Source organism: Trichosurus vulpecula, chromosome 4, assembly GCF_011100635.1.
Source record: "Trichosurus vulpecula isolate mTriVul1 chromosome 4, mTriVul1.pri, whole genome shotgun sequence".
In the NCBI taxonomy this organism is placed as follows: Eukaryota; Metazoa; Chordata; class Mammalia; order Diprotodontia; family Phalangeridae; genus Trichosurus; species Trichosurus vulpecula.
Window position 1 is genome coordinate 216,808,375 of NC_050576.1, and position 949,755 is coordinate 217,758,129.

At 38.8% G+C, this 949,755-nt stretch overlaps 4 protein-coding genes, 1 non-coding gene and 2 pseudogenes across 7 annotated transcripts; 4 read left to right on the top strand and 3 right to left on the bottom strand.

Moving 5' to 3' along the window:
- Positions 1-19,521: 19,521 nt before the first annotated feature.
- Positions 19,522-35,874, bottom strand: CHMP6 (charged multivesicular body protein 6). The gene is made up of 8 exons (XM_036757181.1): positions 35,692-35,874; positions 31,805-31,914; positions 31,361-31,448; positions 29,820-29,906; positions 28,787-28,852; positions 28,436-28,516; positions 23,820-23,874; positions 19,522-22,947 (listed from the first exon to the last, which is right to left on the bottom strand). Exons 1-8 carry the CDS (start codon positions 35,752-35,754, stop codon positions 22,892-22,894), a joined length of 606 nt encoding a protein of 201 aa, XP_036613076.1. The 5' UTR covers positions 35,755-35,874; the 3' UTR covers positions 19,522-22,891.
- Positions 35,875-101,690: 65,816 nt separating this feature from the next.
- Positions 101,691-649,446, bottom strand: RPTOR (regulatory associated protein of MTOR complex 1). 2 transcript variants are annotated; one of them, XM_036753901.1, is made up of 35 exons: positions 648,478-649,446; positions 568,728-568,830; positions 544,339-544,421; positions 459,853-460,011; positions 437,350-437,496; positions 411,807-411,982; positions 371,184-371,243; positions 338,900-339,000; positions 338,263-338,407; positions 312,838-312,913; positions 299,060-299,161; positions 293,125-293,208; positions 291,006-291,116; positions 266,491-266,565; positions 265,130-265,195; positions 263,679-263,870; positions 247,954-248,094; positions 241,503-241,620; positions 240,202-240,342; positions 239,567-239,725; positions 224,962-225,080; positions 198,010-198,113; positions 197,132-197,315; positions 193,007-193,117; positions 166,073-166,178; positions 155,303-155,417; positions 154,516-154,640; positions 147,867-147,971; positions 135,530-135,577; positions 116,599-116,705; positions 113,824-113,951; positions 108,110-108,196; positions 106,777-106,893; positions 105,699-105,828; positions 101,691-104,507 (listed from the first exon to the last, which is right to left on the bottom strand). In XM_036753901.1, the coding sequence occupies exons 1-35, from the start codon at positions 648,637-648,639 to the stop codon at positions 104,439-104,441; spliced, it is 4,056 nt and encodes a 1,351-aa protein (XP_036609796.1). In that variant the 5' UTR covers positions 648,640-649,446; the 3' UTR covers positions 101,691-104,438. The 2 variants fall into 2 exon arrangements, with proteins under 2 accessions (XP_036609796.1, XP_036609797.1); XM_036753902.1 differs by lacking the exon at positions 135,530-135,577.
- On the top strand, positions 253,204-254,355 carry LOC118845852 (proteasome subunit beta type-4-like). Its single transcript, XM_036753903.1, has one exon. The coding sequence runs from the start codon at positions 253,224-253,226 to the stop codon at positions 254,016-254,018; it is 795 nt and encodes a 264-aa protein (XP_036609798.1). The 5' UTR covers positions 253,204-253,223; the 3' UTR covers positions 254,019-254,355.
- On the bottom strand, positions 254,585-254,949 carry LOC118845853 (annotated as a pseudogene).
- Positions 332,267-332,373, top strand: LOC118849252. Its single transcript, XR_005010305.1, has one exon. It is a non-coding gene; the product is annotated as a U6 spliceosomal RNA (small nuclear RNA).
- A 155,980-nt stretch (positions 649,447-805,426) lies between the features above and the next one.
- LOC118849198 lies at positions 805,427-806,286 on the top strand (annotated as a pseudogene).
- A 41,284-nt stretch (positions 806,287-847,570) lies between these two features.
- On the top strand, positions 847,571-856,248 carry NPTX1 (neuronal pentraxin 1). 2 transcript variants are annotated; one of them, XM_036756081.1, is made up of 5 exons: positions 847,571-848,188; positions 848,606-848,813; positions 851,040-851,284; positions 853,782-853,961; positions 855,708-856,248. In XM_036756081.1, exons 1-5 carry the CDS (start codon positions 847,748-847,750, stop codon positions 855,927-855,929), a joined length of 1,296 nt encoding a protein of 431 aa, XP_036611976.1. In that variant the 5' UTR covers positions 847,571-847,747; the 3' UTR covers positions 855,930-856,248. The 2 variants fall into 2 exon arrangements, with proteins under 2 accessions (XP_036611976.1, XP_036611977.1); XM_036756082.1 differs by having other exon boundaries at positions 848,609-848,813.
- The last annotated feature ends 93,507 nt before the right edge of the window (positions 856,249-949,755 follow it).

Consider the following 949,755-nt stretch of genomic DNA (forward strand, 5'->3'; position numbering starts at 1 on the left):
AGCAAAACGAATAGCACCCAGAACTGGGCCTGGAAAACTGTAACATTTTAACTGGATGCTTAGAAGGTGTCAGTCTTATCTGAATTTCACCTAGGCCAGGGCTAATTTTTGTGGGAAGCAAACTATCATGGACAGGAAGGAAAGGAGGGAGTTATTGGAAGCATGGAAGTGAGTCCTGCTAAGGAGGAAGTGTCTCACTTCAGAGAGGAAGTAGGAGTGTTCCATGTCCTCTCTCTAATTAAGGAAGCATGCTGCTGCCATGCTGAGGCTTAGGAAAGAGTGTCCTTGGTCTTGTGCTGTTTACAGCTTTACCAGGAAAGACCCGAAAGCCAGAAGGTCACAAAAACTCAATTTGCCTCTTCATAACCTCCACATATTTCTCGAAGTTCTGATCATCCTTTTCTTTAAAAAAAGATGTTTACTAACCAAGCCTTTAACAATAAGTCAAACTTACAGTTCAGAGCATAGCTTTCCTTCCCCTTTTTGGAAAAGCAGAACATTTACCTTTCTCTAATCCATCAATGACTTTTCTGCTCTCCATAATATTTTTTAAATATATTTTCATTTATTTCTTTAAATATTTCCCAATTCATGTAAATTTTTAGCAATCTTTTTCTAAATTTTGAGTTCCAAATTCTCTGTCTCTCCTACCCCTACCATTCCTTGAGAAAGCAAGCAATTTGATATCTATTAAACTTGTGAAATCATGTAAAACACCATATTAGCCATTTTGCAAAAGAAAATACAGACAAAAAACCCCCAAGAACAACAAAGAATAATGAAAAGTACGCTTCAATCTGTATTCATAGTTCATCAGCTCTCTCTCTGGAAGTGGATAGCATTTTTTTCATCATCTCCATAATCTTTTAAATTGCACTGGTTCAATATTTGAAGATGTAGTCTGTCTGGATCTGGTGGCTTGAATTCCTCAAGGGCAGCTACATGTAACTCCTTCTTGGGAATCAATTCCCTATGAACAATTTTTGTACTTTTCTTTTTATTCCAAAGATAATTCTTCTTGGCAGAGAAAAAGTATTAGGCTGCCCTGCCTTCCCTCTAGCATCAGTTATTATTAGTTACCATCAAATGAGTGAATCTATCCTTTCTTTGCTCTTCCTTTTCCCCCCATTTGTGCTACAAAGAAGCCCTTTTATTTTTTTTGAGGGGGGAAAGCAGGGGCAATTAGGGTTAAGTGACTTGCCCAAGGTCACACAGCTAGTAAGTGTGTCAAATGTCTGAGGTCACATTTGAACTCAGGTCCTCCTGACTCCAGGGCCCAGTGCTCTACTCACTGTGCCACCTAGCTGCCCCCAAAGAAGCCCCTTTTGGCTTTCCTCACCAGTCTCAGCTCATTCTGAACTTCAGCACTTCTTTTTTTTTAAATTAATTTATTTTTAGTTTTCAACATTCATTTCCTCACAATATTTTGAGTTCCAAATTTTCTCCCCATCTCTCCCCTCCCCCCTTCCCCCAATAATTCTTATTACCCCTTTCCCCAGTCTGCCCTCCCTTCTATTGCACCCTTGCCTCATCCCCTTCTCCTTTACTTTCTTGTAGGGCAAGATAGATTTCTATACCCCATTGTCTGAATATCTTATTTCCCAGTTGCATGTAAAAACAATTTTTAACATTTGTTTTTAAAACTTTGATGAACTTCAGCACTTCTAAGGCCATTCTTACAGGATCATGCCATGACATTTTATTCATCCCCCTTGCTTGCCTTTGCTTCTATCATGGCTATGTGCATTTTAAAAGTGTGAGTTGGCTCCTAGTTGGTCTCCTTGTTTGCATTCGCTCCACCTCTCCACTTGGACCTCCTCACAGCTTCCAAACTGCTATTCTAAAAGAACAGATCTGACCGTGTCACTATGCTGCCCAAGAAGCTTCACCAGTGCTGGGCATGGTGGCACGTGTCTGTAACTTCTCCTTCCTGGGAGGCTGAGGCTGGGGGAATCTTTTGAATTTAGTAATTCTGAGCTGTAGTGAGCTTAGCTGATCTAAGTTTGGTATTGGCCTGGTGAGCCTCCTGGGAACCAAGGGGCTACTGGGTGGCCTAAGCGTGAATGAACTGGTTCAGGATGGAAAATGGCCAAGTCAGTGCTCCCAAGCAAATTGTAATGGCACCAGGCCCTGAGTGGCCCCTGTACTTTCAGCTAGAGGAAGAGGAGAAGGAGGAGGAGGAGGAAGAAGAGGAGGAAGAGGAGGAAAAGGAAGAGGAAGAGGAGAAAGAGGAGGAGAAGGAAGAGGAGGAGGAAGAGAAACATTATTGGCTTCTTTTTGCCTCTAGGATAAAATATAAAATCTTGTTTAAGAATTCATAGGCGTTTACCTAGAGGCAGCTAGGAGGCATAGTGGGTAGAGCACTAAATCTGGACACAGGAAGGCCTGAGTTTAAATGTGGCCTTAGGCATTTACTACTTGTGTAACCCTGGGCAAGTCACTTAATCTTTGTCTGCCTCAGTTTCCTTAACTGTAAAATGAGGTTAATAATAGCACTTAACTTTGCAAGGTTGTTGTGAAGATGTAATGAGATAATAATTGTAAAGTGCTTAGCAGGTTCCTGGACCACAGTAGGTGCTTGTTTCCTTCCTTTCTGTTTAGTGTCTAAAGCCTTTTGCAACCTGGCTCTAGCCTATCTTTCCAGGATAATTACATATTACTCCCCCTTATACTATGCTCCAGCCAGATGGGTCTCTTCAGTGCCCCACCTATCACACTCTGACTTGTGCCTTTGTCCATTTGCACAGGCTGTCCAGGATATGTCCAGGATAGTCTTTGTTCTCATCTGTGCCTTTTGCCAGATCCAATGGCCTTTTCTCAACACTCATCCTTCTTGACCTCTCTGCTGAATTTGATGCTGTTGACAGCCCTCCTCCTGGATATTGTCTCTTCTCCATTTTTTTGTGACACTGCTGTCTCTTACTTGGTTTCTCTCATACTTGTAGGACTATTTCTTTAAAATCTGTGTAACTGTGAGTGTACCCCAATACTCTATCCTTGCCCTTCTCTGCTTTCTCTTGGTGAATTCGTCAGCTCCCATGGATTTAATTATCTATGCTGATGAATCTCATATAATGCTAGACATCTCAAATTCAACATGTCTAAAAGCGAACTCCTTATCCCAAACCTACTCTTCTCATTCCCCTATTTCTGTCATCATTCTTTTAGTCGCCCGGGTTCGTAGGGGCAGTGTCATCCTCAGCTTCTCATTATCACTCTGCACTCCCCGCCACCATATCCAATATCTTTTCATTTCTAACTACACAACTTTACATAGTCACAGTGGTAACAATAGCCTTGCTTTACTCCTAATCTTATTGGAAAGGCCCTTATTGTTTCTCCATTAGAGATAATATTAGCTCTTAGTTTTAGATATATACAGTTTGGCATATTGAAAAGATTCATTTATTCCTATGCTGTTTAATGTTTTTAATATAAAAGGGTATAATATTTTGTCAATAATTTTTTCTATACCTATCAACAGAATCATGTGATTTGATTATTTTTTATTAATATGATCCATTAAATTTCTGTAATTTGTTCTTTGACCCACCAATTCTTTAGAATTAAATCATTTAGTCTCCATTTAATATTGAATGCTTTCTTCCAATTCTTTTTGCTGGTCATAATTTATGTTGCATTGTGGTCAGTAAAAGGTGTATTTTATATTTCTGCTTTTCTACATTTGTAAATGAAACTTTTATAATCATGATCAATTTTTTCAAAAGTGCCATTCATGGCTGAGAAATATATATGTGTCTACACACAGACACACACATACACACACACACACACACATTTTCCTTTCTATTCTCATTCTACAATCTTCAGAGATCTATTATATTTAACTTTTCTAAATTTCATTCAGGTCTTAACTTCTTGTATATCTCTTTTTGTTAGATTAGTCTAGTGTGAAAAGGAACATCTTGATCCCAATTATTAGAGTGTTGCTGTCAATTTCTTCCTATAATTCACTTAACCATTCCTTTAAGTATTTAGAAGCTATGTCATTCGGTAAACATTTAGAAGGCTACTCATTGGTGGATATCCTTATTCTGTCCTAACTGCACATGAGTGGGTGCCAGTCTAAGAGCTTTTTTCTCAAGGCTACCACAGAGTCAATCAGGCAATAAGCATTTATTGAGCACCCACTATGTGCCAGGAGCTCACAGTCAGAGGAGACACAACATGAAAACAATTATGTGTAAACAAGCTTCAGCTGTTGTTGTTCAGGTGTGGTTTTTTTTCAGTTGTGTCTGATCCTTTGTGAACCCATTTGGAGTTTTCCTGGCAGTGGTTTTACTGGAGTGATTTGCCATTTCCTCCTCCAGCCCACTTGACCCATGACAAAACTGAGGCAAACGCAGTTAAGTGACTTGGCCAGGGTCACATTGCAAGTAAGTGTCTGAGGCCACATTTGAACTCAGGTCCTCCTGATTCCACAACTGGGGCTCTGTGCCACTTAGCTGCCCCTCAGGTGAATCTTGCTAGGTGTGTTAGATCATCCCTAATAGAGCATATGAGCTCCTTGGGAGCAGGAACTGTCTTCTATTTTTCTCTTTGTATTTACAGTGCTTACTTTATATGTAGTAAGTGCTTAATAAATGCTTTTCCATTGTTCTACATTCTAAATATTGATAATATGATTTAATTGTATACTTCTTCCTGTTGCCTTGTCTACCCCTGCTTTTTTGAAATCATCTGAAAGATGATAATTTCCTCATTTTAACTTGGTGTAAATATTTCTATTTCAAGTATTTCTTGTAAATGGCATATTGTTGGATTGTGCTTTCTAATCCATTTTGCTACACTTCATTTTATAGGTGAGTTAGCATTAGGAGGAATATAATTTAAGAATATCTAGAAGGACCAAATTATGTCAATTAATGCAACATATTATTTATCCACAGGATAAAGAAATTAGAAATAGCAAAATGAAAATTTTAATTTTGAAGTAAATTTGAATTTTTTTGAATCAGTTGATGCACTTGGGCCTTCTAGTGTTTATCCTATTCACAAATAGCTCATAATTATTAACTATGTGTTTTCCACCATTGTATCTTCTTGTACTTTTTTCCTCTTTCTCTCTACTCTCCCCAGTTTGTAAAGGAAGGTAGAGAAAAGAAGGCATCTGATCAACACTAGTATTTTATAATTAAGGTTGTCATCTTTTTACTCCACTGCCCTTCTTCTCTTCATCAAGACTAGATGGACCCTAATCTCATGCTACTTTCTCTCTCTCTCTTTTTTTTTTGACTCTCCCTTTTGAACTACCCTTTCAAGATGTCATTTGTTTTGGTTGTGACTATTCCATCCCTTGATGTGCCTTCCCTCCTTAAACCCCTTCTCCCATTTCTGTCCTTATAATGATTTCTACACCAAATTCTGTCTATGTTCAATCTTTCTTTGTGCAATTCAGGTAAAAGTGAAAATCATGAGATGCCCTCTTCTTCTAGTGTATACACCAATTATGCAAAATAGCATGCTCTTCTGCCTTTTTCCTCATTTCTTTCCTGATACATTCTGTTTTCCCTTCCTTTTCGTTTTTCTCTTAAAAGCAACAAAACTAACAGAACAAAAAAACCACACCCAGGCCCTGTGTTCCTTGAAGTATGGTATCCAAGGTTTTTGTTTGGTCTTAGTTCTCTGAGAGTCAAATGATTCTTTTTTTGTTTAGTTTTTGGAGTTAAATGGTTCTTAAGCTGAACCTGTTTTCCAAGTCAGTTGTTTTCGATAATAGATACTTTACATTTTCTTGGTTTTTTTTCAATCTTTTGATGTCGTTCTAATATTTTTCCTTGTCTCCAGAAGTCATTGAATTTCAATTGTACTATCCTATTTTTCAGAGGGTCTGAATAAGAATGTCTATTTTCAGTCTTATTTATTCTCCTTTCAATTTTTTCCTCTCAGAGTTCTAATTTCAATTCTGATTTCATTTCATTTTTTATTTCCCGTAACCCTTGTGTCCAAGCCACTCATTTCTCTGTGGCTCTGCCCACACTTGTCATAGTTACCCTTTCTTCTGGCATTACTCGTTTGGCTTCTCTTAATCCACAGTATTTCTTCATTGTGTCTTCCTGACGTTTGACACCAATGTTTTCTGATATTATTCCCGCTGAGCAGACTGAAATTTTAAAGGGGATTTTTATTTTGTTTAATATTATTATCTGTCTTTTGCTTGTACTTAAGTCCTCTTTTTGGTACTGTCTGTGCTAGGCTTCTTGCATCCTTGAGGTCAGAGTTGTCTAATGGAAGGTCACCTGGATGAGTTTCAGAAATTGCCACGAAGGGGTCGTAGGGGGAAGGAATGGCACTTTCATAGGCTATGCCAGTTTCCCTTTGAGAGACAAGGAGGACATTCTTGGGATTTGGTTTGTACCTGAGACAAAGACTTGAGCTATTGGCATGGCTCTATTGTTGCCTGGTGCATAAAACGCTCAGCCCATGGAGAATTGAGACAGTAGACATTTAGTGAAATTTCCAATGTCATGTAGACTATCTTGGCCACACTGTGGTGAATGAAGAGGTGGAAAGAAGTGTTGTGTTCAGTTGTTTTAATCATGTCTGACTCTTCATGGCCCCATCTGCGATTTTCTTGGAGTAGTTTGCCATTTCCTTCTCCAGCACACTTGACAGATGAGGAAACTGAGGCAAATAGGGTTAAGTGACTTGCCCAGGGTCACACAGCTAGTAAGTGTCTGAGTCATGATTTGAACTCAGGAAGATGAGTCTTCCTGACTTCAGCCCCAGCACGCTATCTGCTGCACCATCTGGCTGCCCACTGTATATGCATGCTTATATACAAATATAGAGATACACAAAATAGATACAAGATAACTTCGGGGGGAAGGAACCAGTACCTTTGGGGAATCAAGAGAGGCAGCATGTAGAAAGTACAGCCACAATTGAGCTTTGAAGAAACCTGGGGGATTTTAAGAGTTGAAGGTGAGGAGAGAGTATGCTTCATGCCTGGGGAAGAGCCAATGAAAAGATATAGATACGAGATGTGGAGCATCACGTATGAGAAACAATATGAAATCCAGTTTGGCTGGACCATAGTGGGTGTGAAGGAGAGTAATGTGCAATCGAGCTGGAAAGGTTGGATCAAGCCAGGCTGAAGAGGATTTTAAATGTCAAACATAGGTTTTTATATTGGAATTTGTTGAGTAGGGGAGCCATATGGTCAGATCTATGCTTTAGGAAAAAAAAAAACACTTTAGCAGCTGTGTGTCAGATGAGACATTACAGTCAGTGCCTGGCATATAGTAGGTGCTATATAAATGCTTATTCCCTTCCTTTTGCTGTGTGAAAGATGGATTTGGAAGAGGAAGACTCAAGGCAGGGAGACCAATTAAGAGGCTATTGCAATATCCTCAGAGAGAGATGATGGGAGCCTGGCCCATGGTGCTGACCACACATGGAAAGAAAAGGACAAATGTAAGAGATGTTAAGGAGGTAGAAATAACAAGATTTAGTAACTGATTTGGTATGTAGGGTAAAGGAGAATGAGTTGAGGATGACACCAAGACTGGAAACCTGGCAGCCTTGACAAATCAAAAAATTAAGAAGGGTGATATTGAAGCCACCCTGAATTCATAGTAGAAATCCAACATGGTCATAGTGTTGTACACTCTGTTAAATATGTTGTAGCCTCTTTGCTAATCTTTTATTAATTTTTTGCATCAATCCTCATTAGAGATATCAGTCCCTGGTTTTATTTTCTGCTTTATCTCTCTCTGATTTAGGAATCAGGATGATATTGACCTCTGAAGTTTTCTAGGGTCCCTTCTTTCCTTCTATTTTTTCCCCAGCAATTTTATAATATTGAAATCCCCTGTGTGTCTGGATGCTCTTTCTCTGAGTCCTTTGCTGAGTCATCATCTATATGCTGAGTGTATCCCAAGATTCTCTCCTGGGATTTCTTCTCTTCTTTCTCAATGCTCTTTTTCTCACTCGGTGATCTCATTAGCCCTTCTAGATTTATTTATCAGTCTCATGCAGTTCACTCCCGGTAGTAGGAGCAATGTCTATCCTCAAGCAGTCTAGGTTTGTTTCACTATAAAAAGAAATCAAACCGTCCTTAAGACATGTCCAAGGGACTAAGCCATGAACCACTGGTGTACAAGGAGTGTACAAGGATAATAATTTCCTCATTTTAACTTGGTGTGAATCTTTCCATTTCAAGTATTTCTTGTAAATGGCACATCGTTGGATTGTGCTTTCTAATCCATTTTACCGTACTCCTCCCTTTTATGGGTGAGTTAGCACTAGATGGACTGGAATTTAAGAATATCTAGAAGGACCAAACTGTCAATTAATGCAACATATTTTTTATCCATAGGACAAAGAAATTAGAAATAGCAGGATGAAAATTTTTATTTTGAAGTAATTTAGATTTTTTTTGAATCAATTGATGCACTTGGGCCTTCTAGTGTTCATCCTATTCACAAATAGCTCATGATTATTAATTATGTGTTTTCCACCATTTATCTTCTTATGCTTTTTGTCTCTTTCTCTCTACTCTCCCCAGTTTGTAAAGGAAGGTAGAGAAAAGAAGGCATCTGATCAACACTAGTATTTTATAATTAAGATTGCCGTTTTTTGTTCTGCTGCACTTCTTCTCTTCACCAAGACTAGGGAGACCCTAATCTCTAGTTCTTATACTATATTCTCTTTTTTTGACTCTCCCTTTTGAACTACCCTTCAAAGATGACATTTATTTTGTTTGTGACTATTCCATCCCTTGATGTGCCCTCCCTCTTTAAACCCCCTTCTCCTATTTCTGTCTTTATAACTTATTTCTACACCAAACTGTGTGTATGTTCAAACCTCTTTGTGCAATTCAGTGGCCAAGACTTACACATTCCACTTCCATAATATCTCTTCTAGCTTTTCCCTTAACTCTGCTCACATAGCCATCTCCCTAGTTCAGGCCCTCATTACCTCCTGTGAACTATTGCAACTAGTCTCTTTGCTAGGGAAAATGGGTCTCTGTGGTACTGGTCAGTTCTTTCCTAGGCCAGTCCTCTTCCTTAAATGTTGCTATAGTTGCTAATGCTTCTAACCTGAGATATAATCATAGACTATTATTATTTAATAATACTAAATCTAATAAATACAAAGCTTAAACATAGATTATTTAAATGGTTATGGGATGAGGAGAGAGAAGAAATGAGGAAGGTTGGAAAAAGCTGGTACCTTTAAAGTGATTATATCTTTTATTTTGATAAGTTAATTTATTTACTTTTAGTTTTCAACATTCACTTACATAAGTTTTAAATTCTCTCCCCCTCCCTCCTCTCCTCCCTGAGACGGCATGCTGTCTGATATAGGCTCTACATATACATTCCTATTAAACATATTTTTACATTAGTCATGTTGTATAGAAGAATTAGATTGAATGGAAATAACCATGAGAAAGAAAACATAAAACAAAGCAAAACAAAAAAAGAAAATAGTATGCTTCAATCTACATTCAGACTCCATAGTTCTTTCTCTGGATGTGGATGGCATTTTCCATCATGAGTCTTTTGGAGTTGTCTTAGGTCCTTGCATTGCTGCAAAGAGCCAAGTCTGTCAAAGTCAGTCATTGCACACTATGGCTGTTACTGTGTACAACGTTCTGGTTCTGCTCACTTCACTCGGCATCAATTAAATTGTTAGCCATTATATTTAAGCTGTTCTCATGCTTTTGTCGTTCAGTCCTATCCAACTCTCTGTGACCCCATTTGGGGTTTTCTTGGCAAAGATACTGGAATAGTTTGCCATTTCCTTCAAACAGAGGCTAAGAGGTTTGCCCAGGGTCACACACTAGTGCGTGTCTGAGTCCAGATTTGAGCTCAGGTCTTCCTGACACCAGGCCCAGCACTCTGGCACTAGCTGCCTCTAGCACTTTATTTAGTACTTAATTACACGTGGAAAAAAGAGAGGTGGTAACATTTCCTTTCAAAAGATGAGAGACATCTTGCCTACCTAAGTCAAGGAGGGGGCTTGGAGCAATTAGAGCAAAGTGAGAAACTGTGTTGAAAAGCCCAAGCCTGGAGATAAATTCTGGCTTCAGAGACTCCTAGAAATAAAATCAGGAGCTAGTGAGAACGTTAGGCTGTGAAAGAGAAGTGACAACACCATCGTTATAATTTTCACTTTCCACGACCTTCGCTGTGAGCATTTGGGATGCTAAACTTTGAAAACCAAGCCGAGGCCTTGAAGGAGAGCGAGCTGCCAGGGAAGATCTGCTCACAAGAAAGGAGAGGCATCGAGTTGTACGAGCAGGTTCAGTGAGTCCACGGGCTTATGATTGACAGCTTAGCCCACCCAGAACCACCTCGGCTTCCCAGGGCAACCTGCTGCCTTCACTCATAATTCTTCACCTCAAAGGTCTCTTCTATCTTCAACACAACAACCATGGCACTGCTGAGGGTCACATACCTAGTAAGTGTCAAGTGTCTGAAGCCAGATTTGAAGTCAGGTCCTCCCGACCTGAGGAAGGGCTGCGTCGCCTAGGTGCCCCTATCTTTGTACCATTGCCTCATCCCTGGGATGCACTCCCTCCTTTCCTCTGGCCCTTAGAATGCTTCACTGCATTCAACGGTCATCTCTAGTGTTATTTCTTACATACATCTGCCTTGATCGTCTAACCATTAATGCCTTTTCCCAACCTTCGATTTTCTTGGTGCATATTTTGTATTTATTTATCGTTGTCTCCTTTGCTAGAATGTAAGTCCCTGAAGGACATTTATGTCTTCATATCAACAGTGCCCGGCACATTTTTGCTGTTCAGTCATTTTCAGTCTTGGCTGACTGTTTGTGACCCCATTTGGGGTTTTCTTGGCAGAGATATACTGGAGTGGTTTGCCATTTCTTTCTCCAGCTCATTTGACAAATGAGGAAACTGAGGCAGAGTTAAGTGACTCGCTCAGGGTCATACAGCTAGTAAGTATCTGAATTCATGAAGATGAGTCTTCCTAACTCCAGGCCAGGGACACTGTGCACTATGGCGCCACCTAGTGGCCCGTCTGGCACATGATAACTGTTTAAAAAAGGTTTGTCGATGAACTGAAGACTTAATCAAAGAGTAGCAGCATGGGGGTAGTTGATAGAGAGTCAGCTTCAGAGTCAGGATTGATTCAAATCGTGCCCCTGGCTCAGAAATGGCTGTGTGATTCTGGGCTGGAAACTTAACCTCTCAGGGCTGCCAGCCACACTCTAAGGTTGTAAGCCGTATGTGTTCATATATGCACATGTTATCTTCTGCCTCCTCCCTCAGAATGTAATCTCCTTGAGGTCAGGGACTGTCTCATTTTTGCCTTTATATCCCCAGCGCTTAGCAAAGTGCCTGCTACATATTACACACCTAATGCTGTTTTTCCTTTGTTTTGGAAGAGGACCAATGACATCACAGGGTGATGTCTTGACTCGTGCATGAATTGGATGTAATTGAGGCAGGGTTACACAAAGTCATCAGTCTCACTCTCTCTTCCGCAGTCATCAAAGCCTAGTGGCAGAACAAAAGTCAGAATGACTAGCAATGCAATGGCCCAGGATGTAGTGGATGACCTTGGCATCTTCACATCTGACCAAGCTCTAAGCGCTCCACAGCACCTGCCTTCATGGCCATTGGAACAAACCGTTCTCACCCGCCTAGTCTACCTGAGTGAAGCCTTCACATGCTTTGGGTAGACACCCCACTAATTCACTAATGGTTTTGTGACCTATAGGTTACCCTCAACCTGGTTTAGCCCATCAGCTTAGACTGGGGTGTGGTTGTTGAGCATGCTATAGCTTCTTGGAGCCACAGGAGAGAGTTGAGTGCCAGGTGGACACCAAAGGTGGAAAGCAGCCATTAGGCACTTACTAAATATCGTTGAGGATATAGAAGGAAATAAACATAGTAAAATAGTGTTTGACAAACCAGAAAACAGCAACTACTTAGGAGGAAACTCACTATTTGACAAAAACTATTGGCAAATCTGGAGAGATGTCAGGCAGAAATTAGGTTTAGTTTAATATCTCATATCATATACCACAATTAATTCTAATTGGATTTTGGACTTAAATATAAAAGGTCACGTTACAAATTGGAACATCATGAAAAGAGATTTTTTTTATAATTATGAAGAAAGAGAAAATTCTTTACCAAAGAAGGGGTAGAGAGGATCACAAGAGATGAAATGGACAATTTTCATGACATAAAATTAAAAAGCTTCTGCACAAACAAAATCAATGCAGGTAAAATTAGAAAGACACAGTTTACTAGGAAAAAAATCTTTGAATCAAGTTTCTTCAACTAAGGTCTGATATCCAGGATATTTAAATGATCAAATGTATAAGAGCAAGAGCCATTCCCTATTACATAAATGGTTAAAAGATATGAACATGGAGTTCTCAAAAGGAGAATTACAAATTATCAACAACCATATTAAACTGATGAACTCTTGAGTGCAGATTGAAACATGTTTTTTCTGCTGTATTTTTCTTGCTTTTTTTTCAAAATGGCTAATATGCAAATAGGTTTTATATGACATCTCATGCATAATGGGTCTCATATTGCTTACTTTCTCAATTAATGAGGGAAGGTCTGAGGGGAAGGAAAGAATTTGGAACTGAAAACATTTAAAAAAATTTTTAATTATAAAAAATCTCAAAACCATATGATAAAATGTTCCAAATCACTAATAATAATAATAAAATGCAAATTAAAACATCTCTAAGATTTCATTTCACATCCACCAAATTAACAAAGATGATGAGACAGGAGAATGACAATTGTTGAAGGGGTTGTGAAAGACTAGTGCACTGCTGATGGAACTTTGAAATAGTCCAGCCATTCTGGAGAGCAAGTTATAATAATATTCATAAAGTGACTTAACTATGCACACCCTTGACCCAGGGATACCACCATGCACCATGAGGTTTATATTTCTAAGAGATCAAAGACAAAGGGGAAGGATCAATATATACAAAAATGGCTGCAGCAGCACTTTTTGTCGTAGCAAATAATTTAATCCCCTCAATTACACATTCCCTCTTCCAAATTACCTTACAAGTTAACTACTTTGAATTTATTTGTATTTGTTCTCCATTTGTTTGATGAATACTTATTTATATCTATATATATATTTGATGAATACTTATTTATATCTATATGTACATTTATATTTATGTCTCCCTCATTAGGATATAAACTCTTTTTGAGAAGGCATTGTTTCATTTGTTGCATCCCATTTGTATGTACCTGGTGTCTAACACAGTGTTGGTCACATGGTTAAGAGCTTAACAAATATTTGTTGTTTGGTTGAAGGTGTCAATCAATTGGAGAATGGCTGGAGAAATTAGGATATAAATGTAATGGAGCATTACTGTGCCATAAGAAATAACAAAAAGGAAGGATGGATTCCCACATCTTATGGGAAGATTTGCATGAACTGATACAGAGTCAATAAGCAGAACCAGGAGAACAATGTATACAGTTACTACCTGTGTGACTGTATATTGTGAAGAAAAACAACTTTGAAAGATTTAAGAACTCTGATCAATGAAGTAACCAACCACTGTTCCAGGGGAGCAGTGATGAAACCTATCACCCACCTCTGGATAGAGAGGTAATGGATACAAGAAGGAGCATGAGAGAGAGTTTTCAGATATGGCCAATGTGGGGATCACTTTTGCTTGACTATGCTTATTTATCACAAGGGAGAATTTTTTTCCAATGGGGGTCTGTGTCGAGATTTGGGGCAGGGAGGGATGCATTGGGTTGCTGGAGCATGCTAAAACACACAGAAGAGAATAGAAGCAGCTCTGGTGAAAGATAGCCATAAAACATACTAATTGAATGTATTACATGCTTTAAAAAGGAAGTTGTTTATAATATATATTCACAATTTCATACATGACCCCCCTTTTTTTCTTTTGCTCTTTGCATACAGGAATGTACATGTTAGCTAGTGTGTGTCAAGTACAGTGTGACTCTGTGTGCATGTACACACACATATTTTTAAAAATATACATATATGTATTTTTAAATAAAGCAAACAATGCTCGATTGCTCGATCTACATTGGTAGAGAAGTTTCCCCAATAGAAGTTGATTATGCTAGTGAACACACACATCCAGACCATTCTTCCTAACCACCACAAAAAAAAATTATATTAAAAATATTACTGTTACAGGGAGAAGTCTTGGGTTATTTCGGTCAGTAAGTATTTATTAAGTACCTCTCATGGGCAGGTAATTGGCTAGATTTGAGGATAAAAATGAAAGCGTTCCTGCCCTTAAGGACCTCACATTCTATCAGAGGAGATCATGTGTACACAGATAAGCATATGCAGAATGCATAAAAAATAAATACATGGACATTTAGTTGGTGGTCAAGAGACAAAAGCATCTAGGAAAGATCTCATATATCAGAGCTGGCACTTGAGCTGAGTTTTAAAAGAAACTAGAGATTTTAAGAGACAGAGGGGAAGAAGGAGTGCATTCCAGATATTCAGAGCAGCCTGAGCAAAGAAAGAGAGAAGGAAAGTAGAATGTTACCTGTGAGAAGGTCAGTTTGGCTGGCGCATAGAGAGTGTAAGAGAGTTATGTATAATAACCACAACAAGGTAGGCTGGAGTTCATTTCAATGACATGAGGAATATCCTTTGAGATATTTTTAAATTAATTGGCAGTTGAACTTGATGCTACGTGGTAGAAATATCTACTTGTAGTAAGGACCACATCTGAAGTGCCGAAATAGCATTTGGAGCTAGTTTGATTCCCCCTTAATCATCCATAAAGACTGTGAGAGCGCAGGGCACCTTCAGGCAGCCCATGAGCTCCAGTGATGTTGGATCCAACTGGGTGCTGTTTTTAGCAGGTTTAAATTTACCCTCTTCTCTGATGAACAGACATCACAACCAGCAGGCAGATGTGCTGTCACAGAAACAGAAATTTGGACACCGGGTGAGTTAGCTATCTCAATAGTATCTCCTACAAGCCAAAAATTTCCCAACATCCAGTTGACCTGTAGCAGACACAGGGGCACCAAGGTGGCACAGTAGATAGAGTGCCAGGCCTGGAGTCAGGAAGACTCCCCTTCATGACTTCCAATCAGGCCTCATACACTTCCTAGCTGTGTGACCCTGGGCAAGTCACTTATCCCCATTTACCTCAGTTTCCACATCTGTAAAATGAGCTGGAGAAGGAAATGGCAAATCACTCCAGTATCTTTGCCAAGAAAATCCCAAATGGGGTCACTAAGAGTCAGTCACAACTGAAAATGACTGAGCTGAGCAGGCACAGGACGACTATGCCCAGGTTCAACTACCTGTGCTTCAAGCTAAAACAACCTCCACAGCCAAAGGAGGATCAGTCTCTGATGGGCAAGCACAGTGGAATAAGAACTGAATTTGGAGTTGTTGGATCAAGCTTGAAATCCTATCTCTACCACTTATTGCATACATATGCAAACTTTGGAAGGTGGGAAGGGAATAAGCATTTATACAGCTCTGAGCCAGGCACTGTGCTAAGTGCTTGCACAAGTATTATCTCATTTGATCTCACAACAGTCCTTCAGGTAGTGTTGCTATTGTCCTCATTTTAGAGTTGAGGAAACTGAGGCAGACAAGTTAAATGACTCGCCCAGGATCACACAGCTAGTGTCTGAGGCCACATTTGAACTCAGGTCTTGCTGACTCCTGTCCTAACACTGAGCCCCCAGATGCCTTGAACAAATCACTTTGGTTCTCTGGCCCTTCCTTCAATTCAACTGGCATTTATTAAGTATTATTTTAAGTACCTGTTACATTAAGTGCCTATTTATTAATACACCTGCTAGGCACTGAGAATACAAAGGGGGAAAAATAATTGCTACTCTTGAGGAACTTACAATTCTACTAGAGAGAAATAAACACAAAGTAAAATTGGTGGTAGGGGAGTAGTACGTAGTACTAACATTGGGAGGGATTGGGTTGCTGTTGTTTGTCCTCCATTCTCAAAGAGGACCATGACATCAGGAATGTGATGCCATGACTTGCAAGTGAATTGGATTTCAGTGAGACAGAGCTGTGCAAAGTCATCAGTCTCACTTTCTCCTCCGGAGCCATCTGGGTCCAGTGGCCAGATAATTGATCAGGATGACTGGAGATGGCCCTGGATGCAGTGAGAGACCTTGGCCTTTTTAAGCTAAGGTCTCTAACAGGTCTCAGTTTGACTGAGGCAACGCCTATTCAGTGATTAAGGCTAAGTAAGAAATGAGGCAAAGAATGGCCTCTTTTACCTACTCAAAGAGAGAGAGAGAGAGGGAGAGAGAGAGAGATGAAGCTGGGAGGGGAAGATCCTCAGAGTTTCTGGCCAAAACAAACAATTGCTATTTACATTTACTCTGAGAGATCAGGACCTAAACAATGATCCCGTGGATTTGGGCTAGGACCTATTGTTGGCCAATCAATGAGAGCCAGAGTGATTGGGTTTAAAGCACGGTCCTTAAGAAAGAAATCTAGCCCATAAACCCCAAAATATCTCCTGATGTCTCAGGGATCAAAATTTACATTCCTTTGGTCAGAGCACCTGCAGGTAAGGCTATGATATCCTATGTGGACAGAGGGAGAGGTAAGAGGAGAGGAAGAATGAAGGAAGGGAGGAAGGAAAGAAATTGGAAGGAAGGAGGTACTAAGACAGCTCCAAAAGACTCATGGTGGAAAAGACTATCCACATCCAGAGAGTTGCAAAGTCTGAATGCAGATTGAAGTATACTATTTGCTCCCTCTTTTTTTAATTTTATTTTTATTTTTGGTTTTGTTTCATCCTTCTCATGATTCACTTCATTGGTTATAATTCTTCTGTACAACTTGGTTATTGGGAAAATAAGTTTAATGTGAAGGTATATGTAGAACCTATATCAGATCACATGCCGTCTTGGAGGGGAAGAGGGAAGAGTTGGGGGGGAGAAAATTTGGAACTCAAAAACTTGTGGAACTGAGTGTTATAAACTAAAAATAAAATTAACAATATATATCTAAAAAAAGAAAGAAAGAAATTGGAAGGAAGGAAATTGGAAGGAGCTGCATCGCCCAACTAGAACTGGACAGTTGGGTCCCAAGCAGGGCAGCTCAGGCCACTCACAGGTTGTTTTTTGTCCTTAGTTCTCAGTGATGACCATGACATCAGGAAGGTGATGCCATGACTTGCAAGTGAATTGTATTTAAATGAGGGAGGGCTGTGCAAAGTCACCGGCCCAGCTTCACTTTCTCCTCTGGAGCCATCTGGGTCCAGTGGCAAGATACAGATCAGGACAACTGGAGCTGCACTTGGGAGGGATCAGGAAAGATCTCATGTAAGAGGTAGAAGGGAAGATGAGTCTTAAATGGAGCTAGAGTGTTCAAGAGGAAGGAAGAATGAAGAAGGTGAGGAAGGAGAGAATCTTACACATAGTAGGTGCTGAATAAACATTTGTTGAAGTTCCAAATTGTTAAATTTAGGCTTGATGGAGGGGAGAAATTCCCAACTATTCCTAAGTAGAATGGATTGCCTTGGGAGATAGTGGATGCCTCTTTACTACAGATTTTCTTGTTCAGGGTTGGATTAATTAGCTTCCAAGGTCCCTTTTAATTCTGAAATTCTGGGATTCTCTATGCTACATGATCTCTACTAGCATGGCTGATTCTGAGAGGCCTGGACCTAGTTTCTATAGAGAACCCAAAGGGGCTGGCTTATGGCAACCTCTGTCAACCCCCTTCTCGCAGTAATAGTAGCCTGTCCTCATCCTAGAGGTACAATGTCAGGGTGAGACACTGACCAAAAGGGGTCAATTCTCCCAATGGGCTGGAGACTCTGACCAAAGACCGTCCCTAAAATACTCTGGCTCCACAATATCCCCCCACCTCCCACAGAGCAGGATAATGGGGTTAGAGTTTTCCAGTTTACCTCTTATTTCTAAAATGGCTCTACAGGCAAAACAAAACCAAAACCCACCAATGTAAATATTTGAAGATAGTAATATCTTGTCCCTAAATCCCTTCTCTAGGCTGAGCATCCCCCGTTTCTTCAGCCAGTCTTTGTATGCCATGGCTTTCCTTCTCTAAGAACGTTGTCAATCTAATTCCTAAAATGTGGTTTCTGGGACTGGTCATATGAGCCCAGGTATAGTCTGACCAGGACAGAAGAGCTGTCTTGAACTCCTCTGATACTTAGAATTTCTACCACACAATTTAGCACTTAATGTTGCCTTGTATCCTTCTCATAGTTTGACTTGAAAAAACCGAGACTTGCGAATTGGGCACAGTACCTAACAGGTGTACCACAGAGCATTGCTTTGCATACAAAAGGTACTGAAATGCCTGCTGAACAGCATCTCCCTTTTCTACAGCATGTTAAGGATTATGCAATGCCTCCTCCCCGACAACCCCGGGAAATGGGTAGTATACTTATCCCAGAATCTCAGCGAAGGAAGGGACACCAGAGGCCATTGGGTCTGACTCTAGTGAGGATCCCTCTATGATGCGCCTGCCAAGCAGCCATGCACCCTCTTTGCTCAAAGACCTCCCATGATGGGGAAATCATTGCTCCCCAAGGCAGCCCATTTCAGTTTTGGATAGTTCTAATTGTTAGGAAACTTTTTTCCTTTACATCAAGCCTCAGTTTCTTGGTAATTTTCACATATTGTGCTTGATTCTATCCTCTGGAACATTACTTATAAGTGAAATGCCTCTATAAATTTACAGATCATCTTTCCAGGTGAAGTAACCAAGGCTCAGAAAAGTTAATTAATCAGCCCATGGTCACACCAAGAAATGGCCAAGCATGGATTCAAACCCAGGACTCTTGACTCTTGAGTCCAGACCTCAACTTGACTAGCAATGGAAGCTTTATCACTTTTGCCTTTTATTCCTCCCATCTGCATTGACCTAAAGCTAATAGGAGGCCATTACAGAACTAGGAACAAGGTCATTGAGTGACCTTGAACAGGCTCCCCTTTCAATAGGTTCAGGATTCTTGTTCCAATTCATTGCCCTTCAAGTTTAAAACAATGGCTTCAGAGATAAGTGGTTCCTGAAAGTGTTCGGCTTTTCTATCATGTATATGCTACATATACGATCTACACACAAAAATATAAGGTTTGAATTTTTTTTAGTAGCACCGAGTTTACACCATTTCATCCAGTGACTCCTGGTGGCTGTGGACCTTAGAACAAAAGCTAGTTACCGTGACTTCACTAGCCCAGTGCTCAAACCCACCAAACCAAATGACTGAGATGATGCCGGTATGTACATGTACGTATGTATATGCCCTCCTACCATCTGGATCAGTTCGATCATCAGTCTGTGAACTTACACATAGAGCTTTTGTCACTTTGGACCAGCTTCCGCAACGCCCTCACATACAGTTAAGGCGAATGCAGTTTTTAATCACTAGGCAGGATTACTGTTCTCCATAAACCTGCAGCTTTCAAAACATGCTTCACCCCAGATGCCACTGAGAAGATAATGCGCTTCTCCATCAAATAAAGCAGATTTTTTCATGACAGTCTTAATAGCAAGAACTTGGTGATGAAACCATTAAAAATACTTTATTGTTACAACATATCATGAAGATCACAACACATTCAGCTTTTTCTCTCAAGGATACACACAGTACAATCTGTTTGGTACAGAGGTTAGAACAGGAAACCGTGGGCAAGCCCTTGAAAACTGGCTGCTGTAAATCTCAGGCAAATGGGATGTGTTAGTGTTTCAGTGACAGCAGGCAGGGAGTGATGGATGGCTCTGTTAACCACTTCCTTATACCATTCCCCTTCTCAACAGGAGGAGATGATTCCTAATGACCTAATCTCCAAGCCTGACGTCAAAAGGATCGACTTCTCTATTGCAGAGATGCAGGCAGTTTTCAATGGCTCGGGGACTGGCTGTTATCTAGTATGTGGATTATTCAGACTCCTGGCTTGTCATCTTTTAGTTCCTTTCCCTCCCCCCCCCCAAAGTCTTTCTGAAGCAACATTGTGCAGTGGAGTGCAGGACCTGGGTTCAAATCCTGACCCTGAAACTTACTAGTTGTGGAACCACAGAACTCACTTAAACCTCTGGAATTCAGTTTCCTCTTTTGTGAAACAAGGGGGGTTGGTTGGATGAGATGACATCTAGTGTCCCTCCAGCTCTAGTTCTAGTATCCTATGATCCCTGTTTGCTCAGATGACAGGACAGAGAGAGAAAAGAGAATTCCTATCTGTTCTGTTCCATTCTATGTGCACCCATTAAAAGTTCTGTTAGGAGTCTGGTTACGATCACATACGGATCTTACGATCCAGGGATACTCTTCCCAACAACTCTGGCTAATTGAATTAATAACCGAGGCATGGATCAACCCGATCAGAGCTGGAGAGACAGCCAAGGTCATTTTACAGGTGAGGAAACTGGGGCCTTAGGGGGTGAGGTGATAATCCCCAAGAATTCATTTTCCTGGACCAAAACATAGCCCCATTCCACCACCATAAGGATACTTACTATAGGAAAAAACAGTTTAAGGACACAAATAATCTGGAGAGAATCTAGAGGACAGCCAGGTTGTTGAAGGACTTTAATCCACAACATATATGGATTAGTTAGAGTGATCAGGCATGTTTAGCCTGAAGAGGAAAAGCCTTAGGGTTTGGGAGGAGGTAACACGATAGATGCCTTGAGGACTATCATGTGCAACAGCTATTAGACTTGTCCTTGGCCCCAGAGGGTAGAACCAGAAGCAAGGGTTGCAAGGAGACCAATTTAGGCTCCACATCAGGAAAGACCGTTTAACAATTCGAGCTAACCATAAATACATTAAGTTGCCTTGGACGGTAGTGAGTTACCCTTCACTGAAGGTCTCCAAGCAGAGGCTGGTTGGCTGGCTACTTAACTGGGTATGTTGAAACAGGCATTCTTTTTCAGGTAAGGGATGAATTAGACGATCACTGTGATTCTCTGCCTTTCTGTTCTATAAAATCCAACCAGTCATCTGATCCCTCAGCTCAAAGAAAACCATCGCTTTCTCAAGGACTTTATTACAATTCTGTGGTACAGCGGTCACAACTGCTCTCTGCAGTCAGAGATCCTAGGTTCAAATCTTGTCTGACGCTAAGTTCCATGACCTTGGGCACACCACTTAAAGTCCTTAGACCTCAGTTTCCCCACCTGCAAAATGAAGGGGTTGGACTAGCTAGCCTCTGAGGTCCTTTCCAGCTCTAGATCTATGGTTTTGTCCCTAAGCAGGAGGTGGGGAGGTGGCAGTAGTCAGTTTGAAGTTAGAGGCGGCCTGATGCTTCCTGCAAAGATTAACTTTGTAGATTACAGAGCGAGCCTCCCCCTACTGGCTACTTAAACATCACGAGACATCCTTGGTTTAAAATCAAGCATCCGGGGGATGATATGAGCTGTCTCCCTTATTTCAACAAGGGACAGAGGCTGGTGTCTCAAGGATCACTGGTTCTGGGGATCACAGAACAATGTACTCATGGAGAAAAACACTCAAATTCATGATTGTACCAAGGCGATTGTAGCCAAAATAAGAATAATATTTTTATTAGAATCCACCTCCAAATCTCTGCTGCCAGGCCCCACCTATCTTATCCACATGGCAGCCTAAAAGGAAACTTCAGGCCACAAGGCACATTCCGCCCCAATTCTACAGAGGCAAAAGTCCAACCTCATCCTACCCTTATCAGAACTGACTGTAGAGACTAAACTGGAACAATGCTAGATATTTTTTCCTCTATTTTTTTTTGGAGGGAGGAGAGACTGTAGGGGAAATCTGCTGAGAACCACTGTTAGAAAGTTCCTCCACTAGAATCTCTGCTCCTGCTTACTTTAAATGGAGAATAAAGTCAAATGTCAGCTCCACTGCCTAATATAAAAACAGAAACGGAGTAAATGGTATGAAGGAATTCCCATCCCACTTCCGAAGCCAACGAGTGCTATGGTAGAGAGAATGCAGCAGCCAAATTTAAAGAAATGAAAGTTTCAGGTGAATCTTAGGGCTTGAAAATGATCAGCACAGATACAACATCCTGGGTGTTCACAGGTAAGAACTTCCCTGCTAGAACAGTCCTTTCTACCACACTTTTGAACCTTTCAGGAACATTACTGGAAATCCTATCGAAAGACCAGTGATCATTTCCCCAAGGCAGTCCCAGTTTTAACGACATAATGAAAATGATGGGAGGAATGAAGCTCAAGTCTATGTTCTCCTTCCTGAAGCTTTACCTTTTGGTTCAGTGTGGATAAGATGACCCACGTTTGAACATGCTGTTGTCCTATCCCAGCAGGTAGGGAAGGGATGGAGTGACAAAGAAAAGCAGCACAGAAAGGCTCTGTTTAGAGGGACTTCCTCTGTCCTTCCTTCCTCTGGTCCCACACAGAATCCAACAGGAACCTAGATCAAATGGCCTCTCCTCTCGGTGGTGGGACTACTAAAGGAAGAGTCCTCTGCTCCTTCCCAATGTAGCCAAACCCCCAGAAACGGTCTACAGACAAGGGAGTCCTTCAAGAGCATCACAGGGTCTGGGGTAGGTAGTGTAAATACAGCACCAAGAGTGTTGTGATTGGGGCTTGACCATTATGGAAATCACAACCTTTAGCAACAGCATTTGGCTTGAAAAGTTTGCAAGTCACCATTTAATCCAGAGATGAGAGAAAGACAGCACTACTAAAGTGCATTCAGACTTTAAAGTACCAGGAAAAAAATGCTCTAGAAAAAAAATCTTGATACAAGAGCAATAAATGTGGTGCTGATCAGTCAGCATTCCCCTGTCCACTTGGCTTTGCTCTGCCCTGTCCAGTACAGGAGAGTTCCAGGGCATGCCCATTCCTGGGACTGAGAACACAAACCCTGCAGGGGTCACAGTTCCTTACGAAGCCCCCCTAAGGCCCCGGTGGGGGAGGAAAGAAGGTTAAGATGCTGCCACCAGTTCTGGCTGTTTTGGCCTCGTCTTGATGGCTTCTTTCTCTGTGGAGAAAAAAATACCTGTTACTTTTACACAAAACACCCAAAACAAGGTTTGATAGGGGAGGCAAGTCTCTGGGTTCCTGAGAGACATTTCACTCTGAGAGACCTTGTTTGCTTCCACATCTTGAATATGAAAAAGCTGCTAGCTAGATGGAATGCTATTTATAAAAGGGGAAAAAAAATCTAAGACAAACTGATTTGGGTAAGAACAAAGTTGGCCACAGATGTTGTACTAAAAGTAACTCTAGTAGAGGACAGGAACTACTTAGAGGATGACAATAAAAAAAAAACAGAGCAAAACAGGGAAATTATGAAAGCAAAGAAGGGGCAGATTGCCAACAGACATTCTTCTGACAGTTAAGATGAACTTATGGGAAGACAGCAGTCACGGCTCCCCAGGGAAGAGCACAACTAAAACAGAAGGCAACGAGCAGAGCGCTACTCTACTAAGAATGTATCAAGTACCGCGGTGACTCATGGCAGGGAGAGCCCAAATGCCCAGATAGACTTTTTTGTATATTATTTTTACAGTATTCCTAATTTCTAGGATATAATTCTTTGAAAATAATGTCCAGGGCACTGTCAAGAGAATGAACAATATTAACTCAGTGCTTGTGAAATCCTATGCAGTCTTTTAAAAGAAATATTTCTTTGGAAAGCATTTTTCCTCTTGGAATCCCTAGGCCAACACCGAGCTCACCATTCTCATTCCCCAGGTGGGGACTGGCTTCCTCACTCCCAGTCTGTACCAAATGAGAAAGGACTAGGCTTATGTGCACTTTGGTTATCCCTTAAATTTAGCAAAAATTCTCAACTCTCTTGTAAACTTTAAAATGCTAAAATATTAATTAAAAAGGGAAAAAAGAACATACCTGGAATCTTCTCTGATGGGGGTTCTGAAGGAACTTCTGGAAACTCTACTTGTTCCTACAAAGACAAAAAACAGAAAAGGTTGTGAGGTAAAACTCTAAGTCTTAAGGTTGGTAGCTGGCTCAACGAGCAGCCCCTATAGGCTCTCCCTGGTCTAGTTAAGTCTAGCTTAACTTTGTCTTTTCACCTTCTCCTTCAGGTTAAACAAGATCCTTTTGTTCCAAGGGTCTTCCTTAACTATCAGCTTTATGTGAGACCAAAGCTCCTAACCATGAATTTCTGGGTCCTTGTGGTCTTCAGAATACAACTAGCAGGACATCAGCGTTTAACTTTGCTCTTGAATCCCTTCGGCTACAGAGAGCTGGGCCTGGAGTCAGGAAGAGCTGAGATCAAATGCTTACTTAACCACTGCCTGCCTCAGTTTCCTCATCTGTAAAATGGGGATAATAGCAGCACCTACCTGAACGAGATAATAAAGCTCTTAGCCCCTTAAAACCTGGCACGCTGTAAGTGCTATGTAAACGTCAGCTATTCTTATTACTGTTACTTGGCAGTGCCTAGGGAAGCCTGTGGACCGCTTCTCGTAATAATGTTGTTGAATGCACAAAATAAAATACATAAAATTACTAAGGAAACCAATTATATTGAAGCACAGCTATCAAAGTGTTTTTAAAAACAAGTATCTAGGTGCATCAAGAGAGCTTGTGATGGAGTCAGATTCAGAACGGCCAGTTTTGATAGCTCCCGGTTCTGAGGGGGGGTCTGCTGCGGCTCTGTGCCCCATCCCCCATGTCACAGCAAGTCGAGTCAAAATCACCCCTTGTGAGCACCGAGGCTCTGAGGAGAGGAAAAGGCAGTGGATGGAAATTTCATCAAAAGAATCCTAGAAAGGCAGCACGGTGTGATGGAAAGATCTCTGGACTAGAAGTCAGGAGACCTGGCTTCTCAATCTTGATTTGACCAGTAACTAGCTGTGACCCAGCAGAATTCATTTACATCTGTTTTGTCATTTGTAAAATGAGATCTAACTAGATCCTAGCATTGTGGGAAGAACAGCAGACTTGGAAATCAGAAGCTCTGGGGTCAAAACTCTGGCTTTGACATATACCAGCCGTGTGATCAAGAGCCAGTCCCTTAGTCTCTCTTTGTGTGTGTGCCTCAGTTTCCTCATCTGCAAAATGTGGATAACACTTACACAATGCATTTTACAGAAAATGTTAACTATTATTAATGTAAACTATTATCTTAAGTTCCCTTCTAATTCTAACCATTTTGGTTCTAGCCTATGGTATCTTTTAGCAGCCATACAGAAGCTATTTATCCAAAGCTCGCTCCTCCTTAACTAAACATTCTAATATTTCCCCCTTTACTCCAAGCTCTGATAAAGAAGTGGCCCTTCTCCTTATTCAGGCCAGCTCCTCTATGGACACACTTGATCTCATTCCCTCCTCTCTTCTCCAGCAAATTGCCCCTAGTTTCACCTCCCTTCTCTCCCTCTCAAACCATCAATCTGTCTTTAGGTAGAGATCTCCGCCTCAATCTCTAATTCTTTTGTCAATGCCTACAAACATGCCTAAGCCTCTAAGACACCTTTAACCCTCTCCCTCCCCTGTAAACAACAGACCAGATGATCCCACTATTTATCTATATTTGAATATTCTTTACCTTTTTTCCCCTTTATGACTGAACTCCTTGAGAAAGCTGTCTACACTCCTGGCCTCTACGCCTCCTAATTCTCTTCTGAACCTCTGCAATCTAGCTTCTGTCCTCACTATTCAACAGCAATCTCTTAATCAAATGGCCCTTTCTCCACCATGATCCTTCTTGATTTCTCAGCAGCCTCCGATGCTGTTGACCGCTCTTGCCTCCTGAATATTCTAGACTCTTTGGGGTTGTATGACATGCTCTTTTGGCTCTCCTTCCCATCTGACTGCTGCTTTTGGGGCTCCTTTGCCTGAAAGGGATCATCATCCAGTTCATTTCCACTACTGTGGATATACCCAAAAACTCTATCCTGGTCTCTCTTCTCTGCTTCTTCTACTTTCTTATCCCACAAAAGGTGTGCTGATAAATTTTTAAAATCTGCCCTCCAGAAATGCAGGACACAATTTTATGTTTAATCTGTATTTGTAATATTTTTTTCCACTTTTTAAGTCTAGGCAATCAACAAAACAATAAATCAAGCCCTGATCTACAGGGCTTGCTGATTTGAGAGACGAATGCTCACAGTGAAAATTTAACAATTGGTCTTCACAAGGCAATTCCATCGGGCTCTAGCATCCTCTGGTTCTTTTTATACCCAGACCTACTCTCTCTCCTATCAACTGCCTAATAAACATTTTTAAAAAATTAAATATTTTTTATTAACAATTGTCAATGAATATGAACATTTCCATATGCAAAAGAGGAGTGCATATGAAACTACATATGGCTTGTTGCTTTTAAAGTATACGTCAACTTTAATATAATGCTTTTTGACCTTACTTTTGGTCGTTACTGGGTATTTTATTGACCTTTTTGTATCACTATCACCTTCTTCCTCCCACCCCCTATCACAAGGCTCTCCTTTGTAACAAGAAAGCTGAGTCAAGCAAAACAAATCTGTGTTGTACTGGTCATGTCTGAAAATGCACTTTCTCATTCTGTACCTACAGTCTATCATGTCTCCACTGAGTTGTGGGAAACATACTTTTGGAGTCAAGATTGGTCCTACTGGATATTTCAAACTGAATATCCCATAAACATCACAAATTCAGTATGTTTAAAACAGAACTCTACCTTCTGTACCAAATTCACCCTCCTCTTCCTAACATCCCTATTACTACTATACCCCCCGCCACCATTCTTACAGTCACACAAGTTCTCAACTTCTCAATGTCCCTCACTCCATATAAGCCTTATTAATTGCCAAATCCAGTCACTGATCCACAGTCTTTCTCTCTAAACTCCCACAGCCACTACTCTAGCACAAGCTCTCATCACCTCTCCACTGGATGACCACAGTAGTCTCCCAAATCATCTTCCCAGCTTCAGTCTCTCCCTACTCCAATCAGCCTCCAAAATGATTTCCTTTAGGGGGTAGCTAGGTGGTGCAGTGAGTAGAGCACCAGCCCTGGAGTCAGGAGGACCTGAGTTCAAATCCGGCCTCAGACACTTGACACATGTACTAGCTGTGTGACCTTGGGCAAGTCACTTAACCCCCAGTCGCCCTGCCAAAAAGCAAAAAAAAAAAAAAAAAAAACAAACAAACAAAATGATTTCCTTTAGTGTAAGTCAGACCACATCACCCTTCTACTCAAACTCCAGTGATTCCTCTATTACATCTAGGATCACATCTTTTCACAACCGGGCATTTCACACACACAGCCTGGCTCCTCCCTACACTCAGGCTATACCTACTGTTCTGTACATGACACTCCACCTCCAGTCTTCTGACTCTGCACTGGCTGTCCTCATGCCTGGAATGCTGGCCACTCATATCTTTGTCTCTTGGAATCCCTGATTTCCTTCAAAACTCAGTTTTGCACCATCTTTTCTATGAGGTCTTTTCCTGATTCCCCTAGCTGCTAGTGCCTTCTTCATGATTACCTAGTATTTGGTTTGTATATGTCTTGCATATATCTATATGTACATGATATTCTCCCCCCACCTTCAACCCCACCCCCAATAGAATATAAGCTCCTTTATGGCAAAAATTGCTTTGCTTTTGTTTCTGTATCCCCAGGGCTTAGCACAATACCTAGAATATAGCAGGCACTCAGTGAATTCCTATCAATTGATTAAACATAATTGTGGGTGTTCTTGCCTTCCCAGCTAGTCTTCCTTCTTCTAGCAGCTCACACTCATCACTTTCCCCTTTCTACTATCCCAAAAAGCTTCTCGGATGAGCCCCTATGATCCTGGGGCTTTTCACTGGTATGACAGGTGGGTGGGCTCTACTGAACCAGCCTTGTGACTCAGTCTGTGGTGGGCATGTAAATGGGAGGCAGCAGGCACTAACTCACATGGGTAAGCTAGAGTCTGGTGAACTGGGACAGCTGCCCAGAAAGATTAGGAATCCCTGATTTAGGGGACTAACTACAGACCCTGAAGAGTAAACAGAGAGCTCTGGAAGTGAGAACATGTAGGAAACGCCTGGGCTGATTCCTTATAAAGGTCTCTTGTGGATGGAGGTGTTTGTTCATGCATGCATGCATTCGTTCAATGACCATTGACAGAACCATGGAATAGAAAAAAAAAAGTCAAACAACCTCATACCACTGCCAGTTGAGGGTAGAGGAGAAGAGGGACAGAGAAGGATAAGGAAAATAATCTTCTATTTCCAGGGAAAATGATGTTCAAATTCACAACTATTCAAGTGGACCATTTGTGTAAAAACAAATTTCTATTCCAGCCTGTCTTTCGGGATATTCCCAGACTCTTTACCTCACTGCCCCAGTGTGTCTTCAGGAGATGCAAACTCTTTTTAGCATTTACACTGATTTAACTGGCAAGGATAATTAGCTGGGGGAAAAGATCTCAACTCATAATCCATGTATCTACCATCTGGATTAGCAGGGGTTTGGGATTTTACAATCTTTTTCTTTAAATAAGAGAAATCAGCGAACTCAAACATTACCTGAGTGATCGCTTCCAGTTCCTCTAAGATGGCATCTTCATCTTCTTGAGTAAAACTTCCAGCCAAGAGATCATCGATTTGCTGCAAAGAGAAAAACCACAATAACTAACACACCTTCTGCCATTGTGCCCCTGCTCCTTACAGATGAAGCCTGGAGCAAGGTAAAAAAAAGGTGAGAAAAGTCAGGTATAAAATTGTCTCTTGCCAGCCCAAGACTTCACTCATCAAGGAAGTACATCAATGAAATCAGTATGGAAGTGCTATATCCTTGAAGACGGTCGATTTACATCACACAGTAAGCAATTGCTATTTGGAAGAGATCAAGCCACAAACACGCATACAGAATCATACCTTCTGGTACTCCACAGCATCCCGGGTTTCATCCATTATCCTTTCCACTTCTTCTATCGACATGACCTAATAGCATAACATGAAATGGTTACACCTTGCAGGGATCTCAGCATTCACCTAGCCTAATCCCCTAAAAGGATGAAACTGGGGCCTAGCAAGATGAAGTCACTGCCCAAAATCACTGTTAGTTGTGGCACAGCCAGGACTAGAAAACAAGTAACCCAGTGTTCCTGCCACTATCCACCATGCTGGTACCACTTTGGTACCTAGTTAAAAACAACCATGAACTGTATTGGTGAGATAAGAAATGCAGATCAGGCCAGGCCTGATTCTCAGGTCTAAAAGGAAGCTGAGCTACAAAGTAAGGAAATTACACTTGGGCCTCCCAGGGTTACTGCTTTCACATAAAATGTTACTGGCTCCTTTAGAAGATTTTATGTACATCACAATGTATATAAATCCAATAGAAGTCTTGCATGTTCATTCAGAAAAAAAGATCTTAGGGCAGATATTTCTAATCTCCCATCTCCATCTCCCTATGCCACAAGGAGGCATGTTTTTAGATGGTCAAAAGGGGAGCAGTGGGATTTATCAAATCCCTCCCACCCCTAATCCTCTCCCTGGAATCAACTCAACCATTGCTTTCTTCAAGACCTAGCTTAAAACTCACTTCTATACCAAGTCTTCCCCAATTAATTTTAAAATTAGTTACATTTTATCCTGCATCTTATGGATTTAGTTTGCATTGCTTTACACTTGTTGGTAGGTTGCTTGGTAACTGTTGTTAAGTCACTTTACAGAGGTAGGGTTTTTTTTTCTCCTTAAGAAAACTATAGCTCAGTGGAATAGATCACACTTTCTACTTCTTTTGTATTTTTCTACAGCAACCAGTGCAAGGCTCTATCCCCTGCAGATGTGCAATAATGTTTCCCAGAACTACTCTTTGTTTTATAAGCCTCTATTTTCCTCATCCTCTGCTGCTCCATTTAGTTCTTCTTCCATCCCAGCAACACCCTTCCTGGCTTTGACCTACCTGATGCATTTTATTCAGACACTCATTTCCAAACTTCAGGCCCTCAATCACTTTCATTTCAATCTGGGTAAACTCAATATTCTGAACCTGGAGGAAAAAAAAAATAACCAAATTCCACCTTGTTCAGGAGACATTCTGAAGCCAAACTACTCTTCCCCTCATTCCCAAAGGAAGCACATGCAGACTTAGTGAGCAGACATTCAGAAAGATCAGCGAGGAAATACACAGCGAATTCTATGTTCTGAATTCAGTTCTTCCATCATCCCAGATTTTTCCAGGTTTCTTACTTCCACACAATCAAGCAGTCCTTGTCCACTCCAAGGGCTAAGAACAGTGTGCATGACCCCTCATGTGTTTCTCCTACCTTCAGAAATAAGACTTTTAAGCAATTCACTTATCCCTAGGCTTCATTAGAATGCAAATAGAGGAAAACAGACGAGGCAAAGCTCAAGGAGTCTATGGTGCTTCTCATGAAAGTGCTGGTGAAAATTTAGAGGATTATACGTGGATTTCAACAATCCCTACTCCCATGGGCAGTGATAACAGAAAGATTACAGGAAAAATAATTGAGACTGGCACTGGCTCATGATTTCATTAATACAGGGAACTCCCAGATGAGAAAACTCCTTCTGCCAACGGACATCTTTTCTTCAACTTACACTCTTAGAAATTTGCCTAGAGCAATGCCGTCAAACTCAAATAGAAAAGGGGGCCACTAATCCACCCATAAGGATTCCTGTGGCCTTCATACTGACTTAGTTCTAAGATTTAATGTCATTATGTTTTATTGTATTTCTATTCAATTTGTTATCAATCACATTTTAATCTGGTTTGGGCAGCCCTGAGGTGTGCTGTGGGCAGCATACATTTGACACCCTGGCCTAGAGTACAAAGAGGTTAGGTGACTTGCCCAAAGTCACACAGCCAGAATTAGAGGCAGGACTTGAATCCAGCCCTTCCTGGCTCCCAGGTAAATTCTCTGTTGAATGGCTGCCTATAGTAACAGTAAAAAAATTCTGTTGCAAAGCCCACATTTTAGAAATGCTCCAGTAATGTACAGCTTCTCTTTTCAAGGCAGTTTCCTAACTTCCTTCGATATTCTTGAAGTAAAAGTCAGAGTCCTTCTTTCTCTAGTAGGAAGGTGGTGCGGAGTTCAAATCCAGGACCTCCTACTCAGTAGGAAACTGCTTTTCCATACAAATTACCTGTATACTTCCATGACTCTCTTTTCTCCATGATAAGATTCTAACCTTGCTCAAGATCCCCTCCAATCTTTTCTAACTCTCCCTTAGCTTAGTTACAGATTCTAGAAAAGGGAATATCTATTTCAACTTTTCTCAAAACAACTGTATCTGTAGTGGACTCAAAGTCCCAGTATAGGCCCTTCGGTTGCAAATGCTTCATTAATAAGCCAGGTTAAAACATGTCCTGGCAAAGGATTATATTTGTTACAAAAGCACTTTTGTCTAATGGTATCAAAACAACCTATGGTTCTATGGCATTTCCACCACTCTGGGCTATGGGGACTTCTATATACATACCATAGTTTCCAGATTCGTGATTTGGTTTTCTGTTTTATCCAAGAGCTGTTCCTGGTAGCGCTTCTTCTTAAGCAGTAACTTTGCTCTTCTGCAGAGGGAAACCCAATAGGGGACACAGTGACACAGATGGAAGCAACAAAAGAATCATAACATAATCACTTTGGGTTGGAATCTCAATGCCTGTCAATTACTAAAGCAACCAGGTCCCCTTGAGCACAAACCTGATAAAAGGGACAACGTCTGCAGCCCTAAACAGAACATAGTCCTTAGGGAGCCCTTGTGTGGAGGAGGGAGCATATGCAGACTTAGTGAGCAGACATTCAGAAAGATCAGGGAAGAAATACACAGAGAATTCTACGTTCTGAATTCAGTTCTTCCATCCCAGATTTTTCCAGGTCTGACTTTGGCCAGAAGCAAGTGGTTCTCTCTAGTCCTCTCACTTACTCCTTCTTTCCATCACGAAGAAGTTGTCTGGCAAATTCTCTTTCCCTCTCCAGTTGCTGGGTGATCCTCTTCTGATACTGCTTCAATTTATCCCGTTGTTGTTTCAATTGCTATTAGAAACAAGAGAAAATTGCATCTCATTAAAACTTGTGATCGATGCAGGGAAGCCTATTTCTCATTATCAAGCCAAAATGCCTCTAACAATATGACCAACCTCCAGGTGACCATTTTTATCAAGGTACATGGTACGTATAGACCAAATTATGTGGATGTGATTGCTATCCTCAGGGAATCTATACTCTAGGAGAGACAAGGGCAATACTGACCCATGTACACTGAGACACACACTCCATAAATGTACAATGACCAATGTTAAAGTTTTCGCCATTTGGACAAGCAATTATATAAGTGGCTCTAGTCTAATCTATAATCCATGCAAAGATGGTAAATGGGTAAATTTTCAAAGTGGCACATGGGCCAGTCACTACTACCACCTCTCTTTCCCTGGACACTGCCCTACTGCTCCAGGTAACACATGCTTATGTCCCACCCACATACTCAAAAGAATTGATCTAGCCACGGTCTGTTCTCTCTATCTTGAGAAAAGGCATACCAGCTTAGCATATCACTTCTGAAAGACTGCTAACTCCTGGTGTATTTAAATTATGGTTCAAATATTAGGAGATTGTAAGTATTACCAAACTTCTTCCTCTGTGAAAATAAGTTCTTAAACTAATTTTTGAGCAGGGGTTACCATACCATACCACATGCTGGATGTAGTTTCCTTGGGTCATATTTCAAAGAAATATTAGATGATGATAATCTATTCTTTTAGTCTGTGATTACACATGGTCCTGGGAACTTGCGGGGAGCGGAAGAAGTGTTTAATACAATGCCTTGACACTTACTTAGAAGGTGCTTAATAAAGGGGCAGCTAGGCGGCACAGTGGATACAATGCCAGGCCTGGAGTCAGGAAGACTCCTGTTCATGAATTCAAATCTGGCCTCAGACCCTTTTAGCTGTGTGACTCTGGACAAGTCACTTAACCCTGATTGGTTCAGTTCCTCCTCTGTAAAATGAGCTGAAGAAGGAAATGGAAAACCACTCCAATATCTTTGCCAAGAAAATCCCAAAAGGGGTCACAGAAGAGTTGGACGCAATGACAAACGCTTGTTGCCTTCTTTCCTTTTTACAGAAAGATGGCAAGTTTGTGCTCCTCTACAAAACACACTAGAAGTAATTCTCTGACAAATGAAAAAGCGCAATTCAGGGAAGAATTCTTGGTGGTATTATTAAGAAAGTGGGAAAAAGAATGACTTTTAGGGGGATCAAGCTTCTAGTAGTGCTTTCCCCAATTACCAGAAGGAGTTGTCTTCAAAAGGGCAAAGTATAAAAGGCTTAGGGCAAACTGATAGCATCTGAGAAACAACTTTGTGTTATTTAAGATATAAATCTTAAGTCCCATACTTAAGTCCCAACTCCACTCCCCAATCCCCTCAAAAAAATCTCCACACTCCTAAAAACCAAAGGTGAAAACAATGAAGAACTAAATTCCAACTCTCCCCATCATCTGCTTTGGTTGGATTATTTTAAAGCCTTAAGCACCTCTGGAAGAAGTTATCTTTTCTATCCAGTTTCTCCTTTAAGAGGCACATGAATCAATTAAGATCAAACATTTTCTGAGTGCCCTAGTATGTGCTCAGTCATAAATTCAGAAGGATCTGGAAAAGCCTGCCAACCCACCTTTCTAATTAATCCTTTCTGTTTTTAGAATACCTAGTCCCTAACAGATTTAAAAACAGAAGAGCACTCCTTGTATTTGAGCTTTAATACCCATTCATTCAATAGTCAATTCCCAGTCAGGATCAAAATTTACATTCCTTTGGGCAAAGCACTGGCAGGTAAGGATATGATACCCTATGTGGACAGAGGGAGGAAGAGAGGGAGGGAGGGAGGGAGGGAGGGAGGGAGGGAGGGAGGGAGGAAGGAAGGAAGGAAGGAAGGAGCTGTGTAGCTCAATTGGCCAGTTCCACTTGGGTCCCCCGTGGGACAGCTCCTGCTACTACTCATAGAAGCTGTTTGTCCTTAGTACTCTCAAGAGGACCAACATCAGGGAGGTTAAGCCATGACTTGCAAATGAATTGGATTTAAGTGAGGGAGGGCAGTGAAAAGTCGTGGGTCTCACTTTCTCCTCCAGACCCTTATCTTGGGGTTTATGGTCTAGATTTTTTTTTCTTAAGGACCATGTCTTACACACAAATCACTCTGGCTCCCATAGATTAGTCAATAATAAATAGGTCCCAGCCCAAGCCCCACTTGGTCACTGCTTGGGGCCCAAGAAGATCAGAGTGAATGTAAATAGTAATTGGTCCTGTTTTGGCCAGAAATTCTGAGGGTCTTCCCCCTCCCAGACTGATTTTTTTTTTTGAGCAGGTAAAAGAGGCCTTCCTCTGATTCATTTCTTACTTAGGCTTAATCACCGCATGGGCACTGCCTTAGTCAAACCGAGATCTGTTAACTACCTTAGGCCAAGGTCTCCCATGGCTCCCAGGGCCACATCCAGTCATCCTGATCTTTATCTTGACACTGGACCCAGATGGCTCTGGAGAAGAAAATGTGGCTGGTGACTTTGCACAGCCCTCCCTCACTTAAATCCAATTCACTGGTATGTGATGGCATCACCTCCCTGATGTCATGGTCCTCTTTGAGAAGGAAGGACAGACAACAACCAAGTCTGGAACTGAGCCTGTTGAGACACCATGTATGTTCATCGAATTCAGTATACATTTATTAAGCACCTCACACGTGCCAGGAATCATGGTGCACACTGCACATGGGCATAGTTTGGCCAGGGAAATATTCCATTTTCCAGATAATTCTATACACAACTTTGGAGATCTTAAACTGCTATATAAATGTTACCAGTTATTATGTCTGCGATTTACATATTTTATTCAAAGACCCAGAAAACAGCCACTTTGGAAGAAGTGTGTGTGTGTGTGTGTGTGTGTGTGTGTATAATTATAGCAGTGACAGGAGATCCGACTAAAGTTTCAAAATCAAATTTTTTTAAGGTGTTGGTACGGGGCAGGTCTTGCAATAACAAGAGGCTTTCGGGGCTTCGAAGAAAATGAAACTAAGAGGAATAACTTTCTTCCTCTGTGAAACAGGGATGATAACAGCACCTCCACAGCATTGTAGTGGGGATCAAAACTGTATATGATGTTCTGCAAACCTGAATGCGGTAGGTAAAAGTAAGAGGCTGTTGATGTTGCTGGTTATTATTATTAATTTCCTCCTGCCCGGACAGGAATTAACCCTCCAATACAAATCTGGAAATCTGAAAACGAAAGTGATGAGTCCGGGGAGCAGAGGGGCAGTAACTTCAAGACCCAGAATGGCATCGAGACCCCCCCCCCCAAAAAAAAACAACCTCAAAGAAATAGAAGGGAAACACTAGAATGGCAGGGGTGGGGGAGGGGTTAGGAGGAAGATGCAGGACGGGGTGGGGCAGAAAGGTCAAGGCGGAGAGACCAGGACCTTCCTGACATCCGACCTCGGGCATCCCCGGACAGGATGGAGACTTTACCCCCCGAGACCCTCACCCCCAGGCCCCAGCGCCTGGGATACGAGCCCCGCTAAGACTCAGACCCAGGGAATCCTCCAGCCCAAACCCCTCCTTTGACAGAAGAGGAAACTGAGGCCAAGAGGGGGAGAGTGACTTGCCCGAGGTCACCTGGCACGCGAGGGGCGGGGCCGGGCCTCGCGACCCCAGGCTCAGGTGTCTGCTCCGCAGCTGCCGGAGCTCGGGCCCGGGACCCCCTCCCACCCCGGTCCCCGGCCCCCCGGCCCGTGTCCTGCCCCGCCGCCGCCAGGGCCCCCTCACCAGGATGGCCTTGTCCTGCTCCGTGATCCGGCTTTGCTTCTTGCGGCCGAACAGGTTGCCCATGGCGGCCGCGGAGCCCCGGCCCTGCCCGGCCCGGCTCCGCTTCCTCAAGTCCCCACGGAACCCCGAGCCCCGGCGGCCGCGGGCCGCCCAGCCGCGCTACGGTGGCCGAGGAAGACCAGGCGCCGCCGGATCGCGAAGGCCCCACGTGGCCCTGCTCAGCCAGTGCGACCGGGTCCGGAGGGAGGCTGAGGGCGGGAGTGGGGGCGGGGGGCGGGAATTAGAGCTGACCCTCCGGCCTCGGGGCCTTCTTACGATCCCGGGGTCAGCGGAGGTTAATCCAGGGGGATTGTGGGAGAGGAGCATTAGACTGGAGCTTTAGAAAGTACTTCTTAGAGATTGGCCGCGCCCCGTGAACCTTGGCGGGGCAGCGCTGGGTATGTGATTTCAGAGTCCGCGATTTAACGGACTGGGAGCCAATCAACCAATACAGGTTTATTAAGCACCACGAGCCAGGCACGGTGCTGGGCTGCCGGGGGTACGAAGACAGTACCTGCCCTCAGGGCGTTTACCTTTCATAATAGTGAAGAGGACGAGGAGGATCGCTATCGTACCGCTCCTTAAAGGTTTGCCGAGGGCCCTGCACACCGGGTTATCGAAAGTCGGAATGACACATGGAAGGGAGCTCAGCAGTGGGGGGAGGAGGGTGTGTGTGCGTATTACATATATGTGTATATAGAGATGCACACACATAAAATACACGTGTGTCTATGTATGTGTGTGTATGTATATTTGTGTGTGTCATGTATTGATGAAAAAGAGGGGCCCTGCCCTCAAGGAGCTCACAATCTAATACGGGAAGACTACGCATTAAAGGGGGCTCAAAAATGGAGCGGGGCTGTGTGTGCGCGCGTGTGTCCATGTGTGCGAACACAATTTCTCTGTTACGTGTTGCCCTCCTCTCCACTTTTGAGCTCCTTTTTATGCGTCGTCTTCCCGTATTAGATTATAAGCTCCTTGAGGACAGGGACTGTTTCTTTTTCATATTTCTCTCCCCAGGGCTTACAACAGTGCCTAGCAATAATAAATGTTTAATAAATATGAATTGTCTGTTTTTCATGTGGAATTAGCTTGAGTCCAACCAATAGCTCAAAATAGTGAGCATTTATCTCAAAAAAGAGGCAACAAATATTAAAGTGCCTACTATGTATAAGGGACCCTTGTAGATACTGGAACTGCAAAGAAAAAAAAATGGCCCAGTTCCTGCCTTCAAGGAGGTTATAGAATGATTCAAATGAGGACGCTGAAAGCACATTCAAAACCTTCTGTGAGGAGTGTAAAGTGAAGTACAATTTTCTAACTTTATCTTTCTTTTTAAAAAAAATACAACTAATATGGAAATATGTTTCGCATGATTTCACACCTATAATTGACATATTGCCTGCCTTCTCAGTGAGCGTGGGAGGGAGGGGGAGAATTTGGAACTCAAAATTTTAAAAAAGAATGTTAAAAGATAATAAAATGTAAAAAAAAAAATTTTAAATAAAAAAACCTGTGAAACAAATATTTCTCCAGTCTGAAGTCCTTCCCAGGCTTTTTCCCTACCTTTTTTAGGAAAGTATATAAAAGGTTAAGGGCAACTAGGCGTCACAGTGGATAGAGTTCTGGGCCTGGAGTCAAGAAGTCTCATCTTCATTCCACAGAGACAATATATTTATCCTAGGCAAAGACTGGTCTTGGTGCTTTGTCTTCTAGATGCTTGTTTGCATGTGACTGATAGAAAAAAAAAATTGGAATTAATAACTGAAGAACCCTGAACCTTGGGGGTTTTGTGATTATTGGACATTGCCTACTTATAGCTTAGCCAGCAAAGATGTAGATTTGGTAACATAGATAAGCTAGAATGAGGTTTCTCGTTGTAAGGACATTGCTGAGAAAGGGGAAGAGTTGGCTTCAGAGAAGACCTCAGAGTTATGTGGAAGAGAGGAGATACCTCTCTGGACTGTTAGCAGCTAACAAAGAAATGGAAATCCCCCAGAACCCAGCCAAGGAAACAGAACCATAGAAACTTCTATAATCCTTTGTTAAAGATCTCTCTCTGCCTTTTCTGAAAGAGCCCACAGTGAAGAAGATTGACCCATAGAGGACTGGCCTGCCTTGTGGAAAAGCCAACACAGATGCCACATGGTTAGACAGATGATATACAGGAGGCACTGGAGGCTTCAGCCTCTAACAGGTTCACTCTTGATCTGGTCAGACAGGAAAGACAGCTTCAAAGGGGTTAATAATAAGCTTTATTCTAGTCTAGTTTTCTCTAACATGGTGTTGCTGATAACAGAAGCACCACAAATTCTCACAGCATTCCCTAATCATCCTTCATGCAGGGACCGGCAAGCAGAGGGGCAACTACCCCTATGTCTCGATGGGGTCAATTGAGCCGGGCACAACTTGTGCATCCAACCCTAAAGGTTTCCCCTAAATCCCTTCAAGCCTCCACGGGGGCTGGTTGAGGCAAACACAGATTCCCCGCTCCCAAGGCCTGATGGGGGCCGATCAAGGCACACAGCATTCCAGCTTGTGCATTAAACCACAAAGGTTCCCCAACTCAGTGACCAATGGCCACCTGTTTTATAGGGCATCAGACAAAGAAGGCATATTGCCAGCAATAGCCTCACAAGTTTACATCATCTCATCCCTATATCTCACTGCGCACTCGCAGTGGATGTTTACAGCTTCAGCACACATATTTATGTTATTTATCCTTATATAATGCTGCATAAGCCTGGTGGAGATGTTTTGAGCCTGGGAACTCATATCTAATACCTGGGAAACAGATTTTTATGGCCACGGATCCTGGGAAACTGAGGTTGTTATGGCTATAGATCCTGGGAAACTGAACTCTAAGAAGTAATAACAAAAATCTACTTTACCCACACTAAAATTCACCTTACTGACACACATCAGGGAACTTTATAAAGTCAATCCTCAAATAAGAAAAAGACCCAAAGTTTAAGATGCCCTTGCCAAATGTTTTTCCCACAAGGCATATGCTTCCCTAACCAATAGTCACTGTGTGCATTGGTGAGGGAGCATGCACCAGGCTTATGGGTAGAATATTATACAATTGTTGGTCTTGTTCTGTAGTTTTACTAAATGTTTTGTTTAAAATTTAAAAAAAAAAGTCTCATCTTCTTAGTTAAAATCTGTCCTCAGACACTAACTAGCTGTGTGACTCAGTTCCTCATCTATAAAATGAGCAGGAGAAGGAAATGGCGAGCGCTTCCAGTACCTTTGTTAAGAAAACCCCAAATGGGGTCTCGACTGAAAAACCACTGAACAGCAAAAAGGCCAGTGGTTTTCAAACTTTTTGATCTCAGAACCCCTTGTAACTCTTAAAAATTATTGAGGAGCCCAAAGAACTTTTGCTTGTGTAGGTTATATGAATAGTTATTTACCATATTAGAAAACAAAACTAACACATTTTAATTATTTAAAAATTTTATTTTAATTATTTTTAAATAACAATAATAAACCTTTTACATGTTTATAAAACATTTATTATTTTATTTTAATTATTTTGTTATTTTTAATTATGTTGTCATTAATTTTTAAAATATTTTATTTTAATTATTTCTTTTAAATAATTTAATTTTAATTATTTTATTTTTATTTTATTATTTTTAAAAATTATTTTAAAATAACAATAAACCTTCTACATGTTTCAAAACAAAACAACAAACATTTACTGAATTGACTGAACAGCAACATAAAGGGAAGAACAAAAACCAAGGTTCTAATGGTGGTAAACAAACATAAAAAGATTAATACTTTTGTCTAGTTAAAGTCATTCACTTCCCTTTATTAAAGTTTTGACACACCTAATGGCTCTACTATTTGGAAGAGATCAGGTTGTTGTTTTGATTACTTCAGGAGAGCCCTAGAGGGAAGAGATCTGGGAGAGATGTGTGGTTTGTGGGCAACAATTCTTGGTTAGGCTTAGGAAAGATTGAGTGAGTATTGTGTTAGAACCTAATTACAGTTATCCCCCTTCCACATCTCAACTTTGCCCATCTCAGTTTTGCTATATCTCAGGTTGGCATAAGAAATTAAATGGGAATTTTGGGGGAGTTTTGTGGAAGCCATAGACAACACACAAAGGCCAGCAGATGACACAGAACAAGTTTAGAAACTCAGAAATGCATAAAATATATGTATAGTATTGTATAATATCACTATATTTTGTCTTTTAATAATTCAGACTTCTCGGGTAGGAAGGGAGAGCCAAAAAATTTTTACAGGGGTTTTCCAGATTGAGGGAGCACCATCCCTAACCTGTGATGTGGAGGGGATAATTGTAGTGGGAATAGAATATTAACTCCAAATTGAGTTTCCTTTGTTCAAGATTCCCATAGACAATCAAGTCAAGTCAAGTGCCAGGCACAGAGCTAAGTGCTAAGAAACTCAGATATACTAAGTAATGGATAGTAGAAACAGCTAATAGTCTAATGTGGGAGATAATATGCAAACAACTAGATGCTAGATATATACAGGATAAATTGAAGCTATTGCAAGGTGACCTGTGTTAGAAGCATACCCAAGGGCATGAGGCAACTCTGCCAGTTTGCATATCTCTCTCTCTTGAGTAGATGAAGGTTAGAATTTAGATTAATGTTAAATTCATAAAAAATTGTTTCTGGCAAACCTGTGCCTCAAATGGGAAAGTACAGTGTTACAATTTTTTTTCAATAAGATAGTATGTACAAGGATAAATATTGGGTGAAAGGGCAAGAGGAAAAGTTCAGACAAAGTAGTCCAGGAAAATTTGAGGGAGGAGAGAATACTTTCAGCTAGGTGAGGAAGGGAAGACTTCGAGGGAGGAAGTGGTACCTAAACTAAGATTCTGAAAGGAAGCACCAGATAAATGTTAAAGTGAGGAAACAGGTTGTCTAGTTCAATTTAAAGCAATTTAACAAACATTCGCTTAATTTCTACTATATACAAGACAACTGATGTCCTAGATGCTGGCACAGAGATTTTCAAGCCTGTATCATCTAAAGATGTATTTATGTATGTTAATCTGGAGGTTTATGGACTAATTTGTGAATGAATCCAAATGTTTAAAGGTTATTTTGCTTTAAGAAGGGAAAATACTTTTGAAAAATGTTCTGTAAAATCTTTTTGTATAATTTTAGAAGGCCTGCTGAATTTCCACCTGTAAGCCAATTGGTTGCAGTTCAAACCTATTGTGAGTTCTTGGAGTTTCTGGGTGAGAACCTTATTAGAATTTATTAGCTGGTGGCCATTGGGGTACTGCACCACAAATCAATGGCCATGTGTTGGGGTGACAGCTTGGCTTATATAGGATATGTAGGGGTACAAGGTGGTTCACTTAACAACCTCAATTTCTTAATTAAGTACAATTCTTAATCGAACAACATCCAGATTATAAGAGAAATTATTCCCTAACAGCACAGGTAATGCGATGTTAACCAATTTGTATATAATAACAAACTTAGAAATAAGTACACCACAAGCAATTATCATGTATTTAAACTTGAAACAGATTCCAATTAATTACTGATCTAGTGATCATAACTGAGTTGGGTAAGCAAATCAAATCTGATTCCTAACCACTAGTGGTAACATTTTAATTTCTAAGGCCCAATACTCTCTGCATTGAAAAAGAAAAGGTTACTGTTTATAAAACCACATTTTAACAAAATAGTTGATTTATAACAAGAACAATTTCAACTGAACTTCCAGACAAAACTTGGAGGTAATAAATTCTTAGGTTACAGCGATTGTCCAACTTCTTAACCTAATGCAACTCTAACAAGATAATTTTATATTATAGAAATGTAACGATGCCCTAAAATTATTATGTATGTAAAATTTGAACCACTCATTTCAGGCTAGGTAGATACATTTCTAAACCAAATATGATAGTTTAAAATTACCAACTTTTCATCACATCCTTTAAAAGCATCCAATTCACATATGTCAAACTCAAATTAAAATACGGTATAATTTTAGAAATACAGAAACAATAAATTTCAGATGACATCAATTGCATTTCCAGATACAATAAGAATTGTTGGTCTTATTACTTCTGATATTGATGAGGGCACAGTCTCTGGGAACCCCTTGAACTCTCCTTGAATCTTCCCACTCGACCTGGCCTTGGCCTGAGGCTATAACCATTAAGCCCAAATGCCTACCTTGCCCAGTCCTCTATTGTCCAGCTGTTTCCCAACCTTAATCCTGTTTCCCATCCTTAATCCTGATCAAAATATCTATACCCTAGCTCTGTTACCCCAGCCCTTTATGGTCTGTCATTTCCGTATAGCCTTCAGCTATTTCCCCCACCCTGGAGTCTGACCTCATCCCACTCCCTTCAAGCTCCTCCTTAGACTCCTCCCTAGACCCCTCCTCTGGTCAACCCAGACCACCCCTCAATCCCTCCCACAACCTTTGTGTATATAATCTCCATCTTGCCTCCATGAAGGGGGTCAGATCCAATCTAGCTCAGATTGGTCTGGCCCTCTTTCCTTACAGGCATCGCAAGGGGTGGGATGTCTTGGGGCAGGCCTATTTGGCTAACTCTTAATAAACTTTATCTTTTCCCTTGGCTGAGAAAGCTTGAGTCGAATTCTTTCGGCAGGACCCGGTGTGTCGGCACTTTGGGGTGTCGAGCACCTCTCACCCCTAACCCTCATCAATATTATATATTAATACATCAATATATAAATACGTGTATCACATATATTAATACATTAACATCTTAAATACACTTTATTTAGCTGTATATTCTTCAGCACCACTACCTCTGGCCCAGGTATTAGGAACTTTTGCCTGGCCATGAATGAACTTATGAGAGAAAGAGAAACTTAATTTTTTTTTTTGCACCCACTTTTTCCAAGCTTCATCTTATACAAAAATGCCTAAAGGATTTTTTTTTTCGGGCTCCCAGGGAAGATAAGGTCCTTAAGAGCAGGAAAAAAATCCCTTTTAGTTTTCTAAGGGCCCCTTCCTAGGTGGGGCCTGGCAGCCCCTTGAGGGCAAGGAGCCTACCCTTCCAAGCACTAACTAACCAGCCCTATTTCTTTACAAGTTTCCTTTTAGCTTCAGCTCTGATAACCTTTCAATGTGGAGGGTGGGGGAAGGGTGTGTCCAGGAGCACATGGCAGCTAAGAGGAGTGCATGGACTCCTGGCTAGATAGGTAGTCTCAAGCTGCTATTCTATAGCCCCCCTAAATTCCTTTTTTACAAGTTTCTACCTCTCTCTTTCACAAAATTTACTTTTTAAACTTTACCACAAGGACGGGCTACAAAAGTACCCAGGGCACAGGACTGACTGTCAGTCTGTGAATTTCTGTCCCTCTCCTCCTTTTGCCCGTTGGCAAAAGGGTGATTGGAGGGTTGGAGGGTGATTTAAGTTTTTCCCTACAGTTCTCCTGCATTCTCTTCTAATCTGATCTGGGAGGAGAGGAGTTTGATTTAACTGCTCTAACTTTTACTGCAGCCCTAGTGAAAAGATCTCAATGATTGTAATTCAAGTAAACTTCACCCCCTTGCTCACTCCCAAAAACCTCTTTTGTACTTGAATCTAAGGGAATCAGGGACTAAGACAAATGTGAGAGTCCCACTGAAGACTTTAATGCAGGTTTTAGCCAGAAGGCATTCATTGGGAGGAGGTGTTTTTTTAGCAAGAGTGAGCTCCTGGAATGGATTTACAATTTCAGGAGTTCTTTCTTCCCAAATTCAATTAACCAATTTCCAAACTTTTTAACAATTTAAAACCCAGAATCTGCCAAATTATAACCCATTCCCGCCGCAGTTCCACGCTGGCCAAACGGGAGCCACAAGGAAAGGGGTCTGTTTCCCTAGTGGCAGCCTGATATCTCTGGCTGCCTATGTTTCAGATTTTTTTTTTAAACGACGTTTCACAATTTTGACATAGACACGTGAACAGAGACAAACTCAAAACGTAACAAAATTCACGGTGTGGATCGAATTGAAGGCTAAGCAGGTCCCCTCAGAGGAAAGATTTCCTCCTCAAAGATACGACCCCCAACCTCTCTCACACCTCAATACAAAACAGAGAACCATTAGCATGAGTTAATTGGAGGCTAAACAGGTCCCCTCAGAGGAAAGAAGATAAACCAGGTTTCCTCTTCAAGGAAAACACCCCCAATCTTCCCACACCCCAAACAGACCCGGTAGCATGGGTTAACTGAGGCTAAGCAGATCCCCTCAGAGGAAAGAAAATAAACAAGGTTCCCTCTTCAAGGAAAACACCCCAATCTTCCCATACCCCAACACAAAACAGATAACCAATAGCATGAGTTAATTGGGGCTAAGCAGGTCCCCTCAGAGGAAAGAAAATAAACCAAGTTTCCTCTTCAAGGAAAACACCCCAATCTTCACACACCCAACACAAAACAGATAACCAATGGCATGAGTTAACTGGGGCTAAGCAGGTCCTCTCAGAGGAAAGAAAATAAACCAGGTTCCCTCTTCAAGGAAAACACCCCAATCTTCCCACACCCCAATAGGAAGGGTGGTGTCCCAGCCCCCCTAGCTCTGTACCACAGCCTCGTCAGGGTTTATTATGATAACAGAGACCCAAATGGCTAGCCCCAAACCAGAAACCAAACCAGAAAAACCTTACCTCTAGAGGTCTGAAAACCAGAATTCTCCGTAGGCCAAAAAGGGACAGGTCAGCAAAGAGCCCATTCTCCGAGACCATCACTCCACATCAGAGTCCTAGGAAAAGAAATCCCCAGTAGCCGGCCCTCTGAAGTGAGAGAAGGTGGATCGGGGGCAGAGACTCCCTGTTGAGGTCCGGAATTCTGTGTGTGTCTCCAGGGCGGTAACACGAAATACCACCTCATCTCGCTGGGGCCTCCAAAATGTTGTACCAGAAGCGAGCGAGACACACCACAGAGTATAAGTTTTGAGTGGAGAATTTATTAGCCGGCGGCCATTGGGATACTGCACCACAAATCAATGGCCATGTGTTGGGGTGACAGCTTGGCTTATATAGGCTATGTGGGGGTACAGGGTGGGGGGAACAGGAACAAAGGTCCTGGCTGATCAAAAGATTCAGTCAGGTTTTTGTACTAGTGGGATAATCTCATTTACATTCCTTGGTGGAGTAACGGAGCCCCAGGGATATCTGCTAGAAAGGGTCTGCCAGGTTATCCTTCAGTGGGATGGTCCTATCTATTGACATTCCTTGGCGGAGTCATGGAGTCCCAGGGGGTTTGCTAAATGCCAAAGATATCTGAGTCCATTCTTTCTGGGGGTGCTTGTCAGTAGCTAGGGGTTACTCAGGGGTTCCTAATTTTCCTTGTATTACAACACCTTTTAAAGTGCCCCAACTCACTTAACTCTCCGTTACCCTTTACTCCCAAATCCCTTGTCCCCTTGATCTATTGCCAACAACCCCCACTTTAGATGACCCCTACCATTCTCTTATTCACATCCTGCTGAATTCAGCCCAAAGAAATCACAAAAACGAAGCCACGCCGATTGGGTCCGTTATGCATTTTTACTGGGCCCTCTCTGCAGCTAAGCAGTCCTTCTACCCCTCCCTAAAATGCTCCTTGATTTCTGCCCCAGATCTTCTCAAGCCTTCTGTTGCATTGCTCTCCCCTACCCTTTCAGCTGGAGATCATGCCTGATACTTTATTGAGAAAGCGAGGTCTGTTCACTGTAAGCTGACTCCTTTCCTTTCCTCCTCACCTCACATCACTCAAGATCTTTTGCATTATCACCTGCTCTGTTAACTCTGGTCTCACATAAAGAGATGGCCCTTCCCCTTTCCAAGGCCAACCCCACCCCCCAAACACCCTTGATCCCACCTCCTCTCAACTTCTCCGGCCTGTTGCCCCCGCTAGAACTTCTCTTTAGTTCGTGAGCTGAGACTGTGGACCTCTGCAGACGCGGTGGACTAGGCAGCCTCACTGCCACTCCTTTCCTCTGGAGAATGCAAGGGCCAAATCATTGACCCTTGCGTCGGAAAGAGAAGGAACTCCTTCCTTTCTTCCAGGTCTATAAGTCACTGACTAGGCTGGGACTAGGACTCTCAGCAACTTCACCTTCAAGAGCAGGACCTCCTGTCTTCAGGGAGGGGAGTGAGGGCTGAGTGCAAACCCTGCACTCCAGTGATAGAAAACTTCTCTTCTCCCCCCACCCCACCCTGGCCATAAGTGACTAAGGAGGGACAGAAGAGGGACTCTTGGCAATCATACTTTCTTAGGGAGGACTTCCTGCTGTCCATAGTTCGCCAGCCACTGCTTTAGTAAGTGAACATTCTGTCCAGTGCTGGGTTTCATAAACAAATCCATCCATGCCTGCCAACTCTGGTCTATATCCTCCCATAAGTTCAAACAGAGGATCCACCCAACATGTTAGGGGGCCTTCTTTATATTCTCTTTACATCATGAGTATACCAGAGGAACATGACTTTCCATAGGCTGCCCCTCATTTTCACTAAATGAACTTACCATCTTTTTTGTTCATTTTAAATTTGTTCTTATATTGAACTTGATAGACACCAACAAAAATGAACATTTTCATATGCAAAAAAGAACTGAAGAGGACTGTATATTAAACTGTGAATCTCAATTACATGCAACTTTTAGAAAATGAAGAGCATGTAATAAATTCAGGATATTAATTATAAAAGTCATGCTTATCTGTGTTCCTCGCTTCCCTTCTGTGCCTTTAAAAAAATTCTCCCTTGTAAGAAATAGACATAAATAAGCAAAATAAATATACACATGTGTTTGGTCATGTGTTTGTCATACTTAACTCCCTCTGTGACCCTTGAAGACATTCGGGTTCTGAGAGGACATTTGTTTCTTCTTCCCCATTAGAATACAAATGCCATATTCTCTTCTGGGTTTACCTCTTGGGCATCTCCTGACTGATAATATTTCTTCATGATGTTTGGTATCTTCTTCTGTTTACTCATATCTCCAATCTCTGTTTCTGATTTGGAACTTTATGCTAGGACAAGTCTCCACCCTCTTCCACATTCCTAGACATAACCTTATTTCTTTTCCCAATTATCTGAGCTCTTGCCACTGACTTCCACTTCACTTGATATTTCTAGGCTCACAGGCCCTCCCTGGGAGGGGGACTAGGAGAGAAAATCTCTCGCCTTACCGTCCTTTAGTCGTCCACATTATCAGAGTTGCTGGACCATTAGGATACAGTGCTTCCAACCAGTAGCAGTTTGTAAACTAAAAATAAATAAATTAATCAAAGAAAAATATGTATAATATGAATGTACATCTAGAATGTATATCAGATTGCATGCTGTCTTGAATAGGGGGGAGAGGAGGGTGGCAGAGAAAATTTAAAAATCAAAAGCTTGTGGAACTGAATGTTGTAAACTAAAAATAAATTAACCAACCAGTAGCAGAGATACACACTCTACATTTACATAGATACAAAGGTAAGGTTATACTTCAAGATGCTCTGGTAGTATGACACCATATTGACACCAAAGCATATTGTTTTGTTTTTGTAGTGCCAATGTCTAACACGTTGTCTTGTATGTGGTAGACATTTGACAAATGTTTGTTAAATTGCCTTAAATTGAACTAGACAATTATCTATCTCTGACTTTAAAATTCTACTGCTTCCTTACATTTACATAGACAACTCCATAGACTTGGAATGAACTCCTAAATTAGCCTGCTTTTCAGAATCTTTGTTCAGTTACCATCTCCTCCCATGAAGTCTTCCCTTATCCTCCACCTAGGTGAAAGTATTATTTCCTTCCTCAAATTTTCCTAGACTACTTTGTCTGAATTTTTTGCCTTGCCATCATACCTTATAGCTATCCTTGCACATACTATCTTGTTGAAGAAAAAATGATAACACTGTACTCTCCATTTCAGGCACAGGTCTGCCAGAAACAATTTTTATGAATTTAACATTGATCTAAATTCTAGTATTGATCTGTTTGATCTATTGATCTTTGGACATCTGCAAGAGATGGCCAAACTGGTAGAGTTGCCTTGTACCCCTCGACACGTCTCTTTTGCTTATGAAGCATAAGAGATACCATTTCTTGTTGTTCAGTCGTTTCTTACTCTTTGTGACCCCATTTGGCATTATTTTGGCAAAGATAATAGTTGTTTGCCATTTTCTTCTCCAGATGAGGAATGGAGACAAACAGGGTTCAGTGACTGGTCCAGGGTCACAAAGCTAATAAATATCTGAAGCCTGATTTGAACTCAGGAAGATGAATCTTCCCAACTCCAGGCCAGCACTCTATCCACTGCACCACCTAACTGCCCCCAAGAGATATGGTCACCTAATGGAAAAAAGGAGATTCAAAGAATGAGGCCTATGGTTGGAGAATGAAAGTGAGGAAAGGAGGAGTCCTTGAGGACCCAGCTGAGCAAATTGCCTAACAGGGGAAATGCATGGGGATGCTGGGCAGAGAGAAAGGACTTCCAGGTTGTATAGCAGCACGATTTGAGAGTAGCCTTTGACACTCTACTATATACTCTATGTTTGAGCCCACTCTTCCCATGGATGGTATATATGGTGTATATTTCTAGAAAAGGGTGCCCAGGTTTATGGGAAATGTTTTGAAACTATTGTTCTTGTTATGACATATTAGTAAATGCTTTGCTAATAGCTTCTTGTGTCTGCTGGCTGAAGCAAACCACTGTGGGCTGGCTCACCAGCTACTGTAGTTAGAAGTAGTCACCCACACGGTTATCTCTAGAACCCAAGGCAGCAGCCTAGGAGTGTGAGGGAAAGTGGGGGAGTTGCCTGGAGGGGTGTTGTTAGGTAGTAGGACTCTACTACAACTTTTCAAGCTGCCATCTTAACTCCATTCTTTTTTTGATCATACATCTCTTTGATAACATTCTTTATGCCCTTTCTCCTGTGTAATTTCCTGTTTGCAATGGATTGCAGCCAGTTGCCCATGTTCACCATTGCCCTTTGCATGCTCCTGAACTTCATTTCTTCAGAGGCTTATAGCCATATAATATCACCAATAGAATATTGATTTTCAAAAGATGGGCCTTTTTCCTGGGGAAGAGTTGAGAAATTGTGGTGGGGTACTAGGTCTGTATCCCAAAGAGATTTTTTAAAAAATGAGTAAAGGACCTATATGTACAAAAATATTTATAGCAGCTCTTTTGTGGTTGCAAAGAACTGGAAATTTAGGGGATGCCCATCAATTGGAGAATGGCTGAATAAGTTGTGTTATATGATAGTAAAGGAAATGATGAGCAGGCTGATTTTGGAAAAACCTGGAGGCACATGAACTGATACACAGTGAAGTGAGCAGACCCAGGACAACATTATACACAGTAACAGCAATATTATATGATGATCAACCATAAATGACTTAGGTACTTTCAGTGATACAGTGATCCAAGACAATTGCAAAGGACTCGTGATGAAAAATGCTGTACGTCTCCAGAGAAAAAAAACAATGGAGTTTGAATGCAGATCAAAGCATCCTGTTTTTCACTTTATTTTTTCATGTTTTTTCCCTTCTTGTATGTTTCTTCTTTACATGACTGATATGGAAATATTGTACATGATTGCATGTATATAACCCATATTGCTTACTGTCTTAGGGGAGGGGGGGAAGTAAGGGAGGGAGAAAATTTGCAACTCAAAATTTTAAAAAATTGAATGTTAAAAATTGCCTTTACATGCAATTGGGAAAAGTATTATTTAAAAAAGAGAAATTGTGGGTGGGGGCTGTAATTAGTCCAACTATCCTAGAAAGGAACTTAGAACTGTACCTGCGAAGTCACTAAACTGGGTATACTCTTTGACTCAGCAGTACCACCTCTAAACATATTTATAAAGCTGAAAACAACTAAGTGCCCACCAACTGGAGAATGGCTAACATATTGTGGTCTATAAATATAATGGAATATTAGTATGCCATTAGAAATGATGAACATGAATTCAGAGAAACTTGAGAAGATTTGTATGAACTGGTTCACAGTGAAATAAAGCAGAACCAGGACAACAGTTTATGTGGTGACTGAAGTTGTATAAAAAGAAGAAAATTTTGCATGTCTCCAGAATTTTGATCAATGCAGAGGCTAATCATGACTTGCTGAAGCATGCCTTCTGCTCTGTTTAGTGGAGAAATGATAAGCTAAAGAGGTGTAAATAAGGCACACATTTTCGGATGTGGCCCATGTATCAGTTTCTTTTGTCTATTAGTCAATCAGCTAACATGTATAACAACTCCTCTGGGCCCAACAATGTACTAGGCACTAGGGATATAGATACAATAAATGGATTATTCCATTATCCTTGCAAGGAGTTCTCCTGGGAAGACTTCTCTTTGAGAGAGGAGATAGTGGATTTGTGAGCAGTATGAGAGATGGAAAAAAGAAAAGAACACATATAGAAGGAAAAAACACACAGAAGAAGATGAAAGAAGTTCAGAAGGGGATACAAACAACAATTTTGCTAGCACTGTGTTAAATTTATTAAATACTATTAAAAAGCAAATTGATACATAACAGAATTGACAGTTTAATATGTATTTAATTCTGATTTTGGCTCTTTATGTATTGGAATGTTTGTTGATAAGTTCATAGTATTTTTTTTAAAAAAAGAGAAGAGCTGAGAAAATATATCTCCCTCACTTCTTTCCAGAAGTGGAGACAATGGGTACAGAATATTGTGTGTACCACCTTTTGTGTACCATTGATGTGTTAGCTGGTTTTACTGAACTGCTTAGTTTCCCTTCTAAAATTTTTGTTACAAGGGATGACTTCCTGAGTAGGGGAAGAGTATATTTAGAAATGAAAAAATGAAAGTGATAAAAAAAGCAAAAGATGCCAATAAAAATATAGGTTTTTTTTTTAAATAAAAAAATGGACTTTTATTTCAGGGAGAAGCTTGGGGGCCACTGAAATGATTTTATGGTTTCTCAAAAGTAATCCAAACTTCCCCTTTTCCTCCTGTTCAGTTCTAGGCCCAGATCATTATCCATTTGTGGTGTCTCTTCCAGATATATGTGTGTATGTGTATATCTTATGCTTATGTATATGTATATATATGCATGTACATACGCATATATACACATACATATATAAAATAATAATAATAACTATATAATTATAACAGTACTTACTGTGTGGTTACAAGATTATCTCATTTGGTCCTTACAACAACCCTGGGAGGTAGGTGCTATTATTATCATCCCCATTTTACAGATACGGAAACTGAGGCAAACAGAGGTTTAGTGACTTGCTTAGGTCACACAGTTAGTAACCATACATTTGAACTCAGATCTTCCTGACTTCAGACCTAGTACTTTATTCACTGCACCACCTAGTTTTCGTATATATATGTATGTATGTATGTATATGTATATATGTGTGTGTATGTATATATATATGTTTGTATATGTACATACATATCAGGCTATATGTATATGTATATAAACAGCCTTGTGTATTAATGCTATAGTTATCCATCTAATTTAATATCATAGGATGGACCAACAATTCTCAAAGTATAGTCCAAGGACCCCTAGAGGTCCTTGAGACCCTTTTGGGGGTCTGCAAGGTCAAAATTATTTTCATGATAATATTAAAATGTTATTTGCCTAATAAAATAATCCTCCTTTTCCCAACTACATATCTGTGTAAGGTTGGGTTTTCTTCATTTATTTTAACTAAAATAGCACATAGCAGATTTAATGCAGAAACAGATAAAAGAATCCAGCTGTCTTCTATTAAACTAGACATTAGAGATCTGCAAAATATGCAAGACAATGCCACCCTTTTTTTAACTAATTATTTTGTTTTATAAACATGTAAAAGGTTTTATTGTTATTTTAAATGAATTAATAAATATTTTTAAATGTGTTAATTTCATTTTCTGATACGGTAAATTATTTTGGTGTAATCCAGATAAGCAAAAGCTTTTCAGGGTTTTCAATGATTTTTAGCAGTGTGAAGGGGTCCTGAGACCAAAAAGTTTGAGAACTATTGGTCTAGACAATAGGTATTCTTCATCCACTTGTGTGAATAATTAGGGCAATCTCTATACTGTTCCAGGGCTTGGTGGGGTCATCATAATGTTATTTACAAACAGAAACACCTCTGATGACTTACGCCTTCCCGTTTCATGCCTCACTTGATATTAACAATCAAAGAGTCATCCAACAAGATTGTCTCTATTATGTCTTTCAAGGAATCTTGCATGGTTTTGATGGATGCAGAGTAGGCATGAGGAACAAGGACCTTTATGGGGACATTCTGCTCTATCAAATAAAATATTTTTTTTTAATAATTGTTGTTCAGTCATTTCTATCATGTTTGACTCTTTTTGACCCCATTTGGGGTTTTCTTGGCAAAGGTACTAGAGTGGTTTGCCATTTCCTTCTCCTTCAGCTCATTTTACAGATGAGGAAAACAAGGCAAACAGGGTTAAGTGACTTGCCCAAGGTCACACAGCTAGTAAGTGTCTGAGGTCATATTTTAACTCAGGAAGATAAGACTTCTTGACTACAGACCTAGTGTTTTATCCATGGTTCCACTTAGCTGCCTTTGGAAAGAGCCTTATGCTCCTATAAGTCTGCTGACATCATTTTCATATGAGTTGCCAGTGACCTTTTCTAAACTCAGACCTCACCTTCCTTGATCTCTGTATGGCATCTGACAGCACTAATTATTCATTTCTTCTTGACACTTTCTCCTCCCTAGGTTTCTGTGACCTTATTCTGTTCTGCTCTTCCTTCTATATCTCTGACCACACCTTCTCTATCTGCTTTGCTAGAACCTCTTCCTTTTCATTTCCCTATATTGTGTGTAACCTCCAAGACAGATATTTGGCTTTCTGTTCTTCTGGCTATATTTTTTCCCTAGAAGAATTTATCCACTCTCACAGCTTCAAATGTTGCTTGTTTGCTACTAGATGGCTGCATTCCTGACATTTGGCAGGAAGAAAAATATTCTGAGGATGATAGTCATCGAAGTCCAGAGGTTAGCAAGTGTCTGAGGTTAACACAGAATAAGTACAACAAGCATGTATTAAGTGCCTACTATGTACCAGGAGATAGTGAGTCAGTTTGGTCAGGAATGATAATAGTTGCTTACACATACACAACTTTGAGATTTTCATGACATTCTTGTATCACTCTCATTTCTCCTCCCAATTTTTCCTCTACTTCTCTTACTTGTTTTCAAAATCTTTTTTGAGCTCTTCCATGGCCTGAGACCAATTCATATTTTTCTTGGAGGCTTTGGATGTAGGAGCTTTGACTTTGCTGTCTTCCTCTGGTTGTATGTTTTGATCTTCCTTGTCACCAAAGTAAGATTCTATAATCTGATTTTTTCCTGCTGTTTACTCATTTTCCCAGCCAATTACTTGACTTTTTAGCTCTTTGTTAAGGTAGGGCTCTGCTTCCAGAGTAGAGAGTATACTGTCCCAAGCCTCAGGAGTTTTGTGCAGCTGTTTTCAGAGATATTTCTAGGGATTTTTAAATTTTCAGTTCTTCCAAGGTTGTATAATCAAAGGAGAGGTGTTTACTCCTCTCCTTGTCTGTGCTCTGGTCTATGAGTGACCACAAACACTCTTTTCCACCTTAGAAGTAGGAGGAGTATTCCCTCTCTACCACCACTACAAGCTCCACCACCCCGGTGCTCCTCCTTACCCCAGGACTGCCAGCCAGGACTATGACCCAGATCCAAGCACAGACAAAGCAAGAGAATCTTGCCTCAGCACCACCAAAGAGATCCCTGCAATCCACTTCTGATCAGCCACTGGATCCCCCCACTGTCTATGGGTAGAGAGCTCCAGAAACAGCCACTGCCACTGCTGCTGCCACTGCCACCCTGGGGCTGGGGCCAGGGCAGGACCTTGCTCCTCTCTCACCCTGTCTGTGCTGGCATGGCCCATGCTCTTTTCTCAGAATGGTGCAACAGACCTTTCCTGTTGACCGTCCAGGTTGTTTTAGGCTGGAAATTTGTTTCACTCTGTCATTTTGTGGGTTCTGCTGCTCTAGAATTTGTTTAGAGTCATTTTTTACAGTTATTTGGAGGGGTTTGGGGAAGAGCTCAAGCAAGTCCCTGCTTTTGCTCCATCATCTTGGCTCCACCCCACCCCCAAGCTTTGAGATTTTTGAAGTGCTTTATATATGTCATTTCATTTGATTCTCAAAATAACCCTGTGATATAGGTCCTGTTATTACCCTATTTTACAGATAAGGAAACTGAATCTGAGGGAGGTTAGTGACTTGCCCAAGGTCACATAGCTAGCTAGTAGAGTCTCTGAGGCAAGATATGAATCAGGGCTTCCTGACTAAAAGTTGAATGTTCATCTACCGTGCCACCTAGCTAACCCAGGAAGACTTGGGTTCAAGTCCTGTCTGATGCATGTTAGCTTTGTGACCCTGGGCAAGTCACTTAACCTCTCAGTAAGGTGCCAACCAGCACTGGTACAGGAAGTTTCTTTATCCAGGAGTTCCCTATACCAATGAAATCATAGGTCCAGTCTTTATCAGTACTTTGTGCCTCTCTCTCTCTCCTTCTTCTTTACCTAGTCCTTTCCTTTCCCTTTGTGCTAGTTTCTGCCCTGTTTCCTTCCCATCTTTCATCTACTCCTTGCTTCTGTTCAGCCCCTAGAGTCATTCTGGGGTGTCCTGTGGTATCAAGCTTGGTAACAACTTGGAATGGAAGGGACTAGGAGAAAAACATGGGAGAAAGTAAGAGTCCAATTCATGGTTCCCAAACCACCATTTAGCATTTTGATTGGACTTTGCTTTTCCTTCAATTTAAGTGGAAAAAAAGGGAGATAAAGAATGGGAAAGAAACTTTTTATATCTACTTTGCGCTTCAAACCCCCCAAAACACAGCCTTTGACACTCACTAACCTGGGCAAGTCACTTCACCTCTGTTTGTCTGTTTCTTCAGCTGTAAAATTAGGATCGTAATACGCTATATCTCTCCTGGCTTGTTTTGAAGATGAAATGAGATAGTATTTGTAAAGCACTCAGATAGTGCCTGGTACATAGTAGGTTCTATAAAATTATTGTTATTATTATTGGCAACGAAAACCTTTCAGGGAATGCTAAAAGTGGCTCTGACGAACAGGGTTCTGCTCAGCATGGGTCAGAGAAAGAGAGGAGCCCTGGTCAAATGTGATAAGAGGCGGCAGCAAGAAGTGGACCAATGCTGTTTGACCAGTTCCATTGATGTGAACTCACTGTCAAAGGAGATACATTCCAATTTTGGACAATTCTAATTTTAAAGAAGCTCTTCCTTACAATCGATGCAATTTGATTCTTTAGTCATCGTTCTGATGTTGGGGACCAAAATGGATAAGTTTCTTTGTTCCAGGTAAATTGCTGGTATTTATGCTTTGGGCTGTTTAATCTTGACCAAGCAATTTGCCCTTTCTGGGCCTCGGTTTCATCGTCTATAAAAGACAGGGTTGGAAGAGATGGCTCCCACGGTCCTTTCTGGCTCTCGTTCTACAAAATACAGCGATAGATTCAAACAGAGAAGTAATTAAGGTGAATTGAGCAGGGCCTTGTAGCAGGCTGCTGACAATGGAGGAAGCATTTTCTCGCTATGGGAATTCTCTGGCTCACCCTCCCTGTATGGTACAGCACAACAACCTCATGTCTCACATCAGAACCTAGGCCATCCCTTAACCTCAATTCCAGTGTTCCGTTGCCGTGCTTCTTTTCTCCCAGGGCTCACTTTCTTCTACCAACACACCTTCTGCTTGTCACTTCTGTCCCCACCTCCCTCCAGGGAGGGTGTTGAGGGGCCAGAGGTCAAGGGTTATGGACCATGCAGTAGGGTAAGAGTTAGACTCTCTGAGGGATGAGCCACTTCCTATCTCAATGAGACTTTATTCGACTGGGATAGACTGTCTTCCCATGGCATGCTGCCAAGCCTGGGTTTGGCATACCTTTCTCCAGCCTTTCTCAGGGGATGCCCTAGGTTGGGCAGCCCATGTGATGGTACACCCTGAATGAAATGAGATCTTCGACCTTTCCTCACTCCAGGTGAGTTTTCCCCAGCATGGACCACTGTGCTTCCTTCCCAATTGGCTTCCCCAACAGTGGAATCCGGGGGTATCTGGAACCATCTTGGGATTTATTTATTCAGCAGGGTCTTTCCAAAGTCCCTTACCAGGTCTGCTTTACACTCTTTAACTGAATATGCCCTAAGTGTCAGAATTCCCAGTTGTGACTTCATTCAAGAAATATTTATTAAACACCTACTATGTGCAGTGCACTGGGCCAGGACCTGGGAAGATAAGCTGAGACACATAAAGCACTTTGTGAACCATAAAGCATTCTTATTGCTGCTGCTGTTATTTTTTTTATCAATATTATTATCATGACTGTTATTTTTAGAATTATATTTGTACAGGCGTTTGAGGCTTGATCTTAGAACCAAATTACCCCTATCCCTATGAGAAAATGCCTTCTTAGTTCCAAACCATTAACTGAACAGATGGGGGATTCAGGATGCCGTGTATTTTTCCTTGTTTTGCTTCTATTGGCCACTAGGTGGTGGTATAGGACTGAATCTGCCATCTCTAACGACCTGTAGGACTCAGAGCAGCCATTTTACACCTGTTCCCATCTCTCAGAACAAAACCCTTTAGTGCTTTGAGCTCCGTCACCTCTGTGTCTGGTTCGACGATCTAAGCAAGAATGCCATAGAATATTTTCAGAGCAAACTGGAACTGTAATCCTAAAAAGGCCCCTAACTTCACAGGGTTCTGAGGAAATTAACGTACAAACCTTAAAGCCTGACGTAAAAATGACATAGGCTTAGGTGGTGGTTGGTGAAGGGTCCCATGGTCAGCTAGAGGAATTACGAGGTGGTGGTGATGGGTATTGTAAGAGCTTGCCCCTATGGAGGATGTCTATTGGCAACTATTGAGAGGACAGAGGGCATGAGCTGAGCATGGCAAAGAACCTTTGTTGGGGACTGTCCCTCAATGCCTTCCGGATTATGCATAAAGTGACTGTTGTGAGAAGGATGGTTAGTTTTAGGTGAAATCAGTCCTTTGTAGTGGCCCATAATGAGTCTATGACTAAGACACCTAGCTGCCCCCATGGTGCCTCTGTATTGCAGTACTGCAAGCACCTGGCCCAGTAGGTGAGGTCAGTTTTGAACTCAGGTCTTCCTGACTCCAGGTCCAGTGTTCTTTCTATCCATTGCACACACTCTTCCACCTCCAGCTGCCTCTGTGGCTAGGCAGATGACAGATGCACAGCGAAGTGAGCAGATGGCTGTCTGGGAGGGGAGAAAAGGAGGGAGAAAGGGGAAAATCTCAGTAATATAAAAATAAACATATCGATATTAATCTATTTTAAAAGAGGGAGGGGATTTCCTGGACCGCTTGATGCTGGAACCTAGCCTTCTAGTGAGAGGAGATGCCCTGGACATCACCAGACTTCAAGTTGCCTTAGTAGCAACCTCCTTTTTCAGAGTTCTAGAATCCAGTTTTCTATTGAAAGGATACTTCCTGGGCAGTGCCAGTCCTGGAAAAGAAAAAAGAATGACACTTTGGCCTCCAAAACTGGACGAAAAGCAGGAGAATCTAAGCTATAGACGAGGGAGAGCAAAAGACTTTCCATCTTTGCTATTGTGACTTGTTTGGACAGTTTAGCTCTAGTGGAAAAGGGGGTTGCCTCTGTAGTACCTCCAAGTTAGTTTCCTTCTAGGGGATTCCAGTACCTTTGGGATAGTACCTGAAGGTTAGGTGCAAATATGGATTGCTAGGGTAAAAGAGGGACTGACCAGAATGTTAAGAATCACATTGATTGTTAAGAATTGTTTTAAGTCTTTTGCCATTCATGGCTTTGGGGCAGGGTAAAGGGGCAGTAAATGCACAAAAAGGGATCCTGCTCTGGCTTATTATTCCCATACTCCTAAGAAAGAACTTCAGGGTTAGGTATGATGTATGTCTAGGTTTTCCCCCAGTGGATTAACAAAGTATCTTCTAGAAAAATTGCTCAATGTATGAATAGGAAATATCATGTATAGGGCAGCTATTCATTTCCTCCACCACAAAAGAAATGCTCAATACACAAAAGACTCATAAGTGAGTAATTATATATACTTAAAACATAAACTATAACCTATCATCTTTGTGATTCTATACTGGGAGGCAAAGATTTCCATGAGACTTGAGGACTACTGAACAGACAATTAGGTCCATATCTTCTGATCAGTCCTATGTATGCAAAATGGGCAGCTAGGTGGTGCAGTGGGTAGAGTGGTGCTGGGTCTGGAGTCAGGAAGACTCATCTGTCTGAGTTCAAATCTGGCCTCAGACACTTACTAGCTGTGTGACCCTGGGCAAGTCTCTTAACCCTGTTTACGTCATCTGTAAAATGATCTAGAGAAGGAAATGGCAAACCATTCCAGTATCTTTGCCAAGAAAATCCCAAATGGGGTCACAAAGAATCAGGACACAGCTGAAAAATGACTCAACAACAACAACAAAATGCATAGACAGCTGATGTTCCTGTGGTGATCTATTTAGAGAAAGGAATAGTTTCAGAGAACACCCCTACTGGGCAAGCATCACGAGAGTCAATGACTTGAGACTTCTCAATCTCGTGAGGTAGCCATCAAGGCTGGAAATGTTCATTACTTAGGATCACTTTCTGGTAACCCATTCTCAGGAAAAGATACACAAAGCAGAGGAGACAGCCAAGGACTTGAGGTCCAGTCTCAGATTCACCTAGACTGGGCATATTTTAATCTCTCCTCATGGTCTACAGAGTAGCCATTCTTCCTGGTCATTCACCAGTCCTCTTTGATACAAATCCCTTGTTGTGAGGGTTGGAGACCAAAGGACTAATGAGGGGCCATCGGGTCTCACCTATCCTTTAGCAAAGGACAAGAACACATCTTTCTCCATAGTGCCAAACTCCATGGGAAGTAATCCAATCCAAATCCCTACTCCACTTCTATGTGTTGGTTTTTTGGTTTTTCTTTGTTTGTTTTTGTGGGGTGGAATAAAGCCTGTCTCGTATCCAAAATGGACGTTGTTACTTTGAGTACTCGCATGGGAAGTGGGGACCCTTTTACTCACTTAAGTGGGGACCTAGAAATGAGCTATGTTTGAGCTATATTCTGAGATCTAGTGGCAACTCTGAGTAGGGATATAATAATTAATATTTATATAGTACCTTGAGGTTTACAAAATACTTTACAAACATAATCTCATTTGGCCCTCACAATAACCCTCTATGGGAGGCACCATTATTACCCCATTTTGCCGATGAGGAAACTAGGTCAGACAGAAGTTAAGTGACATACCCAGGGTTACACAGCTAGCTACTATCTGATAAGGGATTTGAACTCAGGTCTTCTGAATCCAGATTCAGTGACCTATACTCTGTGCTGCTTCTGTAACTTAGAAGATGGTCTTCAAGAAACACAGAATGAAAAAAAGAAAAGAAAGAGAAACAGAGAGTCCTGGAAGGGACTGAGGTTCTTAACTTTTTTTTTAGTCATAGTCTTTAGTCTTTAACAATCCAGCAAAGCCTATGGCCCCTTCTCAGAAGAATGTTTTTAAATGCATAAGTAAAATACAGAGAATTACGAAGGAAAGCTGTTACGTTGAAATAGTTATTGAAATATTTTTTAAAGTTTTCAGACACCAGATTAACCTGATCTAGTCAATTTAGAGATAAGGAAACAAGCCCAGAAAAGGGCCTGTGACTTCACACAGATACCACATGAAACCTTTCCTGATGCCCTGGCTTCTAGTGCCTTTCCCTTTAAAAATTACCCACATACTTTATTTGTATATATTTTCCTTATACAATTATATATGCACATGTTGTTTTTCCTGATAGAATATAAGCTCTTTGAGGGCAGGGACCATTTCATTTTGTTTTGTTTTTGTATCCCCAGTACCTGGAGGTTCAATAAATCTTATAATTCAATTTAGTAATTTAAATTATTGTTTAAATTTTTAAATGATTGAGGTAGCAAGTGGCAAGACTAGAACTCAAACCCAGTTCTCCTGCTATAAGACAAGGGCATTGGGCTGGTTCCCCTCTCAGGTTCCTTCTAAGAGCCCATGTTGCTACAAAACCCTGGTAACAGTTCTAGCCTCTTCCCTTTCTTGAAAGGGAACCACGCTCGTACATCCCACTAGAGGGCACTGCAGCGCTAGTCAGGTAACCTGGTTGTTTGTGTGATGAGATACCACTGCAGATTCGGTTGTCGCAGTTGAGTAAAAAGGTTGAGCCACACACTCTTCTTCTCCTCTCACTCTCACTATTTGAAGGCTTTCCTGAAGCCCCGGGTCAGATTTGTCCCCTCCTTCCAAACATCACTGACTTGCATCCCCAGGGGCACAGGGCTGCGAATACGGCTCCCACTGCCCTCCCTCCCTGCCATGTCAGGCAGACATATATACACTATGTACAGAGAAGGGACTATCTGACACCTAATACCTATGTGACCAAGTCACTGCTCTTTCTAGGCCTGCAAAAAGAGAGGGCTGTACCCTAAATCTAGGATTTTGTGCCTGTTTTCTTCCCATGATAACTTATCTCTCCCTATTTTCCTGCTGAGCTGAGCTAAGCTACTAAATCTCACCGCTGTGAGACAATAATAATAAACTGGCATTCACGTGACGTTCATTTTAGCCTCACAACACCCCCATGGGAAAGATATTGCAGTTATGCTTATGCCCATTTTACAGATGAGAAAACATGCCCACAGAGGAATGTGACTCACCTGAGGGCACACAGCCAGTAACGCTCACGGTGCTATTTGAATCCAGTTTGGTCTTACGGTCAAGGCCAGCACTCTAATCACTAAGTCACTGCCTCTTCCACAAAAGGAAGTTGGGAAAATCACCTCCCTTATCCGGACCCCTTTCCTGTCTGGGTAATTATCTTTAAGGCCCCTTTGAGTTCTATGCACCTAGGACTAGACAATCTTTAAAACTCCAATTCGAAATTCTGTATCTCCATTCTTTGCATCGGCTCTTCTGAAGGGGCCTTTGTTTGGTTTTGCCCGAGGACCAGGGGAGTCAGAAGGCTGAAATGATATAACTAATGTAAAGCAGTCTGGAAGCCTGAAAGCTCTCTATAAATGCCACACTATTAGCAGTATCACAATTATATAATGCATTTACTAAAGTATGACATAAATGCCAGTTGCTGACGTTATTAGCCTCTGTCACCAAGCCTCTGATGACTTTAGTCCCTGAGCCTTCTATAACACATCTGCTGAGCTCAAGCAATGTTTACAGAAAAATACTGGGTAAATGCTGGTAAATGTTTAACAACCAGGCTCCTAGAGGGGGAAAACATTAATATGTGTACACTTTTACGTGTAATCTGCATTATTAACACTTTCTTAAGTCGAGGCGATCAAGAAAACAATGAATCAAGGCCTGATTGCTGATTTCTGAGGTGTAAATGTACTCCCTGAAAATCTAACAATGGGCCCTCCTAGGTTAAAGCTGACTCCAGCACATCCCCTGCCAGAGACCTCCATGGAACGGGGGCAGGGCAACTCTTCAGCTCTTGGCCTGTGATTTAGCATGGCCAGTCATTAAGTTTCATTCACAGTAGGGTCAATAAGATCAATCTTTTCTTCCCACTGGCAGCTGTACCACAGAAAGGTTATTTGAGAATGGTGGGGGAGGAGGGGTAGAAAGGGCTGAATCTCTTATAAGTTACCCGAGTTATAGCATTTAGCTAACATTTAATGGTTTGCAAACCTTAAAGTACCATACAGATGATAGATTGCCATTGTTATATGGAAACCAGGGGAAGGAATCAGGCTGGAGGAGGAGCTGCTGCTGAGGGAGAACAGAATCGGAGAGTCCTAAACTGGAACTGTTTCTGTCTAGCACCTTTGTCTTTCCAGAGCAGCCTCAGTGGGCCAAGGGTAAAGGATGAGGTGAACCAGGGCAAATGATTTTCCAGTTCTCATTCAGATTTCTGTAATTCTGTGGCATGGATGCTGCTTCTCTCCAAAGTCTGCCCTGCCTCTCTTCTCAACCTTACCCTGACACGCTTCACCGTCATTGACCGAAAGGACACACAGATTCCACCCTAGCTCTAAAAATCTACAATTCTGTCATACAGTATTAGAAAGTTACTAGATATTAACAAATCTTTATTGATCAGTTTTTAAAAAGACTAAATTACAGACTGTTATCAATGGAGAGAGTTTTCAGTATTTCCTCATATTGATGGAATAACAGGTCCAGAAGCAAAACACGCGCACACACGCACACACATGCGCACACACACACACACACACACACAGAGTATGTTGTAGAGGAAATCACAATGAATTTTGAGTCAGGGGACCTGGGTTGAAATCCTAACTCTGGCTTACTGTTTCTTCACAGATTTGGACTAGATTATTTCTCTCAGCCCCAATAAATCCCATGATCCAACCCACCCTCTCCATTTGCACATTCCCCCAGAACAACTTAATCTTTTCGAGATCAGGAACTATTTTGTTTTGTCTTTATATCCCTAGTGGCCAAGAGCACAGTGCCTGGCACATAGTTTCCACTTAATAAATGTTTGTTGATATGGATGTCTGCTGATTTGCTTTCCTTTCTTGAAGCTTAACTTTGAAAAAAATCTCGATTGCCTTTTTTTCCAGTATTAATAAGGTCCAGGGTTTTTTTTTTCCCATATCTTTGATGTCTTCCCCTTCTTCGGATACCTATAGATCCTTCAATACTCTCCACTCATCCTGATCCATATCTTGCCAGTGGGCCCAGATGGTTCCAGAGGAGAAAGTGAGGCTAGTGATGTTGCACAGCCCTCCCTCACTTAAATCCAGCTCACCTGCAAGCAATGGCCTCACCTTCCTGATGTCATGATCTCCTTCCAGAATGAAGGATGAACAACAATCATGTTGCCTTCCAAACAAATCTCTCTGTACTTTTCCAATCCAGCTGCTTTTCTTGTCTTTGTTTGCTTTAGTGTTATTTCTACCTCCCCATAAGCATGTCTAGGATTGTGATGCTACAGTACAAGTGTGGCAGTTGTGCTGTCCTTGGTGGAGAAAAGTTTCTTAAGATGATTTTTACAAATCTTTTGCTCTGTTGTCCTATTTTTGTCCTTAGATGCTCTTGAGATGCTTTTACTTAGTTGGGTATCTTGCCAAGCCTTCTTTAAACTGGCTTTTTAACCTTCTACCATTTGTTTCTGTTTTATGAGATGATATTGCTCATAATTGTCCACCAACCTTTTTACAAAATTTTACAAAATTCATATTCTAACTCCATCTTGCCTTTGGCAGCCATCTCTCTATGTGGCAACTAAATTAGCTGTCTCGGCTTTTTTGGTGATCTTGTAGGAACTAATTTATGCTGGTTATGCTTCTTTATAAAATTATTTTTATTAATATTAATGTCATCTTTCTGGTCCATTTCTTACTTTTGAGAACAATTTCTTATTCAAATACTAGAGAATGAAGTTGTTTCAATTGTAGGTGGTATCTTTTTTCATTACTACTTTTTTCTTGCTTTTTACTAATTCTGATCTTAGTTTCGATGTGTCAGGGGTCTACTTGCATGCAGATAGCTGATTTGTGGATGACTCCTGCATCAGTAAGAAGTCTTTTTCTCTGTATTAAAATATGATCTATTTCTTTTGTGTGGTGTTATTTAATAGTTGTAAGGAAGGCCTCCTGCTCATTGGTGGTAGACTCATAGGAGGACATGGCCAAGAGTACCTACCACAGGATGGGCAGACATGGATGAATTGTAACCTGCATCATCGAAGATGATAATAATAGATCCATTTGAGTATTTGAGTAGCGGGTTCCAGTTAATTACCATTTTATAGTTATATTTTGGATACCTTTTTCGGAGAGTTCAAAGCCTTTTCATAATTGCATCTCCATAGCAGAAAAGTCTGGTTTTGTTCCTTCTCATTTTCCTCCCCATCCTGTTCCTGGCTCCAAGAGTTTCAAACCACACTAACCACACTGTCTCATCCTGGAACTTCCCTCAGCACCTGGGACCTCCCTTCTCTGGAACATTCAACCCCCTCTGCAGTCTTCTCAACATGGAACATCTTGTCTATAATACCCTCCCTGGCTCTCATTGGTGAGTGCCTTCTTTGGAGGTGAACCTCCATTTTGTGGAGGTGCCTAGACTGACCTTCATTCTACTCCTGGCTTTTGGACTCCAAAACCACACGTCCATATCTGTACCTCCACCTATCCCCTCCCTCTTCCAATTCCCTTTTGTGTGTTGTTTTCCCCTTGAGGGCAGGACTTTCTTTTTTTTTTAATAAAATAGATTTATTTATTTTTAGTTTTCAACATTCACTTCCATAAGATTTTGAGTTTTGAATTTTCTTCCCTACTCCCTTCCCCCTCCTCCCCAAGATGGCATGCAGTCTGATATAGGCTCTACTTATGCATTCATATTAAACGTATTTTCACATTAGTCATGATGTAAAGAAGAATTAGAACTAATGGGAAAAACCATGAGAAAGAAGAAACAAAACAAAACAATAAAAGAAAAGGAGAGCAAATAGTATGCTTCCATCTGCATTCAGACTCCAAAGTTCTTTCTCTGGATGTGGATAGCATTTTCCATTGTTAGTCCTCTGGAGTTGTCTTAGATCCTTGCATTGCTGAGAGGAGCTAAGTCTATCAAGGTCAGTCATTGAACAATGTGGCTGTTACTGTGTACAATGTTCTCCTGGTTCTGCTCATTTCACTCAGCATAGGACTGTCTTTCTTTTTGCTTGTATTTGTATTCCCAGGATCTAGCACAATGCCTGGCACATAGTACTCACTTAAAAACTGCTTATTTCCTTCCCTTCTTCCTTCTCTCTTTTTTACAGGGAGGGAAAAAGGAAACCTAAAAAGACTTAAGTGACTTGTTTTCTAGATGACAAATTGTATTAGCAAGGCAATAATCACAATATGGATGATAATTGTCAATATGCCTATGTAGGTCTGTATCACAAAATATGAGAGACCCCTCTGTATAGAAGGTAGAAGTAAACTGTTTATTCGGACACCAGAGAACCAGGTCCCAAAACCAGTAAGTCCAACCCATCCAAGCAGCAAGCAAATTCAGGAACCAGTAAGTCCACTTTATAATAACAGCAAAGACTCTAAAACATGACATCATAGCAGGGAGCCAAGCCCCCTGCTAGGGCCTTGCCACTAACAAACACTCACAGCACAGCCAGCACATGTCTGCTCTCTCCCTCAGCTCTAACCGCTCTGAGAATTTCCTGCTCCACCCTTCCAGTTCCTCTTATTCAGCAAACTCCTCCCACCACATGTGACTTAGGCTTCCTGTAATGTAAGCCAGTCACATGGGCCTATTAATGAGTGGGAAGGATCTTCAAATTTAAGTTACCATTACACACATTGAGTTAGTAGCTCAGCTAGGACTAGAAATAAGAACTGGAAACATCAGCCTAAAGCTACTCACAAGGTCAATGGGTCTTGTGGAAATTTCTCAGCCTGGATTCCACAAGAGCCCAGGGAGAATGTCACCCATCAAGAAGTCTGAAATACTGGGAGTTGAAAAGCAAGTATACAGGAAAAGTATAAAGGAAAAGAAATATATTAGTGCATCAAGGAAGACTGGTCGTGAAGGTACCGACTTCAGCTTGTTAGCATACAGGTTGGGGTTTAATAGTTTTTTAGGCTAGCTTAGAATACATGATCATCACCACTCCACATCAGAAAAGATGGGGGAAATATGCTAGCCTCAGGGCCATGGGAGTAACTAAAGGTAGAGTTTGTTTCTATGGAAAAGACATTTTTCCTCTGTTTTATTCCCCCTGTTATGCTATGTTTTTCTTTAAGTTTGTTTTATCAGAATTCCCTGTATTGGCAGGAATCTCCAAGATGGTGGAAGCTCCTTTGAAAGTAGAATCATCCTTATTCATCCTGTTGTTATCAATAAGAAGGGGATTAAAGTACTAACTCCACAATTCTGTTCCTTTGGTCTCAGGTGTTACTTTATCTAGGGAGAAGACATTTCCCCCAAACTCACAGTATTTATATTGTGAGTCTCAAACACTAGGGAGAAGAGACCCTATAACCTGGACTCCAAGGTGGATTCTAGGCTTGATTCTAGATCCAAATGTAAAGAAATTAGCCTAATGTAGTGGAATGAGCACTAGCCTAGGAATCAGGAAACCTGGATTCTAGTTCTTTTCTACCAACTCACTCTGTGACCTTGGGCAAGTCAATTCACCACTTTCTGGGCTTCATTTTCCTCATCTGTAAAATGAAGGAGTTGGCCAGACAAACTACATGATCTCTGAGGTCCCTTCCCACTCCAACATTCTATAGTTCTATAATTCTGTGTCTGCCATGATGAGTTCTCTCTGTGAGTACCCCAATGATTACACCATTCGGAAAACATTGCCCTGAATCACATAATGACACTGTCCTGCATGACCTGTTCTAGGACTAGGGGGCTGCCTCTCTCGTGCCTGGAGAGCTCTTCAGGGCTCAGGAGGAAGAACCCGACACACCACATGGGCAGAATTTCCATCAACTGGCTGGCATTGGATTCTATTGTACTTGAAAGAACCTAGAGCAGGGCAGGGATCAACAGTCAGTCAATAAGCATTTATAAAGCATTTACTATATGCCACGCACTGGACTAAACACTGAGGTAATGTGTTACTAAGTGTCACTGAATAGCAACTCTTAGAGGTCTTTTTCTACTCTTCCCACCTCTTATATACCACATGCACACATGCACAATGCACACATGCACACATGCGCATGCACACACACACACACAATATTCATTTTCTCATTTTCTCTTCCTTTCCCTTCTCCTTTCTATCATTTTTCTCTCCTCCCCCATCTTTTCACTTCTCTCTTACCATTAGGATCACTTACAAACTCATCTGTTTGGCACTGAAAGCCTTACTGTTCCAGCCTTATTAGACATTATTCACCTTCATGCACTCTTTGGTCTGGCAAAACTGACCTTCTTTCTGACCTATCCTATCTGTGCACAGCACAGTCTGTTTGCTGAAATCAGAGCCATTTGATGAGAAAATGACAGTACAAGTGAGGAAAAAACCTGGGAATTTCTAATCATGGTAAGATAGCCCTGGGCTAACCCTATTACTGTACCCCAGAGTGTGATTTCTTTCACTCTGGCTGGACCACCTTTTACTACAAAGGAACTTTCTAGGTTACCAGAGAAGTTCTAATAGCAAATTGATGAGTCACTGGAGCCTGGCTCCCGAGGGCATGGTCTAATGGAACTAATTCGGAGACTCTCTTTGCAGAACAATTTTATAGACTTGGGGAACTTTTTGAAGGCTTATTTCTGCAGAGTCAACTAAATCCCCCTCTTAGAATCCAGTTTCCTTTGAAGAATCATGCTAAACATACCACTTCTTATTCCTTTTGGGGGTGGGGGAGATATTAAGAAATAATATTAGGATGGAATTTTCATCTGAAGCCCTTAGTCTAATCCGAATGAGGAGCCTTATCAGCAATGATCAATCCAGCTGGATTTTTTATTCAGCATCCCTAAGTGAGCTATGCCTGAAAACCTCCAGTGATGGGGAACTTAACTACCTTCTGGAGAATCTCATTCCAATTTTAGACAGCTCCAGTTGTTCAGAAGCTTTTTTTTCTTACGTTGAGCTGAAATCTGCCTCCCAGTAACTTGGTATCATAGATTTAGAGTTAGAAAGGATCTCAGATGCCATCTAGTTCAAGCACCTAATTTTAAGATGAAGAAATAAAAGGCCAGAGAGATTAAGAGAACATTGAGGCAAAGTGTTCAGCTGAGGGGGCAGGGTGACAAGGGAGGCTTGAAGAAAGATGAAAAGGTTTAGGAATAGTCCCTGCAATGAGTGAGAATGGATTGAGTAGGGAGGATTACCTTGCTGTAGTGGGGGCTCAAATGAGGATTCATGATACAAATTTGTAATGGAGCCAGGCACAGTTTTGAGACTTGCTCCCACTCCATTCAGTAGGACATGAATAGGAATGGAGGTGGTAGGTGCTGGTGGTGGTGCTGGTGCTGGTGGAAAGAGCACAGTCTAGGAAGCAGGGGATCTAAGTTCTAGTCCTTTTCTGCTAACTCATTCTATGACTTTGGGCAAGACATTTCACCTCTCTTTGAACCTCATTTCCACATGATCTCTGAGGTTCCTTCCAGCTCCAACATTCCATAGCTCTGTGGTTCTGTGTTTATCATAACAAGTTCTGCCTAGGGGTCCCCTGGTGGCAGCTGTTGAGACTGTGGATTCTAGCAGGGCCGGGATTTGAACCTTGTTCCTCTGACTCCAAAGCCAAATATACTTTCCACTCCACTCCACTCCACTCCACTGCTTCCCACCTGTTGTTCTAAGTTAGGTCTTCTGGGGACCATCAGAAAAAGAACTTGAAAGCAGTTTTCATGTCTTCCCCTAAATCTCCTCCTCTTGAAATTAAACATCATTGGGTCTTTCAATGAATCCTCATATTACATAGTTTCTTACCCTCTCAAAATCTTAACTACCCTCATTTGGAATGTTCCAGCATATTAATATCTTTCCATAATGTGCCCACACAGAGCACCATACTGGATACCACAATCTGGAGCTGTGTCCAGGGCAGAGTGCATCAGGGTTACCCCCTTCCCTGTTCTGGATACTCTTGGTTGCAGCTTCAAACCTCAAAAGCTTTTTTTGGCTTTCAGTCACCTTGGTGACTCACTGAGCTTGTTCACTGCTGCTGATGCCTTCTTGCTTCCCCATTCCATTTGGGGATGGGCAAAGTTAGGGTGACGCATATCCACTGCTAAGATGGAAACCCCTAAGGTTGGATTTTCACTTTGGTTCTTTGCTTTTCACCCTCAATGCCTTGTTATCCAATCCCAATCTCTCCATCTGTCAAGAGTCCTCTTGGGAAATGGGGCAATGAAGCTGCCATGCTCTGTATGTGTTCAAAATGAGACTGCAGTCTCTTTAGGGGAGGGCAGGAGAGATTCTAACTTAATTCAGTTTTGCCTCCTGCCTGTTTAAAACTCAGCCTGGGAACCTGACACCCTATCAAGCCCACATGGCCTTTCCCACACTCTTCTTGCACTAATGGATGCTGTCAGTGGCCTCTGAGCTCACTACTTCTTTGCTTCCCTGCCAAGAGTACCCCCCCCATCAGGAAACAGGGATTGATTTTGTAGGCTCCTGGCAGCCAAGAGCAAATAACAGTGGAAACTAGAATTTGTCAGCATCCTGGTTACCTGGAAAACCTTCTTCCCCAACGGAGAGATTTGCCTGGAACAGCTGGCACCGCTATGAAGCTGCAGAGGATGTGTAGGGAGGGGATAGAAGAGAAGAGGTAGAAGTCAGAGGATCATAGATTTAAAGCTGTAAGTAAATTAAAATTTTACCTACCCTCTGATTTTATAGGTGAAGTGACTGAGGCTCAAGAGAGGGGAAGTGACTCGCCTAAGGTCAGATAGATAGTAAGGTCACAGTGGATAGAACACCCAGCCTGAACTCAGGAAGATCCATGTTCAAATCCAGCCTCAGACACTTACTAGCTGTGTGACCTTGGGCAAGTCACTTAACCTCTGTCTGTTTCAGTTTACTCATCTATAAAATGTTATTGTGAGGATCAAATGAGATCATATTTGTAAAGCCCTTAGCAAAGTGGAGGTGTGGTACGTGCTATATAAATGTTAGCTATAATTATCTTCTGATTCCAAATCCAGCAGCTTTCCACCATGTCACACCAGCACATTGGACCAAAGCAAGAAGAATACCAGAGATTAGGAAGGTGACAACATGATGTAATGGAGAATGTACTAGTTTAGGAATCAGAAGACTTTGATTTCAGTGTCTGCTCTGGTATGAATGAATGAATGAATGAAAATGTATTCATTACATGATTACTATTTGCAAAGCACCTTTCTAAGCACTGGGGATACAAATAAAAAAGAAATACAGCCTCTGTTTTCAAGGAGCTCACAGTCTAATAGGGGAGAGACAGCGCATCTAGAAGATGTCAACCAGCAAGTCAGATGGAAAGGTGCTAGTTGCTGTGTGACCCTAAGCAAGTCTCTTAATCTTTCTGAATCTGTTTCTTCATCTATAAAATGAGTGGAATGATTGTCGCATTACCAGCTGCCTCACAAGGTTGTTGTGAGAAAAGCACTTTATATATAAATGCTTAAAATGATAGAGAAATACAAGCTCTTTTTTCATGGAGAGCAGAATCCTAAGGAGATAACTTGGATTAATCCAGCAGGCCAGGCCTGCCTCAGGATTGCCTGGTATCTCCGATTTTGGGTTGAACAAAATGAGATACTCCTAAGAACATCTGACAGTTAACAGAAGACTGACTTAGCTCTAGCAGTGGAAGGATATCCAGAGCAGAAAAGAGATATTCCAGGATGCTGCCATTGAGTCAAATGAGTTCAGCTTTCCAATCCCTGGATTGGCCATGTTCTGTCTGCCAGAATCCTTCTAAGAGAAGTCCATTCTAGTTTTGGAGAGTTCAAATTCTGAGTTACTACTTTTACCCTGGCTCTTGTATCTCCAGTGCCTAGCACGATGCCTGAGACGTAATAATCGCTTACTAAGCTTTTGTCAAACGGAGCTGTTGAATTTATATTTCAACATGGTTCAGTATTGAGAAGATGGGGCAGGAGGGAAACAGTACCAACTTCTCTGCTCCTATTGTTCAGTGTACATGGAGTAGGCTTGAGAACAGCACCATGGAGAGGGCTCTCAGAGAAAGCAAGCCAGTGGACTGCAGGGTAGGACTTTGCCAAGGCTTTTTGGAAGTGGAAATAGACTCTAAGATGAGAGCAGAGTCCTAATGGGATTGACTGTTCCAGAGGCTTCCTTCTCTCCTCTTCACTTTTTTTCATTAAAGTAGATATTCTTTCAGTTTGTTCAGCAGCCAAAGCGTTGGTTTGGTGCCAGGTTCTAGCTTTATGAATTGGAGCCATTACCTTTCTCCCTGGAGGAAAGAGAGCCCAGGGGAGTCCAAATGTTCTCAGAACTCTCTTCCCAATATCCTGCTATGATAGACTGGGTTAATGAATGTGATAGAATGTTATTGGCCCATAAACAGTTATAAAATTTGGGAATTCAGAGAAATAAGGGAAGAGTAGGGAGAGACTTCTGGGAGCCAAGATGGTGGAGTAAGCAACAAATTGCTATAACTCTCCCATATTCACCTCCAAACAACCATAAAAGAGTGCCCCAAAACAAATCCTGGAACAGCAGAACCAGCAAAAAGATGGGAAGATTGGCAAGAAAAGTCTGTCTCACTCAGGTAAAAGGGGAGTGCAGTCCAGGACAGAAAGTGTCCCAGCAAGCCAGCAGCAAGCCCCGCTCCAAGCAAACCAGTGGGAGATATTGAGCTCTAGTGTAGTGGAGCAGGCAAACACCAATGCCATGACCCCTACCCCTCCACATGCCTCACCATAATCAGGGGAACTAGCAGAGTCCAGTTCTGAGAACCACCAAGTGCTTCAGTGTAGCTCCAGGCAAACAGGCACCTTCCAGAGACCAGACCATTACATGCTTCAGTGTAGCCCTGGGGAAATGCAGAAACACCCCACTTGCCTCAGAATACATCAGACAATACCACTAGCACCCCACCTCAGCACCAGTAAGCTGCCAGAACCCTATGGCCTCCAGCAGACCTGGCCCCCACACCCCACACCCTCAGCACAGCACAGACACAAGGGTCCACCGTGGGCCTCAGGGCAACATCAGTGCAGCACCAGGTAAACAGTCAAGACCTGCAGTCCCTGGCACAAGAAGCCTCAGACAGTGCCTCTTCCACCCCAGGAGGAGAACTCAAATTTAAAAGAAAGGAAAAAGGTGCCCCAAAAAGATGAACAAAAAGCAACAAAAAAAGAACCTGACCAAAAAAAGTTATTATGGCGACAGAGAAGACCAAGACACAAACTCAGAAGAGGACAACAATATCAAAACATCTATGGGCAAAACTCAAAAGGAAAATGGAAGTGGTCTCAAGCCCAGAAAGAACTCATGGAAGAGCTCAGAATGGAGCTTAAAAATCATATAAGGGGGGGGAGAAGAAAAACTGGGAAAAGAAATGAAAGTGATGCAAGAAAATTATGAAAAAAAGAGTCAACAGCTTGGAAAAATAAAACAACTGTTTAAAAAGTAGAACTGACTAAATGGAAAAGGAAATACAAAAATCCACTGAAGAAAAATCCCTAAAAATGCAATTAGCCAAATGGAAAAGGAAGTAGAAAAGGTAATGAGGGAAAACAACTCCTTAAAAGTTAGAATTGGGCAAGTGGAAGCCAAGGACTCTATGACACACCAAGAATTAATCAAACAAATTCAAAAGAATGGAAAAAATAGAAGAAAATGTAAAATACCTCATTGAAAAACAAGTGACCTAGAAAATAGATCCAGGAGAGACATCAGAATCACTGGACTATCTGAAAGCCATAATCAAAAGAAGGAACTGGACAGCATCTTTCAAGAAATTATCAAGGAAAACTGCCTTGATAGCCTGGAATCAGAGGGCAAAATAGGTATTGAAAGAATCCACCCATCTCCTCAGAAAGAGATACCAAAATAAAAACTCCAAAGAACATTATAGCTAAATTACAGAACTATCAGGTCAAGGAAAAAATACTGCAAGTGGCCAGAAAGAAACATTTCAAATATTGGGGAGTCACAATCAGGATTACATAAGACTTAGCAGCTGAAACATTAAAAGATTGGAGGTCATGAAATATGATATTCTGGAAAGCAAAGTATCTAGGACTACAACTAAGAATCATTTACTTGGTGAAATTAAGTATAATACATTAAGGCAAAAAATGGTCATTGAATGAAATAGAAGGATTTCAAGCTTTCATAAGAAGAAGACCAGAACTGAACAAAAAATGCGATCTCCAATATCCAGACCCAAGAGAAGCTTAAAAAGGGAAAAAGGGAAAAGAAAATCAATGGAACGGAACTGTTTATATCCCTACATGAGAAGAGGATACTTGTAATTCTCAAAAATTGTACCACTAATGGTACAGCTAGAAGGAATATACATAGACAGAGGGTATGGGTATAAGGTGAATTTGAGGGAATGAAATAAAAAATAAGTAAGGGATAAGAGAGGAGTACACTGGGTGCAGAAGGAAGGGAGAGGTATAGAGGGGTAAAGTCGTAGGAGAAAATGGAGGGTGGGCGATAAGCATCGCTTGAACCTTATTCCTATCAATGTCAGTATCAAAGAAGGAATAATATGCACAATCAGTTGAATATAGAAATCTGTCTTACCAGACAGGAAAGTAGGAAGGGAGGAGATTAAGGAAAGGCAGGGCTGGTGCTGGTGTGTGTGGGGAACTGACAGAAGAGAGGGAAGACTGGGGGAGGTGGTAGACAGAAGCAAAACACTGTTGAGGAGGGAACTGGTAAAAGGGAGAGAAAGGACAAACAAGAGAAAAAATAGGATGGAGAGAAATACACAGTTAGTAATGATAACTGTGAATATGAATGGGACGAAATCTCCCATTAAAAAGAAATGGATATTTTTCTATGCAACATGACTAATGTGAAAATGTGTTTAATAGGAATGTATGTGTAGAGCCCATATCAGATTGCATGCCATGTTGGGGAAGGAGGAAAGAGGGAGGGGGAGAAAATTTAAAACTTATGGAAGTGAATGTTGAAAACTAAAAATAAATAAATTAATAAATTGGGGGGAAAAAGAAATAGATAGCAGACTGGATCCAAAAATCAGAATCCTACAATATGTTGTTTACAAGAAACACACCTAAAACAGAGAGACACACACAGAGTAAAGGTAAGGGGCTGGAACAGAATCTATTATGCTTCAGCTGAAGTAAAAAAAAAAAAAGCAGGGGTAGTAATCCTGATCTCAGACAAAACAAAAGCAAAAATAGACTTAATTAAAAGAAATAAGGAAGGAAACTATATCTTGCTAAAAGGTACGATAGACAATGAAGTTATATCAATCCTAAACATGTATGCACCAAGTGGTATAGTATGCAAATTCTGAAAGAAGACCAAACAAGAGATAGAGAGCATTATGAAATATAAAATAGATAATTCTGATTATATTAAGTTAAAAAGCTTTTGTAGGAACAAAACCAATGCAACAAGATTAGAAGGAAAGGAGAAAACTGAGAAACAATTTTTACAGCAAGTATCTCTGATAAAGACCACATTTCTCAAATATATAGACTGAGTCAAATTTATAAGAATGCAAGCCATTCCTCAATTGATAAATGGTCAAAGGATATGAACAGGCAATTTTCAAATGAAGAAATCAAAGCTATCTATAGGCGTATGAAGAAGTGCTCTAAATTACTTTTGGTTAGAGAAATGTGAATTAAAACAACTCTGAGGTACCACCTCACACCTATCAGATTGGCTAATATGACAAGAAAGGAAAATTATAAATATTGGATGTGGGAAAATTGGAACACTAATGCACTGTTGGTGCAGTTGTGAACTGATTTAAGTATTCTTGAAAGCAATTTGGAACTGTGCCCAAAGGGCAACCAAACTGTGCATACCCTCTGATCCAGTAATACCATTACTAGGTCTATAGCCCAAAGATATCATAAAAAAGGGAAAAGGACCTCCATGTACAAAAACATTTATAGCAGCCCTTTTCATGGTAGCAAAATACTGGAAATTGAGGGGGTGACCATCAATTGGGGAATGGCTGAACAAGTTGTGGTATATGAATGTAATGGAATGCTATCGTGATATAAGAAATGAGGAGCAGGCAGATTTCAGAAAAGCCTGGAAAAACAAGTATGAACTGATGCAAAGTGAAATGAGCAGAACCAGTACACAGTATCAGGAACATTGGGTGATGCTCAGGGCAGCTAGGTGGTGCACTGTAGAGAGCACTGGCCCTGGAGTCAGGAGACCTGAGTTCAAATGTGGCCTTAGACACTAACTGTGTGACCTGGGCTAGTCATTTAACCCCAATAGTGATGATCAAATATGAATGACTCAGCTTTTCTCAGCAACACAATGATCTCAGACAAGTACAAAGGACTCATGAAGGAAAATGCTATCCATATTTAGATAAAGAACTGGTAGACTCCAAATGCAGGTCGAAGCATACATTTTTTACTTATTTTATTCTTTTGTGTGTGTTCTTTTCCTTTTGATCTGCTTCTTCTTTCACAACTGTGACTAATATGGAAACATGTTTTACATGATTGCACATGCATAACCTATATCAAATTGCCTACCATTTTAGGAAGAGGGGAGGGGAGGGAGAGAGGGAGAAAAATTTGGAACTCAAAATCTTGTAAAAACGAATGCTAAAAATTGTCTTGCATGTAATTGGGGGAAAATGCTATTAAAAGTCCAAAAAAGGTCGGGGGAGACTACAGACTGATATAAAGCAAGCAGAACCAGGAGAATAATGTAAACTATGACTACAATAATATAAACAAAATAACAAAATGAAGCTAGATTCTGTCAAAGTTAGGCATCACGCTAAGTTCTAAGGTTATATTACAAAAGCAAAGAGAGTATCTGCCTTCAATGAGTTTACATTTCTAACAGAAGACAACAGCAATAGAGGAGTGGTGGCCAGAAGGGAACATTTTGGTTTGGAAAGTTACTGGGATCAGCAGGGCCAGAAGGGAGAAGATTAGCATGGCTTTTCCAGTAGCAATGGCAATATTATGGTTCCAGACTTAAGAAGTGGCAAGTGGGAAAAGGGCTGCTGCTCAGAGGGCATGGACAAGGCAACAAGAGGGGCTGGGGAGGAGACGAGATCACTGGGACTAAAGTGAAGCATGGCCAGAGCCACTCAAATGTCCACCTAATACAAACTTCCTCAAAAAAAAGTTGGAAATTGATTCATTTCTTAGACTTCAGCAATTCAACATCATACTAAGTTTTGGCCCATTCATGTTTTGTGTGTGGCAGCTGGGGTTTAAGTGACTTGCCCAGGGTCATGCAGCAAATAAATGTCAGGGGTTTAAGACCAGATTTGAACTCAGGTCCTCCTGACTCCAGGGCAGGTATTCTATATGCTGTGCCACCTAGCTGCCCCTTTCTTTATTAATGTATTCTATGTTCCCAACTAAGCTCAGGGCTGAATGTGAACTGAGTGTCCTGCATACTTCCCCTTCCCCTCTCCCAGACCCTGCCAACTCAGCTCTCCATATCCAGGCTCCCCTAGTCCTGACTGCTGTCATCTTTACAACCTTAGGATGCAGGCTCTTAATATGTAAATATCTCAGGAGCAGGAACTGTCTCTGTTTTTATATCTTCAGTTGTATGCCAGTGTCTGATTCCTAGATAGGCACTTAATATATTACTAAATTGAAGTGAATTTATCTCATGGGGAAGGGGTGAATATCCCCTTCAGGCTCTTTGCACTGCTCCCCCAGCCCCCTCAACCTTTGAAGTCCAATTACATTTTTGGGTTTAAAATTTTTTATTTATTTGCAATTGACAAAAATCTATTTTTTTCTATCTCTCACATCTCCCACCCCACATTGAAAAGAAAGAAAAACAGAATTACTGTAACAAATACGCATATTCAAGCGAAACATGACTTCACTGGATTGGTCAAGCCCGACTGTATTTGTTAAAACTGAATTGCTTTTCCAAATCCTTGGAAATCTAACACCTGCCTCCCCTTCTCTCCCTCCCTATAGCACACATGGATCTATAGAACAAAAAAGATTTTTTTAGCTTGCTGTCACTTCTTAATTAACTCAGCAGGTGAATTGCACTATAAAAAATTCTGTTGGTTCAATAGAACCAACTAAGACTGATTCTTTGAAACCCAGCCACATTCCCATTTGCTTTATGTGAGAGGAAGTTTGCCAGCTTTCTTTCAGATGGGGTTCCCTCCTCCAGTCCCCATATTTAAATGTGTAGCATTCCTCTTGGCTATTCTTCCCTCTCTCCCAACTTACATTCACAGGTTGGGTCCCTAGGGAGATGACTACCACAGAAAATATGCTACTTTGGGGGTTCACTCTCCTAAAACTACAGCTCATGAGCCCCCACTGGTGTATTTACATTGACTCCAGTCCATTGGAGGTCACAATTAGCTCAAAGTACAAGCATTTACTGGATGGCAAATTGAGAACAATTGCAACAAAACATCTTCCTCTTTCTCCTATTCTTGGGGCATGTTCTCCTACCAATAGAATGTTAGTGGGAAGAGTGGACACACAAAAAATTCACAAGTGAAGAGGCACAGTATGACCAAGACTTGCATGATGGCAATTTACACTCCCTATAGCTGTAAAGCTATAGGACCCCTGATATCCTCACATTGTTCCTGTCAACCTTGCTCTCAGTCTCTGCCAAATTCTCTTCCACAAGTTGCTCCTGGAGGCTGCTCTCACTAGATGTCTAGTGTATGCTGCTCCAATGAATGTTGATTCATTAATTGGCTGAAATCACCACCTCCAGCTAGCATCCTGGTCTAAAGTACTACTATGCTCTTTTAGAAAGAACTGAAGCCCTCAGGCTGGCAAGGGTTTCAGCTCTGGGAACCAAGCAGGAACACTCCAGACCCTACTAGACTCTTGACTCCTCTTGGTGATGGAATTGAACTCTTGAGCAGGGAGCTCCTTTGCTGTTAATCTCTGCCTCTACCATTTGCCCACCAGTGAGTTTCACAACTTCCATAGTCTGTGAATAGGCCACTCCTGGTCTGAATAGGGCAAAGTTTAAAAGAGACTCCCCACCCCCCACAGCTGTACTAGTATCTCCCACCCCAAATCCAGTCACCCCTCTCTCTCTCACACCTCTACAAAATTGTTGTTCAGTCATTTCAGACTCTTTGTGACCCCATTTGGGGTTTTCTTGGCAGGGATACTGGAGTAGTTTGCCATTGCCTTCTCCACTTCATTTTACACATGAGGAAACTGAGGCAAACAGGAAATTGAGGCAAAGTGACTGGCCTAGCTACTAGGTGTCTGAGGCCAGATTAATTAATCTTCCTGACTCTAGGGCCAGCACACTACCCACTGCACCACCTAGCTTCCCTCTACAAAATTATACAGATCTAATCCTCCCTTTGGGGGAGAAGAATAGAGCCGAACAACCTCTGTCCGATAGTCTGGACATATTCCCATAGTGCCAATCCATAGAGAGAAGTGGTCTCGCCCCATGATTTTTTCAACAACCATTTATTAAGCTCCTACTTATATGTGCAAGGCACTTTTCTGGGCACTAAAAGCTAACGTAATAATAGCTAACATTTATATAGCCCTTTAAGCTTTGCAAAGTGTATTACATATATTCTCTTATTTGATCTTCCTGAGAACCATGGGAGGTAGATTCTATTAATATGTCCATTTTACAAATGAGGAAATAAAGTCTAGAGATGCACAGTCCCTGCTCTCAAGCAGTTTACATTCAATTATGTTACTAGAGCTGTGGAGCAGGATTCCATTAGGCACCCCTGTTCTCTCTCTTCTCCTCATAGATACACAGCAAAGAGTTGAGTGTACCCTGTAAATCCTCTGGGGCAGTCTAAAACTTGACATCCCTTAGACTGGATCAGAAACCCTTAAGGGGGAGGGAAGGCATTAGAGGATTTGCTGGTAGACTCAGCCAAGGTATTATTCTCTGTTTTTCCAACCAGGATCAGGCAGCTTAACTTAGTTTATTGAAATGCTGCCAGCAGAGGAGAGAAGGAAGGGGAAGGTCTGTTACTGCTGGTGCTTGTCTGAGAAACAGTGGAGGGTGAGTCATTGTCTTGGTTCCTCTAAAATGTCACCATAGCCCTCATTAGAGAGTAAAAAGTTTGCTTCTCCTAGCTGCCAAGGAAAGTGATGAGAGCCCTAGAGCCAATGGAGAGACTACAACATATACCCGATTGCCTGTACAGAGAAGCTGATCCTTTTTCATCCTTAGCTCACCCAAGTGTGAGCTTCCAGATTAGGGAGTGATTTTCCTCTAATCCCATCTAGCCATCCTGGGAGACCCAAATGTTGGCCTCAGAGAACTGACTTGGGGTTGAATGGAAGCTGCAGTTCCTCTCCAGGAAAGTGGCATCCAAGCACCTCACCTCACGGTTCTCTGCTGTCCCTCAATGTCGTATGATGGCTCTGGGCACCCTTTCACAAAGTCCCATCAACACGGGACCCTTCTGCTAGGACCAGCCCTTTTACCCAACTCCAGTTGTCACCTATGGAAGGTCTATCCTTTGCATCATCACAACAAGCCACTCCCCTACACACACACACACACACACACACACACACACACACACACACACACACACACAAACACAGTCACACAACTAAATTTGCCTCCTCTGCAAGAATTCCTAAATATGATTCTGCCGCAGTCTCATTTTCTTTGTAAAATGAGTGGATTTGCCGAGAATTGTCTCTAATATCCCTTCCAGCTTTGACATGCTATGAAAAGCAGCATGGCATGGAGAACAAAAAGCTGGACTTGGAGTCAGGAAACTATGGATCCATATTTAACCCTGATCGAGCACTTGGCCATCCTGAAAGCTCTCTATTAAATATCAGTTATTTGATCCTTTAAACCAGAGGGAAAGTCTTACAGCCAGGCCATGAAGCCACTGCCAGGGTGGGCTGACTTGTATCTAGCAAGATGGGTAAATGACCGTAATGCCAGGCCATGCGCAGACTGTGAATGGGGCTTGGGTCACATCAGCACGCCCGCCTTTCTGAGTTGTTTAGTCCTGGGATGGCACAGATGGAAGTCAGAGGGATCACCTCATCTATCTCCCTCGTTCTGCAAAGAAGGAAAGAGACACCCACAAATTTGAAGAAATCATCCCAAGGTCACATGGCACAGCGGGAGAACCATGATTAGAACCCAGCTAGGCCACAAGCTAAGGCCACGCCGAGGACGTGGAGACGTGTGACATCTTCTTTATGGAGATGTGCTTGGTGTGGTGAGTGGGGCTGGTCCTACGGTCACGGCCACAGATTATGGGATGGGAAGATATACGATAGTCTAGAGGTAGAGGGTGCTTCCTCACCAACATAGGGCCCCCCCAAAAGGACCTCATCTTTGGTCAGCACCCACTGAAAACTAGAACTTGTAATATATTAGTTAAAAGCAAATTCCATTTTATCAAACCATTTAGCAAATAAAGTGACTTCACCCACTGGTGGGATCGAGCCCACATGCCAAAGAGGTGTGTGACTAGGAAACACGCATGGAGAACACACAAAGCACACATATGATGGCACACATGTAGCAGAGACGCGCAGCCAGGGTGATTCATGCCACACATGCTACAGAACCACCACTATCCCATGAAGAGGATGAGGTCATTGTAATGAGGCTGGCACCGCCATGGAGCAGGGCCCAAGGCCAGAACCTGGAGAGGGGCTGCCTGGGGGGGAGGGGCAGGACCCATGGCAGTAGATACTGCAGGGCCTGCAGTAGGGGCAGGCCACGAGGCCAGAACCTGAGTAGGGGTCCCTTCGGGGGAAGGGGCCACCTCAACAAGACCCTTGGCTGGGACCTGAGCAGGGATCAACGAGGGGAGAGGGACCATGGGAGGAGATGCAGGGTGGGAGACGTGGATGGTGAAGGAGGCAGAAGAAGGGGATTGGGCTAGAGGAAAAGGGAAGTGTTGTACCAGAAGTGAGCAAGACACACCACAGAGTATAAGTTTTAAGTGGAGAATTTATTAGCTGGTGGCCATTGGGGTACTGCACCACAAATCAATGACCCTGTGTTGGGGTGACAGCTTGGCTTATATAGGATATGTGGGGGTACAGGGCAGGAGAACAGGAACGAAGGTTCGTCCTGGCTGATCAAAAGATTTAGTCAGGTTATCGTACTAGTGGGATAATCTCATTTACATTCCTTGGTGGAGTCACGGAGCCCCAGCATCTGCTAGAAAGGGTCTGCCAGGTTATCCTTCAGTGGGATGGTCCTATCTATTGACATTCCTTGGTGGAGTCATGGAGTCCCAGGGGGTTTGCTAAATACCAAAGATATCTGAGTCCATTCTTTCTGGGGGTGCTTGTCAGTAGTCTAGGGGTTTCTCAGGGGTTCCTAATTTTCCCTGTATTACAGAAGGGAAACCAAGGGAAGTGGGGGTGGCCAAGGAAGGGGGAGCACTGGAAACAAGGGGGCTCATGGAAAGTTGGGGAGTAGGAGGAAGGGCTAGGGCCAAAGCTTTGGAGGCCATAAGAAGGGGGTCATCCAAAATGTCCTATTGACCCCCATTGCCCCTTTGTGGGGGGCTCTAGCTATGAGCATCTTACAATCTCTTCTGAGAGAGCTCCACGAAGGCCATTATGTAGGAATTTTTTATCCATTTTCCTTCTCGGCGGCAGTACAACTCAAACTGTAAGAGAGTATTATATTGTAAAGTCCCAAAATTGGGCCACGCTTCGTGGCCCTCTAGGTGATACTGAGGTGTTGCAAAAGAACACCAGCTTTTTCTTTTTAAGTTCTTTAGAGAAACTAAAGTTTTCCCAATTTTGTAAAAGACAACCCAAAGGTGAATTTTTGGAGATTGAAAAGGATTGACCCATTATAGTTGTAGGGGCTGGAAGTCTCTCCCTCTGCAAGGAGGATTTGGGGGTAAGCCTGAAAAAGGAACAAAACAAAACAGAAAAAAAAACAAACAAACACCAAAAGGTACCTGGGGTTTTCCCATTCCCTAGCGCTGAGAGAATTGAGCAATTGGGCATGCGCTTCCAGATAGGGTGTCTGTCCTGTCCCCTATGCTTCGGAAGCTGTGCCCAGGTCCATGGCCTTGAATGTAACCACTGTACCGAGAATCTGAGAGCATCAGGCTGAATACAACACAGCCTCCCAGCTGTCTGACCTAATGGGACCTGGGAAGTCAGGCCTGAAAAGCACCTCCAAAGTGGTTGGAGGGTGAGAAACGGATGGGGTGAGGGGGAGTCTTACATACCTTCCAATCTTGACTGGAGAAGGAACTTGAGATTAGCAGTATTCCCAGTGTCAGGGAACCATATGATGAGGTTAAGGAACCATAGGCTTTTAAGGGTGCTTCAGACTCCAAAATACGGACACACTAAGTCCTGCCAAATGAATTCAACTCAAGCCTTCTTGGCCAAAGAGAAACAAAGTTTATTAAAGATTCACCCTAATGGGTAGTCTTAAGAACTCTCACCATTTGTGATGCTTGTTTTCACAAGTGGGCCAGATTCAATCTACTGAATCTGAGCGCCTTCATGTAGGCAAGATGGAGCTTATATACAGAAAGACTGTGGAGTCCAGGGGGACAGGAGAGGGGGTTTAGGGAGGACCGGGGTGACTCAGACTCCAGGGTGGGAAATAGCTGAAGGCTACCTGGAGATGACAGACAATAAGAGAGCTGGGGTAACAGAGCTAGGGTATAGATAGTTTGGTATCTTCAAGGGTGGAAAACAGCCAGAAGGCAATCTGGAGGTAACCAGACAGTGGAAAGCTAGGCTAAGCTATTTGGGCATGAAAAGCCAGATCAAGTGGGAAGATTCAGGGTGGGGTTCAAGAGGGTTCTCACAATCTAAACCCCATCAATTGTGTTGCTCTCTGCTATCCAGTTTCTAGAAGACTTCTACCCAGGTCTTCAGGACTGTCTTTCTGCCTCCAGATATTAAAGCCGAGGGGCCAGAGCTCTAAACCATCACAAGTGGTCAACCAAGCTAGACAAAGTGGCCCCTCAGCTTCTTCTTTTTGCCTGCTTGGTCTGGTGCTGATCCAAAGGTTGCAGCTTCGTCATCAGGCTTATTTTTACCTTTCTGGTTTTCTTCACCTTATTCCCTTGCTTTTCCTGACTCCAGGCTTTCCTTGGATGTGCTTCCCATCCAGAAACTCCCTTCTTGTCTCCACTTTCTAGATTCCCTGGATTCCTTCAAGTCCCAGCTAAAACACTACCTTCTACAGGAAGTCTCTCCTAATCCCTTTTAATTCCAGTGCCTTCCCTCAATTTGTCTTCTTGTATCTTGTTTGTACATAACTGTTTGCATGTTTTTTCCTCCTTTAGACTATGAGTTCCTTAAGACCACGGCCTGTTTTTGCCTTTTATTGTGGATCCACAGCAGTTAGCACAGCGCTTGGCACATAGGAGGTGGGAAAGGCTACGTAAACGCTTGTTAATAATAATAATAGCCAGCATTTATATAGTGCTCGTTATGTACTAGACACTATCCTACACACCTTACAAATATTCTCTCATTTGATACTCACAACAACCCTGGGAGGTAGGTGCTGTTATTATTCCATTTTAAAGCTAAGGAAACCAGAGGCTAAGCGACTTGCCCAAGATCACAGAGCCAGTAAACATCTGAGGCCACATTTGAAGTCAGGTCCGATGGACTCTAGGGCTCTATCCATTATACAGCCTAGCTGCTTGTTAACTTGACAACTATTTGATTTAGGATTAGAAAATTCCTTGTAATACCCAGATGGATATCTTGTGTCTCCAAAAGACATTTTTGGACCTTGCCAAAAAAGATTCATAGAAGCTCCATAGAGTCTGCATTTGGGAAGATCACTTTGCTCCCCAAATCTGAAAATGGCACACAAATTTGATTGAGAAAGAACAAAAACTGGGCAGCTAGGTGGCACAGTGAGTAGAGCACCTGCCCTGAAGTCAGGAGGACCTGAGTTCAAATTCGGCCTCAGACACTTGACACATTCATTCAGTAGCTGTGTGACCTTGGGCAAGTCACTTAACTCCAATTGCCCTGCCTTTCCCCCTCCAAAAATTAAAAAAAAAAGAAAGAACAAAAACCAAGCAAAGAAGGCAAAGCCATTTCTCTTCTATCCTCCAGGTCCGCATTCTTGCCTTTATTGTGAAGGTTCTTTGGCTTTCTTCTGCCATGCCCCAGGAGCATACCTTCCCCCAATTTGCCTTCCTTCTCTAGCTCTGCTAGGGTTAGTTGGAGGGATGGAGCAGGGATGGGCTCCTCCTGCTGCTCTGGCTTGCTCCCTCCCTCCCTTACTGCCCTGTTCTTTTGCATAGCTACCAGGTGGCATCTGGGGTGACTGAGGCAGAACCCTTACTTGCTTTAGGCTTCAGCTCCCCTGCACAGAAGCCTGCTTAGCTTCTGACCCCGCTCCCCCTATCTCAGAGCTCTCATGTTGGGACTAGGTTCCTTCATTCAGTCTATTTCTTTACCCAGGGAGCAGGAACACTGACAATTTCCCTTTCCAGTCACCACCTTATTTGTGCAGAAGCTGACAGAGCACCCCCATTTCTCCCTAATTACCTTTCTTAAATTCCTAAGAATCTCTCTGAGGCAACTGAATAAGATTATTCAAATCCCCCTAAGCTATTACCAGCCTTACCTAAAATGCGTAGGTAAGAGATAGTTATGCATTTTCCTGGTACTCACCTAGATTCGCTCCAGGGGCTTAACTTGTTGGGGGTTAGAAGGAACAGTCCCCATAGATTCAACTCTGCTACATAGCAATTTATGAATGAATGAATAAATAAGGTACCCCTGAAAGCGAATGAACGACCCTCCTCTGAAAGTAACACAGGTGGGTCTGTGCCTGGATACTGTTCCTGCTTTCATTGTTGTTCAGTTGTATCCGACTTCATGATCCCATTTGGGGTTTTCTTGACAAAGATAATGGAGTGGGTTGCCATTTCCTTCTCCAGCTCCTTTTACAGGTGAGGAAACTGAGGTAAACAGGGTTAAGTGACTGGCTCAGTGTCTGACGCCAGATCTGAACCCAGGAAAAGGAGTCTTCCTGATTCCCTGCTCAGCACTCTATCCACAAAAGAAATAAAAACACAATAAACACAGATACTGTTAATATGTGGTATTCTAAGTCAATGTGCACCCACAAGTATCTGTATAATGGTTTAGTGGCCCCATTTACATTTGACCTTGACGATCATTTAATATCATTTTTGTAACTTTAATAAGTGCCAGAGCCTGAATTGATTAACCAGAGGAAGAGATTGAACTGATTAACCAGCTTAAAACAAACAACCTCTTTGTTCTCTGAGTAAGCTCAGAGGATGCCTCTTCCTATGTCAACAAGGCCAGATCTGGCTGACTTAAGAGCATTCTTTCTTCCTCTGTCTAAGGCTATTAAGGATGAGACCCTTAACCCAAGAAAACTATCTTGAATAATGTGACTTTTTCTTATCTTAATATTTTATGGGCATATACTCTGTTTTGGAATGTTAGTGGCAAATTAAACAGAGAGATCCTGGGTTGTAATTCCAATTGACACTCTGTCAACTATCTTGACTTATTGCATTTACAACCTATTCCATTAAGGAAAATCCTTGGCTTGTATCATGGTTAAACATACATGGGGATTCTAAAAGTGCAGTAATGCTGGCATGCTGAGTTGGGACTGAAAATGTATTTAAACCTTCTCGTTTCTTTGTTCAGGCAGTCAGACTTTGTCTGGCTCCATACATGTAGGTATCTGCTAACTTTAAGGGAATAAATGAATAAGAAATATAAAATTTCTATCGCCAATCTTGTTTGCCTTCTTCAACCAAACTTTAAGGCCAACAACCTTGATACCACTGCTCTAGAAGATCTCCCACCACTTACATGGACTTAGGGCCAGGATGGGGCAACCCTGACCTCAGGGATACACAGAGTAGCTCTAACAGGCAACCATGGAGGAGGAACTGAGTGCAGGTAAAAGAAAAAGCAAAAACAGCAAACAAAAGACAACAAGATGGAATGCCAGCTATGCACCTCCAAAAGGGGAATCTGGGGAAGGGGATGCTATACAAGATAGGTCCTTCCCTCAAGGTGCTTACATTCTAATCAGGTAAGAGAACACACAGAGGGGAGAGGTAGCCAGGGAAAGGTGTTTTGGTCCGGGAAGTCACAGGCTTGACAAGCTATTGATTGACAAGTCCTTTCCTGGAAAGGCAGTGTTGATCTGCACTCTGGCTCTCACTGATTGGTCAATGATGGCTCCCAGCCCAAGCCTCACTCGCTCATTGTTTGGACTTTGATGACTCAGAGTGATTGAAATAGCAATTGTTTCTGTTGTGGCCAGAAAGTCTTCTTCCTCTCCCAGATTGATTCTTTTGTGAAGGCAAAGTAGGCTGTCTTTTGCTCATTTCTTACCTAGCCTTTAAATACTGAATGGGCATTGTGTTGGACAAACTGAGACCTGGGAAAGACTTTAGATTAAAAAGACCACAACCTTGCACTGCACTGGGGCCATCGCCAGTCATCTTGCCTTACCTCTTGTCACTGGACTCCAGTGACTCTGGAGGAGAGAGTGAGGCCTATGACTTTGCACAGCTCCAACTTACATATCTAATTCACTTGCAAGTCAAGACATCACTGTCATTGGTCCTCTTTGGGAATGAAGTATTGACCAGTATTGATTTGCTCATGGTTTCCAGGGCTAGAGAAGGAAAGGAGGGAGTGGAGGCTGGGAAGGGAAATGGACATGAGCAGTAGTTTGGCATGACTATGGTCAAGAAGAAATAGCACCTGGGTCAGGCTGTGAGATTTGGTGAAAACCAACCAACCAATAGCCTAGTGCCCCAGGCAGAGGTGCAGGCTGGAGTAAAAGAGGATGGCATGAAGATTGCCTGGGAGCAATGGCATGTTATGAGGAAAACAGTCTGGCAAACTCAAAAGTGCAATCCACCTTTTGGGGCTCCTCCAAAAGGCTTGGACCTGGAGCAAGGGGAGATGAATGGCAGGTGGCTTCCTTCCCAGCATTCCATCTGCTGACCTTGACCTACTTTTTGGGGAAGAGATGTCAAGCCTAGCAAGCAGAATATAAGGGAGCAAGCACTATCAGGAGTTGTGAAATTCGGGTCATGGATGGCAGAGGTTTAGAGCAACTATGAAGGGTCCCAGGTGAGGATGGTGAGAATGTTTAAAGCATGAACTATGTCCTTGGCAAATGGTAAATCCTTTGCTGCTGACTCAGTTTGGGATGGAGAAAGAGATGGACCTTCCTTCCCTCTCCCCTTTTCCTTCTCTCTAGGTTGGGTCAATTGGCTGGTGGCTCATTTCCTCCCTTTCCTCCCTCTTGCTTCCCTCTGGGCCCTCTTTGCTTCCCATATCTGATTAGTTTCTTCAACTTGCAAATACGATGAAGCTGTTGATTAATAGAAATCCAAAGCCATGTGTTGTGTGCCTTAATGAATACTTACAGATATAGGGCTGGAGGAAGAGATAGAGAACGTTTCTTATGCTAGAGAAGCAAAATGTTTGGTTCAGACTGAAACTAGTGGGCTTGGAATGAATTTAGAACAATTGAGTAAAGTAAGAGGTTGGTACAGAATATGTTGCTTGGCACATAGTAGGAGCTTAATAAGTAGACTGATTGATTGAAATGAGCCTGGCAATGGATTCAGAGATAAAATTGTGAGCTGTTAAGAAGAGCAGGTTGCAAAGGAAGCAACATGTGGATAATTTTCCTTTTCTTTTCCATTTTCTTGGCAGCTATTTGCCATTTGGGCCTTGAAAAATCAAGCCCCTGAGGGGGAGGGAGTACTTGGAAAGGAAAAGCTACACCCCTGAAGAAGATCGAGTTTCTAAGGAAGCACTGCCAACACGAAGGGAGGGGAGTGAGTTGTACCATAGCTCAAGAGGGCTGCTGCTGCAGGAGATGATTGGCAGCTCAGTCTGCCTAGCTTCCCCAGTACCACCTGATGCTTACAAAAGTGCTGTAAGAGGAGCTGGGTGGCAAAATAGGTAGAGGGCTGCGATTGGAGTCAGGAAGACCTGAGTTCAAATTTGGCCTCCAACACTTATGGCTGCGTGATCCTGGGCAAATCATTTAGCCCGTTTGCCTCAGTTTCCTGATCTGTAAAATGGGAATGATAACAGCACCCCCCTCCCAGGGCTGTGTGAGGATCCAAGGAGATGATCGTAAAGTGTTTAGCTCAGTGCCTGGCGCATACTAAGTGCCACATAAATGTTGGCTCTCATGGGGATGAGTTATCGATAGATGTTCTCCACCCAATGCGTTCTGCTTATAGGCAGGTTCTGGAACAGGAAGGACACTGCTAAGCCCTGCCTGCAGACATGCATTCGAACACCAAAGCCTTAATTGAGAACTGGGGTCATAACTAGTACCTGGGGTTTTGCCACAGGACACAGAAACGTAGAGGAGACTCTATGCACTTATACTGCTTTGGCTGGAGAAAACACCTCAAGTCAGGATGTGGTTAGCAAGACTAATTAGTTAAAAGCAGAAGCTACCAAATGTTCCACTTTCTCTCCAGTATGAACTCCTCCTTGGCTCAATCTGCCCTGCTTCTGGCTCCTCTCTACCTGGCCCCTTGGTGACCAACCAACACTACTACTATGCTGGGGTGCGGGGAGGTTTGGGGTCCTCGGGGTCTGAGGTCACTCCCAACCCCCTCCTCACATTCCTCTACAATGGAATTTATCTTAAAAAGTTGAAAATCAGAAGAGAATGAAAGGAGGTACTTTTCACAACCATGACTCTTTGGCTACGGGAAAAATTCTTAGCCGAACCAGAGATAGGAGAAATCATTTTAAAAATATACAATTTTGATGACATAAAATAAAAAAAAAACCTTTGGCATTCTCCCCCTGAATCCATGCCGTTAGGCTAATTAAGGGAACTGTTAGATTGGGAGAAGAAAATCTTTGCATCAACCACCTCTGTCCAATATCAATGTCCAATATATATTGGGAACTTAGATAAATATATGGCTCAAGATTTATTCCTAAATAAATGGTGAAAGGATATTAAGTTTTCAAAAAAAATTGTAACCTATCAACAACCATATGAAAAATTGGTCCAAATCACTAATACCAGGAGAAAGGCAGATTAAAATAAATCTGAGGTGAAAAACCTCACATCCAACAAACTGCTAATGATGACAGAATGCTCAATGTTGGAGGGGTTGTGGGCAGACTGGCACACTCATACACTGTTGGTGGAACTATGAATAGATCCAATTATCTTGGAAAACAATTTGGAATTATGCACCTAAAGTCACATTCCTATCTAGTCATATCTTTTAACTCCACTAATGGGCGTATAGCCAAATGATGTAAAGACAGAAAGACAGGTCCCATATATACCAAAAATATTCACTGCAGCACTTTTTTGTGTGTTAGCAAAAAACTGGGTAAAGCTCTGTCAGGCTCATGCAACATGCCTCCATTCTCTGCTCACTTAATCTCCCTCTGACTAGAACAGGTAGGTTAGGCCCAAGTATCCAGACAATAACTGGCACCCAGACACACAGCCTGAGATTTTGAGTTGAAACTCAGTAGAGGAATGTCTGGCGCCTTCTCCTGTCTTGCTAGTTCTAGCCTGTGGTTGTTAATTCTTCACTTTTATGGGCACCCCATTTGCATTCAAGATTCGGGGACAAAAAGGAATTGATTCTAATGGGAAAAATATTACCCCTTTCAACTTCAGCATGCACCACCCAAAGCTGCATAAAATGCAAGAGTTCCTTCTTATTTAAAACAAAGAATAATTTAGTACAGTTGTTTTGGCTGATTAGACAATGTAATACCACAGTAGCACCTTCAGGGTTACCATGACAACAACTGTTCTTTCCTTCTTTTGCCAAGCTCTAGCAATCCACCGTGTCCATAAATCTTAAGCAGGCACAGTTGGCTATTGAACATTCTTCTCCAGGCCTCTTGGTGCTGCTGGATTTCATAGAATTCAATTATTGACAGACAAAACACACATCCTACTGACAAGATTCTCTTTGGCCCCCTGGCATATTCCTGGCAATCTAAAAGTCCGCTGAATGGTGACAGATTTACAGGCCAAGGGGTGGCAGTCTGCCATACCTCCAGTCACCCCTTAGAAATGAGAAATCATTTGACACTAACTGTCTGCATTGTCCCCACCCAAGCAAAGCCTGCAGATTTGACAGCAGGCAAGTTGGAGAAAGTTTGGCTTCTTACCTTTCATTTGATTCTCTTCTCCTCTCCTCCCCTTCAACGTAGAGAAAGAACAAATTGTTTCTCACCCCTAGTGTCCAAAGAACAAATCCCTAGGCTTTGATTTCAGAACTTTCTTGTCTGGAAGTGTGTGGATTCCAACCTGGAAGGGACTGCTTCCACACGAGAATCCTGTAAGTGTGGTGGGCTCCATTTGGGTTACATGGTGTGCTTCTCAGGGACCACATCCAAATATATTAAATAAGTTGTATCTTGACTCACGCTACCTACCCAATCTTACTTCCTGCTCCCCAGTCTGAACCCGGCAGGACTCTTTTCTGTTCCCAGAATACCAACATACTCATTCAAAATATCACCATTTTCTTCTTGCTGTCCTACTTCCCCAGAATGCTTTCTCCTTACTTCTCCACCTCTCTAAATCCTACCAAATCTCTTCATTCATTCTACATTTTTTTTTGTTGTACATTTGTCTACATAAGTTTTCAAAGACAAAGGCTAAAGAAAGTGTCAAAAATATATTTCAGAAAAGTGATTGTAAATCACGTGCAACATACACTCGTTATTTACTGAATGCTAAATAAAAGCTGTGTGTGACGTTTATACGGCACCATGGGTTTTTCCTTTGTTTGCTTGCTTGTTTTTAATGCTTTTTTTTTTTAACATAGCTGTAGCCAGTGTGCATTTTGTTCCAGTGGTTTTGTTTGCTTTACTCTGCATCATCTCACATCAGTCTTCCCACATTTTTTGAACTGTTCACATTTGTAGTTTCTTGCAGCTTGACCATTCCTTTACATTCATGCATCATAATTTATTCAACCTGTTTGTAACCATGAAGCACATAGCAATAGCTTCCTCAGTTGTCTCCTTCTGTCTATTGCCACTCATCCTTCACACAGCCGTCAAAGAGATATTTTGTGCAGATCTGATTCTGTCACTCCTCTGCCTAAGAAACGTCAATGATGGCCCATTGCTTAGAGGATAAAATGTGGCTTTTCGGTTCACAACCTGCCTGTAGCCTCTTTGTATTACTCCACTCACACATACAGTGCTCCAGTCAAACCAGCCTGGTTACTATTTCCTATATATAGCGTTCCATGTTCCACCTCCATGCTTTTGCAAAGACTGTCTTTCATTCCGGCGGTGCTCTGCAGTTAGCCTTTCCACATCATGGTACCCCTGTGATCTGGAAAATCCATGTAAAATGTTTTGGTCTTCCCTTCACAACAGAGAAGTCTGAATTATTATGGTATCAAAAGATGAAGTATGTTGACATTATACAATACTCTACATATATTTTATGCATTTTTAATGTCTAAACTTCTTCTGTGGCTTCTGCAAAAGTCCCCCCAAATTCCCATTTAATTTCTTATACTGACCAGTGATATATGAAAGCCTTGATGGGGAAAGTCACGAAGTGGAAGGGATAACTGTAGTTCTTCACCCCGCCTTCTCAAGAGTCCCATCTCCCTTGAAGGCTCAGTTCATTTCCTTCAAGGTCCTTTTCTGATTCCCTCCTTTGTTGGTGTCCAGTGTATGTCTGGGTATGTATTCCATGTTTATTTGGGGAGGGGGAGGTGATCGAGGGACCCTTGATCAACTGAGTCTCCTGGGAAACAGATAATGATGTGTTAAGGTTTCACATTAAATGCTTACAATTATAGCTTGTAAAGAATGTGAAACCTTGAGGGGCTTACATCCTGAGTGGCCTATTCCCAGATTTTAAAGGGTAGGAAACTGGAAATAACTCATTCACAGTTTGTAAAGGAAATAGGAAGGTAAAGAAGTGCTTTGGCTTCCTTGTTCCTTTAGAAGGAATGAAGAAGCTCTGGACAGAACTTTAGGGCAGCTAGTTAGTCATCAGCTCTCCTCCTCCATTGACAAGGTGGAGCAGCAGAGACCCGGCAAAGAGTAGGCTTAGAGAGTCAGGTAGAGCCTAGGAATCCTCTGGATCTACTCTGCCATCCATTTCAGTAAACATCTTTGCTTCCAGCTAATTGTGTCCTCTAGCTGCCTTCTGAAGGTCAATGGTGGAGACTTGTGAGCTTTAGCTTTAAATGTACAGACCCACGTTGCACCTGGGGTAGCTGTGTCCCTTCCCCCAAACCGGTGAGTGTAAATCGAAGGGGTATTCCAGAAGGAGAACAGGTGTGACATACTTAGAAACATGTTCCACTGCTAGAGTGTAAGCTCTTTGAGGGCCAGGACTGGCTCATTTTTGTATTTGTATCTCCATTACCCAGCACAGTACCTAGCACATAGTAGGTACTTAATAAATGCATGCTGATTTCTTGGTTGATAATTTGTTTCCAATTTTTTGCTCATGATGCTGCATACACACACAAAGTCATTTCTCCCTCTATTGAGATCATTCTTATGGCATAAATCTATGGGGTCACAAGATATGACTATTTTAAACTCTTTTATTACCTGATTTCATAATATTTCACCAAGAGATTGAACCTATTCACAGCCCCAATGGTACGTCAATTTTCCTATCACCACACCAGCACTGGGCTTTATCATATTCTACTATCTTTGTCAATTTGATTTGAGAAGCCTCCTGTGAAGCTTTCCTGGACATTTCAGTCCACTCTCTGGACTTCTCCTGGATTTACTTTTTCTATATCTCATTTTTATACACATATGGGACTAGTGAGACTGTCTTGTAATGTTATTTAGCGGATTCATGCCTTGTTTCTCCAACTAGTTCCTAAACTTCTGCAGATTAGATAACATGTCTAAAATTTTTTGGTGTCCTCCTCAGGGCCCTGAGAAGGGCTATGCATATAGTAGGTGCCGAGTAAATAACTATTGAAATTTGCATTGGCTATGACAAAATCCGAGATCCAATAAGTCAAACGAGGTAATGTATGTCAAGTCCTTTGAAAATCTTAAAATACTGTGTAAATGGGAGCTATTATTTTTTTTTACCATGTCTGAAAATATGTCTTATTTTGCACCTCTAGTATCTCAACTCTCAGCCAAGAAGCGGGACTCATGATTCATCATTGTTCTGAAGTCTTTCTAAGTTGTTTTCCTTTGCATTACTGTAGTTATCGTCTACATTGCTCTCTTGGTTCATCTCACTCCACTCTGCATCAGTGTGAACAAGTCCAGCCAAGGTCCTCTGAATTCTTCCTTTTCATCATTTCACATGGTACATTAACATCCCATTATACTCATAGGAAGAGCAGTGAAACAAAGCAGATAGAGAGCATGTCTTGAAACTATGAAGATTTTGTGTTCAAGTACCGCTTCTGACACGTACTGGCCTACTTAGGTCTCTAGGTGACTTCCTAAGACTTGAAGTTGTAGAGAAGATAACAACTTGTATTAGTAGAGGGGGTTTCCACCCTTGGGAGTTCCCTATGTCGATGAAATCACAGACCCAGTCCCTTTTCCTAAATTTGGTCTTCATTCTTCTCCATCCTGCACTCCTGTGATTCACTTGGTCTTTCCCTACAATGCCCCAGAAACTTCTTTACCCTGGACTTCACACACTGGAAGTACCCTCTGCCCCTTGACCTCTCCCTCTGATTGGCTGGTTCCTTCCAGAACCTCCATTTTAAGGGGGAGGTCCAGGCCAGCCACATCTTCATTTCTCTCCCAGCTGCACTCCTGACTCTCCTCTTGAACTTTGTGGGCCAACAGGCAGTTAATTTTTTTGGCTACAGCATTTCACAAAGCCAACCATTTAGGAATGGAAGAATTGTAATTTGCATCAACAGAAGGAGTACCCACAGGGATGAAACCACATATCTTTTAAAGTACTGAAGATATTTACCTAAGTATATGTTTTAGGCAATTAATAAACTACCATTAACTTGGTTGATACATTTAATGGATCTGGGCCTTTTATTCTTTATGTCTGTTATCATTGATCTGAATCCATCCTATGAGAAAATTCACCGCAAGTGATAAGGAGCCTTGTAGCTAGAGAAGAGGGCTGGTTATGACAGATTAGGATTGACAAATGGCCAGGACACTAAAGGTCTGAGAATCACAATTTGCAGTACATTCTTACAGCCCTAAGAAGTGAGATGGGAAGTTTAGATGGAGATTCTTCTCCACTCACATGGTCAGTGCTCTAGCTCAGGCCCTCATCACCTGGATTGCTGCAATAGCTTAATTGTTCAACTCTCTGCATGATTTCTTAAAGTATTTAGCAAAGAATCCTTCTGCTGTTTTTTTTAAAATGTCAGTGAGTACAAGGATGCTCCCGAGCATAATCCAAAAATTTCCTAAGAATGTAACACCATTATTTGTTATACTTGGGTTTATAAAGGTGTTTTGTTAGTTTCTAAAACTGTGTTTATATATTTGCAGAACTGATACTTCTTTCTAGAATGTTCTGTTTGAAATGAAATGAAAAGGTAGTCCCTTCTGTCAGTTTTTGCCAGTATATGGGATAATAGATATAGAGAGCGCCACACAGTGTAGGATGTTTTGTTGTGTAATTGGCAAAGCTTGCTTCAATTCTAGTGGTTCTATCTCTTTAACACTAAATACTTTTATAATTTATGTTAATGCAAAGTTATAAAACACAATGATTTCTAGTTTCAAAGGTTTAACTCGTTGGGGTCCAGTCGAGAACTCAATATGATTTTTTTTTGGTGTTTATTTTTTGATGCTTTAAGTAAATCTAGCCCCTTTGTGAAATGTGACTGTTATTTATACACATTTCTCTTTGCCCAGATTGAGAAAGAGTGGTAATCTTTTTTTGGGGGGTGGGTGGGTTTTGTATTTTAATGAATATTCTAACTTTCAGAAATGCCATTATTATATATCTGTGGTTTTCTGGGAAAATTGATCTTGAAGGAGCTCTTTTACAAGTCTTCCCCCCACCCCAAATTAAAGGGAATAGATTGGAGTAAACAAAAAAAAATGTATTCTTCATCCAGTTGCCAAAATGATTGTCTCAAGACACAGATCTGACTGTATCACTCTAGTTCTCAATGGCAGGCAAAGTGCTGTGAGAAATTTAGCTGAATTTATACTTGGGTAAATATCTTTAGTACTTCAAAAGATATGTAATTTCACTCCTGTGGGGTACTCTACCCATTGAGGCAAATCACAACTCTTTATTCCTAAATGGTTGGTTTTGTGAATTGCTGTAACCAAAAAAAAAAAAAATTACCTCAGATGGCAGCCTTATATTCCTTGGCCAGGCCTTTTGTTAGAGGCAAGTTTAACTCTAGTTCAAGTACTGTTGGGACAAAATGAGACATGTACGAGTCAATGAATGCTTTTCTCTAGGCTAGAGTGGTGCCAGAGAAGGCTTCATGGAAGAAGTTTTGTATTTGCTTGGTATACATTTTGTACTCATTTATATCTGGTAATAAATGCTGCCTCCTTTGATTGAATGTAAATTTCTTTGTTTTATAAACCCAGCATCAAAGGGCCTAGTGTATAACAGGTATTTAATAAATTGATTGATTGAGATAGCAACCAAATTAGGCCTTGAAGAAATGGAAGGACTTCAAAAAAAGATGGAGATAATCTGCTTAATTTTGGAACTCCCAGTCAGTAGCTAAGCTGTGAGTTAGTCTAAGTGCCAATTCATATAACCCACTCTAGGTAGTTGGCCCCAGACCAGACCATCCTTCACTTACTATCCAGCCATCCATGCCAGTCATCTGTCCAGCTGCTGCAAGCATATTATCTTCTTTCCAGCTCTTGGGAGTGACAATGAAATCAGTACTATATCATTGCTTCTAGAGAAGGTGTGTCAATGGACTATGACTCACTTACCACCCCTTCCACTCAGACCAAAACATCCTTCCCTCCTTAACCACTTCCCTTCATAATGAGCTCCAGATCACCATTCCTTGACGGGGTCTAGCCATGTCATTCATTTCAGTCCCAGCTCAGCTCACTTTCCAGGCTGCTCTATTTCCCCACCCACTGACTTGTTTCCATGCTGGCACCCTTCTCTACTGCCCCACTTCCTCATTCCTCCTGATTTCCAGCTTATCTTTATGTTTTCATCTTCCCCCACTAGAATGCAACCTCCTTGAAAGAAGGGATCGTATTTAAAAACTTTTTTTGTATTTGTATCTCCAGTATTTAGCACAATGCGTGGCATGTGGAAAGTGCTTAATAAATGCTCTATCTTTATCTATCTTTCTATCTATCTACCTATCTTTCTATCTATCTCTTTCTGTCTCTGTTTTTCTCTATCTTCCCTTAACAGAAGGTAAACTCCTTGAGGGCTCTCTTGATTTTATATTTCTATTTCCAGCATAGTTCCAGGCACATAATAAATGTTTTTCATTTATTCCTTCCTAGTGGAGAGAGAAGTCCATTCAAAGTACTGAGGAAGGAGTGGGCAAAGGCACGAGCTGAGAGTATTGTGGGAATGTTTGGCTGATGCAGTTTCCCCATGTGGAGAATCTGGGAGATGGCTTCAAGGGCAGTTGTGATGACAGGTAAGGGTAGTATCTTGGAGAACCTATGGAACATGCATGGTCATTCTGTAATTGGTTCCAGTTGGCTAACCATGGAGGTTTGGGAGATTTTTTGTTTATTCGTTTGTACGGAACTATCATTGTCTTCAAAAAAGCCTAAATCAACTTTGGCTATCTCTTTGCTTTATTCGTGTCTGAGGGAACTCAGTGGGCTTTTTTTTTTCACATATACAGCTCTCAGTGACAGACTATGTGGTAAAGGGAAGGGCCTTAGGACTTCTCTCCTCGGAGACTATATGACCCTTGAGAAATGGGCCTGGGTCCTCGGCCTTTTTGTTCTTTGTTCTAGGTGAAGGAAGCGGAGCTTTGTGACCCACTGAGTTTGGAAGGTCACCATGAGTGAACTGTGGCATCCTAAAATTGCAGATCCTGGTGTTGTAGCTAGCAGCTGGCCTAACACCGATGCCCTGAGGGGCAAGGACCAATCTTTAGGATTGACTTTTTGGACCCATGCCATTAAAAGCTAAAACAAAGATTTATCTGGCATTGATGCCACCTTTGGATGGGACCAGTGCTATATAGGCACTGAGCTAAACTTTGAGCCTATACTCTCAGAGACTGAGGTTATATAGGGAAGAGTACACACTGGAGGTATAGGGGAAAATGTTTATACATTTGTTCTTGCTGTATCTTAGAAGTAAACATCCCTTTGTGAAAGCTGCCTTTTTATGTGGTTAAATGTAACTAGCACCGGTGCCAGTGACTTGCACTGGGGAATACAGCTGCTAGGGGCTCAAGCCTCTGATAATAGAGACATTCAAATCCCTCAGGCTACCCTAATTCTCTGAGTGGGAGATATAGCAGGCCTGGACTACTTAGAGTGGGACCAGAGCAGACACAATATATTTCCTCTTGAGGCTAGTACTTGGTCCTTTCAAGCTTCTGGTGGCAGGTGCTCCATGGTTTATGCAGACTCATAGTATCTTGTGGTTGGCAGGGACCTCAGAGGTCAGGCAGTCCAATCTGTACCTGAAGCAGCAATCCCTTCCACAATGTTCCTGAAAAATGGCCACCAGACTTTACTCAAATACCTTCAGTGTTGGGAAACTCACTGCTTCCTGAGAACGCCATGTCATACTATTGAATGAATTGGCCTTTTAGATGATGTGAATTGTTAGGAAGTTTTTCTTTTGCTCCTTCATTTTTCACATATTGCTCCTAATCTGTCCTGCAGGGAAGAGCAAATGAAACCAATAGCCATTTTCCTCCAACGTCCCTTTTGCCAACTCGATGAGTGTGAGACGGAACCTCAAATTTGTTTTAATTTGCATCTCTTATTAGTAGTGATTTGAAACATTTTCTATTATGGCTGTTGATAGCTTGGATTTCTTCCTTTGACCATTTATCCATTGGGGAATATATATTCTTATTATATATGTCAATGCCTCATTTTTTTGGGATATCAGAGTAACTTGCTACAAAGATCCCCCACCCCCCAAAATGAACTGTTTCCATGGTTTGTTACTGTTGAAGCTGTTCTGCCTTTTAGTGATTAATGCTTCCAATTCTAAATGTTCACAGACTGTTAAAAAAACTAATATGCTAGTGAGTTTCCAGAAATCAAAGTCAAACTCATAGGCTTGTGATTTAAAGATCCAGCCTTCATCGATTTTCTTCTGAAAATTGGGGAAACGTTTGCTTATCTCGAGTCTCGTGATACCTCTTCTGCCCCTTCTGGTTTTTTAAAGATCACTGACTGTGGTTCAGCAATCACATTTACTTAGAAGAATTTACTCACACAAATTCACAATTCTTCCAGTTGTCTTGGGATGTAATTCATCCCAGCCTCACTTTAACTCATTGAAGGCAGTTAAGTACTCTATTACTAATGCTTTACTTAGCTTTGGCTTGAACTTCAACCATTTTTGTTTTCTCTTCAGCAGTAAAATGACTACCACAGCACTTGGCACAGTGCCTGGCACATTGTAGGAGCTTAATAAACGCTTGCTTATTGAAAGTTATGCTGATTCAGTGACCCATTGTTTCCAGACCTGCTTGTCTGTGTTAGGGAGAGGTGTCACCAGTCCCCTATTTATCATTTAGTCAAGTCACCTCCTTACCTGGAAATTATCACATACACCTACCTCGGGGAGGAACTGAGATGCAAGGCTCCAATTTCTTTTTCTGACGTTGACCTATCTGAATTGTCTTTATCTCATTTTGAAAGTTATCAATAAAACCTGGCCCAATCAGCCAGTCAACGTGTTGCTGTTGCTACCTTGACATACTTATAAACTCCTTTTAATTTTCTGTCCTGAGTTTTGCCTCATTAATCAGGGAGAAAGCCCAAACAAAGCATATTGACTGATTCTCCTTAATAAGGAAAGCAAAAACGAAATAAAAGTTGGATGGTCCTATCAATTTCTTTGACATTCTTCTGGCTCCGAAAGCAGCTTTAAAAGCCTCTCCCCATCTTTTAAAAAGTGGTCCCGTTGGCAGTCACCATCATCTTTGCTTACTCTGAGCTTTGGCATTCTTGACTATATCCTTACAAGAAAGATCATGCTACTCTTATATATATATATATATTTATATGTATGTATGTATATCCTTACCTGCTTCTTGCTCCCACTGTCTAAACATATGTTGTTAATGAATTTCAGTCTGTAGCTATGTTCTTTTGGCAGCCACATGATCTTTTTTCTTTTTCCTCATTAGAACTGTTTTGGGCTGACTTTGTGTCATGGATTCCAAGAGGTAAGCATCCCTTCCCGGGGTTGTGAACACATCTACTTCAGCAACTTGTTCCTCTTATCAGTTGGAATCATAGGTCCAGAATAGCAGTTCCCTTGTTCCCACATTTTGAAGGGTGGGATATTCCCTCTTCATCAAGGCAAGTAAAACCCTTGATAGCTGGTTTGCTTTTGGCAGAGACAGCAAGAGAGCACCCAAAGATGTCTGAAGAGTGGAAGGTCCTCATGCCTCTGGGGCAGATTTGTGATGTTTTCCTAACTCTCTCTCTATTGTTTCTGGAGGTCCTCACGGCCTATAATCCTCCCATGCAACAAAATTGCTTTCCTTTCTCCCTTCATTGATTCTCACCCATTTGTTCCTCCTCTGGTACCTGGATTTCTTCACAAGTTGGTCTTTCTATTATACAGTGCTACTGATTCTTCTACTTCTCTTTTTTTCTTTTACTTCTTTTGTTTTTAATTCGGCATATTCTTTAAAAGACATATTCTATTAATGAGTCCCATCTCACTAAGTCTCAATGATCTTTATGAGGTAGAATTTGATATGTATCAAATCATGGATAACCAACCAATCCACAAACATTTATCATAAGCCAATGGACCAGGAGCTGGAGATACAAGGACAAAAAATGGAAAGGTCCCTACGTTCCAGGAGCTTACACTGAATGGAGGGAGACAAGTATATACAGAAAAATGAAAACCAAATACGATGCAGATTTGGCAGAAGGGTTTTAGTGGGTGGGTGATCCAGAAAGGCTTCACATAGAAGGTGGTGTTTGAGGCGAGTCTTGAAGTAAAGAAAGATTCTTTCCTGGAGTTAGGAAAACAAAAGCTAAGATAGTTCTCCCCTTTAAGGATTGTTAAAGGAGGATGTACTTATACTCATAGGGAGGTAGGAGCCAGGAAGGGGTATTTTGGATTGGAAAGTTACTGGGGGAGTGTGAATAGAGACATAAGAGAGTAGATTGACATGCCCTTTCCACGTGTAAAATAAAAAATCCTTTACTTCAAGAGTTGGCTCAAATAAGAGACTGCATTCTAGACACTGGGACAGTCAGTAAGTAAGCTTGGAAATGAGATAGTGTTTTATGTGGGGAACATGATGTTCAATTTGGCTGGATTATAGAGAGCCAGAAGAGAAATAATGTACAATGAGGTTGGAAGGGTAGGTTGGGGACATGTTGTACAAGGATGTAAAAGCAAAAGAGTAGTTTATAGTTAATAGTAGGAGCAATCGGTTACCACTGGAGTTTACTGAGTAGGGGTATGACATTGTCTACAATGGATTGGAGTGGGGAGATGCCTGAGGTAGGGAGATCAATTAGAAAACTATTGCAGTTGTCTAGGCAAGAGGCAATATGGGACTGTTCCAGTGGTGAGGAGATGGATGTGAGAAATATGGTGGAATAAATACAAGAATGAATGAATGGCAAAAGATTAGATGCTTACTATATGCCAAGCACTGGGGTTACAAAAATAAAAGGTAGAGGAAGTCTTTGCCCTCAAGAATTATTAAAGGGAGAGTTACACTTATAGGGGAGGGTAGCCAGGAAAGGGTATTTTGGAGTGGAAAATTACTGGGGGAGGGTAAGTGGTAATCGAAGACAGTATATTGACATGCCTTTTCCAATAGCAGAGCAGTGGAGGTGTTGATCTGATCTGTTTACAGTTCTAGAACTGAAAACTCTTCGGGAGAGGAGGGAAGATGGGTAGTAAAGTGAAGACGCCTGGAGAGCTGGTTTCTACAGTGCGCTGCCAAAGGTGCATCATTCAGACCTGGAGGCCTACAGGGCAGGAGGCTCACAAGTAAAAGGTTTTAGTTCTTTAGGACATAGAGGAGACAAAAAGGAGAGGAGCTAGAAATCACCAAATTTAGCAACTGGACTTGTCCTATGAAGGAGAAATCAAACGTCTCCTCCATGACCTTAGTTAATGGAAGTATCTCTTAAATTCACCCAGAATTCAGTCCTCAGAGGGAGTGGTCAAAGACAGATTGAGTAATCTTAGGCAAATTATCCTCCAAGGATGTGACAAACTATTAAGTGACTATTATCCTGTTTGATGAAGTCAAATATTAACTGAGATTTATCCTGAGCACTGAAACTGTTCTCCCTGGGGAATCTGGTCTACTGTCCTGAATATTATAACTAATTTTGAAATGGTTGTGTTACGAAATTTTTAGAGTCATGGGATGAGCGTACCTGTCTACAGCTCCTTTTCTAAGCAGAAGTATTTAGGTTAGGCTAATCTGAATGAACAAAAATTGTTTCTGGCAGACTTGTGCATAAAACAAAGAATGCAGAATTTTCTTCCACATTGCTTCCACACAAGCAGCTGTGTCTACCAACCTAGACCTAACCCGGTGTCAATAATATAGAAAGAAGAGTTTTTAATGATGACAATGGAGTGAACATCTTTTGGAACTTGAATTTTCCTAACAGACAGCATGGGCTTATTAAAAAAGGTCACTTTTATCGCTTGGGTCTGCTATCAAACATAAGGGACTTCTCTTTGGCAATCTATCATAGCATGAGTTAGTTGAATCAGGTCTTCCTTCTCAAGGTTTCTAATCATCCAAGGAAGACGCTGAATGAGTTTAAATAAAAACTACAGCATCATGGACTGAGGGAGAATGTTACAGCTAGAATGACTTTATGTGTTTAATGAGGGGAGCCCGTGGGTACAGCTCTTCATTTGGCCATCTGTCCTTCCAGTCTTTGGTGTATCTGTAGGATGTCCACCCTCACAATGGTCTCCCACTCCCACCCCTAATCTTGCCTTGTCTCCACTGTTCTCAAACAGAGTTGTCTTTGGACAAGTCACTTCATCTTTGTGACCCTCAGATTCCTAGTCTTGCAAAATGGGCATCATCATAATTGCATGGCCGCTCTTATGGGACAATGTCCAAATAATTTGTACGTCCTAAATTTCCATGGAGAGGTGACTTGGTGTTGGTGTTGTGCTGCTAAGCAATTCTATCTCTCCCTTCCAGGAGAAAACTGACGACCGGCTATTTCGGCATTTATTTTTTATTAACAGTTTATTCTTTGTCATTGCTCTTACTTTCACATTACAAGTCCATGTTTTTTTTTAAAGTCTTTTTTAATTTTAATTTTTGTAAAATAAATAGATAAATGAACCTTTAGGTAGGACGCTCTCTAGAGCCTTGGTTAACTTCATGATTGAATTTTCGCATCAAACCTCTGAAAATACAGCCCACGTGCACACGCATACACACACGCACACACACGCATACACACACAGATACACACATGCACGCACACACTAGATGAAAGCTAACCGTAAAAGTTACTTAGTCACTCCTGGCTGTGCCAACTTGGAAAAGAGTTGGAGACTGCAGGCAGGAGGAAGAGAAAAACCATTTTTCTCCTTCTGGTACCATCTGCATTTTGCCGGGTAATGGTTTTGTCTCAGAACAAAGAGAAATGCATATTAGGTTAAAAATCTCTTGAGTTTCAACTTTGTTAGTCAGTTATTTGCAGATTAGAAGCTGTATTAACACCTAATGGTAGATCCCCCTCAGGACTTTCTCTGAACCCCCCAGTTAGGTCGAGGGTGGTTGGTTCAATGCTAAATTTGGACACAATGAATGAAGACAAGCATATTAGTCTGATAGACACATCATTCACACAAATTACCAAGAGTCTACCAGCTACTGTTAATGCAATCACCTACATTTATATAAAGTTCCACAATGGTTTGCTATTTGTCCTTCTCCAGCCATGGAGGTGAGTGGGGAGCCCTATAGCCCTCTAGATACCATAACGATTTTACTCAAGCTGATCTATTCATTCCTGCAGAAGGCCGAGGCAGTTAGTCAGGAGGATGAACTGGATTCTGGGTGGGGAGGCGGTCTCCCTCACCATGAATTTCAGCATCAGCATCTTACAACGACTTTTCTTTTAATAGGTACATATTTATTACAGAGTGGCTAGAAGGGGCAATTCATTTGGCCTGTACCTCCTCTGGAGAGCCCTCCCAGCCAACTCACCAAGGGGCAACCCAAGACAAGGACTCTCCCTGGCATTTTACCCTGACAATAGAGTCATAACTCCATCAGACAGAATCCTGCAGCTGAGGTTGAACTGCCTTCCATAATAAAGAGAACAAAAATATTTCATCACTTTTTTTTTTACCACTATTATTGGCCTCATTATTGGCAGAATTAATTAGGCCACTATGTTAGCCTATGAATAATCGTGATACCCAAAGAAAAATGGAAAAAAAAAACGTTTTTCAAAATATCATCATTGTGGTTAAGTTTGGCAAATGCCATTTTTGTTCTCAAACACTGCTTAAGATTACATTCTTCTGGCACCTAACAGGGTAAAAAATTATCTTTATACCTCCCGTATCTCTTTCTCTCAGGCTGTTCACATGAAACACGTGCACACACACACACACACACACACACAGACATACGCCCCTACACACCCATACCCTAAAGCAATCACCGGGGAAGTCTCTTTTGCATTACAGACTGCAAGATGCATATCTTAGTTATACCAGGATATGGGAGGAAAGGACCAGGAATGAGGGAATGTGTTGTCCTGGAAAAATGACCCATCATTAACCCACTGTGACTCAAGAGTACAGTTGCTTGTCTATTCTTGTACACATAAGCATGCACATGTGGGCACACAAGCTGATAGGCATGCTCCTGGGTATATAATTACCGAGCCTGCCAGTAATCTGAATATTAGTACTTCTGCAAGAAATGAAACCCGGTGGTTTAAGGCAGCAGCTATAACAACCAAGGGGTTCTGTCATCTGTCCAGAGCCAGCAAAGCACCTTGTGCTGATGGGATTTGTTTGTGTGAGGAAGGAGAACAACTTAAAAAGCAGAGTCAGAGTAGGGCTGCCAGGAAGAAGGTGAAGGTGCACAATCTTGTCCCTCATCATGCCCACACAGGCACTCCTACCAGCCAGGGAGAGCCGCTCAATCACACATCATCCCCATTTCCTTACATTAAGGTTGCCTTGCTTGGGGTTCCCATTCATATGCACAGTTCAAGTAGGATGTTTCCACGTGGTCTTTTTCTTGGTCTTTCCTACCTCCCACCCTCAAACATTCTCAGTAAGCTGAGCACATTCCTGACTCTGTGTAGGAAGGGAGAGAAATGGGGAGAAGCTGCATGGATGGCTCATTGTCTCCTGGCTTCATCACAACTGCCCAGTGTCCGGGGCTCGTTCCACGGATGGCCAGATCAGGCATTGCTGTCTGCAGAGACAGATGTGGGGCATGCTTGCTCTTCCCTGCACGTGAGCCCCTGGCCAGTCTGGACTTCGGTCTTTCAGCTATTTGCTAGCTAATATTCTGGCAAAATAAAAATACACAAAACTAATGGGATCTTCCCCCCCCCCCCTAAAAAACCCAAACACAACAACAAAAAACCTCAACCAAAATGGCAACAAAAACAAAACAGGTGTGGTTTGTTCAAGTCCTTTGAGCCGGGAAGTTGTGTTCTTAGCAGAGAAGCAACCATCAAAACAAAAAGAACAAAAATCCCCTTCCTTTCCTGTACTTTCTAGACATTATAGCAAAAACAAAAGAAAGCAGGCAACTGTCTCTCCTCAAATCATCAGTAGCTAAGTCAGAAGAAAAAAATGTTCAAGTTACAGGTTGCAGCAGCAGCCAACACTAAACATTCAAGTCGATCATTTCACTATGTACACGACAGGAGAGATACAGCCCTGCCTGGGAAGGACTCCCCATCCCTGGGGAGGCTGCAGGTTCCTGTTATCTGATGCGCTTCTCCACGGAGTACACCGAGATGTAGTAGTCATTGCTTCCAACCGCCAAATGAGGCTGCCCAAGAGAAAGCAAACGAGAGAGGAATAAACAGCTTGCTCAGCCCACGCTCTCACCCATGCATAGAGACGCAGAGGACAAAAGAGGGTTATGGGCAGCAATATGCAAATCACTTATGAAGTCCTCTGGTTATCCTGATCCTAAATGGATCTAAGAAGGTGCAAACTGCCATGGTACGCACAGTCTGTCTCTCACCTAAGGGTCTTCATTAATCCTACTGTACACATTGCTATTCCAGGCAGGCCCAGAAATGATGGTGCTATTAGCTGACAGCTTGTAGCTGGGACAATGCATTACCTGTCTTCCATTATGGGGGATTTGCATATTACCCATAGTGCCTAGCATTTTTCTTTCTAGGCTAATCCTATGGGGACAAATTCTGTGTATTTCATCCAATACATTTCAGCAGAAATCTTGGGTCTAGAATCCTCTAGAGCAGGGGTTGTTAACTTGGGTCTGTAACATTTTTAAAAATATTATGATAACAGTATTTTAATACAATTAATTTTCATGGTGATACTTATGCATTTTATTTTTGCATTTAATAACATTATTCTGAGAAGGGGTCCATAAGCTTCAGCAGACTGCCCAAGGAGTACAAAAATGGTTAAAAACCTCTGAGTTTGAGTTTCAGACTGGAAGAAGGTTAATTTAAAAAAAGATACAATAAATGACTACATGAATGGATTATTATTAGTGGTAAGGCTGGACATCATTAACTCTACTGATTTTGTTGGGGTGCTTTCGTAAGGAGAAAGTGGGAGCAGGAAGATAGTCTAACATCATTCATTGTTTGCTGAGGCGTATTGGGTTCATTTCACGAGAAGGCCAAATGAAGCTGATTTTCCTGCTTTTGAGCTTATGTTCAAGGTTAATGTATCCACAATAGTGTCTGTCCTGAAGAGCTCCACGAGCTGTCTTTTATTCAGCAATATAGTCAGCTTCCTGGGATTCTCAGGAGGTAAATGGGGGCAGGAGAATATAGGCACAGATCATTTATTCACGGGGTTTACTGGCCCCAGAACTCAGGTGGGCGAGGCTGGGGTTACTCCAGGAGCACAGCTGAGTGGATGCTGCTGCTTGGTACAGGGAGACAGGGGCTGGTTCTGCTTGGGGGTCAGCACACGTCCAGTTTAACAAAGCAAAGCATTTACTCAAGCACAGAAATCCTGATGTGAGGATACAGACCCAGTGCGGGTGGAAGGCCAGGCAGCTGATGGCTCCGACTCTCTGTCCCATAAACCCGTCATAGTATTTAATGTTGTTGATCAGCTCTCCATTCCCATTGTAGATAGCAGTGAACTGGTTCATGGAGCCACTGAGGGGCAGGAAGGAGAGAGCATGTGTGAGTCAAGACTGTTTATTTTTTTGCACACGTGTGTGTGTATGTGGCTGGGGTGGGGTAGGGGGGTGAAACACGGGCAAGAGGGATCTAAACCAAATTCTTTTCCTCCGTGCCTTGCCTCAGCCACTCCTAGAAATGGGCAGAAGGAGTGAACAGCAATGCAGACAAATAGATCTTCTCTTCAATTCAGTTAGAGACTGCTGGAAAAGATATACTGCTGGGCCTGGATTAAAACTGTCTTCCCTTAGAATAACACTGTTCCTCAGTACAGAAGGCCGGGAGATAGATTTTTCTTGTGTCCTTCATGATATGGATGCTGGGGCTCAGCAATCTCTCTTGAGAGACGGACCTTTGTGCCTCTCTAAAATCTTGGGAACTTTTGAATAAGATCCCCATATGTAAAGGTGGTCAGATCCAATTTCAGCGGATGCGAGACAAAGCCAGACAGAGGGGAAACTGGGGCTAGGCACTAACTGATGGCTCAGAAACTACTGCCCCCTACTCTCCCATCCTAAGCTAGGATAGAGGAATTTGGTTGTTGTCTTTGTCATCTATCATTTCTTTCTTCTCACCTTTGAGTTCCTCAGCTCCGAGGATGCTGGAATTCCTAGCGCTTTCATAGGGCAAGAGGGAAGTAGAAACTTTAGCTTCTTTGTTCATGACGTTATAAACATTTCCTCCCTAGTGCAACTGCTATTTACACTGAGGCAATGAAGGTGGAGCCCATGATACCTAGAAGCTCCGCATCTTCTTTATGGATGATAGAGTGGAACGCAAGGACTCCACTTTCTCTTCCTCTTGGGGACTTAACAGTGTGGGAGTGTGTGATGGGTGGGGGTGGGGGGGAGGATGACATTTTTTCTCTCTCTCTTGCACTGAAGGAAGATTGTTGGGGAGGGAAGACAGAAGACTGGCACCTACCATGCAAACAAATTTGCCTGTGGGTGAATGTCGAGGGCCGTCAGTCCTTTCACTATTTGGAGGGCATTCACAGACTCAGGCATTCGGGGGTCAAAGAAACGTACATCTCCATTGACACTGCCAAGAGGGAACATTTTCAAGCATTATAATTTGGACCAGTCTGATGGAAGGAATCTTCTTGACAATGGAGCAGATTGTGGGTACCTTCCTGGGCCAGGACACTTCACCAAGTACTGACAGCCAGGACTGTAGGGATTCAGGTGCAATCTTAAACCTGGAATAAGACCCTTTATTCTGGCACATGAAAAAAGACTCTGATTCTCTATTTACATAAATATTGCATAAGGCCAAAATATCCTGGACTCTGAACGATAGTCAATTAAATAACATGGAAAGTCTGGCATTCTTTTAAATGCCACTCATTTGGGAAGCCAGGGTTGTGGGAGCTGCTCATTTTCTTTCCTTCTTGTGTAAGAGAAAGAGGTGTGGGGTAGCTAGGGATCGGCAACTGTCACTGTCCATTCTAGAAGGTATGAATCCTCTTTGGTTCTGGAAAAAATGCCAAATAAGGAGAGCGTGGATTATTTCTTTTCTATTTTGTCAGGAAGATTAGATTCTGTGGGATTGGGAGCAATGACACGATGACAGCACACATCTGACAGCCATGGTGTTAAGCCCCCTTTCCATTAGAGGAGAGTTTTAATACCCACCTGCCTTCCACAAGTAAGAAAAGAACAGCTCTGTGAAGAAGGTGTGGTAGCTTTGTGATAGTAAATTACATTCTGCTGTCCCTTTAATGGGCAAATAAATATTCACTACTCTCAGCACAGTATTTACCAAGCAACAGACATGGATTTATGAGCAGAAAATTGCTAGATGGTGAAGTAATCCTGCACGACAATATGCCCAGCAGACACATACTGCTCCATCTTCCTCCTTAGAGTCTGTCTGCCTGATGTGTGGAAGGGGAGAAAGGCGATTTTTGAGAAAGGGGGACAAATGCTCTGTGGAAGGCATTTCACCTGCTCCCTTGGTATGTTTCCCTGCTTTGTTCCCTTTTCTGATAGCAATGAAGCTTAGCCAAGGAAATGCCTGGAGAATTCGACAAGCAAGGCCAGCCAGGCTGGAAGACACAGGCGTATTTTCTCACTAACCTCCTGCCCTCGGCAGTGACCCTTTGGCCAGTCCCAGGCAGAAGTTAATGACTGCCCTGAAATGCCAAAATGAAGTGCTATCATTTCCTGGCTACTTAAATACCAGACACATATTTTTGATGGAGAGGAAAATAATGTTTTTACAGCAAAATACCTCATAAATATTCCATCCTCATTACCTGACGCTCATGATGTGGCCCTCGGGATGTTTCTGGAGGTGTGCTTTCACCACCCAGGCAGTATGCTCACGGTAGGTCATAACTCGGCTAGAGAAAAAGGAGAAGGTGAACTCTTGACATTCAATTAGTGACTGGAAAACCTGGGCACAGCTTAGAAGGTTCTGTCTACCCTCGTGGTTCTTGGTCTTGATGGGTACAATGAGGGGGCTATCATGGAAAAACCAACCGAACATTCCTTCTTACCACAAGTTTGGGAGTTGGCTGGTAAAATGTTATAGGAGAAAAACAGGTCTGTACTTTCCCTTGCTCCCCAAGGTGCAGGAACTAAAATGACATGAAAGTTTGGGCAGTTACCTGTACCTTCATTCTGTTTTGAGGGTAATGGCGTAATTAATCAGAAAGGAAAGAAATAAGCATTTATTAAACACCTACTATGTATCAGTCTCTGTGCCAAACACCGTGCAAATATCTCATTTGATCCTTGCAACAACTCTGGGTGCTATTATTACCCCCATTTTACTGTGAGGAAACTGAGGTAGGCAGGGGTTAAGTGATTCGCACAGGGTCACATGGGTAGGCCTGGGTGGTCTTTGGGGTAATCAATAACTTTTGAAATGTCCAGGGGAGAAAGAGAGACCAGCAATATCCTAATACTACCTTGTAATTTTGCCTTAAGGGAATTTGGTGGGTCTGCCACGGGGACAAGGTCCCAACTCTGTTTTCAAGTCCTTTCCTCTTGCAAAAATTGTAGGTCAAGGGAGAAGGGGTAAAAGCCCAAATCCCATTTTCTCCTTCAGTGTTTTCTTCAAATTATCTGCTCCATTTGAGTCTGTTGCTGAGAGGCCTTATACTTCTATAGCATCTTTCTCCTAAAAACCTTCAAATGCTTCCAACAGACACATGCATACATGCACGCACGCAGATGTGCTCGCGCACACACACACACGCACGCACGCAGATGTGCTCACACACACACACACACACACACACACACACACACACACGCACACGCACAAAATCTCAATATCTAAATTATTCTCACAAAATGCCAGCAGAACAATGAAAAGCAGGAACGAAATTCTGTGCTTTATACGTCTTGAAACTGAGATATATAAGTGATGTGTCAAAGGTCATTAATGAGACAGGACTAGAACCTAGGTCTTCTGACTTGGAACTTTGACCACTAAGTCTGTTTGCTTCTAGCCAGGTGGTGGAAATGTCACAACTTTACCCGCCTTTTCTAATCAGGCGAAGGTGGCTGCTGTGTCTGTCCACTGTATGGGCTCTCCTGTTAAGGGCACCAAAGGAAGGCAGTGTTTTTCTTGTGTTGGGAATCTTACAAATGGACCTAGAGTGACCTAATGAGATTCCTGTTTCTTTTTAAACTTTTTTTTAGTCTTATCCAAGACTAAATGGTTCCCAGTGGGAAAGTATAAAAGAGCACATTTCTCAGTAGACTACTGAGTCAATGCTTGATTGTTTTTCAAAGTAATTCTGGTCCAGCTTTATGCTGGATGCTCACTCAGTCAAGCAAGTTTGGTCCTGTTCCCAATAAATATGGCTTCTACCTCACTGACAGTGTGACCCTGGGAAAGTCATTTAACCCCTTTGGGCCTGAGTTTCCTAAGCTATGAGATGAAAGAATAGGTCTAGCTGGTCTCTAGCATTCCTACCAATCCGTCTCTATGATTTTCTGATTACACGTCATTAAGCATTGCAAGGGACGAAAGAAGCATGAGATAGTTTCTGTTCTTAAGGAACTTTTACTCTTAGGAGAGAGTTAAGGAGACAAGACCTACATATGAAAAATATGTAAATACTAGTCCAATTCACTACACGATGATGGGTCTGAGTGTTACAGCGCTGTAGAACAAGAGAGGAAGGAGAGACCATCGGATTCCTGGGTGGGGCTTGAGCTGAGCCTCGTATGTGGTGAGGCAGAGATGAAGGTGAAAGCATGTGACATGGCATGGACAAAGGCTCAGAAGTGACAACAAACACATTTTTGAAAAAGAGACTGGTTTGAATATAACGTTCATGATGGATAGTCAGTCACAGGACGGAGGTTGGGAAGGACCTGGAAGATCAGACTCAGGTGTTTATTTGTGGGCAAAGGGAGGGAATCACTGAAACTTTGGGGCAGGGAGGCAACACATGCTCAAAAGATGAAGTGGAACATACTTTTTCTCCTTCTCCCTGAGAACGCAGTCATGATCATTTACTCTACAGTGCAACAGGGCATTGCTGGGCTCCATTCAGTCAGCTTGGGATGTTAGCCGGCTGAGAAGCCAATTCATTAAACCTTTGTTAAACTTTTACTAGACACTATAAAAAGACAAAAAGGAAGCAGTTCTTGCCCTCAGGGAGCTTACATTCTTGGGGTGGTGGAAGACACAATATTTACATAAATAAGTAGAGGTTAAAGAAAACTGATTGGGGGGAGAGGGAGAGAAGGAGAAAAGGGGAGAGAGCAGAGACAGAGAGAGAGAAAAACAAGAGACACTGAGAGAGAGAGAGAGAGAGACAGACAGACAGAGATAAAGAGAGAAAACGAGAACCAGCGAGCTCACTGGGAAGATTCAGAAAGGCTTTGCCTAAGAGGTGGCACCTAAGCTGAGCCTTGAAGAAACTGCCCAAAGAAGTGGGAAATTAGTAGGAATTAGAGATTTTAGACATGAGTGATGAATGCTTGTGTGAAGGTGGTGAAAAGGCCAGAGAAGTGCTAGGTTTTGGAAATAGCTGGCAAGCTAGTTTGGCTAGAACATAAAGTTTGTGAAGGTGAATAACTTATTAATCTGGAAAAGTAAGTGTGAAAGGCTTTACCTGCCAGGCTGAGGCATTTGTATTTTTTCCTAGAGGCAAGTCAGGGTTCACTGAAGGTTTTTTTTTTTTAAATCAGAGAAGTGAAATGGTCAGACCTGTCCATGCTCTAGAAGCTGAGACTGGTGATTTTATGTTATACCTATACATTGAAATACCAGGCAATAATAAAAATTCTGATTACTTGAAGGTAAAGGTTAAAAATAATTAAGTGCCATCTTTGGTTAGTCATTCAATCAGTCAATAAGCATTTAAGTGCCCACTAGGTGCCAGGCACTGTGCTAAGTGCTGGGGATACAAAGAAAGGCAAAGAACAGTTCCTGCCCTCAAGGAGCTCAGAGTCTATAGGGAAAACAACATGCAAAGAAAGGGAAGGCACTAGAAATCTTACCTGTAGATGGTAAGATTTAAGCTGAGACTTAAAGCCAGGAAGCAAAGATGAGGAGAGAGAGGACTGCAGGCACTGAGGACAGCCAGAAGAAATGCCTGAGCTTGGAGATGAGAATGCCTTGTCTGAGGAGCAAGGAGGCCAGTGTCACTGGACCGAACAGTATGGTTGGGGTGGGGGGTATTGTAAGGCACAATAAGAAGACTGGAAAGATAGGGAGAGACTAAGGTATGAAGGTTTTGAACACCCGAGGATTTTATATTTGACAAGGGAGATGACAGGGAGCCATGAAGCTTACTGAGTACTGGGATGACAAAGTCAGATCTGCACTTTAGGAATATCACTTTGGTGGCTGGATGGAGAATGGACTGGAGTGGACAGACTTGTGGCAGGGAGACCATCCAGAAGGCTACTGCAGTAATCTAGGCAAGAACTGATGAGGGCCTGTACTAGGGTGGTGGCAGTATCAGAGAACAGAACATATTTGAAAGATGTTGCAAAGGTGAAATCAACAGCCCTTGGCAACAGACTGGAGATGGGGGTGAGTGACAGTGAGGAGTTAAGAATGACACCCAGGTTTCAAACCTGGAGAACTCAGGGGATGGTGATGCCCTTGACAGTAATAGGGAAGTGTGGAAGAGGAGAGGATTTGGGAAGAAGGACAACGAATCCATCCTTGGACATGTTGAGCTTAGAATTAGACATCCAGGTTGAGATGTCTGAAAGGCAGTTGGAAATGTGAGCCTGGAGGTCTGGATAAGTGGATTTCAGAATCCTCAGCATAGAGATGATAACAGAATCCATGGAAACTGATAGGATCACCAGGTGAAGTAGTTGTACTGGGAGAAGAGAAGAGAGTCCAGAACAGAGCTCTGCCATGTGGGTTTGACCTGGGTGAAGATCCAGCAGAAGCAACTCAGGAAAGAGTATTGTCCTAGATGCCTAGAGAAGCCAGTATATTCCAGGAGAAGAGGGTAACTGATAGTGGCAAAGGGCAGGTCAAGAAGGATGAATAAGGAGAAAAAGTCACTGCATTTAGCAATTAAGAGATCATTGGTCATTCTGGAAAGCACAATTTCAGGTGAATGATGAAGTCGGAAGGCTGTGGAGAGTTAAGAAGAGGAAGTGGAAGCACCTATTGTAGACTGCCTTCTCAAGGAGCTTAGCCACAAAAGGCAGAAGAGATATGAGATGACAGTGGAGATGGAAGAATCAAGAGAGGGTTTTTTTTTTAAGATGGAGGGGAGACATGGCCGGGTTTGTGGGGAGTATGTAAGTAGCCACTAGACAGGGAGAGACTGAAGATAAGTGAGTGGAAATGAGAGAGGGAGCAATCTACTAGGATGGAATGGAATCCCTTGTGCAGGTGGAGGGCCACTTTGTGTGAGACGGGGTGAAGGAAGAAATGGCGGCAGAAGATAACTCTGTATGTGAGAGAGGGGTGGGAGTTTTTTCAGGAAATATGAGGCAAGATTCTTAGCTGAGAGGGTGAGGAGAGGGGGAGCCACAGGAGGTTTGAGGAGGGATGAGAAGGTCTGGAAGAGACATTGTGGAAAGTGGGATATTGAGTTGATAAGGGAGGTAGAATAGGATTGCCTAGCATCTGTGAGGGCCCAGTTGAAGTTGTGTAACATAAATTTGTAGTGGACTCAGTCAGAATGGTCATGTGATTTTCTGCACCTTTGTTCAGCAGCACATGTATAGGAGTGAAGGCAGCAGACGGTGGGAGTGATCCAAGGCTGAGGCTTGGCATGCAGTAGGTGTTTAATAAATGTTTGCTACACTGAATTACTGAATAGCATCACATAGTTTAGCAATTAAGTGTTACCAACTTGATCATAAGGTTCCCACAGGGCATGCATGAAATCTGCTTTATGTTTCTTCTACAGTGGTTTCCTCATTTCACTACATCTTCTCTACCACAGATCGCAGGGATCTTTTCCTCCTCATTTTCCCTTCCTAACTCGTATCATGCTTCTTTGTGTAATAACATGTTGGGTACATGCCCCTATGAGAAGGTAAGCTCCCAGAAGGAAGAATTCTTTTCTTGGTATCTGTGTATTCTTACAATTGAGCACATGATAGGCTCTTAGGTGAATTTGAATGGAAGCTCTCATAGCTTCTACAAGATTTTTCAGTCCAGCATTTATGGCCGGATACTCTAGAGAGTTGTACTGCAAGGGTTATGTTCTATTTTCAGACCTTTGCCAAGAAGTACATGAAATCTCTTTCAGTGAGATGAGGGAAACAGCGGCAGACTGAGCACCTGAAATTCTGACCAGTAACCTCTCGGGCAGGGAATCTACCTGGTCGGTTTTTTGAACACTGTCCTGTCTTTCTAAACGCCTCATATTTAGCATCTGTAAGAGCTGTGAATACCTGAGGAAAGCAGGCCCTAGAAATACAAAGAAACATGCCCCAGAACTGACCGCGAATTTCCATGGTAGCAGTTGGAGTGAGCCTAGCAGAAAAACCACTAACAGTTGAGGGCAGGAGAGTGAGTTACCATTCACTGAGTGCCATTCTCCTATCATAGACCCGAATGGAGCCATCGCCAAGGCCGGCCACGATGAGTGAACGGTGCGAGTCACAGGACAGGCTTGTCACACAGCTGTCTGCACCCGTGGGGATATCCTAAGGTACAAACAGAGAGATCACAATGTAGACAACTGCGGAGCATCTAAGTGTAATCCTCTCATAAGGAGTATTCCCAGGGGCTTCTTGAGAATGCTGAAGGACCTATCCGACTGATCCCCTATAGGTCTTTCCAAAAATAACCTGGCATTGTATTTATTGATTGAAACCCATCCCCTCCCTTGTTGTGTGACATTCGGGGATATTATGTCCTTCCAGAGAAGTAGTGAGAAAGTCTTGAGGAACCTAGTAACAGAAGAGAAAAGTAAGAAAACTCTAAGAGCACAGAGACATGCATCCCCACAGTATGAATGATAGGTCAATTGTACCTCAGCTCCACCAGCCTGGAAAGGAAAAGCTATAAACATGCATCTCCCAGGAGACCACGTAGCTCACAGACACAATCTAGTAATGACTGTCTTTCAGGTCCAATTAAACTTTCTAACAACATATTCCCCCCTTTCTAAAAAGAAAGACAAAGCACATTTGGCAGGGAAGAGGCCTCGTTATCTCCTCCTAAAACTTCTAATTAGTTAAGGAAAATCTCCAGGAGGAATTTTCCTTCCTATAAAGCATCTCTCCCCCTCCCTTCCTGATGGTCATAAATGTGGCTGGAAGGGCAGGAGTGGTAATAAATGCTTGACAGGAAAGAGCAGAAGACAAAAAAAAAATGGGCCACAGGAGAGAAAAAATGCTTTCAGGAATATGAAAAGATTTTGCAACTAATAGACATATAGAAAAAGAACTCCAACATATATAAAAAGCAAGAGATTATCACTTTAACCAGGAGCTCCCATTAAAGAATACTATTTTTCTACGCATCAAACCAGAGTACAAATCTGTAATTAGCATCTGTATATCTCTATGAAAGAAAATACTACCAGGGGATAGGAAGGGAAACTCAAATAGATAAAACCACTGCTTAGCGAAGGGAAGCTTTTCTGTATCTCTCGATCTGCTCTATGCCTTAGCAGAGGCCTTTCAAACAAAGATGAAGAAACAAAACCTCCAGGGAAGCCAAGTTCTCTCTGTGGCTGAGGGCGACTTCCTCAGTGTAGGAATTGTATTTTACTAACAAAAAAAAAATCTGTCATTTCAGGGGAACATTTTCCTAACAGGAATAACAACTTCTCCAGAAAAAGATGCCAATTAGAGCTGTGCAGTTCCACTGGCAGTGACTTAATAACAAGAGGGAGTGTAAAACAACAGATGACAAGTTCCAAAATAGAAGGTCAAAGGTGTCCGGGGGATGAGAATGCAGAGTGTAAAGGTGGTGCTATCGGGCCAGGGCCCTAGGTGGTAATTCTGCAGGCTGCAGTTCCCCACCAGGTGCACACGTGGCCACCAATGAGAATATTGCCTGCCACAGAAAGGAAATAACGGTGAGAAAGAAAAATAGTTTTAATTTAACAGCTCCAAAAGGAAGGGCAGCTTCTAACAACTGGGAAATAATCAGGCCCTCCTCACATCACATTAGCTCACTTCACACCTCCTTTCTATTTTGATTATGGGAGCACATGCGCTCTACCCGTCCCTCTCTGACAATGGCAGGGGATCCAAGTTGGTCAAGGATGTAAGTTGAGAGTGGCTGGAAAACAACTATTTTCCCCTAGAGAAAAGTCTCACCCTTAGAAAAATTCTCATCTCATGGAGTTCCGGGGAAAAAGGAAACCCCTGCACCCTGAAACCATCTCAAACACTAATCTAAGAGCAGCATCTGCCTCTCCTCCCTCTGCTGCTTCTGACCAGACCTGCGTTAGCTCTCTTTCCTCCCTTCTTGGCCCTCTGTCAACTTTCCAGAGTGTCTTGAGCAAAACTAATTTGCTTCTCTCTCTCTCTTTATTAAAACTGAAAATAAAAAATGTTTTCAGAAGCACACAGTCGAATAATTAATCATTCTAATTTAAAATATTTTCACCCTACTGATTTCTGATGTTCCCTAATTTACACAGATAAAATAATATTTGGAAATAATTAGTATTAGCATAGGCTTAATTATGCTGCAATGCAGGGTCAAAGTGTCATAATTAATGTTCATCCAGGGGTAATTAATTTCTAAAAGCTTTGAAGTCTAGTCCTCATTTGTCCCCAATAGTGAAGGTTTTCTTCCTGCAGAACTTGCCTCCTCCCCTGAAATAATTTAAGTTTTACCACAACTCCCTTTTGATGATGAAACATTGCTTGGAAGGGTAGAATCTATTTCTCTACAATCACAAATAGAAGAGGGACCTTAAGAGAGATTTGAAGGCAGAATTGAACTTTCAGGAAAAAAAAAAAAAGAAGAAAATTAAGATGATAATGGTCCATATTACCTGTGAAGTAGTATGAAGAAGGCTGGATTTGGAAATACAGGATCTGAGTTCGAATCCGGATTCTATGACTTATTACTTATATGACCTTAGGCCTCACTTTTCCTCAACTATAAATGGGGGAGTGGGACAAAGTGACTTTGAAGGTTCCTTCCAGATCTGAATCTATGATCCTACCACTGATTACCTAACACTCTGGATCTGAAACCTCTTAGGAGAATAGCTGATGCGTCTCTTCGGCATCACTGGAATTGGGAGAAATGCCAGGGTTCTACAACAATGGTCAAAGGAGGAGGCTAACATGTTCCACCAGCCAAGACAAGCACAGAATTCTTTACCTGCACTTTCATCTCTCTATCTGTGTCCCAGATTCGGATAATCCGTACATCTCCTGAGGTCATGAGGAGGCCAGTCTCTTGCTCCCAGTCCACTACCATACCTGCTCCTAAACAGAAACAAAGAGTAAGTATGCATTAATGGAGAATTCATTCAGCACTTATTTGGAGGATCATAGGTGAAAGCAAGCCTTGGGAATGCAATCAGGGCATTTAGTGAAACATTTCCAAAACCCTCATGAAACTGACTAAAACAAAATTTGTTTTCTGAGGTCAGGATCTAGATCCCAAAGAAGGGCAAACATACTCTTTTGAGTATTTATAAAATTTATAAAAGGTTAACCTTGAGTCCTGTTTGGGCTCCTATAACGCACATATCAACAAGTCAACATACTTATTAAGTGTTTACTATGTGTTAGGCACTGTGTACTAGAAACTGTTTGGGGTGAATAGCCTAAGAAAGAAAAAAATGGAATGACTTTGCTAGACTTTCAGGGTCAAGGATGTGCTAGAAGAAATGGACTAGTTTAAGAGATAGGAGATAGCAACCTCATATTTGATGCTCTGATGGACCTGAGATCTCAAGGATATGGGGCCTTCCTCCAATGGTGTGGATCATGTTCCATCCATGCCTTCTCAGCATGTGACCCTTAGGTCCATTTTCTTCCTAAGTCCTCCACTGTGGGTTTACCCAACATGTTGGGGCTCTTGCTCTAGATCTCTTGACATCTGTAGCTACTACTGTAGTACACCATGTGTGCCAGCAGTTATCCTTCTCTTGGGGCTCATGACTGACCTGCTTTCTTTTCTGGTCATACGTTTTTTCTTGGATAATCATCTTTATACTGCTTCTTTTACATAGTTTGTTGGTAATGTTGCCACCTACTGTCAATCATGCCAGACTAAACAAAACAACACACAGGTTCTCCATTCTCATAGATTGCCTGGTTTGGAAACTCAAGAAGATTTACCAAACACTCATCAAATGGACGGTTGTGTGTGAATGAACATTTAAATACTGTCCATTTCTTCTGAAGTATCTGATCTCATAGTAGGGAACACTCCCTACCTCTTCTCCCTTCCCACTCCCCTACCCCTACTCCCTGTAATTATAAGAGAGCTTGTTGAAGCAGTGATTGGACCTATTTTAGCTCTCCAGAAAAAAAAAAAACAACCTCTAGAATGGAATTTTAACCTTTGTGGGTAATCAAATGAAGGACAAACAAGGATTTATTAAGTGTTTATTAAGTGTCTGTTATGTGTCAGACACTGTGTTGGGTGCTGGACATACACACACATACACATTTTTGAGATGGTCTATGTCCTCAAGGAGCTTATATTCTACTAGAGGAATACAATATGACCATACAGTAAATGTAGCCGGTTTGCCTGGAGAATAGAGTATGTTAGGTGGAGTAATGTGTAATCAGCTTGAAAGCCTGATGGCTAGCAAGCCAGCTTTCAATGGACCTTGAAAGAATTTTAAATGCCACAGCTAGGAGACTATATTTTAACCTAATGGCTTCTTGAGCAAAGTGGTAGCATGGTCAGATCTGGGCTTCTGTACCATACCATCACTTTGGCAACAGTGTAGAAGATGGACTGGAGAAGTGATAGACCAGAAGCAGGGACACCTATTAGGAGGCATTTGCAATCATCCAGGAAGGAAATAATGAGGACCTAGACTAGAGTGGTTGCAGTATGAGTAGAGGGATGTTGAAGTGGCAGAAATAATAAGATGGAGCAACTGAGTGAATATGTCACAGAAACCATTGTGAGCATCTTTGAAGTGGGGTAGAATGTACCAGGCTGACATGTCATTTGCTTTTAGAAGGGCCTGAAATGATTCTACTGTTTGGTAGACGGGCAAACTGGTACATGAAACAGCCAAACTTCTGTATTCCTCCATATGTAAATATCCCTAAATTAGCCCCAAAAGATATTCACTTTGGGACATACTGCCTACCCAGGCCACCAAGACTTGTCCAATACATAACCATCTCCATACAAACATAATTAATAAAACCATTCTCTATATGTTTCATTTTAAAGGGCTTGTTTACACTAGCTGAGAGTTTCCCTAGAAGATGCTTAAATGGTTTACTTTGAAGGCAGAATCAATTATCAATTATTTTTCACTTCTGGTGTTGGGAGGCAGGCTGACCTCATATTTGATGCTTTCCTGGATAGAGTTCTACTCACAAGTTCCTTCATGCATGAAAATAATTCTTGGCCTGAGAAACTGGAGATAAATTTCAAAACATGGTTGGCTGGCAGGTTCTAGTACCTTGGAGGAAGAATATATACTTTTTTAAAAAATGCTTTCCATTTCTAACGCATTGCTGCCTGTCCTTGTACAGCTGAGATGGAGAACATGAAGTCTTCTCAGTACATGGGATACCACTAGATAGTTATTTGTGAAGAATAACTCCTTTACTCTCTACTTTGTGTAGAGCCTGAGGAAATTACCCTGGGGAATGAATGATATGAATTAAGCCTTCTGATGATGCTGATAAAATGAGTGGAACAGGCAATCCCAGGGAATGAAACACATGAAAATTGCTGGACATTCCTATTAATTAGAATACTATTTCCTTTTTCTTATTTTCAAAGACTGGGTCTCCCTATCTTGCCCTGGTTAGAAGTACAGGGGGTACTCATAGGCCAATCCCACTATTGGCATGGGACCTTTGACCTGATCCATTTCTGATCTGGGCCGATTCACTCTTCCTTAAGTAGTAAGACCACTCCTGGTGGTCCTCTGCTCTCAGACGGGAAGAGAAGGTAATAAAAATTTGTATTACCACCTACCACATGCTCAGTGCTTTACAAATATTGTCTCATTCGATCCTAACAACCCTGGGAGGTAGGTGCTGTTTTTATCCCCATTTTGCAGTTGAGGAAACCGAAGTAAACAGAGGTTGGGTGATTTGCCCAGGATCACACAGCTAGTAAGTATCTGAGGCTGGATTTGAACTCAGGTCTTCCTAACTCTAGGCCCAGCACTCTTTACACTGTACCACCTAGCTGTCTCTATTAATGCCCAATTTAGTGTGGACATCTGATTGAGTTAGGCCACTGCAGCTCACTCAATAGATTCGTTAGCCTATGCTTCCCTGGTAATCACAGGCATGCATCACTAGTCCTGGCAGGAGATGGAGTTTTCATTCAACTAATGTTTATAGAGGGCTTACTACGGGCTAGGCACTGATCTGACTGACAAAAAGGTAATGCAATCTTGGGCAGCATTAATAGAAGCCTAGCATTGACACCAATGTAGTAAAAGTCCCACTCTATAGCTATCCACCGATGTAATGGTCTGCCCTGGTAGAGCGCATTCTCAAGAACCAGAGTGGTTCTGTTTGAGGACAGACGACCTGGACCAGTCAGGGAGATGAGGAAAGGAGGCATGAGGGTGGAGAGGGGGAGTTTGGGCTAGCTGACCTCTAACGTTGCTTTTAACAGTTAGGATCCTATAATTCTAATTCACACGGTTTCACCAAGCTTTCGTGTGGGTGAATTCTTGGGTATAGGTTTAAGGTGCAGAATCAATGTCTGGTTTGCAATGTTCCCTACTAGGTTCTTAAATAACTAATGTTTTACTGGTTTTGAATAGAACCAAAGAAATGTAAGTAGTCAAGAAGTACTACCAAAAGAATCGAGACTGTACTCTTTGGGTAATCCACAGACATCAAGAAAGTACTAATGTAATTTGATATGTAATTAATCTATCGTGTCTCATGCTGACATATTCACATGAACAGGAGGCAAACTGTTAAGTAGAAATTTGGACTCAAAGTTGAGAGGTCAGGAATAGGAAGTGGACCATGACATTCCTTTCAAGCCTTTTTTGTCCAAAACTCATAAAGGGCGCAGACCCATTAAAAGCTAAAATGATACTTACAGAATTAGTAAAAATATAGATTAATGGGGCTTAGCTAGCATTTCCAGCGACAGTTGAGATCTCTTCATACTCCTGAATAGAAAACAATTCCTGAGCAGGGTGCTTCCTAGTGGGTATCCTGGTCCCACCAATACCTTTTTTTATGTGTTTTTTTCCCTTATAGGCAGGAATGCCTTCTACCCCATCTCTGCCCATTGAAATCCTTCAAGATTCAACTCAAATTCTAGTTCTTTCTTTAAACCTTCCTAAGTTGCCCGAGCCAAAATTGATTCTTACATTTCCCAAATAATTCTAGCACTTATTTATTTATTTATTATTTCATCTTATACCCTCTACTTTGTGTTCATGTCTTATTTCCTCTACTAGACTGTAAACTCGTTGGGGACAGGAACTGTCTTTTATTCATCTTTGGATTTGTTGGCTAGTGGAGAAGAGTAGGACTATCGTCATCCTCAGTGTAGATACTATGCTTTTATTAATTCAGCCTAAAACTGCATTAGCTTTTTTGAATAGCCAAGTCATATATGCCTTGTATTGAGCTGGAAGACGACTAAGATCTCTAAGTTGTTTTTCTCCGTATTAATTGCTAGGTTATATAGGATTTTACACTTATATGAATTATATTTCGTCTTGTTAGCCCATCATTCCAGTGATTGAGGCATTTTTTGATCCTGAATCTATTACCATTTCAACTTTGTGTCACCTTCAAATTAACTAAGCATGCATCAGTCATCCAAGTCATTGAATAACATAGTGAGTGAGATATCTGAGGACAGAACCCCAAGGCACACCTCTGCAGATATTCACCTCTATTGATACTGATCCGCTAGTGACAATGATAAGACTGATAGTTAGCATTCATCTAGTGCAAAGCCACTCTGAAGTCCCACCTCACTCTCAGTTTGGCACAGTTGACACAAAAGGAAAATGACAAATGTTGGAAGGGATTGTAGGAAAACAGGCACATTAGTTTACCATTGGCAGAGCAGTGAATCTGTATGACATTCTTGAAAGCAATTTTTAATTTTGCCCCCCAAAGCTACTACAAATTGTGCATACCCTTTGACCCAGCAATGCTACTACTAGGTCTGTACCCCAAAGAGAACAAAGAAAGAGGGAAAGGGTCCATATGCACAACATTCTTTATAGCAGCTCTTTTTGTAGTGATGAAGAATTGTAGACTATGAGGGATATTCATCAATTGGTGAGTGGCTGAACCAATTATGGTATATGAATGCAATAAAATACTATTGTGTCATATGAAATAATGAAAAGGTCAGTTTTGGTGAAACCTGGGAAGACTTATATAAATTGATTCAGCCTGAAATGAAAGGAACCAGGAGAACAATTTATAAAACAACAACATCATTGTAAAAACAAAAAACTTTGAAAGATAATATGGTGAACCCTGCGAAATGGGGGACTATGAGGCTATGTAAGGAGTGAACTCATCCAGGTTGGAAACGGAGCAGGTGGGATTGGGCCCTTAAGCGGATGCTACACTTCCAGCCTGGGTGAACAGGGGAATACAATTTCCAAAAACAATGAATAAAAAAATGAGTCTTCTTGACTCTAATTTCAGAATTCTCTCCATCAAAAGATCTACTCTGACCTTACCTATTATTCTATGATATGTTTTATTTCTATTCCCAGTGGTATAGTGGAATGAGAACTGGCAATGGAATCTGAGGTCCTAGGTTTGAATTCTACCTCTGATATTCAGGATCAGTGGAACTTTGGGCAAGTTGTCATTTGACTTTTTGGGACCTCAGTTCCATTCATCTGTAAAATGAAGGGGTTGGATAGGGTGCCTTATGAAGTCCTTTCCAGTTCTGCATCTTGCTATGATTTTTTCTCACTTTGTCTATTGATAGACCCACAGAATACTGGAGATGGGGAGATCATCTAATTTAAATGCCTCATTTATAGGGATGAGGAAACTTCTTCCTAAAGGTTATGTCTCTCAGGTGCTTTCATTTATTCTTCCTCTCCAGACTCCCCCCATGCTTGAAGCAAGCTTCTCCTCTCAGTCATTTTGATCTTCACTAGCCTTTCCAAGTAATTCTTGAAAACTTTCTTAGTAGAGATGGCAGCATCAACAAATCAAGTTTCTAGGGTAAGAACATTGTAAAAAAAACAAATAAAAATGCCCAGAGATATACCACCATGGTTTACTTAAAAAATCCTGTGCTTTATCTCTTAGCTGCTGCTCTAATTTATATTGGGAACTCCTAGGACCAGGAATATGTCTTCCTTCTCTCTTATAGATCCTGGTGTGTACACAGTTGTCAGTCAATCAATAACAGTCATGACAATAGAAGTGAAGATGTGTATAGGGAAAATAAAGTATTAGATTGAACCCAAGTACTTCATTCCCAAGCCTCAAGATTTTATTACCCAACAAGAGGTAAGGTAAGAGACAGGAAAAAAGCACTTTGGCTAGCTGGAAAGCCTAGCGTATACCTATCTATCTCCTTACCTGTCTTAAAGAATGCAAAAGATCTGTTTTCAAGATCCTGAATTTAATTCAAGTAGAGAAAAAAGTATCTTTTCAAATATACAACACCTCTCTAGTTCCACAAATTAAACAAGATGGTAGACTTTTAGGGAAAAAAGTGGGGTGTGGAAGAAGGCATCTGCAAAAAATAAACAGGGAAAATTCAAGAACATACAGATGTGTCATTACAGCATGCATAGAAAGGCATGGGAGTATTTTTTCTTAGACTTCAACCTAGATCCGTCTCTTTCATCTGTGTGTATACTAGACTGGTGGGCAATGGGCATGCAGACATAAAGTGACACCTAGCAGGACCTACTTGGAAAAATGGTTTTACTGCTTCTTGGATACAAACAGAAAGTACACTTTGATAGTGCACATCAAGAGAATCAATACTGCAATCACTCCTGTCACACATAAAATAGGAAGCAGGAAGCAGGAAGCGTGGCAAATTCACTTATGTTTTGTTGGGAATGTCCAAGCAGTCGTGTTGACTAAGTGCTGAAGCTGGCCTAGGGTTCCTACTAATCTCCCCTCTCTGAACACCAGTGATGGCACGGCTTAGAGACTAATTGATCGTTTCATTCTGGTGCAGGAAACGCTGGGCTTCACAGCTTAGTTGACAGCTTATATATTTATCTGTGAGTCAAACTGATTGTTATTTTGGATTGCCTGGAACCTTAAAGTCTGCTGCAGAACAGGAAGTAAGCAGACTGACAGTGGTGTTGATGATAAGTGTTTACATTTGTCAACTTGTTTATGGCCCATATGACAAGATAAACCCGGCATTCCTGAGATGGATACTGTCATTACATCACTGATTAAGTTAGGTGGACAAAGCTCTGTGTGGCAGTTTGAAAGGTCCCAGTTTTCTAGTTAGATTCCTCTATTTGTGGACAATGATTTTCTCCGGTTTGATATGCTGTAATCATCACAAACACACAAAAAACCAGTTGGGGCCTTCGTATTTCTCTCTGCTGGAAGGTTTAAGGAGGACACACTTTCTAATTAGGGCTACTGGTACCAAGGGAAGAACCACAGAGCACACGTCCTTTTCCTGGCTGTGAGGAGGGGCATAAACACTGAACGAGGATAAAATCACAGGTAAAGAAAGGTTAACCCTAAGAAAGCAGCCTAGGAGGAACTGCAGCCCCAGAGGGAGCTCAGGCTGTGTATAAGGGCAAGCCCATCATTTTTTGTAATCCCTAGGTCTGGTAACTGTAAGTATGGTCTTCTGATCCCCAGTGAGATGGAAGACAAGAGAACAATGCACAATCTGGTACTCTGTGACTCAGGGACCCCGACCACCTTTCTGTCATCCAGCTTAGATGAATACTTTGCCAATGACATAAATAATACCCGCCAATTTCTGTACTGTTGCCCCAAAAAGGGCAGTAAGGAAATTGCCAATATGTGAATTCAAAGGGGGCAGGTTCCCCAGTTCTTATGTTGTTTAGACCACTCCTGAAATATTATAGCTAGCCAGTGTGGTGGACAGAGTCAGGAAGACTTGGGTTCAATATCTGCTCCTGACATTTCATAGCTGTGTGACCATGAAAAAAATCACTTAACCTCTCAGGATCAGTTTCCTCATGGATAAAATGAAACAATGCATATAAAGTGTTTTGCAAACCTGTAAGTGATATATGTCAGCTATTATTCTTATTATTAATAATGCCAGCCTTTATACTTTAGGAGTGACACTGAAAAACTAGAGTTTCCAGAGAAAGGGTTAGGGAAACATCAGATGAGGAAGAGTAAATTCAAAACAAAACAAAAGTCAAAGTGTCAAAATGCTTTCCTCATAATAACCCTGAGTTAGGTAGTGTAAATATAATTATTTCCATTTTATGGGGAGGAAACAGATGCTATATGCCATTAAGTGATCTGCCATGATATTATTAAGTGAGAAGGATATCAACTTAGGTATTCTGATTTCCATTTACTGTGCCATGTTCCTGCTTAGATGAAAAAAAAAAGCAACCAAATTATGTGAATACAAAGGGGGACCTTTGTCTCTGGATTGTCTAGAGTTTCCAGAAACATAGCTGAATCAGAGCAGGGCAAATTCAAAGGGTATGGAGTAAACCAGGCCACTGAATTCTCTGTGGAGCTCCACAGAGGAGAACCAATACCAATGAAGAGAAGTTATAAGGAAGCCAGTTTTTAGTTCATCAAATCAAAAGAAGAATGATCTAATAATGAAAGCAGTGCAACAATGGAACTGGCTGCTCTGTGAGATAGTGAGAGCCCATCTTCCAAAAGTGTTCCCTCAAAGGCCAAATGACTACTTGTCAGGAATGTTGTAGAAGGGATAGGTTGGATTAGATGACTTTTAAGGTTCCTTCCAATTTCAAAATCCTACAGTTATGATTATGTAAAAAAAACCCAAATATTTCCAAAGTAAATTATTTATTTAGCTAGAAGGTCCTTCTTTGATTGATGTCATTATAAACACAATTTTTTTTTTACACTTTATAGCTTTGAATATTCACAAATCAGACAGAGAGGCAAAGGGGAGTCAAGCTGTGGCTAATATTTCATCAAGATTTATAAAAGAAAAGCTACTTACAAGCCTGCTCATCTAAGCAAAGACTATTATGGGAAACTCCTCCAATCAAAAAAAAATCATGATTTCAGAATGAAGTGTATAGTTATTAATGGACAGTCACTCCTCTCAGCAGTGGATGAAACTACTATCAACTCCCCATTCTGGGGTAATATCAATTGTTATCTCAGGATTGTTTGATATGGCATCAAGACTTTAGGCTTCCATAACATTCAACACATGCGTGATGCATGTGGCTAATATTTCATCAAGATTTATAAAAGAAAAGCTACTTACAAGCCTGCTCATCTAAGCAAAGACTATTATGGGAAACTCCTCCAATCAAAAAAAAATCATGATTTCAGAATGAAGTGTATAGTTATTAATGGACAGTCACTCCTCTCAGCAGTGGATGAAACTACTATCAACTCCCCATTCTGGGGTAATATCAATTGTTATCTCAGGATTGTTTGATATGGCATCAAGACTTTAGGCTTCCATAACATTCAACACATGCGTGATGCACTTCCCTTCCTCTGTGTCATTATCACTAAGGGCACTCTGTTCTCTATGGCTATTTTCTGAGCTGTGGATGTGCTGTCATCATTGTTTCTTGCAGGATAGGGGTATGTAGGGAGTAATTTCACCCACATCCCTCTGTTCTTGGTAACGAACAGACAATTCTAATATTCTAGATCCTTTCTACTTGGCCCACCAGAGGAGCTATGCATGTTTTATGCAAGGTCCTTAGAAGAGGACATGTAAAGGTACATATGGACTCAGCCTCTTCTACAAAGTAACAGTCTGTAGAAACCTTTGGTTGGAATGAGAATAGACTTTCCAAGATAAGGAAAAGCTGTGTGTGTGTGTGTGTGTGTGTGTGTGTGTGTGTGTAAACAAAATGCTCCAAATTATTACTAATAAAAGTAATGCAAAATAAAACAACTCTGAGGTTCCACTGGGGAATGGCTAAATAATGATGGTATATGAATGTAGTAGCATATTGCTGCCCTATAAGAAATGATGACAAGGATGGATTAAAAGAAACCTGGGAAGACTTGTATTAACTGATGTAGACTGAAGTGAGAAAAGCAAGAACAAGTAATATAATGAGCACAGCACTATAAAGGAAAACAAGCAACAAAGACATAAGCACTATGATTTGCTTCCCACTTCCTCACAGAGCTCTGATAGACTAGACATACAAAATGTGAAATACACATTATTAGACATAACCCAGGTCTGGCTTTATTTAACTTGACTAAACTTATTTGCTTCAAGGGAGGACTCTCCCCCCACACCCCAGAGGTAGATATGGAGAAGAGTAGTAGTGTTATCCCCTCCTCCTTCCCCCTGAAAGAAGAAAGCCTGAGTTAAACCTTTAAACAAGTACTGAGAAGATGATGCAGACCGATGCAAACAGAACCAGGAGAATACTTTGCAACACTGCAAAAAATGAACACTTTTGAGAGACTTAAGAACTCTGATCAGCACAATGACCAGCTATGATTCCAGAAGGCTACTGATGAAGAATGCTCACTACCTCCTGACAGAGAAGTGACGGTCTAAATATGTAGAATGAGACATACATTTCTGGCCATGGGCAATGTGAGCATTTGTTTTGCTTAACTGTGTGTTTGTTGTGGTTTTTTAAAGTGGGGGTGGGGAGACAAAATAAATGTCTTGTTATTGAAAAAATCAATTTTAATAAAAGTAGAAAAAGATACAGAAGAGGAAATAGACAATAAGGGCAAAGTGCTAAAACTACTGTTAAATTTAATATATTCTATATAAAATCAAGGAAGAGGAAAAAAAGTCTTGGCTAAAATTAAGACTATAACTTGTGAACCACATGGAGCATATTCTGTGGGATTCCCTAAGAAAATGAAACTGTGGATCATTTCCTTTGTCAGTTTCAAATGAATACTTGGCACCAAAATTCTCTCTTGAAACAATATGCATGTACATATATGTAGGCATGCTTGTGCATACATGCACACACACACAGACATCCACACACCATCACTAAACAAAAAGCTACAACCAATAAACAAATGCTTACTTTAAAATTTTTTTCTCTTTCTTAGCATATGGCCATCTTGCATCTGACATTGAGTTCTATCCTGATGACTTCAGGATGTTCGCTGGGTCTTATAACATAGAAATAAAATGCAACCTAGAGCTGAACAGAAGCAGCATCATTCATTTAAACCAAGCCTTTCTCTCTCTGGCCCCCCTTTAATGAACACTGCAGTACATCTCAGCTTTAATGACTGAAATGTGGTATATTAAGGAATTAATTGACTTGTCGGGAATATGTACAAGAAAATTGAAGGAGAGTGAGTAAATAAATGGAAGACTAACAATGACTATGATTTTAATAAAACACAGGTCTGCAAAGAAAATGATGTTGTTCAAGAGCTAAAAGAATTCTTACTATTCTACTTCCAAAAAGAGTTAAACTTCACTGTTTCCCTATCCTTAAGTGAATTACTGTTGGCCAGAGTGGGGAAAACTGTTTAGGTTTTCTTCCTTTGTTTTATCTTTCTTTTTCCTCAGGGAGAGTGTGCTGAGGGTGTGAGGAATCCCCTTTTATCTTCATCTCAGTCCTCAGTTCCACTTCAGCAAACAAGTTCTTTTGCTGTGGGTCCACCTCCAGCAAAGAAACCACCTGCTGACACAAGCTCCTCTGAGGGGTCCCTCTTGAATTTCTCTTCTCCTTTCACTCAGATCCCTTATGAAATTATGAATTCCATCTTCTCCTCTCCCTCGATTGATCTGTTTTCAGATGAACCACGCTTATTTTAATAAAAGACTGACTTGTATCTGACAGGCAAAACTTCCTGCTCTCGCACTTCTGGTGAAGATGGCTTTGTGACTGGGTCCAAAGAAGCACAACTTTCACACATGTGTTTTAGTGAAAACTATGAAGAATATGAAACCGAACAATGATCAAGAAATCCAGGTGTGGTGGGGCAGTGGGGCATGCCCTGATGCCTGCTACTACCGTGTGTGTGTGTGTGTGTGGGGGGGGGGGGAGGTGTGAGAAGAACAGGAGTGTGAGGTGGGTAGATTACTTAGATTCAGGAATTAACAACAACATTTACATAGCACTTACTACATGCTAGGCACTGTGCCAAGGGCTATATCTGGTGTCCACACTAAGTCTGGCACCAGTATGGTGAGCCCTCAGGAGAGGTGAGCCACCAGACTGTCTGAGAAGGAGAGAACCAGCTTAGGATGGAAATGGAGAAAGTTAAAGCTTCCATCAAAATGAGCAGAGGGGTTAGGTCACCGTACTTCTAGTCTGGTAAAGATAGGGAGACCCAGTCTCAAAAAACAAATAAGCAAACAAATAAAACAAAACCCCCTCAAAACCTAAAGGGAAGTAACAATAAGTGCTTTCATTCAGTCTAGGGCTGAACAGTAAAAGATAGCCAGCCTGCAGGCAAAAGGACCGGTCCTATCAGAAAAGCCATGCAAAAAAGCTAGAGCCCTGTAAATATAGAGAGATATAGCATTTATTAAGCACTTAATATATGCCAGGACTGTATAGACCAGAGATGCTCCAGAAGCACCTGAAGGTTGTAGGGCTCTGTACCTGGGTTCTGGGAAGAAGGGAAGAGAGAAAGCTTAGAAATCTGCAACTATTTGATCATTGTCACCATAGACAGATAGCCAGAAGCCGCCATTATTAAGGCTAGGATGCCCAGAGACACCGGTACTCTGTCTAATAATGTTCTAGAAGACCTTATATACCATAGTACTATGAAACCTGTCTGATCCAGGGATGATTTGAAGTCTAGCAATGTTGTAACCTACGCATAAAAGGAGAATGGAAGTCTATAGCAAGAGCCCATGTAACTAAGAAAAGGAACAATCAGGGCTGACTAACCTGTCCAAGAGCATGGGACAGAGTAGACCCTGGCCCTGGAACAAAGTCCCAAATCAGCAACTGAGACTTGAGATATGAATAAGCAGAAGAAGACACAAAAAATTAAGAAGAAATATTATGGATTCAGAGATACCCAAGAGAAAAAGTCAGAAGAATAGAGTTAACTACACAACTATTATAAGCAGAGTCACAGAGAAAAAAAAAATGCCTTGGACATAATGACTACAAAAGACATAGAAAAAAAAAAGAAATTAAAAATAGAATTAGGGGCAAAATAATAGCTCTGTATGAAGTAACTGGAAGGAGAATAAATAGCTTAGAATAGAAGGTGGTAAACCTTACTCAAATATCACTGAAAATTAAAATGAGCCAAGCGGAAACCAATAACTACATGAAACAATGAGAAATACGTAAAGTATCTACTATGAGAAGCAACTGACATGGAATGTGTCAAGGAGAGAATTTAAGAATCATTTCATCAGAGTTCCTGAAAACTTCAATAAACAATAACAAGAAAAAGCCTGGATACCCCTTTTCAAAAAATCGACTGATTAGAAGCTATTAACAGAGAGAAAACAGAAAGAATCCACTAGTCATCTCTTGAAAGAAACCTCAAAATGAGAACTCCTAGGAACATCAGTCAAGATCTAGAGCTTCCAGGCCAAAGAAAAGATACTACATGGGACCACAATGAAAGAGTTTAAATAACAAAGGATCACACAAAACTTGACAGCTACTACCATTTAGAAGAGGAAATCTTGAACTATAATAAAGACTCATAACCAGGAATGAATTACCCTGTAAAACTGAGTACAATTCCAAAGGTAGAAAAAATGGACCTTTAAAGGTACAGAGAGCTTTAAAGTGTTCCTGAAGAAGACACTAGAGCTGAGTAGAAACTCTGAAATGCAAACACAGAAGTCAAGAGAAGCCTTAAGAGAAAAAACATTTGAGAAACTGGCAAGGGCTAAAACAATGAAGAAGCATTTACATCCTAATAGGATCCCTTATGACCCCTAAAGCCTTCAAAGATTACTGAGGGAATCATTTGCATAAGACCAAGAGAGGGACTGGAGATGGTCTCCTTCTGTTTTGATGGTCTTAGGAGGGGAAAAGGAATATTCTAGGGCATGGCACACAGTAAACTATAAATGCTTGTATCCTTCCAGCCTTCCCAGAAAAAAACAAAACAAAACAAGGAAAAAGGGAGCAGAACTTATGATTTCTCATAAGCGGGGTAAGAGAAGCGTACAACCAGACTCCCCTGTCTCTCTTTTCCTCTCTCCCTCCCTCCAAATTTGGTATAGAAATACTGTAAACTCAACAGAAAGTTTAAGATTTCCTGGTTGCAGTATTTTTCCTTGAAACAAAAGCTCTGCATCTTGGCTATGGACATTCCTGGGAGTTTTCATTTTGGGATTTTTTTTAAGAGGTGACCAGAGTATTCTTTCTCTATTTTCACTTTGTTCCTTAGTTCTAACAGATGAAGTTTTCATTTATGATTTCTTGAAAAATGGTATCCAGGCTTTTTGTTGTTGTTGTTTGTGGAAGTTTATAGCAACTCCAATGAAATGATTCTTAAATTCTCTCTCCTTGGTTTTTTTCATATCAGCTATTTCTTATAGTAGATATTTTGCATTTCTTTCATTTTCAAATCTTTTGATTTTCTTCTAACATCTCTCATTGTCTCATGGAGTCATTACTGATTTTTATTTGGTTCATTCTAATTTTCAGGGTTACTTGGGCAAAGTTTACCATCTTTTTTTTTTAATGTAAATAGTATTTATTTTCTTCCAATTACATGTAAAGGCAATTTTCAACATTCTTTTTTTATCCAAAGTCTTCTCCCTCCCTCCCTTCCCCACTCCCTAAGATGGCAAGCAATTTGATATATTACCACCTTCTATTCTAAGCTTTTTATTTATTTACCTTCCAAGTATTTAATCCAGAACTAATATTTTGCCTGTAATTCTATTTTTCTTTTACTCTTTGCTTTTACTTATTTTAGGTAATCTTGTGGTCCTTGTGAACAAGATATTTTTTTCTCTTTGTAACTGCTGTGGAGTTAGTCTCAGTTGCTGATTTGTGACTTTGAACCAGGGCTAGGTTCTATTCCCTCCCATACTACCAGACAGAGTGATCAGGCTCTGTTTGGTTCTTGTCACTGACTTCCACTTCCCTTGGTGTTTCATAAGAGTGGCAGTCTTCAGTGTCCCTGGTTAGAGATCTGTAGTTGGCTGTTACTATAGTCTTCTATCTCCCTCGGAGTTTGCTGGACCACACTTTTGGGTGTTCTTTTTACCCCTCTTCACATTTCCCAGATCATAGTGGCCCTCTGTTCCCCTGCAGTTTTCCCTAGTCAGAGTGCCATTTCTGACCCCAAGACTTCCCCATTTGTGGTGTTGGTCTTTGGTGTCCTCTGAGGCATTGCTGGTTGGGGCACTAGATAGGCTCCAATCACCTTCATGGACTTTCCTGGATCAGGGTGCTAGATGGTCTTCTATCCCTACTTTGGGTTTCCTGGTTAGGGTGCTGCCATGGGTTGCTGGTTTGTTTATCTGGGCTCATGCTGGCTTCTCTTTCAGTATTTGTAGCATCTGGCTATCTGTTTTTGTGAAGACTTGGGCTATAAAGCCTTTATAAAAAAGGGCTTACTGGTGTTTCTCTTTAATTTCTTGGTAATTGTTTCACCTGATAGTTTTTTTTTTTTCCCTAAACCACCGCTAAAGAGAAAAAGTGGGAGAGCTGGCCCTTGCCTTTGATGTTTCAATATCATCATCTTAACCCCTCCTGGCTTTTCCTCAAAGTTCATTCTGATCCTTCAGTTATTAGTGGCCTTCCCTTAGAAATTACTGTGTAGCTACTTGGTATATATTTGTATTTACTTTTCTTGTATATTTTGATGACCTTGAATAGAATCATAGGATCATAAATTTAGAGTTCGAAGGGATTTTGGAGGCCATTCAGTCTAATCTCTAATTTTACAGATGAAAAAAATGAAATGATTTGCCCAAGCTAGGTTTCAAAGTTAGGTCCTCTGATTTCAAATTCAGCTCTATTCGCCCTAAGCCTTGCTGCCTCCCACTTCTTGTGGAATGTGTTTGAGGACAGGTGTGAGTCTCCCTTTTGTCTTTGTAGTCACATTTAGGCACGTTTTTTTTTTTTTTTTGGCCTGGTTTGTGCTTTTATTGGTGAAGAGAACTCCCAGTGAGGAAACTCAATCAAATTATATCAGCAATGGCTCTGCAATTTAATCAACTTAGAGAATTGCTTAGGATATGGAGAGATTTGGTTAAGTGACTTGCCCAGGGTCCCACAGCCAGGATAAATCAGAAGCAGGACTTGAGCCCATGTTTTCCTGACAACTGGAACCAACTCTTTAGCTTCTATATCATGCTGCCCCTTAAAACAGATGGCACTAAATAAATGATTGTTGAATGAATTGAATGAATGATATATAAAAACAAAGGCCCAAAATACATTTTTTTTAAGAAGAAAAAAAAAGATTCTCTGGGGAGAAGTCTCTCAACTTCTTCTGATAGAGGAAACTGCCTGATGCCTGAGCACAAAGGCACATGGTTATCTGGGTACATGGGGTAGAGTTCTGGCCTGTTTGGCTCTAACAGCATTGATGATGGCAGTAGAGTTGTCTGTGTTTCCTTAACTTGCTCTGATTTCCTGCTTACTGATGGGGGAATTCCCTTGATTGGGTCCTGCTAATTTTAGACTTTATATTGTCAGTGAATTTCTAAAGGAATAGAAAGTGAGGAGATAATGGTCCACCAGTAAGTTCCCATCAGCTCCCTAATGATCAGAAGGGAGTACAAAGGTTTCAAATTAAAGGATCTGACTCATAGCTTCCCTCTGCACTCTATACTCTAACATAATCAGCTCTTTTCTGGTAATCACAGTATCTGCATTTTAGTTCTCAGTTAATGAATATTAATAATTAATCAAAGACCCAAGATTTATGTTAATGTTCACACATGCAAAAGTTTAGACAATCTTTTTAATGCACACTGCCACAATAATAGAGGAAGAACCCTTAACTTCCTTTAGGTCATGGGGCAGAACTTGGAGGCACAGTTAAAGAGGGGAGATATGTGCTGTGCTTCTAGATTTCAGCTTTTTAAGGAAGTACTGGGTGATTCTGACAAACCAGTGTTTGATTTAGAACTGGGTGTTAACGGGTTAGTACAGATTAACACTGAGTTTCCCTTGAACTCTTTTAGGGCAAATCGTTTTGACCTACAGAAGTCACCATAATTCCATGCTTACCCCCTCTGGCTTCCTATTACCAAGAATTCAATCAGTTATTGAGCTGAAAAGGTCATCTAGTCAAGTCTCTAGATTTCACACAGAGGTATGGTTCAGTACCTGAACCAAGGCATATAAAACAATGTTTTATTAAATGCTTCCTGGGAGAAAGGTACTGTGCTAGGTACTAGGAAAACAAAGGCAAAAATGAAATGATATTTCCTTCATTGAGGAGGGAATAAACATCTTACAGATTTCCAGGGAAGATGAGCTCATAATTTCCCTGAAGAGCTTATTTCAGTGCTTAATTACCCTTTCTGATTAAAAAAACATTTTTTCCTTTTGTCTAATTTAATTCTTTCTATGACAATGTAAGTAAGCCCTTTTCTTAGGAATTTTGTCTCTGCACATGGAGATTCAGTGGTCAATATGTTTCTTAGAATTTTTCCTATAGTTCAAAGAATTTAGATTTTTTCACTTTAAGCAAAATAATCAAAAATCTTTTAGCCTTGCTTTATTTCATGTATTCTGTACTTTTCCAGACATAAATGTTTCAGAAAAGGTGATTCAGTACTATCTTTGCTGGCTCCTGGCTTTCAAGTCTATGATTCTCACAGTCTATCCTTAATAATTCTGACAGCACAACCCAAGCCCAGAGTTTCCTTGATAGTCTTGCTTTAGGAGTTACACAGCTAGGAATGTCATTTAAGCCATTAGTTCAAAGACAGCAATGAATAACTAAAAGCTAGGCTATGACCAAACAGTTTACTTGAGGGATGATCACACATCGAAGCTCTAAAAATTAAAGGTGAAAGAATGTATTCATTCTCTTTTTGGTAAGCCTCAATCTTGTAAAACTTTCTGTCTAAATGACAAAAGAACTCCTAAGTTTCAAGTAGAAATACAGTAGAATGACAATTAAATATGTAAAATTAACGAAACATGTTTCAGAATTCTCTAACCAGCTATGGTTGTCATTCAGATGTTCTGGTAACCTAGAATATTACTTAAAAATTCCATGTTTATACGTGGAGTTTTCTGATGGAAACAGATATTTCAAATGGCTTAGTTAGTGCTTAAGTCTGGAAGAAACCCCTCAACCATACAGAGCCCACTCGAAAGAACAGGTGGGAAAAACCACTTTCTAGATTTGTTCCAATGGCTATGTTCTTCCTAATAAGTCACATCTAAATCCAATTAGAATATTCCATTCATCTGTAAATAATTTTACAAGAATATACTCATAATGAATCAATTCAAAATTACTGGATTTGGATACAGGTTTTTTTTTATGTGTCCATTCAAATATTAGGGGAAAAGTGGCTTGGGGGGGGGGATGAAAATAACACCTTTTATATAGAGAAAATGTCCAGTGTTTGGAGATCAAGCAGAAAAAAATGTGTGTCACACACACAGAGCAGTGATGATAAGACTGGAACTTTAATGCCACTGGCATGTGCTTCTGAAAGAGTCCAAAGAAAGCACACTATTAGATGAAACATTCAAATCTCATTTAAGAAGGTGGGGTTTTCTTCTCAGTCCCTTATAATTATCCAGTTTCTTCACTCAGACATGTCCTATCTCTACTGGTCAACTTTATCCTAGTATTCAAGAAGTCTGTCCAGCTTATACACAGGTAATAAAGAATAAAGCAAAAGAAGCAAATCTAAATCCCTTAACCATATCTCCCTGTAGCAAAAGAACCTAGAAGATGTGAAAAGAACAGTAACAAAAAAATTAACTTTAAAAATCAACAAAACGAAAGCAAGGACAGGCTCCCAGTCTCCCCCATTAACCTGGATGGTTGTAGGTAAGAGGAAAGAAGGCACTCACCTCCCTGCTTACTTCGGTCAAGATAGATTGAAACCCTTCGGGCCAGACCTGTGAGGAAATAGGGATTACGGGATTGGTGCTAAGGGTAAGTTGGTCAGGCAAAGCAAAATAAATTAAAACAAAACAAAGCAAGATTAGAAGGGAAACTCAAAAGAGAAAGAAAAGTGGAATGAGTGCAGAAGAGAATGTTCAAGTTCACAACATGCTTCTACCCAAAGGGAAGGGAATGATTTAGTTGTGGCAGCCTGCCTAGGAAATCATTCTACGTGACAAACATGAAGACGATTAACACTCTCTGGCTAATAACATTGATTTGATTATCAAGTATTTTTTCCCTGTGGAATGTGTAATGTCTAACTGCAACATAAATGGCCAATCTAATTAACTTCTATAAATGTAGCATCAACTCGGCCACAGTTGAGGGTGGGCCAAAGGCCAGCAAGGAGCTGAAGGGACTGAGCAAGTTCTTTGGTTGAAAGACAAGAGGAGTAATGAGTATGTCCAGGGATAATCAAATTTACAGATGCTCAGTTTTGGGGACCTAAATCTATGGTGAGGAATCAGCAGTGGAGCGGATTAAGTCCAAACCATCAAAAAAAAATCCAAAACCAAAACCAAATACCCAACCAAACAAACAGTTCCTCCTAGAAAGCAGGAGAAATGTCAGGGTGGTAGAATTCGACTCTAAGTGCAGTACCTCTGTTGAGGCACATAAGACTTGGCTTGGTGAGGAAATGAAGCGGCTCCTTCTGTCAAAATAAATAGCTCTCTGCTGGTCAATTTCTGTGAAATGAGATCTTTCTCTTTTAAGAGTTGGAACAATAACAGATAGTGACCTAAGGGAATTCAAGTCAGGATACTGCTTCCCAAAATGACTCTTCATTGTGGTTTCATCAACCAATTCCACTCCACAATCTGGGTATCTGAAGAGGGAAGTTCTTGAGTAAAAACCTGCTTTGATTCTCCAGTCACTTCTTGATTTTTGTAAGTAATTCAAGAGTACACGGGAAAGTATGAACAAGACTGTGTCCTCAATGTGCGCATGTGGTTGAACTGCTTCTGTGATGATGTAGAGACTCTGTATATTTTTTCCCTGATATCAAAGACCACTGGAAAAGAGTGCCACTCTCATCTCATAATATTAGATCTATGACATAGATCAATGCATCGAATCACCTTCTGAACTAGGCTACTTAGCCACTAACTCAGAGCATGATCAGAATGCTAGAGAACCTTTAGATCACTGAAGACTCTGCCCAGGGCAAAGAGCTTTACTCCAAGACATTTATGAAGAAGCAAGAACAAGAAATGAAAAATGGTATTGTGAAATCCTATCTCCTCCCTTTTCAGTTGGTCACTGTATATTAATTCTCTACCTTGGAAGCATATAAGACTTTCATCTGAGGATTCTTCAGATTTGCACATGGCTGCCTTTCTAATACCTCTGGAAATTTTTCTTATATTATTTCCTAGAATATGGAGACATGGACTTCTAAAGTATTTTCTGAGGAACCAATAATTCTTTTTTTTTTAAAATTTATTTAATATTTTTAGTTTTCGGCATTGATTTTCACAAGAGTTTGAATTACAAATTTTCTCCCCATTTCTACCCTCCCCCCCACTCAAAGATGGCATATATTCTGATTGCCCCATTTCCTAATCAGCCCTCCCTTCTGTCACCCCACTTCCCTTCCATCCCCTTTTCCCTTACTTTCTTGTAGGGCAAGATAGATTTCTATGCCCCATAGCCTGTATATCTTGTTTCCTATTTACATGCAAAAACTTTTTTTTTTGGCACATCTGCTTTTAAAACTTTGAATTCCAAATTGTCTCCCCTCTTCCCTCCCCACCCACTCTCCCTAAAAAGGCAAGCAATTCAACATAGGCCACATGGGTATCATTATGCAAAACTCTTCCACAATACTCATGTTGTGAAAGACTAACTATGTTTTGCTCCTTCCTATCCTATTCCCCTTTATCCAATTTTCTCCCTTGACCCTGTCCCTTTTCAAAAGTGTTTGTTTTTGATTACCTCCTCCCCCATCTGCCCTCCCTTCTATCATCCCCCCTTTTTATCTCCTTCTTTCCTGTGGGGTAAGATACCCAATTGAGTGTGTATGTTATTTCCTCCTCAGGTGAAATCCAATGAGAGAAAGACTCACTCATTCCCCCTCACCTTCCTACAGAACTACTTTTTCTTGTCACTTTTATGCGAGATAATTTACCCCACTCTATCTCTCCCTTCCTTCCTCTCTCCATATATTCCTCTCTCATCCCTTAATTTGATTTTTTTGATGTCATACCTTCATATTCAACTTACCCAGTGCCCTCTGTCTATATATATTTTCCCTTCAGCTACCCTAATAATACTCATGAATTATACACATAATCATCTTTCCATGTAGGAATGTAAACATAACAGTTCAACTTTAGTAAGTCCATTATGAATTCTCTTTCTTGTTTACCTTTTCATGCTTCTTTTGATTCTTATGTTTGAAAGTCAAATTTTTTATTCAGCTCTGGTCTTTTCACTGAGAAAGCTTGAAAGTCCTCTATTTTACTGAAAGTCCATATTTTGCCTTGGAGCATGATACTCAGTTTTGCTGGGTAGGTGATTCTTGGTTTTAATCCTAGCTCCATTGACATCCAGAATATAACATTCCAAGCCCTTCGATCCCTTAAGGTAGAAGCTGCTAGATCTTATGTTATCCTGATTGTGTTTCCACAATATTCAAATTGTTTCTTTCTGGCTGCTTGCAGTATTTTCTCCTTCATCTGGGAGCTCCGGAATTTGGCAACAATATTCCTAGGAGTTTCCTTTTGGGGATCTTTTTCAGGAGCTGATCTGTGGATTCTTTCAATTTCTATTTTACCCTCTGGCTCTAGAATATCAGGGCAATTCTCCTTGATAATTTCTTGAAAGATGATATCTAGGCTCTTTTTTTGATTATGGCTTTCAGGTAGTCCAATAACTTTTAAATTATCTCTTCTGGATCTATTTTCCAGGTCAATGGCTTTTCCAATGAGATACTTCACATTGTCTTCCATTTTTTTTTATCCCTTTGGTTCTGTTTTATAATATCTTGATTTCTCATAAAGTCACTAGCTTCTACTTGCTCCAATCTCATTTTTAAGGTAGTATTTTCTTCAGTGGTCTTTTGGACCTCCTTTTCCATTTGGGTAATTCTGCTTTTCAAGGCATTCTTCTCCTCATTGGCTTTTTGGAGCTCTTTCAACATTTGGGTTAGTCTATTTTTAAGGTGTTTTTTCTTCAGTATTTTTGGGGTCTCCTTTAGCAAGTCATTGACTTGTTTTTCATGGTTTTCTCGCATCACTCTCATTTCTCTTCCCAATTTTTCCTCTACTGCTCTAATTTGCTTTTCCAAATCCTTTTTGAGCTCTTTCATGGCCTGAGACCAGTTCATGTTTTTCTTGGAGGCTTTTGATGTAGGCTCTTTGACTTTGTTGACTTCTTCTGGTTTCTTTTTGGTCTTCTCTGTCACCAAAGAAAGATTCCAAAGTCTGAGTCTGAATCTGAGACTGTTTTCGCTGCCTGTTCATGTTCCCAGCCAACTACTTGACCCTTGAGTTTTTTGTCGGGGTATGACTGCTTGTAGAGTACTCTGTCCCAAGCATGAGGGGCTGCACTGCTGTTTTCAGAACTGTTTCTACACAGCAAGCTCTGCCACACCAGTGCTCCTCTTCCCCCAAGAACCGCCAACCCGGACTGGACTCAGATCTTAAGCAGGCTCTGCACTCCCACTCTGATCTGCCACTTAACTCTTCCCACCAGGTGGGCCTGGGGCCAGAAGCAACCGCAGCTGTAGCTCCTCAGAGCTGTACCACCTCCACTGACCCCGGGGGCAGTGGCCGAACTGCAAACTGTTTTCACTCTGTCCCCGCAGTTTTTCCCAGTAACCTTATCTGTTGTCTTTGGTGTTTGTGGGTTGAGAAGTCTGGTAACTGCCACAGCTCACTGATTCAGGGCCCTATAGCCTGTTCTGCCTGGCTCTCAGTCTGGTTGGTCCTGCCTCTGCCCACGCTGGGCTCTGCTCTGCTCCCAGCTCCGTGCGACAGACCTTACCCAGCGACCATCCAGGCTGTCCTGGGCTGGAGCCCTGCTTCCCTCTGCTATTTTGTGGGTTCCACAGTTCTAGAATTTGTTCAGAGCCATTTTTCATAGGTGTTTGGAGGGTCCTGGGGTAGGGCTTTAGGCAGGTCACTGCTTTCCAGCCACCATATTGGCTCTGGAACCAATAATTCTTACCAAGCTTGTTTCTCTTGCTTTGTTGTTTTGATTTGTAGAGATCTGTAGTCTTCCAGGTTTGCCATTCTGGCTTGGTTTTATTGCTGGTTCTTCTAATTTTATGCTTTTTTTTTTTTTACCACCTCAGAGCCCTTCTACTCATCAGAGACTCTACTGCTTCACTAAGATTTTTCCACCACCAGTAGGTAGAGTACTACTTTGTCAATCCTCATAATTCTGAATTCTTCTATCAGGAATGTTATTTCCAGTGGTTTTTCCTTTATATCTCTTATTATGACTCTAAATGTGTAGGTTCTTGCTCTTATAGTTTTGTTCTTTCTTTCTGGAGATTTGTCCTGGATTTCTTTTATTCATTACATTGGTGACTCTTTATTTTACTCAATCCTTCATATTTGCTGTTTGTTTTCCTGTGAGAGCTCTTTTCCTTTCTCTTTCTTCTTTTATGTAAGGCACAGAGTGTTATCTTAGGGTGGTGTGTGTAGGGGAGTTGGGCTCATGCCACCATCTTGCTGAAGAAAGGCTCTTCTGTTATCTCTCCTTATTAGTTAATCAACAAGTATCTATTAGGTACCTACCATGTGTTAGGCACAGACATTGTTGATAGGCACTGAAGATACAAATATAATAAATAAAACTCTCCATTAGCCAGGGACTTACAGTTTAATGCAGGAGAAAACAAGAACAAAAAAGGATGCTCAAAATAAATATGAAGAGCATAAATACAAAATAATTAACTACAAAATGTGGAAAGGTTTAATGCAGAAGGTGGTGTTTGAGCTGTGTCTGGAAGAAATACAAATGATGAGGTGCAGGGGAAGACAGATGCAGGACATAGCTAGCAGTATGAAGGCATGGAGATAAAAGAGGGTTGTTCTAGTCCCTCTGTTCAGCTTTAAAACCTCCTTTACAACATGTGCCCAATCTGTATTCCCAGCTTCATGAATTTTCATTCATGGCTCAGCCTATATTAAAGAGGAAGGTCTCTGCAGTTTACTCAGACATCAGAGTTCAGGAAAGGGAGTAATATGCAATGAGACTGGAAATAAAAGTTGGGGACATGTGGTGAAGGACATCAAAAGCTACATAGAAGACAGTGCATTTTCTCCTAGAACCTACTGGAACTGACTGAGTAGGGGAATCACAATCAGATATTTACTCAAGGAAAATCACCTTGGCAGTTATGTGGAATATGAACTAGAATGGGGAGAGATTTAAGGCAAGGAGAGCAATTAGGAGATTGAGTTAATACTCTTAAGTGAGAGGTGATGAGGACTTGAACTGGCAGGTGGTAGAACAGTATCAACTAATAGGATAGAGAAAAGGGGTCAAATGTGAGGGATGTTGTAGATGTAGAAACTGTAAGATTTGGCAAATGACTGGATATACAGGGTGAGGGAGAGTGAGGAGTAGAGGCTAACATCAAGATTACAAACCTGAGAGACCAAGTGCTTATCTTATGATAGCTTAAGGGGATGAAAGGTTCTATTGAAAGTTATTTTTAAAGGATGGGCTAGAATTGTGAAAGACCGAAGATTAGAGAGGGGATGACTGAGGTGATAGATAATTGGCTGGAGAAGATGGCAGGGGATGGGTTTGAGGACACGTGTAGATGTGTCTTGGCAAGGGTAAGGAGAATTTTATAGTTAGAACTTAGGGGATATAAAGAGAGTAGGAAATGAAGCCTAGGGGTTTTGAGATGAAGAGAAAGGGGAAAGAGGGAGCTTGTGTTGAATGGCATCAATATTTTCAGTAAAGTTACGAGGTGCGGTCCTTTGCTGAAGGACAGAAGGAAAGGTCTGGAAAAGCTTTGGTGAGGAGTGAGCTAGGGAATCAGTTTGGGAGGAACTGCCTCACTGCCATGGGGGCCTAGTTGAATCTGGGTAATATGAATTAATAATGTAGCCAGTCACCATGGTTATGTGAGTAGGAGGGGAGGAGAAAGACGGTGGGAGTACTCCAAGGCCAAAGTTTGGCAAGGCATGAGTGGTGACAGGCAATGGGGCAAGGGATTTGAGCATAGAAGACCATATAGAGTTGGCTTGGTAAACTACAGGGTCAAAGTTGGAGGGAAGAGAAAATGATGATAGAGTAAGGATTGGAAGTCCTGAGGAAGGTGAAGAAGAGCTTTAGAAGAGGTTAGACATAGGGGATGGAATGCTAGGAGGTTACAGTCAGATAGAGGAATATCAGTTTTTGATTATGGAGGGGAACACTTGCTGGTAGTGGTGAGATCCTGGGTGCATGAGGACATGGTATGTGTGTCTGTAGAATCCTTTTTTGCTTCCACCACTTAATCTCTTTCAAGGATTACAACCCAGTGATCTTGTAATGATCAAATCAGAGGTGAAAACCTGGAACTTCATGGGTGGGCAAAGGAAGGATTCAGATGTAGGAGGGAAAGAAATGTATGACAAATGGAGCAGAAATTGAGAATAAAACAATGTTAATACCATTGTCCATTAAAACCTAAGGACAGAGGAAGCATCACTAAAACAGGACTATGTTTACTTTCATTAATTGGAAGGGATCCTACAGAACAAAGGTGACAGGGTGCTGGATTTGGGTCAGGGGTTCTGGGTTTGAATTCTAGCTTGTATGACTGTGGCTATGTCACTTAATATGCCTGGACTTCTGTTTCCTCTTATTTACATCTGCAAAAAGAAGAGTTCCTTCCAGATTCAAATCTAAGATTTAATATTATATTATCATCACTATTAGTCAATTTAGAGATTTAATAGTTTCTTATTATTCTGCAAAAGAAAATGGAGCCAGAGACGCAAAGTGAATTTTGTCCGAAGATATACTGCTAGTCAGTGGCAGAGGCGGAGAGAGGACTCACATCTCCTTAAGTTTAGATAAGCCTTCTTTCCACTGCTCCTTCTAAAATGAATATGCTTTCTAGAGAATATGCTTTCTAGCTTTCTAAAGAAGGTTTTTTCAAATGGTTTCTTCAGAAAAGTTATTCCCTGAACTTTACTAAAGTCCCTCAAGGGTCTGCCCTTCCTTGGAAAATACCATTCTGATGTGCTCCTTTAAAGTGAAGAGATTATCATACCCTCCACCCCCAACAAAAGAGGGGTGTGTGAAAAGTACCCAAGATCAGAAATGGCTCTTCTAAGCACTCTTGCCCCAGCATATTATCCCACTTTCTGACATTCCTAGATGACCTTATTCATTTCACCAATGACTCTGCCACACCCAGCTCTGCTTCTTTGTTCACATAATATGGCATGTATTCAGAATGAGGAGGGAGAGAGTTTGTACTAAAGGGAGATGGGTGGTAAGAAATCAAAATCCTTAGTAGTTATAACCTGCTCTAAATTCTTGGGCTCTTCAAGAAGTAAGATATTAATGGGGAGCTATTGTTACTTGATGCTGGTGACTTAGGTGAATTTCATAAAATAAAATAAATTTCATAAATTAATTTCATAAAATAAAATTTCATAATTTTATAATTTCATAAAATAAAAATAAAATTAGAGAAAGTATCAGACTTGTGGAGGAAGTCATTGCTTTTTAAGAGTACCTCTCAAAACTCAACATGTCTAAGACAAAACATTACCTTTTCCCTAAACCTTTCCCTCTACTGAGCTTTGCTACTGTAAAGTCCTTTTCCCAGGTTTATAACTTCACTGTTATTTTCATTCTCTCTCAACCAATTAGGTACCAATTTCTGCCTTCTTAACTTCCCCAACATCTCTCAATTCTGACCTCCTTCTTTTTACTAATAAAGTCACCACTTAGTTCAGGCCTGCACTATTTCAAGGGCCTCATAATTGGTCTCCTAGCCTCAAGTCTCTCTGCACTCCAATCCATTCTTCACACAGCTGTCAAAATGATTTTCCTGAACTGCGACTCTAACTATGTCACTCCTCTAGACAATAAATAGGTCCCAGTTCAGGACCGTGGGGTCCATTATAAATTTATGTTATATAAACTCAACTGAGTCTTCACTGCAGTATTGCAATTCATTTACTCCTCTATTCTTCAAAATAGTTCCTTCCAAAACTTTTTCTTCTTTGCTCAAAGCCCCCATTCACCTTTCACCCCCCTCAAGAATCCTCTTGGCTGAAGTCCTGAACTCATTACTTCCCAAGAAAATCGAGGTCATAGTCCACAAACTCTCTCATGCTGTCCTCATGACACCACAAACCCTTAATACCACTCCCTCAAATCCCCTTTTACCCCAGTTATTAATGAAGAACTGGACTTTTTTTCTTGCCAATTCCTCTATATGTACCCTTGATCTTATACCTTACCAACTGTCCAGCAAAATTACTCACTTGCATGCATGCTCTCTTACTAGTCTTTAGTATTTCTTTATTAATTATTTCTTTCACTGCTGCTTCCCAACATGCCCAATTCTATCCTGTCATTAAAAAATCCCCACTAGAGCCAATCATCCCTGGTAGCTAGCCATGCACCTCTCTCCTCCCTCTTTCAGCCAAAAGCCTTGAAAATAGCTATCTATACTGGGTTTCTCCATTTCCCCTCTTCTTACTTTCTTCTAAAACTTCTGCAATTTGGCTCTCCCTCCTGAACTCCCTCCCCAAGTCTTCATACTTCTTGACCTGTCTTACTATATTTGACACTGTTGACCAGCCTCTCCTGGATATTTTCTCATCTCTGGGTTTTCATCTTACTTCTCTGAGAACTTTTCAGTCTCTTTTGCTGGTTTACCATCCATATCACATCCTTGATTGGGGGGAGGGGAGGGAAGGTGTTCTCTAAGACTTTATCTGATCCCTCTCCTCTCTATATTCTACTTGGTGAGCTCATCAGTCCCATGGCTTCAATGATCACATCTATGCAGATGACTCCTAGATCTAGCTCTACTCTCTTTTCTGAGCACCATTCTTGCATCACAAACTGTTGGATATCTTGAACTGAATGTCCCAAAGGCATCTCAAACAGAAAACATCTTCAAATAGAACTCATTATCATAGAATTTTAAAGTTAAAGTCAAAAGCCAGCTAGTCCAACATGAAAGGAATGCCTACCACAACACAGCCGATAACTATCATCTAGCTTTGGCTTGGAGACATCTAAGGAGGGGAAACTCATCGTCTCTCAAGGCAAAGTATTTCACTTTTGGTTACTTCTAATTGGTGGGAAGTTTTTCCCAAACATTAAGGTTAAATCTGCAACTTCCACCCAGAGGTCCTAGTTCTGCCCTCTGGAATAAAACAGTCTGATTCTTCTTCTCCATGACAAGTGTTCAAATACTTGAAGACAGTGATGACATCCACATGGGTCTCCTCCAGACTAAACATGCCAAGGTCCTACAAATGATCTTCATGACATAGACTTAAGGCCCTTCACATCCTGTTGCCCTTCCTCTCTTGAGCTTATCAATGTCCTTCTTAATTCTCATAACTGACCACAGTACTCAAGATGGTTTGATGAGGATAGAGTGCAGTGGGACCATTACTTTCCTAATCCTGGAAAATATACTCCTCTTAATGAAACTCAATTTAGCATTAGCTGTTGCGGCTACTGTATCACGCTGATGACTTATACTGATCTTGCAGTCCAACAAAACCCTCAGATCTTTCCCCCATCTTATGCTTGACTTTGTTTTTTGTGTCCAAGGTTAAGATTTTTACATTTATCTCTACTGAATTTTACTTTGTTAGCTACAGATCCATGCTCTACCCTAAAGCTTTAAAGACACTTCACTACTGATTCTGCCATCCAGTGTGTTGGATTTTGTTTCTTTCAGGAATAATCTATTCTTCCTTACAAACTGGAGTGCAGGTAGGTGCTCTTTGAGCACTTTCACCTTCTCCAGGAAGGAGCTCTGTCCTACCCTTGGAGCACAGAGAAGGGTCATTTGGCTATGGCACAAATACCTAATGGGGTAAAGGGTTGTTAGCTGTGAGATAAAAAGTCTGAAAAGGACTTCTTCACAGCATCTTAAAGGCTAACTAGCCTGAATAGTTAGAAATTAGGTAGGCCAATCAAAGTTTTCTGCTCTGTTACCTCTACTGGTTCCAAGTTCCTCAACAAGTATATTTGACCATTACCACCTCCAGCATGCTCTTAAAATCTCTTTGCAAAGAATATTGGTTGGGAGTGGCTCTAGCGGAATTAGATATCAAGACAAAGTGAAGTTTTTCTGATTTGCAATGAGGCCCACTTTGGAAAAGCTCCCCTTTGATTCAGAAGGCTCGTGGCATCTGGCTCTTCCCATCAGATATAAGAACAAGTTAGATTGGTACCTTTTAATGGCAAGATTTCACAAAAATAAAGAGAGAAGAATCTATTAAAAAAGACAAGAACAGTATGAACAAATGGAAGCATTCCTTTAATTAAAAGCAAGAATAACCCCTGAAAGAGGAAAGCCATCAAAGGAAACATGTTAAAGGTAAGACTAAATATCAAATCTGGTTGTGGAAACTATAAATGAATAGAGAGAATAAGAGGGAAGAGGGAAAGGATTTTTTTCGGATGTTTAAAAAAAAATTAGGATTAGCCTAGGGATCATCTTAAAAAGGAGATAACTCTCATACTCCAATTACTTCATCTAGTGGATGAAAGCCTATTAATAGATATCAACAGATAATAGCCTAAGCCTTACATTCAGAAACAAATGCTGCTAACACACACATGGGTCCTTGAACAAAGAAAGCAAAGAAAATACCACTTATGTCCTAAAGCAAGAGTTGCAATTGTTCTTATATCCTAGACTTTGTCATAGCCTCTTCTAAATGAATTGACAGCATTTTATTTCCTTATCTAAGCTGGTTTTAGGTGAAAAACAGACTAGAATTGTGCTGTTCCTCCATATCTTTAAACCTGCAGGAAACAGCAGACTAGAAACGACTAATTTATGCCCTAATTTGGACACAGGCAATGAGTTGACATGCAGCATGCAATGCTGTGCAAAACACAAACAGGTGATCCAGAGTGATGGGGAAAGTAGTCAGCTGTAATCAGACTGACTAAATTTAGAGAACAGGAATACTGTTCCCCACTAGTTCAAGGCAGGCAAGTAGTCAGCTACACTTATTCTTTGGGTCTTATGGTGCAAATATGAATGTACCTAGGATAATCATTTTGCATTTTGGTAGCACCAATATGGACTTTTATTTTTGTTCTAAAAATTGGAAAACATAGCTGTAAAGACATATAAAATGGCTTGTTTATGACTCCTCTACTCAAATAGAGATGGCTTTGGGTTCTTTTTAAAAAAAATTTTTTTTTTTGTTTTTTGGCAGTGCAGTTGGGGTTAAGTGACTTGCCCAAGGTCACACAGCTAGTACATGTGTCAAGTGTCTGAGGCCAGATTTGAACTCAGGTCCTCCTGACTCCAGGGCTGGTGCTCTCGCCACCTAGCTGCCCCAAGGGTTCTTAAAGTCTAGTCTAGTGAAGCATAAGTTCTTACCAAAGGTAAGGTCTTACCAAGCTGGAAAGGCTTTGGGTATAAGTCAAATAGACTATTGTCTGAAGTCCAGTCTAGCTAAGTTTGGAGAGGTCATTATCAGAGAGTTGGCTAGTAGGTGATGAATATTTTTAGCCAGAGAAACTCATGGAATTATCTAATAAAGAACGGAGAGACTGTCATTTGCATCACTGGAAAGAGTAACCACAGTGCTGAAATAACTGCTTTTCGGAGGTACTGAAGAATGTTCATGACAAGTTAGGAATCTGTGAGTGATCCAAGACAGCACAGATGAAAACCTGGAAAAGCTTGATTCTTCTCTCCTGGTGCTAATCATCAGGAAACATTTCCTCCTAGAAAACACCCATCTCAGTTTTAAGCCACACCAAAGACAATGACATTACTTTCCAGGCATCAATGAAACAGGTGAGTGAGCACATCAATGCTGGAGGACTGAGATACTGACAGAAACCACACCAAAACACTCTTAAGTTATGTTTATCACATTCTATAGTGATTTTGACAGAGAAACAGGTTAGTTTTGTGTTACCAGGAAATCCCAAAGTGAACCAGACACTACTGACAGGGATATTGCTGGAGGAGGAATGGATCACTTCATCCAGCTCTGGAAAGGCATTCTTGGGTGATATGCTTCAGACTCTAGAAAAAATTCCATGCAGACCTACCTCTTGTTGTTGGTAACATGTCTGAGAGCCCCTGCCAGGCAGTCACCATCTCAGGGTTCTTTTCCACATCTGCAAAATTCTTCCACACTCTGATGGCACCGTCATCTGAAAAAGAAAAGAGAAGGATGTCAAAGGCACTGTCTCCCTCAGGCCCTATTTGGGAGTTTTGGGGGAGAGATAGGAAGTCAAATGACCTGTGTCACTGAAAAAGAATGAATGTCACCCTATTTGGTAGACTGACCGATGAAGAAATGGACCTAGCCTTCTTGATTTGTCCCTTTTTTCCTTTTCTTTATACTCCTCTCTCTGCAACCCAGCAAAAAAAAATCATCCTGCAAGGATAATGTAAGAGTGCATTATTATTTTCCTTTTCATGGGCAAACACACCTAGTTAACTACAGAACAGGTCCTTGAACCAATTCTAGCTTGTCTAGTACCTGAGACTACTCCTTCTTTCTTATTAGTATTTAAGCACTAGTTCTAAAATCCTTCAACCTGTAAGAAGAACTATGATAAAGCCCAGACTCTGAACAGTACACTCTTCATTTTGCCTATTCTGCTCCTCTCGAGGTTAACTTTTTATATGTTAAGAAAAAAATCAATCATTTCTAAGGAAAAAAAGTCTTCATGCCCTTTCGCATCCCCTTCCCACATTGTTTAATTATGCTCAACACACAAATAGTAGTTTCAATGATGGAAACAAGTGAAACCAGCTGGACCGTCATGATTAAAAAACTGAGTTGAGAACACTATTGTCAGTTCTCAGAGTCTACTGAGTAGAGGAAACTAATCCTTCAGGATTTCCTTTGTTAAGTGAAGACACACCTTTCCCATGGCCTCACTTTCATAGAAGCCCATCAGAGCAGTTATGATGAATGTCTGCCATAGCCAAAGTCTGATGGCTAGCCTTTATGGCTTAAAGCCAAATAGAACATCGAAAGAAAAAAACCTCGTGTGTGTGTTTCTTTCAGCCTCTTGCCTGTTCACTGGCTCAATTTCCTTGTTTGTATTTGCATTATTCAGAACTCATTCATTTCCTCACAAAACGCTTGGTGATTTGGGTACCTTGAACTGTCCAAGGCCTCTGCCCATTGTAGCTGATAATCTCACCTCACACTTTGGAAAAAATGAGATCATGCAGCAGGCACCTTTAGTAAACGTTTGTTCAACTAAATGAAATATTCTTGTTCCAATCTTAACCTGATCTTCTTCATATCCATTTTCCTTCACCTTGGTTTTGACTTCTCAATGACTTCTCTTTCGACTTGAATTCCTCTCCTCAGCTAAGCACACTTAGTTTATCCTGTTTTTCCCCCACCCTCACCATTAGTCTGTCCTCCTCTTATAAGTACTCTCTTGATTTTTAAAGGGATGCTGCAGTCCCACCTACACTAAAATACACTTTTGCTGACATGACTGTCTCTTCTCTATAGCACTCTCGGTCAATCAATTCAACTATACATTATCCTCTATATTCAAGACCCTTGACCTCTTATCCTATTACGGATCATGCTTTGCTGAGCCCCAACCCTGGGTTACTCCATTCTCTACTGCCTTTGCTCATATACTTCATGTGCTGTCGAATGAAGCTGGAGAAAAATCACAAAACATGTCTCCCTCACCCTCAAGAACAATAAATTAAATACCTTCACTTTATCTGAACACCCCTGCTAATTACTGTCTGTCCCACCCCAATTTTTGCTAAAAGCCTTGAAAAAGTTATCTATTCTCAGTGCTTTTACTACCTCTTCTCTCTTCTAAACCTTTGTCAGCTGAAGTTCCAACCTTATCATTCAACTGAAACTGCTTTGTCCAAAGTCAATTCTTATTTGCCAAATCTAATGGCCTTTTCTTAACCTCCATCCTTTCTTGACCTCTGAAACCTCTGACACTGTGAATCAAGCTCTTCCCTGCCATCCTTTCTTGTCTTCATGATACTGCTCTCTCCTGGTTCTCCTCTTACCCATCTGACTTCTTTTTAGTCTCCTTTGCTAAATCTTCATCCAAGTCACGGTGGCTAACTATAGGCACGTGTCAAGGCTCTATCCCTGGGTATTCTTCTCTCTACATATTATCTTATTCTCAACAGCATCTCTATGCTGATGATTCTTACATCTATTTATCTCATTATTCTTCTCTCCTGACCTCCCTTCTTGCATCTCTACTTACCTTCTGGACATCTTAAACAGATGTTGCATAAAATGTAAACTCAACACGTCCAAAACAGAAATCATTATCTTTTCTCTTAAGTTACCTCCTAACTTCTTCTTTTTTTTTTTGCAAGGGAGAAGGCAGGGCGATTGGGGTTAAGTGACTTGCCCAAGGTCACACAGCTAGTAAGTGTCTCAAGTGTCTGACGCTGGATTTGAACTCAGGTCCTCCTGAATCCAGGGCCAGTGCTCTACTCACCGCGCCACCTAGCTGCCCCCTAACTTCTATATTACTGTCAATGCTACTACCATCCTTTAAGGCATCCAGGCTCACAACTGGGTGACATCTTGAACTTTTCACTTTCACTTATTCAACATATCTAATCTGTTGCCAAGTTCTGTCGTTTCTACCTTCCCAACATTTCTCATATACGTCCCCCTTTCTCCTGCTGCTTGGAGTCTCTCCCCACCCCAGTCTAGTCTTACACTCAGCTGCCAGTAATCTTAAAGCACAGGTTTTATCTTGCTATTCTTCACCCTTCACTCCTTCCCTACCCCCTTCCTGCTCTACTCCAGTGACTTCGTATTACCTCCAACATCAATTATAAAATACTTTGTTTGGCTTTTAAAGCTTATCCCAAGCTGGCCCCTTCCTACAATTCTAGACTTCTTACACTTTCACTTCTACTTTCACTTACACTTCACGTACTCTACAATCCAGGGACACTGGCTTTCTTGCTACTTCATTCATAGGACCCTCCATTTCTTGACTCTGTGCCTCTCCATTGGCTGTCCCATGCCTCGAGTACTCTTTCATCATCGTTGCCTCCTGGCTTCCTTCAAGACTCAGATCAAATCACACTTTCTTCAATCTCCTCCAATGTTAGTGCTTTCCCTCTGAGATAACTCCAATTTGCCCTGTATATTTCATGTATGTTCCTAGTCATTTGCATGCTGTCTCTCCCCTTAGAAATATGAGCTCCTTTGTGGGGACAGGACTATTTCTGCCTTTCTTTGTAGCCCTATTACTTACCACTGTGCCTGGCACAAAGTAGGCATTTAATAAATGCTTGTTGACTTGACTAATTATCTTTTCCAATCACCATTTCATATTTTTCCTCTGTCTACTCTCACTTCCACTTCCTATATTAGTAATGGGAAAACTCCAAAACGTAATCTCAAGCTGATTTCATCTAGTCCGTGAGGTGAAATTGTTCTGGTCATGCTTGCTGTAGTCCAGAGAAAAAAATTCTTATATGGTAGTAGACTGTTGTGGTTAAAGATTTCGTGGTAGAGCCTTAAAAGGTTCTTGAGAATATGATAAACTGAAGAGCAATGAATATTTAAATATTCAATCTATTCTGAAGCACACAGTCCAAATTAGCAAAAAAGCAGTTTACTTCCACCCCATTTTGTTCTCATTCCCACAATCTCTCAATAGCTTTCTTTTCCTCTAAAACAGCTAAAGTTTTGAAAAAATATCTGAAACTCGACATGACCAAAATGGAACTCATCATCTTTGCACCCAAAGTCTCCTCCCCTGCAAACTTCCTTCTTTTTATGGAGGGCATCACTATCTTTTACTCATCCAGGTTTGGAACCTTAAAGTCATCCTTGGCTGTCCCCTCTTCTTCACACTTCATATCCAATTGTAATTCTACAATGTTTTTCACTTCCTTCTCCTCTTCACTTACACTGTCACTGGCGCCCCCCCCCCCCCGCCCCGCCCCGCCCCGCCTTGCATGGACTGCTGTACATAGTTCCTTAGTTGCTCTTTCTGCTTCTAGTCCCTACCCTATTTAACTTATCCATGTATGAGCCAAAATAATTTTTATAGACAAGTCAGATCATATTACTCTTAAAAACAAGAAGAACAACAAAACTTTTAATGACTCTCTTGCCCCTAGTCTAAAATAGAAACTCTTCAATCTAGCATTCAAGGCATCCCACAATATGGCCTCAGTTTACTTTTCCTGATGTATTTGACATTACTCCCCTTCACATGCTCTGTGTATTTCCATAAGCTCTCTTCTGTATGTAGAATGAACTCCTTCCTCAGGTCCAGCTGTCAGAATACTTATTTCTTAGTGGACTCTTCTGTGATCCCTTTGGATTAGTAGTGCTTTCTCATTTTTCAATCTGTCTCTTCATGTAATGTTATATCTTCCCAGGAGAATTAAGGTTCCTTGAGGGCCAGGACTTCTTGGTTTGGTCTTTGTCTTTCTTTGTGCTAGTGCCTAGCGAGACTGGTCTACCTTTAAGAAACATTTCTGGAACAGAATCCCATCTCGTCATCTTCCCAAATCGGCTCCTCCTCTTGTCTTAGCGATTTCTGTTAATAGTTACCACTATTCTTCTAAAAATGTATGCTCCAAACTGTAGTTAAAAGTTCTTTGATTCCTCCCTCTTTTTTAGACCTCCTCCTCGCTTTAATACCTTCCTCCAGAACTATGGCAGAGGTCTATTAATTGGTCTTTCTGCTTTCTAATCTAACCTTAATCAAACTCTACCAGGTTAACTTTCCAAATATACATGATGATCATGAGACTCCATTGCTCAAAAAGCATCAATGGCTTCCTACTGCCTACTAGACAAAGTAGAAACTCTGGCCAGAGATTCATGGCTCCATAAGTGAGTTTCAGTCTACCTTCCTATCTATTTCACAGCATACAGCTTCACCTACTCTATGTGAAAGTGGGATTTGACAGATTCCATGAATATGTCCCATACCTTCTCACCTCCAGTCCACTGTTTCTTATGCCAGGAATTCCCTCTTTCCATCTCTGTTAAATTCCTACCCATTCTTCAAGACTGAGTTTAAATGTCATCTTTCTCATGAAGTTTTCCTGATAATTCCAGTTAGAAATGATTTTTCTTCCTTTTGGGAACTCTTATAATACTCCTGGCTCTTAAATTGTTTCTCTCATGAATATCTGGTAAGTGCTTTGCAAAGCGGGAGGTGCTATATGAAGGTTAGCTGTTATTATTCTCATCAGGTTATGCTTGGTATTACTGTTAGTTATATATAGCTTAATTTTACCAGCAGACTAAATTTCCTGAGGGCAGGGACAATATCTTCTGTATCTTTCTCAGTTATTAGAATAGTTCTGCTCAAAGAATGTGTGCTGAGTGGTTCAGTTTTTAACTTGTGAGTGAATCAAGTATCTTAGGTTTCTCTAAGAAAAATAAAAATATATTGCCTTTTGTTTCTGACCCTTTTTTAAACCTCTTTGGTCAGTGAGCCTCGATGGAAAAAAAAAAGTCTTCTGCCTGTGTCCTAGAGTATGTCATCCACTCCAACCTGCTTTTCATTCATTTTCTCAAACTCCTTCCTTGATTCCTTTCCAATCCCTCAATTAAGGTTCTTCATGTGACATTTTACATCAATAATCTGCACAAAGGTCAATAAAAACGTCCCCATGATTTGATCATTGGTTATTTTCTCCAGGACTTCTTTATAACTTCTGACATTATTGTTTCACACTTTTCTTATCTGACTTCACATAATTATTGTCTTAGGCTTTTTCTCTCTAGTTTCTTGTATTTCTTCATTTTTATTTCCATGGACAGTAAACATCTCCCCAGATTTCACCTCATTTTTTTTTTGCTTGCATCACTCTTATGTTTTAGCTCCTACCCCCATCATATTCTCCTCTTACAGTCTCTGATACCGGAATCATCCCTACAAACACTCATTCTCCTAGTCTAGCCAGTAGCTTAATAGTGTAGCATAGAAATGGCATACATCTCTCTTAATGCCTACTGACATTTCGTTGTGTTGAATCTGCGCACAGACTTCTTGGTCTTTTCCTCTGTAAGCAGTTCCCACTCCAGGCTAGTTTAGAGGAGTACTCAATAATAACAATTCAAATGAAGTTGCACTTTCTATTTCTGGGCGATGACAAGAACTGGTATTGATGGTTTAGCAGAAACAGACTGTTGGGGAAAATCTTCTTGTTGTTCAGTCTTTTCAGTTGTGTTCGACTCTTCGTGACCCCATTTGGGGTTTTCTTGGCAAAGATACCAGGGTGGCTTGCCATTTTCTTCTCTAGCTCATTTTATAAATGAGGAGCTAAGGCAAACAAAGTTAAGTGACTTGTCCAGAGTCACACGGCTAGTAAGTGTCTGAGGCTAGACTCCATGTCTGGTACTCTATCCACCTGTGCATCTACCTGCCCTGGGGAAAGTCTTACAATATGTCAAACCCAGGGTAATTAAAACATATAGGCTAAGTTTCTGCCTTTAAATGATATTTGATGTTGAAGTAATTTCTCTCTTTTAGCATTTTATGATGATAATCTCCAATCGATATTTATTTTTCATTATGAAAAGAAGAAATACAATCAGGACAAAAGATTTCCTGAAATAGCAAGCCTGGCTACCACTACAACTCAGGAGTCTCAGGGTCCCAAGCCTCCAAGTGCACCTGCTAATGCCCCTGAAGTAATACTTTCCTATCCCCTGCTCCCATTTCTTTGACCAAGTGGAATGCGGCTTACCTGTGGCTGTCAGTAGCAATGAACAGTCCTGGCCATTCAGATACTCCATGGCAGTGACTCTTGTGTAGCGAGGATTTCCATTGTGGAAATAGTCCAACTTCTCCCCTTTTTCCCAGTCCCAAAAACTTAAGGAGTATAAAGATAAAATAAAAAAAAAGTGAGAACTGCATTTGTTTTATTAGCATTACAAAGAAATCTCTATTAAATCAGTACCTTCTCAATTACAAAGGTTTATACCTATTACAAATTAAACTTGTTTTTCTCCTTCGGGCATTTGAATGTTTTTTTTTTTTTTTAATTAATGACTTTCTCTAACATCTCTTGCTTTTGCAGAGGAAGTAATAAGATTAAATCCCCATTACAAGTCTTTCTATTACAAATCTAGTCTTGATGAGACTATTATATGTACAGTAAAACCAGGAAACCACTTTATCTTTATATACAGTATAAAAGTAACACATCTCAAAAACATAACATCTGATTCACTGTCCATTAATCCATAGTTATTACTTTGAGGCTTCACCCCTCTGTAATTCAACAGTAGTCAAGAACAACAGAGAAGATGTTTTCAACCTTCAAGAGATTGAAAAAGGAGTGAAGGATAGCTTGTCAATTTTTGAGGACCGCCCCCCCCCCCGTTTGAATAAAACAGGAGAGTCCCACATTCAGAGATGTAGATTAAGTATGCAAAATATCAGCATCCCTCAAATGTAAAGTTAAACCATGTGGAAGTTAATATTTAGTTAATACTTAATGAACTCAGGAGAGTAGTTATCATGACCCTTACCAAATGCTGTCTTTATCAGCCACAGCTATGCAAGGAGTGAAGGGGTGGAATTTGACCACTGAGGGAACACCAGGGTTCCTATTAAGGAAGATCTGATCATCTAGTCTTGTAATACCTACAAAAAGAAATGGAAAAGAGAATACCTGGTGACTAATCTGAATTTTTATGCTTATACCAAGAGATTGAATATAGTGCCTCGTACTAAACACTGGGGAGAATACAAAAGGATTTATGCTCTTACATGAATGAAAACTAAGCACATCTGAATTTCTATAGTGATAATAGTCTATGCCAGTATGATTGTAGATAATAGTGCCCTTATCTTTGACCTGTTGCAAAGCTTATTAGACTATAGATTTTATGAGGGTAGGAATCGTGTCTTCTATTTCTTCATATAGGAAACATCCTCTGGAAAAACACCTCTACATGCACCCTTGATACCGTTCCAGCCCATCTTCTCTGGCACATTACATGCACTATCATTCCCATCCTCTAGTTTATCTTCAATTTCTCCTTGACTTATGGCTGTTTTCCTGATGCCTACAAACATGTCAATGTTTTCCCCAACCACAAAAAACAAAAACTTCACTTAATCCAAACCTCCAGTTAGCTATTGCCCTCTATTTTTCCTCCCATTCTTGTCTAAACTCTTTGAGAAAGCCACCTATACTTAGCGCTTCCACATCCTTTCTTCTCACCAATGACCTCTATTGCCAAATCCAATGGTCTCTGCTCTTGGCACCTCCCCGGCTCTGACACTGTCAGTTATCCTCAGCTCTGTGATGTTTCTTCCTCTCCATGATGTTGCTCTCTTCTGGTTTGCCATCTACCTGTCTGGACACCTCGGAGTCTCCTTTAATGGGATGTTCTCTCACCTCATCTCACCCTGGTTTCCTTCTAGGCAAATGAAATAGCAACTTCTGGTCCTGCCTCCCCTCCTTCCTGCATGCCTGTCCTCTGAGATTATTTTCCATTTACATTGTATATATCTTTTGCATGTTGGCTCCCTTAGAGTCACATTACAATGTAGCTCCTTGGGGGCAGGAAGTGTTTTGTTTTGTTTTTTTTGCCATTCTTTGTATCCTTTAGCTCAGTGTCTGGCATATAGTAAGCAATTAATAAATGTCTATTACTTAAAAAATGTCTGGAGAGGGGATTAAAAGTGTATAACAAAGAAAAAAATCTAGAACCTAAGCAGGAGGGACTTAGGCTGCCTCTTGGATAAATGGAGAATGGCTGAACAAAACGTGGTATAAGAATGTAATGGAACATTATTGTGCCATGAGAAATAATAAAATGATGACTTCCAAGAATCCTATATAGTGTGAAGTGATGCAGAATGAAGCAAGCCAAACCAGGAAAACAATTCTACAAGGGTAGCAATGTCTTTAAGAAAAACAACTTTGCAAGACTAAGAACTCTGATCACTGCAATGATCAGCTACGTCTTGATAGGACCTATGAGGAAATATGTTACCACCTTCTTAAAAGAGAGGTGATGGAGACAAGAGACAAAAAATTTTGGGTTTGGCTACTGTGTGGATTTGTTTTGGTTGACTATGCTGAGTTGTTGCAAGGTTCCCCCCTGCCTCTTTCTGTGAATTTTTAATTAGAAGAGAGAGGAAGTTAGCAATAGTTACAGAGAAGAAGAGGGAGAGGGGGAGGAGGAGGAGGGACGCTGTAACACTGAAAAACATACACAAGAAAACAATGAAGTTCAGAAAGAAGAACGCATAAGGACAGTTTTGAAAGTAAAATGTAGAATGTGTGTGTGTGTCTGTGTGTGTAAATTTGTTAAAAAGCAAGTAATATGCATGATTTTATAAAGAATCCTCTTTTGTTTGCTATTTGTTCTTGCTCTTAAAAAATTTTTTTTTGATGTCTCAGATCATGATAAAAAAAAGTCCTGAAACATTAGAAAGAATTTCTTGAAGTTACTTTTTTAGCTATAAAGCACATAGACCTCATTACCTCAAAAAATGGCATAGGCTAACAATTTAGATGTGTTCGAAAAAGGGTTGAATATCTTCTGGGAATACAAAGCCAAAGTAGTATTAACAATGAAATGGACAACCATACTCTACTGTGCACTAAGAAATACACACACACACACACACACACACACACACACACACACACACACCCCTTTTCTATATGCTGGTATCCTCACAGTATTTATAAGTGCCCTTTCTTGAAAGTACTTGAAAAAAATCTGGCTGTTGTTCATCCTTCGTACTCAAAGAGGACCAATGACATCATCATGTTGGGGCCAAGGTACACAGTATTTATAAGTACCCATTCTTGAAAGTACTTGAGAAAAGCTGGCTAGATAAAGGGTTAATGTGTTAAATGGTTTTGTAATCATTATATTGTTTTCCTTTAGGCACCTCCCTTCTTCAAAATAGGACATATCATCAATTTATGAACATCCATCCTAGTTTCATTTCATCCTTATGACAAGGGGTTTAAATTGATCAAATGAAGGATGACCAGGTTGTAGCGTTTCAATTACATTAGCTAAACAGCACAGCTTTTGTGTGTTCTTCATTTTTACCTTAACTTTTTGGTGGTAGAACTCTAGGTACAATTTTGATCCAAAGAAGCTAAGGGGAAGGTGATATTTCAGATTCTCAAATTATTAAGAAATCATATGTACATTATGGATGTTAGTACAAGAGATCCAGTGCCATTGAGGATGCAGCTGATGGATGGACCAGGTGGAATAAAGGGAGCATGGAATGGAAAATAGAAAATGGAGAGAATCAACTGCCCGGATATAGGACTCTCAATGAAGGAGACTACTCCATTTGCTGATGACAGAGTTTACTTACTTGGTTAATCTGGTTCAAAGTGTTAAACTTTGTTGGTTTTCAAATAAAGGTAATCCTGAACCCAAACCCTGACTATGATAAATAATTGAAAGAGGGCAAGATTTAAAATTAGTGTTCAGTCATTCTCAGTTTTAAGCATACATGTGTTATTCTGACATCTTGCAATCTCTCATTTGCTTATTTTTATAGCAGTTCAACAGTCCTCCTGACAAACACATCTCAACCCGTTTTACTAAGTCTGAGAAAGTGAATCTAAATCTGGTCTACACAAAGATGGCCTATTCTGTTTGCAAAATACCAGCTTTGCTTTCCTGAACACCCAGATCTGATTTTACTATTTCATTCTGACCTAAAATGCTACAGTAGAAACTCTCTTTTAATGTCATGGGCCCAGATAGCCTCTGGCTATTAATTGTCTGGGGCAGACTCGGCAGTAGATTGTCTTGAGCAATAGGTTAACCAACTCATTTGAGAAATCCAAACTGAAAGGCTGAGGTCTCAAAGAACTTCCATTCTCTAAGGAAAACAATTTCTGGATAGGACAGTTCTACTTGACCCGGGAGGATATGGAAAGGCTTTCTGGAGGAGGTGGTACCCGAGTTGAGACTTGAAGAGAAAGATTTTAGTAGGTGAGGATGGAGAGTATATTCAAAGCAGGAGGGGAGGGGCTTGCAAGTAAAAGACAGCAGAGTAAGATTGGCTAGTATCTAATTTGGCCGGAATGTAGAGTGTATGAAGATGAATGAAGTAAAATAAGGCTAGAAAGGAAAGTTGGAGGAAGAGGAGACATGGATAGGGTAAAGGGAAAGGGGAGAAAAAGAATCTAGATAATGCCCACTATGTGCCAGGTACTGTGCCAAGGACTTCGTACAAGTATTATCTCATTTGATCCTCACAATAACCTTGCAAGGTAGATGCTATTATTGTACCCATTTAATAATTAAAGAAATTGAAGTAAACTGAGGTTAAGTGACTTGCCCAGAGTCACACAGCCAGTAAGTATCTGAGGTCTTTCTGACTCTAGGCATAGCCTTCTGCACCACCAGCTGTTTCTAAGATGATAAATTTCCAAACGTTTGTGAGTGTTATCTATTTTGCTGACTGCTACCTCATAAAGACATGAAAAGTTATAAAGGACCAAGATTAGATTTCAATAGTGCACTGAATATACCTGTTAATGAAACATGAGCCAGAGACATAATAAAAGGGAAAAAACCCATAAGTGTAAATGAGGCTATACATAAAAGTGTTTCAGAAATATCACTGGGCTCGAGAAGTAAACAATCATTTGTTATGCTCAGTGGAGCAAGGGTGTATACTAGAACCATTTAGATGCCTGGTGAATATTATGAGATCACATAATTCAGCTTAGCTAAATAACCTGGTTTGGACAGATGAATAATTGGAATGGTATTTGACAAAGGCCCCTTTCTGGCAGTACCCTTTAGCTCAGCTGAGAGGGACAAGAGTTTATCTTATCGAGCCCTTCTTACGGCTTTAAAAAAGTAACACATATTATTCATCAGAATCTTATGGGACAGGGAGAAAGGCCAAAGTGGTAAATCGATAGAATCTGTTAAGAGTTTCTAAATTATTGATTTTATGCTAGATCCTTTGGCAGCACTAGACCCATCGTCTACAACCAGCATAGTTCCTGAAAGCCCTGGCTGCTGACTTGCAAATCCAAGGCCCTTAGAGTTCCTGCACTCACTTAAAATGGTGTAGTTGCATCATTTCCCAAAAGGGGAAAGCCCACTCTTAATTTGCTAGCTCACACTGAAAAAAAAGCTACTTTTCTTTTGGTGTTTACTCTGATGAAATTGGGCTCTTTCATCACTAGATTTTACTGAATGGCATACAGTACACGTACTTTATTTCTCTGCAAAGAGCATTTCTGTACTTGTCATGGCTATGGCTACCAAATCTGCAAATACACTATGGTCTAAGCTCTTCAGGAACAACATAAGTATGATATAAGTCATTTGTTCTTTCCTCCATATTTATTTCTGATACTTATTTGATGAAATGCTGTATTTGGAGTCACAAAGGACTTAGATCCAAATTCTTCCACAAACAACGTTCTACCTGGGTGACCTTGAACAAGTCACTGGCTCTATGTGCTGCAATTTAATTGTCTGGAATATGGAGAAATGACATCTATCCTAATGAACTCACAGGATTAATGTGAAGGTCAAGTGAGATAACAGGATGGATAGTATTTGGGTAAAGATCAAAGGCTGTAGCAACAGAGATGATACTGTTAGCAAAGTATACTACAGACTATTTAGACAGAAGGAGAAAACCAATGAAAAGTTTGGGAGACAGATCACAGTTCTGGCACAGACGCATTATATAGTAGTGATGGGAAATTTGAATTCTTCACTTATATGTTGGAGCTCTCTGAGAAAAGCAGAGGAGCTAAAAATTTCTTGGTTTGCCTTAATAATATGTTTATCTTTCTAAAACTAGAATCAATCAGTTAGAGTCAATAAACCTTTATTAAGCACTTACTGTGTGCCAGGTACCATGCTAAGCTCAAGGGATAAAAAGAAAGGTATATGGCAGTCCCTGCCCTCAAGGAGCTCACAATCTAATGGGGGAAGATAACAGGCAGAAGGAAGCTGAAAATCTGGAGGCGGGTAGGAGAGCTGGTTACCCAGCATGAGGGGAAGATGAAGCCCAACAGCTAGGGTGGGAAATCATGTGAGTTGTGAGTTTCAGAGTAGATCACATTTTGTAGAATGAAGAGATTCTGGTGATCATTCAAGCCAGGAAAGAAGTCAGGTGGGAAATGATGAGGTGAATTCTCTGGGTGCCTACTTCAAACTGAGGATCTGGAAGCAGCTCCCACATGTCTACCTCCTACCTTCTCCAATCAGAGGGAGAGAGAAGCCCTCAGGGACTGGAGATGTGAGTTTCAGAGCTGATTTCTTCTTGCTGATGAGAAAACAATGAAGAAAATGGCCATTTAGGATCACTAACAAGGAGTTACAGGCTGCTGAAGTAGAAAGGATGGGAACGTTGGGAGAAAATGATGAAAGAAGAAAGGCAAGTTGGTCATAATCTGACATGCATGCTAGATTTTGGAAAAGTAGATTTTATGGTTACAGAGAAAGGATAAATAAGATCTTATCAACTCAAAAAGGCTAGAAAGCTCTACAAAATGAAATTCTGAAGCCACAAAGAAAAGCAATTCCAATGAGAAAGGGAGAATTTTATCTAATAGGATTGTTGTGAATGTGTATAGAACTCAACAACCAATTTAGACTTACAAAATATGTATTATTGTAACATAACACTAAACAATAGTAACTGTTTCAATTTTCAAAATAAGGAAGAGAATAGATATTGCCAATGAAAGGCTAGTGATTTTGATGTGGATTCCTGGTGAAATTTAAAATGTATTATTAAAGAGACGGGGTGGACTAGATGACCTTCAAACTGCCAGATTCTTTGTTTATTGCTTCCAGAACAGGATCATCAAGAACTGGCATGGACTTATTAAAAAGAGTCATCCCAGAGTAATCTCATTTTCCTTTTTCAACAGGGTTACTAGATTGGCAGAACAAGGGTGTAGTACTCAGAGATTATCTAGATTTTAGTGAAGTACTTCTCAGTCTCTCACATTATCCTTGGAATCAAGCTGAAGGGATGTGGTCTAAACAATAGTATAATGAGGAATATTTAGAACTGATTGAATAGTTGGGCACGAAAAATAATTAATGGTTCAATGTCAACTTGCAGCAGTCTCTAGTGCAGGGGTGGGGAACCTGTGGCCTTGAGGCCACACGTGGCCCTCTAGGTCTTCAAGTGCTGCCCTTTGATTGACTCTTAACTTCACGGAACAAATTCTCTTAACCAAAGGATCTATATTGTAAAACTTTGACTCCGTCAAAAGGCCACCCCCAAGGACCTGGAAGGCCTAGAAGATCCCCCACCCTTGCTCTAGTGGATTGGCTCACAGATCTGCTCTAGGTCCTGTGCAGCTTAGCATATTGATCAATAACTGAGAAAACCAACATGCCATGCTTATTGAGTAAGCAGGTTAAACAAAGCTACAAGAGATAACTAACGTTGGATGGCAGATTTAGGATAGTAAACTGCTTAGCACAGTGCTTGGCACATAGTAAGCAGTATATAAATGTTAGCTACTATTTTAAAAGATCTCAACTGGCTGGAACATTGGACTGAACCTAAGAAGAAGAATAACTAGGAGAAACATAAAGTCTTACACCTTGGTTCAAAAAGCCAATTTCCCAAATGTAAGCGAAGGAAGGTGTAGCTAGAGAGGCTTTGTATGAAAAAGATCTGGGGAGTCAAAAGATCAAAGAGAAAAAGGCCCCAGATGTACAAAAATGTACATATTTGCTCTTTTTGTAGTGGCAAAGACATGAAAACTATAAGGCCATCAGTTACAGAATGGCATAATAAGTTGTGGTATATGAATGGAATAGCATTGTGACTTAAGAAATGACATAAGGGATGGGTTCAGAGAAACCTGGGAAGACTTGTACGAAATCATACAGAGCAAAGTAAAATAGAACAGAAAAACAATTTACTTGATAACAACATAATAAAGACAAACAATGAAAACTTTAACTCTGCAGTACGATGCAATGACTAACCAAAATTGTGTTGGACCAATGATGAAGCATGCTGACCACCTCCCGTCAGTGAGGTGATAGACTTAAGATGCAGAATGAGGTGTACAATTCTGGACACAGTGTAGCAATGTTCTACTTGACTATGTGTATCTATTACAAAGGTTTGGTTGTGTTTTTTTTTCCCCTGTGCAGGTGGAAGTGGGAGGGAGAAAAAAAATGCTCATTAGTTTTAAAAAAATCTGAAAACCCTGAACCAAAACCAAAACAGCATTTACAGTAGGAAGCATTTGTTTAGAGGTTTAGTCTGCAAAGTTCTTTATAAGCTATGTCATTTGACCTCACAACACCCCTGTGAAACAGGCATAATTAACACCCCCATTTTACAGATGAGGAAACTGAGAGTCAAAGAAGTTCAATGATGTGGCCAGGATCTCATGATCAATTGGAAAAGAGTGAGGCAGGACTTGAACATACATTTTCCCTGACTTCAAGCCCAGCACTTTACACACTAAGACAACTAGCTGACATCTTAACGAACAAAAAATACAAAACAAAAATACAATCTGGGAGTTTTAGTTCATTGCAAACTCAACATAAGTTAATAGCAGCAGCCCTCAAAGCTCATCATAATGTAGAGGTAACCCTGGTTTCTTGAGGACTATGTTAGTGGTGAGCAAAGCTCTGGCACCACAGGCCTTGACTACCCGATAGACCCAGGGCTGGGGATGGAGTGTCTTGTTTGAGGAACAGCAACGAAGTCAGCGTCACTGAACTGCAGTGTATATGGAGGATGAGGGTGGTGGTGGTGGTAGTGGTGGGGTATAAGGTATAAAAGTGGAAAGGTGAGTGGGCATTATAAAGGGCTTTGAACACCAAACAGATGCTTTCGTATTTGATTCTAGAAGTGATATTAACCAGTGCTTTAGGGAAATCACTTTGGAGTCTGAGTGGAAAATGGGCTGGAGAGTTTTCCTGAGGAGGACAATCAGGATGGAGATGGATACCATAAGAAGACTGGCTGAAATCTGGTAATGTTTAGCATGGAGAAAATTTTGCAGGGAGAGGAAAGGAAAAGGACGGGAGAGACAGGGAGGCAGAGTGGTCATGTTAAATATCTTAAAGTACATGAATGACCATAGTGTGGAAGAGAGATTAGATCAGTCCTGCTTGGCCCCGCAGGGCAAATCTAGGAACAATTGTTGGGAGTTTTAAAGAAGGAGATTTAGAAATGCTCTAAATTAATATTGATTAGAGAAAGGCAAATTAAAACAACTCTAAAACAATCTATCAGACTGGCTAACCTGACAGAAAAGAAAAATGACAAAGGCTGGAGAGGATGTGGAAAGATAGGGACAATAATGCACTATTGGTGGAGTTGTGAACTGGTCCGACCATTCTGGAGAACAATATGGAACTATGGGGTTCAACAAAGGGCTATGAAAATGTGCATAAAATACCCTTTGAACCAGCAATACTACTAATAGGTCTGCATCCCAAAGACATCAAAGAAATGGGAAAAGGACCTATAGGTACAAAAACATTTACAGAAGCTCCTTCTGTGGTGATGAAGAATTATAAATTGAGGGGATACCCATCAACTGATGTGGCATATGATTGTGATGAAATATTACTGTGCTATGAAAAATGGCAAGGGGGATGGTTTTAGAAAAACTTGAGAAGACTTACATGAACTGATGCAGAGTGAAGTGAGTAGAAGCAGGAAATCACTGTATACAATAAGAGTAATATTGTAATGATGACCAACTGTGAAAGACTTAGAGCTACTCTGACTAATACAAAGGTCCAAGACAATTCTGGAGGAATCATGATGAAAAGGTTTTAGTAGACTGAAAGCTCAATGTGAGTGAGCAGTGTGATGTGACAGCCAATCAAGCTAATATGACGGAAGGCTCCTTTAAGAGGCAGCAAAGATAGATAGTTCCACTTTAATTTGGTCACATAAGACCTCATCCATAATACTGTGTTAAGTTCTAAGTCCTATGGTATTAAGTACCTTGCTAAGCTGGAGAGTGTTCAGGATAACAAAGGTCCTTATACCCAAGATTGGTTGAAGGAATTGGACATTTCTGGAGAAGGGGAGACTCAGGATGGGACAAGATAGCAGTGTTCAAGTATTTGAATGACTGTCATATGGAGGAGAGATCGATCATGTTTCATTTGGCCCCAGGTGGTAGAATCAACAGGAATGGGTGGAGTTGAAAAGAGACCAATTTGGGTTAGGTTTCAAGAAAAAAAATTCCTAAAAGTTAGAACTGTCCAAAAATGGCATGGGTTCCCTTAAGAGGTAGGTTAAATTCTCTCTCCTTGCAAGTCTTCAAGCAGATGGTAGCTGATCTCTTATATGTTATCCTATAGCAGGGATTCCGTTTGTGACATCACTGCTGACTTCTCTTATGCTGTTAGGATGTCCAGAAACCAAGCCCTGGAAGACTGAACACTTTTGTCCCTGGATAAACTGCCTGATTGGTGGTGGCCCCAGTCATTAATAGATGACATATATTTTTTAAGCAGAAGTAGATTTAGAAAAAACTTTTTAATAATTAGAACTATCCAAAAAAGCAAATCGACTGCTTCAGAAGCAAGAGGTTTCCCCTCTTTGAAGATTTTCAAGCAGATATTGGATGAATGATTATTGGTTATTTTATAGGGGCAATTCTTTTTCAGGTATCAGCTGGTCTAAATGACCTCAAGTCCCTTCAATCTGAGATTCTCTGATATTCATGGAGTTAGGGGATCTGAAAAACAGATGGACAAATTTCCATAAGACTGAACCATTAGGGATATCTTCCAGGGGCTCTTTATACTTCTGTTCCTGCCCATTCTAGACTATGAAAAGTACAGGCTGCCATATAGATTAAAGGGAAAATGTCTAATCGTCCTCAGTGATCCATCTCATCTGCTTCTGACACTGATGACTTATCATAGCACGGAAGTGTTTCTGGTTTCTCAAAGACTGTCAGTAGAGACAGTAGAATCTGGCTGATTCGACCAAGTTCCTGATGCTTCAAATAAAGGCCCTGTGACTGAAGGCTCATCTGTTTCATATAGATCAACCCAGCTAAATCTGCAGGAATTCAATAGCAGGTTAGTTGCGTGGTGATGGAGTTCCTGTCATGAAGATCATCTATGAAAGCACAAAGGGCTTATGATCTGCATTAGTCAAAGAAGCATCCATATTGAAGAAATTTTAAAAAAAATCTTAATGAGTAGCTTTCTTCAACAGAAGTCTACTTTCCACTCCTCAGTTCTGAAAGTAGAAAAGAAGCAAGTCAAACCCAGCATTTCAGGTCTTACACATGTGGAAGCCTCACTCACCCTTCTGGATGATCTGTTGTGCTTGTTTCCTCACACGGGTGTTTCGTAGAAACCGCCACTCGCGCTCTTTTCGAATTTGGCTCTCCAGGTCATGTTCTTCTGGGATCTTTGAACAACGACAACAAAAGATGAAATCAAGCTCAATTGCCTGAAGGAACATTTGAAAAAAGTCTTCTTCCTTCATGTTTTCCTCAAATGCTAAAATAGATGACAGAGTTAGTGTGGAGAAAATGGCATTCTGGTCAGGGCCTTTTTGGGTCTTTTGATGTGTAAAAACAGATGGCCAGAGGAATGGGCATTTAAACGGCTTCGTATTTTTAAGTCCTGGGAGTAAGTAGCTAATAGCTGGCACTATGTATCCAAAGTGGAGAAAGAGGAAAATCTATGTGTGGCCAGCTTGACAGAGCCCCTGAAGTAGGGCCTATGGCTGGTGGGTGGAGGCAGTGGGAAGTGCACTGGACTTTGTACTGGGAGATCTGAGTTGAAATTCTAGTCTTGGTTCTTAACTTTCTGTATTCATTATGCCTCCAGGTTGAGAATTGTCTCAATTAGGGATAAAAATATTTGTACTATCTACTTTCCAGGGTAAGCATTCTACAAACCCTGAAGTGCTATACCAATGTGAGTTGCCATCATCGTCAACATCACTGTTAATTCTCATCTCTTTGAGGGGGTTCAGATAGAAACGTCCAAGGAGGGGTCACTGCTATTATTATTTTGCTATTATTCTTTTATATTTGATTTTTGGAGAAGAATACTGTGTACATGGATAAAATAACTGCTTTTGAAACTGAGAGAGTACTAGGGCAGTCAGGTGGCACAGTGAATAGAATGCCAGGCCTGGAGTCAGGGAGGTTCATCTTCTTGAGTTCAAATCTGACTTCTGACATTTACTAGCTGTGTGACCCTGGGCAAGTCAATTAACCCTGTTTGCCTCAGTTTCCTCATCTATAAAATGAGCTGGAGCGGGAAATGGCAAACCACTCCAGGATCTTTGCCAAGAAAACCCTAAATGGGGTCAAAAAAAGTCATACCTGATTGAAAAATGACAATAACAACAACTAGAATATAAGGATTTTTCTTTTGTAGGTTCCCTGAAAGCCTCTTTGGTACCAACTCTAGTAACAGACAGGACATCGGTGATGACATGTGATCCAGTTCCTACATGACTTTAATCTCGTCCCGTATGTCTCCATAGTTTGCGTTTTTCCTTCCATGCTGTTTGGAGATTACGTGTATTCAGCATGGTGACATTTATTAAAAACATTTCTAAAATTTTGTGGACCACATTACATTTGTGATGTACTTGACAACGGTCTGGTGCTGGTACAGTTTATTTGCTAAACTCTTAAGGGTATGTAGGGGTTTGTATTTGTAGTTTAAGGACTTGTTATCTGTTAGCTTGTAAAGGACAGGGGGCTTCTGGAGTATAATTCTAGCCATCACATTGTGTCTTTCTAAGCACTGCATGATGCTAAATTTTTGTAACTTGCATCTACTGCACAGCTTCTACCATTCTACTGCATAATCTGTCTCAGTGACGATAACGTGATGATTAGTGGTGGTGTAGGGTGGGTGAAGACAGGCAGTGTGTGGTATAGGCAGTGGAAGAGCACAAAGTGGGGAGGAATGAAAGGCTGGGGGTGAGTCAGGAGGTATCCTTCACTTCTCTCTTCTTGAGGTGTCACCTTTGCTACTGATTTTACCTCTTCTCAGCTTTTTCTTTTCACCTATTTCACTTCCCAAAATCTTAAAGTGGATTCAACAAGGCGTTCCCCTCCTATTAGACACAAGAGAGATCATCCCCAGGAAAATTATCAAGGACTTCTCTCAATATCAAGCCAGCTCATCATCCATTTCCTTGTTTCCCCCCTAAAACAAAGGTAACTTGGGTAAGACCCTAGTTCTCTGGTACGGAGCAAAGTAAGTATGCTATCCATCTCCTGACAGAGAAGTGGCAGACATAAGGCACGAAATGAGGCGTACGTGTTTTCCTTGACTATGCATATTTTTTTACAAAAGGGTTCTCCCTGCCCTGCCCCCTCCACCCCCGTGTTGGGAGTAGAGGAGGTGGAGAAAAATAAATGCTTATTAAGTGAAAACATTAACTAATTTTATAAAACCACCCTACTTCTCTAAACATATAAGAGTTAGTCTGATATAAACCAGCTCTAAGTGTTTTGCTTAGATTCCCTTGATTAGCATGCATGGGTTGCAGAAATGTTCTGTGCTACCACATCAGAGCTTCCATGCATCCCAGTACTCAAACTTCTGAACAAGGTTCTGAGAGTTAGTGGTAATGTTGTGGAATCAATAGGCTGACAGGGGTAGGTAGCCTCTGGGGTTTGACAATCACCTACAAAGCATTTTTATAACAAATTTTTTGGGTTCTTAGCAAAAGTGGAGAGGTACAAGGCTAAGAACGATGAGTATATCTTCTGTATCTATCTCTCCACACAATGGTGTTATATTAAATACACACATATGTACTAAGTGGGGGAATAGATATATGATTTTCTAATTTAAGAAATGAAAATATAAGATATTAGGAAGGAGGAGAGCTTAAAATTGTACTTGTCTACTTTATGTGCCAAAGGAACCAGAGTTATCAAGTTTAGAGAAAACAAGACAATAGTGCTTTTCAAAAATTCACTGTGGTACGATAATAGAAAACTGTTGTTTTCCTTTTGCCTGTATTACATCAAGAATCTTGGGTTAGATACTCATAAACTAAAACTGGATATAAAAATGTTATTGAACTTGAGTGCAAAGCCTGTATCTGGTCCAGGTACTAGTTGTATAACCAAGGGCAAGTCACTCACTTACCTTCTCTGAGCATCAGATTTATTATCTATAAAATGGGGAAAATAAAATCTATAGAAGGTACCATATCCTAGCACTGTTACAAGTCTGAAATGAACTAATGTATATAAAGGGCTTTGGAAATCTTAAAGTGCTTACATAAATGTCACTTACTGTCAACAACAAGGATGCTGGAAATGGATATTTCTCTTGATACAAAGGTTGGAAAATTTGCAAAATGCTCTAAGAAGCCCTATATGCTGTTCAAGCTTGGTTCTAGGTTATTTGAACTAAGGTCGGTGTTTTCTCCCTACTGCAGATCTAAGCCATGGGTGATTAAGCTCATCTCTACAAGAAAAACTTAGCTGAGACAGAAGGTTCAAAACTACCTTCTTTTTGTTTTTTAGCTTTTATTTAGTATTTTCTTTTTCCCCAGTTACATGTAAAAACTATTTTTAACATTCGTTTTTTAAAGTTTTGAGTTCCAAATTCTCTCCTTTCCTCTCTGCCTACCAGCTCCCCCTTTGCCCCACTGAGAAGGCAAGCAATTCAATATGGGTTATACATGTGTAGTCATGCAAAACATATCTGTAACAGTCATGTTGTGAAAGAAAACACAGACAAAAAAAAAACCTCAAGAAAAATAAAGAAAAAGTATACTTCAGTCTGTATTCAGACACCATAAGTTCTTTCTCAAGGGATGGGTAGCATTTTTCATCATAAGTCCTTCAGAGTTCTCTTGGATCACTGTATTGCTGAGAATAGCTAATTCATTCACAGCTGATCATCTTACAATATGGCTGTTACTTTGTACACAGCACATTTCTTTTTGCATCAAATCATGCAAAACTTTTCAGGTTTTTCTGAGAATATCCTGCTCATCATTTCTTAGAGTACAATAGCATCATAATCATATACCACAACTTGTTCAGCCATTCCCTAATTGATGGGCTTCCTCTCAGCTTCTTTACCCCCAGAAAAGAGATTTTTCCTTTCTGTTTTTTTATCTCTTTTGGGATACAGAAAGACCTAGTAGTGGTATTGCTAGGTCAAAGAGTATGTATGGCTTTATAGCCCTTTGGGCATAGTTCCAAATTGCTCTACAATGCATTAAAGTCTCATTTTTCCCACATCCCCTCCAAAATTTGTCATTTACCCTTTCTGTCCTTTTAGCCAATCTAATAGGTATGAGGTAGTACCTCAGAATTGTTTTAATTTGCATTTCTCCAATCAATAGTGAGTTATAGTATTTTTTCATATGGCTATAGCTTTGATTACTTCATCTGAAAACTGATCATATCATTGGATCATTTCTCAATTGGGGAATGGCTCTTAATTTTTATAAATTTGACTCAGTTCTTTATATGTTTGAAAAATGAGACCTTTATCGGAGAAACTTGCTTCAAAATTTTTTTTCACAGTTACTATTGCTAACTGTATTTCCCTCCATCCTATTCCCTCTCCCCGCTCCATTTATTCTATTCTCTCTCCTTTCACCCTGTCCCTCCTCAAAAATGTTTTGCTTCTGATCACCTCCCCCCCCCCCCACCTTCTCTTATCCTCTTCCCCTCCTATTTTCTTGTAGGGTAAGATAGATTTCTATATCCAATTGAGTGTGTATGTTATTCTCTCTTTGAGCTAATTCTGATGAGAGTAAATAAGGTTCACTCACTCTCCCTCACTTCCTCCCCCCATTATAAAAACATTTTCTTGCCTCTTATATGTGAGATAATTTACCCATTCTACTTTTCCCTTTCTCTTTCTCCCCGTACATTCCTCTCTCTCACCCCTTAATTTTATTTTTTACATATCATCCTCTCATATTCAATTCACACCTGTGCCCTCTGTCTACATACACTCCTTCTAACTACCCTAATAATAAGAAAGATCTGACAAGTTACAAATATGATCTTCCCAGGTAGGAATGTAAGCAGTTTAAAATTAAGTCCTGAAAATCAAATTTTCTATTCAGCTCTGCTCTTTTCAGCAAGAATGCTTGAAAGTCTTCTATCTCACTGAATGTCCATTTTTTCCCCTGAAGGATTATACTCAATTTTGCTGGGTAGGTGATTCTTGGTTTTAATCCTAGCTCCTTTCCTCTTTGGAATATCATATTCCAAGACCTCCAATCCTTTAATGTAGAAGCTGCTAAATCTTGTGTTATCCTGACTGTGGCTCCACAATATCTGAATTGTTTCTTTATGGCTGCTTGCAATATTTTCTCCTTGACATGGGAACTCTGGAATTTGGCTATAATATTCCTAGCAGTTTTCATTTTGGGATCTCTTTCAGGAGGTTATTGGTGGATTCTTTCAATTTCTATTTTACTCCCTGGTTCTAGAATATCAGGGCAGTTTTTCTTGATGATTTCTTGAAAGATGATATCCAGGCTTTTTTTTTCTTTGATCATGGCTCCCAATAAGTCCAATAATTTTAAAATTATCTCTCTTACATCTATTTTCCAGGTCAGTTGTTTTTCTAAAGAAATATTTCACACTGTCTCCTATTTTTTCATTGTTTTTGTTTGGTTTTATTGTTCCTTGATTTCTCAAAAAGTCATTAACTTTCATTTCCTCCACTCCAATTTTTAAGGAATTATTTTCTTCAGTGAGCTTTTGGGCCTTCTTTTCCACTTGGCCAATTTTGCTTTTTAAAGCATCCTTCTCTTCAGTGGTTTTTGGGAACTCTTTTACCATTTGGGTCTAGTCTGTTGTTCAAGGTGTTATTTTCTTCAGTATGCTTTTCTGTGTCTCTTTACCAAGTTGTTGACTTGTTTTTCATGATTTACTGGCATCACTCTCATTTCTCTTCCCAATTTTTCCTCTACTTCTCTTACTTGATTTTCAAAATCCTTTCTGAGCTCTTCTGTGGCCTGAGATCAATTCACATTTTTCTTGGAGGCTTTGGATGTAGGAGCTTTGACTTTGTTGTCTTCTTCTAAGTGTGTGCTTTGATCTTCCTTGTCACCACAGTAACTATCAATAGTCAGAGGTTTTTTTTTTCCTGTTGTTTACTCATTTTTCCAGCCTGTTAATTGGCTTTTAATTCTTTGTTAACTCCTCCAGGGTGAACCTTGGCAGACTGTCCCAAGCTTCAGGGGTTTTGTACAGCTGTTTTCAGAGATACTTCTAGCGACCTGTAAATTTTCAGTTCTTCTACGGTGGTATGACCTAAGGAAAGGTGTCTACTACTCTCTGAGCCTGTGTTCTGGTCTGTGAGAGACCACAAATATTCTTCTGCCCTGGAACTGTGAGAAGGGTCCTCCCTCTACTGCTGCCACAAGCTCTGCTATGCTAGTGCTCCTCCTCACCCTAGGACTGCCACCCAGGACTGTGATCCGGACCTGAGTATGGGCAAAGCAACAAAGTACTAGCAAAAAGACCCCTGTAATCTCCTTCTGACCAGTTGCTTGATCCCTTAACATCTGTGAGCTGAGAGCTGCCACTGACACTGCTGATTCGGTCATTCCCAAGGCCTGCTCCTGGTTTGCTGGGATGGCCTGCACTGGACTGTGCTCCACTCCCCCACCCAGGTGCTATAGACTTTTCCTGCTGATCTTCTAAGTTGTCTTTGGCATCTGTGGGCTGAGAGATCTGGAAATCACCACTGTCACCCCAAGGCCTGCTCTTAGTTTGCTGGGTCCAGTCTGTGCTGGACTGTGTTCCTCTGTCACCCTGGTGCAACAGACCTTTCCAGCCAGTCTTCCAAGTTATCTTGGGCTGGAAATTTGTTTCACTCCATCTTTTTGTGTGTTCTACTGCTTTAGAATTTATTTAGAGTCATTTTTTAAAGGTATTTGGAAGGGTTTCAGGGACAGCTCAAATGAGTCCCTGCCTTTATTCCACCAGCTTGGCTCCACCTTCAAACCACCTTCTTTGTGAGAAAAGACACTTAGTTTGGAAAAAAAAAAAATTGAAAGAGCACTCACTGTAGAGTCAGGGGAGCCTGAGGTATAAATCCTTCCTCTAACACTTACCTACCAGGTGACTACAGGTAAATAATTGCAGAAAGGGACCTCTGAGGCCATTGAGTTCAAATTCCTTTGGATAGATGAGAAAATCAGTGCTAGGTGGGGCTCAATCACCTGCCTAAAGTCACACACTACTAAGGATTAGATAGAGGTAGGATATGCAGCCAGATCTTCTGTCTCCAGAGCCAGTGAACCTTTCCCACTGTACCATCTGAGCCAGTTTCTTCAATCACAAAATGGCAGTAACAATATCTGCAGTATCTACCTAACAGAGTACTGTGAGAACAAATTAGGTTATGTATTGAAGATGAGAGACGTTTAAAGTACTCTTTAAATATTATTAATACCTATGAACTTGCCCTACAGGATTATGATCACACATAACCGTTCTACCTCCTATTTCTATCTGCTTATTTCTTTAACTTTAATAAACTCTATCAACTCCTTACTTTTAATTTCAATAACTGGGTGTGTACATATGTTATTGCAGGTGTGTGTTGAGTTTATAGAAAGGGCATTAGCCTGTTGAACAGTGTGGAAGGAGTCAATGTCTTCTGCAGAGAGAACAATAAATCATGAATTTGGATTCTGCTATATTCTTAAGGAAGATCATTTGTGGTCAGAAAAGACAGAAGGCAGAGTTGTTTGGTTTTTATTTTGCTTCCATTTTGTCTGCCAAGAAGAGTGCCTCTACACTGAAAAAGGCCAAACAAAAATGATTAAGAGGGAGTTGACATTCAAGATAAGTATGGAGATAGCAAGAGAACACTTAGTTGCCCTTGATGTATTCGTTAGTTGGCTGACATGAACTACATCTTTGGATCCTGAAAGAACTGGCAGATGTCACTCCTGAGCCACTGTCAGGGATACCTGAAAGGTTACTGAAAATGTGAGAGGTGCCACAAGATTGGAGATGGGCAAATGTCCCTATTAAAAAATAATTGAAAGAACAGAGTCTGCAACCATAACCTAGTGAGCTTGACTTCAATTACTGAGAAAATTCTAGATGGTGAGATATAGATTAGATGATAAAAAAAAATTGGATGGATTCAGAACTGGTTGAGTGACCAGAGTTAATGGTTCAATGTCAATGAGGCAGGAGGTCTCCAGCAGAGAACCAAAGGGGTCTGAGGTTGGCCTTGTGTTATTCACGACTCTTAACAATGATTTGCATAAAGATATGGGTAGCATACTTATCAAACTGATAGAAGAAACAAAGCTGAGAGGGATGGCTAATGTACCATAAAGACATTGACAAGCTAAGGGAAATTCAATAGAAGTGAGTGCTAAGTCTTAACTGGTAGTACAACAAATTAATTTCCTAAGTATCAGGGAAGATACAGTTAGAAGCAAGTGTAAAAGCTGGAGGTTTTAGTAGAATGAAAGCTCAATGCGAGTGAGCAGTGTGATGTGCCAGCCAATAAAGCCAATATGATGGAAGGCTCCTTTAAGAGGCCATGATTTCAACAAAGATAGACAGTTCCACTTTAATTTGGTCATATCAGACCTCATCCATAATACTGTGTTAAGCTCTAAGCCCCAAGGTATTAAGTACACTGATAAGCTGGAGAGTGTCCAGGATAATAAAGGTCTTTAATCCCAAGATTGGTTAAAGGAATTGGACATTTTTAGCCTGGAGAAGACGGAGACTCAGGATGGGACAAGATAGCAGTGTTCAAGTATTTGAATGACTCTCCTATGGAGGAGAGATCAATCATGTTTCATTTTGGCCCCAGAGGGTAGCATCAACAGGAATGAATGGAGTTGAAAAGAAGTCAATTTTGAGGGGTGGAGCCAAGATGGCAGCTGGAAAGCAGGGACTTACTTAAGCTCTCCCTCAAATCCCTCTGAACACCTGTAAAAATGGCTGTGAAAAAATTCTAGAGCTGTGGAACCCAAAAAATAGCAGAGGGAAACAGGTCTCCAACCCAGAAGAACCTGGATGGTCACTGGGAAGGGTCTATCGCAAGGTGCTGAGAATAGAGTGCAGCCCAGCGTGGGCCACGCTGGGACAGATCAAACCCAGAGTCAGCCAGCCTGAACAGGCCTTGGGGCCATGAAACAGTGAGCTGTGGCAGTTACCTGACTTCTCAACCCACAAACGCCAAAGAGCAGGTTAGAAGGAAACTGCGCAATTGAGTTCAGAGGTCTGATCACCAGCATTGGGGGTGGAGGAGGTGGTGCAGTGGTGGCAGTGACAGCAGCAGGAAACTCCTCAGGCTGCTTCCAGAGCTACAGCGTGAGCAGCTTCCAGAGCTACAGTGTCAGTTGCTTCCCAAGTCCCTGGCTCACACAGTGGGAGAAATCTAGCAGTGGATCAGAGTGGGAGTGCAAGGAGCACTCTGTGGGCACAAAGGCAGATTCTCTTGCTGTGCCCTGCTTAGATCTGTATTGTGGTCCTGGTTGGCGGTTCTTGGGGGAGGAGGAGCACTGCGGTGACAGAGCCTGGGGTGGTGGTGGAGTAGAAGTAGCTCTGAAAACAGCAGTGCTTGGACCCTAAAGCTTGGGACAAAGTACTCTCTATTCTACAAGCAGGCACACCCCGATGAAAAACTCAAGGGTCAAGTAGTTGGCTGGGAACATGAACAGGCAACGAAAACGAACTCAGACTCAAACGCAGACTCAAACTCAAACTCTATATTCCTTATAGGATGACAAAGAATATCTAAACACACAGCCAGAAGAAGTCAACAAAGTCAAGGAACCTACATCAAAAGCCTCCAAGAGAAGGAGGAGGGCGGAGCCAAGATGGCAGCTGGAAAGCAGGGACTTCGTGAGCTCCCCGCCAGGTCCCTCCAAAAACCTATAAAAAATGGCTCTGAACAAATTCTAGAACTGAAGAACCCACAAAATAGCAGAGGGAAGCAGGGATCCAGCCCAGGACAGCCTGGATGGTCACTGGATGAGGTCTATCATGCATGGAGTGGAGGGGAGTGGGGCTCAGTGTGGATGGTGGCAGGACCTACCAGACAGGGAGCCGGGCAGAACAGGACCCAGCGCCCTGAATCAGTGAGCTGTGGCAGTTACCAGACTTCGCAACCCACAGACACCAAAGACAACAGAGAAGGTTAGTGGGAAAAGCTGCAGGGGACAGAGTTCACGGTTTGGCCACCACCCCAGAGGCAGCGGGGGAGGTGCAGCTACAGAACTACAGCTGCAGTTACTTCCGGCCTCAGGCCCACCTGGTGGGAGGAATTAAGTGGTGGATCAGACAGGAGTGCAGAGCCTGCTGAAGATTTGCATCAGGTCCGGGTTGGTGGTTCTTGATGAAGGAGGAGTGCTGGGGTGGCAGAGCTGGCTGTATAGAAATAGCTTTGAAATCAACAGCACATCCCTTCAAGCTTGGAACAAAGTACTCTTTGCTCTACAAGCAATCATACCCCAACGAAAAACTCAAGGGTCAAGTAAGTTGGCTGGGAACATGGCCAGGCATCCAAAATGCACTCAGATTCAGTCTCAGACTTTGGAATCTTTCTTTGGTGACAAAGAAGACCAAAACATACAGCCTAAAGAAGTCACCAAAGTCAAAGAGCCTATACCAAAAGCCTCCAAGAAAAACATGAACTGGTCTCAGGCCATGGAAGAGCTCAAAAAGAAGTTGCAAAAGCAAGTTAGAGAAGTAGAGAAAAAACTGGGACAAGAAATGAGAATGATGCCAAGAAAACCATGAAAAACAAGTCAATGACTTGCTAAAGGAGACCCAAAAAAAATACTGAAAAAAATATTGAAGAAAACAACACTTTAAAAAATAGACTAACTCAAATGGCAAAAGAGCTCCAAAAAAGCCAATGACGAGAAGAATGCCTTGAAAGGCAGAATTACCCAAATGGAAAAGGAGGTCCAAAAGACCACTGAAGAAAATACTACCTTAAAAATGAGATTGGAGCAAGTGGAAGCTAGTGACTTGATGAGAAATCAAGATATTATAAAACAGAACCAAAGGGATGAAAAAGTGGAAGACAATGTGAAATACCTCATTGGAAAAACCACTGACCTGGAAAATAGATCCAGGCGAGATCATTTAAAAATTATTGGACTACCTGAAAGCCATGATCAAAAAAAGAGCCTAGATATCATCTTTCAAGAAATTATCAAGGAGAACTGCCCTGACATTCTAGAGCCAGAGGGTAAAACAGAAATTGAAAGAATCCACAGATCGCCTCCTCAAAAAGATCCCAAAAAGAAAACTCCTAGGAATATTGTTGCCAAATTCGAGAGCTCCCAGATCAAGGAGAAAATACTGCAAGCAGCCAGAAAGAAACAATTTGAGTATTGTGGAAAAACATCAGGATAACACAGGATCTGGCAGCTTCCACGTTAAGGGACCAAAGGGCTTGGAATACGATATTCTGGAGGTCAATGGAGCTAGGATTAAAACCAAGAATCACCTACCCAGCAAAACTGAGTATCATGCTCCAAGGCAAAATATGGACTTTCAATAAAATAGAGGACTTTCAAGCTTTCTCAGTGAAAAGACCAGAGCTGAATAGAAAATTTGATTTTCAACCACAAGAGTCAAGAGAAGCATGAAAAGGTAAACAAGAAAGAGAAATCATAAGGGACTTATTAAAGTTGAATTGTTTTGTTTACATTCCTACATGGAAAGATGATGTGTATGATTCATGATACCTCAGTATTAGGGTAGCTGAAGGGAATATACACATATATACAGACGGAGGGAACAGGGCGAGCTGAATATGAAGGGATGATATCTATAAATAAATAAATGGATGAATGAATAAATAAAAACAATTAACGGGTGAGAGAAGAATATATTGAGAGAGGGAGAAAGGGAGAGATAGAATGGGGTAAATTATCTCGCATAAAAGTGGCAAGAAAAAGCAGTTTTGTTGGGAGGGAAGAAGGGGAATGACTGAATCTTGCTCTCATCGGAATTGACCTGAGGAGGGAATAACATACACACTCAATTAGGTATCTTACCCCACAGGAAAGGAGGAGGAAGGAGATAAAAAAGGGGGGACGATAGAAGGGAGGGCAGATAGGGGGAAGAGGTAATCAAAAGCAAACACTTTTGAAAAGAGACAGGGTCAAGGGAGAAAATTGGATAAAGGGGGATAGGATAGGAAGGAGCAAAATATAGGTAGTCTTTCACAACAGGAGTATTGTGGAAGGGTTTTGCATAATGACATGCATGTGGCCTATGTTGAATTGCTTGACTTCTTAGGGAGGGTGGGTGGGGAGGGAAGAGGGGAGACAATTTGGAATTCAAAGTTTTAAAAGCAGATGTTCAAGAAAAAAAGTTCTTACATGCAACTAGGAAATAAGATATACACGCAATGGGCATAGAAATCTATCTTGCCCTACAAGAAAGTAAGGGAAAAGGGGATGGGAGGGGAGTGGGGTGACAGAAGGGAGGGCTGACTGGGGTATGGGGAAATCAGAATATAGGCCATCTTGGAGTGGTGGGGAGGGTAGAAATGGGGAGAAAATTTGTAATTCAAACTCTTGTGGAAATCAATGCTGAAAACTAAAAATATTAAATAAATAATAATTTTAAAAAAAGCCTCCAAGAAAAATATGAATTGGTCTCAGGCCATGGAGGAGCTCAAAAAGGATTTGGAAAAGCAAGTAAGAGAAGTAGAGGAAAAATTGGGATGAGAAATGAGAGTGATGCACAAAAACCATGAAAAACAAGTCAATGACTTCCTAAAGGGGACCCAAAAAAATACCGAAGAAAATAACACCTTAAAGAACAGTCTAAGCCAAATGTCAAAGGAGCTCCAAAAAGCCAATGAGGGGAAGAATGTCTTGAAAGGCAGAATTAGCCAAGTGGAAAAGGAGGTCCAAAAAACCACTGAAGAAAATACTACCTTAAAAATTCGATTGGAGGGGCAGCTAGGTGGCACAGTGAGTACAGCACTGACCCTGGACTCGGGAGGACCTGAGTTCAAATCCGACCTCAGATACTTGACACACTTACTAGCTGTGTGACCTTGGGCAAGTCACTTAACTCCAATTACCCTGCCTTCCCCCTTACCAAAAAAAAAAATTGATTGGAGCAAGTGGAAGCTAGTGACTTTATGAGAAAGATATGATAAAACAGAACCAAACGAATGAAAAAATGGAAGACAATGTGAACTATCTCATTGGAAAAACCACTGACCTGGAGAATAGATCCAGTAGAGATAATTTAAAAACTATTGGACTACCTGAAAGCCATGATCAAAAAAAGAGCCTAGACATCATCTTTCAAGAAATTATCAAGGAAAACTTCCCTGAGATTCTACAACCAGAGGGTAAAATAGAAATTGAAAGAATCTACTGATCACCTCTTGAAAAAGATCTCAAAAAGAAAACTCCTAGGAATATTGTCGCCAAATTCCAGAGCTCCCAGATCAGGAGAAAATAATGCAAGCAGCCAGAAAGAAAATTTTAAGTATTGTGGAAACACAATCAGGATAACACAAGATCTAGCAGCTTCTACCTTAAGGTATCAAAGGGCTTGGAATATGATATTCTGGAGGTCAATGGAGCTAGGATTAAAACCAAGAATCACCTACCCAGCAAAACTGAGTATCATGCTCTAAGGCAAAATATGGACTTTCAATAAAATAGAGGATTTTCAAGGTTTCTCAGTGAAAAGACCAGAGCTGAATAGAAAATTTGACTTTCAAACATAAGAATCAAGAGAAGTATTAAAAGGTAAGCAAGAAAGAGAATTCATAATGGACTTACTAAAGTTGAACTGTTATGTTTACATTCCTACATGGAAAGATGATGTGTGCAATTCATGAGACCTTTCTCAGTATTAGGGGAGTTGAAGGGAATACAGACAGAGGGCACAGGGTGAGTTGAATATGAAGGGATGATGTCTAAAAAAATGAAATAAATTTAAGGGGTGAGAGAAGAATATACTGAGAGAAGGAGAAAGGGAGAGAGAGAATGGGGTAAATTATCTCACATAAAAGTGGCAATTAAAAAGCAGTTCTGTTGGAAGGGAAGAGGGGGCAGGTAAGGGGGAATGAGTGAATCTTACTCTCATCAGATTCAACTTGAGGAGGGAATAACATATACACTCAATTGGATATCTTACTCCACAGGAAAGCAAATGGAAGGGCATAAAAAAAGGGGGGGGATGATAGAAGGGAGGGCAGATGGGGGAGGAAGTAATCAAAAGCAAACACTTTTGAAAAGGGACGGGATCAAGGGAGAAAACTGAATAAAGGGGGACAGGATAGGATGGAAGGAAGTATAGTTAGCCTTTCACAACATGAGCATTGTGGAAGTGTTTTACATAATGATACATGTGTGATCTATGTTGAATTGCTTGCCTTCCTAGGGAGGGTGGGTGGGAAGGGAAGAGGGGAGAGAATTTGGAACTCAAAGTTTTAAAAGCAGATGCTTTTAAAAAAAGCTGTTTTTTTTGCATACAGCTCGGAAACAAGATATATAGGGAATGGGGCATAGAAATCTATCCTGCCCTACAAGAAAGTAAGGGGAGAGGGATGGTGGGGGGCAGTGGGGTGAAAGAAGGGAGGGCTGAGTGGGGAACGAGGCAATCAGAATATACGCCATCTTAGAATGGGGGGGAGGGTAGTAATGGATAGAAAATTTGTAACTCAAAATCTTGTGGAAATCAATGTTGAAAACTAAAAGATTAAATAAAAATGATAAAAAAAAGAAAAGAAGCCAATTTGGGTTAGATTTCAAGAAAAAAATTCCTAAAAATCAGAACTGTCCAAAAATGGTATGGGTTCCCTTAAGAGGTAGGTTAAATTCTCTCTCCTTGCAAGTCTTCAAGCAGACAGCAGCTGATCACTTAGATGTTATCCTATAGCAGGGATTCCTTTTGTGACTTCACTCCTGACTCCTCTTGTGCTGTTAGGATGTCCAGAAACCAAGCTCTGGAAGATTGAACACTTTTGTCCCTGGATAAACTGCCTGATTGGTGGTGGCCTCAGTCATTAATAGATGACATCTAGGTCAGGATCCAACCACATTTTGCTGCTGAGCTATCTCCTCACCTACTTTCCATTGCACATGCTTCCACTTTCCCCACCTTTACAATTCTCAAACCATAACCAAACTACTCCTGGAATGAATATGTCACTATCCTCCTGCTAGGCTCTGTTCACCCTGTAACTTTCATAACCAAAATATCCCTCCCTGACCACCACACCCTTATGTATTATTTTCCTCCTTGAAGGCAAGGACTGTCTTTGTTTTTGTATTGGTATCTTCAGTGTTTAGCACAGTGCTTGATAAAAAGTGCTTAAAAATACTTTTAATAAATTGATTTACTCATTTCTTCATGAGTTGGACTATATACACATACACACATAGACACAGATACTGTATTGCTTGCCTTCTTAGTAGGTGGGGGAAATGCTGGAGGGTGAGAATTTAGAAATGAAAATTAATTTAAATGAAATTTATACACACATAAATGTATACAGAGGTACATATATACACACACATATATATAATACATATGTATGTACCCACATATGTATTTAAACATCATAGATTGTGTTCTATTTAAAAAAAATTGTTTTCAGTTCCAAATTCTCTCCTTCCCTCTAGCCTCTCCTCCACCCATTGAGAAGGCAAGCAATATATGATACCCATTATACATGTGAAATTATGCAAAACATATTTCTTTATTAGTCATGTAGAAAAAAAGGCAAGAAAAAATGAAAAACATATGCTTCAATCTACACTCAAAGTTCATTAGTTCTCCCTCTGGAGGTGGATACCATTTTTCATTATGAGTCCTTTGGAAATGTCATGGATGTCTGTTTTGATCAGAGTACCTAAATCTTTCACCACTGATTATTATTATAATATTGCTGACACTGTGTAGTCACTGTGTACAATGTTCACTTGGTTTTGCTTGCTTCGCTTTGCATCAGTCATATTAGTCTTCCCAGGAAAAAAACATAGATTTTTTTTTGAACCAGAAAGAACCTTAGAGACCATCTAATCAAACTCCATTCTACAGATGAGGAAATAGACCTACAGAAATTAAATGACTTGCTCAGGGTCACAACTGCTGTCCTTTGTATCATGCTTATATTGTGCAGGGATTCTATGTGAACAAGTGTGGTTCAGCTGTTGTTTTTTCTATAGTTACACGGTTCCTTTGTAGGCTGACAGTTATGCATCACTCTGTCCCTTTACTTTTGCTTTGTAATTGCCTTTGCTCCGAAGTCACTACATTTGATACTTGTTTACCAGGTTGGCCTGTTTGCTGCTGTTTGAATTCATTTTGCAAGAATGTTCAGCATTCCATGGCTAAGCTACTCCTTTAAAAAAAAAAAAGGTATTTGTGTCAAAAAACTCCATTGGGACATTTATTGGTTAAGAAATTTCCCCAGTGTAACATGGTGCAGGGTGTGGATTTCTAACCATAGACTGTATTTTGTGACAATCTGGTATTTATTCAAAAAGAAATGACAAATGACCAATAATATGGCGCAATAAACAAACCTGGATAAAAAGTATTAAACATGTACAGGAGCTAGGATATTGCACTTTAATGAAAATCTGGTTTCTATGGGAATAAATTAAAGAAAGAGATCTAAAAGGCTGTTTCAACCAGGAAAGGGAGAGGGACATGATAAGAATTCTAAGTTCTTGGAACAGCATTCCCCTATGGTCCCAAAACTGGATTATGCAGAGCATGTCTCTCCCTGGTAAGAGGGCACAGAATCACAGATGGTACAGAAGACTGAGAGACTTTTTTCAGCTCTGAAGAAAATGGCGTCAACATTTTTTCTGAGGGATGAGGGATATAACACAGTTTGGAAGATATATTCTAGATGGGAAGCACCAGACCATGACAAAAGTCTGTGGCCAGAGATAAACTGCTAGCTTGCTCTTGTCACTGACCGGCATGGGGGTGGGGGTGTGTGGAGAGGGTTTTCGTCTCCCAGAGTTATAATTCTGTGTAACCAAAAGGGATGGGGAGAACTGCTGGGGGAAGATGAATGTAATAAAATTCTAATTTGTCTTGTGTATCTGATACTGTGGGACTGAGCATGTTGACAGAGCAAGATTGCCTATGGAGCATGCTTTTCCTTACTACTCTGGAGAACTGCAGGGTGAGATTTGGACAACCTCTCCTTTTCTGACCTTGCTAAGCTGATAAAATGTACTTTTTCAATGGGGATTATAAAGCTGTTCTGAGATTCCAGTATATGACTACTACTGGTCAAGGTCTGGTTTGAATCAGATGGAACAAGGAGAACCAAAGGGGAGGGAGTAAGGACAAAGAAAAAAAAGGAAGGAAGAAAGAAAGAAAGGAACGAAGGAAGGAAGGAAGAGAAAGAAGGAAGGAAACATGGGGGTGGGGGGAGAGAGAGAGAGAGAGAGAGAGAACATGAGAGAAACAAAAGAAGACAGCAGACAGAATCATTAGGGATATGATGATTACTGAACAAAATGAAAAGACTCAATGACATTATGCAAGCAAATATTTCTATTCAACAGAAATCTTTTAATCAGGCATTCTTTTTCCTCCTCCTCTCTTCCCTACTTTTCTTTGAGCTTTCTAGTAAACAAAAATCTAGTTTCAGCTTTTGCTTTGCTATCCTCTAACCAGAGCTCCCAGAGGCATGTGGGTGTCTGTAATAGTGTTACACGATTAGGATCATGACACTCCACAGATTTCTAACACCTCTTGGCTTCTACTCAGACAGAAACCAATTACTATTCTGAAGTCTCCCACTGAGACACATCAGTCGAAAGCCAATGAAATTCATATCCTTCAACTCTCTTGCCTAGCTCAAAGAACAGTTTGGGGTTCAGGGAAAAGAGGAAAGCTGGAGTCTCCCTAGAGGATTTGTGGGGGAACATCAGTTCCCTATGTCCTTTCTGAGGAAAATATGCTCACAAGATGGATTTGTGAGTCAGAGAAACTAATTCCCATTTGGTTCCACCATTCTAATATCAAAGAAGTTCAAGGGTTATGGAAGTAAGAGATATGACTAAGGTACATAGATATTAGGAATGAAAAAGGCACAGCTCCTGAAATATACCAATGCCAAGATAGTTAAGCTTCATGATCTACGGAGCTTCTCAAGATGGTTGCTGCTCATCATCCTCCTAGTGTATCCTGTTTGTATTAAATGGAAAATGACTGCTCTACACTTCTAAATACAAGCATTAAGCTATTTATTCCTGGGATTTTAAATAAAAAACATTTTGCCCATTTGCTCATCATGTCTCTGCTGAATGTAAATTTTTTTGAGGATTATGATTCTGTGTTTTTGTATATCCATGCTATAGCTGACTCTATGTCACACAACAGAAGTAGTCAGCTAGAAGTACGTGATGAGGGCAGTAACCTACATACTCATCATTTTCATTTAACATTAAGTGAGAATGGTGACTTAATGTAACAGAAACAAAAACAATGCTTCACAAGTCGCCAACTGCAGTAACAGGATTACAATACCAGAACTTCACTATTTTACAGAGAAGGGGAATTGGGTCCCTCAAAACATTTGTACATGCCAGGTTACAGGCTGGAATTTGAAATCAATTCTTTTGACTCCCAGGTCAGTGCTTGTCCTACTAATACTATATTGATATACAATATTGTGCACATTTTTGTATCCAATACTGTGGTTGCTTCTATTTTTTTCCTTCTGTTTCTCAAGTATCTTATAGAATCTGCAGGGAAAGTGGAGGGGAAGGAAGGCCGTTGTAGATAAAGTAATTTCCTGACAGACTAAGGCAAACATCTGGCAGACTCTGTAGCCATTATTTGCAACTTGTACATTAGGCCAGAAGTGACTTACCCATCAGGACCTTTATCATACAGCACAAACAAAAGGAGGGCAAAACTCTTCTGGAACATAAAGTATTGTTGTTGTGCAATGATTCATTAATAGACCACTGAGCAATCACAATGGAACCTGCTCCCCCTAAATGTATTTGATTTAATCACCAATAAATCAAGAGAACCCTGACTGTCTGAAACAAAGCTAGTAATTTATAAGAGAAATTAATATCGACATAATTCCAGAGCACATGTTACCAGATACTTCGCAGGCGATGGCAAGAACCTGATGCCAGACGAAAGAGTGGCAGTCCGGGAGTGTGTGTGTGTGTGATGGGATATCCAATTTGCCTCACGAACTTGAGCAAGATTGTGCTCTGAGAAGATGATAAGTCAGCCATTAGTGATCCAGTGGCACTGTTCAATGCTAAATCATGGGGTAACAGAGCAAATGGGCATCCTTTTCCTCTCGCCTCCTTGGACAGCATGAAAACGATATTCTAACAGCCTCTCTCATGCCCTCATCTAATTGCATCTACACTAAATTAGTTTTCATTAGAAAATAATTATATATTTTTTTCTGTTAACCTCCCTCCAACACCACCAGGCAACAAGGCAATTGGGTTTGCTTTCTTTTTGGACTGTTCAAAGAAGAATGAAACCCTGTCCTTTTGGAATCTAAAAATAGAGTGACATTAGTTGGGCTAATTAACATGTTGCTAATTGCACTGCTGTGAAACAGTCCTTACTTCCCTCAGTCTGTGTCACTGATACACTGAATGGTGATTCACTTAATCTTTAAACCTGAGTCATCTTTGACTATTCTCATTCAATCAACTCCTCTTTCCAATCAATGGTCCTTCCATTCTTTCAGAATCTCTACTTTGGATGATTACTGCATTCTGGGTACTCTTGTCCTCCAGGTTTATTCCATTCCACTTCCGCCTTTCTCTCTCTGCCAAGAGAATCTTTATTATTTGATCTTGTCATTTCTATGCTCAAAATTCAAGTATAAATTTATTTTTTTTAACTGGCTTTAACAGCTTTAATTCACACTGAATCCAACCACATAATCTGCCCTGGTCATACTTGCTTATTCACTGTCCCCTGAATGATCTAATTTTCCTTCTTCAGGCCTTTGCTCCTGGAGTATCTTCTGCTCAGAACCATCTTTTGAATCCCTTTGTGTTTTAGAAGACTCAGAAAAATGTCACCGCCTCTGTGAAGCCTTCCCTGACTCCCCTCCACATTAGAAAATAGTCTTTTGCGATCCTTGCAGAGTGGTCTGATGGATCAGGCTCTGTTTTTTAATCATAATTATTTGTCCTCTCTCCTACTAGACTGAAGTTCTTTCCGTGAGGGAAAGGGCCGCGAAGTATGATAAGAGCAGCTCCGATTTCTATAGCACTTTAAAGTTTAGAAAGTCCTATTCCTTGCAATGACCATAGGAGATCAGCTAAGTGGAGTAGATAGGTGGAGTAGTAATTGAATAGAATGGTGAGCCAGGATCCAGGAAGACCTGAGTTCAAATCCTGCCTCAGACACCTACGAGCTATGTGACCTTTGACAAGTCATTTTATACGTCAGCCTGAGTTTCCTCATCTGTAAAATGGGGATGATAATAGTACCTACCTCACAGAACTGCTGGGAAGATCAAATAAGATCATATTTAGAAAGTGCTTCACAAAGCATCTGGCACACACTGGGTGTTCAACACTATTCCTCTTCTTCTCTCCTTCCCTTATGAGGCAGACAGAGTAAGTACCTGTATCTCCATTTTACAGAGCGATAAACTGAGACTCAGGTTAAACGACACTCCTAGGATCACACAGCTACTAAAGTTTACTACTGTGAGGACTCCCTCTCCACCACAGCCACAAGCTCGGCCATCCCAGTGCTCCTGCTCACCCGAGGAGCGCCATCCCGATCCAAGCAGGGCACAGCAAGAGAACCCTGCCTCAGCACCAGCAAAGACATCCCTGCAATCCCCCCATTGCCTATGGGCTGGGAACTCTGAAAGCAGCCTCGACAGCCACCTCTGCCGCCCTGGGGCTGGACCGTGCTCCTCTCTCACCCGGGTCTGCCAGACCTTTCCCACTGACCTTCTACATTGTCTCTGGTGTTAGTGGGTTGAGAAGTCTGGAAACTGCCACAGCTGCCAGTGAGTCAGTCCCCTGAGGCCTGCTCCAGCCCTGGCTGCGCTGTGCTCCTCTCCCGGCCTCATGCAACAGACCTTTCCTGTTGACCTTCCAGGTTGTCTTGGGCTGAAAATTTGTTTCACTCTGTAATTTTGTGTGTTCTGTAGCTCTAGAATTTGTTTAGAGTCATGTTTTACAGGTATTTAGAGGGGTTTGGGGAGAGGTCAATCAAGTCCTTGCTTTTATTCTGCCATCTTGGCTCTGCCCCTATACTTTTATTTTATTTGTAAAGAAGGCTGATCAAAACAAGTTTATGACATTTCCATGTAATAAAATACACAGCAATTAAAAAATATGTTTTGGTCAACTTTCTCATGAAAAAATTAAAAAAAATTAGATTAATAAGCATCTTGATGAACAGTCAATTCCAGAAAGTACAAAAATATTTTCAATGAAAGAGTCTTGCATATTCCATGCTTCTGTTTCTTAAAAGAAAAAAATAGAAAAACCTCAAGGTAACCCAAAAGTCTAGTTATCATTAATACTTGGGGACAGACACAAGCACATTTTTAATTACAGCCATAAAATTTAGGGCTGGTAAACTGCAAACTGAAGGTCAGGACCAGATTATTTTCTAAAATGTACCTAACTGAATTTAAAAGAAAAAAAAGTAATATCCTTCTAGTTGTATAGCTGACAAAACATCTGGAGATTTTTTCATCATGTCCTCCCTTCTATCTGTAGATACTTGATTCAATGACAGAATTAGGATCCCCGGTAGAGGGATACAGTGCTGTCCTAAGTGTAAGGAGTGGTAGGTTCTATTCACATACGGTAGGAGAAATATTTACTAGGGTCTTGTTACATAGACTTGGCTAGTTTTTCCTAAAGAATTGCCACTTTGGCTGGAATAACTTTTTCTAAGGTTCCATCCCCCACAGGCAAGGCTAATTTTCCTTAAAAGGTACTGAAATTGTCCTTGACACTTAATTGGTCCAGGGGTCTAAGGCCTATCCCATGAGAAGTTAGGAACGGCATTGTCAGATTTGATAGGAACACCAAGGTGGCCAACACATGGGCCCCTGCCAAGCTATGCTCAATGGTATCAATGCTCTGTCCTGGCTGAATGTCCTTTTCATGCTATGATAAAATAAATCACCTTTTATTAACAGGAGACAGTACTAAGTGTCTCATTATGTTCCAGTCTTGAACATGCATCACCAGACTGTATTGAAGTACACCTGGTTGACCACATTACAATTTAGTCATTTAGCTGTATTGGGCAGGTCACTTTAATTCGCCAACAAATGTTTAGTAAGCACTTACTGTATGACAGGCACTGTGAAGCTCTAACTACACAGAAAAAAAATGAAATAGTCTCTCCCTTGAGCAGCTCACCTTGTACCAGGGGAGACAATATGGGCACCATACATATATGTAAACTATATACAAAATAAATGGGAAATAAATTTTGGGTAGTGGGGGGTGGCAAGGAGCACTACAAGGAAAATGGAGGAGTGAGGGTACTTAATATTTGGGGAGACCAACACACATTTATTAAGGAGCTACTACTGTATGCCAGGTGTATGAGATCCTGTGCTGGGCAATGGAAGCACAGAAAGAAAAATGAAAAAATAGCTTTTGTCTTTACGTTTTATGTTTTGTTGTGAGAAACCACATGTAAACACACAGGCTTACATGATAATTTGAGCAGGAAGTAAGCAATGATGGGAAGATGAGGTAAGGCTTAATGAGGGATGCAGGAGCAGAGCGGAGCCCTGAAGGAAGCCGCTTTACCTTTCTAGATCTCACAGAGTAACTGGTGAAATGACTGAACTAGCTAATCTGTGACTTCTTTGCTAGATGGCTCAGTGGAGAGAATACTGCGCCTGGAGTCAGAAAGACCCAAGTTCAAATGCGGCCTCAGACAATTACTACCTTGTGACTCTGGGTGAGTCACTTAACCTCTGATTGCTAAATCCACTGGAGAAGGAAAGGGCAAACCATTCCAGTAGCTTTTCCAAGAAAACTCTATGGAGAATATGGTCTACAGGGTCATGAAGAGTCGGGTATGACTCAACAACTATGTTCCAGCTCTGACCTTTTTTTTTAGGAAAAGGGACCGAGAGATTTTTACGAAATGCTTAAGAGTCTTGGATACGTATCATTTTGAGTTGACAGCACTTAGCACATTTAAGTTAAATTAACATTTTGGTGCCCTCTTTTTTTTTTTTTTAAAAGAGAGATGGCTTTTTACAATAGCAACAATGAGTTGTTCTCAAAAATTATTGCTGGGACAGGGATGTACTGGACTATAAATGTGCTTCATAACTGGATGAAAAAAGAAAAAAAGATTACCTGTCTTTTGCCAGTAGAAAAAGGCACTTGTATCTTTTTTCTTTAATCACCCAGAATCACAGAATTGTGCCATCTAATCCAAACCCCCTCTATCACTGGTAACAGTTCTTCACTAAAGAACCCACCAGCCCTAGAGTCTATCTATTCCATTTGGGGATATTTCTGATTCTTGGGGAGTTTTTCCTTACATTCAGTATAAATCTGGCTCTGCAACTTCTTACTCACTATTCCTAGTTCTGCCCTAGGGAATGCAATCCAGGTGGTAAGGTCAGACAGCCTGTATTTGGATCTAGTTGACACTTGTGTTTCTAAATATGAGTTAATAAACTGACATTCTAGTGAATAAATCTGTCTCTTTTGAGTGTTGTTGGCATGGATTTATCTCCCTAGGATAGATTCTACACTATCAGATCAAGGATTCCCAACCTGAGGGGCACATATCTGGGAACACAAAAAGTTTGTCACTGGAGTATGGTACAGGGAATATTTGATAAATGACTGTATTATTCAAGAGCAATATTCCCAAAGTGGTAGAGTTAGTGAAACATTCTGTAGAAGGTAGAGGCAGAGTGGAAAAAGGAGGAAGAGTTAAATTGCAGCTAAAAAATTGGAAAGAGACAGTTGAAAGAATAAATCTTTCTGACCAAAACCAGATGAATGTGGAGTTTGAAAATGAAACCCTGACACTGAGCTAGGAAAAAACCCCAGCAAAAGATTAATTAACTGATCTCCACAATAACCAGAAATTCTGAATTGATGAAATTACAATACTTCTAATGTACCTGTGGAGAAATTATTTCTAATTATTTCTCATTATTTCTTATGTGCTCAGAGGTTCTGATTCTGTTTATGACAACTATCTCTGTGGTCCTCTTCTCAAATCCAAAGCAACAAATGAAGGATGAACATAATATACAGGAATCTCTCTCAAAAACTATACTTAGAATAAAACTGCTAGGTTACAAGAATCAGAATTAATGGTCTCCTATTATTGGACTGTGTTCTGATAAACATTGAAGAAATTTATGATGCTAAAAATGTTATGGACAGAATAATTTTCTTCATGAAAAATCAATCCCTTTATTTTATTTCTTATGTGCATGGTAAACTCAATATTTCTTTTCATATTTATTAAGGATTATGAAAAAGTTTCCTGAAAGCCAAGAGGTCTGGGGTCTAAAAAACTTGTGAACCCCTGTCCTAGGTAAATTGTTTATTTTCAGCTTGTGAACATGTACTTGTGGTTACCTCACCAAGCTACAGCTATCTTGTAAGATATAGTTGGAAAGCTCATCCAGGCTCATCACATGTGAAATATTTCAGAACAAGTCTAGAGCTTGTTCTCTAATAAAGCAGGGACTGGCAGGTAAGTACCAGGGACAGGTACCACATTTCTCACTCTGGATTATGCAGCCCCTCAAAAAGAGAAATTTTAGCAACAATAACTGATACAAAGAAAAGTGTTTACCTCTCAACCAAGAGTCTAATAAGGTCCAATAAGTTGGACCATTTAGCATGTGTATGATGGAAGGCACCTGTCTTTGTTTTGCACAGGGTTTTGATTACCAGAAATAATACATAAGGTTGCATACAGAGGTCTACTTAGAGAATTCTTTATTATCTATGATAAACTTTAAGTCTTAGATAGATATGGATTTCTCTAGCTGTCAGTTAATGTGTGCTTAAGAAATGCATCAAATTTCAGCCCGAGTCGAACATATTTTAGGAAGGCAAATCTGCTGTTGCTAAAAACAAACAAAATATTTGACTCATTCTTAATTTTTGGATTATCAGTGCCAGTGGAATAGACTCTTCTATAGGACTTTAAGCAAATCCATCAATGACTGTTACTAGAAAAAGATGTGGACATTTTGGGGCTATAATTTTGATGAGATTAGCAACATTTTTTTATCCCTCTCCATATTTACTCATTAGTTGCAAGCGCTTAAGGAAAAGGTGAGACTAAACCTTAGTTACATCAAATAGTTAAATTAAATCACATTTAGCTTTTAAACCCAAACCATCATAGTTCTAAATGTTATCTCCCCATCCAAAATACCTAAGATATTTTAGGAGTCCTCAATGTCTTTTCTGTTATAATTTAGGCAGCACTGGCTCTCATTAGGTACAAGTTCAGATTGTCAGAGGAATTAAGGTCCTTGTAATTGAAGAAAAGTTCTCTTTTTGGTGGCCGGCTCTAAAGCTACCCAAATATAAACAGGTTCAGGTGTAATGTGGGGTGGATGAGATGCTCTATTGACCTCGGAATTCAATAACCATTATCTGGTCTGGTTGCCTCAAAGATTTCCTTGGGCTTGTTTTAAGATCTACTCATTAAGAAAATAAAAAACATCACTGAAAAGACACTTCTGCTCCTCCTACTGAGCAAAAGGGATTTGAAAAAAGAGACTTTAAAAACTTTCTTAAAGTACTGATTATGATTCTGTTTGGGCTTTTTCTCAACAAAATATCATTTACTGACAGCCAAGATAAGGAAAGCTTAGGAAAGCAAAGCAATGATCCAAATAAATTTTGAACTATTGAATTTTAAATCTGGACATACAGATTCAAGTATACACAATGTAACTTTTAAACTGACAAAGGGAAAACTAAAAGGAAATTCAGTTTTCAAATTCCGAGAAAAGTTACCTGATTGTGTGAACACAAGTATATAAATTTATTTTCAGACTGCAGTAGTGGACACTGTTGGGGAAAATGCAAGTTTTTTCTTCTACTAATATTAGGAAGGAATTTCAAATTAGGGGAAAAAGCAAAAATAGTATGATACGAAAGGCCTCATGGCACAGACATTTCTGTTTTTCCTGGGTTTCCACTCCAAGGGCATTGTACTGAGATCTCTTCTCTTAGCAAAGCCCAGCCACCTCCTTTGTCTTGCAGGGATGTCAGCAGTCTGGGTCTGTTGCATTAACCTGTTTCTGAAGGAATGATTATGGCAGCAGAATCTCCCATTATGATTCTGCTGCAGAATTTGAGCAGTATGAAAGATAATCTGGAAGGATAACTCAAATGTTTGAGAAATTAGCCCTAAAAAGATGTTCTTTTAAAAGAATGGCAAAGTTTAATGGCTGTGATAGGGTGTAAGTATGGCCTGTGAACTGGCCTAAGGCTGTACCAATTGTTCATAAAGCCAGAAAACCTACAGTGCCACTTTCAGGAATGATGAAGACAAAGCATTTGACACTAGCAAGAACAGGAATGACAGGACTATGTGTTTAGATAAGGTCAGAAGGTGATTGAATCTGGCTTCATTTAAAAATAATGATGCTCAATTCCCAGGGCACTTAGCTGGGCTGCCACAACCTCTTCAGCTTCACATATGTCTTGCATGATTAAGATATAACTGGTAAACCATGCTGAACACAACAGTATCAGTGTGAAGTGTTATAAATAATTCTTCTGTTTTACTTGAAGACCACCCCCACCCTCCCATTCAGTAACGTAACACAATGACTCCCATTGCCTCCCCCATCTCTGACTCCCAGGAATTGAGCATGCCGCCCCTCCCCCACTGCCACAACAAACAGATAGAGCAGCCACACTAAGATGGAAGTGGGAAGCTGATCTAAGTATTTTGAGCATGGAATAATTTCATCTACATAATTATTCTATTAAGAATGAAAAAGAGCCAATGACTGAATAATATTGGTTCATAGGTATGATTGAGTTTTAAATATGACTTTAACAAATTTTAAAATATAGTTAAGAGATCCACATTTAAAAGAGGTATGAGAAAGTATTCTGGGGTTTGGGATATACAGAGAAAAACAGGAAAGGAGCATCATGAGTATTAAGTATATTTCTTTACGTCGAGTGGCAGCAGGTATCTGCTGACATGGGAATCTGGAGAGGAACAGAACAGGACCAGAAGTTTAATGCAAATCAAGAACAAGATCAGTTACCTTCATTACTGGCTGGGCAAAATACTTGGCACTCCAGTCACAGAATCCCGTCTGCATTGTGGCTGAGATGAAACTTTTGTGTCCAACGGTGTCATCAGCATCATCAGTGGTCTTCCAAGAGGAAAGAGAAAAGAGAGCAAAAAGAAATAATTAGCAACCTGGCATCTAAGAAAACCATTTCTGTCTGCTCCTATTTTGTGTTTCATTTCCTCAATTAAAAATTCTGATATTATTCTGATATATTTCTGTAACTGACTCTAACTTCCTCTTATTCTACCTTTCCCTATGCCTCAACTCCCCTAAACCCCTTCTTTGCCCTTATTAATGCCTCCAATCCATTCACCCCTCGGTAGGTTCAAAGGCCATTACCCCTCCTCTCACTTTGTTTTCCTCACTCTTGGTTCCCTACCCCTTTGTCTGATTACCACACATCCCTTGTCAAACCTCAGCCAGGAATTATTCTCACCATCTAACTCCTAAACTCCTATTCACATGCTGCTGAATAGAGCTGGAGGAAGTTACACTTCTCCTGACAGGATATATTATAAATTTACGTTGTTCAACTTCATCTGGGCCTTCACTGCAGTAAGGAAATCCTTTGATTTTTCCCTAATAGCTTCCAAATTTGATTTCCCACAAAGGCTTTTTCAAACCTTCTGTTCTCTCCTCAAAACTCCTACACCTCTAACCTCCACCCACCCTCTAGCTGAGGACCTTCTACTTTGCCAAGAAAACTTAGGCGATCCGAGATAAGCTTCTTCTTCTTCTACTCTCTTCATCTCAAAAGACTTTGACATCATCCTCAATTCTCTTGTCTTACCTTCAGGCTCTGATAAAGTAGTGTTCTCTCTCCTTGTTTAGGCCACCCTTTCCATGTACTCTCGAATATACACTTTCCTTTCTCCAGCAAACTGAAATTTTAATTATTGCTCCAACCACCAATCTTCAGTATCTCCCTACCTACTGGCTCCTTCTCTACTGCCTTCACTCATACTCAATTCTCTCCCCTCTTCCTATTCTTAAAAAAAAAAAAAACTTTCATTAGACCCTACCTTCTCAAGGTGTCTCCTCTCTCTCAGCCAAGTTCCTAAAAAAGTATTTTGCATACTCTGCTTTTACTTTCCCTTTTCTCATTCCTCCACTCTTTGTAATTTGGCATTTGAACTCATCACTCACCTAAAGCTGATTTCCTCGAGGCTTTCTATACTATCAGATCAAGCCTTTTCTCAGTCTTTATTGTTCTTGACCCACCTAGGGCATCTGACCCTGTCGACTTCCCTCTCCTCCCGGACACTTTCTCTTTTCTCAGTTCTCATGATTCTACTCTCTCTCTTGGTTCTCATTACACCTGCATGACTGCTCTTTCTGTCTCGTTTGCTAGCTCATCATCCATATCACTAGCCTAACTGGGGGTTTTTTCCAAGGATCTGTCCTAGGCCCCTTACTCTTCTCTTTCTAGACTCTCTTTTGCTGAATGCATTGATTTTCACAGGTTTAATTAGCAGCTCAGCAGATGACTCAAAGGTCTCTCTACCCAGCCCCAGTCTCTTCTATGAGCTTCAATTCCATATCAACAATTGCCGATTGTACATTTCATACTATGTGTTGGAGAGACATCTCAAGCACCACAAGCCCCAAACTGAACTCGTTACTGGTCTTCCCAAACTTTCCTATTCCTTCCAGTCTCCCAGGTTTACAACCTGGGCTTTATTCTCAACTACTCTTTCCTCACCTTCTTTTTCACCCCCTTCACCTATCTCATCTTCAGTTGCCAAATCCTGCTTTGTCTCTATACCTGCACACCATTTACCCCCTCTGGCCCTTTCTCTATTCACACAATTATGGCATTAAGACAGGCTCTGTTCACACCTAGATGACTGGAATGGCTTCAAATCTCTGTGCATATCAGGCCATCTTCCATATTGCTGTCAAGCGATTTTCCTTAGGTATGAGATGCTGCCCATGTGATTCCTCTACTCAATCAACTCCAGGGGCTTCCTATTGCTTCTTATCCAATCTTTCTGATATCACTGAATGTTGTTCTCCCTCTCACACTATGTGATGCTGCCAAATTATTTTCCTCTCTGTTCATTCTCCATGACACTCTGTCTCCCTGCCCTTGTGCCAGCTGTCCCTAGGGTCTGGGACGCTGTCCTTTTTCACCTTCACTTCACAAATTTGCTCTTTTCTTTCAATATTTAGCTCAAGCACCACCTTGTACATGAAGCCTTTCCTGATGCCCTCAACTACTAGTAAAACCCTTCTCTAAGTAACATGTATGTAACTAGCCCTGGGCCTCACACCTTACAAGCACCTCTGGTACTGCAGCCCCTCAATCCGACCAGAAGCTTCCTCCAGACTCCATTCTTGCTGGGCCCCACTCTGGACTTCTGAATCCATGATCCCTTGTGCTAGGTGCCTTCTCTCACCCCCACCCCCACTTTTCAGCATCCTTTTATGTGTTGTCTCTTCCCATTAGAATGTAGGGTCCTTGAGGGCAGGGACTACCTTTGATTCGCTTGTAGCTGTATCCCCAGCACCTTAGCAGAGTAACAGGCATATATAGTAAAGGCTTAATAAATTCTTGTTGACTGACTCAACTAACTTTTATTTATTCTTTATATTTAATGTGTTTATACTCATATACATGCTGGTTGCTTCCCACATTAGAACGTGAGATTCTTGAGGATACAGATTGTTTCCTTTATTATGTGTATATCCCCAGTACCTAACACAATGCCTGGCACATAGTATTGATCAATAAATACTTACTTGTTGATTCCCTAATGATAAACAACTGGACTGGGAAAATCCAGAAGAGGGCATAAAGTAAAAAAGAACAATTTCTTCAGGTAGGATTTGAAACCTAATTATGGCAGCAATCTTAGTGATGTGTTTGTGTTGGGACAATCAAACAAAATGTCTCTTGTTAGCTATGCCAAAATTGGAGTCCAGAAATGTTAGCCAATAATAAACACAAACACAAGCTTACATCTGGCTTGATTTCTTGATTAGACTGGCAGATGAAGCAGCAGCTGCCATTATGTCAGGTTTCATCCACAGGAGAGCTAAGCTTCAGACTTGGTACCACTTGGCAGTCTCTACTACTGAGCAGCCGAGGCATGGAGGAGCAGGTGGTATTCTTCATTAGGAACAAGGTACAGTTGCTGAATGACATTTGTAAAACTTTGCCCACCACCTGCCAGCATTGTGCTTAGCCAGTATGACGGCTACTTTTTAATCTACTGGGCACAATGATTCTCTTCAGTTATTCCCCTTTCTTCCCCTTTCATCAGTAGACTCTGCTAACCCCTCCAGTGTCCAGAGGCCTAGAATGCACCACACAAATGCAACCATACCACAGGCCCACTCACTTTATACATATGCATTTGGTATATCCCAAAATTTCTTTTTAGTCCCTGTGACCTTGGCACAAGAAGCCAGAAAAAGGCCAGAGATATTTGTCAAGAATCATTTAGTAGACACGATCTTGACAAATAGCATCCTCACCATGCAAAGTAAAACATGAAGTTGTCTCTTCAGAATATATTTTGAAATGTGTTGAGGAAACAGTATCAGTATATGTAGAAGACTTGAATGTTTTTTTAAAAAAAACCTGCTCAGATTAAACAATTCTATTCAATAGCTGTGGTTAAAATTGCCACACCAAGTGTTGCAAAATAATATTTCTCCAGGAGGAAGGAAAATCGATTTTACTTTTTGGTTTTATTTGATGGAAGTTGCCAAGAATAGAAGAAATGAGACAGGTGGCGGCAGCAGAAAAATAAATGCACATTGCAATATTCATAAAGGATATGGTATCTCAAACAACAGGGCAGATGTGTATGCAAAAGAGAGACAGGAAGGGGTAATCTGACTAAAGGGACTAAAAAGGAGAACAGAGTTGGATGAGTTGTAGGAGATAATCTTAGTTCTGTTTGTTACAAACTGAGTGACGTGAAGTTATTTAAATCCTGATACCTGTCTTCTAACACCTGAGAAATATGAACACCAGCCCTTGATTATGAACTAAACAGAATGGCTGTAAAGGACTTACAGGAAAATAATGAGCCCCTGGAAGGCTCTGTCAAAAAGTAAAGGTGGTTGTTGGCTGTAGTTGTTTACCTGATCTGGACCCTTGTCAAACATCTTTCGTGTCCTGGGGAACTGGTGGGAGTGAGGTGTATACTGCACACCCATGGTACCCACATTAGCTGGTCTGCCCGATGGAATGTCCCGGCTGCCTGGCTGCTTAGTCACATCATTGGTCAGGCTGGAGCTGCTGGTACTGGATGTTGGAGGGGAGCCTCTGCCAGAGGGAGAAGTATAAGAGATGAATATCATGTTTTACAAAAAACTTCTTACTTAAAAATAAAAACTTTCATTATCCCCCATCTAGATCTCACAGAGATCCTAAGAGGTCATCAGGACTAGCACCTTGTCTCTAAGCACATACTCTTAAATTACTGAACATTACTATGCAGTGGGACACTTTAATTCCTTTCCCAACTAAGTCTTTTTCACAGAAAATTATTATATGTAGGCTAAGAATTAACTGAATTAACAGCAAAATGTATCATTTCTACTCTTAACAGTAAGGGATACAGAATAATTTACTATGTTTTATCTGCATTTGTCATGCAATTAAATTACTCCCTGAGGTACAAAACTGTCATAGGGAAAAGTCTTCCTGTAAGTTTTCTAATCGGGATGTGCTGCTATTGACTTTTACAATTTTATAGGAACACCAAGGAGACTTTTAATTGTCATACTACATACAAACAATGGACTGACCTCAACTTGGAGAAGACCTCTGGGAATGGAGGAAAGTATATTTTCCTCCTGGCGGGAGGAAGAGGGTGGGGGCAGGGGAATGGTATGGAAGTAGGAGATGGTGAAGAAATAGACAAAGTATGAAAAAGAGCATATCATCCAAAAGAGAAAGTACTAAAAAAAAATAAACCAAGGGAGTAAAGGACTCTAAATCAGTTAAGATAACTTACCCCACTTGGTGAATGTGCATGCCCTTGTTGGTAGGGCTAGCTGGGGCAGACTGAGTAAGAGAAGAAGTGTCAAGGATGCGCTGAGGACGGGCATTGACAGTGGCCTGTAGAAAAAAGGGACAAACAGCAAGAAAGATTAATCAATCAATCTGCAAGCATTTATTAAAAGTCTCCTAAATGCCAGGGACAAACATAATGAATCCTTCCTCCCAAGGAGCTTACATTCGAATGGGGGAGATAACAAGGACACAGGTAAGCAGAAGGATTGAGATAGGGACTGGACCTGTAAATCCACTGGTGGAGGAAACTTCCTACACCTACCAATGTAGGTTGGCACCTTCTTGGTAACTTTCAGACTTTCACAGTTGCCTGGGCAACTGGGAGGGTAAGTGAATTGCCCAGGGTCACACAACATATAAAGATATATCCTGAACAAATATAACGAGGGTAAATACAAATTATTACATAGTCATTGAACACCCTGTAGTCTCAGGGGGAGGGCACTAGCAGTTTAGGGAATCAGGGAAGACTTCACATAGAAGGTGGTGTGTGAGCTATGGCTTGAAAGAAGAGAGGGATTCTCTGAGGTAAAGGTGAGGAGGGAGTGCATTGGTCAAGCGTAATAACCCCTTCTCAGGTTTACAAGATAAAAGTACAAGGTTATACGGCTCTACAACTACAAACTAATGAGCATTTAAAAAAAAAGAATTTTGCCTGTAAAAACGCAGACGAGCTATTCACAAAATGCAATTCTTGATATTTACTTGCTTGAAAAATTCTAAACCAATTCAATCTAACAAGTATTTATTAAGTACATATTCTGGGCAAGGCTAAGTACTATGTACTCTGTACTGAGTGCTGGGGGTGCAAAGACAAAATGAAAAGCAGTCGCTGCTCTTACAGTCTACTAATTGTTTACCTGGGATCCAATAAGCCCTAACTACAGCAATTATTATAAAACTAGTTATGCACTACCTTAGTTTACACTTTTCATCACCTCTCGTTTGAACTACTACAATGGCCTCCTAGGGAACTTCCTCTGTCCTTTTCCACTGTTCTCTTCTCTGATTTCTAGCTTCGAAAATAACCTTCCCAGGGAAAAGGTTAGAACATGTAACTGCTCTGCACAAAAAAATTCAGTGGCTCTCTACTGCCTCTAGGATACATTCAAACACCTTACCCTGGCATTTAAAGCCCTCTACCATCTGGCTCCTACCCACCTTTTCCAGCTTTAATTCATGATACTCCTCATTACACTCTTTATGTTCCAGCCAAATGGGGCTACTAGCTGTTTCCTGGACTTGGCTTTATACCCAGTTGTAAATGTTCTTTCCTGTCTCAAACTACTTTGCATTTACTATCTGTGCATGTACAAGCTTCAAGAGATTATTTTCTTCCCAACTTGATATTCCCCACACTAAACACAGTGCCTTGTACATACTACGTATTTGAGAAATATGTTGAATTGAAAAAAAAAAAAGTTACAAACTGGTTAAAAATGAAACAAAGCCAACATTACAAGGGTGGAGGGAAGGCCTCTAACTTCCTAATCTATAGTGAGCTGCTCCTCCTCAAATGCTGTGACACTACTTTGTCTGAAACTTTCCTTTGCCCCTATCACATACAAGCATATGTTCTAATTACTTGTGTGAATGACATGTCCCTGTCCATCCCCTTCCCTCCCTCTACCAGCATGGGGGGTGAATCAGAGGTTGGAATACACACTAATTATGAGACTATCATAATGATAGAGGCAAGAAACCACAACAGCCTAAGGGGCTAGCCTTGGGGGATGTTGTGCAGGCAGAATCGATAAGAGTTAGCACATAATTGGATATGGGGAGTAAGGTAAAGGGAAAGTTGAGAATATGTTTGAGATTAAAAAACTGGGTAACTAAAAGGATGCTGGTGCCCACAAAAGAACTATGGACACACCTGGATGTGGGATAGGTATATGAGAAAATAAAGGAAAGCCATGTGAAGTCTGAAGACAAAGATCTGCTTATGCACACACAATCCACTGGAACACACTACAAGTAGAAGTACTTTTATTTAAGGTTACTTTCCCAAGGGCTATACTCCCTTTGAGGAGAGTGGTTTGTCTGGAGCAAATTCTCAACTTTCCTTTCTCTTCTTTCCCCCTCCCCCCACCACGTCTGAGCTCTCACACCACTTCAGCTTTCAGACGAATCCTCTTGAACATTGTGGTTCTCATTTTGAGGAGGTTCGAGTAGTGGTAGACTCATTACAATACTGTACATCATGTATTCTTCAAAAAGAAGAAAGCAGACTGTATGCTCTGAAGAGTAAAGCTGGGTACCTGAGCTGGCCTTCGACTCTATTATCTGCTTCTGTTCTTGTTCAAAGCCATATGAGTACTCTACCTCTTGCTCCTACCTGAAAACATAGCTCTGTTGACTATGGAATGGAAATAATTACATGCGAATAGAAAGAGAAGATATATATTTTAAAAGTACCTAGGACTGTAATTATGCCAGAAATTCAATGCATGGGACCCATGTCCCAACCTAGACCTCTGTCATTAAAGTTGGTTTGTATTCATTTAGCTCCATAAAGAAATTTATAAAATCCTTGGAGAATTTGGGCTGAGAGGAACAACTAGAATAAAGGGCTCTCTACTATTTTTTTCTTGAAGAGAAAAAGAATTCAGCTTGAACTGCAAAACAAGCTCTCGTGTCTCAGTTCCGTGACTTAGTGATGTGAGAAAACACTTGTTCATCTTAAAATAATTTATCTCATGTCACAGAATTTTTTTTCTTTCTGTATTCCTTCATCAAAAATACTTACCACACATTTATGCTTATAATGCCTGAAATATTTTTTTAAAATCTATGTACAATAGGAACAGTAACTTTGAATATCTGTCCCTGGTTGAAATAGTATAGACCAAGAATTGCTTCTGAATGTTCTGATCTGAATATGTGAAACATGTAACTAGGGAAGTAAGTGGAAGGGTAATTAAGCCTCAGGCCTTCTGAGGGAGCAGCTTGATGGAGCCATCCTGGGAAGTTGCTTCATTAATGAGTCATACCCATGAAGCTCTACTTAAAGAATTCAAGGCTTTCTATAATTGTATCCAACTGTGTTGCCATTAGCATTTGGAGAAACCAGAGAAGTCAATCATTTTCATTTTTATTTTTATTTTCTCAATTTTATGGGCTCAAAACATTTTCATCAAATTTACTTTGATGCTAAACCCTGTGGATGATGGGAAAATAGTCAATGCTGTAAAGCTTCCTTCCTCTGGGGCTTTTGTATGGCTTGAAATTCCAACACAGGAAAAAAATCTGTGCCAGCTTAAGACTTGGCACCCAGGAGGGCAGGGTTTCTTTGTTTTAGGACTTAATACAGATTTGGAAACCTGAAGTCTGGTTTAGGGTTATTAATGGTAGGGAAATGATAAGCAAACAAGACTGTTTATTGGCAAGTGGATTGCCTTTTTTAAAAACCTAAATTTTGCAAAGATTTTTCTTTTTTAATAAGCACCCAGCACAGTTTTAGGGGAGGAGCTCAGATCCACTCTGGACACCCAAAGTCGTTAGATTTCAAAGAACTTATGACACCCACATAGAATGATGACCTAGTTTTAAGGGACACAGCAGAGGAAACAGACAATGTCAGATTAAAACAAAACAAAACCTATTTAACGAGACCTTGAATTGGCAACTGCTTACATATCTCTATTTCTTCCTGAATACATAACTCAACTTCCAAAAAATTTAATTTTTCATTCATAAATGTCAATTAATAGTTAGGAACTTTGGAAAGGCAACCAGTCCACAGATTTAAAATGCAAGACAAATTAATTACATAATCGTTCATTTAAATAGCATCAGAGCATCCAGGACTCAGTTTAACAAACATTTATTAAGTCTGCTTGCTGTGTACAGAGCACTGAATTAGTCAGAATTCGGGAGAAAACAAAGTTACTGGGAGACAATGTCCCTGGCTCACAGGATATGGCCATATTACAATAGAAAAATAATATATCAGAGAGGTACAAAAGGCATTTGGGCAGTAAAAGAAGGTTGCTAAGGTCACAAATGAAATAAGATTTCTTAATATTATAAATAAAGGTTTTCTCCTCTGTAGAATGTAAACTCCTTGAAGGCAAAGACTGTTTTAATTTTTGTCTTTGTATCCTGGGTCACTAACACAGTAAGAAACACAAAGACACTAAATAATTGTGTATAGAATTGAATCCTTGCCATAAGCCTGGAAACTGGGATGTTGAAAAACTCCCCCCTCCCCCCTCAATGAATTATCTCCACTGTGAAACCTATCCAGTATAAGTACTTTTGAGTCAAATTCTTCAGTTTGTTTTCTCTTAAGTAGGCAAATTGCTCGACCAACCTCACATCCCTCTCCCCAACTTCCAAAGTCTGAAAAGAATCATATTTCAGATAAATAAAGGGGAGAAACTTAAACTAAGAAACTGTCATTTCATTTCATATTGCTCATTTGGGAATAATTTTTGACTGTTCTTCCCCACACTTTCAGAAAAATGGTTGAAGGCAGAGGAGGAATACTTTGTTGTCGAACCGGAAAACTTCACCAAAATTCAGCAACCTTTCAATTATTTAAGGAATATAAAAGCTCCAACAACCACTGCCTTAGACAGTGACTCATTACTCAAACTTCTCAGACACTCAAGAGATGATCCCACTCTGAATGTGCCATTCCATTCTACTCTGTGGATTCATCAGCCCCCACAATATCTGCAAAGAAGTCCTAACAAGAAAAATGAGTAGGAGTTACTGGGTTCTTAACTCACTTTTCTACTTCAGGGCTTCCCAACATCACTAAGGAGTAGGATTTCAGCCTTGGGTGAATGGATTTTTGCTTTTTCCTGGCTTCCCTTATAGCAGTACCCTTTCTGGATCATTGTTATTCTTTCAGAAAGTGAATTAATTTTGCTATATGTTATCTAAACAGACAAATAGTTCTTTACTAGTTCAGTTAACATCTATTACTTTTTACTTAGAGTAGTAGAATCGACTTCAAATAGAAACAGGGCACCTAACCTATACATAAAGATTCTTGCAGGCTGCATATATTGACTTGGCAAATCACATATTGACATCATCTATGTTTCATTGTATTTATTTTGTTAAATATTTCCCAATGACATTTTAATCTGGTTCCATGAGGTGTATGACACCTCTGACTTATGGACAATTTGGCATGGTGGATAGAGAGTAGATCCCAGAGCCACTAAAACCTAGGTTTTATGCCTTCAATGTATACTGCCTGTGTGATCCCACACAAGTCACTTACCTCTCAGTGCTCTGGGTAATTCTCTAAATCTTTAAATTTCAGAGAACTAGTAACCTGCATGGTAGAAGGAGTTCCCTCATCTGACAATTTCCTACACCAATTAAATCACAGCTCCAGTTCCTATCCCGATTCTTGTTTTTATTTTATCAGTCTTTTGGTGAAATATCTACTTCAAGAAAGAAGCATGGATAAGGAGGAGCTGCCCAGTATATATTTTCAGATTCCAGATCTTGGTGGACTGGGTGCTCTCTGAACCTGAACAGAAGAGAACCTATCCATAACTCTTCCTACTTTTCAATTCTTGTTTTTGCTTTTCTATGTATACTTTATCCTGGGTTACCTACCTTAATAAAAGAATCATGAAGTTGTTTTAGTAGCTTGTGGGTATCAATGAAGAGCTCAGATCGTTATCCATCCTTCTTCCTATGTGACAGGTCCACTTCCCTTTCTGATCACACATAACCCTTGTGGATGTCTTCTACGCCTAATCTCCCAACAATCTTTGTGGCTGTACCCTATTTTCGTAAACACTAAATCTTTCCATTTTATTCTGGGTCACTTACAATATTTTTTCTTCCAAGACCTTGGAGTTCCCTGAAGAATATGGTAGTTAAACAGATTACTGAACATACTTATTGTTATAGGTGGATTGCCCATTACATTTTTTTTGTCTGGAAAACTTTTGTTAGAAACACACACACACACACACACACATACACAGAATTTTAAGGCCACATTTTGTTTGAGTCTAAAGCTTTTTCCACATGGTAGAATCTTATGTTTTATGAAAATGGTCATAAAGATAAGAAAATGTTATCTGGATAAGTAATTGCTTATGCATTCCTGGTCTCCATTTCAAAATTACTGTTTATGTGCAATTTTTTGATTCTTTTGAAATCTTTCCCTTTTAGAGATATCTTGAAAAAACCCTGAATCCCTTTAAAATTATGCCCCCTTCAGGGGAGGAGCCAAGATGGCGGCTTGAAAACAGGGACTCGCTTAAGGTCTCCCCCAAATCCCTCAAAACACCTGTAAAAAAATGACTCTAAACAAATTTTTAGAGCTACGGAACCTACGAAATAACAGAGAGAAACAAATCTCCAGCCCAAGACAGCCTGGATGGTTGCTAGGAAGGGTCTACCGCACCATGCTGGGAGTGGAGCACAGCCCAACATGGGCTATGCCTGGACAGACCACGCCAGGAGTAGACCAGGCGGGGAAGGCCTCAGGGCCCTGAATCACTGAGCTGTGGCAATTACCAGACTTCTCAACTCACAAATGCCAAAGACAATGGAGCAGGTCACTGGGAAAACTGCTGGATCTGGGTGAGAGAAGTGCACTGTCTGTCCCCAGCCCTGGGGGTGGTGGGCAGCAGCAGCAGTAAGCTCCAGTGACTGCTTCCAAAGCTCCAGCAGCAGCTGCTTCCAGAGCCCCTTGCCCACATAGTGGGAAGAATCAAGTGGCTGATCACAGAGTGAATGCAGGGAGTGCTTTGCTGGCACAGAGGAAGGGTTATTTTGCATTGCCCTGCTTGGATCTGGGTCACAGTCCTGGTTGGCAGTTCTTGGGAGAGGAGGAGCGCTGGTGTGGCAGAACCTGTGGTGACTGTGGAGTAGAAGTAGCTCTGAAAACAGCAGCGCAAAACCCCTGAAACTTGGGACAAAGCACTCTTCACTCTGAAAGCACGCATACCCTGACAAAAAGCTCAAAAGTCAAGTAATTGACTAGGAAGATAAGCAAGCAGCATAAAAGGACTCAGACTATACAATCTTTCTTTGGTGACAAAGAAGATCAAAACATATAGCCAGAAGAAATCAATAAAATCAAAGATCCTACATCAAAAGCCTCCAGGAAAAAATATCAATTGGCCTCAGGCCATGGAAAAGCTCAAAAAGGATTTGGAAAAGCAAGTAAGAGAAGTAGAAGAAAAATTGAGAAGAGGAATGAGAGTGATGAAAGAAAATCATGAAAAACAAGTCAATGACTTACTAAAGGAGACCCCCAAAATACACAAGAAAATAAAACCTTAAAAAAATAGACAAACCCAAATGGCAAAAGAGCTCCAAAAAGCCAATGAGAAGAAGAATGTCCTAAAAGGCAGAATTAGCCAAATGGAAAAGGAGGTCCAAAAGACCACTGAAGAAAATACTACTTTTTAAAAAAATGGAGCAAGTGGAAGCTAGTGACTTTATGAGAAATCAAGAAACTATAAAACAGAACCAAAAGAATGAAAAAATGGAAGACAATGTGAAATATCTCATTGGAAAAACCACTGACCTGGAGAATAGATCCAGGAGAGATAATTTAAAAATTACTGGACTACCTGAAAGCCATGATCAAAAAAAAAAAAGAGCCTAGACATCATCTTTCAAGAAATTATCAAGGAAAACTGCCCTGAGATTCTAGAGCCTGAGGGTAAAATAGAAACAGAAAGAATCCACCTCTTGCCTCTTGAAAAAGATCCCTGAAAGAAAACTAGGAATATTGTAGCCAAATTCCAGAGTTCCCAGGGGAAAATATTGCAAGCAGCCAGAAAGAAACAATTTGAGTATTGTGGAAATACAATCAGGATAACACAAGATCTAGCAGCTTCTCTATTAAGGGATTGAAGGGCTTGGAATATGATATTCTGGAGGTCAAAGGAGCTAGGATTAAAACCAAGAATCACCTACCCAGCAAAACTGAGTATAAATACTCCAGGACTAAACATGGATTTTCAATAAAATAGAGGACTTTCAAGTATTCTTTTTTTTTTTGGCACTGAATATGGTGACTTTATTTATGGTACACAATATAAGACTCTCAGCTTCATGGGACAAGGATGTGAATGGGACATGGGATCCCCAGTATAGGAACATAGGTTAGGAAGTATTCTTGATGAAAAGGCCAGAGCTGAATAGAAAATATGATTTTCAAATAGAAGAATCAAGAGAAGCATGAAAAGGTAAACAGGAAAGAGAAAACATAAGGGACTTAGGGTAGTTGGAGGATACACACACACACACACACACATATAGACAGATATATATAGACAGAGGTCACAGGGTGAGTTGAATATGAAGGGATGATATCTAAAAAATAAAATAAATTAAGGGGTGAGAGAGGAATATATTAGGAGAAGGAGAAAGGGAGAGATAGAATGGAGTAAATTCTCACATAAAAGTGGCAAGAAAAAGCAGTTATAATGGAAGGGAAGAAGGTGCAGGTAAAAGGGAATGAGTCAATCTTGCTCTCACTGGTTTTGACTTAAGGAGGGAATAACATATACACTCAATTGGGTATCTTACCCTACAGGAAAGTAGGGGGGAAGGGGATAAGGGAGGGGGATGATAGAAGGGAGGGAAGATTGGGGGAGGAGGTAATCAAAAGCAAACACTTTTGAAAAGGGACAGGGTCAAGGGAGAAAAATGAATAAAGGGGGACAGGATAGGATGGAGGGAAATATAGTCTTTCAGAACATGACTATTATGGAAGTGTTTTGCATAATGATACATATGTGGCCTGTGTTGAATTGCTTACCTTCTCAAGGAATGTAGGTGGGGAGGGGAGAAGGGAGAAAATTTGGAACTCAAAGTTCTAAAAACAAATGCTCAAAAAAAAAGTTGTTTTTACATGCAATTGGGAAATAAGATATACAGGCAATGGGGTATAGAAATCTATCTTGTCCTACAAGAAATTAAGGGAGAAGGGGATGGGGGAGTGGAGTGGGGTGACAGAAGAGAAGGCAGACTGAGGAAAGGGGCAATCAGAATATATGCCATCTTGGGGTGGGGGGAGGGTAGCAATGGGGAGAAAATTTGTAACTCAAAATCTTGGGGAAATCAATGTTGAAAACTAAAAATATTAAATAATAATTAAAAAAGAAAAGGAAAAAAATTATTTTCCCTTCAGCACAGCTTCCTTCTCTATGTATTTGGTGAGGATCAACTTCATTTTCTCAAGTACTGTTACCATTTATTTAAATAATACACTATAAATATAAGTGTCAGACTCCAAATATCATTGCTGACGAAAATACCAAACATACACCTGAAGTATTTTTCTACTTAACATCCAGCTGTTATCTTCTTATTGGTTTACTACTAATTATTATGACTGATGTTCTCTAAATTTGTCTGGATCAGCTGTGTCTCTTGCCAAACTCCATGTAGTACTTTACACTTAATTAAAAAAAAATCGTGTCATCATGGCATAGTGAAAAAAAGTGTCAGATGTGGACTCAGCAGACCTTGGAATGAATCTTAGCTTAGATATTTATTGGTTATTGACCCTGGGCAAGTCACTTACCTTCTTTCAATCACTATTCTTATCTGTGAAATGGAGGTAATAATACATATGCTACTTCACTGAGTTGCAAGATTTGTGAACCATAAAGAAAGTAATCAATCAATATTTATTAAGTGGCACTATGTGCCAGGCACTGTTTTAGGTGCTGAGGATACAATACAAAGAATAAAAGTGTTCCTACTCACAAGGAGCTTTCATTCTAATGGGAGAGAGAACAAGTACCTATATAAATATTTGCAGTGTCAATATGAAATGAATAAATACAAAATATACAGAGGGGTTAAAAATACTAGAAAGCCTTCATGGAGAATATGGTGCTTGCTTCAGCTGCACCTTAAAAGTCTAAGAGGGATTCCAAGAGACTGTGGGAAGGAGAGCATGCCAGGCACATGGGACAGTCAGTGTGAAGGTAGAGAAACAGGAGAGGGAGTATTGGTTATGAAGATAAGTGAGAAGGTCAGGTTGGCTGGACCTCAGAATGACAGAGGAAGAATACAATGAAACTAGAAAGATGTTGGGGCCAGGTTGTTAAGGGTTTTAACAGCCAAACAGAGGAGTTTATATTTTATCCTAGAGGCAATAGGAAGCCACTTGAATTGATTGAATGAGGGAGTCAAATAGACAGATATGCACTTAAAGAAAATCACTCTGGCAGCTGTGTGTAGGACAGACTACAGTGGAGAGAGATTTGAGGTAGGGAGACCAATCGGAGACTGGAACGAAAATCTAGGTGAAAGGTAATAAAGGCCTGAACTAAGGTGGTAGCTGTGAGTAGAGGAGTCAGATGAGAGATACATTGATGGTGGTGTCTTGACAGAAATAGGTAAGAGGGATGGATGTAGGAGGTGGAGGTGGGGGGGAACGAATAATAAACAGCCAAGTTTTACAGTTTAAAATAGACAATAGCTAATTGGTATTATGGAACTGAAGCACAAAGGAGAGACTGGGGTTGGAAATATATATGTGTGAGTGTGTGTATAATATGTTATACACACTTACACACGCACACACACACACACACACATATTTATGCATATTAGAGAGTGCAGAGGGAGGTGGAAAGAGGAATTAGGACATAACCATGGAAGATATCCACAGTTGCAGGGTACAATCTGGATGGTGAACAAGCAAAGGAGACCAAGAAGGAACAGTCAGATAGGTACGAGGAGAATAAGGAGAGTAGTGTCACAAAAACCCAGAGAAGATGAAGTATCCAGTAGGAGAAGGTGATGTGATATCAAATGCAGCAGCTAGATATAGGGGGATTAGGATTGAGAAAAGACCATCACATTTGAAAGTTCAGAAACTGTTGATAACTTTGAAGAAATGAATTTCAGTTGAGTGATAAAATCACATGCCAGACTGTAAAGGGTTGAGGAGCAAATGAGAGGAGAGGAAACCAAGGCAGCAAGTATAAAAAGCTTTTTTAGAGTTTGGTTGAGAAAAGGAGGAGAGATACAGGATGATACCTTGAGGGGATGGTGGAGTCTAGTGAAAGTTTTTTCAAGGAGGGGGGGTAGAGCTGGAAATGTTTGAAGGCAGCAGGGAAGGAATTGGTGCAGAGGGATGGTTTCTCCTGGAGAAAATGGGAGGGGATGAGATTAGTGCACATGTAGAGGGATTGGTTTTAGCGAGGAGAAGGGCCACCTCTTTGTCAGAGACTGGGAGAAAGGAGAAGAGAGAGGGGATGATGGCAGAGGGGTTTGAAATGAAGAAGGGGAAAAGAAGGAGCTCACCTCGAATGGCCTCAATTTTCTCAGTAAAGTAAGAGGCAAAGTCCAAGAGGAGGTTTGGAATAGCTTCTGTGGGAGGTGAGACAGGGAATCAATTAGGGAGGAATATACAAATGTGAGTAATTATTATTGTGCTGTAGTTTTATAAATGAGCCTGTTCTCTAAACTGGTGCTGTCCTTTGCTGGCATGTCATTTTACATGGCAAAAAGAACAAGTTTTTAGTGGATGCTATAGTTTATAGAATCTTTTCATCCTTCTCATTTTGTTGACTTTTGTATCAATTAAAAAATTTCTATGAAATGTTGATGGAGTCGTTACCTTTACTTTTGTCTATTTCTGATTTTGCAGAGTCTACCAACCACTCGTTTAAACATGCGTTGCAGCCTCTGTGGTGTAAATAATGTCATTTTTTAATCTTTATCCCTTGTATTCTGAGCCTGATTTTGACCTTTTCTTTAACCCCGAGATGATCTGACTCCACAAACAGCTGAGTGAAAAAAGACTCTTACTCAGTCACCTTCATTCTGGTGAGATACATTGCTGTAATGTTGTTCAGCTCTTTCCCCAGAAAATAAGCTATCAAAGAATACTAACAGGCAGATTTTGAATACAGGAATAAAAGCTATCAACAAACATAAAAAAGTTCCAAATCACTGATAAGACAAATGAAAATTAAAATGTCTTTGAGGTTCCACCCACACCCAACAAATTGGCAAAGATGACAAAAAGGGGAAAATGAAAACTGTTGGAAGGGTAAGAACACTAATGACCTGTTAGTGGGTACAAACACTCTGGAAAGGAATCTGGAACTATTTTGCAAAAGGCATTAACTGCATTTGTTAATCACAGTAGTGATGTCATGCTGTGCATAAACCCCAAAGAGACCAAAGTCAGAAAGGAAGAACTTACATATCAAACATATTTAGAGCATCATTTTTCTGTTGTAGTAAAACACTGGAAAAAATGGGGGTGCCCCTAATTGGGGAATGGCTGATCCATGTGAATGTGATGGAAAGTTGTTCTACATAATAAATAACAATATAAACAATTTAGAGAAGTCTCAAAGACTTGACCTGATGCCGTATGAAACAGATTGAATCAGAAGAACAATCTATACAGTGGCATAAGAGAAAACAACTTTGAAAGGTTGCAGAACTCAGATTGGAGCAAACAATCATGACTAGAGAAGGGCCACGGTGTTAGCCACCACCTGGAAGAGGTACAGAATGAGAGAGATTTTCAGATATGGACAATGCACTGAATTATATCGCTTAACTACATTTATGAGTTGCAAGAGAAAGTTGCTATTTGGGAGGAGATAGTTAGTGGGGGTTGTGACAAGAATGCAAAAAAAAAATGAAAAAAATATTGGTTAAATAAGCACATAGAAAAAAAACAGGTTGTTGTTTTTTTTTTTACTGTTAAACTTAAATCAATAATAAAAACCAAACATAACAAGTTTATAGTTTGCTGTTCAATGTTCTTTTTTGTCTTGTACACTGGAATGTTCATGTCTATTGATGATTTTAAAATTCATAACAAAAAAGAAAGCTTAAATTCAAAAAGACAGATACTCCTGTGTATAGGTATAAGACTTTTCAGTAGTGTTTAAGAAATCATTGGTCTCTTTCATTCCTGGATGTTGAAGCATATATTCCAGGGTTTTTTTGTTTTTGTTTTTTTTGCTATATTCCCTTGGTTCTACCTTCCTATTGAAATCTCAGAGTAGCAAAGCATATGTTGACTTAAGTTGATGAGTTACGTCAAGGTGATCACATAACTTCCCTACTTTTTTATTGTCTGCAATAGATGTTGGTACATTAGCTGCAATTATCTTCATAGAATGTTGATGATAGCTAGCATTTACATAGCACTTTCAGGTTTGTAAAGCACTTTACATGTTATCTCATTTGGTTCTCACAGTAACCCTGGTAGGTTAAACGTCTATCATTTGATAGATGGGAGAATGAAACAGAGAGAGGGTGAGGGACTTGCCCAGAGTCACACACCTAATAAGTGTCATGTTGAAACTGTGGTCTTCTTGACTCCCAAGTCCAGAGCACTACCCACCACACTACCTAGCTGCTTACAGTCATTATGAGCCAAATAAGGTGGGAAGAGTAAGTGCTGCAAGAAATAATGTTTATTTTTGTCTTTGGATACAAAATGAAACCAGTTTCACTAACTTCTTCATCTGTTCTCCATCCATTTCACTGTAACTTCTTTGTGTCTTCTGGTTTCATTTATAGTAAGAATGTCAAGTGATGTGTTTCAGTTCCTCCAGAAACTGGACATTTTCTCCTACAGCTGACTCTAGGACAATTATATATCAAGAATATCAGTGGTTAAACAAATATTTTCTTGGTAGAACCAAGGGAATTTTCTAAGATATCTGTCATTCTTAACATCCTCTGTCAATTTTCTATCACTCTGCTATCAATAACGTAAATGTGAAAGAGGCCAGGGGCACTTCTGTACTTTTATCAACTTCATGGGCTACCTTGACCAAAAAATCCATCACTTAGTGATGCTGAGATGCTTCACCTTAGCTAGATTGGCCTTGGGACAGCAGATAGGATCTAAAGTACACTTGAAGGCTTTCCAACCAGTATAGTTTGTGCTCCCCTGGTAAAGTGCTAAGAACTCAGGGTCACTTCCGCATCATCATGAAGAAACGGAGTGGGAATTTTGACCCCCATTTTGACAGTAATTAAGTGTGAGGAATAATGCATGTTGTATGAAGTGAGTTCTCTGGTCAAATCTACTCATAGTCAAATATAAATACAAAAATGCGCTCTGAAACCAAATAAATCATATTGTTTATTATCAGCTACTTGGAAACACACCACACCTCAGCTCTCTTCCATTAATGTGGACAACTGCAAGTGAAATGGTGTACGTTGCTGTATGAGACATAATCTTGTTTCTACTTTTTTCCTATGCCTCCTAATTCTCTATAATGGTCATTTCAATGGCTGGAATTACTATATGGAAAAAAATTATAAAGGCTACATTTCTGAGTCAAAGCAAAGAGAAATAACATAAAGCAACTTCGTTGAGTAGGACTGAGTGGGCACTACATTTCCCAAGTGGAGAAATGGATATACTCCATGTTTAAGCAACTAACAGAGGTTTTTAGGTATGTTGCCTTAAAAAGCAGGTGTTCTAGCACAGAGGTATTAAACATGGAACCCATAACACTCATGAGTGCACCCTGCCACAAACAAATGCAATAAAACATAAATAATGATTGGTTTTCTAAGTGAACGGGGATCCTTATGCACAGTCCAGTGGCTGCCATTTCTATTTGAGTTTGACTCCATTGTTTTAAAAGGCTTTCTATTTCATTTTTTTATTTAGGAAACGGATTGACTATATTGATTCCTGAAGGGAAAGTACAGGATTCATCTTGACCTGAGTGTACTAATAAGAGTAACTGTAATACCTCAGACATTGGTAAAGGGAGTTTCCCCAATCAGAAGTTCTTAATTTTAATGAATGATATTCGTTACAATACAACAGCTAACATTTACATAATGATATAAGGATTATTATTGCCTTAGAATTACATGAAAATGGAAACCAAGGAAAATGTTTAAATATGAAAAGTGATGAAGGGAGAGAGGCATGGATGTAGGGATGCCTCTAATGCCAGGTTAAAGAACACACAATTTCTTTGAACTAATAGAGAGCTGTGGGAGGGTTTTGAGCAGGGGAGTAATAGGGTCACATGTGTTAGAAACATTATTTTGGAAGAAGTGTGAGAAGCAGATTGGTAAAGAAAGACTGCACTCAGAGAAATTCACTGGGAGGTTAGTATGAGTACAGTTGAAAGGTTATAAGTACCAGAAATAGGGAGGTAGAGAGAATGGAAAGAAGGGAGATAAATTGGAGACCTATTTAAGAGAGAGATTCCTTAGACGTTAGCAGGGCACAGGATTGAAAGAGGGAAAAATCAAAGCTGATTCTAAAGTTTAGACTCAGAGTGAATATAAGAATGGTGGTACCATCAAAAGACAATTTTGTTTATAGATAATGTCATGCTGTCTGCATCCAGCCCTTTGCCTACTGCAGCACTTCTTCAGTAAGATCCAAGGCCACTCAAAATGGATGAGCTGAGCAATTCACACAGGGAAAGATGAGCTGATGAAGGACACATATTAGCCAGATTATGACACCAGGGACAGGGACTGCAGATGAACAGTGAGGTAAGCCCAGAATTGAAGAGGAGAGTGAATTGGATCATATCTGGGAAACTACACAGCACTTTCAATCATCCCAAATTGCTGTTTGCCATCAAAACCCATCTTTCTAAAACTAATATTCTCTTGGTGAAACTAGTAGCTCTACTGCTGCCAAACATGGCAAGAAGCTTCACAAATTGCAGAAGGATCAAAATTTTAGGTGACCCAAAGATTAACAAAAAGATGTATAAGTGTAAATAGCAGGATTTTGCAAAAAGTAGGATTTTCAGGATAAATGGTATAAAAGATCATTGCAAACATGGCATGCTGGCCTGGAAAAGATAGAGAAAGAGAGGAGACCAACACGTGGACAGCCCAAGTGTTGCACTGGCATCCATGAAATACAAGAAGACTTAAAAGAAGGTGTTTGGAATGTCTAGTCGATCCTCCATGGGAGAAATTCTGAAGGATATGGACAACAAACACATGGGTTGAGAAGGTATGGATGTGTAAAAATTGGCACCAGTGGAGGGCATTCCTACATCTATGAGCTCATAGGTCCATATATGCTTAAGGGCTAAGATGTATCTATGTCACAATATCATTATGTATGTGAACTGCAAAGATGGCAAAGTTGTTGGTGAAATAAGGACTGAAAATAGCAATGGAAAAGGAGATAACACATTCTCCTACTAGGTGAGGTAGGGACACAAGAGATGGAGCTACCAATTCTTGTTTTGAATTTCTAAGGCCACTCTTTAAGATACTATAATCACCTTCTGGCTGCCAAACCAGTCCTTTTAAAAAGTTTTATTATTAATTAATTGATATTATATATTAATTATATTGTTTATATATTGTATAATTATGATATATTATTTATATTATATATAATATAATTATTATTATATATTATATATAATATAAATAATAAATATTCTATATTATTTAAATTATATATTATTTATTAAGATCTTTTGTTTTGGTATCATCTTAACTTTCAAATGTATCCCTCATCACTCCACTCCCCAGAGAACCACTGCTTGTACCAAAGAATGAAAAAAGAGGGAAAAAAGTGATTCGGTTACTGAGCCTGACAATATATGGTATTCCATACTCAAAATTCCTCATTTCCAAAGCAGTCTTTCTAATATTGAGATCATCTGTACTAATTCACTGGTTTGTTGAATTTAAAAAAAAACCCAGAGTACATGAAACCAGAGATTTGGAATTAGAAGTGATACCAGAGGTCATCAAAAACAGAATCATTTTGGTAACTGAATCACCAAAATCATAGAAGTTTAGAACTTGAAGAACTTTGGGAATGTTCTAACTCTTTTACAGATGAAGAAAAATTTGATTAAAAAACCTTAGTGGTGCGTCGGAGCCAGGATGGCAGCTTGAAAACAGGGACCCACTTAAGCTCTCCCACAAATCTCTCCAAACAACTATAAAAAATGACTCTAAACAAATTCTAGAACTACAGAACCCATGAAATAACAGAGGGAAACAAGTCTCCAGTCCAAGATGGCCTGGATGGTCGCTGGGAAGGGTCTATCACACAGTGCTGGAAGTGGAGCTCAGCCCAACATGGGCCACAGCAGGACAGACCAGGCTGGAGTAGACCGTGCAGAGGAGGCCTCAGGCCCCTGAATCACTGAGCTGTGACAGTTATCAGACTTCTCAACTCACAAATGTCAAAGACAATGGAGCAGGTCACCGGGAAAACTGCTGGATTTGAGTGAGGGAATGAGTGAATCTTGTTCTCATTGGATTTGACTTAAGGAGGGAATAACATACACATTCAATTGGGCATCTTACCCTACAGGAAAGTAGGGGGGAAGGGGATAAGAGGAGGGGATGATAGAAGGGAGGTTGAGGTAGAGAGAAGATAAAAGGGGAGGAGGTAGTCAAAAGCAAGCACTTTTGAAAAGGGACAGGGTCAAGGGAGAAAAGTGAATAAAGGGGACCAGGATAGGAAGGAAGGAAACATAACTATTATGAAAGTGTTTTGCATAACCATACATGTGTGGCCTATGTTGAATTGCTTGCCTTCTCAAGGAGGGTGGGTGGGGAGGGAAGAAAGAAGAGAATTTGGAACTCAAAGTTCTAAAAACAAATGTTTAAAAAAATACCAAAAAAAAAACAAAAACCAAAAAACAAAACCTCAGTGGCTTCCTATTGCCTAGAAGATAAAATTCAAAGGACAGCTTAGTATTCCAGGCCCTGTATAATTTTTCAAAATTGGCTGTTTTATAATTCTTTTTAAAAATTAGTTTTAATTAATTTAATTTTAAAAAATTAAAAACTGTTTTTCTCCATTGTATCTCCCTTCTTTTCACCACTGGGAAAAAGAAAAAAAGAAAAACAAAACCCTTGTATGCATGGTCAAGCAAAATAAATTCACACATTGACCATGTCCAAAAATTTGTGACTGAATCTGAATTTTCAGTCCACCCCCTCTTAGTTCAGAGATGGGTAGCATTCTTCATTGGTTCTCTGGAATCACGATTGGTTATTGCATGGATCAGAGTTCTTAAAGTTGCTCTTGTTCTTAGATATGTAGATAAATATATCTTCCATATGAAACCTTTAGCAGAGAAATCTGATGCAGAGATTTTATTTCCAGTTGATTGTTTCCTTTCAAATTCAAACTGCATTGGTTTTATGTGTGAAAGCTTTTCAATTTTATGTAATAAAATTGTCCATTTCATCTTTTATGATCATCTTTATCTTTCGATTAGTTAAGAGCTCTCTCTACATCCATAGTTTTAAAGGTATCTACTTATCTTCTCTAATTTATTTATGATATGAGTTTTTATTTTTAGGTTATGGATCTATTTTCTCCAATCCATTCTTCATACTGCTGCCGAAGTTGTCTTCCAGAGTATTATCAGCACAGACTTGATAGTCTTACTCTTGTGCCTAAAAACCTTGAAAGCCTGCCGAATTCCTAGTGAATAGAAGGTCAAAATCTTTAGCACTGCTACAGAAAGGCCCTCTAAAATTTCAGGTTTCAGCCTACTTTGGGACCCTTTTCTCTTATCACACCACTTCACACTCTATATTATCTAGCTAAATCAAACCACTCACCATTCAATAGATATGCCAACAAAATCACCTAGACAGCTAGGGCATAGCATTGGACTTGAGGTCAAGAAAACCTGAGTTCGATTCCTGGCTTGGTTACTTTATTAGCTGTGTGACTTTCAGCAAGTCAACTAAACTGTTTTAGCTTTATTTTTAAAATGGAGATAATAGTAACACCTGCTTTGGAGGGTTGTTGTGAGTATCAAATGTGATTTTATATGTGATATGCTGCTTTGTAAATCTTAAAATGTTATGTGTGTTTGCTATCATTATTAGATTATATACCTATTATTATAATTACAACCTATACTTTTCCCTCACCATGCCTTCACTAACATTGTTCTCTAGCCTTTGGATGCCCTTTCTCTGTCTCTGTCTGCTGAAATTGTACTTATCCTTACAGGTCTAATTCTAATGCCATCTAATTCCATGAACACTCTTCTAGTATCCACAACTGGAAATAACTCTTCTCACTTCAGAAGTTGTGTAACATACTATTTGTATCCACTGTATGTGCTTATGTTCTATTTTGTTTTATGAGACAATGTGACAAAAACTTATCTACTGATAAGTGGTTGTTCTTGGTCTAGTGTGAGACCTGGGCTAAAATCATGTGTCTGAGACCTTTCCATCTGCTCTAGAACCTCTAATCTTGTTCTTTGTTTTAACTGTTACCTCCAATCCCTCTTTCTACTTCTCTAGTTCTTTCCTGGGCAATCTTCCTCACCCTGATTGCACTCTCCTTCCTCCCCTACCCCCACCACTTGGTGAATAAGTTATATTCTATATTCTATATTCTCCTCTGGGCTTAAATCCCTTCCCCCTTGTCCTATCACCAATTATACTTTGCCAAACCCCAACCTTGGATTATTCCCACTCCTATTCATGTGCTAATGAATGGATCTGAAGAAAGACTCAAAACCATGCAGACTGGGCCCATTAAATATTATTAAATTATTATTAAATATATTACATTTGCTATTGTTGTTGAGTAGTCTCAGTCATGTCCGACTCTCCATGACCCCATCTGGGTTTTCTTGGCAAAGATAGTGGAGTGGTTTGCCATTTCCTTCTCCAGCTCATTTTACAGATGAGGAAACTAAGGCAAACAGGGTTAAGTGACTTGTCTAGGGTTACCCAGCTTAGCGTCTGAAGTCAAATTTGACCCCACATCCTTTTGACACCAGTACTCTATCTGCTGCATGGATTTTTTTTTTTTGACTAGATAAAGGAGACCGTCTTTGTTTCATTTCTTACCTAGCTTTAATCACTGAATGAGCATTGCCTCAGTCAAACTGGGACCTAGGAAAGACCTTAGCTTAAAAAGGCCATAGTCTCCTACTGCACATGGGGCATCTCCAGTCATCCTGATCTGTTATCTTGCCCACTGGACCCATATAGCTCCAGAGGAGAAAGTGAGGCTGGTGATTTTGCACAGCCCTCTTCACTTAAATCCAATTCATTTGCAAGTCATAGCACAGTGTATGGCTCACAGTAATAGAGTTTTGTTAACAATCTTTGTGAGGCTTGAAAAATCATTTAACTTTCCAATGGCCCCAGGTAATTCTTATAAGTGTGATAAGTCACTCATGTGATAATGTCACTCATCAAGCATTTTTGGCAAAATTAGTCCCTGTCCTCAAGGGCTCATACTCTACAGTGGGAGATAAATATGAAAATCACATACAAGATTATAGAAAAGATATGGAAATTAGTGCCACACTCAGAGAGTATGGCACTAATAAGAAGTTGGGTAGAGGACAATGAAAAGTGTCTTGCAGAAGATTAGATGAGCTTAAATCTGGAAGGAAACCAGGGACACTAAGAAGTGAAAGTAAGAAAGCAGAGCATCCCCAGCCTGGAGGACAGTCAGTGCAGAGGAATCACAAGCTGTTCAGTGGGCTTGGGTTGTAGAATATGTGGAAGGCAATCAACTATAATTAAAATGCAAAAGTAGGTTTGTAAAGAGTCTTTTTACATGCTCTCTAGTCTTAGAGAACTTTCTTTTGATCTTGGAGTTAACCAGGAAACACTGGAGTTTATTGATTATGAAGGTGTTCCAAAGTCCAACCCTTTGGGAAAATCACTTGGGCTGAGGTGGCAGATACAACGGCCTAGAGAGGTGAGCAACATGAGGCAGGGAAACCAAGTAGGAGGCTTTTGCACTCATCTGGGCAATAGGTGATAAGGCCTGAACCATAGCAGTTGCTGTGAATAAGGAGAAGGGATGTATCTACGAAATGTTATAAAGGAAGAGATGAAATCAGGGATGAGTCAGGCCAATGGTGAAGCAGTGTTCCTGGGAGACTGGGGAGATGGTGGGGGCCATCAGTAATATGGAAGTTAAGAAGAAAGGAGTGTGAATTCTGTTTAGCAGACACAATCTGGATTGGTAGAGGGAGTTTCCATATGGAGAATTCCTCAGTCTAACAGAATCACAGGCCTGAGAACCCAAGTAAATTGTCTTAAGAGTTAGTTGAGTAGATGCAAGTATTCCCTCCCCAACTATAATGTTAGCTCCTATAAAGGAGCTATTTATTTACTTTTTTTTTAAGCTTTCAATTTGCTGAGTACACTGTTTATACAAAGCATACAGTTAATAAATATTCAATGAATAAATGAGGTAGTATTGTAATCTCTCAAAGTACAATAATAAGGCAGTACAACAGGTTTTGTATGTCAGAGTCTTGCATGCATAGTTTGTAAATTTGCCAGCACTTCTAAAGTTGGAAAGTAAAATCTAAAGACTCAAATCACTTCTTTATGTATGTGTAGAACTTTTACATATATAGGAAATTATTTTTCCAACAAATCTGAAGACTAAAAATAACAATGGAAAAAACTGTTTCCAAGTGCAGCAGGGTCCATTTAAAATCCTTAGAGGTCTCATTAGAATTTCTAAGCAAAGTGATAACAGGTGATAATTTATTTCGATGCTCATATTGTGAATAAATAGTAAGCTATGATAAGAGTGCACTTAGTACACATCCTACTATATAACCATTTATCCCTTTCTCTTGTCTTTTCTCTCCCTAAATCTAGCTCTGCTTATATGGCTATACAGCCATTGATGTCTGCTTGGCTCTGTGTCTATTTTCCTCTAGGTGTCTTTTGTGTCTCTGGCTCTTTTTCTTCTCCTTTCTTTCTCTTTCACACTCTACCATCTGTCTTTCTCCTTTAACAGGCCATTATATGAAACTGAAATGTATTTTTCATTATTTGTTATACTCACTTGACAAATTTTATGTTCTCTACTTTTAATTTGAAAAGCTGAAGAGTAGTATGTTTTATATTTTTCTCTTTGAAAAAGGATTCCTCAATCCTGGCATAGATAAAATCATCTCTATTTGGCTGTTATTTTTTATATAATTTTGGCTTTTCAACAGTTACTTAATTTTCTTACACTTAGATTGATAGAGCAGGAAGATGACTCTTAAGTGTTCTGGGTAGGAGGGCCCATCTGTGATGAAAAAATCAAGTACATATAATCCATAACGGAAATTTCCAGGTTGACTTATTATCAGATAATATTTTAGAAGAATGCCATCTTTGATGGCAGGGGGCTCACAGAAAAATGTCTAATGAAAGTTTTTAAAAGCTCGTTGAGCATTTATTTTCTGTTTCTAGGATGTGCTAGTATGTAGTAACAACTCTCAGAGGATCCTAAAATTTTATGCCCCAAAGGGGTCATTGAGGTTATCTGGTTCAAGCCTCTCATCTTATAGGCGAGAAAACTGAGGTCCAGACAGGGCAAGTGATTTGACCATCCTGAAGAAATCAGAATTTACTTCTGCATTATTCGTATTCTTTTTTTCCTTAAATAGAAAGAGAATAATTGCTATATTAAAATTTGGTTCACAATCCTGCATCTGATGCAGTTTATCCTTTAGCCAGAAGTCTAAATAATCAGTATTATTAATCACAAATGAAAAGCCAATTTTATTATGCATCAATGTTGGCTCACACAACCACAGGGGGTGCTTATGGGTTCGCAGGATGCCACTGAAATGCTGCTTTAATACTAGATGATGCAATAGTTCTCTTGCAATGACTAGTTCAGGCAGATTGCACAGCAACACCTGCACTGACATTATCTGACAAAGTACTGAAAAACATGGGAATGCCCTCTTCAACCTTACCTCCCGTCTGAACAGCAGCAGTATATTCTTCCTGCCTGAGATAGTTTCTACATGAAATGTTTATATCAAATGTTTCCCCACCTTGTATGTTTCTGATAGGAGCTGAAATCGTTTCTGATCTCTGAACACTTGGAAAAGGTGGCACTTATGAGACTGGGCAGGACAGAGCTAGTAGAACACGCATGGAAGCTGTGCCAAGTCAATGTCACAATGGAGGCGACATATTGTAGGAACACAGGATCACACCCATTGAGCTGGACCCCAGAGGCCCTATAGTCTCTTCTTCTTCCCCAGCCCCTTCCCCCCTACTCCCTCCTTTTTTATAGATGAGGGCTCATTTGTAAAAGGAGCTGGAGCTGTGGGAAGAGGACTAGATCTTGAATCAGAGGATTTAACTTGGCTTCAAATCCTGTGTTATTAATTATAGCTGTGCGACCTTGTGTAGTTCACTCAATTTCTTTGGGTCTTAGTATGCTGGGTGAGACCTCAAAGGTATTTTCTAGCTCCAATTCTTCTGATCTCATGTACCACCCACTTCAATAGTCCCCGTGAAACTGGGAAATCTATTAGCTTTGCCTTTGGTTTCTAAGGGATGGGAACATAAAACTAAGCTGCATGGGTTCCTATAATAGGAAAGTGTCCTGTCTTTACATTAATGGCCATGCTAAAGTTGTTAGCTATTACAATGAAATTGAAAAGAACCTCTCCGACAAAAGAAGTCCACATAAAAATCTTTCTTAACTCACTAAAGGCATGATTCACCTTACAGGAAATGCTTTCTCACTAAAGTATGCAATAATGTAGTTCTACTGGGGGAAGAGAAGACAATAAGCATTTATATAGCATGTACTATGCACTAGGCAATGTGCCTAGTCTTAATATTTGTTATATATATATATATATATATATATATATATATATGTATATATGAAAAGTCTCATTTGATTCTTACAACAATTCTGTGAGATAGGTACTATTATCCCTATTTTACATTTGAGAAAACTGAGGAAGATAAAGGTTAAGTGACTTGCCAGGGTCATCCAGTTAGTGTCTGAGGCTGGATCTGAACTTAGGACTTCTTGACTCCAGGCCCAGTGCTCTATCAATTGTGTGCCACCTAGCTGCCTAAAATGTCAAATGAACTTCTTGAGGGCAGGAACTACATATCTATGTTCCAGATGCCAATAGCAATGATCTATAACGTCACAGGCTTATTTATTAAAACCCCTTGACCTAATCCTACATTCCACCTCAGCTGCAGACATGATGATCACACCCTTCATGTTGTCATCACCCACAAAATGTTCCACTTTCATACTCAAGAACTCTACAGTTCCTTTCTATGATTGTAGCCTTCTATCATTCAGTCATTCCCTAAGCTTTATGACCCCTAATTCTGTTCTTCATTTTCCCTATGACCTCTAATCCCCTCAACCTCCAGATATTTCCCAGGCCATCATCACCTAGGCTACACTCTCCTTATTTTCTTAATGATCCAATGGTGAATTAGCTGACCTCTACACTATTCTCTAGACTTCAATGTCTTTCCTCCTGGTCCTACTGACAACCATTTACTGACAAACCCTGACCTTGGGTTACTCCACCCAAGGTTGATAATTACTCATTATGGATTAAAATGGCTCCTTGGTTTCCATTAACATGCTGTAGAATGGAGTGGAAGAAAATCACAAACTTGGCTGTTGGGATCCACTACAAAATGTCAGCCGACTTCAACTGGGCTCTACCTGCAATAAGGCAATCCTATACCTTCTTCATTCACGCACAATCTCATTCACAGTGGCTATTGCAAACCTTTTTCATTCATGTTGAAGGCACCTACAACACTCTTCCATGCTCTTAGCTATGAACCTTGACAAACACTTTACCTAAAATACTGGGATCACTTGTTCTTTCTACTCTTCCTCATCTAAAATCATTCAGAAATCTTCCCCAACTCTTTGTTCCTCCCTGACTCTCAGAAGAGGTAGTATTCAGGTAACTGCTCTCTTTCCTGACTATCTGCCCTTCAGCTTCTTCTTTTTTTTAAAATTAATTAGTTTAGTTTTCAACATTTACTTTTATAAGATTTTGAATTCCAATTTTTTCTCTTCCTCGCTCCCTTCTCTTTCCCCCTCCTCAACACAGCAAGCAATGTGAAATACATATACATAATATTAAACACATTTCCACATTAGTCATGTAAAAGAAGAATCAGAACAAAAGGGAAAAACTGTGAGGAAGAAAAGAAAAGAGAGAAAATAGTATGCTTCAATCTTCATTCAGACTCCATAGTTCTTTCTCTGAATGTGGACAGCATTTTCCATCATGAATCTTTTGAAATTGTCGTAGATCATCGTATTTCTGGAAGAGCTAAGTTTATCAAAGTTGATTATCAAACAATGTTACTGTCAGTGTGTACAATGTTCTCCTGGTTCTAATCATTTCAATCAGCATCAGGTCATATAAATCTTTCCAGGTTTTTCTGAAATCTGCCTGCTCATCATTTCTTATAGCATAATAGTATTCCATTATATTCATATACTGCAACTTGTTCAGCCATTCCCCAATTGATGGGCATCTTCTCAATTTCCAATTTCTTTGCCACCACAAAAAGAGCTGCTATAGATATTTTTGTACATGTGGGTCCTTTTTCATTTTTTATGATCTCTTTGGGATACAGACCTAGTAGGGGTATTGCTGGGTCAAAGAGTATGCACAGTCATATAGCCCACCCCTTGGTTTCTTTTGCTGGAACTTTATCCAGGTTATTCCTACTAACCATGGGTGTTTCCCAATGCTCTCTCCTGTGCTCTTCTCTCTTCTTCCTCTGTGTTACCTCATTTGGTGACTGCATAAGCTCTTATTACCATCTCTATGAAGATGATTCCCAGGTCTAATCTCCTGAGCTCCTGCATCTTCAACTTAATACCAGACATTTCTAACTGGCTGTCCTGTAGGCATGTCAATCTTGACATGTCCCAAACAGAACTCATTATTTCCCCCCTCTACTTAAGTTCCCTATTACTATGGGAAGTATCACCATCCTGCTGCTCACCAGGGATCAAATGGGCTTGATGATTTGGTGTCATTATTAACTCCTCACTTTAACTTATCCCACATAGCTAACGTGGTACTAAATCTTGCTTCTACTACCTTAGTTCAGGCCCTTATTACTCTCAACTACACCATTTTAATAGCTTTCTTCTTCCCTCAACTCTCTCCCCACTACAATCTATCCTCCATTCAAGTGCCAAAATGATTTTCCTAAAGCACTGGTCTGACCATGTTACTCCCTCTCCCCCAAGCCTTCAAGAAACTGTAGTGGCTCCCTATTACCTATAGGATCAATTATAAAATCTACTATATGTCATTTCAAGTTGAGCACAGGCTGGCACCCTCCTTTCCTTTCCTTTCACTATACTCCTCAGTATGTACTCTATGTTCCAGGAACCCTGTCCTACCTGCTGTTCCACATACAAGACCCTCCATTTCCCAGCTCCCTCCATTTGCAATGGTTGTCTCCCATGCTTGAATGTTCTCCTTTCTTACTTCACCTCTTGGCTGCCCAGGCAGTTTTCAAGACTCAGCTCCAAATCGACCTATTGCAGGAGTCTTTTTCTTGTTTCTTCTCTTCTGTTTCTCCTCCATTTACAATGCATCAGTCTTGCAGGTCCATAGTTATTTGTACATAGTATCTGTCATTGGAATGTGAGCTCTCTGGGGGCAGGGACTGCTTTTCTCTTTCTTTATATTCCCAGGACTTAACACACTGTCTGGCTCATACTACTGGTTTAATAAATGTTTGTTGACCACCTGATTATTTACTTACTTTTTTAACATGGATCAAAATGCAGTTTCTTTATGGAAAATTAATTTGGTTCAAAAAGCATTTCAAATTACACCTCTTGCTTCTGTTAGACATGGCCAATGAGTGATTGTGTTTCTTATAAGAGAGGGTTCTTGGTTCGGTGGGAAGAGGTGTTTGGGAGAGGGGGAGATATTTTGGCAATGAGTCACTGGGAAATAATATTGGGAAAGTGTACAAAAAGAAAAGGGCAACAATAAGTCTTTGGATTCATAATGTCTGAGCTGGGATTTTTACCCATAGATCACCACTAATTTTGTCTAGGCCTCAAGTCTCTTAATAAAACATATATACAAACATGAAGAACAGAATTCAAGACCTTTAATAAAAGTAATTCTGGGACCACCAGGCCTACCTTATAGGCGATGCTGTTGAGCACTTTCATAGCCAAATCTGAAACATCTGGATATGGGTCAGCAGCCAAATGTAGTAGGACTCTCCAAATTTGTGTGTAAACACTATTGAAGGAAACTCCTAATAAAAGGAAAAACAAAAAAAGAGAAATGTTGGAACCAGGTCACTTCTTGGTAGCTCCTCCTTTGATGTCTTTAGGAGAAGTAAGTTTCTTGCAAAACAATGCCAGAAGAAGTCAAGCAGTGACAAAAGAGTCTAAGTATTATGTTCTTAAACAGGGTTGGGGAATTAAGGAATCCTAATCAGCAACTGAGCTTAGTGTGAAATTGGCTGATGCAATCTATTTGTTGAACTTGGTATTTGATTTCTTAAGGAAAATTTAGGTTTTAAAAAGCAGGGAGAAAAATGGAAGGAAGAGCCTCATTTTACAAAACAGCTTAGTTTTTCTGAGGTCGGTAATGACAGGAATAATAATTTTACTCTATTTTATGGACAACTCATCTGATGTGGGTAATTCCATGGGTTAAAATTTGCTCTCTAGATCTCATTACTTTGCACACCTCAATACTTCAAATCCTCTCATATCTGTGTAGATTGTTTTTGTGAAGAAAAAAAGGATTTGCCTTGCTGAACTTAGTGAAACTGGCCCTTGGATAATAGATGTTTCTGAGCTTATACTTGAAGTCTTTTGGCATGATAAGATCAGCAAGAACTGATGCCTCCGTGGGAAGAGGTTTCAAAGATGCCCAGTTATTTCTGCTCCATGATAAGGTATAGGAATGAGATTTGATGGAAAACATTTTAGTTCATGATTTTAAAATACATTTGTGCCTCTTTATTTAACCCAACTTGTGTTATTAAGCACCTATTGTGTGGCAGATGCTATAGGAATGGAGAAAAGGAGTAGGAGACATGGTTACTGTCTTTAAGGGAAGCTTGTTGGAGAGAAAATATAGGGATCCATGAAAAATTAATATATATACAAGGCAATGCTATGATTAATCTTCAAAAGTGGTACAGATTACAAGGACACCAAGTGGGAGAAATCAACGTGCACTGGAGTTGGGAAGATTTAATTTCTCAGTAAATACTGGGTAGGATTTTAATAGGCTAAAAGAGGTAAGGGCAATTCTAGGAAGGGATAGCAATTCAAACAAAGAATGAAGCAGAAATGGATTTGGTCTATTCACAAGATAGTGATAAGTCCATCTTGCTGGAGCCAACTTCAAGAATAGATAATTTACCCTTGCTTCTGAAGCACATCACCTAACTTTGGAGCGAGGCAATTTACTTGCTGAAAATGAAGAGCTCTGCTCAGTATGAAAAGGATATTAAAATGAGACAAAAATGTGCCACATTAAATGAGTAGCTAATTAGCAAATTGCTAGTGAATCTTTCTGACACATTTGGTAGGTATTTAATAAGTGGTCTGACAGATAACGTTTACTTGAATGGATTCTATACCAGTTGTTCTCCAACTTAAAGACTATATACAACAATTTATAAACTCAATGATATTACCACTCTATTTTCAATTTTACTGCAATAATTTTTATGTACAAGGCAGGACAATAATAGAGTGAAATTGAACTTCAAAAATAAGAATAGCAGAACTTAAACAGGCAAATTAACATCGTCTTCATCCAAAGTAGAAAACCTGGAAAACTATGCATTTATTTCAATTATTCTTCACTGATCAAAACATTTTTGGATTTCCTTTTTTGCAGTTATCATTAGAGCTTGAAGCAAATCCCCGAGAGTGGAAAATCTCTGTCCTTTTGGAGTAGATTTGATGCTGTGAAACCATTACAAGTGATTTGAAAGCAAATATGGTGGCTAAGGTGGCAGGCTATTTGGGCCTGCCACCCCTCCCCAGGTCAATTAGCATTGTAGGGACAGATGTTTATACCTGGTATAGACTCTTAACCATCACTAATGTTCCTAGAGTTGATGTTAATTTAATCACTGAGAGGTTAAAAAAAAACCAAACCAAAACTCAATATTCATTTTAAGGCTGACATACATTACGATTTTGGTTGGTTATGTACCCTGCATTCAAATTTTCTCCCCAGTCTTATTATGTAAGTATGTTAACTAAGCAAAGCTCATTTTTCAGCACCGTAGCACAATTACAAATATGTAAGACACTTCAGAAGAAACAGATTTAACATAAATTTGGACTTTGATTATTGGAGAAATATTGAGGAACTTCACCCTAGTTTTAAGAAGACACTAAGTCATACTGAAATAAATCAACTCGAATAAATCACTGTATCATTTACTTTCCACCAGTCCTTTGATGTGGTCTTAGTTTGGGGGTAAAACGGGTAAGGTAGTTTGAAAAACAAGGAAAAGATGTGGAAATATCATCAGCCGCAAAGTTATCCAGATCAAAGAAGAACTTACATGAGAAAGAGAAAAATAACCTGTGAAAGCAGCCAAGAAACCCTGTTGGAAAATCCTCTAAAGTCCACATTTCTCTCTTAGCAGGGGGTCTCTTAATGTGTCTGGTTCAGTGATACAAGTTACATAAAAACCACCAGGAAACTGCTACATTGTGATTTCATTTAAAAAGGAAAGCGGAAGGTGGGTAGGAGGGAATCTACTTTTTAGATTCACCTTTTTACAATGTACAGAATGTACAGAAGGGGTAGGTTGGATGAATGGGAGTATATTTTCACCTACATATGTATGAAATATGGCAGCCAACCATCAAGAAAATAAAATCTAAAGGCTCAGTTATTTGATTCCTCTTCACTATGAGAACGTAAGGAGTGTTTTTAAAGGATATCTCAAACTCATTAGAAGTGGTGCTTCAAATCTTGTGCTCCCCTCCATTTCTTTTTTCTTTTTTTGGGTTGAAAATGAAAGTGTGGTTTATAGCTCTGATTCAGCTCAGTGATGCATCTGAAGCAGCATGTTGTAAGCCTGTATTGCTGTGACCCTGAAAATGCTGCAAGGAAAGGAACAGCCCATGTGCTAATATAGGAGAAGTGAAGAAAAGAATAAGAGATGGATAGAATTGTAAGACTGGGGGTTTAGATTAGATGATGCTATGATCCTTTCCAACTCTAGAACTGATCCTATGACTGGGTACATATGAATAAGCAAATTTAAAATGAGCACTATTAATGTAAATGATCAGTTTGAAAAGTATACTTTAAAAAAATTAATGAGCTGATGATGGGGGAGAGGTGATATAGTTTTATTAGCCATTGGAAGTTATTGACTTTTCTCGCAGAATATCCTGGCTTTCTTTATTGTGGCAGAGCTCATGATTCAATTCAGTTGCAATCATTAGCACAACATAGACGATTTTGATTTTTAAATCATTGTCCCTGTCTACGGTGATGGGCACAGCTGTTCATTATGATAGGATATAAATGGGGATAATGAGAAGGAACTAGTATCTTTATCTAATTTTTTTTTTGGCTACAACAGTCCCACTCCCCAGGTCAGTTATAGCAACTAACATGATTTAAAATATGGTGTTTCCAAAAGGAGACACAATTCACATAACACACAACAGAGCAGTAGCAACACAGATTGGGAGCTAGACATAACCAACTCTATCTATCCTAAAGAGGTGGCAGGCATTCATAAATGCTGCCTCGCATAAGAAAAAAAAAACCAAAACAAAACAGGAACAAAACACTTAAGACAGGAAACTGGGATGGAGATTTGAGCTGCTAGATGTCGAGAGAGCTTCTGTATCTGAAACCCCCAAGTGCTTTTAAAGTTCTGAAAACAGATTTCCATATCTAGACTGAAAGGGATAAAAGATCTACCAGATGGTTTTAAGGATTATATGAGAGCTACGGTCAGAAGTCTTTCAGCCAGCTGGATCTGGAACATATACTAGTGGCCACCTGTGAATTCAGGGAAGTGCAAGGGGCCTGTCTATTACCTTTGTGAAAAATGGAAGACTCAGTTTCAATGGGTGATAGATACCTATAAATCTATTTGGGAGGCAGTATGGTACAGTGGAATGAAAGCTGGGTTGATCAAGGATCTCAGTTCAAAACCTAACTCTGTCACTTACTATTGATTGACTTTGGGGAAGTCATATTCCCTATATGGGCATCAGTTTCTTACTCTATAACATGAAGGGTAAAGATTACATAATCTCTAAGGTCCTTTTCAGCTCTAAATGAATGATCCTAAGTGAGGAGCTTTTCAATTCCTCAAAAGAATTAGCAATAGCTATTTCCCTTTGAGACTGTGATCCCTTAGACTGGCATTTTTCTCTGCTTCAGTGAGGTAATCAGTGGTATGGTGGTCTCTTCTCCCACCTCAGGAGCAAGTAATGGAAAACTGTGGGGCTTGGCTTTGGCCCACTGCATTTGTGCTATCCCCTCCCACTTTCCAGGTTTTAGGGAATATATTACTTTCTTCCTCCTTTTCATAGAGTAATACCTACTTTACTCCAAACCAGTTCTTTGGGAGGAAGGGACGATACCTGACAGACTTTATTTTCCCTTACCATTTGCTGCCTGCTGTGAACTACTGTACCTCTTCAATACATAAAGGAATTAAATTGCTCACATGGGGAATAGAATGTCTTCTATTCTCTCTAATCATGGACAGCCAACGTGCCTCACATAATCTTTCCAGCAAAGATCTTCAGTCTCACAATGACACACTTAATGATGGCCCTTAATCATGGATTTTTGCTATAAAAACATAATTAATCTTGTGGCATCGGAAAACAATGTTGTTCATTTTCTCAGTACTCTTTTCCGACATGAAGAGATCAGATTAATGGGTTGTAAAAATTCCCTTCAAATATCCTGCAGTTCCTTCTACAGAAGTACTGGTTATATTCCTTCTTTGTGAATGAGCATCCCTCTTCCCCCAGAGGCTAGAAACCAACATCTTTTATAACCAGAGCAAAATAAGTCAGTAATTTAGAACTCACAATCATAGGTCCTCTAGAATTATAGAAAGGCTTGGCATTAACATAGCTTAGGGTATCTTCTTTTTAAAAGATTCCCCATGGAAGTTTGAGAAGAAAAAAAAGATGCCATCATCATGGGTTCAAACATTTATTCATGTTAATATTGATGTTAAAACAAGACAAGAAGACACCCAGCAAATGGAAGACTGACAGAAGGCTGATCTAGGTGGCATAAATGCTCAAGGAGAAGGAATGCCATCTGCAGTTTGTGACTATGGTGCTCCAAAAAGAAAGCATTTTTTTAAATTATTCAGGAATAAGATTACAGATATGGGAGTTCTAGAATTTCCCTGGTTCTGTTCTTTATGCACCTGCTCTTTCATGAGGAGAGTAGGAAAGGATGTGAATGGGGGCAGGAATAATGGGAAATGGTGGGCATTCAAACATGATTCCTACAGGATTTCAAAAAGATCATGGTCTGGAAACACTAACCAAAAATCTGTTTGATGGAAAAAAAACGGAGTTATAAGTTTAGGTTTCCTTTAAAAAGTCCTTCTGGGGAAAATATTTTCAGTAGTAAACTAAGCCCAATGGCTTATTCCAACTAATTTATTGTAAAATATGTTCATATAAATGCGTCATTTAAAATGGTATTAGACTTAATATAGTGTCATTTCATCTCACTTGTGTCCCACCATTTCCTGGACCATGTATTTTTGGGCAAGAATTCTTCTTCATGAACAGCATACCTGATTCTAATATTTTCATTCCTTAAACAAGTCCCTGGAAGTGGAATTAAACTGATTTGTTGGGATCCATTAGAGAAGGTAAGGAATCATTACCAATAAACATTTGGTGAGCACTTATTTATATGAAGGCATTGTGCTAGTCAATAGGGCTACATAAAAATATAAAATAGAGACTCTTCTCTTTATGAGCCTGAAATATAATTTGACCAAACAAGAAAGAATGAATAGACAACATATACTCAATGCCAAATGACTGACAGTAAGTGATAAATCAGTTCAGAGGAAGGAGAGAGAACATATCAGATTGGTCAGTCAGAAAAGGCTTCACAGAAGAAGCAAGAAGTGAAGTGGACCTTGAAGGATGAATAAAATATCAACAGATAAAAGAGGAAAAATATTTTATACAGAAAGAAAAATGATGTGGGTTCAGTGGACAGAGTAGATTAGTTTGATTGTAATGGTAAGACTGCCTAAGGGACTAAGACTAAATAAAATTGTAGGGGGCCAGACTGTGGAAGGTCGTAAATGCCAAGCTAAGAGCATTAGGCTATAATAAGCCACTGAAGTTTTTGGTGCAGAGAAGTGATGTGTGAAGTTGTGTTGTAGGAAGATTAATCTGGTAGTGTTGTATAGAAGAGATTTTGGGGGGAGGGGTTGCTAGACCAATGTGAAATGATAAGGGAATTAAGCATTAATTAATTAAGCATTGGGAATTGAAAGGATGGAATCACTTAGAACTGAAGCATCAAGGTGGGACACAGTGAATGGCTATGGAGAATGAAAGAGAGAAGAGTAAAAAAAATGACTGACAGTTCTGTGGCCTAGGGGACTGAGGGAACAGTGAATGGTGCTACTAATAGAAATAAGAAGCCTACCAAGAGGAACTAGTTTTGTTGCCGGTTGTGGGGAGGGGTGTGTGGTGAAGGAAGGAATGATGAGTTTGATGGGACATTCCAAGCTGCCAAGTTTTTGAAAACCTTTCTTAGCACATTCAGTGAACTAGGCTAAGGAGATTGCTATTCTTTGGTTGAAATGAAAAAAAAAAATTGACTTTAAACAGGCAAATGCTGAAGGTAATGGAATTCTGTCTAGGTTATGAATTTTAAACACTTATATAAGCACCGTCATTTACAGGTGGATATGAGCTCTATCTGATTGAATATGAATGAGGCAAGCTTTGGAGAATAGCTACTTTGTTTTCTTAAGTTTCCTTTCCTTATCTCTAGCTCATTTTGGGACATTTCCCACCAACTGTTCTAAAGCTTGTCTGAGCCACAGATAAAAGAGTAGTTTTCTCCAGCACAAATGCTCAAAGAATCAGATTCAGTGAGGAAAAAATGATCGGAGGTTTGAGTCTTAGCAAAGAGAGGAAAAAGTAAGGAATGGCTGTGGAAGAATAACTGATAGTGGTACAGCTTACTTAGTGAGGCAAAGAGAGGTTAAACTCTATCGCTTCTAGCTTTTTGTATTATCCTAATTTCTTCTCAGGTTAAAATCTCAAGTTTTACTTTTAGTATGACATTTTATTTTTGAATTAGTGGGGATGACCATGGAGTGACAGATTTATTTACACACTGGTCTTATTCCTTTATTTTCGTCCCTTGTAGGAGAGCTCTTTCCCATCTGAATTGTTACTATGGCCAAATAACTCTCCAATTTGTGCATCATACACAAAGGCGTGTCATTCCAGAAGGTTGGTATCTCCACAGAACACTATGGACTTCAACCTTACAGCAATCTTCAGGCTCTGTAGCTTGTGGTTTAGTTTTCTACAGGACAGAGTCATAGCATCTCCCTGAGCAGTGATTAGTTCTTTTCCCTACTTAGTACCAGAAAAGGCATTAGGTAGACGTTTATAAATTAGCTCTGATGTCATGGATTCAGGGCAGGTCAGAATTGGATAGTATTTGTTACAAGGTGCTTAGGAAATCAATGGATGAACAGTCATGGGTATCAGGTTGTTTTTTTTTTTTTTTCAAAGAGAACAGGTTGGGGATAATGGATGTAACAGGATTTACTACCATGTGTTTGACACAGATTGTATTGCAGTCTTGTAGGTTAGATATTTGTTCCATTAAATATCTACATGAATTTGCATGGAGATTCAGCTGAAAAACTGTATCAGTACAGATGAATAAGTTTAAAATCTGAACTGGAATACAAAGGATGCAAAAATAGTCTTCCAATCTTCCTTCTTCAGCAGGGAGTTTAATTTACTGATTCAATGCTGACTAGGAGAAGGCAGAAGGCTTCAACAAATATTTCCAAATAAATGTTTGCCGGTCCCCATACAAAGAGGGCTCCAGTGCCTAAAAAGGAGACTCAAGTCTTTTACTAATGGCTATGTATGGGAAAGCTGTTGGGCTGGGTTAGGAGAATTTCCACCTTTTCATTTTAAATATGCAGAAAATATGATCCTTGGATATCTGTTAATGGTCATAGAATGGGACAGTAGCCAGGTCAATCACTGAACCTCTCAGTGAACCAGGCAATTCTCTAGTACTCATAGTTCTTGAATAAGTGACAATCTGCTTTGGTAGAGGGAGTTTCCTCATTGAGAATTTCTGATACCAATGAAATCAAAGGTCTGGAACCACGTAGCACTCTTTAAAAAAGGCTGGGTGACTGAGTCCAGTGTTTAAGATCAAGATATAGAAATAATTACTAGTAGTGCAGAAATAATTATTAGCAGTGGCAAGGAAAGCACAGGCTCAATCTCTTAGGTCCTATACCCATAGAGAAGGAGGATTGTTTGCATGAAACAATCAATGGTGGTAGAGTAGAAAGAACAGCAGACTAGACTTGGATTGAGAAAACTATGGTTTGAGTCCTGACTCCAACACTAGTTGTGTGACTTTGGTCAAATTAATAGGTTTACAGAATTTTAAGCAGGGAGGGGGCTCTGCAGATAATCTATTCCTACCCAATGTTCTGACTTGTCTTTCCAGTCAGACCAAAAGCTGACCTTCTACGTAAACGGACTTTAGAATTAGGGGCTAGCCTGGCTGTGACCTATAGCTAGGAACTTCTGGATAGGGAAGTACTATAATGTAGACTTACAAAACACGGTTCTCTGATTTTTTTAACTATAAATGGAATTTCAGGTACATTATGTATTAAAAAGGCTTTAATTGGCTAGAAAAGGAATGAGGATACACAAATACATGACAAATGGTCACTCAACATTTGCTAGTGGACCTCTGAGGAAAAGACCAGCACCTCTGGAGGCAGTTCAACCCATCTTTGGACAGATCTAATACTTAGACTCCGATGACTAGAAACTCATGAAACTTTCCTTTTTTCAGGGATACTGTTTTGCCTCTGATTTCTCTACTTTTCAAGCATATTTTGACTGATACTGAATTGTTAATTTTCATCTTTTTACTTCTTGGTCTCTTTGTATCCTCTTTACCTTTTACTTTTCGACTTTTTATTTCAATTGCTGATGTCTTCTTTCAATGTCTTACTAGACATTACTAGATATTCAATAGCTCTCTCAAGTTGCTTCTGCCATGGTGGGGTTTAACATCCTTCCTAAGGAGTATTACTTGATAGCTCTATCTTTTCTCCTATGGTTCTCCATGGCAACAGCTCTATAGACTATTATGTGAAGGATCTGAAATGATTTAATGCTTTCTGTCAAGTACTGTGGGAGAATGTGTTTGTGCATGATGATAACAACAGATACCAACTTTTAAAAATAACTATTTTGGTAAAATCAGTTGGCTAAGTATGTCCATTTCCTTTGCAAAATTATTGGAAATAGTGTTGCTATTCTGATCATGAACTTTACTATTAGGTATAATTTCTGGAGTTTGAATTAATGGAAAGTTTTGCATAACTTCAGCGTCTTCATCTTCTTCCCCTTCAGATTTTAAAGTCTCTTTAGTGTTATCTCTCATTTTGTCTAAGCTAGGGTTAGGGATGAAGCTGTTTCTTATGAGTGATTTGTGCTGGTCAGTAATAGGCTCCTGTGACTTGGAGCTGAGTGGACTATGGATAGAAAGCAATTTGAAGACCTTGCCCATAACTGGTGAAATGTTTCCATTTTGATATGATATAGTTCTAGCACATAAGTATTAATTTTTTCAGTCTATTTCATATATACGTGGTTTCACTTCAGTGGTCAGAATCATCAGAACCAAATCATTTCTATCAGGTGGGGTATTGGTGTTTCAGATTTGTTCCAATCTATCTTCACTTCTGGTGGGATCAGAACACAAAGGAGCATTTTCCACTTTAGAATCTGCTGGGTCAAGCTCACCATCATGGCTGCTTTGACCACTACAACCCTATGCCACCTTATCTATTTCTTAGACTCACCAAAGCAATTTCATCACATAATGAATGGGATGCTAACCTAGATGATATCACTAGAACCTAAGTGGTCAGAATTTCAGGATTACTGTCAGGCCTTCAAAGCTACAGTAACAGCTTCAGGACATTTAGAGTTCTCACTGGAAATCATCCTGGCTAGTAACACTTTACTGGCCACTGCCCATTCCTTTGCTGATTTATAACTTGGATGATGGGCTATATTTTGAGGGGGCTGTCAATGTTAGTATTATTATCTTGTTGTCGTCTTTTGTAATGGGACATGGACATGGTTCTGAGACAAGGCATTTGCAGAAATGGATAAAATAAATTCTTTTCGTAGTTTAATAGAAGTATTATAAGTATATCTTTTGAAGGTTTGCTGAAAACATATATATCATGATGCCCGTTGTAGACTAGACAACATATATTATTCACTTCTCTTCCTCTTTCCACATGAATTTGATTTCTTTGTCTAGGTCTCTATATTTTGAAAACTTTTTGTTTCATGTAGCTTAGAGATGCTGAGTATTTGGTATAGTGACATCTTATAACAATATTGTTCTTTTATGGATCAGTATCATGTCTAGACAATCGTGGGCTATAGTGTGACCTGTGATTATGGTCTAATTCCAGTACGGTTCATTGCTTGATGTGTCCAGAATATTTTTGGTGTCAGTATTTATACTATGGAGACTTGTTATCTATCAGTCAATGAAAGATTTTGAATTTCTGACTTACAGGTGCTATTATGTGCTGCAGAATTTCTACCATTTCATTAAATAATCTGAATTCCTCAAAAAAGGTATTATAAACTTCTCTTCTTAAGCTTCTTACATCTTCTCCTTTTCCTTCTCTCTAAGCTGAGAAAAATGAAGCCATAAGACATGAGCTGTGCTTCTCCCTTTTTCTCCACCTAAAAACTCATTGACATCATACCCCACAACTCTCCTCCTGTCTATTGGTCTCTTGACAGTGAGGTCAATTTTTCTTTGCTAATACCAAATCCTCTATATAGACCCTTGATTACATATCCTTTTAACTTCTCTATAAGATTCATATCCTTTATTTTTAACTTTTTCCCATCTATTAGTTCTTTCCCTACTATCTTCAAATGTGTTCATTTCTTCTATCTTACATAACTGGTGAAATCCGTTTCCATTTTGATGTGATGTAGTTCTAGCACATAATGAAAGTATTAATTTTTTCAGTCTATTTCATACATACGTGGTTTTACTTTAGTGGTCAGAATCATGAGAATCAAACCATTTCTATCATATCATACCATATCTATCTCCTCTAACTCACTCTGCAATTCTTTGTAATCTGTCTTCCTCTCATATTACTCAACTGAAAATTCTTCTCTAAAAGTTACATGTGAGCTCTTAATCGAAAGCTCTGACAATCTTTTCTTAGTCCTCATCCTTCTTCACCTCTCTGCTACATTTGACACAGTTGACCAGGCTTTCTTCCTGAATGCTCTCTCCTCTTGGTGCCTCATAACACTACTCTTTCCTGCCTGTCCAACTCCTCCATGAGTTCTTTTTGTTGGCTCATTATCTTTCTAACTGTGTCTGCTCTTCCTGGGCCCTCTTCCATTCTCCCTCATTCATACTTGGTATCTCTATTACCATGGGTTGCCATGGGTTTAATGATCATCTCTTTGCAGATAACTCCAGGGCAGCTAGGTGATGCAGTGAATAGAGTGTGGAGCCTGGAGTTAGGAAGACACGAGTTCAAATGCAGCCTTAGACACTTACTAGCTGTGTGACTGTGGGCAAATCACTTGACCCTGTTTGTCTCAGTTTCCTCATTTGTAAAACAAGCTGGAGAAGGAAGTGGCAAACCACTCCAATTTCTTTGCCAAGGAAACCCCAAATGGGGTCACAAAGAGTTGCACACAATTGAAAAACAATAAGAAATCTATACAGATTACTCCTAGATCTGTATATTCAGGGCTCCTCTCCTTTGGGCCTGAGTGTTGCATCAGCATGCTTACTGGACATTTTAAAGTGGATATCCCAGAAACAACTCAAAATCAACATGACCAAAACAGAATTGATTGTCTCCCTCTCTCCCCACCACCGCCCCAAAATTCCTTCTCTTCCAATTTCTCTACTTCAATGAGAGGTAACATTCTTCTTTTAGTCTCTCAGGTTTATGACTTTGGCATTGTCCTCAAATCTTCTCTTTTTCTCAGTAGACATATCTGATTGGTTACCAAATCTTGTTATGTTTCATTCCACAAAATCTCTTGTGTCTGACCCCTTTTCTCTACTCAAAACAGTGACCACTATTGTTCAGACCCTAATTACCTTTTATCTAGATCAGTGGTTGTCAGCTGGAAAACCTCTTTACACTCTGAGGACTCCTCAAAGGGCTTTTGTTTAGGTGGGCTGCAGCTAACAACATTTACCATGCTAACATCATTATGAAATGAATTAGCATAATTAAGAAAATAGTTTTGCCTCATAGACCCACCTGCTCCAAAAGAATCCTGGGGACTCATATGGGTCCCCAGATCACACATTGAGAACTGCTGACCTAGTGACTCCTAATTCATGTTTCTATCTTGTCTTTTCCATTACAGCTTACCCTCTACAAAGCTACAGAAATGATTTTCCTTAAATGCAGATCTGACCATAAGAGTTCCTTACTCATTACTCTCCAGTGACTCCCAATTGATTTTAGGATAACAACAGAATCACAGAATTTGAGAGATGGAAGGTACTTCAGTGGCCATCTAGTACAGTCCCAAGATGGAATCCTCACTGTAACATACCTGACAAGTGGTCATCAAGTCTCTACCTGAAGACTCCCAAGGAGGGGGAACCCATCACCTTTAAAGGAATGGTATTCCACTTTTGGACAACAATAACTGTTAGGAAGTTTTTCCTACTATAAATCCTAAATTGGACTCTTTACAACCCTGGACCTATTGCTCTCATTTGTTGCCAAAAAACACAATTCCAATAACTTATCTATATGACATTCCTCTAAAGAGCTACAATGTCCTCCCCGAATCTTTTTGTCACTAGGCTAAACATGTCCAGTTCCTTTAACTGCTTCTCATGTGATGGACTCAAGGCCCTTCCCCCATCTTGTTTTCTTCCTCTGGACATTCTCCAGCTTATCAGCGTTCGTAAGCTATGGTGGCCATAACTGAACACAATGCTCCAGAGGAGTTCTGGACACAGTAGGGCACACCCGATCTCCTCTCTGTGCCTGGAAGCTAGGCCTCTCTTCATGTCTGGCTGTTTTTGGCTGTCACGTCACACCGCTGACTCATATTGAGCTTGTGATCTACTAAAAGCCCAAGATCCCTTTCAGAACAATTGCTGCACACCTGTGTCTCCCTTAGCTTGTACTTGAGAAATGGATTTTTTGTACCTAAGTGCAAATCCACATGATTTCCCATTGAATTTCATTCAGCTTGATGACCAAGCTATCAAGATCCTTATGGATGCTGACTGTCATTTAGTATAACAGCTATTCCTTTCACTTAAAATAAATTTCTCTGTTTAGTTTTTACAACCCTTCATAATCTAGCCTTGCTCTAACTTATTTTTTGCATCTCACTGTATTTTATTCCTCCCTCCATATTGAGACCCCTTCAAACATTGGCCTTTTTTTCTGTTTCTCAAAGAGGATATAAAATCTCATTTCTCTATGCCTCCGGACTGGCTGCCTCCCATGCCTAGAATGCTCTCCCTTCTCATCTCTGCCTCCTGGCCTATCCCGTTCACTTCAAATCTCAACTAAAATTCCACCTTCTACAAGATACCTTTCCTAGGCCTCCTTAACCTTAGTGCCTTCCTTCTGAGATCAATTTAAATTTATCCTGCACGTATCTTATTTGTTTAAGTTGTCTGCATGTTGTCTCCCCCATTAGACTGGGAGCTCCTTGACAGCTGAGATTGTTTTTTTTTTTTTTTGTATCCCCAGTGCTTAGCACAGTGCCTAGCACAGCACAGATGATGAATAAAAGAATGCGGTTGAATTGCTATCTAAATGAGGATGTTTTCTCTTGGACTGAGTATATGATAATACAATTCTTAGAGGCAATAATGTGGAACATAATAAAACTCAGCATTTCAAAAATTCTCAAGCAGAGCATCAAGGATTGGAAAAAAGGCTTCTAACTTCTGTGACTTAGCTCACCTCAAACAGTTCACATGCTATGTAAAAGGAAGATGGAAAATGTCAGTAGCTTCTGCAAACTAAAATTCTTACATGCTCATCCATCCTGCTCCTCCTTGAAATCATATGCTCAACTATAGATGTAAGGGAGCAGGGAGGAAAGCATCTTTACAAAAAAAGGGGTTTAAGTATATATGGAATAAGTATTAAGAGAAAAAAATAAAAGGTAGTTAAGGAGAGGGCAATTAAGCATATTGTCCGTTTCAACTCTTGATTACTTCCACATAATGCTTGCTCATTTCTCTAAAGTGAGAGAATCTGAGGAACTGATTTATTCAGCTGATAAATTAATGTGGAAATGCTGTGGAAAAGTTTGGTTTTACTCTACAGAGATTATCTTCATGAGAGTAGGAAAGCACAAAGAATCAAGTTGAGGAAGAGTCACAGAATCACAAATCTCAGAAACGGAAGTGCTCTCAAGAGAAGAAAGAAAACATGGCGCCTACCTATGAGCGAGTTCAGTGAGGAGTAAGAGCTGACTCTTCTCATCTTATCGATTGTCTCAAATGAAAGGATGTACTCTTCGTTTTCAGGGCTACCCAAGGTGCTGCTTGCACTGCTACTGGTGCTGAGATTGCCTGGGGAAAATGCAACAGAGCTCCCAGCTGTTCAGAAGCAAGGGAGGAGAGAAGGAGAAAAGGTTAAGCATTATTTTCTGGTCACCAATCACTTGGCCTTACACAAGTACAATGCACACACACACACGCGCGCGCGCGCACGGAGGTTATGCTTCTTTTGAAAAGAAATATACTCCCAATAAACACTGTATATACATAATGTCTACTAATTATAAGTCAGAAGGTATGGATTATCCACTGGTGACTAAAACGTGTCATCAAGATGGATTTGTCTGATTGCTGTACACATAGGTCATTCCAGAGGTTAACTATAATTACTCTGGAAAAAGCCCACAGCCAATAACAGGTAGGGAGATAATGTGTATGCGAGCAGCTGGCTAATAAAAATGTTAGCAGATGGCATTTCATGGCATAAGTATACCAGTAGAGAAGGTGAATAGGAAGGACTGTATATAGAAAAAGTAGTAAACCCCCTTTCAACACAGAAAATTCTAGTGTCTTACATTCTTCTGTCAAGCTCAGATTCTGCAGTGATTTGTTCAAACTTCTTGCTGTGGTAACTGCTCTAATATTTCCATAAGAGCTGACTGAGCGAAGTCTAGGTGTACATGGACCATCTCGCACAGGTGTCAAACTTCCCCCCTCTAGTTGGAAAGAAGAAAAAAAACACACAGGAGGAAAAAGGGTAAATTGCAGAGAAGTACATTATCCAACCGGTCAAATGTACTAAGGATGCTTAGGTGGCAATAATTGTGGAGACAAACGATTCCAGCAGCAATGTCTATCACTGCTAGACTCAAGTGTGGGAAGTATCTCATATTTTTGCAATGTACTTTAACAAAGCAAAAGAGCTCAATGATTAAGAATGATAAAAATTGAAAAAAACTGAGAAAAAAATACAAATTTTGTAGCTTGGAGAGGGGTATATCATCCTAATCTAATTAGAGTTGGCCATAATTATTTCTGGGATGAACAACCTCTAAGGAAACAGTATGTGATAGGAAGTGCTGTTAATGATCTATGTAGAGGTTCGTTTCTTTCTGAATCAATCCTTCAACCATGACCCAGCATGGTGTGCAGCCCTGGTGTCCTGGCTGGTTTTCAAGTCTGCTAGTTGTAATCTGCCGCTCTAAATTTCACTGTCTGTTTCCACTGGACAAGTTTATTCGTCTTCTGCTTCTCAGAGTTACTAAACACAATGGTTCTGGGAGAAAACAGCTCATCATCCTGACTGCAGACAGAGGTGGATTTTAGAAAGAAGGGCAGTTCTACCTGTCCTTTGAGATCCTTTTAAAGATGAAATGTAAATGTTAAAGATGACTACAATTTGCAGCTAAAAGGACAAATAGAGGGAAAAGATAGCTTTCTAACATGATTCACAGCTACAGACAAAGGCATGATTAAATCACTCATCACAGGGAGAGTTCAATTTTCTCTTCCTCAAGTTTCTGTTGTAGCAGTTGTTATCCTTAGAGATTTTTCACCATATGCAATTTCCAAAATGACATTAAATAAGGAAAAATAAGCGGGTCAGTGGCAATTCCTTTTTCTTCCCTAAATGAAGCCAAACACATGAGAACAAGGAGAAGAAAGAAAATAGCCTACGGAACAGCTGGTGAATATTCAAAGCTAGACAAATTACCAAAAAGCCTGTGAACACACCATTCTCCTGAAGTAGGGGTTAGTAAAATCAAACCACCCATGAGAAGGTAGCTTTTTTGTAGACTACGGTTATTGTTTCAGAATAACCATGGTTCTGGGCAGGTCACAGTTTTTCAGAGTTACACAAAGGGTGAAGATGTACCTGTGGCAGCCGGAGAAGGCAGAGGGTAGTTCTTTTCTTCTTCGATGAACTGCAAGGCTACTGTGCAAAAATTGCTCTCATACTGAACCACAAGATGACTCAGAGCTACCACCAGTTCCTGAAGAGAGGAAGAAGGAAAAATTACACTTATCTGTAGCTTAAATGACTGGCTTGGAAGGAACTCCCATTGTGGAAAACCAGCCTAATTTAGCCAATAGACTAGGGTAGCTACTTGACCTCAGGAAGCCAAGGAACTACCTAGAAACGAAGTCAGAATTAATACAAAATGCACAGTTTCAGTTGAAAACATAAGACTCAGCCTTTGCATTGGAAACAACTTTGTTACATTCTGAAACAATTGTCATAAAAAGGAATCTCTGAAAACAAAAAATGTTATTGAGATAATAGAGTTGTCTGCATAGAACAAATCTCTAAGGAGACAATGGTACCATGCCCAATTTAGAGCCCACCTATTAGTGGCAGGATTCGAAGGGCACAACTAGCAAATTATAAGTGGAGATGTTAATGTAGAGTAGAAAAAGGAACACAACTCAGAATCAAATGCTTACTGTTAATACTGTCACCCAAACTGCAAAGTTTTTCTATTTATTAGAATTGACATTTATTGTATTCTTTTTTTTTTTAACCAAGAACATATCTAAAACAAACAGTTGTATAGGGACAATATGTGAGTGCATCTATCTTAAAACTTTCTAAGATTTCTAAGGCCTAGAATCCCTAGATTATAAAACTTTTCCTTAAAACTCAATAACTTCAGTATCAAGAAAAAGTCTCTGCTGTATCTTTACTTTAGAAGAGAGAGTACTGCAACAAGGGCACTTCAAGATTATGGGGTCCTATTGGAAATAAATCTGAAAGTGGTAGAAATTTTAGTGATACTCTTACTTCTTTATTCATTTAAGACATTAATCAAACTTTACCTACCACCCTTTTATAAAAAAATACACGACAAACAGGTTCTTCAAATCAAAGCTTTCAAAAAATAACTTATTGTTTAAGAGGATAACTGGGGAGTCACAAGCCCAAGAGAAAACTTTGCTATCACAGTAAATTCTATTTAAATATCTGAAAAAAGCAAGATTCATGGAGCGGTCCCACTCCACTGACAGTTTTTAGCTATGTATGTCAAAGGCACAGCATAGCAAGTTTGAAGGTCTGAAAGATTTTTGCTGCCAACTAAATGGCTGGTAAGCCTAGGTTTATTTGACAAAAATTCTGAGTAATTAATCTAACAACTCACATTAATATAGTGTATTAAGGTTTGCTAAGTGCTTTCCTTATAACAATACTATGAGGTAGGTAATGTAGCAACCACTCTCAAAAATGACAATGCTTAGAGGAAGAGGAGTCACTTCTAGTACCTCTTAAGGAGAGAGAATGAAATTCTGGTGGGATGCAATCTCTAACAAACTAAATATTTACCTGCAACTATAAGAAGTGTGTGTGTTTGGGGGGGGGAGGGGAAGGGAAAGGATGTTTTCTGATTGGGAAGGAAAATATTTATTTTTCCTTAATTCTACTAAGGCCATTTTCCATGAGTTCCCTCTTTTATCCTTCTATTCATTGCAAAATTCATTGACACTTCTCCTACCTCCTCCTTTTCCATAATTTCTGATAAGGTAGTCTTTCTCTTTGCCAATGCCAAACCCTCTACATGTGCCCTTACTCATAACCCCTCCTGTTATCTCCATCAGATTGCCTCCTCAATCACAGCCTCTCTCTGTGATTGATTTTCAATCTCTCTATTGGCTTTTTTCCTATTGCTTTTAAGCATTCACTCCTGTCTTTCCCAACTTTAAAAATATTCAGGAAACCCTATTATCTCCTCAAGCTATTGTCTTATGTTTCTTTCTTTCTAACCAAGAGTCAATAAGCATTTATTAGCACCTACTCTGTGCCATTCAACATGTTGAATGCTGGGGATACAAATACAAAAAAAGACAGTTTCTGCACTCAAAGAACTTATAATTAATTGAACGGGGGAAGACAAAATACAAAAGGAAGCTGAAAAGCAAGGGGGAGAGGAAGGAAGGGTATCTAGCAAGAGGGCATGGTAGAGAAGTCAGAGAGGGAAGTCTCAAAGTAGTGCAGCCCGGTGAGAAATGAGGGGATGTCTGAGCTGGAGCTTTCCCCTCAACTTGTAGATAAAGCAACCTCTACTATATCCCTCTTTCATTAGCCCTTCATATTCTGTCTTCCTAATGCATCACTCAACAGCAACTGCTCTTCCCCAAGTTACCGATAAGTTCTTCGCCATATGTGCTACTTTTTTGGGGTGCTTTTCTTGCTTGAGTTCTCTGCTGCATGACACTGCTGACCATGCTCTCCTGGATGCTCTACATATCTAGCCTGCCTCTCCTCTGAGTTTTAGTATTGCATGTTGTCACCCTAATGTACTTTCAAACTGGATATCCCGAAGACATTTCAACTTAACATGTCCAAACACAGAATTCATTATCTTACCTCCCCATTTCTGTGGAAGGCATTACTATTCTTCCAGTTTTGCAGGTTCAGCATCAAATTTTCCCTCTCTCTTAGCACACTTATCTGTTCAGTGGCCAAACTTTGCTATATTTTCTTTCAGACCACCTTTGGCATCTGATCCCCTTCTCTCTACTCCCATAGGCACCACCTCATCACCTCCTGCTTAGACTACTGCGATGTACCATTTGTCTATCTCCTTGCTTCCTCTTTCTTCACTCTAGCATATCATCTACACTACTGCCAAAGTGATTTTCCACAAGCACAGAATGTCATTCTCTTGCTAAAAAAAAACAAAACAAAAACACCACAAAAAACAAAAAATAACAACAAAAAACTCCATTGGCTTCCAATTACTTCTAGAAGACAATATAAACTTATCTGTTTAGCTTTTAAAGCTTTTCAAAACTTATCTTTCCCTTCTCATTATATATTATTCCACTTTGTATACTCTGGGACATCACCAAGCTGGCTACCTCTCTATTCCTCAAATAGGGCTCTCCTCCATGCCTAGAATGTATTCTCCTCTCCTTCCCTCACCTCACAGAATCCATCTCCTCCTTTAAGATTTAGCTCAAGAATCCCCTTCAACACGAAGCCTTTCCTGACAGGCTAACTTTTAGTGTCCTCATCCTTAAATACCTTGTACTTATTCTCTTTACACGTACTTATTCCATATATTCTACTCTTACATATGTACTTGTCTCCATTAGAATGTAAGATCCTTGAGCACGGGAATTTATTCGTATTTGTAATATTTACTACAATGCTTAGCAGATAGTAGGTGCTTGAAAAATGCTTTTGAATATTGATTCTAGCAATGACCTATTTGTATTTTAATGCTAGTAGTGGGCTTTAAAAAGTACTCTTCCAAACAAAAAGTTCTAGAATTTTTTAACAGCTTTTATCCCAGCTATACCATGCTATTGTCAAACTGCTATGCTTCCATTATTAGAAGGAAATGTAAAGCTCGCTCCGCAATGAAATCATCTGTTTTCTGTCATAAAAGTCCAATGGCATTTAGCAATAGGTGGCATTCTGTTCTTGGTATATTCATTGGTCATTTATACCTTTATATACCTTGGAATGGATTAAAAGTTCAAAATAATACGAATTTACTAGAATTTTCCAGGACTCCCATGTTAAAGATCTAAACTTGTTCAGATAAAATATATTCAGTTTAGGGGAAAATGATAACAAATGACAATTAAGAGTCAGTGTGGTATAGTCAGTTTCAGAAGTCAGGAAGACCTGGGTTCAGTTTTCACTTCTGACAATAGCAGCTGTGTGACTATGGCCAAGTCCTAGCTGTTCAGTAGCCAAGGAAACTCCATAAATTGCAGTTGGTAGAGGGAGGGTCCTTAAGAGGAATGGCCTATTCAAATAGAAATAACACATCAGCCCCCAAAAAAACACCAAACAAAACAACCTTTTCTCCAACCTAAATGGGACGCTAACTATTCTATGAGAAAGGACAACTACAGGTTCCTTTATTAGAATGAAACCTTGAATGAAAAGTTTAACCTTTATCTTAAACTCCTTGGCTAAAAAAACTGGACATAGATATGGTAAAATTCTGATTTAATGGAGAGGGTTTAATTCATTGGTCACGCTTGATAGATACAGTGAATTGTTGATTTATAGCAGGTAAACTCGTATTATCTTCTAGAGTAACAACTACTGTTCAAAACAGAAAGAAGTCCTGGATACGCAGGTCATTACACTTCATTTAGCCAAAGAGGAAAATACCCTTCAAAAACATTTCTTCCTGGCTGACATATAATAGTCACATTCAGGCTAGTCCCATGTACCAAAGAAGGAGACAAACCGAGACTACTGGTCTGGTAACTGAAGTACTAAGAATGTCTTTTCAACACGATTATGGAGAGTCAAATATGTGCCCCTGAAGGGAGTAAAGAAGTTGGAAGTATATTGTCAGCCTATTGTCCCTTCATAAAGGTTGGAAAAACAACTAAATCTCTATTTAGTGAAGTTGTCATGTTTCTTCCCCTACTCCCTTAATGCACTTCCTCCCTAAAGACTGCCACAAACTTCATGTTTCCAGTAACAAATTAATATTTAGTATTTAATTTATAATTCAAGGCCTCCTAATGAAAAACTCTGCCATCACAACTGAGACAAAATAAAATAGCATAATAGAGGATGGGGAACATATTTTGTTTCTAAGAAGAATAACACAAAGTTAGACGTGGATTCCTAAGAGAATGGGCTCTGACCCAGACAGTGATTGACTCAGCTGCTTTGATTCCTGTATCTTCCTCATATTGGAGACATCAATTTCCTAGCAGCAGAGAACAATCTACTTATATTTCTAATCAGTTTGGTTCAAGGCAGGTATTGTCTGTTATACTGGTATTCTTATTTCTGTGGGTATAGATGGAAACCAAACTAAAAAAGGTAAAACTGCAGGTAGTAATTGAGAATAAGTCCATGGAGGGTATGGACTGTGCCTAAAATCATTCCCTCTCACTTTCAGGATCAAATATAAAATCATCTGTTTGGGGTTCAAAGCCCTTCAGAACCTGGTCCCCACAGGGCTTTCAGCCATGCCATGCCCCCCCACCCCCCCAGTCTTCTTACACTTTTCCTGTGGATTCTGTGATCCAATGCTACTGGCCTTCTGTCTGTTCTTCCCATAAGACACTCTTATCTCCCAATTCTGGGCATTTTCACCAATTGTCAGCCATGCCTGGAATATTCTCCCTCCTTATTTCTGCTTCACTCCTTATCCTGGCTTCCTTTAAGTTGCAGCTAAAATCTCACCTTCTATAGGAAGCCTTTCCCAATCTCTCACCTCTCCTGAGACTCCTTTCCAGAGGTGTGAGGTTCATGGGAGTAGAATACTTCATAAATTTTCAAACTTTTCCCATGTATTGATTAGTTTTGCTGATTGTTTTTTTCTCTTCTTCCTCTTTTTCTTTTTCTTTAAGGCCTTGAGGCAGCCATTTCTCATTTGAAGCAGAGAAGAGAGTTCTAGGGGGTATGTGGCAACCTTATTATACAGAGTTAAACCATTCCAAAGGGAACTCTAGATACAATTTCTCATGAATCCCTGCTCTTGGAAAAAATAATGCAGGTTTGGGTATATATCAATTAATTCCAATAAAGGAGTTATTCTATTTATAAGGAATACAAAATGTAAGCGATAATGCTGATAAACCAGCCTAAGGTTACAGAATGTTAGAGCGAGAAAAGCTCTTAGAATCTAAAAATTATTTTTTAAAAAATACAAAAATTTAATGGAATATAAAGCTAAGGAAGTCTAAAAATGGAAAATGACTCGGCAAAGGTCACACAGCCAGTTAGTGCCAGCCAGGCCTAAAAACTGTAATCTGCCCGGTTAGATTCTTAGGCTCTTTTCTCTCCACCACAATGCCCTTCAAAAATGTAAGCTAAGTGCTTTGGGGGAAATTCCCAAAGTCACCTTCATTAGAATCTGAAATGTTAGAACCAGTTTTAAACTAATTATTTAGGTTGAAATCTTAGAACAACACACACACTTTCTTTCAATTTAAGCTGACACTTGAAACTAAGCAGTTTTCACGAAGTTGCAGCATCTCTAGCAAACAAAGGGGTCAGAGGGGAAATAGTCCTACAGCTGTATGTGGGTTTTCTATTGCTCTTTTGAATCATGATAACGTGTTTACACGTTGTTCCTAGGCAGCAAAGAGCCTACCATAAGAGCTGCTAGGAGATATAGCCTATTCAAATGTTCTTTAAATGAATCAAATATATGTCTGCCCAATGAAGAAAAGGAATTTAGAGGAAATTAAACACACATTAAAGGATCTGCTCTTTAACTGGTGCACAAAAACACAAAGTGAGTGGTTCCCGGTACTGCTGATGGGACCACCAAATCTCAGATCCTCAGTGTGTTACTGGAAGGCTTTTGATTGCTGCAAATCCTGTTGGGGTACAATTCACCTACCTTCCTGACCATCGGACTTCCATCATTGATAAGTTGAGCTAACATCATAGCCACATTGTGATCAATTGTGGTAGAGTGATCGGTCCTCTCTGTAGAGTTACCCACAAAAGTGCCAAGGGCAAAGACTGCAGCGCAACGAACCTGAAAAGCAGAGGGAAACAGTTAAGGGATACTTTCTACCGCTCCCTACTTTCTGGATTTGGATCTCTTTCAGATATTCCTCTCATTTAATTTAATTCAACTCAACTCAACATACAGTCAGAAAGTACTATTTTATGTCCCAAGCTGGCAAAAACCCTCATATAAACAATATGGTCTTTGTACTCAGGCACTATAAAAGCTTGTTAAATACTCAGAAATTATACAACATAAATGATTGTAGTATAATATTAAATGGAAAAATGTATAGTACTTTTAAGCACTACAGGAAGTTTGGACGGGGAGTGAATAGACCATGGGGGCTGGGGTTATGTGAAAGGCTTTACGGAAAAGCTGGAATTTGAATAGGACTTTGAAGGATGAATAGAAAATCTGAATAGGTTATAAAAGTGAAAACAGAATACTTCCATTTGTTTGTTTCTGTATGTGTGTATGTCTGTGTGAAACACTACACACATGGACGGGGAAGTCAGAATTATCTTCTTAAGGCACAACTGTTACCCTCTCTTTAAGAAACTTCAGTAGCTCCCTATTGCCTCTAGGGAAAAAATACAAACTCCTCAGCCTGTCACTTCCAGCCTTCACAATTCAGCCTCAGTCTACCTTTCCAGGCTTATTTCATGTCATACCTCCTCCCCACCCCTGCCAATACATTCTAAATTCCAGCCAAACTGGCTAAGCTATTCTTCCGTGAGTTCAGTCTTCCATCTTCTCTCTCCACTTCTTTGACAGTAGCTGGGCAATTTAGAATTGGCTATTATCCTATATGCCCAGGTAGTATTAACTGGTAATCACTTTCTCCTGCTTTTACAATGGAAAACAGTCAGGAAGGTCTCCCTGTTTCCCCAATTATAACTTCAAAGATTAAGTGTCCATGAGGGCCCAGATGGCCCCAGAGCACCTGGGGTGGATAAAGAGAGGATAAGCTCTTCTTCTTCCTGTTTGATAGACACTCTAGAGCAGAGGAGTAAATATTTCAGTCCTATACTCTCTCATTCCCTTAAGGCAATTATTGCACTCATAAGATCCCAAAGGATAGACTTGGAAGTGAAGGTATTGCAGGCCTGGCTTTACTCAGGTCACTCTGGTAGTTCAGATTCTGGATAGATATAAAATGAGATGATGCAGACCATCTAACAATTAACAAAAGGAAACTGACCTAGTATGGAGAGGTTATTCAGCAAGGATATTGCATTAATTCAGTTAGGCAGATTTTCCCTGTTTTTTCATTTGCCATGAAAGCACATGGGACAAAAGTATGTGTGAAGCCTGAGGGAGATGCCCCAAGCTTTAATGCCCTAGACAAAATCAAGTTTTGAGGATGACTATAATAACCTTTCAAAAAAAATTACCCTAGTTTACATCAGACAGATGTTGCTCCAACTATATAAGGTAATAGAGAACACCTTAATTCCCACCAATCACCATCCTGTAACAACTGAAAAGGGAGTGCTTCTAACAGACGTCAGAGATGGGATTTTTCCTATACAGAAAAGGAAATCTTGGAAGTCATCCTGGGAGTGGTATTAGGTGGTGCCATGGAGAGAATGCCAGGCTTGAAGTCAGGAAGACTTGAGTTCGAATTCTGATTCAGATCTACACTAGCTGTGTGACCCTTTGCAAGACACTTCACCCCTGCTTGCCTCAGTTTCCCCATCTGTAAAATGGGGGTGATAATAATAGCATCTCCTTCCCAGAGCTGTTTGAGGATCAAATGAGATAATGATTGTAAAGTGCTCAGCACAGTGCCTACCACAGAGTAAGTGCTATACAAATGTTAGCTGTTACTGTTATCATCAACTCAGTCTGGATGCAGATTTGGAAAATCACTCTTGATTCCTTGGGGATACACAGAATATATGCTATTATATTCCTTTTGAATATGCCTTGTGTGGGCTTTCAACTTCTTCCCCTTCTAGTGCAGATGCTGGGCTGTCACATAATCATTCACTTGGAGAGGCATTTGCTGCCAAATGTAGGAACCAAAATAGGTAGGAGAAACTGATTAATTCTTCCTCTCATTTTAAAATTCCTCAAAATACACACAGAGATACCTCTTTCTAACCATTGCAATAAGTTATTTTAGTTAATCCTCTATTCCAAACTTCTTTCAAGTCATGTACAAATTACACAGGTGGCTTTGAAGTTTACACATAGATCCTCAAAGACTAGGACGTATGGTATTTCTTTTTGTTTTTTGGAAATATACATATATATAAAATATATATATGTATATACACACACACACATTTACACATAAATATTTTCAAATTACATGTAAAAACAATTTTTAACTTTTATTTTAAAAAATTTTGAGTTCCAAATTTTCTCCCTCCCTCCATGAGAAGGCAGGCAATTAGATACAGATTATACATGTATAGTCATGCAAAACATATTTCCATATTAGCCATGTTGCAAAAAAAAAAAACAAACAAAAAAAAAACCAACCCCAAAACAAAAACAACCTCCAAGAAAAATAAAGCAAAAAAAAAAAGTATGCTTTGATCTATATTCAGACTCCACCAATTATTTCTCTAGAGGTGGGTAGCATTTTTCATTTTAAGTCCTTTGGAACTGTCTTGGATCACTGTATTGCTGAGAATCGCTGAGTCATTCACAGCTGATCATCATACAGTATTGCTGTTATGGTGTACAATGTTCTCCTGGTTCTGCTCCCTTTACTTTGCCATCAGTTTGTATAAGTCTTCCTGGGTTTTTCTGAAAGCCTGCTGCTCATCATTTCTTATAGCACCATAGTGTTCCATCATAATCATATAAAACTTGTTCAGCCATTCCCCAACTGATGGGCATCCCATCAGTTTCCAATTCTTTGCCACCATAAAAAGAGCTGCTATAAATATTTTTGTACAGATTGGCCCTTTTCCCCTTCTCTTTGGGATATAGACCTAGCAGTGGTATTGCTGGGTCAAAAGGCATGGACAGTTTTATAGCCCTTTGGGCATAGTTCCAAATGATACATGATATTTCTAACTGATAAGAATAATTTTGGACACTTTTTCTGAAACAGCTTAGTAAAAAGATAGGGTCAGTAGACTGAGATAGGTAAAGTATGGCAGGGCTGCAGAAGGGTGATAAAGATGACCTAAAGGACAGTGTCTGAAAGACTGTCAGAGGGCATCATGTCACGCTACTCAGAAATTCTAGTAGAGAATACAGAGTCAGCTATTCTGGTACCTTTTTTTGTAACTGTAAAAATCACAACTTTTTTTAAGTATTGGGACACACATCAATCTTCTTGTGCTAAGCCAAGATTTCCCATCATCTCTAGGTTTTCTCTTTCTAGATATACTGATCGCTCCTGAGTTGTCATCACTGAACATTTTAGTATTTTCCCAAGAATCACTCTCATTTTGGGGCTGATCTGTCAGGGAGGTGAAACATGACTGCATTTGAATTCCTCCAAGGTCATGTCAGGTTTGCTGATTTAGACAAATGATACTGAAGTATTTTCACTGAAACATTTGGTAAACCCTGATGAACAGACACTGCTTTTTCAAGGGCTTGAGCCAATTTTATTCTATTGTAATATAAAAAAGATAGGTCTGAATAGCCGGGAATGCAAGTCAAAACTAGGAGAGCTCAAACATCAAATATGCAGAAATCTTATCTAGAAAGGATGGAGTTTTATTTTCTTTCCTTAACCAAAAACCCAGTTAGCTCTACAAATCCAACTGTAGCTCACAGAAACATTTATACCTTTTTTTTTATTATTAGAGAGGGATCTGGAAAATAGAATTAGTAATACTGGCTTTTACGAAACTAGATGAAACATTTTATGTTATTTTGCTGAAGATAAGTAGGGCACAACTGCTATTCATTTCCTTTCTAGAGGGAAAAGTGATTGCATGACCTTGGATATGTTACCTCAGTTTTTCATATGTACAATGGAGATAATTCTTCTTCCTCCTCTCAGGAAATATAAATTAGATGTTTTTAAAAGAACATTCGGTGCCTGGGGTGAAATCTAACTTGCAGTAACAACCTTATCTTACCAATACCCAAACATCCAGCAAACTTCTGAGGTACACCCAAGAAATCACAAGAATACAGGAGAATGCATAGCTATATAACCCAAAAATCTGTTTGGAGAGAAGTTGTGTGCCACCTCAAACTCATTATGTCCAAATAAGTTGTGTGATCTCCTGAAAGTCACTATCAATCTATGACTTTTTGTCTAAAACAACTGAACATCTTCCGCTAATTTCCTAATCTGCTATTAATGGCATCACAATTCTGTAGTCACTAGAACTCTGACTCTTTCTTCTAGGTCTAATTTTACAAGTCTCCCTGCTTCTATCTTCTTCTTTCGCTATATGAGCCTACATGAGAGCTTCCTAACCGTTTTTTGTGGTTGTTCGGGACTTCTATGGTAATCTGGTGCAAACTATGGACCTCATCATCTCAGGACCAAAAAATACCACAGATCACATCTGAAAGGAGTTATATTCAAATAACTGTCAATTTTTAAAAAACTTAATTTTTAAAAGTTCACAGATTAAAGCCTAGGCTTTACTATTCATTACTTCCCGATTAATCTTCTTAAAATGCAGATGTTATCATGCCATTTTCATTGCTCAGGAATCTATAAAGTTTCTATTTTTAACAGGATAAAGGTCATACTCCTTAGCTTGGCATTATTTTTTTTTAAATCAAAATAACTTTTATTTATACGTGTTCTATTCCTTCCCTCCCTCCCTCCTTGGTCCCCCAAATAAATATCTCCCCTACCTTGTGGGCTGGCCAAAGGGGGAAGAATCCAGGGCCAGTTGCCCTAGAGGACAAGCCCCTACTCTAGGGGGATAGAGCACTGTACCCTGGCCCCAACAAGATACAGCTGCCTTGTCCCAGAACATTTGAGAAGACTGGAAATCAAGGTCCTGAGTGTTATATCTGTCCTATATTTAAGGGATATTTCCTTAGCTCAGAGCCCCTGCTGCTCCCAGGGGAGGGAGGTGGCAGTGTGATCGTCGGGATAGGGGAAACACCCCCCAGCCCCAAATTGTGCAAATGTTGCATTCTTCATTCAGCGAGCAGTCCTAGGATAAGATTCTAGGTTTGGGCCTTCATTTCTCCTCGCCAGAGTGACTAAGATGGAACCGTTGCTAGAGCCGCGGTTGGGTTTGTGGGCCGGGGGCCCCTCACCGGGCCAGTTCTACCGCATCCCGCCCGTCTCGGGAGCTCTCCCGGGGCCGGACAGCACGGTCTGCGGAAGCCCGATTACTCGGACGCAGAACCCAATGGTGACAGGGACCTCTGTCCTAGGTGTGAAATTTGAGGGTGGTGTAATAATTGCAGCTGATATGTTGGGTTCCTATGGCTCCCTGGCTCGTTTCCGAAATATCTCTCGAATCATGCGAGTCAACAACAATACCATTCTTGGTGCTTCTGGGGACTATGCTGATTTCCAGTATGTGAAGCAAGTCATTGACCAGATGGTGATTGATGAAGAGCTGCTAGGTGATGGACACAGCTATAGCCCGAAAGCCATCCACTCTTGGTTGACTAGAGCCATGTACAGCCGTCGCTCCAAGATGAACCCGCTCTGGAACACCATGGTTATTGGTGGCTATGCTGATGGGGAAAGCTTCCTGGGCTATGTGGACATGCTTGGTGTAGCCTATGAAGCCTCTACGCTGGCCACTGGTTATGGTGCCTACTTGGCTCAGCCCTTGATGCGAGAGATTTTGGAGAAGAAGCCAGTTCTAAGCCAGGCAGAGGCATGGGAGCTGGTGGAGCATTGCATGCGTGTGTTGTACTACCGAGATGCTCGATCTTATAACAGGTTTGAAATTGCCACAGTGACTGAGAAAGGAGTTGAAGTGGAGGGACCTCTCTCTGCAGAGACCAATTGGGATATTGCCCACCTGATCAGTGGCTTTGAGTGATGCAGTTTTATCTCCAGCCTCATCTATCGTGCCCTAGAACTCCTGGCCCTGCTATTAAGGCCATGTTGGCTGTCCCAGGACTGAAATTTGACTTTTTCCTTTTGAGATTGGTAGGAAATAAATAATTCTGGACCTCCTGTCTTTGTCCTTGTGGGATAAGATGGGAGCCTTCTGTGCAGACAGTGGTGTAAGTCTTTATTCCCTCTTCCTCAAGAGATCTTTGTTCAAGAGAATTAATTTGTTCTATGAAGACATGGCACCTACACTGCTGATTTCTTTCCGACTCTGTAGAAGAATCCTTAAGTATATGTGGCCTGAAATAAACATGTTCCTCTAAGATTGATGCTAATGTATTCTTAACCATGGTTTCAATAAAACTAAGAATAAAAATTTAAAAAAAAAAAAAAAAGATTCTAGGTTTGAGTCCCTACTTGTCTCCTGGGTATATGAAGAAAAATGTAGAGTCAGAGAAGAATGTATACGTGAGGGGGGAATCTCATTGAAGAATGGGAATGCCAAGAAGGTCAGATTCCCTCAATACCATACAAATTTGGGAATAGGCCAAATCATTACTGGATCAGACCTGTGCCTGGATATCCTTCTCCTCCTGTCTCTTCAATGGGGGTGGTGAACTTCTCTTTCTGCCGGCACTGTCTCCAGACCAGAAGGCCAGAAAGGAGCATTAACATGAGCATCAACCCTAGTGTACCCCGCCAAGACTGGCCACAGCAGAGGAAAAGGGGGTGGAGGTGCTGTGGTGCAGGCAGGGCAAAAGTCACCGTGGGGTTGAGCTGGACAGGAGGTACAGTCCATGTACCTGTTTAGGTCTGGGTTCCATGAAGTGCCTTGGGACAGGGGCTGAGGCTGGTTCCCCGCAAGTCAATCTCAGCACTGTCATTGCCAGTGGTACCACTAGCGGTCCGAGAGCCATGGTATACCTCCCGAGGCTGGTCCCGTTCTCTTAGCTTGGCATTATTAAGACTCCATAATAAGGTTATCAAACTGGAATCCAGCTCTATCTGTTTTTACTCCTTAATGCTTGTTCTTGAACGGTAGCCAAGACAGTCTACACCATCTCAGGAAAACAGGTTGCCTTTGCCTATGTTGGTTTCCTTGCATGCAAACTTGGAATATATTACAGGCATGGAGGGCAGCCCATGCTAAGGCCCCAGTGATGAGATGGAGTGTCCTGTATGAGGAACAGTAAGCTCAATTTGTTTGTATTTTAGAATTCAAGAAGGTGAAAATGAATAGGAAGAAGAAAGCTACATATCACTTTAAAATAAATGCTAATTGCTATTATTAAGTACCATAAAGCACATAATGCAAAACCTAAAATCATCTGGCTCATGAAGAGTAAAATAACATATTGTTTTTTAAGAATGGAATGGTTTGCTGGCTAGGGAATCAGGAAGCAAATATGTAATCACCTTGCTTGTCATTTCCCCAAGAATTTGGAGAGCTTTCAAACTATAGAAACCAGAGTTTTAATCTGAATAGAAAAAAATGATTTAATCTTTAATCTAACTTATCCTCTTGAAAGATAACAGAGGTAACGAGATTTACATAAAACCTGATTGCTTTAGGTCTCCACTGTTTCTCTAAATCACCTCAAGCCTTTTACCTAGAGAACAGCTGCAAATGTCTACTCATAAGAAGTCTGAGGGAAAGATTTTATTTTTCCTCCTAAGCCTATTTTATTTAGCAAAAGTTATTAGGCAAATAAGTTGTAAGTTGTGGACGGTGAAATGCTGTGTTTATAAAGTTATATATTAGAGAATCACATTAGTGATTGAAGGGACCTCAGAGACAATCCAATCCAACCTGCACCTCAAGAAGAATCCTACCTCCAACATATCTGACAGTCAACCATCCTTTGTTTGAAGACCCATACTGTGAGGGAGGACCTACCAGCTCTCAAGGGAGATTCTCCCATTAGCACCAACTGTTTGCAAGTTTTTCCTTACATCATCAATTATCTATTTGTGTACTACAGAAACGACCTAGCAGAAGTCACCCAAGCAAGCTAAACAGGTTCCCCACAAATTTATGTTATATAATCTCGATGGGCCCTCACTAACACAAGGCAACACTTTTACCACTCCCTGATTCTCTATCCCACTCTGCAAATCTCTTCCCATAATCCATTCAGCTGAGGACTTCATCTCATACTTTACTGTGAAAGTAGAGGAGTTATTCCATGAGTTCCCTCTTTTCCCTTTCTCTACATATTATAACTCCTGACATCACACTCCATTCTCTTTTCCTATACTCCTCATCAATATCAAGAATTCTGTAAGTACCCTTGATCACGTCCCACCTCATCTTCTCTCAAATGCCCCAATGATTGTTCCTTAGCTCTCTCTAGTCTTCATTTGCTGCCTATCTACTGATTTGCATTTAATCAGGGAAGGAAAACTTCTTTAATTAGGGAATAGGCTCCTTTGGGAGACAGTGGATTTTCCCTTACTGCTCGTATTGTCAAGCAAAGGATGGATGTCTGTCAGATATGTTATAGGCAGAGATTCTGCTTTGAGGCACAGGTTGGATTAGGTCCTATCTGCAAAGATGTCCAACGCTCTCCCACACATAAACCCCCATCCATTAACAAACACACACACACACACACACACACGCACACACACCCCATAACTAGATCCTACCATCCCACCAGTCTCTCTATCTCTTTCCCCTTGCTTCTAGAAAAAGTTGTCTATACTCTTCCACTTTCTCTCCTCTTAATCTCTTGCCAATGCCTAACAAGATGGTTTCTGAACTCATCACTTAGGTGAATTGAATCTCTTCAAAGTTCCCAAATCTGACTGCCTTCATTTATTCCTCAGCAGTTTCCATTTCCTTGACTAGTTTCTCATTTGTATCATACCCTAGTCTAACTGGGTGTACCCCAAAGTTCTATCTTGGACCTTTTTCATTCTCTTTCTCAATTGGTGAACTTATCAGCTTTCACGATTGGCTTAATTATTACCTCCAAGCAGACGACTCTCCAACCTAATTACAGCTCCAGTCCCTATCCTGAGGTCTGGCCCTACACTTCTAACTGCTTATTGGACATTTTGAACTAGATGTCTCAGAAGTACAAAACTGGACTCATTATCTTCTGCTCAAACCTGTTTTTCTTTTAAATTTTTCTATTTTCATCCAGGGCACTACCTTCCAGTCATTCAGTTTTGCACCTTTGGCATTGTCCATCATTCCTTACTTTCCTCACTCATAGACAACAATGTACCAAATGTTGTTTCTATCACTACAACAAGTCTCACACTTATTCACTGCTATTCACCTTTTTGGCCAACCTCCAATTCAAGCCCTTATCACCTCTTCCCTCAGCTCCCAGTGCATGGAACTGATGCCCAACCCTCCCTAATCTAATCTTTCTTCTTAGGCAGAGGATGGTTTATTTACCCTTCTTACACCCACTTTACCAGATTGGGGGTTGTCACACTGTGATTATCCAACCTCTATCAGGGTCCTAGGAGTAACCATGGTGTGTGTGTGTGTGTGTGTGTGTGTGTGTGTGTGTGTGTGTGAGATGAGGAGGCTGATACACTTCTACTACTTATCACTATATCTTTTGTTCCCCATTGGTGTGCTTCCATTTATTTTTTAAAAAATCAGTCATAATAACACTATCTTTTTTTTTTACATGAACATTCACTAAATGAGAAGGTAAGAGTAGGAATATACATATTATTTACGCAAAAGAAGGCAAGCATGGGAATAATTAATGCACAGTGTTCATGGAGGAGAGTGGGTATTCACTTAGAGAAACCTAGAAGGGAGGGGGATAAATTTGTGGGAAACCCATTTGCTGGAGCAACTCATGATTTCATGTCTTGACATCATTCATATGACTGATTCCTACATTCCTCAATAGCAGGGGTTCTTAGCCAATTTTTTTTGACAGTGTCTGGTCTTCTTTGGCAGTGTCTAGTGAAACCTATGAACCCCTTCTCAGAATAATTATTTTAAATGCATAAAATAAAATACAAAGCATTTCAAAGGAAATAAGTGATACTTAATAGTTATCAAAATACTAAAAAAAAAAAGAAGGTGGTTTTACTCCTTACGAAGGGCCACTCCTCCACCTGAACAACTGAAGCCATTACATTCTATCTTCTCCAACAGACTTCCTCCAACTGTCATCTCAGCTCTATTGCTTATCTTCAATCTCTCTCTGGCTCCTTCCCTACCACCTAGAAACAGGCCCATTTCTCCCCCTCCTCAAAAAATCCTCACTCGCTTCTTCCACCCCTGCTATTATCCCATAGCTCTTCTGCCCTTTGTGGACAAGCTCTTTCAAAAAAAACCATCTATAACAGACCCCTCCACACTCTCTCCTCTCACTTCTTACCTTGCCTTACAATACAGTTTTCTAAATCATTTCACCAATACTGTTCTCTCCAAAGTTACCAATAACCTCCTAATTGCCAAATCCAACAGCTTGCTCTCTTTCCTCATTCTCCTTGACCTCTCTGTAGCCTTTGACAGAGTTGATCACAGTGTCCTCCTTGATACTCTCTTCTCTCTAGGCTTTTGGGACACCATTCTCTCCTGGTTCTCATTCTACCTATGTGACTGCTTCTTTGTAGTCTCCTTTGCCGGATCCTCACCCAGGTCAGGCCCTCTAACCACAAATGTTCTAAGGGGAACTGTCCTGGGCCCTCTTTTCTTCTCCCTCTATACTACTTCACTTACTGATCTCAGCATGGATTTGATTACTATCTCTCTATGCTGATCTCCAATCTCACATTCCAACTGCCTTTCAGACACTTCAAACTGGACGTCCAACAGACATTGTAAATTAAACATACCCAAACCTGAACTTACTAATTTTCCTCCTAGATCATCCTCTCCTTCCTATTACTGTAGAGGGCAACACTGTTCTCCCAGTCCATTAGGATCCCAAGCTAGGAATCATCCTTGACCCCTGCCTATTTCTCATTCCCCCACCCCCAAAATCCAATCTGTGGCCAAGACCTATCAACATTTCTCCAATATACCATTCTTCTCTGACACTGCCAACACTCTAGTGTTGAGCCCTTATAACCTCACACCTGGACAGTGACAGCCTGCTCAGCCTGCCTCAAGTCTCTCCCCACTCCAGAATATCCTCCATTTGGCCACTAAAGTGATTTTCCTAAAGTGCAGGTCTGACCATGTCACCCCCTTTACTCAATAAACTCTAACGACTCCCATATTGTTTCCAGCATCAAAATCAAAATGCATTCTAAGTTCTCGTCCCCCACTCCCAATTTTCCAGGCTTCTTATACCTTGCTCTCCACCATGTACTATCTGATCAAGCGATAGAGGCCTGCTGGCTGTTCCATGAATAAGATACTCCATTTCTTGGCTCTGGACATTTTCTCAAGCTGTCCCTCAAGTCTAGAATGCTTCTCCCTCATCTCCACCTGCTGGCTTCCTTCAAGCACCAGTTAAAATTCATTCTTCTCTAGGAAGCCTTTCTCAGCCCCTCTTAATTCTAGTGCCTTCCTTCTTCTATAGTATATGTGTGTATGCATAGCTTATTTGTACATATTTAATTACTATAATTATATGTATATCGCTTGTTTGAAAATATTTGTATGATTCTTGTCTCCTTATTTAGATTGTGCTCCTTAAGGGCAGAGATCATCTTTTTGCCTCTTATTATATCCCTAGTATAGAGTGCCTTCTACATAGAAGGCACTTAATAAATATTCACTGACTGATCCAAAGAGTTATCTGATTTGTGGTTTATCAAGTACATCCTTCGAAACTCTGAAAAGTTATATATAAATATATATAAACTGATAAGCCACAATGTGCTGTACCTATTTTTAATGCAGTCAGTGCTTTGGCTTCAATAGGCCCCATCATTACACTTAGCTGAGGGTGAGGACTGGTTTTCCCTCAAGTTCTCAGTCTGTGTCTTTATGTAATATTTTAATATAAGGGGCTGAGTTTCTTCTCAAATTGATTTTACTAGAGTTCCTTGGACAAATACGCTTTTTTCTTCTCCTTTCAACAATTAAAATATCCACATAACACAGGGAAAGTACATTTTATACTGCCTACCAGCGAACATTTGCAGACCACTGCAAACTAAAAATTCAGTGTAGGAGATAGACAAAACATACACACACACAGACACACACACACACACACGTCAAAATATAATGAAGATTTTTTATACTGGATCAATAAAGATAAAATTTTCTCATTCAAGACATTGAATATATATATAAAATATATAAAACACCTCATATAGGCAAAAGAAATTATTCTTATTGATGAAAACCATTACATAAATAAGAAAAAGTAATCATTCTTATTCATTAACACCTATATATATATATACACACATATATATATATACACATAGCATACAAAGAACGAAATGTAGAGCTCAATGTAGTAACAAAATATATATTATCAATATGAAGAGAATTACAAAAAAACATACAGTAAAGAAAAAAAAATATAGCTTTTATAAATAGTAAAGGAAAAAAAGCAAACCAAATTTGAATAACAATGAATGCCATCAAAATGTGAAATGCAGTTGTTTATACTACATACTACCACAATTTTGGGGGGGGGAGGTTTTGAATAATCTTTTCTCCTGTTTTACTCATCAGTTTAATAGTTTTGACATTCTAAGCCTCCATTTCTAAATTCTAGATTATTAGTTATTGTAAAAAAAACTTTGTGTTGGTACCCGGCTCAGCACTGTGCCCTGTGTTCCCTACCTAATACTACAGTATAAGGGAAAAATTTGGAGTAGATTTAATTCTCTCATCATTTGAATTGGCATTCCCCTGTGAAAGAGATAAATGTGATGGAACTATCATATGTATGGCATGGTGGGGAAGGGAAGGAGAAAGTAACAGGGAACAATATACCACTGCCTTAGCACCATCTTAACTGCAATGCTCTTCAGTTCAAGGCATACTCTTGTATGATTTTGAAAGCAACATCATTTTCATTAGTTCTAGATGCTGAGTATCAATAGTCTTGGGGTGCTCCTTTAATGTACCAGTTTCTTATGTTGTAGTTGAAGGATTTCCAGTTACTTTGGGCCTTTTATACACATCATTTTGTAATTTTCTCTTCAGCTGAGGTCTCACACAAATATCTGTAAGCTTTCTGCTCAGGAGATTACATGATACACAGTTTTTGTAATAAGCACGTCTAAAAGCTGAGCCTTTAAGATTTTCTAACAATTTACTTAGGTTTTTTTCTGCTTTGGGTATTTGTCAAAATTATAAAGCTTGAGTTATATTATAGCCCAAATATCCCATGTTTCTTCTCTAGGAAGAGAAAAGGATCCTTCCGTTAGAAAAGTCCAAATCTAAGTCTATGATCCCACTGTAATGTAATATCATATGCTAGATTGGGAAAATCTGAATGTCTATAAATTGTTTGTGGTATTTCAAGGAGATTTTTATTTCAAGTTAACTCAAAGTATTTATCTACAGATAATCCCTCATGAAAGACAACATTTTAACTCTATTAAGTGTTGTCTCATTCTCTCTGAAAAGGTATAATTATCAAAGTATAATTACTTTTTGAAACTCCAATCCTATTAGGAATTTTGGAGGTGTCTACATCAAGTAGTTTATAGAAAACAGATATGGTTTGGCTTTCCCCCCTCATACCTCTTAGCACTGCATATTCCCTATATTTCCAATAGCATTTTGTAAAATATCCTCAATATACCATATTCTTTATATTTCCAATAGAATTTTTCAAAATATCCTCAATGTGTTTATTGCTTAAATCATATAGTATTCCCTTGACTACAAGTCCTCTGTGTGGCTTTATCTTCATTGCTAAGTTTTTATGCTTTAGATATATTCCATCATTATTACTCATATTAGCTTATATACTTAATAAGAGGAGCAGATATTAACTTAAATATTCAAATAATCAAAATTACATTGCAGAAAAAATGGTCTGAGTTGTAAAGGAAAAACACAAGAAAACTGTTAAAAAATACGCCAAAAATTTTTCCTAGTTGATCTCTGATAGACACTGGGGTTTCCAATAAATTCTGGACAGATAATCTCTCCAATAGGTCCCTGACAATGCAAAGAGCATGTGAATAAAACTTTGATAAAACTCCACGGTGCAGTTTAGCTGTTGGGCTGATATGGCACATGCAACCTCCTTTGCTCTGTTTGGTTTGGATTCATCATTCCAACCTGTGCTCAGGCTGGTAGGTCTCTGGGGAGCATAGTGGGAGGAGACTGGCTTTCAAGGTTGAGAGGGAGTGGCCACACGCAAGATTGTGCCACAGTCCCTCAACTCTCTGAGGATAATATAGATAAGCCTGGGGTGGGAGGGATACACTTCAACACCTTACCACTATAGATCCTAAGCCCCACCAGTGGCCTTCCCATTAACATAAATCCCAAATTACACAAATTTCTCAAATGCAATAACAATGCCCTTGAGTCTTAAACATAAAACATTTATGAAACAAAAAGACAAAAGGAAGAATAATCCTGACATTCACTCAATTGAAGGGAAAGGCAACAATAATTAAAATATACCACTAACAATGAAACTGGTTCATGCGCTCTGACAGATATACAGTAAGTAGAGTAAGGGAAATGAACACATGCAGAAACCTGAAAAAAGGCATAAAAGTAGAGAAATATCTGTGTTTGCAGCTGATAACTCTAGACAGAATGCTTTCAGTAAAATAGCCTCCTAATTGATCTGTCTTCTTACAGCCCTTGTCCTTTCTAATCTATATTCCACACAACTGCCAAAGTGATTTTTTAAAAGTGTAGGTCTGGTTAACTCATTTCCCTACTTATAAATTCCCTAATGCTTCTAGGATTATAAATACAAATTCCTCTGTTCAGCATTTAATGACCATTTCACAACTTGGACTTTCAAGGATGATTTTACATTTCCACCTTTCTCACACTTAACAGGTCTTTCCTGATTCCTCCTACCCCTCCTCATTGGTTGCTAATACCTTCTGTGCAAAATTATCTTGCTTTGATGTCGTATTGTGTGTGTGTGTGTGTGTGTAATCTTCCCTGATGGAAAGAAAGCTGCTTGTGAGTAGGTATTACTTTGTCTATTGTATTTGTATCGACAGCAATTAACATAGTGCCTAGCATAAAGTAGGCACTAAATAAATGCTTATTGATTTACTGTATCTTAATTTGTCTCTTTGCAACTTCTTTACATTATTCCTAGTTCTGTCCTTTGGAATGTAATTACATATTTAGAAATCAACCAGTAAAACTCAAGGCTACACACTTGAAAGTTTGAAGGTCCTTATACTTTGGGCAGAAATCTGAGTCTGGGCAGTTTTATTGCATAAATAATTTAATCCTTAGTTAAATGGGAAACCTCTTAACTGAGAAAATCTCCATGCTAGTTAACTTATGTATTAACTTATGTATCTTATTATTACTATAAGACTTTGTCCTAATACTAACACAAAGCCCTGTACAGAGTAGGTCCTTGATAAACATTTGCTGAATTGAATTACAAGGCTTAAGATCATGGGAATTCTTTCTATGTCATCCTCTAAAAATTGTAGCACAGAGCTTAATGTTTTTTGATAATGGTGGCCGAATCTGCCATTTTAGTTTAAAACTCACATTTTCACCCTATCATTCACTAATAGACCACCTTACCTCAGGAATGGGATCAGAGAGAAGACTGTAGAGTTTCTCATGGGCACTGTCCCTTACACCACACCACCTTGCTGAATCAAAATTTTGCCAAATACGTCCTAGGCAGATGGCTACCCACTGGCGCAACAAAGGGTGGGGGTCATTCAGTTGCTCCAGACAAATGGCAATCAGATTGCCTTGAAGACAGGCTTCCTAGAAAAAAGACAAAATAACAATCCTCTGCTTATGTAGGAAAAATCGAGGAGGGGCCTATATGATTTAGGCAACACTGAAGTTTCCCTGTTACTGAAATCTCTGGCTAATAAAGCTTCCAAGGTCTGTTATTTAGGTCTTTTTTTTTTTTTTAGATTAATCAATTTATTTTTAGTTTTCAACATTCATTTCCACAAGACTTTGAGTTACAGATTTTCTCCCTACCTCTTCCCGCCCCACCACCCCAAGATGGCATGCATTCTGATTACCTGTTTCCCCAATCTGCCCTCCTCTCTATCACTGACCCCCCCCACCTTCTGTCTTACTTTCTTGTAGGGCAAGACAGATTTCTATACCCCATTGTCCATATATCTTACTTCCCAGTTGCATGTAAAAACAATTTTTAGCATTTGTTTTTAAAACGTTGAGTTCCAAATTCTCTCCCTTCTTCCCTCCCCATTCACCCTCCTTGAGAAGGCAAGCAGTTCAATATAGGTTATACATGTATCATTATGCAAAATGCTTCCATAATAGTCATGTTGTTAAAGGCTAACATTCCCTCCATCCTATCCTGCCCCCCATTTATTCTATTTTCTCCTTTGATCCTGTCCCTTTACAAAAGTGTTTGCTTCAGACTACCCCCTCCCCCAGTCTGCCCTCCCTTCTACTGGGTCTTACTTTAAATCACGATATTTGAGATAGCAATCTCCATATTTTAAATAAAGAGAAAGGCACAGCATTCTATAAAGTTCTCTACCTTCCTTTCCATGTACGGTATTATTCTTCCATAATCCCAACACTCTTTTGAGTTTGTGACTCTGTTTTACTTAACGTCAGAGCAACAGTTTTTTCTGATCACAAAGCAAGATAGCTAGCATTATATCTTTTTTTCTGCTTGTGGACCATAAATTCTATTTTGAAATGATTCTGGATCTCCCCCGCAGCTAATCCCTTCTCTCTGAAATTACCTTCCATTTGAACCAGACATATCATGGAGGCACATAATTATTTGCACATTGTCATTCTTGTTAGAATGTGAGCTCCATGAAAGCAGAGACTGTATTTTTGCCTTTCTTTGTGTTTAACACAGTTCATTTCAGGTGCTTAACAAATGTCTGAACACTGGAATCATTTGACAGATTGAACCAAACCACGTAGCAAATGAATTCACTAAACATGATTCTTAAAAACCTATAGTAAGTATAGTGCTGAACAAAGTCCAGTGGGGCAGCTGGAAGAAGCAGGCTACAGATACTCACCTGTCCTGTGTTATAGCTGTTGACAATCACAGCCAGAATGAAAGCTGTCATGGTCCTATGTTCAGCCTGAATGAAGAATAAGACATTCATTTTCAGTCATGCAACTGTTTCCTTCTGGGGTAAAACTCCACCATTCCTATGGTTGACCAAAGCCAACCTGTCAAAACTTTTTATGATGCAGTTATGTTTTTTGGTCTACTCAAAAAACAAACAACAAAACAAAATAAATCCAGACTCTTTAAATAAACATGACAGCATTATGAGAATAACTTCATTTCCAGAAGGAGAAACGTTGTCTCCCAGAAAGACTAATAATACAGAAGAATAAGGAAGCTGACATGATAAAAACAACTTGGTTAATTATGAGATTTACCAGGTCTTTTCTTCCTGTCCCATTTTATATTAGTATGCCCTCGCACTTGGTTATGTTGGTCCTAAAATGCTGAATTAGCTTTCTTTCCATTCCTTTTATATGAATTCTAATGTGCTGAGGAATCAGGTTAGTAATTATTTACAAAGATAAATTAAGAATATTGTAATCTTGCTTATAAATTTTAATTATATATGATATTTTAATTTTAAAAACTGAGGTTGATCTATAGAAGTAATCATTTCCAAAAAACTTATTTATAATTCTTTCTTTTCCTTGGGAACATATGTTAGGAGGACAGCAGTATAAGTGCCTCTATTATCTGGAATGGTTACAGGAATGGAGAGTTCTGGCCAACCAAATATTCTAGTTAAACTAAAGAAAATTCAACAAGTATTAGATTAAGTATCTACTATATACTCAAAATTATACTAGCAACTTCAGGAGACATGCAAGTATTATAAAACATGGTTAGTAGTTACCATATATCTTACACATGATCAATTTTCAAAGAATCTAAATAAAATACATTTGAAGATAAAACTTAAACTGAATACAGTTCAATCTTTTGTGATGACTCAGGAGATATTTCATGAAATGAAATCATCACTCTAAATGTAAATTATCATTTTGTTGTAGATGTGCAGTTGGTTAATAGAGTTCTGTTGATAAAATCCTAGATGAATCACCTTTTCCTATATTGCAATGAAAATACCAGTGAGAACAGATGTTTTGTAAGAAACTCATTTGTCCCATTTAAAAGCAGAGATGAAAAAGTCACTCTGTTAAAAATTCAGGGGATGCTAAAATAGGAGCTTGGATTTGCTGTGGTTGGGTATGAAACCACCAGACCTTTTCTTTTGATGAATGAGTGTCTTGAGGTCTGTAGTCCTCATAAAAACAGATACTGCAATTGTGTAACACACAGTCAGAGATAAACCACATCAATTCTTGAGAATGTCTAAAAAGAGAAATGATGTTTGTTCCTTACTGGCATGTAAGGGTCTGCCAAGACAGAAAGGAAATATTTGTGACCGTTGTCCTTCACGAGATCGGCTTGGCATGACTGGGGAGAAAAAAGAAAGAAAGAAGGGAAAACAGTGAGCACAGTTACCTGAAGGGAATTTCTTTATGCCTCTTATGATATATGAACGAATGAATGTACCATGAATATTTTATGGCTTAATCATTTTCTCCCCTCAAGCCCAATTTTCATTTGAAAAAATAGTGAGTTGTTGCTTGCAGACAAATTCTCTGTGGCTATGGATAACTTGCTAGGATCTTATGTGTTCTCAGAATTGAAATGGTCCTGTGCTATATTCTCTGGAAAAAAAAATATGACCTGTATAGTGGAAATAGGCAAAGGCATAACAAGTTTTTGGGAACAGCCTAGTGATTGGGAGACGATTTGAGGGATGGCCTATAGGCAAAGGGTATCTTTTTTTTTTAATTTTTTTTTCCTTCTTTCTTTTTTATTTATTTATTTATTTTTAGTTTACCACACACGGTTCTACATAGTTTTGAGTTCCAGATTTTCTCCCCTCCCTACCCCTTCCCTCCCCCCTTCCTCCCCAAGACGGCATGGAATCTCATATAACTGTCATGTATAACTTCCCATTGAATTAATTTATGCACTAGTCAAGTTGTGGAGAAGAATTTTGACCAATGGAATGAATCATGAGAAAGAAGAAACAGAACCAAAAAAAAAACCAACCCAAAAGCAAAAACAAAAGAGAAGCAAAAAAGGCGAGCATATAGTGCGCCTCGATCTGTATTCAAACTTCACAGTTCTTTCTCTGGATGAAGACAGCATTCTCCATCGTGAGTCCCCTGGAGTTGTCCTTGCCCTTTAGGTTGCTGAGAAGAGCGCAGTATGTCAGGGTTGGTCCTCATGGAATCCATATATCTGTGGCTGTGCATAACGTTCTCCTGGCTCTGCTCCACTCACTCAGCATTATGTCATGTAGGTTTTTCCAGGTTGTTACGAAGTCTGCATCATCCCCATTTCTTATGGCACAATAGTATTCCATCACCTTCATATACCACAGCTTGTTCAGCCATTCCCCAATTGATGGGCATCTGGCAAAGGGTATCTTTGAAGATGTTCCTATTTCCTACACAATCAACCCACCAGCATTTGATAAGAGCTTACTAAGTGCCCGGCATTGTGCTAAGCCTGGAAGACACAAAGACAAGCAAAAACACTGTCCTGGCCCTTAAGGAGCTCATATATAAGGCATCTAGTGTAAATGGGAGGCTATCCCAAATGGACTGGGGGGAGGGGAAAAGAGGAGGGATCTGGAAAGGCCTTACAGGATAGGGGATTTGAGCTGAGTCTCAAAGAAAACCAAGGAAGCCAAGTGGCAGAGGTTGGAAGGACAGCATTCTAGGGATGGGAGCACAGAGAAAGGAGATATGCATAATGTGAAAGGAATAGCAAGAAGACTAGTGTTAACTGATGCAAGAATATGTGTAGCAGAGTACAGTAGAGGAAGACTGAAGAGTTAGGAAGAGGTCAGGTTGTAAAGGGCTTTAAAAGCTAAAGACAGAATAAGCCAAAGAGCCCCAAAGAGAACAGAGAAAGAAGACAAGGTGTTATGTGAAAAAAATTTATTGCCCTTATTTTTGTGGTGACAAGAACTGGAAAATAAGGTGGGGCAATCAAGTGGAGAATAGCTAAACAAATAAGGCCATATGAATGTAATAGAATCCATTGTGCTATAAGAAACAATGAAGGGTCCAGTTTCAGAGAAAGAGGGGGAGACTTTGACAAGCTGATGAACAGCACAGTGAGCAGAACCATGAGAAAAAATTATACTATCAGAACAACATTCTAAAAACCAACAAATCTGCAAAAACTCTGATCAATGCAGTGTTCAAATGTGATTCCAGAGGACTGATGAAGAAAGCTATGCAGTTCGTGCTAGAAAGGTAAGCAACTAATCCAATCCAATAAACATTTATATAATCATAATTATAAAACTAGATATGCAGAATGAGACACACCTTTTGGGCCATGGCCAATATGGAATTTTTTTTTTTTGCTTGACTTTGTTATTACCTACAAGGTTTTTGAATTTCTTTTTCAGTGGGGGAGAGGAGCTGGAAGAAAATGAGGGAGAGGAAAAAAAAAAAGCTTGTTAATTGAAAAAAAAAATATTTAAAAGTCCAACAGAGGATGCTATATTTTAGAGTGGATGGTCAGCCTGTGCTTTAAGAAGATCACTTTGGCAGGTGATTAGAGGATGGATTGGAGTAGGAAGAGAACTGAGGAAGGAAGACCAACTGGATGGCTACTGCAATAGCCCAGGAGAGAGGAAATCAATGAGAGCCTCTAACAGGTGGGTGGCTGTGTGATTTTTCAGATTTTCTCTGTCTTCTAAGAACAAAGGTTTTGGTTCCTACTCTCCCTTCCTAAAATGGTTCAATGTTTTGTCCTCTCCTAATCATACATAGCTAGTCTACTTGCTAGTTCAATAAACTAATACACATAGATAGATGGTATTTAAACTTTTCCCCTTTTTTTCTTGTGAAATCGAGACAAATGTCAACAAACACTATCATTTCCACATACAAAGAACAGGAAAAGAGAACTATTTATGACACTGTAAATCTTTATTGAATAAACCCTTTTAAAAAAGTATATAATAAATTCAACACAAAAGTCACAAAACCATCCTGATTAACTGCCGCTCTTGTTCTCTACAACGCATATTTTAAAAAAAAAAACAGTGTTCACTGTTGGTCTTTTAGTTTTTTAAAAAATAAATTTTTATTGATATTTTCTGTTTCTGTCACTTTATTATTTCTTGTATCACTCCCTGCTATAAATATTTTTGTACTTATGAGGTTCTTTGACAGTTTCTTGGAATTTCTGAGATATGAACCTAGGGTATGAGGTGGGTGCTCTTATTAACCCGTTCTAGAGATAAGGAAACAGAAACTGAGAGGATGAATGATTTGCCTAGGGTCATAAAAGTAGTAAGTGTCTGTAGTATCATTTGAACTTGGGTCTTCCTACCTCAAAGTCACATTACATGAACTTTTCCACCAAATGCATTTTACAGGTATTAGGGAAAATAGGGTCTACACATTGTGCTGAAATCTCTCCTGTAGAGAGGGATGTATGATGTAACTTATATAGTATCATGGAAATCTATTCCTGAATCCTAAGATGAAAATGCAAAACGGTTATTTGTCTACATGTTCCACCTAAAAGTACACACTAATATCATCCTTGCCTTAAAATATATCCAGTTCTATAAAACTACAGCAAGAAATCGTTGTTCCTGATTGTGGAAACTTTTGCTTAGGCATGATCCAAGGTTATTAATTTCACTTTTCCTAAATTTACAATGTCTAGCATACCTAATTCTTGTGACTCATCCCTAAAATCTTCTTTTTTGGGGGGGGGCGCGAAATAGATATAGGTTTCAAAGTCATCCAACTATCAATGTAAGTGTATTATATGTGGATTTAAATATATATGTTTTGGTATTTTACCTGGACTCTTATATATCAAAGATCCCAGAAATCAACAAGCATTTATTAAATATTTATTATGTGCCAAGTAGCATGCTAAATATTGAGGATATAAAGAAAGTTATTAAAAAAAAAACAACCAAGTCTCTGCTCTCAAGAAGCTCACAGAGTAAGGGGGGAGACAACATGCAAATAAGTATGTACAAACAAGATATATAAAGGATAAATTAGTGGTAATCCCAGAGGAAAAGCATTAAAATGAAGGAAGACTGGGAAAATCTTCTAGTAAAAGGTGAGATGTTAGCTGAGACTTGAATGATGCCAGGGAAGCCAGAAGGGAGTGATTAGGAAAGAAAGAGTTCCAAGTATGGGAGACAGCAAGTAAAACTGTCCAGAGTCAGGAGACGGAGTTAAACATAACATTGATGATCCTCTTCTATGTGGCCCCAAAGCTATTTTGTTTATAATGTGGGCTCTGAAAAACTCATCATTAGTGAAGACCTTATAAATCCTGAACAGGATACAATTAGTCAGGGTTTTCCTACTGAGAAAAAAGTTAAATAAATGCCTTCTTTAAATTTTTCACATCTTGTTTATATGTGGACACTTTAAAGTTAACAGCTTTTTCAAATCTAAGGCTCAAAATATTAAGATGCCTTTCAGCATGTCTTCAGGTTCTGGGACAAATTCTCAGAACCAAAGACTTAGAGGTGGAAGGGATGTTGGAGATGATAGAGTTGAACACTTTCATGTTACAGTTAAGGAAACTGAGGAACTTGGCCAAAGTTTTATAGGTAACTGCGATTCAAACCTGGATCTTTTGACTTCAAATCCATCTTTCTTCCACTGTATCCTCACTGCTGTCAATTTGATTTTAAAAGATTTTTTATGTAGATGATAAGGCTGTGATGACAAATAGGTTTACTTTTAAGTATTATTTGTTATTAATTTATTTTCACTTGAATGATAAGGTATGTATTTTTATCTTGGTTTGTCACTCGTACTTGTAAATAATAATAGTTCTATTAAAAAAATATTATATAATTCATACTTCTAACTCAGAATGCCTTCCCTTCTTTTATTCTAAGTTAGTGAAATAATTTCACTAAATTAGTGAAATACGATTATACTATATTTCAGACAAATATCAATTATTAATAAACTTTTCTTCATGCTGCACAATAACAGTATGGAAAAAGCACTAAACAACATGTTTTGCTCTGACTCCTTTTTTAAAAGGCACCATATCCTTACCTCTACCTATTAGGAAAAGAAAACAAACCTTCAAACAAAAAAACAAACAAAACAAAAACACTCCACCAGCATCTGACACACTTTGCAAAACACTGGGTTCACTAGAGACTTAGGGGGTTCAGAAGAAATGAAGCAAAAAAGCCTGGCAGTTAAGAAATCTCCAAAGAAACCTTTTTTTTTCTCAAGGTTCTGTTTTTTCCAGATCAAGATTTAGGCATGACATAATAAGGTCAGGGTAGAAGAGAGAGAACAGAAGAAAGAAAAGAGAGATCTGATTATGAATGCATATGTTACTTTTTTCCTAAACAAAAAGCAAAAAAACCACCTCTCACTTGGGTTTCAGCTCCACTGGCAGCTCTGATTCTTCTCTGTGCCTTGAGACTTAAGGGAATCACACTTTTTAAAAAATCAGAAATGGGGTTGGGATGGGGTTGGGAATGAAGAAAGGCAAACTATTGAAAGGAGGGTGCTACAAAGGAAGATGAGAGAAAATATTTTAGTGTTCCGGCAGCTAATGATACAATTTGCAAGTAGACCAGATACCGAGGCAATGGAATTGAGGCCAAATGAAAATTGTGAAAATTTGAAGGGCCTTTTCATTCTGCTATTAACATAAACAAATAAAGTCTAATACTTGGGCAAAAAAAAAAAAGCAGCTAAAGCTAAGGGAAATACTTAAATCACTTGCACGTTATTTAAAATCAAGGTGATAACAACCTTCACGATCCTTCATAAGTTACCCTCCCTCCGCCCTGCCTTTCCAGTCTTCTTACAACTTACTCCACATACTCTTCAATCCAGTGACAATGTTCTCCTTGTTCTTCTACCACCAACAAACTGGCTCTGGGCATTTTCTCCAGTTGCTGCCATGCATAGAGTATGTTCCCTTTTCACTGAATGGTTTTCCTGGCTTTCTTTAAGTCCCAACTAAAATCCTGTCTTCTACAGAAATTCTTTCTTAATCTCTCTTAATACTAGTGCTTTCCCCCTTTTAATTGTTTTCTATTTATGTAGTTCATATCTTGTTTGTACTTATTTGTTTGCCTCCCGCATCAGATTGTGAGATCAGTTGTCTCTCCCATCAGATTGTGAGATCCTTAAGGACAGGGCCTGCTTTTTGCCTCTTTTTGTATCCCCAGCACTTAGCACAGTGCTTGCCACATAGTAGGTGCTTAATATAAAATACTAATTAATTATTATTAATTTAATTATTTATTATTAACTATTAATATTAAATATGCATTGACTGACTCATAATTGTCAAATTGGGGAAGAAGGTATATAATTTTAAAGAAAAAAAAAGACAAAAAAGAAATTGTACGCAAAAACAACTTGACTAAAATTTTCAAATGTCATCAACAAAGAATACTGAACAAAAGTAACTTTATTACAGTTTGTCCTTGGGTAGGACAAAATATTCACCATCTTTTAAAGTTAACAAAATTGCATCTGATCTAGAGATGTATCTAATCTGACTTTTCTAACCAAGAGAAGAATCACAAAACCAAAATGAGTTTTTAGTGGACTGTTTCTACAGACATACGGCTATGATGTAATGGCAGTTACACATCCAGCTTTTTAAAAAGTACATATGACTGCTAAGACTACTTTCTGGGAAAATAATGTATTTATTGCAGGACTTTTGGTTGTACAAAAGATTAGGAATTAAGAGGGTATCCATAAATTGGGGTATGGTCAAATAGATTATGGTATATGAATATAATTGAATAGCATTGTGCTCTAAGAAATGATGGAAGGGATGGGTTCAGAGAAACCTGAAAAGATTTGTGTGAACCTAAGTGAAACAAAGAGCATGACACTGTAAAGAAGAATGGCTTTGATAGACTTAAGAACTCTGATAATTGATGGCCAGCCAGGACTCCTGATGACTGTTCCTTCTTCATAGAAAGCAGAAAAGCAGTAAGCAAGTAGAGAGATTCTTTAGAAGAGAAAAGGTTGTTGTTGTGTTTGTCCTTCATTCTTGAAGAGGACCATGACATCAGGGCAAGGACTTGCAGTTGACTTTGATTTGAGTGAGGGAGGTCTATCCAAGGTCACCAGCCTCACTTTCTCCTCCAGAGCCATCTGGGTCCAGTGGCCTGATATTCACCAGGATGAGTACAGATGGCCCAGGATGCATTAGGAGATCCTGTCCCTTTCAGGCTAAGGTCGTTTCAGGTTCTCACTTTGAGTGAGGTAATGCCCATTCAGTGAATAGCCTTCTTTAAGAGTTAATCAAGGGATGGCCCCTTTAATCAAAAACTCAAAAAAAGAAAAACTGGGAGAGGATGATCCAGGGTTCCAGCCCAAAAGAGAAAAACAAAGAGGGAATGGTCGACTGGAGTAGGGTCCTGGAAAAGATGGTAGGGGATGGGATCAAGGGCATCAAGGTGAGGAAGTAGGTTACCTTTTCATAAGTCACTGGAGTAGAGAAGGGTGAAGTTGTAGAAAGGTTGTGAGTGTGGAATAGGGGAGATGAGAAAGCTAATGCATTTTAGATGGTCTAAATTTTCTCAGAAAATGTGGAGGAGGCCTGGTCATCCACTGAAATGGCATTGAGATTTTAAGGAGAGGAGAAGGCTTCTAACAGCTGCTGTGGGGAGTCAGATAATCAGTCAGTTAGGGAAGAATAAAAGGATTGCCTAGGTAGCAGTAGAGAGCACAGCTGAAATTAGATAATTAGAATTGAAAGTGAATTGGAAGAACAGGGACTATGGTCCAACCAGAGGCCAAGTTTCAAGGGAGTCTGACTCTGCTGGTACCAATGATTCAACATCTGTCATTCTGGTAACTCGTTCTACATTATTAATTAAACTAATAATTCCATGGCCCAAGCTGCCTGAGGTAATATTTGATATTGGTACCACAGAAAGAACTTGGAATTCTGATTGCTAATCCTCTGTGATAGCCACTAACTTTAACTGCTTTCAATATATGTTAAATCTGCTTAGGGCCACCAGGTCAAATATTGCTACTAGTGAAAAAGCAAATATACTGAGGATGGGAATGCAATGAAAAATAATGTCTGGTGCCACTGCCTTCTGAGCTATACAGTAAGATGTCAGCTTTCTCAAGTCTCCTGTTTCAGTTTTATGTCTCTAGTAAGTATAAAAGAGCGGCATAAATGAATTGGTATTAACATGGGATGGGGAAAGGAAGCATTCTGTATGTTGCTGCTTAAAAAACGAGTCCATTTCTGAAGCCAGGACCTAGACAATTTATATAATGCTGTGCCTAGTATGGGAATATACTCAAGGGCTGACCAGCTTCTGCTTCTCTCCCTGCTCTAGTCCAACACACTGCAGTGGTAGTGATTCTGCGCAGTCTAACCATTAATCACTGCACCCTTCAGTCAACACATTGAAAAACAGCCTCCCTTGATTGCCTTGAGCATCTAGGATAACACTTCACTTACATTTGCAGGGCACACCCTTGCAGTCATTGTTCCTCCCATTAATCTTTCAAAAGGATAATCTATAAAACCACCACCAACACAATCTAATTTACCAGTCAGACATGGTGGGCCGAAATGGACAAATACAGCATTACACTGATGTGGCCGCTACACTGATGCAGTCAATAAATAGCAGGTTATAGACCTTCTGCCTCTTCCTCCTTCTCTTTTGGGAAGGTGTTGACATTTTAAAAAATTTCATATTTGACAATCCAGAAGCTGAAAACAAATACTCTTCAACATTGTACTCTTCATTTCCCTGAGTCTATCATGGGATAAATGGGTAAATCATGGCCCAAGTGATATACATAAGAGCTGTGCTTTTTTTTTTCTTTCCCCTAACACATCACAAATTCTTAGGTTGCCTTTCCCCAAGCAGGCTTTTTCTTCGTGCACAACTGCAGTGTTGGGAAAAATGGAACAGACCCATTTTGTGTTTTCCCAGATGTACCACTGAGATACTGAAGTACCTGCTTTGGTGTTAGTAGGTTTCTGTACATAGTATCACAATAGGTACAAATATCTTTCTAATAAAGAGCAAGAAAATCCACTTAGGGGTCCTTCAATAAACAGCAAGCTATCTTAATAAATATGTTTGCTAAGGAGAGGCTACTATACCCTGCATTTCAATGTTACCAAGAGACAAAAAAAATTACACAGATAAACAAATGTGATGTACATCCTAGAGTATATAAAATTGTTTCGGGGGTGAAACTGGGTAATCTGCTGACACACTTTCCCTGATGTGATCAATTCTTCCAGTTTTTACACGTCCTCAATCTATTGCTATGGTCTGAGAAACGCCATTCACCAGGGGATGAATGGGGAATGAGCTATATGAGACATACTTATTTTTACAGATAGTTTTAAAGTATGTGATTACCTCCCAGCATAGCTGCCTTAATTGTTTATTAATTGGGACATCTATCTCCAGTGGGGTTGGACTAACCTTATTCTAGTACACATTCTAAATAGAGAAAGGAGTTATTACAAGGTAAATATGGTGCTTAAAAAAGAGCACAAATCGGAACTCCAGACCTCGCAAAATTCTGAGGCCTCCCCGAGAGTAAGTGACAATCAAAAGGTTAAGAAAAGGAAAAGGAGGAATCTGACAATGGTCCTGAGAGGTGATGAAACAAAAGGATATCATGAAAGAACACTTATGGCTGTTGGGATGGAAAATGCAGGCAGCAGAGGGAAATGGAAAACTATTCTCTCTCCCTCACAACTGCAAAGAAGGGGTTAATTCATGCAGGATCCAGCAAAGGTTTCAGTGATTTCTATGGCTTCTCTCAATAACATAGGCTGTACATCAGAGGGTATGTGAGGCTGTTTTGAGGAATTCAAATTTTGCTTAAGGGATTCATCATGGGATGTTAAACAATAACTGAAGAATAACAATCTGGTTTTGTTTTTAAATTGGGAAATGTGTGTGGGGAGGACTAAGGTCAGAGTCTATGAATGATCAAATGTGTTGCTGAGATAAAAATATACTCAGGATATCCCAAAAGTTATAGGCTTCTGGGACGCTCTGTACCTTACCCAATTTCTTATCACTTCTATTTCTCTCCAGAACACTATATAATTTTTATAGCATGCTGAAGACCAGCTGCCTGCTGGTGACTAGGGAATTCCCCAAGTTTCTTCTACTCGAGTCCTTGTGGAATCTAGTCTCTCCTGTTCCAAAAGGGGGAGGGGGACAGGAAGAATGAGGAAACACTATAGAAGGAGAGGTGCAGTCAGAATGAGCATGAGAACGGGTCACAAGCACACTGGGAGAAATCCAGGGCTGATGCCAGCAGGAGTGATAGTAGACACACTAAGGAACTGTTGCATCCTCTGCATTTCACCACCTGCACTGGGCCTGGTGAGAATAACAGAAGCACAAGATACCCAGAGATGCAGTTGTGACACCCAGGAGAGCAGGAGACTGGGAGGGCAATCCTGATGGAAGCACAGATGGAGAAGCCAACAGCACGGGGTTCCTGGGCCAGAAGGTCTGTTTTGCTGGATCATGTTTTGTTGAACTCGGAGGGATAGACCCAGACCTAGTGATTCTTCACTACTCCCTCATCTTTCTTCCAGAGAGGGGGAGATTATTTCCCAATTTTTGTTTCTTGAGAGTTTGTCATGATGCTTGTTTTGCTCTCGTAAAAAACCCACTTTCCCTAGTATAAAATAAGGTTAAGCATCTCATTCATCATGTTACCAATCTAAGTGTTTCACTACTCAAAAGCACCAGCTAGGATAGCACACAGGACAGAAGTAGGAAATTCTTAATTTCAATATATATTGTCATACTTCTTTTATGGAGTACCAGGTTAGGTCCTAGGGTGAGAGGGTGGGTGTGTGGGCAAGCTTGGGTAGGGAAGAGAAGGCTTGGAAGGCAGCTGTGAAGATCCAGATTGAATCAATTAGGGAGGAACAGAATAAAGGCCCAGTTGAGATTAGATAACAAACTTTTCCTCATCCACTCATTCTCTGCCTGGACTCAGTGCCGAATGGTTAGCATACTCCCATCTAGTCCCCATATCACAGTGGCTGTGCCAACTTCCTATATCCTTCTTTTACCAAAGGGCTGTGTCCCACTCTTTCTTAAAAAAAAAAAAAATTGAGACCATCTTTTGTGAGCTCCCTCTCTTAGGTTTTACACATTAAACCAGTAAAGCATCATCTCATGTGCTCTTCTTCTTTGCTCTTCTCTCAAAGGATGAGGTATCTATTTTTGTGAGCACTATCCCCTTCATTTGTGCCTTTCAACTCATCATTTCTTCTTTAATCATCTCCCTTCCTGTCCCTAAGGTTCACCTTCTCCTTATGCACTAGGTACTTCTCTCTTTACCTATAAATGGGCACATCTCTCCTTGATCCTTAATGGAGTCTGTCCCTCCGAGTTCAGCAAAACATGATCCAGCAAAACAGACCTTCTGGCCCAGGAACCCAGTGCTGTTGGCTTCTCCATCTGTGCTTCCATCAGAATTGCCCTCCCAGTCTCCTGCTCTCCTGGGTGTCACAACTGCATCTCTGGGTATCTTGTGCTTCTGTCATTCTCACCAGGTCCAGTGCAGGTGGTGAAATGCAGAGGATGTCACAGCTCTTTAGTGTTTCTATTATCACTCCTGCTGGGATCAGCCCCGGATTTCTCCCAGTGTGCTTGTGACCCACTCTCATGTTCATTCTGACTACACCTCTCCTTCTGTAGTGTTTCCTCATTCTTCCCACCCCCCTCCCATTTTTGGAACAGGAGAGACTAGATTCCACAAGGACTCGAGTAGAAGAAACTTGGGGAATTCCCTAGTCACCAGCAGGCAGCTGGTCTTCAGCATGCTATAAAAATTACATAGTGTTCTGGAGAGAAATAGAAGTGATAAGGAATTGAGTAAGGTATAGAGCATCCCAGAAGCCTATAACTTTTGGGATACCCTGAGTATACTTTTATCTCAGCAACACATTTGATCATTCATAGACTCTGACCTTAGTCCTCCCCTACACAATTGCCTAATTTAAAAACAAAACCAGATTGTTATTCTTCAGAGTTACTGCCTAGCATCCCATGATGAATCCCTTAAGCAAAATTTGAATTCATCAAAACAGCCTCAGATAGTCTTAATACCTCTCCCTGAATATACCATCACAACAACAGATCATCCTCTCTCAGTGGTCATTTACAACCAAACTCCAAGAAAAAGCTGAATATATGTGTTTCTCCTACTTTGTCAACTCCCATTCACTTCTTAACCTTCTATAATCTGGCTTCCCCCCCACCACTTGAACAAAAATGGTCTCTCTAAAGTAATCAATGATCTATTTATTTCTATAAACCAGACCTGCACAACATGGGCTGCTTGTGGCCCACCAAAGGATTTCGGGGGGCCCACGAAAAATGTTGGGTTGCCACTGTGCACTCTCTCCTGTTTGTCAAGTGACCTGCGGTAACCACTGTCAGCCTGTCTCTAGTCTAACCTACCTGCAGCCCAAAGAAATTTAGCCTATTTTAATTTTGGCCCCAACCTACTGCCAAGTTGTACAGGTCTGCTGTAAACAATGGCCTTAATATTTTTTTTTTTTGGTTTCACAGGGTGCTGAGAAATATATGTATTCTTTAGCATTCCCATTTAGAAGATGCTATAAGTCTTTTAAAAAAGCTCTAACTTTTCCAGCACTTTGTTCCATTCTAAATTCTCCCATTTGTTTACTTTTCTGTTAGATTTGTCCAAAACCGTGAGGACAATAGTCTCCGACAGCTACTGTAATACTATCTATATCTTCATGTAATTCGTTCACAGAAATACAGTAAGACATGCAGGAAATCATTCAGTATGACCAAGTTTTATTTATTTAAGGGATGCAAGGATAGTAAAACATTAGGAAAACAATCAAAACAAATGATAATGTTAAAATCACGTGACAATCTCAAGAAATGCAGAAAAAGCCTTGACAAAGTGCAACACTCATTTATGCTAAAAACCTTACAAAGAATAGACAAAGGATTATTTATTTATATATACCGAAAACCAAAACCAAGCATGATATGCAATGAACACACATTAGAATTTTTCCCAGTAAATATACAGGAGTAAAGCAAGGGTAGTTACTTGCCCTGCTATTATTTGATACAGTTCTAGAAATGCTAGCGATATTCAAAAGGGAAAGAAATTAAAGGTGTAAAGATAGCTAAAGAGTAGATAAAACTAATGATGATATGATGGTTTAATTAGAAAATCCTAAGAAATCACTAAAGATACTAATAGAGAAAATTAATGGCTTCAGCAAAGTTGCAGGCTACAAAATTAACCAACAAAAAAAATGGCATTTTTATATGATAATAACAAGAAAATCTAATAGGCAATAACTAAAAGGGAACTACTATTCAAAATTATTACAAAATGCATAAAGTACTTGGGGATCAATCTATTACAGCATACAAAATATTTGTTTGATTTATTTATAAAGTGATCCTTAAAGAAATAAAAAAAATATCTTTAATAGCTAGAGTAATATTTGGTGTTCATGGCTGGGCATGGTCAATATAATAAAAATGACCATCCTACCAAACATAATTTAATGTTTTAATGCTATACCAAATTATCAAAGGCATTCTTGATAGAACTTATAATTAAAAACAAAATTCATCTGGGGAAACAAAGTTGTAGAATATTAAAGAATGAAAATAGATAAGGATGAATGGAGAACAGCATTTCTAGACCACAAAGTACATTATAAAGCAACAGTTATCAAAACCATTTAGCATTGGTTTTAAAAAAGAGGTTAAAAACACTTTTTAAAAAACTTAAATTTCCAGCTCTCTTCAAGTATTAGCTCTGTCACCTCTATCAAGAGTTTTCTCTTGATTATCAGTTATAAGGGCAACTCATCCCAAATAACTATGTATTTATCCTGTGTATATATCCTCGATAACATGTTTCATTCCCCAGTAGAATGTAAGCACCATAACATCCTGTGCTTAGCACAGTGCTAGTACATAGCAGGGGGTACCTAGGAAGCTCAGTGACTAGAGTACTAGGCCTGGAGTCAGGAAACTCATCCTCCTGAACTGAAATCTAGTCTCAGATACTTACTAGTCATGTGACCCTGAGCAAGTCACTTACTCCTGTTCACCTCCTATTGCCTCCTATTTCATCTGGAAAATGAACTGGAGAAGGAAATGGCAAACGACTCGGTTATCTTTGCCAACAAAAACCCAAATGGAGTCACAAAGAGTCAGACACGACTGAAATGACTGAACAACAACAAAGTACATGGTAGGTACTTAATACATGCTTGCTGATGTACTAGACTGATGGACTGACATAGAGATGCTTTCACCACAAATTTTATGAAGAATGGAATGAAGAAAGAGATAGTACAACTCTGGGAATAACTGACATTTGTTTATAATAGATATTTATTTCCTTTTTATAATCAAAGAATTTCAGAAATTCTAGAACTGGAAGCAACTTTGAAGATCATCAACTCAATTCTTTCATGTCACAGATGAAAAGGCAAAGCCTTGGAGTGGTGGCATGAATTACTCAAGGCTACATGGTCGGTTTGTGGAAGAATCAGGAATAGAATCCACTCCTGTCTACTGTCTCCTCTTAGAGCTCATGGTAAAAGAGCTAGAGAGGTAGGATGACCTGGGATTTGGAGACTGTTGCTCTTTCAGGAATCTGGCACTACCACCTCTCACTCTGCAACTCTGAATACAAGCCCTCTTCTCTATGTCTGCTTGTCCATCTGTGAACCAAAAATGACCAGTGAACCGCAGGAGGTTGTGTTGCTCATCAGGAATGATGAGCTGATTTGGAATACAACTCTCAAGTTTACAACATGCATGCATGCACTAGTCAAGTGCTAGAGGACCAATTAAAGAACCTCACCAGCTATGTACCATATATTGTGGGAAGATATGAAAAAGGGTAGTGAAGGATAATTACTCAAACACAAAATTGTTAGCAAGCAAGGCAAGGGAAATTGTGGAAAGGGGAAGGATAAGGTACACAAGGCTCAGTTTGAAACTGGAAATATTTCAGAAATCCTATCGGCAGGAAGATCTTTCAAATGAACAGGTTCTCAAGCTGGTTAAGAAATTCAGACTATAGAAAGTAGCTCATAGGGACTCAGAGAACATTACAGGCTAGGGCATTTCCAACTGGGCTTCAAAAGTTGTTCCTTGAACATGAATAAATATTTCCTTCAGTATGACAAAAATATTAAAGAAAGTGCCCTCATATTTTCCCACACAGAGTCAAAAATGAAGGAGTAATGCAATATATCCCTTGAATATTTTGGTCCCTAGAAATAAGCAAGCCTCTGGCAGACAAACAAAATCTGGGGGTCATTTTAAACCAGATTTCTTAAATTGAAATATGTTCACACCATTTGCAACTGCAATGGGACACTAAACCCAAACTTAGTACAAAAATTGCCATGTACATATTAAGGAAGAAAATTTTCAGATTGGCTTGAAGATAGATATAATTAATCTAAGCATAAAATTAAAAGCCCAAAACACAAACTATACTCAAAGTATAAAAAAGTGAGGTTAGCAAGTACTTTGTATCATATTAAAAAAAAATTGTGTGCTGTTTTTATATTACAAACATTTAAAAATTACTTCCCCCACCTCCCATGAAAGGTCTCTTCAACAAAACAATTAATAATATACTAATAATAGTGACCTCACCTAAAATGCATGCAAAATTCCACATCAGAAGTACTTCCCACTTCTCTATTTTTAAAAAATTATTTTCTAAATTAACAGAAATCTCCTGAATAAATAAATTAACAGAAATCTATTTTCTCTTCCTCCTGTCCTCAACATCTTGAATAAAGGAGAAAAGAAAAATGAATTCAAGGTAGAGGTAGTATATGTCATAATTGCTCCTCTGGGATCACTGGAAGGTCACTGTACTGATCATAGCTCCTCCAACTTTTAAAGTTGCTTGTTTTTATGGTGTTGTTGTTATAGTATAAAATACCGATTGGTTCTATTTATTTTATTTTTCAGTTTATAAAAGTATTAAAATGTGTTTTTATAATGATTACATTATAGTATAAGTTTTTCTGGCTCTGCTGACTGTATTTTGTATCAGTTGATATACAGGTCTCTTTGAAATTATTTACTTCTTCATTACTTATAGCAAAATAATATTCCATCACTTTCATGTAGCACAGTTTACTGAGCGGTACCTCAATAGATAGGTATATTTTTAGTTCCTAGTTTTTTCTTACCATAAAAAGAGCTGCTATTAAATACTTTTTTTAAGTATAGAACTTTTCTTATTTCAATGCTCTTCCTATTTTAAATCTTGTACATTTACTGAAGTTCAATAATTGTTTCAATTAATTTTTTAGTTGAATCATTAGGGTTCTTTAGGTATACCATATATTTTTTAAAAATGATACATTTGTATCTTCTTTACCTATGCTCATTCCTGCAATTTCTTTTTCCTGTCTTACTGCTATAGCCAGAATTTCTATGTCAAAGAGAGATGGTGACAATGGACAGCCTTATTTCTCTGTTACTTATAATGGCAGTTTTTTGTTTTAGAAAAATGCTATTTATTCCTACATTTTGTAGTGTTTTTCTTAAAAAAACAAAAACACAACATGAGTATTATGGAAGGGTTATACATAATGATACACATGTGGCCTAGGTTAAATTGCTCGACTTCTTAGGGAGGGTCGGTGGGAAGGGAAGAGGGGAGAGAATTTGGAACTCAAAGTTTTAAAATCAGATGTTCAAAAACAAAAAAAAAAGTTTTTGCATGCAAATAAAAAATAAGATACACAGGCAATGGGGCGTAGAAATTTATCTTGCCCTACAAGAAAGGAAGGTAAAAGGAGATGAGAGGGGAGGGGAGTGATAGAGGGGAGGGCTGACTGGGGAACAGGGCAACCAGAATATACGCCATCTTGGAGTGGGGGGGAGGGTAGAAATGGGGAGAAAATTTGTAATTCAAACTATTCTGAAAATCAATGCTGAAAACTAAATATGTCAAATAAATAAATTTAAATTAAAAAACAAAAAACAAAAAACAAAAAAAAAAAAAAAAAACCAAAAAAACAAAAACCAGAAACTGGAGTTCTATTTTGTCAGAAGTTTTGTCTGCAACTATTTCAGATTATAATCATATGAACATTGTTCATCATAACCACAGGATTTTTGTCAACTTCGTTAATAAGGTTTTAAAATACACATATACATTCATATTTTATCAATATGGTTACTTAAGTTTATAATTTTTCCAATATTAAAACAGCCCTGACTTCTTGGTACAAATCCAACTTGGCAATATATAATCTTTCTGGTATTTTGCTTTAGCCTTTTGCAAGTATTTTATTTAAAAGTTTTGCATCAATGTTCATTAAATATGTTGAACTATAAATTTCTTTTTCTGTTTTAACGGTCTCTGGTTCATGTATCAAGCCCATAGTTGTGTCACAGAAGAAATGTGGTAGGATACCTTTGTGGCTTTTTATGTGAAGTTTATATAATACTGGAATTGTTTTTCAAATGTTTGATGGAATTCACTTGTGAATCTATATGGTCCTGCAGTTTTTAAATTTGGAATTCATTTAAGCAGTGTTCATTTTCTTCTTCTGAAATTTATTTGTTCAAATTCCCTATTTCTTGCTCAGCTGATCTGCATATCTTATATTTTTATAAATATTAATTTTATTTTATTTATTTATTAATTTCAATGCCACATAGCTGGGTAAAAGAGTTTCTAATAATATCCTTTATTTGCTCTTCAAGATGAATTCTCTTTTTTCACTTTTCATACCAGCAATGTGCATTTCCTCTTTCATTAGCTAAATAAAGTTACCTTACAGGTTATTTTTGCCATTTTTTAAAGCTTCTAGTTTTATTTATCAATTTGTTTTTTTTGTTTTTAATTTTGTTAATGTCTTATTTGATTTTCAAGATTTCTATTTTGGCATTTAATTGGGATTATAAAATTTCTTGGTTTTCAAGTAGTTTTAATTGTACTCCTAATTCATTCATTCTCTTTTTTTTCTTAATCAAAATGTTCAGAGATGCAAATTTCTATGTAAGAACTACTTACACCACATCCAACAAACTGTGGCAAACTGTCACATTGTTCTCATTATCTTTAATGAAATTTATCATTTCTCTGATTTGTTCTTTTACTCACCAATTCTTTTGCATGGAGTTCTTTAGTCTCCAGTTGATTTTTAGAACTTTTTTCAACAGCCTTTTATTTAATATAATTTTTGTTGCAGTAAGATATTTGTGACCCAAGATATGATCAATTTCAGTAAGATACACAAAACTCCCAAGAAAAGATGTATACTCCTTCAAATTCTACTCAAAAATTGCCAGAAATTGAAGGAATTAGAATAGGAAAAGAAGAAACTAAATTATCACTTTTTGCAGATGATATGATGATTTATTTAGAGAATCCTAGTGAATCAAGTAAAAAACTACTTGAAATAATAAACAGCTTTAGCAAAGTTGCAGGATATAAAATAAACCCACATAAATCCTCAGCATTCCTATACATTACTGACAAAGCCCAACAGCAAGAAATAGAAAGAGAAATTCCATTCAAAGTTACTGAAGGCACTATAAAATATCTGGGAGTCTATTTGCCAAGACAAACCCAGGGCCTATATGAACATAACTATGAAACACTTTTCACGCGAATAAAATCAGATCTAAATAAATGGAGAAATATCAGTTGCTCATGGTTAGGCCGAGCTAATATAATAAAAATGACAATTCTACCTAAATTAATCTATCTATTCAGTGCCATACCAATCGAACTACCAAAAAATTTTTTTACTGAGATGGACAAAGTAATAACAAAATTCATTTGGAAAAACAAGAGGTCTAGAGTATCTAGGATATCAATGAAAAGACATGCTAGAGATGGTGGCTTAGCCACACCAGATATTAAACTGTACTACACAGCAGCAGTCATCAAAACTGCCTGGTACTGGTTAAGAAACAGGGGTGTGGATCAGTGGAATAGGATAGGTAAACAAATAGGTGAAATCAACAAGTTTAGCAATCTACTCTTTGATAAACCCAAAGAGGCCAGTTTCTGGGCTAATAATTCACTATTTCACAAAAACTGTTGGGAAAATTGGAAATTGGTAGGGCAAAAACTGGGCATAGACCAATATCTTACACCATATACCAAAATAAAGTCAAAATGGGTTCATGATTTAGGAGTAAAAGTTGATACTCTAAGTAATTTGGGAAAGCAAGGAATAGTTTACTTATCAGATTTGTGGAAAAGTAAAGAATTCATGACCCAACAAGAGATAGAGAGCATTACAAAATGCAAAATGGATAATTTTGATTATGTCAAATTGAAATGTTTTTGTACAAAAAAAGCCAATGCAAGAAGAATTAGGAGGGAAGCAGAAAATTGGGAGAAAATCTTTGCAACTAGTATCTCTGATAAAGGCCTCATCTCTAAAATATACAGGGAGCTGAGCCAAATATATAGGAATACAAGCCATTCCCCAATTGAGAAATGGTCAAAGGATATGAACAGGCAGTTTTCAGAGGAAGAAATTAAAGCTATCTACAGGCATATGGAAAAATGCTCTGGATCGCTGCTGATTAGAGAAATGCAAATCAAAACAACTCTTAGATACCACATCTCTCCTGTCAGATTGGCTAAAATAACAAATCAGGAGAATAATAAATGCTGGAAAGGATGTGGGGAAATTGGAACATTGTTGCATTGCTGGTGGAGTTGTGAGCTGATCCAGCCATTTTGGAGGGCGGTTTGGAACTATGCCCAAAGGGCTATAGAAATGTTCATACCCTTTGACCCAGCAATACCACTTCTAGGGTTGTATCCCAAAGAAATCACGCAAGCGGGAAAAGGACCCATATGTACAAGAATATTTATAGCGGCTCTCTTTGTGGTAGCCAAGAATTGGAAATCAAAGGGATGCCCATCAATTGGGGAATGGCTGAACAAACTGTGGTACATGAAGGTAATGGAATACTATTGTGCCATAAGAAATGGGGATGATGCAGACTTTATAACAACCTGGAAAAACCTACACGACATAATGCTGAGTGAGCGGAGCAGAGCCAGGAGAACGTTGTGCACAGCGACAGATATATGGATTCCGTGAGGACCAACCCTGACAAACTGCGCTTTTCTCAGCAACCTAAGGGGCAAGGACAACTCCAGGGGACTCACGATGGAGAATGCTATCTTCATCGAGACAAAGAACTGCGAAGTTTGAATACAGACTGAGGCACACTACATGCTCGCCTTTTCTGCTTCTCTTTTGTTTTTGTTTTTGGGGTTTTTTTTTTTTTTTTGGTTCTGTTTCTTCTTTCTCGTGATTCATTCCATTGGTCAAAATTCTTCTCCATGACTTGACTAGTGCATAAATTAATTCAATGCGAAGTTATACATGACAGTTATATGAGACTTCATGCCGTCTTGGGGAGGGAGAGGGGAGGGAGGAGAGAAAAACTGGAACTCAAAACTATGTAGAACCGTGCGTGGTAAACTAAAAATAAATAAAGAAATTTATTTAAAAAAAATTGCCAGAGGTCCTAATTTTTAAAAATTATATTGAGGTCTTTAACTATTGTCTTGATTATGTTTTTTTTTTAATTGGTTTAACCTAAGGCTGATAGAGGTAAACTGAAATCCCTCACTATTATAGTTTTACTGTCTGTTTTCCCTTGTAATCCATTTAGTTTTTCCTTTAGGTATTTGAAAACTGATAGGGGCAGCCTGTATTGGAGTCAAAGCAAAGCAAGCATGACAACTACAATAAACACTACTATTACAACACGGATCAATGTCAACCTGGAGAACAGTCTCCAGGAGCACAACTGGAATCTCCTCCAGAGCTTACTTTATCTGAAATTATTATCAATGACTTACAGGAAAGCATACGGAGGACATCAAATTTTCAAATCACACAAAGTTGGAAGGGATGATTAACTTATTGTATAACAGAATAAGGACCCAAGCTAACACGATGAAGTTTAATAGGGATAAACGTAAAGTCCTATACTGGGGTTATTAAAAACAAACGAACAACAGTCACACTATAAAGGAAGGACAGAGGTGGCTAGGAAGAAGCTAATATCCAAAAGCCTATCTCAATATGAGTAAGCAGTGTGATATAGAGGCTAAAATAGCTCATATATTCTGCTGGTCACCTGATACTGAAGGGACTACATTCAGTTCTGGGTGCCACATTTCAGGAGGGGTATTTTCAAGTTGGAAAGTGTCCATGAAGCCATGATCAGGAGAGTAAAAGGCCTAAAATCCATTCCTTGAGAAGCCTGGCTAAAAGAAGTGGGGATTAGCATGGAGACTTGGTTTAAGGGGAATAGCTTAGTGGTCAAGTGTTCAAAGGGTTGTCATATGGAAGAGTGATAAAGACTTATACTGCTTGGTCCTGCATGACAGAATTAGAAACAATTTGGGGAATGGCACTGAGTCAGATTTTGTCTGAATATAATGAAAAGCTTTCTAAATGTTAGAGTTGCTCCAAGATAGAATGAGTTGATTGAGGTGGTAGTGACTTTCCTGTTGGGTATCTGCTTACTTGGGATGCTTTAGATATCTAGAGTCTGTTAGGCTTTTCAGGCTGTTAATCCTACTGATGGCTAATTCTGTTAAATTCTGTTAACGGTACATTCATTAGGTTAGCTTTGTCAGGTTGGAAATTGAGGGTTATGTTTGGCTCTTCCTTCTTCAGTGAGTACCCTATGAAATCAAGTGCCAAGTCCTTTGAATTTCCTCTCAGATTTCTCCCACAGAGGCATCTATAGTATTGTGATGTACTCCCTACCACAAACTATAGACGAGGAGAATATGTAAGTTGTCTACTGCAGATCACAAGAATTCTTAGCACAGAGAGCCTGCATTAGTAGCCAAGGAAGAGGGATTGGGGTGAGGGAGAAGAACAGTGAGAGGAAAATTGTTTTTAAGTTGAGAAGTTTTATGTAATAGGAACTTTTGGTGGTTAAGTAAAACAAAACTACAGACGAATGAAAATTCACCTAGGACTATCTTTTGTGGGGAAAAAAAATGGATTTAGGGCAAATAACACTAGATTTGAAGTGCTATGTCACTTCAGTCATCTAATCCTGTTTCTCTATCTGTAAATGAGGAAAATAATATTTGTATAACTTTCTTCACAGGGCCATTATGAGAATTAAAGGTGACATCATACCTAAACAATAGTCAACTGTTATTATTAGTTTTATTACACTTTTTGTTACCACTGTAACCAAAGAAATTCAGGCCTGTGCATTTGACTTGGGCTACAAAAACAGCTTCCCAACTATTCTCTCAGACTCTTTCTCCTCATTCCAATCTAGTAATACATGCAACAAACCCAGATCATTTTTTCCCCTAAGAAAATCTTGGATTGCTTCAATTTTCTGATCAAAAAATTCCAAAGACTCCCCATTGCCTACCAAATTATCTAAATTCCTTGGCAAATATTCAAGGCCTTCCATGTTCTATCTGATCCTGACCTACTTTCCTAACCTTATTCCTTGTGCTCTAGCCAAAATACCATTCTCAGTAGTCACTCAATGTTTCCCAAACATGCCTCGTACTTTCCTAGCTCTGTGGCTTTCATTCCTCATGATATTCCCCCTTCCTTGAAAATCAAAACCAAAGCATCCAGGCAGGACCAGGTAAATTCAACTTCTTCCACAAAACCATTCCTGATTTCTGACTGCATCTTTTGTCTTTCATTATTGTTTGTACCTATGCCTTATGTTGTAGTTGCTTATGTACTTACGTTATCTCTTCAACTAAATTATAACTTACTTGAAGGCAGAAACCATTATTCACATGTGTCTAGCACAATAACTTGTCACTAGCAGTTTCTCTTCTAATTAAAATTTTATTGCCTTTTTCCCCCTTACCACACAGACATTTCTGGACAGTCACTTCTATCTTCTGAAAGACATTTCTTTCATAACAAAGAAAAACAGTTAAGTAAAATCAACCAATACAATGACTATGTATGAAAGCACATGTAACATTCTGCATCCCTCTCTCACAACCATAAAGAAAGAAGGAAGGTATATTTCATCCACCCTTCTCCAGTGCCTAGATTGGTCATTATATTTACACAGTGTTTCAATTCCTTAAAAAAACACTTTTTGTTATATTGTTTTTATAATCTTTTACATCATTTTCCTGGTTCTATTATGTCACTTAAAAAATTCATGCCAGTCTTTCCAACCCTTTCTGAATTTCTCATATCAATCAATTCATATCACATAATATTATTATTTTATGTTTATATGACATATTTTCTCCAGCAATTTCCCCATCAGGTGCACTCACTTTGTTTCCAGATCTTTGCTACCACAAAAATTATTGCTATAAACACTTTGTTATACAGAGGAACTTTCTATCTTTGCCTTTCTTGGATTATTGGCTGAATTAATTGAATATTTTTTGGAAAGATTTTTGAATGTAGATTTTTATGACTATTACTTTTTTTTATATTACCTAAATGAATCCCACTATCATCTCTCTCCCACTTCCTTATAACAAATAATTTTTTAAAAGGAAAAAAATAAGATAAAGAAATCTAAAAAACTTCTCAACATATAAAAAAACATGACTTTATTTACTAATCTTCTCCAAAGGGGTAAGGGAGTTGTCTTCTTATGCCTCTTCTTTGTGGACAAATTTGTTTTATATTATTTCAGAGCATTCAGATTTGATTGCTTTACAGTGGTTGTTTCCAAGAAACTTGGATGAATTGATATAAAGTGAAATAGGCAGAACCAGGAAAAAAATAAATAAAACAATGACCACTTAATGCAAATGGTAAGATCAACTACCATAAAAAACAAAAATGAAAAGAAAATGTGAATGTTATAAAGTATAAATAAATGTTTATAGAACACATGAGTGCTTGAAGAAGCTGAAAAGCAATTAGTCACATCTGTGAGACTGAAGATCTAGGACAGAACAGGGCCAGAGATACAGGTTGTGAAGTCATATGAACTCCTCAATTCTCTGAAACTGAGGATACAGGAAAAAACACCCATCAGATGCTAAACTCTGGGGATAGTCCACATATATTGTGAAATGGGAAATGGATTGCCTGAAAGAGGAAGAAGGGTAGGCAGAAGAATAGGTGGTAAAAATAGAGGGCAGTGTCAGAAAAGAGTTACAAGAAGGAGGGGGTGGTCAGTAGTATAGATTGTTACAGGGAAGTCAGGGAGTATGAAGAGTGAGGTTGAAATCACTTCATTGATTAGGAGGTCATAACTTCCTTTTAAGGGTATATTTTCAGCAATGATGGAAGTCAGAGTATAGTTAAGTGTAGTGGGTGGTAATGAAATGGACACAACAAATGTAGAACATTCTTTCAAAAACTGTAAAATGAAGAGACATAGGATAGCAGTTCACGGGTATAGCACAATTAAGACTAGGTTATTTTTTTCCTTAAAAAGAGAGAAGACAGAAATATGTTTGTAGATAAAAAAGAAGAAACCACTGGAGAAGGAAAGACTTGAAAATGCAAGGGAGAGTGAGAGGATAAATAATTGGTAGTGTAAAGTCTTAAAGGAGTTGGGGAAAAAGGAAGAAGACAATAGAAGTAATTACAAGTGAAATCAATGTTGGAATGTTTACGAAATCAGAAGAGTCCATTTTACCTGAAGCTATGCCTTCTAACTCATGTATCTGACATTATTTAGGGGGAAGAAACTTAAGATAATTAAAAAAAAAAACCCTAGCCAAAAAAAATCCAGGACAGTATAAACACCAACTAAAACACATCACACATAAAATAAATATGAGATTACTCACACTGTCCACAGCTAGAATTTTGGCCCATATGAAAACAAGAAGTGGCCTCAGCTCTCTGGCTGAGCTCTGGAGTAGTTTCAGCACATAAGGGAAGATGCCAACTGACAAGGCCTAGGGAGAAAAAAAGAAAATTAAAAATTACCAATGATCTCACTATAGGTTCTGTACAGGAAGTGAGTGGCACAGGTGGCAGAACTGCAGAGCTCAGGGACACAGATGCAACATTATTTTCAGCACATGTGGGAAATATGATCAGAATGAATATCCCTGATTTATAGTAAAAAGGGATTTCCTCCAGAATTATTCATCTCTGATTTAATTCCTTAAAGTTGCCAGGTATTTTGAGACTCATCTGGTCTACAGAGCCCCAGCATTAATCTAGTGGCAGCTTTTCCTCATTACAATGAATACAGCTTTGTGCTTGAAAACATACTGCTCTCCATCTTCAAATAAGGCTGTTTGCTCTCACTGTGCACGGGCACACGCATGTCCAGGGGTACATGCACACACGCGCAGGCACGCGCACGCACACGCACTTTGTGTCTCCTAAATTCTCCAAAAGCATGTGAAGTATTCTGGTAGGCCTCCACTGCTCACCTCTTGCCAATTTTACATGATAATACACATGCACACACTTGAGAACAACCTTGAGAGGCTGATATTGCCAGGATGAGAAAGCTTGGTGCTTAGTTAACATGGAGCAGGTGAGAGCTTTTGCCCCTTGCAGTGGCTCAATACCTCCCAAAATTTCTGTCAGGATACTCTCTTGTGGGGAGCCCCTTAGAGGAAATGGGAGAGAGCACATGCACCACAGTGTGCAGAACATCTGTGAGAAGTTCGATTATTTTTAATTGTGTAAGGCTTTGCTGTCATCTTACATTATCATAAGACAAAAACAATATAAAAACAAAACAAAAAATTTTGAAACCCCAAACACCTTATGTTTGTAACACAAAGGCATTCCTCCACAAAAAAAGAAATGCCTTTTGCAACCAGGGCAGATGACACACTGAGCTGAACCCTTAGATCCAACTGCAATATCATCAGGGGTGGGGCAGGGGGCATTTGGCTATTTTCCTATGTCTATTTGCACATAGTTCAGCATTTCTATCTATAGTGGCTTCTAATTTATTGGGTATTGTCAGGGAAAGAGGTTTTTACCAAATGAAGCCGGTCCCTTATCATTTTAAAACTGAATTTTATGTTTAATCACTTAGGGTAGAAATCTTTCTTAAATGTATTATTAAACACATCTCTGTCTTCTGATACTGATAACATGTAAAACAATTAACTTCAATGATTTAGGTTTTTTATTATTATGAATATCAATAACTATATTGGGCTATGTAATACAGTAGTGCTCTATGAGACTATTAAAATATGTAGGAAAGGTTGCTCCTATATGAAATGGCCTGAAACTATTTGAATTCCTACCCACTTTTGATGCTTTCCTCCTATCTTCCCTTGATGTAAGCTGTCATTTTTTGTTCTTGTCAACATGCCTATCTCTTACAGCGCCTCCCTCTTCCCCTGTCCTAATTTGCCCTTAATCTTCTGTGGCTGGGAAACCAGATAACCAAGCTTGTCATGGGGTCTAAATTTGAGCAAATAGGCTCAGAGTAAGCACCTGAATGGCTCTTCCATGAGTAGAATGCTAGGCTATATTTCATGGACTTTATTACACCTAATTTGGCTGCTCAGAGGCCTTTTTTTGCTTACTTCCGGGTTCTTGGCTGTGTTCCGGATAGCTGAGGTTGCCGGATAATGGACCTCCACATAAGTGAGTAAGGTGTTACTGTACTTTCTTTTCTGCAAAGGCTATGGCTAGGTGCAATCTCAGACGGAAGAAGAGGGATAAAAAGTGAATAATGGTAGTTGCTTTGGCCCATTGAGAACACATTTCAAGTACATTCGGCAGTTTCCAAATCCTACTGAATACAGCCATATTTGACATTGAATTTAGGGATACAAGGCTGTGGTCAGTTTTGAGACATCCAATAAGCTCACAAAAGATTTCCCCATTCCCTTCATGCAAGAACAACTTATTGTACACAGTCTACATAGCAACTCATTTGAAAGGTTCTTTTCCCTTCTGTGAGCTAATGCAACAAGTACACACCAGGCTCACTGCCCAGGGGCCCAAGTCTAAAAACCTTCCCAGTAAGTCGAGAGCTCTCAACCGATGAACTTGACTTAACAGCACCTATAGAAAGAGGAAGAAAGAAATATTATTGCAAACTCTCATAAGTCAAACCCTGAAAAAAGATCCCCTATTCCCAAATATGCACCTGAGGAATAAAGGCAGATATTTTAAAGCATTGAATGACTGTGATGGATGAAAAGAGAATTTCAGCTCATCTACTCTGGACCCCAGCCACTTTCCCCAAACGTACAGCTGATTCTGCTACTCTTCATCCCACTCCTGTATAACTCATAGCTGCACTATATGTTGACTCAAATTTGCATTTCTTTCTGCTCATAGTTAAAAGAACAAGTAATTATATCTTGGAAGTATTTTGGATTACTGTTTTTATTCAAGACTGCTACATTCAACTGTAACATTCTGATATTTTGACTAGCATGGATTTAATAGCCCCCAGGTGACCTTGAGCAAGTGGGAGGGCCCAATCATAGCTGTAGTATCACAGTAATTCAAACATATCAAATTTTATACATGATGCTCACAAGGACCAATTATATTTCTCTTATTCATCCTACTCCTTAAACGTCTCCAAATAAGAAGAGAACTTTGTTTTCCTCATCAAATGATTATAAAATTACTCAGAAACAGAAGAAATAATTCCAATAAACTTCATTGTCAAAGCCTTGTTTACAGTAGTGAAGTACTAGCTTACAGAGGCAGCACAGCGTATCAGAGATCTGGTCGTTAAGGTTGGAAGACCACAACTGACTGACACTGTTTCCCCATTTGTAAAATGGGAATAACATAATCACTTCAGAGGGTCATTGTGAAGATCAAACAAGACAAAGTATGAAAAGAACTTTGCAGAGCTAACAGGCCTATATAGATGTTATCTAGCGGAAGTGAGTGACGCAAAATATCCAAAATAGGAGGGCCTCAATAGAATCTTAAAGTTAAAGAGGATAATCCACAGAAAAATTCACTACAGAAGTAGTAGTCTATTACACCAAGTTTCCTACTAGAAAGTATTCTTTCTGTTCATTGAGTACCCAACAGAAGAAAGCAGTATGGAGTAATGGAAAAGAGCACTCAATTTAGAGTCAGTGGAACTGAATTCAAATACTGGCTTGATACCCAAAACCTCTGTGAATCAGGACAATCTACTTAGTGTCCCTGGGCCTCAGTTTTCTCATCTGGAAAATAAAAGGAGAAATGAGGTGATCCCTAAGGTCCCATTCAATATAGGGTCTAAATAGACAGCTAGAACTCTCTCAGTTCCTTAAACAGTCTCTCTAGGAGTTGTAGATCTGATGTTGAAATCTAATATTGTTTGTTGTTTCTGCCTTGTATTTCTGACAGTCAATCTCAGTTGGTCCAGAATTTAAAAAAGTAAATACTAGTGACCTGATAAACTATTCTAATAACTCCTCTGTTAACTAAAGAACAGATATAAGCCTGTGTGAGGATCCAAACTAAAGTCATACTTGCCTATGGCAGTGATTCATTATGGAACACTAGACTGGAAAGACACTGGAGATAAGAACTAGAGGACCCTATCAGAATTAAGCAGAAGACAATAGAACCCTATTCCTGCTTTAAACTTTCACTCAGTTTCATTAATTCTACAAAATAACAAAAACAGATAAAATGATGCAAATGAAGCTGACCAGAACCATTTTCATGAAGTGCTTATATCTATTTTTACCAACTACAAATTTTGAATTAAGGTGGATTTTTAGGGTATTAAATTATTATAGAAGACAAAATTTGTTTCCTTTACCAATCCTCTCTGTTGCTATCTATCCCCCTCATTCCTGTGATCTTTCACAAATATTACATCTGAAAGAAATTAGGACAATATATGAAGGCCTTGGGCACTGCTTCATAAGAACTGACGAGCATGTAAAAATGGGAAGCAATTTGTATTGTTTTCTTCTAAGGTTAGAGGATAACTCTGCAGATACATGACTTACACAACAAACCTCCAGAAACACCAATCAATGTACATACAAATATTATCAGTGAATGTCAAAATGGCCTTTAATAAGAATAAATGTAAATTTTTTTTCTACATTTGGGTTTTTAAAAAACCCCACACAATACTGAATAAGGGAAATGTGGCTCGACAACAGTTTATGTGAAAAAAGAATTGGGAGATTTAGTGAAATATAAGCTCAAAGTAAGTCAATCATATGATATACTGGTCTCCAAAGCTAATCAATCAACAATTATTTATTAAGCACCAACTATGTGATAGACAATGGGGATACAAATAAAAAAGTGGGACTATCCCTTTCTCAAAGAGCTTAAATTCAACTGGGGGAATAGAGAGGAATTCTGTCATTATCTGGGGTAACACTGAAAGGCAAATGTCCAGAATGAGGTGGGGTGAGGGTCCTACTACACTCTTCTGTGCTTAGGTTGTAACTGGGGTACTGTAAGTCAGTTTTAGAAGGTATAATTTAAGATGGACACTGACATATTTGATTGTGTCCAGAGGCCAAACAGGAAGAGTAGGGGCTGGAGACTAACAGATAATAGGATTGATTGAAAGAATTGGAGATGTTAAGATTAGAGGAGAACAATATGTAAGCTATTTCAAGTATTTGAAGGTCTGTTATAGAAGAGGGATTAGAAGTATTCCATTTGATTAATGAGTAATGAATGGAAGTGGTAGAGAAACAGATTTAGGTTTGATGTAAGGAATAAAATCCCCCAAATCAGAACCATCTAAAACTGGAGGAGGGAAGAATAGTTACTTTGGAGGTACTTCCCCTAAATTGGAGGTTTTAAAGGAATAGATAGATTTCCATTTTGGCTGATTTCATAGAATAGGTTCTTGAACAGATACATATTGTTCCAAAAGGCCTTTGAGATTCCTAGCCAGCAAGGAGAGTGGCCAGGGTTGAGAGGCAATGGGGTGGGAGTGTGTGTGACCCAAACTCTCCTCCTGTAGACATTACTGATCTACAGGGCAATACAGTAATTTTTACATGAGGGATAGTGACGCAACTGCACATTACAAGGACATATTTTAAAGTTGCTGAATGACCCAGGACAGTCATCAGCCTCTGCCTTTGGATATGGTAGAGGAAATTTTGTCTACCATATGAAAAGAAAAGCAGACTGTTAAAAATGAACAAGTTTCTCAATTAAAGTTCTCTTTCTCCTGAGTAATATTTAAAGAATTGCCAATGTGTAATTGGATAAATTATGGATACTAATTATGGATAATAGGGTCTAGGCTTTGGCATTAATAATGTTTTTCAAGATAATGCATGATAGAAGAAAAAAAAAGCAGGTCAATGAGACAGCAGCTATAACATCATAGGGCAGCACCAAATAAAACAAGTACTGTGAATCTGCCTAATTCCTCACTGGAATTTACATTAATACAAACCATCTGTACTGGGCAAGTAACTAGAAGTAAAGCTCCTAGCAAAAATTAAGAATCTTCTGTCTATGCTATTAGACTGAAAATAAGCAAACCAAAAAACCTATTTCTTTTATTTTACAAAGGATTTTTTTCTTATTTTGGTGGCAGGATATTGGTTCTGTTAGGTCTTCTTCCCTGAGGGAGCATGGATTATAAATGGAACACTTTAAAAAAAATCAATAAAAAACGATTTACAAAAGGATTCTCTAGGTTTGGTCGCTAGAAGAACCAAGTTTAACATGTTTCGCAACATGCCCTCGTAACATAAAGATTCTGGTTTACTACACAATAGTATCAGGAATAACTAGAAGATCATTGTGCTGCTTCTGGATAGAAAGGTATAGCTTCCTGTGATGGAAATTTGTAATTAGTCATTTAAGAAGAATTGAACAATGTATCACCTTCCTTGGATACCTCTCCCTTTCCAATTCCCTTACAATTTACTTATTCAAATAACAAACAGTTACCATGAGCCAGGGAAATGGGCTAGGCACAAGGGATACAAATACCAAGTATGAGACCCCTGCTCTCAAAGCTATAATTGTACTATCTTCTACGTATCATGCTCTCCATAGTCTGGCTCTAATTTTGCATTCCATTTTATTTCATATCACTTTCCTTCCTACATTTAATGTCCCAGCCAAACCAGCTGTTCTACTCTGCCCTCTCCACCCTCCACAAATTCAGGTCAGCTGTTTACAAAGCCTCGAATGGGCTCTTTGCACCCACCTTGTAACCACTACAATGCCTTCTTGCCAAAGGCTTTTTTCTTAGTCTTACTTCTTGATATCCTTTTCTTACGTGAAGTTTTCTCAGATTCTGAACAGCTGAAAGTGATCTTTGCCTCAGATTTTCCTTAAGTCCTTTGGATTGCCCTCTCTCTGTCTCTCTGCCAACACCACATTCTACCTTTTAATAGGGTTACTTGAATATATGTTGTGTCACCCCGACACGACCTAAGTACACTGTTAGCTCCTTGAGTGTAGATATTGAGTAATTTTTCATCTTTGTACCTGTGGCAACTAGCACAGGAGACACATACACACACTCTCTCTCTCTCTCACACACATGCTGCTTTCCTAATTGATGAATGGTTCTATTTAATTCTTATATTTGTGTACTACATTTAAACTGACCCTTTCTTCTCTCGCCTCCTTGTCTTACCATGGGAGATTCCTGAGGGAGGTTCCTGTACCAGACGAAATATCAGCTCTGTTCCAAGGTTAATTATGAATAAAATCTTCAGTTGCCAGCTAATGTTATGGCACAACATAGACTGAATACTAGAGAGAATACCTGCCCACTTTCATTGTAAGGACACATAAACTGTTCAACTATTTTTCAAAAGCTCACTCAGACATGGAACCACTGAGAAATGAACATTTGATCTAGTAAAGTCTGATGGTCCTGCCCTTCACAACATAGTTAGTAGCATTTAGCAGAGAAAGTACAGTTATTTCTATTAGGAAAGAAGTGAAGCAGATGTCCTTGGAAAGGTAGAAGATAATAAACAAATTCCTCTCTCACAATAGGCAAAAAAACCAAATCACCATACTTACAGAAAGGCTTACCCTGGTAACAATTACCTTTTTAGCATAATAAAGGCTTTTTAGAGATGTGACTCTTCCCATTAGACACCTAAACTTAAATCAAGTGTAGATGGAGACCAAAGAATGGTTACTGAAAGCAAGGAGGGAAAGAGAGAGGGGAGGGAAGAAGGAATGGGGGAGGAACAGTAAAAAAAAAAGTTGTATGTCCTAAAGTGAATGACTGGGTACAAGTGTGAGTTTTGGAAAAATATATAAGATACTAGAAAGATACATTCTTTGTAACCACTATAACTCTGATACATGCCTTCCTGCCAAAGAAGTGGACAGATCTCTAGCAAGCGTATGTATTTCCGTGTTAATAATCAGCCAACTGACAAAAGGTATTGTTTTCTTCTTAAAATACACTTTCTCCTGAAGAAGGTATTCACAAGAAATATTTGCCTCATATGTTCAGAGTTTAAAAGCCAATGAGGGGACAATACAGTCAATAGGCTATATTAAAAGATATTTGTTTCCACACATTTTCAAATCAAAGATCATTGTGAAAAAGAACGGGGGCGGGGGGGGGGGGGGAAGGAGGGGGAGGGAAGGGCAGGTAAAAATTGATCCTTTAGAATAGGCTAATGGACAATATGAATTCATATTTAATTGGAGGTAGGGTGACATTCCATGCCATTATCAAGAAAGCTCTCAAGGAATATCCAAACAACTAATTCTAATTACTCCTGAAGGAATTAATATAATTAATTTACCCAAATACCATCTGGCCCAGAGTTTAGCAATCAGCAGGCACATATTTCGCACACACCAAACACTTCACAAAAACTAGACCAATTTGCTTAGGGCTGGGGGTTCTTCTTGTCTTTCTTCCCTCGGCTGTCATGGGGGTCTGACCAGCCAAGCTTTGTGAACCAAAGAACCTTACCTGCAAGACTATGGGAAGTTGTTCCGGTGGGTTCCGGTTCTCTACTCCCATAGTGAGCCATACCTGGAATGCAGTCAATTGCTCAGCAAAGAATGGACTGTGCTGTGGACAAAACAGAAACAGTGGTGAGCTTGCTCTTCTTTTCCATGTATAACACAATTAGACTTCTACGTGTACCTCATATGCAAATGAGATAGTGAGTTTGGACCAGAACAGTGAAATACCAATAATGAATCTTTCCAAATAAGTATTTTTAAATTCTTTTCTTCCCACAGACGATAGAAAATTTATTCAGAGACCAAACCGCTTTGGAGAAAAATGAAGACAGACAATAAAAATGTGTGGCATAAGAAAACATACTCCCTGTTTATATGGGAAGACTAGGTCATTTTCTTAACATATTTCTTCATGTAGATCAAGCAACAATTGATTTCACTTTCTTACATGTTCAAGTTTTCAAATACACAGTTCTATCTTTCCTGAGCACAAAGTGAAACAATACAGTATGAATGAAAAATGTAACCTTTTTCTTTTGCTAAGGTATTCTGATGCCTTCCCGGAATAACAAAACAAAACAAAACAAAACAAAATTTTAAAATGGTAGATCATTTCATGACTGTGTATTTTAAAAAGAGAAATGAAAATATCTTATCTGCTATAAAATGAAAATATAAAGCAAAAATAGTATAATGATAATGATTTCTATTTGTAGTCACTAAAATCCCAGGAGTGTGAACAATGTGTAAGGGTCTGACTCATAGTCTAGGGAGTCATGGTCCCAAGAGATCTACCGGAGTAAAGTGACCATTGAGAATTCTGTTTCATATGTTTAAAAGAGTAACCTGAGGGTCAGAACAGCATGACTCTTGAGAAAAAAGCTTTTTTTAGGAAAGAAAGGTCCTATATGCAAAAAAATAGTCACAGTGTCACTTTTTTTGGTAGTTTTAAGAGCTGAAAAAAACGCATGCCCAATGACTGAAAAGTGTGGTATATCAATGTAATGTAGTTGTACAAAGCTGTAAGATAGAATAAATATGAAGAATTCAGGGAAGCTTGGAAAGGCTTATATGAATTGGTGCTGAGTGAAGTAAACAAAATGTGGAAAACAATATAGACAATGTCTTCAATAACGTTAATGGAAGTAACAACAAGGGGGAAAAATGTGATTATAATGACCCAGCTTGGTGTCAGAGAAACAACAACAAAATATACCTCCTTTACTTGTTTGCAAAGGTGGTTGTGGAGCAGTGCATAGATTGTCAGATTCAGGCCATGTGTTGGTTAGTTTTGTGAACTGCTTCTTTTTCAGTGTCTTTGTTGTGAGAGATGGCTCTCTGGTGAGGAGAAGAAGAGTGATCCGTTTGGAAATGAAGGTGATGTAAAAACAGAAAAATAAAAGATGAAAAATGAAAAAAGATGTTGGTATAAAAAATTCAGGGATTAACATTGATGGAGAGTTAGCCAAAATATAGGTAATTATACTTGAAAGGCAATTTGTGATTAAGGGAAGGTAACGTTTTTTACACTTAATATAAACTACTTATAAATTGTTTTTTTTTTTTTCTTAAAGAAAATAGGTAAGTGGATAGATAGTCCCTGAAACAGTTGCTATAGGTTAAAAGAAAATTAGTAGACTGGTTTTTATTCAGGTATGTTACATAATTAAATCCCTCTTTCTCCCTTCATTTAAAATCAGTCTTGATCTATGAATTTTTACACACTGCTCTTTTGCTAGCAATGTCTGCTGGGTGCTATGTATGGATATAAAAAAGGGGGAAAAAAAGATTCAACAAGGGAACTAAAATGGGCAAAGGAAGAAAAGGTTCTCCCAGCTCAGTGTGACTGACAGAGTTGGTCATATTTTCAAAGATTCAAGAGAAGCTTGATGTGGTAGGGAAAAGCACCTTTCAATGATGAGACAGACTCTGAACTTTCAATTATGCCAAAACCATGTCATGACAGAGGCCCATTTTATCTCTTACAACATTGCCCAAAGCAGATATTCCAGGATGGCCCAGGATCTTCTTTGGGATCATTGCCATTGGGTGTCATGGGTAATTTCCTATTCTTAGGTAAATGCAAGAAATAAAATCGGCTCATACAGGAGAGTGAGTATATTTTTCTGGACGTGGGGTACTAAAAAATGTTTAATAGTATTCTTTGTAGATTATAAAAGGAGAGTAAGAGAGCGAAAGGGAAATGGGAGAATTCAGATAGAATTAGCAAGAAACACTAATCAAATAAAATGTTTTTCATCACTGTTACAAGAGAAAGCAACTACACCTATTGAGTACCTTATAATCATTCTCAGACACTAGTTCTGAAGCAAAAATCTCATACTAGATTACATCTTTCTTGACAAAGGTTTGCCATGTTAGATATATACCTTGCTACCTCACTAATGATGTGTAATGAATTATTTTAAGAAGTGAACATGACTAAGAAGTAAAAAGTAAATGAAGAGTGTTTAAATATAGATTACAAAAATTTGTTCAAAATTCTTGGCATACAGATTTGAATTCACTTTTCAGTACGAAGTTAGCAAAGAGTCCTAGACTTGGAGAAAGAAGGCCCGTGCCTGAAACCTGATTTACTACTAAGTAATGTGTCTACGGACAAGGCAGAATCTCTCAGAGCCTTGGTTTCCTCATTTCTAAAATGGACATTGTATGTACTATATTTTCTACCAATATATTATTTCCCTGACGTGGTTATTGTTAGGATGAAATGAAACATTATAAACCTAAGGGCATTATGTAATGTAAGCTTTTATTAACACCAAGAAAAGTAATTTACTCATCCACCTTGTTGGTACAGATATATCTCTCTCTACCCCCTATGTCCACTTGATAAAGATTCAACATAATTCAAAATTTCTTAGTTGGATGGGGAACACTGGCTTAGACAGATAAATGAATTGCTTAATTTCTGGAGATAGGAAAATGAATTCAGCCCTCTCATCTACGGGTAGGAGATATATTCTTAACCAAACAACAGAGGCAAGTATAAAATATATAATTTAATCATTGTAATCACTTTGTAATAATATATGTAGTAATAACTTAATTAAATTAACTTTGATTATATGAAATTGAAAAGCTTCTCTCAAAAAAAAATGTACCTAGGATAAGAAGGGAAGTAGTTGAATGGGAAAAAAATTTTTTGAATCAAATTTCTCTAATAAGGGTTTTGTATGTAAGATATACATACCTACGCTTACACATACACACATCTGCCATTCCCCAATAGATTAAGTGGTAAAGCGTATGAAAAAATAATACTCAAAAGAAGAACTGCAAAGTATCACATATTCACAACATGAAAAAATGTTTCAACTCACTAATAACCAGAGAAATTTGAACCACAACAAATCTAAGATTTTACCTCACATCCAGGAAATGGGCAAAGAGGACAAAAAAAAATTGTCAAAATTTGTCAAAAAGATTGACAAAAAATGTTGGAGGGGTTGTGGAATAACAGGCACACATTGTTGGTAGAGCTGTGAAATGGTATTATCATTTTGGAAAGCAAGTCGGAATTATGGAAATAAAGTGACTAATAGGTCTATACCCTCTGAACTATAATTACTGGGCTTATTATACTCCAAGGAAGCCATCTATAAGAAGAAAGCCTGGGAGAGGATTCTGGGAAGATGGCGGAGTAGGTCAAAAAATTCGAAGCTCTCAACAAGAGATAAACTAGCACCTTAGGGTGAACAAAGTGTGGGTAAAAATAAAGAAGAAAAGGGACAATTTGAGAAGATCAGAAGAAAAATCCCAGGAGGTCTGGTCCCCGTGAAGAGTAAACACCTCCAGGCTATGGTCCCCTTTAACAACAAGCAGCAAGCCCTGGGGTTAGTTAGTTTAAGAGGCTGTCTACACACCAACTACAGGAGCTATTACCCCTGGGTTAGTGAGGGGATTAGGGCATCTGAGCTGGGTAAGATCCAGGAAACCTCTGCTGACAAGGAACACCAGGCCCAGTTGTGCTGTGAAGAGCTGCAGGGTAAGAAGGAACCAGCACACACCCAGTGAGTGCCGAAGCAGTGGGGCAAAAAGTCCCTGGCTGTGGTCACTTACAGGAGGTTGGATGTTTGGCTTTGGTTCCAGGCTAGAGGGGAGAACTGAAGATGGGGCAAGAGGCACCATCCCCCATACCCCAGGGCTAGAGGTGATTACAAAAACTAAGCTATTGCCACAGAAAATGTACAGGAAAAGGAGAAAGAATCCAACCATAGAAAGCTATTATGGGAATAGAGAAGACCAGGGTTCATCTTCAGAGGAGAAGGTCACTTGCCCAAAAAGAATTCACAGAGAATCTTAAAAATTACTTTAAAAATCAAATGACAGAGAGAGAGGAAAAATTAAAAAAAAAAAAAAGAATAATCCAAGAAGAACAAGATTATGAAAGGAAAGTCAACCAATTAGAAAAGTAGATCCAGAATTTTAAGGAAGAAAATGATACCTTGAAAACTAGAATTGGGCAAGGTGAAGCCAGCAAAATTATAAGAGATCAAGAAATAATTAAAATATGAATGATGAAAAAAAAAAAGAGAAAATGAAATACCTTATAAGAAAAACAACAGATCTGGAGAATAGATCAAGATGAGAAAACATGAAAGTAATGAGACTAACTGAAAGTTATGATCAAAAAAACAATCTAGGTACAATAATATAAGTAATAATTAAAGAAAATTGTCCTGAAACAATAGAAGAAGGGGGGAAAGTAGAAATAGGAAAAAAAATTCATCAATCACCACTTAAAAGAGATCCTATGAGGAAAACTCATAGGAATATCATAGTCAAATTCCAAAACCCCCAGCTCAAGGATAAAGTATTAAAAGCAACAAGAAGAAAATATTCTAAATATGATGGTGCCACAATAAGAATCACACAAGACCTAGAAGTGGAGACATTAAAGGACCACATATCTTGGAACACTATATATCGAAGAGCAAAATAACTAAGGCTCCAGCTGAAAATATCATACCATGCAAAGTTCAGCATAAGCCTGAATGAAAAAAAAAAAAACTCTCAGAGTTTCAAGACTGTTAAAAAAAAATCTGAACTTAATTGAAGATTTGACATTCAAGAACCAAGAGAAATATAAGGTACATATCGAAGACTGATTGATTATAAGGGATTCAATAAGAACAGAATGTTTATTTCATATGTAAAATATTAAACATATGTCTAGGATTATTATTAATAATTGGGTAGCTCATAAGAAAGATTGGGGAAAAGTGGATAATTTTGATTAAATTTGATTAAAAAGTTTTTGTACAGATGGGACAAAGTCAAGATGGGGCTGAGAAAGGAAGGACCTACTGGAGCTCTCTCACAAATTTGTTACATACATCTAAAAAAGTTAATCTGAACAAATTTGAGAGTTAAAAGCCACTAGCAGACTGAGAGGGGTAGGAGCGCCGATCACGCGCAAGGGCACCAGACCAAACAACTGGGAATAGCAGAGGAAATCAGCCAGCGCTCCCGTCTGGGAGAGTGCTGGACCAGGGAAACACCGGAGCAGGAGCAGGCCGAGGGTGGAAGTAACACCTACAGCCCAGATTGAACCACAGGCTTCTCAGCCCAGGATGGGAGTCTGTCGGAGCTACGGGAGACACCAGTGCAGAGCGTGTGGCTACAGGACCAGCTAGCCTGGAGGACTCCAGCCTACAGTCTAAAGGTTTGACACTCACCTTTTTGAAATTCTGGGAGCCATGATGGCCAGGTAAAATGGCCCTCATTCCTCCCCTGAATAAACCCAGAGAATATTACCTCAGGAGAAACAGAGGAGCCAGAAGTAGGGCTTCAGTAGTGAGAGAAGTTGGAGAGAGGGCCCTTCCTGTGGTGGTGGAAGGAGAAGAGTGCAGGAAGAGAGGTATCCCAGCAGCCTACACCTCAGCAGAACAGCAAGAGTAACTGAGCCCCATGGGGGTGGAGCTAAGAAACATCAACCCCAGGACCCCAGAGGTGGTTTTGCACAGCCAGGGGAAGTGGCAGACACCAGCACAGACAACAGCTGAGACCACCCATGCTGTAGAGCAGTCCTGGGGAAGAGGAGACTCCCAGCAGTCAGACAACCCCTCCCCCACACCGCATGAAACCATAGCAAAAAAAGATCGATCCTAAAACAAGAAACTTGGGACAGAGCCCCCTGAGCCCCAGAAGCAGAGATCCACTTTAGAAACCAGGACAAAAAAAAAACACAACATAAAAATACACTAAGAAGCTTTCAAAGGCCATTGATTCGCATTATGGAGACGGGGAAGATCAAAATGCCAATTCATAAGAGGACAGCACCCACATCTGAAACCTCAAAAGGGAAAGTGAGCTGTCTCCAGACCAAAAAGCATTCCTGAAAGAACTCAAGGAGGATTTAAAAAAACAAATTAGGGAGGTAAAAGAGAAAATGGAAAAAAAATTCACTGATGAAAACAAATTTTTTAAAAGTAAAACTGGTGAAATGGTTAAGGAGAAAATGTCTCATTGAAAAGTAAAATCAACCAAATGGAAAAGGAGATAAGAAGCTAAAGGAAGAAAACAATACACTAAAAATTAGAATTGGGCCAGCAGAAGCTAATGATGCTGTGAGACATTAAGAATCAGTCAAACAAAACCTAAAGAATGAAAAAATAGAAGAAAACATAAAATATCTGATTAGAAAAACAACTGATCTGCAAAACACATCCAGGAGAGACAATTTAGAATTATTGGTCTACTTGAAAGCCATGATGAAGAAAAGGGCCTGGACAGTATCTTCTAGGAAATCTTTATGGAAAATTGCCCCAAGGTTCTAGAACCAGAGGGTAAAATCCTCATCGAAAGAATCCACCAATCATCCCCTGAAAGCGATCCCAAATTGAAAACTCCAAGAAATATTATAGTCAAATTCCAGAACTACCTGGTTAAGGAGAAAATAATGCAAGCAGCTAGTAAGAAACAATTCAAATATGGAATTACAGTCAGAATCACCAGGATCTTTCAGCTTCTACATTAAATGACAGGAGAAATTGGAATATGATATTCTGAAAGGCAAAGGAGCATGGACTACAACCAAGGATAAACTACCCAGTAAAATTGGGCATAAATTTCCAGGCAAGGAGATGGACATTCAATGAAATAAGGAAATTCCAGACCTTCCTGATAACAAGGCCAGAGCTCAATGGAAAATCTGATCTTCAAAATACAAAACTCAAGAGAGACATAAAGAGGTAAACAGGGAAAAAAAACAAAAACCAAGTTAAGGCAAATTAGTTACATCCCTATATAGGATTATTTTGCTTTATATATGATTTATACATATGTCAATCTTGAGAAAAGTGCAATTATTATGACAATTCATAGGGATATATATATAGACTGTGGGTGTCAGTATAAAATAACTAATATGATAAAAATATAATTGAGAGATATAAAGGGATGGTTCTTGGAGAAGAGGTAAGGAGGTAGTAGAAAGGAGTAAATTATATCACATAAACATGCACAAAAACATATTATAATAGAGGGAAAGAAGGGAGGCAGAAGATCAGTATTTAAGATTCACTCGCATCAGATTTGGTTCAAGAAGGGAATAACATATCCCAATAAGTACAGAAATCAAACTTTCCCTACAGGTAGCAGGAGGGGAAAGGGGAAAGAAAAGAGAGGGGGGTAGATGGCAGCTGGAAAGCAGGGACTTGTGTGAGCTCCCCATCACGTCCCTCCAAAAACCTATAAAAATGGCTCTGAACAAATTCTAGAACTGCAGAACCCACAAAATAGCAGAGGGAAGCAGGGATCCAGCCCAGGACAGCCTGGATGGTTGCTGGATGAGGTCTATCGCGCACAGAGTGGAGGGGAACAGAGCTCAGCGTGGGAGGCAGCAGGACCAACCAGACCAGGAGCCGGGCAGGACAGGCCCTAGCACCCTGAATCAGTGAGCTGTGGCAGTTACCAGACTTCTCAACCCACAAACACCAAAGGCAACAGAGAAGGTTAGTGTTCAGCCATCGCCCCAGGGGCAGCAGGAGAGGTGCAGCTACAGAACTATAGCTGAAGTTGCTTCAGGCCCCAGGCCCACATAGTGGGAGGAATTAAGTGTCAGATCAGAGCAGGAGTGCAGAGCCTGCTGAAGATTTGCTCTGAAATCAATGGCGCATCCCCTCAAGCTTGGAACAAAGTAGTCTTTGCTCTACAAGCAATCATACCCCTACAAAAAACTCAAGGGTCAAGTAAGTTGGCTGGGAACATGGCCAGGCAGCGAAAACACACCCAGATTCAGTCTCAGACTTTGGAATCCTTCTTTGGTGACAAAGAAGACCAAAACATACGGCCTGAAGAAGTTGACAAAGTCCAAGAGCCTACACCAAAAGCCTCCAAGAAAAACATGAACTGGTCTCAGGCCATAGAAGAGCTCAAAAAGGAGTTGGAAAAGCAAGTTAGAGAAGTAGAGGAAAAATTGGGAAGAGAAAAGAGAATGATGCAAGAAAACCATGAAAAACAAGTCAATGAATTTCTAAAGGAGACCCAAAAAAATACTGAAAAAAATATTGAAGAAAACAACACTTTAAAAAATAGACTAACTCAAATGGCAAAAGAGCTCCAAAAAAGCCAATGATGAGAAGAATGCCTTGAAAGGCAGAATTACCCAAATGGAAAAGGAGGTCCAAAAGACCACTGAAGAAAATACTACCTTAAAAATGAGATTGGAGCAAGTGGAAGCTAGTGACTTGATGAGAAATCAAGATATTATAAAACAGAACCAAAGGGATGAAAAAGTGGAAGACAATGTGAGATATCTCATTGGAAAAACCACTGACCTGGAAAATAGATCCAGGCGAGATAATTTAAAAATTATTGGACTACCTGAAAGCCATGATCAAAAAAAGAGCCTAGATATCATCTTTCAAGAAATTATCAAGGAGAACTGCCCTGACATTCTAGAGCCAGAGGGTAAAATAGAAATTGAAAGAATCCACAGATCGCCTCCTCAAAAGGATCCCAAAAAGAAAACTCCTAGGAATATTGTTGCCAAATTCCAGAGCTCCCAGATCAAGGAGAAAACACTGCAAGCAGCCAGAAAGAAACAATCAGGAAAGAAAAACATCAGGATAACACAGGATCTGGCAGCTTCCACATTAAGGGACCAAAGGGCTTGGAATACAATATTCCGGAGGTCAATGGAGCTAGGATTAAAACCAAGAATCACCAGCAAAATTGAGTATCATGCTCCAAGGCAAAATATGGACTTTCAATAAAATAGAGGACTTTCAAGCTTTCTCAGTGAAAAGACCAGAGCTGAATAGAAAATTTGACTTTCAAACACAGGAGTCAAGAGAAGCATGAAAAGGTAAACAAGAAAGAGAAATCATAAGGGACTTACTAAAGTTGAACTGTTTTGTTTACATTCCTACATGGAAAGATGATGTGTATGATTCATGAGACCTCAGTATTAGGGTAGCTCAAGGGAATATACACATATATACAGACGGAGGGAACAGGGTGAGCTGAATATGAAGGGATGATATCTATAAATAAATAAATGAATGAATGAATGAATAAATAAATACAATTAACGGGTGAGAGAGGAATATATTGAGAGAGGGAGAAAGGGAGAGATAGAATGGGGTAAATTATCTCACATAAAAGTGGCAAGAAAAAGCAGTTTTGTAGGAAGGGAAGAAGGGGAATGAGTGAATCTTGCTCTCATCGGAATTGACCTGAGGAGGGAATAACATACACACTCAATTAGGTATCTTACCCCACAGGAAAGGAGGAGGAAGGAGATAAAAAAGGGGGGACGATAGAAGGGAGGGCAGATGGGGGGAAGAGGTAATCAAAAGCAAACACTTTTGAAAAGGGACAGGGTCAAGGGAGAAAATTATAAAAAACATAGAGAGAAATAATATATATATAGAGAAAAAATATATAGAGAACTGAGCTCAATTTCTAAGCCAGTTTTCAGAGGAAGAATGAAAAAATGCTCTACATCACTATTGATTAGAGAAATGCAAATCAAAACAACTCTTAGGTACCACATCACACCTATCAGATTGGCTAACATGACAAAACAGGAAAAATTATAAACACTGGAGATGTGGGAAAATGGAACACTAATGCATTGTTGGTGGAGGTGTGAACTGATCCAACCACTCTGGAGAACAATTTGGAACTATGTCCAAAGGGCTATAAAAATGTGCATACCCTTTGGCCCAGCAATACAACTTGTAAGGCTGTATCCCAAAGAGAAGATACAAATGGGAAGAGGACCCACATGTACAAAAATATTTATAGCAGCTCTTTTTGTGGTGGCAAAGAATTGGAAATTTACTTGTGGCATATGAATGTAATGGGATACTATTGTGGCATAAGAAATAAAGAGTAGGCAGACTTCAGAAAAACCAAGAAAGACTTATATGAACTAATGCTGAGTGAGGTGAGCAGAACCAAGAGAGCACTGTACATAGTTACAGCCACAGTGTGCAATAACTAACTTTGAGAAAATTGGCACTTCTCATCAGTGCAAGGTTCTAAGACAACTCCAAAAGACTTGTGAGGGAAAATTCTATCCATATCCAGAGAAAGAATTATGGAGTCTGAGTACAGATCGAAGCATACTATTTCCTCTCTCTCCTTTTTGTTTTATTTTGTTTCTTCTTTCTTTTGACTCATTCCATTGGTTATAATTCTTCTTTACAACATGACTAATGTGGATGGTGGCTGGAAAGCAGGGACTTGCATGAGCTCCCCCCCAGCTCCCTCCAAAAACCTATAAAAATGCCTCTGAACAAATTCTAGAACTGCAGAAGCCACAAAATAGCAGAGGGGAGCAGGGCTCCAGGCCAGGATAGCCTGGATGGTCACTGGGTAAAGTCCATCACACAGAACTGGGAGCAGAGTGGAGCAGAGCCCAGCATGAGCCGCGCCTGGACCAACCAGACAGGGAACTGGGTAGAACAGGCCCTAGCATCCTGAATCAGTGAGCTGTGGCAGTTACCAGACTTCTCAACCCACAAACCCACAAACACCAAAGACAACAGAGAAGGTTACTGGGAAAATCTGCGGGGGACAGAGTGAAAGGAGTTTGCAGTTTGGCCACCTGCCATTAGGCAGCGGGGGTGGTGCAGCTACAGAACTACAGCTGAAGTTGCTTCAGGCCCCAGGACCACCTGGTGGGAGGAATTAAGCGGCAGACCAGAGCAGGAGTGCAGAGCCAGCTTAAGATCTGAGTCTGGTCAGAGCTGGCAGTTCTTGGGGGGAGGAAGAGTACTGGTGTGGCAGAGCTGGCTGTATAGAAATAGCTCTGAAAACAACAAGCACATCTCCTCAAGCTTGGAACAAAGTACTCTCTACTCTACAAGCAATCATACCCCTACAAAAAACTCAAGGGTCAAGTAGCTGGCTGGGAACATGAAGAGGCAGCGAAAATGGACTCAGATTCAGTCTCAGACTTTGGAATCTTTCTCTGGTGACAAAGAAGACCAAAACATACAGCCAGAAGAAGTCAACAAAGTCAAAGAGCCTATATCAAAAGCCTCCAAGGAAAACATCAACTGGTCTCAGGCCATGGAAGAGCTCAAAAAGGATTTGTAAAAGCAAGTTAAAGAAGTAGAGGAAAAATTGGGAAGAGAAATGAGAATGATGCCAAGAAAACCATGAAAAACAAGTCAATGACTTGCTAAAGGAGACCCAAAAAAATACTGAAGAAAACAAAAATATTGCAAGCAGCCAGAAATAATTCAAGTATTGTTATTGATATTTCAGAGATCAAAGGAGCTAGGATTAAAACCAAGAATCACCTACCCAGCAAAACTGAGTATCATGCTCCAAGGCAAAATATGGACTTTCAATGAAATAGAGGACTTTCAAGCATTCTTGCCGAAAAGACCAGAGCTGAATAGAAAATGTGACTTTCAAATACAAGAATCAAGAGAAGCATGAAAAGGTAAACAGGAAAGAGAAATCATAAGGGACTTATTAAAATTGAACTCCTAACATTCCTACATGGCAAATTGATAGGATTAGGGTAGCTGAAGGGAGTATATATACGTATACATACATACATACACATACACATATGTAGACAGAGGGCACAGGGTGAGTTGAATATGAAGTGATGATATCAAAAAAATAAAATAAAGGGTGAGAGAGGAATGTATTGGGAGAAGGAGAAAGGGAGTAATAAAATGGGGTAAATTATCTCACATAAAAGAGGGAAGAAAAAGCTGTTATAATGGAAGGGAAGAGGGGGGAGGTGAAAGGGAATGAGTGAACCTTACTGTCATGAAATTTGGCTTAAGGAGGGATTAACATATACTCTCAAGTGGGTATCTTACCCTATAGGAAAGTAGGGGAGAAGGGGATAAGAGGGCAGGGGGATAATAGAAGGGAAGATAGACTGAGGGAGGAGGCAGTCAGAAGGAAACACTTTTGAAAAGGGACAGGGTCAAAGGAGAAAACTGAATAAATAGGGGGCAGGATAGGACAGAGGGAAATAAAGTTAGTCTTTCACAATCTTATTATTTTGGAAGTGTTTTGCATAATGATACATGTATAACCTATATTGAATTGCTTGCCTTCTCAAGGAGGGTGGGTAGGGAGGGAAGAAGGGAGGGAATTTTGAACTCAAAGTTCTAAAAACAAATGTTAAAAACTGTTTTTACATGCAACTAGGAAATAAGATACACAGGCAATGGATATAGAAATCTATCTTGCCCTACAATAAAGCAAGAGGAAAGGAGATTGGGGGGTGGGGTGGGGTGATAGAAGGGAGGGCAGCCTGGGGAATGGGGCAATAAGAATACATGCCATCTTGGGGTAGGGGGTAGGGGAGAGACGGGGAGAAAATTTGGAACTCAAAATCTTGTGGAAATGAATATTGAAAACTAAAAATAAATAAATTAATCTTAAAAAAACAAAATAAAAAAAACTTGGAATCAGTCAAAAGGCTGTACCCAAGGACCTAGAAGGCCACAGGTTCCCCATCCCCAATTGATGAACTGATGCAACATACATAATAATGACAAAAATATACATGGAAATAAGAAATACACACACACACACACACACACACAAACACACGTGAATTAGCAAATTATAAAGGTCAAGCATTACTGAAATGAAGAGGAGTAAGGGAACACACTCACTACAACCCTTTCTGGAGGTGGGAAGCCTACAGGTCTTAAACATTGAAGATATTTTTGGATTGATTTTAATATATTGATCAGTCATGCTTATTTTTTAGAATTTCTTGTTTTTGTATTTTTAATAATACTATGTTATATGGGATGGCTCTTAGGTAGATACTATGTGTAGTATAGGATGGCTCTTAGGTAGCTAGGGGCAAGGATATTAGAAATAACTATGATGATGTAAAAAAACAGAAGACATCAATAAAAACTTAGTAAATACCCACAGACACACACACAATGATACCAGAAGAAAGCAAATGAATTTGGCAAGCTAAATAACAGATGTCACCTTCCCTCCCACTCTCCCACAAACACTCATAACCAGTTGTGTCAGTTTGGCCATCTTTGTCTTAACTAGAACATTTTGATTATCGTAGGTTAAAATGAAGAGTTACTAAGACACTGAAGATGTCTGAAAAGCAAAGATATCTAGAATTGCATCTGAGGCCTAGAAGAAAAAGGCAAACAACATACGACTGTACAATTTCTTCACATAGCAGTGAAATCTTTCACACAAAACAGTCAGAAAAAGCCATGTTCCTAGCCAAACACTGAATGGAATGGGACATGAGGAGAGTTTTTAGTGCTTATATTTATAAGGACTTACCCTAAATGCAGTTCCTTCCTCTATAATGGTAGGCAATTGGGAGAGGCAAATATCAACTGCTAGGTCCCAAGCTTGCCTGGGAAAAGAACAGAGAGGGTAATACAAAGATGGTTACTCATTTTCTTTAGACAATTGGAAAAACCCAGCATAAAGTGAAAGGTGCTTTGATATAATCTAGAACAAATGTTCTCTTCCCTTGAGGCAATGGCGTGGGAGAAAAATAATTATGACATGATATTTAGGAATACTATGACAAAGAGCCTTTTGATCAGAGAAAGGTCTGCAATCACCAATGTCAGTCGCATTACTGTAGCTATTCACTGGGTTTTGGTTGGTTGGTTTTTTTGTAGTAAAAAGACAGATTGACTAATCTCAAAGAGGGAACTCTTACCAATTTCTAATGGAACTAGGCTACTGGAGGCAATCTAGTTCTACCCTTGGTCAAACAGGACAGAGTTTTACACAGCAGAATCTGGTGTGTTCAAAATGAATTTGTGTGATAATCTGTGGTAGATTTGGAAATAGCCTGAATTATTAAAGAGAAACCATGTAATGGTTACTGCAGGCACCTGGACTCCTATCCAATTACTTCCAAACCTGAAGGGAAAATAGAATCATTCCTAACCCTAGAGAAAAGAGGAGCAAAACAACTCTTACATAAGGATTTCATTGAAGTTAGAACAATCAAGCTCCAGGTGGCATAAGGGCAATGTGACAATATAACTATGTGCCAGGGTGAGCACCAAGTAGTAACAGGTAGGTGTAGGCAGCACCTACCAACCAACCAGGCAGCTTTAACTACATCTTTTGCTTCTTAAATAGAAAATGAAGCATTGCTTATTCTTGTTTTAATGACACCACCTTCTTTTAAGTGAACTTGACGAATGTCTTGACTTAGTTTCTCATTACAGCTTTATTAATGGGCAGCACCAGGGCATGACTCAACTTTTTCCATAACCTCAAATCCTAAAGCACACATATACTACCTAAATGTTGAGTACATTCAAAAAATATTTAGTTTTCACTGTGTTAAGAACATTGATCTCCTGAATAAAGCATAATATACCAGCCATGATTATAACATCTCTTAATTCAGCTTTGAGATAAGCATTTCAATGTAACTCACTAAATAATCCTGTGGCTCAGACATAAAAATATGATGATTACTATAGTTCCAAAAACATTAATTCTTAAACAACTCTGGGGATGCAGTGAACCAGATTCTGAATTTTTAGTTACATCCTTGCTTATGTTTCTCTGAAAAGCACTGGCAAACAAGGTGGCATTTAGTTGAAAAAAAAAGCAATAATTTATAAATGACCTGGAAGAGTTAATTTACAAAGTGTCTAATTTATGGGAGAAAATAACTAATGAAGTGGAAGAATTTGGATGAATCAGGGCTTGACATTTTCAGCTGTCACATCATAGATGGCAACCAGGTTGAGAACAGATGCTTAGTGTCTGGCTGCTTAACATCTGTTTCCACAACTCAGTTGTGTGTTGCCTACGTATCTTAGAGAAACTTTTCACTCCAACTTTCAACTGATAGGCCAAAATGAACATCTGGAGCTGTCAAACTGGCATTCCTCCATGTGCCTGCTCTCCTGGCATTTTAACTTATTATCTATATGACCTTCAGCAAGTTATCTAACTTTTCTAAGCCTCTCTTTGCTCATCTATAAAATGTGGGTCGGGGGTGAGGGTGGGGTGTGATGTTTGAATATGTTGCTCCTAAAGCAACTTTCAGCTCTAAACAGATGATCCTATAAACTTATTCCTTTCAGTTTCCTAGTCTGTCTGTCTGTCCCATCATAACCTTAGTAATCCAGAAGAAATTAATTTCTGGACATAAAAATGCTTATTAAACTTGTCCTGAATAACACTGATATTGAATGTAGATGAAAAGACTGAATTCTCCATTAGACTGTAAGTTCCTTGAGGCAAGAACTATCGAATACCTTTCTTTTCATAGCTAGCATTTAGAACAATGTATGGCACACAGTAGGTGCTCAATAAATGTGTATTTACTATTGTTACTTTATTGAATTATTTGGTGAGATATCATATGAAGTATGACTGTAAGTGATAGAACTGATTTTCAAAATAAATATTACCCAAACAAATATCTAGATGAGTACTGCTCTCCTGTCCAAGGTGGCTATTGTGAGAGGTGGACACTCATTCCAAAGATGTGACTACTGTTTAAAACCTTCTTGAGATAATCTAAAGAGCTGGAGGCAATTGTTTACATAAGAATGATGGATATTTTTTAAAAAATTAATCATATTTATCAGGCGCACTAAAGTTGGACAAACATTTTCTTCAGAATAATATTGGGACATGGGAGGTGCAAGGATTATGGCTCTCATTTTGCAGATGAGAGAACTGGCTCAGATGTTTGTCTTGCCCATGGTTATAAGCTAGTAGATACTTGATGTGAGATTTGAATTCTAGATTTGCTTACTATGTGTCCAACTACAGCTTGATATCTCTTAAATTATAGTAAGTCATTCTTTAAGGGTAGCCATGACAGATACAACTTATTTGAACACATGGCTGATCAAACAGGAAGCTAATCAAGCTGGACAATATTACTTTGGGCTCAAAAAAATGTGTGATTAAAAACAAGACTGATTTTCTGCCCTGGCTTGTAATTGGTTCTCAAGACAATTTTGAAAGAATGGTGTTGAAAATCCACAGAGTGATGCTCACAACTCTGAAGGGTAGCAAGCAATCATTTGAATGAGTAAGCTCTGGGAGGTTAGCTTATAAAAAAAAAAAAAAAAAAAACCCCGAACCAGGCATTTCTTTAGAGTCTAAACTAGTATATAAATATTTGGTACATTTTTTTTCTCCCTATTCCTGTTGGTGGTTTTTCCATCACAATTCTTACTAATGGAGGCAGCTACACAGTTCAGTGGATAGAGAGCTGGGCCTGGAGTCAGGAAGACCTGAGTTCAAGTCTGTGTGGTCCTGGAGAAGTTACTTAACCTCAAACCCTTAAAAAAACAAAACCATAAAACCTCAAACCATTCCAAAACCACAAAAGCTTACTAATACTTGGTTAGACTAAAACTGAATCCAAAGAAAAGCAATACACTAATGCTGCTGTTCAGTCATCCATATCTGACTCTTGGTAACGCTGTGGACCATAGTATGCCAATACCATCCATGGTGTTTTCCTGGCAAAGATAGTGGATTTGTTTGCCATTTCCTTCTCCAGTGGATTAAGGCAAACAGAAGTTGAGTGACTTTCCCAGGGTCACACAACAAGTAAGTGCCTGAGGCTGGATTTGAATTCAGGTCTTACTGACCCCAGGCTCAACACTCTTATCTACTGAGCCACCTAACTGCCTCCCTAATACACTAAGCCTTATCCTGAATAACAGTGACACCAGACACAGATGCAAAGCATCAACTCTCCACTAGGTTGTAAGCTCCTTGAAGCAGGAACTGTCTTATACATTTCTTTTCATATCTAGTGCTTAGAAAAGTGCGTGGCACATAGAAAGTGCTAAAGAAATGATCTTCCCTTTTCATTGATTACACACGTAAGGAGTTGCCAGTCCTTTGCTTTTACATTTGCAATCATATTTATAATACCTGGGCCATACTCTCTGCTCCTCTTTCAATCATCCTAGTTCAGGCCCTCATCTCTTCCTGCTTACAGTAGCTACCTCCTTGATCTCAATCTACCCTCTCTACAATTCAACATGATGAATACAGAGAGACATGGAAAGACTTAAATAAATTGATGCAGTATGAAGGAAGCAGATCCAGAAAAGTAATATATACAATGACTACAACAATGTAAACGGAAAGAACAACAAAAACACAAAATAATTAAATGGGAATGTTGCAAAATTACAAAGAAAAAGCATAGCTCCCAAAAAGAGATAAAAGAATAAACTTCTCCCTGCTTTTTGGTAGACATGAAAGGTCCACAGTATGGATGTTACCTATGATATTTGAATTGGAAAGTTTCTATACAGCTCAGTAATGCCTAGAAGTTGTCTATTTCATTAAAGGTTCATTTTTCCTGAGCAATATATTCAGTTTTGTTGGCTAATTTCTTGGTGATAAGTCTGGTTATTTTGCCTTCTGAATTAACATATTCCAGTCTCTCCATTCCTTTACAGTGGTGGCTGGTAAATCTTTACGACCATGACTGTGGCTCTGAGCGTATGTAAATATTTTATGGGTGCTTTCAATATTTTTTCTTTGACCTAGAAATTCTGTATTTTTGGCTAGAAAATTCTGCAAGTTTCCATTTGGAAATTTCTTTCAGGAGGTGACCAGCATATTTTTTTTATTTCTACTCTGCCCCTGGTTCTAAAGGATTTGGGTGGTTTTAACATTTCTAGAAAACTGATATCTAGGTCCTTTTTTGGTCATAGAACTCAAGTAGTCCATCAATTCTTAAATGATTTGTTCTTGATCTGTAGGGTAGGTCAGTTGTTTTTCCTATGAGATACCTTATATTTTCTTGTATTTTTTTTTAAAACTTTTGACTTTGTTTTAAAATTTCTTGAAATCTCATGAAGACATTGGCCTCTATTTGATCAATTCTAATTTTCAGGGAGTTTGATGCACGGGTAAAGTTTTGTACCTCTTTGCCAAACTGGTAATTCCATTTTCAATTATTTCTTCTACAACTCTCATCTTCCCCTCAAATTTTTGCTGAGTTAGTCCCCAAGTTAGTGTCTTTGAGGCTTTGGTTAAGGATGTTTTGCAGTCATGATCTCTTTCTGGGTTTGTGTCTTGAGCATCTGTGTCACCATAATACAGTTTTATAGTGGGATTTTCTTTTTGTTTGCTCATTCTAACCCTACTTCTTGATTTCGGACTTGAAATTAGGGCAAAACTCTGTAGGCTTTTGGAGGAAAGGTCTAGGATGGTCTTTTTTGCTGCATTTTTGGAGACTGAGTGTTATGTTCCAAAATTTCGGGGATAGCCCAGATTAAGAACCTGTATACTTTCAGAGTCAGAGGTAATCAACATTTATTAAGTGCCTACAGTGTGCCAGGCACTGTGCTAAGCTCTGGGTATACAAAAAAAGGTATAAAGTATAAGGGAATTCCCTGCCCTCTAGGAACTTACAGTCTAATGGAGGAGATAACACATAAAAAGAAACTTAAAAGGGGGGAATTGGGGGGAGAAGTTAGCTGGCCTAGGGGCACGATTAAGTTCTACAACTAGGTGAGAAATGACCTGAGAAGGTCTGAGTTTCAGAGTTGATTTCATCTTGTAGAATGATGACTTTCTGTAGATGCTGAAGTCCAGCATAGCAGCCAAGTGGGAAATGATCAGTAGAGTTACTTAGGTGCTCTCCTTAAATGATGGAGGATTAGGGAGGTGCTCCCAGATGTGCACACCTCACCTACTCCAACCAGACAGAGGGAGTCCCAAAGTGGTCTGATAATGGAGAAGGTCTGATTTCTTTCCTCTTGGTTCAAGCTCTACAAGTTCCTGACCTAGGTTTGGGCTAAGGAATAGTAAATTGCTACTAGACTGAGCCACTATAAGCCAGCTAGGAATCTGCAGGCTCAGAGTGACAAAACTTCAAGTTGCCTCTTGGTCTGAAATTCTTGCCCTGGTCATTCCTCTACAGACTTCAGACTGGGCTAGATGTTGGAACTGAGGCCCTGCTCTGCTCCTGAGATGTGAACTCACTGCTGCTGCTTGCTTCTGAATCTGATCCTCTCACCTGAGGGTCCAAAACAATTCATTACTCTGGAATGCAATCCTTGGGTGCAGGTATAGACTTCAGTTTACTTTGGCTCAATAATCAGGAACTGGGTATTGAGGAACAAAGCTGTCAGATGGCACCTGTTCCTATCATGGTGCCCTGGCCAAGGGCTAGGAGTGCCCTGATATGGGTCTGGGATCTCCTCTTCCCTGGTGCACAGCTTCTCCCAGTGCTGGAGTGCTGCCTGCAGTGCAGAACCCATCCACAGGCTCCATAGAAACTTTTCTGTCTCCCTATGCTGACCTGGGTTGGAAAAATTACTGAATTTTTCTTAGATTTCCTGGATTCATTCTGGTATATTTTCTGGGTATCTTTAAAGGAGTTATGTTTGGGGAAGCTCCAATAAAGGAGCCATAGAATTATGGCTCCAACTCTCTCACTATATTCAATCTCTCCCTGTCTACTGGTTGCCCTACTGCTTGCAGACATCCACATATCTCTCCTAGCCTCAAAAAACCTTCATCCATTCCAAAGTCCCATATCTCTCCTCCCTCTTAGGGCTAAATCCCTCATCTATGATGAGAAGGCCATCTGTATAATGGGTGTCTGTACTTCCTCTCCTCTCAGTCTCTTAACTCTGATTTCTCCAAAGCTACCAATGATCTATTAACTGTCAAAGCAAATGGCCTTTCCTCAGTCTTCATCCTTCTTGATCTCTGTAGCCTCTGACACTGTTGATCATCTTTTTCTTGATGTTCTAGTCTCTCTAGGCTTTTGGGATACTACTCCTCCCTAGTTCTCCTACCACTCCTCAGCCTTTTCTGCTGGATCTTTATATAGGTCATGTCTAGTAAAGGTGTATATCCCCCAGGGCCCTATCCTGGGCACCCTTCTCTTCTCCCTCTATACTATTTCATTTACTGATCTCGTCGCTCCCATAAATTCAATTTTCATCTATATGCTAATGAGTTTTAAATCTTCTTATCCTGTCCCAATGTCTCTGCTGATCTCCAGACTCCCATCTCCAAATGCCTTTCAGACATCTCAGACTCGATGTCCAGCAGACATCTTAAACCCACCATGCCCAAAAATGAAGTCATTATCTTTCCCCATTAACACTCCCCTCTTCCCAACTTCCCTGTTATTGTAGAGGGAACCACCATCCTCTTAGTCACCTTCACTTGCAACCTATCTGTAATCTTTGATTCCTTACTTTCTCTCATCCTCCAGATCCAATTTGCTGTCCATTTTACCTTCCTAACATCTTTAGCCCCCTTAAGTGTGCAAGACAACTCTGAATCCCACTAATACTACTGCCTTCTTTCTGTTGATTACTTTCATCTTATCCTATATATAACTATACAATGTATAGCTGCTTGCATTATATTGTGTGTATATTATGTATATATATACACATATACATGTATGTTTATTATATATTGTATGTGTGTAGATATGTATAACTATGCATAGTTGTTTCCCCCATTAGTCCATGAGTTGCTTGAGAGAAGAGATCATTTTGTACCTTTGGTTGATCTCTAGTGCTTAGCATAGTGCCTGGCACATAGGAGACACTTCACAAGCATTTACTGACTGATCTTTTTGCAATTCCCCCAACTTCCACCCCTAAACAGATCCAGTTCTGCCAAGTCACAAGAAAGAGGGAGGGATTAGGTAGACTAAAAATGAACCCAAAGGCAGTTGCCCTTGGCCTGAGGGAAGGACTAAGGGAAACAGAGTCAGAACCACCATGCATTCCATTATTCTCTAAGGTGAGGAGGTTATGGCAGCATTGCAATACCAATAAAGAAGGAGGAGCCAGAACAAAAGACTAGTATAAAAAGAAAAATGTTGGGCAATCAAATATATCAAGAGAAAAAAAAAAGAAATAAAACCAAAGGAGAAAATTAGGAGTAAAGCAAAGTCAAAAATTAGAGGTCAATGTAGAATAAAGAGTATTCAATGCAAAACTTATAAAGACAATTAAAAGACTAAAAAAAAATAATAAAATTTAAAAAAACTACTTTTCAATCCACTTTGCTACCCACATTCTAAGGATGAGTTCATCCCATTCACAATCAGGATAACAATTATTGTATTTTTTCCTCCTTTTCTTCCCATCCCCACCCAAAGAAAGAAAAAAGAAGTTTGGAAAGGACAGGGAATAGAACCAACATTAGTAATCTATAACTGGAATCATTTTGCCCTTTCACACTTCACCAAGTAACAGGTTCTTAAACTTTCTCTCCATTTAATGCCTCCTTTATCCTCAGTCCTCACTAGATAGAGTTTGTTTTGCTCGAGGCTATTTCCTTCCCAACTCTAAACTCCCTCTCTTAAGGCCCTCTATTCTCCTATACACCCTTTAAGTACTGTGTTGAATTTAATATATTTCTATATAAAACTTTTTGGTTGTATGAAGGTGTTTGAGTGTATGTGAATATTCAACCCCTCTTTGCCTGGTTTGGTAAGGTTCATGAAATGGCCAGTCTACCAACCCCAAATCCCATACTATAAACTCTTCCTCTAGCCTACCCAAATTACGAGAAAATTCCTCCATTATCATTTCTTTCCCAGCATATTCATTTTTCCCTCCATTTTTAATTTCTCTCTTAAAATCAACAAAACAGAACAAAGACACACCTAGGTCCTGAGTTTGTCTTTCTTTATTCCCTCTGTGTCCCTTGAAGATAGTGAAGACAGTGAGGTTCTGAAAGTTCACCTGTCTCTTCTTTGCCTATTAGAATATAAGCACTCTATTACAACATAATGTTATGTCCATTTCTGTAAAGACCATTAAATAAAACTGGATCAGGCCCAAAGCATTAATACTTTAAAATCAACCAATTTAGGGTATAGATTTCATGTGATATGCACAAGAATTAAAACAACTTACATTCAGATAAACTGAATTCATATAATTAACTTATTGCTTCATGAGATTTTTTTTCTTTAGGGATATTGGGCAAAAAGTGTTAACTTTCAAAGACCATATTTTTTTCTCATACTCTAATTTTGTATAAGGTGACAATGAATACACTGGATTTCAGTTTCTTGTTTCAACATTTTGTCCTTACCAAGTAGCTTGCTGAGGGCTTAAAAAGTTCCATGCTAGATTTATGAAGGAAAGTGTTTGCATGGTGGATGGAGTTAAAGGGATAAAAATGTCATTTCTGTAAAATTTTAAAACAATCAAAATATAGGTGAAATTAAAAGGATCTGGGGAGGGGAATGGAAGATCTTTAAGATTCAAGATAAAAAAGAAAAGCACCCCATTTTCCAATAATCCAAAATATGAAATAAATTTCACTTCTCCCACCATTAATGCCAGTGGTATTCACTTTTCCCTGGACAATGGGCTGTCAATATAATTAAGAGGTAATCTGGATATAATCAAAACTGCTTCAAAGTACAGGCAATAAATAGTTCTCTTATGCTCAATAAATGCACAGGCTTCAGGCAAAATGGTTATTCAGCACTGGTGAGGGAGATGTTTATTCTAGGTGGAGGAAGTAGCAAAGTCAATTATTGTAATTAAACTCTATACAGATTCTTTAAATTTGACCAAAGGGGGAAAATGTTAATTTCAGGGACTGGAAGAAGAGAAAGGTGTATATAAATTAGAGAAGGGACTAGAGGATCAAGAAGGAAGCATCTGATAAAGTATAAAGGTGAACCTTGGCAGGCAGCTGATACATAGAGGAAATATCCAAGCATAATATTTTGGGCAATACATGAGGGAAACTCATGTCAAATTGTGCTCCCCCAAAATAATGCTGCATTGGTAGTTATCCTGAAAAGTCATAATGCTACAATGCTTTTTCACAAAAGTCATCTGAGCCAAAGGGTGCTAATGCCTGATAAAATTTTCTCTTGCACTTCTGGAAGGTCATGACTTAGGCCATTTTAAAATGGTATCAGAAGAAATAAATTTTATGAGAAGAAAATAAATTCTTCTTATCAGATTAAATCTAATCACATCTCCCCCTGTACTCCCCACCCTGCACCAGACCTGTGATTTCACCTGTACAGTCCTAGTTAGGAACTTCCTCTGCTTGGGCAGCCTGACACCTTCACACCTGGGGCACTGAGGAGTTAAATATCCATTCCAGTATCATATAATCATTATTATTCCAGAGGTAGGACCTGAATCACGGGCCTTCTCACACACAGGCCAGATCCTGTTCACTATGTCATGTCGTTATTTTTTTTTTGATCTTCTACAAATGGAAATATCAAACATGAAACAAGTTCACTGCCAGAGGATTCAATTTTTTTTTTTAAAAGGTAATGAAAGCATCAGATCTTCCAGAGGTAGCCCTGATGCGGTGGCATGAAATGGCAAGAGAATATGCTTCCCTCACCCAGTCATTCTGTGCAGATTTAAAACAATTTCAACTCTCCCTTTAGCCAACCTGGTTTAGAACATACACATTTATTAGTTCAGGCCAATATGTCTGTGAAATTAAAGAACCAACATAAGAAAATGGCAGGGGCAGCTAGGTAGTGTGCTGGGTAGAATGCTGGGCCCAGAGTCAGGAAGACCTGAGTTGAAATCTGGCCTCAGACACTTACTAGCTGTGTGACCCTGGGCAAGTCCCTTTATGCCGTTTGCCTCAGTTTCCTCATCTGTAAAATGAGCTACAGAAGGAAATGGCAAATCACTCCAGTGTCTCTGCCAAGAGAACCCAAAAAAGGGATCACAGAGAGTTGGACACCTGAAATGACTAAACAACAGCAAACAATACGGAAGGGAACCACTAGGATCCACTTACATGGGGATGACACACACAGACTGCGATGAACAGGCAACAGGTCGAACTGAACATTACAGGAGGAATAAGGACAAGAGACTGGATTTTTCCTCCTTTTTGAAAGGGGCTTGAGAGTATAGGCAGAGGAAAAAGAAATAAATTACTTGCCAATTTCTTTTAAAACATAGCAAGTGATAAAATTCAAAGAAAATGCACACAAAAAAGTCTTAACAAATCTAAATTTTAGTCATTTGCAATTTTCATAAAAATTTTTCCTTGAGTAAGGTTTTATACCTATTGTTCCAAAATATTCATTTTCTTTCCAAATCATTCCTTCGTAGCTCTCATTTCTTCCAACATGCTTTTCTCTAGCTTTCTCATTTGGTTTTAAAAATTACTTTTTAGCTCTTTTTTTTGTTAAGCGAAGAACTGAAAACTAATGGGAAGCTCATCAATTATGGAATAGCTGAATAAATTATGGTATATGAATGTAATGGAAAACTTACAAGAAATAATGAAAAGGAAAACTCAGAAACCTTGTATGAACTGATGTAGAGTGAAGTGAGCAGAACCTGGAGAACATTTATACAGCAGGAATAATATTGTAAAGATCAACGGCTTTGAAAGACTTCTTAAGAACTCTTATCAACACAGTGAACAACCACAATTCCAGAGGAATCATAATGAAACACTCAGACAAACAGAGAGGTGATGGACTCCAAGATTTAGAATTTTTTATTTTGGCTGGGGGTGGGGGAGGGAAACAACACATCCAATGCAGGAATCTGTTTTGCTTGACTCTCCATGTTTGTAACAAGGAATTTTTTTTTCTTGCTTTCTCAATACAGGGAGGCGAGGGAGATCTGAATATCTCCTTACTCAAGGAAAAATTATTGTGAAAATTGCAAATGATTAAACAGAAATTTAGATTTGTTGGCCTTGTTTTGTATGCATTTTCTTTGAATTTTATCACTTGTTGCTATGTTTTAAAAGAAATTGGTGAGTAATTTATTTCTTTTTCCTCTGCCTGTACTCTGAAGCCCCTTTCCAAAAGGAGGAAAAAATTCAAGAGAGGATCTGAAAAGTAATGTTGAATTTAAAAAGAGAAAAAGAATACACCAAGCAAGTCTACTGTCTACAGTAAATACCTACATTTGACTTCAAAACAAGAAAACCGTGAGGCAATGTGGTGGAAATTAAAGAAACCTAAATGAGGAATCAAGAGACCACGTGGGTACCTTTCCCATTGCTACCTTGTAACAAGTAACTTCAATGGCTAAGGCTTTAGTTTCCGTCACCTATAAGGTAGCTAGGTACAGTGGAAAGAGAACTGTCAGAATCAGGACCTGAGTTCAAATCCTGCAGCATTCTCTCCTTGTGTTACCTTAAATCACTTCAATTCTCTTGGCCTCAGGCTCCTTAGTTATAAAAAAAGAGGGGGTGGGGAGAGACAGACTAGATGGTCCCTTCCAGCTTTGAATCTATGATCCTGTGACTCAGTTATAGCTATGATTCTGTCATTGAACTTGATTATCTTCACAGCCCAGTATAGCTTCAGCTATGTAGTAACACAGCAGAAATAACTTGCTGCAAAGTCCTTTAGCTATGTATCTGACGGCAGAATATCTGGGTGTACGATTGAAAGGGTATCTCATTAAGTGAGAAAACTGACTAAACGTCTCACAATAAATTCCAAAATTAATTTATGAAATGGAATTATGAGCTTCAGAAAAAGTAGGAAAAGGATAAAAGTTTAGGGGGTACATTAAACTGGGCTGTTTAAGAAACCAGGGCTGTGTGTTTTGGCATATGAGGCAGCAGCAGAAGTTAAGAGGGAGGTTAGAAGGTGTCTGGATTAGCACTTCCCACACATTGCTATGATACAACCACATTGTACTCCCCAGGAAGGGAGAGCAGCATGGTTACTTGTTTTCAAAATAAGATTTGGGAGGGAAGAGAGAGGTGGGATGGGAGAGGAGGAGTGACTAGCTGTGGCCAGAGGATCTGAAATTCTATACATACCCCTTCCCTGCACAGCTTGGAACAATGTGACTTTCTAAGCTGCTTGCTACTGTGATGACTCACAGTACTGAAAAACATGCCAACCAGGCAAGAGCTTTGGTTTTCAGGAAACAGGCCCTAGGATGGCAAATGTCCAAGGAAGAAGTCTAGAAGGAAAACAATCCAAGCATATGCAGAGCTTCCATCTGCACTGATCAGTCAATCTAAGGCATCCTCAATGGGAATAGAAAGTACAGGCTATTACCTCGAAGAAATGCAAGGATTTTAGGACCTGCAGAAACTGGAAGTGAAAGAAAATGACAACCCGCCACCCCCATGATTTTTCATCAAAAATTAACCAGGAAATAGACTTCTTGTATTTCATCATTCTTTTTTTTCTCCTTTTCTCCCTTGAGAACATATTTTATGTTTTTAACCTCCATTTTTGTTAGATCTTGTTCATTTTTCTCTTACTACTTTCACTCCGTGGACTTTGCTTACATGCTTCAGCTCCTTTGCCTTTCTTACTCCTAAGAGTCCCCTTCTCTGAATGGTGAGTGCCTCCCCAAATTCCCATTGTGAGGAAGGGCCCAGACCAGTCATTCTTCATTGTCCTAACTATACCATCCAGTCTCTGAGCAGGTACCTTTCCCTATCCCCACCAATACTTCATCCTTTTTGTATGCTGTTTTCTCCCATTAGAATGGAAGCTCCTTGAAGACAGACTGTATTTCTTTTTGTTTGTATTTCTATCCCTGGTATTTATTAGTGTGGTGCCTGGTACTGTTTCATAAATGTCTGTTGACAACTAAAAGTTCAAAACCAATACCCTATTAAATTCCATGGCCCCCAAGGAATAAAATTAATTGAACTTTAACAAATTAACCCGAATTGATCCGCTATGATTATTCTTTTGAGCTCCTTAGGGAGCTGCAAAATTTGGATTGTTTAGATTTACTACTTTTTGAATTTAGGGAATATGAAAAAATAGTAGAAAGTAGTTAAGCTCTCAGATCACTGCAATGACTAACAAATGGTCCAGAGAACCAAACCAAACCAAACCAAACTGCAAGCTATCCACCTCCTGAAAAGGGAAGTAATGGGTACCCAGGGTACACGGGGTGTTCAGGAGGACTAGCACCTCTGGTTTTCAGGTCACCTTTGGTGTCCATTTGATCCACTCAACTCCAAGAAGTTGTACATGCATGGTGGCTATATCTTCTTGGTATACAGGCTACACCAGGTTGAGAATAATCAACAGGCCTCAAACCCATTGGTGAGTTAGGGGATGTCTACCCCAAACTTGTAAAAACTTTCTCTGGCAGAATGGGTGGATGAGAGCAATCTGTTCCAACAGCCATGAAAGTGGCTGAAGCAGGAGCTATGGAGTGCTTAGAGTTTGGTCAGTAATCAAAGACAGCAAGGTCATCCATTGCACCCCAGGTCATCACCAGTCATCTTGACTTTTGTCCTGCCACTGAACTTTGAAGACTGAGGAAAAGATAGTGAGGTTGATGACTTTGTGCAACTCTGCTTCACTTAAATTCAATTCATGCACAAGTCAAGACAACATCCATGCTGTCATTGGTCCTCTTAGAAAACAAAGGACAAACAACAACGAGCACCCAATCCAGGAGTTAACTAAATATTTCCACACGTAACTGATAAGTGGATTTGTTTTGCTTGACTATGCTTGCTTGCCACAAGGAAGGGTTTATTTTTTATTTTTCAAAAAAAAATTATTTTTTTGGGGAGGAGTTTAAAGAATATGTAGCAGAGAAGGAGAGAAGCATATTAAAAAAAAAGAGGATACCAAACAGATGAAACAGATGAGCAAAAAGGGAAATTCAGAGGGAAACAAACAAGCTGGTCAGCTTTAAAACTAACATGTTGAATTTTATGTTTTAAAAAAGCAAGCTGTTTGTAATAGATTCTTGTTTCCACATACAATTAGCTTTTTCATATTAATTGGTATTTTGAAGCTCAAAATATCAAAAATGGAAATTATTAAAATAACTAAACAAAAAAAATCACTAGAGATTCTGTTGTGAAATATATAGGATACATTCCTTAAATGAACTATTCTTAAATGTTTTGGGGTCCTCATCTGACAAGCAGTAGCTAGCAATATATAATGATGCCTATCACATTTATATGGCAGTCTTCCTGTTACTTATACTTCTCTCATATCGTTTTTATAAAGCCTCTCTATAGCCTCAAATTTTTAAATTCTGAAAACAATTGATCTTCAACTGTGTTTTTCCAGGGGAAAGACAGAAAGAAATGAGACTCAGACCCACATCTACCTATTAGTGAATTTGATTTCCCTGGATATTGAAAAAGAATGGATGCAACATTCATCAGTACACCTGAAGATTCCCCCTAGATCTATGACTCAACATGTTTTTTGATTGAACTACCATCAAATTTCAGTTTAAATTCAATGTCATTTAGTGATGTGTGCCTATCTGGAAAGACAACTGTGCAATGTGTATTACCTTTCTTAAATTGGCAAATTTTTAGTGCTCTGGAAAGTCCTGGTCTCTCAACCTCTTCATGGCCAAAATCCTTACACTCCCTAGAGCACCAGTCCTAGGTTCTAGTTAATAATCTCTCAACATCAAAGATGCTTTGAGTTCCTGATGCTTCATGCTAAGATTTAATGATGTTATCAAGATTGACAAGAGAATGTGAAAGCTGCATGCTCTAAAATAGTCTGTAAAAATTTTTAAGGTATTTTAATGTGAGGAAGACATCAAAATAATAAAAAGACATCTAGGTGACATTATTGCCACAAAAAGGGCGACCACAATTTCAGAAATTGCTGATCCACATGGAAACCAGTTTTATAAAATACTTATGAGAAAAGTCTACATGTATTCAGGGTAGCCTTGATGAAAATATGACAAGAGAACAGGAAGGCTTCTGCAGATAATTTTCTTTAGCAAATCACGTCTTCATAGTTACAACTACATAAGAGGTTTAGAGAATACAATATCCTGGTGTTGATTATTAGCTACAAAAGAACATGAGATGTGTAAAACCAAATGGTAGATATAAGGGCTCTTTTCCATCAAAGTTTCTTCCATAAATTTGTTAAAAATTGCTACACAATTCCTTTACAAATGCTACCAGAATTAAAGTTTGTCAGTGGTACTAATTATCAAGATTAAGCAAGGCAGTAAAGCAGGCAGGTATGACAAAAATATTTCCCTCTGTCATGGAGGATATTCTACAATTTTCCAAACATAAAAGAAATACCACATAAACAGTGAGATTCACCAGATGATCCTTTTTCATATTATATTTTTGTTTTGTTTATTTGTCTTTATTTCAAGAAAGCTTTGTTTTGGCCACTTATTTTCAGGGCTAGAGCCAAAGCTTCAAGGTTCTGGTCATGTTTCAGGCTGTGCCTCTGAAACAGACATGTACCCAACCCAGCTTTAGGGACCATTGAATGTTTCAGCAGCTTCACCTCCTCTCCCAGGAGGTGGCTTGTAATAGCAATTTAGATTTGAAGATCTTTCCCACCCATTAATAGGCCATTTGGCAGATAGATTATATTGGACCCCTATCCCAAGATAAAGGATGCAAATTTACATGTATTTGTGTTGACACCCATTCAGGTGTACTAGTGCCTTGTCCATATAAGAATGCACCTGTAAAACTCCACATATTATAAGTCCACATTATGGAACCCCAATGCAAATTCAAAGTGACAAAGGGTCACATTTCAAAGGTAATGAGTGGAAGAGATATTGTGTATTAAACAATATAGAGTAGATATATCATAGTCTATATTATCCACAAGCATCTGGGTGGATAGAAAGAATGAATGGATTGTTGAAAAAACAGTTAAGGAAGTTAAGTTCTAATAATTTGTAATCCTATGGAATGTGATAATTCCTATGGAATGCTTTTTTTTTAAATGCCCAGGGAATAGGAAAATGTTACCCTGATGTTTTTATTGACAATTCCACAGGAATTATAACATACCATAGGATTATCACAACAGCCACATTTTTTATAATAGAAATAATCAGCAAACGAAAGAACCTCATTTTACCCCTTGTGAAAACTGACCCTCCTTCCAAAATAACTATCAGAGGAAAGGAAGGGTATGGTTCTACTGTAAAGAATGGGTAAAACGGAAGCCGGACAATGTTCCAAAGGCTGAAGAAATTATAGGACATGGGAAAGATAATACTGTAACAGTGGTTTACCCAGGAGAAAATGATTATGAAACTGTATCTTTGACTCATGCATTCTACTGTGAATGAGGCTATGATAGTCTCTTTGTTTCTTTTTGGCTTTTGTCTGTTAAATTTGTGAGATTTGTTTCCTTTAGGCTTAGTACCATCCACCTGCAGATACCTGATTGCTTAAGCCAGATGTCACCCTCTGACCTGTCCACGACTGTGATGTGTCATCCCTGGACCTGGCGTCAACCAAGTTCCAGATGCCAGCTTGCTAAAGAACTGACCTCTCAAATGGGACTTTTGACATCTTGGGGCAGGGATAGCTCTACCTCCAATTTCAGCAGGAAAAAGCTTTGGAGGATGAGACCTTCGCCCCTCACCCCAAGATTTTGAGCCTCATCCATTGGGGGTGGGGCGCAGGAATGAAGACATTGTTTTATATGCTTTTCTTTTGTTATCCCTGTTGTATTGTTCTGTAAAGTTCTGTTGACACCAGTTATCTCAAAACTCCGACTGCCCTATGTAATGGATAAGAAAGATCTTGGAGCCCAATGTAATAGCAATTTAGATTTGAAGATCTTTTCCACCCATTAATATGCCATGTGACCTGCTTCTGTTACAGGAAGCCTAAGTTACATGTGGTGGGAGGAGCTTGCTGAGAGCAAAAGGAAGTTATGTCATAGGAAATGCTGAGAGAGCAGTTATGACAGTTATAACAGTTAGAGCTGAGGGAAAGAGAGCTGACCTGTGATAGCTGTACATATGTTTTGATTGTTTGGTAGGAAGGCCCCAGCAGGAGGTCGGGGGGGTTTTGGGATGGCAAGACTCCATATTGTGATATTATATATCGAATTCTCTGCTCCTGTGATGGATTGGGCAGATGGTTTATGGGATATGATCCTTTGGTGTCTCAACAAATGGTTTACTTCTACCTTCTACGTGGAGGGTCTCATATGCTTTGCGATACAGAACCATACAGACATTTTGAAAATTATCATCTATATTGTTATTCTTGTGCTGCTAATACTTTGTTCTACAGGAAGTCACAGAGATGTGAAACCATAGTTTGGAAACTAGGGCATGCTGGTCTAGCAGAGGCTAGTCCAGACTTTTCTGAAGGATCAGTACAGCCCTCATCGTGTCTAGCCTGCAGCCCCATTCATCTTGGGCAGTGTTTTGCAAAGCCCTGAGGATGATCCCACCTATGCTTTAGAGTAAGAGAAGGCACTCAGCACCATCATGGCTTTCCTTCGACAGTGACTGGCAACAGTGTAACATCACTTGAAAGCCATGATCAAAAAAAGAGCCTAGACATCATCTTTCAAGAAATAATCAAGGAAAACTGCCCTGATATTCTAGAACCAGAGGGTAAAATAGAAATTGAAAGAATCCACTGATTGCCTCTTGAAATAGATCCCAAAAGAAAAACCCCTAGAAATATTGTAGCCAAATTCCAGAGTTCCCAAGTCAAGGAGAAAATATTGCAAGCAACCCGAAAGAAACACTTTGAGTATCCTGGAAACACAATCAGGGTAACACAAGATTTAGCAGCTTCTACATTAAGGAATCAAGGGCTTGGAATATCATATTCTGGAGGTCAAAGCAGCTAGGATTAAAACCAAAAATCACCTACCTAGCAAAACTGAATATAATACTCCAGGGCTAAATATGGAGTTTTAATAAAATAGAGGACTTTCAAGCTTTTGCAATGAAAAGATCAGATCTGAAGAGAAAATTTGACTTTCAAATACAAGAATCAAGAGAAGCATGAAAAGGTAAACAGGAAAGAGAATTCATAAGGGACTTATTAAGGTTGAACTGTTTACATTCCTGCATGGAAAGATGATATTTGTAACTCATGAAACCTTTCTCAATATTAGGGTAGTTGAAGGGAATATACATACATACACACACACACACACACACACAGATACACACAGAGGGCACAGGATGAGTTGAATATGAAGGGATGATGTCTGAAAAAATAAAATTAAGGGGTGAGAGAGGAATATATTGGGAGAAACAGAAAGGGAGAAATAGAATGGGGTAAATTATCTCACATAAAAGAGGCAAGAAAAAGCTGTTATAATGGAAGGGAAGAGGGGGGAGGTGAAAGGGAGTGATTGAACCTTACTGTCATCAGATTTGGCTTAAAGAGGGAGTAACGTACATACTCAATTGGGTATCTTACCCTACAGGAAAGTAGGGGGGAAGACAGTAAGGGGGAGAGGGGATGATAGAAGAGAGGGCAGATTGGGGGAGGGAGTAGTTTTAAAATCAAACACTTTTGAAAAGGGACAGGGTCAAAGGAGAAAATTGAATAAATGGGGGACTGGATAGGATGGAGGGAAATACAGTTAGTCTTTCACAACATGACTATTATGGAAGTGTTTTGCATAATGATACATGTATTACTTATATTGAATTAATTGCTTTATCAAGGAGGGAGGGTGGGGAGGGAAGAAGGGAGAGAATTTGGAACTCAAAGTCCTAAAAGCAAATGTTAAAAATTGTTTTTACATGCAACTGGGAAATAAGATATACAGGCAATGAGGTATCTAGCCAACCCTACAATCAAGTAAGAGGGAAGGGGATAGGGGTAGGGGGGGAGTGGGGTGATAGAACAGAGGGCTGACTAAGGAAAGGGCAATCAGAATACATACTATCTTGGTGTAGGGGAGAGGGTAGAGATGGGGAGAAAATTTGTAACTCAAAATCTTGTGGAAATGAATGTCAAAAACTAAAAATGAATAAATTAACAAAATTTTTTTTGAAAGTGTAGCACCGTGCTTGCTTTGGCAGCACATATACTAAAATTGGAACGATACAGAGAATATTAGCATGGCCCCTGCGCAAGGATGACACGTAAATTCGCGAAGCGTTCCATATTAAAAAATAAATAAATAAATAAAAGGAAAGTGTAACACCATTCGGGGCACGACAGAAAGACAGGGGCAGATAAGAGGATGCCCACAAGTAGAAATTGACTACATGGTATACAGATGCCTTGGCCTTTTTGGCTAACCTGGGAGGCAGAGGTCATGCATTTTATTACTTAGAAAAGTCACAAATTTGTTTTGATCAACCTTCTTTTCATGTAGAATAAAAATATATCTAAATTCAACTAAATAAACACTAAATCTTTGCTGTTTGCAAAACACTGAACTAGGCATTGGGGGATATGTGAAATCCCTACGCTCAAGGAGCTTGCCAGCTTGTTTGGGGTTGTTCAGTCAAGTCTGACTCTTTGTGACTCCTTTTGGGGTGTTCTTGGAAAAGATAATGAAGTGGTTTGCTATTTCCTTTTCCAGATCATTTTACAAATGAGGAAACTGAGGCAAACAGGGTTAAGTGACTTGTCACACAGCTGGTAAGTGTTATAGGCAGCATTTGAACTCATGTCTTCTTGACTCTAGGCCTGGCACTGTATCCACTGCAGCACCTCTTTTGCAGTGCTTTTCAACAAAAGGCTACACTGGTTGATGTGATGGAGTGTATTAGCTTTTGTAGTATGGAAGAGAGTCCCACTAATCTCTAATTTTTACGGCATCATCTGGAATGTTTCTTACGTTTATGAGAGTCATGTTGCCATGCTGTCAGCACCGGGACTCTCTGTCAAGGCACGTTACACACTCTGGCCAAAAGAGCAACATAACATTGTGTTATTTTCCAGCAGCACTTCAAGTGAGTCTAGGATATCCAAGTACATTTATCACTATTTGAACTATATAACCTCTGATCTATTTCAGAAGGCAATGAAAATATACCAAATGAATTGAGTACGTGTTTCAACAATCCGGCTAGCAGCTGTTCTGGGGGTGAAAAACCAACACAAGTCCAACAACAAGCATGCTACCAGCACGCTGCAAAAGCCCAGGTTCTTTTGACCTGCTTTATTAAGGAAAGCAACGTTAAGGGGTAAACAAGCTTACTTTAATTCAGCATACAAATACCATTCACTTAGTTCAGGGGAAAAAGCCAGCACTCTGAACTTTGGCAGAAAAATACAAACAAGTTACAAACATTGACAGACAGACTAAATACAATTCATAATTACCAACATCTAGGTTCAGCCCGGGAGCTCATAACAAGGGCTGGCCCAGAGTCACGCACGCCACCATAGCTGTGGGTAAGAGCTCCAAAAAAGAGAAAGCCAACCCCTGGTTTTATATCTTTTTCATGGTCAAGGGTGAGTCACACATGCGACTCACACATGTGACCTAAAATCATCACAAAGAGGCAACTTGAACCCACGTGGTCTAAAAGCTTCTGATGTCCCAAACATGTCACTCAAACTCATGTGTAAAATAGGCCCTCCCCTGAGGCAAGGAGGTCACCAAGGACTCTCAATCTAATCAAGGAAACAAAGGCCAAACTCTTCAAGGGCACTTGGTTGAACTGAGTGGTAAGAGCCCATTTTGTTTACCAACACAGTAGGGCTTTTTCATATTTCCTTTTTATCATATACCATATCCTTCTTACTGTGATTTTCAAGTATTAACACTGATTCCAAAGGTAGTTTTCTGACACTGATGCATTTAAAGATCCTTTTCACAGGGTAAGAAAGAATGTGCCTTCATTATGGAGGCAGGGGAATGTGGCATAAAATGTCAGACTTAGTTAATTTTGCAGAACTGTTTCTGTGTCCTTCTCTCCACCCCCCACTAAATTTTTTGTTGAAAGGGAAGGTTCTCTTGAAAGGATATATTCAGAAATGAAGGCCATGTCAAATAACTTTTTTTAAGGTAAGAAATAAACTTCAAAATGATATGGGATTCCTTTTTGGTTGATCCACAAATTATTTTTCTTAAGCCTGTTGTTGAGGTTCTAATGTATATAAGCCATTTTGTTGGCTTTTCTGGCCAATTTATTTCATTTTCTTAATTTTTTTGAAAAAAGATACTTTTGCATATAGGAGATTTAAAATTTTACCAATTATCCAGTAAGAGCTCGTTCTTCCACCATGCCTAATCCCTGCCACAAATGCAGGGATTTTTTTTTGATATGTAGCATCTGTTTTTCCAAGACTTCATTTGGTATTTAGAAATACTTTCTTGGATTTCATAAGTTATTTACATTTTAAACTATTCTTTTCCTCAAGACTGAATGACTGAAAAAATAGTTTCTTCCATTTTAAATGAATTATCATAATAATAAATGGGCCAAAAGCTTAATATTCAAACCAAGCAAAAAGAAAATAATTCAGATCATATAATTACCCTTTGGCAATGCAGATATAAAATCTTTGTTGAGAGGATGCTATTATAAAGGATATTTTTATATCACAGAGCAATTTTCATGACTTGGCTCCACAGTAATAATGCTTAACTAATCTAATGACAAGGAACTCTCTACAGCAAATAATCCAGTATAACCACTGTTTTTTCTAAGCTCAATTTATATGACCTGCAGTCCCGGATGGACAGAGTTATTCACAATACATTACTGTGTTACTATCAAGCAGAAATTATATTTCCGTTCTATATACTCCATTTATTTTAACCACCCTTGAAATTTTCAAAATCCCACTTCCAAGAAAAATGAAACAACTTAGAAATCTCACGTAGTTTATTACATTGGGATTTTCCTATACTGTAATTGAAAGGTGCGTTGTTACCTGCTATAACAGGTCTAACGTCAATGAGACAGATCTAAACAAGGACTAACTATAAGCGCTACAAAACCAGCTAGAAAGAAAATAAGTTCTTTTGGAATAGAAAAGGAATTTTGTTTCTTGGAAACAGTGTGGGTGTAAGCCAGGATTGTGAAACACTACAGCTGGATGATTCCATTCTATTCTTCCTAGTCTCTGAGAGAGAAAACAGTAATTCAATGAAAGACCAACCAGTAAAATTCCCAGAAAGGAAAGTTAAGCCACAGCTCCTTTACAGGGCAGTGGGTTGTAACTGCTGAATCAGTAAAATATATTTAAATCTTCAGTGTAGAAAGGGGCCCAAGACACACAAATCAACTTGGGGAAACTTAGAAATAAAGAAATAGGAAAACCTCAAGCATAATTTTATGACTATTATAAAGTAATTCCAAGTCCCTTGGTATATGATCATTTTCCAAATCTACTTTAACCATGGCAAATTTTCATGTAATTCCATGTTCCCCAGGCACAAAAAATAAATAAAAATGAAGATTTACACTACTGTTATTAATGTTGTGCTATATTCTCATGCTAAAATGCTATATTCCAATGCTGTAAACTAAAAATTATTTAAAAAATAAAATAACATGCTATATTCCTGTTCTAACTAGGAAAAGCTCTACTAACACTGATAGGGGATTTTATTACATGACCTTAGGTATAGATTCTAGATTTAAAAAAAAAATCAAAATAGGACTAAAAGGATGCTGGAGTTAGGAAACAGGACAAAATTCAAATAATAGAAAAAACCAATTCCTTTAGCATACTAAAAAACAACAGGTTTCCTTAGCCTATCTATAGCAATGATTTTTTTTCCATTTGCTAGCACTGTTAATTTGGTGTGAGTCATCTATTTCTATTCTCTCTGAACTTTTTATTATACCTGGCTCTACTAATTAAGAGATATTTTCTATTCCTGCCTTTTCTCAGCTTCACAATAGCCTACTCCTTTGACTATGCAGAAGGAATTTGTGTATACATGGAAAATATACAGTAAAAACAACACATTAAATATATGTGGTTTGAAAATGAGGAAGGGATGATACTGTTTCTCTCATATTTTATTAGCTGATAGTTAAATTTAACCAACTGTTGATTTCCTCCTCTAAATCCTTTATTGATTTCTTCTCCATTGGCCAACTTAACTCCTGAAATCTTCAGTTCAAGTTTCCTTCTTGCTCAAAGGCAGTTATTATGATTATTTCATATCAATTAACTAGTTTTCGATCCATGACTAAATCAACATTGAAGTGACCCGATGGCCATTTTAAAAAATTTGAATTCTGACGAAAGATGAATCTCCAGCGCACCAGCAAACTGCTCTCTCGAGTACTCAACAACAGGCATGATTATTCTTTTATGCAACCAGGGTGGTTTGAGGTTCCTTCACTCATTAATTGTCGATAAAAACATTACAGTAACATTTTCCTATTCCCTGGGCATTAAGAAAAAAGGCATTCCATAGGATTATCACAACAGTCACATTTTTTTATAATTCCTTTATTTAAAGGATAATAGAAAATTAAATGAAAGAAAATGGTCAATAGTCACGGGTTCATCATCTTTGTGCAGATAACTCCCAGATCTAGACATCCAGACCTAGTCTGTCCAGTCTTACATCACTAATTGCTTACTTGATATCCCATGGGTATCTCAAACTCAGAATGTCTGAAACAGAACTCATTATCTTTCCCAGGCAAAAACTACCTTTCTTCACAGCTTCCCAGTTTCTTTAGTGATTCTGTTTATATCTGCCCCCTTCTTTCACTAGTACAGTAGCTACCTTTGTTCAAGCCCTCATCATTTCTCCTCTGGACTACTACAACAGCCTTTTTTGCCTGTGGGGTTTCCTGGTCACCTGAATTACCTCCAAGGTTATTTTCCATCTGCTTTTCATGTAATTTCTATCTATATAGGTATATATTTCAATGTTACATACTCAATTAGACTGTAAGCTTCTGGAGGGCATAGCAATTTCTGGCTTTATATACCACAAATAAAAAATATTTAATGAAAATGGAAAACTAATCAATCACTCAGCTTTTGCAAACATCTCCTGTGTCATCAGGTCCACATAGTAGATGTTTTTGAAAGCTGGGTGATTAAACAGTTGCTATTGCATTCTTCTACATTGGATATAGATACAGTAGTCTCTTTCATCTCTCTTTGTCCCTACATATTGTTGTGTATGAGAGACCTTAGCAATGGAGACGCTGCTTCAACTTTGTTTAGGGTTCAGCACAGGGCATGCTATGTATGGTGGGTTCAGAAGAACACAATCAGATACAGGAACCTCTCGCTTTCCATCTGTGAACGATGGGCAGCAAAGTTTTAAAAGCCACATTGTTTTTCACTGCCACACAAAGTACTTCTATTCACTTGAAAGTTGACATGTTTTCAGGGAATGTGATAAATTTCACTGAATTAAAGTAAAACTATTGCCAAAAAATTCATCAAATACATTTCTAAACCAAATATATATGATCTGCACTGTTTCAGATAGTTTCCCTACTGTTTTATCCACTGATGTATGTGCTGTCAAGAAAATTTTCTCATTGATCAGTATTCAGGTATGGTAGAGAACTTTGTAATCAAACTATGCAGAAAGTTTTGCTGAAGAAGGCCAGATGTCAAGAATGAAAAGAAGAAATGAAGAACCTTCAGTCAAACTGTCTACATTAACTTTTTTTCCTAGTTTGAAGAGGAGTTTCCCAGGATCAGGGAAAATCAGTTACATCAAGTAAGAAGCATAGTTAAAGACTGACATTAAACCAAAACTTACACTTACATTGAGATCACAGGTGCAGAGCAGTTCAGGCAGTAAAATGCCTCCCAACCCCATTTCTGCTAACCTCAAGAACTGATTTGCAGAAGGCCTGGCTCTTTTCTGAAGTGTGGAAGAATACTCAGCAAGAAGCCCAGAGCTTCTTCAGGCTCTAAGCAGGCAAATACAGAAATTATCCCACGGATGGGTAGTTCCTAGTCACTTTTGTGAACGTGTTTTTGGGTCTCTAATGGTGTCAATTAAATCTTCTCATATCTTTAACTCAAAGCAATACAATTTCAAAACTTAAAAGATCAATTACAGCAGCTCAAAAAGCAATAGATCTTCAGTTGTTGGAGACTTACCACATTGCATGCATATAGGTAGGAGGTAGGCGTGGACTGCTGACTGGGGTACAGTTATATGATCTCATGATTCTCTCTGCCAACAGAAAGTTACGAAACAGACTTGCCACCAACAGGTCTTGTCTGAAAAGCTTTTGGAAGAGATCTGGAGACAAATGAAAGAAGACAGCACAGTACCTTGTTAGTCAAAATCAGCATGCAAAATTGCACACACACACACACACACACACACACACACACACCCCTTCACCTCAGAACCAAACAAGCAAGCTGAAACTAACATCTACATTTTCTACTGCCCATAAAAGGACAAACAAGACTTGAAGTAGCAATTCTGGCTACAACACACCAGAAGAGAGACAGTGAGTTAAGAGGAAAATGCATTCTGAATTTGGCAAGCAAATCCTGGAGAAATCCTAGACATGTGTACTTCCTCCCTCCTAACTGTGTCTGACACTTCATTAGGTAACAGCATAGGCTTCTTACTTGACTTTCTCTGTGACCAAATGTGGATGCTAAATGTCTTGTGTCCTTTTAACCTGGTAGTCCTTCCACCCTTCCCATCAAATTATTCTCCAAGTTAACTTTGCACATTCTTTATTTACTAACGATTCAAATCATTCCCTGACAACCTTACCCCTGGGCAGCACATTCCAAGCAATGGTATCTGTGATTGCAGTGAAGATCCAATTCAGTTCTCCCAAAGGAGTCCTCCTGTCATTGAGTCTGCCAGGAATCCTATAAAATACAGGGCATTTTCATTAACACAAATTGGGGATTTGGGGAGGGGATGGGGGAGAATCAGGACACGGGCAGGGAAGCAGAGAGAACATTCCATAACAGAGTCCAGATGACAGACTCAGAACCATTCAACTGAAGTTTAGACCATCTAGTCTAATCTCATTTCACAAATATCCAGGTTGATTAACTTGTCCAAGGTCACACAAATAGTAAGCATCAGAGATAGGCTTTAAACCCAGGTCCTCTGATAGTTTGGCTCCTTAGAAGATCTTAGTATAGTCTTTTTTTCTCCATACATTTTCTGTTGTCTTGTTCTTAAATTCACACAACTTTTGCTTCTGAAGAAAATAACTCTGTATATAAACCTAGAGCTCACCAACTCAATGCTTATTTTTAGTCTTCTCTCCTGTTGCTCCCCTCTCACTGCCCCAATGCAAGTCAAATCTCAACAATGACAAATGCCTTTAGAAAGAAAAACCGTACAAGTGATGGCTATAACCTTGCCATACATAGTTAACTGATTTGGCCACTGTTAACAAACTAAAGAATCCAGATATTATCCGGGAGTGAGATGTAATGTTATTTAATCCATCTTCCCAACTTCACCAAAACAAGCCCTTTGTTATTCCTGCCAGGTACCCACAGTAATTTCAACACTATGCTTTATATTCCACAAAGCTGAAAATGAGCTTCTTCTTTACCTTCAACTGGCTGTCTAGCTTAATTTTATCCAGCTTTTAGCAATACAACATGATTAATTAAAAAAAATTTGGATACTAAGAGATGAGAGTCTGAATGTCTTAGCATATTCATACTGTCCTCGCCTCCAAATTACAGCTGGAAAGAAAAATCCTTTCCACAATTCCAATTTATGAGAAATCAAGATGTTATAAAACAGAACCAAAGGAATGAAAAAATGGAAGACAATGTGAAATATCTCCTTGGAAAAACCACTGACCTGGAAAATAGATCCAGGAGAGAGAATTTAAAAATTATTGGACTACCTGAAAGCCATGATCAAAAAAAGAGCCTAGATATCATCTTTCAAGAAATTATCAAGAAGAACTGCCCTGATATTCTAGAGCCACAGGGAAAAATAGAAATTGAAAGAATCCATTGATCACCTCCTCAAATAGATCCCAAAAAGAAATCTCCCAGGAATATTGTCACCAAATTCCAGAGCTCCCAGATCAAGGAGAAAATACTGCAAGCAGCCTGAAAGAAACAATTTGAGTATTGTGGAAACACAATCAGAATAACCCAAGATCTGGCAGCCTCTACATTAAGAGATCGAAGGGCTTGGAATACGACATTCCGGAGGTCAATGGAGCTAGGATTAAAACCTAGAATCACCTACCCAGCAAAACTGAGTATCATGCTCCAAGGCAAAATATGGACTTTCAATAAAATAGAGGACTTTCAAGCTTTCTCAGTGAAAAGACCAGAACTGAATAGAAAATTTGACTTTCAAACACAAGAATCAAGAGAAGCATGAAAAGGTAATCAAGAAAAAGAACAAGAAAAAGAAATTGCAAGGGACTTACTAAAGGTGAACTGTTTTGTTGACATTCCTACATGGAAAGATGATGTGTATGATTCATGAGACCTCAGTATTAGGGTAGCTGAAGGGAATATGCATACATGCATACATATATGTTTATGTATGTATGTATATATATATATATATATATATGTATACAGAGAGAGAGAAGGAGAGAGGGAGGGAGAGAGAGAGCTTCGACACAGGGTAAGTTGAAGATGAAGGGAAGATATCTAAAAGAAATAAAATCAAATTAAGGGATGAGAGAGGAACATACTGAGAGAGGGAGATAAGGAGAAATAGAATGGGGTGGATTATCTCGCATAAAGGTGGCAAGAGGAAGCAGTTCTGTGGAAGGAGGGGAGAGGTCGGGTGAGGGGGGAATGAGTGAACCTTCCTCTCATCAGATTTGGCCTAAGGAGGGAATACTATACACACCCAATTGGGTATCTTACCCCACAGGAAAGAAGAGGGAAGAAGATAAAAAAAGGGTGGGGGGATGATGGAGGGGAGGGCTGATGGGGGTGGAGGTAGTCAAAAACAAATACTTTGGAAAGGGGACAGGGTCAAGGGAGAAAATTCAATAAAGGGGGATGGGATGGGAAGGAGCAAAATATAGTTAGTCTTTCACAACAGTATTGTGGAAGGATTATACATAATGATACACATGTGGCCTATGTTGAATTGCTTGACTTCTTAGGGAGGGTGGGTGGGAAGGGAAGAGGGGAGAGAATTTGGAACTCAAAGTTTTAAAAACAGATGTGCAAAAACAAAAAAAAAAGTTTTTGCACGCAACTAGAAAATAAGATACACAGGCAATGGGGTGTAGAAATTTATCTTGCCCTATAAGAAAGGAAGGGAAAAGGGGATGGGAGGTGAGTGGGGTGACAGAGGGGAGGGCTGACTGGGGAACAGGGCAACCAGAATATACAACATCTTGGAGTGGGGGGGACGGTAGAAATGGGGAGAAAATTTGTAATTCAAACTCTTGTGAAAATCAATGCTGAAAACTAAATATGTTAAATAAATTTAAAAAAAATACTAGTAGAAAGAAATACTGATAAAAATATAAGAAATTTCTACATTTCTAATTTCTGAAATTTAAATGTGCTATGCTGACAGAGGTCTTGCATATTTAGTCAACTATCTCGCATATTTAGTCAACAATGCCTGTTAATGGTAAAGACTTAGCAGCATCAAAAAAATCATTTTATTTGGCTCTGGAATGCCTTGTGTTTATACTTGAATGTGGGTGTGCTCATTGTTCTAGGAATTCTTAAACTTTAAAACTGGTCTAATTCTAAATATGTTCTCCCCTTCAACCGTGCTTTTTGGAATTCCATAATTAATACACTTCCTTTCACTGAAAACTTCTCTAGATTCTTCTACTTGTCTACTCTACTGGATCTTCATCTATGTCACAAACACTAACTGTGAAAATTCCCTAAACCCCTATCATAAGCCCTCCGTCTTATATCAAATTTTACTTGGTGATCTTATCAGCTTTCATGGATTCAAATGTCATCTTTGGGAAGATGATGCCTGGATCTACTAATGTAAAATAATAGATCTACTATGCAGAACCTTAGTCTCTCTCCCATTTTCCAATCCCACATCACAAATTACCTGTCAGATATTTTGAAATGAATGTTCCACTGGCATCTCAAATATAACAAGTCCAAAACAATATCTTTCCCACTAAATCATTCCCTTTTCTCCACTCACATAGCCAAAACATCATTCTACACCTTTAAATCCAGATCACGATGGCTTTCACTGAATGGCTCTAGCCTAAGCCTCCACTGAGCATTGTTAGGGTCTTGACACAAATAGCAATTGTTTTCTTTTCTGGCCAGAACTCTGAGGGTCTTCCCCTCCCAGACTGATACTTTTATGCTGGTAAACTAAGTCATATTTTGTCTCAATTCTTACTTGGCCCTTAGTACTGAGACCTGGGAAAGACCTTAATTTAAAAAGGCCAAGGTCACCCACTGCCTCTGAGGCCATCACCAGTCATCTTGACTCTGGTCTTGCTACTGGACTCTGATGGCTCTGGAGGAGAGAGTGAGGCTGATGACTGAGCAGCTCTGCCTCACTTAAATACAATTCACTCACAAGTCAAGACATCACCCTCCTGATGTCATTGGTCCTTGAACAAAGGGAGCACAGCAAAATAATGTCATTACTTTATGTCCTCATCAACTCTCACCTGGACTACTGCCTCAATAACCTCCTAGTTGGTTTTCCTGCTTCAAGTCCTGCTGTCCTCACTCCAATACATCCTTCACATAGCTGACAAAATGATTACACTCAAATGTAGTTCTGAAAATGTGATACATTTGTTAAACTTCAGGGACTCCTTATTTCTTCTAGGATCATTTGATATTTATATTATATTTATAATCATATATGAATATATAATTACATTTATAATAAATATTAATATTTAATATTTGTCCATCCCATTTTGCCAATCCTCTTGTACATAACTTACCCTTCATGGGTACTCCATGGTTCAGTCATAATGTCTTATTTATTATTTCTGTAACACGATACTCCTCCATCTCCAGTCTCTATGCCTTTGCACTGGCTTTCTCCCATGCCTGGAATACCTTCTCTTTCCACTTCTTCAGCTCAGAATGTCTAGTTCCCTTCAAGGCTTATCTGAAGTTCCATCTTATTCATTCAGGAGGAATTTACCAGTGGTAAGCCCCTACCCTCATCTCCCTCTCCCCGTGTCTTAGTTTTGCTCTAAGGTTACACTTTTCATCTACTCTGTATATACTGTATAAACATATTTACATTATCTCCCTCCTTAGAATGTACAAAATTTGAGGGCAGGGACTGTTTTTGTTTTTTCTTTGTATCTTTAGCATTTAGTGTACAATAAGCTGTTACTAAATGCTTGTTGAAAAAATGGGTCAACAAAGGAAGAGACATAGCCAGCAAAATCATTTAAAATAATCCTAAAAACCACTGGTGAGATTTTAAAGCTATGCCTTTAATAAATTAAAGAGAAGACTATCACTCTAGTGGATAAATGAGAGCTGATTCTTCAAATGAATATAATCAAAAAGCAATTATTAAGTGCCCACTATATACTGGGCTCTGTTAGACCCTGGGGATACAAATATAATAAAAGAAACAATCACCACTCACAAGGAGATTGCGCTCTAAGATGGGGAGAGAAATACATAAAAAGAGAATGACTATAAAAATCAAAAGAAATTAACATAAAATAGTTATAAGAAGTTAATATAAAGTAGTTTGTGTTTGTATTATTAATATCATCGTGGATATAAATGTGTGAAGTTTCAACCCTTTCAATAAGATGGGAAAGTTTCCCTTTTCAATGATAACTGAGATGCGAGAACACTACTTTCCACATATTTCTTATATTAATGTTATTTTATCCCATATACAGTTTTATGTCTATGTATTTCATTGCTCATTAGAATGTAAGCTGCTTGTGACTAGGGATTTCTTCATTCTTTTTACTTATACAGTCAGCATCTAGCACAGTACACAGCACAGAGTAGGTGTTTCATACTTCCTGATTGGCTGATATGCATCTCATCCAGATTTTGAATAGTGAGTTATTATATCTCCTAGACAAATGCAAAATTTCCATAAATAGAAGAGTAAACATATGCCATAATTTATATACCACAAGCCCAAATATATTTAAGCCCTTGACACAAACAAGAATTCAGGCAAGGATGATTATTTGAGGGAACCTCTGTTAATCAGCCTATGAGAAGTGCTATCAGAGAATCTCACCTGTGAATGCCCTCTCCAATTACATGCTTTCCTCTATTCCTATTTAATGAAAATAATCAATACTCGTCTAATGCAGGACCAAAACATTCCAATCTTCTTAGATCTACTTTTTTTTTTTTAACAGTGACATAGTTCTTATTTTGTATGCTTAAAATGAAGTAATTTTTTAAATTGACTCTATCGCTTGTGGTAAGGATATATCTTCTACCTGTGGCTTATTAGAAGCTAAAAAGCTAAACAGACAACATTAATGCATCTAGGATAAGAATGGAAGTGGTGAAATGGGAAAAAAGTTTTTTCAAAATTTTCTGACAAGGGTTTGGTATCTAAGAATGTGTGTGTGTGTGTGTGTGTGTGTGTGTGTGTGTGTAACAGTCATTCTCTAACAGATAGATGATCAAATGATAAGAATAGTCCTCAAAAGAACTAAAAAGGATTCACAACCACAAAAAATTGCTCTAAATCACTAATAATAAGATAAATGTAAATTAAAGCAACTATGAGATTTTACCCCACAGTCTGCAAATTTGAAAAATGACCAAAAAATGGCAATAGTCCATGTTAGAGTGGTTGTAAAAAGACAGGCATACTAATCCATTGCTGCTGAAGTTGTGAAATGCTAAAACCATTTTGGAAAGCAATTTGGACTTATGCAAGTAAAGTGACTATCCTTTGGACCACAGGCTCCATTACTGGTCTTATACCCCAAGGAAGTCATCAATAAGAAAAAAAGGTCCCATAAGACTCCGAAATATTAACAGTAGTAGTTTTTGTGATAAGTAAGAAACCTAAACAAAATAGATACCCAAGTAGATTAGGGAATGTCTAAACAAATTGTGGTACATGAATATAATGGAACACTATTGTGCTATAAGAAATGATAGCTGTGATGAACACAAAGAAGCATCTATATGAACTTATGCAGAGTGAAATAAGCAGAACCAAGAAAACAATATACACATCTTCAACAATGGAAACAGAAAGAATGATACACCAGAAAAACTAAAGCAAATGTAACAAAATTGGAACAATTCCAAACTTCATGGAAGTGGGAAGTGTTACACGCTGCACATTGTTTTCAACTTTTTCAGTCTGTCAGTCAGGTGTGCTGATAATTTCTCCTTCTCCATATATGTCATATGGGATGACTCTCTGGGGGAAAGTGGGGCTGGGGTGGGGGAGGGGAGACAATCCAAGAGATACAATGATGATGTAAGAAACAGAAAATATCAATAAAAACTTATTATGAAAAAATAAAATCAAGCAAGTATCCTCTAATACTGACATCAGAGCAGCTTGAATGATACAAGTTAATTATTTAGAAATTTTCACTCACTTCAAAGTGAGAACAAATGGTTATTAATAAACAATGATTTGGGGATATCCAGAGTTCCCCCCTTTTTCTAAAGTCATAATTTTTAAAAGTTCGCTCTTTAGAAGGACATTGCTTATAATGAGATTGGATTAACTTTCTTGTTTAAGATTCCACCAAGGTAAAGTAGCCATTGTGTTCTGCAGGCTTGGGTGGGGCATAAATTCTTTAAATAAATTGCCCAAGGCTACGGGTGGTACGGGTATAAAGACAATATGGTGACATGATATCAATCTTGGCCCTTTATAAAATATCAGAGTTGATTGCCACTCTTCCAAAAGAATATATAAAACCTAAGGCCACCTCCATGACTATCTTTGCTCCAAGAGAGATGGCCAAATGTCCATCCTTTTATTACTAAACATGCTAGCCTTATTAATAAAATGATTAAATTTACACAGACAAAAGGAAAAAAATGGTGGCATGTGGGGAGGGAAAGAGGGATAGTAGATATAAATAGCTTCATTAACAAGAATAGCAGCATTTATTGAATACCTGCTTTATGAAAGGCATTATACTAAATGCTGGAGATAGAAAGATCAATCAATGCATTAAAAATGGAATACTGGGGAATGCTGGAGAAAGGGTCTATATGAAGGCATGGGATGATACAGGTATACAGTTATGGATGAAAGACACAATTAAAAAACTTACTAAAAATTTAAAAAAAGATATGAAAAGGCTCTTCAATACCTGTATGTTATAGAATTTTTGGCAAAAATTTGTATTGTATTTTGTCAATGGCTATTTCTGCACATCCTGAAATTATGTCTTTTTGTTTTTAATATGATTAAATATATTATTTTCCAAATTTTGGAACCATACTTGCATTCCTGACATAATGACAGATGGGACATAGTGAATAATTAACTAGACAAATTGTTGTAGTCTTTTTTGGAAGGATTTTATTTGAAAGTCTTGAATCAATATTCATTAATAATATCTTAGTGTTCTCTTTCTTTGTTTTATCTTTTCCTACTTCAGAGATTAGGATATTTATCTCATGAAAAGGAGTTTGATGGAACATTTTCCTCAGATTTTGAGAATAATTTGTGTAGTGCAGGTATTTTTCTTTAAAATGTTTACATAATTCTGTTGTAATATATGTAGCACAAACTTTTGTGTTTGTTTTCAGTTACAGGGCAGAGAGGTAGTTCCATTGTAGCTAGTTCAATTTCCTTTTCTGAAACTGGATTATTTAAGATCTCTATTAGATGTTACCTTGGGGTTTTTATATTTTTGTATTGATTTCTATTAAAAAAATTTTCTATTGATTTCTCAGTTTTACTGGTTTACAACTATATAGCATGTTCTAATGATTCTTTTTGTGTTTTTCTCTGTTGTAATTATACATAGTTTCTTTTTTATTAATTCAAACTTTGTCATTTTTTAAATAAGATTATCTTAAGCAAGCAAATTTATAGTACTTTCAAAATAAATTTTGTTTTGAAAACTGTCATTTTGGAAACCAAGATTTGTTCCTTTACCACACTCGCTCTATTTAAATATAGGAATATGCTAACCTTACTCATTCCCTCTTATTTTTAATGAAAACTGAAATTAAAGCAGTTCAGAAATTGTTTGTTTCAGGTTTCTTTCTGTACCAGAACCTAGAGAATGTCAAAACACTACCTACTCTAGAAATCACATATAATTCCTACTGCAGCACCGGTAGATAGAAACAAGATGCATCGAAGAACAAACAAGAGAGAAACCATTTGTTTTTAAAAGCTTTGTTACACCCAAAAAGTGAATTCTTTAATGTTCTAAACAGTCTATAAAATTTACATTCATATTTATTCCTCAGTGGCTGAATTCCTTATAGCATAAGGGAGTATAAAATTATAGCTGTCCTGGGAGCAAGAGAACAAACAATCAGCAGAGTATTCCCATATTATGAGTCACTAACCCTACCCTTAAAGGAGCAACACGGCAAAGTGAATAGAGAGGTCTGGGCTGGGAAACAGGAAGACCTCAGTGAAAGTCTTGCCTATGACACATAATGACTATGTGCTCCTACCAAAATGAATTGGTAGAAAAAGTTCCTCCCCTGGCAAAGGAATACTTTTAAATGAATCTATAAAAGTAGTTTGTTTTATGCATTTTGTAGCTGTTTTGAATAGGATTCCCCTTTATGATATTGTCATTATTATATAGACACAGTGTTGATTGTTGTGGATGTTGTTGACCTTTGTCTCAATTATTATTTTTGCTGATCTCCAGGATTTTCAAAATAAACCATCATGTTATCAACCAACAGGGATTGTTTTATCTTCTCCTTTTCTAATGTTACCGCTTAAATTTGCTTCTCTTTTCTTTGCTACGATCTTCAGAACTATATCAAATAATAGTGGGGAGAGAATAGGTACCTTGTCTTTATTTATTGCAAAAACATAAAGGTATATTGCTTTTAATTAATAAGGCATTTTATTCTTTCCCAAAGTATAAATGAGCTTACTACTTTGTCAAAGGCTTTTTTTTGAGGGGGGGGAGCAGGGGGAGGTCATATATTATGATTTTGGATACTTTTGCTTTTAATATGGTTATGTTGATTGTTTTCTCAGTTTTGAACTCATCCTTACATCCCTGGTATAAATCAAATTTAGACTTTCGATAGTGAATGATTTCTGGAATGAAAGGTAGATAAATAAAATATAGTAGAAAAAAGAGAACTAGAAACAAATGGAACTCAATAAGCCAGTGTTTAATAAACTTGAAAATTTAAGGTACCTAAGAAAGAACTCCCTATTTGACAGAAACTTCTAAGAAAACTGGAAAGCATTCACACAGAAACTAGGCTTAGACCAAAATCTTATACCATATACCATAATCAATTCAAGAGATACCTTATGTAAGTGTTATACAATAAAAAATTGGGAAAGAAGCAGATCATATACCTTTCACTGTTAAGAACATATTCTTTAAGAAAAAAAAGGGATAAAAGCAATTATAAAAGCAAAAATAGATCTGTATAAATAGAATTATTGTATGTAGGATACGAAAGCATTCAAATGGGAAAATATTTGCGTAAAATCTCTCAAATAAGGGGTATAGATAATTAAAAATATAAAATAGGTAACTTTGATTAAAGTCAAAAGCTTTTGTATGAACAAAATCAATTAGAACTAGAATTTTAAAAGAAAGTAGTTGATTAAGTAAAAAAGTCTATATGTATTAAATAATTCTGATAAGGATCTGATATAAAAGACATAGAGACAAATACATGAAACTAAAAGACAGTCCAATAAATAAGTGGTCAAAGGATGTGAACAAACAGTTCTTAAAATAAGAACTGCAAACTATTAAAAACCATATGACAGAATGTTTTAAATCAGTAATAATAAGTGAAATACAATTCAAAACTCTGAAGTTTCGTCTCACATCTAGAAAACTGGTAAAGATGACAAAAGATGAGAATGATTTTGGGGGTGGTGTGAAAAGATAGGGACATTCATGCATTGTTGGAGGAGTTACTAATTAGTATAACTGTTTTAGAAACCAATTTGGAATTATGCAAAGAAAGAGACTAAAACGCCCAAACCTTTTGTCCCAGAAATTCAGCTAGTAGGGATATACCAAAAAGACGTTAATAACAAAAAGGATCCATACATTTCAAAATATTCGTATGACATATTTTTTACAGTGGCAATGAATTGGAAACAAAATAGATGCCCATCAATTGGAAAAGTGGCTAAATAAATCATAGTATCATGAACATCCTAGAATATTACTTTGTTGTAAGAAATTATGAATATGATCACTATAGAAGCATGAAAAGATTTATATGATCTGTTATAGAACACAGTATTCAAAGCCAAGAAAATCATATATGCAATTGATTCAAAATAACATTTTTCTGATTTTCCAATGCATTGATTAGTTTCATTGATTTTTCCTGTTTTAAAAAAAATATTTGTTACATAGGATGGCTCTATGGGAAGGAATACTGGAAAAAATTCTTGAAATGAAAAAATAAAAATATTTCTTAAATTGTGTGTGTGTGTGTGTGTGTGTGTGTGTGCGCGCGCGCGCGTGCGTGCAGGCTTCAAGGCCAGCAGAATAGAGATTTACCAGAGAAGGAATATGTTTAGCCAAAGTAGAGTTCGTATTTTTTTTTTAAATGCAGGAAACTGAGTATCAACAGTATTAACATATACATGCACACATCCCCACATATACTCCCTTAAACTGATTAAATTTACTTGAATGAGGCAGGCTGCTATGGTGGAAAAAAAGTACTGACTAGCTGTGTCTCCTTGGGGGTTGGAAAACACTAATATTCTCTAGATCGCGGGCTCCTCTTCTGTAAAATGAAAGTATTAGGCAAAATGATCTTCAATGTCCCTTCCAATACTAACATTCAGTTTTTGCCCTCCCAATTTTCATTCATGGATTATTTTCCTGGCCCTTGATTCATAATTTATTGGAGAAATCTTTTTCATTTTACTACTGTGAAGAATTCTTGAATTAAAGACAAATGCATTTTTTACTTAAAACTGAATTCTTTTGAAACTGGAAAAAAATATTAGAGATTGAAAAAGACAAAGAAGTGAATGTTACGAAATTATAAATGAAGAGCATAATACCAAAGTAGAGATGTGAAAAGATACCAGCCCCGCCTCCTTTTCAGAGGTTCATGGGGGATTGGAGAGAGGAATTGGAAGTATCATAAAATTTGTTTCAATATGTTGACTGATTTTACTGAATTTTCTCTATTTCCTCTTTTTAAAAAAAATCTTGGCTACAAGGGATGGTTCTCTGGGAAATCTAGGTAATGAAAAAAATTAAGAAAATTTATTATTTAAAAAGGAAAAATAAATGAAGGTTTTTCATGGATTATCAAAACATATTAATAAAACTTCCATGGAACTACATTCTTGAATGCTATATCAATTACTGTAGACAGCTATTTTTTTAACTTACATAGGCGAACAAAATAATACAAGGTCCTCAGCATCAGAAATCAACTTGGCTCTATCATATTATTAATTTTAATTCAACATTTATTAGGTACTTACTATATATACAAAAGTTACTTTTGGGTAACAAAAATTCCCTTGAAACTGAGCTATTAGAAGAGACAAATATAAATATTGAGCATGAAAAGATTTACACAACTTCAACAATGTAAATGGAAACATCATCAACAAATCAAGGCTGAAAAATTTCAAAACACAAGTCTGGCCCCAAAGAAAAGTATGAAAAGATGTCCTTATTTCACTCTTTTGGAAGAAGGTGTGGGCTCATGGGTGAGGAACAGCTCATATGCTTTTGGCCTTTTTGGAGCTATTGATCTTTTTTTAAGTTTTTTTTGTTTTTCTTAAAAATATGTTATGCTATGTGGCCTGGCTCTCTAGGATGGCAAAGAGGACGGATACTAGGAGAAATGTTTATAATGTAAAGACAAAAATTATCAGTAAAAATTCATCTATTAAAAAGATTATTTGGGAAGTGGCATAGAAAATAGAATACAGATGGAGAAATTAGAAGGGAGAAGAGCAATTTTGAGGTTATCACAATGGCATATACCAAAAATTGGTCTTTAATCTCAAAAAATCTCATTAGCTATTAAGTGCTTCAGTTTTTTATTTAAAAAAAAAAGAATATATGTGTTTGGATTACTCTTATATAAGTATCTGAGAATACAACTCACATAAGAATTGTATGTTTTTAATATTCTGGTCACTAGCAGTAAATACCATTTATTCTCAATGACGGAATAAGTAAAGAGTTGATTATATATAATTATTTCTGTTTGAAAATCAGATTAACTTTTGTATAAGATGCCACCCTCCATGTGACATTATGGTGCAAACAGCCAATGTGTAAGAAGCCAGACCAGAATGTTACATTTTTAAATTACAGAAAGATTAGTTCTTTATCTGAAGGGTAGCATGAAGGAATAGATAAAGTTTTGGCTCTGAAACTTGCTTTGATATTTGCCTTAATTTCTCATGGATAAAATGGGAGGAAATAATACTGGTATTATCTACCTCAAAGTATTGTTATGAGGGAACCATTTTGTAAAATTATTAAATGTAACTTATCATCATCAACCTTAGAATCCCTCCCAAATGCTATCATTCTAAGTGAATGTGTATGGTATATGATTACTTTTATGTTACGAGAATAGCCCTATTAAAATGATTTTGTTTCTCATAACAGAAATTTAGTTTCATTTGTATTGTTTGCTTTTGAGTATGGAGGAGCAACTCAAAGAATCACTACAGATTGTGGAAATCTGAACTAATGAACATGCACTATTCAATTCTGTATTAGTAAGACCAAGAAAACAAAAATCAAGAAGCATTTCTTCATGTAATTTCAAAAATAATTTCTAATTGCTCTATATATTTATTTATTCTAGTCTGTTTATGTAGACATTTCTCTGTTCCTTGAGATCAGGGACTGTTTCATTTTTGTCTCTGTTTCCCCAGGCAAATATTTAATTAATATTTGTTAATTGAGTAAGGTATACTTTTTTTCTTGTCCCTTTTTTCCCAGAAAGAAATTGGGGCCAACCCCTAATGCTTTGAGTAAAAGGAAAACTTCTAGAACCTAGGGTTTAAAGGAACATAGTGTTTAGAATTGAAGGAACCATCAGAGATCCATTTGTTCTAATCCCCTCACTTTGCAAATGAAACAGGCAGAGAGAGGTTAAGTGACTTGCTAAATGTCACAGAGGCAGTAAATTACAGAACTAGTATTTGATCTCAGGTCTTCTCATTCCAATTGAAGTCCTCCTTCCAAGGGGCAGGGAGGGAATACAGAAGAAAGGAGATGTGTGAATTTCTTTAAAAAAGAAACACAAACATCCCAAAAAAGTTCAGAGAGAGGGAAGGAGAAGAGATTTAAAGTATCATTTTTTTGAAAACACAGTAGATTCCCAGATAATACTTAGTAATCATCAAGGAACAAAATTTCAAACCAGGAAAGAAAGGATAATCACAATATGAATGGTAAAACATATTAACAGGCTCACAATGGGAACTCTCACCTGGAAGTCTGCCTTCAATTAAGACAAGTTGCCAACAAAACAAATCAATCTGCAGCCACTGAACTTCCACTGATTCAGGGCATCTGTCAAAGGCATCCAGATGCACATGTTTTCTCCAAGACACTGGGAGCGCACCAAGATGGAGAACAAGATGAAAGTACTACTAACTTGTGCTGGCAATCACATTACTGAACTTAAATGGCATCTGATTTGATGACACTGGTTTTCTGTACCTTTGTAAAAGAGATGGGAGATGTCTGTGCTCTATGCAGTACCCTTCTCAGAGGCATTCTCCAAAGCTCTCTTTTCCTTCCAACCTCTGATGTTCTCACTTGGCATCTCACCTATAATGTCATCTCACAGTTAAGTTTCCTTTAAAGTTTTCTGATTGTGACAAATGGTGGGCTGCTTTGCGGCAGTGTACAAATGACTACAAAAAGAGAGGCAAAAGCTCTTTTTTCACTTTTGACCTTCTAATAATACGAATGAGAAGATCGAGAGTGGAAAATCTAGTGCACTAGCCCTCTGCGACACTTTGCCTTCTTTCAGACGCACAACTTAAAAGGTAATTCTGATTGGCAGGGAGGGAAGGATTTGTTATTTTGTTACATTACAACATTTCAACATTTTTTCCAAATTATTCACGTTCTCATCACTGTACAATCTCTTTGGGTCTTATTCCCATCACCTCATTTCTACATTAGCTCTTAGTGAATCATTACTCATCTTATCCATGACTGGCAGACATTACAGAATTACCAATTTTTGCCACCTGGACTAGCCTATAACATTTACAAAGGAAACAAGGGTGATTTTTTTTTTAACAGAATTATTACCTTGACTTGTTTTTCTCCTAAATCTCAATGCATGAAGTAATATTCAGGCCTGCCAACGGAATCAAATTGATTCAAACCCTGGAACAGGTAGGACCTAAAAAAGTAGGAGCAATGCAAGGTTTTCCAACCTCCTCTTTCAAGGTCCTGTTCTCAACATTTTATCAAGGAGCTATTGCTTTCCTTTTCTGTAGGTAATTCTGTCTTTGGATCCCCTCCTGGGGGAAGTGGATAACATTACATTCAGCTCATGAAACACCTTTCTGACAATAACTACATGGACGATCCAAAATTATTCCCCAGTGTAGGCCCAAGATTTAAGTGAGCTGAAGAATCTTAGAAAATGAAAATTTTGAGAAGTTTATAACTTGTCAGAGGATGCAAATCTAGTCAAAAGCAGGACCAAATCTAGAAGTCTACGCTTTAGGCTGCTAGTCTATTTCCCTGCTAATTAGAGGCTAATTATTGCACTTAGATTCAGATACATCTGAATCACAGAATTTAAGAGCTGGAAGGGATCCTAAAACCATAAGAAAAAGGAATCCCCATTATAACAGGCAAATGATTATCCAGTCTCAGCTTAAAGACCTCTAAGGCTGGGGAACCCATCACAGCTCCAGGGAATCTATTCTATTTTTGGATAGCAATAATTGCTAGGAAATCAAACCCAAATCTCCCTCTTTGCAACAAACTCAACTTTGCCCTGCAAACTGAATTGCTATCCATTTTAATTATGGTGTTTATGCTATACATATGGAATATAAATTTCTTGTTCTATTTTGGGTCACTAATGGTCTAAAATGAATTCCAACCAAAAGCCTAATTGAGGCAACTCCATAGTTAAATCCTGCACATTCCCTGGGCTTTACAAGTACTCTTATATATCCAGCAATTTGTTTGAATGTTCCTTAACTTTGTTTCAGTGCTGAAAAATATTCCTCAGTTCCCAAACATGGGCACTGTCTCAAAGGACTCATAACATAAACATGTGCTTTAGCAGCAACATGCTTATTCATCAGGCTCCTAGGTTAACTTGGATAATTAGAAATCAGGGTTGCTCAAAAAAGGATCAGTATAATTTATGTCCAAACTCTGCAGCTTAATTAGAAAATAAATACTTTCTTCAGCTTTAAAGATAGCTAAAAAAAAAAAAAACACCGTAATAGCCACATACTGCCTGGATCTTCTCTCCAAACTTGTCTTGGTAAAACGTGTTCTCCATAAATAATAAATGTGGCAGATAAAAGACAGCAGAGGGGTGGGGATAAAAATGGGGGAAATGGAGGATATTTGATTTCCTCAGTTATATTCTTTTTTGATAACTTACATGATGGTATTTACTTGCAATAAACTACATGTATTGGTGAGCAAGCCATCGAGAAACTAAAAATTTTCTGATGGATATCGCAAGAGATGCAAGAATCGTGGTTATGCTACCAAATGAGGTTTGATTTCTGAATTCTTTCAGTGAGAAAATCTCTTTTTGTCTAGATATTGTCCAGGCAGCATGGTGCACTAGACTGTGAGTCTGAGGACCTGGGATCAAACACTACTTCTGATATTTACAACTACCTACATGATCTTGGGAGAATCGCTTCCATTCTCTAAGCCTCAATACTCTTCATGGTAAAGTGAAGATGGTAGAAGAGAAGATCTATAGAATCTGATGCTCTAAAGCTTACGATGCTATGGTGTGAGGTAGTTGGTAGGCTGTTTACTACATAAAAGTTTAAATTCAGAGACTCAGAGTAGAAAAGTACACTAAGTAGTCCTTTGTGCCTTGAACATCACATACAAAAGTTCTTTTTTTCCCATTGGTCAAGTAAATTTATGGAAATTAAAACTAATCAAAGATATGGCAGAGACATAGAAAATCTACATGGCTGCTCGCTCTTACTCTTCTAGCTTTACATAGTGACGTGTGAAAAGCAGGGCAGATTTTAGAGGGCAGGCATTTATAATCTAAGATTTAAAATGACGTAAATATTTATGTAGAGATTAATAGCATGAGCAAGTTCTTGCACTTTGATAAAAGTCACTGACCTACAACTATATGATACACTAGACATTCTTTTAAGAACCTCTCTTCACAGCTGCATGAATGTTGGTAGATCAGTTAACAATCTTCACATAGATTTGCTGAGGTATAAACCTGACCTTATCATGTTTTAAGGTGACCTTGAATTCTTGAACACCATGCCATCAGACCACAACCTCAGGTAGGTCCAATAAAACTAAAAGGCTTCACTGGTCACCTCAATGGCCCATGGCTCAAGGAGAGGTGGCAGCCATCGGCTCATCCTGCTTCTGACCTGTCTTGTGCAGTAGTTTGTGGGCAGAGGCCTTAGCCACTGCCAACATGGTCTGGTGGTCTATGATGTTATACTTAATTTTGAAAAGGCACATTTTATCCTTGATTTATAAAGGGTGGAGTTTATGCTGGGTAGAGAAATCCAGGAAACCTCAAAGAAAACTGCTGTCAAGGCTACAGAAGACTCTGATATGTTACAGGAGATAATGCAAGAATACATGAGCAAGCATGCATTTTAACAGAAAAATCTACTTGACAAGCCAATGATGCTGCATGTCATAAATCAGTGAAACTTCCACTGGATGGGGTTCTTTTCTGATGTGCCACAGCCTCATGCCAAAAATAACTTAAATGGATTGTGTGTGAAACTTCTTGGATACTTGGGGATGCTGTGTTCAACAAGCAAGACTTAAAACTGTAGCATATTTATAACAGGTACATATCTACATTATTCTCTGTATATGGATTTTCTCAACTGTGGAACTTAAAACAACCATTGTTCAGTAGGCTGCATATTTTGTTTGTACGATGATTTTACCAGCAAAATAATAATTTTCAAACACTACTGAGAAATGAGCTACGCTAGATTTTTGCTAGCATTCTTAAAGGACAAGTTGGCAACTATTTTGTAAAATATATAATGAATGTACTACTGCCTATCTTGGACTAAAATAATACTTTTTTCTAACTTAAAAAAAGGACTGTCACATGGGTCATGGTCAACAGACCAAGGTAAACGTGAAGAATTTTGTCCTCAAATGAGCTGCTGTAGAGTGATGAATTTTTGGGTCACAATAGCTTTTAAAATCTGCCTAGTAAGGTGCTTTACAGTTTGCATTATGATCTATAATATAGAGGGAGCATCTACACAGATGAAATCATAGGTATCTGGAGAATTAAGTTATGTAAATTGTCATTGTTGGAATGCGGGAGCTTTAAACAATTTTGTGCTCAACCCAAATATTTTTGAAAATTGGTGTTGTAAATTTTGTAATTAATTTTACAAGCTATTTTTAGTGTCTAAGCAAAAGTACCTTTTCAACAAATTTTTAGTCTAATTTGGTAAAATTATAGTCTGAAGATATATTTTGTAAAATTTCTCCCTTCTGAATTTACAATATGCTACACTGTATCCAATCAAGAGATAAATTTTTATAAGCAAACTACGAGAACATCACTTGCATGTCTCTGCACCGGCTGTCCTTCATGTTTGCAATGTTCCAGTCCTTCATCTTTGCCTCTGAAAAGCCCTAGATTTCATTCAAGGTAAAGTTCAAATGTGTCTTCCTATGGAAACTCTTTTGTAATGTCCCTAGCTTTTATTAATTTCCTCTTCAAGCTGTAAATACTAAATAGTAACTATTTCTCTTTTGGGCAGGAACCCTGAGGGTCTTCCCCTCCAGTTTGATTTTTTAAAAAATTTTTTTGATTAAAGGGGCCATCCCTTGATTAACTTCTTAAAGAGGCCTATTCACCAAAAGGGCATTACCTCACTCAAAGTGAGAATCTGAAAAGACCTTAGCCTGAAAGGGCCACCGTTTCCTAATGCATCCTGGGCCATCTCCAGTCATCCTGATGAGTATCAGACCACTGGACCCAGATGGCTCTGGAGGAGAAAGTGAGGCTAGTGACTGTAACAACAATGCTACTTACCCCTACTATGGCTGTGTAAGACCAACAACACCAGCACACAGGAGGGCTGCTAGCATGGGTTCTTTGATCTGCTTTTCTAAGGAAAAGCAACTTGAAGGGCTTTACAATCTCACTTTAATGAAATATACCTATATCATTCACTTAGTTCAGGAGAAAAAGTTAGCACCCTGAACTTCAGAGAAAACACAAACAAAAATTACAAGCAGAAATTATATAAACAGAGCAAAATAACACAAATCAGCAGACAGCCTTCTAGCTGTCTGTCTAAGACAAAACATATATAGTTACCAGAGACAGAGAGAGAGAGAGAGAGAGAGAGAGAGAGAGAGAGAGAGAGAGAAAGAGAAGGAGGCGGGGCGGGGAGAGACAGAGAATGAGAGACAGAATGAGAAAGAGAGAGAGAGAATGAGAGAGAGAATGAGAAAGAGAGAGAGAGCATGAGAGAGAGAGAGAGAGAGAGAGAGAGAGAGAGAGAGAGAAAAGCACCAAGATCTGGGTTTTTCAAAGCCGGGGGTGGGGGAGGGAGGGTTTGAGGGGGCTCTCCTTAACGGCTACCCAGAGTCTCCTCTGGTCAAATCACACGATACTCTTCCAGAGTGTGAGCCCTCAAGCAAAACCTCTCCTCCTGCAGGCCTGAGAGTTCTAGATTCTAGATTCTCAATTCTGAGTTCAATGGCTACCTCTGCGTATATATACCCTTTTTCTGGGCCTGAGGGCTTCACACCGCTTGTGACCTAATTAGCAAAAGGCTGTGGGCCTTCCTACAAACTAAGGCAAGACTCAATCAAAGGCACTTGATGGCCTTAGTGCTGAGAATCACTCCAAAAGAAAAACCAATAAAAAGTCTCACTGTGCTTGCCCTTACAGTGTGACCTTGCACAGGCCTCTCTCACTCAAATCAAAGTCAACTGCAAAGTCACATCAACATTTCTCTGATGCCATGATCCTCTTTGAGAATGAAGGACAAACACAACAACTGTTTATCCACTGTATCCCCTCAATATTAACTGATAAGGAAAAAGGTTTTGATAAGGGAAAAATGTAGGAAGTATATGTGTATCATTATCATTTTCCTTTTTGGCTACTAAAAATGGCAGAAAATCAAGTGTGCCCTTTTAATTATGCTTCCTATTAAATAGTTATATTATGATTTGTTTACAGTGGTAAGATAGGTAATGTTAATCAATTTATAGATTTAGCAATAAGAGAGCCATGCATAAATGGAAGGTATTTCCATGGGGCTTATTAATAGGAAAGAAAATTAAAAGCATAATTGAACACTGAGAATTCTTGTAAAGCTGGTAAAAGGCAGTAATTTAGAAAGTTAAAGCTTTGTTAATGCTATGTTTATATATCATATGGCCCTTTCTAAAATTGTGTTCATATTAGAAACCTAAATTTTTATGTAACTTCAGACCGCTGTACATAGCATACAATGATTTTGTTAGCTGATTATTTTTAAAACACCTAAAGTGTTTAAGAGTCTATTAAGGTTAAAAGAGATAAAATAAAAACAGATAATCAAATAAAAACACAGCAATGTGATATTCTGGGATTTTAGAAAATTATGCTGTCAATATGGATACAAAGTGTAGCAGGAGATAGGTATGGCTGCTTGAGGTTGCTCTTGTATGATGCCTTGTCCATTTTATTTTGCCAGACATATCTGTGAAAGGGGGTCGTGATAGCAATATTCCTCAGCAAGTTAATGGTACCAGAGAAATCAAAATGATGGATGCCCTCTGTCAATTTTAATATAAAAGTGATTCAAGGAAATTGGAGCTCCATTTCTCTCATACAGAAGAAACATTCACTGAAATGAGACATACGGGAATATCACCAAACCAATTATCCCCTTCCTCCCCTGCAAAACTCCCAAACTGGCTTCACAACTATTCTGATAGTTGTTCTGATAGTTTGTCAATAGCGCGTAGGTTTCACTGAAATTGCCCCACTATTCAAAATGCTATTTTTAAAAAATAAGATGAGGCTCTCCCAAATTTCAATCTAAATAGAGAAAAATTTCCCAATGACCCTTAATCCTTAGTCCCCAGGATATGTGAACCAGGTAGGACCTTACAGCTCTGGTACTGTGACCAGAGAGAAGAAGAGAGGAATTAGCCCACACACCTGGCATGGGGCCTGAAGCTGAGCAGGCAGGTCAAGGAGTGCTAATCAGGGATGGGCCTACAAAGTTCAAACCACATGGGCATTTATGAGATCATACCCTAAATCAGACTGTTAGAGCCTAATGAAAGTTGGAATACAGTATTTCCAATAGCAAACAAGACATAACCAAGAATATCTTAGCAAGCAAAACTGAGTTTATTCCTACCGGAGAAAAATGATGAACCATTAATGAAGTAGAGGTTTTCTAAGGATTCCCGATAAAAAGACCAAAGCTGAGTAGAAACTGTGAATTATAAACACAGGAATCAAGAGAAACATAAAAAGGCAAATTGTGAGCTATCAGAGAGCTATCAATAAAGATCTGCTTTTTTAAAAAAAGTACTTAAAGGTTACCTTTTATTTAATATTTTAAAATTTCCTAGGAGTAAGTCACTCATTTGGGTGGATTTTACAAATTTACTTTCTCTTTTTGAAAATCAGGAAAATCTTACCATCTTCACTCATGTGGCATACAGTACTTTCTATATAATTTTTCAAAGATCACAAACAATATTTCAACACTCATATCTGCAAAAAACCCCAGCAGATATCATCTACCTCACTTCACCAAATTAAATCCATTAAGTTCAACTACAGCCCCATTACCCACATTATCATCTTACAATTGGGATTCTGTCCCAGTTTTCATTTCTTTCAGTTCAAGATCATTGTCTTTGATAGAGAAAATAGGAGAAAAGAAGTTTGAATAATTATATCATCCCTCCACAGTCCATCATCAGTCTCCTAGCCACCAAAGCAGTGGTCCCATTCCTTCTTATATTCTTTACATCATTTATATTGCAATTATCCCTACTCTGTGAAAATTTTTCTATTTTTTTTTAAACAAAGCATACCCTTCCATTGACATGTTCTAGCTATGAGTCTGCCAAGACTTTGAATGGGATAAGCATCAGTGTCTATTTCCTCATTTATGTCTCCACTACTGGTATCTCACTATCTGATTTTATGTCCTCATTGCCTCAAGAAGACATTACTATAATTGCTACAAAGGTCTTTCCTATCCTGTCTCTCATCTCTTCATTCTAGATTAATCTTTCTAAAGCAAAACTCTTTTATGATATAATAACAATTATGACATCATCCTTACCATGCCCTATACTCCCAATGAAGTAGTATGGTATAGTGGAAAAGTACGAGTAGGTGTTTGAAAAACCTGAGTTCAAATCTCACTTTAGAAACAGACTGGGCATCACTTAACTTCTTCCAGGCTTCGGTAAAATGAAAGGCTAGGATTCAGTGGCCTCTAAGGTACCTTTTAGCTCTAAATCTATGATCCAGTGGTAAAATCTTTGAGCTAAAGAAGACTAAGCCTTGTTCATCTGTGAATTTGATCAGTACCTGATACAGAGACTTGTACACATGGAAAATACCAAATGTTCCTTGAACGAGTCTGCTCTTCAATTTCAGGACAGGATATATCTCAAGAATCCTGAAGACAACAGCACCACTGCTGTTACATATGCAGATGTAGAGAGTAAATTCAAATAAGTGAATGGCAACTCATACAGAATGCTGCCCAATTAAATTGAGAAAATTGCTTATACTAAATGATGCAAAAGTATAACAATAACCTTCATGTAGCCACATGATGAAAGGCAGCAGTAGAATGCTAATTTCCCCTGTCCATAACACTGCCCCCTTAAATTTATTTTACCTGTTGTTATATGGGTTAATATCAAAATTTGTATGAATGAACTAAGCAATTATAATTGGAAACAGGAGGTAACTCCAAATGATGACAATCATTAAGTAATAACTTCTACTTATAAAACGCTTTTCTTCCCAACCACCCTGCATGACAAGCAGCATAAGTAATGTTAACCTTATTTTACAGATAAAGAAAAAGGGGCATTCAGAGCTTGTCACTAGCGCATGAAGATAGAGCTAGTGAATCTGAAGCTATGATACAAACCCAAATTATCTGACTCCAAGTCCAGTATCATACTGTTTTTCCTCACAAAGAAGATAAAGGAGTCAAACTATAAATATTTAGAGAAGGATAACACAAAAACATTTTTGAATGCATGTCAAAAGGGAATATTAAATTTTTTTTCGGCTGTATTCATATACTCTAAAGAGTATTTATGATCCTCTGTTTCACTATATTATTGTGTGTGTGTGTGTGTGTGTGTGTGTGTGTGTGTGTGTGAGAGAGAGAGAGAGAAAATTCCAAAAAAGAATTCTTTAAACCTACCAACTTATTTGTGGCCTAAAGGTGTAAAACCTATTTTTATTAATCATATTATCAATTTTTGTCTTAAAAAACATATACACAATGATGGAAAGAACAAGTCCCTAACCACTCCCCCTGCCCACAAAAATAAAAAAACCAAGAATGACTTCAAAGAAGAGAACCCAGGCACCACCAGCTCACCCTTTGGCTGAGGCTGAGAACCAGGAGGGATACCTTGCAAATTCCAAATTTTTCAATGAATGGATCTGTTTTGATATTTTTTTCTTCTTGTGTGTCTTCTTCTTGTCTTTAAAAATATCATTTGTTATATGGGATGATTCACTTGGAGAGACAAATGGGAAAATTTGATGAAGAAAAAAAATGGCATCAATAAACATATATATTAAAAAAAGACTGAGGGGCAGCTAGGTGGCACAGTGGAGGTAGCACCAACCCTGGAGTAAGGAGAATCTAAATCCAAATCCAGCCCCAGACACTTAGGAGCTGTGTGACCCTTAATTCCAACTGCCTCAAAAAAAAAAAAAAAAAAAGACTGCGTAGAACTAATCTATAAATCAATGACAACATAAGGGAACTCAGATTATTGGATCTGTTTGCAATTTTATATGTACATATATATATATATATAAAAAATAAAAACATACATATTTATATAGATGTGTTGTATTTTATAGTTGTATATGTAACTGCAGGATCAAAAACAAGTATGCTTTTTTAGTGTTGTTTTCTTCTCAACAGCTAATAAGACAGCTGCGGAAAAAAAGCTAAGTATTATGTTATCACGATAAAATTTTGTTGGAATGGGAGATGCTTCCCAGGTAAAACATGGATGTTAAAAAAAACTAACACAATTAAAAACTAGATGTAAAGAGTTTTTTTCCTTCTCTCAAAAATAATTTGGGTATTAGATTTTTTTCACTGAGAAAAGGGATTTTTCACACTTGAAAAGACTAAACTTCATTCAGCATTTCTGCCATTTATACTTATTTGCCATTTCAATGTGCTCTAAAACACAGTCATTTTTGTTAAAGTGTATGGTTATAGAAATGCCAATAATAGCATTAAGACAATAGAAAGAAATATAGGAAATAAAACTATCTTATTGACTGATGACATAATGTTAGAAAATTCCAAGGAACTTCATAGAAAATCCTAGGAAATCAGCAAAGATACTCATTGAGACAGTTAATATCTTGAACAAAGTTGAAGGCAACAAAATAGATCCACAAAAATCAGCAGCATTTCTGCTTAATAAAAAAAATCAAAGATGCAGTAATAGAAATAATAGTAGCCTCATTACCAAAAAAACTACAAGATGAATAATATATTTGGTGGTAACTCTACTAATGAACACAAAATATGATTTAGCTTCCATTTTAAAGTGCCCCTTATGCAAGCAAAAAAAGAAAGAGCAGAATGAGTTTCAGAAGGGGATACCTCCAAGCAAAGCAGTGTTGCTACTGTACTGTTCAATTTACTATGTGCTTAAAAAAAACAAAACAAAAGCTGTACATAAAAGAGAATCATGGTTTCATACTTGGTTATCATTTGCTGTTCTTCAGATTATGGAAATATTCTTATGTTTTGATGTATAGGTTCATAAGTAAAAACAAAACAAAGTGGGCAAAAAAAGAAAATCCTAGGGAATCAGAGTAGATTGATACCCAGGTAGGTGAGAAAATTAATAACTTCAGGAAAGTTATAGGTTACAGTACTTATAGGCATTACTAGAAAGGGAAATCCTATAACTGCAAAATTGATAAAAATATCTGGAAATCAATCAAATGAAGCACATTAAATATTGGTATATATTCAATTACAAAGTGATCCTTAAGGAAATAAAGAATTTGGTGCTCATGGATAGGCCATGCAGATGTGATAAAGGTGACAATACTGATAAAGTTAATTTACAGTTTTAATGCTCTGAAAATCAAACTATCAAAAGGATACTTTACAGAATTCAGAAAAATAATGATAAAATTCGTTGGGAAGAATAAAAGCTCTAGACTTTCAAGGGAAATAATGAAAAAAGGTAGGGATGAAGGCAAATAACACTTCCAAACCTCAAAATACTTTTTTATTGATTATAGAATAGATGGACAGACTAGACTAGACAAGGGAAAATCAGAAATAATGGAACTTAATAAACAAGTGGTCAATGAACTTGAGAATTCAAAAAGCTAAAAAAAAAACTAGCTCTGGGGAAAAAATGAAAAACAGTCTGATAAAATTAAGCTTAGATCAACTTATTACATTATAATCCTCAATATATTCAAAATAGATACATGCTCTGAATATAATAAAAATAAATATAAATAGCAAACATAAATATATGCTTTGGTAGGATAATTCCCAAATATTTTATGCATTTTTGTGGTTGTTTGAAATGCTACATGACCACTGTAGCTTATTGACAAAAGTTGATTTAGAGAATTTAATTTTTTTCTTTTCTAAGTTCCAAACTGAGATTTAACTGCCAGATAAAAAGCTTAATGAAAAGCACAAATAATAAATTAATAATAAAATAATTAGAAGAGAAATAGATTATATTCTTTTTGGAGGGTTTATTTTTTTTTGGAGGGGGGAAGGCAGAGCAATTGGGGTTAAGTGACTTGCCCAGGGTCACACAGCTAGTGTGTCAAATGTCTGAGGCCAGATTTGAACTCAGGTCCTCCTGACTCCAGGGCTGGTGCTCTATTCACTGTGCCACCTAGCTGCCCCTAGATTATATTCTGAATCAAACAAGGCATAGAAGCTATTACAAAAGGTAAAAATAGTTCATTTTGATAATATGAATCTTTTAACAGCTATTGCCCAAATTAAATTAAAACATACAAGATAAGAAGAATAGTGATCCAATTAGGAAAAAAAAATTCTTTTATCAAATTTCTCATGCATGCAACTAGAAAATAAGATACACAGGCAATGCGGCGTGGAAATTTATCTTGTCCTACAAGAAAGAAAGGGAAAAGGGGATGGGAGGGGAGTGGGGTGACAGAAGGGAGGGCTGATTGGGGAACAGGGCAACCAAAATATACGCCATCTGGGCATGGGGGGGAGGGTAGAAATGGGGAGAAAATTTGTAATTCAAACTCTTGTGAAAATGAATGCTGAAAACTAAATATATTAAATAAAAAAAATTTAAAAAAACTGGAGAAATAACAAAAAAAGAGTTTGGTATGAAAGATATACAGAAAACTAGCTGATAAATACATAAAAGACCAAAAGCCACTCCTCAGAAGAGAACTCATCAAAGGATATGAAGAAATAATTCTCAAAAGAAGACTGACAAATTAGTAGCAACTATACGAAAGAATATTCCAAATCACTAAGAAGATAAATACGATTCAAGACAACCCTGGTGTTTCACGTCATACTCAGACAACTGGCAATAATGGCAACAGATAGGAACAATCTATGTCGGAGGAGTTATGGGAAGGTAGGCAAACTAGTGAATTGTTAATGAAGCTGTGAATCAGAACGGCTATTCTGGACATTCGTTTCTAATTATGCAAACAAATTGCCTAAAATATTCATATCCTCAGAACCAGTTATTCCACTATTAGGTACAATCCCCAAGGAGGTACATATACTATAGATGTCAAATTATTTATAGAAGCACTTTTCATGTTAGCAAACAACTAAAAGCAAAGTAGAAGTCCATCAACTGGGGAATGGCTAAAGAAACTGTGGTACATGAATGTAACATAATATTAATGGGCTATAAGAAATGACAACTATGATGATTACAGGGAAGCATGGAAAAACTTACAAAATGACTACAGCAACATAACAGAAACAACATTAACCACAAAACAATGGAAAGGGAATGATGAAAAATAACAAAGAACAAGCATGGACTCAAACAAGAGTAATTAGAAGAAACCTCTCCCCAGTCTTCCTGCAGAGGTGCAATATCAATGAACATGAAACAGTACATGTATTTTCAGATTTTTTCAATTATTGATTGGTATTGCTGTTTTTCCTCTCTCTTCTTTCTCTTAAAAAAATTCATCAATAAAAGCTTTTTTATAAGTTCATGTAATTTCACTTTAACTGAAGGGGGAGCATGGGCAGGGACAGATACAGAGTGAAATGTAGACGATGTAAGAAAAGATCAGTAAAAAACAAAACTTTTCATATGGCAGTTAAATTTCAGTTTGGGAACTAGAAAAGAAAAAAATTAAATTAAATTCTCTAAATCAACTTTTGTCAAGTAATAAGGTACAGTGGTCATTAACATTTGCATAAAATGCATAAAATATTTGGGAATCATCCTACCAAAGCATATTAAATACTTATGTAGATTTAACTACAAAATGCTCCTTAAAGAAATAATCACTCAAATAGCTGAAGGAATATTTTGTGCTCAAGACTGAGCTGTGACAATAAAACAAAAATGATTAAGTTATCAAAGTTAATTTAGAGATTTAACATACTACTAATCAAACTATAGATGAATACTTTATAAATATTATATTCATTTGGAGGAACAAAATATTTAGACTGTCAAAGGAAATCATAAAAAAATAAGAATAAAATGAACACCAAATTAGATTTAAAACTATATCATAAAGCAGAAATGATAAATTTGGAAACAATGGACAACGTATATATTCTAACTTGCTTGGCTAAAGAAATAGAAGGTGGTTTTACTAGAGGACTTAGAGAAACATTTCAGTAACCAACTGTATTGTCTACTCTAATTTAAAATAATGCATCTCAAATTTTTACCCTCTTTCAAATAGCCACCAAATAAACTTCCTGTCCTCATTCCACTGCCTAGAAATTAGTTCTAGATAGTGGTCAGAAGTCCAGGATCTAGGATCTCCCCAGATTAATTCTGACAACAAGCCTTTCTGAAAGGCAGCAATCCCTGAAATCTGAATCATCTTTTTAAACTACTTACTCTGACTTAGGTACACTTTGTTCTAGAAGACAGTGGCATTGCTTGGACTGAATAAAAGAAGAATCCTTGTAAAACCCATTACTTTCTTACCCTGAAGTCTTTAACTACAAAACAGAAAGTCTTTGAAAACATACAGCACAGTACCAAGTATTCTTACTGGGCCTACAGGAGAAGTGCTTGTTTGTTAGGTGATGAAATGTGAGGACAGAACAGTATTTTTAAAAAGTCATTCATGTTCCCAATCAAGATGCCCTTTGAAGACTTCATACTTTACAAATATTGAACAATAGTTTGCCTGAAAAGTTCTAAATGGAATTTTAGTGGTATGAAAAAAAAACCCAAGTAACTAATTTTAATACAGAAGAAAATGAAGGAGGATTTACTATATCAAATCAATGCATAATAAAGATAATAAAATAGTACTCTAGCATTTTTATATCACTCTAAAAAGTACAAATTAAAAATATGAAGATGTTTCTTCAGCTTCAAGGATCTTAAAAACTTTCCTTAACATAGCATCTTTTCCTTTAAAGTCACTTCACTTCTCTGTGTCTCAGTTTCCTCATCTGAAAACTGATGGATTGGACTACAAAATGTTCTCTAGTTCCTCCAGGTTCAAGATTCTGTGGTCCTTATGATCCTACACCAGGTACAGCAGAGTGAGCTTTGGACTTAGTTCTGACAGAACAGAGCCTGAGGAGACTATGAAATCATCTAAATAGATTAGGTTAAGCAGGCAAAAGGATCATTTATTATATTCTTGTTAGTTTGTAATTTTTTTTCTAATTCTCACTGATTAAGTTATATCCATCCTCTAGCACAGTGACTTGTAGATAATAAGTGCTTAATATTTCATGAATGAAAAAAATGAATAAACATAACTAAATTTTATTTAGCTTTGGTAGTGTTATAAACACACAATTGTCAGAACTGTTTTCGTGGTATTTCTGGAACCCATTACTTAATACGAGTTAGCCAGATGGTTGTCATTGTGGCCAATAGCAGGCACCAACTCAAACCTAATGGCAACAAAATGAAGAGGAATGTCTCCAAGGAGGTAATTTTAAAATTCTAACTGAGATTTGCCTTAAACCTGACAAAGTCTAAGTAGCCTAAGAAAACTAATCACACTTAATTTCAGTTTTTTAATTCCCAGAACTAACTCTGATCATGACCCCCTTATAATCATGACCATGAACCTTCCTATCTCATTGAGTGTCACTAGTAAGCATTCCTATGTCGCAGTAACTGTGCTAAGTGCTGTGAATCCAAAGTAAGGCAAAAAAGTCCCTGCTCTCAAAGAACTCACAGTCTAATGGGGGAGACAATATGCAAACAGCTGTGTACAAAAAAGCCAGATACACTGGAGATAAACAGCAAAATGAAGACACTAGCCTTAAGGATTTGAAAAGATTCTTATAGAAAGTGGGATTTTCACTGGGACTTGATGGAAGCCAAGAGGCAAAGAGGAAGGAGGGAATTAGAGCCAGTGAAAATGCAGAGTTGGGAGACAGAATGTTGAACAGGAAGGAGGCCACTGTCAGTCACTGGATGGCAGAGCATGTGGAGGAGAGTAAGGTGTAATAAGACTGGAAAGCCTCTTGCACGTTGTGACACTATCAGTGAAGAGATGGAGAGGAAGAGAAAAAGAAAGGATGGAGAAGAGGTAGTGGTGGAAAAAATTAAGCAGAATAGGAAAGGATGGATGACAGGGACAAAGGAACAAAAGGGGGAACTAAGGCACTAATTGTCCTCATATTATCCACAGGCATTAAAGAGGGGTAGGTTGAATTTAGCCTCTTAGGGAAGGGAGTGGCATGTGACCTGATCCTGGTACCACCAATCAAGCTGTATGGATAGACATAATGGCCAAAAACCATAAAGTTGAACTAAACTCTCTAATGAACATTTAAATAACTCTTTTGCTCTGTAGCAAGATCTAGTATACAAATATAGTTGCAGGGGAAGGACTTCAGTATAACACAACCAGAATTAGGTTACGTAAACTCTTGCTCTATTCAACTTGGAAAGTATGTGGTTGGAGGGAAGGAGTAATGACAAACACATAGATGGAATAATACAAAATGATAAATATTCAGTGAATTTGGGAAAAATAAGGTGTTCATAAAAAGTTAAAGAGGGAAAAGATCTAAGTTGACTGGATTGGGGGACACAAGGAAGGGCTCGGAAAATTTTTCAAGGAAATGGTACTTTTTGGCTTGGGCCTTGAATAATAGGCAAGGGAGTCTGAACCAGGGAGCCTATTTGGATTTTCAGATATTCCATGAATTCGTCATGCCCATGTCCTTTCTGTGCCAGGTCCTATACCACAACACTTCTTCCCTATTGCAATCATTCCTTTCTTTTAAGACCAAAGTCTAATAGAATTTCCTGCAGGAAGCTTTTTCTGATTCCCCCTGCAAGAAAGTGCTATTTCCCATCCCACGTGTCTTCATGGCATTCTGTATCACATCATGCTTTGCCCTCAACTGGGATTTAGACTTCAATAATTGACTTCATATCCACTGCTACTTCCTAACTGTGTGATCGAAGCCAAGTCACTAAACCTCTGGGCCACATTTCTCTAATCTATAAAGGGCGGGGATGATCTAGAAAACTCCATTCTAACTTTAATGTCTCTGATCCTACCTCTAGTAACTATGTTTGTCAAGAAGGTGAATGGGGAAGAAATCAGAGGGGTATACTGTGTACCACTGTCCCTTGGGTCATCATTCTCTGTAAATGTTGTATTAGGTTCAAGCTCTTTGAGGGAAGGGAAACTGTAATTTTCCACCTTTATATCTCAGCTACCTAGTTCAAAATAGGCACCTGATAATTTAAAGTGAATTGATGAAAAACATTTTAGACTTTCTGCACAAAAAACCTTTGGGGCTCAGACAGATTACAGGAATCAACTCGATTCTTCTCTCTTAAGGAGTTTGGAGGAGAGGGAACAATCACTTCTATAGCACCTACAAATTTGCCAGGCACTGTGCTAAGCACTTTATAAATACTATCTTCATCTTCACAACAATCCTTAGACGTAGATGCCATTACCCCCTTTTATACTTGAGGAACCTGAGATAAACTGAGGTTAAGTGTCTAGCCCAGAGTCACACAGCGGACAGGTATCTGAGGTATGATTAGAACTCAGGTTTTCCTGACTCTAGGTGCAGAGCCCCGCTCACTGAGCTACTTAGCCACTGCTAACAAATACCATCTCATCTGATCCTCACTGCAACTATGTGAGGCAGGTGTGATCACCTTCATTTGACAGAGCATGATGATGACATCATGATAAAATTATATTCTTCTCTCTATATACATTCACCCTTGCTGATTTCAGTATATTACCGCTGTTTCAACGCCACAAGTGATTCCCAAATCAATACATCTGTCCTGAATTCTAGTCCCACATTGTCAAGTGCTGGGTGAACATCATCTACTATAGCAGGTATCTATAGGTATCTTAAATTGAAAGTGTCTCGGTTTGGACTAATAATCTCATTTCCACAGCCTGCTCTTGGACCAAACTGAATTATTTTTGTTGAAAGTACCACCATCCTCTAATTTATATGGTTATATAAATTGAGCATATGATTTTAGACTCTTTCCCCTACCTCATTATTAAATTCTATCCCTAGAATGTGTAACATTCATCTTCTCTCTACTCCCCTAGTCAATGATCCAAAATCAGGACCTCTTATACTCTTGGCTGGATTACAGTCATGGGCTATTAAATTAGTCTATGCCAGTTATCTTCCTGCTTCTACTCTTTCTGTTTTCCTATAAATTCTCAACATGACTTTTTACCCATACTTACTTCACATTACTTCTCTTTTATAAACTCTCACATTATTATTTTCATGTCAGAGGAAGCAGAAAATGTCTATCAGTATAGAGGTCTTCATGTTAGAAAAATGTACAGAAATGGATTTTTTCTACTGCCTTAATTTTGAGTGAGGTTATGTCTGCAGAGGATGGAGGGCTGGCCTCAGAGCCAGGAAAACATGACATAGGCTAGCTGTGTGACATGGGGCAATGCACTGAATTTGTGAGGGCGCCAGTTAATTACCTAAGGATATAAGTGGCAGAGAATCTGCTCTCTTAGACTGGTAAATAGAGTTTCCTTATCTGAAAGTTCTGTATATTAATGAAATCACAGCCCCAGGCCCAATCCCTTCTCTTCATCCTAAATTATTCTGAGAGTAAACACTGACACTTCACAAAAGCTGACCTTAATAAGTGTAAAAAGAACAGGAGAGCACAGGCAGATGAAGGAGAAACAACCCCACATCAGCAGAAAAAAAAATCCTACAAATCAAATAAGAAACAATAGTAAATAACTTCCCACTTGTCTTGAAAATCAAAGTTGTTCAAGTATATTAAAATTTTGCTTACTTCTCTATTAAATCCAGTGTGACTCCAGGCACCAGACTGACACACTTCTGCATGCAAAACCTGTAGAAGAGAAAAGAAAACAAAATCACAATATCTGAATATTAAGCTTGGAGAAAGCAACAGTATTGTGGAAAAAATAAAGAATTAGGGGTATTTGCAACTAACTACTCCGAGGTAGTACAACAGAAAAATGATTGCAAAGTTGGGAAAACCTGGGTTGAAATAAACAACAAGCATATATTAAAAACCTACTATATATCCAGCTCAACTCCTGTTTCAGCCATTAGGTCAATTAAGACATTGGGAAAGATGTTTAGGCTTTCCGTGAAAACTGCACAAGTGTGAAAAAAGCTTTTTTTCAAGAATGCCTCCCACATCAGTCAAATGACATGTCTGCACTTTTGCCTCTAATTTCCTCCCATCTTTCTCCCTCTAGTTCCACAAAAAAGGGGAACTGTTTAAAAAAAATCATATACAACTCTCTTCATCTACCTATTATTGAATTCATATCAAGCTTTTCACTGGCTAAGTGTCAAGCAGAGAATTTGGAGCCATGTATTGTAGAGTCCCTGGGGAGGAGCACCAAGATACTAAACGTGAGTGTGTGTGTGTGCATGTGTGTAAAAGAGAGAGAGAGAGAGAGAAACCATGTGGGCACTTTGAGTTTCTCTTAAGAAATATAGAAACAAAAGATAGGAATAAAATTTATTTAAAATGAGAGTAAAAAGAAAGTGTATTGTGAGTGTTGAGGGAAGGAGATAGTGAATGACCCTAAGAGAGTGAAAAGGGAAGTTATGTATGGGAATAGACAAAAAAATGTGAACGCAAGTTATATCTTACTAATGTTCATTAAATCACAGAAATGAGAACTAAAAATGACTTATTAGCTACTACCAAAAGCTTCCATCAGTAACCATTAAAAACATTTCTTAATACATAACTTGTGTGTTACGCCCTAAGCTAAGAAGTATTATTTCTTCTAGGGCCACTAACCACAGAATAACATGAAAATGAGGGCCAAAACATAAATAAAAGTCAATTAGTTCTCTTTCTTTTGTAGCGAAGTATTAAAAATTCAATCGCCAGCTTTCAGAATTAAGAACACAAAACATTATATGATTCAATAAACGGACAGGGATATTCACAAAGAAAAGATACACAATTGCAAGGGATAAGAGAGGATGCTTCGTGAAGACAGGAAGAGACAGGAAAAGGTTCACAGGGTTCTGAGCTTTGTCAAAATAACTCTTACAGTATCAGAAGTCTCACTAGTTGACTTCATCAGATATTCATGGGTTCAATTAGCAGTACCTCAATACAGATGACTCTATATAACCACTTCTAGTTTCTCTCCTGAGCCTACCACCAATATGTTGAATTGCATGTTCTGTATGTAGGCATAAGATCACAGATCTAGAGGCCTAGAGCTACAAAGGATGCCAGAACTTATCAAGCAGAACTCTAATAAATTAGAAGAAAGGATGTGACTTTCTAAGGTCACATAGGTAGTAACAGAGATGGAATTTAAACTTCTAAGTTCAAATGACTTTCAAGTTAAACATTTTCTTTATTCCATTAGGCTGATTAAAAAATGAATTCAACTTTCCTCCCAAATCTACCACTGATCCGAATATCTCTATCAATGATAGAGATATTGTCTTTTGTCAATGTCTTTTTTCTTTTTTGGTGAGAGCATCATTTTCAATTAGAAACCTTTGGTGTTGCCTTCCATGACTCCTCTCTCTCCTGCACAACTCACATATCTAGATTGTTCCCAAATTTTGTCATTTCTTTCTCTATAACATCTTCCACATGTGTGCCCTCCTCTATGCTTCCACTGCCTCCCTCCTAGTTGGAACAGTCTCCTATTTAGTCTCCCATACCAGGCGACTCCCCACCCTAATCCATCCTGTACGGAGCTGCCAGAATGACTTTGCAATGCACAAGTCTGCTCATGTCTTTCCTCCACTCCCTCAATAAACTCCAGTGACTCCTTATTTTATCCATAAGCTCAAATGTCATTGGCATTTAAAAATTTAAAAATTCAAAACCTAGCCCTTTTCTACTTTTTAAAACTACTTACAAATTTCTTCCCTACAATACAGCCCCTTGGGCTTACTTTTGATTCTGCATCCACAAATGACCTATCTCCTATCTCCAAGCCACACCACCAAATGCATATACTGTAGCACCTCTCTATTACCCAAGGCTGAAATATAAACTGTTTCATTTGGGAAATAAAGCTCTTCACAACCAGGATCCAACCCACCTTTTTACACACACACTATGGTCTAGCCAAAATGGTTTTGCTATTCCCCATACACAAATTATGAATTCATATGAATTTAGATGCAGTGTCAGTTTACTATCAGTATTGGCATGATGTTTATGATTTTGCAGATAATATAATCACCTTGTTTAGCATTAAAATAAGCAAGGAGGTATAAGCATACAACAGAATAGAAGAATATTATAAGACTGGTTTTATATGTAAAGAGTTTATACACTAGGCAGCTAAATTCCTTGAGAAAATTAGTTGCTGAGTCTCCATGAACTGTTTTCTGATGTAAGACAAGGGATTTATGTGCAAGTTACAAATGGCAGATGGCACCCAGACTTGTCATGGATATAGAGTTTAACTCTATTCCTGATAATGTAATTTTACATTTTTGTTTTATCTTACAACATGAATGGAATTCCAGCTTTTTAAATACTCACTTGGTAGGTAGTAAGTTTTGTTCCAGCATTTGCACCAGATGTCTTTCTCATTTATAACAAATTATTTGTTTTTTTCTTTCTTACCCATTATGTTTTTTGTTTTATTGCACTATTTAAACAATTCACATTTAAAGTTATGATTGTTAGGCTTGTTACACCCTCCATTTTTACTTTTTGGTCTCCTTTTTCATTTAAATCAGCATTTTATTCCTGTGATAAATTTTTGCTTACATTACTCTGACAGTAGTCTATTCCCACAGGTTCCTCCACTACCATTTGCCTACTGACTAGGGAGTGGCTAAACAAATATGTGACTGTAATGCAATGATATTATTGTGTTTTAATAAATGATAAGCAATGATAAATGCAACGATGTAAATGTGGAGGTCAGAGAGAATCACTGTATTCAATTTACATTTAAAACTGAATTAAAAGTACATCATTTGGGGTTCATAGTAGAAGGTATCTTCCTAATCTGCATATTTTAAGTAGCCGCACTTTTCAATGCACAGAAAAGCTTATAGGCCAGAAACCAGGGTAAGACACAAATTAAGTTCAGCCATCTGCAATCAAAAGGAATGAGCTTCATCTCACCTGAACCGTCATCAAGGCTATCTGCTATCTACTATAATAATTAAACAGAAAAAGTAGCTACATTGGCTTTCATATGAACAGAATTGGGACTATGAGGCCTATGTAGAGAGGATGAGTTAAACCCTTTCATTTTACAGAAGAGCAAACTGTGGGTGAGATAGGTTGAGTGACATCCCAATGGTCACACTGTTAGGAAATGTCTAAGGTAGGATTTGAATTCTGGTCCTGTTGACTCTAAAACCAGCATTCTATCCACCACTGGAAATAACTCAAGGTAGAAGACCTGTTTGAACAAATTTTAGTGGTTGAATGTTCTGACCATGTTTGCAAAGGCACAAGAAACTAAATTTTAAAATGAAGTTTCTTTCTTTTCTTACTTTGGGCCATACTGGTAATTACTAATGGCTCTGAAATTGCTTCAATGTGATAGCACTGAATTGTAATAAGCCTGAAAGAATCAGGAAAGAAACCAGTGCCATGTACTGAAAATAAAGTTATTTTCACACCCAAAAAAATCATAACTAATACCACTATAGGGAGAAATGAAAATAAACAAAGAAACCAGTGAACTTCCAACTGAGTTTCATCAAATACTGACATTGTATTTTTTTCTCTGCATCATAAGAGCTTTTTAGATCAAAGGCTTTATAGTATATCCAAAACCCCTACTCATCCATGACAACTTCAAATTCTCCAGCCTCTAAACAAAATCAAAATATAAAATACTTGAGCTTAACAAATCCCCAGTAGTTCGGGATATGATTGCCTTATAGCTTGGCAAAGATCCAAACTCTCCAATGAAGATGAATTTGGAGAGCGGAGGACCAATCTGCTGAAAAAAGGGGGATGTACCCCAAACAAAATATATATACTTAGAACCCTGGAAAGAGTATATATTTGTATCCCTACAGTATATATTTGTAACCTCCCCAGTGTCACTATGACATGGTGTTTCCATTTTCCACATCATAGTACTGCTGAACATTGGCAAAAGCTACAAGCACTTGGGACTTAGTTATATGGTTCTACAGATGGAAGACAGTGCCAAATAGTTGATTTGGAATAAATTCCAACAAATGCATCTGTTTACTTTACACAAGGCAGCCGGGGCCTCATTTATCCTAGTCTCAATTGCTGGATGTTGTCCTGACATATAAAGAAAAAAGCTAGATTTATAAAAATGTGCATAGTATTTCAAATTTATAAGGTGCCAACACTTTTAGTTCGTGTCCCTTGGCATAGCCACTGTAGCCACACAAGTTTCCTCTTGCATCATGGCATAATGGAATGAATGCTGCACTCAAGGAATCAAGAAATCTGGATACAAATCTTGTCTAAGACGACAAGTCGCTTAACTTCTCAGAGGATCTGATCAGTCAGCTATTGAAATAGAAAGATACTACTTCCATTACCTACCTCACAGGGCTGTTAAAAAAAAAAAGCAGAATAAAAACTTAAAATAACTATACAAATGTGAATTGTTAATAACTTGAAGAGTTATGCCTGCCCCAATAATCAGAGGTTTCACATTAGTACCAGTACACAGTTAACATATATTACCATGTTCATATTGGCTCAGAAAATCCATCTACAACACAGCCTAATAAGGTGTTAGTCTAACAAGTTCTAATACATATAATAAAGGCAGGAAGAAGATGTAACAACACTGACTTCCCTAACATTTACAATAAAAATGACCACTTCAAAAGAGTTGACCCTTTTAAAAAAGACAAGCCTATGATGTACTTATAGAGAAGCAGTACTTATACATGACATGGTCCACTTTCAAGTATCATTTTAGAACCAGTCAGGCATCAAACTGATGTTACTGCAGACATCTAAAATCACTCTGTATCTAGTGGCTCTATGCCAAGTTCTCATTGTCCCTCCAAATGCAAGTTATAGAAGAAATCAGCTAATCCAAGTTCTTGCCTAGCTGGAAAGAATTTTAAACAGAACTGGAAGCCAAGATAAGCCCTGAAGTATCATAGTTCCTTCTGTAATCAAAAGATACAAACAAAAAACCCTCTAGTGCATTTCACAGATTTTATTTGAATAATGTAGAAATTAATTTCTCTTTCGTTTCTAGTCCACAGGGTTTATCCCTATAAAGAAACGTTCCTTGAAACTGGGAGGATAGTCCAAAAGTAACCTACATTATTGGATACCAAGATGCATTAGTGGTAGATTACCCAATCAGCATTTATTCAGATACCGAATTCCCCCACAGAAAAATTTCTACACTTAATTCCATTTTAAAGGCTAGAGAATTCTTAACTCTACCAATGCACAAATGTACTGGACTCACTTCAAGTGTGTAATTTATTATTAAAAGCACCTAGAGAAGGAACCTCAATAATTTCCTTGTAAAACTGCTCCACAACTCTGAAACTTGAGGTACTTTTCCCCAGGTAGTGCATCTAAAACCTTTCATTCAGTTAAGCTTACAGACAGTAAGAGATAAGATTGCCTGGGTTAGATAAATATTTAGACTATATTAGACAAGTGGGGTGCATCTGCAATAAATTACAAAAAATGACTTAGTACTCTTTGAAATCCAGCCATTAAAGACTAAAAACCAAAACTAATTAAAATATGCCCAACTCCATCTCTATGACCTCCACATTACTTGGGAGTCCATCCATCTGAACACTCTAAAATATGAAATTAAATAAAGGGGACTCCTTACACATTTTCAGGTGTTTTTTTTTAAAAAAAAATGCAAATGAGGAAACTAAAAGTAAATTAAATAAATGTTATTGCAGAGACACAGAGATCAGAAATTAGATGAGAATAGCAGTGTTATATAGGATGACTCTCTAGAAGCAATGGAAAAACAAAAGATATCAATAAATAAAACTTATTGTAAGAAGGGAATAGAAGAAAAAACAAAAGATATCAATAAAAAAACTTATTGTAAGAAGGGAACTAGAAATAGCTATGAAAATGAACTAAAAGCAAAAGCTTCAGCATTGTGCATATTATGACTTTATCTAGGTTACCTACTTATTTCCTATATTGTATTTACTATTCTGCAAAGATGATTCACTATTGATGATCTCTATTAATTCATCACAATAGAGTAGAAAAAAATGATAAAAATTACTCCAAGGTACACTGCAAATGGGGTACAAGCATTCTTTTTTTTGGCATCTTAATCTTTTAATTTATGATAATTTTTTCAAAATTTATTTGTTTATTTTTAGTTTACAACATTCACTTCCTCAAGTTTTTGAGTTTCAAATTTTCTCCCTCTCCCTTTCCTTCCCCCTCCCCAGCCAAGACGGCATGCCATCCAATATAGGCTCTACATTTACCTTCACGGTAAACATATTTTCACAATAGTCAAGTTGCAAATAAGAACTACAACTGATGGAATGAACCACGAGAAAGAAGAAACAAAACAGAAACAAAAACAAAAACAAAAAAACAGAGAGAGAGCAAATAGTTTTGCCTCCATCTCCATTCAGACTCCAAAATTCTTTCTCTGGATGTGAATCGCTTTTTCCATCATGAGTCTTTCGGAGTTGTCTTTGAACCTTGTATTGTTGAGATGAGCCAAATCTATCAAAGTTAGTCATCAGAGATACCATGTGTCTGTAATTGTGTATAAAGTTCTCCTAGTTCTGCTCCTCTCACTCAGCATCAGATCATGTAAGTCTTTCCAGGTTATTATGAAGTCTATATCTTCCCCATTTCTTATAACACAATAGCATTCCATTACATTCATATACCACAACTTGTTCAGCTATTCCCCAAGTGATGAGCATTCCCTTGAGTTCCAATTCTTTGCCACCACAAAAAAAAGCAAGCATTACTCTTCTGAAGATCAAATTGTTCCACCTGAACGAAACGTGAAATTTTAAAAATTATGTCTTAATATGTTGTGGCAAACCACTCCAGTGACTTTGCCAAGAAAACCCCAAATGGGGTCATAAAGAGTTAGACACAAGTGAAAATGACTGAAAAACAACAATCTACTTCTAATCAACTTGGGAGGATCATAGACTTGGCTTCCTGTGAGTTAAATATATTCATCAATGAAATAAACTGCTAAATCATGGAAGCATAAGATGCTTATCAACTGTTGGTCTGGTACCAACCAGTCTAATAGAAGTGTAATTTTTAATGCTGCTGATTTAAGCAACTTGCTAGGAATTCTGTGAGGGAAACCAAGAGAATTTAAAGAAAAGAAACTTGATAAAGAGAACAAGATTTTGTGTGTATAACCACTGACACATCAGGTCAGGACAAGTAAATTAATTCTGGATATTGTAAATGAAACTTCCCTGCTATGAAATGTGATAAACATCTCCAGGAAGATTAAACTGACAAATTATGAAACCAACCTATTTCATAGAATTTTTTGTAGTGGAAAGGATAAGTCAATAGACTACGTATGAAGTTTTCAATTAATTTCAAAAAGCAAAGAGTAGTGCTTCAGTCATTTGTGACACTGCCTGCTCTATTCTGCACTAAACTGAAGGTCTGCTATCATGCACCAAGAAATATATATATATATACTTATTTCAGTTACTAAGAACCACTGTTTCTGAATGCTTCCAAACTACATTTTAGACATCATTCTGTGAATTTCTAGATACTCTTGGGTGCTGAGACACTCTCTTTAAAGAGACAGTGCATTTTTAGAGGTTTCTGTTAAAAGCTGGGCCTGATTCCAGCCAGGCCTTCCTGGTGCTTGGAGAGAAATGGACTTGGATTGGAGAGAAATGAGATTCTATGCAGCTAAGAGTTAACAAAAAAGGTTTGCTTTGTCATGGAATATTACATTCAAGTTTATAGAACTGATTCAGTTAGGCACAGTTTTCCTGCCTGTATGTTGGTGATACTGGTATGTTAGTCAATTTTGAGGGAGAACAAGACCTGTCTTTTGTACATAGTAAGATATACCAATGGTATGAGCCTTAGTCTAAAGTTTCAATACCTTTTAAAGACAAACTAGGAAGTCTACATGAAAGATAACATCCTTAACACAATTTATTAGAAAATATGTCCCATATGCCTAAAGAAGGGAGGTTCTCTGACCCTCTTAATCTGATCAAAAGATAACCTTGATAAAGATTTAAATAAATACATATATGAAATTTATTAAGCACTGACCATATGTGACAAACAATAGGGATACAAAAGGAAGCAAAACATTGTCCCTGGCCTCAAGGACCTTGATGAGAGAGACAACATGCAAATAAATATATTTTTACAAACACACACACACACACACACAGAGTAAGCTATATACTGGATAAATAGGAAAATATTAATATAGAGAAGTCACTAGAATTGAGAGGGGTTGGGAAAGATGTAAAAGATGGGATTTTACTTGACACTTAAAGAAAGTCAGGGAAGTCAATAGGTAGAGTTGAGGATGGAGAGCATTCCAGGCACAGCGAGACAGGCTGGAGAGAAAATGCCTGGAGCAGTATCCCATTTGTGAAACACTGGATCCAAGAGAACATGGCAGAGAATAAGGTAAAAGAAGACTACAAGGGGGGAGGAAGGGTGGAAAGATAGGTTATGAAGGGCTTTGAATGCCAAATAGAGAATTTTTGTATTTGATCTTGGAGAAAATAGGGAGCCTCTGGAGATGACCTGCACATTCAGAAAATTGCTTTGGTGGCTGAGTGGAGGGTGAAACAGATTGGGTAGAGACTTGAAGTAGGCAGACTTACCATCAGGCTTTTGCTAAAATACAGGAGTGAGGTAATGAGGGTCTGCATATTCAGCAGATGTTACAAAGGTAAAATTGACAATCCTGGGCAAGAGATTGGGTGAAGGGGCAAGAAGGTAGGTGGAAGAGGTGGAGTGGGGTAAGAGAAAAAGGCAGGTGCTATTATTATCCCCATATTACAACTGAGGAAACTGAGGCAAATAGAAGTTAAGTGACTTGCCCAGATTTGGACTCAGCTTTTCCTGACTTGAGGCCCAGTGCTGGATTCACTGCACTACCAGCTCCACACTCAATTCAATCGCTTGCCAGGAAGCTCTGGATTTTGGATATAATATTCAACGGGAATTCTCATTTGGAGGTTTGTTGTGGGAGGTTGTTAGTGGAATCTTTCGATTTCTGCTTTGCCCTCCTGTTCTAAGATATCTAAGCAGTTTTCTTTTAAAATTTCTTAAAATATGAGGTCTAGGATTTTTCTTTTTTTGGTCCTAGCTTTCAGGTAGTCTAATGATGCTCAAATTATCTTTCCTCAATCTGTTTTCTAGATGAGCTGTTTTTCCTATAAAGTACCTCACATATTTCTATTTTTTCATTCTTTTGACTTGGTTTTATTATTTCTTGATGTCTCATGGAATTATTAGCTTCTATTTGGTCGACTGTAATTATGAGAAAGTTATTTTATTCAGTAATGTTGTGTACTTCTTGTTCCAAGCTGTTAATACTGTTTTCACATCTTTCTTCCCTAGCTCTCCTTTCTTTTCTCATGTCTTACTCTACCACTCTCATCTGGTTTTTAAAATCATTTTTAGCTCTTCAAAAAAAACCCAACCCTCTTGCTATAACTATTCCAGGAATATTTCAAACTGTATTTTTCTTTGAGGCTTTGCTTGGAGATGTTTTTGAGTGTCTCTTTTAGCTTTGTGTCTTGAGCTTCCCTGTAACCATAACAGCTCTTTATGCTGGGATTCTTTTTGTTTGTTTGTTTGTTTGCTCATTCTTCCAGTCTATTTCTTGACTTTGGACTCTATGACAGTTGGGGGTTCTGCACACTTCTGGGGAATGTCTGACCTGAGCCTCTGTCCCTTTATGGCCTTCTGCTGCTTTTACTGCTCAGTCTTGGTGGGAGGGGCAGGGGTGGGGTGGGAGAGGGCTGGTTGTGAAAACTTTAAAGGTTTTAAGGTTTTCAAGGTTTGGCTTTCAAATGTTGTGGTCCAGGGCAAGGTCAGCTCCTTGCCCAACTGGTCTTATCTTTGCATGTCCCTGGCTGGGAGTTACAATAGACTGCTGCTGGTCAGCCACTTAATTCACTGGGAGAATGCAAGTTCAGTGTGACCAACCTTCAGGCTCCCCTTTGGTCTAGGACCCTTGGCCTGGTTGTTTCACTGCTGGCTTCAACAATGTGGCAGTTAGAACTAAGTCCCTGCTCTTTTCCTGGAGAGTAGCTATACTCAATACTGGTGACCATTTCTCTGCCACCTGGACCTGTGGCCTGGGAATGATATGGAACAGCATAGCTGCCAGATGGACACCCCTTCCTGCAATCTGCACCAGTTCATAGATCCTGTGGAATCGTTTTCTGCCCTGTGATTCCTACTCTGATGCCCTTTGTCATTCCTATTTCAATCTCTGCCCACGTTGCATTCCTGGACAGATGTGGTCTTCAATGTCTGCCTTCCTAAGCCACTATGGGTTGAAAAATGATTCATAATCACTTTTTCTTGGCTTTCCTAATCAGAATTCAGTCAGATGCATTTTCTAGGTATTTCTGGAGATTTGGTGGGAAACTAAGCTGGTTCCTTTTGTTCTGCAAACTTCCAGTCAATACATTCCCATCAATATAATTATCAGGGCTGATGTTTTTCCAAACAACATATATCAAACCAACCTCTAATACTTTGTGGTATATTTAAACATATAATACATGTTTTCTTTAGCTTATGAGCTTCTGAAGGGTCGGGACTCTCTGCTGGCTTTCTTTCACTGTCTCTAGAACTTAGTACGGTGCCTCGTACATAGTAGATGCTTAATGTTTATTGACCAATTAAGTACAATTAAGAATATTTACAAATAACATTTCTCCAGCACTTCATCGTTATAAAGCATATTCCTTCTAACAATCTGGTAAGGTTACCTGTATAAATTTTCCTGTTTTACACACAAGGAAACAGAATTTCAGAGGAGGTAGCTACTTGCCTAAAATCACACATGTAGACCGTGTTACAAAGAAAGCCCAGGTCTCTTCTGATTCCAATTCCAGGTCTCTTGCTTTTTTTTTTTTTTTGTAAATTTTTTGTAAATTAAATTACATTTGTTGTCAATGAGCCACAACTTTCCTTCTCTCCCTACCACCCCAACCCTAATTGAGAAAGAAAGAAAAAAAATTCCCTGTTGAAAATATGCATAGTCAAGAACAACAAATTTCTGCACTGGTCAACCCCTTTCGTCACCTTCGCCCCCACAATGTGTCTTACTTTTTACTCTGAGACTTTTGCCTAGCTCTCAGGAAGTGGTTTCACCTTTCGACCTCTGGAATCATGGTTGGTAATTATGTTGATCAGAGTTCCCAAATCATTCAAAGTTGTTTGCCTTTACTATATTGTTGTCCTTGTGTAAATTTTTCTCCTGGTTCTGTACTCCTCAGTTCATATATATCTTCCCTGGTTCCTCTGAACCCATCCTTTTCGTCATTACTTACATTACAATAGAATTCTAATCACACATATATACAATAATTTGTTCAGCCATTGCCCAGTTGATGGGCACTCTCTTGATTTCTAATTCTTTTCTACCACAAAAAGAACCATAAATATTTTATGCATATCCTCAGAGCTCCAGTCATGCTTCTGTCCTTTGCTTCCTACATTACTGTTGAGTGAAATTTACCTCTGTCCTCAACCCTATTTGCATGTATACTTCTCTCTAATTTGACCAACTGGGATGAAAGTGAGGTTCCAGTGTTAGCCAGTCTCCCTACTCCTTCCAAGTTGGTGAACATACAACTTTGAGATAATTTATCCTAATCTTTCTTTCCTTTTTCCCTCTTCTTTCCATTCTATTTTTTAAAAAAACATCAAGACATAACAGAACCACTCCCAGGCCTTCTGTCCAATTAGAAATTCTCTGTGATCAATGATACTGACAGGGCTCAGAAGGGAAATCATTTCCCCATATAAGAATGTAGCAGGCAATTGCCTAAGCTCCCTGGAAAGTACCTCCAAAAACCTATAAAAATGTCTGGAAACCAATCCTAGAACTGCAGAACCCACAAAATAACAGGGGGAAGCAGGGCTCCAGCCCAGGACAGCCTAGATGGTCGCTGGATGGGGTCTATCGCGCACGGAGCTGGGAGCAGAGGGGAGAGGAGCCCAGCGTGGGCGGCAGCAGGACCAACCAGGCCCTAGCACTCTGAATCAGGGAGCTGTGGCAGTTACCAGACTTCTCAACCCACAAACACCAAAAACAACAGAAAAGGTTAGTGGGAAAAGGTGCAGGGGACAGAGTGACAGGAGTTCACAGTTCTGTAGGAAGAGAAGAGAAGGCAGGTGAGGGGGAATGAGTGAATCTTGCTCTCATCATATTTGACCTGAGGAGGGAATACCATACACACTCAATTGGGTATCTTACCCCACAGGAAAGAAGGAGGAAGAAGATAAAAAAAGGGGGGTGATAGAAGGGAGGGCAGATAGGGGGAGGAGGTAATCAAAAACAAACGCTTTCAAAAAAGGAGAGGGTAAAGGGAGAAAACTGAATGAAGGGGGATAGGTTAGGAAGGAGAAAAATATAGTTAGTCTTTCACAACATGAGTATTGTGGAAGGGTTTTACATAATGATACGCACGTGGCCTATGCTGAATTGCTTGCCTTCTTAGGAAGGGTGGGTGGGGAGGGAAGAGTGGAGAGAAGTTGGAACTCAAAAGTTTTAAAAACAGATGATCAAAACCAAAAAAAACAGTTTTTGCACGCAACTAGGAAATAAGATACACAGGCAATGGGACATACAAATTTATTAAGCCCTACAAGAAAGTAAGGGAAAAGGGAATGGGAGGGGAGTGGGGTGACAGAAGGAAGGGATTACTGGAGAATGGGGCAACCAGAACATATGCCATCTTGGAGTGGGGGGAGGGTAGAAATGGGGAGAAAATTATTAATTCAAACTCTTGTGAAAATCAATGCTGAAAACTAAATATATTAAATAAAATAAATAAATTAATTTTTAAAAAAGACGAACCCAGGTTTTAGACTCCAAATTTGTCACAAAAGGGTGCGTCTTATACATGGGGAAATATGGTAATCTTCATTCTCTTTAAAGTTAATACTTTGCCCCTATGATTAGTTTTATTTAAACTACTTTTAGGTAACTGATCTTATAGGCTCTCCTCCCCATAATATTCTTAACTCCAATTTTTAAACTTAGTTTAGTGGTTTTACATCAATTCTTTTTTTTTTTACTCTTCCTTTTTATCTCTCTTTTTCTCTCCCCCTGCCATTTTCCCTTCTATTTCTCCACTCTATTAAATGGTTATTTAAAAATCTCCCCTTACCTTCACTGTCAAACCTTAATTTTTTTAACCTTGTGAAATTTTATTTTCTAATTTGTGTTCTTTAACTTTATTAATTGATGTTACAAAGTTCATTTTAAATATTCAAATAAATTTATTAGACATAACAAAAAAGAATGTAAGTAGTTCATCCTTGGTTAGTACCTTAGGATTGTTCATGCTTACCTTCTTCTTCTTCTTTTTTTTTTTTTACTCCTTGTGTTTGAAATTCAAAGTTTCTTCATAGTTCTGGTCTTTTAATCAAGAATGCTTAGAAGTCATCTATTTCATAAAAGGTCCATTTTTTCCCCTGTAAGATTATACTCAATTTTGCTAAGTAAGTTAATCCCTGATTATTATCCTGTATTATTTAATTCTTGGAATATTTTGTTTCAAGTTCTCCCCTCCTTATAGTAGTAGCTACTAGATTGGGCATGAGCCTGACTATGGCTCCTTGGGACTTGAATTTTTTTTCTTTCTGGCTGCTTATATCTACTTTTTTTTTTTTTTTACCAGAAAGCTATGGATTTTGGCTAAATATTCCTGAAGGCTTTCATTTTGGGGTTTCTTTCAGGAGGTGATCAGTGAATTCTTTTTTTTTTTTTAATTTTTGGGAGGCAACTAGAGTTAAGTGACTTGTCCTGGGTCAAACAGCTAGTATGTATCGGAGGCTGGATTTGATTTCAGTTCCTTCTGACTGCAAGGCTGGGGCTTTATCCATTGCACCACCTAGCTTAGATGCCCCAACCAGTGAATTCTTTCTATTTCCACTCCATGTCTAAGAGATCTGACAATCTCTTTTATCATTTTTGATATATGATGTCTAGGCTCTTTTTTGTGGGGGAGGGGTTGGTATCATAGCTTTCAGATAGTCCAATGATTCTTAAGTTGTCTCATCTCAATTTCTTTTGCAAGTCAGCTGTTTTATGATATGAAAATATGAAATCTTATAATTTCTTCAGGCTTTTGACTTGTTTTAATATTTCTTGTTGTTTCATGGCGTCAATGGTTTCTACTCAGTCAATATTAATTTTAAGGAAGCTTGTTATTTGGACAAGGTTTTGTACCTTTTTGCTAAGCTGCTAATTCCTTTTCTGAATCTTGGTTTCATAACACATTTGTAAAAATGGTTTTAAACTATTTTTTGAGCTCTTGCTTCATCTCTTCCAGGAATTCTAGTTGAATGTGTGCCTAAGTTGCATTCTTCTTTGAGGCTTTGCTTATAGATGTTTTGGAATTATTCTGTTCTTCTTCTTCTTTTGGGTTTTGGTCTTGAGTGTCTGTCACCATAATATCTTTTCATGGAGTAATAATTTCTATGGAGGATGAGATTCTTTTTCTCTTCTCTCACTTTTCCATCCTACATCCTGATTTTGGACTTTTATGTTATGGCCAGTTTCTGCTTGCTTCTGGAGGCTCTAGGTTGTTCTTTCTGCTACCATCCTAAAGTACTGAGTATTTTCATATTACAGAACTTGAATTACTGCTCAGGCTGGGAAACTCCAAGTTGTCAGAGCTCTTAAAGTGGTCAAATCCAGGTCCAAATTAATTTCCGTCCCCTAGATCTGACAACTACAAGCTCTTGACCTGGGATTGAGTGAAACCAACAGTAGACTGCTAATGGAGTCAACCCCTACTAAAAAGCAGAAAAGCTCTGGTGGTCCAGAATGATAGAGCTGTATGCTCCCCTCTGGTCTGAGATTTGTGTCCTGGCTATTACTCTACAAAGTTCAGACTGGGCTGGAGGCTAGAACTGAGATCCTGCTCTGTTCCTGGCCTCAGGGAGACTCAAATGCTGTTTGCTTCTCTTGAGCTCTCCCTCCACTCAATCGCAATGCCTCTTTGTTCCACAAATATTATTATTATTAACAAAACATAACTTAGCATGGCAAAGTTATACATGTTGTTCCTTTCACTAAAGGGAGGAGAACAAGATATTCACCCATCTCATTAGCTCAGGAATACTTTAGTCATCTGCTGAGATGTAGTTTTCTCTGTCCCCTGAGGCTCCATGACATCACCATTTCTTATCTCAATCAGAATTCTGTTCATCTGTGTCTAGATTGTGTGTGTTAAGCCACACACTAGCCAATTTTCTTTCAGTTTTGAAAAAAAAAATTGAGTAAAAAATTTAAAATATTTCCATTTTAGTTATTCTGGATGTTATTTTCAAAATTCTAAAAGCTATCACCCTGAAAAGAAAAGCTTTTTGTTTCTAGAATAAAACTGATGGTTTAACAAAAAAAAAGTGATTAATGTTTTATGTTTTGTCATTTTAAATTTTAAAACATTTTAGAAATTTTCATTTGCTTCATTACATGCATATTTGAAATACCTACAGGATTAACTTCTTAGCCTAAATATAATCTGTGTGTTTTGATATATTAGTGATGGTAGAGTTCCTGAATTAACTGACAACTATGATTACACACAAGAAATTCACTGCAGCTGTATTTTATAGACAAATGATTTGTAATACAATTTCTCCCAAAATTTAACTTTATATTTTTTCAAAGACAGTTTCAAAGACAGAATAAATTAATTCCCTTTTTTTCTATCTGCCCCCATATTTTTGCTGAAACTGCAATACCAAGGAGAAACAAGAAACAGTACTGTAAGAGCACTATACAGATTTATGACTTACAAAAAATTTCTCTTAAACCTTTAGACTTAGTGTCTTTTTGCTTTAAATTCCAAGAGAAAAAAAAAGATTTCCAAAAAATTTCTTTTCCATTTCTTTAAAGAGTTTTGACTAAAGAAATAATGTGACTCTATTTTACAAAAAAACTGTTGGGAAAACTAGAAAGTAATCTGGCAGAAACTACGTATAACCAGTATCACACAATATGCCAAGTTCAGCTTCAAATGGGTATATGATCTTGAAATAAAGGGTGACATCATTAGCAAATTAGAGGAGCACAGAAGAAATTACCAGTCAGATGTATGGATAAGGTAAGAGTTTATGACAAAATAAAAGACACAGAGATTCACACAAGGGGCAAAATGGAGGATTTTGATTGCATAAAATTAAGAAGGTCTTATAGAAACAAAATCAACACAGCTAAAATTAGAAAAGGAGTAGAAATTTGAGATAACCCTTTCCAGCAAGTTTTTCTGATCAAGGAAAGAACTGAGTCAAATTTATATGAATGAGAGCTATTCCCTAACAGATAAATGGTCAAAGGATACAAATAACCAGTTTTCATACAAGATATAGAATAGAAGCTATCAATAGCCATAGGGGAAAAAAAAAAGAATGCTCCAAATAACTACTAATTGGAGAAATGCAATTTGAAACAACTCTGAGGTACTACCTCATACCCACCAGATTGCCAAGACTGATAAAAATGGGAAATGATAAATATTGGAGGGGCTCTCAGAAGACAAGTATTTTAATTCACTGTCCTGGTGAGGCTATGTTGTTTTAGGCCATCTGGAGTGTAATTTGGAACTCTGCCCCCAAAGCTAATAAATTGTGCATAATCTTTAACCCAGAAATACTATCATTAAGTCTATACTTCAAAGAGATCAAAGAAAGAGAACAGTACCTAAACATATAATATTTGTAGCTGCACTTTTTCATGTTGGCAAAGAATTTGAAACTGAGGGGCTACACATTAATCAAAGAATGGTTGAATATGGTATGTGAATAAAATGGAATACTAAGAACAATAAAGGAGATGATTTCAGAAAAAATATGAGAAGACTTGTAAAAACTGATGCAGTCATTTCCCCAATTGCTACTTTTCAGATGAAGAAATTAAAGCTATCTATAGTCACATGAAAAAAATGCTCTAAATCACTATTGATTAGATTCAGGGAAATGCAAATTAAAACAACTTTGAGGTACCACATCACACCTACCAGACTGGCTAACATGACAAAACAGGAAAATGATAAATATTGGAAAAGATGTAGGAAAATTGGAATACTAATGCATTGTTGGTAGAACTGTGAACTGATTCAGCCATTCTGGAGAACAATTTGGAACTATGCCCAAAGGGTTATAAAACTATGCATACCCTTTGATGCAGCAATACCATTACTAGGTCTGTATTGTAAAGAGATCAAAATAAAGGAGAAAGGACCCACATATATAAAAATATTTATAGCAGCTCTTTTTTTGGTGGCAAAGAATTGGAAATTGAAGGGATGCCCATCAATTGGGAAATAGCTGAACAAATTGTGGTATATAAATGTAATAGAATACTATTGTTTCATAAGAAATTATGAGCAGGAGGATTTCAGAAAAACCTGGAAAGACTTACATGCTGAGTGAAGTGAGCAGAACCAGGAGAACACTGTACACAGTAATAGCAACATTGTGCAATTTTGATAGACTGATAAGATTTAGCTCTTCTGAGCAATGCAACGATCTAAAACAATTCCAAAAGACTCATGATGGAAATTGCTATCCACACCCAGACACATCCAACAAAAGAACCATGGAGTCTGAACGCAGATGAAAGCATACTATTTTCTCTTCTTTTGTTGTTATTTTTTTCTTTCTCATGGTTTTTCCCTTTTGTTCATATTCATCTTTCAGACATGACCATTGTAGAAATGTGTTTAACATGACTATATGTGTAAAGCCTATATTAGATTCCACGCCATCTTGGGGAGGGGGGAGTGGAGGAAAAACTTAGCACTTACAATCTTATAAAAATCTTATAAAAATAATGAGTTAAAAATTTAAAAAACTGATGCAAAATCAACTAAGCAAAACAAAGAGAAATTTTTATATAAAGAAAACAACATTATAAAGATAAACAACTTGGAAAGACATAGGAACTCTGATCAAAACAATGATCAACCACAATTCCAAAGGACTCATAATGAAACATACTATCCATCTCCAGAGAGTTCTTTTCTTTCTTTCTTTCTTTTTTTTCACAAATTTGTTTTACTTTACTACATATTATTTGTAATGGGTTTTGGTTTTTTGCCTTCTTGATGGGTAAGGGAGCACAAAGTGAGTGGAGAATTCAGAACTGAAAATAAAATAAAATTGGGGGGGGGGAGAAGTAATGTGATTAAAAACCTCTATCTTGCTAGCAAGTAACCTAAAATTCAAACACTTATTTTCCCAACTTGGCAGGAAGTATGATTTGAACAATCAATAGGAGCAGACCATTCAAAACCCTAAGGACAGAAAACACAAAGAATTACCTAACAGGAACTTACCCAGTTAATGATTAAATATATGTTTAAATCCTATGATCTTAAGATTAGCATGCTCTTCTTAAGTTAATCATATAAAAGTGACTTTATTTTATATATTATTTGACAATATACTTGAAGTTGTACAAAAATGAATTCTTTTAGAAAACTCATAAGGGATAGGTGAACATCCCACCCATTCTTAATAGCCATCATTTCTATTCCAATAACTCTATTTAATTCACAGAATCCTAAGTGTAAAGGAAGGTACCATAAGAATAATTTGTTTTATGAATTTGGAAAGTGAATGCCAGAGAGGTTACCTGGAATTTCCATGTCATTTCTTCAGTTTGTCAATGAAATTGTGATATTATTAATGCAGGCATTCTTTCCACTGGAGCAGAATTCAACATATCCAAATTTTTCCTTCCTATATCATTCTTGCTTATGAGCTTCCATAGAGGAATTACTCACTGTGCTAGAGACCTTGCTCTAGATCTACATGTATTTTGGGGGTACTATTATCTCAGCACAAAGCCAGCAACCATCCTTTTCTGATCATATTTTTGTCTCATATTCTTTATACTTCTTATGCATAAGTCAACCTCAGATGTACACTGCAGCCTACTGACACCACCCATGAGACTTTCTATTTATTTTCCTTTGGTTAAATGTAACTTTGATTCCTCAGAAGGTATAGTGTTCCATAGTTCACAACTGTGTACCACTTCTCAGAGAACATTTGCTTTAAAATGATGGCTTTGTGCCAGGGAACAGCTTGGCGTCATTAAAAGCACGGCACAATTTCTCAAATGCAATTCAGTTGCTCTATTTTTCCTGTTCAATTTTCAGTATTCATTCAGTATTCATCTGCAATGCCTCTCCTGGATATGTCATCAGTCTTCTTTAGTGCCTGATTAGTGGACTAGCTATCCAACTGCAGAGCATGGTTTGGAGAACAGGTATTTTCTGTATGAATTATTAGGTTGCTTTTTTTTTTTTTGAGTCTTCATGGATGTCACTGAAGGACCCTGTATTATTTGGAAACTTGATACAATCAATACGACATCTTCAGAGAGGAACATTTAAAAGATTTTGTCATCTATAGGACACTGTAATTGGGTCTTGCTCAATATATCTTAAGTCACAGAAGATCTCCTTTGGTAAGTGGGTATATTTCTGTTTTAAAAGTCTTATGTGGGGGGTGGAGCCAAGATGGCGGCTGGTAAGCAGGGACTAGAGTGAGCTCCGTTACCGAGTCCCTCCAAAAACCTATAAAAAATGGCTCTGAACCAATTGTAGAACGGCAGAACTCACAGAACAGCAGAGAGAAGCAGGGCTCCAGCCCAGGACAGCCTGGATGGTCTCTGGGTGAGGTCTATTCCACACGGAGCTGGGAGCTGGGAGCTGGGAACGGAGTGGAGCAGAGCCCAGCCTGAGCGGCGTGGACCATCCAGACCAGAAGTCCGGCGGAGGGGGCCCTAGCTCCCTGAATATGTGAGCTGCGGCAGTTACCAGACCCCTCGACCCACAAACACCAAAGACTGCGGAGAAGGTTAGTGGGAAAAGCTGCGGGAGTGGAAGGAGTTCGTGGTACGGCTTCCAGCCCCGGGGGCAGCGGAGGTGAGGCAGCTACAGCTGTTGTTACTTCCAGCTCCAGGCCCACCTGGTGGGAGGAATTAAGTGGCGGATCAGAGCAGGGGTGCACAGCCTGCTGAAGATCTAAGCCCAGTTCGGGTTGGGGGTTCTTGGAGAAGGAGCAGTGCGGGTCTGACAGAGCTGGCACCTCCCCCCCAAACGTGGAACATAGAATTTGTTAGTCTACAAGAAGTCATACCCCACTGAAAAACTCAAGGGTCAAGTTAGTTGGTTGGGAATATGGCCAGGCAGCGAAAACACGCCCAGATTCAGTCTCAGACTTTGGATTCTTTCTTTGGTGACCAAGAAGACCAAAACATACAGCCTAAAGAAGACAACAAAGTCATAGAGCCTACAACAAAAGCCTCCATGAAAAACATGAACTGGCCCCAGGCCATAGAAGAACTCAAAAAGGATTTGGAAAAGCAAGTTAGAGAAGTAGAGGAAAAATTGGGAAGAGAAATGAGAAGGATGCAAGAAAACCATGAAAAACAAGTCAATGACTTGCTAAAGGAGACCCACAAAAATACTGAAAAATACACTGAAGAAAGCAACACCTTAAAAAACAGACTAACTCAAATGGCAAAAGAGCTCCAAAAAGCCAATGAGGAGAAGAATGCCTTGAAAGGCAGAATTAGCCAAATGGAAAAGGAGGTCCAAAAGACCACTGAAGAAAATACTACTTTAAAAATTAGATTGAAGCAAGTGGAAGCTAGTGACTTTATGAGAAATCAGGATATTATAAAACAGAACCAAAGGAATGAAAAAATGGAAGACAATGTGAAATATCTCCTTGGAAAAACCACTGACCTGGAAAATAGATCCAGGAGAGATAATTTAAAAATTATTGGATTACCTGAAAGCCATGATCAAAAAAAGAGCCTAGATACCATCTTTCAAGAAATTATCAAGGAGAACTGCCCTGATATTCTAGAGCCACAGGGCAAAATAGAAATTGAAAGAATCCATCCTCCTCAAATGGATCCCAAAAAGAAATCTCCTAGGAATATTGCTGCCAAATTCCAGAGCTCCCAGATCAAGGAGAAAATACTGCAAGCAGCCAGAAAGACACAATTTGAGTATTGTGGAAACCCAATCAGAATAACCCAAGATCTGGCAGCTTCTACATTAAGAGATCGAAGGGCTTGGAATAAGATATTTCAGAGGTCAATGGAGCTAGGATTAAAACTTAGAATCACCTACCCAGCAAAACTGAGTATCATGTTCCAAGGCAAAATATGGATTTTCAATAAAATAGAGGACTTTCAAGCTTTCTCAGTGAAAAGACCAGAACTGAATAGAAAATTTGACTTTCAAACACAAGAATCAAGAGAAGCATGAAAAGGTAATCAAGAAACAGAAATTGCAAGGGACTTACTAAAGTTGAACTGTTTTGTTTACATTCCTACATGGAAAGATGATGTGTATGATTCATGAGACCTCAGTATTAGGGTAGTTGAAGGGAATATGCATATATATGTATATGTTTATGTATATATAAGTGAATGTGTATGTATGTATATATCTATGTGTATATGTATGTATGTGTATGTATGTGTATATATGTGTGTGTGTGTGTGTGTGTGTGTGTGTGTGTGTGTGTGTGTGTATGTAAAAGAGAGAGTGCAGACACAGGGTGAGTTGAAGATGAAGGGAAGATATCTAAAAGAAATAAAATGAAATTAAGGGATGAGAGAGCAACATACTGAGAGAGGGAGATAGGGAGAGATAGAATGGGGTAAATTATCTCGCATAAAGGTGGCAAGAGGAAGCAGTTCTGTGGGAGATGGAGAGAGGGCAGGTGAGGGGGGAATGAGTGAACCTTGCTCTCATCAGATGTGGCCTGAGGGGGAATACCATACATACTCAGTTGGGTATCTTACCCCACAGGAAAGAAGAGGGAGGAAGATAAAAAAAATAAAATAAAAGGGGGGGGGATGATGGAGGGGAGGGCAGATGGGGGTGGAGGTAATCAAAACAAACACTTTGGAAAGGGGACAGGGTCAAGGGAGAAAATTCAATAAAGCGGGATGGGTTGAAAAGGAGCAAAATGTAGTTAGCCTTTCACAACATGAGTATTGTGGAAGGGTTATACATAATGATACATGTGTGGCCTAGGTTGAATTGTTCGACTTCTTAGGGAGGGTGGGTGGGAAGGGAAGAGGGGAGAGAATTTGGAACTCAAAGTTTTAAAATCAGATGTTCAAAAAAAAAAAGTTATTGCATGCAACTAAAAAATAAGATACACAGGCAATGGGGCGTAGAAATTTATCTTGCCCTACAAGAAAGGAAGGGAAAAGGGGATGAGAGGGGAGAGGGGTGATAGAGGGGAGGGCTGACTGGGGAACAGGGCAACCAGAATATAAGCCATCTTGGAGTGGGGGGGATGGTAGAAATGGGGAGAAAATTTGTAATTCAAACTGTTGTGAAAATCAATGCTGAAAACCAAATATGTTAAATAAATAAATTTAAATTAAAAGTCTTATGTGACAATAGTTGTAGGGTTTTGGATAGATTATCTTTTTACATTTGCCAAGGAATAGTAAATGATATTAAATTATTCCAAAGTCAATATATCTATGCATATGTATATTTCCTCCAACAATGTGTGGCTATTAATCCATATCTTCCCATAACTTCACCACAGAAAGTCTATCCAATTTGCTTAGGGCTTTCCTCACCTTTTCTGGATATCACACAGATAACTAAGGCGTATAGGACAGATTATGCTTCCTTCTGGTCATGTGAGTGGACTATTTTTGAAATGAGTTAAATGTGTCTTAACAATCATAGAACAAGCACAGGAAGAGTACTCAAATTTAAAAAAAAAAGTATTTATTTCAGAAGGTAATTTGGAGTAACTGAAAAAACTCTGCAGTTGTCCAATGGCAATCTCTTCTTTTTCACCCATCAAATTCTAGGCCCAGAAGAACTGAAATACCCCTAAGTTTCCTATCCAATGCTAATGGTTTTCTAGCCAGCCAGTTTCCATCCACTTGATTTTTTTGGTGTGGAAAGTTAGGCTAAATGCTTTAATTTGATTATGGAGATCATTTGGCAGCATCTGCAATGTTTCCAGTCCTGAAGCATTCAGCACAAAGTAGGACTTTAATGAATGAGTGGGTGAAAAACGTTGTTAAGGTGAGCCTTAAAAGCTGAGCCAAATATACTAGGACACATCAACAAATGAACAGAGAGGATATTTGAACTTCTATGTTATCCACATATTTTTGTCAACCAGGTAAAGATGTAAAGATGAGAAAGTAGGCCTATAGAATGGTATTTAGTGAAGTTTTCAGTGCACTGTAGAGGTACTAATATAAGGTATAGGGTTTTTCCATTCATTTGGTACATTCTTCTCCCTAAAATGTACTGTAAAATGACACCTCAGTGCTTTCAAGATTGTGTTGGCTGAAAAAATAGATTTCCTTAGTGCACACATGCTTTGATCAAACTATTCTCCCCTTCTTTTTCGGTATTTCTTAAGTGCCAGCATACTTCATACTTAAGTATCAGGGTCTAAGTACGGTCAATTATTAACAAAGAATATTGATTATTACAAAAATGCTGGCAAATATTGTTTTACTTTTTTGATTTGTTTTTTTGCCACTTTCATTTATTCAACATTTCTGGAGTGATACGGCTCAGTTAGGCCTCATTCTGCTTTTTGTTGATTTGTTTTCTTTCTACTGCTTTTATTATACCTACCTATTCCCCACGTTCCTAGCCCCATTTTAGAAATGGGTTTGCATTTTAAACACCCATGTAGAAGAATGTAATTTCCTTGAGGGCAGGAAACATCTCATTTTTGCATTTGTATTTGCAGTGTTGTCACATAGTAGGTACTCAATGAAAATTTGCTAGTTATTGGTATCATCACTGACTTCTTATTTGGTGGCTGAAATGATTCCTGGGCTACTTTTCCCTCCTAGTTCTGACTACAATTTTACATCTGTTAAAGTTTTGAAGGGAATAGTGATAATCAAGGTCTATGTCTATTTCTTTTCTTTCTCCATTTTCAGCACCGACGGTTCATTTGAATAAGCCAGAAAAAAAGCTGTTGTGATAGTGTCTTCTCTTCTTTAGCAATTCTTTAAATTTGACTTTCATTTTCAGTTCATCTTTAACTGGTGGATCGTTTGCTTGCACACAGATAGCTGTTTCTGATACGACTCCCACATCTGGAACCAATTGTTTCCAACCTTCTACAATATACACAAATTTTTTTTGGTGATATTGGTCAATACTTGCTATAACCAAGATGCTTTGATTTTTTTTCCTAGAAGAAAGGATTCATGATAAACAGGCGTGAGGTTTCTGGGTAGAAGAGAGATTTTTGGCCTCTTTCATGTCTCAAGTCTGAGACCAATGTTACACAACTACTAAAAGTAGTAGAGCAGAGAAACATATATATTCTGCTTCACTTCTAGAAATTTTATGGTATATAATCTTTAATATTAAGATCATACATCCATTTATAATAGGTGTTGGTCTAAGTCTAATTTTTTCCAGACTGCTTTCCAATTTTCCCAGCAATTTTTGTGAAAGAGGAAGTTTTTTTTTCCTAAGTAATTTATATTTTCTGGTTTATTCAACAGCAGGTTATGGAGTTCCATTGTTTGAGTCTCCCTTTTCCGGCGTGTTCCACTTAACTCTATTTAAAACCAACGAAAACCGGTTTTGATGACTGCTGCTTTGTACTATAGTTTGAGTTCAGGAAGTGCTATTCCTTCTTCATCCCTGCCTCTTCTCATTATTTCCCTTGGTATTCTTGATCACATGATTTTCCACATGAATTTTATTGAATTCTTTAAAGTCTCCCTTTAAATGTTTCTTTGGTGTATCATTAATACTATAAATTAACGTTGGTGGGATTATTATTTTAATATATTTATGTGATCTAGCCATAAGCATAGAGAACGAAAATTTAAAGGAAAAAAGGCAAATGCTTATTATTATTTCAGATTTTAAATAAATTTTACACAAAACTTCTAACTACTGATAATGCTTTTAAAACCGACTAGAGACTTTTTTACAATAATAAGAGCTGGACAAAAGTACAAAGAGTTTTGTTGGGAGGTAGATTTCCATCATTGGTGGTCTTTTTTTTTCTCTAATTTCTGAACTTAAACATCAAATAAAATAGGTATTTCCATAGATAGAGGGAAAAAGAAAAATAGGACTATATATGAAATTATGACTCTATCTGATATACAGCTTGCTATTCACATATAATGAATATGTGATATTATCTAAAATAGTCTTATGTAATACAAGATATAATATGACATGCTGTGCTATGCTATGAAATAATAATTTCAACATGAAAATGTCAAAACTAGAGATCCTTATACTCAGGCTAAAGGACCATGCACTGGGAATCCTATGGCACAGAATCATGCTTAGGCTGAATGAGATAATCAATGACATCCTTTCCAAATGTGGATTACATGATTCAAAGTTTAGGAATTTTCAGGTTAATTATACATAAGACAGCATCACCTATGAAAAAAAGTGCAACCTATGTGCTACATACTGTATTTCTCCAGAGAAGAGCATCTCAGAGCTGAAGATCTAAAGTTAAAGACTGTTATGAATTGGAAAAAATTTCTGAGGTCTGGGATTAGAGATAGATTTAAGAAGACATCACTGCTCCTCTAGAACTGTGGCTGGCCATTCCACTGATCTTAGTTCTAAAGTCTTTCAATGTCGATTGCTTTTAAAAGGCTGTTACTATATAAACTATTCTTCTGGTACTGTTTACTTTCTTTTGCATCACTTCATATAAGTCTTTCCAGGACTCTAGGAACAATCCCTTTCATCACTCAGAACAGCACAGGAGTACACTACCACATTCATGTACCATAATTTGTTCAGCCAATCAATGGGCAATCTCTCAGTTTCCAGTTCTTTGCCACAACAAAAAGAGATGCTAGACTATATATGGGTGGGTCAAAGGAGATACAGAACTTAGTAATTTTGGGGGCATAGGTACAAGGTGCTTTCCAGAATGGTGTAATAAAATCAAAACAAAGAGTTTAATAGTTTTTCTGAAATCTGCTTGGTTTTGAAGATCATGTTTATGCTGAGTCAAGAAACTACTGAAACTAGATACTAAACCTGGTACCTACTCTGCTCTGAATTACTAAAGGACTTGGAGGGTCGGGGATCCATACTGGACAATTCTCAGGAATTGGGCTTGCCCACATAATACTTCTGGTTGCCACCTATGGAAGCAGCAATGACATTGCCCTTGTCATTGCATGCATTTATCAGTACAGTCAAGAAACCACTAGCTGCTCAGCCCACTGTCAAAATAAAGAGCCTAGGTAGCTGGGCTACCACAGAGAGGAGTAAGAAAAGAGATAACTGCAACTATAAACACTGTTGCTTTGTCCTCAGCAGTAACTGTGTATTACTCCCTGGGATCTTGGTGGCAAAGAATGAAATAGTCACACATTGCTAAGGGGTAATGGCTCCTTCATCATGTGATCATACCTGCCACCATTCTTTTCAACATTTCTGGCCTCAGCATCTGGCAGAAGGAGTCAACAACTATAGCAATCTACTCTTGGATAAACCCAAAGAATCCAGCTTCTGGGCTAAGTACTTACTATTTCACCAAAACTGCTGGGAAAACTGGGAAATGGTATGTCAGAAACTGGGCATAAACCAATATCTTACACTGCATACCAAAATAAAGTCAAAATGAGTTCATGATTTAGGAATAAAGGCTGATGCAATAAGCAATTTGGAAGAGCAAGGAATAGTTTATCTGTAAGATTTATAGGAAAGGGAAGAATTCATGACCCAACAAGAGATTAGAGAGCATTATAAAATGCAAAATGAATAATTTCGATTACGTAGAATTGAAAAATTTTTTGTATAAATAAAGCCAATGCAACCAAGATAAGGAGGGAAGCAGAAAACTGGGAGAAAATCTTTATATGCAGTGTCTCTGATAAAGGCCTCATCTCTAAAATATACAGGGAACTGAGCCAAATTTATAGGAATACAAGTCATTCCCCAACTGAGAAATGGTCAAATGATATGAATAGGCAGTTTTCAGAGGAAGAAATTAAAGATATGTATAGGCATATGAAAAAATGCTCTAAATCACTATTGATTAGAGAAATGCAAATCTGAACAATTTTTGGGTACCACATCTCTCCTGTCAAATTGGCTAACATAACAAAACAGGAAAATGATAAATGTTGCAGAGGATGTGGGAAAATTGGAACGTTATGACATTGTTGGTGGAGTTATGAACTGATCCAGCCATTCTGGAGAGCAATTCTGAACTATGCCCAAAAGAATATAAAAATGTGTATACCCTTTTTGACCCAGCAATACCACTTCTAGGTCTATATCCCAAAGAGATCACACAAGTGGGAAAGGAACCCGTATGTACAAAAATATTTATAGCAGCTCCTTTTGTGGTGGCAAAGAATTGGAAATCAAGGGGATGCTGATCAATTGGGGAATGGCTAAACAAATCATGGTATATGAATGTAATGGAATACTATTGTGCTATAAGAAATGGGGAAGATATGGATTTCATAATAACCTGGAATAACTTACAAGAACTGATGCTGAGTGAGGGGGAGCAGAACCAGGGGGTCATCATACGCAATTAGACACATGGTATCTGTAAGGACTAACTTTGATAGACTTGACTCCTCTCATCAGTGCAAGGTTCAAAGACAGCTCCAAGAGACTCATGATGGAAAAAGCTATGCACATCCAGAGAAAGAATTATGGAGTCTGAATGCAGACTGAGGCAAACTTTTTGCTGTCTCTTTTTTTTTCTCCTTTTTTGGGGGGTTTCCTTTCTCCTTTCTCATGATTCATTCCATTGGTTATAATTCTTCATTACAACTGGACTATTACGTAAATAAGTTCAATGTGAAGGTATATGTAGAACCTACATTGGAATACATGCCTTCTTGGGGAGTTGGGGGGAAGAGTCAGAGGGCAAGAAAATTTGGAACCCAAAAACTTGCAGAACTGAGTGTTTTAAACTCAAAATGAAAAATAAATTTGAGGAAAAGAACTGCATGAAGACTTCTCCATAATACTAATAATAAATGAAAAATTTTTTTAAAAGTGGCAGAAGGGCAAAAGTTTGCCTGTTTCATGAACTCCCCGTGATTAAGGACTTTCTTCAGCATATGACCTTCCTGATTAACATTATAGATACTTTGTCCCACGCTTGGATCAACTAGGTAACTCTAATCAACTGGTATCACTACTGTCCAATGGATAAAAAAGATTTTCTCCCCCTGTTATCCTAATCCTCAGTTCATCATCTGTTAAAGTAAAAAAATCTTATTTTCCTGCTACCAATCTCTGCAATTAAACCTGTTTCCCAAATCCTCAATGCTTCCTCAGTCCTGCCAGTCCATTATCCCTTCTTTATCACTGACCGATATATAGATAGATGTAGTTAGATCGATACACAGATAGACAGACACACATACACCCTCACTACCTAGCACAGTCTGGCAAACAATAGGAACTAATTATTTATTGATTTAACATAAAATTCTAAACCTGTTTTTCCTCCAAGCGAAGTCCGATATTACTGTTTTGTTCTACCAAGCATACCCCCAGTAAAAAAATGAATCAATCAATCAAAAACCATTTATTAAATGCTTATTATGCGCAAATTATTGTGCTAAGTGCTAGAGATACAAAAAGAAAAGAAAAAACAGTCTCTACTCAAAAGAAGTTCATATTTTAATGGGGGAGACAAAATACACAGGCTATTTCAGATGCAAGTCAGACAGAAAGACCCCAGTGGTTCTTAAGAAGCAGCAGTAAAGCAGATCTAGGGGTTAGGATAGAAGCACTACCTGTAGTCTAAGGAGCACTACCATTCTCTAGGCTTTTGGAATTACCTGCCCATCAGTGGCAGTTGGTCAGTAGTTGATACTGATGGCAGTGAGGAAGACGGACTCCTCCATAAAAATTGCTTCCCTTGAAGATGACTGCAGGAGGCTAGACTAGAAGCAAGGTTAGTAAGTTTAATGAGGAAGAACACTTACAGCCCAAGGCTCTCAGGCAAATAGTCTGGAGTTGTTTCCATGGGTTTCCACAAGGAGATGGTAGCCAAGGTGATGGCAATGATCACCTGGCATATGTGGCCTTCTTCTCTCTCACTGAAGACGCCTTGCTGCTTCAACCTAGCTAGCCTGCCTATGCCTGTGAATGGTCCTTTCTCCACAGGAATTGCTTCCCTAGATGACACACACAGAGCCTAGGTTTAAGACAGGACTGGTAGTTTGAGGGCACTGCTGTTCTTGGGGATCCCAATTTCATGTCCCAGTTTCCACATTGGGAGCTGGGCAACAATGCCAAGGAAGATGGGCTCCTTGTCCACAGGGATTTCTCCCCTCGATGATGGCTGTTGGGCCCTAGGTGGAAGTAGGGATGATGGATAGAGGTCACTGATATTCTATGGGCTCTTAGGTTAAAAGTCCTGGGCTGTCTATGTTGGGGACTAAGGGGAAGTGATAGTCAAAGTAATGTAAGTGGCTTCACTCATCTGACACATGCAGCCCCAGTCACTCCCTCCTTCAGGTTCTTTTCTGCTTCAGTTAGGATGGCTTGCCTCTCCTCTGATTAATGTAGCAGTGAGTCTATAAATTAATTTTAGGTAGCATTATCATTTTTTACTATATTGGCATGGACCAATCTTGAGCAGTAAGATCTCTACAATTATTAAGTCTGTCTTTTTTTTCTATTAATAGTATTTAGTGGCTGTATTCATCCAAAATCTTACATTTGTCTTGGTAAGTTAACTACCTGACATTTTACACATTTTGTAGTTATTTTGAATGGAATTTTTTAAACCATTTCTTCCTGGGTTGTTAGTACTACAGAAAAAACTAATGCCATTTTTTATCCTGCTATTTTTGTTAAATTTATTGATTGTCTTGGTTTCTTTGCTCCTTTTCTGGAATTCTGTAAGGACACCATCAAATTACTTGAAAACAGATAATTTTATTTAATCTTTGTTTATGTTTACATCTTCAACCTTATTTTTCTGTCTTACTGCAATTACATGCATGTGTGGATGTGTATATGTGAACATACATGTACACACACACACACATACAAAATTTGAAAACTATGTAGAATGGGGAGAAAGAAAATTCTTGCTTCACATTTGTTTGTTTAGGGAAAGTTTCCATTGTTTTTAGGTTCATGATTTTAATCATACTCTAAAAAGGCCCCTTCCATATTAATGTCTTTCTATGTTCTTAATTCTTTTCTTCCCTAGCATATAATCAATTTATATAAAGCTATCAAGGGATATTAAGAAGTATCTATTTAATTGAGAAGCAGGTCAAACTAACTTTATCCAACAATTCATTCAGTTTTATTTTTTTTTTCTAAATATGCATATTATTGTTAGATTTATCCATCTCTGAGAAGGTACTATAACTATCTCTTCTTATGATCACTAATATCTTTTTCCAATGAATTCACCTTTTTTTTAAAAAGAACTTCTAAGACACTTGACGTAGAAATATTTAATACTATTATCTACTGTGCCTTTAACATAAAGGAGCTTCCCTATTTGTTGTTCAGGAAGTTATCAATATTTATTGTTGCCTCTTTTAAGATCATATATCCAACTAATGTTTTTTAGAGTTGCCTGAAGCAGTCAACTGATCCAGATGGAAGGATGGAATTTTTTAAAATGGTATATAAAGAATAAACACACACACACACACACACACACACACACACACACACACAGAGTCCCATCCTTCTCATGTTAACCAAAAGCTCTTTCCTCTTTTACAGAGTCTCCATGTTCCAAAAAAATTAATAGACTCACCATTATAACAGTCTGAAAGAAATAGGTCCAATTTATTATGAAATATTGTTCTTGTGACAACATTTTAATTAATATGATGTTCAAGACATTTAATATTGAAGGCAAGTTTAAGGTCTGAGAATACAATATCTTATCTATTAAACTGGATTCTACATTCTATCCAAACAATACTAAAGCAAGGGAATAGATACGAGAACTGCAGAAAAAAAATGGCAAGACATAAGAAAACTAACACTGAGACTGATGTTTCCCAAACTAATTTACACTATTTAAAAAACAGTCCTGGGGACACTGTGTTACCATCTGCTCAAATTTAAAGAGTAATAGGACTACATGGATCATTTCTGAAAGAGACAGCTGTTTCCAAAGGGATTTCTAATGCAATTTCCCAATGTTCCCAAAGGCCCACTGGCACAGTGGGCAGGATGCAGATGTGACTGTCCTAAGCTGAATTACCTCCACTAAATAATATTTCAGTACCTCCATCAAAACCCTGCTTCCCTGCTCTCTTGATGACAGTGAATTCCCATTAGATCTGATGTTGTCAGTGTACCAGCTATTTTTGATGCAATGTGTACTTAATATTATTGACTCTGCAGTCATGCACATAGTCATACACACAAATTACATGGGAAGCCAAGCTAAGCAATCACACCCTGAATGCCCAGCAGTCCAACAAGATGCAAGCAGGGGAAAAGACATTTTAGCTGATTTGTGGGTTATAATCTGTGACAAACTAGAGAATTTATTTGCAAAATGGTATATGACAACATCAGCACAGGAGCAACACTTATTCCTCTTGAACTAACCAATAAGAAGAAGAATTTGTACATTTTTAACCTGTTTCCCCATACTTCCTGAATAACACTAATAACTCACATGCACTAAGAGTTCCCAAGCAGTTTAAATTACATATGATCTCTACTGTACTCAGACTGCCTCCCCTAAAAGACTATTTTGCAAAATAAGCTTCCTGGTTTTCCTGCATATACACTAATACTAGTACATTCAAAGTCTTTCATATAGAAAGAATTTCAGATTCATTTGACTGCAGAATAATATGTCTTTTTGTAATACGCACTGCTCTGCATGATCCCAGAGGGCAGAACTACTACAGGAGAAATAGGCAGAAGTCATTTTAGGTTTAAAGGAAAAACTTCTTAACAATTAGAACTATTCCAAAGGGGTTTGGGCTGCCTACGGAAGGAGTAGACTCACTTTCACCTGATGAAAAGCTGATTGAGTATACAGATTTGGTAGCTTAGCCAAGGCATTATTCTTTATCAATTATAGCTGAAATGCAGGGAGCATTTCAAACAAAATCAGATGAGGGAGGTAAAAAGTTGGGGCAAGAAGTGACAAAGCCAGGAGACTGATCAAGGTTTGCAAAAAAAGGAATACAAATGATGGAATACAAAATATTCAGGGAGGTTCACCAGCTGGGAGGGAGCTTGCAGATTATCCTTAAAGGGATAAAATATGAATGTATAACTGATAATAAGAAACTGCACAAGCACTTTCATTATTTCCTTGTCTCATTGTTTCTTTGCCTGAAAATAACAAGGTCCCCTCATGGAAAAGTCCTTCAGGCCTCACTGTCCTTCTGGATAGCAATAACTAAATAACCCATAGTCATTTCCAATAATATCAGACTTCTAAAAGCATAACAAAGAGAAGGCTAAGGTAAGAGCCTTATTCGACACACTTGATGTCTTCGATCAAAAGCCAGATAACTACTTGTTGAGTATATGATAGAGGGGGTTGTTATCCAGAAAAGAGTTGGAATAAATTGGACTCCGCAACTCTATGATTCAGTGACAGTTTTCTCACTATTTGGGTATAGTGAAGGGGGAAAAAAATGAGAGTTGACGGTAAATTACTAAGTTAAAAAAAGCAACAGATGAAGCTATAAATGAAAAGGGACTTTAAGCATTAAAAAATTTTTTTTTTCTGTTACAGTAAAAAAAGCATTGACTGATGAGTAATGTTAAAGAAGTGTTCTATTCTAGCTTTGTTAAGAAAAGCCACAACTCCCTAAAAATCTATGGTCTGACTAGTCAATATTTATTCAATGATAAAAAAGTGATATTTATTAGTATTAACTCAAGTGGTTCTATGATGGATGAAATAAGCATTAAGTATCTACCATGTGTCAGGCAGCATGTTAAATGCATTACAAATACTATCTCATTTGATGAACAGTGTACGCACTATAAATAGTTGATACTGAACAAAAATATGTATTCCTTTGCAAAAGAGTGAATATTCCTGATAAGTGGTTGGCAATTCACATTTCCAGAAATAGCACTGTGCTTTCACAATGGCTTTAGTTATAAATATTTATTAAGTGTATACCAAAGATATAAGGCCACCATGGCTACAAAAATGAAAAATAATGGAGTACCTATCTCCAAAAAGCTTGAATGCTGTGCTATAAGAAAGGCAATGCAATGTGAAAAAGTAAGTACAGCACAAGTTAAAATGAGAAGAGGGGATAAAAGTTTATATTTTCCCCTATACTTAATGGGGGAGTCATTATATTTTTTTTTTCTTAGCAGAGGAGAGGCATGTTCAGAAATGTACATTAGAGAAAATTAATTTGGCAGGATTATTGAAGAAGAGAGAGAATGGAGGCGTGGAGATAAATGAGGCAAAATAAACCTCAGAGACTAACAATTGTTCAGTCATTCAGTTGCGTCTGACTCTTCGTGACCATCTGGACCACAGCACACCAGGCCCTTCTGTCCTCCACTATGTCTGTCCAAGCTCATGTTCAATGACATTACCTATTCTCTTCATCATCTGCTGTTTCCTTCTCATTTTGCCTTCAACTTTCCCAGCATCAAAGTTTTTTTCCAGTGAGTCCTGTCATTTCCTTATGTGGCCAAAGGATTTAAGCTTCAGATTCAGTACTTGTCCTTCCAATGAATAGTCAGAGTTAATTTCTTTAAGTATTGATTGATTTGAACTCTTTGCTATCCAAGAACTCTCAAAAGTCTTCTCCAGCACCAGAATTTGAAATCATTGATTTTGCAGCACACAGCTTTCCTTGTAATCCAAATCACAACCATACATTACTACTGGATTTACTATACAGAGCTTTCTTGGCAAGGTGACGCCTCTGCTTGTTAGTATGCTGTCCAGATTTGTCATAGCTTTCCTTCCAAGAAGCAAGTGTCTTTTAATTCCATGGCCTCAGTTGCTGTCCACACTGATCTTTGAATTGAAGAATATAAAATCTGACACTACTTCTTTTTCTTCTCCCTCTATTTGCCATGATCTTAGGTTTGCTGTTTTTTTTAAATGCTAAGCCCACTCTGGGTATGTATTACAAGAAAATCAAAATTAGAAATGTAGGTCCTATGTAGGGTACCCTATCTAGGGTACCAAAAAACTAAAAACAAGGCAAGTATCCATTAATTGTTAAATTGCTAAAAAAAAAAATAACCTATGTAAATATAATAGAATATTATTATGCAATAAGAAATTAAAAATAGAAAGCATTCATGGAAACATGATAATAATGTTATAAACAGATACACAGCAAGATAAGCAGAAATAAGAGAATATACACAGTGAATGTAATAATGTAAATTAAAAGATAAAAATTCCAAGGAACTGAAAAACCAATCAAAACCATGGAGAATATATGTTCTCAATAAATAATAATACATCACCCTTCCCAAGGGAGAGAGATGATGGAAAGGGGGATCAATGATAGAAAGCACTCTGTGTATGGGCGTAGAATGTTTTTGCTTATTTTTTTACCCTCAAAATTGAAAGCTCAATCTAGAGGGCATGTTAATTATTGATTGAGGCTGAAAGACCCTGACATAAAAGGGCATCAGTAAAAGATTTTTAAAAACAAAAAAAATTAATTTCCAAAAATAATTGCTGCTGTCTTCTAGTCAAGATGTAAAGAAAAATCACTTCTTGGTGAATCAGAGAGATTTTGAATAGATATGTAAGACTAAAAATTGTTTAGTCCAGCTAGATAAAATGATACCAAACCTCCTCATCATTTCATACTTCTGTTCTAGGACTTTCTTGCATTTGCCATCCATCAGTCACTAGGTATGGTAAACATAAGGGGAAAACTTTCCATTATGACAAAAACACATGAATACTTTGTCATCAACATTTAAGCACCTTCAAATCCTTCTACTTAATTGATGGGAGGGAAACAAGCCTCTTACCCTCTATCCAATCCAAAATAATAGCTATCATTTTCATTAATAGTCAATAGAAATGCATATAGCATGCTGCAATAGACATCAATCTATTTTACAAGTACCCTAGTAAATTAAGTGCCACTGAATTGTAATTTTCTGTTGTACACAATATACACATAATAAATTCAGCATTGTGTTATATTGCTCAGAGAAGTAGGAAACGGCTAGAGGAAAAAATACATTTTGAATTGTGATATTATATTGAAATATAGTGAGAAAGGCAGAAGAAGAGAGTAGTTTAATCACTCAGTTCAGGGTTATTGAAACCATAGATTTCAGAAGAGTGAGATTGACTGAGCTCCATATTAAGTTGTCAGGGACTACATCTTCTATCAACAACTTCATCACTAAACAATGGATTTATTGATACGTTCATTGTTATTTTTGCACAAATAAGTAAACAGCATCTACTTCAAGTCAAAATGTAGTTATGCTCAAGGAAGGAGACCATTCTTTGATCAGTACTTTCCCATCTACGCCTTACCTGACAAGTGAGTATATCATAAGAGATGATAACTCATACACAAAACATGAAAGCACATTTATTAGTCAAGTCACTACAAGACTTAGGAAGAGCTCCTTCAATCTGTCATAAATCAGCAATGTTGTTTTTCACATTTCACTACCCATAAAAATGACCACCACCTGCTTTTCCTCCTCTGTTCATTTTGGGGGAATGAAAGATTCTGAGATCATTTAAAAGCACTAAACATACTCATTGCCTAAAACACAGCGTCTACTTGCAGCTCAGATTCTGGTTGCTTATAATAAAGATACAAGCTTCTGATCATTCATCATTAAAATGTTCATCCCAGTTTTACTGTGCTCTAAAATCTCATCCTTAAAAATACTCATCTCTCAGAAACCCTAATTCTGATCTCTACATTCAGAAACCAAGCCCCATTACTCCTCTTATTCTTAAGTTGTATTTATTGATTTTAAATGCTGACTCCACAGAGAAGTGCACATTTCATTTAATTATGATTACATAAAATGCAACATACTGCTCATCTTAGGCTAATAACATTCAGGAAGGTGTACCTTCTTTCAATGGAAAACGGTTTATTGTCAAAAATATCCTCTTGGAGGACACTGTTTAATTGTACTGAGGAGCAGTTATAGTGTGCAATTTTGCCATATTGATATTGGATACACTCCTATAGGAAAAATATTTTTAAATGAGAGAGTCAGGCAGTACCAAACAAGGTAGAATCAACTAGTAGTGATGTCAGGTGAAAATTCTGCCACTTGGGGGAAGTAAGCAAAAACTTGAGTAGGAGCCAATTCTCCTAATTATCAGAATGTGTACTGAGAAAACAGTGAAAATAGGGAAAGATGAAAGAAAGAAATTCAACGAGACAGAGGTTACACAGCTAAAATACTGAATACAATGTTGGAATGAGGAATTGTTAGGTTACCTGGTACATATAAAGTGCAATTTCACATCCTACTTTGCTTCTCTACGCACTGTAACTTCCAGCTGTCAGGAGAGTACCAATCTACACTCTACAGGAGTGCCAATCCTGTAGAAATGCCATTGTGAAAATAGCAACAATGAGGTAGGCTTTAAGAGCAACAGGTAAGGTTGGGGGAAACGCAATGAGTGAACAGGCTTGTGTTGTGTGAGCATATTTCTATGGCTACAAATAGAGATATGTGTGTGTGTGTGTGTGTGTGTGCGCGCGCGCGAATTGGATTTAAGTGAGGCAGAGCTGTGCAAAATTAGCAGCCTCCCTTTCTCCTCTGGAGCCATCTGGGTCCAGTGGCAAGACATAGATCAGGAGACTGGAGATGAGAGGATAACCAATGAACCAATGGCTGGCAGATATGTTCTATTGGCATACGATGTCAAGAGAGAGAAGATCTCTAGAATGTTGGGTGGATTATTAGGGGAAGACAGGTAGAAAAGTCACACAGGATGAGAAGGTCCAGTGAGATTTTTATCTGCATCTTTGGAGGAAGTACCCATAGTATTCAGAGATCCATTCAAGTTTCAAATATTAAAACTACATTTTTCTCAGAAATAATTACAAATTTGTCCACTGAACTTATTGCTTAAAAATTTAGCTTTTGGTGTAAACAGTTATAAGACACTGAAATCTAATGAATCTTGAGTCTCTTTGTTATTGATAATTAATAAAAAGAAAGTAAAATCCTGATTACAGAAGAAGCCATGAACACATGCCATGGAGCAACTCTGCCCCTTTCTACTCCTACTAACAGGCTTGGTCCCTAGAGGGTAACAACTACATGTACCCCACAAGAGTTCTTGGGATTTCCTTGAGAAGCTGAGGAAATCTTGTGTGTGTGTGTGTGTGTGTGTGTGTGTGTGTGTGTGTGTGTGTATGTGTATGTATAGATCAGCAGAAAGTGGTGGGAGGTCTAGAGGAGGAATGTAGAATAAATTGTAGGGCTAAGAGATTGGCTTATCCCTAAGGACTGGTGGGTGAAAGGAAAAATCTCTGGAATACCTTAGGCCAGAATCCCTCAGCAGTCTCTTTTCTATGATCTTTCAAATGTCTGCCAAAATAATTCAGCAATATCTCTGCTAGTTATTCAAGACCCAAGGAGGTGGTACATCTGGGCCAGGTGACTTGAACTCAACAAATATAGTTAGGTTCCTCCTTGCTATATCTTTACTTAACTTAGACATCAACTTCCTGTTGATTATATGTATTTTTCAAAATAAGTCAACCGGTTAGTCAACAAACATATACAAAGCGCTTTCTACATGACAGGCATTGTACCCATTCTCCCTTGTAGAGGAAAACTTAACACAAGAATTGAGCAGCTAAAAAAAAAGGAATCCAGCAGCTCTGCCTTTACTCCGTTGTCAGTTACCACTGTCCCAAAGAAAGTTCCTATCCTTTCTTATAAATGTCCTTTTTCTCCCCAAAAAAAGCTTTTTAAAAATGCCCCAAGCTCATTTTGTTGATCTTAGGAAAATGGATGCTAATGCACTGGGGCAGATGTGTAAGCAGTCCAATAGTTCTCAAAAGTAATTTGGGATTATACCTCCAAAGTCACCAAACTGTATATATCCTTTGAATAAAAGAGATTCAAGACATATGGAAAGGATCCATATGTACAAACATATTTATAGCAGCACTTTTTTTGATGTCCCCCTATTGAGGATTAGCTGAAGAAATTATGGCATATGAATATTACTGAGTTGTAAGAAACGACAAAAGGGATTCAGAGAATTCTGATGTTCAAAATGAGGTACAAAATGAGCTTTGCAGAACCAGGAGAAAATTTTTAACTAGCTACACCATTTAAAGGGACAATTTGAATCTCCAGAAGATTAAGGAAGAATCATGCTTCCTGCCTCTTACTGGAGAATTAATGGACTCTCAGTATAACATACGTTTCAAGATTATCTATTTTAAAAAGGTTTTGTGAGTATTTAAAAATGCTTATTTGTTAAAATGAAGTGTTTACTTGGGGAGGGGAGTGTGATGGACAGGAAGTGGGGAAGAGTGACAGATATGTCTCAAAAAACCGAAACAAAGAAACGACCATGAATGAAATATTTTGTAAATGTCCGGCAGATAGCAGAATGAAGTTCAACCAGTGAGAGACAAAAAAGTCAAGTATCAGTATTTCCATGTAAAATCTTATGTATGTTAAAAATAACTGAATATGGTATGGTCATTGTTTTATTCACCCCACAGATCCTCTGAAACTTGTAATATATCCTCTTTTCTCCATTGATGCATCTACAACCCTAATTAAGGATTTTATCACAGCTCTTAACTCTTGATTGAAATAGCCCTCTACTTACTCTCCCTTTCTCAAATCATTCCCCTTCCAATCAACCCTCTCCTCAGTTGCCAAAAGGATTTTCCTAAAGAACGAGTATGATGAAAATACCTCTACCCCAACCAATAAACTCCAATGGTTTCTGATGAACACAGGATCAAATATAAAGTCCCCTGTCATTGAAAGCTCTCTGTGAATTGTCTCCTCACTATTTTTCCAATCCGCTTGCATTTTAATTTTACTTCCTTTAGCCTCACATTCAATGTTTTATCTCAAGTTTTCTTCATGAACTGCCTCCCATACCTGGAATACCCTCCCTCTTACACCTTACTTCTTAGGTTGCTGGATTCCTTCAAGACATAGCTCAAATCCCATCTTCTACAAAAGGCCTAAGCTAATGCCGGCTGCCATTATTTCCTTCTGCTCTCAGATAACCTTCCACCATCTCTGAATGTATGTATAAAATGTTATTTGCCAAGGCATATTTGTCTGCACCCATTAGAATGTAAGCTCCTTGGGAAGAGACTGTTGTTATCTTTGTATTCCCAGAACTCAGTGCCTGCCAGATATTAAGCACTTAACAAATGCTTCTTGACAGGATGACTGACTCATATATGCCATCCTCTTTTTGTATACTTCTTTGTATGTGGAAATGATCACATTTGCTGATGATTATCAAACTCATATTACTAAAAATAAAGTTTGTTCTCCCTTTTTAATTTAGTTCCTGAAGAAAGCTATACCATATGTGTCTTAGAAAAAATTTTACAACTCCACACAGATAAATGGCAAATTATTAAAAAGTAGTACAGTGGTTAAAGAAAAAAAATTATATTCTAAACCTAGAAATACGCAACTCTCACTGACTTATGGAGTATTATGTGATCTTTGTGACCATCATAAGAGAAAATGTTGGTAAAAAGTTCTGAAATTCTAAGAAAGATGCTAAAAAGTAACAATAAAAATAATTATTGAAAATAAAATGAAAAAATGTTATTCTAACTGAAGCACATGGTCAAATTAATATATGTATATGTGTGTACAGCCTTCAGGTTTACAAATAACTAAGTTCCAAAACAACCCCCTTTGGCACTTACTAGTGATTCAGCCCTCTTATAATGATCCTAAACTATAAGACTAAAAATATTCTTGGTGCTATTAAAAAATATAACTACATATGTAACTGGTCCCTGAATAAACCGGTTTCCTTAATTTCTAGGAGTAAATCTCTTACTCTTAGCAAACATAGGTAGCAATCCCTAATCAAAAATATGCAATTAGGAGATAATATTTTCACTTTGTGGCTTTGATTAATAAGATGCTGTCCAAGCAACACTCCTTACAGCTAGATAATTGACCAATGCTAAGAAGCATGGTATGGTGAAAACATCTGGGTCAACAAGTCCATTAACCTAAAACTCATAGCTCGCCAAATAGAAACACTTACCATCTGAGCGCAATTTTGATAGGTGTTGTAAGGCATGATGTGAAAAGGTCAGCTGGAAGGTCAGGGATCATAGGTAGTAGTTCATTAGCTTCACATGCTGCTAGCTGAATGCAGTTTTTCATTGATGGGGGCAAAGGCATCTGGGCAAGTGGATGACTTGGGTTAATTGCAGCTACCTAGAGGGGAGAATGTTAAAGAAAAGAAAAAAGAGATTCATTTGGAGAATAACTTGGCAAATATATTCGAGCACAAAGGAATGAATCCACCATCACTGGTAGTTTTGGATTTTCCTGGAGTTTTTTATGCATTGATTCTGAGATTTGAGTTCAGAATCTATTACTAGGGAATAAATGATTATGAGACTTGTGAATAACTTACATACCATCCCAAAATTCTTTCTTGTTAGCGAAGCTAGACTAAATTTGGAATCAAGTCAAATATGCCAAATCTCAGTTTTGAAATGCAAACACTATGATCAGCCTTTCAATTTGAAAAACAAGGAGTAATTTACTGTTTGTGCAGTAGAGAAAAATACAGTTTATGTTTCCTTTTTCAAAAGTTAGACCGTGGAATCAGGAGCAATACTTTTTTCTTCTTTATAACCTGAGAGTGATGGGACATACTTAGGGCAAGTAACTCCTTTTGCAGTTTCTTCAAAGAACAATTACTCAGATTTATATTTGGTTCAGATACTCCAATAGTAAAGTCAAATGCTTTTGCTAAGTATTAGAGTTGGTGATTTGAAAGAAATTAGGTGATTTGGAAGAAAGAAGAATCTGAAATTTCATAGAAAACATTATAAAATGACAATCTTGCAAAAATGAAATTATTCTGGTTTCATGATGTATTGGCTTTGTTGTGGGAAAAAAAAATTATCTTACCAGTAAAGTGGGAGTAATAGTGACTGTTCTTTAATTATTTCAATAGGAAGTAAGTTTGAAAGCACTGTAAGCAGTTAGGAAGGAGAGCACTATAGAAATCCAAAATACTACTTTTATTTTCTCACGATTACATGATGTAAAATCGCAGGGTGTGAAATGAAAACAATTAATTCTCTATAAGCAATTAAGGTGCTTTAAACGCAATGCTCTAAAAAGCCAAAGCTCAGTTAGTAGATGAAATCATACATACGTACAGTATGCCTGGGGTTTAGCAACTGCAGAATTAATCTCAATCACACCACTCCCATGCTGCCAAAAAGGATGTGTTGAAGAAATGCAAACAAATTCTAATATTTGCTAAACAATATACAATTAAGGGAGTAAATCTGCTTTGAAATCATGTAATGAATTCTATTTGTGCGATAGTGTCAATCCATTACCATGAGTACAATCGTTTACTGCAATAAAGAAATTCCATTTATACTACTGTATAGTAGTGCTGTATCAATGATACATGAAAAAATAATAAAATTCAACAAATCTACTGGGTAGAGTGATTTCTGATTTTGCCTACCATTTATTTTGTACTCCTAACAAGGGAAAAAATCTGGCAGTTCACAACAGGTTTTCTTATCATTTACAAGAAAGAAAGAGATTCACATGAATACATGGCATGTCATATACTGGACTGAAATTTCTTGATCCTGAAAATAATTGGGGAGAGGAAAATTTCAGAACTACTTTTGTTCAAAAAAAATATTTAGAACTGAATAAAGCAAGGTAGATACTCTATAAGAAGTAACTTGCTTTAGAACTGGCCTGTGAATCACTATCAGGATATGTAGGATCCACAAAGGGAGTAATTTATGATCTGAAGATCACTGTCAAAGCAGGAAAATCCCAGGAATCAGTCTAAGAAAACAGATTTCTAAAATGCCTCCTAGATACATGTGCCACAAAATGTAAATGTAGTACATGAAATAAATAGATGGTAGCAGCACAGTCAAATAAAGAAATGAGACTAGAGAGACATAAAAAGAAGTCTTTCAATAAGTTAGGTCCTTTGTCATCCTATGAATTGCTAGACCACTATAGCAAGAGTCCTAGCCTCCTCCCCACTATTTATAGAACGTTTTTCCTCAGCTCCCAGGTGAAAGCCAGAATATGAAGGTAGAAGCCACATGTTTAAACCTATATATCTGCTGCCACATTTTTCATAGCACCTAGAAAGAGCAAACTAAAAACCTACAATCTTTCTTACTGACATTCAAAGAGCAAGCATTACTTACACAAAATGAAAATATTTATATTCATTTCCCCTAGAGCCAGACAATTAAAAAAAAAACAACTTCTAAAGTGACCAATTTGTTATTTTAAAAAACCTCTTGAGATCTGTGCCCCATTTCCCCCTCCACCCCCAAGAATATGTAATTACTTGAATAACTGGAAAGATGTCATAATACTTATGGGTAGTCCTACAAAAAGTATTTTTGGAATACCATGTTACAGTGGAAAGTATTGAGTTACTTTATGATATGTCTACATTTTATATCTATCCATATCAGTGTGCTCACATGACAGAACTACATCACAAACAAGCAGGACATTTTTGAAAGTTACATACTGAGTAAGAGTTGCAAACTATTAACAATGATATAAAAGAATATTCCAAATCACTGGTACCAAAAATGAAAAATCACAACTCTGGATTTTTGCCTCACACCCATTGGGGGTGACACAGAAAAACATGCCAGCAATGCATTTACTGATGGTGGAAGTGTAAACTGGTACAGCCATTCTAAAAAGCTGTTTTTGAATTATGCAAACAAAATCACTACAATTGTCTATATCATTTCAAACAGCAATTCCATTACTAGATGTGCTATAAGGAAGTCACAGACAAAAAGAAAGGCTCCATATAAACCAAAATGTTTCTAGTAGCACATCCTGTGTTAGTAAAGAACTGGATAAAAGGAGATATCCATTGACTAGGAAATGGCTAAACAAACTGTGGAACATGAATGCAATGGAATACTACTGTGCTATAAGAAAAGTCAAATATGATAACTTCAGAGAAGCAAAGAAAGTCTTGCATAAAATGTAGTAGAGCCAGGAAAACAATATTTAAAAACTATCAATGTGAATGAAAAGAACTTAATATAACTTAAAATGAATATTGCAAAATTATATGAGCAGAAACCTCCCCTTGCTCCTATGCAAAGAACTGAGGGAGTGAGATGGTCCATAGAGTATAACATTGCATGTAGTATTTTTTCCCATTGATAGATCACTCCTTATTTTTTAAAAATATTCTTTGTTATAAAGGATGGCTCTCTTGAAAGGAGAGAAAAATCTAGGTGATATAAAAATAAAAGTTATTAATGCAAATCTATTTTAATGGGTATAAAAGTTTTGTTAATGATTTCAAGCTCCAAAAGAACTTAACCTGTGTGTAAATGTCTCCAAATTCTTTTTTAAGTACCAAGTGCTTAAAATTGCTAATGCATTTATAGTAATCTCTCTCTCTCTCTCCCCCTCCCTCCCTCCCTCCCTCGTTCCCCCTACAATTGTGTTCTCATACCTTAGGTAGATTATCACCACTGAATATATGGGTATAAATACAGAGCAGGGTTAACTGACTTACCTAATGTCAAAAAATTACTTGGAAAGAAAAAATTAGAACCTAGGTCTCCTGTCTTTTCAGATGTTTTCCATAACATTCTGCTTCTCTTTGGAGTAGGGATACTATCTGCCCAAAATGCATGCTATTATGTTTAAGAAATAATGATTAAGGGGGCAGGGCCAAGATGGCAGCTTGAAAACAGGGACAGGCTTGAGCTCTCCTCCAAATCCCTCCAAACACCTATAAACTATGACTCTAAACAAATTCTAGAACTACAGAACCCACAAAATGACAGAGTGAAGTAAGTCTCCAGCCAAAGACAACCTGGATGGTTGCCAGAAAGGGTCTATCACACCAAGCTGAAAGCAGGCCAGCTTAGTCCATGCCAGAAGAGACCAGGCTAGAGTACACCGGGTGGAGCAGGCCTCAGGTCCCTGAATCACTGAGCTGTGGCAGTTTCCAGACTTCTTAATACACAAACACCAAAGACAACTTAGCAGGTCAGTGGGAAAACTGTTGGATCTGGGTGAAAGAAGTGAGAGGTCCAGCCACAGCCCTGGGGCAGAGGAGGTGGCTGCAGCTGCAGCTGTGGCTGCTTCGGGAGCTCCAGGCCCACAGACAGTGGGAAGAATCAAGTGGCTGATCAAAGCAGGAGTGCAAGGATCTCTTTGCTGGTGCTAAGGCCGCATGCTCTCCCTTTTCCCTGCTTGGATCTGAGCAGCAGTCCTTGGGAGAAGAGGAGCACTGGTGTGGCAGAGCTGTGGTGACTGTGGAGAGGGAGTCCTCCTGGTAGTTAGATGCCAGAAAGGAGTGCTTGCACTCACAGACCAGAGCACAGGCCAGGAGAGGAGCATCATACCACCTCAGAATAGAAGTAACTCTGAAAAACAGCAGCTTAAAACCCCTGAAGCTTGGGACAAAGCACCCTCCACTCTGGAAGCAGGCATACACTGATAAAGAGCTCAAAAGACAATTAAGTGGCTGGGAAAATGAGCAGACAGGGTAAAAGGATTCAGACTATACAATCTTTCTTTTGTGGCAAAAAAGATCAAAACATACAGCCAGAAGAAGTCAACAAAGGGAAAGATCCTACATCAAAAAAGCCTCCAAGAAAAATATGAATTGGTCTCAGACCATAGAAGAGCTCAAAAAGGATTTGGAAAGGCAAGTTAGAGAAGTAGAGGAAAAATTGGGAAGAGAAATGACAGTGATGCAAGAAAATCATGAAAAACAAGTCAATGACTTGCTAAAGAAGACCCAAAAAAAATACTGAAGAAAATAACACCTTAAAAAAAAAAACTAACCCAAAAGGTAAAAGAACTCCAAAAAGTCAATGAGGAGAAGAATGCCTTAAAAGGCAGAATTAGCCAAATGGAAAAGGAGGTCCAAAACCTCACTGAAGAAAATACTGCCTTAAAAATCAGCATGGAGCAAGTGGAAGCTAGTGACTTTATGAGAAATCAAGAAATTATAAAACAGAACCAAAGGAATGAAAAAATGGAAAACAATGTGTAATATCTCATTGGAAAAGCTACTGGCTTGGAAAATAGATCCAGGAGAGATAATTTTTAAATTACTGGACTACCTGAAAGACATGGTCAAAAAAAGAGCCTAGACATCACCTTTCAAGAAATTATCAAGGAAAAGTGCTCTGATATTCTACAAGCAGAGGGTAAAATAGAAATTGAAAGAATTCACCTCTCGCCTCTTGAAAAAGATCTCAAAAAGAAAATTCCTAGGAATATTGTAGCCAAATTCCAGAGTTCCCCAGTCAAGGACAAAATATTGCAAGCAGCCAGAAAGAAATAATTTGAGTATTGGGGAAACATAATCAGGATAACATAAGATCTATCAGCTTCCACATCAAGGGATTGAAGGACTTGGAATATGATATTCTGGAGGTCAAAGGAGTTAGGATTAAAACCAAGAATCACCTACCCAGCCAACTGAGTATCATGCTCCAAGGCTGAATAGAAAATTTGACTTTCAAATACAAGAATCAAGAGAAGCATGAAAACGTAAAAAAGAAAGAGAAATCATAAGGAACTTACTAAAGTTGAACCATTTTGTTTACATTCCTACATGGAAAGATATTTGTAACTCAAGAGATGTTTTTCAGTATTAGGGTAGTTGAAGGGAATATACAGATATATGTAGACAGAGGGTACAGGGGAGTTGAATATGAACGATGATATCTAAAAAATAAAATGAAGGGGGTGAGAGAGAAATATACTGGGAGAAGTAGAAAGGGAAAGATAGAATGGGGTAAATTATCTCACATCAAAGTGGCAAGAAAAAGCAGTTATAATGGAAGGGAAGAGGGGGCAGGTGAAAGGGAATGAGTGAATCTTGCTTTCATCAGATTTGGCTTAAAGAGAGAATAACATACACACTCAATTGGGTATTTTACCCTACAGGAAAATAGGGGGGAAGGGGTTAAGGTGGGGGGGGGGGTGGTAGAAGGAAGGGCAGACTGCAGGAAGAAGTAGCCAAAAGCAAACACTTTTGAGAAGAGACAGGGCCAGAGACGAAAAGTGAATAACGAGGGACAGGATAGGATGGAGGGAAATATAGTCTTTCGCAACATAAGTACTGTGGAAGTGTTTTGCCTAATGATACATGTATAACCTATATTGAATTGTTTGCTTTCTCGGGGAGGGTGGGTGGGGAGGGAGGAAAGGAGAGAATTTGGAACTCAAAATTCTAAAAACAAATGTTAAAAAATTATTTTAATTGCTTTTACACGCAAAAAAAGAAATAATGATTGGATATACTGAGTGTTCTTTTTAAAAGATAAATGCATACATGGAAATGAATTGTACATATTCAGAAGTATATGTATCATATTATAGTACTGTGTTATGACAGTGATTTTAATGCTCAACTTTCAAATAAAGGGCACTAGGCATTGTATTGGGGGTCCTTGAAGAGTTTGGCCTTTGTTTCCTTTGATTAGTTCATGGTCTTTGATTGAGTCTTCCTAGGTGCTAAGCCCCAGGCCCAAACCCCTATGTACTAGGTGCTAACCCTATGTGGGAGTGTAATTGGTAAATTGGGGCTCTAGGTGGGGCCAATGAAGGGAGGTGCTAACACCAGAGCCAATCATAGGAGCCAAAGTTCTGGTTGCTCAGGTGATGTTTGATGACATCTGAAACTGTATAAAAAACAGAGAACAGAGCTATTTGCTTAAGGCTCTTGCTCCTGGAGGTGCAGGACTCTGGGCAGCCTCAGTAAGGGCCTTCCGCGGAACTCAGATGTGTTTCTTGGTAACTATGAATTGTCTTCGGTCTGTATGTAATTTGTTTGTGTTTGCTCTGAAGTTCAGCGTGCTGGCTTTTTCCCCTGAACTAAGTGGATGGTATGCTGGATTAAAGTAAGATTGCTAAGCCCTAAATGTTGCTTTCCATAGCAAAGCAGATCAAAAAAACCTGGGTTTGCAGCATTCTGTGAGCTGGTTGTTGTTGGTTTTACACCCCCAAGCAGCTGCTAGCTGGATTGTTGAAACAAGCATGTTTGATTAAAAACCCATTCCACTACAAGGATATCAAATCCTAGAGCACAAAGGTATATACTTATAAATAAAAGAAGCTTAAAGTTTGTCATGAACACTGTAACTTTTAATATATTTGCTATTACAAAGCAGAAAGGGAACATTTTAAAAAACTAAGGCTCTTCTCTAGCTATACAAACTAAAAGAGCATCAGCAAATCCAACTTGGACCACTCAGGAAATTACTTCTTAAGTCTATTGTGACAACCCTGCTAAGAGATATGATTGGTTTGGGCACCATTTGAGTCTAAAGCTCGTCAAATGTGAGTCACAAAGAAAGATTCTTGTAGTCTAACAGATGTGTCAGAACAGGCTTCACGCACAAGTATTTTGCTGATGGAATACATTCAGCTAGAGGCATCCTTGCAACAGCATCCAGGGAATTAGTTGTTTCACGTAAATGTTACCTCTTTTACTCTGGATGCTTTATGAGAAAAGATGCTACTCTGCCTCTACTCCTATTCACACCCCCCACCCCTGCCAAAACACACAGAAAAGGAGGTGGCAGGAGAAAGTAATGAACAGAAAATATTATAAGAATGACAGGAAGATGATAGGAAAATTGGGACAAACCTCAGGAGAACAAGGTTTACTGGCCCCCTATCTGAAACTGAGTCATTTTGAAATTGCATCGCCTTAGTCCAAAAAGAAGCAGACTAGCATTAGTAATAAAACATTACCACTACTGAAGCATAGCACAATAAGAATGGGTTATGAGATTATTAAAAACCATCGACTTCAAGGAGCCAAAATGGTGGCGTAAGCAGTAAATCGTCATAACTCTCCTATATTCACCTCCAAACAACCATAAAATAGCTCCCCAACCCAAATCCTGGAACAGTAGAACCAGCAAAAAGAAGGGGTGAAACAATCTTCGAGCCCAAGAAACTTGGAGGATGGCCAAGAAATGTTTGTCACAATCGAGTAAAAGAGGAGCACAATCCAGGACAGGAAGTGTCTCAGCAAGCCAGCAGTAAGCCCCACCTCAGCAAACCAGTGTAGATCCTGAGCCCCACTGTGGTGAAGCAGGCAAAAGCCAACACTAGGACCCCCCACGTGACTCAAAATAGCCAGGGGAACCAGTAGACTCCAGCTTTGAGAACCACTTGCTTCAGCATAGCCCCAGGCAACCCCTAGCAGCCAGGCCTCTGCAGCAGTCCTGGGTAAGGGGGCAGCTGCCAGAGACCAAAAGATCACATGCTTCAGTGTATCCCTGGGGAAATGCAGAAACACCCCACAAGCCTCAGCATATACCAAACTAGGACCCCGGTAAGCTAAAAGAAGCACCAGGTAAGCTGCCAGCCCCCTACTGCCTCCAGCAATGCAACCTAGCCCTCAACCACTCCCCCCCCACAAGCAGCACCAGACACTGAGTCCATCTTGGGCTCCAGGGCAACATTAGTGCAGCACTAGGTAAACAGTAAGGGCCTGGAACCCTTGGCACAAGAAGCCCGAGTACCCTTTTCACTCTGGAAGCAGACCTCAAATTTTAAAAAAAGGAAAAAGACCAAAAAAGTCAAGCAAAAAACAAAAATTGAATCTGACCACAGAAAGTTATTATGAGGACAGGGAAGAGAAAGACACAAAGTCAGAAGAGAACAATGTCAAAAACACCAAAGAGGGAGGGAGGGATAAAAATTTGGAACACAAAATGTTGTAAAACTGAATAATAAAAATTGTCTTGATAGAATTGGGGGAAAATAATGTATTATTTTAAAAACTTTTAAGATTATTAAAAACTAAGTTTTATGGCAATTTTAATCTGTGAGTTTCACAGTGGGAAATGACATCTGAAGCATAACAGTTACCCAAAACACGAGCGACCTTCTACAATATCGCTAATGGTCATTTAAAAACCTCCAAATGATAAGGAATTCCATATATTCCAAAGCAGTCTATTCCATTTTTAGATAACTATAATTATTTCAACCTTTTGTTTGTGTGAAACTCTGCCCCAAACTTTGGTCTTAGATTTATCTTTTGGAAATTAGAACACCCTTAGAGTGAGAACACCAATCTCGACATGGAAAATTGACTTTAATTTCCTGAAATCAATGTGAAGCTCTGCCTAAAGGCAGCCTTTTGCCCTGATAGCAATGCTGGGAAGACAAAATAAAGTACACTAGTTCTCGCTGAATGTCAAATCATCGGACACTTTTGTATTTATCTCTCCCTTGTAGAATTCTCTATCACTCTTCTTTTCCTATCCCCCACCTCAACACTTTCTCTTAAATAGTACTCCATTTAGCATAATATGGATAAGTTGCTATTACTGGATTGAAGTTTTTTTTTTAATTCTTGATTCTTGAATTCTGTCACACTCAGGTATTTTGTTGAAGGAACCTTAAGTTAGAAGCATCCCTACAACTGTAGCAATCAGAGACATCCAAGATCTCCAGAAGGGTTTTTGCACAACAGTCAATCCTCGGTGTTCTTTTAAGATAGCAATCTTGTGTCCTCTTCTGTTCTCTTCTATAGATCACACATCCTCAGTTCTTCTAACCAATCTTCGTGGGGCAGGTTCCAAGTACCCTCACCATACTATTCCCTCCTTCTATGGATATATAGCATCATAATCATCATCATCGCCACCACCTTCAGAGTTAGCTTTCATATAACATTTCAAGGTTTGCAAAGCACTTTACAAATATCTCATCTGAATCTCAACACCTCTGAGAGATAGGTGCTATTACTATCATCCCTATTTTACAAACTGAAGCAGACGTACGTTGAGTGACTTGCCAAGTGTGACATAGCCAAGTATCTGAGGCTGGATTTGAATTCAAGTCTTCCTGACTTGATGTCTTGAATTCTTGCCACTGTACCACCTACCTGTTTTTATCATTGTTAAGGTATTTTTGAAAATGTAGTGTGGAGAAATGAAGAAAGTACTTAAAATATGACTCATCAGGGCAGAGAACAGCAGGATTATCATCTCCATCATTTTGGACACTATATTTCTCTTAATTCAGACTAAGATTGATTTTGTTAGCTCTTTTGACTGCTCAGAACAGATGTAAATTTACTAGAAAACATGGGAAACCAAATCAAGAATCAATATCCTTTTCTGAAAGGTTCTTATCCATCTACTTAATAAGCATTTATTACTAAGGACTTCAGTGCCACACACTTTATGGGGCAACAAGACCAAGAAATTGACCTTTTTTACTCGAGCCAAGTTACAGAGTCTGTGGCCTTTAACCACCATATACAATTTTATGGTTAAAAACATAGCAGTAGGGTCATGTCAGCAACAACACAGAGGACTAGACATATCCTCTGACCCTGATAACCTCTCCAAAACAGAAATTACATACAAAACATAAAACAACTTCAGCTGTCTCCTGGGCTAGTTCTGACCCTCCAAAAGTCAGTTGGGGCAGGGACCTATGGTTGGTGAACCATGAATTACCTAAAGCAAGATGCTGAGAAGCTTTAAGATCTAGCCCCAAAGGAAACCAAAGCCAAAGGGAAAAGAGACAGCAAGTCAGCGATAGGGAAAATAAGGGGGTGGGGAGGATTTGAGGGAGACTGAAATTACCAAAGATTTTGGGTAGAAGAAAACTTCAAAGACCTTGAACATAAAGTAGACAAATCAACAGAAAAAAAGCAACAACAGAAGAATATATGGTATCCAAATCTAGTAAATTAGCTCAGGCATCAATGAATAAATACTGCAAAACAAAAGAAAATGATCCAACACTTGAAGAGACAGAGGACCATGTGGAATTTGAGAACATGGAACCATAACACAGTTTCTGAGTGGCTCAAAAGAGAAATGAGAAGTATGAGAGCAGAATTTATGGCCTATTGTTAAGGCAATCAGACTTTTCCCTGTTCTTCCCTTTTGGGATGCTCAGACTATCAAGTCTCCCCTTTGCTTGAATGGGTAGGAAACCTTTTTGCGGTCTTTGTTTAGGAGTATTTCTCAGCACTGAGGCAATTGAGTCATTTACTTGTATGTGATGTGATGCTGGGGATGGGGAACTTACACACACCCAGCCTGGGTGAGGTCAGAGCCCTCAGGGCTCCAAACTGGATATAAATGAGAGGAGCTCAGTGTTTGACTTTTGGGGCACACTCATGGAAGGAGTGTTGAGAGTCTGGGCAAACCGTAACTGCCTCCCAGCTCTGCTAACCTAGACCCCTTGGTTCTTCTCTGGTAACTATGTATTGTGATTTGATCAAAGGTCTGTCTGTTGATGTTTGTAATTTCTGTTTGTATTTACCTTGAAGTTCAGAGGGCAGATCTTTTGCCCTTGAATTAAGAGATTGATATATGTATGTTTAATTAAACTAAGACTGGTAACCCCTTAAAGTGGCTTTCCTTAGTAAAGCAGATCAAAGAATCTGTGCTGGCAACTTTCTGTGTGCTGGTTGTTGGTGGGTCTTACACACCCTACAGCAGCTGGTAGCAGATTGTTGCTAAACCTATACAGCAAAAATAATAAGGAAAATAGAAAAAACTATAATCTGCAATGGCAAGCCTCAACAATGAAACAAAAAAGAATAATAGATTGAGAATGCAAATAACCAGAAGTGAAGGGCAATATAGAATAAGTAAAGCAAAAAACAATAACATTAAAAGAAAATAAGTTCTCTACGTAAGCAAAACACTGATGTTAAAGACAGGATGCATGGAGAATAACTAAGGATTATAGACTTCCCAGAATAAAACAAAAGGACAAAAAAACCAAAACAGAATAATGAAGGAAATAACGAAGAACTACCCAGAACTTCTGAGCAGAAAAGATGAAATTTTAATTGGAAGGATTCAGAAATTGTCTCCAGAAAAAGAAAAAAGAAACCTCAAGGCTATAAATTTCAAGATACATACTGGTTAAATTTAACAATTAGAAACAAGTTCTGTAAGCCATCGGGAAAAAAACCCCTTCAAAATACAAAGGAAAAAACTTTTATATAATGCAAGACTATTCTACACATACTAGAAAACACAGGAGGGAAGGGAGTAATGTGTTCTGAAGAGCAATGGAGCTCAGGATGCAGCCCAGAGTGACTTACTTTGCAAAAATCTGAGTTTAACCACATGTGAAAAAAAATGGATATTCAAAAATAAAGAAGAGTTTGAAACATTTTTAGAAAGAAAACCAGAAATAAGGACATTATTTGCTTCTTGAATACCCCAAACAACAGAAATGCAGGAGTGAAGGACAGCAACAGCAACAGCAACAGCAACAGAGGGACAATAGATCAGAAAGATTTCTTTCTGGATGTACACAAGGAAACATGGGTAAAGGAGAAAATTCAGTAGAGGTAACACTGAAGAGCTGGATAAGAGGGCAGCATAACGGATAGAACCTGATGACACTCTGCCTACAGGTGAATCATTGTTTTATGTAGGACTGCATTACCCCAGGGGGATACGTGGCCGGATACATGAAAGGGGCAGAAGGGAGCAGGGGGATAGAAAGAGGGTGTATGTAATGTGCCCGCAGGGCTAGCCATGCAGGGACGGTGGCCTTTGTGGTCTCAAAAAGAAAAGAGCCTATAGAAAAGTGGGTGAAGTAGAGTGGGAAGGGGAGGAAGCAGGGCTTTCTTTGATGATGACAGGGAGATTCACTGGTACATACTCCTATGAGTGAAGAGAGGATCTGTGAAAGGAGATGAGCACCATACAAGGGGTGTGGCCTAAGAGATTTAGTGCTTGCAATGGCCTACATTTGGGGTACCAAAGAAGTTAGAACCCCTAGGGGCAATTGGTGTTTGGGGAAGAGGGAGAGTATGGACCTAAGGAGGAGATTTTGAGGCAAATGTTAAAAAAAAAAAAGTAACCAGTGGAGGGTAGAGGTCAATGGTGGACTGCATAATCAGGGACGTGGTATAAGAGGGGGACCACCCTGGGACAATGTCTTCTCTTATACCTGTAATAATCAGTGCTGTCCTGAGAGTGAGACACAACGAAAAAAGGGCAATTTATAAGCCAAGTGCAACAAGGCAGTGGCAGAAAGCACCTATAGGGTAAAGCCAAGGACAGATACCTTGGAAGTGAAGAGCTATGAGAAGACACTCCTAATCTACCCCTTCATGCACATATCTTCAGACTTCTTCAATGTATTAATCAGTTGTGCTATTTTTTCTCTCTTAAAAAATACTATTTGCCATACTGAACTGCTCCCTGGAAAGGGAAAGGGGAGGGATATTTGGGATAATTGTGGTAATAAAAGAAAATATCAATTAAAAACTTACTTAGAAAACAAAAAAATAGTAGTTTGGGTTGTCAGGCATTTACTCTTTTTCATATCTTAAGTCAACTTAAGGCAACAAGCATCATTAAGTGCCTATGAAGTTCTAGGCACTACACTGAAGGGTAGAAATACAAAGAAAGGCATAAAACAGCTCCTGCTCTCAAAGAGCTCACATTCTAATGAGGGAGGAATCACGAAAACAACTATGTCGAAATAAGACTAAATAAATAGGAGATAATCTTAAGAGAGAAGCCATTAAGATTACGGAGAACTAAATTACATCCAAGTGTAGCAATTAAGAACTTCTGCATTCTGACAAGTAACACAGGGCTGGCATAAGAGTGGGTGGGAGGAAGGGCAGAGGGAAAGGAAAATGAGTTTGGCTTGAACAACACATGGCTATGGATAATTGGTTTCATTTAGCAGCGAGCATTCTGCTCTCCCTATTGTGAAGTAACAGAAGCCATGCTAGAGAGCGCTCCTCACCAACTCTTTCCAATATCCAAACTTGAGTACAATTCTTTTTTAATTAACCAATTTCAAATCTTCTTCCCGCATCATTATTTCTTAAGAATGAAAGGGTAAGATACAAAGTTTAACAATCTTATACTTTCTATTCAATTTTTTGTTTGCTTGTTTCCTTGATCTGCAGATTACTCTTGATTGCAGTCCCCTTCAGCAACCAAGAACACCTTCCCAATAGTGTCTCCTGGATAAATAGTTGTTGAGTAAATGAATAAGTTCACCAGAATGATCACTGGCAGGTACATTCCTGGTTGTCTGGCACATTCTTCAATATAAAGTGAATGTCAATGAAGAAATTAGATTAATTTTAGCTACAGTTTGAGCCCCAAGTATAATTACACATTATTATAATATTTCAGACTAATCTGGCACCTTTCATTAGATTAACCCAAAGTGTGTTTCTAACATAAACTCATTTCTTATAAGCTGTAAGGTAGAGAGATATAGGAGACCTTTACTTCAGTGATACTTAAGAGCCAATAACACTTCAACATTGTGATATTTAAAGCAAAGGCACTCACTGGTTAGTGATTATTTTTTAGTTTACTAGCCCTGGACCATCAAAAATATGAGAATCCAAATCCAACTGATGGGATAGGAGTTTTTATACGGGGGCGGGGGGGGGGAAGGGAGAATTGATTTAGGCCACTGATCATTTAGGTTAATCAATTCTTCGTAGGTCTATTCAAACATTGCCATCTCTTGCAGCTTTTTAAATGTCAGGTTTAAGATGATGATAACAACATACCTGATGATGATGACGATAATAACAATTAACATTTATGTCATACGTTAAGGTTTATAAATGCTTTAAAAATATAATCCCAATGAATCCCTACAAAGTAGAAACTATTATAATCCTGATTTTACAGTTGAGTAAACTAAGTCTAAGAAAAGCTAAGTGACTTTTCCAGGTTCACACAACTACCGTGTTATTTGATTCTTCCATTTCCAAATCCCAGTGCTCTCCCATGGCACCACCTAACTGTAGTCTTCAACTAAGCTAGGGACTCTAATACTTCAAATACCAGAAAAAAATTTTTATCCCTAAGAGCTTACCTTCTAGAGTATCATCTATGCTACCATATGCTACTAAACTGCCATTAAGAATGACAAATATGAGGGCATTGTAGAAATATAGAAAGCTCTATGTGAAGTAATACAAAGAGAAAAGAAGAGACCTCACAATGGCACACATTAATTACAACTATCTAAATACTGTAACTGCACATCACAATCGTAAATATTAAAAATGGAAGGGATGTTAGAAGTCACTTAATCCAAGCCTTCCGTAGCATAAAAAGTTAAGTTTTTATAGTAACTACTCTGAGGAAAGTGGCTAAATATGCCAATTCTCTTTAGAGGAGGTAAACAAAGCTATATTCTTATCAAAATAAATATTTTGGCAAAAAATAAAGTTACATCCCTCTCCTCCCTTACATTTTAGTTGGTTTCACCCTGAGTATATCTAGACTCCCAAGCCCTTATAAACAATGTAATGATAGTGTGATTTCTAGTTCCTGTCGTTTAGTAGAAGGTGGTTGGATCAGAACAATGAACTTACTTGGATTTGCAATGGTCCTGGGCATTTTCAGAATACAGAATGCTTTAAAATCATGGCAGTCTTTGAAAGAATAGTAGAATTAGTGTAAATAATTGGGGAAGAGTCAAAAATTTCTGACAATTTATCATTTTATACGGTAATCCACTATTCAGTATTGTGTTATATTCTCCACAGAAAATATCAATATTTTTACGTGCTGAAATAGATATCCAGTACATAGCTATGTTGATACATATATTCATATGGGTAAGAACATGTATGTTATATGTTTGTGCATGAGTAAACCCACCCACTTAATAATTGGTTAAAATCTTTCACGTTGTTGTTTGCTCATTTTGTTGGTATTCACATAATTTTTAGTGGGCATTATGAAGAAAAAACGATCATCCTCTGGCCAGCAGGGCTAATTATGGAGCCATTTTTCTGTCAACTTCATCTATTCTGCTAAGGAGACTTTATAGACTCATTTCCTATTCCACCACCTTGTCATGATTTGAAAGTGATTTTAGCTTCCAGAAACCTATGACAGTGGAACACAGGTATGGAGTATGGACCTTGTAGTGGCAATGCCTATTTTCCAAATACTATCCAAACTAAGCCATAAGGTAAATTTGTTTGTTTGTTTTACCAAAAGTAGGATTCTTAATAGGATCCAGGAATAGAGTGCTGAGGATCCATGGGCCTCAATTGGAAAAAAAAAATTACATCTTTACATCAATATAATTGATTTTCTTTGAAATCTTAAGTACTTTATTTTATATATTTAAAAAGATTATTCTGAGTAGGCCCACAGTTTTCACCAGCCTGTCAAAGGGGTCTATACCCCTCCCACCAAAAGGCTAAGGGCCCATTCTTTAAAAAGACTGAGATCAGCAATAGTATTGGGTATGGTCAAACCCAAAGATTTATAGACTCTTGAAGTATATAAGCTTGTATGGTTATACTCACAAATAAACTTTTACATACCATAAAACTATATAACAGGTAATTGTTCTGAAAATTCTTTTCCCAGGGATTTTAACCATGTGCCAAGGAATAATACATGCCCACAGCCTTCACATTGTTTTCCCTATCAAGTTCAAATTTGGAAAAACCAAGAAAAAAATTTCAGAAAAGTCCACCTAACTCTGTCAACATAAAAATAATCTTTTCTCCTGGGAAGATTCTTTAGGGAAGTCATAGGAGATGTGAAACATAAAGGCTTATTAGGCCATATGTACTATCTTGGCTTAAACTCATACATAATAAACTAAAAACCTCTAACCTAGGTAGTCCAATAATTTTTAAATGATCTCTCCTGGATCTATTTTCCAGGTCAGTGGTTTTTCCAATGAGATACTTCACATTGTCTTCCATTTTTTCATTCCTTTGGTTCTGTTTTATAATATCTTGATTTCTCATAAAGTCACTAGCTTCCACTTGCTCCAATCTAATTTTCAAGGAAGTATTTTCTTCAGTAGTCTTTTGGACCTCCTTTTCCATTTGGCTAATTCTGCCTTTCAAGGCATTCTTCTCCTCATTGGCTTTTTGGAGCTCTTTCGCCATTTGAGTTAGTCTATTTTTTAAGGTGTTGTTTCCTTCAGTATATTTTTCAGTATTTTTTGGGTCTCCTTTAGCAGGTCATTGACTTGTTTTTCATGGTTTTCTTGCATCCTTCTCATTTCTCTTCCCAATTTTTCCTCTACTTCTGTTACTTCCAAATCCGTTTTGAGCTCTTCCATGGCCTGGGACCAGTTCATGTTTTTCTTGTAGGCTTTTGATGTAGGCTCTTTGACTTTGTTAACTTCTTCTGTCTGTATATTTTGGTCTTCTTTGTCACCAAAGAAAGATTCCAGAGTCTGAGACTTCATCTGGGTGCGTTTTCGGTGCCTGGCTATATTCCCAGCCAACTAACTTGACCCTTGAGTTTTTCAGTGGGGTATGACTGCTTGTAGAGTTTAGAGAACTATGTTCCAAGCTTGGGGGGATGTGCCGGCTCTGCCACACCAGCACTCCTCCTTCCCCCAAACCCCTAACCCGGACTGGACATAGATCTTCAGCAGGCTCTTCACTCCTACTCTGATCCGCCACTTAATTCCTCCCACCAGGTGGGCCTGGGGCCGGAAGCAACTGCACCTGTAGTTCTGTAGCTGCCCCACCTCCGCTGCCGCCAGGGTGGTAGCCGAACCACAAACTCCTTCCACTCCCGCAGCTTTTCCCACTAACCTTCTGTGTTGCCTTTGGTGTTTGTGGGTTGAGAAGTCTGGTAACTACAGCAGTTCACTGATTCAGGGTGCTAGGGCATGCTCCACCCGGCTCCTGGTCTGGTTGGTCCGCACCGCTCACGCAGGGCACTGCTCCACTCCGCTCTGCTCTGCTCTCAGCTCCCTGAGGGATAGACCTCACCCAGAGACCATCCAGGCTGTCCTAGGCTGGAGCCCTCTTTCCCTCTGCTGTTTTGTGGGTTCTGCAGTTCTAGAATTGGTTCAGAGCCACTTTTTATAGGTTTCTGGAGGGACTTGGCGGGGAGTTCATGCTAGTCCCTGCTTTCCAGGTGCCATCTTGGCTCCATCCCCTGGAAGTCAGTTTGCAAAAAATTCAGTCTCAGATTCCCAGTCATCCAGATTCAGTCTCAGAATTTGGAATCTTTCTTTGGTGACAAAGAAGACCAAAACATACAGCCAGAAGATGTCAACAAAGTCAAAGAGCCTACAACAAAAGCCTCCATGAAAAACATGAACTGGTCTCAGGCCATGGAGGAGCTCAAAAAGGATTTGGAAAAGCAAGTAACAGAAGTAGAGGAAAAATTGGGAAGAGAAATGAGAATGAGGCGAGAAAACCATGAAAAATAAGTCAATGACTTGCTAAAGGAGATCCAAAAAAATACTGAAAAATATACTGAAGAAAACCACACCTTAAAAAATAAACTAACTCAAATGGCAAAAGAACTCCAAGAAGCCAATGAGGAGAAGAATGCCTTGAAAGGCAGAATTAGCCAAATGGAAAAGGAGGTCCAAAAGACCACTGAAGAAAATACTACCTTAAAAATTAGATTGGAGCAAGTGGAAGCTAATGACTTGATGAGAAATCAAGATATAAAACAGAACCAAAGGAATGAAAAAGTGGAAGACAATGTGAAATATCTCATTGGAAAAAACACTGACCTGGAAAATAGATCCAGGAGAGATAAGTTAAAAATTATTGGACTACCTGAAAGCCATGATCAAAAAAAGAGCCTAGATATCATCTTTCAAGAAATTATCAAGGAGAACTGCCCTGATATTCTAGAGCCACAGGGCAAAATAGAAATTGAAAGAATCCACCGATCACCCCCTCAAATAGATCCCAAAAAGAAATCTCCTAAGAATATTGTCGCCAAATTCCAGAGCTTCCAGATCAAGGAGAAAATACTGCAAGCTGCCAGAAAGAAACAATTTGAGTATTGTGGAAACACAATCAGAATAACCCAAAATCTGGCAGTGTCTACATTAAGAGATTGAAGGGCTTGGAATATGATATTCCGGAGGGCAGTGGAGCAAGGATTAAAACCAAGAATCACCTACCCTGCAAAACTGAGTATCATGCTCCAAGGCAAAATATGGACTTTCAATAAAATAGAGGACTTTCAAGCTTTCTCAGTGAAAAGACCAGAGATGAATAGAAAATTTGACTTTCAAACACAAGAATCAAGAGAAGCATGAAAAGGTAATCAAGAAAAAGAACAAGAAAAAGAAATTGCAAGGGACTTACTAAAGTTGAACTGTTTTGCTTACATTCCTACATGGAAAGATGATGTGTATGATTCATGAGACCTCAGGATTAGGGTAGCTGAAGGAAGTATGCATATGTATATGCACATCATATATATATACACACACACACGTATATATATAATATACATAATATATGTTTATATATATATATGTATAAGTGAATGTGTGGTATATGTGTATATATATACACAGAGACAGAGAGAGAGAGAGAGAGAGAGAGAGAGAGAGAGAGAGAGCACGAGCACAGGGTGAGTTGAATATGAAGGGATGATATCTAAAAGACATAAAATCAAATTAAGGGATGAGAGAGGAATATATTGAGAGAGGGAGAAAGGGAGAGATAGAGTGGGGTAAATTATCTCACATAAAAGTGTCAAGAAAAAGCAGTTCTATAGGAAGAGAAGAGAAGGCAGGTCAGGAAGAATGAGTGTATCTTGCTCTCATCAGATTTGGCCTGAGCAGGGAATACCATACACACTCAATTGGATATCTTACCTCACAGGAAAGAAGGAAGAAGAAGACAAAAAAGGGGGGGGGGGGGGGGAATGACAGAAGGGAGGGCAGATGCAGGTGGAGGTAAACAAAAACAAACACTTTCAAAAGGGGACAGGGTCAAGGGAGAAAATTCAATAAAGAGGGATAGGTTAGGAAAGAGCGAAATATAGTTAGTCTTTCACAACATGAGTATTGTGGAAGGGTTATACATAATGATACACATGTGGCCTATGTTGAATTGATTGACTTCTTAGGGAGGGTGGGTGGGAAGGGAAGAGGGGAGAGAATTTGGAACTCAAAGTTTTAAAATCAGATGTTCAAAAACAAAAAAAAAAGTTTTTGTATGCAACTAGAAAATAAGATACACAGGCAATGGGCCATAGAAATTTATCTTGCCCTACAAGAAAGGAAGGGAAAAGGGGATGGGAGGGGAGTGGGGTGACAGAAGGGAGGGCTGACTGGGGAACAGGGCAACCAGAATATACACCATCTTGGAGTGTGGGAGAGGGTAGAAATGGGGAGAAAATTTGTAATTCAAACTCTTGTGAAAATCAATGCCGAAAACTAAATATATTAAATTAAAAAAAAACTGAAAAAAAAAAAAAACCACTCTAACCTAACTTTGATAGATATTCAACGCAAGGCATACCTATTTAACTGAAGTACCACCAATGATCACAGATATTGATTAAGACAGTAATCATTACCTGACATGAGAAAGCAATACCTGGAATATTTTGTGTTTTATCAAGAATATGATGTCCCTATCTAATGCTAGTATCAGTATACCCAAGAAATCAAATCCAATGTCAATTTCTCAAATTAAAATGATTCTCTGAAAATCAATCATTTGGAAATTTTGGATTCTAATTATAATTCTAAAAGCTAACAGGATCCTAATTTTGCCGTTTTTGAATGCTACACATTCCATTTTTTTTAAAAAAAATGGATATAACTATCATCCAATAACTGGTTACTATTTAAAAGGTAAAATACAAATCAAAATGACATTGAGGTTTTCTTCATATCCTGCAAAATAGCAAAGATGACACAAAACAGGAATATTCAACATTGGAACATGTAAGAAGATAGGGGTGTATCTAAACTATATAAATCAATGTAGTAGAATATTACTGTCCTGAAAGAAATGATGAAGGACAAATACAGGGAAGCATAGATCTATATGAACCAATGCAAAATGAAGTTAACAGAGCCAAAAAAGAAAAAAAACATTATGCACAATGGCTAAACCAATGTAAATGGAAAGAATAATCACCAAAAAAAAAAAAATCAACAGTGAATTTTGGAAAGTTATGAAGAAGAAGTATGTCTTGAAAGAAGACTTGTGAGAAGACACGCCCTACGCAGAGGTGGGAGGCCCACAACTGTGGTACACTGCAAATATTTTCAGACTTTTTGATATATTCAACCGTTATGGTGATTTTTTTCCTTGCCTTTTTTTTTTTGGTTGGTGCTCTTAAAATATATATTTATTATATGGGATGGCTCTCGTGGAAGGAAACAAGAAGAGTTACAGAAGGAAAACATAAAAGACATCAAAAAAAAAAACAAAACATTTTTTAAAACAGCAAACTTGCCTAAAAAGTAATTACACCCCAAAAGAGAACTTGATATATGTATTCTCAGAATAATAAGAGAAAGTAGGTAGCTAAAGTGGAGTGGAAAAGGCAAAAACAAAATGTTTCTATATTAACAGGTTAAAAAAAAAGATAAAAAAGATAAAAAAATAATAAAAGAAGGTGCTTAAGATTTGCAGGACCCTGTACAAGTTATTTCATTTCTCTGGGACTCAATTTTCTTAATGGAATGGTTAGGTTTTTTAACTGCATGAGTAAGGCACTGTCCCTCTCTTAAACAGGAAAAGGGCAGGTCAGAATCACTTTAAATTCATCATTCTTGCTAATTTTCTGTGATTAATCATTGGTTGCTTACAATGGACATGAAATGCAAGTAAAATAAAATTCAGACACACTCCATCAGAGAGATCATCCTTATGGCTCAGGTGTTAAGCCTACGAAATTAATTTCAGTTCAAGATGAAGAAATCAAAACCACAAGCTGCCAAGTTCCTTCCTTTTTATTAGAATGTACTACGCTATGTTTGAGCTTTTCAAAAGGAAAGGGAGAAAGCAACATGTTTCATAAAACCTATACTCAGTTCTGCAAGTTCTAATAAAAACAGGAAAACCAAATGACATTGCTGAGAATAAAGACTCCAGGAGCCAAATCAGAGGCCGAGAATAAAAAATAAGTATTACAAAAACTGGACTAGGTATATAGAAGAGTTTACACGAGGACTTGTAATGGCTAAGAAATCTATGTTTCAATGTTTCTGCTCTAAGGACAACTAATCAACTGCAACAAAACAAAAGCTTATCACAATTATACTGCAAGATAAATCAAATGGACAAATCTATTAACATTTAACTACATCCATTTTGAGAGCTTCGTGGACTTTCTTGAATTTAAGATTTATTGCCTCCTGGATCTTAGTGAAACTCTTTAATTAGCTAATTAGAAATTAGAACTGCATTCTACTCTTAGAATGCCCCTAGGTAATAGAGAAGTTAGGATTGGGATTTTGGTAAAAGAGAACGAGTTTAGATACTGATAGTACTTTTGGAGCTCCAACAGTTGGACTAAAAGAACTGGTGGCAGGAGGCCAGTGCTTATTCATTGACTCAGTAGTAGAAAAATGAGACCCATTTAATACATTTTAGGATTCCCACTTCAAAACCCAACCTGTTTTTAATATGCTTTTAAAATTTACACAAATTTATAAAACTTGTTATGATTTCAAGCAACAAAATGTCTAAAGCTGGCCTCATATAGGAAAATGTTGGTTGTAGTCTCACCTGTAAAATGTTCTTCAATGGCCCTGGGGAAGCCACTGAACCCTTCTATGTTCTATGTGCAGCTCTCTAAGATCCTGAGTTACAAAGAAGGTGCAGATCAGCACCTGGTAGATGGAAATTCACGATTGGGGAGATCCCCATATCGCTGAAATCACAGGTCCAGTCTCTTCCCATATCTCTACTATTTATATGGTCCATAAAACCCTTTGTTGTCTAAATGGTGTACAGCAGATCTAGAATAGTTTTAGCTCCAGAATCTCAAGATGAGAGAGGAGGACTATAACTATTTCAGGTTCCCTCTTATTCTTTGCCATTCCATAGAAGTCTTCAACTTTATTTAGCCAATAGGAAGTTTTGGTTGCATAGATTTAGAGCAAGAAAGGGCCTCAGAGGTCATCAACTATAACCCCCTTACACTGGTGATGAGGCACAAAGAGGTTACAGGACAAACAAATAATGAGGATTAAAACCCAGAGGTTTTGATTTCTATTCCTTCTCTTCTGATCTTCCGATTCCATTCTCTTCACTGTATAGTGCTGTCTCCTTAAAAAGGGAAAGCCATGCATGTACACAGTCTGACTACTGAATTACGGGGCTGAATATCATACAGAAAACAATTACATTTCTGAAAAAGTTATTATATAATTATATATCTGAAGAATGATCCAAATTACAACAGATTTTTTCAACAGAAATAATAGAGGCTACATTCTTGCCCCAGGAAATGCTGATAACCAAGTTTTATAAAAATAGTGTCAAACACTATGAATTAAGCAAAAATAAATTGCAAGGTTTAGTGCAGTGTATAGAGCGATGGGCTGGGATCAGGAAGACTGGAATTCAAATTCTGACTCAGCCACTTACTAGCTCTGTGACCCTGGAAGCAAGATATTTACCTCGTTCAGTTATCTGTAAAGTGCATTTAATATTAACACCTACTTTACTGGATTGTGGTCAGGATCAAAGGAGATAATATGATTTCCTTGATGATAAAGACTGTTTTTATTTGAAGCCCTTAGGTGGCACAGTGCATAAGTAGGGCCTGGACGAATGAAGACTTGCATTCAAATTTTGACTCAAGACATTTATTAGCTGTCTGACTCTGACCAAGTCATTTTATTAACCAGTTTCCTCAACTGCAAAATGGGGATAAGATAATGATAGAATCTGTCCCCGAGGGTTGCTCTGAGGACCAAATGAGATAATATTTGTAAAGAACTTAGCACAATGCCTAACACATTGTATTGAATAAATGCTTATGTCCTTTTTCTCTCTTTCTTTCTTACCTATAGAATAAAAATTAGATGTAAATCAATTAAGTAAAATGCTAGTAAACCTAATTCATCAAATTTAGTGATTCACAAGGAGAATAATATAGATCAAAATTCTGAATGTTAAATTATTGCAGAGAAAATAATTTTTCTAAATAATTTTAATATACTTTTTACTTATTATGCACACTTGGTATGTTAAGTATATAATTAGCAAAATAAACAAAACCACACAGTCATTTACTTCAACTCACAAGATTTTTCACTGAAAAAATTTATAGTGTCTGACACACTGAACCTCAACAATATATAGTAAACAAATAGAGCATTTACTGAATATACATCCAATTTTTTAAAGGATAAAACTATCTTTGTGTTGCTATGTAAAATAAGATAAAATGGTAATTCTTGCCACATATTATGGGTGCCTTGGTGAAGCAGTTAAATAAAGTGAAACTGATTTTTGCCTCTCCTTTCCCTTTTTCTTTAAAAACATTACTTGTTATAAATGAAAGACTGATGATCAAAAAAAAAATACAAGATATAAATAAAATAAGCAAGATAACAAGTTTTTTGAAGTTTTCTTTCTGAAAATTAGGACAATCACATTGACATTTTATTTATTTGAGATAAATTAACATGCTCCTTATTACTTACTGAATTATGGAGGGGTGGGGGTAGGCAAATTTGTCACTCAAAGTTTTTGGCTTCTTTTTGTGTTCAGTAGATAACCTGTCTCCTGGGTTAGTGCCTAACTGTGACAGAATTTGAAGAGGGAAAACCCGATCTTCTTTCTTCTCGTTATAAAATCAGGGAAAAAAAATTAGCAGCACCTGATGGGATTTTTAAGAATGAGGAGTTTTATATTTGTCAGTCAACTTATGTAATAATTTTGCATGAAGCATTTACAAAAATAAAATGACATTTCAAAAATGTTAATTATGTATATGACCAAATAATTTTAAGTGATCAGTGGATCATTTGAGAAATATTCTCTGATGGAACTCAAAAACCCCAATCATACTAAAAATGAATCTATCTAATACCTGTGAGACTATTCAAGTTTTTTGCTTCTAAACTTATGATAATCTCTTCTTAACCAATCAGAATTCATCTACTCTTTGAGGATGATAGTTCTCCCTCCTCCTGATCCTTATGATGGCACCACTATGCATTCCACAGGGGGAAGGGCTCTTAATTGAAACAAACTTTTTAATTTCTCTTTAGAATTTACTGTTTAATACAGACATCAAATATTAATTATAACAACCAAGCAAGATGTTTCCTCATTATCAGAACACAACTATAATTCTCTAATCCATTTTTTAAAAGCCACTAATGGCAACTCTGTTTAGGTTGGCTTTACATCATTTAATTTTCCTTAAAAAAAAAAAAAACTCAACGTATTTGGCACAATAGCAAATATGCTAATGGAATCTGAGCATGTACCCAGACATTGGTCTGGTTGTTGTAAAACAAATGTGTCTGCTCTGTTTCCACATTTATCTTAGTGGTATAGACCATTGGGGCATAAATTGACTCTATTAATGTTAGCACTTAATTAACATTCAAATTAAAAATGACATTAAGTACAACGGGCTTTGAAAATAAATCAGTATGACTCCATTTCAATAACAAGGGCTCCTCCAACAAACAAGCTTGTCTTGGCACTGTGAAAAAAAATTTTATCCCTACCAAAAGAAGAAGAAGAAAATAAAAACTAGCTCCTAGGGAACAACCTATGGGAAAAAAACCAACCACTTCAAACTTAAGAGAAGTCTTTCTGTTCCAGAATGCCTCACCTCTAGCTCTTGCTCCCTTTGTAGTGCAAACTGTTTGAAGGACTTGACAATAAGGCCGGCATTAGAGCAATCATAGACGAAAATGGAAGGGCTGCCCATCCAAGTCTGCAGATCATAGATGGACAGTGGAATATATTGAGTATAGTTCTGGAAAACAAAAACAAAATAAATATACATTACTTATGCATTGGAAGAACTATAAATACAGTTCCCTTTCCCAGACTACATTTTTAAAGGCCACTATCAAGCTTAAATGAGTTTTAAACTCTGGGTAGTAAAAGACTTTTTTCCTGATTGACTTCTTGGGAGTGGGGGGAGGGCTCCAGGTAAAGGAGATAGGTGTCTTCCTCTTCCCGATCTAAAATATTATAAATTCACAGGACATAATCACAGAAGATGAGATGTTAGTGTGTTATCATGGACAACTTGGCCATTGCCCTACTGTCATGGAGAGAGTTAATACTTTGGGTGTTCTAGGTCAATAGTCGATCTAAATGTAACAAGGAGAAAGATGTATTTAAAAGCGGAGCTATTTGCCTAGGAGACACCCCATGCCGGAGGCCTAGCAGAAACATATACTCTAGCCAGACATGTAACTGGAGGCCAGAAGCAATTTCAAGGTATAAGGCCTCTGAAGAAGACAGAAGAGAGAGCTAGCCCCAGAAACTGAGAATCGAGCTGAAGGTAGGAGCAGACGTTGGGAGCATGGTTGAATGAGTAAGCCAGCAAAGCCTCTGTGTAAAGGGGGGAACTTTGAGAGGACATGACAGGAGAGAAATGACTTTCAAGCCCAGCAGAACCTTAGTAATGAGCAGCCTCAGTCACATATGTTCTGTCCATTTATGTCTCACAACTACATGACTCCATGTTTACGATCATTCTTTCCACATGATGTGCGCATTTCTAGAAGAGTACACCTCAGATTTATGGGTGGTTTTTGTAGCGATTGTTTTTGCTATGCCAGGTCGGTAATAAATTCCTCTGCTAAGAGCTAATGGGGTCAACTGGTAGGCTGTTAATATAAAACCAGGTGCTGTGCTAAGCACTTTTTACAAATATTATTTGACTCTCACAATAAACCTTGCAAGGTGGGTGTTATTATTAGACCTACTTTATAGTTGAGGAAACTGAGGCAAGGAGGTTATGTGACTTACCCAATCACAGAAATAGTAAGTATCTTAATCTAGATTTGAATTCAGGTCTTCTAGGCTCCAGAATAAAGGCTCTACCCACTGTGCAAACAGTTCTGTGATTCACAGCATCTAATAAAACACTGTGAATTACACCAGGTGCTTAATAAATGAATTGCAGCCTATATTATGTACACTAATAGTATGTGTAATAATACAACAGTAAACTGGAGCCCCCCCCCAAAAAAAAGAAGAGAATGAGAGGCCAAATGAGAAGAAACCATTTCTTAGAATAACAGAATCAGAGAAATAAAGATGTTACAAGGAACTATAGCTTGTCTAATACTTTCATTTTAGATATGAGTAACTCCACAAAGATCAAGTGATTTCTCAAATGTCACAAAGTTTGTTAGTAGTTAGGTCCCATGACTATAACCCACTACATCACAGTGTTTCTTGCTATTCAAATATGTTCATGTGTGAGTTCTATGTGTCCATTTTACCTTTCACCACACTGCAAACGTTTTGTAGTTGTAGGTAACAGTTTTACTTCATTTCTGCCGTCCCTTAAATAGTGCCTACTAAGTCAACAAATGATGTTTTTGCTGCTAATAAATATAGTGAAGCTATAAGGAAGAGGAAGCCAAAATTCTTAAGGAAATTTTATGATGTTATTTCTATAAAATAGTAGATACTACACAAATTATTCAATACTCTGTGCTTTATGATTCTCCAATATGACATCTCATCAGTTACAGACATAGCTTCTGAGATGCAGTCAAGTCAGTTGGCTGGCTTGAAGCCCCCAGTCATTATCTCTCCTTGGTACACATTAAGAATTTTATACTTATTGAGTACAAATGACATTCTACCATCATTTGTATGCATGAAGCAATTAATAAGATACTTGGCTCTAATCCTTCTTTAACTCAGAAGTAATGTATGTACAAATTTAGGTGAGATGATAATGGACAGATAGGCAGAACCATCATGTGCTTAAACTGCTTCCCTGAAAAATGTCCCATTTAATATTAATTTTCTTGACATTACTATGTTAGTGACATTTTCTTTTTTTAAAAGATATTTTTCCACTTGTACAACAAATACACTAGAATTCCAAGTATACTCAGGTCTTTTGCATAAATTTGTGGTACATGTATATTCCATAAGTATGTGTTTGAGACAAAATCTTTATAATAATAAAGAATGGGGAGAGTTTTATCATGCTTATGGGCAGCTTTGCCAATAATTATGCAATTAACAAAAAAAAATGTCCTGGGAACCTACCAGACTTCTGGCAATATCCATTTACTTCCTCAAATAATATATTGCTTTCATGAATTTACATATTTTTTAAAATGACAAAATTGTGAATGTTTTGTTTCAAGTACACTTACATATAATATATTTGGAAGGGCCATTAACGCTCTTATTTTTTGGTAAGATAGGTGAGAACAGGCTTATATCAGAGAGAAAGCTGGTAAAGTACTTTGCTAGTATGTAATAATCAATGTGAAATAATACTGTCAGCTATTTTAATCCTTTGAAACAATACTTATAGATCTTAATAAGGCAGAGTTTTAATTCTGTTCTTCAGTATATTAAAGGTGGTGCACAAGCTTTCTATTTCCTACTTGATGTAATTTTTTTTCCTGTAAATATAGATAACCAGAGATTTTCTACATCCTCCATCCTCTGGGTTTTTTCCACTTTAATTTCTTCACTTCTCAAGCCTCTATAATCTTTTGAGAGGTTGAAATGCTACTTAGTCTTCTATATTACTTTTATTCCTTATATATTTTAAAATTTTGAAACTGTTATTTTCAATAGCTGAATAAGGGAATCTAGAGTCTCTGGCGAACTTTTATTTTGCAGACTTCCTTCCATATGTTTCCTTTTTTGTTGTCTCCTTTAAAGGGGGAATATCACACTCAATTTTTCTACTACATGTACTATCAACTAGATATGACAGGTATTTGCAATGCTTTCCTCCATACCTTCAATAGCTTTCTCAAGATTCTTCTGCTATGGTGGTATCCGTAGGGGTATTTCTTAGTTCTACCACCTTTCATGCTTCCATTCTTAAGATTCTAGCATTCAGTCTGTTAGCTGGATTCACAATGTCAAATGCAAAAAGGGCTTTTCAGATTTATAATTTACTCAAGCCCATCTCTTTTTCAAAATCAGGTGCTGTTTATCATCTGCTTAGTTATTTGGGTATGCTTTTTGTAATTTACATTTTCAATGACCTCGCGATTTCCAATTTTGCAGAACCCCTCAATTTCATCCCTTATTTCATCTAAACAGGATGTAAGGATAAAGTTATTACTCTATGATTCCCTTACACTTGTTGGCAACCTGTTATGTGATTTACAACTGAAATTATCCTTGATAAAAACAAGCACAAGGCCTTTGTCTATAATTGGAGAGAAAATTTCCAAATTTGTGATGAACTTTTTTTGGACTGTATCTGTAGAGTTCACTTTTATTGGGAGCAATTTCTATGAAATAGCAAAACTTTGCCTACCAGTACATTTCAGCACCACCTCTGCAACTTATAGTCTTAAGAGTTGCACTTGATCAGGTGCCCCTCCTTTCCAAGCTGGTCATCACAACGGCTTCAAGTACAGTCATTTGGAAGGCTACGCCTTTTCATCAAGTTCTTATATTCAGGAGTAGCTTTCTAATAATAGCTACAGTGCTAATCCAATTAACGTTAAAACCTTAAATTAATTGGCCAGCACTTCAGAGTTCATACCAAGTTAGTCTTGTGGGAGACAGCGTTGCTGTCACAATAAATTGGCTGGCATTTCCTTCCTGTGCCATGCGTCCATGCTCCCAACCCTGTGTCTCTGTCTGGCTCTTGGCTCTTGTCTCTCTCAATAGACAGTTGGCCTTGAGAAAATTCTCATCATTGTCATTATTGTGCCCACTGAAATCTGTCAACACATTAAAACTAGATGTTTTCAAAGATTCTTTTCCATATTCAATTCCTACCGTTTCTCATTTTCCTTGCGGATCTCACTTGAAATTCTTATCATAAGTGTTGAAAGGTAAATGTACCTAGATTTAGAATAAAGGTACAACATGGCTAAAAATGAGTATTTACTTTTTTGTCAGCTAGTAAGCTTCTTGTACTGACTCAAAGACTTTTTTACAACTTAGTGAGAAGAGTGGAAAGAGTGGTACACTAACTATTGGTGGAGTTGTGAGCTAATCCAACTATTCTGGAGAACAATTTGGACAATGCCCAAAGAGCTATAAAACTATGACCCAGCAATATTATTGCTACTAGGTCTGTATCCCACAGATACAAAAGAAAAGCGAAAAGGACATATTTGTACAAAAATATTTGTAGCAGTTCTTTTCATGGTGGCAAAGAATTAGAAGTCAAGGGGACACCCATCATTCAGGGAATGGCTGATCAAGTTGTGGTATATGATTGTGATGAAATACTACTGCACTATAAAAAATGCCAAACAGGATGATTTCAGAAAAACCTGGGAAGTCTTATATGAACTGATGCAAGGTGAAATAAGCAAAACCAGGAGAACATTGTATACAGTAACAGCAATATTTTAAGGATGATCAACTGTGAATGACTTAGCTACTCTGATTAAGACAATGATCCAAGACAATCCCAAAGGACCCATGATGAAAAAAGCTATCCACCTTCTGAGAGAGAAGTGATGAACTCTGAAAAAAAACAAAAAAACAAAAAAACAAAAAAAACAACTTAGTAAAAGGACAAGGCAGGTTAAAAAAAAAAATGAAGCCAGTTCCAAAGCAAACCAATGATAATGTAAGATTAGAGAAGCAAAAGACAGGAAAGTGAGTTTAGCAATATAATGATGAAAAGGATTATTCAAGGCACATGGTAGCTGTCAGACACTGTTTTGGAATGTTCATTCTGAACAACAACATGAGGTTTGTAGTTAGTTTATATTAAGCTGTCTTACACTAATTGAAACAAAGATTTTTTTAGCTATTCTCATCTTGCCATATCAATACATAAATCATCTTCTTACCCTGGGCTAGAGCCCAGGTTTTATACTTCCTTTGTATCCCTCAGCATTTTGCATAAAACAAAGCAGACATAAAAAAAAAATGTTCATTGAATGTCAAACTGCAATTCAATTTTTTCTTTCAAATTCAGGAGGGATATAGCATCATACCTTAAGCACTGAGAGAATAGGATTTTTTTTTTAATCAACCACATCATCAAATCCTACCCTTACCTGTGTTCATGTTCTGGCCACATAGAAGAAATCTGCTATACAAGCCTAAATTGTAGAGTTATTTCACACAATTAGAAAAAATATTCATAAAGCTGTTACGTGAGAGACATTGCAAAATATATGAACGAACACTATCTTTTTTATCATGATTATTAAATGTTAGGTAACCATGCAAAATATACAAAAACAATGATATTAACCATATACAAATAAAAATTGTCATCCTTGCTGCATTCCCCAGTATGCCTGAATGAACATAAGAGAGAGTTTGGAAGGACACTGTAATGGTGAACACAGCAGAATAGAGTCAATCAATCAATCAATGAACATTGTTTGTAGGTACTATGTTTAGCACTGGGGATACAAAACAGACAAAAGACAATGCCTTCACTCAAGGAACTTACAATCAAATAGGGAGGATAACAGGTAAAAAAAATACACAAGCAAGTTTACTTACAAGATAAATAGAAAATAATTTACAGAACAGCACTAGAATTAAGAGAATTAGGGAAAGTTTCCTGTAGAAGATGGGTTTTAGTTGGGACTTAAAGGAGCCAAGGAGATCAGAAGTAGGAGGGGAAAATGGAGAGCTTTTCAGGAATAGAGAATAGCTTGAGAAAATGCCTGGAACTGAGAGATGAAGTGTCTTGTTCCTTGATCAAAGAGCACAGGATAGGGATTAAGGTGTAAGAAGACTGGAACCCTAGGAGAGAGATACCTTACGAAGGGCTTTGATTAAACATTATGTATTTGATCCTAGAAGCAATAGGAAGGCTGTGGAATTTATTAAGTTGGGGCAGAGGGGGTCACATTATCAGGAAAAATCACTTTGGTGGATGAATGGAAGATGGACTCGAGTCAGGAGAGACCTGAGGCAAGCAGAGGCAATAAGCAGGCTGTTGTGATAGTCCAGGTGTGAAGTGATGAGATTCAATGAATTCTAGTCTCAAACTCTGCAACTGAGTGATTTTGGGCAAGTAACTTTTCATCTATGGGCCTAAAGTTTCCTCATCAGAAAAATGAGAGGTTAGGATTAGATGATCTCTGAGCTCTCTTCTAGCTCTGACATTCTCTGATTGTACAATAAGGTTAAGAACTAGAATAAAGAATTTATCATAGTCTTCCCCTTCTGGGTTACAATCTAAATTTATTTTTTGATATTAAAAAAACATAAAATTTTATATCAACTTTCTGATCTATTAAGTAAATTAAAAGCTCAGGCACTTACTAGCTGTGTGACCCTGGGCAAGTCACCTAACCCTGTTTGCTTCAGCTTCTTCATCTGTCAAATGAACTAGAGAAGGAAATGGCAAACCTTCCAGTATCTTTGCCAAGAAACGGTGAAGTCAGACATGACTAAAAATGACTAAATGACAACAACAACATGTTTTTTAAAAGTAACCTATGACAGACAACTTTCAATCTAAGACAGGGTCTTTGTTCATGCCCTGGAGTAATTTTAACAGACACAAAAACAATGCAGTATGCTATAGCATTTCTCTTCAACATTGTAAATCAATGAGAACAGCACAAGTAGCATTTCTGGAGTAATTTAAAGACTTCTTTATATATGGTAAGTCTTTTGAACCTCACAAAATTTCTTTGAGGTCACTACTGAGCTTATCCATACCCATTTACTGACGCTCAGAAAAATTAAGGAACTTGTCAATGGTCAAAGACCTTCAATTCAGGAGCAGAATTTTAACTAAGGTCTTCCTTCCTGACTCCAAGAATAGCAGCCTATCGACTATGTCCACTGCCACTCACTCAAAAAAGGGACATATGTTAAGGAGTAAAGTTTTGGTACATAATAACCACCCTACTGGACTTTAAGATTCATGAAGACAGGGACAAAAAGCCCTGCCAAAATCTGTAATTACTTAATACAAAAAAATGTTCTTTGCAAATGACTTTACCAGATACATTTTCTATCATAAATTAATCAACAAAAAGCAGACAGTGTAGCATAATGGATAAAGGGCCAGCCTTAGAAGGATTAGTTTCAAGACCTGTCTCTGACAAATTCTGTATGAGACCCTGCACATATCTGAGACAACTCTCTAAGAAGAGAAATCAAAAGACACTTGCTAATCTCAACTAGCAGGGATAGATTCCTCACTAGAAATAACATACAGTAATGAAAACACAGATATGGAAGGGAAAAAATAAAAAACAAAATAAAGAAAAAATCCTGCTATTTTGGTTTATCATTTAGTCTTTTCTAAGTTTGGCTTAAGTGTTAATCAGTTCCTCAAAAACAGATCAACTTTGAAAACCTAAGTAACTAAATATATAAAGATGAAAACTGTACCTAGGACATCTGATGACACCACCAAGATACAAAGACCTCTGTGGGGTCTGTACTAAAGCAGTTTGCCTGTCTCTCCTACACCATATAAATGACAAGTTGTTTCACTTGAATAAAATGAATATTTTCTTTAAAATATCAAATGTGCATGTGCTCAGTCTAGTAATACTGTAACAGCTTGGAAGACTATATTACTTTACTTCTATTGGGGGGGGGCAGAGAGGGAACATCTACTTCATTAATTACAGTAAAATAAGAAAAATGACTTCAGGGGCTACCTCTGTTGGAAAAGTCAGACATCCAAACCATATTAGCCTATCTCAAAAAAGCAAATACTGCTTGTCAAACAGAAGAATGAATTATAGTCATGTAATCTTTCAGTAATTGGCCTAGAAAACTACAGCTTTTACCCTGCAGTGAACAATTCTGGGATTTTGATGGGGGTTTGGGGTGGGGAGAAAAAGGAAAAAAAAAGTAGAAAAGATGGAAAATGTGACTTTTTCTTTGTGCTATCTCTATGAATCTGAAAATTCATGACCACTGACTGAAAAAAAATTTATATAGTGTTCTTAATGTTGACAAAGACACCAAAACCCTGGAATATAGGTGCTACGTATATCATTATCCCCACTTCACAGATTAACAAATACTGAGGCTGAGATATTTAAAGTGACTTACCCAGGGTCATATAAACTGATAGCCTTTTTCCCCTTTAAATTCAATTTTATTTTCAGTTCTGATTTTTCTTAATCTCTGCTCCCTCTGTCCCTCACTAACCCATTGAAAAGGCAAGAAAACAAAACCCATTACAAAAAAGCATAGTAATACATAACAAATGCATGCATTAGCCATGTCAGGAAGGAAGGGAGTGAGGGAGGTAGGGAGGGAAGGAACAAAAGAAAAAAATTGCTTCAATCTACACTCTGAATCCATTGGTTTTCTACACAGAGGTGGGTAGTATTTTCCATCTTTTTAAAAAATTTATTATTTATTATTTAATAGTCTTTAATTTTCAACACTGATTTCCACAAAATTTTGAGTTCCAAATTTTCTCCACATTTCTACCCTCTCCCCCCCAAGATGGAATATATTCTGATTGCCCCTTTCCCCAGTCTGCCATACCTTCTGTTACCCCTCCCATCCCCTTTCTCCTTACTTCCTTGTAGGGCAAGATAGATTTCTATACTGCATTGCTTGTATATCTTATTTCCCAGTTGCATGTAAAAACAACTTTTTTTTGAGCATTTGTTTTTAGAACTTTGAGTTCTAAATTCTCTCCCTTCTTACCTTCCCACCCACCCTCCTTGAGAAGGCAAGCAATTCAACATAGGCCACACATGTATCATTATACAAAGCACTGCCATAATAGTCATATTGTAAAAGTCTAACTTTATTTCCCTCCATCCTATCCTGTCCCCGTTTATTCAATTTTCTCCCTTCATCCTGTCCCTTTTCAAAAGTGTTTGCTTTTGATTACCTCCTCCCCTGATCTGCCCTCCCTTCTATCATGCCCCCTCTCTTATCCCCTTACTCCTTAGTTTCCTATAGGGTAAGATACACAATAGAGTGTGTATGTTATTCCTTCCTTAAGTCAAATCTGATGAGACCGAGATTCACTCCCTCCTTTCACCTGCCCCCTCTTTCCTTCCAATAGAACTGCTTTTTCTTGCCAATTTTACATGAGATAATTAACCCCAGTCTATCTCTCCCTTTCTCCTCCCAATATATTCCTCTCTCACCCCTTATCATATTTTTTTATTTATTTATTTTCGGGTGCCATCCCTTCATATTCAACTCACCCTGTGCCCTTTGTCTGTATATATGTATATTCCCTTCAAATACCTAATACTGAGAAAGGTTTCATGAGTTACAAATATTATCTTTCCATGTAGAAACGTAAACAAAACAGTTCAACTATAGTAAGCCCCTTATGATTTCTCTTTCCTGTTTACATTTTCATACTTCTCTTGATTCTTGTATTTGAAAGCCAAATTTTCTATTCAGTTCTGGTCTTTTCATCGAAAAAGCTTGAAAGTCTTCTATTTTATTGAAAATTCACATTTCATTCTGGAGTATTATACTCAGTTTTTCCAAGTTAGTATTTTCCATCTTGACTCCTCTGGAACTGTGGCTGGTCATTGTGTTAATCACAGTTACTAAGTCTTTCAAAGTTGAAAATCTTTACAATATTGCTTTTCTGTACAAACTGTTCTCCTAGTTCTGCTCAACTCAAGTTGCATTAGTTCATACAAGTCTTCCCAGGTTTTAATGAAATCATCCATTGCATTCAGACACCAAAACTTCTTCAGTCATTCCCCAACTGATAGGCATTCCTCAGTTTCAATTCTTTGCCATCACAAAAAGAGCTGCTGCAAATATTTTTATACATATGTGTCCTTTTCTTCTTTCTTTGATCTCTTCGGCAAATAGACATAAGTGCAGTATTGCTGGGTCAAGGTGTATGCATAGTTTAAAAACTTTATAGGCATAGCTTGAAATTGCTTTCCAGAATAGTTGGATGACTTTATAGATGCACGAAAAGTACATTAATGGACCTGGAACTGTTTTCCCATATCCCCTCATTTTCTTTTTTTATCGTCTTAATCAATCTGTTGGGTGTGAGATGGAATCTCAAGATTGTTTTAATTTGTACTTCTCTAATTATGTATGATTTAGAGCAGTTTTTCATATGGCTACTGATAGCTTGGATATCTTCCTCTGAAAACTATCCCTTGACCATTTATCAATTAGGGCATAGTTCTTTTTCTTGTAAATTTAAGCAGGCTCCTTATATATTTTAAAAACAAGACCTTTATAAGAGAAACTTGAATAAAAATTTTCCCCAGATTCCTGCTTTTCTTCTAATTTTAAATGATTTTATTTGTGCAAAAGGTTTTAAATTTTATGCAATCAATTTTAAAATTATATAATCAATATTATCCATTTTGCATTTGTTAACCTTTCTATCTGGTTTCATTATTTCTTTCCCTATCCATAAATCTAACATGTAGATCTGCTTATATCACCCTTTAGGTCTAAATAATTTACTCATTTTGAGCTTATCTTGGAATACAGTGTGAAATGTTAGCTTATACCAGGTTCCTACCAGACTACTTTCCAGCACTCCCAATAGTTTTTGCCAAACAGTGAGTTTTTGCCCTAATAGCTGAGATCTCTGGATTTATTAAACACTGAGTTACTATACTCATTTGTTTCTAAATATAATTGCACCAAACCTGTTGCACTGAAAAAACTCTATTTCTTACCCAGTACCAAACTGTTTCACTAATTGAAGCTTTATAGTCAAGTGTAAGATCCTGGTATTAGTAGTCTCTTCCCTCCCCTCCCTGCCTTTTTTTATTAATTCCCTTGATATCCTTAATCTTTTACTCCTCTAAATGAACTGCTACTTATTCTAGCCCTATAAAGTAATTTTTTGGTAGTTTAATTGGTATGGCACTGAATAAGTAAATTAATTTAGATAGTATTGCCATTTTTAGTGGATTGGCTTGGCCTACCAATGAGTGATTCTATTTCTCTAACTATTTAGATCTGTCTTTACTTGTGTGAAGAGTGTTTTGTAACTGTGTTCATATACTTCCTGCGTGTCTTCGCAGGTAGACTCCCAAGTATTTTATACGGTCTAATAAATGGAATTTTTCTAATCCTTCCTGCTGGGACTTGGTAACATACAGAAATATAGATGATTTATGTGGCTTTATTTTATATCTTGCAACTTTGCTAAAGTTGTTCACTGCCTTTCGATTAGTTTTTTAGTTGATTCTAGTATTCCCCACATAAAAAATAATATCATCTGCAAAAAGTAATGGTTTTGTTTCCTTGTTGCCTATGCCTATTTCTCTCAGTTTAAAAAATATTATTGTTGCAGCTAACATTTCTAGTACAATATAATGGACATCCTTGCTTGACCCCGGATCTTAATGGAATGGCTCCCATTACCTTTCATTTTAGATGGATACTACTTATCTTAAGGAAAGCTCCATTTATTTCTATGCTTCCTGGTGTTTTTAACAAGAATGGACAAAAGCTTTTATATTATGCAACATATTATATTACATGTAATAATATAGTGATTATATGTAATAACATAACATATTAAAGCCATGATCTACAAAATCCATGTAAAATCCATGGAGGTAGACCCTTCACCTTAATTTTCCTTTAGGAAATCATATGAGGACTTAACCTTTTCTTGTATGATGCCAGAGTCTACAGGAATATCTTTTTATAGCAATCCGGCATTTCTGAGTTTCTAAACATTTTACATGTCATCTGCTGGCCTTTTGTATGTCATCTGCAGCTTCCACAAAACTCCCCCAAAATTTCCATTTAATTTCTTAGGCCAAACCACAATATATTGAAACTGTGATGGGGAAAGTCATGAAGTGGAAGAGATAACTGTCATTCATTTTGTTTGTTTTTTACTTTTAATTTTGTTAATCTTTCCTTTGATTTTCAGGATTTCTATTATGGTTTTTAATTGGCATCTTTTAAATTGTTTTTTAGGATGTTTTGCTGCTGTTGCATATCAAATTTGTTGACTTGCTCTTTCTCTTTTTTACTTATAAAAGTGTTTAGAGATATAAATTTAGAGATATAAATTTCACTAGATCCCACAAATTTTGGTATGCTGTCTCACTGCTGTCATTAACATTAATGGAATTACTAATTATTTCTATGATTTGTTTTTTGACCCACCCATTATTTAGGGTAGAGCCATTTACTTTCTAATTAATTTTTTATCTTTGCTTCAAGTGCCCTTTATTGAATATAATTTTTATTCCTGGCCTGTAAATCATGAATTTAATATTTCTGTTTTTGTGAGGTTTTTATGACCTAATACTTGGTCAATTTTTGTCAAGGTACTATGCACAACTGGGAAATAAATGTAGACTCTTTCCCATTCAATACCTTTTCTAATATTCTATTCAGGTCTATAATTTCTATCGCTCCAGAGTTTCTGTTTCAAATGTGTTTCTTATAAACAACATACTGTTGAATCTGATATCTTCTTCTTCTATTTTATGAGTGAATTCATCCCATTCACATTCATGGTTATGATTGTTAACTGTGTATTTCCTCCATCCTATTATCTTTTACTTATCTTTCTCTTTTTTACCCTATCCTCTCTATAAGAGTCTATTTTGCTTCCAACTGATGCCTGGCTTAACTTATCCACCCTGTTATGCTCCTTCTTTCAATTAGTCCTTTTCTCTCCTATTTCCTTTTAGATAAAATCTACTTCTGTACCCAACAATGTATTTGTATGTATTCTTTCCTCCTTTAACCTGTTCAGATGACATTGATGTTCAAGTGTTGTCTGCTCCGCCCCCTGCCATCCCCATTTCCTACCTTTGTTGTAGAAACTCTAGAGGTAGATTCTGAACCAAAGTCTTCCTGACTCCAAGTCCAGTTCCCTATCTACTATGTAATACTATTTACAGTGTTTTCAAAAGAGATTTAGATACGTTACTTCTCCAGCAGTAACTAGACACACACAATTCTCAATAAGGATATTTTTCCTCTTCTTCTTAAAAAACTTATACAAGACATTTTTCATTCCAAGTAAAGGAAGAGGGCTATAAATAATTTATTCATAATAATCTTTATCAAAAAAGTAGCTTCATGGAACACTATTAGATGATTAAGCTATCCACAAAGGCACTAGTATAATAGCAAAGAGGAGTTCTTAAAAATTAAATGTAGGAAAACATGGAGGCTATGGGTCTTTCTAATATTAGGTTAATGGGACTATTGACTTATTAGTGTCTTTAATCTAAATTGCTTTAGACTTTCTTAGGGATCTCTTGGGAAAATGAACCATGCGTAAAACAAAACAGCTTAAGATTTGAGAGTTTTTTAGTTGAAAAGATTTTGGCTGAAATAATACTTCCTGAAGGCTTTATCCTTTTTAATCTACATGTCAGAATGTGGAATGCATAATCCCTCATAAATATATTACTGCCATAAAAGAGGAGATCTCAGAATCACACAATCCTATTGGAAACATAATGGCCTCTGGCGTAAAGGCAGGGAAAATACTTGCTGAGTCTCTGGCAGAGAGCTGCAACTCCACTGACTAGTGCTATAATTAACATCAAGGAGAAGACAATCCCTTTGCTATTCCCTATAATCCAAATAGAATGCAAACAACTACACAAGAGATACGCTGGAAAATGTCAAATGCATTAATTGAGCATGAGTTCCGCATTTGTAGTAGCTATCTAAAAATATACGGATTTATATACAAATAGCATGGATTAAGGCCTAGCCCTAGGTCAAAATGAGGAATTTGGCCTCCTGGGGAATCGGATCATTCTCAGATTGAAGTTTGAGAAACCCTGATCTTTGGATCTGGCACTTCATCTTACTATAAGTGCTGCTAATCTAAAAACCCTAGCATGAGATACTAAATGACTATTTGTCTTGGTCATTAGGCTAGGCCCTAACCATTAAGGTATCTTCCTCCTGATATAGGTACTCTTCATGCTGTTGCTTGGTTACTACCACCATCCCTGGGTGCACTGGCATGTGTATAATGTTTTCCAGTAGGAAATTTCGCCAATACCATCTAGTCATGATGTTATCTTTTATAAAGGAGTGGTTTATTCACAAGAAAACAAGGTATTTATATGTGTATAATATACAAGTTTAAGGTAACTGCAGAAAAAGAAAAGTTGAGTGGACATTAAGTAAATTAAGCTGGACCCTATAGCTAACATTCCTTGAGCTGAATTGACTCACACTCAAATCATCTTTTCATCATCAGAAATAGCCTTTTTTACTCTAATGAGTTTCCGAGGCTCTGAGTTAGGATTTGTAGACCTCATTCATTCTCTTGATATTCATCCTTTTGATAACTCTAGGCTTTCTCATCTAATCAAGAAGCCTCAAGATCACTGGCAAGCTTTTGGTGTTTAACTTACACATCCCCATATTAACGATGCTTTTCTTCCCTACCAAGGTAGCTATTGTCCAACCACTTACTTAAAAGATATGATTATAGTTTTTTCCCAATAGCCACAAATTTTTAAAATTAAAAAAAAAATCACCCCCAAAGTTCACAAAAAGACATTGATTTTCAAGCAGGTGGCTGAAATCCATTTCTGACCAAGAAGAGTACTCCAGCTAAAACAACAAGTTAACTAAGAAATCAGGGACAGTATATGTATCATCTGTGTGTTCTTAAAAACTGAATGATACCACTCAACTACCAAAGTTCCAAAAGTCTGGGGTAACAGAAAACAGTTTTTTAAATGATGGGGTTTTTGTGTTTGTGTAATGATAGCTACTCATTAAACCAGCTAGCAAGATATGTGTGAAGACTAGAAATCTACATCCACATAGGGCTTCTTTTCACTAATAAAAACTGAACACTGCATAGAAGACATACAAAAAAAGGTTGTAGTGGCATGGCAATCTTTCACAGTGAAACAAGGGATAGAGCACGAAAGTGGAGAATGTTACCTAGAGAGCAAAGGTGAAGGAAATAAAATATTGACATAACAATGCTTCTAACATTTCCACTTCAACAAATAATACAACATTTCTTAATTGGCTAAAATATATAGCATATGTACTTATATATTATATAGGATACCAGAATTAAGAACTGGGAGAGAAAAGAGAGACCACACTCCAACCCAATGCAGGTACTTTCTTCTCACTTGGTGTTGCAACCATACCCATTCCAACGTACAATTACTGCTAACAGAAGAGGCATGAGAATCTGTGACACATCATAAATTGCATGACAATCTATAGCCATTACTGTACTAGACTACAGGAGTAGAGGGATCTTGGTTAGATCTTTGTCACAAAAAGTATCTATCTAAAAACAAAAGGAAGCACCACAACTAATAGGGACACACTAGATTGCCCAATAAGTAAATGAGTTAAGCAAGGATGCCCACTCTCTTTCTAGAAATACTAGTAATAAGAAGACAAGAGAAAGATATAAAGGTGTAAAGATGGTTAAAAAGGAGATAAAATCATCCTTATCTGATGATGAAATGAGATTTATTTAGAAAATCTTAGGGAAAAAGCAAAAATACTTGATATAATTAGTAGCTTCAATAATATTATAAGCTACGAAATAAACCCAAAATAATTAACAACATTTCTGTGGACTTAAAAAAAAAAAAGAAGCAATAATAGAAAGGGTCATCTCATTCTAAGTAACTAAAAAATGCATAAAACATTGGGGGTTAATCTATCAAAGCACATAAAATACTTGTATAGGTTCAATTAAAAGTACTCTTTAAGGAAACAAACACCAACTTAAATAGTTGGAGAAACATACAAGGCTCATGGCTGGACCATGCCAATACAATAAAAATGATAGAACAACCAAATGTAGTTTTAATATTACATCAAACTATCAAAAGGGATACTTTAAAAAAATAATAAAACACTATCAAAATTCAGTTAGGGAAAGAAAAGATCTAGAATATCAAGGGAAATAATGAAAAGAGGAAGGGAAAAAGGATTAGCACCACCAGACTTCAAATTATTTTATATAGGAGAAGTCATTAAAAAAATTTATTTAGTATTGGATAAAAAATAGAATAATATATCAAAACAGGAAACAAAAAAGGTGGATTCAAAAATGATGAAATTCAATGACTCAGTGTTTAATAAACTCTAAAACATAAACTACTTAGGAAAAAACCGTTTAATTTTTAAAAAACCTGCTAGGAAAACTGAAATATTAACAATCATGCTACTAAAAAATTAAAAGAGGAACAGATGATATAATTTTCAGAGATATGAGTAGGAGATCTCTCAACCAAAAAAGAGAGAGAAACAACAACAAAAGAAAAATACATAATTTTAGTTACATGAAACTGAAAAACTTTAATAAAAAAAATTAATACACCCAGAATAAAAAGGAAATTATCAGGTGAGGAAAATTTTTTCACATCAAGTTTCTCAAAAAGGGCTTTATAGCCAAGATACATAAACAATTAACAGATAAAACCAAAAGCCATTCCCAAATGTTCAAGGGATATGAACAAACATTTCTCAAAAGAAAAGCAAACTATGAACAACCATAGTGAATGCTCCATTATGAGAGATGAAAATCAAAACAACTCTTAAGTTGCACACCCTGATATCCAGCAAATTGGCAAAAAAGAAAAAGATGAGAATGGTAAATGCTGGGAGGGATTAAAAGAAGACAGTTGTTAGGATTGGAGAGCCTATCATTGGTAGAAGTTTCAGAGGCAGACTTAGATAGACTAACTAGTGATAGATTGAAATCCTCTAATTTCACAATGCCGCATCGTGTATTGGATCATCATTTAAAGAACTTAGAATCATGACAACTTGGATATAAATTCTAACTGAGATACTTACTAGTTATATGTGCCTACACAAATCACTTAATGTGTCAGGACACCAGTTTTGTTATTTGTAAAATGGGAGGAGGAGTTAACAATTAGGACTCTTTGGAATAGAAAGGGATATGTCTGGAAGCGGCTTATTCTGGGTATTTTTCAACTTAAAATGTGTAGTTTTATTCCAAAACTCCAAGTACATAAGAAGTGGCATAAATCTGGGACTGCAAAAACCCTTTGAGACCAAAACCAGGACAGCTCTATTCTAAGTAAAATGAAATATAAAAACCAAAAACCCTCAGGTGAAGAGGAGTAAGAGGAAACGTCTCTATATCCAGTTTGGACTTTCTTTCTCGCAAGATGGAGAAACTATGAATGCTTCTCTAAGAATGAAGGAAAGTGTATTTTTGAACATGCTAGTTAACAGAAGGGATTAATCCACTGAGACAAGTAATGTCAATTATAAAGAAATAACATTTATCTACAAAGAAAAGTAGAGATATGGAGAGATTTCATACCAATCTCCAATTTAAAAAAAAATTTAATTCAAAAGCATTATCTATAATCATTCTCTGTAATCATTTTGTAATCAAAACTGTAATCATTCTCTCAAACACTAATGAACAATCTACAGGTAATAACGAAGTACTAGTTCAAAGATCCCAGATAAATAGTCAGCTAATGACAGCCTGATAAATAAAATATAAATCTATATGTATATGCTACACTACATGACTCAGGATTATTTTTTATATTAGTCATGACTTTTAGTTAACAAATCCAACATTTTAGTATTCTAAATATTTTTTGAAATGCATTCTATCTCCAAACTATTCATCTACCCATTCTTCTCCTAACCTCGTGACTGCTGTAGAAAATGACATTAAGAACTTTAAATTTAATAAATGATATCATGCCCCTGGTCAAGCTATATTTCTATTTTCCTAAGATAAATAAAAATGGTAATGGGTCAACAAAACATGCATATGGACAAGACTTGCAGGAGGTTTCGCTACAGAATGTTTCAAATCATTAATAATAAAAGAAATGCAAATCAAAGCAACCCTAAGGTTCCCCCTCATCACTAGGAAGTTCATAAAGATGACAAAAACTGGCAATAGTAAATATTGGAGGGATTAGGCAACTATAGGCACACTAAATACATTGTTGGTGAAACAGTAAAATTGTATAACCATTGTGGAAAGAAATTTGGAATCATGCAAATAGAGTGACTAAAATGTCTATATTCTGGATCAGTAACTCAATTACTAGGCCTATGCACCAAGGAAGACATCAATAAGAAGAAAGTCCCATATACTTCAAAGTATTTAAAGTAGCACTTTCTATGATAGCTAAGAATTAAAAGCAAAGTAGATGCCTATCAACCAATGTACACCTAAACAAATTATGGCACACAAATGTAATGGCATATTACTGTGCTGTAAGAAATTATACATTTAATGAATACGAAGAAACATAAATCTACATGAACTGATGCAGATTGAAGTAAACTAAGCCAAGAAAACAATATACGCATTAAATACCAATCAATTAGTAAACTATCATTATGAAATATCCACTAAGTGCCAGTCACTATGCTCAGCTGTAGGAATACAAAAAGAGGTAAAAGAAAATATCTGCCCTCAGGGAGCTGAGGGTCTAATGTGAGAGACAGCATGTAAACAAATACATAGAAAACAAATTACATTCAAGATAAATATTACTTTTGTTGTTGAATCATTCAGTTGCGTCTGAATCTTCATGACTCCATAGACCATAGCACACCAGGTCCTTCTATCTTTCGCTCTCTCTGAAAGTCTGTCCAAGTTCATGCTCATTGTTTCCTATTATCCATCTCATCTTCTGCTGTCCCCTTTTCCCTTTGCATTCAATCTTTCCCATTACCAGGGTCTTTTCCAATGAGTCCTGTCTTCTCATTATGTGGACAGAGTATTTAAGCTTTGGATCCCGTATTTGATGTTCCAGTGAATAGCTTGATTTGATGTAAGTATTGACTGGTTTGATCTCCTTGCTATCCAAAGGACTCTCAAAAGTCTTCTCCAGCACCACAATTTGAAAGGGTTGATTCTGTGGCACTTACCTTTCCTTATAGTCCAACTCTCACAACCATATATTGCTACTGGAAAAACCACAGCTTTGACTATATGGATCTTCGTTAGCAAGGTGATGTCTCTACTTTTTGGCATGCTGTATAGATTTGCCATAGCTTTCCTTCCAAGGAGCAAGCATCTTTTAATTCCCTGGCTGCAGTCACCGCCTGCAGTGATCTTTGAGCCCAAGAATATCTAATCTGACACTGCTGACATTTCTTCTCCCTAAAAAGACAGGATCAGTTGCCAAGATCTTTGGGGTTTTTTTGATGTTAAGCTCTGATCCAGCTTTTAGACTATTCTCTTTCACCCTCATCAAGAGGCTCCTTAATTCCTCTTCAATTTCTGCCATCGGAGTAATATCATCTACATATCTGAGACTGTTGATATTTCTCCTGGCAACCTTAATTCTGGCTTTTGATTCTTCCAGCCTGGCGTTTCATATGATGTACTTTGCTTATAAGTTAAATATATAAGGTGATGTACTCCTTTTCCAATCTAAACCAGTTGTTCCATGTTCAGTTCTAACTGTTGCTTCTTGGCCCAAATACAGGTTCCTCAGGAAACCAGTAAGATGATCTGGTACTCCTATCCCTGAGGACTTGCCACATTTTGTGGTGTTCCACAGAGTCAAAAGCTTTAATGTAGTCAATGAAGCAGAAGTAGATGTTTTTCTGGAACTCCATAATCCAGCGAATGCTGGCAATTTGGTCGTTAGTTCCTCTGCCTCTTCAAAAACCAGGTTGCTTTTGTGGTAATTCTTGATTCGCATATTGCTGAAGCCTAACATGCAGAAGCTTAAGTATAACCTTGCTGGAGTGTGAAACAAAATCAAATATTAGATAATTTGAACATTCCTTTGCATTGCCCTTCTTTAGCATTGAGACATAAACTGATCTTTTACAATCCAGTGCTCCCTGTTGACTTCTTTCTCCAGGATGCCTGGCTAACCACAGTAACCACACCATAGTGGTTACCAACGATGTTATGAACTTGCTTGTACACTTTTTTTGTGTATTCTTGCCACTTCTTCTTAATCTCTTCTGCTTCTGTTAAGTCCCTACAATTTTTGTCTTTTATCATGACTATCTTTGCACAAAACATTCCCAAAATGTTTCTTGAAGTGATCTCTTGTTTTTCCCAACCTATTGTTCTTTTCTATTTCTTTGTATTGCTCATTTAAGAAAACCTTATCTCTCCTTACTATTCTCTGGAATTTGCCATTCAGTTGGGTACATCTTTCCCTTACTCCTTTACCTTTCACTTTCTTTCTTTAGCTATTTGTAAAGCCCCATCAGACAGCCATTTTGCTTTCTTTTTCCCTCTTTCTTTCCAACATTTTTTGTTGCTGCCTCCTATACAATATTGCAAACCTTTGTCTATAGTCCTTCAGGAACACTACCTAACAAATCTAATCCCTTAAATCTATTTATTGCCCCCGCTTCATATTCATAAGGGATGCTCTTCAGGTCATACCTATATGATCCAATGGTTTCTTCTACTTTCTTCAATTTAAGTTTGAATTTTGCGAAAAGAAGCTCATGATCTGAAGCATAGTCAGCTCAAGTCTTGTTTTAACTGATTGTATACAGCTTCTTCACCTTTGGTTGCAAAGTATATAATCAGTCTGATTTCTATTTTGACCATCTGGTGATACCCATGGGTAGCGTCACTTTTGGGTTTTTGAAAAAGAGTGCTTGCTATGACCAGAGACTTATCTTGACAAAACTCTTATTAGTCTCTGCCCTGCTTCATTTTATATTCCAAAGCACAACTTGCCTATTAGTCCAATTATCTTTTGATTTCCTGCTTTGGCATTCCAACCCCCTAAAATGAATGTGACATCTTTTTTTTGGTGTTATTACTAGAAGATGTAGGTCTTCAAAGAACTGATCAACTTTGGCCTCTTTGGTATCAGTAGTTGGAGCACAGACTTGTATTATCATGATGTTGAATTGTATGCCTTGGAATCAAATTGATATCATTCTGTCATTTTGAGATTATACCCCAGTACTTCCTTTCTCACCCTTTTATTGACTATGAGGGCTATTCTATTTTTCCTAAGGGATTCTTGCCCATAGTAATATATGTAGTGATCACTTGAATTAAATTCACTCATTCCTGCCCATTTAAATTCACTGACACCCAAGATATTGATGTTTAATCTTTAGATCTCCTGTTTGACCACATCCAGCTTACCTTGGTTCACAAATCTTGAAGATAAGAATTAGGAGGAGTTGAGGAAGCTTCCAGTAAAAGATGGGATTTTGGTCAGTACTTAAAGAAAGAAGGGAAAGTCAGTAGTTGGAATAGAGGAGGGAGACCATTCCATGAGAGTCAGAGAAAATACCCAGAGCAGAGCAATGGAGTATCTTGTTCCTGGAACACCCAGGAGGCCAATGACATTGGATCAAAAAGTATGTGATGGAGAATAAAGTGCTAGAACACTGGAAAGTTAGGAGGGAACTAGGCTATGAAAGACTTTGAATGCCAAACAGAGCATTTTATATTTGATTCTGGAGATAAGAGGGAGTTACTGGAATTTATTGAATAGGGGGTGAACAGTCAGACCTGTACTTTAGAAGAAATCACTTTAGTGGCTTAATGGGAGGATGGACTGGCATGAAGAAAGACTCTAGATAGGCAGACCCACCAAAAATAGTCCAGAGGTGAAGTAATGAATAGTGGCATACTAGAATAGTGGCAGTGTCAGGTGAGAGAAGGGGACATATTTGAGTGATGTTACAAAGGTGACATCACAGGTCTTGACAAAAGATTAAGATACTGGGAGTGACAGATGAGTAGTTGAGGATGACTTCTAGGCTGTGAGTGGGAGAAACTGAGAGGAAGAAGTTGGCCTCAAGAGTAATAGAGAAGATAAGTATAGGGGAAATTTTAGGGGGAAAGATAATGATTTCCGTTCTGGACATGGTGAGATTAAGATGTCTATTGGACACCCCATTCAAATCTTTGAAAGGCAGTGGGAGGTGCAAGACAGAAGATCAGTGGAGAGTGGGACAACTGCAATAATATAAGTGGGAAGAACAACACCACAACAAAAATCAAAAGTAAATGTAACAAAATTATAAAGATTAAGCAGGACTTCAATGGAGAGACACTAAAGACAGCCTTAGCCTACCCCTTTGTGAAGGTAAGTCGCACATTTTGGGGGGAATATATAAATGTATCAATCAGTTGTTCTGACTTTTTTCTTCCTCTCTAAATAAAATACATATTATTTGTCATAAGGGACAGCTCCTGGAGAGGGAAAAGGGGATAAGTATGGCAATAAGAGAAAGATGACAGCAATAAAAAAGTAGGGAACTCAGTTTATAGGCCTGTTTAAAGTTCACCAACCTTGTTGAAGACCCAGATTTCTCCATTCACTGTGGGCCTTGGTACACCATGCCCATTGTAGTGGAAGAGAACTCGTTCTTCCTTGGCATTTCGGCGCAGAGATGTGCAAAGTTTCTTGACTTCATCCACTGTTGGATCAAGACTTTGTTTGTAGCGGGCCTGTTGCAGCAGAAGAAATTTTAAAATTATAATGCAATCTCAACTACATATGCTACTCTATAAACCTCAGGATTCCTTTTGATGTTGGTCATAGCTTTCCCCAACTAGAAACTAAATAAACAAGACTATCATTCCACCAGTCTGTAATGCCACACTCAAGTCAAGAAGTGATGACATTATTATTATACATACTAAATACTTTTATATTTAAAGTGAAAATGACAAAAATCTGTAATATTCAGTTGCTGGATTTGTCTCTTACTTTTCTATGGATAGACGTTATTAACATTAGCATAGACTGCACCTGGATCCAGTTAAACACTGTAATAGTTACAAAGGTAAGAATAGATATTAAGTACGGAAAAGTTTGCAGAGAGAGCTTGCTACCTAAAACTCATGCTCCTTATGAGGAATTTCAGCACCCGTAGTTATGCCAATTAGTATTCTGACAATTAGCTCATGACAATCAACCATATAAGAAAAATGTTAGTGGTTTCAGAGAAACCTGAGAAATACTGTTTAAAATGAAACAGAATGAAGTGAACAGAACCATCAGAACAATTATTTAATACAGAACAATTTATATAATAACATTTTTATTTTATAAAAACAAAAAGACTAACAATTCCAGATGACCAATTATGAAAACACTTGACTCATGACAGATGAAATGGATGCAGAGTGTAGACTGAAATACGTATTTCTTGGGCATGTTGAATGTAGGAATTTGTTTTGCTTAACTATGTATATTGGGGGGTGAGGGTTTCTTTCTTATATAATATTAAGACAAGGCAAGAAGAGAAAATAGTTCTTTGTCCACATAAAAATAATTAAAATTTGTCAATACTGCCTTAAAGATGTTAATGTTAATGTTAATAGTTAGAAGATAAACAACAATATTAATTACAAAATGGACTAACCCAGTTGAGTAGTGCAATGCATGAAGTGCTGGATTGGGAGTGAGAAAGACCTGAGCTTCAATTCTGCCTATGACATACACTAGCTGTGTGACCCTAAACAGTTTACTTGACAGTTGTATGCCTCAGTTTCCTTAACTATAAAATAGGGATAATAAAGCCACCTACCTCCAAAGAGGGTTGTGAGGAAGAATACGGAATAATGTATGTAAAGGACTTTGAGACACTTAAAATGTTACATAAATGTTATAATTATTATTTTTGTTGTTCTTAGAAGGGCTGCAAACATTAAAAAGTACTCTGAAAATTGAAAAATGTCAAAATTGGAAAATAAGGATGCATTTTCCTCACTAAAAGGACTTTTTATTCTCAGTCAATAATCTCAATCCCACTGAAAAAATATTCAAAATGCCTACTATGTATAAGGCATTATTTTTAACACAAGTGTTACATACCACAAGTTATGCATCTGAGAGGAAACCAAAAGATGGAGGCAGTGTGGAAAAGTTGGAGAGAACACCAAAGTTTTGGTTAAAGGCCCTGCATTCAAAAACAAGCTCTCCTACTTGTGATCTTGAATAAGTCATTTAACTTTCCTAGGTCTTATTTATCTTGTCTATAAAAATGAGTTTTATAGTGCACTTCTAAGTCCACTAAATTTCAGCCCTACATCTATGATCCTATGATCTTATCTTAGACATAACTAAGACAAAATTTATAGCCTCTAGGAGTATGTATATATCTGGTAATGGCTAGGGAGTAATTATAAGACAAAAGAATATAAATGCTATAATATCAGCAGAAACTACGTGAGGGGAGGGTGGAGGGTGGTGGTGGTATGAACAGGAAATTATCATGTCTAATTGGGGCAGTCATATCTGACATTAGAGGAGCTTTTTTTTAAAACCATGGACTAAGTTATGACTACCTGGAAAATGGAGAATGTCAAAGACAGGATACCAACTCTAATTGTATTACATTTAACTTTTTAGATTACTCCATAAACCAGAATCCAAAAGCTAAGACATAAGTCAGAAACATAAATGCTAAGAAATTCATTATCAAATTCACTTTTAGCTTTACTATTAAAAAAATATTTCAAAGTCTAGTTCCCACCACAAAAATCTCTAGACTCACAACCTAGGTGTCATCTTTGACTCTTCACTATCTCTCATCCTTTCATATCCAATCTGTCAACTGCTCCTTTGTAACATCTCTCAAATAAGCTCACTTCTCTCCTTAAATACTACAACCACCCTAGGGGCAGGCCCTCATCACTTTATGCCTGAATTATTACAAACAAGTTGCTGTTGAATCGGCCTGCCTCAAGTCTCTCCCCACTCTAATGCATTCTCCATTCATCCACTAAAGTGATTTTCCTAAAGCAAAGGTGCAATCATGTCACTCCACCCCACCATTAAATCACTGACTCCCTACCACCTCCATGATCAAGTACCAAATCTGCTATTTGGTGTTTATGATGTAGGCCCTCACACTTTTCAGTCTTCTTACACCTTAACATCCCTTTCCCCCATGTACTCTTTGATCCAGTGACTCTGACCTCCTTGCTATTCCTCAAACAACACACTCCATCTCTTGATGCTGGGCATTTTCACTGGCTATCCCTCATTCCTTGAATGCTCTCCTTCCTCATCTCTGCCTCCAGGCTTCACTGGCTTCCTTCAAGTCCCAGTTAAAATCTCAGTTTCTGCAAAAAACATTTCCTAATTTCTTTTAGTTCTAGTGCCTTTTCTGTTAATTATTTCCAATTTATTCTGTAATTTGTTTATACATAGTTGTTTGCATTTTGTCTCCCCTATTAGATTGTGACCTCCTAAGAAGGCAAGGATTCTCTTTGGCTTTTCATTGTATCTCCAATACATAGCTCAGTGTCTGGCACATAGTAAGTGCTTAATAAATGCTTACTGACTGGCTGACAAATTTTATCCAGAACAGGAAATGTCAAAAAAGTAAATAGAGAAATGTTACCATGGAAATCATGAATCGAAATTTGATGAGGTTCATATTGCTACATATTTGTGTTGTGATGTACAAATAGTAGAAACTTCCTTTTACAGATGGTAATATAGCTACACATAAATTAGATGTGTATATGTACATACTAAATAAATCAACAAGCATTTATCAAATGCTTACTATATACTATACATTGTGATAGGCACAAGAGACACTAAGACCAAAAAAATTCCCTGCTCTCATTTCTCTCTGTGTGAGACCATATAAAGGTAGTAGTAGATATTAAGGTGGTAGAAGACAAAAGACCTAGACATACCAAAAATGCAACCAGTGCCATCAAAACATCAAATTATTTTATATTACAGAAAGAATATTATCCATTCTTCTCAAATAACAGAACTACTTTAGGAAAGTTAGGGTTTTTCTTTCTTTTATCTCTCTTAGAATTGGCCACTACTTGTGAACTCATTTCTTGGAGTTCCTCTTTTAGTTAACTATCATCTCTTGGTGGCATTCTGACCTCTGAAGGCAGCTCATTCTACTTTGGGACATCTTTAATTGATAGGAAGTTTTTGCTTGTTGATTTTTGGTTTTTAATTACATGAGCCTGAATTTGCCTCTGTAAAACCTATCACTTCTAATATAGACCTGTGGGATCAGGCAAAATAAATTTTATTCTCTTTCTGTTTTTCAAATATCTGAAGATACCTATCATGGAGTCTTTTCTTCTACATTTCAGACTAAAACATTTATGGTTCTTTTAACTGATTCTCACCTGGCTTGAATTCTAGGCCCTTCAACATTCTGATTGCCCTCATTTAAACTCTTTTCAGCCTTTCAATGCCCTTCCTAACCTGCAGTGCCCAGAACTAACAAATACTCCAGATAAAGCCTGAACAAAAGCGATTATCACTTCCCTATTTATCTCTTAATACTAATATCATATAGGGCTTGCAGTTCACCAAAACCCCAGACCTTGATGCAAAATAGGGCAAAGTATACCAGCTCTGAATTAGAAAACCTGGGTTCAAATCCTGCCTCTGATGTTTATTACTTAGGGCATCTTACTATTACATATTACTTTAAGGCATCCTATGCCTCAGTTTCCTCAACAATAAAATGAAAAATGGAACTAGATGGTTTCTGAGGTTCCTTCAAGGTCTAGATCTATAAATAAATGAATTTCACGGGAGTATTGTATGTGCAAGTTATAGACCCACAAGAGAAGAGCAGAAAAACAGTATTTTTACCTGCAGCCTCTAACTCACAATTTTCAGGTTCCAAACTGTTATGAGACTGGCTATTTTTCTTTGAGGCAACTCAAACTGATATATAATTCATCCTTCTATCCATAGTTATATGTATGCACAAATTACTAAGAAGAGGGTAAATCTGAAAGCATTTTACTATATGACACATTTATACGAGAAGTTTCTAAAAGTGGCATTATTACTGGAAGACACAGAAAGGGGAAAGAGTAAGACCTCTGCGACTTTCATCTATACTCTCACTAAATAACTCAGCCTTCCCAAAACAATTCATCATGGAGACAGAAACCTAAACTCATTTCACAGGTTTTGAGTCATGAACCATAAAAAGCACAAACATGTTCAGCATAATACCCATCTAAAAGTCCTTTTACCTGTCAAACTAAAAGGCATATTTTCTGAAGAGAAGCCCAGAAATCAGGATTGCATCTGTAAATTACAGTTTTTTAAAAATCAAAATAACAGAGACAAAATGACATCCTAATGCCAGAAATGATGTACCCTAAATTCTTAGAACTAGCTATGCTTGATCTTGAAAAATGATATTCTTGAATCATAAAAGAATTTTTTTAAGTTTTGTATCTGTTTATTAATACAGCAAAGGGTAAGAAAAATGTATTTCAGATCCAAGTTTATTACAAGGTAATAATTACAGAAAAAAAAATTATAAAAATTTAAAAATTACTGAATGCCATACCTAAAGATAAGCCTACATTGATGATATAATAAAACATTGCTATTGTCATTTAAATATTTTAGCAGTGTAGATGGAACTGTCTTTTCTTTCTTTCAACCTTCATCCACAAAATGGTATATGCAGAGAGCTTTGTCCACAGCTCCAAGAAACTGCATGCTCACAGAGTGAACCAAGTATACTTGGATGACCTAGGGCATTATTTAAAATCAGTAATGCTTTAAATATGATGTTTTCGCATGACAGAATTTTAAATTTGAATTTTAAAACCCTATAAAGTATTTAGGCAAGCACTTTGAACTAGCTGTTTTCTAGTGGTGATGCAAGATTGGCACAGATTAAACACTAATCTAGACACACTCACTTTCTGTCTACTCCCATTAACTGACATTATACTTGTTTGAACAAGGGTCAAGGTTAGAGATCAATGGCCATAGAACACAGAAAAGCTAAACATGTGATTCAGATAATAAAACCATGCCTTTTGTCATAAGCTATCCAAAACTCAGACTTGGGCCAACCTTGGCTACCCAGAATGGTAACAAAAATGTAGCACAACACAGTAGATAGAGAATTGGACTTGGAGTCAGAAAGTCTTGGATTTGAATCCTGACTCCCACAATTACTAGCTATATGACTCTTTTTATTCATCTGCAAAATGAAAATAACAGCACATAAAACTAAATTTTAAATTTTAAAATGAAAATAAAATGTATATATCCAATGCCTTCCCAATTAAATTACCAAAAAATTATTTTACTGAGAAAACATTAAGAAAATTCATTTGAAGGAACAAAAGATCAAAAATATCAAAGGAACTAGTGAAAAAAATATAAAGGAAAAAAAATTATCAGTACCAGATATTAAACTATATTATAAAGCAATAATCATAAAAAACTATCTTGTACTGGCTAAGAAACAGAAAGGTAGATCAGTGGAACAGATAGACATATACAGCATCAAATGACCTTGTGTTGGACAAGTGTAAGACTTAAGTTTTGGGGACAAAAATTCTTTATTTGGTAAAACACGGTGTTGTTTAAATGAGATAATTTAGTCTATAAAATGTTTTGGAAAACTTACAGCATGACATAAATGTCAGCTATTACACCTAAACATATTTTAAATTAATCTTATTTATATTGATATCTTTTGTTTTATATCACATTCACTTCCAAAATATCCCTTTGCCCTTACTTACCCAGCAAGTCATCCTTTATAACAAAAATTTTAAAGGAAATAAAATGTAAACAAATTAGGATATATGTCAAACAGTATTGTTTTGCAAAAAAAAAAAAAAGTAAAAGGGATGGATTTAGAGAAATCTTGAAAAACTTGGAAACGAATAGTGAAGGAAGCAGAGCTAGGAAAACAATTTATATACCTATTGTATATTGTAAAGATAAACAACTTTGAAAGATTTAAGAACTCTATTAATTCTGAAGAATAAATTATGGATAGAGCAGGCTACCTAACTCCTAACAGGGGGGTGGTAGACTCAATGTGCTGAATGAGATATATCATTTTTCAATAAAACCAATGCATGTTTCCTAGACTATACAAAGGTTGTATTTTTCTTCTCCCAATAAAAGATAATTGATTTTTTGTTCATTGAAAAACAATAAAATAAAAAGGAAAGAAAATAAAGGGGTTCAGTAAACTAACTAACTCATCAAAAATATCTTATGGTATATGCAATATTCAATACTACAGTACCCATCACCTCTCAAAATAAGGGAAGGAAATACATTTTCTGAATTCTTCACTATGTCCATATTTGGTCTTCATAATTACATACTGCTATCTATGAAGAAAATTGACCAGAAGTTCTTCAAAGTCTGGAAGACTACACCCAATTAGAAGGAATGAAACATTTTGACTGGTTAGGAATCACTATGTAAGACAAGCCAATTAAGCAGAAGTTGACAAGTTTCTCTCAGAAAGCATAACTAAGAGAATTGATGGAAGCTGAAGAAAAGCTGACTTAGCTTGGTACAATGAAAACTTCCTAACCATATTAGATGTCCAAAACAGAATAAACTCCCTGGGAGACAGTAGGTTCAAACTCATGAAAGGCTTCAAATAACAGTTGACATTTTTAAGCTATGTTTTAGACTAGATTCCTATTCAGATAAGGACAGGATTAGAATAGTCCTTACTGTACCTTCCAAGTGTGTGATACTGAGAATTTGGTAATTATTAAGAATAAGGCAAGGCAGGGGGTCTGCAACAGATGCTGAGAGCAATATGCAAGGATTGAAGAAAGAACCTCCTCAGATTTCATCATCATCACCCAAATAATTTATATATCTATAAACTTTGTGTTTCTGTCATGAAAACCCTGTGGGATAGGGCGTAAAAGTAATTATTGATATATAGATTTTTACAAATAAGGAATCAAAATCTCAGCATCCTAACTTGCCATGAATCACACAGCTACTAGGTAACATATCTGCACATCAGACCAAGATTTTCTGACTGATATTTGATAAGCTGTGATATGCTCTGGTAGAATAAATACTCCAGTTGATGACAGCAATGCTAGGTGGCTCAATGGATAGAGTTGAAGACCTAAGTTCAAATCCCACTCTAGACACTTACTAGATGTATGATCTTGAGGACCTTTCTCAGCTTCAGTTTCCTTATATGTAAAAGAACTGTAATAATATCACCTACATCACAGCATTATTGTGAGGACCAAAGAAGTTAACACGTAAAGCACTTTGCAAGTCTAAAAGCACTATATAAATACCAGCTATTATTATGAGGTCACAGAGCTACTGAAGTATAAAATATACGCAAATGGTTATATTAAATAGAATATAGATTACAAAGTACAAATACAAAATTATGCTTACTTCAAAGCAATTTTAGTGAATTATAAGTGCTACTGAAAAGCATTCTGTATCACTAAGAGGCAAAGATACTAACTAGATACATGATTCCAAAACAAAAGTGACATACAGATATAATGAAAAGGAAATGTCAGAGACAAAGGACATATATTTATGAAAATCTTACTAAAAGTATTTGAATTAATTGGAATATAAAGCAGCAGTGACCAATACATATTTGAATAAGGTTTGTGATATACGCTGAATCTGAATATCGCCTTTTCTTAGTGAAGATATACAAAGAAACCAGAAATTACCTCATATACTAAACATATGATCCTCCTTGCCAAGCAAAAGACTTGATAATTAAGAGCAATGCTGCTTCTAACTAAAAGTTCTTCTGTTTTCTTCACTCAAAACTTATCGATGTCATGTACCAATTTCTCCTCTTTTCCCCTAGTCTCTGAGATGACCCTTCTGCTTGCCAAGGCAAATGCACATTTTGATTCTATCTCCTCCTGTCTTCTCAAGCATCATCAACATCCTCTCTCTTTTTCTCTCTTATTTTTAACCTCTCCCTATCTACTCATTCCTCCCCTATTGCCTTCTAACATAACTAAGAACGTCCCATCCTTAAATAGACTTTATTAGACCTAGAATCTTCTCAAACTATATTCCACCATATAATTCCTCTCTTGAGACCTTGGACCTAGTAGATGTTTTAATAAATGCTTGGTGACTTCATTTTCTGAGCCAGACTCCTAGAAAAACTACCTACACTCACTGCCTCTGCTTTCCTTCCTCTTACTCAATCCTTGACCTTTTGCAATACAGCTTTCAACTTCAACATTTAACTGGAACTTCTCTCTAGAGTTGACAATGATATCTTAATCATCAAATTGATGCATTTTCTCAGTCCTCATGCTTTTCAATGTATCTGATGCATCTGACACAGCCTATTGCCCTCTCCTCCTGACAACTCCTACATGGTTTGTGATTTTTTTTTGAGGGTGTGAGAGGGGTCTGGTTGGAACACTATTCTCTCTGGGTTCTCTATCTGCCCAAGTGACCAATTCTTTTTCAATCTTCTATGCTGGATCATTATCCATATCAGGTCTCTTAACTGTGGGTGTTCCCAGAGGTTTAATTAAAAGCCTTTAGCTATTAACTCTATGCAGATGAATCCCATATCTAAACATCCAGCTTCTAAAAGGCCAAAGGCCTATTGGACATTTCAAGATGAATATGCTGGAAAAGTCTTAACCTCAATATACGTAAAACTGGACTCATTAATTTTGTCCAAAAATCTAAAAGACAAATGACAAATACAGAGAAGCATGGAAAGACTGACATGAATTGCTGCAGAATGAGGTAAGCAGAAATACAAAAGCTATACACAATGACTACAATAATGCAAATGGAAAGAACAAACACAAATCAAAAGTAAATGTTGTGAGATTAGAAAGAACAAGCATGGTTCCAAAGAAGATAATCAGAAGATACTCTCACCAAACTCCCTTAGAGAGCTGGGGAGGTGTATGGGTGTACTTCTGTGCATACAGCATACCACTGTATATATTTTCAGATTTTTTTTCATTTCTCTTCTTCATGTCTTTAAAATTGCATGGTTCTGATAGGGATGGAGAAAGAGAAAAATATTAATAGAAATTCTGGTAATAAAAATTAAAAAGCGGGGGCAGAGCCAAGATGGAAGCTGGAAAGCAGGGACAAGCGGGAGCTCCCTGCCAAGTCCCTCCAAAAACCTATAAAAAATGGCTCTGAACCAATTCTAGAAGTGCAGAACCCACAAAATAGCAGAGGGAAGCAGGGCTCTAGCCCATCCAGGCCTCGATGGTTGCTGGGTGAGGTCTTTCGCGCATGGAGCTGGGAGCGGGGCAGAGCGGAGCAGACCAACCAGACCAGGAGCTGGGCGGAGTGTGTCCTAGTGCCCTGAATTTGTGAGCTGCAGCAGTTACCAGACTTCTCAACAAACAAACACCAAAGACAATAGAAAAGGTTAGTGGGAAAAGCTGCTGGGGACAGGGTGATAGAGTTCATGGTTCAGCCACCACCACAGGGGCAAAGGAGGTGGGGCATCTACATAACTACAGGTGCAGTTGCTTCCAGCCCCAGACCCACCTGGTGGGAGGAATTAAGTGGCTGATCAGAGCAAGAGGGCAGAGCCTACTGAAGATCTAAGTCCAGTCCGGGTAGGGGGTTCTTGGGGAAGAAGGAGAGCTGGTGTGGCAGCATCCCCTCAAGCTTGGAACATAGTACTCTTTACTCTACAAGCAGTCATACCCCGCTGAAAAACTCAAGGGTCAAGTAAGTTGGCTGGGAACATGGCCAGGCAGAGAAAACGCACCCAGATTCAGTCTCAGAACTTGGAATCTTTCTTTGGTGACAAAGAAGACCAAAACATACACCCAGAAGAAGTCATCAAAGTCAAAGAGCCTACAACAAAAGCCTCCAAGAAAAACATGAACTGGCCTCAGGCCATGGAAGAGGTCAAAAAGGATTTGGAAAATCAAGTTAGAGAAGTAGAGGAAAAATTGGGAAGAGAAATGAGAGTGATGCAAGAAAACCATGAAAAACAAGTCAACAGCTTGCTAAAGGAGACCCCAAAAAATACTGAAGAAAATAACACCTTAAAAAATAGACTAACTCAAGTGAGAAAACCATGAAAAACAAGTCAATGACTTGCTAAAGGAGACCCAAAAAAATACTGAAAAATATACTGAAGAAAGCAACACCTTAAAAAATAGACTAACTCAAATGGCAAAAGAGCTCCAAAAAGCCAATGACGAGAAGAATGCCTTGAAAGGCAGAATTAGCCAAATGGAAAAGGAGGTCCAAAAGACCACTGAAGAAAATACTACTCTAAAAATGAGATTGGAGCAAGTGGAAGCTAGTGACTTTATGAGAAATCAAGATATGATAAAATAGAACGAAAGGAATGAAAAAGTGGAAGACAATGTCAAATATCTCATTAGAAAAACCACTGACCTGGAAAATAGATCCAGGAGAGATCATTTAAAAATTATTGGACTACGTGAAATCCATGATCAAAAAAAGAGCCTAGATATCATCTTTCAAGAAATTATCAAGGAGAACTCCCCGACATTCTAGAGCCAGAGGGTAAAACAGAAACTGAAAGAATCCACAGATCACCTCCTCAAATAGATCCCAAAAAGAAATCTCCTAGGAACACTGTCGCCAAATTCCAGAGCTCCCAGGTCAAGGAGAAAATACTGCAAGCAGCCAGAAAGAAAGAATTTGAGTATTGTGGAAACACAGTCAGAATAACCCAAGACCTAGCTGCTTGTACATTAAGAGATCGAAGGGCTTGGAATATGATATTCCGGAGATCAATGGAGCTAGGATTAAAACCAAGAATCACCTACCCAGCAAAACTTAGTATCATGCTCCAAGGCAAAATATGGACTTTCAATAAAATAAAGGACTTTCAATCTTTCTCAGTGAAAAGACTAGAGATGAATAGAAAATTTGACTTTCAAACACAAGAATCAAGAGAAGCATGAAAAGGTAATCAAGAAAAAGAACGAGAAAAAGAAATCGCAAGGGACTTACTTACTAAAGTTGAACTGTTTTGTTTACATTCCTATACGGAAAAATGATGTGTATGTTTCATGAGACCTCAGTATTAGGGCAGCTGAAGGGAATATGCATGTGTGTGTGTGTGTGTGTGTGTGTGTATGTGTATGTATATATATATATATATATATATATATATATATATATATATATATATACACATATATACATATAAGTTTTTGCATGCAACTAGAAAATAAGATACACAGGCAATGGGGCGTAGAAATTTATCTTGCCCTACAAGAAAGCAAGGGAAAACAGGATGGGAGGGGAGTGGGGTGACAAAAGGGAGGGCTGAATGGGGAACAGGGCAACCAGAATATACATCATCTTGGAGTTGGGGGGAGGGTAGAAATGGGGAGAAAATTTGTAATTCAAACTCTTGTGAAAATCAATGCTGAAAACTAAATATATTAAATAAATCAAATTAAAAAAATTAAAAAGCAAAATAAGTCAATAATTTTCATTTTTAAATTTACACTTGATCCAGGGATTCCATTACCCTGCATATACTTCAAGAAAGTTATGAACGGAAAGCCTCTATATACATGAAAATATTTTTACAAGCACTTTTTATGGTAGCAAAGAACTTGAAACAATTGATGCCCATCAACTGGGAAACACTTAAAATATGATAGGTGAATGAAATAGAATATTAACGATATTTAAGAATAGATGGATAGAAAGAAGCACGAAAAGACACAAAGGGAAGCAAAGTGGAATAGGCAGTACAAGGAAAACAATATACACTATAATTACCACATTGTAAATGGAAAGAAAAGCAAGCATAAATAATTGAAAATGAAAAAATAATAAACCTTTAGCAAATACAACTTAAAAGAACAGAACAGAAAATCAAGAAAATAGCAAATGAGTCAAGCAAAATTACATCAAAACCAGAAGAAATGAAAAGAATGATGAGAACATATTATACAGGAATATGCTAACAAAACTGAGAACATAAAAGAAATAGAGGAATACTTTCAAAAATACAAAATAGCCCAACTGTCAGAAGATGAGATAGAGATCTTAAATACATGACAGTTATATGAGACTTCATGCCGTCTTGGGGAGGGAGGGGGGAGGGAGGGGAGAAAAACTGGAACTCAAAACTATGTAGAACCGTGAGTGGTAAACTAAAAATAAATAAAGAAATTTATTAAAAAAAAAAATTTTTTTCAACAAAATCTCTATCAAGCAGACTATATAGCAACTTATGCAAGAAATCATTCATTATGACCAAGGATGATTTATAACAGGGATGAAAGGATGGTTCAACATTAGGCAAACAAGCAACACAATTAATCATGCCAAAACATCCAAAATCAAATTATTGTCCCAAGAGTTACAGAAAAGGCCTTGACAAAGTACCACATTCATTAATGCTAAAAACCCTACAAATCTTGAACCTCTTTTTGACATCATAAGGAGCATCTTATCTAAAACCAAAAGGAAGTATCATATGTAACAGGAATACATTAGAACCTTTTCAATTAAATAAGAGAGCGAAACAAACATGCCCACTTTCCCCACTATTATTTGATACAGTTTTGGAAATACAGCAACAAGAGAACGAAATTAAAGGCATAAAATAAAGGTAAAAAGGAAATAAAAGTATTCCTACTTGCTAATGATATAATGGTATGTTTGGATAAAACTAGGGAATCAGCAAAAATATTGACACAATAGTTTTACCAAAGTTGTAAGCTATAAACTAAACCCTCGAAAATCAAAATCATTTTTATGTAATAATAACAAAATACAAGAAGCAATAATAGGAATGTAAATCCCATTCCAAATAACAAAAAATGCATAAAATTTCAGGGCATCAACCTACCAAAGCACACAAAAGACTTATATAGATTTAATTACCAAGTGTTCCTTAAAGAAGTAAAGAATTTAAATTACCAGAGGAATACTCAATCCTAGACTAGCCCTTGGCTAAAGAGAATGGGTATCTTTGCTTCATGCCCATATTTATCAGAAAGGGTACTGGTGCCAATAAAATAATAATAACAAGGGTACCAAAGTTAATTTAAACATTTACTACAATACTAATCAAAATAGCAAGGGGGAACTTTATAGAACTTGATAAAATAATATTGAAAATCATTTGGAAAAGCAAAGGATACAGAATATGAGAGGAAAGGATGAAAGGAAATAGGGATGAAAGGGGGATAAAATTTCCAGACCTCAAAGAATATTATAAAACAGCAGTCATCAAAACCATTTGGTACTGGTTAAAAAATAGAAATAGATCAATGGAACAGACCAGACATAAGAAGAACTCAAAAACCCAGTATTTGATGAAGAGGAAAACATAGATTATCTATAAAAAAAACCTCAGTATTTGATTAAAAACTGCAGGTAAAATTAGAAAGCATACTGACAGAAATTAGGCATAGAATACCACCTTAAACAATAATCCACAATATATTCTAAATGCACACGACTTTAATATTAAACATCATGCTATAAAAAAAATTAGAAAAGAAGCAGATCATATAAGTTCTCCTGGTTCTTCCCCAATTACAAGTAAAAAGTTGTTAATGTTTCTTAAAATTCTGAGTTCCAAATTCTCTCTCTCTTTTTCTCCTCTCCACCTTCATTGAGAGGGCAAGCAATATGAAATATACATTTGCAGTCATGCGAAACATTTCCATGTTATACTGTGTATATTGTGAAAAACACAGACACGACATAATAAAGTTTTTTAAAAGTATGTTTTGATATATGCCTAGACTGTATCAGTTCTTTCTTTGAAAATTTATAGCATTTTTCATCCTAAGTCCTTAGGAATTGTCTTAGATACCTGTATTGCTGTGAATAGTCATTTGTAGCTGACCAACATCATGTTAGTCTCTCCAGGATTTTCTGAGAGCATCCTGCTTGTGATTTTTTATGACACAATAATATTCCATCACAATCATATACCACAACTTGGTCAGCAATTCCCCAACTGATGGACATCCTCTCAATTTCTAATTCTTTGCCATTACCAAAAGAGCAGTTATAAATATTTTGGTACACGTAAGACCCTTTCCTTTTTGTTTTTTATCTCGTTTGGATACAGACCTAGTAGTAGGTTACTGGATCAAAGGTTGTGCACAATTTTATAGCCCTTCGGACGTATTTCCAAACAGCTCTCCAGAATGACTGAATCAGTTCACAATTCCAACAGTGCATTACTGTCTCAATTTCCCCACATCCCTACCAACATTTGATATTTTCCTTTACTGTCATATTAGTCAATATGATAGGTGTGGGGTGGTACCTCAGTGTTGTTTTAATTTGCATTACTTTAATCAATAGTGATTTAGAGCATTTTTTTCCTATGACTATAGATAAGTCTGATTACTTTGAAAACTGCCTGTTCATATCCTTTGACCATTTAGCAACTGTTTTTTTTTTATTGACTCAGTTCACTATATATTTGAGAACTAAGGCCTTTATAAAGCAGAGATACCTGCTGTAATTTTTTTCAGTTCCCTCCATCCTACTCCCCAACGCTGTTATCTTTTCTCCCTATCTATCCTCAAAAATATTTTGCTTTTGACTACTGCCTCCTCCAAACTGCCCTCCCTTCTACAAACACCCCCTTTCTCTGCCTACCATCCTATAGGGTAAGACAGATTTCTATACCCAATTGAACTAAGAGACGTATTCTAAACTAAAGAAGAGACAGAAGCAATTAATTAGAAAAGATAGAATAGATAACTCTGATTATATGAAACTGAAAAGCTCCTACATAGACAAAATTAATGTACCTAGAATAAGAAAGCAGCTGGATAGTGCTGTAGAGAGAATGCTGGGCCTGGAGTCAGGAAGGCTCCTCAAGTTCAAATCTAACCTAAGAAATATACTAGCTATGTGACTAGGCAAATCCCTTAATCCTGTTAGTCTCAATTTCCTCATCTGTAAAATGAGCTGAAGAAGGAAATGGCAAACCAACCTAGTATCCTTGCCAAGAAAACCCCAAATGGGGTCATGAAGAGTCAGACATGACTGACATAACAATGACAGGATAAGAAGGGAAATGGTTGAATGGAAAGAAAAACCTTCATATTGAATTTCTCCGATGAGGTATTGACATCAAAAATATATATATGAACATGACTAATGTGGAAATATGTTCAACATGATCGCACATATATAACCTATATCAGATTGCTTGCTGTCTTGGGGAGAGGGAAGGAAGAAAAATCTGAAACTCAAAATCTTATTAAAAAAACATATATGTTGAAAACTATTTTTATATGTAATTGGAAAAATAAATCACTATTTACTAAAAAATAAAAAAGACAAAAAAAAATATGAGCAATGTTTCTGCATGTGTGTATAGGACTAACAGCCACTGCCCAATAAGTGATTAAAGTATATGAACAAACAGTTCTGAAAAGATTTGCAAAGTATTCAAAACCACATAAAAAATGCTTCAAGTCAATAATACAAAGAGAAATGCTAATCAAAACAACCCTTAACCCCATACTCTGCACACTGTTCCATTGTTGGTAGAGCAGTGAAATGGTACAACCATCATGGAAAGCAATTTGGAATTATGCAAATAAAGAGACTAAAATGCCCACACCCTTTGAACCAGAAGCTCCATTACTAGGCTTAGAGCCCAAGAAAACTTTCAATAAGAAAAAAGTGCCCATATGCTCCAAAATATTTATAGTATCACTTTTTATACTACTATAGAATTGGAATCAAAGCTAAGAAAAGGAATCAAGGAGACGCTCGTCAAGTGGGAATGGCTAAACAAATTGTGGTACATGAATGTAATAGGATATTACTGTGCTAGAAGAAATACTGTGGATGCTGAATACAGAGAAACATGGAAAAATCTATATGACAGAATGAGGTTAAGTAGAACCAAGAAAATAATATACACAGTAACTAAAACAATGTAAATGGAAAGAGCAACTATATACCAAGAAAATCAAAAGTCAATATATCAAAATTATGAAGAACATGTAAGGCTTAAGTGAAGAAATATGAGAAGGTACCCCCAAACCAACACCTCATGAAGGGGAGAAGTCCGCAGACGCACACACACTGCACATGTTTCTGGACTTCTTGAATGTGTTCATTACTTGCATTATTTCCCCCCTTTCTAATAAATACTATTTTTTATATGGAAAGGCTCTCTGGGGAGGGTGAAAGGAAGGATTACTGAGGATAAATGGAACAATGAAAGAAACCGAAGATAGCTATAAAAACCTGTTTAAAAAAAGAAATTATGTATGGGACAAGTATGGAGAAGCAAGACGATCTAAAAAACAAAGATATCAATACAAACTGATTTTGAAAACTGTATGTTTGGTAGGCATCTCAAACACAGCACCTCTAAAACAGAGCTCATTATCTTCTCCCATAAACTCTACCCTACTATGAATTTCCCTATTAATAGTTGAGGGCACCACTATTCTTCCGGTCACCCAAGTTCCCAATCTCAGTGAGCACAGTTTTTACCAAGTTATTCTCTGCTCAATAAATTCCAAGTGCTCTCTATTACTAACTCCAGGATCAAATATAAGTTGCTTATTTGGCATTAAAGTTCTTCACAACCTGACCTCTTCTCATATTTCCAATCCTCTTATAGTACACTCTCTTCTCCACATTCCACAATCTTACATTGACCTATTTATTTTTCCTCACATTCAAAACTCTGACACTCCTAGAAATTTTCATTTCGAATTTTCTTTCAGGAGTTGATAAGTGAATTCTTATTTCCCTTTAATCTCTTGAAATAGATTTAGGCAGTTTTCTGATTTCTTGAAATATGATATGCTGGTTCTTTTCTATTGGGGGTGGGGGGTATGACTTTCAGGAAGTCCAAAGATGGTAGAATTTGAATCCAGTTTCTATTAATTGAGAGCTACTGTTCTTTCCACTTTAACCTATCATTTTAATTAAATACCTACGACTGTATAACTGGGCAGATAAATAGCATAGAATAGACAGAGTACAGGCCCTGGAGTCAGGAACACTTGAGGTCAAATCCAGCCTCAGACACTTAGTTAGCTGTATGATCCTGGGCAAGTCACTTAACCCTGTTTGCCTCAGTTTCTTCATTTGTAAAATGAGCTGTAGAAGGAAATGGCAAACCATTTCAGCATCTTTGCCAAGAAAATCCCAAAAGGGGGCATAAAGAGTTGGATATAACCTATCAACTAAACAAAAATTATGAATTTGAAATTATTATTAATATGAAAATTGAAATAATTATGAATATGAAAAATAAAAATTAAGAAGTATCTGCTTTAAAGGGGTTTATATTCCAAAGCAGTAGTGGGAAGGAAGTTTAAGTTGCCTAATATCAAGTAAGAGCTATAATAATGAAATGAATTTGAGATATATATTTTGCAGTTTAAGTAGCTAAAATGATTTTAGTTTGATTTTTAAAAAATACCTATTTGAATTAATAATTTTAAGAGGAAATAAAGTTAATCATAAAGTCCTTTTAAAAAAAGTTTATATACTAAAGGTCACACACAAAAAAAATTCCGGATTAGCCATATTACAAAAGAAAACACAAAATAAAATGAAAAGATTTTTTGTTTTTCTTTTTTAAAAAGCATGCTTCAATCTGCACTCAATTCATCAATTCTCCCTCTGAAGGTAAATTAGCATTTTTCATCTTGTGTCCTCTGGAATCGTCTTGGATCATTATCTTGATCAGAGTACCTAATTCCTTTACAGTTGATCATCTTTAAAATACAGCTATTAATATATAAAAAATCTCCTAGTTCTGCTTCCTTCATTTTGCATACAGTTCATACAAGTCTTGCCAAGTTTTTTTGAGCTGCCTGCTCATCATTTCTTATAGCACAATAGTACTTCATTACAATCATATACCACAACTTGTTTAGCCATTCCCCAACTGATGGGTATCTCCTCAATTTCCAAAACTTTGCTACCACAAAACGAGCTGTCATAAATATTTTTGCACGTATAGGTCCTTTTCCTTTACTGGACCAATGGGTAAGTGCAGTTTTAGAGCTCTTATAACTATTTTAGTAATTTCTCTCCCCAAAGTGATCATTCAGTTCCAAATTGTTCTGTACAATGGTTGAACTAGTTCACAACCACATCAACAATGCATTAGTGTCCCAATTTTTCAACATCCCTTCTGGCATCTGTTATTTTCCTTTTCTATGATGCCAGCCAATCTGATAGGTATAAGGTGGTATCTCAAAGTGGTTTTAATTTGTATTTCTCTAAACAGAAGTGATTTAGAGCATTTTTTCATGTGACTACTGGAATGGCTCTTATTGTTAGAAATTTGGCTTGTTCCCAATATATTTGAGAAAATGAGGACTTTATCAGAGCAACATGCTGCAAAAAAAAATTCCCAAGTTTCTTGTCTTTGTTCTAATTTTGGCCACATTGGTTTTCTTTGTGCTTCTTAATTTCATGTAATCAGAATGATCTATTTTTATTTCTTGTAATCCCCTGTCTCTTGTATGGACATAAACTCTTCCCTTGTCCATAGATGTGACAGGCATTTTTTCCATGCTCCCCTAATTTACATATGATATGTCTTATAAATTATTTGTCCATTTTGATCATCTCTTGGTACTCAGCATGAGATGTTGGTCTAGCAGGGGTGGGGAATCTGTGGCCTCAAGGCCACATATGGCCCTCTAGGTCCTCAAGTGCAGCCCTTTGACCAAATCCAAAGTTCACAGAACAAATCCCCTTAATAAAAAACATTTGTTCCATAAAACTTGGACTCAGAAAAGGTCACACCCAAGGACCTACAAGGCCACATGTGGCCTCAAGGCCATAAGTTCCTCACCTCTGTTATGCCTTAGTTTCTGCTAAACTGCTTTCTAGTGTTCCCAGAAATTTTTGTCAAATGTTGAGTTCTTAACTCCAAAATTTAGATCTTTGGGTTAAGAAACGCTAGATTACTACAGTCATTTACTACCCTGTATTATATACCTAATCTATTCCACTGATCTACCACTTTATTTCTTAGCCCATAGCAGATAGTTTTGATCATTACCACTGTAATGCAGACTGAAAACTGGAACTGCTAGGCCACCTTCAAAGTTCTTCACTGATTCCCTTGATATTCTTGACCTTTTGTTCTTCCAAATGTATTTTTTTACTATTTTTTCTAGCTCTAAAAAATAATTCTTCAGTAGTTTGATTGAAATGGCACTGAATAAGTAAATTAAGTAGAATTCTCATTTTTATTATATTGGCTAAGCCTGCCCATGAACAATTAATATTTCTCCAACTGTTTAGATCTGTCTTTATTTGTGTGAAAAGTGTTCTGTAACTGTGTCCATATAATCCCTGGGTTTGTCTTTGGCAGGCAGACAGATATATTGTCTACAGATATTTTAAACAGAATTTCTCTTTCTATCTTTTGCTGCTAAGTTTTGCTGGCAGTATATAGAAATGCTGATGATTACTGTGGGTTTATTTCATATCTTGCAATTTTGCTGAAGTTGTTTCAACTGGCTTTTTAGTTGATTCTCTAGAATTCTCTAAGTATACCATTAAAGCTTCTGCAAAGAATGATAGTTTTATTTCTTCATTGCCTATTTTTATTCTTTCAATTCTCTTTTTCTTGTCTTGTTGACATAGCTAGGGGTTCTAGCACAACACTGAATGATAGTGGTGACAATGGACTTTCTTGTTTCACCTCTGATCTTATTGGAAAGGCTCTATCCCCATTAGAGATAATGCTTGCTGATGGTTTTAAGATAGATCCTGCTTATTATTTTTAGGAAAGGTATTGATTCCTATGCTTTCTAATGATTTTAGTAGTAAGATATTTCTGTATTTTGTCAGAGGCATTTTCTGTTTCTACTGATGTAATAATATGATGATTTCATATAACTGACAAATTCGATTTGTTATTGATATGGTCAATTATGCCAATAGTTTTCCTTATATTAAATTCTGCATTCCTGATATAAATCCCACCTGGCCATAGTGTAATGTAATATACTTTGTAATAAACTGCTATAATCTCCTTGAAAGTATTTTATTTAAAAATTTTATACCAATATTCATTAAGGAAATTGGTCTATAATTTTCTTTCTCTTTTTTTGCTCTCTTTGGTTTAGGTATCAAATCCATATTTGTGTTATAAGAGGAATTTCATAGGACTCCTTTACCTATTTTATAAAATAACTTACATAGTATTGGGCTTGATTTTTCCTTAAATTTTGGTAGAATTCACTTGTGAACCCATCTGGTCTTGGGGATTTTTTTCTTAGGGAATTCATTGATGACTTACTCAATTTCTTTTTCTAAGATAGGATTATTTTCCTATTTTCTCTTCTCTTAATCTGGGCATTTTATATTTTTGTAAATATTCATCTGTTTTACTTAGATTGTCAGTTTTACTGGCCCATGATTGGGCAAAATAATTCCTAATAATTGCTTTAATTTCATCTAAATTGGCAGTGCACTCACCCATTCCATTTTTAATAATAACCTATTTTATTTCATTTTTTATAAAACTAGCCCCTAGTTTTATTTATTAGTTCAATGGTTTGGGAGTTTGGTTGTTTTACTTTCAGTTTTGTTAATCTCTCCTTTGATTTTTCAGGATTTCCACTTTGGTGTTTAAATAGGAATTTTAAATTTATTCTTTTTCTTGTTTTTCTAGTTGCATGTCCAATTCATTGATCTGTTCTTCCTCTCTTTTATTGTTATATGCCTTAAGAGATATAAAATTTCCCCTGATTATTGCTTTGGCTGGATCTCACAAATTTTGGATAACTGTCTCACTGTTGTCATTCTCTTTAATGAAATCATCGATGGTTTCTATGATTTCTTCTTTAGCCCACTTATTCTCTAGGATTAAGTTAGTTCCAATTAGCTTTTAATCTATGCTTCCATGACCCTTTATTAAATATAATTTTTGTTGTGTTATAGTCTGAAAAGGGTGCATTTAATATTTCTGCTTTTTGCATTTGATTGTGAGGTTTTTATGCCAGTCAATGCATTTTCAATTTTTTATGCCAGCCAATGCATGGTCAGTTTTTGTGGAGGTAGTGCTGAGGAAAAAAAAAAAAGGTATGCTCCTTTCTCATTCCATTAGGATTTCTCCAGAGATCTATCATATCTAACTTTTCTAAGATTCTATTCATCCCTTTGACTTCTTTCTTATTTGCTTTATGCTTACATTTATCTAGCCCTGAGAGGGGAAGGCTAAGGTCAACACTAGTAGAGTTTTACTGCCTGTTTCCTCCTCTAATTCATTTAACTTTTCCTTTAAGAATTTGGATGAAAATAAAAAATAATCTGGATGCTATGCCATTTGGTGCATATATGTTTAGTATTGATATTACTTCCTTTTACGGTTCCTTTTAGCAAGATGTAATTTCCATGTTTATCCCTTTTAATAAGACTATTTTTGCTTTTGCTTTTACTAAAATAATTGCTACCCCTGATTTTTTTACTTCAGCTGAAGATTCGGCTCTAGGTCCTTATTTTAACATTCCTTGTGTCTCTCTGTTCAAGTATGCTCCATGTAAACAACCTGCTGTTGGAAACTAATTTTTAATACTTTCTGCTATCCACTTCATTTTATGCATGAGTTCATCCCATTCATATTCACAGTTATAATTATTAATTATGCATTTCTCTCCATTCAGTTTTCTTCTGTTTACCATTCTCTCTCTTTTTATCCTGTCCCTCCTCTAAAGACTGTTTTGCTTCTGAACACTACCTTCTTTTATCTGCCTTTTCTTTTATCACCATCCACCTTTCTCTTATCCCCTTCCCTCTGACTTCCCTGTTGGGTAGGACAGATTTTTATTACCAGTTGAGTGTGTGTGTGTGTGTGTGTGTGTGTGTGTGTGTGTGTGTGTGTATGTGTGCATTCCCTTTGTTGAACCAATTTAGATGTGAGTGAGGTTCAAGCACTGCCCACCGTACCACCCCTACAATTTTCCCCTCCAATGGAAAAATTCTTCCTTGTGTACTTTTTTAATGTGAGATAATTTTCCCCATTCTTTCTCTCCCTTTTCCTTCTACCAGACCATCCATCTTCCTTGCCTATCAATTTTTTTTAAATTGTCCCAAAATAATCAACTCACTCTGGCAGCCTCTTTCTACGAAGAATACTTCTAACTGTCCTAATAATGACAGAGTTCTTAGGAGTTACATGTATCACCTTCCCACATTGAAAGGTAAATAGTTTAACCTTATTGAGTTCCTTATGATTTCTCTTTCATGCTCCTTTTTACCATGCTTCTCTTGAGTCTCGTATTTGAAAGTCATGCTTTCTATTCACCTCTGGTCTTTTCATCAGGAATGCTTGAAAGTCCTCTATTTCATTAAATATCCATTTTCCCCCTTTTGAACAATTACACTCAGTTTCGCTGGACAGGTTATTCTTGGTCATAATCCCAGTTTTTTTTTTTGTTTGTTTGTTTGCCTTACAGAATATATTCCAGGCCCTCCACTCCTTTAATGTGGTAGCTGCTAAATCTTCAGTGATACTGACTATGGCTCCACAGTATTTGAATGATTTCTTTCTTGCTGCTTAAAATATTTTCTCTTTGACCTGGAAGCTCTGGAGTTTGTCTATAATATTCTTGGTAATTTTCATTTTACAACCTCTTTCTGTTGGTGATCAGTGGATTCTTTCAATTTCTGTTCTATGAAGGCAGTTTTCCTTGGTAACTTTTTAAAATACCATGTCTATGCTCTTTCTCTGATCATGATTTTTAGGTAATCCAACTAATTCATAAACTATCTCTCCTTGATCTATTTTCCAGGTAGGTTTTTTTTTTTTCCAATGAAGTACTTAACATTTTCTAGGTGTCTGAGGGAGTCATTAGCTTTCACTTACCCAATTCTAATTTTTAAGGAACTATTTTCTTCAGTGAACTTTTGTATCTCTTTTTCCATTTGGCCAATTCTGCTTTTTAAGGAATTATTTTCATCAGTGAATTTTTTATCTCTTTTCAAAAGGCCACTTCTGGTTTTTAAGATATTATTTTCTTCAGTATTTTGTGCCCTTTTTTATTACCAAACTGTTAAATTGTCTTCTCATAATTTTCTTCCTTTACTTTAAATTTTTTATCTAATATTTCCTCTACCACTCTGATTTTGAAAATAACTTTTTAGCTCTCCCACAAATTCTTGTTGGGTTTGTGTCCAGTTGATATTTTAATTTGAGGCTTTCCTTATTATACCTATTTTGACCTCACCGTATTTTTTTGACTTTGTGTCTTGATCTTCCCCTCTCACCAGAGTAGCATTTTATGGTTAGGTTCTTTTTTGTTGTTGTTGTTGTTTGCACATATTTCCTACCCTATTTCTTGATTTAGAACTTTATGTTGATGTTGGGCTCTGTTCCCAGCATGAGAGGGAAATGGCTTTGTCTCAAACTTCAGACTTTTTCATACTGTGTTTTCAGAGCTAATTCTGGGAGTTTGGAAGTTTTCATTATGCAAAGGTGGTGTAATCTGAGCCTGCAATCTGGTCCTTATTCAGAAAGGACCCTTGATTCCTTGGAACTGCAATCAATCCTGCTCCTCAGGGCCCCTCTTCCCTTGGAAGCATGGAAATGATACTTTTCCTGAGACTCCCTCATCCCTTTGTGCCAGAAGTGTTACTGTCTCCTCAAGGTTTCCACTCCTTGACTGAAAGTGCTTCTCTCCACCCTGAACTACGACCCAGAAGTGGGTACAGACAATGAAGTTGCCAAACAGCACTCCCAATCCCTCTTGACTAAAAGTGCTCCTCTTAATGGTGTTGCCAAACAGCATCTGATTCTGTGTCTAGTGCTAGCACAGAAGTACCTTATAATCTCTTTCTGAACAGTTGCCAGGTTCCCTTACTGCCTCTAGCTTGAGAGCTCCCAAAGTTGCTATTGCTTCTGTTACCACCAACTAGTCCCACCACTGGTGTTTCATTCACACGGGCTCCATCCAGGTCAGCCTCCTCCCCTATGTCACAGACCTCTCTTTCTGACCTCCCATGCTGTCTTAGACTAGACGCATTTCTCACTTTGACCTTTTGCTGGCTCTGCCACTACAGAATTAGATTTGAGGCATCATTTTAAAGTTCTTTGGAAGTGATTGTTGGGATTGCTTGGCTGAGTGTTTCCCTACTCTGCTATCTTGGCTCTGCTCCCCAGAAGTGCAAATTAAGAATGTTACTTAAAAACTTCAAATATTATAGCAACCCTTTTTGTGGTGGCAAATAACTGGAAATTGAGGGGATACACATCAATTGGGGAATGGCTGTACAAGTTGTGGTATATTATTATGATGGAATACTAATAAGAAATGATGAGCAGGCAGGTTTCAGAAAACAACTGGAAAGATTTAAATTAGCTGATGCAAAGTGAAGTGAGCAGAAACAGGAGGACATTGTTCACAGTAACAGCAATATTGTAAGGATGATCAACTGTGAATAACTTAGCTCTTCTTAGCAATACAATGATCTGAGACAATTCCTAAGGAATTATGATGAAAAATGCTATCCACCTCCCAAGAAATGACAGACTCTGAATGCAGATCAAAGAATAGTTTTTAAAGCATACTTTTTATTTTTCTTGGGGGGTTTTTTGGGTCTGTTTTCTTTCACAACACAGCTATCATGAAACTGTACATATATAGTTTATATCAAATTTCTTATTTTCTGAGGAAGGGGAAAAAAGAGGGAGAGAGAAAATCTGGAACTTGAATTTTCAAAAACTAAATGTTAAAAACTGTGTTTATATGTAGTTAGGGAAAAATAAAATATTTTTAAAATAAATAAAAACTTAAAATGTGAGCAAAAGCACTAATTATGAATCTCTTCTGGCACTGTCCCTCAATTCCAACTGATACATTATCTATGGTATTAATGAGTGTAGAAAGGGCTGCTGGAAATAGAATAAAAGATGTCAATTCCAATGAAATGTGTTAAATCTCTGAAATTAGTCTCTAAAAAAGGATAGCTATATAGCAATCCCAAAAGAAAAACCAAATACTTAGGCAAATCATTCAAGAATGATCTATACAAGCAAATTTCATTGCTTAGCACCATAAGATCATAGATTTAGATCTAAAAGGGACCTCAGAAGTCATCAAATACAAACTTCATTTTATATAAGAAAAAACTGAATCCAGCTAAAGGTTAAATGACCTACTCAAAGTCAAACCAAAAAGTGATCTGACTGAGGTAAAGCCACATCTGAACTCAAGTCCTCTGATTCCAAACTGCTATCCACTGTACTATACTAATTCATTATTTTCTAAAAACATTGCCTAACTAAACCTTTTTGGGAGCTTTATTGTCCTTAGAGCATTTATGGACTAAAAATGAATATATCAAATGACTTGCAGAAAAACAAAGAAACCAAGGGGAGAAGTTGGGGGGGCGGGGTGTGGAGTGGTAAGGTGTCATGGAAGAATAACAAAATGTTAACTCAGAGATGGCATGATGCAATGGAAAGAGTGTTGCATTTACAATCAAAAGACCCTCAATCAAAAACTGTCTCTTCTACTTAATCCTTGTCAGACCATGAGTATGGTACATTATACATAGATTTTCAAATGGACTGATGAATTTTGCTGATTTTTTTCCCATCTTCCTTTTTTGTAATTAAAAAATATTATATGAGATGGCTCTCTGGCAGGAAGAAGAGAAAGAATACTAGGAGAAATTTGGGTTATATGAAAAAGGATTTCAATAAATATGTATTTAAAAAAACAGATCTACTGATATGTGAAAATGCTACAAGGCAGTTTCCTTAGCAGAAAATTTGTAAAGAAACAAAGAGATTCTCAGTTCATAACTTGCAAGTACAAGTCTGACTTTCGAGGAAATACTAAGTAACTGAAATTTTATGGAAACATTCCCAGAAAATCTACTAGAGCTGGATACAAACTGACAATTTCTAAAAGAAAAATACTCCTTCATTTTAACACTAAATAGGGCAGGCAGTGTCAAGGTGAAAAACTGTATCACGTACCAGTGGCCAGGGCTTTTGCAAAACAGAAGCACAAGGAAGACTGACTTGCTTCGCAAGAGTGGCTAAGCATATTTGTCTTTCAAGGTTTCAATCTAACTTCATGAAACAAGGCATTTTTCTTCAAAAAAGGGATGCAAGGAAGTGGTAGCATTCTGCTAGGCCTTGGGTCACAGACTGGAAGCAATCTTTTTATATCTAAATATTAAAGAGATCATCTGTTAAGAGTCACAAAGAAGTGAAAATTAAATGGTGGCAGAGAAGAAGAGTGTTTACAAGTGGTGTGTCTTATAAATTCCTTTCAGACAGCATCTTTCTAATCATTTTAGCTTATATTTTTACAATTTCCTTCAGATTCTTATCAATTCCAAAACAACAATGAGCACAAAGTATCTACTATAGTATGAAGACATGATAGAAGGACAGCCTTAATAAATAAACGTGTTTTGTGGATGGATGATGCTAGTCTAAATCACTGAAAGACTGTGATCTCTACTGGACAAATTCATGGATTCCACAAGTACTGGAAAATCTGATTGTCAATCCAGGTGAGCCTAGAAATTACAAGGTGGAAATGAAGCTGTCTACTCCATATTGGTGAAGATATGTCTATTTGAAAAAGGATGTACTTATATCTGTCCTATCTAACAAAGTAAATACCATTTGCTTAAGTTAGTAACACTGGCACAAAACTGTTTGCTACCCAACCATAATCTATCCAAAATTTAGTAGGAATAAGGAAAGTATTTGAAAGTATAGTTTACAGAACCATTAACTAATGTTGTGAAATGCTTTGTATATTTTATCTTTTTAGGACCTTACAACACCATGAAACAGACACGAGAGACATTTTTATCTATGAGGATAATGAGGCTCAGGGAGGTTAAGGGAGCTGTCCATTGTCTCACAGTTAGTGTCAGAGGAAAGGGCCTTTGAGATAAACCAGTATACATAGAATAAACATTTTTATAGCTATGGAGACTTTAGGCCCAGAAAGGCTAAGTGAATTCTATGTTTATTTTTTTCTACTCAAATGTTATTTATTTGCATATTTTCTCCTTAAACATTATCACTTTCACAATCATGTAATAGCTGCTCTAAAATGGTCTTTTTTTCTGGTATTAATACTATGGAGTCAGCTTTCCCCTTTTCTACCATCTAGTCCCAGATTTCAAGGGGAAAAAACCCCCACAAAAAACAAACTACACCAAAAGTCAAAACAAAACCAAAGCCTCTAACATTCTTTTAAGTTTAAATGGGACACTCAAGTACTTAAAATGTAAAGAGGAGACAAAAAGCCAATGTTCTGATCTATAAATTTGCTGCAACAGCCTAGCCAGCTCCCAGAGGAATTCCTAGTAATAAGGCCAAGATCTAAATACTGCAATGGCTATGATAGGCATTCAAATGGAAACTGCTGCTTTTGTATCTGAGACATAGCTAGTGCTTCTTCAAACTCCCTAGTCTAGAAAAGAAGAATAAGGCATTAAGAACATTTCCCATACACAGAGGAAAACATCAACAAACTGATTCCTAGAAGCAAAATGCACAAAATTCAGCAATAGCTCCAGGCCAATTAAATAGAAATTTCTCCTTGCCTTTTCTGTCCTCTTTTTTTCTCACATTCTCACAGTCTGAGATCTGGTCATGGTGAATTCTTTTGTTTTGTTTTTTAAAGCACAGTTTGTTTCTCACAAATGAAAAGGGTATACTTAAAATTAACCAGATGAGGCCCACCATTACAAAAGTCCTATATTGCCAATTAATTTATGCCCCAAAATATGCCTGCCTCTCTCTCTCTCTCTCTCTCTCTCTCTCTCTCTCTCTCTATATATATATATATATATATATACACATATATATAGATATAGATATAGATATATAGATATAGATATATAGATATATATAGATATAGATAGATATACATATATGTATACACACACAGAGGTTCATATGGCCATACCATGACCTTTTGATCCTATGTGTTATTCAGGAAGCAAAGTGCTTTGAACATGGAAAAAATGCTATGCATAGTCAGCTCTAATTTATGAGTAAAGTTTTTAAAATTCTATTCTAACTTATGTTTAATTTGTTAAAAAGTTGGTTTATCCCACATAATAATTAAACATCAGTTTACTGCATGCTTATTTTAAATATTCTAGGTCTTTTTCAGTTACATAGACTAAAAAAAAATTCTAGTTTTGCACTACTAAATCTTCACCTTTCTCTGAATTTTTTTTTCCTCCTTTTCATTCTTTAAGGCCCCTTGGAAAAAAAAAAACCCAGCACATCCTGTTGTAGCAATCTGTTCAGCCTACTTCACAGTATCTAGTTTGCAAATGACACTAAAATTTACAACTATTTTCCTTCAAAATTTGCCAAGGGCAATGATATTCCAAATGATGCTTTGATTTGACTGAGATTAAGCCAACTGAATTGCTTTACTGTGTACCAACCTTTAGGCATTCAGTGAAATGAGAACTGATGGTCATTTTGGCTAAACTTAAATATTACTTAAATATTATCTCCAAAGTTTTATAAAGCTAAAAATTAACAGGATGACAATAATGAAAATGCAATGAATTTAGATTGGTCTGGATTTGCAATAATTATGCATTTCTTTTCTTTTTGTCAACAAATGATTTTCTTCCTACATATAATCTTTACTGCCCTTTGGGATATATAATTGACTTCTCTATCCGTTCTCTGATACTAAAGATATGACATGTCTTAGGACAAGATTACAAGTGACACAAGGTAGAATTAGTAGAGTTTAGTACCATTTTTCCACTAAGTCTCTCTCATCATATTGTGTGGGATGATGACCCCCAGAATCAAAACTTTGGAGTCTGAGTCAGAGATCAGAAAAGGTTTTTATTATTTCACATGAGAAAGGGCACAGCCCTCTTCGCTCAAGCAGTGTCAGCCAGGGAGTGCTCTGACTGGTTGGAAGTAACAGAGTTTTACAGACCTAACACATCCCCTCCCCTCCCTTACCCTTTTCTCCATTGGCCAGGTACTGGAGGCATACAATCTAAGCAAGGCAGCTAATACCCAATAACAGCAAACATACCCATATTTGGAAGCTAGATGCATACATGCACCAGGAAGCGGGAGTGACCATGAACTGCTTAGGCTGGCGTGGATAAAGATTTATAGGGGAAATGGAAAATTAACATAGAGCTCTCCTTATTTGGAGAAATCTAAGCCTGAGGAAACTGCCCTGTTGGCCATTTCTCACAATATTGCTAAATTTTATTGTCATTTTTTTTTGAAAAGAAAAGTGATCACGATCTCAACACAGGTCACACTGAAAGTTTATGTCTGTAAAGCAATGAAACCAGTAACTGCTTAACAAGATCAGTTTTGTCCTGTGACACAACAGTATTGTGAACAATAGGTAATCAAAAGCCACTCTTTACTGTAAATTTACAATTTCAGGAAAATACAATGTAATACAAGGAAAATTAGGAACCCCTGAGTAACCCCTAGCTACTGACAAGCCCCCCAGAAAGAATGGACTCAGATATCTTTGGCATTTAGCAAACCCTCTGGGACTCCATGACTCCACCAAGGAATCTCAATAGATAGGACCATCCCACTGAGAGATAACTTGACAGACCCTTCCTGGGAGATATCCCTGGGACTCCTTGACTCCACCAAGGAATGTAAATGGGATAATCCCGCTAGTAGGATAACCTGACTGAATCTTTTGATCAGCCAGGACCTTTGTTCCTGTTTTTCCCCCCACTCTGTACCCCCATATCCTATATAAGCCAAGCCATCACCCCAACACATTTGCCATTGATTTGTGGTGCTGTACCCCGATGGCCGCCGGCTAATAAATTCTCCACTTAAAACTTAGTGTGTCTTGCTCGCTTCTGGTACAACACAAGGCACAACTGGAAACTGTTCCCTACTTACACAAAGCCTGTTAAATCTATCAAAGAAGTTGCTATGATTTTAACATTCCAAGAGCAACCTTGTTGAGGGGAGCCTTTAAGGCAGTCATTTCACTTAACCAAGAGGAGAAGACAGAACATCTATAATTTTAAAAGCCTTTTTTTATATTGGTCCAGACCTACAATTCTATTGTTTAGAGAATTTTCAATGAGAAAATTCCCCCTACCAACACAGATGAGCAATGTACTGTCTTAAAGAAATGACTAGAACACTAAGAGGCCAAGTGACATGATGAAGATCACAGAACCAGTATGTATTTGATTAGGAGTCTTAATCTAAGACTGGCTCTTTGTCCAGTATGCCATGCTGACTCTCCTCTATAACCACATAAAAACAGATGATAAATCACAAAAACAAATCTATGTTATTTATACACAAATAAATATAAAAAAGGATCAGAGAAACAAGAATAGTGGCTGGTACTATTACACTAAGTCCAATAGGAATATCACTATTAAGAGGTCATGTAATATGATGAGGTTCACATGGCCAGTGTGTATCAGATGCAAGGGCTGAACTTGGGTCTTCCTGGTTCTTTGATCACTATGGTGTGCTCCCTCTCCAGCTACAATCATGCAAAAAATACAATAATGAGCAACAACAAAGCATGCTATTTATATAAAAATAAATGTTCAAAAGGGTCAAAGAGACAAAGATGGTCATGTTATGCTAAATTTAATATATACATCTTTTAGACTAGTATCAATAATAATATGAAATTTATACTCAGGTATAAAATCGTTTACAATATATTTTTGTTGTTTTATCTTGAGTACACATTTTTCTTATGACCCTTTCTTAACCACTTGCTTATACATTTGAAAGTAAATATAAATAACTATATTTGTCAGCTTAAATAAAAATAAACTTTTAAATGATTTATCACATGAGGAATAATTTCAGCATGTCTAAAGCTATTCCATTAAAAAGTAAAGGACTAATATTTACCCTTAAGGACAAATTATTTTATAAGTAAAGGTACATCCTACATCAGAATCTACCTAGCACAATGCCTCTCTGTCCTAGTAGATGATTACAAGAGTTACTGTCATATGGCTGGATCTTTGGGGGCATAGTTAGTTCCAAATTGCTTTCCAGAATATCTGTAACAATTGACAGCTGAACCAATAGTATATCAATGTGCTTATTTTTCCACAGCCTCTCCAACATTTGTCATTTTCCCTTTTTGTCAACTTTACTCATCTGAGGTACGAATCTCAGAGTAAGGTAGAATCTCAGAGCTGCTTTATTTTGTATTTCACTAATTATTTGTGATCTAGAGAATTTCTCATATGGTTGGTCACAGGTAGTCTAGGTTTCTTGCTTTGAGAAGTGCCTGTAGAAATCTTTTGACCATTTATCAACTGGGGAATGGTTCTCTTTTATACATTTCAATCAGTTCCTTCTATATCCTGGGAATGAGATCGTTATCAAAAAGAACTTGCTACACAGATTTTCCCCCTCACCCCAATCACTGTTGTCTTCCTAATCTTAGCTGCAATGGATCTGTTTATGAATTTTCCTTTTTATTTTTCTAAAATCAAAAATTCCAACTTTATCTTCTGTCATACCTACTACCTTTTATTTGGTCATCAACTAATCCCTATTCGTAGATTGAAATGCTCATTTCTTCCTTGCTTCTCCAACTTGCTTATCATGATGAAGAATGCCACCTACTTCCTTAAAGAGACAGGAGATGGACTAAATATGTAGAATGAAACATATATTTTTTATGTGGCCAATATAGAAATGTCTTAGTTGACTATGCATATTTCTTACAAGGACTTTGCTTTTATTTTTCCTCTGGAAGTAAGCAGAGGTAAGAAGAAGAAAAAATAAATATTTGACAATTGAAAAAGATTATTTTTTAAAAATAAAGTCACTGGAGCCAAAAAATCCCTTACCTAGTGCCACCCCTCTAGTTAAACTACTCCAAACTTACCTTGGCTGGTCCTTGAATGGTAGTTATTAACTAAGCCTATAGTTGATGTCTTTCCAGGCTGATTAGGACATACCACAGCTTGAATCTGGCATAGTGTTTGAGAACTCATGGTCACTTCTACAACACAATGAGATAAGAGACATTTCTAACTCAGATGATAAAAAATATATACTTTTCTCCAGGAGACCATGATATCCATTTCTATTAAACAATACAGAAATCTAACCACACTGGTCAACAAAGTAAACAATCAGGAAAAGATCAGGATGTTGTACCCTGAATTCATCAGATTTTTATAATCTTTGACATTCTACAACATTCACTAATTGGAAGTTATCATAAACTGCCATACATCGTGAACTATCTGTATAATCTCACAATTATAGAGTAAGCTCTTTGAAAGTTAAGACTTTGGCTTGTAATTCTTGCTATGTGTTTAGGAAGCAATGCAAATATGTTGACTATCAAACTGGAAAGGTGGGGAAGCCAAAGAGGGAGTGCCATGGAGAACATGTACTTCCACTCAATTCACATAAAGCATTAAAGAAATCTCCAAAACCCAAGAGGGACAAACTAATTTAAGTGATATAGCATGATATAGTATTGTTGTTGTTGTTGTTGTTGTTTAAAGGCACTAGAAGGAACAAAAGAACCAGCTCTGCTTTTACAGATGCATGGTATTTGGCAAAGCCCTTAATCGACCTGGGTCTCATCTTTCTCATCTTCAAATAATAAATAATTCGTGCCAGACCATCTCAAAATTCCCATCTGAATATGAAGTTTCTTCTCTCATAAATGACTAAGAAATGTGTTATATCTGAAAAAATTATAAGATTTAACAACATGGGGAAAGTATTGCTACCTCACACAGAAAAATTTCAATAGGAAAAATATCTTCTCAGTGTGAAATTAAACACAAGAGAAATTAAAATACAGTGAATGTCCAATAAAAGCCAGTGTCCTGCCATCCTTTATCATCATCAGTTAATCAACTAACAAACATTTATTAAAGCACATGCCTAATAAATTAACACAGGACCTATGTTAAACTAGGGAGATATAAAGAAAGTTAGAAATACTCCCAGAACTCAACTACATTTTAATGGGAAATCAATATATGAATAACTAGGTAGATAAACAATAGATACAGAGAATATATGAAAGATAAGCTGAAAGGGGAAGGCAGCTAGGAGAGTCAGAGGAAATGGGACATAGGAAAACAACTCCTGCTGCAGGTGGATCAAAAGTAGAGTCTTGAAGGAAGCAAGCAAAAACAAGATTAGGGAGCAAAGAAGGAAAGAATTCCAGGCAGGAGAGGACAGACAGTGCAAAGGCATAGATACAAGTGAAAGAATGAAGGGTCTAATAGGTCAATGTAGCAGGATCCTACAGTACATGGAAGGGAGTCATGTAAGAACTCACTGTAGTCCACTTTTTTGTTTTGTTCCTATTTTGGTAATCCTGGATGCATCCAGTTGTTAATTTGCTATTTTCTGACCACAGAGTTCATGGACATGAAAACAAATGTGAGAAGACTGGAAAGGTATGACTGGGACAGCTTATAAAGAATTTTAAATGCCAAACAAAGGGCTTTATATTTAATCCTAGAGGTAATAGGGAGCTGACTGCACAGGGTTCGGATGGTCTGACTCCTCTTAAGAAAATCACCCTTCTAGTCAAGTGACAGAAGGGGTAGAGTAGGGAGAGAAAAGGTAGGAGGTTAGTTAGGAGGCTATTGAAATAATATTCCAGGTGAGAGGTTTTGAGAGCGTGCATCCAGGTGTGGGTTGTTTGAGTGGAGAGAAGATTGCATAAAGGAGATATCATAGCAAGGTTTGGCAATGGACTGGTGAGTAAGAGTGAGAATGATGGAAAGGTTGTGAGCCTGGGTGACTGGAAGAATGGTGAGACCCTCAAAAATAACAAGGAAGTTTGTGAGATGGCAAGATTTAGGGAAAGATAAAGAGTTCTGGTTTTGGACATGTTGAGTTTGAGATGCTACTGGATATACAGTCTGAGGTATCTAGGCTTAGAGTTGGTGATACATAATGGTAGCCCAGGAGAGACAGTGTCCAGATATATAGCTCTGGTGAATTATCAGCACAGGGATGATAATCAAACCTATGGAGAATAATAAAATCACCAAATAAGATATAGGACAAAAAGAGCAGAGGGCCTAGGACATAGCCTTGTGGGACAGCCATAGTTGATATGGACATGACAGGGATGTAACATAAAGCAACAGACCAGGAAAAAAGACAGGGAAAGAGTAGTAGGAGATCTAGAAGGAGAAGTGGGAGAGACAAACCAGGAGGGGGTGATCAACAATGGTAAATGCTCCAGGTAGGTAAGAACAATGAGGATTGAGAAGAAGCCATGAGATCTGGCAATTAAGAGATCACTGGTGACTTTGGAAAGAACATTTTCAGTTTAATGATGAGCTAACAAGCAGAGTTTAAAAGGCAATGAGAGAAGAGGAAATAGAAGCACCAAGAATATACAAAAGTTTAGCCCCAAAGGAGAGTATAGATAGATGTGGATATGGATGTGGATGTGGATGTGGATGTGGATGTAGATATAGATATATAATTACACAGATACCATGGGATCAAAACTAGACTAAACAAAACACAGGATTTTATTCTCTGAGATTACACCAGCAATGAATAAAAGACAAGACAAAATCTCATGTCTAAATTATTAAACTCAGGAAGGCAAAACGATATTTTTTACCTTTCTCTCAGCCCAGTCTTATTAAGCTAGTAGAGGTATAGTCTAATTTCTATTCCAGGTATGTTTAACAATCCTAATTATCATCTTTCTAAATCACAACTCTGAAAGTATCATTACACATCTTTTGGTAATCATGAGCTGCTACTAACTACTGGCTCAAAAAGTGATATTAAAAGATTTCACTTAAACTTTCAAAATGCTGAATTAACTACCTGATCATAGGAATATATAAATCCATATTCATGGGATCATGTTCATCTAGTTCATTTGACATCTTCCATGACATTTGTCTCAATACTTGTGTTGGCTTTTGGCAAAATGCCCTTGAATCTTTCTGCCATTATCTAACTGAATAATCTGGACTTCCATCCCTAAGCAGATGAAAGCCAGCTGTATCTGTGATTTCTACCATGGAAGTTTCAGAGTTGTCAAAGTCCTGGCTGATGTGCACCCATATATGAGTTGAAAAATACTAATGTCAATATTGTTGGCATCCTATTTAGTTTAACATTTTACAAGGACAAAATATCTAAGGTTCTGCAATATATCTCTTCCAAATGAGTGCAGTGATAAGCATTAAATCTGCAAACGTACCATCTCATTTTCTAAGAAATCTTTCTTCATGTTATAAGGAAAGGTAATGGTATAAACAACAGACTTTAAAAAAAAATGGTGGTTAGTTTTGTGGTTCATGTTGCTCACTTTCTTTATCAGGAGATTGAAATCATGTCAGTGGACATGTTTTCATGGGCATGAGCCTTCCTATACAGTCAAAAGAAACATTATGAAAAAAAAATGGATGAGAGGTTTCAATACACAAGATGTGTAATCAACAATATGCAGTGAGGTGTATAATTTTTTTTTATTTTAGACAGTTTATTTCCTTACCACATAAAAGAAGAACATTTATACATTCAGTCTTTCTTCTTTACCTAGAAGACCTAATCTGCTTATACTACTCAATGCAAAGAAGTGCCAACCAAGTACAAGGCATATGTGTTATAGATACACATATACTGGATTTCTCTTTATAAATGTAGTTATACACTGAGAATTTCTGACCAGGTCATTTGTGCTGAATACAAACTACTCAAAAGTATTGTTTACATCAAACCATATTATAAATGTTTCTTACATAAGCAGCTTCTCCCCTCCTCAGCCTCCCCACCAAAAAAACAGTACCTGAAAGTGTTTCCCATAGTAACAATGAATTCTCAGGGATGGGCTTGTGTCTGTATTTATTCAGGCAAAACTTGTAACACTTGGGATTATTGTTCTTTTAGGCTTAGAGTAAGTTATGTTTTCATCTTAAGAAGATATCTAAACAGATAAGAGAATTCTGTTTTTGTGTAAAAAAAACACATTGTCAAACAATCTGAATGTACTGTTTCCTCTACACTCTCTCTCTCTCTCTCTCTCTCTCTCTCTCTCTCTCTTTCTCTCTCTCTCTCTCTCTCTCTCTATGTTTTAATCTTGCCATATAGACCAGGCAGAAATACTAGAATATTTACTAAGTAATGAACTTGCAAAAGTGATTTTTGATCTATACTATTTGATATTTTATTTAGTACTAATATTCTGTATGTTTATACAACACGTTCTTTAGGAAAAGTAGAGGCTAACTAAAGTTCAAACGATGAACATATCAGGTGCACACCTTCAAAAGGACTATAGATTCTCCCCTTTAAAACTACACATGCTAATGGCTAATGGGGTTATTATTAAATTTGCTCCAATAGAACTGTTCCATTTTCAAAGGAAGATGAGTTAATGACAACATTTTAATGTTCTGTTACTTTTATTATGAGTCTTCCAAAGACTGATTTCCCTAATTTCTCTCAGTAAATACAACATCCATCTAGGGATACTGATTTGCAGATATAGCTGCAATCTCTCTGTGATGAATCTTGCCATGGGAAAAATAAAAGTGACTGCATCTATTAAAGTCCACTGCGATTTGGTACACCCAATTCACAAACTTAAAAATTTTAACACTTCAATGTTTGTCTACTTTAAAGACATTTTATCAAATATTAAAAGGGATGTCAAATAATTTTAATGGGTGAAACATTTAATTGTTTCACATTTTCAGGTAATTTAGAATTATCATGCCCCACACCCATCTCTAAATGTAAGCTGCTTAAGAAGAGACACAGCCAGGGGAATTAGCAGACACCAGCACAGACAACATCTGAGGCCATAGCTGCTATAGTGTAGCCCCAGGGGAACCAGGGGAAGGAGAGACTTCCAGTAGCCAAACCACCCCTCCCCACACCTCATGCTGCAAGCTTCAGTGTAACCCCAGGAAAACTCAGAAAGATCTCACCAGGCTTTAATCCTTGGCAGATACCAGCCAGCTTCAGCTTAGCATCAGGTTAGCTACAGCATTATAAAGCTTCTAGTTGACAAAACCAGAGGCCTCAGCACACAAAACCAGTAACCATGCCCCTAGTTCCCAGCACAAAAAGCTTGGGAAAGAGCCCTCTGGGCCCCAGAAGCAGAGACCCACTTTAAAAGCCAGTAGAGAGGCAACTACTATGAAGAAGCAAACAAGAAAAGTAAAAAAGACTATAAAATCTTAAAATGGAGATGAGGAAGATCAAAATGCAAATTCAGAGGAAGACAGCATTGACACTATACCCACATCTGAAACCTCAAAAGGGAATATGAACTGGTCTAAAGCCCCAAAAGCATAACTGGAAGAGTTCAAGGAAAATATTAAAAACCAAATTAGAGAGGTAAAAGAAAAAATGGAAAAAAAATTCACTGAAGAGTACAAATCTTTAAAAAGTAAAATGGATAAGGAGGTATGGAACCTAACAGGTGCCTAACAGTAAGTCCTTGAAAAGTAAAATTGGCCAAATGGAAACAGAGGTACAGAAGCCATATGAAGACAACAATTTGTTAAAAATTAGAATTGGGCAAGTAGAAGCTAATGACTCTATGCGGCATCAAGAATCAGTCAAGCAAAATCTAAACAATGAAAAATTAGAAGAAAACATAAAATACCTGATTGAGAAAATAACTGACCTGGAAAATAGATCCAGGAGAGATAACCTAAGAAGTATTCCTCTACCTGAAAGGCATGATAAAAAAAAAAAAAAAAAAAAAAAAAAAAAAAAAAAAAAAAAAGCCTGGACAGTATCTTCCAAGAAATCATCAAGGAAAACAGCCATGAGGTCCTAGAACCAGAGGGTAAAATAGTCATTGAACGAATCCACCAATCACCCCCCCGAAAGAGATCCCAAATTGAAAACTCCAAGGAATATTGTAGCCAAATTCCAGAATTATCAGGTCGAAGAGAAAACACTGGAAGCAGCCAGAAAGAAACAACTCAAATATCGTGGAACTACAGTTCAGGATCACACAGGGCCTTGCAGCTTCTACGTTAAAAGATTGGAGCAACTGGAATATGATATTCCGTAAGGCAAAGGAGCTTGGACTACAAACAAGGGCATAGTCTTTCAGGCAAAGAGATGAGCATTCAATGAAATAAAGGAATTCCAGACCTTCCTGATGAAAAGGCCGAACCTCAATGGAAAATTCAATCTTCAAAAACAAGACTCAAGAGAAGCATAAAAAAGTAAACAGGGGAAAAAAAAAGAAAAAGAAAAAAAGCCTCGTTATTCAATAAGAGCAAATTGTTTACATCTTTATATGGGAGGATGATACTTGTTAATCTTGAGAATGGTATACTTATTACAACATTTAAAGGGGGCATACATAGAGGGTGTGGGTATAAATTAACAGAAGCGATGATAAAAAAAACCTAATTAAGGGGTGCAAAGGGATTGTATTGGGAGAGGACATAAGGAGGAGGTATGAAAGGGTAAATTACATCACACACAAAACATATTATAGTAGAGAGAAAGAAGGGAGAAGAGCAGTGTTTGAGCTTTACTCTCATCAGATTTGGTTCAAGGAAGGAATAATGTACTCTGTTAAGTACAAAATCAAACTTGCCCTACAGGCAGTAGGAGGGGAAAGAGGAAAGAAAAGGTGACAGGGTGGGGGGTTGGGGGGGTGGGTGGGGGGAAGGGGAGGTTAGCAGGGAGGGAAGAAGTAGTAAGTGAAAAGGGTAAGATAAGGGAGGGGGGCTGATAGAGAGGGAATATTAAGGGAGGCAGTGATCAAAAATAAAACTATTTTGAGGAGGGGAAGGAAGAAGGGAGAAATAAAAGCATAAAAGGGGGGGGGGAGAAATAGGATAGAGAAAAAAGACAGAGGTCACAATCATAACTATGAATGTGAATGGGATGAACTCTCCCATAAAATGGAGGAAAGAGCAGAATGGATTAAAAACCACAATCCTAAAATAAGATAATGTAGCCATAATGGCTTTTGTTTTCTTTGAATGGCTCAGCTTGCCTCATTGAGCCTCTGGACACTGTGGCTTGCTCTTCCGGGGCAGGAGGCCCGGGGAGCATGCCGGGAGGCAGACGGCTTCCTGTGTGGGGAGTCATGGGGCTGGCTGAGGGGAGGTGTTAGCTCCAGAACCTGGTCTACCCTAGGGGGAGGAGCCAACTCAGGAACCAATCGGCCCTGGTCATTTGGGCGGAGCTTGATGATGTCAGAAACCCTATAAGAGGGGAGAGGACAGCTTGAAGATTCCTCCTCTCTTTCCTTTTCCGGTTGGAGCCAGAGGCAGTTACAACGACCGTTACAGAGGCAGTTACGACCGTTACATCGTCAGTTTCAGTTGCAGCTTCAGTTTCAGAAACAGACACAGCTGAGGCAGGAGCTGCCAGCAGCAGAGCTGATCTACGGGAGGAAGCTGAACAAAGACTTCAGTCCAGTGGGTAATCTTATTACCATCAAGGGGGAAACATGATTTTGCTTTACGCAATCATGTTTCTCTGTAGCCTCCTGGTTACTCTTTCAAGGCGTACCTATTGGGCCTGGAAGATTATGACCAACATATCAAAATGGGGTTGCTGGTTCATGGGTTGGTTACTGTTGAGCCTAAATAAATGTTTTGATTCTTCTGCCTTCTACCTTGAGAGTTTCTTCTATCCGGCGATTCCGAACCTTTCAGACATGTTTATGATCCTCTTTGAGATTATAAACTCTGCCCTCCTGATACATTTGGCGTCACGAACAGGATCGCTAGGTATAAGATCTCTATTTAGAAGCAGAACAATTCCAGAGGAAGAGATAAATATCCCAGGATGGGAGGATCCATTTTATTCCTCCCTAGCAAAAGAATTGGCTAAAAAAGCTGGACCCTGTGAAAACTGGGAACCAAGGCTACGGAGAGGAGATCCTAGGGATTTGGAAAAGTGTTTACGAGAAGTTGGGATTCAGTCAGGGGCATCACTATCTAGGCAAAGCTGGATAGTGTTATCAGCCTACCGGCTAGTATACGAAAGATTGAGATTAAGTGAAAGACATAGGGGCACTCCTACCCCACAGGAAGAAGAGGAATCTCAGATAGCAGGAGACCAAACTGACTCAAATGAGAACTTTTCTATTAATGTGGCTAAGAGCAACAGGAGACCAAAAAAGCCCAGAGTGCATTTCAACCCAGCCCAGAAAGAGCCGGCTGAGGCACAAAACACTACTGGGGTTCAGGATGTGCCTCACACAGAGAATAGGAGATGGTTAAATGATCAGACAAGGGCTCGACCCATACAAAGGAGGAAGACAGAAACCCGAGGTGAAGATTCAGTTACAAGGGAAATTCAGGAAGATTTCTCACCGCAAGAGGTCACAGATATTTTGAGTAGATTCAGCCAAAGAATAGGAGAACCATTGATATCTTGGATGGTAAGACTCAGTGATCAAGGGGCCGGTGGAATATCAGTAGATGGGACAGACTGCATGAGATTCATAGGTATCAGCCATGATCCTCTAGTTCAACAAGCTTTTAGGGAACATCATCAGCAAGGAGATGGTGATAGCAAGACTACTCTGTTGGCATTAGCCGCTGTGGGATGCAATAAGAGATATGATACTGATTCTATGTGGCCCACTGAGCACAGACCCTGGTATTCACTTAGAGATTGTATCATGAGACTAAAGGAGGAGGTAATGAAGACTGCCATTATGATAGGAACTGCAGACAAATATTACAATGATCCAATGGGACTGTCTCATAGGAATTTAATAATTAGGACAGCTCCCCCTGCTTATAAACAACTAATTTTGAATTTATTACTTGGAGAAGTAGGGAGCCGTCTTACAACAGTGATAAATAAGATTTTACAGTTATATGACTTAGGTGACTGGGGAAGGGATAGATCTCCTCGAGAGAGAAGAGTGTATAACCAGCAAACTTGGCGCCAAAGGAGAGTAACAAGGAAAGAAATGTTTACTACTTTATTGAGAGCAGGGGTAGGTTTTGAAATGATAGATGGAATTCCAACCAATGAATTATACAGAATGTATAGAGGACTTGATAACACGAGAAATAGGGAAATAAGAACTGCTCCTGCAAGCCCACAAGCCACTCAGAGTGAAGGTGACCTTGTGTGATCAACGGATGAAAACTTGTACATTTGGGGAAAGGCTGGGAGGACAATCTTAGTCTATATCTAGGGTGGGATCCTCTTGGCTTCCTCATTATGTTCCTTTTGAAAAGAAACATTTCCCACCTGAGTTTGGCTCTGATGTTGAATCTTTGCATAACTGAAATCTCAACCAAACTTGAGATGATTTTATTTGAAGAATTATAGTCCATACTTGTCTATTCTTTTTGTCCTTTGTTTTGGCTAACCTTGTTGCTAGTTTTGTTTCCTTCAGGCTTAAGCACCCTGCACTTTCCGGTGACTGCCTAAGCATGTAGCATTCTTGGAATTCCTGCCAGCTCGTTAAAGAAATGACCTCTGGAATGGGACTTTTTGGGGCAGGGCCATCTCTACATCCAATTTCAGCATGAAGAAGCTATGGAAAATGAGACCTTCACCCCTCACCCCAAGATTTTGAGCCCCAATCGTTCAAGGGGGGTGGAAATGATGATAGTGTTCTGTTTACTTATTTTGTGTTATCCTTGCTGTGTTGTTTTATTGTTATGATATTATTGATCCTATGTAATGGATACAAGGATTTAGGGGTGGACATTTGAATTATTAATAATTATTTTGGGGATGATTGATTGAAGAGATTATCTTGCTGGGACCTAGGGGTGGATCGCATTTGAATCGTTAACCAATGTTTGGGAATGTTACTGAATGATATGTTTTGCTTTATAATGAATGATATGTTTTAGTTTCCTTTGTAATTGAATCACAATGTATGTTCTAGGATACATGGCTGATTAGATTATGTATCCTATAACAAGGGGTGGAATGTAGCCATAATGGCTTTTGTTTTCTTTGAATGGCTCAGCTTGCCTCATTGAGCCTCTGGACACTGTGGCTTGCTCTTCCGGGGCAGGAGGCCCGGGGAGCATGCCGGGAGGCAGACGGCTTCCTGTGTGGGGAGTCATGGGGCTGGCTGAGGGGAGGTGTTAGCTCCAGAACCTGGTCTACCCTAGGGGGAGGAGCCAACTCAGGAACCAATCGGCCCTGGTCATTTGGGCGGAGCTTGATGATGTCAGAAACCCTATAAGAGGGGAGAGGACAGCTTGAAGATTCCTCCTCTCTTTCCTTTTCCGGTTGGAGCCAGAGGCAGTTACAACGACCGTTACAGAGGCAGTTACGACCGTTACATCGTCAGTTTCAGTTGCAGCTTCAGTTTCAGAAACAGACACAGCTGAGGCAGGAGCTGCCAGCAGCAGAGCTGATCTACGGGAGGAAGCTGAACAAAGACTTCAGTCCAGTGGGTAATCTTATTACCATCAAGGGGGAAACATGATTTTGCTTTACGCAATCATGTTTCTCTGTAGCCTCCTGGTTACTCTTTCAAGGCGTACCTATTGGGCCTGGAAGATTATGACCAACATATCAAAATGGGGTTGCTGGTTCATGGGTTGGTTACTGTTGAGCCTAAATAAATGTTTTGATTCTTCTGCCTTCTACCTTGAGAGTTTCTTCTATCCGGCGATTCCGAACCTTTCAGACATGTTTATGATCCTCTTTGAGATTATAAACTCTGCCCTCCTGATACAGATGTTTACAAGAAACACAACTGAAACGGGAATACACAGGGTAAATGTCAAAGGCTAGAGTAGAACATATTCTGCATCAGCTGAAGTAAATAAAAGCAGGGTTAGCAATCCTAATCTCAGACAAAGCAAAAGCAAAAACAAATCTAATTAAAAGAGATAAGGAAGGAAACTATATCCTGCTAAAAGGCAACACATACAATGAAGTAATATCATTACTGAACATATATGCACCAAGTGGTATAGCATTCAAATTCTTAGAGGAGAAATTACAGAGAAGGGAGTTACAGGATGAAATAGACAGAAAAGCTATACTAGTGGGGGACCTCAACCTCCTACTCTCTGAACTTGATGAATATAACCTTGAAATAAACAAGAAAGAAGTTAAGGAGGTGAACAGAATTTTAGAAAGGGTAGAAATGGTAGACCACTGGAGAAAATTGAATGGGGACAGAATGGAATATACCTTTTTCTCAGCAGTACATGGCACATAAACAAAAAAATGGTCATGTACTAGGGCATAAAAACCTCACAATCCAGTGCAGAAAGGCAGATATAGTCAATGCATCCTTTTCAGATCATGAAGCAATAAAAATTATTTGTAATGAAGGACCATGGGAAGATGGACTGAGAATTCATTGGAAAATCAATAATCTAATCCTAAAGAATGAGTAGGTCAAACAACAAATCATAGAAGCAATCAATAACTTCATTCAAGAAAATGACAACTAACTGAATGCTGTCTCTATGCTCCCCTGAACTAACTGAATGTAGTCTGTATGCTGGATTAAAGTAAGCTTGTCAATCCCTTCACCATGCTTTCCTTGGTTAAGCAGATAAAAAGAACCTGTGCTTTCCTGGCATGCCAGCAGCCTCCTGGGTGCTGGCTGTGGGTGGATCTTACGCCCCCACAAAAGCTGCTAGCCGGATTGTTAAAACAGTGGGAAAACCTGCAGGGACAGAGTGAAAGGAGTTCCTGGGTCAGCCACTGCCCCGGGGACAGAGGAGGTGGTGCAGCTACAGAACTACAGCTGCACTTGCTTCCACCCCAAGCCCACCGGGTGGGAGGAATTAAGTGGCTGATCAGAGCAGAAGGGCAGAGCCTGCAGAAGATCTGAGTCAGGTCCAGATTGGCAGTTCCTGGGGGAGGAGGAGCTCGGGTGTGGCACAGCTTGCTGTGAGAAATAGCTCTGAAAACAACAGCACATCCCCTCAAGCTTGGAACAAAGTACTCTCTACTCTACACATAGTCATACCCCAACGAAAAACTCAAGGGTCAAGTAAGTTGGCTGGGAACATGGCCAGTAAGCAAAAATGGACTCAGATTCAGATTCAGACTTTGGAATCTTTCTTTGGTGACAAAGAAGACCAAAACATACAGACAGAAGAAGTCAACAAACTCAAACAGCCTACATCAAAAGCCTCCAAGAAAAACATGAACTGGTCTCAGGCCATGGAAGACCTCAAAAAGGATTTGGAAAAGCAAATTACAGAAGTAGAAGAAAAACTGGGAGGAGAAATGAGAATGATGCAAGAAAACCATGAAAAACAAGTCAATGACTTGCTAAAGGAGACCCAAAAAATACTGAAGAAAATAACACCTTAAAAAATAGACTAATTCAAATGGCAAAAGAGATCCAAAAAGCCAATGAGGAGAAGAATGCCTTGAAAGGCAGAATTAGACAAATGGAAAAGGAGGTCCAAAAGACCACTGAAGAAAATACCACCTTAAATATTAGATTGGAGCGAGTGAAAGCTAGTGACTTGATGAGAAATCAAGATATGATAAAACAGAACCAAAGGAATGAAAAAATGGAAGACAATGTGAAATATCTCATTGGAAAAACCACTGACCTGGAAAATAGATCCAGGAGAGATCATTTAAAAATTGTTGGACTACCTGAAAGCCATGATCAAAAAAAGTGCCTAGATATCATCTTTCAAGAAATTATCAAGGAGAATTGCCCTGATATTCTAGAGCCACAGGGCAAAATAGAAATTGAAAGAATCCACAGATCGCCTCCACAAATAGATCCCAAAAAGAAATCTCCTAGGAATATTGTTGCCAAATTCCAGAGCTCCCAGGTCAAGGAGAAAATACTGCAGGCAACGAGAAAGAAACAATTTGAATATTGTGGAAAAACAATCAGGATAACACAGGATCTGGAAGCTTCTACATTAAGAGATTGAAGGGCTTGGAATACAATATTCTGGAGGTCAATGGAGCTAGAATTAAAACCAAGAATCACCTACCCAGCAAAACTGAATATCATGCTCCAAGGCAAAATATGGACTTTCAATAAAATAGAGAACTTTCAAGCTTTCTCAGTGAAAAGACCAGAGATGAATAGAAAATTTGACTTTCAAACACAAGAATCAAGAGAAGCATGAAAAGGTAATCAAGAAAAACAAGAAAAAGAAATTGCAAGGGACTTACTAAAGTTGAACTGTTTTGTTTATATTCCTACATGGAAAGATGATGTGTATAATTCATGAGACCTCAGTATTAGGGTAGCTGAAGGGAACAGACACACACACACACACACACACACACACACACACACACACACACACACGTAGACAGAGGGCACAGGGTGAGTTGAATATGAAGGGATGATATCTAAAAAAAATAAAATCAAATTAAGGGATGACAGAGGGAATATATTGAGAGAGGGAGAAAGGGAGAGATAGAATGGGGTAAGTTATCTCACATAAAAGTGTCAAGAAAAAGCAGGTCTGTTGGGAGGGAAGAGGGGGCAGGTGAGGGGGAATGAGTGAATCTTGCTCTCATTGGATTTGACCTGAGGAGGGAATACCGTACACACTCAATTGGGTATCTTACCCCTCAGGAAAGGAGGAAGGACATAAAAAAGGTGGGGGATGATAGAAGGGAGGGAAGATAGGGGGAGGAGGTAATCAAAAGCAAACACTTTTGAAAAGGGACAGGGTCAAGGGACAAAAATGTTTAAAGGGGGATAGGACAGGAAGGAGGAAATACAGTTAGTCTTTTACAACGTGAGTATTGTGGAAGGGTCTTGCATAATGATACACATGTCGCCTATGTTGAATTGCTTGCCTTCTTAGGGAGGGTGGGTGGGGAGGGAAGAGGGGAGAGAATTTGGAACTCAAAGTTTTAAAAGCAGATGTTCAAAAAAAAAGTTCTTGCATTTAAGTAGGAAATAAGATATACAAGCAATGCAGTAAAGAAATCTATCTTCCCCTACAAGAAATTAAGGGAAAAGGCAGGGGGGAGTGGGGTGACAGAAGGGAGGGCTGACTGGGGAACATGGCAATCAGAATATATGCCATCTTGGATTGGGGGGGAGAGTAGAAATGGGGAGAAAATTTGTAATTCAAACTCTTGTGAAAATTAATGCTGAAAACTAAAAATATTAAATAAATAAATAATGATTTTTAAGAAGAATTATGAAAAAACTACTATGCGAGGTGTGGGGGAAAGTTATTACCAGTTTAATTGGAGAGGAATCAATATTGACCAATTCTTTACTCCTAAATTCCCTATTTTCCATAAGCTATTGTGGGATTTTCTATATCAGGAGTTTAATTACTGAAAAGGAGAAATTTAATGACAATACCAAACCTTCATTTTTCTGGTAGAAACATTGCTTGCTGTGTTACTGTGGATGGGTCATTTCTCCTCCCTTCCCTCAGTTTCCTCATCCATAAAATATAGGGTGGAGCCAAATTATCTCAACTGTACATAGCAGCTCTAAAACTCTATGAATCTAGCTTTGTTAAAAATGCATTAGATACTGAAAGACAATGTACTCAAAAATAAATGCAAAATTTTGATAGTATACTATTGACATATACTTCATCACAAACATTTGTAAAACATAGAAGTTAGTCAGTCATTGTTAATGGAAAATAATTTCTTTTCAGAAGTAAATTTCTTAATTTTTAATTCATTTTTTTAATTAATAAGTCTATTCCCTCTCCTTCCAACTCAAAGCCCAAAGGAAAAGAAAAAGAAAAAAAAAAGCACAACGTCTGGCACATAATAGGTACTTAATAAATGTTTATTGAATTGAATTGGGGGGGGGGAAGAAAAAGAAAAACAAACCCCTGATAAATATTGTATCTGGTTATGCAAAAAAAAAAAAACAAAAAAAAAAATACCCAGCTTGAGTCCATCACTCTCTGTCAGGCCACAGGTAGCAAGCTGCATCCTTAGTTCTCTGGAATCTTGGTTGCTCATTGCATTGATCACAGTTTTTAAGGCTTTCAAAGTAGTTTGTCTTTTACAATACTATTTTTATTATATAAATTATTCTTCTAGTTCAAGCAGATTAGTTTTAAGCAATATTAAAATGGCAAATAGGCAGAAATGTACTTAATGCAGAGGTAAAAAGTGCTCGTGATAGCTACTAGCCAAATGAGTAAACAACATTTTTAAAAAGCACTTTCATAATTGAACTTTCTATTTCCAAAGGCAGCAAACAGAAGACTTCTGATGAGCTTGTTAGATCTTTTCTCGTGAGTAGTTACAATCAATTTCAGAACTCATCCAGGAAAACAAGTAATTTAAGTGGTTCCATGCCATATGCATTACGTAACACTTGTCATGTACTTTCAAATTATTCTTGACAAATCTCCAGGGGCCTTTCACAATCACCTAAATTTTGAATAACCCCCAAGAAGCTTCGGGTAGGCTGTATCTATCATTCTACCTAACCTCCCAATTAACTACCCTAAGAAATATCCTATACCACGATACTATTAATCTCTTTTTTAGGCGAAGAATTGGCCACCTACTTATACTTTTTATTCCTCCCAAAAAAACACTTCTGAGATTCCAGGAGACACCAGAGGTAATATATCTCAGAAAATTCTTCTGTTTTTGGAGAACTATATTTATGTATGAACTATACGCATGTCTCCCTACTTTTTCTCCTTAAGTATCACACCATTCCCTCCCCCTTCACCTGATCAATCCTCCACAGCAGATCTCCTCTAATATTTGAATGAAAAAGTGGAGGTCCCATTCCAGGAGTTTCCACTTCTTTTTACATCTCAATACTTTAAGTGGCCACATCCAGAATTTCACACCCCCTGCCTCTGGGAATCTCTAGCTTCCTTCAAAATACAACTGACCTTCTACCACCTACTCAATTGTGAAAGCTCTCCCTCATGAATTTGTTGGTATATACCTCAGGTATAACCAGAAGTCCTTAATGATTGGTACCAGAAAAAGCTTACTTATAAAGAACCTAATTAGCCAATCTGACAGGAGAGATGTGGTATCTAAGAGTTGTTTTGATTTGCATTTCTCTAATCAGTAGTGATCCAGAGCATTTTTTCATATGCCTATAGATAGCTTTAATTTCTTCCTCTGAAAACTGCCTGTTCATATCCTTTGACCATTTCTCAATTGAGGAATGGCTTGTATTCCTATATATTTGGCTCAGTTCCCTGTATATTTTAGAAATGAGGCCTTTATCAGAGATACTAGTTGTAAAGGTTTCTCCCAATTTTCTGCTTCCCTCCTAATTTTTGTTGCATTGGCTTTTTTTGTACAAAAACATTTCGATTTAACATAATCAAAATTATCCATTTTGCATTTTGTAATGCTCTCTATCTCTTTTTGGGTCATGAATTCTTTTCTTTTCCATAAATCTGATAAGTAAACTATTCCTTGCTCTCCCAAATTAGTTATAGTATCAGCCTTTACTCCTAAATCATGAACCCATTTTGACTTTATTTTGGTATATTGTGTAAGATATTAGTCTATGCCCAGTTTCTGCCCTACCATTTTCCAATTTTCCCAACAGTTTTGGTGAAATAGTGAATTCTTCCACTCCTAGGCTGGTTCAAATGGACCTAACATGTACACTGTGAAACTGGAGAATGGAACTATCCAAAAGATTACTGTATGAATTACTCACTTAATTATAATATAATGAAGTGTTCTTTTAAAGTATATTTTTCTTCTGTGACAATAAGCATGTACATGTTTGAAGCATTATAGGTATGTTTCATGAGCTATTAAAAACCATAATGAACATGTGCACAATTTTAATATTAGTGCAGTGATTACATCAAACTCTGACTACTTCTGACTAAGCATATGTTCTTGCAGTTTCTCAGTCTGCTATCAAATTGTTTCCAAATCACCAAAATGCTTTAACATCTGAGTGCAAACTGATTATTAAGGGATGGTCAGGCACATGCACATACCCTCAGTATGCATTCCATACCTTGGAATGTGTCATTACGTGATCAAGATGCTATGAACATTTGTATTCTTGCTATGCAATTGTCAGACTTCTTGAAATCCATGATCCTTGGCCATGTACTTTTCAAACCATACTGACACAATTATGAATCATCACAAATATTCTACAGCCATTATCTCTCATTGCAGTATTAAGGCTGCTTTCTGTTTTAAATCTACCCTCTGCTTAGCTTACTATACTTCTACCTAATTAGATTAGATTTGCAAATTAATTGACTGGTAAAACTAGTCAGTCATTCTGTAGCATTGCTTTGAGGGTGCAGTCAGTGTGCTAGTGGTAGAGGAAGTCATATCAGAAGAGATTCTTTCCTTACAAAGTTTTATATATAAACATTGTTTAAAATGAAGTGTTATATAAAATTGCACTTGGATTTATTTCATTTATCATTTAATGCAGTGCTTTTCATTACCTAGTAGAAAAGTAAATATTTTATAGGTGGCACAGTATATATGAGTGCCAGTGACCCTGGATAAGTCAATCTGTGTGTCTCAGTTTCCTCATCTGTAAAATAGGAATAATAATGGTATCTACCTTCCAAGGTAATTATGAGGACCAAATGGGATAATTATTATAAAGTATTTAGCACAGTGACTAGCATACAGTACCGTACAAATATTTGTTATTATTTTATATCATAACTACTCATTTGTGGCTAAAAGTAAAAGATAAATTTCCATCTCTCAACAAGAGAGCTTGTAAAATTTTCTTACCATTTTCCACCACAAATTCTTTATTCTTGTTTTAAATCAAAATACAGAACTAAACTCAATGCAAAACTAGATTTAAGAATATGATAGAGTCAAATATTGCAAATTTTTGTTTAAAAAAAACTCCAACATCAAAATTAAATTTATACGATTATTATGTTGTTAAACATCTTCCAAGTTGTAACTTATTTTACTAAAAAAAATGTTATTTATATTCAAAAATTTGTAAAACAAAGCAATTTAACATGAAATCATGTAAATAATAGTAAGTATATGATGTCTTGCTGGATTACTTCTTTTAATTCTTACAGAATGTCCCACAAAAAATATTTATAATAGTTTTATAGTTTTCATAATTATGGCTAGAATAAATTTTATATTTTATAATTATGATTATATAAAATTTAATCATTGTAGTTACTTAAGCATTTAATGAATAAATATAAAAATATTATGTACATTGTTACCCTGGGGGTGTTCAAGTAACAAAAAACATTTGAAACCACTGGCTTTCCCCAATGAAATCAAAGGTCCATCAACTTAAATAATGAGGACATTTCAATTTTATTGTGTTTTTCTGTATTCGTATTATAGTTACCCAGCAGATTATAAATTCCTTGAAGACAAAAGGATTGTATGCCCAGCAATTAGCAGTGTCCTTAGTAAATGACTACTGAATAAAATAAATCTCACCTAGTCCCTCTACCATATTTTAGGGGTAAGGAAAATAAGGCCCTGAAATCTAAAGTAACTTCTACAAGACCAGGTGGAGTCAGAGTATGGATAACCTTCAAAGCCAAGCAAAGCCAGTTGCAAAAGTGGGGTTATCATATATTAACTGAACTATAGACAATAAATTTCTAAAATGAGAGCAAAACTTTATCCTCAATGCTAAAACTATATCCTCAATCTTAAGTCAACTGTGACTTCTGAATGTCTGTATACATCTATGGATGCAGTTGTGTGTATATCTAAGATAAGAGTACACCTCAGTAAAGGCAGTTTTAAGGAAGATTATAAGTCATGGTTGTCAAACTAGAAGGAACCTCAGTAGTGAAAATTCCTCATTTTTCATTGATGAAACTGATATTCAGAGATGTGGCTGCTACTGCTCACTATACCACAATGTTTCTTTTATATGCAGATATATAAGACCTTGCTGTGGATAACAGGTACCTACAAGGTGAAGCATACCTCCATCTCTACATAATATATGATCAAAATTGCAAAGTGGTTGCACCAGTCCTACACTCTTAATCAGTTCTAATGGCCTGAGACCTCAAGTCTTAGCTTTAGAAGGAATGCAAAAGATATCCAGTAGGGAATCAGAGATAACACCTCTAAAAATGATATTCCCATGTGCACTCAAAGGCAGTAAGCCACTGGACATACTGTCTGCCACCCTGTCAAACTGGTGATGTTTTTACATCTCTCAGGTCTGATGGAAAATGTCACTCATGGAGAATGGATCTAGCAGCCCTTAATCTATTTTGGGTACACGCACACACACAAGCAGATACAAGATTAGATTAGATTAGATTAGTTGAGTTGATGGGTAGTGAGAGATAAAGATACATTTGTACATATATACAAACATACCAAGAATGAGCATTTATTAAACACTCAGGCACTGTAACACTATAGGAATACAAATAAAAGCAAGCAAGACAGAATCTATGTTTAAGAAGCTTACAATCGAATGAGAGAAGACAACATATATATGATGGGAGTGCTAGAGAGCCAGGGAGGATCTGGGGAAAGAGGGATGGCATGCAATTGGGGGTAATTCAATATGCGAGAAGAGGACCCAAGTGCAGAGGTTTCCCACGGTGTAAATAAGGAGGAATCACTAATGAACAAGATGGTTTGTTTAGACAAGAGTTACCCAAAAAAAGAATCTTTTTTGAATAACTTTAGTATAAAGTAGCAAAAGTATATAAAATAAATACAAAAAAATAGCCTTAACACTCATGGTCAAGCCGAGCCTATTTAACACAATGTCAGTACTTCCTAAATTAATTTACTGTGACAAATCAATTGAATTGTCAAGGGAGTTATTTTAAAGAAATAGAAAAAAATATCCTAACAAAATTCATCTGGAGGATAAGAGTCAAGAATCTCAGGGGAAATAATGATTGTTACTGCTTTAAAAGTTACCTCAATTAGCTGAACAGATGAGGTACTCAGGATAACAGAAGCGAGCAAAAGCATCAATGAATTTTTAAATCTGTCTTCTTCTGAACTGAAGAAATAAAACACCTTTTGTTGACATTCCTACATGGAAAGATGATGTGTGTGATTCATGAGACCTCAGTATTAGGGTGGGTGAAGGGAATATGCATGTATATGTATATATATATATGTGTGTGTGTGTGTATATGTATATGTGTATGTTTATGTATATATATAAGTGAATGTGTATGTATGTATGTGTCTATGTGTATGTATGTGTGTATATATGTGTGTGTATATATGTGTATGTGTATGTTTATGTATATATATAAGTGAATGTGTATGTATGTATGTGTCTATGTGTATGTATGTGTGTATATATATGTGTGTGTGTGTCTGTATATGTATGTACATATATATGTAAAAGAGAGAGAGCACACACAGGGTGAGTTGAAGATGAAGGGAAGATATCTAAAAGAAATAAAATCAAATTAAGGGATGAGAGAGCAACATACTGAGAGAGGGAGATAGGGAAAGATAGAATGGGGTGGATTATCTCGCATAAAGGTGGCAAGAGGAAGCAGTTCTGTGGGAGGAGGGGAGAGGGCAGGTGAGGGGGGAATGAGTGAACCTTGCTCTCATCAGATTTGGCCTGAGGGGGAATACCACACATACTCAGTTGGCTATCTTACCCCACAGGAAAGAAGAGGGAGGAAGATAAATAAAAAAAAATAAAAGGGGGGGTGGGGATGATGGAGGGGAGGGCAGATGGGGGTGGAGGTAATCAAAACAAACACTTTGGAAAGGGGACAGGGTCAAGGGAGAAAATTCAATAAAGCGGGATGGGTTGGGAAGGAGCAAAATGTAGTTAGCCTTTCACAACATGAGTATTGTGGAAGGGTTATACATAATGATACATGTGTGGCCTAGGTTGAATTGCTCGACTTCTTAGGGAGGGTGGGTGGGAAGGGAAGAGGGGAGAGAATTTGGAACTCAAAGTTTTAAAATCAGATGTTCAAAAACAAAAAAAGTTTTTGCATGCAACTAAAAAAATACGCAGGCAATGGTGCGTAGAAAATTATCTTGCCCTACAAGAAAGGAAGGGAAAAGGGGATGAGAGGGGAGGGGGGTGATAGAGGGGAGGGCTGACTGGGGAACAGGGCAACCAGAATATAAGCCATCTTGGAGTGGGGGGGAGGGTAGAAATGGGGAGAAAATTTGTAATTCAAACTGTTGTGAAAATCAATGCTGAAAACCAAATATGTTAAATAAATAAATTTAAATTAAAAAAAAAAGAAATAAAACACCCCTCCCTAGAGGTGGCTACCATCACACACAAATGTGTGTGTATGTGTGCATGTTTGTGTTCATGTGTGCGTGTGCACATGTATGTGTATGTGTGTGTGTGTGTGTTTGTGCGTAAAACTATTCTACTCATACTTCTATTTAGCACCAAAAGAGCAGGACTTCAGAATGGAACACAGATAAACACAGCAATGTTAAAATTACTAAATTTGAAATGTACCAAAGAAAAAAAATAAGTCCAAGTTTTATGTCATATAGATTTAGTTTTGCATACAATTTTCTTCTTCTGTTTCATATAGGGAAATATTTGGTGTTTATTGATGTTGGTCAAAGTCATAAAAATAAAAAGGAAAAAACTTTTTTTTTTTAACATTTTAAGATTATCATCAGACTAGATGCCCTCTAAGGTCTTTCTCTTCTGCTGTTAAATCTATGATTACTATTCAGATAGAACAGGTAGAGCTGGATTTATCTAGCAAGCATAGCAATTAGTTCCTTTGAAAGACAGACACTTTGCGGGGAGGAGCCAAGATGGCGGCTAGACAGCAGGGACTTGCTTAAGCTTTCCCCCAAATCCCTCCAAGCACCTGTAAAAAATGGCTCTGAACAAATTCTAGAGCTGCAGAACCCACAAACTAGCAGAGAGAAGCAGGTCTCCACGCCAAGAGAGCTTGGATGGTTGCTGGGAAGGGTCTATTGCACTATGCTGGGAGCAGAGTGCAGCCCAACATGGGCCGTGCCAGGACACACTAGAATCGTTGAGCTGGCGCAGTAATCAGACTTCTCAACCCACAAATGCCAAAGACCACGAAGCAAGTTACTGGGAAAAATGCAGGATGGGGTTAGAGAGGGGTCCGGCCCCAGCCCTGGGGGTGGGGGAGGTGGTGTGGTGGTGGCGGTGGCGGCAGCAGGAAGCTCCTGTGGCTGCTTCTAGAGTTCCAGCATCAGCTACTTCCTGAGTCCCTGGCTCACACAGTGGGAGAAATCAAGCAGCAGAGCAGAGTGCAAGGAGCACTTTGCTGTCCCAGAGGCAGCTCTGCTCTGCTTGGATCTGGGTGGCAATCCTGGTTGGCTGTTCTTGGGCAAGGAGAAGCACTGCTGTGGTAGAGCTTGCAGTGACAGTGGAGCAGAAGTAGCTCTGAGAACAGCAATTCAGCCCCTAAAGCTTGGCACAAAGTACTCTCTACTCTACAAGCAGTCATAACCTGACAAAAAGCTCAAAGGTCAAGTAGTTAGCTGGAAACATGGCCAGGCAGTGAAAAAGGATGCAAACTTAGACTCAGACGGTATCTTTTTTTGGTGACAAAGATCAAAACGTACAGCCAAAAGAAGTCAACAAACTCAAAAAGCCTATATTAAAAGCCTTCAAGAAAAATATGAATTGGCCTCAGGCCATGGAAGAGCTCGAAAAGGATTTGAAAAAGCAAGTAAGAGAAGTAGACGAAAAACTGGGAAGAGAAATGAGAATGATGCAAGAAAACCATGAAAAACAAGTCAATGACTTGCTAAAGGAGATCCAAAATAATAATGAAGAAAATAACACCTTAAAAAATAGACTAACTCAAATGGCAAAAGAGCTCCAAAAAGTCAATGAAGAGAAGAATGCCTTGAAAGGCAGAATTAACCAAATGGAAAAGGAGGTCCAAAAGACCACTGAAGAAAATACCACCTTAAAAATTAGACTGAAGCAAGTGGAAGCTAGTGACTTGATGAGAAATCAAGATATTATAAAACAGAACCAAAGGAATGAAAAAATGGAAGACAATGTGAAATATCTCATTGGAAAAACCACTGACCTGGAAAATAGATCCAGGAGAGATCATTTAAAAATTATTGGACTACCTGAAAGCCATGATCAAAAAAAGAGCCCAGATATCATCTTTCAAGAAATTATCAAGGAAAACTGCCCTGATATTCTAGAACCAGAGGGTAAAATAGAAATTGAAAGAATCCAATGATCACCTCCTGACAAATATCCCAAAAAGAAAACTCCTAGAAATATTGTCACCAAATTGCAGAGTTCCCAAGCCAAGGAGAAAATACTGCAAGCAGCCAGAAAGAAACAATTTAAGTATTGCGGAAACACAATCAGGATAACACAACATCTAGCAGCTTCTACATTAACAGACTGAAGGACTTGGAATATGATATTCTGGAGGATAAAACCAAGAATCACCTACCAGCAAAATTGTGTAGGATGTTCCAAGGCAAAATATGGATTTTCAATAAAACAGAGGACTTTCAAGCTTTCTCAATGAAAAGACCAAAGATGAAGAGAAAATATGACTTTCCAATAGAAGAATAAAGAGAAGCATGAAAAGGTAAACATGAAAGAGAAATCATAAGGGACTTACTAAAGTGGAACTGTTTTGTTTACATTCCTACATGGAAATATGATGTTTGTAACTCATGAGACCTTTCTCAGTATTAGGGTAGGTGAAGGGAATATACATATATATAGACAGAGAGCACAGGGTGAGTTGAATATGAAGGGATGATATCTAAAAACCTAAAAAAAAATTAAGGGATGAGGGAGGAATATATTGAGAGAGGGAGAAAGAAGAGATAGAATAGGGTGAATTATCTCACATAAAAGTGGCAAGAAAAAGCAGTTCTGTTGGAAGGGAAGAAGGGGAATGAGTGAATCTTGCTCTCATCATATCTGACTTAAGGAGAGAATAACATACACACTCAATTGGGCATCTTACCCCACAGGAAAGTAGGGGGAAGGGGATAAAAAAGGGTGGATGATAGAAGGGAGGATGATAGAAGGGAGGGCAGAAAGAGGGAGAAGGTAATCAAAAGCAAACACTTTTGAAAAGGGACAGGGTCAAGGGATAAAACTGAATAAAAGGGAATAGGACAGGATAGAGAGAAATATAGTTCGTCTTTCACAACATGAGTATTGTGGAAATGTGTTACATAATAATACATGTGTGGCCTATGTCGAATTGTTTGCCTTCTTAAGGAGGGTGGGTGAGAAGGGAAGAGGGGAGAGAATTTGGAACTCAAAGTTTTAAAAGCAGATGCTCAAAAAAAAAAAAAAGGTGTTTTTGCATGCAACTGAGAAATAAGATATATAGGGAATGGGGTATAGAAATCTATCCTACAAGTAAGGGGAAAGGGGATTGGGGGGACGGGGGGGTGGAGAGTAGGGTGACAGAAGGGAGGCCTGACTGGGGAACAGGGCAAACAGAATATATGCCATCTTGGAGTGGGGGAAGAGGGTAGAAATGGGGAGAAAAATCTGTAACTCAAAATCTTATGGAAATCAATGTTGAAAACTAAAATATTAAATAATAAAATAATTGTTAAGAGAAAAAAATGTACATTAACGAGATAGTTTAAAAAAAAAAACCAGAAAAAGAAAAAGAAAAGAAATCTATCCTGTCCTAAGAAAGTAAGGGGAAAGGAGAATGGGTGGGGCAGGAGTGGGGTGACAGAAAGGAGGGCTGACTGGGGAACGGGGCAATCAGAACATATGCCATCTTTGAGTGAGGAGGGACAGTAGAAATGGGGAGAAAATTTGCGACTCAAAATCTTGTGGAAATCAATGCTGAAAAGTAAAATTTTAAATAATAATATAATTGTTAATATAAAAAATAAAAAAGAAAGATAGATACTTTGTATCAAAATAAAAATTAAGAGTAAGCCTTCTTTCTGCTTAGAAGTAAGAAACAGCTAAAAGTAAAATAAATTTATATGGTCCCAAATCCACGAGTCCCTTCCAAAATGGTAAAAACATTGGTCTAGGGGGGCAGAGACAAGATGGCAGCTGGAAAGCAGGGACTAGCGTGAGCTCCATACCAAGTCCCTCCAAAAACCTATAAAAAATGGCTCTGAAGCAATTCTAGAACTGCAGAACCCACAAAACAGCAGAGGGAAGCAGGGCTCCAGCCCAGGACAGCCTGGATGGTCTCTGGGTGAGGTCTATCCAACACGGAGCTGGGAGCTGGGAATGGAGTGGAGCAGAACCCAGCCTGAGTGGTGTGGACCATCCAGACCAGAAGCCAGGCAGAGTGGGCCCTAGCACCCTGAATCAGTGAGCTGCAGCAGTTACCAGACTCCTGAACCCACAAACACCAAAGACAGCAGAGAAGGTTAGTGGAAAAAGTTGCGGGAGTGGAAGGAGTTCACGGTTCGGCTTCCAGCCCCGTGGGCAGCAGAGGTGGGGCAGCTACAGCTGCTGCCACTTCTGGCCCCAGGCCCACCTGGTGGGAGGAATTAAGTGGCGGATCAGAGCAGGAGTGCACAGCCTGATGAAGATCTAAGCCCAGTCTGGGTTGGGGGTTCTTGGGGAAGGAGGAGTGGTGGTGTGACAGAGCTGGCACTTCCCCTCCAAACGTGGAACATAGAATTCGTTAGTCTACAAGCAGTCATACCCCACTGAAAAACTCAAGGGTCAAGTTATTTGGTTGGGAATATGGCCAGGCAGCGAAAACACACCCAGATTCAGTCTCAGACTTTGGATTCTTTTTTTGGTGACAAAGAAAGACCAAAACATACAGCTAGAAGAAGACAACAGTCATAGAGCCTACAACAAAAGCCTCCAAGAAAAACATGAACTGGTCCCAGGCCATGGAAGAGCTCAAAAAGGATTTGGAAAAGCAAGTTAGAGAAGTAGAGGAAAAATTGGGAAGAGAAATGAGAAGCATGCGAGAAAACCATGAAAAACAAGTCAATGACTTGCTAAAGGAGACCCAAAAAAGTACTGAAAAATACACTGAAGAAAACAACACCTTAAAAAATAGATTAACTCAAATGGCAAAAGAGATCCAAAAAGCCAATGAAGAGAAGAATGCCTTGAGAGGCAGAATTAGCCAAATGGAAAAGGAGGTCCAAAAGACCACTGAAGAAAATACTACCTTAAAAATTAGATTGGAGCAAGTGGAAGCTAGTGACTTGATGAGAAATCAAGATATTATAAAACAGAACCAAAGGAATGAAAAAATGGAAGACAATGTGAAATATCTCATTGGAAAAACCACTGACCTGGAAAATAGATCCAGGAGAGATAAGTTAAAAATTATTGGACTACCTGAAAGCCATGATCAAAAAAAGAGCCTAGATATCATCTTTCAAGAAATTATCAAGGAGAACTGCCCTGATATTCTAGAGCCACAGGGCAAAATAGAAATTGAAAGAATCCATCGATCGCCTCCTCAAATAGATCCCAAAAAGAAATCTCCTAGGAATACTGTTGCCAAATTCCAGAGCTCCCAGATCAAGGAGAAAATACTGCAAGCAGCCAGAAAGAAACAATTTGAGTATTGTGGAAACCCAATCAGGATAACCCAAGATCTGGCAGCTTCTACATTAAGAGATCGAAGGGCTTGGAATGCGATATTCCGGAGGTCAATGGAGCTAGGATTAAAACCTAGAATCACCTACCCAGCATCATGCTCCAAGGCAAAATATGGATTTTCAATAAAATAGAGGACTTTCAAGCTTTCTCAGTAAAAAGACCAGAAATGAATAGAAAATATGACTTTCCAACACAAGATTCAAGAGAAGCATGAAAAGGTAATCAAGAAACAGAAATTGCAGGGGACTTACTAAAGTTGAACTGTTTTGTTTACATTCCTACATGGAAAGATGACATGTATGATTCATGAGACCTCAGGATTAGGGTAGCTGAAGGGAATATGCATATATATATATATATATATATATATATATATATATATATATATATACACATATATGAAAGAGAGAGAGCAGACACAGGGTGAGTTGAAGATGAAGGGAAGATATCTAAAAGAAATAAAATCAAATTAAGGGATGAGAGAGCAACATACTGAGAGAGGGAGATAGGAAGACATAGAATGGGGTGGATTATCTCACATGAAGATGGCAAGAGGAAGCAGTTCTGTGGGAGAAGGGGAGAGGGCAGGTGAGGGGGGAATGAGTGAACCTTGCTCTCATCAGATTTGGCCTGAGGAGGGAATACCATACATACTCAATTGGGTATCTTACCCCACAGGAAAGAAGAGGGAGGAAGATAAAAAAATAAAAAGGGGGGGATGATGAAGGGCAGGGCAGATGGGGGTGGAGGTAATCAAAAACAAACACTTTCGAAAGGGGACAGGGTCAAGGGAGAAAATTCAATAAAGCGGGATGGGTTGGGAAGGAGCATAGAGTTAGTCTTTCACAACATGAGTATTGTGGAAGGGTTATTATACATAATGATACACATGTGGCCTATGTTGAATTGCTTGACTTCTTAGGGAGGGTGGGTGAGAAGGCAAGAGGAGAGAGAATTTGGAACTCAAAAGTTTTAAAAACAGATGTTCAAAAACAACAAAAAAAAAGTTTTTGCATGCAACTAGAAAATAAGATATAAGATATGCAGGCAATGGTGCGTAGAAATTTATCTTGCCCTACAAGAAAGGAAGGGAAAAGGGGATGAGAGGGGGGGCGGTGATAGAGGGGAGGGCTGACTGGGGAACAGGGCAACCAGAATATACGCCATCTTGGAGTGGGGGGGAGGGTAGAAATGGGGAGAAAATTTGTAATTCAAACTCTTGTGAAAATCAAGGCTGAAAACTAAATATGTTAAATAAATAAATTTAAATTTAAAAAAACATTGCTCTAATTTCAAGGAGAACATTACAATCACAGAAACAGTTTAAATCTATTAGTTAAACCCTAAGGATTTTAAAAGAACTTTAAGATCTTTCTAGTACCATCCCAGCATATCCTAAACACGAATACTGTTAGATATACATGCTAACTCAAAATGACATTTTCATTTGACACTAAAAACACCTAAACCTGCTGCCAGTTTGGAAAATTAGTGGTACTTTCAGCTCTGGTTTCTATAAAATTTCTAGGATCTTACATCATATGCACTGACTTATCCAATGCGCCCCAAATTCTTCTGTCTGAAGGTTACTTTGCTCACAGTGACTGATTAGAGCTGTGAGCAGGATAGCCAAATCAAAAGGCTTTTCTTAATAAGATGATTTCATAAAAGTTTCTTGACTTGACTTTGGGATGATAGGTCCCTGATAAGTGCATAATGAAACTATATTACAAACTGATAAGTTTTATGGCTATAGTCATAAACTTCAGCTCACTCAAATTTTCCAAGTCATTTCTCAAAATACTGAAAATATAAGGTTTACTCAAAAATCCTCAAACAGTTAAACGCTAAAATTCCTAAAACCTGTATGAAGACTGAAGTTTCCAAATGAAGAAGCTATAGAAATTAAGAGAGGCAGTGGAAAGATAGGTAAACCAATATAGGTATACCTTTGAAATAGTCCAAACATTCTAGAAAGCAACTGTAAGTATAGTAGGAAAATAATTAAAATATCCATATACTTTGATTCAGATATCCCTTGTCTAGGCATACACACTGAAGAGGTCAATAATAAAAAGACTCCATATATACCAAAATATTTATAGAAATACTTTTAAAATAAACATCTGTGGTAAGGTTTTATGGAAACTTTACATTTTCTAATTAGCAAAAAACTGGAAATAAACCAAATGCCTTTATTTTGATAAAAGAATAGGGTAATAGAGCTAATCAATTCTGAATCTCAGTTCTGAAAAATGCAATTCAGTACAGTTACACTTAAAATATGGAAGGAAAACAATAGATGGATTACCAGGCCTGGAGTCAGGAAGTCCTGAGTCTAGTCTCTAACATTTATTAGCAGTGTGACTCTAAGCAAGTCATTTAACCTTCATTTGCCTTAATTTCCTCATCTGTAAAATGAAGATAATAACACTGACCTCTCAAAGTTGTTGTGAGAATCAAATGAGATAATAATCATCAAGTGTTTAGCATAGTACCTGGCACATAGGACGTGCTACATAAATATTAGCTATTACTATTATTAGTCTATAGGCAAAGCTCTACCTAATCTCTTCTTCTTCCAATTACAACAAGAATTAAAAAATAGCTTCCATCATATGATAGTAAAACACTCAATATACAGACGCACAATATATAAGGATCATTTATATTCTATAACCCCTATAAGATCTCTGACAGGCTCCTTCTTGGTATAGAATCCCTTCCCTTATTAGAATGTTCGTCTAGCCTATCAGCAGAACTACCTCTTCCAAAAGCCTCTTCTTAATCTTTACTTGTCTTTTATCTTCTATGATCAGAGATCTTCATGGGTTCTATTGACACAATCTACAAGCTCACCTCATGCTTCTCTATGTGACTACTTCTGTTCTTGGCCAAGAAAAATTAAGTTTTAAGACATAATCCTGCATTCTTCCTCATCTCAAGTCTTCTTAAAGACATCAGGGTCCATAGTACATAGAGTGGAAGAAGAGCTTTTAACAACAAACTATAATTTGCCAGCTTTTATACCAAAATGATCAACTGGGGTAAATCAAATTTGGAGAAGGCTTTAGAGGCATGCCCATGTTCTATATAACTGAAGAAGACAAGCTTTACATTAAATTTGTATTTCAAACAGAACCTAAAAGGCTTACTAAAAATAATCATTTCCCCACAAAAAATGATTGGGTTCTCCAATGTTGGATACCTAAAATGGGATTAAAAAAAAAACACCACATAAGGTATGTAAAAAAGAAAGAGGACAATGGCTTTAGGGTTAATAGGCAAGCAAAAGTTCCTATTATTTGGTATCATTCTAAAAGAAAAAAAGCTTTTCAGAAATAAATTAGAGCAGTGATTTGAATGTAACCTAGTAATTAGGTTGTGTGTTCAATTAGCTTTCAGGTCTAACTTGTTACTTTTTAGGTGCCTTTGAGACTTTGAAGTGGAAAGCCAGCATACCTTTTAATTAGGATGACAGGCATTACTAAAGAGTGAAACTTCAGAAAACAAATCAAAGACATATAAATGAGAGAGGACACAGCATCAACAAGGAATGAATGTAAAAATGGGCAAGAGGTGACCATTCAAAGTAGTTGCCTCAAGCTTCTGGACTGATTTAACTTTAAATGAGGATAAAACATTTTCATGAAGGGAGGGAGGGAGCTAAGAGACAAAAGAGGAGCACTTTTGATCCCTCTGAAGCCTGGCAAAGAAACATACATATCAAATCAGTATTCTGAACATTACATCTATGCTACGAAAATGCCATCTTATTTGGAAAGTATCTGGTCCATCTGAAGACAAATAGATACTGTACTCATCTTGACCTGAAGGACTTATTAATCCTAATTATTCTCAGGGTTTTTTTTCCTCCCAAGTTTATTGCATTCAGTAAAGTTTCTAAGCCCCACCACCCTTCCAAAAAAAAAAAAAAAAAAGCCACATTATAAGCAGTCACAATTGACACCGGCTATAAATGTATTCTTGAACATATCTTTTCTGAAATTACTACTGAGACCCACCAAAATCATCAAGCTTTATAATTACTATCCTCTTGAAGAGAAGGAGGTTGGGGAGGAAATCCCACATGTAGTACCTGGAGTACAAAGTCAACCTATTGCCTGACAACGACTTTTCCCAACTTTGGCTTCTTAAAAGAAAAAGCAAAATGATTTTTGTCAAATTGATTAGAATTTGCTGTTCTTTATTATAAGGAAGAAAGAATAATAATCCTCCAAGTTTCTATTTTACACAACCAAAAACTAGATAAATATTGCGTAGTCCAGGAACTTTGGATTTTGAAGTGGTCAAACTTCATGCAAAAAGTTCTAGTCATCCCTCACCCCTTACCATTTTGATAACATATATTACTTAGGACAAAAGTAACATTCTATGTCTTTTAAGGAATATTCAGATGAAACAACAATCAAAAATCTCTAGATCTAGACCAAGAATCCTCTACAGCATGGCTTTCTTCTGTCGAGTATTCTTTCGGAAGACAGCTAAATACTACAGACCTCTTCTTAAAATTATTTTTAAATATATAAAATAAAATTCATCAGATTACAAAGAAAGTCAATTATTTAGTAAATATTAATTGAAACAAATCCCTGTGTATTTATTTTGTATATATCCTATATCTACTCATCAGTGAACATATTGTATTCCCCAACAATTCCTCATGTCCAACATAAAAGCCTTAATTGTAAGATAGTCTTATTTTTGAATTTGCATTCTCAGTGCTAAGTACAGTGCTTGCACATAGTAGGCCCCTAATAGGTACATATTCATTGATTGACTAGTGTCAATTGGACTTGAAGAAAGATATTCAAGATAACAGTAATTACAAAAGAAAAAAAAATACTGAACTCAATCAAAAAAATTATTAAATATGTGCTACAATGAAATCTACCTCTCATTTTAGTAGGGAGGTGGGGGTGGCATATTGCAAACATAAATGTAAGTCACTGTAACTATTTGTTTTGCTTAACTATTATCCTTTGATACAAAGGTGAGTTCACGTAGGAGAAATGAGAATTGGATAAGGATATAAAAATGAATATAAAACAAGGATAAAAAAAGAAATAAATCAAGATATCATAAAACATATGTGCATGTGTGAAGTCCAAACAGTAAGGTTCCATTTCCCCGATGACAGCCTTCTGGTACTTTTCTAGGAATCACAGAGGATGGTTTTGAAGGAATTGGGCATGTTTAGCCTTGAGAAGAGAAAACTGAAAGAATTCACCAGAAACTTCCTCAAAAAAAAAAAATTTCTAAAAATGTTGTAGCCAAAATCTTGTACTCCTTGATTAATGAAAAAATACTTCAAGCAACCAGAAAGAAAGAATTCAAATCCTGAGGAGCCACAATCAGGACCACAGAAGATTTAGAAGACACCACTATAAAGGAAGAGAGGGTTTGGAATACAATTTTCTGGAAGACACAGGAGCTAGGATTACAGCCAAGAATAACCCATCCTGCAAAATGGTAAAAATGAAATGAATATTTAATGAAATAGAAGACTTTCAAGCATTCCTGATTTAAAAAACAGAGCTATATAGAAATATTACATTAAAACACGAGTCAAAAGAAGCATAAAAAATGATACACATAAAGCAATTCCCACCTTCTACAAGAAGGCATTCTAGTTCCTTCTTAATCTTAGTGCCTCCTTTCTGAGATTATCTCTAAATTATCCTGTACATATCTTGTTGTAAAAATAGTCATTGACATGGTTTCTCCCCTATTAGACTGTGAGTTCCTTGAGAACAGGAACCATTTGCTTTTTTAGTATCCCTAGAGCTTAACACAGTATCTAACAGATAGTAGGTACTTAAAGCTTTGTTGAGTTGAAGTGAGATGGTAGGCCCAGGTTATGGGTAAAATAATACTATTTACATTATACAGTGCCAACAAATTTTAAAATGAAAAGATACTGCCTATTAATCAGTCTTATCCCTTCCTGAGATTGCAAACTTCTTGATGCCAGACTACATCCTCATTCCATAAAAATCCCTACAACACTCAGAGTATCATAGATGTCTGTTGTTCAGTTGTTTTGGTTGTGTCCAACTCTTCATGACCCCATTTGGGATTTTCTTGGCAAAGATACTGGAGTGGTTTGCCATTTTGTTCTCCAGATTTTACAGATGAGGAATGTGAGGCAAGCAGGATGAAGTGATTTGTCCAGGATCGAACAGCTATTCCGTGTCTGAGCCATTTATGCTTACAATAAAAGTCAAAAGTCAAATAAAAGAAACAGCAGTTAGACTGGGCTCTGGTGTGCCCCCCTGTACTACTAGTACTGAATATGAGATAGCTCAAGTTAATCAAGTGGACCTTATAGAAGACACAGGTAGCCAGTGAAACAACTCAAAAAGGTATCTCATAATGAGGGGCCTGGATTTGGGGGAAAACTGAAATCTGCATTAGAATTAAGAAAAGGCTACAGAGAAGTAAGAGAAATCTGACTACATAAGGAAATCACACAAAATGAACAGAGAGTGGCAGAAAATTTACAGACAAGAATTAAAGGATAAGTTGCAATACTACAAAACTGGCTTTAAGTTTCAACTGTTTAAAACAAGAGATATGACTCATAACCTTTACCAAGAAAAATGTAAAAATCTTTTTTCATAATGCTATAGTTACAGCATTTTAGAAATGGAGGGAAGGTCAGAAGTTACCCAGCCCATACCTGGGCAGGAATCTTCTCCAATATCCCTGACAAGCCATGATCCAGCCTGTGATGAAAGACTGTCATAGATGAATAACTTGATCCCTTCCAAAGCAATCCATTCCCCTCTTCTATAGAGCTCTGTTACCAGTTTTCACATTATGTGATGCGCTCATCCAATCCTGCCTAACTTCCACCTAGTTCCGATTTCGCAGGCCAGGGAGAACAAGTCTGATTCCTTCCATACTCCATTCATTCATCAATCCATTCATCATACAGTGAATGGATTTTTTTTTTAAATTACAAGTGCATAATGAACATAATAGATTTAACATTAAGAATTTTCTCAATTAAAATATTTTTAATTTTAATAAAAAAGCTAAAGTTCAAAGTTGTCATTAAGGAATTATAACTTGTAATTATTAAATATTTTTGAGACAAAATGTTTATATAACTTTGGTCCTCTCTTTTGTATTTTCACAGTTTTCTACAAATTATTTGAAAAGGAGACTACTCCATCCAATTGCACTCAGGACTTAAGTATTAGTAGGCTCCTCAGAACAACAAAGAAATGCTTAGGGTCAGTTTCCAAACTAAGAATGACTCTAGAATACATGAAGACTAGAGATTATGCATCTAGACAGTAATTTTGCTTCTCACCAAGTCTGTTTCCTCAGTGTTACACCCTTATGACTACTCCCTAAAATTGTAAATTTTCAAGAAGGTAAATGAACAGGATAGTTAGGGATGTAATAGATCTAGGAAAGGAAAATAAATAAGAAAAGGGGAAAAGCAGAAAGAAAAGAGAAATTTCTCAGCAGTATTCCATCATAGCCCGGGAGATCTACAAACTTAAGATCTACATTTCTTGAGGACAGAATCTATTTTTCATTTTTGCCTTTGTATTCCCAGCACCTACCACATTGCTTTGGTTCAAAGTATGTGCTTAATAGATATTTGTTCAATTGAACTGAATTAAAAAGAGAAACCTAGTCTATGTCAGCAGGTCTTATGTAAGACAGACTCCATTTGGGAATGTTTTAATTATAATAAACAGTGGGGGTTTTTAATGTTTGGGGTGGGGGTAGGAAGGACAGGGAAGCCTGGGCCTATGATTTCATTATATCCTCAGTTTTCTCCTTTGTGACCATATGATTGTGTTCTGCAAACCTTATAGTACTAAAAAATGTTAAAAATGATGATGATGATGATGATGATTGAGCACTCTCTCCACAGGTACAGCATAGCACCTCTGTAACTTGTCTTGGTTACCTCGGGGCAGGGGGAGATTATTTTAGAGAGGCAGTTTTGAGTTGATTAGTCAGCCCTTCTGACATTTAACACTTATATAATCCTAGACAGCAGTGTGGGGGTGTTCAGGGAAGACTAGCACCTCTGGTGTGAGGGTTGCCCAACCATCTTTGATGTCCACCTGGCACAACTCTCACCTGTGGCTCCAGGAAACTGTGGCATGTGCAGCAGCCACAACCTGGTAAACCATGTCAGCAGATGGGCTAGGTTGAGTGAGGGCAACTGACAGGCCTCAAACCCATCAGTGAGTTAGGGCAATGTCTACCCCAAGCATGTGAAGACTTCCCCCAGCAGAATGGGCAGATGAGAACAACTTGTTCCAACAACCATGAAGGCAGATGAAGCAGGCACTATGGAGCATCGAAAATGCCAAAGTCATCCACTGTATCCTGGGCCATCACCAGTAATCTTGACTTTTATCTTGCCACTGGACTTCAATGACTCTGGAAGACAGAGTGAGGATGACAACTTTGTGCAGCTCTATCTCACTTAGATCCAATTCACACAGGAATCAGGTCATGATGTTATTGGTCCTCCTCGAACAACAACAACTCTGGACAAGTCACTGAACATCTCTGAGTCTGTTTCTGCAGCTGCCTAAAGAGCGTGTTCAACTGGATCACCTCTAAAGTGTCACACAGCCCTACATCTGTTATCCTATCACTTGCTCTTGGTTATATAACCAATGTACATCATATTCAAACCCAGGTCTCCCTGGTTCAAAGTCTGGTATTCTTAGCCATTTGGCAGTGCTTCCAGGTCAAGTGAGATTAAGAATTTCCTCTATCCGCAAATCAGGCCTATGTGCAAGATACAGACGTGAGCTAACTAATTCTGGGCAAATCATGCGCCTCAAATTTCTCGTCTGTAAAATGGAAATAATAATAATAGCACCTACCAGAAGAGGGGAAAAGCACTTCCAAAACTCAAATTATTAAATATAAGTTAGTAAATTAGCACCAAAACCATCTGGTATTTTTGTTAAAAAAGAAAATAAGAGAGATAGATCAATGAAACAGACTAAACACAGGAGAATAATCAGAAACAATGGAACTTAGTACCTCTGTGGCTATTGAGAAAATTGGAAAACAAATTACTTAAGAAAGAACTCCCTATTTGATGGAAATGACTGAGAAAACTAGAAAGCTGTCTGGAAGAAATTAGGCTCAGATCAATACTTTACATCATGTGATAAGACCCATATGTCCCCAAAGCAGCTTCTTCACTCCCACCCATAACAAAGGGGGTAGAGGGAACCTAAAAGCTGTCCCCCAGACCTAAATGGCCTATGTCCCAGCTTCTTCCCCCAAGCCTACACCCTACACCCCTGCCCTTAACCAACATGAGGCAAACCTAGGACAAAGCTGTTCCAAAGATTTGATTCACATGGGCTTCCCTGACATTTAAAGACATAAAAAGTCCCAACCACCTAGAATCTAGGCCTCCTAGGACTCAATGGATGTCTGAAGCACATATTGGTAATGTTACCCTGCCATGCAAACTAGACACATTTCTATATGAAGAAGAGGGAAGCTTCACCTAGAGAAATGAAAAGCCACTGTATCCTTGCTGCATATCTTTGCTGTGCTAGAGCAAAGTAAACCTCCTTATGTTTAATGTCCAATGATTTATAAGGGCCTCATCACGTCCCAATATCAAACCTGAACTAAGAGAGTGCTGACGTTGAGTCGTGCTTCTGACATGCCATACTTCAAAATAGATTCTAAATGGATACATAACCTCAAGACTAAAGATCATACTTTAATAAATTAGAAGAGAGGCAGATGATAGACCCCCTCACAGCTATGAATAAATGATGTATTCTTAACCAAGCAAGGGAATAAGGCAATTAAATAGCAAAATAGATAATTGGGATGACATGAACTTGAAAAACTTCTGCACAAACCAAAATAATAAGAAAGGAAGAGGTCAGATGAGAAAAAAAATCATTGTATCAAATTTTTCAAATAGTAGTTTGGTATCTAAGATATGTAAGGATAGATAGAGACAATACATGATATGGCAGGATATATGATATATTATAAGATAATATAAGCGATTTCCCAATGTGTAAGTGGTCAAACAATGGAACAAATTGTTCTCAAAAGAACGGTAAAGTATTAACAACCATATAAAAGAATGCTTCAAATCACTAATAAGAAGAAAACTGTAAACTAAAACAACTCTGAGGTTTCATCCCTTACCTTGAAATTAGCATGGATGACAAAAGATGGGAATGGTTAATGTTCGGGGGTTTATGAGAAGATAGGCACACTAGAACATTGTTAGTGAAGTTGTGAATAAGTATGACCATTTGGGAAAGCAATTTGAAATTGTGCAAATAAAGTGACTAAAATGCCCATATCTTTGGACCAAGAGATTCCATTACTAGGCATATACCCCAAGGAGGCCATTGATAAGAGGGCAGATCAGGGGAGGAGGCAATCAAAAGCAAACACTTTTGAAAAGGCACAAGGTCAAGGGACAAAACTGAATAAAGGGGGACAGGATAGGATGGAGAGAAATGTAGTTAGTCTTTCACAACATGACTGTTATGGAAGTGTTTTGCATAATGATACATGTGTGGCCTATGTTGAATTACTTGCCTTCTCAAGGAGGTTAGATAGGGAGGGAAGAAGGGAGAGAATTTGGAACTCAAAGTTCTAAAAACAAATGTTAAAAATTTTTTTTACATGCAACTGGGAAGTAAGATATACAGGCAATGGGGTATAAAAATCTATCTTGCCCTACAAGAAAGCAAGGGGAAAGCAGATGGGGAGGTGAGGAGAGTGGGGTGACAGAAGGGAGGGCAGACTGGGGAACGGGCAATCAATATATGCCATCTTGGAGTGGAGGAAAGGGTAGAGATGGGGAGAAAATTTGTAACTCAAAATCTTGTGGAAGTCAATGTTGAAAACTAAAATTATGAAAAAATAATAATACTGACCTCACAGGGTTGTTATAAGAATTCAATGAAGATGACATAGTACAGTGTTTTGCAAACCTTAAAGCACTTTATTAATGCTAGCTATCATTACTAAACAAAATAACTAATTAAAAAAAACAACATCAAATATATGTATCTCTGAGTAAAGAGGAATACACTCTAGGGCAATAATACCAAGAAGAACGTACCTTTAAAACAGGAGAAACATACATAATTAAATCCAATCTTCTGGACCAAGTTTAAATCAATTCGGTTTAAAGCAGCTATACAGCTAATGAAAATGCTGAATGGTGTTTTATCTAAAAACAAAGTTTGGACAGCCCACAGCACTAAATTATTCTAAGTGATTGCAATAAGATGACAAGACAACCTTTCCCACCTTACACAGGTAATACACAACGGAGAGTGCAATAGACCAGGAGGATTATTAAAAACCAGCTGTCATTCAAGCACTCTCAAGGATGTCATCATGAACACTTGATGTTTGGGGGCAGATAAAGACAAGTGAAAGCCAAAACATGGATGAAACAAGAACTTCAGGCTATTGCTATTCGTCCTTCATTTTCTAAGAGGACCAATAACATTGTAAGGCGATGTCTTAACTTGCAGGTGAATTGGATTTAAGTGAGACAGAACTGAACACAGTTGTCAGTCTCACTCTCTCTTCCAGAGCCAATGAAGTCCAGTGGCAAGATAAAAGTCAAGACCATTGGCGATGGCCTGGGATTCAGAGCATCTTCAATATCTGACCAAGCTCTAAGCACTCCACAGCACCTGCTTTAGCTGCCTTCAAGGCTGTTGGACAAATTGTTCTCATTTGTCCATTCCAGGCTAAGGAGCACAAATCAAAATTTTCTCTGAACACAATGTACTATACAATTGTCATGCTGGCAAACAAAAAATACACAGGAGGGCTCAGTCAGATGAAGTGTAAAGACAATTAGGTTGGGCATCAATGCACTAGATAGTCTGGGCAATGAGGAGTTAAAATTACTCTTACAAATATAACCGTTAACTCTCAAATGACAGTACAATAGTTTTTGTAATTTTATACAAATTTAATGAGCATATGCTACAGGCACTTCACACCAGATACCAAATTATGTAAATTGTGTGCCATCCAGCATATAGTTTTGCCTTTAGCTATGCATCCTCTTCTGCAGTTTGTCACAAACACATAAACAAAGTGAACTAAGCTCAACCTTGGGACCCTTTTCTGGCACAGTATTTCTCCCAATTTCAAAACATCTACACTGCTTTTGGATTTCTTCGGATCTATCATGCCCTCGCTCCCCCAAGAAACTCATCACTAAGGAATCTCATTATGCTGCAAGACTGAATCTACCTGCTCACATCTAGTAGCCTCCAGCCTCTGACTGGAGGGTAGGGACAAGGGCTCTAAGGAAATGGCTCAGCAGTCCCTCTCGTTTCCTACCAGCTACACTGCTTTTTAAAATCATTTGAACTTATCTTACATTTGGACTATCATGCCATCACATGAAGCACACTCCCCTACGTTCTCAATCTTCCCTCGACCTTTTCAGCTTCCTTTTTTGTGTTGTCTTCCCCCATTAGATTACAAGCTACTTGAGGGCAAGTACTACGTTTTTATTTGTATTTGTATTCTCAGCACTTAGCACACTGCCTGGCACATAGCAGGCACTTAATAAATGTTTCGTGTCTGATTGACCTTTGGAAAGGAAAACAGAGCAGGTGAAAAAGAAAAGAGAAGATAATAAATGAGAGGAAATAAGGCAAGGAAGACAACAGGATTATAAATTTAGAGCTAGAAGAGACTTTAGCTCTCTTTTAGCAATGTAGGAAACTGAGGTCCAAAGAAATTAAAGATCATGCAGGAACACAGTGACGTGGCTGAGATCTGAATGCTGATATTTCTCACTCCAAATTCAGTACTTTTTCCACTATATCATGGTGACACAAGTGGCTTCTATGTGGTGATGATAACACAAGATGAGATGGCAGATGATGAGGGCCCATTTAACGAGCTGAATTGGGAGTTTGAGGATTAAGTCCAGAACAGAGTTACCCAAAATAAAAGGTTTTGGTAAGGCTCTGAGACTGCTTGGAAAATAAGTTTACTTTTCCAAAGGCACTAAAAAGTTTGAGGATCCATGATTTCATCAATTTTCCAGTTGCAAAGGCTGTGTTCATCTTACAGGCCTCTCTGCTTTCTCTCAACATCATAAGAATAGTTCTAGTGGAGCACTCCAGCTGTCCACCTCACATCCTTGCCACTTAACAAGCCCATCTTCTCGTCGTAAAATACAAACCTTTGATGCCTTCCTTTACTCTACTTTTTCTTTGTAGTTCCTTGTTGGTCATTTGCTATTCCCCCTCATGCCTGACACATGCATCTCCACTGATTTCTGTACAATATGCGTGTTTGGTTGCTCAGAGATAGTAGTGGTATTCCACATCTCACTGCCATATGGTGAACACCACTAAAATGTCAGAACTGAAAGATGTCACCAATTGTACCTACCTACTTAAGGACTAAGAGAAGTTCCAAGAAAGAAGCTCCAACTACTCTGGCTGGTATCTATCTATTCATAGGCACTGTAATATAATTAACTACTTCTCTACTCAAATTTCGGGCCACCTAAATCTGGCTTAACCAGAAAGAGGCTCAAGATTAACTGGCAAAAGTAAATCAAGGCAAGGAGCCAAATCTCTGCCAAAAATGTATGGATTTTAGGTAACTAGGAGCCCTGAGCAATTGTGACTATACCCCTAACACTTCATCTAAAATAAACTCCGTAAAGTTTAAGCTTTAAGAAAAGGAAATTTCATGGACTTTAGAGGCCTAAGTTTATAACTAGCTAATTATTTTAATAGGGGGCTATATGATCATCAAGAAAAATGAGCATTTCCCTGTACTATAATGTGAAACAGAAAAAACAGATTGTACATGAAACTGCAGGGGGCTTATGTATAGCTAGCTTTTAAATATAGTATATAAAATAAAATAGTGGCAGCTATATAGGAGCCATAGTGCATAGAGTGCTGGGCCTGGAGTCAGGAAGACTCATCTTCCTGAGATCAAAACTGGCCTCAGATACTTACTAGCTGTGTGACCTTGGGCAAGTCACTTAACCCTACTTGCCTCAGTTTCTTCTTTTTTAAAATGAGATGGAGAAGGAAATGGCAAAGCACTCCAGTAACTTTGCCAAGAAAATCCTAAATGGTGTCATGAAGAGTTGGACACAACTCAAACAACAACAAATATAAAATAACCTGGATATGTAACTTTAAACATTTTACTAACTGCCTGTTTCCTTCTGGCTTTCTTCTTTTTCTGTTCTTTCTTTTGAACACTCTTTAAAAAACACTTCAATGACCTCACTTTTCTTTATTTCATTTTTTGCAACCTTATCACTCCTACCACTATCCCTCCAACGGAAAAAGAAAGTGTTTTCTCATAATGCTTCTAGAATCATGCTTGGTCTCTGTGCTGACCAGAATTTGTCTTTCAGACTTTTATAAAGGTCTTTTAAAAAAAAATGCCTTTATTTGTATAAAGAATTTTCCTGGTTCTGCTCACTTCATCCTGAAGCAGTCCAATTAACTTGGGACCATCCTTTCAGTTATTTCTTGTTATGCAATAATATTCCATTGTATGTATATAACATAATTTGTTCAGATATTCCCCAATTGACAGATAGCCCCCCTCATCCTCCCCACTTAATTGCCAGTTCTTTATTATAACAACAAAAAAGCTTTTATTTGTGATTTCATTTTTGGTTATATTTGTCAATCTAATAGATATGAGATAGTATCACAGCCAATTTAATTTGTACTTAATTATTAGTGATTTGGGGGATTTTTCTTATGGCTTGATAAGAGTTTAAATTTCTTTAAGAATTGCTTGTTTATGGCAAAAAAAATTGGAAATTGAAGGGATGACGATTTTTATATGAATGTAATGGACTACAGAAATAAACTGATTCAATAGTTGCTTTGCTTTACTTAATGCCTTTTTATCCACTTTATAAACTCCTCAAGGTTAATGACTGAGATATTAGGGCCTAAGTATGGTATTTCCACTATTCTTGATGGAAAAAAAGTATTCCATAAGAAATGACGAGCTAGCAGACTTCAAGAAAACCTGGAAAAACTTCCATGAACTGATGCTGAGTAAAATGAGCAGAATGAGAATACTGTACGCAGTAACAGCAACCATGTGCAATGACTAACTTTGATAGACTCAGCTCTTCTCAGCAATGCAATAATCTAAGACAATTCCAAAAGACTAAAGATGGAAAATGCTATCCACATCCAGAGAAAGAACTATGGAGTCTGAATGCAGATCAAAGCATACTATTTTCTCTTTTTTGTTCTTGTTTTTTTCCTTCTCATAGTTTTTCCCTTAGGTTCTGATTCTTCTTTACAACATGACTAATGTGGAAATATGCTTAATATGATTGTACAAGTATAGTCAATATCATATTGCATGCTGTCTTAGGGAGGGGAAAGAAGAAGGAGAGGGAAAAATGTAGAACTCAGAGTCTTATAAAAGTGAATGTTGAAAACTAAAAATTAATCAATTAATTAATAAAAAAAAAGAAATGATGAGCAGGATGCTCTCAGAAAAACCTGGAAAGACTTACATGAGTTAATATAAAGTGAAATGTACTGTGTACAAAGTAACAGCAATATTGTGAGATGATCAGCTGTAAATAGCTTAGCTATTCTCAGTAATAAATACAATGATTCAAGACAACTCTGAAAGTCTGAATACAGACTGAAGCATACTTCATTTGCTTTCTTTATTTTTCTTGAGATGTTTTTTGTTTTGATCTGTTTTCTTTCACAACATGACTATTATGGAAATGTCTTACATGACTACACATGTATAAACCTATACCAAATTGCTTACCTTCTCAATGAGGCGGGGCGGGGGGGGGGAGGGGTTGGGAGAGAGGAAGGGAAAGAATTTGGAACTCAAAATTTTAAAAACGAATGCTAAAAATGAATGCTAAAAATGTAACTGATGAAAAACAAAATACTAAACAAAATTTTGTCTAAAAGAACTGCCTGTTTATATATCTCTAACCATTTATACATGGAGGAATAGCTATTGTTCTTATAAATTTGAAATAGTTCTTTAAATATCTTGGAAATGAGACTTTTGTCAGAGGGTCTTGCTGCAAAACTCTTTTCCCTTAAATTAACTATTTCTCTTTTAATTTTAAATCACTTGGTTTTGTTACTACAAAAACTTTTTTTTTTTTATTTCATGTAATCAAAACTGTCTATTTCTTCTTCTCTGATCTTTTCTATTCCTTGTTTGGTCATGAATTCTTCCCCAAGTTGTAAAAAAGTATTTCCTTCTCTGCTTCTAGAATTTACATCATGATTGTATATATCTAAGTAATATATGCAACTGTAGCTTATTTTGGCACAAGGCATAAAGCATTTATGTACACCTAATTTGAAATTAGAGGGATAGAGAGATAGATAGATTGACAGACAAATAAAAGAGACCTAATTTCTTCCAAACCACTTTCTAGTTTTGGTCAAATAGTGAGCTGTTTCCTCAGTAGTTGGGGTATTTGACATTATTGGAAACTATTCTATTGTAGGTGATTGCTGCTGGGCCTTGTGTTCCACTGACGGACTATTCTTTTTTTAATCAAAACCAAATAATTTTGATGACCTGATACAGCTAGATCTCATGCTTCCCCACTTTTTATGATTTTTCCTTAAGATTCTGAATATTTTTAAAAGTGAATTAATTTATTTTTGGTTTTCAACATTCACTTCCATAAGTTTGAAATTTTCTCCTCTCCCTCCCCAAGACGGCATGCAATCTGATATAGGCTCTACATATACATTCCTATTAAAAATATTTTCACACTAGTCCTGTTATATATAAGAATTAGAACAAATGGGAGGAACCATGAGAAAGAAAAACAAAACAAACAAAAAAAAGAAAATAGTCTACTTTGATCTGCATTCAGACTCCATAGTTCTTTCTCTGGATGTGGATGGCAATTTCCATCATGAGTCTTTTGGAATTGATTTACATCCTTGCGTTGCTGAGAAGGGCTGTCAAAGTCAGTAATCGCACAATGTGGCTGTTACTCTGTACAATGTTCTCCCGGTTCTGCTCACTTCACTCAGTATATGTTCATATACGTCTTTCCAGAATTTTTCTGAAGTCTGCCTATTAATCATTTCTTATAGCATAATAGTATTCCATTATATTCATATACCATAACTTGTTCAGCCATTCCCCGATTGATGGGCATCCCTTCAATTTCCAGTTCTTAGCCACCACAGAAAGAGTTGCTATAAATATTTTTGTACATGTGGGTCCTTTTCCCATTTTTATGATGTCTTTGAGATACAGCCCTAGAAGTGGTATTGCATTTTTATAGCTCTTTGGCCATAGTTCCAAATTGCTCTCCTGAATGGTTGGGTCAGCTCACAATTCCACCAATAATGAATTATTGTTCCAACTTTCCTACATCTTCTCCAACATGTATCATTTTCTTGTTTTGTCATGTTAGCCAATCTGGTAGGTGTTATGTGGTACCTCAGAGTTGTTTTGATTTGCCATTTCTCTAATCAATAGAGATTCTGTATATTTTGTTTCTCCAGATGAATTTCATTGTTATTTTTTAATAACAGTCTAAAGTAACTTTACTCGTACTTTGATATAGCACTAAATAAATTAATTTATGTAATGTCATTTTTATTATATTGGCATAGCCTAACCATGAGCATTACTATTTCTTCAATTATTTGAATCTGTATTTCTGGAAAAAGTATTTTACAATATTCACATAGTCCCTCTATGTGTCTTGATAAATGGTCTCCCAGATGTATTTATTATACATGTTATTTAATTATTTTAAACGGAATTTCTCTATCACTGTTTGCTGCATTTTGGTGAGAGTATACAGAAAAGCAGATCATTTGTGTGGGTTTATAGCATATGAAGATACTTCATTGTTTCAATTAATTTTTAGTTGATTCTTTAGGATTTTCTACATAGAACATCTGACAAAAAAAAAAAACAAAACAAGTTTTGTTTCCTCTTTGCCTGTGTTTATTCCTTAGTTTTTTTCCTTCTCATGTTGCTTTATATATCAAATAGCAGTAGGTCATCAAATATCTGGAATTACATTAAATAAGTGGTGATAATGAACATCCTTGCTTTATGCTTATTCTTATTAGAAAGGTCTCTAGCCGTTATCCACTATGCATAATACTGGCCCTTCATTTTAGATAGAAAGTATTTACCATATTAAGGCAAGTTGATTCAAATGTTTTTTAGTGATTTTAATAGGAGTGGGTATTTAGTGCTTTGGAAAAAGTTTCTTTTTCAGGATCTTTTGATATAATCACTACTTTTATTGTTATCAATATGAATGCGGCATATTATGCTTATAGTTTCCCTAATATTGAACCAATCCTGAATTCCTGGTATATATCCAAACTGGTCAAAGTATATACTCTTTTTAATATTTTTGGTAGCCTCAGTGCTTACTATTTAATATTTTTGCATCAATATTCAATAGGAGTGCTGGTTTATTGCTTTCTTTCTCTGATTTGTTGTTCCCTGGCTAAGGTATAAAAGCTCTAACTGTATTATTGGAAGGAGTTTGGTAATATTCTTTAATTTTCCTACTTTTGTAGAAAGTTTATGTAATGTTGGAATTAATTATTCTTTGAATGTTACATAGAATTATATATTGGTCCCTCACTGTCTTCACAATTATGTCACCTCCAACATGGAAATAAATTGATTCAATATAATTGGTTTGCTTTACTTAATGCCTTTTTATCCACTTTATAAGCTCATCGGAGATAATGATTGAGATATTAAGGCCTAAGTGTGGTATTTCCACTATTCTTGATGGAAAAAAAGTTTGACATTTTTTTGGTAAATCTTCTTCATTTTTCTTCTGTTTTTAGTGTCTTGTCCGTTTTCATCTTTGAATGCCCTTCAGGGTAATTTTTCATGGTTGTGATATAGTTCTGAGATTTCTGTAAACTGTTTTTACCCTCTAGTGCTTCTCTTTTTTTTATAAGATGATTCTACTTATAATCAACCATCACTTTTCTTCTTAAGATACTGCAAATTTAGATGGTAAGTAAACCTGTGTTGCCTTTTGCAGACATCTCTTTCTGTTTAACAAGGCAAGCACTCATTAATGAAGATACTTTCTGAACTCTTTTGGTCTCCTTTTGAAAATTAATTTCCATTGCTTTAACTTCTGGATAAAACTATTATGGTTGATGTGTCATTTTTGTTGTCCATTTCCCATTTTTAAAAATTACTAACTTACTTAAAATACTTGATTAAATAATTGTAGTATTTTGTTTTTTTCACTGTTACTTTAAAAACTTTTTTACAAATTCTTATCTTTCAAAAGCAAATGGTTTTACTATGCACAAAGAACTAATTCAAAGACAACTACCACACAGATAATTCTTTCCCTCTGTAAAAATGCAGTCAATTCTGTTCTTTGTTGCAAAACTGAGAAGCTTCTATATAATTTTCAAATATTTTTCCTCTCCTATTTCTTTCTCCTGAACCTACTTCCCCATATATTTCTCCCTATCTTTGCTTTTAACCATCACTGCATTGAAGTCACCCATTATTAATGTGATTTGAAGGATCTTGATCTAAAACATCAAAATAACAAGTCTAGTTAGAAAACATGAACTATGGATAAATAAAATGCCTCCTCATATTATTACAACTGACTTTAGCAACAAGTAACCTATACAAATCTGACGGACCATTAAATCAACCTATATAAAGTTGTGGTACATTCTGGTAAAACCCTGAGGTAAACACTGGCACGGACCTTTCCAAGAAACAGGTTCCCTATAGATCTAGGAAATAATATAAAAACAACTGATATTTATATAGTGTTTACTATATGTGGGGTGCCTTACTATATGTGAAGAGAAGTCAGTCATTCAAAAAAATGAAACAAAAACAAAACTACATTTCAGAACTACATTAGAAATACTTTTTAAATTACCTGTTTGATGGGCAAGTCACTAAGCTAAGCACTTTACAATTATTATCTCAGCAGATCACAACAACACTGGCAGGTTGGTGTTATTATTATCCCCATTTTACAAATGAAGCAAGCAGGGTAAGTGACTTGCCCAGGATCACACAGCTAATAAGTGTCTGAAGTCAAATTTGAACTCGGGTCTTTCTGACGCCAGGCTTGGCCCGTCTATCCATTGTGCCACTTACCTGTTCCCATTTACTTGTCAATGCAAATTTTTGGTCAGTCCAGAGAATAAATAAAATCTTTACTTATTCTACTATCAATCCAATATGATACATCCATAATGCAACATGAAGCAAAATAACAAAACTATGTGAGTCATGCAGAAACCACATTAAAAGATAGATAAGCCTAGCAATGAAAAACAGGTTACCTGTCATTTCACTATGGCTTCTAGCAGAGCAAATCATGAATCTTAAGAGTGTGTTCTCTACACAAACATCAGTCCTACAAACAGTACTTATGGCTGAAATCCAAGAAAAAGTCTTCTCATCTACTCCATACTGAGAGTGAATGCCACCTGAATCATCTTCTTGAACAAGGTATGCATCAACTCTCAATTAATAAATACTTGATAATGGTGAGGATCATAAGGCAAGGGAAAAGCCCATCAAGCAGGTAATTTAAAAAGTATTTCTAATGTAGTTCTGAAATGTAGTTTTGTTTTTGTTTCAGGTTTTGAATGACTGACTTCTCTTCCTAATCATATTTTGTGTAGTTCCTACCGCTAACCCACAAAATGAGACCTAAGGAATAAGGTGGAAAGGATGACAACCTGGAATTTTAAATCTGCCAAGAATAATTCACAAAGTATAAAATTCACAAGCGGATAATCAAAAATTGACCATGTGCCCTATAATATAGTATGAGTATGACTCCGTAGCCTGAAAGAGGGGTCAACTAGTAAATCATCTGGAACCTTTCAGGACAGTGAATCACCACGCTGAGAGGATGGGCTGTCAAAGCTCAGAAATCTTTGTGCTCGAGAGCCTCCATAAAAAACTGAAAAAGATGAGATGTCTGTTCATCATTTCCCTAAAGTCCATGGCTAATAACAAAAGCCCCAGACACATCAAAACCAGTAATAATTTGCCTTCTTCTTTACACGCATACTTTGGTTAAGATGATAATGGAATATTCCCTACATTATACACAAGATCTAAATGTCAAAGTCCCTCAAAGTGTACTCATTTGGGAGAAACATTACATATGCTGACACCTTACTTTTGATCAATTTCCTTCATCTATTTTAGTATACTATAAATATTCTAATCTAAATCTATTTAAGTCACCAGGGAGAACTAAAATTAAATCCAAGTAAATGTGTCATGATTTTGGCTACATGATTTGGAACATATTTTTTGGGAGCCAGGTCGAAGTGGGGGGGCGGGGGGGAAGGGAGGAGAGAAGGAAAAATTTTCCCCCCACTAGCTCCAGTACCTAAATTATCTCCACACTGAACTGACAGAACTCCTAATTCATTAGGAAAATTCTTGAGAGATAAATTCTTTACTCTGTGCCCTAGTTTTGTAATCTCTTGCTCCCATCTCTCAATAAAACTTTCATTTGAGACTTGCAGTGAAACGAGTGAGTTTTATTTAACTGCAGTATTTTGCAGCTGAAACAACACTGGGCATATTTTTTCCCCTTCTTCCTCTTGCAGTATACAAATTTATATACCTACAAGGCAATAAAACAAAATCTTAAATTTAATCATAAGTACTTCAAGCAGTGGCAAACTGATAAATTATTTACAAAGTAGTTCAATGAGGTTGGGAAAGGAAATACATGCCAGATTCAGAGTTTGAGAACATTCAGAAAGGAATATGATCTACTTGGTTTCTTTAATTTTCTTTATAAATCAAAATTACCCTATAATCAAAATTTATTAAAAGACATTAGTTAAGGCCTAAAAACAAGAACACGAGATTAGATCTCTGGCACCTGTACAGTAATAAACCTTCAAGCTTCTCTTTGTGGACAGTCAACGGTACTGGTCAGTTTTCTGCTCATCTATAAAGTATAGGTATTTCCTAATTCAAATACACCTACTATAAACTTGAAAGCAAGCAACATGACTAGAATGATCTTATTTCAGATGGAGTAACCCTTGGTGATTTTTTAAAATAAATAATACATAAAGACAAAACTAGCTCTATCAATACTTACATGAAAGTGTACTAATTCAGGTGAAGTATCAGACATAGGCAGACACTTTACATTTGATTAATTATCTTCATCTATTTTAATCTAAATGTATTTTTAAGTAAAGAAGATCTAAAATTAAATCCAAGTAAATGTCTCATGATTTTGGCTTCTAGATTTGAAGTATACTGTGGGGCGGGGGAGGTGAGGTACAGCTGAGAAAGAGATTTTTTTTCCCTACCACCTCTCGCACCTAAATTACTTCTATACTAAACCACCAGAACTCCTAATTCATTAAGAAAATTCTTGAGAGAGATAAATTCAAAAGGAAATTCAATAATGCCCCCATTGTTTTATTGCAGATGGCACATCAACTTTTATTACTGCAGAAAACTCAAGAGCTCTGTCGAGTGCAATAAAGTGGTACGTGTTTAGTTTTGCAATGATTCCAAGGGCAGTGATTTACTGTTTGGAACCAGGCACCTTGCACACAAACATCTGAGCTTGGTCACTGTCTCATATTTAGTGCAAACTCTACAAGGCAGCAGGAGGTCTGCCCACACGCTGAGTACCGGCTGCTACTAGAAGCCAGTCCTCTCACTCCGCCCTACTGTAACTAAACTCAATTATTAAGCAGCAAAGATGTTTTTTCTTGCGCACCAAGGTGTTTGGCTATTAATACAGGGGAGATACAGTTTTCATCATTAGACAGCCAGAGGAATCATACAGTATTAATTATCTTCAGTGTGTCTTTTTAAATGAAAGATATCTAGCATGATTTGAAGCAGTAACATTTAAAATATTTTTACAACTAAAAACAAGTCTAATGGAAATGATCATCAAGGAGAAAATGTAATATTTTCACTGCCGTAGTTTTATAATGAAGATAAAAGACTGTACTCTGGTGCATAAGCACCTGTTTCTAAATTCTTTACATGATTCTCCCACAAAATAGATCTCAGAGTACCCATTATTAGTTGACCATTTAATCCCACTTTTGTATTAATACCTTTTTCCATATTGTACCCTACAATTGAAATGGCATCCACCACACCAGAGAACAAAACGGGCTTTTTTGCACAAAGATAGTTTGGCTTGTTTGCCTTTTTTTTTTCCAGCTAACAACCATTTAATCAGCTTCTGAAATCTCCAATGTCGATGTGAAAATTTAATAACTAACATTTTGGTTCACTATCCTAAAATACCCATTTTACTGTACATACTATAAATTCTTACTACTATTTCTGTATTCTTCTGTCTTTATGATCTCTAAATAGTCACCGATTTCAAATTGTTTTTCTTAGAAGAGCTTTCCTTGTTGCTATGAAACAAATCAACTCCCCAAATAACATTCAGAGGAAGGGTTAATGCACGGCCTTATGCAGTCAGCTACACTGACTATGCACCAACATAAACACACTTGCTTACTTCTCTGATTAAATTAATATTAAATCTATGGCACTACGTCAAATTTTAGCACCCCATGAACAAAGAACATCCTAAAGAACAAAAGAAAGAATTTTGGAGTGTTAAACAAACATATACCAACTGATTTTATTTTCCTATAAAAACTAATTAAAAAGCCAGATAGCAAAACCACTGAGAATCATTGTCTAGGGGACATGATCAGGAGATCTAAATTCATTGTTTGAAAAGGTTTTTAAAAGTTTTTTTTTCAGGGCTAAAACCTACAGTATAGAGGCATATTTAAATTACAAAATCAGATTGCAAGAGAAGAATAAAAAGTGTCTCTTGAGGTACTTCTTTAAGTATAACTGTAAATGTTAAAATACACTAAAACGTCAATAATTTGAAGTCTTTATTATTATTATTACTTCACCTGCATATAGACTAGTACTTTTAGATTAAAATGTTTGCCTAGCCCCACTCATGTTTATGACTCATTAGCCTCAGTTGAAATTTCATTGTACCTTAAAAGTTCTCAAAGAAATTTCTTTCCATTGATAATAGGTTTTCCTACTATTCCTAGAGAAATAATTCATTAAAATACTTCTATTCACTTCTCTCTATACACCCCCACATTGTTCACATCAACTGTTAAAGAATACCATAGTCTAGACAAGTACATTATACATGATCCTGGGTTTCTATACAAGGCATACATTTCACATAAAAAAATTAGTACTAAAAAGGGGCATGCAAACTGCTTTCAGCAAAGCTAAAATCCATTATCATAGACTTAACAAATGACACAAATGCAAAACAGAAGAGATATGGGGATACTTACTAACCAATTAGTTCATTATCACCTTTGAGCAACAGCAGAAAGGAGTTAAGGGTAATGTGAGGAGAGAAAAGGCCAAATTCATCGCTGACATTACTTTCCTTAGCAGTAAATAAAATACAAATGGGATTTCCTAAAATCTAGGACACACTCATAAACTACTTGAAATCTGAAGCAGGCAGATTTGTAAACTGTTTTGTAAAATATAATTTCCCTATAGACTCACAGGACAAGAAAATGCAGAGAACCTTTACCAGTGACATGTAAAAAGCAGCAAATGTCACAAAAGGCATACACTTAATGGTTGCTTAAATTGCTCACTTCATAAACTCTCACTGGAAAGAGTTACAACACCAAGTGTAGTGGGAAAACCATTGAAATTGGGTTCAGGAAAATGGGCTTCTGGTTGGAGTTGCTCGACTAGTCTAGTCATTCCTCCAAATCTCAACTTCTCCACTTCAAAATGAGAACTGCTAAGGTTCCTTCTAAAGAGCTATGGTGCTCTTGATGATAAGTATGTGAAGATATTGCTAAATATAATAGTACATCCATAAAGCCTTTTAAAGCTTTGAAATCTTCCATTAAATCTTTAAACCAGCTAATGAGAAAGGTTAGATGAGGGGGAAAGGCTTCCAGTTTCTTGCAAAGAATTTAAGATCTTAAAGATAACATGACAGAAGTATCATATTTCATAACATTGATCTAAAAGAACACAAACACAATAAACCATAGAAAACATGGTAATTGGTAAATGAACCCCTCAAAAAACTTTCCCTTTGAACCAAAGAGAAAGCATCTAAGAGATGTCAACTACACAGTGTTAGGCATTTCTTCACCTCCCCCCACAAAATTGTTTGGAAAAAAAAAACTGCAAATGATAATCAGGAGTAATCCAGCTGGCTGAGACTACAAAAAAATACCAAAATTACTTCCCCTGTGGGAAGATGCAATAATGATTTAGGGGCAACACAGACCACTATAGCAAAGTTTCTTTCTGAAAAATTTTAAAAGCTTAAGAAGAAAATGCATCAGTTCAACAACCAACATATCCTGGGTCAAAAGCAAGTTAAATCACTGGCATGGTTTCTGATTATCGAGACAGACAAGAAAAGAGACCCACTGAGAATCTAGTTCTCCCATGAATAGTTTGCAACAGGTAGAGGAGGTCTATAATATTCTCATTTAGATTATTAGCTAGGGTACTAAAATCCACATTATGGAAAAATGGAAGAACAAAAAAAAAAAAATCAAACCTTACCCTTGGCTGCCAATTTTCATATTGTTTCTGTAAATTTGCACCAATAGTTTCCAAAGCTTTTTGAGGGCCCATTGACAAAGGATCTAAGAAAAAAATGGGAAAAAAAGAAGTCATCACATGAATTGTCTTCCTCAAGGGCAGCTTTCTAATTACATAATTCATTTCTAAGCGAGTTGTCTACTTTTGCACTAACATAGCCCAAGTTTTCATTATAGCTAGCCAGATTTTTAGAGCTGTTAATTAGCTCAAATGAGGTTCAAATATCTGAAAATTAGTCTCCTCCCTAAAATTTACTTTGCAATAGTTTTATTTTTAAAAATCACGTTGTCTTGGTAGTAGAAAAGTCTGCACACAAAAATGCACATTTTCACCTTATTACTCATGTGTTACAGAGAGAGAGAGAGAGAGAAAGAGAGAGAGAGAGAGAGAGAGAATGAATGATGTGGAAAGGGGGAGAGGATTTTTTTTAAAGTTACATTGTCTCAAAGACTTATGCAGTTCTTTCTTAAAAGGACATTTCATAGAAGTACATACAAATATTGCTCAATTCCTTCAAGAATGGCTTTTTAACAGAAAAAAACCTCAAACTCTAAGAAAATGATGAAAGCTAAAAAAAAGAACATTTAAACTCAAATGTAATTTTTTCTTTAAAAAAGGGGTACCTGCATTTTTAACTTCTTAACTGTAAGCATTAAATCTCCATTTTATTTATTCTGACCAAAAAATTTTACATTAAAAATAAGTTCATGCCCACAATTATAATGTCCTTCAATTAAATTCCATCTAGAAAGAACACTGAAAGGGGGCTCTGATGTAACAGAGGATGTAGGATACAAGACTATCAATATTTAAAATAGAAGATATTATCAAAAGTATCTATGCCTGTATAAAGTCCCAACAAGACATGTTTTCATAACTGGTTGTCATTCTGTCTCCCAGTCTTCCCAAAACAGTCAGCCTAACATGAGCTATTCCTGATTTAAGAAAAAAAGCAGTCAGTAAAACTCATTTAGTCATATATTCCTTAAAGGGTTTTTAAACAAATATTCTACCAAGATGTTGATGTACAGAACTTCATTAAATGTCTTCATAAAAGATATATTTCTTACACTAAACAATTCAATTAGAGGTGAACCAAAACTGGCCATTCCATTTTTTCTTTAAAAAAAAAAAAAAAAAAAGGATGCCATTTGGCCTTTCTCACCCCTTTTTACTGAATAAACCAAGAATTATTTCATCAGGTCAAAACAAAAAAAAAGCTATTGACCAGAATCCTGCTAAACCCCTCTTCACATACAGAATATATACCTAAAAACCCCTTGACATTTTTCCCCACTCTTTGCCCCAGGCTCTGACAATGAGGTGGTCCTTCTCCTTGTCAGGGCCAACCATTGTACATCCCCCACACCTTTATCAACAGGCTGCAACCTTAATCATCACTTCTCTATCTCCAATGTTCAATACTGCCATCAATATACTCAACTGTCTCCCATCCTTAAAAGAAAATCCTCCATATGATCCTGCTATTACCTCAAACTGTCATACTCTATCACTCCCCTTATTCAGCCAAACTCCTAAAAAAAAAAAAGCTCATTGCCTTCACTTCTTTCAATTCTCAGCATTTTGCAATCTGATTTTCAGTTTCATCATTAATGAAACTCTTCTCTCCACAGTTAAATATGATCCCTTAATTGCCTAATTTGGTGGTCTTTTCTCAGATCTTATTCTTCTTTACCAAAAGATGCTGCATTTATATGACACTATTGACCACCCTCTCCTCTAACGTTCTCTCTTCTCCCTGAGTCTTTGTAACACTCTCTCTGATTCCCCTACCTGTCAAACTCCTTCTTGGGTTCTTTTGCTGGCTTAACATTAACACCGTGTCTCCCAACTTTGAGTGCTCCCCAAGGCTCTGTCCAAGGACTTTTGCTTTCCCTCTGTACTCTCTCTTGGTAACCTCATCAGATTCTATAGGTTTAATTATTAATTGCACCAGTGACTCAAAGATCTGTATTTATTGTAAAAACACCTCTTATTTGCCAGGCATTATAGTAAGCACTGTAACTTTTCTAAGACCTAATACCTCAAACTCACATCACAAAATGACATTTCAAACTGGATGTTCTGGAGACATCTCAAACCCAATATTTCCAAAACTGAACTCATTGTCTCTCTCCCTTCCCCCAACTTACAACTCTTCCAAACTTTCCTCTCACTGGTGAAGGTAAAAACATTCTTCCTCTCACTCAAGTAGCCAATCAGTGGCTAAATCTTGCTATGTCTACCTCCACAATCTAAGTACTTCTCTCTATTCACAGGGCTGCCAATTTATTTCAATTTTATCTCTTACTTGGTTATTGCAATTGCTTTTCAAGACTCTCCACTCTAGTACATTCTCCACACTCCTGCCAAAGTGTCATGGTCCGACCATGACACTCCCTACTTCATAAATTCTAGTGACTCTCTTGTCTCTAGGACCAAATACAAACTTCTATTTAGCTTTCAAAGCCCTTCACAAACTGGCCCCAACCTACTCCCTCTCCCACACAATGCAACCTAGGCTAAACTTCCCTTTTCTCTGTTCCTCATACACAAGACTCCATTTCATACTGGCCATCCTCCATGCCTGCAAAGCACTCCCCCCTCACTTCCAAACAAAAAATCCCTCTCTCCCTTTCAAGACACAGTTCACTAATCCTTCCAACTGCTAGTGCCCTCCATCCTATATTATCTTGTCATTAAATACTTTGTATTTACTTGTATTTATTCTCTTTATAGTTATTCATATATATTTATATTTCTACTTGCCTCACCTGTTAAGATGTGAACCCCTTGACAGCAGAGAATTTCATTCATTGTACTTTTATCCCTAGAACCTCCAACAGTGTCTACACTGTTCTTGTTGGTGTTTTTTGATTGGGAGATAAAATAAAGGTTGTGGCTCTAACACATGCATATGATGTGTAACAGAATAAATGACACTTTTTCAAGGAAACATACCAGAACTTGTATATCCAAATGACTATTTTTCTTTAAAAGTCCTCACACTGGGAGGACCAGTGATACTACTATTGTTAAAAACAATTACTGAATACACTACAATGGTTCTCATTCTCATTCTACAGATGCAGAAACTGAGGCTTGAAGAGAGTTTAAAAGATTTTCCTCTGGTCATATAATTATTAAGTGTCAAAGGCAATATTCCAAGCCAGGTTATTGAGCAATCATTTCCTTTAGGCCTTGTCTTCTCTGGGTTCTATATCCCCAATTCCTTCAATAGTTCCTATATGGAAGGGTCCACAGATACTTATTTGCCAGGCTAAAGGTGCTTTCCGCATTTCCCACCAGCTATACTGTTTTTAGACTTCTTTGGCCCTCTCCAGCATGCCAATTTTCCCCAGGAAACTCATCATTAAGAAATCTCATTATGCTGCAAGACTGAGTCTGACATCTCACCAGCACCCTCTGGCCACAGGCTCCAGAATCTCTATTTTAGAAGAGAGCTCAACGCAGTTTTCTCCCCCTTTCCCACCAGCTACACCTCTGTAGGGACATCATGTCCCTGTGTCAGGCATTTTCTACTACTTTACCCTCACCTTTTCAGCTTCCTTTGTTTGTTGTTTTCCCCCATTAAATTGTAAGCTCTTTGACTGCCTTGGCTTTTATTTGTATCCCCAGAATTTAGCATAGTACCTGGCACATACTAGGTACTTAATAAATATTTACTGACAGACTGACTAAAGAGATTATATTTTTCCCCAAAGAGCCTTCTCTGAACACTGAATTTCCTGAGTAGGGGAAGAACATGGTCAAACCCATGATTTAGGAAAATTATTTTGAGTTGCTATATGAAAAATTAAAATAAAAAGCAAAAGTCACTAAGAAAGGTTTTATAGCAGTTCATATCAGAAATGAGGACCTGAATTGAGGTGGTATCAGTGATAATGAAGAAGTGGAGAGTTGAGAGACCTGGTACCTGACTGTATGAGGGCTGGAGAGGTAGAGGATGGGGAGTGATGAGAGCAAGAAAAAAGTCCAAGAGAACTTTGAGATTTCAAACTTAGGTGACTAGGAGGATGGTGCTAGTACCAACAAGAAAGAGGTTAGAAAAAGGAGCTAGTTGGGGCAGCTAGGTGGCACAGTGAGTAGAGCACTGGCCCTGGAGTCAGGCGGACCTGAATTCAAATCCGGCCTCAGACACTTGACACATGTACTAGCTGTGTGACCTTGGGCAAGTCACTTAACCCCGATTGCCCTGCCAAAAAAAAAAAAAAAGAAAAAAGAAAAAGGAGCTAGTTCAAGGAACAAGGTAATAATTTAGTTTAGATAAGTGGAATGTGACGTGCTAGAGGTTTTAAACAGAGATTCAAGACTGGGGTTCAAAGCAGACATTAAGGTTAGGAAGATCTTTAAGAAACTAGAGAGTAGTCATTTAAGACAGTGAAGGGCCTCAAGTTTATGCTTTATGGACCCTACCAAAGGTGGGAATGTGGAAAGAGGATTGGGAAGGCAGAGGGATGCTATTTGCATCTGGAAATAAGTCCTACTGTGTTCGGCCTTGGTCAGACTATATTTAAAATACTGTGGTCAACTCTGAAAACTAAAGTTTGGAAGAATGTTTATAAGCTAATGAACATCCAGGGAAGGTCAAAAAGAACAGTGAAGAGCCTAAGGGATGTCTATGCCATGATGATCCCAGCTGAAAAAACTGTAAATACTTAGCCTGGACTTAGGGGGAAAATAACAGCTTTCTCCAAGTACTAGAAAAGCTCTCATGTAGAAGAATTGTTCTTCTTGACTTAGATGACAGAACTAGGAGTAACTGGTGGAAGTAGCAAAATGGCAAATTTAGGCTAGATATAAGAAAAAAATATTTGGAGTATCCAAAAGTGGAATGGTCCAACTCAGGAACAAGTGGGCTCCCTGTAACTCTGAGGGTCTTTAGGCAAAGGCTAGATAAGCATTTTTCATGTATGTTGTACAGGAAATTGTTCTTCAGGTATTGTCAGTCAATGAGCATTTTTTGAAGTATGACAACATGAAGTTAGTTTGGATGATTTATTGTGGATAGAGTCGGATAAGGGCTCTTAATAGGCTAAAAGAGATAGTTCACAAACTATCTCTGGTACTAGGCTCTAGTCTTGTCCACAAGAAGCAAGACAGACAATTGTCTAGGATCGACATTAAACCCAGTACTCTTTTTGCTATACTAGAGCCTCTTATGTCCAATGTCTTGTGGAGGGAAAGAACAAGGGAAAAGCTGGAAAAAATCATATTTTCCCAATTCAAGGGTAAATAAATTTGTTAAAATCTAAAACTGAAGAAATTCAAAAGCATTCTTTATTTTTTCTTTAACAGAAAAACTGTATTGGTAAGACTGGAATTTCTCAGACAAATTATCAGCTTCAAAAGAGTCCTGTCAAAGCCTCAAAAAAATTTTAATAACTAAAAGCTTTCTGTTATGTGATGAACCAATTGAGGACATTAAGACTCAAAAAGTTATGAGAAGAGACTGGATTTGGAAAGATAAGAATAAAGGTCCATTAAAGTACATGAACATTAAGTGAGTGATCCAATTTTTAAAACATGAATCGATCAATGAATTTGCCATCATTCCAAAATGAAGTTAATGCTGTCCATAAATAACATCATAGCTGACAATTACAAAGCATTATGGGTTTGCAAAATGTTTTTATATCTCATTTGATCTTTTCAATAACTCAAAATAATCATTATATATTCCCATTTTATTTATTTAAGGAATATGACACTCAAAGGCCAGATGACTTCCTCAATATCCTACAACTAGTAATTGTCAGAAGCAGTATTTGAAGCCAGGTCTTACCTAATTCAAGTCCAGATCTTCTCTATAGTGGTGATGGGTTTTCATAGCACCCATATTTATCCAGTCACAGAATTCACATTTAGTGTTGAAGAGGACTTCTTGGGCAGCTAGAATCATTTCTATAACATACCCAACAAGAATATGGCTGAAGACTTCTGTTAAGAAGTAATGCAATACCTTCCAAAGCAACCCATTCCTCTTGTGATAACTCTAATTGCTAGGAAGCTTTTGCTTACCAAAGAGAGAAGGAACCTAATTGTACCAAGTAGCTCACAATCAACTAAGCCACAAGGAAAACTAAGAACCATGTGGTGAAATCTTCGAGGAGAAAGAAAGAATATCCATCCAATAAGGCCAATGGTGTCAAATGCTTTAGATAGGTCAAGAAAGATGATGCCAGAAAAAGGATCATCAGATTTAGCAATTAAGAGATCAATTTTAGTTGAATGATGGGTCATAGGTCAGATGCAGAGGGTTTCAAACAGGGGTGGGGAACCTTCAGCCTCAAGGCCACACGTAGCCCTCTAGGTCTTCAAGTGCAGCCCTTTGACTGAATCCAAACTTCCCCACCCCTGGATGAGAAGAATGAGAGGAGGTGGAGTGGAGGCAGTGAATTTAGACTGCTTTTTATAGGTACTGAATAAATGTTGGTTTTGTCATGTCACACTGTTTTGTAAACATTATGACTAAGAAACAAAATGAATTCATTAGGGGGAATATAAATAAATGTAAGGCTTTTCAATTTTGGTCAGACTGTATAAGTTCTTTTCCAAGGGCCAAAGCACAAGAAGGAGCTCAAGAAGACTTTTAAAAGGAGTGTGTTTTTGTTTATGAATACTAAACAACTTTTATACTCTCCTTACCTCCAATTAATTCAATATCTTTGTTACCAAGAATCACTTAGGAATTACATTTTTAAAATGTTTTAAAGGATTCCAGTGGGGAGAAGGGAATATGATTTTAAGTACCAACTATGTTCTAGGCACTATACTATGCATACTACAAATACGATTTCATTTGATGCTCATAACAACCCTGGAAGATAGGTGCTATTATTATCTGCATTTTCCAGTGGATGAAACTAAGGCAGACAGCAATTAAGTTACTTATCCAAGGTCATACAGCTAGTAAGTGCTAAAGGCAATTTTAAACTCAGGTTTTCCTGACTCTAAACCCAGTGCTCCATCCACTGAGCCACCCAGCTACCTCTATACTATTATATAATCTATAATCTTCCCCCAACTTTTTTCCCACATGTTTTGAGGTAAAAGGGGAATAGAAAAATCAGTTTAGTCTCAGTAGTTCCCAACTGGCTATGCACCTCCTTACATCAGAATTACTGTAGCAATCTCCTACTTGTCCTCTCTGATACTCCCTTCTAGATATTTCCTCCTTCAATCAACCCTGCATCTTAATGCCAGATTCCTATTTCTAAAACTACACTTCCATGGTTGTATGACTGTTCCAAAAACTAAAATTAGCTGTTCTCTGCCTTACAGTTCTCTCTATTCTCAATGAACTTAGGTTGACACACTATCCATGGTACCTGATTTCTTCAACAACTGACTATTCCCTATCTTAATTCCATTGCCTGCTTTTGAAGAGCTGCTTTGCTAAACAATAATGTGACCCTGAACAAGTAATTTAACCTGTCTAGGCCTCAGTTTCCACATGACAGTACCACAATCAAAGGATTTAACTTTAAAATGATCTCCAAGGTACCTTCTTTTTTTTTTTGTATTTGTTTTTGCAGGGGAGAAGGCAGGGCAATTGGTGTTAAGTGACTTGCGTAAGGTCACACGGCGAGGAAATGTGTCAAATGTCTGAGGCCAGATTTGAACTCAGGTACTCCCGACTCCAGGGCCGGTGCTCTACTCACTGCACCACCTAGCTGCTCCCCAAGGTACCTTCTAATTCTATGAATACATTATAGATATCTTCATTATAGAGATCTTCTAGATCTATCCTACTTAAATTTATTTCATACAAGTCAAGGTCTGTCTCCTTGCTGTCCTGATCAAATGTCATCAAATGCTGCTGAAAACAAAAGTGTTGAGGAACAAGAAAAGGCTAGTACCATTTATAACAAATTACAAATCACTCGTACCTTGAAAGAAATCAAACTCAGTAGAAAAACTGGGGTAGGAATCACACTACTATGAGGGCTTTGAAGAATGAGCATGTGGCAAGGAAGAAGAAGCTACAAACAACTTTTTCAGGAATTGTGGTAATAATCAAAGAAGAAATGGGATGGTAGCTAGATGGAATGGTCTGTGTGTCCACACACACACATTGCTCACGTTGACAGAAAGAAAGTGGCTAATAGACATAAAAAGATTAAAGGTATGGGAAAGAGGAAAGAAATATGGAAGCTTACATTAAAAGTTTCACAAAAGAAGGTGCCATAAATTAGGTTTATTTTATATTCCCCACTGTACTTGACAAATAAGTAGATTCTCAATAAAGTCATTTGTCTATTATCTCATAAATATATCCTTAATGAGCCTGAAGGGAAGAAAGAAGAGAGAATCTACAAAGATTAGTCATTCTGAAGAAGGCAACAGAAAACAACAAACCAACGAAACATTACTTTGGTATAAAAGAACTTCCAAAGGTCCTCACCAACTTTTAGCACTCTTACCTTTTATGATACACAGTACCCATTAAGTGCTTCATAAAAGAAATTTCAGCAAAATTACATTACCTATGCTCACATTCAGCTCATTTATACCAGTTTAAAATACAGATAATTCACAAGCAAGTCATGGGACATACTTTTTCCAATGGAATTTTTCAATATCATTGCTGCATCATTTAATACCTAGCCATAAAACAAAAACAATCATTCCATATCCTCCTCCAAAAATAGACAAGTGTCAAGAGAAATAGAGAGAGGAGGGGAAGGAGGAAGAGGGGGAGGGGGAAGGCAAGAGAAAACAGAAAATGCCTTATTACCTAGGTTGAAGACAGATATGTAATAATAGTTCCTGACCTACATTTTTAGTTGCCACTTTTACACTGACATTTCAAATTCAACAAGCAGAAAACTTAACTTATTGAACGATTTTTTATGGTTCTAGAAAATGCAAAAGGGAAAAAGGCATCACTGTTCAATCTAGGTAAGTTTCGTGAGCTCTATAAGCCAACTGCTCACTTTGCTATAATACCTATCTATACATCTGTTTCAACCCTAATTTTACAATGCTGTGTATGAATGAAAAACAGGAGTAGCTGTTGCAGGTAAAGCCATGAAATATAATATTTCTACTACTGATTAAGCTGCTACCAAAAGAACAGATCAAAAAGTGAAAAGCCTGAAGAGTTATTTTTATAACCTGATTTACACAGATACTCAGGGCTGTGTTTCTCAAAGCAGCAGTTTCCAACTGTTTTTAGGAATATCCCTTGCCCTTATTTGGCACCATTGTAGAAAATACACACCTGTTCACCTCAGCAAAGCTACATCCAAAACTGAACTCATTATCTTTTACCCTAAACCCTTCCCACTTGCTAACTTCCATATTACTGTCATCTTCCCAGGCCCTCAGGCTCAAAACCTAGAACCCTTGTTTCCTTACTATCTCTCATTCCCGGCCCCATCCAATCTATTTCCAAGGCCTGAAGATCTCACCTTTGCAAACTCTTCAAATACACACCCTTCTCTTCTCTGACACTGCCATCACTCCAGTGGAAGCCACCATCACGTCATGTCTGGATTAGCATAATAGCCTGCTGATTTTCCCAGGGCTGACCAAGTCACCACCACCCTCAACAAACTCCAGAATACAACAGAAAAGGTTCTATTTGGCATTCCAAGCCCTTCATAACAGCCACCTCCAACTTTTCCAGTCTTCTTACTCCCTGCAACCTACTCTTCAATCCAATGACATTGGCCTCTTCATTGTTGTTCAGTCATTCACTTGTGTCCAACTCTTCGTTACCCTATAGATCATACCAGGCCAGGCCCTTCTATCCTCTGCTGTCTTAAAGTTTGCCCAGGTTCATGTTCGTTGTTTCCATGACACTATCTATCCATCTCATCTTCTGCCATCCCCTTTTCTTTTTTGCCTTCAATCCTTCCCAACATCAGGATCTTTTCCAGTGAGTCCTATCTTCTCATTATGTAGTTAAAAGAATTTAAGCTTCAGCTTCCGTATTTGAGCTTCCAGTGAACAGCCTGAATTGATTTAAGTATTAATTGATTTGGTTTCCTTACTGTCCTAGAGACTCTCAAAAGTCTTCTCCAGCACCATAATTCTGCAGTGCTCACCTTTTCTTATAGTCCAACTGTCACAACTACATATTGCTATGGGAAAAATCATAGCTTTGACTGTAAGGACCTTTGTTGGCAAGTGATGCTTGCTTTTTAGTATGCTCTCTGGATTTGCCATGGCTTTCCTTGCAAGGAGCAAGCATTTTTTAATATCCTGGCTGCAGTCACCATCTGCAGCAATCTGTGACACTGCTTCCATTTCTTCTCCCTCTAGTTGCCAAGAAATGATGGGACAAATTGCCAAGATCTTTGTTTTTGTGGTAGTAAGCTTCAGGCCAGCTTTTACATTCTTCTCTTTCACCCACATCAAGAGGCTTCTTAATTACTCTTCAATTTCTGCCATCAAAATGGTATCATCCGCATATCTGAGACGGTTGATATTCTTCCTGGCAACCTTAATTTTGGCTTTTGATTCATCCAGCCTGGCATTTCACATGATATACTTTGCATCTAAGTTAAATAAATAAGTTGACAATATATAGCTTTGTTGTACTCCTTTTCCAATCTTAAACCAATCAGTTATTCCATGTTCACTTCTAACTGTTGCTTCTTGGCCCAACAAATAAGATAATCTGCTACTACCATTTCTTTGAAGACATACCAAATTTTGTTGTGATCCACTCAAAGACTTTTAGGGTAATCAATGAAGCAGAAGTAGATGTTTTTTCTTTAACTCGCCTGCTTTTTCTATAATACAGCAAATTCTGGGAATTTGGTCTCTAGTTTCTCTGCCTCTTTGAAAATCACCCTGTTCTTCTAGTAATTCTCAGTTTACATATTGCCAAAGCCTAGCTTGCAGAAATTTACACATCACCTTGCTGGCACGTGAACTGAGAACAATTGTTTGGTAATTTGAACATTTCCTGGAATTGCCCTTCTTTAGGATTGAGATGTAAACTGATTTTTTCCAAACAGCTACCGTTCAGTTTTCCAAATTGGCTGACATACTAGGTCCAACACTTTAACAACATCACCTTTTAGGATTTTAAATAGCTCAGCTGAAATTCCACCACCTCCACTAACTATTGTTAGCAATGCTTCCTAAGGCCCACTTTACTTCATTCTCTAGGATACCTGGCTTTAGATCAGTAACCACACCATAGTAGTTATATGTGATTTAAAGACCTTTCTTTGTGTATTTTTGCCACCTCTTCTCAATCTCTTCTGCTTAGGTTAAATCCTTACAATTTTTGTCTTTTATCATGCCCATCTTTGCATGAAACATTCCTTTTATACCTCTAATTTTTTTTGAAGAAATCTCTCATGTGTCCCATTGCATTGCTCACTTAAGAAAACCTTCATATCTTTCCTTGCTATTCTCTGGAATTCTGCATTCAGTTGAACATATCTTTCCTTCTCCTTTACCTTTCACTTTCCTTCTTTCCCCGGCTATTTGTTTTTTCCCCATTTAATAGTATTTTACTTTTTCCAATTACATGCAAAGATAATTTTCAACATTCACTTTTACAAGATTTTGAGTTCCAAATTTTTTCTCCCTCCCTCCACTCCCCTTTCCTAAGATAGCATGCAATCTGATATAGAGTATACATGTACAATCATATGAAACATATTTCCACATTAGTCATGTTGTGGAAAAAGAATCAGAACAAAAGGGGAAAACCATGAGAAAGAAAAGAGAAAGGGGGGGGAGAAAGGGAGGGAAGGAGGGAGAGGGAAAATAGTATGCTTCAACTGTATTCATATTCCATAGTTCTTTCTCTGGATGTGGACAGCATTTTCCAGCATAAGTCTCTTAGAATGCATTGCTGAGAAGAGCTAAGTCTATCAAAGCTGGTCATCACCCAATGTTGCTGTTACTATGTACAATGTTCTCCAGGTTCTGCTCACTTCACTTTGCATCAGTTCATGTAAGTCTTTCCAGGTTTTTCTGAAATCCTCCTGCTCATCATGTCTAATAGAAATATAGTATTCCATTACATTCATATACCACAGCTTGTTCAGCCATTCCCCAATTGATGAGTATCCCCTCAGTTTCCAATTCTTTGCCACCACAAAAAGAGCTGCTATATGGGGGGCAGCTAGGTGGCACAGTGAGGTAGAGCACCAGCCCCAGAGACAGGAGGACCTGAGTTCAAATCTGGCCTCAGACACCTGACACATTTACTAGCTGTGTGACCTTGGGCAAGTCATTTAACCCCAGCTGCCCTGTCCAAAAAAAAAAAACTGCTATAAATATTTTGGCACATATGGGTCCTTTTCCCTTTTTTATGGTCTCTTTGGGATACAGACTTAGCGGTAGTATTGCTGGATCAAAAGGGTAGGCAGTTTTATAGCTCTTAGGGCACAATTCCAAATCGCTCTCCAGAATGGGTGGATCAGTTCACAACTCTACCAACAATCCATTAGCATTCCAATTTTCCCACCTCTTCTCCAACATCAATCATTTTCCTTTTTTGTCATATTACCCAATGTAATAGGTATGAGGTGCTACCTTAGAGATGTTTTAATTTGCATTTCTTTAATCAACAGTGATTTAGAGCAATTTTTAAGATCTGGTATGGCTAGACTACCTTCCCTTGCATTTCTTTTCATTAATTCCTTTGATATTCTTGACCTTTTGTTCTTCCACATGAATTTTGTTATGATTTTTTTCTAGCTCTATAAAATAAGTTTTTGGTAGTTTGATTGGCATGCCATTGAATAAGTAAATAAATTTGGATGGAACTGTCATTTTTATTACCTCAACCTACTGATGAGCAACTGATATTTTTACAGTTATTTAAATCTGACCTTACTTCTGTGAAAAGTGTTTTGTTATAGTTACTGTGTTCATATAGTTCCTTGGTTTTTCTTGGTAGGTAGACTCCCAAATATTTTATATTGTTTACAGTTATTCTAAATAGAATTTATCATTCTCTCTTGCTGCTGGGCTTTGTTAGTAATATATAGAAATGCCGATGATTTATGTGGGTTTATATTATATACTTCAACTTTGCTAAAGTTGCTAATTATTTCAAGTAGTTTTTACTTGATTCTGTAGGATTCTCTAAGTAATTCTCTAAGTAATATCATCTGCAAAGCATGATAACTTTGTTTCATTGCCAACTCTAATTCCTTTAATTTCTTTTTCTTTTCTTATTGCTAAAACTAACATTTCTAGTATAATAGTGAATAACAGTGGTGACAATGGACATCTTTTTTCACCCCTGATCTTACTGAGATGCTTCTAGCTGATCCCCATTACATACAATGCTTGGCGATGGTTTTAGGTATATACTACTTATCATTGTAAGGAAAACTCATTTATTCCTATGTTCTCTAGTGTTTTTAATAGGAATGGGTGCTCTATTTCGTCAAAAGCCTTTTCTGCATCTACTGAGAAAATCATATGACTTCTTGATTTTGTTATTGACATGGTCAATTATGCTGATAAGTTTCCTAATAGTGAACTAGCCCTGCATCCCTGGCATAAATCTCACCTGGACATAGTGTATTATCCTCATGATAAGTTGCTATAATTTCTTTGCTAATATTTTATTTTAAATTTCTGCATCAATATTCATTAGAAGAAAAGGTCTATGCTTTTCTTTCTCTGTTTTGGCTCTTCCTGGTTTAGGTTATCAGCACCATATTTGTATCATAAAAAGAATTTAGTAGGACCTCTTCTTTGCATATTTTTCCAAATAATTTGTAGTATTGGGATTGATTGTTCTTTAAATGTCTGATAGAATTCACTTGTAAATCCACCTGGCCCTGGAGATTTTTTTTTTAGGGAGTTCATTGATGGCTTGTTCAATTTTTTTTTTCTGAAATGGGGTTAAGTATTTTATTTCCTCTTCTGTTAATCTAGGTAATTTATATTTTTTGTAAACACTCATCCATTTCATTAAGATTGTCAAATTTATTAGCACATAGCTGGGCAAAATAGCTCCTAATTGTTGTTTTAATTTCCTCTTCAATGGTGGTAAGTTCACTCTTTTCACTTTTGATACTGGTAATTTGGTTTTCTTCTTTTTTTTTTAATCAAATTAACCCAGGCTTATCTATTTTACTGTGGTTTTCTAATATAAAACCACCTTAGTTTTATTTATTAGTAAAATGGTTTTCTTAATTTCAATTTTATTAATTTCTCCTTTGAATTTCAGAATTTCTAATTTGGTATTTAACTGGGGATTTTTAATTTGTCCTTTTTCTAGCTCTTTTAGTAGCATGCCCAATTTATCAATCTCCTCTTTCTCTATTTTATTTATGTAAGCATTTAGAGACATACAATTTCACCTAGGAACTGCTTTGGCTACATCCCATAAGTTTTGGTATATTATCTCATTAGTGTCATTCTATTTATTGAAGTTATTGTTTCCATGATTTGTTATTTGACTCAATCATTCTTTAGGGTTAGATTATTTGGTTCCTGATTAATTTTTCGTCTATCTTTTCATGGTCCTTTACTCCAGGTAATTTTTATTACATCATGATCTGAAAAGAATGTATTTAATATTTCTGCCTTCCTGTGCTGGATTATGAGGTTTTTATGCCCTAGTACATGGTCAATTTTTGTGTAGGTGCCACATATCACTGAGAAAAAGATATATTCTTTTCTATCCCCATTCAATTTTCTCCAGAGGTCTACCATATCTAACTTTTCTAAAGTTCTATTCATCTCTTTAACTTCTTGTTTATGGTATGGTTAGATTCATCTAGTTTTGAGAGAGAGAGAGATTGAGGTGCCCCACTAATATAGTTGCTATCTATTTCTTCCTGTAACTCACTTAACCTCTCCTCTAAGAATCTGGATGCTATACCACTTGGAGGATATATGTTTAATATTGATATTACTTCATTGTCTATGGTACTCTTTAGCAAGATGTAGTTTCCTTCCTTATCTCTTTTAATTAGATCTATTTTTGCTTTTGCTTTGTCTGAGATCAGGATTATTATTCCTGCTTTTTTACTTCAGCTAAATCATGGTATCTTCTGCTCTGGCCTTTCACCTTTACTCTGTGTATATCTCTCTGCTTCAAATGTGTTTCTTGTAAAGAACATATTGTAGGATTATAGTTTTTAATCCACTCTGCCATCAGCTTCTGTTTTATGATAGAGTTCATCCCATTCACATTCACAGTTATGAATGTGTCTTTCTCTCCATCGTATTTTGTGCTCCCCCCTCCCATTTATATGTTTCTCTTTTCACCCTCTTTCTCATCAGTGTTTTGTTTCTGACCACTGCTTCTCTCAATCTGTCCTCCCTTCTATCAGCTCCCTTTCCTTTTCTTTCCCCTTTCCGTTATTACTTTTCCTCTCCTTTCTACCCTCCCTTTTCTTTCTCCTTCTACTGCCCTATAGAGTAAGATAAATTTATATAATCAACTGAATGTGTATGTTATTCCCTCTTTAAGCCAAATCCAATGAGAGCAAGGTTCAGCTTGCCCCCTCCCTTCCTTCCCTCTACTGTAATAGGTCTTTGTGCTTCATCGTGTGATGTAATTTACCCTCTTCTGCCTCCTCCTTTCCTCTTCTCTCAGTACAATCCTTTTTGCATTCCTTAATTATTTTTAACATCACATCAAAGTCAACTTACACCCACACCTTCTATCTATGTGTAGCCCTTCTAAATGTTGTAATAAAGATACAGTTCTCAACAGTTACAAGTATCACCTTCCTGTGTAGGCATGTAAACAGTTTAATCTTTTTAAATAACATGTTTTGTTTTTTTCTTTCCTGTTTAACTTTTTATGCTTCTCTTGAGTCTTCTATTGGAAGACTGACTTTTCTGTTCGGCTCTGGTTTTTTCATCAGGAATGACTGAAAGTCCCCTATTTTACTGAATGTCCAACTTTTCCCCTGAAAGATTATGCTCAGTTTTGCTGAGTAGCTGATTCTTGGTTGTAATCCAAGGTCCTTTGCCTTCCAGAAGATCATATTCTAAGTCCCCCGATCCATTAATGTACAAGCTGCTTAGCCCTGCATAATGCTCATTGTGGTTTCACAATATTTCAATTGTTTCTTTCTCTCTGCTTGCAAGATTTTCTCCTTGACCTGATAATTCTGGAATTTGGCTACAATATTCCTTGGAGTTTTCATTTAGGGATCTCTTTCAGGAGATCGGTGAGTTCTCTCAGTGACTATTCTCCCCTCTTGTTCTAGGATATCAGGGTAGTTTTCCTTAATAATTTCTTGAAAGATTCTGTCCAGGCTCTTTTTTTTATCATGGCTTTCAAGTAGTCCAATAATTCTTAAATTATCTCTCCTGGATCTATTTTCTGGGTCATTTATTTTTCCAATGAGGTAGTTTACATTTTCTTTTTTGTTTTTTATTCTGGGGGGGGGGGGTAATTTATTTTTTTATTTATTTTTAGTTTACAACATTCAGTTCCACAAGCTTTTGAATTCCAAATTTTCCCCCCTCCCCCCCAAAAGGGCATGCAATTTGATATAGGTTCTACATATACTTTCACATTAAATTTATTTTCACAATAGTCAAGTGGTAAAGAAGAATTATAATGAATGGAATGAACCATGAGAAAGAAGAAACAAAACCAAAAATCAAATAAAATTAAATAATTTTTTTTTAAAATAGAGCAAGTAGTTTGCCTTAATCTACATTCAGACTCTGTAATTCTTTCTCTGGATGTGGATAGCTCTTTCCATCATGAGTCCTTTGGATTTGCCTTAGAAGCTTGCATTGCTGAGAAGAGCCAAGTCTATCAAAGTTAGTCATCACAGATGGTGTGTCTATAATCATGTATAATGTTCTCCTAGTTCTGCTCCCCTCACTCAGCATCAGATCATGTAAGTCTTTCCAGGTTATCATGAAGTCTATCTGCTCCTCATTTCTTACAGCACCATAGTATTCCATTACCTTCATATACCACAACTTGTTCAGCCACTCCCCAATTGATGGGCATCCCCTTGATTTCCAATTCTTTGTCACCACAAAAAAAGCTGCTATAAATATTTTTGTACATACAGGTCCTTTTCCCACTTGTGGGATACAGCCCTAGAAGTGGTATTGCTGAGTCAAAGGATATGCACATTTTTATAGCCCTTTCAGCATAGTTCCAAATTGCTCTCCAGAATAGTTGGATCAGTTCACAATTCCACCAACAATGCAATAGTGTTCAAAATTTCCCACATCTCCAGCATTTAGAATTTCCTGTTTTGTCATGTTAGCCAATCTGATAGTAGAGATGTCGTACCTAAGAGTTGTTTTGATTTGCATTTCTCTAATCAATAGTGATTTAGAGCATTTTTCATTTGCAAAAAATTCTTTTGATTTTTTTGATTTTTGATGTCTTATAGAGTCATTAGCTTCCACTTGCCCAATTCTAATTTTTAAGGAATTATTTTCTTCAGTTAGCTTTTGTACCTCTTTTTCCATTTGGCCAATTCTACTTTTTAAGGAGTTGTTTTCTTCAGTGGATGTTCTTTTCCCATTCGGCCAATTGAATTTTTTAAGGAATTATTTTCTTCTGTCAATTTTTCTCCTTTCTTTTCCAAGCTGTTGATTCTTTCTTGCTTACCTCTCATTTCTTTTCCCAATTTTTCTTCTACCTCTCTGATTTGACTTTTTAAAATCCTTCTTGAGCTCTTCCAAGAAGGCTTTTTGGGCTTGAGACCACTTCATATTCAACGTTGAGGCTTCAAATGTAGGTATGTTGACAATGTTGTCTTCTTCTGAGTTTGTGTTTGATCTTCCCTGTCACCATAGTAACTCTCTATGGTCAATGTTCATTTTCACCTTCTGCTCATCTTTTTTGCCTATTTCCTGGCTTTTAAAGTTGAGCTATCCAGCTGGAGCCCAGGGAGCACTGTCCCAAGCATGTTGTGCTGGGGGCCAGGGGCCTGGTCCCTGACTTTGTGTGCTGGGGCCTAAGGTGCTGGCAGCTGCAGGCTGTAGGGGTCTGGCAGTTTACCTGATACTGAGCTGGGGTCCTAGTGGTGGTGTCTAGTATGTGCTAAGACCAGGTGGGGTTTTTCTGCATTTTTCTGGGGCTACACTGAAGCACATGGAGTTGTGGCCCCTGGAGTTCTCCAGCTCATCAGATAGCCATTTTGCTTTCTGGCTCTTCTTTTTCTTTGCAATGTTTGCCACTTTGTTGCTCCTCAAAGAAGACAATCCATCTCTAGGCTCTCAGCATTTTCTCTGGCTGTCCCCATGCCTAGAATGCTTTCCCTCCTCATCTCTGCCTATTTCCTTCAATTCCCAACTAAAATCTTACCTTCCACAGGAAACTTTTTCCAATCCCTCTTAATTCTAGTCTCTTCCCTTTGTTCATTATTTTCTCTGTATCCTTCATATAGCTTATTTGTACATATTTGTTTGCTTGCTGTCTCCCCTATTAGAAGTGTTCCTAGAGAGCAAATACTGCTTCTTTTTGTCTCCCCAACACTTAGCACAGTGTCTGGAATGCAGCAGATACTTAATAAACGTTTACAGACTGTGTCATGTAAAAATGATATATGAATACTACTGATTAAGACAGTACCTTCTATCTTCCCTCTTCACCTTGATTCTGAAGAAACCACAAGTGAATCTCTCAAACTGCTACCTAGCAGAAAATATTTCACTTGTAAAATAAAGTTTTTTAAATTAAAACTTAAATGCATAAGAAAAAAAAACTTACATATTAAAACTTAAATATAAAATAAGAAAAGAAAAAAAAAACCATGCACAGCAGAACATAAGAGAGGATTCAAAATATATAGCAATAAATTTCCATTTCAAGAAAGCTTATACATTAAGTACTATGTGCTGTGTTCAGAGCTGTCCATCTTTTCTTTGCTTCTTTGTAGGTTTTCTTTTGTTCTCTGCTGTACACTTTTTACTTTGTTCTTTTTCCCCCTCCCTCCCTCCTCCCCCCACCATGCTACAATTAAGCATGGTTATATATGTGTATACATACATATATACATATATACACATACACACATATATAACAAATGCTTTCCCTAACAGGTTCTACTCCTAACCTTTGTCTTTATGTTTGTGTACCTCTCATTTCCTATCCCTCCTGATTCCTCTACTTTACTTCCACTCAGTACCTTGCCCTCCTATTACTTAACTTATCCCACCTCCAAGGATCCCTTCCATATCCTCCCACTCCTACAAATATAAACACCCTTTTATAAGCCCCTTTAACCTATACCCTCACCCTCCCCTCTAAAGATCCCTTCCTTACTCTCTCCCCCCACTCCTTAACCCTTAGTATTTTATTTCTTTCTAAATTTAGAAGATTTTTATACTCTTCTAGTTGCATATGTATTCTTCTCCTCTTAAATCTATTCACCATGAAAGTAGCTTTCCAGAACTAACAGCCCTCCTTCCCCATCAAATTCCTCTGTATTAGTTCTTCCTCTTACACCTCATTTGTATAAGATAATTACTCTTTTGGGCCGTTCCTGAATGGTTTTACTTTTTGAAGTCATATCATGCTCAGGCCAATTCCAATCTTTCTTTTGAACTACCAAATTACTAATAACAATCTTGGGCATATGTTTTATATTTTTCATACATAAAAGGTAAAGTGTCTGTCTTTATTGAGTCTCTAGTAATTGGTCTTTGGTATGTACCTTACATTTCTGTTGGCTCTCGTATGTCAAATATTCTATTAAGTTCAGGTTGTTTTTTTTTTTTAAACAAAGTTCTGAAAGTCTGACAATTCATTAAATATGCCTTTTTTTCATTCAGCATTATGCTTAGTTTTGCCGGGTATGATATTTTCAGACAGAAGCCCAATTCTTTTGCTCTTCAATACATAGCATTTACATATATAATATTATTATATCACATGTTAATATATGAGTATATATAATATGCATATTATATATAATCATATATTAATATATGACATATAGCATATATAGTAATATACAGCATAACTTTTAGTGCTGCCACTTCTGGGTCTTGTATAATTCTAACTGTTGGCACCACCATATATAAATTGTTTTTTTTTTCTTGTTGCTCATAATATTTTATCCTTGAGCTAGGGGTTTCAGAATTCGACTATAATATTCCTGTAGGTTTTCCTCATAGGACCTCATTCAGACGGTCAGTGGATTTTTTCTATTTCTACTTTTCCCCCTTGTTCTAATGCTTGAGGAGAATTTTCTTTAATTATTTCTTGTACTATTGTATCAAAATTCTTTTTTTGACCATAGCTTTCAGGTAGTCCAATTATTCTCATGTTTTCTCTTCCTGATGTGTTCTCCAGATCAGATGCTTTTCTGAGGTGTTTCACATTCTCTTCTATTTTTCTATTCTTTATATTTTGTTTCATTATTTCTTGATCTCATAATTTCATTGGCTTCCCCTTGTCCAATTCTGATTTTCGAGGAGTCATTTTCTTCCTTAAGATTCTGGATCTCCTTTTCTAATTGGATGACTTTCTTTTCATAATCTTGTTTTTCTTGGATTGTTTTTTTTTCTTAGTTTTTCTTCAATCTCTCTCTTTGATTTTTAAAGTCTTTTTTAAGTTCTTCTATGAATTCTTTTTGGGCAGGTGACCATTTGACATTACTCTTTGGGGTAGAAGAGGGTTTCTTTGCTTCACTATCCTCCTCTGAAGATGAACCCTGGTCTTCTCTATTCCCACAGTAATTTTCTACGGTTGGATTCTTTCTGCTTTGCCTGTGCATTTTTTTTTAACAACTTAGTTTTTATAATCAGCTCTAGTCCTGGTGATGGGAGATGGTGCCTCTGGCCTCAGATCCTCCTTCAGTTCTCCTCTCTTTGAACCCAAACCAAAACCTCTAGCCTCCTGTAAGTGCCCACAGTCAGCAAATGGTTCCTTCTCATCCTGGCATCACCACAGCACAGCTGGGTCTGGTGTTCCTTGTCAGTAAAGGTCTTAGTTCCTGTAGCCTCCCAACTCAGCTAACCCCAATCCTTGCCTCTTGCTGTTTAAGTGGTACCTAGCCTGGAGGTGTTTACTCTTCACAGGGGCCAAACCTCATCTTTAGATCTTCTCAGGTTGTCCCGGGGGACTCCCATTCAGCCCCATCTCTTACTGTTTGCCCTGAGGTGCTGTTTTATTTCTTTTGGAGAGGAAAATCTTGCATGATTGGAATTTTCTGACCTACTCGGCCATCTTCCCAGAATCCTCTTGCAAAATGAAGTTTGAAGAAAATGTCATTCAACTGGTCAGCTGTTTCTTGTACATATCCAACTCTAATTTAACAACTGCCTCTGGCACACTTAATAACTTTGGTTTAAAAAGGCGTGTTTATTTTACCACTTACTGCTAACAGGACAACAGGTATGAAACACACTCTAACTTATTCAATAGAGTAACAAATTGCTGACCTAAACCAACCTCAGAACCAATTTAGAATCTTAACTATCAGTTTTCCATTAAGTAAGTAAAATTTGCTGATGAGCCCAAGAAATGTTGCTTTCTGGTCAAAAATACAGGGATATGATGAATACTAATACTCATATTATTTTTTTAAAAATCAGAAAAGAACTAGAACAGTTAGAACAAAATTATCTTTCACAGCAATGGGAGGAGGAGAATTCTTAAACAAGAGACAGAGGTTATGTTTGTAACTATTTACATTGCCAAGCAAAACAAACTAGCTATGACCAACCAGTACGTCTCATTGTATGTCTTGATCCCAGCACTGCTCTGTCAGGAGGGAGAGGGCATCCTTCATTAGCAATTCTTGAGAATTATGGTTGGTCACTACATTGATTAGAGTTCTTAAGTCTTTCAAAGTTAACCATTTTTACAATATTGCTGTACAATTTTTTTTTCTCCAGGCTGTGCTCACTTCACTCTGGGTAAGTCATTACAAATCTGTCAAAGTTTTTCTAAAACTGTCCCTTTCAAATCCTTTGAATCAGAGATTCAATTATTAAGCAAGTTGGTCAATAATAAAAAAAGGCTCCATATACACTAAAATATTTTTACAACACTTTCCATAACAGTAAAGGACCAGCAGGTGCCCAACAGTGGAATGTCTCAATAAATCATGGTACCAGAATTTAATACAATACCACTCTGTCATAAGAAGAAACAATGAACATATCCATGATAAAATATGCTTCCCACCTATTAAGAGACAGATGATGGACTAGAAGCTTGTACATTGAGATATTATCTTTCATGGGCAATGTTGAGGATTTGTTTTGCATGACTATGCATGCTGACTACAAGGGAGGTTTGTTTTGTTTGTGTGCGTGCATAGTTTAATTTGCCGGGTGGGGAGAGGAGGAAATGGAAGTGGAGAAGCAATATGATGATAGTAATGAAAGAAAAAAGAAAAGGACAAAAGTATTAATGAACTAGTAAAATTTTTAAAAGCACAGGAGAGGAAAAAAAGAAGTTCAGAAGGAAACACCAACAAGTAGGCTAACTTTGGAACAAATTTGTTGAATTTATTCTATAATCTAAAGGAAAAAAGTTGGGTGGGCAGGGGGGCAGAGTGGAGAGCTACCATATCATATGCAATCCTCTTTTTTTCTGTTCTTTGTATATGGAAATTCTTGTGTGTGTTGGTGTTTGTGAAGTTCAAAATATTAGTCAGTCAACAAGCATTTATTAAGTGCCTGCTATGTGCCAGGCACTGTACTAAGCATTGATACTGGATACAAATATCAAAAAGAAAGAGGAAAAAAAGACAAATATAATGAATACGGAGAAGCATGGAAAAACTCATAACCAATGCAAAATGAAGTAAGCAAAACCAGGAAAACATACATAACAATATAAATGGAAAGAACAACAACAAATAATTGAAACTGAATGTTGTGAGACTGCAATGACCAGGCTTGGATCCAAAGAAGAACTATGAGGATGTACCTCTCTCTCATCTTTGAAGAGATGGGGACCAACTGTGAATATGGAATACTGCATATGATGTCATGCTGAACTGATGTGCTGGTTTACTTAGGTGAACTTTTCTTGTCTTTTGTCTTCTTTGTTATATGTGATGGAACTTTGGGGGAAGAGGGATACGGAACGTACTGGGAAAATGGTGTTTATAAAAACAAATCAGTAAATTTTTTTTACATATATTATATATATATATATATGTACATATGCATATGTATACACACATACATATATATGACTCTGACAAATATGAAAATAGTAACATCTTCCTTAATGTGGCTGGCATACATGCAAATTGGAATAACAGATTATTGTTCCAGCCCAGACCTTATTCTATTGATCTAAATGAGATTTATATTAGGTACAGGTAAAAGATGCTATCTATTACATCCCTTGGCTGGAGCTAGAGCCCAAATTGATGATCAACATGTATTTATTTAGGGCCAATTATGTGCACCAGTTGATGCACCAGTTAGTATACATAGCAGTGTACTAGGCTATGATTTGAGGATACAAAGACAAAAATGAAATAATCTCTGCAGACAAGGGACTTTTTAATGGCGAGAATGTTTCAAATGTCTCTTTTGTATGAGGTTCATCTTCCTTCAGTGACGATTAGGCAGGATATGTTATTTCTGGTGGAAGCTGGAGAATCTCTGTTTTTTAAAATGTAGTATGCAATTCCCTTTCTTGATTTCTTGCAGATGAGGAATAAGTCTAGGTTTTTCCAATGTCTTTCCTTCATATCAAAAGCCTTCCTCCTGGCAACTTGAAAAATCTGTCACTTATTAGTGAAATGGTGTCATTTAGTCTTGGAATTTGAGGTCTGGGAAGTTTTTTCTAGCAGCAATTCTATCAATCAGTAATTTGCTGTCTATATTCTAAAAACACACACAGACACATAGATGAAAGAAAGCAGGGGTTGCTCCATTTCTGTCCCTGTTTGCCTAATGTCTCTAGTACTGTGCAAAGAAAACTGCACAAAAAAACTGAAATGTTTGTTCATATGTGTATATACGTATGCACACAAACCTATATAATCAATACATACCAATACATTCATATATCAATACAAACTAACAATTACTTAGCATATATGTGCATGAATGTGTACTGTATAAGTCTATATCTATATCATATGTATATATATACATATATATACACATATACATGCACACATATTAATATTCCCAAAGGAAAGTTTTTTCTTACTATAAATGACTAAAAGAAGGTAAAGCAACTATACATACATGTATATATATATACATATATATATATATATATATATATATATATATATATATACACACACACACATAAGTACAATAATTTTTTTATACTTTTATAAAACATAAACAGGACAATCTCATGGTCATCTTAAGGGTAGGGGCCAAGGAACTTACAACCAAGGTATGTTCATCCTTGAAGTCTTCCAGACTGCCTCTCCATGACAGGTCATAAGAAAATTCATACTTACCAATCCAGCACTCTAAACGGGCACAGGGAGTTGTCTTCACCACATCCGGAGGATCCACACCTACATTTAGGCACAAAACTAAGGCAACGCTAACCGTCTTCATCTGGGAACACAACAGAGAAACCAAAAAGAAAAATGTTTTCATGTGGACACTGAGATCATCTGTTTTCTAAAATCAGAGGACACAGCTCTGCCTTCACATTTTAGCAAAACTCTTCTATTCATCTCAAAAAATCTTTATTAAGTGACTACCATATTTACCATGCTAGGTATTGGGGGGTTACAAAGATGATAAATGACATCTAAGAGCTTATAATCTACTACATGGAACATAACTTGAATTCAGGTAAGTATAACACAAGGTAGAGTGTGATACAGGCAAAGAAAAGTACAAGACAAAGCACACTGGCAACCTGAAATAAAATACTTCTAACAAGAAAGGATCAGAGCTTTGTTAGATTGTTGTTGCTGTTTTTAATTAAAGTCATTCCATAAGGAAATGCAGGAAATCCCTAAAACATATAAAATATAGACCAATCTTGTTCCAAAAATTCACATGTAAGACAATTTTTTTCCTGAAATGATAATTAGGTTCCCAGGCTGGTCCATAAAAATTTATTTAAACCATAACACAAAAATACTATATAAATGTACATTCGAAAATAGTAGAAAACAATATTGTTAGAAACACATAATATAATCTTTCAGTCCTGCAACTTCTGGAAATAATGAGAATGTATCAGTGAAAATTCACTAAAATAGTATTATTATATTTGAGGCTCACTCTCTTTTGCTCAATCATTTAACTGATATATCTCCTGTTATTCTGTGCTACCTCAAGTAGCACCCTCTCAACAACTGGACTGCCCAGTAAATTGGAACATGGTAGGTGGAAAAGAATCAGAAGGGATTGGGGGTAGTCATTTCTAGTCCAAACTGGACAAAGCGTATTTGTTTGCAATTATTTGCATTTCAGCTAGGATTAAGGTCAGTAATAAGAGAAGTTTCTTCACCAATTTTTTGAGATAAGGCCACCTGTTGCTTTTAAGCCATGGCCTCCAAAGCCCTTTTCTTTTCATTAGTAGAGCTGATAGTACCTAAAGTACACACAGAACCCCTATGAGAACCCACATTGGTTTTCCAGAGGGATCTCTTCTGAATGAGGTCTGAGAAAAGAGAGATGTTGCTTGCTCCTCTTTTTAGCATGGAAGCATATATGCAGGCCTGTTTAATGTCTAAGAGTTTCTTTGACTCTTGTGCACCACATTTTCCAAGCTCTATGGAATTCTCACTAGCACCACAGCTACTACCGCTGTCACCAAAATCATAATCACCATCGTAGTAACTAACATTTACATAAAACTTACAAGTTAGCCAGGAACTTTACATATATTATCATATTTAATCTTCACAATAGCTCTGTGATGCAGATGCTATTATTATCCCCATTTTTTACGTGAGGAACCTGAAATTTAGAGAGGTCAAATAACTTGCCCAGGCTATCCAGCTAAAAACTGTCTGAGGCACTTTGAACTCTGGTCTTCTGACTACAGATCCAGCATTACATCTAGATGCCTCAAATCATTCCGGTGTTCTGTGTTCCAATGCTAAAGTGATTCAGTAATTTTGTAACCTATCAGAGTACTTTACCTTTTCAGGGAAAAGGGCACCAACAAAGTGGGCGTAGGTAGAGGTGAGGATTGTGTTGAGAAGGAAGAAGATTTCAGTTTTTCTTTATTTCCTTCAAACACAAATACCCCTTGGTGGAAGTATTTTGAGGTACCAGACAGCCACACAGGTAGGCAGCTTACAGAGAGCATAACTGTCCCTCAGAAATACAAAGATAATATTTACATTTGTTACTTTCTTTCAAGTTTCAGGTCTCAAGATTAAATACTTTTGATGTCAAAATAAAAATTAACTTGATGCTCTTGCCTCACAGGATTGAAGATAAGTAGTATGTGTGCTCAATAACTGCACCAATTGCCCAGAGAGGCAAGAGACAGAAAAATAAAGAAAGAGAAAAGGAGACTCAAAAGGGGATGTCAAAGTAACGCTTCCATTTCCCCAAAGTGTAGACAGTAGCAAATAGCTTGCCTACCACCTTCAATTCTTTGCAGGCTTTATATAACTAAACTGGGTAGTATTTAAAGGATCTTCTGAAGCTCAATGATAAACAAGCTCACAGAATTAAATGAGAGAGTTAAGGGATCAACCAGCTTAGAATTCGGTATGTTGGGCATAACTCCTTCAAATGGAGGTTCAGACAGGATCTCATTAATTGAAATTAGGAAGCCAAGGGAGTAGAGGTTTTGAATAGGAGGCCAAAGGAGTAGAGGTGTTGAAGAGGAAACCAAAGGAGTAGAGGCGTTGAATACGAGGACAAAGGAACAGAGGCATTGCCATTGTGGGAGGGTTGCTGGGGCAGAGGTGGAAAAGTAGTTGAAGGGCAGAGGCTGAGCTGGGTTTGAAGTGTTGTCATTTTTATTTATATTAGCATGGCCTAGCCAGAAGTTCTAAATAACTATCCAGTTATTTAAGACAAAGCTGGGGAAGTTTATATAAAAACTGATGCAGACAGAAATGAGCAGAACCAGAAGAACAATTTATATACATTAACATTTAAAACACAAGAGATACTGAAAGACTCAGGAACTCTGATCAACAAAATGACCAGCCCAATTCCAAAGGACTAATGATGAAATGTACTGTCCACATTCTGACAAGGAAGGGAGAAAGACTAAGAGTAATGAAGGAGACATTTTTGGGACATGACCAAAGTGGGAATTTGGTTTGCATTTCTATGGATATTTGTTATAAGAGTTTTGGTTTTCTTCCTTTTTTCCTCCCGCAATGGAAGTGGTGAGACAGAGAGAAAAGAGATTCTTGCTAAGTGAAAAAAAAAAAATAGTTTAAAAGTCTGAATCCTTTCTTCAACTGCCCTTTATGAAAGATAATTTTATTGCACTGTGGTCAGCAAAGAGTGTGTTTAACTCTTCTACTTTTTTGCATTTGTTTGTGAGGTTCCTAGTACATGGTTAATTTTCATAAAGGTGCCATACACAACTGAGAAATATCTATTTTGCTTTCCATTCTTATCTAGTAATGGTCAATGATCTAGCAAATTTAACTTCTAAAATTCTATTCGCATCCTTAACTTTTCTTATTTTTCTTTAGATAAGAATCTACTAGACCTGAAGAACACATTGAAACCCTCAACTATTACTTTGCTGTTGTTCAGTCATTTCAGTCGTGTCTGATTCTTAGTGACCCTATTTGGGGTTTTCTTGGCAAAATACTAGAGTGGTTTGCCGTTTCTTTCTCCAGCTCATTTGACAGAGGAAGAAACTGAGGCAAACTGGGTTAATTGATTTATCCAGGGTCACACAGTGTCTACGGCCAGATTTGAATTCAGGAAGATGAGTCTTCCTCGCTCTAGTCCAGGAACTTTATCCACTGCACCACCTAACTGCTAACTATTATAATTTTTGCTAACTCTCTTGTTAATTAACTTCTCCTTCAGGTAATGTATATGCAAGTAATTACTGTTATTAGATTATTCCATTACCTATGGTGCCTTCAAGCATATTGTTGGGGGTATCACTTCTGCATATCACTCCTCAGAATGTGGACACCAACCTAGCTGCACACTTGAGAATGATAATCATGAAAGAGAAGCCATGCCCTTCTTTGTTCCGGCAGTAAACCCAGAGAATGCCTCTTCCAGGGTCAACAAATGCAAGGCCATGTGAAGCTCCATTAAGGAAGAGATGCCTTAACCCAAGACACAATCTTGAATAATGGGACTTTTCTTATGTTAATGGAAAGGAAACACAGATATCCAGGGTTGTATTTTCGAATGCTAAAAAGGCTTGTCATTCTTCTATCAAATAAGGTTTAAAGAAAATAAGGGGAAGGGAGAGATGTAATGTAGGGAATGGGAGATATAAGCAGGGGCAGAGACTTGCATGGGTAATGGTTTAGGCATTCCGGATAGGCAGTAACCCCTGCAGTACCCAGCCAATGGGGAATTCAAATGGGGGACAGGGATAAAAAGCTATGTATTTGTCTTAAATGGGTGTACCTACTTGTGGGTCACCCATACCAAGAATGTTAAATAATAAGTTCTTCCTGAATTCACTAATGGCCCTGTGGAGTTCTTGGTAAGACACTTGTTTCTTACAGTAGCTACCCTGATGCTTATTTCCCTTCATCATGTGTTTTTATTCTTGCTTTGAGACCATGACTGTTACTCCCTGCTTTTTTTAAAAAATTTACCTGAAGCATAATAAATTCTGTTCCATCTGCTAATATCAATTCTGTGTAAATCTTGTGAACCTGGATGTTGGTTAAAGGAAACAACAGACTAGATAATAAAAAGATTGTATTATTTATATATATTAATTCCCATAAGCATAGCCAACAGACATACATGTATGAGATTGAGCCAGAGAATGTCTGACTGACTTGTACAGAAACATGAACAGGTTTTATATTCTTTAGAACAATCACAATTCAGCATGTTACTTAAATTTATGATTCTCAGGTGTGTTTGACCATAAAGACAAGGATTTCCCTTAATTGAATAGAGTTGTAAATGATGTTGACAAAAGTCAGTTAAAACTACAACCTAGCATCTCTGTGTCTCATTACATTCCATAACATAGTATATACCTGTAGAATATTAAGCAAGGTGATCTCTCTTGGGATTAGGGTCTCATCCCTTAATGACTAACAAGGGTCAGCCTAGTCTGGCTTTGTTGACAGAGATAACGGTATTCCCTGAGCAAACTTTTAGAGAGAACAAAGAAGCCCAGGCCCTGGATCTTCATCCAGTTACTCATTAATTCAGGCTCTGGGTCTACTTGAAATGAAAAATGATATAAAATAGTATAATATTTTCCACAATCTTTATATTTTCAGTGTGCTTCTTGTAAATATTGATAAATTCTGCTTTCTAATCCACTTTGCTAACCTCCTCCTCCTTATCAGAATACACAACCGGTTCACATTCACTGTTCTGGCTCTGTTTTCCTCCTAGACACCACTTTTCTACAATGGAGGCCAAGAGAAAGAACATAATCAGCACAACTAATCTTTGACTAAAGTGGTCTCTGATCCTTACACTTTCTTTCTCTGTTTATTGTTATTTCTCTGTTTATTGTCCCCTTTTAAGATCAAACTTCTGAAGCTAACATTTGTTGTTTTTTTTTCCTATAATCTCCAAAATGTTGTCTTGGTCCCTATGCCCCTGTAAGAAATGGGAGGAGGAGTTTTGTTTCCACAGAACTAAAGGTGTGCTTCCCCGCCCTCCCGCACCCCAGCTTTAGCAGAAACCAGGCCTCAAGGTCAGGTGAGAGGTCAGAGGCTTGTACACATGTGCATATTTTTTGAGAAGGCAGTCTAGGGAATTAGAGAGGCCAAACCCACTTGAACCAGTTCAAGCTTATCTAGGGTTTGGTCTTGGTCAAGAATCCAGGCCTACTGATTTGCATAATTTGCATATGTTAAAGAGGGAAAGTAGGGGAAGTAAAAGAATACAGTTTAATCCTAAACCAAGACAAGGAAAATCTAATTAACTTCACTTTTGCTTCTGTATGCTTATTATCCTATCTATATAAACTGTATAACCTAGGAAAACTACCTAAAAAACAAAGATTGTAAACTAACCATGACTCTAGCAGGAGTGGAGGGAATGGTTACCCTTGCTCCTGCAGCTGTATCAGTGTGAGTGTTCCCGTGAGCACTACACCTGCTCACGGAGCATAACAAAATGCTTTTCTCTGCCCATGCTGGTGTTGAGTTCTTTGGGTGAGAATAGGCAAATCACATGGATTTTCCTAAGGTCAAGTGAAGGGAAATAACAGGCAGCGGAAGCTCGCCTGGCTTATTCCTGGATCTTGTCTTGGGGTGTCTTGTGATCCCCACTGCGGTATAAGAAGACTACCACTCTGGACTCCCTTGGGGATCCCTGTGGTCTGCACAGCTTTCTTAAGGGGATATCACTTGAGACTTCCAGCCCTGCCTCAGGAGCCTTGTGATCTTACCACCGCCCTAAGGGGCCATAACTGGGGTCTTCCTTAGGGTCTGACCCCTAGAAGGCCCTGTGATCCCCACAGATTAAGGGGTGGCTACCACTTGGTCTTCCTCTGGGAGTCCTGTGGTCTGTACAGCCTTCCCTAGGGATTATCATAGGGTTCTTCCTCAGGACTTTGGCCCTGCCTAGGAAGTCCAATGATCCCCAAATTTGGGGAAGTCCAGTGAACCCCAAAACCACGTTTCTTACACCCCTCTTCCCGCTCCCTGTCTTAAACTGTTTCTCTGTTAAATTTAATGTATTTCTACACCAAACTAGATGTGTGTATATTCAACTTTCCTTTGTCCAACTGCGATAAGAGTGAGGTATGTGATATGTCCACTGCCCTCACGTATTCCTCAACAACTGTACCCCAGTTATGCAGAAAGGGAAGTTCCTAACTCTTCCCTAGTATATTTCTTTTTATCTGCCTTTTTTTCCTCTTAAAATACTGTGCCCTGCCCCCAAACAGCAACAACAACATAAAAGCTAGAGTCTCTGTTTGTGTTACTAACTATGACCCTATATGACCTTTTAGGATAGTGTGATTTCAAAGAAACGCTTGTTTCTTCTCCCCTTTTTAGAATGTTAAGACTTCAAAATTTGGCCCTTCTCAATTGTTTAAAGATACATAACTTTCAAGGTAACATAAAAGCCAATGAAAGCAGTTCAGTCCAAGTTGGGACAACAAATGTACATCCTGCTTTATGCTAAAAAGACACAGGAAAGTATTATATAAATATGATATTATCATCTTAAAGCTGGCCTGCAACATCCTCTACATTTTTCATGGGCTGCCCAACATCCTTTGGCAGGCACAGTTTGTGCAGGCCTGTCTTACATGCTAAAATGAATGTGACCAACCAAGCTAAATTAATAAAAATAACAGCCATTCCTTAATTGATAAACAGTCAAAGGATATGAAGTTTTCAGAAGAAATCAAAGCCCTCTATAGTTATAGAAAAATAGAGACAACAATGCATTGTTGGTAGAGTTGTGAACTGCTCCAACCTTTCTGGAGAACAATCTGGAACTATGTCCAAAAGGCTAAAAACTACACATACTCTTTGACCCAGTGATACAACTACTAGTTCTATATCCCAAAGAGAACAAATAAAAAGGAAAAGGACATATATGTACAAAAATATTGATAGTAGCTCTTCTGGTGGCAAAGAATTGGAAATTGAGGGGACATCCATCAATTGGGGAATGGCTAAACAAGTTGTTGTATATGATTGTGATGGAATACTACTGCGCTATAAGATGGCAAGCAGGATGGTTTCAGAAAAAACTGGGAAGACTTATATGAACTAATACAAGGTGAAATGAGCTAAAACAGGAGGACACTATACACAGTAACAACAATATTACAACAATGATCAACTATGAAAGATTTAGCTACTAGAATCAAGACAATGATCGAAAGGACTAAAGGATCCATGATGAAAAATGCAATCTACCTCCAGAGGAGAACTGATGAATTCTGAGTACAAACTGAAGCATACCTTCTTCACTTTTGTTAATTTTCTTGCTTTTTTCCCCAACAGTGCTAATATCAAAATATATTTTACCTCATTGCACATGTATAATGGCCATCATATTGCTTCCCTTCTCAGTGAGTAGGGGAAGGGCTGAAGGAAGGAAGAGAATTTGGAATTCCAAATTTTTTAAAATGAATGTTAAATAAATAGAAGAGTGGAGGGGAAGATAAAATAAGATGAATGAGACCTAAAACCTAGACTCCAAGTAAATTCCAGAAGTTAAGCAAGGAAAACAAACAGTAAATACTTTAAACCAAACTAGTCCATTACAAAAAAGGTCATTATTATAAGGAAAAATAGATAAATTGATGTGTGGATTTTCCAAGTTGCTTCATAACTATGGACCTCAATTTCTATTTGTAAAATGAGAGAGTGAAAAACTTCTAAGATCCCTTCTAACTTCTATATTCTGTCAATCTATGATTCAAAACTTGCTATTCTCAAACTGGATGGTAAGCCCCTTGAAGGCAAGACCTAGGATTGCATGGCTTTGGTAAGCCAGCACTCAACCTGGTTTACACAATAAAAGGTAAAGAGGGAAGGGGTAGAAAAGAGGCAAATGACTAGCTAAAAGATTATTAATGCCTATTTATACCTAATCAGCTGCAATAAGGTTATCTCTATCTAAATGAAGCTAAGTAAATTCATCCCAGATTTCTTTATCAATATTTTACACCTTATTTGACCAAAACAATAAATTGTTTTAAAAGTAAACATTTGGCACAATAAAACCTCACAATAAAAATACACATGGAAAGCATGAAAATCAAATCCAAATTTTTATTATCATGACATTGTCTAAGATCTCACCTTTGCATACAGAAAGTGCTTAATAAATGTTTCTTTAATGGATGAACAAATGACTCAACCCAAAGAAATAACATCAATTACCCTTGTAATTGACTGATTTCTTTACTCAGAACTTGATAATTAAATGATATTTTGTAATTTTTTCCTCCCATCTTACTCTGAATTCTTCTCCAGCTAACAGCTGAGCTCTAAAAAGGAAACCAAAAACAATATTGTGGTTCACCTTATTTATGTCCAAAGTATTCAGTATTCCCTTGCTTGTCTGAGGCAAAGCCACCCCATTTCTCAACATCCCCGAGAGTATTCATTAAGATTCAGAGCAGCAGGCAAAAACTTTCAGTAGCACAAAAACCACACAAATGTATAATTTATTAAGTAAGCCAGTAACTAGAACATACAGCACACCTTAGAGTAAAGGAAGAAAGAAAAATCCCAGTTGTTGAAGGGGATAAAAATTCAGTTTGCTCGATAATACCAATCTTGAATATTGTTAGAAAGGCAAAAATTACTAAAAATCTAAACAGACTGCATATCAAACTACATTTTTGCTCTTGAAAGCTTACAGTCAGGGATGTTGTACAACTCAGTCACCACCATCAGGAGCTCTATTCTATTAAGTCAGCTTCCTAGGACCTAAAGCAAACACAAATGTCAGATTTTCTCAATATCTCCCTGGTTTCATTTCATACACATAAACAAGAAGAGCTATACACTCTGTCAAATGTTCAAAAGGATCTGTAATCTCATCAATTTGGAGTTTATGAAAATCATGCCCCACTCATCCCCGCCCATCCTGTGTAACTCTTGTTTATGTCCTCCATGACTTCACCACAAGGATGAATACGGCGGCCTTTCTCATCTGAAAAGGGCAATAGCGGCACACTTTCAATTATCTGGCATGCCTTCCCTTCCTATCATATGATTCCATCATGGCAATTTTACTCCTGTTCTTCCCTGATGTTCCCCACTGGAAAATCAAACACAACTACCTAAACACACCATACTCTCCTCCATTTGTCCTCTGTGATATTCAGTACAACATTGCCTAAAAGCAATCTAGTACACACTCTAGTACTCTGAGGCTAATTCACTGTTTACCTGTACTGTTTATCCTCAATAGATATACAGCTGGACAAGTGCTATAGGTTGTCCATCTGAATACACATTGTAAGATATTAAAACATTATATGTGAGCAACAGACATTCATCATCCAATTGGTCTTTCTAATGTGATGATGAGGCCATACTCCTCCGAGCCTTTAAAGAGGCTCTGCAATATTCTGAGGTTTAATGAAATCTGCATAATATCATCCACACGTAGCCAGCCAACAACAATTCTTCAAGTTGGCTATTGTGCTGAATTTCCTCCATCAGGAACAAACTCCTTTGGTAAGTACATATCTCTATGTTTTATGCCTGACTTTGTTGAGGTTTAGGGAGGCTGGGACCCTGAAATAGCAACATGAAGGTCTTGCCCAAATGAATTCAACCCAAGCTTTCTTTCAGCCAAAGACAAGATTTATTAGAATACCAACAGAAGGTGGGCACAATTCTAAAAGTCCGGTTTCATGGAGGTAAGATGGATCTTTTATACAGAAGACTGTGGGAACAGAGAAGGGGTCTAGATGGAACTAAGGGAGTGGAGGTCTAGGGTAGGGCCAGGTGCTGGCAATAAAAGGGCAGTTGGGAAGGGCTGATTGCCCCAGGTGAATGCCAGGGTCCAGAGCCACATGGGAAAGTTTTGTTTTGTTTGGGGTGGGGGGCTCCAGATTCCAAAGACATGGTATTTTTCTTCTGGGGTTTCAAATCCCATCCCCATCAACCTAATATATATGATCAGAGAATAACTGAAGAATTATTTCTATTGTTTTATCTTTCAAGGTACCACAAGTGATATTTGATGTGAGGTTGGAAAAAGATACTAAAAGGCACCATTTTTTTTCTATAAGATCAAATTTTTTCATAATCAACAAACTACAAGCACAATAGATTTTTTATAGTCTCCATATATTCCAGTCAATTATGAAATAGCAAAGTCATGATTCATTTTTGATTTAGTGTTTTTAAAAGCCCGAGTGTTCTCTATTTAATACCCTTGTGGAAGATATCCATGACAAATGTGCAAAATGTTTACTAATAAGGAAAGTAATAGAAAATAAAATTCAGGTAATGCAAAGTGGAAAAAAAAAACCACAAAATTTGGAAATAAGAGTATTCCTTGATTATAGCCACATAAAATGTGCATATAAGCATGTTCAGGTACAATCATTAATAGCAACTCTTTTTTCAGCAATCCTGTGGATGAAGAATAGAAGTATTGTGACTCCTGTTTTATAGATAAGGGAACTGAAGGTCAGAGGGACTGTAACCTATACAAGGTCAGGCAATTATAGCTGCAGTGAAGGGCTCAAACTGGCTAAATAAGAGTCAAAGAAATCTAAGAAATCAACACCAAATAATGGGAGAAAGGGCAATAGTCAAGAAGCCTAGAAAAAAGAAAAGGTAAAAAGGCTTATTTTTCTTTAACCTACCTTAGGAGCTCTCTTCCAACCCCAAATTTAACCAGTGACTTACCAAAATTGTGTTATATCTGTTTTTCTTTAAGAGGCAATTAAAAACTATATGTTATTTTGCTTCTTTTTGCCTCATCCAATATTTTCTATACCTTTAGTTTTTTGTTTTTTTACTTAGAGATGATGTCTACACTAAACACAGCTGGGTCAGAGAGAATTCATGCTGGAGTAAAGCAGTGTGAATGTGCTAACTGTGGGAAAAATTTCAACAAACCTAAGGGTACAGAAATGACTCCATATTGGTAAGAAATCTTATATCTGTTTTGAGCACGGAAAGAACTTCCACTAATTTCTAGCTCACAGAAGTACCCCTATGTAATAGCAATTTAGGCCATGTGACCTGCTTATGTCACAGAAAGCCTAAGTCACATGTGGTGGGAGGAGGTTCCTGAGAGGAAAAGGAAGCTATGTCACAGGAAACGGAAAGGGGGGGAGAGAGGGGGGGAGGGAGAGGGAGGGAGAGAGAGAGAGAGAGAGAGAGAGAGAGAGAGAGAGCGAGCACGAGCATGTTATGGCTGTTAATGGCTGTTGTGACTGTTAGAGCTGAGGTAAAGCAAGTCAACCTCTGACAGGTGAACAGACTGTGACACCTATACTATTCTCTGTTTTTGGGAAGACCCCAGCAGGGTCTTGGATTTTGGGATGGTGAGGCTCCATGTTGTGATATTATTTATCGACTGCTTTACTGCTGTGATGAACTGGATAGATGGATTATGGGATATGGTTCTCTGGTGTCAGAATAAATGGTTTACTGCTTCTACCTTCTATGTAGAGAGTCTCGTATTTTTTGCGATACAGAACCCCTTTGGCATTTTGACAATTACCTTCTACATTGTTATTACTGGCTTCCTGATACACTGTATGAAGAAGAAATCCCCTAATATGACAAAAGCTTCATTTGAAACTCATGAATCATCAGAAAACCCACACTGGATAAAAATGTGTTGACTATGGGAAAAGTTTCTATTACAAATCAAATCTTAATACATGTGGAAAAACCCAGTTAAAGAAACAGACTGATTTACATACTTCTCAAAGAGCCAATCAAGCAGGGAATAATACAATTTTTTTCTTGATTAAAAATTAATCTCATTTTAATGTGATAAATAACAATATAAAAATTTCTTGTGTCTAAATACTGATTTATTTTTAAATTTGTCTACGTAAATTAAATGTTTGAGTTACATGTTCTATTCAAATCTGAACATAGCGAATGCCTGTATTTTCTAACACTGTTTTAAGAACACAAACGTAACGATACTTATTTGTAGTTTCTTTTGCAACTATATTTTAATGCAACATCTATTTAAGAATTTTTTATAAAATTGGAGATTTTTTTTAAAGTATTCAAAAAGCAAGTTGATTTCCTAGCTAGAAAAGGTGAAAGAACCAGAGGAACTCACAAATTATAAGGTAGAATAAAGTATTCTTTAAAAGAACAGAAGAAATACTTCAAAAGAATCTCAAATATGAAGAATCTAGGAGGGAAAGGGAAGAATATCATGCACAAAAGAAAAGGAATGCAAAGGACTACTGAACCACTGATATTATGAAAAAAGTGCAAGGCTCTTCCCATGCAGAGTAGAGCAGAAGTCTCTAAAGAGGCTGTAACTAAACTCCATGGAATTCGAGAACACAGGCAACCAGGAATGAAAACATCATCTTTGTGGACACACAAAGAAGACACAAAGAAATGCCCTGCAGAGGAGTTCAGAGGTGTTCCAATCTTCGACTAGAACACTCTGAGGGTAGGTTCTTCCACGCATTCAGAACAAGATAAAGAGCACCACAACTCATTCTCCATGATTTATTTGGGGACAAAGAATAGAATCAAAAGAAGCTAAGAAATCACTTATAGAAGTCATGGGGGAGGGGAGAAGGGGAATGAAATTCCTAGTTGTATTTTTCTTTCTTTTTCTTTTCCCCTAGAAGGGAGAGAAAAAATGCTGTGTCCAAGACACAAAAAAGGTTAAGAACCCATGCTCAAAGACCCTCAAGTTGCAAAACAGCTAGTAGTCTATATTGGTAGAGGGAGTTTCCTCAAACAGAACTCCTTATAATGGTGAAATCCTAAGTCTAACCAAAATATATTATGTATTATGTCATATAAAGACTAGCCTATATTAAAGTACAAACTAATTATTCTTTTATATTCCTCTGCTTACATATTTCTAACAAAAATGATCAAAGAGTTTCTTATTGGTTAATTTGAGATGTCTTTAAATTGATATAAAGGTTTCTAGTCATTGTGAATAAATCTTACTTTAAGGTCAATGTATATAAATGACCACCCTCTTTGCTTATAGTTTAAGACAGTCAGAGTTAAACTTGGATGTGCTGGTGTCCATGGCAGAGCAACTGAAAAGTGATTAAATCAAAAGTTCTTTTTAGAAACATGAAGGATAATCTTTTCTTTTTTTAAATGAGACAACACATGTAAGGATTTTGAGTCTGAGGGAGCTAGAGAAATTTTTAAATGATACACAGGTATACCTAGTAATTCAAATACATTTTCATTAACTCCAATTAACTTCAATTTCCTCCAAGTAGATCTCATCCAAAATAAATGATTAGCCTTGAGAAAGAAATATAAAAAGACCCTAGCTTGTGATTTTTTTCTAATCATTCCACCCTTCTTAGAACATTACTTATTGGACAAAGTTCAGCTTCTGTAATGGGAACATCAACTCTTTCCAACACAACCAGACAGAATGGAGGAGTAGGAAGAAGACCAGAAGACTGGGAAGACTTCTATGAACTGATGCAGAGTAAAGTGAATAAAACCAGAATAATTTATACAATGACAACAACATGATAAAGGTAAACAACTTTGAAAGAATTAGGAACTCTCATTAGCATAATGACTAACTATGATTCTAAAGGACTGATGATGAAACAAGCCACCTACCTCCTTAAAAGGAGATGAAGGAGTAGAGGGGATATTTTTTTCTGATGTGGCCAAAGTAGAAATTGTTTTCATTGTCTGTATATCTTTGCAACAAGTTTTGTTTTTCTTTAGTTTTCAGTTAGGGGATATGGGTGAGACAAGAGGATAAGAAAGTAGATTTTACTGATTGAAAAACATTAAACAAAATTTTAGAAGAGAAATAGGATCAGTTACAACGAAGAACAAAGGAAAATAAAAATTGTAGTCAGGAACTGACGAACTATTGCCAAAAAAACCCAGCTGAATCAATCCTCAGAAAACAAGCAAAGAATTTCTGAGGGAGGACAGCTGTTGACCCTTCTGTAGTATGGCATATGGGGTGTGTGAGTTGTTTAGAGAAGACTAGCACCTCTGGTGTGGGGGCTTGCTGAGCCCTTTTCAAGGCTGCTTGTCTACCTTTGGTGTCCACCTGATACCCAATTCTCACCTGTGGCTCCAAGAAGCTGTAGCATGCACAGCAGCCATACCCTAGTAAAACTGTCTAGGTAGATGGACTAAACCAAGTTGAGGGTAACAGACAGGCCTCAAACTTGTTGGTGAGTTTCAGGATGTACCCCAAGCATGTAAAGACATCACCTGGTGGAATGCGCAAATGAGAACAATTTGTTTACCAGCCTTGAAGGCAGCTGAAGCAGGCTTGCTTTGGATTGCTTAGAACTTGGTCAGACATCAAAGACACCAAAGTCATTCACTGCATTCCAAGCCATTGCCATTTTATCTTGCCACTGAATTTTGATGACTCTGGAAGAGACAGTGAGACTGATAACTCTGGACAACTCTGCATCACCTAAATCCAATTCACAGGCAAGTCAAGACATCACCCTGTGATGTCACTGGTCCTCTTCAAAAAGGAAGAATGAACAGTAAGGCATATGCTTCTTGAAGTTAAAAGAACATGAAGATGACCAGGGGCAAAAAAAAAAAAAAAAACAGGTGCTAACTTGCTACAAAGGGAAGTCCTTCCCAGGAGAGGAAGCTTATCATGAGCAAGACAATACAAAGCCTGAAATGAAAAATGGGAAAAGGGCATTTTTAAGATGAAATTCATTTTTTCATTCAAGACAAAACTGCTGTCAGAAGAAAGCCAAGTACATTAAAGACCTAGGAATCTTCACACACTAACAAAACAGCTACCCCCAAAAAAATGTTTCAGGGATTTTTTTTTTACTTGTAGTTTGCCTGGTCCTTTTGAGGACTCCCTTAATGAGACAATTATGAACTCTGAAATACTGGTAAAATGAGAAGCAGAATTGTTACAAAATTACAGCAATTTCTCTTGCACAACTGCATTTCTGTATGTCTGTCAAAATTTCCTTGCATAAGTCACAACACCATTAGGGATCCCTTCCAGGCTTCATGGAGTTCTTCAGGACCCTATAATCAAAAATAGATGGAATAGAGACAGATAATGTATGAAAGAATGATCCAACAGACAAATGGGACCCAATGAAAGCTCCTATGAAAGAAACATAATCAAAGTTATGTTTTAGAAAGACTAATCTTGGGGAAGGAAATAAGAATGATTAGAGATGGTAGATAATGGAAACAAACCAACGAGAAAAATAATACACTAACATAATTGTATTTATTTAAAAAATAATTCATGGTTGTGGGAATGAGGAGGAAAAGGAGAAAAGGATATTCTCATAAAAGAAAGAATCAAGAGTACTTGGGCAGTTTGAAAGGGATGATGGAAAAGTATTAGCCAAAAATGACTCAAAAGTTATAAGCCTAGTTTTCTAGAAAAATTCAATGATTTTCCTCCAAAACTTAAAAGATATTAGTAAGAAAACATTGAAAAACCAGTAGTGTAAATTTCAATCAGCTACAAATTTAGACTAAACAACACATCCTATTAGTCACTATTAAAGCAGGCCAAGGACCTAAAAGTACTTCAGATTATTCCAAACTGCTAGCATCCCACTGAAAAACTTGCTTTAGTGGAATGTGCGTGAAGGGGAAAAAGAAAATCAAAGGAAGACAGATTTCTTCTCATGTAACAAAATTTTACCACTTCTCATGTAATAAAAACAGTTTTATGGATATAAAATATATATCACCTCATCTGATTCTCACAGGTATATAGAGTCCAAGTACTTTTTCCTACTTTCCTACAGATGAAGAAATAGGCTCAGAAAGGTTAAAAGACCTATGCACCAGCACAGAGCTAACATGAATGCAAGTCTTTTAATTCCAAAACTAGTGGTTTTAGGGCAGCTAATTGACACAAGGGATAGAGCACCAACCCTGGAGTTAGGAAGACTTGAATTCAAATCTGGCCTTGGACACTTAGTAGCTGTGTGACCCTGAACAAGTCACTTAATCTCCAAAATCAAATAAAGAAAACGAGTGGTTTTACATTGACCTTCATGAATATTTCCTAGACTCCAACACACAAAATGTGTTGAACTAACTTATGGTTATCATGTTCCAAAAGCAAAGACCCTATTTTCAAGAGGCTTTTTCCCTAATAAACAATCTCTTTAGTCCTGAATACCGACAGAAGGGCTAAGCAATGTCACTGGGCCCCTATTATAGATCTAAACCAATATTTTCCAGCCCAAACTATACTTTGGTTACATAAAATATCTAAATTCTCTACCACAGACTCCTCCAATCTCTGCAGTCTCTAGTCAGCAAGCATTTAAGCATCTCCTATGGGCCAGGCACTGTACCAAGCACTGAAGATACAAAAAAGGGGCATAAAACAGCCCCTCCTCTCAGGGACCTCACATTCTAATGGGAGAGACACGCAAACAACTATAATGAAATAAGATATTTCCAGGATAAATTAGAGATAATCTCAACACAGAATGCTCTAGAGGGAGTAACCAAGAGCCCTCCCTAAAGAACACAGACTGGAAAACACTAAGACAAAATTATTTTATATGTTGGCAAGGATAATACTGTATTGGTTGTTTTTGTTTGTTTTTCTTTTTTACAAGAGATGTTTCAATGGGAATAAAAGTGGAGGCTAAAAGGGATTTCTAGGACTCATCCATTATGCATAAACAAAAGGGATCAATAAAATTTACTTTTCGAAATGTTTCAAAGAAAAGGAGAATCTGGAGGTAGGAATATAAAGAGTAAAAAAAAAAATCAGCATTTTTCATTAAAAAAAAAAAGGTGAGCCTCTGAAAATAAAAAAAAATGTGCTTTCCTATGTGCTTCTCTGACTGTCAGGAGCCAGGTGCAGGCCCTCATCACCTCATACCTGGACCACTACAACAGGCTGCTGGGTAGTCTCTCTGCCTCAACTCTTTTTTTTTTTTAATTTTATTTTAGACTCAACGGCCAGAACACAAACACAGAATAGAGAAAAGAAAGAAAACACATCATAAACTTAAATACCGAAACTTAAATACAAAGTAAGAAAGAAAAAAAGCATGTCATGTGCATAGCATAACGGAAGAGATGATTTAAAATATGTAACAATAAATTTGCATTTCAAGAAAGCCTGTATAATAAATAATACACATTGTATTGAAAATTATCCATCTTTTCTTTGCTTCATTTTGAGTTTTCTTTTGTTCTCTGCTGTGCATTTTTACTTTGTTCTTTTTTTTTTCTCTCTCTCTCCACATACCCAGAAGGCTACAATAAGATTTAAGTATGTTTCTCCACAGCTATAGATATATACATACACATATACATATACACATACGTATACAGACATATATTTTCCCAAACATACTCTACTCCAGATCTTTGATTTTACGTTTGAGCATATCTCTTATTTCCTATCCCTCCTGACTCCTCTACTTTACTTATACCTGCTACCTTATCCTACCCCCCTCCAAGGGTCTCTCCCCTATCCTCCCACTCCCATAAATATAAACAACCTTCTATACCCCCCTTTTACCTATTCCCTTGTTCTCCCCTCTAAAAATCCTTCCCTTATTCTCTCTCCCCTCCCTATTCCCCTACCATTTTATTTCTTCTAAATTTAAAAGACTTTTATACTCTTCTAAATACATTTATTATTCCCTCTTAAATCCACAGAACTACCAGCCCTCCTCCCCCATCTAATTCCTCCGTATCCATTCTTCCTTTTGCATCTCATTTGCATAAAATAATTATTCTTTTTAGTTGTTCCTAAATGGTTTTACCTTTTAAATTCATATCATAGTCAGGTTTACCCCAATCTCTTATGAGCTCACCAATTATTAATAAGAATCTTAGACATACATTTTACATAGATAAAAGGTAAATAGTCTGTCCTTAGGAATCCCTTACAATCAGTCTTTGGTATGTACCGTGTGTTTCTCTTAGTTCTTGTATGTTGAATCTTCTAGTAAGTTCAGTATTTTTTTTAACAAAATCTTGAAAGTCTGAGAGCTTATCAAATGTCCATTTTTTTTTTCACACAGGATAAGACTTAACTTTGCAGGGTATTTTTGGCCGGAGTCCCAGTTCTTTTGCTCTTCAATATACTGTGTTCTAATACCTGTGGTCCTGATGAGGGCACAGTCTCTGGGAACCCCCTTGAACCTGGAGTACAGTCTCTGGGAGCCCTCTTGAACTCTCTTTGAGTCTTCCAACTAGATCTGGCCTTCCCCTAAGGCCATGGGCCTTGCATTATCATTAGGCCCAAGTCTCTGCCTAGCCTAGCCCTGTATTATCTAGCTGTTTCCCCACACTTAATCCTGATCAAAATATCTATACCCTAGCTCGGTTACCCCAGCCCTCTATTGTCTGTATGTCTCCAAGTAGCCTTCAGCTATTTCCTGCCTTGGAGCCTGACCTCATCTCAGTCCCATCAAGCTCCTCCTTAGACTCCTCCTCAAGTCCCTCCCTAAACCCCCTTCTCTAGTCACCCCAGACCACCCCTCAATCCCTCCCACAATCTTTCTGTATATAAGTCTCATCTCGCCTCCATGAAGGTGCTCAGATTCAATCTAGCTCAGTAGATTGAATCTGCCCCGTTTGTGAAAACAGGCATCACAAAGGGTGGGATTTCTTAAGACAACCCATTATGGTGAATCCCTAATAAACTCTGTCTTTTCCCTTGGCTGAGAAGGCTTGAGTCGAATTCTTTCGGCAGGACCCAGCGTGTCAGTATTTTGGGGTCACGAGCACCCCTAGAAACCTAATGTTCCCTACCATATTCATTTTGACTAAACCTCTTCAGTCCTTTAATATCTCTGCTGCTAGATCTTGTGTAACTCCAATTGTGGCACCATCATATCTAAAGTGTTTTAATCTTGATTCTTTTACTATTTTATCCTTGAGCTGGGGGTTTGGAATTTGACTATGATATTCCTATGAGTTTTCCTCATAGGATCTCTTTTAAGTGGTATGTGACGGATTTTTTCTATTTCTACTTCCCTGCCTTGTTCTAATGGTTCAGGACAGTTTTCTTTAATTGTTTCTTGTATTATTGTATCAAGATTCTTTTCTTGATCATAACTTTCAGTTGGCCCGATTATTTTTATATTTTCTCTTCCTGATGTATTCTCCAAATCTGTTGTTTTTCTCATAAGTGTTTCACTTTCTGTTTTTTCATTAATTATTCCATGATCTCTTATAATTTTGCTGGCTTCATTTTGCTCAATTCTAATTTTCAAGGTGTCATTTTCCTCCTTAAGATTCTGGATCTCCTTCTCTAATTGATTGACTTTCTTTTCATAACCTTGTTTTTCTTGAATTATTTTTTTTTAGTTTTCCCTCCATCTCTGTCATTTGATTTGTAAAGCCTTTTTTAAGATCTCCTATAAATTCTTTTTGGGGCAAGAGTAACTTGACATTACTCTTTGGGGGTTTCTTTACTTCAATATCCTCCTCTGAAGATGAACCCTGGTCATCTCTATTAAAGTAATAGCTTTCTATGATTGGACTCTTTCTTCTTTGCCAGTGTGTTTTTTTTGTAATAATAGCTTGATTTCTATAATCACCTCTAGCCCTGGGGTATGGGAAATGGTGCCTCTAGCCACAGATCTTCAGTTCTCCCCTCTGGCCTGAAACCAAAGCTAAACCTCCAGCCTCCTGTAAGCGCCCGAAGCCGGAGACTTTCTGTCCCACGGCTTCTGCATTCACAGGGAGTGTGCTGGTTCCTTCTCATCCCCACTCCTCTTTGAAGCACAGCTGGGTCTGGCATTCCTCATCAGCAGAGGTTCTCTCAATCTTCCTGGGCTCAAATACTGGACTCCCCTCACCATCCCAGAGTGAAAAGTTGCTGAGGCTGAGGCTGAGTCAGCCACTCAAACCAACTAACCCCAGGACTTGACACTCCAGGTTAAAATGGAACCTGGCCTGGGGGTGTTTACTCTTCTCAGGGACTAAAGCTACTTCTGGGATTTTTCTTCAGATCTTCTAAGTTGTCCCAGGAAGGCCTCAGTTGTGCCCCAATTCTTCTTTGTCTCCACCCACACTTTGTTAGCCCTAAGGTGCTATAACTCTTTCGTGGGGGAAAATCTTGAGAGCCAGGAATTTTCGGACCTACTCCTCCTCTGCCTCAAGTCTTTTCCCACTCCATCTTCCCATCAGCTGCCCAAGTGAGCTGCCTGAAGTGCAGGTCTGATCATATCACCCTCTCTTCCCATTCAATAAATTCAGATTTAGGTTCAAGTTTCTTAAATTGGCCTCTTCCTACTTGTCCAGTCTTTTTTATACCTTACTCCCCTACACATAATCTAAGATCCAAGACACTACATTTCCCACCTCCATGCATTTTCACTGACTATCCACCAAGCCTGGAATTCTAATGTCCCAAATCTTACTAACCCTTCATTGCTGTTTTGAAACATCTCCCTCCTCATCTTCTGGCTTCCCTAGCTTCCCTAGCCTCCTTCAAGTCTCAGCTGAAATCCCACCTTCTGCAAGAAGTTTTTCCAGGGCTGTATTAGAGCTTGTACCTTCCTTCTGAAATTTATCCTGTATATCCTGTATTTATTCAATTTATCCTGTATATACCTTGTCTTTACATAGTTGTTTGTCTGTGAGTTCCTTGAAGGCAAAGGAGGTTTTTGATTTTCTTTGTATCCCCAATGCTTAGCACAGTGCATGGCACATAGTGGGCACTTAATAAATGCTTGTTGACTTAATCAGCAGCTGGGTATGGGTAACATCTAAAGAACAGATGAGAAGAAAAAAAATGGGGGTGGGGGAGGCAGCAAAGTAAAACAAACAGGAAAACAGAAAAGGAGAGGAAGAAATATGAGAAACATATACAGTGGGAGGTTGTAGAATGCCACCAACTATCACCTCAAGGGAAGCAATGTTAGAGGTGATCTACCCTCTGTTTTAAATTATTTCCTTGGGCAAAAGTGAGTTTGTTTGTTTAACCTAAATAAAGTCATTCAAAATGTATTCCTAACTTGTTCAAATGAACTTTCAATGAAGAATGGCTGCAAGGCAGGGGCAATAAGAAAGGAAGAATGAGGCAAAGAAACAAAGAATGGGGGAATTCCAATTCCTTCCGAAGCTGGCATGATGAAAGTGATAGTACATACAACATTCCCTTTGGGCAACAGTAGACTACTTATCAAATTTGACAGCAAAATATAGTACATAACGGAGAAAGCACAAAGGCATTACTAGCATTAACAAAATACATTATAAAAAGGAATTTCATCATTGATTTCAAAGCCTTGCAACAGCTAGAATCAAGCCTGTGTGTGTGTGTGTGTGTGTGTGTGTGTGTGTGTGTGTGTGTGCGCTAGGCTATTACTGTGGCCATTTCTCCTCAACATTTTTGCAAGTTGGGTTCTTAAAAATATTCTTGTCACCCTGTACCATATACTCTGTCTTCTTTTTGGTAGTCTCAAGACTACATAAAACATAGATGAATGTAAATTGAAAGGAACAATGTTGTGTTCTGTCCTCAACAGAACTAAACAGCAATATTATCATCATAGCCCTGGAAATTTCCTATGCTTTTGCAGACAGTTAAGAAATTGTAAGACCTAGTGAGTTTCTATTGGATCTACAATAGCAGCTAATGTTTTCATCCAGTAGTTGGTAGGTTTTTACAAAGAAAAAGCACTAATCTATACATAATGTTTATGGCAGAACTGTCTTGATCTGCTAATAATTTCCAAGAAAAATCCCACATGTGATCTTCTAAATCCCTTAGTGACAAGCCCCTTTCTAAGCAGGTACAGGCTTTAAAAAAAAAAAACCCTCAGTGGTAATGAAGGAACTCACTCCACACCACAGCAGTATCTTCAATAACGGCCCTCTCCAAATACAATAATAAGAAATTCAATATTCTCCCCTGGTGCAGTGTCAGAAAATCCACTTAATGTAGCCGCTAGGACTCAACAATACCTGGTAGAGAAATGAAAGCTCTGATGGAAATTTTGTAACCTTTACACCACAACCCATCCAGAACATGTACCTTGGCTCCAATTTTAATACTAGCTCAAAATACTTCTCAAAAAGCCCCATTTGTTAAGCGACAGAGTATCAACTGTATCTATTTCATTTTACCTTAAAATGACTGCATGTAAATAGTTATAATGCATAACTATAAAATATAAATGAATACGAAAATAATATCAACTCTCATTTCAGACTGTGGGTTGCAGCATGAGGGTTTTGGATTTGGGGTGAGATGGGGGTTTTCTTGCTTGTTATAAATAACATCTACATTTTAGTTTCCTTTATAGTTTCAGGGTTATGGCAATGACCCTAATTTTTAAATGAGCGCATACTGAGAAACTAAAAGTGAAATGAATACTCCACATATGTTATGTGTGTATATATATACATATATATACACATATGTTACATTCAGCTATCAAGTCATTTGTCATCTAAGAGTTAGATAAAAAAAAAACTCATTAAAAAAACTACTTTGGCTGTTCACTGATGGAGAACTTCTCTTTTCTAGGTTCAAAACTAGTAACAGCAAGAATCAAATCAGGAGGGAAAATTCTATTTTTTTATTACCTGAAATTGTTTTCTGGGTAATAAAATGTTATTTAGCTTTCTGAAAAGGAAGACTTCCAAGTCATTTAACAGAACATTAGCACCTATCTAAAGCAAGCAGGACAAGAAACACCAGTGTGCAGCAATGTCCAAATATTAATACCATTTCCACAATGACCACCAGCTCAGTAAGTGATATGATGGCGCCTTCAATACGACATTGTTTCATTCTTTTATTCACTCACTGTCTATTATAGGCAAAGAGCTCTGTTCAGCATGGGGAGGGAGAAAGGGGGAGGAGAGGTCAAAGGGATGACCACATTCTAAGTGATAGGACAATTATTGTTAGCTCTGGCCTTTTGATTATTATACCTCTTTGAGTTTATTATAATACAAAGTACGCTCACATATTGCTGATCTTCCTAAAGCAAACGTCTGACCATGTCAGTCCTCTACTCAATAAACTCCAGTAGATCCTTATTACCTCCATGACCAAATATAAAATTCCATGCTTGGTTTTAAAGCTCTTTACAATCTGTTCCTTCCTGTTTTTTCCACTCTTCTTATACTTTATTCCCTTCTATGTACTCTCTGATCTATCAGCACTGGCATTCTTGCTCTTCCTTGCAAACAACTCTGTGTTTTTTCTACTGGCTATCCTCCATAACTGGAATGTTCTCCCTCAGCTGGGTGGCACAGGGGGTAGAGCTCTGGGCCTGGAGTCAGGAAAATCTGAGTTCAAATCCAACCTTAGACATTTCCTAGCTGGGTAAAACTGAGCAAGGCAATTAACTTGTGTCTGACTCAGTTTCCCCAACTGTAAAATAAGGATAATAGCACCTATCAAGTGAGATAATATTTGTGAAGTGTTTAGCATGGTATGTGGTACATAGTGGGTGTTTAATAAATGCTTATTCTCTTTCCTTTCTGTCTCCTCCCAACCCACCTCCACCTCCTGGCTTCCTTCCATACTCAGCTCAAATTTTACCTTCTGCAAGAGGACTTTTCTGGTCCCTGGCACTGCTAGTGCCTTCTCTCTGAAATTACATCTCATGTACATGTGTGTGTGTGTGTGTGTGTGTGTGTGTATGTATAAGTATATAATATACATAGTTATTTATCATTATCTCTCATTAGAATATGAACTCCTAAAAGGTAAGAACCATGTTTTTGCTTTCTTTGTATCCTCAGAGCTTAGCACAGGCATAGCAAACCCTTGACAAATGCTTGTTGAGAAAATGACTGGTATTGTAGTAAATTCTCACAGTGGAAAAAAAAAAGCTTAACTATTTTTACTTGATAACCAAGAAAGGAGCTATTCTGGAATGTTTCCAACAGACCATAAGCCATTCCACCCTTCCAAGAGAAAAGACTTAATGTTTGCCACATTAAAGCCAAGCCAATTAATAAATTATCACCCTGAACCTGTTTTACCATGCCAATGAGATGGCAAGTAGCATTTACAACCTAATTATTTTTAAATTACCATGCAAGTAAATTACAACTCACTGGTTCCTGCTTACTAATAGAAAGTCTAACAGTTCTAACTAATTCAGGCTTTCTTGTATTAATGAACTTTAATAATTTACTATGATGGCATTAACATGCAATTACATGAGCAAAATTCAGCAATGCTTTCTTTATGTTATAAAACAGCAATTCTCCTGAAAGCAACTCTGATCAGCTGTAGGGAATGAAATGTTATCCAACTGGGCTCTCACTGAAGCAAGGCAATCCTTTTATCCCCTAATTCATTTCCTATTTCATCCTACACCAAGGCGTTCTCTTTCTTCCTTAATCTTCCCACACTTCTCTCTCCCCATTTGAGAAAACTGAGGATTTTGTCTTAGTCTCCTAAAAAATTGAGGCCATTAAACTTGAGCTCTCTCTTCTATTCTCTTCATCACAAAACACCTTGATATATATCCCCTTCCTCTCCTCTGTTCCCAGCCTCTAATAAAGAAGAGGCCCTTCTATTGGTGCATTTGACTCAATTCCCTCCCATCCTATCCAGTAGACCAAAGCCTCAATCATCCCCTCCTCCCCTCCCTAAACTTAAATTTCTCCCTATCTAATGACTCCTTCCTTACTGCCTTCAAATATGCCAAAGGTTCCTCCATCCTTAACAAACCGTCACTTAGACTTATCATCCTATATCTCTATCTGTCCTCCTTTTCTCAAATAAACTCAAAAAGTTATCTACTCTCCCTACCTCTCTAAGTGCTCGACAGTGCCTGCTTCAGCCACCTTCATGACCTTTGGTTCTCATCCACTTATTCTATCAGAAGTGCTTGAGGCAGATAAGCCCCCCACCCAATTCACCAACAGATTTGGGGCCTGTTAGTTACCCTCAACCTGGTTTAGCCCATCTGCCAAGATGGTGTGGCCACAGCACATGCTACAGTTTCTTGCAGCCATGGGTGGGAGTTGAGTACCAGGTGAAAACCAAAGGTGGATGAGCAACCCTGAAAAAGACAAGCCCTCACACCAGAGGTGCTAGTCCTTGAATACCTCATACACCTTTACTTTCTCCTTCTCCTCTCCCCACTCATTCACTCCTCAACTCTTTGAAGTTTGGCTTTTGATCCCAGCACTCAGCTGAAATTGCTCTCTCCAAAGTCACCAATGGTCCCTTAATTGTCAAATCTCAGAGCCTTTTCTCAGTCCTCATTCGTCTCCACCTATCTGCTGCATTTGACACTATTTGGTGTCCTCTCCCCTTGCATACTCTATACTTTCTGGTTTTTTACGCTTACTTTCTTCTGGTTGTCCTCTGACTTGCCTGACCACTTCTGTCTCCTTTGCTGGTTCCATACCAAGATCCCCAAGTCTGAAGGTTTTGCCATAGACCCTATTCTCTTTTCTCTCTAAACTCCTCTGCAGCAAGCTCATCAGCTTCCAAAGGTTTCACCATCACCTCTACAAAGAGAACTTACTCAGAAAAAGAGAAATAAATGGAGATAAAGATATACAGGTTCTTTTATAGGCCTTCTCTTTTCCTCTTGGTAACTTCATTAGTTCATGGGTTTAACTATCATCTATAAGCAGATGACTTCCAGATCTATATATTCAGTCCAAGTAATTAGTTCTACATTACCAATGGCATATTAGACATTTCAAACATTTCAAATTCTAGAGAGCTTAAAGCTCAATGTGTCCACAATTGAACTCATCTTTCCCCCAAGCTCTCCTCTCTTCCAAACTTCTCTCTTTCTGTCAAAGGTGTTGCCATCCTTCAAGTCCCCCAAGTCAATAACCACAGCATTATCTTCAACTCCTCACTTCCCCTTACACCATATAACCAGCCATTTGACAAATCATGCCATTTCTACATTCACATTTCTTGCATCCAACCTATTTCCTCCACTTACACGGACACCACTTTAGTTCAGGCTCTTACCTCTCACATAGATTTTTGCAACAGCCTCCTAACTGGCCTCCCTTGCTACAGGTCTCTCCCTACTCCAATCTATCCTCCATACTGCTAGCAAAATGATTTTCCTTAACTGCAAATATAACCATGTAACTCTACTATTCAATCAACTCCAGAGTCTCCTTACTATCCCCAGAATAAAGTATTAGTGTCTATTTAGTTTTTAAAGCCCTTACCAACCTGGCCCCAATTTATCTTCCCAAACTCTCCAGACAATCCACAGCATGCTCATATCCAGCCAAACTGGCATCCTTTCAGTTTCTGATACCTGACACTCCCATTTCCTGTCTCCATGCCCTTGTATGGGTCACCCCACCCACCCCCTCCTGCCTGACAGTGCCCCCATCCTTACTTCCATATAACAGTCTCTTCCTTTAAGAGTAGCTGAGGCATCATTAGTTACTTAAGGCTTTCCTAAGCCCCCCAATTACTAGTGCCCTCCTTCTCAAATTATCTTGTACTAAAATATTTTGTATACATATCTGGTTTTATATGTATGTTTATGTTTGTACATTTATGTTTGTTTGTTGTTTTATAAATTAGAATGGAAGCTTCTTGCCAGTATGGATTTTTTAATATACCCAGAAATCATTAATAATTGTTAAATTGATTGGTTGTAATATTTACTAATGAAATTCTAGCATGTACACATCAAACATATAGTTTTTAAAAAAGTAAAGAAAGCAGATAAAAGTAAACAACCTTGTTAGGGCTACTTCAAAAATATAAACATGAAAAAAATGCAATGCTGTCCTAGTATCTATGCTTCCAAAAGTACACATTTGTTTAATGTATCCATTCTCAACTTATATTTTCACTCAATTCAATGAATTCCCCTGTTGGAAAGCTGGCTCCCTCCAGGAAATAACACAAGTCAAAAGTGAAATGGTGTAGAATCACACACAAGTGTGTATTATATGTACTTTATTTTTTTAGATTTTTTACTTGATATTTTTTAGTTTTCAGCATTGATTTCCACAAGATTTTGGGTTACAAATTTTCTCCCCAATTCTACCCTCCCCCCACTCCAAGATGGCATATATTCTGATTTTCCCATTCCCCAGTCAACTCTCCCCTCTATCACCCCCCTTCCTCTCCCCCACATCCCTTTCCCCTTTACTTTCTTGTAGGACAAGAAAGATTTCTATACCCCATTGCCTGTATATCTTATTTTCCCATTGCATGCAAAAACAACCTTTTTTCCTTTTTTTTTGAGAATCTAGTTTTAAAACTTTGAGTTCCAAATTCTCTCCCCTCCTCTCTCCCCACCCACTCTCCCTAAGAAGGCAAGCAATTCAACACAGGCCACACATGTATCATTATGCAAAACACTCCCATAAATAGTCATGTTGTGAAAGACTAACTATATTTCCCTCCATCCTATCCTGTCCCCCTTTATTCAATTTTCTCCCTTGACCCTGTAACTTGTCAAAAGTGTTTGCCTTTGATTACCTCCTCCCCATCTGCCCTCCCTTCTATCATCCCCCTTTTTTATACCCTTCCCCCTACTATCCTGTGGGGTAAGATACCCAACTGAGTGTGTATGTTATTCCCTCCTCAAGTCAAATCCAATGAGAGCAAGATTCACTCATTCCCCCTCACCTGCCCCCTCTTCCCTTCCGATAGAACTGCTTTTTCTTTCCACTTTTATGTGATGTAATTTTCCCATTCTATCTCTCCCTTTCTCCCTCTCTCAATATATTCCTCTCTCATCCCTTAATTTTATTTTTTTTATATATCATCCCTTCATATTCAACTCACCCTATGCCCTCTGTCTCTGTGTGTGTGTGTGTGTGTGTGTGTGTGTGTGTGTGTGTGTATTCCCTTCAGCTACCCTAATACTGAGGTCTCATGAATCATACACATCATCTTTCCATGTAGGAATGTAAACAAAACAAGTCAACTTTATTAAGTCCCTTGTGATTTATCTTTCTTGTTTACCTTTTCATGTTTTTCTTGATTCTTGTGTTTGAAAGTCAAATTTTCTATTCAGCTCTGGTCTTTTCACTGAGAAAGCTTGAAAGTCCTCTATTTTATTGAAAATCCATATTTTGCCTTGGAGCATGATATTCAGTTTTGCTGGGTAGGTGATTCTTGGTTTTAATCCTAGCTCCATTGACCTCCAGAATATCATATTCCAAGCCCTTCGATCCCTCAATGTAGAAGCTTCTAGATCTTGTGTTATCCTGATTGTGTTTCCACAATACTCAAATTGTTTCTTTCTGGCTGCTTGCAATATTTTCTGCTTGACCTGGGAGCTCTGGAATTTGGTGACAATATCCCTAGGAGCTTTCTTTTTGGGATCTTTTTCAGGAGGTGATCTGTGGATTCTTTCAATTTCTATTTTAACCTCTGGCTCTAGAATATCAGGGCAGTTCTCCTTCATAATTTCTTGAAAGATGATATCTAGGCTCTTTTTTTGATCATGACTTTCAGATAGTCCAATAATTTTTAAATTATCTCTCCTGGATCTATTTTCCAGGTCGGTGGTTTTTCCAATGAGATATTTCATGTTGTCTTCCATTTTTTTCATTCTTTTGGTTCTGTTTTATAATATCTTGATTTCTCATAAAGTCACTAGCTTCCATTTGCTCCAATCTAATTTTTAAGGTAGTATTTTCTTCAGTGGTCTTTTGGACCTCCTTTTCCATTTGTCTAATTCTGCCTTTCAAGGCATTCTTCTCCTCATTGGCTTTTTGGAGCTCTTTTGCCATTTGAGTTAGCCTATTTTTTAAGGTGTTATTTTCCTCAGTATTTTTTGGGGTCTCCTTTAGCAAGTCATTGACTTGTTTTTCATGATTTTCTTGCATCACTCTCATTTCTCTTCCCAATTTTTCCTCTACTTCTGTTACTTGCTTTTCCAAATCCTTTTTGAGCTCTTCCATGGCCTGAGCCCAATTCACATTTTTCTTGGAGGCTTTTGATGTAGGCTCTTTGACTTTGTTGACTTTTTCTAGCTGTATGTTTTGGTCTTCTTTGTCACCTAAAGAAAGACTCCAAAGTCTGATTCTGCATCTGGGTCTATTTTCACTGCCTGTTCATGTTCCCAGCCAACTACTTGACCCTTGAGCTTTTGTGAAGGTATGACTGCTTGTAGAGTATAGAGTACTTTGTCCCAAGCTTTAGCGGCCTTGTGCTGCTGTCTTCAGAGCTACTTCTACACAGCAAGCTCTTCCACACCAGTGCTCCCCCTCCCCCAAGAACCGCCAATCCAGACCACGACTCAGATCCAAGCAGACTCTGCACTCCCACTCTGATCAGCCACTTAATTCCTCCCACCAGGTGGGTCTGGGGCTGGAAGCAACTGCAGCTGTAGTTCTGTAGGTGCCCCACCTCCGCTGCCCCTGGGGCAGTGGCTGAACCATGAACTCTACCACCCTGTCCCCAGCAGCTTTTCCCACTAACCTTTTCTGTTGTCTCTGCTGTTTGTTGGTTAAGAAGTCTGGTAACTGCTACAGCTCAATGATTCAGGGCCCTGTGGCCTGTTCCACCCAGCTCTCAGTCTGGTTGGTCCTGGCATGCCCCACGCTGGGCTCTGCTCCACTCTGCTCCCAGCTCTGTGCAATAGACCCTTCCCCGTGACCATCCAGGCTTTCCTGGGCTGGAGCCCTACTTCCCTCTGTTATTTCGTGGGTTCTGCAGTTCTAGAATTTGTTCAGAGCCATTTTTTATAAGTTTTTGGAGGAACCTGGGGAGAGCTCATGCAAGTCCCTGCTTTCTAGCCACCATCTTGGCTCCGCCCCGCATTATATGTATCTTTCAATGCTGTTAAATTAGTTGTATTTTATGGCACTAATCACTATTTTTATTTTAAAAGTCCATTATTACAATAATTATAAAGTCACATTGCCTCACAATAAGTTACTTTTTAAACTAATACTTTCTACACAATGTTCCTTAAAATACACATACACAATATTTCCCAATATAACTGGCTCTTCTTACAGAAAAGTTCCAAATGGTTCCAGTTCTAAGTAAGGTAACATACTAATGTGAAGCTCATTCTTCTCCAGAAGGAAGAATTGTGACATTAAACCAATTACTATACTTCTAGGATAGAATTTCCCCTCTGAGTAACTGCTCAACAGCATTCAAATTGAGAATACCACAATCTCTGAAAAATCATCTGTTCTATTCACATTACAAAATTATGTATTTAAAAACACTAATACTAAAAACGTCCAAAAAAGCTAATTTAATCTGGTTACTTTCACCAGAAGGAAGTATTATGGAGTGGCCAAATGTGTTTAATAATGTGTAAGGCCCCAAAAAAATTAATCAAAATTTGATCCCTCAAAATGCCAAGGACTCCATGGAAGTTTTGGAAATGTTCACAACTGGAAGCCAGGATATACTTGGCATCTTATGCTAACCTGGACAAAAGAGGCATCCACTTCAGACATCAATATGTAAATATTTTTATTGCCATTATATTAATAATAACAACAATGTAAAGGTATTCCATATTTCCAGGGAACTTTTCTCAAAGAACTTTCAGGTCCTTTTAGAAAAATCTCCCAACATACCAGTGAAAAAGAAAAGTAGTAAATCATAATATATCTGTATCACAAATAATCCAACAAACCAATGTTCATTTAGGTCAGCAAATTAATGGATTTTGTATTTCTGATGGGGTGCTTGGGTGCTTATGCTTGGACCCTAATTCTAACATTTGTCCTTAGCCTCTGCTTGGGGGCCTGTGCCTGGACCCCAATTCCAAAATCACATCCATTTCTAAAAATCACATCTCTCCCTAGCTTCAAAGCACTGGCCCTAGCAGTTTCTCTCTAGTTCAAGGACAGCATGCTTTAGCAAAACACTTATCTCTCCTCCTGATACTGCAGCCAGCTGCACCTATAGAATTTACTGGTCTAACTCCCAGTGTATTGCTAATTGGCTGTGCACTGGGACATAACAATATTTACTACTTACTGATCTTCCTGATATGTATCCTAGACATAGTCAAATGTATATACTGCCTTACATTCATCTTGTCTAACAAGACATTTGATGGAAGCCACCTGGATATTTCCAGTCAGCCCTGACCAATAGTTGACTTAGTGATGTTTCACAGTCAAAAACACACCTCCAGGTCACCCCCCTTGGGCTATTTCCCAGTGAACCCTGGGTAAGGTACCTGTGCAGTAGATATAAAAAGTGCATGTTCTTTTAAGAACTGACACCCCTTAACCACTCCCTAATCCCATCCCAAAACACCTAATTGACGTTTCACCCCCAAATCTTGTATAAAAACCTTCCTGCACCCCTGTAAGGTTGTAGGTTCCCTAAGAACTCTTGCCTGCTGTAAAGCATAATAAATCTTTGCCACCTTGACTTAAAGAATGCTTGAGATCATGAATTCATTCCAGACAGCCCCAACCCTCTCCAGTGCTCGGGTCCTTGAGGGGCACTCCCCCTCAATGACCTCTTCTGAGAACTCCAGTCTTGGGGTTCCTGGACCTCATCTCCCTCAACCCTCAACATTTCCATATTCAAGCTAACGATGTATTGCCTTAACCAGTTTTATTTAGGAATTTTAACAAGCAAAAGAAATGGTTTCAAAACCATTAAAGGACTGACCTGGAAAATAGATCCAGGAGAGATATTTTAAAAATTATTGGACTACCTGAAAGCCATGATCAAAAAGAGAGCCTAGATATCATCTTTCAAGAAATTATGAAGGAGAACTGCCCTGACATTCTAGAGCCAGAGGGTAAAATAGAAATTGAAAGAATCCACAGATCACCTCCTGAAAAAGATCCCAAAAAGAAAACTCCTAGGAATATTGTTGCCAAATTCCAGAGCTCCCAGATCAAGGAGAAAATACTGCAAGCAGCCAGAAAGAAACAATTTGAGTATTGTGGAAACACGATCAGAATAACACAGGATCTAGCAGCTTCTACCTTAAGGGATCAAAGGGCTTGGAATACAATATTCTGGAGGTCAATGGAGCTAGGATTAAAACCAAGAATCACCTACCCAGCAAAGCTGAGTATCATGCTCCAAGGCAAAATATGGACTTTCAACAAAATAAAGGATTTTCAAGCTTTCACAGTGAAAAGACCAGAGCTAAAGAGAAAATTTGACTTTCAAACACAAGAATCAAGAAAAGCATGAAAAGGTAAACAAGAAAGAGAAATCCCAAGGGACTTACTGAAATTCAACTGTTTTGTTTACATTCCTACTTGGAGAAATGATGTGTATGATTCATGAGACCTCAGTATTACGGTAGCTGAAGGGAATATGCATATATCTATATCTATATATATATATCTATATATATATATATATATCTGTATATATATATATGTGTGTGTGTGTATGTGTGTGTGGTGTGTATATATATGGGTATGTATATGTGTGTGTATGCATGTATATATGTATATTATGTGTATATATATGTATATATAGAGAGAGAGAGGGCACAGCGTGAGTTTGAATATGAAGGGATGATATCTAAAAAATAAAATCAAATTAAGGGATGAGAGAGGAATATACTCAGAGAGGGAGAAAGGGAAAGATAGAATGGGGTAAATTATCTCTCATAAAAGTGGCAAGAAAAAGCAGTTCTGTAGGAAGGGAAGATGGGACAGGTGAGGGGGAATGAATGAATCTTGCTATCATTGGATTTGACCTGAGGAGGGAATACCATACACACTCAATTGGGTATGTTACCCCACAGGAAAGAAGGAGGAAGAAGATAAAAAAAGGGGGATGATAGAAGGGAGGAGGTAATCAAAAACAAACCCTTTCGAAAAGGGACAGGGTCAAGGGAGAAAATTCAATAAAGGGGGATAGGTTAGGAAGGAGCAATATATAGTTAGTCTTTCACAACATGAGTATTGTGGAAGGGTTTTACATAATGATAGACATGTGGCCTAGGCTGAATTGCTTGCCTTCTTAGGGAGAGTGGGTGAGGAGGGAAGGAGAGAATCTGGAACTCAAAGTTTTAAAAACAGATGTTCAAAAACAAACAACAAAAAAAAGTTTTTGCATGCAACTAGGAAATAAGATACACAGGCAATGGGGTGTAGAAATTTATCTTGCCCTACAAGAAAGGAAGGGAAAAGGGGATTTGAGCGGAGTGGGGCGACAGAAGGGAGGACTGACTGGGGAATGGGACAACCAGAATATATGCCATCTTGGAGGGGGGGGGAGGGTAGAAATGGGGAGAAAATCTGTAATTCAAACTCTTGTGAAAAATCAATGCTGAAAACTAAATATATTAAATAAATTTTTTAAAAAGCATTAAAGGGAAAAATTCATATAACTTTCTTTAGATTCAGTGAACACTCTTGCTATATAAACCACCCCTAAAAAGAGAAGAGCCACCAGTTAAAAAAATCAGTATCTTGAGATTGCCAATTTTTATGAAGGGATGCTTCATGCTATGGATTATAGAACAATCTCCAAAGACTCAAAACTACAGATGTCCCAAAGTGCAATGGTGCCTGTAGCATATTACCAATGATGACTTGTACACAAATAATATAAAAGATATTGTCCAGAAAACATGACTGGCAAAGTATCTAGGTGAATCATTTACTAAGAATGAGCAGTAACAAACAGATAGCCCAAGGGCTTCGCTAGCATTTAATCTTAAGAGATTCTAAAAGATGGTCTACAAGGCCTTGGATGGAAGACATGGACAAGAATCACAAAGGATGAGAAAGTGTGGTTTGGGTTACAATTTTTACCAGTGAAGAGAATATCTATACTGAACTATAAGTTGAGAACTAGGTCAGACATTTCACAGATAGGCTAAAAGGAGGGAAAGAAGGAAGGTAGAGGATGACTTTTTTCTGAGTTCAAAAAGCATGTGGAAAACCGCACAAGAGGGTCCCAATCTCCTGTCTACAAATCAGGCAGCCTGTCTTAGGTAATGCTGGATATTACTGTGTAGTTTCAGAATCAACATGAAGGCAGAAGGCATTTCAGAAAATTTTGATCAAGGACAGCACAGTAATTCTTTTCCTGCAGAAAGATCTCAAATATTCTTTCCTTGGGTGTCAAGACGAAACAACACACTGAAATCTAAAATAAGTACAAATAGCAAGTTACAAGGTTCCTCAAAGCAGAACACATTGATAACCAACTTTATCATGAAATACCAGTGGTTTACAGAAGCCCAAAGGCAATAACAGAAAGGGGACTGCCAGCAAAGCCATGGTTGCGGCAAACAAGCTGGCAGGACAGCAGTAAAGGGCCAGAGGCACTCAGTTTCATAGCAGGGCTCTGTGTCTGGGGCATCAAGACCCTTTACCCCATTCCCCCCTTTAAGTCCAAGGAGATCATAAAGCTCCAGGGTAGGGACATTAGAGGCCCTGAAGAGATGGAGACAGCCCAGGCCTCAAGGTCTTTGAGGTCCTAAGCATAGCCCCAAGATACAATAGAGGATCCAGAAAACCCAAAGCTCTGAATTTAAAAGATGTAAGGGTTATCTAACTTCAAAAGAAAGCAATCAGTGCAGGAATTCAGACAGTGCTGTGTTAGCAAAATGTACAGGGATAGGGTACACACAATACACTTCTAAGATTAATCTGCATTATTAACTGTATTACTTTTTGAGGTATAAATGCTCACACTAAAAATTTAACAATTGCCAGTAAGAGTAGGCTTCAGAACATACCAGTATCCAGGTGATTCACAGCAAGACTAAGAAAGCTAATTACCTCACCCAAAACACAACAAGGGGCAGAGCTGGATCCTGGCACAAAGCCCCAATTTAGGAACTAAAGATTTGTAGAAATAGAAAATCCCAAAAGTTTTAAACTAAAAAAGGTAGGAATGGAGAAGACAGACCATCTATCTATCCATCTATCTATCTATCTATCTCCCCTTCCCTCTATCTCTTCTTGTCCCAGTAAATGGCATAGAAATTAGATACAGAGATACCCAAAAGTTCACAGGAGGAAAAAAAAATCTATAAAAGGAGGCAGTTACACATTCTTAAAAGTTTAGAGGACAAACAAGGAACTTGAAGTCCTAACACAAAAAGATATCTGATCTTATAGCATTGATGAGTCTTAAGATAAAACCTCTGGTGCACAGCAGAAAACAAAAGAACACTTACAAGGAAGCAAAGAAAAGATGGACAGCTCTCAACACAATGGTATTTATTATATATGCTTTCTTCAAATGGAAATTTATTGCTGTATATTTTGAACATTCTATCACATTCTGCTGTGTACGTGGCAATGCCTTTTTTTCTTATTTTGCATTATTTTAGCTTTAGTATTTAAATTTGTTTTTTTTTCTTTTCTTATTTAGTATTTAAGTTTAAAATTGTTTTTAAATTACAAAAAAAAAAAAAGACCTCTGTCAGAGCTCTGTGGTACCATGGGAACACACTATTCAAAAGAAATACAACTGGCAAGAAGGGCTGGGGAGCAGGGAATGCAGAGAAACATTGTATATTAGGAAGTTATACTTGCATAAGGAAATTCAGAACTGGGGTGGAAGAAGAGAAGTAGAATGGATTAAGATAAAGGTCAACAGAGGGAGAAACAGAAATGATTTTTGTCATTGGAGTATATTAGACAGACTACCCATCATGCAACTGACTGAAAGATTCAAAGAATGTAATAGCCCACTGTGGTTACATTGGCTATTTAAAAAAAAAAGTATATGATTCATTTGACCAAACTACCACCTTAAATTGCTCCAACAAGGAATTTCTAATGCAGGCTAAAATTGCACAAGATTTCTAGAAAAATATAACAGAAAACATTAACGACACTCTAACAAGTGATATCAGATTCTCAAGATAAAAAACAGGGATACAAAGGAGTTCACTACTGTCATGGAGGAAATTTGCACCCAAGTTCAAGTAAAAGAAGTGTTACTTCTGGATGCTCCAGTTACCGTATGATATTATGCTGAGTATATCAAGAAGCAAAACAGAAGAAAAACCTAGTGGATGAAGAACACCTATTTCCAGACTATGATATGCAGTTGAGTGAACTACTATAGAGCTTGCATATCAATGTCTTGGAAAGACTATGAAAACAATGAGTTGGAACCATAGTTGAACAGGCCAATCTTCTTTAATACCAGTACTCTTCTGATATTGCTTTTACGACCATGAGCCCATGGAACACTAGTTTCTGAAAAACTGAAAATAATTATCACCTAGAGGACAATCAAAAGGTATATGGTCAGGGGTATACATAGTAACAAATCACAAAGGTTTATTAAAAAGATGAGACTAAAGCAAGTCATTTAAGGAATGCATAAACAAATGGGCTTAGAATGTTTCATGTGCTGTCATATGAAGTTTTTACATGGTCAATTGTACAATACTGTTTTTCTTTGTTACAAGACAGGGGTTATTGGAGGGAGGAGGGAAGAAGAGATCGAGAAATGCCAATGATATAAAACAAACATCATTCAGAAAACTTAGGAAAAAATGCATGAGCAAAAAAGAGGAGCTGAACACACAGTGAGAACAAGAGATAAACAACTGGCAATTCATATACTTCAATGACATCCTTTAAAAAAAAAAAGGACAGGCAAGTTTCCACTATGCAGGTGAACCCCAAGTAAACTTCATAAGAGGACATGGACCAAAACTACACAAGATGGGCAGGAGTAACTGTGATTTGTATCACTGAAGAAAATATCTACTTCAATGGGATCACAGATCTCTTGAGTATTTAAGTGTTTGAGAGTGTCAAACATCTACCATATCATAAATTCCAAAAGGTTTTCCCAATTTGGAAGATGACAAATCAAATACAGAGCTAGCTCCACCTAGGAAGAAAATCTACCACATTTCTGACATGTTGAGACCCTCTAAGTTCCATTTTTAGTAATCATTAAGTAACCTACAAAACTTCTGTTGAAATAAAAATGCCCAGAATTTTCCATATATTTGAAACTCTAAGGGACATGCTGTGGAGTGGGAGTGGAAGACAGCCATTTTATTCCTAATGTTTTATTTTTAATTATACATCACATAATTGACATCCTTTGGGGGCAGGGGATATTTGTTCCCTCCTATGTAGAGCAACTTCACTGACATCCTTACAACAATACTATACATCATATAATTTGAACCTTAAAACAATCTGTGAAGTCAGATATCATTATCCTGATTTTAAAGATGAAAATACTAAAATTCAAAGATTGTGATGGAAATGCAAGCTGGGTAGAGAAGGGGATAAAACTATTAGTGTAAGATGTGATCTTTAGAAGTGATTTCTAAATTGCTTTTGCCAAAGGCCAAGTGACTAAGATCTCCAAATACATTGCTTCTCATGCAATGTGGAAGTCCCATATCTAGCCTCCCTTTCCTGGCCAAGCTCCTTGAGAAAGCCCCCTACAATAGGTGCCTCGATTTCCTTTCTCTAATTATCATCTTAATTTTCTATGGACCCCATCATTCAACAGAAACTACTCTCTCCAAAATTACTAACAATCTCTTAATTGCCAAATCAAAGGGCTTGTTATTAAGTCTTATCCTCGACCTCTCTAAAGCCTTTGACATTGTCAATCACTGTCTTCTCCTCGACATTCTCTTCTCTCCAGATTATCATGACACTACTCTCTCCTGGTCCTAAAAAAAGCACCCATCTCCCAAAGTTGTTGGGAGTATAAAGTGAGATATTTGTAAAGCACTTGACAAACCTTAAAGCTCTATTATTAAGAAGTCAACCAGAAGCCAACCAACAATAGGAAATAGAGGTCGCTGGAGCAAATCTGCACCATCAGGACCAGAAATGGGACAGACTAGCCTGTGCATAGCTTGCAAGGCCCTGAGTCAGAGATAGCAAGGGCAGAGAGCTTCCATGAGAAACCCCCAAGGTGGGGACCTTCCAACTCTTGAGGATAGCAGGTATGTGATGAGCCATATAGCGCTCAGACCTGAACAGCCTAGGGCCAGCAGCTCTGAGGTCCCTAACACTGTTCTGAGACAACAGAGAAAATCCTGAAAATACAGCATTCTAAACTTTAAAGATGAAAAAGCTTAACCCCAGAAGTAGAGGTTAGTACAAGAAGCCAGGAGCCTAAGAGAACAGACCATCGTATCCAAAAACACAGCAGGAGAAGGAATCCATTTAGGCATTAAAGCTGAAGAGATGAGTACATCAAAGAAAATGTCAACTAGTATTAGTCAAATTATTATAGGTGTAACTCCCTAACAACTATAAGCAGAGATCTGAAGGGGAAAAAAAAGGGATTTTTCCACAAGGACTTCATGAATGCCTAGAAGAAATGAAGAAATAAAAAAAATAAATAAAATCTCATAAAGAAAGAAATGGAAGGAGAATAAGTAGAAAAAGAGAAAGTAGTACCAACTTACTCAAGAATAGACTCTGAAAACTAGAACAGAACAAATGGAAATAAATGGCTAAGACAGCAAGAAATACTAGAACAAAACCAAAAGCTTGATAAGAGAGCAAATAAGCTTTTCTCTATACTTATATACTACTTCACCTACCACTATCTTATTTCCCAACATTCTATTAAAAGTGCCCCATTTAATTTAGTGATATTCGTACCAATGCTTATTATTTCTATTGTTCCATTCCACTTGTTTTTAATCCCAAGGGGAAAGGGAGGGGGGAGAGGGCAGCAGCAGCACTAAATTGGTAAGGAAGAAAAGGCAATTAGATAGTAATAAAGTTTTCCCCTTTTGTCTTTTCAATCTTTCAAAGGAGACAATAATCCACATTATAACTTCTTGGGTGACAGGGAGACTAAGATACAAGCTTTCAAGGAAACCAGAGCTGAATGGGGAATGTGACCTTTTTCCTCAGCCTCATCTGAGTTGAAAAATTTAAGTTTATTGTAAATAAGAAATGCAAATAGACCCATTATTCTATTCTATTATTGTATCTTATCCCTCAAAAAAGCTATGTTATGGTACATCCTTTCTACTATATTTCTGCCCATTACATTCATGGTGTCAATAGATTTCTCTGGGTCAAAGATGATGATGTTAATTTTAGAGTCATTTTTTGAGTCCCATAAAGATTATGTTATTGGGATATGTGGAGGAAAAATTGATCATTATTATAAAAACATTTTTCTAAAGCATTCAAGAAGTAAGAAACAAATAGATCTGCAGTAGCAGTATCTACTTTTTACTATGGAGCAGAAAATAATTAGGGGATCCACCAGAATATATAGAATAGACAGCTTCTTGATATGGAAAGTTCCCAGACACTTCAATAAGCATTTCTATGGACTCCTCAGAATAATATTTTTAACACATAAAATAATATATGTGTGTATATGTATATATATATATATATATATATATATATATATATATATAAAATTACAAAGGAAACCAATAGTGTTGAAATACAATGATCAAAATAGAAAAAATAAAAGCCAAAATCATGGACAATTATATTAAGAACCCCTAGAAATTATTTTTAAGGTCCCTTCCAGGAAATTTCAAATACTATGATCCATAAATGGAAGCTTCTTATTGTTAAGAAACTTAATGTTTAAAAAAAATACATAATTCTACAAGGTCTTAGCATTTTTCCATAATACAATAGAGATGCTTTCTATGACTATGGAGACTGCATTTCAGGTGCTCCTTTTTTTTCTTTTTTTCTTAACCTTTGTGTTTTGCGCTTCCAGCAGAAAATATCATAAAAGTACATTGTGTCCAAGATCCTTCCTATTTCTAAGGTTTTACTTAATGAAAGCAGCTACTGAGCAAAGTTCAAGGACAATCAGCAATGCAAGCATAGCTCCTTCTAATTAATGGATTTTTAATGGATGGCTTCCATTTTTACTTAATAACTACTGTGGATTTCTCTTATGACTACATTAGGTACATCAATCAATTGCTTTAACATACAAACACAATCTTCATTTACTTCTCTAAGTAGAAGCACCTACTCCAAATGTAATAAAAGGACAGTTTTAGCAGTAGGCATGAAATGGATCACTGAACTCAAATATAAGAAAAGACTTCCAGAAATCTGGACTTATTGGCAGAACCACCTTTAACAAGAGATTACATTAATAACAACTGACATTGACATAATGTTTTGCATACATCACCCTATTTCAACTTTGTAACAACCCTGGGAAGTAGAGGTTACAAATATTATCCCCAATTCTCTCCTCAAGCATTCTATACCACCTCTCCCCCATCCCACAAATAAAAGTACATTTCCCATTAGCAATATTCTCTTCTACCTCATTCAGCATTTCAGAACTCCTTGAGGTGACCCACTATAGTCTTTCTTTACTCAACTGATGAAGTAGCCCATCTCCTTGACAAGGCCAGCTCCTCTACACATACATATCTTTGATATCATCCCTCTCCAGCTGATTGCACCCACTGTTACTCCTTTATTCTCTGAACCTCAGTCTCTTGCCGTCTGCTGGCTTTTTCTCTGCTTCCTACAAACATGTCCAGGTCTTCCCAACCCTGAAAAAAACCTTGACTTGATCCTATAATATCCTCAAGTAAACACCCTATTGAATGAAGGATCATGGTGACATTCTCCCTTTCAGAGTAAAAACATTACACACTCCCTCTCCTCTCCTCTCAATTTTCAAATCTTTACAATCTGACATCTAAAACCTCATCAATCAACTAAAACTGCTCTCTCCAATTTTACTGATGATTTGTTGACAAATTCAATGGACTTTTCTCAATCTTCATTCCTCCTTTTTTTATTTCTCTGTAGCATTTAACATTCTTAAACACTATTCTCTGGAATATCCTGTCCTCTCTCAGTTTTCATAACACTGCTTTATCTTCCTACCCACGTGGTCACTCCTCAATCTCTTTTTGCTTGATGACCTGTGTACCATTCCCTATGTATGGATATACCCTGAAACTCTCAATCTATTATTTCTATAGAGATCACCCAATCTTCAGTTCTTCCCTAGGCCCCCTTCTCTTCACTCTCTACATTAATTACTTCCTGCTTATCAGCTGATGTCTATGCAGATATCTCAGAAGGATGTGTGTGTATTCAGTATGTATATACACACAGTCCTTTTCTCATTCCTGACTTCCACATCTCATAAGTTATTCAATAAACATTTATTAAGGGCCTACTATATACCAGATACTGTGCTAAGGTCTGGGAACAAAAAAAAAGGCAAAACACTTCTAGGTCACATGGGCCAACAAGATGGTGGATTAGCATTCCCTCCAGTCCCCACATTACACAATAAAAATAAAGCAACCTCAGCTGCTTCCATGATCTAAGACACCCAGATTTCAAAAGAGGATTAAAAAAAACAAACAAACCAGGAACTGAGCTCACTCAGCACCTTTCCCTCACCTCCATGCTACCAGCAGTAAAACACCACTAAGTAGATCTATGAGCACAATGCAGGCTTGCATGAAAACCCACTCTTCTACCCTATTCCCCCCTCCTCTTCCACAGCTTTAGGCTTTGGAAGTTTACTCAGGGAGGGCCAACTTGGCCAGTCCTTAAGGAGCAAAAGCCTGCTGGGACTGCAACACAGAAGCATCAGAACTGCAAAGCTCTGAACTGCCACTACGAGGGAAAGCAGGCTCTGCCAATGCCAGGAAAAGCAAGCTATGAACTGCCAATACCCAACCAGAGAACTCAAGAACAGAGGAAGTCGGACAAAACAGAATGTGTGGGGTGCTATGCAGCATTCTACCAAACCTGAGTGAAAAAACACAGCATTCAGCTGGGGCCAATTCTGACCACCCATATGTCAATAAGAATACAGTTTGAGACTAGTAAACCATGAATCTTCTAGTGTGGGAGGAGGCTGAGACACTTTGAGATTCAACCCTCAAGAAAATCACAATCAGAGGGGAAGGAATCAAGACATGATTAATAAGAAAAACATAAGAGAGGAGAAATGAGGGAGAGGTCTGAAAAGTGTGGAAGACTTCAGGAAGAAGAAATCTCAAAGACTGAATACAAACTAATGGATCAACAAGAAAAAACAGTAACAAGGAAAGATAGCCTTCAGAACTAGTAAGCAAGTTGAGACACCTATGAATAAATATTCAAAATGAAGGAAAATGGGCCAAGATGGGGGAGTAAGGCAGGAACTCACCTGAACGCTCCCAAATTTGCCTCCAAACAACGTATAGTAACACCTCAAAATGAATTCTGGAGCAGCAAAACCAACAAAAGGACAGAATAAAACAATTTTCCAGCCCAAAACAACTTACAAGTTTAGCAGGAAAGGTCTGTCTCACTGGGGTAGAGGGGGAGCTCAGTTCATTACAGGCAGCATTTGGGCAAGCCAGCAGCCAGGTCCCCAGCCCTGGGTCAGGCCAGCAATGAGGTACTGCAGCCTGTGCACAGCCTAGCTTCAAACCCCAGCAGCCTCTGGCTCTAACCACTTCCAAGACCCCTTGGCCCACAGTACATTCTAGCAGCAAGGCCCCAAAAGAACTCAAGGAAGTGAGCAATAAGGATTTTTGGCAAGCAGATAGAAACAATTCAAAAACTGGGAAGCCACAGTCAGGATTACACAGGATGTAGCAGCTTCTACATTCAAGAATCAAGTATCCTGGAATATGATATTCTGGAAGGCAAAGAAGCTAAGATTACAACCAAGAATCACTTACCCAGTGAAAATGAGTATAATCCTTCAGGGGAAAAAATGGATCTTTAATGAAATAGAGGATTTTGAAGCATTCCTGATAAAAAGACCAGAGCTGAAGAGAAAATCTGATTTTCAATACAAGACTCAAGAGGAACATAAAAAGATAAAGAGGAAAGAGAAAACATAAGGGATTCAATAAGATGAAAATGTTTACATTCCTACATGGGAAGATGATACTTGTAAATCTTAAAAACTTTATTACCATTAGGGCAGTTAGAAATAATATACATAGACAAGGGCACTGACTATGACAAAGATTGACCATGTATTATGGCACAAAAATTTCACAATCAAATGCAGGAATATTAAACGCATCCTTTGCCAGATCATAATGCAATAAAAATCATGTTCAATAAAGGGCAAAGATAGATTAAAAATTAACTGGAAACTAAATAATCTAATCATAAAGAATGAGTGGTGGAGCAGCTAGGTGGTGCAGTGAGTAGAGCACTGGCCCTTTGAGTCAGGAGGACCTGAGTTCAAATCCGGCCTCAAACACTTGAAACATGTACTAGCTGTGTGACCTTGGGCAAGTCACTTAATGCCAATTGCCCTGCCTTCCCCCCTCCAAAAAAAAAAAATGAGTGGCTTAGAGAACAAATCATAGAAACAATCAATGATTTCATTAAAGAGAATGAAAACAATGAGACAATAAACCAAAATTTATGGGATGCAGCCAAAGCAGTACTTAGTGGAAAATTTATTTCTCTCAATTCTTACATCAATAAAATAGAGAAAGAGCATGCAACTAAAAAAAAAACTACAAAAAGAACAAATTAAAAATAAAATACCATAGTACTCTAGTGATTGATAAATCCAAAGATCCAAGCTTTTTGGACAAAAACCCACTATTTAACAAAAACTGCTAGGAAAACTGTATGGCAAAAACTAGGTAGAGCCTAAAATCTTATACCATATGCCAAGATAAGATCAAAATGGGTACATGATTTAGACATAAAGTGTGATACAATAAGCAAATTAGGGGAGCATGGAATAATTTGCCTGTCAGATCTATGGATAAGGGAAGAATTTATGACCAAACAAGAGACAGAGAGCATCATAAGATGTAAAATAGATCATTTTGATTATATCAAATTAAAAAGGTTTTGCACAAACAAAACCAATGCAACCAAGATTAGAAGGAAAGCAGAGAGCTAGGAAATAAGTTTTACCTCAAGTGCCTCTGATAAAGGCCTCATTTCTTAAATATATAGAGAACTGGGTCAAATTTATAATACAAGTCATTCCCCAATTGATAAACAGTCAAAGGACATGAATAGGCAGTTTTCAAATGAAGAAATAAAAGTTATCTATAGTCAAGTTCTAAAAAATGTTCTAAATCATTATTCATTAGAGAAATGCAAATTAAACCTTTTTTTTTATTAAGGAAAAATGATTTTTTTAATGATCTCATTAGATCTATTTGGGGAAAAAAAACCCAACATATAACCAATGTTCACTACTGCAAATTCAAACTCTTTGTGCCTTTTTTTTAAGAAAAAAAGAAAACCCCAGAGTAGCAAACTGTAAAGCCACACTAATTGTAACTATTCCTATATGATTTTTATATTAAGTGAAGGTTTCCTCCTTGGCTATATCCATTTTTAGCACCAAAATGATCTTCCAAAGAGGTACTGGTATAGCTTGGGTAGCTTGGGATGTTAGTGTAAGGACTTGTTCTTTTATATATATATATATATATATATAAATAGAACACTTTAAACTTATATACACTCTCACAGCCATACAAATGAGAGGCATATTTAAATGGATATACTCTATAGACTGTTAAGAGACCTTAGAACAATGTAAATAAAATGATGGGGTAAATATTTTATGGAATAAGCAACTTTAATGCTGCAGTAAAAAAAAAGTCAAAACTCTCCTGGCTGAGCAGTTCATTTTCATGTGTGTGTGTGTATATATATATGTGTGTGTGTGTGTGTATACACAAACATATATATACGTATATATGTACATATATATATACACACACATACACGCACGCATATGTATGTGTATGTACATATGCATAAATATCTATGTATATATACATAAACACACACATATACACACCATTCTTCTATTTCACACCTATCATATTGGCTAATATGACAGAAAAGGAAAATGGTAAATATTGGAGGGGATGTAGGAAAACTGGAACACTAATTTACCATTCATAGAGTTGCAAACTGATCCAACCATTCTGGAAAGCAATCTAGAATTATGACCGAAGGGCAATCAAATTGTGCATCCCCTTTGATTCAGCAATACAAGTACTAAGTCTGTATCCCAAAGGTGGGGGGGGGGGGAAGGGAGGAGAAAAGAAGAAAAAGGAGGAGGAGGAAGAGGATGATTGTAATGGAATACTATTGTGCTATAAGAAATGATGAGCAGGATGATTTTAGAAAAACCTGGAAAGCCTTACATGAACTGATACAAAATGAAGTGAGCAGAACCAGAACACTGTACACATTAAAAGCAATACTGTTTGATGATCAACTGTGAATGACTTGGCTTTTCTCAGCAACACAATGATCCAAGATAATTCCAAAGGACTCAATGAAAAATGCTATCCATATCCAGAAGGAGTATGAATGCAAATCAAAGCATATTATTTTTCATGTTTTTTATGAGTTTTTTGTGTGTGTGCTTTCTTTTACAACATGACTAATCATGCAAATGTGTTTTGCATGATTGGGCATGTATAACCCATCTCAAATTGCTTACTGTGTCAGGGGAATAGGGAGGAGAGGAAAGGAGAGAGAGAGAGAATTTGGAACTCAAAAGAATATTTTAAGCATGTTAAAAATTATTTTTACATATAAATGGAGAAAAATGATAAAATATTATTTTAAAAACTGAAGGGGAAACTTTTCCCTCCTTTACTCTTAACCTAAAAAAAATGGCTCTTCTTTTAAATACCAACTGTTTTATTTGTATCCTTGACCTTCTCCAGCATCCTGTCCCTGTATCATCCCTTCTTTCTGCCTAATTATCAATCTTTCTTTATTCCCTGGCTCCTTCTCCAGTATCTTGTCCCTGTATTATCCCTTCCTTCTGACTAATTATCAGTCTCTCTTTGTTCCCTGGCTCCTTCCTTATTGCTTATCAATATTTCCCCAATCCTTGAAAAATCTTCAGAAGATTTTACCATCCCCTCAAACTACCATTCTCTCTTTCATCCTTTTCCTAGCCAAACTCCTAGAAAAATCTCCATTTTCACACCTCACCCTCACTTCTCAACTCTTTGCAATCTGATCTCATTATTCAACTTAAATTGCTCTCTCCAAGATTTCCAGTGATCTATTAATTGCCGAATCCAATTGGTCTTTTCTCATCCTGACCTTTCTGAAGATTTATCACCCTGTTGATCACCATTCTCTCTTACTAGAAATCCTCTTCTCAGGGTTTTCATTATACTGTTCTCTCCTGGTTCTTTTCCTACTTGTCTGGTCATTCTTTCTAGGTATTCTTTGCAAGATCATCTGCCTTGTCCCATACCCTATTTGGACATTTGGGCCCTCTTGTCTCTCTACATCCTCTCTGGATCTCATCAGTTCCCATGGATCCAAAATTCTCTCTATTCAGGTGGTTCCAAGATCTATATGTCCAGCCTCAGTCTTTTGTCTAAATTCCAGTCCTACTTGACTAACTGAATAACTCCAACTAGATGTCCCTTAGGCATCTCATACCCACCATCCATCTAGTCACCCAGATTCATAAACTCAAAGTTATCCTCAATCCTCCCTTGTCCCTCAACCCTCACATTCAATCATGTCTTATCTTTTCATTCTATCTCCATAATATATCTCAAATTCATTCCCATCTCCTCCTATTTACCTGAGCTTCATAGGATCACTAGCTTCCTTCAAAGTTTAACTCAAGTGCTACCTCCTACAGGAAGCCTATCCTGATTCCCTGAACTGCTAGTACCCTCCTCTCTAGGAACATATGTATATATTTTGATATAGTTGTATATATTATATTTGTATATATTTTGTATCTATTTATATGTATCTGTTATTTCTCTCAAAAGAATGTACATTCCTTGAAGGCATGAACTCTTTTGTTTTTGCCTTTGTATCCTAAGCAAGTCACATAGTGACAGGCACATAATGCTTTAAAATTGCTTTAAAAATCATTGTTGTATTGAATTTGGAAGGGAAGGTTGGCTGAATGTGGAATTAAAGAGGAATATATTATGAAACAAATGTGATATTAAAACAAAAGGCATCTGTTTCTTACAAAAAAGAAAAGAAAACAGACAAGTGTTTAAAATAGATACTTAGGTGCTTTTCTTTAGAAAAAAAAAATTCTCAAGGAATTTCCCCAGATGAATTGATCATTTTTCTACCTTTTAGATCTGATTTCAACAGGAAATAATTATTCTATGCTGATCAGGTCATATTTCAAATACTGTGTTCAATTCTGGGCACTGCAGTTACAAGAGTTTAAAAAAAATCAACAAACCAAAGAACATCCACAGAATGGCAAATTAGATGGGGAAATTAGCTCACACAAGAAATGTTCATAGCAACTGGGAATATTTAACCAGGAGACTAGTAAATTAAAGGGAGACATGATATCTATCTCCAAACATGTGATGGCTGATTACATAAATGAGGAAATAGACTTACGCTATATAGTTTCATAGGATAGAACTAAGTTCACGTGTAGAAATTACAAGACAGATTTTGGCTCGATATAAAAAAGAATTTTCTAATAAACAGAGCCGTTCAAAAATAGGAATGGTCTAATTTTTGAGGTGATGAATTGACTGGAAATATTCAAACAGAGTACATGTATCAATCGAAGATTGTCAGAGAAGCTATTTTGTACTGAACGGGAGGTTAAACTACACAGCAGACCATAGGTCCTTCTATCTTTTGGTTTCTAAAGGATTTGTGATGTGGGAAAGAAGGCTACTCTACTCTCAAGTATGAAGCAGAAAGTTATTTCCTTAAAATACAATGTCTCTAATAATGAAAGAAAATGCAAGAAAAATTACTAAGTAAATTGCTTCTAGGATAAATATTTTTTTATTTCAAATTTGTTCTCCTTCAGTTACACTTCTATATTAGAAAGCTCTTTCAACTTCACATGCAAAGACTAATATTCAAAATAGCATTCTCAGTTTTTAGTTTTAAGAAATATATAAAGTGGTATGGTACAGTAGAAGGAAAGCTGGCTTTTGATTCGGAGAAACAGTCAAAACTCAGTTCTGTCATTTACTATATCTATATTACTTTAGGTAAGTCATTTAACCTTACTGGGCTCTAGGCTTCTCATCTGTAAAATGAGGAGGTTGAGTTAGATGGCCTTTAAGGTCCCCTCTAACTCTAAATTTGTGGAGTTATGAATACTCGGAAACAGTTAGAGTTGATAAAACTTACTATAACTACTAGAGTCCATCCAAAAAACATTTCAACTAGTATTTCTATAGAGCCCCAGTTACCCCTGGAGTTCAGTTCTGTCAGTTTTTTCAGTCATGTCTGACTCTTTATGACCCCATTTGGGGTTTTCTTGGCAAGGATATTGGAGTGGCTTGCCATTTCTTTCTCCAGCTCATCTGACAGATGAGGAAACTGAGGTAAACAGTTAAATGATTTGCCCAGGGTCACACTGCTAATAAGTGTCTGAAGCCAGATTTGAACTCAGGAAGATGAGTCTTCCTGACTCCAGGTGGTACTTTATCCACTGTGCCACCCTGGAAGCCTATAAACTTCACCAATAACAAGAGATAAAAAGTAAGGCCAACTTACCCCAATGCATGGATATTTTTTGTTGGTGCCCAGAAGACAATGAACTAAAATCCAAACACATTGAGATTATTGGCAAAAACAACATGATACAAACACAGACCCTTTAAAATTAAAAGAAATACAAATTGTGCCTCTAATACTCATGCTGTGAATGTTCCCCAGGCAACTACCTAGAAATAAAGAGTTGCTGTTGATCTGCCTTAGAGGGAGGGAGGGGAAAAAGAAAGAAAAGAGAGAAAGAGAGAGAGAGAGAGATCTCATGCATTCACTAAATACCTGATATATGCCAAGGGCCAGGCACAATAGAAATACAAGCAAATAAGGTGGTCTCTCTTGGGGCAAAACAACAACTAAGGGGAAGAGAAAAGGCAAGAGTATCCACCAGGAAGCAAGGCAGCTAACCAATCTAGCTTTAAAAACTGAGAACCCTGTAAGAAACAATAAATACAAAGAATTCAGAGAAGCATGATAAGACTTACCATGCGGAGTGCAGTGAAGTTAACAAGCAAAACAACATACTCAGGGGCTACAACAATGAAGATGGAATAACAAAAACAAACTGAGCACTATGTAACAACACAGCTTGTCTCCAAAGAAGAAATACATTCTCTCCTTCCCTTCTTTGCAAAGGTAAGAAATCAAGGGTATGAAACACTGCATGTACTATTAGCCTGGGCTGACCTGTTGGCTAATACTGCGGAACTCCTTTATTTTTCATCTTCCCCTTCTTTTACTCTTGCTACAGATGATGTCATGCTAGGTAGGGTAGGAGAAGATGTATTCAGAAATAAAAAAGGTATGTGTAAAAATAGGCACCCACGTGGGCTTGGAATTGGGAAGACTCCCCCTTCTAAGTTCAAATCTGGCCTCAGACACCTACTAGCTGCGTGACCTTGGGCAACTCCCTTAACCCTGTTTGCCTCAGTCCCTGATCTGTAAAATGAGCTAGAGAAGGAAATGGCAAACTACTCCAGTATCTTTGCCAATAAAACCCCAAATGGAATTACGAAGAGTCAGAAACAGCTAAAAAAAACACAACAACAAAGCTGGGGGAGCCAGGTGGCACAGTGGATAGTGCCGGACCTAGAGTCAGGAAGACTCATCTTTCTGAGTTCAAATCTGGCCTCAGACACTTACTAGCTGTGTGACCCTGGGCAAGTCCTTTAACCCTCTTTGCCTCAGGTTCTTCATGTGTCAAACGAGGTGGAGAAGGAAATGGCAAACCATTCCAGTATCCAAAGATAACCTCAAATGGTGTCATGAAGAGTCCGACACTACTGAAAAATGACTAAACAACAAAACAACAATTTTAAAAAATCATTAAAATGTTTAAATTTTAAAAAGCCAAGAATTTTTCTAGTATCTCCCTTCTGGCTCCTATGCTTTGAAGAGTTAACACACAAAACCTATTAAACAATCTATAAGCTTTTATTAAGAACCTAATATGCATCAGGCACTGTGCTAAGTGCTGAGTATACAAAGAAAGGCAAAAGATAGTCCCTGCTCTAGAGGACCTCAAAATCTAAAAAGGGAAAACAGTATTCAAACAATTACGTACAAACAAGCCATATACAGAATAATCAATTGAGGGGAGACACTAAAGTTAAAGAGGATTGGGAAAGGCTTCCTGTAGAAGGTGGGATTTTTGCTGGGACTTGAAAGAAGCCAGGAAGTAGAGGTGAGGAAGTAAAGCATTCAAGGCATGGGTGACCACTAGTCAGACCAGAGTCAAGATGAAGTATCTTGTGCAAGGAGGCTATTGTTAATAAATCAAAAACTACATGGGGAGAAGGGGGAGAGGTTTAAGCTGTAAGAAAACTAGAGAAGTGGGGCAGGAGGAGGAAATAGGGGACCAGGCTATCAACAATTTTGAATGCTAAACAGAAAGTTTTCTATTTGATCTTATCTTTGATCTTAGATCTATTAGGGAGTCAATGGAGTTGACTGAATAGGGGGATGGTATGGTAAGCTTTTAGAATGATAGCTGAGTGGATGATGGCCTGAAGTAGACAGCAATTTGTAGCAGGGAGGCCAACCAGCAGGCTCTTGTAATAGCCCAGGTGTGAATTGATCAGGATCTGCACCAGATAGGGTCAGAGGAAAGAACCAGTCTAAGCTCCCCACTCAGTTCAAATATACAGTTGCCCAAAATATAAAACAGAAGAGACCCATAATCAACTTCTGTGTACATAATTTATTTAAATTAAGGAAAATACAAATTAAATGAACTAATAGTAAAGATACAAAGGATCTGTTTTGGGGGTCTATAGTTTCACTCAACCTGAGTGGTTCTCCAAAAACTCCAGCTTAAAAACAATAGTAAAAAATAAAAGATTAACAACTGTGCCTCCCAAGCCACTCCTTTGCATGCCTATATTTGTCTATGCCAAGTGAGGTATTTACTGAGTACTTTTTAAAGGTTCACATAACCTCCTGTCTCCAACTTCTGAAATATACATGATGCCAAAATAAAGCAGTGATAGTTGTCAAAGGAACAGATGTTGCTGTTTTCTCTCCAAGAGCTTTATGTGAAGCAGCCCACTACCATCTGGCTATTTACCACTGCACTAGAGTGCAACCACTGTTTATTAACGTTTGCAACACTTGAGAAATCAAGGGAAAGAAGAGTCACACCGTGATGGATATTTTTAATTAAAACATTCAATTTCCAGTAATGGGTAACTTATCTCTTTCAATTTCAAGAAGCTTTATTCTTACTCAGTACTTGAAAGCTTCAGCAAAGCATTCTACTGTCATACACAGAGGGGGCATCAGGAGCTTTTTTCACAAGACAGCATTGATTTAAGTAGCAATAGGCAAGTACTGCAACAGTGGGTGGTTCTCATGCTGGTTTTATTTGGCCAAGGTGACTAATTTCTACCCAAAGGGAAGCAGCTTCTCTTAACACATAATTTTCTACATTAACATGGAAAGGAGGTAGTCTTGGGGGCCAAGAAATAATGCCTCTGCCTTCTTCCTTGGTCCAAGTTAGGAACAAAAGCTAAAATGTTCAGTGATTTCCACTATATTCCCTGAATGTAAAGGATGTGATTTTCCATTCTTGATATTATACTGAATTTTCTCCATTTATTATTCACATTACAAGAACACTTAAAAAGCAAGTATTCTTGGGAGCTTTCTATACATAAGATTTTTTGGTCCTGTTAATACACTAAATTATCATGATGATAAATTTAAAATCACAAAACAACATTTTGCTAAAATCTGTGTGGCAAGACAAGTGGCAATGATGAGTTTAAGATGTCTATAAAATATCCAGCCCAATATATCCAACAGGTAAAATGTGAGATTGGTAGTCAGGAGAGAGGTTAAGGCTAGACATGTAGATCTGAGAATCATCAGCGTGTAGACTATAACTGAATCTACAGAAGCTGATGAGATCAACAAGCAGACAGAGAAGAGAAGGCCCAGGATGGAGCACCACGAAACAACCAAGATAAGTGGGCATAACTTGGTTGAAGATCCAACAGTTAGAAAGGAGGAGAATCAGGAAAGAGTTATGTCATCAAAGTAAGAGAGAAGAGACTATTAAAAAGGGGGTGATCATCGTAATAGCAATATTGTTACAATAATTAACGGTGAAAGACTTACTCTTATCAATAGTGATCCAAAGCAATTCCAAATTCCATGATGAAAAACGCTATCCATCTCCAGAAAAAGAGAACTGATGTACTCTGAGTGCAAATTGAAGCACTTTTTTTCATTTTTTTTATTTTCTTGCCTTTTGGCGGGTGACACGGTTAATACGGAAATACGTTTTGCATGACTTTACATATATAATGGGCATCATGGTGCCTGCATTCTCAATAAGTGAGTGAGTGGTGAGAGGGAGAGAATCTAGAACTGAAAATTTTCAAATGAATATTATGTCCTATAAAAAATAAAAGAAGGTGATCAGCAGTGTCGAAAGCTGCAGAGAGGCCAAAAAGGATGAAGACTAAGTGAAGGCAATTAGATGAGGCGATCAAGAGATCTGTGGTAACTTCTGGAGAGAGCAGATTCATTTGAATGATGAGGTCAAAATCCAAGGAGTGAGAGGAAAAGAAGTAGAAGCACTGATTGTAGAGGAAAGATATGGGACAATAACTAGCAGGGACTGATGAATCAAGGGAGTCCTTTCTGAGGAAGAGGGAGACGCGGGTACATGTGTAGGCAGTAAGGAAGCAGACTATCAATAGGCAGGGCGATAAAGTGAGAGAGTGGAAAATAATAGAAGGGGCAATTTACTGGACAAGACAGGATATAATGGGATCAGGGAGCTAAACTTGGCAAGGAGAAGGGCCAACAGAATATTTTATAGACATCTTAAACTCATCATTGCCACTTGTCTTGCCACATAGATTTTAGCAAAATGTTGTTTTGTGATTTTAAATTTACCATCATGATAATTTAGTGTATTAACAGGACCAAAAAATCTTATGTACAGAAAGCTCCCAAGAACACTTGCTTTTTAAGGGAGGGAGTAGCAGAAGGCTACGCGTGATGTGAGGTAAGGAAGAGGAGAGATGAAAGAGCTCTCAGCAAATGGCCTCATCTTTTTCAGTGACATATAAAACAAGGTTATCAACTAAGAAGATATAGGGAAGAAGAATCACAGAAGGTTTAAGAAGGGATGAAAAGATTTGGAAAAGTAGTTGTGGTGAGTGAGAAAGCGAGGTATAAAAAGATTGCCTTTGGTGCCTTTGTAGCAGGGAGTTGAAATTATGCTGGAAATAGAAATACAAGCAAAAAAAAAAATACAAGCCAAAACACAGGCAGTTCCCACCCTCAAGGAGCTGACACTCTGTTGAGGGAAGACAATGCATGAAAAGGAGTTGAAAAAAGGTGGGAGACAGAACTGAAGGATGGTTGGCCTAGGTACTTTCTCAAAATTGAAGTTCCAGGAGGAACTCACCAATAAGAGAGGGCCATAGAGGTGGAGGGATCTTCCAGGGTGAAAAGGCAACTGAGATCTAGTGACTTTTATTGTTTTAAATTCATTTCATTTACTATATGTGACTTCTAGTGAAGGCCAACTTCTCCACAAGCTAGAGGAAATACCATCCCTTATCCTTTTGATTTACTTAACCCTACTAAACAAATCTTCAAACATCTCTTTATTTGTGTCTCATAGTCTTAGTCTAGGAACATACTTAGTTTAAACTCAAGCTTGAAAAACTCCCACTTGACCCTTCTACTCCCTCCAATCACTGTCCTTTGACAGCCAAACTCCTTGAAAATGTCTACACTCTCTGCCTCTACTTCCTCACCTCCCACTCACTTCTAGACTCCTTACAATCTGGCTTCTGACCTACTCCACCACCACTAAACCTGTTCTCTCCATAGTTATCCAAGATCACTCAACTGCCAAATCTGATGTCTTTTTAATCAGTTCATTCTTATTCAATCAACCAGTCAGGCACCATGCTAGGCACTGGAAATGCAAAGACAAATATCTTTATCTCTGCATATCACTGCTATCTAGGAGATTATATTCTAGACCTCTCTTTACATATGATCACCCTCCATTACATTCCTGAATTCTCTTTAGCATGTGACATTTCTGACCACCCTCCTCTTTGAGTATTTATGATATTTGTTTTCCTTGTTTGTCTTTTGGCCTTTCTAACTATTCCTTAGTTTCCCATTCTGGACCTTCTTTGACTTTAGGCCTCCCATCTCCTGCTGTGCCTGTCCTTTGAGGGTAGAGGAATGGTACTTCCCACTCAAAGAGGAACATTCTCACACTGATCAGTGTGATTCAGTGACTGAATTCCTACAGATCATCATCCAAACCCCATTCCTCACTCCCTACCACCCAATTCCTCGTTCTCATCCCCTTTTATCATCCTACTCCAAAGTTTAATCCAAACTCCACCTAGTGCTTCCCTGGTGCCCTCTGGATTGTCTGTCCCATAGGCAACAAACTGCCTTTTATCTTAAATGTATTCCTATCCCACTCCTTCCTTCTATTGGCTCTTAATGAAAACAGGCTTCTCCTTGATGACACAGCTTTCCTATCCACTCTCTCCAGTACTGTCTGTACCTTCACTCACTCTCCTCAGCTCATTAATTGAGGCCAGGGAATTGCAATACTCCTTGCTCCCCATTGCCACTTTCAGGTTCTCCTCCTTCCCCCTTCACTCAGTAATCTCTCTTCCTCTGAGATTCACACTATTCATATCAACCACTCAATCAAAATCTTGGTAGCTGTTGTCAATGAACCCTCAGGTCACTCACCTTCCTTGCTCAATGAGTCGCTGGCTTATAATTTTTCTTACAAGTTCAAGGCTATGCCATAGTTCAAACACGCTAGGAGAACATTATGTGAGAAACATGGTTTTGGGGATCACTGGACTTCCCCAAATTGTGAGAAATGCAGTTTTGGGGATCACTGGACTTCCTAGGCAAGGCCAAAGTCCTGAGGAAGAACCCTGTGATAATCCCTAGGGAAGGCTACAGACCACAGGAATTCCAGAGGAAGACCAAGTGATAGCTACCCCCCTTAATCTGTGGGGATCACAGGGCCCCCTAGGAGTCAGATGCTAAGGACGACCTGAGAGATGGCCCCTTAGAACAGCTGTGGGGAAATCACAGGACCTCCTAGGGTTGGACCCCAGGAAAGAGCCACATGATGACCCTTAAGGAAGGTTGTGCAGACCACAGGACTCCCAGAGGAAGACCAAGTGGTAGCCCCCCTTAATCTGTGGGGATCACAGGGCCTCCTAGGGGGTCAGACCCTAAGGAGAACCCAAGTGATAACCCCTTAGGACAGCGGTAAGATCACAAGGCTCCCAAGACAGGGCCAGAAGTCCCAAGTGATGTCCCCTTAAGAAGGCTGTGCAGACCACAGGGTTCCCCAAGGGAATCCGGAGTGGTAGCCCTCTTAATACCGCAGTGGGGAATCACAGGACTCCCCAAGGCAGAATCAGGAAGTAAGCCCCAGATGAGCTTCCCGCTGCTAATTGCTTTCCTTTCCTTAACCTTAGGAAAATCCATGTGATTTGCCCATTCTCACCCAAAGAACTCAGGACTAGAGCGGGCAGAGGAAGGGATTTATTATGCTCCTCAAGAGAACAGGTGTAGTGCTCACTGGAACACTCACACTGATACAGCTGCAGGAGCAGGGGTAGCCATTCCCTCTACTCCTACTAGAGTTGTGGTTAGTTTACAATCTTTATTTTTTACATAGTTTTCCTAGGTTATACAGTTTATATAGGTAGGATAATAAGGATACAGAAGCAAAAGTGAAGTTAATTACATTTTCCTTGTCTTAGTTTAGGATTAAACTACATTCTTTTACTTCCCCTACTTTCCCTCTTTAACATATGCAAATTATGCAAATCAGTAGGTCTGGATTCTTGACCAAGACCAGACCGGAGATAAGCTTGAACTGGTTCAAGCTGTTTGGCCTCTAATTCCCCTGACTGCCTTTTCAAAAAGCATGAACATGCATGTAAGCCTCTGACCTCTCACCTGACCGACCTTGAGGCCTGGTTTCTGCTAAAGCTGGGGTGGGGAGGGGGGGGAAGTATACCTTTAGTTCTGTGGAAACAAAACTCCTCCTCCCATTTCTTATAATTACCATAGAGGCTCTGAACATCAACATATTTAAAAGGTTAAAAAAAAATCTAAAATTAAAATTAATATCAATAATTTAGATACTTTATCTCCAACTACTCAACAATTTTCCTAGTATATTCTTAAGTCTATGAAGCCTCCAAATGAGAAAACTAGTAAGAGAAAAAGGAGAAGTATTACTGACTAAAACACCTCTGCCATTATGTCTCTGTATAAATGATGACAGTTCATAAAGTACAGCTGGACAGGATCTTTAGAACTCTTCCCTCCTTTCCCAAGAAAAGGAATCAGTTTTGTTTACCTCTGAGACATCTTCTATATATCCGTCCATCAAAATTTGGAACGGGACCTGAAGTCAATTCTCAATTCCCAATTCTTCATCTAACTACTTGCATGTCACTTTCCTAGGCCTCTCCTAGCTCAAAATCTTATGATTTTAAAAATCCTGTAATACCTTGAGATGACTAGACTTAATCTCATCCCTAGATTTCTAAATCAGGGTTTTAGATTAGTGCCATAATGGGGGCAAGAAGGAGTGAAGGAAATGTATCACTAGAAAGGAGATAGGCAAGCCATGCATTCTGACTGAAGGATAACAGAAAGACATATGTGTACATATGCAGATGCTGGTGGTTTGTGCTTTGCACCAATAGAGGGTGAGATTCCCCAGCCTATCTAAGTATCTTGATTTGGTGCTTTGTATACGAGAGGCACTTCATATAGGTTCACTGAACTGAACTATATAAAAAGTCACTCATTCTCCTTCAAATAATTCAGCTACTAGTTAAGAAATTACCTGGGCAGAAAGAATTCATTCAATTGGTTCTCTGAGACTCAATAACAATTAAAGTCCTGATTTTGGCAAGAAAAATAAACCTGCTTAAAACTACTTTCCTGTAGAAAGACCATGATGCATTGAAGGAGGAATTATCATAGGACTTTGCAGCTGAACCAGACAATGAAATCTACGCCAGAAAGCAAAGACTGATGTCCTCACACAAATTCTTAAATTACAGCTTCTCCACCCCTCCATCTGTCCAGCTGCTTCTGACACGCACTATGATATTTAGTGAAAATGTTGTTTCAAATATACAAATGAAAAATGGAGAGTTATGGTCATAGGATCAGAGATTTAGAGTTGGAAAAAACTTGAGAAGCCTCTAAGTCCAACTGCCCTTTTTAAAATGTGTGAAAACTGAGGATCTGAGAAATTAGGTGACTTTCTCAAAATGGCATGTACTACATTTTACAACTCTAAATTGATGAATGCTGAGTAGAGTGAGATGCACTTAATATGAAAAGAATTTCGAATACAGAATACTTAAGCATTTCCCATTAATGTTGCTCTCTATAAAGACTTTGCTCTCTCTCTATATTAATATTAATGTGATTTAAGGAGTATACAGATACATGAAAACCTAATCCACATGATGAAAGTTCTAACTTAAGTTCCCTCTTGCAGAGCATGATGGTGTGAGGTTATAACACTATCAACAACTCACATCATCACCGCGTCTTAATGCTCTGAAAGTCCTTTCCTCATCATTATTCTCATTTCACAGATGAGGAGGCTGAAGCTCAGCAGATAAAGTTAACTTAGCATGGATCAAAGCACTAGTGAGGGAGAGGTGCTATGGACTGCTTGCTAAGCACTTAGAGCTGGGTCAGGCATCAAAAATGTCAAGGTCATCCATTTCATCCTTAGCCATAGCCAGTTTTCTTGAATTCTGTCCTGCCACTGGACTTCAGTGACTCAGGAAGAGAAAGTGAGGCTGATGACTTTGCGCATCCTTTGCCTCACTTAAATCCAAATCATGCACAAGTCAAGACATCACCTGTGATATCACTGGTCCTCTATGAAAACAACAAGAAGACAGACATACAATATATGTGGGCCAATATCAGTGCACAGTCCTCAAAGCACTGCACAAAATAAAATCTAAACCACTGGAAAGTTTAAGATTCACTAGGACTAAGAACATCCCATACAGCTTGGCTTCAATGCAAGGCACAGTAAATAGAGTAATGGATTTGAATCCTGGCTCTGCCACTGTCATCTTTATGATGTTGGGCAAGTCACTTCACTTCTCTAGGCCTCAGTTTCCTTATCTGTAAAACAAGGAAGTTAGACCAGATAATTTCTAAGGTTGCTTCCAACTCTACATATAAGACCATGTGAATTCAACAGTCAATTGATATATCTAATCATACCCGCCTACAACTACCAATATAAATCAATTAGTTAATAAGCATAAGCCAGACACTGAACTAGATAACGGGGATACAAAGACAAAAGTGAAAACATTTCCTGCCCTGCAAGAGCTTACAGTATAGCCAGAAGAGGTAAGATCCAACACACCAACATACACACACACACACACACACACACACACACACACACACACAGAGTCATTTTAGTGGGAAAGCAGCTGGGAAGTCTTTGAAAGAAACTAGGGATTCTGAGAGATTGAGGTGAAAAAGGAATGGATTCCAGAGTACAGTGGATCTCCAGTATAAAAATATGGAAACCAAAGATGAAGTGTCACATGTAAGGCCCAACATGAAGATTAGTTTGGCTAGGTCACACTGTATATGGAAGGTAGCAACATACTACTACTTGAATGGTAGGTTAGGACCAGGTTGAAATGGGCTTTAAAAGGCAAATAGAATTTATCTGTTATGCTGGAGGTGATGTGATGAGTAGTGGTGTTTACTGAGTAGGGGAGTGACAGATTTACACTTTAGGGTCAGATTTACATTTTAGGAAAATCATTTTAGCTGACTTTAAGCCAAGATGATTACCTGAAAGGGAGGTGGACTGCATGGCTCCCACATACTTCTACTCCAGCAAAATCCTAAAGTTCACACCAAACAAATAACGATTCAAGTGGAAAACTACAGTAAGTTACCTCTTCTACCCTAGAACAACACAAGAGATTAAAGGACAAAAAGAAAGAGGGTCTGCAAGCAAAGCAGACAGGGTAGCATGATCAGCAGATTAGATCATCCAAACAGCAGACCCGAGGTGGGGCAGGAACATAGGTAACCTGCAAGGCTCTGTGGCTAGAGTCAATGAAAGCAGAAGCCTACCCCAGAGAAACCACTAGAGGTTTGGTGGAGTGGGGGAAGAAAAGAGAGTACAAAGCAACAGGATGAGGCCTTTGGAGACCCTGGGGAGCACTGCACTCAGATGAGGACACCCCAGGCCCAGGGGCTCTGGTGTCCCTAACGCTCTGTCCTGAGATGCCAGAGAAGGGCCTGAAACTTAAAGATCCTGGGAAGCATAACCCCAGGAGGCCAAGGTCAGCACAGAAACCCAGCAAACCTGGGATAACAGGGCAGACCACCCCACCCAAAAGTAAAGCAGGAGGTAGAGCTTGGCCCTGGTATAAAGCCCCAATTCAGAAACTAAAGCCAGAGAAATAAATAAATCAAAGAAAGAAAAATAACCAGTATAAGAAAGTTTGCAAATCTAGAGATTCTCAAAAAGGACAGAATAACTCTATAACAAATGCAAGCAAAGGCTCAAAGGTAAAACTGGATTTTCTTCAGGAGCTATATGAATACCTAGAAGAAATGAAACAAGAGAAAATCAGTTTGACAGCAGTATGAAGAAATTGAAGAGGGAAAAGACTGAGGAAGAGAAACCAATTAAGAAACTATTGAAATAGTTTAGAAGTGGTAAGAGTGAGTGGAGAAAAGGAAAAGGTTGGAAAAGAGCAGCAATGTCAAGATATGGCACTGACAAGTAGGGAGTGAATAAAAGTGAGGAATCAAAAGTTCGAAGTTATAAATAAGGCAGAAACAATAAAAAAACAAAATCTGGCTATAAGCCTCTCTTTTGCTCTTCCTATATTTAATAAATCAATATAAAATGCTGCTCAATTTAAATGTTCCAATTTTGGTAGCAACTTGTAAGTAAAAATTCCACACATCTAAGGTCTTTTTATTTCAATCAAGTTTCATGACTCACTAACTACCAAAGCTATGAGTTCATTCAATATTCAAAGCACAATTCCTACTTTTTCATGATAAAAAATTTCTCTAAATAAATAATAGATCAAAGTAATGACACACTTATGGTGCACATATCCTGTACAGTCAATGAAGCAGGAATATGAATGCCATAGACATTCAGTCTTTTGGGCAAAGAGGAAATTACAAAGAAATAAGGAAAGAAAAAGACTTAGAAAAATTGGGAGTCTGAAGAGGGCTTTTCATCATTGTCTTGATCTTGACACAATAAAAACTACTAACAACACAAGGACAAAAGCACATTCACAGTGTCTGGGCTGAACTGGACTTGGAAAGAAGGTTTCCATATTCTTCACACAAAATTATTTTTCCCTTTGAAGAAACCCCAAATTTGTATCATGCAGTATATTATATCATTCTGCCCTCTCCAGAGGTAGTAAAACTTCCACAGTATTTCCTTTACCAAGGAATAAAGTTCAAATTCTCATTTAAGTTCAAATTTTCATTTAGTTACATTTCTAGGTCCTGAGAGCTCAGATTTAAAAGCTCAAAGAAAAATCTGGCACCTCGCTGCTCTCCTTTCCAAACCCCATGGGTTTGGTAGTTTTTCTGTCTTCTAAGTAGCAGCTCAAATAAATGGAAAATAAATTTCATTGAGTTACAGATCTGTCTGGTTTCTAATTTAAGAGAGCACAGTGGCATATTTGATTGTGTTGGACTCGGAGTCAAGAAGACTTGAGTTCAAATGTAGCCTCACTTGTTAGTTGTGGGACCATGGGCAAGTCACTTAATATCTTTCAAACTCAGTTTCTTCTCTGTAAAACAGGGATAATAATAGCACCTATTTCACAGGATTGTTGTAAGGATCAGTTGAGAGAACACATGTGAAGTTCTTTACAAATCTTTAAGTGATATATATATATATATATATGTATATATGTATATATATATATATATATATATGCTAGCTGTTATTATTTATTCCCTCCCTTACAAAAATAACTTAAAGGAACATCACATTTCAGAAAAAAATTAAGCATGAAAAAATATGAGATTTTCTCATTTATGGAGGATCTGATAATATTGTCTTTATTCCAGTTCCATAGTTATAAACATTCTCTCCAATGATTTACAAGGAACAGCCACATTACATTCCTCCAGCTGCTATATTAACCCTCACTCTCCTGCTGTATATATGCATTAAATAAAATATTCTGTGATGAAAGTAATACATAACTTCTCTCTCACATTAAGAGAAAGGAAAAAATGAATGCTTAAGGCCTCTGTCCAGTCTTATTAAAATCAATTGGGAATGTGTGTCAGAGTAAATATGGTCAATGAGTTCGTATGAGTGTGGAACAGTAAAGGCTAACAAGTTCTAAGGGACTAGGAAAGAACTTTCTGTGGCTTTTCCATTTGGGAAAGTAGAAACTTAACCTAAGATCTAATCTCCTTCTTCTTAACAAGAGGTCTTTTGATTCCTCTATCCATTATCTCCTAATTATATATCTGAGGTGTCATGAGTATCATTAGAGAAGCATATAATAATATTATCAAGCTTTTACATAGCATCTTTTCCCCAATGAACTCCAAGCACTTTACAGATAATGCCCAATTATTCCCTACCACATCTTGACAAGAGGTAAGTATTATGGTTGCCATTTTATAGATGAGGACTCAAAAGCAAAAAGAGGTTAATCAGTTTGCATAAAGTCACAAAAGGTGAAGTCCAGAAGAAAACACCAGATTCCCTCTCAGTTAAACACCCCAAACTAGAACACTAGTGGCCCAGAGTATGATACACTTCAGAGCAAAGTGACTAAGAACTTCCAGTTCTAATTTTTTAACTTTCAATTTAATCAGCAACATCCTTCAGTTTCACAGAGAACATTGCTTTTCACCATTAAACAGATGTCTAGACTCAATAATCTTGGAGTTAGAAGGAAACTTAGATGTCCTCTTCCATGTAGACAGGAATCCTCTCTATGGCATCCCTGATAAATGATCATCCAGCTGCTACTTGAATTCAATTCCAATGATTAAGAGCTCGCTACTTTGAAGACTGGCAGTTGTATTGTTCAAAGGATGTTATTTAACAGATGGTTCTTCCTTACATAAGCCAAATTTAAGTGATTCCATTAGCAAATGCTTTGTTCATTACTTATAAAGTTATATAGGATAACATCCCTCTCCCTTCAAGGACCACTCCCCCCTAACCCACCCCCACCTGGGTCTAAAGCTATGATTCTATAGAAGATACACTACAGATCAGCAGTAGCACTTCCTAGATCTACCACACTAGAAACAAGATTAGTCTGACATGATTCATTCTTAGTAAACCTATACTGGATCCTTGTGATGAATATGGCTTTCTAAAGATTTGCGAATCATTTGTTTAGTAATTTCCTCTACACTTCTAAAATATAAAAGGAGCAACAGAGTTAGCTGTACCTAGTTTTCCATCCTTAGAATTATCATATCTTAAAATCGCAAAGGTTTAGAATCACAATCCAAGACTGAGAAGGAAACTTAAAAGGTTATCTAATCAAACCTCCCACCAATGCAGGAATCCCATCTATATCATTCCTGGTAAAAGATCATCCAGAAATAATCTTCTTTTCCACAGTTCCAATTTATACCCTCCAAAATGAGAAACAGAACTTACATATGAACAGAACTTATACAAATAGCAACAGCATAGAGCCCTAATAGATACTCTTGGCTCTAACTATCCAGTTCAGATTTTTCTAGAGTGTAACACTACAAAGGTTGTATATTCTACACTTACATCACTAATGCTTTCAAATATATTTGCATTCCAGCTGGCTTTCAATAGCTCTTGGTGTTGGTCTCTATTTGAACAAGGCTGACAACCAAATTTCTATAGACTACAGTGTATCTGAAATTATATAAACACTAACACATGGAGAATCATAGACTGAGTCTGAAGAGACTGCAAGAGGTTAGTTCATCTTCCACCTGAAGTAAGAATGCTGTTTGCAATATCCTTGGCAAATATTTACTCTACCTTTGTTGAAAGACTTCTGGTAGGAGAAAACTCACTTTTTAGAAAAAATCACTCTATAGACCACCATTAGAATGAGGAATGTCTGGTATGGGAAGTCCTTCCACCAAAGCAGAGCAGCAATTCATCTATAACTTAAAATTCTGAGAGTTCTCTGGAGTACTAGGAGTGCTTTGATACTGTTATGTCAAATCTTCTCTGTATATCAGATGAAGGCCTTGAAACCCAGATCTTCCTAACTTCAAGGTTTCCTGAGAATCATTGCCCAACCATGAAAGATCAAAGAATGCTTTCACAATATTCTTTGTAAAATTTATTAACTATTCAAAAAGAGTTACTAAGCCAACAGAAAGAGTGCCCTCCTCCAGCAAGGAGGGCAGAGGCAGAACAGGTTCCTTCCTGGGTCCAAAAGAGTCAAAAGGAAGGAAGCTTAGAGAAGCAAAGAGGACAGGAACAGGGACAGACTGGAAAAATGTCAAGAAGTCAACAAATGAAAGCCAGGAGTCTCAAGTCAAATGAGGAGCAGCCCAGGGTTGTGGTAGAAAGCACCTTCTTCAATAGATCCATGATCTCATCTATAGAGCTATACTCTTTCAACCAGGAAGGTTAATATCCAATCCTACATAACTTTCATCCTTATCCTCCCATAAATCTACCAGGAAGAAGCCCCATCCAACATCCCTTAGGTGGGTGAGGTAGTCAGTGGGCCTCTCTGAATGACTGGCAAAATTTAACTGTCTAATAAGATAGAAACAAAGTCACCTAAAAAGAGTAAGACAGAAAGATTAGAATACATCATGAAGTTAGTTAAATGTTCTTAAGAAACCAAAGCAGAAAATGTGGCAAAAAAATAATTCCCTAAAAACCTGGAAATTTCATCTGTAATTTCCCAATAGCAAAATTATACAATGAATTTGAGATCCCTAAGGAAATTATTCTAATTTGCAAGACAGATTCAGTAAAGAAAAAAAAAAAGAAAGATCTAAAAACACAATTAGAACATATCATGATTTGAAAGAAGTTAATAAATTGTATACCAAAGAAAAGCAAATACTAAATCAATACAAACAAAAATGCAATTCTATGGCTCTCAAAAGAATCAGTCTGGGTTAATTATAATCAGAAACTGGAAAAAAAATATAAAGAAATTAAAGGTTGTTTAAATTGGCACAGAATAATCTTGAAGCTGAATTGGAATACAATGAGAAATGGATAGAGATGTCCTTAAAAGCAGAAAATACAAAACTGCCATTATGCATACAACAGGAATTAACTGATTTAGAGCCCAAGCCAGTGGCTTCAATTTTTTCCTTCAATCACAGGAAGATAAAACCAGTGACTCACTTGAACAGGGACCAACACAAGGTCCTCATTTTTTTTTTTTGTGCCAGTTATGGGAGTCTCAGGCAGAAGCCAATTGAAAAGCAACCAGGAGAAAAAAAAAAAAAGGACGAGACAGGTTGCAACCTGTAATATATAAGTTTAATAAAGTTGTTAGACCGCATTGAGATGAAAATGACAGGATAAAGAGATTACAATGCCAATAGAGAGAACTCTATTTGGAGAAATGGCTGTTAAAAATGTGGGATATCGGATCACAATGGGAAAACAATGACCACTAACTATCAAAAAGCTCACTCCTAAGGAATTCATAGAGAATTTTAGAGCCAAAGGGGCATGAAGAAAATCTAGGACAGATCAGAATGGAACAGTTCAGCAAAAAAAGGAATTTGCCACAGGAACTCTATCTTTTAGAAACTGACTGGGACAAAAGAATGTCTCTGAAGTGAAATCCTCCTCTCTCCACCCCCCAGGAACAGGGGTTGGATTTGAGATTTCTAATGATTTTCAAGCTTAATATGAATTCGCAGGTGTTGGCATACTTTTGGATTTAGAAAAAATAGCTGAAACCATACACCAATATTTAGAATTGAGTAAAATTTGGATTTAAATATAATTGGATAAATTAATTGAGGACAATTATTCATAGCATAGTTGATCTATGTTCTGGACAATGGTATCACACCTTGGTAACTATGAGACTAAAAACTGAAAAACACCTCTATGCTAGTTTCTGAATGCAACTAGCATGGAATAATACCAAAAATGAGAACTTACTAAGGCTAATGTGCCAGGCACTATGCTAGATGCTAAGAATGCAAATACAAAGAATGAAACAATCCTTGATCTCAAGAAGCTTACATTGTAATAGGGGACATATAAAAATGTATACAGCATCAACATAAAATGAATAAATACAAATATATACAAAGTAGTTAAATATAAAGTTGTCTGAGAGGGAGGGTACTAGTAATTGGAAGGGATCAGGAAGGGCTTCTTGCAAAAGATGGTGCTCCTGGAAGAGCACCAGACTCTCGGGAAGACGGACAGGAACTCTTAAGAAGCTGTGGTAAGGAGAAAGGACATTCCAGGCATGGGGCTTGGGAGCTGTAAGGAGCATCCAGTGTGAGGAACCTAGAAAAGGCCAATTTGGCAGAGTTACAGAATAAGGAAGGGATGGAATTAAGTGTGATGAGGCTGGAAAAGTTGGCTGGGGCCAGTTTGTGAAGGGTTTTAAAAGCTAAAAAGGAAAGTGGGAGAATGTGGGTCATCAATAGGACAGGCAAAGGTGTGAAGTGCCAAAGCAAACACAAAACAAAGAGACAACACAACAGTATGAAAGTAGGTACATACTGACTAGTCTGCATGATACAGACAGAACACATCCCACAGATCGACTGGAAATTCCATGCGATATGTTCTGTCTGTAATACTGCTTAAAAAAAACAAAGAAAATTAACATCAACGAGATTATTTATTAGGGATGGAATTTAAAAATCGCATTCCATGCAAATTACTATTTTATTTTTTCTGCTCATGAAAATTAAAACCCACAGGCAGGCCACATAAAATCACACTGGGGCCCTCGGGCCTTATTTTGGATGGCCCTGTCCTAGAGGCAACAGGACATCTTGGAGTTGGTCAGTCCTATGTTTGCAGGAGATGACTTTGGCAGCAATGTATGGGATGAACTAACTTGGAGACTCGAGGCAGGGAGACCAATTGGGAAGCTGTTGTAATAATCTAGGCACAAAGTGGCCAGATACAAGTCATTGTTAAGGTAAATATGCCAAGATTTAGCAGTGGACTGGATATGTGGGGTGAGGAAGAATGAGGAGTCGAAGATTACCAGCCTGAGACACTAAAAGGATAGTGGTACCTTCAACAAAAATAAGAAAATTTGGGAAAGGAGATTTTTCAGGAAAGATGAGTTCAGTTTTAGAGACACTGAGTTTAAGATGTCTCCAGGACATCTAGTTTGAAATATCCAATAGGTAATTGGTGATGTAGTACTGAAATACAGGAGAAAAATTTGAGCTAGTTACATAAATCTGGTTACATAAAGATGATGGGGAACTTAAATTCACTTAAACAATCACTTACTAATTGCCTACTATAAGCAAAGCACTGAGCTAGGCCCTTGGCATACAAATACAACAAAAACATTCCTACCCTTCAAAGAGCTTATGTGACAATCATACCTTCTCCAGGTAAAGTGGAGGGGCAAATGTACATAGATAAGCAAGTACAAAACACATATGAAATAAACATAAAGCATTTTGAGTAGCAGGGGAGAGCACTAGCAACTGTGGTGGATTGGGGAGTTTGAGCCAGGCAATCAGAATAGGTCTTTTGTATAAGGCCTTAAATGGTGAGGTAGGACAGCATTCTCACAGTGGAAACAGCCTATGAAAAGGCACGGAAGCAGAAGACGGAATTTCTAGTAGGGGTTATTTCAAGTAGGTCAAATTTGGCTAGAACTTGGAGCGTGTGAGGTGAAATAATGTAAAATCAGTCTGGAGGGATTGGAGCCGGGTGAATGAAACACCTCACAAAATCCCCGAGGTAGGTGGCGTAAGTATTATTCTTCTCATTTTTAAGATGAGGAATGGGTTAAGTGATATTTACCCATGGTCATATGACCAAAATATGTCAAGTCTCTTGACTACAAACCTAGCATTCTTCCCTAAAGAAGCAGGAAGTCTCTTAAATGAAGCAAAATGTGCAGAAATGAACACCAAGTATGATTGTTTTACTATCCTTCAATTCAATCCAACAAGCGCTTGTTGCATACCCACAAGGATATTGCACTCTACTTGGGGGCAAACATATACTTACAAGAATATACAAAATATGTACAGATAAATAATTTGGAGGAGAAAGAAGTACCAATAACTGGGAGAATCAGGAAATCTTCAGGTAAAATATGATACCTAAACTAAGCTTTGAAATGAAGCCAGGGATTCTATGAGACAGAAGTGAGGATAGAGAATTCCTATTCAAAAGCAGAGGGAACAGTAAGTCAATCTGGACATCCAGTAGAATATTTCAGAAGTTCTCTCAATCAATGGATATTAGTATAGTGTAACTCTTATCATATGGGGCTCCATGAAATTTTCTGATGTTAAAAAAAGCCCCTTATTTTAAAAAGCTGGGAATCCCTGCATGCTGCCTAACAAACAAATCAATGGATGAATTAAAGAATGAATAATGTGCTATTACAGACAGAACCTTTGCTTTGCCTATAAATACCAATGAATGAAGACAGGAAAATACTAGCAGAGTCAACTATATTCTTCAATTTAGCATGACATAGTTAAGAAGAAAAAAGCTGGAAAAAAAAAGAAAGCTGCACAGAGTAGAAGCTGGCTCTTCTAATTTATTCTTCTGTGATTGCTAATATGATTTCCATATATGTTTAGTTACAATTTTTACCTAAACTGCTCTGCTAAACTGAGCTATGAGGCCAAAGCCCACTACCACTACCACTCAACATTAGAAACCTGAGACAGAGATCACTTGGCTGAGATTGAGTATTTCAAATATGCCTCTCACCCCTCCACAAGGAACTAAGGGAAGCATTTAAATATGAACTATCAACAAGTATATGGAGGCGGCACCGGGTCCATAAAGAAATAGTTTTATGAGTGTAACTTTGAAATGAATACCTAATTTGATTTTATTATAGAATTAACTTGTTCGACCTCTCCCTAGGATTCTACAGACCCCTGTCTTGACCAGGTACATCTAGCCTGCCTCTAGATTCCTTTTTTCAGAAACTGATAACCAAATCAACATTAACTTTGCTAGTGTAAAAGATGTGGCAATATACTGCCCTATGGCTCCACTTAGAATCTATGTAATTACTTGATGATTGAGAAAATAAGTTTAATGTGAAGGTATATATAGAACCTATATCAGATTACATGCCCTCTTGGGGAGGCAAGGGGGGGAGGAGAGGAAGGGGGAGAAAATTTGGAACTCAAAAACTTGTGGAACTGAGAGTTGTAAACTAAAAAAATTAATGAATTAATTAAAAAAAGAAGAAGAAGGAATGCAGGCAACAACTTTTCCAGGATGCAACTGGGACATTTTGTGGCTGAACCTGAGTATATGGCCCTAAACACCAGATGAGATGCATGGAGGAAAGAGAGACTATTGCTAAATTATTTGCTAAATCACTTCTAAGCTTCTTGGAAAGTTACAATGTTTATGTAAGCAAAATCTGGTTCTCAAGTTTTATCACTTTAAAAGTTATGAGATTAGAAGCCAATAAGTTTTCATATAACTTTAGTTTTCTTCCAGTGGGTCTGTGAGACTCAATCAAAACAAATAATTTGCAAAGACCTTTGACTTTATTTTCTTCATGGACATTCAAGGGAGTCTTCAGCCTTTGACTAAGTTGATAACATATGTCAATGAGACAGAATAATAAAGGACATAATTTAACATGCCTTTAAATACAAAATACAAAAAAAAAAGTATCTATGTAATTCTGAGTTGTAGACTACCTAAGCCAAAGTTCTCCTCCCTGTCCACCACTCCCTGCTCCCTCATACCCATCCACGACAAGCTCTCCGCCTTCCCAAGTCCCTGTCTGACCCTTCCCTTGTGCCCTCTGGAACCTCTGCTTTCTGGGGAAGGCCTAATATGAAGAACAGTTCTAGCCCTTCCCCAACAATTACTCTGAATATATTAATTAGAATAAATATAGTAAGTGAGGTATTATGACACATCCGAAGAATTCACATTACTAGCTGTCATAAGTTCAAAGAATCTCAGAATGAAGATTGTTAAACTAAAGCATTTTATCTTCACAAACCTGAAAATACAGAAATTTTAAATGCAAATATAAAAAAAATTGCATAAACCTGCTCTTGGGAAATAAACAAATCATCTCTTCTAAATCTAATTTACATTACTAGAAGAGATCATTATAATTCAACAAATCTTTATTAAACACCTACTATGTACAATCCCTCTCAATGATATCATTCTGGACACAAAAGAAAGCTACTGCTGAATAGTCAATAGTTTCTATGCAATTCCACCAGCAAGCCAATCATTGTTCTGCACAATGTTCACAAAACAGATTGGTAAAAGCTGCTTTGTAAAGGTCACGTCTGTTCTTCATTAAATTTACATTATATACCAAACCTTCACTTTAACATTCTCCACTACATTACCACAGATCCGATTTCTCTGAGGTCCAAGTGCACAGTTTGGGACCCTCCTAGGACACTGTACTACTGAACCTGCTCTCTGCCCTCACCAGAAATTCCTTCATTTAAATCCTCTTTTTCACCCAGCATGCATCCTTCTCTCACGGGACTCCCTCAGGACATTTCAATACTGTTTTCACCTCTACTCACTATCTGTCATGCCTACCATACTAACCCTCAACCCTAGATCATCCATACAATGTATGTCAAGCCATAAACTGAATGCTAAAAGCAGAGTGAACTGAGCTGACTTGATCCACTACAAATCCTCTCCAATTTCAAGTGGTCCCTTGCTACAGTTTTAACAGTTTCTTAAAATTCCAGTCCCAATTCTTTTTTCTTGGCAGATGATCTTTATCCTTTTTTACTGGAAAAATCAGTTCTACTCAGCATGAGCTCATTTACCTAACCTCTTCCACTCCATCTAAACTTTCTGGCCTCTACATCCATTTGCTTATTCTTCCCTTCAATCTCAGAAACAGCTAACCCTAACTCTATGGGTCTAACCCCTACATCTGTACCCTGATCCCATGTCTTTCCAACTCTTGAAGGACCTTATTGATACAATCACCACCTCTCTTCATTGGCTCTTTCTGCTCTCCCTTCAAAAAGCCACAGGTCTCTCTCAAGTAAATAACCTTTACTTAATGGTGGTATCCCTTCTAGTTACCACACTATTTTTCTACTCCCAAACTTCTCAAATAAGTAATTTATCCTCTTGGCTCTTACAGTTAACTAGTTCAACTCATCACTATGCCCCTCCTCAATGCACTGTTTCCCTTTTTTTCCTGCTACCATTTACTTCCTCAAAATGTCCAAATGGAGCTGGAGAAATTTACCCAATCTCATAGACTGGGTCCACTACAAATTTATGTTATTTAATCTCATCTGGGTCCTCATTACAGTGAGGCAATCCTTTAAATCTTCCCTAACTGCATCTCTATTCCACATTCCACAATGGCTCTTCTAAACCTTCTCTTCTCTGCTTGAACCTCCCACACCAGCATCAGCCTCTCTAGTCCTCTCAGCTAAAGACCTTACTTCTTATCTCAGCAAAATCATAGGAGAAAAGACAAGACCATTTGCTACATCTCAAAAACCCCTGACATTATCTTCCCTTCTCTTCTCCTCCACTACAGTCTCTGAAGAGGTAGGCCCTTCACCTTGCCAAAGACAATCCCTCTAAATTTGTGACCTTATCCCTTCCCATCTTCTGAAGTAAACTGATCCCACACAAATCATCCCTTCATTCTTTAACTTTCAATCTCTTCATATCCAGTGGTTCTTTCCCCACTGCCTACAAACAGAGACAGGTGTCTCTGGTCCTTAAAAAAACCATCACTTAACCCCATGGACAGCCACTAGGCCTGGAGTCACAAAGACCTGAGTTCAAATCTAGCCTCACACAATTACTAGTGATGTAACCTTGGGCAAGTCATTGTTTGCTTCAGTTTCTTCAAATGTAAAATGGGGATAATAACCCCAACTTCACAGGGTTGTTGTGAGGATCAAGTGAGATAATATTTTAGCCCAGTTCCTGGAAGATAGTAGGCACTAAATAAATGCTATCATTATTACTATTATTCTATATCACTCCTCCCTTTCCCAGCCAAACTAGAAAAAAACTGTCTATAGTTGATACATACTTCTACTTCCTCTCCATTCATTCACTTCACAATTTCTCATCACTCAAAACTGAAATTGCTCTCTCCAAAGTAAACAGCCCTTAGCCAGCTTCTCCTCTCTCTACACTCTCACTTGGTGACCTCACCAGATCTCATTCACTTAGTTATAATAGCTATGCAGATGACACCCAGCTTTAGTCCTAATGTCTCCTGAGCTCCAGTCCTGTATCACCAACTGCCAACCGGCCACTTCTAACTGGATGAACTACAGCCACACACAGCCACCACCTTGATAGTTCAGGCACTCATCCCATATTTCCTGGACTATTGCAGTGGTTTTCTAGTTGGTCTCCTTGCCTCAACTCTCTCCCCACTCCAATCCATCTTAAACTCAGTTGCTAAAGTGATTTTCCTAAAGTGCCAGTCTGACCATGTTACTCCTCTACTGAATTAACACCAGTGGTTCCCTATTACTTCAAGCATCAAATATAAACTTGTGCTTGGCACTTAAATCCCTTCACACCCTTGCCCTATCATTCCTGCCTTGTTACATACTGCTCGCTTTTATGAACTCTACAGTCTGGCCAAACTGACCTTCCAACTGTTTCCAATACACAACAGTCCATCTCCTGTCCCCCATAAACAGAATGCACTCTCTCCTCAATGCCACCTTTTAGAATTCCTAGTCTCCTTTACTTGTCAGCTCACTAATCACCTTCTACAAGTCTTTCTATGATTCTGTCAGCTTTATATTTCCCATAATTACTTTGTATTTATTCTGCAAATACCTTTATATACAGGAAATACTTCATTTTTCTTTGCATCCCCAGCACCTAGCACAATGCTACAGTCAGTACATAACAAATGCTTGTTGATTGATTCACTTAATAACGGATAAATCTAGTCATATCAACTCTAAGATACCCATGATCGAAATTTTGATTATCTTAATCACTCACTGCAGCCTATCAAACATTGCTTTAAGATTTTTCTTATATCAGTCTTCTTTTTCCATTACCATTCACTGTACATGTTATCTCATTTGATCACTGCAAAACCCTATGAGGTAGCTGCTATTGCTATCCTCATTTACAAATAAGGAAACTAAGGAATGGAAGTTAAGTGATTTGCCCAGAGTCACACAGCTAGGAAGTGTATGAGACTGGATTTGAATTCAGGTCTTCCTGCCTCTAGGCCCAGCACTCTATCCACTGTGTTGGACAGCCACCTGGCCTGCTTTGTTTTTAAGTTACCATAGGCTAAGAACTCATCACCTACTGGTGAGCCTACTTTTAGCTCTTATCTGTTCTGGGATAGCTAGCAATCTATCATTAAGATCCTATTCAAAGTTTCTCCAGAATGACAGAAGTGACAGAACTTGCACTCTGTTTGAAGTGGCCAAACCATTCTGGAGAGCAATCTGGACCTAGGCCCAAAGGGCTATCAAACTGTACAGCACTACTAGATATGTAAACCAAAGAGATCCCAAAAAGAAAAAAGAAAAGGGTAAAGGACCTACCTGTACACAAATATTTATAGTAGCTCTTTTTGTGGTGGCAAAGAATTAGAAATCGAGGTGATGCCCATCAATTGGGGAATAGCTGAACAAGTTGTAGCATATAGTTGTGATGTAGTGCTTTTGTACTATAAGAAACGATGGGGGGGGGGAGGGAAAGGTGGGAGGGGGAGGGGAATTTGGAACTCAAAAGCTTGTGGAACTGAATATTGTAAACTAAAAATAAATTAATTAATTTTTAAAAAATGATGAGCAGGATGGTTTTAGAAAAACCTGGGACGACTTATAAGAACTGATAAGTGAAGTGAGCAGGATGGTTTTAGAAAAACCTGGGACGACTTATAAGAACTGATAAGTGAAGTGAGCAGAACCAGGAGAGCAATGTATATAGTAACAGCAATATTGTATGATGATCAACTCCGAATGATTTAACTATTCTCAGCATTATAATGATCCAAGACAATTACAAAAGACTCACGATGAAAAATGCTATCCACATCCGGAGAAAGAAGTGATGGAGTCTGAATGCAAACAGCAGCTTACTTTTTTACTTTCTTTATTTTTCTGGGATTTGGGGGGTTTTTTGGTCTGTGTTTTATTTCACAACAAGGCTATTATGGAAATGTGTTTTAATGACTTTACATGTATAGTCTATATCAAATAGCTTGCCTTCTTGGGGAGTGGGGAGGGGAGGAATGGAGAGAATTTGGAACTCAAACATTTTTAAAAAGAAATGTAAAAAATTCTTTTTACATATAATTGGGAAAAAAAAATGAAAATTTTTTAAAAGAAGAACTTGCATTCCACTAGCATAATTTTCAGGAGCCTAAAATTATCTCTTTGCTATGATAAGCCACCAAACACTTGCCATGCCACTTTTTCAAAAAACTTTCAGTGACTCCCTGCAGCTCACTAAATAGACATGCGGACTCGTTGGCTCCTCATTTAAGGCTTTCTACAATCTGATCCTGACCCATCTCCCCACCCTTACCACAAAAAACTCACATTCAACATTCCATGGCTCCAATTTCTTCCAAGGTAAAATGCCTTCTCCAATTCCTCTATGCTAACATTGTGATTTAAATATGAATGTATACCTTATCTCTCAAATTACAATGTAAGCCCCATGAGCATAAAGACTGCACTTTACATTCCTTCTGAATCTTCCCATAGCTCCTAGCCTGGCCATAGAAAGATTTAGATATGAAGGAATGAATACTTGGTGAACGAATGAAATGACCTAAGACAGATAATATAGTTGTGATTTGGACTTGGCCAAGCAAGTAGCCAATTAGTTACTATCTTTCTCAAGATGTAGTAGACCTCTCAAGAACTGGAATTGGGTTTTTGAGCTTATATAAAACGTCAGAACAAACAAGAACCTACTCGCAAACCTTTTAAGAGTCCTATCACTGACACCTGAACAGGGCTGGTGTTTTAAAGATACCAAATGGTAAGCGGAAACATTAAATGTTCTCGCAGCCTTAAGAAGAGCTATCATTAAAGAGTACCCCCAAAATAATGATTTTAGCCTCATTTAAAATTTAAGGAGAATAGTACAATTCTGTTGCTGCTAAGATATTCAAGCCAGACACCAGGAAACCTTACTTTCATCAACAGTTTCAACTTCTTTATACCAGACCTTTTCTAAGAACTGCTAACAAGTAACAACTTGCTACTTATTAGACCTTTCTTTTCCTACTCTTCTTAGTGAAGATATTGACAAACGGTACAACAAAAAAAGTGAAAGCAGAAAATGGAACAGGAAGAAGTGAAAGTGAACTGACTGATCTAAAAGCAAGATAATTAGCTCCAGGCTAACAGGTGTTACCTTCTTTTATCAATAAGGAAGTCAACACAGAGGCTTACCACAAGAAATAGCTATTTTTTTTCTACCGCTTCAATTGTGCTACAATTCACAAAAACTTAAATGTGACATCCTCGATTTGAACTTAGAATAGATAAATGTAGTAACTAACAAGAGGAAAAAAAGGAAGTAGAACCTGCTCAAATTATAATTTCCTTGGGAAAAAAAGGAAGTGTTATATTTTAATTGACAGGCAGGGTACTTTTAGGCCTTTAAAAGTGTGGGTAGGAGGCCACTGATTGATAGTAGGTATGTCCTCTGGAAGTAGATGGCCTGTGGATTGTTATCCAGCAGTATACATATTTATAATATAATGACATAGTCAATATAACTACTAATTTTGCTGAAAGTATTAGAGCAAAATCTAGACAATCATCTGTCAGGGGTTGTCTTAAAGAGATTCCTGCATTACATGAGAGGGAACTTTTTTGTTAAAGAGAGGAAACTTTGATGAAATGACTTGTTTCAACTCCAAAAAAAAAACACTAGAAGGAGTTTCAGGTAGTCCTAAAAAGATACCATTACCTCTTAATTCAAGCATAAAGCACTAGGCAGCTGCAGTCTAATCTACCCACCACATGTTTTTTATATTGAAGAAATAGCTTTTAAAAGCCTCCAAAGTCCATTTAAAACTCAGGGTAATTTTCATAAGAATGACAATTTTAAAATGAAATATACAAAAAAATGCATGTTGACATTACAATAGCCATAAGGAAAGAACTTTCTGCACTAAGCATGGAGAATCAACCTAATGATCTCAGAAGCCTTTTCTGTATGTCTGAGAGTCTCAATTCTTGGAACTTCAAATAGTCTTCCTTAAATTATAGCATTATTCAAATGTGTTTTAATAACTATTACCTTGTATTTTTACTGAACTTTTCATATGGCTGAATACTGTCTCTCCAATGTAATTAAGGCCTCCCCCATAGACTGAAGCACAGTCAGTCAACAAGCATTTATCAAATCTTTACTATGTACCAGCCACTTCCCTTTGCATATAAGTATTGAGTTAAGGTTGGAGCGTAACGAAACAACAGAAAAATTCAATGTTGTGGGGGATTTTTCCTGATAATGATAGCTAATATTATTCAAAAATTAGGAATAAATATCTGAATTTAGTCAATGATTTTTTTAATCTGAAAAAACAGATAATATCAAGGACTAGATATACTTAGCTCCTATAAGAAATCATGATCTTTTTTCAGAAAAAAAAAATTTCACTTAGTTTCATGTGCACTCCTGTTCTATCTCTAAGGGTTCTAAATTCTCTATAAAGGCACAACTACCAGCACCTGATGTCAGCCTGCTCCTTATCTCTAAAAATAAAATTAAAAGATTAACATATTGTGTCAGTGCTTTCACAGAAATAGCATTTCCTAGGTATCTGAATCATGCTAAAAGGAAATGTTAAAAGTATCCCTACTACAACGAGTGGTGTGGATGACCAAAGCGAATTTTAGTCAACTTTAAATAAAAGGTGAACAGAATGAAAAACTGCAGATGGAGAGGGAGTATGGCAGAGACAACATATAAAGACCACCACCCTCCCCTTCATGGACACTCTCTCCTCTCTAGGCTTTTACTACACTACTCTTAGTTCCCCTTTAAGAATAAAAAGTGTTGAGAATATGCTTTTGGTATAGACTAAAAGAGAACTAGCTCTGGAAAGAGAGGACATGGGTTCAAATTCTGCCTCTAATGCTTACTACTTACTAACTGAAACACTGGGTAAGTCAACTAACCTCTCTAGGTCTCAATTTCTTCCTATGTAAAATGAGGTTGGACTAGATTTTTTTTCCAGCTATGATCCCATGATCCATCTATATATAACCACCTGCACTCTTATTAAAATACCAACTTTAGAATTCTACAAGGTGATAATGAGAGGAAAAAGGTTCTCATTCATTTCTGAATTCACAAAAACACTTTAACATCAGGTTTTCCCATTTTGTTTATGGAGCTAGACAAAATGTATCCCATGAGAGTTTGGTGACAGTTAAAAGTCCCTCAACAGAAAAGTGAAAAAAATTATGGTACAAAAATTTTGATATTTCTGTAAGATCCATTCAATTTATACACTAAATTTAGCTTTTAAATATCAACCAATGGAGAGGGGGTGGGGAGGAGAGGGATGAAGATGTCCCAGGGAAACAAGAGGAAAAAAGTTCAACCAGTAATTCCTTCTGTGAGGAGTTATTTTTCATAGATATCTAATCTGTTGGTAGAAATAGCAGAAGCAATTGGCTATTTTTCCTAACCCAAGCTACATGGCTCAATGTAAGGCAGAAGCATTAACAAAGCACTGCCAGCTAGCTACACATGGCCAGCATAATGTTAGGGTTACATTTGACTATTGCCAGAGTAAAGATAACCAGTATCAGTTGCTACATTCCTAATGCTGTACATGTTCCATCATTGGTTCCCTCACTGTTCCTAAAGGGATTCCCTCCAATAAATTATAGCCCGAGACTCTTTTCCCCCTTAAAGTCACTTGTGAGGGCCTCTTTCCTGAATGAGCATAAATCTGGCAGTCTTACCAATTCGTCAAAAAAAGAGCTGGCAAATTTCCTTCACCAAGCTCAAGCTAAATTTAAGGTTCCTACAGCTACTTTATCAACCCAATATCTTAAACTTGTACCTCCTTATCCTACTCTCACCCTTAAAAAGTTTACTATGCAATTAACAATATGGTACCATACAACCATATGACTACAAAATAATGGCTACTTTATGGAATTTGTTCTACTACTTTCATAGTTACCCCTCACACAGGCACGTCTGTCTGTCAGGTTAAATTACTTGAGATCAAGGATCAGATCTACATCCCACCTGAGGCCTTGGACAAATTACTTCCCCTTTCTGAGCCTTGAAAAATCAAAGGGCTGGACCAAACAGTCTCTAAGGTCAATACCGACTCTAAATCTGTGATCCTATGATGAAACAGTGCAATTAGCTACTTAACAAAACTTTTTGATGAGTATGATGTTCAATTAACCATGATGAAAGATGCCTTACAGCACAATGGAATAGTCTGGCCTATATTCCTGGAACCATACTGATTGCTTATGGTTGTCTCTCTAACGAAAATTTCTTACGTGACATCCCCTCAAGTGGCTGGTCTGAGAGAAGTCATAGACCCAACTTCCCAAGGCATCTTTGAATGGAAAGATAATTGTTGATTCTATAATTACTCCAAAAGGTCAGATACAACAAACTTATGGTGTAGACTATTTTCACAGCCAGTGATCCAAATACGTACTTATCTTCTTCCAAAACTTCCTAAACTATTCTTCTCAGTAAGGTATTCAGAACTACAGGACTTTTATTTTTCTTCTCATTGTTCTGTAAAGAGCTTATTAAGGAGTCTTGCCTTTCCCAATTTAGAATTTTAATTTTAAAAAGTTAAAGTTAAAAGAAATCACATAACTTTTGGCCAGTTGAAGCATCGAACTTAGAACAGCAGCTACATCTCACAACAAAACAATCCTTATGAAAGACTTTTCTGCCATATTAAAAACAAGATGTGATGCTTTTTCAGGAAAGACCAGAGTGCACAAAGACTATACTTAAGAAATTAGATGAATTTGTTTTACAAAATATTGCTATTCAACTACTCACAGCAACCACAAGAACTACAAAGCCTTTAAATGGTATCAAAGAGACACATTAACTCCAAAGAATGTCCACAAATCCCTGAAGATCTTTTCATTTATACTTCAATTTAGTTTTTGGACTATGCAAGATATTCTCCACTCACTTTATAAATAAAGGTCACTACAATACCAAAATTACTAAAGACTGGATAAATTAGAAATTTTCCTATGTAATTTTATACCTATTGCTGTTTTTAAGGGAATACTTAAGATTGAAGGGAATACTAAAGATTTCACCTATAGTGTAATCAGATTTAAATGAAAAGAAAAAGAAGCTGGGAAATGGGTAGTCCAATTCATTTTCTTTGGTTATTGCAATGAAAGTTACATTTACATGCAATGCATATGAATATCAGATAGAGTAATACTAGCTGGCTAACTCATCTCCTTCCCCACTGGAAACCTCCCAAAGTCATGCCAACACAAGTAGTTTCTTCTCTCTCTACCCCAAACAGTAGCCTGGCACTCCAATCCACATTACCTAATTCACTGCATAGGAAGTCCTCTCTCCAACTTCCTGCCATGTAAAATATGGAAAGTTTGGAGTTATGACAAGTTACTTAGAATGTTAAAAATTGATTGGGTCTTGAAAACAAAGAGGGTCCATGGGAATGGTGGATATAGAGAAGCCAAGAACACTGGGGTTCAAGACCCACCTCTGATACATATTGGCTAGACCAAGTCCCTTAACCTCTCAGTGCTCTGTGCAAGTTGCAGAAGTGTAGATATGCATTATTGGCATAGAGAAGTTTTCTTCACCTAGGAGCCCCCTATAGTAATAAAATCACAAGTCCAATTCTTATCTATCTTGAAAACAAAAGTTCCTCTCACCAGCTGCCACCTCCCGCAGTAGTTCTGGCCATTTTCTATAACTTAAATCTACTTGTGGCCCCACGTGATTACCACAAAATATTTATTTTTTTCATTTTAATAAGTAGTAAAAGTAAAAAAAGTGGACTAGTCACTAATTATAAGCATTAGTTTATAGTTTGTAATTGACTCTTCTCAAAGTCAGAATGGCACTGAAAAAAGTCCCTTGAGCTGTACACAAAATGGTAACCATAAAGTAAGCTTCCTTCTACGTTAATTCTAACTTAACTTTATCAGTCACCTGAAGAAAACACTGGTTTCAGGTTGGTCTTTCTTAAAAAAAAAAAAAAAAAAAAAAAAAAAACTAGAGCCTGAAGCACTACTTGCTTGCTATGTGTAGGATATACGCATGCAACATGTGACTCGTAGGTCACCAAACCCAGGATACTCCTCGGGGCTTCACAGGTACTAAAGTCAGTTTCCCCTGGTGGGAAAAATAACAACAGTTAAAGGGAATGCATGGACGTTTATTTACCCGGTCCTTCATCCTCCAGCTCTGGGCCAAGGATTTGGAGCCTTCAATCTTCTCGCAGTGCCTCTTCTTCATGAAAGTCAAAGGCAGGTTCCAGTCGGTCAGGTCGGACTCGTCCTCCTCCCCCAGCCCGAGAAGAGGTGACTGCAGCATCTCGGACTCCATGAGGGTGGGAGGAGGTGGGGGAGTCCTGGGCAGCAAACGCTCGAGAACCTCCAGCCTTAAAGAGTTGTGGGCACCAGAAAGGATGAAATACGGGGACGAGGGGTGGAGGGCGGGGGAAAGAGGGGATCTGCGAGGCCGTCCTAGTATGGAATGGGGGGGCTATCCAAGTTCCCGAGCCTTATCTCCGCGTGGAAATACCAAGAACCCTAGGGCCAGGGGCCAGGGGAGGTGCGCACGCTGGGCCCGCGCAGCCCCGGACTTCAGGCCACACCGGCTCCCCCGCGGGCTGTTGGATCGGGCCCCGGGCTGGCTGAGAATGCAGCTGTCAAAAGCGTGGGAGCCCTCGGGCCTCCGATGACCCTGCTCCGGGCCCCCGCGGCTGGACCGGCCTCTAGACGATCCCGAGGAGGCGGGCGGGAAGGTCGCAAGCTATCACTGCCTGCGTGCCGCGGGGCAGGCGGGAGGAAATCCGAGCAGAGGCCAGGCGAGGGGGAACAGGGGACGGAGATCTTCCTCGGGTTGCCTCTCAGCCCTGCGGACCCCGCACTAGCCGGAGCTGCTGCAGCTGAAGCCAAGATCGGCCCATAGTGTCCGCCTGCGGGAGGCTTTCGTCAAGTCTACCCCGGGCTCCCGAGGCCTGCCTTGTCCCCGCCCCAGGGCCCCCGCCACTCCCTTAGGCCTGAGGGCAGGGAGATGGGAAACGCCAGGTACGGGACCTTCCTGGGCAACTGGGAAAGAGATCGTTTGAGCTGAGGAATTTCCCCTCCTCGTCCAGGGACAGAGAGAGAAACTCCGCTCATCAGCACACCAAGGGGGACGCCATATTGCTAAGGCCCACAATGCATAGCGATCTACGGAGCCCCCAGAAGGCCAAACTTTCTCAGGAAATTCGTGGAGCTGTCCGCCAAAGCAGTAGGAAGAGAAAAGTCTCTACAACTGCCACTTATCACCTCAGTGATCAAGGAAAAAGTAGAATGGCATTGAGGAATACTTTTTTTTTCTTTTCTCCTTTCTTAGTTTTTTTCTTTTGGGGAAAAGGGAGATAGATAAACAAATAGAAAGAGAGAGAGAGAGAGAGAGAGATATGGATAGATTTTTATGTACTATGTACTAAGATGGAAAAGTTAGTGAGGACCATCTTCAAATTTCACAAAAAGTACCTTTAAAGCCATCGCTCTTTCTTGATCTTGGGTGATGCCAGGGGTCTCTTCTTTTAAGGATTCTACTGTTTGTGGAAGTTTTATTTTGGGGGCCAACATGGTGAAAGAAAAGACAAATTTCTGTGACGGCTTACTAGTGATGTCTGTAAACCCTGGAACAATGCATTTCCCCTTCCTGGGCACATTTCTTTAAATATACATATACGCACACACACGCGCACACACACACACACACACACACACACACACACACACACACACATAGTGGAGGGAGAATAGTATGACTAGAAAAGTCCTTATCAGTCCAGTCCCAACCTCCCCACTCCTCCCCAGGTTACTATAAAGACCCAGGGTGGTTCATTTGCATATAATGGGACCAGCTACTTAAAGTGAGGTCAGACCAAGAAAGTAATCCTTCAAGTTTTCTCTCTATTTACATTCCAAAACTCTTTAACTTCATCTCCCATTCCCTCCCATTTTTCTCCTTTTCCAATCAAGTCTAGGAGCATTTATTAAGCACTTATTATGTATTGTATGGGGAGAAAAGCCCACAAATGGGATACTAAGAAAAGCAAAAAATAAAAAAGTCCCTGCCATTAATGATAGAATGCTGGGCCTGAAGTCAGAAAGACTCATTTCTGAATTCAAATGTGGTCTCAGACACTTACTAGCTGTGTGACCCTGGAAAAGTCACTTAACCCTGTTTGCCTCAGTTCTTCATCTGTCAAATGAACTAGAGAAGGAAATGGCAAACCACTCCAGTATCTTTGCCAAAGAAAACCACAAAGGGGTCACAAACAGTTGTATATGACTGAAAAGATGACTGAACAACAACATGGGGGGCAGGGAGAGGAGGAAGTGACATGATCAGATTTGCCCTGTGGGAAAATCATTTTGGATACTGAGAAGAGGATGGACTGGAGTAGGAGAGACCTGAAGCAGACCAGAAAGCTGTTGCAACACTACATGAGTGAGGCGATGAGGCCCTGGGCCAGAGTAGCTGATGAATGAATATAAAAAATGCTGGATGTCACAGTAGGTAGAGTGCCAGGCCTGGAGTCACAAAGACCTGAGTTGAAATCCTACCTCAGACACCTAGCAGTTTGTGACCCTAGGCAAGTGACTTGATCCTGTTTGCCTCAGTTTCTTCAACTATCAAATGGGTTAAAGAAGGAAATGGCATACCAAGAAAACCCTAAATGGGGTTATGAAGAGTCAGACATGACTGAAATGACTGAACAACAAAAATGAGGACATTTGGCAACAAATTGAATAAGTGCAGGTCAGTCAGTTTGGAGCCTGGTTGACTTGGGACAATGGGACTTGGGACAAATGAGTGCCCTCAAAATTAATATGGAAATTGGATAGAGGGAAGAGTTTAACTATATAATGAGTTCTGTTTTGGATGTGTTGAGAAGTCTAATAGGTAAAAGGAAGGTTGTTGGAGAAAGAAGCTAGAGCTGAATAAATGGATCTTATAGTCATCAGCATAGAGATGATAACTAAATCCATCAGAGATAATATTACTAAGAGAAATAGTATAGAAGGAGAAAAGTGACCAGGACAAACCCTTGGGGAACACCTAAGTTTAGTAGGTGTGACCTCAGTGAAGATACAACAAAGGGGATAGAGAAGAAGTAGTCCAATGGGTAGGAAGAGAACCGAGAAAGTGTAATGTTAGGAAAATCTAGAGAGGAGAGAGAATCCAGGAGAGTAATAATAAGCACTTTAAGGTTAGCAAAGAGTTTTACATCATACAGCTAGCGTCTGGAGCAGCTAGGTGGTACCATGGATAGAACACTGGGCTTGGATTTAGGAAAAGTCATTTGGCTTCAGACACCATGTGTGACTTTGGGCAAGTCATTTAACCCTGTTTACCTCCATTTCTTCATCTGTAAAATGAGCTGGAGAAGGAAATGGCAAACCACTCTAGTTTCTTCGCCAAGAAAACCCCAAATGGAATCACAAAGAGTAGGAAACAACTGAAAAATGACTGAACTAATGCTAATGTCTGAGGCAGGAACAGAGCTCAGGTCTTCCTGATTCCAAGTCCAGAGCTCTATCCACTGTGCTACCTCGCTGTCACCAAAAAAAGAGGGATTGGCGGCATCAAAAGCTGCAGAGAGGTCAAGTGTGAGGACTGAGAAAAGGCCATTAGATTTGGGAAGTAAGAGATTATCTATAACTTTGGAGACAGTTTCAGTTGTATGATGAGTTTGGAAGCCAGACTTCTAAGGGTTTAGAAGAGAGTGAGAGGAGAGGGAATGGAGTTACTGTTCTATTATAGAGAAGAGAGAAAAGGCATTGAGACCCTGAAGTTCCAGAGCTGTGTTGCCTTGGACATGTGTTCTCTACAGACCATTCTTACCACAAATGTTGTGCGTAGTAGTGGGAAAGTGCATCCTCAAGTTCCTGGGGAAATGCTTTAATAGCTTCTGTCCTTACTGTGCCATCTAAGTAAATACCTTTCTGTTTTTTTAATAAGTTAATTTATTTGTTTTTAGTTTTCAACATCTACTTCCATGAATTTTAAATTTTTTTCCCCTTACCTCCCTCCTCCCTCCCCAAGACAGCCTGTAATCCGATATAGGCTCCACATATACATTCCTATTAAGCATGTTTTTACATTAGTCACGTTGTATAGAAGAATTATAACAAATAGGAGAAACCATGAGAAAGATAAAACAAAACCAAACAAACATAAAAAAGAAAACAGTCAGCTTCACTCTGCATTCAGACTCCATAGTTCTTTCTCTGGATGGCATTTTCCATCATGAGTCCTTTGGAATTATTTTAGGCCCTTCCTGAGAAGGACTAAGTCTATCAAAATCAGTCATCACAGACTGTGGCTGTTACTGTGTACAACGTTCTCCTGGTTCTGCTCACTTCACTCAGCATCAGTTCATATAAATCTTTCCAGGTTTTTCTGAAGTCCACCTGTTCATCATTTCTTGTAGCAGAATAGTATTCCATTACATTCATATACCACAACTTGTTCAGCCATTCCCCAATTGATGGGCATCCCCTCAATTTCTAGTTCTTGGCCACCACAAAGAGAGCTGCTATAAATATTTTTGTATATGTGGGTCCTTTTCCCATTTTTATGATCTCTTTGGGGTACAGCCCTAGGAGTGGTATTGCTGGGTCAAAGGGTATGTGCATTTTTATAACCCTTTGGGCATAGTTCCAAATTGCTCTCTAGAAATCGTTGTATCAGCTCACAGCTCCACCAACAATGAATTAGTGTCCCAACTTTCCCACATCTCCAGCATTTATCATTTTCCTGTTTTGTCATGCTAGCCAATCTGATAGGTGTGATGTGGTACCTCAGAGTTGTTTTGATTTGCATTTCTCTAATCAATAGTGATTTAGAGCATTTTTTCATATGACTATAGATGGCTTTAATTTCTTTCTCTGATAACTGCCTGTTCATATCCTTTGACCATTTATCAATTGGGGAAGTAATTGCCTTTCTTAAGAGCTAATTGTGTCTAATAGTAATAAGAGCTAACATTCATATAGCATTTACTAAAGTATTCTAGGCATCATGTAAAGTGCTGTACAATTATTTTCTCATTAGATTCTTTTAACAACCCTGGGAAGTAGATGCTTTTATTACGAGGAAACTGAGCCAGAGGTCAAGTGACTTACCCAGGGTTACACAGCCAGTAACTATCTGAAGTCTGATCTTCTTGACTTCAGGCCCACTGTACCACCTAGATGCCCCTAACTGTCAGTCTATGAATTAGCTGTTAAGAGGAAGAAAGCTAAAAAAAATTTTTTTAAGAAAAAAAAGAAAAATAAAAAGAAATTAAATTAAAATAAATTAAATTAAATTTTTAAAAAGAAAAATAAATAAATAGATAGATAGGTAGATAAAAGAGGAAGAAAGCTGATAGGGAATCATGAGCTATAGTTCTAAGTATTGGCAACTAATACTATAGCTATAGTATTAGGAAAGAGTACCTACAGGGTATCCCCTAAAATCTGAGGCAGCAGTTATTCTCTGGGCACCTGACTTAGGGTTCTAGTCTATTAATAGTAGTTTAACTTTATAGAATACTTTCTAGGCATGCATCGAATTGATGTTACACATTAGTAGAGGGAGCGCCACCTATTTCTAAAGGTTCCATATATTCCTGTATTTTTATATTCCTATTAATATGATGCACTGTCCTGGTAGCTTTTCTTGTTCTGTGCCAGCCTTGCATTCCAGGGACAAACCATATTTGGTCATGGTGGAGATTTTTGGATGTGTTATGCTTTTTGCTAAGATTCAATTTAGTATTTTTACAACTAAATTCAAAAGAAAAATTGGCATGTAGTTTTCATTTCTAGCATCATCTTTGTCAGATTTTCAAATCAAAAACATTTGTATCATAAGACAAATTGGGTCACACACAATTGTGGTCTGAATTCTAGAACAGTTTATGTAATATAGTTCAAAGGGACCTTAGAGATTATCTAGTCACAGATGGGGAAACTAAGGCCCAGAAAAGATAAGTAGTTTGCTAAATATTATTTGTTCTTTAAATGTTTAGAAATGTTCCTTGATGAACCACTATGTCTTCTCAGGTAATTATCTGACAACTTCCCTTAATTCTTACTTTGTTATATCTATCATTTTTTCCACATATCATAGTGGTTTGAACATTTTGAATTTTTTGTCAGCCTTATTAATATCCTAAATAAGTTAAGTTTTTTTTTGCTTCAATTGCACTTCATGGCTTCTTCTGTTATAGAGAAGAGAGAAAAGACATTCTTTCTTCTAATTGAGTATTGATTTTTATCTTTACTCTAATTAACCAGTTGTCTAATACACATTTCAATCATTTGCAAATGATTTCCCCATCACTGATAAGTCATTTCCTCTATATTAAAATATAATTTCTTTTTTATAATATTCTTCTGTAGACTATAATATGGTTGGACAGACAACCCATAAAGCCAGTCCATCAGCTTTTTGGAGGCAATTGGGGTTAAGTGACTTTCCTAGGGTCACACAGCTAGTAAGTGCCTGAGGCTGGATTTGAACTCAGGTCCTCTTGCCTCCAAGGTCAGTGTTCAATCCATTGTAACACCTAGCTGGCCCAAAAGCCAGTCTTTGTAACATTGATATTTTTTCAGTGATGATGTATGGCTGGAAATCATGCATGTTTTTGAAAAATTAAAATTGTGGTTCATGCAAAGGGCAATGAAGAAGCATGTAAAGGACTGCAACATACAGGATTACCAATTAAGAGTTGTTCAGGAAACATTGTATAAAAGATGTCATCACAGAAATATATGAACAGAAAAAATCAGTTGGGTTGGCTATATAACAGGTATGAATTGTTGTTTGTCCTTTATTCTCAAAGAGGGCCATGATATCGGGAAGGTCATGCCATGACTTGCAAGTGAATTGGATTTAAGTGAGGCAGTGCTGTGCAAAATTAGCAGCCTCCCTTTCTCCTCTGGAGCCATCTGGGTCCAGTGGCAAGACATAGATCAGGAGACTGGAGATGAGAGGATAACCAATGAACCAATGGCTGGCAGATATGTTCTATTGGCATACGATGTCAAGAGAGAGAAGATCTCCAGAATGTTGGGTGGATTATTAGGGGAAGACAGGTAGAAAAGTCACACAGGATGAGAAGGTCCAGTGAGATTTTTATCTGCATCTTTGGAGGAAGTACCCATAGTATTCACAGATCCATTCAAGTTTCAAATATTAAAACTACATTTTTCTCAGAAATAATTACAAATTTGTCCACTGAACTTATTGCTTAAAAATTTAGCTTTTGGTGTAAACAGTTATAAGACACTGAAATCTAATGAATCTTGAGTCTCTTTGTTATTGATAATTAATAAAAAGAAAGTAAAATCCTGATTACAGAAGAAGCCATGAACACATGCCATGGAGCAACTCTGCCCCTTTCTACTCCTACTAGCAGGCTTGGTCCCTAGAGGGTAACAACTACATGTACCCCACAAGAGTTCTTGGGATTTCCTTGAGAAGCTGAGGAAATCTTGTGTGTGTGTGTGTGTGTGTGTGTGTGTGTGTGTGTGTGTCTGTATAATCTCACAAGCTCCTACCATTATGTTTCCACCAATGATTATCAGTTGACATCAATTATTCAGACAGACTTTATTAGCTTTTGGAAATGTGGCATTTAACTAAGGTTGTATAATATAAACTCTCCCACTTATATCATCAGAATACAGGCTTAAGCTTATAGAGCATGTTTGGCAAAGGGATAACTCACACATCCTGGTTGCTAGAAGCCCCTTTTTTCTCCTTTGTGGAATATTTATGAAGTTCACCTTAGGCATGGTGTAGCTTTTTTCTAGGTTCCTTGTATACTCTGGTGTCTAGTTTATCCTCAGCTCCTAATGCTTCTTCTAGTGACTACTATTCCAGAGATACTGCTGCAGTGCCAATGAAGAAGTCCAGATCCTCTGGTTCTTCAAAGTTCACTAGGTCTTCATTTGATCAAAGGTGTAGGGGGAAGAGCCTAAGATTTGTTTCTCATCTCCCCCACCTGATTCTTCAGGGGCTTGGCTGGAAGACTTCTAACACTATGCTTTCAGATTGTTAAATTCCCAGGTTCTGATTTTTTAAGGGAGCTAGATGGTGATGCAGAGTACTAGAGTCAGGAAGGCCTGTTTAAATCCTGATTCAGACATATATAAGCTGTGATTGTATACAAATCATTTAACCTTTGCTTGCCTTAGATTCCTTATTTATAAGATGGAGATAATGACAGCACTTACCTCCCAAGGTTGTTATAAAGATAAAAAGAGATGATTTTTGTGAAGCACTTTGCAAACCTTAAAGCACCACAAAAATGCTAGGCATCATTACTAGCTATTTTGGATTGGCTTGCTATTTTAGCAGCTAGGCAACATAGTGGATAGAGCGCTGGTCCTGGATTCAGGAAGACCTGAGTTCAAATCCAGGTTCAAACACTTACTAACTGTGTGATCTTGGCCAAGTCATTTAAACTTTGTCTTCCTCAGTTTCCTTAATTGTAAAATTGTTAAATAAAATTGTAAAATGTAAAATAGTACCTCCCCCCCCAGGATTGTTGTGAGGATCAAATGAAATAATATTTATAAAGAGCAAAGCAGAGTGCCTGGCATGTAGTAGGAGCTATATAAAGGCTGATGATGATGATATATTAGCCATGTTGTAAAAGAAAATACAGACCAAAAAAATCCCAAGAAAAATAAAGTTAAAAATTAAATTATTTAAAATTAAAATTAATTACATTTTAATTAATTGAATTAAATGAATTATATTTTAATATCCCACCTGAATTCAGACTCCATAAGTTCCTTCTATGGAGCTGGACAGTATTTTTCATCCTGAGTCCTTCAGGATTGTCTTAGATCATTGTATTGCTGAGAAAACCTAAGTCATTCACAGTTGATCATCAAAAAATATTGCTGCTAATGTGTGCAATGTTCTCCTGGTTCTGCTAACTTCACTTTGGATCAGTTCATGTGAGTCCTTCCAAGTTTTTCTGAAAGTGTCCTGCTCGTCATTTCTTATAGCACAATAGTATTCCATCACAATCATATACTGCAACTTATTCAGCCATTTCCCAATTGATGGATTTCTCCTCAATTTCCAATTCTTTGCCACAAAGAGCTACTATAAATAGTTTTATACGTATAGATCCTTTTCTTTCTTTCTTTTTTTGAATCTCTTTGGAATACAGACCTAGTAGTGGTATTGATGGGTTAAAAGGTATGCACAGTTTTATAGTTTTATGGGTATAATTCCAAATTGGTCTCCAGAATGGTTGGACTAGTTCACAACTCCACCAGTATCTCAATTTTCCCCAATTCCCTCCAATACTGTTCATTTTCCTTTTCTGTCAAATTAGCCAATCTGAGAGGTATGAGGTAGTACCTCAGAATTGTTTTAATTTTTATTTGTCTAATCAATAGAATCTCATCAATTTCTACTTCTTCTGGTGCTTCATTTTATCATCTTAATGTGCTTCAGAAAACTGAAGTTTCATCAGGATGAAAATAAGGTTTTGATGCAGCCTACAGGTGCTAGGAAGCCCTAAATACAAGGGTACAGGGCAGGGGTCTGCCTTGAAAGAATCTGACCACACAAGCCTTCTTTCAGCCCAAGTAGGAAGTTTATTAAGACACCAGTTGGAGATTCTGTATTTATGATGCCAATTCAAGCTGGCCAGATTTCAAGAATCTGAGCTTCTGATGAGGGTGGGACTGATTTTTATACAGAAAAAGACTTTGAGAAAATCTGGGTGGGATCAAGGAGTGGCAAGTAGCCTGGGGTGGTCCGAAGGGAACAGGGAAAGGGGCCTGGATGGGATTAAGGAGTGTCAAGTAAACTAATCAAGTAATCAGTCAAGGTGGGCTGGGGTGGGCCAGACACCTCAGGCAAATGCCAGGGACTAGGCAGGCCATGTGGGAAAGTCCAGGGGACCCTAAAGGAATCCATCATTAGCACCCTGTCAGTTTGACATATCATCACGTTAGTTAATTCTGAATTAGGTGTAATTATTCCCAAACACTGACCTCCTCTCATCCTGCAATGGATAAAGATATACAAAGTAGCCAAGAAACAAGAGTTCTTCAAACACTGTAGCATGTATGCCTTGCCACACTGTTGCAAGAAGTTTTACTTTGAATCTCTAATTCACAACATGAATTGTCTGAGAACTTTGTCTTTCCTTTTACATTTTTCTGTGCTTACTGGAGAAATATATTATTGGGGAGATGAAGTGTCATGAAACAATAGAAAAAACATAGACTCTGGAGTCAAAAGATCTGGGTTCAAATCCCTCTTCAAATGTTTACTCCTTATGTGACCTTGAGCAAACCACTTGATTATAGATTTCTCCTCTAACTAGAAAAATACAAGGACGGCTAGGCCGCACAGTGGATAGAGCACCAGCCCTGGGGTCAGGAGGACCTAAGTTCAAATCCATTTCAGATACTTACTAGCTGTGTGACTCTGGGCAAGTCACTTAACCCTGATGCCTCAAAAAATAAAAGAAAAATACAAAAAGTACAACTTACATAATCTAGCACTGAAAAAGGTAGCTGTCCTCCTTTCTCAAATGCAAAAAAAAAAAAAAAAAAGAGTTGGAAATGGCCAGCCTTCTCCTATAAAAGAGCCATACCTCTTTTAGATAATTTTTTTTGTCCATTGGCTAAAAGAATTATCAATTTAAAAAAAAGGCACTTCCATCCCACTCCTTTGAGGAGTTTCATTGATGGGGGAACAATGAATATATTTTCAGGGTTTTTTTCAATGTAGTGATCAGTTTTGTTGACTTTTTCTCTTCTTCCTCTTTTTATTTCTTTTTTAAAAATTCTCTGTTATAGCTTTCTGGGAGGGGAGAGTTGAAGAGATATAGGGGAAATTTAGGTGATGTGAAAACAAAAGATATGAGTACATTGTCAGCTTTTTTTCAACATACTGATCAGTTAAAAAAATTATTTTTTTTATAGCTCTCTGGAAGAGGAGAAATGAAGAGATACAGGGGGGAAATTTAGGTGATGTAAAAAACAAAAGATACTCTAATGTGAGATTCTCTATTACATTTTTACCTCATTTCCCACCACCAAACACATGCATCAAGTAGCCACTTTGTAGCCTGAGAGGATCAGGTAGTCTTGTTTCTCTAAAAAGACTGCTCCTAATTACTCAGTTGGCCAATGCACAATGGCCATGCATGTGACAGTTCTCCTATCTCTGAGAAGCAGATCTCCAGTATCTTCCACATGGGTAACTTCATCTTAGGTAATCTGGATTTCCCCAAGTTTCCCCATAAAAATTATGTTATTATGATAATACTAATAATATTATGATAATATCAATAAAATTTGCTTTAAAAAAAAAGAAAATATTTATCAATATACAGGTAGAATCCTTTGAAAGAATCAGGTCGGCATTCCAAAATGAAAATATAATCTTGATTGCCAAGCTTGGTAATTTAACAAATACTAGTTAACCATTTCATGTGTGCAGAGGACCAGTACTTATGCTGAAGAAGATTTAAAACGGAGATGAGAAAGGATCCTTGCCTCCATGTATATCATAGTCTGATGAAAAAGTTGTCTACAGTCACTGCTTCCAGTTTCTCTCATGTTGTTATTCAGTTATGTCGAACTCTTTGTGACCATGTTTGGGGTTTTCTTGGCAAAGATACTGGACTGGTTTGCCATTTTCTTCTCATTTGACAGATGAAACTGAGGCACAGAGGGTTGTTATTTGCCCAGGGCCACATAGTTAGTAAGTGTCTGAGGTTGGATTTGAACTCAGGTCTTCCTGACTCCAGGCTCAGCTCTATCCCCTGAGACACCTAGCTGCCCTTTCCTGAACCTCCTGCAATCTGACTTCTGAACTTCTCACTCAACTAAAAGTGCTTTCTCCAAAGTTATCTTAATTTTCAAATCTGAAATCTAATGGTCTTTTCTTAATTTTAATCTTTTTTTACCTATCTTCAGCATTTGACACTATTGAACTCCCTCTTCTGGATATTTTTCTCTGGGTTTTCATATTACTCTCTCCTGGTTCTTTGCCTCCGTATCTGACCATTTCTCAGTTGTATTGTCACATGCATTGTGTCCTATGAATACATATTTCACTCAAGGTTCTGTCTTAGTCTAACCTCCTCTCTCTCTATACTCTTTGTCTCATGTTAACCTCATTAGCTCTCATGGGCTTAACTATCATCACTATGCAGATAATTCCTATATCTGTATATTCAGCTCCAGTCTTCATATTGAACTTCAGTCCTGCATCACCAATTGCTTCTGAATCCCCTAGAGATATCTCAACACATCCAAAACTAAACTCATTAATTTTCCCCCAAACACTCCCTTCTTTCAAGGTTCTCTTTTATATTTATAAAAATGTAAAAAACAGTCTTAGCTGTCAGGGTTATTAAAAAAAAAAACTATGATGGGCCTGATTTTGCCCTTGTACTTTGCTGATCCTTGGTAGACAATCAACAAAATAGTAAATCAAACTCTAATTTGTAACAGTTACTGATTTCCAAGATATAGTGAGAATTTAATAATCAGCCCTCCTGAGCCAGTTTGAGCTTGAGTCAGCACAGACCCCTGGGTAAGAGAGTGTAAAGAGTTGTGGAGGACAATGAGGTTTCCAACTGAGAGATGAGGAGGGTGGTTGTGGCCATGGCAGTAATGGGGAAGTTTGGAAGAGGGAAAGGTGATACCTTCTGTTAAGAAAAAAAAAATGGATCGGACTTGTGACTGAATCTGAAAGGAAGCTGATAAAGTGGTTAGGTAGTGTAGTCCCTTAGAGTCATAGTGGTGCATAAAAATGGTTGAAGGGGAGCAGGATTTTCTGTGCTCTTTGTTTCTCTTCCAACTGGAAAGGAGGGAATGAAAAAGCCTCACCCACTGTACTGCCCTTTTTCTGGCCTCAGGTTCAGTAGGGAAGAGCTTTCTACTCTAGTCCCTTCTCTTAACTGTCCCTCCCTCTTAATCTAGAGACTTGGGTGGAGAGACAAGCTAGGAATACTTTACCTCTGGGCCATCCAGCTTCTTTCTCTCCCAGTGCACCCCACCTGGTACTTACAGGCACTAGAAATGAAAGACTGGCATTCTGAGGAGCAGACAGAAACAAAGCCCAAGGTTTTTCTTCCATGTCTGCCCTTGAGAATTTAGGTATGAAACATACAGGATAAGTGGCTCATAAAACATGCACCTGGGTGGTCTCCCTGACCACACAACCTCTGTTTGGTGTCCTAGCTTACATATTCTGTGAAATATAAAAACTTTTCAGAGCTGTCTTCCTCCAACTCAGAGGGTATTTACAGTTTTACTCAGCAAAACAAAACAGAGCAAACTCTTAATCTAAATGAATTCAGTTTAGCAAATACAAGTACAGTGAAAGATCCATGTAAAGAGAGTAGAAAGTTCTAGCAGGAAATCTCCCTCTTGGCAGACAGAGGGGAAGACAGAAGAAATCCTCAGCCCCTTGGCTGCCTAACATGGACATTCTTTCCTTTCTCCACCCGTCCCTATTCTCCTAAAATTTCATGTTGTTCCAAGAATCCTGGATAACCATAATAGCCCATCCTTCGTCAAGAACCTATTAGATTAGACAATGAAAACTTGAGAGAAGGACTATACTAGTGACTCATCTATCATTATAACAGATCAGAGCCAATAATTGTGATTTGATCCAGCTCCACCACTTTCCAGTTTTACAGAAAAGCTAGTCTTTGAGACACCTCCCTTGAGTAATCATTTTGTTTTTCATTATATTAATAGTAGGTAAATATTCTATCTATCACTTGATCCTGTTTGCATTTTTGTTAATTTGTTTTTTTGCTTCTTTACTTTTTTGTCAGACTCATAGATAACTATATGTTTTCCTTATCCTTCTTTGATGAGTCTCTCTCTTCTAAGTTCCTTTCTTCTCAGACCTCTACTATATACATATATATACACATATACATATATACATATATATATACATTATGTATATATGTATAATGTGTGTATATATACATATATACACATATACATATATACATTATGTATATATGTATAATGTGTGTGTGTGTGTATATATATATATATATATATATATACACATTAATGTTTAATAATTCTGTTCTAGTACTGCTGTGACTTCCTGTACCACCTTAACCTTTTGGCTTTTACTTTCAATTGCTGATTAAGGCTATCTAGAGTTTCTGTTTTCCTTATAGTTTCAGGTTCCATTTTGTATGTTTATTTTTTGTTGCTTTCAATCAAGCAATATGGCATTCAAGTCTCCTACTGCAGATACCTGATAGATATTGATATCATCTTCCAATGTCCTTTCACACATCTTCAGTAGTTCTCTCTTTCCTATCTCTTCTACCATGGTGGCATGCAATTCCTGTCCTTCCTTCTTGATAGTTCTACCTTCTCTACCACATGATTGAGCAACAGTCACATTGCATACTGGTGTGCTTCAGAGATTTTTGATTATTATTAATGTACTATTTCATTCTCATCTTTTTAAAAGGAGTTCAGATTGAAATTATTGTGGAAAAAGTCAATATCCTGTTTTTGTTCTTTTGTGTTTAATGATCTTTGTACTATTTCATAGGTCGATAAAATAACTGCTTCTTGTAAGTCAATCAATTAAAAATATTTATTAAGTACCCAGTATGTGCCAGGTATAGGGTTGGTTAGGTGGCACAGGGGATAGACTGTAGGACTTGGAGTCAGGAAGATCTGAGTTCAAATCTGGCCTCAGACACTTACTAGCTGTGTGATTCTGGACAAATCACTTAACTCTGTTTGCCTCAGTTTCCTCATCTATAAAATGAGTTGGAGAAGGAAATGGCAAACTAGTGCAATGTCTTTGCCAAGAAAACTCCAAATGGGTTCAGGAAAAATCAGATACAACTGAAATGACTCAACAACAACAGCAACATTGTGCTAAGCACTGGGAGTAGAATACAAGTACAATGAATCAAACAATCCCTATTGGCAAAGAGCTCACATTCTAATGGGGGAGGCAACAAGCACATATAAAAATGTATGCAACACAAATATAAAGTGAATAAATACAAATATATGCAAATCAGGGAAATACATGTTAGTTTGAGAGGGAGGGCATGGGCAGTTGGGATCTGGAAAGATATAGAAGATGGTGCTGGAGCTGTGTCTTGAAGGAAGAGAGGGACTCTAGGAGGCTGAAGTAAGGAGGGGCTGCATTCCAGGCATGGAGGATGGGATGGAGTGTCCTGTGTGAGGAACCAAGAGAAGATCTATTTGGCAGAGTTTGCAATGTGTGGAATGGGGAGAAATATTCAAAGAATCTGGAAGGATAGATTGAGGTGAGGTCAGGTTGTGTATAATTTTAAAAGCTAAACAGAAAAAGTTTATATTTTAACCTAGAGGCAATAGGAAGCCACTGGAATTAAGTATGGAAATCCTGTGGTCAGATGCATGTCTAAGGAAAGTTCCTAAGGCAGCTGTGGGTGGGTGGACTCGTAGTGAGGAAAGGCAGGCAGGGAGACTAATTAGGAGATTATTTAATATTTTAGGTGAAAGGTGATGAGAGCCTAAACCAAAATGGAATCTGTGTGAGCAGAAAGAAGGGGTTGGATGTGAGGGATATTGTGAAGGGAGAAAAAGCAAGATTTGGCAACTTAAGATACGTGAAGTGAGAGAGACTAAGGAGCCAAGGATAATGCCAAGATTACAAACCTGGGAGGCTGGAAAGATGGTGGTATCTTTGGCAGAAATTAGAAAGTTTGGGAAAAGGTGGTGTTTTGGAGAAAAGATAATGAGTTATGTTTGGGACATGCTGAGTTTCAGATATCTCTGGGATATCCAGTTGGAAATATGCACTGGGCACTTGGTAATGCAAGACAAATTCAGGGTAGAGAGAATGGGGATGACTTTACAGATCTAGGAGTTGTGTACATAGGGATAATAGTGAAACCCATGAGACTAATGAAGTTACCAAGAAAAAGTGTAGAGGGAATAGGAGAAATGGACTATGAAGGACCTTGGGGAATACCCACAGCCAGGAATTATTGAAGAAATGTATTGAGGTATAAGTGTATCTTCTGTAGACTCACTAGAAGCATATTTGGAAGAATCATGGGAAAGGAGATGAAAAAGGAAAGGAAAGGGGAAGGAAAAAATAAAGGGAAAAGTAAAGGAAAGAGGAGAGAGGAAGAGAGGAAAAGAGAGGAGGGGAGAGGAAGGGAGGGGATGGGAGGGAAAAGGAGAGGAGAAGAGGGGTAGGAGAGGAGAAGGGAGGGGAGGGGAGGAGAGGAGAGGAGAGAGTAAATTTGTCCTGACTATAGCAGATAGAGTGACAGGGATGATATTTGCTCGTGAAGTTTGGATTCCTTCCATGAGATCTCTATGTTTTGTAAGCTTTCATCCTTCATACTTTAATAAATATGAATGTTTGGTATGTTGACTTCTATTAAAAATGTGGTTCTTAAATATTTATAGATCAATATTACATTTGTCAATTGCAGACAACGGTTCTGCCTGTGATAATGTTCTAGTTCCAATACGATTTATTTGTTGAACTCTCAAGGATAGTTTGGATGGCTGTATTTGTAGCATGAGGTTTGTGATCTTCTGGTTTTTGAAGGATAGCAAGCTTCTGTGTGAGAGTTTAATAGCCCGATAGCTATATCTTTCCAGGTTTTGGGTAGGTGCAAAATTTTTGCAATTTGCAGTAGTAAATAGCATATTATCTACTGTTTTCTTGCACACTTTGCATTGATCAATGAATTCAGGCTTCTTAGGGATAATCTTTATGTGCTTTTCAATGGTGATGAGTTGATCCTGAATTGCCATCCAACTCCTACGTTGTATAAACAAATCCTCATGATAGGAATTTATTCCATGATTTCTTATCAACATATTGTTGGTTAAGTTCATGTGAATATCATTCAGAGGTAAGCCACTTTCATTTACATTTAGTAAGTAGCAATGTAACTGCTAGATTATAGATTGCTGTCAGCCTTTGCCATTACCTTTCAAAGCTTGGCTTGTTTGTTCCAAAATAAATTTTTGACCTTTTGGTCATATGCTTTGAGAACTTACGTCAATCTTCTTGCTCCTTTTTCATGAGAAATGTTGATTTTTATATAGCCATTTTAGGGTGATAGGACCTGTTTTTCTTCAATATTACCCAGATTTTTGTTAAGATACTTTTTTTCTCTGTTAGGATACTTCATCTCTCAGCTCTGGCAATTCTCTGACTGTCTTCCATGTTCCCTCCTCTGCTCCAACTACAGACCTCCCTGGAGGTCTTTTCTTTTAAGTCCCAACTAAAATCCAATCTTCTACAGAAAGCCCTCGCCAACTCCTTTTAATTCTGGTGCCTTTCTTTCATTAACTATCTCCTATTTATCCTGTATATAGTTCGCTCTGTATATATTTGTTTGCATGTCATCTCCCCCATTAGATTGTAAGCTCCTTGAGGGCAGGGACTGTCTTTTGTGTCTTTTTGTATCCCCAATGCTTACCACAGTGCCTAGCACACAGTAGGTGCTTAATAAATATTGATTGATTGATACTTTCCAAATCTGTACATCATCACCATCATCATCAAAGTAAAAGCACAATATAATGGATAGAGAGCTGACCTCTGAATCAGGGAGACCTGGGTTTACATCTTACCTCTGATGACTCACTGTGTGTATATAATCACTCAGGCAAATCACTTAACCTTTCAGTAAGTACTCTAGGCAATTCTAAGACTATGTGTTATAGAAAAGGTGCCAAGAGTTTCCTTATTTGGGAGTTCCCTATAACAATGAACTCATAGGTTTAATACCTATCCTTCTTATCTTTAAATTCAGGGATTGGCACTGGATTTGAAGTTGGAAGACCCAGGTTAAAATTCTGCCTCAGATATTTAATAGCTGTGTTTGTTGTTCGTATTGTTGAGTCATTTGCAGTTGTGTCTGACTCTTCGTGACCCCATTTGGGGTTTTCTTGGCAAAGATACCAGAGTGGTTTGCCATTTGACAGATGAAGAAACTGAGGCAAACAGGGTTAAATGACTTGCCCTGAATCACAAAGCTGGTAAGTATCTGAAGTCAGATTTGAACTCAGGAAGAGGAATTTTCCTGACTCCAGGCCTGGCACTCTATCCACTGGTGTGATCATGGGCAAATTATTTCATATAGCCTCAGTTTCCTCACCTGTAAAATGAGGATAACAATACTTATACTACCCACCAGGGTAGTATACTTCTATTTATACTAACCAACAGAATTTTTTGTAAGGAAAGCATTTTTTTAATCCCAAATTGTGATATACGTGTGTGTATGTATACACATATACACATATATCTGAATTAATAATAATAATAATATTACTATAATAATATAATAATAATATATGGTCTCCCAAGGGCAAAGTTGATAGTGGAATTTTTAGTTTACCTTCCCCTTCACCCAATCATTCTGTGTTTTCCTTTATATTAAGTCTTAGATGTGAATAGAAAGGATCGTATCTTAGCAGTCACCAGCCGCTGAGGAGGAGGGGATGGATATTTTCACCTAGTCAACATGATCCTTCACTCCTGCACAGTCACTCTGCAGCACAGCTGCTGGCCAAGACAATTGCTACAACTTCTCTGCTGATGTCTATGCCCTATCAGTGCTTCAAAAAGCTACCTGTGTGTAGAAAAGGTAATTTGGCCAGGAAATGGCATTTTAAAACCTATTCAGCACTAACTTGTTGTGTTTCTTTGAGGAAGTCATTTAATCCCCCTGGGCCTCAGTTTTCTCTTGGATAAAAGGATTAGATTATATGATCTTAAAGGTCAGACTTCCAGCCCTATACTCATAGAAGTCTAATACTCCATTTTTCTGTTCTAGCTCTGCAGTGCTTATTATTAAAAATAGTAGTATTAAAAACTTCATGGGAAAAAAAGACTTTCTACCATTCACATAGATGTTAGGAAGAATTATTCACATAGACTGCATAGAGTTTCTTTTATAGGTTTCCTTTTGAAAAAAAAATGCATGTTTTTTTTTCAATGAACAAAAATCTATTTTCTCTGGAACTTCTGTTAGTCACCGAGGCTTTCTCACCGGAACATCCCTCCAACCAATTCTTCCTCCTGGGGATTCCATTTTGGGGAAGGTCGTAGGCCAGGAATGCTTCAACCACCTCCAGGCCCATGGCCCTTTCACCACCCCACCTAAGCTTCTTAGCCTCTTTTTGTCTGCTTTTTCCCCCCATTAGAATGTAAGTGATTTGATGGCAGGGACTTTCTTTTCACTGTGCTCCTGTCATATACTGATGTCTTAATAAATCCTGGTTGTTTTGCCTTGCCTCTCTTTTCCATTCTTCCTCCCACCTCACAATTAAAAGAAAGAAAAAGAAGGAAGAAAAAAACCCAGAACCCTCCCAACAAATACACATAATCAAGAACTCGTTTCCATATGGACCATGCCCCACTCCCCAGACCCAAATGTCTCCATTTGCACCCTGAGTCCATCACCTCCCTGTCTGGAGAGGGGTCACATGCTTCCTCATGGGTCCTCTATAATTGAGAATTATATATAATGTAATTGATACGATAATTGTCTTCAGCAGAGTTTTAAGTCTTTCAAAGTTGTTTTTCTTTACAATGTTGCTGTTATTGCATATATTGTTCACCTGGGTTTTCTCATTTCACTCTATATGAGTTCTTACTAGTCTTCCCTGGCTTCCATCACACCAACCTTTCATTATTTCTCATAGCGCAATAGCAAAGTGGATAGAGCACTGGGCCTGGCATCAGAGAGACCTGAGTTTAAATCTGGCCTCAGACACTAGATGTATAGTCCCAGCAAGTCACCTAACTGCTATTTGCCTCAGTTTCCTCATCTCTAAAATAGAGATAATAATAGCCTCCCAGGGCTGTTGTGAAAAGCTTAGCACAGTGTCTAGCATATTATTATTCCAGACATTTCTATACTATAACTTGTTCAGATATTCCCCAGCTGATGAGGACCCCTTAATTTTTAGTTCCTTCCCACCACAAAAGGAGCTGCTATAATTATTTTTGTACATATGGATCTTCTTCTTTTTCACTGATCTCTTTGGAGTGTGGATCCAGTAGTGAGTGGCATAGCTGGGTCAAAGGATGGCATAGTTTAGTAACCTTGGAGGCACAGTTCCAAATTGCTTTCCAGGACAACTAGACCAGTTTATAGCTCCATCAATAGTTATCAATAAGCCTATTTTTTCCACAACCCCTCTAGCATTTATAATGTTTCTTTTCTGTCCACTTTGCCAGTCTGATGGGTGAGGTAGAACTTCAGAACTGTTTTAATTTGTATTTCTCTAATGATTAATGATTTTGAGTTTTTTCATATACTATTTGATGAGGGCGCAGTCTCTGGGAACCCCCTTGAATCTGGAATACAGTCTCTGGGAGCCACCTTGAATTCTCCTTGAATCTTCCAACTAGATGTGGCCTTCCCCTCAGACTACAGCCTTACATTATCATTAGGCCCAAATCTCTACCTAAGCCTTGCCCTCTATTGTTACTATCGATATGCATGCCTTCAGTTACTTCCCAACCCTGATATTATCAATATCCATGGCTTCAGCTACTTCCTACCCTTAATCCCATTCTCTTGGTTCCTGGACTCTGAGACTCCTCCTCAAGATCCTCCTAAAGCCCTCCTCTAGTCACCCCAGACCACCCCTCAATCCCTCCTACAATCTTTGTGTATATAATCTCCATCTTGCCTCCATGAAGGTGCTCAGATTCAATCTAGCTCAGTTTAGATTGAATCTGGCCTGCTTGTGAAAACAGGCATCACAGAGGGTAGGATTTCTTAAGACAACCCATTATGGTGAATCTTTAATAAACTTTGTCTTTTCCCTTGGCTGAGAAGGCTTGAGTCGAATTCTTTCAGCAGGACCCAGCATGTTGGTATTTTGGGGTCATGAGCACCCCTAGAAACCTATAGTTCCCTACCACCATCATTTTGCTTAAACTTCTTCATATCGATAGATTGAATTTCTTCCTCTGAAAACTGTCTATGCATATCTTTTTACCACTTTTCAATTGGAAAACACTTCTTATTCTTTTTTTTAATTTTACATTTTAATTTTATTTTTAGCAATTATATGTAAAAACAATTTTTAAAATCTTTTTTAAAAACCTTGAGTTCCAAATTCTCTCCTTCCTTTCTTCACCCTCTCCTTCCTTGAGAAGGCAAGCAATTTATATAGATTATACATGTGCAGTTATACAAAACATATTTCCATACTAGCCATGTTGCAGAAGAAAACACACATACTCAAACACACACACACACACACACACACACACACAAACCAAGAAAAATAAAGTAAAAAAAAGTGTGCATCTATCTACTTTCAGTCTCCGTCAGTTCTTTCTCTGGAGGTAGACAGCATTTTTCCTCATGAGTCCTTTGGAGTTTTAGATCATTGTATTGCTGAGAATAGCTAATCATTCACAGGTAATCATCAAACAATATTGCTGTTACCTTGTACAGTGTTCTGGTTCTGCTCATTTCACTTTGCAACAATTCATGTAAATCTTTCCGGATTTTTCTGAAAGCATCCTGCCTGTCGTCTCTTATAGATCAATAATATTCCATCACAATCATGCGCTACAACTTGTTCAGCCATTCCCCAATTGATAGGCATCCTCTCAATTTTCATTCTTTGCCACCACAAAAAGAACTTCTATAAGTATTTTTGTACATATAGGTCCTTTTCCTTTTTTAAAAAAATTCCCTTTGGAATACAGACCTAGTAGTGGTACTGCTGGGTGAAAGGTTATTCATAGTTTTATAGTCCTTTGAGCATGGTTCCAAATTGCTCTCTCCAGAATGGTTGGATCAGTTCACAACTTCACTAACAGTGCATTAGTGTCTCGATTTTTCTGCATCCCCTCCAACATTTGTCATTTTCATTTTCTGTCATTTTAGCCAATCTTATAGGTGTGAGGTTGTACATAAGAGTTGTCTTAATTTGCATTTCTCTAGTCAATAGTGATTTAGAGAATTTTTTCATATGATTATACATAGCTTTGATTTCTTCTTCTGAAAACTACTTGTTCATGCCTTTGACCATTTATCAATTGGGGAATGACTCATATTCATATAGAATTAACTCCATTCTCAATATATTTCAGAAAGGAGACCTTTATCAGAGAAACTTGATATAAAATTCCTCCCATTCCTCCCACCCCAGTTTTCTGCTTTCCTTCTAATCTTGGCTACCCTGGATTTGTTTGTGCAAAACCTTTTAAATTCAATGTCATCAAAATTATCCATTTTACTTCCTGTAATGTTCTCTATCTTTTGTTTTGTCAACAGTTCTTCCCTTATCCGTAGATCTGACAGGTAAGATACTCCACATTCCCCTAATTTGCTTATGATATTACCCAAATGGCTCTTATTCTTAAAAATTTGAATTAGTTTCTATATAATTTGGAAATGAGACTTTTATTTAGAGAAATTTGCTACAAAGATTTTCTCCTCCAGTTACCTGCTTCTCTTCTAATTTTAGCTGCACTGGGGTTTTTTTGTGCAAAACTTTTAAATTTTATATAATCCACATTATCTATTTTATCTTCTGTGATCTGCTCTATTGCTTGTCTAAGTCATGATCTCTTCCCGTCTTTAGATCTGAAATGCAATTCTTCCTTGCTCCTCTAATTTGTTCATGATGTCATCCTTCATGTCTATAGGATTCCAATGGCCCATTCCCCAACCCGTACAGAATAGAACTAGACTGAAAGAAGCATTTAATATCAAAATGACATTTTGCAACCTAGGAATCATCCTTGATGGTTCCCTCTCCTGCCCTGTCACATATTCCCTCACCAGTGGCTAAGTATCTATATTATCCCTCCCCTCCTCTCCACTCACAAGGAAAACTGAAGCTGAGAGAGGTTGAGTGATTTGCCCACAGTCACAAGGCTAGCTAGTGTTTGAGGCAGGATCCAAGTCCTTCCACCCAACAGTCTTATATTAAGACAATGTATAGTGTAGGGGTAGGGAACTTGTGGCCCTCTAGGTCCTCAAGTGTAGCCCTGTGAAGTTTGGCTGCACTTGAGGACTTAGAAGGCCACATGTGGCCTCAAGGTCACAGGTTCCCTACCCATACTATACTAACTTTCCATTATCCATTAAAGGAAATATAAGCTCCTGTTTTAGACATGTCAGCCAGAAATAATTTTTTTTTAAATTTGTCATTCTAAATTCTAAATTCAATGATCTCCAACTTGGAGAAATGGCCAAACTGAATAGTTCTCCTCATACCTTTAGACATCTCTCTACCCTGAGACAGTTCTAAGTAACATTTACGGGAATTTTTAAGGGCATAAAGTTTACAGTATGTTAAAATACAGTTTTGGATTAACATTCCAGAACAATCTTGAACTAGAACTACTAGTTCCTACTAGAATTCTTTCCTTGACCACTCCCCTCAGGGATTAAAAAAGATCCTTTATAATATTGCTATCTGCATCCAGAAAGAGAACTGATAATAGAAGAGTGATTTTACACATATTTATATGTTTCTATTGAATGATAGCCATCCCTAGGGTGTGGGGAGGGAATTTTTAAAAAAGGAAACAAGTGATGTGATAATTTTATTATATATTTAAAAGGAATAGCAAGTTGTACATAACAGATTTGCAGCTTCATGTTCAATCTTTTTTTAAATTCTACTATGTTATGCAAGTGATTTTATTTCATAAATTAAAAATAAAATAAATAAAATTTCTAAAAAGAAAATCAGTATCTTAATCCATGAATGGAAAAGAGGATACTCCCCTTAGGTGGGTCCTAGGACCTATACTGTTGGGCATGAGGAAAGCCATGAGCTTTGCTGGATATTTTTTGTTCTAAGTTTGGTTATCACCTTTAGTCCATTTTCCTGGAACTTCAGCCTCTGTCTTTGACCTTTAACACATTTTTCTAAAGGGAAAAGTCTGGAAAGAATTTTCAGCTGGAGAAAATATTATTTCTTAATATTTTTAGCTGAACAAAAAAGCAGGTTTTTAAGACATTTTCACACAAATCCTCCATAGTCTGACCCCAATCTCTCTTTGCAGCTTTTCCTCACATTATTTCCCTTTCCTTATTCTCTTTCCACTCTATTCAATAGTCCTACTCTTTGTGAGCATACCAGCAGTCCCAAAGACAGTGCATAATTAGCACTGTTCTTCAGCCCTCTGCACATGCGGATTTCAGGTGAAGTTTCATGGTTTCAGGTGGGGAGGTAGAACAGTCAGAAAGTGAGTAGATCTGAGAGTTAAATGAGCATAGCTAGAGCCTGGTGGTATGCTGGAACCAGTTCATACTAAGATAAAGAACCAGTGAAGTTTCTAGTATGAGAATTTCTACACCTCAGAAATCAGCAAACACTACAAATTGAATTGAGGCAGCTAAATGGTTGAGTGAATAGATCTCTGGGCCTGGAGTCAGGAAGACTTGAGTTCAAATTTGGCTCCAGACTCTTATTTGCTGTGTGACCTTGGGCAAGTCATTTAACCTCTGTTTGCCTTGATCTGCTGGAGAAGGAAGACTACTCCAGTATCTTTGCCAAGAAAATTCTAAATGGGCTCACAAAGAGTAGGACATGACTGAACAAAATCAAATTAGGGGTTGGTTTTTGTTGTTATTGATTGCCTGGATTTAAGAAAGGGATGGAAAAAATGTTAATTATGCAGATTAACCTTAAAAGTGTCTTATGGCTACAATGCTTCCTCTGCCCCAGCTGGTTGTTAAACATTGAACAACATTTCTGCTCATAAAATGGTGTTCCGGGCCAGACTCTGGCTAATCAGGAGAGCTGGGCCCCGAGGTACAATTAGAAATGTACATGATATATAAATAAAAGATATTATGTTTGTCTTTTGTGAAGAAAAGAATAAGAAGAACAAGAATAAAACATTTCAAAAATTACAGGGTTGGGGTAGAACCATGAGTTCCCTAGTAGATAAGGGAATTCCTTCTAACAATGCAGGTCAGCTCCTTTTCTGCAATTTATAGTTCTAGGCCATTGCCTAAAGGACTGAGATTCATCCTGTTCAAGGGGACAGTGATTATATGTCAGGACTTAAACCCAGACCTTTTTAGCCATGAGGCTGGCTCTCTTATCCGTTACCCCTTCTAACCTACAATTTGAAGTCCCATTTCTACAGATCTATATGGTGTTAGTGGCAGCTAGGTGGCACAGTGGCTAGAGTGCTGGGTCTTGATTTAGGAAGACCTAAGTTCAAATCTGCCCTCAGACACAGCTGCGTGACCCTGGGCAAGTCACTTAACCCTGTTTGCCTCAGTTTCCTCATCTGTCAAATGAGCTGGAGAAGGAAATGGCAAACCATTCCAGTATCTTTGTCAAGAAACCCCAAATGGGGTCATGAAGAGTTGAACACAGTGGAAAATTGATTGAACGGTGGCACATAGGCAGATGTGTGTTAGGCAGCACGATAAAGTGAAAAGCATGATGGCGTGAAGTCAGGGGACCTCAGTTCAAGTCCTGACTGTTATTTGCTGCTTGTGAGGCTCTCATCTCACATCTGTAAAGGGAAGACAGTAATATCTACATTGCCTGCCTCAGAGGACCCTCTGAGTGTGATGGAAATCACAAAATGCCATGGAAACATAAGTTATCATTTTTAGGTATTTTTCTAAAATGACTCTTTAGGAATCTGTGGAACTGAACAATAAAGGAATTTTTCTTTTTTTTTTTTTTAAAGAGAAGCTAAACTCTGAGGAATGGAAATAAAAACCAAAATAGTAAAGATCCTGAAGGAGAGCTAAGGAAAAATCCCTGTTCCCTCACAGGAGAGAGGCTGAGGGCTCCTAGGACAGAATATTATTATATACATTATTAGACCAGGCTGTTTGTGCTTTATCATTTTTCTTTATCTCAAGGGATGGATTCAATCTGAAGGTGGGAATTGAAAAATGCTGGTATTTAAAGTCATATATCTATATCCTATCTATATATCATATTAAGATTTTTTTTTAAAGAAAATTGTGGGACATTTTATAAAGGCAAAATGCCATAGGAATGGTTGAAAATTATAATTTCTGATTCTGTCACATCATATCATAATGGCATCCTGTGTGATGATAATAGCACATCATATCACAGCATCACAATTTCATATGATGCAACCAGCCAGAAGCAGCATTCATAAAGGGAGAATACAATTTCAAAGGCAAAGCATTGAATGTAAATAGGAAAAATTAGAAGGGAAAAAAGAACCCTGAAAAGAAAGGAAAGAAGCAAGATCAAGAATTTGTTGGGAGTGGGGGTGGGGGAGAGGTGACAAAAACAGAAAAGAAAGAAAATAAGATAGAAGCTTTAAAAGATTCTACATCAAATAGCAGGTTATAATTTGGTGCCAGGGAGAATGAGTTTTCACATACAAGATGTTGAGCTATTGGTCTGCTTCAACTAACCAAATCTTTTCTTAAATCAAAAGATCATTATGTCCTATACATTTTCATTTGCAGGCAAGACAGGTTGTTTTCCATCTTTCAGTAGTGCATTTTCTTCACTAAATCAATCAAGGACATTGAATATGTTCTCTCATCAAGAACCAGGGGAAAGAGTTGAGGTCAGGCGACTTAAGAAAATCTGCTGCTTAGCTAAGCCATTGTTTTTTCACACAAGGGAGGCTGGCCAGCTCTGGTCTTTTCCAGAGAAATCTCTGCTTAGCTTTAAAAAGAAACCAGAATTGATTGAGAGTACTTGGCTTTTGTTTGGCCACCTTTCTTTCTTTTTTAAAAAACAAAATCTGAAACAGCTCTCTCTCTCTCTCTCTCTCTCTCTCTCTCTCTCTCTCTCTCTCTCTCTCTCTCTCTCTCTTTCTTTCCCTCCCTCCCCCCCTCCCCAGATGCTTTGGTTGAACAAATAAGAAATATTCAATATTCAAAATTCAACAAACATTGAGTGCTTGTTGAGTGAAAAGTCATCATAATAACTAGCATTTATACAGCCCTTTAAGGTTTGTAAAGTGCTTTACAGATAATAGCTCATTTGATCCTCACAACAACCCTGAAAATTAGGTTCTATTATAATCTGCATTTTACAGATGAGAAAACTGAGTCAGAGGTCAAGTGACTTGCCCAGAGTCACATATCCAGTAAGTATCTGAGGTTGGATTTGAACTCAGGTGTTCTGGATTCCAGGTCTATTGTTCTATCCAACTGTGTCACCTATTGCCCCAAACACTGGAGGCTATCAATTAGTAGGGAGATTCCAAGTTTAGATCATCTAGAATAATCCATGCCTTCATGGATTTCCCCTATTCTGACATGTATACAGATGTGGAGAATCAAAAAGTAACATCTCCTCAGGGAATATTTGGGAACACCTGTTAGAGACAGTGACTGGTACCTGGATAAGGACCAGGGAAAGCATCTGTGATTGTGAATTGTTCATTGAAGAGAATGTACTGATCAACAAAGTATTATTCTGATACACAGAAATAGCCTTGCCTTTCAGACCCATCATTTTAATCGAACTAGTTCTACTGAAATGTTTCCTTTATAAAAATACAAATAATGTGACCAGGTGCCTCTATTTTAATTGCTATTACATAGTAACTATTGGATATAAATAATTTCCTAGGTGCTGAGCTGAGCCCAACATTGAGATAACTATACTTATCCAACCATTACTCAACAAACATTAACTGCTATGCATATGACATTGCACCTGGAGGGAGTGCACTCTAGGCATGGGGGCCAAATGTTGCAAACATAATAGAGACAGGAGATGGTGTTTCCTGTATGCAGTGAACGTGAGGAACTCACATCATTTTTCTGCAACTTGGGTTCATCATCTTTGTAGAATCATTTGATGTTACTGTATGGCAGACAGGGCAGTTAGGTGGCACAGTATATAGAGCACCAGTCCTGGAGTCAGGAAGACAGTTCAAATCTGGCCTCAGATACTTACCAGCTGTGTGACCCTGGGCAAGTCACTTTGCCCTGTTTGCATCAGTTTCCTCATCTGTCAAATGAGCTGGAGAAGGAAATGGCAAACCATTGAGCAACAACCAAATGGCAAGCAGATTTAGAAGCTTAGGAAAGGAAATGAAAACAAAAGGGTGCTCCCTCTTCCTGGGGCACCTTTGCAATGTGGGCTTGGCCACTCTTGTCACAACTTACTTTTCTCCTCCCACCAAGTGTACCTACCCCATTTAACCACTGCCTATGCTCCACTGATCATGGAAGGGATGAAACAATCAGTGGGATTTGCTTCTTGTTCTAAATCTAGAGGAAGATACCATGGCTTACCTGCTTCCATCACCACCACTCTCCCCCACCCCCACCAGATCACCAATGGCTTAACCAGCCAGAGGGCAACCCCATCCGCCATTAAGTATATATTTTATTATGGAAAAATATTATTTTTCAACTAAAAATCATTGATTTTCTCTCACTCTCACCTTGAGAAAAAGAAAAGAAAAAATAAAACTTTCATAATGAATAACTTATTTTGAGATTTTAATAAAATTATTATCAATAAGATTCTCAAAGCCCCATCTAGGGAAAGAGCCCTAGCATTTTAGAACAAGGTTCAAAGCTCTGTCTTGTTTTATCTCTATATACCACAAGTTTTTGTTGGCTTCTTCTCTTGCAGCTTCTGTATTTTCAAGGAACATACACAATTCAGAAAGGAGTTATAACAAGTCACAATTTCATATCACAGGTAAGCTAGCTTTTAAAAAATCTACATAAATCAAGAATTATAAACAATTTAAAGAACAAAGAAAAAAATCTCGGGGTAAATGCCTGCCCTTTGCAGACAGAGGGGATATGGACTTAGTATTTCAGTGGCTTTCACAGATTTCTTGGAATGACAACAGGACAACAACATTCAGCAACTTCAGTCTATTCACCCTATTCTCAGGGATTCTAATAAGGAAAGGAAGCAATGGATGATGGGCAGTTGTTTGCAATGCCTATTCTCTAGTCATTGGACTCACATTGCAAAATGCCTCCTGGAGTTTTTCTGCCTCTGTCTCTGTCTCTCCCTCACCTTTCTCTTCTCTTCTCTTCCTCCTTTTCTTCCTCCTCTCATTTGTCTCCCTCTTGCCCTCCTTCCTCTCTCTTTATGTCTCCCTGTTTCTCTCTCTGTCTCTCACTCTGTCTCCCTTTGTTTTTCTCTCTCATCTTTTGATTCTGCCTCTCAGGCTCTTCCCTAAGTGAAATTGAAAACAAATTCCCAGCATGGAGCCTCTGCTACCTGAATTCTCTTAATCCTTTTTCTTCTTCTCTAGGCAAGAAGAATTTTTGCTCCGTATATAACTTAAAACTATACAAAAACCTTTGGAACATTCTGTATCTTGTATATACACAATTATTTACATATTGTCTCACCCATTAGAATCTGAGCTTCTTTAGGTCAGGCACTGTTTTTACCCAGTTTTTACCTATGCCCAGCTTTTAGCACAGTGCCTGGCACAGAGTTAGTACTTAAATGTTTTGGGCTGATTGATCAGAGCCTTTCCCACCCTGAAGGGAAATTGGTCTCAATACCCAATTGCATATAAAATTATTAAGTTGGATTAGATCAGTTTTCAAACTTTTTATTGTTGGACCCCTTAAATGCTCTTGAAAATTATTGAGGACGCTCCTTCCAAAGGGCTTTTATTTATGTGGGTTATATTCATCGATATTTACTATATTAGAAATTAAAACATCTTGGTATTATTATGAGAATAGAATAAGTATGTTAAATGTTCCTTGACTGAATGACCTCACAGATCCCCTTAGAAGGGTCTTAGGGATCCTCAGCAATCCCTGGATCACATTTGGAGATCTGCCAGACTAGTTGATCAAGGTAAGTTCCAACTCAAAAGGTTGGTTGAGGACCTTGATTGCCAGGCTGACTGGTTTGGATATTACTCAGCAGGCAATGGACAGCTGCTGACATTTTGTTTTGTTTTGATTTGTTTTTAGAGAAAGGGAATGGTATAAAATAGTACTTTCATTTTCCTCTTCTCCTTCCAGAAAAAAAAAGAAAATCAAGAGGAAAAAAAATTCATTTATCCATCTTAAATTTATACCTCCTTTAAGGAAGGCTAGAGTAAGTCAAGTGATGAAGTTTATTATGTCCAGACTTAAAGAAACATCATAAAGTTTTCATTTTCATAAACCTTCACCCACCACTGATGGTTACAGATAATGATGAAAGAATACCAGAAATCTGAAACAAATCACCCATGAAACAGATCCATGAAGCCATTTGTTTCCCTATAAGTCAGAATAGTGAGGACTTAGTCTAGTCTCAACCAGAGTGAATTATTCATGTACTGCCTTGGCTTTTGAAAATGTGGTATCTTTCCATAGATAGTCGCTGGTAGATAGGAAAGATTTTGCAAATGTAAATTGTGTCTTGCATTTCAGTAATACTCTTTAGTCATTATTTTATATTATTGGATATGAACATACAACTGTTCATAATCTACCCAGATTTCCCCTTCCCAAGTTTTTAATCAATTGGATATGTCAAATCGTGGATTTGAAACATCTTGCCTTCCCTCATAATGTACTTTGTTGCAGCAGTGAGTGCCGTGAAGGAATATGCCCTAGGACCTCTGGGAAGAGTTTATGTTTATGATATACTTATTTTTATTGACTTGCTAGTGAAAGTGATTGCTGGAGTTTAGCTCTTTCTTAAATACGTATTTTAGTTCAATTTCTTTTGAGTATAGTTTGAATTTCTTTGCATCTTTCATTCTATGTATCAAACTTAGGAGAAAAAATAAACCACTCTCCTTCTCTGCTCCTGAAGGGCACAACAGCGGGTCCTCTAGGAGCCATGGGAGGAGAGAAAACCATTCTTTGCCTGGGGTCAGGAAGATGAATTCTTCAATTCCTTCAAAAAAGCCTGTAGAATCTTTCCTGTTGGGGGTTGGAACATATCCCATCCTCCTCCAGTCTCTGGGTAAGAAAATTGGGCTGAAATTTAAACTGGAATGGAAATGGAAAGCACTTCTATTTATCATCAAACTCATTTAAATTGGATTATAGGGATCATGTACAGCAAAGATGGGGTCTAGGTTGACACTGAAACTAACTACTAGAGAAGAGATGGAATCTCTCTCTCAGGAAATTTAATGACTAACACAATGGAACAGAAGCATTGAGAGGTTAAGGGGCTTGCCTACAATTCTGTAGATTCGATAGCATGGCCAATATTAGAACTTAAGGTTCTCAACTCAAGTTTACTGTTTAACACATGTATCTATGAGCCTTTCCTCCCCTCCACACACCAATATTGCAAGCTGCTAAAAGATGCCCCCCCCCACTCCTAACATATGCAACATCACACATATCCACCTGCTTCACCCATCAACTAGGTTAAAGCACGGTATGATTGAGATAAAAGTTGTAGGTCTTGGGGTTTAGAGAGCTTTTCAAAGAGAGTTTTGTTTCATGGCTTGGTGGTAAGGGGACAATAACTAACATTTATTTCTAAGTTACCTAACATATATTATGCTCATTTGATTTTTACAACCACCCTTTGAGGTAGCTTAGGTACCACAGGTGTCGTTGTACATTGTATCATTTTGCAGACAAGGAAATGGAGGTTCAGAGGGGTGAATTGATTTGTTCATGGTTACAGAGGCAGGATTCAAACCTTTCTACTCCATCACTTCAAAATCCAACAATTTAGTTGCTACCTCTGCAGCCAGAAGACTAACAAGAAAGTGCTAATGATTAAAAGGAGGGTTAATCTATATTCTTTATGGGGAAAAAAATAAAATTCAAAGAAGTGGTAATGGCGATAGTGGGGTCAACAGCATTGCCACAATACACCAAGGAACATACATTGTAAACAATATTTACTTATCCTATGAAGTATAGGAAGCTGTGTGCTGAGGTTTTATGTTATGTACATTTTTCATTATACACATACACCCTCACCTGTGCCATTTGTTCTAGATTCTTCTTGTTTTGTCCTTCAAAATCTGTCTTGACTACATGCCTGTCACAACCACGCCAGATAAGTGTAAAATTGGGGCAGCATTGTTTTCCAAAAGATTTCTGGCTTTGCCTTTGCAAGCTGCAGGGCTGAAAAAGATGAAGGCCTTCATTTGTGCATTGGAAGGAATGAGTCGATTTCCCAACATCTGAGCTTCTTGACAGATTGCTCTCTTGTTGTGTAGATGATCACAATGGGAAAATATTCCTATCATCCTTTCTAAATTTCTCATGATGTCATTCCTCAGATATTTTATTTTCTCTCCTTTGTGGAGACATAGTTATATTCAAATATACAGAGAAATGATCTGATATAGCCAAGAGAACACTGGACTTGGAATAAAAAAACCTATATTCTGGGTTTGACTCTATCACTTCTTAGCCATGTGATCTTGGGCAAATCGTTTCAATTTCCTCATCTGGAAATAATAGAAATAAGGACTGGACTTATGCTTTCATTGGTATAGGGAATTCCAAGGTCATTACAAGTATATATTGTCATTCAAAACAAATTCCCACATTAGCTATGTTTAAAAAAGAAAGGAAGGAAGGAAGGGAAGGGAAGAGAAGGGAAGGGAAGGGACAGAAATATTCTTCAATCTGTACTCAAGTCCATCATTTCTCTATCTGGAGGTAGGTAGCGTGTTTCATCATGAGTCCTTTGGATTGTGGGTGGTCATATTGTTGATCATAGTTACCAAGTCTTTCAAAGTTGATTATCTTTACAATAATATTGTTTTTGTATAAATTGTTCTCCTGGTTCTGCTCATTTCACTTTGCATCAATTCATATAAGTCTTCCAAGGTTTCTCTGAAACTATCCTCTTCATCATTTCTTATAGCACAACAATATTCCATCATATTCAGATAGCATAACTTGTGCAGCCATTCCCCTGATTGATGGGTACCCCCTCAGTTTGCAAATCTTTACTGCCACAAAAAGAACTGCTATAAATTTTCTTATTTCTATTTGGGGATATAGATCCAGTAGTGGTATCACAGCAAAGTGATATTTCAACAGACCCAGGTATACAATTTATTTTATCATTTCCAGTTGATGGTCTTCTGCCTAGTTTCCGCTTCTTTGCTATCACAAAAATGCTACTATGAATATTTAGATATATTTGGGATCTTTTTTTTTCTTCTGTCTTTAGCCTCCCTGGGGTATATGTCTAGTAATGGAATTTTTAGGGTTTGAGAGTAGGCACACTTTGAAACTTCTCATTCTTTAAAGGAGAAGAATGGCCTGATGAACACATGGTAGGCATTGCAATTAGGGACACCTAGATTCAAGTCTCACCTCTGACGAGTTGGCTATGTGACTATTTGCATGTCATTTAACTTTTCAGTATAACTTGCAGAAGGACTGGCCCAAGGAAGGGAGTTTCCACAAAGAAGTTCTCCTTTCTCTCACTAATAAATTCACAAGTCTGGATCATTAATGACTACTGGGTACTAAGCTCAGCTGTTTCTGTGCTGCTAAAGGACTTCAAGTCCTCTAAGTACCCTATAAATTTTGGCACACTGGGGAGAAGCCTTAATTACCTCTGCCTTAGGTAGATCTTTGCCTCTTTTGCCAACTAGCTTAGAGAAACCATAGCTACTATGGCAAAATCATTAGACCATGCAGAACCCAAGGCAGAGGCAGAGAGATAACCTATAGGTTATAAAAGGGGTTGCTCCCACATTATAGTATGAACCTACAAGCACTTGATTCAGGGGCTGGGGCAGACAGTCCAGGGAAACAGCTGGATATTCTGAAAAATCATCCTTCCAGCAACCTATAAATCACCAGGTGGGTTATCAGACGACACATTCTTGAACCCATGCTGGCTCTTGCCTCAGTTTACCTCTCTCACCCCAACTCTCTCACTAGTTCAACCTCTTGACTACTATAAGATAGAAACATGAGTGATAATTATTAGACCTTCCAGCATTCGCCCATGGATCACATGTAAATCAATACAAGAGGATTTGTTTCAGTTTCCTGACTCTGATGCACCTCACCCTCAAATAGGAATAATCACTCCTTCGTAATGAGATGCATGGCATGGTAGTACCTGATAGATTTGTCTCTAGCCTTCTCCAGGGTACCTTTCTTTAGCCCAGTTCCAAAATCCAATCAGACCATGATAGCCACAACACATTTCATGCAAGCATCCCTTGATAACTTTGAGGAGATCTCACAATATCCCATTTTAATAAAACTCTGCTTTCTAAAATCCACAGCAAGCATATGGTACAGACATTCTCTAGCTGTATTTTTTCCCCTCTTGCAAATCTAACCCTTTCCCCTCCCTCACCTAATTTTCACACCACATCTTTAGAGGCATAAATCCTGCTTAGAGTCTGATCTTAGAAGGAATTATCCATACATATGTGAAATATGTAAAAACCCAAGATAAACATGCCAGGTATTGCCTTGTGAGGATCAGTGTCTAGGATTTTCTTCAGTAATCCCCAGGCTTCACAAGAAAAGCCAAGAGCCAGAGAATCTGCAGCAACATCTGACAGAAGCAATCCAGACAGCATATTCCAAGGCTTGGAAAATGTCCACAGACAAACACAACAAACAGACAAACAAAACAAAAACAACAACTGAACCTCATCTCCTCCTCCTGGCTTCCTTCAAGTCCCAGCTAAAATTCTTCCTTTTACAAGAAGCCTTTCCTAATCTCTCATAATTCTCATCCTCCCTACCCCCCCATTGGCTGATTGTTTCCTATTTATCCTGTATATGGTTTGTTGTATCCAGTTTTTTTGCATGTTCTCTCCTCCATTAGACTGTGAGCTCCTCAAAGACAGGAAATGTCTTGCTTTTCTTTGTATCTTCAGTGCTTGGTACATAGTAGGCACTTAATAAATGCTTATTGACTGACTAAACAGGCAGATTTCCAGCAAGTTGCCTTCTACCTGATTTTGCCAATATAGCTAAGTTCTGATTCACAAGCAATACCTTTTTAGTCCTTTGTCTCACATAATTTTGCTATTATCCTTCAGACTCACCCTATGTGATTTAATTTGAGCCTTACAACAACCCTTGGAAATAGGTGCTATTATTATCCCCATTTTACAGATGAAGAAAATGAGGCAGAGAGAGGATAAGGGACTTGCCCAGGATTAAGATAAGTATCTAAGGTGGGATTTAAATTCAAGTCTTCCTGACTCTGAGCTAAGTAGCCCTACCCACTGCTCCACCCAGATATGCTTTAAGGTTCCTTCAGATGATTAAGTTCTCTGTTGTCTCTGATTCTTTTATATTTCTGATAGCTGGTCATCTAGCCACCTACCTCACAGTGTTGCTGTGACGATCAAATGAGAAAATGTTTGTAAACCACCTTGTATGGTGCCTGGCACACAGTTAGTGCTTAATAAATGTTTCTTCTTGTTCTTCTTGTTAAATATATATATGTGAAGAGAGAGAGAGAGAGAGAGAGAGAGAGAGAGAGAGAGAGAGAGAGAGAGAGAGAGAGAGAGAGAGAAAGAGAGGGAGAGGGAGAGAGACAGAGAGACAGAGAGACAGAGAGACAGCGACAGAGACAGAGACTAGACTGTGATGTGCTGCTAGGGGGAAGTAGAATGAAGGTCACCAGCCTCTTCTGCTGAGGAGAGCTCAGATTACTTCTCTGGTAACAGAGAATCTTACTAACCACAGAATTCCTAGTGAATGGTGAAAGAGTTTTAGTTAACCATGAAGGTAAGTAGATAGATAAATACCAACTAGAAAAGCAGAGTTATGATACCCCATAGGGAGCAGCAAATACATGACACTTGGTGGGGAGCAGCAGAGAATAATACCTAGTGGAAGCTGGTCCATCGAGAGAGCCATAAAATAACATTAGTAGCGGACATTGGCAGATAAAACTCATGTTGTTGTTCTGTTTGAGTGCCCTGGCCACATATGTTCATTGAATGTATTTTTTCCTCTCTTGATCCCTATGCATATCCATTCTTCCCATCAAGGATATATGCATTTGTGGGACAGAAAAGTTAAACTTTATGAGTAGAATGCTCTATTGTTACTAGTATTATGCTATTTCATTAAATGCTTTTACTTTGAACTAAGTGTGTCCTTTGGCTGACTAGAAAAAAATAAATACACTGGCTGGGGCCCATGGGCTAAGATCTGATGAGGATTCTGACCTTCAAAGTACCTAGTACCTGGGGTAGCTTCCTGGCAGTACATGAATAAAAGGATCCTGAGCTATTTTACAAGCATACACATTTATGTATGTATAAACACATACATTTATACACACAATACATACACATACACAAATTATCTATCTGTATATAGAGTGTGTTGGCATTGGAGCCAAAGTCTTTTTTTATGTACATCTGTAGATATAGTACAGTACAAAGTAAATAAGTAAATAGACATGTACGGTACTCTGATTCACAGAGCAGATCCTAGGAGGAGATAAAACCAGCCCTCAAGCTAACACTCAGGATACCAATATATAGAGTATATAGAACACCTTTTATTTCACATAACACCTAGCACAGTGCCTAGGGCAGTGTTTGTTGTTGAGGGCCAAATGCATATTTATTCAAATCATTAAACTCTTAATGTTAGAAGGACCTTTAGATTCAGTTTTCCTGTTTGTTTGTTTGGTTTTTTTTGGAGGGGAGAAGGGAAGGCAATTGGGGTTAAGTGACTTGCCCAGGGTCACACAGCTAGTATGTCAAGTGTCTGAGGCTGGATTTGAACTCAGGACCTCCTGACTCCAGGGCCGATGCTCTACTCACTGTGCCACCTAGCTGCCCCTAGAAGGACCTTTAAAGGGCATCTAGTACAACCCTGGCCCTATTTTGGAAGTGATATTGAATAGTGTGATAGTCATAGCAACTGAAGACCCAAGAAAGAAAGTTCTCGCCCCTAAAATCCTTGGCATTGTCAAATGATTCAACATCAGAAATAGATATAATTCTATCAATAGACATGATTCTAGAGATGCTTTACCGTCTCTCTTGCCTCTGCTTCCTAAAACCACTGGGTCTTTACACCTGTGCTACAGCTGAATACTCCTATGTATGTTGTTTCTCCCTATTAGATGATAAGCTCCTTGAGAACTGAGACTGTTTTTCTTTTCTATCCATATCAATAGCATGTAGCACAGTGCCTTGCATATAGTAAATATTAAATAAAAATATATGCTTTCATTCATTCATTCTCCATAGTTTGTGTTTAATCTGGGGAATTATCAAGAAGGTAGGACTAGAAGGGCAGGCAAGATTTGGCTCTGTGGAGGGAGGAAGTTGCCCATTGTAGGCATCTCAAACAGGCACAAAAGCAGGAATAAATATGGCATATTCTCAGAACAGTGAGGAGACTAGCCTGGCTGGATCATTGTCATTTAAAAAAATTGCCTAAACACATCTTCCTTTTCTCTTTTCCTGTCTCAGAGGATGAAATGGCTCTCTTCCTAATCAGGGATAACATTTCCATTTGTACTCTTGATCTCATCCCTTCCTACATCCTCTGGGATCTTGTTCCATCAATTATTGCCACTTCTTTTGCCATCATCAACATCTCCTGCTCCTGTCTCCTTCTCCTTGACCTACAAATGTAGTCAAGTATCTCCTCTGCAAAACAACTAAAAAAAACAACCAAAACAAAAGCAACCAATCCAAATCTTCTCTTTACACTGATGCTCAAAATTTCTCCTCTATATGTATGCTGCCCCTCTTCTAAAGATGAGGGATAATAAGGATAATATGTATTTACATAGTGTTTTAAGATGTTGAATGTTAGAATGTGAACTGCTGGAAGGTAAGGACTCTTGCTTTTGCCTTTATATCCCCAGCACCTAGGAGAGTGTTTGCCTCACAGTAGGTGCTTAATAAATGCTTGTGGATGGATTGATATAAATCACTGAAAGGCTTAAATCAGAGAATCTTCAGATTTTAGAAAAATCTATCCTGCTCAATTTTGTTACTTTTTTCTGGTGAGAGTTGAAGAAGAGAAATGATAATAATAAATATTGGTAAAAATGGTAGCTAGCATTTACATAGTATTTTTAGGTTTCTAAAAAGTTTTGTGCATCTTATTTGATTCTCACAATGACTCTGCTATTATTATCTGCATTATGCAGATGAAGAAACCGAGGCAGAAAGAGGTTAAGTGACTTGCCCATGGCCAAACAGCTAAGAAGTATCTGAAGCTGGATCTGAGCTCAAGTTTTCTGACTCCAAACCCCCTCAGTTTCTCCACTACTCCACCCAGCTGCCAATCCAAATCACGGTGAAGTAGGATGAATGCTAGATTTAGAGTCAGAGGAGTTGGATCGAAATTGTAGCTTTTCCACTTATCAGTTCAATGACCTTGGATGAAGTACTTTACTTCTTGGGGCTATAGTTTCACTAGTTGTTAAAATGGGAGGGTTTTTTCTAAGGCCCCTTCTAGCTCCAAATCTAAGACCTTTTCAAGAAAGGAAGAAACAAATATTTGTTAAATATCTACTGTGTGCCAGACAGATACTGTGCTCAGTCCTTTTACAGATATTATCTCATTCAGTGTTCACAACAATTCTGTGAAGTAGGTGCTATTGTTATCCCCATTTTGCAATTAGGGAAACTGAGGTGGAGAGATGTTAAATGACTTACCCAGGGTCATATAACTTGTAAGTGTCTAAGGCTAGATTTGGTCTTCCTGTCTAAGCCCATGTGTTGGCAACCAAAAATGGGCTCCTTAGCACTTAGTCAACAAGTGCCCTTGACTAGTTTGGCTTTTTCCCCTGAACTGAATGCTGTTTGTATGTTGGACTGGAGTAAGCTTGTCGGCCCCTTCACCTTGCTTCCCTTGCTTAAGCTGATGGAAAGAACCTGTGCTTTCCCGGTCAACCCCTTCACTTTGCTTAAACTGATCGAAAGAACCTGTGCTTTCCTGGTCAACCCCTTCACCTTGCTTAAGCAGATTGAAAGAACCTGTGCTTTCCCTGGCGTACCTTATACCCCCGCAGAAGCCGGATGGTTAAAAGCAGCTTCCGTTGGAGCCAGAGGCTGCTATAGTTACAGCCACAGCCGAAGCTGAAGCAGGAGCTGCTAGTAGCAGAGCTGACCTACGGGAGGAAGCTGAACAAGGACTTCAGGCCAGTGGGTAATCTTTTTACCATAGAGGGGGAAGCATGATTTTGCTTTACGCAATCATGCTTCTCTGTAGCCTCCTGGTTACTCTTTCGAGGCGTACTTATTGGGCCTGGAAGCTTTTGATCAATATATCAAAATGGGGTTGCTGGTTCATGGGTTGGTTACTGTGGAGCCTAAATATATGTTTTGATTCTTCTGCCTTCTACTTTGAGAGTTTCTTATATCCGGCGGTTCCGAACCTTTCAGACATGTATATGATCCTCTTTGAGATTATAAACTCTGCCCTCCTAATGCAGCCCAGCCCTCTATCCACTGAGCCACTTAGCTGCCTTTATAAGTAGGCTTCAGAAATCTCTAGAGACTTAGATTGACTGAGAGCTGGGTCCAGTATAACTTTTTGCACATAGACAATATTTTTACAATTATTTGATATTGGTTGAAGATCACCTTATTGTCATATAATTAGGATTAACATATACATTATGTATAATTAATTAGCTAGATAGATATCGATATCTATTATCGCTATGTAATATCAATATCTCTTATAACATCTACAGGAGGCAGCCAGGCAGCTCAGTGGATAGAGCACTGGACCTGGAGTCAGAAAGACCTGAGTTCAAATCTAGCCTCGGATACTGACCAGATGTGTGACCCTGAGTGAGTCACTTAACCTCTGTTTGCCGTAATCCACCAGAGAAGGAAATGGCAAATTACTCTAGTATCTTTGCCAAGAAAACCCCATAGTCAGTGTGGTCCACAGGGTCATAAAGAATTGGACATGACTGAACATTTATATTTGTTATCTGTGTCTATATTATCTATAGCTATATCATTTATATTTATTATCTCTATCATCTCTATTGCTATGTCTCTACCTACCTATCCATTTATCCATCTATCTCATTTATCTCCATCCTGAGTGACTTCAGACCAATTTCCATCTTAACAGGAGCCTTTGGCACAGAAAAGTCTGCCATTATGTGATTTTGTTCCCTGTCTGTTCCAACATTGCAAACAGAGAGGAAGACAGTCCAGAAATGTATGGTAACATTTATAGAAAATGATTACATGATAATTTTGTTGTATATTTGAAAGGAATAACAAGGTACGCAGAGTAGATTTTCAGTTTAATGTATAATCAGCTTTTTTTTTTTAACATACTAGGTTATGGAAAAGCTTAGTTTATTCCATAAATTAAAAAGAAAATGTTAAAAAATCTACCAACCCACAGAGCTGTTGTGTAGTGAAAAGAACCTAGGCTAGGACTTAGTTGCCTGGGTTATAATTCTGAATCTCCTACTTGGGCAAGTCATCTAGTCTCTTTAAAGTAAAACCTCAGGTTTCTAACTCATAAAATTGTTATAAAGACTTGTAATGGAGATCTGGCTTGTGTCCAGACTAAATAAGATGGCAACATACACGTGTAAAGTTCTAAGGATCCTGTTTTAGGGAGCCTTGAGGACTGGAGCATATGTGGACATTCTGCACTGGACTATCACATAGGCTGCAATGATCAGTGTTTTTAAAATGGCCTGACTCAGCACCAGCCTGGGACTTTTGCAGGATTCACATCTGATAGAAGATGTGACTCCTTCACTGACAGCATACAGTAAGGCAGGAGGGTCTGAGGGCTGCCTCCTCCTTCCCTCTCCCCAGGCCAGAAAGGGTCTGAAATCTTTGGGCTTTTCCTTTGTTCTTTTCTATTCTAGAAACAGAGAGTTGTAGTGTCTGATCCAGCCAAAATCTCAAGTCATTGGGATCCAGGAGTCTGAGAATCTGGACGAGGTATGGCAGTCAGTCTAGCAGATAGGCCCTGAGGAGAGAGGGTCCCCAGAATCCATTCCAGCAGCAGCCAGCACCAATACTAGTTTTGGACATGAACTTCAAGGTATTTGGTGGGTCCACATTTCACTGAAAACAATAGCTAATGAACTCCTGACAATTTACACTTTTGGTCACCAGTCAAAGGACACAACTGATCCAAATTCTATGTAGGAACTAATTTAAGCTGCAAAACTCATTCCCCTTCCCCCACCCCATCCCATCCAGATGCCCCTGAGCTCTTAGGGTAAATGTTTGTATACATTTGTTTTTGATATATTTTCAAAGTAAATAGCCCTTGGTAAGAAGCTAACCCATGTTAAATGATTAATTAGAATTGTAATATCAGTCACTGGGCCCCTAAAATGGAGGGAACAGAGCCAATTGGGACTTGAGTGATTGGTAAAAAAGAGACAACCTCAAACTCCTTAGTGTCTGAGAACTCTGAAGGGTAGAATGTAATAAGGCTGGCCTTGAGAGAGTGGGACCGAAGTCAACCATGTTACAGACTCAAACAAGATGATGGATGTAAGTGCTTTCCTAAAATGTAATGCAAGTATAGCAGTATTGGCATTAAGAAAAGAAATCCAGTTTCAAACTAACTTCTGAAATCTCCCTAGAATCCATTCATTTGTAGCACCTTGGACCACCCCTTTTACATGTTTTGTTGTTAAGTCATTTTTCAGTCACGTCCAGCTCTCCATGACCCCATTTGGGGTTTTGTTTGCAAAGATACTGGAGTGGTTTGCCATCTCCTTCTGTTGATCACAGATAAGGAAACTGAGGTAAATAGAGTTAAGTGACTTGCCCAGGGGTCACACAACTAGTAAGTGTCTGAGGCTGGATTTGAACTCAGGTGCTCCTGTCTCCAGGATCAGCACTTTATCTACTGTCCCACCTACCTACCTGCTTTCCCATGTAGGTTCTCTAGAATAGCTAATCTGGGTTCAAAGTATTTGGTGTGTCCACATCCACTAGAAAAAAAAAATAGCTAATGAACTCCTGACGACATGTTTGCTTTTTTAGTAATCAGCCTGAGGATACAATTGATTCAAAGCAAATGCATTTAATGAAATAACATTGTAAGAAAATTTACAGTGAAACCCTCCCTCCCCATCCCTCATCCCCATCTGTCTCTCCCCAAAACAAGTTAAGGCGCACTTTCCCACAAATATACACACCATTAGAGTCAAGAGTGAGCAGACCTAAAGATCTTGAATGAATTATGCACACAAGGGGACAATATGAGGAGGGGGGGTACATACTTCTGATGCTGCAGGCTCACCAGGTGCTGCTCCCTCTCCCATGTGTAGTGCCTCCACTGGACCCAGCGGTTCAAGGTGACAGTTTAGCATGCGGTCTCCCCTAGAAAGTTATTCTCATGCCATTTGGCACGCACTGGTTCTATTGGCTTAACTGAGTGTTGCTCTGATAGCTGTTGGGCCATAATTTCAGCTAAACTCTCTGCCATGTGATCATTCTCTGCTACTGTCTCCTGGGCTCCTCTCCTTGGAGTCCTCCAATGCATAGGTCTCTGATGGGGCCATTCAGATTGTATAAGGAAAATGCTTGTTCTATCACACCAACTCAGCTTCAGTTTATTTGGTTATGGTGCCTAGAATCTCCCTGACAAGAGCAGGTTGATAGGCTTCTTGTCTTAGCTTCCAGACTCAGCTAACAAAAACTAGGCAAAAGGCCTTAAGACTGACTGACTGTTGTTGTTATTATCATCGTTGAGTCATTTTTCAATTGTGCCTGACTCTGTGACCCCATTTAGGGTTTTCTTGGCAAAGATACTGGAGTAGTTTGCCATTTCTTTCTCTAGCTCATTTTACAGATGAGAAAACTGAGGCAAACACAGTTAAGTGACTTGCCTTGGGGTACACAACTAGTAAATGTCTAAGGCCAGATTTGAACTCAGGAAGATGAGTCTTCCTGACTTCAGGGCAAGTATTCTATCCACTGTGCCACATAGCTGCTCTAAGACTGACCGTATTCATATCTATGTCTATGTCTATATCTATACACACATATATATCTGTGTGTCCGTGTGTTAGTTTATATATATATAATATACATGTGTGTGTATGTGTGTATATGTGTATATATACACATGTATATGTGTATGTACATATGTATACACACTTTTTTTTTTTTTTACAAAGGAGAAAACTCAGGCATAGAGATTAAGTGACTTGCCCAGGGCCACACAGCATCACAGGGAAAGGCTACAGTGAGGAAGAGCAAATCCTGAGCTTGCTGTCCACTACTACTATGAATTATGCAGATTTAGGGGGAGGAAGATTACCCCTCTTCTTTCTAGTGGACTTGTTTCGGGATCTTGGGTGGAACTTCTCTTTTTGCCTACAAAAAAATGGGCCTGAGAACTTGGTGTTATTGCTCAGGAGCTGTGAACTTGGCATTCATCAGGAACTTCTTTCCTTCAGGAAGCGTGACTCCTACTCTCGGTAGTTCCTCTCTCAGCTTCTACTTTATACTGCTCCAACACTGCCTTTCTCAGGGCTGATCTCTCAGTCATCCTCACTGAGCTGTTCATAGGTCCACAAACAATCAGGACAAGGAGACATAATCACATCTCAAGCATGATATCAAGGGTCACTTTGATGCCTTGCATAGGAAAAGATCTTCAAAGCCAGAACAAAGACCCTGCCCTCTAACTTTGTTGACTTGGCTGGGCTACCTCCGGTCATCTCCCTTAATGCAAAATTCCCTGAAGTTGCATTTCTTTCTTTGGGGCTCTTGGCAGACATATTCCTATAGAAAATAGGAGTCAATGCCCCCTTCTGGAGCTGCTTATAAGGCATATGTCCTTCAAGCTTGGAACCAGCAAGTTCATTTTGGGCACCTGACCAGGAGAACAGTGACAGTTTAAATTCCCATTATTTTTTATGCGTGACAGCTCTATGAAAAGGGCATAGCATTTACTTTAGCAAATTTGGAAATGGGGATTGGTGAACTGACCAAAGTCTGTAAATATCAAGGGTAAAAAAACTGGTCTCAACATTATTAACCCTGTTGCCGAAATGCATATATCAACCTTTGGAAAGGATAGGACCTGGGGGTTCAGCAGGGACCCAGGTTGTAGAAGGATTCCTTATTTTTTTTTCCACTCTGAGAATAAAATGACCAGGCTCTCGCACATACACCCTCAGTGGCTAGACTCCAGGGACAGCTGAAGCATTACCAACGTCCCGGACTCCTTCCAACACTGATGTTTGGGGTGCCTTTTAGATAGACACAATAGGCAGGAGTCCACAGACTTAAGATTACAGAATTTAATCAGAAGAAACCCTATAGGTCATCTAGTCCAACTCCACTACCCAATGTAGGTAAATCTTCCCATCCCAATCCCCTCCAGAGTAGATTCAACAAATGGTAGTGAGAGTGAGCATCATTCTAGGGACTCTGTGGGTTACCAAAAAAAAAAAGTATTTTCAGGCCTTATGCTCTAGGCACTTACAATGTAGGTGGGGAAGAAAATTAGAAATAATGGTGCAGTGTAGTGGAAAGGTCTAGGCTAGAGTCTAGAACTCATAAAACTCAGGCAGCTAGGTGGCACAATGGATAGAATGCTGGGTGTGGAGTCAGGAAGACTCATCTTCTGAGGTTCAAATCTGGTCGCAGACACTTAACTAGCTGTGTGACCCTGGGAAAGTCACTTAACCCTGTTTGCCTCAATTTCTTCCTATGTAAAAATGAGCTAGAGAAGAAAATGGTGAACCACTCTAGTATCTTTGTGAAGAAAACCCCAAATGGGGTCACAAAGAGTCTGAAACAACCCAACAAGAACCACAAAGTCTTTTTTCTTCCAACTAACATGCTGTGTAATCTTGGGCAAGTACCTTTCCTTCTTGGGGCCTCAGTTTCCTTAATCCACCGAAGGAAGGGGTTAAACTTGATGATTCCAAAGGTTCCTTGCAACACTAAGGGTTTATGGTCTTATGTGTGTAACACAAGCCTCACTATCAGAAGGCCAGGTCTATGATAGTTGCCCCTCCATAGAGTACTCCAGTGCTCTGAGGGAGTTGGGAAGTCTCCCATCTCTGCCATCAACTTGGGCCCCCAATGCTCATGTTTTCCCTATTTTAGGGGCCCAGTGACTAGTGCCCCAGTTCCATTTAACCTTTAAAGATCAGACTTGTTTTTATGAGGGGATATTTGCTTCAAAGATATAACAAGAACAAACATACAAATATTTCATCTCAACACCTCAGGGGCATAATGCTTCCTGCACCACCTAGGTTTCTGGGGACAAGAGGCAAATTAGGCTCACAGCTTAACCCAGTTCCTATAAAACATTAGTCTCATCAAGCCCAAGTCCAAAGCTCCAGCATTTCTCTGTTGAGCTGGCTATAATACATCTTTGAATCCTAGACTCCTAGATCCTTGTGGCTCCAGTTTCTGGGTTGGTGACTCTATTGCCTGCATCTATAACTGAAAAGAGTGATGCAAAATAAAAACACCCAGGCCCATGTCTTGGGGCCACAAGGTCTAAAGCAGGGGAAGGTAGCTGTCAGGCTGTCTTGCTGAATGGTGTCACCTGTTGTGAATAAAGGGGTCTTTCTCTTTCAGAGATGAATGAAGGAAAATGGCCTTACCATGCTCATTTAGGCAATTTTAAAGACTCAAATTGTTCTGGCTATGCAACCAATGGGAAAAGACTGCTTGCAATCATGTGCTTTTAATGTTGTTTAGTCATATCTGACTCTTTGTGACTCCATTGGGGGTTTTCTTGGCAAAGATACTGGAGTGGTATGCCATTTTCTTCTCCAGCTCATTTGACAGATGAGGAAACTGAGGCAAATAGGATTAAGTGACTTGTCCAAGGTCATACAGTTAGTGTCTGAGGCCAGAGTTGAACTCAGGTCTTCCTGTCTCCAGGCTCAGCGCTCTATCCACTGTGCCACCTAGCTGTCCCAATCATGTGATAGGACAATACAAAATGTCTGTTGCATGCCACTGTGTTGGTAAGCAAAATGGGCTCTTAGCGCTTAGTTCAACAAATGCTCTTGAAGAGTTTGGCTTTGTTTCTTTTGAGTAATTCAGTGTGTTTCACTGAGTCTTACTAATTGCTAAGCCCCAGGCCCAAACCCCTATTAGGTGTTAACCTAATCTATGTGGATGTGAACCTCCCAGGGTCCTAAGGGGAGGGGCTAACTCAAGAGCCAATCATAGCAGCCTAAGTTCTGGGCATTCAGATGACATTTGATGACATCTGAAGCCCTATAAGAAGAGATGATAGAGCCATTTGCACGGGGCTCTCACTTGAGATGGTGTTGATGCGGAGACTCCAGGCAGCTGGAGCTAGGGGCCCTCCAGCTTGTAACCTGGATGCTGAGACTTTGTTGAACTCTGGTAACTATGTATTGGGATTTGAATCAGACATGGTCTGTCTGTTGATGTTTGTACTTTGTATTTTGTTCTGAAGTCCAGGGTGCTGGATTTTTCCCCTGAACTAAGTGAACGATATTTGTATCCTGAATTAAAAGTAAGCTTGTCAACCCCTTCACATAGCTTTCCTTAGTTAAGCAAATCAAAAGAACCTGTGCTTCTGCAACATGCTGGTAGCATTCTTGTTGTTGGGCTTTCATCCCCACAACAGCTGCTAGCCAGATTGTTGAAACAGCCAGTTATGCCATTTTTCCTAAAGCAGGTCTTCCATCATTTTCTATGTGGATGACACCATCTTAGGTGATCTAGGCATGCACCAAACCTCCATTATAGGTAAAAAGCTGAATAACGATACAAGATAGGCTTGTCTGTGACAAATGATGGTACAAACACTATACTCTTCAAAATACTAAAACATTATTGCCTCCTTTGTCTTTCTATGACTGTGTAGCTCATGTGTCTTCCTAGATAGCTCTCCTTCTTTCTAATCTTTTCCAAGGCTTGTCTTCCTCATCTAATTCTGCCCATCAGGTGTAAGTCCCCAAGGCCCCTTGCTTCCATCTTCTCTCTTGCTCAACTGGGCTGTGTTTACAAGGCAAAGTCAATATTTGACACTTCTCTGATTAACTGACTTGGCATAAACAGCCAGACTGGGCAATTCAGGCCACAACAAAACATAAAGAAATAAGTAAATTTATATGTTGTACAAGCTGCATTGTGGATTTTTTCTTTGTCTGATTTTTCCAGTCAAATTGAATTATAGAATGTTCTGCTATGAAACCTCAGGACATAATAGTTCAAAGTTGAAGGAGAAAGGGAAGAAGATAGTGAAGGGGAGAGAATAAAAGATACAAAAAGAAGGCTATGGTCTAGTCTTTCTTTAAGAGGATGGCATGAAAGGTCATAGCACTTCCACATATATTCCAGAAATCATATAAAAAGCGTGCCAGATTGACTAATGATCAAGAAATCTAAAGAGAAACATTAGTAAACGCCATCCAGTCTAAAACTATACCAAGAGATAGCCAGAAACCTCACTTACTAGAAAAAGGATCTGTCAAGGAAACCAGCATTTCAGTCAAGACTACAAGCCAGCAGAAGCACCTGATTGAGGATAAAAGACTGAAGCAACATCTTGACATGTACAGCACGAGAGGGAAGGAAGTCAATGGTAGCACCTGACCAATGATGCTCCAGAAACTTGCAGTAATACCCTGACAAAAACAGTGGTCCACAGAGTTCTGACTAGGGACACTGAGCCTTGTTAGAATGTCAAATGCAAACACATCAGGGGAGGTAGAAGCCAGGGGTAGGATCCCAGAAAATTGAGGTCAAGACCAAATAAGGACTCGTGTGTGTGTGTATGTGTGTGTGCGTGTGTGTGTTTTGTGTGTGTGTGTGTGCATGGGACAGTAGATTCTGACCCTTGCACAAAGTTCCTAATTAGAAATTGAAGCTAGATATATTAGGAAACTGAAGATATTAAATATGACGAAGAAACATTATGGGTCAAAAGATGCCCAAGAGGTAAACCCAGGAGAGTGTAATTGCATACCAGAGCAACTTGGTAAGCAGAGCCTCAGAGGAAAAAATGGCTTGGACACAAGGTCTATAAGTATGCGGAAGAGAAATGAAGCAAGATATCAAAAATGAAATAAGAGCTAAAGAAGAAAAATTAGAAGGGGGATTAAAGAGCTCAGAAGAGCTGAAAATTGTTAACTAAATAATCAAAAATTAGAATGAATCAGCTAGATATTAATGACTGAGAGACAAAATGAAATATTAGAACAAAGTCAAAAGTTTTTTTTAAAAGGAAAATACAAGCTATTTACCATTTTAAAAAAACTGAACTGGAAAACAGATCAAGGAGAGATAATTTTAAAATCATTGTACTTCTAGGAAACTATGATCAAAAAGACCTGTAGACTACATTTGAAGAAATCAAAATGAAAATTGCCCATATTTACAACAATCAGAGGGCAAATTAAAATCTAAGGAACCTACCAACCACTTCCTAAAGTAAATCACAAAATGAAGACTACCACCTAAAATCCAAAACTTCAAGGTCCAAGAAAAAAAAATTGTAATAAGCTAGAAGGAATACAATTACTGAGGAACCACAGACAGAATCATATAAGACACATAATAGCTAAGATAAAGGAGAGCAAATCTTGAAATATGATATTTCAAAAGGCAAAAGAAAATGACAAAAATAACATTCTGCAAGAATGATATAATTGTACAGAGGGAAAATGCTACAGAGAACTTTTAAACATGTGAGAGGAAAAGACAAGAACTAAGTAGAAGCTTTCAGCTATAAAGACAGGAATCAAGAAACCTAGAAAGGTAGATAAATTAAGAAATTGGAAGAAGATAAACAATGATGAATATATTCTATCAGAGAGAGAAGAGACAATTGTCCTTTCAGAATCCAAAGACCTTGAAGGGTCACAGAAGGAATTGTTAAAACAAAAGGACCAGCAGTGTTTTGTTTCATTTTGTTTTGGTTTTTGGTAGTCTTAAGAGAGGAAAGAAAAGGTAAGGATAAAAGGAATATGTTCAAGAAGAAATGACGAAAAAGCAGGACCAAGCTTATTGTATCTTATAATTGGGATATGCAAAAAGAAGAGTCTACAAGAATGGAGGAAGAATTGGGGAAGGTAGGTATCATATGAACTTTATTCTTATCTGAACTAGGCACAGAAGAATTGAAAATATACCCACACACAAACACAAGGGGTTTGGTGAAGTAATACATTAAACTAAACCAATCAATAGGAAGAGATAAAGAAAGGAATGAAAGGAGTGAAAGGGAGGAAAAAGTCAGGGAGGGAAGAGCTACAAACAAAGCAAACTTCAGCTTAAGAGGGAGGATGGTAAAGGGAAAATTTTTTTAAAGAAAAAGCAGGGGGCGGAGCCAAGATGGTGGCTGGAAAACAGGGACTCACTTAAGCTCTCCCCCAAATCCCCCCAAACACCTGTAAAAATGGCTCTGAACAAATTCTAGAGCTACAGAACCCACAAAATAACAGAGGGAAACAAGTCTCAAGCCCAGGACAGCCTGGATGGTCTCTGGGAAGGGTCTTTTGGACCATGCTGGGAGTGGAGTGCAGCCCAACTTGGGCTGTGCCAGGACCAGTGAGACTGGGAGTTGGCAGAGCAGGCCTTAGGGCCATGAATCACTGAGCTGTGGCAGTTACCAGACTTCTCAACACACAAGTGCCAAAGACAACTTAGCAGGGTAGTGGGAAAACTTCTGGACATGGGTGAGAGAAGTGCACAGTCTGACCCCACCCCCAGGGGCGGCAGAGGTGGCACCATGCGGCATCAGCAGGAAGCTCCTGTGGTTGCTTCCAGAGCTCCAGCTGCAGCTGCTTCTGGAATTCCTGGCCCACAGGGTGGGAGGAATCAAGAGGCAGATCAGAGCAGGAGTTCAGGAATTGTTTTTCTGGTGCAGAGGCAGTGTTCTTTTGCTTTGCCCTGCTTGGATCTGGGTCGTGGTCCTGGGTGGCTATTCTTGGGGAAGGAGGAGAGCTGGCGTGGCAGAGCTTGCAGTGACTGGAATAGAAGTAGTGCTGAAAACAGCAGTGCAAGGCCCATAAAGCTTGGGGCAGAGCAGCCATACCCTGACAAAAAGCTCAAGGGTCAAGTAGTTGGCTGGGAACATGAATAGGCAGTGAAAATGGTCTCAGACTCAGACTATAGAATCTTTCTTTGGTGACAAGATCAAAACATACAGCCAAAAGAAGTCAACAAAGTCAAAGAGACTACATCAAAAGGCCCCAAGAAAAATATCATGTGGCCTCAGGCCATTGAAGAGATCAAAGAGGATTTGGAAAAACCAGTAAAAGAAGTAGAGGAAAAATTGGGAGGAAGAACGAGAGTGATGCAAGAAAATCACGAAAAGGGCAGCTAGGTGGCGCAGTGAGTAGAGCACTGGCCCTGGAGTCAGGAGGACCTGAGTTCAAATCCGGCCTCAGACACTTGACACTTGTACTAGCTGTGTGACCTTGGGCAAGTCACTTAACCCCAATTGCCCTGCCAAAAAAAGCAAAAAAAAAAAAAGAAAAAGAAAATCACGAAAAACAAGACAATGACTTGCTAAAGGAGACCCAAAAAAATACTGAAGAAAATAACACCTTAAAAAATGGACTAACCCAAAAGGCAAAAGAGCTCCAAAAAGCCAATAAGGAGAAGAATGCCTTGAAAGGCAGAATTAGCCAAATGGAAAAGGAGGTCCAAAAGACCACAGAAGAAAATACTGCCTTAAAAATTAGATTGGAGCAAGTGGAAGCTAGTGACTATGAGAAATCAAGAAATTATAAAACAGAGCCAAAAGAATGAAAAAATGGAAGACAATGTGAAATATCTCATTGAAAAAACCACTGACCTGGAAAATAGATCCAGGAGAGAATTTAAAAATTATTGGACTACCTGAAATCCATGATCAAAAAAAGAGCCTAGATATCATCTTTCAAGAAATTATCAAGGAAAACTGCCCCGATATTCTAGAACCAGGGGGTAAAATAGAAATTGAAAGAATCCAACGATCACCTCTTGAAAAAGATCCCAAAAGGAAAACTCCCAGGAATATTATCACCAAATTCCAGAGTTCCCAGATCAAGGAGAAAATATTGCAAGCAGCCAGAAAGAAACAATTTGAGTATTGTGGAAACACAATCAGGATAATACAAGATCTAGCAGCTCCTACATTAGGGGATTGAAGGGCTTGGAATATGATATCCCAGAGGTCAAAGGAGCTAGGATTAAAGCCAAGAATCACCTACCCAGCAAAACTGAGTATAATACTTCAAGGCAAAATATGGATTTTCAATAAAATAAAGGACTTTCAAGCTTTCTCAATGAAAAGACCAGAGCTGAATAGAAAATTTGACTTTCAAATACAAGAATCAAGAGAAGCATGAAAATGTAAACAGGAAAGAGAAATCATTTACTAAAGTTGAACCATTTTGTTTACAGTCCTACATGGAAAGATGATATTTGTAACTCATGAGACCTTTCTCAGTATTAGGGGAATTGAAGAGAATACAGACAGAGGGCACAGGGTGAGTTGAATATGAAGGGATGATATCTAAAAAAAGTAAAATTAGAGGAATATATTGGGAGGAGAAAGGGAGAGATAAAATGGGGTAAATTATCTCACATAAAAGTGGCAAGAAAAAGCAGCTCTATTGGAAGGGAAGAGGGGGCAGGTGAAAGGGAATGAGTGAATCTTGCTCTCATCAGATTTGACTTAAGGAGGGAATAACATACACAGTCAATTGGGTACCTTGCCCCACAGGAAAGTAGGGGGAAAGGGGATAGGAGAGGGGGGATGATAGAAAGGAGGGCAGATTAGGGGAGGAGGAAATCAAAAGCAAACACTTTTGAAAAGGGACAGGGTCAGGGGAGAAAATTGAATAAAGGGGGACAGGATAGGATGGAGGGAAATATAGTTGGTCTTTCACAACATGACTATTATGGAAGTGTTTTGCATAATGATACATGTGTGCCTTATGTTGAATTGCTTGCCCTCTCAAGGAGGGCAGGTGATGAGGGAAGAAGGGAGAGAATTTGGTACTCAAAGTTCTACAAACAATTGTTGAAAAAAAAGTTGTTTTTACATGCAACTGGGAAATAAGATATACAGGCAATGGGGTATAGAAATCTATTTTGCCCTATAAGAAAGTAAGGGGAAAGGGGATGGGGGGGGAGTGGGGTGACAGAAGGGAGAGCAGACTGGGGAAAGGGGCAATCAGAATATATACTGTCTTGGAATAGGGTGGAGGGTAGAAATGGGGAGAAAATTTGTAATTCAAAATCTTGCAGAAATCAATATTGAAAACTAAAAATATTAAATAAATAATAAATCTAGGGAAAAAAAAGAAAAAGGAGCAGTGATCAGAGCCCAGGAAAAGAAAAGAGAGCAGGAACCTTGGAGAGAAGACAAATTAGTTACATTACCAATGCTGATCATATTTTAGAAAACTAATATTAATCAATATTCTATATAAATGCACCAAATGGCATAGCATCTAAGTATTTAGAGGAAAAGTTAATCAAATTACAGGAGGAAAGAAATGCTCCCACCTATGATATCTGGAAATCTGACAAAAAGGTAAACAAGAAAAAATTTAAGGACCTGACTAGAACTTTAGAAAAGTTAGACATGATAGATATCTAGTGGGTACTGAATAGGAATCAAAGGGAGTATATAAATTTCTCAGAGTACCCTCTGCAAAAGTTAACCATGTGCTAGGGCACACGCACAAAAAAACAACTTATAAGCAAATTTTAAAAAGTAAAAATAAATCAAACACATCCTTTACTAACTACAAAGGAATAAAAATACAACCAATAAACAATCTTTCAAGAAAAAATTCAAACTTAAATGCAGACCAAGTAATCATCAATCATCAATTATCAATGAAATAGATAGTTTCATCAAAGTAAATGACAACAAGCCAGAATTTGGGGGTTTCAGCTTTTAGAGGGTAGTTTATATCAGTGAACATTTTTATCATCAAAAGAGAGAAAACAGAGACAGTGAATTACCATACAACATAAAAATACTGGAAATGCAACGAATCTATGCCCTTCAATGCAAAAATAGAAAATTTTGAAAATCAAAGATGAAAGATAAGAGAAAGACATTAAAGGCATAAAGATAGGTAAAGTGGAGATAAAACTCACCCTAGTCACTTGAAAAATCCTAGGAAATCAACAAAGATATTAATTCAGACAATAACTTCATCAAACGTGTAGCCTACAAAACAAATCCTCAAAAACCAATAACATTTCCATATAAAAATAAGAAAACCCAAGAAGATAACATGGAAATTCCATTCCAAATAACCACAAAATGTATAAAATATCTCAGGATCACCCTTCCAGAGCACACAAAGGACTTGTAGTGATTCAATTACAAAATGCTCCTCAAAAAACAAAACAAAAACAAAAACAAACCTCAAATGGCTAGAGGAACATTCAAAGCTTGTGGATAGACCATGCCAATCTAATTAAAAAATCTATAATACTATGAAAGTTAACTTACACTTTTAATGCTATACCAATCTAATTATGATACTTTATAGAACTTGATAAAATAATGAAATTCATTTGGAAAAACAAAAGATCTAGAATACTATGGGAAAGAATGAAATGAAATAGGGACGAAAGAAGAATAACTCTTCCAGACATCAAAGTATATTACAAATACAGTTTGTAACAGTCATCAAAACCACATAAAATTGGTTAAAAAATAGAAAGATAAATCAACAGAATGGACTAGTTAAGGGACATTCAGAAACAATTCAATAATCCAGTGTTTGATAAAATGGAAAACGTACATTACCTAGAAAGAAACTCTTTTTTAAAAAATAAAAATTGTTGGGAAAACAGGAAAGCAATTTGGCAGAAATTAGACTTAGATGAACACCTTACATCAAATTCCACAATATATTCTAACTGGAAATGTGACCTTAGTAGTAAAGATCATACTATAAAAAATTAGAAGAAAAGCAGATCATTTACCTCTCACAGAAATGGGTAGGAGATATATCCTTAATCAAGCAAGAGATATAGGCAATTAAAAAGATAAAATATATGTGATTACATGAAACCAAAAAGCTTCTGCAGAGAAAAGATTTATGCACTTGTGATAAGAAGGAAGAGTTTGAATGGGGAAAAAAAAATCTCTGATAAGGTGTTGGGGTGTGTGTGTGTGTGTGTGTGTGTGTGTGTGTGTGTGTTTTTATAAAACAACTAGAATCGAAGAATAGATAGACATAGATATATAACTGATAGCTATTCCATGACAGATAAATGGTCAAAGGATATGAATAAATAGTTCACGAAGGAAGAATTGTAAAGTACTCACAATCACATTAAAAAATGTGCCATATCACTAAACACAAATCAAAACAACTGTGAAGTTTCACCTCAGAATCTGCATTTTGGAAAAGGTGACAAAAATGTCAATAGTCAATGTTGGAGGAGTTACGGAATGATAGACACACTAGTACATTGTTAGTGGAGCTGTGAATTGGTACAACCATTTTGGAAAGCAGTTAGAAATTATGCAGATAAAATGACTAAAATGTCCATACCCTTTGAACCAGAATGCATACTACTGTGCTTATACTGTGCTTATATGCCAAGGAAGCCATCAATAAGGATAAAGTCCCCAAATACACAAATTATTTACAGAGGTATTTTTTGCGAGATTGAAGAACACTGGAAATAAAGTAGATGCCCATCAATTAGGAATGGCTAAACAAATTGTGGTAATGGATGTAATGGAATATTACTGTGCTATAAAAATGGTGTATGTGATGAATACAAAGAAATATGCAAAGATCTATTGAACCGATGCAGTGATGTAAACAGAACCAAGAAAACAATATACACAATAACTACAACAATGTAAATGGAAGGAACAACCATAAACCAAAAAAAAAATCAAAAATGAATGTAAGAAAATTACAAAGGTCAAGCATGATTTCAATAAAGAAATATAAGAGAGCACCCCCAAACCACCCTTTCATGGAGGTGGGAGGTCCACAGATTTTTTTTTGCACATATTTTCAGAGTTTTCCAAAGTGTCAATCAGTTGAGATGATTTTTTTTCCTCTTAAAAAATACTATTTGTAATATGAGATGGCTTTCTGGGAAGGGTAAAAGGAGGCATATTAGGGATAACTATGATGATATAAGAAACACAGCATATCAATAAAAACTGGTTTTAATAAAAAGAAAATCAAAGACATGATTAACAAAACTGAAAGCAAAAAACCCTCATTGAATTAGCAGATAAAAGTAGGAGTTTTTTTTTTAAATTTCTTGTTTTTCATTCTTCATTCTTGAAGAAGACCAATGACATCAAAAGGGAGATTTCTTGACTTGCATGTGAATTGGATGTAAGTGAGGTAGAAATTCACAAAGTGATCAATAACTAATAAAATAGGTAAACCATTAGCTAGTCCAATTTTTTTTAAAGAGTGAAAAACCAAATTGCCCATATCAAAAATGAAAAAAAGAAAATTCACAACACATAAAGAAGAAAGTAGGGATATCACTAGAAGTACTTTGTCCAATTCTATTTCAACAAAACTGATAACAAATGAAATTAATAAATATTTGCATAAATGTAAAATACCCAAGCTTAACAGACTAAGAAATAGAAAATTTAAATAACTTTGCTTCAGAAAAAGAAGTTAATAAGCCATAAAGACAAAGAGCCAGGACCAGACTGATTTATAAGTAAATTCTATGAAACATTCAAAGAACAATAAACTCCAATAATGTATAAATTTTTTAAATGGGAAAATAAAAGATCCTCTCAAATTCCTTCTATGATACAAATATGGTTTTGATCCCTCAACCAGGGAGAAACAAAGTAGAGAAAGAAAACTGTCAAATATTCCTAGTGAATGTTAATATCAAAATATTAAAATAACTATTAGAAAAGAAACTACAGCAACTCATTAAAAAGATTATACACAGGCTAAGTTAGACTTAGACTTAGACATAGACCAAGTTAGACTTAGGCTATGAACCAGCTTGACTATACATAGATTATGACTCAACCAGTAGGACTGAAGGGTTGGTTCAATATTAGGAAAATTATAAGCCTAATAAACCATCTTAATAGAAATAATAAAATAATATTATTATATCACTAGAGAAAGAAAAAATTTGACAAAATAAAACATCCATTTCTTCTTTTAAAAATTTTATAAAGCATGGGAATACATGAACCTTTAGTTAATATGGTAAGTAGTATTTATTTGAAGACAAGAGCTAGAATAATATTAAATGGCAAACTCTAGAGGCACAATTAATAAGATCAAGGGCAAGGCAAAGATGGTCATTATCATCACTATTATATAGTTCTAGAAACAGTAGTTTTCAACGAGAAGAAATGAAAAAGAAATTGAGGGAATAAGCATAGATGAAGAAGTATAATTATCACTTTTTACAAATGTCATGATAGCTTCCTCTGAAGGAATCCTAGAGATTCAACAAAACAATTAATAAAAACAATGACTTAAGCCAAGTAACCTTGTATAAAATAAACCTACACAAATCATTAGCTTTTCTGTTTGTTACCAACAAAACACATCAGAAAGATGGAAAGAGAAATTGCACTCAGAAATACTACAGATTATATAAAATATTTGGGAGCCAGTTTACCAACACATGCACACTAGGAATTATATGAACACTATTATAGACCACTTTATGGAAATGCAGACACAAATAATCAAAGGGATATTAATTGCTTCTGTCTGGACCAAGCTAATATAATAAAAATGATGTCAGTACCTAAATAAATTTACAGATTCAGTGTCATAGCAATCAAATTACAAAGGAATTACTTTATAGAGATAGGAAAATTATTGCAGGAAAAGTAATGAAAAAAATGGGAGGGAAGGGGACCTAATAGTTTTAGATTTCAAATTATCCTACAAAGCAGTAATCATAAAAATCCATTTGATACCAGTTTAAAAATTAGAAAGTTGATCAATGGAGAAGATTAGGAACCCAACATCTAAAAGCAAATGTATATAGTTGCACAATAGCTAGTATTTATGCAACAATTTTAAGTTTGCAATGTGCTTTATGAATATTTCATTTTTATCCCCACCACAACTCTGAGAGATAAGTGTTATAATTATACTCGTGTTCCAGAAGAAGAAACCGAGGCATGCAGAGTTTAAATGACTTACTTAGGGTCACACAGATAGGAAGTATATGAGGCTGCATTTGAATTTACTTCTTCCTAACTCCAGGCCCAGTACTCCATCTGGCTGCCTCCATAAACTGGAGGAGAATAGCATAATGGATTACAAAGCAGAAGCTAAACTCATGTCATTTCAAGAAATATTCCAGGCTTAGAGTTGCAATTCCAGCTACTGGGGCAGGTTGAGGTTTGTGGATCACTTGACTTACTTAAGGTTACACAGTTCAAAAGTGTATGAGGCTGGATTTGCATTCAGCTCTTCTTTACTTATAGGTCAGGGCTGTTCAACCTTGGATTTTTATTGAAACAATAGACAATATATTTTGATTTGCAACTTTAGTGAGAGCTCTGTGGTAGCTCGGCTTCATTTACTAAAGCATTTATGTAAATTTCTATGCTTGGAGGAAGGGGCATAAATGGCACTGGCCTGCATGCAGCCTGAGGGGCTGCATGCATTTTGGACAGCCCTGCTCTAGGTCCTAAGACCCAACCCAGTGGTAGGTGAGATGATGAGTCATCTGGCATCACTGAAGCATACAGACATGAATATGGTGGGACTAGTGGGACTAGTATGGTGCTGGGGTGTTGGGACAAAATGTTTGTAATCTTATTCTTGCTATATCTTTGAAATAAATATCCCTATGTTAAAGCTAACTGATGATACTTGGTTAACTAGAACCAGGGTGATAGTCACTAATTGGCTAACAGTGGAGGGACACATCAGAGTGAAGACTACCACACACAGCATTAGAGAAGAGACATCCCCGCTTTGGGGTGCCCCTATCACCTTGAAGGGTGGATGCAGTCAGAATAATTCTAGGAGAGTATTTGCTGGAAAAACAATTAAAAAAAACAATTAAAAAACTGACATTAAAACAAGCTAAGGTGTTTATGATTTTCAGCTGAGAGATCAAGGCAACATAACAGATTGCAAGGTAGTTTTGGGGAAGTACTCTGGGGAAAGAAACTTTGTGGATTTTTTGTGGATTTGTCTATTTACTTTTAAGCTCTTATCTGTCCTGTAAATTTGTAACTTTTGGTTGAAAATTTTGAGTCCAAACTATACTACACTGAGGCTTTCTGTCATTTAGGAAAAATAGAGATGGAGTAATCCGGTGTCTGAGCCGTGGCCTGGGAGCAGAGCCAGAAGTAGATGTTTGGTGCCTCAGGCAAATGACAGGGAATGTACCCTCAACTCAACTTTGTCATTCGTGACATGAAATTATAAGAAGTAATTAAGACAAATTCAGTTGAGTAGGAGGGGGAATTAGTAACTGTAATGGCTTAGAGATGGGTACATCTTGTAACTTTCTATTTTGTTGTTCAGTCATTTCAGTTATGTCTAACTCTTCATGACCCCATTTATAGTTTTCTTGGCAAAGAAACAGGTTTGCCATTTCCTTCTCCAGCTCATTTGACAGATGAGGAAATTGAGACAAACAGGGTTAAGTGACTGGCCCAGGGTCACACAGCTAGGAAGTGTCTGAGGCCAGATTTGAACTCAGGAAGATGAGTCTTACTAACTCCAGGCACTGCACTCTATCCGCTCTATCACCTAGCTGCCCCTAAGCTTTCTATTTTAACTAATGATTTTTGTTCAGCTCTGTTATTTTCTGGTTGTTCAGACATACGTGTCAGATTTTTGCTCTGCACAGGTTTTACCCTACCGTAGTTATGGCTCTGAGTGGGAGGTAGGAGGCCTAATGCCATTCATTGATACCATTGATATGCTAGGTCATCTTGGGCAAGTCATCTGACTTCCTTCTGTTCTACTTTCCCTGTCTCTTGAATGGGCATTATATTTACCCTGTGTTTTCCCCATGGCAACCAAAAAGAACAGTCTATGTTTTCCTAGGAGAAAGGTAAGGAACTTTAGGTCATTTCATTAACACTTTCAGGCCATTTGAATTTACTAACTAGTAACTAAAGACCCATGACTTCAACCAGCATCAAAGGAGTCACTGACATACAAAGAGAACCTTGTTCAACCGGATGATCACCCAATCTATGGAACCTTCAGGGCCTTTTAGAGTGGCTGTTGCTATTCCTGCTCCCATGGTACGTTCTTGCCTTTGGGGGCAATATCGCTGATTCTATCAGAGGCCAGGAAGGGGAAATACGGAAAAATGAGAAACACAAGTCAATCTATTGGACCCCCTTTTTAACCAGTTAGGAAGTATCTGGGAGTGAATGAGGTTGAAATGAAGCCTCCTCCGTGAAACTTTCCCAGAATCCCTCTCCCCACAACAGTTAGAAGCCATTTCTTCAGTAAAATGCTAAAACTGACTCGCTCTACAATTTCTACCAATCCTTCCCCCGCTCTCCCTGGGCACCACATAGCACAAGTCTGATCTCTTTCCCCCATGATAGATCTTCAGAATTAAACATCTCCAGATCCTTCAATCTATTTTCATAAAAGATAACCTCAAGGCCCCTCACCAGAGTTTTCCCATAGAAAGATTATTTCATTAGGGCATTTGCCCTGGGTATTTTTTAAAAAGATGAACATTTTTTGCATATTGATTCATAAGTGATGTAATTTTTTATTCATAAAAATAAATAAATCAAATGTTAACTAAACAATGTAAAAAACATTAGCAACTCTACCTTTTCAATGATGGCGGAGGGAAGGGATGATGGGAGAGAATTTGAGACTAAAAATTGTAAAAATTGAAGGTTAAAGACTTAGTAACTCTAATCAACCCAATGACCAATCATAATTCCAAAGGACTCTTGATGAAACATGCATGAATTGCTTCAGTTAGAGAGTTGATGAACTTGGACTGCAGATTGTGACATATGTGTACACACAAACACACACACATATATATACATGTGTGCACAAATATACATGTATACATGTACACATGTATACATATGCACAGATAGATATACATATTTTGGGCATGATTAATGTGGGAATTTGGTTTGCATGACTTTTGAAATGGGTTTTATTTTTCTTGCTTTCTCAATGGGTAGGAAAGGGGGAGGGGGAAGAGAGAGAATTAAAATGAAAAATAAAATAAAATTGTATTTTAACTATAAAAAATGAAGGCTAAAATTGTTTTTAAACCTAATTGGGAAAAATAGAATATTAAAAAGAAAAAATTAGCAAAACAATTTTATTGTAAAAATACAAACAAAAATGACATGTGAAATATAATTTTTTAAATTTCAGTGATGACCATATATATATATGTATATACTCAGTTAATTTTCACGATTTTTATCTTTAACTAGATAATAAGCTAACTCAATCTGGCCAAAATAGATTGAGATTTCATCATTATCCAGGTGTTATGGATTTAAAATTCTCAATCACATTATGGCAATTAGCTAAGGAAGCCAACTCTTGTTTACTGTACAAAATCACTAATGAGTTGTGGTATTATTGGTACGTTGTACTTCTTTGTTTTTCATGCGTGCTAGTTTTGAAAAGGTTTTCATATAGACAGCTGGTAAAAAGTAAGACTGAAAAGCATTGAATAGACTTGTAAAAGGCCTGGAACTCAGTAGATCTAGGTTATTTCTTTAGCCAATCAAGCTGCTCTCTGGTGGGGCTTGTGACAGAACCATCAGAATCCTGAAGCAATTGGACTTCAGTTTCAAAATCATCCAAGCACATTTTAAATTTATTGGCTGTGATTCTAACATCATCTCTGCCAATATCTAAGCTAAGCGTTTTCCCCATTGCAGCCACAATTCTACATCTCTCTAGTTCAAATTGCTGGTCAATGTTGGTAATTCTTTATTCTACAAGTGGGCAAAATGAGGTTATTCTCTCACTGCTCCTTTTATAACAAAGTGTTGCTGGGGCTCAAACATATCATTAATACAAGCAGACATTTTTCTCTTCTTGACTGGTGGGGGAGGATTGATATACATTTCTATACATACATTTTCATATCATCATTGAAATTATATTGAAAACATTCTGAAACCCTTTTCATTGCAGTTAGAGTTATGCAGTCAAATGGCTTAGTTTATAGAGCACTGGACCTGAATTCAAATCAGGATTCAGAAACTTACTTGCTGTGTGACCCTGGGCAAGTCATTTAACCTCTGATTGCCTTAATATACTGGAAAAAGAAATGGCAAACCACTCAAGTATCTTTGCCAAGAAAACCCCATGGACAGTAACGAAGAGTTGTACATGACTGAACAACAACAAAGAGTTATATAAAATTTTCACCCCTGTCTTTGATGGAAAAAAGTTGAAAACTAGAGCTAAAAGAGGCTTGTTCATTTTTACCACTATCTGGAAAACAGAGTGCATCATACAAAGAAAGAGCACTGATTAAGTGTTTACTAAGTGATGATGATAGTCACAATTGTTAGCATTTAAATAGTGCCTACTATGTGCCAGGCACTATACTAAGCACTTTGAAAATAATATTTCATTTAATCCTTACAACAACCCTGTGAGGTGGATCCTATTGTTTTCCCAATTTTACAGTTGAGGACACTGAGGCAGACAGAGACTAACTGAGTCATCTCGGGTCACACAGATGATGCTGGATTTGATCTCAAGTCTTCCTGACTCAGTATCCACTGTTCTACCCATTGCTTGATCCAGCTGTGTCAGCCACTGTGCTAAGCACTGGAGATGTTGTTCAGTCATTTCAGTTGTGTCTGACTCTGTATGACCCCATTTGGGGAATTCTTGGCAAAGATACTGGAATGATTTGTCACTTTCTTCTCCAGCTTTTTTTTTTTTTAAACAGATGAGGAACTGAGGCAAACAAGATTAAGTGATTTGCTCAGGGTCATACAGCTAGGAGGTGTCTGAGGCCAGATTTGAACTCATGAAGATGAGTCTTCCTGATTCCAAGCCTAGTACTCTATCTTTTGCACCACCTAGCTGCCCCTGGAGCACCGGAGATATAAATACAAAATCCAGATAGTCTTTATCCTTAAGGAGTTTATCTTCTAATAAGGGAAAACAACATATAAAAAGGAGCTGGAAAATAGAGGAGAAGGGTAGGGAATGGGTAACCTCATTGGGAGGTGGTAGTTGTGAAGTGAGGGGAAGGCCTGATTCTGGGTAAGATAAGGCAAACTACTGGAACCCAGGGTGGTTCCAGGTGCTGAGTACAAGGGGAGTACTAAGTACTGGTGAGGAGGAGCTTGGGATGATCACTGGATTGGAGGTAGCTTTAAATGCTAAGCAGAAAAGTTGATAGTGAGCCACTGGAATTTGTAGAGTAGTGGGGTAAAATGATCAGATATGTATCTTAGGAGAATTGATTGGAATGGGAAAGGAGTAGAAGCATCAAGAAGCTATTCAGATGGTTGGTTTTATATTTCCTAGAAAGGAAAGAAAATCTACTTTAAATAGGTCTTCCCGTTCCATCAGGAAGCTATTATAAAGAGAAAGGTGATGAGGGTCTTAATTAGGGGGATGGCAGCATGTGTAGAGAAGGGGATAGAAATGAGATGTCTTGGAGATAGAGAGGACAAGATTTGGCAACTAATTGGAAATGAAGGATGAGTGAGAATGAAGAATTAAAGTAGACACTGAGGTCATGAACCTGGGTAACTAGGAGCATGGAGGTGCACTCAAGAGTAAAAGGAGAGCTTGGAAGAACTCCCCTTGTACAAAGGCAGGAGTTGGGATGGAAAGGAAAAGTCTAAGTCAGGCACTGAAGTCAATGAGAATGGAGGGAGAATGTCCTAGGGGTTCATAAGTAACAACTGGAAGTATTTAGAGGGAACCACCAAAAAGGAAGGATTGATGAGTGAAGGCAAGAGAGGAAGAGTGTGGCAGTAGCAGTGGGATGACTGGAGTATTCCTACTCCCCTTCCAGTCCCAATGAATCAAGTATATTAGAGATGGTATAACAAGTACTTGAAAGGGATGCAGTATCATCTGGGAGAACTAGGTCCTAGTGTAAGAAATGGGAGGAGGAGTTTTGTTTCCACAGAACTAAAGGTGTGCTTCCCCGCCCTCCCGCACCCCAGCTTTAGCAGAGACCAGGCCTCAAGGTCGGTCAGGTGAGAGGTCAGAGGCTTGTACGCATGTGCATACTTTTTGAGAAGGCAGTCTAGGGAATTAGAGAGGCCAAACCCACTTGAACCGGTTCAAGCTTATCTAGGGTCTGGTCTTGGTCAAGAATCCAGGCCTACTGATTTGCATAATTTGCATATGTTAAAGAGAGAAAGTAGGGGAAGTAAAAGAATATAGTTTAATCCTAAACTAAGACAAGGAAAATCTAATTAACTTCACTTTTGCTTCTGTATGCTTATTATCCTATCTATATAAACTGTATAACCTAGGAAAACTATGTAAAAAACAAAGACTGTAAACTAACCATGACTCTAGCAGGAGTGGAGGGAATGGTTACCCCTGCTCCTGCAGCTGTATCAGTGTGAGTGTTCCCGTGAGTACTGCACCCACTCTCTTGAGGAGCGTAATAAAATGCCTTTCTCTGCCCACTCTGGTCCTGAGTTCTTTGGGTGAGAATGGGTAAATCACATGGATCTTCCTAAAGTCCAGTGAAGAGAAGCAACAGGCAGCAGAAGCTCACTGGGCTTACTCCTGGAACTTGTCTTGGGGAGTCCTGCCACTCCGGATTCCCTTGGGGAACCCTGTGGTCTGCACAGCCTTCTTAAGGAGACATCACGTGGGACTTCTGGCCCTGTCTCAGGAGCCTTGTGATCTTACTGCCATCCTAAGGGGCCATCACTTGGGTCCTCCTTAGGGTCTGACCCTCTAGGAGGCCTTGTGATCCCTACAGATTAAGGGATGATGGTCTGTACAGCCTTCCCTAGGGATTATCACAGGGTTCTTCCTCAGGACTTTGGCCCTGCCTAGGAAGTCCAATGATCCCCAAAAGCTGCATGTTCTTACAATTTGGGGAAGTCCAGTGATCCACAAAACCATGTTTCTCACACTAGTAAGACTGAGGAGATGGGAGGAACACAAAAGGAAGTGATCTAAAATGGAGAGAAGATAGAAGTCACAAATTGTGGTAGAGGTCAGGGCCTGTCCTGGCCCCATCATTTAGAACTTCAAAAGTAGAGATCCTGGGACTGGAGAAAGGTGTAATATTAAAAGGGGATCTTTCACCCCTTCCAAGAGTGCAGAAAGAGGTGCAGCTTGGTCCTTGTATATATTTCTAATCTAGAAACTGAGGCTGGAGATATTAGAAAAAAACCCTCCTATTACAGTGAAGGAATATGATAGGGTTAAACACATATGATATAATAGATAGATAAGAGCACAAAACATAAGTGCAGAAGACAGTGATTCCGTAATGAGTATGAGTAGAAAAAAGAATGGATTGGCTCCAAGAGTGGCTAGAAGAAATGAAGCATAAAACAAAATTAGATGTGAAACTAAAGCTTTTGAGGAAAAAAACTGAAAGGAGAATGAACAGCTTAATACAGAAGGTAGAAAACTTTACCCAAGTAGTAGACTTTTTTGGGGAAAAACCCAGAATAAAGCAAACTGGCCTCAATGATTTTATGAGATGATAAGAAATACTAAAGCAATAACATATATCTACTAACAAAAACAACTGACCTGGAAGACAGGTCAGGGAGATTCATCTGACTCCCTAAAAACTGTTATCAACCCTCCTAGTCTCCCGATCTGGATACCATCTATCAAGCAATCATGAACAAAAACTGCTCCCAAACATTAAAATCAGAAGACAAAGTGAAAATTAAAATAATCCACTGGTCACTCCTTCAAAGAAATCAGAAATTGAAAATGTCTAGGAAAGTTGTAGCCAAAATCCTTATTGTTAACCAGACCTAAAGTCCAGTCCAACAATTCTCATTCAAGTTTTAAAATTCAATTATGCCCTGCGACTCATAAACTGTAACTAAAACAAACTTTCTTAAAAGATTAAAAGAAAAATTCAAGAGGATGCTAAATCAAGGTAAAACAGTCACCTCCTGCTCCAGAATCAGCACAGGAAATAATCAACTAGATCAGAAACATATTCCTTTGGGGGTCAAAAGAGCTGAAGTGAAACTTTGATACATTTTCCCCCTAGGCTATCCTCTTACATTTCAAGGGGAAGGGAAAAAAATAGCCTCCTTCTCTCTTGAAGGGTCAGCCCAATTCACACGAGTGATTGTCTGTCTAATTTATAGAGGGCTAAGCAGGGATACCTAGAAGAAAAAAGAGAAGGAAGGGGGTGGGGGATTGGAGTGAAAGGTAAAATGAGGGAGAAAAGGCTCCAGCCATAGCCAGGGTGAGGGGTCTTAGCAATGCATAGGTACAGCAGCTTGGTCTCTTCTCCCTAGTGAGAGCCATCAATATTCTAGTTTTTGTCTATACAAATCCAACACAACCACCATCGTATACAGAACTTTTAGGTTAAAGAAAAAAAAAATACAGTAAGTGTCAACAAAGAAAGGAACCATAAGGAGGATCACAAAAGGCTATGCTGCAAATGCAATGAAGGAGAGGAAATCTCGAGATATGACAAAAGAAAAAGGCTTACAACCAAGAATAACTCACCTGGCAAAACTGAATATAATCTACAAGGCAAAACAGACTTTTAATAAAATAGAGCAGAGGTGTCAAACTTGTGGCCCCCAAGGCCTGTGTGGCACAAAAAATTTCAGAGTAAACTTCAAATCAGATTAAAATGTAATTGGGAAATGTTAAAATATATAAGAATACGAATAGATAATGTTAATTTGTGGTTTTCTAAGTCAATATGCTGCCAACAGAGATTCATTTCTATGTGAGTTTGACACATTTGGAATAGAGGACTTTCAACTATTCTTGATGAAAAAAAATCACAGCTGGATAGTATTTTTGAAATGAAAAGACAGGAGAAAATACATTTGAGCACCTGGAGTGGGCTAAATCATGATAAAGAGACAATTGTCTGCTCTGAATCTCATGTTCTTAAAATTTTAGAGGGTACAAAGAAAGATAAATGCAGGACGTGGGGTGATTTTGTTCCATTTTATTTGTTTTAAGAAAGAAGAGAAAAAAGAGGAGAAAAGAAACATACTAGGAGAAAATGTAGAAGAAGGAGAGGAAAGGGCTATTTTTAAAAAATTGGAATACATGAATAAGAGTATACAACATGGAGGGAGATATACAGGAAGTAGGCATCTCCTGAGCTTCACTTTTCTTTGAAATGGGCAAAACAAGGTTGAGCACACAAAAGCAAAGAGTTTGCAATAGAACTACATTAAATTCAGGGACATTGGGAAAGGAGAAGGTGGTTTAAGGTGGAGGGTACTCAGAAGACAAATCATAAAGTGGAGATCAAAAGGCAAGAAGGAAGGTATAACAACCATTGGTGGGATATGAGTTTAGGAGAGACAGAAGAGGCAGAGGAATGGCATTAGCCTAGTTTAATTATGAATTATTAGTGCTCACATTCCTTTCTTTTTAAAAAACGTTCTTTTATAAATCATGAACTTAATGACCATCAATAGACATGAACATTTCCAGATACAAAGAACAGAAAAAGAGGATGATATACAAAATTATGACTTCCCATTATATATACACCTTAGTTTTTTTAAATTTATTTTATTTTTAATTTATGGGATAAAACAAGCATTTCCATAACACATTTTAATAAAAAAGATAATTGCACATGAAACTGCAAATCTATTATGAACACCTTGCTATTCCTTTTAAGTATATAATAAAGTTATCATATACATTTTTTTCTTTTTTCCCCTTTTTTTCTACCCTCTCCCCTCCTGCCCTAGAGATGGCTACCATTAGACACAAATATGTATGCATGTATATATAAAATCATTCTATACATACCATCAGTTCTTTCTCTTGATGCAAATAGCTTCTTCCTTCATATGTCCTTGGCAGCTACTTTTTAAACAGCATATAAAAAACTTAACACAGTAGTACCAATATGCTCACAACCCTCTTCTTGTGAGTTTTCCTATTTGGGGGAAGGGCTCAGACCAGCCATCCCCCACTCTCTAGATTATGCTATGATGCCCTTAGCAGGTACACTAGCTTCTCACTTTTTTCAGCCTCCCTTTTATTTGTTGTCTTCCCCCATTACAACGTAAGCTCCTTGAGGTCAGGAACCATCTTTCTTTTTCTTGTAATTGTATTGCCAGTGTTTGGCACAGTGCCTGGCATTTAGCGATCACTCAAAAAATGCTCATTGACTAATAAAAGGTTTCCTGTTGAAAGAGTCCAATAAAGACTAAAAGGAACAGTTATAAGGGAATATAACGGAGGGAACAACACAATTAACAATCATAGCCATGAATATGAATAGCACGAGCTCAGTAATAATTATAATGACTAACATTTGTATAGTGCTTACTATGTGCCAGGCATTGTGCTAAGCACTTTACAATTATTATCTCATTTAATTCTCACAACAACCCTGAGAGGCAGATGCCATTATTATTCAATTTTACAACTGAGGAAATTGAGGCAGACAAAAACTAAATGTCTTGCCAAGGGTCACGCAGCTAGTAAGTGTCTGAGACCCTATTTGAACTCAGGTCTTCCTAACTCCAGGCTATATGCACTGTGCCACCTGGTTACTTTCATAAATTGGAAGAGCATACCATCATGGATTAGAAAGCAGAATCTAAAATTATGTTATCTCAAGAAATACTCCAGGCTCAGTGGCATGATTCCTGCTATTGGGGTAGACTGAGGCTGCTAGATCCCTTGAGTTTAGGAGTTCGGAGCTGCAGTAGAGCTAAAATCAGTGTATATGCTGGAGCCTACTCAGGAGATCCAATTGTTAAATGTTAGGTATATGTATTTACACCTCAGAAATCAGCAAATGCTACACCTTTAGGGTCCAATTTACTGTTTTATTGATCTTCTAGACTTAAGAAAATCATGTAAAAATGTTAATAATATGGATTAAATTTAAAAGTGTGTCATGTGTATTTTTTAGAGCCAGTTGTTAAACATTTATTAATGTAATATAAACATATATTGAAGCTTACATATAGTTTATATAATGCAAACATTAAAATTTGTGTATCATTTAATATATTAAATAAACATATTTCCCTTGGCTAAAGCTGTTTGGAGATCCACACCAAGTTTAGCACCAATATAAGGAACAGGAGCAGGGCATCACCAGACTAACTAAAGAGGTCAGAAATGGAGCAAGTCAAAGCTTCCATGCTGATGAGCAGTGAAACTACACTGGTAAGTGGCCACTGCACTTCCAATCTGGGCAAGATAGGAAAACTTGATCTCAACAAACAAAAAAGTAAAAAGAGAAAGATACTTGTAACATAAAGAATTCGAACTCCACCTCTTAGACCCTCATCTCTGATACATGAACTTTGGCCTCATTTTTCCTGGAACTAGATCCCCATACTATTTTCCTATCCCACTTCCTAGACTTTTCCAAAGCATGCCACTGTATGTTTACCCTAACTCTACCCTTTTCCTTCTCTTGTTTCCCTTTTAGAATGTAAACTTCTTGAAGAGAAGGGCTGTTATGTTTATTTGTTTTGCTCTCTCCAGCTATTAGCACAATGCCTGGAATATGGTAAGTGTTTAACAAATATTTTTTCTTTCATTCATTCACAAAAAACCTCTCATAAACAAATGCGGGAAAGTCATTTAGTTATGAAACATTATAAAAATTATAATCAATAAAGGGCATTTGAAGAAAGAATTCAAATTTAGAGACAATAATATAATCCTTAACAATATGTGGGTCAAAAACAAACCATAGAATGACCAGAAATTCATGAAAGAAAATTATAGCAATGCAACAACATAGCAACATTTTTGGGATGTAGTCAAAGTAGTCATTAGAGGGAAAATGTATATCTCAAAACACTTTCATCAACAAAATATAGAAAGAACAGATCAATGACTAGAGTATACAGCTAAAAAGACTTAAAAAACAAATGAAGGAAACAAATATTAAAAATAAAAATTAAAAAAATTAAAAACAACAATTGAACTGATAAATAAAACTGGGGACTTAAAATCCTAATAAAACAGATAAATTATTGGCTAATTTGACTTTTAAAAAGAGAGGATTCATACCAGATACCAAGATAAGGACAAAATAGGTACATGATTTGGGCATAAAGGATGATATCATCAGCAAATTGGGGGAGCATGGAATAGTTTACCTATCAGATCTATTGATATGGGAAGAATTTATGATCAAATAATAGATAGAGAACATTACAGGATATAAAACAGTTATTTTTATTACATTAAATTAAAACATTTTTGCAAAACAAAACCAATGCAGCTAAGATTATAAAACAGCAGAAAACCAGGGGAAATTTTTTACATTATGTTTCTTTGATAAAGGCCTCATTTCTCAAATATATGAAAGAACTGAGTCAAATTTATAAGAATACAAGTCATTCCCCAATTGATGTTATTGTTGCTTGTACTTCATTCTCAAAAATTATCATGACATCAGGAAGGTGATGCCATGACTTGCAAGTAAATTGGATTTAAACAAGGGAAGGCTGTGTAAAGTCGCCAGCCTTACTTTCTCCTCCAGAGTCATATGAATTCAGTGGCAAGATATACATTAGGATGACTGGAGATGGCCCTGAATGTAGTGGAAAACCTTGGCCTTTTCAAGTATTAAGGTCTTTCCCAGTTCTCAGTTTGACTGTTTCACCCATTCAGTGATTAAGGCTAGGTAAGAAATTAGGCAAAGAATGGCTTCTTTTACTTAGTCAAAAAAAAAGTCAGTCTGGGAAAGGAAGACTCTCAGGGTTTCTGGCCAAAACAGAAATAACTGCTATTTACATTCACTCTGAGCCATTGTTAGCCAATTAATGTGAGCCATAGTGACTTGGATTTAAGGCATGGTCCTTAAAAAGAAATATAGTCTGTAAACCCCAAGATATCTTGTGAGGTTTCAGCAATCAAAATTTATATTCCTTTGAGCATAGCACCCAGAGGTAAGGGTATCATACCCTGTGTGGATAAAAGAGGAGGAAGGAAGAAAAGAAAGGAGAGAAGAGAGGGGAGGAGAGGGGAGGGGAGGAGAGAAGAGGGAAGGGGATTGTAGGGAAAGGAGGGGAGGAGAGGGAAAAGGAAAGAAGGGAGGAAGGGGCTGTGTTGACCAGCTGTAACTGGCCAGTTGGGTCCCTAGTGGGGAAGCTCATGCTATTTACAGGTTGTTGTTTGTCCTTCATTCTCAAAGAGGACCATGACATCAGGAAGGTGATGCCATGACTTGCAAGTGAATTGGATTTAAGTGAGGGAAGTCTGTGCGAGGTCACCAAAGTCAAAGTCACCTGGTCAAAGGATGTGAACATGCAGTTTTCAGAAATCAAAATTATCTATAGACATATGAAAAATGCTGTAAATCACTACTTATTAGAGATATGCAAATTAAAACAGCTCTGAGGTATTACCTCACACCTAGCAGATAGGCTAATATGACAGAAAAGGAAAATTACAAGTGTTGGAGGGGATGTCTGAAAATCGAGACAACAATGCACTATTGGTGGAGTTGTGAACTGATCTAACCATCCTGAAGAACAATTTGGAACTATGCCCTAAAGGTTATAAAACTTCATACCCTTTGACCCAGAAATAGCACTACTAAGTCTGTATCCCAAAGAGGTAAAAGGAAAAGGACCTACATGTAGAAAAATATTCATAGCAGTTCTTTTTGTGGCAGCAAAGAATTGGAAATTGAAAGGATATCTACCAATTATGGAATGGCTGAACAAACTGTGGGACATTATACACAATAATAGTACACAATGTATGAAGGTCATACACAATAACAGCAATATTTTATGATGATCAACTGTGAATGACTTCACTATTCTCAGTAAAACAATTATCTAAGACAATTCTAAAGGACTCATGATGAAAAATGCTATCTACCTCCAGAGAAAGAACTGATGGAGTCTGAATGCAGATTGAAGCATACTTTTTTAAACTCTAATTTTCTTGGAAGTTTTTTTGGTCTGTATTTTCATTCATAACATGAGTCATATGAAAATACGTCTTGCATGACTGTACATGTAAAAGCTATATCAAATTGCTTGCCTTCTCAGTGAGGAGGGAATGGAGGGAAGAAGGGAGAGAATTTGGAACTTAAAATTAGTTTTGAATTGAAATTTTTTTATTCATTTGGAACTTAAAGACAAAAAAGACCAAAAAAAGAACATTTCCATGTACACAGCATGACATAAAAAGAGAATTCAATATAAAACTATAAATTTCCATTTCACAGTTTACTTAAAAAAGCCCTATGTAATAAATACTACACATCACTTTCAAAACTACCCTGCTTTTCTGTGCTTCTTTCTAAGTTTTCTTTTATTCTTTGCTACCTCTCTTCCCACCCCACCCTAGAGATGTGTGTGTGTGCATAATGCAAAATCATACTATACATATTTCTATTTATCAGTTTTGTCTATAGAAGTGGATAGCATTTTCCTTCTTAGGTTTTTTGCAGTTGATTTGAGTATTTATAATACTCAAAATGACTTAGTCATTTAAAGTTGTTCTTAAAACAATATTTGCTACTTTGTATAATATTTTCTTACTTCTGTTCACTTCTGTCTTTATTATTTCGTGCAAGTCTTTCCATGTTCTTCTAAAATCAATCATCTCATTACTTCTTTTAGCACATTGGTATTCCATCACAAAGATATACTACAACTTATTTAGCCATTCCCCAATTGACAGGCACTTCCTCAATTTCCAGTTCGTTGCCACCACAAAGAGAGCTGCTATAAATATTTTAGGATGTATAAGTTCTTTTCCTTTTCCCTTAATCCCCTTGAGAAATAGACTTAGTAGTGGTATTGCTCGGTCAGCAATAATAAATAAATAAACCGGGCAGTTTATTAACTCTTTGAGCATAATTCTAGGTTGCTCACCAAAATGGTTGGATCGGTTCACAGTTCCACCAACAGTGAATTAATGTCTCAGTTTTTCCACATCCCCTCCAACATCTGTCACTTTCTTCTTCTGTCATTTTAGCTACTCTGATAAGTATAAGATGGTATCTCAATGTTGTTTTAATTTTCATTTCTCTAGTCAATAGTGATTTAGAGCATTTCTTTTTATATGACTATATGTAGTTTTTATTTCTTCATTGAAATCTGCCTATCAGTTGGGGAATGACCTGTATTCTTACAAATTGGATAAAGTTCTTTATATATTTGGTACATGAGGCCATCATCTGAGAAACTGTCTATAAATATATATATATATATACATATGTGTACATGTAATATATACATATATGTAGATATACATGATATATACATATTTACCAATCTTCTGTTTTCCTTCTAATCTTGCCTACAATGGTTTTATTTATACAAAAATGTTTTAATTTAATGTAATCAAAATTATCTATTTTGTACCTCACAATGCTCTCTATCTTTTGTTTATTCATAAATTGTTTTCCTATCCATAAGTCCTATAGGTAATATGTTCCATTTTCTTCTAATCTTCTTATGATATTCTTTTTACATCTAGGTCATGTCCTAGGTCCATCTAGGTCCATTTTGACTTTATCTTGATAAATGGTGTAAGGTATTGGTCTATGCCCAATTTCTGCCAGACTACTTTCCAGCTTTCCCAACAATTTTTATCAAATATTAATTTCTTATCCCAAAAGCTTAAATCTTTACATTTGTCAAACACAAGGTTACTATAATCATTTGCTACTGTGTATTGTATGTTTACTCTGTTCTACTGATCTATCTTTCTTAGCCAGTATCAGATAGTTTTGATAGGGGATTTAAAATTTCTTTTTCTAGTTTTTTTAACTGCACACCCAATTCATTGATCTATTCTTTATTTTACTGATATGAGCATTTAGAAATATAAATTTTCCTTGCAGCTTTTGCTGCATCTCATAGGCTTGGATATATTGTCTCATTATTGTCATTTTCTTTAATGAAACTATTGTTTCTATGATTTATTCCATACTCCACTCATTCTTCAGGATTAGGTTGTTTCGTCTCCAGTTAGTTTTTAATCTGTGTTTCCATGGTCCTTTAATGAGTATAATTTTTATTACATTGTGATCTGAAAAGGACGCATTTAATTTTTCTGTTTTTCTGCATTTAATTATAAGTTTTTATGCTGTAATATATGGTCAATTTTTGTAAAGGTACCAGATACCACTGAGAGAAAGGTATATTCCTTTTTATTCCCATTCAGCTCTTTCCAGATATCCATTGTATCTAGTTTATTTAAGATTTTATTCACTTCCTCAACTCCTTTCTTATTTTTTTTCGTTAGATTTATCTGAGAGGGGAAGGTTAAAGTCCCCTATTATTACAGCTTTACAATCTATTTCCACCTGCAATTTATTTAACTTTTCCTTTAAAAATTTAAATCCTATATCATTTGGTACATATAGGTTTAGTATTGATATTGCTTCATTTTCTATGGTAGCTTTTATCATAATGTAGTTTTCCCATTTATCTCTTTTAATAAAATCTATTTTAGCTTTAACTTTGTCTGAGATCATGATTGGTACCCCTGATTTTCTAAAACCTCAGCTGAAGCATAATAAATTCTACTCCAGCTCTTTATTTTAACTCAGTTTGTATCTCTCATTTTAAAATGTGTTTTGTAAACAACATATTGTCAGATTCTGATTTTTAATCCATTCTGCTATCTGTTTCTGTTTTAACATTAAAAATTATAATTACAAGTTGTATATTTTCATCCATCCATCTTATTTTTCTTCACCATTTATCCTTCTCACCCTCTGTTTTTCACCCTATCCTTCTTCATGGTCTGATTTACTTCTAAATTTTTTTTGCCTCCCTAATCTGCATCATTTTAAAGAATCTCTCCCTTATCCTCTCCCCTTACCCTCCTATTCCTTCATCTATCCATCCCTCTAAGAATCCCTTCCTTATCCTTTGCCCCCACCCTCTTACTTCTTGATCTATACACCCTTTTAAAAGTCCCTCCCTTACCCTATCCCCTAACCCTCTTATTTCTTTATAATTTAGAAAACCTTTATATATTTCTAGATGTATATGTTATTCCCTCTTTAATTTAGTTCTGATGAGAATAATGTTCCAGCACTACCAGTCCTCCACCCCACCTGCTTCCACTATAACAGTTCTTCCATTTATGCCTCATTTGTATGAGATAATTGCTCAATTTTACCTCTCCCTACCTAATTTTATTTCTTAGAATTTTCTCATTATACACAACTCAACCCCAAGCCTTCTATATATGTATGCTCTTTCAAACTACCCAAGTAATGATAACATTCTTAAGAGTAGAAATGACATTTTCCTATGTAAGAAGTAAACCGTTTGACCTTATTGAGTCCCTTATAATTGGTCTTTAATGCTGGCCTTATGCTTCTCCTGAATCTTATATGTAAAAATTTTCCATTGAGTTCTGGTATTTTTGTCACAAATACCTGAAAGTCTTTCAATTCATTAAATATTCCTTTTTTTTTCAGGATTGTACTCAGCTTTGTTGGATAAGTCACTCTTGGATGCAAATGCAGCTCCTTTGCTGTTCAAAATATAATGTTCCACGTCCTTCTGTCTTTTAATGTAGAAGCTGCTAGATCTTGTGTTATACTGACTGTTCTACAGCATTTAAATTGTTCTTTTTTCTTGTTGCTTGTAGTATTTTCTTCTTAACCTGGCAACTTCAAAACTTAGCTATGATGTTCTTGTTAGTTTTCATCTTGGGACCTCTTTCAGGTGGTGATCGATGGAATTTTTTTCTATTTCTAGAATTTCGGGGCAATTTTCCTTAATGATTTCTTGTAACAGCATATCTAGACTCTTTTCTTAAATCATAACTTTCAGGTAGTTCAACAATCGTTATATTGTCTTTCCTTGACTGTTCTCTAGATCAGTTGTTTTTCTAATGAGATATTTCACATTCTTTTCTATTTTTTCATTTTTTAAATTTTGCTTTATTATTTCTCAGTGTCTTATAATGTCATTAACTTTCCCTTGACCAATTCTAGTTTTTAAGGAGTTATTTTCTTCCTTAAAAATTTGGTTCTCTTTTACTGTAGTTCACTTTCTTTTCATAACTTCCTCGATTCTCTTGGATTGCTCTTATTTTTTCCTAATTTTTGTTCAACCTCTCTTATTCGATTTTAAAAGTCCTTTTTGAGCTTTCCTAAGAACTCTTTTTGGGCTATTTAACTATTTGACATTTTTCTTTGAAGTAGGAGTGGCTTTTAAAAACTTCACTATCTTCTTCTGAGTTTGAACCCAGATCTTCTCTATCCTCATGGTAACTATCTATGGTCAAGTTCTTTCTCCCTTGCTTATTCATTATTTTTTTTTAAAGCAGCTTATTATAGTCAGGTTCTAGTCCTGAGGTGTTGAGGATGATGCTTCAGGTTTCCAGTTTTTTTGTACAGTTGCTTTCTGAACTCTGTCTGGGGACATGACCTTAAGCATTCCTCTCCACCCCTAGGATCCCCAGTCACAGTGTCACCACAAATGTTTTTGCTACCTGTGGTCCCTTCCAAGGCTACAAATTTTAGCTCATCTCTGTCCTAGAATGGAAACCAGGGACTCTGCTCGTCTGAAAATGCCCACAGCCAGTAGGGTCCCTGCCCCTCTGCTCCCTCACTCACCATGCATGTGCTGACTCCTCCTTGCCCACAGCCACAGCTTGGGACCACATCTGGTCAGCACGACTGGGCCTGGTTTCTTGCAACAGTGGAGGATCTTTCAATCTTCCCCTACTCAGCTGTCTGCTCTCCCCCTCTCCCCTCCACTGTCTGTGGGGTGAAAGTGCCTGAACTCAAGGCTGACACTGACCTCACTGACTTGTTGTTTGTTGATTCAACAGATTCTGCCTGGAAGTGTTTGCACTTCAATCCTGGAGGTCAGGTCTTTCCTGAAGTCCTTCTAAGTTGTCTTAGGAGGACAACTGTTTTACTTTAACTTTTAATCATTTCTGCCAGTCATAGTTCACTTTAAGGCAATATTTTGTTTCATTTGTGGGAGAATTTTGGAAAGCCCCATATTTCCTGTCTTATTCCACTACCTTCCAGAACTCAAATAAGAAAAAGTTTAAAAATTTAGATGTAATTGGTGAAAATAAAATATTTAATAAATTTTTTAAAAGGGAGGAAAGCAATTGTGATGCTTGAAATACACGCAAAAATCTTCATATGTGTTAAATTCATTTTTAAAAACAAAAGAAAAAAGAATGTTAGCACCACAGATACCAGCAATGAATCAATCAGTAAACATTTCTTAAGCATATGATAAATTCCAGAGACTGTGTTAGGCCTGGGGATACAATGACAAGAATTAAACAGTCCTTGCCCTCAAAGTACTTACATTCTATTAAAGAAGGGAACATACACACACATACACATACACACATATATATGCAAAATATGTGAAAATAAATACAAGATAATATTACAGTAAGCACTAGTAGCTGGGAGTTTTTACACTAAAGGCTTCACATTGAATCTGAATTTTGAAGGAAACAAGGAATCTTGTCAGGTTTGTTTTAAATAAGCTTTCACCAAAGACTTTTAGACTGATGGCTGCTGTCCAGGGTACTAGAGAATTGATTTTTGCAAGGTAAGGGTTGGACTAGATAGAGAGGTCCCTTCCAGTTCTAAAATTCTGCAACTGTAGCAATGTAGCTAAATAATACAGTATTTTACTTTTAGAGATTACTGAGTCTTGACTAGGTTTCCAAAACTATTACTTTAACAGTTGTTATAATTAGGATAATTTCATAGTAAATCAAATTTGATAGATTCTGAGGTTCTAAAAAATGCTCTGTTAAAAGCTTGACATGGAATACAACCAAAAAACTTGCTTAGCAATTTTATATTTTTGTTCATTGAGTTTAACATATAACATTTCATGGCAAGTTTCTCCCCCACATTCTTCTCCTGTAGCTCCTCATCTTACTACTGAGAAGAGAAAGGTTTTGTTTTACTTTTTAATTAGATTTTCTTTTTATTATGAACTTAAGTATCAATAGGCATGAACATTTCAGTATAAAAAAAAATTTGGATATGAAATTGAACTTTAGTTACATGTGTTTTTAAAGTAATATTAAATTTATAATGGTAGCAACAAAACTACCCTGCTTGTCTATTTTACCTTTTGAACTTCCTCCTGCTATTCTTCAGTGTATTTTTTAAATACTTTATTGTAACTCTTACTTTTCTTTTTTTTTCGTATCCCTATCACTTTTGACTAATTCTATTCCTCCAAATAGAAGCTTTTTCTTGGAACAGATAAGTCTGATCGAGTAAAACAAATCCACACACTATGTCTGAAAATACATGTTTCCACAGAGCCAGTTTTCAGTTACTCTGTTGTTTATCTATTCATTCTCATTTGTTTTTTCCTCCAATATGTTTGTATATAGTGATATGTAAAAATATTAGCCAGATCTTCAAATGAGTGTCACATACCATACCCAGATCTTCTTTCCTGATCTAATGGCATTATGTTGTATTATACTTTATTGTATTGGAATCAGTTTTAGACTTTCCTCTTTAATGGTGATCTAAATATTTGTGGATTTGCTGTCCAAAAGGTTCTCCATCATTTTCTTCATGGCATTTATTGGATGACCTCCCTGGCTATAATTCTGCCTCTAAATTACTTATCACCAGTATGACAGCCCTGGTAATAGATAAGCACAAAGAAAACAGAAGTTTAACTCAACAAGAAACATCATAGTCAAATTTTAGAACTACAAAGTGGTGGGATAAATTTTACAGACAATGAAGAGAAAGCTCTTTTAATTCCAAGGAGAAACAATCAGACTAGCACAGGACTATAGCGAACGGTTACAGCGAAACAAATGAAAACTTATTAAATTCCAAAAGACAAAACCAGTTTCCATCCCCAAAACAATTTATACCCCAAAGCTGTCCCTAAACATCAAAGAAAACAAGAGTACATCAAGTTAAAGGTAAAAGTTTTAATCATGTCTTCAAAAGAATGCAAAGTGAGCAGAGTATTTAACATAAAAGCTGACCAACAGCAGAAAATTAAATGCTTCTGACAGTAATGAAACACCAAGACATGAAATGCTTGTTTTCCTGTGGCTAGAACTGGACAAAGACAAGAATGTGAGGTAAGGAAGTCTTTCTATTTTTTTTAAAGGAAAAAACTCAAAGCAAAACAAAAATAAAAAAAACCTCATAAGAGGCAGTGAGAAAGCAAAGAGAGAATTAGTGCACAGAAGAATCTAGGAAGTAAGAGGCATAAATAGAAAAAAGGAGAGTAAATAGAAATGAATTATTATAAATGGAAAAAAATCTCATCTCCACATCAGTAGATCAATATGATGAGTCATAGGACAATATGAGGAACATCTCCTAAATAGTGAAAGGAGAGTCAATAAGAGGTAGGGGAAGCAGGTAATGAATGACTAGTCAGTCAGGACTCAAGAAGAGAAGCAGATGAAGGACTTTCAATTTATCCCCCTGTTTTTGGGGTGGCAGGAGATTAAGGGTTAAATATTGCAGGGGCATATCAAGGAGGAAGAGGGAGAGTTAGATATAGCCTGAAAAAGAGGAATAATCTGGTATCATAATAAAGGGACCCCTCAGGGGAGAAGACAAGGGAAAGGTTATGTGACAAACTTACCGGAAGGGGTTGCATGTTTCAATATTAACCGCAACTAGAGAGGAAGAAGTTGTTAGGAAGAGGACAAAACTTGGAGAGTGTTTAATAGGAAGGTGCATAACACAAAAGTATAACATGAGAAGGGATGAATGAGGGTGGAGGGAAAACATAAAGGAAATTATTGGATGCCTTAGATTTGTGTTACTGAATTCTTCCCACTTCATGCAACTGTTACCATCAGTAAGTAGCATGCCTTGGAATTACTACTACTAATACGATGACAATGACGACGACAACGACAACGACTACTTCTACTAGCACCCTAACATTTGGAGAATGTTTTACCTATTATTAGTCTTTCAGTTTTCATCCTTGAATGTCCTTTGGATGACTTTACTTAGTTGGATATCTTGCTAAATTTTCATTAAACTGGTTTAATCCTCCACTGCTTTATTTTAGGAAATGATATTGATCATAATTGTCTATCAGCTTTTCTTCATAAGATTTTACAAACAAGATTATATTATAACCCAATGTTGCCTTTGTCAGGGAGCCAGATGTTTGGTGACTAAAATGATTTATGGGCTCTTTTGGTTTCCTTATGACAATTAACATTAGTTTAACTTCTTGATAAAATTGTTACAAGTGGTATCGTGATTTTTTTATTTCATTGTTATGATATGAATAGTTATGGGGAAGAGATATTATATATAATTTAAAATATTTAACCCTGAATTATTTTAATAAGTTATTGAAAAATCAAAAATAGAAAATTGACAATAGACAAAGGAATCAAAGAAATGTAAAAAGGCAGCTATTATAAAAACACTCTTTAAAAACCTAAGTAAATTCTATAAAATAATTAAAGGGAAATTAATAACTATATTATGAAAATTAATCTTAAAAAATTAGAGACAGAATGTATTCCACCAATGTCCTTTTAGGAGACAAATGTGATCATAATATTCAAACCTCAGAAGAAAAAAAGGAAAGATAACTATAGACCGATGTCACTAATGAATAGTGAAGCAAAATACAGAGACTATAGCAATACATACAAAAAAAAAATTCCCTAACAACAACTTGAATTTGCACCAAGGACTTGGGTGTGTAATTAGGTATCAGGGAAGGAACCAGTAGATAGAGAGAGATAAAGATTAGAGAAAGGGATGGATGATTGTGAGACAATCTACTGAATATTCTGAAACCAACACAGTTTTCAAAGTGCTATTATATTCAATTTAATGTTTATCTTAAGGAGGGGAAGATAAAGAATGGAAAGAGGAGGGCAATCTTTATTCATATGTCTATTTTTTAATGTTCAAAAACATGTTTATGAGAATGCTCTATGTACATATCAAGAATAGCTTTAATAAAATATGCTAAGTGAATATAGGCAGAATTTCACAATTTTGCATTTTTGACTGCATTTTTGCAGTCACAAAATTGGTTTGAAGGTGTAGACAATACAAGAATCTGCTATGTTTGTTTATCTCATTTGATCATCATGACATTTCTGTGAAGTCATGCTATTACTAGCCTTATTTTACAGATGAGGAAACAGAGGCTGACAAGTTAAGTGACTTGCCTAAGGTCACACAACTGAGGCAGAATTTGGACTTAGGTCTTCCTGACTTCAAGTCAGGTGCTCTTTATACTGTACCGCTTGTCTTAAATGAGATAACACATATAAATCACTTTGAACATCTAATAGCATTAAATGCTAGATACTTGTTTTAGCTACTTTTCTAAACAATTAAAAACAAAAACTTTTTCATTTCATAGAGCAAACTGCTACCATATAAATTCTCTAGCAAGATGCTTTTTCTGCATGTGTAAGATCACACAAAATTCCTACTCAGATCATGAACAAAAATATCTTTGCTTAGTGAATGATGCCCTGGTTATCAATATAAGATTGGGATATGTATAAAATAGGCATAAAATAAGGCTATGTAGGCTCAACAAAAGTTTTTGCCACTATCATGGAGGATGTCCTGCTCATAGTTCAAATGAAAGAAGAGTTTAAATAGAAGGTGAAATGCAATTGTTCTTATTTTCAGATGACATTGTGCTGATTACATCAATCCACAAAATACTACAGGGCCTTCTTGGACACTCAAAAAATATTGAGCCAGCAATCCACAGAAGGAACAACAAGTACATGAAGAATGTTTATTGCTTAGAATATGACACTCAGTTTTATAGGCATTTTTAAAAAATTATTTTATGTACCACATATATCTCGGACAATGAGTTAGACCCAGAATTGAATAGGAGAACCATATTCTTTCCCTGATTTCTCTTAAAGAGACATTTATACTTACCTACCTACATACATACATATATATGTACATACATATATGTACATATGGACAGATAGATAATGAATTGCCAATCTGATTCAGCAGAAACAGATTCCCCATCAAAAAGTTCTTCACACCTCCTTAAGATAAATGTTAAATTGAATATAATAGCACTTTCAAAATGGTGTTGATTTCAGCATTCTCAGCAGATTGTCCCACAGCCATCCCTCCCTTTCTCTAATCTTCAGTCTCTCCCCATCTACCGGTTCCTTCCCTGATGCCTACATACACACCCAAATCGCCTCAGTGACCTCATACATGTATGTTTTGGGTCCTTGGCTTGCAATTCCATAAGTGTGGGAGAACTCTCTACACTAAAGCAGATGACAACTCTCCTGTCTTTGAGTTGCCTGGGTGTACCAGCAACCACACTGGCACACCCAGGATGGCCTGCTAGCACAGGTTCTTAGATCTGCTTTTCTAGGAAAGACTGCTCAAAAAGGGGTTAACAATTTACATTCACTACTTCAGGAGAAAGGTCAGGATCTTGAATATCAGAGAAAATACAAGCAGAGAAATCAGCATAAAGACCAACAGACAAGGCTGTGATTGATCCAAAGCAATATTGTTATCCAGCCTACAATACACCACTGGATCAAGAAAGCCTTTACATCTAAGCAGCCGGGGAGCTCTGAACATATGGCTACTCAGAGCCAAAAGGCATCACAACCCTTGTGACTCAGTGCCTAATTAGCTTACCACTGAAAGGTGTGAAAGCCTTCCTCCAAGCAAGCCTCCACTACACAAGCTCCCCCACAATGGGGTCTGTGACTCAGGCTGTATCACAGCTGTGAGCTGGGCCAGAGCTCAATGCAGGTCACATAGGCCTATTCCTGGATGGGGAAGATCTTCATATTCCATTCACATCACACTGGGGCACTGAGAGGTTAAGTGATTTGCCGCAATTACTCAGCTTGTAAGTGAGAAAGGCAGCTATTGAGGCCATGTAGTCTTGACTCCAAGGCCTGGTTTTCACCATTCTACTGCTCCACTATAGTCACTTGGGGGTGGTGGTGTCCTTTTTAGTGGTAGCTTTCATTAAAGCAAAATGATATATCCATCTGACTGAATTCAAATGAGCAAATTAAGTAGCACTACTATTGGTCTAGCTAGGTTCAACAGGGGGCACGGACTTTAAAAATAAAAAGACATTATTGCAATAAAAGGATTTTTAAAAAATCTTCAGGTTGTCATTTGTTTTACTTCTTCATTTTGGAAAAAGGGATAGAATATTGCAAGCAAACATTTATCTCGACTGTGCCAGACACTGTACACTGGGATAAAAAGAAAGGCAAAAACACAGTCCCTGACATCAGGGAGCTCACTGTCTAATGGGGGAGATAACATGTAAGTAAGTTTGTACAAACAATATAAACTGAAGGTAACCACAGAAGGAAGGCACTAGCATTAAGGAGAACTGGAAAAAGCTCCTTGAAAAGGTAGGATTTTTGCTGAGACTTGAATGAAGCCAAAGTATCCAGTAGGTAGACATGAGAAGGGAGAGAATTCCAGGCTTGGGAGATGTCAGTGAAAATGCCCAACTGGGAAATGGAATGTCTTGTTCAAGGAAGAGCAAGGAGGCCAGTGTCATTGGCCCATATGATACATTGAGGGGAGTAAGGTGTAAGACCTGAAAGGTAGGAAAGGGCCAGGTAATGAAGAACTTTAAAAGCTAAACAGAGGATTTTATATTTGATCCTCAAGGTAGCTGGGAACCACTGGAATTTATTACATATGGAGTGCCATGGTCAAATTTTAGGAAGATCAGTTTGATGGAATGATGGATGGATGGACTACAATGTAAAAAGACTTTAGGCTTAAGGCTTTAAAAAAATCAGTCAATAAACATTTATTAAGCACCTACTTTGTGCTAGTCATTGTGCTAAGTGCTAGAGATACAAAAAGAGGTACAACATAGTCCCAACACTCAAGGAGCTTGCAATCTAATGGGGCAAACAGTATACAAACTAATATATACAAACTAAGCTATATACAGGATAAGGTTATACAATGGCCCAGGAAGGCAACGAGGTCTTATGTCTTAGTGGCAGCAGTGTCAGAGAAGAAAAGGAGGCATATATGAGAAATATTGCAAGAGGAGAATAGACAGAAGTTGACAACAGATTGGATACAGGGAGTGAAAGTGAGGATTTGAGAATAACACCTAATTTGCCAGCTTGGATGACTGGGAGAATGGTGGTTCCCTTTGCAGCAACAGAAGATTTAGGAAAATGGAAGGGTATGGCTTTTTTTTTTTTTTTAGCAATCTAAATTGCTACTACAGTGGGGGAGATAATGAGTTCAGTTTTAGTCATATTGAACTTAAGATGTTTACGGGACATCCAATAGGCAGTTAGGGATGTCAGATAGGAGGACAATAGAAAGATTAAGGCTGGATAAATAGAGCCTATGATAGAATCCACTGGAACTGATGTGATCACAAATCTAAATAGTGTAGAGGAAGAAGAGAAGAGGCCCAGGACAGAGCCTTAGAGGACACCCATCATTAGGGGGTACGATCTAAATCTGTCAAATGAGACTAAGGAGCGGTCAGACAGCTAAGAGAAGAATCAGGAGAAAGTAAAAACATAGAAGAGAGTATCAAAGAAAAGAAGGCCATCAACTGTGTCAAAGAAGAATGAGAATTGAGAAAAGGCACCTAAGGGATCATTGGTAACTTTGGAGACAGCTATTTCAATTAAATGATGAGATCAGAAGCCAGCCTGCTGGCTTCTGAGTTAAAAAGAGAATGAAAGGGAAGGAAGTGAAGAAACCAGTTGTAATCAACCTTTTCAATATGATTAGCCACTAAAAGGAGGAGAGATATAGCTAAAATTCTAGCTATAGCTAGTATATCATAGCTATAATGAGTGGAGATGGACTGGTCAAGGAATGATTTTTTTTTTAGGATGAGTGAGACATGGGTGTGAGTGAGTAAGGAAGTAGCCAACAGACAGGAAGAGATGACAGGTGATGTAAGGGGCAATCTGCTGGAGGAGACAAGATGGAATGAGATCATTTGTGCATGTAGAGGTATTAACCTTGGTAAGGAGAAAACTCATCTCTTCCTGTGAGATGGAGTGAAGGAGAAAATAGTGTAGAAAAGTATCCAAGTAATGCGATATGAAGAGAAGGAGAGAAGAGAGACCTCTTGGAAAATGGCCTCAATTATTCAGTGCAACGTTCTCAGCTAGGAAGATGGGAGATGGGGAGGAACTATGTGAGGTTTGAGGAAGAATGAAAAGGTTTGGGAAAACTACGATGGTGAGTGGGATTGTGAATTGATCTGAGAATTGCCTTTCTGGAGTAACAGCCCAGTTGATATTATGTATGATAAATTTGTAGAGGACTCGGTCAGTACAGTTTTGAAAATTTTTGTCCCTTACTTCTTTCAGCAGACATGAATAGAAGCAAAGGCAGCAGATGGTGGAATTAACCCATGGCTGAGCCTTGACAGGGAAAGATCAGTGGTAGGATAAGGGGGCAAGGGACTCAAGGCAAGAGAATATTGTAGAGTTGAACTGGTTCACTATAGGGTCAAGATAGGGAAGAGAGAAGAGTGTAGCCAATGCAGGAATGATGGCCTGGAAAAGTTGAATCATGGAAGGATTGGAGATCATGGTGAGAATGATGGATTAGGGATTACAAGGCAGAGGGAAGGGTGGAGTGACAATACATTATGATTGAAAGAATTTTCGGGTTTATGAACATGGAAGTAGAACAGTTCAGAGGGATAGAACAATCAAGGGTATGAACATTTTGTATAAATAGGTGGGGTAGAGGAGTAGGTTATAGGAAATGAGTAAGTTGAGGAACCAGGAAGCTAGCATAGTCAAGAGAGTATTACTGTATATGTTGAAGTCTCCTAGCATGAGGGTAGCAATTGAGGAGGAGAAAGGAATGGATGGGAACAAAGATTTATTATATACCTACTATGTGCCAGGCACATTGTTTAAAGCTTTACAAATATTATCTCATTGGATCCTCACAACAACCCTGTGAGGTAAGTCCTATTGTTATCGCATTTTACATTTGAAGAAACTGAGGCAGACAAAGTCTAATGACTTGCTTAGGGTCACAAAACCTTTACATATCTGAGTGCAGATTTAAACTCAGGTCTTTCTTACTTGAAGCCCCGGGCTTTATCAATCAATAGGCATTTATTAAGCACCTAGGATGTTCTAGGCATTGTACTAAGCACCGGGGATACAAAAAAGAGGCAAAAAAAAGCCCATTCTCCACCCTTAAGAAATTTGCAATCTAATGGGGGACACAACAAGCAAACAAATATGTGCAATACACAAGATAAATAGGAAATAATTAAGAGAGGGAAAATGCTAGAATTAGGAGTAGTTGGAAAAGGTGTCCTATAGAAGAGATTTTAGCTGGGACTTAAACCAAGAAAGGAGGTGAGGAGGGTGAGTGTTCCAGCCATGGGGCAGAGCCAGAGAAAATGACAGGAGCCTAAATGAAGTATCTTGTTCATGGAACGACAAGGAGGCTGGTGTCACTAGATCCAAGAGGATACGGCAGGGAATAAGGTGTAAGATGACTTGAAAAGTAGGAAGGAGCTAAGTTAAGAAAGGCTTTGAATGCCAGAGAATTTTGTATTTAATCCTGGAGGTGTTTGGGAGCTGTTGGAATTTAACTGAATTGGGAAGGGGGTGTGTGTCTAGCATTGTTGGACCCAGGCTTTAGGAAAATCACTTCAGTGTTTAAATAAAGGATGGATTGGAGTGGAGAGAGACTTGAGGCAAGCAGACCCACCAGCAGCCTATTGCAATAGTCAAGGTGTGACGTGATGAGGGCCTGCACTAGAGGGGTGGCAATGTTAGAGAAGAGAAGGGGGAACGTTCAGAAGAAGTTGCAAAGGTGAAATCAGCAGGCCTTGGTAACAGATTGGATTATGGGGTGAGAGACAGCAGGGAAGATGTAACCAGAATGGCCTTTGTTTTCTTTGAGTGACTCAATTTATCTCAGTGAGCTTTACTAGGTGCTAAGCCCCAGGCCCAAACCCCATTAGGTGTTAATGTAATCCATGTGGATGTGAACCTCCCAGGGTCCTAAGGGGAGGGCCCAACTCAAGAACCAATCACTAGAGCCTGAGCTCTGGTGATTCAGATGATGTTTGATGATGTCTGAAGCCCTATAAGAAGGGAGGACAGAGCCATTTGTTCAGGGCTCTGGAGATGGTTGTTGATGAGGAGACTCTGGGCAGCTGTAGCTAAGGAGCCCTCCAGCTTGTAAACCCGGATGCTGAAACTTTGTTGAACTCTGGTAACTGTGTGTTGGGATTTGAATCAGACAAAGTCTGTTGATGTTTGTAATTTGTTTGCATTTTATTTTGAAGTTCAGGGTGCTGGCTTTTTCCCCTGAACTAACTGAATGATATTTGGATGCTGAATTAAAAGTAAGCTTGTCAACCCCTTCACCTTGCTTTCCTTAATTAAGCAGATCAAAAGAACCTGTGCTGTTGGCAGCTTTCTGGGTGCTGGCTGTGGGTGAATCTTATATCCCCACAGAAGCTGCTAGCCAGATTGTTGAAACAGAAAACCAGGATGACTCTTAGGTCACAAGCCTGAAGGACTGGGAGGTTGGTGTTGCCCCCAGGGAAGTTAGGAGTGGGGAGGGTTTAGGAGAAAAGGTAGTAAGTTCTGTTTTAGACATGTTTGTTTTAAGTTGTCTACTAGACATCCAGGTGAAGAAGTCTAAAAGGCGGTTGGAGATGCAAGGAGGTCAGGGGAGAGGCTGAGGCAAGATAGGTGGATTTAAGAATCATCCATTGGAGATGATAATTAAATCCATGGGAGCTGATGAAATCACCAAGTGAAGTAGTATGGAGGGAGAAGAGGAGAGGGCTCAGGATGGAACCCTGAGAGATAGCTCCACTTAGAGGGCACAACTTGGAAGAGCATCCAGCAAAGGAGCCAGAGAAGGAGTGGTTAGATAGGTAGGAAGAGAATCGGGAGTTGAGTAATATCCAAAAGTCCTAGACAGAAGAGCATATCAAGGAAGAAAGGGTGATCAACAGAACCAAAGGCTGCAGAGAGAATGAGGATTTAAAAAGGCCATTGGATTTGGCAGCTAAGAGATCATTGGTAACTTTACAATGAGCAGTTTCAGTGGAATAATAAGGTTGGAAGCCATACTATAGAGGGTTAAGAAGAGAGTGAGAGAAAAGAAAGTGGAGGCACCTCTTGTAGACAGACTTTTCAGGGTGTCACAAAGGGCAGAGGAGATATAAGATGATAGTGGAGATAGAATGATCAAATGAGAGTATTTTTCAGGATGGGGGAGACATGGGTGCGTTTGTAAGCAATAGAGAATGAGCCAGGAGACAGGCAGGGATTGACAATAAATAAGAGAGTGGGGATGACAGAGGGAGCAATCTGTTGGAAGAGACAAGATGGAATCTCTCTAGAAAGATTGTGAGCCAGGTTCTATACTCATTGAGGAAGGATAGTGCCCTGGAGATAGGTATATAACAGCTACCAGAATGCTGATTAGGTGATAAATATGGACGGAACAAACATCAAAGGAAGGGAGGAAACGGTATTACTACTCCCTCACCATGACTGATTGGGGGATAGGAATGAAAGTGCTGGAAAGGGTGACCAGGGAAGTTATATCATCAGAAGAGAGCTAAGTTTTATTGAGTGCAAGAAATGGGAAAAGGGAGAAAGGAAGTTTACTATGAATGCAAATATGTTGCAGATGGCACAGACATTGCAGAGAGAATGGTGGAAGGGGTGGATAGATTTTGATTGAAACAACGTGTGTGTGTGTGTGTGTGTGTGTTGGGCAGGGAGGACATCTAGCTGGGGATGGGGGTGGGAACAAGGGTGTGGGTAGTGGGGTACAGGGAACAGGATTTATACAATGAAAGCCAAGAGTTCAGAATCACTGGAATGAGGAAGGTATGACAGAGTGTCAGTGGGCTAATCATTGAGGAGTAAGTTCAGGCAGGTTGATATTGTCTCCAGCTGATGTAAATGTATAGCAGGCAAGTAGAGGAGAGTGGACAGTGAAGCTAGGCCTTCTCAGGATATGGGGGTTCCAGGTAGGGATTCACCAATCATTGTGTCAGCCTCAGGGTAGATTCTTTCTAGGACTAGGGCAGTGGTATAGGGAGGGGAGACCATTTTTCCTCCCCTGCCATGGGGGCAAGGCAATTGGTGTGAAGTTGAAGCAGACCAGAAAGGATGCCAGGCAAGTCAATGGATTGGCTGACCCAGGCAAGGACCAGAATATCACTTTTATTTTTTCTTAAGAACAGATTACCTGATATAATGAAAAAAGCACTGATATCGAGTCTATGGGTCTAGGTTTAAATCCTGGCTTTCATATCCTTGCCCTGTGACCTTATACAGGTCTCTTAGCATGTCTGCCCTTTGCTTTTCCTTATCTACACAGTGTAGATATCTTCTACAATCACTTCACAGGGCTGTTGTGAGGATCGAATGAGCTAATCACATAAAGCACTTTGCAAACCTTACGGTGCCCCAAACAGCTGAGTGTAACTTTAGGGTTTTTTAGTTTGTTCTGTTTTTTTTGGGGGGGGGGAAGGCAATTGAGGTTAGTGACTTACCTAGGGTCACACAGCTGTTAAGTGTCGAGACCAGATTTGAACTCAGGTCATCCTGACTCTAGAGCCAATGCTCTGCCCACTGCACCACCTTGCTGCCCCACCTCAGTACAATTTTAAGCATAAAACTGCATTAAGATTTTGGGGACACCTTGAAGACATGTTAGCCATTACTATTGTTGTAAGGACATGAACAAATAAAATAACACACTAATTGTTGACATTCATGTAGGATTTTGAAAGATTTACAAAAAGCTTTGACATGAATTCGCTCGTTTGAGCCTAACGATAACCCTAAAAGTATTAGATCGGCTAGAAGTTGCTCATTGGAAGCTGTCAATTGACAAGTTCTTCAGATCTTCTGTCAAGTATGTGAGTCACTTACTCAACAGGGAGCTCAGTATTGACCCTGAAAAGATAGAATGCTCATCACATGGCTGGGAGAATTATAGTGAGCAGAAGATGTTCCTGAGGTTTGACGCCTTCTCTGGAGGTCTGTGAAGAATTGTGCCATCCTTACAAAGCCTGTCAATAATCTCTCCCATGGATATATGTTTGAGAATAACCATAAACATAAAGGCAGAAAGGGGAAAACCTGATGTGGACCTCTTGATTTCTTTGGGAAAAGAAATATGAGTAAGACTTTGTTTAGCTGCCTCACACATGCACCAGTGTTGGCTTTTGCCTCTTCGGACCAGCCCTTTGCATCGCACACTGACACTCCTCTCCCCCCTCCCGCCCCCCAAACCCTGGGCGGCCTGGGAACAATTTCGTACCACTAGAATAATGATCACCAGAATCTTATTGCATTTGCCAGCAGGGAACTCACTGACAGTGATTAATCCCACATATAAGCTATATTTCTTAGCCTTGGAATGAGTGGGCTGTCACTGAAAGTTCTGAGACTATGCTCATGGAGCATGATTCCAAGTACGGATGAACAATAAGCCACCAGCTTATATACTGACAAACATCAAAGTGGGTGTCACTCTCCAGAGATGAGTAACAGTTTTGACCAGCATCAATTACTAGCCAGAGACAACCAACAAGGATGCAGTTATCTTATCCTGTAGGTTCTGTGCACCTGAAACCACAGTAATCCCCATGGAGAAGGTGAGGGAGATCTTAAAAGCACATGATTGTGAATTATGAACTGGGAATTGATCCCACCACTTTGGAGAGCAATCTGGAATTATGCCTAAAGAGTTATTAAACTGCCTATGCCCTTTGACCCAGGGATACTATTACTAGGTCTATTTATAAAGATGATTAGGGAAAAAGGAAAAGAACCTATATGTTCTAAAATATTTATAGCAGCTCTCCTTGTGGTGGCAAAGAACTGGAAATTGAGAGGATGCCCATCAATTGGGGAATGGATGAACAAGTTGTGGTATGTGATTGTGATGGAAAACTGCTGTGCTATAAGAAATGAGGAGCTCAATGATTTTAGAAAAACATGGAAAGACTTGCAAGAAATAATGAAGAGCAAAATGAGCAGAACCAAGGGAATGTTGTTATATAGTAACAGCAATATTATTTTAAGAGCAACTTTGATTGACTAAATCATTTTGATTATTATAAATACTCAAATTAGCTACAAAGGACCTATGAAGAAAAATGCTATCTGTATCCAGAAAAAGAACTAATAGAAGTATGTACAGAATGATTTTACACACACACACACACACATATATATATATATCTGTGTATGTGCGTGTATACATATATATATATGTATATATATATATATTATACATATTTGTATCTAGTGGTATTCCTCTCTGGGGAAGGGAAAAAAGGAAAAAAATTAATTTATATAACTTTATTGTATATTTAAAAGGAATAGAAAGCTGTACATAGTAGATTGCACGTGCAATCATGTTTTTATTATACTATGTTATGGAAATGCTTGTTTCATTCCATAAATTAAAAACAAAATAAAGAAAAATTTGAAAAAGAAAAAACATGAGGGAGTTTTAGACTCCATCTACAGAGTATGTCATCAGGGGAAGTATAACACCTCCTCAGGAGGTACCTTCAAAGATAGTCCTCTGATCTATGTGTTGTAAACACATAGGGAGATGTGATTCTTGACTGGTTGAGTGAATGCTGAGTTTGAAGTTTTGTGCTTGTGAAAGAAGAAGACACTTCAAGGGTTGGGAAACTTTGAAAGAAGATTTCAAGGGAGGTGATCAAGAAAGAGAGATGAGGTGTAGATACCTGAATGACATACCAGAGCCCTCAGAGCCATGGACATCTACAGGAAGCTGGACCCATCAAGTTCCTTGATCTCCAGGACTTGCAATTCTAGAGACTGATGGGAGTAGAATTACTCTGGGTGAGAAAGTTCTTTCTCTATTTGTTTGAATTGAGATCTTCTCTTGCTCCCAGTCAAAGAGCACAATGTTAGTCAGTGCTAGTCAGGAAAACCTGAGTTCAAATGTGGCTTCAGATACCGAAGAGCTGTGTGACCCTGCATAAGTCACTTAAACTTTGTATGCCTCCGTTTCCTTACCTGTAAAGTGGGGATAATAATAGCACTTATATCACAGAGTGTTTGTGAGGACCAAATGAGGTTGTATTTGTAAAATATTTCACACAGTGCCTAGTACTTAAAAATGCTTGTTTCTCTTCTTTACTATCCTGTATATCCTTTGGTATATTCTAAGCTATAGAGCCCAATTTCTCTTTGCAGTTTTGCTTAGATAGGATTTTCTCATCATTTGCTCCTTGCGGTAGTCTTTGGTGGAGCCAGTGTTTGGTGGGAGGGGGCTAAGCTAGCAAACTAAGAGCTATCCTCCTTGGTAAGAGTGATCTAGGGAAGCAGCGTTCATTCTGAATCCAGAATTGGGGTCCTAGAGTAGAGGTATTTGAAGGAGTGGCAGACAGATGTCATTCTAGCCTGATACCCCTCTTAGAGACTAAAGGATAAATTGCCCAACCTTGGCAATCCTGGATCCTACCTGCCCCATCTTGGGAGACTAGTACTCTGAGTATTCTAAGGAAGGTCATATAGCCTGCAGTTGCTTATCTCCAGGGCATAAACAGCAGCAAAGCTTTGGAGCTGGTGTGCATAGATTCTTGGCTCTGGCAGGGGACAGGAAAAACAGATGTATCATTCTAATGGTGATGGACCCCTTCACCTGGGACACATGGACCTATCCAATCAGCAACGAGCAGACTTCCACAGTAGCCAAGTTGTTAAGGGAAAGGTATTTTTCAGTCTATAGATTTCCTGCCAGAATGCATCCTAGCCAAATTCAATGTTTTCAGATCAAGGTACTCAAAGTTGTTTTTAGTCTGGCAAGAACAAAGAAATCTAGGACCACATCATATCATCCTTAAAGAAGCTGAATGAAACACTTTAAAAAAAATTTTTCCCCTTACATGTAAAGACAATTTTAACATTCTTTTTAAAAAAAAGTTTGAGTTCCAAATTTTCTCCCTCCCTCTCTTACCTCCCCACTCTCTGAGATGGTAAGCAATTTGATACAGGTTATATATGTGTAATCAAGCAAAACATATTTCCATGTTAGATTGTGAAAGAAGACACAGACCAAAAGGAAAAAAAATCATGAAAAAATAATAAAAAATTTTTAAAGGTATGCTTTGAACTGCATTCAGACTTCAGCAGTTCTTTCTCTGTATGTAGATAGCATTTTTCAACATGTGTCCTTTGGAATTGTCTTGGATCATTGTATTGCTGGGAATAGTTATGTCACTGAATGACACTCTTGTGTGTGTATGCTGGGGGTCTTGAGGTCAGGGAAGGTTTATTGGAGTCAGTATGAGACCTTTCTAGTGCATGGTGTAGTAACACCAGGACTTCAGAAGTTTATGGGATGTCTAGGCAAGCCTCGTTTGCATATTAATCTATGCTTTGGAATCTCAGAAGATGGAGAAAATCACAACTACTATGCTACTGGACTGAGCAGTCATCTGAAGGAGGCCTACCTAGTCATGAACTCATCTCAGAAGAGTACAAAGAGGAACAAGCAATATATAGAGTTCTTCTATGTAATCTTAGTGTCCTGGGAAAATACAGGATAGAAACTAAACAGGTAAAAAGTGACCAAATGCCAAGTAGTAGTAATATGCCCATTTAGAAAATAGCTCTAGAGCAGGGAGCTGTAATGGCAAGTAAAGTGGGAGTTTTGTTGTCTTTTGTTTTGGAGTGCTTCTCAGCACTAAGGCAATCAAGTGCCTTTGAGTCTTGCCTTTGTTTCAAGACTCTGAGGTTAGCATTTTTCTTGGGGTTCACTCACTGGAAGTGTGTCATGGGTAGCCATTGCAGCCCCCCTACCTCAGCTTTGAAAAACCCAAGTGTTGGTGCTTCTCTCTCTGGTAACTATGTTTGTATTGTCTTGGACAGACAGCTAGAAGCCTGTCTGCTGATTTGTGTTATTTTGCTCTCTTTATATAATTTATGCTTGTAATTTCTGTTTGTGTTTTCTCTGAAGTTCAGAGTGCTGATTTTTTTCCCCTGAATTAAGTGAATGATATATGTATGTTTAACTGAAGTGAGATTGTAAACCCTTTAAAGTTGATTTCCTTAGAAAAGCAGATTAAAGAACCTGTGCCAGCAGCCCCCCTTTGTGCTTGTGTTATTGGCCTTACACAGCCACAGTAGCTACAAGTAACATTGTTGTTACAGGAGCATGGGAAAGAATATAGAGATTTATGTTGGGAACTTGGGATGGGATATAGCAGTGTGGGTTGCGGTGGGTATCCATCCCCAACAATATCTATAGGAAAGCAGTCAGCTACAAGATTGCAGAGTGGACTCAAGCATTCAAAATTCTCATCTGCCCTAAGAAACTGGTTTAGGTTTCATTGGATCATAGTTGTATGGTTTGTCCTTCATTCTCAAAGAGGATCATGACTCAGGAAGATGATGCCATGACTTGCAAAATGGATTTAAGTGGGCGACGGTTGTGTAAAGTCACCAGCCTCACTTTCTCCTCGGAGCCATCTGGATCCAGTGGCAAGATATAGATCAAGATGACTGGAGAAGGTGCTGGATGCAGTGGGAGATGTTGGCCTTTTTAAAGCTAAGGTCTTTAACAGGTCTTAGTTTGACTGAAGCAGCACTCATTCAGTGATTAAGACGGGCTAAGAAATGAATAGAATCATAGATTCCACAGCTGAAAAGGAATTTAGAGATTATCTATCAACCAGTCAATTAATCAAACAAATTCCTCTCCTCCATTTCACAGAGGAGGAAACAGGTTCAGCCATATCCTAAGTCACAAAAGTAGCAAGTAAGAATGGTAAGTTTGGAACCCAGGTTCTTTGGCTTTAAATTCAGAGACGTTTCCATTTCAACTCACCTCTTTCCCTCTGTGCCTCTGTGTCTTCATTTGTAAAATGTCCGGGATAACCTAGAGGATCTTAAGGTTCTAACCAGCTCTGACACTGATTCTAAGGGAGTGGGGAGCTCTAATTCCCACACTCTCACTCCCCTTTCACCTAACCCTGGCAGAGTCTTTCCAAATTCAAACAGTGGCCTTCTTTCTGTTCTGTCAGTAACCACATCTGTTGTTTTGTGCCTAATGAAGTGTGTGTGTGTACAAGTGTGTGTGTGGTGTGTAGGTGTGTGTGTGTGTGTGTGTGTGGTATGTGTGTGGTGTGTGTGTGTGTGGGTGGTGGTGGTGGTGGTGGAAGCAGTAGAATCCCATTAGCACCTTGTCCCACAGCAGGTCTCTGCCCTCTCTCTCACCAGCTCTCCTTGTCTTCTCTCAGGATGTAGCTGAGTTTGTTCTTGATTAGGTCTTTGACAGGTTCAGACTTGTTTTCCCAAGACCTTTCCAGCATGGGGCCTGAGGGAGACGTAGACACCAATCAATAGAAAGGACTACTCACCCAATGGTCCCTGGAACTCTGACATCTTTGTTGGTCAGATTGAAGGATGACAGGTCCTGTTGTACGACAGTGATCACAGCCCAGCTAAGACTATATTTTTAAAGCAAGAGCATGTTGGGAGAGAGATTTTTTTAAAATAAATTTTTACTCATATTTTTTGCTTTTCTACATCACTAGAATTTCTCAAAATACCTCTCTCCTTCCCCTTTCCAGGAGCTGTTATATATAACAAATAATAATTTTTAAAGAAAAAGAAGAAAAAAAATCTTAGTGTCCTGGGACTTCCCACCTCTGCAAGGAGTGGGGTAGGAATGTCTTCTCATCTCTCTCCTTTGCAGCCATTCTTGTTCTTTATAATTTTGCAGCATTCATTTTTTATTGTTTTATGGTGGATCTTTCCATTTATACTGTTATAGTCATTGCGTATACTGTTTTCTTGGCTCTCCTTACTACATTCTGCAGATCTTGTAAACTGTTCTATGTTTCTTTGTATTCATCACATAGATAATTTCTTATATCACAGTTACATTCATGTACCACAAAATTTTTAGTTATTGCGTAGTTGATGGCATCTATTTAGTACAATAAGTGCCACTATAAATATTTTAATGTTTATGGGGATTTATCAATGACTTCCTTGGGGTACAATCCTAATGGAGGAATTTCCAAGTCAAAAGGAATAGACATTCTAGTCACTTTATTTGCAAATTTGCCAATTGCTTTCCAAAATGGTGTATTGATTCACAGCTGCACTAAAAATGTACTAACGTGCCTATCTTCTCACAACCCCTCCAAAATTGATAATTCTCATCTTTTGTCATCTTGCCAATTTTTATGGTGTGAGATGAAATCTCAGAATTGTTTCAATTTGGATTTCTCTTATTAATTAGTGATTTGGAGCATTTTTTCATGTAGTTGTAAATGCTTTGCAAATTTTCTTTTAAGAACTCTTCGTCCATATCCTTTGACCTCTTATCTGTTGGGGAATGGCTTTTAGTCATATATTCACATATGCATCACATAACATCTATGTTACTCAGATATAGAACCTTTTTCAGAGAAATTTGATATAAAAATGTTTTTCCTATTTGACCACTTCCCTTCTTATCCTAGATGTATTAATTTCATTTTAGCAGAAACTTTTCAGTTTCATGAAATCAAAGTTATTTATTTTATGTTGTACAGTTGCCTCTATCCTTTGTTTGGCTAAGAATATCCTTAGCCTAGTTGTGAAAAATATAGCATCTGTTTCTCTTATGGTATGATCTTTAGTGTTAAGGTCAAACATCCATTTTGCTATTATTGTTTGTCCTTCATAATATGTTAGTCTAAGCTTAATTTTAGGACAGAAGTTTCAGTGGGGATATGGCAAATTCATTTTGTCAGAGATTCAGTTGTAGTGAAGAGATAGTACTAGTCTGGAGACTTGCATTCAGTAGTCAATAAACATCATTTATTAAGCACCTATTGTACACCAGGTACTATGCCAAGCATTGAAGATATAAATATGAAAAAAAGACATTATCTGCTCTTAGAGAGCTTACGATCTAATGAGGGAAGATAACACACAAAAGGAAGCCTAAAAATTAGGGGGAGGTTTGGAAGAGGAGGATGCTGGGGAAGGTACTAATGTAGGGACATGGTGGAAAGATCCGAGAAGTCCCAAAGTCGTTCAACTAGGTGAGAAATGAGATCTGATCTTGTCTCCTTCCTTAAACGGAGGATTTGGAGTTTAAGGTGCCACCCTCCAATCAGAGGGACAGACAGGTGGTGCTGAGGTGAAGGACCAGGATGGATGATGGGATCTCACAGGATTATGAGCTTTTCCCAATAATGAGCTTCCTGGTGGAAAAGTCAAAGAAATCTTCTTTGGGATCCAGTCTTAGCTCTTTGACTTACTAATATTTGACCATGAGTAAATCACTTTACTTTTTAGAGCTTTCGACTCTTCATCTCTGTCTGAAGGTGTCATCAAAGTCCACGGGCAAGACAAAAGTCAAGATAACTGCTGATGCTATGGATGACAGTTGCATCCTCAGGGTCTGACCAAACTCTAAGCTTGCCACAGCATTTGCTTCAGCTGCCTTCATGGCTGTTGGAACAAATTGTTCTCATCCACCCATTCTGCCAGAGGAAGTCTTCACGAGCTTAAGGAAACCCCCACTTAACTCACTGATGGGTTTGAGGACTGTTGGTTACCTTCAGTCTGGTTTACTTGGTCTGTGGAGACAGTTTTATCAGGATGTGGTCACTGTACATGCTACAACTATGTACATATGACATATACTTAGCATGGCATATGCTCAAGATGGCAGCTAGGTGGCACAGTGGATACAAGGCTGGGCCTGGAGTCAGGAATACTTATCTTCCTGAGTTCAGGTCTAGCCTCAGACACTTACTAGCTATGTGACCCTTGACAAATCACTTAACTCTGCCTCAGTTTCCTCATCTGTAAAATCAGCTGGAGAAGGTAATGGCAAACCACTCCAGCATCTTTCTTAAGAAAACCCCAAATGGGGTCATCAGACTGAAACTGAATAAAAACAACAAGAGAATAGATGGAAGACAATCTCAGAAAGAGGATATTAACAGTGGAGAGGGTGCCATGAGGGAGGGATCCAGGAAAGGTCTCTGGCAGAAGATGGTATTTGAGCCAGTCTTGAAGGAAGCCAGGGAATCCAGGAGGTAGAGATGAGCTTTCTAGGCATAAGGAATAGTCAGTAAAAAGGCATGAAATCTGGAGATGGAGTGTCCTATGTAAGCAACAGCAAGGAAGTCAATGTCACTAGATTGTAGAGTACATGGAGGGGAGTATTAGAGACTAGACTAGGAGAAGACTAGAAGGTAGGAAGGTTGTGAGGGGCTTTAAGAGTCAAACTGGAATTTTTAATTGATCCTGGAAGCAATAGGGGCTTTTCTTGAGCGGAGAGGGGTGGGATGACATGATCAGACCTCCACTTTAAAGAAAATCATTTTGCCAGTTGAGTGGAGGATGGGGAGAAGGGAGGTTGAGACAGAGAAGCAGAGGTTGAATGACTGCTTGTTTAGTGTATTGCAGAATGAATTATTTTTTTTTGGTTTGAGTAGCCTAATGGGTCATCAAAGTCCCTGCCAGCTCTGAAATTATAAACTTCTATGAAAATGAGAGAGTTAGTCCATACGAACTCTACCAATTTTTAACCCTTTTTAATTCTGGGCTTTGTCAAATTGTTGATTTGTGAAAGCATAGCTAGAACTGCATTGGTAGCATCAGCTTCTGTTTGGTATCCCCTCCGCTGCCCCTCTTGCCCAGAGTTCTGATGTCTAATTCCAGAACCACCTTTGCTCTGTTCCACATCTACTTCAGGCGGATCAGTCTCTGTACTGTAGCCACATAAATAATAGAACTGAAATCATCCTTAGTTAAAAATAGATATTCTTCTTAATGAATATTTTACTTTCTGTCTTTAGGATATAAAATTCCCTTGGCTGAAATGTTAAAGCAAACCCTGTTATTGGACCCAAAGAAGTCAGAACCAGCTCAGGTCTGGTTCTACAAATATAGCTGGTGTGGCCCAGAGTTTTCCTTTGATATATTCCCACTTGTAGGAGAAATCTGATGCAAACTACTGGCCAATTATGGCAGCTCTCTGTAGCCGAAAGGCAGCTTGGAAGTTCCTGGGTATGTTAGTCACCTTTTAATTTAATTGAAGCAAATTAATTATAAAATGCCCCTTGGATGTTTATAAATAATTCCCTTCTCTAGGTCTTTCTACTACTGGATCAGCAAAACCAAAAGCAGCTGTTCTTCTGGTCTTGCTGTAGAACAAGGTTTCTATTAGAGGTACAGTGGAAAGACCACTGACTCTGAAGTCTAGAGGACATGGGTTCAAATCCCACTTCATACTCTTATAGCTTATGTGAGGTTGACAAGTCACTTTACCTCCCTTGGCCTCAGTTTCCTCATCTGTATAATGAAGGTGTTTATCTCTTGTGTCAGGGAGTAGATGTAGATTCCATTACATCATAGAATTAAAAAGGGAACTTTTGTTGTTCAATTGTTTCAGTCATGTCCTACTCTTCATGACCTTATTTGGCAATTTGGCAAAGATACAGGAGTGGTTTCCCATTTCCTTCTCTAGTGCATTTGACAGATGAACAAACTGAGGCAACATGGTTAAGTGACTCACCCAGGGTCACACAGCTAGTAAGTATCTGAGGCCAGATTTGAACTCAGGTCTTCCTGACTCCAGGCCCAGCACTCTGTCTACTGAGCCACCTAGCTGCCCCAAAAGGCAGCTTAGAAATGGTCAAATGAAGGAATAGAACTACATGGTCTCTAAGGACTCTTTGTGCTCTAGTGACTAAATGTACCTTCCCTAAAATCTTACTCTGATGCCTTTTCGTGGAGAGGCGATGACCATGTGTTTTCACTGACCATGTTAATGGAACACACAGTTTATCATACCTAAGCTGAAAAGGCTTCCATTGTGTTCTGGTAATGCTTTGCCATTTGAAGATCAGTCTAGCTAAATTTAGAAAGTCTTGTCCCCAGTTTGGCTACCAGGTGGTGAGAATTTTAACCTTAGTCACTTATGAATCCACTCATGAATGACATTAAATAGAGACCAATCAGCTTCAGTGGAAGTACCCACATCAAGGAAAGTCAATTTTCATTGAAATATTGACAGGATTCTTCAATTTGCTCTTATATTTTTCATTTTATAGATGAAGAAACTGAAGTCTGGAGACGGAAGTAACTTGCTCCAGGCTACACTAAGCTAATGATAGTGATGGGGGAAAGAGGGTTTTTCACATTGTCTCAGAGAGAAGCTATTATGAAAGAGAAATCACTGGACTAGGGCAACAGATGAAAGCATGTAGATCAGGACCATTAGGAAGGTTTTGAAAACACAATGGAGGCATGTTGGAGAGAAAGGATTATATTTCTCATGGGGTTTTAAACTTCAAGGACAAGCCTGATTGAAATTCCTAGGACTTCCAATTCCCATAAATCCACGTGCCAGCTTTGGTAAAAATCAGGAAATCTAGAGTTCCACTATTCTATCGGTGAGATTTGCAGGCAGTGTGTTTTAGTCATACTTACAAATATTCCTGGAAAACCGATGGAGTTAACATGTGCCCCATGTGGCACCTATGCATAGTAAATATGTGTAGTGCCTCTAAGAATTTCACCACAAGCTTTGTTCCATTTACCTCTTATTTTTTGGGCAAGACCCACAGGTGCCCATTGTTCTGTGCTTTGAAGTTTCAGATAATGGGAAAGATGGGCCCATCATTCTCGTGATGAAGGGGATAACAAGCACCGAGATCTCACTCTACTTCTCTTGCTCCTATTCATACCAAGTGCAAACCTGGCCCTCGTCTAAACTGGAAGTTTGTTGGACACCTCCTATCACACTCTTGGTGCCCCAACTCCAAAGCATTCTCATTCTATCTACCCCAGGATATCAAATTCCCCATAACAGCATATAATCCTGTCCTGCCACAAACTGGACAATGTCCTGTGCCCTGGAACTATTCTTGTCCCCTCTCCTCTATCAATCAATCAAAAAACATTTATTAGGTATGTCTAGTATGTACCAGACATTGGGAATATCAAGACAAGAAATGAAGTACAGCCTGCCCTCAGGGTACCTACATTCTAGAAGAGACAATAAGTACACATATAAGTATATACAAAATAAAATTTGCTGTTGTTCAGTCATTTCAGTTATGTCCCATTTGGGGTTTTCTTGGCATAGACACTGGGGTGGTTGCTGTTTCCTTCTCCTGCTTTTTTTTTTAAAGGCAAGAAACTGACACAGACAGGGTCAAGTGACTTGCTCAGGATCACACGGCCAGTAAGTATCTGAGGCTGGATTTGAACTCAGGTCTTCCTGACTCTATGCCAGCACTTTATCCACTCCACCACCTAGCTGCCAAATAAATAATATAAAAATAAACAAAACAAATACAAGGCAATTTTTGATGGGGAAGGGGAAGGTGTTAGCATTTAGTGGGAAGGGGGCTGCAAAAAAGCCTTCGTTGTGGTAGGTGGTGCTGGAGCCGAGCTTTGAAGAAATCAAAGCTCTTCTGATTCAGACTCAAGGCAGCTAAGAGGTATAGTGGATAGAGTGCTGGGCCTTGAGTCAGGAAGACCTGAGTTCAAATCTAGCCTCAGACTTTTCCCAGCTCTGTGACCCTGGGCCAGTCACTTAAACTCTGCCCCACCATCCTCAGCTGTAAAATGGAGCTCATAATAGTATCTACCTCCCAGGGTTTTTGCAAGGATCAAATGGAATGAGGTAATACTTGTAAAAGCACTTAGCATAGTACCTGGCACATAGTATGCACTTAATAAATGGTCATTCCCTTCCCTTTACATACTACATCCTCCACAATCCCTTCCCAGACCACGTCAGACTGATGTACTTTTTTTTCTCTTCTGACCTCCTGTGGACCCGAACATCTGTTTCTCTTGTTTGGCAATAATGTCCCGCCTTGTGACAGCCCTTCTGTTGCATTCTTGAGCAGTTATGACAATAATAATTCACGCTGATACTGAAGGTAGACTCATTTTGACAGGCTGCATTGCGGAGTGAGCAGAGAGATGGCCTTAAAGCCAGGAAGACCCGGGTCCAAGTCCCACCTCTGACACATGCCAGCTGTGTGACCTTGGGCAAGTCATTCAACCTCTTAGGGCTCTGGGTAACTCTAAGACTGGAGGTTATGGAGAAGATGTCGACCTGCATTTGTAAAGGAAATTTCTTCACCCAGGAGTTCCCCATGCCAATGAGATCACAGGTTCAGTTTCTATCCCTGGGGCATATAAATTGTTAATTATATTATTAATGTCATAATATAATACATATAACAATTACAATATAAACAATTATTATAATAGAATAATACAGGATGTATTATTAGTAATGTTGATTACTAATACTATATTGTAATTATTTTGTTGTCCCATGCTGTCCCATGCCGTATTTTGTGGTCGTTTCAGTCGTGTCCAAGTCTTTGTGACTCCATTTGGGGTTTTCTTGGCAAAGATACCGTAGTGGTTTGCCATTTCCTTCTCCAGTTCATTTTACAGATGAGGAAACTGAGGCAAACAGGGTCAAATGACTTGCCCAAGGTCACACAGCTAGTAACTACCTGAGGCTGGATTTGAACCCATGAAGAGGAGTTTTCCTGATTTCAAGACCAGAACTCTATCTACTGTGCCACCTACCTGTTCATATAAATACATTATATTATTGTAATACCAATACTAATTTATTGTATTAAACTATACATATCACATTAGATATGATACAATATACATATGTTACGACACTATATTAATAATACTAGCTGACATTTATATAGCTCTTTAAGATTTTACAAAGCACATTTTCTTATTTGATCCCCATAACAACCCTGTTGTTAATATTCTGGAGGAAAATGAGACTTTAAGAGGTGCTTTGCCTATGGTTACCTAATTAATAAATCTTAGAGCCACAATTTGAACCCGAGTCCCCTCACTCTAAGTCCAGTGCTCTTTGCACTCCTTCATACTGCATTTTGTTATGTTTTTACTGGCATGTCTTCTCACCTAAATTGTGAATTCCTTGAGATTTGATTGTTGCCTCATGTGTGTGTGTGTGTGTGTGTGTGTGTGTGTGTGTGTGTGTGTGTGAGTGTGAGTGTGAGTGTATTTATATACACATATGTATTGTATAGCACCTAACTAAAATAACTTGTGTTTCTGAGTGCCCTCACATCTACAAAATGCTTTCCTTATGGCAATCCATTGTTGTATGTTATCATCCCCATTTATAGGTGAGAAAACCTGATGATTGGAGAAGGTGCCACTTGCCCATGGTCACCCAGTTAGTAAGTATAGGAGCTGGGTTCCAAACCTGAATAAAAGTGACCCGCCTCCAAATCCATTGCATTTTTCCATGGCTCTATGCTCCCTCTCCTAACACAAAGTAAATAATTAGCAATATTCCCAAATGGGACTGAGCTATCACCAGGCTGCCCATTTCTAAGGGGGCTAAAGAGCTGCTCTCTAATGGAGATTGCCCATCTACGTATGGCAAGTTTGAGTGGAGCTCAGAATGTATTTCCCCTAAAGCTGTCAGGCACCATGAGGGGGCCAAGAGCTGCCATTATGAGGAAAGTGAGAACTCTGGGGCTCCGGAAGCATTCTTTATTCCTTTAATTCATTCACATCTGTTGGCCTTGAGGCTAACTCCTTCTCGATGGAGTGGTGCAGGTGCTGTGGAATCTCTCCCCACAGAGTACCCGCCATCGCTGGCATGCCAGGCTGAGCAATATGGCCTCATAGAACCATGGAATGTAGGAGCTGGAAAGGGATCTGGAGACAGGAGCCAGGAGATGGGAGTTCCAGCTGTCACTCTCATCACAGAGGCAACGTGGTGACATTAGAGTCAGTGGTGTGCTACAGAGCAAGAACTGGATGTGGAGTGAGGAAGCCTGGATGAAAATCCTGGTTCCATCACTTTCTAGAGGAAGGGGAACAGGTATTCGTTAAGTGCCTAATGAGTGCCTCATTTGAGCCTCACAACAATCCCAAAAGGTAGGTGCTGTTATTATCCCCATTTTGCAGTTGGAGAAACTGAGGAAGGTAGAGGTTATGGAACTTGCCTACGCTGACATATCTGGGATGTGAACTCAGATCTTCCTGACTTCCAGTCCAGTACTTTATCCACTGCACCACTTACCTGCCTCTAAACTAGCCTCTTACTAGCAGGCTGACTTTGAACATATCACTTCACCAATGGCTCAGAGCCTCAGTTTCCTCATCTATAAAATGGGTCTGATAATAAATAATACTTATATTATCTATCTCATAGAGCTATGACAGGTAAAATTATTTTTAAACCATAAAGCCTATGTAAATGTAAGTTATCATTATTATTATTATTGTAATCCTGGAGCTAAAAGGAATTTTAGCACTTATAGCGCTCAGGGTTGTTGTGAGGATAAAATTAATATTTATAAAATGCTTAGCACAGTGCTTGGCACATAGTAGCTGCTTAATAAATGTTTCTTTCCTTCCTTCCTTCTTTCCTCCCTCCCTTCCTTCCTATCTCCTTTCCTTCCTTCCTTCTTCATTCCCTCCCTTCCTTCTTCCTTCCTCTCTCCTCCCCTTCCTTTCCTTTTTCTCCCCTTCCTTTCTTTCCTTGTTTCTCTCCTTCCTCCTTTCCTCCTTTCCTTCCTCCTGTTCAGAGGAACCTCTTAATTCAGTGTCTATGATGTCATAATTCCAAAAAAGGCAAACGGTTCTTAGTGTTCCCACAAACTTGACTGAATTCCTAGGTAACAAAAAGGGTTCAGTAGCCAGGGGGAGCTAAAAGGCCCTACGATCTTAAAGAGACATTGCCAAATGGGTGACTGGCCCCTGCAGAGATTCATTTTAATTAATTATTTAGTGATTACTTAATATTTTAAGAGTTAGTACAATCAGAGGAATGGAAACATTTTTATGAATTTCTTCTTTGCTTTAATGAAAGCATTTTTTAGGGTGGTGGTGGTTACTAATAGCTTGTAAACTTGACCCTCTGGGCATTAACTTAAATGTAAATTCAGAAAATGTGTCAGAAAGGCATTCTTTGCCCTTTGTTAACTGCACAATGAAGTGGCTCTCCCCCAGCAGAGATGACTCTAACTCCATTTGCTGCTAAGAGTTAGAGTCTAAACCTAACAGCATGGGACAACCACAACTCATGCATGTAATTTAAAAACACAGGGGATGCTCATATAGCTCATTTGAGCATCACAATTATCCCCATTTTACAGATGAAGGAAATGAGGCTGGGATAGGTTGAGTGGCTCTGCCAAGATCACAGAGCTAGCCCACAGCTGAAGCAGGATTTGAACTCAGGTCCTCCTGACTCCAAAACCAACACTCCTAATCTGTCTGTGGGGTCTTCAGTTAGGTCTAGCTGTTCTGTTTAGTGTCAGTGGTCTATACCTGAATGTATCACTTGGAGTCACGCACAGTCCATGTTTGTTGCCTCGTACAATCCACTCTGTCTATAATCTCCATCTCTACTTTCCTGATTGACAAGATCAGCTCTCTGTAGGAGGATGGGGTTGACTCTGCTGTTCCTAAAGCCACACTAGTAGCCATCACCTATATCATCACTGAGCACATGAGTCTGCCTCATGTAGTTCCACATAACCACAGACTCCCACAACCACCGCAAAATCATTGTCTTTTTGATGAGTCTTTCCAACCTTAGAACAAAGCAGGAGAGTTTCTCTCCCTCCCCTTGAGAAGCGGTTAAGAATTTCACCTATCTGAACTCTCAGGGTGCACAAACATTGCACTACTGTCACCTTGAGACATTACATCTTCGAAAGCATGTATAATGTCAAAAGTGGGGCCCATTGAGGCTCTCTCATAACTACCTGCCCTTCTGCTTCGGTTTCCTATAACATGTCTATGGAAAGTTCTTTTTTTAAATTTTTTTTTTAATTTTTAGTTTACAACATCCAGTTCTAGAAGTTTCTGGGTTCCAAATTTTTTCTCCCTCCTTCTCCTCTCCCCTCCCCGCAGGATGGCATGTAATCCAATATAGGTTCAACATATCCCTTCACGTTGAACTTATGTACATAATAGTCCAGTTGTAAAGAAGAATTATGACCAATGGAATGAACCATGAGAAAGGAGAAATGAAACCAAAAAAGAAGGGGGAAAAAAAGAGAGCAAATACTTTGCCTCAATCTGCATTCAGACTCCATGATTCTTTCTCTGGATGTGCATAGCTTTTTCCATCATGACTCTTTTGGAGTTGTCTTTGAACCTTGTATTCATGAGAGGAGCCAAGTCTATTAAAATTAGTCCTTACAGATACCATGTATATGTGTATAATGATCTCCTGGTTCTGCTCCCCTCACTCAGTATCAGTTCATATAAGTCTTCCCAGGTTATAATGAAGTTGTGGTAAGTTCTAAACCAGGTACCAAAGGCTTTCATGATAGGTCACTTTGCAAACAGTCATCATTGTCTGTAGTGGTCTCTTTGCCCTGTACTATTCGAATGATAAATAACCTCTTCCATAGGGATGAGCCCAGCCTCTGTTGGTTTGGAGTCACTGGCAATATTGAAAGGATCTCAGTTGTCTTACATACACACTACCCTGCTTTCTTTATAAAGAACTTGTCTTCATTTAGCCATTCCTAGTCAGAAATAGTGTTGAGTAATTCATACCCAAGTATTCTCCTTTCATAGTACCTCTTGGGGGGACCTCTGAAGGCTCCAGAGTTTCAGGCAGCTAATAGAAGACATTAGCTGCATTGAGACCCTTTATGAATACTGCAGTATTTTGCGCCCTCCACCCTGCCCAAAGTGTTCTCAGCATTATGCTCTCAACCCAATTCACAGGCAGCTCCAAAATCAATAGTCTTCTTTGGGGGTGAGCTATACTTAATAATAAATACCAGTTTCCCCCAAACAAGGTGCCCATTGCATGTCAAGTGGAATCTTTTCCTACTATTTGCTAAGTCTGCTATTATCAGAGGTCAAAGGAAGAAAGAATTAACAGCATGAGGGGGTGGACAAAAGTGTCAAAAGGTGAAGACAGGTAAAGGAAGATGAGCACTTAGAAAAGGCATTTGGATTTGTCAGTTAAGATATCATCAGTAAAATGATGAAGGATGCTTCCTGCCCCTTGATGGAGATGTAATGGAATAAATGTATAGGATGAGACATACAATTTTCTGGCATGGCAAATATGAGATTTTTTTTTTTTTTGCTTGACTAGTCCTGTTAGTTTACAAGGTTTCCCTAGTGGGAAAGAGAAAACTATAAGTGCTTAGTAATTGAAAAAAATGAATTTAATTTTAATTGGGTAACTTTTTTTGTAACTTTTGAGAGAGCTATTTCAGTAGACCTGTGGTATCAAAAACGAAGAGTTGAGAATCAAGCAGGTGATGTAAAAGTTTAGACAGGAAGGACAAATGACTCTTTCTAGGAGTTTGACAGTGAAATGAAGTAGAAGAATGGGCAAATAGCTTAAGGGGATAGCAGGTTCAACTGAAGGATGAAAAAGACCTAAAAATGTTTGTCAGCAGAGGAGAAAGAAGTAGGAAATAGGTTAGATGACAGAGAAAAGGGCCTGGTTGAGATCTGATTACTTGATTTAGGGAATATCTATTTGTAGTGAACCAAGTCAGCATGGTTGTATAACTTTCTTTAGGAGCAGCTAGGTGGCACAGTGGATAGAGTGCTGGGCCTGAAGTCAGAAAGACTCATCTTCCTGAGTTTAAATCTGGCCTCAGACAGAGGCTGTATAGACTGGCTGTGTAGACCCTAGGCAAATCACTTAACCCTGTTTGCTTCAGTTTACTTGTCTGTAAAATGAGAAGGAAATGCCAAACTACCCCAGTATCTTTGCCAAGAAAACTCCATATGGGGTCACAAAGAGTTGGATATGATTGAAACAACTGAACAACAGTGATCAGCGAGTTTTCTGAAAGAAGCCAGACTGGTGGCAACCTAGGGTTGAGTCATGCCAGGGTATGAATGATTTAAGGCCAAGGAAACAAGGTTATAAAATGTGGAGGGCAGTCTGTAGTTGCAATGGTTAACTACTTTGTCAAGACTATGAAAGGAGGAAAGTGAGATCAGAACAGGGTAATAGACTGGGAGAACAGAGAAGAATAAAAGGATGAAAGGCCGTGATGAGGGCAAAGAACAGATCTGAGATGAGAAAAGAAGAGGTAGAGATGGAAGGACAGGGCATTATTGTCAGAGAGGGGAATTTCGTAGTTCAGAATTAATTTTGGATGATGGTAGGGTTTAAGGCATGACCACCCTGTGCGGCAGGAATTATGGCTGACAGGATGGAAATAGAGGTTATGGGAATTGAGGAGGCTGAAGAACTAGGAGGTTAAGGTATTTGTGGGAACACTGTTGTAAATATTTATATTCTCAAGTAGGAAGGCAGGAGTTGGGGTGGAGAAGAGTACTGTGGGCCAGCTACTTTAATCCTTGAGAAAGGATAGAGAGTGATCTGGAGACAGGTAGATGATTGCCAAGGAGCTTGATTGGATAAGATAGAGAAATGGAGTGAACTTCAAAGGCAGAGAGTTTACGGAACTAATGATGAAACAGAATCTGGAGGTGGCAGTGAAGAGTAAGGATATGTCTACTTTTCCTCTTGGTTTGGTTTGCAGTGGGGTACAAGGAAAGGAACAACCATCACTAGAGGATGATCGGGAATCAGGAGTCATTCCCAGAAAACCAGGAATGATAGAAGATGGAAAGACCATATGTTTTAACAACCCAGCTAGCAGCTTCCATGGGGGGCGTAAGATCCCTCCCCCACAGCCAGCACCCAGGGGGCTGCCGGTGCCCAGGAGACTGCCGGGAAAGCACAGGTTCTTTTTATCTGCTTAAACAAGAAAAGCACGGTGAAGGGGTTGACCAGCTTACTTTAATCCAGCATTCAGTTAGCATACAGACAACAATCATTTAGTTCAGGGGAAAACGCCAGCATTCAGTTAGCATTCAGTTAGTTCAGGGGAGCATACAGACAAGCATCAAGAGACAGACCAAATACAGATTAATTGACTTACTTCAGGGGAAAAAACCAGCACCCTGAGGTTCAAAACATTCATTTAGTTTGGGGGAAAAAACAAACCAGCACCCCGAACCTCAAAACCAAAATACAAACAAATTACAAATATCAACAGACAGACCCAATACAATTCATAGTTACCAACATCTGGGCTCGGCCCGAGAGCAAGGGCTGGTCCAGAGTCACGCTTGCTTGCCACTGCTTCCCACACCAACCGGAAGAGGAAAGAGGGGGCTTCAAGCTGTCCTCTCCCCTCTTATAGAGTTTTTGACATCATCAAGCGCCGCCTGAATGACCAGGGCCGATTGGTTCTTGACTTGGCCCCTCCCCCTAGCGTAGACGTTAACACCTCCCCTCAGCCAGCCCCATGACTCATCACAGAGGAAGTTGTCTGCTTCCTGGCATGCTCTCTGGGCTTCCTGCCCCGGAAGAGCAAGCCACAGCGTCCAGAGGCTCAATGAGGTAAGCTGAATCACTCAAAGAAAACAAAGGCCATTCCGGTTACACCATAGAAGGAAGAGACTCTAGAATGAAGAGGAATTTGTTAACAATATAATGAGGATTCCAAAAAGCAGAATGGAGGCAGAGGTAAGAGTAGGATAGGGACTGTAGAGAAATAAGAACTGATCAGGATAGAGATGAGAACACAGGGAGAAGTCATTTTTTCACTCATTCTGCAAGTATTTATTAAATATGTAATATATTCCAGGCACTGTCCTTGGTACTGAGGACACAGAGACAAAAATCAAATAGTATCTGCCCTCTGGGAGCTTATACACTATTAGAGGAAACAACGTGAATATGTGAGTGTGTCCAAACACAAATACATCCAGAGTAAATGCAAAGTAATTTCCATTTCTGTCTAGATTATTCTTCTGCGACTAGCAGACTTTTAACCCTGTTTATTTTCCCAATCCCTGTAAAACCAAATGCCCAACTGTCAGAGGAAATAATCCCATTCCTCAGCCCCAAGTACCCATTCTCTCATCCTGATCACCTTTTAACCCTTCTTCTCCAACAATCCATTCCATTTCTGTTTGCACCTTCTATTATTCCCTCTGGAATTCCCACCCCATAATTACCAAACTTCTTTTAATTTTAAACCTCTTCCTCTCAAGTTTGCTACATCTTCTGGCATTGACCGAGTACCTGACTCCTGAAGAACGACACTGCATTCCTGTCTATTCTTTATAGCACTTGTTGTATCTTCTCTTCATAATGCCCAACACTCTGCTTCTGGATGGGGAGTCAAAATACATCTTGTTCCTCAGTACTTTCCAGACTCTCTCTCTCTCTCTCTCTCTCTCTCTCTCTCTCTCTCTCTCTCTCTCTCTCTCCCTCCCTCCCTCCCTCCCTCCCTCTCTCTCTCTCTCTCTCTCTCTCTCTCTCTCTCTCTCTCCTGCCATCATTCATCCGTTCATCCTTTAAAGCTCACTGTATCCAAATATAACACCCAATCCAGATCCAGGTGGCTATTATTTACTGCCTCCATATCATTCACCCTCCTTTCGAGGGAAGTTCTGTACCTACTTTACCTCAATTCCTGCCCTTATTCTGGAAGACTTCGACATATATGAGACATCCAAGTTCTTCAGTCTACTCAACTCCCATGACGTAGTCCTCCTCTCCATCTCAGCTACACATAGGGATGGCTAAACCCTTGAACTAGCCATCACTCACAAGTGTCCCCCTTTCAAAATCAAGAACTATGAAATTCCTTTATTTGATAATAATCTCTTATAGTAACCCATCATACTCTGTTCCTCACTACTCCTAATCCTATTCTTAATCTTCGCCATGAATTCTAATCCCTCTAACCCTCAGTACTGTCCTTCTCTATCAGTCCTTCACTTTCTTCCATTCTTGTACTCAACCCTTTAGCTGACTGGTTCAATTCTATGATATTTTTTACTCTTGAACCCTTTTCCTCCTTTTCCTATTACTAATCTTGTCTTGCCAAATCTCAACCTCAAGTCTTGGGTACAACTTCCTTTGCTTTTGGGGGGAGGGAATCCTAGCTTAATCTACCTGGTAGAGGGGTAGGAGGTACTCTGGTAGATATTGAGTAGATACCAATCCTATCACAGCCAGCCAGGAAGATCCTGTTGAGAAGCCCTATATGGTTAGACAGCATGTGACCACTTTACTGCATTGCTCCGACCCTTCCCCTCTAGATAGGGGCTATGGAATACTCATGACTCCTTCTTTCTCTGCAGTTCTGGCCCCCTACAATCAAGACCCTCAGTGGTGACGGTCGAAGGCAGAAGGTGCTATGTTTTCAGATAGCTATGATGGAATAAATGGCAAAAGCCTCCAGGGCAGGAGCCCCAGTGTTAGCTGGACTTCCTCTCTCCCCCAAAATGGCAGCTACCACCTGAAACAGTCAGAGCAAGTGGTGGTAGAGCACGTGAAAGGTGATGACCTTAGGCATCTCAAGCTCATCACATTCAAATCAGAATTCATTTTCTTCCTTCCCAAAATCCATCCCTCTTCTAAACTTCCCTATTTCTATCCAAGGTACCCCCATCCTTTTGGTAGACCACATTTGAAGCCTTCATCTTCTTGACTCCTCATTCTCCTTCATCCCCTATATCCAATTGGTTGCTGATTCTTGTTGATTGTTCCTGCCCAACCTTTCTCTCATTTTTTCCTTGTCTCCCTTTTATACTACAATCACCTTAATTCAGGCCCTCATCTCCTCTTGCCTGGGCTATTGTAATAGTCTCCTATTTGATATTCCTGCCTCTAGTCTTTTGCCACTCCAAACTATTCTCCACTCACCTTTCAAAGAGATATTCCTAAACTACAGATCTGAGCATTTTACTTTCTTGCTCAATAAACTTCTGCAGCTCTTTATTAACTCTAGAATCAAATATAAATTCCTCTCTTTGGCCTTTAAACCTTTAAGCCATTTTATACATTACTCCCCTCATACACTGTTTGGTCTGGCACTATTGTCACTTAGAGAGCACAATTCATCTCCATCCCCATACCTTTACACAAACTGTCCCTGTTCCCAGATTGCAATCCTTCCTCATCTCTATCTTTTTAGAATCCCTAGTTTTTATTCAAGCTCAGCTTAAATGCCACCTCCTATGTGAGCTCTTTCTTTTGTCTTTTAATATTTTATTTTTTCCAATTACATGTAAAATTTTCTAACATGCTTTTTTACAATTTTGAGTTCCAAATTCTCTCCCTCATTCACTCCCTACCCCCTCATTGAGAAGGCAAGCAATTTGATATGTTACACACGTGTAGTCATGTAATACATATTTCCATATTAGTCATGGAAAAGAAAACATGAACCAAAAAACCACCAAAAAATTAAAAAGTTTAAAGAACTATGCCTCAGGCTGTATTCAGACTCCATTGGTTCTTTATCTGGTGGTGGATAGCATTTTTCATCATAAATCCTTTGGAATTGTCTTAGATCTTTGTATTGCTGAGAATAGCTAAGTCACTTACAGTTGGTCATTGTACAATATTGCTGTTTCTGTGTACAGTGTTCTCTTGGTTTTGCTTACTTCACTTTGCATCAATTCATATGAGTCTTCTCAGGTTCATGAGCTCTTTCTTGATTCTCCCAGTTACCTTGTATTTATTTTATATATACTTATATGTTTGTTATGTATTTTATTACCCCCCCAATAGAATATAAGTTTCTTGAAGGCAAGAATTGTTTGATTTTCATCATTGTATATCCATAATAGTAGGTGATTGATAAATACATACTTGATAGAGCCATTGAATAAAGAGAGTTATTCTTGAGAAGTTCCCTCCTGCTGTTTGGCCAACTCCAATTTGTGAATACTTATCATTGTTTAAATCTATGATTCCTAGAACACTTAGAAGAGATAGGAGAAATAGGCCCATATCTTCAGAGCCCCGAGCCATTATTCTCTCTCCTAAAAACAGTTTTTCCGTCCCACCCCCATTCCTAGGCCTTTATTCTCCTCTGAATAATAAAGAGGGAAACAGTAAAAGCTGGAAGAAAGACTGAAAAAATTGGAGTTTATAAATGTATAAGGATAAAAAGAAGTTAGGGAAAGAAAGAAGAAATACATGTGGATGGAGAAAGGAGGGGGCATTAACATTTTGTTCAGTCCCAAAGGACTCTGTGGAAAAGAACTAGGAGTCATTGGAATCAGGAGTGATTCTTTCAGCCAGGGGGAAGGATTTGAGGTCAGTTGTGCTCCCAGGCAGAGCTGCTGGAATGCTTTAGCTTCAGAGATTGACAGGCAGCTCTCACTGGCTCAGATCATTTGGCACAGATGGCCAGTAGCAGCAAGGGGCACCCTGACCTTGGAGTGGGCAATGGTGGCTGATTTCAGCAGCTGTCTGTTCAAGATAGGTTCATTCTGTCTGTTCAGGATGGGAAAGAGGAGAAGAAAAGTGATGCCCCAGGCTGTCCTGGTCCTGGTGGTTGGCAGCTTACCATAGCAACTATCAAAAATGAGGAGAAAAAAGAAAAGTCAGAAAAGATTAAGATCCTTGATGCTAGGATCCCATCTCTGGGAAGGGTCTGGTCCATGATGAAAGATGGTCTGGTATGGAGCCTGAAGCCTGGTTAACTGGGTTAACCAGGTTATGCCAAGCTCACAGGACACTGGAATTCCCCCTACCAGCTAAACCCCAAATCTACTTTAAAGACATGGTCCCATACTCATAAAACACTAAAATTTCCTAAGTGTATGAGGAGGACATCTCTGCTTCACGAAATTATGGCCCTTTAAGTCCTAGAGGGACCTTATCTAGAGGTAAGATTTGGGATGATTTGAAGAAGAAACATTAGTATCTGTTAGTATACCCTTCTCTTTACTCAGCCACCACCCTAGATCAGGCCTTTATCACTTCTCACCCATTTTATTGTAATATTCTTCTAACTGAACTTTATGCCAAAAAGAAAGAAGCCTTTCTCTGAATTACAGAGTTATTAGGAAAATGTGCATCAAATGATCCCGCTTTTCTGGGACTGGGTAACTAGACAGTACTAACAGTTGGAGCTTTGGTCAAGAGGGCTGGTATCAAGATGAATCACCATTGTAAGTCAAAGGCTTGGCCAGATAGATAGAAATTAAGACAAGTTAGTTTTGAGCCAGTACTGTCTAGCACCAAGAAGAACTCCTTGTGAGACTGGTTCCATTCTCTTCCCTTTCCAAACTGTCCTGGGTAGAGTTGCCAAAATTATGTAGATCTGACCCTGTCATGCCCATACTCAAAATCCTTCAGTGACTCTTATTTTGTTTAGAATAAAATACGAAGTTGTCTAACTGGCGTTTTGGATCTCTCTCATTCTGGCTCCAACCTTCCTTTTCAGTTTTTTTTCTTATTCCTTGGCTTCACCTACTTTTTGTGCCGGCTAAACTGGAATACTAGCTGTTTCTTGAACTTGGGATTCCATCTTCTGCCTGTATTATTATTTGTATACTGTATCATTTGCATGAGCTGTTTCTCTTGCCTGGTTTGAACTCTTTCCTCAACCTTATCTTTCAGAAGCCTTTTTTCCTTCAAGGTTCAGCTATGAAGTCTTCCCTGGATTCAGTCTTTAGAGTACTCTCTATTCTTAAATTACCTGGTACTCATCTATGTATATGCTGTGTCCCCTTAGGAGAATGTAGACCCCTTGAAGTCAGGGGATAGTTTGGTTTTTGTCTTTGTACCCCTGGAATCTAGCACGGTGTAGATAGTTAATGAATATTTGTTGAATTGAGTAGAAATGAATTGAAATTGCTTAAAGACTCTTAGTAGAACGATAAACTCGCAGGGAGTTCTTGGTATTGGATAGTCCTGGATTAAATCTAACTTTTCTGATTGATCTGTCTTGATTCCTATCTGTCTGACCAAGCCTTTGATTTACAATGGTGATTCATCTTGAGCCCAAACTGCTTGACCAAGGTTCCAACTGCCAGTTCTGGGTCATCACCCAGGCTCACTGTTACCCAGTCCCAACCCAGCAGGATCACTGATAACTTTTGGGTTTCCATAATTCCTTCCTCTGTTATTTCCATACACATTTTCCTTAATGACTATGTAATTCAGAGAGAGGCTTCCTTCTTTCTTTTTGCTAGAAACACCTCCAGGCCTCAACCTCCTCACAACTACTTTTTAAAATTCCTAGTTTCTTTTAAAGGTCAGTTCAAATCTTAGGTCCTGGACCAAGACTGTTTAAAAATGAAAATACTGGGGGTAGGGGGAAGGGTAACCCTCAGAATACAATGTCCAGTATTACAGAAGGTCAGAGTTGGAATGGACTTCAAAGGCCAATTTAGTCCAACCTGTACCTTCTAAAACAATATCCCTGATAATTGCTTAAAAAGTAATGGTATGTATAAACTATATCAGATTGCCTATTGTCGCAGGCAGGGTGGAGGGAGAGATAGAATTTGGAACACAAAACGTTCTTTGAAGTTTTTAAAAATGGCTTTAATATGTAATTGGAGAAAAATAAAATGTTATATTTAAAAAAGAGTATTGTAAACCTTTGGACAGCTCTAATTCAGTGTGATCCAGTGGAAAGAACAATGAATTTCCATTCAGAAGACCTGGGTTCAGGCTTTGCTACTTTCTACTTATGTGAACTAGGGGAAAATAATTTCAAATTCTTTGAATCTTAGTTTCTACATGTGTTAAATGAAGAGGTTAGATTAAAAGACCTCTAAGTTTACTTCTAATTTTTAATCTCTGATTTTCTGAATTGTTAGCACATTTTCCCCTTGATCAAGCCAAGATCTCCATCTGCTATCTCCACCCATTGCTCCTAGTTCGGTCCTCTGGGGCCAGGCAGAAGAAACCTTATTCTTCTTCCACATATGAGGAGGTGATATACCCCATGAAAACTTCAGAGAAGGCTAAAAGATAAAAATAGAAAAGAGAAAGCTTTCAGATGCAAAATAGATAGTCCCCACCACAGAAAATTGGGGAACATATATAAGAGAAATACATGAAAAGGACAGAAAGAATATCAATGTTATCTCCAGGGCATAGACTGTATTAATACCTTCATCTTTATCCATTCATCTCTATTAAATTCCCACCCCCATAGGAGTATGGGTGGTACAAATGACTGCCTTGAAACTACCACCTTAGTGCAACATTGAGTGGCTTATGGAAGGAAGGGACTTTCTGTAGCTCTAGCTGAAAGAGCTGAAGAGAGTACAGTACTCACCCTTCCCCTCCCCCCGGCTCAGCTGCTACTAAAGATGGAAAATGATTGCAGCTGTCCAATGAAAAACAGGTCCAAGAGATCCAAAGAATGACCTGTCCAGCTGTGACATAGCAGCCTGTGAAGGGTTCAGCAGCTGAGCACCCTGCCTGGCCCAGGAAGCAGCAGCAGAGACACAATGCCCAGCAAAGGGCCAGCCCAGCTGAAAAGTAGAGCTGACTAGTGGTAAACTTCACAAAGATCCTCTGGAGAAAGAAAGGGCATTAAGGCCTTGGAGTACAGGAACCTCACTACCATAATCCTTTGAGTCTTTTCCCAAGACTCCCCTCTCCTGGGATCTGGGGTGTTTGTGGGAGAGTATACCCTTCATATTTTATAGCAACATTTTGTAGCTACTTTCTTTAAATGCCTGTGTTAAAGAGCTAAATCTACTGGCTGGTTAAAGGGAAACACATTAGTGGGGGCCTTTGACCTAGCATTAGAATAGCCACGTACAGGGTTACTCTTAGGACCCTGAGAGTAGTGACAGCCACCCTTCTGTGGACCCAACCTGACTATAAGTAGGGGCCATTGAGCCCCAGAGGGGAGGATAGACATAGAGGGTATCCCCCCTCTATGAATATTCCCCAAGTCTTTTCTTTTCTAGGCTAACCATCCCTAGTTCCTCCAAATGTTCCTTTATTGTGGAAGGTCCCCAGTCTTCTGACCATTCTGATTGGTGCTGGATCTATTTTAATTTGCCAGTGTCCTTTCTAAGATGTGCTGCTCACAAAATGCTCACAGTATTCCAGATGTAGCTTGGACCCTTCACCTTTATCTTTCTAGACACTATTCCTTTATTAATGCCAACTAAGATCATGTTAACCTTTTGTTTGTTTGTTCGTTTGCTGTTACCCTATTGATTTATATTGAGCATGCAGTTCCTAAAACAGGCAGCTCTTTTTCCACACAATCTTGTCTAGCCATGACATTCTCCAGATGTAGCTGCCCTCAGAAAATAGACTGTCCCCAAAGTAATGGTCAAGAACAGCATCCCATAGGGGCAGAGATCCATCCCCACCCCCACCTTCCCTTCATTCACAGTGGTAGATTGGAAGAAATCTCTAGATTCTGAGAGTCAGGGGCAGGGAGAGAGTTTGCTCGCCTCTATCCACTCTATAATTTGGCCCCAATTTAGGAAAAGATGTCTTATTTTTATAAGGCTAATTTATGATTATGCTAATTTATTCATTGACTGACTTGTGTAGGGTCTAACATAAATGAGTAGCAGAATGAAGATAAGGGTAGATGATGATTGGACAAGGGGGAATGAAGGGACTTTAGTGGTTCCCTATTACCAACTGAATATAAAAATTCTTAGTCTGACATTCAAGGTCCTCTATGTTCTTCTTCCAATATGACTCTCAGCTTTATCTCATATTACTCCCCTCCATATATTCTGTATTACAGAGAAACTCACCATATGCCAATATTATTCTGCCTTCTCTTGTTACAGCCTTTGGGGAGTACAGTGGAAAAGATGCTAAATTTGGAGTCAGAGAACCTAGATTTAAATCTTGACTCTGCTGCTTGCAAATTGTGTGACCTTGGCCCAGTCACATAACCTCTGGGATACCAGTTTTCTCATCTATAAAATAATGGGGTTGAACTAAATGACTTCTTACACCCTTCTACAACAAAATCTATTATCCTAAGTGTCCTGTGTTTCTCATACTATTCACCCTGGCTATAAATGGTACTTTTCACATCACCTCCTCCCCTGTACCCCTCATCTTTGCCAATTGAGATTCTCATTTCCTTTGAGGACCAACTAATTTTCCATCCCCTGCATGGAAACCTTCCCTGATCCTTGCACCTGGGAGAGAGTGTTACCCTATTGGATCCCTAACAGCAGTTTGCTTGGATCTCTCTGAAACATTTATCCTATTCTAATGTCTGTTTTACTTATTTGTGTTCATGTTCTTTCATCTTTGTGACCCCCTTGATACCAAGAATTGTATCACTTTCATACTCATATGCCCAGCTCTTGGGAGTCATCTTTCTATTTAGCTTCAACTTCCTTCTTCTTCTAGTTTTTTACTGTAAGAAATTGCAGTTAAATGGAAGTGTGGCTTATGGGTGCTCCTTGAAGACCAAAGAAGTTGGCATGTGGTCTTATCTTACTCCAAAGTCAACAAGAAATATTATTTCATGGTATATTTTACCACTATATACTGTACTATTTTGAGGATAAGTATTTGCAAAAAGACCACCATGAAAATAATTCCAACTTTTGCAGCAACATCCTTTGTTAAGGATAAAGAGATAGAGAAATTATATGAAGAACTCGCTAAGACTCTCCAAATTTAATCAACAGACCCTCACTTGATGACTTCAGTGCAAGGATGAGGAGAAGTATATAGGAAAGCATAGTTCAGAAAGACAGAGGCCAAAGACTTGTAGATAACACTGAAACCTCACGCCTTTATATTGCATATCTCTTCTTTGAGAAAAGATTTGGTAGGTGCCAGACATGGTGAGCATCAAATAACATTGAAAAAAACTTAGCAGAGAGGAAAAGACTCGTTATTGATTTTTATCCCTGTCTAGTATTGAGAGACACTCGGCTACACGCACATTGGATGGGGCATTCAACCCTTTCTGTTCTGTACCCAGTCATGCAGTTTGAGTTCAGTATAGGGAAGGCCTAACCTCCAGTTAGGGAGATTAGGACCCCAACTTTCACATTCACTAGCTAATTACTAAACCCTTTCCTTGATTGGATGGGAGCAAATGGGGAGGTGGGGCAATTTGAAAGATAAGGGCTCATCTCCTGAAAGACAATATCTATGAGAATCCAGAGAAAAACAGTGGCCTTGGTTATCCAAGAAACTGGTTGTCTGTAGGTTTTCAAGTTTCACATAACAATAGATTTCTTTTTCTTCAGAAAAAAAGCAGGTCAGATTGCTTTCTTATTTCCAATACAGAAAATACCTTTGTACATTGACTATGCTCAGCATATAGTATAAAAAGCAACAAATAACATGGGAAGGCAGATTAGGCACAGGAAATTAATTATTTTTCTACTATGATAATAACTTTTGCTCAGATTTTAACATGACTTTGGATGGGTAACTTAGAGAGCTTGTCCATCAGTATTATGTACATGCAAAATACACATAGGCATATATATGCATGTATGTATGTATGAAGTCTACTTTGACCCATCCTCCCAGATCCAGAATGCCACTCAAAGTTCTCTTTTAAAAAATTATTTTATTTTTAATTTATGGAATAAAACAAGCATTTCCATAACAGTATAATAAAAAGACGATTGCACATGAAACTTCAAATCTACTATGCACAACTTGCTATTCCTTTCAAATATACAATGAAATTATCATGTAAATGTCTTTTTTTTCCTATTCCCCCTCCCCCTCCCTAGAGATGGCTATTAGATACAAATAGGTATATAAATAGGTAAAATTATTCTGAACGTATTTTTATTTATTGGTTCTTTCTCTGGATGCAGATAGCATCTTTCTTCATATGTCCTTTACAATTAATTTGGGTATTTATGATAGGCCAAATAACTTATTTGATTAAAGTCATTCTTCAAACAATGTTGCTGTTACTGTATACAATGTTCTCTTGGTTCTGCTCATTTCACTCTATATTATTTCATGCAAGTCTTTCCATGTTTTCCAAGGTTATTGAGCTCATCGTTTCTTATAGCACTGTAGAATTCCATCACAATCATATACCACAACGTGTTCAGCCATTCCAATTATTTGTGCTATGTCTCATCCACACTACTATCGGCTCAAGCTAACTGACTATGTTCCTCTTTTTTGTTGGGGGCCAGTGACTAATGATCTAATTCCATTTAATCACAAAATTGTTGTGGTTTTTTTTTTTGGAGGGGGGAAGGCAGGGCAATTGGGGGTAAGTGACTTGCCCCAGGTCACACAGCTAGTAAGTGTGTCCAGTGTCTGAGGCCAGATTTGAACTCAGGTCCTCCTGACTCCAGGGCCAGTGCTCTATTCACTGCACCACCTAGCCACCCCCAATCACAAGGTTGTTGTGAGGATCAGATGAGATAACTTGTGAAATGTTTTGAAAACCTTTAAGTACTATGTAAGTTCTAGCTATGATTATAAAGTACAAAGCTCAGAACTTTTTCTTCTAATAATCCTCCATGACCACTGCATAGTCCACCTATGGTGTGAAGGGGAATTTGTATTTGACCCAGAAAATGGAGAAAAAAGAGGTTCCCCTTACCACCCCTACACATTCCTATCTGGCTCAGCAAAATATGACCATTCAGTGTGTCCAAGTAATTTTGGGTTGAAACTCCACACTTCTTAATGGCAATGTGATTGCCTTTATTTATGTCCCTCCATGGTGATATATGAAGCTCTTCGGAAGCAAAAAATATATGAGACAATAAATAAAAGTCAGGATCTTGGCCATAGAAAACTCCACAGAGGAAAGAAAATGAGAGGAAGAGGTGAGCCTTAGGTCTCTGGACAAGATTGAACAGGCAGTTTAGAGGAAGCTACTTTTCAGGAGACTTCTTTGGAGAGGGTTGACATTAAAGAAGGGGCAGCCAGAAGGGATGGAAAGAAGCAATTGGGGGCAAAGGCTAGGATGGAGCTCAAGAGAGGGTCAAGGTCTGCAATGTGCTATGTCTCCGTAGGCCTCAAACAGCCTACCCGGAGCTCATCCTCAGCAAAATTATAAAGTAGATAGGTATCCCTTTAATGCCCCCTTCCCTTCTATTTTAGACCTTTCTCTTCTTCCTGATGCCCTGGCCCCAGCCTTCCCTAATATTGCTATTGTATCCTCTTCTCCAGACCTTGTTTGTTTAACCAATTCAACTTATCCCTGGTAAGATGTAAGTTGAGAACAACTTAAAGCATTAATCTCTCCCAGTAGTGTTTACATTTTAATAGGAGACTAGAAGATCAAGCAGCTTTTCAGTTCCAAAGGAATTAATTGCTAATAGTAAAATTTTAGGCACCTTAACAGGCAGTAGAAGAAATATTTTTAACATTTAAACGTTTTCGTATTTTTGATCCATTTATTTAGAAGATGTGAAAGAAGTCCTTGTGCCCTTTTAATTTCGATTGAGAATTAGCTCCTTACAGCTACCTGATGCACTAGCTCAGTGCTTTGCACAAAGTAGGTGTTCAACATTGACATGGTTTCATCACTGTACCTCACATAAGAAACTCCATCTGTATTGAATAAATGGGGGGCAAGATAGGATGGAGGGAAATATAGTTAGTCTCTCACAACATGACTATTATGGAAGTGTTTTGCATGACTATACATGTATAACCTATATCAAATTGCTTGCCTTCTCAATGAGGGTGGGTGGGGAGAGAGGAAGAGAGAGAATGTGGAACTCAAAGTTTTAAAAATGAAATGTTAAAAATTGTTTTTGCATACAACTGGGAAATAAGATATACAAGCAATGGGGTATAGAAATCTACATCACCCTATAGGAAAATAGAAGGGGAAGAGGATAAGAGAATGGGGGGGGGTGATAGAAAGGAGGGAAAAGTGGGGGAAGGGGTAATCAGAATGCATGCTGTCTTGGGATGGGGGAAGGGAGAGATGGGGAGAAAATTTGGAACTCAAAATCTTGTGGAAATGAATGTTGAAAACTGAAAATAAATTAATTTTAAAAATTAAAAATTAAAAAGAAAGAAATTCCATCTCCCAACTCTTGGCATTTTTGCTGGCTGGTTCCCATCACCTGGAATTCTCTACATTTTCATCTCTTCCTCCTTTCTTCCTCAGCTTCCTTCAAATCCCAGCTAAAATCCCAGTTTCTACAGGAAATCTTTTCCAAATAGGGCTTTCCCTCTGTTGGTTATTTCCTGTTTGTCCTGTATCTAGCTTATTTGTATCTAATTATTTGCAAGTTGCTTTCCCCATTAGACTGTGAGCTTCTTGAGAATAGGAGATATTTTTTTACCTTTTTTTGTATCTCCAGCACTTAGTACAGTACTTAGTACATAGTAGGTGCTTAATAAATGCTGGTTGATTTGACTTACTAAATTTTTAAAAACTAAACTTTTAGTCCTAGTTCTTTCCTTATACTTAGCCCACAGTCATTCTGGTTGCATCTTTAGCTCTGCCCACTCTGTATCGATTCAGCCCTGCCAATGAAGCAAAGAAGAGGCAGAGTTATTAGAAGTGTACAAAGACACTAGATTAGTTAGAAATGTCTTTAGTCCTCATGGCCCTGAGGTCTATCAGCTGTAAGAAAATAAGAATTGCCTCTTTTTATTTGATTTTTCCCTTTTATCCCATTCTATCAACTTTCTTCTGGTCTCACTTCCATTCTTACTCAGTCTTAACCCTAGGGTCAGCCACTTCAATAATGCCTTGCCTTCTATCTTTGACTTGCTTGCTCCCTCGACATTTCTCTGTTCTTACTCTACTAACCTTCCACCCTAGCTAATGTCTACCATCTGCTGCCTCTGCCCCTACTCCTGAGCAGGCTACAGTCCTGACAGTAATCAGGAAACCTTACTGACTGAGTCCTCTGCCAACATATGCTTAACAAATTTATCTAACCTCATCTGAGCCCTGATTTTTGAAATTTTTATTCATCTCTTATGGAATGTTACATTCTCCAAAACAACTACTCTAGGCCAGAGAGTGGGGGAGTGAGGAAGGAAGACAGAAGGGGGAGGGAGAGAAAGAGACAGAGACAGAGAGACAGAAACAGAGAGATACAGAGACATAGAGCCATAAAGACAACAGAGAAACAGAAGACAAGTAGCAGAAACTGACTCAAAATCTAGCACCCCAAAACTGCACTGGGCTGCCTTTCAATTGAGGGGCTCAGATTACCCCACAATGATTTTGGCCTCCGTCCTTACTCTCTGAGATGAAGAGATGTGTGATCCTTCCAAAGAGGTTTATAAGATGCAGAATTGCATCTTATAAATGTAAGAGCAACTATCCCTTAGGCTGGTCCTGGTATTGTGTGAAGGGTTAGAAATTTAGCTTGTGTTTTTATTGATGGCTCATTCGACATCTACCCAAACTCCCAAACTCCACATAGAAAATTCTGGTTTGGCACCCTGAGCGTGAAGGCCGCCAACACAGAGAATGAACACAGTAACACGTTGACTTACACAGCAAGGCCAGCCAGCGCATTAGAGTCCACTCAGACAACTCTTCCTACTTCGCTTGCTGGGATGATGATGGTTTAAGGTTTAGCTCCACCATTTATTAGCAATGTGATAATGAAAAAAATCGCTTAGCCTATGTTTCCTTAGCTGTAAAAGAAAGATAATCAGACTTATACCACCTACATCTGGGGTCGTTCTAAGGAAAACCTTTTGCAAATCTCATTGAAAAGTGATGGTAGCTCATATTCACCTGGCAGTAATGTGGTGCTATGCTGGACTGGTGAGCAGGATTGGGTGGCAAGGGGCTTGGCATACCCTTTTATTTGCCCCCACCTTTGAGAGTGATTTTCTTTTTAGTGAATGCTGAAGCTCCTCTCCACTGGGAAGTGGTTTTCCTTTCAAACCAGCCATGGAAAATAACGAGACAGTATGTGACCAAGGTCTGTTCAGTCATTTCAGTTGTGTCCATCTCTCAATGACCCTATTTGGCGGACCAGGTGTTTCCAAGTTTATCTTCTAGGAAGCATTACCGACTCATTACCAGATCTCTGAATCTACTTAATGTAGATACATACAAAAGAGGAGATGAGTGAGCTGAACAATTTCCAAAATACTGAAATGTATTCAAAGCCCAACATAAATGCGTCTACCTCTTTGAAGTCTCACCACACCATTCCAGCCCATTTGGGGTTTCCTTGGCAAAGATACTGGAGTGTTTTGCCATTTCCTTCTCTAGATCAATTGATAGATGAGGAACTGAGGCAAAGCAGTTAAATGACTTGCCCAGGGTCACATAGCTAGTTAAATGTCTAAGGCCAGATTTAAACTCAGGAAGATGAGTCTTCTTTATTCTAAGCTTGGGACGCTATCCACTGCACCACCTAGGTGCCCAAAAAACATGAACAAGTGACCAAGGTCTTGGCTCTCAATAAGGCAGTCAGCTTTTCACACCTTCCCCCAGACAAAGGTACTGAATCATTTGCCTAGAAAGGTCTGGGTATAGGATTCTTTCCCTCTTCTGGGAAGTTGTAAAAATGAGTCACCAATTCTCTTCTGTTCATTCCAAGCCCCAAGTCATCAAGTTGCTGGCAAAATCTACTGACCTTGTAAGTATATTTATAAGGGCTTATATACATATAAGGGGCAGCTAGGTGACTCAGTAGATAGAGTGCTATGCCTGGAGTCAAGAAGTCTCATCTTCTTGAGTTCAAATCTGGTCTCAGACACTCACTAGCTGTATGATCCTGTGTAAGTCACATAATCCTCTTTGCCTCAGTTTCCTCATCTGTAAAATGAGCTGGAAAAGGAAATGGTAAACCACGCCAGTATCTTTGCCAAGAAAACCCTAAATGGGGTCACAAAGAGTTGGACATGACTGAAACAACTGAACAACAACATACATATAAGCCCTCTCTTACCTCTCTTTCTTCTTTCTTTCTGTGTTTGAATAATGAAACACATAGATTAGCAATGAAACAGTTAACTACCTTTATCTCAGAACCAACTTAAAAGGCAAGATGAATAAGAAAGTAGGATTAATGAAAGAAGAAATATTGGTCAGGATTTTTGCCTAACCTATAAGTTTATCTTTCCAGGACTATTATCTCTTTGATGGTGCCAAAAATAAAGCTACATTCATTTTTGCAATTTAGATATCCATGTTTATGTTTTATCACTCCTTTCACTCCCCACCCCCACTACCCTTCCATCTCCACCCCTACCTCCCACTTTTAAGTCTTAGGACAGGGAACCCTCCTCTTATCTAAACCAATGAGCATTTGGTAAACTTTTTCTGTATTATTAAAGACTAATAAGTGTTTTAGGCTTCGTGGGCCAAGAATAAACATCCAGGATGTTATAGAGATACTTATATAACAAACAAAAAAAAATTTCCGCAAATTTTTATTGATAAAATTCAAAATATGATGATGATAATAATTATCATGAGAAGAAAAGAATGCTTTTGGGGAGGATAACATTTCACTTAATTGCTATTCAAAGTTAGTCTTCCCTATGGTCAAAACTGATTGCAAATGTTCATCTGTTAATGTTGATCTATACTGAGATTTTATGAACTTTATATTTGAAAATGTTTTTCATGCAGAGAGGTATTGCTAAATACTGATATTAATCCTCGAACATATGATTTTAGTTGGGCAGATTCATTGCTTAGAAGACATTTATAGAATTTGATTAGATTCTCCGCTTGAAATTTGCCTTTTAGCTTTACAGATTAATCACTTACAACGGAAGGTTAGATAGAAGCTCCTCAATTACACAGTTAAATGGATTTCGAAATTGGAAATTTCTTGTGCACTTGTATCAAGGTCCAAAAAACTCTGCTGGAACTATAGTTTGAGCTCAGAATACATATCCACTGTAAATTGTGTGGGAATGGAGATCTCACTTCTTGTTTTAACTTTTGACAACACAGGATGTACATAAAAAAAGCAAGTCCACATTATTGTGAGTCAATCGAATTGACTTTACTGCAGTATAAGTTTCACATCTAAGTTCTGTTTTGCCTTACAATTTTAGGTTGAATTCATTAAGAAATGTTGTCAAGTCTACAGCAAAAGTAATTTCCAAAGTTATTCAATGTTCAATTAAAGTGGTTAGGGGCGGTTCTTCTCATTCAAAAAAAAAAATTCAATCAAAAGCCTAAGCTCAACTAATCTTAGCAAAAACTGTTTTGTAAAAAAAAACACCTTTTTTCCTACATGATGGGTATGCACTTGTAATAAAGGATAAAATAAAACGTTGAGGTATAACACCACACAGGGCAATCAAAATGCTATCAAATTATAACTGTGTCACTATGATTTGTAGGGCACTGAGTAGCAATGCAAAGTGATAAGAGTGCCACATAAAGTCTTTGTCACAACTATTCAACTCTGCTGTAGGAGCATACAAACAGCCATAGATACAAATAGACTAATGAACATAGTTGAGTCCCAATAAAACTTTAATTAAAAACGTAAAAACCATTCTTAGCTCACAGGCCATACAGAAATAAATCGTGGACTAAATTCAGCCTGTGGGCCTTAGTGTGCCAACCCTTAATCTAAATGTTGTGTTTTCTCTAGCACTCAGCAGTATTGTGTATATGTAAAACACCTAATAGAGGAGTATTATACCTCTAAACCTGGTGAGCCTGATCACAGCTAGCTAGCTCTAGGTCACCTTCAGACTTAGTTAAAACATATATATATATATATATATATATATATATATATATATATATACACACATAGATATATACACACACACATTTGTGTGTGTGTGTGTGTGTGTGTCTGTGTGTGTGTGTGTGTGCATTTTTTAACGTGGCCTGTGAAAGGATTTTGGGCAGACCACCACTGTTTGTCTCTACTGTTTGTCACATAACCCTTGGCAACCAACCATCATCAGTGTGTCTCTAGTTACCTTTTCTTGGAAAGTGAGCTGCTAAAAACCGGTCTGCAGCCCAAAGAAGTTTAGCCCATTTTAATTTTGGCCCCTACCTACTGCGAAGTTGTATAGTAAGAGATATACATGTATACATACATACATACATACACAATACATATACACATATGTACATATGTGTGTCTGTGTGTGTATATATATATATATGTATATATGTGTGTGTATATATACACATATAAATTGTCCTCCACCAGTGGAAAATCAACACAAGGTATGCCAGTGTATCTGCATACATCACCCTCAACACACTGGGGTCCACATTGAGTCCACATATTGAATCACAACCTCAAAATGTAGGAGCCTCTCATTCTTCCTCCTCATGACACACCCAGCCATTTCTCAACCTTGTTGAATGGTGAGGTTCAACACCTATCCTGTTTGAACTTAGAAAGAAACTCTAATTTCCATTGATGAAAATCAGTGAACTGTGTTTTAGCTCTTTTTGAGCCCGTTGAAAGCAGTATAAAGGAGTTGGCCTTTTGTAAAACTAATCATAGAAGAGGGGCTGGATAATGAGGTGTTTAACTATAAAAATTCAGTCTTACTATAGATGATCCCTTTATGAGATGGAAATGAGTCTCTTGAGCAAATCAGAAAGGAAGTAGTTCTGTAGGATAATGAATGACAAGCCATACCTCTAGGTGACTTAAAGTCAGCTCAGTCAGTCCAGGAGACAGACTCAAAGAAGAATAAACCTACTTGTCAGTAAGGTGAATTTTAGTATAAATAAGGTGGATTTTAGTGTGTGTAAAGTGGATTTTTTGTTATTACTTCTTACAGTTCAGTTTCCCAGGATCTATGGCCGTAACAACCTCAGTTTCCCAGGATCCGTGGCCATAACAATCTCTGTTTCCCAGGTATTAGATATGAGCTCCCAGGCTCATGGTTCAAAACATCTCCACCATGCTTGTGCAGCATTATATAAGGATAAATAATATAAACACGTGTGCTGAAACTATAAACATCCACTGTGACTGCACAGTAAGATACAGGGATGAGGTGATGTAAACTTGTGAGGCTCTTGCTGGCAATATGCCTTCTTTGTCTGATGCCCTATAAAACAGGTGGCCATTGGTCACTGAGTTGGGGAACCTTTATGGTTTAATGCACAAGCTGGAATGCTGTGTGCCTTGACTGGTCCCCATCAAGGCTTAGGAGGGGCGAATCTGTGTTTGCCTCAACTAGCCCCCATTGAGGCTTGAGAGGATTTAGGGGAACCCTTTAGGGTTGAATACACAAGTCGTGCCCTTCTCAATTGACCCCACCAAGATGTAGGGATAGTTGCCCCCCCTTCTCGCCAGCCTCTGTGAGAAGGGTGATTAGGGAATGCTGCAGGAGTTTGTTGTGCTTCCATTATCAGCAATACTGTGTTAGAGAAGATTAGACTAGAATAAAGCTTATTATTAACCCCTTTGAAGCTGTCTTTCCTGCCTGACCAGATCAAGAGTGAACCTGTTAGAGGCTGGAGTCTGAAGCCCCAGGGCCTCCTGTATATTAGCTGTCTAACACTACTAAAGTAATAGACACATGGAGTTGAAGAAAGATAAGCTGTAAGAGAACATAAGCTGGGAGAGAAGTGTAGGTAGAGGCAACTATACAAAGAAAAGGACTAAAAATCTTGGAGTGAGGTTATTTGGGCCAATCAAGTATGAGATGTATCAGGAGAGAAGCTGTATTGCTGAAACCCACTACCAGACCCTAGGTGATAATCTAGTATCTCCTTTTCTCCCTTGAGCTCTTTCATTGGAGCCCAATCAATCTTTTTTTTTCTTTCGAGCATGGTAAAGTCTTTTTAGCTTTCCTTGTTTTAAATGTTTACTTTGGTTTTATTTGTTGGTCAGGGTGAACTTTATTAAGAACACAATAGGGAGAATGCAATGGGGGTGGGGGGTGAAACATATCTAGAAAACATATAGAAATATACATAATGCTCAAGTATTTTGCCAGAAGCTGTCTCTGGCTGGGGGCTCTGAGCTAGCAAAAAGTATAAAAAGAATTACAGATCCCTTTATACTACTTTCCAGCATGGATAAGGAGTGTTTATACCAGGAAACGATCTAGGCAATGAGTCAGTAGTAGGTTGAGGGGAAAATAAGAATTGTTAAACAACCCTGATCACCACCCATATTCCACACTGCTACAACAATCAGGCCAAATGTTCACTTCTTTGACATTTACTTTTCTGCATTTAGGGAGAACTAGCATTTCTGGTGTGAGGGCTTGCTGAGTCCTCCTTTGGGTTGCTCATCCACCTTGGTGTCCACCATTACCCAACCCCCATTCTAAGAAACTGTAGCATAGACAACAGCCACACCCCATTAAAAGCATCTGGTCAGTCGGGTTAAACCATGTTGAGGGTAACCAACAGGCCTCAAACCCATTGGTGAGTGTGAGGGATGTCTACTCCAAGCACGTGAAGACTTCTCCCAGCGGAATGGGCAGATGAGAACAATTTGTTCCATTGGCCATGAAGGCAGCTGAAGCAGGTGCTGTGGAGCACTTAGAGCTTGTGCAACTCTGCCTCACTTAAATCCAATTCATATGCAAGTCAAGATATCATCCTGTGATGTCATTGGTTTTCTTAAAAAGTGAAGGACTAACAACAATCAAATGTACCTTCCCAGGAAGAGAAACTAGACCTATTATTCTGCTCATCAAGAACTCAGTTGATTAATTGAGCGATTTAACATTTTAGAAAGGAACTTTCTCTGTAGCTCGGACACACTTAAGTGCTGGATCTAGCAAATCTACACTAAGAAAATCTACGGAACGTGGGAGGGACTGTATTCTAGTCCAGCGCTTTAGAATCTCAAGTTTCTTTCTCTGGTTCTCCTAACAGTCCTCAAGGTAAATCTGCGGCCCCCTTCCTTAGCAGCGGGCTTTTCAAAACCCGTCGCCTCCAGGAATTCTTTGATGTAATGGAAATAGACTTCAAATGACACAGTCTTACAGTTACCATGTACCCTGAAGTTGTCTAGTCCAGACCACTGATATAGCCCTAATATAGCCAGCTAAGCACAGCCCCAATACTTAATGCAAATGATGCTCCTAAAGGGCTGCAACCAAAGGCATAAATTTTTAACAAGTCACTCCTAGGATGGTCCCTCTTCTCCACAGGACATTGCTTATTTTTTAATTATCCAAGGCTAAATGTGATTCATCTTCTTTCTGTTTTATTTTGTATTCTGGATAATGCCTAGTGCATAGTAGATCCTCACTAAAGGATGTCTGTTGGTAAGCCAGAGAAAGAAGGGTCAGAAAAGATATATATCAACCATTAGATTGATGTCCCATTCCCAGGACGTTCCCTTTCCCCTGCAGGACTGGAAGTCTATGAAGACTACTTGGGTGGTGGCGCTCCCTTGGTATCTAAATAGTTTCCTTAATTTCAGGCCAGATCTCTGAAATTCAATAAAATCTGGTGACTATAAACCTCTTAAGGAAAAGGAACAATTACTTTATTTTCCTTCTCCTATTTCCACTGGAAATATGTTATTATGAACCAGAGCCAGAACTAGGGGAAACAGAAAGCACCTATGGCACAATATGAGAGGTTCCAAAGTAGGGACACTTATAAACACATACATTTTTCCTGCCTTTAAATTTCAGTTACCACGGTCCATAGGTATTTGTAATAAATCAAGTCTGGACCTCAGTTTCTTCATCTATAAAGTGAAGGAGCAAGACTAGACGTTCTCTGGTCCTTCCCAGGTCTAGATCTATGTTCTTATATGTTACAACAAAGACTTAGTGGTGGAGGGCATAGTAACACCAAGAGATATGATTTTAAATCTTGTCTAAGGCTCATAAATGCCTTGTCCTCACAAGGAATGGCCCCCAAAATGTGGGAAAGAGTATCGTATGATTGGTAGGTGACTATGTATGGGCAGGGCAATATGGCAGAACTTAATGAGTCTACAGGCTTGAATGTATATATACGTCTAGATGCTTAGAGGAGGGTGTATGCATGTGAGTTGTGGTGTATACATGAAAGTATGAATATGACCATGTGTACATTGGGCATAATTGGAACCTGATAAATGTTTGTTGGAGGAACGAAAAAAGGAATAGATATGCATATCCGAGGATACATAAACATGTAGACTGATGTGTGGATCAATAGATGGCTGTACATAGAGTCAGAAAGGCCTAGAACCAAATCCTGCATCTTGTGTTTATTAGCTGTGTGCCCATAGACAAGTCCCTTTATCTCTTAGAGTCTCAATCCCTTCCAGTATTATTCAATGTCCCCAAAATCTTAGTGAAGCTTTAATGGCTTAAATGCAAGGGTGAATGATATAAATATATATATATATATGTAATATGTGTATATATAACATATATACACACATACATACCTCAATCTAAATACATACACATTATATGTACATTTATGTATCTATGTATGTCTATCCATCTATCTATCTATCCATCTATTTATCTATCTATCTATCTATCTATCTATCTATCTATCTATCTATATCAGGAGTGTATACATCTACCAAACTCTCCTTAGGCAAAACTGTGAAGTAGGGAAGAATTTGCTTGAGTCTTCTTTCTCTTCTCTCCACTTTTCTCCACTTCCAAAGCACCTTCCTTTCCCCTCTCTGACTCCAGGTTCCCATTGCTTTTAGGCTACCACTATTTCAGGCCACCGAGGCACCTAATAGATTAATTTATACCTTGGCATTAGGCATTTAATGTGCTATCTCTCGCTGGGGGGATGTACATTTCCAAATAGGCTGCACGCAGTGAGACTGGGCTCTGGCTGTGATTATCCTTCTATTTCTTCACCCATCCCATTCTCCTTTACCCCATCTCTTCTATGCCAAGGCTAACTCCCCCACTTGGGCCAGAAATCCTATTCCCTCTCCCTCTCCTGGAAGCTTGTTCTCTCTCATACATCCTCAGTCTCTCCCTTCTCATTGGCTCCTTCCCTACTGCCTATAAATTGACTCTTGCCTCCTCTAGCCTAAACCAAATCTTCCCTTAGGCTATGCTGCCTCCTTAAGCTATCATTCTAAACCTCTCTCCTTCATGTCAAACTTCTAGGAAGAGAATTTATGGTTGCTTCACCCCAATTCCTCTCTACTCACCAACTCTTAATTCCTTACAATATGCCTTGTGACCACCTGATACTGTTCTCCCTGATTGTTTTCTGTCTTTTCTGACCCTTCTTTTTCTGGCTCTTCTTCTTTCTGTCTCAATAGGATGCTATCTCAGGCTCTAACTTCCTCAGCTGTCTTCTTTTCACTCTCTATGGTTTTCCCTTTGGTGTTCACATCTATTTCCAGGTTCTCAATTATTATTTCTATGGGAATGACTTCCAAATTTATATTTCCATCTGTATCCAGTCATCAAGTTTCTGACATCAAAAGGAATAAACTTGCTTTTGAATCCCCAAAATACTTACCAGAGACTCAAAAAGATGCATATGACTCCTGTAAAGGACAGAAGAAAAGACTCCACCCTTACCAGAATATTCAATAGCAGTACTTATTATGAAATTATGATATTGTGATTTAGGAAAAAAACAGAAGCAAAATGGGTTGGACAAGTGGAAGCATATGTATGTAAGTCATTCATTAGTCAAGTATTTATTAAGCACCTACGTTATGCCAGGTACTGCCCTAAGTGTTGGTGATATGAAGGAAGACAGAAGGTGGTCTCTGCCCTCAAGGAGATCACAGTCTAATGAAAAAACAAACAAACAAGTATATACAAACAAGCTATATACAGGATTAATAGGAAATGATTAACAGAGGGAAGTCACTTGGAGTTAAGAGGGATTGGGAAAGGCTTCCTATAGAAGTTAAGATTTTAGTTCGACTTGAAGGAACACAGGGAAGCCAGGAGGTAGAGAATCTGAAAAGTTGGGACCTTTGAGGATCTTCTAATCAATCCAACCCTTACCTGAAACACACAATCCCCTCTCTCTCCAACAAATGGCACTCTAGCTTTCACTGAGACTTCCTATGTGTCTATATCCAGAGAACTTATTCCCCTTTAGACAATTCTTACTGTTAGGAAGTTTTTATTTACATAAAACCTTAATCTGTCTCTTCCTTGGTTCTGCTTCTGTCCCATGGGTCCAAGTAAAGCAAATTGAATCCCTCTTTCATGTATTAGATATAAATGTTATATCATACCACACACACACACACACACACACACACACACACACGGATTTATTTTTCCTCTCAGCTAATCTTGTCCTAGAAACAGAGTAGATAGAAGAGGCAATGAGGTATAAATGTGCTATCCTTTTATAAGTGTGAACTTCTTTCTCTGAATGACTAAGAAGGAACAATGTGATTGGTTGGCCTGAAAGTGGGACATGACCCTGGGGGTTTTAAATAGCTAAGCAATTTGAGGAAGTGCAGGTCAGGAGCTGCCTGCGGAGCAGACCCCTTCAGTGAGGAAAGAGGGGATTTGTTAATTTGGCCAACTGTTCTTGGGGGTCTGTGAATGGTAGAGTTAGGAGCACAGACCCATAGCATACCCTACAAGCTAAGGGAGTGGTAGTTGACCTCTGGGAGTCCACCCCTCAGGTGTAAGGCCAAATTGAAAGAGTAGCCCAGAAAGAGTGACATAGTTATCCTTTCTACATCACAGGGGTTAGGGCCCCGACAACCTGAAAAATATGTATAAAATTTTTTTGTCTCTCCCTTCATAATAGAGAAGAAGTCTGAATTATTATGGTATTAAAAGATAAACTATGTTGATATTGTACTATATATATATATATATATATATATATATATATTACACATTTCTGAGTTTCTAAACATTTTCTATGTCATCGGTGGCATCCATAAAACTCCCAAGATTCCATTTAATTTCTTATGCTGACACATGATATATCAAAACCAGGATGAGGAAAGTCATGGTGTGGAAGGGATAACTGTGTGTGTGTGTAATTCATACATACATATGATATGTATGTATACATGAACACACACACATATCAGTAACAATAATTCACTTTAAGATTAACAGAGTATTTTCCTCACAATAATTCTGGGCTGGGTGTTGTACGTATTATGAACTCTAGGTGACTTACCTACAAATGCAATGCTTTATCTTTTTATATTGATGTAATTTGCTTTATTTTATATCATAGTTTTTTCGTGTTATACCATTCCTGGCTCCCACCAAAACCTCCCATTTAAAAAAAGAGAAGTTATGCATGACTGAGGGGAAAAGGAACCATATCTGACAATGTATGCTACATTCCTCACCTTTCTTTCAGCAGGAAGAATGTGTGTTACATCCTTGGTTTTCTGTAATCGAGATTGTTCATTACAATTCATCTGAAGTTAGCTACCTTCCTCATTTACTTCCAGCTACGTAGCTTTTGGACTTTTTTGGACCTCTCCGTCATGCTTTTCTTCCCCAGAAAACTCATCATTGGGACATCTCATTATCCTGCAAGATTGAATCTTCCCTCAGCAATCATATCTCATCCACACTCTTTGCCCCTTTAATTGGACTCTGACTGGAAGGCACTCCTTTTTTCAATTCCCTTTTGTGTGTTGTCTTTCCCCTATTAGACTGTAAGCTTCTTGAGGGCAGGGACTACCTTTGTTTTTATTTGTATTTGTATCCCCATTGCTTAGCACAGTGCCTGGCGCATAGTAGGAGCTAAATAAATATTTATTGACCTTTAGCATTGTTTTCATTTACATTATTGCAGTTATTTTGTATATTAGTTTCTTGGTTTCTGCTTTCTCCACCGTGCATTATTTCAAGTCTTCCCATGTTTCTCTGAATTCCTCATATTTGTTCTCTTTTACATTGCAATAATAATATCCCATTGCATTCATATACCACAATCTGTTCAGCTGTTTGCCAGTTGATGATCACCCATTTTGTTTCCATTTTTTAATATCACAAAGAGTGTGACTATTTTTCTGCTATTTATCTATCTATGCCCCTGCCCCTGGGGTCCTTCTCTACCTCTTATTGGAAAGGGTGGAGGGTGGACTTTGGGGAATACCTCCCTGATCATCCAACATTTAAGGAAGGCTCTCAGAGAATTCACTTCATCATTTGCTATTGGGCTTCTTTCCTGGACTTCATGATCTCCAGAAAATCATCATTCTGTCAGATGAAATCAAGTCTGAAACTCTCACCTCCTCAGACCATTCCTTTCCCCTTCTGTGGGACTTCATCATGCTTATTAGCACACCACTGACCTAAACTAGTACAGCAATACTAGGAGTAGAAAGAAGGGATAGGATATGAGAGACATCACAAAGGTAGAAAAGATAAGATTTTGCATATTAATGGACAGGTAGGGTGAAGGATAGTGAGAAGTCAAGGAAAACACAGAGGTTTTGAACCTAGAATACCAGAAAGGTTCAGTAGTGAGACCATTGGATTGTAGAGTATAAACAGTTTTGCGATTTCTCTTGCAAAATTCTCGACTGTTTCCCAGACTAGTTGGACCAATTTCCAATTCTGTCGACAGTGTATTAGTCCTTTAGGATTTCAACACACATGACATAGACCACAAAACTAATTTACTGTTAGGTGCTAGGTACTTCCTAGAGTATTATCAATAATACCAAGGGTAGTTTTACAGTTTTAAAAGAGAAAAAAGTTTAGGGGCCTGGAACCAGGAAGACTCATCTTTGTGAGTTCATATCTGGTCTCAGACACTTAATATCCATGTGTTCCCAGCAAATCACTTAACCCTGTTTGCCTCAGTTTTCTCAACTGTAAAATGAGCTGGAGGAGGAAATGGCAAACCATTTAAGTATCTTTGCCAAGAAAACCCCAAATGGGGTCACGAGGAGTCTGACACAACCGAAAAGACTGAAAAACAACAAAAAATGTTAGGGGGTAGTGTTTAACACAAAGAAATGAATGGCAAATGGTAGAATTTCAAGCAAATGTCAAAGGCACAGATATTCCTCTGTGTGTGTGTGTATAATCAAATTACACCATGAAGAATACATAAATAAACATGATTAGACACCTAATCCCTAATGTTTGATGGTCTCTGGCCATCTCCTGTCATCTCCACTATAACCTCACCAATCCCTTTCCCATCTTGGAGAAACTTCCATGGTGGGCAACACGTCTCCAAACTGATGGCTCCCTTTCTTGGATTACTACTTCTGGAAAATTCTCAGCCATGACTTACTTTCTATCTCCTGACATCCTTCATGAACACCCTTTCATCACCATCATCACCATCATCACCAAACTCCAGTTTAGAACCATGAACCAAGATCAGATCTACTCAGCCATTTTTCCTAGCTGGTATGTGTCAATCTGCTTCATTATAGCTCCACTCATCATCCCCATGACTTGCTGGACCAAAGTACCCCTCACAGGGGACTACTCCTTTCTTATGTTACTTTGCCTGTTAAAATGTAAGCTTTCTGAGGACAGAGACTGCCTTTGATTTTCACATTTGTTTCTCAAGTGCTCAGCACCCTAGTTGGCACAAAGTACACATTTAACAAATGCTTTTTTTTATTCATTAATTTCCCCCTCCCCCAACCACCACCTCTTTACTAAATGGATGAAGATCCAATTTTAAAACAGTTCATTTCCTGGGCCCACCCTGGTTTCTGAGACCTCCAATCTGAAGAGGAGGAGCTACAGTAGTCTGTGACTACAGGAGTCACAGAAACTGGGAAGCTCCTCCTCTCCCTCACTTCAGAGATATATGAGTGAGATCCCTCCACTTCCTCTCCAGTCTACCCCTCCCCCAGCTATGCTTTTAAGGGAACACTGCAGATTTAAACCATGAATTAAATTTTTAATGAAGCTGCATAACAGTAGTGCCCAAATGTGATGCAATATTGATAAGCTCAGAGTGTCCAGCCGGCAGGAGATCACCCCAGAAAGCTTTTTAGAATGTTATGCAATATGTAGCTAAATTAATTATTTGCAACACAGGGATCTGTCTCCCTATGGCATTGCTGAGGCCCACGGAGTGTAAAAAGGACTCCTTTCATTATTCCCAGCGATAAATGTCAATCGGTAGAAGGTCTATGTGTATGTAGGGGAGGTGACAACTTCCGGGACCCAGAGACAATGTGTGTGGGAGAGGAGAATCTGTATGAATGTGTGTGTGTGTGTGTGTGTGTGTGTGTGTGTGTGTGTGTGTGTGTGTGTGAGAGAGAGAGAGAGAGAGAGAGAGAGAGAGATGAGATAGAAATGAGAGAGATGAGAGAAAGAGGGAAAGAGAGAAAGGGAGAGAGGGAGAGAAATAAATGAGAGAGAGATGAGATGAAAAAGAAAGGAGAGAGATGAGAGAAAGAGAAAGAGGGAAAAGGGAAAGACAGAAAAAGGGAGAGAAGAAGAGAAATAAATGAGAGGGAGGGGGGGAGAGACTGCAGCAAAATGCAGCAAATTCCCAAGCCTTGCTCCCGAGAGAGACATTGCCTCATGGCCTCCTGCCTCCTGCTCAGTTTTCAATGAGGCAGCAAGCAGTGTATTGGAAACCCTCATCACCAAGAGTCACTCCCCCATTCTGTGGTTTTGCCTTGCCTTTCAGCCTCTAGTTCAGGAAGAGGATTTACGAGAAACAGGAGACTTCCCTGACTGACCTCCCCCATCTCATCAGTCAGTTCATTGCCCCAGGTTTGGCCCTATGGTCATTGATGGAAGCTTGCATTCTGTTTTTTGGCTTCTGTTCCTAGATCACTTTGCCAGTGTTTCCACATCTCCCTTATTAGGCTAGACACTCTCTGTGGTAGAAAATGTGTCTTCCTTGCCTTTGGATCCGTCCTCAGTGCCCAGCGCAGTAAGCTGTACCTAGGAGGCATCGATCAATATGTTGACTAGTTGACTCACCTCCTGGAGCTCAATGAAGGCCAGAGAGACCTACTGACTAGAAGGATGGTGCCCTTTTCTAATTCAGAAATATTCTCTAATTTTTCTTTAAGCCCCAGGTGGAGCTGAGCTGGCCGAGCTTCTTTCTGGATAACATCAGCTTAAATGACCCATCCACACACAGGGTGAGGTCCCTTCCCCTCCGCTGTACACTAGCTATGGTGGAATTGGGGCCAGCCTCACTCACCCTTCCCCTCCCAGGTCAGTTGTGAGGCTCACGTGAGATAATACATAGAAAATACTTTATAAATTTTAAATGCCAACGATAATTATGATTTTTGCAGATAAGACCATCACTCCTGACAGGATCTTGCATTCTTTCTTTTTCTGACCAAGACCAGACCAAGGGAAGGCATGTGCCTTCATGCCGAGCCATCCTCACCCTCTCCCTCGGTGCCCTTTGTAGTCTAAGGGAAAGAAGTTATTTAATTTCATCTCTGAAATTTAGTTTCTTCATCCATAAAATTGGGATGATCAAAGCTCTTCTATCTTCCCCGCCGCCCATCGGTGGGAGGTTCAAATAAGGTAATGAATGTGAAGATACTTTATAAACTGTCAAGTGCTATATAAATGTAAGCTATTAGGAGAAGGCCCTGGAAGGCAGCCTGTAGCCTTGGAACAGAGCAAAGCTAACCACCCATATTTTAAATAAAGGCAGCCAGAAAAAGACTAGAGAGAATAGCCTTAGGAAGTCATTCTGGCAATCTAGAGTGGTGAGGAGCAGGGGAAGAGGAAAGGGAGAGGAAGTCCAGACTTCAACAGGCCTGGAAAGTGGGAGATGATCAGGAATCTGGCCAAGGTGCACACCACTCCTGTTCCAGATGACTCCTTGGGGAGGCTGAAAGGTAAAATCCAATCTCCTCTTTCTGGTTTTTAGGCCCCTTACTCAGCCCCACTTCCACTCCTAATCCAAGTTCATCTTACCTCCCGATGCTCCCCAGTATTCCTCTAATGCTACAGATAGGCTGATTTTCCCACTGTCTGAGTCCTCATCTTCCATGCTTTGCTGCTTTGAGGTACTTAGGTACACAGGAGATAGAGCACTTGACCTGAAGTCAGGAAGACCTGTGTTCAAATGCGGCCTCAGACACTTATTAGCTGTGTGACCCTGAGCAAGTTACTTAACCTCTGTTTGCCTCAGTTTCCTTAAATATAAATGGGGATAATAACATCACCTAACTCACAGAGTTGTTGTAATGAACAAACAACATAATATTTGTAAAAAGGGTTTTGCACAGTATCTGGAATGCAGTAGACACTATACAAATGCTCATTCCTTTACTCCTTCCCTTCCTGCCCGCCCCCCCGCCCCCACCTATGCCTATCCTTTCTTCTCATTAACTTAACCAACTTTTAATGATCTTCCAAGATCCAAGTTAAATCTCAACTTCTCTAGGAAGACGACTCTGACCATCCCAGTACCCACTGACCTGTCTCTTGACCTTGGGTAACCCTTTAGCTGGTACCTCAGTGCCCAATAGTAACCACACAATAATAACCTCCTGAATTGCATTAAATATCATCCAGTATAGTAATTAGTTACATTGTATTCATCACACAGGGATTTATTTAGGGCCATAAAATTTGAGGAAGGAAGGAAGAATGAAAGGAAAGAAAGGAGGAGGGAGAGGGGAAAAGAGAGAGCAAGGGAGGGAAGGAGGAAGGAAGGGAGAGAGAAAGGGAGGAAGGGAGAAAATTTTGGAGGGGAAGGAGAGAAAATTTTTTAAAAATGAATGTTAAAAATAAATGACATTGTTAAAAGGCCTTTTTGAAGCTATCTCAAGTCCTTATTAAACACATCATTGAAACTCCTCCTAATTTTGTTAGTAGACCAGAACCAGTTACAGGATACATGTGCATGCTCTCCAGTCCCTCCAATGTATTTCCTTTCTATGTCATCACGCTTCTCCTAGAAGTTGGCTCCTTGGCCCCTGTTTATGGGGCTTTCTCAGCAAACACCAGATCCCTATTGTTCTTCTTTTCTTCCATCCACTCAAGGAGTCCTTGTGGTGACTTCATTCTCCTTTCTGAGGTTCTGATTGTGATGATTTCTCTGCCATTTCCTTCCTTTGAGATTTTATTGTAGTTTGTTCTTGTTTCTTAAATTGCAACTTTGGGCCAGGTTCAAGATCTTTGACCTCCTACACCATCGGGTGGGTTGGATATACCCAGGTCATGTCTCCTGCTGTGCTCTGAATACCACTGCCCTACTTCTTTCCTGAATGAGGCAGCTGGGTTTTATTCCCATTTCCTTCTCTGTGGTCCTGGGTAGGAGGCAGTCCTAGACTAGAAGCTGGAATTAGTTGTTGCTTTGGACCAAGTCCTTCCTACTGCTATAGTTCAAAGCTTCCATCTGTCTCCTGGGATGTCACTTGACCCTGGTCACATTGAGCTTATCTGTTGGTGCAAGTCACAGATCTTTAGCTTCATGCCAAAGATGGCGCTGCCTTCAGGCTAGTCTCCTAGGGCACAACCAGACCCCTAGTCCCCTTGTCCTTAGCCTAATTTCCTTGCATCACCACTTACTGGAGGGCTTGGACTCCTGGAGCAGCCTTTGCCACAGTCTCTTTGTGCATAGGATGGAGGAACTCAATGATGTTTTTCTTTGGTTCAGTCATTCCATATGGTGATCCTTTTCATTGTTTAGTAGGTGTTTCTCAGGGGAGCTAGGCTTGGCTGGTATTTTTCATGCTGTAATCTTAGCCAGAATTCTCTGTCTTTGCATCTCTCATCTTCCTCTGGGGCAGCCAGAATTGGTTTACAAATTATCATAGGGCTGCTTCTTGAAAAATCTCCAAAAGGGAGAGCTGTTCACCTGAAGAGCTGGAAACTTCCAGTAGCTGCTGCTAACACAAGTGCTTGTAACTCAAAGGGAGAGATTTGTGTTCTCATTTCATAATTTTCTGAGTCCTGGCCAGAAGATCTATCCAGCAGACCAAAATGTCTATTTCCTTTGAGTCAAAGTTCAATGCTATACTCTGGGTGTAGGAGGAATCACATGCATTCTTTGGGAGATGGGAGAGTTGGGATTATGGTACTTCTACATCAAACCACATTGCTGTAAATTTTACTGTGTTTTAGAAGAATGAAGACAGGTCCAGTTTGGGGAAGAAATAAGGAATTTGTAAGTCATTAAATAGCAAAATGCAAAATAATTCACAAAAAGTTCACCAATAACTAGAATAGCTAACAAAAACAAAACTAGTTAACGAAAGTACAGGTATAGCAGAGAAAAGATATCAGCCAAGAATCCAGTAGTATTTGGCTTCATTTCTTGCCTCCTTATGGAAAGACATCTGATCAACAGGGCATGAGGCTTTGATTATCATGGTCGCAGGACGTCCACCAAATCTGAGAAGCCTGGAATCCACATGACTGGGATTTTTTATGCCCATAGATAACCAAGAAGCTACTTCAATATAGCCAGAGACTACTATTAGGAAACTGAGTCCAGGGAGAAGAAGGGACCAATCAGGTCTTGGGACAGCTGTGTCACCTTTTAGGGAAACTAGCCTAACCCATTGTGGGGAGGGGGAAGAGTAGTGAGGCAAACCTGACAGATATTAGTCCTTCCCACATACAATAAAACAAATATAAAGATAATAATCTTTTATATTTAATGTTCTACATAATATTGCGCAGGTGGAGAAAATAACTGCCTTTTACAATTGAATAAAATGATTAGTATTTAAGCTCATCCTTTGTGGACTCCCTGAAAGCATCCTGAATATATCTTCAGTAACAAGACAACAAGAATAATATGTCTAACAACTTCTTCTCATATGATTTTGATATCTTTTGCTAGGATTCTATATTTTGAGAGCAGCTCATTCAATGTAGCCTAGAGATCATGAGTACTTGGTGTGGCAACATTTATTAAAAACATCATTCCCAAGTTTCTGTGGATCAATGTTATATCCAGGTAACTGTGGGCAACTCTGATAATGGTCCAGTTCTAGTGCAGTTTGTGATCTTTCTAAAGCTGGAGTCTCCATGTCGCACATACACACTCATTCAACATACTCCAATGGCTCCCTATCACTCCTAGTATCAAATATGGAATCTTTTCTTTGTCTTTCAAAGCTCTTCAAAACCAGCCACACTCCCACCCCCACCCCCTGCTATTTCCAGTCTTCTTACATCTTACACTCCAGTGGATTCAAAATTCTAAATTCAGTAACTCTGCTTTCCTTGGTCAAACAAGACACTCTGTCTTACTCTGGGCAATTTCACTTGCCTCTTTTCGCTTGTCCTCTATGCCTAGAATTCTCTCTCTCCTCTCCTCTTCCTGGCTTCTCTGGTTTTCTTCAAGTCCCTGTTAAAATCCCACCTTCTACAGGAAACCTTTCCTGATCCCTCTTAATTCTTATGCCTTTGCTCTGTTAATTATCTCCAATTTATCTTGTTGTCTTTCCCATTAAATTGCAAGCTCCTTGAGGGAAGGGACTCCTTTACCTTTCATTGTTTCCACAGTACCTGGCACTTAGTAGGCTCTTAATCTCTTAATAAATCTTTATTGGCTGACTGACTGGTTGAGTTTTCCAGGATATTTTGGGGTCCATATTGGTAGTATGGGAATTTATCATCTGTTAGTCTCAATGGAAAGATTCTGGTGTATAACCCTAGCTATCAGTTTGTGTTTTGCTAGATATTTGGTTGGGGCAGCTAAGTGGGGCAGTGGATAGAATGCTGAGTCTACAGTCAGGGAAATTCTTCCTGAATTCAAATCTGGCCTCAGACATTTACCACCTGTGTGACTTTGGGCAAGTCACTTAACCTGTTTGCTGCAGTTTCTCATCTGTAAGATGAGCTGGAGAAGGAAATGGCAAATCATTCCAGTGTCTTTGCCAAGAAAACCCCAAATGGAGTCAGACACAACTGAAACAGGAAGAGAACAATCAGCTATTTGATAGATGCTAAGTAATCATGCTCTGCAAAAATATATTACAGTTTCTACTGTTTCTTTGATATAATGACCACTAAATCCCAGATCCTTAAGAGTAATCTTTCTGTAATTTCTGGTGGTGATGACCTCTTCTTGAATTGCCATAATAAATTCTTCCATTTCCACAAAAACAATCTGTATCACTCAGTCATTTGTTCAGTGCTTTTTTTTTTTTTGTCAACATAATGTTGTCTGAGTTTATGCAGATCTTACTCAGGCTGGGACTTTTTATTCCATTCATGATTTTTAGCCTTTCCAGAGGCTCCATCTGAAAATAAGCCACTGTCAGTTACATTTGACAAATTCACTGTTGTGGACCTCCTGTTGTTATCAACCTTTACTACTGCTTGGTGAGGTGATGTCTGCTTGCTCCAAAAGCATTTCTGTTGTTTCTTAACCTGTTTATTAAGTGCTTTAAGAATTCCTATCAATTATCTTCCTCTTTTTTTGATGAGGAAGTGTTAAATTTTTCTTTTGCTGCCTTATGGTGATAGGCCATGTGTTTTATTAATATTGTATGAGTTTTGTTGGAATAGCTCCTAAATCCTTTATGATCCCTTTTACAATTACGAAAGCACATGTGAGACTAGAAATACATAGATGTTAATTGCTTGAAATACATTCTTCCTATTTAGTTCTGATGTTAGAATACCTGTAGATCTTTTAATGTATTCAGTGTAACTCAAGAACAAACCTAGAACTGAAAAAATTTTAGAAGAAAGTTTAAGTTGTCCAGCAGACAAGAGAGTCAGAAGAGGTAGCCCACTCCCTACAAACCTCTGTAAGTTTTACATGATGTAGAGTTCAAACAAAGGAGAAAAGAAACAGTCATCTGGCAAGTCTAGATGCAATTTCCAGATAAGGCACATAGATTGCTTGAGATATGTAATAGGAAGAAACTCCTTACATTCCTTGCATCAATCTTCGGATACTCTGGAAGATTTTGGGATCAGCATAATCTGGATTCCTGAGCTAAGCATTAAATAAATCTGGTCTCAAAGCAGCAAGTCATGTTTCTCAGCCATGCAGGGCTGGGTTCAAACAATGCAATGAAGTTTCTCTGTTTTTCAAAAATGGATTATTTATTTTTACCATTCTTTTCTTTTTAAAATTTTGAGTACCAAATTCTCTCCCTCCTATAGTCTCCTCCACTCACTGAAAACGCAAGCAATAGGATATCAATTATACATGTGAAATCATGCAAAATATTTCTATATTAGTCATATTGGGAAAAAAAGTGGAAAAAATTATACTTCAGTTTGTACTCAAAATTCACCATTTCTCTCTCTGGATGTGGATAGCATTTTTTCATCATGAGTTCTTTGGAATTCTATTGACCATTGTATTGATCAGAGTAGCCAAGTCTTTCGCCATTGATCATCATTACAACATTGCTGTTATTATGCACAATGATCTCCTGGTTCTTCTCACTTAATTTTGTATCAGTTAATATAAGTCTTGTTATGTTTTTCCATCCCTCTAGTCACTTTTTATAGCACAACAGTACTTTATCAAAATCATATGCCGCAGCTTGTTTAGTCATTTCCCACTTGATGAGTATCCCCTTGATTTCCAATTGTTTGTTACCACAAAAAGAACTGCTACAAATATTTTTGTACACATAGTTCCTTTTTCTTTGATCTTTTAGGATACAGACCTAGTAGTGGTATTGTTGCGCAAAGGGGTATGCACAGTTTTATGGTCGTTTGGGCATAGTTCCAAATTGTTCTCCAGAATGGTAGGATCAGTTTACTACTACACTACTACAATTCATTAGCTTACCTATTTTCCCTCATCCCCGCCACCATTTGTCATTTCTGATGGGTATGAGGTGCTACCTCAGAGTTGTTTTAATTTGCATTTCTCTATTCCATTTAGAGCATTTTTTTCATATGACATAGTTTTGATTTCTTCTTCCAAAAACTGCCTATTTATATCCTTTGTCCATTTATCCATTGGCAAATGGCTCTTATTTTTATACACTTAACTCAATTCTCTATGTATTTGAGAAATGAGACCTTTATCAGAGAAACTCGCTGTGAAATTGATTGTCTATGGTACGTTTTAGTAAAACATAATTTCCCTGCTTAGCACTTTTAATTGGATCTATTTTTGCTTTTGCTTTATGTAAGATCATGGTTGCTACCCCTGCCTTTCTTACTTTATCTAAAGCATATTAGATTCTGCTTCAGCCCCTTTATCTTAACTGTGCGTGTCTTTCTGTTTCAAGTTTGTCTCTTGTGAAAAACAGATTGTTGGATTATGGTTTCTAATTCATTCTGCTTATCCACTTCTGTTTTATTGGTGAATTCATCTTATTCACATTCACAGTTGTGATTACTAGCTGTGTATTTCCCTTTATCCCAATTTCTTCTGTTTCTTCTTCTCTCTCTCTTTTTATCCTATCCCTACTCAAAAATCTACTTTGCTTCTAACTACTTCCTCCATTAATCTACCAATCTTTTTATCATCCCTCTCCACATTTTTTATTCCTTCTCCTCCTATTTCCTTATTGGGTAAGATATACTTCTATATACAACTGAGTGTGTATGTATTCTCCCCTCTTTGAAACAATCCTGATATGAGTGAGGTGCAAGCATTACCTGCCACTGCCCCATTTAATTTCCCCCTTCACTGTAAAAGCTCTTCCTTCCAAGTTTCTTTTATGTAAGAAAAATTTCCCCATTCTGACTCTCCCTTCCCTTTCTCATAATGCATCCTTCTTTCTCAACTCTTCATTTTTTTTTTGGAGGTCATTCTAACATAACCGTCTCACTTCCATGTTCTCTGTCTATGTAATCTCCTTTTAACTGCCCTAATAATGACAAAGTTCTTAGAAGTTATATGAATCATCTTACCATAAAGAAATGTAGAGTTTAACTTCATTAAATCCCTTATGGTTTCTCTTTCATGTTTACCTTTTATGCACATTTTGAGTATAGCTCTGGTCTTTTCATCAAGGATGCTTAAAGGTCTTCTATTTCATTAAATGTCCATTTCTTACCCTGAAGGATTATACTCAGTTTTGCTGGGTAGGTTATTCTTGGTTGTAATCCTAGCTCCTTTGCCTCCCAACACATCATATTCCAAGTCCTCCACTTTTTAATGTGGAAACCGGTAAATCTTATATGATCCTGACTGTTGTTGTTCAGTTGTTTTCAGTTGTGTATGATTCTTCATTCTTGGCAAAGATATAAGAATGGTTTGCCATTTCCTTCTCCAGCTCATTTTACAGGTGAGGAAACTGAAGAAACAGGGTTAAGTGACTTGCCCAAGGTTACACAGTTAGTACATATCTGATGACAGATTTGAACTCAGGAAGCTGAGACTTCCTGACTTCAGGCCCAGCATTCTATCCACTGTACCACCTAGTTGCCCTGATCCTGACTGTGGCTCCATGATATTTAAATTGTTTCATTCTGGCTGCTTGAAATATTTTCTCTAGTTTGGCTAAATTATTCCTGGGAGTTTTCATTTTAGGATTCCTTTTAGGAGGTGATCAATAGGTCTTTCAATTTCTATCTTATTCTCTCAATCTAATATATCAGGGCAATTTTCCTTTACAATTTCTTGAAATATGGTTGTAGACTCTTTTTTTATCATGGCTTTCTGGTAGTACAATAATTCTTATTTATCTCTCCTCAATCTATTTTCCAGGTCAGTTGTCATTCCAAGGAGATATTTCACAATACAAGGAGATTTCCCACGCATTTGATCATGAGTATCACCAAAAAAAAAAGTTTAAAAAAAGACAGCTTCATAATTTCATATGTCCTTCGACGTCATAAAAGTTGAGCAAACTTAGTTAAACAGGGTCATAATATCACATATCCTCTAAAGATTAAATGGTTAAACAGAGTCTACAGGTAAACTAAATCAGATTACACATTAAACTATAATTAATCAGCTTATTTCATCTTGGACCTTAACTGCCCCATGCAGCTGTTTGATCCTTGGAAACATTTTCCCTTGAAAATTCTGGAATAGATATCATTCCCAAGCACTTCCTGTGGGGTATTATTCTTAAATATGGTTTTCCAGTAACTAGTTATTGGAAAACTAGAACAAATCTAATGGAACTAACTTTATACTTGTCCTTTTTTCATTGCTTTTAATAGAAACATTTGAAAGCCAATTACACAGCTATATCTATATCCTAATTCTTGGAGAAAATAATTTTATTGCTTTCTCAAAGTGAAGTTTACTACTCTATTAAAATTTAAAACTTTACATAAAATTTGAAACTTAAAAGTTTTACATTTTCATCACACCGCAGCTTTTTCCTATTTCCCTTTTGAGGAATCATTCAGAAAGAATGAGATACTTTAAGAATCTAATCTTACACATTACTATATAACTATTACTAAACAAAAATTCAGAATAGTAAAATTAAAAACAATAAGATCTTTCAGACTCACATTCCATTATAGTAACTCAGAGATGTTTGAGTATTGTAGCAAGATAGATAGATATAGACACATATTTACAATTCATCTACTCTGGTTGTAGAAAATTGCTATGAAAGGAAAAAGGAGCAACATGGTTATAACAATATTAAGATCATCCCTTCAGGGGCCCAAACTAATCTGACATAAACACAACAGGATAAAGCTTCCTTAGCTCTCCTTGATTTCAGATTAAAGTCATAGTTAACCTTTGTTTTGGAACAACAATAATGCAGCAAAGTTTCACATTATTTACAAAGTATCATAGCTAGGCTCAGAGTTAACCATGTGGTAGAATTTCCTGTTCAGAAAGGAAATAACAAAATGGAGAAACTGAGTCAAGAGGATCTTTTCATTACATTTCCAAGGTCATCTTATCAATCTTCCCAGGCATAGACATCTACATATAGCAGTTCTCAGATTATACCCTCTTTAAGCAGCATATGGCATTTCCTTTAAATGATTGGCTTAATGACAATTCAGACAATCATACCTGAAATCAAAATTCAGAGCAATTTCAAAGTATAGTCCCAAGAGATTTTATCTCAAATAGTGAGTTTCACTAATCATAGCTTAAGGCTAGACACAATTTTTGCTGTTACTTTTCTCATGTTGTTGCAATAGCAGTTAACAATAAGCACATATAAGCCTTATCTTATTCATCCTTTCTAGTTTAAATGGACCCTGAAGCAGAAATCAATCACTAGAAATTAAGAAAATAATCACTTTCTAGAGTTTCACACACAGGATGAATACATGATAGTTCACTCAAAACCCAGAAAAATATTGGCTACATACTGTATAAGCTTCCAGGCTGAGAAATAACTATATCAGAAGGTATTGCACATTAACCCCTAAGATAAAAATAAAATCTTTAAATCTGGGATTTGTTGAGGATAAATTGGTTCAAAGATATAACTTCAATACATACTATTCCAAGTGCACCTTCATAATCTTCTATTAGACAAAAATCATTCTTCACAAAGTAACTTCTGGGTTGGTTAAAGAATAGGAGGGCAACATAGTACGTAGAAATAAAGCAGAGGAGTGAGGAGGGATAGGGTAAATAGTGTGAGAAGGATAGTGAGAAAAAAGAGGAAAGAGGAAAATACACAAGTAATTGTAGCTTAAAATGTGAATGGGATGAATTTACCCATAAAATGGAAATGGACAGCAGATTAAAAATTTGAATTCAACAATATATTGCTTTCAGGAAACATTATAAAAATGAGAGATATACACAAAGATAAAATAAAGGGCAGGAGTAGAATTTAGTATGTAAAAAAAACAGCAGTGATAGTAATCATGATCTCAAAGTTAAAGTTAGTAGATTTAGTCAAAAAATGAAAAAGAGAGAACCTACACTCTGTGTGAACAATACTATTCAATATTGTTTTAGACCATTTAAAATGCCTAGAAAATATAAAATACCTGAGCATAGAGCTGCTGAAACAGACACAGGAACTATATAAACATAAAACATTTTTTATACAAATAAACTTAGATCTAAATACTTGAAATAATATGGGTATTTTTATTAATAATATGGTTCATGGGTAGGTAAAGCCAATATGATTTTTTAACATGACAATTTTACCTAACCAATCTATTTATTCAATGTCAACCCAGTTAAATTACTAAAAAGTTTACTCAGAAAAAATAATAACAAAGTTCATTTCAAAATACAAAAGGTCAAGAACTTCAAAGAAACCTGGGAAAAAAGATGTAAAAGAAATAGATTCAGCATATCAGATCTTAAACTATATTATAAAGCAAGAACGTTTTTGAAATTTAAAAAGGATAATTTTGATTATTTTAAATTAAAATTTTCTTGTGTAAATATAACCTATATAGCCAAGAACAGAAGAAATGCAGAAAATTGGGGGGAAACTTTCATAGATAATCTCTCAGATAGGATGTGATTGGGTTGGAATGTTGCTGTGGCATAGGAAATGATGGGCTGGGTGATTCAGGAAAAACATGGAAAGATTCAGATCTATGAAGAAAGATGCTATCCACCTTCAGAAAATTATATGATAAGAAGAAATAAGCATGGTACAATCTTACATATACGTGTATGAGTGTATATGTGTATGTTTATAGGCATCTTTGTATATAGGTAGATAAATAGATAGATCAGCACTTAATTATAGCCTTCTTAGGATTGTGGCAAGATGGAGGGGGAAAAAAACAAAGTAAAAAGTGCATGGCAGAGAACAAAAGAAAACCAACAAAGAAGCAAAGAAAACCTGTGCAGCTTTGAAGACAATGTGTAGTATTTATTGTATAGGTTTTCTTGAAATGGAAATTTATTGTTTTATATTGAATCCTCTCTTATGGTCTGCTGTGTACATGGCAATTTTTTTTTCTTTTTCCCTTTTTGTATTTAAGTTTAAAACGAAAAAACAAAAAAATTAAACTTGTAAGCCCCTTTACTTCAACTGTAAGAGATTCTAGATTTTCACTGTTATTTTAGAATTTCACAACAGTCTTTCAGCAAGGCTGATAAGATTTTATGATGCCCAAATAAAAGGTCCCCAGGAACCTGGTAAATCCCCAAAGAGCTTCACTTATATTTACAAATTCTGTGGTGCTTTCCCAAACTCCAAGTAATTATTATTATTAATTTTAAAGCAAAGTATACCCAATTATGAACTTGACAGTTTATTTTAATCATAATGACAACATTCTCTATAAAAAGAGGAGTTAATTTTCCAATGATACTGTTGCATCACCCTCTGGGTATCATTTTTCAAATGAACAGCATTTCTTGTACAGTGATTTCCCCAAAATCACAATATAAGTAAAATTAGAAACCTAACAATAACATAAACAATCTCATGGATTTTAAAAACGTAACACAAAACTTACTGCCAGTCAAATGACATCAATTCAATGGAACACATTTCTGGAAATGCACAGAAAATAATTTCACCCATCTATCAATTGGGCTTTCTATGATAATCACATTCAAAACCAGTATAGAGTACTTTTAAAGCAATTACAATTTTAATTATTATTCATGTGCTTTCTAAGTCTACCGTATTAATTTGTTGTTATTCTTCAGTCACGTCCGACTCTTTGTGACCCAGCAGACCATACTGTCTATGAGGTTTTCTTGGCAAAGATACTGAAGTGGTTTGTAATTTTTCCAGTGTGTCCCCATTTTACAGATGAGGAACTGAGGGGTTAAATGACTTGCCCAGGGTCACACAGTAAGTATCTAAGGTGGGATTTGAACTCAGGTCTTCCTGACTGCAGTCCCAGCTTCTATCCACCTAGCTGCCCCAATACCTTAATGCCAAATATCAAATATATTGTCTATTAAGTTCTGCTCTACTTTTGGAGGGTCAAACAACACAACTACATCACCTTAAATGAGACTATATTATAATTTAGTTTTAGGACAAACTCAATCAAATCAAATCTAGATTTAAAATGACAAATGGCATTGTTCAAAATCTGAATTTTCCCCCATTAGCGGCCAGCGCCTCAAATTCTAGAGCCCACTGCTTCCAGTTAGCTTAGTTCCAAAGATTGATGATGGTAGTCTCCTCTTCTCATCTCCTTAAAATATTTCAACATTTATGAACATTTTCAAATCATAATTTGGAAATTTACAGCAAAGAGCTACAAACGACAATAAAAAAATAATTTCTTGGCTAGTTTGTCTTTATCTCTGTAACTCCAGTCTGACCAGGGCTGAAATGACAGAAATTATCTTGCAATTTTTTTCTCATCTATGCCTATTTTAAAGCCTTATCTTCTGTTGAAAGTCTGATCAAACGATCAGTGTAAATCCCTGCTTATCAAGAAGGAAAGTTTATCATTACATTATAGAAAGCCAGGAGAACTGTATGAAACTTCATTAATCTTCCCCACCATTCTAAGCTCCCTTTCTGCATTTTGTTTTGTTTTGATTTTTACAGCAGTCTTTATGGTTCATCTGGGTTTTTTCCTTTTAGAAATTTCCAAGGTAGCAGAATCTATGAACAGCACTAGACACAAAACAGGACAAACATTTTCCTGAGAAACTTCTAAGGATGTAGAGGAGGGCAAAAAATGGGTTTTCTATTGGGTTATGAGTATTTGACCTGCAAAGCCCAACCCTGGTCAAGAATTTATTTGGCTTCCCTCAGTAACCTGGAGTCATCCTATGTGAAAGGGTGCAGGTCTGATGTTAGGGAATTGGTTCATCAAGGTCACTCAGTCAACTAAATATTATCAGGACAAGATAAGACACAACACAAAAATCTGATAAAGGATCCCCTCCCAGCAATTCATACAGTTCAACTGGTGGTCCTTGTATTTGAATCCTAGATCACAGTGCCATACTTACCAGGATATCAAGGTGTCTGCTGCCAGTGCATAGTCAGAGACCAGACCAGGTATCTAATTTATTTGTAATAGTCACAAATCTATTGAGGAAAGAGGGAGAGAGCAAGAGCAAAAGAGGGAAAGAAGAGAGAGAGAGGCCACCACCACCACACTCCCCACCCCCACACATGCACAGAGAGAATGAGAGAGAGAGAGACAACTAACTGAATTTCACCAATGGCAGCACTGCCCTTGGGTGATTAGTTCAAGAGGACTACCAATTTAAGGGTACCTATGCTAGTTCTAGCCTACTCTGAGTAATTCCCTGGAGTCAAGGTGTCACATCGACCCTAGTTTTGATTGTGTTCCACTCGAATCCTAAGGTTACTCACAAGGTACTTGACATGAAGAGTGATCCTATGTAGGTCAGTCCTGTCCTCCCTTAACCCTGAGATCATGGCAACTTACTTAACATTCATGGTCCAGGTGAGCTTTCAGGCTTCTCAGGTCAACCATCAGAGATCCCACTTCTAACACCAAAATTGTTGGTTGAGAACAAACCCAGAACTGAAATAATATTTTTTTAAGGTTGATTTAGTCATCTGACAAAAGGGAAAGTCAAAAAGGTGGTCTGTTCCCCCAAGCCTCAGTAATTTTTACATTATATAGAGTTCAAACAAAAGAGCAAGGAAAGTCATCTCATTGGCCGGGATAAAGGCAGTTTCCATATAAGACATTTATGGGGTTTTTTTGAGATGAATAATGGGAGGAAACTTCTTACATGCCTCGCATCAATCTTTGTATGCCCTGGAAGGTTTGGGGATCAACATAGGCTGAATATTCTGAGTTAAGCATTAATTTGTCTCAAAGCAACAAGTCTAGTCTCCCAGTCATATAGGACTAGGTTCAAACAATATGATAAACTTTTCTCACAACAGCCATAACCTTCTCCTTGATATCTTTATGCTTAATGTGTCTTACCTGAGTAGACAATTTGACCTCCAGCTTTAAGATCAAATCATTCAGCATCTATCTTTCCTTAGTATATATTTTATATTTATTACATCTAAGTGACATTTTGATATCATTGTAGAAAGATTCCAATAGATGAAGGAATTGCTTATTGTGTTTTGGGAGAGTCATATAACTTGTTGTGATCCTTGCAATCAAATGTCATCATGTGACTCTCTTTTTAATTTGGAAGCCATATTTAGTTCTACTTAGGAGATATGAAAATGGATTTAGGGGAAGGAGAGCCATAATGGGCTTGAACTGCCTTCTAGAAAAATGCCATATTTTATATCAGTTGTGCTTGTTATTATGTTGGTGGCATATTTTTAAATAAAGAACAGATTTCCATTGGACATCAAATATTCTAGCACTCTCACTAGTCTTGGGGCTATTTTATATCAGTTCAAGAACAAATCATGAGTACAGGATAGAGGCCAAGATTTTGCATTAGTCAATAAGCTGAGTATAGATGTAGCAGCATTTTCAGTGTTTTCCCCCAATAATTACCAAATCAATAATATGTTCTTTATATCCCTGATACTTTTTGGCACACCTTTTTTGTTGCTCCTCCAAAATGTTATTTTGTTGTAAGTGTTTGTATATTTTGTTTGTAATGCAGGCTGTGAATTCTTCATAAAAATACATAAACATGCAAATGGCCTATATTTGGAGGGATTATTTGGTGTTCTCATCTTTCGATAGTAAATATGCCGTGATTTCTGTTAAAAAAAAACAAACCAATGGGATCACATTTACTGTCTGAAAGGAAGGTGGCAGAGTGTTTTCCTGATCATTCTCACTCCATTGCATAGGATTTGAGCCACTGACAATGAATCTTATCCAGTCTAGCCATTTACCAGTTTTTCACAGAGGCTAGCATTTCAGTCACCTCCTTTGACATAATTTTGTTGTCCATTATATTAAGGGTATGCAGAATTTCTGTTTCTCATTTGATCCAACTTGGCTTTTTATTGTGTTTGGTTTCTTGTGACCATATGGAAGACAAGGAATTTTCCACCTTCTTCCTTTGGAGGTTTTCTCTCTTATCTAATTTCTTTGCTTCTCAGGTTTCTGCAGTAACATTTTTGTTTGATGTTGAATTGCTTATTGTGTTCTCTGAGCTCCTTGTATGACTGTAACCTTTTGACTTTTGATGCTAGGATTTCTGATATGCTTCTCCCCCCTGGATTCTGTTCCACATTTTTCTTTTTTGTTGTCTTTAATTGAGCAATACGGCATTCCAGTTTTCTACTGTGTATACTAGCTAGCGATTGATGTAATCTTCTAAAGTCTTTCCACAGACCTTCAAGAGTTCTTTCACCATCATTCTGCTATGATGATGTTTGATTCCTGTCCTAGGAGTGTTCCTTACTGGCACCTGCTCTCATTTTTACTGTGGTAACAGTTGCCTAATATACTGCTTGGTGCAAATCCTGAAATAGTTTTGGGTTCTTTTTTGCTATTTCTGTCAAATATTGTGGGAGAACACATTGGTTCATGTTAGTGATAGCAAATGCCAAACTTTTGGGAATTTCTATTTTGGTATATTGATCTTCTAGTTGTATTCATGTCAACAAAGTAAAAAAAGCTTCTGAAATTCTCATCTATGCCCATCTTTTTATGCCCATCTCTTTTTTTTCAAAATAATTTGAGATAATTATTGTTTTTATCATCAATTTCATTTTTATGTATAATTTCTGGAATTTGCATCAAGTGAATATTTTCAATGACCTCATTTTCTTCAACCTTTCCCTTTTCAGATTTTAGAACTCTCAGATTTCATCTCTAAATTCATCTAATCTGGAGGAGAAATTATTAGAAATCATCTCATGGAAAAGAAACTTTCTTTTATCATTTCTCTGCATTGGTCAGAGGTATATTCTTTTATGACTTGGATGTTTGACAAAAAACAGTATGAACTCCTTGCCTATAACTAGTAAAAATCTGTTTCCAATTTAATGATATACTACTGTTGCATGTTGAAAGTACATTTTCTTTTTAGTACATTTTACATGCACATGTGGTTTGTTCACCTTGGCGGTTAGTACCATAACATTAAACCATTTCCAGCAAGGAATGGTATTTCCTATTTGTTCCAGTTTACCTTACCTTCTTTGTAGTATTTGATCATGAAGGAGTGATATACTCCATGTCAAACTGATCATCATGACAGTTTCAAGTAAAATCAGTCTCCAACTTTATGTCATCCAATCTGTATCTTTAACTCTTAGGAACAGTTGTGTCACGCTGACTGCGGTGCTAACCCAACCAATGGTATCAACAGACCCTACATCACCAAAGTCTCTGGTTCTTGCTAAACCCTAAAAGCTAACACATCATTGGTATAACTGTAGTGTCAAAAGTGATCACAAGGATATGTACCTCAACGTGTGCTCACATGATTTTAATCTTTTCTGCTAAGTCTCTATGTTTTGAAAGTATTTTCGTCTACGTAGTTTACAGATTATGAGTATTTTCATAGTGACATCTACTAAACATATTGTTTTTCTATTTTTTAGCTTGATGTTATGTCTGGACAATTGTGGACAAGAGTTTGGTCTGTGATATAATGATCCAGTTTCATTATAATTTATTGATTGAGTTCTCCAGGATATTTTGAAGTCTATATTTGTGGTAGGGGGATTTATTGTTTGTTAGTCCATAAAAGGTAGCAGGATTCTTGTGCGTGTGTGTGTGTGTGTGTGTGTGTGTGTGTGTGTGTGTGCATAAATTCTACACATATATAATTCTGATATACAGTTTCAGCCCCCAGATCATGTCTTACTAGATATTCAGTAGGTACTAAATTTTTACACCATGTAGTGATGTATTGCAGAGTTTCTTCTGTTTCCTTGCATTATGATTCAACAATTTGCTCAGTGATTTTCTGTTAAAATATTGTTGACTGAGTTCATGAGAATGTCACCCATGGTTGGTCTTTTAATTCCATTCTTGAAACTTTACTTTTTCATAGGCTCCATCCAGAGGATTGCCTTTTCTTTTCTTTTTTTTTCCTTATTATCCTTTTTCTTATACTAACAACTTTTATACTTGCTCAGTATTCATCTCTAAGGAGCTACATGACATCTCATTCATCCCTACAACATTCATGAAAAAGGAATAATTATTGGATACATTCATTTCCCAGAGGCAGGGGAAACTGAAGCTTGGGAATGGGGAGAAGGTTAAGTCAATTACTCAATATCACACATAATCTTTCAGTAAATAACTGAGATACATGATCAATATAATATAGGCATCTGACATTCAGTTTGAAATTTGATCCAAGCAGCCAAGGTCATTATTTCCTATGGAATAAACTTCATCCTCTTAAGCTTAAAATTTAAAACTCTGTTTTATAATTTGGCCCTACCTTTATCACTAAGTACTATTTGTACCCTTCACTCCAGTGAAGCCAGCCTAATAGTCATAGAATCATAGGATTTAAAGCAAGAAGGGATCTTAGAGATTACCCAATTCAGTACCTTAATTTCTCTTTCCCACCTCCTATTCTTTCCTCATCTCTCCTTCCTCCTATCAATGTATCCAAAGCTTTCCCCCTCTCCACCACTCGATACATCTTCTATGCAGCTTTTGCTGACCATTCCAGCTCTCATTAATCTCTCTCTTCCATGACTTCGCATTTTGTGACATATACTATTATACTGTTATATTTCTGTCTTATCTTCCCAGCATAGACTAGGAATAGGATAGGATATAGAATAGGAACCTTGAATTTTTTGCTTCTTTTGTACATTCCATGGTGCCTCACATAGCACTAACAACAAAGTTAGTAGTCAATAAATCTTTTAAAAATTTTTTTATTCATTTTCAACTTAAAAGAGACAAAAAAAAGAACATTCCCATGTACACAACATAGCATAAAAAAGGATTCATTATAAAACCATGAATTTCTTTTTTATACTGTTTACTTTTTTGAAAACTATGTAATAAATACTACACATCATTTTTCAAAGCTACCCTGCTCATCTTCACTTCCTTCTAAATTTTCTTTTGTTCTCTGCTGTGAGATTTTTTATCTTCCCCCTCCCAACTCGGCTGTAGAGAAGGCTACCATTAGACAAATACGTGTCTGTGTGTGTGTATGTAAAACCATACTATACGTACTTCTATTTATCAGTTATTTCTCTGGATGTGGAGAGCATCTTCCTCCATAGGTCCTTTGTTGTTGAGTATTTACAATACTCAAAATGACTCAATCATTCAAAGTTGTTCTTAGAATAATATTGCTGTTACTGTGTGAGACGTTCTCTTGGGTTTGCTCATTTCACTCATTTCAAGCAAGTCTTTCCATGTTTTTTTTTCTAAAATCACCCAGCTCATCATTTCTTAGAGCAGAGCCGTATTCTGTCATAATCATATGCCACAACTTGCTGAGCCATTTCCCAATTGACAGGTAGTCCCTCAATTTCCAGTTCTTTGCCACCACAAAGAAAGCTGTCACAAATATTTTAGAACATATAGGTTCTTTTCCTTTTCCCCTGATCACCTTGGGTCGCTGGGTCAAAGGATACACACAGTTTTATAACTCTTTGAGCATAATTTCAGACTGCTCTCCAAAATGGTTGCATCATTTCACAGTTCCACCAACAGTGAATTAGTGTCCCAATATTTCTACATCCTCTCCAATATTTGTTGCTTTCCCCTTCTATCATTTTAGTCACTCTGATAGGTGTAAGTAGATATCTCAAAGTTGTTTTAATTTCCATTTCTCTAATCAATAGTGATTTAGAGCATTTTTCATACAACTATATATAGTTTGATTTCTTCATTTAAAAACTGCCTGTTCATTTCCTTTGACCATTTATCATTGGGGGAATGACTCATATTCTTATTAATTGGACAAAGTTCTTTATATATTTGAGATATGAGAATTTATCTGAGAAACTGTGTAAAAATTTTCTTCCAATTTTCTGTTTTCCTTCTAATCTTGGCTACATTGGTTTTATTTGTACAAACCCTTTTTAATTTAATGTAATCAAAACTATCTATTTTGCATTTCACAGTGGTCTCTATCTAGTCAATAAATCTCAATAGAGCTTATGGTGGCATTGCCCAGTAGGACAAGTGGATGCCCATTTGTATACTTTTGCCTCCATCAAGTGTGGTGGGAGAAGACTGCAGAAGGAAGCATATTGGTGCCAGGTCAGTGTGGTCACTATCTTTCATCAGCTATTTGATCTAGCTGTGCAAGGACTGGGGCAAAAAGGCTGGTTCTATGAAAAAGAAATGACACATGATTCTGGCACACCGACTGTCACTCTGAGCCACACACACTTGCCTTTCTTCTTCTAAGCTTCTTCAACCATATGAATGAGATCCACAAGAATGAGATCATTTAGTAATTTGGCAGTGGGAACATGGTTCTTACAATGTGTGATAAAACCCACCAAATTCTAGAAAAGTCCTCCAATGTCAGAAGATCTTTACAAAACTGGCATTTATCTATTGACAGCTATCTATTCACCAATTGTCTCTAGTTGATTCAACACTTTTATCGGTCTTTCCTACTGTCTTCCTAGGGTCTTTCTAAATACAAGGATGTTGTCAAGGTATACCAACACTTTCAGGTAGTTTATGTATCTATAACGACTTTCTCCATCAATCTTCGAAAAATGATAGGTGCCCCGAGATGCTTTGAGTCATACACTCAAACTGGTAAATTCAATTGAGCAGATAAGAACATTCTTTTCCTTATTTTGCTTGGACTTCAGAATTTGAATTCTTAATTCAAATTCAGCTTGAGTACAGTATCACCCACAACCAGAAATATGAAAATGTAAGATCAACCTCACGTAGAAGACCTATGGCAGAGATGGAGTCCACAACAGTTGCACTAGAGAAAAAAGTATGAGGTAATTACCAAGGTGAAGTATGTGGACAAAATCCATATTGGAAACCATGAGATTGGTGTCTGATACTTCTCTTTATTCCCGGAAGACTATAAGAAACAGCTCAAGATTTGGCTCTGAAGTACATGAAGTTTGAGAAGAACTACCATTTCCATCTGGGGTAATATCAGTGGAGACAGCCACCTGGCAAGTAAATCTACTGAAGGAACAGCATCTTTGTGTATGAGATAGATGGCAAAGACTATAAGATTTATTGCCAGAACCTCTGTCTATTGGTCAAATTCTTTCTGGACCACAAGACCCTGTACTTTGATGTGGAACCATTTGTCTTCTACATTTTGACCAAGGTGGACAGACAGGGGACCCACATAGTGGGCAACTTCTATAAGGAAAAGGAGTTCCCAGATGGGAATACTGTGGACTGTACCCTGACCCTCCCCACCCCCATTAGTGCTGAGACTATGGCAAATTCCTCATTGCCTTCAGTTATGAATTGTGGAAGGTGAGGAGCACAGTGCTTTCTCCAGAGAAGCTACCTAAGCTATCATCGGTATTGCTCTTGGGGATGCTAGAGATCCCGAGGGTTTTCTGGGGAACGCTGTCCATCAAAGACCTCAGCCAGATGACTAGCATCATATAAAATGACATCATTGGCACTCTGCAGTCACTCAACATGGTAAAGTACTGGAAAAAGCAGCATATCATCTATTTCATGCCCAAGCTGGTAGAAGATTGGTATAAGAAGCCACCCATAATGGAGGACTTCATTTGTCTCAAGTGTGTACCACCCAAGCACAAACAAGGAAGGCTGTCCAAACAGTGAGCAGTGCTCAAACTAGTTATCTCCTCCTCTACCTCCTCCCACCTCGCAGCATCCTTACCCAAAGGTGGCCTTAGACCTGTAAAGGTACCTCTTTTTCCAGTTTGAAGATATGTACAGACTTGTCTACCCACCTGCAAGCCCTTAAAGATTTTTTTTAAGTAAAGAAACATTAGTTTGTCAGTGTAAAAAAAAAAACACTCTCAATCTGAATACTTAAATTCAAGACTGAGTACCACTAGCTGCCCAGCAGGCAGTCCAGGGCATCTTGAACCTAAGGTATATATTCACTTACCTTCTGTTATTCAACATCTGGTAGTCCACCCACACTTGCATCTTTCTATTATTCTTTGGTACTACCACTAAAAGTAATTTATGTGGTCTGCCAGACTCTGCAGGTTGCTCCTTGGGTACATCTCACATTTCACTCCTGCAATGTGAATACATTTATCCTTTCACTGAGCTTTTGTTTCAATCAGTCCTTCTATTGTTCTGGTACCAAAAAGTCACCAGTCAAATGCTCTCCTGGGTTTGAATATCACTACTCTTATGATGTGCACTGCCACCACTTGTGTCTGTTCTCCTGATGATCTCAGCGCAGCCTGCACAGATGGTCAAAATGCATTTGGGTGACAGTATTAGGTGACAGATTATTGCTTGTAGCATCCTACTAGTATTTTGAATTGACTTCCATTCAGTCTTGATGCTTAGTGAGGTTAGAGGGTCTAGACATACCAAAGCTATGTTGTCTACTTTTCTGTTGACCCCAAAAACTTATTTAGGAAACTTCAAGCTCATCCTGATGTATCCCAGATATGGGTAGTTTTTATTACTCTTTATCACATTTCCTCAAATGTCTCTCAAATTATTGGGAAATTATAGTAATTTGAGCTCCACTGTCTAAGACAGTATTTCATCCCATGTTCTTTCTTCACAATTATCTCTTCATGAGATCGTATGAGTCCAGGCAGAATAGACCTATAATGATTAGAAGATAAGGTAAATATCATTGTCATTGGGATCTAGGCTGACTTCCTTCCATGACCCACTTCTTTTATTCTGATGCTGGCACAAGAGATGCCATCTTCTGCACAACCAAGGCTTCATCCTCTTCCCTAGTACATCCAACAAATATGTGCACATATCTATCTATATCTATATCCATATCTATCTCCATCTCCATCTCCATCTCCATCTCCACATCCACATCCACATCCACACTCACACCCACACCCACACCCACACCCACACCCACATCCACATCCACATCCATATCTATATATCTATATCTATATCTATATCTATATCCATATCCATATCTACATCTACATCTACATCTACATCTACATCTACATCTACATCTACATCTACATCTACATCTTTATCTATGTCCATCTAATCCACAAATGTAGCAAAAGATGATTCTTCTTTTCTGATTATCCTTATGGAGTTGTTCTTGTATCAAGCCCTTTACTTTTCCAAAGAGAACAGCTTTGTCTATTCTTCATTTCTTGGCCAATCTTCTGTGGCCTTCAGCCTTCCATTTTGCATCTGCAATATGGTTCTCTCAAAGTATGGTTCACACTTAAGAAGACGTTCCTGAAATTGGGCCATTATTTGCAGAGGTACTATGGTTATCTACGTATTTGTTTCATCTTGGAAAACTGTGATGGTGGCAGTTGTGACTCAAGATCCATGATGTGCAGGTATAGCTCAGAGTTGTGTATATCAGGCTTTTGTGTGTTTGTTGAAGTCTTACTTTATCTACTTTATCAGATTCCACTATCTCTCTATATTAGTCTCTGCAATCAAATATCCACTCTGACTATAAAATCAGATTTTTTTCCTTTACAGTGAAAAGTGGGATTGATACATGTAGTATATGCTTTCTGGGAAGTCTCACAACCACCATATTATATCTCTTGCTTTTGCAGATGTGCCTGTCATATGATTAATCTAAGACTCTCAATATTGTTTTCCAGGGGGATAGAATTCCTGTCTTGGAGATGTCAATAATTTGGGTCTGCAGTATCTCTCTCCAGCATGGAAGGACTGGCCTCTCAACCTTACATACAGGAGAAATGTCATTTTCAGACTTGGAAGTGAACAGGCGTATGCTAGTAAATGTTTAACAACTGTCTTGAAGTGGGGAGTGTAGAACGTGCACACAACAAACTTTTAAGTTAAACTTGAATTATTAACATTTCCACCATTACTTTCTTAAGTCTAGATAATTAACAAAGCAATCAACCAAGCCCTGATTTGCAGTATTTTCCAACTTCTGAAATGTAAACTCTCACACCAAAAAATTTAGATAAACTCTTGACCACATAATAGATACAATTTTCATTTTCTTTGTGGGAATGGCTTCCTTGCTCAGAAGAGCTTTCACTTTTTAGAGTAGCTTCTCTTCCACAAAGGGTGGCTTACAAATTAGTTTCCAAGCACGTCTTTTATATCAGACATGTTTGAATTATCAAACACATCATTCAGAATACTTGTAGAGTGACCCCACCTGACTTTATGTTATTAATCATTATTCTGCAATTTTCTAAATCTTTGCTGTTCCTTTGCAATATTTTAATGATAGCATAAAATATAGAAATATTATAAAGTGATATGATATATAATAAATATAACATGTAAACAATTTATTATGTTAATATAATCCATAATAAATAAACAATATATATAAATATTATATAAATAATATAATAGTCATAATCTGAGCTTGTTACTAATATTAGCAGGCTTCTATGACTTTCAATAGCTATAGCACAACAATATATTTCAATCATTTCAGCATCCATCTTTTTTTAAAGTTTCTTTTTGAGGGGCTGTTTCAACAATCTTGCTAGCAGCTGCTATGGGGGTAAAAAACCAACACAAGCCCAACAACAAGAACACTGCAAGCCCCGGTTCTTTTGATCTGCTTTACTAAGGAGAGCAACATTAAGGGGTTAACAGTCTTAGTTTAATTCAACATACAAATATCATTCACTCAGCTCAGGGGGAAAAGCCAGCACCCTGCGCTTTGGAGCAAATACAAACAGAGCAAATAAACACAAATCAACAGATAGATTTCTGTCTGACAAAATCACAATATACCAGAGAAGCATCGACATCTGGGTTTTCTTCAAAGCCGGGGACCTCATAACAGCGGCTTGCCTAGAGTCACGCACCATTCCTGCTGTGGCTCAGAGCTCCAAAAAGAGAAAGCCAACCTCTGGGTTTATATATCTTGTTCAGGGTCAAAGGTGAGTCACACATGCAACTTACCCACATGACCTAAAATCGTCACAAAAATGCAACTTAAACCCATGTGGTCACAAACTTATGATGTCACAAACATGTCATTCAAATCCATGTAAACCAGTCTTTCCCTTGAGGCAAGGAGGTCATCAAGGATTCCTAATTTAATCAAGGAAACAAAGGTCAAACTCTTCAAGGGAACTTGGTTGAATAAGTGCTAAGAGCCCATCTTGATTCCCAATATGGGGGGAAGGCAGGGCAATGGGGGTTAAGTGACTTGCCCAAGGTCACACAGTTAGTAAGTGTCTGAGGCCGGATTTGAACTCAGGTCCTCCTGACTCCAGGGCCAGTGCTCTACTCATCACCATCCATCTTTTTAAGAGATTTCTCCATGTTTAACAAATTTAATAAGACCAGTAATGTTAACAAGCTGTAAACATGCAAGGTTGTATCAAAATAGTGCTTATGGAGCATATGACAAGGTTATGTGCAATTAATACATGTCACACAAACAGTAAGCAAGTATGCAAATCAATATCAGGGCAATAGGAATAAACTCAAAAGCATAAAAATCAGTATGAATTTTATCATACTGTATTAAGCCAAAATCTGCTCCTACACACATGATAAATCAATTAAAAGCCTCCACTGAAGCATTTTGCATGACAATGTTTTCATGTTAGCCACAGTTAGATTGTGAGAGAAAGGATTATCTAGGTGAAGCTTTGAGATAACTCTTGCTATAATGGAAAAGCAAATTGGAAATAGGACTTTCCCAAAATAAACCCCATAAAATTACAATAGAAGACCAGGAAATATAATAAAAGCTATGCATAGAAAACCCCTGAAAACCAAGGAAATTGAAAAACACGTTCAAAAAATACCAGAGACAAAACAAAACAGAGTATGAAAAAGACAAAATCCAAACAGGATTTAAAATGTCCAACAAAAAAATAAAGAATAGATGTAAAGATATTTAAATTTAAACTGAGACATAAAAGCACAAGGAAAATGAATAAAAGACGATTCTTTCTAGCCAGCAACAACAAACCCTGAGCCAGGGAGCAGCTCAAAACCATCCCATATGCACCAGAAGATTAAAATGACCTTAAAAATAATAAAAATGCAAATTCCAATAATAGCTGAGAAAAAAAAAACAGGAAAGGAAAAAAAACTTTCAACCCCAATTCCCAAGGACAGAGTCTTTACATGTAAAGTTGTATATTCATAGTAACACATATACCCCTTCCCTGGTCTTGGTTCGCCTGTGCCTAAAATACTACTCTTTACTAGCTCTAGGGGTTAATTTATATTCATCTTATTCACCTCTTTCTGCTTATAAATCCTCCTATTTATGATACTTAGGCAGCTTAGGGGTATGATCTCAAAATATCTATATTGTATCATTATTTCTGAGTGGAGACACTATTTGTTCCTCCTTCCCAGTACCTCGGGCTGAAGCTGGGATGTTTCTCTCTCTATCCAGTCCAAGTCATCCTTCCTGCCCCTCAATCTCTACTTTCCAGCATTAATCACACATTAATCATACTCAATGATTCATGGCTGCCAAATTTTCATATGAAGGTAACATCCACTCCCATCTATGCTGGATGGGCAGTACCTTGAAGGATAACTCTATGATGCTGTGGGCTGCATATGCAGAAATGACTCCTGATTGGCTGAGAGATCTCTGAGCCAATAACACTGAATATTTGTGTAAATGAGAAGACACACTTTGGAGGAGGAGGTTAAGAGAGCTGGGCTCCTTCATCAGGTACTTCCAGAAGTTGAGTCGACAAACGCACATGCTTCCAGGACTAGGCCTTCATTACCTAGTCCTTCATTATACATACACACACAGAGGCATGGGTATGTGCATATGTGTCTGTGTATAGAAATATATACACACCTGTGTGTGACGTGTATGTTATGTGTATGTATTTGTTGCTGCTGTTTAATCATTTTAGTTATGTCTGACTCCTTGTGACCCTATTTGGGGTTTTCTTGGCAAAGATACTGGAATGGTTTGCCATTTCCTTCTCCAGCTCATTTTGCAGATGAGGAAACTGAGGCAAACAGGGTTAAGTGACTTGACTTGCCCAGGGTCACACAAGTGTCTGACACCAGATTTGAACTCAGGAAGATGAATCTTCCTGACTTCAGAAGGCCCCAAACTCTATCCACTATGCTACCTAGCTGCCCGTGTGTGTGTGTGTGTGTGTATACACACATATATATGTATGTATACATACATATATATCTGTGTATATATGTATGCATACATACATATATCTGTGTATATGTGAATGTACATATGTGTATACTTATATACATGTGCATATATAATATATATATATCACACCAAAGAAAGGAAAGTGAATAATTGGAGAGGCACATATAATTTGACTAGAGAACAATCACTTTCAGTAGACAAATAATAAGCAAGTCAAATATGATGATCATGGATGGGATATGTGGTAGATTTCCATCTGAAAGAGGCAATGTCTTTGTTATATGGCCATTTACATACAAGGATTTTTATAGATTTTATTTAAGTATTGAGATTTTATTGATTTCCTTTCAAGAGCTAATTTTTCTCTAAGAGTTTCAATAATAATTAAAGAAACTAAATAAATTACTCTAATAAGTTTGTGTGTGTTTTTAAAAAAAAGAGTAAATAGGCTATGTGTAGCCTGAGATTATCCTCACAGAGTTAGAATCTTGCAAATGATTTTCTGCAGTAGACTCAGATCTTCACAGCCACGTAATTGACAGATAATTCTATTATATGATTATTTATTGTACAATGGGGACTTGGCCACAGAAGCACAAACAAGGACATTCATTCTGCTGGCAGCCCACGTGCTCCCAGAAAGGCATGATGTGTAATGGAAAGCTCATGATGCCTGATTCAGAAGATGTGAGGCTCTTTGGACCATTTCCGGTCCCCTTACCACTTAAAAAAGAGCCACTTGAAGGGCTGCTGAGTCAGAGCTGAGAATCCATTCACAGGCACTTCTTCTTTTTTGCCTTGTCTATGTTGCAGGGAGAGAAACATGCTGTAAGCTTCCAGGTGAAGAGAGGCCAAGCTCCTCTCATTTGAGGTCAACATGTAGCTCTTGAATAAGGCTCTTGTTCTTTGTCTTCCTTTGTTTTTCACTGTTTTAAGGTGAAGAAGTATCGGAGATAGCTAAAACCTTGTGAGCTTTGAAAGACTGAAATTTGAACACCAGAAGTCTGAGAGCTAAATCCTGTGCTTGCATTTGCTGAAGGTGAAATATAGATACAGGAGATGCTAAAGCCCTGAAGAGTGACCTTCTTCACCCAGCCCAGTGGTAGGAAGGGACATTAACTTACCTATCACCATATCACATTCAGAACTTAACTTGGTAGGCACATGCTTTGCAGAAACTGCTCTAAGTCTGAGCTCACTGTCTTCAGGGACCAATGTGGTCTCCAGAGAGGAAAGAATGCCCCCAGGAATTGGGAGAAAATGTTTATACTTCTGTTCTGACCATATCTTTGAAACAAAAAAAAATCCCTTTGTAAAAGCTAATTAATGTTAATTGGCTCAATGATTCTGGGACGCTAAAATGGCAAACCATCTTGGCCAAGAAAACCCCAAATGAGGTCGTGAAGAGTTGAACATGACTGAAAAACAACTGAACAACAACTGGAGAGAACCTCCTGGAACAGGGGCTCAAACCAGCTACATTAGAGAAAGACATACCCTCACCCTCAAGGTGGTACCCTAGAACTCTTAAAGGGAGAGAGAGCCAACTTCACTCTAGGAACTGAAGCTGCTAGTAAGTTTGTGTATGGGAATGGGAAGGAAAGAGAATTGGGATAATAAGTCTAGAGTTTCAATACAATTGATTACAAAAAAGGATTTGTACCAGTGTTAATGACTGTCTTGCAATAAGGCATCTTTTGTGCATATGATACACTTATATAAGATTTCTTGATAGATGCAATTATAGAGATAACTTTGTTTAATAATCATCTTATAGCAGTGGAAACATTTGGAGAAAGAGCAAAATGATCTCTTCTCTTTTCTTAGCCTCCCCCTTCATTTTCCCTACTTCTCCCTTCAGATACCCACATGGATGTAACCATTCTCTTAGTCACTGCCCTTGATTCCACTCCCTGGGGTGGGAAAGGAAAAGGCTGAGACTCTTTAAACCTGCTCCAAGCCAAGGGTACCATCAAGATAGTGCCAAAAGCACTTAGGGTGGCTACTGCCATGCCCTTGAGTTTGCAAGAGAGAGATGACCAGAGCAAGAGGGTCTAACATGGTCTGCAATGATGAAATTCCCTTTCCCCTCCTCCAACTTCACACTGATTTTTTCACTGGGCCTACTTTCCGTTACTTGGTTTTTTAAAAAAGAGTCTGGTCATTTTCTATATTGTCCAAGTGTTCTCTAAAGGAAACTGGTTTCTCTAAGATATCATTTGGTATATGAGGAAAGACTGAAGCAGTGTCTTTACGGTCATTAAAAAAATGCCTAGGGACTCAACAGAAACAAAAGGATATTTGCTGAAAGTTATTGAAAGCATACTGTTAAGAACCCCAAAAATATAGAGACGCCATATGGATACACACTGATATCTCTGGGTACGTATATGTCCTAATACATATGTGTATGTGAATACCTATATATTCTAATATATGTGTATGTTATATATGTGTATAGAGAGAGCCAGAGAGAAGAAGATGGAGAGTGAGCTGAGCTCAGAATTGAAAAGGGAGGAGAGGGGGCTGGCTTGCATTTGGGAAATCGTTCAGAACTTCCAGTGATTCCAAACTCTTCCCTAACACATACGCCATCTTTTTAACATCAATGTACTTACTGTGATGCTATTCGGCTATAAATTGCAGTGCACTATGGTCTTGGAGGACTTCAAATTGCAGGCAATTCAAAAAGCAATGCAAAGGAAAAGGGTGGTACAAGTATGGTGTAGGCTGTCACCAATGATGATACCTGTCTGGAAAATGGCCCCAAATACATCACCATGGAAGTCAGAAAAAGAAGTGGGCTGGCCATGTAGCAAGAGTGGGAATGAAAATGGATAGTTCAATGTTTTCACCAGAATCCTTGAAGTATTAAAAGACCCACAGATCGGTTTATGGTATACTTCGGAGATCTTCTGTGGAGTGTTTATGTCTAATATGGGGGAGAGGGGTCTTGATTAGGGTAGGGCCTGTAAGAAACAGGGGCCCTCTGGTAGGAGGGGTACAAGGGACCTTAATACTTCAGTAGGCTAACAGTAGCCATCGCAACCTAAGCTGTTTCAGCACCAAGGTACCCTTAAACAAAAATTACACCAAGTCCTTGAAACCACATGGATTTTTGGCTCACTTCCTTATAAATCTCCTCAATTTAGAAAAAAACGTCTAGAATATGACCTGAACATGTGTGAACTTTGGAAAATTTTTACTAATAGTAAACACACTCACTCATCAGCTCTACATATATCTAATCTACTCTGGAGAAGGAAAAGTTTTCTCACTATTGAATTTGTCTTCCTCTCTCTTAATTCCACTCTTCTTTACAGTCAGAGAAACTCATGTTTATTAGCCATCTAGTATTTCAATGATGGCTTCAAATAACATAGAAATGAGAACAAACAATTAAATGAACAAAGTTTGTAAATTCCTACTGCATTTGTCCCCATGGGGAACAAATTACTTTTTCCCTCTACATCCTCACTCTCATCTGGTTGGAAGAGAAGTAAAATAGGAAGTAAGCCATACAGACAGGAAGTGAATAATGTAAAGGAGAGTAGTTATTCCCCCTTCAGAGATGGAAGGGAGAAATAAGTGCTGTGAACTATGTTTGGGTATCTCAATGACCCCAGAATCTGCTGGTTCCACTTGTACCAGTCTCTAGTCACTTCCTCAACTCTGCCCTATTCTTACTTTGTGCCTTGCCAACCCTTCCTATCTTATTCCAGGCTCTTCATCCTGGCAATAAGCGAGGGAGATCAGCCAACATGGATGAGAGCTGACATGGACCCTCCAGGCAGATCTCTTCCTATTTCAGTCTGTCTTCTTGAATACCCAGGATTATCTGTGAAAGTTCCTCCAAGTTAAAAAATCATGGGAACCCAAAGAATCCTGGGTGATGTCTGCTCATTCCCAGGCTGACTTTTCCCAATCAATCAAGTCTCCATTGTTAGAATTCTAGAGGTGGTCTGCACTGAGACAAGGGCTGCAGAAAGAAATGTACAAGAATTATATAAGATGGGAAGGCATATATGGGTGGCAATCTGCCCTAGTAGAAGGAGAAACCATAATGATGAGGTCATGGATCCACTGAAGTATCAAATGGATTACACACACACATACACACACACACACACACACACACACACACACACACACACACATCCCTATTCTAATGCTACCATGGCAGCTAGATGTGTATAGAATGCTGGGCCTGGAGTTAGGAAGAACTGAGTTCAAATTTAGCCTCAGACACTTTTAGCTGTGTGACCCTAGGCAAGTGACTTAACCTCTGTCTTCCTCAGTTTTCTCAACTGTAAAATGGGACAATAATAGCACCTACTTCTCAGGGTTGTTATGAAGATCGAATGAGGTAATATTTGTAAAAGTGCCTACCACTTACTTTATACTACTATATAGTAGGCTCTTAATAAATGCTTATTTTCTTCTCTCCTTCCCTCCTTCCCTCCTTCCTGCCTTCCTTCTCTCCTTCCTTCCTTCTTTCCTTCCTTCCTACCTTCCTTCCTTCCTACCTATTTCAGTATATGGAAGTAAACCTAGATTCTCACACCAGTTAGGCAAAAGCTTCCATCAAGTCCTCCCAAGTTGGAAAGGCTTTACTTATAGGTCTGGTGATGGACCACACGTTCGCTGTCTAAGCACCAGCCTCATTAGGTTCAGAATTGATACCAAATGATGGCCTTTTTTTTTTTTCTGGCCATACTCAAGTAGCAAGAGTTTTGGCCAACTCATAGAAGACTAAATATTACAGTAAGCTCCTCAAGGGTAAGGGCCATTACAACTGTGTATTTTTGTATCCCCCGTGCCTAGTATTTACCACATCTTAAGAGTTTAATAAATTCTTGTTGATTGGTTGGCAGAGGGTTTGCCCAACCAGAAGAAATCACGGGGCTCTTGAAGCCTTGAAGTGTTGTATATTGTCAAATATGAGAACAAATTACAGTCTTGATGATGTAAATAACACTTCTGTTTCAAAACATTTCTATATATCTTTTCATTTGATCCTTACAACCTTCCTTTGAGGTAAGGAGAGAGCAGTATAGTTAAGGGACACTAGATTTAAAGATTCATAGTATCCCCCTCTTCCTTCAAAATGAAGCTCAAACAATATCTTCTATATAAAGCCTTTCCTGGTCCCTCCAAAATTGCTAATGCCTTCCTCTTTTCCGAACTAATTTGTAGTTAACTCTTTTGTATTCCCTGGGCCTCAATTTCCTCATCTGTAAAAAGGAGGTGCCTGGAATAAACTCAATTCAACAAAAAAAAATTTTTGTGCCCACTAAACACCAGGTGAGAAGCAGCAGCATGGCAGAGTGAAACAAGGGTCGGTCCTAGAGTCAGGAAAGTCCATGTTCAAGAAAGGCTTTTGTGTCTATGGGCAAGTCCCAGGCAAGTCTCTAAGATTAGAAGTTATAGGCAGTTGCCACTCTGCATCAACAGAAGGTATTTCCCCATCAGGGAGTAGGTATCTTAGCCTATATAGCTAAGTCATAGTTCTAGCCAAAAACAAAATGCTAATTAATTCATGTGCCATTGATGGAGCTGTGAATTGGTCTAGTCTTTTTGGAAAACAATTTGGAACTATGTCCATTCCTAATCTGTGCCTACCCTTTGACCCAGCAGTACCACCTCCAAAGATATTTTTTTAAATAGGGAAGTCACCCCTAAGTACAAATACATTTGTAATGGGTTTTTTATTTTTCCATAGCAGCAAAAATTGGAAATTTATGCCCATCAATTGGAGAATGGCTGAACAAGTTATTTGTACATGAAATAATAGAATACTGTTGTACTGGGAAACCTGGCAAGATTTAATGCAGAGTAAAGTGAGAAGAACCATTAGAACAAATTATTCAGTAACAACATAGTTAAGGCAAACAACTAGGAAAGCCTTAAGAACTCCAGTCAATACTGGTCAGCCATGATTCCAGAGGACTAATGATGCAGCATACTGCCTACCTCTTGACAAAGGCAATAGACTCGATGTGTAGAGTGAGACATGTTTTTGGACATGGCCAATGCAGGCCTTTGCTTTGCTCGACAGAGCATATTTCTTACAAGGATTCTGTTTTTCTTTCTTCTTTTGTGGGGTAGGGAGGAAGATGGAGAGAGGAGAGAAAGAGAGAAAATGGATTTTTGTTCATCAAAAAAATTAATTTAAAAAAAGAAAATGGTAATTGGCTCCAAAGGACATACATTCTACTGCAGAGAATATCATGTACCCAGATAAATAAATACAAAATATATGCAAAGTGATTTGGGGGTTAGAATGAGTTGAGAATGACCTCCTAGGTCTCTTCCAGTTGTACGTACTATGATCCTAAGGAGAGAAAGTTCTTGTCACCATTTAATAATTGGGGAAATTGAGGAAACACAGAAAAAAGATTAAATAACATTTCTAAGGTCACCTAATAAGTCAAGAATATTTCAACAGAAATTGACCAATGGGATTCCTTTCTGCCAGTCTCTTTCCAACCGCTTTAGGCAAATGCCAGCAATGAATCAAACGAATTTAGGACGAAACTTCCCAAAATTCAGGGTTTCAGCACGGAAGTTGAGATTGGGTGTAGACAAAGTGGGTAACCTCTTAAAGTACAATGTCTGGGTAGAGGAAGGGAGGTACAATGAGGTGCACATTTGAATAATATTTTTCTTTCTGTAAATGCAAATATTTTTAAAGCCAGAAGACTTCTAATCTCCTACATGCAGGTATTTTTACCTTGCAATTATCCAAAATTTATGTGTTAAAGTGAAGTCTCAGAGCGTCAGCTGGATAACACACAGTGGGTATAATTTTCAAACTTATTCAGGAAGCAAAATGTCTTGCCCTGGCTTTGCTTCCATGACAAATCCATTGTGGGTGGACGTACTAAAGCTTGTGCTCTGTCTGACATTTCCAGGGCATTAAATGTGCGAGAATCTATGACTTGCAATGAAATCCCTGCTTGGAGAGACATAAGTGTGCCCAGTCAGATGTCAGCATGGATTCCAATCTTTGCCTGGAAATTCTAACATCGCAAAAGCTCTATTGATCAGTGACTCTGTGAAGTGGAATTCCACAGGCAGCCAACTTCAATCTCTAGCTGGGCCTGCCTTAAAGCTGCAGCCCGGAGGTTTTTCCATAAGTTAGATGGCAAGGATCAAAATCAATCAACGAATCAACTGACCAGCATTTGTTAAGTGCCTATCAAGTGCTCAGTACTGTGGATACAAAGACAAAAAGGAAAGTTCTTGCCCTAAAGGAGCTTCTATTCTATTGGTAGAAGACGACTTAAAGGCAGCTAGGTGGTAGGATGGATATAATTCTGGGCCTGGAGTGAAGAAGACTTGTATCAGACACTTACTAGTTGTGTGACTCTGGCCAAGTCACTTAACCTCTGCTTTCCTCAGTTTCCCCAACTATAAAATGGGGATAATAATAGCCCCTTATCTCTCAGTGTTGTTGTGAGAATCAAATGAGATATTTGTAAAATGCTCAGAACAGTACTTGGCACGTAGTAAGTGATTAATAAATGCTTTTTTCCCTTATCCCTCCCCCCAAAATATAAACTAATTTGGGTTGGGGGGAACTGAATATTAATAGCTGGAAAGCCATCAGAAATAAAACTGTTGTATGAAGTGGTGACTAGGCAGCACGGTGTATAGAGTACTGGACCTGGAGTCAGGAAAGCTCATCTCCCTGAGTTCAAATCCGGCCTCAGACACTTACTAAGCTGTGTGAGCCTGAGCAAGTCATTTAACCCCATTTGTCTCAGTTTCTTCATCTGTAAAATGAGCTGGAGAAGGAAATGGCAAACCACTCCAGTATCTTTGCCAAGAAAACCCCAAATGGGGTCACGAAGAGTCGGTCATAACCAGACAACAACATACGAGGGCACTTACAATAAACTTTGAAAGAAACTAAGGTTTCTAAGGAAGGAGGTGAGGAAGGTGAGTGTGGGGAACAGCCAGTGGCAACCCAAAAGCAGGGCAACAGGGGATGGAGTGTCACTGTGTGAGGAAGGAATAGCAAGGCTAATTTGGCCTGACTGGAGAATACATGAAGAAGAGTAATGTATAAAAAGCTTGAAAAGGGAGGTTGGGGCCAGGTTGGGAAGGGCTTTAAATGCCAAGCATTCTGTTCCCCCTCACTGGTTGGAAGGAGGCCCAACCACTGACCTGGCTCTCCCTATAGTGAAAAAGGTTTTCAGGGAGAAAAAAAATGTGTTATTGGTTTCGAAGCTACTGGCTGTGCTTTCCTTCTGGGAAGCCAGGAAATCTGGAGGCTCAGAGTGAAGCCCAGCTGTCAGTTGCTAATTACCTGCTGTAAACTTGTTAAAATCACCCAATCTGTGGGTTCAGCTCCATTCACACAATGGACACTAATTTGTAAAAAAAATAAAAAATAAAAAAAAAAAAGCCAAATAAGGCAGCTGAAAACGAATCGAGGAAACGTTTAAATTTAAAGGGGCTTAGTAAGAAAAACACAGAGGAGACCTTAGAGTCCAGGGGTGGGGAACCTGCAGCCTTGAGGCCACGTGCGGCCTCGAGGCTGGCCACAGGTTCCCCACCCCTGCAGACCAATGTTGCCATTATTCCCCAAGCGTGAAGAGGAGGGGGCACTTTCCCTAGGTTTCTCTTTTCTCCTGCTCTCTCTCTATTCCACGCAATTATGCACAAAGATTTAAGGCAGAACATGCCAGACTAGTAGTCAGGAATACTAGGTATTAACCCCAGCTTTGCCATGAACTCACTTAGGAACAAATCACTTCTCTGGGCTTTAGTTTTTTAACTAAAAATGGAAGTGGGAATGGAGTAAGGATTTGTATTAGATGATCTCTGAGATCCCTTCCAACCAGGACATTTAAGGAATGTGAGTTAGCCCACTGAACGTAGTTATAGTTACTTTCTCTTTTTATTGGTCAGGGGAACCCTAAACTTCTCTTTTAGAATTTTGTAAACTATATAGCGCTATAAAAGTATGAGTGGGGTGGGAGAGAAGGTGGGGAAGATCATAAAGAGTCCCCGGTTGCTGCCCCGCTTGGAGGATTTCTTCAGTCCTGATAGTAATGGCATCTGGCTAAGAAAAACAGAGGAGACCCATAGGGGTGGGAAACCTGCAGACTCGAGGCCACATGTGGCCTTCTAGGGCCTTGAGTGTGGCCTTTTGACTGAGTCCAAGTTTTACAGAACAAATCTTTTTATTAAGGGGATTTAGTCTGTGAATTTTGGATTCAGTTCAAGGGCCACACTTGAGGACCTAGAGGGACACATGTGGCCTTGAGACTATGGGTTCTCCACCCCTGCAGGGCCTAGACCAACATTGCCATTATTCCCCAAGCTAGAAAAGAAAGGTTTTTTTTTTCAACTTTTAAAAAATATGTTAATAAGACAAATTAGGTATTCAATGTTACAAGCAGACTAGAGATGTTTCCAAATGACTAAGAGTAATAATGTACAAACCAATCCTTCCTTAATGGAATAGAACCGCAATGATAACAATACCAGCTAACGTTTGCACCAAGGAATGCTATAACGTTTGCTTTAAGGTTCACCTAATTCCTTTGGAATGACAAACCTTATTTTCACTAGCCTCTGTCTGGTCCCTCATAGGAGTCACCTCTGCCTGAGAAGAGCAAGGAAGGTTTAAAAACCCATCTCCCCTTTGACGCACTACGGCTTGTGATTGAGGCCTGACCAAGAGATTTGCCCGCTAACATAGCTGACAGATTTGGGCACAGGATCAACCGATGTCACTCTTTCTGAGTGGCCCTTTAGCTGCCAGGCTGAGGTGGGCGGCACCATGACTACAGCTGTCAAATCCAGTTGTGACAGGTTGTCAGATCATCTGTAAGCCTAGGTTATTAGGCCTCAGTAATGCCAGCTAATACATAGCAAGGTGAGTCACGCTAGACCTTTCCAGATGGGGGCGCGGATGTTGGCATATGGTCCTGCCGTTGATCTCAGAGAATCTAGTTGCACAGATATTTAATAATATTGGTCATTTTCAGCTTTAACTCTAGTTTGCAGACCCAACCGCACAACCCTGGGTGGAAGAACGATGTGAATTTTTTATCTTCTCTCCTACGGCATCAGTCTTACTCCTCTTTTCTGCCGGTTTTGAGACAGGGCCAGCATTCAACACCCTTCTGACAGCAGATCTAAGAAGGGTAAAGCTGGAGGAGGTGTGGGACTCCCTTTAGGCTGTCTGCTAATTGGCTTCCCTTAATACTGATGGATTCAACATTCACCTTGATGCTTCCACAAATACTCCAACCTTACAATTTCTCAGCGTCTTTGAATCCTATGGCTTGCTCTTTAACTCTATCTTGTTAATGCATAGAGAAGGTCAAACACTGGATCTCACCATTACCCACAAGGGTGGGTAATTTCTTTATTAGAGACTCTAACATTCCTCTGTCTGACAATAATGTCCTATAACTTCATCTCTGCCTATGCCTCACTCTTCTTCAGCTTTTGCTGTTGTTCATCTGTGTCTGACTCTTTGTAATCCCATTTTGGGGCTTTCTTGCAAAGATATTGAAGTGATTTGCCATTTCCTTCCCTAGCTCATTTTACAGATGAGGAACCTGAGGAACCATGGTCATAAAGGTAGTAAGTGTCTGAGGCCAGATTTGAACTCAGGAAGATGAGTCTTCCTGATTCCAGGACCATCACTCTATGCACTATGGTGCCACCTAGCAGCCACTTCCTCAATTTATTTAACTTCGTTGAGACTTCCAAGCCCTCCACCAATCCATTAGTAGCTCTGACTTCACAAGAGATTTTTCAAATCTCTTCCCTCTAGTTAGCCAATTCAATTCTACACTTTCCTCTGTTCTTAAATCCCTACCTCTCTTAAACTATCACTGCTCATCTCTTGCCAACCCCAGCCCTGGATTACTCCCACAAAATGCCTCCTCTGCTCTACTCACAGGCCATCAAATGGAGCTGACTAGGGAAATCATAAATTCATGCTATCCAACTTCATCTGGGCCTTCACTGCTGCAAAGCAATCCCTTTATTCCCCACTAATCAACTTCCTTTTTTGCTTCCCCAAGAAGCTATACCAAACTTCCCTTACTTCCTCAGACCTCCCATAATTTGCTTCACACAACACTCCCTTTGCTTCTTATTTTACTAAGAAAAATTGAGGCCATTTAATGGTCTCAAATGAGCTCCTTCTCCCCTTCTCTACATCTCAAAACCCTGACATCATCCCATACGTTCATCTTCTTTCCCCTTAAGAAAGAGGTGGCCCTTCTTGTTGTCAAAGCTACCTCCTCCTCATGTCCCCTTGATGCTATCCCTTCTCTTCTCTGGAAGTTCAAAACCTATTCCCCATTGCCTTCAAATATGACTAAGAATCCCAAAGGGGAAAAAAAACCCACAACTTTACTAGATTCACTAGACTCCACCATTCCCTCTCTCCCTTTCTCAGCTAAACTCTTAGGAAAAACTATCTACATTTGCTGCCTCAACTCTCTCTCCTTTCATTCACCCCTGAATCCCTTGTAATCCAGTTTCCAAATTCATCAAGCAACTGAAACTTCCCTTTCCAAAGTTATCAATCTCTTAATTGCCAGATCTGAAGATCTTTTCTCAGTCCTCATCCTTCCCACTTTTTCTGCTTATGTTTGAAACCATTGACCGCTGTCACTTCCTAGATACTCTTTCTTCTCTGGATTTTTATGACCTACCTATCTACCGTTCTTTCCCAGTCTCCTTTGCTGGTTCATCATCCACATGCCTTCTAATGTGAGTGAGCCCCAATTATCTGTTACAGGTCTTCCCTTCTTCCTCTGCATTCTCTCAGTGATCTTTATTGACTCTCATGGTTTTCATGATCATCTTTGTGAACATAACTCATAGATTTATATATCCAGTCCCATCCTTTCCCCTGAGCTTCAGACCCACATCATGAGTTGCCTACTGCACATTTCAGACTGAATGTCTCAGCAATATGTCAAATACAATGTCCAAAACCAAACTAATTACCTTTACTTCTAAATCTTCCCCTCTTCAAACTTTCCTCTTTCTATAAAAGGTGTTACCAACCTTCCGGTTTCCCAAGTTTGCAACTTCAGCATTATTCTCAACTTCTTAATACCTCTTACCTCATATATCCAGTTTGCTGCCAAATATTGCTATTTCTACCTCCAAAACATTTCTCATCTCCAACCTCTTCTCTCTGGTCACACAGATTATTGCCACATCTTCTCACTTGGTCTCTCCCTACTTCAGGCCACCCTCTACACCACTGCCAAAATGAATTTCCTTAAGTATAGATCTGATTATGTTACTCCCCTGCTCAATCATCCTTAGTGGCTCCCTATGGCTCTTGGAATAAAATGTAAATTCATCATTTTGGCTTTTAAAGCCCCAACATATCTTTCCAGTCTTTTGTACATTATTTCCCTCCCATACACTTACATCCCCTCAAATTGGCCTTCTCTCTGTTCCTCACACATGACACTCTGTGTCTTTGCACTGGCCAGCCCCAAAGTCTAAGATGAACTCTTCCTCACCTCATCCTTATTAAATCCTTCTCTTTCTTCAGGGTAAACGTCAAGCACCAAGTTCAGTATAAAACCTTTCCTTGTCCCTCAGGCTATCAGTGCCTTGCTTTTCTCCCTAGCTACCTTGCATTTATTTTCTTTGTATTTATTATGAGCAGCAGATAGAGCACCTGGAGTCAGGGAGACATGAGCTCAAATCCTGCCTCAGATACTTTTGTATCTAGCTGTATGGCTATGGACAAGTCATTTAACCTCTCTCAAACTCAATTTCTTCACCTGTAAAATTGGGATAATGATAACACCTCCTTCAGAGGATCATTGTGATGATCAAATGAGAAAAGCTCTCTGAAAACTTTAAAGTCATATATAGATGCCAGCCATTACTATGTATTACTTATGTATGTTATTGTTGTGTCCCCTGTTGGAATGTAGGTGCCTTGAGAATGGACTGTTTCACTCTGTGTTTATATCTCGAGCATCGGGCACAGTGCCCACTGCACTGCCAATCGCTGAATATATTATTGTTGATGCACCTGCCTTGTTCCCCTAGTGGAGGTGGGAGGTAGAAATGGGACTATGAATTGGAAGGCAGAGAGAAAAGTGGAAGATGGAAAAAGGGAAAGGAATTCAGAGACTAGCGGCAGGGATTGGGGGTAGGGGAGCATTAGGGAATTTCTTAGCACAGCTTCCTGAAGAGCCCACAGAGAAGTTTGCCCACCAGTGGGTTCAAAGACAGGAGATCAAATAAAGCAAATAGTCAAAACGAAAGGAAAAGAGATTTACTAGCAGCCTAAAGAAGATTACTGGCTAGTCGCATCTTCAGACTTTAAGATTTCAGCCATGCTTTCTATAACTCCTCAAGTCCTCTTATAGTACACAGCCAATCAGCAGCATTCCGTGGTAATTACTAGAGCAATGGGGTATTGTTCTGCCCTATGAAAACATCGAATTACTAGAGTCCCATAATGGAAAGTTCATCTGTTTGTCATGGTCACCTGCTTATCCAATCAGGCTGTCAGTGCTCAAGTCCTGGCTTGAGGTTTTCACAGATGGTTGGCAAGAAAGCCCCTCCTAGAGGAAAGAACAAGATTGCCACTTTAGTCACACAACATATTTCCAAAATAATGTCTTTTCTCTGTCCACAAAGGCAGGGAATTAAGAGGAGAAAGGAAAAAAGACATATCTGTAGCGGAGGATAAGAAAATGACCTGAACAGATTTTCAGACTTCTGTCTCAGAGGTTGAAGGAACCCTACTACTCACAATATAATTTCATTAATACCTCGATAGGCTGACAACCAATTGTATTCTTCTCTACTTCATGTTTTAAAAGCCACACCCAAAATTCCCTGTGGGAAAATATCATCACTCTCTGCTAATCTAACATGGTGGTGGGCATCATGCCTCTTCTTCTCACCCCCAGGAGGGTCTGTTTGCATGAATAGTCTTGCTTGCCAATAGCTGCTGGAACTGCCCCATTCTTCTGCTCATACTTCACCAACTGATCTACCCAGATCTGTAGGGTGGTCTGATGTTTAAAATCTATAGCTTGAAGATGCCTGATATGCTTTTTTTTTTTGGTGGGGTGGAAACTATACTCAGAAGATATGATTTAATTGAACCGGAAGCAAGGTAATCATAAAGGAATAGGGTGGGGGAGGGGGCAGAGAGAGAGAGAGAGAGAGAGAGAGAGAGAGAGAGAGAGAAATACAGGATGGGTAGTGGGACAGAGAATAAATACAAATCATTAAACCTGTCTCTTAAAAGTTTTACTCTTTTCCTTGCCATCCCCCCTCAGGGAAATGACCACAGAGAGAAATATTTATGGGGCTAAACATGCAGATTTCCCCACATTATCCATCCAAAAGGGCAGAAAGGGCGGATCTCCATGTGAGGCCTCCAATTGATTCAAATGATTTTGCAAGAGCAAATCATCTGTAGGCTCTCTCAGTCCACGGAATCCTGCAGCTGCTAAATCCTCCAAATCACTCCCATCAGGCCATACCCTCATTAGCCATTGTTCTAAAGTTTCATTGCCTTGTTAAAAATTTCCCTTTCAACTACCTGAGGTCCTTAAGAGCTTGTCCACTCCCTAACTCCCCCGTATTAGAAGTCCTTCCCTGAGAAGTAGAAGGAAGGAGGACAGTAATAAGATAAGGTTGAGTCTCTTTTACCACCCGCTCTGATTCCCAATTATGTTTACCCTTATTAGCCTGTTTTATAGCCCTCAATTTCTTAGGCTTGCAAGCATTCTCCAGAGAAACCTCTGAGTCAGAAAACCTGCTTTCCTCCAATAGCCTAATTTGTCCCTGCCTCCCTTATCACTGACCTCTTTATCTGTTTAATCAGCAAATCCATTAGATGGGCCCTCTGACTTCAGTGCATTTTTTAAAATTAAAAGCTTGTTTACTGCTGTCTACATTTTCTTAATCCTTAAAGACAAGTTGTATTCTTTTTCCTTGTGCTGGCAATATATTTCAATAGATGTCAACAGGAGACAAACATTGTTTTGGCATTTTTGCTTTCCTCTAATATACAGTTCTGCCAGATTAAGAGAAACTCTCTCAGTATTCCCAAAAGGAGGTTCTCCATATCTGTGCCTAACCAGCCCATCACCCAGAACTCCCTTTCTTCTACATCTTTTCCCCGTTTTAAAATTAATTTAACCAAGAGGCCTTTACAAAAATGAAAACAAATCAAAAGCCCCCTTTGCTCACAGCACCAAATACCATGGGCTAAAACTCAAATTTGGCTCAGTCCAGGAGGTTCAAGGTTTTTTAAAAAATGCAATAAGCCCTTATGAACCACAAAATCCAATTAAAATTACTTTATAGTTAAACATCAAAAGCACGTAATTTAAGAATAAAAAGAGATATTAAAATTCAGTCACCAAATCAAGAACTCAAGGAAGTGACCTGATCGCAGAAGGAGCTCAGGAGGAAAACTTCTGAAAACTTTCCTCTCAACGCCCACCATTTGAGGAATGGCTGAACAAGTTGTGGTAGAATACTATTGTGGTGGAATACTATTGCACTATAAGAAATGATGAGCAGTAGGATGCTTTCAGAAAAGCCTGGAAAGACTGACATGAACTGATGCAGAGTGAAATAAGCAGAACCAGGAGAACATTGTACACAGTAACAGCAATATTGCACAACGATCAACTGTGAGTGACTTAGCTATTCTCAGCAATATAATGATCCAAACCAATTCTCAAAGACTCATGATGAAAAATGCTATCCACCTCCAGAGAAAGAACTGATGGAGTCTGAATCCAGCTCAAAGCATACTTTTTAAACTTCTTTTATTATTTTTTATTTTTTTTGGTCTGTGTTTTCTTTTGCAACATGGCTAACATGGAGGAGTCTTCACATGTTTGGAGTAGACATCCCCTTAACTCACTCACTGACAGGTTTTAGACCTGTTGGTTACCCTCAATCTGATTTAACCCATCTGCTGACATAGTTTTACTGGGGTGTGGCTGCTGTACATGCTATAGTTTCTTGGAACCACAGGTAAGAGTTGGGTGACAGGTGGACACTAAAGGTGGATGAGCAGCCCTGAAAAGGACTTGGCAAGCCCTCACATCAGAGGTGTTAGTCCTCCCTGAACACCTACATATATGTATATACATATATATATATATATACACACACACACACACACACATATACATATCACACACATAAAACACACATACATAACACACACACATACATGAAGGATGATAGGATTTATGGTAGGTAGGTAGAAAGGTAAATTTACTTTTTAATATTCTATCAGGGCATAATTATTTCAATCTCATCTTTCAACCGTAATGCAAATAACTAGTTTTGTCTTAAATAGGGTCATTGTAAGTATTGCTTTTTTGCTTTTTATATCCTAGACAGATGTAGACTCTTTATGTGCGTATGGAGTCTGTTGGTTATTTATTATGCATCATTCTTTATTTAGAAGGAAATTTCTAATTGGAATCATTGTGATGTGGTGAAGGTTGGTGATTTGTTGTGGTTTTTAAAAATATTAATTCAAATATTAATTCAAAATATGGATTAAATAAATTCAAAGTATCCTTTGGATAGTACCTATTCACCTCCTCTGTAGGATGGGATGAGCTCCTGGGAACAACCTGGGATAATCAAAAAAGCATGGGATTTGGCATTGAAAGATGACTCAGCACTCGCCATCTTGGACAACTGAAGTGAAGACAGGTTAATTCAATTCATTTCGACCCAACTCAATTATAAGTATTTATTCTGTGCCTCCCTGGTGGGAAACACTGGAGATACAAAGATAAGAACAAAACAGCACTGATTTCGAGGAGTAATGGGTGTAGTCCAAGGCATACTGAGGCAGTAGAGATCAGGAGAGGCTGCACAGAGTAGGTCCTATTGGGGATGGGACATAATAGGCCAGGATTCTGAGAGGCTGAGAGGAGGAAGGAGTGTTTTCAAGGCATGGGGGATGGCTTGTGTGAAAGCACAGAGGTAGAAGATGGAGAGGTGGGAGCCATTCAGAAAACAGCTAACAATCCAGGATTGGATTTAAGAAAGGGAATAGAACGGGAGCCAGGTTGTGGAAGGTCTTAAATGTTAAGGTGAGGAGTTTGTATTTTGTCCTAAAAGCACTAGGGAGCCACAGAAAGTTTTTGAGCAGGGGATTGTGACATAACTCCGGACATAGGATTAGCATTTTGGCCGTCATGTGGCAGATAGATTAGAATGGGAAAACACTGGAGGTAGGGAGAACAATTCGAAGCTATACAGTAAATCAAGGCAAGAAATGATGGAAGCTTAAAGTAAGGCAGTGGCCATGTTAACAAAAAGAAGAGGATAGCTAGGAAACATAGTCAGAATCGATAAGACTTGGCAACTGATTGGATTATGAGGCAAGGAAGAAGGCAGGGATTGGGGACAGGAGGAAGGAAAAAGGAATAAGTATTTATATGGTGCCTACTACATGCCAGGCACTGTGCTAAGCACAGTAAAGGCACTTTACAAATATTATCTCATCTGATCCTTACCACAGCTCTGTGAGGTAGATGCAGTAAAATGCTTCCCATTTTATAGTTGAGGAAGCTGAGGTTAAGTGATTTGCCCAAGGTCACTGAGTTAGTAAGTATCTGAGGCTGGATTCGAACTTAGGTCTTCCTGACTCCAAGCCCAGCTCTCCACTGGCTATGACACCTAGTTGTCTCAAGGGTCTAAGATGACTCCATAGTTACATACTCCATCCACTATGACACCTAGTTGTCTCAAGTGTCTAAGATGACTACATAGTTATAAACCCGAGTGACTCAAAAGATCAAGCATCCTTAAATAGATTGTATAGGATAACTGGAGCAGGGGCAAGTTTAGGGGAAAAGATGATTGGGATTTACTGAGTTTAAGTTGGATAGCCAGAAGGTTGGGTCTAACAGGTATCAGGAGAATGGAGTTTAAGGCAGAGCCTAGGGCTGGATTTATAAATTGGGAAGTCATCTATAGAGAGATGATACTTGAACCCACAAGGGCAGTGGGAAATCACCAAGGGAGAGAATTACAGAAGCGATGAAAGGAACTGAGTCACACAAACTCTCTGAACCTCAGAGGTTTATTGGGAAGAAAATGGTCAGTATTTGTATTGAATTAACTTTAAGAGAGCAAACATTTTTTAAAGCACAGGCCAGATAGTAGAGATACATGGATGAAAATCACAGTCCTCATCCTCAAAGAACATACATACAGTTATGATTATGTTATTTCGTTATGATGTAACACCTCCCTCCTGCTTCCTCCTCCATTCACCATCTACAGAGACATAGAATCTTGTGATTTAAAGGTAGAAGGGACCTCCAGTTACATTCTCATTCTAGAGAAACTGAGACAGAGATATCAAATAGATAGAAATCAAATAGATAGAACAAAGTCAGGCCAAGATTTGAATTTAGGTTTTCTTATTATCTTTGCCCCCAAACCCTTCCACCCCGCACCCTTTCTATTTCTGTAGAGGGCAACACCATCCCCTGGTCCCTCAGGTTCACAACCGAGGTGTCATCCTCTACTCCTCACTATGGCTCATCCCCCACACCCAATCTGTTGCCAAGTCTTGTCAGTTTTGGCTTTGTGGCTTCCCTCTAGTATGCCCTTTCTCTCCTCTAACACTACCATCAGAGTGGTACAGGCCCTCATCACCTCATGCCTTGATGATTGCAATAGCCTAGTGAATCTACCTGCTTCAAGTTTTTCCCCACTGCAATCATGCTCCATTCAGCCACTAAAGTGATTTTCTGGAGGGCTGACCATGTCACACACACCCACCCCCACCCACCCCCTCTCCTGCCCCTCTGCACACACACCCAGTCAATAAAATCCAGTGGCTTTCCACTAGGATCAAATACAAAATTCTCTGATATTCAAAACCTAGTCCCCTCCTACCTTTCTAGGCTTCTTATATCTTATTCCCCATCACAGCACTCTTTCATCCAGTGATACCAGTCTCTATTCCACAAACAAGACCCTCCTTCTCTCTAGGCATTTTCTCCAGAAAAATTCCATGCCTGGAATGCTCACCCTCTTCAACTCCACCTACTGCTTTTCTTGGCTTCCTATAAGTCCCAACTAAAATCCCATCTCCTCTTGGAACACTTCCCCAACTCCTCTTAATTCTAGTGCATTCCCTCCCTTAATTATTTCTTATTTATCCTGCATATAGCTTGTTTGTCATCCATATTTGTGTATTTGTTGTCTCTTCCATTAAATTGTGAGCTCCTTAAGGGCAAGGACTATCTTTTGCCTCTTTTTGCATCCCCATTGCTTAGTATCATGCTTGGTATATGTCAGGTCTTTAATGTTTATTGACTGACTGACTTCTGACTCAAAATTCAATACTCTTTTCACTAGAAAGTGCTGCTCCTGATAAAGACAAAACCAAGATTGAGAGGAAGCACTGTAAGAAAATTCGAGGTAAGGGGATATCACTTTCTAGAAAGGCTTGCCAGGAGGAGGTGCCAGAGACACCCAAGGGAAGGATTTCGACAGTTTAGAATAAGAAGGGCATGCATTTGAGATGTCGTCTTTCATTAATGCAGAGAGGTGAAAAGGGGCAAGGTGAGATAAAGGGACAGTTGATAATTTAGTTTGACCAGATTATTAGAGTGTGTGAAGATGAACAGTGTGGAATAAGACTGGAAAGGTAGATTAGGACCAGATTATTGGAGGGTCTTAAATTGTAGACCATGAGGAACCATTGAAGATTTCTTAAGAGCAGACATTATTAGGAGTTCTTCAGTCATTTTTCAGTTTATGGCCCCATTTGGGGTTTTCTTGACAGAGACACTGAAGTGGTTTGCCATTTCCTTCTCCAGCCCATTTCACAAATGAGGAAATTGAGGCATTTAGGATTTAGTGACCTGCTCAGGATCACACAGCTAGTGTCTGAGTCCAGATTTGAACTCAGGAAGATGAGTCCTCCTGACTTCAGGTCCCACATTCTATTCACTGTAGAAGTTTAAGAGGATTAATCTAACAGCACTGCTGCTTTTTTCTACAGGCAAAAAAGAACCATTGAAAGTTTTTGAGGAGAGAACTGGCTAGAGACAGACATAGGCATCAGGAAGATTCCTTTGGCATCCATGCGAAGAATGGATTTGAGAAGGAGGACATGGTAGGCAAGGCAATCAGTTAAAAAGCTACTATAAAAGTCCAGGTGAGGAGTTATGAGGGAACTAGAGTCATAGCAGTATGAGTGCTGATGAGGACTATGAGTGCATACATAGCTCATGCATTGTGGAGACAGAATCAACAGAAATGGATAACTAATTGGTTGCTGAAGGTGAAGGTAGCAAAGGTTTTGAGCCTGCATCTTGGTCTGAAGGTGACTAGAAGGAGCAGCTAGGTGGCACAGTGGATAGAGGACCATGCCTGGAGTCAGGAAAACCTGAGCTCAAATCAGGCCTCAGACACTGTATGACTCCAGGAAAGTCACTTAACCCTGTTTGCCTCAGTTCCTGATTTGTAAAATGAGCTGAAGTAGGGAACTTTGCCAGGTAAATAAATCCCAAATGGGGTCATGAAGAGTTGGGCATGACTGAAACAAATGAACATCAACAAGAAGGAGGGGTTGAATTCGGAAGAGAAATGATGGGTTTGGTTTTGGACATGTTAAGCCTGAAGTGAGTGGTATTAAGGCATTTTAGTAGAGATAATAATAATAACTAAGACATATAAAACTCACTATGTGTCAGGTACTGTGCTAATGCTTTACAATTATTTGATCCTCGCAACAACTAAGAGAGGAAAGTACTATTAATATCCCCATTTTACAGATGAGGAAACTGAGGCAAATAGAGGTTAAGGACTTGCCCAAGGTCACTCAACTAGCAAGTATCTGAGGCCAGATTTGAACTCAGGTCTTCCTGACTCCAGGCGTAGCCCTCTATCCATTGTGCCACCTAGCTGCCATGTAGACCCTTAGAAATGTGGAACTGGAGACTGAGGACAGACAAGGCTAGACATTCAGGGGTCCTTTGCATGGAAGTGATCACTGAATTCAGGAAAAAGTGTAGAGAAAGAAGCCTGCTATAGGGAAGACCCATGTGTAGGGGGCATGAAGATGGTGATGAACCATAAAAGGAAACAATTTTGAGACTTGAAGGAGAAGAGATGAGATAACTCACAGTGGATGACTTAAGGTGAGATTATCAGCTAAGACAGAGGGGAATCGGGGTCTTGAGAGATAAGGTATGGGATACAACTGTTGGAAAGGATCCAGTTAAGGTTAGATAATACAAGTTTAATGGACACATTCAGCATACTTTCCTGACATCCTTCAGCAATAGTAGGTACCTCTAGAGGAAGAGCAGAGAAAGCAAATGACAGAGGTGAGCCTGGCTAGGGACAATGGAGGGACTAGAAGTTTAAGAGTAGGAGGCAGTGCCTTGTTGAGATGATCGACTATAAGGCCAAGACTGAAGGAACTGAAAGGAGAACAGAACGGGAGGGATAAGCTGGGGCAGGGGGTGGGGGAGGAGACCAGTTTGGGGATGATTGTTAAGGTTGAAGGTGGGTGAAATAAAATGGAGGTGGAGGTAACTGGAGGTGAGGAGGTTGATGAACTGAGAGATCACCATGAGTAGTGTGGTCAGAAAGTGAAGGTGGGGAAATGGTATATGAATGTGAGGGAATATTATAGTGCCATAAAAAGTCACAAATATGATGCCTTTAGAAAAACCTGGAAAGACTTGTGTGGACTGATTCAGAAACAAGTGAGAAGAACCAGGAAAATCATATTGTAAAGGAAAACAACTTTGACAGACTCAGAACTCTGATCAACTCAATGACTAGTCGCTACTCCAGAAGACTGATGATGCATCCTGCTTCCCACCTCTTGGCAGAGAAGTAATGAACTAGAGATGTAGAATAAGAAATATATTCCAGGCATGGCTGCTGTGCTGGTTTGTTTTACTTGGCAATACCTATTTGTTACAATAGAAGACTTTTGGGAGGGAGGAGAGAAGAGTTATTGGATAAGGAGTGGGAAGAGTACTGATTGTGATGCAGAGAGAGATAGAGTAAGGGGAGGGAGAGAGGGAAGGAAAAAGAGAGAGAGAGAGAGGAAAGGAGGGAGGGAGAGGGAGGGAGAGAGAGAGAGTGGGGGGGGGGGGGAAGAGAGAGAGAATAGAAACAAAAGACTATCCAGGAAATATTTTAAAATACACAGAAGAGAACAGAAGGAAGTTCAGAAGGGGATACCAACAAGCAATGAAGCATCAGTACTATAGTGTAAAATTTATTATATACTTTAAAATAAGCCGTATGTAATAGAGATCCTCAATTTCATATACAATCATTTTTTTTCTATCCATATTCATGTTTATTGATGTTTGTCAGGATCCTAATAAAAAAGAAAATTTAATTTAAGAAAGAAAAGAAAATGACAGTGATCTATCTTCTGAGTTATTGAAGAAAACAGAAAAATGACCCAGAGGACAGTAAGATGGGTATTGATATGAATCTTGAGAGAGAGCAGGAATGAGAGCCAATATAAGAAGGGAAAAGAAGAGTCAAATCTCCAAAGTACTCTGATACTCCATATGTGACCTTGGACAAGTCACTTAACTTCCCTGGCCTCAGTTTCCTCATCTGTAAAATGAGGGGATTTAGGTCTCCAAGGTTCCTTTCAGATCTATGTCTATAGTCCTATGGGATCCTGTGAGCCAATAAGCTGAGAATTCAGAGACACTACTGCCCAATATTTTAAATGCCAGCCACCCAGCACCTATCTTTACCAGACCCTGATAGAGGCTCACCTATTTCTTTGACTTAAGATGAGGGTTAAAGACCCTGCTCTCTGGGGATATAGTCCTGGAGACCTGAATTCTTTTCCTGTGACCCATTCTCCAAACAAGTTCTTTTTTAAAAAAAGATATTTACTTTTAATTTATGGAATAAAACAAACATTTCCATAATGTAGTATAATAAAAAAATGATTGCACATGAAACCACAAACTTGCTTTTAAATACACGATAAAATTATCATGTGAATTTCTTTTTTTCCTTCCCTTCCCCTCCCCCTCCCCCAGAGATGGCTATGCTTAGACACAAATATGTATGTGTATATACATATATATGTAAAATTATTCTATACATACTTCTATTTATCACTTCTTTTTCTGGATGCATTTAGCACTTTACTTCATATGTTCTTTATAGTTAATTTGGATATTTATAATAGTCAGAATGACTTGGTTGCTCGAAGTCATTCTTAAAACAATATTGCTGTTACTGTATACAGTGTTCTCTGGGTTCTGCTCATTTTGTTCTCCATTATTTTGTGCAAGTTTTTCCATGTTTTTCTAAGATCATTGATCTCATTTCTTCTAGCACAGTGCTATTCCATCACATTCATACACCACAATTTGTTTATCCGTTCCCCAATTGATGGGCATCCTTGCAGTTTCCAATTCTTTGCCACCACAAAGAGAACTGCTGTAAATAGCCAAGCTCTTTTTCTATCTCTGGCTCTTTACCTGAGATGTAAGGATCAAAACCTTTAACATTCAGCCATCAGTGCCGAGCATCCACTTTGTTATAGAGCCCAGTGGAGGAGAGAGGGGACCCAAAGAGTGTGAAGATTCTGGGCTAGCCTTTGGTTAAGGGGAATGAGATATTTTCCACAAGCTGATTTGAGTTCTTGGGTAAAACCTGTGCCTACCTCCCTTTCTGCACCAGTGAAGCTGACAGCCTGGGCTTTTCTCCAACTGTCCATAATAACCCTGAAGCTAAATTGCTCAGCCTGGGGGATTCTCAGAGTCTAGATCTGGCTGTAGCAGGCAACTGAGCAAAATTCTCCCTATCCCCAATACCAATTCCTTTTTAAATCTGTCCTTCTTATTCCTTTGAAGCCTGGAAGAAGGAAGACTCTGGATGGAGGGACCAGATGCACTGCTCTGAGAATCAGAAGAATCCCTACATTCATAGATGATGACTTTGGCAGCTTGAAAAAGTTGGATGATCTTGCCATAAGTAGACAAGAGGTCAGCATCTCATAGCCTCAGGGAACTTGGAAATGCAGAAAAATCAGAGAGGATGGGGGAGGGAGCTTGCAGGAGCAGAAAAAGGAGTTCTTCTGCCACCAGGAGGCAGAATTTGCAGAAGGAACTCAGAAGGGATTTTTTTTTCCTGAAATGCCACAGGAAAGGAGTAAGGGAGGCAAGCCCTGGGTTCTAATTCCATTGCTAGGATAGTGACGAGGAAGGGAGGATAAGGTTACAGAAAAAGTGGTAGGGGGCTGTGGCTTCCTTTTAGATAGATTTAACTGAAACTGCTATCACTTCTATGAATGTTTACCTCTGTTCAAGTTTGGGGTCTGCATGTATCAATATTTCTGTCCTTAAGGAGAGGGGATAATCGGCACATCCAACTACAACACTGGAAAGCTAGGATCTAGTCCTGACATTTCCATGGGCTACTTCTATGGCTTTGAGCTTTGCTTTTGAGACACAGTTTCCTCATTTGTCAAATGGGGACAATAAGTATAGCAGAAGTAATTGGAGGAACTCCCTACCCACAACTGCTGGGCACGTTTCCAGAGAAACACATTTTCTGGCTCAGTGCTGAAGGACTCGTGTTTTAAGATGATAAAGCCATCCCCTTTTGGTCCCTAGATCCCCATGGTGGAGGGAAAAGGAAAAATCTAATACATCACTGAGGACTGGGCATTTAGCGGAAGTTACCCACTAAGTCAACTTTAAAAGGAGAAGCGACTGGTTATCATCCTCTCTTCCTATCTGTTGAATATGTAGGGGACCTCCGTGAGCCCCGCTTTCTCACTTTCATCCAGATAATAGACCAACATCTCATACCATATACCAAGACAAGCTCCAAAAGGTGTCACTTGGTAACGAAAATTAGAGGAGCAAGGAAGAAATTACCTGTCAGATCTTTGGGTACGGAGAAGTTCATGACCAGACAAGTGAGAGATAGATATAGACCAGAGAAGGTAGAGAGGATCACAGAAAGTAAAATGGACAGTTTCGATAACATGAAATTTAAAAGCTTTTGCACAAATAAAATGAAGGCAATGAGAATGAGAGGAGAAGCAGGTAAATGGGAAGGGGGGAATCATTGAGGCAAGTTTCTCTGATGAAGATCTCATTTTTAAGATATGTAAGCATCTGACTCAAATTTATGAGAATAAGCTACTTGCCAATTGATAAATGGTCAAAGGATATGAACAAGCAGTTTTCAGAGGAAGAAATCCAAGCTATCAATAGCCATATGAAAAAGCATTCTACATCACTAATAACTTAAAAATTAAAATCATTCTGATGTTCTACCTCACACATACCAGATTGTCAAATTTGGACCACCCAAAAAAGAATAACAAATGTTAGAGGCTCTTCCAGAAAATAGGTACATTAATGCACTGTTTGTGGAACTATGAACAGGTCCAGCCATTCTGGAAAGTAATTTGGAACTGTGCCCCAAAAACTATTAAAATGGGTACATCCCTTTGACTACTGATTTACTAGGTCCATACCCCAAAGTATCAAAGAAAGTGGAAAAGAACCTGTAGGTACAAAAATATTTACACCAGCTTTTTTGTGGCAGCAAAGAATTGGAAACTGAGGAGGAGTCCATTAATTAGGGAATGGCTGAACAAGTTATGGTATATGAATGTGATGGAATACTATTGCACTGTAAGAAATGAGAAAGAGGATTGTGTTCAGAGAAACCTGGAAAGACTTATATGAACTAATGCAGAGTGAAGTGAACTGTATCAGGAGAATAATTTATACAGTACCAACAGTATTGTAAGGACAAACGACTTTGAAAGATTTAGGAACTTTAATTAGTGCAATGACCAATCAGTACTCCAGAGGACTCATGTTGAAACATGCTACCCCCCTCCTGATGATAAGAGAGGTGATGGACCCAGAATGCTGACAGTGACATATTTTTTTAATGGATCCAATGACAGAATTTATTTTGCTTGACTATACATGTTTATAACAAGGGTTTTATTTACTTGCTGGGGATGGGATGGAGAGGGAGTTGGGAAGGAAAGAAGACATTTTTCATTTTTTAAAAAATTAATTTTTAATTTTAGTTTTAATTTAAATTTTAAAAAGAGGTTCTGGGTCTGGGTGAAGGTTGCACAGTAAGAAGTGACCTATTTTCAGAGAGGATCACCTCTGCTAGAAGAAGGAGCCAAACCAAGCCCTCCCTGCCTTACCAGAAGAAATGGACCCTGAATGAATTGTTTGGAAATGAACAGACGTACCTCATTTTATTGGGCTTTGCAGATACTGCATTTTTTAGGAGTTGAAGGTCTGTAGTAACCCTGTATTGATGAAGCCTATCAGCATCATTTATCCAACGGCATGTGCTCACATACTCTTTGTCACATTTCGGTAATTCTCACAAGATTTCAAACTTTTTCATTATTATTATATCTGTTATGATAATCTGCAATCAGTGATCAGTGATCTTACAATTGTAATTATTTTAGGGCTCCATGAACCAAGCCCACAGAAGACCAGAAGCAATCAACAAATGTGTGTGTTCTGACTGCTCCACCAACCTTCCCATCTCTCTCCTTCTCCTCCAGCCTCCTTATCCCCCCAGACACAACAATACTGAAATCTGGCCATTTAAAAACCCTAAAATGGCCTCTAAGTATTCGAGTGGAAGGAAGAGTCAATCAATGTGCCAAACTTCACTGTTGTCTTATTTTAAGAAATTGCCACAGCCTCCTGAACCTTCAGCAACTACCACCGTGATGAGTCAGTAGCCATCAACATTGAGGCAAGACCCTCCACCAGCAAAAAGATTGCAACTCCCTGAGGGCTCAACTGATGGTGAGCACTTTTTAGCAATAAATTATTTTTAAATTAAGATGTATACGTGGTGGTTTTGTAGACATAATACTATTGCACACTTAACAGACTACAATATAGTGTTACCATAACTTTTATAAGCACTGGAAAACCAAAAAATTCATGTGATTCGCTTTATTGCAATATCCCTACTTTATTGCAGTATCAGCTTTATTGTGACGATCTGGAATTGAACCCACATCTCCGAGGTATGCCTGTAAAGAACCAAAGTGAAGAGGAAATGCCTATTCAGCAGTCCTCCAAAGTCTTTCATGTTTTAAGTATCACCCTTCTGGGAGAGTATAATAGAAGTTATAAGTTACCATGTCATGATTTTTTTTTAAATTAAGATTTTTTTATTTTTAGTTTACAACACTCAGTTCCACATGTTTTTGAGTTCCAGATTTTCTTCCCCTCCCTGCCTTGCCCCCTCCCCCCCAAGATGGCATGGAATCCAATATATCTTCTACATATAGCTTCACATTAAGCTTATTTACACAATAGTCAAGTTGTAAAGAAGAATTATGACCAATGGAATGAATCATGAGAAAGAAGAAACAAAACAAAAAAAGAGAGGGGAAAAAAAAGAGAGAGCAAATAGTTTGCCTCAATCTGCAGACTCCATGGTTCTTTCTCTGGATGTAGATAGCTCTTTCCATCGTGAGTCCTTTGGAGTTGTCTTTGAACCTTGTATTGCTAAGAGCAAAGTCTATCAAGGTTAGTCATCACAGGATCAATATATCTGTGGTTGTGTACAATGTTCTCCTGGTTCTGCCCCTCTCACTCAGCATCAGATCAAGTAGGTCTTTCCAGGTTATTATGAAATCGTATCTTCCTCATTTCTTATAGCACAATAGTATTCCATCACATTCATATACCACATCTTGTTTAGTGATTCCCCAATTGATGGGCATCCCCTTGATTTCCAACTCTTTGCTACCACAAAAAGAGCAGCTATAAATATTTTTGTACATATGGGTCCCTTTCCCACTTGTGTGATCTCTTTGGGATACAGCCCTAGAAGTGGTATTGCTGGATCAATGGGTATGCACATTTTTATAGCCCTTTGGGCATAGATCCAAATTGCTCTCCAGAATGCCTGGATCAGTTCACAACTCCACCAGCAATGTAACAATGTTCCAATTTTCCCACATCCTCTCCAGCATTTATCATTTTCCTGTTTTGTCATGTTAACCAATCTGACAGGAGAGATGTGGTACCTAAGAGTTGTTTTGATTTGCATCTCTCTGATCAATAGTGATTTAGAGCATTTTTTCATATGCCTATAGATATCTTTAATTTCTTCCTCTGAAAACTGCCTGTTCATATCCTTTGACTCCATGTCATGTTTTAATTATTCTGTCAATGCACACTTTTGCATTTTAAACATTTCTTTTCTTAATCATCAGCAAACATTTATTAAGAGCCTTCTATATGAGGCACTGTACCAAGTACTAGGGATACAAAGAAAGACAAAAACATGAACCCTGACCTCAAAGAACTCATATTCTAATGAGTGAAACAACATTCAGTTAGTCAGCCAGTTAACAAATATTTATTTAGTTGTAAGTGCCAGGCACTGTACCAAGCACTAGGAATACAAATACAAGCAAAAAAAAAAAAAGCTCTCATCCTCAAACAGCTTACATTTTAATGGGGGAAGACAACATATAAAATGAAGCTGAAAGGGGAGGAAGAGGAAAAATGAAGGTGGAGAATGGTAGAGAAAGTCAGAGCACAACCTGGAAAGGAATGAAAACTATGGCTGATTTGGGTGCCTTCCTTAAATGAAAGTTCAGGAGAAGCCATCCAATCAGAGGGAGAGGTCCTATCAAAGAATACTTTTAAGATGTGAATTGTGAAATTAAGAGGGTTCTGGGGCATGGTAGAGGAAGTCTTGAGTGCAGTCTGGAGAGGAATGGTATGTGGCCATGCAAACAACCATATACATATAAGATATATACAGTGTAAATAAAAGGTAATCTGAAAGGGAAGGCCCTAGCATAGTAGTAGTAGTGGGAAGGGATCAGGACAGTAGTAGTAGTGGGAAGGGATCCGGAAAGACCTCCTGCAGAAGGCACAATTTGAGTTGAATCTTAAAATAAGCCAAGAAAGACAAATGGTGAAGGAGAGGGAGAACTTTCCAGATATGGGGTAGCCAGCGAAAAGGAACGGAATTGCCATGGGAAATGGAGTGTCATGTGTGAAAAGCAGTAAGAAGGTCGGTGTCACTGGACTGTAGAATAGGGGGAAAGCTGTAGAGTCACTGGAATTTATTAAATGGGAGGAGAGGATGATATGGGCAGGACTGTGTTTTACGAAGATTCCTTTGGCAGCTGAGTGGAAAATTGGGGGAAAGATGAGACAGGAAGGTCAAACGACCAGCAAGCTGTCAGTAGTCCAGATGTGTGATAAGAACTTGTACTGGGCTGATGGCAACGTCAGAGAAGAGAAGGGAATATATACAAGAGATGTGGAAAAAGTAGATGTGATATTACTTGGCAATAGATTGAGTACGTGAGGTGGGGAGTTGGGGTTGACACCTGGGTTACAAGTTTGAGTGACTGGGAGGACAGTGGTGTCCTCAACAGTAATAGGGAAGTTTGGAAGAGATAATACTTGAGGAGAAAGATAATGAGTTCTGTTTTGGATATGTTAAATTTAAGATGTCTATGAGTTTGAGATGTCCAGTAGATAGTTGGTGACATGAGGCCCAGAAAGAGTTTAGAGCTAGATAAAAAGAGCAAGAATCATCTGCATAGAGATGATGCAGGAAATAACTCTTCCATACCTGATCTACTTTGTACACTGAGTACCTTTTTAGAAGTGACTGTTAATCCCTTCTGGAGACATTTTAAACATGAGCCATTTTAAAGTTTAAGAAATTTTTCCTGGAATTCCTAAGGTAGGGGCATAAAGAGCGAGGGACTGACCCTGATCTTTGCAGCTGGGCTCCTCCAGGACTAAATCCAGCTTATGTGAGACTAGAAAAGGAGTGGCCTCGAGATCACATGTGGCCTTCTAGGTCCTTGGGTGCAGCCTTTTGACTGAGTCCAAGTTTTACAGAAAAAATCCTTTTAAGGGGATTTGTCCTCTGAAGTTTGGATTCAGTCAAAGGGCCACTCTTGAGGACCTACAGGGCCACATGTGGCCTCAAGGCTGAAGGTTCCCCACCCCTGGTCTAGAGAGAGGGTCCTTAGAGGGAAAGGATGCCCTGCCATCTAGACTATGGGGTTTTACATAATCTTTGTGCTATCTCCCTCATAGGATTTTTTTAAAACTATGAATTAAGTGAATGTCATCAAACATGAACATTTCCAGGATCACAGAAGAAATTTCCATTATATATAGTTTGCCTTTTAGGTACATATTGAATTTAGTGTGATAATAACAAAATCACCCTGTTTCTCTGTATCTCCTTCTGAACTTCCTTCTGACTTCTTGTGTATTTTAAATGTTTTATTCATGTTCTTTTCCTTTTTGCTTTTTTTTTTGCATCTCTAACACTACCTATCAAATCTCTACTCCCCAGATATAAGCCCTCCCTTATCCCAAATAAGTAGAGTTAAACAAAACAAATGATCCCATTTGGCCACGTATGAAATTTTACGTATCGTTCTAAAGCTCTAATCTGTCACATCCCTGTCAAGGGGCGTTAAACTTACTGTTTTGAAGTCATGTTTAGTCATTACATTAATCAGAGTTCTGAATTCTTTCAAAGCTGTTCTTTACATTATTGTGATTATTACATAAATTGTTCTCATTCTGCTCACTTCACCTTGCATCAGTTCATATAATTTCCTGGGTTTCTCTGAATCCATTCCTATGGCAAAGTAGTAGTCCTTTATGTTCATATACTATAGTTGGTTCAACTTTTCCTTAGTTGATGAGCACTCACTTTACTTACAGTTTTTTGCTACAATGAAAAGTTCTGCTATAAAGAATTGTGTACATATTACATCTCTATTTGATCTCTTTGCATTGTACATCTAGTGGTGGCATTGCTGGGACAGTTTGCACAGTTTTGTGACTTTTGGAGAATAGTTCCAAGTTGTTTTCCACAATGGTGGAACAAATTCATAGTTCCTACAACAATGCATTAATGGGCGTTTCCTTCTATAGTCCCTCCAATAGCTATCATTTTTTTCTTTTGTCATCTTTATCAATGTGGAGACCTTCACCTCTCTCCCCTATGGTATTTTTCCTGGGAAAATCTGAGGTCCCTCTCTCTCCTGTTAGGGGAACTGAAATTGTAGGATGAACAAAACCCCATTGTTGGGCCTGGTTACATTAAAGGAGACTCAATACTCAGCTGTGGCTTTGCGATCTATTATTCTTTACCTGCCTGCTTTGCCTACAGCCAGACAATCCTTAACCTTTTACTCAAGTAATAAAGTTTTCTTTATTCTTAAAAAATACTCTAGTCTGTAATTCTTTTATTATTTATGATTTGGAGCACTTTTTATATGGTTGTTGAACTACCTATTCATGTCCTTCAACCACTTATCCATTGAAGAATGGCTCTTGTTCTTTTTTAAAATAAATTTTATTGGTATAGTTTGTCCTTTATATCAAAAGCATTTCTCCCAAGCACCCCTTCCCAGCAAACCAAACTCATATAACAAATAACATTTTTTGAAGAAAAAATAAAAAGAGGAAGAAGAGATAAAACATCAGTAAAATTGATCAATGTGTTGAAAAAGTCTGAAAACTCTACACCTATGGACCTTTTTTCTCTGAAAAGAAGTGTGGTGAGAGTGTCTTCTTATATCTCTTCTTACAACCATACTTGTTCTTCATAATTTTGAAATATTTACTTTTTATTATTTTGTGGCTGTTGTGATGTATTTTGTGATGTAAATGAAAACATTTACATCATTGTAGTCATTATTTCTATTGTTTTCTCAACTCTTTGGCTATTGTTTTGTATATTATCAATTCCTTAAATATTTTAGATATGAGAAATTTGTTGCAGATATATTTTCCCAGTCAGCTGCTCCCCTTCTAATTCTCATGCATTGATTTTGTTTGTGCAAAATCTTTCCAAACAATTTTAAAAGACTTTAGAATTGATCAATGAAATGACAAACCATTGGATCAAGGACGAAGCACTGCCCATGTCCAAACAGAGAAATGATGGACTCAAAATGCATAATGACACATATGTTTTTGGAAATGGTCAATGAGAGAATTTGCTTTGCCTGACTATGCATATTTGTGATGAGGGCTTTCTTTTTCTTTTCCTTTTTTGCTTCAACTTAGAGAAGAAAGAAAAAATAAATACTTTCTAATTGAAAATATAATAAAAATTAATTTAAAAACAAGATTTTTCATTTTTATGTAATCTAAATTGTCCATTTTATATTCTAACATCACTTCTATCCCTTGTTTAATTAAGAGTTCTCCCCCTACCCATAGTTGTGAAAGGCATTTCCTTACTGTTTGATTGCTTCTGGATCTTGTGTATAAAAAGGTTATCCTTTTTATTTCTGATGATCATCTCTGTTCTTTGGTCAAGAAATCTTCCCCCTACCCATCATTGTAAGAATCGTTCTTTCTCTTCTAATTTGCATATTATAATCCAAGTCAGGTACCTATTCATTTAGAACCTGGTATATATGATGTGATTGTTAATCTAAAACCCATTTGTGCCAAATTATTTTCTAACAGTTACAGGAGTTTTTGTTGAATAGGGAATGCCTACCACAGTAGCTGGTGTCCTTAGATTTAATGAACACTGTGCTACAGTTTCATTTCTTCTGGGTTTTTTGTACCTAATTTGTTCCAGTGATTGACTTTTATATATTTTTAAACAGTAGTAATCATTTTAATGACTACTGCTTTTTAGTATAGTTTGAAATCTGATACTAATAGGCTCCCTTCCTTCTCACAGTCTTGGATGGGGTGTCCTAGGCTCAGGTTTTGTCCTTGCAACAGTCCTAATGCCAAGGTAGCTGTCCTTCTGTAGTTTTTCACAGGAAGGCTGGGTCCTGTTACCCTTCTATTCTTACTTCTGCAGCCCTTGTCTGGGATGGAGACCTGGGCCCAGACCTGGTTTCTGCCCCCTGTCCCTCTCCCAGTGGGCTCTGGTGTCTGTTCTTTTTGTTTCCTTGTACAGTCATCTACTCATGGGGCTGTGGCTTGGGCCTTTCCCCCATGCCCCTAGGCTGTCTTTGGCTCATTTTCTCAATGTGTGAAGAAATCTGTATTAGCCTGAGTTCCTTCTCCTTTTGATCATCTACTAGAAGGTCTGTAGCTTTGGCTTTGTTGAGATATAGGGCTTGATCTGGCCCTGCCTACCTGAGCTCACATTGACTTACTTCACAGATTGTTATGACAAAAGCACTTTGTAAACCTTAAAAGACTGTGGAAGAGTGCTATTATTATAGTTATCTGTAAAATGAAGAGGTTAGTCTAAAATGGAGGCTCCAAGGTCTCTTCCAGATCTGGCATGATTGATGTTTTCAATGTGTGTACAGGTCCTTATGTAGATAGGGGTGTTTTTAGATGGAGCAATGTGTGTGGGTTTGAGGGTCATTTGTAGCTCTGTGTGATGGTGTGCGTGGGTCATATGTGAAACTCCAGTTTTACATCTTACACTGACATGCCGATGTGATGTATAATTTACCATTTTCTCCAACTCCAAGAAACTATTTAAAAAAAGACAAGGAAAACTAAGTTTAACCTGTGACCTTAACCTTAACCTTAACAGCCTACTCTCTGAGCAACAGGTGCAGCTCCCTTTCAAGACCCTGGAATCCAAAATAGCCTTTAACAATTAGAGCCAACAAGTCTCTCAGACTTGTTGAAGGAAGTCAGAAGCAGTTATAGTAAGCAACAACACCTTGTGGGAATTTTGGCCAAGAAACAGAACACTGGGCCATTTCCCCTAAATGCTGAAGGTCACTAGCCAGTGTACTTGTGTGTACCTGTCACATGTGAGACTGATGGCAGTGTGGTATCCAATTTATTGCTTGAACTTGTACTTTTCAAAGCTTTCTTATTCTCTACCATACTACACATTCTCCCTGATCTATCCCACCATCCTCCCCTACCTACCCACCCAAACACACACCTAGAAATCCAGCAGCTCCAAAGAGGCAATGTGTTGAAATGGAAAGAATGTGGAATTCTTAGAGAGCTCAGATTTCAAATCCTGTCTTTGTCACTTCATACAACTCAACCTCTGCTTGCCTCAGTTTCCTCATCTGTAACGGGAGGGAACAACTATGAGGTCTCTCCCAATTCTGTGTCTATGAGATCTCTTTAATATGCCCCACCCCTAGACTTGGTGATGTGGTTGGAAGCTTGATGGCTCATTCAGGTATAAGCAATACAGACACGCAAACAGCCTGTCCGCACCTCACCGGCTGAGTTACTCATAGTCCCTGACACACTTCCCCCGCCTCCCCTCCACCCCCCCACCCCCCCACACACATATTCATCCTACAACAACCCCACCCTATTTCCCTCCCTCCTCACCCCTTAGTGGGAAATAGCTTTGTGAATTGGAAATGGCTTCATTAAGCCGCAAGACTATTAAACCAGGAAGAGGAAATGAGCCGTTTCTAATCTCCACGTTCATCCCTAGCGCTCAGGGACCTATACAACGCTGCTGAAAACCCGTGCTGATTCCAGCTACCGGGAACTCGAGCCTCAGAGATCTGCTCCGTTTGCTGGAAAGGCAAACTGTTTGAATTCCGGCTCCGATAAGTTGCACAGAGCTCATCCTGGACCATCCTCCCACTCCACCACTCCTCTGACCCCCACAAACACCTCTGCTGGCAGGGCTAGCGGTTCCCCAGGGTTCAGGTTCCCTCTAGCAACAGAGTCAGCGTTTTAAGGAAGCAGTGGTGCTGGGAGGTCTAGGTGAGGGAGAAGGAGGTAAAGCAATTCTCAAACCTTGGAGCCCAAGATTTATTTCAACGCCCAACACCCGCACCCAACCTTCATCCCCCATGACTGTCTTGGAATGATGGAATGAAACTGGTGGAGTGTGTGTGTGTGTGTGTGTGTGTGTGTGTGTGTGTGTGTGTGTGTGTGTTCTCTGCATCCCCTATCTAGGGGCTGGCTAGAGGAGGGAGAGATAGGAGATAGGAATTCAGAGTCTCAAGAACGAGGGAATAGGAATGGGGGGGGGGGGTCTGTGTGTTTTGTTTTGTTTAAATTTAACAATTTGTTTAATTTAACAATTAAACATCTAGCAAATGTAAAGAAATTCCCATCTCCTACTCCCACCCTCACTCCAAGTCTCACTTGGCCAGAGCCTAAAATCATTTCCTGGTGCTTCTTCACTTCCCATGCCCCGTTGGAAATTCTGGAAGAGCACACTAGCTTTAAGCCCTAATGGTTTAAATCAAAAGGAAAGGGGATTTGGGTTTGAACCATATGGGTCCAGCCATTTCTTACCCTGTCTGTGCCTCAGTTTTTTTCATCTGTATAATAGGTGGTATCTGCGAACCTGAGCTAACCTGTACCTAACCTGTATATATACCTACCTCTCAGGTTTACTGGCAAAAATCAAATGCGATACTGTCTGCGAAAGCTCTTTGTAAGCTGTAAAGTGTCGTGTAGACATTTAGTCCACTTGCCTTGTTCCCCTGTCCCAAGCTCTTCATAGTTGAGTGGGTGGGGGGAGTGGGAGGAGAGAATGAAGGGCCAGGTTCAACAGATGGGGAAATAACTGGGGCGGAAGGGAGGAGCTAGGAGAGAGGAGGAGGAGGTGAGGGAGAGGAAAGCGAAGGGGGTTGTAAGGACGTTTGGGAGCGAGGGGAAAGACCCAGAGCGTCTCTTGGGGATGGGATGATGCGGGCGTAGGAATATCCCCTTTCTTCACCCCGGTTCTTGCCAGATCCCCTTCCTCTGGCGTGGAACGGGTCACTAGACAATTAAAATGGGATTCCTGCCTTGATGACGTCCGCACCGTGAAGGCCCCTCCCGCAGCAGCATAAAAGGCTGTGAGGTTCCGCAGTCTGCTCGGCAGTTAGGGGGTGGACTGACAGATCCACGGCTCTGAACTCCCAGACACCGCAGCACGCAGACTACTGCGGGAGAGTCGGGGAGTAGAGAGGACTTGTTCGGTCCCGGGAACATTGGGACCCTTCCAACCATGCCAGGCGGTATCCCGTGGTGCTTCGTGGTCCTCTTCGCCGTGTGCCTGGAATGCCTGGCCCAGAATTTCGGACAGACCCGTTTCATATGCACTTCGGTGCCAGTAGATATGGACATGTGTACCTCGGTTCAAAGCAGCGGCAGCGCTGAGGACCTCAAGACCAATGTGTTGCAGCTCCGTGAGACAGTGCTGCAACAGAAGGAGACCATTATGAACCAGAAGGAGACTATTCGGGAACTGACCACCAAACTGGGCAGGTGTGAAAGCCAGAGTTTGCTGGAGAGCGGACCCAATGAAGCCAAGACTGGAGCGGGCAGAAAACAGTCAGGCTCCGGGAAAAATACCATGGGGGATCTGTCGAGAACCCCTGCTGCGGAGACTCTCAGTCAACTCGGGCAAACTTTGCAGTCTCTCAAAACCAGGCTAGAGAACCTTGAGGTAGGTGCTCCATCTTCTCTTAACGTAGAGCTGTCCGTGCTCTGGCTGACTTTGTTCTACAATTTTTTCCCTTTCTCCCTGAACCCCTTTACAGTCAGGTCTCTCCTACACACACAGACCCACGCGTGCACACGCACACGCACACACACAAACACACACACACGCCTGTGTTGTCTTTTATTAGATGTTGTCTGGGTGATTCCACAAGGTTTGCATGAAGTTTCCTTATGGGCTCCAAAGTGCAGAGGCTTGGATTGATTCTCTGGAAGACTCTCGGGCAATTAGCTTACCGGGAAGCCTAGACGCTGGACAGCTCCATCTCGCGCCTCTGCTTTCTTCCCAAGCATTCTTTACTGTACAGCTAATATTTTTGTTTTTGTCCCCCCAACCCCATCTTCTACCTCTGTGTCTCTGCAGCAGTACAGTAGACTCAATTCTTCAAGCCAGACCAACAGCCTTAAGGACATGTTGCAGAACAAGATCGATGACCTAGAGAAGCAAGTTTTGTCTCGAGTGAATAGTCTGGAGGAAGGGAAGTTGAACCCCAAGAATGAGACTGAGGAGAGGGTCAAGATAGAGAGCACTCTAACATCCCTCCATCAAAGGATCAGCGACCTGGAGAAAGGTAAATACTACTCGGGGCAGTAGGTGTGGGTTATAGACTTGCTTTTGGATTGATGATCTCGGTGCAAACTAATACTGCAGAAATGACCCTTCACTTAGGTACCGGCTTGCAACCATCCTCTCCTCAACCCCACCACCCTCATTTTTACTTTCCATCGATCATTTAAGCTCTTAATCTTTCCTCCATAGTACCAGACCCTAAAATTATCCAGATCTTAGTACTAATTGCTGTTGACAGCTCCGGTGAGAGAGAGTAAACCTTCCCTGGCCAACCTGGCCAACTGATTTTTTTTTTATCCTGAATTCTTAAAATTTATCAGAAGCTTTATTGGATAATTTAGCCCAATTTGACCTGGGAAACCCCACCCAGTATGTTCTGTTCTTGGTATATTTCATCACGATTATAGCTGAGCTCAACCAACATTCTAGCCTCACTAAGAGTCCACCTGGGCTATATAATAGCATTCTATCTGAGTTTTCCTTCTGCCCTCATGGGATTCTATTGGCACCTCCCATCCATTCACACTGCTTTAATGCTCTCACAGACACAATATGCAGTTTTTCACTCTATGTAACATAATCCAGGGCATATTTTGCTCTCCCAGAAGATTCTGTTTCTCAAACTTCAACAAGCTGGGTGAGTATTACTCCCATCCAAACTCCATGTACCACGCCTTGGGCATATTGATTAGCAGAAGCAACTCTTTGCTTGATGTCAGAAATCAAATAAGGTTGTAAAAGGGAGAGAGCTGATTCCCAGAGCTCATGACACGTGACAGGGATTAGACTGCAAAATGTGCTGGAGGGATTTAAACACTGCCATCTTAAGGCCTGTTATGTAACTGGAGGGGGGGGTGAAATAAATCATTAGAAAGAGAGAAAGCAGGATAGGGAGGTGGGAGGGAAGATGCAGAGAACATACTCAGGAAAAATGAAACAACAAAACAAGAGAAGCAAGAGATCTGGAGTCAGCCAAACCAAGTGGGGATTTGCAGGTCTAGAGGGAAGGACATTTCAATGGAAGAAGTACAGAGGGCAGAGAGATAGATGGAATTAGGGGGTGAGGAAGGGTTAGGAAAGCCACTCAACTGAGTAGAGAGGCCTTGCTCACATCCTTCAGGCTTGCTGGGAGGTAGGAGGAAGGATGCGGAGGCGGGATGTCCTCGGTTCTTGCCCTGCCTGCTATGCCTCCCTCAGGGAAGTCATCAGGCATTTCCCAGTTTCCTTAGTCCAGAGTAAGTCCAGCTTTCTGTCTCTTTTCCACTGTGCAGGTGCACAGAGATCTGAGGAACTGATTGTATGTAGCACGTAGTCTGCAGTTTGAACCTTGCTCCTGTATGTGTATACGTCAAGGCTCATCTGTTTATACACAGAATGGAAACGGTTGTAATCAGTTACTACATGTACACAGCAGGACATATTGATGCAGACAACCATGAACTAATCAAGTATAGGCATATGTAGGCACTATGAAAACATAGAGATGCTTATGTGTAAGAATGCCTAAGTTCATATATCTGGGATTGATGCTCTGTTTATTCAAGGTCTGACTATAAAATATTGTGACTCATTTTTAAACAAATCAACTTATAATCTAAATTAGTGTTGTCCCTTCCAAGTAGTTACTAAGACAGTTATATGCAATGCTACTCAAACCATTTTGGATATTCTTCTTTGGTACTGTCTTCACAGCCTAGCACACATCTTGGGAATATCCTTGACACTGGAAAATGTGCCCCTTTGAAGGTGAATTAAATTTTAAAAAAACAGTCAGGTTCCTCACAGCCATATCTGATGAATAAGGTGATTGCTAAAGATGGGAAATACTCTTTCTGATAAAAAAAATGAAGTGTGGCTATAAAACAGTGAGGCTGATTAGCTTCTAAACTAGCTCTGAAGGCAATTTCCAAAGAGGCATTTTGATCTGCACCAGTATCCCTGTCTAGCTGTCTAGCCTTCTGACCAAGTGCTCTGTAAGGGGGCAATCTTCTTTCGGTTATAGAAGCTCTGATTTATTTGATAATAAATCATTATTCCTTAGTAGTCACACTTTTCACCCACGTTTGCTCAAAATGGGAATTTATCATTATTTTGCATATCCCATTTTTATACATGTCTGTAAATGAATTCTAGGTATGCAAGTTGTTCCACTTACCTGTCTGCAGTGTACATACGTACATACATTCATGGCTAGCACATGCTCAGCTCCCCTCTATTTTTCTCCCAGGTCAGAAAGACAACAGGTCTGGGGACAAGTTCCAGCTCACATTCCCACTGCGAACCAACTATATGTATGCCAAGGTGAAAAAAAGTCTCCCAGAAATGTATGCCTTCACTATCTGCATGTGGCTAAAATCAAATGCCTCCCCTGGAGTGGGGACTCCATTCTCCTACGCTGTGCCAGGCCAGGCCAATGAGCTGGTCCTAATCGAATGGGGGAATAACCCAATGGAAATCCTCATAAATGATAAGGTAAGAGTCCCCGAGCCTCTACCACTTCCAGACATTGGACTTATATAAAAAGAGTCATAGAATGCTTGAGTTGGGACCCTCTCCTTTTACAGATAGGCCGAGGAAGTAGAATGACTCAAGGTCCCACAGCTAACTAATAACAAAGAAAGAAGGAAATTTCAGCATGCCAGGCAGATCATTCAGCTTAAGGATCTGCCAGGTGAGCTGACAGTTCTAGAACCAGACACTGAACTGAGTGGAATCCATATCTTACATGGTTACTGGAATGACTGGGTTTCAGAGGATCATGAAGGAGGGAGCCTGTTCCTTCTCTTCAAGTGGAATTCCCTCCCCCTTTAACTTAGACTTCTTAGAACAAAGTGGAAAAGAAACCACCAAGTGGAAGCTTCCCAAGAATAGAGGTGTGTGTTGTATATGGTGCATAACATATACTGAAAAGGGCTGAGGGAAAATAAGCTAGTGGTCTTTCTAAAGCTTAGTGAAAGGATGTGGAAGAGACCAAAGAGAAATGTATTTGTTTAAAATCCCCTCATCACCTTGAGGTCAATATGGTTCTGGGCCAATTCTGGGCTAGAGTCCAAACTCTAATAATTCCAGGCTAGACATTGGACATTACCGATACTAAATATCCTGGGTCGGTTCCAGAGTTGTGCCAGGAAGGAGAAAGAGGTCCAGACAAATGGATTCCTCATGTTTTCCCAAAGCAGCCCCAAAACCTAAAACTGGCCCCTGAACTGGTCTTCCTTCTTGAATCCTGTGGCCTAGAGATATCCAAAAAGTGTACTGGATCCTTGGGCAATTCTCAGACAGCACCCTGACCCCTGTTTTTCTTTTCCTCCCACTGCGATTTCCTGGGATGGGGCTAGGCCAGGGAGATTGACCCCTCATTGTCAGTGTGGTAGTTATTCTGATGGACTTGGAGTCAGCAGATCAGGCTTAAGCCCTGATGCTGACACTTATTAGATGTGGGATTAGATACAGGAAAACCACTTAACCTCTCTATACAATAAGAATAATAATGCATGTACCATCACCCTTTTACACCTTACAGTTTTTTTACACCTTAAAGCAGTTTATAAAAGAGAGTTGTTATTCTCCCTGAATTCTCTAAGCTCTGGGGTAGTTTATCAACCATTAAATATCTACCTTTCCCAATGCCTAAGGTTGATATTAAATAGTTAGAGCCTAGGCTGGGAATCTCCGGACACCTAAGAATTTATCCCTACACTTTTCCTGATTATATGACTTTAAACCAATTGCTTGGCACCTCTGGACCACCATTTAATGCTAAGTATGAAAATAAGAATGCCCTTAATAACAAATATGAAAAAAATAATAATAAATATGTAACAATGATAATATCCTCCCCCCTCCTCTCACTCCAGAGGAAAGTTGGAGGATTAATGAGATCACCGACGGGAAAAGGGTCTGCGCGTTTAGACTGCAGTGCCATCTATGTTGATGCGCCTGTTCAGTTTCTCTAGCACCTCTTCTGAGCTTAGGACTCAGAGAGCTCTAAACCTGAGACATCGAATAATTAAAAAGCAGAAAATCCTTAGGGTGAGGCAATCCAGGAGGAGGAAAATGGAACGGATGGAGAAGACATCAGTGAATCTCAGCCCCAGCCCCATGTCTAGCCAAAGCCTTTGTTTTTCCAAGTTGCTGCAGTCAACATTCTGTCTAGAATTATGGGTTTTTGAAAATAGATGGACCAGGGCTCTTGCTAGGCTTTCCTGTTGGGGATACTTTGATAGTATGGATTAGGATAATGAGTGAAAGATGAAGAGAGGAGACATATCAGGAGGCTTGTCAGGTCCTTCTCCAACTCTTACTCCCTACCCCCATACATTTGCATTGTTGGCCAATTTATGGGACATATTATTTGGCAATGGATATTTTGTATATACTACATCCTAGGTTGATGTGACTGATATCTGTGTATCTTAATGTCTGGGTTAATATTTCCAGGCCTAGATGATGAGTTTGGGGAAAATATGGCATTTGGCCACTTAATAAATTATTTTTCTAACTGATTTAATAATAACAACTCATGTTTCTGTAGTGCTTTAAATTTTACAAAGCAAATTTACATAATCTCATAACAACTATGAGGTATGGGCATTCCTATCCTCATCTTAAAGATGAAATAACTGAGGCCAAGAGAGCTTAGGGGCCTTGCCCATGCACCCACCACTGACCAGTGAGCATTAAGGGCAGAATGTGAACTGAAGTCTTCTTGATTCTATGTCCATCACACTTTCCACCACACCACGCTATTTCTTATAATAGAACTAGAAGTAATCATAATATGAATAACAAAGATAAATGAAAGCACAGTGTCTTGTCTTTGGAAGGGAGATGGTTAATCAATGTTTGCTGAATTGATGATGTAAACAGTAGTGTCAAAGATGGACGTACGTACCATTAAGGCAAGACCAAATGGATTTGAGCTGTGAAAAGGAATAATAAAAAATACTATTTCCCTTTCCTGCCTCAGGTGGCCAAACTACCGTTTGTTATCAATGATGGTAAGTGGCATCATATCTGTATCACCTGGACCACACGGGATGGTGTCTGGGAGGCCTACCAGGATGGCACTCAAGGAGGCAATGGAGAGAACCTGGCACCCTACCACCCAATCAAACCACAGGGTGTGCTTGTATTGGGCCAAGAACAGGTACTGGTCAAATGGGGACTGGGCTAGCTGGGAGGGCAGCAGCACCTAGGGAGGGAGCCAAGATGTCCATGGAAGAAGTATGATCAAAAGATAGGGCTCTGGGTTAGAAGGAAGGAATGACAAAGCAGTGGTGAAAATGGAACCATTTTCTTCTGGGAACTGAGGGCCACACATCATAGCTAAGGGGGAAAAGAGAATTAGTGGGGATAATAAGATTCCCAGTAATTCACATTTCTATAGAACTTTTAGGCTTAAAAAGCACCTATATCAAGACAGTCCTATGAAGAAAGTAGTGCAAATATCATCTCTATTTTAGAGATGAGGAAACTTAGTATCCAAGAGGTTAAGCGACTTGACTAGGCAAAACTCCTGATTTTGATGGCATTTATAAGGAACTCAAGTACAAGTGAACTGTGGCTTCAGTGCTCCTGGTAATCATTGTTAATTGTCATTATTATTATCAGGAAGACCTGGGTTTGAATCCTGCCTTTGCTATACATTGGTTATGTCACTATGGCGAAGTCTTGAAACCTCTCAATTATCTAAGGCTTTAAGTTAAAGATATATAGATGAGTCACTGATCTCCATAAGTGGAAGGAATTTCCACACTGAAAGTTCCCCATATTAATGAAATCACAGGTCTGAACCAACAAAAATTATTATTATCTTGATTTAAAAATAAACAAATGAACTTCTAATTCACAGTATCAATTTAGTTCCACATAGAAAAAATGTTTCATAAAATCACATTTTATTTTTTAATTTTCACACAAGTGAAAATTTCTTAGTGTAAGGATACAAAGATGCAAAGATGCAGAAAATGCAAATAGGAATGAATTAAGCCAAGGCATAAAAGCAGAACACTTTACCATGAACTACTGAATAAAAAGTTCATTTTTTTTCTCATTAGATACTCTAATTATAAAAATTACTAGCTTGATTCCTCATTTTTATTGGTTTTGATACTGCAAATTGATCTGGCTATCATCTTATAAATTAAATGTTTATTAGTAAGCTTTTTGGTGGCATCTAGTGGGGAGTTCCCAAGTCCATAAGCTCTTTTCTTCTCATTCCAAACATCCATTCCTGGGCTAAGGAATTAGAATGCTGGAAATAGAAAGAAAGGGACACCAGAAATGACAAGCAAAGACAAAACCTTGAACAGCCCTTGTTCCTGTTAGATCTACCCTTACACCAGGTTCCAGGTTCCAGGCTCCAGCTCTAGAAAAGCTAGGTCCTATTACGTGCTCCCCTATAGGAAAATACACCAGAGTCAGTGAAAAACCTAGGGAATTTCTACTCTACATGATCCCTGTGGAATAAACAGAAGGAGACCGAGAGAGAGAATTCACAGACAGGAGAAGACAAGGTAAACAAAGCTTCTCTCTCTCTCTCACACACACACACACACACACATACTAAATATCTCATATTTATATATAATTTTAGCATTCAAAAATACTCTAACTTGCCAAATACAGAAATGTGGATAAACAGAAAAAAACACACAATGCACATATATGCATGCACATTCACACAGAAAGACAGTCTTCACAATTAAACAGAGGGGAAGATAAGCAAGCAGAAGCAGAAAGGCACACAGAAGGATATACAAACAGCATTAGGATGACCAACATTCCTAAAGAGGCAACAAGCCGTAACTGAAATTTGCCAGGATCACGACTTCCCTGACCCTCTCCTTAACCACTACCTTCCACCTCTATGTTCTCTATATTTCTTTGAAAGGATACTTTGGGTGGTGGGTTCGATGCCACACAAGCTTTCGTGGGTGAACTGGCTCATTTCAACATCTGGGACCGAAAACTCACTTCTGGGGAGATCTACAACCTGGCCACCTGCAGCACCAAAGCTCTGTCTGGGAACGTCATTGCCTGGGCTGAGACCAACATTGACATCTATGGCGGGGCTACCAAGTGGACATTTGAAGCGTGTCGTCAGATCAACTAACTGCTTTGGAGCTGCCTCTCTCCCTTCTTCCTGCCTGCCCTTCCCTCCCATTCCCACCTCTCCTCCTTGCTTAAGCAGTTCTGACCCATTTGTCTTTTCCTCTCTTCCTTCCTGAAAAATTAATTAAGGACATTTATGCCCCCTTCCCCAAAACACTCCTTGTTTTGTTTGTCTTTCCCTTGAAGCAGAGTCACTTGTCTTGTCAGTCCCCAAAGAACAACACGTTTCTCTTTAGGAGCCTTGGACTCAGTTCCTCAGGCATCCCCTGTCCACAGTAAAAGCAACGGCACCAAACTTTTGAACCATGCAAAAGTAGGTGAAAAGTTTTGGGGGTTTTTTTGGTCAGGGGAAGGGGGCTTTTCTTTTGGAATGAGGCTTTTTTCCCTTCTTCCTCTATTTTTCTTTCTGGCTTTGGGAAATTACATGACTGGTCAAATTCCTGTATTTGCCAACTTTGTTAGATGCCTGAGTGCCTTTGGGCTGGTGCAACTTCTTGAGCACACACATCTGTCTTCATTTGCAACCCTTTTTAAGAAGGACATATCTCTATATTGACATAATAAATGTCTTTTATGCAGTTTGTTAAAGGCCAGGGCATGTCGCCATAGAGAATTTTTATTTTGTATTAAAAATGAATTCTCTTTGAATGACTCTATGCTCACATGGCACTTTGACTGGCTCTGCCTGCTCCCATTGGGAGAGGGAGAGATGATTCTGGTGGTGGAGGAGGAAGGATACCATTGGCCTCAGCATTCTGGCTAACCTTGTTGGCAACCATTGACCCCTGACCTGTTCCTCAGCTCTCTGCATCTGAGGATACACCAAAGCTAGGGAAGCCATGATGCTCACTTGTGCTTTGTGCCAGGCTCTTTCCCAGGATCATGAAAGTGTTGTGCCCCTTTTGGGAAGCACTATGGGAGCCCTGTGGGGAAGCCTCACTGTCTTCACTTCACTCCATCATATGAGGATGCAGCTTGCTCCTTCCCACTTAGCTGCCAGGTGGGTCCCAGGTGCAGTGTTCCAACCCTGGTAACCCATGAGAGAGGAGTACCCCATCTCATGTCCCAGGGAGACCACATCTCTACTTCCTCACCCTCCTTCATACTTGGTTGAGTCTTAGGATCATAGTATTTGGAACTAAAAAAAGACTATAGGGATGACCTAGTCCAACCCTCTCATTTTATAGATGAGGAAACTGAGGCTCACAGAGGTGAAGCAATTAGCCCAAGGTCACTTAGTTGTGTGTAGCAAGGCTAGGGTTCAAATCCAGATACTCAGACTCAAATTATGGTGTTCTTGCCACTACACCATGCTATTTGAAGAGTAGAAGGTCTGAGTAGATTAATTTAATGGGATTTCCCCCACCCCCTCCATTTTATAAGAAAAATGATATGTGGCTAAGATCCAGCCCCTTTCTAATGGGGCTCAAAACCCAACCAGGCAACCCAGGAAGGCTTCTTACTTAGATTTTTTTTCTCTTGACTCCCAATATTTCTAGACCTAACCTGCAGGAGTTAAGCCTTCACAAAGCAAAGATGATCTGGGTTAGATCTCTAAGACAAGTTTCTGATTTCTGAGACAAGTTTTAGCTGCTTGGTCCCTCCATTCCCTCTTTAGTTTTGTAGAATGCAAGTCCAGCAAAGCCAAACTTCCTTTGGTTGTGTGGCTCACTGAGGCCTTTCCCCCCACTTTTTGATGTTATCTAAAAATTCTCCCCTTGTCCTTCCAAGTAGAAGGGGAAACTATGTGTGTGTGAGTGTGAGTGTGTGTATGAGTATGTGTGGTGTGCAAGAGCTGGGAGAACCATGCCCATGTCTAGTGTGAGCTCTGCTTTTTCAGCATCTGGAAGTTGTGTACCCTGAGGGCACCTCCCAATGCTGTTGCCAGAGTCTAATGAAAAATGGGTTGTACATCTTTCTAGAAACTATTATTACCACCTGGCTTATCTGCAGCCCCAGACATTTCTGCAGCTGATACAGGTGTCTAAGTCTTGTGTTACCTAACAGGGTCACCTGTCACAGGTCCAGTTCATGTCTAAAGATGGGTGTGTATGAGGGTGTGTGTGTGAATGCATGCACACGCCTTGTGTATATGTATGTACTTGTGTATGTCTGCTCAGCACATAGCCATTGGTTCTGAGATAAATTTCTCATATTTAAAGGGCATGGATTGGGTGACAAGATGTATGTTGTTACAAATGGTGACTGGCATTCTTCCATGGTTATGTTTCCTCAGAGCCTTGTGACTTGTGACACCCTTGGATTTGAAGATGGCTTCTGTGTTTGCATGTTTTTCTGGATGTTGTGTTCCTTGCTGCCTTGGTCTGGTGTGTTCATTCCTTTGTCTGCATGGGTTCTTGCAGAGTTGTGTTGTTTGCTGAGCTCCCTCTCAAATGTTCTGTGATCTATGTGTAGCAATCAGAAATGGCTGTATAATCCAGGCTAAGGGATAGATAAAATCTTCTCCCCAACACACACTCACGCACACACACAAACACACACAAAACACATACATATGCACACAAACACAGAAATGAAGGTGAGACCAAGCTCAAATGATACCCAAAGCAGGGAGAGAGAGCTTGGAATTGTCCCTCTAGTCCAAGAAGGCCCAGCTCCCTCACTTCTCTCTTTGTGGAGCTGGTGTATAATGTTGGTGAAGGGCCCAAAGTGTACTCGGTGCTGTCCTACCTGCACCTACCACCAGCCCCAACCCCTACCTACTGGACCCCAGACCACCCTCTGCCACTAACCAGGCAAGGTGGGAGCTGTCCATTCAGGACCACAAGCCATTCTCTGTCTCTAACTAGTCAGACAGAGCTTATCCCTTATGCTTATGCCTTTCCAGCATCTCAATACATTCTCTCCACACCTTTACCTTTACTCCTACTCCTTTCCACCACCATCCCCCACCCACCCCGGGGCTTTGGAGCTGTTCAAAATGGCTCTAAAACATCCTCTCACCCATCTCCCTTTCCTCCAAGCTCTCCTAGAGATACACAGGATGGCCGGGACTGAGTCCTCAGCACCCTTCTTCATCCCCTAATTGGGGTCAGTGCCAAGCTCCTCAGCTCCCTCACTGTGTTTGTACTTGGCATGCTGCTTGCCCCAGGTAAGGCAGATGACAAAGCCACCAATCTAATCCACTCAGTTTTCATATACTCCTTAATACGATTGATGTTCCCTCTTGCACTGAATAATACATGCCTCTCTCAGGTAATGCCATTTTATAAAATAAGGAGATAAAAAAGCACTGTTGAGACAGTGCTTGTTTTTGCCTAGCCAGTGTCCGACAGCTCCCAGAGGCATCTGAATTGGGAGAACTGTTGAAATAGCCTTTCTGGTCTCTTAGGAGCTGAGATCCCACTTGGATTTTAAGCCTTCTTGCTTTTGATAACACAGTATTATCTCTCTTATTGTAAAAGAAAAAAAGTTTATTACCAAACAAAAGTATTTTTATGAGAAAAAAAGACAAACATATAAATTAACATATAATTTCTCCCTTGAGAATATTTTTCAGGCTCTACCAAAACTTAGACTGGTATGTGTGTATTTTGGAAGAAAGATAGTAGATTTTGTATGTTTCCCTCCCTTTTGCAGACTCCCCATTTATTTTCTAGGACTGCAAAGGTCATCTCGTCACCAGCCCTGGGACCTGAGGCCAAGGGGTTAGGAGTATTTTGGAGTGGGGAGAGGAGATGGGTGGGAAGATGTTTTAGAGCCATTTTGAACAGCTCCAAAGAAGTTCTGCCTGTTTATCAAGAGTAGTGGGGACCAAGACAAAGAAGAATTTATGGTGAACCCTTTGTCCCAGAGCTGTTTCCATTTAAGTGGAATGAGCTGGACATTTGAATGTCTATTTCATCCCCTTAAAAAAAAAGTAAAGAAATTGGGGCTATCGTTTGAAGCAACAGCAACAAAAGACAAAAATTCATGAGCAAAAGAAAAACAAAACAAGATAGAAGTCAATCTTTTATTATCTGCCATCACCAAAAAAGTTAGCTGGAAGCCCTCATCGTTTAAGCTATTAAAATACTTTACAATTTACATTTGCTCAATAAAGGATTGGAAACACATTGCTTCAATAAGCAGTGAACTTTAAGTGAAATTTGCTGAAGGGGGAACAAATCATTGAGGAGAAAACAAATTCAACTCAAATAGTCCCAATTTTGTCTAACTTGCAAAAAAAAAAAACAGCAGTCCCACAAAATAGCTAACAGCCCCTCAACCCTCCTATGGTTGCTCTTGATACAATGTATATACTGTATAGTGTTAAAGAGAATCTGTGTATCTTACTTTTTCATTATTTGCTAACCAAAGCTGTACATTTTTCATATATGATCTGCAGCCATTTGGATTTCAAATGGGTCAGAGTCATGGGACCTGCCACCTCCCATCAGCAGTTCTGGAAATGCACTGTTTCTACTGGTATTCTTGCTTTTCTTTCTTTCTTTTTCATTTTCTTGCAGAAACTACATGAATTGTTGAGTTTATTTTTACACAGTAAAGAGTGAAGAAAGACTGTGGTCTCCTTTCTGGAGTATTATTTCACTTTTCTAATGAACTCGCAAATAAGCCCTTGTCAACCTAACTTCAAATCAGGTTACAAAACCTTTACATTCATTATTTCATTTGACCTTCATCACATGCCTATGAGATAGTCAGGGAAGGTAGCATTACTCCTTGATTACAGGATCGCAGAATTTATACCTAGGAGACACTCTAGAGATCAACTAATTCAACATCTTTATTTGACAGATGAAGAAAATTAAATCCAGAGAGAAGTGGTTTACATGTGATATTCACGTTAATCCAACAAACATTTATTAAGCACCTATCATGTGCCGGATGCTGAACTAAAGGATGGAGGCTTTTGTTTGTTTGGGGGTTTGGTTTGGTTTGGTTTTGGTTTGTTTTTTTTAGTCAGACCTGTGACATTATTGGCGAAAAAAACTCTTAGTGAAGAGACTCCTTTTACCACTGCAAGTCAGCAGCCGCGGGGCAATTTATACTTTTTAGAATGCCCCCTAGAAGCACTGAGTGGTTATACAACTTTCCCAGGGTTACACTGTCAGTACGTATCAGAGGGAGGACTTGAAACCTTGCTCGTCCTGACTTTGAGGCTGGCTCCCTATTGACTATTACATACTGCTTCTCTATTGCAGATACAAAGACAAAATGAAAGAGTCCCTGCCCTCAGAAAGTTTGCCTTCTATTGGGGGAAACAACATGTATGCAAATAAGTACAAATGTGTGTGTGTGTGAGTACACACATATACATATACATACACACACACACACACACACACACAAAGTGATAACACAATGTAAGTGTCATTGACTGACATTACAGATGAGAAGACCAAGGCTCAGAGGGATTAAGTGACTTGCAAAAAGTCACTGAGCTAGCGTTGGAGCTCCATTCTTCTGAGTCTTTTCCACTATTCACATGGGAGTAATGGAAGAGCAATTCACATTATTTCTGGAACTTTAACTTTACAAAAAGCCCATTACTACTAGCTTCACAAAAATCCTACAAAGCAGAGGGCAGAGATTATTGTGCCCATTTTATATATGAAGAAACTGAGTCCCAGAAAGATGAAACAACTTACTCAAGAATGCACAGCAAGTCAATGGAAAATCTAGGTGCTAGGACCCCGGTTTTCTGATTCCCAGAATGCTCTTCTGAGCATTTCTTATCTTTGGATAAAGGGATGCTTCCAAGACTATACTAATGGCAGAAGAGCTAGCACGCTGGTTTGCCCCAAGAACTTAAGCACTCCTTTTACCTTTCTTCTTTGACCAGGGCTAAATGATTTTTAGTCAATGTTCTGGTGTCTCTTGCGCTTGGTTTTATCCTTACTATATCTATTTCCAGAGTGCAATAGCCCAGTATTTTCTACATTTAGGTCAGAGGAAAGGAAATAATTTCCTTGGGGGAATCTAGATAGTCTGTGATCCTACCTAGCCTATGATCTTTCATTCTATGTCTGCCAAGCAGACAATGTCTAGGGTCTCAAAGACTTTCAACTAGAGCTAAAGAATATCAAATCTACATGGAACCTTTAGAGATTATCTGGACTAACTCTCTTATTCTACTGATAATAACAAGAAGAAGGTATCATTATACAATACATTCAGCTTTATAAAGTACTTTCTTCATGACAACCCTGTGTAGTAGGTATTGTTAGCATTACGATTCCCATTTTATAGATGAGAAAATTGTGTCCAAGAGAAGGGAATGTCAATTCCCTTACACAAAAGTCCACTGCATTCAAATTAAAAAAAAAAACAGTCAAAGACCCACAGCATTCCCTAATACACTTAGGGAAATTCATCACCAGATGATTAGTTTGGTGGCAATGGCAATCTCCGAAACTCAGAATCTTTTGAAACAGGCACATTGTTCTGAGGAGACTAAAGGTTTCAGTATTCTAGTAATTTTGTCCCCTCCTTCTCCCTTTTCTCCTCCCCACCCCACCCAGTGATAGGGGTTACACCTTTTAGTGGGTTTCAGTGTGGCTGTACCTGGAAGCAAAGTAATGGAATAGAAAATAACAATTATACAAAAGTACACTCATGTTAAGTATACAAAAGTCAAGTATACAAAAATAACAATTATACAAAAGTATACTCATGTTAAGTATGCAAAAGTCAAGTATACAAAAAATAACAATTATACAAAAGTATCCTCATGTTAAATATACAAAAGTCAAGTATACAAAAATAACAATTATACAAAAGTATATTCATGTTAAGTATACAAAAGTCAAGTATACAAAAATAACAATTATACAAAAGTATATTCATGTTAAGTATACAAAAGTCAAGTATACAAAAATAACAATTATACAAGAGTATATTCATGTTAAGTATACAAAAGTCAAGTATACAAAAATAACAATTATACAAAAGTATCCTCATGTTAAGTATACAAAAGTCAAGTGTACGAAAAAATAACAATTATATAAAAGTATACTCCTGTTAAGTATACAAAAGTCAAGTATACAAAAATAACAATTATACAAAAGTATCCTCATGTTAAATATACAAAAGTCAAGTATACAAAAATAACAATTATACAAAAGTATATTCATGTTAAGTATACAAAAGTCAAGTATACAAAAATAACAATTATACAAAAGTATATTCATGTTAAGTATACAAAAGTCAAGTATACAAAAATAACAATTATACAAAAGTATATTCATGTTAAGTATACAAAAGTCAAGTATACAAAAATAACAATTATACAAAAGTATCCTCATGTTAAGTATACAAAAGTCAAGTGTACGAAAAAATAACAATTATATAAAAGTATACTCCTGTTAAGTATACAAAAGTCAAGTATACAAAAATAACAATTATTCAAAAGTATCCTCATGTTAAGTATACAAAAGTCAAGTATACAAAAATAACAATTATACAAAGGTATCCTCATGTTAAGTATACAAAAGTCAAGTATACAAAAATAACAATTATACAAAAGTATCCTCATGTTAAGTATACAAAAGTCAAGTATACAAAAATAACAATTATATAAAAGTATACTCCTGTTAAGTATACAAAAGTCAAGTATACAAAAATAACAATTATACAAAAGTATACTCCTGTTAAGTATACAAAAGTCAAGTATACAAAAATAACAATTATACAAAAGTATCCTCATGTTAAGTATACAAAAGTCAAGTATACAAAAATAACAATTATACAAAAGTATAGTCAAATCAACCATTTGGAAATGGTTAAATGCTTAGATTCAAAGGCTAGTTATTAATAGTTTGAAATTAACCTGGAAGGTGATCTCTAGTGGAGTGTCCCAGAGATCTGTGCTTTTTAATAGTTTTAATAGTTTCATCAATAAATTAGATGTAGGCATCTGAAATCTGCTTATGACATAAAACTGAGAGGGATAGCACATGCACGGAGTGACCAACCTAGGAGCAAAAGACATTGGGCCAAATCTAGTAAGATGAAAGTTATAAGTGTTATAGGCTAGACCTAACTTGGGCCAGTCTAGTGGTTTGGGTTCAGGACTAGAACAGAATAAGACATTTTTAGTATATCTAACAGTTGACAAAAAGATGTTCAGTAAGCACTAACATGGAAAAGATATTCATCAAGGATACAGAATTGATTCAGTTGAGCGTAAACTTCCTGTCTCTGAATTTGCCATGGTGGTGCACCAGTGTGCAGGGAAGAATTCCTGACTCTTTTTATATACTGACTTTTGGACTCAGAACACTAAGAACCTACATCAATAGTTCAAGTTTTAGCTCCTTGGTCCAGGTCATTTTCAAAGATGGTTTCAACACATTTGAAGGAAAAACTAGCCTACTCTTCCATGCAGCAGGGCCTTAGAGAAAATCATCCCTGCCTATGTGGGCAGGGCCTGAGGAAAAACTAAGGACCCTGCTCCTACCAAAATGGGGATTAATTTAAAGTCTTACACTTGGGTTCAAAAAATCATTATCACATAAATAAGACACAGGAGATGTGATTAGACAGAAATTTTCTGGAAAAGATCTGCTTTCTTTACTGGACCCCAAGCTCAATGTGAGTCAAGAGTTTGATATGGTAACCAAAAAAGTGATGTAATTTGTAACCGCATTAAGAGAAACATAGTGTCTACAATTAGGGACCTAATCTGAAATCTGAGCTGATCAGACCACACCTAGATCATGATGTTCCATTCAGGTCACTAAAAGATTAGGAAGGATATCAGCAAGCTGGAGAGTAGACAGGATGAATTAATCAATCAACAAGCATTTATTGAGTGCCTACTATATTCCAGACGTGATGCATCCCCAGGATGATGAAGGGCTTCAAGATCATGCCATGTAATAATAATAATAATAATAATAATAATAATAAACGTTTATATAGTGCATACTATGTGCCAAACACTTTACAACTATTATCCCATTTGATCTTCACCACACCCCTGGGGGGGAGGGTAGGTGTAATAATCCCCATTTTACAGTTGAGGAAACTGAGGCAAATAGAAGCCAAGTCACTTGCCCAGGCTCACACAGCTAGTAAGTGCCTGAGGCTGGATTTGAACTAAGGTCTTGCTGACTCCAGGCCCAGCATCCTATCCATTGCACCACCTTGCTGGTTGATGACACTGAAGATGTTTAGTCTGGAGAAGAGAAGACATACTCACTGTCTTCACCTATCTGAAGGACTGTCACATAGAAGAGGGGCTACACTTGTTCTGCTTGGCCCCAGAGGGCAGAAGTAGAAAGCAGTAGATAGAAGTTACAAAGAGATAAATTTAAGCTTAATGTAGGAAATACATTCTCAACAATTAGAGCTGTTCAAGAATTGAATGGGCTATCTCAGGAGTAAGAAATAAATTCTTGGTGATTCAAGCTGTTCAAGAGTTGAATGGGTTATCTCAGGAGTTAGTGAGTCCATCTTCACTGGAGACCTTCAAGCAAAGGCTGACAATAGCTGTCAAGGGAAATCTTTTTTAGCCCTAGGTTGGACAGCCTCTGAGGTCCCTTCCAAATATTGCTTAGAGTTTAAGTGCTGCTCACCTGTAATCTTTGCTACTGGGGTGAGCCAAGGCTGATGGATCACTAAAGTTTCAGAGTTCTGAACTCCAATAGGGCTAAGGCCAACTGGGTATCCTCACTAAAATGGCGAATGTTAGGGGGAATACCAGGCTGCCTAAGGAGGGGTGAACTGCCCCAGTCAGAAAAATGGAGCAAGCCGAAGCTTCCATGCTGATCAGTACTAAGATAGGGTCACTACACTTTGGCCTGAATGAAATAAGGAGACTGAGAAAACATTAGTTACTATTATAATAGGAGATGCAGCATGTATAATGGTAAGCATGCCAGATTTGGAATTAGACAATATCTGGGTTTTGAAATCCAGCTCTACAACTTAATAGTTATATGACCCTGGGCAAGCCGCTGTACTTTCTGAAATCAGTTCCTGAAAAATAAGAATAATAATATTTCCTATATCTTCCTCAGGGAGTTATTGTGAGGAAAACATTTTGCAAACCTTAAGGTGCTAGCTAAATAATTAATAACTGGCATTTATATGATGCTTCCCTGTTTACAAAACACTTTCCATACACTATTTCTTCCCAATAAGAGGTTGACAAGGCAGGCATTATACAACAGACAAGGCAACAAAGATTCTGAGGGTAAGTCACTTTCCCAAGGACACACACTCTATAATTGGCAAAGCTGGGACTTAAACTTGGGTCTTGAACTCTTCCTCTTGTCTCACAAGATGATCCATGTCTCTTAACAACCAGATTCTTAAGACTGAAGAACCATGAAGGTTTGGGGAATAAGGAAGGCTGGGGGTTAGTAGCAGATCTAGCCTTGACTATTTGCAGAGGTCCAAAAATTCATCCCTTAGTGAGGATGGAGTCTTAGTCAAGCTGCATTGTGTGCCATGGCTGACCCCCATCCATCTCTTCATTGCCACTCCATTCCTACCCTTGGAGTACTGGCTCGTAGGAGCCTCAGACCCAAGAAAAGCTGTGGGCATTGAGACTGAGGAGGACAAACGCTCTTACCTTTGCTTTCTCTACTTCCCAGGAGATCCACTTGAGGCTGAGCTCCTCCTTTCTATAATTCTCCAGTTCTGTTTCTCAAAAGCAGTTGCTGGATCGGGGTCTTTCTTTCCCTGAGTCTTGATAATTAACTCTCCTGCTTTCTCTGGTGGCAAAAGCCCTGGGTGTTGTCCAGGTTCGTGGTGCTCTTCTTCAACATCAAGCCTTACTCTGTTTGTCACTGGTGAAGTAGCTTCCCAATGAATTTTGCAGTCTGGCAGACAGGTCAATTTTCCCCAGACTTACTTGTCACACATTCTTCTCAGAATGGACACTGCAAATAAATTGTTCCTAACAACAGTATTCTTAAAGCCTGAGAATCATCTCCTCTCGATTCCTCCAAGGAAGAACATTTGCATTTTGAGGAATCAAATCCTGGTTTCATTGTTCAGGGTCCTATCCTTTGGGGTATATGAACACAAACAGTATTTCCTGACTGAAGAGAGTTGAAGGGTAGAAATTGACACTGTGTAAGAGCACAGTTTTGCCTCCTTAACCTAGCAGGAGGAGATCCCTTTGTCCTAGCAAGTGAGATCAAGATGTGTTTAATACTGATGTTCTGGGGGAAAGATAGTTAGGCAGGGCAGGTATGAAGTATTTAGTAAGTACTTATTATGTACCAGGCACTATGCTAAGGACTGGGTATACAAATACAAACAAAAAGGTAGTCCCTGACCTCAAGGAGCTTAGATGCTAATGACTGGAAGACAACACATAAAAGGAGAAGAGAGGAGGGAAGAGTAGGTACCCTAACAGAGATTTCAGAGTGGTGAAAGTACAGAGAGTCAGAAGCACAGTCAGGAGGGTTACGGATCATGGTGAGACTGGGCCCATCTCCAAAATGGAGGCCCTGGAAGGAACTTAACAAAGGGAGAGGGAGCCCAGCATAATGGAGCGATACTACAGGTTAAGAAGGCAGCTGAGCTGTGGTAGTGGAGTCTGGAGAATCAGAAACACAATTAGGAGGGGGATGAGAATGTTCATTTGTCCTCTGTTTCCCTTGGACCAGAATCCAAGGTAAAGTAGGTACTTTCTCAATGAGTTCTCAGAGGTCTTCTGAAAGGGCCTTTGTAGATTTCAGGGCTGCAAATGCAGGTGGGGGTCAGAAGAAGAGGCAAAATCATCAGATCTATCCTCCTTCCCCTAAGCTAGGGAGATATCCTTACCTGTCTAATGGCTGGGGCAGGGGAGGGTAGGGCTAGGGTCCTCAAATGTCAGAGAGGCTGCCTCTTATCAGATAAGTAGTCTTTCAACTATCACTAAAAATCCTTCAGGAAATGGGAAAACTACTACCTCCCCCAGGCAACTCATTCCACTTGTGTACAGCTCAGATTGTTAGGAATTATGTAGAACTATCTGTTCCCCTGCCATATTTCTACCCAACTCTTTGAGTAGGAGACAGAACACTGGACTGGCAGTCAGAAGAGCCTGGGTTCAAATGCTGCCTCATACACTTACTAGTTGTGATACTCTTGGCAAGTCACTCGACTTCTATCAACTTCAATTTCCTCATCTGCAAAATGGATCTAATAATAGCACCCCCCTCCCAGGATTGTTATGAGATAGCATTTGTAAAGTGCTTTGCAAACCTTAAAGCTATATAAATGTTGTTGTTGCTCAGTCATTTTGGTCATGTCCAACTCTTTGTAACCCTGTTGGGGTTTTCTTGGCAAAGATTCTGGAGTGGTTTGCTGTTTCCTTCTCCAGCCCATTTTACAGATGGGGAAACTGAGGCAGAGGTAAGTGACTTGCCCAGGATCACATAGTGTCTGAAGCTAGACTTGAACTCAGAAAGATGAATCTTCCTGACTCCAGGTCTGGCACTCTATCCACTTCGACACCTAGTTTCACTGTTATTATTATTAGCTTTTACTATTAACTCTTCTGGTTTTGTTCTCTGGGTCCAAGCAAAACAAGTGAAATCACCTTCTACCCAACAGCCTTTAAATATTAAGATAACTATCACTTCATACTTCTCCCCACCCAAGTCTGCTGTTCTCCAAACTAGGCATCACTCCTCTACTTGAATAAATCCATTTATGGACTATTTTCCATTCCTTCACCATCCTGCTTGCTCTCCTCTGCACGTGCCCAGAGAGGAGAAATGTACAGAGTGTTCCTAAAGTCTGGACACATAGGCAATTGACAGCAATGTGGAATTATTGCATCGAGTTCACATGAATCTTGCAAAGAGCTTCAACCTTTGCACTGCAAATGATGGAAATCATATTGAAGATATTATTTGTTAATATTCCAATTAAATAAAAATTTCATTTCTTGAAAATATGCGTTTTTGCCTGTGTGTCCAGACTTTGGGAACACATACATTCCAAGTCACACAACTCCTTGACCCCAAAAGGAGAGATGTCAACAAGTATTTAAAATCAACTCATATTTATTGAATTCAAGGTTATTTATTGTTCTGTGGCTGGCACTATGCCAAGTGTTGTTGGAGAAGAGACGTAAGATATGGTACCCACCCACCCTTAAAGACAGAAAGATAATTGCACAAATGAAAAAATAAGAAGGTTCTATATGATTGCATACTTTCAAATGATAAGGAGGGTGGAGTAGATTCTAACCACTGTTGGATCCAGGGTAGGGATGCTCCACATGAAGCAAGTGAGGGTGGAGATGGGACTAAAGGAGGCAAAGGTTTTGAATGGGTGGGCAGATCAGAAAGCATCGGAAGAAAGAGCAAAAGCAAAGTCTCAGAGTGAAGAATGAGTCTAATGTGTGTGTGGGAAGATGATAACTAGACTAGTTTGGCTCATGCACAGGGTATATGTAGAACCATAATGAAAAAAATTGGAAAAAATAGAATGGGGTCAGTCTTTAGAGGGCTATAGAAGACATGGAGGTAGTAGAGTCAACAGGTCAATAAGCATTTATTAAGTGCTTGCACAGTGCTATGCATTTGGGACACAGAGGCAAAAAACAGTCCCTGCCCTCGAGGAATGTATATTCTTTTTTTGTTTTGTTTTGAACGTTCACTTTTATAAGATTTTGAGTTCCAATTTTTTTTTCTCCCTCCTTCCCTTTCTCCCCTTCTCCTCCCTTCCTTCCCTCCTCCCCATGACAGCAAACAATCTGATATAGGTTATACATGTCATATTAAACATTTCCACACCAGCCATGTTGTGAAAGAAGAAGCAGAACAAAAGGTGAAAACCAAGAAAAACAAAAAACAAAAAAATGTGAAAATAGTATGCTTCGATCTGCATTCAGACTCCATAGTTCTTTCTCTGAATGTGGATAGCATTTCCCATCATGAGTGTCTTGGAATTGTCTTAGATCATTGCATTGCTGAGAAGAGCTAAGTCTATCACAGTTGATCATCATATAATATTGCTGTTACTGTGTTCTCCTGGTTCTGCTCACTTTACTTTGCATCAGTTCATGTAAGTCTTTCCAGGTTTTTTCAAGTCTACCTGCTCATCATTTCTTATAGCACAATAGTATTCCATTGCATTCATATACCACAACTTGTTCAGCCAATCCCCAATTAATGGGCATTCCTTCAATTTCCAATTCTTTGCTACCACAAAAGAGCTGCTATAAATATTCTTGTACATGTGGGTCCTTTTCCCATTTGTATGATCTCTTTGGGATACAGATCTAGTAGTGGTATTGTTGGATCAAAGAGTATGCAGTTTGACAGCCCTTTGGGCATAGTTCCAAATTGCTCTCCAGAACAGTTGGATCAGTTCACAACTCCACCAAAAATGCATTAGTGTTCCAATTTTTCCTACATCTTCTCCAACACTTATCATTTTCCTTTTCTGTCATATTAGCCAATAGGATAGGTGTGAGGTGGTACCCCAGAGTTGTTTTTATTTGCATTTCTCTAATCAATAGTGATTTAGAGCATTTTTTATATGACTATAGAGAGCTTTAATTTCTTCATCTGAAAACTACCTGTTCATATCTTTTGACCATTTGCCAATTGGGGAATGACTTATAGTCTTATAAATTTGACTCAGTTCTCTATGTATTTGAGGAATGAGGTCTTTATCAGAAACATTGGCTGTAAAAATTATTTCCCAGCTTTCTGCTTTCCTTCTAATCTTTTTTGCATTGGCTTTGTGCAAAACCTTTTAAATTTAATATAACCAAAATTATCCATTTTGAATTTTATAATGTTCTCTGTCTCTTGTTTGGTCATAAATTCTTCCCCTCTCCATAGATCTGACCGGTAAATGATTCCCTTCTCTCCTAGCTTGCTTACGATATCACCCTTAATGTCTAAATCATGTACCCATTTTGACCTTATCTTGGTATATGGTGTCAGTGTTGGTTCATGCCTAATTTCTGCCACACTATTTTCCAGTTTTCCCAGCACTTTTTGTCAAATAATGAGTTCTCATCCCAGAAGGTGGAGTCTTCGGGCTTATCAAACAGTAGATTACTATAGTTATTTACTACTTTGTCTTGTGTACCTAACCTGTTCCACTGGTCCACCACTCTATTTCTTAGCCAGTACCAAATAGTTTTGATGATTGCTGCTTTATAATATAGTTTTAGATCTGGTATGGCTAGGCCACCTTCCTTTGCATTTTTTTTTATTGATTCCCTTGTGTTATTGAACTTTTGTTCTTCCAGATGAATTCTGTTACGATTTTTTAGAGCTCTATAAAATAATTTTTGGTAGTTTAATTGGTATGACACTGAATAAGTAAGTTAATTTAGGTAGAACTACCTTTTTTGTTATATTAACTCAGCCTACCCATGAGTACTTGATATTTTTCCAATTGTTTAGATCTGACTTTGTTTGGGTGAAAAGTGTTTCGTAGTTGTGTTCATATAGTTCCTGGGTTTGTCTTGATAGGTAGACTCCCACATATTTTATACTGTTTACAGTTATTTTAAATCAAATTTCTCTTTCTATCTCTTGCTGCTGGGCTTTGTTAGTATTATATAGAAATGCCAGTGATTTATGTGAGTTTGTTTTATATCCTACAACTTCTCTAAAGATGTTAATTATTTCAATTAGTTTTTTAGTTGATTCTCTAGGATTCTCTAAATCGTTTCACCATATTACCTGCAAAGTGATAGTTTTGTTTCCTTATTGCCTATTCTAATTCCTTCAGTTTCTTTTTCTTCTCATTGCTAAAGCTAATATTTCTAGTACAATGCTGAATAATAGTCATGCATCCTTGTTTCACTCCTGATCTTATTGGGAAAGCTTCTAGCTTATCGCCATTAGATATAATGCTTACTGATGGTTTTAGATAGATACTACTTATCATTTTAAGGAAAACTCCATTTATTACTATGCTCTCTATTGTTTTTTTAAATAGGAATATGTGCTTTATTTTGCCAAAAGCTTTTTTCTGCATCTATTGAAATAATCATATGATTTCTGTTAGTTTTGTTATTGATATGGTCAATTATGCTGATAGTTTTCCTAATATCAAACCAGCCTTGCATTCCTGGTATAAATCCCACCTAGTCATATTATATTATCCTGGTGATAAATTGCTGTAATCTCTTTGCTAATATTTTATTTAGACTTTTTGCATCAATATTCATTAGGGAAATTGGTCTATAATTTTTTTCTTTGTTTTGTCTCTTCTTAGGTACCAGCACCATATTTGTGTCATAAAAATAATTTGGTAGGACTCCTTCTTTGCCTGTTTTTGAAAATAGTTTACATGGTATTGGAATTAATTGTTCTTTAAATATTTATTAAAATTCACTTGTAAATCCATCTGGTCCTAGGATTTTTTTCTTAGGGAGTTCATTGATGTCTTGCTCAATTATTTTTCTAAAATTAGGTTATTTAAGTGTTTTATTTCCTCTTCTGCTAATCTGGGCAATTTATATTTTTGCAAATACTCATCAATTTTACTTAGATTGTCAAATTTATTGGCACGGAGTTGGGCAAAATAACTCCTAATTATTGCTTTAATTTCCTCTTCATTGGTGGTGAATTCACCCTTTTCATTTTTTATACTGGTAATTTGGGCTTTTTCTTTCTTTTTTAAAATTAAATTAACCAAAGGCTTATTTATTTTATTGGGTTTTTTTCATAAAGCCAGATCTTAGTTTTATTTATTAGTTCAATAGTTTTCCTACTATCAATTTCATTAATCTGTCCTTTGATTTTCAGAATTTCTAATTTGATATTTAATTGGGGGTTTTTAATTTGTTCTTTTTAAAGTTTTTTTAGTTGCATGCCCAATTCATTGATCAGGGAGTGTATATTCTAATGGGGAAAGCTTCTTGTATATTAGGTACATGCAAGACAAATACAGATTAGAAAGAGGAAAGTAATCTTTAAGAGGAAGCTTTAGCAGGTGGGAAAACTGTTTTAAGTCTCTCTTCATTCCAGTCTGTATTCCACTCAGGCTTCAAATCAGTCTTCAAATTAGCACAGATTTGATCATGTCATCCCCCCATTCAAGAAATGTCACTTGTGATTTCTTATCACCCCCAAGATTAAATATAAAATCCTTTGTTTGGTATTCAAAGCCCTTCTTAACTTGGCTCCCTCCTACCTTTCCAGTCTTCTTATACTTTATATCCCCATCCCAACTCCAAGTACAGTGATACTGACCTCCTTGCTAATCCTCAAACTCTGTCTCCAGATTCTGGGCATTTTCACTAGCTCTCCCTTATGCCTGGAACACTCTCCCTCTGCTTCCTAGCTTCCCTGTGTTCCTTCAAATCACAGCTAGCTATATATAATCTATATCAAATTGCTTACCATTTTAGGAAAAGGGGAGGGAGGAAAATTTGGAACTCAAAATTTTATAAACATGAATACTAAAAACTATCTTTACATATAAATGGAAAAATAAAAGTAAACCAGGGTGAGATAGTTTTTTTTAAAAATCACAAGTAAAATTTCAGTATTAGAAATTTTTCTGAATCTTCCTTAAAGTTAATGTTTTACCTCTGTTGATCTGCTATATACATACATACATATATATACACGTACATACATATATACATATATATGTAACACACACATATATAATGTGGAAAAATAAAATACCATAAAAATAAAGGTAATACATGAGCAAGATAATTTTTTAAAAATCATAGTCAAAATTTCACTATCAGAAATTTTTCTGAATCTCTCTTAAAGTTAATGTTTTACCTCTGTTAATATCTAATTTTATACACACACACACAGATACACACACACACAAATATATCTTGAGTGTTTTCATATTGTTTTGCTCATTAGACTGCAGGCTCTTTGATAGTAGGGACTGTCTTTCGCTTTTCTTTGCATCCCCAGACCTTAGCACAGTGCCAGGCACATGACAGTCAGTGTTCAATAAATTTTTATTGACTGGCTATATAGGGCCAGTTGCTCTATCAGAGCCCAGTCACCACTGGTAGAAATCAATAACTGTGTTTCTTACCTGACCACACTCAGTTCTGGAGACCAGCTCCTGGGAACACCACTCACCTGTGAAAATAGTTTACTATCAGACAGGCAGGCAGACAGGTGGAGTGACTGAAGAGCCACTAGATTGCTGGAGGTAAAACTGACTGAGGTTGTCCTTTGAGCCAATATGCTTCTAAACAAAAAACCAGAGAGCAAAACCCAAAAACCCAAGAGAAGTTGGTCATGTGGGAATATATCCTACTGTCATAACAAACAGGTTTTTAATGACTATGAAAACAGAAATACTGGTCATAAAAGGGGATGAGATATCTGAACCAAGTCAGGGAGAGGACTGTCAATCAGCCAGTCAAAAAAGCATTTATTAAGCCCTTACTATTTGCCAGGTACTAAGTACTGGGGATACAAAGAAAGGCAAACTTAGTCCCTGCCCTCAAGAAACTCATACTCTAAAGAGAGAGACAACGTGTACACACCTATGTATACAATAAATTGTGAATGTTGTTTAGATGGATATAATATATACACATATATACAGCCATATATATATATATATATATATATATATATATATATATATATATATACATACAATGTCAATGGCATTATACTTCTGATTATAATGGGACAACCTCCATAAAGCAGGTTGGGAAAATTCTCCAAAGACCAGTCACTGTTGCTCTGTCCCACTCTGAAAGTACATCTGCCTATGAGGATTATTGTTGTTCTTTTTCTTCAGTCATGTCTGACTCTTCATGACACCATTTGGGGTTTTCTTGGCAAAGATATTGGAGTGGTTTGCCATCTCCTTCTCCAGCTAACTTTACAGATGAGGAATTAAGGCAAACAGGGTTAAATGGCTTGCCCAAGGTCACCCAGCTAGTAAACATCTGAGGTCAGGATTGAACTCAGGTCTTCCTGATTCCAGGTCCAGCCCGCTATCGACTATACCACCTAGCTGCCCTCCTGTCAGGATTAGGGTTTGGATTTTGTCACACTGGATTTTCTTAATTGGATAAGCCAGTGTTTCCCCATAGAGGAAATACTTGATGTCCCAACATCTCTTATTCTTGCATGGTTGCCTCCTGTTTTTACTGGAATAATTGCTGTTAATATTGCACTTTAGAGTCTGAAAAAGCACTTTACGTTATATCTCAAGTATCACAAAACCCTATGAATTAGGTACTACAGGTAGTATTTCCATTTTGACAGATGAGAAAACTGAGATACTATAGCAGAGATGAGCTCAGAACTCAGGTCTTCTTGACCCAAGTCTGGCACCAAATAATTCTGCTTCCCTCTAAGACAACCCTAAATCCTCTGGGGGGAGTACACCATATGTTGGACTTCCATTCCCAATCTATCCTTCAGCTGACATGCTTCCAGCCCTACTCATAAGCTTCCCCTCCATCCCCATCCAGAGGGAGAGAATTTGGAGCTGAAGGTCACAGACTATCAAGAAAGAAGAGAGGAGGAGGGAACGTGATCTTGGAACCAGAGCTTTGGACTCCATTTTCTCAGTCTTTTGACAAGATCAGGACATAAGGGCTCTGTGGATTTCAGCTTTCATGCTCTATCTGGGGGACACATCCCTGCCATGAGGACTCAGAATCTGAGGATTCAGAGACAAAGTATGAGAAATCCCAGGTTAAAGCTCTGAAGCTGTGTCACTTCGGGTATGTTGCTTAACCCTCTGAAGCCTCAGCCTCCTCATGGGGAAAATGAAGACAGTAACAACCTCCCTCAGGTTAGATGTGAGGATCCAGTGGGTTAGTATGTGAAAATACTGTAATGGTTGTTGCTGTTGCTGTCATTCCTGATCCTTTAACAGGACTGTTTTTCATAGCTCTTGCCACTTACGCTTCCCCCACCTCCATGCTTCTTACGTACTGGCCTTCTCTTCATTCCCCAGTAGTCGTCCTCTGTGGAATTTGGCTCAAGGTGATGAGATGAGGCCAGGGTAGTGACAGTTCCATTAGTCGCCTGGAAGAGAGAGAGAGAGACGCTGACTGGTTTGTTTTTTTGTTGTTGTCATGTTTTTTGTATTTGTATCCCCAGCACCTAGCACTGTGTCTGGTTCCTCACTGGCTCTTAAGTGATTGGTTGATTGGTTGTTTGATTGATTGGTTGGAGGGTATTAGGGAGAAGAGGAGGGGCATGGCAGCATGTGGCGTCAAACTCAGACAGAAATGAACCGAGCTACTGGCAGAATATTGACTTAGAAACTGACCACATATTAACGTTATCCATGTTCTATTATACTTTTTTTTCCATCAAATATTTCCAAATTACATTTCAGTTTGGTTCTAGGGAGTGTGGCATGGCTTCGCATCTCCGGCATAATAGATAAAGTGCTAGGCTGAGAGTCAGGAAGTCCAGGATTTGAATCCTGCCACAGATACTGCGGCACTTCACTTTACTGAACCTCAGTTTCTTCAGCTGAAAATGGAGAGGCTAACAGCACCTATCTCACAGAGATATCGTGAGGATCATAGATTTAGAGGGAAGGGGCCTTGGAAGCCATTAATCCAACCTCTTAAGCTATACTAGGTGCCACAGTACGTAGACAGCTGTGGCCTAGAGTCAGGAAGACCTGAATCCAAATTTGACCTCAGACATTTACCAGCTACATGACCCGGGGCAAGTCACTTCAACTGTCTTCCTCAGTTTCCTCAGCTGAACAAGAGAGATAATAATAGCACCTACCTCCTAAGGTTGTTGTGAAGACTGAATGAGACAATACTTCTAAAGCACTTAGCACGGTGCCTACCACATAGTGGGTACTTAATAAATGCTTGCTCTTTTTCCTCCTTTTATAGATGGGGAAACCGAGGCTCAGTAAAATTAAGGGATTTGCCCAAGGTCACCCAGGTAAAAGTATCAAAGGCATGATTTGAACCCAAGTCCTCTGATTCCAAGTCCAGTGCTCTTTTCATTGGCCCACACAAATGAGATGTTCTGAACCACTAAATAAATGTCAATGATCATTATTACCAAGGCCTTTCTTTAGCTTTATCTGGAGGAAGATAAGCATTAAGACGTTCCCACTCCCACCTCTCCCATACCGATAGACACCTACAGCAATTCCCACTTTGACTTATAGAGACCTACTTGACCTGAGGTCAAAGAGGTCGAATTATCACTTCCCAGGGTGTGACCTTCACACGACTGAAGCAATACTGTAATATTCTAATGAATTTCACTGATGAGAGTGCTCCCTCCATTAATGCAGTTCTTTGGGACTCTTGTCTTTGTCCTCTCATGAATCTGTCATGGGGATCCACCCAGGATTATACTATGGTATTTCTTTCATTTTCTTGAAATGGCAAGGGGGCACCCGGGCTGTCCATGCCTTAATTAGCCCTTCTTAAACATGTCTTTTGTTGGCACTTAACCTTGGTTCAAAAATATTTTTCATAGGACTCCTTCCAAATATTTCTTCTTTAAATACTTTAAGTTTCCATGATTTCATCTAGTAGATTATAAGCTTCTTGAGGGCAGGACTGTTTCAATTTTCATTTTTGTATCTCTGGTACCTAGCATAGTATCTTGTACATAACAGGTGCTTAATAACATTTATTGAAAGAAAATTAAGTCTATGGGGGTCTTTCCCTCATATATGGAGGTTTCATCTCTCTCTGCCTTAGTAAAAGGTCTTTATGAGTTGCTATGATTCTAGTCACCTGATGGCCTCCCCTCTGTTGGTGAGGCTCTCCCCACTTAGCTACCATAAAGAGACAGATGGTTCATCACCAGGCCAGTACTTAAAGCTTTTCCAGAGCTTTTACTCCACTGGCAGAAACTTAGAGAACCCAGAGTCTCCTCCACATGACAATGGAGCATCAGGAGAACTTTAAGGAGAGAAATTATTTCAAAGTTTGAAAATAGCTCGCCTTCAAGATATAGCTCTTTTCTCACTTCCCTCCCCTCCCAGGGCCCTGCCCAAGACTAAAGTCACCTACAGTCATCATAGCTTCCCAGGGAAAGGCCTTAATTTAGAACAGCCAAGGACAAGGACATCTGCTGCACTGGGGGCCATTGCCGCTCATCTTGATTTTTTTCTTGCCACTAGACTTCAATGACACTGAAGGAAAAAATGAGGCTGATGATTTTGCTCAGCTCTGCCTCACTTAAATCCAATTCACGCGCAAGTCAAGACAGCACCAGCGTGATGTCATTGGTCCTCTTTGAGAATGAAGGATGAACAACAACATCACCTTCCCTGTGCTTATACTCCCAAAGATTCTAGATCCATAAGCACTTCCTACTTTGAGCTGACTCATCTCTCTCTTGCTGGCCTCTCATTTTTCTTCACCTACTTGGTAACTGAAAGAAGATTTCTTACCTCCTTTCTTGGCATTATCCCCTCACACCCTCCACCACCCACCCAGAGAGTTAGGAGCTCTGTAGAGCTGAGAGATTGTTTCATCTTAATTCCCTCCCAGTCTTCTCTGGGTGACCCCGGTTCATAGACTCAAAGGAGAGGAAAACAAGAGAGTTTTAATGCTTCTGTCATCTGATTTCAGGTGAACTACATCAGAACAGGTTTCTTGCCTCCAGCCAATTTTACTGAAAGGCAGAAAAAAAGCCCAGAGGTGGACAGAAGAATCTGATACCAAACAACAAAGCCTTTCAGCTCCTTGACCATACATGGGGAAGGACAATTAAATGAATCCTACAGCAATAGCTATGAAAGCGATGAATAGCCATCAGAGATAGGTCTATGAGGCTGCAGAGGGAGAGGATGGGTTATCCTTTTTTCCTCTAGATTCAAGAAAGATGACACCAAGTTTGAGGCAAGGAGGAAATGGAAAGTCTTCACTAGGGGCCCAGAGAAATAATTCTGTGTAAGTATGTGAAGAGAGAATTAGTGGGGAAAAGGGATATTATGGATCAGAAAAGCAGGAAGGAGTCAAGATGTAATCACAGATGATGTAGTATTAATGTGTTAATAAGCTATTAATACCTTATTATTCCTTTTTAAAGTGTAAGCAGCCAGTTCTCTGATTGAATTGGAAAGGGACAGCACCATGGGCCAGGCTGAAAATTGGCTATACCCATGGAGATTTTAAAGAGCTAAAAGCTGCCAACAGCTAATGAAATCTAGGAGTCTGAATCAGTGCAGATAAGGATGCTGCAGCAGGCAGGCCAAGAGGATTTTTCTCTTCTCCTCCCTTTGCCCCATCCCTCCCCCCAACCCATCCCACCAACGATTCAGTAGAACAGAAACAACAGCACAACCTGCCCAGAGGAGAACCCCTTCCAGCATTTGAAGTTATTTCTAGAGAGGATTAAAGGCATAGCTGAGGGAGCAGAGACACACTCTCCAGACAGTCATGGATGTAGAAATGGATGTAGTCTCTCAAGGGAGGAGGCAGCTTCTAGGAGCTTTTATGCCTCCCTTCAGTCTCTTCTCTCCCAGAAGACATCTACCATCCTATAGCGTTACATTATTTTCCTGTTCCCCATCCCAAACATAAGCTCTGTCCTGCTTTGGTTTCAGGCATCCAGAAAGTGCCCTGATACTGCTGTTGCATTTTCCTTCACATAGAATGACAGGGCAGGAATGGGGTTGGGAGAAAGTGTTTCATGGTGATTTCTGGCTTTTGAGGGGCTCAAATGGGCTCTTTTGCTTTCTCCCAGGGCCTTTGGAATCACCCTCCAGCGAATAAATTTCCCCCAAACCAGGAGAATGCCGCCTGAACTTCCATATATGTTACAGACATTGCAAAAATATATGGGAGAACCTCTTGACAAAGAGGTGATAGAGAATAGAGAGGCAGAATGAGGTACACCTTGGGGCATGAACAGTATATGGATCTATTTTGCATGACTCTGCAAACTTGTTACAAGAAAAGTATTTTTTAATGGGGGGCGGTGATAGCAATGCAAGAACAAATAAACCTTATATTGAAGGAAAGGAAGAAAAGGGAAGAAAGAAGAAAAAAAGAACAAAATGAAGAAGGAAGAAAAAGAACATTAATGTAGGCTTGGAGAAAAACACAGACAAGCAGGACAGCTTTTGGAAAACACTGAATTCCATCCGAAACCAAAAATAAATGTAATGAGATTCATGGTTTCTTATACAATACTCATTTTCTGTTCTTCTTTGTTTAGGGAAATGTTCAGGTTTATCACTATTTGTCAAGTTCAGAATAATGAAAAAAAATGTAAATTAAATGGGATGTGGGAGAGTGGGGGAGGGTGTCAGCATCTGGAGATTTGAAACCTAAAAGAATAAGATGTGTGTGGGTGGGTGTGTGGGTGTGTGTGTGGCCTCTGCCAGCCGCTGATAGAAGCACAATGTATTGTGCTTATTAAAATGGCCTTATTCCCAAGGAAAGATTTTAAGGACTGGGGGAGCAGAGAGGGAATGCAAGAGAACACTGTCATTCTGGGAGGGGAGTTGCGGGGAGAGGGAGGGGAGTGTGAAGAGGAAATGTTTATAGGGGAAGGAGGGCTAGGGTTGCCATAACAACAAAGTAGAAGCATAGCAATTGGTTGGGGGCTGGGGAATGCACTTGAGAGCGGTCCCCAGCAGCAGCATATGGCCAGAGCAGCATGAGGAGATCTCCATAGTACCTGACTGGTCTTAACTCAGGGATGCCCAGCTCTGGCAAGTTCCTAAGCCCTGAAACTATCACTGCTCTTCCTTGGGTGCTGGGACGAAGTCTAAAACTTCTGCCCCACAAAAAAGTAAGAGAGCTTATAGGAAGATTCAGGGTTGGACCTTAGACCTTATCCTAGTCCAGCTCTTTAGGCAAGCTAAATTACCTGGCCAAGGTCACACAGGTAATAAATGTCAGAGCTGGGATTCTCACTCAGGTCCTCTGATTCCAAATCCGGCATGCTTTCTCCGTCTCTTGGTTTAAAAAAAGGATCACTTCTGCACCAAAATTCAGTGTTCCATTGTCTTGGGATGGTTTTTTTTATCATTATTATTGCTGATAGAAAGAATCTCAGCAGCTCACATTTATATAACACTTTACAGTTTACACTGGTATAGAGGCAAAGGAGCCAAGCTTAGGCTGAAAACCCCCTGCCCTTTATAGAAGATAAGTTCACACTGCATTCAGCGCTAAGTATACAATTGCAAAATTAGTGCAGCAAGTGAGAGACCATGGGAGTGTGTGGCCAGGCAATTCAATCTAGTTTAATACATCATTAATGCCTACTCTATCCAAGTCAATAGTAAGATTTGGAAGCTTGCGGCAGCTCAGCTATGTTGGTCTAGGGTTTCTTTCCCATTTCTCATTACGCTTGTTTGGTATGTTTCTGGCTGTTAACTCTCCAGGGAAGACAATCAAGAGCAAATGTGGCAGTCTGGTGTTCCGATAGGTCCATGGCCAGAAAAGAAACAAGCTAAATGTGGGAGAAGGGGTCCTGGAATGAAAGTCTGACAGCCCAAACTCTGCCTTGTAACCTCTTAGGCTATCATTTATCCTCTGTGGATTTTCTGATCTGAAGAATCAAAGGGCTGGACATCATAAATCATCAAGGTGTCTTCTGCATTTAAATCCTGTGATTCTGTGAGCCCAAGCCTAATTTTCCCCAATCCCTCAGAAATAGTATCGAGTGGTAGACATCACATAGGAAAATAAGTGGTCAAAGTGGGAGAGCTTGCTCATTTTTTATTCATTTTTCTAAATTTTCACTTCCAAATTCTTTCCCTCCCCCTTTCTATCTCCCACCCATTGAGAAGGCAAGAAAAACAAAACTGTTACAAATATGTATAGTCAAGCAAAACAAAATTTCTAAATTAGCAATGCACCCACCTTATTCCACCTCCAGATAAAAAGAAAAGAAAATATTCTTCAGTCTGCATTCTGAATCCACCAGCTCTCTATCCGGAGGTGGATAACATGTTTCATCATGAGTCCTTTGAATTTATGGTTGATCATTGGGTCGCTCAGAGTTCTTAGGTCTTTCAAAGCTGTTTATCTTTACAAAATGTTTGTTATTCTACAGATTGCTCTCCTAGTCCTGCTTGCTTCACTTTAGACCAATTCATAAAGTCTCCCCAAGTTTCTGAAACCGTCACCTCCATCATTTCCTACAAAACAGTAGTATTCCATCACATTCATATACTAGAACTTGTTCAGCTATATGCCAATTGATTGGCATCCCCTCAATTTCCAATTCTTTGCCACCACAAAAAGAGCTGCTATAAATATTTTTGTACACATAGATCCTTTTCCTCTTTCTTTGATCTCTTTGAGGCATAGATCCCAGTATCACTGAGTCAAAGGGGATGCACAATTTAATAGCTTTTGGGGCATAGTTCCAAAATGCTTTTCAGAATGGTTGGACCAGTTCATAGCTCAACCAACAGTGTATTAAAATACCTGCTCCTCTTTCATTTGTCATTTCCCTCTTTTGTCAACTTTGCCAGTCTGGTACCTTAGAACTGTTTTAATTTGCATGTCTCTAATTATTAGTGATTTAGAGCATTTTATATGACTATTGATAGCTTGTATTTCTTCCCATGAAAACTGCTCATTCATATTCTTTGACCGTTTAGCACGTGCGGGATGGGAAAAGTTAACTTAGTTAAAAGCTTTGGACGTAGTGCTGTAATAGCAATTAGATTTCAAGATCTTTCCCCCCCATTAATAGGCCATATGACCTGCTTACGTCACAGGAAGCCTAAGTTACATGGTGAGAGAAGCTTCCTGACAGGAAAAGGAAGTTATGTCACAGGAAATACAGAAAGAGAAAGATGTTATGGCTGCTAATGGCCGCCTTTGTGATTGTTAGAACTGAACAGGCTGATTTAGCTTGTACTGTGAGTTTGTTATGGGAAGACCCCAGCAGAGGGTCAGAGAGGTTTTGGGAAGGCGAGGCTCCAGGTTGTTATATTGTGTATTGAATATTTTGGGTTCCTTGCTGTTAGGATGAAGTGGACTGACTGGATAAATGGCTCGTGGGATATGGTTCTCTGGTGTCCGAATAAATGGTTTACCCCTTCTACCTTCTATGTGGAGAGTCTCGTATACTTTGCGATACAGAACCACATGGGCATTTTGACAATTATCATCTACATTGTTATTATTGCCTTACTGTTACAAGTGCATAGAGCACAGGGCCTGGAGTCAGGACCACTCATCTTCCTGGGTTCAAATCCAGCCTCAGACACTTACTAGCTGTGTGACCTTAACCCTGTTTGCCTCAGTTTCCTCATCTGTAAAATGAGCTGGAGAAAGAAATGGCAAACCACTCTAGCATCTTTGCCAAGAAGACCCCAAATGAGGTCATGAAGGGTCAGACACAACCGAAAATAAATGACAGAATAAAGACGATAATGGAAATGGCGAGGGATCACTGGGTCAGAGGTTATGCAGAATATTGTCACATTTCTTACATAACTTCAAATTCGTATTCAGAATGATTGGACCAACTCACAGCTCTGCCAACAGTGCCTGTCTTCTCAAAGTCTGTACCCACACAGACACACACAGAGACCTATGTACACACACACACATACACACACTGACTTTTCTTGGGGGTTTTGTTGTTACTGTTGTTCTGCTATGTTTGCAAATTTTCAGTGTCTGAAGTGACACCTTGAAGATATTTTCATTTCCATTTCCATTTTCCTTACTATTAAATTTCTGAAGCATGCGAAATAATGTGTTTTCGTTGTTGATAACAGTAACACTACCACTTTTGAATACTGGAGTGGTTTGCCATTTCCTTCTCCAGCTCACTTTACAGATGAGGAAATGAGGCAAACAGGGTTAAGTGACTTGCCCAGGGTAACACAACTAGTAAGTGTCTGAGGTCAGATTTTAACTCAGATTTTCCTGATTCCAGAGTACATTGAGGACAGTACTCCCGGCCCCAAAATGGGCAGAGGTATTAAAATTCTTAACTAGAACTCTCTAAAAGGGCATGGAGGGAAGGATACAAGCTGCAATGTACATCAATAAACTGTACATTTTAAAAATAAAGATAGCTGCTGCTGAGATGGTAGGGAAGGCTGGGAAGGCTGGAAACTAAGGCTGGCTATGCATACAAAAAACATGGCCTATTAGAGAAAGCCCTGAATCCAAGAGAGCAAGTTTACCATAGCAATTGAGCATCTGTTGTGATAACTATGTTGTCTTTATACCTGTTTTTCTGGGCCCCAGGATCTAATGAATCCCAGACCTTTGGATCCTGGAACAACAGTGCCAGGCCAAGGACCAGAGTCACTCACATTGTCCTTCTCTCCCAAACAAAAGTCCTTAGCATAAAGTATCTTCTATCCTTCACAATGTAAAGGAGAGTAATTGGCATTTCAGGCCTCCGTGGATTATTCCTTCTATGCTGGGCTGCTGTCTCTGCAAGAAACTCCCTCTCTTTCCATCCCCTCCAACAGCGACAAAAATGCAAAGAGGGTTTGGGGAAAGTTTTTTCAATCCTCCTAAAATAACAAGACTTCCAGATGTGGTAGAGCACAGAGGCAGGAAGAGGTCCCCATGGAAAGAAAGAGAAAAGGTACCCTTGGGTCTCTTGTCGACATCCACCAGGAGCTCAGCTTCTGGCCCTGTAAATGAGCAGCCACCCCAAGCATAGCAAAGGTGAGCAACCTTCTGTAGTTCCCAGCATGTCTTGAATACTGAGTTGCACATAAGGACTGGCCAGTTCTTTTTTCTTTCTGTAACAAATAAGATCTTTTTGTTTTTATGTTTATTTTTAAAAACTACTGATATCTTTTGCTTTTATATCCCCTTCGTTTCCAAATGTTTCCCCCCATTCCCAGAAAGCATTCCCTTCTAATGAAGAATAAAAGAAGAAAATCACAGCAAAATTAACCAACTCATCAACTGCTTCTGACAGCATATGCAATTTACTGTTCCCATCTCTCCAATAAAGAGAGGTTGTTGTTATTTAAGTCTTTTCAGTCATGACCCCATTTGAGGTTTTCTTGGTAAAGATACTAGAGTGGTTTTCCATTTCCTTCTCCAGTTCATTTTACAGATGAAGAAACTGATACAAACAGGGTTAAAGTGACTTATCCAGGGTCACACAACTAGTAAGTGTCTAAGGTCAGATTTGAACTCAGGAAGATAAGTCTTTCTGACTCGAGCCCAGCACTCTATCCATTGTGCCACTCAGCTACCAATAAAGAGAGGACTCAAGTCCATTTTCTTGTCTTTTTTTCAGTACCAAGTTTGGCCATTATAATTACTATCCAGTTTCTTTTTCTTTTCTTTTTTGGTTCTTTCTGTTTACATTGTGGTAGTCATTATGTATATTGCTTTACTGGTACAACTTACTTCACTTTGCATCAGTGAATTTATGTCTTCTCATGCTTCCTTGTCATTTCCATACTTACAGTTTCTTATGTACGATGAAGTCAAAGAAGCCCCAAAAGTCTTCACTTATGTCAGGTTTAAGCTAACTCTAGAAAAGCAATTGCTTCTGCTTTTCGAAAGTGCTACGCTACAAGGAATGATGAGCATGTGGAGTTCAGAAAAACCTGGAAAGACTTACATTAACTGATGCCGAGTGATGTGAACAGAACCAGGAGGACATTGGACACAGGAACGGCAACATTATGTGATGATTACCTGTGTTAGACTTAGCTCTTCTCAGCAATACAATGATCTAAGACGATTCCAAAAGACTGGTGATGGAAAATGCTATTCACGTCCAGAGAAAGAACTATGGAGTCTGAATGCAGATCAAAGCACACTATTTTCACTTTTGTTTTTGTTTTTTGTTTCTCATGGTTTTCCTCTTTTGTTCTGATTTTTCTTTCGCAACATGATTAATGTGGAAATATATTTAATATGACTCTACATGTATAACCTATATGCTATATCAGATTGCTTGCTGTCTTGGGGAGGGGGAAGTGAGGGTTGGGGGGAGAAAAATTTGGAACTCAAAATGTTACAAAAATGAATGTTGAAACTATCTTTACATGTAATTGGGAAAAATACTATTAAGTGTGAAAAAAAGAACGTGTTATGCTTAAGTTAGGAAGACATGAGTTTGAATTCTGCTTCTGACACTTAACTAGCTGCTGTGTGATCCTGGGAAAGTCACTTCACTCCACTGAGGCTTAGTTTCTTCATACATAAAATGGGGATAATATTAGCATTTACCTCACAGGGTGATTGTGAGGTTGGAAAGAGCTGATGCACACAAGGTGCTTTGTAAACCCTAAAGCACTATATAAATGTTAGCTATTATTGCTCTGCAAAAAGTAATCAAGAAGAATTTACTAAATGTCTGTTAGGTACCAGGCACTGTACTAAATACTGGAAAACAAGGAAAGGCAAAACCACTCATGCTATTGAGGAACTCACTGTCTAATGAACTGGAGAAGTCAAAAGATCTTTTTTTAATTTTACAGTGGGATTCATTGGACCTAGAAAAGCTGAAAGAAAATAAAAAAGAAAGTTTAAACACTTTTGCATGGGTCTTCTACCTTCAATCACCCCCATACACACACATCTCCCTACTACCCTCCCAGTATTTGGGTGTGGTGAGTGACTTTTTTTATTAACTTATTTTAAACTTAAATACTAAAACTTAAATACACAATAAGAAAAGAAAAAGAAACATATTATAAAGTTAAATACAAAATAAGAAAAGAAAAAAAAGCATTGCCATGTGCACAGCAGAACATGAGAGGATTCCAAATACACAGTAATAAATTCCCATTTCAAGAAAGCCTATATTACACATTGTGTCCAGAGTTGTCCATCTTTTCTTTCCTTCCTTGTAAGTTTTCTTTTGTTCTCTTGTGCACTTTTTACTTTGTTCTTTTTTCCCCTGCCTCCCCCCTCTCCCAAGAAGGCTACAATTAATTGCGGGTGTATTTATACATACACACAAACACACATATATATATACATATATACACATACATTTACATACACATACATATACTTAGATATGTACAATCATACTCAAATATAGACAAATACATTCATATGAAAGACCATACTATACTAGTTTGTCCTCTCTTTCTCTGAGGGTGAATAACATCTTCCTTCATGAGTCCAAATCTTTCCACATTTTTCTAAGTCCACCAACTCGTCATTTCCTATATCACAGCAATATTCCAATATTATATTGTCCAGTTATTTTAAGTAATCTAAAAGAATATTAATATGGCTGATATACAGTGTAGTTTCCCTAATTTTCTCTTTTGATTAAATCTATTTTAGCTTTAACTTTGTCTGAGATCATGATTACTACTCCTGCTTTTTTTCCTAATAAATTCTACTCCTGATCTTTGCTTTATGTTTGTGTGTATCTCTTATTTCCTATCCCTCCTGACTCCTTTACTTCACTTTTACGCACTACCTTACCCTTCTATTACTCAACTTATCCCCCCTCCAAAGATCCCTCCTTTATCCTCTCCCCCCTTTCCCCTTATAAAAGTCCTTAGACTTTTACAGCCTTCCCAATATAGATATTATTCCCTCTTTATCCCATTCCATTAATCTAGGTACTCTTCTAGACCTCCCCAATCCCAACTCCTCACCCTCTTATTTCTTTATAAGGTTAAAAGACTTTTATTCCTTTCTAAATGTATATATTATTCTCTCTTCAACCCAGGTTTGATATGAGTAGGGTTTTCTCTAAAAATCTCTCTCTTATCCTCTCCCCTCTCCCTATCTCCTTAGCCTTTTATTTCTTTCAGGATTTAAAAGACTTATACCTTTCTAGATATACATAGATATATAGATATGTATTGTTCCCTCTTTAACCCATTCCCAATGAGAATAGAGTTCCGGAACTATCTGCCCTCCTCCCCCATCTAATTCCTCTGTGTCAGTTCTTCCTATTGCACATCATTTGTATAAGATAATTACTCTTTTTACCTTTTCCTAAACAGTTTTACTTTTTAGAATCACGTCATACTTAGTTCTACCCCAATCTTTCTTAAGAACTACACAATTGGGGCAGCTAGGTGGTGCAGTGAGTAGAGCAATGGCCCTGGCATCATGAGGACCTGTGTTCATATCTGGCCTCAGACACTCGACACACTTACTAGCTGTGTGACCTTGGGCAAGTCACTTAACCTCAATTGCCTTGCCTTCCCCCTTCAAAAAGAAAATAACTATACAATTACTAATGACAGTCTTAGACATATGTCTTACATTTCCTCATATGAAAAGTAAACAACCTGTCCTTATTGAGTACCTTGTAATTAGTCTTTGATGTATGCCTTATATTTCTCTTGGATCCTCTATGTCAATTTTTCTATTAAATTCAGGGGTTTTCGCAACAAAATGCTAAAAGTCTGGCAATTCAATGAATATCCTTTTTTTTTCCTTTCAGGATTATGCTTAACTTTGCTGGGTATGATATTTTTGGCCACAACCCCAGTTCTTTTGCTCTTCAATATATAGTGTTCCCAAACCTACAGTTTTCTGGTGTTGCTGCTACTAGGTCTTGTGTGATTCTAACTGTGGCTCAGCCATATTTGAATTGTTTTTTTCTTGTTGTATTGCTTGTAATATTTTCTCCTTGAGCTGGGGGTTTCAGATTTTGACTATGAGATTCCTGTAGGTTTTCCTCATGGTGGTGATCAGTGGATTTTTTTCTATTTCTACTTTCCCCTCTTATTCTAATGCTTCAGGACAACTTAATTATTTCTTGTATAATTGTATCAAGATTCTTGTTTTGTTCATATCTTTTAGGTAGTGAAATTATTCTTATGTTTTCTCTTCTTGATCTGTTCTCCAGATGCTTCAATTCTCTTCTGTTTTTCCATCCTTTATATTTTGTTTTATTATATTTTGGTCTTTTGTAACTTCTCTGGCTTTCCCCTGCCCAATTCTAATTTTCAAGGAGTCATTTCCTTCCTTAAGATTCTGGATCTCCTTTTCCGGTTGGTTGACTTTCTTTTCATAATCTTCTTGCTTTTCTTCAGTTGTTCTTATTTTTAAATTTTTTCTTCAATCTCTCTCATTTTAATTTTTTTTTGAGGGGAGAAGGCAGGGCAATTGGGATTAAGTGATTTGCCCAAGGTCACACAGCTAGTAAGTGTGTCCAGTGTCTGAGGCCAGATTTGAACTCAGGTCCTCCTGACTCCAGGGCTGGTGCTCTACTCACTGTGCCACCTAGCTGCCCCAATCTCTCTTATTTCATTTTTAAAGTCCTTTTTTAAGTTCTTCTATATATTCTTTTTGATCAGGTGACCATTTGATGTTACTCTTTGGGGTAGCTTTTTTTGCTTCAGTATCCTCCTCTGAAGATTAACTCCAGTCTTCTCTATTCCCATAGTAACTTTCTATAGTTGGGTTCTTTCTCCTTTGCCTGCTCATTTAAAAAAAATTGTTGCAGCTTATTATTGTAATCGCTTCTAGTCCTAGGGTATGGGGGATGGTGCCTCTTGCCTCAGATCTTCCTTCAGTTCCCCTTTCTGGCCTGGAACTGAAACCAAGAACTCTGCCTTCAGTGCTTGCAGCCAGCAGCATCCCTGCTCCCACTGCTTCTGCACTCACCAGGCATGTGCTCGTTCCTTCTCACCCAGGGCGGAGTCTTCGCAGCACAGCTGGGACTGGTGTCCCTTATCAAGCAAAGGTTCCCTCGATCTTCCCCCACTCAGATGCCCAACTCCCCACACTGTCTGGGAGGTGAAAATTCCTGATGCTGAGGTTGAGGCTACCTCCCAACCCAGCTAGCTCCAGGGCTCACTGCTTGCTGTTTCAGCAGAACTAGCCTAGAGGTGTTTACACTTTACAGGGACCAAACCTCAGTCCTGGGATTTTTCTTTGGATCTTCTCTGGTTGTCCCAGGAGGACCACTGTTAGGCTCCAACTCTTGTTTATTTTGACTACTCTACATTCAGACGCTACCCTGGCAGTTGAGTTCTGATAGGGAAAAACCTGAATGGACCGGATCAACCTTGGTCCTCTGTGTAGTTTTCCCACCTAGACTGTAAGCCCACCTCCCAGCCAATGGTGAGAAGGGTTAGAGTTGGGTGGGAATATTTTCATTAAAGAGTATAAATTAAGGCAGGTTCCCTTTTACCTTGCCTCCTCCATTATGGGGGTGTTCCCAAATCTTGCAAGGTTTATAAAATAAATTTACTTTGTTTCTCCTAAGAATGTCTCTCCTATTATTTGAAAATCTTGTCTCAAACAAAAAGAAGGGAGGGAGGGAGGAAAGAAGATAGAAAAAAGAAGGAAGGAAGGAAGAAAAGGATGGAAGGAAGAGAGAGGGAGATAGAAGGAATGACTGTTATCTCACTTAGTGTGGCTGAGAAACAAAGGCAAGATATACAATATACAATAGTTTGCATGTCTGGTACAGGATTTTTGTTCTTTTTTAAAAAAATGAGAAGTACTTCAGTGTGTTTATAGGAAAGAAGGGAGGAAGGGAGAGAGGAAGGAAGGGAGAAAGGGAGAGAGGGAGGAAGGAAGGAAGGAAGGAAGGAAGGAAGGACGGAAGGAAGAAAGAAAGAAAGAAGGAAGGAAAGAAAGGAGGCAGGGAGAGAGGAAGGAAGGAATTAGTACATAGAGATTGAAGATTAGCACAAGAGAAGGGATGATAGGAGAGACCATCTGATGGAGAAGATGAGAGTGTTTGGGTTCAAGGATATGGTGGGAATACTTATAGGCTAGGCTAGTATCTCTTTAAAGAGTCAAGGAAGCCATCCTCAATATTTGAGTGGCCCATAGGACTAGAGTTATATAAAGCTCGAGTCTGTGGGTAGTTGATGTTCCAATAGTTTAATGCCTAATGGAATATCCTATGGTCTTCACCTTATAAAATGCAGAGACAAAGGAGATAATGTCTCTTTTTAGTAATCATATCCTTTTAATCTTTCATTATAAGTAAAGTTATTTTTATGGTCCACAAGTGTTTTGTGTTCCAATCCTGAGCTTGAATCACTGGAAAAGCCCTAGTTAAGTTTGGCCCAGAAATTTGGTGTTAGTTGGCAAGACTGGATTGCAATGACTTCATGGTTAATTTCACGGTTGAAATGGGGGAAGGAAGATTCAGAGGAAAAAAAGGAACCTCAGTGTTCGATAGTTAGATACAAGAATCTAGCATCCTGTAGCTACAATGCTTTTTGTTTGTTTGTTTTAGAGGGGGGAAGCAGAGCAATTGGGATTAAGTGACTTGCCCAAAGTCACACAGCTAGTAAGTATGTCAAGTGCCTGAGGCCGGATTTCAACTCAGGTCCTCCTGACTCCAGGACTGATGCTCTACTCACTGCACCACCTAGCTGGCCCTTACAGTGCTTTTAGGCATCTATAAGGAATCTATACTATGTGGCAAGTGGGGGTCCTCACTGTAGGATTATCCCAACTGAACATGAGAAGAATAAAAATGTTGTATAAATTGGTATCCCTGGTTTTTACTGGTTGTAGAAAAACTGGATTGCCAACATAAAAAAAATAATAGCACCTTAGGGTTCACAAAGCATTTTACAAATGTTCCCTCTTTTATCCTCACAACAACCCTGGGAGATAGATGGTATTTTTATCTCCATTCTACAGATGAGGAAACTGAGGCACAGAAAGGTTAAGTGATTTGCCTGGGGTCCCCCAGTTAGTATCTGAGGATGGATTTGAACTCAGGATCTTTTGACTCCAAGTCCCACATTCTGTCCTCTGGGCCACCTAGCTGCATATATGAAGATGGAAATAAACTGTCAATATGCATTTAGCAATGGAGGAGAGACACTTGGTTTTTAAAGACCTTTCCCTCGAGGCAAAGGGGCAGTCAATGGACTTAGTAACAGCAAGAGTGAAAAGGTTAATGTTGATGGGGGCAGGCATTGTTGGGCTGCAAAGCAGAAGCATAGACTCTGACCCAGACATCCTAATGAAGAATATATAGAATCTCACCGAGATTAGGTATATTAGGAAAGAGAATAAGATCGGGAGTGAGAATGAGAATTGGAAACTGTCAGTAGTAACAGAAAGGATTTCTGGTTTACTCTATTACTACCCACCCTACAGAGTGTGATTTTCTCTTCAGAGGGATAGGAAGGTGGGAAGGTTTTCACCATCAAGGAACCTGGGACTAGGGAAATTACAGGAAAAGTTTAAAAAGAAACCTAATGAGTCTAATTACAATGGTGGTTATTGAGAGTACGGTCTAGTGTAAGCAATGTAGAATTTCTCCTAGCTGAAGGGTTCCATCACCTAGGGGAACTCACAGAGGATTTACGTTTTAAAAGCCGGTTAAAGGAGTCAAAAGCCCCAAATGAGAAGTGTCTCTTGTCTGTCTTTAGGTAGCTAAAATGGGAAGTTCTGTATTCCTAATTCCATAAAGATGAATCCTCTCTGTACCCTATTCCTCAGTGGGGAGTTGGCAAAGGATGGAGAGAAATTTATAAAAGAGGGGAGGGAATAAGCGTGTGTGTAGCACCTACTATATGTCACATGTTGTGCTAAAGACAAATATTATCTCACTTGACCCTCACCTGTGTGGTTGTCGTTTAATTGATTTCAGTCATGTCAGACTTTTAATCCCTTTTTTTGTTATTGTTTTTGGCAAACATACTGGAGTGGTTTACCATTTCCTTCTCCAGCTCATTTTACAGATGAGGAAACTGAGGCAAACAAGGTTAAGGCACTTGCCTAGTGTCACACAGCTAGTGTCTGAGGCTGGACTTTAACTCAGGTCTTCACACTTCACACACACGTCACACTCTAGACACTGCACCACCTAGTTGACCCACAAAGTTACAGAGTTGGCCCTTAGACATTCGTTCAGTCATTTTTCAGTCATGACACACTCTTTGTGACCCCTTTTGGGGTTTTCTTGGCAAAGATACTGAAGTAGTTTGCCATTTCCTTCTCCAGCTCATTCTATGGTTGAAGCAAACAGGGTTAAGTTACTTGCCCAGGGTCACACAGGCTCACACAAATCTGAGGCCAGATTTGAACTTCCAACTTTGAGAAGCCTGTACTGCATTATAAAGAAATCAGTAACACCTTCTTCAATGCCAGCCCCTTTTAAACGTCTTTATGTTCTCTGGTGGTTAATTAGGATGTTTCACAGCTATTGGTTTTTTTGTTTTATCAGTTCTGGCATTGTATTTTAGGTTGGGTTATTGGGTTTTGCTTTGGCTGTTTGTTTGTTTAGTTTTTGACCACATTTTCCTTTTGCACTTCAGCACAACTGACCCTATTTCATCTTGGGCTAAAATGACTCGAGCTGAATTCCACATACCAACAGCCACTGAAATTACTCTAATGTTCATTGAAATGTGCTCTTCTGGGAAGAGCTACAAATTTTAAGTGCCTTCTTAGAGTAATAGCCATTCTTTAAAGCCACAGAATTAAAAATGCAACAAAAGGGAGCAATGAAACATGTGTACAGCACAAAACCCAGCTCTCAACTACCTGAAAGAACCAGCTCCAGGCAGAGAAATCAGCTCAATCCAGTTTAAACAAGGTCAGATGTTTCAAGTGATGAGTAGAAATGCATGACTCTTTCATAAAATGAAATCCTATCAAAATCATTGCTTTTCCCGGGTAATTCAGATGCTACGTAATTCTATTGAAAGCAGGCTGGTCAGAGAATGTGGTAGTTCATAGGGAAGTGGCATAAATCCAGTCTACCAAACCCATTTTCTTTAGGACTTTCACTTCCTCCATTGTTCTCCCCCTATCAGGGAGTGGGCCACTGAGGAAAGTCACCTTTGTGGACCCAAATATGCAGAGCTCTATATTTTAGCCACCTAAAAGAGGACAAAGGACAATATCTATTTGGAGCCTTTAACTGATTCAACTGATTTTGTAGAGTAAAGAATCCTCTGAAAGTTCCCTAAGCTTGGTAAAACTCTGAAGCTGAAAGAAAATGCACATTAGACTACATTGACCATTATCCTAATGACTGGATTTGGGGGCAAGTAGGTTGCAAAGTGAATATAGAGTCGAGGCTTGAAGTCAGGAAAACTCATCTTCCTGAGTTCAAATCTGACTTCTAGCTGTGTGACCGTGGGTAAGTCACTTAACTCTGTTTGCCTCAGTTTCCTCATCTATAAAATGAACTGGAGAAGGAAATGGCAAAGTACTCCAGTATCACTGGAAAGAAAACTCCAAATGGAGTCACAAAAAGTTAGAAATGACTGAACAGCAATGACTGGGCTTGCTTTTTAATTTTCTCCTGTCACTTCTGTAGCATCTTGGTTTTGAAAATTCACCCACCTTCCAAGGGAATCAATCCCCTCCCTGCAGTATCTCTATGGGGAGTAACGGGATAAGATCAAGACTTTTGTAACACTAGTAATGATGATGATGATGGTGATGGTAATGATGATGATGATGGTGATGGTGATGATGGTGATGATGATGATGATGATGGTGGTGATGGTGATGATGATGGTGATGACGATGATGGTGATGATGATGATGGTGATGACGATGATGGTGATGATGATGATGGTGATGGTGATGACGATGATGGTGATGATGATGATGGTGATGACGATGACGGTGATGATGATGATGGTGATGATGGTGATGATGGTGATGGAGATGGTGGTGATGATGATGGTGATGGAGATGGTGGTGATGATGATGGTGATGGTGATGATGATGGTGATGATGATGATGATGGTGATGATGATGGTGATGGAGATGGTGGTGATGATGATGGTGGTGATGATGATGATGGTGATGATGATGATGATGGTGATGATGGTGATGGTGATGATGGTGATGGAGATGGTGGTGATGATGATGGTGATGATGGTGATGATGATGGTGATGGTGATGATGGTGATGATGATGGTGGTGATGGTGATGATGATGGTGATGATGATGGTGATGGTGATGGTGAAGATGATGATGATGATGATGATGTGATGGTGATGATGATGATGGTGATGATGGTGATGATGATGATGGTGATGATGATGATGGTGATGACGATGATGGTGATGATGATGATGGTGATGATGGTGATGATGGTGATGGAGATGGTGGTGATGATGATGGTGATGGAGATGGTGGTGATGATGATGTGATGGTGATGATGATGGTGATGATGATGATGATGGTGATGATGATGGTGATGGAGATGGTGGTGATGATGATGGTGATGATGATGATGATGGTGATGATGATGATGATGGTGATGATGGTGATGGTGATGATGGTGATGGTGATGATGGTGATGGAGATGGTGGTGATGATGATGGTGATGATGGTGATGATGATGATAACTAACATTTACATAGTGCCAGGCACGGTGCTAAGCAGCTTTACAATTATTGCCTCATTTGATCCTCATAACAACCCTGAGAGGTAGATGCTGTTATTATCCCCATTTGACAGTTGAGGAAACTGAGACAGGCAAAGGTTAAGTGACTTGCCCAGGATCACACAGCTAGTGAGTATCTGAGACCTTGGGTCTATCCTGCTTCCAGGCCTAATGCTATAGCCACTGCACCACTTACCCATGGTACTTCTCTCTGATTCTTCACTCATGGTAAGAAAGCCTTAGGTTTATTCCACAACTAAGGAATGAGGAACTACTGAGGTGGCAAGAGACAATAAGTAAGATCTGATGAACTTGTGAAGAGGTGCCCCCTGGACTGTTGATGGTTCCCAATACCTACATCAATATTGCCTTTTTCATCTACTTCCTTAAAGGCAAATGGCACCAGCCTATATAAAATACTGGTCCCACCATATTCCTCCAGTCTGACCTACGCACAGAGTAACTCCTTTGTTTTTAGAAAAAAAAAGGCGGGGGGGTGGTCTTTCACGGCTCCCTATGGTCTATAGGATCAAACAGAAACTCTTTAGCCTGGCATTTAAGGCCATCTCATTCTAACCCACTTTTAGAGCCTTCATTCACAACACTCCTCTTCACATTCACATTAAGTTTCAACCAAACTGTTCCTCAATCTTGTCCTGCCCACATGCACTTCTGCTGACTGTTCCCCATGCCTAGAATGCAATCTCGCCCTAATCTCCATTTCTTGAAATCTTTCTCTTCCTTTAAAATTCAACTCATAGGCAATCTCTTTATAACTTCATTAGATTATAGATTTAAAGCTGGGACAAAGGGAATTTTGACCTTAGAGATCATCTAATTCAAGTGTTCTTAATCATGTGTGTGTGTGTGTGTGTGTGTGTGTGTGTGTGTGTATGTGTTTGTGTGGGATGGACACATTTGGCTAGTGAAACCTATGAACTCCTCAGAATCACATTTTCAGATATATAACAATGAATCCATAGAATTACAAAAGAAACCAATAACATTGAAATAGTTATAAAAAATGTTTTTAAACATTCATGCACCCCAGGTTAGGAACCCCAGATCAAACTAATTTCTTCATTTTAGTTGTGACATTTAAAAATGTCAAGGTAATTAATCATTTTCTTAATAAAATAGTTCAGCAGCACTCTTGAATGCCAAAGACCCTCATGGTGGGAGGCTCGTGGCTTATATGACTTTGGAAGGGTGGGTGTTCCTGAGGGTGGCAATCAACTCTGATTGGTTAACAATTAATGAGAATATGAATATTATAATGAGACATGGGCTCATTCCAATGAAGAACTGAGAGAATGACATCAAGACACACCACGCTCAGACCACCCCCAACCTTGGGCAATCTAGACAAAGGATCTACCTCCACCCAAACTTCCTTGAGTGCAACACAATGGGCAGGAATTCACCTTAGATTAGAAGTCTGGTCTAGTTGGATGAAATATCTTTCATCAGCCCTGTCCTTCAGAGATTGGGCTTTGGACAAGGAAATAGGACAGGAAAAAAAGCTTGGGTCTCCCCAATTTTAATAATTGGCTGTGAATATGAGAGAGAAATGATCGTTTCTCTCATAGTAATGATGAAACTGAGGCCTACCAAATTTAAGTGACTTTCCCAAGGCCACACAGATTTATAAATAGCACAACCAGAATGTGAAACTGGACCCTTTGATTCCAGTTGTAAATAGTCTAATTTTAAATAGTTTAAATAGTTTACAGCTATGATTCTAGCTTGCTTTCCACCAGACAACCCTGTTTTCCATACAACCTTTCCTCTTCCCTCAACTGGAAGTGCCCTATCCTTCCTAAAATATTTCAATAGTGTTTTGTGCCTTTTCTCTTATCATATTCTATGTTATTCCATAATTGTTTGTGTATATATGTCATATCCTTCTATTGGGTTGTAAACCCTTTATAGGTATAGTATATGTCCTTTCTACCTTTATATGCATGATGCCCACTACAGTCCTTGGTGGTGTTGTTGAGTCATTTCCAGTTGTGTCTGACTCTTCATGAGCCTATTTGAGGTTTTCTTTTGCAGAGATACTGGAGTGCTTTGCCATTTCCTTCTCTATCTCATTTTACAGATGAGGAAACTGAGGCAAACAGGGTTAAGTGACTTGCCCAGGTCCAGTAATCATCTGAGGTCAGATTTGAACTCAGGAAGATGAGTCTTCTTGACTCAAGGCCTAGTACTCTATCCACTGCACCACCCAGCTCCCTCTCTAGTACAGCCCTTAGACGTTACTAAATGTTGAGTTGAACTGACCAGAGGGAAAAACAAAACAAAACAGGAAAGGTGCCCTTTCTGTCCTCTCTGCCCAGTCCCTGCATTAACCACAGCTATTCAGGTGACCAGTCACAGTGCAGATGGAGCCAGAACTGGATGAACAGGAGTGAGGTGTCAGGGGAACAGACCTGGCTATAAGGGACAAGCCCTCACCAGCCTTGCCCAAGCAGAGAGGAGCAGCAGCTGCGGGGATACTCCTTGCCAAGGCCAAGAGAAGATTATGTGGGGGCCAAAGTCAGGAGACTCCAGAGATGTGGCATATGGAGCTCTGGGAAGGATTCCAGAAGCCTGGAGGGGGGGGAAGGGGAAGGGAGGAAACACACTGCCTGAGTGAGATTAGCAACACCCTTTAGGGGATGAATCTCAATGTGGGGAGATTTGATGAATGTGTAAGGGAGGTTCCACCAGAGGCTTATTGCCACTGTCCCAGGCTTCAGTAGCTCCTCAGTCCTATGCTTTTTCCCTCCCTATAAATAGGAATGAGAACTCACATATATTTGAAAATAAACTTTTATTGACATCTTTTGTTTTCCCATTGTCTAAATTTTCCCATGTCCCTTCTGTTTCCTGTCCCAGAGAGCCATCCCTTAGTTTAAAAAATAATAATAATTTTCTTTTAAAGATGAAGAAAACTGGGCCAGCTAGGTGACACAGTGAGTAGAGCACTGGCCCTGGAGTCAGGAGGACCTGAGTTCAAATCTGCCTTCAGATACTTGACACACACTAGCTGTGTGACCTTGGGCAAGTCACTTAACCCCAATTGCCCTGCCCTCCCCCCTCCAAAAAAAAAAGAATTAAAAAAAAGATGGAGAGAACCTTCTGTGTACTTATACAGTACTTTGGAAATAACTTTTCCTACAATGGCCCCATTACCATCTTCATTGTACAGATAAGAAAAATGAGGTTCAGAGAGGTTGTTTTTCACCCAGAGTCACACGGCTACCAAGTATTAGAGCTGGGATTTTAACCCAGGTCTCCCGACTGCAGAACTAATGTTATACATACGACCTCTCTAGCAAGGCCCTGAGCACATCTCTGTCATCACCAGAATAGCAATAATTAGCAATTCTAATAACTCACATTTATATAGCACTCCTAGATCTGTGGGGGATTTTCCTCAAAAGTCTGTGAAGTAGGTAATGCAAGTATTATTTTTGCTTCCATTTCATCAATGAGGAAATGAACTCATTCTATTGGTATAATGACTCACCAGTGAGAGGTGAAGTGACTTAGCTACCAGATGGCCAAGGCAGGATTCAAACCCAGTTTCCAAAATTCGAGCCCAGCATGCTTTCCATGAACTGAGGCAGTTCGAATCCTGCCAGTTACTAGCTATGTGACTCTTAATTTCTTACTCACTTAATTTCTCTGAGCCTCAGTTTCCCTAGGTATCAAATGAGGGGGGTTGGACTCCAACGTCCTCTTCAGCTCTAAATCTATGGTCTTCTGTTCATCTGAGTCGTCCAACAACCCAGGGGCAGCTATGTGATGCAGTGGGTGGAGAAATAGTCCTGGACTCAGGAGGACCTGAGTTCAAACGTGACCTCAAACACTTACTAGCTGTGTGATCCTGGGCAAGTCACCTAACCCCAACTGCCTCCAAAAGAAAAGAGTCTTCCCACAACCCTATGAAATAAATCTGATAGCTTTTATTATTGCCATCTTACAGATGAGAGACTGAGCAGGGTTCTGTGGTTTGCTTATAGTCACACAGTTAATGTCAGAGGCAGGATTTAAACCCAATTCAGGACTCTATCTGCTATGCCATGCTGCTTTTCATCATTGTCACCATGGTACTCATCATTACTGTCACCTAGGTTACGATCCCCGGCTCCATAAAAAAGAGAGTGGCACTGACCTAGTCCCAGAGTCATGACTAGAGCGCTTGTCCTAAATTTAATTGTTTGCCAATTGTACCACGTGGTCTGAGGAACTAGGCTATACGGGAAGGCTGGAATCACCAGGGAGATCAATAGTAAAGGTGGCACACCCCATCCTCCCACTCAATACAAACTCAACCCTAGACTTCCTCTGCCCCCCTTTCTACTGAGCCCCCTGGAACCTTCCCTGATTGTTAACAGATTCTCCTTCATCCTAGACCTCTTCCTCTCATGTTTCTTCCATCTTATGGTGCCCACTGAGCCTTCCTTAGCTTTCTCCTGAAGGCACTGTCATCCCTTGGCACCCTCTCCAAGGCTGGCTGCTCCCTCCCTTACATCCCCAACACACAGGGCCAAGAGGAGGAGTTGGCATGCTCCCTGCACCCCCATTGCCACTTTCAGACCCACCCTCTGTCACCATCATTTGGCAACCACTTCTCATTTGAAGTCATGCCATGATCTCAAGAATCGTGACGCTGTCATCTATGGATCACCAGGTCATACTCTCTCCTCCCAAATAAGTTCAGTTCCCTTTTTTATAGCCTTCTTCACTACTCAAACTCCTGTCCCCTTTTAACACGCTGGCTTTCCAATGCTTTAGCTTCTTCCACTCCTGTGATCTCTATCCCCAATCTACCTCCCCTCCCCTAACTAAATCTGTTCCTAGTTACAGCTCTGTTCACCCTGCCTCTCCCCATGGCAGCAATGAGTGTGAAGCCAGCTCCATGGGAGGAAAGGATGCTGAAAAAGCATGTGGCATCATTCTGAATCACATCCATGTGTACTGACACCACGCTTTCCAGGGCTGAGCCCTGAGTAGATGAGCAATTACAAGGGCACACAGGGTAGACCCATCTAAGGCAAGTCTAACAGCTTGCCAATCCCTCAGAGAAAGTGAGTGACACATACCAACCCCAGTTACCAGATGCTTGCTCCTGTGGTGGCATTTGTATGCCAAAGGCATTTCTGTAAGGAGGGGGATTTAGACTCCCTCCTCCCTTCCCCTCCCCCCCCCCCGACTAATTCCTACATTCCTGGTTCAAGTCATGTGAATGCTCCCACTCAGTTCTATCTTTCTGACACTGGGCACTGTTGCTATAAACCGGTATTCCTGATCATTCCAGCCTCCATGGGCTGGAGTCATTGATGAATGGTAACCAGGAAGGCTAGGCCCCAAGGGAGAGGTATATTCTCTTCCCAGCAGGCCAACTGATGCAGCATCCATGGCATGGGGCATCCCTGGCATCTGAATTTGTTGCTGCTGATGCTTCCCGCTGGTCACCCTCTGCCATCACTGCAGCGTACTGGTTTGTCACCTTTTGCAAGGAGGGAGTCGGGGAATCCTCTTAGGACAGATGGAGGAAAGTACAATGGACAAACTTAGCCTCTTTCAGAAGGAAATCAGACATTTACCCAAGTTCTGAATACAAATAAGGACTCCCAATTTTGGGGCAGCCAGGTAGCATAGTGGATAGAACACTAGACTTAGAGTCAAGACAACTCATCTTCCTGATTTCAAATCTGGCCTCAGATACTTATTAGCTGTGGGATCCTGGGTAAATCATTTAACCTGGTTTGCCTCAGTTTTCTCATCTGTAAAATGAGCTGGAGAAGGAAATGGCAAACCACTCCAGTATCTTTGCCAAGAAGACCCCAAATGGGGTCACAGAGAGTTAGACTTAACTGAACAACAACTCCCTATTTTGCCCAAGCTGGAAGTAGTCACTCACCACCTGATCCCACTCCTGATTTGTATGGAAGCTTTATTCTGCTCCGTTTTTCCTACCTTATCCAATTTTCCCCATTCCCTCCTCAGGCAGCCTGGGGACCCTCTGCTTCTGAGGATCTCACTATATTAGCTCTAGACTTGAGGCAGATAGCTATTTGCAGCTCAGAATGCCCAAACCAAGTGATCCACCAGCTTCAGCCTCCACCAGCAGTAGGAATTATAGGCATGAGTTAAATTCTTGGTCCCAGTTATGACTTCTGGAAAAAAAGGAAAAAGTCCTGAGGTCTTGGGTCGTCTTCTAGTAGAATGAATTTCTGGGAGTATACTTGGAAGAAATTGTTCCATTCTGGTCCAAAGTTGGACTAGGCATATAAGTATCAATAGAACATACCCTAGATGTCTATAGCAGTGGTCTTTCCCTATTATCCTCCCAGCCGTCCCCCACCATGTACACCCTCCTCTTTTTTTTATGATTTAAGCCTTTATTATATGCTATATCCTTTTGTTATTTTAACATTTTTTTAAAATTTATTTGATATATTTAGTTTTAAGCATTTATTTTCACAAAAGTTTGAATTATAAATTTTTTCCTCATTTCTACCCTCCCCCCATTCCAAGATGGTGTATATTCTGGTTGCCCCGTTCCCCAGTCAGCCCTCCCATCTGTCACCCCACTCCCCTCCCATCCCCCTTTCCCTTCTTCTCTTGTAGGGCAAGATAAATTTCTATTCCCCACTGCCTGTGTATCTTATTTCCCAGTTGCATGAAAAAACTTTTTTGTTGTTGTTGTTGTTTTTGAACGTCTGTTTTTAAAACTTTGAGTTCCAAATTCTCTCCCCTCTTCCCTCCCCACCCACCCTCCCTAAGAAGGCAAGCAATTCAACATAGGCCATACGTGTATCATTATGTAAAACCCTTCCACAATACTCATGTTGTGAAAGATTAACTATGTTTTGCTCCTTCCTAACCTATCCCCCTTTATTGAATTTTCTCCCCTGACCCTGTCCCTTTTTGAAAATGTTTGTTTTTGATTACCTCCTCCCCTCATCTGCCCTCCCTTCTATCATCCCCCCTTTTTTATCTTCTTCCTCCCTCTTTCCTGTGGGGTAAGATACCCAATTGAGTATGTATGGTATTCCTTCCTCAGGTCAAATCCAATGAGAGCAAGATTTACTCATTCCCCCTCACCTGCCCCCTCTTCCCTTCCTACAGAACCACTTTTTCTTGCCACTTTTATTCGAGATAATTCACCCCATTCTATCTCTCCCTTTCTCCCTCTCTCAATATATTCCTCTCTTATCCCTTAAATTGATTTTATTTTTTTAGATATCATCCCTTCATATTCAACTTACCCTGTGCCCTTTGTGTGTATATATACCTACACATATACATACGTAGACACACACATATGTATATATATGCATACACACATATATATATATGCATATTCCTTTCAGCTACTATGATATTGAGGTCTCATGAATCATACACATTATCTTTTTATGTAGGAATGTGAACAAAACAGTTCAGCTTTAGTAAGTCCCTTATGATTTCTCTTTCTTGTTTACCTTTTCATGCTTCTCTTGATTCTTATGTTTGAAAGTCAAATTTTCTATTCAGCTTTGGTCTTTTCACTGAGAAAGCTTGAAAGTCCTCTATTTTATTGAAAATCCATATTTTGCCTTGGAGCCTGATACTCAGTTTTGCTGGGTAGGTGATTCTTGGTTTTAATCCTAGCTCCATTGACCTCCAGAATATCATATTCCAAGCCCTTCAGTCCCTTAATGTGGAAGCTGCCAGATCCTGTGTTATCCTGATTGTTTTTCCACAATATTCCAATTGTTTCTTTCTGGCTGCTTGCAGTATTTTCTCCTTGACCTGGGAGCTCTCGAATTTGGCGACAATGTTCCTAGGAGTTTTCTTTTTGGGGTCTATTTGAGGAGGCAATCTGTGGATTCTTTCAATTTCTATTTTACCCTCTGGCTCTAGAATACCAGGACAATTCTCCTTGATAATTTCTTGAAAGATGATATCTAGGTTCTTGTTTTGATCATGGCTTTCAGGTAGTCCAATAATTTTTAAATTATCTCTCCTGGATCTATTTTCCAGGTCAGTGGTTTTTCCAATGAGAGATTTCACACTGTCTTCCATCTTTTCATTCTTTTGGTTCTGTTTTATAATATCTTGATTTCTCATAAAGTCACTAGCTTCCACTTGCTCCAATCTCATTTTTAAGGTAGTATTTTCTTCAGTGGTCTTTTGGACCTCCTTTTCCATTTGGCTAATTCTGCTTTTCAAGGCATTCTTCTCCTCATTGGCTTTTTGGAGCTCTTTTGACATTTGAGTTAGTCTATTTTATAAAGTGTTGTTTTCTTCAATATTTTTTTCAGTATTTCTTTGGGTCTCCTTTAGCAAGTCATTGACTTGTTTTTCATGGTTTTCTTGCATCATTCTCATTTCTCGTCCCATTTTTTCCTCTACTTTGCTAACTTGTTTTTCCAACTCCTTTTTGAGCTCTTCCATGCCCTGAGACCAGTTCATGTTTTTCTTGGAGGCTTTTGGTGTAGGCTCTTGGACTTTGTTGACTTCTTCAGGCCACATGTTTTGGTCTTCTTTGTCACCAAAGAAGGATTCCAAAGTCTGAGACTGAATCTGGGTGTGTTTTCGCTGCCTGGCCATGTTCCCAGCCAACTTACTTGACCCTTGAGTTTTTCGTCGGGGTATGACTGCTTGTAGAGCAAAGAGTACTTTGTTCCAAGCTTGAGGGGATGTACTATTGATTTCAGAGCTATTTCTATATATCCAGCTCAGCCACCCCAGCACTCCTCCTTCCTCAAGAACCACCAACCCGGACCTGATGCAAATCTTCAGCAGGCTCTGCTCTCCTGCTCTGATCTGCCACTTAATTCTTCCCACCATGTGGGCCTGAGGCCAGAAGTAACTGCAGCTGTACTTCTGTAGCTGCACCTCCCCTGCTGCCCCTGGGGCAGTGGCCCAACTGAGAACTCTGTCCCCCACAGCTTTTCCCACTAACCTTTTCTCTTGTCTTTGGTGTTTGTGGGTTGAGAAGTCTGGTAACTGCCACAGCTCACTGATTCAGGGTGCTAGGGCCTGTCCTGCCTGGCTCCTGATCTGGTTGGTCCTGCTGCCTCCCACGCTGAGCTCTGCTCCCCTCCACTCCGTGCACGATAGATCTCATCCAGCGACCATCCGGGCTGTCCTGGGCTGGATTCCTGCTTCCCTCTGCTATTTTGTGGGTTCTGCAGTTCTAGAATTTGTTCAGAGCCATTTTTTATAGGTTTTTGGAGGGACGTGGTGGGGAGCTCACACAAGTCCCTGCTTTCCAGCTGCCATCTTGGCTCCCGTCTAGCAAGCCCTACACCCTTCTCTTTTTCTCATACAGATAGAAGAAAAGGTATGTCACAGAGATCTCAGAGGGGAAAGCATGTAACTCACTCATCCTTGTATGGGAGATGATCAAGGACCCTGCTGGGCAGATAGAGCCAGGCAAAGAGAAGCTGGTCAACATTCCACATTTCCTTAGTCTCCCCAATATTTAATAGAATAAACCTCAAAAACCCAGTCCTCTTAATAACTGATAGCATCATCATTGTAGGCAATGGAAAGATCTTTGGATTTGGAGCCAAAGCTTATGAGTTTAAATCCCAACTCAGCTACCTCTACATGTGTGAGTCTCTCAGATTGGACCAGATGAGCTTTGAATCTAAGATCTTATGATTCTTAAATAGTTTACATTGGTTTTTTTTTTTAAGGTTTACAAAGCACAGACATTATCTCACTTGATCCTGACCTTGGCCACCAGGAATCAGAGGATCACAATGAATTTATTGAATGCTTACTGTGCCCCAGGCATTGGGGATGCCAAAGTACGGAAGACATGGTCCCTGCCTGCAAAGGGGTTCCCAGTCTAGTTGGCCCAGTAGTCAAAGACCTCCTGAGATGAGGTAGAACCTCCATTTTCCACCAAGGGCCAGAGTTGGTCTTGAATGCAGGGAGGCCTAGACTAGAAGGATGAGGTTGGAGTGCTTGGTCAGGGTGAATGAATGAATGAAAAAGCATTTATTAAGCTCTTACTAGTGCTAAGTACCATGCTAATTGCGGGTGATACAAATAGAAGAGTGAGTTCCTATTGTCAAAGAGCTCACGTTCTAACTAGGTAATTGTAGTAACAATTTAGATATGAAGATCTTTCCCACCCATTAATACACCATGTGACCTGCTTATATCACAGGAAGCTTAAGTCACATGTGGTGGGAGGAGCTTCCTGATAGGAAAAGGAAGTTATGTCACAGGAAATGCAAAGAGAGAGAGAGAGCCGTTATGGCTGCTAATGGCTGCTAATGGCCGCCATTATAATAGTTAGAACTAAACAGACTGACTTAGCTGTACTATGAATTTGTTTTGGGGAAGACCCCAGCAGGGGGGTCAGAGAGGTTTTGGGATGGCGAGGCTCCAGGTTGTGATGTTATGTATTGAATGTTTTACTGCTCTGATAGATTGGATAAATGGCTTGTGGGATCTGGTCCTCTGGTATCTGAATAAATGGTTCACTTCTTCTACCTTCTATGTGGAGAGCCTCGTATATTTTGTGATACAGAACCACACAGGCATTTTGACGATTGTCATCTACCTTCTTATTATTGCCTTACTGATACAGTCATCTATACAGGTGATCATAAGATGGAAGAGTCAATTGGTCTTAAGGGTTCAGCTGCAGGGCAGACAGCAAGACCCAGGAATCTTCAGGGTATATTGGTAGGTCAGATGCAAAAAGAAGTAGGCCTGGTAGGACTAATGGCAATAGATGCCACCTGTAAGGAAGAAAAGGAAGAAACAAGAATCTATTAAGTGCCTACTATGTGCCAGGCACTGTGCTAAACACTTTACAAACATCATCTCATTTGATCCTCATAACAACCTTGGGAGACAGGGTCTATCATTAAACCTGATTTTAGAGATGAGGAAACTGAAGCCAACAGAGGTTAAATGACTTGTGCAGGGTCACACAGTCAGTAAGTATCTGAGGCCAAATGTGAACTCAGGTCTTCTGACTCCAGGCTCTTCGTTCATCACCTAGCTGGAGGGCATCATGGCAGGGTAAGTGGTAAGGCCCTGGGCCTTAGGGCACAACAGGCACAGAGCATAGGGTAAAGCCCAGTGGTCATTAATCTTACCACAAGGATTGCATTGATTGTCTGCTCATCAAAGTGGTACAAGCGGCCATGCCCCAGAATCAGAAATATCAGAACCACCCAGCTTAGCCATGGAGTGTCAGGGGACACACCTATGTGTGAGGTAATACTCTCGTCATTATCATTATTAAGTACTTCAGTGGATGGAATACTGGACTTGGAGTCAGGAAAACCTGAGTTTTAATCCTGCCTTTGACACTTACCAGTGGTGTGACTGTGGGTAAGTCACAACCTCTGGTCAGTCTTAGGTTCCTCATCAGGAAAATGGATTTAATGTTGGTACTCTCCTCCCAGGGCTGGGAAGATTAAGGATTAAACAATGATCAGAGGACTGAGCAAGGTAATATCTATAAAGTACTTTGCAAACTTTAATGTGCTATATAAATGCTTGTTTATTAGTAGTAATGGGGGTAGGAGTAGTAGTGTCCCATTAGGAAGGATGAGGTAGTATAGGGTAGGAAGTAGAGATCAGGAAGAACTTAGAACCTGGTTTGGAATTCTGCTTATGGCACTAAGCTTATGACCATGGGCAAGTCACGGCTCTCGGAGCCTCAGTTTTCTCATCTGAAAAAATGGAAGCAATAATTCCTGTAGTACCTACCTCCCAGGGCTATTTCAAAGCTCAAATATGCATTTATATATGCATTTAAATTTCTATATAAGTGTGTGTGTGTGTGTGAGTACAGACATATAATTCTATATAAAGCTATTAGCATTAATTGAACGTTTTAGGGTGGAGCAGCAGGGTCATAGCATCCTATAACCACTTGTCCTGTGGCCTAACCCCCTAGGGATGGATGTGTCTGGCCTGCTCAGGAGAAGGTGCCCTCTCATTCAGTGTCTCTGCCACCAGAGATGTTACTGTCCTGAACCTCCAGTTTTGTTCTGCAAAAAATAGTACCACTGTGGACATTCGTCATGTAGGAGGTGTTTTGCCAAATGTTTGAAAGGAAAAAAAAATCCCTGTTTCCTTGTTTATTTTTTTCTTATCTATTTTTTGAATATTTTTTTTTCTGGATGACAATTCCTCTGAGGATTTTGGGGAGAGGAGATCCATTTGTAAGAAGGAAGACAGGGAGATAAGACGTCATAGGAGAGGAGTCACAGCAAGGAGAGGGGACGGGAGAAGGCTAGTGGGCAGAGTAAAATAAAGAGAGAGGGTCCTATCCAGCCTTGAAGGCTTGGGCAAATGCTAAGACTGACATTTCTTTGTGCTAGCAGGCAGGAAGCCCTTGCCCTGAAGTCAGGAAGACTTGGTTTCAAAATCTTATCTTGTATGACTTAAGACAAGGGATAATCTCTGCAGGCCTCCTTTTGGCCTTGACAACCTCTACTATCCCTTCCAGCTCTAAATCTATGATCCAATAGGCCCCTGTTTTCCCGTCCTTACCTAGATCATACAGAAAGGTCCAGGCTGTGCCCTCCTACTCCCTCTCTGGTCTCTCTTATCTTCCCTAGAGTTCCTCTCCTTTCTCTTTACTCTGATGTCTGGCCCAGAACCTCACACAGGAACTGTGAGGGCCTTTAGATGCTATTGTATCTCAGGCGTATTGGGACTCCAGGCCAGACTGCTTATTCTTTCAGTTCCAGGAACACAACCGTGGGGAGGAGGCACAAGGGGAACATGCTAAGAAGAGCAGGCATTCTCTCTAACTTAGGTGCTCCACAGGAGTGGAGTAGGATCCTTAGTCTTAAATCTTAGTGGAATTGGGGTTGTCCTTAATGTCAGAGGAACTAGTTTTGAATTCTGGTTCTTCTATTTATTTTTCCCTTTTGGGGTCCTGGGCAAATTTCTTAGTGGTAATACCAATTCACATTCTATATAGCCCTTTAACTTTTACAACAGGGCAGTTAGATGGTGCAGTGGTTAGAGTACCAGGCCTGGAATCAGAAAGATATCTTCCTGGGTTCAAATCTGGCCTTAGACATTTACTAGCTGTGTGACCCTAGGCAAGTCACTTAACCTTGTTTGCCTCAGTTTCCTCATCTGTAAAATGATCTGAAGAAGGAAATGGCAAGCCACTCCAGTATCTTTGCCAAGAAAACCCAAAAAGCAGGGTTATGAAGAGTCAGACATGACTGAAAACCACTGAACAAAATTTTGCAAAATTCTTTATATAAGCTGTCCTATTTGAACTTCACAACGCCCAGTGGGGTAAGTTGTCCAAATATTATTTCTTCAGTTTTACACATAAGGATATGTCCTTTTCAGACTTCACCAATTTTTATGATTGGAAAGGTAAAAAACAAAGACAAATGTGAGACTTGCAAATGAAAAACAGTAAGAAAGCAGCCTGCTGGGACAATGCATTGAGTTAGGGCTAAGACTGCCTCAGTGCCTTGTTTCCCAGATGCTTATTCTTATATAAGCAACATAATAACTGGGAAACTCCACATCCCAGAACTGCCTTTTGATTATTAGATAAATATATGCTTAGCCACCAGCAATCAGAATTTGGTGATGTATTGGTTAATTACCATAAGATTGAATGAACTCTCACTGACGGAACCCAACTCTGAACCAGGGAGTCTGGCTTAAGCAAAGACTTCAGCACCAGGCTATACCTGTCTGCCACCTGAAAGAGATGGTTGGGGAGAGAAGCTATACCCCTTTACAATGCTACCTGCTGCCTGGGAAGTAGAAACCCCTCAGAGACCATCCAAAATGAGCAAAACTGGAGAAGCTTCTGTGACTCCTCCCTTTCTGAAAGAGCACAGAACCACCCTACCCCATCCCCGACCCAGCAGCTCAGCTCAAGAAAAGGAATGACCCGGTCTGCCAGGTTCTCTCTAGTGGATTGGCCAGAATCAGAAATATTAGAGCCATCCAGCTTAGCTATGGAGCCATCAGCCCGACACAGAAATCCTCCCTATCCATGAACTTTGTGAGAACAGTTCCTGGGAAAGAGGACACAGAGACTCACAGTTCTTGAGTTGTGTGTTTCGTTAGCCACAGATGTTCTTTATACATATACTTTTTTATCATTTTAAAATTACTTTTCACAAGGTTCTAAGACAGCTTCAAAAGACTCATGATGGAAAGAGATATCCACATCCAGGGAAAGAATTACGGAGTCTGAATGCAGATTGAGGCGAACTATTTGCTCTCTCTTTTTTTTCTTCTTCTTTTTTGGTTTTGTTTCTTCTTTCTCATGATTCATTCCATTGGTCATAATTCTTCTTTACAACTTGACTATTGTGTAAACAAATTTAATGTGAAGGTATATGTAGAACCTATATCGGATTTCATGCCATCTTGGGGGGAGGTGAGGGAGGGGGAGAAAATTTGGAATTCAAAAACTTGTGGAACTGAGGGTTGTAAACCAAAAATAAAAAATAAATTTAAAAAATTACTTTAAGTTAGTTCCTATTCTCCCTACAGACACCACATGTGATTGGGGGAAAGTGCACCCTGCTTTTATGGGTGGGATGTTATAGAATGATTACTCTTTGCCTTTTGAGTAAATGCTTTTCAGAAGAGTTAATTGAGTCTCCATTTTCCTATCAATAACCATAAGGGACAAAATGCTCTAAATCACTAATAATTAGAGAGACGGAGATTAAAGCAATTCTGAGGTTCCACCTCATGCCCGTCAGATTGGCAAAGTCGACAAACAAAGAAAATGACAACGCTGAAGGAGCTGCAGAAAAACAGACACATTAATTCATTGTTGGTAGAGCTGTGAATTGCTTTGGCCATTTTGGAAAACAATTTGGAATTCTGCCCTTTGACATGATGATATCAGTATGAGACCTATACCTAAAGGAGATTAAGGAAAAAGGAAAAGGACCCATATGTACAAAATATTTACAGCATCTCTTTTTGTAGAGTCAAAGAACTGGAAACTAAGGGGCTGCCTGTCAGTTGGGAATGGTTGAAAAATAATGTCATATGAATGTAATGGAATATTAGTGTGCCCTAAGAAGGATGAAAGGAATGGCTTCAGTGAAACCTGGGAAGACTTACGTGAAATAATGTAGAATGAAGTAAGCAGGACAAGGAGAATAATTTTTGCCTCATAATTCAACTAAAATTTCTTTCTTTAAAGTTATCAGTTATCCCTCAATTTCCAAATCTGATGGCATTTTATCAGTCCTCGTCGCCTGGGGATCTCTGCTGTATCTGACCCTCTCCTCTCCGGGTTCTGTTTCCCGGTTCTCCTCCTACCTGAATCACGGCTCCTTCTTGGTCTCTTTTGCTGATTTTCATCCAAATCATGTCCCTTAACTATCGATGTTCCCCAAAGCTCAGTCCTGGGCCCTGTTCTCTTCCCTTTCAACCTCTTGTGCTGATCTTATCAGCTCCTATGGGTTTCATAGCATCATAGATTTAGAATTGGAAAGGACCTTGGAGTCCAGGAATCCAACCCTCCTATTGTACAGATGAGGAAGCTGAGACACAGTGAGGGAAAGTGACCTGCCCAGGGACACACAATAAGTGTCTGGGGTGGGATGACCTCAAATCTCCCTGACTCCAAATCCAGTGCCCTGTCTGCCATGCTCTGCCGTCTCTCTGATTTATTTAGCATCTCTAGGCAGATGACTCACAGACCTATATATCTAGACCCAGGCTCTCCCCTAAGTTTTATCATCACATTATCAACTACCTACAGGATATTTCAAACTTAACATCTCAAACTGTACATGTCCAAAATAGAATTCAGTGTCTGAATCCAAATCCACCCTGTTCCAAACTTCCTTGTTTCTGTCAAAGGCACTTCTAGTCACCCAGGTTTATAACCTTATTATTATCTTACACTGCTCACTCTCACTCACCCCACAAGCCCAGCCAGTTACCAAATCTTATCATTTCTACCTCCACAAGTCCTGAGTTTGACTGGCTGTGTGACCCTGGGCAAGTCACTTAACCTCTGTCTGCTTCAGTTTCCACAACTCTAAAATAGGATAATAATAGCACTTACTTTGCAGGGGCACTGTGAGGATTAAATGAGATAGTATTTGTAACAGCACTTGGCACATAGTAGGCACTTAAAAGCCCTTCTTTCCTTCCTTCCTTCCTTTCATGTTTCCTCCATTTTTTCTTTCTCTCCTTTCTTCTTTCCTTTCCTCCTTCCTTCCTTTCTTGTTTCCTTCCTTCCTTTTTCATTCCTCTTTTCTTTCTTCCTTCTTTCCTTTCCTCCTTCCTTCCTTCCTCCTTTCCCTCCTTCTTTCCTTCCTTCTTTCCTTCCTTTCCTCCTTCCTTCTTTCCTTTCTTATTTCCTTCCTTCCTTTCTTGTTTCCTTCCATCCTTTTTTCTTTTCTCCTTTTCTTCCTTCCTTATTTTCTTCCTTCCTCCCTGCCTTTCTTCCTTCCTCCATAACATCACTCACTTCCAGCCTCTTCTCTTTCCTCATGCAGCTATCGTCTTAGTTCAGACCCTCCTCAACTCCTCTCACCTAGATTATTGCAATGGCCCAGTAAGTGATCTCTCTGCTTCAAGCCTCTCTCAGCACAGGTAATATTCCTTAACTTATCAGTGTCACTCCCCTACTCAATCAACTTCAGTGGCTCCCTATTAATTCTAGAATTAAATACAAAACCCTCTTTTTACCTTTAAAACCCTTTTGTTACTTGGCCCCAACTTATCTTTCTGACCTAACTGTACATTATTCCTCCTCCTACCCTATGTGATCCAACCAGACTAGCCTTCTGTTTCTGTTCCTCACATAAGACCCTTCAATGTGTCATCTTCCTGCCTTTTCACTGGCTGTCCCCAATGCCTGGAATATATTCTCCTTCACTTCCACCTTAGAGAATCCCCCCCCCACCTTTGTTTTTCAAGACACACCTCCAAACACTTTCTTCTGCATGAAGTCTTTCCTTATCGCTTCAACTGATTGTGCCTCCCTTCTTAATGACTACCATGTACTCATTATGCATATATTTGTATATGTACTTGTCCTCTGCTTCCCCTGCCCTGCCCCCCGAATGTAAGCTCCTAGAGAATGGGGATTGTTTTATTCTTTGCATTTATATTTCCAGATCCTAGCAGAGGGTCTGGCACATGGTGGTTTCTTACATACATTAATGTCGATTGATTGATTGTCAATTTGGCCCTGAGTGCTCCCTCGTTCCCCTTGTGGGGGTGGAAGGTAGAAGAAATTATATTAAGCATTAGAAGGCAGTGGGAAAAGTGGAAAATGGAAAGGGAGAAAGGGATTCAGAGAATAATGTGGGAATCCAGGGAGGGAAGGAGAAAATGAGGGATGGGGAGAAAAAGAAAGCATGCTCATGGTGCCCCAAACACATTTTCAGACCCCTACCTTGGAAGATTAAAAAGTTGAATCTCATATAGTCCCATACAGAATCTCATATAGAGGCAACTATACGCAAAGCACTAGGCCTGGAATCAGGAAGACCTAAGTTCAAATCTAGCCTGTATGTCCCTAGATGAGTCATTAAACCTCTGACTCAGTTTCCTCAACTTTGTAATGGGGACAACAATAACACCTACTTCCCAGGGTTGTTGTAAAGATCAAATGATTACATTTGTAAAAAGCTCTTAGCATGGTACCTGGCACATAGTAGGCACTACATAAGTGCTTATTCCCTTCCCCCATAGAGACTCATAGAATCATGGAATGGAAGAACTAGAAGGAACCTTAGAAATCACTTAGTGTGATATCCCTCCCCTCATTTTAGAAACGAGAAAACTGAGACCTAGTGGAGAAAAATGACTTGTCTAAAGTCACACAGAGAATTAGCAACAGAGCCAAGATTAAAGCCCAGCATTGCTAGGTTTTAGAATTAGAACTAAGCCAGAGCCCTTTCCACCACTTCCCACAGAACGGTCTTTTTCTAAGCAGCTATAGACAGATTAGACATTGGATGAGCTCTGTTTATATAAGCCAGAAGACTATGTATAGAAACTACTGATCTAGACAATATAGCATTATTGATTTTGTATTAGTTGTCCTGCCATATGAGAGAAGCATTACTGAGGGGCCGGAGGGCTGAGGGGAGATAGGGAGAGGCGGTAATGCTGAGTCACATCCAAGAAGACAAGCTTTATCCAGCATACTCTGAGCAAAGGGACAAAAGCCTAGGGCTGGCGGGCTGATTATGACTGAGGGGAATGGGAAGGAAGAAAGGGAATTAGGAGAGAGGGTGTGGACCAATAGTTTCAAGAAGCCACTTTGGCGCATTCCTCCCCCATCTTGGCCTTCCTGTAATTCGATCTGATTTGATTCAACAAAATTTATTAAGCTCCTATGTGCAAAATATTGTGCATGATGCTGATGATACAAAGACGAAACAGTCACTCCCTGGGGGAGCCCATATTCTTCTGGAGGGCTACAATTTGTACACAGATGAGTATGGAAGGGTGAGTCCCTTTCAGATTTCAGCAGCCTTGCAGGTTTCAAGGTGACCCATGGGAGTAGATCATTCTATACCTAGAAAGGGACACACAATTTTGAGTAGTCTTACTGACACCTCTCACAGGATAAGTGTCTGAGTAGTTTATTGGTATATGAAAAGATCAGTGGAGACGATGAACTTACACATAGATTGCCTCTGTACTAAAGTCACTCATTTGGGTAAGACCAACAGGAGAACCTTAGAGTTAAAAAAACTGGGGAGCCCTGAACCCCAGAGCTCTTTTGGTGATTATTGGGCAAATGATCGCAGCCTACCAAGATGGAGTTTGGGGAAAAGTATTGGATAATTACCACAAGTTAGAGTGAGGTCCCTTGCCAGTCTTCTATCTCATTGTCTCTGTAGATGCCCCTTATGAATTGAAAATTTGCTGAAGTTTGAAAGGGGTAAATATAAATAAATTAAATATATAATATAGCTTGAGTAAACATTTATAAGTAAATACAAAACACCTTGAGAAGGCAGAAGGTATTAATAATTAGGAGGATAAGAAAGAGCAGACGAGGTTACACTTGAGCTGAGCTTTGAAGGATGCCAAGGAATTGAAGGTGAAGAGGAAGAACATTGCAGGCCCTGGGGGAGAATCTGCACACAGACACAGAGGGACTGTGCTGAATTCAGGGAACAGCCGAAAGACCAGTTTGGCCGGAATCAGACCAAATAAAACTTGCCAAGTGAGTCTTCCATCCATTAGTTGGCTTCTAAATAAGCTCCTAAAGAACGCTCTGTGTTCCTGCAACTAAGGAGGAAAAAGACAAAATGAGACTGTCCCCAGGAGGAAAGGAAGCACCAATTGGAGTCACCTGCTGTCTTGTCACGATCCATATCTCACTAACCCTGGAAGCCAGGATGGCCTGCAGGAAGATTATTCCCACAGAGTTGGCTACCTACAATCTCTTCATATCCAGCCGCTAGACCAGGGGCTCTTAATCTGGGGTCTCTGAACTTGGATGGGAGGAAAATTACATTTTAATTTTCCGTTAACCTATTAGTGAAATTTAGCATTTTCTTAAATTATTTAAAAATATTATCCTGGGAAGGCATAGATTTCACCAGGCTCCCAAGGGAGTCCATGACACCAAAAATGTTTAAGATCCCCTGCCCTAGACAGTCGGGCCCAGATTTGTTGTTGTTCCTGACTATCAGAAGAGCTACTTTTGATCACCACTGCCCCCTCCTCTCTTTTTTACATTCATATTAAACATATTTTCACATTAGTCATGTTGTAAAGAAGAATTATAACCAATGGAATGAACCACAAGAAAGAAGAAACAAAAGAAAACAAGACCAAAAAGAGAGAAAGTAAATAATACGCTTTGATCTGCATTCAGATTCTGTGATTCTTTCTCTGGATGTGGATAGCATTTTCCATCATGAGCCTTTTGGAGTTGTCTTAGAACCTTGCATTGCTGAGAAGAGCCAAGTATATCAAAGTTAGTCATTGCACAATGTGGCTATTTCTGTGTACAATGTTCTCCTGGTTCTGCTCATTTCACTCAGCATCAGTTCATAAGTCTTCCCAGGTTTTTCTGAAGTCCACCTGCTCATCATTTCTTATACTACAATAATATTCCATTACATTCATATACCACAACTTGTTCAGCCATTCCCCCATTGATGGGCATCTCCCTGATTTCCCATTCTTGGCCACCACAAAAAGAGCTGCTATAAATATTTTTGTACATGTGGGCCCTTTTCCCATTTGTATGATCTCTTTGGGATACAGCCCTAGAAGTGGTATTGCTGGGCCAAAGGCCCCTCCTCTCTTAGGGTGCCCTATGGAAGGCAGCTGGCCAGGCAGGCAGCTCCAGGATGTTAAGGAGCAGAGGGTCAGCATGACTTTTCCTGTCTTTCTCCTCCCTCCCTCTAAGCTAGTATAGTTTCATAGAACTGGAGCAGACTAAGCTGGCAAGTTTCTGGAGACTAAGAACTTGAGCTGCTGTTATTCCTCCTCTCCATGGAAAGTGCACATATTCTAGCCTCCTGAGGAAGGACGGCAGTGGAGATGGCCAGTTGTTCACAACAACGACAGCATTTCTATAATATTTTAAGGATTGCAAAGCACTTTACAGATGTTATCTCATTTGACCTTCACAACAACCCTGGGCAGTAGATGCTTTTATTATCTCCATTTTATAAACTAAGAAACTGAAACAGAGATTGAGTGACTTGCCCAGGGTCACACTGCTAGTAAGTGTCTGAGGCTACATTTGAAATAGGTCTTCTTGGGGCAGCTGGGTGGCACAGTGAGTGGAGCATAGGCCCTGGAGTCAGGAGAACCCGAATTCAAATACAGCCTCAGACAGTTGACACACTTACTAGCTGTGTGACCTTGGGCAAGTCACTGAACCCTGATTACCCTGTCTTCCCCCCTCCAAAAATAAAAAAGGAAAAGAAATATGTCTTCTTGACTTCTGGTTCAAAGCTCTATCTACTATGCCACCTTGTTGTCTAAAACGAGGGTCCAGAGATGAGGCTGGCTGATGTCCAATGACTGTGACATCCATGACCCGGGGGGATTCTTGCCCAAAAAGTGAACTGGCTCTGGGCTCAAGCAGACTAGGTTCAGACCTGGTCCCTAAAATGAGGGGGTTCAAGTTTTTCTCACTTCCTCTGGCTCATAGAATCCTAGAGAACATTTTGAACAGATCTTAATTATAGCTCATACTTCTCCTCTCCTGAAAAGGGATTAACAGAGCCCCTTCAAGCCTACTCACAGCACAAAATAGTTGATCTCAGGTGCTTTTGTTGTTTTTCAGTCACATCCAACTCTTCATGACTTGTTTTGGAGTTTCCTTGGCAAAGATACAGGAGTGGTTTACCATTTCCTTCTCCAGCTCATTTTACAAATGAGACTGAGGCAAACAGGGTCAAGTGACTCACCCAGGGTCACATAGCTAGTAAGTATCTGGAGCTGGATTTGAACTCACAAAGATGAGTCTTTCTGACTCCTGGCCCGACACTCTATCCACTGTGCCACCTAGATGCCCTGATCTCAGGTATCGAGCAGGTACATATTACCTCTATCAAGAAAAAAAATGCTTGAAACACAAAAGCCTCATAAAGACATATTGAGACTTGTAACTCCTGTTATACTTTCTTGAGAGGAAATTACCTCACTCACAATGAGGGCCAGGTCTCTCCTGATGAATATCTGGTCACTGGACCCAGATGGCTCTGGAGGAGAAAGTGAGGCTGGGGACCTTGCACAGCCCTCCCTCACTCAAATCAAAGTCAACTGCAAGTCATGTCATCATTTATTTCCCTGATGTCATGGTCCTCTTCGAGAATGAAGGACAAACACAACCATACAATCTTGAGAGGAAAGTGTATTCCTAGGCAACTTGTGGGACTTCTGAACAGATTATTCCACATTCACCTTGGATCAGTACGTTGGAGCAACAACTGAAGGGCTGTACCTTCTGGCCAACCAGGCAGGCATGGCTCATCCTCCAGACAACCATGCTCTTCTCAAAGAAGTTCTACATTTGCAGGCACCACCTCCCACTGCCAGGAAACCCCTAGAAACCCCCAACTTCACAGGCTCCTGAGGTCTAGCCAACAAGACTAGAAACACCCATCTCTCAGGATTACCATTTCATCACCTGTATTTAGAGAAAGAAGCAAAGTGAAAGAGGCAGCCAGGAATTTGCAATACAACCTCAGGCTCACCTAGGCAAACATATGTTCTTGCTGCCTCATAGGCATCATTGCTACTACTGACATGGAATGTGTCCCAAAAAGGAAGCCACCTCTTCTTTTCCCTTAGGGACCCCAGAGAGGATGATTGGCTCAGTCGTCAATGCTTTTCGGCACAGTTTCCCTATCTCCCATCGTGGAGACCAAGGAATAAACCAGGATCACTGCTTGCACATGTCCTTTTGCAAGGGGCCAGAGAACATGTAGGGAAGCAGCTAGGTGGCACAAGGAATAGAGTCCTGGGTAAGTCAGGAAGACTCATCTTCCTGAGTTCAAATCGTGCCTCAAACACTTACTAGTTGTGTGACCCTGGGCAAGTCACTTAACTCTGTTTGCTTCATCAGTTTTCTCATCTGTAAAATGAGCTGGAGAAGGAAATGGCAAAGTACTCCAGTACCTTCACCAAGAAAATCCCAAATGGGGTCACAAAGAGTCAGACATGGCTGAACAAGAAGTTGAGAGTAGTCAAATCAAGTTGGTTCTCCATAATGCTCTCAGAACTCATGTACTTCCCTGGAAGGTCTTCGCATACCACCTGGCCCATTCTCCAAGCTCAGGGTGATAAAGCAGGACCCCCCAAGGCAAACCCTGGAAGATCCAGATATCTACCACCTGGCCCCTTCTCCAAGCTCGGGGTGATAAAGCAGGACCCCCAGAGCGAACCCTGGAAGGTCCAGACATACCTACCACCTGGTCCATTCTCCAAGCTCAGGGTGATAAAGCAGGACCCCCAGGGCAAACCCTGGAAGGTCCAGACATACCTACCACCTGGCCTATTCTCTAAGCTCAGGGTGATAAAGCAGGACCCCCAGAGCGAACCCTGGAAAATCCAGACATACCTACCACCTGGCCCATTCTCCAAGCTCAGGGTGATAAAGCAGGACCCCCCAGGGCAAACCCTGGAAGATCCAGATATCTACCACCTGGCCCATTCTCCAAGCTCAGGGTGATAAAGCAGGACCCCCACGGCAAACCTCAAAGAGAAATATCAGTTTCTCACCACAGCTTTTTCCCTGGGTAATCTCCAACCCTTTAAGACCAGTCTGCTAGTAAGGGATAAGAGTTAAGGGGGAACAGTTTCTTCTTCAAAGACCACACCCCTAAGACATAATAACAGATAGTATTTATAAAGTACTCTCGGATTTGCAAATCATTTTAAAAATGTTGTCTCATATGAGCCTCACAAAAATCCAGTGATGGAGGTGCTATTTCATGTCCATTTTGCTGATGAAGAAACTGATGCTGAGACAGATTAAGTGACTTGCCCACATGATTAGTACTACCTGAGGCCACATTGGAACTCAGATCTTCCTGACTCCAAGTCCAATGTTCTATTCACTGCACTGTCTCTCTCCTTCCCTCCCTCTATATGTGCAGCCTTTGCATTTTCCCTTACCTTGTAATGTCCCTCCCCACTAACCTGTCCCTTCTCCTCTCATTTGTTTTTGCTTTTCTAGTGGGCAATCAGCCCCAGACTTTCCAATCTCACTCACACGGAATCATAAAATGGCAGAACAGGAAGGGATCTAATTCAGCTTTTCATTTTACAGGCAATGAACCAAGACGCAGAGAGGTCTGTGATTTGCCCAAGGTCACACAGCTGGGTAAACCAGTACTGAAACTCCAGGACTTTTGACTCCAAAGCTATTCGCTTTTCCATCAACAATGCCACCTCTGCCCAACTTACTCTCTTTTTTACCTCTGAGAGAGTTCAGATCTTTTGATATAATCCTAGGAATGCTAGTGATGTCAACACAACAACAAAATTAGAAGTACAAACTTTGGCAAAGAGAAGAAAAAATTATCCTTGTTTTCAGATAACATGAGAGTGTATTTAGAGAACCTCAGAAAATCAGTGAAGAAAGTAATTGAGATGATGAATAACATCAGTAAGGCAGTAGGATGCAAAATAAATCCACAAAAGTCATTAGGATTTCTATACGGTGCTGACAAAATCTAGGAAAAAGTGATAAGAGAAACACCTGGGTTCCAAACCTCCCATCTGGAACCCTGCACCCTTTTCTCACACACGTTCCACCCCAGGGAAGCATATCTTGAAGGCCTGATCTCCCTGACATTCTCTTCTCTGGTCTTATTTCAGGTCCCATTGCCCAGCCATTCAAAGCCCACAAAGCAAGGATCCCTGCCCTCCTTCAGCTTCCCCTGCCCCTCCCCCTACCGCACTGCCAAAAACTCCAAAATTTCTGCTAATTATAACTAGATCTGGGAGAATGGTTGGTTTAAGCTGCCCATCTCCTAGCCTGGAAGCTCCTAGGGACTGAAGCTCTAAAAGTAGCCTGCCTGATGGAATATTATTGTGCTGTAAGACATGATGGAAAGTCTTCACACATCTGGGTAGATACCATCCCCGTAACTCACCAACAGGTCTGAGGCCTACTGGTTGCCTCAACCTGGTTAAGCCTATCTGCCAATATGGTTTGCCAGGATGTGGCCACTGTGCATTCTACAGCTTCTTGGAGCCACAGGTGAGAGTTGAGTGCCAGGGGGACACCAAAGGTGAATGAGCCCTCAGAAAGCCCTCATATCAGACCCGTTAGTCCTCCCTGAACACCCCATATACTGCACAAATTTCTCTACACTTTACAACAAGCAATTGTAGATTTGGAGATGGACTGGACCTTAAATATTATCTATTACAGTTCCCTCATTTTATACCTGAGGAACCTGAGGTCTCCAAGGATTAAGTTACTTAAGTGCCCTAGGTCACACAACAATTCCAAAAATTTAAATCTTCTCTCTATATGATTTGCTTAGAACAAAGAATACTAAAGTCCTGCTCACTTCAAAATTGGTCACATTTAAGATAGATATAAAAATTGGGAAGACCCAAAGTCCTTGTCTTTCTTCTAGATAACATATTTACTGCAAAGAATAAGGATTCTGTTCTTGAGAAATAAAGTAAAAGCTGTCATCAAAGAGATGTATGAGCAAAAAAGAATTTGCTGCTAAGTAAAGTCAAGTCAGCTAGCATTTATTAAGCACCTACTATGTGCCTGGAACTGTGCTAAAGCACTGATTATACAAAGAAAGGCAAAACGCAAAACAAACAAACAAAAACCAGTTCCTACTCTCAAGGCATTCACTGTCTAATGGGAAAGACAACACAGAAACAACTATGTACAAAGAAGATATATGCAGTATTTGATGACTTAGGAGTTTACAATGGAAAATGATGAAGAGTTGTGGAATTGACTGTAAAGCTAGAACTCAGAGGATATACAAAAGAGGCAGACACCCCTCCATTCTCTTTCTCTTTCTTTGGGCTTCAAAGGATAAGGACTGCTTTATGCTATCTTCTGAGAGTGGGAGAGGGGCAGCTGGCCTCATTCCCCTACCCAGCTGCCATGTCTATGTAGCCACATGGTCATCTCTGTCTCTTTTGTGTTTGTCCTTTCCCAATCTTAAGTAGATGAATAACCAGGGATGGAGAGTCCAGGTGGCTTAGTGAGTTCTGAAAGACCCAAAGATCCTGAGAGGCCTGGGAGTCAGTAGCCATGTGTTCTTGAAAAGGGAATGGCTGACAACGGAGAAATGTCTGCACCAAGAGCAGAAAGACAGCAGAAAATGATTAGAGATAGTTACTTGAGGATAGGTAGCTTGAGCCATTGTGATCCCTCATAACAGATTAAAGAGTGAATTCTAGGCATAGGAAAGAAACCAATCCTAAGAGCCCAGCTAATAAGCTCACCTTGTAGCAAGCCAAACCACAGGGAATTTTCTGAGAATTCTCCAGAGAGAGAAAGACATTGAAGCCATGCAGTCTTAGAATTGTGAATTGCTTTGATCACATGTGTTCCTTTCATGCACGCTTCACTGCCACTGTACTTTCAGTTTGTGCACACTCTGTCCCGTGGACTCTTTATTTGTGGGGGAGTAAACACCAAAAGTTTTTTAAAGGGATATTTTGTAACAACTTATAATATTGCCTTAGTAAATACCTTTGCTAAAAGCTAGTTGTCTACTGGTTGGTTGTTGATAGGGAACATACCAGTTGGGGCTCAAGACCTACAGTGCCAGGAAAGTAGGGACCCACAGGGTTACTCCTAGAACACGAAGTAGTCAGCCACCCTCTGGGAAACCAAACCATGAGTTGTGAGTTCAAGCAGGAGACTGAGCCCAGACTAGGTATTGCAACTCTCATGATTAAGAATTTTTTTTGCGTGAAGTTTAAATTTTCCTTTGTAATTTAGATCCATTGCCCCTGGTTCTGCCCTCTGGAGCCAAACAGAATATGTCTCACCTTCTTCCATTTGATACTCCTTCAAATACTTTGAAGAAAGCTGTCACATCCCCACTGAGGCTTATCTCCTCCAGGAGATGGAGAAAAACATGGATCCTTCATGCTCGTGTGATATGAACTCAATATCCTTCACTATCCCTATTATCTTTCTCTTGATGCTTTCCAGCTTATCCATGTGCTTCTCAAGCTAGGAATGGAGTGCTACTCCTGATGTAGCCTGACTAGGACAGTGTTTAGAGGGGCTTTTTTGTTGTTCAGTTGTTTCAGTTGCTTCCAACTCTTCATGACCCCGTTTGAGATTTTCCTGGCCAAGGTGCTGGAGTGGTTTGTTAATTCTTTATCCAGCTCATTGGACAGATGAGGAAACTGAGGCAAACAGGGTGAAGTGACTTGCCCAGGGTCACACAGCTAGTAAGTGTCTGAGGTCAGATTTGAACTCAGGTCTTCCTGATTCCAGGTCCAGTGTTCTATCCACTGTACCATTTAGCTGCTGCTTAAAGGTACTATCACCTTCTTATTCTAGGAAGAAGATAGAGTGGTCATGTAGCAATAGTGTGAAATATAGACAGCCCATGGGGTGTACTAGTGTACTTTTGATGTTGAGAAATCAAGAAAGGTCCCATACACAATGGGTGGGTCCACTGTGGTGAATTCATTGAAGGACATGGACAAAAAGTGGATAGAGAATATGGATAGGCTGCAATCTGCATCACGTCATGAGTACTCACACCAATGACATCATAGCTGAGTATTTGAGACCAAAGGCCCTAGGACCCTCCTAATGAATGGAGTTGCCAGGTTGAAGGCTAGGGCCGTGCTAGGAGTGTGGCCAGTGGTAATCCTAAGTAACATATCAAGGATGTACTGGAGCCAGCTCCCACCAGCTCACTAAAGCCGATTGTTAAATTTTCAGTGTGAGCATTTATACCTCTGAAATCAGCAAATGCTAGAAATCAGGGTTTGATTTGTCTTTTCGTTGACTTCTGGACATAAGAAAGTAATAAAATGTTAATACTGCAGAGTAAGCTTAAAAGTGGGTCATGAGCTTTTGGAGAGATTGTTATTTACCAACACATCCCTGTAGGATACTCAGACAGCAGGAGGAGAACAGGCTGGCTAGGGCAACGGCTGCCCTGACTGGTAAGGGTTTAAGGCTCTTCACAGAATCCCAGTGGTGAAAAGTCCTATGTGAACCAGTCCATTGAACAAGAAGAATCCCTTCTCAAATATTCACAAGTGGCCATCTAGCTTTTTGCATGAAGACCTCTGTTGAAGGGAAACCCACTAACCCCTGAGGGAGCCCTGATTGTTGGGAAATTCCTCCTGACATCCAGCCTAAATTCGCCTCTCTGATATTTCCACCCATTCCTGCAAGTTCCGCCTAGTGTGACCAAGAAGAAGGAAGGAAGGACGGAAACAAGCATTTATTAGGTGCATGCTATGTGCCAAGCACTGTGCTAATGCGCTTTACAAAAATTATCTCATTTGATCCTCACAACAACCCTGGGAGATAAGTGCTATTATTATCCCATTTTTGAGTTGAAGAAACTGAGGCAGACAGAACTTAAGTCACATAGCTAGTATAAGGTAGAATTTGAACGCAGGTCTTCCTGACTCCAATCCCAACTCCGTGCCACTTACCTAACTTAGAACAAACCTAATCTTTCTTTAGGGTGAAGCCCCTTCAAGTACTTGAAGGCAGTTATCTTCCTTCTTGTTCATTTTACCCAACATGCACTTTTGTCTCTTTTATTGATGTCTTTTGTTCTTACAACATAATCATTAATAGACTCTCCACTCAAAACTTCTTACAGGACTTCCCCCTGAAATAGGGAAAGAGAGCTAAGAAAAACCTGTCAACACAGTGACCACATCTTACAATGTATGTAACAAATTGTAACAATAGCCTCCACCACCATCGCCACCGCCATTCACCCATCTCTCACACACACGCGCGCGCACACGCACGCCCCATGCTGATCTTTGCGTTTCATCTGAGTTCAGATGCCTTTTTTTTAGCATTGTTTTCATTAATATTATTGTAGTCATTGGGTGCGTCGTATTTCTAACTTCCCTCTGTATTAGTTTAAACGAATATTATGTTTCTTTGAATTCCTTACGTTTGTCCTTTCTTTTCAAAACTATTATTGATGTCTTATTTTAGCATCATATATGTATATGTGTACATATACATATATGCATATACATCCTTTCCCCTCTTTCTTTCTCTCCCAGAGAGGCATCTGTTACAACAAATAACAAAAGAGGGGGGAAAAACATTTTCAGCAACATTAACAAATACATCAACAAAGCCTGACATTATATGCAAGATTCCACACTCATAGTCCCCCACTTCCGTAAAAGAGAGAGCTATGTTCTTACATCTCTTGTTTGGAGCTCAAGTTTGGTCATTCTAATTTCGTGGTACAGTTATCCCATCCACATCGCCTCTTTCCCCATTGTGGGTAGGCATAAAAAAATTAAACAGGAATTTTGGGGGAGTTTTGTGGAAGCCACAGAAGACACAGAGCTTATGACCAAATGCTTAACCCAAATTCGATAATAAGGTACTGTAAAGAAGCCATAAAAGAAAAAGAAAAAAATTCAGACTTCTTCTCTGGTACAAAGGGAGAGTCAAAAAATTTTACATGCATTTTCCAGATTGTGGGGGCGCACCGCCCCTAGCCTCCGTGATGTGGAAGCAATAACTCAATTTAGTTTGGGGATTTTTGCTATTCTTTCCATTAATATTGTTACAGTCATTTTTGTATATTGATTTCTTGGTTTTCCCTATTTTATTTTGTATTACCTCATGTCTTCCTATGTTTCTCAATATTCTTCATATTTTCTCATTCCATTTATAACAGTAATATTCTATTCCACACAGCGATATTCATATACTACAACCTGCTTAGGCATTTTCCAGTGGAGGAGGAGGATCTACATTGTTTATAATTCTTTGCTACTACCAAAAATACTGGATGAGAGCTAGCTTTTCTCCTCTGAGCCTTCTCTTCTCCAAACTTAACATCACTGATTTCTTGAACCAGGCCTCACATGACATAATCTCAAGACTTTGTCTGGGTTTTCCTTAGATAGATAGATAGATAGATAGATAGATAGATAGATAGATAGATAGATAGATTAGATAGACAAGTAGGTAGGTAGATAGATAATCAGCATCCTTCCTAAAATGTGGTGCCCATTATTTTAACAGTAGGTAGAATAAGAATGCTGCCTTACGTTTCATGAAATAGAATCATGGGTCCTCTTAAAGCTCTAAAGCCGATGCCCTGTGACATTAGAGCAGTAATATTTGCCCTGCACTTTCTTCTCTCTCCACCCTTATCCCCCCCCCCCCCCCCAGAACCAGCATGTGAGTCAATAAATGAATACCTACAAAATATTTTATTTGGAAACAGGAATAAACTTCCCAAGGACATCCAGCCCACTCCCTGTATCCTGTTTGAGTATTTGAGTATACATTATTACAAATCCTCATTAATGTGTCTGAATATGTATTATTCATAGTTTCTTTAATGTATAAAGTTGGCTGATTTTTCATTCCTGTTTCTAAAATAAAATATTCTGTGGATATGCTTAGTTCCACCTTATTTAACTTAAATACATGTGTAAATGATAAAATATTGAGCAAATCTTCCAGATCTAAGATCACAGGATCAAAGCATTTAATGTCTTTTTTTTAAAAAATGAAATTATTTTAATTAACAGATATCTATTTTCTTTGCTTTATTTCAAATTAATTTGTTCCTCCCACTCCTTCTCTCCACTGAGCAAATTTTTAATCCCCCCAAATAAATCCCTCTTAGTCTAGCAAAACAAATTACCACATTAGCCACATCCAAAAATATATCTCCTGAATCTTAAGTTTGTCACCTCTCTCATCAGGAAGAGAATGTCGTGTTTCATTTTCATTATTTTGGACAATTGGTTTATCATGGCCTCGATCAGAGTTCTAGAGTCTTTCCAAATTGTTTTCTCTCTAATGTTGTTGTCATTATATAAATTGTTCTCCTAATTCTGCTCACTTATCTCTGCATAGATTCACAAAGTTCTTCCCAATTTCCTTAGAAAATTGTCTATTTTATCATTTCTTATGATGCAATAAGATTCTATTACAGTCATATCATACAATTTGTTTAGCCATTCCCTAGTAAGAGGACAGCCTTTTTAGTTTCTAGCTTTTTGATTTCCACAAAAAGAGCTGCTATAAATATTTGTGTATGTGTAGATCTTTTTCCTCTTTCTTTAATTTCTTTGGGGATATAGACCCCTGTAGTGGTATAGTTGGATCAAAGGATATCAGAGCGTGTAGTTTCAAGTTAATCTGTGATTGTACTTCCCAAAGCACTTGATGGTTTGAATTGTTGTCGTCATGTGGATTTCTACCTGTAAGCATGAGATGAAGGGATGGATCAAGCCAGTATTATTGTTGTTATATATTTATTATTATAATTATAATAACAATTATTATAATTATAATAGCAATTATTATAATAATAATAATTATTATTATTATTATTATAGCAGGGTTGCTGCTAACACATATGTAGCAATTCCATAGATGAACTTTCACATGTAGCAAGTTTTTTATGGCTATTTCACATGTAAAAATCCCTTGTGGAGGCATGGTTATAATGGTGTAGAGCCGTGATGTCAAACTCAAATAGAAATAGGGCCACTAAACTTATCCTTGTGGGCTGCTTGTTAACTTTGAAAATCACATTTTGATATTATCTATGTTCTATTGTATTTTCATTTATTTTGTTAAATATTTCCCAATTACATATAAAAATTTTTACTACAATATCATAACCTCTGACTCAAACTTGTGATGTTTCCCATGTTTCCCATCAATTTCCTCTTCTTTCGTGGTGGTCTGTGGTGCACTCCAATGATTAAACCACTTCTCTCTTCCTTTGTTTGGCTATCACCTGCTCTTCATTAGGTTTGCCCCTCTCTGGTTCCTGGACTTCCTCACATGAGTATAGCTTCTTAATCTACAATGCTCTCTTATCCCTATCCCCTTTACCTACTAGATTTCTTTTAAATAAGATGTACCCACCTAGAATCATGGCTTTTCATCCCTCTGAGTTTCAGTGACACCTATAATTTGCTGCCTTTCATTAGGATCTCTAGTTTCTCTTGTTCATTGCCTAAGCTTTGAGTATTTGTATACAGACATTTGAGGTCATGGGTTTTACTACTGGATCTTTTCTTGGATTTTTTCTCTTGTGAATTTCTGAGTGTGTCAGAAGCTATTTTTCTTTTTCTTTTTTTGTGGCTGCTTTCCATAGTATCCAACTTGGAGGATATACATAGGCAGCCTTTTACTTCTTTGATCATTTTTAGTTTAAAGCCCTTTTGGTTAATTTGCAAGATACTAGGAAAATACATTCTTAGTAGTCTTTGTTAGGTGTACTCCATCTCTGGTCAGGAATCTGTCACCCCTATATTGTAAGCCATAGTCCATAAATCCTAATTCTATTCTCAGATACCACCTTCTTAGCCAGCTGTTCACTTCCCAAATTTAATTCTCTTCAGCATCCCTTCCTTTCAATGAGTAATAGTGAAGAAAACACAACCTGCACCCTTATGGTCTTCAGCTTCCTGCCCAAGACTTCATAATCATTGGCAATACATTTTAGGTTCCTTTGTAAATGTAATTTTATGCCCATGTGAATCACCAGAAGCAAAGAATAGTCATTGGTTTTGACAGCTCTTTGAAGGAGTTAGTTGTGTCTTAAACAAGCGATGCCCTTGGAAGATAACAGATTTCTCTTGTTGTTATTGGGCAATGAATATCTCAGACTGTCTTAGTACCCTGACTATGGAATCACCAACAACTATTTTCCTTCTCCTATTCCTCCAAGTCTTACTGGATGATTTTTCACCTGGTACCTTCTGTGACTATATCGTATTATTCTGTGGAGGATAAACAGTTTCTTCCTTCTAAAAGCATCCAACTCCATCCTCTTCAAGAAGAACCTCAAATCTGATTTTAAGCTACTTCATTTCCCTTTATTCTCACTTCCAATGATCCCAACAAGGGACATCTCCCATCCTCCACCTCAAATCCCCCCCCCACCCTTTTTTCCCATTGAAGTCTCCCTTTACAGTGAAGTGGCATAATGGATAGAGCGCTGGGCCCGGAGTCAGGAAAACCTGAGTTTAGGCCTTATACACTATCCGTGTGGCCCTGGGCAAGTCACTTAACCCTGTTTGCCTCAGTTTCTTCATCTGTCAAATGAGCTGGAGAAGGAAATGGCAAAATCATTCCAGTATCTTTGCCAAGAAAACCCCAAAGGGGTCACAAAGAGTCAGACATGACTGAAGAATGGCTAAACAACAACAAATCTGTTTCTTTAGGAAGACTTCATTCTTCTTTACAACGTGCAGTGTTCTTGAAGTCCCTTCATCTTCTCTTGGAGGGAAGTCAGCCTATATTTGAAATAAAAATAACGGTCTCATGCCTGTGTGAGAAATATAAATATTGTACCCTCAATACTAATCCCCACGTTTTCTCCCGCTCGCTAATAATGGAGATTTAAAGCCATCTGTGACTACTTGGAGGTGTTTATACCTCGGCCCTAAATATCCAGTTAAAATTTTTGCAGTCAACTGTTACCTCTTACCTTGACAACTCTGGTCAAATTCCTATCCTTCCTCTCAGCAATTCCCCATCCACATCTACATTCACCTCCCTGTCAAGCCTCCTACCAGCCTCTAGTTTCACCTGTGTGCTCCATCCAACAAGTCTCCTTTGTTAATTTGCTAAACCCACTTAACTATTTCCCACTTACTCTGCCTGGTTTTGCCAATCACCTCCTTACATCTACCTAATAGGGTTCCACTCCCTAATATACTTTGGACAAACTGTGAACTGAAGTTTCCACCCCTGGGACTCCAGATCCAGACTACTTCTCCATTCTACTTCTCAGTCACCTCCATGCCATACCCTCCCCAACTTTTCCAAGTCCAGCTCTGGAAACAGTAATCAATCAAGGATACTGTTCTTGGAAAAGCCGTGTTAATCAATTGTACAGGGTGTCCTCAAAATCTTAGTGCGACTGCATCCTGTACTGTTATTTTAATCAACATTTCCTCTCACTTCTCCGTCCCAAACACTCCACCCTAGCTACCACTCCTCTGTATTTGTCTTTCCCTATTAGAATGTAAGCTCCTTGAAGGCAGGAACCTTCTGGCTTGTTTGTATTTGTATCTTCTTAATGCCTACCTTGATGCATTTTTCATTGATCATCCTTAATCCTTTTTTTAAATCCTCTCTAATGCTTGACCCTGCTTCTCTTTCAAAACCCCAAGTAGATTCTGGACCATTAGCTAGGCCTAGAGATTGCTCTTCAAATTTTCCTCAATGTCTCCCAAGTTTTGCCAAATTTCTCCTCCCCAAATTCAACCTCTGACCTACTTCACTACTCCAGACCTCTCCACATCACCTACAGGATCTCCCTTTTCTTCTTACTCAGGTCAAATTCTTCACCCTACTTCCACTCCTCCCACAGAACCCAGAAGTGAACCATATAGCCAAAATTGATATCATTCAGTTCCTCCAGTGGTTTATAATATAATAATATATAATCATAATACAAGATCTCAAATGTAATAGGTTATATAATTACATTATATAATATCTTAAATCTAGTATATTATAATGTGTAATGTAATGATATCCAGTGATATTATTCAGTTCCGTTCAGTCACTGGAAAAGGGTCTCCCATGTCTAACTCTTCATGAGCCCTGGACCATAACATGCCAATACTTTGCATGGGGTTTTCTTGGCAAAGATACTGGAGTGGTTTGCCATTTCTTTCTACAGTGGACTAAGGCAAACAAAGGTTAAGTGACTTGCCCAGGGTCACACAACTATTAAATATCCAAGGCTGAATTTGAACTCAGGTTTTCCTGACCACTCTATCCACTGAGCCACCTAGCTGCCTCCACATTTAGGGTACCAGCTACTAACTTTTCTTTTCACAGGGTCATTTTCATTGTAGATGTAGAAGGAGACCATGCAAGACTCAATAATGGCTGGTTTCTGCTTTTCTTTGTCTCGTAGGTTATTGTGGCCAAAGAATTCACCCCCAAGTTGCCAATCTACTTAACGATGATAAGATTTTTCATACTTTGCTAGGCTGGTTCTTGAAAAGCTGGCTCAATTCATTGGCAGAACCACCCTCAAAGTCGTTCATCATGGTAAAACTTGCCAGCGCTTATACTTTTCTGGTATAGCTTTAGAGAACTCAGGGTCACCTGCACACCATGGCAAGGAATTGGAGTAAGGCTTTGTGGATATTAGAGAACACTCTGAGGTTTGCAAAGCATTTTCCGTACATCATTATTCCATATAGGCCTCTCAACAACCCTCTTAAATAAAGACTACAGATATTATTTTCTCCTTTTAACAGATATAGAAACTGAGGCTCAGAAAAGTTAGGTGATTTGCCTATGGTCACTCAGATAGTGTCAGTGGGGAGATTCAAATATGGGTTTCTCTGATTCCACGTCTAGTATGGTGCCTATCATGCCACACTTCCTCACCTGAGATGTGTCAAGTCCTCGTCCATGTGCTTGACACATCAAAGAGTCTGGGTAGAGGAATCAAACAGCAACTATCTTCTTCCTTCCTTCTTCAGGGGAAGGGAGGCAGATTGATGACACTAGAGCAGTTTCCTGGACCTACAGACCCATAGCTTTGCTAGGCCGAGAATGGCAGCAGTAAAGAGAATTAGTCTATCCTATAGTTCAGCAGAAATGTCTTTCAGCTGAGAGATTCCTGAAGAGGCAGCAGGTCCCAAGCTCAGGGAGCTGGGGCTCCAGGGTCAACACTCTTTGCATATTGGGGTTAAGGATATTAGTAGTGGCCTCTGCCCTTTGACACTTTCCTCTAATCTGGCCTCCTCAAGTGTTGTCCATCTGCACTGAATAGGGTATTCACTATTTGTTCACTTGTCCGCACTTCTTGAGTTTTGAAGCCGGGGTTGAATAGGAGGGTGGTCTTGACTCCTTTTCTCATCCAATTGGACCCTAATATGCCTAATATGGAAGGAGTCCAAGTCTTGTGTGGCAGGCATATTTGATCAATATCCCTTTCTCATTCTTATGTCCAGCATGAGCACATGGCAGCCCTGTTCTGTCTCTTGTCCCATGCTGTAGGATCAGAGAATCAGAGTTGAAACAGACTTCAGAGGGCACTTGGTCATTTAGCCAGATACTTAAATAGGAATCCCCTCCATAAAATCCTTGACTGGAAAACATCAGATTTGGCTTGAAGAATTCCAGATGTGTGGTATATATAAGAGAAGCAGCATTGGATATGGAGTGAAAAGACCCAGGTTTGAATCCTTGTTCCAATATTTATAAACTATGTGACTTTGGGCAAGTCTCTTAACCTCCTGAGCCTGCTTTCTCATCTATGAAATGGGGAGAGAAATACTTGTACCATTTTCTTCATGCAGGGCTGTTGTGAAGAGAGCACTATATAAACACCCATTTTCATTTTTCATTCAACAAGTATTTATTAAATTACCTACTATGCTCATGGCACTGTGGTTTAAATGGCAAAAATGAAACAAAAATGGCCTGGACAGACAAAAATGAAACAAGTCTTGCCCTCCAGGAGTTTACATTCTACTAGGGGGATAGCATGTACACAGATGAGTCAATACAAAACATACTGAGGCTACTCACATGTTGTGTTTGTCCTTTGCTCTCCAAAAGGACCATGACATCAGGGAAATGATGACATGACATGACTTGCAGTTGACTTTGATTTGAGTGAGGAAGGGCTGTGCAGGATCACCAGCCTCACTTTCTCCTCCAGAGCCATCTGGGTCCCGTTGCCAGATATTCACCAGGTGACTGGAGATGGCCCAGGATGCATTGGCAGACCTTAGCCAATTTAGGCTCTCTTTGAGAACCTCTCCTCTCCTCTCTTCTCCTCTGTCTTCTCCTCCCTTCCCCTCCCCTCCTCTTCTGTCCCCTTAGAGTGCTCTGCTCAAAGGAAGCTAAATTTCAATGGCTGAAAGTTGCCTCCTTAAAGTTGAGTTTACTGGCTAGATTTCTTTCTCAAAGACCAAGCCTTAAACGCAATTCACTCTGGAGCTCATAGATTGGATAATAGGTCCCTGCCCTACTAGCCGGAAAATAGTAAATAGTAACTGTTTCTCTCTTGACCAGGAACCCTGAGGGTCTGCCCCTCCCAGTTTGATTTTGATTTTGTGTGTGTGTGTGTGTGTGTGTGTGTTAAAGGAGCCATCGCTCCTAACTTCTTAAAGAGGCCTATTCACTGAATGGGCATTACCTCACTTTGAGTAAGAACCCAAAAAGACCTTAGCCTAAAAGGGCCAGGGTTTCCCACTGCATCCTGGGCCCTCTCCAGTCACCTGGTGAATATCTGGCAACAGGACCCAGATGGCTCTGGAGGAGAAAGTGAGGCTGGTGACCTTGCACAGCCCTCCCCCGCTCAAATCAAAGTCAACTGCAAGTCGTGTCATCATTTCCCTGATATCACAACAAAACATAGTAAAAAATGTTAGCCGGGCACTAACAAAAGGGAGGCTTGAGAAAGTTCTTTTGTAGGAAGTGGCCTTTGAGTTAAGCCCTGGAGGGAGCTAGGAATTCCAGGAAGTAGAGGTGAAAAGAAAGTGCATTCCAAGGGAGAGGTGTAGGGTGGGAAGCCTGGGAAGCTGCCTGGGCATGGGCATGGAAACAAGCTGGAATGTTAGAGGAAGTGGGACAGTCTTCCTAGAATGTAGGTTGTGTGAGGAAGAGTAATACGAAATCATTCTAGAAAGACAAACTGGAGGCAGAGTGTGGAGGACTTTAAATGCCTGGCTGAGGAACTTGTATATTATCCTGGAGGCACTAGGGAATCACGAAAGCTTCTAAAATGGGGGAGGGGCATGATCAGATCTGGACTTTGGGATGTCAGTTTGGCAGCAGCAAATGTTACTGTTTCTTAGATACGTTCCCATTTCCCTCTGTGTTCTTCATGGTTAGCAAGAACTCCATTCTACATACAGAGCCCCCTGTATTCCTCTCACCATTCCCCACCTATTGGAAAACAGGGTTTGCAGCATTTTCCATCTTGTGTTGAAGGCAATGATGGCGTCACACAGAGGAGGCAAAAATGGCTTTCCTGGGAGGGCACCTGAAAGGGAGAGCCAAGACGGCTCACCACGGCTGTCAGGTATGTCCTGAGTGCAGGATGCTGCTATATTGTCTATAAGAGAGTGCTATCTTTGGCAAGGGGTGTTTGGGGGGTGAGGGGGGGTAATAGACTTCTCTGACAGTCTGCTAATGCCTACAGATGCCTTCGCAGAAAAACGTTGTTGTTGTTGTTGTTTTTTGGAGGGGGGATGTCAGGGCAATTGGGGTTAAGTGACCTGCCCAAAGTCACACAGCTAGTAAGTGTGTCAAGTGTCTGAGGCTGGATTTGAACTCAGGTCCTCCTGACTCCAGGGCCAGTGCTCTACTCACTGCACCACCTAGCTGCCCCCATGAAAAATGTTTTAAAATAATTATAGGAGATGTTAAATTTTGGTAATAGATGAACAAAATCAAAGCATGAATACAGATGCCACTACCTTCTTAGCTGATATATCTTCTCCACATGGAGGAGGTTAGGCAGCTTGCTTCTGGGAGAATCTAGATGACTTTCAAGTGAAGAACTTTGGAGCTACTATGGAGCTAATTTAGCTAATTCTGATTGTCTAACCACATGCAGGGAAAGAGGCTCTTCAAATCACTACAGAAGCATTCAAAAAGGCCTCTTAGGTCTCCTTTGTTCGTTGGGTCTGCTGAGAAACCATGCTGTAAAAAGAATGGTCTTCTCCCGTCTGAGGTCATATGGCCCTGAGAAACAGGCCTTGGTTCTTTAGACCTTTTGTTTGTTCTTTTCCCCAGGTGAAGGGAGTAGAGTCTCGTACCCTGGTGAGTTTGAAAGATCATCAGGAGGGCACTCTAGTGTCTTGGCTTTCCAGGGTCTGGGTTCCACAGCCAGTGTAGCATCAAAGGTCTGAGGAGCAAGGAGTGACCTTTAGTATTTCAGCCTCACAGGAGTCAGGTAGGATCAGGGCATGAACTTAGTGGGATCAGCGGTATATAAGAACTGACCTAGGTTTTGAACCACTCCACTAGAGATTGTTGTTCATTCTCATAAAGGACAAGTGACACCAGGAGGGTGATGTCTTGACTTGCATATGAATGGATTTAAGTGTGACAGAGCTATGCAAAGTCCTCAGCCTCACTCTTTCTTCCAGCCATCACAGTCTAGTGGCAAGGCAAAAGTCAAGAAGATTGGTGATGGCCCAGGATGTAGTGGGTGACCCTGGCCTTTCTAAATTAAGGTTTTTACCAAGTGTCAGTTTGTCTGAGGCAACACCCATTTAATGACTAAGGACTAAACAAGAATTGAGTCAAAAGATTGCCTATTTTACCATCACAAAAATATCAATCTGGGAGGGGAAGACCCTCAAAGTTCCTGGCCAGAACAGAAAACAAATGCTATTTACACTTATTCTAAGCCATAAAAACTAAACAATGAGCCACAGAGGCTCATTACTGGCCATTCAATGGAACATCAAGGGGAGAACATACCTTGGAGGACTTGTGGGAAATGTATGTATTTTGTTCTGGCTATATCTTCTTCATAAAAGCTATTCAGATATGATCAAATGAGATAACCTTTGTAAAAAGTATTCCCTTCCCTGGTGTTGACCTGAGAAGTTTGGTTAAAGGAGACACCAGGCTAGGTGATAGAAAAATTTATATTACTTATTCACTTATTCCCTTAGCAGATACACACATGAGTGGAGCCAGACAAAAGTCTGACTGACTTGTACAGAAGAATGAACAGGTTTTTGTATTTTTAGAACAGTCACAATTCAGCATGTTTTTGTGTTACTCAATTTTATGATCCCCATGTATGTTTAACCATAATACAAGACAAGGATTTTCCTTAATGGAATAGGTTGTAAATACAATAAGATAAGCGTGTTGACAAATGTCAGGTAAAACTACAACCCAGCGTTTCTGTGTTTAATTTACCATTAACATTCCATAACATAGTATATGCCCATAAAATATTAAGTGAGGTAGTTTCTCGGAATTAGCGTCTCATCCTTTAATGGTTAACGGGGGAAGGAATGTTCTTAGGTCAGCCCAATCTGGCCTTGTTGACAGTGGAAAAAGGTATTCTCTGAACAAACTTCAGAGAACAAAGAAGCCCAGGTCCAGTCTCTTCTTCCAATTGATCATTAATTCAGGCCCTGGCCCCTATTGAAATTACAAAAATGATACAAAATGGTATTAAATGATCCACACTGGTCAATGTTAAGTGGTCAAATGGAACACGAGGAGGGAACACAGCCTATAGAAGCTTAAGGTAGTAGAAAAGTGAGAAGCAAGACATTCTGATCCCCTAGAACCCTGAGGGAAATGTAGTAGGCCTAGTTCTGGGAGAGAGAGCCAGAATGCCCATGAGGTATAACTCTAGCCAACTGAACATGTCTAAGTATCTAGTAAAAAGCTAATTTTTTCCAATCTGTAATAATATATTGCACAGTTTCTACCATTTCATTGCATAATCTCTATCAATCAATACATCTGGGCTCCTTAAAGTTAACCTTTCTGTCATTTCCAGTGGCAATTACCTCATCCCAAGTTTCTATAAAAAAACCCTCTGTTTCTATAAATGAACCTGCATGACTCAATCATTTGTTCGATGCTTGTTTGTCGACATATTGTTGCTTGAGTTCATGTGGATATTGCCCATGGAGCACCTTTGGATTCCACTCTTGGATCTCAGCCACTTCGTTGGCTCCATCTGGAAATAAACCACCTTCAATTACATTTGAGAAAGCCAGTGGCATGCACCTGTTGTCATCCTTTACTATGGCTTTGTGAAGGGAGATTTGTTGGCTTCAAAATTATTTCTGTAAATTTTTAACCCATTTACCACGTGCCCTGAGATCATCTGTCAAACCTCTTCATTCTTTTGGACAAGGAAGTATTAACCTTTGGTGTCATGAACTTTGGGTTTCATCACCAGCATCATCATTACTATTATCATGTCATTTCCTTCCTTTTCAATGGGAGAGTGCTTAAAAAGAAGGCCTATCTTAACACTAAGTTCTATTCCCTATTGGAATGGGAGCTCCTCAGGGGTAGGGACTGTCTTTTGCCTTTCTTCATACCCCCAGTGCTTAGCCCATGCCTGGCACATCAGTCATTTTCACTCATGTCTGACTCTCCATAACCCCATTTGGGGTTTTCTTGGCAGAGATACTGAAATGGTTTGCCGTTTCCTTCATTTGACAGATGAGGGAACGGAGGCAAACAGGGTTAAGTGATTGGCCCAGGGTCATGCAGCTAGTAAGTATCTGAGTCTGGATTTGAACTCAGGAAGATGAGTCTTCCTGACTCCAGATCCAGCACTCTATTCACTAGCTGCCTGCCTGACACATAGTAGGCACTTAATAAATGTTTATTGACTGAATGACCTATATTAATAGATGATCTCACATAGGAGCACTCTGTTTCACAAGGGAAGTTTGGGGTTCTCTTCTATCATTACCTAAGGTTTATTCTTGCTGTTCCTTTGTGAGTACCTGAACAATAGCAGGGCATTGGCAAAACAATGATTTTGAGGACAAAACACTCATTCATTATTCTTTTATAGCTGATGTTTTATGGACTACTGCACAGGTGGATAAGATAATGGCTTTTTTTATAGCATTTAAAAAATCCAAATGTAGGCTCCTCCTGTGGAGGGTCACTGCAAACAACCTCAGCACAGCTACAGTAACAGACAGGACAACAGGGATGACATGAACCTCATCTTGTACCCACATGATTTTGGTCTCCTCTGCTGGGTCTCTATTTTGAAAGCTGTCTGTTCCATGCAGCTTGGAGGTTATGTATAATTCGTATGTGGTGATATATGTTGAAAAATGTTCTGAAGATTTTATATATCAGTGTTACGTCTAGGTGATCATGAGACGCAGTTAGTCTTTATAATGGTCCAATGCCAGGACATCTTGTTGATTGAGTTCTCCTGAATATTTTGAGGTACCTAGAAGAACCAATTCTGGTTCTAGGGAAGAGAGGATACCATGCCTATTTCATGTTCTGTACCCAGGCATGCAGTTTGGATTATGTTCAGTCAGTCAATAAACATTTATTAAGCCCCTACTATGTGCCAGGCATGGTACTGAGCACTGGGAATAAAAAGAAAGCCAAAAGACAGATCCTACCCTATACTCACAATATAACAGGGTGACAATATGCAAACAACTATGTACAAACAAGCTGCATACAGGATAAATAGGAAATGATCAACAGAGGAAAGGCATTAGATTTAAGAGAAGTCCCCGAGGATACTGTCTCTAATATGAGGAAGGAGGCTCCCTCTTCTCACACTGTTCAGCTAATTAAATCCTCCACTCCAGTGCCACTGGGAATGAATTTATTTATGGATCAAGCTTAGGACCTAAAAAGGTACTCAACATACAATATGAATCAGATATAAGACAGGTAATTTATTCCTACAAAAACAAGAAAGGCTGCTCATAAAAGACTCACAAAGATACATTAACAGAATTCAGTATCATCTTGTAGCTACTGTTACAATCTACTGGGAAACTGAAATTTAACCTCATCAGAACATGCAACAGTTTGCAAGACTGCTCATTAAGCATTTGACATTTCACCTTGGCTTCTTATTAAGGAAACAACTCTTGACACACATTTCTGCTGGTAAGACAGCAAGGCTTGGGCCAATCTTCACGTCAGTGACTTTTCTGTCTAGCAATAGCTTTCTCTACCACCAGCCTGCTACTTCCACTATCTCAACCGATTAGTCCTCTCATTGCACCCAGAACCTAGGGAACTCTTGAACTCTCTCATAAGGGAGGCTCCAATCCTGGTCATTTCCATCTGGATGACAAGATAACAATGACCATGGCAGCATCTAAGAAGAGTAAGAAGGAGGGGAAGGAGGAGAAAGAGAGGAGAAGGAGGAAGAGAAGAAAGAAGAAGGAAAAAGAATGAAGAGAAAGGAGGAGGAGCAAGAAGAAGGAAAAAAGAGGAGGAGGAGGAGAAAGAAGAAGAAGAAGAACAAGAAGAAGAAGAAGAAGAAGAAGAAGAACAAGAAGAACAAGAAGAACAAGAAGAAGAACAAGAACAAGAACAAGAACAAGAACAAGAACAAGAACAAGAAGAAGAAGAAGAACAAGAAGAAGAAGAGACTCAGGTTTGCCAGGATGGACATGTGCTTTAATCGCCATGTGCTCATGGCTACATGGAGATTCATCCATGTCAGAGAATAGGGTCCAGCTTCTCCTCCCCCACCTGACTCTTGAGAAATTATTTGAAACAGACCTGCAAAGAGCTGCAGACAGAAAGGAAGAGGGAAGTGATGGGTTAGGCTCTTCCATTTTGTACACCCGCTGAGTCATCAGTTTCTCTATTTCCTCAGCCAATAAGTGAACTCTTAAATTTTACAGTGCGAACACATGGGTCACACATGTCTAAAAGCAAGCCACCCAAAGTTTCCATGTGACCTCCTGAAATCAAGAATGACAAACCTGAGCATGCTCAATTGGAGGAAGGGGAGAAGAGGACACACCTGGCTAAACAGCATGGTTTGTTAGGTTCTAGCCAGACCTATAAACATTATAACAGGTTTAACAGCAGCACGCCTTGGGCATTCTGTAGGTGCAGGTTCTCTTACTATTCAAGCTGCTGTGCAACTCTCTTTCTTTTATTTGTATCCTACTCCTACTCCAGGGCTACCTTTACTAAGTTTCTCCCATCTTTAAGCTCAGAGCTATTTAGTAACAGTTTTAAAAACCATTTAAGTACTGGAAGGTCCCCCCAAATTTTGAGACCTTGACACAAAGGGGTAGGATGTGGTAGGAATAGCTTCTGTTTTACATAGACTAGGCTGGTTTCCCATTAAGGTGTCTATCATTCATTCAATAAGCACTTATTAAAAATTTTTTATGTGCCTGACACTATATACCAAAATAAAGTCCAAATGTGTACACAATTTAGATACAATATAATATAGGTTGATAATAGGTTGATATAATATAATAAAGGTTGATACCATAAACAATTTAGGGGAGCAAGGAATAGTTTATCTGTCAGATTTATAGAGAATGGAGGAATTTACCACCAAACAAGAAATAGAGGACTGCAAATGAAATGCAAAATGGATAATTTTGATTACATTAAGTTGAAAAGATTTTGCACAAACAAAGCCAATGAAACCAAGATTAGGAGGGAAGCAGAAAACTGGGAAAGAATTTCTACAACTAGTGTCTCTGATAAAGGCCTCATTTCTAAAATATATAGAGAACTGAGTCAAATTTACAAGAATACAAGTCATTCCACGATTGATAAATGATCAAAGGATATGAATAGACAGTTTTCAGAGAAAGAAATTAAAGCTATCTATAGTCACATGAAAAATGCTCTAAATCACTATTGATTAGAGAGATGCAAATCAAAACAACTCTAAGGTACCACATCACACCTATCAGATTGGCTAGCATGACAAAACAGGAAAATGATAACTGTTGAAGATGATGTGGGAAAATTGGAGTACTAATTCATTGTTGGTGGAGTTGTGAACTGATCCAACCATTCTGGAGAGCAATTTGGAACTGTGCCCAAAAGGCTATAAAATATGCATACCCTTCAATCCAGCAATACCACTTCTAGGGCTATATATCCCAAAGAGATCATAAAAATGAGAAAAGGACCCACATGTACAAAAATATTTATAGAAGCTCTTTTTGTGGTGGCCAAGAACTGGAAATCAAGGGAATGCCCATCAATTGTGGAACAGCTGAACAAGTTGCGGTATATGAATGTAATGGAATACTATTGTGCTATAAGAAATGATGAACAGGCAGACGTTAGAAAAACCTGGAAAGACTTATATGAACTGATACTGAATGAAATGAGCAGAAGCAGGGAACACTGTACACAGTAACAGCCATAGCGTGCGATGACTGATTTTGATAGACTTAGCCCTTCTCAGCAATGCAAGGACCTAAAACAATTCCAAAGGACTCATGATGGAAAATATCATCCATATCCAGAGAAAGAATTATGGAGTCTGAATGCAGAGTGAAGCAGACTATTTTCTTTTTTGTTTTGTTTTGTTTTTCTTTCTCATGGTTTCTCCTATTCATTCTAATTCTTCAATATAACATGACTAATGTGAAAATATGTTTCATAGGAATGTATGTGGATTGCATGCTGTCTTGGGGAGGGGTGATGGGAGGGAGGCAGAGAAAATTTAAAACTTACGGAAGTGAGTGTTGAAAACTAAAAATAAATAAATTAACAAATAAAAAATTAATAAATATGTGCTTGGTAAAAAAAAAAAAAAAGAATTTATTAGGTGCCACACACCATGGTAAGTGCTGGCAATGCAAGGAAGACAAAAACCAATTCTTGCTCCCAAGGAGCTCACAGTATAATAGAGAAGACAATGAAAAAGCAACCATACAACTAGGTGACTACATACAAACAAGCTATATTCAGGATAAATTGGATGTCATCTCAGAGGGAAGGCATTAAGTTTGAGAAGAAACAAGAAAGGCATCTTGCAGGAGATGAGACTTTGAAAAGGTGAAAAGGCATGAAGTTGGGAGATGAACTGTCACATTTGAGGAGTAGCAAGAAGACCAGTATCACTGGACCACAGAGTATATTGGGAGGTGGGGGGAAAGGAGAGGGAAGCAATGTATAGGAAGACTGGAAGATGGGAAGGAGTTAGGTTATAAAAGGCTTTAAAAACCAAACAGAAGATTTTATACTTGATCCAGTAGGTAATAGGGAGTCACTGGTGTTTATTGAATGGTGGGAGAGGTAACATGGTCAGAATTGCACATTAGGAAGATTAGTTTGACAGCTGAATGGATGATAGACTGCAGAGGCTGGAAACAGAGAAACTTGCAATATTCCAACTACTGCAATAGTCCAGGCAAGAGGTGATAAGAACCTGCATCAGAATAGCAGCAATATCAAAGGGGAAGAGGGGAATATACAAAACGTGTTGCAGAGGTAGAGACAACAGTAGTTGGTAAGTGATTGGACTGGTGAGGAAAGGGGGGGAGGTAAAAGAAAGTGAAGAGGCAGGAATGACACCTAGGTGGTAAGCCTGCATGACTGGGAGAATGATGGTACCCTTAACAGTAATAGACAAGTTATGAAGAGAGGATGGTTTGGGGAAAAGACAATGAGTTCAGTTTTAAACATGTTGAATTTAAGATGTCTGTGGGACATACACTTTAAGATATCTAATAGGTAGGTAGAAAAGTGAAATTGGAGGTCGGGGAGAGGTTAAGGCTGGATGAATAGGTCTGAAAATCATCTGAATAGAGATGTTAATTGAATCCATGGGAACTGATGAGATCACCAAAAGAAAAAGTAGAGAAGAGAAGAGGACCCAAAAGAGAGTCTTGGGGGACAGCCCTATGAAGTAGGCACTACTATAATCCTCATTTTACAAATGAGGATACTGAGGCTGAAAGAAGTGACCAAGAGCCGCACAGTTGGCAAATGTCTGAGGCAGGATTCAAACTCAGGTCTTCCTCACTCCAAATCCAACATTCTATTTGCTGTGCCACATGGCTGCCTCAAAGAGATAAACCACTTTGAGTTACAGTCAACAAATCCAACAGAATGTTTTTTGTTATCCTTACAATTATTTGGTGTAGTGATATCTGCTTGTTCCAAAAGTTTTTCTGCAGGTTTTTTAACTTGTTTGTCATGTAATCTCAGAATGTCTATCAATCCTCTTCCTCCTTTTTCATGAGGAAATGTGCATCTTTCTATAGCTGCCTTAAGTCCACAGGCTCTCTGTTTCATTAATACTGTACAGGTTTGAGTTGGTTTTTTTAAGAGACATTCCAAATATGTGGTGGTCCATTTAAAAATTCCAAAGGGGCATGTGGTAGGCATTAATTGCTTGTCACCACCACCACCACTACCACCATCACCATCATCCCCATCCTCATCCTCATCATCACATTATCATCTTTTTCAATGGATTTTACATCAGAATCATCCTTGGACAATTCACTAACTTATCATTATTCTTTCATATTGAGAGTTCTATGGACTATTTTCAACACAAGTGGATAAGAGTACTGATTTCTGTAGCTAAATAAAAGGATTAGGATGTGAGCTCATCCTCTGTAGACTCACTGACAGCATCCTGGGTGTGACTCCAGCAGCACAGAGGACAACAGGGATGGCATGTACCTCTCCCTGTACCCATATGATTTTGATTGCCTCTTCTAGGTGTCTGTATTTTGAAAACTGTTTGTTCCGTGTAGTTTGGAAATTATGAGAATTTGGTATGGCAACAGCTATTAAAAATGTTCTTAAGGATAAATTTTACATCTGGGAGACTGTAAGCAGCAGTGTGACAAAAGCAGCTAGTCAGAGGCAGGGAGGATGAGGGTAGACAGTTGTAGAAAATCCCTAGACTTGATTCTGCCATTGTGGTTACCAATATGTGATAGAATTAGGGGGACTGGAGGTAGAAGAAGTAGTGTTGGTGGTAATCTGACATTGAGCAAATCCTTTGACCACTTTAATTAGAATTATCTTTGGTGGGGGGAGGGGGAGAAGCTAGATGGCTCAATGGATAGAGCCCAAGCCTGGAGTTCAAATCCAACCTGAGATACTTACTAGCTGTGTGACCCTAGGCAAGTCACTTAACCCTGTCTACCTTAGTTTCCTCATCTGAAAAATAAGCTGGAGAAGGAAATGGTAAACCACTCCAGTATCTTTGCCAAGAAAACCCCAAATGGGGTCACAAAGAGTCAGACATGACTGAAAAACAACTGAGCTTAACCACTTAAATTAGAATTATCTATGTGGGGAGTGGGGGAGGAGGAGGGGAGGAAATAGTTGATATTACAGATAGAAAAATTGATGAGAAGAGAAAGTGAGAATTAATCTATGGCAGCAGTTCTTAACCTTTTTGTGTTATGGCCCCCCTTTGGCAGTCTGGTGAAGATTATAGAGCCTTTCTCAGAAGGTTTGTTAACTACATTCGCAATTGAAGAAAATGTAAATTTCAGTTCAAGGTTAGTGAAAATTAAGGTGTCACTTTTTTCTCCCTCTAAGTTCACAGACCACCAGCCCCCAAAATCTTTACCTGGACCCCAAGTTAAGAACCTCTGATCTAAGTGACTATTCTTACCCCGTTGTTATCAGTTACTCCCCAGTAAAAAAGCTCCCACAGATGGTTAGGCATCTGTTTACTTAAGGCTTCTGATTTCACAGGATCATAGAGTGTTAGAGCTAACAAGGATCTCAGAGATCCTCAAATTCAATTTCCTCATTTTACAAAGGAGAAAATGGGATCTAGAAATAGGAACTAATCTCCTCAAGGTCACCCATTTAGCAAGTAGTAGAGCTGGAGCTCACCCCCAGGTCTCATACTTCCCAGTACAATGTATTTGCCACTGCCCAGATTTCCTTTTTTCCTCTCTGGGTCTTTCTATCCCCAATAACTTTCCTGGAGAATCAGCATGTGGTACCATGTGTTACCTTCTCTCTGAGTGTTATGTATGCGGTTCTGAATCCCAACTGCTCCCCTCCCCCATTGCCTCTTCCCCTTCTTTGCCTGTCTCTTCTGCCCCCACACTCCTGTCGGTTAGGGGTTCCTCTGGCACCCCCTCCCTCGCACACACTTAGCTCACTGGCAGCCCATCTGCACCAAAACAGCAAGCAACAGATGCTGAGATGCACAGTGGTGCCTGAAATGAGGTCAGCCTGTGGCAGATAGGAACATTTACCTCCCCAGCTCAACAGCTCCCTGAGACCGCGTATATGGAGCCTTTGGGTGGCTCAGGGCTGGCCAGCCCAGAGTGTGAGCCCCTCTACCCTGAAATAGATAGAGTCCATAGGCTTGCTGCCTCCCTACCCCCTCTCTGCATCAGGCTACAGAATAAGATCTGTGTAGCATGCAGGAGACCAGGCTGGGAGGTGCAAGCAGCCTTCGCTGAGACTTCAGAGTAGGGCAGGAAAAAGGAAGGAGTTTGAAAGTGTTTCTGGAAGAGACTAATGGGTCTGGGATATGGCCAAACCAGAGAATAAAGATCCTGTCCCCTGAAAGCTAAGCCTTCGGGCACAGTGTCTTGGGCTCTTAGCCACTGCTCTTCCTTCCTCCCTCTAGAAAGTATTATTGGTGATGATTATTGCGAACCACCAGCCTCCTGCCCTGCTGATTTCTAGGGAAATTCTTCTCCATTTCCCCTCTGTTGTTCAGTTGTTTTCAGAGTGTCCAACTTTTCACGACCCCATTTGGGGTTCTCTTGGCAAAGATAATGGAGTGGTTTGCCTTTTCCTTCTCCAGCTCATTTTTCAGATGAGGAAACTGAGGCAGACGGGGTTAAGTGACTTGTCCAGGGTCACACAGCTAGTAAGTCTGAGGCCAGATGAGTTTTCCTCACTCCAGGCCTGGAACTCTATCCTTCACAGCACCACCTAGCTGCCCCTAACTTCCCCTTTACACACAAACATTCTCTCTTCCCTCCCTCCCTCTCTCCTCTCTGTCTCTCTCTCTCTGTCTCCCTCTCCTCTCTCTCCCCTCTTTCACCTCTCCTCTCTCTCTCCCTCTCTCTCTCCCTCCTCCCCTCTCCTCTCTCTCTCTCTCTCTCTCTCTCTCTCTCTCTCTCTCTGTCTCTTTCTCTGTTTCTGTCTCTCTCTCTCTCTCCCTCTCTCTCTCTCTTTTTCTCTCTCTCTCTGTCTTCCCCACCCAGCCCTTCTCTCTCTCATTGTTGCTGCTCTGGTCATGAGTTCCTTATAGAGAACAAGGCCCGAATAGTCTTTTCTATTCAGTAAGAGCTTCAAAAGCCCAGATGTCCTAATTGTGAGTTAGGCATTCATACTTGGCTTTGCCTCAGCCGTGCCCTCAATGATTAGCATGGCATTGGGTAAGAATAGCAGATGAAGAGTTTTAGTGAATATGGGTGTAGAAGGATGAAAATATTCCCAACAAGGAGATGGGGAAGGGTCCAACAGTATACTTGGGCCAGATCTTTTAGAGGGGGAATAATACCATGGGACTCTCTTATCATTCCTGGGACCCAGACCCTCCTGGGTAATGAAAGACCACCATTATCACAATGCTAGCTTAGTTGATGTAAACTCAGTATATAATCACAGGTAATGAGGTATTAATTTGGTAACAAGGTGTTAATACCCAGTGATCCCTTTACAATTGTGAAACCCTAGTGGAATTAAAGGAAGCCTGACCACTAGAGGAGAAAAAAAAATTTGTAACCAGACTCCTGAGAATTAAGCCCTAAAGATAGTGAGACAGTAGAGACAGAGGCAGTTTGAGAGTTAGAGAAAGGTGGAGAGAGAACCAGAAGTCACTATGGACCCAGCTCTTCACCTTTGGCTGGAGAGAGAGCAGGGAGGGGGTAGAGCGAAGGAAGGGATTTTCTTTCCTTCCCATCTCCATTGGCCAATGAGACTAGTTGACCAGAGTTACTTCATCCAGCACTTCAAGGGTCCCCTGTTTCAGAAGAGTCCAGGTAAAAGTCAGCAACAGAAAGGAGGTACACATTCTTCAAATAGATACAGATACAAAAAAGCAGTGGTTCTAAGTCAGAAACAGGCCCAAGGAGCATGACCCTTGGCAGCAGAGAAGAGAGCCAGATATGAATTCACAAGAGTGCTGTGCTATGCCCTGTGAGGAATGGACCCCGGGAATCCAACTGGGCAGCCTGTCCAACAAAGACATTGTACCAAGTGGGGAGCTTTGCAAGGACTTTCCAGGAGAGAAAGAATTTTGAGGTTGTTGTCCTTTTTCAAAGATGACCAATGACATCACAGGGTGATGTCTTGACTCATGCATGAATTGGATTTGAGTGAGGCAGAGTTGTACAAAAAAAAAGCTTCATTCTCTCTTCCAGAGAGAAAGTCCAGTGGCAGGACAATAGTCAGGATGACTGGCAGCAATGGCCTGGGATGCAATGGACAACCTTGGCATCTCTGATGTCTGACCAAGCTCTAAGTCTTCCATAATGCTTGCTTCAGCCACCTTTGTGGTGGTTGGAACAAATTGTTCTCATCCGCCCATTCTTCCAGAGGAAGTCTTCATATGTTTAGGGTAGACACTCCCCCACCCAATTCACCAGTGGGTTTGAGGCCTGTTGCTTACCCTCACTGGTTTAGCCCATCTGCCAAGATGGTTTACTAGGGTGTGGCCACAGGTGAGAATTGAGTGCCAGGCGGACACTTATCTAAGGTGGATAAGCAACCCTGAAAAGGGGTGTGTGAGGTGTCCAAGGAGGACCAGCACCTCTGGTGTGAAAGATTGTGAGGTACGGTAGTACCAGAGGAGTCAGTAGCCTTGGCCACATGTATACTCTAAATCCGTGCCCTCTCATCCCATGGATGCTAAGTATATTAGTGGGAAAGAGAATCCAGGGCTTAGGGGGTAATGTTTTATAGCTACCATTTTACAGTAAATACCTTTGCTAAGAGCTAATTGTGCCTATTAGCTGACCACTAAGGGAAAGCACAATAATGGGGGAATATAAGCTATATAGTTTTAGGAGGACAGTACCACAGGGTAACTCTAGAGCTCATAGGAGTAGCAGTAGTCCTCTGGGGAGTATCCTTGAGTGGGTATTAATAATTACTATAATTTAATTTAATAAATTTATCTGATACAACCAATATATGCATTTGCTTTGCTTGACTATGTATATTTTTTTTTACAAAGGAAGATTTTTTAATGAGGGGGTGGATTTAAGGGAAGGAGGAACTTATAACAATGATGCCAAAAAAGAGAGAAAAGAAAAAAAGATTATTGAATTATTTTTAATGCACTGAAGAGAACAGAAGAAATTCAGAGGGAGACAAGCAAAACATCTTTGAAACTAATGGGTTGGACTTATTCTATAAACTTCTTAAAAAGCTGTAGATAATATTCTCAGTTTCTGATACAATCCCTTTTTCTGTTCTTTATATATGGAAATGTTCAGGGTTGTCGATGTTTGTCTACTTCAGAACACTCCCCTATCCCTCAAAAAAATGTATTTTTAGGAAAAAGGCATTTTCAAAAGTAACTGCATCCAAGACTCTACATTTGAGGAAGATATGACTGGAGAAGAGACTGGTTCAATGCTATTGCAAAACCAAGCACAATTTAGACCCTTAGTTCTTGCAGTGGGATCTGTGAGCGAATGAGATAAAGATGGGGAGCAGGGGAACAAATTAGCCAGTAGAATTCCCTCCTGGCTGCTGGCATCTTGGAAATCTCAGAAGGGAGGGGGAGGATATATTCTATGACATCTCCATTCTTACTGAGGGCAGGGCAAGAAAACATGAGCTAACTTTTCAGCAGCAAGATCTTAGGCTTAATGTCAGGTAGAACTTCCAGGCTGGGAAGGACCATTTTCTCTTTGTTTTCATATGAAAACATACAGATTATGGCATCTTTTGTTTCTAAGATTGTCAAAAATTCTCCCAGTATCCTTCCCCTCCCCTCCCGGAGGGTGGTCCCATATGAAAAATTATATTGGGGAGGACTATTTTCTAATTCATTACCCCTAGATATACTTGGAGCAGCTAGATGGCACCTCATCTTCCTAAGTTCAAGTCTGGCCTCAGACACTTACTAGCTGTGTGACCCTGGGCAAGTCATTTAACCCTATTTAGCTCAGTTTCCTCATCTGTTAGATGAACTGTCAAATGGCAAACCATTCCAGTATCTTTGCCAAGAAAACCCCCAATGAGGTCACGAAAAGTTGGACATGACTGAAATGACTCAACAACAAAAACGCTGTTCTTAGTGAGGGAGTATTGGTCTTTCTGTCCTAAGAAGTCTTTAATACCTACTGAGACAGCACGGTATAGTGGAAAGAACGTTAGACCTAGAGTCAGAAGTCCTGGATTTCTGGTTCTGTGGCTTTCTGCCTATTCCTCACCTACCAAAGGATGCCTTCTATATACTATTCACACAATAACTGAGATACAGTCCTTCCTAGAGGCAGAGGAATGGGTGAATTGATTTCTCTTAATCCCCATCAGTCTTAGACTTCTAGACTGATTGGAAAAAGCAGGGGTCTCCCAAGCCTTCCACTTTCTTCCCCAGTTTATTCATTGGTTTTCTTTAACCACGCTTTCCTCTCCCCTCCCCCTTCTCCTTCCCTCACTCACATCCTGTATTTGCTTCTCTACCAGGCCTCTATCAGGGAAAAGCAACACTCTTACAATTGGCACCTCCCTCACTGTCTTCCCTCCCCCAACAGAGGTGCCATATGTCAGTGTCATGAATAGGCATGAGGTGCCAGCTCTGGAACTGCTGGGGAGAATAGGAGAAACACAGCTGCCAATCACTCTCCAAATAGGGTATGGTCTCCAGCGGACAACAGGGAGAGAAGAGGGTAGGGACGAGAGCACTAACTAGGAATTTTGGTGTCCAGGGCAGATTCAGTTGAGGTGGATCTTTCAGAGGACAATCTGTCTGGGTCACGTGCAGCTGTGCCAGGAGACCCCAGAAGGAGGCAGGGTGGCAGGCAGGCTTAGGTGGAAGAGAGGCAAGACCTTAACCCTAACTCACCTGGTGTAAGTCGGTGGAATGAGGGGTTGAGGAGAGAAGGATTGTCCATGTGGGCACCCTGAGGCAAAGCACTGATTTGCCCAACCCTAGTTAAGGTTCTGGTGAGGAGGAGCAGTGGCGTCTGAGCCTCCCACCATGCCAGAGACAGACCTTCCAGAGTGGCCTTCCAAGAGCCTATTTTTGAAGGACTAGATTCTGTGGGCCCAACTGCCACCCTAAGCAGAAAGGCATCAATCCTGTTACTTGCCAATATGAAACTGCCTCCTCCACCAAGTCTTCCCTGATTCATCCTATGACATCAAATATTTTCAATATGTTGATTAGTTTTGCTAATTACCCCCCCCATTCTTCTTTTTTTCTTTAATTCTTCATAATAGGGAGAGAGGGAAAGAGAAAGAGAGCAGGAGGGGGGAGAGAGAGGGAAAGGGGGGTAGAGAAAGAGAGGGAGGGAAGTGGGAGAGAGAGGGGAAGGGAGGGAGAGGGAGGGGGAGGGAAAGAGAGATAGAGGGAGAGAGGGGGAAAGAGAGAGGGAGGGACATAGAGGGAGTGGGAGAGAGAGAGAGAGAGAGAGAGAGAGAGAGAGAGAGAGAGAGAATGAATCAGTAAAAATCTATTTTTTAAAAGTTCTACTGGACGCTGAACAGAGAGGCAATGTACTATATAGAAATAACGCAGAAGTTGGAGCAAGAGACTGATTCTTGCTTTCAGTGGGACTTTGGGTAAGTCACTAGTTTCCTCCTCTACAAAATGAAGACAGGACAAGGTGACCTCCAAGGTGCCTCGAAGTTTGAAGTCCTGTGATACAGTCTCTGCTATGCCCTGTATCTCCCCAGCATTTTGGAACTGAATTTGTAACCTGGCCAAACAAAGTCTCCCACCTGAGGATCAGAAGCACCAAATATTAGAGTGACTGAGAAACTCAGAGGTCATCGAATCCAACTTTCATCTTACAGAGATCAGCTGAGGCCCAGAGAAGGAAGCAGTGACCTGTCTAAGGTCACACAGCAAGTGTGTCACAGAGCTTGGATTTTAATCTGCATCCATTGTGTCCAAATCTAGTGAGCTTTCCATTAGGCCACACTGTGTGTATTAACACCTGCCATTTTATTTGAGTTTTGACTTTGGTAACTGTACTCTCCCCCTCCCCTATACCTAGAAGAGCAACATGAGGAATGCTTTGCATACTTTTTCTAGGAAGGAGGGAGCAGGAAGGTTCCAAGGCCCTGGCTACTCTACCTGGAAGTCTGACCTAATAGGGCTATTCTAAACTATCCTTTGCAGAGGTAAGTAGGTAGATGGAGGAGGGGAGACCATGCTGCTGAATAAAAAGATAGCTGCCTGCTGGCTGTCAATCAAAGGAGGAAAGGAAATGCCATCACTGACTGTTGCCTGGCACAGATTATTTGGGGGATAAGGGGGACAGCACTAAGCATGCAATTTCTCCCTCATTAATAAATCTGCCAAGAATTTTAAAATCAGCTCCTGACATTCATCCGATTAACCACTTCAGGTTAATTGGCTACCCACTCCCTGCCGGCAAAACAGATACGAGCTGACATTTCCCCAGACAGCTAATTGATACCTAAGCGAT

Bases quoted from the DNA above. Each gene is read 5' to 3' on its own strand.
- CHMP6 (XM_036757181.1), bottom strand. From the start codon at position 35,754: ATGGGCAACCTGTTCGGCCGCAAGAAGCAAAGCCGGATCACGGAGCAG. The intron at 31,915-35,691 runs GTGAGGGGGCCC...TGTTTCTAATAG, and splicing joins AGCAGGACAAGGCCATCCTG to CAATTGAAACAACAACGGGA. The intron at 29,907-31,360 runs GTATGTATATAG...TTTTTCCTCCAG, and splicing joins TCACGAATCTGGAAACTATG to GTTCAGAATATTGAGTTTAC.
- LOC118845852 (XM_036753903.1), top strand. From the start codon at position 253,224: ATGGAACCGTTGCTAGAGCCGCGGTTGGGTTTGTGGGCCGGGGGCCCC.
- RPTOR (XM_036753901.1), bottom strand. From the start codon at position 648,639: ATGGAGTCCGAGATGCTGCAGTCACCTCTTCTCGGGCTGGGGGAGGAG. The intron at 338,408-338,899 runs GTAAGGTTGTCA...ATTTGTCTCCAG, and splicing joins TTGGAATGTGCTGCCCAGGG to ATCTCTTCCAAAAGCTTTTC. The intron at 248,095-263,678 runs GTAAGGTGGTCT...TCTGCTTTTCAG, and splicing joins TCTCTGATCCCATTCCTGAG to GTTCGTTGCGCTGCAGTCTT.
- NPTX1 (XM_036756081.1), top strand. From the start codon at position 847,748: ATGCCAGGCGGTATCCCGTGGTGCTTCGTGGTCCTCTTCGCCGTGTGC. The intron at 848,189-848,605 runs GTAGGTGCTCCA...GTGTCTCTGCAG, and splicing joins CCAGGCTAGAGAACCTTGAG to CAGTACAGTAGACTCAATTC. The intron at 851,285-853,781 runs GTAAGAGTCCCC...TTCCTGCCTCAG, and splicing joins AAATCCTCATAAATGATAAG to GTGGCCAAACTACCGTTTGT.